This window comes from Mobula hypostoma, chromosome 15 (genome assembly GCF_963921235.1).
Source record: "Mobula hypostoma chromosome 15, sMobHyp1.1, whole genome shotgun sequence".
NCBI lineage: Eukaryota > Metazoa > Chordata > Chondrichthyes > Myliobatiformes > Myliobatidae > Mobula > Mobula hypostoma.
This window is the reverse complement of record NC_086111.1, coordinates 6650614-7494589: the sequence shown is the minus strand read 5'-3', so window position 1 is coordinate 7494589 and position 843976 is coordinate 6650614. Positions and strand designations below refer to the sequence as shown.

General features: G+C 42.7%; 2 protein-coding genes across 10 annotated transcripts; both read right to left on the bottom strand.

Annotated features, from left to right (window-relative positions):
• Positions 1–51030: 51030 nt before the first annotated feature.
• On the bottom strand, positions 51031–636972 carry LOC134356672 (copine-9-like). 8 transcript variants are annotated; one of them, XM_063067690.1, is made up of 20 exons: positions 636896–636972; positions 560970–561010; positions 536031–536077; positions 400309–400412; positions 390749–390788; positions 347505–347581; positions 195445–195508; positions 184195–184298; positions 177554–177658; positions 176597–176638; positions 162879–162954; positions 125888–125941; positions 121961–122022; positions 121801–121847; positions 121122–121303; positions 104626–104753; positions 96138–96240; positions 88055–88112; positions 65115–65188; positions 51031–62021 (listed from the first exon to the last, which is right to left on the bottom strand). In XM_063067690.1, exons 1-20 carry the CDS (start codon positions 636970–636972, stop codon positions 61830–61832), a joined length of 1677 nt encoding a protein of 558 aa, XP_062923760.1. In that variant the 3' UTR covers positions 51031–61829. The 8 variants fall into 8 exon arrangements, with proteins under 8 accessions (XP_062923760.1, XP_062923755.1, XP_062923756.1 ...); XM_063067685.1 differs by lacking the exons at positions 390749–390788; positions 400309–400412; positions 536031–536077; positions 560970–561010; positions 636896–636972 and adding an exon at positions 353043–353295; XM_063067686.1 differs by lacking the exons at positions 390749–390788; positions 400309–400412; positions 536031–536077; positions 560970–561010; positions 636896–636972 and adding an exon at positions 353108–353139.
• Positions 636973–694485: 57513 nt separating this feature from the next.
• mtmr14 (myotubularin related protein 14) lies at positions 694486–809520 on the bottom strand. 2 transcript variants are annotated; one of them, XM_063067681.1, is made up of 19 exons: positions 809110–809520; positions 801518–801666; positions 772735–772843; positions 760181–760256; positions 755925–755982; positions 753200–753322; positions 746201–746274; positions 745395–745465; positions 739081–739155; positions 736301–736367; positions 736014–736099; positions 731750–731826; positions 727697–727733; positions 725677–725747; positions 721804–721859; positions 719545–719680; positions 706599–706775; positions 704280–704432; positions 694486–699150 (listed from the first exon to the last, which is right to left on the bottom strand). In XM_063067681.1, exons 1-19 carry the CDS (start codon positions 809221–809223, stop codon positions 698973–698975), a joined length of 1887 nt encoding a protein of 628 aa, XP_062923751.1. In that variant the 5' UTR covers positions 809224–809520; the 3' UTR covers positions 694486–698972. The 2 variants fall into 2 exon arrangements, with proteins under 2 accessions (XP_062923751.1, XP_062923752.1); XM_063067682.1 differs by lacking the exon at positions 704280–704432.
• Between the last annotated feature and the right edge of the window lie 34456 nt (positions 809521–843976).

The following is an 843976-nucleotide window of genomic DNA, read 5'->3' as shown; positions in this document are numbered from 1 at the left end:
AGGGGTAGAGGGAGGGGATGGTGTATAATGGACAGGGATAGAGGGAGGGGATGGTGTAAAATGGACAGGGATAGAGGGAGGGGATGGTGTAAAATGGACAAGGAGATGGAGGGAGGGGATGGTGTAAAATGGACAGGGACAGAGGGAGGTGATAGTGTAAAATGGACAAGGAGATGGAGGGAGGGGATGGTGTAAAATGGACAGGGATAGAGGGAGGGGATGGTGTAAAATGGACAGGGATAGAGGGAGGGGATGGTGTAAAATGGACAATAAGATAGAGGGAGGGGATGGTGTAAAATGGACAGGGACAGAGGGAGGGGATGGTGTAAAATGGACAAGGAGATGGAGGGAGAGGATGGTGTAAAATGGATAGGGATAGAGGGAGGGGATGGTATAAATTGGACAAGGAGATAGAGGGAGGGGATGGTGTAAAATGGACAAGGAGATGGAGGGAGGGGATGGTGTAAAATGGACAGGGATAGAGGGAGGGAATGGTGTAAAATGGACAGGGATGGGGGATGGTGTAAAATGTACAGGGATAGAGGGAGGGAATGGTGTAAAATGGACAGGAATAGAGGGAGGGGATGGTGTAAAATGGACAAGGAGATGGAGGGAGGGGATGGTGTAAAATGGACAGGGATAGAGGGAGGGAATGGTGTAAAATGGACAGGGATGGGGGATGGTGTAAAATGGACAGGGATAGAGGGAGGGGATGGTGTAAAATGGACAGGGATAGAGGGCGGGGATGGTGGATGGTGTAAAATGGACAGGGATGTGGTATGGTGTAAAATGGACAGGGATAGAGGGAGGGGATGGTATAAAATGGACAAGGAGATAGAGGGAGGGGATGGTGTAAAATGGACAGGGACAGAGGGAGGGGATAGTGTAAAATGGACAAGGAGATAGAGCGAGGGGATGGTGTAAAATGGACAGGGACAGAGGGAGGGGATAGTGTAAAATGGACAAGGAGATGGAAGGAGGGGATGGTGTAAAATGGACAGGGATAGAGGGAGGGGATGGTATAAAATGGACAGGGATAGAGGGAGGGATGGTGTAAAATCGACAAGGAGATGGAGGGAGGGGATGGTGTAAAATGGACAGGGACAGAGGGAGGGGATAGTGTAAAATGGACAAGGAGATAGAGGGAGGGGATGGTGTAAAATCGACAGGGACAGAGGGAGGGGATAGTGTAAAATGGACAAGGAGATGGAGGGAGGGGATGGTGTAAAATGGACAGGGATAGAGAGAGGGGATGGTGTAAAATGGACAGGGATAGAGGGAGGGGATGGTGTAAAGGACAAGGAGATAGAGGGAGGGGATGGTGTAAAATGGACAAGGAGATGGAGGGAGGGGATGGTGTAAAATGGACAGGGATGGGGGATGGTGTAAAATGGACAGGGATAGAGGGAGGGAATGGTGTAAAATGGACAGGGATGGGGGATGGTGTAAAATGGACAGGGATAGAGGGAGGGGATGGTGTAAAATGGACAGGGATGGAGGGAGGGGATGGTGTAAAATGGACAGGGGGTGTAAAATAGACAGGGGTAGAGGGAGGGGATGGTGTAAAAGGGACAGGGATAGAGGGAGGGGATGGTGTAAAATGGACAGGGATAGAGGGAGGGGATGGTGTAAAATGGACAGGGATAGAGGGAGGGAATGATGTAAAATGGACAGGGCTAGAGGGAGGAGATAGTGTATAATGGACAGGGATAGAGGGAGGGGCTGGTGTAAAATCGACAAGGAGATGGAGGGAGGGGATGGTGTAAAATGGACAGGGATAGAGGGCGGGGATGGTGGATGGTGTAAAATGGACAGGGATGTGGTATGGTGTAAAATGGACAGGGATAGAGGGAGGGGATGGTATAAAATGGACAAGGAGATAGAGGGAGGGGATGGTGTAAAATGGACAGGGACAGAGGGAGGGGATAGTGTAAAATGGACAAGGAGATAGAGCGAGGGGATGGTGTAAAATGGACAGGGATAGAGGGAGGGGATGGTGTAAAATGGACAAGGAGATGGAGGGAGGGGATGGTGTAAAAAATGGACAGGGATAGAGGGAGGGGATGGTGTAAAATGGACAAGGAGATGGAGGGGGGATGGTGTAAAATGGACAGGAATAGAGGGAGGGGATGGTGTAAAATGGACAGGGACAGAGGGAGGGGATAGTGTAAAATGGACAAGGAGATGGAGGGAGGGGATGGTGTAAAATGGACAGGGATAGAGGGAGGGGATGGTGTAAAATGGACAGGGATAGAGGGAGGGGATGGTGTAAAATGGACAAGGAGATAGAGGGAGGGGATGGTGTAAAATGGACAGGGACAGAGGGAGAGGATAGTGTAAAATGGACAAGGAGATAGAGGGAGGGGATGGTGTAAAATGGACAGGGACAGAGGGAGGGGATAGTGTAAAATGGACAAGGAGATGGAGGGAGGGGATGGTGTAAAATGGACAGGGATAGAGGGAGGGGATGGTGTAAAATGGACAAGGAGATAGAGGGAGGGGATGGTGTAAAATGGACAAGGAGATGGAGGGAGGGGATGGTGTAAAATGGACAAGGAGATGGAGGGAGGGGATGGTGTAAAATGGACAGGGATGGGGGATGGTGTAAAATGGACAGGGATAGAGGGAGGGAATGGTGTAAAATGGACAGGGATAGAGGGAGGGGATGGTGTAAAATGGACAGGGATAGAGGGAGGGGATGGTGTAAAATGGACAGGGATAGAGGGAGAGGATGGTGTAAAATGGACAGGGGGTGTAAAATAGACAGGGGTAGAGGGAGGGGATGGTGTAAAATGGACAGGGATAGAGGGAGGGGATGGTGTAAAATGGACAGGGATAGAGGGAGGGGATGGTGTAAAATGGACAGGGATAGAGGGAGGGGATGGTGTAAAATGGACAGGGATAGAGGGAGGGGATGGTGTAAAATGGACAGGGATAGAGGGAGGGGATGGTGTAAAATGGACAAGGAGATGGAGGGAGGGGATGGTGTAAAATGGACAGGGATAGAGGGCGGGGATGGTGTAAAATGGACAGGGATAGAGGGAGGGGATGGTGTAAAATGGACAGGGATAGAGGGAGGGGATGGTGTAAAATGGACAAGGAGATGGAGGGAGGGGATGGTGTAAAATGGACAGGGACAGAGGGAGGGGATAGTGTAAAATGGACAAGGAGATAGAGCGAGGGGATGGTGTAAAATGGACAGGGACAGAGGGAGGGGATAGTGTAAAATGGACAAGGAGATGGAAGGAGGGGATGGTGTAAAATGGACAGGGATAGAGGGAGGGGATGGTATAAAATGGACAGGAGATAGAGGGAGGGGATGGTGTAAAATGGACAAGGAGATGGAGGGAGGGGATGGTGTAAAATGGACAGGGACAGAGGGAGGGGATAGTGTAAAATGGACAAGGAGATAGAGGGAGGGGATGGTGTAAAATGGACAGGGACAGAGGGAGGGGATGGTGTAAAATGGACAAGGAGATGGAGGGAGGGGATGGTGTAAAATGGACAGGGATAGAGGGAGGGGATGGTGTAAAATGGACAGGGATAGGGGGAGGGGATGGTGTATAATGGACAAGGAGATGGAGGAAGGGGATGGTGTAAAATGGACAGGGATAGAGGGAGGGGATGGTGTAAAATGGACAGGGATAGAGGGAGGGGATGGTGTAAAATGGACAAGGAGATAGAGGGAGGGGATGGTGTAAAATGGACAGGGATAGAGGGAGGGGATGGTGTAAAATGGACAGGGATAGAGGGAGGGGATGGTGTAAAATGGACAAGGAGATAGAGGGAGGGGATGGTGTAAAATGGACAGGGATAGAGGGAGGGGATGGTGTAAAATGGACAGGGATAGAGGGAGGGGATGGTGTAAAATGGACAGGGATAGAGGGAGGGGATGGTGTAAAATGGACAGGGAGAGGGAGGGGATGGTGTAAAATGGACAGGGATAGAGGGAGGGGATGGTGTAAAATGGACAGGGATGAGGGAGGGGATGGTGTAAAATGGACAGGAGATGAGGAGGGGATGGTGTAAAATGGACAGGGATAGAGGGAGGGGATGGTGTAAAATGGACAGGGATAGAGGGAGGGAGGTGTAAAATGGACAAGGAGATAGAGGGAGGGGATGGTGTAAAATGGACAGGGACAGAGGGAGAGGATAGTGTAAAATGGACAAGGAGATAGAGGGAGGGGATGGTGTAAAATGGACAGGGACAGAGGGAGAGGATAGTGTAAAATGGACAAGGAGATAGAGGGAGGGGATGGTGTAAAATGGACAGGGATAGAGGGAGGGGATGGTGTCAAATGGACAGGGATAGAGGGAGGGGATGGTGTAAAATGGACAGGGATAGAGGGAGGGGATGGTGTAAAATGGACAGGGATAGAGGGAGGGGATGGTGTAAAATGGACAAGGAGATGGAGGGAGGGGATGGTGTAAAATGGACAGGGATAGAGGGAGGGGATGGTGTAAAATGGACAAGGAGATAGAGGGAGGGGATGGTGTAAAATGGACAGGGATAGAGGGAGGGGATGGTGTAAAATGGACAAGGAGATAGAGGGAGGGGATGGTGTAAAATGGACAGGGATAGAGGGAGGGGATGGTGTAAAATGGACAGGGATAGAGGGAGGGGATGGTGTAAAATGGACAAGGAGATGGAGGGAGGGGATGGTGTAAAATGGACAGGGATAGAGGGAGGGGATGGTGTAAAATGGACAGGGATGAGGGATGGTGTAAAATGGACAGGGATAGAGGGAGGGGATGGTGTAAAATGGACAGGGATAGAGGGAGGGGATGGTGTAAAATGGACAGGGATGGGGGGAGGGGATGGTGTATAATGGACAGGGATAGAGGGAGGGGATGGTGTAAAATGGACAGGGATAGAGGGAGGGGATGGTGTAAAATGGACAGGGATAGAGGGAGGGGATGGTGTAAAATGGACAGGGATAGAGGGAGGGGATGGTGTAAAATGGACAGGGATATAGAGGGAGGGGATGGTGTAAAATGGACAGGGATAGAGGGAGGGGATGGTGTAAAATGGACAAGGAGATGGAGGGAGGGGATGGTGTAAAATGGACAGGGATAGAGGGAGGGGATGGTGTAAAATGGACAAGGAGATAGAGGGAGGGGATGGTGTAAAATGGACAAGGAGATGGAGGGAGGGGATGGTGTAAAATGGACTGGGATAGGGGGAGGGAATGGTGTAAAATGGACAGGGATGGGGGATGGTGTAAAATGGACAGGGATAGAGGGAGGGAATGGTGTAAAATGGACAGGGATGGGGGATGGCGTAAAATGGACAGGGGGTGTAAAATAGACAGGGGTAGAGGGAGGGGATGGTGTAAAATGGACAGGGATAGAGGGAGGGGATGGTGTAAAATGGACAAGGAGATGGAGGGAGGGGATGGTGTAAAATGGACAGGGATAGAGGGAGGGGATGGTGTAAAATGGACAGGGATAGAGGGAGGGGATGGTGTAAAATGGACAAGGAGATGGAGGGAGGGGATGGTGTAAAATGGACAGGGATAGAGGGAGGGGATGGTGTAAATTGGACAAGGAGATAGAGGGAGGGGATGGTGTAAAATGGACAAGGAGATGGAGGGAGGGGATGGTGTAAAATGGACAGGGATAGAGGGAGGGGATGGTGTAAAATGGACAAGGGATAGAGGGAGGGGATGGTGTAAAATGGACAAGGAGATGGAGGGGGGATGGTGTAAAATGGACAGGGATAGAGGGAGGGGATGGTGTAAAATGGACAAGGAGATAGAGGGAGGGGATGGTGTAAAATGGACAGGGATAGAGGGAGGGGTGGTGTAAAATGGACAGGGATAGATGGAGGGAATGATGTAAAATGGACAGGGCTAGAGGGAGGAGATAGTGTAAAATGGACAGGGATAGATGGAGGGAATGATGTAAAATGGTCAGGGCTAGAGGGAGGAGATAGTGCATAATGGACAGGGATAGAGGGAGGGGATGGTGTAAAATGGACAGGGATAGAGGGAGGGGATGGTGTAAAATGGACAAGGAGATGGAGGGAGGGGATGGTGTAAAATGGACAGGGATAGAGGGAGGGGATGGTGTAAAATGGACAGGGATAGAGGGAGGGGTGGTGTAAAATGGACAGAGATAGAGGGAGGGGTGGTGTAAAATGGACAGGGATAGAGGGAGGGGATGGTGTAAAATGGACAGGGATAGAGGGAGGTGTGGTGTAAAATGGACAAGGAGATGGAGGGAGGGGATGGTGTAAAATGGACAGGGATAGAGGGAGGGGATGGTGTAAAATGGACAGGGATAGAGGGAGGGGTGGTGTAAAATGGACAGGGATAGAGTGAGGGAGTGGTGTAAAATGGACAAAGATGGAGGAAAGGGATGGGGTAAAATGGACAGAGACGTAGGGAGCAGATGATGTAAAGTAGGCAGAGACAGAGGAAGGAAATGGTGAAAAATGGCCGGTGATGAAAATAGGTTGAGAGATGCAGGGAGGGGATGGTGCAAAATGGACATGGAGATGGAGGGAGGGGATGGTGCAAAATGGACATGGAGATGGAACGAGGGGATCTTACAAAATGGACATGGAAACACAGAAACGTAAAACCTACAGCACAATACAGGCCCTTCGGCCCACAATGCTGTGCCGAACATGTACTTACTTAGAAATTACATAAGATTACCCACAGCCCTTCATTTTTCTAAGCTCCATGTACCGATCCAGGAGTCTCTAAAAAGATCTTATTGTATCCGCCTCCACCACCATTGCCAGCAGCCCATTCCACGCACTCACCACCCTCTGCGTAAAAAACTTACATCTCCTCTGAACCTGCTTCTAAGCACCTTAAAACTGTGCCCCCTCGTGCTAGCCATTTCAGCCCTGGGAAAAAGCCTCTGGCTATCCACACGATCAATCCCTCTCATCATCTTATACACCTCTATCAGGTCACCTCTCATCCTCTGTCGCTCCAAGAGAAAAGGCCTAGTTCACTCAACCTACTCTCATAAGGCATGCTCCCAAATCCAGGCAACCTCCTTGTAAATCCCTTCTCTATCCTTTCTATAGTTTCCACATCCTTCATATAGTGAGGTGACAAGAACTGAGCGGAGTACTCCAAGTGGCATCTGACCAGGGTCCTATATAGCTGTAACATTACCTCTCGGCTCTTAAACTCAATCCCACGGTTGATGAAGGCCAATGCACCGTATGCCTTCTTAACCACACAGTCAGCCTGCACAGCAGCTTTGTGTGTCCTATGGACTTGGACCCTAAGATCCCTCTGATCGTCCACACTGTCAAGAGTCTTACCAATAATACTATAATCTGCCGTCATATTTGACCTACCAAAATGAACCACCTCACACTTATCTGTAAAAGTTGTTGGTGAACGCAGCAGGCCAGGCAGCATCTCTAGGAAGTGGTACAGTCGACGTTTCGGGCCGAGACCCTTCATCAGGACTAACTGAAAGAAGAGCTAGTAAGAGATATGAAAGTGGGAGGGGGAAGGGGAGATCCGAAATGATAGAAGACAGGAGGGGGAGGGATGGAGCCAAGAGCTGGACAGTTGATTGGCAAAAGGGATATGAGAGGATCATGGGACAGAAGGCCCAGGGAGAAAGAAAAGGGGGAGGGGGGAAAAAAACAGAGGATGGGCGGGGGGTGTAGTGAGGGGGACAGAGGGAGAAAAAGGAGAGAGATAAAAAGGATGTGTGTAGAAAAATAAATAACGGATGGGGTACGAGGGGGAGGTGGGGCATTAGTGGAAGTTTGAATAGTCAATGTTCATGCCATCAGGTTGGAGGCTACCCAGACGGAATATAAGGTTCTCAAACTTCCACTAGCATGAACACCGACTTCTCAAAATTCCGCTAATGCCTCACCTCCCCCTCAAAGGGTCTCGGCCCGAAACGTCGACTGTACCTCTTCCTAGAGATGCTGCCTGGTCTGTTGCGTTCACCAGCAACGTTTATGTGTGTTGCTTGAAATTCCAGCATCTGCAGATTTCCTCGTGTTCACACTTATCTGGGTTGAACACCATCTGCCACTTCTCAGTCCAGTTTTGCAACCTACTGATATCCCGCTGTAATCTCTGATAGCCCTCCACACTATCCACAACACCCTTAACCTTTGTGTCATCAGTGAATTTACCCACCCATTCCTCCACTTCCTGATCCAAGTCATTTATAAAAATCACGAAGCGAAGGGGTCCCAGAACAGATCCCTCAGGCACACCACTGGTCACAAACTCCATGCAGAATATGATCCGTCTACAACCACTCTTTGCCTTCTGTGAGCAAGTCAATTCTGGATCCACAAAGCAAGGTCCCCTTAGATCCCATGCCTCCTTACTTTTTCAATAACCCTTGCATGGGGTACCTTATCGAATGCCATATACACTACATCTACTGCTCTACCTGCATCAATGTGTTTAGTCACATCTTCATAAAAGCCATGCTCACTATTCCTAATCATATTATGCCTCTCCAAATCTTCATAAATCCTGCCTCTCAGGATCTTTTTCATCCACTTACCAACCAGTGAAGTAAGACTCACTTGTCTATAATTTTCTGGGCCATCTCCACTCTCTTTCTTGAATAAGGGAACAACATTTGCAACCCTCCAAACCTCTGGAACCTCTCCTGTCTCCATTGATCATGCAAAGTTCATCATCAGAGGCTCAGCAATTTCTTCTCTCGCCTCCCACGGTATATATCGTCCAGTCCCGGATACTTATCCAACTTGATGGTTTCCAAAAGCTCTAGCACATCCTCTTTTTTAATGTCTATATGCTCAAGCTTTTCAGTCTGCTGCAAATCATCCCTACAATCGCCAAGATCCTTTTCCATAGTGAATACTGAAGCAAAGTATTCATTAAGTACATGAGCTGTCTCCTCTGGTTCCACACACACTTTTCCACTGTCATATTTGATTGGTCCTATTCTCTCACATCTTACCCTCTTGCTCTTCACATACTTGTAGAATGCCTTGGGGTTTTCCTTAATCCTGTCCGCCAAGGCCTTCTCATGGCTCCTTCTGACTCTCCTAATTTCATGCTTAAGCTCCTTCCGTAAGCTTTTCTTTTCTTCTTTACTAGATTTACAACAGCCTTTGTACACCATGGTTCCTGTACCCTACCATCCGTTCCTTGTCTCATTAGAACATAGCTACGCAGAACTCCACGCAAATATCCCCTGAACATTTGCCACATTTCTGCCGTACACTTCCCTAAGGACATCTGTTCCCAATTTATGCTTCCAAGTTCCTGTCCGAGAGCTTCATATTTCCCCTTATTCCAATTAAATGCTTTCCTAACTTGCCCGTTCCTATCCCTCTCCAATGCTATGGTAAAGGAGATAGAATTGTGATCACTATCTCCAAAATGCTCTTCCACTGAGAGACCTGAGACCTGCCCAGGTTCATTTCCCAATACCAGATCAAGTACAGTCTCTCCTCTTGTAGGCTTATCAACATATTGTGTCAGGAAATCTTCCTGAACACACCTAACAAACTCCACCCCATCTAAACCCCTCACTCTAGGGAGATGTCAATCAATATTTGGGAAATTAAAATCTCCCACCACGACAACCCTGTTATTATTACATCTTTCCAGAATCTGTCTCCCTAACTGCTCCTCAATGCCCCTGTTACTATTGGGTGGTCTATAAAAAACACCCAGTACAGTTATTGACCCTTTCCTGTTTCTAACTTCCACCCATAGAGACTCCGTGGACAACCCCTCCATGACGTCCACCTTTTCTGCAGCCATGACACTATCTCTGATCAACAGTGCCACACCCCCACTTCTTTTGCCTCCCTCCCTGTCCTTTCTGAAACATCTATAGCCTGGGACTCTGAGTCACCATTCCTGCCCCTGAACCATCCAAGTCTCTGTAATGGCCACAACATCATAGCTCCAAGAACTGATCCACGCTCTAAGCTCATCTGCTTTATTCATGATGCATCTTGCATTAAAAGACACATCTCAAACCATCTGTCTGACCGCATCCTTTCTCCATCACCTGCCTATCCTCCTTCTCACACTGTCTGCAAGCTTTCTCTATCTGAGCCAACAGTCCCTTCATCCACCTCTTCGGTTCGGTTCCCACCCCCTACCAATTCTAGTTTAAACTCTCCCTCAATACCCTTAGCAAACCTCCCTGCCAGAATATTGGTCCCCCTCGGATTCAAGTGCAACGTGTCCTTTTTGTCCAGGTCACACCTGCCCCAAGAGAGGTCCCAATGATCCAGAAATCTGAATCCCTGCCCCCTGCTCCAATCCCTCAACCACACATTTATCCTCCACCTTACTCTATTCCTGCACTCACTGTTACTGTACAGACAGTAATCCTGAGATTACTACCTTTGAGGTCCTGCTTCTTAACTTCCTTCCTAACTCCCTGTAGTCTGTTTTCAGGACCTCTTCCCTTTCCCTACCTATGTTATTGATACCAATATTTACCATGACTCTGGCTGTTCACCTTCCCACTTCAGGATATCATGGATGCAATCAGAAACATCCCGGACCCTGGCACCTGGGAGGCAAACTACCATCCGTGTTTCTTTCCTGCGTCCACAGAATCGCCTGTCTGACCCCCTAACTATAGAGTCCCCTATTACTGCTGCCTTCTTCCTTTCCCTACCCTTCTGAGCCAAAGGGTCAGACCCTGTGCCAGAGGCGCGGCCACTGTTGCTTCCCCCGGGTAGGCTGTCCCCCACAACAGTACTACTTATTGTTAAGGAGTATCTGCCTCCTGCCCTTCCCTCTCCTGACTGCTACCCACTTATCTGTCTCCCGAGGCCTCGGTGTGACTACTTGCCTATAGCTCTTCTCTATCATCTAGCTGCAGCTCCAGTTCCCTAACCCAGTCCCTAAAGAGCTGCAGCTCGACACACCTGGCGCAGATCTAGTACAAAACACCAGCCTCACAGACATACTTCCTGTTTCTATTCTTCACAAATAACCTACCTGGCCTTGACCCGTTATCACCAAAGCCCCGTTGAACCATAGACCTCCTACACTATCTCCCTCTACTTTGTCGCCCACTCCCTCCATGGAGATGGAGGGAGGGGATAATGTAAATTGGATGTACCTGTGGAGGTATGGAGATTGTGTAAATGGACAGAGACGCAGGGAGAATATAGTGTATAATGGGTGGGGATGGTGTAAAATGGACAGAAATGGAGGGAGGGGTTCGTGTAAAATGCACATAGAGATGGAGGGAGGAAATGGTGTACAATGGACGTAGAGATGGAGGGACAGGATGGTGTAAAATGAACATGGAGAGGGAGGAGTGGATGTAGAGGTGGAAGAAGGTGTGGTGTAGAATGGACAGAGACAGAGGGAGAGATTGTTGTAAAACGGACATAGAGATGGAGAAAGGAGACGGTGTAAAATGTGTGTGGAGATGGAAGGAGCTGATGTTGCAAAATGGACATGGAGACAAAGGGAGGTGATGCTGTAAAATGAACATAGTGGTGGAGGGAGGAGGATAATGTAAAATGGACGGAGAGATGGAGGGAGAGGATGGTGTAAAATGAGAGGGGATGCTGTAAAAGAGTTGTAGAGATGGAGGGAGGGGCTGGTATAAAATAGATGCAGCTTATGGAGGGAGGGGAAGGTGTAAAATTGGCATGGAGATCGAGGGAGGGGATGGTTTAAAATGGACAGAGATGGAGGAAAGGGATGGTGCTAAATGGACAGAGATGGAGGGAGATGCTGTAAAATGGACATAGATGGAGGAATGGATAGTATAAAATGGGCAGAGACGGAGGGAGGAGGTAGAGTAAAATGGGCGGGCACAGTGTAAAATGGATGGAGAGTTGCAGGAAGGGCATGGTGTAAGATGAATGTAGAGATGGAGGAGGGAATGGTGTAAAATGGGACGCAGAGGAGGGGTTGGAGTAAAATAGACTTGGAGATAGAAGAAGGGGACGATGCAAACTAGACATGGCATTGGTGGGAGGGAATGTTGTAAAATGAACATAGAGTTGGAGGGAGGGGGATGGTATAAAATGGACAAGAAGATGGAGGGGCGGGATGGCGTAAAATGAACACAGAGATGGAGGAGGGGATTGTGTAAAATAGACGTGGAGATGGAGGAGGGGATGGTGCAAACTGGACATGGCATTGGTGGAAGGGAATATTGTAAAATGAACCTGGTCAGGTGTCAGGTCTCTCAGTGGGTGAGCATTTTGGAGATAGTGATCATAATTCTATCTCCTTTACAATAGAATTGGACAGAGATAGGAACCGACAAGTTAGAAAAGCACTTAATTGGAGAAAGAATTATGAGGCTATCAGGCAGGAACTTGGAAGCTTAAATTGGAAACAGATGTTCTCAGGGAAAGGTACGGAAGAAATGTGGCAAATATTCAGGGGATATTTGTGTGGAGTTCCGCATAGGTACATTCCAATGAGATAGGGAAGTTATGGTAGGGTACAGGAACCGTGGTGTACAAAGGCTGTAGTAAACCTAGTCAAAAAGAAAAGAAAAGCTTACCAATGGTTCAGAGCTAGGTAATGTTAGAGATCTAGAAGATTATAAGGCTAACAGGAAGGAGTTTAAGAAGGAAGTTAGGAGAGCAAGAAGGGGCCATGAGAAGGCCTTGGCAGGCAGGATTAAGGAAAACCCAAAGGCATTCCTACAAGTATGTGAAGAGCAAGAGGATAAGACGTGAACAAATAAGACCTATCAAGTGTGACAGTGGGAAAGTGTGTATGGAACCGGAGGAATTAGCAGAAGTACTTAATGAATATTTTACTTCAGAATTCACTATGGAAAAGGATCTTGGTGATTGTAGTGATGACTTGCAGTAGACTGAACAGCTTGAGCATGTAGATATTAAGAAAGATGTGCTGGAGCTTTTGGAAAGCATCAAGTTGGATAGGTCACCAGGACGGATGAGATGTACCCCAGGCTACTGTGGGAGGCAAGGGAGGAGATCGCTGAGCCTCTGTCAATAGCCCAGGAAATTATGGAACAGTGAGTCTTACCTCAGTGGTTGGTAAGCTGATGGAGAAGATCCTGAAAGGCAGGATTTATGAACATTTGGAGAGGTATAATATGATTAGGAATAGTCAGCACGGCTTTATCAAGGGCAGGTCGTGCCTTACGAGCCTGATTGAATTTTTTGAGGATGTGACTAAACACGTTGATGAAGGGAGAGCAGTAGATGTACTGTATATGGATTTCAGCAAGATATTTGATAAGGTACCCCATGCAAGGCTTATTGAGAAAGTAAGGAGGCATGGGATCCAAGGGGACATTGCTTTGTGGATCCAGAACTGGTTTGCCCACAGAAGGCAAAGAGTGGTTATGGACAGGTCATATTCTGTTCTGGGACCCTTACTCTTCGTGATTTTTTATAAATGACCTGGATGAGGAAGTGGAGGGATGGGTTAGTAAGTTTGCTGATGACACAAAGGTTGGACGTGGCAGATGGAGTTCAACCTAGATAAGTGTGAAGTGGTTCATTTTGGTAGGTCAAATATGATGGCAGAATATAGTATTAATGGTAAGATTCTTGGCAGTGTGGAGGATCAGAGGAATCTTGGGGTCCAAGTCTACAGGATGCTCAAAGCAGCTGCGTAGGTTGACTCTGTGGTTGGGAGGGTGTACGGTGTATTGGCCTTCATCAATCGTGGAATTCAATTTAGGAGCCAAGAGGTAATGTTGCAGCTATATAGGACCATGGTCAGACCCCACTTGGAGTCCTGTGCTCAGTTCTGGTTGCCTCACTACAGGAAGGATGTAGAAAGGGTGCAGAGGAGATTTACAAAGATGTTGCCTGAATTGGGGAGCATGCCTTATGAGAATAGGTTGAGTGAACTCGGTCTTTTCTCCTTGGAGCGACGGAGGATGAGGTGACCTGATAGAGGTGTATAAGATGATGAGAGGCATTGATCGTGTGGATAGTCAGAGGCTTTTTCCCAGGGCTGAAATGGCTGCCACAAGAGGGCACAGGTTTAAGGTGCTTGGGAATAGGTACAGAGGAAATGTCAGGGGTAAGTTGTGTTTTTTTTAAACGCCGAGATAGGTGAGTACATGGAATGGGCTGCCAGTAACGGTGGCGGAGGCAGATATGATAGGGTATTTAAACAGACTTTTGGATAGGTACATGGAGATTAGAAAAATAGAGGGTTATGGGTAACCCTAGTAATTTCTAAGGTAGGGCCATGTTCGGCACAACTTTGTGGGCTGAAGGGCCTGTATTGAGCTGTAGGTTTTCTATGTTTCTAAAATGGATGTACAGATGGAGGGAGGGGATAGTGTAAAATGGACATCGAGGAGGGGATGGTGTAAAATGGACGTAGAGATGGAGGGAGGGGATGGTGTAAAATGAACATAAAGATGGAGGGAGGGGATGGTGGCCTGCTGCGTTCACCAGCAACTTTTATGTGTGTTGCTTGAATGTCCAGCATCTGCAGAATTCCTGTTGTTTGCGTATAGATGGCGGGAAGGGATAGTGTGAAATGGACGTAGAGATGGCAGGAGGGGATGGTGTAAAATGGACATCCGAGGAGGGGATGGTGTAAACTTGACGAGGAGATGGAAGGAGGGCAATTTGCAAAATGAACATAGAGGGAGGGTATGGTGTACAATAGATGTACAGATGGAGGGACGGGATGGTGTAAAATGAACGCAAAGATGGAGGGAAGGGATGGTGTAAAATGGGCATGGAGATCAAGAGAAGGGATGATTTAAAATGGACTGAGATGGAGGAAAGGGATGGGGCTGAATGGACAGAGATGGTGTAAAATCTCTTCCATCGAGGGACATAGAGGGAGGGGATGTTGTAAAATTGGACAAAGATTAAGCGAGAGGATGGTGTAAAATGGACAGAGGAGGAGGAGGGGATGTTGCAAAATGGATGTGGAGACAGAAGAGGGGGTGGTCCAACATGGATATGGAGATGGAGGGATCAGATAGTGAAAAATGGACAGAGATGATGGGAGGGGATGGTTTAAAACAAACGTGGAGATGGTGGGAGGGGATGGTGTAAAATAAACATGGAGATGGAGGAGGGGAAGGTGTAAAGTGGACGTAGAGATGAAGCAGGGTACGGTATAAAGTGGACGTGGAGACGGAGGTCGGGATGGTGTAAAATGGACAAGAAGGAGGAGGTGATAATGTAAAATGGACTTGGAGAAGGAAGGAGGGATGGTGGAAAATGGACATGGAGGGAGGGGATGGCTTAAAATGGACAGATGGAGGAAGGGATGTTGTAAAATGGATGTGGAGATGTAAGAGGGGATGTTGCAAAATGGACAAGGAGATGGAGGGAAGGGATGGTGTAAAATGGACATGGAGAAGCAGGAGGGATGATGTAAAATGGACAGCGATGGAGGGGATGGTGTACAACCGATGGATTCAGGTGTGTCTATTTTAATGCAAGGAGTATTAGGAACAAAGCAGATGAGCTTAGATCGTGGATCAATACTTGGAGCTATGATGTTGGGGAAATTTTAATTTCCCAAATATCCATTGGCATCTCCCTAGAACGAAGGGTTTAGATGGGGTGGAGTTTGTTAGGTGTGTTCAGGAAGGTTTCCTGACACAATATGTAGATAAGCCTACAAGAGAAGAGTCTGTACTTGATCTGGTATTGGGAAATTAACCTGGTCAGGTGTCAGATTTCTCAGTGGGAGAGCTTTTTGGAGATAGTGTTCATAATTCTATCTCCTTTACCGTAGCATTGGAGAGGGATAGGAACAGAGAAGTTAGGAGAGTGTTTAATTGGAGTATGGGGAAATATGAGGCTATCAGGCAGGAACTTGGAAGCATAAATTGGGAATAGATGTTCTCAGGGAAATGTACGGAAGAAATGTGACAAAACAAATGTTCAGGAGATATTTGTGTGTAAGTTATGCATAGGTACATTCCAATGAAACAGGGTAAGGATGGTAGGGTCCAGGAACCGTGGTGTACAAAGGCTGTTGTAGATCTCGTCAAGAAGAAAAGAAAAGCTTACGAAAGGTTCAAAAAAAACTAGGTAATGATAGAGATCTAGAAGATTATAAGGCTAGCAGGAAGGAGTTTAGGAATGAAATTAGGAAAGCCAGAAGGGGAGAAGGCCTTAGTGAGTAGGATTCATGAAAACCCCAAAACATTCTACAAGTATGTGAAGAGTAGGAAGATAGGACATGAGAGGATAGGACCAATCAAGTGTGACAGTGGAAAAGAGTTATGGAACCAGAGGAGACAGCGCATGTACTGAATGAATACTTCAGAAGTGGCAGATGGTGCCCAACCCAGATAAGTGTGAGGTGGTTCATTTTGGTAGGTCAAATATGATAGCAATTATAGTATTGATGGTAAGACTCTTGACAGTGTGGAGGATCAGAGGGATCTTGGGATCCAAGTCCATAGGGCACACGAAGCTGCTGCACAGGTTGACTCTGTGGTTAAGCAGGCATACGGTGTATTGGTCTTCATCAACCATGGGATAGAGTTATAAGAGCTGAGAGGTAATGTTACAGCTATATAGGACCCTGGTCAGACCCAGGGAGTTCTGGAGTCTGTGGAGTTCTGCACTCAGTTCTTATCGCCTCATGACATGAAGGATGTAGAAACTATAGTAAGGGTGCAGAGGAGATTTACAAGGATATTGCCTGGATTGGGGAGCATGCCTTATGAGAGTATGTTGAGTGAAGTTGGCCTTTTCTCCTTGGAGCGGCGGAGGATGAGAAATGACCTGATAGAGGTGCATAAGATGATGAGAGGTGTTAATCATGTGGATAGTCAGAGGCTTTGTTCACAGGGCTGAAATGGCTAACACAAGAGGGCACAGTTTTAAGGTGCTTGGAAGTAGGTACAGAGGAGATATCAGGAGTAAGTGTTTTTTTTTCACACAAAGAGTGGTGAGTGCGTGGAATGGGATGCCGGCAATGGTGGCAGAGGCGAATACAATAGGGACTCCTGGATAGGTACATGGAACTTAGAAAAATAGAGAGCTAAGGGTAACGCTAGGTAATTTCTAAGGTAAGGACATGTTTGGCACAGCTTTGTGGGCTGAAGGGCCTGTATGGTGCTGTAGGCTTTCTATGTTTCTCAAATGGATAGAGATGGAGGGAGTAGATGTTGTAGAATGGGCGGGGATGGTGTAAAATGGATGTAGAGATAAGTTGGAATAGTGTAAAATGGATGTAGAGATGGAGGAGGGGATGGTGCGTAATGGACAGAGATGGAGGAGGGGATGGTTTATAATGGACAGAGATGGTGTATAATGGAGAGATGGAGGAGGGGATGGTGTATAATGGAGAGACGGAGGAGGGGATGGTGTGTAATGGAGAGACAGATGAAGGGATGGTGTGTAATGGAGAGATGGAGGAGGGGATGGTGTGTAATGGAGAGATGGAGGAGGGGATGGTGTGTAATGGAGAGAGATGGAGGAGGGGATGGGGTATAATGGAGAGACGGAGGAGGGGATGGTTGATAATGGACAGAGACGGAGGAGGGGATGGTGTGTAATGGAGAGATGGAGGAGGGGATGGTGTATAATGGAGAGATGGAGGAGGGGATGGTGTATAATGGAGAGATGGAGGAGGGGATGGTGTATAATGGAGAGATGGAGGAGGTGATGGTGTATAATGGAGAGACGGAGGAGGGGATGGTGTATAATGGACAGAGATGGAGGAGGGGATGGTGTATAACGGAGAGATGGAGGAGGGGATGGTGTGTAATGGACAGAAACGGAGGAGGGGATGGTGTGTAATGGAGAGATGGAGGAGGGGATGGTTTATAATGGAGAGATGGAGGAGGGGATGGTGTATAATGGAGAGATGGAGGAGGGGATGGTGTATAATGGAGAGATGGAGGAGGTGATGGTGTATAATGGAGAGACGGAGGAGGGGATGGTGTATAATGGACAGAGATGGAGGAGGGGATGGTGTATAACGGAGAGATGGAGGAGGGGATGGTGTGTAATGGACAGAAACGGAGGAGGGGATGGTGTGTAATGGAGAGATGGAGGAGGGGATGGTTTATAATGGACAGAGATGGAGGAGGGGATGGTGTATAATGGAGAGATGGAGGAGGGGATGGTTTATAATGGAGAGATGTAGGAGGGGATGGTGTATAATGGAGAGATGGAGGAGAGGATGGTTTATAATGGAGAGATGGAGGAGGGGATGGTGTATAATGGACAGAGATGGAGGAGGGGATGGTGTATAATGGAGAGATGGAGGAGGGGATGGTGTATAATGGAGAGATGGAGGAGGGGATGGTGTATAATGGAGAGATGGAGGAGGGGATGGTGTATAATGGACAGAGATGGAGGAGGGGATGGTGTATAATGGAGAGATGGAGGAGGGGATGGTGTATAATGGAGAGACGGAGGAGGGGATGGTGTATAATGGAGAGACGGAGGAGGGGATGGTGTATAATGGAGAGACGGAGGAGGAGATGGTGTATAATGGACAGAGACGGAGGAGGGGATGGTGTATAATGGAGAGACGGAGGAGGGGATGGTGTATAATGGAGAGATGGAGGAGGGGATGGTGTATAATGGAGAGATGGAGGAGGGGATGGTGTATAATGGACAGAGACGGAGGAGGGGATGGTGTATAATGGAGAGATGGAGGAGGGGATGGTGTATAATGGAGAGATGGAGGAGGGGATGGTTTATAATGGACAGAGATGGAGGAGGGGATGGTGTATAATGGAGAGATGGAGGAGGGGATGGTGTATAATGGACAGAGATGGAGGAGGGGATGGTGTATAATTGAGAGATGGAGGAGGGGATGGTGTATAATGGAGGGACGGAGGAGGGGATGGTGTATAATGGAGAGACGGAGGAGGGGATGGTGTATAATGGAGAGACGGAGGAGGAGATGGTGTATAATGGAGAGACGGAGGAGAGGATGGTGTATAATGGAGAGATAGAGGAGGGGATGGTTTATAATGGACAGAGATGGAGGAGGGGATGGTTTATAATGGACAGAGATGGAGGAGGGGATGGTTTATAATGGACAGAGATGGAGGAGGGGATGTTGTATAATGGAGAGATGGAGGAGGGGATGGTGTATAATGGAGAGATGGAGGAGGGGATGGTGTATAATGGAGAGACGGAGGAGGGGATGGTGTATAATGGAGAGATAGAGGAGGGGATGGTGTATAATAGAAACATAGAAACATAGAAAATAGGTGCAGGAGTAGGCCATTCGGCCCTTCGAGCCTGCACCGCCATTTATTATGATCATGGCTGATCATCCAACTCAGAACCCAGCCTTCCCTCCATACCCCCTGACCCCTGTAGCCACAAGGGCCATATCTAACTTCCTTTTAAACATAGCTAATGAACTGGCCTCAACAGTTTGCTGTGGCAGAGAATTCCACAGATTCACCACTCTCTGTGTGAAGAAGTTTTTCCTAATCTCGGTCCTAAAAGGCTTCCCCTCTATCCTCAAACTGTGACCCCTCGTTCTGGACCTCCCCAACATCGGGAACAATCTTCCCGCATCTAGCCTGTCCAATCCCTTTAGGATCTTATACGTTTCAATCAGATCCCCCCTCAATCTTCTAAATTCCAACGAGTACAAGCCCAGTTCATCCAGTCTTTCTTCATATGAAAGACCTGCCATCCCAGGAATCAATCTGGTGAACCTTCTTTGTACTCCCTCTATGGCAAAGATGTCTTTCCTCAGATTAGGGGACCAAAACTGCACACAATACTCCAGGTGTGGTCTCACCAAGGCCTTGTACAACTGCAGTAGTACCTCCCTGCTCCTGTACTCGAATCCTCTCGCTATAAATGCCAGCATACCATTCGCCTTTTTCACCGCCTGCTGTACCTGCATGCCCACTTTCAATGACTGGTGTATAATGACACCCAGGTCTCGTTGCACCTCCCCTTTTCCTAATCGGCCACCATTCAGATAATAATCTGTTTTTCTATTTTTGCCACCAAAGTGGATAACTTCACATTTATCCACATTAAATTGCATCTGCCATGAGTTTGCCCACTCACCCAACCTATCCAAGTCACCCTGCATCCTCTTAGCATACTCCTCACTGCTAACACTGCCACCCAGCTTCGTGTCATCCGCAAACTTGGAGATGCTGCATTTAATTCCCTCATCCAAGTCATTAATATATATTGTAAACAACTGGGGTCCCAGCACTGAGCCTTGCGGTACCCCACTAGTCACCGCCTGCCATTCTGAAAAGGTCCCGTTTATTCCCACTCTTTGCTTCCTGTCTGCTAACCAATTCTCCACCCACACCAATACCTTACCCCCAATACCGTGTGCTTTAAGTTTGCACACTAATCTCCTGTGTGGGACCTTGTCAAAATCCTTTTGAAAATCCAAATATACCACATCCACTGGTTCTCCCCTATCCACTCTACTAGTTACATCCTTGAGGAGGGGATGGTTTATAATGGACAGAGACGGAGGAGGGGATGGTTTATAATGGACAGAGACAGAGGAGGGGATGGTGTATAATGGAGAGACGGAGGAGGGGATGGTTTATAATGGACAGAGATGGAGGAGGGGATGGTGTATAATGGAGAGATGGAGGAGGGGATGGTGTATAATGGAGAGATGGAGGAGGGGATGGTGTATAATGGAGAGATGGAGGAGGGGATGGTTTATAATGGACAGAGATGGAGGAGGGGATGGTGTATAATGGACAGAGATGGAGCGTGGGGATGGTGTATAATGGAGAGATGGAGGAGGGGATGGTGTATAATGGAGAGACGGAGGAGGGGATGGTTTATAATGGACAGAGACGGAGGAGGGGATGGTGTATAATGGAGAGATGGAGGAGGGGATGGTGTATAATGGAGAGATGGAGGAGGGGATGGTTTATAATGGACAGAGATGGAGGAGGGGATGGTGTATAATGGACAGAGATGGAGCGTGGGGATGGTGTATAATGGAGAGATGGAGGAGGGGATGGTGTATAATGGAGAGATGGAGGAGGGGATGGTGTATAATGGAGAGATGGAGGAGGGGATGGTGTATAATGGACAGAGATGGAGGAGGGGATGGTGTATAATGGAGAGATGGAGGAGGGGATGGTGTATAATGGAGAGATGGAGGAGGGGATGGTTTATAATGGAGAGATGGAGGAGGGGATGGTGTATAATGGAGAGATGGAGGAGGGGATGGTGTATAATGGAGAGATGGAGGAGGGGATGGTGTATAATGGAGAGATGGAGGAGGGGATGGTTTATAATGGAGAGATGGAGGAGGGGATGGTGTATAATGGAGAGATGGAGGAGGGGATGGTGTATAATGGAGAGATGGAGGAGGGGATGGTGTATAATGGAGAGATGGAGGAGGGGATGGGGTATAATGGAGAGATGGAGGAGGGGATGGTGTATAATGGACAGAGATGGAGGAGGGGATGGTGTATAATGGAGAGATGGAGGAGGGGATGGTTTATAATGGAGAGATGGAGGAGGGGATGGTTTATAATGGAGAGATGGAGGAGGGGATGGTTTATAATGGAGAGATGGAGGAGGGGATGGTTTATAATGGAGAGATGGAGGAGGGGATGGTGTATAATGGAGAGATGGAGGAGGGGATGGTGTATAATGGAGAGATGGAGGAGGGGATGGTGTATAATGGAGAGATGGAGGAGGGGATGGTGTATAATGGACAGAGATGGAGGAGGGGATGGTGTATAATGGAGAGATGGAGGAGGGGATGGTGTATAATGGAGGGACGGAGGAGGGGATGGTGTATAATGGAGGGACGGAGGAGGGGATGGTGTATAATGGAGGGACGGAGGAGGGGATGGTGTATAATGGAGAGATGGAGGAGGGGATGGTGTATAATGGAGAGACGGAGGAGGGGATGGTTTATAATGGAGAGATGGAGGAGGGGATGGTGTATAATGGAGAGATGGAGGAGGGGATGGTTTATAATGGAGAGATGGAGGAGGGGATGGTGTATAATGGAGAGATGGAGGAGGGGATGGTGTATAATGGAGAGACGGAGGAGGGGATGGTGTATAATGGACAGAGATGGAGGAGGGGATGGTTTATAATGGAGAGATGGAGGAGGGGATGGTGTATAATGGAGAGATGGAGGAGGGGATGGTGTATAATGGAGAGATGGAGGAGGGGATGGTGTATAATGGAGAGATGGAGGAGGGGATGGTGTATAATGGAGAGATGGAGGAGGGGATGGTTTATAATGGACAGAGATGGAGGAGGGGATGGTGTATAATGGACAGAGATGGAGCGTGGGGATGGTGTATAATGGAGAGATGGAGGGGATGGTGTATAATGGAGAGACGGAGGAGGGGATGGTTTATAATGGACAGAGATGGAGGAGGGGATGGTGTATAATGGAGAGATGGAGGAGGGGATGGTGTATAATGGAGAGATGGAGGAGGGGATGGTGTATAATGGAGAGATGGAGGAGGGGATGGTGTATAATGGAGAGATGGAGGAGGGGATGGTTTATAATGGACAGAGATGGAGGAGGGGATGGTGTATAATGGACAGAGATGGAGCGTGGGGTTGGTGTATAATGGAGAGATGGAGGAGGGGATGGTGTATAATGGAGAGATGGAGGAGGGGATGGTGTATAATGGAGAGATGGAGGAGGGGATGGTGTATAATGGACAGAGATGGAGGAGGGGATGGTGTATAATGGAGAGATGGAGGAGGGGAGATGGTGTTATAATGGAGAGATGGAGGAGGGGATGGTTTATAATGGAGAGATGGAGGAGGGGATGGTGTATAATGGAGAGATGGAGGAGGGGATGGTTTATAATGGAGAGATGGAGGAGGGGATGGTGTATAATGGAGAGATGGAGGAGGGGATGGTGTATAATGGAGAGATGGAGGAGGGGATGGTGTATAATGGAGAGATGGAGGAGGGGATGGTGTATAATGGAGAGACGGAGGAGGGGATGGTGTATAATGGACAGAGATGGAGAAGGGGATGGTGTATAATGGAGAGACGGAGGAGGGGATGGTTTATAATGGACAGAGATGGAGGAGGGGATGGTGTATAATGGAGAGATGGAGGAGGGGATGGTTTATAATGGACAGAGATGGAGGAGGGGATGGTTTATAATGGAGAGATGGAGGAGGGGATGGTGTATAATGGAGAGATGGAGGAGGGGATGGTGTATAATGGAGAGATGGAGGAGGGGATGGTGTATAATGGAGAGATGGAGGAGGGGATGGTGTATAATGGACAGAAATGGAGAGATGGAGCGTGGGGGATGAGGGGGAAGATATAGTTGGAGGAGGAATGGTATAGAATGGAAATAGAACCATATGGACGGAATGGTGTGAAGTGGAGAGAGGGATGAAGAGGGATGGTGGAGACCGAGGGGAGAATGGTGGGAGGAAGGAAAGGGGGAATTTAATCTGAGCCCATTTCTCACCTTCTCGGCCCGACATCTCTCACGCAGCCGCGCGCCGTTCACTCAGGACCCCGGAAGTAGAAGCCCGGCTCGCGCCTATGCTCGGTCACGTGATCGGGCAGCGTCACCTGGCGTCGGGGTGCGGTACTGCAGCCGGCCTGCGCTGCGCCTGCCCTGTGCAGTGAGCGCGGATCCTGCGGCACTCTGCGTGCACTGTTCACTTTGCACCGTGCCGGGACGCGCTGCGGGCGTTCACCGCTTCACTTTCCCTGCCTGCACCCCTCTGTCGGCTGTTGACATTCACTGCTGCACTTTCCAATGTTTCGTAACTGCCTTACATTTCAGGATCAACATAATGTTTTTAAAATTAACCTCGACTACTTTGAATCTCCTTGAACGTCAATGAAATGCAAATAACTCTTCAAGCCTGCTGCCGCATTCAATCAAACTTTCTGCGGGAGAGAATTTCAAAGGGCCATGGCTAAGTAAGATGTACAGTAGTTCGTTTTCAACTCTAAAGTGGGTCACAACTTGTTCTCAAAGTTTTGCACCGACTTGCAAATTAAATTTTCTTTCACTACCTGTTCTGTAAATGCCCCCTTAGACCATTATGTTTCAGTGATAGCACCCCGCCCCCCCATTCATTGAAGAACAAACTGCAGGAGGAAGCTAGCATTTCCAGGTAGTATCGGTGGATGGAAATCGACAGTTGCTCTATAGATTCTGCTTGATTTTCTGAGTTTCCCCAGTGGATTTTTTGCCCTCTTAAGTTCCATCATCTGCAGTCCCGTGTGTGACTTCATCCATCTAAACTCCACTAAGTCTCAGTTCAAACTGCTCATTTGTTCCTTGTCAGAGAACTCCTTTATCTCTGAATAAATTTGCAGTCATTCCATTTTGGGACTTGGGCTATTTTTTTCTTTGTGACTGTTTTTCTGAAATCGTAACCGTATGTGCTATTTGTGCTTTGTACTGTGTTTTGCACCTTGGCCCCAGGGGAACGCTGTTTTGTTTGACTATTCTCATGTATTGAAAGAAAATAAGCTTGAACTTAAAGAGCATTGCTTTGAAAGGAGTTTTAAGAAGGTGCACTAAGTTCATTCAGAGATAAAGGAGTTCTATGACAAGGAAGAGATGAGGTCGTGAGGTGACCAGTTCTGTGGTTGGAGCCTGACTATGTGTGAGTGTTAGGGAGGAAAGGGGCTTGTTTTGTTGCTGGTGTGTCATTGCGGTTGCGTGTAGCGGCACTTGCACCCAGCACACTCCCGCCTGTGTTGGTTGTTAACGCAGATGATGCGTTTCATTGTTTAAATGTACATGTGATAGATGCAGCAAACTAATCTGAATCTGAAGGCACAGTATAGAGCAGTAAGGGGAAGGGGAGAGAGAGGTAGGTGATAGATAGAGCCAGGTGAGGTGTGCCAATTGTTTCAAATGTTTTTATTGTGAAGCAACATCAGCTTAACCACAACCGACAATGTCCTAAAGTACAATGCTTTTTTCTTTTTTTATTATTATAACAACATAATGAAAGTCAAATGAATGTATGTATACTGTAGTAAACAAGCATAAAACAAAGGAAACCCTAACTTCCTGTCTCCATTCCCCTTCCCAGCCCTACCCTCCCCTCACCCCTCCCGTATGCGCTGTTTAGGTCCTACTGCCCCCCACACTTAGTTCAGCTGCCGGTCTCTTCTAAATACAACAGTAATGGTTGCCAGGTTTTTTTAATTCCTTTGAGTCTATCCATGATAACGGATCTTACCCTCTCTAGGTGCAGAGTATCCATTAATGCAGCCAGTCATTGTCTGAGAGATGGAGTTTCCTCCTTTTTCCAGAACATCAGTGTGAGCTTCTTTCCATTAAGTATGCCATAGGTCAGGAGTTGTTGCTGGGTAGCCAGGAATTTATTTGACCTCACAGAAGTTCCAAAAATATTAAAATGGGGTCTGGTATTATCTGAACCTTTAGTGCCTTCGATAGGACCTCGAATATTTGCTTCCAATACTCTTGTATCCTGGGACATAAAGCGTAACTATGTAACAAATTTGCCTCCGAGGACTTGCATTTCTGACACATTGGGGACACCTCTGGGAATATTTTATGAATCTTTAGTTTTGAGTAATGTCATCTATGTAGGATTTTAAATTGTATTAAACAATGCCTGGCATTGCTGGAACAGGAGTTAACATACTCCAAAGCCTCATTCCATATAATCCCCACTATCTCTGTACCCAACTCCTTTCTAATATTAGCCATTGTTGTATGACACTTGTTTTGTATGGCATCATACAGATAGGCGATGATGTGTTCTGTTCCTAAACATGGATCTCAAATAATTATCTATTTATCAGGTTCTGCCGTCTCAAAACCAGAGAGATGTGATCTTATATAGTGTCTTAACTGGAGATACCTGACAAAATGGCTCTTTTGCAATCTGGATTTATCCTGGAGCTGCTGAAATGACGCAAAAATCCCTTGTATGTATAAGTTTCCAACTTATGTAAGTATTTATCCCTAATTCTCACCATGCATCAAAGGCCCCATCTATACATGAGGGGACAGAAGAGGGGTTGGCTGATATAGGTACAAGAAAAGATAATGTTCTGAGTTTCGAGTGCTTCCCCATTTGTCTCCACATCTGTATGGTGCTATGGATAATGGGATTGCCTCTATAACAGGCTTTATTTAACTGAATAGGGGACATAATGATTGCCTCTATGGAATATGGTAGGCAATCCTCACGTTCCATCTCCAACCATCCGGGAAGTACAACTGTATCATCTATCCAGTATGCTATATGGCTAACGTTAGCAGCCCAGTGATAAAAAATAAAGTTGGGTAGTGCCAGCCCCCACTAGTCTTATTCTCGCAGAGATGTTCTTTCCTAATTCGATGGGCTTTATAATTCCATATAAAAGGTAGAATTATTGAAACTAATTCTTTAAAAAAGGTTTTAGTAAGATAGAGGGGCAGGTTCTGAAATAGATAGAGCAGTTGGGGAAGAAAGATCATCTTGACTGCATTTACTCTACCCACTAAAGAAACTGGGAGTGTCTTCCAAAATTCTATTTTCTTTTTAATCTTTTCAATTAGAGGGATAAAATTTGCTTCAAATAGAGAACTATACTTTTTGGTTATTACAATTCCAAGGTAAATAAACTTCTCAAGGGTTATTTTGAATGGAAATTGTTTAAGCCCCTCCTGTTCTTCTACTTGGGCGGGAATAATTCACTTTTCCCCCAATTAATCTTATACCCCGTGTGATGAAAGTACACATAGACTAAGATGTTAACTGTCCTGTGCTGGCACCAGTGGGATCAGCAGTTGATCTGCCACCTGTCTTCAGGAGAAAGAGAGATAAGGAAAACAACAGAGCAGCATTTGGAGATGGTAATGAAGGGACGGGAGAGTTTAACAGAAGGAGACATGGTCTGAGAGCTGTCAAGATCGGCTCCTCTTTGAACCCTGAATTGTTTGAAGTGATGGACAGGCGATACCCCAGCAGGGGGATAAAAAGGGACAGGTTCGCTAAGGCAAGACACACGACACAACGAGGTAACAAGACTCTGGAAGCGGTGCGTCTCCCACAAGTCGGTGGGAGTTTTGGAGGGCTGATCGCGGGACCAAGTCATAGACGCACAGGATGGAAAGGTACGATCTGTGGGAACCTGGTGTGTGTCTGCCCTTGCCTGGGTGCCAGGTTCACTGCAGAGGAGCGATCGTATCTGAAAACGGAGGGGCCACAGTCGGTGACCTCAGAAGACATTACAAAGGACTCGCCCGAAAGCTGACTGAAAAGAATATCTAAGGTCTGTGTGGAAGCCGTTTGAATATTCATTTGCTTTTGCTCTCTCTCTCCTTCCCCCCGCTGTCCGCAGCCACGGCAGTGATTACTGTGAACTGAACTGAACTCAATTGAACTGAACTTTGCGTCACTTTGAAACTGGTCATTTACCCCTAGACGACGGTAGAGCTTGATTGATCCTGTTATCCTAATTCTGTGTACATGTGTGTTTATCATTGCTGAACTGTTGCATTTATTATCCTTTTGATTAGAGTACTGTGTTGCTTATTTCTTTAATAAAACTTTCTTAGTTCCAGTAATCCAGACTCCAACTGAGTGATCCATTTCTGCTGGTTTGGCAACCCAGTTACGGGGTACGTAACATAAGTGGGGTTCTCATCCACGATTTTGAACGCTAAATTTGGGACGGAGTAAATTGATTGGGTTAAAATTCCTGAAAGAAAGAAAAGGCAAACAGCAGAAATGGCAATTGAGGAATTTCTAAAGGCACTGACCTTGGAGGCATTAGAGGATGCCAGGAAAGCGGAATTGACAGCTGTGGCCAAACGGTTGAATCTTGTTAAGGGGAAGTCGACAATGAGGAGAGAGGAGATGCACGGAGCTATCGTAGAGCACTATGTATCTAAAGGTGTGTTTCCCCAAGGGGAGCTGGAGGTGGTGTCTATTGAAAAACCTGCTGGAGACACGGTACAGGTGCAGCTTGAAAAACTGAGACTCGAGCATGAGTTCCGGGTACCGCAGTTAGAACACGAAGAGAAACAGTTAGAAAGGCAGGAGAGAGAGAGACAGTTGGAGCGAGAAGAAAGGCAGTTGGAGCGAGAGGAGAAACAGAGGGAAAGGGAATTTGAGCTGGAGAAGTTAAAGATGATGGCAGAGCAGGGGCCCATGCCGAACCAAGGTGGAGGGTTCAGGGCGACCCAGGAGGTTAGGCTGGTTCCCCCATTTGACGATACCGATGTGGATCGGTACTTTCTCCATTTCGAAAAAGTTGCTACAGGTCAGGACTGGCCGAGGGATAAGTGGGCTGTTTTGCTTCAGAGTATACTAAAAGGGAAAGCCCAACAAGCTTACTCAGCTTTGTCCGCAGAAGATGCCCAGACGTATGAGGTGGTGAAAGAGGCCATCCTCAGGATTTACGAGTTGGTCCCGGAGGCAGACATATTGTGAGCATTGGTGCGCCTCGAAGCGGGTAGATGTGGATTATGACAGATTGTTGCAGCTGATCCTGATTGAGCAGTTTAAAGGTTGTGTCCCTGACGGTATGAGACCCTACCTAGATGAGAAAGAGGCAGCCACGTTAGCCGCAACTGCTAAGTTAGCGGATGAGTACGCGTTGATGCATAAAATGAAGTTTGCTCCGAGTAAAGGCTACCAGAAGGGTAGACAGGACGGCGGGGAGAGTCCGCCAGAAAAGTCAGAAAGTAAGCCGGGGACTAGTGAGAAGGATAAGCTAGACCGGGAGCAGTCTGGTAGGAAGTCTCCTGGGGTCGTCTGTTATAATTGTGGGAAAGTCGGACACTTTGCGTCCAGGTGCTTTGCCCCAAAGAAGGAGACGGGAAAAGGAAAAACGGCGATTTTGACTAGCTGTATCGAGCTGGCAAACGAACCGCTAGGAGAGGACAGGTCTGCCAAAGTTCAGGAAGGGCGTGAGAGGTTTATCTCGGCCGGATTGGTGTCGGTGAAGGAGGGGTTAAACCCAGTTCCAGTGCGGATCTGGAGAGACACGGGAGCGTGTCAGTCATTGATATTGAAGAGTGTATTAGAGTTTAGTTCAGAGACCCAGACTGGGGAGGTCAAGGTCAAAGGTATTGGGGAAGGGACAGAGGCAGTCCCTTTGCACCAGATACACCTACAAAGCAACTTGGTCTCTGGACTGGCACGATCGGGGTGAGGTCCGAATTACCGATGAAAGGCGTGGAAGTCTTGCTTGGTAATGACCTCGCCGGGGGAATTGTGTTCTCGACTGAGACTGACAGGTCAGCCTGCCAGCACTGAGGCCCCACCCATGGGCTCACAGGTTCATCCCGGACTGCCGAAGTAAATTTAGCTGAGACGTTTCTGCCAGCCTTGTACCTGGGGAGGTAGGAAGTGAAAAGAAGGAGTGTAGTGAAACAAGAGGTTGTGAGGGAGCTGAGACAGACTTAGCATTGGAAAAGAAGAACTTTATACAGGTACAGGAGCGAGACGAGGAAACAGCTCTCTCTGAAGCAGGATTAAAAAGAGAGCCAGTTGGCTGTTGTGTGGAGGAGGGTGTGCCAAGAAAGGAAGGGAGACCAAGTACCGCAGATGAGGAATGGGGGGTGGTGCAAAAGAGTTATGGGGATGAGATTTTTAACCTGGCCCACAAGGTACCCCTCGGTGGACATTTTGCGGTACTGGAGGAAACAGCTGGTGGAATCATGAAAGAGGTTTACCGGCTGCACAGGAGGAAGGATGTTATTGATTATGGCAGACGCGAACTGAGACGGTCACAGGCTTTTGATATGCTAACAAACCTAGTCGGTGTTAGTGCGGAAATCAGTGAAGCTAAGGTCCCCCTGATAAGAGAAAAAAACCATTTTGAAAAGATGGGTATGGTATCGACCAGAAGGGAGAAGGCTATTGTTTTGGCCAGCTCTGCTGATAAGGTCTCTCCCTTAATCCCCGAACAAAGCGACTCTTTAGGAGAAGTAATTAAACAGCTCGCACACGTGTGTTTGATTGTCCCGAGGCGATGCAAAGAACTGGGACGTTGGGTGGTGTCTGTCACGCTAGGTCAGCCTAGTGAGCAACAGCCCTATAGAACGAGTAATTCAGTGATGAAAGGGCTGACGAACACAGAGGTGTATCTTGGCGACTTAATACGGCTGTCTGAAGCCAGCTTGATAGTGAACCTTGAAAAAAATGAGTTCGGCCACACGAAGGTCACTTACCTGGGAATTGTGGTGACACAGGGACAGCTGGCAGCGATGCAAGCTAGGGTGCGGGCTATCTCTGACATCCCAACCCCGACAGACAAGAGGGCCCTCAGAGGGCTCTTGGAGAAGGTGGGGTACTGGAGGAAGTTTTGCAATAACTCTGCGGTTACTACTCCTCCCCCTCCTACTAAGCCCTTGCGAGAGAAAACTAAGTCGGAATGGGACGACCCTTGTTATTGTGGTCCGGGACGAAACCCAATGAGAGGTTACATTGATCGCAATTCATCAGTGTTTTTGGCCGCTATGAAGTTTGCTAAGTTGGAGCCTGGTCTAAGGGATTATTAATAACACATATAAAAGGAACAGAAAATGTGATTGCTGACTGTCTGTCAGGTGTTGACAACTTCAAACTCGCTGTAGTAGCCAAATAGCTGATGAAGATGTATATTTGTGTGTATCAAATAATGTATTCATGTTTGTAATTTTTACCCTGGTAAAAATCCTTAAAGGTGAGGGGTGAGACGAAAGTACACATAGACTAAGATGTTAACTGTCCTGTGCTGGCACCAGTGGGATCAGCAGTTGGTCTGCCACCTGTATTCAGGAGAAAGAGAGATAAGGAAAACAATGGAGCAGCATTTGGAGATGTTAATGAAGGGATGGGAGAGTTTAATGGAAGGAGACACGGTCTGAGAGCTGTCAAGATCGGCTCCTCTTTGAACCCTGAACTGTTTGAAGTGATGGACAGGCGATACCCCAGCAGGGGGATAAAAAGGGATAGGTTCGCTAAGGCAAGACACACGACACCATGAGGTAACGAGACCCTGGAAGCGGTGCGCCTCCCACAAGTCGGTGGGAGTTTTGGAGGGCTGGTCGCGGGACCAAGCCATAGACGCACAGGGTGGAAAGGTACGATCGGCGGGAACCTGCTGTGTGTTCGCCCTTGCCTGGGTGCCAGGTTCACTGCAGAGGAGCGATCGTATCTGAAAACGAAGGGGTCACAGTCGGTGACCTCAGAAGACATTACAAAAGGCTCGCCGGAAAGCTGACTGAAAAGAATATCGAAGGTCTGTGTGGAAGCTGTTTGAATATTCATTCTCTTTTGCTCTCTCTCTCCTTCCCCCCGCTGTCCACAGCCACGGCAGGGATTACTGTGAACTGAACTGAACTCAATTGAACTGAACTTTGCGTCACTTTGAAACTGGTCATTTACCCCTAGACGATGGTAGAGCTTGATTGATCCTGTTATCCTAATTCTGTGTACATGTGTGTTTATCATTGCTGAACTGTTGCATTTATTATCCATTTGATTAGAGTACTGTGTTGCTTATTTCTTTAATAAAACTTTCTTAGTTCCAGTAATCCAGACTCCAACTGAGTGATCCATTTCTGCTGGTTTGGCAACCCAGTTACGGGGTACGTAACACCCGAGAAAGTGCCAAATAAATTGACTGTTTCTAGCAAAACTGGAATAGTAATATATGGTTTTGTTACAAACAACAAAACATCGTCCACATAAAGGGAAATTTTGTTGATCGTATATTCTGTATTGTACCCATAAATTTCGGGGTGAGAACGTATAGTCTCTGCCAGTGGTTCCAGGGTCAATGCAAACAATAAGGGACTTCATGCACAGCGCTGTCTTGTGCCCCTGTGCAAACTGAGTGATTCCGAGAGGGTCTGATTAGTTAGTATTTTAGCACTAGGGTTACTGTACAGTAGCTTAATCCAAGTTATAAATTTGTCTCCCATTCCAAATTTTTTCAAAACCTCAGTAGAGGTATTGCCATTCCACTCGGTCGAATGTTTTCTCAGCATCTAAACTTAATATTATAAGGTCTTCCTTAGGATGTCTTAGGGAATGCATTATATTAAGAAGGCGCCTGATGTTATGGAAAGAATTCCTCTTGGGGATAAGAAACACACATAAAAGTTGCTGGTGAATGCAGCAGGCCAGGCAGCATCTCTAGGAAGAAGTACAGTCGACGTCAGGGTCTCGGCCCGAAACATCGACTGTTCCTCCTCCTAGAGATGCTGCCTGGCCTGCTGCGTTCACCAGCAACTTTTATGTGTGTTGCTCGAAATTCCAGCATCTGCAGATTTCCTCGTGTTTGCCTCTTGGGGATAAACCCTGTTTGATCTGAGTGTACCAATTTATTTATCTGCTGACTGAGTCTCCTTGTCAGTGTTTTAACCAAAATTTTCTGATCCGAATTTAGCAGTAAAATCGGCCTATAACATCCTACATCCTCTGGGTCTTTGTCCTTCTTCGGAATAGGCGTGATGATGGCCTCGTTCAGGGTTTGGGGTAACCTGCCAGTTTCAAACGACTTTCTATACATCCTTACCATAGAAGGTGCTAATAAGTTACCAAACTTCTTATAAAACTCATTACCCATTCCAGCCGAACCCGGACTCTTGCCATTTTTCAGGGATCTTATTGTTCTTACTATTTCGTCATTTGTAATCTCTGCTTCCAATGGTGTGCCGATTGTAAACCAATATATATGGGAGAACTGGATTATTTATTATCTAAGAATCAGACTGAGCTAATCTGGTAACTATTTGAAGAGCTGTTAATTAAAGATTAATTACTAAATATCTAAATGAAAAGAAAAGAGAAGCACTGATAAAATAAAACAGGAGAAGGGGCAAAGGAGGGTTACTGGCACCTTAAAACCAGTCGCTTAGGGTAATGGGGCTCATCACTCATTGTTGGCAGTTCATCGAGGAGAAGGAAAACTCTTGATTTCAAACCCCTGCTGCTTTGTGGCTATGCCCACTCATGGGGAAGGCTTCAGGATAAACCCTGAGGAAATATCCGGGACTGGACTTCCTAAATTGAGTTTATTTATTGAATGCAAGTATAGGTGGGATCCGCACGGACAACAGTAAGTTCCGTTTGCCTTGTAGTGATGTCACTGAGTTAAGATGATTTGATTTTGTAAACATGTTAGATGGTCACATATGATATGAAATAATCCCTAATATCTCCAACAAATAAAGTCTGGAGAAACATCCTTGCTAAAACGTGTTAAGTGTGTGAAACCTGCCACTGTAGGAGTAGAAGTCAAATTGCTGGAGGAGCCCAGCTGGTGGAACAGAATTTGCAGAGGGAGTAGGATTGTCATCCTCTCAGGAGAAAAAACTCTGCATTCGTCCTGCAGCTGGTCTCAACCTTAAGACAGCAATTCATTTCCTTCCTCAGTTGCTGCTTGACCTGTTGAATTTCTCCAAGAATCTGTCTGCACTTGTGTCACATGGTGAATTATAAAATTTACCTTAATAGAAGCATAGAAAACCTACAGCACAATACAGGCCCTTTGGCCCATAATGCTGTGCCGAACATGTATTTACTTTAGAAATTACCTAGGGTTACCCATAGCCCTCTATTTTCCTAAGTTCCATGTACCTATCCAGTGTTTCTAAAAGACCCTATCATATCCACCTCCACCACCGTCGCTGGCAACCCATTCCACGCACTCACCACTTTCTGCGTAAAAAAAAAACTTACCCCCGAAATCCTCTCTGTACCTACCTCCAAGCACCTTAAAACTGTGCCCTCTCATGCTAGCCATTTCAGTCCTGGGAAAAAGCCTCTGACTATCCACACAATCAATGCCTCTCATCATCTTATACACCTCTATCAGGTCACCTCTCATCCTCTGTCCCTCCAAGGAGAAAAGGCTGAGTTCACTCAACCTGTTTTCATAAGGCATGCTCCCCAATCCAGGCAACATCCTTGTAAATCTCCTCTGCACACTTTCTATAGCTTCCATATCCTTCCCGTAGTGAGGTGACCAGAACCGACCACAGTACTCCAAGTGTTAATGTTCATTGCGCTCCTTAATGTTAGACCCTAAGACCATAAGACATTGGAGCAGAATTGGGCCACTTGCCCATCGAGGCTGCTTTGCTATTCAATCATGGCTGATTTATTATCCCTCTCAAACTCATTCTCTGCCTTCCCTCTGTAAATTTTGACACCCTGACAATTCAAGAAACTGTTATGTTTTGTAACTCCAGAAACTAATCCAAATTCAAGGCCTCTTCGTCAATCTACACATATCATTTTCTCTGCAGTGGTAAGGGAAATTTATGCAAAGGCTATGGGTCGTTCATTTCTGTCACTCATAATATAAGATATGATTGCATCTATACCATAAGATGAGGCATCACAGGCAAGTTTCACTGATTATATGGATCATAATGTGTGAGTACAATGTCTGACATCAGCATTTCCTTTGCCTTTTGGAAAGCCACCTCACACTGCTTTGTCTATTGCCATTTCTTTCCAATCTGTAGGAATAAGTTCAAGGGGTGGAGCACAGCCGCCCTATTGGCTGGAACCTGTTTATAGTAATTGACAAATCCTAAAAAGGACCACAACTGTAACATGTCTCTTGGTATTAGGACATCCACCACTGCTTGAAATTTCTCAGTACACTTGGGCAATCCTTGTGCGTCAGTGTTGTGACAACAGTGAGTGATGTTTGGTTTAAAGAATTCACACTTGATGTATTGTGCTTTGAATCTATAATCTTCTAATCTTTTTAGCATTGTTTTGAGATTTTGGAGATGTTCCTCATCATCCTTATGGTTAACAATGATGTTTTCCAGTTAACACTGAGTGCCCAGGGAGCCTTGCAGCACCTGGACAATAGCTGGTGCAGGGGCCATTGCTACTCCAGAAGTAAGCCTATTATAGCAGTAAGTCCCTTTGTGAGTGCTTATGGTGAGAAACACTTAGGGCTGTTCTTCCACCCCCTTCTGTAGCTAGGCTTCGGCTAAATCCGCTGTGCTGGAGTATTCCCTTCCAGAAAGGTTTGCAAAGATATCATCTATTCTGGCAGAAGATATAGATCTACTCTCAGTACTGGGTTGATGGTGATCTTAAAATCACCACAGATCCTCACAGACCCACTAATCTTGGCTACTGGGAGCAAAGCCATTGCCCATAGGCTCCACCTAACTTTGCAAAGAATTCCTTCAGCCTCCCATGTGATCTAGCTCACTAGTTACTTTATCATGGATGGCACAAGGAACCGGACGGACTTTATAAAACTTAGTGTGGCATTTTCATTTAACACTATTTTACCCTTGATATGTTTGAGTTTTCCAATGACATCCTTGAACAAATGCTGTGGCATGATCCAATACCTTTCTTAATTTGCTTTCGGTTGAGTCTATTGCAGGGGAGGTATCTTGTGAATGGTGGCTGGATATCCATGTAAGTTCTAGTTGTGTCGGCCAATGGTGTCCCAACAATACCTGCTTTCCTATTTTTACCACATACCAGCCAATGTGGCATGTTGGTTGTTGTATTTCATTGTTACAAATATCATTCCCATAGGAGTTATCTTTTCTCCACAGTAAGTTCTTAGTTGGATATCTACAGTCTTCAGTTCAGTATCTTTGCAATGCTGTTCAAACCATTTTGCAGAATGACCGCAACAGCTGAGCCAGTGCCCAATTCCATTTTCAATAATTTGCCATTCACCTCTAGCGAAAGCTATATTATTTACACTTACTTTCATTCCTGACTGTGATTCAATTTCATCTGTGACCGCTGTTTCTATTGATACAGCGATTTCAGCTGCTCTTTTAAATGTGAGTTGTGTTCAGTTGGGAGCCATTTTTTAGTGGTTTCCTGTAGGATTCTACAAAAGTAAATGATCTCTCAGTGCATCATTAAGCCCATCACTGTACTGACAATGTTTGGGCCATTCCTTCAATTTAGATTATGAGAACATTCAGACTTCGTTTAGCTACATAAGCTGAAATGGACTGCCCTCCCTCTTGATGCTGCTTACGAAACCTGAAATGTTCTGCAATCAATCATGATTTTGGTTTTAAGTATTCCTGCATTACGTTCATGATATCAATAAAGCTCATTTCAGCTGGTTTGGTTGGAGCAGTTAAACATGTAAGCAAAATATATGCTCTTCCACAAATTGTACTCAGCAAAACTGGCACTCATTTTTCATCAGCTGTTCCATTTACTTTAATGTACTGCTCAGTTCATTCAGTATACATGATCCAGTTACCTGCTGGGCAATTGAATGCTTCTATTGTCTGATGTAGCCGGCCATTAATGCTTTTTTTAATGAACCTGTGAATTTTGTCTGTTTTCTGCCTTTTTTTTTAACTTGACCATCTCCCTCCCCTTGTGAAAAAAGCACACGCTTTGCTATTTTCTAACTAGAACATCTCTCCCCTTGCGAAGAAAAAAGGTGCTGAACTTCACATTTTTTCTTCGCAAGGAGGGAGATGTTCAAGTTCAAAAAGTAGGTAGTCGTCTCAGGTTCATTTTCAAATTTACTCATTGCCACTGTTGTGTTTTGGTAACTCCAGAAACTAATCAAAAGGTAAACAAGGGGCCGGGGACACTCGTGTACTTAGTTTCTTTTTTTTAGTGAAGTGCTCAAATATGATGTGGTGGCATAATGGCGTATGCCATTGCTGTACTTTTACATATAACTCATAATTAATTATGTAAACCACAAGGAATACTTAATCAAATTCTGTAATATATTTACAATATTACCCAAATATTATTGAAATATTAAATACACTACTGAACCAATCAACCTCCACTTTAAATATATCCAATAAATTGACCTCCATATCTGTCTGTGGCAATGTTTTGTACGGATTCACCACCTCCTGGCCAAAGAAATCCCTCCTCAACTCTGTTCTAAAGGGATGTCCTCCTATTCTGAGACTGTGCACTCTGGTCCTAGACTTCCCCACTACAGAAAACATCTTCTCCACATCCACTCACTCTAGATCTTTCAATATTCGATAGGTTTCAGTGAGATCCACTCTCATTCTTCTAAACTCCAGGACTTCAGGCCCAGAACCATCAAACACTCCTTATACATTAACCCTTTCATTTTCAGGATCATTCTCGTGAACCTTTTCTGGACCTGCTCCAATGCCAGCACATCCTTTCTTAGATAAGGGGCCCAAAATTGCTCACAATACTCATCTGGGCTGACCAATGCCTTATAAAGCTTCAGCATTTCATGCTTGTTTAAGGGAGTGTGGCGGAATTAAGAAATCTTACATCTATGGGGAAGGAACTGGTTAATGGGAATGAATGGATTGTTGTTGCAGAGAGCTGCACTGGCTTCCTCCCAGTGATCTGATGATTCTGTAAAAGTTATCTTGACAGGGTAACTTGAAGAGAGGAACACAAGCAGACGGACCTAATGGCCTGTAACTTTCTTTTGCTAATACAGTGCAGGAACCGAAAAAAATTGTCTTTGCTTAAGAAGCAGTAGAGAGGAAACACTGAAAAAGACAGAGAGGATTGAATTCATTCTGCCTTGGGTCCAAAAAGGGTTCATTCTCTAACTACATAATTTACACAAACAAAATGTTGGAGGAACTCAGCAGCTCAGGCAGTATCAGGACAGGAAAAGAGGGGGCTGAAGCCACCCACCTCCCCCTCACCTGGTCTCACCTATCACATCTCAGCTTGTACTCCTTCCCCTCTCCCCACTTTTTAAAAAAATTCTGGCTTTGGCTCCTTTCCTTTCCAGTTCTGAAGTTCCCTGTCCTGAAATGTCGAATGCATGTTTCCCTCCATAGATGCTTGAGTTTCTCCAGCATTTTGTGTATGTTGAATGAAATACAGCTTCACTTTATTTTAAATTTGACATCTTGCTGACACAGGCTTGATGCAAGCTTTTACTGTTTTTGAGAAATATGGCCCATGAGCTGTGAGTCAAAGGGTAAAGAGATGTGGCCTCTGAGCTCTTGTGAAAACCGTGTCAGCAGTGATGATGGCTTTATTCAGATGGAACTGGAGATGGTGCTGTAGTCACGGTAACAACATCCTCTTCTGTTTGTTTAGCTGTCCTGAAACAAATTCTAATGTGACTGGGCGCCCTCTTGTGGATAGGCATGAAATATGCAGTCATCTGACAAAGAACTCCGGCTATACAGTACTTCCTTTCATTCCATCAAACTGTCCCCAAAAGGCCCAATTGTATCTCCTAATCTTTCAAAGATGATGGCATATGTCAGAGAGGAAGATGCTATATATGCAAGCCCTTTGGTTCAACATTGTTCATCAATTAGAATGGATGCCAAGAACAATTACCAGGATGTGGCCTGGATTAGAGAGCATGTCTAATGAGGAACGGTTGTGCAAGCTAAGGGTTTTCTCAGTGGAGCGAAGGAGGATGAGAAGTGACTTGATAGAGATGTGTATGATAAGAGACTCAGATAGAGTGGGGACCCAGAGCCTTTTTCCCCGGGGAGGAAATGGCTTGTATGAGAAGATATAATTTTAAGGTGATTGGAGGAAAGAATAGAGCAACACACACAAAATGCTGGAGGAACTCAGCAGGCCAGGCAGCATCTATCAATCTGCATCTGCAGATTTTCTTTTGTTTGGGGGATGTCAGAGGTGGATTTTTACACAGAGAGTGGTAAGGGTGGGGAAGCAGCTCGTTTTTCTGTAGCTGTTTGTTGTTATTTTTGCTCTTATCACTTGATTTGTTGTGTTGAACATGATGGGCTTGTTATGTTGGCAAATGACACATTTCACTGTATGTTTTGATGTCCATGTGATGAATAAATCTGAATATGAATCTTTATTAGTTCTCCTAGTTCTCGAGTTCAGATCCATGGGCAATGACTGCTATCTACTTGTCCGCTCTGCTCGGATCGTTGAATAGTACAGTATATAGGCTATCTTTTGTATTTATATCTACTGTGTTTTTAATCTTATTGTGCTTTCTTTTGGTGCTGCATCGGATACGGAGTAACAATTTTTTTCATTCTCCTTTATGCTTGTGCATTGGAAATGACATTAAACAATCTTAAATCTTCCTTCAGTGGGGAAGCAGATAATTAAGACAAACTAGTGGAGCATGGCTAATATCATAGACAAACCCAAATCATTCTTCTTTACGAGCAACAATTGCTGTCATCATCCCATTCAACTATATATATGTAACTTAGATGAATTTCTTCAGAAAAAATGTGCATTGTAGCTAATGTATTTGGCAATTATGTAAACTTAAGTCTTTTTTTTGTTTACATGGCAGTTAAGTACATTAATTCCAAAGATAAAATAAGACGGGGAAAAGGCCCAAATTGTTTAAATGCTTTAATGCCTAGATAACAATACGAAGAGTTACTATTAGCTGCTGCTTCAGCGATAGACGTCCTAAGTTAATTGCCCCTATTTAGACCATAAGACCATAAGACATAGGAGAGAATCAGGCCATTCAGTCCATCGAGTCTAATTTGATCATGTCTAATTTATTTTCCTTCTCAATCCCATTCTTCTGCTCCCTATAACCTTTGATACCTCTACTAATTAAGTACAGGTCGACCTTCACTAATTCAACTACCTGTAATCCGGTTCCTTCGATAATCCGGCACTGATTATGCTTAATGTGATCCTTCTGTAATTCAGCATTTTCGCTAATCTGGCACTCCTCAGGTCCCAATGGTGCCGGATTAGTGAAGGTCAACCTGTACCTACAAACTCTGCTTTAAGTGAACCCAATGATTTGGCCTCCACGGCCATCTGTGGCAATTAGTTTCACAGATTCACCACCTTCTGGCTAAAGAAACTATTTCTCATCTCTGTTCTAAAGGGACACCCTATTATTCTGAGGCTCTGGCCTCTGGTCCTAAACTCTGCCATTGTTGGAAACATCCTTTGCACGTCCACTCTCTCCAGGCCTTTCAATATTCAGCAGGATTCAATAACAACCCCCACCGCCATTCTTCTAAACCCTGAAGAGTACAGGCTCAAAGCCAACAAATGCTCCTCGTATGATAATTCTGACATTTAATGGTGCATTCGATTGCAGTGGATTGAATGGGGCCAGCCAAAGGTGGTGTTGTCCTTTTTAAACAGATATTTTAATGATCACTAGACCCTGCTGGGACATTGGGAACTTAAAGTACTGTAGGTCTATCCATCAGCGAGTTGTTCATTGGTGGAGAAACTGAAGAAGCTGGACTTGGTACTGCTGTGCTGCATCAGAGGGGTTGGTGTGCGAAGGCTGAGTGTAGTTTAATAGCGAGTGATCGTCTTAGTTGCTTTTCTCGTGAGCACAAGACCCTGTTGGACATTGTTGATGTGGAATGCCGCAAGTCCGATTCACTGGTTTATTGGTGAACGGCGGGGAATCTGTGTACTTCAGTTGTAGGGAGGACTATGTCTCAAGTCTGTTTACAGCCACACAGTAGAGAGGTGTCAGAGTCGGTACACTCCCCTGGAGGCGGCGTAGTGCGATGTCCAAGTTCCAGTTGGTGCTGCTCTCTAGTGTTTGCTCAGCAGAAGTCAAGCTGCATTGTGTTTGACTGAAGACTGCAGCAGCATTCATGAGACTTAGGGTCTTGGGCGATCTTTCTTGCGTGACTGTATTTTGTTGATACCTTATATGTCCTTCTATTCTGTAATTCTGTTGGTAATGTGTTTTGCACCTTGCCGCTTTGGAGTAACATTGTCTCATTTGGCTATATTCATGGATATTCGTGTATGGTTGAATGACAATCTTGAACTTGAACTTGTTAACTCTTTCATTCTAAGATAATTCCTGTAAACTTTTTTGGATCCTATTCAATTGCACCACATACTTCTTAGATATGGGGCAAAACGGCTCACAATTGATTCATTTATTTATTTATTAACATACAGGCCGGAGTTGGCCCTTCCGGCCCTTGCCACTTCATATGTGAAGTGGCTTTCTGGAGGTTATACCTGGACTTCTTGTATCTTGCTTGGTCGCCAGACCTGAATGCTACTGACCTGACCCTCAGCAGATTCCAGATCTCATGGTTTATCCAGGGCTTCTGGCTGGGGGAAGATTCTGAATGATTTTGTGTCTGTTTATAATGTCCATGACAGTCATGCTGTCAATCAGAACCTGTGATTCTAATGAGATGATGCTGAACATCAGGAACATAGTTACAGTAATTCTACCCTCATATTATTTTATACTCTCCACATTCCCATCATAGTAGTGTGATCACTCGAGTTGAGTATGATGTTGTCCTAAACAGTTGTCTACTAGTGTGTCCTTAAGTGACTGTAGAGGAGAATCTGGGATCCGCATGCGCTGGTGCAGAGTGGGCAGGAGTAGATGGAGGGGGTGATTAGTGACTGGGTCCTTTGGTTGTTCAGACTCTCCTTTTGCAGCTGCTGCTTCTTCGCTGTGGCACAGCAGAGGTCACTTTCATGTATCGCAGCTCCCTCTTGAGCAGACTTCCTCCAGCTGTATCTACTGAGTGCAATGTCTTCCCAGTTTTTAGATGTAATGTTGAATTTCTTCAGGCTGATTTTGATGTTATCTTTTGTTGTGTATGTGGCCTGGTTACACAACAATGTTATAAATAAAAACGCTGGAGATGGGAGCTAAGGTTTGTGGTTCTTTACTGACAGAAACCGAACTCGGCACACACGTACAGATCAATACTCGCCTAATAGTGCATTCAACGATGTGTTACTAAAACATAAAGTAGTCCCTTATTATACTGTAGGCTATACGGTACACTCCTCCCCTTTTATTTTATCTGAGATCCGCATGCGCTGGTGCAGAGTGGGCAAGAGTAGATGGAGGCTCCCCTTTTATTTTAGTGTATCAACCTTTCTTTAACTGGGGTACTATGCTACACAAATATGTTTACCCTTAACATACAAACGCCTACCATCTGTTTACTTAGTAACTTAATAATATCAAATTATAATGAAGTAACATAATAATATCAAATTATAACAAGCCTTTTTTTAAACTTTTGGTCTAAGATCCATGTATAACTCAAATCTCTGGGGGGGGGGCGGGGGCGGTCTTCCCTAGATTGTCCGGCACTGAAGCAAATAGGTCTTCACTCTATTGTCTGGAATAAATTAAACAATCCACAAATTGACAGGCTCTAGCCATAAAGACTTGTCACCTCCATCTTGCAAAGATGCCGAAAGCAAAGTGAAATCCGTGAAAAGGTGAATGTTATTCTTAAAAATATGTACGATCATCCAAACTGAGATGGCATTGGAAAGTGTCTTGAAATAGTGTGTTCTTCAGTCTGAATATAAACTTGTTTGTTTTAATACCAATTTCCATATCAAAGTCATGAGAAGTTGACCTCTGAGCATAGGGAGTTAAAAAGATGTGCGCCTCCAACTTGGTAAGAGTTCTAGGCAGCAGATCGCCTCCGTATAATGAAGACTCCTCAGTGCAGCTGTCCTAGGTATATATGCATCCTTGTGCTATCGCTTGTCTTCCTTACCCATATCTCATTTGTTCCAACTGAGCTAATGACACAGCCAATCTTCGTATTCTCCTTAGATTCCAAATAAATAGCCTGACCTTTATGATACCATCTCTTGTCGTAATATAACTTTCCATCTTCTATTCGTGCTTCATATCTTTGTGCTGGTGATTTAGCAGGAGTGCTGGGAAGATGCTCAGGAGAAGACAGAGATGCTGGTCTTTTTGGAGATTTAAGCTTATTGAGAGTTCGCAGATTTTCATTATCTGTTCATCTGTTAATAAGTAATTTAACTGTGCAGGTACAGGTTTTCGTTTTTTGTCTGTAATTGGAACAGGGTCATTAGGTCTCCTCCTTAGTTTCCTAGTCATTATTGGCTTTACCTCCATAGAATCTCCTGTGATTACTTGGTAACTTAATAATATCAAATTATAACAAAGTAACATAATATCAAATTATAACAAGCCTTTTTTTTTACTTTTGACCTCTCGTTCTCAATCATCTTTTTCTTTTCTTCTAACTCAATCTTTTTATCTTCAAATTCTTTCACTACTGCTTTCTTCTCTTTAATATAATTCCTTTCCACTTGTTCTGTCTCCAGTTGCAGAAAAATCTCTGCATTTTGTATTCTTTCCTTGTATTGTTGGCCCAGTTTCTTCATCGTTTTCTGATACTCCTACAAAGTGCCTTCCTGTAACTGCTGTAGCTGTCTTTTGAGAGATGTCAATTTCTCCTGGTACATCTGTTCTTTTACTTCCAGGTAGTCTTCATCATCCTGCTTATTGGCAATATCTGTCTCCCTTGCATCCTCTGTATCTTCATCCGAGTCACGGCCACAGATACTGCGTTCGTCCTCATCATTGACTCTGTCTAGCTCCTCCTTGTCATTGTAGTAGTTGACAATGGGTGAGAGGAGAGCTGTAGACATCTTCCCCACCGAGCTGCCCTCCTTTGTTGACGCATCTAGTGCCGTGATGGTGTGCCAATCCAACTGGATTTTCCTGAGCCATTCCCGTCCCAGCAATGGTGGTCCTCCATTTTTCAGTGCATAGAGGTTCAGCTGCTGTGATTTGTCTCCGTAGGTCACTGTCACTTTCGTTTTACCTTTGGGATGCACTTTCAGTCCTGTGTAAGTCTTTAGCAGTAGTTTAGTTCGTTTCAGAGGTATGTGAGAAAACAGTCGTTTGTAGTCGTGTACAGAGATCACTGTTAAAGCTGAGCCTGTATCTAACTCCATTTTCAGTCTCACGCCTGCCACTTGTGGAGTGATCCTTATTACTCTTCGATCATCTGTCTCCTTCACGCTGTGAAGTGGCAGACAAGACAAATCACTTTCGTCTGAGTCGTTTTCATCAGAACTGCTTTCTTTCATTTTGTGCACATTGTTGTGTTTTCCTTTCTGGGGTTTCTTGTTTCTCTGTATTTTGTCCTTTTTCTGCTGTTTACTAGCTTTGCATACTCTGCCAATGTGGCCCTGTTTGCCACAGTTTCTGCATTCTTTATCTTTAAATCAACAGTCATCAGGGTCATGTGATCTGTTCCCACAACGGTAACATTTCTTTCCTTCATTTCTGTTCAGTGACAATTTATTCGTAGCATATTCCAGAGATTTTTGTTGTATCTCTGAAGCATCCCGTGCCGCTGTTTCCAATGATATTGCAACGTTCAGCACCTTCTCTAATGTAAGGTCTTTTTCACCCAGGAGCTTCTTCTGTGTGGTTTCACAGTGCATGCCACACACTAATCTGTCCCTCAATGCGTCCGATAGACTAGCTCCAAATTGACAATGATCTGATAATTTGCTCAATTCAGCACAATATTCAGAAATGCTTTCATTTTCGCTCCGATTCTGTTTGTGAAATTTAAATCTTTCAGCAATGACCAGTGATTTGGGATTTAAATGCTGTTGGAGAGTGTCTACTATTTGCTTGAATGTTTTGTCAGCTGGCTTTTCAGGGGTTAACAAGCTCTGTAGCGGGCCGTATGTTTTTGCTCCCATTAACACTGAGTAATACGCTGGCTTTCTTTTCATCGTAAACACCGTTAGCCTTACAATATAACTCCACTCTCTCCATGTAAGTTGCCCAGTCTTCAATGCCACTATCAAATGCTGTAATGGTTCCAATCATCGCCATCTTTGTTATGTTAATTTAGCCCCATTTTCCCTTTTTTTGACTCACGTGTCCTTTTTGCTAGTGTCACGAGCGCACTCAGTCTAGATGTGTGTGTCGCTCCTTTTTTCATCTCCCTTCTGGGGCAGGCAGACCCTCAGCCCCTGGGGTCAGCGCAGGCTGTGGTCTCGGCTGGACGTGCTGTGGCTCCGACTGCGTCTCTTGGTCTCCCGACGTTCCCGACCCCGGCTGTGCTCCTGCTTCCTTTGGGACTCGCGGCCTCGCTCTGCCTCCTTCTCCCACTCCTTGGCTCATTCCTTGCGCTCTTCTTCCGAGTGTCATTATCAATTAAAACACAGCGTTCTGTTACGATGTAGGTTCATTAACCTCGTCGACAATTTGTTGTGTATGTGGCCTGGTTACACAACGATGCTATTAATAAAAACGCTGGAGACGGGAGCTAAGGTTCATGGTTCTTTACTGGTGGAAACCAAACTTGGCACACAAGTACAGATAGTGCATGCTCAATATGCGTCTAATAGCGCATTCAATGACGTGTTACTAAAACATAAAGTAGTCTCTTATTATACTGTAGACTATACGGTACATCTTTGAAGCATTTCCATTGCCCACCGGGGACTCACTGGCCTTCCTTCAACAAGTGAAGGATCTGTTTGGCAAGATATGATTTAGGCATCCTGATGACATGATCTATCCTTTGGAGGTGGTATTGCCTTAACATGGTGGAGATGCTGATCATGTTGGCCTCCTCCAGTACACTAATGTTAGTACGTCTGCCCATCCACCTGGTACTCAAAATTTCTTGTAAGAGTATTCCCATCACATCCTCCAGATTCTACCACTCTCCTACATACTAGGTACAATTTACAAAGGCAAATTAAGGTTTATGAGGCACGATCTGCCTCTCACAAAGCCATGCTGCCTATAGCTAATCAGACAATATTTCTACAAATGTTCATAAAGCCTATCTGTTAGAATACCCTCCAATAATTTCACACACAACATGCTGGAGGAACTCAGCAGGCCAGGCAGCATCGATGGAAAAAAGTACAGCTGACGTTTCGGGCCGAAACCCTTCAGCAGGACATATAAGTTTGGCCACCATTGATGTAAGACTCACTGGTCTATATTTCTCATGATTATCTCTATTTTCTTTCCTGAATAAAGGAATAATATTTGCCATCTCCAGTCTTCTGGTAATACTTCTGTGGCCCTTGATGATGATCTTTACATCCTCCTTTACAATGGATGTAAAGATTATTGTCAAAAGTGAAGCAATCTTTCCCCTTGCATCCCATAGAAATGTGGGGTGTGTCCTGTCCATTATTGTCTATCCTAATGTTTTTCAAAAGTCCCAGCAAATCCTTTTTCTTAACGTCATGACATGATAAAACATATTAGTCTGTTACACTGTCCTCACATTTGTCAAGGTCTCCCTTACTGTTAAATACTGAAGCAAAATATTTATTAAGGACTCTCCCCCAACCTCCTCTGACTTCAGGCACATTTCCTCTTTATCCCTGATCCACCCTACCCTGATTTTAATCATCCTCATTTTCTTTATATATGTGAGAACGCTTTCGGGTTTTCCCTAACCTTAATCATCAAGGCCTTTCCTTGTCTCCTTCTAGCTTTCCTAAGACCCTCCTTAAGCTCCTTCCTGAACAGCAGGAAACTCTCAAGATCCCCATCTGATCCTTGCTTACTTTAGGAATGTCAGACAAATCTTCTGTAAAGCCTGGGCTTGGGTATGCTTCTGCACACATGATTAGAAGGATTGGTCTATAACTTTTACAAATAACTACTTCAAAGTTCTGAAACCTGTCAATGGAAATGTGGCATCTGACTGATTGATACATGGCTCTGGTGCTTGCTGAAATTTCTGAGCCCTCCCTTGTGCAAAATTTAAAAGTTCAGAGTAGATTTATTATCAAAGTACATATATAGTATTGTCACCAGATGCAACCCTGAGATTCGTGTTCTTGTGGGCATACACAGTAAATTCAAGAAACACAATAGAATCAATGAATGACGGCACCCGACAGAACGGGCAAACAATCAATGTGCAAAAGGCAACACACTGTGCAAATACGGAATAAAAACAGATAATAATAATAACGCATAAGAAAGCAAGAAATATTGGAACTCTATGAAAATGAGTCCATAGGCACACAAGGAACACTTCAGTAATGGGGCAAGTGGAGTGACGTGATCCTCTGGTTCAAGAGCCTAATGATTGAGGGATAATAACTGGTCCTGAAAATGGTGGTGTGGGTCCCAAGGCTCCTGTGTCTTCTTGCTGATGGCTGCAGCGTGAAGAGAGCATGGTGGGTGTCTCTGATGATGGATGCTGTTTTCCTGTGACAGTGTTCCAGGTAGATGTGCTTAGTGGTGGAGAGGGCTTTACTTGTGAAGGACTGGGCTGTATCCATTACTTTTTGTATACTCTTTCATTCAAGCATTAGTGTTTCCATGCCAGGCCATGATGTAACCATTTAATATACTCTCCACCACACACCTATAGAAGTTTGTCAAAGTTTTAGGTGGCATGCTGAATCTTCACAAACTTCTAAGGAAGTAGAGGCACTGCCGTGCTTTCTTTGTAATTGCACTTATGTGCTGGTCCCAGGACAGGTCCTCTGAAATATTAACACAGAGAAATTTAAAATTGCTTCTCCTCTCCACCTCTGATCCCCTGGTGAGGACTGGGTCATGGCATTCTGGTTTCCTCCTCCTGAATCCAATAATCAGCCCTTTGGTCTTGTTGACGTTGAGTAACGTGAAGATGTCTGATGAAGAGATTGGCTAGGGTGAAGCATCTGTACTTAATGGCGATACACCAAATATGAAGAAGGAAAGGTGAGACAGAGGTTACAAAAAACCTAATCTTTATAGAGAGAGAATTTCAACACGAAATATTTAAGATTGGTCAGGGGAGGAATTATAGGTGTACATGCCAAAAGCCCAGATGATTTGTCATCAAGAATCACCTGAATAGAAGTGATATAGTCAGTGAATGGTAACGTATTAGTTAGGGGGCCTCCATTTTTCCAAGGAAAGAATAAGCTTAACGATCTCAACAAGTTGCGATAAGTTGATATTAGAGCTGCAAGCTTCCAATAATATACATTTCAATAGGCAGAGCAAGATATAAACCCAAGTGTCCGGTTATAGAACATAGAATAGTACAGCACAGCACAGGCCCTTCGGCCCACAATGTTGTGCTGACCCTCAAACCCTGCCTCCCATATAACCCCCCACCTTAAATTCCTCCATATACCTGTCTAGTAGTCTCTTAAACTTCACTAGTGTATCTGCCTCCACCACTGACTCAGGCAGTGCATTCCACGCACCAACCACTCTCTGAGTAAAAAACCTTCCTCTAATATCCCCCTTGAACTTCCCACCCCTTACCTTAAAGCCATGTCCTCTTGTATTGAGCAGTGGTGCCCTGGCGAAGAGGCGCTGGCTATCCACTCTATCTATTCCTCTTATTATCTTGTATACCTCTATCATGTCTCCTCTCATCCTCCTTCTCTCCAAAGAGTAAAGCCCTAACTCCCTTAATCTCTGATCATAATGCATACTTTCTAAACCAGGCAGCATCCTGGTAAATCTCCTCTGTACCGTTTCCAATGCTTCCACATGCTTCCTATAGTGAGGTGACCAGAACTGGACACAGTACTCCAAGTGTGGCCTAACCAGAGTTTTATAGAGCTGCATCATTACATCGCGACTCTTAAACTCTATCCCTCGACTTATAAAAGCTAACACCCCATAAGCTTTCTTAACTACCCTATCCATTTGTGAGGCAACTTTCAGGGATCTGTGGACATGTACCCCGAGATCCCTCTGCTCCTCCACACTACCAAGTATCCTGCCATTCATAGGAATGAGGTTACCAATCCACGCAGCAAATGTATTGTAGTTTTACTTGTATGACACAGGGAACACAACCAAATGACTGCTGTATCTTGTAGTACAGGCAAGTCCAATCAAACTTGCTACCACAATTTTTCTCCAGCTCTTTACCTTTCCCACCCACCTGGCTTCACCTATCATCTTTTAGCTTGTCCTCCTTCACCTTTTTATTCTGACATCTTTCCCCTTCCTTTCCTGGCCTGAAGTTGACAGTTTTTTTTTCATTTCCATAGATGCTACCTGACCTGCTGAGTTCCTCCAGCATTTAGTGTGGGTTGCTCTGGATTTCCAGTATCTGCAGAATTCCATTCTTCTTTGGGTAATGTCTTCTGAGCAAAGCCCGGGAAGAGAGAACAGAACTTCCATTTTCTTCTTCTTAAGTCCATCACCCCTACTGGGACACAGGCCATCGACAGCAGCTCAGCAGTGTCCTCTGTCCTCAGCCAATCTTTCAGTCCTTCAAGGTGTCTCCCATCGAAGATCCTTCCTCTCCCAGGGATGAGGTCTTTGGAGCTTCTGTTGTCTTTCTGTTGTGCTGGATTTTTATGAGATTGGATTGCTAGCCTTTTGCAGCCAGGCCTGGGACCATCCATGGCAGAGTTAACAGAATTCCTTGCTCTTCATCAAATAATGTTATTGAGCCTGCCTGAAGAATCAGATGTTTAAAACCAAGTTTAAAACTTGTGCAAAGCTTCATGAATGTGATGTGTGCTTAGGACTAGATCATGTGCTCCAGTTTGAGAATGATATCAACTGATTTTTCTGGTCACCTACCAGGAAAGATATCAATGAGTTTGAAAGAGTACAGAGAAAATGTATAAGTATGTTGCCAGGACTTCAGGACTTGAGTTATAGAGAAAGATAGAATAGGTTAGGACCTTTTTCTCCCCTGGAGCATAGGGGAATGAGAGAGATTTAATAGAGGTATAAAAAATTATGCAGTGTATAGATAGGTAAATGCCGGTGGGCTTTCGCCACTGAGGTTGAGTGAGACTAGAATAAGAGGTGATAGGTTAAGGGTAAAAGGTGAAATTTTTACTCAGAGACTAATGTGAGTGTGGAACAAATTGCCAGCACGAGCTGTGGATGCGGGTTTGTCTGCAGTATTTGTATAAGTACAGTTCATGGATGGAGGGCTATGGTGCGGGTGCAGGTTGTTGGGACAAGGCAGAATAATAGTTCAACACAGATTAGATGAGCCAAAGGGTTTATTTCTATGCTGTAGCACTCTATGACTGTGTGACATTCAGAGAGCAATGCAGGTTAATCCACTGGCTGGTTTAGTGTAACAATGGCTTTAGACTCTGCCTAATAGTACTTTCTGTTGATTGTGATGCAGAATGAAAGTGGCTCTGACTAAAGTCAATGCTAAGAATGAACCAATACCATTTCCAATGGCTGGTTAAGCAAAAATACTCCCATTGGTTATATGTTTCTGCAAACATGAAATTTCCACATTTTGTGAAAATGTGGCTTTTAATTACCCTCTTATACAAGACTGTAGTACTAAATTTGATATCTGAGATCTGAGTAGATGGAATGTACTGTTTGCCACACACAGGAAATCCATGACGCATCAGAGGGTTTGTTATCTTTGAGTAGTACTATGGGAAACTGTTGAAACTTATTTCAAACAATACTTTGTGGTGGCATGAGAGTTTAGTGGTTAGCATAACGTTATTGCAGCGAAAGGGACCTACATTCAATTCCTGCTGCTGTCCATATGGAGAGTGTGTGTTCTGGATGCGACAGTCCGGGTTTCCTCAAGGTGCTCCAGTTCACTCCCATATTCCACAGACCTACGAGCTGGTGTGTTCAATGGTGACCAAGATGTCACTGGGTGGTGTTGGCTCGTTGGTCCGGAAGGGCACGCTACCGTGCTGTATCTCCAAAAAATAATTACTTTTGGATAGGGAGAGATGTGTAAATAAAGTAGCATTTTAATGCAAATTATCTAGCTAACATTTTTACAGCAGGCCTTACTGAAGAGTGATGACTTGAAGAAAAATAAAGGTTTCTGCTCTCTAAGAACGTTCACTTGGTTTCTCATGTTGCTGAACTGATAGACGTTCCGTGATTTAACACAGAATGAAATGAATAATTGTTGATGAATACTTAAAAGGGGATGGCCAAATCAGGTCTTTATACTTAAAGCGTTGCTGTCATATTTATATTTGCAACCTGGAACACATTCCAAGCAGTTAATAACCAATCAGTGAATATCTTGCAAGGAAACACACTCAATGACTACTTTATGAATTACTTCATGTACCTAATAAAGTGGCCACTGAGTGCATTTTTGCAGTCTTCAATTGCTGTGGCCCATCCAGTTCAAGGTTCAACATGTTGTGCTTTCAGAGATGCTCTTCCAATTATTTAAGTTACTGTCACCTTCCTGTCAACTTGAACCAATCTGGCCATTCTCCTCTGACCTCTCTCATTAATGAAGCGTTTTTGCCCATAGATCTGCAATTCACTGGATGATTTTTGTTTTTCTACAGTATTCTCTGTAAACTCTGGTTGTGGGTGAAAATACCAGGAGATCAGCAGTTTCTGAGATACTCAAACCACCTTGTCTGACACCAACAATCACTCCACAGTCAATATTACTGAGATCACATTTCTTCCTAATTCTGATGTTGGGTCTGAACGACAACTGAACCTCTTGACCGTGTCTGCATGCTTCTATGCACTGAGATGCTGCCACATGATTAGATATATGCATTAACGAGAGGGTGTACAGGTGTACCTAATGCAACTCTCACTTTGGCTAGCGGCTTAATATAGGGGGGGTGATAGCCCCCGGCCCAGCCAAACTTAAGAAATCTCATTTGGGTGGATGCTGCGCGGTGTTCCCTGTTACAAATCAGTACCCTGAAATAATAAACAGTACACAATATGCGATTAAATGATTAAGTTTTATAATTCTTACTTTGACTATATGGTTAGTAAAGAAAATGAAGTAAAGAGAAAAAGGGCCCAATCTTATGAAACAGTCTATTGTGCAATGTTGGAGCTCTCTGATAAGCCGATCGTCCACCATCGACCTCCTCCGATCGTTGCTGCCCTTCGGACCCTCGTTCCAAGTCCACCCCGTCCGGCGGTCTACCAACTCTCTCCATTAGCGTCTTCTCTCCTCATCTCTTCCCTTCCCGGCAAAAGACCGCGAAATTCTCCCTTGCAAACTCACAAGAAAGAACAACAGCATTCCAAACCCCGTTATCTCTAGACATAACCCATTACATTATCAGTGAAACCTTACAGCATGTTACACAGCAGTGAAACCCTACAGCATGTTACACTCTCTCCCCCACCAAGTTTAGTCACGTCCTCATGACATTGAGATAATTCGCCAACCCTTCCTACAAAACAAAAAGCCCAATCTGGGTGTAAAAGGCAGTGACATACTGTAGCTCCCCAACACAGTAGGGGTCACACTCTGTTCCCCTGGTGCTACATAGGCCAACCTATCCGGTGGTCTCCTAATTCTCTGAGACCTCCGCACCCCATCATCTAACGCTTCAGGTTCTGACACTACTAGGGATATTTCCGGTCTACTTGGTGAGGCCTCCCCCGATCTATCACTCGTGCCTACCTGCAACTCGAAGCCCTCTGTTCCGTGATCAAACTCCACTTTCTCCCCTGCAGAGTCCCGCTGCAACCCAGGCTGCCCACAGATAGCCCCTCCCCCCACCACTTCACCTGACTCAGCAGGAGAAGGGCCGAGAGCCTCTTCCTCAATCAATGGGGAGTTAGCCAAAGGCAGCATATACCACATATCCAGGTCCTCATCCTCCGAATTAGTATCCCTCTCAGGGGTGGGGCCCAGCCTAACCTCGCCTGTTGGGGGCCCGGTAGTCACCCTGCACTTCCGAAGAGTCCTCTTACTAGGTGTAGGCTCCAGGTCAGGCTCTGGGTCAACCTGCACCTCTTGTCCCAGGGGCAGCAGGTGGTTCCGATGGAGAATCTTGACAGGCCCATTCCTATCCTCTGGTTTCACTCAGAAAACTGGTACATTTGGCATCTGACTCTCCACCACATAGGGCGTAGCCGCCCAGCGGTCTGCCAACTTATACTTTCCAGGTAGCTCCAAATTCCTTAGGAGGACTCGGTCTCCTGGCAGGAGTTGGGAGAACCTCACCTTTCGATCATACCTTCTCTTATTCTCTTGATTCTGCTTGGCAGCCACGACCCCAGCTATTTCATAAGCCCTTTTCAACTCTCTTCTCATGTCTGGCACATACTTCAGATAAGGTTTCGGTGGTAAGTCATCCTCGTCAGTCCCAAAACAAAGGTCAATGGGCAACCTTGCCTTGCGCTCAAACATCAGATAATATGACAAGTACCCAGTGGCTTCATTTCGTGTACAATTATAACTGTGAACCAGATGCCCAATATGTTGACTCCACCTGTTTTTCTTGCTGATCTCCAGGGTCCCGAGCATGTCTAGCAAGGTTCGATTAAATCTCTCTAGCTGGGGATCGCCCTGCGGCTAATAGGGCATGATCCTCGACTTCTTGACTCCAAGCATGCCCAGTAACTCATAGATGACTCAGCTGTCGAAGTCCCGTCCCTGGTCACTATGTATCCGCCTGGGAAGGCCATATTAAACAAAATACTTCTCCCATAACACTTTTGCCACCGTGGACGCCCTCTGGTCCTTCGTAGGAAAAGCCTGAGCATATCTGGTGTAGTGGTCTGTGATGACTAAGACATTCGCCGTGTTGCTGGCATTGGATTTTATTGTCAGGAAATCCATACACACCAGGTCCAGAGGCCCCGTACTCTGCCAGTGGGACAAGGGAGCTGCCCGCATAGGCAGTGTCTTCCGCCGTATGCATCGAATGTGTGACTTGCAGTATTCTTCGATCTCCGACTTCATTCAGGGCCAGTAAAACTGGTCTCTGAGCAATCCGTAGGTCTTTTCCACCCCCAAATGCCCAGAATCATCATGAAGTGATTTCAACGCCATCCTCCGATACTTCTCGGGCAGAACCAGCTGTCAACGCCGAGGTCGGGTTCTTCAACTCCAGCTGAGGCTATTCTTGTAGTAATGGAGGTACTGGCGCGTGTTTCATCCTCTCCGCCTGAGCCGCGTCTCCCTTTTCGACCACCGCCCAAATGGTACCAATGCCCGGATCATCTCGCTGAGCAGCTGCCCCTTCCCCAGAACTCAATTCCAGCAGCTGATTTGTCTTCAGAGCAGTCAGGTTACAAATTGGGGGATGGCATCATCAGAAGCCCCCAATTAATCCACCACTCGCTTCTGCCCCTTGTTTTCCTCTGCCTTCACGATGATGGCAAACTGACACAGGGCCTTCACCCCCAAGGCAGGAACGCTCTCCCACTCCTCGTTCCTGACCAATCCCTAATGCGCCTGTCGGGACAAAGCATCAGCATCAATGTTCCTGCTTCCCAGTCAGTAGTTCAGGCTGAAATCATAGGCGGACAACGCCGCCAACCACCGATAGCCTTTGGCATCCGGTCTCACCAAATCAGGATATAAGTTAGGGGGTTGTTGTCCGTCCTCACCTCAAACTTGGCCCTGTAGAGGTAGTCACTCAGTTTATCCACCACTGCCCATTTCAACTTGTGTGTGGGATAGTTTTTCTCGGAGGGCGACAGATCTGGCTGACAAACGCAATGGGCCTCAACCCAGAGCCTTGATCCTGATACAGGACCCTCTCGTCTGGCATCCATGTGCAGTACATACGGTAATTGGGGGTCCCCAAAAGCCAGCACCAGCACCTGGGTCAGCAGCTCCTTCAGCGACTGAAAGGCCTCCTCACATTTTGTATCCCACCTCAGTCCAAAGGATTCCAACGGGCTAAGATACTCTCCACCCGCCTGTCCTTTTCTCCCCCTCCCTTTCTTCCCCGAGGGAGGGTAACTGCACAGAAGCTGATTCAAAGGGTGACTCACTTTCGTGTAGCCTTTCACAAACCTCCGTTAGTAACCACAGAACCCAAGCAACGAGCGCAAAGTGCTCACAGTCTGGGGTCTTGGCCAAGTGGTAACCACCTCGATCTTAGCTGGGTCTGTAACTACCCCATTCCGTGAGACTATGTGCCCAACATAGCTAACAGATGTTTGGCAGAACTGGCACTTGTCCAGGGAAAGTTTTAACGCTTCAGCTTTCAAGCAGCCCAGCACCATCAGCAGCCTCGCTTCATGTTCCTCCAAGGTGGATCCAAAAACTTTGAGGTCATCCAGATTCACCAATATCTCAAGCATTTCCCCCACCGTCTTCTCCATGACCCGCTGGAAGGTTGCAAGAGCTCCCGAGATGCCCTGGGGCGTCCTTTTGAAATGGAAAAATCCCAGGGGACATATAAATGCCATTTTCTCTTTGCCAGCCTCACTCATGGGGATCTGGTAATATCCACTCCTCAAGTCCAGCACACTGAACCACTTCGCACCACTCAAGCAAGCCAGCGTGTTTTCAATCCTTGGGACCGTATGCTGGTCAGGGATGGTGTGCCTGTTCAGAGTCCTATAGCCCACACACATCCGTACCTTCCCATTCTTCTTTCGGGCCACTACTATTGGGGACGCATAGGGGCTTTGGGACTTGGTGATGATCCCAGCTTCCTTCAACTTATACAAATGCTGCCGAACATCCTCCACCTCTGCAGGGGCCAGTCGCCATGACCTTTCTCTGAATGGGGTATCCTCAGTCACCCAGATAGTGTGACGTGTGCTCTTGGAACAACCCACATCAAACTCTTCAGTGGAAAAGATACCTTCCAGCTTCAACATCTTCTCTATCAACCTTCTCTTCCAACCCGTAGGAACCGGGGAGTCCCGAAGCTGAGTGACCCAACTTTCCCCCTTTTTCCAATAGTTTCTCCCCGGCGTGTCTCACGGGAGCACTAGACATTACCGTCACTGAGAACAAATGTGCCAGGGGCATACCCATTTGAAGGTGACCTGCTCTTCGTAGTGTTCCTGACAATCACTGCCATCCTGCTTGCCTGTACAACTAAGGGCTTCTGTAATTCAGGCCTCACCAGTACCCCAGCAAGAAATCCCGCCCCCGGTGGTCTTCTGGAGCATCCATTAAGAGGGCTTCACCGTCAGGCACTCCGGGAAATTCGGGGGTCCCCATCACCCTCGCTACTTCCCCGAGCCGTACTACCATTGGCTTCGAGTGGGTGAACGACACAGTCGCTCGTTTAAATTTGGTATCCGGCCTGATGCAGCCACGCACTTCTTCAAAAGCAGCCTAAAACACTGGGTGCACGGACAATATTCCCAGAAAGCTCTTGCCATTCTTCTGCTTGCAGGTCTCCATGAGTCTCTTCACAAGAGGGGTGTTGGTCCCCACCAGAATTGAAACGCTGCCCTTCTCAACAGGGACCCGACAAACCAGTACCTCAGACACTCCCACATTGGCCTCCGAGAACTCCAACTTCACTGACAAATAACCGTCGTATGGATAATCACTAGCACTAAGCCCCAGATTGCCAGTGCACTAAATGGGGTCAGGGGTAAATGCTTCAGATACCTGTTGTAAAACGAATGGTACAACAACGTGACCCGTGACCCGGTGTCGAGTATGGCTTTAGCATAAATACCCTCTATCCGTAGTGACACACTGGAGCATGATCCCACTAAGCCTTCAGGAATTGGGTCTTTCGCTTTTGGGGGTTCCTTGGTACATTGCTGGGAACGTGTTCCCCCAGAGACACCAGGCTGTTCGCTCACTGGGTCTCCTCTAGGTTTTCCTGGGCCTCCCTGCTTAGGTACCCGGGGGCTCACTCTCCTTCTGGCGTGACACCTGCTGCCAGCAGCCCTCCACATTGTTTGTCCCCTTGGGGGATCTGACACCCCCCATCAGCTCCATCATATGGGGGGGGGAGGGTCACACCCGCTGATAACAGCCGACATATCTCCGTTCTCAACTCTGCCACAATCTCCTCTACCGCTCCCCAGGGTAGGCTACCTGTGGTCACTTCACTGTGGGGAATACTACTGAGGCTCTTCCCGTACTTCTCTGATCAGCTCGACAAAAGATGGAGGGGGGCATGTCTTACGAGACTGTCAGAGACCCCCAAGCAATCAGGTCATGGGACTGGGCGCCCCTGGCTATCTGGTCCATTCTTAACTGATCCACCTCAGCCGCCTGAATGACTCCTCTGTGCTGCAAGCAATTTAGCTGCCTCTCTAGCCAAAAAATAAAAGTAGAAAGCTTCTTCCCCTTCTCCTGACACATGTTCTGAAACCCCACCATGAGCTCCATTGGGCTTCCTGTCGGGCCAAAAGCATTGTCCAGTGCTTGCACGTAATTGACTGACAGATGTCACTACCGGATATTTCAACCTGACAGCTCTCAAAACATCAGCAGCCTGCCCATTCAAACTTCCAACCAATCTCTGTTGCTTTTCATCATCAGAGCACTGCCACTCATCTAACAACTGAGAGGTCTGCTCCCCCCAATCTCATACTCCTCCTTCTCTTTAGGAGTAGGCGTTATTCCAGAGAATAGGCGGAGCCTGCCATAGTTGGAACCTTCAATCTGATTTTTCCATTTATTCGCCAGAGAAATAAGGGTGGATACTAACTCAGAATTTTCACTCTTCACCGGGGAGCGAGGACTAATTAGACATTCCAAATGTGACCACTCTTTCCCCTCACTACTCAAAAATGAGAGAACCCTGTCCTTGAAATCTCTGTCCCCACCCCCCCAGCTACTGCTACCTCAGCGCTGGACTGCATTAAAACAAGAGCTGTGCCAGCCATTTTATCAAACCTCCACCCACAATCGCAACTTCAACAGTATTTAACAGGCGAATTAACAATTCACCCAGAATACAAATAACTGCCCCACTGGTTCATTGCTCAGGGTAATCACACAGCATCCAAAGGAATCAATCCCGGACAAGCTCCCACAATTGCAACTCTCGCTTCGGCTAGTGGCTTAATATAGGAGGTGATAGCCCCTAGCCTGGCCAAACTTAAGAAATCTTGTTTGGGTGGATGCTGCATGATGTGTCCCCTGTTACAAATTAGTACCCCAAAATAACAAACAGTACATAATATGTGATTAAATGATTAAGCTTTATAATTCTTACTGTGACTATATGGTTAGTAAACAAAAAAAATAAAAATGGCCCAATCTTATGAAACAGTCTGTTACGCAATGTTGGATCTTACTGATAAGCCGGTCTTCCACATTGACCTCCTCTGATTTTCGCTGCCCTTCGGACCCTCACTCTGAGTCCACCCCATCTGGTGGTCTACTAACTCTCTCTATTCGCATCTTCTCTCCCCATCTCTCCCTGGCAAAAGACTGCAAAAATCTCTCTTCCAGACTCACAAGAAAGAACAACAGCATTCTAATCCCTGTTATCTCTAGTCATAAGCCAAACATTGCTGCTACAGAGAAACCATTACATTATCAATGAAACCTTCCAGCATGTTACACAGCAGTGAAACCCTGCAGCATGTTACACTAATAAAGTGGCCACTGAGTGTAAAATGTAATCAGGCACCCTTTGCTGAAAAGTAAAGGGATGTGGATATTTAGCTGTATTGGGAAGCATAGCTTTTGGCCTTTCAGAAGTGTGGACCTGTGTTTTGATATTGGCAAACATTCCAAATGGAAGCTTTGCCCATACAGAAGCTGCGTAAGCACTGTTTTAAGGATGGCAGTCACCCACTGTGGTGGCTGGTCAAAGTCTCAAAGTTTACCAATGAGGAGTAGGTGCCACGGTAGCTGAGTGGGTAGTTTGATGCTAATACAGCTCATGGCGTCAGAGTTCAAAGTTCAATTCTGCCATCATCTGCAAGGAGTCTGTATGTCCTCCTTGTGGAATGGATGTTTTCTTTGGGTACTCAGGTTTCCTCCTATAATCCAAAGATTTACTGGTTTGTAGGTTAATTGGACATTGTAAATTGTCCCATGATTAGGCTAGGTTTATTCAGGAGTTTCTGAGCTGGCATGGCTTCAAGGACTGGAATGGCCTATACTGCACTGTATCTCAATAAATGATAAATAAATAACTATCAGTGGATTTGTAAACCAGCAAGAGAAAAAGACTTCAAGAAAGGAGACAAAGAAAAACATTTGTATAAAAGTTGCTCCTACCCTTATATTTTTTAATTGATGCATGATGCAAAACACAAATATTATTTGGCGTGGCCTCCAGTTGGCATTGTAATGATGTGTTGCATCATGGATTGGCAGGGTTTGGCGTCTCCTTCAATTTTTCTCCAGGTCAATCATCCTTTTCTCTATTTCAGCTTGAGAGATGACAAGTATGACCTTTATCAGTCAGACAAGATTGTAGCTTCCACAGAGCTCTGTAGCAGTGTTCTGTATGATGCACGTGTGGTGCCAATCCACAGGGGAACATTAACCATTGACAAAACAGTGTGGTCCTACAGTTGTGGTTATGAATTGGAAATGCACCCAAACAGCGGCATTCTTGGATAGCCAAAAAACACATTTCAGACAGGTTACCACAAAACACTTTGAATGCAGAAACAGAGGGATTAGGCAGCATCGACAGATAGCATAGTGGAGTTCCAACACATTCTATTGCAGTAGAATTGAAACTGCAAACTTCCCAAACTCCAAAAGGAGATTACTGTAAATACACCACAGATCAGGTTGTGGATCTAGATAGCCTCCAACCAGATGGCATGAACATAATTTTTCCTTCTGGTAATTATTTTTTCTTCCCCCCCCTTCCCTTTTCTTATATTCCCCATTCTGGCCTCTTACCACTTCTCACCTCCCTCTAGTGCCCTTCCTTCTTCCCTTTTACCTGTGGTCCACTCTCCACTCCTATCAGATTCCTTCTTCTCCAGCCCTTTACCTTTCCCACACATCTGGCTTCACCTATCACTTTCTAGCTTGTCCTCTTTCCCATCCCCCACCTTTTTATTCTGGCATCTTCCCACTTCCTTTCTAGTCGTGAAGAAAATTCTTATCCAAAAACATCGACTGTCTATTCAATTCCATAGATGTTGCTTGACCTGCTGAGTTCTTCCAGCATTTTTATGTGTAGATCAGGCTGCTTCCTGGTTTTCAGTCTGTGATATTTGTTTCCAATGCTGCCTGACCTTCTGCGTATTCTCTGATTCCATGTTATAGTTTAGGGCTTTGACTTTGCATTTCATAAAAACATAATGTGAAAGCCATCGGGCTGTGATGAAAGGAGGAAATTATTCCAGTAATGTTCTGTCTGCCCTCTTGGTTTGGTAAAGGATGAAATTTAAGATAACAGAAATGTGACAATAAGATTTATACAGAGCACTGGAGCATCGTAAGGCCATAAGGCAAATGAGAAGAATTCAGCCATTTGGCCCATTGAGTCTACTCCACCATTCAAATTTTACAACTCCTCCCTTGGAGGGTCAGACACCCTGAGCCAATAGGCTAGTCCTGGACTTATTTCCTGGCATAATTTACATTACTATTGAATTATTTATGGTTTTATTACTATTTAATTATTTATGGTACAACTGTAATGAAAACCAATTTCCCCCGGGATCCATAAAGTATGACTATGACTATGACTATAACTATTTATTTTCCCTCACAACTCTATTTTCCTGCTTGACTCCATTATCATTGATACCTTTACTAATCAAGAATCTACCAACTCCACTTTAAGTATACCCGATACTTGGCCTCTACAGCCATCTGTTGCAATGAATTTCACTACTCTCTGACTAAAGAAATACCTCCTCCCTTCCATTCTAAAGGATGTCTCTCTTTTCTGAAGCTGTGCCCTTTGGTCCTAGACTTGCCCATCCTCTCCACATACACTCTATCTAGTCCTTTCAATATTTGATAGGTTTCAATGAGATCTCCCCCACTCATTCTTCTATTATCAACATGGTGGCACTTCACATTCTCATCGTGGAGTGGGAAAGGCACACTGATGATTTCAGAAAGCCATGGGATGATGCTGAGTTCAAACCGGCACAACATTCCCGAGGATCACCCAGTGGCTGCTTACACAGTAATACTGGCAAACAGAACTAGATATGGGTTTTCTGCATTGGGGATGACAACGTGCACGGGCAATTAAAAATAACAAGGGATCTAAACAATATGAATGGCAACAATTCAGGCCTAATACACTGATGAAAACCCTGCTGTAGATGAACTTGAAGAAAGGTTAGGTACTCCCTAGTGACATATTTTCATGGATCGTCAGTGGTTGCATCACTAAACGGTATAGAGTGGCCATTGCACAGGGTCAGGAAAAAGCGAACTCCATCCTGGGCACTAGCCTCCCCAGCACCGAGTACTCTTTCAAAAAGTGATGAGTCAAAATGGTGGCATTCACCATTAAGGATGCCCATCACTGAGGGCATTCCCTCTTCTCATTACCAGCATCGAGGAGGAGGTACAGGAACCTGAAGAGCCACACTCATTGTCTTAGGTACAGATTCTTCCCCTCTGCCATCAGATTTCTGAGCGGACAATGAAACAACCCACTACGTCACTATGTTTGCTCTCTTTTTGCACGACTTATTTAATTTAATTTTATATATATTTATCATTGTAATTTATAATAATTTTAAGGTATTGCACTACACGGTCAGTGATATTAAACCTGACTCTGATTCTGTATTGTACAGAGTTTGTCAGTCTTTGTTGATGTATAGTTTTTCATAAATTCTATTGTATTTCTTATTTTCTTATAAGTGCCTGAAACAAAATGAATCTCCAGGTAGTATATGGTGAAATATTCATACTTTGATAATAAAATTAGTTTGACTTTGTGCTTGATATTTTTGTATCAATCTGTAGGTACTCAAGTTCCACTAGAACCATAAGGATAACTGTCTGGTGCTTGAAGACTAAGCTGGTGCTTTCAAAGTTTATCCCAAGGGGGATTTGGTCTGCAGTGTTTATAGTCAAGGCTGAAAGAACTTGGAAGCTTACTTTCCCACCCATTAGATTTCTCTGCTCTGCAGAAGACATTGATTGCAATGAAATACAAAATCAATACTAATTTATCAAGAAAAAGATATCGGTCCTCAACTGCCTCTGTCAAATACCGATTATAGAACCCAGCTTTACAATGTAGCAACGATGGAGGTTACCATCAACACCATTGTTTGAACAAATATGATAGTAACACTGAAAGCTCATTTACAGGCAACTGGAGGGCGAGAGTGTTATTATTTGTGGCAGCTCAAAGCAGGACAGATTAGCACAGAATGAAATTTTGTCTGAGTTAAGAGACCTGGAAGATGTAGCTGTAACCATGCCATAAACCTGAAGTGATTGATGGACCTCATCGAGCAAGTTTCCATAATTTCCATTCAGTCACGCATGAAGACAATGATGACATCAGCAGCTGGAATAAATATGGTCAATATTTCTAAATGGAACAGAGGCAAGTTCAATTCTTCATCTCTCTCTCTCTCTCTCACTCTCTCTCTCTCTCTCTCTCTCTCTCCCGCTTGCTCTCTTAAACTTGTATACTTAGAAGTTCCAATATTAAAAGCAGTCTATAAATACATTGATCAAAGAGAGAGTGCATTCGCTCAGATCCTTGTGCGAAATGATTGCTGTGAGGCAGGCGTGTAAGAGTGGGGGGCTGGCCGTGGCTTTATATCTCTTGTCTTCATGTAGGACAGCAGCTGATCTGGGATTTCTGCTAAAACATCCTTTGCGAGCCGGGCCATACTCAAAACCTGGTTTCCAGAGCGATCAACATAATCTCGGAATGGGACGAACTGAAAAAGAGGTCAGAGCAATGGAGATAAAACTGATGTGAGTAGCATGTCAAAAAGAGACTTTAGAGCACACTTGAACAGAGTGGTCATCAATATTTCATTTATTTCTTCTGCCTTGAATTAGAGTAATAGAGTCAAAGAGCATTGCAGGCAGGAACAAGCCCTTTGACCCATCTAGTCCATGCTGAGCTATTATTCTGCCTCATCCCATCGACCTATACCCAGAATTTAGCTCCCCATAACCCTCCCATCCATGTACTTATCTAAATATCTCTTAAATGTTGAAGTCAAACCCACATCCAACACTTCTGTTGACAGATCAGTTCACACTCTCACATCCTCTGAGTGAAGCTGTTCCCCTTAAAACATTTCACCTTTCACCCTTAACTTGTGATCTCTAGTTCTAATTGCACCGAATTTCAGTGGGAAAAGCCTGCTTGCATTTTCCCTATCTATATCCGTAAATTCTTTCAGCTCCTGTTGGTGCTACCACTGAAGCAGTACATCGAGCCCTTTAGCTCAGGCGTGTTCACTGGACTGCACAGCAGAGGTGAACCTTAGCATAACAGTTAAGTCTTCAGCTCCAAGTTTTTATGGGTAGACATGAGGCAAGTTGGAGCTGCCATTTTTCTCAGATACTTTCATGGAGATCTTATCATTTGACTCTCGCAGGATGATGAGAGGTGACGTGATAGAGGAATATAAGGTGATATGAGGCATAAATAGAGTGGACAGCTAGAGACTTTTTTCCCTGGGTGGCAATGGCTAATATGAGAGGATATAATTTTAGGGTGATTAAAGTTCAGTGGGGATGTCATAATGAAGTTTTTTTTACAGAGAAAGTGGTAAGTGCATGGAACGCACTGCCAGGACTGGTGGTAGAGTCAGATACATCAGGGACAATTAAGAAACTCTTAGATAGGCATGAGAGTGAAAGGTAAATGAAGGGCTTTGTGGGATGGAAGAGTTAATTTAGTCGGGGAGTAAGTTAAGATATGCGAGGGCTGAAGGGCATGTATTGTACTGTACTATTCTATGCTTTTTCCTTAAACTGTCCCTCCCTTGTACTCTCACTATAGGCCATACAGTGTCCTCGTTAACATTTCTACAGACTATTTTCTCTTTCTCCAATATAGCTGCTCCGAAGAAATGAATGTTAAAAACCCATTATTTTCATATGCCCCTATATATTTTTCTTTGGACATAGGTGGTAGTGCCAAGGAGCTTAAATCTTTATTACTGAAGACAAATTACAGATTTGTTCCTCTTCCTTTTCTTAAATGGGTGGAAGATTATGGCCATCACTTACACAATTTCTAGTTTTCCTTTGTTCTGTAGTCTCGTTCTCAGAGTAGGAACGTACCTGTTGGAGGACTGGCTGCCTTTAAACACAACCATCTTTATGTGATCCTATTCAGTAGTCTTACTGCTAACTCTTGGACCGTTATGTTGGCAGCATACTTTTCTCAGCTAAAGACAGATGTGGTGTTCATTTTGCACCTTGGCCATGGTCTTTGCCATGAGTCTATCTCCCTTTCACTGATAATTGAGTCAATCTTTCCTTTGACTGCACTAAATATCCATAATTTCTTTACTAAAGGCTTTCCTTTCATGTTAGCCACTCATCCGCTAAAGCCTTTCCTATTCTCTTTCTTGGACACCTCCAACCCCATTTTTGGCTCTGCATAGTATAGCATGCAGACTTTAGAAACCTCCTTTTCCTCTTTCATATAATCTCTTTGTCTTTAGTTATTCAAGGGCTTTCAACATTAGATGTCATTTCTTTCCCCTATGGAAATCCAATGAAGGTCTACCTGAACAATCTCTTCTTCAAAGGCTTCCTGTTGTTTAATCACTGTTTAGTTCTGCAGTTTGTTTCCAGTCTCTATGTGCTTGTTCCATTTAATATCCATCAATAGCTCAGACAGTTTTTACACTTTGTTATATTTGTCATTTTGCATAATAATTCTAAAGCTTAGATATAACTACTCTTGCTTGATGATAATTTGGCCAACGTTCTTCAATGCTCTCTCACTGAAATATGCTTTGCAGCTTCAACACCTGCAGACAAGTCTACCATTTCTTTGCTCCTGGCTATATCGAAGCACAGTGGTAGACCATATTTTCTCAATCAGTTTCCAGGTATGTCTCCCTGTTTTTGCTCAAAAGCCTTGGTCAAATTTTCAAATGCACTTTTGATGCCTTTACTAATGAAGAATCTATCAATTTTGGCTTTGAATATACCCAATGGCTTGGCCTACATTGCTGTCTGTGGCAATGAACTCCACAGGTCCACCACCTCTGGCTAAAGGAATTTCTGCTCCTCTCTTCTAAAGAAGGTAGCTCCTTACCTTGACAATTACATACACAACCATCAATGGCCCACATTTTCCTGAATGCAGGAATTAAATTGTTTGCACCAATAAAACAGTGAATCTGATTTTACAAATGAAAAGTTTTTCTTTCTCTGAGATGTGAGGCCAATTGAGAATGCTCAGTGAGGCAATAATGTGACAAGGGTCACAGACAACAAACACAAAGGCCAGTTACTACATCAAATCCATTGCAAGCCATCCATTATTTATCTATTTTATACAAGAGGGCTGATACTAGAAACATAGAAACTTACAGCACAATAAAGGCCCTTCGGCCCACAAAGTTGTGCCGATCATGTCCCTTCCTCAGAAATTACTAGGGTTACCCATAGCCCTCTATTTTTCTAAGCTCCATGTACCTATCCAGGAGTCTCTTAAAAGACCCTATTGTCTCTGCCTCCACCACTGTTGCCAGCAGCCCATTCCACGCACTCACCACTTGCTGTGTAAAAAAAAAACTTACCCCTGACATTTCCTCTGTACCTACTCCCAAGCACCTTAATCCTATGTCCTCTTGTGGCAGCCATTTCAGCCCTGGGAAAAAGCCTCTGACTATCCATAGGATCAATGCCTCTCTTTTAAAATTGGCTTACTTTTCATTGTGGACAATCTGGCATTTATACTTGGGGTTATTAATGGTGGTGTTGCTAGTTTGTGATATATTTCCATTGGTTATGTAGTGACATGAACATCACATCCTCAGAATAACACTTCTAACCTGGACAATATCACGTTCTGCATAACGGCCCCTGGAGGAGATTCGAATTTCATCCCCATCGAGCTCCTCCATTGCTGTAAAAGAGCAGATAAATGAGAGGATTTTATTTCCCTCCCTGACCACAGCTACCTCGTGAAAATGATATTTATTGTATTTTTTACCAGCAAAGTTCATCTCTCATATTTCTCTAATATTAACCGACCACCTTTCAGGATGGAATCACATAAACGTCACGGTGTAGATGATACCAAAGGAATTGCTGAATGTGATTAAAATTCATCCAACACAATACATATTATTTCACCAGTCTCCAATTAAGGGAATATCAGATTTCCATTTCAGTACAAGATCCATTCTCACAGCTGAAACATTGGCTAAAGCACTGGATGGAAACAGCTTTAAAATGTACCAACAACCATCAAGTATAATGTAACTACTTTTCTGGTCTCACTCCAAGTTCTGGATCTCATTTCAAAGGACAAAGGGAAGCTGTGGAATGTCACGAAAAGAAATGCTTTCAGTTTCCTCACTTGCTTGCATCCTTGGTGATGTGCCACCTACCACGGCCACAATTGTGATCCCAAAGACAGGAAAAGTTTAGAAGCATATGGATCAAATGCTGAGACTAGTTTAAATGAGCACCTTGGTCAGTAAGGACGAGTTGGGCTGAAAGGACCGTTTCGGGGCTGTATGATTCTGTCTTAGAATAAGCAGGAAGTCATCATTTCCAGGTGTAGTCAAGGTGACCATGACAATGACCTTATGTGTATCTGACATTTTCCAGATGGAGATGTTTGCAATGTCATGCAACTCTGTGCAACATAGTGTCAGGTCATGGAGGATCTCTTCTGAAAGACAGCTGACTGTTTCCCCTTATCACTAGAGTCAAGCAAAAGAGAACATGCAGCTTTGAGAGAGCTGCAGTCTTCCCCATGGGTCAGCAGTGGAAAGCTTCAAATTCAGGGTATCAAAATATTGGAAGATCTATCCTTGGCCCAACATATTGATGCAATTATGAAAAAGGCACAACAGTACTATATTTCATTAAGAGTTTGAGGAGATTTGGTATGTCACCAATAGCTCTACCAAAGTTTTCCAGATATACCAAGGGGAGCATTTTGACTGGTTGCATCACTGTCTGTTATTGAGATGCCAATGCACAAGATTGGAAAAAGTTGCTGAGGGTTATAAACACAGCAATCTCCATCGGGGCACTAGCCTCCCACCATCGAGGACTTTTTCAAAAGGTAATGCCTCAGGAAGGTGGCATCCATCATGAACCCTCACTATGCAGGACATGCCTTCTTCTTAATACTACCAAAATGGAGGAGGTGCAGGAGCATGAAGACAGACACTCAACATTTGAGGAATAGCTTCTTCCCCTCCAACACCAGATTTCTGAATGGATCATGAACCCATAAACCCTACCTCAGTATTTCACTATCTTTTGCATTATTTATCTATTTATTTATTTTTATTGTAACTTATAGTATTTTATATATATTGCACTGTACTGCTACCACAAAACAACAAATTTCATGACATGCATCAGTGATATTAAATCTGATTTCAATTCTGGCTCCACTGAATGCTTGTTGAGCACCTTAATAGGTGACATGTCAACATCATCCTATACTCCTTTATGCTGACACAACTGTATTTCTATGTTATATTGACTGTCCTGTTGTACATGCTATTTATTATAAATTACTATAAATTGCACATTGCACATTTAGACGAAGACGTAACATAAAGATTTATATTCTTTATGTATATGAAGGATGTGAGTAATAAAGTCAGTTCAATTCAATACTGCAACAGGTAGGGTTTCCAGTCCCTCCAGATGCATCATGAACAAAGGCAGTGACCTATACAGGATAATATAAATCTATGCAATTTCCTGCATAGTTCACTGCTCATGTTTTACATTGAAAAGTGCAAAAGCCACATCGCCTCCACTCTGCAACAGTCCACTGTTGCAGCTGCATTTGAGTTAAATCCAAGGGCAGATATTGGCCAAAACAGATTACCCATAGACAACACAGTATACAGACAACCAAAGTGGTAGATCAGCTCATTGGGATGCTGTAACATTGTCTTTTAGGCTTAGACCTCTCAGTAAGGGTTCTACGTTTGTCAGCAGGAAAGAGGGAGTGGTCTGTGCTGCTCTGCAATGCTGGCACAAGAAGCGTGGCGATAGTGGTGAGCTGACCCCAATACATCTCCGAATCTGTTGGTTGTTAACATAAGTGGCACATTTCACTGTACATTCAGTGGCCACTTTATTAGGTATCTCCTATACCTTATAAAGTGGCCACTGAATGTTTGTACCTGGTCTTCTGCTGCTGTACCCCACCTGTTTCAAGGTCTGACATTTTCGTGTATTCAGAGATGCTCTTCTGCACATCAGAGGTTACCTTTGTTACTGTTGCCTTCCTGTCAGCTTGAACCAGTCTAGCCATTCTCCTCTGACCTCTCTCATTAACAAGACATTTGTCACCCACAGAGCTGCCACTCACTGGATGGTTTTTGTTTTCCACATCATTCTCTGTAAACTCTAGGGAGTGTGTATGAAAGTCCAGGGAGATCAACAATTTGTGAGATGCTTAAGCCACATTATCTGGCACCAACAATCATTCTACGGTGAAAGTCATTTAGATCACATTCTAATGTTTGTCCTGAACAACAATTGAACCTCTTGACTATGTCTGCATGCTTTTATGCATTGAATTGCCTCCACATGATTGGCTGATTAGACATTTGCATTAACAAGCATGTGTACAGATGTACCTAATAAAGAGGCCACTGACAGTGTATGCTTTGATGTGCGTTTCATAAATAAATCAAAATCAAAACCTAGTCTAATCAAAGATTCATAGTGTTGCATGATCTCATCATCTGTAGTTCTTTCCACCAGATGCCCACTGCTTCTAGTTGAGGCAGAGGATGAAGAGAAAACATGATGAAAACCTGAATAAGCTCTTTTCTGACCAATAACTGCAACCCCCATAATTCATTTACCCTTCCTTTGAATCCCTTTGTCAGTGACTATGTTGCTATCACTTCAGTCCCAACACAAAAACAAGTCAGCACAAAATAAACATTAATAAACAGAACTGTGCTCTCTTCCACAAGGATAACCCCGTCAATCTCACACATTTTCTCACTGACGGAATTTCCTTGTGCAGTGCTGTTTTATTGTGGATGGAAGGAGGATGATAATTTTCAGTGATTCACACTCAGATAGCCTTAACCTTGAGCCACTCACTCTGAGTCTAAAACATCTTGGCATGTATTACTTCTTTCCAATATGAGCGGAGCGATTAAGACCGGCCAGCAGATAGCAAGGAGTAGGTGCAGATGTTGCCCAAGGAAGAACTAAGTCGGAAGCAAACTTACTGTGCTCCAGCAAAATCATTCACAACAAGGAAACTCTTGATTCAATTAGATTTTGCAAAAGCAGAGAAAATTCTGTCAGGGAATGTGGTGGAAGTTTGACCGTAAAGCAGAACAGCGGAGACAATTCAGCCATGATCAATAACATTAATGATGGACTGCAAAAATAACAAGGCACAAGGGGCCACAAAATAAGAGAGAACAGATACTAAACACAGGTAACTGAAAGGTCAAGAGCAAACGGCTGAGGCTGGCTGGTTTGGCGGTGAACAAGGACTGTAGATGAGAGCTGGGTTTAAATAGGCTGCAGTAAATAAGTTGGAAATGAGTGATAGGTGACTCCTGTGAGCTGAGAGGAGGCTAGGAGGTGCTCACCTGTTCAGGTCTGACAAAATCCAACAACATTTTAAACTCTTGAAACAGGTAACCTTGGGCTAATTTAACAGCTCAGAACCAAATCCATCGTACTAAAATTCTGGAAAGACTCAACTCACTTTTCTTCTTTTGCGTTATTTATTTACAATTGTAATGTTCCATAATTTGTTCTGCCTGCTCTGCACTGCTGCTACAAAACAACAATAAACCTGATTCTGGAGGCTCGTGCAGTGGAGGCTTTTAGATAGGAACAAGAACGTGTGGGGAATTCCGACTGAGATTGTTTCTTCGTGAATGAGTGGGATGGAGTGAATTGCTTCGATACAATGAATTAGCTCAGCTAAGTATTTAATTAGTTCCTCACTGGGGGCTGAAGAGCTCGATCCTGTGCTGTACTGTTCTATATTCTGACAGATCCAGGATTATGTCCCCGTTCCATCTTTTCTAGATAGGTTTTTAGAGTCTGGAATGGTAGATGGCAATATGCTCAGACACATCAGCCACTGCGTGTCCAATCAAAGGTGTACTGTATATTTTCATTTCGTACATCTTTTTTACAATTGCATGTCACAGCTGGATACTAGAAACATCAAGTTCTGCAGGACTATCCCATCAGTGAGTTGTTCAACAGCGATGGAGCTGGACTCATTGCGTGCCATTGTTGTGTGGCGCCTGGTCCTGTTGTGTACCGTTGGATAGTGCATGGTCCAAAAAAAGGTACAAGTCATCCTCTTGGATGTTTATATTGTGATCACAAGCCCGTTCGGACGTTGGTAATAGAGAATACAGCAAGTCCAGTTCACTGTTTCTGTGGAAAAACCAATGGCATTAAGATGGTTCTGGCGAGGACTAGGTCTAGGCCGCTGGGTCACCTGTTGTAGTCACCCGGGAGGAGGAGGCTCCAAGACAGTGTGGAAAAGACTTCTGTGGGCACAGGAAACCATTCTAGGTTGGGAGATGGACCCTCCAGTTTGTCTGTCCTCCAGTGTTTGCTCAGTGCTACCCTCTGCTGTTTGCTCAGTTTTGACCTCTGATGGTCACTTGGTGCTGCCTTCTAATGTTCAGTCAGAGAAGAACAAGCTGGACCAGCTGCTTCAGATGTTTTTCTGAGTTCATAATCATATGTGCTATTTGGGCTGTGTGGTGTGCTGTTGGTAATATGTTTAGCACATTGGCAGTGGATGAACACTATTTTGTTTGGCTATATTCATGTTCAGTACTGTGGCACATGTATCTAGACTTTCGTGCAGTATTGTATTGTTGAATGATAATAGAACTTGATCTTGAATTTAAGACAAAGGAAATGAATTAAGCCATTCAGCTATTGAATCTGCTCTGCCATTTGATCATGGCTGTTTTATTTTTCCTCTCAACCCTAATCTCCTGCCTTCTCCTTCTAACCTTTGACACCATTACTTACTAACCAAGAAACTATCACCTCCTCTTTAAATATGCCCAATGATTTGGTCTCCACAGCTGACTGTGGCAATAAATTCCACAGATTCACCATCCTCTGGATAAATAATTCACCATTCTTCCAGTCCTTTGAGTTCTGCTGCTAGCAATCCCTGACTTAACCCTAGACTAATCATAGGATAATTTACAATGACTAATTAATCTGCTAACTTGTACAACTTTGGACTGTGGTAAGAAACTGGAAGTCCCAGAAAAAACTCATGTCCATGGGGAGGACGTGCAAGCTCCTTACAGAGGATGCTGGGATTGAACACCAATGCCCTAAGCTGTAATGTCGTACTAACCACTACTCTACCGTGGCACCATTTATTCATTTTTAAAACATATGAATGTATTCTCTTCAGATTGCTCAGTCAAAATAAACAGAATATTTTCTCTCAAAATAAAGGATCAGTGTGTCTCAAAAAGGAGAATGGATTGAGTCTTTTCTAATTACCTCAGTCTGTGACCTATTGATTTCCAGAAGCCAGCACAAAACAGGTTTGATTCTTCCTTTGAGCAAAGGCAGCAGTAGGTATCAAATATAGCTAAATGCAGGATTAATTAGCCAAGAAATCAACTAACAATCAATTCACCAATTAGTAGGACCATGATATTTTTCTGGATATCGGAAATATGAAATGATGAATTTATTTGAATAAGCTTGGTTAAATCTTGCAAGCCACTATCAAGGTATGCAAAAGGGTAAAAATAACCATAAGTGAGCAAATGGAGGCAGGGAGGTCTGTGCAAACAATGGAGATTGATCTCATGGAACACAAGGTCTCTATATCCTGGTATACCTGTTAATAGAATTTCTCAGGTTACTAATTAAAATTCAGTACCATTCCCCTTTCCTGAAAACTGTTTTTCAAAATTTTTCTTCAAATACTTATTTTATTTCCAATCAGAAACTTTTAAGGTGTTTCGCTTTCACTAGAGTTCCCTGTGTTTGATATTAACTTGAAGGGCAGGGTGGAGGATTGACAAATGTTTTTCAGAATTTAGTGGCCTCCAGGGATTAGAGGAGGACGGAGAGTGAATGTAGGGTGCAGCTGGAGGCTTGGTGAGGACATGGAGTCTGCAGACAGAAGAAATGTAGGTGAACTCTGCAGATGGAGGGATGAGTATAGAAAAGGGTGGGCTGCCAAAGGTTCATCAAAAGGCTGGGAGGGGTATTGGTTCCAAGTTGTTGTTGATGTGATCAAAGCAATCTATTGGTAGGCAAATGAGATGGGAAGAGAGGGTAGGGGTAAGGGATTGGAAATCATTGGCAGATGGGGAAGCACTGGCTTCCTGGAACGAACAATTCCAGGATACTCTAGAGATCAAAAAGCAATATAATGCAGTCCCTTTGGTATATTTCCATAACTGAGGAATTTTCTGCAAATAATATTGATATCTGGTACTGTTCTAGCTTTTTTAAAACAAGAAAACACTCTAAATTTGTTGGGGTGGAATTAGGAGAGAGCAAGAAGCATGGGTGGTAAGAGGAAAAAATGTGTTCCTGGCTAAAAGAACTCCCTAGTCTTTTTCTTAGTGCTTGCAATAATGGTCAAACGTTATATTTTGTTTTACTTATAGACCACAATTTTGCTTTATTATTAAGCTGTTTCCTAATTGACTCCTCCAAATCAGAGGTGTGAAACATGATAAATTGAAGTGCGGCAATTCACAGACATCAAACCTCAGTTAAAAAAGGCAAATTCTAATAGTTAATGAATAAATTTCTCTACTTCTGTTAGATTTGTTAAATACTTTGGTAGATGAAGCAAAAAAGTTTCTGCATGTCTATTAAAAGACAATAGTCAGGGAGACGGAATTCCACACAGATGGCAAAGCAGATGTCATTTGGAGCTACTCAGGGACACCATGGAGACAACCTTCAGCTGAGGGCCTCCTGGGACAGTGCAAACACGTTCAGCTGGTGTCTGTGGAAACCACAAAAGAGGCTTGCTCTGGGCCTCTCCTGCCACATTATGGATTTCCTTAGGGCAACATATTCGGATGTTCGAAGTTAAGGACACACAACCCAACTTGCCAATTTACACAGCGACAGCAGGTACAACTAATTTAGACTTGATGGCATCTTCTTTCTTATCTTAACAGAACTCCAGTTCCTGACCAAGTGATAAGTGTATATAATAAATGACTGGTGTTAAATGATGCTGAGGGGAAATAATCAAGTCTCCTGAAAAATCGAACAGAAATCTATTTTTATTTAGAGAAATGATGCTGAACAGGCCCTTCTGGCCCAACTGTTCAAAGTTCAATTCCTGCACCCCAAACTGTAATAGTGCAGTTTTAACTGCCACACTACGGCGGTGTCCCAGAGAAAATGATCATCTTTCTCTTTCTTTTCAAATTCCTATTCAAGGAACATCATTATTATGATCACCACCCCCAGGTCAAGTTCTATATTCCATTCATCAGGGTTACTGTGACACCTACTCCGAATTATGCACAATTTAGATATTGAGTGCCAGTAACCAGAGATTTGAATCCCATCTGTATATCATATAACTTTCAACTACACAAACAAAAGCACAAAACACACGCACACACATTACACAAGCAGATTAAATGCTCACACATGCAAACACACACACACACACACACACACACACACACACACACATATACAGATGGACACACGCACTCATTACACGTTCACACACATACATACACATAGATGGACAGACAGACACAGTCATTACACACACACGTGTGCACACACACACACATATACACACACGTATGCACAGACACACACACACACTTGCGCACACACACACACTCGCGTGCACACACACACACACTCGCGCGCGCACACACACACACACACACACACACACACACACACACTCTCTCGCACACACACACACATATACACACACATATGCACAGGCAGACACACACACACTCGCACACATGCACAGACACAATTTTAGGGGAATCAGAGTATATGAAGACAATGCACCAAAGTTGAGTCAAGCTTTTGGACGGTAGAACAGGGGTGAGTGATGTGTCATCTACAGCCACATTAGTAGGTAATATTCTTCTGTTCACAGGCACACCAAGAACACAACATCTACTTCCCCTCATCAGCGCACAATATCCACAATCACACACATACACATGCATGCAAAAAACAAATTACTAAACACTCAGTGGAGGATATACACATACACAGATGCAGTACTTTAAGAAACATTCACCTCCTCCTTCCATGGACACTGTCCTCTCCCATTAGATTCCTTTTTCTTCAGCCCTTTACCTCTTCCACCCATCCCCTTCTTACTTTAAACCCCTCTCCCACCCACCCACCCACCCCTTTCCCCCTCACCTTTTACCTTGTACTCCTCTCCCTCCCCCACCTTCTTATTCTGGCTTCTGACCTGTTCCTGTCCAGTCCTGATGAAGGGCCTCAGCCTCAGATGCTGACTGTCTATTAGCCACCATACACTGGCTGAGTTCCTCCCACATTTGGTGTGTGTTGCTCAAGACTTCCAGCATCGACAGAGTCTTGTGTCCACAAACATGGACATAGACATGTTTTGGTTTCACTCCTTGGATCACAGTTGGCATGAGTTGCCCACATCATTGGTTCTATTATGGATTTATTGAGTATGCCCACAAGAAAATGGATCTCAGAGATCTATATGGTGACATATATGTACTTTGATTGTACATTTACTTTGAACGTTGATCTGGGAATCCAAGACTACAAAATCCAAATTTCAAAATTTTGTTATTATAGTATTACCTGAAGGTTTCACTAACCCACACGCCTTCTGAGAGTTGACTAAACACCAGTCTCTCATTTCATCTACCCTGCATGTGCCATATTAAAACCAAGACAGATTTAGATTTGGAATTTTCTAACATTTTAACTACCTGCTAAATGTAAGCATATTTGTGTGTAGGGGTTAAACTGATCTACATTTCTCTATCACTGCAAAATCTCACTGAGTCAATAGTGGGTTCTATTCATGAACATTAGCACAGGATTCAATACATTTGCGTTTGTATTGGTTATTCTTTGGCAAGGAGTGAATGCAGGCGTCAATCTCTCTCAGGAAGGTAACTATTTCCAAAGCTCTTTTGCCTGTGGGAGTTTGGATCAGGTTTTTCCCGCTGCTGCAGGGTTCAAGATCATTGATGGAGGAGCTGCCTGCTATGAACCAGGACTCATCACACTTCTGGGCTGCCCGTTGTGGCTGTCAAGGAAAGATGATGCAGGAGATGGCTGAGTGGCTCTGGATTCCACTGGAGAACAGCAACTCTCGTCGGTGCTGTTCTCCAGTGTTCGCTCGGTCGAAGACAAGCAGGATTGCCTTTGTCTGCTGCTGCACTATGCAATATCAGGAACTGCTATGGGCTGTTCTCATAGAAATATGGCTCTAGGATAACATCCATGCACCATCAACTTACAGGCCATGACACTCAGCTGCATTAGTATTACATTTTCATATTATTATCTTGAAATTGTATGCTTTGCTACTATCAAAATTACATTATATGTGCTATATGTGAAGACTTTTACAAGATGGCTTTCCTGGAGAACAACAGCCTTTAAGTGAAAACCCACTTCAGGTCAGTAAAGATCAAATGGAACCATTCTAGTTACCCAGGCCTCTGGGATCACTGTGCTAGAGAAAGCCAGCTAGTACAAGGGCAAGAGTCAAGTAACTATGGAAATTGAGAATAGTTTCGTTGAGTTGGCTTGATACATGATGTGGCTTAAAGAAAACCCAATTTGAATACTGCACATGGAGTTCCATAATGCAAGAACACACACTTTAGCCTGTAATGTCCATGCTGACCTATAATCATCCCACTTACACAGACCGAGCCTCTTCAATGGCTTGAAAATAGAAGTGCTTATCTGGATACATCTTAAATGTTGCAAGAAGATCCAGTCAAGCAGCGTGTTCCAGATTTAGACACCCTCTGGACGAAAACAACCTTTTTCAGACCCCCTTTAAATCTCTTCCGTCTGAATGTAACCTTATGACTTTTGTGAGGAAAAGCCTCAAACCATCTCCTGTCCATGCCCCATATACATTCAATAGACAAGTTATTAGGTACCTCCAGTACCTAACAAAGTGGCCATGTAGTGTATGTTTGTGGTCTTCTGCTGCTGTAGTCTATCCACTTCAAGTTTCAAAGTGTTATGCATTCAGAGATGCTTTTCTGCACACCACTGTTGTAATGCATTGCCATTTGAGTTACTGCTGACTTCTAGTCAGTTTGAAGTGGTCTCCTCTGAACTCTCTCATTAAAAGGGATTTTCACCCACATAACTGCTGCTCACTGGATGTTTTTTTTCTGTTTCTCACAGCATTCTCTGTAAATTCTAGAAACTGTTATGCATGAAAGTCTCAGATCAGCAGTTTCTGAGAAACTCAAACTACCCCATCTGGCACCTACAATTGCTCCACAGTCAAAGATTCTGATGTTTAATCTTAACAACAACTGGACCTCTTGACCATGTCTGCATGTTTTTATGGACTGAGTTGTTGCCACACGATTGGTTGATTAGATACTTGCAACAATGGGCAGGTGTACCTAATAAAGTGGCCAATGAAACGCTCCATCCCAGAAGACAATCTACTGAATCTCTGCTGGGTATCCTCCAGCGCAAACCTCCCCATTTACAATTAGTGAATGCAGAATAACAAATTTCTAACACCACATCCAACCAGGAGAATGTTATATTTCTAGAACTCTTGTATTTTACCTGCAGCTTGGCAACAATTACAAGTGCAAAACTCAAACAGCTTTTATCAGCAGAATTCCCTCCAGGATAGTCCCACCCAACTGTCCACCAAGAGGACATGGACAGCATATTGGATGGAGAGCCAAGACAGGTTATCCTTCATATGCTGTAGATTAAATCCTCGGGGGACCAATATCCTGGCAGGGAGATTAGCGGGGGCTACTGAGGTGACTTTAAACTAGAATGGTTGGGGGGTGGGAATCAAATTAAAGCGGCTAGGTGTGAGGAGGTTAGTTCACAACAGAGGGATGGGAACCAGTGCAGAGAGACAGAGGGGTGTAAAGTGAGCGTAGAAGCAAAAAGTACAAAGGGGAAAAGTAAAAGTGGCAGGCCGACAAATCCAGGGCAAGCATTAAAAAGGGCTAAGAGAGTTGTAAAAGAGTGCCTGAAGGCTTTATGTGTCAATGCAAGGAGCATTCGTAATAAGGTGGATGAATTGAAAGTGCAGATTGTTATTAATGATTATGATATAGTTGGGATCACAGAGACATGGCTCCAGGGTGACCAGGGATGGGAGCTCAACGTTCAGGGATATTCAATATTCAGGAGGGATAGACACGAAGGAAGGGGAGGTGGGGTGGCGTTGCTGGTTAAAAAAGAGATTAACGCAATAGAAAGGAAGGACATAAGCCGGGAAGATGTGGAATCGATATGGGTAGAGCTGCGTAACACTAAGGGGCAGAAGACGCTGGTGGGAGTTGTGTACAGGCCACCTAACAGTAGTAGTGAGGTCGGAGATGGTATTAAACAGGAAATTAGAAATGTGTGCAATAAAGGAACAGCAGTTATAATGGGTGACTTCAATCTACATGTAGACTGGGTGAACCAAATTGGTAAAGGTGCTGAGGAAGAGGATTTCTTGGAATGTATGCGGGATGGTTTTTTGAACCAACATGTCGAGGAACCGACTAGAGAGCAGGCTATTCTGGACTGGGTTTTGAGCAATGAGGAAGGGTTAATTAGCGATCTTGTCGTGAGAGGCCCCTTGGGTAAGAGTGACCATAATATGGTGGAATTCTTCATTAACATGGAGAGTGACGTAGTTAATTCAGAAACAAAGGTTCTGAACTTAAAGAGGGGTAACTTTGAAGGTATGAGACGTGAATTAGCTGAGATAGACTGGCAAATGACACTTCAAGGATTGACGGTGGATATGCAATGGCAGGCATTTAAAGGTTGCATGGATGAACTACAACAATTGTTCATCCCAGTTTGGCAAAAGAATAAATCAAGGAAGGTAGTGCACCCATGGCTGACAAGAGAAATTAGGGATAGTATCAATTCCAAAGAAGTAGCATACAAATTAGCCAGAGAAAGTGGCTCACCTGAGGACTGGGAGAAATTCAGAGTTCAGCAGAGGAGGACAAAGGGCTTAATTAGGAAGGGGAAAAAAGATTATGAGAGAAAACTGGCAGAGAACATAAAAACGGACTGTAAAAGCTTTTATAGATATGTAAAAAGGAAAAGACTGATAAAGACAAATGTAGGTCCCCTGCAAACAGAAACAGGTGAATTGATTATGGGGAGCAAGGACATGGCAGACCAATTGAATAATTACTTTGGTTCTGTCTTCACTAAGGAGGACATAAATAATCTTCCAGAAATAGTAAGGGACAGAGGGTCCAGTGAGATGGAGGAACTGAGCGAAATACATGTTAGTAGGGAAGTGGTGTTAGGTAAATTGAAGGGATTGAAGGCAGATAAATCCCCAGGGCCAGATGGTCTGCATCCCAGAGTGCTTAAGGAAGTGGCCCAAGAAATAGTGGATGCATTAGTGATAATTTTTCAAAACTCGTTAGATTCTGGACTAGTTCCTGAGGATTGGAGGGTGGCTAATGTAACCCCACTTTTTAAAAAAGGAGGGAGAGAGAAACCGGGGAATTATAGGCCGGTTAGCCTAACGTCGGTGGTGGGGAAACTGCTGGAGTCAGTTATCAAGGATGTGATAACAGCACATTTGGAAAGCGGTGAAATGATCGGACAAAGTCAGCATGGATTTGTGAAAGGAAAATCATGTCTGACGAATCTCATAGAATTTTTTGAGGATGTAACTAGTAGAGTGGATAGGGGAGAACCAGTGGATGTGGTATATTTGGATTTTCAAAAGGCTTTTGACAAGGTCCCACATAGGAGATTAGTGTGCAAACTTAAAGCACACGGTATTGGGGGTAAGGTATTGGTGTGGGTGGAGAATTGGTTAGCAGACAGGAAGCAAAGAGTGGGAATAAACGGGACCTTTTCAGAATGGCAGGCGGTGACTAGTGGGGTACCGCAAGGCTCAGTGCTGGGACCCCAGTTGTTTACAATATATATTAATGACTTGGATGAGGGAATTAAATGCAGCATCTCCAAGTTTGCGGATGACACGAAGCTGGGTGGCAGTGTTAGCAGTGAGGAGGATGCTAAGAGGATGCAGGGTGACTTGGATAGGTTGGGTGAGTGGGCAAACTCATGGCAGATGCAATTTAATGTGGATAAATGTGAAGTTATCCACTTTGGTGGCAAAAATAGGAAAACAGATTATTATCTGAATGGTGGCCGATTAGGAAAAGGGGAGGTGCAACGAGACCTGGGTGTCATTATACACCAGTCATTGAAAGTGGGCATGCAGGTACAGCAGGCGGTGAAAAAGGCGAACGGTATGCTGGCATTTATAGCGAGAGGATTCGAGTACAGGAGCAGGGAGGTACTACTGCAGTTGTACAAGGCCTTGGTGAGACCACACCTGGAGTATTGTGTGCAGTTTTGGTCCCCTAATCTGAGGAAAGACATCTTTGCCATAGAGGGAGTACAAAGAAGGTTCACCAGATTGATTCCTGGGATGGCAGGTCTTTCATATGAAGAAAGACTGGATGAACTGGGCTTGTACTCGTTGGAATTTAGAAGATTGAGGGGGGATCTGATTGAAACGTATAAGATCCTAAAGGGATTGGACAGGCTAGATGCGGGAAGATTGTTCCCGATGTTGGGGAGGTCTAGAACGAGGGGTCACAGTTTGAGGATAGAGGGGAAGCCTTTTAGGACCGAGGTTAGGAAAAACTTCTTCACACAGAGAGTGGTGAATCTGTGGAATTCTCTGCCACAGCAAACTGTTGAGGCCAGTTCATTAGCTATGTTTAAAAGGAAGTTAGATATGGCCCTTGTGGCTACAGGGGTCAGGGGGTATGGAGGGAAGGCTGGGTTCTGAGTTGGATGATCAGCCATGATCATAATAAATGGCGGTGCAGGCTCGAAGGGCCGAATGGCCTACTCCTGCACCTATTTTCTATGTTTCTATGTTTCTATTAATTGGAGTCTTGTACTGCTTGTCAATCGTACCTGTAAATGTAGAAGAGAGTCTGGCTGGAAGGCAGCCAAGCTGACTACTTTTTCATCAAAAGAGTTGCACTAAACTGACAAACAAAAAATAGCACCTCACCACTCTATTCTCAAGTGGAAGCTGCTGCTGGAACAGTACTCCAGCCTTAGGCTTGAAGCCAACCAATCTAATTAAAAAGTCTAAAAATCACTATACCTTGTGCACAGGCCACCAGCTGATTTTACCTACTGCTTTTGGGAGCAGAGGAAGACACCAAGCACTCCAGGCTATCAATGAACTTCAAAGACAGTCTGCATTTCCTTACTGATAGTCAACAAGGGCAAATTGCCTTTATTCATCCCCAGTTCCAAACTAAATGCAGGAAACACAGCGAGAAGTTATTGTGGCAATAATGCACAGGAAGTTGGAAAATCTGCACAGGAAGAAGACAAATTATTGGAGGAAAAGAAGATTAATTGGAGGAACAAAAGGACCTATTGTCACAACCCTTTTAATTGTTTCCGGTTTAAAATTATTTTGTGATGTTCTATTCTTATCGGTGGTAATCCTGCCTGTACATATTTATGATAATCAGTGAAGAAGTTAGCATCAACTCTACTCTTAAATCTTGGTCTGCTCCAGATTTACCTCTGGCTGTTTAGATTTTCGCCCTACTTGGAAGTGTCTCAAGGGTCAGTATTGCAATAGCCTGCAAGGAACTTCTGCCTCATTTTAGGACATAATGGGTTGTTATTGCCTGCAATGTTGAAAGAAAGTTTTGGATGTGTTTCCCTCCCACCATCAAAAGTACCTCCATGAGGCATTGCCTCAAGAAAGCAACGTCTGTCAGCAAGGATCCTCACCATCGCGGCCACGCCAACCTCTGTCAGCAAGGATTCTCACCATCGCGGCCACGCCAACCTCTGTCAGCAAGGATTCTCACCATCGCGGCCACGCCAACCTCTGTCAGCAAGGATCCTCACCACCGCGGCCACGCCAACCTCGGTCAACAAGGATTCTCACCACCGCGGCCACGTCAACCTCTGTCAGCAAGGATTCTCACCACCACGGCCACGCAAACATCTATGAGCAAGGATTCTCACCATCGCGGCCACGCCAACTTCTGTCAGTAAGGATTCTCACCATCGCGGCCACGCCAACCTCTGTCAGCAAGGATCCTCACCACCGCGGCCACACCAACCTCTGTCAGCAAGGATCCTCACCACCGCGGCCACGCCAACCTCTGTCAGCAAGGATCCTCACCATTGCGGCCACGCCAACCTCTGTCAGCAAGGATTCTCACCACCGTGGCCACGCCAACCTCTGTCAGCAAGGATTCTCACCACCGCGGCCACGCCAACCTCTGTCAGCAAGGATTCTCACCACCGCGGCCACGCCAACCTCTGTCAGCAAGGATTCTCACCACCGCGGCCACGCCAACCTCTGTCAGCAAGGATCCTCACCACCGTGGCCACGCCAACCTCTGTCAGCAAGGATTCTCACAACTGCGGCCACGCCAACCTCTGTCAGCAAGGATTCTCACCACCGCGGCCACGCCAACCTCTGTCAGCAAGGATTCTCACCACCGCGGCCACGCCAACCTCTGTCAGCAAGGATTCTCACCACCGCGGCCACGCCAACCTCTGTCAGCAAGGATCCTCACCACCGTGGCCACGCCAACCTCTGTCAGCAAGGATTCTCACAACTGCGGCCACGCCAACCTCTGTCAGCAAGGATTCTCACCACCGCGGCCACGCCAACCTCTGTCAGCAAGGATTCTCACAACTGCGGCGACGCCAACCTCTGTCAGCAAGGATTCTCACAACTGCGGCCACGCCAACCTCTGTCAGCAAGGATTCTCACAACTGCGGCCACGCCAACCTCTGTCAGCAAGGATTCTCACAACTGCGGCCACGCCAACCTCTGTCAGCAAGGATTCTCACCACCGCGGCCACACAAACATCTATCAGCAAGGATTCTCACCATCGCGGCCACGCCAACCTCTGTCAGCAAGGATTCTCTCCACTGCGGCCACGCCAACCTCTGTCAGCAAGGATTCTCACAACTGCGGCCACGCCAACCTCTGTCAGCAAGGATTCTCACCACCGCGGCCACACCAACCTCTGTCAGCAAGGATTCTCACCATTGTGGCCACGCCAACCTCTGTCAGCAAGGATCCTCACCACCGCGGCCACGCCAACCTCTGTCAGCAAGGATCCTCACCATTGCGACCACGCCAACCTCTGTCAGCAAGGATTCTCACCATCGCGGCCACACCAACCTCTGTCAGCAAGGATTCTCTCCACCACGGCGACGCCAACCTCTGTCAGCAAGGATCCTCACCACCGCAGCCACGCCAACCTCTGTCAGCAAGGATTCTCACAACTGCGGCGACGCCAACCTCTGTCAGCAAGGATTCTCTCCACTGCGGCCACGCCAACCTCTGTCAGCAAGGATTCTCACAACTGCGGCCACGCCAACCTCTGTCAGCAAGGATTCTCACCACCGCGGCCACACCAACCTCTGTCAGCAAGGATTCTCACCATTGTGGCCACGCCAACCTCTGTCAGCAAGGATCCTCACCACCGCGGCCACGCCAACCTCTGTCAGCAAGGATCCTCACCATTGCGACCACGCCAACCTCTGTCAGCAAGGATTCTCACCATCGCGGCCACACCAACCTCTGTCAGCAAGGATTCTCTCCACCACGGCGACGCCAACCTCTGTCAGCAAGGATCCTCACCACCGCAGCCACGCCAACCTCTGTCAGCAAGGATTCTCACAACTGCGGCGACGCCAACCTCTGTCAGCAAGGATTCTCACCACTGCGGCCACACCAACCTCTGTCAGCAAGGATTCTTACCATCGCGGCCACGCCAACCTCTGTCAGCAAGGATTCTCACCACTGCGGCCACACCAACCTCTGTCAGCAAGGATCCTCACCACCGCAGCCACGCCAACCTCTGTCAGCAAGGATTCTCACAACTGCGGCGACGCCAACCTCTGTCAGCAAGGATTCTCACCACTGCGGCCACACCAACCTCTGTCAGCAAGGATTCTCACCACTGCGGCCACACCAACCTCTGTCAGCAAGGATTCTCACCACTGCGGCCACACCAACCTCTGACAGCAAGGATCCTCACCATCGCGGCCATGCCAACCTCCCACAACTACTTTCAGGCAGGAAGTACAGATGCCTGGAGTTCTGCACCAGCAGGTGCAAGACCAGCTGCTTTCCTTCACTGCTCGATTCTTGAACTAACCCCCACAACCCAAATCACCAACTCAGTACAGCTGCACTATGACCATTCTGCCTTACAATGATCTTTGCTTTATTTTGGTTGTAATTGTATTCTTTGTTCAATATTCATGATTGTTTAATGTAATTTCCTGTACACAAGTGTAAGGAGAATGAAATAATTGTTACTTCAGATCCGATGCAGCACAAAAAAACCCACAAAAGATAAAGAACACAATAATAATAAAAAACATGCAATACTGTAAACATAAATACGTAAGATCGCCTAAATAATAAAGAAGTGTTGGAATTAGTGGGGGCAGGGGAGATATTGATCAGTCTTACTGCTTGGGGAAAGGAACTGTTTTTGAGCTTGGAGGTCCTGGCAGGGATTGCTCCTCGTAGCCTCTTCCCTGAAGGGGTGAGACAAGAGTCCATGAGCAGGGTATGTGTGATCCTTCATGATGTTACTGGCTCTTTTCTGGCACCTTTCTCTGTGCATATACGTTTTTGATGGCAGGTAGGCTGGTGCTAGTGACGCATCGGGCAGTTTTGACTACCCACGTAGAACTTTCCTGCCTGTCACAGAGCAGTTTCCAAAACAAGCAGTAATGCAGTTGGTAAGGCTGCTCCTCACTGCACATTTTGGTATAATTAATGCTCAGTTTATGATTTTCTTGTGAATGCTGTGTTTCTAATGCTATGTGTCTGTAATGCTGTGGTAAATAAGATTTTCACGGAATCTGCGCACGTACTTGGGCAGATGACAATAAAATTGACAAATGATCCTGCTTCACCTTGTGTTTTACAGTGCATGGAGGCCGTAATGGCTGGTCATCACTAAGTCTTCTTTCTTTCAGCAAGAACATTAAAAGTTTTCATTAGAAGACTTCGGGTGAGCCACACAACACTTCATTAGGGCATCTGCTATGGAGGCGCCAATGCAAGGGATTGGAAAAAGCTGCAGAAGGTTGTAAGCTCAGCCAGTTCCATCAGGGGCTCTAGCCTCCCCACCATCAAGGGCATCTTCTTCAAAACATCCTCAAGAAGGTGACATGCATCATTAAAGGACCCCCGCTATCCAGAACATGCCGTCTTCTCATTACTACCATCGAGAAGGAGGTACAGGAGCCTGAAGACACACACTCAGTGCTTTAGGAAGAGCTTGTTCCCCTCCACCATCAGATTTCTGAATGGTCTATGAATCCATGAACACTACCTTACCATTTTGCTTTCTTTTTTTTACTTTTCATGTATTACTGTAACATATAATTTTTTTTACATATTACACTGGACTGCTGCCACAAACCAACAAATTTCATGAAATATGGCAGTGATAATAAAGCTGAATCTGATTCTGTTTCCGAGAATATCAGCAACTTTTGGGCTTGACATCGCCGATATGTAGATAAGGTAGAACCATCATTATTATCAAATATCTGCAGAAGAGAGGTCTGGAAATATTATCTTGCAGATACATTTGAGATGAATATAGATGAGCTTTCACGCTACTTCACAGGTTCTTCCTTCCCAAATAATTCAGAGAGATAAAATTCCCGCTGCTCAATTCAAGTTTAATTATCGTTCAACCATACATTAGTACAGCCAAACAAAACAGTGCTCCCCTGAGGCCAAGCCACAGAACAATTAACAGCAGCACACAGTATAGTGCACATAGCAAACACCACAAACAGCACATATAGTTATTAATCAGAAAAACATAAAGAGAAAAAATATAGCTCAAGTCCCTGAGTTACACTGGTCCAGGTCATTCTTCCACCAAGAAGACCTACAGACCAATAATGGCATTAGGAGAACAAAATGAAAATTGGCACAATGATTAATGAAAAATTAAGTGCCAACATCAAGAAAAATAAAGATCATTTACTTCAGCAAGCAAATATATTTTCCAGTCTTGCAAATTATCTTGTGAGTATAATTATCATTTGGCATCCTGCATGTCAAAATGGAAATATCATGGAGGATGGAATGCCCCAAATTTACAGGAAGATCTCCTATGACCGAGGTAGTGGTTTCACTGACGCAGGTCTCATAGAAAAAATGGCTGACAACTGGAAGGTGGAATTTAATGCAGAGAAGTGTGGGGTACTGCATTTTATGAGGACAAACACAGTGAACGGTAGGGCACTGAAGAGTGCGGTAGAACAGAGAGTTCTGAGAATACAGATCCACAATTCCTGTCACAGGTAGGTAGTGTTGTAAAGAACACTGGTCATTGGAACATTGGTCTTAAAAATTCAGGGTATTAAGTACAGGAGCTAGGATGTTAAGTTAGAATTTGTGTACAGTTCTGGTCACCTACATACAGGAAAGATACCAATAAGATTTAAAGAATACGGAAAAAAATTGCAAGGATGTTGCCAGGACTTGAGGACCTGAATTATAAACAGAAGGATAGAACTTTTCTCCTGGAGCATAGGAGAGTGAGGGGAGATTTGATAGAGGTATACAAAATTATGAGGGGGTATAAATAGGATGCATACAAGCAGGCTTTTTCCAGTAAGGTTGGGTGAGACTAGAAATAGACGTCATGAGTTAAGGGTGAAAGGTAATATATTTAATTGAAACCTAAGGGGGAAGTTCTCACTGAGTGTGGAATGAACTGCCAGCAGAAGTGATGGATGCAGGTTTGACTGCAACGTTTAAGAGATGTTTGGTTAAGTACACGGATGGGAAGGATATAGAGGACTATGGCCGAGATGCGGGTTGGGTTGCATGGATTAGATCAATCAAAGGGCCTGTTTCTGTGTAGCACTCTTTGACTGTATGACATTTTGATTATTCCTTGAGCAGTTTTTGGAGTCGAAAGTGAAGAGACTTTATGTGTGTTTATTGGTATTTCTTTGCTGTAGTTGGCATTACAAAGGTATTAATGAGTCCTACAAAATGACACCTAATAAATGCAACATGAATATTCAGCAGCCAAGCATTAGCATATTACCTCAGCTGATGGCCCGCCTTCTGGTTGATTCAAGGTGGCATTCTGAAATTGCACCATACCCCATTTCCTGGTGTAGTCTGAAAACTGGAATTTGCTTAAAATATTTAGGATGTGGTTCAGTTTGGACTTTTACCCTAGAACTATTGGAGGGAATAGGAAAGACAGTGCATATCACCAGTGTTCATGATAATGTAGACTGCCTGAAGCACCTTCATACTGGATTACAGATGAATTTGAAGTCTACACTTAGAGATATTATGAATGCAACTCATTCCATGTAGGTAGCCTCAAACCTAATGACATGTAAGTCAATTTCTCTAACTTCCAGTCATTTCTCCCTGGTTTCCCTTCTCCCCCTTTCCACTCTCCATTCTGTTTCCCCTCTCACCCCTTCTCTTCTCCTCACCTGCCTATTCCCTCTCTCTGGTGTCCCTCCTCCTTGGTCTACTATCCTCTCCTATAGATTCCTTCTGCCTCAGCCTTTTACCTTTTCCATCTATCACCTCTCAGCATCTCACTTCATTCCCCCCCCTCTGTTCACCACCCACCATGTCCCCTCAACTTGTTTCACTTATCAGCTGCCAGCTTGTACGTGTTCCACTATCCCACCTTCCTAATTTAGCTTCTTCCCCCTTCCTTTCCAGACCTGATGGGCTAAAATATGAGCTGTTTAACTCTGCTCCATAAATACAGCCTGGCTTCTTGAGTGCCTCCAGCATATTATGTGTGTTCCTGTGGATTTCCAGCATCTGCAGAATCCTTTGTGCTTGTATGAATGCTACTGCTGACGATGACGGAGTAAACAACAGATTTGGGCCCTTTGCTGACGGCTAAGGAGGTCAGTGCCCAACCTGACATGATGGTGAGTCATTGATCACACTTCATTCGGAGAGTGTATGTGTTCTGTGGTGGTAGCTGATTTCAGAACAGCGGCCCACATGTTAAAGCTGGGGTGAGGATGGGAAATGTCTTTGCTAGCAATGCATATTGTAAGTTAATATAGCACTGAGTGTACTACGAAAATCAAGTATCTGGGAACAGTGACACTCATGGAGAAATCTAAGATGCAGAAAAGACAGCAGTGGGCTGCTGTTAACCTTGGATCCCACGGCCACATTACTGCCACCTTCACCACAGGGTGAAGAAAACTGGGAAAATAAATGCATGTATTAAAAACAAAAGTAGCTATAAATAACATAAATGATTCAGAATATTTTGTATCAGTTATAAGATTTTAATGGGAACATTAAACACAGAACATAGAACAGTACAGTACAGATACAGGCCATTCAGTCCACAATGTTGTGCTGAACCAACTAAAAACCCAATCAGAAACGGTCAAACACTAAACCCTGCTACCTACACAATATCCATACCCCTCCATCTTCATTACATCCATGTGCCAATCCAAGTAGCTCTTAAAAGCCTCCAGTGTATTTGTCTCTACCACCATACCAGGCATCCACCACTCTCTGAGTAAAAAACTTACCCCTCACATCCCCCTTTTAATCTACCCTCTCTCACCTTCAATGCATGCCCCCTGGTATTAGACATTTCAACCCTGGGAAACTGATACTCTCTGTCCACTCTATGTCTCTCATAATCTTGTAGCCATGTGTTAGATCTCCCTTCAGTCTCCAGTGCTCCAGAGGAAGCAGCCCAAGTTTGTCCACCCTGTCATGACAGCACATGGCCTCTAAACCAGGCAGCATCCTGGTAAACCTCTTCTGCACCTATTCCAAAGCCTCAACATCCTTCCAATAGAGGAGCGACCAGAACTGTATGCAATACTCCAGATCTGGCATAACCAGAGTTTTATAAAGTTGCGACGTTCTCTTGACTTTTGAACTCAAAGCCTTGACTAATAAAAACAAGGTTAATGATGGGATTCCCTGAAATAAAGAAGGAACTGTGATTAAGACTTTCTTTCCTAGCTTTCCTAGTGCTTAGAAATCCTCACTGAAATAGCTGACTTGTAGATGTCTATTGAAAAATGGGTGGAGTTGTCTCTTACATGCCATGTTCAAATTCCTGTCTGTTGCTGTATAGGGGAAAGCTAGGCAACAAATTTGCAAAAACTTGGTTACTTAATTTATAAAATTGAATTGGATTGCCACTGTCTGTCTGTGCAGAGGCAACCTGTACTGAATAGCAAATGGTGGGATATTATACAAATGTAAGACACCCTTATTAAAAGTAACTGTATCATTCACAGGGTTCCTGGTGATATATGACTTCCACCTTCTTAAGGCTAACTCTGAAAAGGTGGAAATATATTCCTCTAAATGTCATCAGCTCTATAAAAGTCTCTTGAAAGATCCATCAAAACATCATCTGGTTGAAGTGATCTCCTTCAAATGATTGGAACCTGCTCATAATAACAGGTGATTTCAGTACATTTTCTGCAGTGATGCCATATTTACAGAATACTCACCATCAAACTCTGCAGGTCCTACTCCAACGATGATTATTGACATCGGAAGGACTGAGGCCTGTTTAATTTAAAGATGAGGCAGTATAAGTAATCCAATATTCTATCGTTTTTTTCATAGCTAGGCATGAAAAATAATTGATGTTTTTAATAGGCTTCAACTATCACGTTCTAGCTATCCTTTCCCTCCCCCCAGTACCTTCCCTCTTCCTTCCCAGTGCTGAAGAACGGTCTCGGCCCAAAACGTCGACTGTTGTTCATTTCTATAGACGCTGCCTGACCTGCTGAGCTCCTCCAGCATTTTGTGTTTGTTGCTTTGGATTTCCAGCATCTGCAGAATTTCTTGTGTAATTGATGTTTTAAACTTGTTTATTCAATTTTTGTGCTAAAATATTAAACCATGAGTAGTGTAGCAATTGCATTATAGATCAGTAAATATGATTCTAAATGCGACAATGGCATTTTTAGAATTTAAAACAGCTCTTAAGAATTTGTAGATAAAATGGTAAGCACATAAATGTTACTACATAGCCATCAGTTTCAAATACAAATCCAATTGATTAATTCCTGTTCTTTATTGCAGAAATGCCGTATCCTTATTTAGGTTGGTCTTCACTCAGATCCAGATGCTATGATTACATCGAATCACTACTGTAGTTCATGAAGACAACTCCCTCTCTTAAGTGCCTGCACTTTAGACGCTATGAATTAAAGGAAGCTTCACTGCCCCCCCCCCCCCCCCGGGCTTCTTCTGAGGGTAAAGCTTCACCTCTCTGGTTTATTCTGAGGGTGAAATCTTCACCCTTTGGCTTAGTCTTAACCAAGTACCTACGTCTGGACTCTACCCTGGCTTATTCAGAACTACCTTACAGTTCACATGTGTATTTTGTCTGCAAGATGTAAGTTTTGACTTTATTATTTCCTGATTAACTAATGCGAATTTTCAGTTAGTGAATTTGCTGTGATTTCCTTATTCTCCAGGTGTACATTGCCTTACCCTGATGCTATGGATCGCAGGGACTACCTGTATCTACCATTACAGAAATGAAGTTTCAAAATTGGTTGGGGCAAGTTAAGCCTTTCCTTTTACATAATTCAATGAAATATCCATAATTTCAATACAAGAAAATTATTTCTTAACTATTGTTCATTATTCTGTATTTTAAAAATCTGATTCCACCTTACACACTTTTAAACTGATGCCAAATCTACATATAAGAAGACATTTTCACTTGTCATTAGGCCTCCAATTTATGAAATGTTTTATTTCAGTGGAAACAGATGCTGACTCAACTCATTGAACTCTGCCATCTATTTATGAGGGTTAAGTCAATGTGGAAATGATTAGTTGATCAGGGTCAATTGCCTAAAAATAAAACAAAATGTAGCTTTGAATCTAATTCGAATCTAATGTGCCCAGCTCAAGCAGGACTTGTTCAAGTCATAGGCCTGTTTCATATTTAGTCCAATTTTATTCAAATTGAGGTCAAAAGACATCTGACCTGACATTATCACTTTCCTATGTTAAGTTAAAATTAAACCTAAACTTCTTTCTGTTCCAAAGAATTTAAATATCCCAAATGTTGATATTTTAAGTCTCGTTAAGGTCTCTCAAAGTTGGGTTATAAAAGGACTGACCACCTTTAGTACGGAGAAGAATTACAAGGATATTGCCAGGACTTGAGGACCTGAGTTATAGGGAAAGACTGAACATGCTAGGACCTTGTTCCCTGGACCATAGAACACAGAGCGGAGATTTGATGGAGGTCTACAAAATTATTAAGGGTAAAGATAGGGTTAATGCAAGTAAGCTTTTTCCACTGAGGTTGGCTAAGACTTGAACTAGAGGTCATAGATTAAGGGGTGAAAGGTGAAATATTTAAGGGGAACCTCGTCACTCGGAGAGTGGTGATAGTTGCCACCGGAAGTGGAAGGTTTGATTTCAACATTTAAGAGAAATTTGGATACGGACATGGATGGGAGGGGTATTGAGAGCTAAAGGCTGAGTGCAATTCAAAGGGACTGGGATGAATTATATTTCAGCACAGACTAGATGGGCCAAAGGGCCTGTTTTGTGCTGCAGAGCTCTAGTACTCTATGACTTTAGTTACTCTACCGATTAGCAAACATCTCCTCCAAAGCGAAACTCTGGTGCAGTGGTGTTTCTCTGAGGTCATTAAATTACAATTTCAACTCAAGTTCTTGAACAAAGAGGAGAGAAACGTTGTGGAACCAGTTGCAATTTCAAAATTAAATTGAAGTTGCTCAGAGTTTTGCTTCACCATATGCCTTCCTGATCTTTTTCCTCCCATGTACTCCTTATACTGATAGCCACTTAGAACTAAGGCTAATGATTAAACGGAGCAGTAGTACAAATGAACAACAAGCTGTGGCTACAGTACCATGTCTAAAGCTAGATACTTAGCAGTGAATGGCTTTTGTTCTGCATCTCCAAGACCTGTCCACCATTTACAAAACACAAGCCAGGAATTGCGCAACCCATCTTTAGAAGTAAGTTCTTTGAACTAGCTTATGAATTGCTTCACGAGGTCCTCCTCTGATATGCAAGTTGGTATGCAAGCCAGAGCAGTACGATATGGAGAGCAAACTGTTGCCCATGCAGCAGGCTCCCCATCTCCACACAGCTGATGAATCCAGTGCAACAGCAGAGACCGATACAATTTGGCATCAACAGCGTCATCACGGGAGTTGCCAGTCAGTGTTGAACTCAATATTGGTCTGCCTTGGGGACTCCAGCTCAGGATTCTTACCTTGGAGTTTACTGCCTTCCCCATAAGTGGGTATAGCCACAAGACAGCAGAGGATTGAGATCCGAGTTTTCCTTCTGCCAGATGAGCTGGCAGTCATGGCTGACGAGCCTAACCTACCCAAAGTGACTGGTTTTAAGGTGCCAGTAACTCGTCTTTGTCCCTTCTCCTGTTCCCTCTTCCAGGCTTATAGTTAAGCCACATGCGAAGGCCAGGAGCTGGACTTGGTTGTCAGAGGCTATTTGAGACGCATGTTATTGGGAGCATTCAGTAGGTAGTGGGAGCTTATCCCCACCATTTCCCCTGCCCATGCCAATCTTAAGGAACCAATTACTTCAACATTCTAAAAACTCAAACAAATAATCAATCAACAATATATTACAATGATTTAAAAAAAATAGACACTGCAATCTATTTTCACAATTTTACCAGGTTAATCTCCACTACAATCCTTTCAATATACCCCTTCCTAAAAACTGTTGCCCAGCAGCATATATCTGACATATATCTGATCCTAGCTTATTATATGAAGAGCAAAATTTCCTCCACTTTATGTACTAGTTCTTTGATTCAAAGGCTAGCAAGCTATAAACCTTTCTGAATATACTTCTTACATCCTGCATCCTTCTTGCATTTCTATTGCTCATTGTGTCTTGAACTGGAGAATGGGTGGTGAACAGAGTATTCCAATTACAAACAGGAGAAAATCTGCAGATGCTGGAAATTCGAGCCACACACACACAAAATGCTGGAGGAACTCAGTAGGCCAGGCAGCATCTACGGAAAAGAGTACAGTTGATGTTTCAGGCCAAGACCCTTCACCAGGACTGGAGAATGAGGACAAGGAATCTGAGTTAGAAGGTGGGGAAGGGGAGAAAGAAACACAGAATGATAGGTGACCACCCCACCAGTCTCCAGGTCCACCACATAATTCTCTGTATCTTCTGCCATCTCCAGTGGGATCCCACCACTAAGCACATCTTTCCCAATCCCCCACTTTCTGATTTTTGCAGGGATCGATCCCTATGCGTTTCCCTTGTCCAGATGTCCCTCCCCACTGCTCTCCCCCCGGTCCTTGTTCTTGCAAGTGGAACCAGTGCTACACCTGCTCATACACCTCCTCCCTCACTATCATTCAGAGCTCAAACAGTCCTTCCAGGTGAGGCGACACTTCATTTGTGTGTCTGTTGGGTCATCTATTGTATCCGGTGCTCCCGGTGTGGCCTCCTGTTCACCGATGCGACCCAACGTAGATTGGGTGACTGCTTCGCCAAGCTCCTACACTCTATCTGCCAGAAAAAGCAGGATCTTCCAGTGCCCACTCAGTTTAATTCCACTTCGCATTTTCATTCCAATAAGTTCATCCATGGCCTCCTCCACTGTCGTAATGAGGCCTCACACAGGCTGGAGGAGCAATATTGTATATTCCGTCTGAGTAGCCTCCAAACTGATGGCATGAACATCGATTTCTTGAACTTATGCTAATGTCCCCCCCCACTTCTCTATTCCCTATCCCCTTTTCCCTCTCTCACCATATCTCCTTCCTGCCCATCGCCTCCCTCTGGTGCTCCTCCCCACGTCCCTTTCTCTTTCTTCCACAGTCTACTGTCTTCTACTATTGGATTCTCTCTTCTCCAGCCCTGTATCTCTTTCACCAATCAATTTCCCAGCTCGTTACTTCACCCCTCCCCCACCCAGTTTCATCTATCACCCTGTGTTTCTCCTTCCCCTCCCCGACCTTCTAACTCTGAATCCTCTTTTTTTTCTCCAGGCCTGCGGAAGGGTCTCGACCTGAAACGGCAACTGTACTCTCTTCCGTAGATGCTGCCTGGCCTGCTGAGTTCCTCCAACATTTTGCAGGTGTACAGATTATTGTGGTTTCTCTTCCTTGAGGCAAGGACTCCTTCACTGAAGCAGAAAGGATGGACCTAACTACAAAAGAAAGTAGTTCTACCACCCTGCTCCAAATGTACAGCACTACCTATCAAAAGAATGATGTGATGCTAGAAAATCTGGACCACTTTCCATACCTCAGGAGCCCCCTCTCAGCAAAGCCAGACTTTAGACGGTGAAATCTACCTATATCATCAGGGTGCCAACCTGGGTTTTGACAGATGAAAAGGGCATCTGAGGATGGAACTGTAAATGGGAGTAGTGAAGATGAGTGATGGTTAGCATGGACATGGGGGAATAGGGATAAAGGGACTGTTTCGGTGCTGTATGTCTTTGTGACTCTAAGATCAAAACTTCAAGCCTTTTGTAAAACACGTGGTTAACTGGGCCACATGGTCCCCATTAGTCAATAGGGAACCCATACAACTGGAGTGGAAGCAAGTCATCTCTGTTCTTCTGGGATGGCCCAAGGAGGGGCAGAAGAATAAAGGGCATTCTCAACTTTGGATACTTGTTTTTTTAATTATTCAGTTAGGCTCTCTCTGCATAGTTGCAGCAACCTAGATATGTTCTATAGATTCTTTTGCATTAATGACATCCTTCCCTTGGACAACATTGGTGTCGTGGAGAGGGGAGACTTGCAGCATGGGCAACTGCTGGTCTTCCATACAACCCTGCCCAGGCCTGCGCCCTGGAGAGTGAAGACTTTCCAGGCGCAGATCCATGGTCTTGCAAGAATAATGGACGCCTTTAGAATGACATCTCACTAATTTTGAATTCCTTTGATCAGAGGCGAAGCACTTCCATAACACCTGTCTTGTCTATTTGAGACATTATGCTGCTTAATTGGGGCAGTAGACTATTGTTGAACTGCTTCTAGCTCATGTCAAACACGTGCACTTGTGTGGCTGTTGAACACTACACCATGCTTATAGCCAATAATTTTTAAATAGCATCAGTTGCATGTCCTGACGAAGGGTCTCGGCCTGAAACGTCGACTGCACCTCTTCCTACAGATGCTGCTTGGCCTGCTGCGTTCACCAGCAACTTTGATGTGTGTCAGTTGCATGTGCTTGTTTTCAAAAAGCAGTGATTTTTGTCACTGATAGTTGATGAGAGATTAGCAGTAAGGCAATTCAGAACTGTTTTGCTCTCTGCAGTTTCAAGGTTTCAAGTTTGGAGATACCAGAATCAGCTGGGAGTGAAAATGAAACAATTTTGCTACCTCAGCAAGTCAGAAACTATGAAGAACTTGAAGGTATCGACAATCATCTTGAATGTTACAGTGAAAATGAAGATTTGGAGGATTTGCAATCATTGATAGCACTATATGAAGGCAGTCTATTATCTACACAGTGTCAGTGCTGATTTCGTTCACTTACAATCAAAAGAACATGTACACTGCATGAATTCCTTCTTCGATAACTATTAGGAACTAAAACACAGTTTTATAGTACTGTAGTAGTATTGATAATGTTCTAATTTGTTCTGTATTTCATTTAAACACATTATTTGTTACTCACTTAATAAGCCAAAATGTACTAGTCCCAATGTGTCCCAATTAACTGGAATCCACTGTTCTTTAGAACAGCACTCATTGTTATGTAGGCAGATTTAACAGACAAGATGTACAGAACTATAGCCTAGAGACAACAAAACTTGTGACTATACTATTTCAAGTAAGGCTAGTTGAGGGATGAGTGTTGATATGGTCACAAGAAGAACTTCATGCTTTCAATATTGCACATCTATCTACAGGCCTCTTTAATTAATTTCTCCTCAACTACACAAGTGCTGCCTTTCAGACAAGATAATAAAGGACAATTGTAAATTTCTGTGTCTCTTAAACAGGCCATAGTTTTTTGGAAGCAAGGTGACGCAGCAGGTAGTACAACTATCTTGTGGCTCCAATGACAATGGTTTGGCCCTGGCTTCCAGTACTGTCTGTGTGAAGTTTGCACATTCTCCCTGTAGGCAAATGACTCTCTTCTGATGCTTTCGTTTCCTTCCACATCCCAAAGAAGTGCTGGTTTGGTGGTAACTGTAAATTGCCTCTTGTCTGTGCAGCTGGTGGGAGGATCTGGGGAGTGTTGGTGACACTGTGTGAATGAACAGGTTACAGGCAGTAAAGTGGAGATCATGGGATTACTCTGGATGTTGCCATGGATGTCCAATCCCACAAGAAACTGCAGAGTTGTGGACCCAGCTCAGCACATCAAGGAAACGAGGCTCCCTCCATGAACGTGCCAATACTTCTCACTGCCTTTGGCAAGCAGGCAGAACAATTAAAAGCTCTTCCCCGTGATGATTTTATCTTCTTCCCATCTCCTATCAGGCAGAAGATACAAAAGCTTGATAACACTCACCACCAGGCTCAAAGACAGCTTCTATCCCAATGTTATAAGATTCTTGAATGGATCTCTTGTACTTTAAAGATGAACTTTTCATCTCCCAAACTATCACATTGAGGTGGAGGAGTGACGTCTTACGTTCTGTCTAGGCAGCCTCCAACCTGATGCCATGAGCATTGACTTCTCCTTCCGGTAATGTTTTTCTTTGTTTTTTCCTTTGTCCTTCCCCCTTCCTCCTTCTTCCATTCCCCACCCTGACCTTTTACTTCTTTTTCTCACCTGCCTATCACTGTCCCCTGGTGCCTCTCCTTCTTCCCTTTCTCCCACGATCCACTCTCCTCTCTATCAGATTCTTTCTTCTCCAGCTCTTTACCCTTCCCACCCATCTGGCTTCACCTATCACCTTCCGGCTTGTCCTCCTTCCCATCTCCTCACCTTTTTATTCTGCCATCTTCCCCCTTCCTTTTCAGTCCCGATAAAGAGTCTCAGCCTGAAACGTCAACTGTTCATTCACTTTCATCAATGCTGCCTGACCTACTGATTTCCTTCAGCATTTTGTGTGTGGTACACCTTAGTTTCTGACTATCCTGCACTTCCTCTGTAACTGAAACATTATATTCTGCATTCTCTTATTGCTTTTCTCCTGGTCCCACCTCAATGTACTTACGTTTTGAAATGATCTGTTTTGGTAGGTTGCAAAACAAAGTTTTTTACTGTATTTCTGTATGAAACAATATTAAACCAATTACAAGATAATCTTTCAGTGTTAGAAGAAAATGTAATAGAGTATTATGATTCCTTTCCTTTCCAATCCTGATGAAGGATCTTGGCCGAAAGGTTGACTGTTTATTAATTTCCCGACCTGTTCAGTTCCTTCAACATTTTGTGTGTTGGTCTGGATTTCAAACATCTGCAGAATCTTTTGTGTTTATAATACAATATACTAAGCTTGATGGACCAAATGACATATTCCTAACCCTAATTCATACATTCGATCTACCTCCATTTGTAAAGCCTACATAATCAGTTTGATCAAAGCATATTAAACAAAGTTTCCTAGTCTTTGCCACTCACGTTAACAATGGCTTCTTTAGTTTGTACCATGTCGGAGATCACGCCGTCGGTGATAATCAACAGCACAAAATACTGGGAGCCATCGGTCACTGGTGCTGCACACCTGCAACACAAACACATTTTCGTTAGAGCAATGCTCTATTATTTTATTTTATGTTTATTTAGAGTTGCAGTGTGGAATAGGCCCCTCCCACCTTTCGAGACATGCTGTCCGCATCCCACTGATTAAACCCTGGCCTAATCGAGGGACAATTTACGGTTAGTTATTAATCTACTAACCGGTACATCTTCTGATTGTGGGAGGAAACTGGAGCAGCCAGAAAAAACCCACGCGCTCCATGGGCTGTAGAAACTCCATACAGAGGACGCTGGGGTTGAACTCCAAACTCCGACGCCCTAAGCTGTGATAGTGTTGCTCACTGCTACGCTACCCTGGGGCCCAGTCCATGTTACTTCCTATCTCTTTGTCAAGAAGCATAAACTGAATATTCTCTTCTGTATGTGCTGGTTTTAGAAACTGACTGGACTGCCAGTCAGCGTGGCAATTTAGGGATTGCAGCAGTAATCTCTCAGACATATTTTTCGGGTTGTATCTCAAACAGCAGAAGGTAAGGGACTATCGTGGACCTCTGGGTAAGTAGGGATCACACATGGATTGTCAGCATGGAGAGCCCTGGAGATGATGCCAAATGTGGCATTGCTGGGGCTGGCTACACTGCTGAAATCTGAGTGATTAAAGGTTAGAAAGCAGAGAGGAGGAATCTGGTGAGTGTGTGAAACAAGATGGCCCTCCAAGCGAGCAGAGAATATTTGTGCACAATCCCAGTTGCTAACACAATTACAAGGAGGTGGAAATCCATCCTGTTAACTTCCTTAGAACACAATTCCAGTCAAGATGGCATCAAACTGTGGTCTCGGTCGAGCTAATGGCTCAGAATTTGACATTTGTGGCACAAATTAGTACAAAGGGATATCATTTAGTGGTCATTACAGAAACGTGGTTGCAGGATGGACAGGATAGGGGATTAAATACCCAAGGATATCAGGTAATATGGAAGGATATTAGGAAGGTCAGGGAGGTGGGGTAGAGCTCTGAATGAGGATGAGATTGGGGTGATAGTGAGCGACGATATAAGATCTAAGGAGCAGAATGTTGAATCCATCTGGGTAGAGAAGAGGAAGAGTAAAAGGGAAAAAAAAAATCACTTGTGGGAGTTGTCTAGAGGCCACTAAATAATAACATTTCAGTGGCACAGGTAATAAATGGAGAAATATCTGAGGCATCTAAGAAAGGAACAGCAGTTATTGTGGGGGACTTTGGTTTGCGGGTGTGAATTGGGATGATGTTTTTGCAGGGAAAAGTACTATGGACATGTGGTCGATGTTTAGAGATCTCTTGCGGGATGTAAGGGATAAATTTGTCCTGGTGAGGAAGATAAAGAATGGTAGGGTGAAGGAACCATGGGTGACAAGTGAGATGGAAAATCTAGTCAGGTGGAAGAAGGCAGCATACATGAGGTTTAGGAAGCAGGGATCAGATGGGTCTATTGAGGAATATAGGGAAGCAAGAAAGGAGCTTAAGAAGGGGCTGAGAAGAGCAAGAGGGGGGCATGAGAAGGCCTTGGTGAGTAGGGTAAAGGAAAACCCCAAGGCATTCTTCAATTATGTGAAGAAAGAAAGGATGACAGGAGTGAAGGTAGAACCGATTAGAGATAAAGGTGGGAAGATGTGCCTGGAGGCTGTGGAAGTGAGCGAGGTCCTCAATTAATACTTCTCTTCGGTATTCACCAATGAGAGGGAACTTGATGCAGGAAGATTGTTCCCGATGTTGGGGAAGTCCAGAACGAGGGGTCACAGTTTGAGGATAAAGGGGAAGCCTTTTAGGACCGAGATTAGGAAAAACTTCTTCACACAGAGAGTGGTGAATCTGTGGAATTCTCTGCCACAGGAAACAGTTGAGGCCAGTTCATTGGTTATATTTAAGAGGGAGTTAGATATGGCCCTTGTGGCTACGGGGATCAGGGGGTATGGAGGGAAGGCTGGGGCAGGGTTCTGAGTTGGATGATCAGCCATATCATAATAAATGGCGGTGCAGGCTCGAAGGGCCGAATGGCCTACTCCTGCACCTATTTTCTATGTTTCTATGTTTGACAATGGTGAGGACAATATGAGTGAGGTTGATGTTCTGGAGCATGTTGATATTAAGGGAGAGGAGGTTTTGGAGTTGTTAAAATACATTAGGATGGATAAGTCCCCGGGGCCTGACGGAATATTCCCCAGGCTGCTCCACGAGGCGAGGGAAGAGATTGCTGAGCCTCTGGCTAGGATCTTTATGTCCTCGTTGTCCATGGGAATGGTACCGGAGGATTGGAGGCAAATGTTGTCCCCTTGTTCAAAAAAGGTAGTAGGGATAGTCTGGGTAATTTTAGACCAGTGAGCCTTACGTCTGTGGTGGGAAAGCTGTTGGAGAAGATTCTTAGAGATAGGACCTATGGACATTTAGAGAATCATGGTCTGATCAAGGACAGTCAGCATGGCTTTGTGAAGGGCAGATCATGTCTAACAAGCCTGATAGAGTGCTTTGAGGAGGTGACCAGGCATATAGATGAGGGTAGTGCAGTGGATGTGATCTATATGGATTTTAGTAAGGTATTTGACAAGGTTCCACATGGTAGGCTTATTCAGAAAGTCAGAAGGCATGGGGTTCAGGGAAGTTTGGCCAGGTGGATTCAGAATTGGCTTGCCTGCAGAAGGCAGAGGGTCGTGGCGGAGGGAGTTCATTCAGATTGGAGGATTGTGACTAGAGGTGTCCCATAAGGATCTGTTCTGGGACCTCTACTTTTCGTGATTTTTATTAACGACCTGGATGTGGGGGTAGAAGGGTGTATTGGCAAGTTTGCAGATGACACAAAGGTTGGTGGTGTTGTAGATAGTGTAGAGGATTGTCAAAGATTGCAGAGAGACATTGATAGGATGCAGAAGTGGGCTGAGAAGTGGCAGATGGAGTTCAACCCGGAGAAGTGTGAAGTGGTACACTTTGGAAGGACAAACTCCAAGGCAGAGTACAAAGTAAATGGCAGGATACTTGGTAGTGTGGAGGAGCAGAGGGATCTCGGGGTACATGTCCACAGATCCCTGAAAGTTGCCTCACAGGTGGATAGGGAAGTTAAGAAAGCTTATGGGGTATTAGCTTTCATAAGTCGAGGGATAGATTTTAAGAGTCGCGATGTAATGATGCAGCTCTATAAAACTCTGGTTAGGCCACACTTGGAGTACTGTGTCCAGTTCTGGTCACCTCACGATAGGAAGGATGTAGAAGCATTGGAAAGGGTACAGAGGAGATTTACCAGGATGCTGCCTGGTTTAGAGAGTATGCATTATGATCAGAGATTAAGGGAGCTAGGGCTTTACTCTTTGGAGAGAAGGAGGATGAGAGGAGACATGATAGAGGTGTACAAGATAATAAGAGGAATAGATAGAGTGGATAGCCAACGCCTCTTCCCCAGGGCACCACTGCTCAGTACAAGAGGACATGGCTTTAAGGTAAGGGGTGGGAAGTTCAAGGGGGATATTAGAGGAAGGTTTTTTACTCAGAGAGTGGTTGGTGTGTGGAATGCACTGCCTGAGTCAGTGGTGGAGACAGATACACTCGTGAAGTTTAAGAGACTACTAGACAGGTATATGGAGGAATTTAAGGTGGGGGCTTATATGGGAGGCAGGGTTTGAGGGTTGGCATAACATTGTGGGCCGAAGGGCCTGTACTGTGCTGTGCTATTCTATGTTCTTTGTTCTATAGATTGGGTGATCAAGTTGGTTAAGGCAGCTTTGAGGTGGACTTCATAGAATGCATCCATAATGGCTTTCTTGAACACCATGTTACTGAACCTATAAGGGAATGTGTTGTCTTAGATCTGGTCCTGTGTAATGAATCAGGTAAAAGTAGTAATCTTACAGTTAGGGATCATCTTGGAAACAGTGTGCTTCTCTTGCAAATGGAGGGTGCAATAGTTTGATCAAAAGCCAGTGTATTGTGCCTAAACAATGGAGACTACAATGGGATGAAGGAGGATTTGGCTAGTGTAGACTGGGAACATAGGTCATATGATGAGATGGTTGAGGAACGGTGGAAGACTTTCAAATAAAATTTTCACGGTGCTCAATGTTAAAAGAAAGGACAGTACGCGTGGGGAGAGCCAGCTTTGGATAATTAAGGAAATAAAAGAAGGCATCAAATTAAAAGCTCATACATACGAAGTCACCAATAGTAGTGGGAAACTGGAAGATTGGGAAAACTTCAAAAAGCAACAAAGAACCATTAAGCAAGCAAAAAAGAAAGTGAAGCTAGATTATGAAAGTAAACTGGCACAAAATATAAAAATGGATAATAAATGTTTTTATAATTATATAAAGCAGAAAAACATGGCTAAAGTGAACATAGGTCCCTTGGAGGATGAGACGGTGGAATTGATATTAGGTAATGAGGAAATGGCAGAGGCTTTGAATGACTATTTTGTGTCAGTCTTCACAGTGCAGGACACATCTAACATGTCAAAGAGAGGTATTATGGATGCGATGGGAGGTGAGGACCTCAATACAATAACTATCACTAGCGTTAGTGCTGAGCAACCTTGTGGACCTGAAGACAGACAAGTCCCCTGGGTCCTGATTGAATACATCCCAGGATACTGAAAGAAATGGCAGAACTTATAGTAGAGGGTTTGATGATAATTTACCAAAATTCGTTGGATTCTGGGCAGGTCCCAGTGGATTGGAAGACAGCAAATGTCATGCAGAAAATTTAATGGAAATTTAAATTGAGTGGAAAAGCAAATTGTGCAGAAGATATGGAGAGTCTGCAGAGAGATATAGATAGGTTAAATGAGTGGGCTAGGGTCTGGCAGATGGAGTATGAAGTGGGTAAATGAGGGGTCATCCACTTTGGAAGGAAGAATGAAAGAACAGATTATTATTTAAATGGTAAAAGATTGCAGCACGCTGCTGTGCAGAGGGACTTGGGAGTGTTTGTGCATGAATCACAAAAGGTTGGTTTGCAGGTACAGCAGGTTATCAAGAAGGCCTTCATTGCTAGAGGGATTGAATTTAAAAGCAGGGAGGTTATGCTGCAACTGTACAGGGTACTGGTGAGGCTGCATCTGGAGTACTATGTCCAGTTCTAGTCTCCTTACTTGAGGAAGGATATACTGGCTTTGGAGGTGGTGCAGAGGAGGTTCACCAGATCTATTCCAGAGATGAGGGGATTAGACTGTGAGAAGAGATTGAGTCACCTGGGACTGTACTTGCTCGAATTCAGAAGAATGAGAGGAGATCTTATAGAAACATATAAAATTTTGAAAGGAATAGATAAGATAGATAGGATTGAGTATTGACAAAGAGTTCCAGCCCGAAACGTTGACTGATGATTTCCACGGATGCTGCCCGACCTGCTGAGTTCCTCCAGTGTGTTGTGAGTGTTGCATAGATAAGATAGAGGCAGGAAAGTTGTTTCCACTGGTAGGTGAGACTATAACTAGGGGACATAGCCTCAAGATTCAGGGGAGTAGATTTAGGATGGAGATGAGGAAGAACTGCTTTTCCCAGAGAGTGGTGAATCTGTGGAATTCTCTGCCCAATGAAGCAGTGGAGGCTACCTCAATAAATATATTCAAGACAAGGTTGGATAGATTTTTTCATAGTAGGGGAATTAAGGGTTATGGGGAACAGGCAGGTAGGTGGAGATGAATCCATGGCCAGATCAGCCATGATCTTATTGAATGGCAGAGCAGGCTCTATGGGACAACAAGGGGAGAGAGGGGAGAATTAGGGGTGTTTCAGGAACTGCTTCCTCCCCTCCGCCATTCAGTTCCTAAGTAGACATTGAACCCATGAACACAACCTCACTATTTTTAATATATATTATTTCTGTTTTTGCACTATTTCAAATCTATTTAATATACATGTATTGTATATACTTACTGCAATTGATTTATTTATTTTTCTTTCTATATTATGTATTGCATTGAACTGCTGCTGTTAAATTAACAAATTTCACGACACGTCGGTGATAATAAACCTGATTCTGATTCTGAATTAGGGGTCAGTTTAGGGTTTATGCACAGGGATGTGGGGGAGTTAGAGGTCTAATCCTCCGCTCCACGTTTGAAGGCCAGGACATCTGTGGTGGGATGTCAGGCTGGCAGACCAGTGAGGATGAGGGCTAGTGAAATCCATACCTTCCCTCCCCGTGACCCTCCCCCCCCCCCACCCACCAGGGTCAGTGAACTATCACTGGGTTCTGGGCAGAAGGCACAAGGGCCAGTGACCCGTTAGGTATGAGAATCAGTAAGACTGGAGTACGAGGTTCAGTGTTTGGGATTCACATCCAAGGTCCTCATTTGTCCCCTCTTGAGGGCTGCCCTTCCTCCATTACAGCATTAGGGTGTGTTGGTTGTTAACACAAAGGATGCACTTCACTGTAGGTTTAACCCTAAATCTGAATCTGAATCTGAGTAACTTTCAAACCATTTTGATGGCTACATCATTTGTTTCCTCCAAGAGGACCACAACCTCGTCATGTTTTGGAGGCTTGCATGCCTCAGCGATATGCTGTCTGGAGTCAGGGCTTTATGCTTTGGCTCTTGACAGGGTCATCCACGCCAAACAGGTCAAAGGGTGGAGCCCAGACTAAGAATGGTCCTCCAGTTCTTCAGGTTCGGGGGGTCCAACAACCCTGACTGATCACAGAAAACTGTTACCGAAACAGCAACGAAGAACCCTTCTACATCTGAGTGCGATGGTATTCCTGAGTCTCCACCCAGGACCTGCATGGCTGACAGTGGTGAAGAACGAGAGGAAGCCACTGGCTACTGAAAAAAGCCCTCAGCATTGCTAGAGACGGTGGCCCTTCATTGCTGTGCTAAATGTCAGTGGCATAATAGGCAGGGGAAAAAATTATTTCATTAGTTTGTACAATGAAGGGAATAGAGGGTAATAGAGGGCTACGATTTTATTCCTTGGAGTGCAAGAGTTTGAAGGGTGACTTATGAAAGCAAGAGGGGCACAGGGAGGGTGAATGCACAGACTTTTCCCCCAATGATAGGGAATCAAGCAGCAGGGGAAAATAGATTTGACGTGAGAGGAGATTTAATTGGGACCTGGATGGTAACTTCTTCATGTAGCAGATGGTGTATATGTGGACAAAGCTGCCAGGAGAGGTAGTTCAGGTTGGTACAATGACAACATTTAAAATATGTTTGTGCAGGTGTATGGATAAGAACTGTTTAGAAGCATATGTGTCAAATTGGCATCTTAATTGATGGACAAGCTGGAGGGCCTCTTTGTTTGCTCTGTTAGTCTGTAACTCTGTAAGAAATATATGGTCTGGACAAGCACTAGACTTTGTGGAAGACTAATCCTATTAAGTCTGGAAATCTGCTCATCTTTCATTGTGCATCAAGGTTGATTTTTCCTTCCAGAGGCACTCTCATGAAGTGGCCAGTGTGATCAACGTATCAGTGAAAGAAATATCTGTACTTTCTTCCAGGGACCATAATCAGATACCTAATGGCCCTCTGTTGGTTGTGGTCGACCACGGATATTGTGTTCTAGCTGTCAAAGTCAATACGCAAGCTGGTATATAAGGCAGGGCAGTACAATATGGAGACAAAGCTGTTGCCCATGCAACAGGCTCCCCTACTCCATATAGCTGTTATATCCAAAGGAACGGCAGAGACCGATACAATTTGACACCAGTGGCATTGCAGGAGTTGCCAGTTAGCATTGAACTTAATGTTGGATCACCTTAGGGACTTCAGCTCCAGATTATTTTCTCAGGGTTTACTCCTGAAGCCTTCCCCATGAGTAGGTGTAACCATGAGGCAGCGGAGATGAGAGATCCGAGTTTCCCTTCTTCTAGATGAGCTGTCAGCCACAGCTGACGAGCCTTATCTCAACAGGTTTTAAGGTGCCAATAACCCACCCTTGGCCCTCTTCCTATCAGAAGAAACAGTTCCATCGAGCTTTGTAGCTAAACCACACATGAAGGTCAGGAACTGGACTTGGTTGTCAAAGGCTATTTGAGACGCATACCAATGGGAGCATTTAATAGGTAGAGGGAGCTTATCCCCACCCTCCCAGTAGCTATGACAATCTTAAGGAACCTAGGATCCCTAAGCAAGTCATTTATAATGTACCCACATTGCAACATTCTGATGTTCTTATCTGAATCATTGTTGACCTTCCTTTTGCCTGTATAAATAAATTAAATTAAATCAGTAACGATTTTGGGAGTTTCAATTGGTGTTCTGTTCTTTTCTGCCAGAGAAGATAAAAGACATTGGTTTGAATGATTTACCCTTACTTGTCCTGTTGGGTGTGGCCTTTCTGTTGTGTTTTCAGTATCTACTGTGAATGCCCACAAGAAAATGAATCTCAGGGTTGTATATGGTGACATATATGTACTTTGATAATAAAATTACTTTGACGTACTGACCTGGCGACCTGATTAATGACTGGTGCGAAGTTGGTTGGTCCATACAGTTGCACTCTCCGCAAGCTCTGATAATATCCCTCCAGTACTCCATCAATCCCGTTGCAGTTTGGGTTGTCTGGATCTGCATTCTAAAGACGGCACATTGGAAGAGTAACCCAATCAAACAGCAGCTGTACCAAATCAAACTGAGATGGCCTGAACAGTGAATGCTGGTTTATCAGTACAGATGGCACTCACATTACAGTCATGGAAATTCATGCTCATATTTACAAATCATGACCTAAGCTCTTGTGATATGGAATAAAATTTGCTCATGGAATTTATGTGAGAAACTGTAAAAAAAAATAGCAGCTATATTTCGTTAGGAGTTTGTGGAGACTTGGAATGTCACCAAAAACACGAGCACATTTTTTGGAAAAGCTACAGAGGGTTACAAACTTAGCCAGCTCCATCATGGACTAACCTCCCCAGCACAGAGGATGCCTTCAAAAAAGCAGCATCCATCGATAAAGACCCCAATCTCCCTCTCTCTCACACACACACACACACACACACACACACACACAGTATATAATTTTTAAAATTGTAATTGATAGTTTTTTAATATATTGCACTATATCGCTGTGATGATTGTACGTTCTAGTATCAATTGTTTGGTGACAATAAAGTATAAGTATATTGCTGCCACAAAACAACAAACTTCACGTTATATGTAAACGATATTAAACCTGATTCTGATTCATGTTGCAGCCTATGAGATGCAATCTTCCACCCCTATAATACAGGGGACTTGCCTACACATTGGGTGCATTGATTAGAATAGATCTGACTTATGAAGATCTAAGCTTTACACAAATTCTCCCAGTCTCTGTTCTCAGGTATAAACATAGAATATAGAAATCTACAGCACACTACAGGCCCTTCAGCCCACAATGTTGTGCCGACCATGTAACTGCCTAGAATATCCCTACTGCATAGTCCTCTATTTTTCTAAGCTCCATGTACCTATCTAAGAGGGTCTTAAAAGACCCTATTGTATCCAATTCTACCACTATCACTGGCAGTGCACTCCATGCACCCACCACTCCAAGCACCTTAAAACTGTGTCCCCTCCTGTTAGCCATTTCAGCCCTGGGGAAAAGCCTCTGGCTACCTACATGTTCATTATCTTATACACCTCTATCAGGTCGCCACTCATCCTCCGTCACTCCAAGGAGAAAAGGCCAAGTTCACTCAACCTGTAAGGCACACTCTCCAATCCAGTCAACATCCTTGTAAATCTCCTCTGTAATCTCTCTATAGTTGTCGCCAGGTTCGGATATGGCCCAAGTGTGGAGTGAGAGACATTGAAGCAGGTCAATAGCTCACAGACTTTAATGCAAACAATGTTAAAGGAAAAAGAAAACAATAAACGCTAGGCCAAAAAAGGGCCATTGACTAAAACACTCAAATGGAAAATGAAGCCTACACTGCTGCTGAAAAGAACAACTAAGAATTAAACGCTAGTCTTCAGAGTCAGTTGACTCGACAGTCCCATTTCTCAGGCAAGGTGAGATGCAGCTAACGAAGCATAGCTATGTCCAGTCTCGACAAATACTACGATGGAACGAATGGAGTTAAATACTTTCACAATGAAGTAATAATTAGCTGACACGTGCATATTCATGAGTGCAATTGCCTATCTGCTGCGCTGCCGAATCTGTGGTTGTGACACCTCCAAGCAGAATACAAACCATCTACAACCACTTTTTGCCTTCTGTGTGCAAGCCAATTATGGATTGACAAAGCAAGGTACTATGTCTCCTTACTTTCTGAATGAGCCTTGCATGGGGAACTCATCAAGTGCCTTACTGAAATCCATATGCACTACATTTACTGCTCTACCTCCATCAAAGAGTTTTGTTATATCCTCAAAGAAATCAATCAGACTCGTAAGGCACGGCCTGCTCTTGACAAAGCCACACTGACAATCCCTAATCAGATTATTTATCTCCGAATGCTCATAAATCTTGCCTCTCAGGATCTTCTCCAACAACTTGCCCAGGTCAATAATTTTTTGGGTTATCTCTACTCCCTTTCTTGAACAAGGGAACAACATTGGCAAACCTCCAATCCTCTGGTACTTCTCTCATCCCTATTGATGATGCAAAGATCATCACCAGAGGCTCAGTAATCTTCTCCCTCGTTTCCCACAGTAGTCTGGGGTATATCTTGTCCGGACCCAGTGACTTATCCAACTTTATACTTTTCAAAGCTCTAGCACATCCTCTTTCTTAATGTCTATATCCTCAAGAATTTCAATCCACTGTAAGGGGATGGGAAATCGTGAAGGGGGGCGGTGAGGAGTGTGGTCTTATCCCAACGGTGGAGGAGGCCATGGATGGACATATCGGAATGGGAATGGGAAGTGGAATTAAAACAGCCACTTAGTTTGGAAGAATAACACCTTATATTCCGTTTGGCTAGTCTCCAACCTGATGGGATGAACATCGATTTCTCAAACTTCCACCCCACTCCTTCACCATTTTCCATCCCCTTGTCCTTCTCTCACGTTATCTCCTTGCCCACCCATCGCCTCCCTCTGGTGCTCCTCCCTCCCTTTCTTCTTTCTTCCATGGCCTTCTGTCTCTTTTACCAATCAACTTCCTCGCTCTTTGCTTCATTCCTCCCCCTCCAAGGTTCACCTATTGCCTGACGTTTCTCTCGCCCCTCCCCTCCCCTTTCAAATCTACTCATCAGCTTTTTTTCATCAGTCTACTTAAGGGGTAGTGGAGGTATAATTTGTCCATCTGTGCTGATCACCCCATCCTTGACCAAGCTGTTCCACCATTAACACGATCTGTTATGAGTCAACATGATGCTTTCAGATCAGGTCATGCATAGCAGTATTCAGGTGTGTTTCTGGGGTACAGGGGCTAGCGACCCTTTTGCCTGTTTTGTGTTCTATCGCTGAGCAGCAGTGAACCATCTGATTGGCCTATCGGAGTTCTCTTTGGGAACTAGTTGACTTGATCAACATTTACGATCTGGCTATTGCTCACGATTGCACTTAGTAAGAAAAGAAGCCCGGCTGAAGAGTTTTGACCCGAAACGTTGACTGCATTTTTTTCCATAGATGCTGCCTAATCTGCTCAATTCCTCCAGCGTTTTGTGTGTGTTATAAAGATAAAATCCAAATGTGCTCCAGAAAGTAAAGGTAGGAGAATTGTGTTGTTTACTTTGTAGGTAAGGATTCCAACCCATCTAACCTTCCAAGTTTTATTGCATACAGTTAAATTGATGCCCTTAAGAGAAACCCCGGAAAACTCTGTGAAACAAGATTTTTGGAATCTAGAACTCATAACCCCAAAATACTGAATGGATTCAATATCTAAGAAATTTATCAGCATTTGGTCCTGCTACAAATAGCAGCAGGTCAGAGAAACCAGAGAAACAACTGGCACAGAAATAAACCCTTTCAGAGCTCCTTGTCAAAACTGAATGACCATATGAATCCTATTTTCCTGTATTTGACCTGGATCCCTCTACCTCTTTTGAAGTACCCTTTTAAAACATCCTTCGTATCTCTTTCCACCAACTCCTTTGGAAGCTCAATCCAAATATTTACTACCCTCGGTATGGAAAAAACTATTCCTTCAGATCTTTAAATTTTTCCTTTTTCACTTTTAACTTTTGCCCTCTAGTCCTAGACTCCCCTACCCTGGGAAAAAGATTTAAGCTATCCATTCTATCTACGTCCATCATAATTTTTTAAACTTCTTTAAGGCAACGTCTCATCCTCTTATATTCAGTGAAAATAAGTTAGGACTAACCAACTTCTTATAACTACTGTCCTTCATTCTAGGCAACATATTTACAAACCTCTTCCACAATCTCTCTGTTGTTACTACAGCTTTCCTGTAGAATAGTGGCCAGAACAGTAAACAATACTGTAGGTATGACGCAACTATTGTTGTGTGCAACTTCTTCATGACATCCCAGCTCATACATTCAATGCCAATGAAGATAAGGGTGAGAACCATTGTTCTATATTTACCCAGAGTTATATTGTAATTCAGCATGGAAATAAGTTTTTCAGCCCTACTTATCCATGCTAACCAAGATCCAATGCCAACCACCTAAACTAGTCCAATTTGCCCACGGTTGGCGTATATCCCACTAAATATTTCCTATCCTATCCAAGTATCTTTTAAATTGTACTTATCACAATTACTTTCTCTGGCAGCTTGTTCCATATACCCACCATGTTCTGGTCACTTTTAAATCTTTCCCATCTCATCTTAAACTTCTGCCCTTTAGTTTTTGGTTCTCTTTCCCTGAGGAAATGACTGTGTGCATTTACCCTATTTATGTCTCTTATGATCATATATCTTTATAAGATCACCCTCGGTCTCCTAGCTCCAAGGAATAAAGTCCCTGCCCAACCTCTCGAGTGTTGGCAAAATTCTTGTAATTGCATATTCTCATTTACTATATTTTTCTCACTGCATCTGCATCTCAAAATTGCTTTTGTCCAATTGTTTTCCAGTGAATTTCAAAAGCCTCTGTAAGCCTTACAATTCCCCTTAAAATAGCCCCTCATTCCTTCCCCAAATAGTTCCACCTGTCACACTCCAAAATCTATCCTGCCTCCAAACCCCTTGTATAGATATACATAGAAGATGGCCAGTACAGCATTGTATGGGCTCTTTAGCCCACGATATTGTACTCATCTACTCCAAGATCAATTTAACCCTTCTGTCCTACACAGCACATATCCCCCCACCTTTGTTACATCCACTGTAAACTGGCAACCTTTCCTCTTCCCTCGCAGTCCCAATGTAGGGAGGATTTACACTTGTTGTCTCCACGGGTGCTACTTGACCCACTCAGGTCTTCCAGTGTTCTGTTTCTTGCTCCGGTTTGCAGTATCTGCACTTTTGTCTTCCCATCAAATCTGATGCTTCTCAGACCCTGCACCAAGTCATGCTTGGAATGGGATTTAAGTGCTGATCCCTAGTGCAATATTGGGGAATCCAGTGAGACTGAGCTCCACGAACGGGCTTGGCAAACAAAACAAACAGATTTGGCCTTCTGAACCTCCCCGCGTGACAGCAGATGGTTGTTCCAGGCTTTCTCCATTTACTTATTTATTTGTTGATTGATTGAGATCGCATGGAACAGGCCTCCCTGGCTCTTCAGGCTATGCCACCCAGCAAACTCTCGATTTAATCCTAGTATTTAGTTGTAGAATACACCTTCTGGTGCTACTTGGACACGTCTTCAGTGATGAACCCGGGGTCATAGGGTGTTTCGGGTCATTAATCATCAGACAATCTCGACCGGGCGACCCAGCCGGGGATGATCAGCCTCCGACTTGTGTCCAAGTGGCGCACTAATCCACGGATCTCCCCTCCGGATCCACAGCCACCATGAGGCCTTTTCAGCAGGCTCCGGAATGTTCTTGGTGGCTGTTCTGCACTGCAGTCCTTTAACTCCAAGGAGGTTTAGAGTCCGCTGTAACGAATGGCCAGTAAAGCCCTGGCACCCAACTTCGACTGGCTCACAGCGAGCTCTCCAGCCATTGCTCCAGCATTCTGCAACAAGATCTGTGTATTTAGTCCTCTCGCACTTGTTGGCCTCTTCAATCCGGTCTTCCCAGTGGATAGTAAGTTCCAGCAGGACTATTTGCTTTGTAGACTCCGATATTAACACCATGTCCGGGTGGAGGGAAGTGGCTGTGATGCTTTCTGGGAACTTAAGCTGCCTCCCTAGGTCGACTTGGAGCTGCCAGTCTCGTGCAGTGGCAAGAAGCCCTCCCGAGGAGCTAGGCCGAAGTTGAGCCTTCTCCCCCGCTCTTATAAAAGTGATGGACTGTTTGGGAACGTGCTGATTTTTGCTGTCTTGAATTGCTGTGCTGATTGTGTCTGCCATGGACCTTAGGACTTGGTCATGGCGCCAGCGGTATCGCCCTTCCCCCAACGCCTTCGGGCAGCAACTTCAGATATGCTCCAAGGTGCCCCTCTTCTGACACAGTTGGCATGCTGGAGTGTTTGCCATGCCCCACCTGTGCAGGTTGGCCGGGCTTGGGAGAACGTCATAGACCGATTGGATGAGAAACTTGATGCGCAATGGTTCGGCTCTCCAGAGATCTGTCCAGGTGAACTTGCGAGGTTCTGCATGCTCCCATCTAGTTCAGGAGCCTTGTCTGTGCATGCCAATCATCTCGCTGTATCGTTCTTCCCCTACTGCTGCTCGTATCTCGTTCTGAACCAGTTGACACTTCGCCTTTCCACGGGTTTTGTTGTAACATGGTTTGGGAAAACAGTCCATTCCTGCCCGCCCCACCGTCACAGTGCCCACCAAGATGTTGTGCCACAGCTGTATCTCCACTCTGTCAACAGCTTCCTGTGTCTGCCACTTCCTTCCGGTCTTTACGCGGATTCCTGCTGAAGTGACTTTAACATCAGCGGAGTCTCAGTACATCATAACCTCCCTGGCTGGAGTGACTTTGAATTCCTCTGATAGGCTACTGATGGGGAGCCACAGCTTGGTGGAATGCCCATACAGGGCAATGCTGCTTAAGGTCCAGGGAAGCCCCAACCACCTCCGGAGAGACTGACTGATAGTCTTCTACAGAGCCTCCGCTGTTGACATTGGCACCTCGTAGACTAGAAGGGGCCAGTGTAGCCTTGGCAGGACTCCGTGTTGGTACATCCAGGCTTTGAATTTTCCTGGAAGCCCCAATTTGTGGCTGTGTCCTTCAGGGAACTGTCAAAGATCTTGCCCAGGTTCTTGACTGGCTTTTCTGTCACCGTTGGAATCTGGATCCCTCCCAGGGTGAAGTGGAACTGATCAGCCACTCCTCCCTCCTTCAGGACCAGAGACCTGGACTTGGCTGGTTTAAAGCTCATCCTTGCTCATGGGATGAGCCGTTCCAGCCCTTGAAGGAGCCACCTGCACCCAGGGGCGGATGTTGCCATCATCGTCAGGTCATCCATGAATGCTCTCATGGGGGGCTGCCGAGTACCAGATCTAGGCATGGGGCCTCTACATTCCACCTCCACTGCTTTGACAATCATGTTTATGGCCAATGAGAAGAGTGACACCGAGATTGTGCAGCCAGTCATTATGCCCTTCTCCAGTCGATGCCAGGCGGATGTTAGAGACCCTGAGGAGACTCTCAACCTGAAGTTGCTGTAATAGTCCAGAATGAGGTTTCGGATTATCTCTGTCTTGTCAGTGCTGCTTCAGTGAGCTTGTGTGGGATGGATCCATAGGCGTTGGTTAGGTCTAGCCAGAGTGCTGCAAGGTCTCCTCTGTTCTCCCTTGCCTCCTGGATCAGCTGGGTCACCACTCCTGTGTGCTGCAGGCATCCAGGTACTCCTGGGACTCCCCCCTTCTGCACTGAGTTATCTGTGTGTCCATTCTTCAAGAGGAACTCAGTTAAACGTTGGGCCACAATCTTGAAGAAGATCTTCCCTTCAACGCTAAGCAGCGAGATAATATGAAACTGCTCGATGTTGCTTGAATCCTCTTCTTTTTGTATCCAGACACCCTCCGCGTGCTTCCAGCTCTTCTTTCCTCTCCGCCAGATCACCTTTACGATCTTCCAGAGTCGCACAAGGAGCCTTGGGCACTGCTTGTAGACTTTGTACGGCACTCCGCTGGGGCCGGGGTGGAACTTGCTCTTGCTGCTTTGACTGCTTCTTTGACATCCTTCGGGGAGGGGGCTTCAGAGATGTTGAATTGACTCACCGGTTCTGGAGGTGTCACCGGTGCCTCACACGGGCCGAGGTCCTGCTCTCTTGAGGTGTCACTGAAAATGAGACTGAGATGGTGGTTTATCTCCTCTACTGAACGAGTGAGGTGGCCACTTCGCTTCTGCCCTAGTATCCTAATAAACCTCACCTTCAACCTCATCATATTATATTGGATTCTCTATGTATCTGTAATGATATTGGTATTAGCTTATATTGTCACATGCACCGAGATGCAGTGAAAAGCTTGTCTTGCAACACTGTTCATACAGATCAGATCATTACATGGTGCATTGAGGTAGAACAAGGTAAACAACAATAATGCAGATTAAGGTGCAAACGTTACAGAGAAAGTGCAGTGCAGGTGAACAATATACTGAGTTCAAGATCATAATGAGGTAGATTGTGAGGCCAAGGGTCCATCTTATATAAAAGTCCATTTTAAAGTATCTAATAACAGTGGAATTGAAAGCTGTCCTTGAGTCTCGTCGTATGTGCTTTCAGGCTTTCGTAACTTTTGCCCAGTGGGAGAGGGGAGAAGGGAGAATGCCTGGGGTGATAGGGTCTTTGATTATGCTGGCTCATTTACTGAGGCAGTGAGAAGTATAGACAGAGTCCACAGTTTTGTAATGAACTATGTCCACAACTTTTTGCAGTGTTTCCAGTCACATGGAGAACTTTTGCCATTAAAGCTATCATGTATCCAGATAGTGTGTTTTCTTTGGATCATTGTTAAGAATTGGTAAGGGTTGACAGGGACATGCCTTCTGAGGAAGTAGGCGTGTTGGTGAGCTCCCTTGACTGTGCAGCAACATGGTTGGATTAGAGCAGGCTATTGGTGATGATCATTTCCAGGAACCAAAAGTGGTCAATCCTCTCAATTTATCCAAATCACTCTGGTGTCTCTCTAAATACTCCTCTCAGCTCTCACTGCTTCCTAGATTTGTGTCACCCACACATTTTTTACTATTACATTTAATTCTCTCTTACCTCTTCTCCTCATCTGCCTATCACCTCCCCCTGTGCCCCTCCTTCTTCTCTATCACCCATGGTCCAGTCTCCTCTCCTATCAGATTCCTTATATCCTCTAACCCTGTACCTTTCCCACCCACCTGGCTTCACCTATCACATTCTAGCTTGTCCTCTTCCCCCACCACCCACCCTTTTTTTACTCCAGTGTTTTCCCCTTTTTTTCCAGTTCAGAAGAAGGGTCTTGGCCTGAAACACCAACTGGTTATTCACTTCCATAGATGCTGACTGAGATGCTGAGTTCCTCCAGCTTTTTGTGTGTATTGCTTTGTTCCCTGTTTCTCTCTGTCAACATCACTGAAACAGATTATGCGGTCATTATCACTTGTGGGAGTTTATGCTACTGCATTTCCTAAATTACTGCACTTCAAACGTACTTCACTGAATGTAAAGCACTATGATACTGGCTGAAGGGGACATAAGAGGGGATTTATAAATGTAAGACTCTTCTATATTAACCAGTTGCAGCAATGATAATGGCATAGATACACTGAACATCTACAAACAATGGCAATTTATATTTTGTTCAGCCCTATTCTCAAATGCATCATTCAATGGAAAAAGATCAAGCAACACACATCAAAGTTGCTGGTGAACGCAGCAGGCCAGGCAGCATCTCTAGGAAGAGGTACAGTCGACGTTTCAGGCCAAGACCCTTCATCAGGACTAACTGAAGGAAGAGTGAGTAAGGGATTTGAAAGTTGGAGGGGGAGGGGGAAGATCCAAAATGATAGGAGAAGACAGGAGGGGGAGGGATGGAGTCAAGAGCTGGACAGGTGATTGGCAAAAGGGATACGAGAGGATCATGGGACAGGAGGCCCAGGGAGAAGGAAAAGGGAGAGGGGGGAAAACCCAAAGGATGGGCAAGAGGTATAGTGAGGGGGACAGAGGGAGAAAAAGGAGAGAGAGAAAAAGAATGTGTGCATATAAATAATTAACAGATGGGGTACGAGGGGGAGGTGGAGCATTAGCGGAAGTTTGAGGAGTCAATATTCATGCCATCAGGTTGGAGGCTACCCAGATGGAATATAAGGTGTTGTTCCTCCAACCTGAGTGTGACTTCATCTTTACAGTAGAGGAGGCTGTGGATAGACATGTCAGAATGGGAATAGGATGTGGAATTAAAATGTGTGGCCACTGGGAGATCCTGCTTTCTCTGGAGGACAGAGCGTAGGTGTTCATCAAAACGATCTCCCAGTCTGCGTCGGGTCTCGCCAACGTATAGAAGGCCACATCGGGAGCACCGGACGCAGTATATCACCCCAGCCGACTCACAGGTGAAGTGTCGCCTCACCTGGAAGGACTGTCTGGGCCCTGAATGGTGGTGAGGGAGGAAGTGTAAGGGCATGTGTAGCACTTGTTCTGCTTACAAGGATAGGTGCCAGGAGGGAGATGGGTGGGGAGGGATGGGGGGGACGAATGGACAAGGGAGTCGCATAGGGAGCGATCCCTGCGGAATGCAGAGAGAGGAGGGGAGGGAAAGATGTGCTTAGTGGTGGGATCCCTTTGGAGGTGGTGGAAGTTACGGAGAATTATATGTTGGACCCGTAGGCTGGTGGGGTGGTAGGTGAGGACCAGGGGAACCCTATTCCTAGTGGGGTGGCGGGAGGATGGAGTGAGAGCAGATGTCCGTGAAATGGGGGAGATGCGTTTGGGAGCAGAGTTGATGGTGAAGGAAGGGAAGCCCCTTTCTTTAAAAAAGGAGGACACCTCCCTCGTCCTGTAATGAAAAGCCTCATCCTGAGAGCAGATGCGGCGGAGACAGAGGAATTGCGAGAAGGGGATGGCATTTTAGCAAGAGACAGGGTGAGAAGAGGAATAGTCCAGATAGCTGTGAGCGTCAGTAGGCTTATAGTAGATATCAGTAAATAAGCTGTCTCCAGAGATAGAGACAGAAAGATCTAGAAAGGGGATGGAGGTGTCGGAAATGGACCGGATAAACTTGAGGGCAGGGTGAAAATTGGAGGCAAAGTTAATGAAATCAACGAGCTCAGCATGTGTGCAGGAAGCAGCGCCAATGCAGTCGTCGATGTAGCGAAGGAAAAGTGGGAGACAGATATCAGAATAGGTTTGGAACATGGATTGTTCCACAAAGCCAACAAGAAGGCAGGTATAACTAGGACCCATATGAATATGGTTATATCATCAGCACTCAGATGATGTAACCATATTCATCTCCCTTTTAGACAGAAACAGATACTCAGGCACACATTAATTGGCTTTGGATTACAAGACCAACATGCACATGGCTGAAACAACCATCAAGAGAGTAGTGTTGATTCTTTGCAGAAGGCATTTTATAAAAACAATTAGTCAACTGACACTGCATACAAGGTTTGGATAACTTCCATAGACCTGGCCCCATATCAGCACTGCAACTTCTAGGGGAATGTCCTGGAGACTGAATAAATTAATGGTCACTCTCCTGGTCATTGTGGCATAACTCAGGAAGGAAGTCGTGAAGGTGCTACAACAATTTCAAAGATCAATTTTATCTTTATTCAACATAAGTATTAGGAATTTAGTGTAGTGTATTGGTCAGCACGCAGCAGGCACCAACAAACAACAACATTCAACAATTATAAATAATAAGGAATGATATAAAATATAAAGCTAGAGGTTAAAGAACAGATATGGAATAAAATGAGCATAAATACATAAATACCAGCATGTGTTACAATGTAAACAGCATTATAAGAGGTAGTTTAAAGCTATTTGGGGGTAATAGTTAGGGGTGTTTGGAGGTGCTAACTAGAATGGTTGATCAATACAGCCTGGGGAAAGGAACTTTTAAGGCATGAAGTTTTTGTTTTAGTAGCACTATATCGCTTTTCTTTTGAATTCAATTGATTACCATTTTTCAAATGATTAGAGATGATTAATAACGGTTTGATTGATAGTTGAGAATCATACAGTCATGGGCAGATATTTGTAAATGGGAATAAGTGGATTCTCAATAAAGGGAACAAGGGAGAGCAGACTAACTCCAAGGAATCTCTTCAAGTAGTATTGGTAATCCAATAAGCAAATGCAATGACAGGCTATCACAAAGGGGTATGACGGATGTAGTCAATGCAGTCTTTTTCTCAGGGTTAGATATTCAAGAATGAAAAGGCACAAGTTTAAGGTGAGAGGAGAGAGATTTATATAGGAACCACAGGGGCAACTTTTTCACTCAGAGGGTGTTCTGTAATTTGAGTGAACTGCCAGAGGAATTGTTTGAGGTAGGTGCATCACAACATTTAAAAGACACTCAGGTAGGAAAGGTTTAGAGCAGGGGTTCCCAACCTTCTTCATGCCATGGACCAATACTATTAAGCAAGGGGTCCATGGCCCCCAGGTGGGGAACTCCTGGTTTAGAGGAATATGGGCCACACATGTGCAAATGGGACTAGCTGAGATAGGCTTCTTGGTTGCTGTTGGCTGTACAGCCTATTTCCGTGATATACATACGACTATATAACTTGAAGGATGTAGTTTCTGACTGCACTGTCGGTTTAGTTTATGGAAGCTGGGAAATAGCATTCTGTGAACACAGAGGGAAATATATGTGGGAATCCAGAAAGTAACTTCATCTTGGCTGCGGTGCTCTGTTCTGTCTGGTACAATTGCATTATTATTATTATTATTATTATGTTAAGCAAAGGCACCTAAATGTGAACCAGTTCAATTTGTGGAAAAGCAAATACCTTGGTGGGAGAGAAGAGAGTTACAAGATTGGTGAAGAAAGGAGAGACAGACAAAGTTCCACATCCACTCAGTCATAGGAGGTTTCAACTTAATTAGGTCTAGTTGTAGAGCTCCATTTCTCTTAGATCAGCAACCATTTGTGTTGCTGTACTAAGATAAGCAAACATGGTTGGCAGACTTCTGATCATTTTATTAATAATTCATGCATTCCAATTTTCTTTTCCCTGTGAGGAGCTAAAGCATAATCTTTTATTACAATTCTGCATGTTATGCTTTTGATGGGGGAAATATGATTAATTTAACAGATAACTAAACAAAATTAATTCTGTCTATGAATGCACTGGAAAAAATTAACTTAGCAGGAAAAGTTCACGATTTTTTAATCATCTTGATTCTAATGCATTGACAAAGCTATGTTATTGCTCATTCGGTCACGGGAAATATTAACAGCAATTATTTCAAATTATTTTATTTCAAAGATTGTTCAGTGACATTTATAAGATAAATCAACTGCAATGAAGATTTATGATGTAATTGTCTTCTGTCATTCTATCTGTTAGTGTATGATACACCAAAGAGGAATTAATCTAATTTTCATTTTAATTACAGTGTCACTTACACCAACTTACAACTTAAAAAATATATAGACACTCTTTGAAACAAGGCAGTTCTCAAAATCTCTCCTCTGGATGACATTTAATGTCTTACTCTTGCTTATTAATTCTAATCTACCTTGCACCAACTCACTTGCATCTAGCTAAATCTCAGCATCACTCCTACATTAGGTTAAGTTTCAGTTGTCTATATTTGGTTAGATCTAGTCCATCTTCTACTGCCCAGATGGTTAACTCTGCCTCATGCATCTGACCACCTCTCCACCTCACTGTGCCTGAAAACCTAGTTCACTTTCACTTAAGTATAAAAGGGTAATTCTCAGTTCCATGCTGCCACATGCAAATCATAGAAATTTGTAACATCCACACTTTCACATGCGGATTCTAGTGACAGAGAAATTAATGCTTTCATCTTGTTTTTTATCACTAAAATTTGGTTGATTGTTAAAGACTGATACTTAATTTCATGCCACGTGTGAGATTTGACTCTCTCCTATCAACAATGATGTAAATAGATTGAAATCAGCTTTATTTGTCACATATACATCAAAACATACAGTGAAATTTGTCATTTAGCGTCAATGACCAACACTGTCCAAGTATTGTGCTGGGCAGCCCACAAGAATTGCCAGGCTTCCGGCACCTATAGAGCATCATAGATAGGCAGTCCATGGCTATCCACTTGGTTTAAATTCATGCAGATCTGAACTGGTTGGTGCAACAATGATGAGGATTCCTTTCCTTAATGATATTCAACTTGACCGGATTTAATTGAAACTTGAACCTGAACTTCTTTATCAGCTATTTAATGTCATCACCCACATAAATGATGACCAACATTAAATTACACTCCCCCTGTGCCACAGACATTGGGCACAGATCTGTACTGACCATGCAATCACAGCCATTAATTCTGCCTTTATTGGTAATTTAGACACTCCCAACACCATCACTGCAAACTCAAGAGATACCCTGGCACTGACCTTTGCATGCCATTCAGTTTAATTAAAACTCTGTCCTACCTCCTCACAACCGTGGGGAAAAGAAATGGAAATGTGAACACAAAAACATGCAGTGTGGTTTGTTGGAGTGAGGTCTTGGACCTTATTTGCAATTCAATTTTGATGGGACAATGACAACAGCAATTGTCTACACCAATCAAGGTTCAGTAGAATTTCTGGGCTGTTGTCTGCATTTCATGAATGAATTTGGAGAAAGAGAAACCACAGTGGATCTGAGATCCCTTCAGTTCAAATCATCACCATCACTATCATCATTACTATGTGACATGGCTGATCATGGTCTCATGACTATGATTATTCCTGGCTAATTTCTCTACAGAAGTGGTCAGCCATTGCCTTCTTCTGGGCAGTGTCTTTACAAGACGGGTGACCCCAGCCATTATCAATGCTCTTCTGAGATTGTTTGCCTGATGTCAGTGGTTGTATAACCAGCTGCTCATATGACCATCCACCACCTCGACCCACAGCTTCACGTGTCCCTAATCTGGCCGGGGGGGGGGGGTGCTAAACAGGTACTACATTCTGCCCAAGGGTGACCTGCAGGCTAGTGGAGGGAATAAGTTATTACCTTTTGAGAGGAAGCATGTTTACAGGGAGGACACTTCTGCACTGGATGATTTAGATAACCATGGAGCTTTGAGGGTACTTTAGCCATGGTGATTTAAGGGCGGGTGGAAGGATAATCATGATTGCTTTTGTAAACGTATTGCATAGCAATAAATTTAAAAGGAACATTACCTCTAATTTAATCCACCAGCAGCTTGTAACATCAAGAAATCAGTTATTCATACACTCTGTGGCCACTTTATTAGGTACAGAAAGTGGCAACTGAGTGCATGTTTGTGGTCTTCTGCTGCTGTAGACAAACCACTTCAATGTTTGACATGTGCATTCAGAGATGCTTTTCTGCACACTACTGTTGTAACATTTGAGTTGCTGTCTTCTTCCTGTCAGCTTGAACCAGTCTGTTCATTCTCCTCCGACCGCTCTCACTAACAAGGTGTTCTTTACCCTCAGAACTGATGCTCACTGGATTTTTTTTTTGTTTTTTGCCTCATTCTCTGTAAACGCTAGAGACAGTTGTGTGCAGAAATCGTAGGACATCAGCAGTTTCTAACATGCTCAAACCATCTTGTCTGGGACCAATAACAAAGTCACTTAGATCACATTTCTTCCCCACTTTGATGATTAATCTGAACAACAACTAGACCTCTTAACCATCTCAGCATACACTTATGCCATGTGTTGCTGCCACATGATTGGCTGAGTAGATATTTTCATTAACAAGTAGGTGTATGTACAGGTGTATCTAATAAAGTGGCCACTGAGTGTACAGGAAGATATGATAGTATTATAGCTGTAACTTGGCAGAATAGATAGTGACCTGGTGAGGTGTCCTCTGAGCTACCTGAATCAACGGTGGTTCTGTTAAATTAGAGAAGAAATGAACCATGTTTCTATTTAACTGCTACAGGTAGAAACTAAAGGATTTTGCTGTTATGCCAGTGTGCAGCAGTTTTGACAACCACGAATGGAAGCTTCTGTAATATTTCTAGAAAGAAAAATCTGTGAAATATAGTCAATAATTTTGTTATACAGTGTATATAATTGCAAATTATCCCACACGGCTTTTGCCAAATGTCACCAGATATATTCTGAAAGCAGGTCCATAAATGTCAATGAATTAAGCCTCAAGTTCTATGTTAAGCCCAAGGTTATAATTGAAAAATATGTTTTTCTTTCAGCCAGAACACAATAATCTCCCAGCTCCTGCTGCTCTGCTTTCTGGGAATAATGGATTTGTAGCAGCTAAGCAACAGGATTAGTGGTGCAGATCATGTCTGCGTTTCAGTCATTGCATTCGAATGTGTTTTCTGCAGTCAAATAGCGGTAAACAAAAGGGGAACACAGGAGGAATTCCTTGAAGTAATGTGTGACCACAAGGTTCTGCAATATTTTCCTTCTGCAGGCCTGGTCTGGTTTTGGATGGGAAAATTAACAGGATAAATTTAGTCTGCCTCACAGGGGTTTGGGGCAGCTGGGTGCAGAATTGCCACGGCATCTGGAGATATCCGTGGGACTTACTTTCTACTTGCTTTGAGGAAAACACATCAGACAAGTTAAAGCCAGGAGTGCCACAACCTTGTCATCTTCCTGATGGACAGATTAACCTAAAGCTGCCCTGTTGTACTAAAACAAAATAAGCGTGTCTTCCACCAAAAGGGGCAGTAAAACACTGCATCTTTTTCACTTAGTGGTGAAAAGTAGCAACACTGAAGTTTTAAGAGACTGAAGATGCTGGAAAATGGAACAACAATCATCACTGAGGATTACTCAACATTCAGAGCACTTTTGTCAAAGCCTCTCTGGACTGCATGTAGTCCCATCCAATAGTCACCTACCAAAGGAAACTCATGGGAAACTTTCCCATCCGGTGGTAGTTTCGCTCCAAATCCTAATGCTGGAAAGAGTTTGTCACTGTCATAATCCTGAATGATTTCTCCAACTGCTTTCAAAGCCATGGCATATGCATTCATCTGATATGGGTTCATGTAATGGAGGGAGGTAGGCTGCGAAGGATTGCCTGCAGGAGGAAAGAAATATTTATCTAAAGGAACCAGGCAAAATAATCCAATCCTGACAAAGATACTTTGAAATAAACAACATAAGTACGCTCACAAAATGGTGCCAGACAGAGGTGACACTTTGCAGGCAGTAGGAAGTAGACACCTTTACATTCACTTTCTTACTTGTATTATTGTTCAATGTTTTGTTGGCTTAAATTTATCTTAAGAAAATTATCATATATGTATACAAGTATTCAGGAAATAATTAAGATTAGTAAACAGAAATAATTTACCTTCCCCTTTTCTTCCTAATCTCCAGATTGAGAATTCCCATTGGAATGAGTTAGAAATTATGATCCCATAGTATTTCTGGCTGGTTAGGGATAGTAGAAACAGATTACCCAGCCTTATGTCTTTGAAAGGTATCTCTTTGGAATATCAGTCTCAACCAGCACAATATGGCACAAGTATCACACCATTACACTTCAGGGATTGATTGCCTGAGGAAACTTACCATTAGATGCAGTGAAGTCTATTGCCACAGTGAAATTTAGCTGGGTTCTAGAAGAGAGCCAGTAACAAAAATGTTCAGTAGTTTTGGTGACTGTAGTAGTAAGCTACATTTAAACCACAGGCTTTAACAAACAAAATAGCAAAATATGCTTGATTCATACCCGCCTTTAATATAATCCACAAATGTGTAATCAGATTCCACTTTGAAGGACAGGAGGGTCACCTGGTGACAATAAAGAGAGTGAATCAGCATGAGCACCTTTGACTGTAATACAGGTGAGTATCAGATGTAGCTATGAAAATTTTAGCAAATTTTAATGGATTATTCATGAAATTGTGATGATTTTCACATCCTAGAAACACAAATAAGCAAGGTGGAAATTTCAGGAATTCTCATATACTCACTTAACAGCAAAACTCAATCTCCTAAAACTTATGTTTTGCACTAAGAGAAACATCATATGAGATACAACACACTGCAAAATTACTGAACTGAGCAAGGTTACAACTTGTTTAGAAAACGGGAAATCAGGTACTGTATTTGTCAATGTAGAGCTGACAGTGCGTTTGTAAATCTGGTGGAAGCAAAAGATGTTGGGAGTGGCAGGGCTGGAGTTGTGTGGGACGGCTGGCAGAGGAATGAAAGGGACGGAGTGGGGGTGGTGGCGTGCAGACACAACCGCCCCTGAAACACCTGGTCATTTGATTCCAAACAATTGATTTATTGATCATTACAGATTGTTCCTCTGGTGCTTCCCACTCCTTCCCCTCTCCCTCCTCCCTTTCTTCTCTCAATCCACAATAGGGACCCATTTCAGAATCAGGTTTATCATCACTCGCATATATTATGAAATTAGTTTTTTTTCCGCAGCAGTACAGTGCAATACATAAAATTACTACTGTACATGCTTGACACCACTTTGGATAATGATGTTTCCAGGTTTCTAAAACTTTTACTTATAAGCACTAACTATTTTGCTCAGTGCTTTCTGATGTGTTAAATCTATTATGTATCAAGCAATTTCTAGCTTTTACCACAAATGGCTTTTGCATCACTTGGGAAGTGATATGGAGTGGAAAGATGCAAAGTATGGATTCCCAAATATCCCAACTGCAGGAATCCTTTCAACATTTTTTTCTGCACTTTTTATGCCCAGACGCATTCTGATTTACATATTGATTGTCTGACTGGGGGTAAAGCCGACCATTTGAGAGAAATGTGGAACTGTGTGTAACAAGCCCTGGGCAACATTCTGACGGGCTGGGATGTGCCAGGTAATATCACCACCACCAACAAGACACAGACAGTTAACAACTCCCAAGCTAGTGGACACCACTCAGTTTGACCCGACCACACAGTATTTAGTTCTTAAACCTACATCTTTTTCAGGTAGTTTTCTTTTCCCCTCCCCTTTTCCTCTTTTGCTATTCCTCACACTGGCTTCGTAACTCTTCTTGTCACCTGCCTAACACCTCTCCTCGGCGCCCCGCTTTCTTACTTTTCTGCCATGGTCCATGTTCCTCTCCTATCGGATTCCTTCTTCTTCGGTCCTTTACCCCTCTAGTTTTATAAGCTAGAAGGTGATAGGTGAAGCTACATCAGGTGTCACCTATTATCCTCTAGCTTGTCCTCTTTCCGCTCCCCCCATCTTTTTATTCTGGCTTCTTCCCCCTTCCTTTCCTGTCCTGAAGAAGGGTCTTGGCCTGAGACCCTGACTATTCATTAATTTTCATAGATGCTGCTTGACCTGCTGAGTTCCTCCAGCATCTTGTGTGTGTTGTCCTCTAAAAAGGTTTCTGCAAATCCTATTTCCTTCTATTGCTTTCTCCAGCTGTCACCTTTGCTGAGGGTAATGATTTATGTGTACAGCAAAAGAATACAAAGCAGTTTGGAGAGAGTAACACAAGCTGAAAATTACTATTGATTATAAGAAGGTGCCTAGATGACTAATGGGTTTGTTTGGAAATTCCCTGTCAGTTGTTAATCTGCTCTTTTGAATTTCACTTTATAAAGCTCTGTTTTCATATTTTAAAGTTATTTTTGGGTAGAGAGGTAGAATTCAGCTTTTCATAAGTGTACATAATATAGGCAAAACGTTTTTGAGGCCTTGTGATTTACTGAGAAATGAAATCTTATTATCTCAGTTGTCCTTTCCCATTCATTAATTTCTGAATGTCCTATTCCTGCTAAAGTGGATTTGCCTGATCCGATCCTATGTAGATGTTGCAACATCTCTCCAGCATAAAACCTTAACATCAATTCATCAAATTGTGTTTGCATAGATTCATAAGATTCAAAGATATGGGCCACTGAACGAGCCTTTATACACCATATATGCCTCTGTCCTCCTTTCAAGTACTTCTGTTGGCTCTGCTCCTTACGTCCTTTCATTCTGGTGGCTCTGAGCCAAGATGAGCATACAACAACAGACAAATGTGAAACTATTCAAATACAATGAGCTCAATTTCAAATTTAAAGTGACTTGGAGAGATGATTTTTACAAATGTTAGGAGACTGAGCATTGGAATATCTGGAAGGCTGTGGCAGCTCAGCTTTTGAGTTCATTCAGAAGGCAGGTTGATAGACTTCTGGATATTAAGACGATATTAAATGACAATGGCACCAATGTGGAAAATAAATTCGTTTCTCATTGTCATATGTACCTAAGTACAGTGAAAAACCTGTCTTGCACACTGAGATCTATTCACTGCAATGGTGTACTGAGGTAGTGTGAGGTAACAGTAGGATGGAAGGTTACAATGAGATAGATTGTGAGGTCTAGAGTCAATTTTACCACAATTGGAAATGGTCTTACAACAGTGAGATAGAAGCCATCCCTAAGTCGGGTGGTAGGTGACTTCAGGCTTCCAATGGTAGTAGTGAGGGGGTTGTGTTGGGGAAAAAGAGAGAATGTCTAGGGTTGTTGGGATCTTTGATCATGCTTTATCAAGACAGCAAGAAGTGTAGACAGCAAAGATCTCAATGAATGACAGTGTAGGTCTGAAAATTTAATGAGCAACTCCTCTGTTGTGTTCTTGTGAAGTTGTATGGCAGGTGAGTGGGGTCGAACCTGACTGCTTCAGTTTTGCTGGTACCAGATGATCACTCAGGAATGAATTGCAGATGCCACATCTGTGGATAATGTTGCAAAATATACAAGAAAAGTTTACTAAAGACAGATCCTTGGGTCCCCAAAATGCACCAGTTGGGTAATGGAAGGAGAAGCATTTATGAAGATACTTTGGGTATGCACAGCTAGGCGAGGATGGAACAGTGGCTGTCTGAGCTAGAAAATAGGGGAGATGCAATTGAGTTTGATCTTGGCCATTCCAAACGTTACACTGAAGTCAAGCAAAGCATGGAGGATTACACTATTATAACATTTATTAGTGTCCCCTGATTGGCTAGTTTACACAATATCAACCCACAAGTGTTCATGTTTTAAGAAATATCAATATTGTGCTGTATCCTCTTCCAATCACTCTGTTCCAGCAGTCTAAGTATAGACCATAAGACCATTAGACATCGAAGCAGGTGGTATCACCACCTGATACATCTTCTCTTATAAGACCAAAAGCCACAGGAGCAGAATTAGGCCATTTGGTCCATCAAGTCCTTCTACTATTCAATAATGGCTGATTTATATTCCCTCTCAAGCCCATTCTCCTGTTTTCTCCCTGTAACTAATCAAGAACCTATCAACCTCCACTTTAAATATACCTAATGACTGGGCCTCCATAGTTGTCTGTGGCAATACGTTTCACAGGTTAACCACCCTCTGGCTAAAGAAATTACTCTTCACTCCTGTTCTAAATGGAGGTCCCTCTACAATAAAGCTGTGCTCTCTGACCCTAGACTCCCCCATTATGGGAAACATCCTCTCCACATCCACTCCATCTCGGCCTTTCAATATTCAATAGGTTTCAATGATTAGAGTGAGCTCATTCTTCTAAGCTCTAGTGAAACAGGCCCAAAGCCATCAAACACTTCTCAAACGTAAACCCTTTCATTCCTTTTGAGTCTCCTTCGAACCCTCTGCAATGCCAGCACGACCTTTCTTAGATATGGGGTCCAATGATGTACTCACCGTCCCAGAGTTGACATACTTCTTCTTTTTCCCTCTTTTCTTTGGATTTAAAACCTAAAGAAAACAATATAGTGCTATTTAGACTATGATGTTAGAAAGATGTGGGGTAGTGACACCAGATGTAATTATTATAAACATCTATAAATCAGAACAGCATAAGGTAAAAAAACAAAACAAAACAAGGAATGTAAATTTAAGCAACACACACACAAAATGGTGGAGGATCTCTGCAGGTCAGGCGGCATCTATGGAGTGAAATGACCAGCTGATGCTTTGAACAAAGACCCATCTTGTAAGTAAAATTGTAAGTGTTGGTTTACATGTAAATTTGAATTAAATGTAAATTTAAGCCATCTAAAAAGTACAGATTGGTGTCTTATCACTACCTCTGCAAGAAACGGTGCTTGTTTTAAATACTGTTCAGGAAACTTTAGTCTCCTGTATCTGATTTCCCCCTTGTTTTAGTGATTGTAACCCTATCTTTTTCTATCCAGTGACTTCTATCATAACTATTCCTCAAAGAATTTTGCCTTAATTAACAACAATTTCCTCCGTCACTCAGATTTTGATTCAGTCTGTCACAAAAAGAGAAAACCTTGAAGTTATGGGATCAACAAGACGTGAAATCTATGTTGGCAGTCTTGTTGCAGGGTTTCAACCCAAAACATCAACAATTCCTTCCACCCACAGATGCTGCTCAACCGCTGAGCTCTCCCACCAGATTGTTTGTTGCTTGAAATCAGTGTTAACTTTACAATTGAGTCAATAGGAGTGTCCTTTATTTCAAGTTGAAATGTAGTCAATAGGTAGGTAAGACAATTCTAATATTCTACTTCCATTCCTGTTCATGAACTTAGTAAGATCATTTTAAAGTATGCAGCACTGAAACTCATTAGCATTCAATCAGCTGTTCCTAAGAAGTCTGCCGTTAGTATTGACTCATGAGTATTCAATAATGTGAAAGTTTATGGCTGACTAATATAATATATTTCATCATACCCCTTCAGGGCCATGTTGTTACTAAGCTGTTGTAATTCGACTGAACTACCGGTGTTGCCCAAATAATTAATGGATTCTTCGGGACTGGTTGATCAAGGATCATCAGCATTTTTTCCAGAAATGTACCTCTTCCCACACCTCATGGCCTTGCAAAGATTTTGCACTTTTGTTTAGAAAATAATGTTAAAGTATACATAATTTGGGAATATGGGTTTCCATTCAGTAGGAACTATACTGAGATTTTCCAAACTCTTTCATTGCCATCTGAAAGTAAAGAGACAAGATGGCAAATGATTGTCTCAAACTCCTTTCTCACTACTCCCCCTTTCCCCTTTATACTATCCACCTCACCTCTCTACTCGCAGTCCTGAGGCTGGGATTTTACCTGAAACATCAACAGTTCCTTTCCTCCCACAGATTTTGCTTGAGCCACTGAGTTTTGTCCAGCAGGTTGTTTGTTGTTTCAGATTCCAACATCTGCAAACTCATTTGTCTCCTGAGAGAGGAAACTACATTCTTTTTAGTTTGGAGCAGTTTGAAGGCAGGGACAAACTCCTTTGCTAACTCCTTTGGAATACAATTATTTTTACACAATTTCTGCACTCTTTAATTTCCTGCGTCTCAGATCCAGTTCCTAGCAACTACAGTGCCTATGAAGAGTATTCACTCTGTTGGAAGTTTTTATGTTTTATTGTTTTACTACGTTGAATCACTGCAGATTTGATTTGGCTTTGTTGACACTGATCAACAGAAAAAGACTCTTTTGTGTCAAAGTGAAAACAAATTTATACAAAGCGATCTAAATTCATTACAAATATAAAACACAAAATATTTGATTGCATAAGTATTCCCCCACTTTAATATGACACACCAAAACATCACTGGTGCAGCCGATTGGTTTTAGAGGTTGCATAATTAGTTAAATGGAGATCTGTTTTTGGAGACCTGTGTGCAGTCAAGGTGTTTCAATTGCTTGTGGGAAAAATACACCTGTAGCTGGAAGGTTCAATTGCTGGTGAGTCAGTCTCCTGGCAAAAACTACACCATAACGACAAAAGAACACTCCAAGCAACTCCACAAAAAGATTATTGAAAAGCGCAAGTCAGGAAATGGATACAAGAACATTTTCAAATCACTGTATGTCCTTTGGGGAACAGTTCAAGTCGATAATCAAGAAATAGAAAGAACATGGGACAGCTGTAAACCTGCCTAGAGCAGGCTGTCCTCAAAAACTGAGTGACTGTACAAGAAGGGGACTAGTGAGGGAGGCCATCAAGAGACCTAGTCAACTCTGGAGGAGTTACAAGCTTCAGTGGCTGAGATGGGAGAGACTGTACATACAACTGTTGCCCGAGTGCTTCACCAGTCACAGCTTTATGGGATAGTGGCAAAGAAAAAGCCACTGTTGAAATAAACTCAGATGAAATCTCAGCTAGAGCTTTCGAAAAGGCATGTGGAAGACTCTGAAGTCAGCTGGAAGAAGGTTCTATGCTCTGATGACACCAAAATGGAGCTTTTTGGCCATCACACTAAATGCTGTGTTTGGCATAAATCAAACACCACACGTAATCAAAAACACACCATCCCTACCATGAAGCATAGTGGTAGCCACATCGTTCTTTGGAGATGCCTTACTGCAGCAGATCCTGGAAGGCTTGTGAAGGTAGAGGGTAAAATGAATGCAGCAATATTCAGAGAAATCTTAGAGGAAAACCTGTTGAAGTCTACAAGAGAACTGTGACTTGGGAGAAGATTTGTTTTCCAGCAAGACAATGACCCCAAGCATAAAGCCAAAGCTACACAGGAAAGGCTGAAAAACAACAAAATTAATGTCCTGGAGTCGCCAAATCAGAGTCCAGACCTCAATCCAATTGAGAATTTGTGGCTGGACTTGAAAAGGGCAGTTCAGTCACAATCCCCATGCAATCTGACAGAGCCTGAGCAGTTTAGTAAAGAAGATTGGGGAAAAATAACAGTGTCCAGATGTGCAAAACTGATAGAGACCTAGCCACACAGACTCAAGGCTGTAATTGCTGTCAAAAGTGCATCTACTACATATTGACTTGAAAGGGTTGAATACTTATCCAATCAATTATTTTATATTTGTAATTAATTTAGATCGTGTGGGCAATGGTTAAGGCATTGGACTAGTGATCTTAAGGTCGTGAGTTCGAGCCCCAGCCGAGGGAACATATTGTGTCCTTGAGCAAGGCACTTAATCACACATTGCTCTGCGAAGACACTGGTGCCAAGCTGTATGGGTCCTAATGCCCTTCCCTTGGTCAACATCCGTGTCATGGAGAAGGGAGACTTGCAGCATGGGCAACTGCTGGTCTTCCATACAATCTTGCCCAGGCCTGCACCCTGGAGAGTGAAGACGTTCCAGGCGCAGACCCATGGTCTCTAAAGACTAACGGATGCCTTTACTTTAATTTAGATCACTTTGTGGAGATCTGTTTTCACTTTAACATGAAAGAGTCTTTTTCTATTCATCAGTGTCAAAACAGTCAAATTAAATCCACAGTGATTCAAAGTTGTAAAACAATAAAACATGCAAACTTCCAAAGGGGGTGAATACTTTTTATAGGCACTGTGTAATAAATCTACTTACGCACATTTATAACTGAATGAGATTGTAGGTAAGTTGTCAACCTGTACCACATCACAGCCCAGACACTAATGCCCATCAAGGAGTTCATGCACTTGACTATCCACTCACATATGGTATGAGTCATGAATTCTAACGTTTGTATCCATTCTCAAAACAATTCTTGTTCAAATATCTCTCCTGTTGTTAATCACAGAGTCATGAGGAGCTGCATCATGGAAATCAGTTAAAGATGAGCTTTATTTGTCACACATACATCAAAGATAGAGCGAGATGTGTCATTTGTGTCAATTAAATCAGCGAGGATCCTGTTGGGCACTTCAAGTGTCGCAGTGCTTCCGGCACTATCAGCATGCCCACAATTTATTAACCCTAACTGTATGTCTTTGGAATCAACACGAACCACTATGACACCATTCTGCTCTGCACTTAACAGTATTAATCCTACACTAAACCCCATTTTCAAATTTTTCCCACATTCTCATCAACTCTTTCCAGATTCTGCCACTCACCCATACACTAGGGGGATTTACAGTGGCCAACTAACCCACCAACCTGCTCAATGGAAATGGCAGCACGCAGAGGAAACCCAGCGAGAGCATCCCATCTCCATCTACACTGACAGAAGAAGTCAGGACGGAGCCAGGGTCACAGGTGCTCTGGGACACCAATTCTGCTAGCTGTGCCACAGAATCCTGCTAGCCTCTGCACATACAGTTAAACAATGCTCTAAATTTTAAGTTCTCTTCCTCTTTTGAAATCTCTCCATAGAACGTCACATGAACAGACCTTTTTTCCACTATCCTCTGCCTTCTATAGGCAAGTCAATTCTGAAGCCAAGTGACCAAGTCACCATGGATCCCATGCACTATCATCTCCTGCATGAGCCCATCATAAGGGACCTTGAGATAGTGGCAAAGTTGACTGAAAAAGATAGGATAGTGGATGTTGTCTACATGGATTTTAGTAAAACATTTGACAAGGTCCCACATGGGAAACTGGTGCAGAAAATTAAATCATATGAGATCCAAGCTGAGTTAGTAAATTGGATCTGAAACTATTTAGCCAGAGTCGACAGTGGGCAATAGTATTCGAAGTTCAAGTTTACTGTCATCTAGCCACACATATATACAACAAAACGAAACAATGTTCCTTTGGATCACGGTGCACCCATACAATATATATTACAGACTGCACATGAACCAGAATATTTACTATAAATAAGTTAAAATATAATTCAAAATGCACGTAGTAAAGCACAGCACAGATAAACAGTAAACAGCTCACTGTCCTAGTGACGAGACCTCGGTGGTGATAGGTTATTCATTAGTCTCACAGCTCGAGGAAAGAAGCTATTACCCAGTCTGGCAGTCCAAGTCCTGATGCTTCTATACCTCCTTCCTGATGGTAGTGGGTCAAAGAGATTGTGGGATGGGTGGAAGGGATCCTTGACAATGCTTCCAGCCCTTTGTTGGCTTCCAACACTGTTGGTAAATGTCATAATGGGGGGGGGGGGAGGGAGACTCCAATGACCCTCTTGGTGGATTATACAATCCTTTATAGTGTCTTACGGCTTTCGTACCACACAAAGATAAGACCATAAGACCTAAGAGCAGAATAGGCCATCTAGCCCATCCAGTCTGCTCCTCCATTCAAGCAGGGCTGATCATTTTTTTTTCTCCCCCTCAAACCCAGTTCCCGGCCTTTTCCCCGTAACCTTTGATGTCATGTCCAATCAAGAACCTATCAATCTCTGCCTTAAATATACCCAACGACCTGACTTTCACAGCTGCATGTGGCAACAAATTCCACAAGTTCACCACCCTTTTGCTGAAGAAATTTCTCCACATCTCTGTTTTGAAAAGGCGCCCCTCTATCCTGAGGCTGTGCCCTCTTGTCCTAGACTCTCCCACCATGGGAAACATCCTTTCCATATCTACTCTGTCTAGGCCTTTCAACATTCAAAAGGTTTCAATGAGATTCCTCCTCAACCTTCTGAATTCCAGTGATTATGGACGCAGAGCCATCAAATATTCTTCGTATGGTAACCCTTTCATTCCTGGAATCATCCTTGTGAACCTCCTCTGGACCCTCTCCAAAGCCAGCACATCTTTTCTAATATGAATGGCCCAAAACTGTTCACAATATCCAAGGTGAGACCTCACCAGTGCCTTTTAAAGCCTCAACACCACATCCTTGCTCTTGTATTCTAGACCTCTTGAAATGAATGCATTTGCCTTCCTCACCTGCAAGTTAACCTTTAGGGTGTTCTGCACTAAGTCTCCCAAGTTACTCTGTATTTCAGATTCCTGGATTTCCTCCCCATTTAGAAAATTTGCACATTTATTTCTACTACTAAAGTGCATGACCATGCATTTTCCAACATTGTATTTCATTTGCCACTTTCTTGCCCATTCTCCTGATCTGTCTTTAAGTCCTCCTGCACCCTACCTGTTTCCTTAAAACTATCTACCCCTTAGCCAATCATTATATAATTTGCAAACTTGGCAACAGAGTAATCTATTCCATTCTCTAAAATCATTTATATACAGCATAAAAAGAAGTGGTCCCAACACTGACCCCTGTGGAACACCACTAGTCACTGGCATCCAACCAGAAAAGGATCCTTCTATTCCCACTCGCTGTCTCTTACCAATTAGCCAATGCTCTAACCATGTTAGTAACTTTCCTGTAATACCATGGGCTCTTAACTTGGTAAGCAGTCTCATGTGTGGCACCTTGTCAAAGGCCTTCTGAAAGTCCAAATATACAAAAACCACTGCATCCCCTTTATCGAAGAAGGAAGTCTGAGAGTCGGAGCGGGAGTGCGGAGAAAGACATTTTTGAAATTTTCGTTTTTTTTCTCCAACGGCGTTCAGAGAGGCGGGACTGCGCAGGCGTGTGACGTCGGGCAGTGCAGCGCGGCAGATTTAAAAGGAACAGAGCCTCATACAGCGGGCAGCGGAGGTTGCGGGCTGCGGAGTGAGGTGGGAGCAGAGTGAAGGCTTAAGGGCTTCGGCTCAACGGGCTTAGGCGGAAACGGGCGAGGCGAGGAAGGTTTGGTATTCATTTTCTGTTGTTATTTGAGGAGAGGGGCAGTATGAGTGTGAGGGCAGTTTGTTGTTCTTGGTGTCGGATGTGGGAGCCCCTGGAGTCTCTAAGCCTCCCGGACGTCTACATCTGCGCCAAGTGCATCGAGATGCAGCTCCTAAGGGACCGCGTTACGGAACTGGAGCTGCAGCTCGATGACCTTCGTCTGGTCAGGGAGAGTGAGGAGTTGATAGAGAGGAGTTATAGGCAGGTGGTCACACCAGGGCCACGGGAGGCAGACAAGTGGGTCACGGTTAGGAGGGGGAAGGGGAAGAGTCAGGTAATAGAGAGTACCCCGGTGGCTGTGCCCCTTAACAATAGGTACTCCTGTTTGAGTACTGTTGGGGGGGACAGCTTACCCGGGGGAAGCGACAGTGGCCGTGCCTCCGGCACAGAGTCTGGCCCTGTAGCTCAGAAGGGTAGGGAAAGGAAGAGGAGGGCAGTTGTGATAGGGGACTCGATAGTAAGAGGGTCAGATAGGCGATTCTGTGGACGCAGTCCAGAGACCCGGATGGTAGTTTGCCTCCCTGGTGCCAGGGTCCGGGATATTTCTGATCGTGTTCAAGATATCCTGAAGTGGGAGGGTGAGGAGCCAGAGGTCGTGGTACATATAGGTACCAATGACATAGGTAGGAAAAGGGAAGAGGTCCTGAAAGGAGAATATAGGGAGCTAGGAAGGGAGTTGAGAAAAAGGACTGCAAAGGTAGTAATCTCGGGATTACTGCCTGTGCCACGCGACAGTGAGAGTAGGAATGCGATGAGGTGGAGGATAAATGCGTGGCTGAGGGATTGGAGCAGGAGGCAGGGATTCAAGTTTTTGGATCATTGGGACCTCTTTTGGCGCAGGCGTGACCTATACAAAAAGGACGGGTTACACTTGAATCCTAGGGGGACCAATATCCTGGCAGGGAGATTAGCGAGGGCTACTGAGGTGACTTTAAACTAGAATGGTTGGGGGGTGGGAATCAAATTAAAGAGGCTAGGCGAGAGGAGGTTAGTTCACAACAGGGGGATGGGAACCAGTGCAGAGAGACAGAGGGGTGTAAAGTGAGGGTAGAAGCAAAAAGTACTAAGGAGAAAAGTAAAAGTGGCAGGCCGACAAATCCAGGGCAAGCATCAAAAAGGGCCACTTTTCAACATAATTGTATAAGGGCTAAGAGAGTTGTAAAAGAGCACCTGAAGGCTTTGTGTGTCCATGCAAGGAGCATTTGTAACAAGGTGGATGAATTGAAAGTGCAGATTGTTATTAATGATTATGATATAGTTGGGATCACAGAGCCATGGCTCCAGGGTGACCAAGGATGGGAGCTCAACGTTCAGGGATATTCAATATTCAGGAGGGATAGACATGAAAGAAAAGGAGGTGGGGTGGCGTTGCTGGTTAAAGATGAGATTAACACAATAGAAAGGAAGGACATAAGCCGGGAAGATGTGGAATCGCTATTGGTAGAGCTGCATAACACTAAGGGGCAGAAAATTATGGTGGGAGTTGTGTACAGGCCACCTAACAGTAGTAGTGAGGTCGGAGACGGTATTAAACAGGAAATTAGAAATGTGTGCAATAAAGGAACAGCAGTTATAATGGGTGACTTCAATCTACATGTAGATTGGGTGAACCAAATTGGTAAAGGTGCTGAGGAAGAGGATTTCTTGGAATGTATGAGGGATGGTTTTCTGAACCAACATGTCGAGGAACCAACTAGAGAGCAGGCTATTCTAGACTGGGTTTTGAGCAATGAGGAAGGGTTAATTAGCAATCTTGTCGTGAGAGGCCCTTTGGGTAAGAGTGACCATAATATGGTGGAATTCTTCATTAAGATGGAGAGTGACATAGTTAATTCAGAAACAAAGGTTCTGAACTTAAAGAGGGGTAACTTTGAAGGTATGAGACGTGAATTAGCTAAGATAGACTGGCAAAGGACACTTAAAGGATTGACGGTGGATATGCAATGGCAAGCATTTAAGGATTGCATGGATGAACTACAACAATTGTTCATCCCAGTTTGGCAAAAGAATAAATCAAGGAAGGTAGTGCACCCGTGGCTGACAAGAGAAATTAGGGATAGTATCAATTCCAAAGAAGAAGCATACAAATTAGCCAGAAAAAGTGGCTCACCTGAGGACTGGGAGAAATTCAGAGTTCAGCAGAGGAGGACAAAGGGCTTAACTAGGAAGGGGAAAAAAGATTATGAGAGAAAACTGGCAGGGAACATAAAAACTGACTGTAAAAGCTTTTATAGATATGTAAAAAGGAAAAGACTGGTAAAGACAAATGTAGGTCCCCTACAGACAGAAACAGGTGAATTGATTATGGGGAGCAAGGACATGGCAGACCAATTGAATAATTACTTTGGTTCTGTCTTCACTAAGGAGGACATAAATAATCTTCCAGAAATAGTAGGGGACAGAGGGTCCAGTGAGATGGAGGAACTGAGCAAAATACATGTTAGTAGGGAAGTGGTGTTGGGTAAATTGAAGGGATTAAAGGCAGATAAATCCCCAGGGCCAGATGGTCTGCATCCTAGAGTGCTTAAGGAAGTAGCCCAAGAAATAGTGGATGCATTAGTGATAATTTTTCAAAACTCGTTAGATTCTGGACTAGTTCCTGAAGATTGGAGGGTGGCTAATGTAACCCCACTTTTTAAAAAAGGAGGAAGAGAGAAACTGGGGAATTATAGACCGGTTAGCCTAACGTCAGTGGTGGGGAAACTGCTGGAGTCAGTTATCAAAGATGTGATAACAGCACATTTGGAAAGCGGTGAAATCATCGGACAAAGTCAGCATGGATTTGTGAAAGGAAAATCATGTCTGACGAATCTCATAGAATTTTTTGAGGATGTAACTAGTAGAGTGGATAGGGGAGAACCAGTGGATGTGGTATATTTGGATTTTCAAAAGGCTTTTGACAAGGTCCCACACAGGAGATTAGTGTGCAAACTTAAAGCACACAGTACTGGGGGTAAGGTATTGATGTGGGTGGAGAATTGGTTAGCAGACAGGAAGCAAAGAGTGGGAATAAACGGGACCTTTTCAGAATGGCAGGCGGTGACTAGTGGGGTACCGCAATGCTCAGTGCTGGCACCCCAGTTGTTTACAATATATATTAATGACTTGGATGAGGGAATTAAATGCAGCATCTCCAAGTTTGCGGATGACACAAAGCTGGGCGGCAGTGTTAGCTGTGAGGAGGATGCTAAGAGGATGCAGGGTGACTTGGATAGGTTGGGTGAGTGGGCAAATTCATGGCAGATGCAATTTAATGTGGATAAATGTGAAGTTATCCACTTTGGTGGCAAAAATAGGAAAACAGATTATTATCTGAATGGTGGCCGACTAGGAGAAGGGGAGGTGCAACGAGACCTGGGTGTCATTATACACCAGTCATTGAAAGTAGGCATGCAGGTATAGCAGGCGGTGAAAAAGGCGAATGGTATGCTGGCATTTATAGTGAGAGGATTCGAGTACAGGAGCAAGGAGGTACTACTGCAGTTGTACAAGGCCTTGGTGAGACCACACCTGGAGTATTGTGTGCAGTTTTGGTCCCCTAATCTGAGGAAAGACATCCTTGCCATAGAGGGAGTACAAAGAAGGTTCACCAGATTGATTCCTGGGATGGCAGGACTTTCATATGAAGAAAGACTGGATGAACTGGGCTTGTACTCGTTGGAATTTAGAAGATTGAGGGGGGATCTTATTGAAACATATAAAATCCTAAAGGGATTGGACAGGCTAGATGCAGGAAGATTGTTCCTGACGTTGGGGAAGTCCAGAACAAGGGGTCACAGTTTGAGGATAAAGGGGAAGCCTTTTAGGACCGAGATTAGGAAAAACTTCTTCACACAGAGAGTGGTGAATCTGTGGAATTCTCTGCCACAGGAAACAGTTGAGGCCAGTTCATTGGCTATATTTAAGAGGGAGTTAGATATGGCCCTTGTGGCTATGGGGATCAGGGGGTATGGAGGGAAGGCTGGTGCAGGGTTCTGAGTTGGATGATCAGCTATGATCATAATAAATGGCGGTGCAGGCTCAAAGGGCCGAATGGCCTACTCCTGCACCTATTTTCTATGTTTCTATATTTCTATCTATCCTACTTGTAATATCCTCGAAGAATTCCAACAGGTTCATCAGGCAGGATTTTCCCTGACAGAAACCATGCTGACTTTGTACAATCTTGTCCTGTGTCACCAAGTACTCCTTAACCTCAGCTTTAGCAATTGACTCTAACATCTTCCCAACCACTGAGGTCAGGCTAACTGGTCTATAATTTCTTTTTTGCCGCCTTCCACCTTTCTTAAAGAGTCGAGTGACATTTGCAATTTTCCAGTCCTCTGGCACCATGCCAGAGTCCAATGATCTTTGAAAGATCATTTCTCTTGCCTTCACAATCTCTAACACTACCTCTTTCAGAAGTCTAGGGCTGCTGGTGTCTTCCACAGTGAAGACTGATGCAAAATATTCGTTTAGTTCAACAACCATCTCCTAGTCCCCATTATTACTTCTCCTGCCTCACTTTCTAGTGGTCCTATGTCCACTCACATTTTTCTTTATTTTTAACATACTTGAGGAAACTTTTACTATCCACTGTGATATTATTTGCTAGTTTGCTTTCATATTTCATCTTTTCCCTTCTAATGATTTTTTTTTAGTTGCTCTCTGTAGGCTTTTAAAAACTTCCCAATCCTCTATCTTCCCACTAATTTTTGCTTTGTTGTATGTCCTTTCTCAATTTTTACAATAGCTTTGACTTCCCTCGTCAGCCATGGTTGTACTATTTTAACATTTAAGTATTTCTTCATTTTTGGAATACACATGTCCTGCACCTTCCTCATTTTTCCCAGAAACACATGCCATTGCTGCTCTGCTGAAATCCCTGCCAGCATTTCCTTCCAATTTACTTCATACCACTGTAATTTCCCTTACTCCACTGAAATACTGCTACATCGGATTTTACTTTCTCCCTATCAAATTTCATGTTGAACTCAATCATATTGTGATCACTGGTTCTTTTAACTTCAGCTCCCTAATCACTTCCGGTTCATTTCGTAACACCCAGTCCAGTATAGATGATCCCCTAGTAGGCCCAACAGCAAACTGCTCTAAAAAGCTATCTCTTAGGCATTCAACAAACTCACTCTCTTGAGATCCATTACCAACCTGATCTTCCCAATCAACCTGCATGTTAAAATCTCCCATGACTACCATAACATTGCCCTTTTGGCACATTTTTCTATTTCCTGTTGTAACCTGTGGTCCACCTCCTAGCCACTGTTGGGAGACCTGTATATAACGGCCATCAATGTCCTTTTACCCTTGCAGTTTCTTAACTCAAACCACAAGGACTCAACATCTTCTGATCCTACGTCACATCTTTCTACTGATTTGATGCCATTCTTTACCAGCAGAACCACACCATCCCCTCTGCCTATCTTCCTATCCCTCCGATATAATGTGTAACCTTGGACATTCAACCATCCTTCAGCACGATTCAGTGATGGCGACATCATACCTGGCAATCCGTAATAGTGCAACAAGATCATCCAGCTTCTTTCTTATACTCTGTGCATTTAGATACAACACATTGATACCGTATCTGCTATCCTTTCTGATTCTGCATCTCTAATGATTTGGTACTCAGCCTGTTGGCTGCAACTATATCCCATCACTGGCCTGCCCTCCTTGACAGTCTGACTGCATGCTATCTTTGCTTTTTACCATCCGTGCTATCCTAGTCCCTTCACTCCGGTTCCCACCCACCTGCCCAATTAGTTTAAACCATCTTCAACAGCTCTAACAAAGCTGCCCATAAGAATACTGCCGCCCCTCAGGTTCAGGTGTAACCGTCACTTTTGAACAGGTCATACCTCCCCCAGAAGAGATCCCAATTATCCATGAACCTGAAGCCCTGCCCCTTGCACCAGCTTCTCAGCCAAGCATTTATCTGCCAAATCATCCTGTTTCTACCCTCACTGATGCGTGGCACAGGTAGCAATCCAGAAGTTACTACCCAGGAGGTCCTGCTTCTTAGCTTTCTACCTAGCTCTCTAAATGCTCTTTTCAGGACCTCGTTGCCTTTCCTGGCTATGTCATCGGTACCAATATGTACCAAGACATCTGGCTGCTCCCCCTCCCTCTCCAAAACGTTGTGGACATGATCTGAGACATCCCTGACCCTGGCACCTGGGAGGCAACATACCATCTGCGTTTTCTGTTCACATCCACAGAATCTCCTGTCTGTTTCCCTCACTATCAAGTCCTCTATCACTACTACTCCCTTCTTCTCTCTCTTTCCCTTCTGCACCACAGACCCGTGCTCAGTACTTGTAACCCAGTCGCCATGACATTCTCCCTGGAGGTCATCCTCCACATAAGTATCCAAAGTGGTATACTTGTTTTTGAGGGGAATGGCCACAGGGTGCTCTGCTCTAACTGCCTGTTTCCATTTCTCCAGACAGTCACACAGCTACTCGCCTCCTGCAACTTCGGGATGACTACTTCCCTGTAGCTTTGATCAATTATCTCCTCACTGTCCTGTAGAAGCCGGAGGTCATCCAGTTGCTGCTCCAGGTGCCAAACACGGTCTTCAAGGAGTTTCAGCCAGATGCACCTCACGTAGATGTAGTTCCCCGGGAAACTCTGGGTCTCCCAGTTCTCCGATATCCGGCACGAGGAACACACCACAGCCATTTAAATGTTACAGTAAGAGAGGAATAAAAGATAAAAAGGAAAGCTTAACAGAGCTGCGCCTCTTCTAAGCCTCCTTTGAGCAAAGCCTGTCGCTTCTACTCTTATCACTGGCCTACTCCCAACAATGGCTGCTCTGCTTATCCGTTTCTGTACTTTTGTTTATTTCATACAGTTCTGTTAACGCTGCTGACAGACCCCATACAATAGACAAGTGTCCACGAAACTCTCTTTTTAAGTAGTCGCTGCCGACCTGCGAGGAACACCTCTTCTCCATGGAGCTCTGCTGACACCACTGATAGGTCTGCACAACGCAGCCAGGCAGGATACTCTCAATGGTGCTCCTGTAGGAGATTGTTAGAATGGAGCTGGGTAGCCTGGCACACCTCAGTCTCCTCAGAAAGTGTAGACACTGCTGTGTTGTCTTGTCTAGTGAGGAGGTGTTGTAGGTCCTGGTTAGATTGTCTGTTAGCTGCACACCAAGGAACTTTCTGCTCTTCACTACCTCCACAGCAGAGACATTGATGTGCAGTGGAAAATGGTCAACCTTCACTTTCCTGAAGTCCAGAATCTTCTCTTTTCTCTCATCCACATTGAGACTTAGGTTATAGTAGACTGTGACCAGTGGTGTTCTGCAAAATAAGTTCAGGGGCCATATATCAATGAGAGCCCCTTTGAGTTTCCAAGGCTTGCGGCCCTGGAGACGAGCCGATTTTATGCCGGTGCTGCCAACTGAAGCGTTGCAGGAGAAAACAGAATACCAGGAACAACGGATCAGCTGTTGGATCTCTGTACTCACCGCTTCTCTCTCTCTTTCTCTCATCGGTGGGGAGACTTTGCTGCTGATTCTCAAGTTGGAGAACTTGGTACAAAAAAGTGAAGTGGCAGACTTTAACATCGCAAATCAGTAAGTTGTTTTGTTTATGTCTCTCCTCTTGCTGAGTGATTCTTCTCTGTTCTTTATTAGGGAGAGAGAGCCTGTGGTATGTGGGTGGTTTTTGTTGGACTGCAGATCATGGTTTTTTGTGGGATTTGCTATTACTTGCTTGGTGGGTGAAGAGTGCTGATACTGTTTTGCTGAAAACATGGGGATGGGGAGGGTCATTGCCTGGCTGCGGATTGTGAGCAGGGGTAGTAGAGAAGCTTTAGGGTTCTAATATTTTTACTGTTTCTCAATCTTTGGGGCACTCTTCAGTTTTCATGGATGTTTGCAAAGGACAAGAATTTCAGGCTGTATGTTGTGTATATTCTCCAATTTTAAATGGAGCTTTTGAACTATTGAATTATATGAACATGTAGCTGGCATGATTAGTAAATCTGTAGATGACATGAAAATTGGTGGAGCTGTGGAGAACAAGGAAAGCAGAAAAAGGATACAACAGCATTTAGACCATTTAGAAATTTGGGCAGAAAAATGGCAGATAAATTTTAGTCCATAAAAGTGTGAGGTATTGCAGTTGGTGATCAAATGCGAGAGAGTAAATAGTAGGATCCTAAGGGACTTTGACGATCAAAGGGATCTTAGGATATAAGTGACAATTCCCTGAAAGTGACAGCACAAGTAGGTAGGATAGTAAAGAAGACATATGACATGCTTGTCTTTATTAGTTGATGCATTGAGTATTTGATTTGGGAATTTCCACACAGTAGGATAAAGCTTTGCTTAACCACACCTGGAATATTGTTTGTAGTTTTGGTTGCTGCACTCTACGAAGGACGTGGAGGCTTTGGAGAGGGTGTAGAAGAGGTAGTCCAGGACATAGCCTGGATGGCTATGTATCAGCTTTCAGAAGAGCTTGGACAAACTTGGCTTGTTTGTATTTATGGGCCGGAGACAAGTCAGGTGTTCCTCAGCTGGGGAGGACCTGTACCCCTGCTTAGCAAATGCATTTAGCTGTTTAAGAGCTAATACCTTCAATGGCCACTTTATTAGGTACACCAGGTCATTAATGCAAATATTTGATCAGCCAATCATGTAGCAGCAATACAATACATAAAAGCATACAGGCATTGTCAACTGGTTCAGTTGTTGTTCAGACCAAACATCAGAATGGGGAATAAATGTGATCTTAATGACTTTGATTGTGGAATGATTGTTGATGCCATTTGGAGTGGTTTGAGTACTGTTGAAGACACTGCTGATCTCCTGGGATTTTCATGCACAATCTCTAGATTTTACAGAGAATAATGTAAAAAACAGAAAATCATCCTGTGAGTGGCAGGTCTGTGGCAAAAATTACTTGTTAATGAGAGAGGTCAGAGGGGAATGGCCAGACTGGTTCAAATTGACAGAAAGGTGACAGTAACTCAAATACAACGGAAGTGTGCAGAAGAACATCTCTGAATGCACAACACATTGAACCTTGAAGTGGATAGGCTACAGCAGCAGAAGATCACAAATACACACTCAGTAGCCAACTATTAGGTGGAGGAGGTACCTAATAAAATGGTCACTGAGTGCACGTTAGTGTTGCTTTGCATGTGGATTTCATCAGTTTGCTCTACTACTGCACATCTACAGGAGCTGTCCACCATTACGTGGCAAGAATGAAGGTGATGCATACTGAAAACCTTGTGAGCTTTATGTAGACTGATAATGGAATTGTACAGATATCCCAAAGAATTCCTCCACTTTAAGTTAACATCTCTGCTAACACAACATACCCAGAGATGAATTTTGCAAACACACCATGTACAGGTGAACTGTGGAGTTTTACTCCATAATTGTTTTAGACTTTTTACAGCAAAGCTCACCTATCTTCATTTTGAGACAGAATGCTTACGGACAGTTTCTATTCCATTGCCATCAGGTTCCTGAGCAAACTTCTTGTACAGTAAGATGGTCTCTTTATCTCAACAACCTACCTCGTTATGATGTTGTACTTTATTGTTACATCTACTGCACTTTTTTTTGGTAGGTTTTACATTTTATTCTGGTTTGTTACTGTTCTACCTTATTCTAGTTCAATTCAGTGCATAATGATTTAATCTGCATAAAAGGTATGCAAGACATGTTTTTCACTGTGTCTGGGTACATGTGACAATAATAAACCAATACCCCATGTGGAAACCGACTATGAATCTGTTCGCAATCATTCAGTTGGGGAGTACCTATATTGTCCCTCTAAGCTGACATGTCAATCTCTTTTATTCCATTATCACTCATCTAAATCCTGGAAATCTCCATCTAATGGCAACATAGAAGTACCTTCATGAAAGGAGCTGAAGTATTTCATGGTGAAGCTTGCCATCATCTTCTCAAGAGTAATTAAGAACAGGCAATAATTGCATGTCAGTTCCCCATGCCACCAAACAGTATTCACCATCTTTTTAAGCATGTTTGGCTTTAATAAAAGCTTGTGATGTTTTGACACTGATGTGTGACAGTAATAATTCTACAATTCTATTAGCAACCAATCAAAGTTCATAAGCCTTGCTGCAGCTGAGCTGTAAATTTATATTTTGGTTTTACTGAAAGATTAAGCTATTTTGCACAAAAGTCATGGTTCATATTATTTTGCAAGGTTAAATAAATTAATGTAATCTAAACAGAATATAAAAGCACCTAGCAACACACATAAAAATTGCTGGTGAACGCAGCAGGCCAGGCAGCATCTATAGGAAGAGGTACAGTCGACATTTCGGGCTGAGACCCTTCGTCAGGACTTACTGAAGGAAGAGCTAGTAAGAGATTTGAAAGTGGAAGGGGGAGGGGGAGATCCAAAATTATAGGAGAAGACAGGAGGGGGAGGCATGAACATTGACATCTCTAACTTCTGTTAATGCCCCACCTCCCCTTCATACCCCATCCCTTATTTATTTATTTATTTGTTTGTTTGTTTGTTTGTTTTTCACCCTCTCACTATACTCCTTGCCCATCCTCTGGGCTTCCCCCCTCCCCCTTTCTTTCTTTCTCCCTAGGCCTCCCATTCCATGATCGTCTCCTCTCCCTTTTGCCAATCACCTGTCCAGCTCTTGGCTCCATCCCTCCCCCTCCTGTCTTCTCCTATCATTTCAGATCTCCCCCTCCCACTTTCAAATCTCTTACTAGCTCTTCTTTCATTAGTCCTGACAAAGGGTCTCAGCCTGAAACATCGACTGTACATCTTCCTAGAGATGCTGCCTGGCCTGCTGCATCCACCAGCAACTTTTTTTAAAAATTCCAGCATCTGCAGATATCCTCGTGATTGCCTTTATAAAAGCACCTAGATATATTTTCTTATTCAGCCATTGGCACATCCATCTTTCTTTGACTTCAGCCATTGGAGTGCTTTCCCCTTGATGTCCATTTAAATTTGCACATTGGTTGTTTGTCCATTCTGTTGGGGGTTGTCTTTCATTGATTATGTTGTGTTTTCTATATTTACTGTGAATGCCTGCATGAAAATGAATCTCAAGGTTGTATATGGTGGTATATAGATGGATTTTGATAATAAATTTACTTTGAACTTTGAATGTGCCTCATCAAGTGTTCCTTAGTCCTGGAAAACCCACACTGGGATCTGTGGGCTGGTTATTGGAGACCATCTGCTGCTTGTCAGCATTGCTGATGCTGCTTTTCATCTGTTTGCAAATGATTGAGTGGACTTAGAGCAGGGGTTCCCAACCCTTTTGATGCCATGGGCCCTTACCACTAACTGGTGGGTCCATTGACCCCAGGTTGGGAACTCCTGACTTAGAGGATAGTGAGCACCTGGATAAGCTGCCAGAGGAAGTAGCCAAGGCAGATACAATTTCAATACTTGAGGCATTTGGATAGTTACATGAAGGAGCAGGGCTTGGAGGGTAGTAGGCTTAATGGTGGCATTGTGACTACCAGCGAGGATGCTGTACTTGGCATGGATCAGTTGGCTGGAGAGCCTGCTTGCATGCAGTGTTGCTTTGTGACTGATTGCCTGCTGATTAACCATTTGGATTTGTCCAGCTTATTGGGAAGCAGAGGTTCTTGGACAAGCTTCCCCATTTGACAGTTTTGTAAACACAAGAGAATCTGCAGATGCAGGGAAATCTTGAGTAACACAGACAAAATGCTGCAGATACTCAGCAAGTCAGGCAGCATCAATGGAGGGGAATAAAGTTCTGTTATGAGAGGAGTAACAAATTAATCAGTGATCCAAGTACATACTCAGTACTGTACTTGAACAGTGTGGCTGGCGCTGAAGTGCAGCTCTTCAGCGCTACAGTTACCTGCTACCGCAACGACATCCGGTCCTCTTAGCCATTTCTTGACATCACATGGACTGAATTGAATTGTCAAAGGGTAACTTCCATGATGTTGTGACGATCAAAAGGATGTGAGATGGATCAGCACTTCTGGTTCAACATGTTTGGAAATACCCCAGCCTTGCCTTTAGCACTCACCATCACTGAGGACAGAGCTGTTAAAGTCTCTTCCTCCAGTTAGTTTTCCAATTGTTAACCACCATCCAAGACTAGATGTGATAGGACTGTAGGGCTTTGGTTGGAGATTGGAATGGCCACTGAGTTCTAAAGAAGAGGATTAGCTTCATAAACACAAGAGATTCTGTAGATGCTGGAAATCCAGACTAACACACAAAATGCTGAAAGAACTGTGCACATCAGGCAGCATCTATGGAGAGGAATAAACAGTCCATATTTCAGACTGAGACCCTTCATCAGGATATGATACAATTGCTTGCAGTCATCAGCAGTATAGTGGTCAGGTTGAATAATGAGAAGGTTTTGAAACCATCTAGACAATGATAATGAAAGCACTGAGAAGATGCCCAGCTGACGGATGAAGTCCATGGTGCCAACTACTGTAGACTGTGGAAAATGAGTCAGAAATCTATGTACTTATTCAGCAGAGTCAGAAGCTGTCACTCAAAAGAGGCTGGCCCTTAACTAGTTGAATCAAGATCGGGGCAACTTTCCTCTTCACATCGGAGTATTTTCTCACTATTTACAAAAAATTGCAGTCCTGATCGTAGTAAGTCCAAAGAACCAGGTTCAATAATGGACAGAATTATATAAAAATACAAGTATGGATGTAGAGCAAATGATTCCAAGGCAGCAGAAATGCCCAGTGTTGCACTGCAGCCACCATATGGACACCCTGGTCTCCCAAAGGCTTGTTCGTATGAATGGGCTGTAGATACATCAGGTGTTCCTCAGCCTACTTAGCAAGTGCTATTAGCTGTTTAAGAGAAGGGCAATATATTCAGCTTCGGAGCTGAATCTCATTAGACCTGCAGGTTTGCTCTGCTACCACACATTTACAGAGCTGCCCGCCATTACAAGAGAGGAATGACGGAGAGCTATTCGGAAAATGCAGCTGTGATCACAGTAAGTCCAAAGAGCCAGGATCAATAATACATATTCCCCTCCATTAAATTATAGTAGGGCTAAAAACAGGTGATTACAGTGAAATCTAGCTTTATGCACTTCACACTCCATGTCTAAGAAAACTGCACTGAGAAGTTAATAGAAGTGAACTGTGAGAATGACGGGCCTGTTGTATTTAAAACAGCACGCACAAAATGCTGGAGGAACTTGGCATCTATGGAAATGAATAAACAGTCAACATTTTAGGCCGAGACCCTTCTTCAGGACAGGAAAGGAAGGGGGAGACGACTGAATAAAAATGGTGACGATGCGGTAAGGAGGTTAAGCTAGATGGTGATAGGTGAAGCCAAGTGAGTGGACCACTGGAGAAAGGGAAGAAGGAGGGGAACCAGAGGCGGTGTTGGGCAAGTGAGAAGATGTAAAGGGAGAGAGTGGGGAATAGAAGAAGAGGGGAGAGGGGTGACATTTTTTTTTACCAACAGGAGAAATTGATATTCATGCCATTAGGCTGGAGGCTATTATATTTAAATGGGTGTTTGCTCCCTGAATTATTATAATATTATCAACTTTCATAAAATATTATTAAATGCTCAGTCACATTAGCTTTTTGAACTTTGTAGTGTTCTTAAAGAGCTGTCATGTTCCTTCTAAAGAAGAGAATTAGCTTCGTACATTGACTGCAGTCAACAGCAGGAAACAAAGCTAAGCTAAATTAGCAGTTAAAGAGAACCTTTAATGTACACAAATACCTCAAGAAATCTTACTGAGGCAAACAAAACCACCAAGACAATTAGTCATTTTGGGCCCAGTCCTGAAGAAGAGTCTCAGCCTGAAATGTCGACTGTTCTATTCACTTCCACAGATGCTGGCCGGCCTGCTGAGTTCTTCCGGCATTTTGGGTGTGTTGCCATCAGCATCAGGTTTATTATGTTGGACTGCTTTAAGGTGGAAAGGCCCCCGAGCCTGACTAAATGTATCCTGGACTTTAACTCTGTGACTCTACATGAACAGTTATTGCCCCTCAGCCATCAGGCTCTTGAACCAAAGGGGATGCTTTACTCAGCTTCACTCACTCCAACACTAAACTGTTCTCACAACCTATGGACTCACTTTCAAGCACTCTTCATCTCATGTTCCTGATATTTATTGTTTGTTTGCTTGCTTATTTATTTTTTTTATTAATATTATTTCTTTTCTTTCTCTTTCTTTTAGTGTTTGCACAATTTGTTATTTTTTGCTCATTGATGGTTTGTTCATCATTTTTGGGTGCAGTCATTCATTGATTCTATTGTTTTTCTTGTATTTACTATGATTGCCAGCAAGAAACTTAACCTCAGGTTTGTATATGGTGACATATACAATATGTATTTGATAATAAATTTGCTCTGACCGTGAAGTGCTTTGTCTTTCTGCTACTGCTTGCTCCACATTTTCCTTTTGTAACTTCATGCTGTACTTTAAATCCTCAGGGTTAAATTTCATATTTGACCTAATACAGTGGGCTCTGGAATAGAAGAAACATACAGCAAATGGGGCACTGAGGGGCGACTTGAGTGGCAGCAGAGCTCTCCATGGATACAATTAAATATTCTCCTTTCAGCCTGATACAGCTAAAAAGCACAACTGCTACCAAGGTCAGTACAGTCAACAAAGATGTCTTAATGCACTTAAATAAACTATCACTGCTTAAAACTGACAGAAACAATACTGATTGTGGACAGATGTGTCCTCGTAGGATTCCATGGAGGAAGCGTAGCTGCAGATCAGGGATACAAGTGTGTTTAAGGAAACGGGGTTTTAAACTCCCAATACCGACTATTTTGCTAGAAAATGTGCAGTCTCTGGTGAATAAAATAGATGGTCTCAGAGCTAGGGTGCTGAATCAGAGGGATAGATCTATAGGGTCTCTCAAAAGCAGAAGTGGTGGAGTATGACTCATGATCAATGCTTCTTGGTGCACAAGTATATTACTGCTGTTCCAATTCTGCTCACCAGACCTGGAATATCCAGCACTTAAGCGCCATCTTTTTTTAACCTACCATGGGAGTTCTCCGGGATCATTTTGGTAGCAGTATACATTCCACCTCAGGCCAGTGTCAATCAGGCTTTAGATAATCTGAGCAATGGGATCAACATGCATGAAACAGCACACCCTAACGCTGTCAACATCATTCTGGGAGATTTTAACCAGGCCAATCTGAAAAAAAAACTTGCAATACCAGAGGAAACAACACACTGGACCATTGTTACACCACCATCAAGAATGCCTACTGTGCTATTCCACACCCTCACTTCAGGAAGTCTGATCACCTGGTTGTACTTCTACTCCCTGAGTATAGGCAGAGACTGAAGACTGCAGCACCAGTAGCAAGGACCAAGAAGGTTTGGACAAGGGAAGCACAGGAGTGCTTACAGGACTGCTTTGAATCCTTGGACTGGACTGTATTCAGGAATTCATCTTCGAACCTGGATGAGTATGCTGCAGTTATTACGAACTTTGTTAAAAACTGTGTGGAGGATTGTGTGCCTACAAAGACTTACTGTACATTCCCAAACCAAAAGTCATGGATGAACCAGGAGGTACATCGTCTGCTGAAGGCTAGATCTGTGGCATTCGAGTCTGGCGACTCAGGCCTGTACCAGAAAACCAGGTATGATTTGCGGAGGGCTATGTCAAGGGCAAAGAGACAATTTCGAGTGAGGTTGGAGGCAACATCTAGCAGGGTTTACAAGACATTACTTCCTACAAAGCGGAACCCAATAGTATGAATGGCAGCTATGCTTCACTACCAGATGAAGTCAATGCCTTCTATGCCCGCTTTGAAAGGGAGAACACAACTACAGCTGTGAAGATCCCTGCTTCACCCAGTGACCCTGTGATCTCTGTCTCAGAGGCCGATGTTAGGTGTCTTTAAAGAGAGTGAACCCTCACAGGCAGAAAGTCTCGATGGAGTACCTGGTAAGGCTCTGAAAACCTGCGCCAACCAACTGGCAGGAGTTTTCAACCTCTCACTGCTAAGGGCAGAAGTTCCCACTTGCTTCAAAAAGGCAACAATTATACCAGTGCCTAACAGTATAGTGATGAAATGCTCTGAGAGGTTGGTCATGACTAGACTGAACTCCTGCCTCAGCAAGGACCTGCACCCATTGCAATTTGCCTATCACCACAATAGGTCAACGGCAGACGCAATCTCCATGGCTCTCCACATGTCTTTAGACCTCCTGGACGACACAAACACCTACGTCAGGATGCTGTTCATCGACTATAGCTCAGCATTTATCACCATCATTCCCACAACCCTGATTGAGAAGTTACAGAACCTGGACCTCTGCACCTCCCTCTGCAATTGCATCCCCAACTTCCTAACATGAAGACAACAATCTGTGTGGATTGGTGATAATATCTCCTCGCTGACGATCAACACTGGTGCACCTCAGGGGTGTGTGCTTAGTCCAACGCTCCACTCTCTCTATATACACATGACTGTGTGGCTAGGCATAGCTCAAATACCATCTATAAATTTGCTGATGATACAACCATTGTCGGTAGAATCTCAGGTGGTGACGAGACGGTGTACAGGAGAGAGATATGCCAGCCAGTGTGATGGTGTCGCAGCAACAACCTTGCACTCAATGTCAGTAAGACGAAAGAGCTGATTGTGGACTTCCAGAAGGGGAAGATGAAGGAACACATACAAACCCTCAGAGAGAGATATGAAGTGGAGAGAATGAGCAGATCCAAGTTCCTGGGTGTCAAGATCTCTGAGGATCTAACCTGGTCCCAACATATCGATGCAACTATGGCAAGACAGCAACCATGCTTCATTAGGAGCTTGAAAAGATTTGGTATGTCAACAAAAACACTCAAAAACATCTATAGATGTACTGTGGAGAGCATTCTGATGACTGCATCATTGTCTGGTATGGGTGGGCTACTGCACAGGACCAAAAGAAGCTGCAGAGGGTTGTAAATTTAGCCGTTTCCAACTTGGGTACTAGGCTACAAAGTACCCAGGACACCTTCAAGGACCGGTGTCTCAGAAAGGCAGTGTCCATTATTAAAGACCTCCAGCACCCAGGGCATGCCCTTTTCTCACTGTTACCATCAGGTAGGAGATACAGAAACCTGAAGGCACACACTCAGTGATTCAGGAACAGCTTCTTCCCCTCTGCCATCCAATTCCTAAATGGACATTGAACCCGTGAACACTACTCCACTTTTAAAATATATATTATTTCTATTTATGTACAATTTTTAATCTATTCAATATAGGTATATTGTGATTGATGGATTTATCCTTCTATACTGTGAATTGCATTGAACTGCAGCTGCTAAGTTAACAAACTTCACGACACATGCTGGTGATAATAAAACTGATTCTGATTCTGAAGACGTATAGATGGGCTATACCTGGACTTGAAAGACAGACCAGGGACAGCGAACTCTGGCAACTGCTGTCAGTGGCCTATGCCCTGGGATATCTCTGGGATGCCGCCTGTATTAGAGGCACATGCTGTGAGGAGAGGTTGGACAAACTAGGAACTGCAGAGGCAATGAGAGACCCAAGAGAAGTTTATAGAATTATTAGAAGTGCAGATAAGATAAGCAGCTGGCATCTTTTTCCAGGGGTCAATATATCCGATACTGGAACACATGCATTTAAGATGAGAGGAAGAAAGTTCAATGGAGATGAGATGGACAGGTTTTTTACACAGAGAGTCACAGGAACCTGGAATGCGCTGCTGGGGTGGCAAGACAGCAGCTACACTTCATTGGGAGTTTGATGAGATTTGGTATGTCAACAAATACATTCAAAAACTTCTATAGTTGGATGGTGGAGAGTATTTTGAAGGGCTGCATCACCGTCTGGTATTGAGGTGGGGGTGTAGGGATCTACTGCACAGGACTGAAAGATGCTGCAGAGGGTTGTAAATCTAGTCAGCTCCATCTTGGGTACTCAGAAACGCTGCGTCCATTATTAAGGACGTTCAGCACCCAGGGCACGCCCTTCTCTCACTGTTACCATCAGGTAGGAGGTATAGAGGCCTGAAGGCACACACTCAGCAATTCAGAAACAGCTTCTTCCCCTCTGCCATCTGATTCCTGAATGGATGTAGAATCCTTAGACACTACATCACTTTTTAAATATATATTATTTCTGTTTTTCCATGATTTTTAATCTATTCAATATACATATACTGTAATTAATTCTTATTTATTTATTATTATTATTTCATTTTGTTTTTTTCTTCTATATTATTTATTGCATTGAACTGCTGCTGCTAAGTTAACAAATTTCTGAACACATGCTGGTGGTAACGAATGGTGGTTGTGAATTATGTATATTTCTCCTAATTATGTTACCCTACGCAGGCTGCCACAGAATTCACTAAAACCCGCATTGTGAGCCTGTCTGGAGCTCAGGCAAGCCACCCGGCTTGGATCCTGTGTTCCATTGGTGCAGGAACTGAAGGTGCATTGATACTCTCATGATCACGTGTGATGGCAGGGGTGTGGTAGTGGAACACTCCAAATTTTGGTGGGTCAGCCTAAGTAGAGCTATTGAAATACATTCAGGTTACCCTTCTGATCTGTGATAAAAATCTTTTCTCCCTGTCCAAAATGTGAAACGGGCCATTGTAAGGGGGCCTAAGGGGATGTTGGTGTGTGTCATGGTAGAAAGAAATCACCTGGCACTCATAAAGGCCGACGTATACCATCTCAGCTGTGGACGACTACAGGTCCTCATTTGGAGCAATTCTGAGCCCTAACATGACCCATGGGAAACAACACTCATCAGTTAGGGGAGCCTTCAGAGCAGCCTTTCGGGAGCCGTGAAACTGCTCGCATAGGCCACTGTGATATGCCGTGGTGTGATGTAGCCAAATGCCGAGGTTCTGGGCCACTGCAGCCCAGAGATCTGAAATGAACTGAGGACCACGGTCAGAGGAAATTTCAGATGAAGACAAACTGAGTAATCCAGGTGCCAATGAAGGCACATCTGCAGCTGTCGTCAATGCTAGAGGGACGGCCTCTGGCCACCTGGTCATATGGTGCACCGTGGTCAGAAAGTGCATGAAACCACGGAAGCAGAGAAGAGGACCAAAAAAGTCCACATTGACATGGTCAAACCGTCACTCAGGGACCTCAAAAGGTGACAATAGTGCCTGAACCTGACAATTAATTCTTGTCCACTGGCACTCCGACACCAGCTGCAGTCTAATCATGTCCTTTTCGAAGCTGTCCCAAATAAATTTTAGTGTAACCAGTTTCTGTGAGATCTTCTGGTCCGGATAAGGGAAGCCATGTATAGGTCAAAAACAGCCCATTTCCAGTTTGCAGACACGATGGGGCGAGGGAGACTGGTTGAGACATTGCACAGGAGAGAAACTCCAGCTTCTCTGAACTTCATGTCAGCCAACTGCAGGCCCGTGACTGCTGTTCTGTAAGCCTGGACCTTTGGGTCAGTAACTTGGTCAGCTGCCATGCCAACATAATTAACCCCTACATGTACGGCTTTAGCTGCTGGCCATGAGATGCAATCAGCCATGGGATTATATTCCCTCTTGATATGTTATATATCCATTGTGAACTCTGATATGTAGGCCAGGTGGCATTGCTGCTATGCAGATCAGTGATATTTTGGCCATCATGTGCATGAGGGGTTTGTGGTCAACAAATCTTGTGAAATGGTGACCCTCTAGAAGAAAGCAAGAATGACAGACAGCTAGATAGAGACTGAGAAGCTCACATCAAACGTGCTGTACTTCCTTTCAGATGGGTAGTGCTGCTGACTGAAGAAGGGGAGTGGCTCGCAAAAGGTTGGCTTGCCGGTACAACAGGTTATTAAAAAGGCAAACGGAATGTTGGCCTTCATTGCTAGAGGGACTGAATTCAGGAGCAAGGAGGTCATGCTGCAGCTATACAGGTACTGGTGAGGCTGCACCTGGAGTACTGTGTGCAGTTCTGGTCTCCATACTTGAGGAAGAATATACTGGCTTTGGAGGCAGTGCGGAGGAGGTTCACCAGGTTGATTCCAGAGATGAAGGGGTTAACCTATGAGGAGAGATTGAATCACCTGGGACTATACTCTCTGGAATTCAGAAGAATGAGAGGGGATCTTATGGACACATACAAAATTTTGAAAGGGATAGATAAGATAGAAGTAGGAAAGTTGTTTCCATTGGTAGGTGAGGCTAGAACTAGGGGACATTGCCTCAAGATTCAGGGGAAAAGATTTAGGATGGAGATGAGGAGAAACTGTTTTTCCCAGAGAGTGGTGAATGTGTGGAATTCTCTGCCCAGGGAAGCAGTTGAGGCTTCTTCACTAAAAATATTTAAATAACTGTTAGGTGTTTACATAGTAAGGTTGTTAAGGGTTATGGGGAAAGGGCAGGAAGATGAAGCTGAGTTTATTGCCATGATCTTATTGAATGGCGGGGCAGGCTCGATGGGCCGGATGGCCTACTCCTGCTCCGATTTCTTTTGTTCTTATGTTCTGCATCACTCCTCCAATCAGTGGGTCAGTCACAGCACCCCCAGCATAATCTGAAGCATCAGTGGTGATGACAATGGGTGTGTTGGGGGGCTGGTCTGCCATTAGCGTCATGTTAGAAAGATCTCCTTTGATATCATCAAATGCCCTGGTCATGCCCTGACCAGTCAAGCATGTGATTAGGGGTATTGCCTTTAAGCGCACTACACAGGGGGGCCATAAGTTCAGCAGCTCACGGAATAAAGCAATGGTAGAAATTCACCATGTCTAAAAACTCCTGTAGTTTTTTAGTAGTTTGGAGCAGTGGGAGATCCATAATAGTGGCTACCTTTGATGGGAAAGGAATTGCACCTTCTACAAACATGCGTTGGCCAAGAAAGTCAATGGTCGACAACCCAAACTGACATTTAGCAGGTTAATAATCAACCCATGTTTGCTTAAGCACTCTAAAAGTGTGCTGAGATGAGATACATGATCAGATTTGGATGCACCTGCGAAAAGTATGTCATTGAGGTAAACAAAAAGAAAATCTAAATCTTTAATGCAGGGTCTATCAGCCATTGGAAAATCTGTGCTGCATTTTTCAGTCCAAGTGGCAAGTGCAGAAACTCAGAGGGCAAATGGGGTTCTAACAGCAGTTGTGGGAATGTCCTCAGTGCACACAGGCACCTGATGGTAGCTCCTGACTAAGTCCACTTCAGAACAAAATTATCATTCCAGCTAAACGCACTGAAAGGTCTTGAATATGTGGGACTGGGTATGGATTGGGGTGGTAGTCTTGATAAGGCAGTGGTAATCGCCACATGGACAGCAATCACCATCGGGCTTGGGGACCATGAGGAGGAGTAAAGACCTAGAGCTATTTGATCTACTTACCATGCCATATTTCTGTGTTAGCAAACTCAACTTTCACACTGGTCAGCTCTTCTGAGTCTAGTCTATGTGCATGAGCGTGGACCAGCGAGCCAGCTGTGGAAATGTGGTGCTCAAACCCATGCTTTGTAATTGCAATGGAAAATGTAGGCTTGGTGAGGTTTGTGAATCTGCCCAGCAGGTGACTGAATTGTCATGTGGTGGGGTTTGCACCAGAAAGAGTCATTATGAGGAACTTAGTGGGGGTACCAGCTAAGGACATAAAGTCCTTTGTGTCCACAAGCCAGCGGTTCTTAAGGTATGTTATGTAGGACTAGATGTTATTTGCACTCCTGAGACTCGCTGCCTGGACTCTGTGGGGTGGCCCAGTGAGTGGTGGCATCCTTTGGGTTATCAAGTGGGCGCCCTCTTTCCTCAGTGTTTCGCTGATAGGCCCACGACACCTCCGGAGGGTTCAGCAGTGAATCCCGGCATCCCGGGCTCACCCCCTAGATGCCTTTCACTCACTTGGGGGCCCAGATGGAATCCTTTCTCTTCATCCAGAGCCACTGACTACCCTTTTCAGCAGCTCTGGAGAGGTCTTTGACTGCTTGTTGGTGTGTCTTCCCTCGCACTCCCGATTCCCGGAGTAGCCCTGATGTTGATGCGGCTACAAATCCCCTGCAGCCTACTTCGACCGGTCAGACCCTTGCTTTCCAGCCACGTTGTTGCGCGTTGGCTACAAGCTCAGCATACTTCAGCTTTTTGCGCTCATAGGCCTCCTCCACTGCATCCTCCTACGGCACTGTAAGCTCGATGATGTGAACGAGATGGAGTGAGGCCGACCATAGCACAAGGTCGGTCTGAGGTTGATTTCTGCAATTTCAGTTGGGAAGCAGAGCCTCTGGCCCAAGTCTGCCACCATCTTCCAATCACGTGCCCCACCTTGCCGCCTGGTGTCTGGTCTTGATATATCGAGTCTGGCTTAACCCTCACCTTCCCGGATAAATGCCGTTAACAGCCAGCGGGATGAAGGGGGAGGGAGAGTGTTGACGCTCATCCGCCGACTTTCCAGCACTGCTGCAAGACATCGTAGCACCTGGTTGTGCTGCCAGGTGTATCGGCTTTGAGTAAGGCTGGTCTTGCAGCCCACCAGAATGTGGTTTAGTGTTGCTGAGGCTGGGCAGAGGGAGCACGTGGGGTCCTCTCCATACCACTGGCTGAGATTCATGGGAGATGGCAAGACGTCGTAGGCAGCCCTGATGGTGGAGCTCGCTCTGGATGTCCCCATCTCCCACAGCTCTTTCCAGGAGATCTACTGGAAAGTCCTTTGGAGCACAGGAAACTTCCACTGAGCAGAGGTCTAGCAACTTCAGCTGAGACAAATGTGTGGAGTCATACACTGAAGCCGAGTGTCACACATTGTGTCCAATAAGTCTGCATCCTGTTGCCATTGGCAGCCTCCAGTGAGGGTCCGTGGCTCTCTGCCTTATAATCGATGGGCAATGCTGGCAGCGTACTCATTTGAGCACCCGTGTCACACAGGAAATGTCGCCCTGAAAGGGTGTCAAAATGAACAATAGACAATCCTGGCAGCTGGAACCCACATTGTTCACAGACCTCCGATATTCTGATGTGCTGTGCACTGGCACTGTCAAAGTTGCATGGTTGGCATTTCTTGGCATTGGTGCCAAAGCGTGCATGGACATGGCATTGTCTGGTTTGGAGCTGCAAGCATGAGTCTCCTGGTGGCTCTGCTGACAGGGCTTATTGAGACAGGGAAAGGAGGAGAAATGATACAACTCTGCCTGGCCATTTTAGCAAGCGCCCTATAGTCCTTCATGGGTGAATTAGTGAGGGCTGTGTGAACTTGCTCAGACATTTGTTGCATAAAGAGTTCTTTAAAAGTAAAATAAGGATGATGATTGCCCAGGAGAGTAAGCATGTGATCCATTAGCTCTGAAAGCCTAGCATCACCCAGACCGGGCAAGGAAAGCAACTGTTTGCCGCACTCAGACTCAGGCAGTCCAAAAGCCTGTAGTAGGTGAGTTTTATGAGTGACATAATTATCATGTGCAGGCAGGGTCTCCTAGGACACTCATCACTCTGGCTGCAGTGGAAGTGGTAAACTTTGGTTTTGTCTGCCGTGATTTTTCACAGCAAGAACTACGCTTTTACCCACGTAAACCACGTGGTAGCATGCTGTTCCCAAAACTCTGGTAGCTTCAAAACAACTGTGTTCGTCAGCTTGTTGTTGAGTAACTCTGGAATTGTCCCCAGTGTAGGATTTTGTGAATAAAACATATGAAAGTCATTTTATGTACTTAACAAAAGCCACAGCCCTTTATTTCCATACAAATAAACCAAAAGCAGTTGTCTTAATTTGACATCATTATGTTCAGACATTATCTCAAACAAACACAACTCAACCATGGTGTTTGTGAATTATGTAAAAATGTTTTTATTATGAACAGTATGTGTCATCTGTCACCCATTACATTATCCTACAAGATTACACTGAAAATGTGCAAAGGAAATTCAACAAAAGGCCATTTTGATGAACAATGCTCCGTAACACCTTAGATCTGTCTGTCATAAGGATCGATACTACTTCCTTGCGAGCTAGAATGGCTCATAAAAAGGTTAAAATTACGCAAATTGACTGTCCGGCCTGAGGTACCTCACTACTGCCATTTTCTCTTCTTTGAATTCACCTGCCGTACTCACTGCCGAGACAGACCTTTGAAACACAAAATTGTGATGCAGGTTTGCCACTGAGTCCTTGCAGTCCAGTGAGGTGTAGAAGGGGTAGGGACATCCTGAGAGGAAACTGATAAGTCAATCCCGGTATGTGGCAGGATTGCAGAAAAATCCTTAGGGGATGTATTGGTATCAGTTTATTACTGCACACATCGACTCCAGCCTTCTGCTATTTGCCTACCACTGAAACAGATGCCATCTCCCTGGCCCTAAACTCGTCTGTGGAGCATATGGGCAGTAATGTTGTTAATGTTGTATATGGCAGACTGTTGTTTATTGACTACAGCTGCGCCTTTAACATGATAATTCTAAGCATACTCATCACCAAACTCCAGACCCTGGGAGTCAATGCCTCCCCCTGCAACAGGATCCATGACTTCCTGATCAATAGGCCACAATTAGTGAAGGTAAGCACCAACACCTCAGCCATGATTATTCTAAAAACTGGTGTTCCATCTTCAGCTCCCTACCCTACTCCCTGTGCACTTGTGACTGTGTGGCCTAATTATGCTTTAACTCCATCCACAGATTTGCTTATGGTACCACCATACTGGGCCCTATCTCAAGTAGCGATGAGTTGGAGTACAGGAAGGAGATAGGGAGATTAGTGACATGGTGTCATGACAGCAGAGTTCCCTCAATGTCAGCAAGGCAAAGGACTTGAGGAAGGGGGTTATGCACATACTCCATGTACATTTATGTACGTACTCCATGTACGTCAATGGGGTCACGTACATAATCCATGTACGTCAATGAGGTCATGTACATACTCCATGTACATTAATGGTGTTAAAGTTGAGAGGGTTTGAGAGCTTCAGTTTCCTGGGACTGAACATCAGCAACAACCTGTCCTGCCCCAACCAAGGTGAGATCATGGAAAAGAAAGTTACCAAGTGATAAGTCCGTGCTTCACTTAAAGTAAACTTGAAGTTAGATCTGCATTCTCGGACTCCCGTGTCTTCCTTTGAATCAGTTTATAGTTTTGAAGTAAGAAAACATAACATTGGCGACGAGGTATTTTTGAAAATGAACCTGAGGTGACTATCGACATGTTGAAGTGCAGCAAGATGTTCGAACAAAAAAAAAATGCAGCGAGGAAAGTAGAGTTAAAATAAAAAGCAGTGCAGCATGTGTTCTTCAGAAGGGAAGACATGATCTATTTTTAAAATCAGGCAGGAACAGGGAATTCACTGCTTCATAAAGAGTGAGTACCGGGTGATAATAGTCGTTAAAAAAAAAAGCAGAAATGGCTGGCTATGTCTGAAAAGCTGACACATTTGATTATACAGAGGATAACTGGAATATGTATACTGAGCTAATTCAACAATATTTTGAAGCAAATAAAATAGCCTATGATAAATGAGTACAAATTTTGCTGAGTTCTTTGGGTTTAAAGGTGTACAGTTTGCTTTGAAGTTCAACTGTTCCAACCAAGCCATAAGAAATGTGCTTTGCTTAAATACAACAACCACCAAGCCATGTTGAGCTTGTATGTGGTAAAAAAACAGGGGGACCAGCATTGTGCAGTCATGATTGAGACAACTGCAACCTGATTGGAGATCCATCCACCATTTGAATACCACATCTCCGCAATAAAGTCAACCTCTGTGCCTCTGGTTGGAAAGCATGTTGGACCAAGGAAGAACCATGCTGTTTAGAGGAATCCTGAAAGTGACAAAAACAGTGGTCTGACTACAACAGGTTTTGTAGGCAACATATCTGAAAAAGATTCTGATATGTCAATCAGCAGTTATTTGCAAAATGTGCATTGGTTTTAAGCTGAAAGAGAGTTCTAGGAGCTTCAGGACAGCTGCAAGCATTCAGCTTTTGTGGTTGTAAAGAATTAGAATCATGCATTAAAGTTATTGCATGAACTTTAAGTGGGAGACAAAACACTGCTTGTAAAAGTAGATGCAAAGAACAAACCCAGCTGAATGAATGGAAGGCCAGAAAGAAAGGAGTTATTGGTGTCACAAAAACCAAGGATTCATCAGATGATGTTGTGGATGAGGAAACCAAGAGGAGAGAGAAGATGGTTTAAAGGAACACTAGAAAGATTAATAAGAGAATACTCTAGCGAACTAAATGCACATTCCAAAGATCAAGATGCACAAACAGGAAGGGAAAAAAGGAAGAAGAAGAAAGGTGGCCATTTTCAGCAGTCTCAGAGTCAATTCCCACAACCACCACTGAGGACAGCACAGAAGCTGAGATTGTTTTCACAGCCACAAGTCTCACCTGCCAAGCAAAGTAGTCCTCCTTGTCAGGAAAGATGTTATCCCACAAGGGTAAGAAATCCTCCACAGTGATTAAATCTTTATGCCTAAATGGGACAACTTAAAATTTACTATATTGTGGATATCTGTATGTAGTAAAGGAAAGGTACGTCGCATCCAGAGTTCCTCCAGTTAGCAGACGATTTCCCTCCACGCCTCTCTGAACATGGGGAACCGCATACGAGACAAGTTACAGCAGTGGTTTGCCATTGCCTTCTGCCAGGTGAGTTTCCAAAGAGATCACCAGCACGGATGGAAAGCGTGCAGGGGAGCCGGCTGGATTCCAATTCAGGGCCTTTTGTCCCGAAGTCCAGCACTGATGCCACTACACTACCAGCCGGGGTCGGTCTGTATGTAGTAGTTGTGTTATATAGTATACTGCGTATATACTTGGGATGCATTCTCTATTGTGTTGGAGTTTATAACTAAGTAGGGAGGAGTGCTGTGTATTTAATATTTAAGTAATACTTGAGCATACATTGTTTGATTTAAGCAATCTTGTTCACTTCAATAATTAATTACAGGTTATATGTATAAATAAATGAATTGCCACATTATGACACTACCATATGATACGTGCATGCTTTGCTTAAAATAAACGCCAAGTTAGACCCACATTCCCGGACTCTTGAGTCTTCCTTTGAATTAGTTTAATATTTTGAAGTTATAAACATAACGTTTGACCCCCACCAATTTTTATTGATGAACCATATAAAGGATAAAACTGCGGTACAGCTACTGCTATGCATATAATCCCAAGAAGCTGCAGAGAACTGAGGACAGAGCTCAGCACATCATGAAAACTAGCCTCCCCTCTATGGACTCTAAAGTCTATGCTTCTCAATTCCTCAGTAAAGAACCCAAAATAATCAAAGACCCCAACCATCCTAGACATTCTCTCTCCTCCCCTTCTCTCGTCAAGCAGAAGATACAAATATTTGAAAGGATATATCACCAGGGTCTAGGACACCTTCTATCTCACTGTTATCAGACTCTTGATTGGACTTCTTGTATGGTAAAATGGACTCACAATCTGTCTCATTCTGATCTTGCACTTTCTTCTTACCGGGACTGCACTTTCTCAGTAGCTTTTTTATTCTGCTTTTTTATTGTTTTACCTTATTCTACCTCAATGCACTGTGTAATGATTGATCTGTATGAATAGTATGCACCGTACCTTGGTATATTTGACAATAATAAATTAATACCAGTACCAATAGTCATCTATACTGAGGTACAATGAAAAGCTTGTTTTGCAAACTGTTCATACAGATCAGTTCATTACAGGGTGCAGGGTGATATAGAGCCAGGTAAAACAATAGCAGATGTGGAATAAAGTGTCACAGCAAAAGAGGAAGTGCAGTGCAAGTAAAAATGCTGAAAAGCATCAAAAGAGAACAAGATTAAGAACTTGGATTTATGTATCAACTTTAACATGACAAAATATTTCAGGGCATTTACTTCCTGGGAACTTGATCTGACAAAAACTGGCACCAAGCCCACCAGGGAGGAGATAGGTAGCATCCACGCCAGGACCATTAGACTCAAAAACAGTTACTTTTGCCAAGCAGGAAGACTGATCAACACTTCCACCCCCTAACTCAACCACCACTTCTTATGTATAGACACCCTTCTGCCTAGTGTCACTTTATGGACATACACTTAATCTATGTATATAAGCTATCTTATTTATTTATATTTATTGTGTTTTATTATTATTATTGTGTTCTTAATCATATTGTTATTTTTGTGCTACGTTGGATCCAGAATGAAAATTATTTTGTTCTCCTTTACACTTGTGAACTGGAAATGACATTAAACAATCTTGAGCAACACACATAAAAATTGCTGGTGAATGCAGCAGGCCAGGCAGCATCTCTGGAAGAGGTACAGTCGACGTTTCAGGCCGAGATCCTTCGTCAGGACTAACAGGAAAAAGAGATAGTAAGAGATTTGAAAGTGGGAGGGGGAGGGGGAGATCCGAAATGATAGGAGAAGACAGGAGGGGGAGGGATAGAGCCAAGAGCTGGACAGGTGATTGGCAAAGGGGATATGAGAGGATCATGGGACAGGAGGCCTAGGGAGAAAGAAAGGGGGAGGGGGGAAGCCCAGAGGATGGGCAAGGAGTATAGTGAGAGAGACAGAGGGAGAAAAGGGGGAGAGAGAGAGAGAGAGAGAGAGAGAGAGAGAGAAATAATTATATAAATGAATGAATGAATAAATAAATAAGTAAATAACAGATGGGGTACAAAGGGGAGGTGGGGCATTAACGGAAGTTAGAGAAGTCAACGTTCATGCCATCATGTTGGAGGCTACCCCGATGGAATATAAGGTGTTGTTCTTCCAACCTGAGTGTGGCTTCATCTTGAGAGTAGAGGAGGCCATGGATAGACATATCAGAATGGGAATGGGATGTGGAATTAAAATGTGTGGCCACTGGGAGATCCTGCTTTCTCTGGCGGACAGAGCATAGGTGTTCAGCGAAACGGTCTCCCAGCCTGCGTCGGGTCTCACCAATATATGGAAGGCCGCATCGGGAGCACCGGACGCAGTATATCACCCCAGTCTACTCACAGGTGAAGTGTCGCCTCACCTGGAAGGACTGTCTGGGGCCCTGAATGGTGGTGAGGGAGGAAGTGTAAGGAGGGCATGTGTAGCACTTGTTCTGCTTTCAAGGATTAGTGCCAGGAGGGAGATCGGTGGGAACGAATGGGGGTGACGAATGGACAAGGAAGTCACATAGGGAGTGATTCCTGCGGAAAGCAGAGAGTGGGGGAGAGAAAGATGGGCTTAGTGGTGGGACCTTTTTATGTGTGTTGCTTGAAATTCCAGCATCTGCAGATTCACTACTGCAAAGCCTCTTGCAGTGATGCCTACACTGAAGAAGTTTAAATCTTCTCTTTGACAGGAGTTCAGTGAAACCATCTCTCACCGCTCCCCATCTTGTTCACCAGCAATTTTTGTGTGTGTTGCTTGAAGTTCCAGCATCTGCAGATTTCCTCGTGTTTACGTTTTTAAACAATTTTGAATCTTGAATCTTGAAGCCAGTTAATGGTTTTTACGTGAGGTCTCCAATAACAGATTCTATTGAGTATTTCAAAGGAGGAAAGATAGAAAAATGGGCAGGGAGGTTTATGAAGGCCCAGAGGAGGCTCAGGAATTAGGGCCCTGACAAATTAAGGGATGAGCAAGAGACTAGCACTCTGAGAAAAGAAGTTTGTTTGGCTGAAGATTGCTGATACAAGGAGGAGTAAGGCAACAGAGAGATTTTAAGACAAGAATTAAGACTGAGCAGAGTTGGGCTAGCTAGGAACCAATGTAGATGAACAGTAGAAGGAAAATAGATTAAGGACTTGTACAATTTAGCATGTGGCAGCCAATCCGTATAGAAGCCATCTGCTGGTCTTCAATAGGGTTGCCTAGATATTTCTGAAACATAAATTGCTAGCAAAAACTAAACCAACAAATGACGTTGGGGTTTCAGACAGAATATCTCCTAACGTGTTCATATGTCAATCTACTGCTTGTATTTTTACCATGTAGGTTAATATCTGCAATACTACAACAAACAATAGTATACATGGCAAATTTGTTCTTGCATAATATTGTACTTTCTCAGCTTTCTAGCATGTTTTGAAAGGAACAATGTTCCCCACTCTATATAATAATAATAATAATAATTGATTAAAATATATTCCATTTTATCAGTATTAAATAACAACAAAAAATGAAAACTAAAACCATGACTCCGAACTGTGCTTTCACATCATCTTACCATCTGCTTTTAGATTTGACAAGGAGGGATTCCAATGTAAGAACTCTTTTACATAAGGTCACTGGTTAGGTCAATAGATTAAAACTTATCAGGTTGAAACAGTGAACAGACTCTTTTCTAGACAGAATAGGTATTGGCCTGTACTCACCTCATAAACGTTGAACTGACTTTGGCCTCGGGACAACTCTCTGTAACTGGTAGTGAACTCACCAATGAAGTCATGACTTGTATTGAAGATGGGTAAGAAACAGAAGAAAGAGGAAAGAAAAGAAGGAAAACACATTAATTCTGTGAGTTTCATCTAGATTTTAGTCCACTAGTCATTTATGCTTCCTCCTCTCTGTGTGAAAGCAGCTATCAGGATATTAAAGGGAGAGAGACTCCCAGCTTTGCCATGGAGGTTTGAGAGTGTGAAACTCAGAAATCTGAATTCTGATTTGCTCTCCTTCATTTGCTGTCACAACTAATGCACAGGTAACATACACAAGATTGGAAGAAGTTCAAGTGAACCACTTCCCAGAAGTACTGTTTGTATCTCCATATAGTGAGAAGTGAACAGTTAAAAGGGGAGATGTTGCATCTCCTGCATGGGAAGATCCTACGAAAAGGGAAATGGTCAATGGCAGAAAAAGAGAGGACCACAAAGTAATCAAAGGTATGAGAAAAATGCAGCTGGTGGTGGAATCTCACTGAGTGTGGCAGAAGGTGTGAACCATGGTCCATTGAATGGAGAAACTGGTGGGCGGAAGGTGATGATGAGAAGATTTCAAACCTTATTGTGAACCAGGAGAAGGGGGCGAGAGAAGAGTTGTAGGAAATAGATGAGGCACATTAAAATGCTCTGCTAATTACTGTGGAGGGTAAGGATGCTTAATTGATTTTCAACAAACAACCTTCTAACTGAAGTAACTGATTATAATTCATATACAGGCCTTCCCTGTTTAAATAACAGCTTTCATTTTTTTATAGATGTTAATAAATTGATTTTGTACGTAAGTCAGAAAAAACCACAAAACACAGAGATCACTCAATATTTCAATATAGTTAGCATTATAAGAAGTAGCATCATAAACAAATAAAGTTGATAAGAAAGAACTATACTAAAAGTGGAAAAAGAGGAAGTTAGTTTTGCTGTTTGTTGGTAAGAAAGAATTATATTAAAAGTGGAAAAAGAGGAAGTTAGTTCTGCTGTTTGTTGGTATGTCAGACTTTTAATGTTAATATTATGGGAAATTGTTCATACATATGGACATCTATAGATTGGGCATTCAAAACCCAGACAGGTTAAAGAGACAGTCATTATCTGTTAGCAAACAGCTACAGTGACATTCCTTGCACTGAATAAATCTTTGGAAGTAGACAAAAAAATTGAGCATTAATGAGAGCCTGTCGATGGAGGCAGGATCAAGAAGCCTCAATAAAAAGACTAGAAAATGGAAACTCATAAGTAACCCTCCAAAATTTAACACATCTGCTTTTTTAGAAATGAACAGAACTATTTATTTTTCTTAATAAAGCTTTATTAACTTGATTTTAGTGATGTCTGTGTCAATACCTTTAAATCCTTTTACTCCTGAACTTGGTTCATATTCTCACCATCTAACGAACCTTGATTCTGCTATGTGGAGTTTATGCAATAACATACACACTCAGTAGCCACTTTATTAGGTCCTCCTGCACCTAATAAAGCAGTCACTTAGTGTATATTCATGGACTTCTGCAGCTGCAGCCATCCACATCAAGTTTCACCACGTTGTGCATTCAGAGATGTTCTTCTGCACACCACTGTTATAGTGTGTGGTTATTTAAGTTATTGTTGCTTTCCCGTCAATTTGAATCAGTCCAGTCATTCTCCTCAGATGTCTCATTAACAATGCTTTTTCTCCCACAGTACTACAGCTCAGTGGATGCTTTTGTTTTTTTCACCATTCTCTGTAAACTCTCGAGACTATTGTGCATGAAAATCCCAGGAGATCAGCAGTTTCTGAAATACTCAATCCAACCCGTCTGGCACCAGCAATCATTTCACAGTCAAAACCACTTAGATCACATTTCTTCCCCATTCTGATATTAGGTCTGAACAACAACTGAACCTCTTGACCATGTCTGTATGCTTTTATGCACTGAGTTGCTGTCACATGACTACCTGATTAGATATTTGCATCAACGAGCGGGTGTACAGCTATACTAAATAACGTGGCCACTGGCTGTACATATACATTTTCTTCTCTCATGGCAGTTAGGAAGTAGTGGCTAAGAAAACATTTAATCCCATCTGGTGAAGTTGTTGTTGTGTAAGGAACTCCAGATCTAGCTAAACTGAAGGAATTGTAATATATTTTCCCACAATATAGATTATGCATTAAATATACAATATGTTTTTGTCTTCATTCAGTAAGTAACTCAATGTATTAATTTACAGTGAGTCAATGACAATAAATATTTTATCCTGAAACATTACATCAGTAAAACTTTAGAGGGTTAAAAAAATAGATGTTTCCCCAGACATGTAATTTATTTATAAAGTTTTAGTAATACCATTGGGGCATATCATTTAATGAACTATGATACATTCTGAGTCAGTATGGTGTATGATGTGGTGTGGAGCTTCTGGGAGATGGCTACCCAATGCTCCTCTTACCTAAATTTTTCTAATTTTCTGCAGGTCATGGGTCTGCTGCAAATAACAATCAGGTTTCATATAAAGTTCCATTGTGTAGCAAATAAAACACCGAGGTGTTGCTGAACTTCTGGTCCGGTGTTCAGCAGTTGTTCTCCATGCGCATTCATCTTCTTTTCTAGGTGGTCTCTTGGGGTTGAGGGCGACTTGCTTTCACTCTTCTATCATGAGTTCTGAGGTGACAGGTGAGTCATTGTGGGATAGGTGGCAATACTGCAGATGAAGAAGGGGCCGAGTGATCAGATGTGTGGGTGGATAGTCGATGAAGTCATGCACTGGCTTCTGTCTGCTCCTAGCACATGGATTCGAGGTCCTGTGCATGTCCTGAAATCCTCTTAGCCTTCTGCTCTCTCCATGCATGTTAATCATCACCATAATCTCTCTGCTATAAGACTATTCAACTATAAGATAGTACTCTAGCACAAGAAGATAGACTCTTGACCTCACAATCAAACTCATTATGGCATAGAACATTTTTATTGCCTACCTAGAGTGCACCTGCTCTATAACTATAACACTTTATTCTATATTCTGTTATTGTTTTCCCTTGCAATGCAAAATAAAACTTTTCACTGTATCTTGACACATGGCAGTTATAGGGCAATTCACAATATACAGTTTACCAATTTACAAATTTACAATTTTAAGGATTAGTTTCCCCTCCCCAATGTAACTCCAGCTTTCAAAATAACAGGCAGCATGATGTTCCCTGGTTGATGGTAAGGGAAGAGGGTGCAGACCACAGAAATGGATGCTTTAAGTGGTTTTCTATACTTCAAGGAAGACAAACTCTACACTGTTCAACTGAAGCTCCTTATAAACACTGCAGGTGCCATTTGCTTAATAAGCTTGTGTCGTGCCGAAAGCCTCATGTGGGTTGCTTGGATCGATCAATTAGCACAAGAGTGCCATGCTGTGCTGACCTTCAATTCACTAAGAAAAGACGTGCTAGTTCCAGGAGGTGCTTGTTATCAGAGTAACTGTACAAGAGCCTCTCTTGTAGAGGGAGCTACCAATTGTCCAGCCCACATGAAGAGAATGAATAAGCACATGTTACAGTGACAGGTTCACATATAATTTCTTCGGTGTTGCAGAACCTTCATTCAGCAGCTGAGTTAACAAAGCTAACTAAAATTGGTACTGAGTGCCACAGGTAATACAGGTTGTTGAGGGACAGCAATGAAAGTCACACCAATGGAGTGACTACAAGCGTAACTAATGTTTGAGGTAAAATGCAGTACATTTGTCAGACAGCATGCAATCAAGGGATTTAGTTGTACAATTATCCAATGAAATGAATGCAGCACAATGCATAATAAAATTTGCAGAGGAAAAATTGGCCACACTACAATTCACAATCAGTCCCAATCTCCAAAGCCTGTTCACCATCTGAAAGGGTGTGACATGCCGATGAAATATCCACTCTATATTGTCAAAAGAATGTCAGATCGTTGTTCATTAGAGACAATTGCTTGGCTCTGCATCCCCTGTGATCTGTGAAATATTCATGATGACTTCTTTTCTAAATTTGGTTCGAATATAACTGTGTAACCATGAGCTGCCGTGCCATGCTGTGTGGGAAGAAGGGGATTTCTGCTCTCTGAGGAGGCTGCAATTCTCTTTGTAACATTTGCTGGCAGTGTCCAATACCGCAGGCACGATTTCACACAGGAATTTTAAAGGGACGCTGTGGGGTTGTCTGAAAGGAGATGAATACTGACAACAATGGCATATTATTGTGTTGTGTCTTACCAAAGTAAGCAGCCTGTAACTTTAAAATAAAGAGAAAGGAATCAATCTGGCATTGTCAGCGTTGTTAACCAGCAAGGTATCAGATCAGGCTTGAATGGGCTATGATGTTGCCATGGTAAATCACTCTGCAAGATATTGCCTTGCTCTAATATAGAGCAAACTGACACACAAACATATTTTAATCAGGAGCTCAAAACAAAATGTGAATGTAGTCTTGACAGTATTCTAACTGTGGTAGTATAGTTGCAGCCCATGTTAGCTTCACATGTTCTCGATATTTATTGTGTATTTATTTAATTATTATTTATTTTTTCTTTCTTTTTTTCTTTCCCTTTGTATTTGCACAGTTTGTTATCTTGTCTACATTAGCTGTTTGTCTGTTCTGTTGGGTACAGTCTTTCATTGATACTATTGTGTTTTTTGTAATTACTGTAAATTCCTGCAAGAAAATGAATCTGGGGTTGTACAGTACTGTGCAAAGGTCTGAGGCTCCCTAGCTACAGTAGTGCTGGAAAGTTCATGAATCCTGTAGAATTGTCACTACTTCTGCACAAATATGACCTAAAATGTGATCAGATCGTCATGTAACTCCTAAAATAAATGACACAAAAACATTATACTTGTTCATTTATGTATTGCGAAAAATGAACCAATATTACACATATTTGTTGGAAAAAGTATGTGAACCTTTGTTATCAGTAACTGGTGTGACCCCTTTGTTCAGCAATAACTTCAACCAAACGTTTCTGGTAACTGTTGATCAGTCCTGCATCTCGGCTTGGAGGAATTTAAGGCCATTCCTCCTTACAAAGTTGCTTCAACTCTGGGATGTTGGTGGGCTTCCCTGCGTGAACTGCTTGCTTCAGGTCCTTCCACAGCATTTCTATAGGATTAAAGCCAGAAATTGACTCGACCTCCTCCAGAAATCCCCAGCATTCCAGATGTCAGTAGGCAACCAATCCAATTCACTCCATGTGATATCAAGAAATGGTTGAAAGCATTGGATACTGCAAAGGCTATGGGCCCAGACAAAATCCTGGCAATAGTTCTGAAGACTTGTGCTCCAGAACTTGCTGCACCACTAGCCAAGCTGTTCCAGTACAGCTACAACACTGGCATCTACCTGGCAATGTGGAAAATTGCCCAGGTATGCTCCGTACACAAAAAACAGGACAAATCCATTTCAGCCAATTACCACCCTATCAGCCTACTCTCAATCATCAGAAAGGTAATGGAAGGGTCATCAACGTGTTATCATGCAGCACCTACTCGGCAATAACCTGCTTACGGATGCCCCTTTTGGGTTCTGTCAAGGCCTCTCAGCTCCTGACCTCATCACGTCCTTGGTCCAAACATGGACTGAAGAGCTAAATACCAGAGGTGACATGAGAGTGATAGCCCTTGACATCAAGGCAGCACTTGACCTATTATGACATCAAGGTGCTGTAGCTAAAATGGAGTCAATGGGAATTAGGGGATAATCCTCCACTGGTTGGAATCACACCTGACACAAAGAAAGGTGGTTGTGGTGGTTGGAGGTCAATCATCTCATCCTCAGAACATCACTGCATGAGTTCCTCAGGGAAGTGTTCTAGGACCAACCATCTTCAGCTGCCTCATCATTGACCTTTCTTCCGTCATAAGATCAGAAGTGAGGATGTTCGCAGGTGACTGCACAATGTTCTGCACCACTTGTGACTCCTCAGATAGTGAACCAGTTCATACTCAAGTACAGCAGGATGTGAACAATATCCAGGCTTGGGCTGACAAGTGGCAAGTAACATTCAAGCCATGCAAGTGTTAGGCAGTGACCATCTCCAACAACACTTGAAGCTTAACACCATCAAGTACAAGGTAGCCAACTTGATTGGTACCCCTTCCACAAACATCCAATTCCTCCATCATCGATGAACAGTTGCAGCAGTGTGTACTACCTACAAGATTAACTGCAACAACACAGCATAGTTCCTAAGGCAGTACCTTCCAGACCCACGACAACTACCCATCTAGAAGGACGAGAACAGAAGATACCTGGAAACACCACCACTTGGAAATCCCCCACCAAGTCACTCAACATTCTGACTTGGAAACATATCACCATTCTTTCATTGTCACTGGGTCAAAATCATGGAATTCCCTCCCTAACGGCACTGTGGGTGTACCCACACCTCAGGGACCGCAGCGGTTAAGAAGGCAGCTCATCACCATCTTCTCAAGGGCAACTAGGGAAGGGCAATAAATACTGGCTTAGTTGTGAAGCCAACATCCCATAAGCAAATAAATAAATAAATAACATTGTAGCGCGTAGGGCCCGTTTCTGTACTGTTCTACATTCTATGACATGTATCCAATTAGTTAAAAAAAGAGCAAGGATTTTTTCAAAACTCCCAGTAACTAAAGGACACTAAGTGGTGTGAAAGTAGAAAGAATGAATATATTATTGTGGGACCTAATTGTTGTATATGGTTATTTGTTTCAGTTTTCAATAGCTTTCAAAACACATCTCACTTCGATGAACACAATAGGGAGCTTGGGATACAGGAAACATTGAAATCTTTTGAATTTATATTACTGCTGTAGCACAGATCCTCCCCAAAGATTTACTGCAAAACACAACTTTAATGAAAAAAATATCAGCAACTAATTCTGCTGACAGTCAAACAAAATTCATTCTCCGGTGTCTGTTAATTCTATATTTCTTTCAGTTGTTGAGTAAAAGTGAAATTTACTTTCTTAAAGAGTTAGAAGATAAAAAAAAATCAGCCTTGCAAAACTGTCGCCATTTACCTTATTCAGAGATACAGCATGGAGTAGGCCATTTCCGCCCAATGAGCTGCACCACCCAGCAACCCAACGATCTAACCCCAGTCTATTCACAGGAAACTTTACAATGATCAGTCAGCCTACTAACCAGCACGTCTTTGGACTGTGGGAGAAAACCTGAGCACATGGAGAAAACTAACACGGTCACAGGAAGGAACGCACAAACTCCTTACAGAGGACGTTGGGATTGAACTACAAACTCTGACGCTCTGAGCTGTAATAGCATCGCACTGACCTGTATGCTACCGGGCTGCCCATTTATTGCTCTACTGACTGAGATGGCATCTTTCCTATAGATTTTACTAATAAGACTCTACAGGAGTTTTATCTAATGGGGTCAGGTTCTGCCTCAAGTTTTTAAATGCAAAAGCAAATGTTAGCAGCAAGTTAAACAGGAACATGGTTTCACAGAATAATATCACTCCGGTGCCTCTGGGAACCCCAGGAAGCTTTGGTTTGATATCCATTAGACTAAGTTCAGTCAGTGCGGTGATTTAAATATGGAATACACTGTTGCCCCCGGCAATGTTAGACAGCATGCTCCAAATAAACACCTTGGCAGATGTTGACCTTTTCATGACACCACTCTATTGCCTAGTAGAAGGAAATTCACACTTGAAAAAATGGGAATAGGTCCTTCTCTTATTTTATTTCATTTATACTTAGAGATACAAAATGGAATACATACTTCCAGACTTTTGAGCCGTGTTGCCCCAGAAACCTCCAATAATCCCAATTTAACCCTAAACTAATCATGGGACAATTCACAAAGACCAATTAACTTATCCCGTACATCTTGGGAGTGTGGGAGGAAACTGGAGGGAAAACCCATGCATTCCATGGGGGGACATACAGGGGCAGAGTGCTCCGGGACTGAACTCCAAACTCCAACGCTCTGAACTGTAATAGTGTTACACTAGCCACTACACTGTTGTATCTTGTGGGGTAGTAGATGGGGATCTCCATTCTTTCTTTCTATTCATCTATTGAAACCATATTGCAGAAGTGGAAAACTCTATTTTGAGTTCCTTGGGAATTTTCACCAGTATTTGGAAAATCGAACACTTATTTTTGTACAAAAGCCATGAATAAATGTTCTTATATAGCATTGTTCACAATCAACTAACACAACATCAACAGACAGCAACCAGTAAATAGTCTACTACATAATTAGTTCACTACAATCCTCAACTTCCAACTATATGTTTTGTTTAGCTTCTGGTCATAAACAGGAGTCAGTCTTCAGTTCTTAAAAAGTAAATATCACACAGTACTCAGTACGAAGTTAAAGCAAGTGCTGTCTAAGAGCAGCTTTGTAAACAAGCTCTGCATAGAGCAAGGTGCTCTATCTATAGAAAGCAACTGCACCTGCTTCGTTACTGCTTGAGCAATGAAGTATTTAATTAGTGTTGTTTCAAAACAGACAACGCTGACTAAGTTACTTAGTTCAAGGAAGCTTTCAGACAAGATGGATGATATCATTCAGCATATCGATAACTGGCATGTTTATAGTTGGGAGTTTTAAGTACTCAAAGAAGTTGCTTTACAGCATTGATGGCAGGTAGTTGAAAACTACTTCTCTGAGAAACTTTCAGATTGTTTGTGTAAAAAGGCTATCTGATAGATATCACATTCGTGTGACGTCACCCAACTGGTAGAGAAAGGGTATAAATGTAGAGAGCAGTTCAGGCTTATTATGAATGGGGTAAGGAACATCATGAAGCATGAGAAATACATGGGGTGAACTGGAATCCATTCCTCTGGTTTCAATTTCTGCAACAGACTCATTAATCTGCATCATTCTTATGTCTTTTTAGTTTATACTAATTGTACCTGTGCTTTGGAAATCATTTGTCCTGTGTGTTTTAGACATGCTTTGTAATTTGGACATGTTTAAGATAGAAATCCTCTATGAGTTTTAAGTGTGATTTATGAACGTTTGGATTTAAACATGTAACACTGAAAATAAATGAAACGTTTTAAATGACTTTGTTAGCTGGAAGTATCTTTTCCTTGGTAGAGAGAGGGGATCCACTGCTCAAACAGTAGGTACTTGCAGCTAAGCTCACTGTGGAGATAAAGCAGGGAAGCAACATAGCCTTTGAAGACTGAGGACTTACAGTATAATCTCCATTTAAACATATAACCATATAACAATTACAGCACGGAAACAGGCCATCTCGGCTCTTCTAGTCCATGCCGAACTCTTACTCACACCTAGTCCCACCAACCCACACTCAGCCCATAATCCTCCATTCCTTTCCTGTCCATATAGCTATCCAATTTAACTTTAAACGACAACATCGAACCTGCCTCAACCATGTCTGCTGGAAGCTCGTTCCACACAGCTACCACCCTCTGAATAAAGAAGTTCCCCCTCATGTTACCCCTAAACTTTTGCCCTTTAACTCTCAACTCATGTCCTCTTGTCTGAATCTCCCCCACTCTCAATGGAAAAAGCCTATCCACGTCAACTCTATCTATCCCCCTCATAATTTTAAATACCTCTATCAAGTCCTCCCTCAACCTTCTATGTTCCAAAGAATAAAAATCCAACTTGTTCACCTTTCTCTGTAACTTAGGTGATGAAACTCAGGTGACATTCTAGTAAATCTTCTCTGTACTCTCTCTATTTTGTTGACATCTTTCCTATAATTTGGTGACCAAAACTGTACACAATACTCCGAATTTGGCCTCATCAATGCCTTGTACAATTTCAACATTAAATCCCAACTCCAATACTCAATGCTCTGATTTATAAAGGCCCGCATACCAAAAGCTTTCTTCACCACCCTATCCTCATGAGATTCCACCTTCAGGGAACCATGCACCATTATTCCTAGATCCCTCTGTTCTACTGCATTCTTCAATGCCCTACCATGTATGTCCTATTTTGATTAGTCCTACCAAAATGTAGCACCTCGCATTTATCAGCATTAAACTCTATCTGCCATCTTTCAGCCCACTCTTCTAACTGGCCTAATTCTCTCTGCAAGTTTTGAAAACCTACTTCATTATCCACAACTCCACCTATCTTAGTATCATCTGCATACTTACTCATCGAATTTACCACCCTATCATCCAGATCATTAATGTATATGACAAACAACTTTGGACCCAATACAGATCCCTGAGGTACATCACTAGTCACCGGCCTCCAATCTGACAAACAGTTATCCCCCACTACTCTCTGGCGTCTTCCATCCAGCCACTGCTGAAGCCATTTTACTACTTCAATATTAATACCTAACAATTGAACCTTCCTAACTAACCTTCCATGTGGAACCTTGTCAAAGACCTTACTGAAGTCCATATAGACAACATCCACTGCTTTACCCTTGTCAACTTTCCTAGTAACCTCTTCAAAAAATTCAATAAGATTTGTCAAACATGACCTTCCACGCACAAATCCATGTTGACTGTTTCTAATCAGACCCTGTCTATCCAGATAATTATATATATCATCTCTAAGAATACTTTCCATCAATTTACCCACCACTGACATCAAACTCACAGGCCAATAATTGCTAGGTTTACTCATAGAACCCTTTTTAAACAATGGAACAACACGAACAATACGCCAATCCTCCGGCACCATCCCTGTTTCTAATGACATTTGAAATATTTCTGTCAGAGCCCCTGCTATTTCCACACTAACTTCCCTCAAAGTCCTCGGGAATATCTTGTCCAGACCTGGAAGACTTATCCACTTTTATATTCCTTAAAAGCACCAGTATTTCATCTTCATTAGTCTTCATAGTTTCTGTAACTTCCCTACCCGTTTCCCTTATCTTACACAATTCAATATCCTTCTCCTTCATGAATACTGAAGAAAAGAAATTATTCAGAATTTCCCCCATCTCTTTTGGTTCCACACATAGCCGTCCACTCTGATTCTCTAAGGGACCAATTTTATCCCTCACTATCCTTTTGCTATTAATATAACTGTAGAAACACTTTGGATTTATTTTCACCTTACTTGCCAAAGCAATCTCATATATCTTCTTTTAGCTTTTCTAATTTCTTTCTTAAGATTCTTTTTACATTCTTTATGTTCCTCGAGCACCTCATTTACTCCATGCTGCCTATATTTATTGTAGATATTTCTCTTTTTTTGAACCAAGTTTCCAATATCCCTTGAAAACCACGGCCCTCTCAAACTTCTAACCTTTCCTTTCAACCTAACAGGAGCATAAAGATTCTGTACCCTCAAAATTTCACCTTTAAATGACCTCGATTTCTCTATTACTTTCTTCCCATAAAACAAATTGTCCCAATCCACTCCTTCTAAACCTTTTCGCATCTCCTTAAAGTTAGCCTTTCTCCAATCAAAAATCTCAACCCTGGGTCCAGACCTATCCTTCTCCATAATTATATTAAAACTAATAGCATTGTGATCACTGGACCCGAAGTGCTCCCCAACACAAACCTCCGTCACCTGACCTATCTCATTCCCTAACAGGAGATCCAACACTGCCCCTTCTCTCATTGGTACCTCGATATATTGCTGCAAACAACTTTCCTGCACACATTTTACAAACTCCAAACCATCCAGCCCTTTTACAGTATGGGCTTCTCAGTCTATGTGTGGAAAATTAAAATCTCCCACAATCACAGCCTTACAACAAATATCTGCTATCTCCTTACAAATTTGCTCCTCCAATTCTCGCTCCCCATTTGGTGGTCTATAATACACCCCCATAAGTGTTACTACACCTTTCCCATTCCTCAATTCCACCCAAATGGCCTCCCTAGATGAGCCCTCTAATCTATCCTGCCAGAGCACCGCTGTAATATTTTCTCTGACAAGCAATGCAACACCTCCCCCTCTTGTCCCTCCAATTCTATCACACCTGAAGCTATTAAATCCAGGAATATTTAGTTGCCAATCACACCCCTCCTGTAACCATGTTTCACTAATAGCTACCACGTCATATTTCCAGATATCAATCCATGCTTTAAGCTCATCCATCTTTCTTATAATGCTCCCAGCATTAAAATAAATGCATTTAAGAAATTTTCCTCCTCTTACTCTCTGTTTATCACCAATGGTGCAAACAACTTTACTATTTTCTTTTTCTTCCTTCTCCCCTACATCTGTTCCTACACTCTGGTTCCCCTCCCGCCTTGTATCTAGTTTAAATCCACTGGAGCCTCTCTAGCAAACCTACCCGCAGGAATATTTGTCCCCCTCCAGTTCAGATATAAACAGTCCCACCGGAACCGAGTCCCACCTTCCCTGGAAAACTGCCCAATTATCTATAAATCTGAAGCCCTCCTTCCTGCACCATGTCTTCAGCCACATGTTGATCTGCGCTATCTTACTATTTCTAAACCCGCCTGCATGTGGCACTGGTAGCAATCCTGAAATCGCTATCCTGGAGGTTCTGTCCTTTAACTTGGCGCCTAACTCCCTAAACTCACCTTCCAGGACCTCCTCACTCTTCCTACCCACATCATTGGTGCCTACATGGACCACAACATCCGGCTGCTCACCCTCCCTCTTGAGAATACCGAGAACACGATCCCAGATATCGCGGACCTTGGCACCAGGGAGGCAACAGACCATCCGGGATTCTCGATCTCTTCCACAGAACCCCTTATCTATCCCCCTAACTATTGAATCCCCTATCACTACTGCTCTCCTCTTTTCCCTCCTTCCCTTCTGAGCTGAGGCTCCCGTCTCAGTGCCAGAGACGCGACCACTGCAACTTGTCCCTGGTAGGTTGTCTCCATCAACAATATCCAAAACGATGGACTTATTATTGGTGGGAATGGCCACAGGGGTGCTCTGCTCTTTAATGAGAATCCTCATGGCTATTTATATCGGATAAGGCTTATGGTCTTTATTTGAGATTAGATCTTCACAGTCAGCAAACCTAACACTATTACACAAGCATAAGTTAATATCTGATGCATTACTGCAATTCAGTGACTACTCCCTGCATGTTCCCAACCACCTGTAAGCGTCTTTAAGCATGAAAAAAGTTTAAAAGCGTAAATTGTAAGCGTAATTGTAATTGCATCATGGTCTAGTAAGGAAATACTAGAAAAGCCTACAGAAGGTAGTGGATATGGTCACTGGTATAGTTCTTTCCACCAATGAACACTTCTACACAGAGCGCTATAACAGGAACGCAGTATCCATCATCAGTGACTCCCACCAACAAGGTCATGCTCTCTTCTCGCTGCTGCCATCAGGAAGAAGGTGCAGGAGCCTCGGGATCCACACATTCAGATTCAATAACAATTACTACCCCTCAACCATCAGGCTCTTGAACCAGAGGGGATGTCTTCACTCAACTTCACTCACTGCATCACTAAATCATCCAGAACCTATGGACTCACTTCCAGGGATTCTTCATCTCATGTTCTTGATATTTATTGCTTATTTATTTATTGTTATTATTTTTTCTTTCATATTTGCACAATTTGTTGTCTTCTGCACATTGGTTGTTTGCCTGCCCTGTCGAGTGTGGTCTTTCATTGATTCTATTATGGTTCTTGGATTTACTGAGTATGCCCACAAGAAAATGAACCTCAGGGTTGTATGTGGTGACATATATGTACCTTAATAATAAATTTACTTTGAACTTTGAACTTATTCTTACCTGCCGTCACGATCCCAGTCATAGACATCCACCTTCACTGTTCTAAAGCAGAATGGCGAAAAGCAAGCACATGATATTAGTACAATTGCTGATATGGATCCAGTAGCCTTTCCTATTGGCTGTGTTTTACCATAAGAAGCATTTAATTTTCTTCTATTATTTTTAAAGATGGCATATTCCATAAATTAGAATCTAAGAGAGTTGGACCTTAAAGACAAACAATGAGGTTAAAGGAACTTGTTTACAAGATTATTGGAGAGTAATAAATATTCAACAGCTACAGGAAGGACTAAATATCAGCGGGCATTTTCTGAAAACTCAGAGATGACCAGGACAAGGGCAGAAAGAAGAAAGTATTAAGGTGGGGGAAGAGAAAGGTAATAAAAAGGTGTTTAAAGACAGGGCTTTGCAGGACAGAGGTTAGGAGTTCTGAGACACTGGTCAAATGGCCTAAACTGAGTTGGAAGTTTATTTATTTATTTAAAGATACAGTGGGAATAGGTCCTTCAGGCCCTTTGAGCTGCACCACCCAATGTCCCCAATTTAATCTAGGCTAATCACAGGACAATTTACGATGACCAATTAACCTACCTATTGATACATCTTTCAATTGAGAGAGGAAACCGGAACATCCGGAGGAAACCCATCTGCGCACAGGAGAACGTGCAAATTTGCCTACAGAGGACATCGGAATTGAATTCCGAATCCTATGTTCCAAGTTGTAATACTGTCGCTCTATGCTACGTGATGGTTTAGAAAAGTCAGTTGTCTGTGGGCAATTTGATGTATTTTAAGATAAAATTGTTCAGCAAAACATGGGCAAATTGAGCAAAGGTCCAGACACTGGAGTTCTGGATGTGATGTTAAAAGGTTGATAAGGGGACAGGGAGTGTAATGTTGAAGCTAGCTCAGTTTAAAAGACACAATATACCACAATGTGTGACTGCATACACCGACCTGTCGTAGTCCCCATTGCAAAGAGCTCGAACTGGGATGGTGAATGGCTGCCAGACTGGGTTCAATGTATTCTTCACCACTTCCGTTTTGTGGCAGATAGTAAACCTAAGAGATAGAAAGAGCAAGAAAAGATTTGTGCATTAGTGATAGTGGACCTGGAGAAAGACCGGACTTAGTACCTAAGCCACACGTGAAGGCCAGGAGCTGGATTTGGTTGTCAGATGCCATTTGAGATGCACAGCATTGGGAACATTTAATAAGTCATGGAAGCTTATCTCCACCACCTCCTCCAGCTACGATGACTTTAAGGAACTGAGGAACTTTATCAACACAATAATAATCAAAGCTAAGAAGTAAGAGCCAAATCCAATGTGACTTTATTTGTTAAAAAGAGGGAAAGAGAAATACAGTAGTTGTGAGCTTGATGGGAAGGGAGACATGGAAATAATGACAGTTAATCCGTATGCAGCGTACAAGCAGTTAACTTGAAGGAAAGAATGGGGAGAAAGAGACAAACACAGTGAACTGTAATTTCAGGTAAATTGCAGGTGTCTTGGATTGTATGAATATTTCATCAATGCTATGTTCTACAGACTTGGCAGATAGAATGAAGATGCAATTGCAGGTTCACTTGCATATAGTACTCTCAAGGTATAGTGAGAAGTCTGGTATATTTTATCATGCGAATCATTTGGTATAATTTTATAGCATTCACCCAATTAAGTTCTTTGATATTGACAGGAAATAAAAATCTAAAAAAAATAAGAAAAACTGTTTTATGGATCTGTGAGATTTGAGTGTTTTAAACCAAACATCAGATACTTCCTATTCACACATATTTTTGGTAATCATATTCTATATTTTAACATTTTTCACATTTTTGTTTAATTATCAGCAACAGGAAAGGGGGAAGGGAGAGAAAAATGGATTTTTACCCTCACTGCATGGGTGTAAATTTTATTTTTATAGAATTTAATTAATCAGCAAACCTTAACTTTCATTGAGAGCCCAAGTGAGATCTCTAATGAATGAATGAAATTTATTTCCGTCAGTACAAACATTAGAAAAAGCATCCTTTTCAACTATGATTTCATAGGACAAAATTACAACAACAAAAAAATAGATATTCTTTAAAACAGACCAAAAGGGTGTAGGCTGAATCTACAACTTATTATCATTTATTTACATTACTCCTATTCATTTTAAATCATATATTTTATATTTGTTCTTTAAATTATTTTAAAATAATTTTTAAGCTCGTTAAGTTAAGAAGTGAGCAAGTTGTTGCCTTTTGAAGGGGTGGTGTACGTAGAGTTAATGACAGGGAAAAGGAGAATTACAGGCTCTAGAGAAAGAAATTAGCTGCCTAGCATGGCAAAGGGATGAGACAAATGGCCGTCATTTGCGCTATATCAATTATAAGCGGTGATAAAGATTTATCCTGGAGCTTCAGTCCAACAGATATTTGAAAACAACACATAAAGTAGCTGGAGGAACTCAGTAGGTCAGGCAGCATCTATAGAGGGAGGTTAACAGTCGTCATTTTGTTTTGAGTCTAGAAAGAAAGAGGGGAGGTAGTCATGTAAAAAGCTGAGATGAAGGGGTGGAACAAGAACTGGAGAGTGATAGGTGGATGCAGGTGAATGGGTGGGGGCTAACATGATAGCCAGATGAAGGAAGGGGAGAGTAACAATGATGTAAGAAACTAGAAGGTGTTAGGCGGAAATAACAGAGCTGAAGAAGATGGATGGAATCTGTTAGGAGAGATCAGTGGGCCATGGAATAAAGGGAAGGAGGTGAGGAAGGGAACAGAGGGAAGAAAGAGTGAATGATGGGCAGATCAAGAAGGCAGGTGGAAGCAGGCAGGATGATGGGTTGGTGGGATAAGGAAAAAAATGGATAGAGGGGAGTGGTGATTGGAAGTAAGAGAAACTGATGTTTATTACATCAGGTTGGAGACCACCAAGGTGAGAGGTGAGGGAAATAAAAACTTGAATGATTCTTTTCAAAGGATTTCCAAAAATTTCTGTTTCTATTTTGGAAAATTCCTGCTTTGGCAGGGAATGAGTATGTAATAGCACTTTTACCTCTGAATCTTGCCTGTGCAAATTGAATTGGGGATGAGTAGAAGACAACCCCCCAGGGGTACTCTGTTTCAGCAGAAATTGCAGGCACGATGACATGAAACTGCCTACTCACATACAAGGGTTAGAGTGGAGTGTTAAAGTGTGCTTTCCTGAAATTAGAAATTACATCTATTACTGTTCAGCCAATGTAAAAAGCACTTTACTCTCTATTGAATGCAAACAACAAGCAAAAAGACTGGAGCTGTTGGAAACCTGGACAATGGTAGCATAGTGGTTGAACACTGCTTTACAGTAGCAGCAACACAGGTTCAATTTCCGCTGTTGTCTGTAAGGAGTGTGTACATTCTCCCCGCATCTGCATGGGTTTCCTCCCATAGTCCAAGGACGCTCCAATTGGTAGGTTAATCGCTCTTTATAAACTGTCTTGTGATTAGGCTAGGGTTACATCAGGGGTTGCTGGGCTGGTAGAACCTACTCCACAATGTATCTCAATCAATTAATCAATCAATGAATAAAAGCAGGGAATGCTAGAAACACACTATAGGCTGCCCTGGGAGTGTCTGATGAGGCAGTGAAGAAGGATATTCCACTGCTTCCATATACTTATATAGGTGAGTATATCTGAGGCTGATAACCCCAAGTCCCCAAAGACAATGGATTTGATATTGAGGAAAATTTATGAGTATTCTGCCCCCGACAAATTTTGGGCTTTGATTCTCCCTATTTTTTCCAGCATTCTTTTTTGTTGCTTTTCAGTTGTTGTTTGTGTTCAACAGAGAGTAAAGTGCCTTTTAGATTGGCTGACCAATAATAGATTTAATTTCTAATTTCGGGAAAGGACACTTGAATACTCCACTCTGACCTTGATATATATGTTTTTTTTCTCTCTCTACGGTACATTTGCATCTACTTTTAAAGTTTGAATACTAATACGAACCTGAACTAACCTTAGTAACACAGAAAAATTGCTGGAGAAACTCAGCAAGTCTGGCAACATCCATGGAAATGAATAAACAGTCAATGTTTCAGAACTATTCATCAGGACTGGAAAGGAAGGGAAAAAGCTTGACTATAAGTTGGTCGAAGGGGAAGGAAGACAAGCTGGCAGTGTCCATAGATACTGCTTGACTTGCTAAGTTCCTCTAGCATCCTGTGTGGGCTACTCTGGATCTCTTGTGTTTCTGAACTAACCTTAGCTGACTTGAACCATGGACACAACTAAATTATTTCATTCAGCACAATATTGTGGGTCAAAGGGCCTGTTTCTGTGGTGTACTTTTCTATGGTCTATTTTGATACCCAACCCAACCTAATGCATACATTGGATCTGTCTTGCTGATATTTTCTACAGTGATATTTCTGAGATTTCTTCATCTTTCCGAGATTTCTTCATCTTTCCACAAGCACTGCTCTCTTTTCACCATTTTGAACCAGGTTCTCAATGATGTTGATTCCATTTACTGCATTTCTCAGCCAGAGCTGGAATAGCTGTCCCCTTCTCTTAGGGTTCACTTTCCACCACAAGGGGTCATCCTCCATAATTCTGATCACCTTCAAGGTGACATCACCACCTGTGATCTCCTCTCCCCGTTCAGTGTCTCATCAGGATCATTCCATCTTCGAATCCCTGGTGCATCCTTCCATCTCCTCCACCACCCACTCTTCCTCCAACAGCACCTTCTCACACATCCACAGAACATATAGCACCTAGCACCTTACCTCATCCCTTTCCACCACCAAGTTTACCAAATAATCCTCTAAGGTGAAGCAGAGATTTCCATCTACATTCTGTGGTCATAATGTGGCCTTCTCCAAAATGCAGAAATCAAATGCAGATTGGGAGAACCCTTTGTAGATTATCTTTCCTTATAGCATATGCCCTCTAATCCAGCAGCAGCATCCTGACAAACCTCTTCTGCACCCTCCCCAAACACTCCACATCCTTCCTGTAATGGGTCAACAAAAGCTGAATATAATACTCTAGATATCCAGAGTTTTCAAGTAGCTCCTTTATTTCTCAAACGAGAAAATCTTCAGATGCTGGAAATCTAAGCAACACACACAGAAAAAGCTGGAGGAACTGAGCAGCCAGACAGCATCTATAGAAAAAAGTACAGTCAATGTTTTGAGCCAAAACCCTTCAGCAGGACTGGATAAAAAATGATGAGGAGTCCGAGTTAGAAGGTGGGGAGAGGGAAGGGAGAAACACAAAGTGAAAGGTGAAACTGAGAGGGGGAGGGCTGAAGTAAATTGCTGAGAAGTTTATTGGTGAAAAAGATACAGGGCTGGAGAAGGGGGAATCTAATAGGAGAGGACAGAAGCCCATGGAAGACAGAAAAAGGTGGAGGAGCACCAGAGGGAGGCGATGTGCAGGCAAGGAGATAAGGTGAGAGAGGGAAAAGGTAATGGGGAATAGAGAAGGGGAGGGGGCATGACTGGAAGTTCAATAAACTGATGTTCATACTATCAGGTTGGAGACTACCCAGACGGAATATAAGGTGTTGTTCCTCCAACCTGAGTATGGCCTCATCACGACAGCGGAGGAGGCCACGGATTGACATATGGGAACGGGAAAGGGAAATGGAATTAAGATGGGTTGACACTGGGAGATCCTGCTTTGTCTGGTGGATGGAGAGTAGGTGCTCAACAAAGCGGTCTCCCGACTACGTCAAGTCTCACCAATATATGGGAGGTCATACTGGGAGCACCAGACCCAGTGTATTACCCCAACAGATTCACAGGCAAAGTGTCGCCTCACCTAGAAGGACTGCTTAGGGTCCTGAATGGTAGTGAGGGAGGACATGTAGGAGCAGGTGTAGCACTTGTCCCACTTGCAAGGATAAGTGCAGGAGGGAGATCAGTGGGGAGGGATGAATGGACAAGGGAGTTGCATAGGAAGTGATCCTTGCGGAAAGCAGGAAGTGTGGGGGGAGGGAAAGATGTTCTTTGTGGCAGGATCCCGTTGGAGATAGTGGAAGTTCTGGAGAATTATGCACTGGATGCAGAGACTGATGGAGGGAGAGGAGAAGAGGAACCCTGTCCCTGGTAGGGTGGCGGAAGGATGGGGTAAGAGCAGATGTGCCTGAAATGGAAGACATGTAGTTGAGGGTGGTGTTGATGGTGGAGGAAGGGCAGCCCCTTTCACTAAAAAAGGAGGACATCTCCTTTGTTCAAGAATGAAAAGCCTCATCCTGAGAGCAGATGCGGTGGGGACAGTGGAATTAAGAGAAGGGAATGGCATTTTTACAAGTAACAGGCTGGGAAGAGGTATAGGCCAGGTAGCTGTGAGAATCCATGAGTTCATAATAAACATCAGTAGATAAACAGTCTCCAGAGAGAGACAGAGAAATCAAGAAAGGGGAGGGTGGTCTCAGAAATGAACCAGGTAAATCTGAGGACAGGGTGGAAGCTGGAGGTAAAATTGATGAAGATGATGAGCTCCACATGGGTGCAGAAAGCAGCTCCAGTGCAGTTGTTGATGTAGCGTAGGAAGAGTGGGGACTGGACACCAGTGTAAGCTTTTCTTTCTTCCACAGCGTTCTATCTTCTCCTATTAGATTCCCCCTTCTCCAGCCCTGTATCACTTTCACCAATCAACTTCCCAGCTCTTTACTTCACCCCTCTCCCTCCTGGTTTCACCTATCACTTCGTGTTTCTCTCTCCCCTCCTGCCACCTTTTAAATCAACTCTTCATCTTTTTCTTCTCCAGTCCTGCTGAAATGTCTTGGCCTGAAATATGGACTATACTTTTTCCCATAGATGCTGCCTAGGGTGCTCAGTTCCTCCAGTATTTTGTGTGTATTGCTTGATTTCTCAACTCGGTTTCTTGACTAATAGAGGCAACCTTCCATAAGACTTCCTTATCATCTTATCAACTTCTCCTTCCACTGTCTGGGAGCTATGGACTTGATCTCAATATTCCTCTGTTAATGGTGCTGCCATAGCAATATACTGTCCTTTACATTTGATCTCCCAAAATGTGACATCTATCCCCTGGCAAATTAACCTCCACCTGCCATTACTCCACCCATATCTATAACTGATCTTTATCCTGCTGCATCCATCGGCAGTCTTCAACATTATCAACAATACCACCAATCCCTGAATTTACTAACCCACACATCCACAGTTTCATTCAAGTCATTTATAGATATTGCAAACAGCAGAGATCCTTGTACACCACTAGTCACAGACCTTTGGTCAGAATAAGTCCCAAGGACAGTTGTCCTCTATTGTCTATGGCAGGCCAGTTCTGAATACAAACAGCCAAGTGACTGTGGATCACATGTATCTTAACTTGTCACTTGGACAAAGGAATGGATTGGTCAATCTAATGTGCGGTGAAAGGGCAGGATGAGTAACAGATTGATCTGAATGAATGCTAGGACAATCCTTGATTTTTAGCGAGAAGAGTACCATTCTGAGAATTTACTCAAATTTTTCACTCTGTGTTTGCTGGTTATTATCTTATTTCATTTCATTAGACTTGAAGAAAGTGGAGATTTAGTTTTAAACGTGCGGAAATAAAAATTAACATAATAAGCAAGGACTTACGTTCCATCTTCATTGCTTCGATAAAAGACCAAAAAAGGATCTGATTTCCCAAAGAAATCCTTTTTATCCAGCTTGTTTGCGCAGAGCTGCATGGTTGCAATGTCCTGTGGAACACACAGTTTTGCATAAATGTTATATCAAAAGACAGTTCCATAGTTATTGTTTGTACGATCCTTATATCTTACATTATCCTAACCTATCAACATAACCTTCAATTTCTTTCTCCCTCATATAATTATACAGTTTTCTTTAAATGATCCTTTACATTCCATGGTTCACTCTTCGTTTTTCAGAAACTGGGTTCAATTGCCGTGATATTGAGAAAACGGCCAGTTTACTGAAATGCCTAATTACATACTGTATTAGGAACTTGGAGAATATTCTGTTACACCTTGAAAACAGCACATCATCCTACAACTGGCGTAAGAAATGAATGTAAAGTGAAAACTTCCCCTTCAGTCATGAAAAAGTGCAGAGACTTTGGAGAAATTTCATAGAACATAGAACTGTACAGCATAGTACTGGCCCTTGTGTCCATCATATTAACGTTCAGACAACAAAGACAAGATTTCCTTTCATTTTAACAACTTTCCTCTCTCCGTTCACATTTAGTTCATGAGGCTGCCACTTCCCTACCCACCATCCTCCTCTCACCTTCGTGCACATGCCCATGACAGGGAAAGTGAACATTCCAACTAACGGCCTACATAGTTGAAATGAACAAAACTTAACAATCTCCCATCCTTTTCATGTACTGTACATTAAAAAAATGTCCATTGCTTTCGTTGTATACTTTTACCTCTAGTTGTTAGGCCAAATAAATTTCTTAAGATACCCTTTTGTCATGTTCCTCGCATCCAACTTTAGCTGAGGGATGACTGTTGTAGCAAAGTTTTGTGAGCCACCCCATATGAAATCATCTACATGATAGGTAAGTATTCCAATCACATGACATTCTCAATCTTGCCATTAAAAACAACTGGATCCACTTGTGACATCTTTCCATCTGTTTTCAACATTATTTCATTGATCTTTTTATACCAGTAGAGTGATGCATCTACTCGACCATACACACACTTTCTGAGTTTCCACAGACTTCTTTCACTTCTGTCTTCAGGCAGGGTTTGATTGTAAATGTTATGTGACAGCTCCATTCCCTGTAAGAATGCAGATTTTATGTCCATGCAATGGGGTTGCCAATGCTTTTGACATGTCACTGAGGCAAGTAGTCGGAGAGACTCTGATGCACACATATTGGCCAATCTTTCTGGAGTTCTTCTGTGTTCAGTTCCTCAAAACCTCTAGCCACTTCTGCTTTTGGTGTATTTCTTGTCAGAATTACTTTCAGGGTGCACACCCATCTTGTAGACACCATGTTTTGCCCAATGTCTCTGACTTCCTCAAACACTCTATTGTTTCTGCAACTTCTGATTTCATCCTGTTTTGAAGATTCAAGTAACACCTCCTTAGTTACTTGGACATCTTCCTCTTGACGTTTCTCAGATGTTCCAGCCTGATCTGTACTTGGTTCAGTATGAAGTCTGTCTACACATGACATGTCAACTGACCCTGCAGTGCCAGCAACCGTGGCCAGTTCCAGGTAATTCAGGTTGTACCAAGTTTTGTTTTGCCTGTATGTCCTAAGACTTCAGCTTTTTGTGAGATACCAGTGTTTTGGTCTGCAAACCTCACAGTTCGTCATGTTTTAAGACTGAAACTTCTATGTTGTCTTTGACCTTGTGATGATTTCTAATCAAGCAATTCTGTTGACTCCCCATTTGCACTCTCTTCAGCACTGTCTGTGACTCTGCCAAGCAACTCTGTTGGGTCCTCAGCTGCAATCTCTTCATCATTGTATCAGGTGCTTTTTACTTTTTCGTGTCGTCTCCATGGAGCTCTGATCTTCTTCAGTTTGTGCTTTAAGTAGTCTGGAATGATGCACTCTCACAGAGTAACCTCCATGTCTCATGAATACCACAACTCCATCCTGACCAATGACAACTTCAGGAACTTTGCTTTCTGTACAGTCTGCTCTTTGTCCCGAGTCTCATATTTGCCGTCTGTAGGACAGACCTGTACCCTCCGTGCTCTTCGAATTCTTTCTCAGCACTCTGCTTCAGTGAAAGTCTTCCTTGGAGCACGCAGTGTTGAAATATGTTTCCCAAACCACTCACGCTGTGTAGTGGCCTCTGGAGAACATGGCCTGTCAACCAGTACAGAGGAAAGGTTTGCATTCTGTCTGAACCCAAGTTGATACCAGCTATAGCCACGTACATTGTGCATGGTATTCTTCACCACAAGGGCCCTGTCCAGGGCCGTGTTCCAATCACAGACATTACTTTTCTTTACCTTCAGCATTATTTCAGTGTTTGATTGTGTCGCTCCAGAAGTCCATTACTCCAAGAACTGTATGCTGCTGTTGTCTTTGTTTCAGTGTTAAAGTTTTGATGTAACATTTTGTCTGCCCTATTTTTGCGGGACTTTCACTCTTTTGGTAGAATATACAACCTTTCCATCTCCAAGCTTGAGAGCTTTGTAACTGGACGTATCTGTGTTCACCGGTTTATGCACTTCTTTTCGGTTTAGTTCATTTACATTGCTTTCATGCCATTTGTCTCCACACACTGTGCACACACATGTTGTATCAATAACAGCAGATCCTAGAGATTCTATCATCAAAATCTCTGCATCAGATAGCTGTGCATTAGTAAGTGATTCCTTTACAAACAATGTGATATGGCACTCTTCTACATCATCAGGTTTGTTGTCTTCTTCAGTTAACTTGTTCAGTATTATGTGGACAGTGTTTTGCCCAGTGGTAAGTACTCTGACAAACAGCACAGTTCAGTCTCCTGCAGGACTTGTCTAGTGAATTTGTGCCAGGTTATAGTGCCTCATCTGGTCACTCTGGGAACTACACTTGCTACTCTCCTGTTTCTGCTCAGTGAAGTATGCTGTCTCCTGACTCAAATGAATTCTGACTGTAGTCTTGATGGCCTTTTCTCCAAAAACCCTCTTCAGTGCATATTTCATGATGCAAATGTAAGTTCTTTACATGCAGTTAACAGTAGCAGTCTGTCATTTATGCCTAGACACCCAGTATCCAACAACTTAAAAGCTAATGTAGCAACAGGAAGTTCCATTTTGTATTTGAGCATTTTGTTCAAAATCAATAATATAATTAGCCAAATTTGTAGAACTGCCTCTGGAAATTTTGTCTGTCTGAATATGCCTCATAAATCCACTGCCCTTATACCTACAGAAAAATGGAATCAAGAGCATTTATTAGCTTAGTCATTCTGTCATCTTTGTTTAAGACTTCCACTGAAATTCCCATTGCAGAATTTCTTGCTCTTCCTGAGGTAACAGTACAACTGCAAGGACCTGCTTCTTCTTCTCGAGCTCAGTAATGAGTCCATATTCCAGTTTCATTTTTCCAGCTTTCATAAGGCTTGCTCTTGTTGAATACTGGCGGTGTCCTATAGCTGGTAGCGGTCCTCTGCTACCAATGTTAACGTTCAAACAATAAAGACAAGATTTTCTTTTGTTTTAACTTTACTCTCTCAGTTCAAGTTCAGTACTCAAACCTGCCATTTTCTTATCCACCATCCTCCTCCCATCTTTGTGCATATGCCCATAACTGGGAAAGTAAACATCCCAGCTAAATGCCTACATAGCCCAAATGAACAGAACTCAACACATTATGTTGTGCTGACCTTCTTGCCTGCTCTGATGTCTTTGGTCTTATGATTTTGACTTTGGCCTTGTAGATAGCGAAAGGGTTTGGGATGTCAAGAGTTGGGTCACTTGTGTCAGAATACCTTGCTTCAGTCATGGTACAGTATTTGTATTTCTGCCAACTGAGTTTCGGGTTAATGGTGACGCCCTGAGTGTTAAAAGTCACAGTCAGGGCAATGGAGTGAAAGTCTGTTTGGCTAGCTGCTGCCTTAATTCTTTTGCTGATGATCTAAATGATGTTCTCCACAAAGTGGATGCTGCGTGCACCATCGGCAAAATGCATCGAATCAGAACCAGAATCTCATTCAGGTTTAGTATGATTGGCATATGACGTGATATTTGTTGTTATGCGGCAGCGCTACGTTGCAATACATAATAACAGAAAACTATAAATTATAATAAATATATATAAAAATTAAATTAAATGAGTAGCATAAAAAGAGAGGAGAGAAAAATAAAGCAGTAGTGATTATGGGTTCACTCTCCATTCAGAAATCTAACGGCGGAGGGGAAGATGCTATGCCTGAACTGTTGAGTGTGTCTTCAGGCTTCTGTACCTCCTCCTTGATGGTAGCAATGAGAAGAGGGGACGTCCTGGGTGATGGGAGTCCTTAATGATGGATGCCACATTTTTGAGGCATCACCTAAAGCATTACACTAACTGCTATGCTGATGCATCATTGATTGTTGGTCCAAAATTCTTAATTGCAAATCCTTTAATTTGTAATTCCAGGAGGAAACAAGAAAAGGCCAGATAAAGTTAAAGCTTACCATGGGAAGCCAAGAAAGATCTATAGGCTGTCAAGAGCTTTCTGGCTGGTTGAGACTTTTTGTCTTTGAGCCTGGTTGTTATAACTTTCATTGATGCTGGAGCCCACAGCATTGTAATAAACGCCCTTTCTCAGGATTTAATTATACTTTATACTTTATTGTCGCCAAACAATTGGTACTAGAATGTACAATCATCACAGCGATATTTGATTCTGCGCTTCCCACTCCCTGGATTACAAATATTAAATATTAAAAATAGTAAAATTAGTAAATATTAAAAATTTAAATTATAAATCATAAATAGAAAATAGAAAAATGGAAAGTAAGGTCGTGCAAAAAAACCGAGAGGCAGGTCTGGATATTTGGAGGGTACGGCCCAGATCCGGGTCAGGATCCGTTCTGCAGACTTATCACAGTTGGAAAGAAGCTGTTCCCAAATCTGGCCGTATGAGTCTTCAAGCTCCTGAGCCTTCTCCCAGCGGGAAAAAGGCCGAAAAGTGTGTTGGCTGGGTGGGTCGTGTCGTTGATTATCCTGGCAGCATTGCTCCAACAGCGTGCGGTGTAAAGTGAGTCCACGGACGGAAGATTGGTTTGTGTGATGTGCTGCGCTGTGTTCATGATTTTCTGCAGCTTCTTTCGGTCTTGGACAGGACAACTTCCATACCAGGTTGTGATGTACCCTAGAAGAATGCTTTCTATGGTGCATCTATAAAAATTAGTGAGGGTTTTAGGGGACAGGCCAAATTTCTTTAGTTTTCTCAGGAAGTAAAGGCGCTGGTGGGCCTTCTTGGCAGTGAACTCTGCTTGGTTGGACCAAGTCAGGTCATTTGTGATATTGACCCCGAGGAACTTGAAGCTTTTGACCTGTTCCACTTGCGCACCACCAATGTAAATTGGGTCGTGCGGTCTGCTACTCCTTCTGAAGTCAACAACCAATTCCCTCGTCTTGCTGACGTTGAGAGATAGGTTATTGTCTTCGCACCATGCCACCAGGTTCTTAATTTCCTCTCTGTACTCAAACTCATCATTACCCGAGATACGGCCTACATTCCAAATTACATTCCAAATCGGACAATTTTTATATTAAAAAATCCTCAAAATGTGAAATGCCATGGTTTGTAAAACCCTGTCAAAGGCTTTCTTCTGGTTTGAAATGTTAAATTGAAGGAAATCCTCCCAACAACCTGAGAGAGAAAAATTAATTTTCTTCAGGAGCTGGGCAAAAGACAGGACATCTGTGTGAAATAGATAAAGACAAGTGATAATTGGATTAAAATGCTGGACAAGAGTGTACCTAATGAACTGAAAAGGCTGAGTCTGGAACAAAATATTACATCACGTAAAATAGGTTGTCATACAAGCAATGGTACTTAAGTTGCTTAAATTCAAATTATGCATAATTGGATGTGATTTTCCTCAGTACATCAATCTAACATCACGTTAGTCAGTAGAATGTATATATTCTGTGTGTGTGATTATTCCAAGTTTGCAGTCAAAATGAAAGATATAAAATAGTTTTATATTCCTGAGTGGAACAAAAATTATTTAATTTGCCAAGGAGTTAAAATATTTTTCAAAAATCATTTTTTGAGATGTGAGTATTGCCTGACCCTTCTGCCTCTGCAGGGCAATGACCATTTGGCAGTGTTTGAGCTGCTGCCACTCTTCTGATGAAGGCTCCCCCTCAGTGCCAGTACACAGCAACTAACCTGGCTGGCACGTCTGTGGCAATTGGCACAGACTCAAGGGAAAAATGAAGGATAATACCAGAAGCACTTATTTCTTCCAACAAAAGATTATTAGGATAACTAACCTGATTATTTAGTTAAATACACGCTACCTGTCAGGAAAAGTTATAAAATCCAGCTGTGTCTGAATCATTTGGAGAGACATTGTGAGATACAGCACAGAAGCATACTACTGAGTCCACTCTGACGTTCAACCACCCACTAATACTACCCCTACATTAATCCTGGTTCCTTAGGGTCCTCATAACTGGGGGTGGTGGTGGGATTAAGCTCCCTCTACCTATTGCTCCCAGTGGTGTGTGTTTCAAATAGCCTTTGACAAACAAGTCCAGCTTCTGGCCTTCACATGTAGTTTAGCTACTAAGAACCATTTCTACTGAGAGGCAAAGAAGGAAAAGGTGGGTTATTGGTGCCTTAAAACCAGTCACTTTGGGCAGATGGGACTCATTTTCTGTGGTTAGCAGCATATCTAGGAGAAGGAAAACTGATTTCAAGCCCTCACTACCTTGCGGCTAGACCCACTCATGGGGAAGGCTTCAGGAGTAAACTCCAAGGAAATATTCATAGCTGGAATTCCAAAGGCAGTCCTACACTGAGTTCAGTGTTGACTGGCAACTCCTGCAATGCTATTAGTACTAAACTGTATCGGTCTCTGTGTTCCTTCGGGTTCATCAGTTGCATGGAGAGGGGGAGCTTGCTACATGGGCAACAGCTTACTCTCCATATTGTACTGCCCAGGCTTACGTATCTAGGCAGCTAGGTCACAACAACCATGGTCAAGTCCGACCAACGGAGGGCCTCACATTAATCCCCCTCTTCCTATATTCAGTCAATGCTCCCCAGAATCTACCATTAATCTGCAGACTAATGGAATTACCAGTGGCCAGTTAACCTAGCAATCCACATGTCCTTGGGATCTGGAGGGAAACTGGAGCACCTGGAGGAAACTCACCCCTAGACTGAGAGTGCATACAACAGAGACAACACCAGAAGTGAGGCTTGAACCCAGCTCTCCGGTGTTGTGATACATCTGCTTTACAACCCATGGTAGAGTCGCGGTTAGCACAACCCTGTTATAACTTCAGGTGTTGGAGTTCAGAGATCAGTTTTGGTGTCCTCCTAAGGAGTCTGTACATCCTCCCCGTGGAACGTGTGGGTTTCTCCGGGTGCACCAGTTACGTCCAACAGTACAAAGATGTACCAGTTAGTAGGTTAATTGGTTATTGTATTGTGATTAGGCTAGGATTAAACCTGGGGTTGCTGGCCTTTGCAGCTCAAAGGGCCAGAAGGGCCTATTCTGTGCTGCAGCTCAATCAATCAATCAATAAACTGCACCTCGCTGTTGTTCAAAGGAATCTTCCCTGCTGCTCAGCAGGTGGGGCCATTTGCATTTCAACTTTTATTGTTACATGCACGAGTGCAATGAGAAACTTATTTGTAGCAGCACCACAGATACACAGTATTTCCAGAATCTCCTGCAGATACTACTGGTGGTGTGAGGAATGTGCCAGTAATGGATTGGGCTGCATCTAATCTTCTTGGCAGTTTATTAAGTTCCTGCGATTTGAATTGTCAGAGTAGTCCAAGGTATGACCAGTCTGGATAGCCGTCAATAATTATTTGGCAGTAATCCTGATAGTGGAAGAATGACATGTAGTGTATGATTCTGAGTGCCTGTCAATATGGAGATGATTTTTTTTTTACATGGGATGACTGTTTTATTTGATACTGCAACAGATGCATTTAACATTCTTGAGCACAAATATTATGCACTAGTTTAAAGACAGCAGACATAAATAACTTTCTCCTGAAGTCCATTTGGCTTGTTCCTTCTGATCCAAGCAGCTGTCCCATACAGAACACAAGATCATCCATTAGTCCTCAATAGCCAGAGTCAACATGCAGTCTTAACTCCCATTTCACTCACCGCCTCCTCCTCTCATATTTATTTTGAATACTAATGCGAGTGCAGACACAAACAACTTTGTAACCTCTGGGAAATGCTTTGCCAATTTCTGAGCCCTTCATAAAAGAATGTTTGACGTCAGCCATAGTCTTTAAATATTGCACCATCACATCTCCTATCCTCAATCAACACCGAGTGCCCAGAGTGTCAGGCTAATGAAACCCAGACAGCCTGGGAAAAGGCATCTGTAAACAACTGTTGGTAGCAGAAGCTCATCTCATTAGCTGCTGAAGGGGAATTACATGTGTAATTGAAAGCAACATTACAGTCAAATCAGCATCAGTCAGGTGTTGCTCATCGCAGCCGATAGAATTTCCACAAGGGGGGAAAGAGCTCTTTGATTCTTGAAAGGTTTGCCAATTAAAGAGAGAATTGACAATATTGGCAAAAGAAATGCTTTCCTGTTGCAGTGAATGAAGGTCATACTGAATCTTTACATCCTCAACAGGGCAGAGCAGTTCACAGACTCATAACTGGCATCTATCACATGTCGCAATCCTTACTTACATTGAAATATTGCTCAGGTTAGGACCTCCGGCACTTTGAGCCACACCGCAAAACAATCACCAATTTAACCCTAGTCTAATCACAGGACAATTTACAATGACTAATTAACCTAGTAATCGATATGTCTTTGGACTGTGGGAGGAAACCAGAGCACCCAGTGAAAAACCATGCATTCCACAGGGAGGACGCCAGATTCCTTACAGAGGACGCCAGATTTGAAATCTGAACTCTGACGCCATGCGCTATAATAGCATCACGCTAACTACTATGCTATTTTGGCATCCAGGTGCTCCGTTTTCACTTCTTCTCCCGGGTTTCTTCACCTGTTTATGGTTTATGAAAAATTATTTCTGCACTTCTAAATTCCACTTTCACTGTAACATGTTAGTGTTAAATGACTTGTCTTCCTAATCCCTTTTCTCACCCCTAAAAGCATGTTGCTTTTACATATCGGCAGCACTGAAGATCCTGAACCAGAGGGAATAACTTTACTCAACTTCACTCACTCCATCACTGAACTGTTCCCACAACCTTTAGACTTACTTTCAAGGACTCTTCTTATGTTCTTGATATTTATTACTTATTTATCTATTATTATATTTTTATTTCTTTTATTCTTTCTTTCTGTATTTGCACAGTTTTGTTGTTTTTTGCAAGTTGTTTGTTTTCCATCCTACTGCGTACAGTCATTCATCGATTCTATAGTGTTTCATGCATTTACTGTGAATGCCCACAAGAAAAATGAATTTCAGGGTTGTAAATGGTGACATACATGTACATTGATAATGAATTTACTTTGAACTTTGAACCTATCACAGCTAATTCGACCCTTTTCAATCACGACCTTCAGTATTGTCTCTGTGACCCTGTGGGTTTCCTCTCATATCTCAACACTGTGCAGTCAGGTAGACCAAGTAGCCATTGTGATTCAACCCTGTCATGTAGCCGAGGAGTTGTATAATGTGTGTGTGTGTGTGTGTGTGTGTATGGCGGGGGGTGTCAAGAAATGTGTTGTTTTTATATATATAATGTGTGTGTGTGTGTGTGCGTGTGTGTAAGAAAAATATAAGTTAAATAAGCAGTGCAGAAAGAGAGGAAAGATAGTGAAGTAGTGATCATGGATTCACTGTCCTTTCAGAAATCTAATGGTGAAGCAGATGGAGCTGTTCCTAAAACATCAAGTGTGTGTCTTCAGGTTCCTGTACCTCCTCACTAATGGTAGCAATGACGTGAGGGCATGTCCTGGGTGATGGGAGTCCTTATTGATGGATGTCTCCGTTTTGAGGCATCACCTTTGGCAGGCGATCTCATTGCTGGGGAGCCTAGTGCCCATGATGAAGCCGGCTGAGTTTACAACCTTGTGCAGCCTCTTCCAGTCCTTTGCAGTGGCCCCTCCATACCAGACAGTGATGCAACCAGTTAGAATGGAACCAGAATGCAACCCGTTAGATATGAGAATAGCAAAGGAGAGACAGGAGGGAAGGGCATCAGAAATGGGCTGACATTTAGTGAAAGGAAGAGACAGAAAAGGGAAAGTCAGAAATTTATCTACACAAATTAGACTGAAAGGTTTTAAGGTCAGGTTGATTCTGGAGACTTGAGTTATGATTCTTACCTTTAAATAGTGTTCAGATTTACTCACAAGACTATTTCATGTTGCAGTAAGTCTAACCCTCTGGAATATAAAATGTTGATTTCGATGCTTGCTTTATATGTGTTTTCTATTTATTTTCAGTGTTTTGTAATTGGACACATATACCACAGCCGGCTATTATGGTCTCGAATTTAGGTTGCATTTATCCACTGATTTTCCTGTACTGTCCATATAGTGACTCTTCATTATTTTCCTCCAATTCTCCTTGCACCCAAGAACATGTTCCAGGGATCACAATGCACAGGCCTGTTGGAGTGAAGCTACGATGACTTGAAACTGAACAGAGAAGAAGGTTTTGGTTTCTGTTTTGTTACTGTGTTGGAGTAGAGAATTTTAGAATCAAGGCTCTCCCTTCTTCTCCAAGAAATGTTAGCCAATCACATTCAAATGGTTTTGCACCCTTTAGCCAATAGGAAAGACAGCCTTGGCTTGAAATGGGGAAATCCTTTAGGTTGGGAACAGAAACTGCAGGTGAGCTCCAGTCTTTAACGCCAGCCATAGGGATTCAGAACCCAGTGGTCAAGTGGGAGGAGTGAAGTGGATAATCACGCCTTTCTAAAATTCATTGTGAAAAATGCAAACATCTTCACAATAAATGTCTGAGAGAAGGATATTTCTGTCAGTTTGTTAAACTGCTGCACAGCAATTTTGTGACATTCAGGAGGAGTTCCATCACACATTGGTTTCAATTCATGGCATTTTACAGTTCTTGTTAGAGGTCACTTTTTATCAGACTACTTTACCAAACAGAAACAAGCAGGGAGCCAGACAGCAATGTAGTGTGATTTCCCCGACTAAGATGACAAAAGAAAACATGCTCTAACACCAACAGAGAACAATAACAAGGTAATACTGCCCACACTGACCCGACAGTTACTCAGCTCTTCAGCAGACAAGATCAGTGTTCCACATTTTTTCCCGGGAAGTCCCCTAGAGAGATGAGAAGAGAACAGACCATCATTCATTGGCTAAGGACAGGACAGTTTATTACAGAGACCCAGAAAGATGACAGATTGAGGCCCAGGCCATCCCACCACACACAATTAAAAGCAGACTTTTAGCCTCTGAGGCTTGCTGTGGCAGCTTTGCATCTTATTAAAATATGACAAGGTAAGACTGCTTTAGTTAATTAGAACCAAAACAGGAAGTGATTTATTCCCTTATTCAATAGCAAAATCTTTTTAAGAACCTTGCAAAATCATTACTATACAGACAGTAGCCACTTGGGCAGCTCAGTTGTACTGGCTCATTGTAGAGCAATCCAGTTAGTCCTCGTTTTTTCTGTGCTTTCCCCACAATCCTGAAAAAATTATCCACTTTTGCCAGTCCTATCTAGGGTTTCAGCCCGAAACATCCACTGTACGTTTTTCCACAGATGCTGCCTGGCCTGCTGAGTTCCTCCAGCATTTTGTGTGTGTTGCTCGGATTTCCAGCATCTGCATATTTTCTCTTGATTGTGGTTTAATATCACTGACATATGTTGTGAAATTTGTTGTTTTACAGCAGCAGTACATTGTAATACATAATAATAAAACTATAAATTACAGTAAATGTATATATTAAACAAAATTAAATGAAATAAGTAGTCCAAAGAGAGGAGAAAAAATAGTGAGGTAGGATTCATGGGTCCATTGTCCATTCAGAAATCTGATTGTGGAGAGGAAGAAACTGTTCCGAAAATATTGAGTGTGCGTCTTCAGTCTCCTGTACCTCCTCGCTGATGGGAGCAATGAAAAGAAGGCATGTCCTGGGTGATGGGGGTCCTTACTGATGGGTGCATCACCTTTTGAAGGTGTCCTCAATACTGGGGACGACAGTGCCCCTGATGGAGCTGGCTGAGTTTACAGTTTTCTCAAATCCTGTGTAGTGGCCCCTCCATACTAGATGGTGTAACATCCTCCTTAATATATCCACCTGAAAGTTGGCCATAATGATGCATGTTTTCACTCAGTCGGTGTTGAAAGAATAACTCACTCTTCTGCGGTAATAACTGGCTACTGCTTTATTCTGGGATCCTAGAGTACACATCGATCAAAAATATTTCAACCATAGCAAAATGAAGAGCATCTTCTATTGTTTGCTTCAGCTTAAGAAGATAGACTTCCATAAACACATCGGATTTGCAGATGCTAGAAATCTTGAGCAACTTACATAAGCCATCTAGGCCATGCTTTCTTCTCACTACTACCAATAATGCCCCAAAAGGACATTATTGGACCAAATTTTTTTAATAACCATTCAGCAGCTGGATGACATTTTATCTACATGTAAGTTGTTTGAATTAAAGTCACCAGATACTTTGATAGGATTCACGCTCTAGTGCTTGGGCAATTATTTAAAAAGAGAGCTTTGTGGGCATTTGTCTATTGTATGGGGCCTATCAAAGGCATCAACAGAGCTCTACAAAGGAGAGGTGTTTCTCGCAGGTAAGCGGCGATTATTTAAAAAGAGCTTTGCGGGCGTTTGCCCATTGTATGGGGCCTATCAGCGGTGTTAACAGAGCTCTGCAAACTAAATAAAAGTACAGAAGGGATAAGCGGAGCGGCCATTGTCGAGAGTAGGCCAGTGGTGAGAGTAGAAGTGACAGACTTTGGCTCAAAGGAGGCTTCGGCTTGGAAGAAGTGTCTGCTCTGTGTAAAGCATCTGTTAAGGTTACCTTTTTTGTTTTTTTCCCTCTCTCATTGTACCATTTAAATGGCTGTGGTGTACTCTTCTTGGAGAACTGGGAGACCCAGAGTCAACCAGGGAACTACATCTGCATGAAGTTCCAGCTGCAGCTTCTTAAAGACCATGTTAGGGATCTGGAGCAGCAACTGGATGACCTTCAGCTAGTATGGGAGACCAAGGAGATAATTGATCAAAGCTACAGGGAAGTAGTCACCCCGAAGTTGCAGGAGGCGAGTAGCTGGGTGACTGTCAGAAGAAATGGAAATAAACAATTAGAAGAGAGCACCACTGTAGCCATTCCCCTCAAAAACAAGTATATCGCTTTGGATACTTTTGTGGGGGATGACCCGGGAGAATGCCATGGTGACCAGGTTACAGGCACTGAGCATGGGTACATGATGTAGAAGGGAAAGAAGAGTGTGGTAGTGATAGGGGACTCGATAGTGAGGGGGACAGACTGGAGATTCTGTGGACATGAACAGGACACCTGGATGTTATGTTGCCTCCCAGGTGCCAGGGTTAGGGATGCCTCGGATTGCATCCACGACATTTTGGAGAGGGAGGGGGAGCAGCCAGATGTCTTGGTACATATTTGTACCAATGATATAGGAAGGAAAAGCGAAGAGGTTCTGAAAAGAGAATTTAGAGAGGTATGTAGAAACTCGAGAAGCAGGATCTCCCAGGTAGTAATTTCTGGATTGCTGCCTGTGCCACATACCAGTGAGCATAGAAGCAGGATTATTTGACAGATAAATGCATGACTGAGAAGCTGGTGCAGGGGCAGAGCTTCATGTTCTTGGATCATTGGGATCTCTCCTGGGGGAGGTATGACCTGTTCAAAAGTGACGGGTTGCACTTGAACCCAGAGGGGACCAATATACTTGTGGGCAGGTTTGTTAGAGCTGTTGGGGAGGGTTTAAACTAATTTGTCAGGGAACCAGAGTGAAGGGACTCAGGATAAAAAAGTAAAGATAGCGTGCAGTCAGATTGTCAGGAAGGGCAGGCAGTTGATGGGACTTAGTTGTACCTAAATGTGCGTAGTATAAGAAATAAGTTGGATGATCTTGTTGCAATATTACAGACTGCCAGGCATAATGTTGTGGCCATCACTGAATTGTGGCTGAAGGATGGTTGCAGTTGGGAGCTGAATGGTTACATGTTATATCAGAGGGACAGGAAGGTAGGCAGAGGGGGTGGTGTGGCTCTACTGGTAAAGAATGACATTAAATCAGTAGAAAGGTGTGACATTGGATCGGAAGATGTTGAATCCTTGTGGGTTAAGTTTAGAAACTGCAAGGGTAAAAGGCCATTGATGACAGTTATATATGGGCTCCCAACAATGGCTGGGAGGTGGACCACAGGTTACAACAGGAAATAGAAAAGGCGTGTCAAAAGGGCAATGTAATGGTAGTCATGGGAGATTTTAACATGCAGGTTGATCAGCCAATGCCCTAACTATGTTAGTAACCTCCTGTAATACCATGGGCTCTTAACTTGGTAAGCAGCCCCATGTGTGGCACCTTGTCAAAAGCCTTCTGAAAGTCCAAATATACAACATCCACTGCATCCCGTTTATCTATCCTACATGTAATCTCCTTAAAGAATTCCAACAGGTTCGTCAGACAGGGTTTTCCCTGAGGTAAGCCATACTGACTTTTGTACTACCTTGACCTGTATCACCAAGTACTCCTTAACTTCAGCTTTAGCAACTGACTCTAACATCTTCCCAACCACTGAGGTCAGGCTATCTGTTTTATAATTTCCTTTCTGTTGTCTTCCTCCTTTCTTAAAGAGTGAAGTAACATTTGCAATTTTCCAGTCCTCTGGCACCATGCCAGAGTCCCATGATTTTTGAAAGGTCATTTCTAATGCCACCACATTCTCTAACACTACCTCTTTCAGAACCCTAGGGTCTGGGTGACTTATGTACCTTTAGGTCTTTCAACTTCTTGAACACTTTGTAATAGTAACTGCACTCACTTCTCTTCCCTCGCACCGTTCAACATCTGGCATATTGCTAGAGTCTTCCACAGTAAAGACTAATGCAAAATACTCAATAAGTTTATCAGACACCTCTTTGTCCCTGTTATTATTTCTCCTCTCTCACTTTCTAGTGGTCCTATATCCACTCTCATTTCTCTTTATTTTTAACGTACTTGAAAAAACTTTTACTATACACTTTGATATTATTTGCTAGCTTGTTTTCATGAGTGGGTCTAGCCGCAAGGTAGTGAGGACCTGAAATCAGTTTTCCTTCTCCTAGATACACTGCTAACCACAGATAATGAGTCCTATCTGCCCAAAGTGACTGGTTTTAAGGCACCAATAACCCACCATTTCTTTCTTTGCCTGTCAGTAGAAACAATTCCCTCTCACTGCCTCCTACCAATCACCCAATGCTCATGTTAGTAAATAAATAGCATTTATTTCAAGAGGTCTAGAATACAAGAGCAAGGATGTGATGCTGAGGCTTTATAAGGCAGTAGTGAGGCCTCACCTTGAGTACTGTGAATAGTTTGGGGCCCCTCATCTTAGAAAAGATGTGCTGGCATTGGAGAGGGTCCAGAGGAGTTTCATAATAATGATTCCAGGAATGAAAGGGTTATCATACAAGGAATGTTTGATGGCTCTGGGTCTGTATTCACTGGAATTGAGAAGGATGAGAGGGGGTCTCGTTGAAACCTTTCAAATGTTGAAAGGCCTAGACAGAGTAGATGTGGTAAGGATGTTTCCCATGGTGGGAGAGTCTAGGTCAAGAGGACATAGCTTCAGGATAGAAGGGTGCCCTTTCAAAATAGAGATATGGAGAAACTTCTTTAGCCAGAGGGTGGAGAATTTGTGGAATTTGTTACACATGCAGTTGTGGAAGCCAGGTCATTTGGTATATTTAAGGCTGAGATCAATAGGTTCTTGTTTGGACATGGGGTCAAAGATAATGATGAGAAGACCGGGAACTGGGGTTGAGGAGGAGGGAAAAAAAAGATCAGCCATGATCGAATGGGCCAAATGGCCTAATTCTGTCCTATGTCTTATGGTCTTATAGTCTTATGAACAATTGGCTTGGCCTCTGGATATTACTGTTACTTGCCATGGTCATCCTGGTTTGAGGATCTACATAGATTGAATATCCCAGAATAAAGTATTGCCAATCATTCTACCTTCAAATATGTACAATCCTACAAAAAATAGTGGGTACAGCTCAGTTCATCATAGGAAAAGCCTCCCCATCTCTGAGCACATTACAAGGAGCATTGCCACAAAAAAACAGCATCCATCATCAGGGACCCCACCAGCCAGGCCATGATCTCTTCTTTCTACTGCAGTTGGGAAGGAGGTTCCACACCACCAGGTTCTGGAATATATCAAAATTGAAAGTTTAATGTACATTTGATACAACCTTGAGATTTTTCTTCTGACAGGCAGCCACAAAAGAAAGAAACCCAAATGAACCTATATAAAAAAGACCACCCAATGTGCGGTAAGGGAAAAACCATCATCATTCAAACAATAACTGCAAGCAAATAGTGTCCTAAACTGAAGTCTGCAAAGAGAGTCCCATAGTTTAGCGCACAGCAATCTGAATCAGCCTGTCCCTCGCCTCGAGCCCTGACACCCAAACCTTTTCAATCTGGCCCGGTGCCTAAATTGATGTCCAAACATCCGGTTCAGCCACCACAATACGCTCTAGGCCAGGACCTCACAACCTTGATTCAGCCTGAACTCATCATTTGCGATTCGGCCTGTGGTTAAGTCTCCATCCAAACATCGAGTTCAGTCGCCCCAATCTGCCCTGGGACCTGGAGTCACCGCCTAGATTCGGCTGGGTAACCAACCTTTCCGATTCGGCCCTGCACTTAAGTCTCCGTCCAAACATCGAAGTCAGTTGAATCAGCACTCTCTGGTGCCCAGACCTCGCTGCCTCGATTCGGCCAGTAACACAGCATTTACAACGATCGAGCTGCGGGTCTTGCTCACTCTCGGTGACGGGTCTGCCACCTCACCTTGTCTCGGTGCGGCAACATCAAATCGATTCCAAGTCCAAAGAGAAGTTACAGACCATAACTTACGACGATCATTTGCAGAAAAGCTGAGAGTAACGAAGTATATAGTTCTTTTTCTTGTTTCGTTAGCCATCAGTCAGAGGTCACTGAGGTTCACCACTGCCATGTATTACTCTACTATCATCAGTCTCCTGAGACAGCATGACTATTCCTCACCTCAATGCTGAGCTGACTCTACAACCTACAGACCCACTTTCAAAGACTCTACTACTCGTTCTCAGTATTAGTGATCTACTTTTTTGATTATTTGTGTGATTTTTCTTCTTTTGCACATTGTTTTCCTCATCCTTTGATATTTATAGTTTTTCATAAATTTTATATTTCTTCATTTTCCTGCAAATGCCTGCAAGAAAATGAATCTTAAGACCATAACAGCATAAGATATAGGAGCAGAATTAAGATATTCAGCCCATCAAGTCTGCTCTGCCATTCTGTTGTGGCTGACCTATTATCTCCTGCCTTTTCCTTGTAACATTTAAGCCCTGATTAATCAAGAACTTATTACCTCCATTTTAAATTTTTCCAATGACTTAGCCTCCACAGTACTTTGTGGCAATGAATTCTACAGATTCACCACCCCTGGCTGAAGATATTTTTCCTTATCTCTGATCTAAATGGACATCTCTCAATTCTGAGGCCATGCCCTCTGGTTCTAGACTCCCCCACTATAGGAAACATCTCTCTAATTCCTCTCTTTCAATATTCAATTGGATTCAAGGAGATACCCACTTATTATTCTAAGTGCCTCTGATCTGGTCCGACATTTACGTGCCGGGCAGCACCTAATCAATTAGCTTGTTTATTTCGGCTTTTTTCTTAAAGACGTGCTGGGTGCGTTCTGGCCACCGCTGTACCGCTGCATTCTTCGCGGATCGATATCGGTCGGCAGCCTGGAGGTTTGGGACCACTGTTATAATTGACTTATCACTATATTCATGCGAGGAAACTATACGCTGTGTGTTTAATGTTAAATTTGTTAGATAAACCCCTTTAGAAATGAAATTGAGTGTATCAGCCACTTCTAAAAGACTTATCACCTATATTCCGGTCCTGATTAACACCCACCCCCCCACCCGGTCAGCCGGTCCGCAAGAATATTGTCAATATTAAACCAGTCCATGGTGCAAAAAAGGTTGGGGACCCCTGTTCTAGTCCCTTCAAAATGAATGCTAACATCGTATTTGCTTTCCCTACCAGTGACTCAACTTGCACGTTAACCTTTAGCGAATCCTGCACAAGACTCAGAAGTCCCTTTGCATCTCTGATCTCTGAATTTTCTCCCCATTTAGAAAATAGTCTTTATTCCTTCTGACAAAGTGAATGACTATGCACTTCCCTACACTATATTCCACCTGCCACTTCTTTGCCCATTTGTCCAATCTGTCTAAGTCTTGCTGTAGACACACTACTTCCTCAACGTTACTTGTCCCTCCACCTATCTTTGTGTTGGCCACAAACTTGGCTACAAAACTATAAATTCCTTCATCCAAATCATTAAGACATAATGTGAAAAGAAGAGTCCCGAACACTGACCTCTGCTGCACACCACCAGTAACCGGCAGCCAACCAGAAATGGTCCCCTGTATTCCCATTCTTTGGCACTTGCCAGTCAGCCAGTCCTCTGTCTATCCTAGTATGCTTCCTGTAATACTATAGGCTATTACCTTGATAAGTAGCCTCATGTGTGGCACTTTGTCAAAGGCATTCTGAAAATCCAAATAAACAACATCCACTGATGCTCATTTGTCTGTCCTGACTGTTATTTCCTCAAAGAATTTCCAACATATTTGTTAAGCAAGATTTCTCCTCAAGTAAACAATGCTGACTTTGGCCTATTTTATCATGTGTCTCCAAGTACTCCTAAAACTCATCCTTAATAATGGACTCCAGCACCTTTCCAACCACTGAAGTCGGTCTAAGTAGACTATAATTTCGTTTCTTCTGCATCCCTCCCTTCTTAAAGAGTGGAAGGACATTTGAAATTTTTCAGTCCTCAAGAACCATGCCAGAATCTATCGATTCTCGAAAGATCATTAGTAATGTCTCCACAAACTCTTCAGCTACCTCTTTCAGAACCCTGGGATGTTGTCCATCTGGTCCAAGGTACTTACCTACCTTCAGATCTTTTAGCTTCCCAAGCACCTCCTCCTTAGTAATAGCAATGGCACTCACTTCAGCCCCCTGACACTCATATTCTGGCATTCTGCTAGCGAAGATTAATGCTAAATACTTATTTAGCGCATCCACCATTTCTTTCTCCCCATTACTACTTCTCCATTGTCATGTTACAGTTGTCCAAAATCCACTCTTGACTCCCTTTTACTCCTTATAGATCTGAAAAAAAACTTCTGGTATCCTCTTTGATATATTTGGTGAGCTTATCTTCAAATTTCAACTTTTCTCTCCTTATGGCCTTTTTACCTTTAGTTGCCTTCTGCTGGTTTTTAAAAGCTTTCCAATTGTCTACCTTCCCACTAATATTTGCTATGTTATATGAACTCTTTTTTGCTTTTATGCTGTGTTTGACTTCCCCCTTACAGCCACCGTTGCCTCATTATCCCTTTAGAATACTTCTTCATCTTTGGGTTGTATCTTTCCTACGCCTTCTGAATTGCTGCCAGAAACCCCAGCCATTGCTATTGTGCCATTATCTTTCCTGGTGTCCCCTTCCAATAAACTTTGACGAGCGTCTCTCTCATGCCCCTTATATTCCCTTTACTCCACTGTAATACTGATACATCTGATTTTAGCTTCTTTTTCTCAAACTGCAGGGTGAATTCTATGATATTATGATCACTGTCTTCTAAGAGTTCCTTTATCTTAAGCTCCCTAATCAAATCTGGGTCATTACATAACACCCAGTCCAGAACTGCCATTCCTTTATTGGGTTCAACCACAGGCTGCTCTAAAAATCTATCTCGTGGGCATTCTGCAAATTCCCTTTCTTGGGTTCCAGCACTAACCTTATTTTCCCAATCTAGCTGCATATTGAAACCCCTCATAATTATCACAACATTGCCCTTTTTACATGTCTCTACTATCTCCCATTGTAGCTTATAGACCACATCCTGGCTCCCATCAAGGTCCTTTTCATGCTTACATTTTCTTAACTCTGCTCACAAAGATTCTACATCTTCCAATCCTATGTCAGCTCTTTCTAAGGATTTGGTTCAATTTTTTACCAAAAGTGCCACCCCATCCTCTCTGTCTACCTGTCTGTCCTTTCAATAGAATGTGTATCCTTGGATGTTAAGTTCCTAACTATGATATTCTTTCAGCCGTCACTCAAAGATGCTCATAACATCATAACTGCCAGTCAATAACTGTGCTACAAAGATTCAAAGTACATTTATTATCAAAGTATGTATACAGTATACAACCCTGAAATTCATCTTTCTACAGCCACAAAACAAAGAAACACCGTTGAACCTGTTCAAAGAAAACTTCAAACACCCAATGCGCAAAAGAACAACTCACACAAACAGCAAAAACGAGTTCATCTACCTTATTATGTTTACTTCATGTACCAAAATATAATACTTTCATTTCTGTATTCATCATCCTTCTTAATTTTGCTCCCCATTACTATTTAACTCATCCCGCTTATTGCAATTTAGCCCTATCATCTATTTGTCCCTCTTCACAGTCTCACCCTCCACTGCATCTAGTTGCCCTGTCCTCAGGCCTATCACTCCAGTTCCCATCTCCCTGCCAACCTGTCCACAAAGATATTGGTCCCTCTTGGGTTCAGATGTAACCCGGCTTTGTGTTCAGGTCATACCTTCCCCAAAAGAGATCCCAATGATCCAGAAATCTGAAAACCTGTCACCTACAGCAATTCTTCAGTCATGCATTCATATGCCAAATCGTCCTATTCTTACCCTCGCTGGCATGTGGAACAGAGAGCAATCCGGATATTACTACTCTGGAAATCCTGCTTCTCAACTTTCTGTCTAACTTCCTATTTTCTCTTCAGGACTTCCGCCCTCTTCCAACCTTTCTCATTGATAGCAATATCTGTCACGGCTTCTGGCTGTTCACCCTCCCATTTTAGAATGTCGTGGACCCAATTCTAGGTATCCCTGACACTGGTGCCCGGGAGGCAACATACCACCCAAGTGTCTCTTTCACATCCACAGAACCTGCTTTCTAATGATGGACTCCCCGATCACCATGCACTCCTCTTCTCCCGCTCCTCTCCTGAGCCACAGAGGAGACTCAGTGCTCCTGAGACCCAGTTGCTGCTGCTTCCTTCTGGCGGGTTGTCCCCCTGAACAGTATCCAAAGCAGTATCCTTATTATCGAGGGGTATAGCCACAGGACTAATCAGCACTGGCTGCCTGTCCCCTTTCCCTCTCCTGACAGTCACCCAGCTGACTACTTCCCTGTAGCATCTATTTATCACCTCCTCATTTTCCCATATCATCAAGGTGCAGTTAGACGCACTTTGTGCAGATGTAGCTACCAGGGAGGCTGATGTCTCCCAGAGTTCCCACACCTCACACAAAATACATACCACTACCTCCAGTCCCATTCTCAGCATGCTAGATATGTACTAACAGAAAAGTAAACTTCGTAGAAACTTACTTAGAACTTCCACCAGTGCTTGCTGAAACCTATTCTCCCCCAAGCCCACTGAGCCAAAGTTGGACCACTTGAACACTGCCCCACTCACACAATGGTTGCTCCCATAGTGTCCATCCACTCTGCTTACACCTCCTTTCTTCTTATTGGCCCCATGTTGATTACAGCCTGCTGGGAAAGAGCCGAAAAGCACCCAAGCTCTTTTAAAGTCTACGCTGCATCACCTGAGAACGACTTCTCGTGCTGTCTGCAGGGTGCTGAAAAATCTCAAGGTAACATATACGTACAGTAGCAAACTGTGAGATATGCCAGAGTTTATTATCACAGCCTAATGATCCTAAGAGTGACCATGACATCCACAGGCAAACGGATAACTTTGCATCGCACCAAAACCTCAAATCTTAATCAAGGGAAAATGGAGCTTAAACACTGGGCGAAACAGGATTAAGGTAGGAGACAGGAGATTTAGAGGAGGGTTTGAGGAAGAACCTTTTCAAACAAGGGTTGCCAAACTGTGAAATACACTGGCTGAGATGTTAGCAGAGCTGTGTCCTCCCAGTCTTGAAACTCCCGGTTAAATACTTAGTGTTGGAAAATGGGATCAGGATAGATAATTGAAGGGACTTGCACTAGAGACTGACTCTCTCTCTCTCTTGCAGTACAATGCAAAACAAAAAAAATTACAAGTTAATATCATAAATAAATTAATAGTGCAGAAGAGAATAGCAAGATAATCTTTGTAGTGTCATGGGCCATTTAGAAATCTGATGTTGGAGGGGAAAAAGTTGTTCCTAAAATGTTGAGTGCGTGCCTTCAGGCTCCCTGTAAAACTCCGCTGGTGAATGAATGCCTAAATTCCCTTTCAGCTGCTATTAAGTCCAAGAATGAGTATTATTTAGTTCTAAAGCGATTCTTTGGTTCAAATCAGAAAATGCAGGAAATACTCAGTAGGTCAGACAACGTCGGTGGGAAGACTTAACGTTTCAGGCTGAAGTTGAAGACGGTTTTTCAGAACTGAGTCTTTGACCTGAAATATTAACTCTGTTTCTCTTTCCACGGATGTGGCCTGATCTGCTGAATATTTGTGGAATTTTCTAAATTTATTTTCAATTTGTAACATATGAGATAATTGTGATTTTCACTTTGTTTCCAAAGAAATTTTAGGAGCCAGCAAGCAATGTGCAAGTATCTAATACAGTGTATCCTTTCACCTGTTTTCACATTTCAGTAAACCAAACATCTGCAGATGCTGGAAGCCTGAAATTGGAAAAAAAAAAGTAGAAATGATAGAAATATTCATTTGATCTGGCAGCATCTATAGAGTCAACCTGAAACACTAACAGTGTTTCTCTTTCCACAGATGCTACTTGACTTGCTCAGTGTTTCGAACAGTCTCTGTTTTCACCTCAACTTTAAGGACCCTCTGTTAAATGCCCCCTCCCGCAATTAGTTTGTCCTTGTTCCAGTATTCATTATTATTAGGTTCTTCTTTTCTTGTAAAAATGTGATATTAAAATGACTTCCTAAGAGGTAGCATGGAATATGGGTGTACTTTTTGCAAATGCAGTGGATTTCACCCCCTTATCTTCACCATTCTCTCACCTTATCTGCTTGCCTGCCCATCACCTCCCTCTGGTGCTCCTCACCACTTTTCTTTCTTCCATGGCCTTCTGTCCTCTCCTTTCAGACTCCCCCTTCTCCAGTCCTGTATCTCTTTCACCAATCAACTTCCTAGTTCCTTACTTCATCCCTCCCACTCCTGGTTTCACCTATCACCTTGTATTTCTCTTTCCCCTCCCCTGATCTTTTAAATCTACTCCATATATATATTTTTTTCTCCGGTCCTGATGAAGAGTTTCGGCCCAAAACATCGGCTACACTTTTTTCCATTGACGTTGTCTAGCCTGCTGAGTTCCTCCAGCATTTTGTGTGTGTTGCTTGGAGTTCCAGCATCTGCAGATTTTCTCGTGTTTGTGAGTGGATTCCAGTTAATTCGGACACTTTGGGACTAGTACATTTTGGCCCAGTTAAGTGGCTGTCCCGATTTAGCTGAAGTTCACGAAAATAGTTAAAAAGGTATCTTAAAGATGGACTATTGTTTCATTAAGTAACAAATTAATGTATTTAAATGAAATACAGACAAATTAGAACACTAGTAAAGCTAATATAGTACTATAAAATTATTTTATTTCTCTATAGTTATCAATGGATGAAGTACGCTACTGCATTCTTCTGATTGACTATAAATGAACAAAATCACCAGTCACCTCATGTAGATCACAAACAAGAGAAATTCTCAGATGCTGGAAATCCAAAGCAACATACACAAAATGCTGGAGGAACTCAGAAGGTCAAGCAGCATCTATGGAAATGGATAAACAGATGATGTTTTGGGCCAAGACCCTCATCAGGACTGGAAAGGAGATGAAGTAGGTAATGTAAATAATGTGCTACCTTCATACAATTGTATCCTTCAATTTTCATTGTAACGTTCAAGATGATTGTCAATATCTTCAAGATTTTCATAATTTCAAACTTATTGAAGTAGTAAAATCATTTCATTTTCACTCCCAGCCATTTCTGGCATCTCCAAGCCTGAATGCTTGAAACAACAGTGAGCAAAACAGTTATGAATTGTCTTACTGTGTATTTCTCACCAGCTATCAGTGACAAAAAATACTGCTTTCTGAACACAAACTCACTCAACTGATGCTATTTAAAAACTATTTGCTCTAAGCATGGTGTAGTGTCCAACAGCCACACAAGTGTACATACATGGCACTACAGTATTTAGAAACAGCCTTCTGTCCCAATAAAGTGGCATAATGTCCCAAATAAATGAAAGGAATCCTGACTATTTTCTTGATTTATTTTTGCTCTTTAAGAGTGGTCCCAAATAAATGGCTGACCCTATTAACTGATGGCCCAATTAACTGGAATCCTCTGTATTAAAACACAGAACATAGAACATAAAACAGTACAGCACGGGAACAGGCCCTTCAGCCAAATAAATTAGTAATCAAATGGCCAACTAAACTAATTCCTTATGCCTACATAATGTCTGTATCCTTCCACTTTCCTCACGTTCATGTGCCTATCAAAACATCTCCTCAAAGTTCCTAATGTATCTGCCTCTACCACCATCATGGACAGCATGCTTCAAATCATTTCCATGTTCCTTTTGTAGTCACAAAAATATCCAATGGACGTGGCAATAGAAATATTTATGCAACACAATTAAGCGACAGCCTGCTTTCTACTAGAAGAATTCTACTTTTAGACATTTCTGAGAAGCAGGAGAAATAGCAGGTAGGGCACTTTAAATGCACGGTTTGGTAGCGAGCAACTTCAGTGCTGTCCACTTGGAGTAGGGTTACTGACCTTAACAGAATTTACCAGGTCATCAATAAAACAATCTTCAACTTATGTCAAGGGAATTAAAAAAATACTGTGGACCTCTGGAACTAGAGCAAATACTTGAGTTGTCAGAAAATGTCACGCCTTGCTAAAATAATGGTAAATTAATGTCCAAACCTTTGAATGTATGAACCACTTTGAGCTACTATGATTTTGTCTTAACTGATCTAAATGCAAATAGATCTATCAGAAAACTATATGTGATAGGCTTATGACTGACCTGAATATTAAGCAGTCTGCTTTTATTAGCAAGCTGTGGATGTCCAGTTTTGCATTGGATAAATAATGAAGTACTGAAGTACTACAGGGATAATTTTCTGATTTTGTGCTTTGAAGGTAAATTCTGCTCACTGAGACTTTAACGCCAGGTAGTGTAATGGTTAGCACTTGGCTTTACGGCATCAACAATCACTGACTGGGGTTCAATTCCCGCTGTTTCCTGCAAGGAGTTTGTACGTTCTCCCTGTGTCTGCATGGGTTTGCTCTGGGTGCTCCGGTTTCCTCCCATATTCCAAAAGATGTACGGAGTTGTGGACACACTAAATTGGCACCGGAAGCATTTTGACACTCACAGGCTGCCCAACATAATTCTTGTTGATTTGGTGTAATGCAAAACAGCACATTTCACTCTGTGTGACAAATAAAGCTCATCTCTAAACCTTTAAAAACAAGATCTCCACTGTATATGAATAAGTTTTACAAAGAAAGAACTTTCAAAATTCTTCTAGAATTCACTATTTTCTGGGTACCAGCAGATGGGAAAGTAGCAAATTCTGTTCCAAAGAGGAGAGATAGAAAATAGGGAAACAGAGAACCATTGGGCAGACGTCAGTTGCCATCAAATATTATAGATGTGAACTTGAGTCCTGAAGAAGGGTTTCAGCTTGAAACGTCGACTGTTTATTCATTTCCATGGATGCTGCCTGGCCTGCTGAGCTCCTCCAGCATTTTGTGTGTGTCGCTCTGGATGTCCAGCATCTGCAGAATCTTTTCTGTTTATGACATATGCTCTATGTCCTCTTCATTTCTCCACAATTTGAGTAACAGAATGCAGAAATCATGGTTCATTTAAATGAAGCTTTCCTGACACCACACTCAGAGTATTGTGCAGTTTTAGCCTCTATGACTAAGGAAGACTAGATCCTTGTCTTTGAGGTAGATTTTGGGGTACCAAAATAGTGTAGTAGTTAATAGGGGTGTATGGGGTGTCAGGGAGGGGTAGCACCTCTGGTGGGGGAACATGTCGCGTCCTTTTCAAGGTGGTTAGTCCACCTTTGGTCTCCACCTGGCACTCAGCTCTCACCTGTGGCTCCCCGTAGCTGTTTGCATGTGACAGTGGCCACACCCTGGGCAACGGCTTCGACAAGCTGGCTAAACCAGGTGAGAGTAGCCGACGGGTCTCAAACCCTCGGTGAGATAGGGAGTTGTCTTTCCCAGCATGTGAAGACAGACTCCGGCGGATTGAGCGGATGAGACCAATGGTAGGTCCAACGGTCAAGAAGGCGGTCTCTGCAAGCGTCGTGGAATGTGTAGAGCATGACTAGACACAGAAGACGTCCTGGTCATCCACTGCGCCTAGTCCCATCTCCAGCCCACTTGACTCTTGTCTTGCCACTGGATCCAGATGGGAATTGGGAAGAGAGAGTGAGGCTGACGCTGCGCAACTCTCCCTCACTTAAATCCAAGTCACGCGCTAGTCTTCATCGACAACGATGGACGAACATGAACAATATGAGTGGTTAATACAGTGATATTACAGCTCAGGGCATTGGAATTCAGAGTTCAATTCCAACAGCCTCTGTAAGGAGTTAGTATGTTCTCACTGTTACTGCCTGGGCTTCCTCTCGGGTGCTTGGGTGTCCTCCTAGGGTCTAAAACATACCGGTTAGTAGGTTAATTGGTCATTGTAAATTGTCCCATGATTAGGCTAGCATTAAATGGGTAGGTTGCCGGGTAGTGTGGCTTGTTGGGCCGCGCTATATCTCTAAATAAATAAATATATTTACTGAACGGAGTCCTGAGATAAGGAGATTGATCAATGAGGAAAACTCCTAAATCATATTTTTGTATGATTTCCATACCTTCTTATTTATAGGGAATGGCTACGACCAAGAGCTAAGATAAGAGGCTCTGAGTGTTCAGTGTGTTGGTGTGGGAGAGCGTTTTCCAGCATTAAAGGTTTACGAGTCCACCAAGCAAAGTTGAAATGCTATTCCATCCCAGTGGATGAAGATGAGATTTCTTCATCAAGCACAGATGATGTGGTCTTTTCAACCACCGATTCACAAGCCACAGCGATTCGCTCTGGAGAGCGTCATCATACTCCAGGTCAGACGAGAGATAACCCATGTCAGGTTTCAGATCACAGTACCCAGGTAGATCCTTCGCATGATGGCGGTGGCGAGGAGGTAGAGAAGAAGAGGAAGGTCAAGTGGCCAGCAATGGCAGATGAGAAGGTTTGGCGTGTATTTGATGAGGATATCAGTATGATGTTGCAGAACACGCTCAGGGGAACATCAAAGAGAAAGTTGGAAGTGATGGGCGATATGATTTACGATGTTGGAAAGTACAGGTTCGGTTTGGTTGAGTTGAAGAAAGCAAAGCCTACACAGCAACCAAGCAGGCGCCAGAAGGAGATTAATAGGTTGAGGAGAGAGATTAGATCGTTGAGACAGAGGTGGAAGGTAGCAAGTGAGGGTGACAAGCCAGGGCTTGCTGATCTCTGACAGCATTTTTGAATAAAGTTAGCATCACTCCATCGTGCAGAGTCACAATGTAAAAAGAGAAAGAAGAGAGAGAAGCCAAGAAAGTCGTTCTTTGAGAACCCTCACGAGTTCACAAAGAAACTGTTTGAACAAAGTAAGAGCGGGCAGCTTAACATCTCTCAACAAGAACTTGAGGATCACCTGGCAAGCACTTACTCTAACGAACGGCGGGAGGCCCCTTTGCTTGACATTTCAGGGCTTGTGAAGCCTACCAAGCCAGGAGTGAAGTTCGATCTGTCAGAACCCAAACTGGCAGAAGTTGAACGGTTCATCAGAAAGGCAAGGTCAGGCTCAGTGCCAGAACCTAATGGAGTGCCGTATAAGGTGTTCAAGAAGTGTGAACAGCTGAGGAAATACTTGTGGAGATTGTTAAAGGTGGTGTGGAGACAAGGTGTTGTTGCTTTGTCACGGAGTGAGGCTGAAGGAGTATACATCCCGAAGGAAGAGAATTCTACTACATTGAATCAGTTCCCACCAATTTCACTCCTGAATGTAGAGGGAAAGATTATGTTTGGCATTCTGGCAGAAAGAATATCTTAATTTGTGATTGAAAATGGATTAGTAAATACATGTGTGCAGAAAGCAGGAATACCAGGCTTCCCGGGATGCCTTGAACACTCTAGTGTGATATGGCATACCATCCAGGAGTCAAAAAGGTTGAGAAGAAATCTAGCTGTAGTTTGGCTTGATCTGGCAAATGCATATGGTTCTGTTCCCCATGTCCTGATTGAGTTTGCGATGGAACTCCTATGGATTCCTGCTAAGGTGAGGAACTTTGTTATGCAGTACTACAACGATTTCCAGATGAGGTTTTCCACTCAGCAGTTTACAACTAGGTGGCAGAGCTTGGATGTTGGAATCCCAGTGGGATGTGCGATTTCACCCATCCTTTTTGTGTTAGCCACGGGGGTTATTGTGAGGGCTGCAGAATCAGTGGGACCAGGTGTCGCACTTGATGGCGGAGAGGAGTTACCACCAATATGAGTGTTCATGGATGATCTTACCCTTTTGGGTCCCAGCATGGAGGCAGTGGAAAATGTACTATCTAAACTCGAGGAGCTAATGGATTGGGGAAGAATGAAGTTCAAGACCAAGAAGTCAAGGAGCCTTGTTCTTAGGAGAGGAAAGCTGGTTGACTTTCATTTCATCCTTTGTGGAGAGGAGATTCCATCCATTCAGGACCAACCAGTTAAGAGCCTCGGGAAATGGTACACAGCGGAGCTGAGAGACACCAGGAGGGTTCAAGAGACAGGAGAACAGATCAGCAGAGGTCTGACGTCTGTTGACGAGTGTGGCTTGCCAGGCAAATTGAAGTTGTGGTGCTTGCAGTACGGACTGATGCCACGGATAATGTGGCCATTAACTGTCCATGAAGTGGCGATGTCCCATGTTGAGGCGACGGAACGGAAGATCAACAAGTATGTGAAGAAGTGGCTTGGAGTACCGAGCAGCCTCACCAATGTTGCAATCCACAGTAGCCAGACAAAGCTTACCATCCCAGTGCAATCCCTTGTTGAGGAGGTCAAGGTAGCCAAGGTAAGATCATTCTTGATGCTTCGAGACTCAAAAGACCCTGTCATCAAGAACACCCAGCCAGATGTGAGATCAGGCAGGAAGTGGTCAGCTCGTGTAGCAGTTGATGAGGCAGAGTCCAGATTGAAACACAAGGAGACGGTTGGGGCTATCCAGCCAGGCCGCCAGGGACTTGGATGGACAACCCACAAGTGGTGGTCATCTTCTACAGGTAAGGAGTGCTGTGAGCTTGTGACAGAAGAAATATGAGAGGTAGAAGAGGAGAAGAGGTTAACTAAAACAGCTGGCCTGGCCAAACAAAGGGCTTGGACCCGGTGGGAAAGTGTTGAACAACGACACCTATCTTGGAATGTTCTGTGGCAGATGGAACCGCTCCGCATTTCTTTTCTATGCAGAGCAGCGTACGATCTGCTCCCAACACCTGCCAACCTCAGCACCTGGTATGAAGATAAGACAGACAGGTGTGCTGCTTGTGGCGAGAAGGGAACACTTCAACATATCTTCAGTGCATGCAGAGTCAATCTTTCCAGCGACATGTACACTTGGAGACATAACAACGTTCTCAAAGTTGTGACAGAAGCGGTTGAGCAGAGAGTACTGCAGCACAACTTATCTCATGCCCCATGCTGCACAGAACATCGCATATCATTTCTGAAAGAAGGCTCCAAGTCAAGGGTGTACAGCACAGGCTCACGATCAAGCATACTTTCTTCAGCCAATGATTGGTGTGTCAAGGCTGACTTGGACGGGAAAGGCAGTTTCCCGGAGCAAATAGCTTTTTCAACATTGCGTCCAGATGTAATCGTATGGTCTGACACCAGTAGAGAAGTGGTTATTGGTGAACTCACAGTTCCCTGGGAAGACAACATCGATGAAGCCCATGAATGCAAGTTAACCAAGTATGCAGAATTAAGATCAGAGTGCAGAGACAGAGGGTGGAAGGTCTCATGCTATCCATTTGAAGTAGGCTGCCGTGGGTTTATTGCGTTCACTCTCCAGAAGTGGCTGCATGACCTTGGCTTCACTAGAAGAGAGATCAAGTCAACCAGCAGGGCTGTAGCTGAGGCAGCAGAGAAAGGATCAGCATGGGTGTGGACCAGGTATGTCCAGAGGGGCAGATAGTCAGACAGTGTATACATATCTTGCAAACCCTTCAGTAGTTGCATAGACACCTGAAGAGCAGACTATCTGTTGGATGGAAGTGACCAACAACTCTGATAGAGGCAGATGCCAAGTTTTTAAGCTCACCAGTGGGAGGTGGTGCTTTAGCACTGCTGGCCCACCACCTCGAGGGAGTCTTGATCATATGCGGGCCGAAACTCCTGAAGACAGGTGGCAGATCAACTGATGATCCCACTGGTGATAGCACAGGACAGTTAACATCTTAGTCCATGTGTATTTTGTAACTCCTTTGTAACTCTGAGTGAACTCGGCCTTTTCTCCTTGGAGTGATAGAGGATGAGAGGTGTCCTGATAGAGCTGTACAAGATAATGAGAGGCATTGATCATGTGGATAGTCAGAGGCTTTTTCCCAGGGCTGAAGTGGCTAGCACAAGAGGGCATAGTTCTAAGGTGCTTGGAAGCAGGTGCAAAGGAGATGTCAGGGGTAAGATTTTTACTCAGAGAGTGGTGAGTGCGTGGAATGGGCTGCTGTCGGCAGTGGTGGAGGCAGAAACAATAGGGTCTTTTAAAAGACTCCTGGATGGCTACATGGAGCTTAGAAAAATAGAGGGCTATGGGTAAAGCCTAGGTAGTTCTAAGGTAGGTACATGTTCGGTACAGCTTTGTGGGCTGAAGGGCCTGTATTGTGCTGTAGGTTTTCTATGTTTCTTCAGGAAGGTATTCCTGCACACCTCAGCTTTAAATGACCATCCACTTATGTTGAAATAATATCCCCTCATTCAAGATTTTTCCATTAGCAAAATCCTCTACCCTATCATGCTCCTTAAAATCCTAAATGCTTCAGTAAGATTATCCCTCATTCTTTTAAATTTCTAAAACTATGGAACTAAGGAGACACAAGAGACTGCAGATGCTGAAATCTGGAGCAATGAACAATCAATGGGTCAAGCAAGGAAAGGAATTGTCAGTGGATCAGGTCAAAACCCTACATCACCATTCATTGCTGGTGATGCTTGACCTGCTGTGTAGGTTGTAATCAGGCAGACCATGCGGTCAGGAGTCTATGGTAAAGAGCTCTTTCAAAGAGTCTGTTAACAGTCTTAGATAACACTAAGGATAAAGGCTGTGCTTGAGTCCAGTAGTACAAGCTTTCAGGCTTTGATATCTTCTGTCTGCTGGAAGAGGAGAGAAGAGAAAATGTTGAGGGGGCCCTTGAAGTCAGAGAGCGATAAGGGCCTGACCCTGGCAAGTGGGATGAGTGTCAACAGGCGACATGGTCAGAATGGATGAGGTGAGCAGAAATGGACCATTTCTGTGCTCTGTAGTTCTATGATGTGACAAGGAAATTCAGAGTCAATATGAGCTTGAAAGAACAGGGTTCTCAATGATAACTCCCTTGCAGAAACTGCACAGAGTCACCATGGTAGTGAAATAGTTAGTGTGACACTAACACAGCTCAGAGCATCAAAGCTCAGAGTTCAATTCTGAAGTCCTGTGTAAGGAGTTTGTATGTCTTCCCCGTGGAATGTGTGGGTTCTCTCCAGGTGTTCTGGTTTCCTTCCACAGTCCAAAGACTTACCGGTGAGTAGGTTAAATGCTATTGTGCTGCCCTTCTCACTACAGTGCCTCTCTTGCTCATCTCTGATAATTACAACCTGCTTTGCATCGGTGCAACCTGCAGTCCTTTCTGAAGGTATCGATTCAGGTCCTCCAATATCAGAAAAGCATCACGTCAAAAAGCCAAGGAAAGTCAAATTGCTGGTGGTTATATTGAGGTTCTTCCATAATGGCCACAAGAGATTCTGCAGTTGCTGGAAATCCAGAGTAACACACACAAAATGATGGAGGAACATAGCAGAACATAACATGGAAAGGAGAAAATTATTGATGTTTTGGCCCAAGACCCTTTATCAGGACTGTAAGTCAGAATACGAAGATGAGGGAAGGAAAGAAGTACAGGCTAGAAGGTGATTGGTGACGCTACATAGGTCATAGGTTGCAACTTTCGGCTCCAGTTTTGCCAGTTATAACAGAAATGGGTGTTACAAAAACAATGATATTATGAAATGGATGCCTATTGTCAGGAAATATCTTATATGCTGATGCGAATAGCACACAGGACTGTCTGGCCCAGTTTTGCTTCTGCAACAATTTCAGTTGAAATTGTCTGCATCACGTTCTTCTGCAGAATAAGCCAAAATCAGAATGCCCACCAGAAAAGATATACTATTTAAAGTTCAAAGTAAAGTTATTATTGAAGTGCATTTATGTCACCATATACGGTGTTCTCCTGGGATTTATTTCCTTGCAGGCATTGAAAGGGAATCCATAGATTATGGAATCAGTTCAGTGTTGAGGTGAGTGAAGTTGTCCATGTAGGAGGCTGGTTGAAAGATACTAACGGTTCCTGAATCTGGTGGTGTGGACCTGAGGCTCTTGATAAGTGTTGGCAGCAGGGAGAAGAGAGCATGTTTTGTGTGGTGGGGATCCTTGATGATGGATGCCGCTTTCTTGTGGAGGTGCTATTTGTAGATGTACTCAATAGTGTAATTTCTTGGCTATTATGTTAATAGTTTTATTTTATTTTGGATGGACCTAACAGCTCTTAAAATAAAGGAGGGAAGAATGTAATACCACCTCCTAAAGGTCTGAGAATACTGTTGGGAGTAATGTTCAGTCTTTGGTCCTATCCACATAATTGCACTAAGCATCAGCTCATCCCACTGAGAATAGTGCAGAGAATATGAATAATACCTCTCTTAGTGCCAGGAGGATTGTGTGTTTTTTTATACGCTGAGGTGCCAGTTAAAATCGCCCCTGGTGATACACAGCGATATTAGAAAAAGGTTTCATGTAGGTTTTTATATTACATCATTCACTGGGGAGATAATTTCATCTAACCCTTGCAAAAAAGAACACAATATTAGGATACTCCTTACTTGCTTCTCTAGTTAATAGCAATAAGGTATTAAACAAAGCGCAGTATATTTTCACAGCAAACAGAAATAAAGTAAATTGAAACTCATTTTTCTTTATAAACGTGAAAAATTAGCTTGCAGGCAGCTTTACAGAGGTTTCAGAAGATTTCCAATTAAACTCAAAAAGTGCTTCAAAATATCCAAATCTTTAATGTATAGTATATCTTTTCTCAACCACATTTTGGCTATTTTATTTATCCCTTTAGCATGGAGCAGGATCTTCCGGCCCTTCGAGTTGTGCCGCCCACCAACCTACCGATTTAATTCTAGCTTGGTCATGCAACAATTTACACTGACCAGTTAACCTAGTAACCGGTCCATCTTTGGACTGTGGATGGAAAGCAGAGCACCCATCTACACAGGGGAAGGCACATGAAAACTGTTTACAAAGGACACCAAAATCCAACGCCCTGAGCTGTCATAGCATTGTACTACTGCTGTGCTACCATGGAACCCCAAAGAGCACTTTTAAGAATTGAATATCACTCTATAATAAGCTATGTAGGCTATGTGAACATGTAGGTTACTCCAAGTTTTAAAGTCCATATTGACAGTGCCCATGGATTCGGAACTAAACTACAGAACCAGTCGTATTACTTTACGTTCAGGCATACTGGAGTGATATTTTGAGTGAAATGGAAAAGATTCTGAAGATGGAGCTTGAACTGGACCCAGTGTCTTTTCTCTTAGGCTTACCCAGCAGTCGTATTATTAACGCACATCAGAAAAAACTTTTTAACATCCTGACTTTTTGTGCGAGGAAGAACGTTTTACTTTATTGGATATCCGATAAGGCCCCTGGACTTTTTGGTTGGCATAAATTAATCATGGAATACATTCCTTTGGACTTTTTGACATGTATGGTGCACTCAAAAACAAATAGTTTTCATAAAACATGGCAACCTTTTCTGCAGTATATATATGTAAACCTGTCTGCTACATTAATAAGGGCTTTTGTATAGGATGTTGTGGAGATGTCTATATTTTGATGGAAATGTTCTGATGCCTGATATCTGTGAGGGGAAGAAATGTAAATGTAAGTTTATTTGGAAATTGAAAGTTTTGTTATGCTGAGCAAAAAAAATTTTAAAATTATATATTAAAAAAAACATAACTGTTCTTTCCTTGTGAAGTTACAAAGCCCTGAGCTGACATATCAGGAATAATTTTATAAATGAACTTCCCTGGCTGGTGAAGCTGTGTGAAATTAGCAATCCCTCTGTTCAACATGAAATAAAAACCATGAATGTAATAGCCAAGAAATGATGTAGTAATATTTCTTTGGCGAACCTAATAAATGTTTAAATACAAGATTATTGTTGCCTTCATCCTACATTAACCTAATGTTTTTCTGTCAAAATACAGCGAATTTGAGTGCTGTTACTTTTATGTGCAACACACACACATGCTGGAGGAACTCAGCAGTTCAGGGGAATAAACCGTTAGTGTCTTGTTCCAAGAATTCCAGCATCTTCAGAATCTCTTGTGCTACTGTTATTAGCTATAAGTTGCATCAAGGGAGTGATACTGCATGTTTTCTGAAACACTGCAAGTTTCTGGACATGGCATGCTTCTCCACTGTCAGTCAAATTCAAAGAGCAGTTTGCTGAAAACCTCACCACCAGTTTGAAAAGGTTTCGGCAATTTTGGACTAATTGCTCAACAGAAAAACTCAAGGCTACTAATTAACAGCTTGATTACCCTTTTAATGATGAGATTTATCTTTCGAGAATGTCATTCAGCTTCCTTGGCCAGAAAGGAGATTTATTAAAACTGTACAAAATCATTCAGTCACTGTAAACTGGAGGTCATCCAGAATCCTGTGGGCCACATCCCAACTTGCAGTAAGCCTCTGTCATACATTACTCATGTCCCTGTTAACGTAGATTGGGTCATAAATAAAAATCATCCTGATTTTAAAATTCACCCCTTGCCTTTCCCAACATTGTTAAATGCCTCCAGCATTATAACCATTTGAGATATCCACTTCCCACAAATTCTGGCTTCTTGTTGTTTGATTCACTTTACTTAAGGGAATCTTTGAAACTGAACGTGACTTATTTTCTCTCCTTTTTTGGCGGGGCAGTGGTTGGGGGAGCAGTTACAGTAACCACAGACCTATCCAGAGGTAGAACAAGAAGTGGATGATTTGTAATAATAAATTAAATATTAAGGAAAAAGTGTTTGTAAGTGATATCCCAGAATGGGACAAGCTAGAGAAAGTGATCCATTGAACACATCATACTATTATTTATCATTAGTATGGAGTGTAAAACTTGTTGAAACAGGGAAATGCTGATATTTTGTTAATTATATTCTAGATGCTGCTGCTAAATTAGTGACGATAATATGTTTTGCATCACAACCTGGTACTCCAGCTGTAGTGCTGTCGACAAAAAAGCCTTGCAGAGGGTGGTTAGGGGAGCAGAGAAGGTTATTGGGGTCTCCCTACCTTCTGTCCAAGACCTCTCTCAGAGTCCATGCCTCCAGAAGACACGGTACATCATTAAAGACCCCTCACACCCTCTCCATGAACTGTATGTTCTTCTGCCATCAGGCAAACGTTACAGGAGCATCAAAACTAAAACCACAAGGCTACTAAACAGCTTCTTCCCACAGGCAGTCAGACTGCTAAATAGCTGCTCTACCTGACTCTGCTTTGGACACTTTTAACTTGCACTGGACACTTATAACTTGATTTTATCTGACATGTGGCTGTTGTGTTTTACTATTTATTGTTATGTTTATTATTTAGTGTTGCGTTTGTTATGTTATGATTGCAATGCTCCTGAGAAACGCTGTCTCATTCTGCCTTGCAGAGCTGATGTACGGTTAGAATGACAATAAAGTTTTTTGAATCTTTGAATCTTGAATCTTGAATGTTCACATGCCAACAGAGTTCACTGTGACAACCATGAGGCTGTGCTACAATGTATGCATACAGCAAGACATCTGAGACATTATAGATTAAAGACCTACCCTGAAGAAATAGAATTCCTCTTCTTCTGAAAGTCATCACTCCTCCTTGAAAGTCATCACTTTCAAGCCCAGGAGCAGATCTACACTTTTTATAGGAGATGATCCTTCCTCTCCCACGGATAACGCCTTTGGAACTTCTGCTGGCATATCTGCAGCCCTGGGTTTTTATGGAATAGGGTTGCTCGTCTCTTGCCCCAGCCCCCCTCCTTTTGCAGCCAGCTTGGGACCACCCATGGCAGAGGTGAAGGAACAGAATACTGACGGTTATTTATACAACTACTTTCAAATCATTCTCAAATACTTTTATAGATAATGAAATGCTATCTCTGTTTCAACATAGGATACCTGAGAATCAGTTTGCCTACAGGAGGTTCCCTAACAACAGCGTAGTCATTTTGTCAAACCTTGTGGCAGGACTAACCATCTGCTGCAATATGAATATTGGAGTATTCCCACACATGGATTCAGTGGGATCATGGAGATTTACAGCACCAAAGTGGTCCAACTGGTCAATGCCGACCAATCTTCCCATCTACGTTAGACCCATTCGCCTGCATTTGGCTCCTACACCTCCAAAACGTTTTGATCCATGTGACAGTAGTTCAAGCAGCCACCACCATCAAAGACTAGCTCATCAATGAATCTCAAGTCAAACAGAATCAATCAGCCTTGGAAATTCAAGCCTCCTTTTTGCATTAGATAAGGTCAACTGCCAGTGAGTGTGGTAGTGATGACCATCAGGGAACTCTTGATAAAGGTTGTTGGATTCTGATGTTTTAATCCAAGGTTCTTTCAGAAGTCAGGAAAGAGGCACTAAACTTGTTGTTTGATGACAAGTTTATTAAGCATTGATAGAACAAGGAGAAGTTGAAACAGACAGTGATAGAGGTCCACAAAGCGAAGGGAAGGCTAAGATTAAGACAAAGATGGTGCTGCCATGTAGCCAGCTATTTTTATACTACAGTTCTAAGAAAATACCATTCAAATTTGTAGATAGGAATCAACCAATGACAAAGCACTTATTCAAATAATGCTGAAAAAAGAAGCTTTCAGAACTTTCCAGAATTATGCCAGTATAGCTACCAGGCAGAGTTGAGTTTGATATATTTTGGGCTCACTGGCCCACTTGTGTGTGGATTGGTGATTCCAAAATCTGTAACTCATTGTGCCTCATGACTACTGCGTTCCCATGTTCAACACTAATTAAGTCCTTTTTATTGAGGACTTTTAATCCTGTAAATCCAAAACTTTCCATCATTATAGTTTATACTCAATGCACCTATTGTGTTTAAATTTCAAAGGTTTGGAACACCCCAAGAGAATGAATTTTACCTCCTCACTCATGATGCTTTTACTTCCTGTTGTATAGTCATCTGGCCTTTTTATTTCCTGGATTGCAATTTTTTTCGTAACTTTTCATATAGGGAAGTAACCTAGCCAGTGATTGTTATTAAGGGAAAATGAAGAAAACTGAACTCTGTTCTATATCAGTTGAAGTGACTAAATGTTAACAAAAAAATAATGGCATCAACTATTGCACTATTGTTAAATCTTGTTATCGTTCATGGACAGATTGTCTAACTGTAGGACCAATTATACAAAGATTAAAATGTACACTCAGTGGCCACTTTATTAGGTACCCCCATACCTTATGAAGTGGCCACTGAGTATGTATCTGTGGTCTTCTTCTGCTGTAGTCCATCCACTTCAAGGTTCAACATGTTGTGAATTTAGAGACACTCTTCTGCACACTACTGTTATAAATGTTGTACTGTCGCCTTCTACTCTGACCTGTCTTGTTAACAGTGTTTTCACCCACAGAATTGCCACTCACTGGATGTTTTATTGTTTATTTCACCATTCTCTCTGTAAGAAAATCCCAGGAGATCAGCAGTTTCTGATATATTCAAACCATCCCATCTGGCACCAACATTCATTCCACAAGCAAAGTCACTTAGATGACATTTCTTGACCATTCTAATATTTGGTCTGAACAACAATTAAACCTCTTGACCACATCTGCATGCTTTTACGCATTGAGTCACTGCCATGCATTTGGCTGATTAGATTTTGTATTAAAGAACAGGTGTACCTGATAAATTGGCCACTGGGTGTAATAGAGCAGCATATGATTCATTCAACCAGATTAACCCCTTATGAAGGAAAGGTGCTGATCTTCCACCTTAGTTAAGCAAGGGATTAGATCCCTTTACTCTGCCAGCAAGACTGCCTATTTTTCAATGTTACCAATATACAGATGCTGCAGGAAAGATCATTATGGAAATGCAGACTTGAGTATATATATGAAGGTCTGAGTAAAACAGATTGGGGAGACTACTAAGGGCTCAATGTAATCTTTTTAACCACCTTGTAAAAATGGGATTTCATGCACTTGCTGTTTAATGTGGAACAACACTAATAATTAACTTAATTGGTATTTTGGTAGACTGCTCTACTCACTGAAGGCTGTGTTTAATACTGCGTAGTCATTGTGGATTAGTGACTGATTGAGCTAAAATATAGCAATCCACAGTGAATGAGTGGTAAATATCTCTGCTTGCAGGCTAAATCAAACAAAAGACTTTATTTCCAGAAGGCAGAGAAGCTGTTACAAAAGCTATTTTTAGGACCCGATATTTCAACTTCTAGCCTTGGTTTTTGTTGAAAATCTAATCTCCACATTCAATCTTGGATGGTAGCCAAACAAATTCAGTCAAAGTCCTTATTAAGATGCAGAGTGCTTTAGTGAGTAGTTGTTAATGAAAATTTTCCCTTGAAAAGGGCAGTTGATTTAAATAAGAGCTGACATTTCACAGAGCCGAAGTTGAGAAGTGACTGTATAACTGTTATGATGCAGATTAATTGAAGTATTCAGTATTTTTTGATGGATAATAGAACTTTGGGTCAGAAATGCTGCCCTTTTTAGCCTGTTTGAGGGAAAATCTAAAGAACCCCCAATATGAGAATGCATTCATCCAAAGCAGGGAATCAGATGCATTTGTGCTTCTAAAAGTGGATGTTGCTTACTGAGTATCGATAAGTTTGAAAGGGTGCAGAGAAAATTTTGCAAGGCTGTTGCCAGGTCTTTACAATGTGAGTTATAAGGAAAGACTGAATAGGTTAGGACCTTATTCTCTAGACCTTAGGAGAACGAGGGTAGATTTGATAAGGCTATACTAAATTATGAGGGGTATAGATAGGGTAAATGCAAGCAGGCTTTTTCGACTGAGGTTGGGTGACACTAGAACTACAGGTCACAGGTTAAGGGTGAAAGGTGATATATGTAAGGGGAACACAGGGGGAAACTTCTTCACTCAGAGGATGGTGAGAGTGTGGAACGAGCTTCTGGCAGAAGTGGTGGATGTGGGTTTAATTTCAACACTTAAGAAATTTGGATAGGTGCATTGATGGGAGGGGTGTTGAGGGCTATGGTCCAGGTACAGGTCAATGAGACTAGGCAAGTTAATAGTTTAGCATGGACTAGACGAGCTGAAGGCCCCGTTTCTGTGCTGTAGTGCTCTTTGACTTTATGACTATATGAAAATTAAGTGCAAGAGGATTGCATTATTATTGCATCTATTTTTCACTGAGTGTCATGCGCTAGCACTATAGGACCATGTCAGACCTGGTGACAAAGTGTCTCGTACATGCTGCCACTTCACGTTGCTGCCAAAAGACTTTGTGGGACAGCATTGGTAAGACTCAAACCATGCAGGGTGCATCCCTGAGCAGTGGGCAGGACAACAGTTGTTGCATGGTCTGCGTTCTGCTGCAGCCACAAGGCTCAGGGAGTAGAGCAGGCCTTCTGTTACACCACGTCTGCACAGAAGTTGGCGTGGAGTTAGTGAGGGTATTGGGGTGCAAACATCACACAAAAGGGAAGAAGAAATATTTGAAAAGTGAGTCAGTCCTTCGTCATTGGCCATCAGGGTAGATCTGAAACTGTTACTGTGAGTGTTGCTTAGGATATTTCGAAGATGTGGAGAGCTTTGTTTTTCAATCCCATTCTGGTTCCCCTCTTACCCAACTACTTCTCACCTGCCCATCACCTTCGCCTGCTGCCCCACTTCCTTTCTTTTTTTCCCCATAGTCCTCTGACCCCTGCTATCAGAATCCTCTTTTATCTCTTCCACCTACCAACTGGCAGCTTCTCATTCATCCCTCCTCCCTCATCCACCCACCTTTCCCCTCACCTGCTTCCACCTATCACCTTTTTCCCCTCCTCAACCTTCCTATTCTGGCTTCTTCCCCCTTCCTTTCCAGTCCTGATGAAGGGTCTCATCCTGAAACATCAACTGTGTATTCCTCTCCATAGTTCCTGCAGCATTTTGCATGTACTGATTTTGATTTCCACATGTGGATGCCACAGTGGTGTAGCAGTTCGCACGACGCTACTTCAGCTGGGAGGATTCTGGAGTTTGGAGTTTAATTCCGGCATTGCTCTCTATATCTCCTCTCTGTGGAATGTGTGTTTTCCTCGAGTGCTCTGGTTTCCTCCCACAGTCTAAAGAGTAGAGTAATGGGTCATTGTAAATTGTCCCATGATTAGCTTATGGTTAACTGGGGTTGTGGGATTGCTGGGGAAGTGCAGTTCGATAGGCACCTACTCCCACTATATTGCTAAGTAAATAAATAAATCTGCAGAACTGGGAAGCAAAGGAAATAATTTTAAATTGCTTTTTCTGTTCCTAACTTTTACTTAACTGTGGTGTTGCAGAAAAGGTCAAAGTGGATTGAAGCCATGTTCAAATGAGTTCTTTGGACTTAACTCAGCAATGCAGCTAGGTGAGTGAGGCAGGGTTATAATTAAACAAATGTTGGGAAACGCCTTTGAAATTGGCAGAAGGAATGTAAAATAGCAGTTATAACCAATAAGTGAAATTTCTTATAATTGCTGGAAATATTCTGCAGGCCAGGTGGCATCTGCCGGAGAACACAAAGCTTATGTTTCAATTTGATGACTTTGTCTCAGTTCAGATAAAGGTCATTTGACTGATGTATTTGGCATTTTTCCCAAATGTAATAGAAACATAGAAACATAGAAAATAGGTGCAGGAGTAGGCCATTCGGCCCTTCGAGCCTGCACTGCCATTTATTATGATCATGGCTGATCATCCAACTCAGAACCCCGCCCCAGCCTTCCATCCATACCCCCTGACCCCCGTAGCCACAAGGGCCATATCTAACTCCCTCTTAAATATAGCCAATAAACTGGCCTCAACTGTTTCCTGTGGCAGAGAATTCCACAGATTCACCACTCCCTGTGTGAAGAAGTTTTTCCTAATCTCAGTCCTAAAAGGCTTCCCCTCTATCCTCAAACTGTGGCCCCTCGTTCTGGACTTCCCCAACATCGGGAACAATCTTCCTGCATCTAGCCTGTCCAATCCCTTTAGGATCTTATACGTTTCAATCAGATCCCCCCTCAATCTTCTAAATTCCAACGAGTACAAGCCCAGTTCATCCAGTCTTTCTTCATATGAAAGTCCTGCCATCCCAGGAATCAATCTGGTGAACCTTCTTTGTACTCCCTCTAAGGCAAGGATGTCTTTCCTCAGATTAGGGGACCAAAACTGCACACAATACTCCAGGTGTGGTCTCACCAAGGCCTTGTACAACTGCAGTAGTACCTCCCTGCTCCTGTACTCGAATCCTCTCGCTATAAATGCCAGCATACCATTCGCCTTTTTCACCGCCTGCTGTACCTGCATGCCCACTTTCAATGACTGGTGTATAATGACACCCAGGTCTCGTTGCACCTCCCCTTTTCCTAATCGGCCACCATTCAGATAATAAAGCAACATACATCAAAGTTGCTGGTGAACGCAGCAGGCCAAGCAGCATCTATAGGAAGAGGTGCAGTCGACGTTTCAGGCCGAGACGCTTCGTCAGGACTAACTGAAGGAAGAGTGAGTAAGGGATTTGAAAGTTGGAGGGGGAGGGGGAGATCCAAAATGATAGGAGAAGACGGGGGGGGGGGAGGGATAGAGCTGAGAGCTGGACAGGTGATAGGCAAAGGGGATACGAGAGGATCATGGGACAGGAGGTCCGGGAAGAAAGACAAGGGGTGGGGTGTGACCCAGAGGATGGGCAAGAGGTATATTCAGAGGGACAGAGGGAGAAAAAGGAGAGTGAGAGAAAGAATGTGTGCATAAAAATGAGTAACAGATGGGGTACGAGGGGGAGGTGGGGCCTTAGCGGAAGTTAGAGAAGTCGATGTTCATGCCATCAGGTTGGAGGCTACCCAGACGGAATATAAGGTGTTGTTCCTCCAACCTGAGTGTGGCTTCATCTTTACAGTAGAGGAGGCCGTGGATAGCCATGTCAGAATGGGAATGGGATGTGGAATTAAAATGTGTGGCCACTGGGAGATCCTGCTTTCTCTGGCGGACAGAGCGTAGATGTTCAGCAAAGCGGTCTCCCAGTCTGCGTCGGGTCTCACCAATATATAAAAGGCCACATCGGGAGCACCGGACGCAGTATATCACCCCAGTCGACTCACAGGTGAAGTGATGCCTCACCTGGAAGGACTGTTTGGGGCCCTGAATGGTGGTAAGGGAGGAAGTGTAAGGGCATGTGTAGCACTTGTTCCGCTTACACGGATAATTCAGATAATAATCTGTTTTCCTATTTTTGCCACCAAAGTGGATAACTTCACATTTATCCACATTAAATTGCAACTGCCATGAATTTGCCCACTCACCCAACCTATCCAAGTCACCCTGCATCCTCTTAGCATCCTCCTCACAGCTAACACTGCCACCCAGCTTCGTGTCATCCGCAAACTTGGAGATGCTGCATTTAATTCCCTCATCCAAGTCATTAATATATATTGTAAACAACTGGGGTCCCAGCACTGAGCCTTGCAGTACCCCACTAGTCACCGCCTGCCATTCTAAAAAGGTCCCGTTTATTCCCACTCTTTGCTTCCTGTCTGCTAACCAATTCTCCACCCACACCAATACCTTACCCCCAATACCGTGTGCTTTAAGTTTGCACATTAATCTCCTGTGTGGGACCTTGTCAAAAGCCTTTTGAAAATCCAAATATACCACATCCACTGGTTCTCCCCTATCCACTCTACTAGTTACATCCTCAAAAAATTCTATGAGATTCGTCAGACATGATTTTCCTTTCACAAATCCATGCTGACTTTGTCCGATCATTTCACTGCTTTCCAAATGTGCTGTTATCACATCCTTGATAACTGACTCCAGCAGTTTCCCCACCACCGACGTTAGGCTAACCCGTCTATAATTCCCCGGTTTCTCTCTCCCTCCTTTTTTAAAAAGTGGAGTTACATTAGCCACCCTCCAATCCTCAGGAACTAGTCCAGAATCTAACGAGTTTTGAAAAATTATCACTAATGCATCCACTATTTCTTGGGCTACTTCCTTAAGCACTCTAGGATGGAGACCATCTGGCCCTGGGGATCTATCTGCCTTCAATCCCTTCAATTTACCTAACACCACTTCCCTACTAACATGTATTTCGCTCAGTTCCTCCATCTCACTGGACCCTCTGTCCCTTACTATTTCTGGAAGATTATTTATGTCCTCCTTAGTGAAGACAGAACCAAAGTAATTATTCAATTGGTCTGCCATCTCCTTGCTCCCCGTAATCAATTCACCTGTTTCTGTCTGTAGGGGACCTACATTTGTCTTTACCAGTCTTTTCCTTTTTACATATCTATAAAAGCTTTTACAGTCCATTTTTATGTTCCCTGCCAGTTTTCTCTCATAATCTTTTTTCCCCTTCCTAATTAAGCCCTTTGTCCTCCTCTGCTGAACTCTGAATTTCTCCCAGTCCTCAGGTGAGCCATTTTCTCTGGCTAATTTGTATGCTTCTTCTTTGGAATTGATACTATCCCTAATTTCTCTTGTCAGCCACGGGTGCACTACCTTCCTTGACTTGTTCTTTTGCCAAACTGGGATGAACAATTGTTGTAGTTCATCCATGCAACCTTTAAATGCTTGCCATTGCATATCCACCGTCAATCCTTTAAGTGTCATTTGCCAATCTATCTTAGCTAATTCACGTCTCATACCTTCAAAGTTACCCCTCTTTAAGTTCAGAACCTTTGTTTCTGAATTAACTATGTCACTCTCCATCTTAATGAAGAATTCCGCCATATTATGGTCACTCTTACCCAAGGGGCCTCTCATGACAAGATCGCTAATTAACCCTTCCTCATTGCTCAAAACCCAGACCAGAATAGCCTGCTCTCTAGTTGGTTCCTCGACATGTTGGTTCAAAAAACCATCCCGCATACATTCCAAGAAATCCTCTTCCTCAGCACCTTTACCAATTTGGTTCACCCAATCCACATGTAGATTGAAGTTACCCATTATAACAAGCTGACTTCCAATCATTTCTTCAATCAGAAGCCCATTTGCAGACCTGGTTAGTACCCAGACCACCTCTGAGGAGATTTGGTGACCGAGGACCCATAAGGTGGCATTCTGAAGATGATCGGGATTGAGTCCAAGCTACTACTGTTCAGATAGGGGCTTTGGGGTCAGGGTTGTGGTTGTGACTGGGACATGCAATCAAAGCTCCAATACCCCTCAGACAGAATATGCTATGGGTGGTAAAGTTAGCTTTGGTGAGACTATGATGCAAAAAAGGGAAAATTCAAAAGCATTAATTCAAACTGCAGTTCTCTTACTGAAAAGACAGTGATTGAGAATGAACTGATAATGATAAAATTATAAATGGAAATAAGTTAAGGAAATCATTGACATAATAAGTAGTTAATTTTTGTCAGTATTCAAAGTGGAGAATACTGAAAGTGAAATTCTTGATAAGTTAAGGAAATTATTTTTGATACACAAGTGGAAAATGACCTACTATACTTAATGCAAAATAGTTACTAATATTGAAGAATATGAATACTTTAACTACTGAAGAACCACAGGACCATACAGTTTCAAGAATTAGTTCTTTAGATTTGCACACCATTATTTAAGAAAGATGTTAAGGAGAAACAAATGACTTTCAGAACTAATACCTGCTATTGGGAAAGGACTGGAGTCTTGACTGAACACCCTGAGATGTATACGACCATTAGACATAGGGGCAGAATTAGGCCATTTGGCCCATCAAGTTTGCTTCACCACTCAATCATGGCTGATATTTTTCCCCCTCCTTAAACCCATTCCCCAGCCTTCGCCCAGTAACCTTTGTTGCCGTGTCCAATCAAGAATCAAGGCCTTGAATATACCCAATGACCTGGCCTCCACAGCTGCACGTGGTAACAAATTCCACAAATTCACCATCCCCTGTCTCAAGAAATTTCTCTGCATCTCTGTTTTGAAAGGGCGGCCCTCTGTCCTGAGGCTGTTCCCTCTTGTCCTGGACTTCCCCCACCATGGGAAACATCCTTTCCACATATACTCTATCTAGACCTTTCAATATTCGAAAGGTTTCAATGAAACACCCCTGCATCCTTCTAAATTCCAGTGAGTACAGACCCAGAGCCATTAAACGTTCCTCGTATGATAACCCTTTCATTCCCGGAATCATCATTGTGAACCTACTCTGGGCCCTCTCCAATGCCAATACATCTTTTCTTAGATGAGGGGAACAAAACTGTCCACAATACTCAAGGTGAAACCTCACCAATGCCTTATAAAACATCACATCTCTGCTCTTGTATTCTAGACCTCTTGAAATGAATGCTAACATGATATTAGCCTTCTTCGTTAGATGTATTTAAGGCAGAGATTAATAGGTTCTTGATTGGACATGGCATCAAAGGTTACAGGGAGAAGGCCGGGAACTGGGGTTGAGGAACAGAACAAAAAAGGATCAGCCATGATTGAATGGCAGAGCAGACTCAATGGTCCAAATGTCCTAATTCTGCTCCTATGTCTTAATGGCTTATGGTCTACTCAGCACTTGTGAAGAGGAATACTGAGTTTACTAGCTCAGCTTAGATCTTCCCAGGGGCACCCCTTTAGAACAGAGTTGAGAAGAAAGTTCTTTAGCCAGAGGGTGGTGAATCTGTGGAAATCATTGCCACACATGGCCATGGAAGCCAAGTCATTGGGTGTATTTAAAGTGGAGGTTGAAAAGTTCTTGATTAATGAGGGTGCCAATGTTTATGAAGAGAAAGCTGGAGAATAGAATTGAGAAGGATAATAAATCAGCCATGAAGGAGTGCTGGAGCAAACTCGATGGGCTGAATGGCCTATTTCTACTCCTGTGTTTTATTGATGCTATCAGACCTGCTGAGAATTTACAAGATTTTTATGTTTTCATCTAATTTTTCAAGCATCTCTAGATCCTGCACTGGGACATTAGTGAATTATTTAGCTCAGCTTCAGATAGTTGCCAGGGAAAGATTGTGGTAGATGGCTTGGAAACTGAATTTGTGGCAGAAGCTAAAGACAATGGCTTGCAATTTCCAAAATTTAGCTGATAAAAATCTCATAATGTCAAATGCTCTCCAATCAGATAGGGTGGAGGGACTAGGGGAGGTGGAGTGAGAAAGAGTGCCGGGACTTCTGATTGGAGACCTCTGAATTCAGGGGCAGGGACCTCTGAATTCTGATGAATTCAGTGAGGGGCAGTGTATGGATGTCTGCGGCAACCAGAGGGAACATGATTTCTTTTCCTCAAAGGTCAGTAATTTCTTTCAAAAGAATTAAGCTGTAGAGTGGTAGATGCAGGTTTCATGGTAACATTTAAGAGATATTTGGATATGTATGTGGATGAGAGAGATTTGGAAGGCTATAGTCTGGATTGAGGTACAATATTGGACATATGTATAGCTAGGGTGCCCAAGACTTTTTCAAACAGCGTATTTGTCAATATGGAGGAGAAAACAGGTTTGTAAATCTGGTGGGAACAAAGGCTGTTGGGAATGGTGAGGGTGGAGCACCATGGAATGATTGTGGGACTAGTGGCAGAGAAGGAGTGCCTGGGGGTGGGAGGATGGTGTGGGTGCAGACACACCCAGCCCTGAAACATCAGGTGAGGTCATTTGATTCCAAACAATTGGTTTATTGATCAGTACAGAATGTCTCTCTGGTGCTTCCCTCTCCATTCCCCTTTTCCCAACCATAATTCCCCTCTCCCTGATCCCTTCTCACTCTTAGTCCACAACAGAGATCCGTATCAGAATCAGGTTTATCATCACTCACATGGGTGATGAAATTTGTTTTATGCTGTAGTGTTCTATGATTCTCAGTCTTGGTACTTATAACTGTGTTATTACGAATTATTTTATTCATTATTGAAATACAGGGTGGAATAGGCCCTTCCAGCCCTTTGAACCTTGCTGCCCAACAGCCCGCACTTTAACGCTAACCACAGGACAGTTTATAATGACCAATTAACCTAGCAGCTGGTAGGTTTTGCACTGTGTGAGGAAACTGGAGCACCCAAAGAAAACCCCCGTATTCTATGAGGAACTTTACCGACACCGAACTCCAATACACCGAGCTGTAATAGTGTCATGCTAGCTGCTCCGCTACTATGGCACCCTATCTGTCTGTCTCTGTCCCCCTCTCCCCCTCTCCCCCTCTCCCCCCTCTTCCCCCTCTCCTCCCTCCCCCTCCCCTCCCTCCTCCCTCTCTCCCCTCCCTCTCCCCCCTCTCCCCCTCCCTAAATGTTCTGCATATACCTGAGTGAAATACTGTTTATTTGCCCACACCCACACCTCCCACATGCTTGTAATGATTCTTCCCAGTTCCTAAGGAAACAACTTGGCACCTCAAGATGGTGATCAAACGCATACTGCCAATGTGCAAGGAAGAAGCAACCTCTGCCTGACAAACTGAAACCTACATCATCTCCAAGTTGATTGCCAGGTAGACCTTGTAACATAAAGAGCGAAAAGAAGCGGCCATGTGTTATTTTCATGGTCAGTGTCCCATTCCCGCACGCACTGCCATGATGATTAATTTTTGAGGAGGTGACCATGGGGTGACTCTTTCTCTTAGCAAGAGGGTGAGTGGCCAAGGAGCACAGATGTGAATTAACTACTGCAGGTACCAGAGAGAAGATATGGAAAATTGTTTGCTTTAACATTGCAGATTTTTATGGTTTACATAACACTGTCTGATGGTTGATGGAAGGAAATTTAACAGTCTTCTTCGAAAGGGATTTGTACTTGAAATCCAACAGTTTCCAAGGCAGTGGGAAAGAGCAAGGAGAGAGGCTGATTATGTAGCTCTCGTAGTCACAGCAGTGAAGAGAGAGAAAGACAGGAGCAGAGGGAAGTGATCCAATAACTGCAGGGATGATAGGAAGGGGGCTATGTTCATTGCTGTAGGAGGCTGAATAGTATCTATAATGCATTACAAGTCCTGTGCATGGACTCAGCCTTTTGCGTACATTAGACTCCTATCCTGTGTCATAATTTTTGACTGAAAATATACACTTAGTGGCCATTTTATTTAGTACCTCCTGTGTGTCCATGGTCTTCTGCTGCTGCAGCTCATCCACTTCAAGGTTTGACATGTTGTGCATTCAGAGATGTTCTTCTGCACACCACTTTGTAACACGTGGTTAGAATCACCTTCCTGTCAGCTTGAACCAGTCCGGCCATTCTCCTTCGACCTCTCTCACTAATTAGGTATTTTCATCCACACAACTGCTGCTTACTGGATTTTTTTTTTGTTTTTCGCACAATTCTCTTTATAATCTAGATACTGTTATGGATGAAAATTCCAGAGGATCAGCAGTTTCTGATATACTTAAACCAACAATCATTCCATGGTCAAGGTCACTTAGATCACATTTCTTCCCCATTCTGATGTTTAATCTGAATAACAACTGAACCTCTTGATCATGTCTGTGTGCTTTTATGCATTGAGTTGCTGCCATATGATGAGCTGATGAGATATTTGCATTAATGAGCAGGTGTACAAGTGTACCTAATAAAATGGCCACTGAATATATAATGCATAAAGAGTCCTGTGCATGGAGTCCACTTTTGGCATATATTAGCTTTCAAATTCTGTGTCAGAATTTTTGACTGACAGAATATGTGTTGACATTTAGGATGCTGAAGTTAGCATCTACAATTGACAGTCTTGCCTCTTTAGTAAGGGTTTAGATAGGTGTGTAGATAAAGCTTCTGGATCACGTTTGCTTTGCCTTCTCCTTTGCTGCCCATGTAAAGTAGAACCCTGGGGGACAACCAATCCTGGCGAAGATTTTGAACAGGCCGTCTCTGCTCACAAGGTCGAAGGCCTTCGTAAGGTCAATGAAAATGACCTTCTCAGCCTGAGACGCATCCTGGACATCACGTGAACTGACCGAGTCACCAACAATGAGGTCCTGGCCCGCACCCAGATACCCAGCCTCTTCACCCTGCTCCAACAACGCTGTCTCCGCTGGCTGGGCCACGTACACCGCATGTCAGATGGGAGGATCCCGAAAGACCTGCTATACGGGGAACTGGCCACCGGCAAGAGAACACAAAGGCAGCCCCATCTTCGTTTCAAAGACGTTTGCAAGAGAGACATGAAGTCACTGAAAATGGACGTCGGGAGGTGGGAGGACATCGCAAGCGATCGCTCTCACTGGAGGCTGGAACTACGCAGAGGTCTAAAAAGAGGAGAAGAGAAGCTGAGGCTTGCTGCTGAAGAAAAGCGCACTCGTCGGAAAAACAGCACCAAGACAACACTGGAGGACAGTGCCTTCAAGTGCAGTCGCTGCAGCCGAGACTGTCACTCCCGTGTGGGCCTCTACAGCCACAACAGATGCTGCTCTAACACAGACTGAAACAAGGCTTTCCAGGCACAGATCCATGGTCTCGCGAGACTAACGGATGCCACCAAAGCAGAACCATCATTATTGTAATAAATATTTTTAAAAGAGCTTCTCCAGCCACATTACTCCCATGTTTAACAACACTTGCATGATGAATTTTAAATTACCATCCTCTCTGCCCAGAAATCTAAAGCCTGCATACCGCTCCCTACTCTCTGCACCTGCAGGTAATTTTCCTTTTATCCTCTCCACCTAAGGTACTTCAGTTGTCTTCATTTTGTCACTTTTAGAACTGTAGCATTGCCTTGCTTCAGTGAATTGAAACTTTCTCATTCCCCCTTTGAGCCTCTGGCCTCTCGTCTTATTTTTAATGCCCTGTTATGTTTTTATTTTGTATTTCCATCAAGCCTTCCTTCATTTGTAACAGTACCATTTCCTTCCATTTCCTTCTGATTCTTACTTTTATAGTTTCATTTGTGCTACTTTTCCTGGATTCACTTTCATCCATTTTTAATGTTCCAGTACGCCTTTACCTTGTGGACTTGCTCTATTTTTAATATTCTGCCCATTTTTCCTCAGTTTCTCCTTTGTAATCCTGATTCTACTTAATAAATAAACCATGCATACACTTCTAATTATAAAAACACTTGTCTTCTAGATCTGTTCACTCACCAATTTTCTGACAGCAATGCTACCAGTTATTAGTAGGAAAAACTGCAGAAGTTTTGAAAGCATTATATACCAATAATGATGAAAAAAGTCAAATTACAAATTGTTTCATCTGATTGTCCTTCATCAGCAACTCTTAGTCAGTGATTGCAACAGTCTAACCATCTAATCATAGGGCTATATGTTCACACAGCTCAGAGAACACATCCTTCAACCTAACTTATTCATACTAACCAAGATGTCTGATTAAATTAGTCCCAATTACCTGCTTTTCTTCCATAGCTCTCTAAACTTTTCCTATCCATGTAACAGTTGAAATGCCTTTTAAAATGCTGTAATTGTATCTGACTTCACCATGTTCTTTGGCAGCTCATTCCACATGCCCACTAGCCTCTGTGTGAAAAGGTTATCTCTCAGGTCTCCCCTCTCACCTTAGCTGTGGCCTGCACCCATTGGCACTCGCCTCAGCGCTGAACCTGGCTCCATGGTTGGGGCCTGTAGCACAGGCCTCCTGGACCAGCTGCACCGCTGGTCTGGCTCCGTGACTGTGGACTCACATTCAGGGACTCTGCAGTTCATGTTTTGATGTTCTATGTGTTATTTGTTTTTTTATATTGTTTGCATGAATTGTTCTTCTTTCACACGTTGGATATTTGCCAATCTTTGTCATATAGGGTTTTTGTGGATTTTATTAAGTTTCTGTGTTTTGGGGCTGTCTGCAAGAAGATGAACATCAAAATCTATGCCCTGTATATTTTAGACTGTGATGTTGTGTATTTCTATGAAGTCACCCCTCAGCCTTCTAATCTTCAGGGTAAAAGTCCTAGCTAATGTAACTCCACTTTTTAAAAAAGGAGGAAGAGAGAAACCGGGGAATCATAGACCAGTTAGCCTAACGTCGGTGGTGGGGAAACTGCTGGAGTCAGTTATCAAGGATGTGATAACAGCACATTTGGAAAGCGGTGAAATGATCGGACAAAGTCAGCATGGATTTGTGAAAGGAAAATCACGTCTGACGAATCTCATAGAATTTTTTGAGGATGTAACTAGTAGAGTGGATAGGGGAGAACCAGTGGATGTGGTATATTTGGATTTTCAAAAGGCTTTTGACAAGGTCCCACACAGGAGATTAGTGTGCAAACTTAAAGCACACAGTATTGGGGGTAAGGTATTGGTGTGGGTGGAGGATTGGTTAGCAGACGGGAAGCAAAGAGTGGGAATAAACGGGACCTTTTCAGAATGGCAGGCGGTGACTAGTGGGGTACCGCAAGGCTCAGTGCTGGGACCCCAGTTGTTTACAATATATATTAATGACTTGGATGAGGGAATTAAATGCAGCATCTCCAAGTTTGCAGATGACACGAAGCTGGGTGGCAGTGTTAGCTGTGAGGAGGGTGCTAAGAGGATGCAGGGTGACTTGGATAGGTTGGGTAAGTGGGCAAATTCATGGCAGATGCAATTTAATGTGGATAAATGTGAAGTTATCCACTTTGGTGGCAAGAATAGGAAAACAGATTATTATCTGAATGGTGGCCGATTAGGAAAAGGGGAGGTGCAACGAGATCTGGGTGTCATTATACACCAGTCATTGAAAGTGGGCATGCAGGTACAGCAGGCGGTGAAAAAGGCGAATGGTATGCTGGCATTTATAGCGAGAGGATTCGAGTACAGGAGCAGGGAGGTAATACTGCAGTTGTACAAGGCCTTGGTGAGACCACACCTGGAGTATTGTGTGCAGTTTTGGTCCCCTAATCTGAGGAAAGACATCCTTGCCATAGAGGGAGTACAAAGAAAGTTCACCAGATTGATTCCTGGGATGGCAGGACTTTCATATGAAGAAAGACTGGATGAACTGGGCTTGTACTCGTTGGAATTTAGAAGATTGAGGGGGGATCTGATTGAAACGTATAAGATCCTAAAGGGATTGGACAGGCTAGATGCAGGAAGATTGTTCCCGATGTTGGGGAAGTCCAGAACGAGGGGCCACAGTTTGAGGATAGAGGGGAAGCCTTTTAGGACCGAGATTAGGAAAAACTTCTTCACACAGAGAGTGGTGAATCTGTGGAATTTTCTGCCACAGGAAACAGTTGAGGCCGGTTCATTGGCTATGTTTAAGAGGGAGTTAGATATGGCCCTTGTGGCTACGGGGGTCAGGGGGTATGGATGGAAGGCTGGGGCGGGGTTCTGAGTTGGATGATCAGCCATGATCATAATAAATGGTGGTGCAGGCTCGAAGGGCCGAATGGCCTACTCCTGCACCTATTTTCTATGTTTCTATGTTTCTTATGAAGCATCTCCTAATAATTTAATCCCTCCAGCCCTGCAGCCCTGGTATTACAGTTAGGAATTTTTGTACACCCTTTTCAACTGAATGACATCCTTCCTCTAGCCGGGCAACCAGAACTGCACCAATACACTAAGTGTGGTCTCACCAATGTCTTGTACTGCAATAACATGACATCCCAATCTTTTGATTATATGACATGGGTGGTGAGATAGTGCAGGGGTTAGTGGGATTGCTTTACAGTACCAGCACTCACTGATTGGGGTTCGAATCTTGCCACTGTCTGAAGGAGTTTGTAGATTCTCTCCATGACTGCATGGATTTCCTCCGGGTGCTCGAGTTTTCTCTCACATTCTAAAAAGATGTACAGTACTGTTGAAAGGTCTTGGGCACATAGCTATGGCTAAGGTACCTGAGACGTTTGCAATGTACTGCAGTAATCTTATGTATTGCACTGTACTGCTGCCTTAAAAAAAACAAATTCCATGACATATATGAATGATGATAAAGTTTATTCTGATATGGGTCCCTATTGTGGACTAAAAGTGAGGAGGGGGCAGGGAGAATGGAATTATGGCTAGGGAGAGGAGAGGGAGTGGGAAGCATCAAAGAGACTTTCTATAATGATCTATAAAACAATTTTGGAAACAAATGACCTTGCCTGGTGTCTCAGGGCTGGGTGTATCTGCACCTGCACCACCCCCTGCCCCGGGCATTCCTTCTCAGCCACCTGTCCCACACCCCTCCCGTGGTGCTGCACCCTCGCCATTCCCAACATCCTTTACTCCCGCCAAATTTACGACCTCACCCTGTGCTCCACATTGCCAAATACAGTGTGATGCAAAGCCTTAGGCACTCTCGTTATATATATATGAGCCTAAGACTCATTGGGGGTTGGGGGTAGTAAGTTGTGGGAATACTATGTTGGTGTCAGAAGCGTGGTGACACTTGTAGGCTGCCCTCAGCACAATCCCCACAGATTGCATTTGACAAACAATACATTTGACTCTATGTTTCAATGTGCATGTAACAAATAAAGCTAATGTTTAATATTTGTCTCCTTAACTCTTTATTTCCAGCAATTTGACACTGTACTTTTAAACTTCAAAGTCAATCTAAAATATATATCTGCACCATAACAGCAATGTGAATAGGTTAACACCTCTGTCATTATTTTGATGCAGTGTGTGTCCTCTGATCTGTTCTAAGCTATATTATGGCAGACCTAATAGTTTAATAAAATCTTCTTCAGATAATAGAGCTCAGAATTTATACTGGAGAATAAGATAATGGCAGAAAAATTCGAAACTACGTATTCTGTGTCAAAAAGACAAAAAAAATCTTTGGAGATTTTTGAAGAATAATTGTTTGAGAATGAATGAGAAGCTGACAGAAATTAGCATTAGTACAGAGATAATGTTGGAGAAATAATGAGACTAGAAGACAATGGATTCCCAGGACCTGATAACTTGCATCCCCAGACACTGGAGATAATATATGCATTGATAATCCTCTGAAATTCCATAGGTTTCAGAATAGAAAATAGCTAATGTAATCCCACTCTTTATAAAAGGAAAGAGAGAAAAATGGGACACACAGACCAATTAGTGTGACTTCAAAGGTAGTAGAATTGTCATTACTAAGAAAGTGGTAACTGGGAAAATGATAAGAAGACATGTGTTGGCTTTATGAAAAGAAAATCTTGTTGAAACCAACACACAAAATGCTGTCAGAGCACAGCAGGTCAGGCAGCATCTCTGGAGGGGTAAAAAACAGTCAACATTTCAGGCTGAAACCCTTCATCAAGACTGTAAAGGAAGACAGAAGAAGCCAGAATAAGAAGGTGGGGGAAGGAGATGGAGTACAAGCTGGCTTCATGTTGAGATCTGCAAAGGATTGTAACTTGTAGAAAAGTTAAAAGCAAACCAATGGAAAAGGTGTTTTTGGAATTTCAGAAAGCCTTCAAAATGTGCCATATAAGAAGTTCCTAAATAAGAGCACATGAGATTGAAGGAGGTTCACTGGCATGGACTGAGGATTGGTTAATTAACAGAAAATAGAGAAGCAATCAGATCATTTTTAGGGCACCACAGGGATTGATGAAATGTGCACACAAAGTTGGACTTACTTCTGAAATTCTACTGGGTCTTGACTGATTTACACCTGGAATACTTTGTACAGTATGGTCTCCCTGCTTGAGGAATGATATACCTGTGACAGACCAACTGCCATGACAATTCACCACATTAATTGCTAGAATGGAAAGACATATTCAGCAGACTGTTTCTATATGGAGTTTAGAAGAACGAGAGGTAATACTGAATATTTATGCCATTGACGGAGCAGGTGCGGGGATGAACTTACATTTAAGAACCAGGGATCAAAGTTTGAAAATAAAGGGCAAGCCACTCTGGACTAATTAAGATTTTTCTTTAGCCAGAGAATAAAGAGTCATCGGAATTCCCTAAACATCAGGGCTGTGGACACTCACTTGCTCAATATATTCAGGGCCGGAATAGTATAACTTACATTTTTCACCATAGTGTGATTATGATTCAATAGTTTCACTCCAATTTTTTATCCTCAGTCCTTTAGTTTACACCAATCACTCAAAGTCAGATTGAAGCCTCGGCTGTTCTTGACAGGATTTGTAGCATCCTCTATGGACTATCCAATAGAAATATAAGATATCAAACACAAGAGATACGACAGATGCTGGAAAACTAGAACAACAAACACACAAAATGTGAGAAGAACGCAGGAGGTCTGCTTCATCTATGGAAAGAAATAAACAGTCGACGTTTTGGGCTGAGACCCTTCATCAGGACTGGAAAGGAAGGGGGCAGATGCCAGAGTAAGAAGGTGGGGGGAGATGAAGGAGTAAAGGATGGCAAGTGACAGTGAAATCAGGAGAGGCGATAGGGAGGTAAGATGCTGCTCATGGCTTTGTAGTTAAGATAACACAAAAGTTGCAATCTTCTCAGTTAGTTAGCTGGAATTCTAGGTAATGATCTAGTAGTCTATCAAAGGCAATTCATAGCAAACAGAAATGTTTCCAATGAATTCCAGATGGAGGATGAATGAAGATCCTCAACAAGATCAATCAATTTATGCTGAAGATATACTAACTTATTTAGCCCTAGAAAAACATATCCACTGAAACCTAGTTAGAGGCCTGTTACATTTTAAAGTTGCTGTTCAACAGTTTACTCAAAATACAACCAAAGTCAGAATTCCAACAGGATATGCAAAGTTTAATGTAACTGATGTCGTTCAAGATAATAAAGGAATGTGCTCCAGGTTTGAACTTTTGACAACTTCTGAGTAATCATTAGTTGCCAGACTCTCCCAAATATTTATCAGAATCTCAATGACTTAAGCTTGAATCTTTTCTGAAGACCGTGCTGACAGATTGCCTGAAAGTTGCATTCATCAATGCGTGAGTCCCGATACAGGGGCTCAGCCTGAAATCCCGCTGTCTACTTCTCCCCATAGATACTGCCTGACCTGCTGAGCTTCTCCAGTGTGTTTTGTGTTTATTCGTTAGTGCCCTTCTTCTCTGTGCATGTTCTGCATAAAAGATGCTTTGTCTCATTTAGTTCACCCTGGTGATCATTTCTGGAGAAGTTGGCCCAGGCACTTCCATACATTATTTATTTATTTTGAGATACAGTGAGGGACAGGCTCTTCCCGCCCAGCAACCCACCTATTTAACTCTGGCATAATCACATGGCAATTTACAATGACAAATTGGTGCCAACCAACTGGCGGGAGTATTCAAGGACATTTTCAACCTCTCACTGCTATGGGCGGAAGTTCCCACTTGCTTCAAAAAGGCAACAATTACACCAGTGCTGAAGAAGAACCATATGAGCTGCCTTAATGACCATCGCCTGGTAGCATTTACAGCTACAGTGATGAAATGCTCTGAGAGGTTGGTCATGACTAGACTAAACTCCTTGCCTCAGTAAGGACTGGGACTCATTGCAATTTGCCTATCGCCGCAATCGGTCAATGGCAGATGCAATCTCAATGGCCCTTCACACGGGCTTAGATCACCTGGACAACACAAACATCTAAACCATGATGCTGTTCATCAACTATAGCTCAGCATTTAACACCATCAATCCCACAATCCTGATAGAGAAGTTACAGAACCTGGGCCTCTGTACCTCCCTCTGCAATTGGATCCTCGAGTTCATAACCTGAAGACAACAATCTGTGCAGACTGGTGATAACATCTCCTCCTCGCTGGCCATCAACACTGGTGCATCTCAGGGATGTGTGCTTAGCCCACTGCACTACTCTCTCTATACCCAAGACTGTATGGCTAGGCATAGCTCAAATATCATCTATAAATTTGATGATGATACAACCATTGTTGGTAGAATGTCAGGTGGTGATGAGAGGGTGTACAGGAGTGAGATATGCCAACTAGTGGAGTGGTGTCACAGCAACAACCTGGCACTCAGTGTCAGTAAGACAAAAGAGCTGATTGTGGACTTCCGGAAGGGTAAGACGAAGGAACACATACCAATGCTCATAAGGGATCAAAGTGGAGAGAGTGAGCAGTTTCAAATTCCTGGGTGTCAAGATCTCTGAGGATCTAACCTGGTTCAACATACAAAGGGTGGTGAATTTGTGGAATTTGTTGCCACATGCAGCTGTGGAGGCCAGGTCGTTGGGTGTACTTAAGGCAGAAATTGATAGGTTCTTAATTGGACATGGCATCAAAGGTTACGGGGAGAAGTCCAGGAACTGGGGTTGAGGAAGGATCAGCCATGATTGTTGAACGGCGGAGCAGACTCAATGGGCCAGATGGCCTCATTCTGCTCCTGTGTCTTATGGTCTTTTATTGATGCAGTCATAAAGAAGGCAAGACAACGACAATATTTCATTAGGAGTTTGAAGAGATTTGGTATGTCAACAAAGACATTCAAAAACTTCTATAGATGTACTGTGGAGAGCATCACTGTCTGGTATGGGAAGGCTACTGCACAGGACTGAAAGAAGCTGCAGAGGGTTGTAAATTTAGTTGGCTCCGTCTTGGGTACTAGTCTACAAAGTACCCAGGACATCTTCAAGGAGCGGTGTCTCAGAAAGGCAATGTCCATTATTAAGGACCTCCAGCAGCCAGGGCATGCCTTTTCCTCACTGTTACCATCAGGTAGGAGGTACAGAAGCCTGAAGGCACTCACTTAGCGATTCAGGAACAGCTTCTTCCCCTCTGCCATCCAATTCCTAAATGGAAATTGAACTTGTGAACACTACCTCACTTTTTAAATATACATTATTTCTGTTTTTTACACAATTTTTAATCTGTTCAATACACATACATATACTGTAATTTATTTATTTATTATTATTATTATTATTTTTCTTCTTCTGTATTATGTATTGCATTAAATTGCTGCAGCTAAGTTAACAAATTTCATGACACATCCCAGTTATAATAAACCTGACTCTGATTCTGATTCTGATTAACCTACTAACTAGTACGTCTTGGTATTCTGGGAGGAAACTGGAGCATCTGGAGAAAACCTACATGGTTTATTGGGAAAACATACAGACTCCTTACAGATGACATTGGAATTGACCTCCGAACTCTGACACCCCAAACTGTAATAGTGTCACACTAACCACTACGCTGCTGTAATGGCCTGTTCCCTCCCCCTGCAAAAGATAAAACACAAGAAATTAGACTGATTAGTCTATATTCAAGAGAGTTTAGAAGAAACCTACAAAGATGAGAACAGGGATTACTGTAGTTCGAAGTTCAAACTTCGAAGTGAATTGATTATCAAGTTATTGTTATCATATACTACCTTGAGATTCATTTTCTTTCAGGTATTTACATGAAAAAAGAAATACAATGGAATTTAACAAAAAATTATACATGAACAATGACTGACAAAAAAAACAATGTGCAAAAGAAGACAAACTGCACTACAAAGAACCTGATTTGTAAAGAATCCTTGAAAGTGGCTTATAAACACAAGAGATTCTACAGATGCTGGAATTCCAGAGTAACACACACAGACACACACACAAAATGCTGGAGGAACTCGATGTGACCTCCTCTATATTGGTGAGACCCAACGTAAGTTAGGGGACCACTTTGTCGAGCACTTTCATTCCATCTGCCAGAAGCGAAAGTTCCCGGTGGCCAACATTTTAATTCCTATCCCCGTTCCCATTCCAGCATGCCAGTCCATGGCCTCCTCTTTTGCCACTATGAGGCCTCTCTCAGAGCAGAGGAGCAACGACTTGTATTCTGCATAGATAGCATTCAACTTGATGACATGAATATCGATTTCTCCTTCTGGTAATTTTTTTAACCTCTTCTTCTATTCCCTGCTCTGGCCTCTTACCTCTTCTCCTCATCTGCTTATCACCTCGTCCTGGTGCTCCTCCTTACTCTCTTTCTGCATGGTCCACCCTCCTCTCCTAGCAGATTCCTTTTCTGCCAGCCCTTCATCTTTTCTACCCTCCTGGCTTCACCTTCAAGCTAGTCCTCCTTCCCCTCCTCCACCTTTTTACTCTGGTGTCCAATGCTGAAAACGGGGCTCAGGCTGAAACTTTGAACGTGGCTCTGTAGGTTGTAGAAACAGTTCAGTGTTCTGGTGAATGAAGTCATCCATGCCAATTCAGCAACCTGATTGTTGTAGGCTAATAATTGTTCTTTAACCTGGTGGTGTGGGACCTAAGGCTTCAGTACCTCCTGCCTGATGGGAGTGGTGAGAAGAGAGCATGGCCTGGATGGTGAGGGTGTTTGATGATGGATGCTTCATTCTTCATGTAAATGTACTCAGTGGGGGGGGGGTGTGCTTTGCCTGTGTTGCATTGGGCTGTATACATCACTTTTTGTCAGCTTTTCTGTTTCTGGGCATTAGTGTTTTCATACCAGGTCATGACGCAGCCAGTTAGGATACTCTCCACTGAACATCTATAGAAGTTTATCAAAGTTTTTGGTGGCATGGCAAATCTACGCAAACTTCTAAGAGAGTAGAAGCACTATTGTGTCTTATTTACATGCTGATCCCTGTACAGATCCTCTCCTACGTTAATGATAAGGAATTTAAAGCTGCTGACCCTCTTCACCTTCATTCCTCTAATGAGTCTGTAGTCAAAGCAGAACAAGGTGGTTGAATAGCAGTTCTTAACATGGTAGGGGTGGGTGTGTGTGTGTGTGTGTGTGTGTGTAGTGCAGAGCTCACCCTCACAAAGGTCATGAGGTCATGACCTTTCTTCTGGCACAGATCCAAGATGCCGAGATTCTCATCTCTGGCCAGTGCTATCCCAACAACCTCCTGCCAGGCTCTCTCCTTTCACTCTCTAGCTCATTTACAGGATGTGAGCTCTCTCCATCTTCCTTCGAACCCCTCTGTCCTCACTAACAGCCTTAATCTTGCATTTCTGGGATGTGCCTTTAACGGCTGTGACTCCACTGTGGTGATTGGTGGCAGCTGTGCTACTTTGGTTGAATTCCCTTTGGAAATGTACTCGTCCTGCTTAAGGTTGCTCTTCTGTACATAAATCATCCTAACATTCTTTCAAATGTCCTCTTGACCAATTTCACATGTTTTCCCAGGGAAATCAAATAATCATTATAACAGCATCAGCCTAATGCGGTAGGAAAGGGTGAAATTCAATTTCTAGATAAGCATGCCAGTTTTCTTTCCAGCAATACTCTTTCACCATTCAAGTCCATCCATGCAAGTGAGAATTGCAGTGTGCCAACACACCTTGGAAGCCTTTCCTTTCAGCCATAAAAATTCATATTGAAGCATGGCTCAGAAGACAAAATGCTTTATAACATTTCTGAGACTGAAGCAAATAAAAATGCTTGTGAAACTCTGAGTGAGGCAGCATCTGTACAGGAAAATTGACAGTTAATGTTTCAACTTCATCTGGAATGAAAACTCTGAGGGGAGAAAGCCAGTAAACTCTCAGTATATCAGAATGAATTGATCTATTTACCTTTCTGACCTTGGGTGTGAAATTGTCAGGTTTACAATGCAAGGCAAAAAGAGAAAGAACTAACTATCTAGTGAGACATTCGGCCCCTCAGTCTGTTGATTTCACACATTGTTGATGTATACCTAAATTCCATCCTCCCACTTTCAAATATTTGGCGTTTCCACCGGCTTTGTGCAAATGTTATTGCTGAGGATTCTAGTTCTAATTTTAAGAACAGACTCCCTGTCTTAGTGTTAACACAAAACTCAATTTCTGTCTCTAGTACAGCATTAGTTAATTATAAAAGTTAGACCATTGCTTAAGCTTCTATGCAAAAAAAATACTAAACTAGGCTAGTGAACCTTTATAATCATAATGGTGAGTTTATGCTACACATGCTGTAAGATCCCTAAATCCTCATGAGTTTTAGAGGCCAGAATTGAATGCAGAATTCCAGTTGGTATTGAACCTGTTCTCAGTACGGGTGTACTTACCATTTGTATTCATCTTTTTGGCTGCTTCAGATACATTTTGTATCTATTTAATAGTTTTAGCGATATCTGTTACTGGAATATCTCTGCCCAATCATACCCAGTTTCTTGTCCCTGGATCTTGGATCTGTCCTGTTTTGAATTAAAACAGATATCATCTCAGCTTCTGCAGATGCTGCTACGGTCCGAAATGATTCATTTCAGATGATTGTTGTTTGTTGAAGATTAAAAGCTGTTTTACTTTTCTTATGCTGTAGATGGATGCTTTTTAAGCATCAAGCAATCTGTGAGGCCTCCCTGCGACACTACCAGCCCAAATCTGGGAGCGGTATGGATGTGGATGGAGAATCCAGATGAAAAGTCTCAACACAAAACAACAGCATCCATTTAGTCATAGTCATAGTCATACTTTATTGATCCCGGGGGAAATTGGTTTTCGTTACAGTTGCACCATAAATAATAAATAGTAATAGAACCATAAATAGTTAAATAGTAATATGTAAATAATGCCAGTAAATTATGAAATAAGTCCAGGACCAGCCTATCGGCTCAGGGTGTCTGACCCTCCAAGGGAGGAGTTGTAAAGTTTGATGGCCACAGGCAGGAATGACTTCCTATGACGCTCTGTGCTGCATCTCGGAAGAATGAGTCTCTGGCTGAATGTACTCCTGTGCCCACCCAGTACATTATGTAGTGGATGGGAGACATTGACCAAGATGGCATGCAACTTGGACAGCATCCTCTTTTCAGACACTACTGTGAGAGAGTCCAGTTCCATCCCCACAACATCACTGGCCTTACGAATGAGTTTGTTGATTCTGTTGGTGTCTGCTACCCTCAGCCTGCTGCCCCAGCACACAACAGCAAACATGACATCGTCCGGCAGATGTTAAAGGATCTCAGTCTCCTCAGGAAATAGAGACGGCTCTGATCCTTCTTGTAGACAGCCTCAGTGTTCTTTGACCATTCCAGTTTATTGTCAATTTGTATCCCCAGGTATTTGTAATCCTCCACCATGTACACACTGACCCCCTGGATGGAAACAGGGGTCACCGGTACCCTGGCTCTCCTCAGGTCTACCACCAGCTCCCTAGTCTTTTTCACATTAAGCTGCAGATAATTCTGCTCACACCATGTGACAAAGTTTCCTACCATAGCCCTGAACTCAACCTCATCTCCCTTGCTGATGCATCCAACTATGGCAGAGTCATCTGAAAACTTCTGAAGATGACAAGACTCTGTGCAGTAGTTGAAGTCCGAGGTGTAAATGGTGAAGAGAAAGGGAGACAAGACAGTCCCCTGTGGAGCCCCAGTGCTGCTGATAACTCTGTCGGACACACAGTGTTGCAAGCACACGTACTGTGGCCTGCCGGTCATGTAATCAAGAATCCATGACACCAGGAAAGCATCCACCTGCATCGCTGTCAGCTTCTCCCCCAGCAGAGCAGGGCAGATGGTGTTGAACACACTGGAGAAGTCAAAAAACATGACCCTCACAGTGCTCGCTGGCTTGTCCAGGTGGGCGTAGACACGGTTCAGCAGGTAAACAATGGCATCCTCAACTCCTAGTCAGGGCTGGTAGGTGAACTGGAGGGGATCTAAGTGTGGCCTGACTAAAGGCCGGAGCAGCTCCAGAACAAGTTTCTCCAGGGTCTTCATGATGTGGGAGGTCAATGCCACCGGTCTATAGTCATTGAGGCCGCTGGGGCGCGGCATCTTCAGCACAGGGATGAGGCAGGGCGTCTTCCACAGTACAGGAATCCTCCGGAGCCTCAGGCTCATGTTGAGTATGTGGTGAAGTACTCCACATAGCTGAGGGGCACAGGCGTTGAGCACCCAGGTACAGACATCATCCGGTCCTGCACCCTTGCTTGGGTTGAGACGTTTCAGCTGTCTTCTCACCTGTTCAGCTGTGAAGCCCAACGTGGTGGTTTCATGTGGGGGAGGGGTATAGTCATGAGAGCAGGGTGGGGAACTGAGAAGAGGGGTAGGAGGGGAGAGTGGAATATGTGTTGGTTGGGGGCCGACAACAGATGACTCATGTGGGGGATGGGCAGTGGTCACAATGTCAAATCTGTTAAAGAACAGGTTAAGTTAATTGGCCCTGTCCACACTGCCTTCAGCTCCTCTGTTGCTAGTTTGCCGGAACCCAATGATGGTCCTTATCCCCCTCCAGACATCCCTCATGTTGTTCTGCTGGAGTTTCCACTCAAGCTTCCTCCTGTACCTGTCTTAAGCCTCCCTGATCCTGGCTTTCAGGTCCCTCTGTATTGCCCTCAGCTCCTCCCTATTTCCATCTCTAATCGCCCTCTTTTTAGCGTTCAGGATGTCCTTAATGTCCTTTGTCACCCATGGCTTGTTATTTGAATAACAAAGGACAGTTCTTGTCAGAACATTGCCGTCCACACAGAAGTTAATGTAATCAGTGATGCACTCTGTGTGCCCATCAATATCTTCTCCATGTGCCTCACAGAGTGCCTGCCAGTCTGTCACCTCAAAACAACCCTGGAGCGCCTCATAAGCCTCCTCCGACCATTTTCTCTCTGTCCTCGAGGTTGCAGGTTTACTCTTCACCAGAGGCGAAGAGTACCATTTCCTACCATAGATGCGGCTCAACCTGAATTTCTCCTGTAGCTTGTCTCTTGCAGCAGTTTGGAGACATCCGGTTAAGTGGTTGATTTGCAGGGCTCTATTTAAATATAACCTGGGTCCATAACAGGAACCAGCATAGTTAGACAACCTTTATCCTCTAATAAAGACTCAAGAAACTACAGATGCTGGAATCTGGAGCAACACACAAGAAAGCTGAAGGAACTCAGCAGATCAGGCAGCATCAACAGAGGGAAATGGGCAATCATTGCTTCAGTTGCCCAGTCTGAATGAATGGTCTCAACTCTAACTGTCAACTTCCCATTTCCCTCCACTGATTCTGCCTGAGCCACTGAGTTACTTGTGCTTTTTGTGTGCTGCTCCTTTCTCTGTTGGCCATCCATCTGAAAGATAGAATCTACTGTTTGTTTAATAATCCCATGTAATTTTGTTGCTGGAAAACTGAAAGTTAATTTATGCACCATGTCATCCTACCAGGTTTTATGGTTTCTCTGTCATCTCGATTCTTTCTTGGCTGGAGCTCATGTAGAATATGCAGAAGCCGCATGTGCTCATCTGTGAAATTCATTCTGTGGTCCAAATCGTGATATTACAAATGCAGGAGGGTAATTTTCTGTGATGCTTTGATAGGTAAACAGGTGGCATATGAAATTACAACAGCTATGTTTTAATCAGCAATGCAAAACCAGTGTCTACTGGGGATTCCTGACCATCACTAGTTCTGATTGATTGGCTAAGCTCATGACATCGCCATATTTAGTCATAGAGTGTGTTCAGAGACTTCTCACACTCTGCTGCCTCCTTACTCAACCTGCTCCAAATAATCTGTGCGTTATCTTCATCTGTGTAACAGTGGTTTGAATCTAAATAGAATCATAGAATACTACAGCACAAAACAGGTTCTTCAGTTCAGCTTGTCCAGATGGAACTGTTATTCTGCCTAATCCCATCAATCTTCACTTGGACCCGAGTAGCCCTATGTGCCCCGCCCATCCACATACTTATCCAAATTTCTCTTAAGTGTTGCAATCAAAACCGCATCCCGCACTTCCACAGGCAGCTTGTTCCACACTCACATCATCCTCTGAGTGAAGAAGTTCCCCCTCATGTTCCCCTTAAATATTCCACCTTTCACCTTTGAGAATGACCTTTCGTTCTAGTTTCATCCAACCTCAGTGGGAAAACCCTGCGTACATTAACCCTTATATCCTATACCCCTCATAATTTTGTATACTTTACCAAATCTCTCCTCATTCCCCTACACTCCAGGGAGTAAAATTCTAACCTATTCAACCTTTCAGTGTAATTCATGTCCTCAAATCAGAATCAGAATCAGGTTTATTATCACCAGCATGTGATGTGAAATCTGTTAACTTAGCAGCAGCAGTTCAATACAATACATAATATAGAAGAGAAAAAAATAATAAATAAAAAATATAATAAATAAATAAGTAAAACAATTACAGTATACATATATTGAATAGATTAAAAAATGAGCAAAAGCAGAAATACTGTATATTAAAAAAGTGAGGTAGTGTCCAAGGATTCAATGTCCATTTAGGAATCGGATGGCGGAGGGGAAGAAGCTGTTCCTGAATCACTGAGTGTGTGTCTTCAGGCTTCTGTATCTCCTACCTGATGGTAACAGTGAGAAAAGGGCATCTCCTGGGTACTTTGTAGGCTAGTACCCAAGATGGAGCTGACTAGATTTACAACCCTGTGCAGCTTCTTTCAGTCCTGTGCAGTAGCCCCCACTATCACGACGACATCCTTATAAATACAGTCTTCAACTCCGCCATGGACAGGTGCAGGCCCGGCTTTGTAAGAAGGAGGGCTTGGCGCGGGACTAGCAACCCCATACCATAAAAACTCAGCACTACAGAAACACCAACATAAGCTCCAAGACGTCATCCATGGGAGAGGAAGGATCTTCACGGAGAAGACTTACGAAGTTGAATGGTGAAAGCCAATAGTCCATGGAATCACAAGGTCAATCAATCTAACATCTAGGACTAGCGGCAGAGCTGCCTAAGACAGTGGACTTTTGGAAAAGCAAGCTGCTTTTGGAGGCCTAGGCCCCTGTAGGAGTGACTGGCTTCACTAACTAAATAACTTTCAACCTTCAATCACGTTGAAATGTAAAAAGCTGGGTTAAGCTAGTGGTGGGAGATTCTGTTTTGTAATTCCAGAAACGAATCAAAAGAAAATACAGGACCAGGGATACTTGCCTACTTAGTTTTTATTTGTTTTTTTTTAGGGGGGCACTCACATATGAAGCAATGGTGTAATAATGTGTGCCATTCTTACATATAACCAATAATGAATTATGTAAACAAACAAAGAATGCTTAAACAAACAACATATGTCCAATATTTCTCAAATAGTTCTGAAATATTGAATACACAACAGAGGGTTAGAGAGTTAGACTGCCCAATAATCAGTTCTACTTGATGGTCCCAGTGTGTGTGTGTGTTTGGGATGCGTGCATCAGAAGAGCTGCCTTCTCTGAGGCTGGTTGCTGAAGCATAGCCAACCATAAAGCTCCCTCATTTCTCTTCCAGTGAGTCCAGCTGGCTTGGGAGAGATTGATTTTTGAAATAGGTAAAGGTCCTTTCCCCTGTGCAGTACTTCTCACCTTGACAGACGTGGAAAATGCAAACTAGATTAATACAAGCATCAAAAATACTCCAAAGTCAATGCTACCTTCTTACATGCTACAAGATTCAAAAGTCTCGAGCAGCTGCATATCAATTTATTGATGACATGTCCTCATGGTCATTTCCACCAATACCAGCTGCCAAAGGAGGAGGGCTGAGCATGGAGTTTGCAACCTCATCCTGTAAAATTCCAGTGCTACAGAAACACCAACAGAAGTTCTACGGGAGAGAAGGAAGACCCCAACAGAGTACCTGGTAAGGCTCTAAAAACTTGTGCCAACCAACTGGCAGGAGTTTTCAACCTCTCACTGCTAAGGGCAGAAGTTCCCACTCGCTTCAAAAAGGCAACAGTTATACCAGTGCCTAAGAAGAATAATGTGATCTGCCTTAAGGACTATTACCCGGTAGCACTCACATCTACAGTGACGAAATGCTTTGAGAGGTTGGGCATGACTAGACTGAACTCCTGCCTCAGCAAGGTTTTGGACCCACTGCAATTTGTCAATCGTCACAACAGGTCAATGGCAAATGCAATCTCAGTGGCCCTTCACATGGGCTTAGATCACCTGGACAACACAAACATCTAAATCATGATGCTGTTCATCGACTATAGCTCAGTATTTAACACCATCATTCCCACAATCCTGATTGAGAAGTTACAGAACCTGGGCCTCTGTACCTCCTCTGCAATAGGATCCTTGACTTCCTAACCGGAAGACCACACTCTGTGTGGACTGGTGATACTGTCTCTTCCTTGCTGATGACCAACACTGGCGCACCTCAGGGGTGTGTGCTTAGCTCACTGCTCTACTCTTTCTATACCCATGACTGTGTGACTAGGCATAGCTCAAATACCATCCATAAATTTGCTGATGATACAACCATTGTTGGTAGAACCTCAGATGGAGATGAAAAGATGTACAGCAGCGAGATATCCTAACTAGTGGGTGGTGTTGCAGCAAAAACCTTGGACTCAATGTCAGTAAGACAAAAGAGCTGATTGTGGACTTCCAGAAGGGTAAGATGAAGGAACACATACCAATCCTCATAGAGGCATCAGAAGTGGAGAGAGTGAGCAGTTTAAAGTTCTGTGGATCTAACCTGGTCCCAACATATTGATGCAGCCATAAAGAAGGCAAGGCAGCAACCATACTTCATTAGCAGTTTCAAGAGATTTGGTATATCAACAAAAACACTCAGAAACTTCTATAGCTGTACTGTGGAGAGCATTCTGACAACTTCATCATTGTCTGGTATGGGTGGGCTACTGTACAGGACCAAAAGAAGCTGCAGAGAGTTGTCACTTTAGTACTAGCCTATAAAATACCCAGGATATCTTCAAGGAGCGGTGTCTCATAAAGGCAGCGTATATTATTAAGGACCCCCAGCAACCAGGGCATGCCCTTTGCTCAGTGTTACCATCAGGTAGGAAGCACAGAAGCCTGAAGGCACATATTCAGTGATTCAGGAACAGCTCCTTCCCCTCTGCTATCCGATTCCTAAATAGACATTGAACCCATGAACACTACCTCACTTTTTTAATATATTATTTTTATTTTTGCATGATTTTAATCTATTCAATATACGCATACTGTAATTGAGTGATTGATTGATTGATTTATCCTTCTATACTGTGTATTGCGCTGGCTGGTAGCACAGTGACATCAGCGCCGGACTCCGGGGCGAAGGTTCCCGAGTTCGAATCCGGTTTGGCCGCTCCCGAGCACGCTTTCCATCCGGGCCGGGTTGAGTGTCGAGCTCGCAACTCAGCCTCATAAAAAAAAAGACTGCGCTGTAAGAAGGACGTGGGGGACCACTCACAGAATCTTTCCTCCAAGACAACCACTTGAAAAAGTGGTTGCCGAGGCTCTGGCAGAGTATGGCACACAAAAAAAGAACTGTGTATTGCATTGAACTGCTGCTGCTAAGTTAACAAACTTCACGACACATGCTGGTGATAATAAACCTGATTCTGATTCTGAAGACGTACAGATGGGCTATACCTGGACTTGAAAGACAGGCCAGGGACAGCGGACTCTGGCAACTGCTGTCAGTGGCCAATGCCCCTGTAGGCATGATGGGCTTTAGAAGAAGGATTTCCTCATGGTCAGGAGGAAAACACTGTGACCTACTCAAACCTTTCCATTCTTAAGTTTGTTATAAATCTCTAGTGGGGTGATACAGAGGATATGGAGGGGTTCACTGGGATACTGCCTGGATTAGAGGCACGTGCTGTGAGGAAAGGTTGGACAAACTAGGAGCCGCAGAGGCAATGAGAAACCCAACAGAAGTTTATAGAATTGTGAGAAGCACAGATAGGATAAGCAGCTGGCATCTTTTTCCAAGGGTCAATCTATCTGATACTGGAACACATGCATTTAAGATGAGAGGAAGAAAGTTCAATGGAGATGAGTGGGACAGGTTTCTTACACAGAGAGTCACAGGAACCTGGAATGCGCTGCCAGGGTGGTGGTGAAGACAGATATGATAAAGACACTGATGAGGTGGAGAAATACACCTGAGTATGCAGAGAATGGAGGGATATGGATCATGTGTGGGCAGAAGTGATTTGGTGTCATTAGTTTAGTTTAGCACAACATTGTGACCAAAGAGCCTGTCCCTGCCCTGTCCTGTCCAATTCTACTGTGTGTTCTGTTCCTTCCTTCTATCAGGATGTCTAAGGGACATTCCTCTAGTAACTGTGAGAGTTTCTTCGTATGTGATATATAACACTTCTCGTCGGAGAGGAGGTACAGGAGCCTGTAGTTGCACATTCAGTGTTTTAGGAACAGCTCCTTCCCCTCTCACCATTATTGCGCCACTTATTTATGTTTATATATATTATTATGACTTACATGTATGGCACTGCACAGCTGCTGCTAACCAGAATAAATCATGGCATACATCAGGGAAAATAATTCTGATTTTGACCTGTTGTGAACCATAAGGATAGCTTCACTTCATTTTGACTCAAGCGCAATTTGGACCAAAGCAGCAATAAATAAATGCAAATAAGGATAGTTATCCTAATTAAAGAACAGTGTGTAAAAGTCCTGGGGGGAATCAATTAGGAAGAAAGACACCGCGATCATATTTTAACTGGAGTTAAATTTGAGTACTTGTGCTGTTAGCAGAAATTCCTCGATTCGAGCGGTCCACATCTCCCATGATCATCCTTTCACGTTCAGTGTCTCGTATTCCTTCCAGACTGCTGGTGGACTTTTATGAAGATTCCTTTAATGCTGGAAATAATACTTGGCAAGTTAAGGTTGAACAATGAGAGCAGCAGAGGGTTTACCAGGCTGGTTCTGGGGATCTTTGGGACTGTAGTAGGTGAAGAGATTGATTTGTTTAGACCTGTATTCACTAATTTTGAAACAGGTGGAGGCCAAGTCTTTGAGTATATTTAAAGCGGTGGTTAATAGTTTCTTGATTAGTAAGGATGTGTAGTGGGGAGAAGGCAAGAGAATGGGGTTGAGAAAGATAGTAAGTCAGCCATGATGGAAAGGCAGAGCAGACTCGGTGGGCTGAATGGCCACATTCTGCTCCTAACTCTCATGGTTGGCTACTCTTATGACATTTAAGAGGCCTTTAGACAGCCACTAAAAAGGCAAGGTACAGAAGGATATTGACCTGATGTGGGCTAATGTGTGGCTTCTTATTGTAACATAGTAATTTTTATCTATTGCACTGTTCTGCTGCTGCAAAGAAACACATTTCACCACGTATGTCAGTGATGATAAACATGATTCTGATTCTGATTCAAAAAGATGGGCATGGACATAGTTGATCCAAGACTCACTAACTATCAGTCATTATCTCCAGATACAGATTCAGATATTGAGGTGGAGAACAACTGTCTTCACTCGGAGAGAGGAGAGGTGAACCTAAAGAATTTGCTACCAGTGAGAGCTGTCAAGCCAAGTCAACAAGTAAATTAAAGAGGGGGAAAAGGCAGACTTCTAGATGCAAATGATGTGTCAGGGGTTATGGGCAGAGAGTGGAAGATGGTACTGAGTTGGAGGAGGGAGCTAGGATTGCATTGAAAAGGGATTAATGTCCTACACCTGCTATGATTTTCTTTTCTGTTTCGCCTCTGCAACAGCTGTTCCTCCAACTAGCAGACCCTGTTCTGAAACACCCAACACCAAAGCCACATGGAGAATTTTATCCAAGGGTATGCCTCAACCAAATGTCAACACCAAAAGAAGTTTGCATTTCATTTGTACTTATACGTTCACATTATGTGGAGGATTTATTGCCCATCCCTAATTCTTCCTGAACTGAAAACATGGCAATGAGTCATCGTTGGCTGTCAGGTCATACATGATCTAGATTGAACAGAAGTGGCAGATTTTCTTCCCCAAAGAGCATCCAGTAAACCAGGCAGGTTTCTAAAACAATTTACTTGTTTCATGATACCCATCACTGAGATAGTCATTTTTTAAAATTGTAGATTTATTTTACCATTTTACTTTAAAATCTCTCACCGATGTGGTGGTATTCGAACATATGATGCCTGTTCAAAACCTCAGCACTCTGAAGGCAAGTCCAGTAACTTAGCTATCATATCATCATGAAGATATCGATTCAAAATAGATTGTTTTCAACTTGGACACAGGGAAACTAGAAAGCAGAAGACTCCATTGTGTGAGCCTCAATTACTCATTTGTTTTCTTATGCCTAACCTGATGTCAGCAGTTACAATGGCAATATTGTGAAGGTTGAAACCCTATTGATTCCTCCATTTGGGTTCCTTCAGCAGCTCTAGTCTCATTTGGTACAAAGAAGTAGATGCAGTTTGGACTTCATTTCGTACTGTGCCATCCTGTGAGGAAGTCCTTCCATTCAAAACAGTACACCTTTCCTTTTTTATAAATACAAGAGGTTCTGCAGATGCTGAATACCTTGAATACACACACAAAGATTGGGAGGAACTGTGGAGGGGAATGAACAGTCAATATTTCAGGCTGAGACATTTCATCAGGACTGCAAAGGGTCTCAGCGGAAGTGTCAACTATTTATTCCACTCCATAGATTCTGCCTGACTTGCTGAGTATCTCCAGTATTTTGTGTGTCTTGCAAAACATTCCTTTTTTTTCCTCTCTTGCTACCTAAGGTTAGTAACTTCCACTATCTTCAAAGGGAATTTACCACTAAACATATCTTAAACCCCCTCCCTTCACTTTCCATGGGGATTGCTCCCTCTGCAGTTTCCTTGTCCATTCATCCCTTCCCACTAATCTCCTCCCTGGCACTAATCCCTGCAAACAGCCTAAATGCTGCACCTGTCCATACACCACCTCCCTCGCCTACATTCAGGGTCCCAAGCTGTTCTTCTAGGTGAAGCAACACTTCACCTGTGAATCTACTGGCATTGTCTATTGCGTCCGGTGCTCCCGATGCAGCCTCCTCTACATTGATAAGACCTGTTGTAAATGGGGGACCGCTTCATCAAGCACCTCCACTCCATCTGCCACAAGCGGGACCTCCCGGTGGACAACCATTTTAATTCCAGTTCCCAGTCCTGTTCCTACATGTTGATCCATGGCATTGTCTTGTGCCAAGATGAAGCCATCCTCAGGGTGGAGAAGCAACACTTTATATTCTGTCTGGGTAGCCTTCAACCTGATGGTATGAATATCAATTTCTCCTTATGTTGAACAAAATCCCCCCCTCCACCCCTTCTCTATTCCCCACTCTGACCTTTCACTTCTGCTCACCTGCCTATTACTTTCCCCTGGGTCCTCTCCTCCTTCCCTTTCTCCTATTACTCATTCTCCTCTCCTATCACATTCTTTCTTCTCCAGCCCTTGACCTTCCCCACCCAACTGGCTTCACATATCACCTTCCAGGTAGCCTCTTTCCCCTCCCCCCCACCACTTAATTCAGGCATCTCCCCACTTCCCTCTCAGTCTTACTGAAAAGTCTCAGCCCGAAACGTCAACCGTTTACTCTTTTCCATAGATGCTGCCTGACCTGCTGAGTTCCTCCAGCATTTTGTGTGTGTTGCTCATCCTTAGAAGCTATTTTGAAAAATGTTTTGGGCTACTAAGCTCCAGCTTTCTAATTTGGTTCTAGTTCACTGATTTTATTTTGGGTACAGCTTGTCAGTGTTTGGTTTCTTTTACTTGAAATGAAAGGTTTTAATGTTCTGCAAGAATTAGAACGCTGTGTAAATCCTGAAGAATGGCGAGTACAATCCCCATGGTTACTGATCCACTCAATAAGCTAGGATGTCGGACCAAAAGTGTAGCCTGATAGGAATCAAGTGTGTCAGCCAGTGAACCCCTGGGAACACTGACATTGGACAGAGATGGGCTGGTGTACATCAACCTTAAGATACAGAAGGATTTTTGTCTTCATAGTAGTTGAAGTATGTTTATGTCATCTTTTTAAAATTCTTAAAACTGCTCCAAATGATTGGATACAGCCTATCAGCCCTACACTTCTTTCTGTAGCATGATTATTAGGGCTGCTTTAACATGGTCTTTACTAGGAGCTTGAGGAGATTTGGTGCATAATTAAGGACTCCAGCAAATGTCTACACGTGTAGTGGAGAGCATTTTGGCTGGTTGCATCACCCCTGGTATAGAGGCTCCAATGCATAGGATTGAAGGAGACTGTACAGGGCTGCAGACCAAGCCAGTTCTATCATGGCCACAACCATCTCCACCATCAATCACATCTTCAAAAGGCAATGCCTCAAGCAGGTTGCATCTATCATTGAGGACCCTCACGATCCAGGACATGCCCTCTTCTCATTGCAAGGAAGTACAGGAGCCTGAAGACCCACACCCAATGTTTTAGAAACAGCCCCTTCCCTCCACCACCAGATTTCAGAATGGTGTATGAACATACGTCACTACTTCTCTTTTGTACTATTTATTTATTTTATTTTTTATTCTAACTGTAATAATTTTTATGCCTCACACAGTCACAAAATATCATGGTATTTGGTATATGAGACCGTAAAACATTCAGCCCATCGTGTCTGCCCTGCTGTTCCATGATGGCTGATCCTGGATCCCACTAAACCCCACATGCCCGACTTCTCGCCATGCCCTGACCGATCAGGAACTTACACCTTAAGTACATCCACGGACTCGGCCTCCACCGCCACCTGTGGGAGAGCATTCCAAAGATTCACTACTCTCAGGCTAAAAGACTTCCTTCTTACCTCTGTGCTAAAAGGTCACCTCTCAATTTTGAGGCTGCGCCCTCTTGTTCTGTGTTCGAGTGATTTTTGGGTTTAGGACATATACGCTTAGCAATTGACTGTGGCTACCAGTCTTCACATCTGAAAATGTATTGTTCATTTAATTTGGAGTGCAGCTATGAACAATGGGTTCCTAAAGGCAGTGAATCCCAGAGCAGACAATGCTGATTAAAATTCATTTTGATGTCTGTGGTGGGGAGGTGACTCAGGAGGTGTGAACGTTGTACGTAGTTTCAAGGAAAGCATTGTCCATACATTGTAAATATGGAGTTGTCCTTTGATGTTTGGCACATAAAATATTGAGTCACACGTTGGGCCAAGCAAACCTTTCAACTGAAAGCATCTCCGTATAATGCTTGCTGTACCTTGTTTTGTCAAATAAAGAAATTGTTTTATATCTGCCAGTGACTTTCTCTGGCGACTTCATTCACGCGACAACATTCTGTATACCTCCACCATAGGAAACATCCTCTCCACATTCAGCTTATCTAGTTTTTTCAACATTCGGTATGTTTCAACGTGATCCCTCCACACACTTCTAAGTTCCAGAGAGTGCAGGCCCTAAGCTGCCAAACACTCCTCAGATGCTAACCCCGTCATTCCCTGAATCATCCTCATGAACCTCCTCTAGACTCTCTCCGATAACAACACATCCTTTTAGAGATATGGAGCCCAAAACTGTTGACAGTACTCCAAGTGCAGCCTGACTAGTGTCCTATAAAGGCAAAGTATTATTTCCTTACTTTTATATTCTATTCCATTTGAAATAAATGCCAGCATTTCATTTGCCTTCTTTACCACAGACTCAACCTGTAAATTAACTTTCAGGGAGACTTGCATGAGGACTCCTAAGTCCCTCTACACCTCTGATACTTGAACCTTTTCCCCATATAGATCATAGTCCGCACTATTGTTGCTTTTATCAAACTGCATTATCGTACATTTCCCAACACTGTGTTCCATCTGCCACTTTTTTGCCCATTCTACCAACTTATCTAAGTGCTACTTAATCACATTGCTTCCTCAGCCCTACCTATGCCTCCACCTATCTTTGTATCATCCGCAAACTTTGCCACAAACCCATCAATTCCATTATCCAAATCACTGACAAACAATGTGAAATGTAGCAGTCCCAAAACTGATGCCTGAGAAACACTACTAGGCACAGGCAGCCAACCTTTTATTCCCACTCACTGCCTCCTGCCTGTCAGCCATTCCTCTATCCATGCCAGTATCTTTCCTGTAACACCATAGGATTTCATCTTGGTAAGCAGCCTCATGTGTGGTTCTTTATCAAACTCCTGAAAATCAAGTAAATGACATCCACAGCCTCTCCTTTGTCCACCCTGCATGTTACTTCCTCGAAGAACTCTCACGGATTTGTCAGGCAAGATTTCCCTTTACAGCAACCATGCTGACTTTGACTTATTTTATCATTAATCTCCAAGTAGCCCAAAACCTCATCCTTAATAATAGACTCTAACACTTTCCCAACCACTGAGGTTTGGCTAACTAGCTTATAATTTCCTCCCTTTTGCCTTCCTCCCTTCTGAAAGAGTGGAATGACATTTGCAATCTCCTAGTTCACCGAGACCATGCCAGAATCAAGTGATTCTTGAGATATCATGACCAATGCATCCATTATCTCCTCAGCAACTTCTCTCAGGACTCCTGGATGTAGTCCATCCATTCAGGTGACTTATCCACCTTGAGACCTTGAGTTTGGCTAGCACTTTTTCCTTTGTAATAGTAATAGCACTCCTTGACACTCATCCACAGTGAAGACAGATGCAGGTTACCCATTAAGTTCATCTGCCATTTCTTTGTCCCCAGTTACTACTTCACCAGGATCATTTTCCAGTGGTCTAATATCAACTCTCACCTCTATTTTACTCTTTATGTAACTGAAAAACTTACAGTATCCTGCCTTATGTTATTGGCTAGTTTGTCCTCATATTTCATCATTTCCCTTCTTACAGCTTTTTAGCTGCCTTTTGTTGGATTTTAAAAGCTTTCCAATCATCCAACTTCCCACTCACTTTTGCTGCCTTATATGCCCTTTCCTTGGCTTTTATGTAGTCCCTAACTTCCTTTGTCAACCACAGATGATGAGCCCTGCCATTTGAGGACTTCTTCTGTGGGACATATCTATCCTGTGCCTTGTGAACTATTCCCACAAACTTAAGCCCTCTCTGCTCTGCTGTCATCCCCACCAGTATCCCCCTCCAATTATCCTGACCAAGCTCCTCTCTCATGCCTCTTTAATTCCCTTTATTCCACTGTGATACTGATGCATGCGATTTACAAAATATCATGAGATAGTTTGTGGAGTGAGTTGGAGACAGTTCCTTGTGGGCTTTATGCATCAGTTTTAAAAAGAGAGTGGGGCCTATTGGATCATGTCTGCAGAGTGAGAGATTTCTTTGGTTAATAACAACGAGGGTTTTATTCTTGCTGTGGAGGGAGTGCAGCGTAGGTTCACTGGGTTAATTCCAGGGATGGAGGGAATGTCATATGTTGAAAGATTGGAGTGACTGGGCTTGTGCACACCGGAATTTAGAAGGATGAGAGGGGATCTGAATGAAACATATAAGATTATTAAGGGATTGGACATGCTAGAGGCAGGAAACATGTTCCAGATGTTGGGGGAGTCCAGAACCAGAGGCCACAGTTTAAGAATAAGGGGTAGACCATTTAGTACGGAGTTGAGGAAAAACTTTTTCACACAGAGGGTTGTGGACCTGTGGAATGATCTGCCTAAAAAGGTAGTGGAGACCAATTCTCTGGATTCTTTCAAGAAAGAGTTAGATAGAGCTATTAAAGATAGCGGAGTCAAGGGATATGAGGAGAAGGCGGGAAAGGGTACTGATTGTGGATGATCAGCCATGATCACAGTGAATGGTGGTGCTGGCTTGAAGGGCCAAATGGCCTACTCCTGCACCTATTGTCTATTGTCTATTAGCAAAGGCCAAAAAAATAAAGTGGGGCTTAAGCAGAGCTGCCATTCTATGAGTGGTCAGGCATTGGCTCAACAGCCATCAATGAGAACAAACACACACTAGAGTTTAAGAAGTTAGAGGCATAAAAAGTGCAGATAGGGTGGTAATTCAGGCAGTAGAATGATCTTCCAGTGAGATGTGTGAATTCAGAGTATATAATAGTCTCCTGATGACTACATCTGTGGGGAGTGTACACAACTTTAGCTCCTAACTGATAAGGTCAAGGAACAAGAGCTAGAACTCATGATCATCCAGGAGGCTGAAAACTTTATAGATGAGACATGTGCTGAGGTAGTCACGGCCAGAGTGGAGGCTTCAGATAGTAGATGGGTGACCACCAGGAAAAGTAAGGGAAGTAACCAATTAGTGCAGCATTCCCCTGTGGCCATTTCCCTCAGTGAACAGTATACCCCTTTGGATATTGCAGAGGGTACTTCCATTTAGAACAGAATTGAGAAGGAATTTCTTTAGCCAGAGTGTGGTGAATCTGTGGAATTCATTGACATGGATGGCTGTGGAGGCCGAGTCTGAGTATATTTAAAGCAGTGTTCGATACGTTCTTAGTTAGTCAGACCATAAAGGTTATGGGGAGAAAGCAGGAGAATCGGGTTGAAAGGGATAATAAATCAGACATGATGGAATGGCAGAGCAGTCGATGGGCCAAAACATTCTGCTGCAACGTTTCGTGGTCTTATGGTTTCAGGTAGTGATAATAACCCTTATTCTGATTCCGAGATTGTCATCTATTAATCCAACAACTCAAACCTATGAGAGGCTGGTGCTAGAGGCAATCAATATGAGGAAGTGCGGGAAAAGAAGTGCCGGGTAGGTTTCACGTCTCCCTGGTCCAACAGGGGCATATATTACCTTGCCATCAAAGATATATTCCAGAGGCGGTGCCTCAAGAAAGTGTAATCCCTCATTATCACCATCTGGGACGTACCCTCTTCTTGTTACTACCGTCATGTAAGGATTAGAGGACGCAAAGATCCACACTCAACAATTCAGGCACAGCTTCTTCCCCTTCCACCTTCAGATTACTAAACCATCTATGAACACTGGCTTTTTATTCCATTTCCTTATGCACAATTTATTTAATTTTGTAATGTATTTTGTAATGTAATTTATGTGTTCGCACTATATGCTGCTACAAGACAACAAAGTTCATATGTCAGTGATAATTGTATAATAATATGTTAGTGATTAGTTGCATTTGCTCTCTCAAATTCCCCATTATTGATCAGTTTGCCCAACTGGCAAATGTTAATTATTGAGTGGAGGAGAAGTACATGTAAAATTATTTAAACTGTTTAAGTGAAGACCTTCGATGCCTCTTTAGAACCATGGAGGGAAGATTTTAGTACCACTGCTTAATATGAGAGGGCATAATCTTGAGATGTTTAGAAGGAAGTATCGGAATATCAGAGGTAGATTTTTGATGTGGAGTGTGGTGAGTGCATGGAACATCCTGCCTGGGATGGAGGGAGAGGCAGATACATTGGGGATATTTAAGAAACTCTTAGATAGGCTCATGGATGATAGGGAAATGGATGGCTATGTAGAAGGGAAGGGTTAGAGTAGATTAAAAGGTCAGCACAACTTTGTGGGCTGAAGGGCCTGTACAGTGAAGTAGTGTTCTATGTTCAATGCATTGTATGCATTTACTTGTGAGAATAAATGGATGTATAAAACAAAAGAGATTCTGCAGATGCTGGAACTGGAAATCCAGAGTAACAAACACAAAATGCTGGAAGATCTCAGCAGGTCAGGCAGCATCTACGGAGAGGAACAAACAGTCTACATTGCGGGCCAAGAAGGGTCCTGATGAACGGTCTCAACCCAACACATTGACTGTTTGTTCCTCTCCAGCCCGATCTGCTGAGCTCCTCCAGCTGACTTTTTTCATTCCTGAGACAACTTTTTATATTGAAACATACATGGAAGATGGTACTGCCTGGATACTCAAAACTTTACTGCTGTGGAGATACTAACACAGATGCATTAGAACTTTCCCTCTTTCTTTCCATATTCCCACTTTTTTATTCCCTACTATGGCCTCTTACCACCTCTCCTCACCTGCCTGTCACCTCTGCTTGGTGCCCCGCCTTCTTCCCTTTCTCCCATGTTCTCTCTCCTCTCCTATCAGATTCCTTCTTCTCCAGCCCGTTACCTTTCCCACCCACCTGGCTTCACCTATCACCTTTTAGCTATCGTCCTTCCCTTCCCTCCACCTTTTCTTCAGGTGTCTTCCCCCTTCCTTTCCTGTCCTGATGAAGGGTCTCGGCCCAGAACATCGACTGCTTAATCAATTCCATAGTTGGTGCCTGTCCCACTGAGTTCCTCCAGCACTTTGTGTGTGTTGCCTTACATTTGAATGAGGTGCATTTGGAACTGGGCCTCCATCTTGTTGAGATTGTTGGCAAGAGTTTAGAGCTAGACTGCTTTAGAAAATCTGTCAGTAATGACTTTTTCATCACCACATTCTGGGCCACAGTTGGCATGAAATCTTGCCAAATTCTTGGTCTTAGCTTTCAATTGATTAAAACATAAAGTAAGATGAAGGTTTCCATCTTTTTCAGAAGGCCTTTGACGAGGTGCCACACATGAGGCTGCTTAGCAAGATAAGATCCCATGGAATTACTGGGGAGTTACTAGCATGGGTGGAGCATTGGCTGATCAGCAGAAAACAAAGAGTGAGAATAAAGGGATCCTATTCTGGCTGGCTGCCGGTTACCAGTGGAGTTCCACAGGGATCGGTGTTTTTTACAATGTATGGTAATGATTTGGACTATGGGATTAATGGATTTGTGGCTAAATTTGTCGATGATACAAAGATAGGTGGAGGAGTGGGTAGTGTTGGGGAAACAGCGAGCCTGCAGAGAGACTTAGATAGTTTAGGGGAATGGACAAAGAAGCGGCAAATGAAATACAATGTTGGAAAGTGCATAGTCATGCACTTTGGTGGAATAAATAAACGAGCAGACTACTATATAGATGGGGAGAGAATTCAAAATGCAGAGATGCTAAAGGGCTTGGGAGTCCTTGTGCAGGATACCCTAAAGGTTAACCTCCAGGCTGAGTCAGTGGTGAAGAAGGCAAATGCAATGTTGGCATTCATTTCTGGAGGTATAGAATATAAGAGCAGGGATGTAATGTTGATGTTCTATGAGGCACTTGTGAAACCACACTTGGAGTATTGCGTGCAGTTTTTGGCTCCTTATTTTAGAAAGGATACACTGACATTGTAGAGGATTCAGAGAGGATTCACGAGAATGATTCCAGGAATGAAAGGGTTACCGTATGAGGAACGTCTGGCAGCTCTTGGGCTGTATTCCCTGGAGATCAGGAGAATGAGGGGGGATCTCATAAAAACATTCTGAATGTTAAAATGCCTGAATAGATTAGCTATGGCAAAGTTATTTCCTGTGGTAAGGGAGTCCAGGACAAGAGGGCATGACTTCAGGTTTGAAGGACGTCCATTTGGAACAGAGATGCGGAGAAATTACTTTAGTCAGAGGGTGGTAAATCTGTGGAATTTGTTACCATGAGTATCTGTGGAGGCCAAGTCATTGGATTCCCTTAAGGCAGAGATAGATAGGTTCTTGATTAGCCAGGGCATCAAAGGTTATGGGGAGAAGGCAGGGGAGTGGGCATAACTGGAAGAATTGGATCAGCCCATGACTGAATGGTGGAACAGACTTGATGGGCTGAATGGCCTACTCTGCTCCTGTATCTTATGGTCTTATGATCTTATCAATTTGTACTAACATCTTATCGCTCTAGCCCTCAATGGTCATAATAAGAGTCCATTTTGTTAACTTCCAACAGGAATTGGGCTCTGTCAAGGACAAAAATCTTTAGTGTATTAAAATTTAAAGCTTAGAGTAGCTCTAGCCAATCAATTTTTTAAAAGCTGATTAAAATTTTAGTGGCAATTTAAAAATGAGACAGAAATTGATGTGAAGCCCAACATAGCACAGGAATACTGAGCCATTGAGTAAAGCTATTTTCAACGAGTAATCTTTATTTTAAGCCTGCACAAGGCAACAAGATGTTATAAGAAAGAGCAACCGTGGAAAATTTCTCTATGAATTTACAGGGTTATGTGTTAGGTGGAAGGGTAGATTTTCCAGAACCTTGATCAGGTTTTCCCAGCTGATAACAACTATGCTTTGAAATCACAGTTGAGTTGTTGCTATAGTGAAAGCATCAAAGTAGAATCTCAGTCCTTAAATTGACTCTGAGTTCACTGAAACCAGAATCTGGTAACCCTGATGAAACAGCTGTCAGATTTGACTTTAAAGAATGGATTTTTCCAATTTGATTTCAGAGAGCGTGAATATATAGCGAGCTTGTGCTTTTCTTTGGGATGAAGAAGAGTGAGAGGTAACTTGATAGCGGTAATAAGAAGCATTGATACAGTGGACAGACAATGCCCTTTTTCCAGGGCAGAAAACTCCTCCAATCATCTTAAAATTATGCCCTCTCATCTTTTCCAGCGCATTTTTCCCTGGTTGGTAATGGCTAGTACAAGAGGGCATACTTTTGAGGTAATTGGAGAAAAGTATAGAGGAGATGTCAAAGGTCGTTATTTTTTACACAAAGTGTGGTGGGTGCATGCCAGCTATGGTGGTAGAAATCTTAGATTGTTGAAAGAATGTTGGAGGGTTATGTGGGAGGAAGGGGTTTGATTAATCTCAGAGTAGGTTAAAAGGTTTGCACAGCATGCTGGGCTGACGAGCCTGTACAGTGCTGTACAGTTCTGTACTCTATTATATTTGCTGTATGTCACACTGTTTAGTTAAGGTGTACTCAGTGAAGCCTTAAGGTTGTCATAGCTGGGTGTGGGGGCGCTGGGTGTCTGTGAGGATAAGCTCCCTCTTCCTATTAAATGCTCCCAATGGCATGTGTCTCAAATAACCTCTGACAACCAAGTCCAGCTCCTGCCTTCATGTGTGGCTTTACTACTAAGCCCAGTGGAACCATTTCTAGTGACAGGAGAAGGGGCAAAGACTGGTTACTGGTGCCTTAAAACCAGTCACCCTGGGCAGGTGAGGTTCATCAGCTGTGATTGGTAACTCATCTGGAAGAAAGAAAACTCTGATCTCAAACCTTTGCTGCCTTGCAGCTTTACCCTTTTAGAGTGAAAGCATCGGGAGTAAACCCTGAGGAAAAATGCAGAGCTGGATTCGGTAAGGTAGTCCTACATTGAGTTCAATGTTGACTGATAACTCCTGCAGCGTAACAGGTGCCGGACTGTACCAGTCTCTGCCATTTGTTTGGATTCATCAGTTGTGGAGTGGGGAGCCTGCTGCATCTGTAACAGCTTTCTTCCATTTGAACTGCCCAGGCTTGTGTATCACAGAGTCAGCTAGGGCACAACATCCATGGTCGACCCAGACCAACAGAGGGCCTCAGACAAGCTTCGTAAATTGACTTCAAATTCCCTCTTGTGACAAAATTAGAATGAAGTTCAGTTTGTGATAATAATTCTTCTTTTTGTTAGCCTCATAGATGTCAGAGGCCTGGAGGCATGAGTTGAAACCTTTTCACAGCCGTTAAGGAACACACACAAAGTGCTGGAGGAACTCAGCAGGCCAGGCAGCATCTATGGAGAAGAGTGCAGTCGATGTTTCAGGCCAAGTCCCTTCATCAGCACTGGTGAAAAAAGGATGAGGACAACATAAGAAGGTAGGCTGAGGGGAGGAAGACACACAAGATGATTGGTGAAACTGGGAGGGGGGAGTGGTGAAGAAAAGAGCAGGGAAGTTGATTGGTGAAGGAGTACAGGGCTAGAGGGGAGGACTCTGATTGGAGAAGACAGAAGGCCATGGAAGAAAGAAAAGGGGCGGAGCACCAGAGGCAGCTGATGGGCAAGTAAGGAGATATGGTGAGAGGGGTAAATGGGAATGGAGAATGGGGAAGGAGAGGGGTTGTCATTACCGGAAGTTCAAGAAATCAATGTTTCGGGCCAAGGCCCTTCATTAGGACTCTTCGCAGCAGAGAATAAGGAGGGAGAGCAGTGAGAGAGCATTTCACTGAACTCCCTTTGAAGGGAAGATTTAAACTTCCTCAGGGTAGGCATCCTGGAAGAGACTTCACAGTGTAGCATTCCAATCACCAACAAGAGAAATTCTGCAGATGCTGGAAATCCAAACAACGCACACAAAATGCTGAAGGAAGTCAGCAGGTCAGGCAGCATAAATGGAAAAGAGTAAACAGTCGACATTTCGGGCTGAGACCCTTCATCAGCTACATCACGCAGAATCTTTTCTCAGAAATAACATGTTGCAAGTGTTCCAAAATCACATGGAAAATCTTTCACCAGTGCCTTCCTTCCTCTAATTTCTCCTCACGGAATTGACTCTTTAGATTCCTGGAGCCCCTCTGCTGGTCGTGGTTGTGACCCAGTTGTCTATGTTACCTTCAGTCAATACGCAAGCCAGAGCAACATGATCCAGAGAGCAAGCGGTTGCCCATGTAGCACGCCCCCCCTCTCCATGCAGCTGATGTGTCAATGGAACAGATACAGTTTGGCACCAATGCCGCAGGAGCTTCCATTCAGCGTTGAACTCAGTGTAAGACTGCCTTAGGGTCTCCCGTTCCAGATTTTTCCTCCGGGTTTAGCCCCGAAGCCTTCCCCATGAGCAGCTGTAGCCACAAGACAGTGGAGAGCTGAGATCAAAGTTTTCCTTCCCCTAGATGGAATCAAACCAATGATAGTGGAAAACTTCACAGGATTGATGTCTAGGGCGCACAGTAGAAGTTCAGGATTTTACTTTGGGACAATTGCATTTTTAGTATCTGTGAATTATGCATATTTGGAAACAAGTAAAGTTATTAGATTTGAGGACAGTCTCAGAAGGAATAGTAGACATGCAGAGAGCAGCATTACAAAATGAGTAAAACAACAAATGCTGAATAATAGAGAAATGATGGATGAAATTTATTGCAGCAGGGTCCACGATTAAACACATGAATAGTGTGAATAAAGCCAAGGTTAAAGTCCAGAAAAGATATTAACGTCAGTAGCTTCTATGTTCAATACAATGATCTGCAATGCCAACAAATGCTGGACTGCAGCACCAAAAGAAGAGAATACTAATCAGAGGAAGCTGTGATCAGACTGTTTAGTGACCTGGTCATACTGCACTATGTCCTTATTTATTCAGCTATCTATCTATCTATTTAGAGATACAGCATGACACAGGCCTTTCTGGCCCAGCAAGCCACACCACACAGCAACCCACTTATTTGATACTAGCCTAAATGAACTGACTAACCAGTATGTCTTTGGATTGTTGGAGAACCCGGAGGAAACCCATGTGTTTATGGGAAGATGCACAAACTTCCTATAGACGGTGCCAGAATCGTTCTCCAAGCTGTAATAGCATTAAGCTAACAACTTTTCTACAGTGGAACCCCTAAAGTACTCTACATAATTTATTTATTTTTTATTTTATTTACAGATACAGCACAGTGGCAGGCCATTTCATCCCAGTGAGCTCAGCCTGTCCACTGACTAATTAACCTAGTAACCTGTCTGTATGCCTTCGGAATGTAGGAGAAAGCCAGAGCCCAGAGGAAACCCACGCAGTTGGGAGGCGAATGTACAAACTCCTTACAGACAGCATTGGGAATTGAAATCAGGTCACGAGCACGGTAATAATATTGTGCTATCTACTACTCCACTGCGCTGCCCTCTGCAAAAAGAATTCACAAGTTTGTAATGGGTAGGACAAGTAGACATCATTTCAAGCCAGTAAAAGATGAGGCTTGGGTACTGTCAGGAAATTCTTCACACATTACATGGTAGAAAGAGACATGGAGGCAGGAACCCTGCACTCCTTAGGAAATTATTACAGATTAAACTCGCGATATCTTACTGGATGGAAGTACAAGTGTTGGGTTACAGTTTAGGACAGGAGTCTGCACCATCCTCACTCAGAAGATCTAATATGGCAACATGATACATGAGTGCACTGTATAAAGGAGAATCCAGGCCTTTGCTATGCACATTACTCAGTAGTTTATAGAATGGAGGAGAACAGATTGTTTCCTTAGTAAGATCTGGCAGTTCAATCAAGGATATTGATCTTTCAGGGAAGTAAAACCATCAATTTCAAGTACCTAAGGATTCAGAACTATTACGGTTATGACATTTGATGAGTAACTAGATTTCTGACTCTCCATACAGGAGCCCCTCAGGGCTGTGTACTAAGTCCCCTCCATTACTCACTGTATACCCATGACTGTGTAGCCGCCCATAGCTCTAATCGGCTAATTAAATTTGCTGATGATACTACATTGATTGGCCTAATCTCAAATGATAACAAGGTGGCCTTCAGGGAAGAAGTCATCTCTCCGATTCAGTGGTGTCAAGGAGACAACCTCTCCCTCAATGTCACAAAAACAAAGGAGCTGGTTGTGGACTAGAGAAGGAGTGGAGACAGGCTAACCCCTATTGATATCAATGGATCTGGGGTTGAGAGGGTAAACAGCTTTAAGTTCCTCGGCATCCACATCACCAAGGACCTCACATGGACTGTGATCTGGTGGCTTAGCTTCGCGAGCAAAGATTTAGGAAGGGAGCTGCCCACGTCTGCTGCAGGCTCGCTGGTGGCTGACAAGGCCAATACAGGACAGGCAGGCCTGGCCATAGTGACTGCAAGGGAAATTCTGTTCTGGGTTTGGTGCTGCTGTGTCATGGTTCTTCCTCCTTCTCCTTTTGTCCTCAATGCCAGCCCTGCGTGCATTCTCAAAGGAGGAGACAGACTGGTGAATGGTGTGTCGCCAGTCATCGCGATCGGAGGCTAGATTAGACCACTGGCGATGGTCAATGTGACAGGCACCAAGGGATTTCTTCAGAGAGTTCTTGTACCTCTTCTTCGGTGTCCCTCTGTCACGGTGGCCAGTGGAGAGTTTGCCGTACAGCACAATCTTGGGCAGGCGATGATCCTCCATCCTGAAGACGTGCCCTGCCCAGCGCAGCTGCGTCTTCAACAGCATGGCCTCGATGCTGGTGACCTCCGCCTGTTTGAGGACTTCGATGTTGGTGATGAAGCCACTCCAGTGGATGTTGAGGATGGTGGAAACGCTCAAGGAGTCGTAGGTGGTGATGGTCGGTGACCCACGACTCGGAGCCATACGGGAGGGTGGTCAGTACAATGGCTCTGTACACGCTAATCTTTGTGCCTTTCTTCAAATGCTTGTTGTTCCAGACTCTTTTATACAGCCTGCCGAATGCGCTGTTTGCCTTTGCCAGTCTGTTTTCAATCTCTTTGTCGATCTTGGCATCTGACGAGATGGTGCACCCCAGGTAGCTGAACTGGTGGACTGTCTTCAGCTCTACCACACTGATGGTGATGCGGGGAGGGTAGTAATCTTCCTGAGGTGCGGGCTGATGGAGAACTTCTGTCTTCTTCAAGCTGACTTCCAGTCCGAAGAGCTCGGCAGCCTCTGCGAAGCAGGATGTTGTACACTGCAGGGCTGTCTCTGTGTGGGCAACAAGGGCAGCATCGTCGGCGAAGAGTAGCTCTCAGATGAGTTGCTCCAATGTCTTGGTGTGGGACTGTTATCGCCTCAGGTTGAACAGGCTGTCATCGGTGCAGTTTTGGATGTAAACACCATTCTCATCATCAAGGTTTTCTGTGGCCTTTTTGAGCATCATGCTGAAGAAGATGGTGAAGAGAGTCGGCGTGAGTACACAGCCTTGCTTTACTCTGTTGCCTATTGGGAAGGGTTCTGAGAGGTCGTTGTTGTGTCTGACTTGGCCACGCTGATCTTCATGTAGCTGGATGACAATGCTGAGGAACTCTGGGGGGCATCCCAGTCATTCCATGAATTCCCACAGACCTTCCCTGCTCACATTGTCGAGTGCTTTGGTAAGGTCGACAAACATCATATACAATCCCTTGTTCTGTTCCCTACATTTCTCTTGGAGCTGCCTGAGAACAAATACCATGTCGGTCTGAAGCCACACTGGCTCTCTGGGAGGTGTTCTTCTGCAATGATGGGCACCAATCTGTTCAGGAGTACTCTTGCGAGGATTTTTCCTGTGATAGAGAGAAGAGTTGTCCCCCGGTAGTTGGAGCAGTCAGACCTTTCCCCCTTGTTCTCATACAGGGCGATGATGACTGCATCTCGGAGGTCCTGTGGTAGTTCACCTTGTTCCCAGCAGCAGACAAAGAACTAACTCATGGAGTTTGTATGTAACGCCGGGCCCCCATGCTTCCAAATCTCAGGTGAGATTCCATCAACTCCCACTGCCTTGCCACTCTTCAGCTGCTCTATGGCCTTGACTGTCTCTTCTAGGGTTGGAATCCTGTCCAGTTCTGTTTTCTCTGGCTGTTGTGGGATGCGATGAATTGCTGAGTCTTGGACCAGGCGGTTGATGCTGGAGAGAGTTTGGAAATGTTCCGACCACCGGTTCAGGATGGATGCCTTTTCTGTGAAGAGAGCCTGACCGTCTGCACTGTGCAAGGGACTCTGGACCTGGTGCGAAGGGCTGTACACCACTCTCAGGGCTTCATAAAACCCTCTGTAGTCACTGGAGTCTGCGCAAAGCTGAGCTCTCTTTGCGAGGTTGGTCCACCACACGTTCTGAATCTCTTGAAACTTGCGCTGGAGGTTGCTGCATATGAGGCGGAAGGCTGCTTTCTTATCGGGACATATATCGTGTACATAGAATGTAGAATAGTACAGCACAGGTACAGACCAATTAAATTGGTAATCAAATGTCCAACTAAACTAATCTCTTCTATCTGCACAATGTCCATACCCTTCCATTTCCCTCACATTAATGTGCCTATCGAAATGGCCCTTAAAAGTCTCTAATGTATCTGCCTTCACCACCATCCCAGTCATTGCATTCCAGGTCCTCACCACTTTTGGTGTAAAGCACCTGCCCCTCACATGTTATTTGAACTTGCTCTCTCTCACCTTAGGTGCATGCTCTCTGATATCAATATTTCAACCTGGGAAAAGGATACTGTCTGTCTACTCCATCTATGCCTCTCATAATCAAAGTTTGTCCAATGTCTCGTTATAGTTCTTGCTGTCTAATCCAGGCAGCAGCCTGGTAAACCTGTTCTATACCCTCTCCAAAATCTCCATATCCTTCCTATAATGGGGCAACCAGAACTGTATGCAGTACTCCAGACTATATATCATAATTTCAAAAGGGCTTATAATAAATTCAGTTCTAACTGGAGGTTATATCCAAACAGACTTACCAAATGTGATGATACAGATGGTGGAATAATCTGCCTTTGATCAGTGTAAATTGAACATGTGAAACTGGCAAATTTGGAGATTTTATAACAAAAAAAGATTCACGTGTTTCTGTCTGAGAGACTTCTGTGTTTCATTGCTGCTCCTAGCAAAAACTGACATATGTCTGAACAAAAATATAGGGTGCCAAGGTGGTGTAGTGGTTAGCATGATGCTATTACTGCTCAGGGCATCAGGGTTTGGAGTTCAATCCTGGTGTCCTCTGTAGGGAATCTCCATTTGTCCTCTGTAAGGAATTTCTGTTAATCCTCTGTAAGGAATCTGTGTTAATCCTCTGTAAAGAGTCTCTGTTAATCCTCTGTAAGGAATCTCTGTTAGTCCTCCTCATGGATTTTCCCCGGGTGCTCTGTTTTATTTCCCACAGTCCAAAGATCTACCAGGTATTAGTTGGTCACTGTAATTTGTCCTGTGATTGGGTTAGGGCTAAATCGAGGTTATCAGGCGTTGCTAGGCAGCATCGCTCAAAGGGCCTATTCCACACTGTATCTCAATAAAAATAAATAAAAGGATGTATGGGGTTTCTCTATTGTATTTTTTCATCTTAAAAGAATTCTACACCAGCTTCAATCAGTTTTTAAAGGAATTCACCAACTAATCATTTAAAGTTATGTGTAGAGATGTGTTAAAAAGGTTTGCAAATGACACAAAAACTGAACATGTGGTTGACAATGACAAAGGAAGGTAGAGATGGTAAATTAGATAGCAAAATAGTAAATCTCTGGATAGATCATAGTCTGGCGGGAGGAGGCGATAGCAGCGCGCCACGCGTGCGCAGCCCTCCGGTGGAAAATGATATTGTATCCGTTAATTAGGGGCCGTGGACAATTCTGATTTGATGGAGATGGACATGAAAGCACAGAGGAACATCTGGAAAAATTTCTGAAACGCTCGTTCGCTGCTGTCGTTACTGCGTGGTCAGGAATCTTTCAGAGGGAAGGCCTCAAAATCCCCAGCATTGCCTGCTGTTGGCGACCGAGAAGGAGGTCGAACTGTTCGGATAGAGATGGCGCTCAGAACTTGGTGTCGGAGAGCTGATCAGAGCTCGAAGTTTTCGGACGACTCAGAGTCGGACCATGGTCGGGTATGGCAGGGAGAGTTTTTCTTCCTTCTCCCGTCTGCATGAGATGTGGGACATTTGACAGACTTTGAACTTTTACTGTGCTCATGGACTTCTTCATCAAGTTATGGTATTGTTGCACTGTTGTAACTATATGTTATAATTATGTGGTTTTGTTAGTTTTTTTCAGTCTTGGTTTGTCCTGTGTTTTGTGATACCGCACCGGAGGAAATGTTGTATCATTTCTTAATGTATGCATTACTAAATGACAATAAAAGAGGACTGCGTGTCTTCATAATCTAATAATCTAATATTGCATTTGAAAAGGTGCAATAAAGCAGAACACTATGAGTTACAAAATACACGTGGACTAAGATGTTAACTGTCCTGTGCTATCACCAGTGGGATCATCAGTTGATCTGCCACCTGTCTTCAGGAGTTTCGGCCCGCTTATGATCAAGACTCCCTCGAGGTGGTGGGCCAGCAGTGCTAAAGCACCACCTCCCACTGGTGAGCTTAAAAACTTGGCATCTGCCTCTATCAGAGTTGTTGGTCACTTCCATCCAACAGATAGTCTGCTCTTCAGGTGTCTATGCAACTACTGAAGGGTTTGCAAGATATGTATACACTGTCTGACTATCTGCCCCTCTGGACATACCTGGTCCACACCCATGCTGATCCTTTCTCTGCTGCCTCAGCTACAGCCCTGCTGGTTGACTTGATCTCTCTTCTAGTGAAGCCAAGGTCATGCAGCCACTTCTGGAGAGTGAACGCAATAAACCCACGGCAGCCTACTTCAAATGGATAGCATGAGACCTTCCACCCTCTGTCTCTGCACTCTGATCTTAATTCTGCATACTTGGTTAACTTGCATTCATGGGCTTCATCGATGTTGTCTTCCCAGGGAACTGTGAGTTCACCAATAACCACTTCTCTACTGGTGTCAGACCATACGATTACATCTGGACGCAATGTTGAAAAAGCTATTTGCTCCGGGAAACTGCCTTTCCCGTCCAAGTCAGCCTTGACACACCAATCATTGGCTGAAGAAAGTATGCTTGATCGTGAGCCTGTGCTGTACACCCTTGACTTGGAGCCTTCTTTCAGAAATGATATGCGATGTTCTGTGCAGCATGGGGCATGAGATAAGTTGTGCTGCAGTACTCTCTGCTCAACCGCTTCTGTTACAACTTTGAGAACCTTGTTATGTCTCCACGTGTACATGTCGCTGGAAAGATTGACTCTGCATGCACTGAAGATATGTTGAAGTGTTCCCTTCTCGCCACAAGCAGCACACCTGTCTGTCTTATCTTCATACCAGGTGCTGAGGTTGGCAGGTGTTGGGAGCAGATCGTACGCTGCTCTGCATAGAAAAGAAATGCGGAGCGGTTCCATCTGCCACAGAACATTCCAAGATAGGTGTCGTTGTTCAACACTTTCCCACCGGGTCCAAGCCCTTTGTTTGGCCAGGCCAGCTGTTTTAGTTAACCTCTTCTCCTCTTCTACCTCTCATATTTCTTCTGTCACAAGCTCACAGCACTCCTTACCTGTAGAAGATGACCACCACTTGTGGGTTGTCCATCCAAGTCCCTGGCGGCCTGGCTGGATAGCCCCAACCGTCTCCTTGTGTTTCAATCTGGACTCTGCCTCATCAACTGCTACACGAGCTGACCACTTCCTGCCTGATCTCACATCCGGCTGGGTGTTCTTGATGACAGGGTCTTTTGAGTCTCGAAGCATCAAGAATGATCTTACCTTGGCTACCTTGACCTCCTCAACAAGGGATTGCACTGGGATGGTAAGCTTTGTCTGGCTACTGTGGATTGCAACATTGGTGAGGCTGTTCGGTACTCCAAGCCACTTCTTCACATACTTGTTGATCTTCCGTTCCGTCGCCTCAACATGGGACATCGCCACTTCATAGACAGTTAATGGCCACATTATCCGTGGCATCAGTCCGTACTGCAAGCACCACAACTTCAATTTGCCTGGCAAGCCACACTCGTCAACAGACGTCAGACCTCTGCTGATCTGTTCTCCTGTCTCTTGAACCCTCCTGGTGTCTCTCAGCTCCGCTGTGTACCATTTCCCGAGGCTCTTAACTGGTTGGTCCTGAATGGATGGAATCTCCTCTCCACAAAGGATGAAATGAAAGTCAACCAGCTTTCCTCTCCTAAGAACAAGGCTCCTTGACTTCTTGGTCTTGAACTTCATTCTTCCCCAATCCATTAGCTCCTCGAGTTTAGATAGTACATTTTCCACTGCCTCCATGCTGGGACCCAAAAGGGTAAGATCATCCATGAACACTCATATTGGTGGTAACTCCTCTCCGCCATCAAGTGCGACACCTGGTCCCACTGATTCTGCAGCCCTCACAATAACCCCCGTGGCTAACACAAAAAGGATGGGTGAAATCGCACATCCCACTGGGATTCCAACATCCAAGCTCTGCCACCTAGTTGTAAACTGCTGAGTGGAAAACCTCATCTGGAAATCGTTGTAGTACTGCATAACAAAGTTCCTCACCTTAGCAGGAATCCATAGGAGTTCCATCGCAAACTCAATCAGGACATGGGGAACAGAACCATATGCATTTGCCAGATCAAGCCAAACTACAGCTAGATTTCTTCTCAACCTTTTTGACTCCTGGATGGTATTCCATATCATAGTAGAATGTTCAAGGCATCCCGGGAAGCCTGGTATTCCTGCTTTCTGCACACATGTATTTACTAATCCATTTTCAATCACAAATTAAGATATTCTTTCTGCCAGAATGCCAAACATAATCTTTCCCTCTACATTCAGGAGTGAAATTGGTCAGAACTGATTCAATGGAGAAGAATTCTCTTCCTTCGGGATGTATACTCCTTCAGCCTCACTCCATGACAAAGGAACAACACCTTGTCTCCACACCACCTTTAACAATCTCCACAAGTATTTCCTCAGCTCTTCACACTTCTTGAACACCTTATACGGCACTCCATTAGGTCCTGGCACTGAGCCTGACCTTGTCTTTCTGATGAACCGTTCAACTTCTGCCAGTTTGGGTTCTGACAGATCGAACTTCACTCCTGGCTCGGTAGGATTCACAAGCCCTGAAATGTCAAGCAAAGGGGCCTCCCGCCGTTCGTTAGAGTAAGTGCTTGCCAGGTGATCCTCAAGTTCTTGTTGAGAGATGTTAAGCTGCCCGCTCTTACTTTGTTCAAACAGTTTCTTTGTGAACTCGTGAGGGTTCTCAAAGAACGACTTTCTTGGCTTCTCTCTCTTCTTTCTCTTTTTACATTGTGACTCTGCACGATGGAGTGATGCTAACTTTATTCAAAAATGCTGTCAGAGATCAGCAAGCCCTGGCTTGTCACCCTCACTTGCTACCTTCCACCTCTGTCTCAACGATCTAATCTCTCTCCTCAACCTATTAATCTCCTTCTGGCGCCTGCTTGGTTGCTGTGTAGGCTTTGCTTTCTTCAACTCAACCAAACCGAACCTGTACTTTCCAACATCGTAAATCATATCGCCCATCACTTCCAACTTTCTCTTTGATGTTCCCCTGAGCGTGTTCTGCAACATCATACTGATATCCTCATCAAATACACGCCAAACCTTCTCATCTGCCATTGCTGGCCACTTGACCTTCCTCTTCTTCTCTACCTCCTCGCCACCGCCATCATGCGAAGGATCTACCTGGGTACTGTGATCTGAAACCTGACATGGGTTATCTCTCGTCTGACCTGGAGTATGATGACGCTCTCCAGAGCGAATCGCTGTGGCTTGTGAATCGGTGGTTGAAAAGACCACATCATCTGTGCTTGATGAAGAAATCTCATCTTCATCCACTGGGATGGAATAGCATTTCAACTTTGCTTGGTGGACTCGTAAACCTTTAATGCTGGAAAACGCTCTCCCACACCAACACACTGAACACTCAGAGCCTCTTATCTTAGCTCTTGGTCGTAGCCATTCCCTATAAATAAGAAGGTATGGAAATCATACAAAAATATGATTTAGGAGTTTTCCTCATTGATCAATCTCCTTATCTCAGGACTCCGTTCAGTAAATATATTTATTTATTTAGAGATATAGCGCGGCCCAACAAGCCACACTACCCGGCAACCTACCCATTTAATGCTAGCCTAATCATGGGACAATTTACAATGACCATTAACCTACTAACCGGTATGTTTTAGACCCTAGGAGGACACCCAAGCACCCGAGAGGAAGCCCAGGCAGTAACAGTGAGAACATACTAACTCCTTACAGAGGCTGTTGGAATTGAACTCTGAATTCCAATGCCCTGAGCTGTAATATCACTGTATTAACCACTCATATTGTTCATGTTCGTCCATCGTTGTCGATGAAGACTAGCGCGTGACTTGGATTTAAGTGAGGGAGAGTTGCGCAGCGTCAGCCTCACTCTCTCTTCCCAATTCCCATCTGGATCCAGTGGCAAGACAAGAGTCAAGTGGGCTGGAGATGGGACTAGGCGCAGTGGATGACCAGGACGTCTTCTGTGTCTAGTCATGCTCTACACATTCCACGACGCTTGCAGAGACCGCCTTCTTGACCGTTGGACCTACCATTGGTCTCATCCGCTCAATCCGCCGGAGTCTGTCTTCACATGCTGGGATAGACAACTCCCTATCTCACCGAGGGTTTGAGACCCGTCGGCTACTCTCACCTGGTTTAGCCAGCTTGTCGAAGCCGTTGCCCAGGGTGTGGCCACTGTCACATGCAAACAGCTACGGGGAGCCACAGGTGAGAGCTGAGTGCCAGGTGGAGACCAAAGGTGGACTAACCGCCTTGAAAAGGATGCGACATGTTCCCCCACCAGAGGTGCTACCCCTCCCTGACACCCCATACACCCCTATTAACTACTACACTATTTTGGTACCCCAAAATCTACCTCAAAGACAAGGATCTAGTCTTCCTTAGTCATAGAGGCTAAAACTGCACAATACTCTGAGTGTGGTGTCAGGAAAGCTTCATTTAAATGAACCATGATTTCTGCATTCTGTTACTCAAATTGTGGAGAAATGAAGAGGACATAGAGCATATGTCATAAACAGAAAAGATTCTGCAGATGCTGGAAATCCAGAGCGACACACACAAAATGCTGGAGGAGCTCAGCAGGCCAGGCAGCATCCATGGAAATGAATAAACAGTCGACGTTTCAAGCTGAAACCCTTCTTCAGGACTCAAGTTCACATCTATAATATTTGATGGCAACTGACGTCTGCCCAATGGTTCTCTGTTTCCCTATTTTCTATCTCTCCTCTTTGGAACAGAATTTGCTACTTTCCCATCTGCTGGTACCCAGAAAATAGTGAATTCTGGAAGAATTTTGAAAGTTCTTTCTTTGTAAAACTTATTCATATACAGTGGAGATCTTGTTTTTAAAGGTTTAGAGATGAGCTCTTGGTCGTAGTCGTTCCCTGTAATTAACTGTATCCGTCCGATTGGGTCCATCATTCTCCCTCCCTCTCGTTGGACCCGGAGGGTATTCTCATAGGTAAGAAGGTGGTGAATGTCTGAAATTCTCTATCCAAAGTGTTCTGAAGGTTCGATCATTTGCTGTATTTAAAGAGGAAGGAGATAATAGTTTGAAAAACCGGGGAATGGAGAGTGATGGAGAAATGGCACAGAACTGTTGAAGCCTGAGGTACATCAGTCATGAAATACAGAATGTGGAAGAGGCCTGAAGGGCAGGGGGCTTATTTTTGCCTTCTTTTGTGTTCTGGCATTCACTTTGTATGAATCATTTTCTTCTGCTCTGACCTAAGGCTTAGTTTAGATAGTTAAACATTTTGACCATCAGTAAGATACAAAGTTTTATAAATAATTCTCCTCCCATGGGTTTGGAATATGCGGGGCCCGGTGCTAATTCCACAGTCAGAACACCTGTGAGAATTCTGAAACAGCATTGTCATTGCATAGACACTTTCAAAGGTAATTATAAAGTAGGCCTTGAGGGAACAGAGAAAATAATGGACCTCATGTGCAAAACCGGAAGAAAAGCAGCAGTTTCTAATAACTACAGCAGGAACAACAATAACCATCATTCCACTAAGTTAAACTTTGAGTCAAGCATGACATATAAAATATAAATCAGAATCTTACATTGCTTTAAAGGTCATTGGTGGTGAGGGCATTTTCCCTTAGAGTTAAAAAGTTTATCATCAGCCAAGTACACGTTCTACAGAACACCAGGAGTCTGAGAAAAAAACTAGACCCGATTCATCGGCTTCTAAAGATGCAAAGGCATATTATTGAAAAGCGATAGGAGGCAGATGCTGGGAAATCTGCCCAATATTTCTACCAATTCCTTTTTTGACGTTAGAGAATGATGTCCCTCCTCTCAGATTAAAAATAACTTGGTGGAATGGTGCAGATGCAAGGTAATTACATCGTAATCGTAATACATCCTACCAGTGGGAGATATATGGACCCTCTAATTGTTTCAGATGCTGTTCCATCCTCCTTTCCTCTATGGCTGCTAGTTCCATGTTTTTTATATTTTTTTCAAGAAGGAAGGTGCAAACATTTTTTTAAAATTTGCTGCTTACTGTTAGAACCCATGCTCTTTAGTTTAACACCATAATATCAGAATCAGACTTATTATCACTGGCATGTGTCATGAAATTTGTTAACTTGTCACCAGCAGTTCAATGCAATACATAATATAGAAGAAAATAAACAAATAAGTAAAAATAAGTAAATCAATTACATTGTATGTATATTGAATAGATTAAAATCATGCAAAGGCAGAAATATATATTAAAAAAGTGAGGTAGTGTTCATGGGATCTATGTCCATTTAGGAATCGGATGGCAGAGGGGAAGAAGCTGTTTCTGAATCGCTGAGTGTGTGCCTGCAGGCTCTGTACCTCCTACCTGATGGCAATATTATGGTAACTGCATATTTGTCAACAACGTTGTACACCTTTGTAAGATGATGTTGTTTCTCCTCGTTGTAAAAGACTGTGCTCTCTAATTCCCTCCTAACTCACCCATTTGAAAAGTAAAAATAAAATGCAAATGCTAGGAAACTGAAATTAAAGAAACAGGAAATGCTGAGAATATTCGGCAGGATAAGAAGCATCTGCAGAGAGAGAGAGAGAGAGAAGTTGTTGTGTTTCACTGTATGGCTGAAGGATAATTAAACTTGAATCAGTATCAGGTTTAATATCATTGAAATTTGTCCTGAAATTGCAGCAGCAGAACAATGCAATACATAATAATAGATAAAAATGTGAATTACAGTAAAAATATGTGTATTAAATAGTTAAATTAAGTAAGCAGTACAAAAATAAAAATAAAACAGAGTAGCGAGGTGTGTTTGTGGGTTCAATGTTCACTCAGCAATCTGATGGCAGAGGGGAAAAAGCTGTTCCTGACTATGTGCCATCAGGTTTCTGTACCTCCTTCCTGATGATAGCAATAAGAAGAGGGCATGCCCTTGGCAATGGGGTTCCTTAATGATGGATGGGCCGCCTTTTGGAGCTACAGCTCATTGAAGATGTCCTGGATGCTATGGAGGCACGATGAAGCTGACTAAGTTTACACCTCTTTACAGCTTCTTTTGATCCTGTGCAGTAGACCCCCCCCCCCATACTAGACAGTGATGCAGCCAGTTAGATACTCTCCACGAATTCCTGTAGGAATCTTGCAAGTGTCGTTCGTGACATACCAAATCTCAAATTCCTAATGAAATATAGCCACTGTCATGCCTTCTTTGTAACTACATCGATATGTTGGGCCCAGGATAGATCCTCAGAGATACAGACACCCAGGAACTTGAAATTGTTCACTCTCTCTACTTCTGATCCCTCTATGAGAACTGGTGTGCATTGCCTTGTCTTATCCTTTCTGAAGTCCACAATCAGTTCTTTGGTCTTAGTGCAAAATTGTTGCTGTGACAGCAATCATCCAGCTGATTTATCTCATTCCTGTATGCCCTCTTGTCATCATCTGAAATTGTGCCAACAGCAAATTTATAGATGGCATTTGAGCTATGCCTAGCCACATAGTCATGGATGTAGAGAGAGTAGAGCAGTGGGCTAAGCCCACATCCCTGAAGTGTGTCAGTGCTCTTATGGGCTAGTTTCACCTCGTGTGTTTGAATATTTCATATCTTGACTACCAAAACTGAATAGGATGGCCATGCATTCCACTTTGCTTCCAAAATTTTGATCCATTGGCATCACTAAAAGGAATTTCAAGTGCAGAGTACAACTTGTAGTTCACTATCTTCAGATGTATTTTTTTGGCTATTCAGTTGAAAATGCTGTTAACTCTGTTTGTCGTTACTCAACTGGAATCAGATTATACTACCTGATTTATTTGCCAGTTGTGATCCCAGATAATTCCTCAGTTATACTTTCATCAGAGTATTTGTGATCAGTAAATGAACCCCATCACAGTTACAAAGAAACGCAGTCAGACTAAAATGAGCTTAAGTAATAAATATTAACCCTGACTGACTTCAATGTTTTCCCCCCACTGGGGGCTTTCTAAGCTTTTAAAATTGCTGTTTCCACAATCGCAGGACATGTATTGCCAGTACTGACTTCAAGCTGAAATATTGATGTGAGTGAAGCTGCTGACAGGAGGTAATCTTCCAGTCATTTTATGGGTCACAGAGAAGCCATGGAATCCGGCTGTGTGACTGGCTTTGTTTAGTAGTGGACAATGTCAATTTTAATCGTAAGTGCAGTAAAGTGCCCCAAAACCACCAGTGTGCTTGTTGCATTTCTCGCAAAAACCATCCTTCTGGCCGCTTTATAGACAGATTCAAACTACAATCTGTTCTCAATGTCAACTGAGTTGACATTAAATCAGTCCTGATTTACTCAAGATCTTTAAAGCTCTTAGACGGAGGATGAGAGGTGACCTGATAGAGGTGTATAAGGTGATGAGAGGCATTGATCGTGTGGATAGTCAGAGGCTTTTTCCCAGGGCTGAAATGGCTGCCACAAGAGGGCACAGGTTTAAGGTGCTTGGGAGTAGGTACAGAGGGGATGTCGGGGGTAAGTTTTTTATGCAGAGAGTGGTGAGTGCATGGAGTGGGCTGCCGGCAACGGTGGTGGAGGCAGATACGATAGGGTCTTTTAAGAGACTTTTGGATAGGTACATGGAGCTTAGAAAAACTCAGGGTTATGGGTAACCCTATTAATTTCTAAGGCAGGGACATGTTCAGCACAGCTTTGTGGGCCGTAGGGCCTGTATTGTGCTGTAGGTTTTCTATGTTTCTATGTCTCTATAATATCTCTGTCTGTCCCATCAGTCTGAGCTGAAATCAATCTGAGCACTGGAAATGAAGAATCACTGTACATTCAACATAGAATGTTAAAAATCAAGTTAGAGATTGCCTAGGAAGAGCCTTGCTCCCGAAATAATGTCCAAAGGGTAGACATTCATCTATGGAAGCAGTTTCTAGACTCAGTGGACCGAGGAACATAGTCCCTTGGCTTTTTGCAAGACTTCTATTTAGTGTTTGTATTATCATTACCATTTTGTTCTCTTTCATTTTGTATTTGCAATTTGTTCTCTTTTGCACACTAGCTGTATGTCCATCCTGTCAGATGTTATTGATTCCATTGAGTGTCTTTATTTACTGTGAATGCCTGCAAGAAAACAAATCTCTGGGTTGTACATGGTGACATATATGTACTTTGAGAATAAATTTACTTTGAACTTTGTACATTGAACTTTTTAAGACAGAAGTTGCTAGTAACAATTTTGTCAACACTCCCCCTCAAAATCTGGAGAAATATGATTTTCCAATTCATCTGTGCCATACTCCTATTAATGCTGTCAAACATCTGACCGCAGACTAACTGCTCCACAGCTAATAATTTTTTCTTTCTCTCTTTCCAATCAGCTGAAGCCATTTCATAATCTATCAGATTCTGGGAGATCACCACCAGCAAGTGCCATGACAAAGAATGCACTTCAGTGCCTCCACTTTCTTAGAAGTTTCACACAGATTTGGTATGTCAGCTAAAACTTTGACAAACTTCTACAGGTGCACTGTGGGGAGTATACTGACTGGTTGTACATAGCCTGGTATGGAAACATCAGCGCTGAAGAAGAAAAAAGCCTGAAAAGCAGTGGATACTGCCCAGTCTAACACAGGAAAAGCCTTCCCCACCATTCAGCACGTCTGCTAGGAGCACGGCCACAAGGAAAGCAGCATCAATCATCAAGGACCCCAGCCATCCAGGCCATGCTCTCTTCTCTCTGCTGCCATCAGGAAGGAAGCACAGAAGTCTTAGATCCAAAAACACCAGCTTCAGTAACAGCTATCATCCTACAACCATGAGGCTCCTGAACCAGCGTGGATAGCTCCACTCACCTCAACACAGAACAAATTTCACAACCTCTGGACTCACATTCAAGGATTCCACGTCTCATGTTCTCAGTATTATGTATATGTACAGCACTGTGCAAAAATGTTAGGCACATATATATATATAGCTAGGTTGCTGAAGACTTTTACACATTACTGTATTTGTCAACGTGGAGCGGAGGACTAGATTGCAAATCGGGGAGGAGCAATGGATTTTGGGAATGATGAGGGTGGAGTGCTGTAGAAGGGGTATGGGACAGTTGGCAGAGAAGGAGTGCCGGTGGTAGGGGGTAGCACAGGTGTAAACACGCCAAGCCCTGAGACACCAGACAAGGTAATTTGATTCTAAGCAATTCATTTATTGATCATTACAGAATATCTCTGTGGTGCTTACCACTCCCTCCCCCCTCCCTTCCCCCTTTCCAAACCAAGATTCCCCTTTCCCTGCCCCCTTCTCACTCTCAGTCTAAATTAGAGACCCACATCACAATCAGGTTTATCATCACTCACATGTCATGAAATTTGTTTGTTTTTGTGGCAGCAGTACAGTGCAATACATAAAATTACTATATACTGTGAAGAAGTCTTAAGCACCCTAACTTATATACATGACACGAGACAACCGGGTGACCCATTGGGGCACCCTTTGAGAGAAGGGTAGTGCAGTCTGGTGTGACCAGAATGAACATTAAATTTTCCTGAATGCTACTGGTATCGTTTTGCTTTGAAAATTGAAGAAGAAAACCTAACAGTTTATTAAAGAAGAACGATGCGTAGCAAGGCAAATATAGCTCCTCCTCGTCTAACAACAGACACTTTTGATGGCATCATTTCTGGTTGATCTGCTACCCTTGTGCCTCTTGTTGTCATTCTGGAAACGTACAATTCTTTCATCTGCCATCTCTTCATTTCTTCTGCTGTTTATTCTTTGTCTCTGATCTTGGAGACGTGCATTTCTCTGCTCCTTTGTCTCTTCCTCTCTCCTCCTCCTGTGCCTGTTTTTGTCATTCTGGAGACATGCAGCCCTTTCATCCCCCATCTCTTCATCTCTTCTACTGTTTGTTGTTTGTCTCTGATCCTGGAGACGTGCATTTCTCAGCTCTTTTGTCTCTTCGTCTCTCCTCCTTCTATGCCAGTTGTTGTCATTTTGGAGACGTGCATGCCTCTCCTCCTCTGTCTCTTCTTCTCCCATCTTTTTTTGTCCTGACTCTTTGAACCTGGAGTCGTGCAGCCTTGGCCTCATCCGATTCTTGTTCTCTCCCTCTCCTTGCCATTTCCCAATGACGTTTGGCATCATCTCTTGACCATAATGTCCCCCTTCTCTTTCCATGCGGCATAATTAGGCTGACCATATTTTTCTTATCCTAATGCTGGATAGAAGATACGAAGCAGTAACACCAAAGCCTCCAGGTTGCTGATTTCTCTTGATAATGTGGTTGTCGCTCTCCTAAGTGGACATGATATAGTCACCGCTGTCCTTTGACTGCAGCAAAGGGTTTGATGGGTGTCTCGAAGTACGTCATTACAATAAGATTTAATTATCTCTTATTGATGGGTCGCAGTTTGATATGTCCCAATCCTGCACATGCTGATGGTGATTAGCAGAAAGTGACCACTCGAAATTGAGCTGCCCTGCCCTTTTGCTGCGGTTGGTGTCGCTGCTGTGAGCATCGTGGGGCGCTGCTGAGGCTGGCCGTGCACATGCATCGTGGTGTCGCGTCATGGTTTCCATCATGGCTGACATCGGCTCTCAGGTGAAAGCGGGGCTGTTGATTTTGGCAAGTGAGTAATTTTATACGAATATATAACACTGAACTTTGCCTGCATTCTGTAAGTTAGAGCATTTTAAGTTGATTTAGCCAAAAATAGTGCCGCTGTAATCCACCATTTGCGCTAATTGGAGGTCACAAACAGGCAAACAGAGAAACAGAACATGAGAGTTTTAGTAGAATATAGATATGTGCCTCAGACATTTGCACAATACATAGTAATGCATGTATGTATTTATTATTGTTTTTATTTGAACAGTTTGTTGTCTTTTGCACGTGGTTGTTTGTCCATCTTGTAACGTGGGATGTTTCATTAATTCTATTGCGTTTCTGTAATTACCGTGAATGTCGGCAAGAAAATGAATCTCAGGGTTGTATATGGTGATATACATGTACTTTGATAATAGATTTACTTTAAAATTTTAACTTTGAGTATCTCTGCAGCCACATCATTTATAGTTTTGTAGCAGAGGCTGTCTGACCTATCCATTCTGATGTAGAGTCTTTAGCGCAAAATATTAACTCTAGCTTAAACAGATGCTGCCTGAATTGATGAGTGTTTCCAACACTTCTAAGTTCATTTTAGATACAGCTTGGCATTTAGTTTTAAAATCTTCAGTACTTGTCTTTTTTTAATAATGGTGATAGATTTAAGGCTCTACCTCTGTTCCTCCCTTGTATTCTTTATGACTTCCACAATGGCAGATGGCAAATGGAACTTAATTTAGACGAGTGCAAGGTGATGCTCTTTGATACACAGTAAATGGCAGGACACTAAGGAGTGCAGTAGAACAAAGACATCTGAGAATACAAGACTTCACAAGTCAAAGTATTGAGTACAGGAGATGTGACGTACGCTTAAGGTGTATAACACATACGGAAGGCCTAATTTAGAGTATTGTGTGCAGTTTTGGTCATCTACCTATTGGAAAGATGTAAATAAGTTTGAAAGAGTACAGACAAAACTTACAAGGATATCGCTAGATCTGGAGGACCTGAGTTACATGGAACATTTTAATAGGTTAGGACTTTACTGCTTCAAACATAGAAGACTGAGAGGAGATTTTATAGAGGTACAGTATTCAAAATTATGAGGGGTATAGATAGGGTAAATGCAAGCAGGCTTTTTCCGCTGAGGTTGAGTGGGACCATAACCAGAGTTAAGGGTTAAGGGTGAAAGGTGAAAATTTTATGGGAAACATGAAGGGAAACTTCTTCACTCAGGGGGTTGTGAGAGTGTGCAGCAAGCTCCCAGCATGCAGGCTTGATTTCAACAGTTCAGATAAGTTTGGATACATATATAGATGGGAGGGTTATGGAGGGCTATGGTCCCAGTGCATGTCGATGGGAGTAGGCAATTTAAATGGTTATGGCATGGACTGGATGGGCCGAATAGCCTGTTTCTGTGCTGTATTTCCCTATGACTCTATGACACTTGTTAGCCTGATTCCAACAATCAGTGCTGGAATGCTGAAGAAAAATCCAAATTGGATCTCTTGCAGAAGGAACAGCTAGAAGAGTAAACACAGAGACAGATGGAAGGATAATTCCTTGGAGGAAAAAGCGAAAGATTTCCTCTTGAAGAAGCTTACCATCAACTCCTCAGAAACTCCCTTAGAGACCAATTCTAAGTAGCTTTCAATTATCTTTACCCTGGAAGTGAAGAGATGCAAGATCTCTAACCAAATATTAACATAACCATTTGAACTGCAAATAAATGCTGCTTAAATCCATTCACTGTAAATTGCAACATATTTTTTCAGGCTTTGTTTTTATACACATCTCTTATATACTTAATTCTCACATTGTCATATTTTTATGAAGGGCTTTCAGCCCATCGAATCAATTCTGCCTCTCAGAGCCATCTCATCAGTCCAGTTACTTAACTTATTCTCTCTGTAATCCACTCTTTCACATGTCAATTAACAAGCCCCAATTTTCCTGCTACCCAATTACACTCCTAATAAATTGGCCCCACTGAGTGTATGTTTGTGGTCTTCTGCTGCTGTAGCCCATCCACTTCAAGGGTTGACATGCTGTGTGTTCAGAGATGCTCTTCGGCACAACACCGTTGTAATGTGTGGTTATCTGAGTTACTGTCTCTTTCCTGCCAACTTGAACCTGTCTGGCTATTCTACTCTGACCTCTCTCATTAATGAGGCATTTTTGCCCATAAAACTGCCGGTCATTGGATGTTTTCTGTTTTTCACACCATTTTCGGTAGAGACTGTTGCATGTGAAAAGAGAACAGCAGTTTCTGAGATACCTGAATAACCCTTTCCGGCACTAACAATCATTCCACAGTCTAAATCACCGAGATCACATTCCTTCACTATTATGATATTTGGTCTGAACAACAACTAAATCTCTTTGCCATATCTATATGTTTTTATACATTGAGTTATTGCCACATGATTGGCTGATAAATATTTGCATTAATGAGCAGGTATACAGATGTATCTAATAAAGTGACTACTGAATGTATAACGGGGCAATTTTCGGTAGTTGAAACAGCTATCAAGAAATGCTCTGTTAGGATGTTTGAAAAAACGAACACCTGTGCAAGATCCAGGATGTCGTAGGGAGAAAGTGTAAACTTTACACTAACAACACCGGAGCTCAGGATCGAACCTGGGTTGGAGAAGCTATGAGGCAGCTGCATTATCTTCTGTACACTACACCACTCTGTTTATTTTTTAAATAGAGATGCAGTGCAGAATATATCCTTCTGGCCCTTTCAGTTGCACCACCTAGCAACCCCCGTCAACCACAAATTAATCCTTACAATTTACTGGACAATTTACAATGGCCAATTAACCTACTTAGCACTTGTTTGGACTGTGGGAGGAGAAAGGAGCACCAAGAGAAAACTCATGCATTCCACATACCGACTCCATTGACGATTGACCATTGACCATGTACTGGTAGACCTTCACTAATCCGACTGTAATCCGGTTCCTTTGATAATCCGGCACTGATTATGCTTAATGTGATCCTTCTGTAATTTGGCATTTTCACTAATCCGGCACTCCTCAGGTCCCAATGGTGCCGGATTAGTGAAGGTCGACCTGTACTTCTATTTGTGAACAACTAAACTTACTATATTTTTCTATTCTAAATATTTAGAACTGGAATAGAAATGCTTTTGTAGCCCAAAGAAACTATCTACCAAACTCAAGATTAAATGTTAATTAACTCATGGGGGCACCACCTCTGAATACAAGGGTGTCCCTTTAGAACAGAGATGAGGAAGAATTTCTTTAGCTAAACAATGGTGAATGTGAGGAATTCGTTGCCACACTCGGCTGTCGAGGCCAAGTCATTGGAGTTTAATATGTTCTTGATTAGTCAGGGCATCAAAGGTTATTGGGAGAAGGCAGGAAAATAAGGTTGAGAGGGACATGGATGAGCAGACTCGATGGGCCAAATGGCCTAATTTTGCTCCAATATCTTATGGTCTTGTGGTCACTGTTATTTTACAGAACAAATTGACATTTAGTGCAAAGAAACTGAATAAAGAAAATCATTTGGAAATCACATGTACTTCAGTACATGAGATAATAAGAAGCTAATCTACTATATGTTGGAATTGAGTACAAATTCTGTATGATTGTTTAGATTTTGCTATTAACAATGTATTTTTATCCCTGTGATGTGGCAGCCAGAGTGGTCTTGCTATTCCTAAACATGGATTTCAAAGCAGAGTAAGAAGAAGTTCTACCTATGACTTTTTTTTCCACATTGGCTCAAGATTTTATGAATCCTTAGAGAAGTACCTCAGGGATTTCAAGCCCCAATCCCAGTGGATTGTTCCCAGTCTGTACCCTTGGTATATCAGGAAGGAATCCAACTGGAGCCATTCCTTACAAAGAATGGGGCAATGATTGATTTGCCCATGGTGTTTCGAACAATCCCCCACAGTCAGCATGGACATTGAAGTGAAAAGATGAGCATTCGATGTTATTAGCTCTGTGGGAAAATCTCTATCCAAACCTCTGTGCTACAACAGTTGGTACTATTCACCAACAGCATCATGACTGAAAAAAAAAATACAGGAAAGCAAATTTGGAAATCCAGTCCCCAAAGTATTTATAAACAATCTACCGCCTCATCTGTCAGTTCAAAATTCAAAACTGTACCTGGATAGAATGGGGATGAATATTTATTTATTTGGCCAAAAGATATTTGAGGAAAAACACAGAGATGAGTCAAGCTTAGACTTTGCAACCGATGTGATTCAAGATTCAAGATTGTCTAATGTCATTTCCAGTAAACAAGTGTAAAGGAAAACAGAATAATTGTTACTCCTGATCTGATGCAGCACAAAAAATACAATAATTGCAAAACACAATAAATATGAATACATAAGATAGCTTATACACCTCGATTGATTATATGTACTAGGCACAGGAGACTGACAGGAAATGATAAAATAGTGATGCTGAGGGGTTTGGTAGGATGTGTTAGTGGATGGCGATGTTGGTCAGCCTTACTGATCAACCTTACTGGAGAAAGCAACTGTTTTTGAGTCTGGTGGTCCTGGCATAGATGCTACATAGTCTCCTCCCTGATGGTAGTGGGATGAACAGTCCATGAGCAGGGTGGGTAGGATCCTTTGTGATATTGCTGGTCTTTTTCCTGCATCCTTCTGTATATATGTCCTTAATGGCAGATACAGAAACAAACATTGCCTTCAAAAAAGAAATTGAGAAGGAATAATAGCTTGAGGAAAGAATATGAGAACAGAGCCAATGGGTTTGGTCTACCAGGAGATGAGAACGATTCACTGGATAAAATAGTTTCTTGTTGTAGCAATAGGCACTGTCAGAATGACTGAATAGACATTTATTTTTTCCCATCAGTATTTCAAAAAACATGTTGTCAATGGCAACAGGACATTTACCTGTCCCTGGCGGAGAACAATAAGTGGACATCTGAGATGCTGTCATGGGTCAGGAAATGCAGTGAAGCCTCTTAACCTTTATTTAAGTGTCTGATGATACAAGGCAACAGATGTAGCACCATCTGTCTGTTTCAATAGCTTCTTCAATAAAAAGCATCACACAGTTACCAACATTGCACATACACACGATTGCCAACTTGTTTCTTTGTAAATGTATATGAAAGCAACCACTTACATTTGTATAGCATCTTTAACACAGGAAAATATCCCAAGGCTTTTCACAAGATCATTTTTGGACAAAAACTGACACAAAATATATCAGCATATAATTGGGAAGGTGACCCAAAGCTTGTACAAAGGGAGAGGATTTCAGGAACAGCTTATTAAAATAAATGGGGGAGGCAACAATTAATTCTGGAAAACAAAAACTCGGGACAATCAGAAATTTCAGAATTTTGGACTACAGAGACTAAGATTAGGAATGTAGGGTTATAGTTTACATATTTCAACAGTTTTAGAAAAACTTACTCTCGCATCAATACCATAATTACGTTACTGTATGGCATGCCAATGTAATTGTATTTTCCCTTGTTACAACAGGAAGTAATAAACTATGCAGATTATGTCTGAAACATTAATTATATCTGGGTTTGGGCATTGGATAAACAAGAACAAATTACAGGGAGACACCAGTGACTGCAGGTGCTGGAACATGCAGCAAGGTAACTTCATGTGTGGAGATGAAATGATGGTTGACTTTCTGGGTCAAGATTCTGCATTAGGCCAGAACTAACTACATCCCTTGAAAATGAGGGAATGATGTTTCCTATTCCTCTTCCTGTTGAACTGTCTGTAGCTCATGACACCACTTTCCTTCATTTGCTATCTACTTTCTTCTAGCTTGGTTAAACACACTCTCCATCATTGGAGACAACAGTTAGTGCAAATCAGTAATAAGTTCTCTCCTCACTGATAATCAACGCAGGTCTTAGTCCCTGTCTGCTTAGTCCTTTGCACTACTCTCTCTACATTTATAATTCTGTAGTTAAAGACAGCTTAAATGCTATCAATAAATTTGCCAATTACACCACTGTTGTTGGCAGGATCTCAGATGGCAAACAAGTGGTGTGCCGGAGTGACACTGGATGGTTGAGTGGTGCTGCAAGAATAACCTTGCACTCAATTTCAGCAAGACCAACATATTGATTATGGGTTTCAGGATGGGGAGGGTGGGAGAACACACACTGATCCTCATTAAGGGGTCAGCAGTGGAAAGTTTGAACAGCTTCAAGTTCCTGGCTATCAACATCTCAGTGGATCTATCCTGGTCCAACAGGAAAAGGAGGAGGAAACGTCGACTCAGACCATGAGAGGCCTGCGTCGGGCATTTTCATGCCTTACAAGGCACAGATTGGAGGTCCGTGTGGGGCGCTTCTCCTCGCACAGACACTAGAGCAATATGTGGTTAAGTGTCAGGGACACAAACACAGCTGAGGCTCAAACCAGCGACCTTCAGATCACTAGACGAACGCCTTAACCACTTGGCCACGTGGGTCCAACGTACATATGAAACCATGAAGAAAACATACTAGCGGCTATACTTCATTAGGAGTTTGAGGAGATTTGGTATATCTCCCAAGACTTTAGCAAATCTCTACGGATGTATGGTGAAGTCTCTAGCAGATTTCTACAGATGTAAGGTGGAGAGCATTCTGACTGGTTGCATTATGACCTTGTATGAAGCTCCAATTTTCAAGATTGAAAGTGGCTGCTGTCGGCTGCATACTCAGCCAGCTTCATCACTCCTCAACATTGAGTACATCTTCAACAGGTGGTGCGTCAAGAAGGCAGCCTCTGGAACCATCTCACCATCTGGAACATGCCCTCTTCTCATTACTACTATTAGGGAGGGAGTACAGGAGTCTAAAGACCCACACTCAATATTTTAGTTAGAGCTTCTTGCCCTCCACAATCAGATTCCTGGTCTATAAGCATAACCTCCATTCCTCTTTCGTACTAATACTAATTTATTGTAACTTGTATTTGGGTGGCAGGATGGAGATAAGTCTCTACCAAAGGAGGTGTAAGGTGCTCCTTTCCCTCCACTAGCCTGCAGGTCACCCTTCGGCAAGGTGTAGCACCTGCTTAGCCCCCTGATCAGGGTCATGTGAAACCATGGGAGCACGTGTTGGATGGCCACATGAGCAGCTGGTAAATATCACAAGCCCTAGTTATGCGATCACTGACTACCTCTGAGAGTATTGATAATAACTGGTGTCTCCCATCTTGCAAGGGCACTGCCCAGAAGAAGGAAATGGCAAACCATTTCTGTAGAAAGATTTGCCAACTACAATTATGGTCGTAGACCGTGATTGCCTCCATCATAGGACATGGCATGTAACAAAAAAAATAGTCATTTTCATGTTTGTATTGCTGCCACAAATCAATAAATTTCATGATATATATCAGTGATAATAAATTTGATTCTGAACAAGATTGTTATTTATCTGAACATTCATGCAATATGATCTGCAATGGGTTTGTGCCTATGCTGTTGCCACCAGCATCGCTCAAGATCAACCCTTGGCTCCCTCCAAATAACACATTGCCCCACGGTGATACCTGCCCACAACTTACACATACGACCTACCCACAATTTCCACACACTTGCAGTAGAATCATGTAAATTGGGACAAATTGGGACTAGTACATTTTGGCCCAATTAACTAGCTGTCCCATTTAGCCGGTTTCATAAAATAGTTAAAAAGGTATAAAAAAGACAAACTACCACTTAACTGAGTAACAAGTTATGTACAGTATTAACACAGAACAAATTAGAACTCTACCAATACTTCTTCAGTACTACAAAACTGCGTATTACTTCCTGAAAGTTTTTGGTGGAGGAATTAATCCTGTGTACCCTGCCGTGTTCGTTTGACTGCAAATGAACAAAATCAGTGCAGGTAATGGATTTCCTTTGTTGCCTTCCTGCATGAAGTAGTGTAGTAACAATGATACTATTTTAAAACTGTTTGTTCTAAGCAAGTGGTAGTGTCTAATGACCGTCACTAGTTAGAAACTGGCAACAATGGCCTATCCCAATTAAGCAGCATGGCATCCCAACTAACTGAAGGGAATCTCAGCTATTTCTTTAAATTTTTTTGCTCTTTGAGAGTTGATCTAAATAAATCGCTGCCTCAATTAGCCAATGGCCCAATTAAGTGGAATCCACTGTATTCATGATATTCAAATCTGCATCATTACCACCTCTCTTGATCCCTCCTTGCTGCTAAATTGCCCAACTTCTATTTGTAGACAAGCAGAAATATTGTTCAGATATTGGAAAACCAAAATCATCAGTCACCAACACAATCTCTATGACCTGACTATTGATTCACTGTAACAGACTGAACAGAAACATGGTGTTGCACCTGAGGTCAAACTGATCTTTGCCTCAGAGGTCTGAGCTAAGAACTCCTATTTCCTTCTGTGTAAGCTTGCCCACCTTTGCTCCTGCCACAGCGCATGCACTGTTATAATGTACCTCGTGTTGTACTGAATTGAATTGACTTTATTTCTTATATCCTTCATGTACAGGAGGACTAAAATTCCTTATGCTACGTCTCCATCTAAATGTGCAATCATACTAATTTATAATAAATAGAACAGTCAATGTAATATAGAGTACACTCAAATCAGCATGAGTTCATCAGTCTGATGGCCTGGTGGAAGAAGCTGTCCCGGAGCCTGCTGGTCCTGGCTTTTATGCAGCGGTACCGTTTCCGGGATGGTAGCAGCTGGAATAGATTGTGGTTGGGATGACTTGGGTCCCCACTAATCCTTCGGGCCCTTTTTACACACCTGTCTCTGTAAATGTCCTGAATCATGGGAAGTTCACAACTACAGATGCACTGGGCTATCCACACCACTCTCTGCAGAGTCCTGTGATTAAGGGAAGTACAGTTCCCATCCCAGGCAGTGATGCAGCCAGTCAGGATGCTCTCAGTTGTGCCCCTGTAGAAAGTTATTAGGATTTGGGGGTCCATACCAAACTTCCTCAACTGTCTGAGGTAAAAGAGGCGCTATTGTGTCTTTTTCACCACACAGCCGGTGTGTACAGACCATGTGAGGTCCTCTGTGATGCTTATGCCAAGGTACTTGCTGTTGTATACCCTCTCAACCCCAGATCTATTGATGTCAATAGGGGTTAGCCCGTCTTCATTCCTCCTGTAATCCACAACCAGCTCCTTTGTTTTTGGGACATTGAGGGAGAGGTTGTTTTCTTGACACCACTGTGTCAGAGAGATGACTTCTTCCCTGTAGGCCACCTCATTATTGTTTGAGATTAGGCCAATCAATGTACTGTCATCAGCAAATTTAATTAGCAGATTGGAGCTGTGGGTGGCGATACAGTCATGGGTATGCAGGGAGTAAAGGAGGGGACTCAGTACACAGCCCTGAGGGGCTCCTGTGTTGAGAGTCAGAGGGTTGGAGTCGCTGTGCATAACTTTTGGTACTGTGTTTTGCACCTTTGCCTCACAGGAATGCTGGATTGTTTGGGTATTCATGTATAGTTGAATGACATTTAAACTTGAAATTGAACTTGAGGGCAGCTTCCACAACTCTCAAGAAGATTGATGCCATCCAGAATGATGATGCCCTGCATAACTGGGACACCACCCTTCACTGTAAATGATCATTTCCTCCACGATCACTGAGCAGTGGCTGCATTGAGTATCAATTTCCAAAATGCACTCTGGTTACTTCGGCAACACCTCCTGAGCACACATCCTCCATGGCCATGAACCACCATGTACGACAATGGTAGCTGGTTCCCCTTTGCCAGCATTGCTGGCTCTCTTTACAGTCACACACCGAATCTATATTGCTATAGATTCAAGATCAAGATTGTTTAATGCTTATTGTTTAATGCCATTTCCAGCACACAAGTGTAAAGGAGAATGAAATATTTGTTACTCCCTATTTGTTGCAGCACAAAAAAATACAGTAAGGTAAAGAACACAATAATAACATAAACACAATAAATATTGTAATTATGTAAATATAAATACACAAGATAGCTTGCATGCATAAATTGATTGTATGTCCATAAATGTTATTAGGCACAGGAGTGTTTGTATATAATGTGACTTTCAGGAAATAATGATATAGTGGTTTTGGGGGGTGTTGTGGGGTGGGTATGTGTGTAGAGGTGTTGATCAGCCTTACTGCTTGAGCAAAGTACCGGTTTCTGAGCATGGATGCTACATAGCCTCTTCCCAAATGGGAGTAGGACAAATAATCCATGAGCAGGGTATGTGGTCTCCTTCATGATGTTACTGGTCCTTTACCAGCACCTTTCTGTATACGTGTCCATGATGACAGGTAGGCTGGTGCCAATGATGTGTTGACTACCCACTGCACAGTGCAGTTTCTATACCATGCAGAGAGTAGCTTCAGTGTCCTGAAATCATGGAATCTCCATCCTGAACAGTGCTGTGAGGTACATCCACCAGAAATACTGCAGTAGTTCAAAAAGGCAGCTCAGCACCACCTTCTCCAGGGCAACAGGGGAAGAGCAGTAAATGATGCCATTACTAGCCATGCTCACCTCTTGAAAAATTATTAAATAAATTGAAAAAAGAAAGCTTAGCTCATAAACTGCCTCCAACTGATTTGTTAAAATTCTCATCCTTTTACCTCCTGGTTTTAATCAGTAATATGCCTCCAAGATGCTGGTGTGTTTCCGATAAGGATCCCTGGTTTTAATGGTTCTGCCACTGACAGCCATGACCTCTAACGTCAAGGCATTTACTTCTGTATTTCAATCTCTTCTCTTCTCTTCCCCTTCACTTTCTTCCCCTAAAGTGCTTCTTTCAGCTGCTCTAATATAACAACGTGGCAAGGAAATCAAGTTTTGCTTGATTGTGCTCTGTGAATAGTCTTGGAATGTTTTGCCATGAGGGTGCAGGTAGTGATCACTGTGGGGAAGGTCTGTGCTCCTGATTACTATTCCATGAGCACTGCTGGGAGTGCACGTGATGGACTTGAGTCTGGTGCCCTCCACAACTGGACTGTCAATACTCACGGTCACAGCTGACACAACAGTGATGATTACTTGAACAAGGTATCAGAGTATCATGCACTGACGTTTCCTGTCAGGCCATATGCCAGTGGAGAAGTTAATATTTTCAGGAGTAGAAAGAAACTGAAAGTTTCTCTCCTAAACTAACTCAATAAAGGAACATCTTGTTACTTCCATTGTTAGGGATAAACATGTCAGGTACCAACTACTTGCTGGCACTGTGCCTGCACAGGGAATGGACAATGCAGGGAAGGGATTATGTTTTAGAGTTATAGAACACCACAGCATAGAAACAGGCACATTGGCCCATCTAGTCTGTGCTGACCTTAGTCCCGTTAAGCTGCGTAGCCCTCCAAACTTATCGAAACATCTCTTAAATATTACAATTGAACCCTCATCTATTACGTCTGCTGATAGCTCATTCCACATTCACACCACCCTCTGAATGAAGAAATTCCCCTCAATATTTCCTTTAAATATTTCACCTTTCACCCTAAACCTATGATCTGGGCTCACCCAGCTCGAGGGAAACATGTTTTAATGGTATGTGCATTTTAAAAAAAGGGACTACGAGCGGTACCGATCTCAGTACTTCATGGGATCTTTCTCAAGAATCAGGCTTGGTTCATTTCATTTCCAGTACATAAGTATGAAGGAAAAAACTAAATAATGGTTACTCTGGATCTGATGCATCGCAAAAAAATCACAATAAATAATCATAAAAACACAATAAACACAAATATATAAGATAGCTTATACGCATAGATCATTTGGATGTCCATAAAGTGACACTAGGCACAGGAGTGTCTGTACATAAGGTGACTGACAGAAAGTGATAAAGTAGTGGTGTGGGGGAGGTGGTGGTGGAGGGATGACTCAGTGAGAGGAGATATTGATCAGCCTTACAGTGGTCCCCAACCACCGGGCCGTACAGCATGTGCTACCGGGCCACGAGGAAATGATATAAGTCAGCTGCACCTTTCCTCATTCCCTGTCACGCACTGTTGAACTTGAACATAGGGTTGCCAACTGTCCCCTATTTGCTGGGACATCCCGTATATTGGGCTAAATTAGTTTGTCCCATACGGGATTGCCCTTGTCCCGTATTTCCCCCGCTAAGGTAGAGCGTTCCTATGAAACCTTTCGTGCCGAAATGGTGTGAAGCGAAGAAGCAATTACCATTAATTTATATGGGAAAAATTTTTGAGCATTCCCAGACCCAAAAAATAACCTACCAAGTCATACCAAATAACACATAAAACCTAAAATAACACTAACATACAGTAAAAGCAGGAATGATATGATAAATACACAGCCTATATAAAGTAGAAATAATGTATGTACAGTATAGTCGGGAAAATTAAGCCAAACCCGATTTGTGGGGGGAGAAAGATCGGCACGTACGCACATGCACACATCACATATGCGTACGTCATTCACGCATGCGCACACAGGTGCCCGCGCAAGGCTCCATGGTCATGATAGTCTTACCTGGGGTAAATACAAGTGTCCCGGGATTTGACTGTTACTTTTGTCCATTATTTGGGAGTGAGAAAGTTGGCAACCCATATGTGAAAGACATGTTGAGGTGAGTTTAACCCTACTTGAACATCCCCCCCCCCATGGGGGTCGGCTGGTCCGCAAGAATATTGTCAATATTAAACTGGTCCGCGGTGCAAAAAAGGTTGGGGACCCCTGGTTTAAGGAAAGAAACAGTTTTTGTGACTAGTGATCCTGTGGATGCTACATAGCCTCCTCTCTGACGGGAGTGGGACAAACAGTCCATTAGCAGGGTAGGTTGGATCCTTCGTGATGTTACTGGCCCATTTCTGGCACCTTTCTGTATATATGTCCTTGATGGTAGGTAGGCTGGTGCCAGTGATGCATTGGGCAGTTTTGATGACCGATTGTAGAGTCTTTACTGTCTGTTGCAGTGCAGTTTCCACACCATGCAGTGATGCAGCTTGCTAGGGTGCTCTCTGTAGAAGGATGTGAGTAGAGATGTGCACAGTACAACTCCGTTCAGCCTCGTCATAAAATAGAGGCATTGGTGAGCCTCTACAAAGGTCTAAAGCTGAGCAGGACTCCACTGGAGAGTGGTAAAAACTTATCTGGTTCATTAATCTCTTTTAGAGAAGGAAACACTACTTTGAACAGCACCTCTCTACTTTTTCTCTCTTTTTACCCTAATACTTAATTTATCTATATTTCTTATTGTAATTTCTGGTTTATGTTATTATCTATTGCAATGTACTGTTGTGCAAATCAGCAACATTTCAGGACATATTCCAGTGATATTAAAGCTGATTCTGATTCTAATGGGTGGTAAATGCTCTATAAAATGGCTTCCAGACTCTCTCAGTTGTGCCAAACTATTATAACAAAACACAACAAGAATAATATTGAATAGATGGAATTGCACGGGCTGAGGGACTGGATTTCAACCAAAGCGCACTCTGTACAAGCACATCATATTCAGAAAATGATACCGTTCAATCAACATCCCAGCTTTTCCACCAGGATACTTAGTTTTAGCTTGCGCCTCAGGGGATAACGAAAGGTGATGAGTAATTCAGTAAGATTAGCTTTGTAAATGTTGAGATACAGGGCGGAACAGGCTTTTCTGGCCCAGAGAGCTGTAGCGATCAGCATCCCACCTATTTAACTCGAGCCTAATCACAAGACAATTTGCAATGACCAATTAACCTGCTAACCTGTACATCTTTAGACAGTGGGTGGTAACTGGAGCACCCAGACAAAACCCAAGTGGTCACAGAGAAACCCCAGTACAGACAGCATCGTAATTACCCTCAGCAGTAATAGCATCATATTAACCGTTATGTTTCCATGGCACCTGATTGTCCCTAACGTTGTCTTGTGGCAAAACAGTGGAGACATGAGCAAGAGGATTTTCTGCTGATTACCAACTACTCCCATGTTTAGTCAATAAATTAACTTTGAACACTTGAAAGAAGACCAGAGTGGCAAGTGTCTCAGAAGTAAACACAAGAGGTTCTGCAGATATTGAAAATTCAGAGTTCTGGAAGAACTCAGCAGACTAGGCAGTATCAATAGAAATGAATAAACTGTCGACATCTCTGCTCAATTCCCTTCATCAGGACTGGAAAAGAAGGGGGAAGAAGACCGAATAAGGAAGTTGGGGGAAGGGAAGGAGTACCAGCTGGCAGGTGATAGGCGAGGTTAGGTGAGGAGGAAGGTCAGTGAGTGGGCAAGGTAAAATATTGCTCGTGGGGTGGTAGGTAAGATATTAAATTACTGCTGCAACCTGATGATACGAAGAGGGGTTTGGATGAGTACATGGCTGGGAGGTATGGACCAAGTGCAGGACAATGGGAATAATCATTCAGCACAGACTAGATGGAGTGAAGGGCCTGGTTTTGTGCTGTTATGCACAACACTCTAAATCTGTCCTCAATTGATTGTATGGAATTCCTTTCAATCCTCACAAAGAGAGACTCATTATTTGTTTACAGACATCAACCAGCAATTTAGATGACTTCTACTACAAGATATAAAAGAGGTGTTTTAAATTACATTCACCAAACACCCATACTTTCAGCTCCATCTTCATCTTACAGTTGACACCAATTATTAATGTAGAGGGCTGGTAAATGTGATGGTTTATTAGATATTTCAAATTTACAATGCAGCATTATCACTCATCTTCTATGCAATTGCTGCAGGCCACAGCAGCTAGTCCAGGAGCCCGATGGCTGCAGGCCACAGCAGCCTATTCAGGAGCCCAGTGGCTGCAGGCCACAGCAGCTAGTCCAGGAGCCCAGTGGCTGCAGGCCACAGCAGCTAGTCCAGGAGCCCGATGGCTGCAGGCCACAGCAGCTAGTCCAGGAGCCCGATGGCTGCAGGCCACAGCAGCCTATTCAGGAGCCCAGTGGCTGCAGGCCACAGCAGCTAGTCCAGGAGCCCGATGGCTGCAGGCCACAGCAGCCTATTCAGGAGCCCAGTGGCTGCAGGCCACAGCAGCTAGTCCAGGAGCCCAGTGGCTGCAGGCCACAGCAGCTAGTCCAGGAGCCCGATGGCTGCAGGCCACAGCAGCCTATTCAGGAGCCCAGTGGCTGCAGGCCACAGCAGCTAGTCCAGGAGCCCGATGGCTGCAGGCCACAGCAGCTAGTCCAGGAGCCCGATGGCTGCAGGCCATGGCGGCCTATTCAGGAGCCCAGTGGCTGCAGGCCACAGCAGCAGGTCCAGGAGCCCGATGGCTGCAGGCCACAGCAGCTAGTCCAGGAGCCCGATGGCTGCAGGCCATGGCAGCCTATTCAGGAGCCCAGTGGCTGCAGGCCACAGCAGCAGGTCCAGGAGCCTGATGTCAGCTGGTCCAGGAGCCCAATGGCTGCAGGCCATGGCAGCTGGTCCAGGAGCCTGATGGCTACAGGCCACAGCAGCTGGTCCAGGAGTCCAGAGATTGCAGGCCACAGCAGTTGGTCCAGGAATCCAGTGGCTGCAGGCCATGGCAGCTGGTCCAGGAACCCAGTGGCTGCTGGCCACAAAACTGGTCCAGAGCCTGATGGCTGCAGGCCATGGTAGCTGGTCCAGGAGCCCAATGGCTGCAGGCCATGGCAGCTGGTCCAGGAACCTCATGGCAGCTGGTCCAGGAGCCCGATGGCTACAGGCCACAGCAGCTGGTCCAGGAGTCCAGAGATTGCAGGCCACAGCAGTTGGTCCAGGAATCCAGTGGCTGCAGGTCATGGCAGCTGGTCCAGGAGCCTAGTGATTGCAGGCCACAGCAATCAGCCTAGGCTTTGACGGCTGCAGGTCACAGTTAGGCTGGCTGGTGGCGGAATTGACATCAGCGCCAGACTCCAGAGCAAAGGTTCCCGAGTTCGAATCTAGTTGGGCCGCTCCTGGGTATGTTTTCCATCCGTACCAGTTTGAGTGTCGAGCTTGCAACTCGGCCTCGTAAAAAGAACTGTGAGAAGCTGTGAGAAGGACGTGGGGGACCACTCACAGAATCTTTCCTCCAAGACAACCACTTGAAAAAGTGGTCGCCGAGGCTCTGGCAGAGTCTGCAGAAAAAAAGGTCACAGTTGCCATTGGGCTCCCCGTCTAATCTACTGGAGTACCTTGAGGATGAAGCTAGTGCAGAAGATAATGTGGAAACCAAAAGTATTTTCTGAAGGTGTCTGATAACCTTTCACATGGTAGTTTGGTCAACAAGGTTAGAAGACAAGGAATTGGGGGTAATATACTAATTATTGATTGAGAACTGATTTTTAGATAGGGAGTAAAGAGTGGAAATACATGGATCCTTCTCAGGTGGGAGGCCATGAACAGCGATGTAGTGCAGTGATCAGCTCTTCATAATATATGTCGATGATCTAGCTGAGTACTACAACATTCAAAGATTATTCTTACTCTTCCTAAGCCCATCACTATCACTCCTACTGGGGCTTCAGCTGCCAACAACTGCTGGCCAGAGCCCTCTAACCTGGGCCAGTCTTTCAAGCCGCCCCCATCTCGATCTCTCCTCTCCCATGGATGAAGTCTTTGCAGCTTCTGTTGGTGTTTCTGTAGCTCTGGGTTTTTACAAGTTGGGGTTGCTAGCCCCATGCCCAACCCTCCTCCCTTCACAGCTGGTCTGGAGTTCAAACTTTACTAACGGTACAGAATTAGGTGAGACCTTGAAAATAGTGGTGGCTTCAGTGCGTAGTGACAAGCTGTGTGCATGGATAAGACTCTGGCATATAATGTGGAAAAACATGAGCGCTCCACTCTATGCATTAAATAGAAAATCAGGGTAGTTCTCAAATGGCAAGCGATTGGGTAGTGTTGGAGTTGAGAGGGACCTTGGTATACTTGTACACCAGTGTTTGAGAAACAATATGCAGCTATAACAGACAACTAGGAAGCTACTGGGAAGAGACTGAGTAAAGTGGAATTGTGTTTAAAGATAAAGATTTGCTTTATTTGTCACATGTACATTGAAACCTACAGTGAAATCAGTGTTGGCATCAATGGCCAACACAGCCCGAAGATGTGAGGGGGCAGCCTGCAGGTGTCGCCATGCTTCTGGCAATCACCTTGGCATGCCCACAACTTACTAGTTAGGGTCCCGAAGACTTTTGCACAGTACTGTAGTAATTTTATGTACTGCACTGTACTGCTCACACAAAAAAAATACAAATTTCATGAGATATGTGAGCGATGATAAACCTGATTCTGATATGGGTCTGTATTATGACTGAGAGTGGGAAGAGTGCAGGGAGAGAAATGGGGAAGGGAGAGGGGAGGGAGCAGGAAGCACCAGAGAGACATTCTGTAATGATCAATAAACCATCAGTAGGAATCAAATTTCTTTGCTTGTCTCAGGGCTGGGGTGTCTGTACATATGCTACCCCCCCCCCACCACCACCGCAGCCCTGGCACGCCTTCTCTGTCAACTAACAAACACCCCGTCCATGGCACTACACCCTTGCTATCCCTAATCCCTTGATTTACAAACTCACTCTCCACTCCATGTTGACAAACACAGTACTGTGCAAAAGTCTTAAGGCACCCGAGCTATACATATTGCACATCTCTGGAATGTGGGAGGAAACCCACATAGATACAGGGAGAAGGTACAAACTTCTTACAGACGATGGCAAGAATTGAATCCCGATCACTGGCTCTATAATACCATGCTGCATAAATGAAGATATCATTGAATCTTACGAAATTCTCACAAGTCTCAACAATCTGGACGCAGGGAGGATGTCTGCCTTGGGTGAACTCCCAAACGTCAGAGTCTCAGAATAAGCACCATGTTGTTTCAGACTAAGGTGAGAAATTTCTTCATTCAAACAAAGACTGACAAACAAACAATGCACAAACTAAATCAAATCATGCAAAGAATAAAAGAGTAAATAAATAATACTGCGTTGTAAAGTCCTTGAAAGTGAGTTCATAGGCTGTAGAGTTAGTTCAGTGTTGAGGTGAGGGAAATTATCCATACTGTTAAATTATTCCTTTGCTTAAAAAAATCCTCAATTCCGTGATTAAGTGATAGTAAATATGTTGTAGTTCTATCATTGTCAGTCCACTACCTCATTCCTATAAAATTTGCATGTACTTTATGGCACCCTCCCTCCCCCCCCCACCTCCACCCCCAGAAACAGATGTCAAGTGGGAGGCAGATGGTACAGATGGCATGGATACTTGTCACTCAAGCTGTTAACCAGTTCAATCCAAGCTCTTCACCAATTAGTTGCAAGTTTTTCCATCACCAGCTCAACCAGATCTCTTAAATTCCTGCTCTGTATGACACAAGGATAACTTGGTATATATTTGACAGGCAGATTTAAAAGCTATTCTATGTAAACTGCAGCAAAATTGTTCCCTTTCTGCTGCATAATGCAGTGACTATGACAATACCAGACAGATGCTATCATCCAGTCAGTCAACTGAAGGTAGCTTAAAATTATAGATGATAACATGTGTGGGATGTAAATCATGTTAACTTGCTCCATGAATGGAGTAATCTGAGGTATTTATGCTACACTGTAAATAACTCATTACAGTTGTTTGTGCTGGGTAATTGTAGCTTTTCGATTTTCTTTGAGACATCATGTAGCTCACACAGTAATCTCATAGTAACTATTTAAATGGCTTTTTAGTCTGTTTCCATGTCCTGCAGCAGAATCTACTTGTAATACTGTTGAAAACTAGGTTCCAGATGAGAAGGCTGCCATAGAATTGTTAAACAACTTAACTACTGGAAGAGTAAGGCTTATAGACTGCAAGACCAACTCTTCTCCCTAGCAGGGTCACTGTGTGAAGAACAAAGGACACAATGATAAACAAGTTTTTCAATCTCTTGTTCAAGAAGGCTGCTCCCGTTATGACATGGTCATTCCAGTATTGAAAACAATTTACATTGTTATTGGTATTATCACATAACTAACATCACCAATTCCATCTATTTCCATTGATTTACATCACCCGTTTTCTTCCTAGAAGGTGGACAGTACTAGCTTACTCTCACCTCTGAAAATTACTGCACCCAACAGAAATCGTAAATTATTGTGTCGGTAAAAGAATGATGACCTGATTTCAACCGTTGAATGGGTCAGAGTTTATGGTTCTCTCACTGAAAAGGCAGCACATGCAAAGGGTCTCAATGTCAGAATCAGAATCAGGCTTATTATCACCAGCACGTGACATGAAGTTTGTTAACTTAGCAGCAGCAGTTCAATGCAATATATAATATAGAAGAAAAACATAAAATAATGATAAATAAATAAGTAGATCAATTCCAGTATACATATATTGAATAGACTGAAAAACATGCAAAAACAGAAATACTGTGCATTAAAAAAGTAAGGTAGTGTTCAATGTCTATTTAGCAATCGGATGGCAGAGGGGAAGAAGCTGTTCCTGAATCGCTGAGTGTGTGCCTTCAGGCTTCTGTGCTGGAGGTCCTTAATAATGGACACTGCCTTTCTGAGACACTGTTCTTTAAAGATGTCCTGGGTACTTTGTAGGCTAGTACCCAAAATAGAACTGACTAGATTTACAACCCTCTGCAGCTTCTTTTGGTCCTGTGCAGTAGCCCCTCCATACCAGACAGTGATGCAGCCTGTCAGAATGCTCTCCACAGTACATCTATAGAAGTTTTTGAGTGCATTTGCTGACATGCCAAATCTCTTCAAACTCCTAATGAGTTTTGCCTTCCCTTTTTTTATAACTACATTGCTATGTTGGGACCAAGTTAGATCGTCAGAGATCTTGACACCCAGGAACTTGAAACTGCTCACTCTCTCCACTTCTGATCCCTCTATGAGGATTGGTATGTGTTCCTTCGTCTTACCCTTCCGGAAGTCCACAATCAGCTCTTTTGTCTTACTGACATTGAGTGCCAGGTTGTTGCTGTGGCACCATTCCACTAGTTGGCATATCTCACTCCTGTACACCCTCTCGTCACCATCTGAGATTCTACCAACAATGGTTGTTTCGTCAGCAAATTTATAGATGGTATTTGAGCTATGCCTAGCCACACAGTCATGTGTATACAGAGAGTAGAGCAGTGGGCTAAGCACACACCCCTGAGGTGCGCCAGTGTTGATCGTCAGCGAGGAGGATATGTTATCACCAATCCGCACAAATTGTGGTCTTCCGAATCGGAAGTTGAGGATCCAATTGCAGAGGAACGTACAGAGGCCCAGGTTCTGCAACTTCTCAATCAGGATTGTGGGAATGATGGTATTAAAATGCTGAGCTACAGTCAAACGAACAGCATCCTGACATAGGTGTTTGTATTGTCCTCTGTGATATGCCTAGAGGCTCTGAATTTGAAGTATTAAACTTGGGCTGTGTGTGGTCCACTCTATTTAACTATTTATGGTTCTATTACTATTTATTATTTACGGTGCAACTGTAACGAAAACCAATTTCCCCCGGGATCAATAAAGTATGACTATGATTATAGGTTTAAGCAAGTTCCTCATCATAAGCCATTTGTTGAATTTGTGGAAGACATCAATTGAGCAGTAGGTAATGAGGTACAAAATAATTGGTAGAGCAGAGAAGACTGGAGACAAAGGCATAACAGAATAATGGAGGGGAGGGTCTGGTATAATCTTCAGAAAAAAAGTAAAGATCTTAGCTGAGAAAATAAAAATGAAATATCTGCTTAGGTAGTAATCAGAAACAACCAGGGAAAGAAAGCGAAATAAAATTGGCTAAAAATTCCATAATGGTAGCTGTAGCATTTGCTACAGTGTAAATCAGGAAATATGAGCTCTAATGAAGGATCTTCTGTAATTAAAGAGGGATTTTAATTTTCATTTGACAGGAAAATCAAATTGGCAGAACAAAAGAGCTTGTGAAATGCAGTCAAATAGTTTTTGCAGATCTATGTATTGAGGAATTGATAAAAACACAAAACACTTGAGATAAAAAACTATGAAATGAAAGAAGGTCAATAATCTTACATAAGATTCTGAAGATAGTCTCTGTGGAAGATAATAACAAGAGGAATGGGTTATGTTTTCAGTTAGAGGATGATCTATTCAAGGCCTAGCGTAGACAACTTGTGTAGGTAAGAAGAAATTTGCCACTCTCAGGGTAGAGAAGCAATACCTCATTCCATCTAGGTAGTCTCCAGCCTGATGGCATGAATATCGGTTTTGCCTTTTGTTAATTTTTCCCCTCTCCCTTCCCTCAGCTTCCATTTCCCATTCAGGTCTCTTTCTCTTCACCTATCATCTCCAACTGGTGCCCCTCCTTCTTCCCTTTCTCCCATGGTTCACCTTCCTCTTCTCTCAGATTTTTTCTTTTCTAGCCTTTTACCTTTTCCCACGTATCTGGCTTCAACTATCACCTTCCAGCTATCCTCCTTCCCCCCTCCCCCAAAATTCTTATTCTGGCGTCCACCCCCTTCCTTTCCATTCCTGAAGAAGGATCTTGTCCCAAAATGTTGACTGTTTATTTATTTCCATAGATGCTGCCTGACCTGCTGCTGAGTTCCTCCAGCATTTTGTATGTGTTGCTCTGAATTTCCAGTATCTGGAGAATCTCTTGTATTTGTTGTAGTCATTGTGCAATAACCATATCAAATTTTTGGGATCCAGTGATATCTTTTTGAGGAGAAATCAAGCAGAGAAAGACCATATCATATTGCTGAATGAGGGGCAATCCTATTGAAGCAAATAAAATCCTCTTCACAGGATGGAACACACACACAAAAATGCTGGTGAACACAGCAGGCCAGGCAGCATCTATAGGAAGAGGTACAGTCGACGTTTCGGGCCGGGACCCTTCATCAAGAATAACTGAAAGAAGAGATAGTAAGAGATTTGAAAGTGGGAGGGGGAAGGGGAAATCCGAAATGATAGGAGAAGACAGGAGGGGAAGGGTGGATCTAAGAGCTGAAGAAGGGAGAGGATCATGGGACAGGATGCCTGAGGAGAAAGGGAAGAGGGGAGGGGAGCCTGGAGAGTGGTGAGCAGGCAAGGATTTAAAGTGAGAGGGACAGAGGGAGAAAAAAGAGAGAGAGAAAAAATAAAAGTGAGGATAAAATAATAAATATATCAAAATAAGGGATGGGGTGTGAAGGGGAGGAGGGGCAGTAATGGAAGTTAGAGAAGTCAATATTCATGCCATCAGGTTGGAGGCTACCCAGATGGAATATAAGGTGTTGTTCCTCCAACCTGAGTGCGGCTTCATCTTGACAGTAGAGGAGGCCGTGGATAGACATGTCAGAATGGGAATGGGATGTGGAGTTAAAATGTGTGACCACTGTGAGATCCTGCTTTCTCTGGTGGACAGAACGTATGTGTTCAGTGAAATGGTCTCCCAGCCTGCGTCGGGTCTCGCCAATCTATAGAAGGCTGCATCGGGAGCACCGGATGCAGTATATCACCCCAGCCGACTCACAGGTGAAGTGTCGCCTCACCTGGAAGGACTGTTTGGGGCCCTGAATGGTGGTGAGGGAGGAAGTGTAAGGGCATGTGTAGCACTTGTTCTGCTTACAAGGATAAGTGCCGAGAGGGAGATCGGTGGGAAGGGATGGGGGGGGACAAATGGACAAGAGAGTCGCGTAGGGAATGATCCCTGCAGAAAGCTGGGGGGGGGAGGAAGGGAAAGAGGTGCTTGGTGGTGGGATTCTATATATTAGCGAGACCCGACGCAGGCTGGGAGACCGTTTCACTGAACACCTATGCTCTGCCTGCCAGAGAAAGCAAGATCTCCCAGAGGCCACACATTTTAATTCCATATCCCATTCTGATATGTCTATCCATGGCCTCCTCTACTGTAAAGATGAAGCCACACTCAGGTTGGAGGAACAACACCTTACATTCCATCTGGGTAGGTTCCAACCAGAAGGCATGAATATTGACTTCTCTAACTTCCATTAATGCCCCTCCTCCCCTTCACTCCCTATCCTTTATTTATATATTTTTTATTTCCCCCTCCTTTTTTTTTCCTCTCTCTTTTTTCTCCCTCTGTCCCTCTCACTATACTCCTTGCCTGTTCTCCACCCTCTGGGCTCCCCTCCCCCCTTCTCTCTCTCCCCAGGCTTCCTGTCCCATGATCCTCTCTCTTCTCTAGCTCTTAGATCCACCCCTCCCCTCCTGTCTTCTCCTATCATTTTGGATCTCCCCTTCCCCCACCCACTTTCAAATCTCTTACTATCTCTTCTTTCAGTTAGTCCTGACGAAGTGTCCCAGCCCTAAATGTCGACTGTACCTCTTCCTATAGATGCTGCCTGGCCTGCTGCGTTCACCGGCATTTTTTATGCGTGTTGCTTGAATTTCCAGCGTCTGCAGATTTCCTCGTGTCTGTGTTAACAGGATAGATACCTTTTAGTTGAGGAATGTAGAAAGGACAGAAAATACTGGCCTTGACTTGAGAAGAAATGTCTTGACTCAAAGAAACTCAAATCTTTGGAATCCAATTGCTAATTCAGTTTTATATTCTCACGTTGTCAACAAGAAATTTCAGCACATCCGGTGTTTGATTTCCTCCAGCTACATAAGCACAACAGGTCAGAAAATTTCTTTCTTCAAGTTAGTGACTCCTGCTACCCAAAAGGGGAGCAGGGGTGTGATGGGCTTGAAAGAGTACAACTCCAACCATACTAAGAAAGGTCCTTAGCAGAGACCAGTGGATATTCAGTCATTGATCAAATTAAAGATCAATAGATCCATGGCTGCTAAGCTATGTGGAACAAGGGAATAGCATGAAATGAGGATGAAGATCAGCCATGATATCCTCTAATTGTAGAACCAGGTTCAAGGGAGAATGGCCTACTCCTGTTCTTTTGTTCCACGATGATTAGCAAAATACTTTTCAGCACCAGCACCCACATTCCATGTTGCCACGCTCCGTAAGGAGTTTGTGCATTCTCCTAATGACTATGTGGGTTTCTCCCGGGTGCTCTGGTTTCCTCCTACATTCCAAAGATGTATGAGTTCAGGTTAATAAGTTGTAGGCGTTCTATACTGGTGCTGGAAACTTTGCATTACTTGTGGGCTGCCCCCTAACACATCTGCAGACTCTGTCAGTCGTTGATGCATTACACTGTATGTTTCAATATTCTGATGCATATTTGGGGAAAAATCGCTAATCTTTATTGTTAACATTAATGTGAGCATGACTGCCTTATCTTGCATCATTACTCACTTCGCTCCATACTCAGTTGATGGTGTGGTGATTGAATGGAAAAGCAGCTTGGGAAACATAGTATTTTAATGTAATTGAGCAGAAGAAACTAGCTCAGATAGATGCTGCGAGAGGCAATTGAGGATCTTACTGGGTTAAAAACAAAAAGTAAGAGGTTTTGTGAAGTGTGGCTGGGTTGCTGAGCACATACCTGGAAGATAATAAACCAGCACTCAAACATAAAAAGAGAATAAAAGTTAATTGACAACTGCATTCCAAAGTCACTCACAAGGAAGAACATTAGGTTCTGAAAAAACTTCTCTGTGTTTTAAAGAGTTTTATTCAGTTACTAAGACCAAAAGACGTAGGGCAGATTTAGTCTACCCGGCCCATTGAATCTGTTCTGCCATTCAATCATGGCTGATTAATTATACCTCTCAACCCCAATCTCCTGCTTTTACCCATAACCTTTGATGCCCTGTCTAATCAAGCACCTATCAAGCTCCTCTTTAAAAATTTTGAATGATTTGTCCTCCACAACCATCTGTGGCAATGAATTCCAGATTCACCACAGCTCTGGCTAAAGAAATTCCTCCTTATCCCTATTCTATGTCCTTCTATTCAGAAGCTCTGCCTTCCGGTCCTAAACATCCCCCTCTACCGGAAAAACCCTCTCCACATCCACTCTATCTTGGTCTTTCAGTGCTTAATCGGCTTCAGTGAGATCCCCCCTCATTCTTGTAAACTCTAGTGAATGTCGGCCCAGAGCCATCAAACTCTCCTCATACAGCACTGTGCAAAAGTCTTAGGCACATAAATATAGCTAGGATGCCTAAGACTTTTGAACAAGACTGTATTTGTCAAAGTGGAGCGGAGAGGGAATTTGCAAATCTTGCAGGAGACAAAGGTGTTGGGTATGGTGGGGGTGAAGCTCTGTGGGAGGGATGTGGGACATGTTGCAGAGAAAGAGTGCCAGGAGCAGAAACAGGGTGTGGGGGGGGCGGGTGTGGTGCGGATGCAGACACACCCAGCCCTGGGAAACCGGGCGAGGTCAGTTGATTCCAAACAATTGGTTTATTGATCAATACAGAATGTCTCTCTGGTGCTTCCTGCTCCCTCCCCTCTCCCTTCTCCTTTTCCCAACCATGACTCCCCTCTTCCTGCCCCCTTCCCATTCTCAGTCCACAGTAGACATTCATATCAGATTCAGATTTATCATCACTCACATATCATAATTTTATTTTGCAGCAGCACTTTTATGCAATTCATAAAATTACTACAGTTAACCCTTTCATTCCCAGAATCATTCTCATAAACTTCCTCTGGACCCTCTCCAGTGCCAGTACATCTTTTCTTTCTTTTCTTAGATAAGGATTTCTGCCTACATTCCAAAGATGTATGGTTAGGATTAGTAAACTGAGGTCATGCTATGTAGGTGCTGGAAGCATGGTGATAGTTGTGGGCTGCCCCCAGGAAAATCCTCACTGGTTTGATTTGGAACACAGAACATGAAACATTCCAGCAATCAAACAGACCTCTTGCCCACAACGCTGTGCTGAACCAAATAAATTAGTAATCACATATCTAACTAAAGTAATCCCTTATGCCAACACAATGTCCCTATCCTTCCATTTCCTCATATTCATGTGTGTTATATATCTTAAAAGTCCCTATTGTATCTGCCACTGCCAGCATCCTAAGCAAGGCATTCCAGGCACCCACCACTCTCTATAAAACACCTTTCCCCTCGCATCTCCTTTGAAATTATCCCCTCTCACCTTAAATAAATGACCTTTGTTATTAGGTATTTCATCAAAGGGAAAAAGATACTGCTTGTCTGTCTATGCCTCTCATAATCTTAGAAATCTCTATCAGATCTCCCCTCAGCCTCCACCACCCCTGAGAAAATGTGGTTCAGCTTCTCGTTATAGCACTTGACTTCTAATCCAGGCAACATCCTGGTAAACCTCTTCTGCACCCTCTCCAAAGCCTGAGCATCCATCCTATAAACGGGACAACCCTGTAATGGATTGTTCAACACAAATGATGCTTTTCACTGTAAGTTCTGATATTTCACTGTATATGTGACAAATAAAGTTAATCTTTCTTTCTTCCTTTTGTTGGAATCTGGTGTTTTAATCCAAAGCTCTTTTAGAAGTCAGGAAAGAGGCTCAAAACTTGTTGCTACACGATTGTTTTAGTAAGTATTAATAGAACAGAAGAAAGCTGAGCAGACAGTGACAGGGAATGCTAAGATTAAAGATGCTGCTGTGTTGTGTTTAGCTATTTCATACCCAGTTAATGCAGAACAAAGAAACTTCCAGAGCTTATACTTTGTATAGCCACTAGAGGTATATTAAACTCACATAAAATAGAAGCAGATAATTAATTTTTAAACTGCAAAGAAAATAACAATTAAACAGTCTAATCTAAGAATTAAACAATCAGATCTACCAATCCCCCTCTTGGATTCTAAATCACACATTAGAATCATCACACCTGACAATTTAGAGGCAAGAAAACTTGTGGTATCTACATTACATGTACAAAAATCAAAAACTACTTAGGCTATGAACTATCAAAGGGTATATATTCTTAAAAGTACTCAGAAGACTAGGTCATGATTAGGCAGAGTAGTAGGCACACTTAAGCAAGTTTGAACTATTTAATTAATGATCATCATCAAAAAAGTAAAAAAGATGTAAATTATGATAAGGCATATCAGTGCGAATAACATGACTCATAATATTGAGTAACCCCAGCTTCCGAGACTTAAATGAATCCAATCAAAGAAATCCGATCCATCAGATTGATGAATTTTAGTTGCTTCTTTGGATATGATCAGCCAAATCAGTTATATCTTCAGACTCATCAGGTATGTAAGTACAACATTCCTTGCCTATAACTGCATGTGTTCTCTCTTACCTGTTAAGAGAAGATCTAAAGCCATACAATTTTGAAGAACCACCATAGAAGTGACCATTTCTATTGTTACTTTCGACAAGGTTTCAGCAGTGTCATTGTTTGCTCTTTCTAAGGCTGCAGCAATATTTTTAATCTTTCTTTCGCTCCTTGCAACACCATAAAATGCAAATAAAATTGATGCAAGACAATCTCCTTCTGAAATGTCTCATTTATTTCAAGACTCAGGAGGTAAAAGTGAAGTGTGCGTATGTCTCAATCTTTATCTGAAATCTAATTTATCTTTTACTTTTAAAATTGCAAGTTTTTTTACGCTTCCGAATAAATCATCATGTATAGCTTATTTAAGTTAAAGGTGGCCTTGTGTTATAAGATTATAAGACAATAAGATGTTGGTGCAAAATTAGGCCATTTATAAAACCATAAGGTATAGGAGCAGAAGTAGGCCATTCAGCCCATCATGGGCAGATCCAATTATTCCAGTCATCCTCACTCTCCTGCCTTCTCTCCATACCCTATGATCAAGAACCTAACTATCTCTACCTTAAATGCACCCAGTGACTCGGCCTCCACAGCAACTCCTGGCAACAAATTCCACAGATTTACCACACTCTGACTAAAGTAATTTCTCTGCATCTCTGTTCTAAATGGACGTCCTTCAATCCTGAAGTTGTGTCCCCTTGTCCTAGACTCCCCTAGCATGGGAAATAACTTTGCCATAACTAATCTGTTCAGGTCTTTTAACACTCTGAATGTTTCTAAGAGATTCTCCCCCACCAATTCTCCTGAACTCCAGGGAATACAGCCCAAGAGCCGCCAGACATTCCTCATATGGTAACCATTTCATTCCTGGAATCATTCTCGTGAATCTTCTCTGAACCCTCTCCAATGTCAGTATATCCTTTCTAAAATAAGGAGCCCAAAACTGCACGCAATACTCCAAGTGTGGTCTCACGGACGCCTTATAGAGCCTCAACATCACATCCCTGCTCTTACATTCTATATCTCTAGAAATGAATGTCAACATTGCATTCACTTTTTTCACCACCGACTCAATCTGGAGGTTAAACTTTAGGGTATCCTGCAAAAGGACTCCCAAGTTCCTTTGCACCTCTGCATTTTGAATTCTCTCCCCATCTAAATAATAGTCTGCCCATTTATTTCTTCCACCAAAGTGCATGACCATACACTTTCCAACATTGTATTTCATTTGCCACCTCTTTGCCCATTCCCCTAATCTGTCTAAGTCTCGATGCAGGCTTTCTGTTTCCTCAACAGTACCCACTTCTCCACCTATCTTTGTATCATCAGCAAATTTAGCCACAAATCCATTAATCCCAGAGTCCAAATCATTGACATACATCATAAAAAGCAGCAGTCCCAAAACTGACCCCGTGGAACTCCACTGGTAACCAGCAGCCAGTCAGAATAGGATCCCTTTATTCCCACTGTCTGTTTTCTGCCAATCAGCCAATGCTCCACCCATGCTAGTAACTCCTGTCCTGTGATTCCACGGACTCTTATCTTGCTCAGCAGCCCCATGTGTGGCACCTTGTCAAAGGCTTTCTGAAAGTCCAAGTTCACCACATCTACTGCATCTCCTTTGTCTATGCTGCTTGTAATTTCCTCAAACAATTGCAAAAGGTTAGTCAGGCAGGATTTTCCTTTCAAGGAAACCACACTGGCGTCGACCTATTTTGTCATGTGCCTCCAGGTATTCCATAATCTCATCCCTAACAATCGTTTCCAACAACTTCCCAACCACTGGTGTCAGGATAACAGGTCAATATTTTCCTTTCTGCTGCCTTCCACCCTTCTTAAATAGTAGAGTAACATTTGTAATTTTCCAGTCATCTGGTACTATGCCAGAATCTATTGATTCTTGAAAGATCATTGTTAATACCTCTGCAATCTCTCCAGCTGCTTCCTTCAGAACCCAAGGGTGCATTCCATCATGTCCAGAAGATTTATCCAACATCAGACCATTAAGCTTCCTGAGCACCTTCTCAGTTGTAATTTTCACTGCACAAACCTCACTTCCTTGACACTCTTGAATATCCGGTATACTGCAGATTTCTTCCACTGTGAAGACTGATGCAAATACACATTCAGTTCCTCTGCCATCTCTGCAACTCTCATTACAATATCCCCAGCATCATTTTCTATTAGTCCTCTATCTACCCTCAACTCTCTTTTATCTTTTATATACTTAAAAAAGCTTTCAGTAGCTTCTTTGATATTAATCGCCAGCTTCCTTCCAAATGACCTTCTTAGTTTCCCTCTGCAAGTTTTTAAAAGCTTTCTAATCCTCTGTCTTCCAACTAGCTTTGGCTTCCTTGTATGCCCTCTCTTTTGCTGTTACTTTGGCTTTGACTTCATTTCTCAGCCACGGTAGTGTCATTCTTCCATTCAAAAATCTCTTCTTATTTGGAATATATCTGTCTTGCACTTCCCTCATTTTTCGTGGAAACTCCAGCCATTTCTGCTCTGCTGTCCTACCTGCTAGTGTCCTTACTAGTCAACTTTGGCCATTTCCCCTCTCATGCCATTGTAATTCCCTTTATTCTACTGAAATACCGATACATTGGGATTTAGTTTCTCCTTTTCAAATTTCAAAGTGAACTCGATCATATTGTGATCACGGTTCCCTAAGGGTTTCTTAACCTTAAGCTCTCTTATCACCTCCAGATCATTGCACAACACCCAATCCAGCACAGCCGATCCCGAGTGGGCTCAACAACAAGCTGTTCTAAAAAGTCATCCCTTAGACATTCTACAAATTCTCTCTCTTGAGGTCCAGTCTGGCCTGTTTTCCCAATCCACTTTCATGTTAAAATCCCCAACAATTACCATGACATTGTCCTCTGACACGCCTTTTCTATCTCCTGCTGTAATTTGTAATCCACATCCCGGCTGCTGTTTGGAGGCCTGTATACAACTGCCATTAGGGTCCTTTTACCCTTGCCATTTCTTAACTCAACCCATAGACCCTATACCATCCAATCCTATGTCATCCCTTTCTAATGATTTAATATTATTTCTTATACACAGGGCCACACCACCCCCTCTGCCTACCAACCTACCTGTCCGATACATCATATATCCTTGAATATTCAACTCCCAATGGCAGCCATCCTTTAGCCAAGTTTCAGTGATGGTCACAACATCATAGTATTTGCCAATTTGTAGCTGAATTTCAAGATCATTCATTTTATTTCTTATGCTGCATGCATTCAAATATAACACTTCCAGTCCAGTATTTGGCCCATCAGATCTGCTCCACCATTTCATCATGGCTGACACATTTCCCTCCCAGCCCCAAACTCCTGCCTTATGCTTCAGTTACACAAGGAGGCAGGATCCAAACAAAATGAAGGCACTTGAGAAAAGATTCATGATGATAAGTGATGAGATGATGTTCCTCAACTACTTTGTGCTGGTGGATAAGTCATCAAGTAAAGCAAATTTTAATCAGTGGTGATCTTGATTCTCCAGTCACCCACTTACACATGGGACAACTTATTAGGCCCGCACCTCTTAGGATGCAAATGAACACCAAGGCACCTGGGCACATGGAGAACTTGCAAACTCCACACAGACAACAAAAAAAGCAGTTACATTGCTATGCCAACCTTCCGGTGAACAAAAAAACAAATTGGAATCAGAAGTCAGGAACAAGTTTCTAATATCTATACTACTCAAGAATCATGTGAAAAACTCTATATTACTTTCACAAACAGAGAAAATCTGCAGATGCTGAAATCCAAGCGATACACGTAAAACGTTAGAGGAACTCAGCAGACCAGGCAACACCTACGGAAAAGATTACAGTCGATGTTTCAGGCTGAGATTCTTCATCAGGACTGGAGAGAAAAAGGTGAGGAGTCAGAGTTAGAAGGTGTGGGAAGGGAGGAAGAAACACAAGGTGATTGGTGAAATCAGGGGGGGAGGGCTGAAGTATAGAGCTGGGAAGTTGATTGGTGAAAGAGATACAGGGCTGGTGGAATCTGATAGGAGAGGTAGTAAGGAAGGAAATGTAGGGGCAGGTGTAGCCTTGCAGGTGTAACAAGTGCTACCCCTGCCCCTACACTGCCTCCCTCACTACCATCCAGGGCCCCAGACAGTCCTTCCAGGTGAGGCGACACTTCACCTGTGAGTCTGTTGGGTCATCTACTGTATCCAGTGCTCCTGGTGTGGCCTTTTTTAAAATTCATTTATGGGATGTGGGCATCACTAGCTAAGACATCATTTATTTCCTAACCCTAGTATATCGGTGAGACCCGACATAGATTGGGAGACCGCTTCACCGAGCACCTACGCTCCAACTCCCCAGAAGAAGCGGAATCTCCCAGTGGTCACCCATTTTAATTCCACTTCTCATTCCCATTTCGACATGTCAGTCTGTGGTCTCCGCTTGTCCTGATGAGGCCACACTCAGGTTGGAAAAGCATCGCCTTATATTCTGTCTGGGTAGTCTCCACTCTGATGATATGAACACCAATTTCTCGAACTTCCGGTAATGCCCCCCCCCCCACTCACCATTCCCAATTTACATTTCCCTTTCTCACCTTATCTCCTTACCTGCCCATCACCTCCCTCCTCCCCTTTTTCTTTCTTTCATGGCCTTCTGTCCTTTCCTATCAGATTCCCCAGTCTCCAGCCCTGTACCTCTTTCTCCTATCAATTTCCCAGCTCTTTACTTCACCCCTCCCCCCCACCCCCCAGTTTCACCAATCACCTTGTGTTTCTTCCTCCCCTCCCTCACCTTCTAACTCTGACTCCTCATCTTTTTCTCTCCAGTCCTGATTGATGAAGGGTCTCAGCCCAAAACGTCAACTGTACTCTTTTCCATCGATGCTGCCTGGGCTGCTGAGTTCCTCCAGCATTTTGTGTGTGTTGCTTGTCTATATTACTTTGACTGACCTGACATGTTCCTCAGCTTGCATACAGATCAGATAGGAACACCATGGGGCTGCATTTCCTGCACTCCTTTGAGAATTGCACAATCCTTGGTGACTTTTTACAATGGCACTCCACACAGCAACATGAATTAGACTTCAAACTCCATTCAGCCTTGTTGGATAGTTGAAACAGGTTTCTATAGCAACACAGCTGCCAAAGCAGTTCTCACATTAAATGAGAAGGTAGAATAAACTCTATTTTAGAAAATTATTCTAGGGCTATGATCAAAATCATTCACAGATTACACGTACAAAAGACCAGATCAACAATTAATTACCTTGTCTGATTTTAATTTCGTGTGGCCATTGAGTTAAGTGGAAAACTGCTGACTGAAATTTTGCATTTATCGTTCTTAATTAAAAAGAAGTCAAATCCAAAAGGAAATAATTAGTTTTTCAGTCTGATATATATGTTCAACAGATACTGTCACAACCAGAATTTTTTCTTCTGTAACTATCTGTCTTTGATAGAGCCTTTAAACCTGCAAACTTTTCACTTTTGCATTCATATCCCTCTGCTCCTGACAGGCTTGGTGAACCAATTGGTCCCTGCCTGTCTATTATTCATACATTCACACATACCTCCACACAAACCTTAAAGCAGTCCAGCCTGTGTATTCTCCTGCAATGTCAAACCCCCTCAGGGAGAAGCAGGGGTGTTTCACCATGAGCCACAATTTTGAATAGAAGCATGGAATTGATAAAAAACCCAAGTGCTGCTCTAACCTAAAAATAAACAAGCTCTGAATTGCCTGTGAGCTAATGGTCTTTATCAGTGAAGTAAACAAAAGGATATGGTCTCCGGGTTTCTAATTTGAATTATTTTCTTGTCATAACAGTGAATTCAACAATTTCAAATATGATAATTTCCAGCATTTTTGTTTGTATCCTGGCTTGGCAGCATGTATGGTTACACATTCCAATGCTTATATGAGGACATAGCAGGTATCAAGCCATATTGACAATGGCTCATTGGTCTAGTGGTATGTTCTTGCTTTGGGTGTGAGAGGTCCCTGGTTCAAATCCTGGATGAGACCTCCTTTAAGTGGGTATTAACAGGAGGCATAACTTTAAGGTGATTGGAAGAAAGTATAGAGGTAAGTTATTTATTCAGAGCGTGATAAGTATGTGGTGTGCTGGGGTGGTGGGAAAAGGGGCATTTAAGAAACTCTTAGATTTGCACATGAATGATAGAAAAATGGGGGGTTATGTCACAGTGAAGTGTTAGATTGATTTTACAGTAGGTTAAAAGGTTGGCCATAACAATGTGGGCTAAAGGACCTATGCTAAGTACAGAGTGTTCTATGTACTTTTGTAATTTCTGTTATTTTGGCTTCTGGCATGAATGACTCTACTAACCTATTGTTTTGCTTCTCTATTTAACCCATTTCAGTTAACTCTCATGGTTTAGTTCTTGTATCAGTGATTAAAAACAAATTTGGATCTAGCATGTTGCCCCTTTAATGCCTTGTAATTTTCACAACATGTGCACAAGGAAAGCATGTACCACCAGGCTGAAGGACAATTTCTATCCTGCTGTTGTAAGAATAGTGAATAGTTCCCAGTTAAATAAGATGGACTCTTGATGTCACAATCTGCCTTGTTGTGATATTGCCCCTCACAGTCTACTCGCACTGCACATTCTCTGTTACGTGAAACTTTACTCTGTACTCCATTATTGTTTTGCCTTCTACTTATCTCAAAGCAGCACTGTAATGAATGATCCTTATGGGTCGTATGCAAGACATGTTTTTCAGTGTACCTTGGTATATATGACAATAATAAACAAATTTACCAATTTAACTATAACATTGATTCTAGTTGTGTCTTTACGGATGCAGACTGACCTGCTGAGTATTCAAAGCACCTTTTACTTTTATTTTGCATTTTTAAATAAGATTATCCACAGATCTACTCTGCTAAACAGATTGAATTCAAGTTTTCTTATATTAGCCACTGTTTTCAAAGTTGAAAGAAGAATATTAACAACAGTTCAACAAAGAATGTAAGGCTAAATTTACCTTAAATAAATCAAAATTTCTGCAATGCTGGAAATCTGAAAGAGAAACCAAAAATCCTGGAACTACTCAAGAGGTGAGGATTTTATTTTTTTTTATTTATTGAGATACAGTACAGAACAGGACCTGCCAGCTCTTCAAACCATGCCACCAGCAACCCCCAATTTAAATCTACTGGGACAATTTACAATGACCCACTAGCCAGTACGTCTTTGAACTGTGGGAGGAAACGGGAGCATATGGAGAACAAATAAACTCTGTACAGAGGATGGCGAGATTGAACTCCGAACTCTGAACTCTGACACCCTGAGCTGTAATAGCATCATGCTAACTGCTAAGTTACCATTGCGTCCAGAATATTTCTTTGTGGAAAAAGAATAAGAGTCAATGTTTTCAGGTTGGTCGCTGACCTTTCATCACAATTTTGCCATCTTCAAACTGAGCCCAGCATACCTATAGAGATCTGCAGATGCCACCAGATATAAAAAGAAGCACTTAAGTCAAACAGAAACAAAAATAAAATGCCGGTAGGCTTCAGCAGTGTAACTCTGGTCTCTCCTGTGTCCTTCCTTTGTACTTTCGCTGACATTATTTTGGTCCATTTCCCCTGTCATTCACACTCTTTTATCTCCTGTTGTTTAGCTGAATTATTTTGTTCGTTCGTGTTAACTTCTGATTCGACAATTTCTACTGATTTATAAACTGCAGCACTTCAGGAGATTGTTACTCATATTTAACCCTTGAAATTCAAGGAAATACCTCCTTACCTAATAAAGTGGTCTCTGAGTGTATGTTCATGGTCTTCTGCTGCCGCAGCCCATCCACTCCAAGGTTCAATGTGTTGTGCATTCAGAGATGCTCTTCTGCACCACTGTTGTAATGTGTGTTTTTTTTTGAGTTACTGTTGCCTTCCTGTCAGCTTGAACCAGTCTAGCAATTCTTCTCTAACCTCTCTCATTAGCAAGGGACTTTTTGCCCACAGAACTATCGCTCACTGGATGTTTCTTTTTGTGCTTTGCACCAATCTCACTGTTGTGTGTGAAAATCCCAGGAGATCAGCAGTTTCTGAGATACTCAAACCACCCTGCCTGGTATCAACAATCATTCCACAGTTAAAGATACTTAAATCACATTTTTTTCCCCATTCTGATGCTTGGTCTGAATAACAACTGTACTTCTTGACCATATCTGCATGCTTGTATGCTTTCAGTTGCTGCCAGATGAATGGCTGATTAGATTATTTGCATAATGCCTGGAAGCTTTGTTCATTCCCAGGCTATGAAAGAAGGGTGAGTACCTGGGATGAAGCACTCATTTGGTGCCATCTTTTGCTTCTCTATGGTCAAGTGGATTCTGTGTCTGCAATAAGTCTTCTCTAAAACACAAAGCCAATGTTGTTCATTGTGACCTTCCAACTAGTGTAGGGTGGAACACTAAGAGGAAGAATAAAAGACACTTGAACCTTGCAGCAAAGATCAAGGGGAATAGGACCAGCAAGTAGGTTTAAAATAAATATGTATAAATGTCTTTCCTAAGTTATAGAGAAGTGTACAAGTTGCAGCTGTGTAAGATTGTCTGTTTTTAAATGGAGACTGAATTGATCATTTTTCATTCCTCCATTCTTTCCATAAATGCATGACTGGAAGTCGAGGGAATTTGACCCACAGTTGTCCAGTCTTATCAACATGCCATTATTTTAGTTTATTGTTTTTATGCAATCATTGCAAAGGATTAACTGTATCTATTAATGCTAGAAACACTTCTATTTATTAAAGGACCACAAGTCTACAGGGCATAATTTCAAGGACTACATTTAATGTGCTCAGTAAAATATTAAGAATGTAGAGGATAGTGGGATAGAGGTACTCTACTGAGATGGGAAGTGGAGGCACATGAAATTCAACGTATTATATGTGAAGTTACGCTTTCTGAAATAAATGTAGGAGGAACATAATAGCCCAAATGTTGGATTTTAAAGGTGATGCAGAAAATGGGAATTCAAGTTTGGAAGCAAAAGCTGTTGGCAAGATGTTGCAAATTAATAAAATTATTAGAGATCCTTACTTTTAAAGAAGAGTAAAGCAATCTAATAAGTCTGAGTCTTTATAACTCACTGCTGGGTCTCAGCTAGAATAGTTTGTGCATAATTTCAAAATCTTGGACATGATGCCAATGTTGTTTACTCCATTTGGTGAAAGCTCTTTATTTCCCTACAACCAAAGTAGAATAAGCTGTTTACAGTGAATAACGAGAAAATAGTAGATAGTTCATCAGCAAGTGGAATACAGATTTGACAAATATTTATTTTCTTGACACAATATGACTTGGAATTCTCTGCCTGAAAGAATAGTAAGAGCAGTTCCCTAACAAGTTTCACATGGTAATATAAGAAAGAGAAGAAAATTACAGGGGTCAGGAAGCAGAAGGGAAGTGGAATAATTGGGATGATGGGACTAGTGCAGGCATGATGGAATGATTAATCTACAATCATGAATAACTGAACTTTTAAAATTCACACATGTTCCCAAATGTAGTATAGGTTTTCCTTAAATGCTAGAGTTATCAAAGGGAGTAGAAGTTGCTCTTTCTTGGCATTAAAACATCCTAATTGTTGTCTGTTTCAGTACAAACCTCTGTGCTAATATATTGCAATTTCTTGCTGTTTTCAACATATAGCACAGTAGAAGCAATCTTGAACTAAATCAGGACAACACAAACAATCTGCTTTAAGTTAGTTGTGAATGAATGGGTGCTGAAATGACGGTTGGGGATGGTGGGCGGGGGGAACGCCATTGGTAGAAGAGTGCACCGATTAGGTAATCTGAGGCACCTTAGGCTGTGAATAGTGCCAACTGGAGGCAGGTTCATGGTGCATGGCTCCATGCGCCAGAGACTCCAGGGCTCTAATGAAGTGCTCCCAGCAAAAAGTTTCCAGGGTGGTCTCTGTAAGGTTTTAATTGCTTATGTGCTGTTTGAGTTACCTGTCACTGCTGCAAAGTATTTTCACAGTAACAATGCTAGAATGTAGCTCCAAATTCAGATATTGAATAGCTTCTCCTTTGGCATTCTTACCATGTGTGCCAAACTATAAATTTGGTGTCTTATCAGTTAGGAAGGTTGGCATAGTGAAGGTCAGTGCAAATTTGGCAGTTTTAATAGCTTGGTGAGGTCACTTTTGCCTTCTGTCCTGCTCTAGTGTCCGTTAGTTTGCTTTGCACATTGGGTGTGCCATGGGGTGTTGTACAGGTGTAGTTTGCTACTTCAGAGCCTTGAGTTCACTCTCATGGAGAGAGAACTGGTTCTTTTCCAGAACGAGGGGTCACAGTTTGAGGATAGAGGGGAAGCCTTTTAGGACCGAGATTAGGAAAAACTTCTTCACACAGAGAGTGGTGAATCTGTGGAATTCTCTGCCACAGCAAACTGTTGAGGCCAGTTCATTGGCTATATTTAAGAGGGAGTTAGATATGGCCCTTGTGGCTACGGGGGTCAGGGGGTATGGAGGGAAGGCTGGGGCGGGGTTCTGAGTTGGATGATCAGCCATGATCATAATAAATGGTGGTGCAGGCTCGAAGGGCCGAATGGCCTACTCCTGCACCTATTTTCTATGTTTCTATGTTTTTCATTATTGCATAATATCTATTATAAACCAGTGACCCCAGCCCCACCAGTTTTTTCTTGTCATTCACTGTGGGATAAAGAATTTGATTAGTGGAATTCAAAATGAACATAGTGAGCTTGATTTTCAGGGTCCAGACAATCTCAGGAGGTTTGCTGTAAGAGAGACCACAGCCAGTGTTAAAGAGAGAGAGGAGATACTTTCTAATCTTGGGAGCTGAGTTAACAACAAAGGTAGGCAAATGCTGAACCATGTCTACTCCAGGATTAAGCAACCATGTTTTGTTGGAGAGACATTGTTGATCCCGAATTCATTCATGGGTCCGTCTGCCTAAGTAGACAACGGATGCGCCCGTTCCGGGACGCAGACCTGGGCGATGAATATGGAGACCCTGGGCTGCCCAGACATCAAGATCCCCCTCGGCCTCGCGGATGTGGTCCAAAGGAATGCCAAGCAGTACATTTGGCATCAGCTTGGCTGCAGGAGCTGCCAGGAGGTGACGTGATACGTCATCCAACCACCTTAGGGGCTCCACTCCGGATTTGTGTAGGGTTTACTCCTTGGTCTTCTCTTCTCCCGAAGATACCCAGAAGGCAGTGGGATCCGTAACCCTGGATTGGGGCCCATACCGGGTACTGTCAGCCGGAGCCAGCTGAGCCCGGGACTCGTGTAAGGCAGGGTCATCCCACCCTGTAGTGGTGACATATGGAGCCACTACCCACTACCCACGATCCTGAATTAGAAATGAACGTTTTGATGGGGATGGTAGGCCCTGAGCGGTATTTCCACACTTGGGTTGGTCCCAGCAATGTCCTACAACCACTGTGCCCCAGCACCTCAGTGTTGAGTGGCTGCAGCCTTCACAGGCAGCTGCTGCTTATAGAACCACAGGAGGAACACAGCTGGATTCGAGCCAGGCTGAGCACCGGCAGCACTGTCACTGATGTATTTTTCTGTGGAGTGCAACGATGATACCTTCTAGTTTGGATTCAATTTGTGCCCTTGTTCTCAGGAACACACCCTGTGCCCTTAGCGAGGTGCCAGTGTAAGCAGCACCAGTCAGAGCAACAGTTCAGACTGCACTGGAGGAAGAGGAGTGTATAGGGGGATGTTAAAGGCAAGTTCTTTACAAAGACAGTAATGGGTGCATGGCACGCCCTACCAGGGGTGGTGGTGGAGACATACACATTAGGGACATTTAAGAAACTCTTGGATAGGTACATGGATAATAAAAAAAATGGAGGGCCATGCAAGAAGAGAGGGCTAGGTTGAGCTCAGAGTAGGTTAAGAGATCAGCACAACACTGTGGACCAAAGGGCCTGCACTGTGGCATAAGTCCTATCTTCTATTAACAAGTAGGTGCACCATGGTTCCTCTGAGATAACCGTACTCTCCACTTCGCATCAGCAGCTCATTTGTGCTCTCCGTCCTTCTCCCTCTCCGTAACATTAAACAGTTATTTTCTCACTTCTCATGAAAGATGATTGTTTCTCTTTCCACAGAAGCTGCCGCATCTCCTGAGTATCCCAAGCACACTTTGTTTCCACTAATGTTGGAAGGAAGCTGGACAAGCAACAACTTGAATAGCAAACATTGCTTTGAACTGAAAACATCTGGGACTTTACAGGGAAGCAGGTTTGTGTCAATAAGCTCAAAAAAGATAAGATTCCAAGCAGCACAGCAGAAAATTCGCCCCATAACACAAGAGATCCTGCAGACGCTGGAGATCCAGAGCAACATACGCAACATGCTGGAGGAACTCAGCAGGTTAGGCAGCATCTACGGAAGGGTACAAGAAATCGACATTTCAGGCCGAAACCCTTCGTCAGGATTGGAACGGAAGGGGAAGATGCCAGAACAAGAAGAGCAAAGAGTACAAGCTTGTAGGTGATAAGTGAAGCCAGGAGAGGGGAAGGGTGGTGGGTAGGGGAGGGGGGAGAAAGTAAGAAGCTGGGAGGTGACTGATGGAGGAGTTAAAGGGCTGAAGATGAAGGAATCTGTTAGGAGGGGAGAACGAACCATAGGTGAAAGGGAAGGAGGAGGGGCACCAGAACTCAGAGTTCAATTCTGATGCCACCTGTACGGAGTTTGTACATCCTCCCCGTGAACAAGTGGCTTTCTTCAGGGTGCTCCTGTTTCCTTCCACATAACAAAGACATACTGCCATGAGCTGTGCGGGCTTCTGTGGCTTGCTGTACAGAGTTGTGCTTCTAGGTGTGGTTTTCCGTGAACAATTTTGTAAACAAACACATAAGCCTTGGCCCTATTTATGAGCCAATGCAGGCAAAGTTCCTGACAACAATGCACGAAGTTTGCCACACAGCTAATCAGTGACAAACTTTCCTCCCAAGATCACATTTGAGTTTATGAAATGATTGAAAAGTATATAAAGGCCAAGCATTTGGAGGACAAACCACTGATGATGAAACACTTGCAAGTAAATTGCCAAGATAAGAGAACAACTCAACCCTACCATCAACGACCTGAGCTCCACATCTTCTGAATTATTTCACAGGAGGCTGCTGCCAGACAAGTCTTGCTTGGGTAACTCCCTCCCACCATTGAGCACATCTACATGGAGTGCTGTCGCACGAAAGCACCATCCATCATCAAGGACCCCCACCATCCAGGCCATGCTCTCTTCTTGCTGCTGCCATCAAGAAGAAAGTACGAAGGCCTCAGGACCCACACCACCAGGTTCAGGAACACTTACTATGCTTCAGTCATAGGGATCTGGAACCAAAGGGGTTAACTTCACTCAACTTCACTCACCACAGCACTGAACTGTTTCTACAACCTATGGACTCACTTTCAAGGACTCTTCATCTCATGTTCTCAATACTTATTGCTTATTTATTAATTTTTTTTTGTATTTCCAATTTGTTTCTATTGCACGTTGATTATCCGTCCTGTTGGGCGTGGTCTTCCACTGATTCTATTCGGTTTCTTGTATTTACTGTGAATGCCTGCAAGAAAATGAATCTCAGGGTCGTATATAGTGACAAAAAAGTTCTTTGATAATAAATTTAGTTTGAACTTTGAACAGATTGCTGTAGAAGGATTAATCAAGTAAATCTCAAGTTGCTCAGTGCTTCTCCGAGTCTGAATTTTTTGTTAGCGAGCTTGGCTGAATCCTAAACAAAAGAACAGGGATAGTTATTGTGTCTCTGAGATACCCTCATTCATACCACCTTTTTCAATTGTCGGTAACTGTGAACAGACTCCCACTGTTACAGCTACAGGAAGGCAAGAAGGTCGCTGAAGCGTTTCAGCTTAAAGCTTGCACTCACCACCTGAATACCATAGGAAAAGCACAGGCAGATTTGAACAACGTCATAATCAAGGCTATTCACAGGCGTATAATTACAAGGACTGGCTCTGAAACAAGATCCAAGTATTTCTTTTCAAGAGAAGTCAATAAATGACATTTTGAAATTCAACATTTAAGTGGGCTATCATAAGCGTCCTCCTATAATCAAAGGGCAGCTGATTTTTAAAGAACAAATACAGTTTATAAGCAATGTATATTCCTTATAGGCAAAAATAAAAAAAAACCTCCATACACATTCCAGGAATTCATCCTCCACAGTACTATCTTCTTCTTCATGTGCCCTGCGCGTTATACACTTGGGCGATCATGGCTTTCCACATCGAATGATCCCACGCAGCGTCAATGATATCTTGCATACTTAGATCTGTTAGTTCTTTCACAGTGTCCATATATTTTCTTCTTTGCCTTCCTCTTCCGCGTTTCCCAGGCATACGGCCTTGTAATGTAAGGCATTCTATTTCTCCCTTTCTGATGACCTGGCCCAGGAATTTAAGTTTCCTCTCATTTAATGTTCTCATTAAAGATCTTTTTGTAGGGCATGTTGGAGTACTGTCTCATTGGTTACCCTATCTCTATATGATATTTTCAGCACTCTTCTAAGAAACCACATTTCTGTCGCTTCTAAGTTTCTTTGGAGTTCTGGTGTTATAGTCCATGTTTCGGAAGCATACAGCAAGATTGACCAGATGTAACATTTCAGTAGCCTAAGCCTTGTTGTCATAGAAATGTGTCTGTTGGTAAAAATGGGTTTCACTTTTTGGCAGTTGGTTTAGGCAATGGCAATTCTTCTTGTTATTTCTACTTCACTTCTAGCGGAGCTACCAAGGTAATTAAAGCTGGTCTTTTGTTCAATCTCTCGGTTACTGATGTACAATTGGCAGTTAGGAGTATCCTGCTGTTTTGATACTACCATACATTTGATTTTTTTTACAGTTGATGGTTAGACCAAAATCTGCACTTGTTTGTACTACTTTGTCTAGGAGGATTTGTAGGTCTTCTGCAGCACTTGCTATTAGGGTGGTATTGTCTGCATATCTTATATTGTTGATGTTAACACCTGCAATTTTTATCCCATCTAGGTCTTCTATTTCTGTGAGAGTCATTTCACTACAGATATTAGATAATTCGGGTGAGGCAACGCATCCCTGTCTAACTCCTCTTTGAATTTTAGTCCAACTGCTTATATTATCATCAATTTTTACTGCCGCTGTTTGGTTCCAATATAAATTTTGAAGCACTTGTTGGTCCCTTCCATCAATGTTTAGTTTATATACTTTATACTGTACTATAGCTAATTTAATTTGTCCATTATCGACTAAAGTCACCTATGATTATTATAGAACTCTTGTTAAAACATCCCTAATTTTTGGTTTTCCACCATTCCCTAGTAAGGAATATGTCCTTCAATGAAAAAGTTAAAAAAAATAATTAGTTAAAGTTAATCTGGATCTCTTACAGATTTGGGATAAGAGAGATTGCATCTGCCCCTGTACCTCCTCCCTCATCAGCATTCAGGGCCTCAAACAGTCCTGGAAGATGGGGTGACACTTCACCTGCAAATCTGTCAGGGTCATTTACTGAATCAACTGTATCAGGTGCTCCTGGTACGGCCGCCTCTACATCAGTGAGACCTGACATAGACGGGAGAGTATTTTGTTGAATACCTTCACTCCAGCCATCACAAAATGTGGAATTTCCAGTTCCTATTCCAACAGATTGGTCCCTGGCCTCCTCTACTGCTACAATGCAGCCACACTCAATTTGCAGGTGCAACATCTCATATTCTTTTGGAGTAGTGTTCAACCTGGTAGCATAAGCAATAATTTCTCTAACTTCTGGTAATTTCTCCACCTCTCACATCTCTCCTTTTCCATTCTCCATTCTTGTTCCCTTCTCACTCCTTCATCTTTTCCTCATTTGCCCATAAACCTCTTCTGGAGCTCCTCTGCCTTCCCTTTCTTTCTTGGTCCACTGGCATTCTTATATTCCTCCTTCAACTCTTTACCTCTTTCACCAATCATCCTTTGTCCTTTCTCCCTCACCTGTGGTCTCACCTATCACCTTCTAGCTTATACTCCTTCCCCTCCCCCACCTTCTTATTCTGGCTTCTGCCCCCTTCCTTTTCAGTCCCGATGAAGGGTCTCAGCCTGAAATGTTGACTGTTTATTCCCCTCCATGGATGCTCCTTGACTTGCTAAGTTCCTCCAGTATTTTGTGTGTGTTGCTCAAGAGAAATTATATTGGGGAATGAGGAAACAGCAGAGAAATTAGACCAATAATTTGTGCCTGCCTTCACAAAAGCAAAGAAAAAAAATGTCTTGAAAATAGTAGTGGATTACAGACCCAGACTAAAGGAGGAGCTCAAAGAGTTTACCATTAATTAGCAACTAGCAGTGGAAATGTTAAAATGTGATAAATTGTCAAGACTAAATCACTTTCATCTTCGAATTTTCAAACCGGTAGAGAGAGGGGTAGTGAATGTCCTGGTTACCATTGTTACAACCAAGACTCTGACGGGCTGTGGAATAGGACTGACAATCAAGCTCATGAGTACACAAGCTCCAGCCAATTAGCGTTTCATTGTGGTGGTATTCAACTCCCTTCCTCTCATTTCAGGCTTGTTTAGACTTAACCAAAACCACAGCAACGTCAATGCTCCCTGCTTACCATTGTCCTGATCTGGGAAAGACAACTACTGTTTAGATTGATGCTGTTAAAGAGCATTATTTTTTAGTATTCTGCTATACTGCAGAGCCACTGTATCAGCGTTAGCTTTAGTTTGAAAGTTGTAGTTAATGGCCTGCTGGCTAGTATTTATTCTTTTTCCTAGTAAAAGTCAGTGAACTGTTGACCCGCTTCAGTGTGTCTCTCTCTTGACACTTGGCCATAAATGCACACCTTGTCTCAACCATCTTCTAAAGGTTCAGTGATTCTTGAATGCCTTCCATAGATGGAAGATAGAAAATAGAACCAGATGATTAAAAAAAAGGAGTGAGAAACAGAGAACTACACAACAGATGGCTTGACATCGACAGTGTGGAATCCATTTTAGGCATATACTGGACATTTGGATACAGAACCACCTTTACAGAATTCACTATCCAGCTCATTGATCTGACCATGAGACATAGGAGCAGAATTAGGCCAATCAGCCCATCGAGAATGCTCCACTACAGATGATTTACTATCCCTCCCAACCTTATTCTCCTGCTTCTCTCCATAACCTTTGATGTCCTGACTAATTGAACACCTATCAACCTCGGTTTTAAATATATTTAATGACTTAGCCTTCACAGCCATCTGTGGCAATGAATTCCACAGATTCATCTTCTCTGGCTAAAGAAATTCTTCCTCATCTCTTTTCTAATGAATGTCCCTGTGCCCTCTGATCCTAATCTTACCCCACCATAGGAAACATCCTCTCCACATCCACTCATCTAGGTCTTTCAAAATTTGATACATTTTAATAAGATTCCCCTTCATTCTTTAGAACTCCAGTGAGTACAGGCCCAGAGCCATCAAACACACCTCATATGTTAACCCTTTTTTTCCAGGGATAATTTTTGTGAACCTCCTCTGGATCCTCTCCAATGTCAGCACACCCTTCCTTAGATAAGGGGCCCAAAACTGCTCACAATACTCATGTGCGGTCTGACCAGTCCCTTGTAAATCCTCAGCATCACATTGTTGCTCTTCTATTCTAGTCTTCTCAAAATGAATGCTAACATTGCATTTACCTTCATTGCCACCAATTCAACCTGCAAGTTAACTATTAAGGAATCCTGCGTGAGAACTTCCATCAAAGTTGCTGGTGAACGCAGCATGCCAGGCAGCATCTCTAGGAGGACCGCCCCTGTCAGCCAATGGAGTGGCAGTATTTTTCTGCTGCTCTTAGTTTTCTTTCTTTCCCCCTAGTTTAAGCTTTGAATTTAAAATTTTTACTTGTTGATTCTTGAAGGTGATCAATATGTCTATGTCTACAAGAAGTGGGAAGAATTTACCTGAACCTAGTGATAAAGGTAATGGGAAAAGAAAGGTGCAAAAGGAAAGATCTGATGAAATGCCATCGTGGGCTGAAGATATCGTTCGGACACTGAATTCAATTAAGGATCAGAATGGATCAATTAAAGACCAACTGGAAAAGAATAGTAATGAAATGAAGTCATTTCTGGGAAAACTTAAAGACCTGGAAACTCAAGTTATTTCACACGAAGAGGAATTGAAGATAACTAAGCAAAAGCTATCTGAAGCTACAACTCATTTGGAAAGATATCAAAATAAGATTATAGACCTGGAAACTAGGTCTCGACGAAGGAATATAAGAGTTGTTGGGCTGCAGGAAGGAGCTGAAGATGGAGATCTAACGGCTCACTTTGGTAAGCTTTTCCACACTTTATTTCCTACCATTCTATCAAAGCTGCCTGCTATAGAAAGGGCACACAGGGCGTTTATCTTGAAATCAAAGGACTCTGGTAAACCAAGATCTGTTCTGGTTTGCTTTCATCACTTTAAAATTAAAGATCAAATAATAGACAGGCAAGAAAACAGAGAGTTTTTAGATTTATGGAATCTGAGCTCCGCTTCTACGAAGATTATCCAAGAGAGATAATGGAACAAAGATCAAAATTTGCTCTGGTAATGAAACAAGCATATGATAAGAATCTTTTCCCATCTTTGAGGTATCCGACAAGAGTTAAAATTTTCCCTCCTAATTTTCCTCCTCGTACCTTTTTTGATCCAAAAGCTGCACTGGATTTTGTTCAGGCTTTACCTGCCACTGTCACTGACGCTGCTGTTGAATGATCCATCTGAAAGGCTGTTTGGCTATTTCTATATTATTTGCATTTTGGGAAGAATATTTATGAAGATCACTTGTATATTTCATCGACAGACTAATTAAAGAACATGGGGAGTTGTTCTTTATTGCATATTATTGGTTTTCCTTTGGAAAGATTTATGGTTTAAGTATCTCTGCTCAAATGATCTCAGGACATTTTATGACTGAGGGAAGAAGATAAGGCGATTTGTTCCTTTAATTTAATACTTCATAGCTAATTGGTAGTTTTCCCTACTAATAGGGCTTTTTATATATTTTTCTGTTTTATTATAACATTTTATAATTGAATTTAAAGCTTTTTACGGAATTAATATTAAACTTAAACATGGCGCTGGTTTTTCTCTCTAAGAGATAACATTATTTTGGTTCTTTCTTGTTTATCAGTCGTTGGAATGTAAATACTTTTTTTGCTGAGATTTTATTGTCTTTTTCACAAGGTCACTCTACTTTTTTACTAACTAGGGGGAGGGAAAGAAAACACAGACAGAGCAGTCAGCAGCTTTGAATTCTATCGTAGATTGCTTGCCTTTTTCGGGCTTCCGGGTGTGGGTGGGTGGGTTTAGAGTTAGTTTTTTCCCGTTGGATGTTTCCGGAGCATGCGTGTTTTCTATTTGGTTGTATTCTTCATCGCTGCCATCTTTGATCATCCTGCATTGGTATGTGCTTTGTGCACGTATAAAATAGAATGAAATTATAGTATGCTGTTCAAACGGATTAATATAATAAGTTGGAATGTACTTGGTTGGAATCATCCTATTAAACGAAAGAAGACTTTTAAAATTATTAACCGATTCCAACCTGATATAATTTTTGCTCAAGAGACACATATCAGGGCAGGAGATCAAAATAGATTTTTTAGATGGTGGAATGGTTTGCAATTCCACTCTACTTCTCAGAGTAAAACAAAAGGTGTGTCTATTTTCATTAAACCCAATATATTTATTCAAGAGGATATTGAATCAGATTCTAATGGTAGATTTTTAATTGTTAAAGGAACAATCTGTAACCGAAAAGTTGTTTTGGTTAATTTGTATGGTCCTAACGAAGATGATCCTTCTTTTTTTAAAAAGGTATTTGCTTTACTGCCTGACTTAAATGAATATATGCTCATAATGGGTGGGGATTTTAATTGTTGTTTAAATCCTATGATTGATAAGAGCTCAACCAACCAACTACTTCCAAATTGATCCGCGTCATTTATTAATTCCTTTTTGATTGATTTTGGGATGATTGATTTGTGGCGGTATCTTCATCCCGACAATAGAGAATATTCTTTCTTCTCACATGTTTATTAAAAAATTTGAGGATTGATTATATTATAATCGATCCCCGCTTCTTGTCTAGTGTTAAAACTTGTGAATATGACTCTATTGCTATATCTGATCATGTGTCTCCGAGTTTTTCTTTTGAATTTGATGATGTCACTCTTGTCCGCCCACCTTGGCGCATGTCTCAGACATTATTGCAAAACTCTGACTTTGTCACTTTCATTGAAACCCAGATAAAAGAATTTTTTCTTTTTAATGATATGGGGGTATGTCTAAATTAGTTATATGGGATACATTTAAAGCATTTTTACATGGTCAGATTATTTCTCATTCAGCTAAACTTAAAAAACAAACTAAAGCAGAATTAGGTAGAATTTCAAAACAAATTAAAGATTTAGATAATATTTATGCAATTTCCTCCAATACTGATTTATTTAAATAAAGGGTGGAACTTCAATCACAATATAACCTGTTATTTACTTAAGCTAAAGAGCCAATTTTACATGTCTGGAGATAAAAATAATAAACTGCTTGCATCTCAATTAAAAATGGCTGCAGCCAAAAGGCAAATCATGAAAATTCGTAGGAAAGATGGTACCTTAACTCAGGAATATGAGGAAGTTAATAAGATTTTTCAAGACTTTTATGCTGAGCTATATAAATACAATGTCCGTTAGATTCCTCTAAAATGAATGCTTTTTTACGAAAGATTGTTTTTCCTAAAATCTCGGCTGAGGATCAAAAGATTCTCGATGCTCAAGTTACTGAAGCCGAAATTCATAAAGCTATTTTTTCAATGTAGTCTGGTAAGTCCCCAGGACTTGATGGCTATCCGGTAGAATTTTATAAAAAAATTTGGAAAGTTGCTCTCTCCGTATATGTTGGAAATGTTTAAGGATTCTTTTGTGAAAGGTGACTTACCCTCTACTTTTTATGAGGCCTCTATTTCTTTAATTCTTAAAAAAGATAAAGATCTCACTGACTGTGCTTCATATGGACCTATTTCATTACTGAATGTTGACGCTAAGATTTTGTCAAAGATAATGGCCAATCGGTTGGAGAATATTTTGGGTAAAATTATTTGTAAAGATCAAACAGGCTTTATAAGGATCACTATTCCTTTTCAAGTGTTCGGAGACTACTTAACATTATATATTCATGCTCTTCTAAAATTCCACAATGTGTTGTATCTTTGGATGCTGAAAAAGCGTTCGACCGAGTCGAATGGAAATATTTATTCAATGTTTTAGAGAAATTTGGCTTTGCTGTTAATTTTAATAATTGGATTAAAATGGTATATAAAGCCCCTATTGCTACTGTTGTTACTAACAATTGTAGGTCTCCTTTTTTTTCAGCTTTCGCGGGGGACAAGGCAAGGCTGTCCATTAAGTCCTTTGTTGTTTAATTTAATATTAGAACCCCTTGCTATTGCTCTTCGTGAGGCTAAAAATATCCATGGGATTTTTGTGAATGAGACCATGCATAAGGTCTCTCTTTATGCTGATGATTTATTGGTTTATATATCTAACCCTGACGAATGCATTCCAGCCTTGCTAAAATTATTTAATGAATTTGGAGGTTTTTCAGGATATAAAATTAATTTTAGTAGAAGTGAATTGTTCCCTTTAAATGATTCTGTTTCTATATATGATAATACTCATATAGTATTCAGACATTTTTAGATATTTAGGTATTATAATTACTAAAACATATAAGGATCTTTATAAAGCTAATTTTGTTCCCTTAGTAGACTCTATGAAGTATTTATTTAGTAGATGGAGTCCACTTACATTTTCACTCGTTGGTCATATTCATATAGTTAAAATGATGATTCTACTGAAATTTTTATATTTATTTCAGAATATTCCTGTTTTTTTGACTAGGAAGTTTTTTGATCAGATTGATTCTATTATTTTATCTTTTATTTGAAATAATAAAAGATCAAGAATTAGTAAATATCATTTACAAAAATTGAAAAAGGATGGAGGTCTTGCTTTGCCTAATTTTAGAATGTATAATTGGGCTGTTAATCTGCGATATATGTCTTTTTGGTTGTACTGGGTTGATAAGAGTGATCGGCCAATTTGGGTAGACCTGGAACTAAAAGTTGTAAAACAGTTTTATTTAACCTCGTTATTGGGGGCTCCTTTACCTATGCAATTAGGTAAAGTTGTTAATTTAAACCTATATCCTGTGATTAAGTATTCTTTAGAAATTTGGCTCCAGTTCAGCAATTTTTTTAACCTTAAAAAATTTAAACTTTGTAGTTTAATTTACCAAAATTACTTTTTTAAGCCTTCTTTAAGTGATCCAATTTTTTTACTTCGGAAAAATAAAGGTATTAATTCAAATTTGGATTTATTTAAAGAAAATAGATTGATGTCCTTTGAACAATTAATTGATAAATATTCTCTTTCATACTCACACTTTCTGCAATACCTTCAAGTTAGATATTTTTTACAAAAATATTTAAGTAATTTCCCTTACATATTGGAGGCTGACCTGTTAGATACTATTATGAGTATGAATCCTTTGATTAAGGGTTCTATTGGAAGAGTTTATAATTTACTATTACAATGGGATAAGCGTCCTTTGTCTAAGATTAAACAGGATTGGGAAAAGGAACTTAATTTGACTTTTATGACGGAGGATTGGATGCGGATATTGAAGTTGGTTAACTCTTCTTCAACTTGTGCTAACCACTCATTGATTCAATTTAAAATTGTACATCATTATCATTTGACAAAGGAGAGACTTTCTAAAATCTTCCCCAATGTTGAAAGTCATTGTGATAGATGTAAAACTGAGATAGCTACACTGACACATATGTTTTGATCTTGTTCTATATTGGAACAGTTCTGGAAGTTGGTTTTCTCAACAATTTCTAAAGCACTTAAAATTAATTTACAACCTAATAAATTAACTGTGCTTTTTGGAATAGTTCCTCAAAATATTCATGGTATTTCTGTGTCTGACCAACATGTTATTGCATTTGTTACATTGATAGCTAGGAGGGCCATTTTGTTGAAGTGGAAGGATACATCAGCTCCCACTTTGTCACAATGGTTCTCTCAAGTGATGCTATGTCTTAGTTTGGAGAAAATTAGAAGTCGAACCTTTGAACCTTTATTTGATTTTGAGAAAAGATGGGGCTCATTTGCTCGTTATTATCATTTGAGTTAACTGATATAATTTTTCCACGATCTAATTGTAAATTTTTTTAGCATATTTTCTTTTCTTGCTGGCGGTTTGATGTTTATTTTTAGAAGCTTTTTGTATGACGCATGGCTCCGGGGTTGTACACCTAATGGGTTCTCTTTTTTTTTCTCACTTTCCTGCTCAGTAGGTTTGTTTTTTGTTATCACAAAATTCTGTTTTCAATCTTCAAGATGATGTTTTTTTTGAGGCATTGTAAGTGTTGTTACTTCGATGTACTCATGTTATTTTTCCTATATATACAATAAAAATATTTGAAAAGGAAGAAGAGGTACAGTTGACATTTCGGGCCGAGACCCTTCGTCAGGACTAACTGAAGGAAGAGCTAGTAAGAGATTTGAAAGTGGGAGGGGGAGGGAGAGATCCAAAGTGATAGGAGAAGACAGGAGGGGGAGGGATGGAGCCAAGAGCTGGACAGGTGTTTGGCAAAAGGGGATACAAGAGGATCATGGGACAGGAGGCCCAGGGAGAAAGAAAGTGGGGGGGACTCAGAGGATGGGCAAGAGGTATATTCAGAGGGACAGAGGGAGAAAAAGGAGAGTGAGAGAAAGAATGTGTGCATAAAAATGAGTAACAGATGGGGTACGAGGGGGAGGTGGGGCCTTAGCGGAAGTTAGAGAAGTCGATGTTCATGCCATCAGGTTGGAGGCTACCCAGACGGAATATAAGGTGTTGTTCCTCCAACCTGAGTGTGGCTTCATCTTTACGGTAGAGGAGGCCGTGGATAGACATATCAGAATGGGAATGGGATGTGGAATTAAAATGGCGGACAGAGCATAGGTGTTCAGCAAAACGATCTCCCAGTCTGCGTCGGGTCTTGCCAATATATAGAAGGCCACATCGGGAGCACCGGACGCAGTATATCACCCCAGCCGACTCACAGGTGAAGTGTCACCTCACCTGGAAGGACTGTCTGGGGCCCTGAATGGTGGTAAGGGAGGAAGTGTAAGGGCATGTGTAGCACTTGTTCCGCTTACAAGGATAAGTGCCAGGAGGGAGATCAATGGGGAGGAATGGGGGGGACGAATGGACAAGGGAGTCGCGTAGGGAGTGATCCCTGCGGAAAGCAGGGGCTGGGGGAAGGAAAGATGTGCTTAGTGGTGGGATCCCGCTGGAGGTGGCGGAAGATACGGAGAATAATATGTTGGACACAGAGGTTGGTGGGGTGGTAGGTGAGGACCAGGGGATCCCTATTCCTAGTGGGGTGACAGGAGGATGGAGTGAGAGCAGATGTGTGTGAAATGGGGGAGATGCGTTTGAGAGCAGAGTTGATAGTGGAGGAAGGGAAGCCCCTTTCTTTAAAAAAGGATCCTGTCCCATGATCCTCTCATATCCCTTTTGCCAATCACCTGTACAGCTCTTGGCTCCATCCCTCCCCCTCCTGTCTTCTCCTATCATTTTGGATCTCCCCCTCCCCCTCCAACTTTCAAATCTCTTACTAGCTCTTCCTTCAGTTAGTCCTGACGAAGGGTCTCGGCCTGAAACGTCGACTGTACCTCTTCCTAGAGATGCTGCCTGGCCTTCTGCGTTCACCAACAACTTTGATGTGGGTTGCTTGAATTTCCAGCATCTGCAGAATTCCTCATGAGAACTTCCAAGTCCCTTTGGATGAGAAATCATAGGTAATGCTCTCTCTCTCTTTCAGCTTGGTAATGATGCCAAGCTCAGTGGCACTGCCGCCTCTGGGGAGAATGCAGAGAAAGCTGAGGGATACAGATACATAATGTCAATGAAAAGGGACATTAAAGATGGAAGATAATGTGAACATATTGAGGTTACCTTTTCTTGGTGGCAAGTATTCTTCAAGTGGTGAGACACTGCAGGAGTTTGGGGTCAGGGGTTCAATACCAAAGATCAATCAGAAGGCCAAAGCCTGCAGACTGGAGGCCGAGATGCCAGTCCTGGAGCTGGATTTCTGTCTGTGTGTGTGGGTAGGTGGGGGGAGGAAAGGGTATTGTTTTGCTGCAAGAATGTGTGGCGACACTTGCGGCTGTTCTCTGTACATCCTTAGGTTGTGTTAATTGTCAAAGTAAATGACACATGTGAGTGTACTTTTCGATGTACATGTGATAAGTAAGTGAATCTGAATGCACCTATAACTGAAAAGCTGATGCTCAAAGGAGAGCAGGTGTCCTTCTACATAAAGCACAAAATTAAAATGCAGGTGCATCAAACAATTAGGAAGCCATAGAGAAGGTCGGCCTTTTTAGCCAGAGGATCAGAGTAACATGAGTACAGACATCTTGCTTTAATTACTTAGACCCCTGGCGAGAGTGCATCTGGAATTTTGTGCACAGGTCTGGTCTTGGCACCTTATAAGGATAAACTTGCTATAAGGGAATGTAGGCAATATTGGTTTCTGATGGCAGGTTTGTTATATAAGGAGACATTCTGCAGACTGGGCCTATACTCCCTAAAAATTTAGAAGAATCAAAAGTGATTCTTACGGGTTAGATGTGGAGACAATGTTTCCACTGGCTGGAGTGTCTAAAGCCAGGTGTCATGGTCTCAAAATAATTGAGACCCTGTGATAGTCGGGCTGATCAAGGATGTTGCATCCTACCCGTCATCGGTAAGTCCGTACGCAACCCAGGGCGGTACGATACGAAGAGCAAGCAGCAGGCCCCCCTCTCCACACGGCCGATGAATCCAAAGGAACGGCAGAGACTGATGCAGCTTGGCACCAGCTGCATCGCACGCTTCCTGTAAGGAGTTTGTACTTTCTCCTTGTGACCGCGTGAGTGCTCCGGTTTCCTCCTACATTCCAAAGACGTACCATTAGTAGACTAATTGTTCATTGTAAATGATCCCATAATTAGGCCAGGATTAAATTTGGGCATTGTTGGACGGTACGGTTCGAAGGGCTGGAAGGCCTACTCCGTGTTGTATGTCTATAAATAAAGGAGTTGCCAATCAGCGTTGAACTCAACACAGGACTGTCTTGAGGACACCAACTCTAGATTTTCCCTCAAGGTTTATTCCCAAAGTCTTCCATATGAGCGGGTGCAAGGCAGCAGAAGTTTCAGATCAGAGTTTTCCTTCTCCTACAACTAAACAACCTTAAGGAATCTCTAAAAATAAAGTGTTGGACATTCAAGACAGACTTGAGGAGAAATTTCAAAGATAGTAGTTAATCTTAGGAATTCTTTACCCAAGAACATCATGGAGGTTCAGTCACTCAGTATATTCAAGACACGGATTGACAGATCTTTAGTTAGGAGTATATTAGAGTGGGAAATCTGGGGAGTGAGGTGAAAGATCAGCCTTGATCTTATTAAGTAGCTGAGAAAGTACAAGGGGCCAAATGGCCCAATCCCAATTCCATTACTCATGTAGTGTATCATTGGAGACTCTTCAGCTGATCATGCACATACTAGCTCTTTAAAGAAAGCTATCAAGTAGCATCCACTTTCTTTTTCTTTCCTCATAGATCTAAAGTTTATTCTTTGTCAAGTTTGTGTCTAATTTACTTTTAAAAGTAAAAACTATTCCTTGTTTCAGCCAAGGCAAGCCAAACCATAACAATTCATTGCATAACACCCCTCTCCCCAATGGTTCTTTGGTTAATTATACAGAGGATTAGGTTGTAGGTTAATGTAGCATTAGTGTTATTGACCAAAACAGATAAAAGATCAAAATGTAAGAGCGTGGTTGCAATAAATCTGTCCCTTCATTTCATGGACCTCTTCAACCTGCTGGTCTCAAGACCGCTTTCCTCCTGATCCCAAGTGTCTGCTGATGCATATATCTCTTATTCTACTACGTTTTGTCTGCTGATTAGGTGATGCGTTTCCCCAAATGAGATAAAGTAAACACTGGAAACACTCAGCAAGTCGGGCAACATCTGTGGGAAGCAGAACGACAACTTACTGTATATTTCAGGTCACCTTGGAAAATTACATATATTTTTCTTTCTGCAGAAGCTGCCTGACCCATTGAGTATTTCCAGCATCTTCTGTGTTTTTTTTATTTCAAATTTTCAACATTTTCAGTTTTGTTTAATATGCATTGGCCCAGCTGCTGATCGACAGGAAACAAATATGGGCATATTCTGCTGCAGACACTCTCTGCATACCTGCGAGGGATTGAATACCAAGACCTTTTCAGCTTCAATTATAAACCTCACTGTCACAAATAAGCGCGTAGGCGGCTGGGGCAATCACTAACAAACACCTTTCCCAAGCACTGCAATGTAAACAGTATTCTCAGAAAATCATCCAGATTCAGAATTACCAGCAACTTCAATAGACTCAAAGCTCCCATCGGACACTACATGGCAAACAAACTCCCCAACAGACGGGGAGCTAATAATCCTATGAACAAAACACAAACTGTTGAAAGAATTCAGCAGGTCAGGCAGCATCTTTGGAGAGAAAGGGGCTGTTGACATTGATTGTGAGTGGCAACTATGCCAGTAGTTGACTGATTGCACGGTGAATTGTTTGCGCCTCCTATGCAATTTGGGTCCAGATGAAGGGTTTCAACCCAAAACATTTGCTGCCCATTTGCTACCATAGATGCTCTCTGACCTGCTGAGTTGCTCCAGCAGTTTGCTTTTTGGTTCCAGATTCCAGTTTCTGTAGTGTCTCATGTCTCCAATAATCCCACCAACTTCATTATAACCAGGATTCTCAGACACATGTTGTAAATGATATTAGCAGATGACGCATCACATCACAGCCCACTTTCCCAGGCACAGCAAGACAATTAATATTCAGGGACACCACATTGTCCATGTAGTCCCATAACAACATTTTAGCAAGTACTTAGAGGCTGTCTTATCACCACTATCAACAATACCATGGATTTTTAGACAACTTCAACAGAATTCCAAAGCAGAACATGAAATCCAGTGATCCTAATTAAAGGAACATGGCTAAAATTCTTTGGAACTGCGTAGTAATGGGATGTCCAAGAACTATGCATAGCCAATATCACCAGCTCTGCGTTACAGCCAACATCCATCAATACCGTATTCTAAGTTGTCCTCCCAACCAACAGAGTTTACCCCAGTTACTGCAATAATAACCATGTGAACACTCGTAGAACAATCTAGGGTGAACACTCGTAGAACAATCTAGCTCAGGAACAGGCCCTGCAGCCCACAAGGTTGTGCCAAATCAAATAAATTAATCAAGTGGCCAACTAAACTAATCCCTTATGTCCATATCATTCCATTTGCCTCACATTCATGTACCTATCTAAATGTCTCTTACAAGTCCTTCTTGAATCTGCCTTTCTCCGTGTGCACAGAGAATGCATCTTATCTAGCATTCCAGTACATAGAAACACAACAAGCACCCCAAACCCCTACAAATTACCAGTAACACAACATCAGCAGTACCTCCTTGAATCCATTATCACACAATATCCAAAATCCCATGTTATGGTAATCCAAGATGGACCGTTATGGCCAGTATTCTAAAACAAAGAATTGTACTCAGTATTCCCAATGCTGCAGTACCATCAGTATTCCCAGGTACTGAGTAACAATGATCCATTCCCACTTCTGATCCCAAAGCATTGCATCACAACAAATATTCAAAGCCTCCACCCACTAACTGCACCACTGGTTCATTACTTCCTGTCAGCCACCTTACGTACAGCCTAGCCTCACTTTATGGACATACAATCAACCTACTGTATGTATGGAATGTAACCTACCATAGTCATGGCCATAGTCATAGTCATAGTCATACTTTATTGATCCCAGGGGAAATTGGTTTTCCTTACAGTTGCACCATAAATAATAAATAGTAATAGAACCATAAATAGTTAAATAGTAATATGTAAGTTATGCCAGTAATTATGAAATAAGTCCAGGACCAGCCTATCGGCTCAGGGTGTCTGACCCTCCAAGGGAGGAGTTGTAAAGTTTGATGGCCACAGGCAGGAATGACTTCCTATGACGCTCTGTGCTGCATCTCGGAAGAATGAGTCTCTGGCTGAATGTACTCCTGTGCCCACCCAGTACATTATGTAGTGGATGGGAGACATTGACCATGATGGCATGCAACTTAGACAGCATCCTCTTTTCAGACAGAGGCTTTTGAAAGGAAGCTCTCCAAGTACGCAGGACTGGTCAGCAACTGTCAGCAGGCTGGATGGAGAGCGAGGTGTCTCCCAGCGGAGGTTGGTTGTAGGGGATTCGTAGCCCATTCTTCAGTTAGAGCCTTCAGCATTTTGGGCATCGAGGGAGCGAGGGAGAGAGGAAGAGGAGAGCCATCCACAGTACCACCGATGTGGCAGAGAGGGCCTCAAGATGGCTGTGGCTCAAAAGAGGGGAGCCATGGAGTCATAAGTAGCTAGCCATCTGGACACAAGCTGGGGTCTGATCAGCCCCAGCTGGGTCACCTGGAGGAGGTTGTATGATGTTGAAAGACCCGAAACACCCAATGATTCCAGGAACATCACTGAGGATGTGTCCAGAAGCATCGACAGATGTATAAGCAAATACCATGGATATTTATTTATTTACAGATGCAGCGTGCAATAGCTCCTTTCAGCCCTTCGAGCCGCACTGTCCCAGTAACCACCGATTTAATCCTAGCTAGTCATGGCACAATTTACAATGAGCAATTAACCAACTAACCGGTATGTCTTTGGACAGTGGGAGGAAACCAGAGCACCCGGAGGAAACCTACATGGTCATGGACAGAACATACAAATTCCTTACATTTTGTGATTTTTTTTGGGCTGCATCAGATCTGGAGTAACAATTATTTTGTTCTCCTTTACACTTGTATGCAGGAAATGATATTAAACCACATCACGATAGCATAACGGTTAGTGCAACACTATTACAGCTCAGCATGGCGGAGCTCAGAATTCAATCCTGGCATCCTCTGTAAATAGTCTCTGTATTTACATATTCTCCCCATGGAATGCCCAGCTTTCCCCGGATGCTCCAGGTTCCTCCCACAGACCAATTGGCAATTGCTCCGTGATTAGGTTGGGGTTAAATAGAGTGTTGTCAGGGGTTGCTAGGACAGCCTGCTTGAAGGGCTGGAAGGGCCAATTCCACGCTGTATTTCTAAATGAAATAAATAAATAAACAATTTTGAATCTTGAATCGTTAGATTTTGAAACCCAGATGCAGGTTGAGGTCACAATACCAGTAGTCCCCAACTCTTACTCACCGCAGCAGAACCAGTGTCCCTGCACATTCCTACAGAACCAATATCCCCAGACACTGCAGCATGACGAGTTTCTCAAGATATTGCAGTTTAACAAACCTCTCCATCGTCATGATCTCCACGAACAGGAAGGAGGTGCAGGAGCCTGAAGACAGACACTCAACATTTTAAGAACAGCTTCTTCCTCTCTGCCATCAGATTTCTGAAAGGTCCATGAATACTATTCCACTAATTTTCTCTCTTTTCATGCACTTTTTTATATATATTTCTTATTGCAACTTATAGTAATATTTGATGTACTGCTGCTGCAAAACAAAAAAATTTCACTACATATAAACCTGATTCCGATAGCTTATAACCAGAGGGAAACAGCAGGTTGCATCATAATTAGTGTACACAAATATTGCAACAAAGGTATTTTTCATGGGATATGCAGCATAAACGATATAGATGAATAATGTAACATGATCTGTATTAACAGGCCACACAATATAACCATACTCACACAGAGAGCAGCATGACTAAAAGATACTGTAACATAACCAGTACATTTGGGTACTGCAATCTAACTAGTGTTCACAGCATGATCAAGATTCACAGGGACAGTGTCATAACAGCATCCCAGACTCTCAGTTATAGCCAGCATCGCCATGTATTGCATCAGAAAGACTATTCATATTCACAGGCTCAACATTATAACCAGTGTAGATGGAATTGAATTGAGCTTGGTACTCCTCAGATACTCGTGTCTACCTGTGTTGCTGTTTTCAGGGAACAATAGACCTATACCCATGGAATCTCTGTTCACAATGCTCTGACAGGCCCTGTCATTCATTAGGCACATCCTCCTCTGGTTTAACTTACCAAAATGAATCACTTTATACTTGTTATTCCTTTGCTCACTTTCAATGTTGATCGAGATCCAACTACTATTCTTCACTATCTGCTATCTACCATCAGTTTTGGTGTCATCTGCAAACTTAGTAATCATGACACCTACATTAAAAGTTCAAAGTACATTTATTACCTAAGTACGTATCTATATACAAGCTTGAGATTGATCGTCTTGCAGGTAGACACAATAGAATCCACTAAAAACCCAATGTGCAAGCAAAAGAACAAATCGTGCAAATAATAAAACATAGTAAACAAATAACACACAGAACATGAATTGCAGAGTCCCAAACGCGAATCCTCAAACATGGAGCCAGTTCAGTTCTGCAGCCGGTCCAGGAGACCAGTGGCTACAGGTCACAGCTACGGAGCCAGTTCAGCACTGAGCTGAGCAAAACTTCTCAATGTAGCTGAACACAGGTTCGTCCTTCGCCTTCAGCCTCATCACCTTGATCATTTTCATCTGGCTCTGTGCTTAAATAGGCTAAACATTGCTTCATTTCCCACTCTTGGGCTTGGCCCCACCACTTTGATCCAGCCCGAATTTTCAATCATTAATGTGTTAGTGATCTGTATTCATTCTCATCCAGATCACTAACATATAACAAACTACAGGATCCAGCACTAATCCCTATGGAACATCACTAATCACAATCACCCCACCCCAACAACTCTCTTTCCACCAAAACAAATTTGTATCCAGTCAGATGGCTCACCCCTAACCCTACGTGTTCCAACCTACCATGTAGAGACTTGTCTAATACTTTTGCTGAAGTCCATGGAGACAACATCTACTATGCTGCCCTCATCAATCCTGTCTGCCACCTCTTCAAAAACTTCAGTCAAATTTGTGGGACATGATTTCCCATGCACAAAGCCATGGTGATGACCTTTAATCATTTTTTCTAAATGCAATTAATTCCTTTCTTTCTTTGTTTACTTAGCGTGACGCTGTTACAGCTCCGGCCATTGGAGTTCAGAGTTCATTTCCGGGATCCTCTGTAAGCAAGTTTTTATGTTCCTTTCTGTGTGCATTTGGGTTTCCTCCTGGCTCTCCATTTTCTTCCCACCACCCAAAGATGTACTGGTCAGTAGGTTAACTGGTTATTGTAAATAGTTGTGTGATTAGGCTAGGGTTAAATCCTTGGGTTGCCGGGCGATGCTGCTCGAAGGGTTTGTCCTGTGCTGTATCTCTCTAAATAAAAAGATAACTCCTTTCTCTCAAATCCTTCTAGTAGCTTTTCCACCACAGACGTATGGCTCACCAGCCTGTAGTTGCCTGACTTTCTTGCATAGATTTTCCAGTCTATTAATATTCCAAAGCAGGCGCTAAAACCAGTACCAGCAAGGTATACAGCACAATAAATATTACTCAGAGCTTTGTAACACATCCAGTATCCTCAGGCGGTACATCATAACCAGTATTTACTTAACAATCATTAATACCAATATCCCCAGGCATCGCATTATAACTAGTATTAAGAGGCATAATCAGTTTTAATAGGTAATGGGTTTTTTTCAGCGATATTCCCAAATATAGCATTCAACTGCATTGCCAGTACTCTCATTATATCTGGCATCCATAAGAAATTCATCATAAGCAGTATTTCTAGACATATCATTGTAAACAGTATTCCAGGAAATACTTTTTTCAGGGAATATGTAAAAAGATACTACAGACTCCACACTTACAGACTGCAATTGCATCCAACTCAAATAAAATTATACGCTAATACTGTGGATTCCAGTTAACTGGGCCATCAGTTAATCAGGGCAGCTGCTTATTTTGTACAAATCATGAAGAACAGAAAGTAATCATGAAAATAGCAGGGATTCCCTCCGTTTATGTGGGACACTATGCTGCTTAATTGGGGCAGGAGACTGTTGTCCAACAGTTTCTAACTAGCATTTGTCGTGTGTACCTGTGTAACCATTAGACACTACATTGTGCTAAGAGTAAACAGTTTTTAAATAACCTCGCCGCTAATCTCAGTCCCCGCACTTATTCCTGCAAATGGCCAAGGTGCTACATCTACCCATTCACCTCCTCCCTCACCTCCATTCAAGGTCCTAAACAGTCCTTCCAGGTGAGGCAACATTTCACCTGCAAATCTGCTGGGGCAGCCTATTTTATCCAGTGCATCCGATGTGGCTTCCTCTATGTTGGTGAGACCCACTGTAAATTGGGGGACCACTTTGTCGAGCACCTCTGCTCCAGTCGCCTAAAGTGCAACTTCCTGGTGGCCAAACATTATAATTCCAATTCCTGTTCTCATTCCGACATGTCAGTCCACGGCCTCCTCTTGTGCCACTCTCAGGATGGCGGTGCAACACCTTATAATTCCTCTGGGTAACCTCAAACTTGAAGGCATGAATATCGATTTCACCTTCTGGTAGTGTTTTCCCTTCCCCTCCCCTCTTTCTCTATTCCCCACACTGGCCTTTTACCCCTTCTCACCTGGCAATCAATTCCCCCTGGGTCTCCTCCTCCTTTCCTTTCTCCTACAATCGATTCTCCTCTCCTATCAGATTCCTTCATCTCCAACCCTTTACCTTTCCCTCCCACCTGGCTTCACCTATCACCTTCTAGTTGGCCATCTTCTCCCTCATTTTTATTCTGGAATCTGCTCCCTTCCTTTCCAGTCCTGAAGGATCTCAGCCCAAAATATTGATTTTTTATTCATTTACATAGATGCTCCCTGACCTACAATTTCCTTCAGCATTTTGTGTGTGTGCCTTGGATTTCCAGCATCGCAGACTTTTTCATGTTTGTAGTTTGTAAATAGTGTCAGATACATGTACTTATATTCAAAAAGCAGTGATTTTGTCACTAATTGTTGGTGAGAAATAAGCAGTAAGACAATTCAGAACTGTTCTGTTCACTGTGGTTTTAAGCATTCAGGCTTGGAGATGCCAGAAATGCCAGGAGTGAAAATGAAACTATTCCACTACTTCGACAATGTAGGAACTACGAAAAATCTGAAGGTACTGACAATCATCTTGAATGTTACAATCAAAATTAAGATTTGGAGGATGGAATAGTCCGTAGCCTTCTATGCAGGCAGTCCACCACCTACACGAGGTGTTTGCACTGATTTTTTTTTCATTTACAGTCAATCAAAAGAATGTAGCAGTGAACATTGAATTCCTTCAACAATAATGCCTAGGAACTATAGATAACCCCTACTTTTATAGTATGGTAATAGTGTTGACAGTGTTCCAATTTGTTCTGTATTTTATTTAAATACATAATTTGTTACCAGTTACATTAAATGGTAGATTATCTTTTTTGTACCTTTTTAACTATTTCCATAAAATTATGAAAAATTGAGGTGGTGGCTTAATTGGGCCAAATTGTGCTGGTCCCCATATGTCCCAATTAATTGGAATCTTCTGTATTTAAAATTTTTGATAAAATTCCACATATCATGGCATCACTCACGTTAATAATTTCTCTACACGACTGCCTGGAGATCCAATGATTTCTCCCAGAGTGACAAAAATCTGACCAAGGAAATCCTGAAAAAATAATTGTGGCATTAAGTATCAGGGTAAATGCAGTAAGTGGCATTTGCCATCACTTCAATGGTACACCTATTCTGAATTTAAACCATCACCATGACAAGTTATATCAAATATAATTTCAGATATAACCCTATAATCTTAGAAAACAGAAGATGTATTAGAATATCATCAGTCATAACGCTACATAATGATTATAGTGGCGAATGAACTGCAGGGGAGAAATTCAACACCATTCAACATATTACGTTGCAGCACTGCATTTCTCAGGTATATTATGTAAGATACTTTGGTATCAGTTTGACTCTCTGAACCAGAAAGCAAGTATATTTATGGTAATGTGATTCTTAAGGAAGAAAAGACAGTAATAAAGAGATTTATGAAATATTTCTAAAGTTGATTATAATTACAGTATCAGGGAAAGCTTTTCAGCAGCGCAGACAGGCAAAATTATCCCCACTGAACTGTCTGCACATGCAGACTCCTCCCAGTCTCCAACAGGTAACAGGAGTTACCTGCCACTCATTTCCAGCTTAACACCTGCAGCCTATTTAAACCCACCTCTCAGCCACAGACTTTGTTTACTCATACAAACCAGCCAGCCTCAACCAGTTGCTCCTAGCCTTCAGTTACCTTGTTGCCTTGACATGTTGAGTATCTGTTCTCTCTTGTTTAGTGGCCCCTTGTGGCTTGAAACTTTGCAGTTTATTAGGAAAGTATTGTTTACTGCTAAAATCATCTCCACTGCTCTGCAATTTGGTCAAGCATCATCTACATTTCCTGACATTATGCTTTTTAATGTACTTTAAACTTTAATTATTTATTTTTACATTATACATTAACATTATGTACTATAGACATCTATTAAGACAAGTTTGTACATTTAATGGAACGACCATGTAATGTTTTAAAATTTCATGATTCTGTGGTGAAAATGTTGCATCCAACCATGACAGTGGGAAAAGATGTGGTTGGTTGGGAGAAAGGTAGGGAATGCTGCAGAAAAAAATGCACAAAGCATTCAAAAAGTAGGTGAAGATCACAGAATATAGAGAGGGGGTGGTGGTGGTGTTTCTTGGGAGGGAGTAGGTTTATCGAAGAGCAGTAATGAAGGGAACCCATGTTTGGCAGAAGACTTACTATAGTGGACACCCAGTGAAATAGCCCTGATATCCCTATAAAATTATCATTGAAAACACCATTTCGCTACACAATCCAGCCACACTATGATTTCACTTTGCACTACAAAATACTTTTTTTTTGTTCCAATAGTGTTCTTTCTTGTATAATTTAGTGTAAATTATGCTTAATTTAAACTCAGTGACTACTTAATTAGTTACCTCCTGTACCTAATAAAGTGGTCTCTGAGTGTATGTTCATGGTCTTCTGTTGCTGTAGCCCATCCACTTCAAGGTTCAATGTGTTGTGCATTCAGAGATGCTCTCCTGCACACCACTGTTGTAACATATGGTATTTTGCATTAATGACATCTTCCTGTCAATTTGAACTAGTCCAGCCATTCTCCTCTGAACTCTTTCATTAACAAAGCAATTTTTCCCACAGAAATACCACCCACTGGATATTTTCTTTTGGGTTTTTTTTGCATCATTCTCTGTAAACACTAATATGTGAAAATCTCAGGCTATCAGCAGATTCTGAAGTACTCAAACCATCCCATCTGGCACCAACAAGTATTCAATGGTCAAGATCACATTTCTTCCCCATTCTGATGTTTTTTTTCTGAACAATTGAACCTTTTGATCATGTCTGCATGCTTTTATAGCATGCAGCTGCTGCCTTGAGTTGCTGCCATATGATTGGCTGATTACATATTTGCATTGATACCATGTAACTCCTATGATTTGCAAAGAGATGATTGGGGTCAGGTTTAGAATTACAAAATAGTTATAAGACCATAAGACATAAGCGCAGAATGAGGCCATCTGGCCCTTCGAGTCTGCTCCGCCATTCAATCATGGCTGATCCTTTTTTTTTCTCTCCTCCTCAACCCCAATTCCTGGCCTTCTCCCCGTAATGTTTGATGCCATGTCCAATCAAGAACGTATCGATCTCTACCTTAAATACACCCAACAACCTGACCTCCACAGCTGCATGTGGCAACAAATTCCACAAATCACCACCCTCTGGATAAAGAAATGTCTCTGCAACTCTGATTTGAAAGGGCGCCCCTCTATCCTGAGGCTGTGCCCTCTTGTCCTGGACTCTCCCACCATGAGAAACATTCTTTCCGCATCCACTCTGTCTAGGCCTTTCAACATTCGAAAGGTTTCAATCAGATCCCCCATCATCCTTCTGAATTCCAGTGAGTACAGACCCAGAGCCATCAAACATTCCTCATATGATATCGTTTCATTCCTGTAATCATCCTTGTGAACCTCCTCTGGGCCCTCTCCAATGCCAGTATATCTTTTCTAAGATGAAGGGCCCAAAATGTTCACAATACTCAAGGTGAGGCCTCACCAGTGCCTTCTAAAGTCTCAGCATCATATCCTTGCTCTTGTATTCTAGACCTCTTGAAATGAATGCTAACATGGCATTTGCCTTCCTCACCACTGACTCAACCTGCAAGTTAACCTTCAGACTGTTCTGCACAAGGACTCCCAGATGCCTCTGCATCTCAAATTTTTGGATTTTCTCCCCAGTTAGAAAATAATCCACCCATTTATTTCTACTCTCAAAGTGCATGACCATGCATTTTCCAACATTGCAATTCATGTGCCACTTTATTGTCCATTCTCCTAATCTGTATAAGTCCTTCTGCATCCTACCTGTTTCCTCAACACTACCTGCTGCTCCACCAATCTTTGTATCATCTGCAAATTTGGCAACAAAGCCATCTATTCCATTATCTAAATCATTTATATACAGCATAAAAAGAAATGATCCCAACACTGACCCCTGCGGAACACCACTAGTCACTGGCAGCCAACCAGGAAAGGATCATTTTATTCCCATTTGCTGCCTCCTACCAATCAGTCAATGCTCTAACCATTTTAGTAACTTTCCTGCAATACAGTGGGCTTTTAGCTTGATAAGCAGCCTCATGTGAGGCATCATGTCAAAGGCCTTCTGAAAGTCTAAATATACAACATCTCCTGCATCCCCTTTGTCTATCCTACATGTAAACTCCTCAAAGAATTCCAACAGGTTCGTCAGGCAGGATTTTCCCTGAAGGAAACCATGCTGACTTTGTACTATCTTGTCCTGTGTCACCAATTACTCCATCACCTTATCCTAACATCTTCCCAACCACTGAGGCCAGGCTAACTGGGCTATAATTTCCTTTCTGCTGCCTTCCTCCTTTCTTAAAGAGTGGAGTGACATTTGCAATTTTCCAGTCCTCTGGCACCATGCCAGAGTCCAATGATTTTTGAAACATGATTTCTAATATCACCACAATCTCTAACACTACCTCTTTCAGAACCCTTGGGTGTAGTTCCTCTAGTCCAGATGATTTACGTACCTTTAGGTCTTTCAACTTTTTGAGCACCTCCTCTCTTGTAATAGTAACTGTACCCACATCTCTTCAATCACACCCTACAACATCTGGTATACTGCTAGTGTCTTCCATAGTGAAAACTGATGCAAAATAACACGTTTAGTTCATCAGCCATCTCCTGCTGCGTTCACCAACAACTTTGATGTGTGTTGCTTGAATTTCCAGCAACTGCAGAATTCCTGTTGTTTGCGTTTTTAAATTCACTACTGCGAAGCTTCCGGTGATGCCTACACCGAAGAAGTTTAGATCCTCTCTTCGACGGTAGTTCAGTGAAACCATCTCTCACTGCTCCCCATCTGTAATTTCTTCGGTTCTTCAACTTTTCGACCACACTTTGACTCAGACTCGCTATCACAGCCATATATCCTTTCTTGGAACGTACCTCCGTCGCCAACTTACTCCAGTTGGCTTTAGGATTCGTTTCCAAGCCTCTCAATTTGGACCTTCTGAGGATTCCAGTTACTCACATTTTATTGACTCTGCCTCTCGTCGCTTCTCCCGTCAAGCTCTGAAGGCGACCCTCCCCGCCATGAGGAGGTACTTGGTGTCCCTATCCCAGACCCTTCCACACCATCGGGACACTTTCTTCGCCGTCTGTAATGGTCCTACCCGTTTATTTCATCCTCCGTCGGATCCACGCCTGCAATCGCCGTTTTTTTGACTTTGTCATGTTAGGCAAAGATCGCAAGATCCTACATCTGCGGACGCCACAGCCTGCTGGCCCTGAAACTAGCAGGCATGAACTTCAGGTTGCCTCTGCCATTGATCTCGCCGGCTCCAACACCTCAGGACATATTCAAAACCCGGACTCCAGCAACGACCATGGACACCTTCACAGCGATTGCGCAACCACCAACTGCGACTCCAGCCTTGAACTCCAGGCTGGGTCTTTATGTGCTGCTGTTGTGACTCCCGTCTCCCCTTCCCCCAACCAATACTCTGCAATCCCGTCTCCCTCAGATCCCACCGTCAGCTCCTGGGTACTCAGAGGCTCCATCTTCCTCTCACCCCAACCCTCCCCTCTCCATTGACACCCCCACCCTCCCCCCCCCCCCCTCTGATCCCAGCTCTCAAGATTCCAGCCTTGAACTCCAACCGGGTCTTTATGTGCTGCTGTTGTGACTCCCGTCTCCCCTTCACCCACCACCACTCCGCAGCCCCGTCTTCCTCAGATCCCACCGTCAGCTCTTGGGCCCTCAGAGGCTCCATCTTCCTCTCACCCCAATCCTCCCCTCTCCATTGACACCCCCAGCCTCCCCCCTCCCCCCTCTGATCCCAGCTCTCATCCGTGCCGGGTCTTTACCATCCCCTCCGACCTTCAACTGTCGGAGGCAGAACACTCTGTTCTCATTAAGGGCCTCACCTTTGTCCCCCTTCGCCCACACCTCAGCGAGTTCCGTGTTCGCCATGATGCGGAACTTTTCTTCCACCGTCTCCGTCTCCGAGCCTACTTCTTCGGCAAGGACTGTTCCACCCCCACCGATGACCCCTTCTCCCGTCTGCAACCCTCCTCTTCTTCATGGACACCCCGCTCTGGTCTTCTGCCTGCTCTGGATCTCCTTATTGCCAACTGCCGACGGGACATCAACCGTCTCGACTTCACCGCACCTTGTCCCCATTCCAACCTCACTCCTTCGGAACGCTCTGCTCTCCACTCCCTCCGCACTAATCCTAACCTTATTATTAAACCCGCCGATAAGGGGGGTGCTGTTGTAGTCTGGCGTACTGACCTCTACCTTGCCGAGGCACAGCGACAACTCGCGGATACCTCCTCTTATTTACCCCTCGATCGTGACCCCACTAAGGAGCACCAGGCCATTGTCTCCCACACCATCACCGACTTTATCCGCTCAGGGGATCTCCCATCCACTGCTACCAACCTTATAGTTCCCACACCCCGCACTTCCCGTTTCTACCTCCTACCCAAGATCCACAAACCTGCCTGTCCCGGCCGACCTATTGTCTCAGCTTGCTCCTGCCCCACCGAACTCGTTTCTGCATACCTCGACACTGTTTTATCACCCCTTGTTCAATCCCTTCCGACCTATGTTCGTGACACTTCCCACGCTCTTAAACTTTTCGCAGATTTTAAGTTCCCTGCCCCACCCCCCACCGCTTTATTTTCACCATTGATGTCCAGTCCCTATATACTTCCATCCCCCATCAGGAAGGTCTCAAAGCTCTCCGCTTCTTTTTGGATTTCAGACCTAATCAGTTCCCCTCTACCACCACTCTGCTCCGTCTAGCAGAATTAGTCCTTACTCTTAATAATTTCTCCTTTGGCTCCTCCCACTTCCTCCAAACTAAAGGTGTAGCAATGGGCACCCGTATGGGTCCTAGCTATGCCTGCGTTTTTGTTGGCTTTGTGGAACAATCTATGTTCCGTACCTATTTTGGTATCTGTCCCCCACTTTTCCTTCGCTACATCGATGACTGGATTGGCGCTGCTTCCTGCACGCATGCTGAGCTCGTTGACTTTATTAACTTTGCCTCCAACTTTCACCCTGCCCTCAAGTTTACCTGATCCATTTCCGACATCTCCCTCCCCTTTCTAGATCTTTCTGTCTCTATCTCTGGAGACAGCTTATCCACTGATGTCTACTATAAGCCTACTGACTCTCACAGCTATCTGAACTATTCCTCTTCTCACCCTGTCTCTTGCAAAAATGCCATACCCTTCTCGCAATTCCTCCATCTCCACCGCATCTCCTCTCAGGATGAGGCTTTTCATTCCAAGACGAGGGAGATGTCGTCCTTTTTTAAAGAAAGGGGCTTCCCTTCCTCCACCATCAACTCTGCTCTGAAACGCATCGCCCCCATTTCACACACATCTGCTCTCACTACATCCTCCCACCCCACCAGCCTCCGGGTCCAACATATTATTCTCCGTAACTTCCGCCACCTCCAACGGGATCCCACCACCAAGCACATCTTTCCCTCCCCCCCCCCCCGCTTTCCACAGGGATCGCTCCCTACATGACTCCCTTGTCCACTCATCCCCCCCCATCCCTCCCCACCGATCTCCCTCCTGGCACTTATCCGTGTAAGCGGAACAAGTGCTACACATGCCCTTACACTTCCTCCCTCACCACCATTCAGGGCCCCAGACAGTCCTTCCAGGTGAGGCAACACTTCACCTGTGAGTCGGCTGGGGTGATATACTGCGTCCGGTGCTCCCGATGTGGCCTTCTATATATTGGCAAGACCCGACACAGACTGGGAGACCGCTTTGCTGAACATCTACGCTCTGTCCGCCAGAGAAAGCAGGATCTCCCAGTGGCCACACATTTTAATTCCACGTTCCATTCCCATTCTGACATGTCTATCCACGGCCTCCTCCACTGTAAAGATGAAGCCACACTCAGGTTGGAGGAACAACACCTTATATTCTGTCTGGGTAGCCTCCAACCTGATGGCATGAACATTGACTTCTCTAACTTCCGCTAATGCCCCACCTCCCCCTCGTAGCCCATCTGTTATTTATTTTTATACACACATTCTTTCTCTCACTCTCCTTTTTCTCCCTCTGTCCCTCTGACTATCCCCCTTGCCCATCCTCTGGGTTCCACCCCACCTTGTCTTTCTCCCCGGACCTCCTGTCCCATGATCCTCTCATATCCCCTTTGCCAATCACCTGTCCAGCTCTTGACTCCATCCCTCCCCCTCCTGTCTTCTCCTATCATTTTGGATCTCCCCCTCCCCCTCCCACTTTCAAAACTCTTACTAACTCTTCCTTCAGTTAGTCCTGACGAAGGGTCTTGGCCTGAATTGTCGACTGTACCTCTTCCTAGAGATGCTGCCTGGCCTGCTGCATTCACCAGCAACTTTGATGTGTGTTGCTTGAATTTCCAGCATCTGCAGAATTCCTGTTGTTTTCCTTGTCCCCCATTATTATTTCTCCTGCCTCATTTTCTGGCAGTCGTATATCCACTCTCATTTCTCTTTTATTTTTAACATACTTGAAACAACTTTTCCTATCCAATTTGACATGATTTGTTAGCTTGCTTTCATATTTCGTCTTCTCCCTTCTAGATTTTTTTAGTTGCTCTCTGTAGGCTTTTAAAAACTTCCTAATCCTCTATCTTCCCACTAATCTTTGCTTTGTTGTATGCCCTCTCTTTTGCTCTTACAATAGCTTTGACTTCCCTTGTCGGTCATGGTTGTACTATTTTACCATTTGAGTATTTCTTCATTTTTGGAATACACATGTCCGGCACCTTCCTCATTTTTCCCAGGAACATACACCATTGCTGCTCTGCTGACATCCCTGCCAGCAACTCCCTCCAATTTACTTTGGCCAACTCCTCTCTCATACTACTGTATTCTCCCATACTCCACTGAAATACTGCTATATCAGACTTTGCTTTCTCCCTATCAACTTCTTCTTAAACAGTGCCTCAGGACTGAAGATGACTTGTTTCCATTTTGTTTTTGAGGTGACATATGAGACCAATTGGATACATTAGACGAGTGGGGAGGTGACTGATTGGGTGTGTGCTTTGGTACTTGGTGAAGTGATGCATTTCTTATGATGGGCTTGTAGTTGTTTTCATAGTGCCGATTTGAAAATCTCAATACCATTCCAAATACCTCATTCTCTTCATTGTGACATTATCAGCCTGAAATCCCAAGAAGTCAGTGGATTGATGCATTGTCTGAGGAAGTTTTGAGCACATCCTTGAACTCCATTTGCTAATTGTATCCCTTGATTGGTTTTAGACTAGATATCTGTTTTGAGCATATCGGGCGTGTAAAGGACACGCCCTATCGAAAGGACCCAACTAATTCTAATTAGACCATCAGCGTCGGTGATGCACTCCTAAGACAGGAAACCTACATTGACTTGCTTATCATTCCAGTAGATTTGCCACAGAGAGCTGGAGAGGCCAAATCACCAGGTATATTTGAAGCAGAACTTGACAGGTTTTTGATTAGTTAGGGTGTCAAAGATTATGTGGAGAAGGCTGAAGCATGGGGTTGAGAGGGATAATAAATCAGCCATGATAGAATGGGCCAAATGACTGAATTCTGCTCCTGAGTCTCACAATGTTATTCGGAGGAATTTGCAGAGATAGGGTTGGTGGTACCTTTCCTGTGATATGCATAATATAGTATGTTCAGGTCTCCAAAAAATATGAGAAAGCAGGGATAACTGCTAACTATAGACCATGAATTTGGTGCCAAGTTTGAAATCTTGCAATTCATATATCAAATGACCAAAGGCACTGTTAGATTGAAGGGTTAGTGATTGATCTTTACTGAGAGATGGCCCTGAAGCTACAACATTCATGATTTGATCATAACTTGTATGACTGAAAGGTGGTGATGTGCAGTGGTTGCCGGTTGGTAGAAGGAGCCAGCACACCACTTTCAGCTGGATTTTTTGAAAGCCAAACAGGTGACTTCTTTCTGCTGTTTCTGCTCCACATATTAAGCTTTAGGTTCCTTTAGAAAATTAGCACCAGGTCAGTTTCCCCCAACCTAATAGATATGCTACTCTATGCATGAGGATGGGGCATCATAAGGTTGTCATCAATTATGAACGGTATGCTTGCTGATGTCAGTTTCTCAAAAAATCATCTGGTGACTTCCATTTGTATGTCTATCATATGCATGGAGATTTGGGCTATTGCCTCACAGAGTTTGGCTTTATAACTCCTAGCATATATACACACTCAGCTATGCACTTGAAGTTCAGTGCATTCAGTCGTTAGGAGAGTCAATCTGTGTGAATTTGTATGAAGCCATGTATGTTACTGATGAAATGCTTGTTCATCTTTCATTGTAGTTCACCAGCTTTGTGACCAATTTTCTTTGAGGCTAATATTAAACCAGTTGCCTGTGGAGATCTATTATCTTAAATGCTGACATATAAAGCACAGTACAAATAATGTGTTTCACTGGCTACAGACGGGATGCAGATTGACAACGGCTCTTTGAAAGAACTTAGAAATTCTCAGTGTAGATAGAGGCTGATTAGTCACAAAAAGATCTGGTTCAGACAGTAAAGGGACTGCCTGTGGTGTTGTCTAATGTTTAATTATTTATTGTACATTTGTTACTTTTCTCCATGCAGACATTTTGCTGAATATAAATTAAGGATACTGAGCAGAAATATCAAGTCATTGGGGTTTATGATACATATATTCGGTCTCTATTTATATTTCATGTTCCCATCTCACTTTCTTCTTGTGTACCAAGTACCATTCCCTGGTTTTGCAGCCATTATTATGGACCTTAAGGATGTTGCCGGGTCTTGAGGATCTGGGTTATAGGGAAAGGTTAAAAATGTTTATTCCCTAGAGTGTCGGAGGATGAGGGGAGATTTGATAGAAATATACAAAATGAAGGGCATAGATTGGGTAAGTACAGTCAGACTTTTTCCACTGTTGGTTGAGTGAGACTGGAACTAGCAGTCATAGGTTAAGGATGAAAGCTGGAATATTTATTTATTTATTTGGCAATACAGCATGGAATAGGTGCTTCCGGTTCCGTGAACTGCGCCGCACCAGCAAACGTCACAACCCCGATTTAACCCTAACCTAACCAGGACAAAAGACAATCACCAATTAACCTACCAGTATGCCTTTTGACTGTGGGAAGAAACCAGAACGCCAATGAAAACCCACACTTTCCACGGGAGGATGTACAGAGCCTATTTATAGAGGATGCCGAAACTGAATCTGAACCCCAATGTAATAACATTATGCTTAGAGGTACACGACCATGGTGCCTTAAGGGGAATCTGAGGGGAACTTCTTCATACAAAGGGTGGTGCAAGTGTGGAACAAGCTGGCAGCGGAAATGGTGGATGTGAGGGTTGATTGCAAAGTTTAAGAGAAGTTTGGAACTTTTGGTCGAGACTGGTTTCATCAACAGGTCAGGGGTTTGGAAATAAAATGTTTAGGTTCCAGTATAATATTGAAGTACACTGGTTTGCTACTTACTCCATTAATGCATGGTAAATGTGTTGTGATTCATCAAAGGAGAACAGAGTTTATCTACTGACCTAGCCAGAGGTTCACAACTAACTGCACCAAAGACAGACTGCTAATTACCTTACCATGAACAACTTCTGCACATTTACTCAGTCAGTCCACATCAGGCCAATCTCTGCAGGGGAGGTAAGTTGAGGTTTGTTTATTGAGTGATTTACTGAGATGCAGCACGGAATAGGCCCTTCCGGCCCTTCGAGCTGTGCTGCCCAGGAACCCTCAATTTAACCCCAGCCTAATTACTAGACAATTTACAATAACCAATTAACCTACTAACCGTTATGTTTTTGGACCGTGAGGGGAAACAGGAGCACATGGAGAAACTGCATGTAATCTTTGGTAAGGATGTACAGACTCCTTACAGGTGGCATCAGAATTGAATGAACACCAATGCCCTGAACTGTAAAAATGTCATGCTAACTGCTACATTGCCACAGCGCCTCTGAAGAAGGTAATGAAACTTTAAATAAGCTCAGCTAAGCAAACACTAAAATCTGATGAAAATAAATGCATGTTTGGACTATTTCTCCTCCCTAGCCTAAATGCACATTTCACAGCTGTCAGGTTCTTGGGGCCACATCGGCCAGATTTGGACAGTGAAACTCGACAGGCTACTCAAGCATGTCATTTGGACGAATTCAGTCCTGCCTAGTAGTACTTTCCATTGCTGGTCAAAAGAGGCAGTGCCATAATGAATTGAAATTCCTGTAGCAATCTTTTATTCACAAACAGGGGCAATCATGAGAAAGACTGCAGTTAATACCACAGAGACTGGGCAATTGACACAGAGACCTTGCAGGCTGTGTAAACATCTTTCACCGACGCATTCCCAGCAGATTAATTTGTTTGTGAAAATCTTGGTGCTTCATCTGTCAGGGAGCAATCTGTGCACGATTCACATTACACCAGATGTTCATGCTCCAGTGCGATATCAATTTCAGATTGGAGGACGGTTCTACTCAAAGTTAAGTGCAATCATGCAGCATCATATTCACTTAAAAAAAATGACCTATTGGACAGGTCGTAAAGTAAATGATGCCCTTACAACAAGAACAAAACAAGAAATGGCTGAGGTGTAATAAGGCACTTGTCACAGCACATCTGGAGTTTTGTGAGTAGCCTAAAGAAGCTCCTCCTCATCTCTGTTCTAAAAGGATGCCCCTCTATTCTGAGGCTGTGTCCTCTGGTCTTAGACTCTCTCACCAAAGAAAACATCCTCTCCACATTGACTCTATCAAGGCCTTTCACCATGCGATAGATTTCAATGAGGTCACCACTAACTCTTCTGAATTCCAATGAAAACAGGCACAGAGCCATCAAACATTCTTCATATGACAACCTATTTAATCCTGGATCATTTTTGTGAAACTCCTTGGAATCCTCTCCAGATCCAGCACATCCTTTCTAAGATAAGGAGCCCAAACAGCTCAGACTACTCCAAGTGAGGCCTCACCAGTGCTTTATAAAGTCTCAACATTACCTCTTTGGTTCTTCCTCACAACTGACTCAACCTGCAAACTAACCTTTAGGGAATCCTGCACAAGGGCTCCCCAATGCTTCTGTTCCTCAGTTTTTTCGTATTTTTTCTCCATTTTGAAAGTAGTCAACCCTTTCAATTCTTCTACCAAAGTGCATGACTATATACTTCTCAACACTGTATTCCATCTGCCATTTCTTTACCAATTCTCCAATCTTTCTAAGTCCTTCTGTAGCCTCTCTGCTTCCTCAAAGCTACCTGCCCCGCCTCTCCTCTTCATATCGTCTGCAAACTTCCCAACAAAACCATCAATAATATCATCCACATTGACATATAACGTAAAAAGAATCAGTTTCAACACAGACCCTTGTGGAACACCACTAGTCATCAGCAGTCAACTAGAAAAGGCTCCTTTAATTCCTACTCTTCGCATCCTGCCAATCAGCCACAGCTTTATTCATGCTAGAATCTTTCCTATAATACCATGGGCTCATAGCTTGTTAAGCAGCCTCATGTGTGGCACTTTTTCAAATGCCTTTGAAAATCCAAGTCCAAAACATCAACCAATTCTCCTTTCTCTATCCTACTTGATATTTCTTGAAAGAATTCCAACAGGTTTGTCAGGCAAGATTTTCCCTTGAGGAAATCATGCTGTCTACAGCCTATTTTATCATGTGCCTCCAAGTACCCTGAGCCCTCATTCTTAATAATCAACTCCAACATCCTCCCAACCTCTGAGGTCAGACTTACTGGCCTGTAGTTTTCTTTCTTCTGCCTCTCTCCCACCTGGAAGAGTGGAGTGGCATTTGCAATTTTCCAGTCTTCCAGAACCGTTCCAGAATCTAGTGATTCTTGAAAGATCATTAATGCCTCCAAAATTGCTTCAGTCACCCCTGTCAGAACTCTGCTGTGTACACCATCTGGTCCAGGTGACTTGTCTACCTTCAGACCTTTAAGTTTCACACTTATGGTAACTTCACACACTTCATGCCCCCAACACCTGGTACTTCCACCATATTGCTAATATCTTGCACAGTGACGACTGATGCAAAATATTTATTCAGTTCATCCGCCATTTCCTTGTTCCCCATTACTGCCTCTCCAGCATTGTTATTCAGTGGTCCAATATCCACTCTTTGGTGTCCTCTTTAATATTATTGGCTCGCTTACTTTCGTATTTCATCTTTACCTTTTTAATGACATTTTTAGTTGCCTTCTGTTGGTTTTTAAAAACTTCCCAATCCTCTAACTTCCCATTCATTTTTGCCCTATTATTTGCCCTCTCTTTAGCTTTTATGTTGGCTCTGACTTCTCTTGATAGCCACGGTTGTGTCATTTTAACTTCAGAATACTTCTTCCTCTTTGGGATGTAGATACCCTGTGGCTTCTGAATTGCTTCCAGAAATTCCAGCCATTGCTGCTGTGCCATCATCCCTGCCAGTGTAATACTGATACATCTGATTTTAGTTTCTCCTTTACAAAATTTCAGGGTGAATTTGAACATTTGTCCCTCAGGGTTCTTTTACTTTAAGCTCTCTGTTTCATTCACAAAACCCAATCCAGAATAGCTGATCCCCCCCAGAGGGTTCAACCACGAGCTGGTCTAAAATGCCAACTCATAGGCACTCTAGAAAATCTCCCTCCTGGAATCCAGCACCAAATGATTTTCCCAATCTTCCTGCATGTTCAAATTTCCATAACAATGGTAACATTGCTCTTGTGGCATTCATTTTCTCTCCCATTGTACTTTATAGGCCACATCCTTACTACCGTATACAGCTCCTAACTGGCCTTTTTCCCCTTTCAGTTCCTTCACTCTTTCCACATTGATTGAACCCTTTCCAACCCCATGTCACCTGTAATGATTTGATTTCATTTTTACCAACAGAGCAATGCCTTCCTGCCTATTCTTTTGACACAATGTGTATTCTTGGACATTAAGCTCCCAGCCATTATCTTGATTTAGTGATTTCTACAACATCATACCTGCCAATCTGCAACTGTGCTGCAAGTTCATCTACCTTATTCTGAGTACTGCACGCATTCACATGCAACACCTTCAGTCCTGTATTCATCCCTTTCAACTTTGTCTGCTTTTTTCATTGCAATTCATCCTATTGGTTGTAATTTTGCCCTATCAATAGCCTCTCTTCAACACACATGGCTTCTGTTTGTAAACAAGAGAAAATCTGCAGAAGCTGGAAATTCAAGCAACACACACAAAATGATGGAGGAACTCAGCAGGCCAGGCAGCCTCTATGGAAAAGAGTACAGTTGACATTTTGAGCTGAGACCTTCAGCAGGAAGTCCAAACCTTCATGTTGAAAATAAGATGACAAAACTGAGCAAGATGGTGGGGAGGGCTGAAGAAAGGAGTGGTGGAGTGAGAGTGAGGATGGGTGCTCATTGGGCCCAGTAGGTTCTGAAATCCAGCTGGTAATCAGATAAACGGTTGGAGGATAGGTGGTGTGGACAGAGAAGAATGATATCTCCATTGGAGATCCCTAGTGATTGCTTGGGTTTGGAGGATTGGAGAATTAGATTGAGCATTGGGTGGAGTGATGAGGGAGGGATAGAAGCTGGGACTTCATGGGAATTAGAAAAGTTTATTTTCATTTATTTGTTTATTTAGAGATACAGCATGGAGTAGGATCTTCTGGCCCTTTGTTCTGCACTGCCCAGCATCTCCTGACAACCCATCAATTTAACCCTAACCTAATCATGGGACAATTTACAATGACCAATTAACCTACTCAGTATGTATTTGGACTGAGGAAGGAAACTAGGAGACCTGGAGAATACCCAAGCATTCCACAGGAGGACATACAGAGGACACCAGGACAGATGCCCCCGGTTGCAATAGTCTTACACTAACTGCTACGCTACTGTGGAGTCAGCTAATCACAGGATCTGAGGAAGTTGGACAATTCGCACCAGGGGTGCGTTAAAAGAGCTACTTTTTAACGGCAATCGAGATGTTGAAGGCAGAAATTCTGATTTGGGGAGTGACCAATCAGTGAGGAGTGATGACTCTGTTGGTAAAAAATGAAATACAAATCATTAGAAAGAGGTGACACAGGGTCGGAAAATAGTGAATCGTTGTGGATATAGGTAAGGAACTGCAGATGTGAGAAGACCCTGATGGGCGTTATGTACAGACCCCCAAACGGTACTAAGGACGTGGTCTACAAGTTAAAAAATGCAGGCCAAATGGGCAATGTTACAATATTATTGGGAAAATCAGGTTGGTGTGGGATTCCAATAGAGGAAATTTGTAGAATACCTACAAGATGGCTTTTTAGGGCAGCTTGTGGTTGAGGTCTCTAGGGGATCAGGTATTCTGAATTGGGTGTTATGCAATGAACCAGAATTCATTAGGGAGCTTAAGGGAAAAAAACCCCTCAGGGACAAATGATCATAATATGATCAAATTCAGCCTAGATTTGAGAAGGAGAAACTGAGATCAGATGTATCAGCATTACAGTGGAGGAAAGGGAATTACAGAGGCATGAGAAAGGAGCTGGCTAGAAATGATTGGAAAAGAACACTGGAAAAGATTGGAAAAGGATAACAGCAGTGCAGCAATAGCTGGAATTTCTGGAAACAATTTGGAAGGCACAGGATATATACATCTGAAAGTGGAAGAAGTATTCTAAAGGCAAGATGACACAACCATGGCTGATGAGGGTTAGGTGAAAGCCAACATAAAAGCTAAAAAGAGGGCATATAATAGAGCAAAAATTAATGGGAGCTTCGGGGAATGGGAAGCTTTTAAGTAACAACAGAAGGCAATTAAAAAGTTATTAAGAAGGTAAAGATGGAATACAGAAGTAAGCTAGTGAATAATTTTAAAAAGAACACCAAAAGTTTCTTCAGATACATAAAGTATAAAAGAGAGGTGGGAATGGATATCGGACTGCTGGAAAATTTTGCTGGAATGGTCGTAATAGGGCACAGGAAGTGGCAGATCAACTGAATAAATATTTTGCATCAGCCTTCACCGTAGAAGACAGTTGTGGTATGGTGGATGTTCCAGGTGTCAGGGGTCATAAAGTGTGTGAAGTTACCATAACTAGAGAGAAGATTTTTGTGAAACGGAAAGGTTTGAAGGTAGATTAGTTGCCTAGACCAGAAGGTGTACACCCCAAAGTTCTGTAAGTGGTGGGCAAAGAGGCAGTGGAGGCATTAGTAATGATCCTTCATGAATCACTAGATTCTGGAATGGTTCAAAAGACTGCAAATGTCACTCCACTCTTCAAGAAGGGAGAGAGGCAGAAGGAAGGAAACTATAGACCAGTAAGTCTGACCTCAGTAGATGGGAAGATGTTGTAGATGATTAATAAGGATGAGGTCTCAGAGTACTTGGAGGCACACAATAAAACAGTCAGCATGGTTTCTTTAAGGGAAAACCTTGCCTGACAAATCTGTTGGAATTCTTTGAAGAAATAACAAACAGGATAGACAAAGGAGAATCAGTTGATAATGTGTACTTGGATTTTCAAAAGGCCTTTGACAAGGTGCCACACATGAGGCTGCTTAATAAATTACAAGCTCAGGGTATTATGGGAAAGATACTAGCATGGAGAAAGAAGTAGCTGATTGGCAGGGGGCAAAGAGTGGGAATGAAAGGAGCCTTTTCTGATTGGCTGCCATTGACTAGTGGTGTTCCACAGGGGTCCACGTTGGGACTGATTCTTTTTATGTTGTATGTCTATGATTTGTATGATGGAATTGATGGCTTTGTTGTAATGTTTGCAGATAATACAAAGATAGATAGAGTGGCAGGTAGATTTGAAGAAATAGGGAGCTACGGATGGACTTATATGGATTAGGACAATGGGCAAACAAGTGGCAGATGGAATGCAATGTTGGGAGGTGCACGGTCATGCACTTTCATAGAAGAAATGAAAGGGTTGACTATTTTCTAAATGGAGAGAAAATATAAAACCTGATGCGCAAAAGGATTTGGGAGTCCTTATGCCGGATTCCCTAAAAGTTAATGTAACCCAGGTTAATTAAACCCAGAGTTGTAATGTTAGAAAGTTCTAACTGCGGGGGGTGGGGGGAGGGCGGGATGAAAACAAGGTTTATCGATTTTTAAGAAAGGAGAATTTGAAAAAAAACACTATGTGAGGGTGGGGCGGGCTGGACACAGGACGGACAAGGAGAGAAACACAGCAACAATTAGAAGCCGAAGGCATGAACTGTTAAGAGTGGAATTAGTAGTGGGCATCTTTACCCAACTAACCTGATACCCCTGGAGGAGAGCCAATAGCGATAAAAGATTTATTGAAGCAAAAGAGACAATATCGGCAGAGACCAGTTTCCAAAATCCCTACCATGTAGTCGGGAGTTAGTTCTGCAAAATTATACCAAGGGACTTGGTCAAGTTTTTGTATAAGTTTATGAACTGACTTTCCATAAATGATCAGCTATTTCATCCAATGAACCAAGAATGAACCAAGAAACAAGATGGCGAGCCACCCAAGATGCTGAACCAGTGTGGTAACGAAAACGCAGGGGATTTAATACGGTTGGATGTATAAGTTATTTTCATTTGAAGAATCTGAATATGATTTTCTGCAAGAACTGATTATTTTTGCAAAGACTTTGATAAGTTACTGAGTGAGATTTACTTTAAGAGATGTGATGTTGGAGAATTACTGTGAAAGGAGTTAAACTGTCTATATAATTTTTGAATTTGAATTTAAACTTGTAGATATACTGCCTGGAACTGAAACTGAAGTTAACTATAATACTTGAGAATAGGAATTATATTTGGTTTTCTAACTAACGACGGATAAGTAAAAAGGAAAGTTTAGTCTGTAAACTTTTAAATAGGGAATAACACTAGATCTAATTAGTTAGATTAGAGTAATAAAGGAAACTCACCGATTCTAATTAAAAAGGAATTTGTTGTGGTTTGATATCTAAGATTTGGAACCTAAAGAGAATGTTCAAATTTTGAATTGTTCTTGCTCATGTAAATATTTTGTACATATTGTTCGTTTCTTATAAACAAGACTTATCTCCAGAAGTGTGTGGTTTCTATTCACTGCTTCCTTCTGATGCCTGGATTCTTCCGATGGCCTACTAGCACCTAGTGTAATTTGATTTTCTCAAAGAGTGCGTTGACTGGTCACACATGATAAGGTCAGTGTAACACAGGTCTTACATAAAACTTGTCGAGCCAGCCAGGAGGCAGTGTATTAGATAACCAGCAGCATACTGATGTACAAAGCACTAAAAGAATCTTATTTTTCAAACTGACTTGTTCAATTAAGATCTACAGTGAAAGCAAATTGAAGTCATAGAGGAAAAGGGTGTTAACATCCCAAATGCTGTTTTAGTCAATGGCATAACAGGAACAGAACAAGATGAGGAAACATTGGACTTTCTAAAAGAATATGGTTCAGTTGCCAGAGTTATTTATCTAACTAACCCCAGTGCAGAATTTCCCAAGTTCCTCATAGTAGAGTACCATTTTGACTCTGCAGTGCAAACAGGGGTGTATCTACAGAAAATAGCACCTATGGCAAGCACTGAAATTGTGCCCCTGTCCAAACATCTGACACCCATCTTTTAGATAACTTTACCATAATGTCAGCTGAAAAACACAAGTCAAGCTCGTTATTCTTTTAACAAATTTTGGCACTACATGAAAATTATTACTGCACCTTCCTTGCTTTCACTGATGCAAATTGGTCTATGATGTGATCATTGTGATCAGTTTCTTCTCTTTCTACACTCAGCAGAGCAAGATCACAATGTCTACCTTGACCCATGGAGGCTCTCAAATACGAAAGTATTATTTTTAACTTGCTGAATGATCTCTCACAGCAGGCGATGGAAACTGCAATGGTTAGCATTATCTGAATAGCAATGCAAAGATTGGGGAAGATGCTCTCATCTCCATACTGAACAATAAATTCAAGAAGCTCTTCAGGTCTTGATATTTTCATGTTGACCCACCTTGATAGCAACATTCTGCAATCCAAAATTTCTTCACGTAGCTGCTGTCCATCAACATCAGAGCTGCACAATTCGCCCAAATTTTCGCACTTCTTCTTTAGGCAGCATGCTGTGTCCTTGAGCAAGGCACTGAACCACACATTGCTCTATGTCTGTGTGAGGAGTGGCGCGCCACACAGTCTTTCGTTCCCTGCTTTGTAAGGCATGAAAATGCCCGACGCTGGCCTCTGAGGCCTGAGTTGACAATCCCTCCCCCTCTTTAGGTCGTTACTGTCGGTACCGTAACACAGTCCCTCGACATCGAGAAGGAACCCAAACTTGGCGTCAGTGTCGTGCAAATGAGTGAAACTTTCATCCATTTCTCTCTGAAGATGATCGAGTGTTCCCTTCATGACTCTTTCCATTTCCTCCTTAGCTGTTAACTCAGCGTCTCTCAAGTTCTCATCAGCCATTCATTTCTTTCGTCTCTGACGACTTTCAACAATATTTCATTCTTGACAGAGACCGACTCCTTCTTCGAGTGACTCACTGACCAACACTTCTCTTTCATCATAAAAATGATCTCGGAGAGATTTCAAATCCAGGGCAGCATCATGGAAGCTCATGCTAGGATCCTGCAACCTCTTTTGAATACGGTCAATGCGAATGACTACTTTGTTCCAAAATTCTAGCAAAATCAGAAAATCGTAACTCAGCATGCAGTTGTACAGCTGCCTTGCGTCACTTCTTGTTTCACTAGTCTCGTTTTCATTGTCTATCGCAGCGGTCCCCAACCACCGGGCCGCAGAGCATGCGCTACCGGGCCGCAAGGAAACGATGTGATTTGGCGATATGAGTCAGCTGCACCTTTCCTCATTCCCTGTCATGCTCACTGTTGAACTTGAACGCACGCGAGGTCATTAGCCGCGCGTTATCCATGTCAGCGCGGGAAGGAGATCAACTCCTCGAGCTTGCAAATGACGGTGGGCTGAAAAGCATGTTTGACATAACATCTCTGCCGGCATTCCGGATCTCAAAGTCAAGGCTGAATATCCTGAGATAGCCACGAAAGCACTGAAAACGTTGCTTCCATTTCCAACATATCTCTGCAATGAACTTAACAAAAACTAAATTGCGGAATAGACTGGACATAAGGAACCCCCTTCGAGTATCGTTGTCTTCCATCACCCCTCGATGGGACCGTCTTATTGCAGGAAGACAAGCCCAGGGCTCCCACTAATTCAGCGATATTGATGTGTTGCAATGATTTTATATGTTCATACGGGGAAAATATGCACTGTGTGTTTAATATTCAAATGTTACTTAAAATGTTATGATGTTATTGACTTATATAACCATATAATAATTACAGCACGGAAACAGGCCATCTCCGCTCTTCCAGTCCGTGCTGAACGCTACTCTCACCTCGTCCCACCGACCTGCACTCAGTCCATAACCTTCCATTCCTTTCCTGTCCATATACTATCCAATTTAACATTAAATGATAATACCGAACCTGCTTCTGCCACTTCTACTGGAAGTTTGTTCAACACTTAGTTCAAGCTCCCCTGTCCTCCCCTGATAACTGACTTATCGTTATATTCATGCGCGGAAAATATGCGCTGTGTGTTTAATATTAAATTCGTTAGATTATCCCTTTTAGAAACGAAATTGAGTGTATTAGCCACTTATCACTGATATTCCGGTCGTGATTAACACCCACCCCCCCACAACGAACAGAATCACCAAAAACGATTCGTAGAAAAATAATCGGCAGGTGCACGCATGCGCAAGTCACACATGTGCACTGGTGCCTGTGCAAGGCTTCATGGTCATTGTAGTCTTTCTCTGGGTAAACACAACGTATTTGACTGCTACTCTTGTCCGTTGACAACCATCTCCCCCCCCCACCCCCCCGGTCGGCCAGTCCGCAAGAATATTGTCAATATGAAACCGGTCCGCAGTGCGAAAAAGTTTGGGGACCCCTGGTCTATCGTGTCCTGAAGAACTTGAAGTATTTCCTCAAGGTACTTGTTGACGCACGGGCTCACTGCTTCTGTCCTTGCACTCCACCTGGTTTCGGACTCTGACTTAACAACCACAGGCATGGCGTTTTTGAGGTTTTTTTTCCCAGTGCTGTGTTGAATGAGAGAAAAACACGTAGAGAGCTTTGATTGTTCCAAAAAATGTGACCATCATTGTATCCTGCTTGGCTGCATGTACACCCACCAAGTTGAGTGAGTGATTGTTGCAATTCACAAACAGAGCCAGGTTGTTTTTCTCACTTATTCTTTGATGAACACCACTTCTGTGTTCAGCCATCACAGCAGCGTTGTCACAACACTGTGACGGACAATCTTGTAGCTCCATTTCATCCTTCTTTGGCTGTTTCAAGATGTCTTCAACCAAGCTGTCAGCATCCTTCTGGCTTATCTAGATAAAACCAAGGAAGGACTCGCTAACACGAACTATTTCCCTCTCAAAATCAACTTCCACATACCCCACTACTTCTGACATCTGCTCATGGTGTGCCTGATCAGGAGTTGAGTCGAACATAAGACCATAGTACTTGGCTTTACGAATGCTTCTCAGTAAACTCTGGCGAACAGTGGATGCCATCATGTGGATGAATTCATTTTGGACACTTGGTGAAAGATAAGACATGGATCCAGGATGACTTTCCAAATGAGTTAGGTGTTCTTTTATGACAGGGTCAAAGATGGCCAGTAGTTTCAGTAAGCCAAGGAAATTTCCCACGTTGGAGTCATCATCTAGCTGAAGTGACTCCCTGCGTCCTCGCAAAGCCAGGTTCTGAGTCGCAAGGAATTTTATGCAGTGAAGGATTCTCGTCAAGATATCAGGGCACCTCTGCTTTTCCTTCTCAATCTGTGACTGAAATACCACGTCAATAACTCCTCTGTTTCCAGCTAAATTTCTTACCATTTCTTTCCACTGTGTGAAGCATTCCTGATGATTCTTGGCATTTTCATGAACACTAATCCTTTCGGGTGCTTTCCACTGGTTGAATCCACTTTCCTGCTCCAATGAGGATTGATGGTCTGACCAGGAATAGAGAAGACAACGGATACAAAATGCAGACTTTTTAGAAGGGGAATAGACCAGCCATGAGCGAGTCACTTCCTCACCACGACCATCTCCCAATTTCCTCTTGAACCAAGTTTTGTTCATTGAGCTGTTATTTATTGGTAGGAAAAGCTCTTCACTGTTCTGGAAATACTTCGAACCCAGCTTTATTATTTCTGTTCTCAACGTGTCAGGCAGAATTGCTTTTCCAGTATCCTTGTCGAACTTCAGAAGTCCAATATCATGCTGTTCAATCACTTCTGGTATGACAGTTCGAGGCTCTTTGACGCCATCCAGTTCACCAGGTTCAGTGTCGTCAGGTTCAATCTCGTCAGGTAAAATCTCATCAATAAACTCAACATCACCACCCCACCATCGTCTTCCCCTCCTGTCATATCCATGTTCTTTGTGGCAGCCTCACTCTTAATCTCGTCATACACGGATTTATCTGACTTGACTTCCTCCTCAGCTTGTGACGCATTTGGACTTGATCCACCTTTGGATTCTAACAAGCTTGTAGCAGGTGCAGGCGACTCCATGGAACGTGTCGAACTACTCGACTTCTTGGCTTCCTCCACCTCCAACTTTCGTCTCTTCCGTCCTTCAGCTCCACTTTCCTTCTTCTTCGTGAAGAAACGTTTCATAGTCTGCTTACACAATGCTCTGAAATAAGGCCATCCTAGTGTTTCTCACCCATGATAATCAAAGACAGATCACACATCTGAAAAAAATTCTTTTTTTACTATCCGACGATGGCTCGTCTGACTTTAATAGAAACTGCTCAGTGGCTCCCTCTTCAAGTGGCGTCCAGGACACGTGCCATACCTGCCACACCTTAGATAAACCACTGAATGCAAGATCTCCAGCCCTTGCTACCATACACTCAACAGGCAAGCGGTGACCAAAATGTTTCCTAACATGTGGTTACTTTAGCCGGTGGTTACACTCAGAAAGTTGGAAAAGACACCACTCAAGTTTACCTTGGTGAGTCACCTTAGAGAAGTGCAGAGGGAAAGATTATAATGAAATCTTGAGAGAGGTGTTAACCCAGATCAGTCAAACCCTTACTATTGTAGTAGGGAAACAGTTACTGTTGAAACTGCTGAAGATGTACATAATAAGACCAGAACTCTTCAATTCAGAGCAGACTCCACTGATACTAACCAGCCAGAAACAGCTCTAGCTGCTACTCAGAATAACTCAATCCCAGAAATACAAACTAATGGAGCTGCAGTGAAGTCACCCCTCTCTCCCAGCGATCTAAACCTTCCAGGTATTCGGAGTCATAGTCGAGCACATTGTGCGCAGTAATGACTTGATGACTCATGGCAATCCACCAGTCCGGCTCTGAACTTTTTCTGGTAGAACCTCTCATCCACCTAATGAGGCAAATTATGAGACTTGGCGTGCTAGTGTTGAACTGGTCTTGCAAGACCCAAGCGCATCTGATCTTCATAGAACAGGGAAAATATACAAAAGTATTCTTCCACCAGCTTCTGACATCATCAAGTCAATAAGCCCTGGAGCTTCACCGGTAATTACCTACAACTCCTAGATTCAGCTTTTGCCACCATGGAAGACAGTGATGAATTATTCGCCCAATTCATTAACACAGTACGGAACACAGGTGAAAAACCATCTGCCTACTTACAGCAACTACAGGTAGCATTGACACTGACTGTAAAGTTGTGGAGGTGCAGTAACTGAGACTAACAAGCATCTCTTAAAGGGGGAGGGAGGGATCGTCGACTCAGGCCTAAGAGGCCAGCGTCGGGCATTTTTCATGCCTTACAAGGCGCAGAATGAAAGACTGTGTGGCGTGCCACTCCTTACACAGACATAGAGCAATGTGCGGCTAAGTGCCTTGCTCAAGGACACAACATGCTGCCTCAGCTAAGGCTCAATCTGGCGACTTTCAGATCACTAAACAAATGCCTTAACCACTTGGCTACGTGCTTAAATCTCTTAAAGCAGTTTTGTAAGGAAGGTTGGGACCACTCCGCAATGTTAGAGCTGCAAATGGAACAGAAGAAACCAAACCCGCCATCGTTTATTGAACTACTGACATTTCTACACACCGAGGAAGACAAGCATGCTTTTCGAACCACACGCATGAAACAGCATTTAGGAACAGCCAAATCACGTGCAGTTATACAGTCTCAGACCACAGGTGCCTGTAAAGATGATGTTGTAGCACAGCTAATTTCAGTTACTTCTCAACTGACAAAACAAATCGCTGAGCTTCGAAGTCAACTAGCTGCTGTACAAGCTACAAAGCAGCAGAAGGGAAAAGCGAGCTTTAAGACAGCAAGTGAGATGCCACCGAAAAGAAAAGATAAACAGGAGTCCACAACTACTAACAAACAGCCAAGTGTAAAACCAAAGCCTTGGTACTGTTTTAAATGTGGCAAAGATGGGCACATAACCATCTCTTGCTGCTATGAACCCAATCCGGCATTAGTAGCAGAAAAGAGAAGACAGCTTGAAAAGAGATGAAGTGAATGGGAGTCACATCATGGTACCTCTAAGCCTCATTTTAAACTAGAAGCAGTTTCTGTTGCAGGACAGACAGGGACTGATGTTCGCAAAGCATGTCCCAAAAGTTTGAAGATCTTGCTTGATGAACTGAAATCTGGAGGACAGACTGTTAACCTGTCTAAGGGATTAGTCAGCACAATGTGTACTGCTCAAATAAGCCTAGCCGGTAGAAAATGCAATTGTTTATTCGATACAGGATCTCAGGTCACTACCGTCTCTAAATCTTTCTATGATCACAACTTGTCTGACCTCCCACTTCATTCTCTCACCAACTTCTTGGAAGTTAAGGGTGCAAATAGACAATCTATCCCATACCTGGGATATATACGTTAATGTTACATTCCCAAATGACTTTGTCAGAGTGGATGCGGAAGTGTCACCTTAGCATTGATTTTTCCAGATGTCTCTTTACATTCACTGCCTGTGGTGTTAGTTGGCATGAATACCGTTGATGAACTGTATAAATACTACTGCAAATTGCAAAGTAGCCAAAAATTCTCTCCTAAATTTGGCTACAAGCAAGTCCTGCGAGTTTTACAAATGCAATAAAGACTAACTACCAAGGGAAATGTTGGACTGGTGAGAGTACCTGGCAAGGACCCAAGACAAAAACCAGCTGGGCAGTCTCTAGTCTTGTGTGGATCAGTCACAGTCAGAACTCTGCATCCTGATATATCAGCTAGCATGGAACATCCTTCTTCTCCCATGTCTGGAGGACTTATAGTAAAAACTTGCCTCGTTACTTTGGAAATCAAGCAACGTTGTTGCTTACCTGTAGTGATCTCCAATATAACAGCACATGATGTTACAATTCCTCCCAGATGTGTTATAGCGGAACTAAATTTAGTACAAGTTATATTTCAGAAAGAACCGTCAGTTAAAACCTCCAATGAGTCAGAATTCCCTCAAGCATCAAGCTCAGGGTTTAACTTTTGTGATTCTCCTATACCCACTGAGTGGAAGACAAGACTTACCCTGAAATTACAAAGCATCCCTGATGTTTTCTCTCATCATCACTTAGATTTCGGGTGTACCAACAAAATGAAACATCGAATCAACCTTATTGATGAAACACTGTTCAAACATTGACCTCAACCTATACACCCGGAATTCAGAGAAGCTGTTCAGAAGCATCTCCAGGAATTACTAAACGCAGGAATGATCAGAGAGTCTGAATCTCCTTTTTCTTTTCCAATTTTTGTGGTGAGAAAAAAGAATGGGGATGTCCATTTGTGTATAGAAATTTCAGAAGTTAAATCAACAGACAATTAAAGATGCTTATTCACTCCCGAGGCTCAAAGACACTTTTATGGCTTTGACCAGTTCCAAATGTTTTTCAGTCCTTGACCTAAAATCTGGTTATTACCAGATAGAGGTTGAAGAAGCCCCGACAAGCTTAAAACCACCTTTGTGTGTCCTCTCGGGTTCTATGAATTCAATAGGATGCCACAGGGAATTACAAACATGCTGAGTACATTTCAGCAACTCATGGAGAAATGCAAAGCTGATATGAACCTGAAGGAAGTCCTTGTGTTCATTGATGACATCATTGTGTTCTCTAAAGACTTGGATGAGCACAAGGAAAGACTTATGAGAGTCCTGAACCAACTCAGAGAGTATGGACAAGCTAGCTTCAGAAAAGTGTGTTTTTGCACAGACCTCAGCCAAATATCTCAGACATACAGTGTCTCATCAAGGAGTTCAAACTGGCTCTGATAAGATTGGTGTGGTCAAAACCTGCCCAATTCCCAGAAATCTTAGGAATTGAAGTCGTTCCTTGGATTTATTGGATTTTACTGCTGCCTTATCGAGGACTTTTCTCAAAAAGTTAAGACGCTCAATGATTTGACTTCGGGATACCCACCTACCAGAAAGAACTCCAAGGTGAAGAAAGATATCCAGTTTCACCATCCAAAAGACCCATTTGGAGGCTGTTGTACTACCGCATGTCAAGAAGCATTCAACCTAATCATAAAGGAAGTTACATCTGCTCCAGTGTTGGTGCTTGCTAACCAACCTTCAGCTGCCTTCTACCAAGAACAAGAAGCATTCTACCTAATCATAAAGGAAGTTACATCTGCTCCAGTGTTGGTGCTTGCTAACCAGCCTTCAGCTGCCTTCTACCAAGAACAAGAAGCATTCAACCTAATCATAAAGGAAGTTACATCTGCTCCAGTGTTGGTGCTTGCTAACCAGCCTTCAGCTGCCTTCTACCAAGAACAAGAAGCATTCTACCTAATCATAAAGGAAGTTACATCTGCTCCAGTGTTGGTGCTTGCTAACCAACCTTCAGCTGCCTTCTACCAAGAACAAGAAGCATTCTACCTAATCATAAAGGAAGTTACATCTGCTCCAGTGTTGGTGCTTGCTAACCAACCTTCAGCTGCCTTCTACCAAGAACAAGAAGCATTCAACCTAATCATAAAGGAAGTTACATCTGCTCCAGTGTTGGTGCTTGCTAACCAACCTTCAGCTGCCTTCTACCAAGAACAAGAAGCATTCAACCTAATCATAAAGGAAGTTACATCTGCTCCAGTGTTGGTGCTTGCTAACCAACCTTCAGCTGCCTTCTACCAAGAACAAGAAGCATTCAACCTAATCATAAAGGAAGTTACATCTGCTCCAGTGTTGGTGCTTGCTAACCAACCTTCAGCTGCCTTCTACCAAGAACAAGAAGCATTCAACCTAATCATAAAGGAAGTTACATCTGCTCCAGTGTTGGTGCTTGCTAACCAGCCTTCAGCTGCCTTCTACCAAGAACAAGAAGCATTCAACCTAATCATAAAGGAAGTTACATCTGCTCCAGTGTTGGTGCTTGCTAACCAGCCTTCAGCTGTCTTCTACCAAGAACAAGAAGCATTCAACCTAATCATAAAGGAAGTTACATCTGCTCCAGTGTTGGTGCTTGCTAACCAGCCTTCAGCTGCCTTCTACCAAGAACAAGAAGCATTCAACCTAATCATAAAGGAAGTTACATCTGCTCCAGTGTTGGTGCTTGCTAACCAACCTTCAGCTGCCTTCTACCAAGAACAAGAAGCATTCTACCTAATCATAAAGGAAGTTACATCTGCTCCAGTGTTGGTGCTTGCTAACCAGCCTTCAGCTGCCTTCTACCAAGAACAAGAAGCATTCAACCTAATCATAAAGGAAGTTACATCTGCTCCAGTGTTGGTGCTTGCTAACCAACCTTCAGCTGCCTTCTACCAAGAACAAGAAGCATTCAACCTAATCATAAAGGAAGTTACATCTGCTCCAGTGTTGGTGCTTGCTAACCAACCTTCAGCTGCCTTCTACCAAGAACAAGAAGCATTCAACCTAATCATAAAGGAAGTTACATCTGCTCCAGTGTTGGTGCTTGCTAACCAGCCTTCAGCTGCCTTCTACCAAGAACAAGAAGCATTCAACCTAATCATAAAGGAAGTTACATCTGCTCCAGTGTTGGTGCTTGCTAACCAGCCTTCAGCTGTCTTCTACCAAGAACAAGAAGCATTCAACCTAATCATAAAGGAAGTTACATCTGCTCCAGTGTTGGTGCTTGCTAACCAGCCTTCAGCTGTCTTCTACCAAGAACAAGAAGCATTCAACCTAATCATAAAGGAAGTTACATCTGCTCCAGTGTTGGTGCTTGCTAACCAACCTTCAGCTGCCTTCTACCAAGAACCCAAGAAGCATTCAACCTAATCATAAAGGAAGTTACGTCTGCTCCAGTGTTGGTGCTTGCTAACCAACCTCCAGCTGCCTTCTACCAAGAACAAGCCGGGCACCTTAGGGCCATCACCTATGCCAGTGGGGGCTCTCCCATAGTGAATCAAGATATGCTGCTCATAAATTAGAGTTCCTAGCCTTAAAATGGGCAGTTAGTGAAAAATTTCATGATTTTCTTTATGGGAGTTCATGTACTGTAGTAACAGACAGTAACCCCATGACTTAAGCTTGAATTTCCAGCATCTACAGATTTCCTCATGTTTGCATTTTTAAACCCCCTGACTTATGCACTTTCCACTACTAAACTGGATGTAACTAGTTACAGATGGCTAGCTGCCCCGTCAACTGAGATTTTTAAGTTGTGATATAGATCCAAGAAACTGAACCAGGATACTGACAAGTTGTCCCGACGACCACATGGAAGACTATCAGATGATTTCACATCCCAGAAAGATTGGGAACGCATCATGAAGTTTACTGAAAGTCATCTGGTGAGCTCAGGTGATGCAGGTGAAGCTACCGTTGACATTGTGCAAGCTATATGTGAGAGTTGTCTTCAAACAGAAGCTGCCGCAAATGCTGCTGTTGCATATGCTCGATCCTTAATGATGCATTCAAGTGCTATTCCTGACAGTTATGCACAAGAAGATCAGCATGTGGGATTTCCAGTCATTTCTCATCTCTCTGATGCTGAGTTTGCAGACTCCCAGTTAGCAGGTCCTTGTATTAGGGAAGTCACCAAGCAGATGAAAACTGGAGAAGAACCATCCCCTTCAGTGAGAAACGCAATCCGCAGACTACCCTACCTTCTCAGAGAATGGGATCGTCTAGAGCTAAAAGACAGAATTCTCTACAGAAAAAGATTAACCGGAGATAAAACATACCAGCTTGTTCTTCCTGAAAAGTTTCAATCTGAGGTACTTAAGAGTCTTCACAATGACTTTGGTCACATGGGTATTGATTTAGTCAGAAGCCTGTTCTATTGGTTCAAGATGGCTGCTGATGCAGAACACAAGACTAAAACATGCAGTCGATGTGTAAAAAGAAAGACCTTGCCTGAGAAAGGTACTCCGTTAGTGAGTATTGTAATTACCCGACCTTACAGCTGGTCTGCATGGTCTTTCTTACATTAGAACTCGATCAAAGTAACACAAAAGATGTGTTAGTAGTAATTGATCATTTCACTAAATATGCTTTGGCTATTCCTACACCCAGCCAAAAAGACAAGACTGTTGCAAAGTGCCTGTGGGAGCATCTCATCTCGCATTACAGTTATCCCAAGTACCTACACAGCGATAAGAGGCCTGACTTCAAATCCCACTGGATTAAAGAATTGTGTGAGATAGCTGGAATTCAAAAAGTCGGAACTACACCATGTCATCCCAGAGGAAACTCTGTCAAGGGGTTTCGCAGGACCACCTTAAATATGTTGAGAACTCTGGAGAGGAAAGATAAAAGTCGCTGGCAAGAGTTTGTGAAACCTCTAGTCCATGCTTATAATTGTACTAGGAATGAGAAGACTGGCTTTAGTTCATATGAATTGATGTTCAGACAACAACCCAGACTTCCAGTTGACTTAGTTTTCAGACTACCCTTGAAAGACAAACATGGTAAATCACACTCTCAGTATGAACAACATTTGAAATCTCATCTTGAGGAAAGCTTCAAGATAGCTGCGGGGGAGCTCACAGAAAATAGCAGATTGAAACAAGACCAGATACGATAAACAGGTGACAGCTTCAGAGTTGAGAAAAGGAGACTGAGTGTTAGTAAGGAATGTGTGTCTATGAGGTAAAAAGAAACTTGCCGATAAATGGGAAGAAATGGTCTATGTAGCGGTCAACAAGCTGGCGATCTACCTGTTTACAAGATACGTCCTGAGAACCAGTCTGGGCCCATACAAACTTTATATAGGGATCTATTTCTCCCTTGTGGATTTCTTCCTTCTGAAGACAATGAACAACTTTCTCCTGTCTCTGTTCGTAAGTACACAACTTGCAGTACTAAGAATGAACAGTTGGTTGAAGAGGAAGAAAATCCAATTGACTCTGAAGAGGACGAGGATGAGGTTTATTACCTCAGACCAAGACTTGACATTGTAGGTGAACCTTCTAAGGGTCGAGAAACTTGTGAACAGTTACACAGAGGAATTGTGGGCTCCGGCCCAAGCCCAAACCAGCCATTAACAACCACTCCAGTGGCAGACTCAGTGCTGGAATCCCAAAGAAACGCAAGTTACTTACCTGATGTAGAGGAACCCACTGTAGAAAGTAACTTACCTATCAGTCCTGAAGAAAACCCTGTGGAAGACACAACAAATGAGGAAATGCATAATCAGTGTATCCTACCTGATAAGAGAAGTCTGGAAATTTCGTCAATCCCAAACGAGTTTGAGATTTGACAAGAAAAAGAGACACGTGATGAAGTGTTAAGAAGGGACACGACAAATGAAAATTCTCACAAAGAAGAGTCTGAACTCAGGAGGTCTTCTAAACACAGAGAAAAACTTAGAACTAGTACAGTGTGCAGTATGTTTTAACTTTGAATTGTTCCTGCTCATGTAAATATTCTGTATATATTGTTCTTTTCCTATAAACAAAACTTATCTCCAGAAGTGTATGGTTCCTATTCACTGCCTCCTTCTGATACCTGGATTTTTCTGATGGCCTACTAGCACCTGGTGTAATTTGATCTTCTCAAAGAGCGCAGCGACTAGTCACACGTGATAGGACCAGTGAAACACAGGCGTGTCATTAATTTTCAGGTTGAGTCTGTGGTGAGGAAGGCAAATATGATGTTAGCATTCATTTCAAGAGGACTGAATATAAGGGCAAAGATGTAATGTTGAGACTTTATGAAGCTTTGGTGAGGCCTCACTTGGACCATTGTGAGCACATTTGGGCCCCATCTTAGAAAGGATGTGCTGAAACTGGAGAGGGTTCAAAAAAGGTTCACAAAAATGATTCAAGGATTAAATGGCTTGTCATATGAAGGGCGTTTGATGGCTCTGGGCCTCTGTTACCTGGAATTTAGAAGAATAAGAGGTGACCTCATTGAAACTTATCAAATGGTGAAAGGCTTTGATAGAGTGGATTTAGAGAGGATGATTCCTATGGTGGAAGTGTCTGAGATCAGAGGACAGAGCATCAAAATAGAGATGTGCCCCTTTAGAATGGAAATGAGGAGGAATTTCTTGAGGCTGAGAATGGTGAATCTGTTGAATTTGTTGCCACCAATAGCTGTGGAGGCCAAGTCTTTATGTATATTTAAGGCAGAGGCTGATAGATTCTTGACTGGTCAGGGCATGAAGGGATAGAGAGAGAAGATAAGAGATTGAGGCTGAGAGGAAAAATGGATCAGACATCATGATCAAATAGCAGAGCAGATTCGATGGGCCAAATGGCCTAATTCTGCTCCTATATCTTACGGTCTTATTGATGAGTAGGTGAGGGTAGGATTTAGGCTAAAAAGTAAATAATAGGATCTCAGTGAGACTCTGCAATGCATAAGCTTAGTTGCCCTGTTCATAACAATGGTTGTTCATGGGACAATGCAGTCAAGTATTCTGGATGTTCTCCAATAATTTGGATTTGGTGAATATTATGCTTCACCACATTTTAAATCACACGATTTTAAAATAATAAGCATTACACAATCTATTGTGCATCCATTTCAAGATAGCACAAAAATCATATTTCAGAGCCAGCTGTAACCTGATTAGAATCAACCCTTATTAGAAAGCAACAAAGTCTTTTTTTTACTGAGCGCCTTACAATGGATCCCCAATTTACGCTCCTGTGTGCATCCTTGAGCAGTTGATGACATGTCTACCCAGATATTGCAATAGGCTGTGTAAGAATTACTCTACAACTTGGGGTTTGGAGAGTACTATGCATGGGGCTGATTTCACAGAATTCGTATCACAATGGGTAACAGGAATTTCATTGGGCTGGTTGAAGGCTCAATCTCTGTATGCCTGCATCTGAATCTGACTCTGAATTTGGGTCTGTGGAGGCTGGAGGCTGAAGAATACAGATGGTCTTGGGGTGAGAGGATTACATATGTGCATGCATGGGAGCGAGGAAACGGGGTTTATTTTGCTGCTATTCCTCTGTAGCTTGTTCTGTTTTGTTGTCTTGTATTGTTCTGCCAAACATTGCTGCCAGAATGTGTGGCAAAACCTGCAGGCTGCCCTCTGCACACCCTTAGGTTGTGATAGTTGTGCGATAACACAAATGACACTGATAAATAAATTTGAACATTGAATCCACAGTCAACAAGCCAGTGTGATTTGTACAGACCTCAGGATAAGATGGGAAGTTTCATCTCAAAGTGATAAATTTCTTAGTATTTTGGAACAATAGATCCTGTCCTCTTCACAGCAACCAGAGTTACATAGCCTGGGAGTGTTTCTGTATCTCTGCTGAGCATTGTGATTACATCTACCGTTCTCCAACGACGCTCTGCAGCTGGAGAACTCTCAAGCACAGATGTCAAAAAAACAAGCTATACCCGTAGTAAGTTAAAATCAGATCAAAGCTAAGCTCTAGGAGATTGCTATTCTATAATCACTGATTTCTGTGATACTATTTAAAGAATATGTTTACCTGCCCTCAAGCCCATGTTGAGCAAACAACTTAGAAAATGAGGAAAGTCAAGGATAAAACAACCCTAAACTCTGCTTTTTAGTGAAGCTTCTAGTGAGGTCAAATGAGATTTTACAAGATGAGTCTTGTATTTTTATTTTATTTTGTTACAACCTTGGCCATTTTAAATCCACTGTTTTATTTTATTTTTAAATGAAGTAACATTAGATTTGCAACAACTATTAGACATGACAAGGGTTGTACAAACGGCAAAAAAAATATATGACCATATAGTTCTTTTTTTGGTAGTGATGGTCAAGCTTCCACAACAGTAGGATGCCCTGTTATTCTTTTGGAAGCATTCCAAATGGCATTATGAGCATTTGAGAAGTTAAGTTGGGCCATATTTACAATCTCATCTATAAAATGCAGCTCTGAAATTTAAGCCCAGATAAGATGCCTGGAGTTAGGCTAGAACCTGTCAGCTTGTTTTAAAGGCAAGTATTAAACCAACTCATATTGGATGACATAATAAACAATTTATATAACCAACATACATATTTCATTTCTGTCTAATTTTTCATTATATATATTTCAGAAATGACTCTTATAAGGTTTTTCCAACACATCTTCAATTCCAGGTGCATAGTTTTGATATAATAGAGCAGAGTACTTGTACTTAGGTATTTGTGAATAATTTATATTTTTGTCCTCATCATAACAGAAATACAAGATGCTGTGTACATGAATGTTACAATATGATCTGAAGGTTACATTGTGTATAACTGTAGTGGTTCCATGGCTGACTGGGTTTTGAAGTCGGTGTTCTCTTAATATTCAGTACATGTTAACACACTTGCAGTCGCAGGATAGTATTTGGGATTGAGACACTCATTGACCTCATTGTACACTAAAGAATGGAGTTCCATAAATTGCCAAACTGATTGGTGCACATGGCTTTTTACGTGTGACAGTATTTTACTGATCTCTTATGTGTGCTTGTTGTCTTATATGTACCATGGTGTGTATGTGACTGTTGATACTGTGTTTTGTACCTTGTCCCCAGAGGACACTGTTTCATTTGGCTGTATTCATGTGTACTCATGTATGGTTGAGTGACAATTAAACTTCAACTTGAACTTGAAGGCAGGCTGTATTCTTCAATGGGGATTGGAGGCACCTTGCAAACTAAATTACATCACAGGTTGGAACATCTTGAAGCAGTGCTATCCAATTTCTATTTCTTTTATTTTTCAAAAGTAAAAATAGATTCTTACCTTCTGTTGTCCATTATAAGGTACGAAACAGCATTAAGAGAAGAAAGAAGATGTAAGTGATTTTATGTACATTGATAAAACTACAATATTTTAATGATGTCACAGTGATGAACTGTACAGCAAGGAAGGTTGGTATACTGAGAATCTATATAAATCAGCATAGCAACAACACATATAGCAAAAACTACGGTAAATTTTCCAAAAAGGAGCAGCATATTTTTTTTCAAAAATATAGTTATAAATAAGTAATGCATATAAAATTATAGAACAATGTGGTCTTTAGTATTGACATGTATATTACCCATCCAATTTTATACTGACTATAATTGTTAATTACTGTGTTATTTGAGATATAATGGAGTATGATGGAACCTTTCAGCCACAAGAACAGATTGGATAGGTTGGGTTTGTGTTCCTTGGAACAGAAACAGCTAAGCAGGCCACAATTGCTCCATATGGAAGTTATGAGAGATGTAGATCAGGAAAAAAGATTTCCAGGGGTCTTGAAAAATTTTTTACCCAGAGGATGGTTGAAATCTGGAACACACTGTCTGAGGCAGATTCTCATTTGAGAATTATTTTTATAAGCATTTAAAACACCATGGTATGCAAGACCATGGCTAGTTACTATAAATGGGTTTAAAAAAGATAGTTACTTGATGATTGGTATGGACATGGTGCGATGATGGACCTGTTTCTGTCTCATTAAGCTTTATGACTATAATAATTACATCTTTACCTAACAATAAGATGATTGTGAAATGACCAGCAGATGACTGAAAAATGAAATGGAAAAGAGGAACAAAACTAGGATAACACATTAACAGAACAGTGTCCAATGTGGGCCGAAGTATAATCTAGTCCTGATTTTTTTTATCTAATTTCACCATCAGGCCAGAATCTAATTTATGCTTTTTTTACACTGGGTACATTAGGTCAATATCATGGCTCTTATTTATAATATTTAAACAATCAATTGCAAAGAAGAGAAAATAATCTGTTTTTGGGGTGTTTAAACCCAAGGAGAGCAGAATAAATTGTCACAGATTTCACCAGTTTCCCCCTGCAACCTCAGATCAACTGGAGGCACTTCAGAAGAAGGTATAATCTAGGTTGGATTAAGAGTGAAACAGCCTCAGCTAGAATACTTGTGCATATTTACATTTAAAGTAGAGGTTAATAGGTTTTTGATCAGTCAGGGCATCAAAGTTATGGGGTGAAGACAGGAGAATGAGTTTGAAAGGGATAATAAATAAGACCACAAGATATAGGAGCAGAAGTAGCCCATTCGGCCCAGCGAGTCTGCTCCGCCATTCAATCATAGGCTGATCCAATTTTTCCAGAAAAATTCTGCCTTCTCTCCATACCCGTTGATGCCCTGGCTAACCAAGAACCTATCTATCTCTGCCTTAAATGTACCCAATGACTTGGCCTCCACAGCCGCTCGTGGCAACAAATACCACAGATTTACCACCTGCTGACTAAAGTAATTTCTCCGCATCTCTGTTCTAAATGGACGTCCTTCAATCCTGAAGTTGTGCCCTCTTGTCCCAGGCTCCCCTACCATGGGAAATAACTTTGCCATAACTAATCTGTTCAAGCCTTTAACATTTCGAATGTTTCTATAAGATCCCCCCTCATTCTCCTGAACTCCAGGGAATACAGCCCAAGAGCTGCCAGACGTTCCTCATACAGTAACCCTTTCATTCCTGGAATCATTCTTGTGAATCTTCTCTGAACCCTCCCCAATGTCAGTATATCTTTTCTAAAATAAGGAGCCCAAAACTGCACACAATACTCCAGGTGTGGTCTCACGAGTGCCTTATAAAGCCTCAACATCACATCCCTGCTCTTATATTCTATACTTCTAGAAATGAATGCCAACATTGCATTTGCCTTCTTCACCACCAACTCAACCTGAAGGATAACCTATAGGGTATCCTGCAAAAGGACTCCCAAGTCCCTTTGCATCTCTGCATTTTGAATTCTTTCCCCATCTAAATAATACTCTGCCCATTTATTTCTTCCACCAAAGTGCATGACCATACACTTTCCAACATTGTATTTTGTTTGCCACCTCTTTGCCCATTCTCCTAAACTATCTAAGTCTCTCTGCAGGCTCTCTGTTTCCTCAACACTACCTGCTCCTCCACCTATCTTTGTATCATCGGCAAATGTAGCCGCAAATCCATTAATCCAATAGTCCAAATCATTGGCATACATTGTAAAAAGCAGCTGTCCCAAAACCGACCCCTGTGGAACTCCACTGGTAACTGGCAGCCAGCCAGAATAGATCCCTCTATTCTCATTCTCTGTTTTCTGCCGATCAGCCAATACTTCACCCATGCTAGTAACTCCCCTGTAATTCCATGGGATCTTACCTTACTAAGCAACCTCATGTCAAAGGCCTTCTGAAAATCCAAGTACAGCATATCTACTGCATCTCCTTTGTCTACCCTGCTTGTAATTTCCTCAAAAAATTGCAGTAGGTTAGTCAAGCAGGATCTTTCTTTCATGCTGGCTTTGGTCTATCTTGTCATGTGCCTTCAGGTATTCCATAATCACATCCCTAACTATCGATTCTAACAACTTTCCAACCACTAATTTCAGGCTAACAGATCTATAGTTTCCTTTCTGCTGCCTCCCACCCCTCTTAAATAGCAGAGTAACATTTGCGTTTTTCCAATCATCTGGTACAATGCCAGAATCTATCGATTCTTTAAAGATTATTGTTAATGCCTCCGCAATCTCTCCAGCTACTTCCTTCAGAACTCGAGGGTGCATTCCATCAGGTCCAGGAGATTTATCCACCCTCAGACTATTAAGCTTCCTGAGCACCTTCTCAGTCATAATTTTCACTGCATATACGTCACTTCCCTGACACTCTTGAATGTCTGGTATGCTGCAGATGTCTTCCACTGTGAAGACCGATGCAAAATACGCATTCAGTTCCTCTGCCATCGCTGCATTTTTCATTACAATACCAGCATCATTTTCTATTGGTCCTATATCTACTGTCAATTCTCAATGATGCCAGCTTCCTTTCATAATTCATCTTTTCCTTCCTAATAAGCTTCGTAGTTTCCTTCTGCAAGTTTTTAAATTCTTCCCAATCCTCTATCTTCCCACTAGATTTGGCTTCCTTGTATGCCCTCTCTTTTACTTTTACTTTGGCTCTGACTTCACTAGTCAGCCATGATAGTATCCTTCTTCCATTCGAAAATTTCTTCTTATTTGGAATATATCTCTCTTGCCCTTCCCTCATTGTTCACAGAAACTCCAGCCATTGCAGCTCTGCTGTCCTTCCTGCTAGTGTCTCTTTCCAGTCAACCTCGGCCAGTATCCCTCTCATGCCATCGTAATTTCCTTTATTCCATTAAAATACCGACACATTGGAACATAGTTTCTCCTTCTCAAGTTTCAAAGTGAACTTGATCATAGTGTGATCACTTTTCCCGAAGGGTTCTTTAACCTTAAGCTCTCTTATCACCTCCGGATCATTGCACAACACCCAATCCAGCAAAGCTGATTCCATAGTGGGCTCAACAACAAGCTGTTCAGAATCAGAATCAGAATCAGGTTTATTATCACCAGCATGTGACATGAAATTTGTTAATTTAGCAGCAGCAGTTCAATGCAATACATAATCTAGCAGAGAGAAACAAATAAAAATAATAATAATAAATAAACAAGTAAATCAGTTATATATATTGAATAGGATTTTAAAATGTGCAAAAACAGAAATACTGTATATTTAAAAAAAGGTGAGGTAGTGTCCAAAGATTCAATGTCCATTTAGGAATCGGATGGCAGAGGGGAAGAAGCTGTTCCTGAATTGCTGAGTGTGTGCCTTCAGGCTTCTGTACCTCCTACCTGATGTAACAGTGAGAAAAGGGCATGCCCTGGGTGCTGGAGGTCCTTAATAATGGATACTGCCTTTCTGAGACACCGCTCCCTGAAGATGTCCTTGGTAATTTGTAGGCTAGTACTCAAGATGGAGCTGACTAGATTTACAACCTTCTGCAGCTTCTTTTGATCCTGTGTGGTAGCCCCTCCATACCAGACAGTGATGCAACCTGTCAGAATGCTCTCCATGGTACAACTATAGGAGTTTTTGAGTGTATTTGTTGACATGCTAAATCTCTTCAAACTCCTAATAAGCCGTTGTCTTGCCTTCTTTATAATTACATCGATATGTTGGGACCAGGTTAGATCCTCAGAGATCTTGACACCCAGGAACTTGAAGCTGCTCACTCTCTCCACTTCTGATCCCCCAATGAGGATTGGTACGTGTTCCTTCATCTTACCCTTTCTGAAATCCACAATCAGCTCTTTCGTCTACTGACGTTGAGTGCCAGGTTGTTGCTGTGGCACCATTCCACTAGTTGGCATATCTCACTCCTGTACGCTCTCTCGACACCACCTGAGATTCTACCAACAATGGTTGTATCATCAACAAATTTGTAAATGGTATTTGAGCTATGCCTAACCACACAGTCATGTGTATACAGAGAGTAGAGCAGTGGGCTAAGCACACACCCCTGAGGTGCGCCAGTGTTGGTCATCAGCGAGGATGCTAAAAAGCCATCCCTTAGACATTCTACAAATTCTGGCTATTGAGGTCCAGTACAGGCCTGGTTTTCCTAACGGTTACCATGACATTACCCTTCTGACAGGCCTTTTCTATTTCCTGCTGTTATTTGTAATCCACATCCCAGCTGCCGTTTGGAGGCCTGTATACAACTGCCATTAGAGCCCTTTTACCCTTGTCATTTCTTAACTGAACCCATAGAGACTCTACACCTTCCGATCCTATGTCATCATCATCATCAGGAGCCATGCCAATTTTGAGCTTTGACTGCCATGGCCCACACACTCCTGTTTCAGGTCAAGTGGATCAATTCATTGGTATTCATTTCCAGTTCTTGGCTGCTATCTCCCTCATCATTTGTCTTTGTCTTCCTCTTGCTTTCTTCCCTTCAATCTTTCCCATAATTACCGTGCATTCTAACTCCTCTTTCCTAATCACATGTCCAATGAAGTTATGTTGCCTTTTCATGATCTCGTACATTATTTCTCTTTTTGTGTTTGCTTTGTTCATGACATCCTCGTTAGATATTCATTTCGTCCATGATATTCTTTGCATCCTCCTGAAAAACCATATCTCTGCTGCTACAATCCGTTTCTTCATGTTACTAGATGTTGTCCAACATTCTAAGTCATATAACATAACCGAATGATCCTATGTCATCCCTTTCTAATCAGCCGTGATGGAATGGTGGAGCAGGCTTAATGGTCTAAATGGCCTATTTCTGCTCCTATGTATGACTTTTCTGACTTACACCGATCAGCTAGATTAATGGTACTGATCTTCTTTTGGTCTGAATGACTGAGTCATTGACTCATTTACACTTTGAACAATCAAGCAACTTCACTGAAAATGCAGGGCCTTCTACCTCAGCAGTCTGGCCTAGACTGAAAGCCAACTTCTGGCAGTTAAAGCACATTCATTGAAGCCAGTCAATCATCTAACTATGAGCAGAGAGGTCACTTCATAGCTTCATAGGCTCTAATGCATTAGTCTTGTTGTTAACACCTAAATATGCTGGCTTTCCTTATAGAGAGGATACCCGAGCTGAAATGATGACTGCAACGTTGAGCAGAATATACAAACCATGTTTGCCATCAGGTGTAAGGTGTATTTATTTTCCTTTCTAACTGGCCAAGCCATCTATCTAACAACCTCCTTGACCCCCTGTCATCGGCCAGGAGCTACCACAGCATTAGAATAAGAACCGTTAGGATGGGAAATAGCTTCTTCTCCCAGGCCACAAGACTACTGAACTCACTGCCACTATCCAGGTCTCATCGTGCATGAAATGTCAGTGTAGCATTATACTGATTTCACTTGTATCATATATGCATCTTATTATTTGTTAATTTATTTATGCTAATATTACTTTATGTGATATGTGTGTGTTAAATGTATTGTGTTGTGCACCTTGGCCCAGAGGAACATTGCTTTGTTTGGTGCTATACATGTGTACGGTTGAACTTGAACGTTGAAGAACTCTGTGCAAAGGTATTTGCAGGGACCAAAGTTTGGATAGCAGGATGCTGTGAGGCACGGTCCTTCTCCTTGTCCTACAAAGGTCGAAATGGTGGAGTTGAATGTTCTGACTCAGTTATGTCACACTGAGTGTCCATTTTACCTCATTGTTTCTAGGAGGACCCCATGCGCCCTCCTCGGAAAGTGCAAAATATAAACCCCTATGTGTGCTGGCGGGGGTTTCTATTGAAAACTAAATGGGCAAAATGCCACAGAGAATGAGTCCATGATTGTTAAAATGTTCTTCAAATTGTTACGTTTTAACATAAAATACAAAGGAACAGTGACATTTGGGATTCTAGTTGCAGAGGTAATTAAAACCGATGAACAAATACACAATAAAATCATAAACTCGTGAAACGCTGGTGTTTACCTCAAGGGAGCTGTTCAACCCAGGGATGAAACTGTTGTTTAAGTTACGGAAAGCTCTGATTAGATCCCATTTGGAGCAAGATATCATATTTGAATTTGAATTTGAATTGAATTGACTTTATTTCTTACATCCTTCACATACACGAGGAGTAAAAATTTTTACGTTACGTCTCCAACTAAATGTGAAATGAGCAATCATAGTAATTTATAAATATTTATAATAAATACAACAGTCAATGTAATATAGAGCACACTGAAATCAGCGTGAGTTCATCAGTCTGATGGCCTGGTGGAAGAATCTGTCCTGGACCCTGCTGGTCCTGGCTTTTATGCTGTGGTACCACTTTTATGCTGTGGATGGTAGCAGCTGGAATAGACTGTGGTTGGGATGACTTGGCTTGGGTCCCCAATGATTCTGTGGGCCGTTTTTACACACTCATCCTTGTAGATGTCCTGAATCATGGGAAGTTCACAACTACAGATGTGCCAGGCTGTCCGCACCACTCTCTGCAGAGTCCTGTGGTTAAGGAAGGTACAGTTCCCATACCAGGCAGTGACCTGGAGGGAGATGTATTCAACCTAGGGGGTATGTAACTCAGATTTCCCAAAATGGCCACCCAGGGTTTAAGTAATAAATTATGAAGAGAGGTTGTATGCACTGTAGATCATCTCTTGAGTTTAAAAGACAAGAGGTGATTTATCTAGAGTGCTCTAAAATGAACTCATAGGCAGATAGTGAGAAATTTCTTCTGGTGGGGCATCCAAATTAAGAGGGCTTGGCCTTCAACAGAACAAGCTCATTGATGAGTGACATCAGAAAATACTTCTTCATAATGTCAGGCCTGAAGATGCAGGCTCCTCCCAGTCTCCACCCAGCTAACAGAAGTCACTTGCCACTTGTTTCCAGCTCATCGCCTGCAGACTAGTTCAACCCAGCTCTCAATCACAATCCTCGTTCACTCATACAGACTGGCCAGCCTTCAGTTTCTTTGTTGCCTTGTCGTAGAAAGTATTTTTTTCTAGCTTGTTTTGCAGTTTATTATTAAGGTTATCGCTCTCTGCTTAATCATCTCTGCTGCTCTGCTTTTGGGCCAGGCCTCCTCTCTATCTCCTGCCCCATACAAAGGGTGATGTAAATCCATAGCTCTCTCCTCTTCAGTATTACAGTAATGAGAGGCTTAAATTGAGAATTTTGCTGGATAGGAATATTATGGATTATGGAAACCATTCCTTTGTTGGCCCCAGTAGTTGTTTATCTTCAGTACATTGACCCTTCTATATAAAACACTAAATAATACTGAAATAAAATCAGATAAGGAATTGACTGAACACTCCACCCGATAAACCACTCCCTTCACACCTCACCCACCACTGCTTTATCATTTCCTGTCAGTCACTTTATGTACAGACACTCCTGTGCCTAGCATCACCCTATGGACATAGAATCATTGTATATAAGCTAGGTTATGTATTTATAGTTATTGTGTTATTTTTACCATTGTTTTTTAAGTTATTGTGTATTTGTGCTGCATTAGATCTGGAGTAACAATTATTTTACTCTCCTTTACACTTGTGCACTAGAAATGATATTAAACAATCTTGAGTCTTGACTACGGATCAGAAACAGGTTTTTGGGCTTGTCTGGATCACAAGATCACAAGACAAAGGAGCAGAAGTAGGCCATTCGGCCCATCGAGTCTGCTCCGCAGCTCCCCCATGAGCTAAACTATTCACCCATCTAGTTCCAATTTCCGGCTTTTTCCCCATATCCCTTGATACCCTGACTAATTAGATACCTGTTAATCCCCTCCTTAAACACACTCAATGATCCGGCCTCCACAGCTGTATGTGGCAACGTGGCCACAAATCCACAACCCTCCGGCTAAAAAAATTTCTCCTCATCTCTTTTTTAACTGGGTACCCTCTAATTCTAAGACTACAGCTTCTTGTCCTGGACTCACCCACCAAGGGAAACAACCTTTCCACATCTACTCTGTCCAACCCTTTCAACATTTGAGTTCCTCTCAATCATCAAGCACCCATTTACCTAAATCGTACACTAATCCCATTTTTATTTCCCCCAATTCCCATCCCCTTTCCCTTGGATTTGCCTACCAATACACCAGGGGAAATTTACAGTGCCCAGTTACCAAACAACCCACATGCTTTGCCACTAGAGAACCCGGTGAAAATGAACACGGTCACAGATAGAACATGAAACTCCACACAGACAGTACTGAGGTTGGTCAAGATTGACTGAAGGTTGCTGAAACAATGATGCAGCAGCTCTGGTAGTTGTGCCACCCCAATCATACTGAGTGAAGAAGTACTGTGTAGTGATGTGACACAAGCTGAGCCTGTACCAACTCTATGACTGGTGTGTGAAGGTGTGGTGTAGATGATCATGCCAGCTGCACAACAGTAGTTGTTATGGCACTCTGCCTGGGTTTGGACTAAGCTGTGAATTCCACTCTAGGGTGCAGTGCATCTCCCATGGTGACTGAAACTATTTACAGCATAGTTATAAAGAAAGCCCACACAAATACTCACATGCTTTGAAATGTTCGTGCTCCTTGAGTCAACACTGTACCTGCAAATATAAGAAATCAACCACGTCTGATTAAAAGTGAAACATCCATAACCACAAGGATAACATTCAAAGCAAAGACAACTTGCCTTACCTTACTGTGTTCAGGCAATATATTTGTGGTCTCATTTATTTTTTTATGATGCCTGCATTCATTGCTGAGTCAAAATTCTGCTAACTAACTTATGACGTTTAAATGTGAAAAATGTATTTATAAGACTATGAGAGCAGAATTCAACTGTTTGGCCCATTGTCTGCCACAGAAGCCTGTGGAGGACAAGTCATTGAGTATATTTAAAGCAGGAGTTGATAGGTTTTTGACTAGTCAGGATGTCAAAGGTTATGGAGAATGGGATTGAGAGGGATAATAAATCAGTCATGATAGAATGGTGGAGCAGGTTCAGTGTGCTGAATGGTTTAATTCTGTTCCTATGTCTTATGGTTTTATGCTCTTTTGGTCTCCCTGCTAAGTGTCGTAAAGATTTCAACGTACTGATCCTGACACCAACCACCATTTTGTTCCATGACATGTAAATCTGGGATTACAGGCATGAATTGTGGATTCCCTTAATGTTGCTTGCAGTCTGCTTATCTGGAGGGTGGTTTTCAGGCCAGGATAGCGTTACCACCCTTTGATGTATTTGCACAACAAGATCTCTCCTAACACCATGTACCTCTACAGAGTCAGAAACTCCACTTCTTTCTCCCCTTTGTTAGATCAGACTGTTAATTCTTAGATTAGACTGTTTAATTGGTATTTTCTTTGCAGTTAAAAAATTAATTATTTGTTTGTATTTTAAGTAGTATAATATGCAAGTTTAATATGCCTCAAGTGACAATACAAAAGTTCAGAGTATATTATTATCGAAGTACGTATACTATATAGAACCTTAAGATTTGCCTCCTTACAGGCAGCCACAAAACAAAGAAACCCATTAGAACCCATTAAGAAAGAAGACTGTCAAACCCCCAATGTGCAGAAAAAAAAACAAATTTTGCAAACATTTAAAGAATTCACGAAAATCAGTCCGCAGCCACAAAGCTAGTCACTGCAGCTGATCCAGGAGCCTGTTAGTTGCAGGCCACAGCTTCAGTTCAGTGCAGAGATGAGTATAAATCTGGAATGCTCTGGAAGTTTCTTTGTTGTACATTTCTTGAATACATGCTTTCTCAGTGGTTAACTTAGTACTGCAGTATTCAAGTAATAGCTTTCTAATTGGGTTAATTGCTAGCTATAGACTTGAATAGAATTTTCTTATCTCTGTGGTATGAAACAAGCTGTTCACTGTTAGGTGGCATCTTTAATCTTAGTTTTCTCTTCACTAGTAGATCCCTATCACGATCTATTCAACTTTTCTCTGTTCACGAACTCTCAATTAAACAATTGTGAAGCAGCAAGTTTTGTGCCTCTTTCCTGATTTCTAAAGGAACCTTGGATTAAAAACACCAAAATCTAACAACCTCAACATTGAATCATAAAGTAACAAAGAAAATCATTCACCCCATCTTTTCTATGGTGACTCTTCGAAAGAACCACCGAGCAGTGTTTAATTGCTTTCTTCAAAGACATGAAAAACAACTCCTTTTCAAGAAGATAATTAATTCCTTCTGTGAACATAAACATGTATTGAAAGTCACTTCTGATTTTCCTTTCTCTCCTGTGTCAATACATTCCGGACCATAACAGTTCATTTCATGAAAGGAAATTCTGCTGTTCTCCCTCATGCCTTTTACCAATAACCTTAAACTTACTCTGCATTTCCATATCCTTTCAAATATGCTTAGCATATTGTTTTGTATTTAATCTCTCCTTAGCCTGCTGTGTTCTTATGAGAACAATGCCAAATTATCCTCCAAGATACCCATTGTCAGTGGTAAACAATTACCCATTCCAGTAGATCTCTAAGGCTAAAACATTCTATAGTCAAAGACTTGGCTTTATATTCTCTATCTGCCTTTATAGAAAGTCATTGGAACTTTCCTTTGAGCAGCTTTATGGAACTAACTGGTCATTAAAACATAGAACAGGACAGCACAGGAAAAGGCCCTTCAGCCCAGTACGCCTGAGCCAAAGAAGAACAGTACAACACGGTTCATGACAATGTTATACCGACCCTATCAACTAGTCCAAGATCTCACCCTTCCCTCTCTCACCCCATCCATTTTCCTTTCACCCATGTGCCTATCTAAGATTTTCTTAAATGTCCCTAATATTCATCCATCACTCATGTACCACCACTCGTGGAAGCCTGTTCCATGCACTTACTGCTCTCAATGTAAAAAAAAACTACCTCTGACACCCCCCTATATTTTCCTCCCAACATCTTAAAGTTATGCTCCACTGTATTAGCCATTTCCTCCCTGGGAAAAAGTCTGGCTGTCTATGCCTTTTATTATCTTGTACACCTCTAACAAATCACCTCTGATCCTCTTTCACTCCAAAAAGAAAAGCCCTTAATATACTTCAAAGATATATACTTCAAGGTCCATCTATTTGGCACACCTCAACATCTCTGCTGCCCTATTGTCCTTCCCTTCATCTATCATGATTTCTATCTTTCACTCTTCATTAGCACAGTCTGCTGCTTTCTTCAGCACTGTCAACAGAATAACTGTCATGGTCCGGTCCGTGAAGTCCTCATTCCAGTTCACGGTCCGGTCCGTGGATTCAGGACTCTGGGTCTTCCAGCTGTCCCTTGTTTGAGTTAATCATAGGCACCTGATTCCCATCTTTGGGCTTGCAATATAAGTAGCCTTGGGATTGAGTATAGATGGCTGGTTGGTCTTGTCAGTCCCTGTTGGAGCAACCTGCTGATGGAAGGCTAGTGAAACCATTTGTGATTTCTAGGCCTGGTTGGAGGACCACTGCTTCATGGAGCCTTGTTGCCACTTGTTGGAGTGGTCTTTGTGGTATGGATTTGGCTGTTATCTGGGCCAGCTGAGTGGCTGCCTGCTACTCTGAGCTAGGTAGAGATCTGGCTGTTTCTGTAGCCAGCTGAGGTTGCTGGCTGAACTGTGACTTGGAGCTTCCCTGGAGCAGAGATGGATCTGTCTGTTGTTCTTTTGTGTTGTCTCTTGTCCTTGCCTCTGTGGGGTAAGTCAGGCTGTTTTACTGTTTCCCTGTGGGGGAAGGGGGAACATGTCTTATCTTTGCCTCTGTTGGGTAAGTCTGGACATTCTGCTGTTACCTGATGGTTGGTCCTGTCCCACCTTGGTGTGGAGAAGTTGAGTCCTGGCTTGTCTAAGTATAAGTACTGGCTCTAAGTCTATGTACTGTCCTGTCTCATGTTGGTGTTGTGTTAATGATGAGTCTTGGCTTTTTGAAGGATAAGTCCTGGCTCTATGTTAATGTTCAGTTCTCAGTCGGTCTCTCTGCTCCAGCCTCCGAGTTATCAGCCTCCACATTTCAAGACTAGGATCCCGCAGCCAAGCTCCAAGGAACCCAAGCCTTGAGGATCCTGCAGCCAAGCTCCAAGGAACCCAAGCCAAGCCTCAAGACCCCAGCCTCAAGCCATGTCATGTCCTTGCCTGGTTCTGGGGTCCAAGCCCAAGGCAAGAGCCAGGTTCTGGGTCCTTGTCCAGGCTTGGGCTTGGAGTCCAAACCTTGTCTCCAAGCTCAGGTCTCTAGACCCCAGCCATGTCCTGAAATGAAGACATGTCATGTCCTTGCCTGGTTCTGGGGTCTGAGCCCAAGGCAAGACCCAGGTTCTGGGTCCTTGTCCAGGCTCGGAGTCGAAGCCTAGGCTCGGAGTCGAAGCCTTGCCTTGTAGTCCATGGTTCCTAGTCCTGGTCCTGCTTTCCCTAACCCAAGTCGGCGTTCTTGTCCCTGCTCCTGGTCTGAATCCTGTCACGTCCCTACTCTAGTCAAGTCCTGTTCCTTGTACTTCAGTGTCTGTGTCTGTGTCTTGCATTTGGGTCTGTTCCCAGCACCCCATTGTGACAATAACCAATTTCTGCATTGTCTACAAAATTTGTAATTATGGGACCTCCATTTAGACAGAGCAGGATGAATGGAGGAAAGGATATATTGATTCTGTGAGATGAAATAAAATTAGCTCATTAGAGTATATAATGAAGGACTGAGTGACTGAACGCTTCAAAAATTTTCAGCTAATTGAAAAGGGGCAGATTGATTGGAAGTTACCTGGCATTGAATTTTTTTGAAGAGTTTAGCTAACAGCAGGCAGGAGAATTTCCATTGTGGGTTATATGTGTAGTTTTGATACCTTTCATCAGAAAGCTGACTGCTGAAGCTCAAGGAAAATTATTGACCTGGTTGAGAATTAGACTGAGCAACGGGTAACAGTGGGTTGGGTTGATGGGCAGCCTTCCTTATTGGTAGGGTGATACTCGTAGCATCCTGTAGAGATTTGCAGTAGTACATCGACTATTCTCTATACTTGTATTCAAAAGAAATGTTGAGAATAAAAATCCAATATCCAAGTCTTCTGATCAGACAAAGATACTAGCATTATAAGCAATATCACAAAAAGGCATTAAAAATTAAGAAAATGGACTAAACTGGGTCAAGTATATTTCTACGGAGAAAAATACAGCATCCATTTTAGCTCTAAAATAGAACAATATTTTCTAAGTGTAAAGAAGCATAAATTAGTGGAGGTCCACAGTCTCATTGAAAGGTGGGATAGATTAATTGCTAAGCAGTATCTCTTTTGATGTTCCTAAGCACCATAGTGATGGGGTTATTTTGCAGGAAGACAGCATGGATAGAAAGGACAGAATGGCCTCCTATTAAGTAAGTTATAGAACCCAGATGCACAAGTAGAAAGAAAACAGAAGTGACTGCAGATGCTGGAATTTGGAACAAGAATGAAGCTGCTGGAGGAACACCTTGACCCAAAGGATCAGCTTTCCATTTCCCTCCACAGATGCTGCCTGGCCTGCTGGTTTCCTCCTTTGATTTGTTGAGTCAAATAAATATGTTGTTGCTCCATACAAAAGTTTAATCTGTCAATAATGTTAACTGTACAGAAACCATGAAATTTTGAAAATGCATATGATGTGAAAACGGAGATGCCTTTCTCCCTTATTAGGGAGAGAGAGCCTGTGGTATGTCAAACACCAGGTGAACAATGTAGTCTTTGGGGTAACTGCAAATCTGTGACTTTACTGTCGCTTGAGTGCTCAGTGGCGGGTACCAATGTTTTTTGCCGGTGGGAGGGGGATTATTGCTTGCTTCTGCTTACATGCAGGAGAGAAAGGGGAGCTGGGGAAGGACTTTGGGGTTCTAACATTTGACTGTCATTCATTCTTTGGGTCACTCCTCTGTCTTCATGGATGGTTACAAAGAAAAAGCATTCCAGGATGTATATTGTATACATTTCTCTGACATTAAATTGTATCTTTGAACCTACCTTTGATTGTTGAAGATGGATGAACATAAGTTAAAACACCTTTTAATTTTGATTTGTCTAGGTATTCTCTACCATAATCAGCTCAAAATCACAGGCTACCCTTATCTTTGCCAAAATGATATCATCTAATTTGCATTCTTTCAAAACATGCCACAAATGATGTGTCTTATCAGTCACAGCAGATACATTTCGGAAACATCAGGTTTGCTGACAAACATTTATTCTGAAACTTAAAACAGCATATGGAAGAATGCAGCTGGAAAACAAACCAATTGATTTTCTTTGCAAATCTTTCTAATAAGCAATGCACAAATGTTTTTCAGAAAAGGGATTAAAAGCTTTATCTAAACCTATTATAATCTTGCATTAAAATTCCTAGTGAAATTATAATTGGCTTGCCATTGTATCAGGTCAAAACTACAATTAACTGCTTCAGTCAAAGTGTCTGATTATTGTAGTCCCAAAACTATTTGCCAGTAAGAAGAAACTTCAGGATCGGGGGCTCACTTGAATAATTAATTAAAATGAAGGCAATGATTGAACTGAACTTGATTGATGACCCACATCCTTTATGTTGTGGGAGGTTTGAATGATTTTAGTTTACCATTGAGAAATGAATAAGAGATGAGCTAGATAAGTAACAGGAACTGCCAGATGAGTAAAGATTGGCTCTATTTGTCACATGTACATTGAAATGTACAATGAAGTTTTGTGTTACTGACCAACACTATCCAAAGATGTGCTGGAGTCGGCCCTCAAGTGTTGCCATGTTATACTTCCAGTGCCAACATAGCATGCCCACAACTAAACTAACCCTAACCCATGCGCTTTTGAGGAACCAAAGGACCCAGAGGAAACATGCATGGTCACGGGGAGAAAGTACAAACTCCTTACAGTGAGTATCACAAATTAAACCCAAATTGCTGCCACTGTAAAGTCTTACACTATTCATGACACTATTACTGAGTAATTTACAGTTCCAGTTTCCAAATCCACCCTTCACAAAAGGGAATTTACAAGGTCTAAATGCAGGACAGCTTCTCAGTGAAAAGCCATGAAACTCGGTGCCAAATATCAACACTGAGTACATTTCTAGGAGCTGCAGATAAATTCTTTCCAATAATTGTGGAATTTCAACCTTGAACAACTGAGAATTTCATATTGGCCTATTTGGGGCCAAATGTTCAACTGATCTATTCTGAGTCATACAACTAGAATTTTTTCTAAATTGGTTTTCTTTTTTCTGAAGATTTTTCATTGTATTTCTGTTCTGACAAAGGATAACTCATTAGCCATGGAGAATGTATATTTGGAGAATAACCTCTACAGATAGAAATCCACTATACCCTAATGGTGAATAATATCTAATTTATTCAACCATGTCCCAGTATCCTAGTTAGGCCCCATTGGTTCACATTCCACATAATTCCAATAACCATTAAGATAACATTTGTAAGGTTGATTTCAACTCATGACATTCAATGATAACTTATGCACAATGTTCTGGACAAATTATCTTTTTAGTTTGTTGTGGTAAACTGCTGCTGACTCACAGCTACAGAGATCCAGATTTGATCCCAACAATATGTGGGGTCTTTACATCTAAGAACTTGGGAGACATTGCGTTCAATAGAAACACCTGGAGGAAATATGTTCAAGGGGGAGCTGTGCTACATGAGGACAACCTCCACTGTGCCACAGAGAACAAGCAACAGCTGCAAAAGGGAAGACGGAACAACTAATAAACCCAACTAGTAATCACAGCCACCACTAAATACTGCTGACACTGCACCAGAATATGTGGATCCTGGAATGCCTCCACTTGAGATCCCACCAATAGACAACCCCTTAGGAGAACATCGTACTTGCCTCAAATGATTGCACTACAACTACATTCTTCCTGTGACCACAGGGATTTCTCCCAAGTGCCTTGGTTTCCTTCTACATTCCAATGACATGCTGGATGGTTACTTGTTTTTACACAATGTAAATTACCATTCATGTAGGGAAGTAGGAAAAGAATTAAAGTGGAATTAATGAACATGAAAGTGAGAAAAGACTGGTTGTCCTTGTATCCAACTCGATGAAAGTATGCATAGAAGTAGATAAATTATATATAGGCCTTCGTAAGGAGAGAATATGAGTTCAGGAACAGGGGTGTCTAACTGGAATTATTTAGGCCTTGATAAGTACAGTACATGGATCTTCTAATCCAAAGAAGAACATTCTTGAGCCGGAGGCAATGCAGTGAAGGTTGATCAGAGTGATTCAAGGGATGGCAGGAATGAAGTACAAGAAGAGATTGTGAAGATTAGACTAACGTATGCTGGAGTCTTGAAAATAAGAGTGGGTCTCAGTGAAATTTAGAAAATCCTCGTAAGGTTGATATACAAAAATTCAAGAAAGATGGTGGAGAAGTTTGGAGCAAGGAAGAGGGGGTCAAACAGTAGGGATACCAAGTAAGCCATTTAGGACAGAGCTTTTGGTAAATACCTTCACGCAATGAAAAATAAACATGTGCAATTCCCTCCCACAGAAAGCAGTTAAGGCCTTATCATTTAATATACTCTCAAGAAGGAGTGAGATTAAATTTTAAAAGTTGAAGATATCAAGCGATGGGAAGAAAGTAGAAACAGGGTACCAATGAGGATGATCAGCCATAATCACATTCAATAGTTGAATGGACTTGAAGGACCAAATGGTTACTCCTACTCCAATATTCTATATAAAATTGAAAGGCTACAGGAAAATATGGTTTTGGGGCATGAGACTAATGGGATTCAACTTCCAGGAACCAACATGAAACTTTCGGCCCAAATGGCATCCTACTTTGTCATAATAATTGAAGTTAATTCTGGCAGGTAGAAAGCTAAGAAGATTAAAGGAGAAAGATGTAGACATGCTTTTATTTCATCCCATCTTACTTTTCTGACTGGTTGCATCATCGCCTGGTACATCAATTCAAATGCTGGGAATACAAGAAGCTGCACAGTGTAGTGAACTCTGCCCAGTATATTGCAGATATATCTCTCCCCACCATCAATAGTATCTACAGAAGGTGCTGCCTCAAGGAAGGAACATTCATCATCAAAGATCCCCTCTATCTGAGCTATGCCATCTTCTCGAGTCACCATAGAGCAGAAGGTACAGAAGCCTGAAGTCCTCACACCACTAGGTTCAACAACAGCTGCTTCCCTTCTATCATTTAGTTCTTAAACCAATGATAAAGCCCTAATCATTACAGTTTAGCAAAACTCTGACCACAGTTGTACTAAAATTCTAGTTGTGTTCATCATGGAAAAATTGTGTTTGATTTAGGCTTAATTGTTTTTTTTTAATTTATATGATGCTATGTGCCTGTGATGCTACTGCAAGTAAGCTTTTCATTACATTGTGCATACGTACACTTGGGCATATGACAATAAACTCAGCTTGGAGTTTACCACCTTTTGGCAAAGAAGGAGGTTGAGACAAAGATTGATTTATTTTTTGTTAAAGCAACAGTGTGAGTTTGCTTTCGAATGAGGGCACCCAAGACCTACAGATAAATATTGCTAATATGACAGGAAGAGATTAAAACTCTTATGGTATGATCTGCACCAAGAAGAATTCACAAGGAGGCTGACATTTCCCTTCAAGGTAATATGAGATAGACACATGCCAACAGAACACATTTTATCAACACAAGGCTGAAATGAAAAGTAATTACTGGGGATTAAATGTAATTACTATTGTACTGAAACCCATTCCCTTTTTAATATTACCAGCAATATATTGACAACATTGCTTGACTTTAAAGATTCATTCATTTGATAGATTTAATAAAGGTCATAGCACTTGTTCATGACTATTGATTGACCTCTATAATTATAAAATTCGTCCTGCATTGCAAATCTTCCAGCAATTTTGTGAAGAAAATTTCTTTCTGGATATTAATTTTTAGAAGGCTCCATTTCAAAATACCATTTCAAATTTATAAGAATGGTGCATCACTTATTAAGGCAAAAACAAAGGTTGCATATGAGATTTTGTATTTAACGTGGTTTGGCTGCACTTATATTCCAGACTTCGTTAGCTTGTGTTATTTATCAGTGTATCAGTTTAGAAGAGGAGTGTAGCAACAGGCAGACAGAAAAGGCACTACTCACACATCAAAACGCAAATTCTGCTTCTCTTCAAAGAAATAATCCAGGACAAACTTGCGCACAAAATCTGGATTCAACGTGTTTTCAATCACTTCAGTTCTTCCATACTGGGAAAGGAAAAGGGGAAAAAGGTGGTAAGAAGTTGGAGGAGAGTGATTTACCTGCAGAACATTAAAAACAAAGCCTTCTTCATATAACAGATTTAGCTTCTTGCAAATGGCAGATAATCCACAGCTCACAGGCTGAGACCGACTTCAATAAATATGGAAACAATGTGCTGTAATAGCTTCTTGATCACCATTCTGTCTTGGACATTGGGTTTTCCAGTTAGCACATTTGCCAGACTTTTCATTAAAGTGTTATGTTCTCTTCTGCTGGAGGCAGAGGGCAAATGCTGGAACTTGGAGCAGCAAACAATCTACTGGGAAAATTCAGCTGGTCAGGCAGCAAACAGACATTCTACATTTTGAGTTGCGACCCTTTATTTGGGTTTGAGATGGACAGTTGACCTTTGGGATGAGATCCTTCATCTGGATCGAATTTAGATGAAGGGACTCAACATTCCATTTCCCTTCTCGGATGCTGCATGGCATGCTGAGCTCCTTCCACAGTCTAGCAACACACATCAAAGTTGCTGGTGAACGCAGCAGGCCAGGCAGCATCTCCAGGAAGAGGTGCAGTCGACATTTCAGGCCGAGACCCTTCGTCAGGACTAACTGAAGGAAGAGTGAGTCAGGGATTTGAAAGTTGGAGGGGGAGGGGGAGATGCAAAATGATAGGAGAAGACAGGAGGGGGAGGGATAGAGTCAAGAGCTGGACAGGTGATAGGCAAAAGGGGATACGAGAGGATCATTGGACAGGATGTCCGGGAAGAAAGACAAGGAGGTGGGGGAGGGACCCAGAGAATGGGCAAGGGGTATATTCAGAGGGACAGAGGGAGAAAAAGGAGAGTGAGAGAAAGAATGTGTGTATAAAAATAAGTAACAGATGGGGTACGAGGGGGAGGTGGGGCATTAGCGGAAGTTAGAGAAATCGATGTTCATGCCATCAGGTTGGAGGCTACCCAGACGGAATATAAGGTGTTGTTCCTCCAACCTGAGTGTGGCTTCATCTTTACAGTAGAGGAGGCCGTGGATAGACACGTCAGAATGGGAATGGGATGTGGAATTAAAATGTGTGGCCACTGGGAGATCCTGCTTTCTCTGGCAGACAGAGCGTAGATGTTCAGCAAAGCGGTCTCCCAGTCTGCGTCGGGTCCTTCCACTGTCTGTTTGTCCTCTTTTGATGTTCCTTTATTTTCTTTTTCTGGGTCTTGAGTCCATCTCATCCAAAGGCTTGGGCGCTCTGCCATTGTCTACATGCCAATCACAGCATTATCATTCCTTTCCATATTAGTTGATAGTGACAAAGCCTCTCTGCTCAGACACCCCCACCTTTCCATCTGTCTTCTCTCCATCTCCACATCTGCCGAAGGGAATGGTTACCACTGCCTCGTTCACACACAGCTCCAAGTTTCAATATTTCCATCACGTAGTATTTACTCTGAACTGGTTTCAAAATTAGTCAACACTTGCACTATAAACAAAATCGAGTTATTAAAGAGATCTGATAGCTGTCAGTTTTGATCTCTTCACCTACTAATTCCTATGTTCTCTTGCAACGTCAATGGAGACCATTCAGCCTATCAAATCTCTGCTGGTTTTCATCTACTCCAGCAAGCCCATTCGACAAGTTACCTCACTGTGATCTATTGCAATTAATACACTCATCAATTTCTCTCTGAAAATCCTGCCACCCATCTGCAGAAAAGGTAATCTGCTGTAGCCAACTAACCTCCAGTAAGCCTTTGAGATGTATGAAGAAACAGGTGCATTCACGGGGAGGATGTACAGACACCTTACATGTGATGCTGGAATTGAACTCTGAACTCCGAAGCCCTGAGCTGTAATGGCATCACACTAACCACTACACTACTGTGGTGACAAATGGAGAATCCCTTTCACACAATTTCTTGCCAATTATTGTAACAGATTTATACTTTAAAAGTGCATTTGGTTCGATAGACAAGTAAAATGGTGAGGCTGGGAGATCTCAAGCTCAGTATTGCCACAGGTGAGTATGTTCCTCTGAAGACCATCACATTGTCATTGTGGAGAGGTCTGTGAGCTCCTGAGATCCCGAGACTGATGCCATCTGAGCTTAGCTCCTGTTAGGGCCACCCATGGCGGTAAGATCAAGGGGTAGATTTCTGACCAACCGACACTGCTAAAGTGGAGCTGGCAGAAGATGATGACACATCACAATGGCAGTGAAGGAGGAGGAAGACTGCAGCAGTGAAGGGTCCCCAGGCGCCTTGCATTCCATGCCAGTGGATCCTGACCTGTCAAGGACCGTATGGTGACTGCCCATGTATCAGCCTTCCCACGTTAAAAAAAGCACACACAGGCATTCTCCACTAAAGGAATCCACATTCCCTTGAGATAACATTATACTCAACTTGAGTGAGCACATTACTACTACAACTATGCCAGCAATATAGAAATGCAATAGGAAGGTTGCATTAAAGTCTGGTATGGAACTACCAATGCCCAGGAACAGAAAAGTCCACAGAAAATGGTTGATGCAGCCCAGCTCAACCCTCTCCCCCAGTGAGCACATTTACATGGATCACTACCACAAGAAACCAGCATCCACAATTAAAGGACCACCACCATCCAGGTCGTGCACTCTTCACATTACTACCACCTGGCAGGAGACACGTAACCCTTAGGTCCCACACCACCAGGTCCAGAGATAGTTATTACCTTACAACCATCAGGCTCCTCAACTGACGTGGATAATTTCACTCACCTCAACTCCGAATTGATTCCACTATCGACAGACTCACTTTCAAGGACTCTACAATTCGTATTTACAGCATATTTTTTGGGTATAAATTGTCTTCGTTTACACATTGGTTGTTTGTTACTCTTTGCTTGGGTATAGTTTTTCTATTGTGTCTCTTTACTTTTACTACAAATACCTGCAGGAAAATGAATCTCATATACGTATGTTGACAAGAAATTTTATTTCACTTTGAATATAGGGCAAAGAGCCCATCAGAAGTTGCATAGAGAAGTGCTCTGGTAATTTTGGGAGAAAAAGTGGCAGGAGCGTACAGCAGATCCTACAAACAAAGGTAGGTGACAGAATGGCATATGGGATAGGGGAGGAAGTGTGTGAGCTAAAGGGAGCAAGTTATTAATTTTAGACAAACAACAATTTAGGGAGCATCAGCTTCTCTTCACTGTTATGTCCAATAAGGTAGAACAAGCACAGTAATCCAAACACTATTTTTGAAATTACTGAACATTAATGAGTGACATGAGTGGATTACACCACTTTGTCCTCTTCTTTCTTTCCCAAAAGTGCTCACTCATGCACTTAATGAAACCCAATTTGCTATTTTTCCAAACACTGCATTTTTGTAAGAGCATTTTCTGATCTTTAGAGATGACCTCTATCTATCTCTCCCCCTCCCATTTTGCTCTGTCATGCATCACCTTAGTTGTTTAATTTTGCGAGATTCTCAACAAGGTTGCTAAAAGCTCTCAGTACCAATTAAACAGATAGCAGTGGCTTCCAGTAAGAGGCAGGAGTGGCAGTGATTGGGGAAATTAGCTTCATATCTCAGCAATATAGTTACAGAGAGCTGCTGAGTGCTGGTGGTCTACCTGTATTCTGCTTCATGGTCACCACCAACATTCTGTGTGTGGGAGAGCACAAGTGACCTCAACAATGACTCATCAACTAGCTTGTGTATACACTCGGTAGCCACTTTATTAGGTAGAAGAGGTACTTAATAATGTGAGCACCAAGTATATTTCTGTGATGCTCATGGTCTTCAGCTGCTGTAGCCCATCTACTTCAAGGTTTGACATGTTGTGCATTAGGGATGCTCTGCACACCACCGGAGTAACTAACGCATGATTAGTTGAGTTACTTTCGCCCTCCTGTCAGCTTGAACCAGTCTGGACACTCTTCTCTGACCTCTTTCATTAACAAGGCATTATCACCCACACAACTGCCACCCACTGGATCTTTGTTGGCTTTTTACAATTCTAAACCCTAGAGCCATGGACTCCGAACATTAACTGAGGGATCGGTAGACCCCAGGATGGGAACCATTGCTCTAGAGACTGTCGTGTGTGAAAATCCCCGAAGAACAGCAGTTCCTGTGATACTCAAACCATTTTATTTGACACCAACAATCATTCCATGGTCAAAGTCACTTAGATCACGTTTCTTCCCCATTTTGATGTTTGGTATGAGCAAAAACTGAACTTCTTGACCATGTCTGCATGCTTTTATGCTTTGAGTTGCTGCCACATGATTGGCTGATTAGATCTTTTCATTAAAGAGCAGGAGTACAGGTATACTTAATAAAGTGACCACTGAATGTAAATGCTGGCTTTAGCAACAATAATATGTACATTTATGTATCACTTCACCATGGCTCAACTACGCATTACTACCCCACAGAATGCAGATCCACTCTTACCTGCCTTTTACTCTTTATCTGAAAAAACATTTTGATACTGTCTTTTATATATTAGCTGGCTTACCTTCATATTTCCTCTTTTCTCTCCTCATGGCATTTTTTTAGTTGCCTTCTGTTGGTTTTCAAAAGCTTTCCAATCCCCAAAGTTCTCACTAATTTTTGCCCTCTCTTTTGCTATTATGCTTCCCTTCACTTCCTTGTCAGCCACAGTTACTTCATCCTCATTTAGAATGTTTCTTCTTCTTTGGGATATATCTGTCCTGGACCTACTGAACTGCTTCCAAGATCTCTAGCCATTGCTGCTCTGCTGTCATCCCTGCTAGAGTCCACTTCCAAAGAACTTTGGCCAGCTCCTCACACATGCCTCTGTAATTCCCTTTACTCCACTGTAATACTGATATATCTGACTTTATCTTCTCCCTCTCAAACTGTAGGGTGAATTCCATTATATTATGATCACTGCCTCCTGAGGGTTCCTTTACCTCCTGCTCCCAAATTAAGTCCAGTTTATTACATAGCACACAGTTCAGAATTGGCTTTTCCCTAGTGGGCTCAAATTCAGGCTGCTATAAAAAGCAATCTTGTAGGCATTCTACAAATTCTCTCTCTTGGGATCCAGTATCAACCTGATTTTCCCAATGAACCTGCAAATTGAAATCTCCCATGACTATTGTAACATTGCCCTTTTTACATGCCTCTTCTATCTCCTTTTGTAATTTGTATCCCACTTCCTGGCTACTGTTCAGAGGCCTGTATGTAACTCACAGCAGGATCCAAAGGTTCAAAAAATGGTTCAAAGCTTCACTTATTATCAAAGTATACAACTTTGAAGTTCTTCTCCTCTGGGTAGCCATGAAATCAAGAAGGAAAAGAAAGCCAGCATGATCAGCAACCCCCAAATAACCCCTCCCCATGCAAAAAAAATGAACAAAAACAGAACAGGCATATCAACCCCCAAATCCACCATCCTCCCCCCGCACAAAATACGAACAAAAAAGATCAGGCAAAAAGCACAGAATATAAAAAACTATAAGACTGAGTAAAGTCTATAGTCCAAATTCATATTCTCCGCTCTCTGGTAGCAGAGTGATCTCCCGCAGTCAAAAGGCAGGCAGCTGATATTCACTCGATGTTTCAGTCTCCCTCACTGCTTTAATCAGTGCAGAACAGAAGCTTTAATCAGCAAAATGGAGTCGTGCATCATCCTGCAGCCTATTCGCCATGAGGTTCACACGTGCTGCCTCTCTTTTCACCTTTGCAGTTTCTTAACACTACCCACTTGAATCCTGCATCTTCTGATCCTATGTCACCTCTTTCTAAGGATCTGATTTCATTTTTTACTAACAGAGCCACCCCACTCCTCTGTGTACCTGCCTGTCCTTTTGATACAATGTGTCCACTTGCACATTAAGCTCCCAACTATGATCTTCTTTCAGCCACAACTCAGTTATGCCTACAATGTCATACTTGCCAATCTAACTGTGCTATAAGATCATCTACCTTATTCTGTATGCTGTGTGCATTCAAATATAACACCTTCAATCCTGTATTCATCACCCTTTTCAATTTTGCCCCCATCTTACACTTCAACTTACCCCATAGACTTCAAAATTGCTCCATCATCTGCCTATCTTTCCCTAGTTTCACTACACAGTGCATCTACTTGTATACCAAGTACCCCATCCTCAGCCCTATCACTCCATTTCCTATCCCACTGCCAAACTAGTTTAAACATTCCCTGACCAAGGGGAGTGCCTACAGGTACACGTGCTACCTGTGGATAATAGTTTTACAACAAATATGAAGGTTATGTAAAAATACTCTAAATATCTAGCTTACAGAAAAAGATGGCTGAATGAATGAATGTGATGCAAAAAAGGTACATCAAAGCATGTATGCATTCCTCCAATTTATGGCCAAAGCAGCAGCCATATTGATTCTATGATTGTAATCCAATAGGACATCGCCACCAACTGGCAAGCCTTGGATTTACATCACCATTTCCCACATAAAGTGAGACAGAGATACAAGCACTGTGGATACTGAAATCTGGAGCAAAAATACACTACTGGAAGAGTTCAGCAAGTCAAAGAGTGAAGGTTGGTTTGACTCAAAGCATTGGCCGTTCCTTTCATCCACAAGCGATGCTTTGACCCACTGAGCTTTTCCAAGTTTGTGTTTTGTTCCACATGAAATGGAAGGTTAGGGGTTGAGGGATGAGGTCCCAAGTTTCGCCTTCATGAATTCTGTCAGCTCTTCTTCAAGAGGAATGACATTTCAGGAAGGTTAAAGCCAACATTACAGCCATTTTTCATACAGGCATTCTCTGCAGGAGAGATCTGTAGTCATGGCACGGGAAGATGAATGTGAAAAATCTGGTTGGATGTTCAATATGCAAAGACATACACGCAGTGGCTATTCTATTAGTACACCTATACACCTGCTCATTAACACAAATATCTAATCAGCTAATCATGTGGCAGGAGCCCAATGCATAAAAGCATGCAGGCATGGTCAAGAGGTTCAGTTTTTGTTCATATCAAACATCAGAAAGGGGAAGAAATGTGATCTAAGTAACTTTGACTGTGGAATGATTGTTGATGCCAGATGGAGGGGAAGCTGCTGATCTCCTAGGATTTTCACACACAACAGTCTCTAGGGTTTACAAAGAATGGTGCAAAAAACCAATAAAACATGCAGTGAGTGGAGTTCTGTAGACAAAAATGCCTCATTAATGAGAGGAGTTGAAGGAAAATAGCCAGACCATTTCAAGCTGACAGGAATGCAACAGTACATCAAATGAACACACGTTAAAACACCAGTGTGCAGAAGAGCATCTCTGAATGCTAAACACATTGAACCTTGAAGTGGATGGGCTACAGCAGCAGAAGATCATGAACGTACTCTCTGTGGCCACTCTGTTAGGTACAGAGGGTACCTAATCAAGTGATGGCTGAATGTACAACTGGTAACAGCATTCTGTTCATATAGATCAAAGCATAACACAGAGCAGTACGATAAAACAAGGTAAAACAAAATAGCAATGCAGAATAAAACGTCACATCTACAGAGAAAGTGCAGTGCAGGTAAACAATAATGTGCAAGATCATAACAAGGTGGATTGTGAGGTCAAGAATCCGTCTAATCATGGTAGGGAACCATTTAATAGTCACGTACAGCAGAGTGAAAATAGACCTTGAGCCAGGTGATGTGTGTCTTCTGCCTGATGGAGGAGGGAGAAGAGAGGTATATCTGGGCCAGGTGGAGTCTTTAATTATGCTGCCTGCTTTAATGAGGCAGTGAATGGTATAGATGTACGATAGGGAGACGGTGAGTGGTATAGATGTGTGATAGGGAGATAGTGAGTGGTATAGACGTGCGATAGGGAGAGGGTGAGTGGTATGGACGTGCGATAGGGAGAGGGTGAGTGGTATAGACGTGCGATAGGGAGACAGTGAGTGGTATAGACTTGTGATAGGGAGACGGTGAGTGGTATAGACGTGTGATAGGGAGATAGTGAGTGGTATAGACGTGCGATAGGGAGAGGGTGAGTGGTATAGATGTGTGATAGGGAGACAGTGAGTGGTATAGATATACGATAGGGAGACGGTGAGTGGTATAGACGTGCGATAGGGAGACGGTGAGTGGTATAGACGTGTGATAGGGAGACAGTGAGTGGTATAGACGTGCGATAGGGAGACAAAAGAGATGCTGGAATCTGTAGGAACTCAGAGATCAGACAGCATCTATGGAGAGGTCTTGATCCAAAACACTGACTGTCCATTTCCTTCCATAGATGTTGCCTGACCCACTGAATTCTTCCAGCACTTTCTGTGTTGCTCTAGCATGTGATCAATTACTAAAACTGGTCTTCACACCCTGTTTTTACACCCATCTCTACACTCACTGGGAAGCAGCAATATTGTACTGAGTTTAGTCATTATGGTTGCAATGAGCAATCTCTAGATTGCTTCCTGTGCCTCTGGCCAGTGAGGGTCAGAAAAGAATGATTTGGCAGGTGAATGCATGGCTGGGAAACTGGTGCAGGGGGTATGGTTTCAGATTTCTGGATCATTGGGATCTCTTCTGGGGGAATGTATGGCCTGTACAAAAGGAATGAGTTATACCCGAACCCTAGGGGGACCAATAGTCTTGCAGGCAGGATTGCCAGAGTTGTTGGGGAGGGTTTGGCAGGAGGATAGAAAGCAGACTGATAGGGCTGAGGATATGGCTGTTGGTTTACAAGCAGATGCAGTGTGCAGTGAAATTGTCAGGAAGGACAGGCAGATGATAGGGCAGAATTGAAGTTAATGGATGAGTTCAGGTATAACAGGGCGAAAATAGAAAAGAGTGATAGATACAGGACTGAAGCTATTCTATTTGAATGCGCACAGTATATGGAGTAAGGTAGATGACCTTGCAGCACAGTTAGAGATTGGCAGGTATACCGCTGTGAGTCATGGCTGAAAGAAGATCATAGTTGGGAGCTTAACATCCAAGGATAGACAATGTCTTGAAAGGACAGGCAGGTATGCAGAGGGGTGGTGTGGCTCTGTTAGCAAAAAAGTGAAATCAAATCCTTAGAAAGAGGTGACATAGGATCAGAAGATGTAGAATTCTTGTGGGTAGACTTAAGAAGCTACAAGTGTAAAAAGACCCTGATGGGAATAATATAAATGGCCATTAAACATTAGCCAGGATATACAGTACAAATCACAACGGGAGATAGAAAAGGCAAGTCAAAAGGGTAATTTTACAATGGTCATAAGGAATTTCAATATGCAGATAGATTGGGAAAATTATGTTAGAGCTGGATCCCAGGAGAGACAATTTGTAGAATGCCGACAAGATTGCTTTTTAGAGCAGCTTGTGGTTGAGTCCATTAGGGGATCAGCTATTCTGTACTGTGTGTTGTGAAATTAACCAGATTTGATTACAGAGCTTAAGATAAAGGAACTCTTTGGAAATAGTGATTATAATATGATAGAATTCACCCAGCAATTTAAAAGGGAGAAGCTAATGACAGTTGTATTAGTATTACAGTTAAGGAAAATTACAGAGGCATGAGAGAGGAGCTGGCTAATGTTGATTGGAAGGGGACACTAGCAGAGATGATGGCAGCACAGCAAAGTGTCAAGATTCAGGTAGCAATCTGTAAAGTGCAGGATAGATACTTCCCAAGGAAGAAGTATCCTAAAGGGAGGATGAGGCCACTGCAGCTGACAAAGGAAGGCAAAGAAAACGTAAAGAATTAGAGCAAAAATTAGTGGGAAGTTAGAGGATTAGGAAATTTCTAAAAACCAAAAGAAGGCAACTAAAATAGCCACTAAGGGGGAAGAAGATAAATTATGAAGGTAAACTAGCCATTAATATCAAAGAGGGTAACAAAAGATTTTTTTTCAGGTATATAAAGAGTAAAAGAGGCAGGAATAGATATTACACTAGTGGGTAATGATACAAAGGTGGTAGTAATGGGGAAACAAGGAAAGAGTGGATGAATTGAATATGTATTTGCTTCAGTCTTCTCTGTGGAAGACACTAGCAGTATATTGGAATTTCAGGAGTGTCAAAGGCAGAAGTGAGTGCAATTGTTATTACTAGGGAGAAGGTGCTTGGGAAACCTGAAGGTCTGAAAGAAGGTAAGTCACCTGGACCAGATGCACTACATCCCAAGGTCCAGAACAGGTACTGAAGAGATTGTGGAGGGATCAATAATGATCTTTCAAAAATCACTAGATTATACCTTGGATCCAGAGGACTGGAAAATTGCAAATGTCACTCCACTCTTCAAGAAAGGAGGGAGGCAGAAGAGAGGAAATCATAGGCCAGTTAACCAGACCTCAGTGCTTGGAGTCAATTATTAAAGATGTGGTTTCAGGATGCTTGGTGGCACATGATAAAATAGGACAAGTCAGCATGGTTTCCTTAAGGCAGGAGTTCCCAACTTGGAATCCACAGACCCCTCAGGTAACAGTAGGGGTCCAGGGCATAAAAAGTCTTGGGAACCCCTCCCTTAAGCGAAAATCTTGCCTGACAAATCTATTTGAATTCTTTGAGGAAATAACAAGCAGGATAGATAAAGGAAAATCGGTGAATGTTGTGTACTTGGATTTTCAGAAGGCTTTTGACAAGGTACCACACATGAGGCAGATTAACAAGATAAGAGCCCATGGTATTACAGGCATGGATAAGAGCTGATTGGCAGGAGGTAAAGAGTAGGAATAAAGGGAGCCTTTTCTTATTGGCTGCTAGTACTGATGCATTGCGGGGTCAGTATTAGGACCTCTTCTTTTTAACATGTATGTCAATGATTTAGATAATGGAATAGATACTTTCTGGCCAAGTTTGCAGACAATACTAAGATGGATGGAGGAACAGGTAGTGTTGAAAAAGCATGAAGGCTAGGGAAGATCTTAGACAGATTAGGAGAATGGGCAAAGAAGTGGCAGATGGAATACAGTGTCAGGAAGTGTTTGGCTATGCCCTTTGGTAAAGGAATAAAAGCATAGAGTATATTCTAAACTTGGAGAAAATTTAAAAATCCAAGATGCAAATGAACCTGGGAGTCCTCGTACAGAAATTACTAAATTTTAATATGCAGGTTGATCGGTGCTGAGTAAGGGAAATGTAATGTTAGCATTCATTTTGAGAGGATTAGAATATAAGAGTAAGGATGTCATGCTGAGGCTCTATAAGGCATTGTCAGACCACACATATAATTCTGTTCTACATCTACGTCAACTATACAATGGAAGGCATCCTCTGCAGTTAGTGCACCAAGTAATAGAACATCCTCCTTTGCATAGCCTGTTTGCAGATTTACCGAATGAGGAGAGATTGAATAGACTGAGATGGTCTTCTTTGGAATTCCAAAGAATACAAGATCTCAGGACCCGAATCAGATTTATCATCATTGACATATGTTATCAAAATTGCTGTTTTGTGGCAATGGTACAGTGCAAGACATTAAAATTACTATAAGTAAAAAAAAAAGTTCAAAACATAGAAACGGAAAACCTACAGCACAATACAAGCCCTTCGGCCCACAATGTGGTGCCAAACACATACTTACTTTAGAAATTACCTAGGGTTACACATAGTCCTCTATTTTTCTAAGCAATACGTACCTATCCAAGAGTCTCTTAAAAGACTCAATTTTATCTGCCTCCACCACCATCACCAACTGCCCATTCCACACACTCACCACTCTCTGCACGAAAAACTTGCCCTCACATCTGCTCCAAAAGAGGTCTCAATGATCCAGAAATCTGAATCCCTGCCCCCTGCTCCAAAACCCTCTGTCATGAATTTATCCTCCACCTCATTCTATTCCTATACTCACTGTCAGCTCCTTAGGGACATGTTAGGGAATTGGAGACGCAGCTCGATGATCTTCATCTGGTCAGGGAGAGTGAAGAGGTGATAGATAGGAGCTATAGGCAGGTAGTCACACCGGGGCCTCAGGAGACAGGTAAATGGGTAGCAGTCAGGAGAGGGAAGGGCAAGAGTCAGATGGTAGAGAGTACCCCTGCGGCTGTCCCCTTTAACAATAAGTACTCCCGTTTGAGTACTGCTGGGGGGGGGGGGAACAACCTACCTGGGGGAAGCAACAGTGGCTGAGCCTCTGGCACAGAGTCTGGCCCTGTGGCTCAGAAGGGTAGGGAAAGGAAGAGGATGGCAGCAGTGATAGACGACTCTATAGTTAGGGGCTCAGACATGCAATTCTGTGGACGCAGGAAAGAAGCACGGATGGTAGTTTGCCTCCCGGGTGCCAGGGTGCAGGATGTTTCTGATCACGTCCATGATATCCTGAAGTAGGAAGGAGAACAGCTAGAGGTTGTGGTACATATTGGTACCAATGACATAGGTAGGAAAAGGGAGGAGGTCCTGAAGGCAGTCTACAGGGAGTTAGGAAGGAAGTTGAGAAACAGGACCTCAAAGGTAGTCATCTCGGGGTTACTGCCTATGCCACGTGACAGTGAGTCTAGGAATAGAGTGAGGTAGAGGATAAATGCGTGGCTGAGGGATTGGAGCAGAGGGCAGGGATTAAGATTTCTGGATCATTGGGACCTCTTTTGGACAGGTGTGACCTGCACAAAAAGGACGGGTTGCACTTGAATCCCAGGGAGACCAATATTTTGGCAGGGAGGTTTGCTAAGGCTATTGGGGAGAGTTTAAACTAGAATTTTTGGGGGGTGGGAACTGAACTGAAAAGACGGAGGAAGAGGCAGTTGGCTCACAAATAGAGAAAGCTTGGAGACAGTGAGAGAGGGAGGATAGGCAGGTGATAGAGAAAGGACACACTCAGACTGATATTTTGACATGTGTCTATTTTAATGCAAGGAGTATTATGAACAAAACAGATGAGCTTAGAGTGTGGATCAGTACTTGGATCTATGAGATTGTGACCATTACAGAGACTTGGATGGCTCAGGGGCAGGAATGGTTACTTCAAGTGCCAGGCTTTAGATGTTTCAGAAAGGACAGGGAGAGAGGCAAAAAAGGTGGGGGTGTGGCACTGTTGATCAGAGATAGTGTCACAACTGCAGAAAAGGAGGAAGTCATGGAGGGATTGTCTGAGGAGTCTCTGTGGGTGGAAGTTGGGAACAGGAAGGAATCAATAACTTTTCTGGGTGTTTTTATAGACCACTCAATAGTAACAGAGACACCGAGGAGCAGATAGGGAGACAGATTCTGGAAAGGAGTAATAATAACAGGGTTGTCATGGTGGGAGATTTTAATTTCGCAAATATCCATTGGCATCTCCCTAGAGCGAGGGATTTAGATGGGGTGGAGTTTGTTAGGTGTGTTCAGCAAGGTTTCTTGACACAATATATAGATAAGCCTACAAGAGGAGAGGCAGTACTTGATCTGGTATTGGGAAATAAACCTGAGTAGGTGTCGGATCTCTCAGTGGGACAGCATTTTGGAGATAGCGATCACAATTCGATCTCCTTTACCATAGCGTTGGAGAGGGATAGGAACAGACAAGTTAGGAAAGCATTTATTTGGAGTAAGCGGAAATATGAGGCTATCAGGCAGGAACTTGGAAGCATAAATTGGAAACAGATGTTCTCAGGGAAACGTACAGAAGAAATGTGGCAAATGTTCAGGAGGTATTTGCATGGAGTTCTGCATAGGTACGTTCCAATGAGGCAGGGAAAGAATGGTAGGGTACAGGAACTGTGGTGTAAAAAGGTTGTTGTAAATCTAGTCAAGAAGAAAAGAAAAGCTTACGAATGGTTTAAAAAAAAAACTAGGTAATGATAGAGATTTAGAAGATTATAAGGCTGGCAGGAAGGAACTTAAGAATGAAACTAGGAGAGCTAGAAGGTTTTGGTTGACACCTGTGCTGATGGAGTTTGTGAAGGAGATGTTGTTGCCATTCTGAATTGACTAGGTGAGGAAATCGAGGATTCAATTGCACTTGGAGGAACTGAGGCCAAGATCTTGAAGCTTATTGATAGGATGATGGTATTGAATGCTGAGCTATAGTTGATAAAGGTGCATGCATTTTGCTGTCTAGATGTCCCAGGGTCAGGTGAAGAGCCAATGAAATGGCATCTGTGGTAGGCAAATTGGAGTGGATCCATGTCACTTCTCAGGCAGGAGTTGATATATTTCACCACTAACCCCTCAAAGCACATCATCACAGAGAATAAAAGTGTTACTGGATAATAGCCATTAAGACAGGTTAGCACACTCTTCTTGGGCACCAGTATAATTGAAGCATGTTTGAAGCAGGTGGGTCCTCCGGATTCCTGAAACAAGAGGTTAAAGATCTTGGTGAATACTTCAGTCAGCTGATCAGCACAAGCCTTTAGTTCACCACCAGGTACTGGGCTGGATGCTTTCGGTGGGTTCACCACCTGAAGGATTCTCTCACGTCAGCCTCAGAGACTGATGTCACAGGATCACTGGGGGCTCATGATGCTTCCTCCAAGTTTTGATGGTCGGAGCATGGCATTGAGCTCATCAGGAAGTGAAGCCTTGACGCCACCTATGTTGCTTTGTTTCATTCTGTAATATGTACTAGCATTCAAACCCTTCACAGCTGTCGAGTATCATTCAGTGATTCAAGTTTAATCCGGAATTACCACTTCACCCGTGAGATGGCTTTCTGGAGATCATACCTGGATCTCTTGTAACTTGCTTGGTTGCCAGGCTTGATTATCTCTGATCTGGCTCTCAGCAGACTGCAGATCTCCTGGTCCATCCAGGGCTAGCAGCCAGGGAAGATTTTGAATGATTTTGAATGATTTTGTATTGAAACATCTACAGCTGTTTCAATAAGGTCCATGACAACCACTCATTCAGATCCACAGATCAGTCCTTGAACATGGCCCAGTCCACTGACTTGAAGCAATCCTATAGCCACTCCTCTGCCCCATGCAACCACCCCTTTATTGTCCTCGTCACTAGAGCCTTGCTCCTTAGCCTGTGTGTCCAGTGATCAGATTTCCCAAAATGCGGTCTGGGCATGGAATGGTAGGCACTCCTTATCACAATATAGCAATAGTCTAGTGTGCTGAGACCTCTGGAGCTACACGTTTAATTGCTGATGGTAAGAAGATGTTTCTAAAACACTGAGAGTGAGTCTTCAAGCTCTGGTACCTTCTCCTGATGGCAGTAATGCAAAAATGTCAGGTCCAGGTGGTGAGCTTCCTTTATGATGGAAGCAGCCTCCCTGAGGCACTGCATCTTGAAGATGACGTCAATGGTGGGGTGGGTTGTGCCCAGTAATGGAACTGGCTGAGCCTACAACCCTCAGCAGCGTCTTGCAACCCTATGCAAATTGAAACTTTCCAACATGCTTACTGGACTTGATGGGGTGGATGAGAGGAAGATATTTTTCACAGCCTATAAGTCTAGAACTTGGGGTTACCATCTCAAAGTAAGTGATAAGTCGTTTAGGATAGAGCTAAGGAGAAATTCTTCATTCAGAGGGTGATAAATCATTTGAATTCTCTACTCCAAAGAGCTGCAGAAACTGAGTCCATCAGGTTAATTAAAAACATAGATTTCTGGATATCAAGGGGCTCTGTGATGACTGCAAGAAGATGGCACCCATTGGAGATATTTATCGGGAGCACTGCATATGCAGGGCCCTTAGCATTGTCAATGACCCGTCGCCCATCCGTCTAACAATCTCTGTGAACCCCTACCATCAGGCAGAAGGTACCATAGCACGAGGTCAAGAACGGTCAGGATGGGGAACAGCTTCTTCCCCCAGGCTGTAAGTCTACTGAACTCCCTGCCACCACCCAGGTCTCATCGTGTATGAAGCACCGGAACTGTAGTGTTATACTGTTTACTTTTTAATTTGTATCATATATGCATTTGTTTGTGTGTGTGAGTTATATATTACTGAGTTGTGCATGTTGGTCCAAAGAAATGTCTCATATTCTGGTATACATGTGTACAGTTGAATGACAATTAACTGAACTTGAACTAACATCGACTAACAATCCTGATGAATGGCAATTCAGGCTTGAATCTTCGGGATGCCAGACTCTGGCTCTGAATTTTATTGCTCATCATTAGGCCTTTATTTAACTGTTCCTCACAATGGATGTGAATATGTTGTGGGTGCAGACTATGTAACCATTAGATAATGAGATAGTTGTCTGGATAGCTTGAATATCTATTAACTCGCTATGTGTTATTTTGTGATGGAAGAATATCACACATTAATAATCAGCAGGGGTATATATATATTCTGGCCAACATTTGTCCTTCATCAACACTGCTGCAATCAGATGGCACATTGCTTCATGCAAACTGGCTGTTATATTTGCCTCAGTCCAAACATTTGGGAAGATATTATTGGCACAGAAGTGCACTGAGGTGTTCAAATGACACAAATGGTGTGAGGTCAATTCAACAAAATCAAATGTTTAAAATTGCTGAAAGAGTGTAACTATTCTCCATATCTTGGATTTTTTTTAAAATCTGGCTGTTACAATCGTGCTTTAATCAGTTCTCTGTCGTGCCAATATCTTCATCTAGTACTTTCAAGAGGTTTTCATTAACATACATTAAACTATCAAGTGAATTTATAAACACAAGAGATTCAGCAGACGCTGGAAATCCAAGTAACGCACACAAAATGCTAGAGGAACTCAGCAGGTCAGGCAGCACCTATGGAAAAAGATAAAGAATCAATGTTTCAGGCTGAGACCCTTCATTAGGCCAGGCCTGAAACATGCACTCTTTATTCCTTTCCATAGATACTGCCTGATCGGCTGAGTTCCGCCAGCATTTTGTGTGTGTTAATGGATTTATAATTGGTTTTGAAAGCGTAACAAAACCATGATCTACCATAAGTTTCTTCCTTTTATTTAAAATATTTAAAAGATCTGCAAGGGAATTGCTCTGGCAATTAGCAACCAAGTAAACATGACCTCGATCCGAGAGCATTGTACAATACCAATGTAACTAAATTGTAATTATTTATTATATCTCCAATTGCCTTCACAACGCAAATCAAGCATAATGGTATGTCCTACGTGGCTTTTCAGATCACTGCCCTCACAGTAGCCACCTGAACATAAAGCCAGTTGTCACACTGTTCCATCTTAGTCACTGAATACTCCACCATATTCCATACTCCCCTGGGCACCATGGTAGCTTAGTAGTCAGCGCAATGCTAATAAAGCTCAGGGCATTGGAGTTCAGAGTTCATTCCTGATGAACTCTGCAAGGAGTCTCTGTACACCCTCCCCACGGAATGTGAATGTTTCCACCAGGTGCTCCAGTTTCCTTCCAGAGTCCAAAGACATACCAGTTAGGTTAATAGGACATTGTAAATTGTCCCATGATTAGACTAGGGTCAAACAGGTGGTTTGCTGGTCGATGCGACTCTGCTGCATCTTTAAATCAAATAAAGAAAGAAAAAAAACACAGCTGTACACTGCAATATTCAGGAGATTCAAGAGGTTGGTGATTGCCAATGGCTCAACAATATTCTTTTCTTGTTTCCTGTTTCCCGTAGTAACAGGGATGTACCTCATCCAGCCCTGCAGAACTATGAATATTTTCTATAGATTAGTGCAGGTTGATGGGACTCAGCAGAATTATAGTTCAGCAAGGGCTCTGGCCAAAGGGCCTGTTTCTGTGCTGTAGCATTCTATAACTCCATTTCTGGACCTGATTCCTAATGGGCACGGAACCAAGTCACCAAACAATCTAATGGCACCGTTTAATCATTAACAGAAGCTACAGGTATTGGAGGCCCTCTGTTGGTCTGGATCGTCCATGGATGTTGCATCATATGCGAGTCAGTACATAAGCTAGGGCAGTACAAATGGCAGAGACCGATACAGTTTGGCACCAGCAGTATACCAGAAGTTGCCAGTCAGCGTTGAACTCAATGTAGGACTCCCTTGGAGACTCCCAACAACAGAATTTTCCTAGGGATTTACTGCCAAAGCCTTCCACATGAGTGGGTATAGCTCATGGCAGCAGAGGGTTGAGATCAGAGTTTTCCTTCTCCTAGATGAGCTGCCAACCACGGCTGATGAGCCCCATCTGCACAAAGTGACTGGTTTTAAGGCAGCAGTAACCTGCCTTTGCCCCTTCTCCTGTCAGTAGAAATGATTCCACCGGGCAGAAGCGAAGCCACATGTGACGGCCGGGAGCTGGACTATCAGTGGTGTCAACAGCGCCCTACCAAGAGGCATTTCTCGCAGGTCAGCGGCGGTTATTTAAAAAGAGAGCTTCAAGGGTGTTTGTCCATTGTACATGGCCTATCAACGATGTCAATAGAGCTCTACGAACTAAATAAAAGTACAGAAGGGATAAGCGGAGGGGCGATTATCGGGTGTAGGCCAGTGGCGAGAGTAGAAGCGACAGGCTTTGGCTCAAAAGAGGCTTCAGCTCTGTGTAAAGCATCTGTTAATGTTTCCTTTTTCCCTCTCTTACTGTACTATTTAAATGGCTATGGTGTGTTCCTCGTGCCGGATATTAGAGAACTGGGAGACCCAGAGTTTCCCGGGGAATTACATCTACGTGAGGTGAATCTGGCTGAAACTCCTTGAAGACCGTGTTTGGCACCTGGAGCAGCAATTGGATGACCTTCGGCTTCTACAGGACAGTGAGGAGATAATTGATCAAAGCTACAGGGAAGTAGTCACCCCGAAGTTGCAAGAGGCAAGTAGCTGGGTGACTGTCTGGAGAAATGGAAACAGGCAGTTAGAGCAGAGCACCCAGTGGCCATTCCCCTCAAAAACAAGTATACGGCTTTGGGAGAATGCCACAGGGATTGGATAACAGGCACTGAGCCTGGGTCTGTGGTGCAGAAAGGAAAGAGAGAGAAGAGGGGAGTAGTAGTGATAGGGGACTCGATAGTGAGGGGAACAGAGGGAAGATTCTGTGGATGTGAACGGGACACCCGGATGGTATGTTGCCTCCCAGGTGCCAGGGTCAGCGAAAAGCGAAGAGGTCCTGAAAAGAGAATTTGGAGATCTAGGTAGAAAGCTGAGAAACAGGACCTCCCGGGTAGTATTTTCTGGATTGCTGCCTGTGTCACATGCCAGTGAGGGTAGAAACAAGATGATGTGGCAGTTTTATGTGTGGTTGTGAAGCTGGTGCAGGGAGCATGGTTTCAGGTTCTTGGTTAATTGGGATCTCTTCTGGAGGAGATGACCTGTTCAAAAGTGACAGGTTGCACCTGAACCCGAGGGGAACCAATATTCTTGCGGGCAGGTTTGTTAGAGCTGTTGGGGTGGAATTAAACTAACTTGGCAGGGGGATGGGAAACAGAGTGAAGGGACCCAGGATAGGATGGATGGTAAAAAAGTAAAGATAGCGTGCAGTCAGATTGTCAGGAAGGGCAGGCAGGTGATGGACTTAGTTGTACCTAAATGTGTGTAGTATAAGATATAAGTTGGATGATCTTGTTGCAATATAACAGATTGCCAGGTATGATGTTGTAGCCATCACTGAATCATGGCTGAAGGATGCTTGTATTTGGGAGCTGAATGTTCAAGGTTACACGTTATATCGGAGTGATAGGAAGGTAGGCAGAGGGGATGGTGTGGTTCTACTGGTAAATAATGGCATCAAATCAGTAGAAAGATGTGACATAGAATCGGAAGATGTTGAATCCTGTTGAGTTAAGAAATTGCAAGGGTGAAAAGACGTTGACGGCAGTTATATACAGGCCTCCCAACAATGGCTGAGAAGTGTTCTATTTACAACAGGAAATAGAAAAGGCGAGTCAAAAGGGCAATGTTATGGTCGTCATGGGAAATTTCAACCTGCAGGTTGATTGGGAAAATTAGGTTGGTAATGGATCTCAAGAGAGTAAGTTTGTTGAATGTCTAAGAGCTGGCTTTTAGAGAAGTTTGACTTTGAGCCTACTAGGGGATCAGCTATACGGGATTGGGTGTTATGTTATGAACAGGAGGCAATTAGAACCCTTAGGAACCAGTGATCACAATATGATTGAGTTCAACTTGAAATCTGATAGGGAGAAGTAAAGTCTGATGTAGCAGTATTTCAGCGGAGTAAGGAAAATTACAATGGTACGAGATAGGATTTGGCCAAAGTAAATTGGAAGGAGCTACAGGCAGGGATGTCAGCAGAGCAGCAATGGCGTGTGTTTCTGGGAAAAATGAGGAAGGTGCAGAACATGTGTATTCCAAAACTGAAGTAATACGTTAATAGTAAAATAGTACAACCGTGGCTGACAAGGGAAGTCAAAGCCATTGTAAAAGCAAAAGAAAGGGCATACAACAAAGCAAAAATTAGTGGGAAGATAGCGAATTGGGAAGTTTTTAAAAAGGGCAACTAAAAGAAAACATCAGAAGGGAAAAGATGAAATCTGAAAGCAAGCTAGAAAATAATATCAAAGTGGATAGTAAAAGTTTTTCAAGCTTGTTAAAAATAAAAGAGAAATGAGAGTGGATATAGGGCCGCTAGAAAATGAGGCAGGAGGAATAATAAGAGGGGACAAGGAGATGGCTGCTGAACTAAATGAGTATTTTGAGTCAGTCTTCACTGAGGAAGACACTAGCACTCTGCCAGATGTTATAGTGTGTGAAGGAAGTGAAGTGGGTGCAGTTACTGTTGCAAGAGAGTAGGTGCTCAAAAAGCTGAACAACCTAAAGGTGCATAAGTCACCCGGACCAGATGAACTGCACCCCGGGGTTCTGAAAGAGGATCAGGAACACTTCTCACACTCTTAAACTTTTTGATGATTTTAAGTTCCCTGGCCCCCACTGCTTTATTTTCACCATGGATGTCCAGTCCCTATATACTTCCATCCCCCATCAGGAAGGTCTCAAAGCTCTACGCTTCTTTTTGGATTCCAGACCTAATCAGTTGCCCTCTACCACCACTCTGCTCCGTCTAGCGGAATTAGTCCTTACTCTTAATAATTTCTCCTTTGGCTCCTCCCACTTCCTCCAAACTAAAGGTGTAGCTATGGGCACCCGTATGGGTCCTAGCTATGCCTGCCTTTTTGTTGGCTTTGTGGAACAATCTATGTTCCGTGCCTATTCTGGTATCTGTCCCCCACTTTTCCTTCGCTACATCGACGACTGCATTGGCGCTGCTTCCTGCACGCATGCAGAGCTCGTTGACTTTATTAACTTTGCCTCCAACTTTCACCCTGCCCTCAAGTTTACCTGGTCCATTTCCGACACCTCCCTCCCCTTTCTAGACCTTTCTGTCTCTGTCTCTGGAGACAGCTTATCCACTGATGTCCACTATAAGCCTACTGACTCTCACAGCTATCTGGACTATTCCTCTTCTCACCCTGTCTCTTGCAAAAACGCCATCCCCTTCTCGCAATTCCTCCGTCTCCGCCGCATCTGCTCTCAGGATGAGGCTTTTCATTCTAGGATGAGGGAGATGTCTTCCTTTTTTAAAGAAAGGGGCTTCCCTTCCTCCACTATCAACTCTGCTCTTAAACGCATCTCCCCCATTTCACGTACATCTGCTCTCACTCCATCTTCCCGCCACCCCACTAGGAATAGGGTTCCCCGGTCCTCAACTACCACCCCACCAGCCTCCGGGTCCAACATATTATTCTCCGTAACTTCCGCCACCTCCAACGGGATCCCACCACTAAGCACATCTTTCCCTCCCCCCCCCCACATTCCGCAGGGATTGCGCCCTACGCTACTCCCTTGTCCATTCGTCCCCCCTATCCCTCCCCACTGATCTCCCTCCTGGCACTTATCTGTGTAAGCGGAACAAGTGCTACACATGCCTTTACACTTCCTCCCTTACCACCATTCAGGGCCCCAAACAGTCCTTCCAGGTGAGGCAACACTTCACCTGTGAGTCGGCTGGGGTGATATACTGCGTCCGGTGCTCCCGATGTGGCCTTTTATATATTGGCGAGACCCGACACAGACTGGGAGACCGCTTTGCTGAACATCTACGCTCTGTCCGCCAGAGAAAGCAGGATCTCCCAGTGGCCACACATTTTAATTCCACATCCCATTCCCATTCTGACATGTCTATCCACGGCCTCCTCTACTGTAAAGATGAAGCCACACTCAGGTTGGAGGAACAACACCTTATATTCCGTCTGGGTAGCCTCCAACCTGATGGCATGAACATCGACTTCTCTAACTTGCGCTAATGCCCCACCTCCCCCTCGTACCCCATCTGTTACTTATTTTTATACACACATTCTTTCTCTCACTCTCCTTTTTCTCCCTCTGTCCCTCTGAATATACCCCTTGCCCATCTTCTGGGTCCCCCCCCACTTGTCTTTCTTCCCAGACCTCCTGTCCCATGATCCTCTCGCATCCCTTTTGCCTATCACCTGTCCAGCTCTTGGCTCCATCCCTCCCCGTCCTGTCTTCTCCTATCACTTTGGATCTCCCCCTCCCCCTCCAACTTTCAAATCCCTTACTCACTCTTCCTTCAGTTAGTCCTGACGAAGGGTCTCGGCCTGAAACGTCGACTGCACCTCTTCCTAGAGATGCTGCCTGGCCTGCTGCGTTCACCAGCAACTTTTATGTGTGTTGCTTGAATTTCCAGCATCTGCAGAATTCCTGTTGTTTGCGTTAGAGATTATGATGGCATTAGAAATGATCCTTTAGAAATTATTGGACTCCAACATCGTGCCAGAGGGCAGGAAAATTGCAAATGTCACTCCACTCTAAGAAAGGAGGAAGGCAGCAGAAAAGAAATTATAGAACAATTAGCCTGACCTCAGTGGGTGGGAAGATGTTAGAATCAATTGTTAAGGATGAGGTGATGGAGTACTTGGTGACACAGGACAAGATAGCACAAAGTCAGCATAGCTTCCTTCAGGGAAAATCCTGCATGACGAACCTATTGGAATTCCTTGAGGAGATTACAAGTGGATAGATAAAGGGGTGTAGTGGATGTTGCATATTTGGATTTTCACAAGGCCTTTGACAAGACACCACACATGAGGCTGCATATCAAGTTAAGAATCCATGGTATTACAGGAAAGTTACTAACATGGTTTGTGCATTGTCTGATTGGTAGGAGGCAGTGAGTGGAAATAAAAGGACCCTTTTCTGGTTGGCTGCCAGCGACTAGTGGTGTTCTGCAGGGGCTGGTGTTGGGACCAACTCTTTTTATGGTGTATATCAATGATTTAGATGATGGAATAAATAACTTTGTTGAAAGGTTTGCAGATGATATGAAGATTGGTGAAGGGGCAGGTAGTGTTGAGGAAACAGGTAGGATGCAGAAGGACATAGACAGATTAGGAGAATGGGCAAGAGAACATTCTGACAGGCTGCATCACTGTCTGATGTCGGGGGCGGGGGGGCTCTACTGCACAGGACCAAAAGAAGCTGCAAAGGGTTGTAAGTTTGGTCAGCTCCATCTTGGGTACTAGCCTACAAAGTACCCAGGACATCTTCAAGGAGCGGTGTCTCAGAAAGGCAGTGTCCATTACTAAGGACCTCCAGCACCCAGGGCATGCCCTTTTCTCACTGTTACCATCAGGTAGGAGGTACAGAAGCCTGAAGGCACACACTCAGCGATTTAGGAACAGCTTCTTCCCCTCTGCCATCTGATTCCTAAATGGACATTGAACCCTTGGATACTACCTCACTTTGTTAACATATAGTATTTCTGTTTTTGCACGATTTTTAATCTGTTCAATATACGTATACTGTAATTGATTTACTTACTTATTTATTGTTATTATTATTCTATTGTTTTTTTCCTTCCATATTATGTATTGCATTGAACTGCTGCTGTTAAGTTAACAAATTTCACGTCACATGCCGGTGATAATAAACCAGATTCTGAAAGTAGCAAATGAAATACAATGTTGGAAAATGCATGGCCATGCACTTTGGTATTAGAAATAAATGTGCGAACTATTTTCTAAACTGGGAGAAAATCCAGGAATCTGAGATGCAGAGGGACTTGGGAGTCCTTGTGCAGAACACCCTGAAGTTAACTTGTAGGATGAGTCGGTGGTGAGGAAGGAAAATGCCATGTTAGCATTCATTTCAATAGGTCTAGAATGCAAGAGTAAGGATGTGATGTTGAGGCTTTATAAGACACTGGTGAGGCCTCACCTTGAGTATTGTGAACAGTTTTGGGCCCCTCATCTTAGAAAAGATGTGCTGGCATTGGAGAGGGTCCAGAGGAGGTTCACAAGGATGATTCCAGGAATGAAAGGTTTATCATACAAGGAATGTTTGATGGCTCAGGGTCTGTATTCGCTGGAATTCAGACGGATGAGGGGGGATCTCATTGAAACCTTTTGAACGTTGAAAGGACTGGACAGAGTAGATATATAGAACATAGAATAGTACAGCACAGTACAGGCCCTTCGGCCCACAATGTTGCACCGACCCTCAAACCCTGCCTCCCATATAAGCCCCCACCTTAGAATCCTCCATATACCTGTCTAGTAGTCTCTTAAACTTCACTAGTGTATCTGCCTCCACCACTGACTCAGGCAGTGCATTCCACGCACCAACCACTCTCTGAGTAAAAAACTTTCCTCTAATATCCCCCTTGAACTTCCCACCCCTTACCTTAAAGCCATGTCCTCTTGTACTGAGCAGTGGTGCCCCGGGGAAGAGGCGCTGGCTATCCACTCTATCTATTCCTCTTATTATCTTGTACACCTCTATCATGTCTCCTCTCAACCTCCTTCTCTCCAAAGAGTAAAGCCCTAGCTCCCTTAATCTCTGATCATAATGCATACTTTCTAAACCAGGCAGCATCCTGGTAAATCTCCTCTGTACCCTTTCCAATGCTTCCACATCTTTCCTATAGTGAGGTGACCAGAACTGGACACAGTACTCCAAGTGTGGCCTAACCAGAGTTTTATAGAGCTGCATCATTACATCGTGACTCTTAAACTCTATCCCTCGACTTATGAAAGCTAACACCCCATAAGCTTTCTTAACTACCCTATCCACCTGTGAGGCAACTTTCAGGGATCTGTGGACATGTACCCCGAGATCCCTCTGCTCCTCCACACTACCAAGTATGCTGCTATTTACTTTGTACTCTGCCTTGGAGTTTGTAAGTGTGGAAAGGATGTTTCCAGTGGTGGAGAAATCTCAGACAAGAGGGCACAGCCTCAGGATAGACATAGACATAGACAAAGACATAGAAAATAGGTGCAGGAGTAGGCCATTCGGCCCTACGAGCCTGCACCGCCATTTATTATGATCATGACTGATCATCCAACTCAGAACCCTACACCAGCCTTCCCTCCATACCCTCTGATCCCCTTAGCCACAAGGGCCATATCTAACTCCCTCTAAAATATAGCCAATGAACTGGCCTCAACTGTTTCCTGTGGCAGAGAATTCCACAGATTCACCACTCTCTGTGTGAAGAAGTTTTTCCTAATCTCAGTCCTAAAAGGCTTCGCCTTTATCCTCAAACCATGACCCCTCGTTCTGGACTTCCCCAACATCGGGAACAATCTTCCTGCATCTAATCTAGCCTGTCCAATCCCTTTAGGATTTTATACGTTTCAATCAGATCCCCCCTCAATCTTCTAAATTCCAACGAGTACAAGCCTAGTTCATCCAGTCTTTCTTCATATGAAAGTCCTGCCATCCCAGGAATCAATCTGGTGAACCTTCTTTGTACTCCCTCTATGGCAAGGATGTCTTTCCTCAGATTAGGGGACCAAAACTGCACACAATACTCCAGGTGTGGTCTCACCAAGGCCTTGTACAACTGCAGTAGTACTTCCCTGCTCCTGTACTCAAATCCTCTCGCTATAAATGCCAGCATACCATTCGCCTTTTTCACCGCCTGCTGTACCTGCATGCCCACTTTCAATGACTGGTGTATAATGACACCCAGGTCTCATTGCACCTCCCCTTTTCCTAATCGGCCACCATTCAGATAATAATCTGTTTTCCTATTTTTGCCACCAAAGTGGATAACTTCACATTTATCCACATTAAATTGCATCTGCCATGAATTTGCCCACTCACCCAACCTATCCAAGTCACCCTGCATCCTCTTAGCATCCTCCTCACAGCTAACTCTGCCGTCCAGCTTCGTGTCATCCACAAACTTGGAGATGCTGCATTTAATTCCCTCATCCAAGTCATTAATATATATTGTAAACAACTGGGGTTCCAGCACTGAGCCTTGCGGTACCCCACTAGTCACTGCCTGCCGTTCTGAAAAGGTCCCGTTTATTCCCACTCTTTGTTTCCTGTCTGCTAACCAATTCTCTATCCACATCAATACCTTACCCCCAATACCGTGTGCTTTAAGTTTGCACACTAATCTCCTGTGTGGGACCTTGTCAAAAGCCTTTTAAAAATCCAAATATACCACATCCACTGGTTCTCCCCTATCCACTCTACTAGTTACATCCTCAAAAAATTCTATGAGATTCGTCAGACATGATTTTCCTTTCACAAATCCATGCTGACTTTGTCCGATGATTTCACCGCTTTCCAAATGTGCTGTTATCACATCTTTGATAACTGACTCCAGCAGTTTCCCCACCACCGACGTTAGGCTAACCGGTCTATAATTCTCTGGTTTCTCTCTCCCTCCTTTTTTAAAAAGTGGGGTGCCTTTTCAAAACAGACATGCAGAGACATTTCTTTAGCCAAAGGGTGCTGAATTTGGGAATTTGGTGCCACATGCAACTGTGGAGGCCAGGTGGCTGGGTATATTTAAGGCAGAGATTGATAGGTTCTTGATTGGACATGGCATCAAAGGTTACGGGGAGGCCGAAACTGGGGTTGAGGAGGAGATAAGAGAAAAGGATCAGCCACGATTGAATGGTGGAGTAGACTCGATGGGCTCGATGGCCTAAATCCTCTCCTAGGTCTTATGGTCTTGATTATCAGAGGCTATATGAGATGAACGCTGTTGGGAGCATATAATAGGTAGTGGGAGCTTATTTCCCTCTACACCCCTCCCCACCAATGACAACATTAAATAACCAAAAAACTGCAATAGGTAGAGGACTTCAAAAACAAATCTCCCTATTGTTGTTTATCTGAGGTTAGATTAAAGAGTGCTGCTGTGGAAGAAGGGAGGGAATTTTGTTTTACACACAATACAGACTGAGTGTTCAGTGTCCACTGATGTTTCACTGTTGAGCAAAGAAGTCATTTAAAATACATCAGTAAAATATATTTGTAATGCTTGAAACATTGTACCTTTGGACAATGTGCCAACCAACATCAGTGCCTCTCAAAAGCAATGTTTATAATTACATTACTGTCAATTTAACAATATCCATTAACAACCTTACTGTAAAAAATTATAATTTAAATTATATTAATATTGAATTGCCTCTTCTGATAGCAATTTCATGTTGTTAGATTTCCTTTAACATTTAACAATCCACTATACTAAGTCACAAAGTCTAACTTCCACCTAACTGCAATGTGCTGAATTAACAAAATCAAAAATTTGCACAGAACTTTTCTGTCTGACTCAATCTAATTAATAAACAATGAGCAGAAATGTCTATGAAAAAGCTTCCTCAGCATTAATTTATATTCCTCACATATGGGAGGAACATTCTGAGTGCATTCCACAGTCGCAATGTACTTAACACATCAGGAACATTTTACAGAGTTCCAGCTTTCCAGATGCTGCTGTAGGTGAAATCAGTTTATTGCCAACACAGCTTCCAATTTCTTGGGAGGGTCACACGAAGGGATTAAGGCATTGCGTTCAGTAAGTGCTTTAGTAATAGAGTGTTTCACAATTCTGCACCTGTGAGTATGCACGTTCAATGTACAAACAGAGTATTTTAAAGAGGAAGTGGGAGATACAGTACAAGTCGATGTTTTGTAACCTCTGAATAATTTAATAACTAAAACTGTACATCTCACCTTAGAACTTGTTCATTAATTCAAAGCCTCATCATTGTCACTTCCTCCCTGATCCTGTCTCAGCATCCCCCTCACTTCGACCCATATTTTAATACTGTGACGATACTAGATCTAATTCCATGGATCCAGTCAGCCAAAAGACCATAAGATATGTCCCCCGTCAGGTCTGCATCATGACTGATTTATGATCCCTCTCAGACCAATTCTCCTGCCATCACCCTGTAACCATTGACGTCCTAACTAATCAAGGACCTAGCAATCGCCGCTTTAAAGTACACCCAATGAGTACATCCTCCTCAAGGAATGTGTGGGTTTCCTATGGGTGTTCCTATTTCCTCCCAGAGTCCAAAAATGAACTGGTTGGAAGGTTAATTGGTCATTGTAAGTTGTCCTGTGATTAGGCTAGGGTTAAATTAGGAGTTGCAGGGCAGCGCAACTTGAAGGGCCAGAAGGGCCTCTTCAGCATTATATAAATAAATAAAGCTACTTGTCCATTTTGATCAGCTCTTCTTTAAATAGCTGATTTTTTAATATATATCAGCACCATTTTCCTGGACTAAGGACATTTCCCTTGTTTCTCCCAATCAATTGATTTCTGTATTGACTGAGCCTCAACTCTCTAGCACATCAGTAGCATAACACTATTACAGCAGCAGTGATCAGTGATATGGGTTCAATTCCTGCCACTGTCTATAAGGAGCTTGATGCTCTGGTTTCTACCCACATTCCAAAGATGGATAGTTTAGGGTTAGTAAGTTGTTATGTTGGCACTGGAAGTGTGGTGACTTTTGCAGGCTGCCCCCAACACACTCCTAGACTGTGTTTGCCATTGATGCAAATGATGTATTTCACTGTATGCGTCAATGTTTTGATGTGCATGTGAAAAATAAAGCTAATCTTTCTCTCTCTCTTTCAGGTAGAGAATTACAAAGGTATACTATTGCCCAGGTCCAGAGAGTTCAACTTCAAGTTTAACTGTCATTCAGCCATACACATGTATATAGTGAACTGAAACAGAGTTCCTCCAGAGTCAAAATGCAAAGTACAGTACAGCACACAGTCACATGACACGTGCATTTGTTTTAAATTTTATTTATGGATACAACACATTCCACGGAGAGGACATGCAGAGACACCTTACAAAACGGCACCAAAATTGAATTCTGCACTCAGGAATGCCCTGAACTGTAATAACATCACACTAACCACTATGCCACCATAGCACAGTAAAGTACAGTTACAATAGCACATAATATTAGCACAGCTCCCAGAGTGGCATGGCCTGAGGGATGATGATGTGTGGGATGTTGTCCTGGAGCCACATTTATGCAAGAACAAGTACACAGCAGTTCCTCATCTTGCTTTGGCTCAAGGCTGATCTGGGAGTGAACACTGGTAGGCTGACCCCTATTTTGAAAGAGTAAACAGCCTCTAGTTGGAGTGGTAGATTCCAGGGAGAGTTGATGGAAATGTCAGGAGAATAAAATGGGATCATTGTATATGGAACATTGATGGCCAGTGTGGACTCAATGGAATAAGTTGGCTTTCTTTTGTACTAGTTGATGATATGACTCTTTTACTCTTTGCTGAAGGCTGAAGGGAAGGGCTGTGCTGGTTGCTTGCAGGATTGGAGTTTCCCGCTGGCATGGTTCTGTTCGCATTGTGAAGGACAATAGAGGACTCTGTGAAGCGATGGTAGCATAGCGGTTATTGGGCTGCTATTACTGCTCACGCTATTGGAGCTCAGAGTTCCATTCTGACATCATCTGTAGGGAGTTTGTAGGTTGTGTGGCTTTTTTCAACTGTGACTGACAAACGAAGTTAAGGATGTTAAGGGAGAAGGTTCAAACATCAGGAGTGAAGGGGGACTTAGGAGTCCTCGTGCAAGAACGTTAATTTACAGGTTGAGTCTGTGCTAAAGAAGGCAAATGCAATGTTGGCATTTATTTCAAAGGGAATAGAATATGAAAGCAAAGGGGCAATGTTGAACCTTTATAAGACACTAGCCAAGCCAATGGTTTTGGGCCCCATATCTCAGAAAGGATAGAAACATAGAAACATAGAAAATAGGTGCAGGAGTAGGCCATTCGGCCCTTCGAGCCTGCACCGCCATTTATTATGATCATGGCTGATCATCCAACTCAGAACCCTGCACCAGCCTTCCCTCCATACACCCTGATCCCCGTAGCCACAAGGGCCATATCCAACTCCCTCTTAAATATAGCCAATGAACTGGCCTCAACTGTTTCCTGTGGCAGAGAATTCCACAGATTCACCACTCTCTGTGTGAAGAAGTTTTTCCTAATCTCAGTCCTAAAAGGCTTCGCTTTTATCCTCAAACTGTGACCCCTCATTCTGGACTTCCCCAACATCGGGAACAATCTTCCTGCATCTAGCCTGTCCAATCCCTTTAGGATTTTATACGTTTCAATCAGATCCCCCCTCAATCTTCTAAATTCCAACGAGTACAAGCCTAGTTCATCCAGTCTTTCTTCATATGAAAGTCCTGCCATCCCAGGAATCAATCTGGTGAACCTTCTTTGTACTCCTTCTATGGATGTGTTGTCATTGGAGAGAGTCCAGAGGTGGTTCATGAGATGATTCTGGGAATGAAGGGGTGAACATATGAGAAGCAATTGGCAGCTTTGGGCCTGAACACACTGGAATTGAGAAGAACGTGGGGGCATCTCATTGAAATCTTCCAAATGCTGAAAGGACTAGATAGGGTGGATATGGGGAGGATGTTTCCTATGGTAGGGATATCCAGAACTAGAGGATATAGCCTCAAAATTGAAGGACAGCCCTTTAGAACAGCGATAAGGAGGAATTTTTTTAGCCAGAGAGAGTGAATCTGTGGAATGCTCTGCCACAGGCTTCAGTGGAGGCCAAGTCCATGTGTATATTTAAGGTGAAAGTTGATTGTTTCCTGATCGGTCAGGATATCAAGGGATATGGTGAGAAGGCAGGTGTTTGGGGTTGAGTGGGATCTGCGATCAGCCATGATGGAATGGCAGAGCAGACTCAATGGACTGAATGGCATAATTCTACTCCTATGTCTTATGGTTTCCTGGTTTCCTCCCAGAAACTAGGCGCAGTAAATTGTCCTGTGATTAGGATAGGGTTAAATCAGGGGTTGCTGGGTGGTGGTGGAAGGGCTTTTTTGCGATGTATCTCTAAATAAAATAAATAAGCCTGTTGTGGCTCTTATTACAGCAAGATTCAGCTGGAGAGTGCACAAAAACCAGAAGCCAAGTAAAGAGAGGGGACAATTATCCTTCAGTACCCCTCCACTGGAGCAATGTGGCTTATGAAAGATATAGCTACCTCAGAGTAAACCATGGGGAAGTGTTATTACCCCCTTACATGCTTTGCATCAACTGGTGCACATGGTGTTAATAAGCAAAGGTTGATTTTGTCTTGAAGAAAGTGAAGACACAAAAAATGAGGGATAGAAAGGTAAGAATCATAAAGAGGAAGAATGACTACCAGAAACAATAAGAGTTAGCATTATTAAGGAAGACTTATTGGACAGGGGATATTTTCTTAGGAATAAAGGAAGCTGAAGACAGATTTAGCTGAGCTGCACAAGTTCTGAAGTGCTCTTCACAGGCCGAATAACAAGATCTTTTCCTTTGACAAAGAGTGTTTGATAACTGGGTAGTTTGTTTGGTAGAATGAATAGAAGGGAGTTGAATCAGAATCCGAATCACGTTTCATTTCACTGACGTATGTCATGAAACTTGTCTTGCCAGCAGCAGTGCATTGCAATACAGAAAATAGACTACAAATTACAGTAAAAATATGGTACTGTGCAAAAGTTTAAGGCACATATATATAGTGAGGATGCCTAAGACTTTTACACAGTACTGTAGTAACGTTATGAGTTGCACTGTACTGCTGCAACATAAAAAGCAAGTTTTCTGACATATATGAGTGATGATAAACCTGATTCTGATATTGCTCTCTATTGTGGACTGGGAGTGGGAAGGAGGGAGTCATAGCTGGGAAAGGCTAATGGAGAGGGAAGAGAGTGGGAAGCACCAGAGAGGACAGAATCAAATTGACTTACCTGGTATCTCAGGACTGGGTGTATCTGCACCTGCACCACCCCCCACCCCAACACTCCTTCTCTGCCATCTGTCCCATACCCCTTCCGCGGCAGTCCAACATCATGCCTAGCTCCCGCCAGAATTGTAAACTCATCCTCCGCTCCACATTTACAAATGCAGCACTGTGTAAAAGCCTAACTATAAATATAAGTATATATAAACAAGGAGAGCACAGTAAGGTAGTGTTCATCGGTTCTTTGTCCATTCAGAAATCTGATGGCGGAGGGGAAGAAGTTCCTGAAACATTGAGTGTGTGACTTCAGGCTTCTGTAGCTCCTCCTTGATGGTAGCAATCAGAAGATGGCATGCCCTGGATGATAGGGGTCCTTAATGATGGATACCGCCTTTTTGAGGCATCGCCTTTGGAAAGTGTCCTCAATGCTTGGAGGCTAGCTCCCATGATGGAGCTGGCTGAGTTTACAACTTTCTGCAGCTTTATCTGAACCTGTGCAGTGGCCCCTCCATCTCAGACTGTTTTGCATCCAGTCAGAACACTCTCCACAGCCCATCAGTAGAAATTTACCAGAGTCCTTGATGACATACCAAATCTCCTCAAACTCCCAATGAAATATAGCCACTGCCATACCTTCTTCTTCATAAATGCATCAGAATGCTGACCCCAGGATAAATCTTCCGAGATGTTGATACTCAGGACCTTGATACTGTTGACCCCTTAATAAAGACTTTCAGGTGTTCCCTCAGTTCCTTGGTCTTACTGATGTTGAGTTGAGCAGAATACCTTCCACCTAAGATAGTAGCTATGGTCTGTAAGTAACTGCATTGAGGCAAAAACCCCTCACATGAGTAAGTACCTGAAGAGCTGCAGTTCCCAAGGTGAGGGATCAAAAGCTGAGGAGTGGAGATAAGTCAATAGCATGAACAAAATGGAACAAAATATTTTCAACTGTGCCCTGACATCCTATGAGTTAATGAGAGGAAAGAGAAGGAAACTGAGACTAGAATTAGAAAGGAGAAAAGTGGTCTGCAAAGTGGTCAGGGCGAAACAGAAACCAGAGGGTTGGGGTGATCACATCAGCCTGACAAGTATGAAGTAAGACGAAAGAGCTGATTGTGGACTTCAGGAAGGGTAAGATGAAGGAACACATACCAATCCTCATAACAAAAACCAATTGTAACGAAAACCAATTTCCCCCGGGATTAATAAAGTACAACTATGACTATGACTAGAGGGATCAGAAGTAGGGAGAGTGAGCAGCGTCAAGATCTCTGAGGATCTAACCTGGTCCCAACATATCGATGTAGTTATAAAGAAGGCAAGACAGCGTCTATACTTCATTAGGAGTTTGGAGAGATTTGGCATGTCAACAAATACGCTCAAAAACTTCTATAGTTGTACCGTGGAGAGCATTCTGACAGTCTGCATCACTGTCTGGTACGGCGGGGGGCTACTGCACAGGACCGAAGGAAGCTGCAGAGAGTTGTAAATCTAGTCGGCTCCATCTTGGGTACTAGCCTACAAAGTACCAGGACATCTTCAAGGAACGGCGTCTCTGAAAGGCAGCTTCCATTATTAAGGACTCCCAGCACCCAGGGCATGCCCTTTTCTCATGATTACCATCAGGTAGGAGATACAGAAGCCTGAAGGCACACACTCAGCGATTCAGGAACAGCTTCTTCCTCTCTGCCATCCAATTCCTGAATGGACATTGAATCTTTGGACACTACCTAACTTTTTTTTAATATACAGTATTTCTGTTTTTGCATGTTTCTTAATCTATTCAATATGTGTATTGATTTACTTGTTTATTTATTATTATTATTTTTATTTTATTTATTATTATTATTTATCTTTTCTCTGCTAGATTATGTATTGCATTGAACTGCAGCTGCTAAGTTCACAAATTTCACGTTACATGCCGGTGATAATAAACCTGATTCTGATTCTGTTGAGTTCTGAGGGACAGCTTACTCAGTCCTTACGCAGAAGCCTCAACCTTCACTCCCTGAAGCTATTGTGGTTGTTGACCTTATCAGCGTTGGTCATCTTATCTGAGGCACACCAAGTACATGACACTGATGTTGAATTTGGCGCTGGGCAAGAATTAAGAGTGAGTTGAGGGAGAAGGGATTTTCCTGATGGAACCTGCTCTGGAGGCATGTCAGCCAGCCTAAGAACTTCAACCCATCTCAATGTCCCGAACTTTACCTGTAAACAATATTGTTGCAGTACAGAGCTCTGTTCCCTCTAGTAACTGAAATGCTCCCACGCATCTAGCATTTGTTGCTGTGCAGCTGGAATTTTCTTTTATATAATGTTTTATTAAGGTGTTGCACAGTTTTCAGATTGTGAAAGAATTTTCTGCTCAGAACAATTATTGGTCTGCGCGGATATAAAGAAAAATTAGAGGGACTGGTGATGCGGAGTCATGCAACCATGTGTGAAAAGATGATATCATTGCTGGTAAGTAAAGAGGGAGACATACAAAACGCTGTTCAGTCCAGCCAGAAACTACAGAAACTGTCTTCTACGCAGACATTGTGAAAGCTTCAAGAGACATTTTAATCCATTGTCTTCAGAGATTTTCAAGTGTGGCTCTTGCAACTAGGGTCAATAGGGAATGGTGGGGGGTGGGGGTGTGGGTGAGAATCTGACCAGGCTGAAGGAACTGACAAAAAGGTGTAGTTTTCATTGGATTAAGAGTTGAAAGATCTCTGGTAGGTGAATTCACATGAAGTTTCTCAATATGTGCCTGAAAGGGTGAAGGTTAAGGACAGCAGATCCAAGAAGATCTGAAAGTGCCAAGTAAATCAACAGTTGGATTAAAAAAGGAAAGCATACAGTAGACTTGTCACATTTATTGAGACAGAGCAGCACTGATCAAGTGGGTTTCTTCATCACGTATAGTATTCGCCTGCTTATTTTTTTAATTCCAGAGAGCTGAACATAAGACCTTTCAGGAAGTGTAGAAATGTAGTTGAAAACAAATTACGGTGGCGAAGGCAGTGTGAGTCACAGAATATCAAAAAGTGACAAGATTAAAGAAAATCCTAAAACCTTAATGGCTTTGGGATTTTCTCATTTTCTTGAGGGGAAAATAGGGCTCACAAGGGACCAAATATTTTTATTCAATATATTTCCATCATCATTGAACCATAAGTCAGGAGTGTGCTGGAATACCATCCATAGTCCATAATGACAAAAAATTAAGCATGTTGTGGATGGTGGTTCCCTGCATTTGACCCAGGTTTTACAAATCGTTGATTTGCTGGGTGGGAAGGCAGAGATGGGCTTCCAAAGAAGCCTGAATTAACATAGATAAGTGTGAGGTGGTTCATTTTGGTAGGTCAAATATGATGGCAGAATATAGCGTTAATGGTAAGACTCTTGGCAAAGTGGAGGATCAGAGGGATCTTGGGGTCCGAGTCCATAGGACACTCAAAGCTGCTGTGCAGGTTGACTCTGTGGTTAAGAAAGCATACGGTGCATTGGCCTTCATCAATCGTGGGATTGAGTTCAAGAGCCGAGAGGTAATGTTGCAGATATAGGACCCTGGTCAGACCCCACATGGAGAACTGTGCTCAATTCTGGTCGCCTCACTACAGGAAGGACGTGGAAATTATAGAAAGTGTGCAGAGGAGATTTACAAGAATGTTGCCTGGAATGGGGAGCATGCCTTATGAGAATAGGTTGAGTGAACTCGGCCTTTTCTCCTTGGAGCGACAGAGGATGAGAGGTGACCTGATAGAGGGGTACAAGATAATGAGAGGCATTGATCGTGTGGTCCAACTCCTGGCCTTCTTGTGTGGCTTAGCCTCTAAGCCCAGCGGAACTGTTTCTACTGGCAGGAGAAGGGGCGAAGGTGGGTCCTGGCGCCTTAAAACCAGTGCTTCGGGTAGATGGAACTCATCAGCCTGGGAAGGCAGTCAATCTAAGAGAGGGAAGACTCTGATTTCAAACCTCCGCTACCTTGCAGCCATACACACTCATGGGAAGGGCTTCGGGAGTAAACCCTGAGGACAAATCCAGAGCTGGAGTCCCTAAGGCAGTCCGATGTTGCCTTCAGCCTTGCTCTGGCAACTCCTGTAACGACACTGGTGCCAAGCTGTATCAGCCCTTGCCCTTCCCTTGGACAACATCAGTGATGTGGAGAGGGGTGACTTGCTGCATGGGGAACTGCCGGTCTTCGATACAACTTGGCCCAGGCCTGCGCCCTGGAGACCTTCCGGGCGCAGATCCATGGTCTCGCGAGACTAACGGATGCCACCATGATCGTGTGGATAATCAGGGACTTTTCCCCAGGGCTGAAATAGCTAGCACGAGAGGGCACAGTTTTAAAGTGCTTGGAAGGAGGTACAGAGGAGATGTCAGGGGTAAGTTTTTTACGCAGAGAGTGGTGAGTGCGTGGAATGGGCTGCCACTGGTGGCGATGGAGGCAGAAACAATAGGGTTTTTTAAGAGACTCCTGGATGCTTAGAAAAACAGAGGGCTATGGATAAAGCCTAGGTAATTCTAAGGTAGGGAGATGTTCGGCACAGCTTTGTGGGCTGAAGGGCCTGTATTGTGCTGTATGTTTTCTATGCTTCTAATTGCCGAAATTCCACAGCGTCATTGTGAGCGAGTACATGTTTACTTACTGCGACAGATCAGTACCAGCCAGGTGGATTACTTCATCCTGAATGGTGCTGGCTTGTTTGTTTTATTTTAATTCCACAGAAGCACCAAAGAAACTAAATACAGTATTACTTTGGAGAAATGCTGGAACGTGAAGGGTCTTCAATTTCCCTGTCACAAAGGCTAAAATTGCCCAGGACTGCATATTCACAGACTCACCAAGTCTGTTGTCTACTTTGTGAGTGAAGTTCACCCTATTTTCCATTCCTCCGTTTTACTCCCATTAAAACCAATCTGCTACAGTTCAATTAACATAAGAAAATGTTGCCATTAATTAAAAGCAAATTTAAACATACCCAAATTAGACCAGCTACCTGTAAAAAATGATTTAGAATATTAATGGATAAATTAGTAAATCTTGTCAGAATATCACTAAGGTTTAATTACAGGAGGACTTGGTAATGGTGCAGTAATGGAATATTTGAACTGTTTCCAATGTATACCTCCGATAAGGGGGAGGTAAAGATTTTCCCGGAGTGCTTATCTATCAGATCTGTGAAGCCAACTATTCTGAGACACCAAGACTGAGAAGTAATTTATTGCAATAGGAAAATTTCTATTGGCTTAGTGATATATGAGCAAAGGTTTGGGGAAAGGTTATTCAATCTATCTATTCCAGTCTGACATTTGTTTTCACAAGATAAGCTTGGCACTGAGGCTGTGTTCCTTCACTCACTTTTCAATCTCTGTATCTATTGTGAGTGCCTCAGTTTTTCTGCATTGCTGCTCAAGCTATTCGGCCCTTCAACTCTGTTCCGGATTTCATTCAGATAATGGCTCCTTTACTAGTTTGCTCACTTTTACCTTACCCTGTGCCACCTTTCAGAACAAACATTTATCCTTCTTAGTCTTGAAACGGTAATCAGCTGAGCACTTTTTAACACAAAACATAGAACAGCACATCACAGTACAGGCCCTACAGCCTATGATATTTTGCAACCTATTACCTACACTAAGATCAATCTTACCCTTCACTCCTACATAACCCCTCCGTTTGTCTTTCATCCACATGCCTATCTGAGAGTCTGTAATGTATCTACATTTATCTAATGTACGTGTCTCCTCCACCACTCCTGGCAAAATATCTACCACCCTCTGTGTAAAAAACTGAGCTATTTCTGCCCTTGCAGCACTGTTCCAAATGCCCAACATTCTTTGGATGCAATATTGCCGTCTGATTTCATTTCTCAATAACCTAACCATAATTATGCCCCAGGAGTTATTGATTCTTTGTATCAACCTAGTCAAATCCCTTTATTATTTTAAAGGGCATGTTTAGATAATTTACCAATCATCTAAACTTGAGGAGTAGCAACAAAATTTCTGTAACTTGTAAAATGCCTTCATTATCCTCCATATCATGATTTATCACAGAGTCATAGAGCACTAGGGCACAGAAATAGGCCTCGCTGGTCTTTGCTAAACCATTACTCTGCCTAGTTGCATTGGCCTGCACCCAGACTATAGTCCTACGTACCCCTCCCATCTGTGTTGTTATTACGAAAGCCAACTATTCTGAAACACTGAAACTGAGAAGTTATTCATCAGCAATACAAAAATTCTATTAAGTTTCTTCAATAGTCGGGCCATATTCACGACCCTTCAATCCACAAGAATGATTCCAGAATTTATAGAACCTTGGAAGATGATAACCAGAGCACCTACTATCTCTAAAGCCATGTCTTTCAAAACTCTGGGACTTAGACTATCACGTCTTCAAATTCATCAGCCTTCAATCTCTTCAACTACTTTTGATTCAAGATTTCATTCCCTCAGTTTCCTACACCCCTAGATCCTTGATCCTCTCCTAGATCCTTGATTCTCTAATATGGATGTATTTAAGGCAGAATGGGTTTAAGGGTTAAGGGGAAAGAGCAGGAAAATGGGGTTGAAAAAACTCAGCAATGATTGAATGGTGGAGCAGACTCAACAGGCTGAATGGCCTAATTCTGCTCCTATATCTCATAGTCTTACATCTAGCAGGTTTAGTGTGCTTTCTGCTTTGAAAACAGATGTAAAATAATCCATTAATTCCTCTGCCATTTCCCATTCCCCAATATAAATGATCAATTTTTGTCTGCTGATGATCCACATTTGACTTACTAGCTTTTTCCCTTTCGTGCATCTCTAAAGACCCATCTGCAGATCTTCCTGTGTTTATAATTTATCTGCATTATGGTTCGTACCGTTCTATTTACTTATTCTGTTTTGTTTTCTTAAACATTTTCTCAGCCCTTTGCTAAATTCTATAAGAATCTATAATAATCCCAATCCTCAGGCCTACTGTTATTTCTTGTAACTTTACAAACCTTCCAGATTCCATCAAGTTCTCTGGTAAGCCAAAAATGAATCACTTTCACATTTTCTGGTTGTTGTGCATCAACACTGTGATTTTTAAAACCTAAACAGTGACAGCCATCATCATACCTTTAATATATTCTTCCAAACAAATAAATCCGATTCACCCCTCATACCCTCATAGAAATAAAATTCAACTTTTTGTTGAACATTACATTCAAATCTAATCCTCTCACTCACCCAAAGATCCTTTGACAACAAGATTATCGATCAACCCTTCTCATTGCCCAAAAAGGACACATAAAATGGCTCTTCCCTAGTTTGCTATTCAACGTGTTTGTTGATCAAGAAGAAAGTGCCTGGAGTGCATTCCATGAATTTTTAGAAACATGGAAAACCTACAGCAAAATACAGACCCTTCGGCCCACAAAGCTGTGCCGAACATGTCCTTACCTTAGAAATTACCTAGGGCTACCTATAGCCCTCTATTTTTCTAAGCTCCATGTACTAGTTCAGGAGTTTCTTAAAAGACCCTATCATATCCTCCACCACCACCATCGCAGGCAGCCCATTCCACGCACTCACCACTCTCTGTGTAAAAAAACCTTACCCCTATCATCTCCTCTGTACTTACTTCCAAGCACCTTAAAACAGTGCCCTCTCTTGCTAGCCATTCCAGCCCTGGGAAAAAGCCTCTGACTATCCAAACGATTAATTCCTTGCATCATCTTATACACCTTTATCAAGTCACCTCTCATCCTCTGTCGTTCCAAGGAAAAAAGACCGAGTTCACTCAACCTATTCTCATAAGGCATGCTCCCCAATCCAGGCACATCCTTGTAAATCTCCTCTTCTCCCTTTCTATGGTTTCCACATCCTTCGATAGTGAGGTGACCAGAATTGAGCACGATACTCCTAGTGGGTTCTGACCAGGTTCCTATATAACTGCAACATTACTTCTTGGCTCTTAAACTCAATACCATGATTAATGAAGGCCAATGTACCATATGCTTTCTTAACCACAGAGACAACCTGCACAGCAGCTTTGAGCATCCTGTGGACTCGGACCCCAAGATCCTTCTGATCCTCCACACTGCCAAGAGTCTTACCATTAATACTATATTCTGCCATCATATTTGACCTACCAAAATGAACCACCTCACACTTATATGGGTTGAAATCCGTCTGCCACTTCTCAGCCCAGTTTTGCATCCCATCAATGTCCTGCTGTAACCTCTGACAGCCCTCCACACTATCCACAACACCTCCAACCTTTATGTCATCAGCAAATTTACTAACCCATCCCTCCACTTCTTCATGTAGGTCATTTATAAAAATCACGAAGAGTAGGGGTCCCAGAACAGATCCATGAGGAACACCACTGGTGACCAACCTCCATATAGAATATGAGCTGTCTACAACCACTTTTCGTCTTCCGTGGGCAAGCCAGTTCTGGATCCACAAAGCAAGGTCCCCTTGGATCCCATGTCTCCTTACTTTCTCAATAAGCCTTGCATGAAGTACCTTATCAAATGCCTTGCTGAAATCCATATACACTACATACACTGCTCTCCCTTCATCAATGTGTTTAGTCACATCCTTCAAAAATTCAGTCAGGCTTGTAAGGCACGACCTGCCTTTGACAAAGCCATGCTGACTATTCCTAATCATATTATGCCTCTCAGGATCTTCTCCATCAACTTACCAACCACTGAAGTAAGACTCACTGGTCTATAATTTCCTGGGCTATCTCTACTCCCTTTCTTGAATAATGGAACAACATCTGCAACCTTCCAATCCTCCAGAACCTCTCCCGTCCCCAACGATGCTGCAAAGGTCATCGCCAGAGGCTCAGCAATCTCCTCCCTCAGCTCCCACAGTAGCCTGGGGTACATCTCGTCCGATCCCAGTGACTTATCTGACTTGATGCTCTCTAAAATCTCCAGCACGTTCTCTTTTGTCATATCTACATGCTCAAGCTTTGTAGTCCGCTGTAAGTCACCTTCCATCTTATTATAACAAATGTGATTTGTCCACTCTGTATACAAATTTAAGGTTACTGTTACAGGTATTAATTTCCTGATCTATACCATGCCACATTACAACTCCTATAAATATCTCCTTCAGATACCAAATGCTTTTTGCTGTGTCTTATCCACATCATGATCTGTCGTGCCAAGTTCATCTCTCACCATTGCATTAATTGCCTCCATTATTAAGCAAGTGACAACACCCACTTTTCTTTCTTGCCTGTCCTTCCTAAATGTGAAAGAGCCTTGAATAATTGACTCCCACCGTTGGTCACCGGGTGACCATGTTTCCACAATCACAATGAGATCATACCTGCTTGAGCCACGGATTTATTTATCCTGTGAGCATTCAGATCAACTGCTTTTAATTTTGTCCCCTTAATATTTTTCTGTAACTTAACCCTTTCCTTTTTGCTTGATCTTACTTTTACATTCTACTTATTAATTTTTTAAATGTTATTTACTTTTATTTACAGAGCAGAACAGGCCCTTCCTGCCCAACGAGCCTCAGAGCAGAGCAACTCACCTATTTAACCTTAGTCTAATCACAATGACAAATTAGCCTACTAACCATTATATCTTTGGACTGTGGGAGGAAACCGGAGCACCCTGACAAAACCCCTGCAGTCATAGGGAGAACGTACACACTCCTTACAGATGGAGCCAGAATTTAACTTTCTAAGCTACGGAATGCCCCAAACTGTCATAGCTAACCGTTTTGCTGCCATGGTGGCCTTCCCGCTTTGTTCTCTCTTTTCTGAATTCGCTTTAAACTTCCCTGCTCACAAGCTAGGTGGAGATTTGAGCAAACTGAAGTTGCAGAGGGATTCAGGAAAATAAAATGGAAAAAAATGGGACGGGATTCAGTCACTGGGAGGTGGCATAGATGCAATGAGCCAAACCGTCTTGGTCTAGTTTGCAAAAGCAGTAACATATGTCATTCCCAGGTGATATAGGGCTGCCAGGAGATGATAACACATCACAAGGGCGGTGAAGGCAGGGGAAGGCTGCAGCTCCAAAGGGTCCCAGTCGTCTTCAACTCCATGCCACTGCACTCTGACCCCAATCGGTCATGGGCCGTGCAGTGGCTGCCCACGCATTAGCTTTCCCACGTTAAACACAGTTAAGCACAGGCGTTCTCCTTTAAGGGAAACCACCCTAATGTTCCAGATATGTGCATCTGGAACAGCCTCTGCAGCAACCTGAGCACCCACCAATAGACAACCCCTTTAGAGAACATCATACTCGACTCAAGTGATCACGCTACTATTGCACTTTATACTTAGCTTTCAATATACATTCTGTTGACATCACTGATTGCAGGTTTCATTCCCCATTCTAAGGTACCAGTTTCATAGAAAATTATTCCACCACCATTTGACCATTGATCAGGTGAACTGGTGACTTTGCTAACATATGCACAGCAATTTCAGTATGGGACATAATCCTGAAGAAAAAGATGCCTAATGTTTTTTTGGTGTGGTCAATGGGTGTGAATTGGAATCCAAGCCAATTGGAGAGAGAGAAACTTCCCCAAAACAGTCATGAAATGGAATTGGAATTGGTTTATAATTGCCACATGTACCAAGATACAATGAAAAGCATGCCTTGCATACTGTTCATACAGATCAAACCATTACACAGTGCATTGAGGTTGAGTAAGGTAAAACAATACCAATACAGAATGAAGTGTAAAAGCTACTGAGAAAGTACAGTAAAGGTGAGTGGTCATAATGAGGTAGATTGTGAAGTCAAGAGTCCATCTTATCATGTTAGAGAACCATCTAATACCAGTCCCTGAACATGATGATATGTGCCTTCAGGCTCTTCTAACTTCTGTCCAATTTAAGAAGGGAGAAGATAGGATGTCCATGGTTGGTGGGGGTCTTTGATTATGCTGGCTGCTTTACTAAAGCAGTGAGAATAATAGACAGAATACATGGAGAGGAGGCTGGTTTCCAAGAATTTGGGAAAATTCCATACAGAATACTGCTTGAAAGTGCGATCTGCATGGGAAAAAGAATCTAAGGGTTGTATGTGATAACATGTATGTACTCTGATAATGAATTTTACTTTCAACTTTAAAGATGAAGATGATCTTCTTCACCAGTAAGTGGTAAGTAGCTGGAATGCTCTGCATGACAGAGTGGTAGAAGCCGGGATGCAGAGAATGTTTAAGAAGTACCTGCATGAGTCCTTGAATCATGAGACAGAAGTCTATGAACCAACTGCTAGCTGATGGGGTTTATATGGGTTGGTGTACAATTCCATGATTCAGCTAGTGGAGTGGCTGCCAGTGGCCTGTGGAACATACACAGACCCCTGTACCATGCCTGCATTCCTTCAGGTGCTCTCATTCCTCCCACATTGCACAGGTGTCAGCTGTTGTGTCCTCATCACGAAGAATGAAGGGAAGCAAGTCTCAGCTTCATCCAACGACATGACAGCCAGACTACAGCAGCGGACCAGGTTGACCATGGATCTGAGAGAAAATGCAGCAGGAGTTCATGCAGACAATTGACATGAGAGAAAGTTTATTCAGGGCAGGGGAGAGAGAATAGAGAGAAGCAACCTTTAATGTGTGGTCATGTTTACTCTCACACACCCCCATATTCTACTGTGATTGTTGTTCAGGTATGGGATCATTATTCTTACATAGTGCAGAATATTGTGGTTCATTCTGGTCACCTCATATAGGAATGTTTTTATTTCCAGTTGCCTCATTATAGGAAGGGTGTGAAAGCTTTAGAGAGGGTGCAGAGCAGATTTACCAAGGTGCTACCTGGATCAGAGCGCGTGTCTTATGAGGACAGGTTGAGCAAGCGAGAGCTTTTCTCTTTGCAGCGAAGGAAGAAGAGAGGCAACTTGACAGAGATGTTCAAGGTGCTCAGAGGCATAGACCAAGTGGATGGCCAGAGACTTTTACCCAGTGTTGAAATGGCTAATACAAGAGAGCATAATTTTAAGGTGATTGGAGGGAAGTATAGAGGGGATGTCGGAGGTAGTTTCGTTTTTACTCAGAGTGTGGTGGTAGCAGCAGATACGTTATGGACATTTAAGAAACTCTTAGATAGGTACATTGATGTTAGAAAAATGGAGGGCTATGTAGGAGGGAAGGGTTAGATTGATCTTCGAGTAGGTTAAAAGGTTGGCATAACATCATGGCCTATACACGCTCCATTTTCTATTGGCATGCAGAAATGAGCAGAAAGCATGCTGATGATGTGATTATGTATTCAAATAAAGTCAGCATTAGAGTGACAGCCAACCTATGACCCTTCCAAGGGAGAACTATCAAGTACTAGAGGATATATATTTAAGGGGATGGGTGAAAGTTTAAAGGAAATGTGCAGGCAGTTTTTTGTTTGAACAGAGCGTGGTAAGTGCTTGAAACGTGCTGCAAGGGAGGTGGTGGAACTACAGTAGATACAATAAAGATGTTTAAAAGGCTTTTAGATAGACACATGAATGTGCAGAAAATAGAGGTATATGGATTATGTGGAAAGAGAAGAAATCTAGATTAATTTGGCATTGTGTTTGGCACAGGTATCTTGGGCTGAGGACCTTTCTCTGTGCTGTGCTCTTTTGTGTTCTGTGTAATTTCCCAATGGACACTGTCACTTTAAAATATAAGATCATAAGACAAGACAAAGGAGCAGAATTAGGCCATCCAGCCTATTGAGTCTGGTCCGCCATTCCGTCATGGCTGATTTATTAGCCCTCTCAACCTCATTCTCCTGCCTTCTCCCCGTAACCTTTGATGCCCCGCCTAATCAAGAAGCGATCAATCTCCGCTTTAAATATATTCAATGGCTTGGTCTCCACAACTGTCTGTGGCAATGAGTTCCACAGGTTCACTACCCTCTGGCGAAATAAGTTCCTCTTCATCTCTGTTCTAAAGGGACATCCTTCTATTCTGTAGCTGTACCCTTCGGTTCTAGACTTACCCACTATAGGAAACATTCTCTTCACATCCACTTTATTTAGGCCTTTCACTATTTGATAGGTTTCAATGAGGTCCCCCCTCGCGTTTCTAAATCCCATGCATGTTCCATATTTTAAAAATGCACGATGCGTGCGTGACTTGCACATGGAAACAGGCGCTACTTGTTACAATCTTCAGGATTGAAACTCAACAGCAATTATTTCCCATGACTAGAATTACTCTTAGCATTTAACAACTTTGCAGAATATTCTCTTTCCATTGGTATTGCAATAAGCCTCTATACCAGCTTACTTCAACGCAGAACAAGGTCTCCACTGAAACGGCAAAGTGAGAGGCATCACACAAAATACTCCTGTTCTGACGATGGTCATCTCTCACCATGGGTAATAGACTCATGAGCTACAACCCGTGACTGATTTCCTTCTGCACTGAATTCATCAAAATGGGCTCACATTAAAACACAAAAGAATACAGTTTATAAAACACATTTTAGTAACTCCTCTCTGCGCTGTTCTACTTTTCAATCACTGTGACTCACTGGCGCTGGGACAAAAATACATTTTTAAATTGGCAGCATAGAGAGGAGATGAGGCAGGGAGTCTCTGTTACCATTGCTTGGTATGTAGCCATATGCCAGCACCGATCATATGTATTTATATTCTTGTAATATTAAAACTGCCACAAGATCAGAAAGCTGGAAACTTAAACAAAAATTCCCAAGTATAAATTTGTCATGATTAGGTTTGCCAATTTTTCTTTAAACTTTGATTCCAGACTACAGGACTTGCAAGATGCCTAGTAGCATTGGGGAGTAACGGTACAACTAATGGAGCTGATGCCTTACAGCTCCTGTAACCTGGGTTCAATCCCGTGGAATGTGCACATATTCCTGTGACATGCAGGGCTTCCTCTAAGTGCTCTGGTTTCCTCTCACATCTCTAAGTCTTTGCTGATGGGTTATAAACAGAAGAGATTCTGCAGATGTTGGATATCCAGAGTAACACACACCAGCTGCTGGAGGAACTCAGCAGGTCAGGCATTATGGCCCAAGGCCCTTCACCAGGACTATTTTTTATATGGAGTTGTTGATGATGTGGGAGACAATTACCTGATGCTCCTGAGTCCTGAGTCCAGTCCTGATGAAGCATCTTGGCCCAAAACATCAACTGTTTGTTCATCTCCATAGATGCTGCCTGACCTGCTGAGTTTCTCTAGTATTATGTGTGTGTTATTTTGGTTGATTAATTAGTGCCAGGTGAGTGGTAGAATCTGGGAGATCGATTGGAATAAACTTTTGTGCTTGAGTAATGTACATGGGTGCTTATAGATTGAGATTGACTTGAACAACACAAGAAGTGTTTCCGTGGTGACAGACTCTATGACTTTATTTTTCCAATATAGACACACAGTTCTCATATGACGGTCTCCTACCTTTGATGACTTCCTGGTTTTAAGAGAAGATCCCTTAGCTCCTCATTAGAATATTAAAACTCCCACAACTCTGAATAACTCTTAGTTCTAGTTGCTACTGAAATTATGTCTCTTCTGAACTCCACGATCCCTCAATATTTACACACTAAATGTCGTCTGGAGGCAAAGCGGCGTAATGATGGAGCTAAGCGGCGACTCCTTTGCTTGCATCTTCGGAAACAGCTCTATTTCCATCTTTAGTGTCTTCATTTTTCCCTTTCTGGGTTCTTTTGAAGACCCTGACCTGGAGTTACACACTGACTTTGGTTCTTTGTGGGAATGGGACCCGTTCTCGGGGTTCCATAACTGGCCGTTGTTTGGCATGCCAAGGGCTCGGCCTGAGAGTCCTGCTCAGATTTGGAAGCCTAGGGTTTTAGGGCTCAGGAGACAGGCAATTTGAGGGTCAGTGTCACGGCAGGAGACCCGTGTGTCATCGGAGGAGTCGAAATATCTATGGCCGTGTGCCCAGAGACCAGAGATCTTTGAGATCTTTGGACACAGAGCTTAAAAATAGCAACGTAATGGACTTTTAACATCGTAAACCAGTGAGTTGTTTGTTATGTCTCCCCACTCACTGGGAATATGGAGACATCTCTTTCTCCCTTATTAGGGAGAGAGAGAGCCTGTGGTATGTCGAATACCAGGTGAAACGTGAAGTCTTTGGGGTAACTGCAAGTCTGTATCTTTGCTATTGCTTTGCTCACGCTTGAGTGCCTGGTGGCGGGTGCCAGTGCTTTTTTATGCCGGTGGGGGGAGGGGGGATTGTTGCTCGCTGCTGCTTATGCACAGGAGGGAGGGGAGCTGGGGGGGTGGCTTTGGGGTGCTAATATATAACTGTTGTTCATTCTTTGGGGCACTCCTCTGTTTTCATGGATGGTTGTGAAGAAAAAGCATTTCAGGATGTATATTGTATACATTTCTCTGACATTAAATGAACCTTTGAACCTTCTGCTTTACAGTATTGCCAAAAGGGTCAAATAATATTTGTGAAAAGGGAATAATGTTTGCTTTTTTTTAAAGAAATAATGCAAGTTGTGGATAAAGGAGGACTAGCAGATATACATAGATTTCTGGAAGGTATTTGATAGGGTATTTTCAAAAATAAAAGCGCATCGTACAGCAGGTTATAGATTGATATGGATATAAGATTGTCTGGCAAACAGGAGAAAGTGGAGGCAATAAATGGAAATGACAGGATATCATGAGTGCTGTGTCATAGGGGGAGGTGGAAGTGCCTCAGCTGTTTTATGTAATTTAAATAAATGACTTGGATGTTAGGATGGTTGTTAAACTTGCAGATGGCCCAAAGGTAGGAGATTTAAGTTGCAAAGAGAGCATAAGAAGGTCACAAAAGGATAAGTGTGTGGGAGTGATCTAGCAGCTGGAGTATAATATGAGAAAATGTGAATTTGTCCTTTTGTGACATATCTGCAAACTGGCATATCGACCAGTTCTCCTTTATCCACAACATGCATTATTTCTTAAACAAATGGTCAAACATTATTCCCTTCTCTCAAACCATGTTGACTTCACCCAATTGCTTTGAATCTTTCTAAGTGCCTACTATATCAAAACTCAGGATTGAAGATTAAGGATTGTTTAATGTCTCATTTCCAATTCACAAGTGCAAAGGAGAACAAAGTAATTGTTACTCCAGATCTGATGCAGCACAAAAAAACACAATAAGAGAAAGAACATAATAATAAAAAACACGATAAATATAAGACAGCTTATATACAGATTGATTGTGTGTCCATAAAGTGATGCTAGGCACAGGAATACAAAGGTTGATTCTAATTGGAAAGTTTTCCCCTACCCTGAGATATTGTCCCCTTTAGTTGTAGACAGCCACCAAACCCTGCTTCCCCTCCCCACTACCCGCAGAATAAACACCCCTTCAGCATCCATCCTGCCAAAAGACATTTCAATAAAGTGGTCCCTTTCTTCTAAATGTCTCCCTAATCTACTTAATGCTTCCTAAAACAACGGCTTCATCCCAAAAGCAACTAAGCAACACATTGTTCATGTAGAGACAGATGGAAGACTGAAAACAAAATGAGCCTGTGGAACAATGCTGACCAAACAGAAATACTGACAGTGCTAAAGACTGGCTCCGAGCTAGAAGAGAAAGCACATTAAAAGCAGCATTTCTGGGAATTAGACAGCAGCTTCTCGCTGGTGCCCCACCTTCTTCTCTTTCTCCCATGGTCCTCCCTGTTCTCCTAACAGATTCCTCCTTTTCCAGACCTTTGCCTTTCCCACCCACCTGCCATCACCTTTCACCTTCTAGTTATTCTCCTTCCCCTTCCCCCACCGTTATTATTCTAGTGTCTTCCTCCTCCCTTTCCAGTCCTGATGAAGGATCTCGGCCCAAAACATAGACTGTTTATTCATTTCCATAGATGTTGCTGGCCTGCTGAGTTCCTCCAGCACTTTGTGTGAGCAGCGTCTAAGCATTTTTAAGAGAAAAATTATCAAACTACTTGTCCTAGACTTATATTTGTTGATCATCTTTTAGTCATCTTTAGAGATCTCAGACCCCTTAAAGACCAAGTAACTAAGGTTACAAAGAATGCCCAATTGACATGAACACATTCTTAGTCACAGACTTCAGAAGATTTCACTTTAATGGAAGCTCCCAAGACTCATTCACCATCAGAGCAAATCCCACTGTGGATTTGAACCACAAGGCAAGGAACAAAAATAACTTTATTTTTAAAAACTCATTCCAGAATTGCAGAGAATAAAAATGGAGTAATATTTGACCATTGTTTGCGGAATTTGAGTGCTAGAATCATATAATTACAGTGGGTTCCAGTTAATTGGAACATTGGTTAGCCATTTATTTGGACAACTCTTAAAGAACAAAAACTGAATCAAGAAAATAGCTGGGATTCCCTTCATTTGTTTAAATGGTGCAGAAGACTATTGCCGAACAGTTTCTAACTAGCATTAGTTGTGTGCACTTGTGTGGCTATCAGACACCGTACAGTGCTTAGAGAAATCAGTTTTTAAATAGCATCAACTGCATGGGTTTGTGTTCCAAAAGCAGTGATTTTTGTCACTGATAGTTGGCAAGAAATAAGCAGTAAGACAATTCAGAACATTTTGCTCACCATGGTTTCAAACATTCAGATTTGGAGATGCCAGAAATGGCTGGGAGTGAAAATGACACAACTGCACAATTTCAACAAGTTAGGAATTAGGTATTTGTCTAAAGAATCATTTCTTATACCAACAACATATCATAAATATTGTATATTGAACCATTATAAAATGATTTCATATTAAGAATTCCATCTAATACATTCTTATAAGGACTATTAGGAAATGTGTATAATTGAGATCACAAAAAAATCTCTAATTTGTAAGTACTGAAAAAAATGGGTTTTTGGTAAACTATATTTAGTTGACAATTATTCGAACTAAGAAAGACTTCCTCCAACAAACAGATCTCGGAAACATGTAATGCCCAATCCTTCCCATTGTTTAAAAAAAAATCAAAAATCTTTGGGAACAAGATTTACAGACTTCAATTTCTGAAGAAACTTGGAATGAAATTTTTTAATTGGTTAATACTTCATCGTTATGTGCTTGTCATTCCCTCCTACAATTTAAAGTGGTTCATAGGGCTTATATGACCAAGAATAAGTTATCTCGTTTTTATAAGGATATATCCCCCTACTGTGATAGGTGTAACAATGGAGAAGCTTCATTTATTCATATATTTTGGACATGCCGAAGTCTTGGAAAATATCGGAAGGAAGTATTCCAAACTTTTTCTGTACTCTTTAAAGTAAATTTTAAGCCTAATCTTTTGACTGCCCTATTTGGTATTGTTGGAAGGAAAGATTTCATTTTGAAGACATCTGATTTTCACATTCTGGCTTTTACCTCTCTTATGGCTCGGAGAGCGCTTTTGTTTAAATGGAAGGATGCTGTTCTGCCTAACCATGCTCAGTGGTTACGGGATGTTACTGCATGCCTAAACTTAGAAAAGATTTGTTGTCCAATTTCTGAATCGAATCAAGATTTTCAAAATTTGTGGGGCCATTTTAAAATTATTTTCATAATCTTTGACTTCTCATTAAAGTACTGAAGTTGGTTAATAGCGCGTTTTATTATTTATTTTTTTTCTTTTTTTTCCCCAAACAGCTTCAACTTTGGTAGTGGGTGTAGATCTTTTTTATATATAAAATTGTTCATATTCTAATATACAAATTAATTTAAACTATATGAATATAGAGTAAGGAGTTCGTTAATGTGATTTAATATACTGTATCTGGTACTATTATATTTTTTCTTTTGTTTTATAATATGTATTCTCTTGGACTCTGCATTCTTCTATATAGAAATCAATAAAAATATTGAAAAAGAAGGAATTAGGAAGTTATCAACAATCAAATCACATCAAGTTTATTTATCATCCAAGCGTACATGGATACAGCCGAATGGAACAGCCAAACTCTGGGGCCAAGGTGCAACACATACATAGCACATATAAAATAGCAAGCAAAAAGACACTGTCAAGCAAAAACCAAAATCATTAGCTGACAATTCGCACAAATTGATGGTACAGTTTCTGACAAATCAGTCTGTTGTTCCACTAATTATTCACTGGAGGACACCACCAATGGGACTGGCCAGCCCCCCGACCGAGCATGACAACACATGACACTACCTCCAGTGTCTTCTCACCTGGACTGCAGTAGCAGGCAAGCCCGTGGTTAGAAGCCTTGTCCTCGACACAACTAAGCCTATGTCGCTCCCATATCGTCTGTCTTTCCACCAATCAAGGGAAACAGGCCTGTAGCACCTTACATCATCAATGCTCACCCGGGCCTTGCGATCACAAGAGAAATGCCCAAGACAATCATCCAGAGAAATGCCCAAAACAATCATCCATGGTTACACTGCATGCTGCCCATGCACCAACTCCGATGCCTTTGAATAGCAGGCAGCAACATGGTCTACACCCAGTCCAGCTCCTCTGACAGCTGGGCTGGCTCCTCCAACATCCCAGCCAGTTCCTCCAATACACAGCTGGCTCCTCCTCCAACCTGCCGGCCGGCTCCTCCTCCGACCCGCCGGCTGACTCCTCCTCCGACCCGCCGGCCGACTCCTCCTCCGACCCGCCGGCTGACTCCTCCTCCGACCCGCCGGCCGACTCCTCCTCCAACCCGCCGGCTGACTCCTCCTCCAACCCGCTGGCCGGCTCCTGCTCCAACCCGCCGGCTGACTCCTCCTCCAACCCACCAGCTGACTCCTCCTCCAACCTGCCGGCCGACTCCTCCTCCAACCCGCCGGCCGGCTCCTCCTCCAACCCGCAGGCCGACTCCTCCTCCGACCCGCCGGCCGGCTCCTCCTCCAACCCGCCGGCCGGCTCCTCCTCCAACCCGCCGGCCGGCTCCTCCTCCGACCCGCCGGCCGACTCCTCCTCCGACCCGCCGGCCGACTCCTCCTCCGACCCGCCGGCTGACTCCTCCTCCAACCCGCCGGCCGGCTCCTGCTCCAACCCGCCGGCTGACTCCTCCTCCAACCCACCGGCTGACTCCTCCTCCGACCTGCCAGCTGACTCCTCCTCCAACCCGCTGGCTGACTCCTCCTCCAACACACTGGCCGGCTCCTCCTCCAACACACTGGCCGGCTCCTCCTCCAACCCGCCGGCCGGCTCCTCCTCCAACCCGCCGGCTGACTCTTTCTCCAACACACCGGCCGACTCCTCCTCCAACCTGCTGGCCGACTCCTCCTCCAACCTGCTGGCCGACTCCTCCTCCAACCCGCCGGCCGACTCCTCCTCCGACCCGCCGGCTGACTCCTCCTCCAACCCGCTGGCCGGCTCCTCCTCCAACACACCGGCCGACTCCTCCTCCAACCCGCCGGCCGACTCCTCCTCCGACCCGCCGGCTGACTCCTCCTCCAACCCGCTGGCCGGCTCCTCCTCCAACACACCGGCCGACTCCTCCTCCAACCCGCCGGCCGGCTCCTCCTCCAACCCGCCGGCCGGCTCCTCCTCCAACCCGCCGGCTGACTCTTTCTCCAACACACCGGCCGACTCCTCCTCCAACCTGCTGGCCGACTCCTCCTCCAACCTGCTGGCCGACTCCTCCTCCAACCCGCCGGCCGACTCCTCCTCCGACCCGCCGGCTGACTCCTCCTCCAACCCGCTGGCCGGCTCCTCCTCCAACACACCGGCCGACTCCTCCTCCAACCCGCCGGCCGGCTCCTCCTCCAACACACCCGCTGACTCCTCCTCCAACACACTGGCCGGCTCCTCCTCCAACACACCGGCCGACTCCTCCTCCAACCCGCTGGCTGACTCCTCCTCCAACACACTGGCCGGCTCCTCCTCCAACCCGCCGGCTGACTCTTTCTCCAACACACCGGCCGACTCCTCCTCCAACACACCAGCTGGCTACTCTGATTAACAAGCAGCTCACTGATGCAGACATGCTGTACCCAAAGTTCTCGGAGTCCAGTATAGTCTTGTGATTAAAAAAGAAACTTAACAAAGAAAAAAACTACCTTTGGTTGGACCCCGAACATACATGCAGCTGAGAGTGCCACAATCTTACTGCAAGTACCAGTCATCTTGAATGCTACATTGAAATGAATATTTGGAGGATACAGTTGTCTAAAGCATTGTATGAAGGCAGTCCATTATCTGCACTAGGTGTTCATGCTGACTTTGTTCATTTACAGTCAGTCAAAAGAACACAGCAGATGAATTCTTCCATCAATAACTATTAAGAACTAATAAAAACATAGAACCATAGAAAACATACAACACAATACAGGCCCTTCGGCCCATAAAGCCATGCTGAACATGTCCCTACCTTAGGACTACCCAGGCTTTACCCATAGCCCTCTATTTTTCTGAGCTCCATGTAGCCATCCAGGAGTCTCTTAAAAGACCCTATCGATTCCACCTCCACCACCCTGCTGGCAGCCCATTCCACGCACTCACCACTCTGCATAAAAAACCTACCCGTGACATCTCCTCTGTACCTACTTCCAAGCACCTTAAAACCTCTCGTGTTAGCCATTTCAGCCCTGAGGAAAAGTCTCTGACTATCCACACGATCAATGCCTCTCATTATCTTGTACACCTCTATCAGGTCACCTCTCATCCTCCATCGCTCCAAGGAGAAAAGGTTGAATTCACTCAACCTATTCTCTCCAATCCAGGCAACATCCTTGTAAATCTCCTCTGTACCCTTTCAATGGTTTCCACTTCCTTCCTGCAGTGAGGTGACCAGAACTGAGCACAGTACTCCAAATGGGGTCTGACCAGGGTCCTATTTAGCTGCAATATTACCTCTCGGCTCTTAAACTCAATCCCACAACTGATGATGGCCAGAGTCAACCTGCATAGCAGCGTTGAGTGTCCTATGGATTCGGACCCCAAGATCCCTCTGATCCTCCACACTGACAAGAGTCACCATTAATGCTATATCCTGCCATCATGTTTGACCTACCAAAATGAAACACCTCACACTTATCTGGGTTGAACATCATCTGCCACTTCTCAGCCCAGTTTTGCATCCTATCAATGTTCCGTTGTAACCTCTGACAGCCCTCCACACTATCCACAACACCCTCAACCTTCAGAAGGAACACAACAGAAGGACCTAGGTGCACATTGTTGCTTGAAAGTGGAGTCAGAGGAAGACAGGTTGGAGAAGAAGACTTGTGGTACATTAGCCTTTATCAAACAGGTTACTGAGTATAAGAATTGGGATGCTATGTTGCAGTTGCACAAGATGTTGATAAGGCTGCATTTGGAATATTATGTTCAGTTTTGGTCACCCTGCTATAGGCAAGATACCTTGAGGGGTGGCACAGTGGAGATAAGTCTCTACCAAAGGAGGTGTAAGACACTCCTTCCCTCCATTAGCCTGCAGGTCACCCTTGGGCAAGGTATAGCACCTGCTTAGCCCCCGATCAGGGTCACGTGAAGCCCTGGAAGCAAGTGGTGGATGGTCGTATGAGCAGCTGGTGCATATCACAAGTCCTGGTTATGTGACCACTGACACCAGGCAGATAATCTCTGAATAGTATTGATAATAGATCAGATCACCCATTTTACAAAGACACTGCCTGAAAGAAGGCAATGGTAAGCTACTTCAGTAATAAATTTGCCAAGAACAATCATAGGTATGGAAAGACCATGATCGCCCATGTCATACAACATGGCACATAATGTACAGACCAGAGGCTAGATATCATTAAACTGAAGAAAGTGCAGAGGAGATTTACAAGAATGATGCAGGGACTTGAGGGTCTGAATATGGAGAGCGATTGAGCAGGTTGGGGTTTTATTTACTGGATTGTAGGAGAATGAGGGGTGGTCTTGCGGAGGTGTATAAAATCATTAGAAGCAGAAATAGGGTGAGTGTGTATGGATGTTTTCCCAAGAATGGAAATCAAGAACTGAAACTGATTTGGAGTGAGAGTGGAAAGCTTTAATAGGAACCAGAGGGGAAACTTTTTTACCCAGAGGTTGGTCATTGTGTGGAATGAGTTGCCAGCGAAGTAGTTGAGGCAAGTTGCTAACAACAGTTTAAAAGAACTTGGATAGATATTGGGACAGGAAAGATTAGAGGGCTATGGGTCAAACATGGGAAAATAGGATGAGCTTGGAAAGGAGTTTTAGTTGGAGTGGATCTGTTGGGCCAAAGGGCCAATTTCTGGGCTGTATCACTCTCTCTTGAGTAATTTAAATCCTTTTCTTATTCTTGGAAAGTTAAAGGACTGTGGGATATTTTTTATTAAACTCATTCATTTTGAAATTGTAACACATCTCAAAAGAAGCGAAAACTCCACAGTGTCAAGCCAATTTGGTTCAAGTATCTGTCCAGCAATATTGCATCAGATACAAGACTCAAAGCTACACAGTCATAAATACACATAAGCTTTATGGCCAGAGTTCCCAACCTCAGGTTCACCAAATCCCTCGGTTAAAGGTACAGGGTACATAGCAGAAAAGAGTTCGGGAATCCCTACTTTATGATAGGAACTCCGACCTCCCAATATTTAGAGCTCACAGAGGAAGCAACTTCCAGATAGAATTATAGTGGGTCATTGGCACTAAGCAAGGAAATGGGAAGCTGGAACCACCGTGATCTTAGTGAATGGAGGATCAGCTCCAAGCAACTGAATGGCTTACTCCTGTTCCTAGGAATGAATTTTTGAACAGTGTGGGTGGAAGGGGGAAAGGGAAAGAAGATCCCAGTGGAAGCGAGTGGACCCTGTGGCTGGAGATGGTGGGTAGATGCAACCCTGGCAGAGTAGGATGTATTTGTGCATGGGTCTTAGAGATGTTGGAGACAGTGATTGGCTATGAGTGTAATTAGTTGAAGATATGATCACAGCATAGGGAGCTCATTGCATTTGTCGTCAATGCACATATCCTGTAGCTCTCTGCATGTGCACCCTAATTTACCTATTGCGCATCTTTTTTTATAACGTTCATCTTGTTAATTACAAAAATACATTAGGGATTATTTATCCATTATCATAGTTTATAGTTCTTATTTCATGGACCATTAGTGCTTGGCATTTTAATTTTGAAGATGTACTTCCCATCAACAAACAGCACAACAAAGACATATCAGGATGTAGCTTATCTATCCCACCCCCCCCCATATTACAAACGTAAATCCATATTTCAATCAATCTCTGAAACTTTCCTCATTCACTAACTCTCAATGCACAAGCAAAGTGACTGTGAGATTCTCATCTTTACCTTGAAATCTTCATGGCCAGGTCCCAGTCTCCAGTTTTGCCCTACTCATCACAGGCAGGCTTTTATTCCTCACCTTCTGTTTCTCCTTCAAGACCATAAATGTCTGCACTTAAACATCTCCATTTGACACCATAAAACCAAAAGACATAGATGCAGAATTAGGCCATTTGGCCCATCAAGTCCGTCCGCCATTCCATGACCGATGAGTTACTATTCCTCTCACCCCCATCCTCCTGTCTTTGACACCCTTTCTACTCAAGAACCTATCAACCTTGGCTTTAAATATACCCAATGAACTGGCCTCCACAGCCATCTCTGCAAATGAGTCCCACAGATTCACAACCCCCTGGCTAAAGAAATTCCTCCTTATCACTGTTCTACAGGGATGTCCTTCTATTCAGAGGTTGTGCCCTCTGGTCCTAGACTTCCCCACTATAGGAAACATCTTCACGGTCACTCTATCGAAGACTTTTGGTTTTCAATACGTTTCAATGAGATCCCCTTCATTCTTCTCAACTCCAGTGAATACAGGCCTAGAGCCATTAAACACTCTTCATATGTTAACCTTTCATTCCCAGGAACATTCTCGTGCTCTCCTCTGGACCCTCTCCAACGCCAACACAACCTTCCTAAGGAGCCAAAAACTGCTCACAGTACTCCAAATGAGGTCTGACCAATGCTTTTTATATCCTAATCCTCTCGAAAAGCTGCCTTCTTACCATCTTACTCATTTGTGTCGAGGATCTCTCAAAAGCCTTTGACTGTCAATCTAATTGTTCCTACTTTCATACTCTGATATATTAACTGAATTCTTGCTCCAGTAATGAGTGCTGAACTCTCCTTCAGTTTGTGAGGAATGCTATTGTAATGCTAATCTAACTTTCACTGCAGACAAACTAGGCAACTAATTTGCCTCAAACAGAAAACCTAAAATATTCAGCAATGTAAGTCTTCACACTCTACCAGTATAAGGTTATAGCAAAGGAGATAAGTGAACACACATCTTCAGGGAACAAGCGATTTGGACATTTTCCAATTGGCCCTTAAACACTGATCTATTAGCAATTCTGTGGCAGATGGTCAGGGATGATTAATTATTGAAAGTTATGTGGGGAGCTGAGGTGTGTGAAAGAAGGATACAAAAGTGAAAAGAGCATACAGTGTATTTAATGCTCTGACTTCTATTTAAAATTTTAATATTTCTAGGATGCAACTATGCAGGCAAAACTGACATCTTACTTGCCTCTCTCCAGAGGACAAGAAAGAGCTATAGCCAGTATAACGGTCTCAGGCAATGCTGAAGCAATATTAAATGTGTCTTCCTGAACGGTTCTTGACTGAGTCTGCATTCTGAGGTCAATGGAGGTGGCTGGGATTGAAGAGGTCTGGTAGTCAGAAGCATAATCTGAACTGTTAATAGATCCATAGTTACTGTCCATTCAGAGTACCTAACAGGTTTGTTTATTTTCTCTCTGGAAGACTCAAATTTTGCCTCCAATATTGGTTTATTTGCAAAAGACACTGATACTGATTTGAAAAAAGCATGGTGGAGCAACACTGTAGTCAATATCAAAGGGCTGTGTTCAGTTCTGGTTGCCTCATTATAGGATGATATGGATGCTTCAGAGAAGATGCAGAGATTTACAGGGATGCTGTCTAGATTAGAGAACATGACTTATGGGGAAAGGTTGAGCGAGCTAAGGAGGATGAGAGGCAACTTGATGGAGATGTATAAGATAATGAGAGGGACAGATGGAGTGGACAGCCAACGCCTTTATCTCTGGGCGGCAAAAGCCAATGCCACAGGATATCAATTTAAGGTGAATGGAGGAAAGCTTAGGGGTGATGTCTAAGTAAAGTTTTGTTTCTTTACACTGGGAGCATTGGGTGCCTGGAATACACTGCTGGGGTGGTGGCAGAGGCTGATGTAACAGGGACATTTAAATGACTCTTAGATAGGCATATGGATGTAAAAAAAAAATGGAGGTTATGGGTTGTGTAGGAGGGGAGGGTTAGATTGGCTATGGAGTAGGTTTAGATAGGTTGGCATAACATTATGGACTGAAAGACCCATACTAGGCTGTACTGTTCAACTTTCTATGTTCCAACACAGATCTTCACTCAGAGGCTGGTAAAAGTGTAGAAAGAGCTGCCAGTGTATATGCTGGATGTGGGTTCAATCTCAACATTTTAGAGAATTTTGGATAGGCACATGGATAGGAGATGTATGGAAAACATGGTCCGGGTGCTGGTCGATGGGACTAGGCAGATTAATGATTCATCATGGACTAGAAAGGCCAAAGGGCCTGTTTCTGTGCTGTGCTGTTTTATGACTATGATAAATTTTGGCTTGGGTGCCTTCAATGTACTCAGCTCATCTTTGTAAGTCTTTTCATGTCTTTCTGTCATCTCCTGTAATGCTCTATCTAGACTCACTTTTTATCATATTTAAAATGATGAATACTCTTCCAACCCAAGGGAATTTCTTTCCCCCAGCCCCTTCCAAACAGGTTTGGTCCAGAGCCTCCAACTATGATGAATAGTAATGTTTTAACCTGTCTTTGGTGATTAGTTGTCACATCAGCAAATGCAACCATATTAATGGTTTCACTGCAGAGGGTTACAGATTTTTACAATGTGTCTTGTGCAATTCACATGTGGTGTTTCCTGACTAGCCAGCTGTACAGACAATTTGATTTAGCAATGAACCTAATGATAAGCTTAAATCTCACATCTTTGGCATTGAATTACATGACAACAATTAGTGGTTTTACTGTTGTTAACTGAGGAATTTAAGGAGTTTTTCTTTAAGGAATTTGTACGTTCTTCCTGTGACTGGGTGGGTTTCCTCTAAATGTCCTGGCTTTCTCCCACATTCCAAAGATGTACGGTTAGGGTTAGCCAGTTGTGGACATGCTACGTTGATGCGGAAGTAAGGCAATACTTGTGGGCTTCCCAGCAGAACCCTCACTGTATTGATTTGACGCAACGCATTTTACTGTATGTTTTGATGTATTAATGTACATGTGACAAATAAAGCTAATCTGAGAAGAGTGGATACTTTGGAAATCTTGACTGACTTCTTTTAATTTCTTATTCTTACACGCTGAACATTATCGTTATGCCTACAAACTCTGGCAATGTAGCCCTCTAAACCACATCCGCTACACCTTTCTTACCTGAACCAACATTCAGCTAGCATGCTTCTCTTCACAGTGGTAACAGTCACCGTTTACCTTTTAAAATATTCTATTTGCTTCAAAACTGTATGCTTTGCTGCATGTTTACCAAGCAGAAAAATACATTAAAACAACTGGTCTTATTTATACATCCTGCATGAGTTTACATACCAAATCGGCAGGTTTCAGTCTGCCCTCAACCACTGTTAACAACTACGTCTGAATCCAGTGATTGGTTATGACATACTAACCTGTTCTTTAGCAGCCGTTTCCATAATTAGTCTCCTGATAAATTCTTCAGTTCAGTTATTCAGCTAGATGGCCTTCATGAGTCAGGGATTGAGTTCGAGAGCTATAATGTAATGTTGCAGCTCTGTAAAAGCCTGGTTAGACCGCATTTGGAATATTGCATTCAGTTCTGCTCACTTCAATATAGGAATGATGTGAAAGCTTTAGAGAGGATGCAGAGGAGGAGATTTGTCAGGATGCTGCCCAGAAGAGAGGTTAAGCAAGCTAGCTAGGGCTTTTCCCTTGGGAGAAAAGGAGGCTGAGAGGTGATTTGATGGAGGTGTACAAGATAAGAAGAGGCATAAATCAAGTGGATAGCCAGAGACCTTTTCCCAGGGCGAACATGTCTAATGCAAGCAGGCAAAATTTTAAGTTGATTTGAGGGAAGTATAGGGAGAATGTCAGAGGGTAAGTTCTTTACACAGAGAGTGGTGAGTGTGTAGAACGCCCTGCCAGGAGTGGTGGTAGATGCAGGTACATTAGTGTCATTTAAGAAGCTCTTAGATAGGCACATAGATTGTAGAAAAGTGGAAGACTGTATAGGAGGGCGGGGTAGATTGATCTTAGAGTAGGTTAAAAGTTTGACACAACATTGTTGGCAGAAAGGCCCGTACAGTGATGTAATGTTCTATGTTTTATACTATGATATATAGTCGAGAAATTAAATTCTCTCAACTGCAAAACAAACATAAATCTTCGCACAATCTCACTCGAGAATATGCGCAGAAAATTCCGGAGGAACTCAGCAAGTCAGGCATAAAGTCAGGGCAGAACAAAAAGTTGACTCTTCATCGGCCCAAAACACTGATTGTTTATTCCCCTTCATAGATGCACCCTGACTTGCTGAGTCCCTCCAATAACTATATGCATTGTTCAATATTTCCAGCACTCACAGAATCTCTTGTGTTTACCATCTCATTTGGGTTTTGGATTCCAGTGACCCTTTAACAAATCCAGCAAATCCTACATTGATTTCCATTTCTAGCTTTTTCTTCAAAAAGTAAGTTTCATCATAAACTGTATGTAAGCATGGCCGCCACCAAATGGGGCAGCCCCCGATTGTCAGTCTTTGCAGCACAGAAGTTCACTAACCTTTCCATCATCGAGGACAGCTACAAATGGTGATGTCTCAGAAAGGCGGCATCCATCATTAAGGACCCCCACCACCCAGGACATGCCCTCGTCTCATTGATACTACCAGGCATGGGTGGGAATCAAATTGAAGAGACTAGGAGAGAGGAGGTTAGTTCACAAATAGAGAAAGCTAGTAGACAGTGTGTGAGGGAGGATAGGCAGGGGACAGAGATCAGGAGCACTCCAGACCAAAGATGTAGGGGACAAGGAAGAAAAAGATAACAAAGTTGTTTGCTCCATTAAGGATAAACAGAGAGTAAGAGGTGGAGAGTTTCTTAAAAGCATCTATTTTAAAGCTAGGAGCATTGTAAGAAAGGTGGATGAGCTTAGAGCATGGATTGATACCTGGAAATATGATGTTATAGCTATTAGTGAAACATGGTGGCAGGAGGGGTGTGATTGGCAACTAAATATTCCTGGATTTCATTGCTTCAGGTGTGATAGGATAGGAGGGACAAGAGGGGGAGGTGTTGCATTGCTTGTCAGAGAAAATATTACAGCAGTCCTCTGGCAGGATAGATTAGTGGACTCGTCTAGGGAGGCTATTTGGGTGCAATTGAGGAATGGGAAAGGTGTAGTGACGCTCATAGGGGTGTATTATAGACCACCTAATGGGGACCGAGAACTGGAGGAGCAAATTTGTAAGGAGACAGCAGATATTTGTAGAAAGCGCAAGGTTGTGATTGTGGGAGATTTTAATTTTCCACACATAGACTGGGAAGCCCATTCTGTAAAAGGGCAGGATGGTTTGGAGTTTGTAAAATGTGCACAAGATAGTTTTTTGCAGCAATACATAGAGGTACCAGCTAGAGAAGGGGCAGTGTTGGATCTCCTGTTAGGAAATGAGATAGGGCAGGTGACGGAGGTATGTGTTGGCCTAGAGTCAGCCACAGATCTTTTCCATCAAGTCAGAGCAGCCCTTCCTGAACAACATCAGTGACATTCAGCATGACACTCAGGGACTTGGGCTATATTCGATTTTTTTGTGTATGTCTATATGTTTAATAATATCTTATATATGCTATATGTGCCTTGTGCTGGGTATGGCTGTTGGTATTGTGTTTTCCACCTTTGCCCTGGAGAAATGCTATTTCATTTGGCTGTATTCATGTATATTGAATGATAATTAAACTTGAACTTGAACATGAACCTGTGAGGTTCTGACAATAATCTGGCAGATACATGCCCACCATTACCAATATTACTGCCATAAAATTCTTCCCTGGTTAGTATAGCTAGCAGAACCTGTCTCCAAATCTCCTCCCAATGGAGTTAACAGAAACTTCAAATCAACAGGATGGTTTTTATAGGCCGAGACCAATACACTAATGTGACTAATTAAGGTATATATTACTGCCAAATGGAAATTAATTTCTCAGCATAGCTTTTATTATTCCAGAATTACCCGATGTCAAATCCCCCAGCTGTTATGTTGAGATTTGAACACATGCCACTAAATTGTTAATCCAGCCCTCTGGATTGTAAAACCAGAACATAACCACGGATTTGGTAAAATGCACCTGAGCCAGAATGTATAACATCAAGATTTTACTCTATAGTGTCAATTTGTCTCTGCTCACTTTTACTTCTCAGATCAAGTTAGCCACTTTAGGCATCTAATTCAGTGAAGTACTGAAAAAGTGATGTGTTTATAAATCTTAATTGATTTATTTATTGAGACGCAGCATGGAATTGGTCCTTCCAGCACTGAGAACTGTGTGCCCAGCAATCCCTAATCAGCCTTAGCCTAACCAAGGGACAATTTACAATGATCAATTAACCTATTAACCAGTACGTCTTTGGACTGGGGGAGGAAACTGGAGCAAACCCACAAACTGGTGAAAACCCACACATTCCACAGGGAGGTTGTACGGACTCCTTACAGATGATGTCGGAATTGAACTGCAAACTCCAATGTTCCCAGCTATAATAGTGTTGCACTACCTACAACACTATTGTGGCACCCAAAATTAAATTAATTAAATCTCTCAGATTCAAATACATCCCATGACAGAAAAGGAAAAATGCACTAGGAACCTTCCTGGGATTTTGGATAACCTTCTTAAGACTTTATACTTCCCACCGTGTGGCTGTGTGCCCACATCTACATGGAGTGCTACTACAAGAAAGCAGCATCCATCATCAAGGACCCCCATCATCCAGGCCATACATTCTCCTCACTGCTGCAATCAGGGAGCAGGAACACAAGCCTTAAGTCCCACATCACCAGGTTCCAGAACAGTAATTACCCTGCAACCATCAGGCTCTTGAAGCAGCCTGGGTAACTTCACTCATCTCCACTTCAAATGGATTCCACAATCTATAGACTCTCTTTCAAGTTGTGTTCTCATTATTATTTATTTACTCATTATTTTTCATTGTATTGGCAAAGTTTGCCTCCTTTTGCACACTGTTTGTCAGTCTTTGTCTGTAGTGTTTCATTAATTCCATCGTATTTTTGTTCTACAGTGAATGCCCGCAAGAAAATAAATCTTAAGGTAATGAGTGTAGACATGTACTGTACTATTGATAGTAAATTCACTTTGAACTTTGCAGCAGCAGTCACTATGTAGACAAGCTCAAAGGTAGAAAGTAACAATGAGGAATTACTTGGAGAACATAACAAAGGAATAATAAATGACTCAGGGCACACTTAAGAGGGCTGGAGTACACAGTACGTTAGTTCACTTGGAACCCAAACTCAGGACTCAGTGAAGAACGCTAGTCATGACAAACTCGAATAGTGCATATCACACAGGAACCCTGTGTGTATCAAAATCAAAGCTCAACAAACTGAAAATAGGATGCACAAGGAACTTGCATTCAAACACAGCCAGTATGAAAAACATAAAGGGAAACTTGGCAACTAAACTAGTCACTTAACAAGTTCTAGTTGAAACAAAAAACTAATCAGTGATGTTCAGGTGTGCCGAGGCCTGACATTCTCCTGCACCTACACTGGTCCAAAGAGATCGTGACACTGATGAGTTGAACAAGCCTTTTCAAACCTCCAACTCAGGTACAAATTTCCTGCATTTTTACACAGCAACCTTTACAATTTCAGGAAGTCTACAAAGATATTGAAGCAGCCATGTTAGTTTTGAAGGGTGGAGGATGTAGCAGAAAGGTTACATACACAGCTAACTCCAACCAAAACATTCATCAACAATACAAGAGACAAGATATAAAAGAGACTCTGGATGCTGGTAATCTCGAGCATTGTACTCAAAATGCTGGAGGAACTCTACAAGTTAGGTAACATCTATGGAGGGGAATAAACAGTCGATGATTAGGGCCAAAATGTTGACTGTTTATTTCCCTCCATACATGCTGCCTGACATTTACCAGCATTCCTCCGTCATTTCGTGTGTGTTGGTAAGGACAGCAAAGTAGCACCTTCACTTTTCTTCTATAATTTTATCCTAGAGAGGCAAATTTTGTGGAACTTCTCATCTGACAGACAGTATCTCAAACAGTGCACTGCTCCCTCAAATGCCAGCCTGGATTTTTGTCACCCTGGTGGGTCTGGAACCCCAAAACTTCTCATTCAAGAGCTACAATTGCCAGAGAACAAGCCACACAGAAATAGGCCCTCAGCCCAACACTTCTTTGAAGTCTATTGTACAGTACATTTGTTCCAGCGAATAGGAAACTTAGATAATTAAAATTGTTTGCAATTCACAAATTTAACAATCAAAGTCATGGATTCAAACAGCATGGAAACAGGCCTTTCTGCCCTCTCCATTCCTGCCAGCCTATCTCTACCAGTCTCTGGAGCCTCAGGACCTACACCACAACGTTCAGGAAGAGTTATTACCCCCCAACCATCTTGAACCAGAAAGGACAACTTCATTCACCCCAACAATAAACTGCTCTCACAACCTATGGATTCACTATCAAGGACTCTACATCTCATGTTCTCAATATTTATTGCTTACTTATTATTATTTTTCTCTTTTTATTTTTGCACAGTTTGCACACTGGTTGTTTGTCCATTTTGTTATGTTCAGTCTTTCACTGATTCTGCTGTGTTCCTCTATATTTGCTGTGAACACCCACAAGAAATGTATTTCAGGGTTGCATGTGGTGACATATACCATATGTCCTTTGATAATAACTGAACTTTTACCAGCACTCACTTTGTAGCCTTCTGTACCATAACCTTTCAGGTGCTCATCTAAATATTTCTTAAATGTTATAAGAGTACCTGCCTGTCTCTATCATTTTCTCAGGGAGTGCATTCCAGATTTCAACCACTCTCTGAGTGGGAAAAAATATCATCTTCAGGTTCTCTCTAAATCCTCTACACCTTACCTTAAATCTATGTCCCTTGAAATATCGACATTTCTACCATGGAGAAATGTTTTGCACTATCTACCTAAGCCCTCCTCACAAATTTGTATAACTCAATCAGCTCCTCCTTCAGCAACTTTCTTCACTCAAAGGAAAACAAACTAAATTTGTCTAGTCTCTCGTTATAACAGAAATGTTCCATGTCTGGCAATATTCATGAATCTCTTCAGAAATTGCATCCTTCCTTTAGTACAAAGACCAGATCCCCAGCAGTGATTAATGAATCTTTTATATAGATGCACCTCCTCTCTCTTATATTTGATGTCACAGCTGATGGAGACTAACATCCTACACAAAATGTTGGAAGAACTCAGCAGGTTAAGCACTATCTATGGAGGGAAATGAATGATTGAGGGTTTGGACCAAATATCTTCATCAGGTGAAGGATCTTGGCCTGAAACACTGACTGATCATTTCCCTCCATTGATGCTGCCTGGCTTGCTGAGTTTTTCCTCACTTGTGTGTGCTGCACGGGAATTCCAGCAACTGCAGAATCATTGAATCAAGGCAACTATTCCACAATCTTTCTTAACATGGGACATAGAACACAGCCAGTATGTCACTGGAACAGGCCCTCAAGCTCACAATATCGGTGCCACCATAATCCCAATTTAAATATGTTTATTTAGCGCTACAGCACAGAATAGGGTCTTCCAGTCCATCAGACTGCACCGCCCAGTAACCCCCGACTTAACCCCAGCCTAATCACGGGACAATTTACAATGACCAATTAACCTACTAACCAGAATATCTTTGGACTGTAGGAGGAAACCAGAGTACGTGGAGAAACCCATACAGTTTACAGACTCCTTACAGAGACTGCCAAGCTTGATCTCTATACTCTGACGCCCCGCACTGTAATAGCATTGCACTAACTGCTACACTACCATGGTGTCCCAGTAATTAATCCCATCGGCATGCTCATTTCCCTATCCCTCCGTCCCCTGCCTGTTCATATGCCTCTTAATTGTTGCTATCACATCTGCTTCTACAACTTCCCTTTGCAGCGTATTCCAGGCATCTACCATTCTGCGTTAAAACAAAACTTCCAGACCTCATTTAAACTTCTCCCCTTCACCTCAAATCTATGCTGTCTAGTATTTGACCCTGGGAATTGGCTTTAACTATCTGCCCTATCTCTGCTATCATAATTTTATGTAGAACATTACAGCAGTATGGGCCTCTCAACCCATGGCATTGTATCAATCTATGGGTTAGGCAGGGGACCCCTACCCTTACCATTGGGATCCATGGACACCAGCTTGGAAACTCCTGGGGTTAGGCTATGTATAATGTGTGTAGATATATACTTCTATCAGGCTGTCCATCAACTCCTGATGCTTCCAGTTTGTCCAGCCTTTCCTTTATAGTTAACACTCTCCAATCCAGGCAGCGTACTATTGATCCCCTTTGGCATTCACATAGACCCTGTAATACAGTGACAGGAACTAGACCCAGAACTCCAAATGTGGCCTAACAAAGTTTTATACAGAGGCAATATGATTTCCCAATTTTTATACTCAATGCCCCAACTGAAGAAGGCAAGTTTGCCAAATGCCTTAGATACAAATATCTTTAAAATCGTATCTTCTTGTAAGGACTTGCACTCTAAGATCTCTCTGTATATCAATGTTTCTAAGGGTCCTGCCACTTACTGCATATTTTCTCCTTACATTTGACTGCACAAAGTGAGTATCTCATGCTAATTGCATTAACTCTCGGCCCAAATTTCCAGCTGGCCTATATCCTGCTGAATCCTTTAATAACCTCTCTCACTGTCTATAACTTCACCAATTTTCATGTCACTTGCAAACTTCCTCATCGGCCCATCTACAATCTGGTGTAAATCACCTAGGTGTAGATCACAAGATTTATGGTTCAATACTATTTAATCTCATTTCCAGTACATGAGTGTAAAGGACAACAAAATAATTGTTACCCTGGATCTGATGCAGCACGAGAAAACATAATAAGATGAAGAACACAATAATAAAAAAGCACAATAGATATAAATACATAAGAGAGCTTATATACATTGATTATATGTCCATAATGTGATGCTCAGCACAGAAGTACATAATGTGACTGACAGGAAATAATAAAGTAGTGGTGGTGTGGGGTGTGGATGGGTGAGTTAGTGGATAGAGGCGTTGATCAGCCTTACTGCTTGCAGAAAGTAGCTCACCTACCACCCTACCACGCTCCGGATCCAGCACATTATCCTCCGCAACTTCCGCTACCTTCAACAGGACCCCACCATGAAGCATATCTTTCCCTCTCTACCCCTCTCCACTTTTCACAGGGATCGTTCCCTCCGTGACTCCCTGGTCCACACATCCCTCCCCACGGATCTCCCACCCGGCACTTATCCCTGTAAGTACAAGTGCTACACCTGTCCCTACACCTCCTCTCTTGCCACCATTCAGGGCCCCAAACAGTCCTTCCAAGTGAGGCAACACTTCACTTGTGAGTCTGTTGGGGTCATCTATTGCATCCGGTGCTCCCAGTGCGGCCTCCTCTACATCAGTGAGACCCGATGCAGACTGGGGGACTACTTCGTTGAGAACCTCCGCTCTGTCCGCCACAACAGACAGGATCTCCCGGTTGCCACCCACTTCAACTCTGCTTCACATTCCCATTCAGATATGTCCATACATGGCCTCCTCTACTGCCATGATGAGGCTAAACTCAGGTTGGAGGAGCAACACCTCATATACCGTCTGGGTAGTCTCCAGTCCCTTGGCATGAACATTGAATTCTCCAACTTCTGGTAATTCCCTCCCCCTCCCTTCCCCCATCCCAGTTTCACTCTGCCCCCTCCTTCAGCTGCCTATCACCTCCCTCATGATTCCACCTCCTCCTATTGTGCTTTCCCCTATTCCTTCTTCACCTTTCCTGCCTAGCACCTCCCTGCTTCCCCTCCCCCACCCCTTTATCTTTCCCCTTACTGGTTTTTCACCTGGCACCTACCAGCCTTCTCCTTCCCACCCTCCCCCCACCTTCTTTATAGGGCCCCTGCCCCTTCCCTCTACAGTCCTGACGAAGGGTCTCGGCCCAAAATGTTGACTGTTCCTTTCCACAGATGCTGCCCGACCTGCTGAGTTCCTCCAGCATATTGTGCATGCAGCTGTTTTTGAGTCTGGTGGTCTTGGCGTGGATGCTACGTAGCCTACTCCATGATAGTAGTGGGTCACAAACAGTCCATGAACAGGGTGGGTGGGATCCTTCCTGATGTTACTAGCCCTTTTCTGGCACCTTTCTCTTTATATGTCTTTGATGGCAGGTAGGCTGGTGCCAGCAATGCATTGGGCAGTTTTGACTACATGTTGTAGAGCTTTCCTGTCTGCCAATAGTGCAGTACCCATGCCGTGCAGTAATGCATCATGTTAGGATGCTCTCTTCTGTGCATCTGTAAAAGTACGTGAGTACAGATATGCATAGTCCAGCTCTCTTCAGTGTCCTCAGAAAGTAAAGGTGTGGGTGAGCCTTCCTGATTGTGTTGTACGTGCTCTGTGACTTTGAGAGGTTGTACGAAGTGTGAACTCCCAGGAGTTTGAAACTGATCACGGGCTCCACTGCTCTGCCGCCTATGTGAAGTTAAACGTGAGTGGTGCAAGTTTTCAAGCTCCCAGCTTATTCACCTGTGCTGCTTCTTTCAGAAGTGCTTGCACCTGTGAAGCAAGGTTCCTCTGCACCTCAGCATTTCCGATGATCCCACAGTTTATTGTATATTCCCTAACTCTATCAAGTCCTTCAGCACACATTTTTCAGGATTAAATTCCATCTGCCATTACTCATTTTACCAACATATCAGCATTGTTCCACACCTGAAGGTTACCCTCCTCATTATCAGCAATGCCACCAGTTTTTGCTTTAATTGAGAATTTACTAATTATATCTCTCACATTCACATCTAGATTATTAGCATATATAGGAAACAACAAGGAACCCAGTCACGATTCCACTGGTCACGAGCTTCAATGGTTTAAAAAAAAACACATCATTCTTTAATCATGATGATAGAGTCACAGAGCACTACAGCACAGAAATTATATATCACGGCTCATCTAATCTGTGCTAGCCTGGTCTATGGCCTAGTCAGTGGCAGCACCAGAGATTTTTTCTTGCTGGTGCTATGGAGGGGCTGAATGATTCAGTGATGGTGCTGAGGGGTACACTGTATGGTAATATGTATTCGCAAGGCCAGACGCGTGGCGTTAAAAAGTCAGTTTCAAGCATTATGTGCCTACGATAAATGCCTCTGTTGATTCACAAGCAACAGCAATTGATAGATCTAATATAGAAGTGAACTGTTACAGTGTCAACAGCATCAGAGACAACCTGGGCTACACGGAGCATAAACAAAAAAAAAACAAACAGAGCATCCGAGCCACAGCGCACAACGTGAATCACGCACCAAACCCGCAATCAGCGTCAAGTGCATGCTTTTCAACTAAAAAACACAAAACGAACTCACTGCTATTTGCATTACATAGACAGCAATGCCAAAAGATACACCGTTATTAAAGTCAAATAAGGCAAACAACAGAAGCAAGGCTTTACCAGGAGTTGGACAAATCGTACTCTGACCATGCAATACCTCAATTAATTCGGCTATTGAATTTAAAACAAAAATGAGCAGAATCACCACTTGGAAGTCTAAGCAAAACCAGTAGGCTTAATAGCAGTAAATGTAATATTTTAGGATTTGCAGGAAACATAAGGACTATGGGGTATCCACCACAAAATAATAATAATAATCAGCATTAGTTTTGGCCCAAATTTTTAAAAAATCAACTGCACTCACTATTAATGTTTTTAGAGAAACACAATCCGTCTGTTGTTGTGATTGGTGGCGAAAGCATCAATGATTTTCTGGATGTCAAGTGCCTGGTCCTCCAGCTGTTTATGGCCAACAGGGCCAAGTTGCTGTTCCGAGCATCGCCGCTGCTATTTCTTAAGTAGGTTTTGACGCATCTGAGACAAGAGAAACTCCGTTTGCATGAGGCAGATGTAACAGGCAGAGTTAGTGATATGCAGATTAGCTTGTATAAATCTATAAATGCATCGCGGTAGGGTCTCATTAGAGCTAGAAATTCCATTGTGTCATTCAGTCAGTCCTTGCTTTTGTTTCCAGCAGACGCCGAACCTGATGTAGCTCTGCAGTCAAGTTCACTTCAGTCACTCCATAGTATTGGGCCATTGGCCAAAGACAACTCTTGTCTAGGAAGAGCTTGTGTTCGGGATTCAATGCTGAGACTCCAGTCAGAACACCCCCAGTCTCAACTGAGAACTGTCTTCTCATTTTAGTCAGAAGTCTGTCTATAACCGGATAGAAACAGTGCTTGCGAAGGTCATCAGAGGATGTGACAGGTGTGTGTTCAGTTTGGGCCTCAACAACAAAATCATGTAGGCGGCGGGGTGGCTGGGCCTGTCTCCTTTCATGTGGTCTGCTCTGTATACCGGCCTTGACGCACAGGTTCCTAGCTCTTGCCTGAATTTCACTCCATGATTCCTCTCCCCGTTTTGCTGAGAGTGCATCGATAATAGACTGAGCCAAGTCCACAGCGGATGAAAGCTCCAAACTGGGAGATTGTAGCTGGTCTGACATGAACTTGGTGACTCGGAATAAATCCTCAAACAGAGTGAGAAGTAAAGCAAACTGCTCGTCAATCAGTCCATTTACAGCACTGGCCTCCGTTTTCCTCCGTGCATTTGGTTGACCCATAATATCCTGCAGTGTAGCTAGAATGACAGGGAGTGATTTCCTTCTCGCCCACAAAGCTGTATACTGCCATGCCCAGTGTGTATCTGACCATTTCTTCAACTCTACGGGCTGTGCAGTTGATTCCAGTTCTCTGTTTCTTCATAAAAAGATCGTGGGCAACAGAGTTTGAAAAGAAGTTGTAAAGCAGCTGCACAGTTTAAAAAAAAATCACCCGCCTGCTTGTTGTACATTGCTCACAACATCCACTAAAACAAGGTTAAGTCTGTGAGCATGGCAGTGTATATATAATGCCTGCGGGACCTCTTTCCTGAACCTCTCTTGTACCCCGTTATTGCACCCAGACATCACTGCCGCCTTGTCATAACACTGACCTATACACGCGTTCTTATCAATAACACACTGGGCGAGTGTCTGTTCAATGCTTTTAAGAAGCGACTCTGCGTCCAACCCTTCTGCTGGAGTGAAGTGCAAGAATTCTTCAAGCACTGTTTTGTTATTCAAATACCGCACCACCACTGATATTTGCTTCTTTTTACTCAAGCCTTTGCTTTCATCCACCATGTTGGCAAAATGCCCAGCCTTCTTGATTTCTGCACTTATTTGACATCTGACTATAGCTGCCATAATACCCATAATTTCATTTTGGATATTGTGATGGGTGTTTTTTGCATTTCCAGGATTGTCCTCTATTTTTTTTAGCTACAGTCTTATCAAACTTCCCAATTACACTGAGCAACTCAACGAAGTTTCCCCTATTGCCAGATCCATCATCCTCCCGGTGTCCTCGCTGGGCAATGCCTTGGCATGCAGTATAGCGCAGAGACTCAACCACAGCTCTCATATACTCACGATTTTCTTGGACAACCTTTGCATGTCCTTTATCAAGCATATTTCCCAATCTTGAACCGTCTTGGTGTCTCAATCTGAATTCGGCCCATGCCTCCATAGCAAATTTATGAGCTACACTTACATGGTGGGTTTTGAAAGCTGTTGTAGCTTTCCGCCAGTTGCGGTAACCAGTGACAGTGAAGGTAGACTCAGAATGGAACCCATGTCCTCCACACTGGAAATGCCTGCATGCGAAACAGAATGTAGTATCTTTTGTGATTGAATATTTCAGCCAGGAGTACAGGTCAAACCAGCCATGAATACTCCTTTGCTGATTGCCAAAATGTTGCGAGCAGTGAAGGGTACTTTTTCAATGCTGGCTGACGAGGTCCTTCCTCAGGCTGCTGGCTAACATCGCTAACAGTATTCCCACTCGCACTTAGAGCAGCTTCATCCACGTTCTCTTCCGAATCCCACTCCATTTCTTGTTCCTCTACTTCGCCCTCACACTCCTTCGATGAACTGCTGTCGTCCTCATCCCCACTTATTTCTTTCTGCATGTCACTTTCAATTAAGACAGGCTCAGGCTGAGACACCATTGATTCCTCTGGATGAGGTCATTTTCTGACTAAAAATCGATCTGTTTTTCACGCCGGCCAAAATAATGCACGTGCCAGGCCCACGCTATCTTGTAAAAGCATAATGTGTGTGTGGCATCCGTTAGTTTCGCAAGACCATGGATCTGCGCCTGGATGTATACTATCAATCTCTCGCGTAAGTGAGAGTGAGAGACATCTCCACCTTAAGTGATCTTAGATAAGCTTAACTGATCTGAGGACAGCAACGGCGAGACACTGACAACGAATGAATAAGCAGAAGTGTAGAGTAGATCTGACAGAGTTTATAACTTTATTGCTGCGTGGGTGCTATGGTAATTGGGGGCGCTGTTTCACTAGATCAACTGGAGAAACAAGCTGTATTCAAAACTATACAGACAAAGCAAAGCAGTTGCAATTTGTATGTCAAATTTCAGTTGATTTCTTGGTGGTGCTACGCTGGTGCTACTGCAATTTCTGCTGGGGCTATAGCCCCAGCTAGCACCACCTTAGCGCCGCCTCTGCCTAGTCTCAACCAACTGCACCTGGACCTTTGTCCTCCATATCCTTCTCATTCATTTACCTGTGTAAACTTCTCTTAACGCTGGCAGCTCATTCCACATCCGCACCATCCACTGAGTGAAGTAGGTTCCACTCAGATAATCCTCAGATATGCCATCTTTCTCTAAACCTATGACCTCCAGTTCTACTCACACCCAACCTGAGGGGAAAAATCATGCATCTATTCACCCAATCTATACCCGTCATAATTTTGTATACCTGATTCAAATTTCCCCTCATTTTGCTTAACCTATCCAACCTTTCCCTGAAACTCAGATTCTCAAAACATAGGTACATCCATGTAAGATTTTTCAATATGAGAACATAAGAAATAGGAGCAGGAGTCGGCCATCTGGCTCGTCGAGCCTGCTCACCCTTCATTAACATCATAGCTGACGTGGCCAAGGAATCATCTCTACCTACCTGCCTTTTCCCCATAACCCTTAATCCCCCTACAATGCAAAAATTTATCCAACCTTGTCTTAAGTATATTTACTAGGGTAGCCTCGATTGCTACATTGGGAAGAGAATTCCACAGATTCACCACTCTCTGGGAAAAGCAGTTCCTCCTCACCTCCATCCAAAATCTATTCCCTTGAATATCGAAGCTATGTCCCCTAATTCCAGTCTCACCAATCAGTGGAAACAATTTCCCTGCCTCTATCTTATCTATACCTTTCATAATTTTATATGTTTCTATAAGATCTCCTCTCATTCTTCTGAATTCCAGCAACTACAGACCCAGGTGACTCAACATCACCTCATAGTTCAGCCCCCTCAGTTCTGGAATCAACCTGGTGAACCTCCTCTGCACCGCCTCCAAAGCCAGTATATCCTTCCTCAGGTATGGAGACCAGAACTGCATGCAGTTCTCCAGGCATGGCCTTACCAGTACCCTGTACAGTTGCAGCATAACCTCCCTGCTCTTATATTCAATTCCTCTGGCAATGAAGGCCAATATCCCATTTGCCTTCTTGATAGCCTGCTGCACCTGCAAACCAACCTTTTGTGATTCATCACAAACAAGAGAAAGTCTGCAAGTGCTAGAAGTCTGAGCAACACACACAAAATGCTGGAGGAACTCAGCAGGACAGGCAGCATCTATGGAAAAAAGCACAGTCGATGTTTCAGGCCGAAACCCTTCAGGAGGACTGGAGAAAAAAAAGGCTGAGGAGTAGATTTGAAAGGTGGGAGAAGGGGAGAGAGAAACACAAGGCGATTGGTGAAACTTGGAGGGGGAAGGATGAAGCAAAGAGCTGGGAAGTTGATTGTGAAAGAGACAGAAGGCGATGAAAGAAAGAAAAAGGTGGGGGGAGTACCAGGGGGAGGTGGTGAGTGGGCAAGGAAATAACATGAGAGAGGGAAAAGGGGATGGGAAATGATGAAGGCAGTGGGAGGTATTACTTGAGAAATCAATGTTCATGCCATCAGGTTGGAGGCTACCCAAACAGTGTTGTTCCTCCAACCTAAGTGTGGCTTTACCACGACAGTTGGGGAGGCCATGGATGGACATATTGGAATGGGAATGGAAAGTGGAATTAAAATAGGTGGCCACTGGGAAATCCCACTGTTCTGGTGGACAGAGTGTAGATGTTTAGCAAAGTGATCTCCCAATCTACGTTGGTTCTCACTGATATACAGGAAACCACAATGGGAGGACCAAACACAGTACATGACCCCACCAGACTCACAGGTGAAGTGTCGCCTCACCTGGAAGGCCTGTTTGGGGCCATGAATGGTAGTGCGGGAGGAGGTGCAGGGGCAGGTGTAGCTTGCATGCTTGCAATCCCTCCCCCTCCAAGTTTCACCTATCACCCCACCCTTCAGATCTACACCTAAGCTTTATTTCTCCAGTCCTGACGAAGGTTCTCAGCCCGAAACGTTGACTGCACTTTTTTCTACAGATGCTGTCTGGCCTGCTGAGTTCCTCCAGCATTTTTTGTGTGTTGCTTTTGTGATTCATGCACTCTTTTGTGATTTTTGCACTCTTTCAAGTTTATTGTTATCATCCTGTAGACAGGTGACCAGAACAGCACACAGTACCCCAAATGTGGCCTCACCAATGTCTGATACAACAAAATATCCCAACTTCTGTACCTAATGGCCTGACTTATGAAGGCCAATGGACAACAGCTCTCTTTATCACCCTATCTACCTGTGATGCCTCTTTCAAGGAATTATGGACTTTGATCTACTGCAGATCCCAGGTGTCCTTGATCTACTGTACATCACAGTACCCTACCATTCATTGTGTGAGTCTTACCCTGATGTGTCTTCCCAAAGTGCAACACCTCACACTTATCAGCATTAAATTCTATCTGCCGTTTTTCAACCCATTTTTCCAGATCTCACTACAAACTTTGATAGTCTTCCTCACTCTCCACTGCACTCCCAATCTTGGCATCATTGTCAAATTTGTGCATCCAGTTTATCACATTATTGTCTAAGTTATTAATACAGATGATAAACAATGGACCCAGCAATGTTCCCTGCAGTACACCACTAATCACAGGCCTCTGGTCAGAGAGGCAACCAATTACTACCACTCTCTGCTTCTCCCACTAAGCCAACATTCAATTAATTCACTACTTCATCCTGAATGCTAAGCAACTTAACCTTCTGGATTAGCGTCCCATGAGAAAATTGTCAAAGTTCTTGCTAATGTCCATTTAGGCATCGTACACCGACTTCCCTTCATCAATCATTTTGATACAAAAAAACAATTTCAGATGCACTTTGCAAAATTCCCTTAACTCCCACAAGTTCTTGCTATTTGGACCAACTTCACATCTGGGACCTTGTCAAAGTCTATGCATACTAGATCAATGGCACTGCTCCCATCAAACCACCCAGTCATCTTCTCATAGTACAGTACAGCATAGAAACAGGGCCTTTTGCCCATCATATTGTGTCAAACTAATTAAACTAGTTTAACACTAAACTAAAGTAATTCTTTCTGCCAACAAAATGTCCATATCTCTCCTTTCTTTGCCATTCATGTGAATTGGTAAATTTGTGAATTAATACATTGGTTTATTACTGTCACATGTAGCAAGGTACAGTGAAAAACTGTGTGCTGGTTATTGATGCAAACAACACATTTCACTGTATGTTTCGAAGTTTCAATGTACATGTGACAAATAAAGCTAATCTTTCATCTTTAACCTGGTTTTGCATGCCATCCATACAGATCATTTCATCGCAACAGCGCATTGAGGTAATACAAGGGAATACAAAAGCAGCACATAATGAAGTGTAGCAGAGAAAATGCAATGCAGACAGTCAATAAGATGCCAATTGAAGAGCCATTTAAATGCTTCCATCATACTTGCCTCCTCTTCCAACCCTGGCAGTGCATTCCAGGCACTCTACACCCTGTGTAAAAAAACTTTCGAGCACATGTCCTTTGAATCTACCCACTTCTCACCTTAAGTTCATGCCTTTATGTACTAGGTATTTTGACCATCAAAAAATTTTAACCAAATTAATAAGTACGAACCTTAACCAAGCCCATGTTGACTATACTTGATCACTTCCTTACTCTCCAACTGTGAACTAATTCAATCTCTCAGGATATTTTCCAAAAACTTCTCTCTTACTGATTTTAGACTCTTCTTCTTCTAAAGCCCATCACCTCTACTGAGGGATAGGCCACTGACAGCTGCTCACCAGAGTCCTCTTTCCTGGGCTGAAGTCTGATCTGCCCTGTGGCTTTGACTTTCACCATATATCTTCATATGTCCGCTAGGCAAATATCCTTCCTCTCCCAGGGATGAGGTCTCTGGAATTTCTGTTGGTGCTTCTGTTGCTCTGTGTTTTTATGGGATGGGGTCACTAGCTCTGTGCCCAATCCTCCTTTCACAGTCGGGCTTGGGATCCTCCATGGCAGAGTTGATGTTAAATGCACAGGTCTGTAATTATCTGGCTTATTTCTACTATCTTTCTTGAATAACAGCTGGTACATTTACTGTCCTCTCCTATAGACTCATGGAAGCTGAAAATTTCTGTCAGAGCCCCAACAATCTCCTCTTTTTTCTCTCTTGAAAGTCTAGAGTATATCACAGCATGCATTGGGGATTTATGTTTCTTTGCACCTGCCAGGACATCTAATACCTCCTCCTCTTTGATGATAAAGAGATCTACCAAAAGTCACTGCTGTCTGTAACATCTGGACATGGGTTCGTCAATCAGAGAAATTAATCTAGGAAGGTGGAAAATTTTCTTTTCAGTTACAGATTTCCATAACTTTCTACTGATCAGAAAGTTGAATGTTAATGGTAAAAGCAGGATGACCAGGACAGTAAGTCACCAGGTGTTGAGGATGCTGTGTGATAGAAATCTCCCAGTCGCACTGTGTAGGATCACCAGCTGTAAGCTGCTGTGTGCAAGTTTCCAGTGCCGAGAACCTTCCAAGTCCTTTATGACCTGCCAGCAAGCTGCCATAATGCCTAGGGGGCAGGAGCTTCTCATCTTTGAGTGGTTAACTGTTCAAACAGTGTCATACCACACAGGTGTTGTGAAATTTTTATGAGCTTTCACTTTAAGCTCAGTTCATTTTATAATGTGCTACTTATGCAACACTGAATGATTCTTCCCCATAGCACTGTCAGGGGCCTTGCTTACAACAGCAGCAATGTTTATTCAGAACATTTGCTTTTTATAAATTAAAAAATCCAAAGAGCATAGGTCATATCAATCAAGGCATCTTTCACGCCCAGCTTATGAGCACAGCATTGCTCTCCCATTTCATTTCCCCATTATAGTAGCAGGAGTGTGGGGGATGGACCCGACTGCAGAAGCTTAAGGAATTTAAATTAATTTTATTCAGTGAGCGATGCCTTGGACATTAGGAATTCAAATGATAAGATTAAACTTTAATCAAATAGAAAATGATTATACAACATGAAGGAACTGTTTTTGCACTTTCTGAAATATATTGCTAGAAGTAAGGAAGAAAAGAACAGGTTTCATGAGATGTACTCATCAAAATTGGAATAGACCAGCAGTGCAGTATCAAAGTGCAGCTTGAAACATGCATCACTGAAATTCCTATATTTCTATAAGACCATAAAAGATAGGAGCAGAATTAGACTTTTTGGTCCATCGAGTTTGCTTCATCATTTAATCATGGCTGATTTATTATCCTCTCAACCCTATTCTCCTGCCTTCTCCCCGTAACCTTTGATATCTTATTAAACAAGGGTCAGTCTCCCTCTGCTTTAAATATACCCAATGACTTGGCCCTCACAGTTGTCTGTGGTAATGAATTCCACAGCTTCACTACTCTCTGACTAAAGAAATCCTTCTCACCTCTGTTCTAAAGGGACATCCTTTTACTCTAAGGCTATGCCCTCTCGTCCTAGACTCCCTCAATATAGGAAACAATTTTTCCACGTCCACCCTATCTAGGCCTTTCAATATTCAAAAGGTGCTTTACTTGATGTTGTGCTGCTTAGATACAAACTGTTCAAGTCAATAAAATCAAAACCCATGTGGACAGAGTCGTACATCATCTAAGCTAGTCCTTTTTGCCTGTATTTAGCCTATATACCTTCTGAACCTTTCCTATCTACAGGATGTACATGTCCAAGTACGTTTTAAATGTTGTTAATATAGCTGTCTCAACTACTTCCTCTGGCAGCTCTTTTCATACACAGACTACGGGTGAAAAAGTTACCCCTTAGTTTCCTATTAAATATCTCCCCTCTTACCTTAAGCCCTTTGGTTCCCAGTTCCCCAGTACTGGGAAAAAGATTGCCAACATTGGTTCTATCGTTGCCCTCGTACTTCATATGCCTCTAAAAGATCACACCCCGTTCTCCTATGTGCCAATGAAAGAAGTCCCAAACTGCTGAAACTCTCCCCATAACTCAGATCCTCAAGTCAGAAAATGTGAAATAACATCAGGAAATCCTGGAAATGCTCAGCAGGTTACTCAGCATCTGTGGAGAGAGATCCAGTGAACCCATCAAATCACCACTTGAGACTGACAGGAAGCTGAACTTTTCCTAGCAAGAGTACCATTTGGACCTATTTGGGCCTTATGGACAGTGGAGAGTCATTAAGAATCAATTATAAAATATCCTGTCACTACTTTGCTCTTGTAACTATGATATTGATGTTGGTGAGGCTGATTCAGTTCAGCTTCTGATCAACAGTGAATCCCAATATCTCCCTTAGCCCTGTCAAAAAACACTGAAGGGTGAGGATTTTGTTATCCAATGCCACAGAAAGTATTTTCTTGTCTGAGGGTGTTAATAACCTGCTGATAAGCAAACCAAGCCTGAGCCAGCTGAGGTAATGGCTGTTTTATCATTAGAGAAATTGGAAATAGCGTTTAAAACTTTGGTATTGTCCTAGTTCTGATTTATAACAGCAATTAGTGATGATAAAGTTACTCAACGTAACTCAGTTGAGGCCATATCCCTCAGGAAGTTGAGGGATGAAGCCCATTGGCTATAATGACTGGCTTCAGCCAACCACAACCATTTCCTTCGGAGTGTTCAAGGCAGCACATGAGTCCATGTTTGTAACAGAGGCTGGGCCAAATCATAGGATTCAGCCGAACAGGTTTTGATAGCACTTTTTGCAAAGATGATGGAATATAAAATTAGTTAAGTCTTGCTACAACATTACAGGGAGATTTACATACAGATTTGATCTCCTTATTTAAAGAAAGCATTTACTTCCACTGCAGAAAACTCAGAGAAACTCATTAGGTTGCCTCCTACGATAAAGGAGTTAACTTATAAATTGGGCCTATATTCATTGGAGTCTAGGACAATGAAAGGTTACCTTACCTAAGCATATTTTGAGAAAGAATTGAGATACAGAGGATGTTTCACCTCATTGAAGAAGCTAGAACTAAGGGGCAGAGTTTGAAATTAGGGATCATTCATTTAAGGTAGAAATAAGAAGTAATTTCATGTAGTAAATCTTTGGAACTTTTACCTTAGACAGTTCTGGGGCTTGAATTATTGAATATATTCAAAAATGAGAGATAGACTTTTAGACGAGTCAAGGATTATAAGGAACAGATAGGAAAATGGAGCTGAGGCCAGTGAACTATGATACTGAAAGTATGACAGGCTGAGTGGGCCTCGTAGTGTGATGCCACTCCTATTTCTTACATTAATATGTTCTTATTAATGAATATAGGTCTATGGTTCAGTAAGATTCAACACGATTCAATACCACCAAAGATCCTTACGAAAGACTTTGAGGATCAGTTGGAATGACAGACACACTAACACCAGTGTACTGAGGAGGCCAACATGAACAACATCTCCACCACAACAAAGCAACACCAACTCTGATGGATAGGTCATGTCATTAGGATGTCTAACTTATGTCCCCCCAAGCAGATCCTTGACTCTCAGTTGAAGGAATGACAGCAAGGACAGCAAGCCCTGGTGGGAAAAGATAACATCAAAATCAGCCTGAAGAAATTCAACATGACTTTTAAAATCTGGGGAGACATTGCACTCAATAGATACACCTGGAGGAAATCTGTTTGAGTGGGAGCTGTGCTATACGAGAACAAACACTGTTTTCATGCCAGAGGACAAGCAGCAATTGTGAAAGGAGAGAATGAACAACCAAAAGATCCAACTTCTAACCTCGGCCTCCACCTACTCATGCCCACACTGCACCAGAATATGCGGATCCCAGATCAAGCTCTACAGACATCTGAGAATTCACCAGTAGACAACACCTTAGGAGAACATCAGGCTCGACTCGAGTGATCGCACCACTTGTGATTCCTTAATTCCTTCTTTTTCTTTACCAATAGTTGAAGGCAAACTGATAGTGATAACTAATTAGGTTGGACTTATGTTTTTTTTTGTCCATATGCATATTGGATAATTCTGTGCCAAACTGGGAAATGCTGTTCCCAAATGAAGCAAAGATACTGGAGATTATTATCTCTGACTGACGTGAGTTACAACTGGTTTGTTGGGTTCCATCGTGTTTAGTGACTCTCTCCCCGTCTGCTGATCTCAATTATGTATGGCTCTGTGCTATAAAAGGATGCTGATGATGGAATAAAGAATCAAAGAGATGTATGTTGGATAACTGCCCGGCCACTTTCGGTGATTTTGAAGGCACACAGCATGCAAGTATCTAGAGTAATACCAGCTTCATCTAATGCAATGAAGTGAAAGTAAGGAGTGCAGTGACACTCCACAATCACTTAATGCAGGTGTTATATTGTTTAGAAGGTAATTTCTAATCTGCAGTAAATAGCAAGGAATATGTTAAAAACAGTAATATATCAGGTGAATTCCAAATTAGGCTCAGTCCCCACAACAGATTAAATATCAATATTGACAGCACAATCAAATAAACAGATATAAAGAATGTAATTTATAAAAATGGCAATTGCACTTTTTGTTTTGATTTTCAGGAGCATAACCATTCTTCATCACTCCTACTGGGGACAGTAACCCACCAGAAATCCTTGTCCTGGATCAGTCTCCCAAGCCCTCCCTGGTGTAACCTATCTTTTCCTTCCTCTCCCGGGGATGAGGTGTTTGGTGCTTCTGTAGCACTGGGTTTTTATGGGATGTGGTTGCTAGCCCCCAGGTCAACCCTCCTCCCTTTGCAGCCAGCTTTGGGACTGTCCATGGTGAAGTTAAGATCATGACAATGTTTAGACAAAGTTATCCTAAAGGAATCTTGTTTCTGGTAAGGGATCTGTGAAACTTATTGCAAAAGGGAACAGGCAGAGTGGGTTAATTCATCCTGTGAAAATGTTTTTTTTTAGTTATCACATCATGATAATGATAAAAGCTGATGTAAGTATTGAAACAAAATGTCTATATCTTCTAAAACTGTCATTAGTTTGCCAGTGACATTCACCTGAAATAGGCTAAAGCTGTGCAAAAGATTACAGAGTCTTAAGCACAAATGTTCTTGGGTGTATATCAATTTTCAGCTGGTTTGAAATACATTAGTTTGAAAGTTCTCCCAATTAGTAAATACACCCACACTTCTAAGCTGAAATAACAAGTACAGTAAATTTCTAAAGTGTGTGGTTTGTGAGCACTCCAGGCAGCTCTTGAAATCTTAAACACAAGAGACTCTGCATGTGCTGGAAATCTTGAGCAACACACAAAATGCTAGAGGAACTTAGCACATCAGGCAGCATCTGTGAAGAGGAGTCAACAGTCAACACTATGGGCCAAGACCTTTCATCAGGATCAATGAAGGGACCTAATGAAGGGTCTCAGTTCAGAACATCGAATGTTTATTCTCCTCCATTGATGCTTTTCAAACCTTAAGCACAAAGGAGCAAATGAATGTACCAATGCTGAAACTCCCCAATGATATGCTCACAGCATCAGCTAAACTGGAATGAATCAATTTTAAAGTATACTGTGTATCAGAATAAGTTATGTTGGTAGGACAGTCAAATGATCCATTATCATTCATAAAGGAGCAGCCATCATCTGAGAACCCCACCATCCAGGCCATGCTCTCTTCTCACTGCTGCCATCGGGAAGGAGATACTGAAGCCTTAGTTCCCGCACCACCAGGTTCAGGGACAGTTACTACTCTTCAACCATCAGGCTCCTGAACTACTTTACCTCAACACTGAACTGATTCTACATCCTATGGACTTCTTTTCAAAGTCTCTACAACCCGTGTTCTCAGCATTATTCACTTATGTATTTATTTAATTATTTGTACTTGCATGGTTTGTCTCTTTTTGCCCATTGGTTGTTTGTCAGTCTTTGTCTGTAGCTTTTCATTCATTCTATTGCATTTCTCTCTGTTCTGCTGTGAATGCCTGCAATAATGGTTCACATTCTGATTCTGAAAATGATTCTCATGATGATATCTACCTATTTTGAAAATACATTTACTTTAAACTTTGAAGCGTAAGTCACTATGTGGACAAGATGAAACAGCAAAGCAATTTACCTTGAGAGCTTGGATACATACATGGAATTATGATGTAGTGGCCATTACAGAGACTTGGTTGGCACCAGGGCAGGAATGGATTCTCAATATTCCTGGATTTCAGTGCTTTAAGAGGGATAGAGAGGGCGGAAAAAGGGGAGGAGGGGTGGCATAACTGGTCAGGGATACTATTACAGCTACAGAAAGGGTGGGTAATGTAGCAGGAATCTCTTTTGCGTCAGTATGGGTGGAAGTCAGGAACAGGAAGGGAGCAGTTACTCTACTGGGGGTATTCTATAGGCCCCCTGGTAGCAGCAGATACAGAGGAGCAGATTGGGAGGCAGTTTTTGGAAAGGTGCAAAAATAACAGGGTTGTTATCATGGGTGACTTTAACTTCCCTAATATTGATTGGCACCTGATTAGTTCCAAGGGTTTAGATGGGGCAGAGTTTGTTAAGTGTGTCCAGGATGGATTCCTGTCACAGTATGTGGACAGGCCGACCAGAGGGAATGCCATACTAGATCTAGTACTAGGTAATGAACCGGGTCAGGTCACAGATCTCTTAGTGGGTGAGCATCTGGGGGACAGTGACCACCGCTCCCTGGCCTTTATAATTATCATGGAAAAGGATAGAATCAAAGAGGACAGGAAAATTTTTAATTGGGGAAAGGCAAATTATGAGGCTATAAGGCTAGAACATGCGGGTGTGAATTGGGATGATGTTTTTGCAAAGAAATGTACTATGGACGTGTGGTCGATGTTTAGAGATCTCTTGCGGGATGTAAGGGATAAATTTGTCCCGGTGAGGAAGATAAAGAATGGTAGGGTGAAGGAACCATGGGTGACAAGTGAGGTAGAAAATCTAGTCAGATGGAAGAAGGCAGCATACATGAGGTTTAGGAAGCAGGGATCAGATGGGTCTATTGAGGAATATAGGGAAGCAAAAAAGGAGCTTAAGAAGGGGCTGAGAAGAGCAAGAAGGGGGCATGAGAAGGCCTTGGCAAGTAGGGTAAAGGAAAACCCCAAGGCATTCTTCAATTATGTGAAGAAAAAAAGGATAACAGGAGTGAAGGTAGGACCGATTAGAGATAAAGGTGGGAAGATGTGCCTGGAGGCTGTGGAAGTGAGTGAGGTCCTCAATGAATACTTCTCTTCAGTATTCACCAATGAGAGGGAACTTGATGATGGTGAGGACAATATGAGTGAGGTTGATGTTCTGGAGCATGTTGATATTAAGGGAGAGGAGGTGTTGGAGTTGTTAAAATACATTAGGACAGATAAGTCCCCGGGGCCTGACGGAATATTCCCCAGGCTGCTCCACGAGGCGAGAGAAGAGATTGCTGAGCCTCTGGCTAATATCTTTATGTCCTCGTTGTCCACGGGAATGGCACCAGAAGATTGGAGGGAGGCGAATGTTGTTCCCTTGTTCAAAAAAGGTAATAGGGATAGTCTGGGTAACTATAGACCAGTGAGCCTTACATCTGTGGTGGGAAAGCTGTTGGAAAAGATTCTTAGAGATATGATCTATAGGCATTTAGAGAATCATGGTCTGATCAGGGACAGTCAGCATGGCTTTGTGAAGGGCAGGTCGTGTCTAACAAGCCTGATAGAGTTCTTTGAGGAGGTGACCAGGCATATAGATGAGGGTAGTGCAGTGGATGTGATCTATATGGATTTTAGTAAGGCATTTGACAAGGTTCCACATGGTAGGCTCATTCAGAAAGTTAGAAGGCATGGGTTCCAGGGAAGTTTGGCCAGGTGAATTCAGAATTGGCTTGCCTGCAGAAGGCAGAGGGTGGTGGTAGAGGATTGTGACTAGTGGTGTCCCACAAGGATCTGTTCTGGGACCTCTACTTTTCGTGATTTTTATTAACGACCTGGATGTGGGGGTAGAAGGGTGGGTTGGCAAGTTTGCAGACGACACAAAGGTTGGTGGTGTTGTAGATAGTGTAGAGGATTGTCAAAGCTTGCAGAGAGACATTGATAGGATGCAGAAGTGGGCTGAGAAGTGGCAGATGGAGTTCAACCCGGAGAAGTGTGAGGTGGTACATTTTGGAAGGACAAACTCCAAGGCAGAGTACAAAGTAAATGGCAGGACACTTGGCAGTGTGGAGGAGCAGAGGGATCTTGGGGTACATGTCCACAGATCCCTGAAAGTTGCCTCACAGGTGGATAGGGTAGTTAAGAAAGCTTATGGGGTGTTAGCTTTCATAAGTCGAGGGATAGAGTTTAAGAGTCGCAATGTAATGATGCAGCTCTATAAAACTCTGGTTAGCCCACACTTGGAGTACTGTGTCCAGTTCTGGTCACCTCACTATAGGAAGGATGTGGAAGCATTGGAAAGGGTACAGAGGAGAATTACCAGGATGCTGCCTGGTTTAGGAAGTATGCATTATGATCAGAGATTAAGGGAGCTAGGGCTTTACTCTTTGGAGAGAAGGAGGATGATATGAGACATGATAGAGGTGTACAAGATAATAAGAGGAATAGATAGAGTGGATAGCCAGTGCCTCTTCCCCAGGGCACCACTGCTCAATACAAGAGGACATGGCTTTAAGGTAAGGGGTGGGAAGTTCAAGGGGGATATTAGAGGAAAATTTTTTACTCAGAGAGTGGTTGGTGCGTGGAATGCACTGCCTGAGTCAGTGGTGGAGGCAGATACACTAGTGAAGTTTAATAGACTACTAGACAGGTATATGGAGGAATCTAAGGTGGGGGCTTATATGGGAGGCAGGGTTTGAGGGTTGGCACAACATTGTGGGCCGAAGGGCCTGTACTGTGCTGTACTATTCTATGTTCTATGTTCTATGTTTATTGTGTAAAAATAATTCCCATGATTATTTTTTTGGGATACAAAATTTATGTTCCAGAATTGGTACCTGCAACTGGGGTCTCCAAAGCTGATTATGTGCTGCAGTAAGTATCACGTATTGGAATGTAACAATAGATCAAATATAAAACTAGAAATTAGGAACAACATTTCTCATACAAATGATTGTAATAATTGTTTCAAATTACTCTCTGCAGAAGTTCCCACCAGGTGAACATCAGTGTGTGATGAAACCTTTGCTCTAGCGCCACAATGTGTGATAATGATCCCATTCACCTCCTCCCTCACCTCCCGTCAGGGCCCCAAACAATCCTTCAGGTTGAGGCAACACTTTACCTGTGAATCTGCTGGGGTCGACTATTGTGTCAAGTGCTCCCTATGCGGCCTCCTCTGCATTGTTGAGACCCATTGTAAATTGGGGGACTGCTTCCTCCAGCATCTCCGCTCCACCCAACAAAAGTGGAATTTACAAATAGCCAAACATTTTAATTTCCATTCCCATTCCAATATGTCAGTTCATGGAGTTCTCTTGTGCCAAGATGAGGCCACTCTCATGATGGAGAAGCAACACCTCATATTCCATCTGGGTAGCCTCCAACCTGGCATGAATATTGATCTCTCCTCCCGGTAAAAAAATTTCCCTCCCCCTCTCCTCTTCTTCTATTCGCCACTCTGGCCTCCTCTAACCTACCTATCACCCCGCACCCCCCCCCCACCGGTGCCCCTCCATCTTCCCTTTCCCTCCTTTCCCATCAGATTCCTACCTCTCTAGACCTTGACCTTTCCCGCCCACCTGGCTTCACCTGTCACCTTTGAGTTAACCTTCTCCCCCTCCCCCCACCTTTTCATTCTGGTGTCTCCCCTCTTCCTTTCCAGTCCTAAAGAAGGGTCTCAGCCCGAAATGTTGACTGTTTATTCAATTCCATAGGTGCTGCCTGACCTATTGAGTTCCTCCAGCATTTTATGTGTGTTGCTTTGGGTTTCCAGTACCTGCAGACTTTCTGGTGTTTATGATAAATGTGTAGCTCATTTGTCAGTTTTTCAAGTTTAATGAGACTGTCAGTGAAATTCGAACTGATTGCCACAATGTAGAGGAGTGATATTGCTGTCACTGGTCACCACTTAACATACTGCATATCCAGCTTATCAATCCAGCTATTTAACAACATTTGCCCAGCCTTGCCTACAAAGTAGCTCCATTGAGTGCCTCATCTATCATCCATTCATTCTCTCCCTCAACCTGTCCAGGGGAGTTGCAGTCAAACTTTTGCAGATTCCACCTACACTCTCTCTCTTGCAAATAGCATTAAGGGTGCCATCTGAATGCAAGTCATTGCAGCTGTACAGTTGGATTGTGGGCAGAATTTTGAATTCCCAACCTGGCTCAAAGGAGTGGACATTTTTTTTTTGTTAATCTTTTAAAATTTTTGTTTACTTAAAGATACAGCACGGTAACAGGTCCTTCTGGCCCAGTGAGCCTGCACTGCCCAGTTACATGCATGTGACCAATTAGCCCATATGATTTTGAAATCTAGGAAGAAACACATGCATTCATGGGGAGAATGTGTTAACTCCTTACAGATAGTGGTCGAATTGAATCTGGACTACCAACGCTGTAGCAGCGTTATGCTAACCACTACATTACTGCACAGTTGTGGGAGGCATATTATGCACTTTGGACTCACTCCAACCCAATCTTCTATGTGAGAGAGCTTGTGTCAAAACCCATGACTCAGTTTCATCTCCACCATTTAAAAGCCCTTATCAAGGATGAAATGTGATGGATTCTGGAGGCGGCTGCACGACGCACACAGATTCAGAAAATGGTATGTAAACCACTGTGTTGTCCATCGTGCTTGGTCAAGATACAGAAAGCTGCCTTTCGAGAATCCAGTTACCACCAATCAACGACAAGCTCAAATGGCTCTGGTCTCAAAAAAACAGAACTGAAAGTTTACTGAACAACTTCTCAGTGCTCCTTCTGAGACGAAAACCTTTCATTCAATGGAGCAACTGGGAGTCTGCAACATTGTTTTCACCAGTTACCTGTCAAACTCTACAGCTTCGCAAGCCACTACACCCCAGTCTTAGTTTCCCTAGCACATTGCTGTTGATGATGATATCGACTTAGCTTCCCTGGCACATTCCAGGAAGTATACTAAACCAATGATATGAGTTACACCCCAAATTTCTGTAAACATTGCTCGCAATGAGCAGCTTAGATTGAAGTGACATTCTAATTGGTTGCATCACCATCTGGTACAGACGCACTACAGCACAGATTCAGAAAAAGCTGCAGAAAGTTGTAAACTCAGCCAGTTCCACTATGGGCACTAGTCTCCCCAGCATTGAGGACACCTTCAAAAGGTGATGATTCGAAAAGGCAGCATCCCTTAATAAAGATCCCCAACACCCAGGACATGCCCTCTTCTCATTGCTACCATCAGGGAGGATGTACAGGAGCCGGAAAAAAATACTCACCATTTTAGGGACAGCTTATTCCCCTCTGTCACCTGGCGCACTGGAGTTAAATTCAAAAGCTGGCAGTGAGTTATTGTCATTTAAATCCACCTCCTTTTACAGGAATTAACCCCCCCCATTCCTAAAACAGCCAGAGTGCCCCCATAGCCATGCATGCACCTCCTTTCACAGGAATTAAAACTCACCCCCCCACCCCAGTCTCTAAGACAGCCAGAGCGCCCCTCCCCCGATACCCATGCATGCACATCCATTACTAATTCACACACATGAAGCTGTATCTCGATAATAAATCATCCAGTGGATAACTAACAAGAACATTACATGTTGTGTGAGTCATTTATCTTTCCTATGGACACAAAATGCAGGAGGAACTCAGTATGTCAGGCAGCATCTATAGAGGGGAATAAATGGTCAACATTTTGGGCCAAGACCTTTCATCAGGACCTCTGGAAGATGATAGGTGGAAGAGGGAAAGGGCTAAAGGAAAAGCTCCTACCTCCCCATTTTTCCCCTCACTTATCACCTGCCAACTTGTACTCCTTCCTTTCTGCCCACCTTATTTTTGCTGCTGTCCTTTCCCTATCCAATCCCGATGAAGGGTCTCGGCACGAAACATCAACTTTTTTTTTCATTTTCACAGATGCTGTCAAACTTGCTGAGCTCCTCCAGCATTTTATGTGTGCTGCTTTGCATTTCCAATATCTGTAGAATCTCTTGTGTTTATGTCATTCCCAAGGTACTCCTAACATCCAACAACTACACCTCCTGGTCTCTTTTACAAAACTTTAGCTTAAGTAGAAATGACATTTGAATCATGGAAGTATCTAGTAATCTTTATCCATGCAGACCTCTGCTGAGGTATGCTCCAAAGCCAAATACTTAATGCATGAACTCTCTGACACTATTGCAAACTGACCAGCTGTCCCAGTTAAATTGGAACAGCCCCATTTTTCATACTTATATCTCCAACTAGATGCTTTTAGGCTGCTTAATGTCCCAGTTTTGATTTTCTCACACCGCTGCACAACTAATGTTTTCACTCTGTCACCTCATTTCAGAGCCTTCAAGTAATGTATGAGTAGGTTGCAGCCATTTTCTGCTGTTCCCCTGTTGTAGGCTGTGCCTGTCCCTGCTCCATGTGTTCACTTGGTAAATGCTGCTACTGGTGCTAACTGTCAGAATGCAGCTCTCCAGGGATCCTCAAATACTACCTTTTGTATTTAGAGATACAGCCGGTAACAGGCCCTTCCAGCCCAACGAGCCCCTCATGCCCAATTACACCTATGTGACTAATTCACCTATTGGGCACAACACCAGGTTTGTAGGCTAATTGATCAATGTAAATTATCCCATGATTAGGCCCGTGTTAAATCGCGAGTTGCTGGGGAGTGTGGCTCAAAGGGACGGAAGGGCCCACTTTGTGCTGTATTGCTAAATAAATAAATAATCAATCAATAATAACCTACTGATCTGTTGATCTGTTCGTCTTCGGAATGTGGGAGGAAACCCAAGCAGTCACGGGCAGAATGTACAGATTCTTTACAGATAGCAACCGGCATTGAACCTGGGTCATTGGTGCTGCAATAGCGTTATGCTAACCACAGCACTACTGTACCACTCTTAATGCCTGTACAAATGCCCAAGTCTCATTTTCCAGAATTCCTAGCCTCATATGCAGAATATCTCCACTTCTCCAGTCAATACAGTGGATTCCGGTCAACTGGATCATCGGTTAATCAGGGCATCTGCTTATTTGAAGCAACTCTTAAACAGCAATAACTAATGAGGAAAAGAAATAGCTGGGATTCCCTTCATTTATTTGGGACATTTTGTTGCTTAATTGGGACATGAGACTTTGCTGAACAGTTTCTAACCAGCATCAGTTGTGTGCACTTGTGTGGTTGTTAGAGCAAGGTTTTAAATAGCATCAGTTGTGTGTGTTCGTGCTCAAAAAGTAGTGATTTTTCTCAATGATAGTTGTCAACAAATAAACAGTTAGACAATTCAGAACCGTTTTGTTCACTGTAGTTTCAGGTATTCAGACTTGGAGATGCCAGAAACGGCCAGGAGTGAAAATGAAACAATTTCACTATTTCAACAAGTTAGGCACTACGAAGAATTTAAAGGTATTAACAATCATCTTGAATGTTACAATGAAAATGAAGTTTTGGAGGAAGCAATCATCTAAGCATTGTATGAAGGCAGTCCACTATCTGCACTAGGAGTCTGTGCTCTTTTTGTTCATTTACAGTCAGAAGAACATGATGTGAATTAATTCTTCCATTGATGAATGTTAGGAACTAATACACAGATTTATAGTACTGTAGTAATATTTTCAGTGTTTTAATTTGTTCTGTATTTCATTTAAATAGATAATTTGTTCTTTTATACCCTTTTAACTACTTCCATGAAACTTTGGCTAATTAGGGCAGCCGCTTTATTGAGCTAAAGTGCATTGGTCCTGATGTGATCCAATTAACCAGAATCCACTTATTTACATTTTGAAGTTTGTATATATTTTTAAAGAGATCTCATTTATGTGGGTAAGGGAGAGGAGGTGTCATTGCTCCTACCATCTTAATCTGTGTTGGCAGAGTAGTGACAGGCCTCCTATTCATTCAACAGTCTGCATCTCGCCAATGACACAATCGGCAATATTTGACAACATGTCTAATCGGTATCATTAAAACAAACAACTCTGAAATCCTGTGTAAATACAAGACATACATAATACTTTAGGCCATTCAATCAAATAAAGGCAGAGATAACTAGATGCTTTCTGCAGTTAGCGACTACAATGATAAACTTGCAGTATACATTATCAGAGAATGTAGTAAAATTAATGAGGGTCTTCACCCCCAAGGAATTTTCCTTCAGCTCCTCCCACTTCCATCAAACTTGAGGGGTAGCCATAAGCATCTGTGTGGGCCACAGCTATGCTTGCTTTTTCGTTAGCTACGTAGAAGAGCCCATGCTCCAAGCCTTCCCTAGTAATGTTCCCCAACCCTTCATCCACTACATAAACAGCTGCATTGGTGCTGCTTCATGCTAAGCACAACAATTCCATCAACTTTGCCTCCACCTTCTACCCTGCCCTTAAATTCACTTGGTCCATTTCTGACACCTCCTTCCCCATTCTTGATCTTTTTGACATCTTTTATAAACCTACCAATTCCCATGGTTATCTTCACTATACCTCTTCCCACCTTAACTACTGTGCTATTCCTTTTTCTTAGTTCCTTTGCCTTTGCAGCATCTGTTCCTAGGATGAAAGTTCCCCTTCCAGGACATCAGAGATGCCTTCCTTCTTCGAAGAACGGGGTTTCCCTTCTGCCACCAGTGATGCTGCCCTCACCTGCATCTCTTCCATTTCTCGACCATCGTGCTTGTCCCATCTTCCTGCTGCCTTAACACTGATCGAGTTCCTTTTGTCCTTGCCTACTGCACCATAAGCCTCCATATCCACACATCATTTCCACAACATCCACCATTTCCAGAGCAATCCTACCACCAAACATAACTCTACTGCCTCCCCTCTCTCCAATTTCTGACGGGATCGCACCCTCCATGATTCCCTTGTTTATTTGTCCCTCCCCACTATTTTCCCTCGCGGCATTTATCCCTGCAAGCAGCCAAAAGGTACACCTGCCCATTCACCTCCTCCCTCACAATCCTTCCAGGTGAGACAACACTTTACCTGTGAATCTGCTGGGTCAACTATTGTGTCCGGTGCTCCCGATGCAGCCTCTCTACATTGGTGAGACCTGTCGTAAACTGGGGGACAGCCTCCTCAAGCACCTCTACTCCATCCAAGAAAAGTGGAATTTTCCAATGGCCAAACATTTTAATTCCCATTCCCATTCCTATATGTCAGTCCATGGAGCCCTCTTGTACCAAGATGAGGCCACTTTCAAGGTGGAGAAGCAAGACCTTATATTCCATCTGGGTAGCCTCCAACCTGATGGCATGAATATTGATTTCTCCTTCTGGTATAAAAATTCCCTCCCCCTCCCCTCTTCTTCTATTCCCCACTCTGGCCTGTTACTTCTCCTCACCTGCCTTTCACCACCCTGGATCCTCTCCTCCTATTGTATCAGATTCCTTCCTCTCCAGCCCTTTACCTTTCCACCCTCTTAGCTTCACCTATCACTTTCTAGCTATCATTCTTCCCCCCCCCACCTTTTTATTCTAGCATATTTCTCCTTCCTTTCCAGTCCCAAAGAATGCTCTTGAGCTGAAACATCGACTGTATATGCATTCCCATAGATGCTGACTGACTTGCTGAGTTCCTGCAACATTTTACATGTGTTGGTCTGGATTTCCAGCATCTGCAGAATTTCTCATATTTAAAATTAATATGATGACACCTTCTTTGTGAAAAAGAAAATCACACAATCGGAATTCGTACAATTCTTCAATAAGATTGCTAGACAAGGATATCAAAGGATTTGGATGCAAAGCAGATAGATTAACCTAGTTCTCACTCACTGAATGATGGAATGCTCAAGACACTCAGTGGCTTACTGTTGTTCCTAGTATCAATAACTTCCGGCAGACTTCAGTCATTATATTGGTCTTTGCAACTGTTATTTAATTTAGCAATATCTGTCTGTAATTAGAAGCTGGACAAGTGCATTGTAATCTGTGTTATCCAGCACTCCTGTTGGTGTTTCTTTCCAAAACAAAGTAGCTGCTATGTAACAGTCCACTTCAATAGTTCATTGCCCAGAAGTTCATCCTCAATTAACAGCCATAAACTAGTTCCAGCCTTGTCCTATCCTTCTGAAACTCCTTCTGACTCATTGTCCTATCCTTCTGAAACTCATTCCATCAATTTCAAAACTTCATGAAGTTCGGAGGCAGAGTACCACTCAGTGTCACGGCAACGTGAGTGGGTGGCCCAACACCGACAACACTGCTTCAATTCCTGTCCCAGTCTATAAGATGTTTGTGTGTTCTCCCCATGACCACACGGGCTTCCGACAACATTCCAAGACTTACAGGCTTTGACGTGCAGCCAATCCAGATATCAGAAGTTTTGAGAGGAAGAGACTTCAATCAGTTCTGCTGCTCGAGTACAAGGCACAGCAGTGGGTCGCTACAGTGATAAAGAGTCTTGACCAGTGACCAATGGGCGTTTCAGATTGATTACCAATAGTAAATTGAAGGAAGACAGGGACAAGTGCAGTGGCCATCGCTGGAGTGGACAGTCAAAGTGGTGACCTTGAGGCTTTAGATCTTTGAGGCTTCAGCCAAAGAGGGCAAAGAGAAGAAAAGTTCAAGGTTATTTCTCTTTCCCTCCCTTCTTCATAAAAGCTTATCTGGGGCAGAAGAGATGCTAAGCAGGATAAATGAATGCTCCTCTTGCAGGATGTGTGAAAGCAGGGAGACCTCCAGTGTCCCTGACGACTACACTTCTGAGAAGTGCATACAGCTGCAGTTTCTAACAATCTGCATTGAGGAGTTGGAGTTGAAACTGGATGAACTCAGTATAAACTGGGAGACTCAGGGGTAATAAATATAGAGAAGTACTTACACCCAAAGTGCAGGACACAGGGAGTCCTAGGTGACAGTCAGGAAGGGGAAAGGAGTTAAAGAGCCTCCTATGGCTATCGTCCTCAACAACAGGAATACAACTTTGAAAACTGTCAGAGGGGTAGACCAAACAGAGAAAAGTCACAGTAGTTGGATCTCTGGCACTGAGCCTGCCTCTTTGACTCAGAAGTGAAGGGGAAGGGGGAAAGAGGCATGCTGTCGTGATAGGGGATTCCTTAGTTAGGGGAATGGACAGTAGTATGGTATGTTGCCTCCTAGACGCCAAGGTCCAGGATATCGCAGATCGAATCTAGGGCATTTTTAAGAGGGAAGATGAACAGCCAGAAGTAGTGGTCCATGTACGTACCAATGACATGGGTAGAACGAGACACGAGGTTCTTCGTAAGGAGTTCAGGAAGTTAGGTGCTACATTAAAGGGTTGGACTTCCAGAGCTGTGATCTCAGCATTACTACCTGTGCCACATACTAGTGAGACCAGAACCAGGAAGATCATACTGTTTAAAATCTGGCTATGGAGTTGGTGCAGGGGGGAGGGCACAAGATTTTTGGATTATTAGGCTTTCTTCTAGGGAAGGTGGGACCTGTACAGAAGGGCCAATTTGTACCTGAACTGGAGGGGGACTAGTATCCTAGCAGGAATGGTTTGTTAATGCTGCATGGTGGGGTTTAAATTAGAGTTGCAGGGGGATGGGAATCAGAGTGCCAGAACAATTAGTGGAGGGGTTGTGGAGGCAGAAGTTGGTAAGACCTTAGACAATGTCAGGAATCAAAAGGTTGAGCATGGTGCAACTAGTTCTGAGCTGTGTATATTTCAAAGCAAGAAGTATTGGAGGAAAGGTGGTTAATAGTGCTGAAGATGAGGTAGATGGTTTACAAACAGAGGCAAAGCACACAAAATGCTGGAGGAACTCAGCAGGCCAGGCAGCTTCTGTAGAAAAGAGTACAGTCGATATTTCAGGCCGAGACCCTTCAGCAGGAAGTCCTGCTGAGCTAAGGAACTGCAAGGATCAAAAGGTACTGTTGGGAGTTGTATATAGATCCCCAAACAGTAGTTAGGATGTGATATACAAAGCACAACAGGAGATAGAAAATGCATGCCAAAATGGCAATGTTACCATAGTTATGGGGGATTTCAGTATGCAGGTAGATTGGGACAGTCAGGTTGGTGCTTGATTCCGGGGGACGGGGGGGGGGTCATTTCTAGAGTCCCTGTGAGATGGCATTTTAGAGCAGCTCATGGTTGAGCCCTGTAGGGGATCAGCTATTCTGGAGTGGGTGTTGTGAATGAACCAAAATAGATTAGAGAGTTTAAGGTTAAAAAAAAACACCCTTAGGGGAAAGTGACCATGATATGATTAAATTCATCCTAAAATTTGAGAAGGCGAAGCTGAAGTCAGATGTATGAGTATGACAGTGGAGTAAAGAGAGTTACAGAGGAATGAGGGAGGAGCTGGCCAGAATGGATTGGAAAAGAACACTGGCAGGGAAGACAGCAGAGCAACAATGACTGGAATTTCTGGAAGCAATTCAGAAGACACAGGATATAAAGAGAATGAAGTATCTTAAAGGAAAAATGACACAACTGTGGCTACGTGGCTATCAAGAGAAGTCAAAGCCAACATAAAAGCCAAAGAGAGGGTACATAATAGACCAAAACTTAGTGGGAAGTTAGAGGATTGGGAAGCTTTTAAATACCAACAGAAGGCAACTAAAAAGGTCATTAAGAAGGTAAAGATGAAATATGAAAGTAAGCTCACCAATAACATTAAAGAGGACAGCAAAAGATTCTTCAGATACATAAATGTGCAAGAGAAGTGAGAGTGGATATCGGACAGCTAGAAAAGGATGCTGGAGAGGTAGTAATGGGGGACAATGAAATGGTGGATGAATTGAATAAGTATTTTGCATCAATCTTCACTGTGGAAGGCACTAGCAGTATGGTGGAAGTTCCAGAAGTCAGTGGGAATGAAGTGTGTGAAGTTACTAGAACTAGAGAGAAGGTTCTTAGGAAACTGAAATGTCTGAAATTATATAAATCACCTGGACCAGATGTTGTACACATCAGGGTTATGAAATGTGTGGCTTGAGATCATGAAGGCATTAGTAATGATCTTTCAAGAACAAATAGATTCTGGATGGTTTCATAAGTCCAGAAAATTGCAGATTTAATTTCACTCTTCAAGCAGGAAGAGAAGCAGAAGAAAGGAAACTACAGGCCAGGTAGTCTGACCTCAATTGCTGGGGAGATGTTGGAATCGATTATCAAGGCTGAGATCTCAAGGTACTTGGAGGCACGTGATAAAATAGGCTGTCATCAGCATGGTTTCTGCAATGGAAAATCTTACCTGACAAATCTCTTGGAATTCTTTGAAGAAGTAACAAGCAGGATAGACAAAGGAGAATCAGCTGATGTTGTGAACTTGGATAAGAACATAAGAAATAGGAGCAGGAGTCAGCCATCTGGCCCGTCAAGCCTGCTCTGCCATTCAATAAGATCATGGCTGATCTGGCCATGGATTCATCTTCACCCACCTGCCTTTCCCCCATAACCTTTAATTCTCCTACTATCCAAAAATCTATCCAATCTGTCTTAAATATATTTACTGAGGTAGCCTCCAGTGCTTCATTGGGCAGAGGATTCCACAAATTCACCACTATCTGGAAAAAGCAGTTCTTCCTCATATCTTTCCTAAATCTACTCCCCCACATCAAGGATATGTCCCCCAGTTCTAATCTCTCCTACCAGCAGAAACAACTTTCCTGCCTCTATGTTATCGATCCCTTTCATAATTTTATATGTTTCTATAGGATCTCCTCTCAATTCTGAATTCCAGCAAGTACAGTCCCAGGTGACTCAATCCCTTCTCATAGTCTAACCTCCCCCCTCCCCAATCTCTGGAATCAACCTGGTGAACCTCCTCTGCATCGCCTCCAACGTCAGTATATCCTTCCTCAAGTGAGGAGACCAGAACTGCACACAGTACTCCAGGTGTGGCCTCACCAGTACCCTGTACAGTTGCAGCATAACCTCCCTGCTCTCAAATTCAAACCCTCTAGCAATGAAGGCCAACATCCCATTTGCCTTCTTGATAGCCTGCTGCACCTGCAAATCAGCTTTTTGTGATTCATGCACAAGCACTCCCAAGGCCCTCTGCACAGCAGCGTGCTGCAATCTTTTACCATTTAAGTAAAAATCTGTTCTTTCATTCTTCCTTCCAATGTGGATGACCACACATATACCAACCTCCGATTTTTAGAAGGCCTTTGACAAGCGGCCACACATGAGTCTGTTTTGAGCCCACGGTATTACAGGAAAGATTCTAACATGGCTAAAGCAGTGGCTGATTGGCAGAAGGCAAAGAGTGGGAATAAAGGGTGTCTTTTCTGGCTAACCGCCATGACTAGTGGTGTTCCACGGGGTTCAGGGTTGGGACCGATTCTTTTTACGTTATATGTCAATGATTTGGATGATGGCTTTGCTGCAAAGTGTGCAGAAGATATGAAGACAGGCAGTGGGCAGGTAGTTTTAAAGAAGTAGAGGTGCTACAGAAGGGCTTTGACACATTCAGAGAATGAGCAAAGAAATGGAAGATGGAGTACAGTGTTGCGAAATGAATGGGATGTTTATTTTCTAAATGGAGAGAAAATACAAAAAACTGAGACACAAAGGGACTTGGGAATCCTTGTGCAAAATTCCCTAAAGTTAATTTGCAGGTTGAGTCTGTGGTGAGGAAGACAAATGCAATGTTAGCATTCATTTCAAGAGGACTAGAATATAAAATCAAGGATGTAATGTTGAGACTTTATGAAGCACCAGTGAGTCCTCACGTGGAGTATTGTGAGAAGTTTTCGGCCCGTATCTTAGAAAGGATGTGCTGAAACTGGAGCGGGATCAAAGGAATTTCACAAAAATGGTCCAGGATTGACTGGTTTGTCATCTGAAGAGCATTTGATGGTTCTGGGCCTGTATTCAGTGAAATTCAGAAGAATGAAGGATAACCTAATTGAAACATCAAATGGTGTAAAGCCTAGATAGAGTGGATGTGGAAAGGATGTTTCCTATGGTGGGAGAGCCAGAGCACACAGCCTCAGAATGGTGGGGGGGTCCTTTTAGAATGGAGATCAGGAGGAATTTCTTTAGCCAGACAATGGTGAATCTGTGGAAATCTTTTCCACGGGCAGCTGTGGAGGCCAAGTCTTTATGTATATTTAAAGAAGAGGTTCACTTAATCTTGGTTGGTCAGGGTTTGAAGGAATACGGGGAGAAGGCGGGATATTGGGGCTGAGAGGAAAATTGGATCAGCCATGATGGATTGGTGGAGGATACTCGATTGCAGATTGCTGGGGAGGAGCAGCTCGAAGGGCCTGTTCCGGGCTGTATTGTAAATAAAATAAAAACAAAAATTAATCTGGTCTTATACATCAAAGTTGCTGGTGAACGCAGCAGGCCAAGCAGCATCTATAGGAAGAGGCGCAGTCGACGTTTCAGGCCGAGACCCTTCGTCAGGACTAACTGAAGGAAGAGTGAGTAAGGGATTTGAAAGCTGGAGGGGGAGGGGGAGATGCAAAATGATAAGAGAAGACAGGAGGGGGAGGGATAGAGCCGAGAGCTGGACAGGTGATAGGCAAAAGGGGATACGAGAGGATCATGGGACAGGAGGCCTAGGGAGAAAGACGGGGGGGGGTGACCCAGAGGATGGGCAAGAGGTATATTCAGAGGGACAGAGGGAGAAAAAAAGGAGAGTGAGAGAAAGAATGTGTGCATAAAAATGAGTATCAGATGGGGTACGAGGGGGAAGTGGGGCCTAGCGGAAGTTAGAGAAGTCAATGTTCATGCCATCAGGTTGGAGGCTACCCAGACGGAATATAAGGTGTTGTTCCTCCAACCTGAGTGTGGCTTCATCTTTACAGTAGAGGAGGCCATGGATAGACATGTCAGAATGGGAATGGGATGTGGAATTAAAATGTGTGGCCACTGGGAGATCCTGCTTTCTCTGGCGGACAGAGCGTAGATGTTCAGCAAAGCGGTCTCCCAGTCTGCTCTGTCCGCCAGAGAAAGCAGGATCTCCCAGTGGCCACACATTTTAATTCCACATCCCATTCCCATTCTGACATGTCTATCCATGGCCTCCTCTACTGTAAAGATGAAGCCACACTCAGGTTGGAGGAACAACACCTTATATTCCGTCTGGGTAGCCTCCAACCTGATGGCATGAACATTGACTTCTCTAACTTCCGCTAGGCCCCACCTCCCCCTCGTACCCCAGCTGTTACTCATTTTTATGCACACATTCTTTCTCTCACTCTCCTTTTTCTCCCCCTGTCCCTCTGAATATACCTCTTGCCCATCCTCTGGGTCACCCCCCCCCGTCTTTCTCCCTAGGCCTCCAGTCCCATGATCCTCTCGTATCCCCTTTTGCCTATCACCTGTCCAGCTCTCGGCTCTATCCCTCCCCCTCCTGTCTTCTCCTATCATTTTGCATCTCCCCCTCCCCCTCCAGCTTTCAAATCCCTTACTCACTCTTCCTTCAGTTAGTCCTGACGAAGGGTCTCGGCCTGAAACGTCGACTGCGCCTCTTCCTATAGATGCTGCTTGGCCTGCTGCGTTCACCAGCAACTTTGATGTATGTTGCTTGAATTTCCAGCATCTGCAGAATTCCTGTTGTTTGCGTTTAAATTAATCTGGTCTTGGAGTTATGACTGCTCCTTCAGTTCCCCTCATTACATTCTGTTTCATTGACTTCAATAATCCATTTTACACCCTCATCACTCTGTAAGTAATGATGGTGAAATGTTTAGGATTATCATTTTATATACAGTACGTAAAATCCTCAATTTTTTTCAATCTTTCTCTTCAATACTTCAGGAAATCCCTGTTACTCAACAGGGAAATTGGCACAAGTTAAGCCTGTTTTTTTGCATTGTTCCCCTGGTGAGAAAGCTTATTTGCAGGAACTCTGGGTCAGGTAGCTGAACGTATTGCATTCTTTCAGTTCCAGTACAAGCTCGCAAATGGCTGAAGCCTCTTCTCTAACAAGTTGAGTAATTCAAGATTGTTCGAGATTCAAGAATGTTTAATTTAATTTCCTGTACAAACCTGTAAGGAGAATGAAATACTTGTTACTTCAGAATTGATGCAGCACTGAAAAATCACAAAAGATGAAGAACACAGTAATAATACTAAAAAAGCACATAATAAATATAAATATATACGTAGATTGATTGTATGTCCATAAAGTGATGCAAGGCTGTACATAAGATGGCTGACAGGAAATTATAAAGTAGTGGTGGAGTTAGTGGGTGGAAGTGTTGTTCAGTCTTACTGCTTGGAGTCTGGTGGTCCTTATGTGAATGTTACATTGCCTCCTCCCTGATGGGACAGGGACAAACGTTACATGAGCAGAGTATGTGGAATCCTTATTGATGTTACTGCCCCTTTTCTAGCACTTTCCTCTCTATATATTGTTGCTGGCAGGTAGACTGGTGCCAGAGATGCATTGGGCAGTTTTCTCTACCCACTGTAGAACCTTCCTGTCTGCTGCAGTGCAGTTTCCAAATTTCCAAAGAATAACATCAGTACGGACGTGCAAATTGCAGCTCTCTTCGGCCTCCTCAAACAGCAGAGACGCATGGTACAGACAGTCTTTCATTTTAAGGGATTGTCGGTCGACACTGACAAAGCTGTTATTAGCAGGCTTCGTCACATAAGAATCAGAACAATGTATTACAATGTTTTCTTTATAGTCATACCACCTATAGATCTCATGAAGATGTATATTGATAACAGTGTTAGCATTCTATAATGATGTGCAAAGATCTTCCGCCCGATATCTTTAACCTCTCATTTCAGCAGTCTGAGGTATCCACTTGCTTCGAGTAGGCTTCAATTATATCGGTGCCCAAGAAGAATGTGGTAATCTACCTCAATGACTGTCGACCAGTTGCACTTACTGTATATCCGATGCGATGAAGTGCTTTGAGAGGTTGGTGATGAAACGTATCAACTCCTGCCTGAGGAGACACTTGGATCTGCTCCAATTTGTCTACTGTTACAACCAGTCAACAGCAGGTGCCATTTCACTGGCTCTTTACTCAACTCTGGAACATCTGGACAGTGAAGATGCATACAGCAGGATGCACTTCATCAACTACAGCTCTGCATTCAACATTATCATCCCCTCAAAACTAATTAACAAGCTCTAATAGTCATAGTCATAGTCATACTTTATTGATCCCGGGGGAAATAGGTTTTCGTTACAGTTGCACCAAAAAAAATAAATAGCAATAGAACCATAAATAGTTAAATAGTAATATGTAATTTATGCCAGTAAATTATGAAATAATCCCAGGACCAGCCTATTGGCTCAGGGTGTCTGACCCGCCAAGGGAGGAGTTGTAAAGTTTGATGGCCACAGGCAGGAATGACTTCCTATGACGCTCTGTGTTGCATCTCGGTGGAATGAGTCTCTGGCTGAATGTACTCCTGTGCCCACCCAGTACATTATGTAGTGGATGGGAGACATTGTCCAAGATGGCATGCAACTTAGACAGCATCCTCTTTTCAGACACCACCGTCAGAGAGTCCAGTTCCATCCCCACAACATCACTGGCCTTACGAATGAGTTTGTTGATTCTGTTGGTGTCTGCTACCCTCAGCCTGCTGCCCCAGCACACAACAGCAAACATGATAGCACTGGCCACCACAGACTCGTAGAACATCCTCAGCATCGTCCGGCAGATGTTAAAGGACCTCAGTCTCCTCAGGAAATAGAGACGGCTCTGACCCTTCTTGTAGACAGCCTCAGTGTTCTTTGACCAGTCCAGTTTATTGTCAATTTGTATCCCCAGGTATTTGTAATCCTCCACCATGTCCACACTGACCCCCTAGATAGAAGACCTAAGCCTCAATACACGTTTATGCAATTAGATCCACAATTTCCCAACCTGAAGACCCCAGTCAATTCTCACTGGCAACAAAATCTCCACCACAATCTCCAGCAGCACTGGTGCACCACAAGGTTGTGTGCTTAGCCCCATGCCTTACTCACTTTATACTAATGACTATGAAGCTAAGTACAACTTCAATGCCATATTTAAGTTTGTTGATGACACTACTGTCGTGGCCAAAATCTAAGATGGTGATGAATCAGCCTATCGCAGGAAGATAGAAAATCTGGCGGAATGGTGTCACAACCACGCCCTCTCACTCAATGTCAGCAAAATCAAAGAGCTGATCATTAACTTCCCAAGGAGGAACCCAGAGTCCCATCAGCCAGTCCTCATCAGGGGATCAGAGGTGGAGAGGATCAGCAACTTCAAAGTCCTTGGTGTCACAACTTCAGAGATCTGTCCTGGGTCCAGTGTGTAACTGTCATAACAAAGAAGACACAACAGTGCCTCTACTTTCCCAGGAGTTTGCACCGACTCAGCAAGTCACCGAAAACTGTAACAAATTTCGATGGATGCAAGCTGGAAAGTACACTGAGTGGTTGCATCAGGGCCTGGTATGGGAACACCAAAGTCCTTGAATGGAAAAAGCCTACCAAAAGTAGTGGGTACAGCACATTCCACCACAGGTAAAGCCCTCATTGAGCACATTTAGAAGGAAGGTTGTCACAAGCAGCCACCAGGAAGAAAGTGCAAGAGCCTCAGGACTCACACCAACAAGTTCTGGAAGAGTTACTACTCCTCAACCATCAGGCTCTTGAACCAGAGGGGATAACGTCACTCACCCCAACACTGAACTGAATCCACAACAAATGGACTTTACAACTCATTTTCTCAACATTTGTTGCTGATTTATTATTTTCTTTTTTTTTAATATTTGCACATTTGTTGTCTTTTGCACATTTGTCTGTCTCTGTCATGTGCAATTTTTCAGTAGTTCTATTGTGTTTCTTTATATTTATATGTTTCAGTATACAGTACTGAACTCCTCCATCCTGATCAAAAAGGCCACAGTGCCTTTATTTCCTGCGGAGCATGAAGAAAGCTCACCTCTGTCCCAGGATACTGACAGACTTTTACCGCTGTACCATTGAGAGCATACTCACCAACTGCATCTCAGTGTGGTTTAGCAATTGTCCCATATCGGACCGCAAAGCACTCCAGCGTGCGGTGAAAACTGCCCAGCAGATTATCGGCACCCAATTGCCCACCATTGAGAACATCTACCATAAACGCTGCCTGGGCAGGGTAAAAAGCATTATCAGAGATGCATCTCACTCTAACCATGGACTTTTTACTCTCCTCCCATCCGGTAGGCGCTACAGGAGCCTCCGCTCCCACACCAGCAGGCACAGGAAGAGCTTCTTCCCTGAGGCTGTGACCCCTGCTGAACCTCACATCACCAGCGCTGAGCAGTATTGCATCCGTATTGTACTGTCTCAGTACTTGTATATTTGCGTGCTGCAGCACTTTTTAAATTTGCAGTTATTTTGTAAATAACACTATTCTTTGCATTTCTGGTCAGATGCTAAATGCATTTCATTGGCTTTGTATCTGTACTCGGCACAATGACAATAAAGTTGCATCTCATCTAATCTAATCTAATCTGATTTACTGTGAATGCCCACAAGAAAATGAATCCCATGCTAATATACGGTGACATATATGTATTTCAATAATACATTTACTTTAAACTTTGATTATTTTAAGGAGCCCCTATAAAACTAAAATACTTTGCTTTAGTCTTTTCTCTATTATAGTCAGTGTGAAAGAAATAAGCCTAGCTACACAGTTAATCAAAATAACTGAATTTGTTGTAAATCATAACTGAATATCAATGCAAGAGTTTTCCTATTAGTGCTATTAATAATTGGATTTTTGCTTTATGCTTTATCTACTTTCAAGTGCCATCATGCTCTTAACTATGTACCATATAAGGCTGCAGTCCACACAGCCCACAGCCCACACACTGTTACAAAAACATTACCAACTTTTCAAAATCACCAAATTACCAAGGGACGTTTGCTAATGTTATTGGGAAGGGTTTGAACTAGATTTGCAGGGGCTGGAACTGAAGAGAAGAGACAGAGGATGAGGCTGTTGGCACACAAGTAGTGACAGCTTGTAGGGAGTTTATTAAGAAGGATAGATAGATGATAGAGCAAAGAAGCACTCAGCCAGATGGTTTGAGATGTGTTTATTTTAGTGCAAGGAGTATCATAAGCAAGGCGGATGAATTTACAGCGTGGATCAATACGTGGAGCTATAATGTTGTGGCCAATGCAGAGACTTGGATGACTCGGGGCAGGAATGGCTGCTGAGTGTGGCGGACTTTAGATGTTTCAAAAAGGACAGGAAGGGAGGTGAAAGAGGTGGGGGTGTGGTACTGCTAATCAGGGAGGAAGTCATGGAGGGATTGTCTACTGAGTCAGTGTGGGTGAAAGTCAGAAGGGGGCAATAACTCTACTGGGTGTTTTATTAAAGACTCCTCAATAGTAACAGAGACATTGAGGAGCAGATAGGGAGATGATGAGAGGCATTGATCATGTGGATATCCAGAGTCTTGATACCAGGGCTGAAATGGCTAACACGAGGGGTCATAGTTTAAAGGTGCTTGGAAGTAGATACAAGGGGGATGCCAGTTATTCATACAGAATGATGGGTGTGTGGAATGCACTGCGGGCAACAGTGGTGGAGGCACATACAATAGGGTCTTCTAGGAGACTCTTAAATAGGTACATGGAGCTTAGAAAAATAGAAGGCTATGCAGTAGGGAAATTCTATGTAGTTTCTAGAGTAGGTAACATGGTCGGCACAACATTGTGGGCTGAAGGTTCTGTAATGTATTGTAGATTTCTATGTAACTGCTATAAGAAGCATCATCATTATAATGCTTCTTTCAGGGTGGAAGCTAAATAATCCTTTCTGGATTCTGTTAACTCACACATTCCCTTGAAGAGCCCTACTACAGTTCTTGTCTATCCTGTACAATTGTAAAGATGACATGTTCTGCGTTTTCCTTGGGCCAGAAATTGCAAAAAATTAAAATTTCCGATAGGATTTAGTTTTCTTTTCTACCCCATACCATTCACAGTTTGCTTGTTTCATTTCAAAGAGAAAAGGTAAGAGGACAGCCTCCTCCCTGACTTCATAAATAAGCATATGGAAAGCCAACAACGTTGCTTTCTAATTACGAGTCTGAAATTGATGATTCTAGATCAAAGCCCGAAGGTGGAAGGTCACGGGTCTTAAAGTCAGAGGCCTGTTGTCTGTGAATTCATGTCAGGAACTGGTGGATACAGGCCCTGTGTCAGGGCCAAAGACTGGAGGTTGGAGAGATATGTGTGTCCGTGTGCCTGTGTCAGTGCACGCATGCGTGTGTATGTGTGGTATGTTTTGCTGTTGTTGTTGTGACTTGAGTTCTTCTGCTGAATATTGTGAACACAATAGATTGGTATCAGAATGTGTGATGAAACCTGTGGACTGTCCCCAGCACAGCCTTAGGTTCTGTTGGTTGTTAACGTGAACAACACATTTCACTTGATGTTTCAATGTGTGAGTGATAAATAAATGAATCAAAAGCTGAAATATTTTTAAGGCTGCTTCAGATGCCAATGGGAAGAGAAATATAACTATTGGCATTTATATTAATTCTCTAATAAACTGTTTTTTTGCATGTACAAATTATTTTCTTTTAGATTTTAATTCCAAGAAAAAATTTGAAAGGCTGATGCAGTCACAAGTGCAGTATGCCATCCAAGAGACTTAAAATAATGCCAGAGATGATATGATTAAACACTTTGAAGAATATAAGAAGTCAGGAGCAAGAGTAGGCTCCACGTGCCTCCCCCCACCCTCAAACTTAATCTGCCATTTACTACAATCACATGTGAGCTAAAAGACACAAGACACAAGACACAGGTGGAAAATTAGGCTATGCAGCCCATCAAGTTTTCTCTGCAGTTCAATCATGGCTGATTTATTAGCCCTCTAAACTCCATTCTTCTGCATTCTCCCCATAACCTTTGATGCCCTTACTAATGAAGATTCTATTATCGTCTACTTAAAATATTCCCAATGACTTGGCCTCCACAGCTGTCTGTAGCGATGAATTCAACAGATTCACCACCTTCTGGGTAAAGAAATTCTTCCTCATCTCTGTTCTTAGTGGTCATCCCTCTGCTTTGAGGTTCTGCCCTCTAGTCTAGAATAACTCAATGTTGGAGGCATCCTCTCCACGTCCACTCCAACTGGGCCATTTCAATATTTGATATCCCCTCCTCAATCTTCTAAACTCCAGTGAGTACAGGCTCAGAGCCATCAAATGCTACTCATACATTAACCCCATTAATTCCCGGAATCATTCTCATGAACCTCCTTTGGATCCTCTCCAATGCCAATACATCCACTCTTAGATAAGGGGCCCAAAATTGCTCACGATACGCTAAGTCCGGTTGGACTAATGCCCTACAAAGCCTGAGCTTATATCCTTACTTTTAAACACAGCAGAGTATTTTTTCTCAAGATGGCGTGAGCGACCAACATGATTAATGGCGACATCCTGCAAACAGTTCATGAAAATACTTCTTCTTCTCCTTCTTCTTTTAATTATACTTCTATGACAAATCTGTGTGCCATTAGAGCCTGTAATGTATATTCTGATAATGTGTCTTTGGGCTGATTGAGTGATTTGTTGCTTTTGCTGTCTTCGGTACGTTTGAGAGCGAGGTTGAGGACAGAGTATGAGGGCCTAATGGTGGAGCGTGAAACCATCATCAGCTCCATTACTCATCAATCCCGCCATTAAAGCATTGAGCAAGATTTAAATCAACGAGGATGAAAGCAGAAGGTGAGTGAGTGTTCAGTGCCGTCTGCCTGTGTTTGACCGGTCTCCTTCTTGCTCACTGCTGGAAGATGGAGCAGGAGTTTTGGGACTTGGGCAAGGTTTAATCAGTGTGGATTGTGGATTGGCTCTGTGTTCATGTTATATTTTTTTCAGGTTTCTGGTTTCTCCTTCTTCTACTGCTATTTTGCGCCATTTTAATCGTGTAATTCAATACAGACTGGCTCTACAGACTGTAATCAATGAATGACACAGCACTAACTTAACTAAACTTAACTTTCCGAGACTCTTTTAGGGACTCTGCTTTTGATGTTTAATATTTTGTTTTTTGCTTGTTTTTTTTGCTATTTGTGCAATTTGATCTTTTTTTCGTTCATTAGGTGTTTGATATTTTCTTTGGACAGTGTTTCTTCATTTCGTGGCAGTCTGTGAGGAAGATGAATCTCAGGGTTGTAAACTGCATACGTACTTCGATGATAAGTGTACTTTGGCTTTAAATCTTTGAATTCTTTGTCCATATTCTTGACAACCTTTCCAACAGGTTAATAAATTATACCATGACACAAATAGCCTTTCGTTTTAAGGGATCATCAGATGACATTGACAAATCTATTGCTACTAATCATTCACCAGCTTGGTTAAATGTGTATTTATCTACCTCTGCTCAGAAAATTGTACTTCCACAACCTTTGTGTAAAATAGCACGTTCTTCTTTCTCCCTGAAAATGATGAGTCTAAAATTTTACAATGACACAAGCCAATTGTTGACCATAGCATGTTTCTCTATTAACAATCTGACAGAAACATATGTCTGAACCCTTCAGTGTAGAGATGACATCTTATGAGGAACATGTTAGGAATGACAAAATGTCTTTAATATTTCTATATACGGTGGAGTCTGCATAATTGGACCACCAGTTAATTGGGGCAGCCACTTACCTGGGACAACTCTTAAAGAGCTAAAACTAATCAAGAAAATAGCCGGAAATCTCTTCATTTATTTGTGACACTTTGCCACTTGTTGGGACAGGAGACTTGCTGAACAGTTTCTAACTAAAGTCAGTCGCTACACTTGTGTGGCCACGCTCAGAGCAAACACTTTCTTCAATAGCTTCAGTTGCATGTGTTTGGATTCAAAAGCAAAGATTTTCATCACTGACAGTTGGCAAGAAATAAACAGTAAGACAATTCCGAACCGTTTTGCTCACTGTGGTTTCAAGCACTACAGCTTCAAGCTGCCAGAAATGGCCAAGAGTGAAAATGAAAAAAATTCACTTCTTCAAAAATTAGGAACGATGAAGAATTTGAATAATCATCTTAAATGTTACAATGAAAATGAAGGTTTGGAGGATGCAATTGTCAAAAGCATTGTATGAAGGCAGTACACTACCTGCACTGATTTTGTTCATTTAGAGTCAATCAAAAATAACGTACAGGGTATGCTGAATTCCTCCAGCGATAACTGTTAGGAACTAATACACGTTTTAATAGTACTATAGTAGTATTGTTAGTGTTCTAACCAAGAGCTCGTCAATTTCATCAACTTTACCTCTAACTTCCACCCAGCCCTCAAATTCACTTGGTCTATCTCGGATACTTCTCTCCGCTTTCTCGATCTCTCGGTCTCCATCTCTGGAGACAGACTGTCCACTGACAACTTATGCAAGCCCACTGACTCTCATAACTACCTCGACTATACCTCTTCCCACCCCGCCACATGCAAAAATGCCATTCCCTATTCCCAGTTCCTCCGTCTCTGCCGCATCTGCTCCCAGGATGAGGTTCTCCGTTCCAAGACATCTCAAATGTCCTCTTTCTTTAAGGATCGTGGTTTCCCTTCTGCTGTCATCAATGATGCCCTCACCCGCATCTCCTCCATTTCCCGCACTTCGGCTCTCACCCCATCCTCCCGCCACCACAACAGGGACAGAGTTCCCCTTGTCCTCACCTGCCACCCCACCAGCCTCCGGATCCAGCACATTATCCTCTGCAACTTCCGCCACCTTCAACAGGACCCCACCACTAAGCACATCTTTCCCTCTCCACCCCTCTCCGCCTTCCACAGGGATCGATCCCTCTGCGACTCCCTGGTCCACACGTCCCTCCCCACGGATCTCCCACCCGGCACTTATCCCTGTAAGCACAAGTGTTACACCTGTCCCTACACCTCCTCTCTTGCCACCATTCAGGCCCCCAAACAGTACTTCCAAGTGAGGCAACACTTCACTTCTGAGTCTGTTGGGGTCATCTATTGCATCCGGTGCTCCCGGTGCGGCCTCCTCTACGTTGGTGAGACCCGACGCAGATTGGGGGACCACTTCGTCGAGCACCTCTGCTCCATCCGCCAAAACAGACAGGATCTCCCAGTAGCCACCCACTTGCCACCCACTTCAACTCTGCTTCCCACTCCCATTCAGATATGTCCATACATGGCATCCTCTACTGCCACGATGAGGCTAAACTCAGGTTGGAGGAGCAACATCTCATATACCGTCTCGGTAGCCTCCAGCCCCTTGCTATGAACATAGAATTCTCCAACTTCTGGTAATTCCCTCCCCCTCCCTTCCCCTATCCCTATGTCACTCTGCCCCCTCCCCCAGCTGCCTATCACCTCCCTCATGGTTCCGCCTCCTTCTACTACCCATTGTGTTTTCCCCTATTCTTTCTTCACCTTTCCTGCTTATCACCTCCCTGCTTCCCTCCCCCACTCCTTTATCTTTCCCCTTACTGGTTTTTCACCTGGAACCTACCAGCCTTCTCCTTCCCACCCTCCCCCCACCTTCTTTATAGGGCCTCTGCCCCTTCCCTCCAAAGTCCTGATGAAGGGTTCCGGCCCGAAACGTCGACCGATCTTTTCCACAGATGCTGCCCAACCTGCTGAGTTCCTCCAGCATGTTGTGAGTAGTGTTCTAACTTGTTCTGTACTTTATTTAAATACATAATTTGTTACTCAGTTAAATGGTAGTTTGTCTTTTTTTTATAGCTTTTTGACTATTTCCAGGAAACCAGCTAATTGGAACAGCCGTTTAACTGGGACAAATTGTATTGGTCCAGATGTGACCCAATTAACTGGAATCCACTGTATTTTCAAGTATTAGACTAATAGTCTCAGATATGAATCATGAACATCTAGGTGATGTTAACACTTCAGTGGGAACTTGTTTCAGTGCTATCTTTTGGATATGTTATGCAAGACCCTATCTGTCTAATTGGGTAAAGTGTGAAAGATCCCACTGTACCATCAAGTAGAAAAGGAAGTTCTCCTCAGTATCTGATGAACAATTCTTTTATATCCATCACCATCAAAATAATTATTCAACTACTTACAGAATGTTATTGTGCATAAATTTAGCCATGTTTTGAGCTACATGTATGAGTAGTTCGTATTTGAACGTTGCCTGAGAAGAAATCATAAGGTGCCTACAACTAACACTGGCTCAGGTATCTCAAATGTATGGAGCAGGCATGAGCCATGAATCTACTACACTACTGTGCAAAAGTCTTAGGTACACACATTTGTTTTATATGCTTTCAGATGGTATGGCCTCCACAGAGCCCTGACCGCAATCAGCATCACCAAGGATATCTGAAATTACGTGGAGAGACAGAAGAAAGTGAGCCAGGCAGTCTGCAGATCTCTGGCAAGTTCCCCAAGATGCTTGGAACAACCTACCAACCAGTTTTCTTATAAAAGTGCTTATCAGTGTACCCAAGAGAATTGATGCAGTTTTAAGGGCAAATGGTGATCATACCAAATCTTGATTTGATTAAGTTTTTTTAGTGATACTGCTCTTTATAGTATGTTTTTATATTTATAAACTTTTCATGTGCCTAAGATTTTTGCACAGTACTGCACGTATTCTATATAATCTCAGCATTAGTTACATAACATAGAATATAAAACAGGATAACAGAGGTACAGCCCCTTTGGTATATGTCATTGTATGTTACAATTTACTTGTGGTTAATAAGTGAATCTAAATTAAATCTAATAACTGTGCAAACCATATTGCCAAATTAAACTGAACCTATTTGCTTACACACGATCTATATCTTTCCATTCAATGCATTTTATGTGCATATCTAAATGCTCCTTAAATATAATTAAGTTGTCAGTTCGAGTGTGAGACTGGAGCAAGATGCTCTTCTGCACACCACTGTTGTAACATGTTGTTACTGAGTTACTGTCATCTCCCTGTCCACTGGAACCGGTCTGGCCATTCTCCTCTGACCTCCCTCAGTAACATTTCCACCCACAGAACTACTGCTCACTGGATTTTTTTCCCCACACCACTATGTAAACTCTAGAGGATGTTGTGCATGAAAATCCAGGAGATTAGCAGTTTCTAATGTACTGGTATCAACAATCATTCCACAGTCAAAGTCACTTAATCATCCTCTTGACCATGTCTGTATGCTTTTATACATTGAGTCTTCTCTGTGAATTGTCACCTTGTCGTGGTGGAGAAGCTTGTGTGGTCCTGAGATCCCGAGAGCGATGCCGTCTGGAGCTATGCTCCTGGTAGGGTCACCCATGGCAGTAAGGTCGAGGGTGAGGTCCCTGACAAAGAACAATCCAACCAAGACCTCAACGGTGGAACAGGCGGATGAAGTTACTTCAAACTCAATGGCTGTGAAGGTGGATGAAGGCTGCAACAAATCCATCAGCTCCAATCATCGTGGTTTCTGTGCCATTGGAATCAGTTGGTTGATTTGTGAAGTATCGTGTGCTTCTTGGAGTGCAACATCAAGTACACGTTACACAAATACACGCACAGGTATCTTCGCTCTGTACGGAACGAAGACCATCATCCTCGACCTCGAGGAATAGCCATGACAACGATACATTGAGTTGCTGCCACATGATTGGCTGATTAGATATTTGCATCAACGTGCGGGTGTACAGGTATACCAAATAAAGTGGCCACTGAGTGAAAAATCTGGTAATAACAAACTGTGCGATGAAAAGGACTGCTACCTGAAGCTTACATCATAGGTTGCCAAACACTGCATTGTACCAATATGGAGTTCTCTTAATCTATTGATAGTAGGCCCTCTGTTGACCAGTGTTGACCATGGATGTTGTATCATACCTGTCATGGGCAAGCCAGGCAGTACGATATAAAGAGCAAACTATTGCCCATGCACCCTCCCCCCCTTCTCCAAAGAAACAGCAGAGACCAATACAGTTTGGCGCCAATGATGTCACTGAAGTCGGTAGTCAGTATTTAACCCAATGTAGGACTGCCTTAGGGACGATACATTTGGATTTTTTTCCCTCAGAGTTTCCTTCAAAGCCTTCCCCATGAGTGGGTATAGCTACAAAGCAGTGGGGTTTGAATTCAGACTCTTCCTTCTCCTAGATAAGCTGCCAACCACAGATGATGAGCCCCATCTGCCTGAAACAACTGGTTTTAAGGTGCCAGTAACCTGCCTTTGCCCCTTCTTATGACAGTAGAAATGGCTCCACCTGCCTTAGTAGCTAAAAGTCACAAATAAAGGACAAGAGCTGGACTTGGTTGTCAAAAGCTATTTGAGATACACACCAGCCATCATAAATATGTGTCATGTTGTATGACGGGGTGATCATGATATTTTGACCATGATTGTTCCTGGCAAACTTTTCTAAAGAAGTAGTTTGCCATTGCATTCTTCGGGGCAGTACTTTACAAGAAAGGTGACTCCAGCCATTATCAATACCCTTCATGGATTGTCTGCCTGGTGTCAGTGCTCACATAACCCAGGGCTTGTGATGTATACCAGGTGCTCATATGATCATCCACCACCTGCTCTCACGGCTTCACATGACCACAGTCAGGGGACTAAGCAGAAACTATACCTTTCCCAAGGGTGATCTGCAGGCTAGCAGAGGGAAGGAACGCATTACGGCTCCTTTGATAGAGATGTATCTTCACTCTGTCACCCAAGCATACCACTGGCAGCATTTAATAGGTAGTGGGAGTTTATCTCCACTACCTCCCCAAGGTATAACAAGCTGAAGGAACCATCTCTTTGATAAAGTTTTCCAACTTTTCCTGCTAATGCAGTCATGGCCTACAGTCATGGAACCTCTTTTTGTCAATGTATTTATCCAATGCACTCCAATGTTCTTTTGGTAGCTTGCCTGTAGTGAGCTGCTAAACTGGAGAAAAGGCCTTTGTTTTGTAAATTCAATCATGAATCCAGCCTGGGAGCAATAGAAGGAAGTGCAGCACATGTTGTTCCAATAGATTGAGCTTCAATGCAATGGATACTCCCTGCCAAAGTGCAGTGCCATGAACACCTGCGAAAATACCAGCCAACAACTGTCAACATGCGTGCACACATGCACAGAACTTCAGAGCTGGCTAAAAGAGGAATTCCTTCAGGTGAATAGGGAGCTACTAGTAAATTTTCTCATGAAGTCCAAACCAATAAATCTATTCCCATCTTAATTTCTGTCAGTTTGCCACAGACCATAACAACCAGCCAAGATAACATTCACCACCAGAGTATTTGTCACTTATTTTCTTTTTCCTTGAGATCCATGTATCTCATTGTAAGTAACTTCTTCTTAGTGCGATAACAAATGTTTCTCCTCTGTCTTTTATTTTAAATCCTTTTGGATATTCCCACTAAATCTGTACTATCCCCTTCTGCTTTAAAATGAGAACTCTACATTTGTGAACCAGATGGATTCCCACGGTCTGCAGCTGACCCAGTGCGAGAAGAGGAACTGCTGCATGCGAACTCTTGCAGAAAAGCCACTGCAGGACAACAATCCATGCACCATCAGGCTTCAGGCTGCTCAGAGACTTGAGGCTATATTATGTTGTGACTGCAAATGAAATTGTAACTCTACGTGCTGTGTGTGACTATATATACCGTGTTTTACAATGTGGCTCCAGAGGAACACCTATCCGTGTAAGCGGAACAAGTGCTACACATGCCCTTACACTTCCTCCCTTACCACCATTCAGGGCCCCAAACAGTCCTTCCAGGTGAGGTAACACTTCACCTGTGAGTCGACTGGGGTGATATACTGCATCCGGTGCTCCCGATGTGGCCTTTTATATATTGGCGAGACCCGACGCAGACTGGGAGACCGCTTTGCTGAACATCTACGCTCTGTCCGCCAGAGAAAGCAGGATCTCCCAGTGGCCACACATTTTAATTCCACATCCCATTCCCATTCTGACATGTCTATCCACGGCCTCCTCTACTGTAAAGATGAAGCCACACTCAGGTTGGAGGAACAACACCTTATATTCCGTCTGGGTAGCCTCCAACCTGATGGCATGAACATCGACTTCTCTAACTTCCGCTAAGGCCCCACCTCCCCCTCGTACCCCATCTGTTACTTATTTTTATGCACATATTCTTTCTCTCACTCTCTTTTTTCTCCCTCTGTCCCTCTGAATATACCCCTTGCCCATCCTCTGGGTCCCCCCCCCCACCTTGTCTTTCTTCCCGGACCTCCTGTCCCATGATCCTCTCGTATCCCCTTTTGCTTATCACCTGTCCAGCTCTTGGCTCTATCCCTCCCCCTCCTGTCTTCTCCTATCATTTTGGATCTCCCCCTCCCCCTCCAACTTTCAAATCCCTTATTCACTCTTCCTTCTGTTAGTCCTGACGAAGGGTCTTGGCCTGAAACGTCGACTGCACCTCTTCCTACAGATGCTGCCTGGCCTGCTGAGTTCACCAGCAACTTTGATGTGTGTTGCTTGAATTTCCAGCATCTGCAGAATTCCTGTTGTTTCCAGAGGAACACTGTTTTGTTTAGCAGTATACATACGGATGGTTGAACGACAATTAAACTTAAACTTGGACTTAGGTAAACACTAGAGATTCTGCAGATGTAAGAAATTCAGAGGAAGACATACAAAATGCTGGACCAACTCAGCAGGTCAGGGAGATGAACAGCTGACATTGCGGACTGAGACCACTCGTTAGTACCAGAAAGGAACAGGGAAGAAGCCAGAATTAGAGGTGGGGGTCGCTGGAGGTGGAGGGAAAGGAGGGTGGAGATTTTTTATATAACTCTTGCAGTTATATGGTCACCAATGCCAACAACAGCTTTTTAATTCAGGCTTACCTACTTGAATTTATATTTGCCAATTGCCCTGGCGAAGATGTAGGACAATCATTTGAATCAACAATTCTGAATTATTAGCCTTGACCTTCAGAACTCTAGTCTTGTAATTAATGTTTCCTAAACACTATGCTGCTGTTGCCCACTTTGCAAAAGTTAATCATAACTTCTTTGTTTTCTGTACTCTATTTATACTATGGAAGTGTTTTTGCAAACTACCTGTTTTCACCTTTAATGTCTAAAATCTCCCATCATATCTGAACAATTACTTCTTGGCTTGTAACCATGCAATGTAAAAATTAACCTGGGTATGCAAACACCTTTGCTCCCACCTCAACTTGTGTCTCCTATCATCAACATAAGATATTCAACAAATGTCAACAAATAAACAAATGTCTCCTATCATAAACACAAGATATTCTGCGAATGTATTTATTTTATTGATTTAGTGATACAGTGCAGAGCAGGCCTTTCAGACCCAGTGAGCCACATCATCCAGCAACCTACTTATTTAACACTAGCTAATCACAGGACAATTTACAATGACCAACAGTCTATCTTTGGACTGTGGGAGGGAACCAGAGCACCCAGAGGAAACACACACGGTCATGCAAACTCCTACTGACAGCACTGGAAATGAACTCTGAAACACCCCAAGCTGTAATAGTGTTGCACTAACCACTACACTACTGTGGTGCCAGATGCTGGAAATCCAGAGCAAAACACATAAAATATTCAAGAAACTTGGCAGGTCAGGTGGTATCTATGGAGAAGAATAAACAGTTGATCTTTTGGGCCAAGACCCTTCATCAGGACGAGAAAGGAACCGGGCAGAAGCTAGAATATGAAATTAGGGGGAGGGAAGGAGTACAAACTGGCAGGTAGTAGGCGAGAGCAGGTAGGTGCATGGTTAGGAGGGGGTATAAAGTAAGAAGCTGGGAGGTGATAGGTGAAAGAGGTAAAGGGCTGAAGAAGAAAGAATCTGATAGGAGAGGACAATGGACCATGGGAGAGAGGGAATGAGGAGGAACACCAGAGGCAAGTGAATAGAAAAGAAGGGGTGGGAGTGGAGCCAGAATGGGGAATGGAAAGAGAGAGAAGGGGGAAGAGGAGAGATTACTGGAAGTTAGAGAAGTCAATGTTCTAGCTCTCACAGTGAGGCTAGAGCAGACTTGTTGCTAGTCTGACAATATTAATCTGTTTATCTCGTCAGACACTCAATGGCCAAGATTTTTAAATTCAGCACTTTCAGAGAATTTCAAAATCCCAGCCCATGGTTACTTGATTCCTCACTGGAAAAAAAAGGCCAAGCAATCACATTAATTCAGCCAAAGTGCTTCATGACAAGAGTTCCAGCATGACTCACAATACAAATCTGCACAGGTTTGAACTCTAATTTACCAGCCTTTTTGATGAAGGCCACAAAAAATGGACCAAGGAAAGCTAATACAGTACAGAACCATGGTGGAGCAGGTAGTAACCTGAGGTTCATGTAAAATACTTTGTTACATTAAAGGGAAATATCTCGTTAAATTAACCGATAATGGGTTAAATGCCTATTTCTGTCTAGTATCACAGAATTATAGAGTGCAACATGTTATAATCTCATGCTGACGGCAGATTAAAAGTGTAACTTAAATGATTAAAACCACATTAAGATCATTGATAAGAAAGAACAGTTAAAGAAGGCAGTCAGCAGCGACATCAAAGAATAAAGTGGAAGAGACTTGTACACTTTCCTTCTGCTAGAAACAATTTAGTGAAAGAATACATTCAGTGACCACTTTATTAGGTACAGCTGTACACCTGTTCATTAATGCAAATATCTAATTACCTAATCATGCGGCAGCGACTCAATGCATAAAAGCACGCAGACATGGTAGAGGTTCAGTTGTTGTTCAAACCAAACATCAGAATGAGGAAGAAATGTTCTAAGTGACTTTGACCATGGAATGATCGTTGGTGCCAAATGGAGTGGTTTGAATATCTCAGAAACTGCTAATTTCCCGGGATTTTCACACACAACAATCCTTAGATTTTTCAGAGAATGGTGGGAGAAACAAAAAAATCTAGTGAGCAGCAGTTTTATGGGTGAAAACACCTTGTTAATGAGAGAGGTCAAAGGAGAATAGCCCGACTGGTTCAAGATGACAGGAAGGTGACAATAACTGAAATAACCACACAATAGAGCAGCCTGAGATTCATTCGACCAAATTAACCCCAATATCCCCTATGGAGGGAAGGTGGTGATCTCCCGCTCCAGTGAAGCAAAGGCTGAGATTCTTTTACTCAGCCAGCATCACTGCCTACTTTTCAGCCAATGCAATGTTGCCAACACAGAGATACTGCAGGAAAGGTCATGATGCAAATGCAGACTTTCCCCAGAGAAATAAAATACAGCTGTTTATTAAAGACTTAAATATTTAAACCTGTGTGCACCAGGCATTGAACTGGCTCCACAGCTGTGGATGCATTTTCAGGGACTCGGTAGTTCATGTTCTATGAGCTATTTGTTTACTCGTTTTACTATTTGTGCAATTTGTCCTCTATTGCACATTGGATGTGCAGCAATCTTTATTGTGTGTGATTTTTCATAAATTCTTTTGTGTTTCTTTGTTTTGTGGGTACCTGCAAGAAGATGAATCTCAAGGTTGTATACGATATAAATACTTCGATAATAAATTAGAACTTTGCCTTTGAACTCCATCAGGAAATAGCAGATTTGACGTGCGTAGAATGTATTTATTTCTCAGGATTGGTGGACCAGATCCCACGCCCTCTAAATCAACAGTACTGAAACAATTATTAGTCTTTGGGTCGTTGTCAACATCCACCTTCGGGAAGTTAATTTAGAACAAGTCACTCTCCAGAGTGACACTCACTGCAGATGTGATTTGCTACTTCCACATCTTACAGAAACAACCTATTACTATAAAACAAGGAATGAAGCACACAGGGGATTTTCCTGATTACTTAACCTTACCACTTAAGTACTGCTTACAGGCATAAAATTGCAGCCCAGCGTATCTTTAATATATTTTCCATAATGTCAAGCTGACATATCTTTTAACATCCATTCAGAGTCTCATGATGTCAGAAATTCCCTTTATTATTCTTAATTTCTTGAAAACACAAAAAGCACAAGTCATTAGATTAGATTAGATTCAACTTTATTGTCATTGTGCCGAGTACAGATACAAAGCCAATGAAATGCAGTTAGCATCTAACCAGAAATGCAAAGAGTAGTGTTATTTACAAAATAAATGTGAATAAAAAGTAAGTGCTACAGCACACAAATATAAAAGTACTGAGACAGTACAATATCGGTGCAATACTGCTTAGCGCTGTGATGTGAGGTTCAGCAGGGTCACAGCCTCAGGGAAGAAGCTCTTCCTGTGTCTGCTGGTGCGGGAGCGGAGGTTCCTGTAGCGCCTACCGGATGGGAGGAGAGTAAAAAGTCCATGGTTAGGGTGAGATGCATCCTTGATAATGCTTTTCGCCCTGCCCAGAGAGCATCTATGGTAGATGTTCTCAATGGTGGGCAATTGGGTGCCGATATTCTGCTGGACAGTTTTCACCACACGCTGGAGTGCTTTGCAGTTTGATACGGGACAATTGCCATACCACACTGAGTTGCAGTTGGTGAGTATGCTCTCAATGGTACAGCGGTAAAAGTCCGTCAGTATCCTGGGACAGAGGTGAGCTTTCTTCACGCTCCGCAGGAACTAAAGGCGCTGTTGTGTCTTTTCGATCAGGATGGAGGAGTTCAGGGACCAGGTGAGATCCTTGGAAATGTGGACACCAAGGAATTTGAAGCTTGATACACGCTCCACTGCAGTTCCGTTGATGTAGATGGGGATGTGAGTGCGACTCCTGGCATGCCTGAAGTCCACAATGATCTCCTTGGTCTTCTGGGTATTGAGAGCCAGGTTGTTGTCAGCACACTACACGGCCAGGTGCTGGACCTTGTCCCTATAAGCCGTCTCGTCATCCCCTCTGATCAGGCCAACCACCATGATGTCGTCTGCGAACATGATTATGGAGTTAGAACCATGTACAGGAACACAGTCATAGGTGAAAAGGGAGTACAGAAGAGGGCTCAGCACACAGCCTTGAGGCACGCTGGTGTTCAGGGTGAGAGTGGAGGAGGAGAGGTTGTCTAACGTAACTGATTGGGGTCTGTTAGTCAGAAAGTCCAAGGTCCAATTGCAGAGGGATGAGCTGATACCAAGCTGGCGAAGTTTGGTGATCAGCTTGGAGGGGATCACAGTATTGAATGCCGAACTAAAGCCAATGAACAGCATTCTGACACAAGAGTTGGGGCTGTCCTGGTGGGTCAGGGCAGAGTGAAGTGCCATGGAGAAGGCATCCTCTATTGACCTGTTGGTGTAATAGGCAAATTGATGGGAGTCCAGGGTAGTGGGCAGACAGGATTTCAGGTGTGATAGAACCAGTCTCTCAAAGCACTTTGCAATGATGGGGGTGAGTGCAACTGGACGGAAGTCATTCAGGCCCGTGGCAGTGGAATGCTTCGGCACTGGCATGATGGTGGCGATCTTGAAGCTCGTGGGGACAGCTGCCTGTGCCAGGGACAGATTTAAAAATGTATTTGAAGACCCCGGCCAACTGCCCTGCACAGACTCTGAGCGCACGGCCAGGTATTCCATCCAGACCAGCTGCCGTCCGTACATTCACCCTGCTCAGGATGGCACAAACATCGGAGGTGGAAAGTGAGAGAGACAGTTCACCAGGTGGGAGATCCGCTTTGAGGGTAACCTCCTTGTTCTCTCGGTCAAAGTGAGTGTAGAAGTAATTGAGCTCATCAGGGAGGGAAGCAGAGCTGGAAGGGGGCACAGTACTAGGTGGTTTGAAGTCTGTAATGACCTGTATGCCACGCCACATGCGCCGGGGGTCCGAGGAGTTGAAATGCTCCTCGATTCTCTGTTTGTATATGTGTTTAGCCTGAGAGATTCCCCTCCTCAGGTTGGCCCTGGCTGAGCTGTAAGCCTCCCAGTCTCCAGACCTGAAGGCTGAATCTCTGGCTTTGAGTAGGAGGTGAACTTCTCTGTTCATCCATGGTTTCTGATTGGGGAAAACTTTTGTTTGTTTTTGTGATGTCACTCTATCTACACACTTGTTGATGTGCTCAAGGACAGAGTTGGTATATAAATCAATGTTAATCTGAGAGTCTGTGGTGGCATGGGCAGCAAACGTGCTCCAGTCTGTGTGCTGGAATTGGTGCTGAAGAGCAGAGTCAGCACCCTCCAGCCAGATCTTAACAGTCTTCATTGTGGGTTTCACACGTTTAATGACGGGGCTATACTTGGGAAGCAGAAACAGTGAAAGATGGTCGGACTGACCCAGGTGGGGGAGGGTAGTGGCTTTGTAAGCGTCAGCCACATTTGTGTAGACATGATCTAAGGTTTTATTACCCCTTGTGGTGCATGATACATTTTGGTAACATCTTGGAAGCACGGTACGTAGGTTACAATGATTAAAGTCCCCGGCAACAATAAAGGCTCCGTCTGGATGCAATGTCTGCAGCTTGCTAATAGCAACACTCAGGTCTTTCATGGCTACTTTAGCATTAGCATCTGGTGGTACATAAACTGCAACAGCAATGATGCATGTAAACTCTCATGGTTGATTAAAAGGTCTGCACTTAATAATCAGGTATTCCAGATCAGCAGAGCAATAAGTGTCATTAATGGTAGAGTTAGTACACCAGGATAATAAATTCACGTAGATGCATAAACCACCTCCCCGACTTTTACCTGTCACTGTTGCAGCTCTGTCAGCCCTGAAGACCGTGCGCCCTTCCAGTTCCACCACCTTGTTTGGGACATCACTGTTTAGCCACGTCTCCGTAAAAAACATGACGTTGCAATCCATAAGCCTTCTTTGTGTGAGGGTGCAAGTCTTTAGTTTATCCAGCTTGTTCATCAGAGACCGAACATGCTAGGTAGCGCTGGCCGGTGTGGATTTAAGGCTGATTTATACTTGCACGTACGTGCTACGCCGTAGGCCTGATTTATACTTTTGCATGGCTCTATGCCATAGCGAACATATGTAGTTGTGTCTGCATCGCCCTGCAATTCACCGCCAAAATGCTAGTCGGCGCTGGGGTTTCTATGCCACTGTGTTGAGTTTCTTCATGAGAGACATGGACAAGGAAATGCATTTCAAATATTTTCGGATGTTGGCAGGTCGATTTGACGATTTGGTTCATCGTCTCCAACCACTTATTTCGCATCAGTGTACCGACATGGCGGAGAAAAGCAACCAGAAATGCGTAGGAGGAAATGCAATACTACCAAGCGGACCAATCACAGTTGTTGCGGTCTGCGTCGCCGCAACACGCAGGTTACACTTTTGGAGAGGTGCACATCACCCTACGGCCTAGGGTACACGGTACCTACGGCGTACGTTTGACACAGAAGTATAAATTGGGCTTTAGCCTTAGCCTAGCATGCAAACCTCCACGCTTTCCCTGTCTTTGATTACGGTCTCAACGCCGGCGCCGGACCCTTCCAGTCGGAGCAGGTTGAATGCAGGTCCGCGGTGACCTTACTAGCTCTGGAGGTAGTGGTCGAAATTGAATGGATAGTCCAAAACTGTGTTGGTGCATGTCCGCAAGTGACTGTTTGCTGTAGGTGTAGTTCGCGTAGCCGAATCGAGCGAACATGCAGGAAACAAGCAGATAAGTTAACACTATTTTTTGAAATCTGGTAAGACACTGAGCCTTGGTCAGTGTCTTACCCAATTTACCATAGTTTTATCTATAATTTTATAGAGATATTGAAGGCATTGTTAAAATACTGTCACAGCGATTTGTAGAACTGGTATTATTGTAGAGGTTACAAGTTCCATTACAATGCCCACACTTACAATGTGCCCTTGACACATCTGTCCATATTACTTTCATAGAGGGAAGTGTATTATTCTGTGAGGATTGTCACCTTGTCATGGTGGAGAGGCTTGCTAGTTCCTGGGATCCCGAGAGCAATACTGTCTGTAAGGTTCCAGACAAAGAGCGATCCAACCCCGACCTCAGTGGTGGATCTGGTGGAAAATGATGACACATCTCACTGGTAGCAAAGGTGGAGGAAGACTGCAGCAGTGAAGGATCTCCCGGTGTCTTGTATTCCATGCCACTAGACTCTGATTCCGATCTGTCAAGGACAGCGTGGTGACTGCCTGTGCATGGGCCTCCCCAGATTAAACAACGTCATGCAGAGGTGTTCTCCATTAAGGGAATGAACCCTTGGGAGAACATTGTACTGGACTTGAGCGATCTCACTACTACTACCACTACTACAGTGAAGGATGTACTGTCATAACTTATACCAAGAATACATCCTGATCACCATGTTAAACTGAAGCGTATACATTGCAATGAAGGGGTTACTCTAACCCATGTGACACTATGAGCAGACCATAGCAATCAGTATGTAACAGTGAAAGATGCCACGAACTGATGCCTTGAAGCATTGTGATATGGATGTGTTGTTCATTACTGTGTTAATGAAGGGCGTGCTGTGTTTTACAAACAGCGAATATTCACCAAGTTACTGTGATGGAGATGCTCGTGAACTATTTCACCTGAATTGAAATGTTTCTCTAAGCTGGCCAGATCTGCATCGTATCAATATTCTGAGTACGAAAACAGACCACAAATACATTACAAGACGTGCATAGCTTTGGAGACCCCGTATACTTACTACAAAGGGCAATATCCACAGTGACACTCACTGCAGCTACTAATTCCATGCTCTGCAAAGAAACATGCAACCTTCCAGTCAAGGTGGCGCCAAGCTGCAGTCTCGGCTGAGGTTCAGACGTGTTTATTTTAGGTTTGAAGGGATGGTCTTGGAGGGCAGCAAAGCAAGTTGGGTTAGGGTTTAGAGACAAGGATGAGGGGAGTTAGAGGTTAGGGACAGTAAATGAGGAATCAGGGGCCCGAGCCAGAGTCCAGGCTTGAATGCCACGCCGTAGAAGGCCAGCGATCCCTGTGGATGGAAGTCGGCTCGGCCTGCCTCGTAGATGAAAGCTAGTGATCCTCCTCCCAGGTCAGTGAATTCCCCCCAAGTCAATGAATCCCGTGATCAGAGGTCCATGGAACTGATGTCCGCAGGTCAAAGACCAAATTCGGCAGCCCAGACATCTTGGCCTGACTGGAAACACTTGACATCTGCGGGTCTGTAATTCTGGGCCAAGTCGGCAAGTCGTGGAGTTAAAAGCCCTTGCAAGTCCAGAGTTCAAAGTCCATTGATCTGCAAGTCCTGGGGTTGATGCAGAACACTGATGCCCAAAAATCAAAGACTGAAGTCAGCCCCAATGGTTGAGGCCACTGGGTCGGGGGGTGAGGGGAGGTGCGGTACTGGAAGTCGGACTCCAGATGTCACAAAATTGCAAGTCTGGGACAGGGACTAAAGAGTCCTAGTGGTGGCCTGCTCTGGGTTCAGAGACCTGTCTGTGTGTAAGTGGGTGCGTGGGAAGGAGAAAAAGGGTTTGTTTTACTTTTGTTATTTTGTTTTTGCTGTTGTTCTGTTGTTGCTGCTTGTGTTGCTCTGCTGAGTATTGTGGGCATGCTATGTTGGCAGCGGAATGTGTAGTTAGTTATTAGCACAAATGACACATTTCACAGCGCTTTGATGCACGTTTGATAAATAAATGAATCTGAATCTAACTAAACGTATAGGGAGATTTTCCTACTTGCTTAACCCCACACATTCTATGCAGCTTGCAGGTCCCAAGCCTTCTACTTACCTTCTTGAACTGGGCCCACATCAATTTTCTTCTTCATCTAACCAGCCTGGAGTCGAACCTCCTGGCATTCATTTTAAGAGGACCAGAATATAAAATCAAAGATGTAATGCTTAGGCTTTAGCATTGGTCAGACCACACTTGGAATATAGAGAAGTTTTGGCCCCTTATCTTAGAAAGGATGTGTTGGCATTGGAGAGGGTCCTGAGAAGGTTCATGAGAATGATCCTGGGAATGAACGGGTTAATGTATGAGGAGCATTTGATGGCTCGGGGCCTGTGCTCTTTGGTGTTTAGAAGGGTGAGGGGGATCTCAATCAAATAATGAAATGCCTCGATGGAGTGGACGTGGAGAGGTTTCCTATTGTGGGAGAGTTTAGGACCAAAGGGCACAGTTAACGTGGCAGCATGGAGCAATATTAGCCCACTTGACCTATCGAGTTCACTCTGCCATTCCATCATGGCTGATTTATTATCCCTCTCAATTTCATTTTTCTGTCCACTCCCCATAACCTTTGACATCCTGACTGATTAGGAACTGATCAACCTCTGTTTTTAGCAACACACATAAAAATGGCTGGTGAACGCAGCAGGCCAGGCAACATCTCTAGGAAGAGGTGCAGTCAACATTTCAGGCCGAGACCCTTCGTCAGGACTAACTGAAGGAAGAGTGAGTAAGGGATTTGAAAGCTGGAGGGGGAGGGGGAGATCCAAAATGATAGGAGAAGACAGGAGGGGGAGGGATGGAGCCAAGAGCTGGACAGGTGATTGGCAAAGGGATATGAGAGGATCATGGGACAGGAGGTCCGGAAAGAAAGACAAGTGGGGGGGGGGTCCCAGAAGATGGGCAAGGGGTATATTCAGAGGGACAGAGGGAGAAAAAGGAGAGTGAGAGAAAGAATGTGTGTATAAAAATAAGTAACAGATGGGGTACGAGGGGGAGGTGGGGCATTAGCGGAAGTTAGAGAAGTCGATGTTCATGCCATCAGGTTGGAGGCTACCCAGACAGAATATAAGGTGTTGTTCCTCCAACCTGAGTGTGGCTTCATCTTTACAGTAGAGGAGGCCGTGGATAGACATGTCAGAATGGGAATGGGATGTGGAATTAAAATGTGTGGCCACTGGGAGATCCTGCTTTCTCTGGCAGACAGAGCGTAGATGTTCAGCAAAGCGGTCTCCCAGTCTGCGTCGGGTCTCGCCAATATATAAAAGGCCACATCGGGAGCACCGGACGCAGTATATCACCCCAGCCGACTCACAGGTGAAGTGCTGCTTCACCTCGAAGGACTGTTTGGGGCCCTGAATGGTGGTAAGGGAGGAAGTGTGAGGGCATGTGTAGCACTTGTTCCGCTTACACAGATAAGTGCCAGGAGGGAGATCAGTGGGGAGGGATGGGGGGGACGAGTGGACAAGGGAGTTGCGTAGGGAGCGATCCCTGCGGAATGCAGAGAGATGGGGGGAGGGAAAGATGTGCTTCGTGGTGGGATCCCGTTGGAGGTGGCGGAAGTTACGGAGAATAATATGTTGGACCCGGAGGCTGGTGGGGTGGTAGGTGAGGACCAGGGGAACCCTATTCCTAGTGGGGTGGCGGGAGGATGGAGTGAGAGCAGATGTACGTGAAATGGGGGAGATGCGTTTAAGAGCAGAGTTGATAGTGGAAGAAGGGAAGCCCCTTTCTTTAAAAAAGGAAGACATCTCCCTCGTCCTAGAATGAAAAGCCTCATCCTGAGAGCAGATGTGGTGGAGACGGAGGAATTGCGAGAAGGGGATAGCGTTTTTGCAAGAGACAGGGTGAGAAGAGGAATAGTCCAGATAGCTGTGAGAGTCAGTAGGCTTATAGTAGACATCAGTGGATAAGCTGTCTCCAGAGACAGAGACAGAAAGATCTAGAAAGGGGAGAGAGATGTCGGCAATGGACCAGGTAAACTTGAGGGCAGGGTGAAAGTTGGAGGCAAAGTTAATAAAGTCAACGAGCTCTGCATGCATGCAGGAAGCAGCGCCAATGCAGTCGTCGATGTAGCGAAGGAAAAGTGGGGGACAGATACCAGAATAGGCACGGAACATAGATTGTTCCACAAAACCAACAAAAAGGCAGGCATAGCTAGGACCCATACGGGTGCCCATAGCTACACCCTTAGTTTGGAGGAAGTGGGAGGAGCCAAAGGAGAAATTACTAAGAGTAAGGGCTAATTCCGCTAGACGGAGCAGAGTGGTGGTAGAGGGGAACTGATTACGTCTGAAATCCAAAAAGAAGCGTAGAGCTTTGAGACCTTCCTGATGGGGGATGAAGTATATAGGGACTGGACATCCATGGTGAAAATAAAGCGGTGGGGGCCAGGGAACTTAAAATCATCGAAAAGTTTAAGAGCGTGAGAAGTGTCACGAACATAGGTAGGAAGGGATTGAACAAGGGGGGATAAAACCGTGTCGAGGTACGCAGAAACGAGTTCGGTGGGGCAGGAGCAAGCTGAGACAATAGGTCGGCCAGGATAGGCAGGTTTGTGGATCTTGGGTGGGAGGTAGAAACGGGAAGTGCGAGGTGTGGGAACTATAAGGTTGGTAGCAGTGGATGGGAGATCCCCTGAGCGGATAAAGTCAGTGATGGTGTGGGAGACAATGGCCTGGTGCTCCTTAGTGGGGTCACGATCGAGGGGTAAATAAGAGGAGGTATCCGCGAGTTGTCGCTGTGCCTTGGCAAGGTAGAGGTCAGTACGCCAGACTACAACAGCACCCCCCTTATCGGTGGGTTTAATAACAAGGTTAGGATTAGTGCGGAGTGTTTTTAATATACTCAATGACTTGGCCTCCATAGATGTCTGTGACAATGAATTCCAGTTTCACCTCCTTCTGGCTAAAGAAATTCCTCCTCATCTCTGTTCCAAATGTATGTCCCTCTATTCTGAGGATGTGCCCTCGAGTCCAAGACTCACCCACTATAGGAAATACACTTACCACTTACTCACACTACGTGTTAACCTTTAGAGAATCCTACACAAGAACTCCCAGGTCCCTTTGACCCTCAAACTTTTAATTTTCTCCCTGTTTATAAAATAGTCCATGCCTTTATTCCTTCTACCAAAGTACATGACCATACACTTCACTACATTATATTCCATCTGCCACTTCTTTGCCCGTTCAATCAATCTGTCTAAATCCTTCTGCAGACTCCCAGCACTACCTGTCCCTCCACCTATCTGAAAACTTGGCCACAGAACCATCAAATCCGTCATCCGAATCATTGACATAATGTGGAAAGAAGTGGTTCCAACACCAACAGCTGTGAAACACCACTAATCACTGGCAGCAAACCAGAAAAGAATCCTTTTATTTCCACTCTTTGCCTTCTGCCAGTCAGCCAATCTTTTAGCCATGCTAGTATCTTTCCTGTAATACCATGTACTCTTATCTTGTTAACCAGCCTTCTGAAAACCCAAGTAAAGAACATCCACTGACTCTCTTTTGCTTTTCCTGCCTGTCATTTCCGCAAAGAATTCCAACAGATTTATCAAACAAGATTTTCCCTCATGGAAACCATGCTGACTTTGGCCTATTTTATCAAGAGCCTCCAAGTACCCTGAAAACACACCCTTATCAATGGACTTCAATATCTTCCTAACCACTGAAATCAGGCTAACTGGCCTATAACCTCCTTTCTTCTGCCTCACTCCCTTCTTAAAGAGTGGAGTGACATTTGCAACTTTCTGGGTCTCCAGAATTATTCCAGAATATAGTGATTTTTGAAAGTTCATTACTAATGCCCCAACAGTCTCTTCAGCTACCTCTTTCAGAGCCCTAGGTTGTAGCCCATCTGGTCCAGATGACTTATCTACCTTCAGACCTTTCAGTTTCCCAAGCAACTTCTCAGTAATAGCAACATCACTCACCTTTTACCCCCTGACACTCTCGAATTTCTGGCAGTGAAGACTACAGGAAAATACTTAAGTTCATCCACTGTTTCTTTGTTCTCCATTACTACCTCTCCAGCATCATTTTCTAATGGTCTGATCACCACTCTTGCATCTCTTTTACTCTTTATATATTTGAAAAAAATTTCTGGTAATCTCTTTTACTTTACTGATTACTTCATATTTAATTTTTTCTCTCCATATGATCTCCTTGTGTTGGGCACGTGGCCAAGTGGTTAAGGCATTCGTCTAGTGATCTGAAGGTTGCTAGTTCGAACCTCAGCTGTGGCAACGTATTTGTGTCCTTGAGCAAGACACTTAACCACACATTGCTCTAGTGTCTTTATAAGGAGTGGCGCCCCACACAGACTTCCAATTTGAGCCTTGTGGGGCATGAAAGTGCCCAGCGCAGGCCTCTCGTGGTCTGAGTCGACGATGTTTCCCTCCCTCTCCTTATGATCTTTTTAGTTGCCTTCCATTGGTTTTAAAAAGCTTCCCAGTCCGCTAACTTCCCACTAATTTTTGTTATATTATATACCCTCTCCTTTGCTTTTGTGATATCTTTGGCTTCCCTTGTCAGCCACAGTTGTCTCATCCTCCTTTTAGAATATTTCTTCTTCTTTGGAATATAGAGTTTTTATCCTGTGCCTTCTGAATTGCTCCCAGATACTTCAACCATTGCTGCTTTGCCATCATTCCTGCTCATGTTCTCTTCCAATCAACTCACCAGTTCCTCTCTCATACCTCTATAATTCCCTTTACTCCACTGCAAAACTGATACATGTGACTTTATCTTCCCCCTCTCAAACTGCAGGATGAATTCTATCATATTATGATCACTGCCTTCTTTACCTTTCACTCCTTAATCAAATCTGATACGTTACCCAATAAACAATCCAGAATTGTCTTTCCCCGAGTGGACTCAACCACAAGTTGCTCTAGAAAGCTATGTCATTAGCACTCTACAAATTTCCTCTCTTGGGATCCAGCACCGACCTGATTTTCCCAATCTACCTGCATTTTGAAATCCCCCTTGGCTATCATAACATTATTCTTTTTACATGCCTTTTCATTGTAATTTGTATTGCATATCCTGGCTACTGTTCAGACGCCTGTGTATGATTCCCATAAGTGTATTTTTACCCTTGCAGTTTCTTAACTCTACAAGAATTCTACATCTTCCGATCGTATCTCTAACTGTGCTACAAGATCATCTACCTTATTCTCAGTCCTGCACTTATCACCTTTATCAATTTTGTCCACATGTTACACTTCAACTCACACCAATGACTGTAATTTTTCCCCATCATCTGCTGGTCCTTCCTCACGGTCTCACATTTACACACTGCATCTACTTATATACCAACTACCCCAATCTCTGCCCTTTCCTTCTTGTGCCAATTCTCCTGCCAAATTAGTTTAAACCCTCCTCAACAGGTCTAGCATACCTACCCGTAAGGATATTTGTCCCCCTTGGGTTCACGTGTAACGAGTCCTTTTTGTACAGGTCATACTTTCCCCAGAAGGGATCCCAAAGACTGAGAAATTTGAAAACCTGTGTTCTGCACCAATTCCTCAGCCATGCATTCATCTGCTAAACCATTTTATTCTTATCCTCACTGGGACGTGGCACAGGCAGCAATCTAGCAATTACTACCCTGGAGTACCTGCTTTTCGGCTTTCTACCTAACTCCCTATATTCTCACTTCAGGACCTCCTCATGTTTCTTACCTACAGTATGTCATTGATACCAATATGTACCAGGACTTCTGAATGCTCACCTTCTCTTTTTAAAATGCCGTGGATCAAGTCTGAGGTATCCCGTACCTTGGCAGCTGAAAGTCAAAATACCATCTGAGTGTATTTTTCATGTTCACAGAACCTCCCGTCTGTTCTCCAATCACCTATCACTACAGCACTCCTCTTCTCCCCACTTCCCTTGTGAGCCAGAAAGCCAGACTTAGTTCCAGACACCTGGTTGCTATGTAAGCAAACCACCCCCCAACAATACCAGAAGCACTATACTTATTACTGAGAGGCATAGCCACAGGAGTGCTCTGCATTGGGGGCCTATACCCTTTCCCTCTCCTGACGGTCACCCACGTACCTGCCTCCTGCAACTTACAGGCGATGACTTCTCTGTAGTTCCTAACCATCACATCCTCTTTCTCCAGTATGAGCCAAAGGTCATCGAGCTGCAGCTCCAGTTTCTTAACCTGGTCCCTAAGGTGCGGCAACTCGATGCACCTTGTGCAGGTGTAGCTGTCAGGGAGATGGGAAGGCTCCCAGAGTTCCCACATCTCTCACAAAGAACGTACCACTACATCTATACCCATTCTCAGTGCACTAACTATGTATTAACAGACAAAGAAAGAGAGAACACTTGCTAGAAACATACTTAGAACCTCTGCCTGTGCTTGTCCAAGCTTGTTGAGTGAAAGCCTCCCGTTCTAATATTGGCCTGCTCCAACAGTTTTTATTGGCTCATGCCTGACGAGATCTGTTCTTTTCAAATGGCTCCTGCCTCACAATGATATCTCCCTCACCCGCTACTTCAATTTACGACTCAGCCCCAACGAGACTTGTTCTTTTCAAATGGTTCACACCTTGCAATGATGGCAGGAGATTGCACACCTTCATTAGCCATGGATAGATACCAGAAATCTGGAAGATGGCAAAAGTTGTCTCCTTTTTAAAAGGGGTAGTAGAGATAAGCCTAGAAACAACAGGCCAATGAGACTTGTATCTGTAGGGTTCTCAGTAATATTAGATGGACTGTTAACTGTTAATTGCTTATTATAAAATGGCTTTTCTGAAGTGTTATAATAAAATGGCTTCTTGTACTGTTAACTGCTGAGTAAGGGGTTCTCTGTGGCAGCATGTTTGGATTATAGTTAGTGATAATGGAACTTGTATTCATTTGCTAGCCAATGGAAGTCATGTTATGCTATCTTGTACATGTGTGCTGAGCGGAGGATCGCGGGCTTTCTCGGGAGGCGTGTGGAGAGGACGTACATGTGGGAACAGACCGCGGTTCCAGGGCGGCAGATACCGGACCTCAGCGGTTCGGATGGTGGCCGAAGTCTCAGAAGGACATGGTGGATGGAATCAGAGGCGTGAGCTCCAATGTATTAAAATAATATGTGCACAACACTGATAAATTTACTTATTTAGCGCCTTTACTTTTAGTTGTTTCTACTAACCCATCATTACGGATTGCTATAAAGTATATTTCATTACCCGTACTTTGTCTATTGTTTGATATTGGTGTCGCGGCTGATATTTGGGGGTCTCACACTGTCCTGCACCAAGCGTTGACACTGTTTGGCAGGGGGTCGACGGCGATTCACCCTAGACAACGGGAGTCAGGTGGGGTTAAAGAGGTTACATATCAGTATAGGGAAGTTGTTGGAGAAGATTCCTGGGGGCCAAGGGATGGTTCAGAACTTATTCACTTGGAAAAATGAGGCACTGATTAGGGGGAATCAGCATGGTTTTGTGCAAGACTTACAAATCTGAGTTTTCCACTTCCTGGGGAGATTGAGGTGAGCCGGGCTCCACCCATCCCATTTTACAGCAGCACCATCGAGAATGTCCTGACCAGCTGTATCACCATCTAGGATGGGAATTGCAAGGCATCTGACCATTATGCTACAAAAGATTGCGAGGGCTGCTGAGGGGATCATCGAGCACTCTCTTCCACCCATTAGACATATTTATCAGAAGCATTGCATACGCAGCACCCTTGTCTTTGTTAGTGATCCTTCCCATCTGCCCAACCAACACTCTGACCCCTACCATCAGGTAGGATGGGAGACAGCTTCTTCCTCCAGGCCCTGAGATTACTGAAGTCCCTGCACCATGTATGAATCTCATCATATGCTCTCATCATGTATGCAGCCCCAGTAGCATTATACTTTTTACCTTTTAACTTGTATTGTATATGCACCTTATTATTTGGTAATTTATTCTTGGTAATAAGGCTTTATGTGTTATGTGTGTGTGTTATATGTACTGTGTTGTGCAGTTTACTCCAGAGGAAAGTTGTTTCACTTTGCGCTATACATGTGTACGGTTGAAAGACAACAAAATAACTTGAGCTCGCACTTAAGGAGGTAAATAACTAGAAAGGCAGAGTGACAGACACAGTTTATGTGGACTTTATTTGCGTTTTTGAGAAGGTCCTGCAAGGTAGGCTGCTTCAGAAAGTTAACGCACAATTTGTGTTGGCAAACTGAATCCAAAACTGGCTTGGTTAAAGGAGGCCAAAGTTAGTGTTGGAGGGGTGCTTTACAGACTGGAAACCAGTAACAAGTGGTGTACCGCAAGGATCATTTCTGGGAGCCATGTTGTTTGTTATACATGTATATGAATTAGATGAGAATGTAGATTGTCTGTTTAGCAAATTTGCAGAAGACAAGATATAGAAGTCATATATAGGAAAGACGGTTGTCTAAGGATGCAGCAGACATGAGGTCGGCTAGAAAGTTGGTGGAGTGGTGGCAGATGGAATTTAATCAAGGCAAGTGTGAGGTAGTACACATTAGGCATTCAAATTTGTGTAAAGACATATATAGTAAATGGCAGAGACTAAGAGACTATCTGTTGATATACAGAGAGACCTTGATGTAGAAGTCTATAGCTTGCTGAAAGTGCTGACACAGGTGTACAAGGTAGTAAAGAAGGCATTTGGTATCCTTGCCTTCACAGGCCAGGGTAATGCATCTCAGGGCTGGGACTTCACATTGTAGCAATACAAAACATTAATTAGACTTCACTTCGCAGATTGTGTACCGATCTGGCCACCACATTATGTGAGGGGTGCGGTAGAAAAAATATCGAAGAGATTCATCATCGTTCTGATGAAGGGTCTCATTTTCATAATATTGGTTGCTTATTCCTCTCTATAGGTGTTGCCTGACCTGCTGAGTTCCTCCAGCACTTTGTGTGTATTGTTCAATTTCCAGCATCTGCAGAACCTCTTGTGTTTAGGTATAAGTGAGTTTGATTAGGCTGGGTTTAATCTCATAGGTATTTCAGGGGTGACCTTATAGAGCTTTGTCAAACTGTGGGACACATAGATCAAATTTGTAGTCAGATATCTTTATTCGCAGGGTGGGGGATTGTAGAACTCGTGGGAACAGGTTTAAGGTAAGAGGAGAGGAACTTAAAGGAGATATGAGGGGCAAATTTCTGCCCCACACAGAGTGTGGTGATTATCTAAAATAAGGTGGTGGTAGAGATGGATACTAGTGCAGTATTTAAAAGGCATTTGGACTGGTAGTCAGATGGGAAAGGTACAGCAGGATACAGGTCTAAATACCGATGGGATTAGAGTAGATAAGCAGCATAATCAGCATGAATAGGTGGGTTGAAAGAACTAGTACTGTACTGTATGATTCTAGTAGGGCCAATGGGATTGCACTGCCAAGTAAGTAGCACGAGTTAAATAGGCCTTTCCTATTCTGTCACAGATTGTTGTGAGAGTACATGGTAAAACTGTGCTGGAGTCCAGATGGATTTGGAATTTGAAATAATATTGACAACAGCTTGCATTTACATGGCACAGTACAAGAGAATCCCAAAGAATTTCTGGGAGTTAACCAGTGTGGGAGATAGATGTAATGTTCCGGGAACAGAACTGGGGTCAGGCTTTTGTTTTGCCTAATGTTTTATTAGATGTTTCAAATACTTCAAAAGTACATTTAATGTCAGAGAAATGTATGCAATATACATCCTGAAATGCGTTTTCTTCGCAACCATCCACGAAAACAGAGGAGTGCCCCATGAATGACAGTTAAATGTTAGAACCCCAAAGCTCCCCCCCGCCACCGCACGTAAGCGGCAGTGAGCACAGTCCCCCCCTCCCCCCACCGGCAAAAAAAAAGCATTGGCACCCAGAACTGAGCACTCAAGCATGCAGCAAAAGTAACAGTAAGGACACAGTCTTGCAGTACATTGTTCACCCGGTATTCGACATACCACAGGCTCTCTCTCTCTCTCTCCCTAATACAGGAGAAAGCGATGTCTCCATTTCACCTGGTTCATCTGCTAATGGTAATTCTATGGACAGATAGCAGAGTGACAGTGGAGGGGTGGGTGAGGGATGGAGTTCTGGGAAAAATGCACAAGCTGGCGACATTAATATGACCTGATCTTCCTCCTGAGACAGATTTCCATTCTGCTATGACTTCCCGCATATTTATCTGTCTGCCAAAATCACTTAATCAGACTTTGCAGTCATTTCTTTTATCATTGCTTGTTGGAATTTGTAGCGCGTAAATTGGGAGCACCGTCTCCATATATTACAGCATTTGACAAGTGCTACATTGCCTGTGGGATGCAAACGTTTGTGACAGGTGTTATATAAACACCACTAACATGATAATACAGTCTCTCAAAAGCTTTGTATCAAGATGAAATCAGTAGCAAACCTGCAAATATGAAACCGCAGAAATCTGTTTTACATTCCTCAAAAAAGTGAAAATACTGTTACACAACGTATAGATTCACCACTGATCTACTGCTGCCAAAAATACTTTTATTTTTAAACTGACATACTCTCCTGAATTCTCCTAAACACTTAATTGGATTTTAGGTAATCACACAAACATGAAGAACCCACAGCCAGTTCAGCTAATTAGCTGTCAACCAATAAAACAGGTTTCATTTTCCAATACATTCTTTAATTATCTTGGGCATTTTCCATGCCTGCAGATGTGGATTAACTATAATTCATGGCAGTAATAATCCTTTCTAATAAATTTTTACCTGTCATAATAGGATAACCCCACTAAATCTTGACTGCCTTACAACTTATATACTTACTGCAGCCTCAGCAAGGCAGCCAGCATAATCAAAGTCCCTACCCACCCCATACACCCTCTCCCATTGGGCCAAAGATATAAAAGCCTGAAGGATCAAGGACAGGTTCTAACCCAATGTTTTAAGATTATTGAATGGTTCCCTAGAACGATAAGATGAAGTCTTGGCTTCTGCCTCATTCTGCTCTTTCACCTCACTGTTTAGCTGCACCGTACTTCCTCTGTAGCTGCTACACGTTACACTGTAAGGTTACCGTTTTACCTCTCCCAGCTCAACGCACTGTATAATGAATTGATCTGTATCAATAGTTTTCAAGACAAGCTTTTCACTTTATCTCAGTACATGTGACAATAAGAAACCAGTATCAATACCAAACTTCCTTTGTTCTTTTCTCCCCAGTGCTCTTGGGGTTAGACTTTTGACTTTCTTATTTTTCCCTTAACACCACAGCAGACGTAGGGAAACTGAAGACACAGAAAGGCTCTTTCTATCCAGCAAACAGGCTAAAAGGGTGCCAATGATAGGATAGTGGCTAGCGCAACGCTATTACAGCTTGGGGCATCGGAGCTTGGACTTCAATCCCAGTGACTTAGACCATAAGACCATAAGATATAGAAGCAGAAGTAGGCCATTCGGCCCATCAAGTCAGCTCTGCCATTCAATCATGGGCTGATCCACTTCATCTAGTCATCCCCACTACCCTGCTTTCACCCCCATACCCTTTGATGCCCTGGATAATCAAGAACCTATCTATCTCTGCCTTAAATACACCCAGTGACTTGGCCTCCGCAGCTGCTCATGGCAACAAATTCCACAGATTTACCACCCTCTGACTGAAGGAATCTCTGTAAGTCCTTCTCATAGAATGTGTGGATTTTCCCCGGGTGCTCCAGTTGTCTCCCACAGTCCCATGTACCAGGTATGTTAGTTGGCTACTGTAAATTGTCCCGTTAAATTGGAGTTGTTGGGAGTTGCTGGGGCAGCATGGATCAAAGGGCCAGAAGGGCCTATTCAGATTGTATCAATCAATAAACAAACAAACAAACTGTTCAGATTAATAGATCACAGCTCTGTGTTTCCTTTTCTGCTTCTTTTCAACACTAATTTCTTTTCCAAACCTATGTACTATAGAGTAATAGAAACTGAATCTTTTAACCTTCTGCACATTCACTCTTCAAATAATGACAAAGGGGTCCATTCAACCCATCAAATCTATAAAAGCTCACAAGGCAATCTAGACCCCCATATATTTCTCCTGTAATCTGCTACCACCATTCACTTAAACATGAGAGGTGATTTACCATCAGATGTTTTAGGGGTCTGGGAGAAAATCCACTGACAGAATGTATAAACTCCACACAGACAGCACCCAAAAGTCTAGATTGAACCTGGGTCACTGAAAGTGTGAGGGTGCAGGTGGACCTGCTGTACCACTATGTCGCCCCAGAGCCTGCTTAATCCTTCAGCACTGGCAATCACTGTAACAGTCATCACAAACAGACCACTGTAAGTAACTTGTCCAGTTGAATCTTCATCATATTCAGTCAGCAAGCATTCAAACTCGTTTTGCCAATACCTACTTCTGAATCAGAAACTAAAGCATTCTTTGATGAAAACAGAACCTTCCATTTCTGGCCATTAATTTCCTCACTCACTAATGAACGCTATGTTATTTGGGATTAGTACCATTTCATGCCAGCAACACAAGTTATTTTCTTTCTCTGGAATGGAAAGTTCTGAGATCCTGAAATACCAGCAGACATCCCAAAGATATGATGTATCTGTAAATTCTATATCATGCATTCCATAAATCCATTTATTTTATCTCATACATGAGATTATAAAATAATAGCTCACCTCTCGCCATTCTTTGCTGCCAATCCCTTGAATGTAAAGCACAACAACTGCAAGAGAGGAAGAAGAGTTCGAGATGAGTGTGCAGCGAATGACATAAAACTCAGCTGAAACTTTCCCAACTATAGATGGTAACAAGAAGAAAGGAACACATATTAGATACAGAGTCAATAAAGAGTCTTGGCTTATTCATAACAGAAACAATTTGATGCACTCAACCAAAATGAAACACCGCACCTTTCTCCACTTAATGGCTGTACAGACATCCAGGGATGTCGATCTTCCTGAGGAAGGTTTGCATTTTCTGTTTACTGAACTTAACGATTATGTCATTTCCCCTATACTTCTTCTCCAAGGATCGACACCTTGGGGTGGTAAAATGACTTGTGAATTCCTGAGATCCCAAAGAGATGCCATATGCAGCTGGGATCACCCATGGTGGTAAGATGGAGGAGGAGGCTTCAGACATAGAGCAATCCAACTAAGACCTCAGTGGTGGAGCAGGCAGGAGATGATGACACATCACAACGGCAGTGACGGAGAACGGGTGCAGCAGTGAAAGATCCCCAGACATCTTGCACTCTATGCCACTGGACTCTGACCCTGATTTGGCAAGTATCATGTGGTGGCTGTCCATGGTAAACAAAGTCATGCATCAGAATAACCTCCTAGGGGAACTTGAATGATTTGCACTACTACTGCTGAAAACCTTCCTCTGGATGGAGTGTAGGACGCTTATCTGATCTTGGTTGCTGTGAAACATATAATATCTTCCCCAAAAACTAGTCAAAAGGAAGAAAACACTGATGCAATTCATTTCCAACAGAGACGAGCCCACCAATCAGACTAGGAGATATCATTATAAGGAAGAATTTCTCACAAGTTCTTAACAACACCCCTGACCTCGTCAATTCTTCACAGCCTTAAGTCTCTACTTCTGCTTTGCAAAGCTCTGCATGTTCATCACCAGTGTTCTTGCCAAGTTCTATTATTTTATATTGCACATTAACTTCAAGGTCTTTATTACTGTTTATATAATTCTCCAGAACTCCCTTTTAGTTCTAATGGACTCTTTCAGCAGTACATACCAACAATTAATTTTATTCCATATTATCGCTTCCCCTTGACGTACTTTTCTCATAAATATTAATCTGTATGTAGATGCCTGCTGATAGCTCCTATCAGCTTGAACCAGTACCACCATCCTCCTCGAACCTCTCTCATTAACAACATGTTTCCAGCCACTCACTGGATCTTTATTTGTTTTTCACACTATTCTCTGTAAACTCTGGAGACAGCTGTGTGTGATAATCCCAGGAGATCAGCATTTTCTGAGATACTCAAAACACCCAATCTGGCACCAACTAACATTTCACAGTCAAAGTCACTTGGATCATATTTCTTCTCCATTCTGATGCTTGGTCTGAACAACAAATGAACCTCTTGACCATGTCTGCATGTTTTTCTGTATTAAGGTGCTGCCACATAATTGGCTAATTAGATATTTGCGTCAAGGTGTACTTGCTTAATAAAGTGGCCACTGAATGTATGTTGGTCTCAACTCCTCTTCTGTGCTGAATCTCAAGAGCCTTTTGAAAACTTAACTACCTCCTTGTTAAATACCATCTGGAATGGCGAATTCCGGGATTCGCCATGCTTTGTGTGAAGAAATTCCTACTCTGTTCATCTTAAAATGACCACCCTCTGTTCTTGAAGCTATACCTTCCAACATGACTGGACAAAAGATTTGTGTCCTCTTTTACCAGAGATTAAATAATTTAAAAAGCCTACGGAGTACGTCAAGGGAAAACCAAATGGTGAAACTTCATTCAAGAACCATATCCCTTAGAAGCTCCACACATCAAAGTTGCTGGTGAATGCAGCAGGCCAGGCAGCATCTCTAGGAAGAGGTACAGTCGACGTTTCAGGCCGAGACCCTTCGTCTGGACTAACTGAAGGAAGAGTTAGTAAGAGATTTGAAAGTGGGAGGGGGAGGGGAAGATCCAAAATGATAGGAGAAGACAGGAGGGGGAGGGATGGAGCCAAGAGCTGGACAGGTGATTGAAAACGGGGATATGAGAGGATCATGGGACAGGAGGCCCAGGGAGAAAGACAAGGTGGGGGGAAACCCAGAGATGGGTAAGGGGTATAGTCAGAGGGACAGAGGGAGAAAAAGGAGAGTGAGAGAAAGAATGTGTGTATAAAAATAAATAACGGATGGGGTACGAGGGGGAGGTGAGGCATTAGCGGAAATTAGAGAAGTCAATGTTCATGCCATCAGGTTGGAGGCTATCCAGACGGAATATAAAGTGTTATTCCTCCAACCTGAGTGTGGCTTCATCTTTACAGTAGAGGAGGCCGTGGATAGACATGTCAGAATGGGAATGGGATGTGGAATTAAAATGTGTGCCCACTGGGAGATCCTGCTTTCTCTGGCGGACAGAGCGGAGGTGTTCAGCAAAGCGGTCTCCCAGTCTGCGTCAGGTCTCACCATTATATAGAAGGCCACATCGGGAGCACCGGACGCAGTATATCACTCCAGCTGACTCACAGGTGAAGTGTCGCCTCACCTGGAAGGACTGTTTGGGGCCCTGAATGGTGGTAAGGGAGGAAGTTTAAGGGCATATGTAGCACTTGTTCTGCTTACAAGGATAAGTGCCAGGAGGGAGATCAGTGGGGAGGGATGGGGGGGACGAATAGACAAGGGAGTCACGTAGGGAGTGATCCCTGCGGAAAACCGGAGGGGGGGGGGAAGATGTGCTTAGTGGTGGGATCCCGTTGGAGGTGGCGGAAGTTACGGAGAATAATATGTTGGACCCGGAGGCTGGTGGGGTGGTAGGTGAGGACCTACCACCATTAGAAGCTCAAAGGCTTATTGTTATTACCAGTGGGGAGAAACTGCAGGTTTTGCTGAATAAAGGAGGGTATTCGTATGAGATAGTTTCCTAGTTCATCCAACCCCATGAATGGAGGTAAGTGCTGATGTAGAGACAGTAACCAAAGTTTATTCATAATAATTCCAACAGGACATCGGTGGCTTAGATGAGCGACACCATGAGACATAACATTCTCAAAACTAGGACCCCACGATTAGCGTGACTCAGGCATCCGTTAAGGTACTATGAGTAAGATGGCAAGACACACAAAATACTGCAGGAACTCAAGATCTATGGAACCGAATAAACTGTCAACGTTTTGGGCCAAGACCCTTCTTCAGGATTGGAAAGGAAGGGGAAGACACCAGAATAAAATGGTAGGGGAAAGGAAGGGGGCTAGCTAGAAGGTGACAGATGAAGCCAGGTGGGTAGAGAAAGTAAAGGGCTGGAGAATAAGGAATTGGATTGGAGAGGAGAGTGCACAATAGATGACAGGGAAGGAGGAGGGAACCCGGGTAAGGTGATAGGCAGATGAGGAAAGATAAGAGGATAGAGTGGAGAATGGAAGGGATGGGAAAGGAAGGGAAGATTTTTTATTACCAGAAGGCAATGTCAATGTTTATTCCATCCGGTCAGAGGCTATGCAGAAGGAATACAAAATGTTGTCCTCCACCCAGAGGGTGGCCTCATCTTGGCAAAAGAGGAGGCCATGGAATGACATGTCAGAATGGGAATAGAATCAGAATTCAAATGTTTGATCACCAGGAAGTTTCAATTTTGGCAGATGGAGTGGAGGTGTGTGACAAAGCCGTCCCCCAATTTACAATGGATCTCACCAGTGTAGAGGAAGCCAGATCGGGAGCACTGGGCTTAATAGACAGCCCCAGCAGATTCGCAGGTGGTGTGTTGCTTCAACTGCAAGGACTGTCTGGGGTCCTGAATAGAGAGGAGGGAGGAGGTTAATGGGCAGGTGTTGCACTTAGGCTATCTGCATGGAAATTGGAGAGAGGGTGGGAGGTAAAGACATGTTTGGTGGAAGTATCCCTTCATGGCAGGGGTTGCAGAGGATAATGTGTTGGATGGGGAGGCTCATGGGGTGGTAGGTAAGGACAAAAGGAACTCTATCACTGTTAAAGTAGCAGGAAGATGGGGTGAGCATGGGCATATTCAGAAAATGAAGGTGCTGGTGAGGGCAGCATCAATGTTGGAGGATGAGAATCCCTTTTCTTTGAAGGAGGAGGACACCTCTTTTGTTCTGGAAAGGAAAGCCTCATCCTGGGAACAGATGTGGCAAAGATGAAGGAACTGAGAAAACAGAATAGCATTTTTACAGGAGACAAGGTGGGCAAAGGTATAGTCATAGTAACCACAGGAATTCAAAGGTTTACAAAAGCTTACGGTTGACAGTTTGTCTCCAGAGAGGGAGATAGAGATATTGAGAAAGGGGAGAATGGTGTTAAAAATGGAACGAGTAACATGGAATCCTGAGCCTATCAAAATAAACTTAAACAGGTTTAAACAGAAAGCACCAGGAGAGCACATTACAAAGAACAAGTCAATGGAGAAAAAACACAAGGAAATCTAAACGATTATCAACTCTCTTTAAACAACATTTAACCAATTCAGCTGCCCTGAGAACCTCAAAGACCGATGGTTTCTGGTTCCCTGCACAAACTGGAAGAGCTCATTACAGGTCCCCTCTTTCTACTGTTCCCATCTATCCTCCTGACCTCCCTTCTTTGATTCCACGTATCACCTTACTTTCCTATCAGATTGCATCATTGACAGTCCTTTGGCACCTGCATCTGTCACCTCTAACCTCTATTGCTCCTCCTCCATCCGTTTAGCATCCCTCTCACCTGGATCCACCGATCACTTGCCAACTCTTATTTTGCTCCTTCCCCTCATCTCTATATACTGGCTATCTCCCCTCTATCTCCCCACCTTGATGAAGAGCATGGTCAAGAGCATCAAATAGCCATTTCCCTCCACAGATGCTGCTTGGTCCGCTAAGGCTCTCCACTTTACGGTGGTGTAGGAGACAACAGATGCTGGAATCCAACGCTTCTTGTTGGTGCTCCAGATTCCAGAATCTGCAGCCTCGTGAGTCTCCACCCCGTTCTCTCATCCTAAGCCATAACTATGGCTCTAGTATTGAATTGACTTCATTTCTTGCATACTTCACATACATGAGGAGTAAATATATTTACATTACATCTCTGTCTAAATGTGTAATGTGCAATCATAGTAATTTATAATAAATAAAACAGTCAATGTAACATAGAATACACTCAAATCAACGTGAGTTAATCAGTCAGATGGCCTGGTGGAAGAAGCTGTCCTGGAGCTTGTTGATCCTGATTTTTATGCTGCGGTACCGTTTCCCGGATGGTAGCAGCTGGAATAGATTCTGGTTGGGGTGACTCGGGTCCCCAATGATTCTTTGGGCCCTTTTTACACACCTGTCTTTGTAAATGTCCTGAAACAAGGGAAGTTGACAACTACAGATGCGCTGGGCTGTCCGCACCACTCTCTGCAGAGTCCTGCGATTAAGGGAGGTACAGTTCCCATACCAGGCAGTGATGCAGCCAGTCAGAATGCTCTCTATTGTGCCTCTGTAGAAAGTTCTTAGGATTTGGGGACCCATACCAAACTTCCTTAACTGTCTGAGGTGAAAGAGGCACTGGTGTGCCTTTTTCACCACACAGCTGGTGTGTACAGACCACGTGAGGTATTCAGTGACTTCATGTATTCAGACGAAACTGCCCCAGTTTGAAAGCAGAGAGCCACCTTGTCAGTTCTGTCTCTGAGAATACAGAATTATAATGTGGTTAAATCCCAATTAGTTCTCCATTTTGTAACATAGTTTGTGACTATTCTCCATTGCCTAACATGTCTACACATGCATGTATACTTCTGTGATGCTGCCTTTGCTCAGGCCACTTCCTAAAGAGTAAATGTGACCAGACTGGACTGAGTGAATTTCAGAGTGGTTGATTGGCTGGCAGATTGAACATAGAGCATTACAGCAATGTACAGGGCCTTTCCGGGAAGATGGCAAAATGCTCAGATGCAGCCACCTCTCTGCGTTCAAACAAAGGTATAATTATTCTTTCTTTACATCTTTTTCATGATCATAAGATGCTGCTGGATATTAAGAATATCAAGCACTATAGGTCTACCCTGCTGGTGTGTTGCTCGACAGCGATGGAGCTGGATCTCTTGTGCACCAAGTAGTAGCCTGCTTCAGCTACCTAGGGAAGAAGATGTCAGAGGCAGCACACAGAGTGTGGACCAGTGGACGCTGGTGATTGTCTTGGATGTTTTTGTTGTGATCACAAGACCCTGTTGGGCATTGGTAACATAGAATATGGCAAGTCCAGTTCACTGTCTCATTGGTGAGATCGACGGCTGGGGAGATGCGTTGCCTCGATTATTGCTCAGGTGAGACCTTTGTGCCTTAGGGTCACTAGGGAAGAAGATGCTGAAATTGGCTGTGTGCCGCTGGATTCCGTACTGTATTGTGTTTGGTGCTGCCCTCCAGTGTTCACTCAGTGAATGACAAAGAGGATTGTATTTGTCTGCATCTGCCCTTGTGTGAGATGAAAACTGCTGTGGGCTTGCTCTTGCAGAAACGTGGCTCCGGGACAACTTCCATGCACAATAAATCTACAGGTTATCACCCCTTGTAATAATGATCAGTTAGGCACAGAGAGAATCTGTATTTACCGACAAATACTTTTATTGTCTCCACAGAAGAGCATGTGAACTTACACAACCAATACTTGTGGGCACAACTAAGTTTTCCTGACTTTCCATGAACAGTCAAAGAAAAGAGAATGTAATACCAGTTGAAAAGGAGTTTCTACTGCTAGCCACGTGTTCCTCGTAAGTCCCTTTTCGAATCTCCATGTGTCCGTGGGACACCACACATCTGTGATAGTTGGTGTCCTACTGAGTTACCACCACCAGCACACTTGAAGAGTCTGTATTCCTTACCAATTCAAATATTGCATTCCAGTGTCATTGGCTGGAGACTGTGTGTCTGACCTTTAATACGTTCTAATTGGCTTTGCTCCAGGCCAGCATCCATTTATTGCCCACTGTTTATCCCACAACAATCCAACTTTATTCTCCCACTCAATAGGGGTAACTTGCAGCAGTAAAGTAACTTACTTATTTGGAGTTGGTAGCTCCTCTGCAGTTGTGTCAAGAAAAGGAGGAGTAATGACAATGAAAGTGTGGAGGAAAAGAGGGAACTTAAGGCCAAAGTCACTCAAAGTTACCATGCAAGTAGATCAGGTGGTTAAGAAGGTGTATGGTGTGCTGGTCAGGGATTGTGTTCAAAAGCTGCAGGACAATGTTATAGCTCTATAAAATCCCGGCTCGACCACACTAACAGTATTGTCTTCATTTACAGGCATCTCATTGTAGGAAGGATGTGGAAGCTTTAGAGAGGGGGCAGAGGAGATTTACCAGGATGCAGCCTGGATTAGAGAACATCTTATGAAGACAGGTTTAGCAGGCTAGGGCTCTTCTCTTTGGAGCAATGGAGAATGAGAGGCAACTTGTATAAGTTTAGGAGAGGCATAGATAAAGTGTACAGCAGCACCAATACCACAGGTTATCCTTTTACAGCGAATGGTGAAAAGTTTGCTGGAGATGTCAAAGACAATAATTGGTGCCTGGAATGCAATGCCAGGGATGATCATAGAGGCTGATATACTGTAATGAAAACACTTAAGGTATTTTTAGATAGGCAGGTGGATGTAAAAAAGGTATGGAGGGTTATAGACAGTATAGGAGAGAAGGATTAGATTGACTTTGGAGTAGGTTTATATAGGTTAGGACAACATTGTGGGCTGAAAGACCCGTACAGGCCTGTACTGTTCTATGTTTTATGAAATACCTTACATGTGAACTCACTTAGAAACTCCACCTTTTAGGTGGGAGCTTTCCCTGCTAGAAGCTGAAATATGTAGTATTCTGCAAGTGATTTTGAATATTAAATATGTTGATAAACAGTTGCAGCGTGTATTCAAATCTCCTGCATGTTTTTCCAACAGGGAAGGCTAAGAGCCAAGCACAAAAGTCAATAATTATTCCTGAACTGCAGGAGTGGAAATCTCTTCTTTATGATGATACTGAGATTTTGATATTGGATTTCACTCACTGCCTTTTGCATTTTGCAATGTGACCTGTCAGGGGGAACACCTAAAGACATGGCTAAACAATTGGGCAGTTTTAGTTTCTTCTTGACCTTTTCATAATGGGTGATTCCTGAAGACATTTTGTAACAAGCCAGTTTGTTTAGTACTTGCAACAATTGTGGAATTTCCATCATTATTTTCCAATTGACTTAGATCTCGATTGCAATCAAATTCTCAGAATCGGGCTTAATATCACTGGCATATGTCACAAAATTTGCTGTTTTGCAGCAGAAGTACATTGCCATACATAATAATAATTACAAATTACAATAAGAAGTCTATATGAGATAAAGTAAATAAGTAGTGCAAAGAGAGTGGGAAAAATGCTGAGATGGTGTTTATGGATTCATTGTCCATTCATAAGTGTGATGGCAGAGGAGAAGCAGCTTTTCCTGAAACGTTGACTGTATGTCCTGAGGCTCCTTCACCTCCTTCTTGATGGGAGCAATGAGAAGAGGACATGTCCTGGGGGATAGGGTCCATAATGATGGATGCTGCCTTTCTGAGTGTAGTGCGAGTGTGCGTGCGCGTGCTTAAGGATATGAGAAAAAAGTTTAGATCCTATCACATATTAAACCTTCTCCACTACTCAATAAGATCTTAGTTGACCTGACCTTTACTTTAATGTCACTTTCCTGATATTCCTCAAAATCCTTGATTGTAGACCAAAATTCTGTCTCCCTCAAACTTGAGTATCCTCAGAGACTCTCTTGGGCAGAGAATTCTGAAGATTCATGATGCTTTGAGAGAAAATGAAAATCTCCTAATCTTCATTTTAAATGGGATCACTAATTCTAAAAAAACAATGCACTCTGTTTCAAAATTACCCCGTAGAAAGGAAATATCGTCTCAGTATAAACATTCCCAAATCACTCAGAATCTCAATAGATTATTCGCCGTGGTGACCCCCATCACACCATACCAGTCATATTTCCTTTATCCTGTCCATTCTCCCTCACCTTCTCTATGATGTGCAGCTAACTTGCTCTTTTTGCTTTCCCAGTTCTGACAAAGGGACTTATAACTGAAAAGTTCTCTCTGTTTCTTTGTGGCCTGACCTGCTGAGTGTTTCGAGCATTTTCTAGTTTTATTGCAGATATATAACACCAGCAGTGATTTTTTATTTCCACTCAGATTATCATATGTTTCAATATTATTCTTCAAAACTCCAATGAGTATAGATCCAACCTGCTCAATTCTTCCTCATGAGAAAGCCCACTATTCCACATTATTAATGTAGTTATCAAGTGTATCCCTCCTTGAATAAGATTACCAAGCTGTACACAATACTCTCGCTATGGTTTCATTAGCACCCTGTACAACTGTAACAAGACATCGTGGCGACCCACTTTCTGGCACCCACGAACCGGCTCACAACAGCGCGCGCAGGCAGAGGGCCAGCCCCAAAAAGGGCGCCAGGCCATCTTCACCAGCAGGGGGAAAATCCTGTGCGCAGAAAGGGTCTGGGAATATGCATTTCCCACAGCAGTCCCGCCCCAGGGAGGGCGGGAACGGGAAGGCTTTAAAGCAGGCCGCGAAGTTTGAATAAATCTCTTTCATCGCAACTCTAACTCACCGACTCCATGTGGTTAGTCTAGCGCTGTGTGTAGCACACCGCTACAATTGGTGACCCTGACGGCCCAAACAATATTTGGACCAGAGATGACCGACGCTGCATCTGTGCACGCAGTTTCGTTAAAACTGCCAAGCTTCTGGACACTGCGACCCCAATTATGGTTCGAACAAGCAGAAGCACAATTCCACATTCGGCAGATAACCTCGGAGCCCACTCGCTACTACTACGTGCTGAGCTCCCTCAACCAGGAGACAGCTGCACAAGTTGAGGAGTTTATACAGTCGCCCCCGGAGGACGGCAAATACACAGCATTCAAAGCCCTGCTCATAAGGACTTTCGGACTCTCACGGCGCGAACGAGCACGCCGTTTAACGCACCTGGATGGTTTGGGAGACAGGCCGCCGTCAGCATTAATGAATGAGATGCTGGCCCTGGCTGAAGGACACAAACCCTGCCTCATGTTTGAGCAGGCGTTCCTAGAGCAACTGCCCGAGGACATATGCCTGCTGCTGTCCGACGCAGATTTCAGCAACCCCTGGGAGGTGGCGGCCCGGGCAGATGTGCTGTGGAATGCCAAGAAGGAGAGAGGGGCATCCGTCGCACAGATCACCAAGCCGCATGCCCAACGACAGACCAGACCAGGCCCGGCAGCAGAGCCTACAAAACCCGGCGACGGGAGTGAGGAGCCCAACGAACAATGGTGTTTCTACCAGCAGCGGTGGGGCACAGAGGCCCGCCGCTGTAGACCACCCTGCAAATTCCCGGGAAACGCCAGGGCCCAGCCGCCGCTGATGGCTACGGCGGCTGGCCATCAGGACAGCCTCCTGTACGTCTGGGACAAGCAGTCGGGACGCCGCTTTTTGGTCGACACCAGAGCGGAGATCAGCGTCTTACCTCCAACGAGTTACGATACCCACAACAGAGAACCGGGACCCACCCTGAGGGCCGCAAATGGCAACACAATACGAACCTACGGCACCCGCATGGTGCGGCTACAGTTCAGCTCCAGCCGGCTCACGTGGGACTTCACACTGACCACCGTGGCCCAACCACTCCTGGGGGCGGATTTTCTGCGAGCCCACAGCCTGCTGGTCGACCTGCAAGGGAAGCGATTAGTCCACGCCAAGACTTTTCAAACGTTCTCCCTGGGTGAAGCACAGTTGCCAGCCCCACACCTGGACTCCATCATGCTGTCCGACAACGAATTCACCAGGGTCCTGGCGGATTTCCCATCAGTACTGACACCGCAGTTCACGGCAGCCATGCCCAGACACGGAGTACAGCACCACATCCTGACCCAGGGACCACCCCTCCACGCCCGTGCTCGAAGGCTTCCCCCGGACAAGCTCCGACTGGCGAAGGAGGAGTTCAAGAAGATGGAGGAATTAGGGATCATACGACGGTCCAACAGCCCATGGGCCTCCCCCCTTCACATGGTGCCCAAGGCAACGGGGGGCTGGAGACCATATGGTGACTACCGCAGACTGAACGAGGCTACAACGCCAGACCGCTACCCTGTGCCGCACATTCAAGACTTCGCAGCAAACCTACACGGCGCAAGGATCTTTTCCAAGGTAGACCTCGTCCGGGGATACCATCAAATCCCTGTACATCCGGACGACATCCCCAAAACAGCACTTATCACCCCGTTCGGACTTTTCGAATTCCTCCGAATGCCGTTTGGTCTAAAGAATGCCGCACAGACTTTCCAGCAGCTAATGGACGTGGTGGGACGTGACCTGGACTTTGCATTCATCTATTTGGACGACATCCTCATAGCCAGCAGTAGTCGGCAGGAGCATCTGTCCCACCTCCACCAGCTCTACTCCCGCCTGAGCGAATTCGGCCTTACAATCAACCCAGCCAAATGCCAGTTCGGACTCGACACCATCGACTTCCTGGGCCACAGGATTACTAAAGACGGGGCAATGCCGCTGCCCGCCAAGGTAGACGCGGTCCGCAACTTCCCCCGACCCAACACAATCAAAGGCCTGCAGGAATTCGTGGGTATGCTGAATTTCTACCACCGTTTCCTCCCCTCAGCAGCCCGAACCATGCGACCCCTGTTCACTCTAATGTCGGGTAAGGGCAACGACATTACCTGGGACGAAGAGGCCACAGCCGCTTTCATTAAAACCAAAGAAGCCTTGGCAAACGCCGCGATGCTAGTGCACCCCAGAACGGACGTTCCTACTGCTATCACGGTGGACGCATCCAACACAGCAGTTGGTGGAGTGCTGGAGCAACTCATCGAGGGTCGCTGGCAACCCCTGGCATTCTTCAGCAAACACCTACGATCACCTGAACTCAAATACAGTGCTTTCGACCGGGAGCTATTGGCACTATACCTGGCAATCCGGCATTTCAGGTACTTCTTAGAAGGTAGGCCCTTCACCGCGTTCACCGACCACAAACCGCTTACCTTTGCGTTCATGAAGGTGTCCGACCCCTGGTCGTCCCACCAGCAGCGACATCTGTCCTACATCTCCGAGTACACGATGGAAATCCGGCATGTCTCGGGAAAGGACAACGTCGTGGCGGACGCACTTTCCAGACGACCATACAGGCCCTGTCCCAGGGGGTGGACTATGCAGCGCTGGCAGAGGCACAGCAGGCAGGCGCTGAGATCCCCAGTTACAGAACTGCGGTCCCCGGTTTGCAGCTCCAAGACCTCCCCGTAGGCCCAGGTGAGAGGACCCTACTATGTGACGTAGCTACCGGCCAACCCCGCCCCGTCGTCCCAGCAGCCTGGCGCCGGCGGGTTTTCAAGTCCATTCACAACTTAGCGCACCCCTCCATCAGGACAACCATCCGGCTGGTCTCCAACAGGTTTGTGTGGCATGGACTGCGTAAACAGGTCAGTGAATGGGCCAAAACGTGCATGCAGTGCCAAACGGCCAAGGTGCAGCGGCACACCAAGGCTCCGATGCAGCGGTTCGAACCCACCCGCCGGAGGTTCGACCACATCCATGTGGATATCGTGGGGCCCCTGCCAGTGTCACGAGGAGCGCGGTACCTCCTAACTATGATAGACCTGTTCACCAGATGGCCAGAGGTAGTCCCGCTCACCGACACCACCTCCGAATCCTGCGCCCGAGCACTGATCGCAACCTGGGTAGCCCGCTTCGGGGTACCGGCCCACATTACCTCTCCGACAGGGGAGCACAGTTCACCTCCAGCCTGTGGTCGGCTATGGCCAACCCTTTAGGACCTCAGCTACACCACACAACTGCCTACCACCCACAGTCGAACGGACTAGTGGAGCGCTTCCACCATCACCTGAAATCAGCTCTCATGGCCCGCCTGGAGGGGCCTAACTGGGTGGACGAACTTCCCTGGGTCCTGCTCGGAATCCGCACGGCCCCCAAAGAGGATCTGCATACCTCGTCGGCCAAGCTGGCGTACGGCGCACCCCTGATAGTCCCAGGAGAGTTCATACCAGCCCCAAGGGGGCAAGAGGAAGAACCCACAGCAGTCCTGGACAGACTACGGGAGAGGCTCGGTGACCTGACCCCCATACCCACTTCACAGCACGGACAGAGCCCGACCTGCGTACCCAAAGACCTGCAGAAATGTAAGTTTCTTTTTGTACGACGGGGCGGACACCGAGCACCGCTACAGCGGCCCTACGAGGGGCCGTTTAAGGTGATTAGGAACAATGGGTCCACATTCGTGCTGGACATTGGGGGGAGAGAGGAGGTTTTCACGGTGGACCAACTCAAAGCAGCCCATGTGGACTTGGCGCAACCGGTCCAGGCTCAGGCACCGCGGCGCAGGGGCAGACCTCCCAAACAGAGGCCGATCCAGACTGTGGACATTGGGGGAGGTATCGCCGGTTCTGGGGGGGGGGGGTTATGTGGCGACCCACTTTCTGGCGCCCATGAACCGGCTCACAACAGCGCGCGCAGGCAGAGGGCCGGCCCCATCTTCACCAGCAGGGGGAAAATCCCGCGCGCAGAAAGGGTCTGGGAATATGCATTCCCCACAGCAGTCCCGCCACAGGGAGGGCGGGAACGGGAAGGCTTTAAAGCAGGCCGCGAAGTTTGAATAAATCTCTTTCATCGCAACTCTAACTCACCGACTCCGTGTGGTTATTCTAGCGCTGTGTGTAGCACACCACTACAACATCATACTTTTGTACTCCTCTTCTCTTGCAATGATGGCCAAGATGTCATTTAGCTTTCTACCTATTTCCTGCATCTCTAGGCTAATGTTCTGTTAGCTAAGCTAATGCAACAAACGCAAGGAGAGAAGAAATTGATGGTAGATCATTCAGCCCCTCTTCCCTGCTGCATCATTCAATAAGACCATGATTGATCTTCTATCAGCACACCACTTTCCTGTGTTCATTCCATACCCAAACCTAACCCCCACAAATGTCTACAAAGAATTGTGAGGACTGCTGAGAAGATCATCGGGGTTTCTCTTCCACCCATTAGAGATATTTCTCAGAAGCGCTGTTAATGTAGGGCCCATAGGATTGTCAAAGATCCCTCCCATCCGTCCAACAGTCTCTTTGACTCCCTACCGTCAGGAAGTAAGTACCATAGCATTAGGACAAGAACTTTCAGGATGAGAAACAGCTTCTTGTCCCAGTCTGTAAGACTACTGAACTCAATGCCACCACCCAGTTCTCATCATGCATGAAGCGCCAGTAGCATTATACTGTTTACTTTTAAAGTTGCATCGTACTGTATATGCACCTTATTATTCATTAAGTTTTTATGGTAATATTACTTTATGTGTTATGTGTATGAGTTATATGCACTGTGTAAGTTACAGATACTGCACTTTGTTCCACAAGCACGTTGTTTGATTCAACAGTATAATGTACGTGTACAGTTGAATGATAATAAACGGAACTTGAACTTGAACCTGAACCTTCTTGGACAGCACTGGCTGTGCTCCTAAAGGGTAGAACAAACTAAATTTGAGGGTTATCACTGGAAGGGTAATCCTGAAATGGATAGTTCATTCAGATAAATTCTGGAACGGCAGAGTTGTCCAGTGAAGGGATAGAAGATGAGTAGGTTTATATTCCCTATTATTTATGAGAAAATATGGGAACATAAGAAATAGAAGCCAATTTAGAAGGATAATTTGAGTCCTTGTGGGTGCTTCACCATCTAATAATATCATGACTGATCTTTAATCTGAATGCCATTTCTTTCATTAATCCTTTACCTCTTTATTCTTCTGGTATCTAAAAACCTTTTAATCTCTTTTTTTTTGATTAAGTGACTGAGCCTCTATGGCATTCTTCAGTGGAAAAATCCAAAGCCTCATCACCTTCTTGCAGTTGATGTTTCTTCTCATCTCAGTCATAAGAAGCAAATCTCTTATTTGAGATCCTGGCTTTTAATCGTAGATTTCCCAGTCAAGGGAAGCACTGGTCTTGCATTGACCCTGTCCAGTTTCCTAATAATTTGATGTTTCAATAAGGTCACCTCTCATTCTATTAAACTTCGAAAAGTATAGTACCACATAGTTCTCATCTCCTCTCAGGACATTACACTCCATCTCAGAAATAAATCCACTGAACCTTTGCTGCATTCCCATGAACATCACCTCACCATATCTTTTTGCTCTTCTTGCATTGCTTAAAATTTTATGTATTTCTTACTATAATTTTATTGTATATTTTAAGTTTTGCACTCTGCTGCGGCTGAAGAACAACAAATTCCATGACAGCTGTCACTGATAACAAACCGATTCTGATTCTATCATAAGTCTAGGCTTTCTAAAGGTAGAAACCTGACCACTGACCTCCAGTGTTGTAGATGGGTTCTCAGTGGAGACCTGTACATTTTCAGAAAGATAACCAAATCCTTTGGCATATGACTATTCTGTGTACATTTTACATTCAAATAATATTTTAATTTTCTGTTCTTCCTACCAAAGTGGATAACCTCACATTTCTACCGATTATAATCCATCTTTTAAATTTTATTCATTCGCTTAGCCAATCCATATCCCTTAGCAGATACTTTATATTCCCCATACAACTTGCTTACACTTTGTATCATCAGTACATTTGGCTATAACACATTACAATCCTTTCATCCAAGCCAATAATATAAATTGTAGATGGTTGAGATCCCAATAATGATTCCTCTGCTTCTGTTCAAGATGCAACCTGACAACCAAAAATTGGCTCTTTTACTTTGACTATTTTCCATTAATTAGCTATTGATATTGGTTCATCATTGTCACAAATGCTGAGAAACAGGGAAAAGATTTTATTTTGCGTGCCATCGAGACAGATTATGCCATACACAATTACACCAAGATCCATTCATTCTAAGATACAAGTCTTAATGCTACGATTCCTCATCTAAAGCATTTTACATGCCACTGTAGCGGTGTGCTACACACAGCAGTAGAATAACGACACGTAGTCGGTGAGTTGGAGTTGAGATAAAAGAGATTTATTCAAACTTCGCAGACTCCTTTAAAGCCTTCCCGTTCCTGCCCTCCCTGGGCGGGACTGCTGTGGGGAATGCATAACCGCAGACCCTTTCCGCGTGCGGATTTTCCCCCGCTGGTGAAGATAGCCTGGAGTCCTTTTTGGGGCTGGCCTCTCTGCCGGCACACGCTGTTTTGTGAGCCGGTTCAAGTGTACTAGAAAGTGGGTCGCCACACCACCTTTTTACATGCCTTTTGGAAATCTAAATATGCTCTATCTATATTTCCCCTTCATCCAACATGTTAGTTACAGCAGTGGCCTCTCTGGCTCCAATCAACGGTGAAATTTCGTGTCCTGTTCATCTTTTCTGTGATCAAAGAACACTGTTGATCATACAGAACACTAAAATATGCAAGGCACCCTCGCAAGTGAGCAGGGTAATGAAGGTGCTGTGCTGTTATGGACTAACACGTGGAGTGGGCCCTTGCTCCCCACTGTGGCCTGCTACAGATGTCCTGGGAAGCAACCACCAGCAGCGGTGCGCGAGGATGCAGAAGTGTGCAAGTATTTGAGCGAGACTTAAAGTAGGTCCCTGCAGGTGCACATTCCCATCAATTCTACTCTCTAATATCTGATCACTAGGAAGTAAGTTGGATTACCTGCATCTGCGTCTGAACCAGTGGGAGATGAGGGACTGCTTTACACTCATCCTAACAGAAACATGGCTCCAGGACTCCACTCCTATTCTCCTTTTGGGCAGACAGAAATGCTGTGACCTCCAGCAAGACCCATAGAGGAAGTCAATGTGGCAACATCAATAAGAACTGGTGTCTGAACACATCAGTAGTAATGGCCCACTGTTCACCACAGATGGAGTTTTTAATGGTGAAGTGCAGGCTCTTCGACTTACCAAGGAAGTTCTCTGCCATTGTGATTATTTCTGTTTACATCCCCCCTGCGCTAATGGCGGGAGGTGCTGCAGGAGCTCTACGGCAGCATCTGCAACCGCGCAGCCATTCATCCCAATGGTGTCTTCATTATTGTTGATGACTTCAAAAATGCCAACTCAAAAACAGTCCTGCAAAAGTTCTGTCAGTATGTCAACATCACAGCCAGAGGAGAGAGTATATTCGACCTGGTCTATACTAATGTTTGTGGAGTCTACAGGACTGCCTCTGCTTTCACCTTGGATAGTCAGACCGCATATCTATTTATGCATCCCTGCATACAGGACACTAACTAAATGAGTCAAACCGGTTTACAGGGAGATCAGGACCTGGCCAGAAGGTGCTGCAGGACTGCTTTGGAAGCATGGGATAGGAGCATATTCAGGGAGGCGGCTGCCAATGATCATCACATCAACATTGATGAATGGGTGGTGGCTGGTTACATAGGAAAATGCATTGAGGATGATAGCATGGTTAAATAATATACTGCTAGAGCAAATCAGAAACCATGGCTGACTGCAGGGATTTGTCAACTGTTTAGGGATCAGGATGCTGCCTTCAGATGGGGAGACAGGACAAATCTAAGGTCAGCAAGAGCCATGCTCTCCCATGCCATCAGGAATACAAAGTGTAACCTCTCACAGAAAGTTCACAGACACCTTTGTGACACCAGAAACATGAGGTGCATGTGGCAGGGTGTACAAAGCACCCTGCACGTCAACGACAGTGACCACTCCCTTCCAGATATGCTGAATGCACAATGTGATGCATTGGATGATGTGACAATGAGGAAAGCCTCCTCTCTCCATGAGGAACAGGCACCTTGTCTAGCCTGATGTGAGGAGTCCCTAGCCAGGGTAAACACACACGAAGCAGAGGAGCCAGACAATGTACTGGTCAACTACTGAGGGACTGTACAACCCAGCTAATAGGTCCTAATGGACATCTTTAATACCTGTTTGAAACTGTCCACTGTCCCTGCAGGCTTCAGGGCAGCCACCATCATACCGGTGCCCAAGAGCATGATGGTAACTGGCAGAAATAATTATTGCCCAGTGGCACAATCGTGAAGTGCTTTGAGCAGCGGGTAATGGATCATGTAAAATCCCACCTTCCAGCGACATTAGATCCTTTCCAGTTTGCCTTCTGCTTAAACTACTCCACAAATGACGCCATACCCTCGGCTTTGCAGTCCGCCTGTCCCACGTGACTTACATGCCAGGATGTTGTTCCTTGGCTTCAGCTCACCATTAAATATGAACATCCCTCGGAGGCTGGTAGGTGAACTGTCCTCGTTGGCACTCAACAACACCTCTGAATTTTTTGATAGGAAGTCTTCAGTCTAAGTTAGTAGTAATGTCTGAAGCTCCATCACACTAAGCACTGATGCTCCCCAGGACCCATGAGCTCAGTCCACTGCTGTTTGTGCTACTGGCTGATGACTACACTGCTAGCTGACCACTCTCCATTGCACGTTAATGGCTCTGCCAAGCAGAGAGTGAAGAGCACAAAGTTCCTTCGTGTGCACATAACAGACAATCTAACCACAACATCTCCTCGCTAGTCAAGAAGACAGAGAAGTGTCTATACTTCCTGAGGAGACTGAGTTGTGCAAGGCTCCCTAACAACTTTCTACAGGGGCACCATCGAGTGTGTCTTGTCTGGCTGCATCATTGTGTGATATGGAAGCAGCACAGCATCAGACCACGAGACCCTACAGAGGATCACCAGAAGACCACCCTCCACAACCACCGCCCCCCCCCCCCACCATTTTTGACATTTACCAACAGCATGGTAAACAAAGGGCTGGAAGCATTTTTGAGGATCCCTACCACTGATCCTATACAATCACCATCCATACAGAACATGACCTTTTCCCATTACTACTAGCAGGGAGGAGGTATAGGAGCCTAAAGACACACACTCAACCATTTAGAAACTGCTTCTTCCCCTCCACCATCAGATTTCTGAATGTTATTTCTTTTTATGCATTATTTTGTCATTTACAGTAATTTTATGTCATTGCACTGTTCTGCTGCTACATTTCACGTCGTATAAGGCAATGATAATAAACCTGGCTCTACCTAATTTTATTGTAATATTTTACCTCTCTCACTACCATTTGCTTAATAACGACACAAGATCAGTTAACTGGCCAATAACTTTCATTTCCTCTTTCGCTTCTTTCTTAAGCAAACATACTATATTTGTGCATTTCCAATACAAAGGGACAATCAGATTGTAGGGAGCCTTGAATGATAACGACCAATACATTAATTATTTCTAATCACCTTTTAAAATGCAGACCATCAGGTCTAGGGGACTTGTGGCCTTTATACCATTAGTTGCCTTATCCTTTTTCTCTTGATATCTCACCATTTTAAGTTGCTTCCTCTCCCCATTATGCATCTGACAGATGATAAACTGTTTGCTCTAAATCACTCTCATTTCCTCATTAGTGTCTCAGTGTTATCTTTAATTAGAGCAACTATACTTTTTGCTACTTCCATTCTTTTCAAACAAATATAGAAACTCTTAACTAATGTAAGTTTTTTACTTACTGGTTTACTCTCATATTGGTTTCTAAAATTGGTTTCTAAAATTGTCATCATGCTGATCTTTACATCACAGTATGCCAGCTTTTATAAGAACTTCAACTTCTTCAGTTACCTGCCAATGGTTCTTTGGAAGAGTCTGTCAGTTGGACTCATTCCATCAGAACCCCAAAACTGGTGTGGAAGCAAATTATCCTTGATCTTTGAACATGTGAGGAATAGATCCTTCTCATATATTATGCATGTGTTTGCCAGCATTAATGAGGGATGCAAGAGTGAGTGGGAGAAAGGCTCTTCTTGATTCCACAGAAAAAGATCTGAAGGTGCTTTTACATTTATCTTATTTTATTTATTTAGAGATACACTGCGGAATAGACCCATCCAACAAATCAAGCCGTGACACTAAGTAACTCTTGATTTAACCCTAGCCTAAACACGGGTCAACTGGCAATGACCAGTTGGACTGTGGGAGGAAACTGGAGCACCTGGAGAAAACCTATGTATTCTATGGGGAGGACACACAAACTCCTTACAGAGGACACCAGGACTGAACTCAAACTCCAATGTCCTGAGCTGTAATAGTGTCGTGCTAGCCACATTTGAACTGCCACATTTCAGCTTGTTCTGATGAAGGGTGTTTGACCTTAAATGTTACCTCAGTGTCTCTTTTCACAAATCCCTGCTGTTTACCTCATTATAATTTTTTACTGTCATTACAAGAACTAGCACTTATGTTAAATGATAATCCAAATTTCTTTGCAGGAAAGCATCACAGATTCTAAATCTGACCACACTCGGCTAAATCTGACCTCGTATAGATGGATCTCTTTGGTCACTGCCATGCAGATGTGACAGGGCCTTCAAACGTGATTCCTAGTGTAATATATCACGCTCGTTTGGTTCTTGCTCATCCCAGCATACTTTGTCGCATGCAGTGTCACTGAAAGCATGCCCTACTGTGCTTGGGATGCTTCCAAGACCATCTAACAACTGATCTAGTCAAACATTCATGAATTTTCATGACATCAATAGATCTTCTGGCTAAGCTTTCCCCAAGAATTGAAACTTCTGCCAGCACTTATTTTCTGTCAAAGCCAGGTCGAGCCATTCATGTCTGCCAAAGCAAATGTGACACTTCCAGTGCAGGGTCAAAGAAGATCATTTGCAGATAGATCTTTGTGATATCTCTGCTTCAACTGGGACGTTCAAAGTCCAAAGACATACAGGTTAATTGGTCACTGTAAATTGTCCTATGATTAGGCTAGGGTTAAATTGGGGCTTGCTGGGTGGCATGGCTCTGAGGACCAGAAGGGTCTACTCTGCACTGTATCTCTAAATAAATAGGCAAACAGACAAACAAACAAACAAATAAAGCTCAATCTGGGCATCTTACTGGACAGGTACTAGTGCATAGTGAGGAGTGAAAAGGAAGGTGGTGAAGGAGCAATTGAAATTAAAAATAAATAAGATCAAAAAGCGAAATGAAAAAATGACAAATATTTTGTGAAATGACGGGAATCAGGTTTGTTATCACCAGCATGTGTCATGAAATTTGTTAAATTAGCAACAGCAGTTCAATGCAATACACAATATAGAAGAAAAACATAAAATAATAATAAGTAGATCAACTAAAGTATACACATACTGAATAGATTAAAAATCATGCAAAAACAGAAATAATATATACTAAAAAAGTGAAGTAGTGTCCAGGGGTTCAATGTCCACTTAAGAATTGGATGGCAGAGGGGAAGAAGCTGTTCCTGAATCACTGAGTGTGTGCCTCCAGGTAACAATGAGAGAAAGTCATGCCCTGGGTGCTGGATATCCTTAATAATGGACACTGCCTTTCTGAAACACTGCTCCTTGAAGATGTCCAGAGTACTTTGTAAGCTAGTACCCAAGATGGAGCCGACTAATTTACAACCCTCTGCAGTTTGTTTCAGTCCTGTACAGCAGCCCCTCCATACCAGACAGTGATGCAGCCCGTCAGAATGCTCTCCAGGGTACAACTATAGAATTCAAATTATGTTGCAAACTTGGCCCTCCCACTTTGTCCTTAATGCTGAAATATAAACAACACCTTTTCTGCAATGGTTCACCTGCTTAAATGCCAGGAAAAAATACGTCCTAATACCAATGTTTCACATACACATACCAATGTCCATGCCTGCCTCTGTTCAACCTTCTTGGAAGCATAAATAATGAGGATGAAAATGTATGAGAGAATAGAAAACATTCAAGAACTGGTTTACAAGCAACCACCATATGAATTTTAAGACTGTCGTCCATGCAGAATGAAACAATTCAAAGAAAAATTAAGGAAAAATACTAAAGGCGTGTCATTCTATGGCCTCCGCCACAGTTACAAAGAGGCCACACCCATGTTGGAAGTGCAACACCTCATATTCCGTCTTTGTAGTCTCCAACCTGACGGCACGAATGTTGATTTCTCTAACTTCCGGTAATTTGTCCGTCTCTCCCTACTCGCTTTTCATCTCCTTTCTAGCTCCCTGCTTATCCTTTCTCTTCTTCTCAACTGCCAAACACCTCCTGCTGGTGCCCCTGCTCCTTCTCTTTCTCCCATGCTTCACTGTTCTCTCCTATCAGGTTCCTTCTTCTTCAGACCTTTACATCTTCCACCTATCCCCTCCCAGCTTCTTGCTTCATTCCCTTTCCTCCACCTGGTTTAACCTGTCATCTACCAGCTGCTACTCCTTCCCCTCCTCCCACCTTCATATTTAGGTGTCTTCCCACTTCCTTTCCAGTCCTGATGAAGGGTCTCAGACCAAAATGCTGCCTGTTTATTCATCTTCATAGAAATTGCCTGACTTGCTGAGTTCCACCAGCATTTTCTGCATGTTGTTCTAGATTTCCAGCATCTACAGAATCTCTTGTGTTAAAGAAAAAAAATATTTTTAATTCCTTTCTTGCTCCTCCATCTGAATAAACTACTTATGAACAGGAATATTTTGAATTTAAATCATCATTATTTTATCCAAATATTTGGAGTTACAGGAAGTTACACATATCTAAAAAAGAGAAAGAATTCATGCAAAAAGAATATTTAACAGAGATTGACAGCTTGACCTTTAGAATCTGGCAAATTACTATTTGTTAGTACTTGGTATGGAAATCCTTGAGGACTCATTAAAAGCTCTCACTCCCAGTTTGAAAACTATAAGAAGAAATCTATGCACTTATTTTCTAATGAGACATTAAACCCTGGTGTCCAAAAATCAACCATTTCCTTCAAAACAAACAACCTCTTTAATTAATAGAGACAGCACCATTTCTGTGTCCTACACAAGAGCAAGTTTTCCTCTCATTAGCACAGTGGGAGCCACAGCTCTTCAAAGGACCAGATTTAGCCATGGACGTGTAGCTGGAAAGAATTATGACAATAGAAGCAATAGTTGATATTCATCTTGGGTACTAGCCACCCCAACATCAAGGACAAATTCAAAAGGCAGTGCCTCAAGAAGGCAGCATCTGTTATTTTGGACCCTCCCCACCCAGGATATACCTTCATTCATTACTACCATCAAGGAGGAAGTACAAGAGTCTGAAGACGAACACTCAGCGTTTAAGCAACACACATAAAAAATGCTGGTGAACGCAGCAGGCCAGGCAGCATCTATAGGAAGAGGTACACTCGACGTTTCGGGCTGAGACCCTTGTCAGGACTAACTGAGGGAAGAGCTAGTAAGAGATTTGAAAGTGGGAGGGGAGAGGGGGAGATCCGAAATGATAGGAGAAGACAGGAGGGGGAGGGATGGAGATAAGAGCTGGACAGTTGATTGGCAAAAGGGATATGAGAGGATCATGGGACAGGAGGCCCAGGGAGAAAGAAAGTGGGAGGGGAGCCCAGAGGATGGGCAAGGAGTTATAGTGAGAGGGACAGAGGGACAGAGGGAAAAAAAAGAGGAAAGAAATGGAGAAAAGAATAAAAAAGATAATAATAAATAAATAAGGGATGGGGTATGAAGGGGAGGTGGGGCATTAATGGAAGTTAGAGAAGTCAATGTTCATGCCATCAGGTTGGAGGCTACCCAGACGGAATATAAGGTGAACAGCTTCTCTCCCTATGCTATCAGTTTTCTGAACAGTCCATGAAAACTACCTCACTATTTTGCTATCTTTTTGTAATATTTTAGTTAAGTATTCATTTTGTAACACTTAGTTTATTTTGATACTTTACACTGTACTGCTGCCACAAAACAACAAAATTCACAAAGTATGTCGGTGATTAAAAAGCCTGATTCTGGTTCTGATTCAGTACTTTAAAGTCTATTTGCTGGTGTGTGTCCATTCCCTGTTAGCAGTAGGGATCACAAGGAAGAAAACAGTCTATACTAACCTCAGGAGTTGCAATAGTGGATCCTCTGTGCACTGCAAACTGCAGATAGAAATTGGCAATAAGATATTGAGTAAGATTACCTACAGGGTGCTTCCATCTCAGGTCAGTTACCAAGAAGCTCAGAAAGCCTATTTGTTATGCATTATTGTCTACAATTAATTATTTTGTTCTCCTTTACACTTATCTACTGGAAATGACATTAAACAATCTTGAATTGAATAGTCTTGAAACTCTCTGTTCAGTAGTGCACTACGTATAGTACGGCAGTGAATAGTATCACATCTAAAATCCAGCTTCAGTTAAGTCAAGAGAGCTGCTGATCGGAGTCACACTACAACATGTTGCCATTGTTAACTAGACTAGAAAGGACTATCAATGGGGATAAATTTCTAGTCTAGCTCTTGAATGCTGTATGTCCATGGTGGATTCCCAGTTATAGTTGTGTGCCACGGTAGCGTAGTGTTAGCACTTTCAATTACAGCTCCGGGTGTTGGAATTTGGAGTTCATTTCCCATGTCCCTTGAACGTTGTCCCATGGTTAGGCTGGGGTAAAGCAGCGTGGCTCGAAGGGCTGGAAGGGCCTACTCCACACCGTGTCTCAATAAAACAAAATGAATAAACTAAGTCAGGGTCCTGAAGAGATAGCACAGAAAATTAGGCTTTTTAGTTCACTGAACCTATGTTTACCATCAAGCACCCAGTTTTACATTAGTCCTACCTGAGCCTACTTTAGTTGCTTGTCCCTTTTTAACTGATTTCCAGCCAAGCTCTCCTTTACTCACAACACAAGCCAATATGTAAACTATTAATGGTTGACAGCTGAGAATCTGATCTGAACCATCTGCAGCTGGAGTGTGTTAAATAACCTAGACTAAGACGTAGGAGCAGAATTAAGCCATTCAACCCATCAATTCAGCCTCAAGATAATTTTGATTCGATCTTCCCATCACAAACGCAACCATCTTTGGGAGTTGCTGCATACTCTTTAGTACAACAACATAAATGTTTCACTCACCAGGATCTGATTTTGAGAACGTATCCACATCAAGAAGGTTCCTATTGAAAACAGAACAGAATAATTAATAAATAAGTACATTAACATTTCCATGGTTTTCAAAAGTCATTCAAATAGATTTCAGAATCAGTGCAAGAAATACAAGAAATCAGAGAGGAAGGATGTAATATTTCACCCATTAACACGGCTACTCCGTCTGTTCAATCCCCCAGAACAGATGGTCTTTAAAGGAAGCTCATGAACATTCCCCAGACTTTGAGTGTTTCTGAACTGATGATGCAACCTGGATGTGTTCAGCTCCTACCATCTCTCACCATGACTTTCTATATTGCTAACACCACAAGTAGGCTGCCTTCAGCCAATTCAACGGATTTCGTATAGACTCTTAATCATAGACAACTTGCAGTGATGCAAGGAGCACTGCTGTGTGACTGCCAGTCTACAGCAAGGGTTCCCAGCCTGGGTGATCTAGAGGAAATTTTCAGGCCTGATCAATGAGTCTGTAGGCCTTAACTCACCAGGTATGCATCCAAGTAGTGTCTAAATGTTGAGGGTCTCTACCTCCACCAGCAGGTTCCAAATCCCAATAATCCTAAACAGTCACAACACGCTTGAGGAACTCAGCAGGTCGGGCAGCATCCATGGAAAAGATCAGTCGACGTTTCGGGCCGGAACCCTTCGTCAGGACTGTAGAGGGAAGGGGCAGAGGCCCAATAAAGAAGGTGGGGGGAGGGTGGGAAGGAGAAGGCTGGTAGGTTCCATACATGGCCTCCTCTACTGCCATGATGAGGCTAAACTCAGGTTAGAGGAGCAAAACCTCATATATCGTCTAGGTAGTCTCCAGCCCCTTGGTATGAACATAGAATTCTCCAACTTCTGGTAATTCCCTCCCCCTCCCTTCCCCTATCCCTATGTCACTCCGCCCCCTCCCCCAGATGCCTATCACCTCCCTCATGGTTCTGCCTCCTTCTACTACCCATTGTGTTTTCCCCTACTCCTTCTTCACCTTTCCTGCCTATCACTTCCCTGCTTCCCCTCCCCCACCCCTTTATCTTTCCCCTTACTGGTTTTTCACCTGGAACCTACCAGCCTTCTCCTTCCCACCCTCCCCCCACCTTCTTTATAGGGCTCTGCCCCTTCCCTCTACAGTCCTGACAAAGAGTTCTGGCCCGAAACGTCGACCGATCTTTTCCATGGATGCTGCCTGACCTGCTGAGTTCCTCCAGCATGTTGTGAGTGTTGCTTTGACCCCAGCATCTGCAGATTATTTTATGTTCCCAATAATCTTTAAGATGTGAAAACTGTTTTCCTTAACTCCTTTCAAATCCTTTGAGCGAATGTTTTAAGTCTCTACCTTCTCTGATAAAGGAAAATGGATCCTAATCCTCTCATAATTATATACAGTGTCTTCCTCATTGCAAAAAGAAACAACCCCAGTTCACCCAATCTTTCCAGTTGGGACAAGGTATCTTCCTTCTATCACGTCTAAGTTGTGCCCTTCCTCTCATATAGCATCAACAGATTTGCCATTAGAAAACAAAGTTCAAAAAGTTTGAAGTAAATTTATTATCAAAGTACATATATGTCACCATATACAACCCTGAGATTTATTTTCTTGTAGGCATTCACGGAAAATGCAAAGAAACACAATAGAATCAATGAAAATCTGCGCACAAAAAAGAGATTGACAAACCAATGAGCACTAAACAACAAATGGTACAAATTTTAAAAAGCAACATAATAATAAGTGAATAATCATTGAGAACATGAATTGTAGAGCCCTTGAAAGTGAGTCCATAGGTTATGGAATTAACTTATTGTTGATGTGAGTGAAGTTATCCACATTGGTTCAGTCACCTGTTGGTGGAGGGGTACAACTGTTCCTGAACCTGGTGTTGTGAGACCTAAGACTCTTCTACCTCCTTCTTCTTTCAAGATCCCCAAAAGTACTTTATAATGAATGAAGTATGTTTGAAAGTGTAAACACATCTGTGTGTAGTTAATACAGAAACAACTTAGATATAGTAACCTCCTCAATCCAGTTAATTTGCTCCAGTGTTGTTTGTGGAAGGTTAATTTTTGTTTTTGATCATGGGAATAAATGTTCCACTTCATGACAGGCTTAAGAGAACAAACAAGGTTTCAGTTTTACATCACTCCAAGAATTCCAAGAATAAACACATCTCAGCAATGCAACATTTCCTGGAATCTGCACCGGAGAGTCAGCTAAGATTATCTCCTTAAATTCTTGGAGGAAGATCATTCAGTATCCTCTCTCAAATGACCCATATGTACACCCACGCATTCTTTGATATGTTTATATTGCAAGTTAAGGTTCAGCATGAAATAAATAGGACTCAGGTTATTAGTGTGAATGTTAATTCTGTATCTTTACTTTTCATTCTTTGATTCCTTAAGGTTGTTATAGCCGGGGGTGGTAATGGGGACAGGCTCCGACTACCTATTAAATGCTCCCAATGGTGTGCACCTCAAGTACCCTCTGACAACCAAGTCCATCACCTTGCTTTCACGCGTGGCTTAGCTACTGAGCCCAACAGAACCATTTCTACGGAGAGGAGAAGGGGCAAAGCCGGGTTTCTGGCGCATTAAAACTAGTCACTTAGGGCAGACAAGGTCCGTCAGCTGTGGTTGGCAGCTTATCTAGGAGAAGGAAAACTCTGAGCTCAAACCTCCACTACCTCGCGGCTATACCCACTCCTGGGGAAGGCTTCACGACTAAGCCCTGAGGAAATATCTGGAGCTGGAGACCTACACTGAGTTCAATGCTGACTGGCAACTCCTGCAACACTGCTGGTAGCAAATTGTATCAGTCTCTGCCGTTCCTTTGGGTTCATCAGTTGTGTGGAAAGGAGGAGCTTGCTACAGGGGCACCAGCTTGCTCTCCACATCGCACTGCCCAGGCTTGCGTATCTTGACAGCTAGGTCATAATATTCACGGTCAGCTCTGACCAATGGAGGCCTAAGCTCACTTTTCATTCTGGAGTGTCGGTCACCACCAGCCACAGATCAGTTTTGAGGTTTTCATCCTCTTACAGAAACTATTCAGCTTCTCAAGTTCCTCAACACTCATCATTTAAAATGCCAACTTGCTTCACCTTCCCCAGGTGGACTCTAATGATCTCCTGACGAGACATCCTGAAACAATTGCACTGATATTTTAAAAGGCATGAACTCTGCTCTCTCTCTAATAGCCACTGCAGATTTATTGTACTAATTTGAACTCAACAGCACTTTGAACATCTTGTACACTGGAGACATTAGCTTTCTGAATGACAAAAATGTAGCAACACGTACCAAACACATGGGAAGTGAGAATGATGAAAATTCTTTGGAAAGGCTGGAAGGATTATTACATTAAGGAAGTCTATAACCCAAAATAGCCAATCATTCATTATTTGTAAAGACAGAAAAAAAAATCTTCAATTCTGGAAAAGATAAGAAAAAGAATTTTCTTTCTTTTATGTGCGCACCTCCTCCATTCTGCTCCCTTGCAGCCGGGCTCAGTAAAACTGCGTATTCTCATATCAACAGCAGCCAGAGCCACACTTACTCTGCAGGTGTGACTAATGCTGCTTACTCTTGCACCTGTCTTAGACAACTTTTCCCAGACAGATTTCAAGCTCGCTAACCAAATGGCTGATCGATATTCCATAGAGAAGATTATTAAAAGTTGAGAGCTATCTTTGATTTCAATGCACCTGTGCAGTATCAGAAAAGGAAATTATACCATTTCAGGATCTATGGACAAGGTTCTTGAACGAAGGAATACATATGCACATGCCCCTCCTTCGTAACACAGGACAAACATGTGCAATTACATCTTTGACATCAACTTGTACCACATTTTTTGATGAATACTAGCCAGTCTATGCCCATTAGTTAAGACAATTGGAGATGACAGAAAACTGTTTTGTTAAGGTACCTAAAGAGATGAGAATTGCTAAAATGCCTATGAGGGAAATCCATTTACATTATATCAAGATAACCTACTACTGTATAGCCTTAAGGAAGAGAGGACTCACCATGGAATTGCAGGCCACAGAAAGTGGTCCTGTTGGCCCATTTTAACCATGCTGATTGAAACACAATTTGCCCTTTTTAGGCCTCTATCTCTCTATGTGTTTTAATGCCTTTTAAAGGTTGTGCTTGTACCTGCCTCTGCTGAGATCACCATCCTTTAATCTGAGCCCTCTAGTTCTTGACTCCCTGCCCTGGTGAGGCAATTCTGACCATCTAATCAAATTGTGACCATCATAAAGAACCCTTAGACTACATTCCAGTAAGAATAAACCTAGCCTATCAAATCTAGGGATAATTACAGCTTTTTTGTCCCCTCTTCCACAAACATAATGATTACTTCTCCTTACTTCCCTATACATGTGCCTAGCATGAGCTGGCCTCGCATTTCACAGCCTCAGAATGAGGTGGGCCATTTAGTCTCCAGATGAAGAGAAATCCCTTTACACAGAGCTCAGCGAATCTTTGAAACTATCTCCCCAGAAATATGTGGCAGTTCAGTCCATTAACTTGCTTAAAATAGAGCATGACAGAGTTCTGGATATTAAGGGAGTTGAGGGATAACACAGAAGAATAGCAAGGTAGAAGATACGCCTTGAGTAACACACAGAAAATGCAGGAAGACTCAGAAGGTCAGGCTACATCTATGCAAACAGTCGACGTTTTGGGTCAAAACCCTTCATCAGGCTATGATCTTGATGAATGCTGGAGCAGGCTTGAATCACCAACTGGGTCCTATTTTTTGTGTCAGCGTCTCTACAACTGCTCTGCCATCACCAATGAAACCTTCCCTTCCATCCAGGTCTGAACCCTTTGCCCTAATGAAGTGGAATATTGTAAGCAGATGTAGTAGCATAGCAGTTCGCATGATACCATTACAGTACCAGCAACATGGGTTCCAATTCAGTGCTGTCTGTGAAGAGTTTGTACCTTCTCCCCATGACTGTGTGGGTTTCCTCTGGCTTCTCTGGTTTCTGCCCATATTCCAAAGATATACGAGTTAGCAGGAAATTGGTCACATGGGTGTAATTGGGCAGTGTGGGCTCGTTAGCTGGAAGAGCCTGTTACTGTGCTGTATCTCTAAATAAATAACAACATCATCTTTTATATTTATTAAAATTTAGTTCAGTCATCAACCTTCAATCTGAACAACAGCATCTTTAATGTTGCAATTCTTAATACTGCAATAACCCGTTGAAATTATAAGACTCTCAAAAAATAGGAGACTGCTTTGCCATTCAACAAAATCATGACTGAACCTCTACTTTGCCGGCTTTCCCACATATGGTATCTCAACGTTATCTAAGCTTCCAACGTGCATGCAATTTTGGAGATGCTGAACAACAGATCATTCAATCCCACTGACTTTCAAAGGCTGGGAAATCTCTTGGTAAAAAGTAAGGTCCTCATCTCATTGACCCCACTGAAACCTCACCCCACATTCTGTCCAGCTATCTGGAGTGGAGTGTGTGTGCCAATACCCGTCTCGAGGACTGACATTACTACTCCACTAAGAATGATAAATTAAAATATAATACGTATATTTGTATGGGATCAGAAAGGCTCATTTACCCTATCTTTGCATTGGAATATGTATAAATTCCACAATCCCTAGTAGTAGATTTCTTGATAGAAGTAAATTATCCACTGGTAAAGTCTCTAAGCAAAGAAAACTAACTTAAATTTAATAGTTCAAGGAACAACAGGAATTTCACCTTTTATTAATACTTAATTCCCCAAATCACACATTTTTAGCCACAACCCCACTGAGACTTGAATCAGGCACTTCACCGAATTTCAGAGAAGAATTCAGAGGCAGTAATTAAATCTAACAGGAGTTTAATCCATTTCTGTATGGCACTGTGTGAGACTTCCCATGCATGTTGCTAGTTTGTGTTTATCCAATAATCAACCCAAATTGAATAACTTGCATCTATTTACTTCATTAAAATAAAAATAGAGTAGTTTAAAAGGTGGGCACAACATTGTGAGCCAAAGGGACTAAACTACCTGTAACAATCTATGTTCTATATCACACTGGATTTGAATGGTTTGATTTTATTTTTTTGCACCTGGTCTGCCACTCTTTATTAAACTTGTTTGGAGCTATAGGGTAACTCATGATCCTGGAAAATGGATTGAAAAGCGGTAGATGGAAGTTAATGCAGACAAGTGTGAGGAGATGCATTTTGGGAGGTCAAACCAGGCTAGGACACAAAGGAGTGCGGTAGAACGGAGAGATCTGGGAATGCAGATTCATAATTCCTTGAAAGTGGCGTCACAGGTAGATAGGGGCATAAAGAGAGTTCTGGGCACATTAGCCTTCATAAATCAGAGTACAGAGTATAGAAGTTGGGATATTATGCTGAGGCTGTACAAACATCAGTGAGGCCAAGTCTGGATTATTGTGTACCTGCCTACAGGAAAGGTATCAATAGGATTGAAGGAATACTGAAAGAAGGGAAAGGTTGAACTGGTTAGGACGTTATACCCTGGAGAGTAGGAGAATGAGGGGAGATTTAATAGAGGTATACACAATTAGGTTAAATGCAAACAGGCATTTTCCCGCTGTGGTTTGGTGAGACAAGAACTAGTAGTCATAAGTTAACTGTGAAAGGTGCAATAATTAAGGGGAAACTGAGAAGGAACATCTTCACTCCAAAGGCAGTGTGAGTGTGGAATGAGCTGCCAGCAGACAGCGGTCGATGCAGGTTGAAGAGAAATTTGGATAGGTACATGGATAGTAGAGTATAGATGGCTATGGTCCAGGTGTGGGTCATGGATTACATGTGCTGAAGGGCCTGTTATTGCCCCACAGTGCTCTATAACTCTCTGTACCTTATGGAGTTAAAAATCCTTCTGGCAAAGACTAACAGAACCTCCGCACAAAGTTTGATGATTATATTGAATTAAAACAACCTGTTTCAATTTAAAATCCTTGCAAGATGCATCTCAATATTTGACTAACTTTATTGGTTAAAGCCCAGAAAGAACGCCTACAAAGTCTTCTAACACAAACCAACAACATTACATAATCCAAAACACTTCAACATTTACCTCCTACTCCCTAAATTACAGCCTTATTGTAACATTCCTATAACTTACACTGAAATTAATGCTCACTCTGAAACATGAAGGGATCTTGTTCCATCACCAGTTGCTTACAGGGATTAGACCCTTCATTGGGTTCAGTCTTCTTTACACTGCCCGAGGATTACTAGTACAGTCCAGCTCTAAATACAGAAGGTAAAAATGAGATGCCTACATTACAACAAAATGCTGGAGGAACTCAGCAGCCTGGGCAGCACCAATAAAATGGAATAAACAGTTGATGTTTCAGACCGAGACCCCTCATCACAACTGGAACAGAAGAGCGAAGAAGCCAGAATTCTCTGCTTCCCCCTTCCTTTCATATAGTGAAGGGTCTTGGCCCGAAACATCAACTGTTTATTCCTCTCCATAGATGCTGCCTGAACTGCTGAGCTCCTCCAGCATTTTGTGTGTGTTATTCTGAATTTACAGCATCTGCAGAATCTCTTGTGTTTATGCCTCCACTATAGTTCATGGAGCCATAGCTGTCCAGGTAACAAAGCATTCCTACACAGTTTTCCCTTGCAGTGCTCTATGAGGTTGCAAGCTAGTCTACATCAGGAACAAGTAAGAAATCCCTGGAATAGAACTGTTTGCTCGTCACAAACGTCAGTGGTTGCTCAGTTTCTCTCTTGTGGCACTTAGTCTGCACCACTGCTGCCTGGAGTTACCAGTTACACTTCTGAAGAACCCCTTATTATTATCATTAGATCCCTGCTATCACTTTAATCACTGATGGATAGAACAGGTGCAGCTCTGAAACAAGTCAAGCGCCGTGCCCACTGCTTGGTTTCCTGGACTGATGCAAAGGTATTAGAGGGGTGCACATTATAAGTGGGTCAGGCCTGATGGTTCTGCTCCATTACCATGCAGTCTGAACTCCTCATACGGTGGTAGGTCCATTGTGAAAGGCATCTTTAATCCAAGTTTAAGTTTATTGTCATGGGCAAATATACCTGTGGTATAAATGCCATGAAAACTATTTCTTTGCAGTGGCAACACAATACATTACAAACATGACAAGCATGAATAAAATAATCTTAAACTAAGCACACATGACAAAATAAACCATAGAAGAAAATGACATTGAGGACAAAAGAGGGAAAAGTAGTCCAAGGTAGAATTAAGATTCTTCAGGTAGGTTCAAGAACCAGATGGAGTGGGGAGGAAGCTGCTGTTGGTCTTCAGGCTCCTGTGCCTCCTTCTGGATGGCAGCAATGAAAATAGGGTGGGGGCCATTAATGATGGATGTTTCATTCCTGAGATAGTACCCTAATACATGTCCCAAATGGTGTGAAGAGCTACGGTATATCAATGATGAAACAAGCTGTAGCCTCTTGCGTTCACATTCATTGGAGTTTCTATACCAGGCTGTCTGAAGACCCTTATTAAGATTTAAGAAACAGCTTCTTCTCCTCTGCCATTGGATTTCTGAATTGTCCATGAACCCGTGAACACGACTGCAGTATTCCAATTTGCACTATTTGTTTATTTCATTTCCTATTCTAACTTAACAGCAATTTTTTATCTCTTGCATTGTACTGCTGCCATAAAACAACAAATTTCACCAGGTATGTCAATGATAATAAACCAGATTCTGATGATGTGAATATAAACTGTTAGAATGCTCTGAAAAATCCTGGCCTAATGTACAGATGGTACAATTCCTTTACAATCAACCAGTCTGTGAAGGTGTCTAGAGATTTAAGGGAGAGAAGAGACTTGGAAAGAGAAACACTCTGCAAAAATGAAATGCAAATGTCACTGGTTCACATGATTAAAGTTGTGTTTTTTTTAAAGATTAGCTTTATTTGTTACATGTACATTGAAACATCAAAGCATACAGTAAGATGCATCGTTTTGTGTCAACAACCAGTGCAGTCCGAGGATTGTGCTGGGGAGCAATCTGCAAATATTGCCACACTTCCAGTGCCAACACAGTATGCCCACTGCTCAGTAACCCTAAACCGTATGTCTTTGGAATGAGGCCAACACCGGAGCACCCAGATCACAGGGAACACATATAAACTCGTTACAGACAGCAGCAGGAATTGAACCTCGATCGATGATTGCTATGGCTGCAAAGCACTATCATGAACAGCTACTCTACCACACCGCCGATAATGGAGCATCTAATGTCAAAACATGCAAGTACAAATTTTCTGAGTTCAAATAATAAGAATGGATTAAATATTGAAGCCAATAAGGAAATTCAGGACTTCCACTTTTAGCTAGTAAATTATATGACTGCAGTCAAACTAGAATTGCATTGAATTGAATTGACTTTATTTCTTACATCCTACACATACATGAGGAGTAAAAATCTCTACGTTACATCTCCATCTAAATATGCAATGTGCAATCATAGTAATTTTTAATAATTTATAATGAATAGAGCAGTCAATGTAATATAGTGTACACTCAAATCAGCATGAGTTAATCAGTCTGATGGCCTGGTGGAAGAAGCTGTCCCGGAGCCTGTTGGTCCTGGCTTTTATGCTGTGGTACCGCTTCCCGAACGGTAGCAGCTGGAACAGTTTGTGGTTGGGGTGACTTGGGTCTCCAATGATCCTACGGGCCCATTTTACACACCTGTCTTTGTAAATATCCTGAATCATGGGAAGTTCACAACTACAGATGCGCTAGGCTGTCCGCACCACTCTGTGCAGAGTCCTGCGATTAAGGGAGGTACAGTTTCCATATGCAGCTAGTCAGGATGCTCTCAATTGTGCCTCTGTAGAAAGTTCTTAGACTTGGGGGCCCAGACCAAACTTCCTCAACTGTCTGAGATGTAAGAGGCACTGTTGTGCCTTTTTCACCACACAGTTTGTGTGTACAGACCAGGTGAGGCTCTCAGTGATGTGGATGCCGAGGAACTTGAAACTATTTACCCTCCCAACCCCAGACCTATCGATGTCAATAGGGGTTAGCCCATCTCCATTCCTCCTGTAATCCACAACCAGCTCCTTTGTTTTTGCGACATGGAGGGAGAGGTTGTTTTCTTGACACCACTGTGTCAGAGAGATGACTTCTTCCCTGTAGGCCACCTCGTTATTGTTTGAGATTAGGCCAATCAATGTAGTGTCATCAGCAAATTTAATTAGTAGATTGGAGCTGTGGGTGGTGACACAGTCATGAGTATACAGGGATTAAAGGAGGGGACTCAGTATACAGCCCTGAGGGGCTCCTGTGTTGAAAGTCAGAGGGTTGGAGGTGAGGGAGCCCACTCTTACCATCTGAGAAATCCAATCCCATAATAATAATGTGTGACATTTAAAGTTCAAAGTAAATTTATTATCAAAGTACACAGGGTATATGTCACCATATACTACCCCGAGATTAATTTTCTTGTGGGCATTCACAGTTAGTACAAGAACACAATGGAATCAATGAAAGACCGCACCAAATAGGACAGGCAAAGAATCTAAGTGAAAGGTACAACAAACTACAAATACAAAAATAAAGTAAAACAAGAAATCATCATAATAATAAATAAATGCATAAACAAACAGGCAATAAATATCGAGAAACATGAGGTGAAGAGGTCTTGAAAGTGAGTCCATAGGTTGTGGGAACAATTCAGTGACGGGGCGAGTGAAATTCAGTAAAGTTATCTAAGAGCCTGATGGTTAAGGGTTAATAACTATCCCTGAACCTGGTGGTATGAATCCTGAGGCTCCTGTACCTCCTTCCTAATGGTAGAGAGAGAAGAGAGCATGGCAAAGCTGCTTGTGGGTAGTTTCAGATTACTGCAGATTTATTTCTTTAGTCTACCAGGGTGCTGAGGTCTCACAAAACCTGAGTACAAGTCAAACAGATCGTGACACTAATGATAAAAGCATTAAAGAGATCTCACAGCATGTGTCACTGTAGTGCTGAAATAGCAACCAACTGGAGGAGGGATACAAACTGGAGTGTTTCAAGAAGCAATCGTCCATTGCATATTCCAGAAGCATATTTAAAGCTGAAACATTTCATTGATATGACACACTGGCTTCATTTCAAGCAGCCATTTTCCACTCAATCCACCTAAAGTTATTACTAGCATTAGCAGATGGACGTTCAATACACTCCTCTGTCTCCAGTTTTGACAAAGGGGTGGGTATTTTCTTCATGACTCTAATATAACACTTGAACAAAATAATGTTAAACCACGACATAAAACTTCTTACAGAATGCTCCCACAGTACCAAGAGAATACACCATTTGTTAGGGCACAGTGGAACTACAGAAATAACTCTCAGCATCAGGTGATAGATATTGAGCAACTTTTCACTATGGAAAGGAGGACTTCCAGAGCTAATCATATGGTGTTTAAACCTGCTCATGCATAGAAAAGGATAATCTGAAATTTCTACAGCATACAATGGAGAATTGGACAATCTTCAAACTTGTGAACAGCTATTTTGGGATTGATACACCAAGCGTGGACATGTTGAATAAACTTTCAGATAAAACGGTGGAATACAGGATGCTAGCATCAGTAAATATACAGCTTGGAACTACCCTGAAGAGACCTTTAGATCTCTCCAGTAGGATCCAATCAGAGTGAAGTTAGGAGGTGTTTCAAACTTTCCTTCGAACCTTTCATGTTAACAGTTAAAGATGACTTTACACAGCCACACAGGCTTTCCTCTGGGTAATCATCTATGAATCAGTGTATCACACATTCAGTCACAATCTGACTCACCAATCCTTTTACTTGCATCCAACTACAAATTTGTTGCCAGAACCACAAAATTGCTGAAGGCAGCCTTTCAAAATAGGAACTCTTGTGTTAAAGCTCAAAGCACAATATTACAGTTTCTAAAATTAATGCAATGTTAGGAATAACAATGAATTATTTAGTAATGGTAAATAATAATTAGTTGGTAATAATTCCAGGCCAGTATTGCAAAGACTTAAGTCACAGCCTGGAAGGTGAACTATAAGGTGAGTGCAAACTTTCCCATTATCACATTTGTTGTCCTTTTCTTGTGATATTTTTCCTTTGTTCCACTTACCTGGTAACAATAGAAAATTAAGTTGCAAATATCTGTGTCCTTTGCATAATCAATGGTTAACTTTTCAAAATTTAATTCTGGGGTATGTGAACACTATTCACTTCAATTCAACTGAGGCTCCATCCCTCTTCATCCAGTGCAATGAAAACTGTATTGGTGGTGCTTTCTGCTCTCAAGTCAAAGTAAAATTTATTATCAAACTAAATACTGAATATGTTACAATGTATTATGTAGAGATGCATTTGCTAACAGACATTTATAGCTAGAAATATAGAAAACCTACAGCACAATACAGGCCCTTTGGCCCACAAAGCTGTGTTGAACATGTCCTTAGCTGAGAAATTACCTAGGATTACTCATAGCCCTCTATTTTTCCAAGCTCCATATACCTGTCCAGGAGTCTCTCAAAAGACCCTATCATATCCGTCTCCACCACCGTCACTGGCAGCCCATTCCATACATTCACCATTCTCTGCGTAAAAAGCTTACCCGATATCTCCTCTGTACCTACTTTCAAGCACCTTAAAACTGTACCCTTTCATGCTAGCCATTTCAACCCTGGGAAAAAGCCTCTGACTATCCACTTAATCAATGCCTCTTATACACCTCTATCAGGTCACCTCTCATCCTCTGTCGTTCCAAGGAAAAAAGACCGAGTTCACTCAACCTATTCTTAAAAGGCATGCTCCCCAATCCAGACAACATCCTTGTAAATCTCCTCTGCACCCTTTCTATGGTTTCCACATCCTTCCTGTAGTGAGGCCACCAGAACTGAGCACAGTACTCCAAGTGGGGTCTGACTAGGGTCCTATATAGCTGCAACATTACCTCTCTGTTCCTAAACTCAGTCCCACGATTGATGAAGGCCAATGCACCGTATGCTTTCTTAACCACAGAGTCAACCTGCGCAGCAGCTTTGAGTGTCCTATGGACTCAGACCCCAAGATCCTTCTGATCCTCCACACTGCCAAGAGTCTTACCATTAATACTACATTCTGTCATCATATTTGACCTACCAAAATGAACCACCTCACTCTTATCTGGGTTGAACTCCATCTGCCACTTCTCAGCCCATTTTTGCATCCTATCAATGTCCCGCTGTAACCTCTGACAGCCCTCTGCACTATCCACAACACCTTCAACCTTTGTCTCATCAGCAAATTTACTAACCCATCCCTCCACTTCTTCATCCAGGTCATTTATAAAACTCACGAACAGTAGGGGTCCCAGAACAGATTCCTGAGGCACACCACTGGTTACCAACCTCCACGCAGAATATAACCCGTCCACAACCACACCTTGCCTTCTGTGGGCAAGCCAATTCTGGATCTACAAAGCAATGTCCCCTTGGATAATATGCCTCATTACTTTCTCAATAAGCCTTGCATGGGGTACCTTGTCAAATGCCTTGCTGAAATCCATATACACTACATCTACTGCTCTGCTTTCATCAATGTGTTTAGTCACATCCTTAAAAAATTTAATCAGGCTCATAAGTCATGATCTGCCTTTCAAAAAGCCATGCTATTCCTAATCATATTATATGCCTCTCCAAATGTTCACAAAATCTGTCTCTCAGGATCTTCTCCATCAACTTACCAACCACTGAAGTAAGACTCACTGGTCTATAATTTCCTGGGCTTCTCTACTCCCTTTGTTGAATAAGGGAACAACATCTGCAACCCTCCAATCCTCCAGAACCTCTCCTGTCTTCATTGATGATGCAAAGATCATTGCCAGAGGCTCGGCAATCCCCTCCCTCGCCTCTCACAGTAGCCTGGGGTACATCTCATCCGGTCCCAGTGACTTATCCAACTTGATGCTTTCCAAAATTTCTTGCACATCCTCTTTCTTAATATCTGCATGCTCAAGCTTTTTAGTCCATTGTAAAGCATCCCATCAATCGCCAAGATCCTTTTTAATAGTGAATACTGAAGCAAAGTATTCATTATGTACCTCTGCTGTCTCCTCTGGTTCCTTACACACTTTTCCACTGTTGCACTTGATTGATCCTATTCTCTCACATCTTATCCTCTTGCTCTTAACATACTTGTAGAATGCCTTTGGGTTTTCCTTAATCCTGTCCACAAAGGCCTTCTCATGGCCCTTTCTGGCTTTCCTAATTTCTTTTTTGAGCTCCTTCCTGCTAGCCTTATCATCTTCTAACCATATAAGCATATAACAATTACAGCACGGAAACAGGCCATCTCGGCCCTTCTAGTCTGTGCCGAACTCTTACTCTCCCCTAGTCCCACCGACCTGCACTCAGTCCATAACCCTCCATTCCTTTCCTGTCCATATATTTATCCAATTTAACTTAAAATGACAACATAGAACCTGCCTCAACCACTTCTGCTGGAAGCTCATTCCACACAGCTACCACTCTCTGAGTAAAGAAGTTCCCCCTCATGTTACTCCTAAACTTTTGTCCTCTAATTCTCAACCCATGCCCTCTTGTTTGAATCTTCCCCACTCTCAATGGAAAAAGTCTAACCACGTCAACTCTATCAATCCCCCTCATAATTTTAAACACCTCTATCAAGTCTCTCCTCAACCTTCTATGCTCCAAAGAATAAAGACCTAACTTGTTCAACCTTTCTCTGTAACTTAGGAAATGAAACCCAGGCAACATTTTAGTAAACCTCCTCTGTACTCTCTCAATTTTATTGACATCCTTCCTCTAATTCGGTGACTAGAACTGTACACAATACTCCAGATTTGGCCTTACCAATGCCTTATACAAATTCAACACTACATCCCAACTCCTATACTCAATGCTCTGATTAATAAAGGCCAGCAAACCAAAAGCTTTCTTCAACACCCTATCCACATAAGATTCCATCTTCAGGGAACTATACACCATTATTCCTAGATCCCTCTGTTCTAAAGCATTCTTTAATGCCCTACCATTTACCATGTATGTCCTATATTGATTAGTTCTACCAAAATGTAGCACCTCACATTTTTCAGCATTAAACTCCATCTGCCATCTTTCAACCCACTCTTCTAACTGTCCTAAATCTCTCTGCAAGCTTTGAAAACCTACCTCAGCATCCACAACACCACCTATCTTAGTATCATCTTAGTATCATCATTCTAGATCTCTATCATTACCTAGCTTTCTGAACCTTTCGTAGGCACTCCTTTTCTTCTTGACTAGATTTACAACAGCCTTTGTACACCACAGTTCCTGTACCCTACCATCCTTTCCCTGTCTCACTGGAACGTACCTATACAGAACTCCACGCAAATATCCCCTGAACATTTGTCACATCTGTTCTGTACATTTCCCTGAGAACATCTGTTTCCAATTTATGCTTCCAAGCTCCTGCCTGATAGCCTCATATTTCCCCTTACTTCATATAAAGAAATATAGTAGAATTTGTGAAAAACTGTTCATAAGCATAGACTGACAAATAACCAATGTGCAAAAGAAAATGTGCAAAATAAATTTTAAAAAATACTGAAACACGAGTTGCAAAGATTTGTAAACACTTATGTCAAGATGTTGTTCATCATCTATAGCTCAGCATTTAATACCATCATTCCCACAATCCTGATTCAGAAGTTGCAGAACCTGGGCCTCTGTACCTCCCTCTGCAATTGGATCCTTGACTTCCTAACCGGAAGACCACAATCTGTGCGGATTAGTGACAACATATCCTCCTCGCTGACGATCAACACTGGCGCACCTCAGGGGTGTGTGCTCAGCCCACTGCTCTACTCTCTATATACACATGACTGTGTGGCTAGGCATAGCTCAAATACCATCTATAAATTTGCTGATGATACAACCATTGTTGGTAGAATCTCAGGTGGTGACGAGAGGGCATACAGGAATGAGATATACCAACTAGTAGAATGGTGCCGCAGCAATAAACTGGCACTCAACGTCAGTAAGACGAGAGAGCTGACTGTGGACTTCATGAAAGGTAAGACGTAGGAGCACACACCAATCCCCATAGAGGGATCGGAAGTGGACAGAGTGAGCAGCTTCAAGTTCCTCAGTGCCAAGATCTCTGAGCATCTAACCTGGTCCCAACATATTGATGTAGTCATAAAGAAGGCAAGACAGCAGCTATGCTTTATTAGGAGTTTGAAGAAATTTGGCATGTCAACAAATACAGTCAAAAACTTCTATAGTTGTACTGTGGAGAGCATTCAGACAGGCTGAATCACTGTCTGGTATGGGGGGGGGGTGGATGGCTACTGCACAGGACTGAAAGAAGCTGCAGAAGGTTGTAAATCTAGTCAGCTCCATCTTGGGTACCAGCCTACAAAGTACCCAGGACATCTTCAGGGAGCGGTGTCTCAGAAAGGCAGTATCCATTATTAAGGACCTCCAGCACCCAGGACATACCCTCCTCTCATTGTTACAATCAGGTAGGAGGTACAGAAGCCTGAAGGCACACACTCAGTGATTCAGGAACAGCTTCTTCCCCTCTGCAATCCGATTTCTAAATAGACATTGAAGTATAGACATTGAAATAGACACTGCCTCACATTTTTTAATATACAGCATTTCTGTTTTTGCACATTTTTAAAATCTATTCAACGTACGTAATTGATTTACTTCATTTACTATTGTTTTATTTTATTTATTATTATTTCTCTCTCTCTCTCTCTGATAGATTATGTATTGCAGTGAACTGCTGCTGATAAGTTAACAAATTTCACGTCACATGCCAGTGATAATAAACCCGATTCTGATTGAAAGTGAGCCTGTAGGTTTTAGAATCAGTTCAGAGTATTGGTGAAAAGTTATCCATCTCAGTTCAAGAGCCTAATGGTTGTAGGACAATTCTGAACTTGGTGGTGTAGGACCCAAAGCCCCGTGCCTCCTGCTTGATAGAAGTAGTGAGAAGACAGCTTGGCCTGGTTGGTGGAGGTCCTTGATGATGGATGCTGTTTTCTTGTGGCAGCTCTCCAGGTAAATCTACTGAGTGGTGGGGAGGGTTTTGTCTGTGATGGACTAGGCTGTATTCATCACATTTCCATTGCTGGGCATTGATATTTCCATACCGGGCCATGATACAACCCATCAGGAGTCCTCCCTCTGGCCTCTTTGCTTCACTTCTATTCATTGCAAACTGATACTGACAGTCATGCTACATTTTTCCAAATTTTTCCATTCTGCTTTCTCATTCATACTTACCCCACTGTGAGCACTCCACTCACTAGGCCAACATTAGCAACAGAACTCATGACAATGAAAGCGCTGTTATCATTTGACAAACTAACCTCAATCTCATATAGAATAAGTACAACAGACTCCATTAAAATGCTGTTATTTTGTCTGTTTGAAAGTGGCAATGCTACAGAAACCTCTATTTACTAATAATGAAATTACTTGCAAGAAATAAGGCCTTTGACAAGGTTCCACACGGAAGGTTGGTTAGGAAGGTTCAATCATTAGATATTAATATTGACGTTAAAAAATGGATTCAGCAGTGACTGGATGGGAGATGCCAGAGAGTGGTGGTGGATAACTGTTTGTCAGATCGGATGCCCATGACTAGTGGTGTGCCTCAGGGATTTGTACTAGGTCCAATGTTATTTGTCATATACATTAATGATCTGGATAATGGGGTGGTAAATTGGATGAGTAAGTATGCAGATGATACTAAGGTAGGTGGAGTTGTGGATAATGAAGTAGGTTTTCAAAGCTTGCAGAGAGATTTAGGCCAGTTAGAAGAGTGGGCTGAAAGATGGCAGATGCAGTTTAATGCTGATAAATGTGAGGTGCTACATTTTGGCAGGACTAATCAAAATAGGACATACATGGTAAATGGCAGGGCAGTGGTCCCCCACCACCAGGCCGCAAAGCATGTGCTACCGGGCCGCGAGGAAGTGATATGATTTGGCGATATGAGTCAGCTGCAACTTTCCTCATTCCCTGTCACGCCCACTGTTGAACTTGAACGCAAGCGAGGTCATTACCCATGTGTCATCCATGTCAGCGCGGGAAGAAGATCAACTCCTCGAGCTTGCAAATGACGGTAGGCTGAAAAGTATGTTTGACGTAACATCTCTGCCGGCATTCTGGATCAAAGTCAAGGCTAAATATCCTGAGATAGCCTCGCAAGCACAGAAAATGTTGCCTCCATTTCCAACATATCTCTGCAAAGCGGGGTTTTCTGCAATGAATGCAACGAAAACTAAATCGCGGAATAGACTCCCATCACCCCTCAATAGGACCGTCTTGTTGCAGGAAAACAAGCCCAGGCCTCCCACTGATTCAGCGATACTAGTGTGTGCAATGATTTTATATGTTCATACAATGAAAATATGCGCTGTGTTTAATATCCAAACATTACTTAAAATATTATGATGCTATTGAGTTATAAATGACTTATAATTGACTTATCACAATATTCATGCGAGGAAAATATGCGCTGTGTGTTTAATATTAAATTCATTAGATAAACCTTTTTAGAAATGAAATTGAGTGTATTAGCCACTTTTAAGTGACTTATACTTGACCTATCACCTATATTCCAGTCATGATTAACATCCCGCCCCCCCCCCACCCCCGGGTTGCCAAGTCCTGTATTAGCCAGGACATACCGTATATTGGGCTAAATTGGTTTGTCCCATACGGGACCGCCCTTGTCCCGTATTTCCCCCGCTAAGGGAGAGCGTTCCTATGAAACCTTTTGTGCCGAAATGACATAAAGCGAAGAAGTAATTACCATTAATTTATATGGGAAAAACTTTTGAGCGTTCCAAACCCAAAAAATAACCTACCAAATCATACCAAATAACACATAAAACCTAAAATAACACTAACATATAGTAAAAGCAGGAATGATATGATAAATACACAGCCTATATGAAGTAGAAATAATGCATGTACACTGTAGTTTCACTGGACGGAATCGACAAGACTGATTTGTAGAAAAAAATCGGCACGTACATGCATGCGCACATGCGCACACTGGTGCCCGCGCAAGGCTTCGTAGTCATGGTAGTCTATCTCGGAGTAAAGACAGTGAGAAACTTGGCAACCCTACCCCGCCCCCCGGTCGGCCGGTCCGCAGTGCAAAAAATGTTGGGGACCCGTGCATTAGGGCATTGAAGAATGCTGTAGAACAGAGGGATCTAGGAATAATGGTGCATAGTTCCCTGAAGGTGGAATCTCATGTGGATAGGGTGGTGAAGAAAGCTTTTGGTATGCTGGCCTTTATAAATCAGAGCATTGAATATAGGAGTTGGGATGTAATGTTGAAATTGTACAAGGCATTGGTGAGGCCAAATTTGGAGTATTGTGTACAGTTTTGGTCACCGAATTATAGGAAAGATGTCAATAAAATAGAGAGAGTACAGAGAAGATTTACTAGAATATTGCCTGGATTTCATCTCCTAAGTTACAGAGAAAGTTTGAACAAGTTGGGTCTTTATTCTTTGGAACGTAGAAGGTTGATGGGGGGACTTGATAGAGGTATTTAAAATTATGAGGGGGATAGATAGGGTTGACTTGGATAGGCTTTTTCCATTGCGAGTGGGGGAGATTCAGACAAGAGGACATGAGTTGAGAGTTAAAGGGCAAAAGTTTAGGGGTAACATGAGGGGGAACTTCTTTATTCAGAGAGTGGTAGCTGTGTGGAACGAGCTTCCAGCAGAAGTGGTTGAGGCAGGTTCGATGTTGTCGTTTAAAGTTAAATTGGACAGCTATATGGACAGGAAAGGAATGGAGGGTTATGGGCTGAGTGCAGGTCGGTGGGACTAGGTGAGAGTAAGAGTTCGGCACGGACTAGAAGGGCCGAGATGGCCTGTTTCTGTGCTGTAATTGTTATATGGTTATAAATTCAAAGAAATTGAATAGAATTCCTTTTCTATTTCTACTTGCTTGTTCATTGGATACCTGACACTTTCACCCATGCAGCGGCTGATATCATTGTTTAATGGTATTTCCAGTGGACAAATATAAGGGAGAACAAAATAATTGTTACTCCAGATCCGATTCAGCACAAAAACGTAATAAGTATAAATGCATAAAATAGTTTATAAACAGTGCACAGATTGATTGTATGTCCATAAAGTGATGCTAGCCACAGTAGAGTCTGTATATAAAGTGACTGACAGGAAATGATGGTGGGGGTCTGGAGGGTTGGGTCAGTGGGTGGAGGTGTTGATCAGCCTTACTGCTTGGGTCTTTCTTTGAATCTGGTGGTCTAGTGTGAATGCTATGTAGCCTCCTCCCTGATAGAAGTGGGTTAAACAGTCCATGAGCAGGGGGATGGCATCCTACGTGATGTTACTGGCCCTTTTCCAGCACCATTCTGTGTATATGTCCTTCATGGTGAGTAGGCATAATATCAATGCATAGAGTTATACAGCTGCCTTTTGGGCTCAATATGTCTCAGTCAACTGTTGTACCCATCTACTCTAATCCCACTTGTCTGCATTAGGTCAATAGCCTTTAATGCTTTGGCTCTTCTTGTACCTGTCTAGATACCTGTTAAATGCTGCAATTGTAGTTGCGTCCAACACCTCCCATGCCAGAATCTTTCAGACAACAGCCACTCTGAGTGAAAACCTGCCCTTTAAATCCTTTCTGAACCTATCGCTTCTCACCACAAATCTACACACTTTTGATTTGGACTCCCCCACCATGGGAAAAAGTTACTTGTGATCTGCCCTATTATTAAATCTGTGGTTTTAATAATTTTATACACCTTTATCTGGTTACCTCTTAGCTTCCTCAGTCACAACGTATCCAATGTCTCCTTATAACTAAAGCTCTCCAATCATGGTGGGTTTCCCTGCATCCTTAATTTCACATCAGCTATACTCAAGGTCAAAGTTGAAGGACTGCAACTCAGCCCTTTAAATTATTAATGCAGCAAATCAATTTTATTGAAGGTGTGGAAAATGGGTAATTTTAATGAAAACATACTGAAGTCCCTGGAGAAAATTCAGTGACTCTATTTTTGTGCACTTATTTGGATGCATTTCAGTTTTTACATGATACTTAAATATTATAATTCAATTAGCCAATCCAAAGAATAGAATTAGGTAATTAAGTGATCTTAGTTATTCTCTACAATGGATGAGAGCAAGAAGTGACCTAGCCCAATGAAATTTCATACATGGATCAGAGAGTTAGATTAATTATAATTAAAAATCTCCACCACTATTTTTAAAAAGAATCTCATTCATCTTCAATGACATTTTAAAAATCTTCCTCATTTGCCATATGTTTTAAATTATCTCTTTAATTTTACCTTGGTTGAAATGTGAAAATGATACTTAGCTGTCTACAGATAGGTACTCTTAACTTTGATGCAGAAGAGATTATCTTGTCACACCGATCCTACCGGTAGTGTCCTTTCTAAGGAAGTGAATATTTTAACTGCAACCCTCTGTTTAAAGAAAGTAGTCCTTCCAAAGAAACAATCATTTGAGATAACTGCCTTAACGTGTCATCCAAAATCATTAGAAGGAATGTAAACAAACAGTAGTGTTGTCAGGCCTGCACAGGCCGGCACCTCCCAGTCTCCACCCAGCCAACAGGAATCCCTGCCACTCATTTCCAATTCATCACCTGCAGCCTATTTAAACCCAATTGGCATCAACAGCCCTTGTTCACTCATACAAGTAAGCCAGCCAGCCTCAACCCGTCACTCTTAGCCTTCGGTTACCTTGTTACCCTGTCGTGTTAAATATCCATTCTCGCTTGTTATTTTGCAGTTTTTGATGAAAGTGATCACTCACTGGTAAATCATCTCCACTGCTCTGCATTTCAATCAATCCTCCTCTACATTTCCTGACAACCTTTGCACCCAAGGCTGACATCCAGAGTACACTCAGTTTATTTTGTTGGGTAGGCCAAGTGGCAGAATTGCTCTGCCACCACGTTCTCAAAGTACATCATTCTAAGCTCTATCAGGAGAGGTGATTACTGGACAAAGAAGAGGATTCAAGAATGTGCTCAAAGCCTCTGAAGAAATATGACATTCTCACTAACCATTGGGAGCCTTTGGTTAGAGAAAAAAACATTTAGTATGATATTGAGAATGTAATCCATGCATCAAGGGCACTGAAAACCTGAACAAGCAGTGTACTCTAACTCACAAACCATCCACCCACTCATTCCATCAGTCACCTCCACCATCTGTGAATAACTTAATAGCCTCATCAAGGTATCCAGAACCTACAAATGGGGATGAGGAGAGGAAAAAGAAAAGGAAGAGTCAGAGGAGGAGGAGGAGGAGGAGGAAGAGGAGGAAGAAATTATTCTAAACTAAAGTTTACAGTTATTGATGTTTACAGATCTGGTCACCGAATTATAGGAAAGATGTCAATAAAATTGAGAGAGTACAGAGGAGGTTTACTAAAATGTTGCCTGAGTTTCATCTCCTAAGTTACAGAGAAAGGTTGAACAAGTTAGGTCTTTATTCTTTGGAGTGTAGAAGGTTGAAGTGGGGGACTTGATAGAGGGGTTTAAAATTTTGAAGCGGATTGATAGAGTTGACGTGGATAGGCTTTTTCCATTGAGAGTGGGGGAGATTCAAACAAGAGGACATGGGTTGAGAGTTAAAGGACAGAAGTTTAGGGGTAACATAGAAACATAGAAACATAGAAAATAGGTGCAGGAGTAGGCCATTCGGCCCTTCGAGCCTGCACCGCCATTTATTATGATCATGGCTGATCATCCAACTCAGAACCCCGCCCCAGCCTTCCCTCCATACCCCCTGATCCCCCTAGCCACAAGGGCCATATCTAACTCCCTCTTAAATATAGTCAATGAACTGGCCTCAACTGTTTCCTGTGGCAGAGAATTCCACAGATTCACCACTCTCTGTGTGAAGAAGTTTTTCCTAATCTCGGTCCTAAAAGGCTTCCCCTTTATCCTCAAACTGTGGCCCCTTGTTCTGGACTTCCCCAACATCGGGAACAATATTCCTGCATCTAGCCTGTCCAATCCCTTTAGAATTTTATACGTTTCAATCAGATCCCCTCTCAATCTTCTAAATTCCAACGAGTACAAGCCCAGTTCATCCAGTCTTTCTTCATATGAAAGTCCTGCCATCCCAGGAATCAATCTGGTGAACCTTCTTTGTACTCCCTCTATGGCAAGGATGTCTTTCCTCAGATTAGGGGACCAAAACTGCACACAATACTCCAGGTGTGGTCTCACCAAGGCCTTGTACAACTGCAGTAGTACCTCCCTGCTCCTGTACTCGAATCCTCTCGCTATAAATGCCAGCATACCATTCGCCTTTTTCACCACCTGCATGCCCACTTTCAATGACTGGTGTATAATGACACCCAGGTCTCGTTGCACCTCCCCTTTTCCTAATCGGCCACCATTCAGGTAATAATCTGTTTTCCTATTTTTGCCACCAAAGTGGATAACTTCACATTTATCCACATTAAATTGCATCTGCCATGAATTTGCCCACTCACCCAACCTATCCAAGTCACCCTGCATCCTCTTAGCATCCTCCTCACTGCTAACACCGCCGCCCAGCTTCGTGTCATCCGCAAACTTGAGGGGGAACTTCTTTACTCAGCTGTGTGGATCGAGCTTCCAGCAGAAGTGGTTGAGGCAGGTTCGATGTTGTCGTTTAAAGTTAAATTGGATAGATATATTGACAGGAAAGGAATGGAGGGTTATGGGCTGTAATAAACAACAATAACTTTCACAGGCCGAGGTTTCACTGGGAGCAAGTGGTGCATGCTCTAGCACCAGCACACAAAGTACCTTCTATTAGCTTCAGATATTGTTACTAGTAGCATTGTACTATTAAAATTAAACCATTTAAAATGTAAAGGAATAGAATAGTCAATATGTGCACAGCAAGCTCCCAAAAATGAATAATGAGGAGAAAAGTACTGATATGACAAAGTTCGTTGAGAGATAAACATTGGCCAGGATTTTCCCTCGTTGGAACAGTGATACAATACTTCTAACATGAAGCTACCAAGGAAGACAAGATCTTGGTTTATCAACTGACTAAATTAAAAAATCTCTGGAAATACAATGCTGAAGCGTTAACCTGTGGACCATATGTCCAGTCTCTGGCATGGAGCCTGAACGAGTACTTCTGGCTCAAGGACATGTTATTTAGAGATACAACATGGCTCCAGGACCTGCTTCAGTCACCTCAGCATTCAGCTGCCTCGGTGGCTGTGGACTCATTTTCAGGGACTCTGCGGTTCATGCTCTATGTGTTATTTGTTCACGTTTTTTTTCATTGTTGGCACAGTTCGTTTTTTTTAACGCACATTGGATGTCTGTGGGTATTTTCGTGGTTTCTATGGTGTTTCTTTGTTTTGTGGCTGCCTGCAAGATGAATCTCAAGGTTGTAACTATATACATACTTTGATAATAAATTTATATTGAACTTCTAGCCAAGCAAACTCAATTATACCCATGAGGCTAATTAATCCACTAGCCCATGCGTCTTTGGGGTGTGGGAGGGAGCTGGAGCATCTGGATGAAACCCACACATTCACTGGGGGAACATACAAATTTCTTACAGTGACATAACTGAATCCAAGTCAATGGCGCTGAAACAGCTCTGCCTTTACCTGCTACTCTATTGTGCTGCTCCAAAACGAGGATTGGTCTGGGATTTGAACCAGGACCTCTCACACTCAAAGTGAGAATCATACCCCTAGATCATTGAGCCACAACAAGGGAAGTGGTTGGCAATGCACGACTGTACTTGACACTAATGTATGTGACGTTATTTGGACTTGCACGTGGATCTCCCAGTGGAAGCTTACAGGAGGAAGACAGTCCTTTGGTTGAGACAGGATGCCATGCAATTACCTCACTGGAGATAGGCAGATACAGGGAAGGAGAGTTCTGCCAATAAGAGCTGAAATAAACTTTAACAGTCAGCTAAGCTGCCCCTCATTTAGCCAGCAGTCAAAGCTGTAGAAACACTGACAGAATACTGCATCGTTTCATTGTTATGAAATTTGTTCATACCCATTAATGCTCGTTTGGAATATTACATGAAAAGTGTATCCCTTTGGGAAAGAGACTTCAGCAGATTATTTCTTTAAAAACTGCACAAATATGAGGTCACTCAGTGACACTGCTGTACAGTGGTTAAATTCATGCACAATTAACCCTGAGCCCAGGACTAACAATCCAGAGATAAGAGCTCAAATCTACCCATGGCAGTGTGGAATTTAAATTTAGTTAAAAATAACCTGGCATTTACAAAAGAAAAGTAGACTTAATAATGATGACCGCAGAATTACTAGATTGTCATGGAAACCTCTAAAGGAAAAGAAATGGCAGTCCTTAACAGCAGATGACACCCAGCCTTAACTATGTTGAGTTCAGACCCTAGCAATGAGGTTCAATTTTAACTGCTCTCAGAAATGGTTATTGGCCCATTTACAAATTCCTACACTATAAGCAAAAACAAGGGATAAAGCTAGAATGTATCAATCAGAATCATTCCAGGCAACATATTAGAACATAGAAATGTTCCTTCTAGCCTTATTGCTCCTCGTGATCATCTGGAACTAACGTTTATGCTGGTGAACTGTCCTAAAGACCAGTCACTATGACAACAACTTATGACATCTGCACCGGGAAGGTCAAGGCACTAAGCACATGTGCACACCACCACCTGCAGCCTTCCCTCCATATTGCCTTGGAAACAAAGAATTACAAGTTTCTTTAGATGCACAGAGGAGAACATTCTGTTTGAAAATCAGCCTAATATGGACGCTCCAAAGCACAGGATCACAAGAGGCTGTTCATGTGTACAATCCACGTCACCAGAGAACATCTTCAAGAGGACAGTACCTCAAGAAATCTCATCAATCACCAAGAAGCTTCACCATCAGGACATGCCCACACCTACCCCAGGAATTCCCTCTTCTTCCCACCCCGCCCCCCCACACCATGTACCACCAAATTCAAGGACAGCTTCTACCCTGCTGTTATCAGTGTCTTGAACTCACAAACTGCCTCATTACGATATTATTGTTTACCTGCTACTATTATTTTACTTATCGATGTAATTTATTGTTTATTTGCACTGCACTTTCTCTGTGGCTTTTTCAATTTATTGTTTTACCTTGTTCTGCCTCAATGCACTGTGTAACTATTTGATCTGTATGTACAGTATGCAAGACAAGCTTTTGACCATATCTCAGTACATGTGACAATAATAAACCAACATCAGTACCAAAGCTCTCTTCTCATTACTACCATAGGGGAAGAGATAAAGGAGCTTGGATCTCCACACTTAGTGATTTAGGAACAGCTTCTTCCCCTCCACCATCAGATTTTTGAACAGTCCATGAACCCTTCTTTGTTATTACTTTTTCTAGCATTATACTGTAATTTACAATAGTTATTAAAGCAACACATACAATAAGTCAGTGACAATAAATATGATTGAGTTCATCATCACTGGGCCTCCTTACCCAACAGAACAGTGGGAGCAATGGTTCAAGATGGTAGCTTACCATCATCTTCTCAAGGTATAGGATGACTTAGTCATTCAAAAAATAAAAGTAAATTACCATGTCAAAGCATTCCTTACATTAATTTCTTAACAAATTCTGCAGATGCTGGAGCCCAAAGGAGACACACTTAAAATGCTGGAGGAACTCAGCAGTCAGGCAACATCTATGGAAATGAATGAACAGTTGAAGTTTCAGGCCGAGACCCTTCACAGGACAGGAAAGAAAGGGGAAGATGCCAGAATAAAATGGGGGGGGGGAGGAGGAGGCAAACTAGAAGGTGATAGGTGAAGCCAGGTGGGTAGGAAAAATAAAGGGCTGGAGAGGAAGGAATTTGATAGAAGAAGACAGAGGACCATTGGAAAAAGGGTAAGAGGAGAGGACCCAGAGGGAGGTGAGAGGCAGGTGAGAAGAGGTAAGAGACCAGAGTAGGCAACAAAAGAAGAAGGGAGGAGAAGGGATTTTTTTTAATAAAAGGAGAAATCGATATTCATTCCATCAGGTTGGAAACTTCCTGGATAGAATATAAGGTGTTGCTCCTCCACCCTGAGAGTGGCCTCATCATGGCACAAGAGGCAGCCACGGACCAACACATCAGAATGGGAGTGGTTTAGACAATAGGACCATAAGATATAGGAGCAGAATTAGGCCATTCAGCCCATCGAGTCTGCTCTACCATTCCATCATGGCTCATTTATTATTCCTCTGAACTCCATTCTTCTGCCTTCTCCCCATACTTTTGGTGCCCTGGTAATAATGGGAATCAGAATTTGTATTTGTATTCATGTCCAAATTAACTTGGAGCCGAAACATTACACGTTCATGGACTTCAAGGCCTTTTAAGGTATAAGGGTCGTCTTGCTGAAAATGATGTTTTAACTAAAGAGTTAAATGTTTATGTTTTTAAATGCTGCATCACAGCCCTTCCCTGTTATAAGCACATGATATCTAACAATAGTAAATCCCTGTGGATTTACCACCACATAACCAAAAATAAGAATATTTTTTAAAAAGCCCTTAATCACTGTCAATGGTTCGCAGGGAACTCTGCACATACATATCTGTTCAATGACTCATTCCTCAGCGGCCAATTATACCTATACTCAGGCAGTATTGAGTGGAACCAAGGCTCTTTGTTGATAAACCCTTCCCCTAATGGAGCATTTCAAAAGTAGTTGGTCTTACGAACCAGCATCTCATCAAATGAACATGTACGATCTTTTAAGCATCTGGTTGCTGCTTTAGGAATGCAGCTTTAAATTGAATGAATTTTCATAATTTTAATTAAACCTGTGATTAGATACCAAGATTACACTGTTACACATTTTATCTCAGTATTCTTCCCCACTTTAAGAGACACTGCATTTGATAACTCAATGTTGTCCAAATGTTGAGAGTTAATGGCTGGTTTCATAATATCATTACATAAGGTAAGCAGTGCTGGGAGTAAACATATAAACCACGGTAGGCAGTTGTGTGCAGTTTTGGTCACCCTGTTGTAGAAAGCAAGTGAAGATTTTGAAAAGAAGTAGTTTACCACTGCTATCTGGATGAAAGGTTAGGAGATACGAGGAAAGGTTGGACAAACATGACTTTTCTTTCACTCGAGCATCACAGGCCGTGGAGAGACCCGATGGAAATTTATAAAATTACGAGAGATATAGATTGTGTTGACAGACACACAACCTTTTTCTACAATAGAAATGTTAGGTACCAGAACACATGAATTTAAGAGGGGAAAATTTTAAAGGAAATCTTTAGGACATTTATTTAAAACAGAAGTGGTGAGTTCCTAGAACTCGCTGCTCAGGGGAGTGTTGGAAGTGGATATGATTATGGCACTTAGGAGGCTGGTAGACTACAGATATACAGGTGAGGGAAGGATATAGATCATGTTCAGACAGAAGAGATTTAGTTTAATTTGGCATTGTGTTTGGCGCAGGTATTGTAGGCCGAACTCCTGTGCCTACGCAGTGCTGTGTTTTATAACCACTGAGGGTTTGTCTACTTTGTCTAGAGTTGATTACTCCCTTTTGCAGTAAGTTAATAATATTAAATCTGACCTTCTCACCCACAATAGTAAACCCATGGAGTGAGTCAGGCTGGTTAGGGCATATTTGGGAGGAAAATTAATAAACAAGTTTGGAGTTTCAAAATGAGATTGAGTGGCTGATGGGGATTACATGCAATCATCTAAAAATGGAGCAACTTTTAGGACAAATTAAACTTAAAATAAATTGAATTTTCACTTATTCTCAGACCAATTTCAAAATAATGATACTAGGCAGCCTTGCCCATAAAACTAATCACATGCCCAAATGATTTAAACACCATTCAAATGTGTTAATTGCTCCCATCACTAAATCTTCAAGGCCCTTGAAACTAAGCTTCATTTTAGGCACAAGAACACTAATTGACTCATTTTAACCACTTTTAAATATAACCTTTCCTAATTTACTAAGAATTTTCTTACTCCACAAAAATGAAAATAGTAAATGGTTCTGCAGGGTTATGCAAAATCACATCCAGTTATTTTAAAAATGGGTTACTCATAGCTGCCAGTTTGCTGGACACAAAATGAACTGTATTAATAAAATAGTAACAAAATTGCTACTGATAGGTGGACTGATGACTCACTGGTCCATTTATCAGTCCCCCACCACCATTTTATGGACATAAAATCAATATATTTAAGCTATGTATTTATTGCAGTTTTTAAAAATTATTATGTTCTTTATCTTTTGTGTTTTTTGAGGTGCATCAATCCAGAGTAACAATTATTTCATTCTTCTTTAAAGTTATGTACTGGAAATGGTATTAAACAATCTTGAATCTTCAATTGTCCATCGCTGACTTTTACCTATCGCCTCCTCCTACCCACATCTTTCATCTACTAGCTCTCCAGCACATTTCACTCAGCAGGTACTAGTGCTGGGAGGAAACTGGAGCACCTAGAGCATACAAATTCCTTCTAGATGACACTGGAATTGAATCCTGAACTTTGAATCACACTAACCGCTATGCCGCCATGGTGCTTTGTCCCATGTTAGTTGACAGTTCAGAGTAATCTTAATTCACAGACTTCAGGGCTCCAGCCTCTCCTGCTTTATCTGAAAGGTAATTTCTCATTGTACAAGAGAGAGATGCCACTCTCTCCCTCTGACCTCCCTGCCCCCCCCCCCACCCATCTCTCTCTTTCATCAGGAAAGAGTGCAGTTTAGATCATGAAGGACTCCTTAATCTGTGGAATTAATTAGCAATAAAACAAAGTTATATTTGCAGTCTCTGATAAACAGGTAGCTATTGCTTACATACAACAAGACCCTGTTAGTATTTAGGTTTGGATGGACATGTGCCAAGTTTCAGTCACCCTACACAATTCTCAGGCAATGATCATCCTTCCAAAGAAGGCTTCTTCACCTGACATTCAACTACAGTGCCATCATTAAATTTCCCCTCATCAACAGTGTGAAGTGTAACATAATCTAGAAATGAAGCAGATTGCATGTAAACATCACAGCTACAAAAGCTTGTTAGAAGCTTGCATACTGAAGCAAAGAACTCACCTCCAGATACTCTGAAGCATTTTTTACCATTTACTCAGCACAACAGGAGCATTATGGAAATACTCCACGTGCCTGGATGAGTGCAGATCCAGCACCATCCAGGACAAGGCAGTCTACATGATCAACACCACATCCATCGCCTAAAATATTCTCTCCTTCCACCACTAAAAAACTGTGGCTCCAATAGGTACGGTCTAAAAGATGCTTACAACAACTCACCAAGGTTCTTCACCAATGACTCTCAAATTCATGAGCTCAACCATCAGAAGGACAAGGCAGACATGTTCATGAGAACATCATCTACAACCAAGCGGCACTGTGGCATAATAGTTAGTGCAAAGCTTTACAGTACAGGCAACCTAGGTTTAATTTCCAGTGCTGCCTGTAAGGAGATTACATCTTCTCCCCATGACTTAGTGGGTTTCCTCCAGGTGTTCTGGTTCCCTCCCATAGTCCAAAGACGTACCGGTTAATAGGTCATTGTAAATTGTGCCATCACTCATTCATTACATGCTGTGTCTTATGATGTGGACAATCATGACCCTCCATCCGTCTTTAACCTGAGAAGTTCTAATATGCTTTTCAAAACTTTTGCCTGTCCGGCCCTTGATTTAACTGATGAATGTCATGTGCTGTTGACTGCGACTTTTTCTTCCATTAATTTTTCCTGTCGCTGCAAGATGATCCAGCTTTTCTGCCCTCAGTACATGCTCCAGAAATTCCAACTGCCATTTCTTGATTGATGATATCAGCTCTCTTCTTACTCTGGCTTTGTGAAACACTTCCTCATTTGTTACCCTGTCCTTCCAAAATATTTTCATTATTCTTCTCAAAAACCACATTTCTGCAGCTTCAAGTTTTCCCTCATTTTGCTTTGACATTGTCTAACATCCGCTTCCCCGCGTTAATGCGGATTGAACGTAGCACCACAACACTGAGCTTCATACCGACAGAAATTGTTATTCTTTAGTATCTTGCTTAAATGCTTGAACATGCATTTAGCAATCCCAATCCTTCTTCTAACTTCAACATCATATGTTATCGTGCTCCTTAATAATTGAAGTTTATGTTTGTTTAATTGTTTGGTTGCCACTTTCAGTTTGCATATCTGTATTTCTTTCTTACTTGTGACAACCATACATTCGGTCTTCTTGTGGTTGACGGTCACCTTGCACAGGAACATAGTGGGAGAAAAATCGTACATCATTACTCACTCTATCTCTCCTTCTCCCACCCAAAAGGCACCCTAGACTGAATACTTCCCACATGGAAAATTACACAATCTACATTTCATTTATGCTGTATGGCTAAGACCAAATCTAAAATGAATGTTCAGATTAATTTCGGTTGCTGGAATGGATTACCCCCTCATTGCTGATTAAGCACATCATGCCCCATAGACCATTCCTTTAAAGGGGGCTAGTAATGCCTAGTGTTTTGCTCTCACATCGTCTGATATAGCCCCACTGCTGAGTGTAAGGATTGACACATTGACACCTCAATCTCGAGTTTTAATTAAAGTCTGAAAAGAACAAAAAGAACGAGAAGGGAGAATCATTGGCCTGGAAATCCTATCACATGGGGCAACAAACAATACAACTTCTATTTAAAAAATGATTAAAAGGTGTTGCATGCATGGACTGTACATAGCCTAATACATGGACTAAGAAATCAGCAATATTCCTTCATACAATGCATACAATGGCTTCCAACACCTAGCTGATATGTCTCTGGAATTCACCTGTGTAAAGGCAGAACATAGTACAAAGGAAAGTCTTTTAATGCATTCACTGTTGAAGGCCTGATGTGGTCATACTGCTTTGTGCACTTGGTCCAATAAAACTGGAAAACCTCAGGTTCAATTTGCCTTTCTGACTGACAATTTTTTTTAAAGGACATTAAGTTAGTGTATTTTTCAGGAGGAAGAGCAATAAAAGAAGTTTCTGGTCTACAGACATATCACCTCTGTAAGGAAGAACACAGCAGGCCAAATGAGGACCATAAGACCATTAGACAAAGGAGCAGAGTTGGGCCATTCGGTTGGTCAAGTCTGCTCCGCTATTCCATCATAGCTGATTTATTATCCCTCTTAACCCCATTCTCCTGCTTCTCCATGAAATCTTTGATACCCTTATGAATGAAAAACATATCAGCCTTGGCTTTAAATATATCCAATGATTTGGCATCCAAAGCTATTTGTGGCAACGAATTCCACAGATTTAACACGCTCTGGCTGAAGAAATTTCTCCTCCTCTGTTCTAAAGGAAGGTAACTCCTTACCTTATATACACAACAATAAACAGCCCACATTTTCCTGAATGCAGGAATTAAACTCATCACACCGATAAAACAGTGAATCTGATTTTACAAATGAAAGGTTTTTCTTTCTCTGATATGTGGGGCTGATTGAGAATGCTCAGTGAGGCAATAATATGACAAGGGTCACAAACAACAAGTACAAAGGCCAGTTACTACATCAAATTCATTGAAAGCCATCCATAATTTATGTATTTTATACAAGAGGGCTGATACTCTTAAAATTGGCTTCCTTTTCATTGTGGACTATCTGGCTGTTTGCATGCTTGGCTTAGTGTTAGAAGCAGTGCTATTGTTAGCTTGTGATACATTTAAAAGATAAAAGTAATGCCAGGGTGACAAAGGATAAAAGGTGTGATTGAATTTGTGACAAATCACCTAAAGAAACATTGGATTTCCAGAGTCAGACCTGAAGATTTATGATGTTGGACTGAATGATATGCTAGACCACATGACAGGATCTACAAGGTGTTTCTCAAAGAGAGAAAATGCAATTTTTGTTGCAAACTTTGAAAACAATGTTGCCCATCCCTGACACTTTTCATTACATACATCAATTTCGTATTTCATTCTCTGGTGTAACTCTTTGCAGCTAACAGTCAATAAATGGCTTTCAATACATCAGACTCCTAAGAGCTTTCTGCATTGACTTTATTGTTCAAAACCTCTACTGCTGCTGGCAAAACTTATGGTGCACAATTTGTACTTAATAATCAGCACAGTATTATTAATACTTTAACGATTAAGGAACAGTTTCTTCCCCTGCCATCATGAAGTTTCTGAATAGTTCATGAACCCACAAACATCACCTCATTTTCCTATTTCTGCACTTTTTTTTGTATTTTCTAGATCTTTATGCATTTGCACAGTGCTACTGCTGGAAACCAACAAATTTCACATCATATCTTGGTGATAATAAATATGATTCAGATTCTGAGGTATTACTGCATGCTCCAAGGAAATTCTTCCCACAGAAAGAGTAGTCCTCTACCTAAAGGAACATGTCAAGCTACACCACTTCAAGACAAAAAATATATTTTCAATCATCATCTTCACATGTTTCAAGCCCTTCTATTTTAAAACTAAATTGCGTTTTAGATGATCTCCCACCAGTGTGTTGATGAGAAACTCAAGCCAAAACAAAAATAAAATGGCCTTGCTCATGATTCAATAACCAACAATTCATTATAGACAGACTTCCTCACAGATGGGATTTCTCATCCAGCTTTGGGAATCCTGGAAAGCAAAAGGTGGAGTTTCAAACTTGCATCAGTAGTGGGAAAAAGTGTTAAGTATTTCATGTCAAAGACCTTTCAATCAGAAACTAAACCATTCACTGTGTTTCTCTTCATAGATACAACCAGAACTGCTGAATATTTCCAGCAATTTTCTGCTCATATTTCAGAGTTCCAGCTTTTTGCCTGTTAAATAGCTCTTCAATGCGGGACTGCACCAATCTTTTTTCTCACCCCAGGAAACTATTTTTTTCACCACTTCTGAGCTTTCTATCCCAAACTTCATCCCTTCCAAAATTTTCTAACCTTGCTTAACCCTTCTGCCGACGAAATTGTGCATTCACTATGACTCAGTCCAGATGCTTGAACATTTTATATTTGCCTGCACAAAGCATTCGGATTGAGTCACTATGAGAAAACACCATGGCACTGCTGTTGCCCGGATCAGACAGGATCACTGGAGATGATGCCCATTTGCTTCTGGAGATTGAAAATAATTATGAGTAATGATAGCAGTGGCTGGGAATATCAACACAGAGCCAATTAACCTGCACTGCACTCACTGTACCTACACTCACCATTCCATTTTCCCTTTGTGACCTTGATGTACTTTTGTATTGGAATTGGTTTACTATTGTCACATGTACCACAATACAGTGGAAAGCTTGTCTTGCATACTGTTTATACAGATCAGGGTATTAAGTTAGAACAGGGTAAACCACTAGCAACCTAGATTAAAGTGTAAAAGCGACTGAAAAGGTGCAGTGCAAGTAAACGATAAAGTGCAAGAACATAACAAGGTAGATTGTGAGACCAAGAGTCCATGTTATCACACGAGGTCCATTCCAGAATCTGATAACATGGCTGCTCAGCATGATCTGACATGATGGCATTCAAATAAAAGGTGCCACGGTAGTGTAGCATTAGCGCAACGCTTTTAAAACTCAGGGTGTCGGAGATCAGGGTTCAGTTCCGGCATCGTCCGTAAGCAAGTTTATACATTCCTTCCCATGTGAGTGTGGGCTTCCTCTCACAGTCCAAAGACGCATTGGTTAGTAGGTTAATTAGTTATTATAAATTGTCCCATGATTAGTCTGGTGTTAAATCACTGAGTTGCCGGGTAGCGCGGCTTAAGGGGCTGTAGGGCCTGTTCTGCGCTGTATCGCTAAATAAATAGCTCGCCACTGTAAGTGACAGTCAAGAACCAATAAACAGAAGAGGGACACAAAGCTTTTCTGTAGATGCTGATAATCTTGAGCAACACAAACAAAATGCTGGAGGAACTCAGCAGGTCGAGCAGCATCTGCGGAGGAGAATGAACAATCGATACTTGGGGCTGAGATCCTTCACCAGGAATCTTGTGCTACTGAGTTCCTCCAAAATGTTGTGTGTGTTACCTTGTTTTACCAACAGAAGGCCTTCAACATTTATGGAGGTGATAACGTTACAAAAATAACACACAGATAACTGGAAGATTTCCAGCCAATCTCTGACCCAATAAACTCCTCTTGGAATCTGATCCATCATTCCCGATGGAGGCACTGTATTAGATCTTATGGCTATAAAATAACTACTACACTTGCTGTTCTTCAGGCAATATGAGAACTCTTACATTTCCCTGGGAATTCACTGATTTTGTCATCATGTCAAAACAGGAAATGACAAAGCCTCATTTGGACTTGTGCACCTTTCTAAACCAACCATGGATTGTGGATGCAAATTTCTACCAATGCAGGAAATATTAGCAACACACATTAAATACTGGAGGAACTTTGCAAGTCAGGAAGCAACTATTCAGGGGACTCTTGATAAAGGTTCTCAGTCTTAATCACAACCATTTATTCCACATCCCCTCCCCACCATAAATGTTGCTGTCTTGCTAAGTTCCTCCAGCAGTTTGTGTGTGCTAGAGATTGTGGACACTTTGTAAGCACCTACAATTACAAATCAAGGCCTTACACTCCCTGATGACAAACAAGGAATCCTTCATGTTAACACATGATTTTCCGGAAGTTTTCATGATCCCCTTGTACCTTTCCTGAATGGAATTCTTGGTGTTCATTGAGGAAACAAATCTCCAGTAGACAGCGCTTGACTTGGTATCCTACTATTCCCAGAGATAACAGTTTTAATTAATAGGGTGGCTGATACCTGCAACATGTAGTCAGCCAAGATGGTGGAATCAGATACCAGGGGCTAAATAGCCTATTCTTTTCTTCAACTTATTGTGTTCTAATATTAGACCATACTTAAAGGCATCCATTAGCCTTGTGAGACTGTGGATCTGTGCCTGGGAAGTCTTCACTCTCCAGGTCTCAGGCCTGGGCAAGGTTGTATGGAAGATCGGCAGTTGCCCATGCTGCAAGTCTCCCCTCTCCACAACACCGATGTTGTCCAAGGGAAGGTCAAAGGCCGAAACAGCTTGGCACCAGTGTTGTCGCAGAGTACTTTGTGATTAAGTGCCTTGCTCAAGGACACAACACGCTGCCTCGGCTGGGGCTTGAACTCACGACCTTCAGGTCACTAGTCAAATGCCTTAACCACTTGGCCACGTGCCCACACTATTAGACTATAAGACCAGAAGATATAGGAGCAGAATTAGGGCATTTGGCCCATTGAATCTGCTGACCATTTCATCATGATGGAATACAGGGAGAAGCCCTTTCCTGCCTTCTCCCTGTATCCCAACATGCCCCAACCAATCAAGAATCTATCAGCCTCTGCCTTAAATATACATTAATACTTAACCTCCACAGCTGCCTTTGGTAAAGTATTCCACAGATTCGTCACTCACTGGCTAAAGAAATTCCTCCTCATCTCCATTCTAAAAGGACAGCCCTCTATTCTGAGGCTTTGTCCACTGGTATTAGGTTCTCCCACTATAGAAAACATCCTCTCCACATCCACTCTATCAAGGCCTTTCACCATTCCATAGGCTTCAATGAGGTAACCCCGCATTCTCTGAATTCCAGTGAATGCAGGCCCAGGGTCATGAAATGTTCTTCATCTGACGAGCCATTCAATGACAGAATAATTTTCTTGAATCTCCTTTGAACCCTCTCCAATTTCAGCACATCCTTTCTAAGATAAGGAACTCAAAACTACTCACAGTACTCCAAGTGAGGCCTCACCAGTGCTTTATAAATTCTCAACATTACATCCTTGCTTTTATATTCTGGACCTCCTTGAAATGAATGCTAACATTGCATTTGCCTTCCTCACCACAGACTCAACCTGCAAATTAACCTTTAGGGAATTCTGCACGAGGACTCCCAAGTCCCCTTACACCACAGATTTTTGTTTCCATTTAGAAAATAGTCAACATTTTCATTTCTTCTACCAAAGAGCATGACCATACACTTCCCAACACTGTATTCCATCTGTCATCTCTTTGCCTATTCTCCTAATCTATCCAAATCTTCTGTAGCCTCTCTACTTCCTCAAAACTACCTGCTCCTCCCCCATCTTCATATTGTCTGCAAACTTGGAAGATTAGGAAGCTTTTAAAAAATTAATATATAGAGGGACCAGCTAGAGGGGCTGCAAACAACAGGAATTCTGCAGATGCTGGAAATTCAAGCAACACACATCAAAGTTGCTGGTGAACGCAGCAGGCCAAGCAGCATCTATAGGAAGAGGCGCAGTCGACGTTTCAGGCCGAGACCCTTCATCAGGACTAACTGAAGGAAGAGTGAGTAAGGGATTTGAAAGCTGGAGGGGGAGGGGGAGATGCAAAATGATAGGAGAAGACAGGAGGGGGAGGGATAGAGCCGAGAGCTGGACAGGTGATAGGCAAAAGGGGATACGAGAGGATCATGGGACAGGAGGTCCGGGAAGAAAGACCGGGGGGGGGGTGACCCAGAGGATGGGCAAGAGGTATATTCAGAGGGACAGAGGGAGAAAAAGGAGAGTGAGAGAAAGAATGTGTGCATAAAAATGAGTAACAGATGGGGTACGAGGGGGAGGTGGGGCCTTGCGGAAGTTAGAGAAGTCAATGTTCATGCCATCAGGTTGGAGGCTACCCAGACGGAATATAAGGTGTTGTTCCTCCAACTTGAGTGTGGCTTCATCTTTACAGTAGAGGAGGCCGTGGATAGACATGTCAGAATGGGAATGGGATGTGGAATTAAAATGTGTGGCCACTGGGAGATCCTGCTTTCTCTGGCGGACAGAGCGCAGATGTTCAGCAAAGCGGTCTCCCAGTCTGCGTCGGGTCTCACCAATATATAAAAGGCCACATCGGGAGCACCGGACGCAGTATATCACCCCAGTCGACTCACAGGTGAAGTGATGTTTCACCTGGAAGGACTGTTTGGGGCCCTGAATGGTGGTGAAGGAGGAAGTGTAAGGGCATGTGTAGCACTTGTTCCGCTTACATGGATAAGTGCCAGGAGGAAGATCAGTGGGGAGGGATGAGGGGGACGAATGGACAAGGGAGTTGTGTAGGGAGGGGCTGCAATATTGGATCTCCTGTTAGGAAACGAGTTAGGACAAGTGACGGAAGTCTGTGCAGAGGAGCACTTTGGTTCCAGTGATCATAACACCATTAGTTTCAACTTGATCATGGACAAGGATAGACCTGGTCCAAGGGTTGAGGTTCTGAACTGGAAGAAGGCCAAATTTGAAGAAATGAGAAAGGATCTAAAAAGCGTGGATTGGGGCAGGTTGTTCTCTGGCAAAGATGTGATCGGTAGGTGGGAAGCCTTCAAGGGAGAAATTTTGAGAGTGCAGAGTTTGTATGTTCCTGTCAGGATTAAAGGCAAAGTGAATAGGAATAAAGAACCTTGGTTCTCAAGGGATATTGCAACTCTGATAAAGAAGAAGAGGGAGTTGTATGACATGTATAGGAAACAGGAAGTAAATAAGGTGCTTGAGGAGTATAAGAAGTGCAAGAAAATACTTAAGAAAGAAATCAGGAGGGCTAAAAGAAGACATGAGGTTGCCTTGGCAGTCAAAGTGAAGGATAATCCAAAGAGCTTTTACAGGTATATTAAGAGCAAAAGGATTGTAAGGGATAAAATTGGTCCTCTTGAAGATCAGAGTGGTCGGCTATGTGCGGAACCAAAGGAAATGGGGGAGATCTTAAATAGGTTTTTTGCGTCTGTATTTACTAAGGAAACTGGCATGAAGTCTATGGAATTAAGGGAAACAAGTAGTGAGATCATGGAAACTGTACAGATTGAAAAGGAGGAGGTGCTTGCTGTCTTGAGGAAAATTAAAGTGGATAAATCCCCGGAACCTGACAGGGTGTTCCCTCGGACCTTGAAGGAGACTAGTGTTGAAATTGCAGGGGCCCTAGCAGAAATATTTAAAATGTCGCTGTCTACAGGTGAGGTGCCAGAGGTTTGGAGAGTGGCTCATGTTGTTCCGTTGTTTAAAAAAGGACAAAAGGTGATCCGGGAAATTATAGGCCGGTAAGTTTAACGTCAGTAGCAGGTAAGTTATTGGAGGGAGTACTAAGAGACAGAATCTACAAGCATTTGGATAGACAGGGTCTTATTAGGGAGAGTCAACATGGCTTTGTGCATGGTAGGTCATGTTTGACCAATCTATTGGAGTTTTTCGAGGAGGTTACCAGGGAAGTGGATGAAGGGAAGGCAGTGGATATTGTCTACATGGACTTCAGTAAGGCCTTTGACAAAGTCCCACATGGGAGGTTAGTTAAGAAAATTCAGTCGCTAGGTATACATGGAGAGGTGGTAAGTTGGATTAGACATTGGCTCAATGGAAGAAGCCAAAGAGTGGTAGTAGAGAATTGCTTCTCCGAGTGGAGGCCTGTGACTAGTTGTGTGCCACAGGGATCAGTGCTGGGTCCATTGTTATTTGTCATCTATATCAATGATCTGGATGATAATGTGGTAAATTGGATCAGCAAATTTGCTGATGATACAAAGATTGGAGATGTAATAGACAGTGAGGAAGGTTTTCAGAGCCTGCAGAGGGACTTGGACCAGCTGGAAAAATGGGCTGAAAAATGGCAGATGGAGTTTAATACAGACAAGTGTGAGGTATTGCACATTGGAAGGACAAACCAAGGTAGAACATACAGGGTTAATGGTAAGGCATCGAGGAGTGCAGTAGAACAGAGGGATCTGGGAATACAGATACAAAATTCCCTAAAAGTGGCATCACAGGTAGATAGGGTCGTAAAGAGAGCTTTTGGTCCATTGGCCATTATTAATCAAAGTATTGAGCATAAGAGCTGGAATGTTATGATGAGGTTGTATAAGGCATTGGTGAGGCCGAATCTGGAGTATTGTGTTCAGTTTTGGTCACCAAATTACAGGAAGGATATAAATAAGGTTGAAAGAGTGCAGAGAAGGTTTATGAGGATGTTGCTGGGACTTGAGAAACTCAGTTACAGAGAAAGGTTGAATAGGTTAGGACTTTATTCCCTGGAGCGTAGAAGAATGAGGGGAGATTTGATAGAGGTATATAAAATTATGATGGGTATAGATAGAGTGAATGCAAGCAGGCTTTTTCAACTGAGGCAAGGGGAGAAAAAAAACCAGAGGACATGGGTTAAGGGTGAGGGTGGAAAAGTTTAAAGGGAACATTGGGGGGGGGGGGGCTTCTTCACACACAGAGTGGTGGGAGTATGGAATGAGCTGCCAGACAGGGTGGTAAATGTGGGTTCTTTTTTAACATTTAAGAATAAATTAGACAGATACATGGATGGGAGGTGTATGGAGGGATATGGTCCGTGTGCAGGTCAGTGGGACTAGGCAGAAAATGGTTCGGCACAGCCAAGAAGGGCCAAAAGGCCTGTTTCTGTGCTGTAGTTTTTCTATGGTTTCTATGATCTTTTTACACTTGCAGTTCCTTAGCTGGATCCACAATGATTCAGCACCTTCCATCCCTATGTCACCTCTTTCTAATGATTTGATTTCATTTTTTACCAACAGAGCAAGCCTGCCCCCTCTCCTTTCGATACAATGTGTATCCTTAGACATTAAGCTCCCAGCTATAATCTTTCAGCCATGATTCAGTGATGCCTACAACATCATACCTGTCAATCTGCAACTGTGCTGCAAGTTTATGTACATTATTTTGTATTCTGCCCACACTGAAAAACAACGCCTTCAGTCCTATATTCTCCCTTTTTGATTTTGTCCACCTTTTACATTCCAACTCATCCTGTTGACTGAAATTCTGTCATATCAGCAGTCTCGCCTCTCTACACATTGCCTCTGTTCATAAACCATTTACCTTATCTTCAGCACTATTATCCGCCTTTCCTACAGTACATCTTGCATTGAAATATACACAGCTCAATACACTACTCGCACCAAGCTCAACCCTTTGATTCCTAACCTTATCTGAGGTCTTACCAACATGCATCTCCACAACCCCTCTACTAGCTGTTCTTCCATTCTGGTTCTCATCCCCCTGCAACTCTAATTTAAACCCCACCATGCAGCATTAACAAACCTTCCCACTAGGATATTAGTCCCCCTTTAGTTCAGGTGCAAATTAGCCCTCCTGTACTGGTTCCCAGCTTCCCTGGAAGAGAGCTTAATGATCCAAAAGTCTTATGGCCTCCCTCCTACACCAACTCCTTAGCCACATATTAAGCTGTATAATTTTCCTAGTTCTAGCCTCACTAGCACATGGCATGGACAGCAATCGTGAGATCACAACCCTGGAGGCTCTGCTCTGCTCTTTAACTAGGCATCTAACTCATGAACTCCCTGTGCAGAACCTCATCATTCATCCTCCCCATGTCATTGGAACCTGCATGGACTATGCCTTTTGGCTCTTCATCAGCCGCTGCCGATTCTCCGGTGATCTTTAAGTTCTTGAGGCTGTAGCGCTTTACATAGCTAGCCAGCCATCCCTTACTGTCCTTAAACCTCTTCCTCTCGCTCGCAACACAAGTAGCGAACGAATGAGACGCGGGGCGAACAATGCTCAAACAATATTTTTCGAATATTTTTGATCCGCGGTTGGTTGAATCCGCAGATGCGGAAGCTACGGATACGGAGGGCCGACTGTAGCACAAAATTTGTCAGAGTCATAGACAGCAGAAAGGATTATCTGAGGATACAGCAGACATAGATCAGTTGGAGAGTTGAGTAGAGTAGAGCAGTGGCAGATAAACTTTATTACGGCAAAGTGTGAGGTACTTCAGTCTAGTACATCAAATTCTGGCAGGGCATAGTGTGTAACTGGCAAGGACTGAGGAGTGTTACTTGTCCAGAGAGATCTTAAGGTGCAACATTTGCTCCAATATTTTTTACCGCTGCCCAGACCAACCATTGCACTGGGCAAGAAATTTTTACACGGCCTGATAACTGCATGGCACATTAATTTTTTTTGTAATATTCATACTATGAATATTTAGAATTAAAATTGAAATATCACATACTTTTGATTGTATTTAATTGAAGGGTATAATAAAATACAGTACAACAAAGAAAACATTTCACATTTCATAAATATTTTCTTGTGTTTTTTTCCAGCAGCTTAGCAACAAAGACTATGTGCATGGGAATACTTCGGTCACTGCACGGCTGCACACCTGCACAGCTTAGAGGAAACAGTGGTTCATAGGTCCTTGGAGGTGGTAGCACTAGTAGATTGGGTAGTGAAGAAGGAATTTGGTATATTTGCCTTCAGGGGCCAGGGCACTGCTGAGGATTTCACATTGCAGTTGCATAGAATATTGATTAGACCACATTTTGAGTATTGTGTACAGGGAACTACACACCAGTCAGTCTGACATTAGTAGTGGGAACTGGAGAGCATTCTGAGGGACAGGATCTCCCAGCATATGGATAAACGGGACCTGATCGGGAGGAATCAGTGTGGCTTTCTGCATAGGAAGTCATGCTTAACTGAACCTTTTGAGGAGGTAAACATAAGGGTAGATGAGTGGATGATGTCTACTTGGACATTGGCAAGTCCTTGGAAAAAAGCCTGTATGGTAACCTGTCTTGGAAGGTTAGGTCCCATAAAATCCAGGGACAGCTAGTGAGGTGGATTCAATATTGAGTCAAAAGTAGGAAGCAAAGAGTGGTAGTTGAAGTTTATTTCTTAGAATGGAGGCTAGTATGCTGCAGGAGTCAGTGCTACTTGTTACTGGCTGTTCATTAGTGTTTACCTCTGTTTTTTTTTCCTTCTGGCTGCCTCATTAAAGGAGGGATGTGGAAGCTTCAGAGAAAGTGCTGAGGAGATTTATCTCAATGTTGTCTGGATTAGAGAATATGTCTTATGAGGAAGGCTTGAAAGAGCTAGGGGTTTTCTCTTTGGAGTGAACGTGGATGAGAGAAGACTTAATAGAGGTGTATTAGATGATAAGAGACATAAATAGAGAGGATAACTAATGCCTTTTTTTCCCAGAATGGCAATGGCTAATACAAGAGGACATACTTACATACTTTTAAAGTGATTGGTGGAAAAATAGGGGAGATGTCAGAGACAGGTTATTGTTATTGTTGTGAGTGTGTGCTTTTTAAAACACACAGTGGTAAAGTATGGAATGTACTGCCAGGGACGGTGACAGAGGCAGATAGATTTAGGAGACTCCTAGATAGGCATGTGGATAAAAGAAATGGAGGGCTACATGGGAGGCAAGGGCTAGGCTGATCTTGGAGCAGGCTAAAAGGTTTGACACAACATCATGGACCAAAGGCCCTGCACTATGCAGTACTCTTCTATGTTCTATGTTAATTCTCAATGAGTTGGATGCAAAGGCACAAATCTTGATTAGTAAGTTTGATAGTGTTATTGTTAGCAAAGATTACGGTAGATTACAGGGAGATCTTGACCATTTAGGGAAATGTGTGAGATAATGCATTTTGGAAAGTCAAAATAGAATAGGGCATATACTATGAATGGCAGGTGACTGAAGGGTACAATGCAACATAGGTTCCAGGGGAAAAGTAAATGGTTTATTGAAAGTGACATGACAGGTAGACACTGTGGTGACAAAAGAATGTAGTATGCTGGCCTTCATCATTCAGGGCTTTGCATATAGGAGTTGGGACATTATGTTGCTGTTGTATAGGTCATTGGCAAGGATGCATTTTTTTTAAATTATGAGGACACGCAGTCCTATTTTATTATCATTTATTAATGCATGCATTAAGAAATGATACAATGTTCCTCCAGAATGATATCACAGAAACACAAGACAAATCAAGACTGAAAATCTGACAAAAATCACATAATTATAACATATAGTTACAACAGTGCAAAGCAATACCGTAATTTGATAAAGAACAGACCATGGGCACGGTTAAAAAAAGTCTCAAAGTCTCTCGAAAGTCCCATCATCTCATGCAGACGGTAGAGGGAAGAAAAAAAACTCTCCCTGCCATGAACCTCCAGCACCACAAACTTGCCAATGCAGCACCCGACTACAGCCAACTCTTGAGGCCGTCCAAAAACTTCGAGCCTCCGACCAGCCCTCCGACACCAAGCACCGAGCACCATCTCTGCCGAGTGCTTTGACCCCGGCCCCAGCAACAGGCAATAGGCAAAGCCGAGGATTTGGGGCCTTCCCCTCTGGAGATTCTCGATCGCACAGTAGCAGCGGCAGTGAAGCAGGCATTTCAGAAGTTTCTCCAGATGTTCCTCTGTGCTTCTCACGTCTGTCTCCATCAAATCAGGATTGTGCATGGCCCCTACTTACAAATACGATATTTCGGAGCGGCCGCGCACGCTACGTCGCGTCGCCATCTTCTCCTCCGCTCCCATTTGCAGTACTATGTACAGTTTTGATCACCCTGTTATAGAAAAGGTGTGGTTAAACTGTCAAAGAGTGCAGAAAAGAATTACAAAGGTGTTGTCATGTCTAGAGGGCCTGAGGTTGACCAGATTAGGTCCTTATTCCTTGAGATGTAGGAGAATGAGGGGTGATCTTATAGAAATTTATAAAATTACAAGGTGCATAGATAAGGTGGACGGCGGTCTTTTTTCCCAGGGTAGCAGAGCCAAAAACCAGGGCCATGGATTTAGTGTGAGAGGGGGAAAATTTAAGGGAGATTTGAGGGGCTGGTGACCACATGGAACAAGATGCCAGAAGAACTGGTTGAGAGAGGGACAATAGTATTGTTTAAGAAGCACTTGGATAAGTACATGCAGGGACAGGGCTAAAAGCAATCTTGGCCAAACACAGGAAATCGGAATAGACAGGTGGTCAGCATGGACTCATTACACCAAAGGGTCTATATCCAAGCTACAAGTGCTCTATGAATCTACGGCTCTAGTCACCACAGTATATGAACAAAGTGATTAAGAGAGTGCAGAAAACATTCATCAGGATGTTGACTGGAATGAAGTGTTCTACTTATTATATATTATAGGCATCCATTAGTCTCATGAGACCATGGATTTGCACCTAGGAAGGTTTCCAGGGCATAGGCCTGGGCAAGGTTGTATGGAAGACCAGCAGTTGCCCATGCTGCAAGTCTCGCCTCTCCACGCCACCGATGTTGTCCAAGGGAAGGGAATTAGGACCCATACTGCTTGGCATCGGTGTCGTCGCAGAGCAATGTGTGGTTAAGTGCCTTTCTCAAGGACACAACACGCTGCCTCAGCCAAAGATCGAACTAACAACCTTCAAATCACTAGACAAATGCCTTAACCACTTGGCCACGCGCCAACCCGCTCTACTTATAAGGAGATATTAATAGATTGGGTTTATTCTTATTAGAACACAGTAGGCTGAAGGATGATCTTATAGAGGTTTATAAAACGATGAGCGGGGTGGATAGGATAGTCACTATCTTCTTTTCCCAGGGCAGGGAAGTCTGGAACTAGAGGGAATCGATTTAAGATGAAGTTACTGGAGCAGATGATAGAGGCAGCTACAGCAACAACATTTAAAATAAGTTTGGACAGACACTCGGATTTAAAAAAAGGAAGGCATAGCAGGGTACAGGCCTAATGTGGACAAACAGGATTAATACAATGTTTGTCAAATGTTGCAAACTGAATAATCTGCAGCTCAGCATCACTAAGACAAAGGAGATGCTAATGGACTCTAGGAAGATGAAGCCTGCACCACTGCTGTTACTATTGATGGTGGGGACCTGGGGTGCACCTGGATGACAGACTTGAGTGGAGCACCAACACAGAGGCAGTGTACAAGAAGGGCCAGAGTCGCCTCTACTTTCTGAGGAGACTGACTTATTGTTCCTCCAGGAAACATCATTATGAGAGTGGTAGACTGCTACTGTGCTGGAAAGTCTGTGCGATGGGGATGGACATTTCTTCACAGCAGATTCCCCAGTGGGAACCTACATCCCCAGAGTCTGTGCCTGGGCAGCCAATGGTCTCCTCTGGTCCATCACTCCACATGAATGGTCATTGGCTTGAACCTTAGCTCACTCCATAAGCACTGACTGGCTGTTTGACAATTCTTGTCTTTCTCAGTTTCTGCTATTCTTGCTGACTGGCACGCTATAAAAAGAACTAATGAGTCCAGCAGTGAATACAGTCCAAGATATTGCAGAACAATGCCACTGATAAGAGCAATCAGTTTCTGCCAGAATCTTTCACATAGCAAGGGATGTCACAATGAAAAGAGCTCGGTAGACTTTAGGAGACTTCAGATTTACAACAGAAAACAGGTGCTATATTTCCAGCATTCTGCATCAATGCAAGTGGCCTTGAAGGAATATATTCAGACAGCACTTACCCAGCCCCTGGACACTATTCCTGGACTGTGCTGGTGCTCTGTTGTCCTTGAAATACAGATGTTTAAGAGAGAGATTTTCTATTGCTTACTGTCATGTGGGACAATCCTTTAATGCTTGTGAAATGTGGCTCTTTCCCATTGCTACTACACCACAGTTTCTTATAGCCTTATTTAGAGGCTGTTGCCAAACTGTATCCAGGGCTTGCCTTCCCCTGATAATCTGCCCAAACACTCTTCCTCAAAAAAATCTCATTCTCCACAAGAAAAGAATTAAGAATCAGGAAGTCAAGTTGTAGATACATAAACCTGCACCTGGAATATTGTGTGCAGTTTTGGAAGGATGTGGACGCTTTAGAAAGTGTACAGAACAGGTTTACCAGGATTAGAGGGTTTGAGCTACAAGGAGAGGTTGGACAAGCTTGGGGTTTTTTTTTCAGAGTGATAAAGGGGAGACTTGAGAAAAGCTGATAAAACTGTAAGATTTACTGTAAGGGTAGACAGAATTATTCTCCCCCACACCAGAAATGTTAAATACTGGAGGATATGCATTTAAGGTGTCAAAAATGGAATTTAAAGGATATGTGCCTGTGCAGGTAAGCTTTTTTTAAACAAAAAAAATGTGCTAGGTGCTATGGTAGTGTAGCGATTAGGGCACTATTATTACAACTCGGGATGTCAGAGTTTAGAGTTCAATCCCAGCATCCTCTATCAAGAGTCTGTATGTCTTCCCTGTGGAATACATGGGTGTCCTTCCAGTGCTCCAATTTCTTCCCACAGTCCAAAGATGGTTAGGTTATTTATGCATTGTAAATTGTCCTGTGATTAGGCTGGAGTTAAATCAGGGGTTGCTGGGCAGTGTGACTCAGAGGGCTAGAGGGGCCCATTCTGTGCTGTAACTCTAAATAATTTTTTAAAATGAGTTGCTAGAGGTAGTAGTGAAAGCAGAGACAATAGTGGTCTTTAAGAGGCTTTTCGATTGTCATGTGAATTGGCCGAGAATGGTTGAATATAGATCATCTGAAGGCAGAAGAGATATTGTTTAATTTGGCATCATGTTCAGTACAGACATTGTGGGCTAACAGCCCTGTTCCTATGCTGTACAGTTCTGTATTAGCAAAGGAGTAAAAGGTTGCTATGGGTAAACAGAAATATGGAGTTGAGATTTCATTCAGATCAGCCATAACCTTATCAAATGGCAGAGCAGATCTGGGAACCCAGTGGCCAAATCCAATCTTAATTTGGATTCACTCCTGTGCTGAACCCTTCCTGTATTTGTCCAAATGTGAAAAGATTTGGGACATGACTAGCAAGAGAAGGGTTCAGAATATTTCATTTGTTAACGCAGATCTCACTAAATACTCGCTCCTTTTTTTCCAAGTTCATTATTGGTAGAATTGTTTTGCATAGCTATTTCTGGACTTCAACTGACTTTACTAGCATCATGTTGCATTAGGTGGAACATGTAATAGATTGACTCGTTTACCTTGAGAGTGGTTAAAGTTACTCTGCAGTCCGAATGCTCACCGTCACCCAAGGTTAACAATAACAGACATCTCCATTGACTTTCAAAGCAGGACAGGCAGTGGGATAAGGCTTAATCATCAAGGTAACTTGAAGAATAGTATCCACATATCTTATGTATCGTTACCTGCCTCTTTGTCCTTCTAGAAAAGGGTCCTTTGCTATTCGAGATGTACATTAACAATTCACCCTTTAACATAGGAAACATGATATTGAAACTTGATGATCATACAGGTCGATGGAAAGGAAGGAATATTTCAGGCTGCTTTTGGATAGAACAGTGGCAAAGTGCATTGGTGAAGGGACAAGACAAGGTATCATAGAGTCACAGAATATTAGAAATATAGAAAACAGAAATTGGCCCTATCAACTCACATAACCCATGCTGATGTGAACCATTTCCAGGCTAATTAGCTTTGTCACTCTAAATGTTCTTAAATATTCCACTTGTTTCTTCCTCTATCACTCCCTCTGACAGCTTGTTGCAGAAAGCCATGGTATGAAAAATATCTACCCCTCAGACCTCCTTTAGATTTCTCCATTCTCACCTGAAATTCATATCTGCGGGTTCTAGACTCCCCTATCCAGGAAAAAAGAAACTCCATCTATCCTCTCTGTGTCGTTCATAATTTTACAAATCTCAAAAAGAACACCCCTCATCCTCCTATGTTCCAGTGATGATAAACCCAGTCTATTCAATCTCTCCAGCAAGCCACAACCCTCCACTCCAGGCAGCATCCTGGTGAATTTCTTTTGCACTCTCTCTATTGCTTCTACATCCTTCCTCCAGTGCAGTGATCAGTGTTATGTTTGGTAACTCCAAAACATAAAACCAATCCAAAGGAAAACATGGGAGCCAGGAGATAACTCATACACGTTTGATTTTACTTTTAAGCGTGTTGTGCAAGTATCACATGGTAGTGTCATGGTGTATGCAAATCACATAATGTATGCATAACCCATAATGAATCATTTAACAAACAAAAATGCTTAATCAAACAATATACTTACAATATTACCCAAATATTACTGAAATACTAAATACACAACACTCCTCCCTGTTCAGCTATAAACTTCATCTCACAGTACACAAAACATTCAATTGCTGGTAGAGGACTTCTTACTTTTCTGGGATAATGTCTTTCCTGACAAGGAGGGTGGGTGTCACTCTGCTTGGCATGGGAGACTGGTGGCTGAGAAACAATCCCAGGTTCTGGGGCATCCTCCATGGTGATTGTAGAAGTTGTCTGTGTGACTGCAGGAGGGGCTCTGACAACTCTGGACACCTTTCACCTGGACGTGCTGGCATCCCGAACAGTGCATAGCAAGCTTCATTGAATGATGTGGATCGTAATGTGTGAGTACAGTGTCTGACGTCGACATTTCCTTTACCTTTTTGAAAGCAAATTCACATTCCTTTGTCCATTGCCATTTCTTCCCAATCTATAGAAGTGAATTCAGTGGATGAGCACAGTAGCCAGGTCTTTTCTAAAAAGAACCACGATTGGCCTTGGCACACACACTGCTTGAATCTTCTCAACACACTTGTGTAATCCTTGTGCGTCAAATATGTGGCCACGTTAAGTGAGAATTGGTTTAAAGAATTCACATTTGTTATGTCATGCCCTGAGTCCATAATCTTCTAATCTTTATCAACTGTCCTGACATCTTGAAGATGTTCCTTGGCATCCTTAATGGTAACAATGATGTCATGCAGATAACACTGCGTGCTTGGGCAGCCTTGCAGCACCTGATCCATAGCTTTCTGCCAGAGTGCAGGTGCCAATGCTACTCTAGAAATAAGCCCATTATAGCAATAAATCCCTTTGTGAGTGTTTATGGTGAGAAACACTTTGGACTCTCCTTCCATTCCCATCTGTAGCTAGGCCTCAGCTAAGTCCACTTTGCTGAAATGTTTCCCTCCAGAAAGGTTTGCAAAGATATCCTCAATCCTGACGAAGGGTCTTGGCCCAAAATGTCATCTGTGTTTCGTCTTATGGTTGCTGTCTGGCCTACTGCGTTCCACCAGTACTTTGTGTGTGTTGCAGAGAGTATTGATGTACTTTCAATACAGGGTTGATGTTGACCTTAAATTCACCACATATGCCGACAGACCTGGTTATTTTGGCTACTGGAACCATTAGTGTTGCCCATGTGCTTCACTCAAGCTTGGAAAGAATTCCTTCACTCTCCATGGATCTTGCTCCCTGGCTACTTTATCATTGATGGTATAAGGAACCAGATGGGCTTTGCAAAACTTGGGTGTGGCATTTTCTTTTAATACCTTCTTACCCTTGATATCTTTGAGGTTTCCACATGCCATCCTTGAACATGCTGTGGCATCATCCAGTATTTTTCTTAAATCACTTTCAGTTAATTCTAATTCAGGGGATGTGGATGGATCTCCAATCAAGTTGCAGTTGTATCAGCCAATCACATCCCCACAATACTGGTCCTCCTGTTTGTTTTTTTAAACCACATACAAACCTAATGTGACTTATTTCACTGTTACAAATGTCATATCCACAGGTATGATCTTCTCCCTCATATAGGTTCTTAGTTGTATATCTACAGGCTTCAGCTTAGTATCTTTGAAATATCATTCAAACTCATTTTATGGAATGACTGAAACAGCCAAGCCAGTGTCCAATTCCATTTTAATTAACTTGCTGTTCACATCTGGTGTAAGCCATATTGCTTCTCTATTGTTAGTTTTCACATTGTAAATCCGAAGGCTATACAATCCTGTGTCACTCTCATCATTATCAGATTTTTAATCAACAGCATGCAGATTAGTGCTCTTTTTGCAGCTTGACTTTTTAATCTTTTTTCTCTTCCCTGTGTGATCCATTTATTTTTGTCTGCCTAACATGCTCTTTCTATGTGTCTACTTTGTTTCATTTTCTTTAAGTATTGTCTTTAAGCTTGCATTGGCCTGGTATATGAGAGAACCTGGCACAGTAATAACCCAATTTGTTCTGCTAGGGTAGTTTCTGTTTGGAGGTTGCAATTTTATTCACCCTCACTTTCATTCCTGACGGCAACTCAATTACATCTTTGACTGCTTTCCCATTGATACATCTATTTCAGCTGCTCTTTTAAACACACATTGTGCTTCAGTTAGGAACTGTTTTGAATGCTTTTTTGTATGATTCCACAAAGTAAACAACCTCACAGTGCTTTGTTAAGGCCATCATGGATCTGACAATGTTTAGATAACTTCCTCAATTCAGCCATGTACGCTAAAATGGAGTCCCCCTTCCTTTTGATTCCACTTATGAAACCTAAAGCATTTTGCAATCAACAATGGTTTTGGTTTTAAATGTTCTTGCATTACTGTCATAATATCAGCAATGCTCATTTCAGTAGGTTTGATTGTAGCAGTTAGAGTTCTAAGCAAACTGCATGTCTTTAAATCCAATGTATTCAGCAAAATTGACATTCATTTCTCATTGGCTATTTCATTTGCTTCAATATACCGCACAATTTGCTTGCTATACATGAGCAAGTTATCCATTGTGCAAATAAATGCTTCTATCTTTTCAATGTAGCCAGATATTTCTGCTCTTTTTTTTCTTTATTTATGATTATTATCATTCGGTACTCGTTGTTTATGAACCTGTGAATTCTTAAATTTTCTGCCTTTTTCTTAACTCAATCATCTCTCCTTTTGTGAAGAAAATGGGCTGCTCTGAAGAAATAAAAACATGCTGTTTTTTTTTTAAACTTGACCATTTCTCACTGTATTTCAACAGTTAGGTTGTCATCTCAGGTTCGTTCAAAACTTATTTGTCACCACTGTTACATTTTGTAACTCAAAAAACATAAAACTAATTCAAGGGAAAGCACAGGAGCCAGTAGATAACTCATGTACATTCACTTTTACTTTTATGAAAGACACGCACGTATCACGTGGTAGTATCATGACGCATGCAATTCACATTTTTTTTACACATAACCCTTAATGAATCATTTAACAAACAAGAATGTTTAATCAAACAATATATTTACTATATTACTCGTGTTACTGAAACATTAAATACACAATAATCAGAACTGTACAAATTACGCAAAGTGCAGTCTCACCAATGTTTTGTACATATGCAACATGACGTTTCAATCCTCATAACTGAATGTCAAGGCTATGAAGGCAAGCATACCAAATGCGTCCTTCACTACTCTGTCTACCTGTGTTGTCACTTTCACTGAGCTATGCTCAACGTTTAAAATAAATTTATTATCAAACAGTATATATAGAGGCATGCAAAAGTTTGGGCACCCCGGTCAAAATTTCCGCTACTGTGAATAGCTAAGCAAGTAAAAATGAACCAATTTTCAAAAGGCATAAAGTTAAAGATGACACATTTCTTTAATATTTTAAGCAAGAAAACTTTTCTTATTTCCGTCTTTTACAGTTTCAAAATAACAAAAAAGGAAAAGGGCCTGAAGCAAAAGTTTGGGCACCCTGCATGGCAGTACTTAGTAACACCCCCTTTGGCAAGTATCACAGCTTGTAAATGCTTTTTGTAGCCAGCTAAGGGTCTTTCAATTCTTGTTTGGGGGATTTTTCGCCCATTCTTCCTTGCAAAAGGCTTCTAGTTCTGTGAGATTCTTGGGCCGTCTTGCATGCACTGCTCTTCTGAGGTCTATCCACAGATTCTCGATGATGTTTAGGTCAGGGGACTGTGAGGGCCATGGCAAAACCTTCAGCTTGTGTCTCTTGAGGTAGTCCATTGTGGATTTTGAGGTGTGTTCAGGATCATTATCCTGTTGTAGCAGCCATCCTCTTTTCATCTTCGGCTTTTTTTACAGACAGTGTGATGTTTGCTTCCAGAATTTGCTGGTATTTAATTGAATTCATTCTTCCCTCTACCAGTAAATGTTCCCAGTGCCACTGGCTGCAACACAAGCCCAAAGCATGATCGATCCACCTCCGTGCTTAACAGTTGGAGAGGGGTTCTTTTCATGAAATTCTGCACCCTTCCTTCTCCAAACATACCTTTGCTCATGCGGCCAAAAAGTTCTATTCAAAAGGTTCAAAGGAACATCTAAACAAGCCTGATGCATTTTGGAAACAAGTCCTGTGGACTGATGAAGTTAAAATAAAACTTTTTGGCTGCAATGAGCAAAGGTATGTTGAGCTGAGGTGGATGTGGGTTTGATTTCAATATTTAACAGAAATTTGGATAAGTACATGGGTGGCAAGGATATAGAGGGCTATGGTCCAGGTGCGGGTCAATGGGTCTGGGTAGAATAACAGTTTGGCATGGAAGACGGGCTAAAAGTCTTGTTTCTATGTATAACACCTGGGAAAGTTTTCACTGCTAACATAATGGTCTTTCCATGTTTGGGTTATGGTTAGAGATATAATGGGTAATTTAGAATGTGAGCCATCCAATGAGGGGAGTGTATTTTTGTGTTGTATGCCCGACACCAGGGTGCATTGGGTCCTTTGATTGGCGAGAGACAAAGCGAGAAGACGTTGGAGAGAACCGGTCATAGGATTCGACCCAGTGGGGAACTGTGATTCAACGGAGCAAAGTGCTGCGGTCTACTGAGGATTGGTGAATATGTATGACCTTTGGAAGAGTTGAGCTCCAACTTGTGCACACTTGACTGTTTAATTATAATGGGCCCCTTTGTTTTATGTTCTTTTCTTTACTAACCTTTCAGTTAAGATTCATAAATCTAATTCCTTTAAAGGTATGTAGTGTGCTGTCTGTATTTTCTTGGCACTGAGTTGTAACAGGGCAGCAAATTACACAACATCACACGAGCCAGGGTTTGGGGTGGGAGAGCAGTCTCAATCTCACTGGTTTGCTGGGACCAGAGCATGTCTTCCCCAGACTTACGCAGCCAAGAGATCCATATGCTCACCAGCATTCAGCAAATGCAACCAGTATCTTGGTGGCTGAATTAAAATTGAGTCATGATATTGGAAAATTTATCCCCTGCACCAATTAGAGAGGAGGAAAATAAAAGCTAATTTCAATGTATTTGTAGTGTCCCGATTAAGATTTTTTTTTACTGCTCTGCTGTAGGTATTTCACTTTAGTAGTTCAGTAAGAGCAGTCTGTTCTGCTTTTAGCATGTGTGGGTTTCATCCAAAGATAAAGGGCTATGTTGGTCAACTTGGGAATGTTGCGTCAGCCAATCAGGATGGTGGAATTGGGAGAAGGTTGAGAAAACTGGGTGGAGAGGTTTCTGTGATGGGCACTGGTGTGGGTCGAGGTCTTTTTGGTGGGGGTTAGGAGGAGACAGGAGGGGAGATGGGTGAGGATGCCGTCCCTGTTGCACAAGGTGCTTTGTGAGATGAATGGCTCCAATACTCCTGTGGGATAGCCCATTTGTTCGAGATAGATTTCGAGTGACTTTCGGAAGGTGGCGTGTGCTTTCACACAGACCATGATCCAGTGTGTGAGTTAAAGACAACTTCAAGATGAGCTCCAACTTATGTGCACATTTGGACTGGCTTAACTGTAATGGGTCCTTCTTATTTTTTTTCCCTACCACTGTTCAATAAAACTGAAATTTGTAAATATACTTTCTTTATAATTGTACAAGCTGTTATTTCCTGCTGACAGCTAATTGCATGAGGGCAGTACTTACACAGTATTTGCACAGATTGGGATTCGGGTGGTCAAGACAACCCAACTTAACAGTTTTGCTGGGATTCAAGTCATACTGATCCTAGACACATGGAGTTTGAGAAAGGTGGTTTTCTTACTGCTGAGCCCCGTGGCTGTTAGTGAGGGGTTAACAAGGGTTTCAATAGGAATGCAAATGCAACTTATAATGAAGGAAGGAACACTGTTCAGTTCTGAAATGCTCAAAGAGAAACACTTATTAGAAAAACAGGACTTTTACCAGTATGTACAGATGTGACAGTATGTTAATAGGACAGTTAAAAATGTATCCAAGGCAAGTACATGTCTGATAGAGCTATTAAGAAAAGTATATCATTCAGACAAAGGTAATAGAATAATTTCAAGTGTTTATAAGGGTTTGTCAAATCTTAAAACACATTCGACTTCATACATTAAAACAAAATGGGAGAAGGAAGGAGGGATAATAATATCTGAGGAAGACTGGACAATAATATGGAGGTATCAATGGAAGTGTACCAGTTCACAGAAGTGGAGGGAATTCGGGTGGAAAAACTTGATAATATATTTTATTACACCCTCTCAGAAATCCAATTATAATAGCAACCCCCCTGCTTGCTGGAGAAATTGTGGAAATCAAAATGTTAACCATTATCATATTTTCTGGGAATGCCCCATTATCAAAGGCTATTTGAGTGGGATACATAATGCCCTACAAGACATCTTTAAATGCGAAATACCCTTAGAGAGTAAGACCATATATTTTGGGTATATACCTCAAGAATGGTTGAAAAGAGATAAATATTTAATGAATATACTGCTGGTGGCTGGTAAAAAGACCCTTACCGGGAAGTGGTTATCTCAGGAGAGCCAAACTTTAAATGTTTGGATGGAAATTACAATGGACATTTACAAAATGGAGAAGATAATAGCATCTGTTAATCATAAGTTGGAACAATTTTATTCATACTGGAAAAATGGTTTAACTACATAACACCTCATAGATTTTATTCTCAGAAGTCAATGAATATGTTGGAAAAAAGATCACTCCCCACTCTGTACGCAGTTTTCTTCTTTCGATTGTTCTTTCTTTCCTCTCCTTTCTATAAGTGTGTACCTCAGATAAATATTATTTGGAGATTTGTGACAAATATGATAATATATGATATATATATAGAGACTGTATCTGAAATACATCTTATGGAAATGTTTGTCTGATGATGAAATTCAATGAAAAATAAACTACAAAAAAAAAGAAAACCTATTTACCTCCTTAATCAGGAAACTGGAAAATGCTATGAATAGCAAGGTGCAGTTACATTTGCCTTCATCCAGTGAGGGCACCTTTTAGCTGCCTAAGACTTCAGAAGTCAAATGGTACAGATGCAGAGTGAAAAGAAAAAGATGCTGGGTGACTTGAACAAACACCTTTTTTCTTCACACAAGAGCATATATGATCTGGAATGCAAGTCTGAAAATATAGTGGAACAGATTTAGTTATGTTTCCTGGAGGGAACTAGAGAAGTATTTGTAAGTTAAAACCTTTCAGTATTATAAAGAAAGAATAAGGAAATGGGACTTCTTACTTCATCGCCCTCCCCCTCGCTCCCTTCATCTCTCTCACCTACCATCTGCCAGCTTGTACTCCCCCTCCTCCCACCTTATTCTGGCTTCTGCCCCCTTCCTTTCCAGTTCTGATGAAGGGTCTCAGCCTAAAATGTTAACTGTTTATTTCCCCCAATAGATGCTGTTTGACGTCCTGTATTCCTTCAGTGCTTGTATGTGTTGCCTGGATTTCCAGTATCTGTGGTATCTCTCATGCTTAAGGAAAGGGACTGAATAGATTGCTCCAAGAAAAGACCACCCAAACTCAGCTGAGTAGATGACTGTGGGTGGGAATACTTGTAATTTAGGATGGTTATTTCAAACCAGCAGAGATGGACTTAGCAGAGGGATGTCTTGATCCACAGGCACGGAACACCGAAACAACTGAAGACCAAGCTCTGGTGCAAATGTGCTTTCATATGGACACAGATAAACCTTGTCAACACCCTTGTCCGTCATTCTCTAACAGAACCACATAGTTATCTTCACTAGTTATATTCACTCTTTAACAGTTTATAAACAGTAAGATAGATAGATACTTTATTGGCTCCAAAGGAAATTACAGTGTCACAGCAGCATTACAAGTGCACAGATATATAAATATTAGAAGAGAAGTATGAAAGAATAAAAAGTAAGTTATCTCAAACAGTCAACGGGAGGGTTCATCACTTCCCCAGCTATAGGTTAACTCATTATCAAGCCTAATGGCTGAGGGTAAGATGACCTCATATAGTGCTTTTGGAGCAGCACAGTTGCCTTAGTCTATTACTAAAAGCGCTCCTCTTTTCAGCAGAGGGTGAGAAACATTGTCCAGAATTGCCAGGGTTTTCCATTGGGTATGATATTCTACCACAGCCCCCAGTGTGGCCAGTTTGACTCCTATAACAGAGCCAGCTTTTCTAATCAGTTTATTGAGCCTGTTAGCATCACCCGTGCTGATGTCATTGCCCCAGCACACTACCACATGGAAGATTGTACTGGTGACAACAGACTGGTAGAACATGTGAAGGAGAGGCCCGCACACTCCAAAGGACCTCAGTCTCCTCAGGAAGTAGAGGTGACTCTGGCCCTTCTTGCACACAGCCTCTGCTTTAGTGCTCCACTCAAGTCTGTCATCCACGTGCTTGTAGGTCTTCACCATCAATAGTATCAGGGAGTGGTGCAGGTTTAGTCTTCCTAAAGTCCGTCACCATCTCCTTTGTCTTACTGATGTTTAGCAGCAGAAGATTCAACTTGCACCATTTTACAAAGTCGTCCACCAGGGCCCAGTATTCATCCTCCTGTCCTCCCTTTATACACCCAACTATTGCTGAGTCATCAAAGAATTTCTGCAGATGACATGACTCAGTGTTGTATCTAATGTCTGAGTTATACAGGGTAAACAGGAAGGGAGCCAATACAGTCCCCTGTGGGGCCCCAGTGCTGTTTATAGCCATGTCCGACACACGATTCTGAAGCTGCACAAACTGTGGTCTGCCGGTCAGGTAGTCCATTATCCAGGATACAATGGAAGTGATAACCTGCACTGAACGGGGCTTCTCCCCAGCAATGAGGGCTGAAGGCACTTGAGAAATGAAAAAACATGATCCTCACAGTGCTGCCATACTTATCCAAAGGGGAGAAGGCTCTGTTCAGCAGATAGATGACAGCATCGTCGACTCCGCTGTTCTCCTGGTAGGCAAACTGCAGGCATTCAAAAGCTGATCTACCAGTGGTTGGAGGTGAGCCAGGACCAGCTCTCTATGGTCTTCATGATGTGTGAGGTCAGGGGCACTGGACAGTAGTCATTCAAGACTTTCAGTTGGCCCTTTTTATGTACTGGGATCACTTATGATGTCTTCCACACTGTCAGGACCCTTTCCAGGCTGAGCCTCAGATTGACAATGCTCTGGAGAACTCCACACAGCTGCTCAGCACGCTCCTTCAGGACCTTGGGGTTCACTCCATCCCGTCCCAATGCTTTGCCGTGTCTGAGCTACCCAGAGACCTTCTCACCCGCTCAGTGGTGAAGTTGAGGGCATGATGATTGGGGAGTTAGTGGAAGAATGGCACGGCAATGGTGGGTGACAAATGCAAGCACATTTCATGAGCTCATTGTTTTCAACATGCTGGTGACACAAGGTGAAGAGCATCTCCTTCCCCAGATATTTGGAAGCCTAACCTGCACCTGTGAGGAGCCTGCAATCTCGGAAATGAAAAGGATTTTCATCAAGTGGCCTCAGTGACTGTTCTCTGGCCTGCCTACTCACAGTCAGTCTGCAGTTCGAAGCTCCAGCCAGTCCTATCTCTGCCAATGCAACAGCTGCTCCCTCTCTATCTCAGTGATTTCTGCCATCCTTTCCTCCCAAGCTAATCTGTCTGCCTAGCAATAGTTTAACCCTGTGAAGTTCCAACCTTTGGGAATAATGCACTAAATCTTCTTGCATCATTTAATAACCTTCGGAGTCAATCGAATTTAATATCACCGGCATTTGTCGTGAAATTTGTTTTGTGACAGCAGTACATTAAAATATGTAAATAAACTATAAATTATAATATACATATACAGTATATATATAGATTAAATTAATTAAGTAGTGCAAAACTGAGGGAAAAAATTGTGAGGTTCTGTCCATGGGTTAATTGTCCATTCAGAAATCTGATGGTGGAGGGGAAGAAGCTGTTCCTGAAACATTGAGCTTGTGTCCAAATTTCATGGGAATCTCAGATTTTCCTCCTTGCATTCTAGTTTTAATGCTGAATATAGTTGAATATATTTTGGGAGGTTTTGCCTTGGTGTTAACAATGAATTATTCTATACTATTCTATTCTTTTCATAAACGCTTCATTGTGTAAATTTTAATCAGCAAGGTAGCAGGAGTACAACCTGACTGAGATTAACAATGTCACTCTCATTCCATCTCCGTCTCTCCAGCCTCATAAAACTCATCTTACATGTAAAGTCTTGTGTTGTGTAAATTGGATCACATCAATACTTACATTAAAGACATTTCAGACATTTGCCTTTAAATTGTTCAATGTGCTGAAGAACTGACATTAACATGCAGAAAGGAAATATTCACTTCTTTCTGATTTTCTTTTATTAAAAGATGACAATATAAATCATTCCCCTGCTTGTGGAACTCAAACTGCTCCAGAAGATCTACTGTAAAATCATCTCAGATAATAAACATTTTTGTTAAGGCGTGTTTAGTCACTATTTATAAACCAGGAAGGTTCATCGTTTGAGGACCTTGACTGCAAGGTTCTGCCAGTATTTGGCACATCACTCATTTTAATTGAAAGCAGACAGAAGAACACAGAATGTTGCAGGTTAGAGTTTGGAACGAGCACAGAGGAAAGACAAGGCTGTTCTGGCCCAATCAGCTTCCTGTGACACTATCAAGAGAGCATCGTTGCTATGCCAGTGTGAAGTTCTCCATTTACCGAACTAACCATCCTTGAGGAAAGATTTCCTCTGGGCTCTCTTTGCAATAAAATCATAGACTTTCTTTTTATTACAGAATTGACACTTTGCGAAGAGGGGAACCTTTCCCCCCTTCCACCATCACAGTGAGATTGTCAATTTAATCCCCTTTTACAATTTATTCAAATCACGGTTATTTAATGTTTGATGGCAAGCATTTAATCTTTTTGTGCACAATCCGATTGATAATTTAATGCTGTCAATTTGCCCCATTGGTAATTGGATTAAGAGCTTCTAAATTAGTCTTATTTATCACCTTTATACTGCCAGGGAATACTTCCCTTTCAGCAGTCTGGGCAGGATCTGAACCCTGATCTCAGAGACAATGAGTGGGGAATAGGGGGGTGACTTGACAATCCAGCAGCTATTGTAAGCAAATAGGTAGGAGGAAGGAGAGGACAAGTGACAAGGGAATGGAGAGGCTAAATGAACACAGCTATTTCTCCAAAGAAAGCATCACCATGCACCTCATCTCCAAACAGTAATGCCATCAGGCCTTGCTTCCTTAACAACTTTAACGCAAAGCTTCCCAAGCTGCTTCACCGGAGCACAACACTGAAAATCTCACATTCAGTCACAGTGGGGCAGATGTCTGAAGGTTAGTCCAGGTTTCAGGCTTTGAGAAATGTGAGAAGTAACTTGGTTAATAATACATACATTTTCCTCAATGAAAGCACGAAACAGGTTTAACCATCACAGCAAATCTGCAAAAGCAGTTTCCTCTCAGGCAATGATTCAAGTACCAGTACTCACTGGAGTTTAGAAGAATGACACCTGTTGAATACTGAAAGGCCTAGATAGCTGTGGAGAGGATGTTTCCTATAGTGGATTAGTCTAGGACCAGAGGGTCGAGAAAGAGTGGCCATAGAGAGGATGATTCCTATAGTGGACGAGTCTAGGACCAAAGGGCACAGCCTCAGAATGAGGGGACATCCATTAGAACAGAGGTGAGAAGGAATTTTCTTTAGCCAGTGGGTGGTGAATCTGTAGAATTCATTGCCTTGATTGGCTGTAAAGGTAAGTCATTGAGTTTGTTTAGAGCGAAGTTGATAGGTTCTTGGTTAGTCATGGCATTAAAGATTACAGGGAGAAGCAGAAGAATGAGTTTGAGAGAGATTTTAAAAATTCAGCCCCGATGGAATGGTTGAACAGATTCAATGGGCTGAGTGGCCTAATTCTGCTCATATATCTTATGGTCTTGGCTGGCAAAGTTTCCACACCCGTCCCAGCATCACCCTCCTTCACATTGTATAACTAGCCTTTTTCAAGTAATCTCTCTGACCCTCCACACCATTATACACAAGTTCTACTCTTCATTCCTTCCATTTTCTCTGTACCTTCAACCCATTATTTCCATTTCCCAATTCTTATGAAAGGTAATCAATCTGCAGTATTATTCCTCTTTCTGCAAAAGCACCTCATCTTCTGAGCATTCTCTGTTCCACATTTCTCGCCAAAATATTGGATAATTGCTATTCAAAGTAACAATAAGTACGATCTGTAAACAGCTGATAATCTCACATATGACATTTTCTTAGAGTGGCTTTTCCCATTGAGATAGATAGTCTAGAACAGTGTCTCCCAACTTGAGGAGTATGGACCACTTGCTTGAGGAGTATTGGTCCATGGCATAAAAAAGGCTGGGAACCCTGAGTCTAGAAAGACCCATATTAAGTAAAGTTGTAACAACACTAATTCAGCTGATCACATGATTTGGTTCTTAAAAGTAGTATCAACTAAACTAAACTAAATACTGTTTATTTATTTTCATAGATGATGCCTGACCTGTTGAGTTTGATGCTGTGGATGTTGCTCTAGGTTTACAGCATCTGCTAAATCTCTTGTATTTATATTAAACCTCTCCTGAAATGATGAGGGAAAAGGCATCCAAAATAACTGACCATTTCTTGTGCACATTGCTTTGGCAGATCTTGGTTTGATGGACAGATCTTCCAGGTCTGCAGCAACTGGTTGAGGTTCTCTAAGGGCCAAGTGCTGAACTGTAGGATTTTCATTCCGCAGTGTTAGTGGCACACCCTCTTGTATCTCCATATCACTAGTTAAGAGATGGTAACTTTTCTTTCAATATGCATCACCCTCCTCCATCATGCCTCACATGCCTTACGAGCCTGATTGAATTTTTTGAGGATGTGACTAAACACATTGATGAGGGTAGAGCAGTAGATGCAGTGTATATGGATTTCAGCAAGGCATTTGATAAGGTACCCCATGCAAGGCTTATTGAGAAAGTAAGGAGGCATGGGATCCAAGGGGATATTGCTTTGTGGATCCAGAACTGGCTTGCCCACAGAAGGCAAAGAGTGGTTGTAGACAGGTCATATTCTGCATGGAGGTCAATGACCAGTGGTGTGCCTCAGGGATCTGTTCTGGGACCCTTACTCTTCGTGATTTTTATAAATGACCTGGATGAGGAAGTGGAGGGATGGGTTAGTAAATTTGCTGATGACACAAAGGTTAGGAGTGTTGTGGATAGTGTGGAGGGTTGTTAGAGGTTATAGCGGACATTGATAGGATGCAAAACTGGGGCTGAGAAGTGGCAGATGGAGTTCAACCCAAAGTGTGAGGAAGTTCATTTTGGTAGGTCAAATATGATGGATGAATATAGTATTAATGATAAGACTCTTGGCAGTGTGGAGGATCAGAGGGATCTTGGGGTCCGAGTCCATATGACACTCAAAGCTGCTGTGCAGGTTGACTCTGTGGTTAAGAAGGCATACAGTGTATTGGCCTTCATCAATTGTGGGACTGAGTTTAGGAGCTGAGAGGTAATGTTGCAGCTATATAGGACTCTGGTCAGACCCCACTTGGAGTACTGTGCTCAGTTCTGGTCGCCTCACTACAGGAAAGATGTGGAAACCATAGAAAGGATGCAAAGGAGATTTACAAGGATGTTGCCTGGATTGGGGAGCATGCCTTATGCGAATAGGTTGAGTGAACTTGGTCTTTTCTCCTTGGAGTGACGTAGGATGAGAGGTGACCTGATAGAGGTGTATAAGATGATGAGAGGCATTGATCATGTGGATAGTCAGAGGCTTTTTCCCAGGGATGAAATGGCTAGCACGAGAGGGAACAGTTTTAAGGTGCTTGGAAGTAAGTACAGAGGAGGTCTCAGGGGTAAGTTTTTTACACAGAGAGTGGTGAGTGCGTGGAATGGGCTGGCGGAGGCGGTGGTGGAGGCAGAAACGATAGGGTCTTTTCAGAGTTTCCTGGATAGGTACATGGAGCTTAGAAAAATAGAGGGCTATGTGTAACCCTAGGTAATTTCTAAGGTAAGGACATATTCAGCACAGCTTTGTGGGACGAAGGGCCTGTATTGTGCTGTAGGTTTTCTAAGTTTCCATCTGTTGCATAACGTAGGCAGCATTATCTCCTTTGACATTCATCAGATATGATTTTCAACTTCACTCTGTCTCCCACTCTTACTAGTGTCAGTTCTTTGGTGCTCTGTTGTGAGATTGTGCCTATTTCCTATCGTATTCTACTCTTTTTTTTTCTCTGCTCTATCATCGAGCAGAGAATCCGCTGCTTACAGACACCCTTACTGTTACTTAGAACAAGTAAAATCCAATATCTTACAGAGAATTATACAACATAGAAATACTCTGAAGGTGAAGCACTTCAGTAAAAGGGAGAGTAGTGTTTCCGTGTGACCACCTTTCATCAGAAATGAGATACAGCGATAGATGGGTTTTGAGGTACTGAGAAAGTGGGATGGAAGGTAGATTAGAGATGGTGCCACTTCAACCGCAAGCTGTGAGCTGAAGTAGTTGTTTGAACCTTTATCAACCCCATTGATTGCACTGAACGACTTCCAAATATTGGTGATAACTTTCTGACAAACCAGATTCAGATTTATTATCACTGAGACAGGTCATGAAATTTGTTGTTTTGCAGCGGCTTTGCAGCTGGTTGCTGAATATGCAGGATAGGTGAGCAGCTACATAGCAAAATGTCTTGATGACAGCATGTGATTAAACACCTCAGTGCCAGGGCAAAGCAGAACCGTGGCCGACCGCAGAGGTTTGTGCGCTGCCTTCAGCTTGGGGGATAAGATGACACTAAGGTCAGCAAGAGCCGAGCTCCTCAGTGCCGTCAGAAAGGCAAGGCGAGGCTACTCACAGAAAATTCAGACACCTTTGTGACACCAGGGACACCTGGTGCATGTGACTCACTATACAAACCATAATCGTTTGCAAGTCCACCTTGTGCACTCGTGCATCAACAACAGCAACACCTCTATTCCTGATAGGTTGAATGACTGCGAGGCACGATTTGATGCAGTGAATGATGTGACCTCAAGGAAAGCCACCTTTCCCCCTGGGGAATAAGCACCCCGTCTAGCTGCAGCTGAGTTGAGGAGGATTCTAGCCAGGGTAAACCCATGCAAGGCTGTGGGGCCAGACAACATACATTACCTGGTCAGGTGCTAAGGGATGGTATAGTCTAGCTAACAAAGGTCTTAATGGACATCTTTAATATCACATAGAAACATAGAAAGCCTACAGCACAATACAGGCCCTTCAGCCCACAATGCTGTGCTGAAAAGTCCTTACTTTAGAAATTACCGAAGGTTACCCATAGCCCTCTATTTTTCTAAGCTCCATGTACCTTGCCAGCAGTCTCTTAAAAGACCTGATCTCTTTGAACAGTCTACAGTCCCTGCAGGCCTCAAGGCAGCCAGGCTGTTTACTGTATACCTGTGTTGTGCACAACATACATTTCAATTATATTTTATTAACATTTGTGGTAATATTTTTTCTTACGTGCTGTGTGTGTGATATATGTTGGATATCGTGTTGCATTGTTTGGCTGTACAGTCAGATGACAATAAACTTGAAAATGAGCTTACATTTAAAAAAACTATAAATTACTATAAGAAAGAGCAAAAAGTTAAATTAAATCAGTAGTTCGAGAGTAATATTCATGGGTAGGTTCATTGTCCGTTCAGAAAACTGATGGCAGAGGGGAAGAAGCTGTTGTGTGTGGGTCTTCAGGCTCTGGTACCTCCTCCTTATGAAGTCCTCATCATCTCTCTTAAATCTCTTTGGGTTCATAGCTTTCAAGGAGCATTCCCAAGCAGCCTCCCATTTCAGACTGTACATCAAGAGGACTTGGCCAGTTTTCATTGCAGAGTCTCAACTTGCTTCAGAAGGGTCTAACACAGTGTGCACAAGTCAGGTTAAAATAGCAGCACTAGCTGGTGCAACAGCACACGGATGCAGAGACACCCGATGAAATTTTGTCTACCAGGTTGCATTTAATAGGCACCAGCTACACTGTTTTCAGCTGTGACTCAAAACCTGTAATCTCTCTGTCCCAGCACAACTCATCTCAATTGTTCAATGGATGTGCCATCTCCATCTAACATTAAGCACTGTTAGTAGAACTAATTTTCCAATCCACTTCAAGTATGCTCGTTTCCCCAAACACAGAGCATTCATCTTGCCACCTACAACCTTTGCAACATCTAAGCCGTCATACAATACTTCACAACATATTTGTCAGCATATGCCAGTGATACTAAACTTGATTCCAATTCCAATTCTGTTTTCCCTATTCCGTCATTGCCTCATTCTTGCTTACCTTCTGATTTGTCTAGTTGGGCTTTAACTGACTGCAGCTTTTTTACATCCATATCCACTTTCCAAGAGTTACTTTCATCTCACAGAACACCAGGCCCATCACTGGACTGCGGATTTCACAGATAAGCAGTCAGCCAGCTGAGTATCAGAGGTTCCTTTACACTTCTGTTTGCATGTAAAGAAGTCAGCCATGTCCCTTCTAGGTTGATTGTAAGGTGATGTAACACATCTAATGTATTCACTAGGCTCTCATGTGAGGGATTATGTGGACAAAGCAATTATGTTGTATAATAATACTTTTCCTTCTGAACAATGAAATCAGAATAACACTTTTGCTGTCGTCTGCTATTCCTTCCCCTCCACCCACTCTCTCAGTCAGTCTTCCTTTGCAGTCCTGATGAAGGATTTTGACCTGAAGTGTCACATGCTTATTCGCATCCATTGCCGAGTTCTTGCAACATCTTGTGCATGGTGTTCAAGATTTCCAACTCCTGCAGTGTTTATTTCTGTACCTTTCTCAGCATTCTCGCTTCAAATGTTAAAACTACTGAAAATTAACCCAGAGAACTGGTTTCTTCATGCTTTTAGTCATGAAAAGGGGATATTAAGAAACCTTGTCTTCTCAGCTACAAGATTAATTTAGTTTGCTAACTCACTAAGGTTCAGTTATCGCATATAGCAAGACAGACTATAGTTCTGATGGAGTGGAACTAATTGGAAATGAAGTGTACTGTGTTGACAGATACCTCATGAACCAAGTGTCTACTCCTCTATCCTGCTGTCTTAAGACTATTGAGCAATCCTCTAATGCAAAATAGACTCATGACCTCATAAATTATCTTATTATGGCCTTGAACCTTATTGTCTGCCTGCACCGCACTTGCTCTGCAACTGCAACAAGCACAAAATGCTGGAGAAATTCAGCAAGTCAGGGGTGCCACAATAGTGTAGCGGTGAGTAAGACATTATTACAGCTCGGGGCATCGGAGTTCAATTCCGATGCCATCTGTAAGGAGTCTGTACGTCCTCCCCTTGGAATGTGTGGGTTCTAGTTCCTCCCACAATCCAAAGACCTACTGGTTGGTAGGTTAATAGGTCATTGTTAGTTGTCCCATGATTAGACTAGGGTTAAATTGGGGGTTACTGGGGAGCCACAGCTTGAAGGGTCGGATCTGCACTGTGCCTCTAAATAAATTTATGGAGGGGAGAAAACATGTGACATTTTATGCCAAGATCCTTCATCAGGACTTCTGGATATTCTGCGTCCTGTTACTGTTTTCCTTTGTACTACTTCAATGCATTGTTGTAAATGATGTGTATGGATGGCATGAGAAGCTAAGGTTTTCCACTGTACATGTGACAATTTACCAATTTCTATGTTATAACATTTCCAACTGAAACTCACATCACATTAAAATGTACTGCAGTCAGTTTGTTCCAAGGGACCTGACGGTGTCTTAGCCAGGGTGTTTCAGATACAGTTCTTTAGAACTGAAGGCTGAGAACATTCCAGAAGTGAGTTACACTGTTGTTGCAACCTCAACCTTACTTCAGCTGGGGTGTCTGATCCTACACATTTGCAACCTGAACAGTGACGGGTGCACAGTCTGTGAAATAGATTATGCAGCAAATCCTCTCGGGAAGTCTGTGCACCCACAAGAGGCATTCAAGCCACAGTGTTTGATTCTTTCAAGCACCGAGTTCTGGAGAACAGCCTGCCATACTTCCCTGTGAGCAGTAAGATGATACAATGGGCAGTGCTATTATCTCATAGCTCCAGAAACTCTGGTTCAGTTCTGACCTCGGGCCCTATGTACTCCAGGTGCAGTTTGCAAATTCACCCTGTAACTATGCCAGTTTCTCCCCAGGCGGCTCTGGTTTCTGCCAACATCGCCAAGATGTGCTGGTTGGTAAACTGGCCACTGTAAAGTGCCGCTAATGTGGTTGGGTCAGCAGGTTGTGGAGAGCTCCACCAAGGCTGACTGCCTGCCAATTTCCCAGGGCTGTGCCCGGATAACCATGGAGAAAAATCACACAGTATCCATGGGTACTTTGGATGTGTTCTAGGACTGTTGAGCACTGCAGGAAATAAACATCATTCCAGATCAGGATGGGAACATTTTAATTTGGTCTGTATCATCATTATTATTGTCACTGGTGATTTTATTGTAGTATGATAATAAAATCGCAATAATTATGAATTAAGAATTAATTAAGATTGTTTAATGTCATTTCCAGCACACAAGTGTAAAGGAAAACAAAATAATCATTACCGCAGATCTGATGCAGCACAAATAAAACACAATAAGATTTAAAAAACACGATAATATATATATATTATATGTCCATAAAGTGATGCTAGGAACAGGAGTGTCTGTACATAAGGTGCCTCTAACAGGAGATAATAAAGCAGTGGTGTGTAGGTGGGTGATGGGAGAATTGACACACGAGAGAGTACAGGTACAGGGAAATAAATGGGAATGGGATTGACGAGATTATTCTGAGAGCAATAGATGTGATAGGGTGAATAGCCTCCTCTACGTTATACACTCATGGCCACTTAATTAGGTACAACTGCTCATTATTGCAATTCCAACCAGCCAATCATATGGCAGCAACTCAATGCATTAAAGCATGCAGACATGGTCAAAAGGTTCAGTTCAAACCAAACATCAGAAATGTTACCCAAGTGACTTTGACAGTGGAATAACCATTGATGCCAGATGGAATAGTTTGCCTAACTTAAAAACTGCATATCTCCTGAGAATTCCATGTACAATAGTCTCAGAGTTTACAGTGAATGGTGCAAAGAACAAAAAAAAATCCAGCAGAGTGACAGTTCTAATGGGTGAAAATGCTTTGCTAATGAGGGAGGTCAGAGGAGAATAGCCAGACTGGATCAAGATTCAAGATTGTTTAATGGTATTTCCTGTGCACAAGTGTAAAGGTGAATGAAATAATTGTTACTCCAGATCTAATGTAGGACAAAAAGACACAAAAGATAAAAAACACAATAGCAATAATTAAAAAATACATAAATACATAAGATAGCCTATGTATGTAGACAGATTTTATGCCCATAAAGTGAAATTAGGCTGTATACAAGGTGACTGATAAAGTAGTGATGGAGTTGGTGGATGGGGGTGTTGATCAGTCTTGCTACTTGGAGTCTCGTAGTCCTGGCGTAGATGGCACCTGGCCTCCTCCCTGATGGGAGTGGGACAAACAGTCCACGAACAGGGTGACTGGGATTCTGTCGCAGGGTGATTCGGTGACAGAGAGGCAACAGTAACCCAAATAACCATGCATTACGACAGAGCATCTCTGAATGCAAACCTTGAAGTGGTGGGCTACAGCAGCAGAAGACCTCTCTGGTTCCACTCCTGTGCCTAATAAAGTGGCCATTAAGTGTACATTTAAAATACAAGTTCCCAACAATTTCTAATCGAACAGGCAACTACATCCTGCCCCAGTCTTGTGGAAATTGCACCACGTCAGAACCCAACTGTCCATGAACTCTCCACCTACAGTTCCATGGTGACAAGCAACAGTTCCAAGATAGGAACTGCAAAGTGCCTTTCTATCTCTCACATTAGACGTAAACAATCAAATGCTCCAGCAAAAATGACATTACAACCCACATCATTGATGCATTAGAATGTGGATGAGTTCCACCTACACTGTGAGAACACGAGGCAGCTGTGAAAGGAAATTCAGCAATACAATCCCCTCAGTATGACAGCTGACAAAGCCTAAGACAGACTGTCAGATAACCACTGGGTACTTCCATCAACCAGCACAAAGAAGTAATTCAGAAAATGCTGGAGGAGCTCAGCAGGTCAGTCAGCATCCATGGAAATGAACAAATAGTCAACCCTTCAGGAAGGGTCTCGGCCTGAAACATTGATTGTTTATTAATTTCCATAGATGTTGCCTGAGCTGCTAAGGTCCTCCAGCATTTTGTGTGTATTATTCTGGATTTCCCACATCTACAAAATCTCTTATGTTTATGGTTTACAGCACAACAAAGGTATGGTCAACCAATTCCCTCCGGTAAAAATCTTCATTTACCCAAATTCTGTGTTAGTCTCATCTGCTGTGATTCAGAAATACAGTCAACTCCACTGAACCCTAAAATAAAGTTTAATCATTTTATATTTTGTATTCATTTATCTAGTCCTGTATTTTTTTTTTAACTTAATTCAATGAGTATAGGGTTCTCAATCACACAATAGCAATTAACAGGCTACAAATGGATGATCAGAACCTTTACAGTGAAAGTATCTGCATTTATAAATTCCAGGAATGACAGAAATATTCAGGAGCTGTTGCTCTGTCCACAGCTGTCCCATGCCATTGAACAGAGAGCAGCTGATGACAGGTAATGCCCACTCCACCATTGAGCATATCTACACAGAGCATTGTCACAGGAAATCAGCATCCATCATCAAAGATGCCGGCCATCAAGGCCATGCTCACTTCTCACTGCTGTCATCAGGAAGGAGATACAAGAGCCTCAGGTCCCACTCGACTATGTTCTGGAACAGTTATTACTCTTCAGCCGTCAGGCTCCTGAGTCAGTGTGGATAACTTAACTCACACCAACACTGACATGATTCCACAACCCAGGGACTCACTTTCAAGGACTTTACAACTCATGTTCTCAATACTATTTAATATTTATTATGATTATTTTATTTTATTTTTGTATTTGCACAATTTGTCTGCTGCACATTTGTTTTATGTGCATCTTTTCATTGATTCTATTGTATTTCCTTATATTTACTGTGAATGCCTGCAAGAAAGTGTAAATGATGACATATATGTACTTTGATGACAAATTTACTTTGAACTTTGAGGTGCCACCTGGTCTGCTGAGCATTTCCAGTACTTTTTGTCTACTTGTTTCAAGTTTTTGACAGCTGCAGAATTGTTTAGTTTGTACAAGGATGCCCCCATGTGACCACAGACCCAGACAAGAAGACTCATCAATGGCTTTATTAGAAAATCAGGCAGGTACTGCCACTGTTTAATTACTGTTCACTTATTCATAGCGCATTGCAGTTTCTGACTTGCATTTGTGAAACCATAGCATTTATGGATGAGTCTCCTTTGCAGAGTGAATTTGGATACATTTTCTTTATGTACTGTACCTTCCTATTCGCTCTTAGAGTCAGAAAGGAGTCATGGTTGAATAGCATGGTCAGAATGGTTGACCATTCGCCCATCTCATCCAAGCTGGTCCGCTTTGCCTGCTTTGGGCCCATATTGATCTCAGTTCCTCCAATCCGAGTACCTGTCTTTAAAATGCTGGTGTTTTCTTGCCTTATCCTCTTTCTCTGGCAGCTCATTCCAAGGACGTGCCACCCTCTACATGAAGAAGTTGCCCATCAGGTCCCTTTAAATTCTTTCAGCTTTCACCTTAAACTTATGTCCTCTAGTTTCTAGTTCCCCTTCCTTAGGAAAAATATTATGTGCATTCACCCTACCTATACCACTAATGATTTGATAAGATCATCCCTCAATCTCCTATGTTCCAAGAAATAAAATTCTAGTCTCCCAATCCTTCCCTATAACTCTATCTGCAGCAGCTGGCATAGTTTAGTTGGGAGAGCATTGGACTTCAGATCCAAAGGTCCCCAGTTCAATCCTGGATTGCAGCATTAACCCTTATACACCTGGAATAATGTGTTCAGTTTTGGTCACCTCATCATCGGAAGCATGTGGCAGCTTTAGAAAGGAAGTACAGGACACTTGCAGAATGCCGCCTGGATTAGAGAGCATGTCTGATGAAGATAGGTTTAATTAGCTAGGGCTTGTTTTTCTGTTTGGAGTGAATGAGGTTGAGAGGTGACCCGATAGAGGTGTACAAAATGATAACAGGAATAGATAAAGTGGACAGCCAGAAACTTTTTCCCAGGCCAAAGATGGCTTAAGTAAGGAGGACATTATTTTCAGGTATTCAGAGGAAAATACAGTGGAGATGTCAGAGGTAGATATTTGTTTTAATCAACGCAGAGAGTAAAAGGTGTGTGAACATACTGTCAAAGGTGAGAGTAGTTGATGATAACTCAGTGACATTTAAGAGACACATAGATACATACATGCATGGTAGAAAAATAGTGAGCTATGTGGGAGGGAAGGGGTAAATTGATCTTAGAGTAGGTTAAAAGGTTGCCACAACATCATGGGCCTGTACTATGCTGTACCTTAAGTATGTTCTAACCCAAGCTTCTTATAAACAAAATAGATAGGAAGTTCATTGCTGGCCTCAGGTATAGTTTGTAGGTGTTGTGCTGCGTTCCTGCTTCAGATAGCTCATAATAGCTCCATGGCTGTGGACTTACTTTGGGACCTCTGTTGTTGCTGTTCATTCTGTGTATGGTTTGTTTGCATTTTGTTATTGTTTGCACAACTTGCTCTTACTTTTTTTACACATTGGATGTATGATTGTATTTGTGGTGTGGGTTTTTTTTCCAGGAATTCTATTGTGTTTCTTTGTTCTGTGGCTGGCTGCTAGGAAATAAATCTCAAGGTTGTACATGGTACTTTGAACTCCCTTTCTGCAACATACATGCAAAGGGTTCACACTGTACACTACTGTTCTGCGTTCTATCTTCATTCTAAGAGTGACCAAGCAAGCGTGTAGCAACAGATGCCAACATTTCTGTGTCCGTTAGTTGATCATCCCTTTGAGAATATTACCCTCAAAGACACAATGGACAAGATGCCAGAGTTCCACCAAGACTATGCCCACCAATATCTCCAGCACTTACTGGCTAAAGAATAAGAGCTCTCACAAATTAAATACCAGTGCTGGGTGTTTTCTCTACCACCCCAGTGGGCTTGGAGAGTCCAGCACCTGTTTCTGACCCCCAGGCACAAATTGCTGCAATCAAAATGTGGTCTCTTTACCAAAGCACACACAACAGAAAATTTGACGGGAAAACTGCTTAACCATTGTGCTGCTTAGAACAACTGCATTTCTTTCTCTGTGTACAATCCTGAGTCAGAATGTAGAAAAAATGGCATGATATTGGTCAATAGTAACAAATTTTAGCTTGAATTCTACTTGAATTTGTTAGAGGTAGTGAAAACTCCTGAATTCAAACAGTTTTAAGCAATTCATTTCACAAACACAAAAAGTGTTAGAACTGTTCAGTTATAAAAGTGCTAACTAAACAAACCCTTTCTTCAATTTATTACCTCTTGATCCTTGCTGTAAAACCCCACATTCTATAGGTACAGCGCAAGTCACACATTCAATACCACAAGTTAGGGAACTGCTTTAAAAGGATCTATAATTAAAATAATCTTCTGCTCTAACCTGTGTATTCATAAATTTGAACCCAGAAAGAAACCATATAAAGAATAGTTTACTATCAATTTAAAATAAACTGTGGGTTAAAACCCGGTATTCTTTTCTCGTTTGAGTTCTTTAGGTAAGCTGTTTCTATTAAAAGTAGACGTTTAACATGAAAAGTCTGGCTCTTTGATCCTTGGCAAATTGCATGCACTTCAAAACATTCCAACCTATTTAATCGCATAGCTACTAGCACCCCAGACTTGCAAAGTGTAGATGAAACTCACGTGTTCATTGGATGCTTGCTTTAGTATGAACCATTCCATCTGGAGGTGAAATGTGGTGAATTAGAGTGACTTTTTTTTTAAAAAAAGCACCTCTGCTCCATCCACAAAAAGTGGAATGTCTCAGGGGTCAGCCATTTTAATTCCTATCCCGACTTCTGTTCTGACACGCCGGTCTATGACTTCCTCTTCTTCCAGGGTGAGGCCACTCTCAGGGAAGAGGAACAACACCTCATATTCTGCAACACTCTCAACACACTGGAGGAACTCAGCAGGTTGGGCAGCATCAGTGGAAACGTTGACTGATCGTTTCCATGGATGCTGCCCGACCTTCTAAGTTCCTCCAGCATGTTGTGAGTGTTGCTTTGACCCCAGCATCTGCAGAGTATTTTGTGTTTACCTCATATTCTGTCTAGGTAGCCTCCAACCTGATAGCAAGAACATCAATTCTTCCAACTTCCAGTATTTTTCCCCTCCCCCTTCCCTCTTCTTCTATACCCCACTCTCGCCTCTTACCTCTTCTCCTCATTTGCCTATCACCTTCCCCTGGAGCCCATTTTCCTTCCTTTTCTCCCATGGTCCACTCTCCTCTCATACCAGATTCCTTCCCCAGCCCTTTGCCTTTTACACCTATCACTTCCTAGCTTCTCACTTCATTCTACCCCCCACCACCACCACCTATCTCAGCTATCACTTTCTAGATTGCCCTCCTTCCTCCCTCCCACCTTCTTATTCTGACCTTCCCCCTTCCTTCTCAGTCCTGAAGAAGGGTCTTGGACCAAAACATTGACTACTTATCCATTTCCATGGATGCTACCTAACCTGCTGAGTTCCTCCAACATTTTGTGTGTTGCTCTGAATTTCCAGCATCTGCAGAATATCTTATGTTTACAAGTTATTTTTATGATTGGATTTTGGCTGTTGGATGAAGCTAAATTGGCAAACAGTATCCCAGCTGGAAGTAATCAGGCCATCAACACAATGGCACCAACGACAGCAATTAGGGACTAATTGTCCTATTGACTGGCCTTGCGTACAGCAGTGTGACATGGCCATTCAAACCAGAATTTGAAGAGTAATAATCATATCTAACTGAGCCTCAAACTGCAACACCATACTAATGGTAACTTAGCCCACTGAATCTGTGCCAACTCTGTGGGCCAATCCTCAGTTCCAATCTCCTACTCTTTCTATACTGAACAGTGAGCCTCTTACCTTCCAATATTCATCCAATTTCGCCTTAAACATCATGCTAAATTCAAATCCACCACAATTTCCTGCATTGTGCTAAATCGTTTTCCTCATCACTCTTGTTACTATGTGCACTGAATCTTAGTCCTCCACTATTAAGAACAATGTCTCTTTATTTATCCTACCTAAACCTATCAGGATTATGTACCAAACCCCCTTCCAACCTTTGCTGCTCCAAGCAGAGTACCTTCTCTTCTCCTTACCTATCACATCCCTCTAATGCCCCTCCTTTTTCCCTTTCTCCCTTGGTTCACTCTTCGATCAGATTCCTTTTTCTTCTTTTACACCTATCACTTCCCAGTTTCTCACTTCATTCCCCCCCCCACCAACCTACCTTCCCCTTCTTCTGACTTTACCTGTCACCTTCCAGACTGAACTCCCTCCTCTCCTCCGCCTTCTTGTTCTAGATTTTTCTCTCTTCCTTTCCAGTCCTAATGAAGGATCATAGCACAAAATATCAACTCTTTACCCTCTCCATAGATGCTGCCTGACCTGCTGAGTTTCTCCAGCACTGTGTGTGTGTGTGTGTGTGTGTGTGTTGCTCTGGATTTCCAGCATTGGCAGAATCTCTTGTGTTTGGCTCCCATGGGAAAAGCTAGAAGAGGATGGAAAATGGAAGGGAAGAGAGTGTGAACCACCATGGAAAATAAACTCAATTCCTCGTCTGCAAAGTGCAAAACACCATCTTCCCCTTTAGTGGCATTTACCACCACCTAGGACATCAGCGTAATTTCATGATATTTGGAGCCCCCTCATGACTGCAGTAAACTGCATCACCTTTGGTGACATTATTACCAGCCTTGCTCTGATGACTACACCAGCTTCTGGTAGTGACAGATCACCAGCCCTTCCAGTTATTAGAGATACTCAATCCATGTGCAACGCTCTCTCACTTGCTTCTACTGATAAATGCCATTAATGGCAATCTCCCCTCAGATCTGATCACCCCTTGTGCTGGTTTGGTGCACCCAGCCTCCTGCTAATAATGATAGTCTATCAATGGTTACCACACTTTATTGGTAATTTAGGCACAATCATTGTGTTGATGTTAACCACCTCTGAATGGAGGTATAATGGAGAAATGTACCCAGCATTTACAATCAGTCCATGTGCCAGTACTTAGTGCCTTCTGATTACCCTCTCCTCGTCCCCCTCCCCATTTCTGTTTGCCGCCTCCTCGTGGCGAGGCCCGCCCGGTGCCGGTGCGCGGGATTGAGGTTTTCTGGTGGTGAGAAGTCGTGTACTGTACTGCCATCCACTGCCTCCTGCCGGTACCTCCCGCCCATTGCGTCTGCCGTTGCCTTTTTTTTGCTCCTTAAGTGCCAACGTTGGTTGGCCTTAAAACGTCGCCCACCAAATCTTTCGCTTGTTGCAATTTTAGAAAGAAACTTAAGTAGTAACTTGGGGCAAAGTGGGGACTGAAACGGATTTTATTGTAATGCAAAGACGCTGAACCCTACATTTGATTGCAGCTTCGGAAGGGGCAAGTGCTGAGAAGGTGATGGGGAGGGGGGATTGTTTGCAGTCCCGCCGACCAGCTACACTGTCAGCGACTACCCCTCACCGCAAAGAAACCGTCGCCCTTTCCCTTACAAAGAGTGCAATTTCCAAAGAAACGCATAATGACTCCAACACACAAGAGGATGTGGTAATATTTGCCCCCAACCGGTCCTAAACTTGCGTAAAACGACACTAAATTTAAAATGTTTATTCCGACCTTTTTTTTAAGTTAGTGCTCCTAATCTCGCTGTATTTGGCTGTTGTTATTAATACCGTTGCGACTGAGAAGAGCGGCTCGCTAACTTTAGTGCCCGCCGCGCCTGGTGAAGTAGCCGGAGCCGCGGTTCTCTCTCCCTGCTCTCCCACTGCCCGACAGCAGAGACCCCCGTCCTCTATCCGGTGTGCCCACACCCAGCCCAGCCCAGCGCAGCGCAGCCCCCTGCTCGCACCTGCAGGACACGGTGATCTCGATCTTGGTAGCAGGAACGGTCGCCTGAAGCGGATCGAAGTCCCCGATAGATGCCATCCTCCTGGTGCTTTCGCACTGACTACCTCGCCAACTCTCTCTCTCTCTCGCACACACACATCTGTGTGACATCACAAGACCACTCTGCTCTCTCCACCCTTCCCTCTTATTCATCATTATATTTCACATACTGCTTTGGCTATGTACAACGAACAGCAGAAAACAAGTTTATTTGCCGATCGGGAGGATTCCTTCACTGCAGGGTTTAAAACCCCAGGTGTTGATTAAAGAAATAAAACGCTTAGCAGGTCAGACCGTATCTGTGGAGTGTGAAACAGTAAAAGGTTCAGGTCCATGACTTCTTATCACAGGCATCTCTCTCCTCTGTGCTGAGGGCCTCTAATTCTTAAAGATGTTGGAGCATTCCCCCTTAATGACCTATTATTATTAATTTCCAACTTGGCTTCAGATTTAGGGTGAAAAGCGATTATTCAGTCCAGAGTCCATGACACTGTCAGACACCTCTTGCCACAACCGCCACGGAGTCCGGCAGCCGAAAGGAGAGGGCGTGAGAATGCACACATTCCGGCCAGTTGGGGTTTCTTTGTAGAGTAGTTGTATTGAACACCCTTCTGTTTCAGTCTTGACAAGTCTTGATGGAAGCACGGTGACAACAACACTCCCTGCTTACCTTCGTCCACCCACGTTCCCGGAAAGAAGATTACTTTTTATACTTTATACTAGTGATTAGTGATTTAGATAGACACTGTTAAAGGAGTGGTTTTAATTTAGTTCTCGTTACTGCAGTAAAGCATTAATTTTTAATTAGCAGCCCTGTTGGACTAGTGTTTATTTATCTCTGGAGTTCTTATCAAAACTCAGCGACTGTTCAGAGCATGTTTGATTCTCTCCCACTGCACTTGGACCTTCACAGAACTTGTGTTATTCCTCTTCACAAATCCCAAAGTAAACTTGCTTTCATTCTCCTCACATTCCCATTAACACCGCCCCGCCCCCCCCCACACACCAAAGCCTCCAGATCCTACCACTCACCTACACTCTAGGAGCAATTTACAATGGCTAAACCCTTTGGGATGTTGGGGGAAAACAGAGCCTTTGGCGAAAACCCATGTGGTCACAAGGAGGTCAGGCAAATTCCACACAGACAGCATCACCAATGAACCTGGGTCTCCAGATCAATAAGGCAGTAAATCAACCAACACAAGATGCTCTGCAGATTCTCGGAATTTCGAGGAGCACTCAGGTCGAGCAACATCTGTGGAGGGGAATAAGCAGTCAATGTTCTCAGGCTGGGATCCTCCATCAGGATTGGAAAACAAGAGGGGAAAAGCCGGAATGAGAAGGAAGGGGGTTGGGGAAGGAGCAAGAGCTAGCAGGTGATAGGTGAGGTCAGGTAAGGGGAGGAGGGTGGGTGGGTGAAGGAGGAGAGATGAAATAAGAAGTTGGGAGGAGATAGGTGGAAGAGGTAAAGGGTTGAGAAAAGAAGGAATTGGATATGAGAGGAGAACGGCAAATGGGAGAAAGGGAAGAAGGAGGGGCACGAGAGGGAGGTGATGGACAGAAAGGGTAACAGGGGAGGCAGAATGGGGAATGAATGTGCTGTTCTGCTGCCCCTACAGTATGGTTATAATTTTAGTTTTAGGGATCAGAAATTAATCAGGAATTACTTCTCTCTCCCTCATGGAATCCAAAAGTAAGCATTAGGAGTACTGTTTATCAGGCATTGTTGATGAAGATCTGATGAAAGGTCTTCATCATGAGATAGTAACTGTTTATCTTTCTGTCTATTTACTGAGATGCAGATCAGAATCTGTTTCTATGCTGCTTCACCCTAAATCTAAAGCCAGGTTGGAAATTAATAACAATGAGTCACTGAGGGGGATGCTCCAACATCTTTAACAATTAAAGGTAGTCAGCACAGAGGAGATGCTTGTGATTAAAATAAATCATGGACATGAACTGGTATGTCTTTGTGAGAGGAAATGGGGGTACCTAGTGGTCATGCATTGTAAGGGGAAGATGTACAGGCTTCTTACAGATAGAAACATAGAAAAACCCTTCAGGCCCTTCAACCCACAAAGATGTGCCAGACATGTCCCTCCATTAGAAATTACCTAGGGTTACCCTTAACACTCTATTTTTCTAAGCTCCATATACCTGTCCAGGAGTCTTTTAGAAGACCCTATCGTATCTGTCTCCACCAACGTCACCAGCATTTGCCGCATTTCTTCCGTACACTTCCCTGAGAACATCTGTTTCCGATTTATGCTTTCAAATTCCTGCCTGATAACCCATATTTCCCCTTACTCCAATTAAACGCTTTCCTAACTTGTCTGTTCCTATCCCTCTCCAATGGTATGGTAAAGGAGATAGTGTTGTGATCATTATCTCCAAAATGCTCTCCCACTGAGAGATCTGACACCTGACCAGGTTCATTTCCCAATACTAGATCAAGTACAGCCTCTCCTCTTGTAGGCTTATCTACATATTGTGTCAAGGAACCTTTTTGAACACACCTAACAATCTCCACCCAATCTAAACCCCTTGCCCTACGGGCATACCTATCAATATTTGGGAAATTAAAATCTCCCACAATGACAACCCTGTTATTATTACACCTTTCCAGAATCTGTCTCCCTATCTGCTCCTCAATGTCCCTGTTACTGTTGGGTTATTTATAAAAAACATGCAGTAGAGGTATTGACCCCTTCTTGTTCCTGACTTCCTCCCACAGAGACTCCGTAGACAGTCCCTCCATGTCTTCCTCCTTTTCTACGGACGTCACACTATCCCTGACCAACAGTGCCATGCTCCCACCTCTTTTGCCTTAACATCAGAATTGAGCTCCAAATCCCAGCACCTCAAGCTGTGATCGTGTTACGGTAACCACTACACTACAGTGGCACCCTAGTGATGCCTTAACATCAGAATTGAGCTCCAAATCCCAGCACCTCAAGCTGTGATCGTGTTACGGTAACCACTACACTACAGTGGCACCCTAGTGATGCTGGTCGATCTGCAGACTTACTCCAACATGTTTAGTTTTCATTGGACATGCCCTACACATTGTCTATGTACATCATGTTCTGGGCAGGAGAGGCTATAGTTCTGGTCACCTCATTATAGGAAGGATATGGAAGCTCTAGGGAGTTTCTTTTATATATTTAGAGATATTATAAAATTATCTCTCTAAATATATAAAATAGATGGAAGGAGTGGAAAGCCAGTGGCTTTATCCCAGGGCAGCAATGGCCAATGCTAGAGGACATCTGTTTAAGGTGAGTGGAAGAAAATTTAGGCAACATGACAGAGGTAGGTTGTTTTTTACACAGGGAGTGGTAAGCGCATGGAACATACTGCAGTTTGGTGGTAGAGGAAGATACATTGGAGACATTTAAATGACTCTTAAATAGGCAAAGATATTAAAGAAAATAAAGGATAATGAAAAGAGAAGAGTTAGATTGATCATGGATTATATAGGTGGCATAACATCGTAGCCTTGGCTATACTGTTCTCTGTTCTATAGCATCAGAGCATTGCCTCATTGGATTAGAGATGTCTCACAGGTGAGTCATATATTAAACTTAAAAACAATTTGCAAGATTAGTCTGTAACGATAGCTTCACAAATAATCTTGTCTAATGTGAGGAATGGAATCTTCACCCATTTCTTGATCATTTTGTTAAACAATAGGAGTCAGGTGATTTAGACTTTCAAAAGGCCTTTATAGAAATATGTAATTTGGTAAGAGATTGAAGTGGTTAGAAGGACCTGGATGCCTTTGTACACAAAGCAATACAGATAGAACAAACAATCAAGCGGAAAGAAAAGGTATTTCTTGCAAGAGGATTTCAGAAAAAATAGAGATATGTGGCTCTAATCCTCAGTTACGAGGCTGCATCTACAATATTGCATGGCAGTTTGGTCTGATAGAAGGATTATAGTGAACGTTCAGTAGGTTGATTCCAGCTAGATGTTAGAAACATAGAAACATAGAAAACCTACAGTGCAATACAGGCCCTTCGGCCCACAAAGCTGTGCCGAACATGTCCTTACCTTAGAAATTACCTAGGGTTACCCATAGCACTCTATTTTTCTGAGCTCCATGTACCTGTCAAGGAATCTCCTAAAAGACCCAATTGTATCTGCCTCCACCACCATTGCTGGCAGCCCATTCCCCACATTCACCACTCTCTGCATAAAAAAACTTACCCCTGACATTTCCTCTGTACCTACTTCCAAGCACCTTAAAACTGTGCCTTCTCGTGCTAGCCATTCCAGACCTGGGAAAAAACCTCTGACTATCCACACAATCAATGCCTCTCATCATCTTATACACCTCTGTCAGGTCACCTCTCATCCTCCGTCGCTCCAAGGACAAAAAGGTTGAGTTCATTAAACCTATTCTCATAAGGAATGCTCCTCATTCCAGGCAACATCCTTGTAAATACCCTCTGCACCCTTTCTATAGTTTCCATGTCCTTCCTATAGTGAGGAGACCAGAAATGAGCACGGTACTCCAAGTGGAGTCTGACCAGGGTCTTATAGAGCTGCACCATTACCTCTCAGCTCCTAAGCTCAATCCCATGATTGATGAAGGCCAATTTACCATATGCCTTCTTAACCACAGAGTCAACCTGCACAGCAGCTTTAAGCGTCCTGTGGACTCGGACCTCAAGATCCCGCTGATCCTCCACACTGCCAAGAGTCTTACCATTAATACTATATTCTGCCATCATATTTGATCAACCAGAATGGACCACCTCACATTTATCTGGGTTGAACTCCATCTGCCACTTCTCAGCCCAGTTTTGCATCCTATCAATGGCCCACTGTAACCTCCGACAACCCTCCACACTATCCACAACACCCCTAACCTGTGTGTCATCAGCAATTTAGTAACCCATCCCTCCATTTCTTCATCCAGGTCATTCATAAAAATCAAGGAGCGGCGGTCCCAGAACAGATCCCTGAGGCACACCACTGGTCACCGACCTCCATGCCAAATATGACCCATCTACAACCACTCTTTGCCTTCTGTGGGCAAGCCAGTTCTGGATCCACAAAGCAATGTTCCCTTGGATCCCATGCCTCCTTACTCTCTCAATAAGTCTTGCATGGGGTACCTTATCAAAAGCCTTGCTGAAATCCAAATACACCACATCTACTGCTCTACCTTCATCAATGCGATTAGTCACATCCTCAGAAAATTCAATCAGGTTCATAAGGCACGACTTGCCTTTGACAAAGCCATGCTGACTATTCCTAATCATATTATGCCTCTCCAAATGTTCATAAATCCTGCCTCTCAGGATCTTCTCCATCAACTTACCAACCACTGAAGTAAGACTCACTGGTCTATAATTTCTTGGGCTATCTCTACTCCCTTTCTTGAATAATGGAACAACATCCGCAAGCCCCCAGTCCTCTGGAACCTCTCCCATCCCCATTGATGATGCAAAGATCATCATCAGAGGCTCAGCAATCTCCTCCCTCGCCTCCCACAGTAGCCTGGGTACATCTCGTCTGGTCCCGGTGACATATCCAACTTGAGGTATCCATGTTGAGATGATGTTTCCCAGAGCTGGGGTGTCATGATCCACGTAGGGCAGCGAGGAAATGTAAATACCAGGAAACCTTTGGTATTCTCTTCCCAAGATGACTTTGGGGGATCAGCCGCTGAGTATAATACACTCAATGGCCACTTTATTAGGCACAACTGTACACCTGGTTTTTATTACAAATATCCCATCAGCTAATCATGAGGCAGCAACTCAATGCATAAAAGCATGCAGACATGGTCAAGCGTTTCACTAGAATGGGGAAGAAATGTGATCTAAGTGACTTGGACTGTGAAATAATTGTTGGTTTCAAACGGATGGTTTGAGTAACTCAGGACCTGCTGATCTCCTGGGATTTTCATACACAACAATCTCTAGAAATTACAGAGAATGGTATGAAAAACGAAAAACTGTGGAGTGCGTGGTAGTTCTGTGGGTGATAATGGCTTGTTAATGAGAGAGGCCAGAGGAGAATGGCCAGACTGGTTCAAGCTGATGGACAAGTGATCGTAACTCAAATATCCACGTTACAACAGTGGCATGCAGACGAGTGATCTCTGACCACACAACGTGTTCAGACTTGAAGCGGATGGCCTACAGCAGCAGAAGACCATGAACATGGGTGTATAAAGACAAAGATCAAATTGATTTTTGAATATTTAAGATATCAACAGACAGGGATTTAGTGCAGCAGTGCCAAAGTGAAAAAAATCACCTATAATTAAACATGTATTAGGGGTGAAATCCTTGCTTCTATTTCTTATGTTCTTTTGACTGGGATAGGAAGCAACAGTTATATTCAGCAGTTGGTTACTGTGTATACAAGCACTGTGGGTGTGTCTTCATGGGTTGACATTTTTTCTATGTAAAAGAAAATCAATAAAACTAAAAAGGCTGGCAGTCTAAACTAAAAAAAAAGTGTGACAGAGTCATAGAGAGATTCATCAGAAAGCAGACTGTTCGGCCGATCAGGTCTATGTCAGCCATCAAGCATAGGTCAGAGTGTGAGTGGGATGAAGAATTAAAGTGACAGGGAATGTTCAGACTGGACATTGGTCTCCACCAGCGTGTGCCTGGTGTAAAGGAGACCATATTGACTTCACCAGTTTCAAGGCACTAGACTGGTGGAAATGGAAGAGAATCTCTGTTTCACCTGGAAGGGCTCTTGAACCCCTAAATGGTGATTATCTATCCTATCCGATGATGGCTGAAATCTGTGCAAGAGAGTTTTTAAAGTGGAAAAGCCTGGGTAGTTCCACTCTCTCAACCTCAAAAGTCAGGGTCCATTGGTATGAATAGTCCTCACGACTGGGGCCTTTCTTGGCTGCAGAGGACAACTATGAGTTCTTCTGTGCCTTGTCATGCCCTTCGCTCTCTACAAAGCATTGTACAACCATTGGATTTCACTGTTGATCTTATCCGCTGAGTCTGCCAAAGCTGACTTCGCATGCTAGGACAGGCAAGTATCAGGCCTCATGGCTACCTTCATCTGGCTTAACCCACCTGCTGAAGCAGTGCACAGGGTGTGGCCTCTATTGCATGCAGACGGCTACTTGGAACCACAGATGAGGGGTGAGTGTCCGTTAGGGACCAATGATGAGTGAGCTGCCCCAGGATGGATACAGCAAGGACCCTTCACTTGAGGTACTACCCCTCCCTGGATATCCCATACACCACAGCTCCCTAAATAGTGGAAAGACAAGAGGGAAAAGGGTAGAAGTTACATCTTATGAGGTTGCAGACGGAAGTGTTGTGAGAAGGGGAGTGACTGGTACAGATGGAGGAGTGAGCCAGGTAGACAAGAAGGGAGTGATCCCTTTGGATTGCCAATAGGGCAGAGGAGGAGAAGATGTATCTGATGGTGAAGCCTTGTTGAAAATGATTAACTCAAAGGAGGAAGATATGGGCATGAGCAACAGCTAAGAAATAATTAGAGAGGCTCATGAATAAGCAGAGGATAAAGGGACATAGACCATGTGCAGCCAGAAAGGACTAGTTTAAGCTGGCATCATAGTCATCACAGACATCTGTGGAGGAAAGAGCTCATTCCTAGGCTGTACTGTTCTCTTCTATGTTCTATGAGGTTCTTCAGGAAGGGCTAAAGCACCATCACACATAAACCACACTTCCAGAAAGGCAGTAATACCAGTGCTGTCATGGATGGGTGCTCTGCAAGGAGATAAGGAGAGACAGCAGTAATTGATGTGTTGCCACTGTTCTGGGGCAAGCAGGCCAGCAAGATCTGTGAGAGCTGTGTGAAGTAATTAGGGCTTCCTCCACAAGGAAATTGTGACAAATGTCCCTGTAGCTTCTCCAAAGGACACAAATGCGAGGAGTGGAAGTTTGGCTGATGCTTCAGTGGATGGGTAACAGAGAATAGCTTTGGGGCTCTGTTCATCTGCTGCTGAGGGACATTAATGTATTAGTACAATGTTGGCCAAAATACAGCATTTCAGAGTCCACTTTCTCATTACTGTACTCTGATTTATCAGTAAGAATTATTATGCCAGGTAATATACTCTGACATTCAGTCAAGTTATTCAAAATACGGCTAACCTAGGAAACATTTCTTAATATGTTTTTTTAAATTTACTAATTTCAATTCATTCCTGCTTTACAGTAAATACAGTAAGTTCACAATGATGTTGCACTTTCGCTTTCAGGTCAATAAAGCTAAATAGTCTCTAATCTTTCTTCGATTTACTTTTGTTCTTGTCTCTGCTTTGTATCATCTTTGGATTAAGATAAATGACATTTACACTGGTGCTATAGTAGGTTATGTTTTGAGCATATAAAACATAATTCAGGGTACGACCTTCAATTCAGAGAGTATGACTTCAAATCTCGCTTTACCAGGGTGAGAATCTGAATACCATTTTATTTTAAATCTAGAAATAAAAAAGCCAGTATTGATAAAAAAAAAAGGGAGCACGAGGCAGTCAGATTTTTAATGAAGGGAACAACCCTATGGTTTTACTTACCTATGTCTCCCAATGCATTCCCACTAGGATGACTTTCATCGCTCTCTGGTGACCTTGTAAGTCACTTCAGAGAACAAATGAGAGTCAATCATGTGAGAATCGTATCACCACTTTCTCAGTCTTGTCAGTGACAGTCACATTTCAAGAAGAAAAGGAGTAGGAAGAAATTTGTGCAGAGTGCTTGGAACACAGTCTAAGTTACATAAGTAGGTCAGTTGATTCATTCTGTGCAGGCATTCCCCAATTATAGATCTTTAATTATACATTATCAGTACGAAGCCACTGACTGTTTGTTTGGGGTGTGTCTTCAATTTACCAAATGATATTTTGCAAAAATCAATAGTGAACCACTGTCCACCCACAGAAACACACTATACGAATATACCCATAGTCTTTGTCTAGCCTTTCTGATTCACAAAATGTCAATTACTGTAAGTGAAATGTTTTCTGAGAACATGTTCTTTATGTAAGTGGAAAAAAGATATAAATCTGTATGTTTGTCTGCATTGACACAAGCAAAAAAGCTGACAAAACATGTTGTTGAGTGGACCATCGCTGAAGGTGCATGGCATGGGTGGGCTGAGAGCTTACTTCAGTGTTTTACCTCTTTGTGACTCCACAGCTGCTTTACTGTCTTTCAAATTGCTTCTTATGTTCCTTTATGCAAAGTACATTCCTTTTACAGGAAGATGTGCACTTTATATTTTGTTTTAGATAGGAAAGCATTACTGATAATTGCCCATCCTTAATTGCCTTTGGCAGTCAATTTTTATAGAACTGTTGAGGACCTTTACTCCATTCACAACAAGCAAGATTTCTTGGTGACGAACCGTTTTAATTCCAATCCCTATTCCCATTGCGATATGTCTGACCATGGTCTTCTCTACCGCCACAATGAGGCCACTCTCAGGTTGGAAGAGCAACACCTCATATTCTGTTTGGGTAGCCTCTAAAATGACAGCATAAACATTGTTTACTCCAAGTTCTAGTAATTTTTCCCCCATCCCCTTCCATCCTCTTCCATTCTGGCTTCCCTCTTACCTCTTCTCCTCCTCACCTGCATATCACATCTCTTTGGTTCCCCTCCTCCTTCCCTTTCTCCCACAATCCGCCCTCCTCACCTATCAGATTCCTTCTTCGGCACTTTGCCTCCTCCACCTATCAGCTCCCAGATTCTCACTTCCTCCCCTTTGGCACCCTCCTACTTCCTCCCTACCTCCCTCCTCACCTGCCTTCACCTGTTACCTTCTAGCTTGTACACCTTCCCCTCCCCCCAACTTTTTATTCTGGCATCTTTCCCCTTCTTTCCAGTCCAGATGAAGTGTCCCAGCCCAAAACAATTATTTATTTATTACCATAGATGCTTCCTGACCTGCTTGTGTTCCTCCAGCATTTTGTGTATCTTCCTCTGAATTTTCAGCATCTGCAGAATCTTTTGTGATTATAGAACTGTTACAACTCTTCCTGTGAAGGTGTCCCCACTGCGCAGTTGCTGGCTTTGAAGTTAATTACAATGTAATGGTGGGGAGCTTGTAAGTGATGGAGGGTCTAAGATGGGGTCCATGAACTGCTTGCTTAATGGTACTGGTCCATGGCATAAACAAGTTTGGGAATCCCTGGAGAAGGGTGAAGGTTGGGGTGCCAATCAAGCTGCCTATGTTAGCTCTGGATGATTCCTAGCTTTTCAGGTGTTGTTGGACGTGTAATTTTCATGGCAAGTGTTCCGCCACAGCCTTTGTTGACAGAGCAAGTCCAACGGGCAATTCATAGATGGCATTGGCAACCTCTGACTGCTCTTCTAACCACGGAAATGATAGATTCAGAGTGGCGATTGGAAGCTTCAAAATATGTGATGAGCTCTGTATGCTGATGCTTAGCATGGTTCCTTAAGGTTCTCATAAGTGAGTGAGATGGTGGGGACAAGCTCCCACTACCTATTAAGTGTTCCCAAAGGTGGGCATCTCAAATAGCCTCTGACAACCAAGAGTCCAAGTGTTACATGGGCAACAGCTTGCTCTCCATGTCTTACTACCCTGTCTTGTGTATTAGCTTGCGTGTCACGTAGACAGCTAGGACACAACGTTCACTGTTGACCATGAACCAATGGAGGGCCTTCTAACAACTGCATCTAGGATGTTGATAACAGGGATGGATAGAGGTGTTCATAATCCTCAGCAGTGTAAATTTGCTTATAAAATATATTTTTGTGGAAACAGGAACTTTACAATGCCTTTAAAACTTGGTTAATTTATTGAAATCCTCTTTCAACCCCTTTCTCACTGGCACACACTGGATGGTCTCCTCTTAGAAAGGTGCAGGATACATCTGGAGCTATGAGATCTTACTTAGAGCCAGCTTTACATTAGAAAATACACTATATTTTTGGTATCAATTCATAGGCCTGGACTAAAATGCACAAAATTCTGGAGGAACTTGGGTTTTGGCCCAAAACATTGACTCTTTATTCCTTTCCATAGATGCTAGCTGAGCTGCTGAGTTACCCCAGCACTTCGTGTGTATTACTCAAGATTTCCATCATCTGCAGCATCTCTTATGTTCAGTATAGGCCTGGACTGATTGCTACAGCAAGGGTGGAGCTGAATCCATGAGGAAAAGGAAACAGGCGATGCTTGAACCAGTGGTCTATTAGATAGGCAAGGAAATGAAGCACATGGGAAACTGGTTGGGGAGAGATATATATAATAAGAGCAGAAAGTGGGGACTTAAGGTTGATGTATCAATAAAAAGTTCTAGCTCAGAACACCAACTATAATTGATGTGGCCAACAAGAAGAAATTCTTTGATTCAGTAGAAAGGAAGAGGGAGAGGCTAATTGCCCAATGGAAGTGGTTTGCACTTTTCTGAATTAACCAATGCTCCTTACCTTGACTGACTGCAGGCCAATGGCCAAAGCCTAGAGTCTAAGGGGAAAGAGGCCTCTTCCGGAGTGTTTCTGTGCCTGTGTGTGTGTGGGTGGGAAGGGGGGATGGGGGAAAGGAGATTGGGCTGTTATTATCCCTCAGCCATCAGTGAACCAAAAGGGATAACTTCATCAACTTCACTTGCCCCATCACTGAGTTGTTCCCACAACCTATGGACTCACTTTCAAGGACTCTTCGTCTAATGTTCTCAATACTTATTACTTATTTAGTTATTATCTATTTTCCCTTTTGTATTTGCACAGTCTGTTGTCTTTTGTGCATTGGTTTTGTCCACACTGTTAGGTGTGGTCTTTCAATTGATTCTATTATGGTTTATGGATTTACTGAGAATTCCCACAAGAAAATGAATCTTCTTATGTACTTTGATAATACATTTCCTTTGAACTTTGTTGTTGTTTGTTGTGTTCTTCATTGTTCTGCCGAGCATTCTGAGCATGTTATGTTGCCCCCAAAATGTGTGGCCACACTTGCAGACAACCTAACACATCCCTAGGTATTATGAAAGTCCACACTGGTAAGAGAATTATGTTCAGCTTCTAAATGGAACAGAGGAAAATCTAACTGTGATTCAGAACTGATGACTAACATTTCTGGGAAAAATTGCAAATCCTCATAGACATTTGTCTGGCACCTATCGTATGCTAGAGAGGTTGAATAAATGTTTTGAGCACGGCATGAACTGGCTTGGATGGAAGATACTGTCATTTTCAAAACAAAGATCTGCCAATAGCCTTAGGCTAAGATAAATAATCAATTCTTGATGAGAATATGGAATAAATCCATGTCCTTGCTTCGTTGATATGTTTAAACATGTGAAGCTGTGACATGAAGATTAATAGCCGTGTCTGTTTTATCTACATCGTAGTTGTGGTTTCAGATTGTGAGCAAGGTATTTGTGTCTTCACTGAAGTGAGGCTTGGACTATTGATCCAACAAAACAGCAGCATAGTAGTTAGCATGATGTTATTACAACTCAAGGTATCAGAGTTCAGAGTTCAATTCCGGTGTCCTCTGTAAACAAGGTTGTATGTTCCTTCCTCTGTGTGTGTGTGGCTTTCCTCTGGGTGCTCTGGTTTCCTCCCACAGACCAAAGATGTACTGGTCAGTGGGTTAATAGAGTATTGTAAATTGTCCCATGATGTAGGCTAGGGTTAAATCAGTGGGCTGCTGAGTGGTGCAGCTTGAAGGACCACTTCTAAATAAACAAAAGTTTCAATCCACCACATTAAAATTTACATTTACATTTAAATATTTAAATAAGTTTAGAGTTAAAAAGCTTTCCTAGTTAATGCTTAGACTGCAAAGTTGTTCAAAAACCCACCTGATTCACCAGTGTTGCCTAGGTAAGGAAATCACTCTTCCTTGCCCAGTCTGGCCCATGTGATTCTAACCCACCCATACTGGTTGCCACTTTATTAATTAGATACACTTGTTACACCTGCTCATTCATGCAACTATCTAATCAGCCAATCATGTGGCAGCAACTCAATGCATAAAAGCATGAAGACCTGGTCAGGAGGTTCAGATCAAACGTCGGAATGAGAAAGGAACGTGATCTAAGTCACTCTGAGAGTAGAATAATTGTCAGTTACAGACATGGTAGTTTGACTATCCTCTGAGATTTTCATGCATAACAGTTTACAGAGAATGATGCAAAAAAAAAACAAAATGAGAAAAGTGAGCAGCAGTTCCGTGGGTGAAAATGCCTTGTTAAAGAGAGAGGTCAGAAGAGAATGGCCAGACTGGATCGAGTTGGAAGACAGCAACTTTTACTCAAATAACCACACATTACAACAGTGATTCAAGATTATTTTACGTCATTTTCTGTGAGTGTAAAAGAGAATGAAATAACTGTTACTCTAGATCCAATGTAGCACAAAAAAACATACAAAAGATAAAGAACACAATAATAAAAAACAATAAATATAGATACTTATGGTAACTCATATACATTGATTGTATGTTCGTGAAGTGATGCTAAGCTCTATGTAAGGTAACTGACAGGAAATAATAAAGCAGTGGTGGATTTAGTGGGTGGAAGTGCTGATCAGCCTTACTGCTTGGGAAAAGTGACCGTTTTTGAGCCTGGTGGTTCTGCTGTGGGTGCTATGTAGCTTCCTCCCTGATGGAAGTGGGACAAGCAGTCCATGAGTAGGGCGGGTGGGATTCTTCATGATGTTACTGGCTCTTTTTCAGCAGCTTTCTGTATACACATCCTTGGTAGTGGGTAGGCTGGTGCTAGTGATGCACTGGATAGTTCTGACTACCGGTTGTAGAGCCTTCCGGTCTGTCGCAGAGCAGTTTCCATACCATGTAATGATGCAGCTTGTCAGGATGCTCCCCACTGTGCCTCTGTAAAATGAGGTGAATATACGTGTGCAAAGCCCAGCTCTCTTCAGCCTTCACATATAGTAGAGGCATTGGTGAGCTTTCTTGATTGTGTCGGATGCGTCATTGCGGGACCATGACAGGTTGTGTGTGATGTGCACTCCCAGCAGTACATAGAACATAGAAATCTACAGCACATTACAGGCCCTTCAGCCCACAATATTGTGCCGACCATGTAACCTACTCTAGAAACTGCCCAGAGTTACCCTACTGCATAGCCCTCTATTTTTCTAAGCTCCATGTACTCATCTGAGAGTCCCTTAAGACCCTTTTGTATCCACCTCCCACCACCATCACCAGTAGTGCATTCCACACACCCACCACTCTCTGTGTGAAAAACCTGCACCAAGCCCCCCCCCCCCCCGCCGACATCCCTCTTCTACCTACTCCCAATCACCTTAAAACTATGTCCTCTTGTGTTAGCCCTTGCAGCCCTGGGAAAAAGCCTCTGGCTATCCACATGATCAATGCCTCTCATCATCTTAAACACCTCTATCAGGTCACCTCTCATTCTCTGTTGCTCCCAGGGGGAAAAGGCCAAGTTCACTCAACCTATTCTCCTAAAGCACCCTCTCCAATCCAGGCAACATCCTCGTAAATCTCCTCTGCACTCTCTCTATAGTATTCACATCCATCTTGTAGTGAGGTGACCAGAACTGAACACAGTACTCCAAGCAACACACATCAAAGTTGCTGGTGAGCACAGCAGGTCAGGCAGTATCTCTAGGAAGAGGTACAGTCGACTTTTCAGGCCGAGACCCTTCATAAGAACTGAATGCAGTACTCCAAGTGGGGTCTGACCAAGATCTTATATTGCTGTAACATTTCCTAACAGTTCTTGAACTCAATCCCATGGTTGATGAATGCCAACACACCATACACCTTCTTAACAACACTGTCAACCTGTGCAGCAGCTTTGAGTGTCTTATAGACATGGACCCCAAGATCTCCCTGATCCTCCACACTGCAAAGAGTCTTACTATTAAAATTATATTTTGCCTTCAAATTTGATCTAGCAAAATGAAGCACCTCACATTTATCTGGGTTGAATTCTATCTGTTACCTCTCAACCCAGTTCTGCATCCTATCAATGTCCCATTGTAACCTCTGACAACCCTCCAGACTATCCACAATACCCCCAACTTCAGTGTCATCAGCAAACTTACTAACCCACCCTTCTACTTCCTCATCCAGGTCCTTTATAAAAATCACAATGAGGAGGGATCCCTGCGAAACACCACTGGTCACCAAACTCCATGCAGAATACGAACCATCTACAACCACTCTTTGCCTTCTGTATGCAAGCCAACTCTGAATCCACAAAACAAGATCTCCTTAGATCCCATGCCTCCTTACTTTCTGAATGAGCCTTGCACGGGGAACCTTATCAACTGCCTTAATGAAATCCATGTACACTACATCTACTGCTCTACCTTCATCAATGTGTTTTGTTACATCCTCATAGAATTCAATCAGGCTCGTAAGGCACAATCTGTCCTTGACAAAGCCATGCTGACTATCCCTAATCAGTTTATGTCTCTCCAAATGCTCATAAATTCTGCCTCTCAGGATCTTCTCTAACAAATTGCCCACCACTGAAGTAAGACTTATTGGTCTATAATTTCCTGGGTTATCTCTACTCCCTTTCTTGCACAAGGGAACAACACTTGCAACCCTCCAATCCTCCGGTACTTCTCCCGACCCTATTGATGATACAAAGTTCATCACCACAGGCTCAGCTATCTCCTCCCTCAGTTCCCACAGTAGCCTGGATTATACCTTGTCTGGTCCTGGTGGCTATCTAACTTAATACTTTTCAAAAGCTCCAGCACATCCTCTTTCTTAATGTCTATCTGCTCAAGAGTATGAAACACATCCCCCTGGTGCTCCTCCTTCTTTCCTTTCTCCCATGGTCCACTCTCCTCTCTTATCAGTTTCCTTCTTCTCCAACCCTTCACCTTTCCCACTTCCCTGGCTTCACCTATCACCTTTTAGCTAGTCCTCCCCCCCCCCCACTCAAATTTTTATTCTAGCGTCTTCCTCCTTCCTTTCTAGTCCTGAAGAAGAGCCTTGGCCCAAAACATCAACTGTTTACTTATTCCTGTAGATGCTGCCTGACCTGCTGAGTTCCTTCAGCATTTTGCATGTGTTGCTCTTCTTTCCTTATATATTATCATTATACGCTAAGATTATCATTTTGAACAATGTTTTTCATATAAATTCCAATCCTGCAAAACATCCCGTGGTCCCCATGCAGAAATTACTGCTTCACTTTTCCAATCAGTTTGTAATACCTTTATTAATCAATGCACATTGTGCAACTGTATATAGGTCTTATTAACACAGAAAGGTAAAGATCATTTACTTGGAAATTTAAATTCCATATTTATTCATCGGAGATTATCATCCTGTTTCTGTTTTGTGATTGGATTTTGTTTGTTCAGATGTGTAGGATTTGTGTAAATTGAATTTGTGCTTCTGCCCAGATGAGTATATAAATAATGGGAGGTTTATCCAATAGTGGAAGATTAACACAAAATAACTGTAGGTATTTCATTTTCTCAGCTGTGTTATGTATAATATGCTTCTTAGGTTATAACTGTAAATAATTTGTTCAGCAGGGCATGTTGCTGTATGATATAATTGCATAAAGTTCTTCCTTATGTAATAGCGTTATACCCTGTTAAGGCATTACATTATTCAGCAGGGGGAAGATTGACCTAATATTTCTAATCTCAGGGGGACTGCCGTATTAAATGGCAACTCCCTAGAACAGGATATAAATGAGTTGGTTAGGAACTAATACTCTGGAGAAAAGAAAGCATTACAGGAACAATTTACAAAAAAAAAGCTATTAGGTTCCTTATTTGTACTGATTAGCGCAATATAAGATGATTAGTTCTTTAGAATATGACAGTCCAATAAAGAAACCAGAATGCAACTTCAAAATGATCAGACACAACTTATTGGGTTGCTGTGAAGCCTGCAACACTTTACAATAATTTACCCCCTTCAAGAATAAAGCTGTAATCTATCCCAGTGAAAGCCCTTTCCTTGGATCCTGACAAACCTTGAGGAATACTGGCCGCAGCTACTTAACTGTGACCATGGCATTAATTGTCCATGATCTTTTTATACCTGACATCAGGCCTCAGTTCTGTGGGCATTCCTGCATCAAGCAGTCTAAGCAGCCAATCATATTGAAGAATTCTCAAAGACAATAAATCAGGAAACAGAAAGCAACAACAAGAAAAGAAAATGCAAGAAGTAATCATCAGGTTCTACAGAGATCATAAACAGAAGAGATTCTGCAGATGCTGGAAATTCAGGGCACACATACAAAATGCCAGAGGAACTCGGCAGGTCAGGCAACACCTATGAGCCAAGACCCTTCATCAGGACTCAAGATGAAGGGCTATGAGGACCTGAAATGATGACTCTTTATTCCTTTCCATAGATGCTGCCTGACTTGTTGAGATATCTGTGGAGATGGAGAGAGAGTTAACATGACCCTTTCATCTAAATTGCTTGAAAGCTTTTCAGTTTGCAGTTAATGTAATAAAGGTGAAATAAAGAGCAGACTAAACACATACCATAAAAGGCTTAAAATGATTAACATTTTCATGATATTTATCAGAACAAACTATTTTCTTTACAGCCAAAAGTAGGCTCTGGAGACAAGGAGTTCAAACTTTAAGTAAGTCTAAGGACACCGCTCAAGAAATCACACCTCAAGCAACAAACCAGAGTTGTTTGATTGTGGTTATATATTGAAAATACTTCATGAATAATTGCATTTTATCATTGAACTGATAATAGAAACTGCATTGAAGAAGGCTGGGAGAAGAACAGCGGAAAATTGACAGTAACGTCTGGAATTACATAGTTAATATGCACAGACTCTCTATATATAAATTTAGCCCTTAACTTGATTCCATTCAAAGAAAGGCTCTCAGGATCATAGGTGTAGATGTAGATGAAGCCACAGCTCGTGAGAAGCTAGCCATCAGTAGTTTACACCACAGACTACAGGTTGCTGTGGCTACTGTGCTATACAAAATGCACACTAGCCACAGCCCTGCAGACCTTCGTGCCATGCTGCCTTCATCTTCTGAGAGACGGCGCACCACACGATCAAGTTTATCTATGTCTGCTCATGCTGTTTCTATGCCTCTGATGCGAGAACCTACACACTGAATAGAAGCTTGCTTCACGGTGCTATCAGAATTTGGAACAGACTTCCAGATGCTGTGGTTGGAAAGATCTGCGACGATGGGGTCCAAGCCTTCAAGAGTCGAGTGCACAAACACCTATCATCTCCAGGAGGGAAATCACATGCTTCTTCATAAACTATCATGCAGGGGACCAGGATGGCAGTGCTTGGTTGTTGGTAGGTGGGGTTAATACCTGACTTTCAAGAGCACTTGTGAGTTATGTTCCGGCTGGACTTAATCCTTAAACTGCCGAAAAACAGTGCGGAAAGAACAGGTGCTGTTTTCTCCTGGTAGAGGTTAGTTTTTAGTTCCAAGTGCTCCTGCCACATTTTGTCCCCCTGCAACCTTGTCCTTCAATCTCTTTGAATTATGGAGGACAGCATGTGTATAAATGTCTCTCTCCAGCAGACTTCATCATGATCATCATGACTCCAGTATTTCTACTATTCTTTAACATTTCTTAATTGTACATATGATTTTTTTTGTGTTCTATCACTGAGCAGCCATGAACCACCTGACTGGCCTATCAGAGTTCTCTGTGAGAACTAGTTGACCTGATCAGCATTTCTGATCTGGCTATTGTTCACGATTGCACTTAATAAAAGAAACTCAGAATGGAGTCATCAGGACGCCGTCATGACAGCATTTTTTTTAGCAGGCTTTCTTATTTTTATGAGGCCGAGTTGCTAGCTTGACGCTCAACCCAGCACGGATGGAAAGCGTGCAAGGGAGCCGGCTGGATTCAAACTCCGGAGCCGTCGCTCCAAAGTCCGGCGCTGATGACGCTACGCCACCAGCCAGCCATGCACAGACTTTATTGCTCAGTAATTACAATTGTGAAAACTCATTCATAACTTTCAAATATCCTGTTGCCAAGATAAAACTGTTTACAGGTGGCAGCTCTGGAGCCCACCTACAGATGAGAGCATCGGGCAGAACCACTTACACATCAGAGCACTGTTGCATTTGTTACGAGAATACACATAAAATTAAGATGTTTGCTGGCCTGGGCTAGCATCAGTGGCATCAGCAGTTGGTCTGCCACCTGCCCTCAGGGGAAGGAGAGATAAGGAACAATGGAGCAGCGTCTGGAGATGTGTAATGAAGGGATGTGGGAGGAAGAGCTGTCTGGAGCGGCTCCCCCCTTTGAACCCTGAACTGTTTGAAGTGATGGACAGGCGATACCCCAGCAGGGGGATAAAAAGGGACAGGTTCGCTAAGACAGGACACACACGCCACCCGAGGTAACGAGACCCTGGAAGCGGTGCGCTTCTCACGAGTGGGTGAGAAGTACCGGACAACGACAAGGGTGGAAAGGTACGATCAGCGGGAACCCGGTGTGTGTCCGCCCTTGCCTGGGTGCCGGGTTCACTGCAGAGGATCGACCGCATCTGGAGGAGGGGTCACAGTCGGTGACCTCAGGTGACATCACCAAGGACCCGCCCAAAAAGCTGTTTGTGAGCCATCTCGCTGGTCTGTGAGCCATCCTGCTGGTCTGTGAGTGAAGCCGTTCTGAATGATGAGTTGTTCCTATTCTATCTCTCTCTTCCCCCACGTTGTCCACCGCCATGGCAACGATTACTGCGAACTGAACTACTAAACTGGACTGAACTTTGAGTCATTTTGAAATTGGTCATTTACCCCTAGACAACGATAGAGCTTGATTGATGCTGTTATCTTAATTCTGTGCACATGTGTGGTTATCATTGTTGAATTGTTGCATTTATTATCCTTTCGATTACTGTGTTGCTTGTTTCTTTAATAAAACTTTCTTAGTTCTAGTACTCCAGACTCCAACTGAGTGATCCATTTCTGCTGGTTTGGCAACCCAGTTACGGGGTACGTAACACATTAAATATTCATATGCCACAGCACTATTCCAGCACTTAGTAGCGAGGCTTTCATAAAATAGAAGTGGTTTCTCAGCTTGTTCTTATTCCACTTAAAGGTGTGTAGTTTGGGGTCAGATCTGGTGAGATACAAGGATGAAATTTATTTTTATTTATTTTACTTAGCGATACAGCATGGAACAGGTTCTTCCAGCTCAGCAAGCCACACCACCTACTTACTAATGTATATATCTAATCACCCAGTCATCTGGCAGCAATGCAATGCTTAAAAACATACAGACATGGTCAAGAAGTTCAGTTGTTTTTCAGACCAAGCTTCAGAATGGGAAAAATACGATATAAGTGACATTGACTGTGGAATGATTGTTGGTACGAGATGGGGTAATTTGGATTTCTCAGAAACTCTAACCTCTTGGGATTTTCACGCACAACAGTCTCTAGCATTTACAGAGAATACTGCAAAAAGCAAGCAAAACCCATTGAGTGGCAGTTCTGTGGGCAAAACCATCTTGTTAATGACAGAATTCAGAGGATAACGGCCAGACTGGTTCAAGCTGACAGGAAGGTGACAGTAACTCAAATAACCACACGTTACTACAGGAATGTGCAGAAGAGCATCTCTGAATACACAACAAATAACCGGGTCAGATCACAGATCTCTCAGTGGGTGAGCATCTGGGGGACAGTGACCACCGCTCCCTGGCCTTTAGCATTATCATGGAAAAGGATAGAATCAGAGTGGACAGGAAAATTTTTAATTGGGGAAGGGCAAATTATGAGGCTATAAGGCTAGAACTTGCAGGTGTAAATTGGGATGATGTTTTTGCAGGGAAATGTACTATGGACATGTGGTTGATGTTTAGGGATCTCTTGCAGGATGTTAAGGCTAAATTTGTCCCGGTGAGGAAGATAAAGAATGGTAGGGTGAAGGAACCATGGGTGACAAGTGAGGTGGAAAATCTAGTCAGGTGGAAGAAGGCAGCATACATGAGGTTTAAGAAACAAGGATCAGATGGGTCTATTAAGGAATATAGGGTAGCAAGAAAGGAGCTTAAGAAGGGGTTGAGAAGAGCAAGAAGGGGGCATGAGAAGGCCTTGGCGAGTAGAGTAAAGGAAAACCCCAAGACATGCTTCAATTATGTGAAGAACAAAAGGATGACAGGAGTGAAGGTAGGACCGATTAGAGATAAAGGTGGGAAGACGTGCCTTGAGGCTGTGGAAGTGAGCGAGGTCCTCAATGAATACTTCTCTTCAGTATTCACCAATGAGCAGGAACTTGACGGTGAGGACAATATGAGTGAGGTTGATGTTCTGGAGCATGTTGATAAGAAGGGAGAGGAGGTTTTGGAGTTGTTAAAATACATTAGGATGGATAAGTCCCCGGGGCCTGACGGAACATTCCCCAGGCTGCTCCACAAGGCAAGGGAAGAGATTGCTGAGCCTCTGGCTAGGATCTTTATGTCCTCATTGTCCACAGGAATGGTACTGGAGGATTGGAGGGAGGCAAATGTTATCCCCTTGTTCAAAAAAGGTAGTAGGGATAGTCCGGGTAATTATAGACCAGTGAGCCTTATGTCTATGGTGGGAAAGCTGTTGGAAAAGATCCTTAGAGATAGGATCTATGGGCATTTAGAGAATCATGGTCTGATCAGGGACAGTCAGCATGGCTTTGTGAAGGGCAGATCGTATCTAACAAGCCTGATAGAGTTCTTTGAGGAGGTGACCAGGCATATAAATGAGGGTAGTGCAGTGGATGTGATCTACATGGATTTTAGTCAGGCATTTGACAAGGTTCCACTTGGTAGGCTTATTCAGAAAGTCAGAAGGCATGGAATCCAGGGAAGTTTGGCCTGGTGGATTCAGAATTGGCTTGCCTGCAGAAGGCAGAGGGTTGTGGTGGAGGGAATACATTCGGATTGGAGGATTGTGACTAGTGGTGTCCCACAAGGATCTGTTCTGGGACCTCTACTTTACGTGATTTTTATTAACGACCTGGATGTGGGGGTAGAAGGGTGGGTTGGCAAGTTTGCAGATGGCACAAAGGTTGGTGGTGTTGTAGATAGCGTAGAGGATAGTCAAAGATTGCAGAGAGATATTGATAAGATGCAGAAGTGGGCTGAGAAGTGGCAGATGGAGTTCAACCCGGAGAAGTGTGAGATGGTACACTTTGGAAGGACAAACTCCAAGGCAGAGTACAACGTAAATGGCAGGATACTTGGTAGTGTGGAGGAGCAGAGGGATCTGGGGGGTACGTGTCCATAGATCCCTGAAAGTTGCCTCACAGGTAGATAGGGTAGTTAAGAAAGCTTATGGGGTGTTAGCTTTCACAAGTCGAGGGATAGAGTTTAAGAGTCACGAAGTAATGATGCAGCTCTATAAGACTCTAGTTAGGCCACACATGGAGTACTGTGTCCAGTTCTGGTCGCCTCACTATAGGAAGGATGTGGAAGCATTGGAAAGGGGACAGAGGAGATTTACCAGGATGCTGCCTGGTTTAGAGAGTATGGATTATGATCAGAAATTAAAGGAGCTAGGGCTTTACTCTTTGGAGAGAAGGAGGATGAGAGGAGACATGATAGGGGTATTCAAGATATTAAAAGGAATTGATAGAGTGGATAGCCAGCGCCTCTTCCCCAGGGCACCACTGCTCAGTACAAGAGGACATGGCTTTAAGGTAAGGGGTGGGAAGTTCAAGGGGGATATTAGAGGAAGGTTTTTTACTCAGAGAGTGGTTGGTGCGTGGAATGCACTGCCTGAGTCAGTGGTGGAGGCAGATACACTAGTGAAATTTAAGAGACTACTAGACAGGTATATGGAGGAGTTTAAGGTGGGGGGTTATATGGGAAGCAGGGTTTGAGGGTCGGCACAACAATGTTCACTGAAGGGCCTGTGCTGTGCTGTACTATTCTATGTCTATAACCACCCGTTACAACAGTGATGTGCAGAGCAGCATCTCTGAATACACAACACGTCAAACCTTGAAGTGGATGGGCTAGAGCAGTAAAATATCATACCAGGTCCCACTGCTGGTGTACAGAAGACCACTGTGTACCTAATAACAGTGGTCTCCAACCACCGGGCCACAAAGCGTGTGCTACCAGGCTGCAAGGAAACAATGTGAGTCAGCTGCAACTTTCCTCATTCCCTGTCACGCACTGTTGAACTTGAACATAGGGTTGCCAACTGTCCCGTATTTGCCGGGACATCCCATATATTGGGCTAAATTGGCTTGTCCCGTATTTCCCAATAAAGTATTCCTATGAAACCTTTCGTGCCGAAATGGCGTGAAGCAAAAAAGCATTTACTATTAATTCATATGGGAAAAATTTTTGCGCATTCCCAGACCCAAAAAATAACCTAACAAATCATACCAAATAACACATAAAACCGAAAATAAATAACACTAACATATAATAAAAGCAGGAATGATATGATAAATACACGGCCTATATAAAGTAGAAACAATGTATGTACAGTACAGTCAGGAAAATGAAGGCAAAACCGATTTGTGGGGAAAAAAATCAGCACGTACGCGCATGCACAGATCACATGCGCACATCACGCATGCGCACACAGGTGCCCGTGCAAGGCTTCATGGTCATGGTAGTCTTTCCTGGGGTAAAGTGTCCTGGGATTTGACTGCTACTTTTGTCCCTTATTTGGGAGTAAGAAAGTTGGCAACTCTAAATGTAAAAGACATGTTGAGGTGAGTTTAACCCTACCAACCACACCCCCCAACCCCCGGTCGGCCAGTCCGCAAGAATATTGTTAATATTAAACCGGTCTGCAGAGCAAAGAGGTTGGGGACCCCTTCCTAATAAAACAGCTACTAGATATAATATAGATTATGGGCAAAAGTTTCTGGTTTGATAAGATGATTTTCTATAAGGTTATAATTGTGCTATTTACATAAATGACATGCTTGGAACTTGAAGACATAACATTAAGGATATTGGTAGAGCTTTTATTCCTAACATCTGGGAGAATCAGAAAAGGAAGGTAGAATAGGAATATTGGTAGATTAATATTTATCGAGTGTATCAGATGGCTAGCAAGAGGTGAGTAAATGTAAACAACTTTAAAGTAATCTCAACAACTAAAAAGGATGCAAAAGACATAGGACTTGGCATGGGAGCACCAATACACAGGATGGGAAAAAGCCATAGAGGGTTGCAAACTCAGCCAGTGGGCACTAGCCTCCCCACCGTGGAGGACATCTTCAAAAGATAATAACACAAAAAGCTGGCATCCATCATTAAGGACTCCCATCACACAGGCCATGCCTTCTCCTCATTACTACCATCAAGGAGAAGGTACAGAAGCTTGAAGATTTTAGAAACGGTTTCCCCCCCCTACCATCAGATTCCTGAACGCCCATGAACCCATGAGTACTACCTCATTATTTTTGCTCTCTTTTAGAGGTTTTGCAGTACTTATTTATTTATTTGTATGTACGTATGAGTGTATATATACATACACACACATTGTATTTGTATGTGTGTGTGTGTGTGTGTCCACATATATATATATATATATATATCCACACACATGTATACATTGTTTCTAAGTGGTTGTCATATCTGGGGTGGTAGTGGAGATAAGCTCCCACTACCTATAAAGTGCTACACTGACAGGAGAAGGGGCGAAGGCAGGTCACTAGTGCCTTAAAACTAATTGGTTCAGGCAGGTTGGGCTCATTAGTCTTGGAATGCAGCACAACTAGGAGAAGGAAACTTCTGATTTAAAACCTCCACTGCCTTGCACTCATGGGAAAGGCTTTGAGAGAAAACCCTGCGGGAGAAATCTGGAGGTAGAGTCCCTAAGACAGTCTGATGTTGACTCAACATCAATCTGGTGGCTCCTGCAATTCAGCCATCATCAAAACATTATGCCTGGCATCCCTTTTGACATCAGCGCCTGGACCAAGATGAAGATCGTGAAGTTTGGGCAACTCATGGTCTTCATACACCTGCCCATGGTTTGGTGGTGCCAATCTCTACAACCAACTCAATACCTGGGATGATAGGCATGTGGTGTCAGAAGCAGGCATAAGATGGCGCTGGGAGCCACTAGCCACGGACCTGCGTTCAGGCGGCCAAGGTAGGGTGGTCGCTCTTTTCTCACAAGGCAAGGTTAGTGTTCGGCAGCCACCTTGGCAATGGAGTAGCCCTCTTAAGGGACCGCACTGCTCCCCCCTCACGGGTAAAGGCAACCTAAAGAAAGCTTGCCAGCACACCGCAGCTGATTGGACATTGATTTTGTGGTCGAACTATCTCAAAAACCACGGAAGAAAGAACAACCACCAGAGAGCTGAGCAAACTCTGTGTAGGAGCCTGGAACATCAGGACACTGGTGAACAACAAAGGCAGTAACAGACCAAGGGGGCAAACTACACTTGCAGGACACGTGCTTCGGAAGTGGGCCACTGTGAGACCGGTGGGTCACTGTGAGACCGGTGGGCTCCTGTGAGACTGGTGGGTCACTGTGAGACAGGTGGGTCCCTGTGAGACCGGTGGGTCACTGTGAGACCGGTGCCTTGCTGTGAGACCAGTGGGTCACTGTGAGACCGGTGGGTCACTGTGAGACCGGTGCCTTGCTGTGAGACCAGTGGGTCACTGTGAGACCGGTGGGTCACTGTGAGACCGGTGGGCCCCTGTGAGACCGGTGGGTTGCTGTGAGACCGGTGCCTTGCTGTGAGACCGGTGGGTCACTGTGAGACCGGTGCCTTGCTGTGAGACCGGTGGGTCACTGTGAGACCGGTGCCTTGCTGTGAGACCGGTGGGTCACTGTGAGACCGGTGGTGTTGTTGCTGCGCCCAGCCCCCCACCCCCCAGTCCGCTTCCTGGAGCTGACCTGCCAGAGCGCCATGGCTTCAGTGACAAGGTGGAGTGTTGGCCGGGCTGACCCACATGGACCCCAGCGGGACAGCAGGCCCAGGCCAATGATGCAGCACTCCTGGCCATTGGCTAGACACAACTCGTGCTCCACTGTGCTTTACCCCACTGCGATACACAGCCACCTCTTCCCTCTCATTGCTGCAATCACCAGTGACCGTGTCATCGTTGTCCACCCAAGTGGGAATGGCTGGTCCATTCTGGGGAGAAAACTCAGTCAGATTTTGATGATGGTTGACTCTGTGTCCACCAACGCACAGCACCTGATGTCCTCCACCACACAGTCCACATACAAGCCTTGCTCTTAGCCCAGCCGGGGAGGCAACAATGCAGGGATTCTGCTGCAAGTCTCTGGCGGTGCTGCCCACTGGGCCTTTCCCGATGTGTGCGCTGGGCTGTGGCCTGGTGCTTGCGAGTGTGGTCAACAGCTCCCTGCCAGTGTTGTCCTTGTTTAAAATGCAGTCGTGGAATTATGTTGAAATCTTCAAGTTCTTTTATGGTTACATTTTAGCTCGTGTCATACAGTTGTTCACTTGTGATCACCCTGACTGTAATCGGGGTGTAAAGACACTGACGTCAGAGTGCATTTGGCAGCACCTTCGACCGACATCACGATCATTGCTGGCCGAGGCGTTGGCAGAGGCAGAGAGGGCAGATGCAGTTTTAGCCCCCCAAGGCGTTCCAGCATCGTCTTGCACACCGCAAGCCCGGGCTTGTGTCACCGAGGCAGAGGAGGGTACTAACAAGAAAGTGCCGTTGAGACAGGTCTGACCAGTGCTGTGTTGGTCCCTTCACACGCCATGGAGCAATCTCTGCTACCGGTGTGGTGAGGCAGACCACGTAGCCCAGGACTGACCCTCCCTTCCCAGTGCCACGCCACAGCCCAGCACAGCCATCGGGGAACGGCAAGTTGGCAGCACTGCCTGAGACCTCCAACAGAATCCCTCCTTTGTGGGCTAAACAGCCCACAAGAAGAGCAAGGGTGAAGAGCAAGGCTTATACATGGACTGCGTGGTGAAGGGCGTGCCTTGGTGGACATGGGGTCAACCATCAGCATCGTCTGACCAGATGTCCTCCCCAACGTGGACCAGCCAGCGCTGCTCGGGTGGACAAGGATAGAGGCCCAGCTGGCTACGGACACCAGCGACTGTGCAGCGCTGGGAGGGATGAGGTGGCTGTGCGTCACAGTGGAGAAAACACAGATGAGCATGAGGTGTGGCTAGCCGACATCCTGGAGTCCTGCATCATTAGCCCAGACCTGCTGCCCCACTGGGGGGCTGTGTGGATGTGCCACAGGCAGCACGCTGCCTCAGTGCTGAAGCCGCGGCCCTCTGGTGGGGCAGCTCCAGAAAACAGACAACGGGGGCACAGCGCCAACCACCACTGGTTCTACGTCAGCCTGCTACAGTGCAACACGCCCCTCAATGGCTCAACGCAACACTACAGAACACAGTTGTAGTGGTGAACGGCGGTGGCAGCACCTCAGGCGGCAGGCGGCGGCAAGGTGGACCTCCCCAGCACGGCCCTGCAGAATCTGCACAGCAAGCAGGAGAGGGATTCAGTGCTGGCCTGGTTGAGTGCATGGCTGAGCGTGGGATGACAGCCAGGGTTGGGGGAGTCTTCTGCCCTGGATACTGAGACCAAAGCCCTATACTCTCAGAGGGGCACGCTGGAGGTGAGCAACAGCTTGCTGTTCCAGCTGTGGCTGTTTTCCAACTACAACAGACATCTGCAGCTGGTAGTCCCCCGTGGGCTCCATGCCATGGTGCTGAGGTCGGTGCACAGGCTGGTGGGGGCTGCCTATTGTGGATTTGCAAAGACGTTGGGGAAGCTGCGTGAAATCTTCTATTGGCGTGGATGCAGGCAGGACGTGGAGCTGTTTGTGTACTACTTGCATGTCTCAGAACGGGCTGGACTGCCATTCTGGGACACCAATGCAACAGTACTGGTAGGCGCCTCGTATGGATCTATTGCCCCATCCAGAAGAAGGGACTATCCCAAAAGTTTGGAAGCCACTGGAAGTACCGGGTGTGGATGCCAGTGGCAGTTTTGCACGATGGATGAGGATCTGCTTCTACTTCTCAGCGTTGAGGATTCCTTTCATTCTGACCAAACTGGCAACTCCATTTGCAGAAATGCAGCCCTAAACCTGCAAGGAACCTCCGCCGTTGGCTGCAGACACTCATTCATATAGCACTTTTCAGCTCTTCTCCAGACAAACTGCATCCTGTTGGAGCCAAAATTTTCAAATTTTGACTCGTCAGTTCAGAGCACTCGCTGCCATTGCTTGGCAGCCCCGTCCCTGTGTTCTTGTGCGCAGGTGAGTTTCCTGGCTTTGTTTCCTGTGTTCTTGTGCGCAGGTGAGTTTCCTGGCTTTGTTTCCTGTGTTCTTGTGCGCAGGTGAGTTTCCTGGCTTTGTTTCCTGTGTTCTTGTGCGCAGGTGAGTTTCCTGGCTTTGTTTCCAGTTTGGATGAATGGCTTGTTGGTACCAACCCTTCCATGAAGACCACTTCTGACAAGACTTCTCCGGACTGTAGAGGACTTGGGTTCCAATGGTTTCTGGGAGTTCAGGGTTGATGGCAGTGCTGGACTTCTTATGCTTCAGAAGGGACATCAGTTTGATAAGACTGTCAGACCATTAGATATAGGAGCAGAATTATGCAATTTGGCCCATCGAGTCTGCTCTGCCATTTCATCATAGCTAGTCCACTTTCCCTCTCCATCCCAGTCTCCTGCCTTCTCCCCGTATCCCTTCATGGCAGAGGTCAAGAATCTATCAACATCTGCCTTAAATATACCCAATGGCTTGGCTTCCACAGCCATCTGTGGCAATGAATTCCACAGCTTCACCACCCTCTGGCTGAAAGAAATTCCTCCTCATGTCTATTCTAAAAGGACACCCTCTATTCTGAGGCTATGTCCTCTGGACTTAGACTCCCCCACTAAAGTCATAGTCATAGACATACTTTATTGATCCCGGGGGAAATTGGTTTTCGTTACAGATGCACCATAAATAATAAATAGTAGTAAAACCATAAATAGTTAAATAGTAATATGTAAATTATGCCAGTAAATTACAAAATAAATCCAGGACCAGCCTATTGGCTCAGGGTGTCTGACCCTCCAAGGGAGGAGCTGTAAAGTTTGATGGCCACAGGCAGGAAAGACTTCCTATGACACTCTGTGTTGCATCTCGGTGGAATGAGTCTCTGGCTAAATGTACTCCTGTGCCCACCCAGTACATTATGTAGTGGATGGGAGACATTGTCCAAGATGGCATGCAACTTAGACAGCATCCTCTTTTCAGACACCACCGTCAGAGAGTCCAGTTCCATCCCCACAACATCACTGTCCTTACGAATGAGTTTGTTGATTCTGTTGGTGTCTGCTACCCTCAGCCTGCTGCCCCAGCATACAACAGCAAACATGATAGCACTGGCCACCACAGACTCGTAGAACATCCTCAGCATTGTCCGGCAGATGTTAAAGGACCTCAGTCTCCTCAGGAAATAGAGACGGCTCTGATCCTTCTTGTAGACAGCCTCAGTGTTCTTTGACCAGTCCAGTTTATTGTCAATTCATATCCCCAGGTATTTGTAATCCTCCACCATGTCCACACTGACCCCCTGGATGGAAACAGGGGTCATCGGTACCTTAGCTCTCCTCAGGTCTACCACCAGCTCCTTAGTCTTTTTCACATTAAGCTGCAGATAATTCTGCTCACACCATGTGACAAAGTTTCCTACCGTAGCCCTGTACTCAGCCTCATCTCCCTTGCTGATGCATCCAACTATGGCAGAGTCATCTGTAAACTTCTGAAGATGACAAGACTCTGTGCAGTAGTTGAAGTCCGAGGTGTAAATGGTGAAGAGAAAGGGAGATAAGACAGTCCCCTGTGGAGCCTCAGTGCTGCTGATCACTCTGTCGGACACACAGTGTTGCAAGCACACGTACTGTGGTCTGCCAGTCAGGTAATCAAGAATCCATGATACCAGGGAAGCATCCACCTGCATCGCTGTCAGTTTCTCCCCCAGCAGAGCAGGGCGGATGGTGTTGAACGCACTGGAGAAGTCAAAAAGCATGACCCTCACAGTGCTCGCTGGCTTGTCCAGGTGGGCGCAGACACGGTTCAGCAGGTAGACGATGGCATCCTCAATTCCTAGTCGGGACTGGTAGGCGAACTGGAGGGGATCTAAGTGTGGCCTGATCATAGCTCCAGAACAAGTCTCTCCAGGGTCTTCATGATGTGGGAGGTCAATGCCACTGGTCTGTAGTCATTGAGGCCGCTGGGGCGCGGCGTCTTCGGCACAGGGACGAGGCAGGACGTCTTCCACAGCACAGGAACCCTCCGGAGCCTGAGGCTCATGTTGAAGACATGGCGAAGTACTCCACATAGCTGAGGAACACAGGCTCTGAGCACCCTGGTACTGACACCATCCGGTCCTGCAACCTTGCTTGGGTTGAGATGTTTCAGCTGTCTTCTCACCTGTTCAGCTGTGAAGCCCACGGTGGTGGTTTCGTGTGGGGGAGAGGTATAGTCATGAGAGCAGGGTGGGGGACTGTGAGGAGGGTAGAAAACATCCTCTCCACATCCACTTTATCAAAGCCTTTCAGCATTCGATAGGATGTATCTCTCATCTAACTGCACTCAATTTCTGTGGCTGACTACAGTGTTTCTGATCCTCAACCTTACCCATTTCATTGTGCTTCTTCATAAGAACTTGGAAAGCACATCTTGAAACTCCTGTCTGCTGCAAAGTTTCTGCTTGGAAGAAACCTTGTTGACGCTGGATGGCCAGCTTGTGTCATGTTGCTACGCTCACTCTTGCCATGGTGTAAGAATCGATGATTTGAAGGTTAAATTGTCACATCTGCCACATTCTTACCTTTGAGTTTAGTTATCCTTCGCCCAGCTTGATTCATTCTACACTCATTTCTGTTTCAGTTCACCAGTTCAGTCCATTCAACACACTGATCTGTTTGTTGTCTTTGTTTAATCATGCACAATATCTAGTTGTTAAATCAAGTTTTTATTTGAAAAGTGCTCTATTGTTAATATGTTACTTTCTTTAACAGAATACAAAAAATTCTCTGTAACATTTAATTTTTGGAAAATGAATGCTTGGAAATCAAAAATTTGGTCTTTTCTACTGACACACTAAAGCAGGAGATGAAAAATAAGCACCTAAAAATCTAGGGTGCCTAAAAAAATTTTTACACAGCACTGTGTGTGTGTGTATATATATACGTGTGTATGTGTGTGTGTGTGTGTGTGTGTGTGTGTGTGTGTGTGTGTATACGTGTGTATGTGTGTGTGTGTGTGTGTGTGTGTGTATATATATACGTGTGTATGTGTGTGTGTGTGTATATACGTGTGTATGTGTGTGTATATATACGTGTGTATGTGTGTGTGTGTGTATACGTGTGTATGTGTGTGTGTGTGTGTGTATATATACGTGTGTATGTGTGTGTGTGTATACGTGTGTATGTGTGTGTGTATATATACGTGTGTATGTGTGTGTGTATGTGTGTGTATATATACGTGTGTATGTGTGTGTGTGTATATATATACGTGTGTATGTGTGTGTGTGTATATATATATAAGTGTGTATGTGTGTGTGTGTGTGTATATATATACGTGTGTGTGTGTGTGTGTGTATATACGTGTGTATGTGTGTGTGTGTGTGTGTGTGTGTATATATACATGTGTATGTGTGTGTGTGTGTATATATGTATATATATATGTATATGTACACATATTCTTTATTATAACATATAGAGTTTTATTAGTATTGCATTGTATTGCTGCCATAAGACAAATGGCATATATCAAGGATGTTAAGCCTAATTCTGCTTATGATTCATTATTATGTTCAGATATTTCTGAATATACTATTTAAATTCATTTCTTAAAAAGCAAAATATTTTAATGGTTTAATATATTCATCATAACAAATGAATCAACCCAAAGATCATTAGCAACACACTATTACCGCTTGGGGTGTTCTATTCTGGCAGTTTATGCGTTCTCCCTGTAGAATCTATGGGTTTTCTCCAGTTCTCTAATTTCTTCCCACAGTCCAAAGATGCACCAGTTAGTAAGTTAATTTTCCTGTGATTAGGCTAGGGTTAAATCAGGGGAAATTGGGTGGTGTATTTTGTTGGGCAGAAAGGCCCTGTACCACTGTATCTTCAAAATAACATTTTTAAAAATGATTTCAGGTATTTCTGAATATACTGCTTAAATTCATTTGTTAAAAAGCAAAATATTTTAGTGAGCTTCAATAAATTCATCATAATGTGTAAATCAACACAATGGTTATCAAAGACTTTTCCATTTCAGCTACACAGCAGCAACAATGAGCAACATCTGGAATATGAGCAATGTGCTTTCAGCTCATTTTCACTCAGAATGAATTTTACATTGAAGTGTTCCAGAGGAGAACTGCATCTTAGTAGTACAGGGTGAATTTATATCCAAGAGGAACAAGGCAAGCTCACAAAGCTTACCTTTTACATACAATGAATTCTGGTTAACTGGGCCAGTGTTAATCGGGGTAGCCGCTTACTTGGGAAAATGCTTAAAGTACAAAAACTAATTGAGAAAATAGCTGGGATTCTCTTCATTTATTTGGGACATTATGCCGCTTAATTGGGGCAGGAAACTGTTGCTGAACAGGTTCTAACTGCTATTAGTCACTTGTACATTATTCTGTGCTTAGAGTGAACAGTTTTTAAATAGTTGTGGGTGCTTGTGTTCAAAAATCAGTGATTTTTCTCACTGATAGTTGGCAAGAAATAAGCAGTAAGACCATTCAGAACTGCTTTGCTCACTGTGGTTCAGACTTGGAGATGTCAGAAATGGCCAGGAGTGAAAATGAAATGATCTCACGAATTCAACAAGTTAGGGACTATGACGAATTTGAAGGTATTGAGAATCGTCTTGAAATGTGGATGGTAGTTTGCCTCCCAGGTGCCAGGGTCCGGAATGTTTCTGATCGCATCCACAATATCTTGAAGTGGGACGGAGAACAGCCAGAGATCGTGGTACATATTGGTACCAATGACATCAGTAGGAAAAGGGAGGAGGTCCTAAAAGCAGACTACGGGGAGTTAGGAAGGAAGTTGAGAAGCAGGACAACAAAGGTAGTAATCTTGGGATTACTGCCTGTGCCACGTGACAGTGAGCATAGGAGTAGAGTGAGATGGAGGATAAATGTGTGGCTGAGGGACCGGAGCAAGGGGCAGGGATTCAGATTTCTGGATCACTGGGACCCCTTCTGGGGCAGGTGTGACCTGTACTAAAAGGACGGGTTGCACTTAAATCCGAGGGGGACCAATATCCTGGCAGGGAGGTTTGCTGAGGCTATTGGGGAGAGTTTAAACTCGAATTGCTGGGGGGTGGGAACTGAACTGAACTAACTTGAACTGAACTTTGCGTTACTTTGAAACTGGTCATTTACCCCTAGACAACGATAGAGCTTGATTAATCCTGTTATCTGAATTCTGTGTACATGTATGCTTATCATTGCTGAACTGTTGCATTCATTATCCTTTTGATGAGAATACTGTGTTGCTTGTTTCTTTAATAAAACTTCCTTAGTTCTAGTAATCCAGACTCCAACTGAGTGATCCATTTCTGCTGGTTTGGCAACCCAGTTACGGGGTACGTAACACTATTTTAATGCGAGGAGTATTATAAGTAAAGCGGATGACCTTAGAGCATGGATCAGCGCTTGGAGCTATGATATTGTGGCCAGTACAGAGACTTGGATGGCTCAGGGGCAGGAATGGCTACTTCAAGTGCCAGGCTTTAGATGTTTCAGAAAGGACAGGGAGGGAGGCAAAAGAGGTGGGATGTGGCACTGTTGATCAGAGATAAGGTCATGGCTGCAGAAAAGAAGGAGGAGTTGTCTACAGAGTCTCTGTGGGTGGAAGTTAGGAATAGGAAGGGGTCAATAACTCTACTGGGTGTTTTTTATAGACCACCCCAATAGTAACAAGGACATAGAGGATCAGGTAGGGAGACAGATTCTGGAAAAGAGTAATAATAACAGGGTTGTTGTGGTGGGAGATTTTAATTTCCCAAATATTGATTGGCATCTCCCTAGAGCGAGGGGTTTAGATGGGATGGAGTTTGTTAGGTGTGTTCAGGAAGATTCCTTGACACAATATGTAGACACGCCTACAAGAAGAGAGGCTGTACTTGATCTGGTACTAAGAAATGGACCTGGTCAAGTATCAAGTCTCTCAGTGGAAGAGTATTTTGGAGATAGTGATCACAATTCTATCTCCTTTACCATAGCATCGGAGAGGGATAGGAACAGACAAGTTAGGGAAACGTTTCATTGAAGTAAGGGGAAATATGATGCAGGTGGATGCTTCCCTGGTGTCATGGATTCTTGATTACCTGACTGGCAGACCACAGTACGTGTGCTTGCAACACTGTGTGTCCGACAGAGTGATCAGCAGCACTGGGGCTCCACAGGGGACTGTCTTGTCTCCCTTTCTCTTCACCATTTACACCTCGGACTTCAACTACTGCACGGAGTCTTGTCATCTTCAGAAGTTTTCAGATGACTCTGCCATAGTTGGATGCATCAGCAAGGGAGATGAGGTTGAGTACAGGGCTACGGTAGGAAACTTTGTCACATGGTGTGAGCAGAATTATCTGCAGCTTAATGTGAAAAAGACTAAGGAGCTGGTGGTAGACCTGAAGAGAGCTAAGGTATCGGTGACCCCTGTTTCCATCCAGGGAGTCAGTGTGGACATGGTGGAGGATTACAAATACCTGGGGATACAAATTGACAATGAACTGGACTGGTCAAAGAACACTGAGGCTGTCTACAAGAAGGGTCAGAGCCGTCTCTATTTCCTGAGGAGACTGAGGCCCTTTATCATCTGCCGGACGATGCTGAGGATGTTCTACGAGTCTGTGGTGGCCAGTGCTATCATGTTTGCTGTTGTGTGCTGGGGCAGCAGGCTGAGGGTAGCAGACACCAACAGAATCAACAAACTCATTCGTAAGGACAGTGATGTTGTGGGGATGGAACTGGACTCTCTGACGGTGGTGTCTGAAAAGAGGATGCTGTCTAAGTTGCATGCCATCTTGGACAATGTCTCCCATCCACTACATAATGTACTGGTTGGGCACAGGAGTACATTTAGCCAGAGACTCATTCCACCGAGATGTAACATTGAGCGTCATAGGAAGTCACTCCTGCCCGTGGCCATCAAACTTTACAACTCCTCCCTTGGAAGGTCAGACACCCTGAGCCAATAGGCTGGTCCTGGACTTATTTCCTGGCATAATTTACATATTACTATATAATTATGTATGGTTTTATTACTATTTAATTATTTATGATGCAACTGTAATGAAAACCAGTTTCCCTTGGGATCAATAAAGTATGACTATGACTATGAATATGACTATCAGGCAGGAACTTGTTCCAATGAGACAGGGAAAGGATGGTAGGGCACAGGAACTGTGGTGTACAAAAGCTGTTGTATATCTAGTCAAGAAGAAAAAAGGAGCTTACGAAAGGTTCAAAAAACTAGGTAATGATAAGATCTAGAAGATTATAAGGCTAGCAGGGAGGAGCTTAAGAATGAAATTAGGAGAGCCAGAAGGGGCCATGAGAAGATCTTGGCAGACAGGATTAGGGAAAACCCCAAGGCATTCTACAAGTATGTGAAGAGCAAGAGGATAAGATATGGGAGAATAGGACCAATCAAGTGTGACAGTGGAAAAATGTGTATGGAACCAGAAGAGATGGCAGAGGTACTTAATGAATACTTTGCTTCAGTATTCACTACAGAAAAGAATCTTGGTGATTGTGAGGATGACTTGCAGTGGACTGAAAAGCTTGAGCATGTAGATATTAAGAAAGAGGATGTGCTGGAGCTTTTGGAAAGTATCAAGTTGGATAAGTCACTGGGACTGGATGAGATGTACCCTAGGCTACTGTGGGAAGCGAGGGAGGAGATTGCTGAACCTCTGGTGAAGATCTTTGCATCATCAGTGGGGACAGGAGAGGTTCCAGAGGATTGGAGGGTTGCAGATGTTGTTCCCTTATTCAAGAAAGGGAGTAGAGATAGCCCAGGAAATTATAGACCAGCGAGTCTTACTTCAATGGTTGGTAAGTTGAGGGAGAAGATCCTGAGAGGCAGGATTTATGAACATTTGAAGAGGCATAATATGATTAGGAATAATCAGCATAGCTTTCTGAAAGACAGGTCATTCCTTATGGGCCTGATTGAATTTTTTAAGGATGTGACTAAACACATTGATGAAGGTCGAGCCGTAGATGTAGTATATACAGATTTTAGCAAGGCATTTGATAAGGTACCTCATACAGGGCTTATTGAGAAAGTAAGGAGGCACGGGATCCAAGGAGAAATTGCTTTGTGGATCCAGAACTGGCTTACCCACAGAAGGCAAGGAGTGGTTGTAGATGGGTCATATTCTGCATGGAGGCTGGTGACCAGTGGTGTGCCTCAGGGATCTGTTCTGGGACCCCTACTCTTTGTGATTTTTATAAATGACCTGGATGAGGAAGTGGAGGGATGGGTTAGTAACTTTGCTGATGACACAAAGGTTATGGGTGTTGTGGATAGTGTGGAGGGCTGTCAGAGGTTATAGCAGGACATTGATAGGATGCAAAATTGGGCTGAGAAGTGGCAGATGGAGTTCAACCCCGGTAAGCATGAGGTGGTTCATTCTGGTAGGTCAAATATGATGGCAGGATATAGCATTAATGGCAAGACTCTTGGCAGTGTAGAGGATCAGAGGAATATTGGGGTCCGAGTCCATAGGACACTCAAAGCTGCTACGCAGGTTGACTCTGTTGTTAAGAAGGCATACGGTGCATTGGCCTTCATCAATCATGGGATTGAGTTGCAGCTATATAGGACACTGGTCAGACCCCACTTGGAGTACTGTGCTCAGTTCTGGTCGCCTCACTACAGGAAAGACGTGGAAACCATTGAAAGGATGCAGAGGAGATTTACAAGGATGTTGCCTGGATTGGGGAGAATGCCTTATGATAATAGGTTGAGTGAACTCAGCCTTTTCTCCTCGGTGAGACGGAGGATGAGAGGTGACCTGATAGAGGTGTACAAGATAATGAGAGGCTTTGATCGTGTGGATAGTCAGAGGCTTTTTCCCAGGGCTGGAATGGTTAGCATGAGAGGGCATAGTTTTAGGGTGCTAGGAACAGAGGAGATGTCAGGGTTAAGTTTTTTACTCAGAGAGTGGTGAGTTTGTGGAATTGGCTGCCAGTGGTGGTGGTGGAGGCGGAAATGCTAGGGTCTTTTAAGAGACTCTTGGATGGATACAATGGAGCTTAGAAAAATAGAGGGCTATGGGTAACCGTACGTAGTTCTCAGGTAAGGACATGTTCAGCACAGCTTTGTGGGCCGAAGGGCCTGTATTGTGCTGTAGGTTTTCTATGTTTCTATAAATGTTACAATGAAAATGAGGATTTTTGAGGATGCATCCGTCAAAAGCATTGGCATAAGGGGAGTTCATTATCTATACTAGGTGTGTGCACAATTAATAACTAATACACAGTTTTATAGTACTGTAGTAGTATTGATAGTGTTCTAATTTGTTCTGTGTTTGATTTAAATACATAATTTGTTATTCAGTTAAACAATAGTTTGTCTTTTTTATACCTTTTTAACTATTGCCATAAAACTTTCGCTAATTTGGGACAGCCACTTCATTGGGCCAATTAACCAGAATCCACTTTACTTCACTTCTATGCAGTATCCATTCCTTAATGGGGAGATCTGACAGGTAACCTTCCAGTAAGTTTTTGCAAGCTTCACCCTTAAACAAACAGGCTAGCAAGTGAAATAATTATTGCAGGAGGTCTCAACTTCATTTAGTGGTAGGGGTCCATGGCTTAAAATGATTGGGAACCCCTGAATTAGAGCTAAACTACTAAAAAAATTGTTCTAATTCAAATGTAACATCTGTAATGTTGTAAAGTCTCTCTCAAATCTCAGCAACAGTATTTTCAGAAACTGTGGAGAGGACAAAGCCTGTTAAAAATGTTCTTCCACCCGCTTTCATCAGTAAATAATCCAATATTATGCACAGATGTAACAAAGAATTAAAATGATACAGCTGAAAATTGACACAGTCAGACTTGTTAGGCTGATTTCAAGTGAGTAACTTCATCCTTTACTAATTTTTCTGTTGGCATTATGCCATTATTTGTAGTCAGCCACCATCACAGTATTTTAATTTCAGGTTTAAGTTTAATTGTAATTCAGTAATACACATGTATACAGTATTCCTCTGGGTCAAGGTGCAAAACACAGTCATATACAGCTCCTATAGTTATGATAGCTACATAGTCACAAAATAATATTAGCACAAGTCCTTAAGTGGCGTGGCATGAAGATCGATGGTGTCCTGGAGCCGTGTTTCTGCAAGAACAAGCCGCAGCAGTTCCTCATCTCACATTGGATCAGCCTCATACAAAGGCAATCCAGCTTGTCTACCAAGGAGCAATCACTAGAGAGCAGTACCGAATGGAGGATTGGCCTGTAAGAGCCAACCCCCAGCTCAGCACGGATTCTCGCATGTCTGCCAGGCCTCTGTTGTCTTCCACATTGCCTCCGGCACCTTCTCCCTTGGATGACTGTAACAAACGATGCTATGCTTGGAGGTCTGGTCTGCACAAAAACTGAGGCCATGCAGCTCCCCTTGTCCTCAGTCTCACAGTGATCCAATGAACCAGGCTTGTGGTATTTTGTACTACTAATGTCCAACAGCATCTAATGATCACAAGGTTTAAGACAAACATTGTCACCATTTGTTAGACCCAGAAAGGACACTGCGGCCAAGCATACCATCATCTTAATGTAAATCCGTAAGACTATCAACCACAATGTGATGCTAAGCCCTAAAAGGACATCTTTGGCAACATTCTGCCTTGATTAAATGAAGAGAAAAGAATGGAGAGGTTTAAGGATGGAATTACAGAACTACAACATGACCAATGGATGAATCACCGTTAGAGGAACACATGGTATCCAGAACGAAATACAAAGGCAAATGCATCATCAATGACAAGTTGTAAAATTATTATTCAGTTGGAAAACTCATGTTTCATGTGTACTTGTGACATTTCACAGTGAATGGAACATTCATTTCAAAGATTACTATCACTGTAAATATTTTCTCCAGTAAAGAATATTAATTTTGTTATGTATTTGTAATACCAATCCCAAATTATTGAATAACCTTGTTTTATCCATTTCCCCTAACAATTGTTGTTGGTTTAGAAATTTAAAAGAACATACTAAAAAACCATTGAACTGATATATTGATTCATTGCTTGTCTGTACATCTAGTATGATTGTCCTTCAATAATCAAGCATAGTGCCAAACTACTGCCTTTTGCAACACACATCAAAGTTGCTGGTGAATGCAGCAGGCCAGGCAGCATCTCTAGGAAGAGGTACAGTCAACGTTTCGGGCCGAGACCCTTCATCAGGACTAACTGAAGGAAGAGTTAGTAAGAGATTTGAAAGTGGGAGGGGGAGGGGGAGATCCAAAATGATAGGAGAAGACAGGAGGGGGAGGGATGGAGCCAAGAGTTGGACAGGTGATTGGCAAAAGGGATATGAGAGGATCATGGGACAGGAGGCCCGGAGAGAAGGAAAGGGGGGGGGGAACCCAGAGGATGGGCAAGGGGTATAGTCAGAGGGACAGAGGGAGAAAAAGGAGAGTGAGAGAAAGAATGTGTGTATATAAATAATGGATGGGGTACGAGGGGGAGGTGAGGCATTAGCAGAAGTTAGAGAAGTCAATGTTCATGCCATCAGGTTGGAAGTTACCCAGACGGAATATAGCTGCCTTTCGCAAGTTATTTACTCTAAGCAGTGACTCTGACTTCACATACTATCATTAGCCTACCTATTTTCAAAATCTGACCTATACTAACCTCTATTCTGTCTGCTTCAACCAGCATATTTCACAGTTCAAAGTACACGTTTGTAAATTTATTATCAAATAAAAATACATCCCCATCTGCAACCCTGAGGTCTGTTTTCTTGCAAACACAATAGAGTCAATAGAATCAATGCAAGACCAGACCCAACAGGATGGACAAACAACCAATGTTGAAAGGACAACAAACTATTCAAACACAAGAAGAAGAAAAAGATCTAATAATAATAAGAAGAAGAACAACAAAAACTAATAAACAAACAATAAGTATTGAGAAGATCAGATGAAAGGTCCTTGAAAGTGAGTCCATATGGTGAGTGAAGTTATCCTGTCTGGTTCAAGAGCCTGATGGTTGAGGTTGATGGTTGAATCTGGTAGCATGGCTCCTGAGGCTCCTGTACCTCCTTCCTAATGTTAGCAGTGAGAAGAGAGCCTGGTCGGCATGGTGAGGGTCTTTGATGATGGATGGTGCTTTCCTGTGACAGCACTCTTTGCAGATGTGCTCTATGGTGGGGAGGGCTTTACCCACGATGGGCTGGGCTGTGTTCACTACTCTTTGTAGGCTTTCCTGTTCAAGGGCATTGGTGTTTCCATCCCAGGCCGTCAAAGGATATCTCAGACTTGACATCTGACTGGGATACATAGTCTAGAACTCAGAGGCCAATTTCAATGAATCAGCTTGGTTACCTATGGGGTGGCATGGTAGCACAGTGCTAAGCATAACGCTGGTACGGTGCCAGCAGTGAAGGTTCAATTCCCTCAGCTACCTACAAGGACAGTTTTCCACATGACCATGCAGGCTTTGTTCTGAGCACTCCAGATTCCTCTCACATTCTAAAGGTGTCCAGGTTAGGGTTAATAAGTTTTGGGTGTGCTATGTTAGTGCCGGAAGAACTGCAACATTGTGGGCTGCCCCAGTACATATGTACTTGGACTTTGTTGGTAGATGATGGAAATGATGCATTTCACTGGATGTTTCGGTATACATGTGACAAATAAAGCTGATCTGGCATTTATTGGCAAAAGCAACTCCAAAACACCACTCCTGATGCAATTGTGAGGTAAGATAAATAAAAAACAATCTAACTGAACTTACAAATGTATTTGTAGTTAGATGTGAGAGAGATTGAATTAAAGCAACAGCAAATTTAAGTGAGCAGCAACAGAATTAGAATGGAGGAAAAATGGATAACAATTGAGAAACATCACAAAAGAAAGAACTTAATTGGAAAAAAGCAGAGGGAGAAAGAGGAAAGCCCAGAAAGGCAGAATGACTTCAATCGTTTCTGTGATTCTGCAAGATTAACATCAAAATTAGCAAAATTGGTTTGTACTGATCTGAAAGACCTGTGTGCATGGGGAATTCAGTGATGCTGAAAGGAGATTGGTATTGGTTTATTATTGTCATATGTACTCAAGGTACAATGAAAAACAGATTTGCAAGCTATCCATACAATTTCAATACATAGGTACTGTAAAATAGTACAACAGTAAATCATTAATAGAATGCAGAATCTAGTGTTGTGGCTACAGTTACAGAGAGAAGTGCAGTGATGGTAGCTAATCAGGTGCAAGGAAGATGAGAGGTAGCTTGTTCACCTTTCATGCAGAACAAGTGAGCAAGAGTCTTACATCAACAAAGCCTGGTGGTACATATTTTCCAGCTTTATTCCTTCTGCCCAGTTTAAAGGGCAGGGGCAAAGAGAGAATGTCCATGGTGGGCAGAATCTTTAATTATGTTGGCTGCTTTTCTGAGACAGGGAGAAGTGTTGACTGAGTCCCTGGATGGGAGGCTGGTTTTCATGAGAGATGAGAGACTCAAATCTGGAGCAAAAAAGAACAGACTGCTGGGAGAACTCAGAGGATTGAGCAGCATTTGTGGATGCAAAGAAGTAATTGATAGTTCAGGTTTTCAGAAAGGATGCCTTTTCTTCCCAAGCAACACACATCTCTAGGAAGAGGTACAGTCGACGTTTCAGGCCGAGACCCTTCGTCAGGATGCCTTTTCTCCCCAATGACTCTGATGAAACACAAGCTTTCAAAAATACACAAGATAGCTTATAAACATAGATTGATTGTATAATTGCCCATAAAGTAATGGCGGTATGGAGTGTCTGTACATAAGGTAACTGACAGGAAATCATAAAGTAATGTTGGTGGGGTGGTTAGTGAGTGGAGGCCTTGATTAGCCTTGGTTCTTGGGGAAAGTAACTGAAGTAGTCATCATTGCAGCAGGACCACCAAAGGACCTTTATAACCAGGCTGTGGTTAGAGCAAAGCAGGATAGGAAGTCATATGTGGCATGAGTTATCTTATCCTGGGTCAAACAGTTACGAAACTTTGGATAGTATAAGCATCTAGCAGGAAGCACACATAATAAGAGATGCTGCATTTTTACTTAATAGAAAATTACGTTGCTGTCTTGAGCACCCATGGCCCAAGATGATCTGAGAAAACAAAACCTTCACTGATAGCCATTAACTTAGCGAGTTTTGGACACAGTGATGATGCGTAATATTTGATAGATGTTTAATCATTCAATAATAAATGAATTGTAAACTACATCATCATTTCCAGGTTAATGAACCTTATTATAAGATCATCCAACAATAAGAAATAAGTTTATAAATAACAATCAGCATTACTCCAATAGACTGGTCCTGGACTTATTTTCCATCTGGCATAGTTTGCATTTTGTTGTTTGATTGCTTGTGGTTTTTGTATTGCTATATTTACACTCTATTCTTGGTTGGTGCGGCTGTAATGAAACCACATTTCCCTCGGGATCAATAAAGTATATCTATCTATCTACTCAGATCTCTATCTATTGCCAAAAGACTCAGCTTAAAATATTTATCCATCCTTAATTCACTGATATAAATCCAGTTGTTTATCATTTTACTCCAGTTTATGTCAGTTACATAATTAAATATTATTGCATCCATATCAGTAAGTTAATGAAAAATAGCATTTTCCAATAAAAATCAATTAAGGATATTTCAGAGCTGCCTGAGCTTTAAATAAAAAAAACCACATATCATTTTATTAGCAGCAGCTGCATAAGGTAGTGTATACAAACCCGTTCAACCTCATAAACTGCTTCAAAGTTTAAATTGGCAATCAGAAAACAAGTTTTTTATGGCTCATCTCTTTTGAGTATAAACTGTGGGTTTTTTCCATTTATGTGTCAACTTTTAGTTTTCATCATTTGAGCATGGAATAAAATAGAGATTTGAAATCCTATCATTTAAATTAAAAACAAAATTATTGTTTGAGATGGAAGTGGGCAGGCTGTTCTATTGAAAAGAAAGAAAACTGCAGTTGCAGCTTTTCATTGCTATTCTTGACCTTATTACAGGTTTCTCGTTCCTGTAATTTTTTTTTCTTTTTCTGTTTAATATAAAGTTGAGCAGGATCTGAGTGAGTGGCAAATCCATCCTTAAATCAATTGAATTTCTCAGAAGTGCAATATGGGAAGCCTTTGACCTCATTATGTTCCAAATGAACCTTTGAAATAGCATTTTGCTAAGACTCACAATCTCAAGTACTCTTGCATTTAGTTAATTGAAATATTTCAGCTGAGCTATCAATTTTCTTCATGTATACCTCAAATCTTTTGCACTACTTATTTATTTTAAATATATACATATTATAATTTAGTGTGTTTAATCATTTTACTGTACTGTTGCCAAAAAACTACAAAATCTAATGACGTAGGTATATCAGTGATGTTAAACCTGATTTTGATATCTATAATCTTTCACTCCATCCTTTACATTGCGTGGCCAGCTACAATTCTACTCCAAATATCACCGCACAGTTCCTTTTCAGGGAAAAGGAGTAGAAAACTCATTGTTTTTGTATATCTTGTACAATTAATTTCAGAATTAATTTATCACTGTCAGCTCTCATGTACATAAGACAGACAGAAAAACTAGTCCAACCAGGCTCTCCCAGAGTAGTTATGTTGCAAATAAACATCATTGGAATCTTCCCCATTCACAAGAACCTCTGTAATCTCTTGATAAAAGAAAAAATGAACCATTGGGTCAATTCAGGGGAAAGAAAATCTGGGAAATTACTCTATCCCTGAAGATAACAGATATGAGCAATGTAGAAAAAAAAAGTACATCAAATAATCTTTTGTAATAGACTACTATCAATCTTCTTCAGCAATTTGTTCTACTTGAAACATTTGGAAATCCAGACTCAGCACAAGCCAGTAACAGCCTATGACACCCTTCAAAAATAAAACCTCTTGATAGCTAGCCTAGTTCTGTACTTGTGCAACTTGCAAATGTATCCTTATATCCAATTCAAATAAACTAGCTACATGCACAGAATGTGGTCCTCTCCGTATTTTAAGCACCTTAAAAGTCAGATCTCCCATGCTTTCTTCTTGCTGCTTGGAAAGGAGGTACGGCAGCCATGGGTTCCACATCTCATTTTCAGGAACAGTTATTACCCCTCAACCATCAGGCTCCTGAACCAGCGTCAATAACTTCACTCACCCCAACAATCAGCTGCTTCTACAACCTATGAACTCACCTTCAGGGACTCTACAGCTCATTTTCTCATTATTTGGGTTTCTTTGTGCTTGCAAGGTTTATCTTCTTTTTCACATTGGGTAGTGTATGATAACATATATATTTTGATTATAAATTTACTTTAAACAAAGTAAATACATCCAACTTTCTTCAACTTGTCATTTTAATGGAGATTCTAAAAAGGATCAGAGTCCAGTGATAATTTTCTTTTCAGGGCTTTTGCATCTCCTATAAATGTAAGGGCCAGAACTGAGGCTGCACTATTCAACTGGTAATCGATTTTTATTATTTTAATGAAAAAACAACTTCATTTTGCTGTTAAAGATTATAATCTTGCTGCAATAATAGCAGTTATCCTGTATAACCTTTTCTCTGTAAAAGCACTCAACTACATTCAACTCCACAATTATTAATTGGAGATACAAGAGACTGCAAAAGCTGGCATTAGATCCAACAATAAACCAAAAATCAGCAGATCAAAGATCAAAAGTTCAAAGTAAATTTATTATCAAAGTACATATATGTCACCATGTACAACCCTGAGATTCATTTTCTCGCAGGCATCCACAGTAAATACAAAGAAACAAAAATATAATAATAAGGACATAAGCAATAAATATTGAGAACATGAGATGAAGAGGCCTTGAAAATGAGTCCATGGGTTGTACGCACATTTCAGTGTTGGGTGGGTGAAGTTATCCCCTCCGACTCAAGGGCCTGATGGTTGAGGAGTAATAACTGTTCTTGAACCTGGTGATGTGGGTCCTGAGGCTTATGTAACTTCTTCCTGATGGCAGCAGCGTGAAGAGAGCATGGCCTTGAAGGTGGGGGTCCTTGCTGTTGGATGCTGCTTTCCTGCGACCGTAGTCCATGTAGATGTGCTTAGTGGTGGGGAGGGCTTTACAGTTGATGGACGAACTGTATCCTTTTATCGTTGATGGACGGGGCTGTATCCCTTTACCATTGATGGACGGGGCTGTATCCCTTACTTTTTGTAGGCTTTTCCGATCAGGAAGGTGCTGTGGAGAGAAAGGGACAATTGACGATTTTGGTCGAGACACTTCCGTCCAAAATTTCGACTTTCCATTTCTTTCCACAGTGGCTGTCTGACTCTCATTTCCTACGCCAACATATCATGTCCACAACTTACAAGCTTTCAGAATAGGAAAAAGCTTTTCAGCAAGTATTTGGCTAATTGAACAGGGTTACGTTGTTAAAACTTAGAATTATGCACATGTCTTAGGAAAACAACATTGCAAAATATAGGGACAGAATGTTATTTATGATCAGCTGTACTGGATCCATGCTGTACTAGAATTCCATACTAAATCTCACAGGTATATGAAATAGAATGAATTGCAATGCTTCATGTCAAGGAAAATAACAGTCATGGATACCCTAGTGTCGTAAGGTGTCTCTTTCAATATTTTTATTAGTTTCTGCATAGAAGAATATGAAGTGTACAAGAAAGTATATATAAAAGTCAAAAATACTGCCAATTACATTATATCTATTCATAATAACAATCTCATTATCCCGTATTCATGTAGGGCAGTCAAAGTTATATTGAAATAGTAATTTATTACAAAAAAAGAGTCTAACCCCTACCAAGACTGAAGCTGTTGATTAAGGAGAAAAAAAGGTAAAATACCTTCTCGTATAATAAAAATTAATAATAGCCAACATCTAAATTTAAACAACGAGTTGAGGGTTTTGAAAGTTTTGAAAATAATTCAGGAAGGGTCCCCACGATGTTTTAAAGTCTTGACAAGATTCAAAAATTGAACAACGAATCTTCTCTAAATCTAAGCATGACATAACGTTGCATAACCATTGAGCATGAGTAGGAGGAGAAACATCTTTCCATTTAAACAAAAGTGCCCTCCTAGCTGTAAGAGAACTAAAGACCAAAATATGTAAATCAGATGTCTTCAGCTTGATATCTTGTCCTGCAACAATACCGAATAGGGCCATCAGAGGATTAGGCTTAAAATTGACTTTGAAAAGCAAAGAATAAGTTTGAAAAACTTTCTTCCAATATTTTTCAAGACATGGACAAGTCCAAAACATATGAATTAATGAAGCTTCTCCATTATTACATCTGTTACAGTAGGGAGATATATCTGAATAAAAACGAGATAGCTTAACTTTAGTCATATGGATTCTATGTACCACCTTAAATTGTATGAGGGAATGGCGAGCACATAGAGATGAAGTATTAACCAGTTTAAAAATTTCATTCCAAGTTTCCTTAGATATTGACATCTGTAAATTTTGTTCCCAGAGATTCTTGATTTTGTCTAAAGGAACATTCCTCGTCTCCAGTAACATACCATAAATATTAGATATTGAACCATTATGAAAAGGTGTCAAATTAAAAATTAAGTCTAGTAAGTTCTTATCTGAGCTTATAGGAAATGTGCATAATTGAGATCTTAGAAAGTCTCTGATTTGTAGACATCTAAAAAAAAGTGAGTTTTAGGTAAGCTATATTTAGCTGACAGTCGCTCAAATGAAAAAAGATTTCCTCCAACAAACAGATCCCAAAAACATTTAATACCCAACCTGTCCCATTCTTTAAAAACTATATCAGTCATGGAGGGTTTAAAAATATTAGAATAAATGGGACTAAAAAGGGAAAATCTCAATAAACCAAAATGTTTTCTAAATTGTATCCAGGTCCTCAGAGTATATTTAACTATTAAATTATCAGTTAGTTTACTTACAAATAAAGGAAGTGAGGATCAAGAAGATATATAATAGAAAATTTATTAACAGAGTTAGCTTCTAAAGAAACCCATACCGGACAATCTATACAATTAATATAATATAGCCAAAATGTAAAATATCGTATATTAACTGCCCAGTAATAAATCTTAAAATTAGGTAAGGCTAAATCTCCAGACTCTTTAGGTTTTTGAAGATGAAATGTATTTAAATGAGGACGTTTATTTTTCCATATATAGGAGGACAAAATAGATTCAAGAGAGTCAAAAAAAGATTTAGGAAAAAAACAGGTAAAGCCTGAAAAAGATATATAAATTTAGGTAGAATATTCATTTTATTAGAATTAATTCATCCAATCAAAGATTTTGAAAGAGGTGACCAATTTAATAATATCTTTTTTACATGGTTCAATAAAGTAAGAAAGTTTTCTTTAAACAGTTGTTTGTAATTCTTAGTGACTATTACACCCAAATAAATAAATTGATTCCTTACAATTTAAAAGGGACATTAGTATTAATTGATACCAAATTATTTAAAGGAAATAATTCACTCTTATGTAGGTTCAATTTATATCCTGAAAACTGGCTAAAATGGGAGAGTAAAGAAAGTGTGCAAGGTAATGAGGTCTCAACATTAGAAATAAAAAGCAATATATCATCTGCGTAAAGTGAGATTTTGTGGGTGATACCTCTCCTTAAAATATCACAGATATCATTAGATTCTCAAAAAGCAATGGCAAGGGGTTCTAAAGCTAGATCAAAAAGCAAAGGACTCAACAGACAGCCTTGTCTAGTTCTGCAGAGAAGTTTAAATGGTTTGGAATTTTGAAAATTAGTAAGAACCTGAGCAGAATGAGATAAATAAAGTAATTTAATCCATTGAATAAAATCTGGTCCAAAATTAAATTTTTCTATGGTTTTAAATAAATAATTCCATTCAACCCGTTCGAAGGCCTTCTCAGCATCTAAAGATATCACACGTTCCGATATCTCCTGAGAAGGAGAGTAAATAACATTTAACACACAGCGTATATTAAAATGGAAATGTCGGTTTTTAATAAATCCGGTCTGATCATCAGAAATAATAGAAGGTAAAATATTTTCAATCCTACGAGCCAGAACTTTAGAAAGAATTTTAGTATCAACATTGAGTAATGAAATTGGCCTATATGAAGAGCATTCAGTTGGATGCTTGTTCTTTTTTTTTAGGAGAAGTGAAATAGAAGCTTCATAAAAAGATTGAGGCAAACTACCCAATTTAAAAGAATTCAAAAAGACTAAGTGTAACTACGGTATAATTAATGAAGAAAAAGCCTTATAAAATTCTCCAGAAAATCCATCTGGACCCGGATCCTCCCTCGAGTAGCCTTTAACGTATAGCTTTGGCAATTTCCTCTCAAGAAAAGGGTTGATCCATCTGTTTGCAATTATCTGCAGAAAATGCAGGGATATTTAATTGATCTAGAAAATTATTCATTACTGTACTACCTTTAGGGGAATCAGAACTATAAAGTTCAGAATAGAGTTCTCTAGAGGTATCATTTATTTCAGAGTAATCAGTTGTCCTATCACCATTAGTTTTGTAAATTTCTTTAATTTGTTATTTAACTACAGAAGTGTTTAATTGGTTGGCCAGTACTTTCCCTGATTTATCTCCGTGAATGTAAAGTTGAGTTTTATCTTTAAGAAGTTGAGTTTCAATTGGATTTGTTAGCAGAAGATCATATTTAGTTTTAACTTCAACACATCTTTTATATAAAACAGGATCTGGAGCTATAGCATATTTTTGATCTAATTGTTTCAATTGATTGGCTAATTCAATTCTTTATTAGCTTTATTCTTAACACCTACAGTATAAGAAATAATTTGTCCTCTAATATAGGCCTTGAAAGTATCCTATAAAATAAGATTAGGTCTCTCCTTTTTTATTCTCTTCTATAAACAAAATAATATGCTTCTCTAGAAATTTAAAAAATTCCTTATCAGATAGCAAAGTTGTATTAAAATGCCAAAATCTGTTGGTTTGAGGAAGACCAGGGAGTTTTAAAGATAAAAATACAGGAGCTTGATCTGAACAGCAATCTCTTTATATTCACAGGAATGAACTGATGAAATCATTTGACTGTTGATAAAAAAAATCAATCCTGCAATATGTATGATGAACATGGGAAAAAAAATGAATACTCCCTATCTAAAGGATGTAAAAAACACCAAAGTACAAGTATATCACAATTCAATAAAAAGGATTGAATAAACAAAGCTGATTTACTAAGAGATGCTGATTTGGAAGATGATCGGACTAAAATTCGGTCTAGCTAACAGTTAAAATCTCCTCCCATCACCAAAGAATAAAGATTCAGATCTGGTAAAAACAACAACAAAAAGAAGTTCAAAGAATTGTGGATCATCTATGTTTGGGGCATACACATTGGCAAATACTATTAATTTATTATGTAGTTTTCCTGAAACTATAACAAAATGTCCATTAGTATCAGACACTACTTTATGTTGGACAAAGGAAAGTGTATTATCTATAAGAATCAAAACTCCTCTAGATTTGGCCTGAAAAGAAGAGTGAAAACAAAGTCCATTCCAATGGCTAAAAAAAATGTAGATTATTACATTTGCGTATGTGAGTTTCTTGTAAAAAAAATAGGGACCTTAAATTTCTTAATATAAGCAAAAATCTTATTACGTTTAACAGGGTGATTTAACCCTTTCACATTAAAACTGAGTAAATTAATAGTTTGGTCTATTTTTAATATTATTTAAAGGAAGGGTTAAAATGTAAGCTAAAAACCAAGCCATAAACCTTGAGAAATGGTAACCAAGCAACAAGTTGGCTAAAAATTCGAAAACAGTTTCTGGGAATAAAAACCATACCCCCACCCACCTCTCAAAGAAAGAAAACCGACCAATAGAAAGTCGGTATCTACAAACTACCGTCAACCACCCCCCCAAAAAAAAAACCTGGTGATTGCTCCAATTAGTTTCAAGGTTATTTATATTCCAAACTAGACTAAGCAATACCCAAACAAGAGTTTCAATTCTCATATATCAAAAATACAGTATTAAAAACTACGAAAAGAAATTATTTACAAAGGTTTACCAAAAGCAAAAGATATAATTATTCATACAGATAGACATTAAACATTAATCTTATATCTTCATGGAAAAAGACTAAGCAGTTAGCCTTCAGATTTAACAAATCTTTGTGCTTCAGCATTCAAACAAAACCATTCGACGGATCCATCTTTAATGAGATTCTCAGTCAAACTGGGTAGCCAAGGGATGGGTTAAAACCCTTATTAAAAACATTCCAACAGAGCTTGTTTAAACTTAGCAAATTTCTGCATAACATCAAGCGAATAATCTTCGAGAATCTTAATATTCCCCCCAAAAACCAATCATGCCCCTTTGACGGGATTTGAGAAGTAAAAGTTTCTCATTTAATCTTGTGTCTTTATGTAAGGAGAAACTAAACAGCTAGCGTTTGGATTTTAAAAATTTTGTGCTTCAACAGTCGAGCAGAACCATTTGAAAGAACCATTTTTAAGTGTGATTCTGAGTCGGGCTGGGTAGTGAAGGGAAGGCTTAAAATCTTTATTAAAAAGCTCAGACATAACTTCTTCGAACTTAACACGTTCCTGCGTAACCTCAGGTGAATAATCTTCAACAATTCTAATCTTGTGACCATTATAGTCAATCATGCCTCTTCGACAAGATTCGCGAATACGAGTTCCTTTGATTTAAATTCCTGAAAACAGATTCTTACTGATCTTGGACTCTGACCGTTGGGAAGTCTAAACGCAGGAGATCTGTGAACTTGATCAATCATAGGCACAAATGTCAAAATCTCCAGAAATAATTCTTGCAAAAAGTTTGCAAAAAACTCCATAGGATGATTACCTTCAATTAATTCTTTGAGACCCAGAACCCGTAGGTTGTTCCTTCTACTTCTATTTTCTAGGTTGATAATCTTCTGTCTTAACTTTTCATTGGACTTCGATTGCTTTTCACAAAGCTTCTGCAATTCATCCACTTCTGTTTCCAGAGCCGAAAAATTTTCCTCATTATTTTTAAAATGTTTATCATGTTCATTAAGAGTTTGTTGAATAGAATCCAATTTACCGTCTATTTGTTTAAATTCAGAGCCGAGTTGTTGAAACTTCTCAGAGGCTTCTCGTGTATGACTTTGCAGCAATTCCATAATAGAATCCAAAGAGGCAGGAAAATCATCCTTTTGAGTTCCTCTGGCACCCCTTCCAGCCATAATGAAAGAATATCACACTTAAAAAAGAAGTTTCAAGACAGGTTGGAAATAGTAAGATAATTAAAGTTGGAGCAACTGCAGATTGCTGTTACTCCATCAGCCACCACCAAGAAATCTCAAGGTTTCTGATCCTCCTAGCTACCAATACATCATAATACATTGAAGTAACACACACAAAATGCTGGAGGAACTCAAGAGGCCAGACAACTATCAATGGAAACGAGTACAGTATATATGGGGCCGAGAGTCTTCATTAGCCTCCCTCTTTGCCACAAGGCTCAGTACAGAATGTTTCACAGAGATAGAATAGAAAACTTGAATTATAAATTTTCTGCACTGTAGAACTCTATGACGCTATACCAGGCTTTTCTAACCTTTTTTTTATTCCATGGACCCCAGGTTAGGAACCCTTGGCCATTCTAATATCCATCTTGCTCTACTGTAACAGAATAGGAAAGAATTGAGACATTCACCCCCAAACAATAAAAAACACATCATGGAGTTTAAGAGCAATGAAATGTGCAGAAACCCTAACCACATCAAAAGGCAATCAAGCCTCCTCTCCACTACAAAGACAGATGAAATGGTTTTCACAGAACAGTCCAATGATCTACTGCTTTATGCAATGGTTGTGAGAACTAGAGCAAAATACACTAGTCACCCTCCTATTCTGAAATATTCAAGTGTTCAACCAAAACAAGAAGATACATTTGAAAATGTTGGAGAACCAAATATCCTTCTGAATATTAGGATATTGCAGGACACATTGCCTGATGAAAAGTTTTGACAGAGAATTAACAATATTTTCATTTGTTGTTTCAGGTGTTTGTTCATTGTAGCTTTTGCATTTGTTTGAGATTGTCTGCTTTTAACAGGTAAAAAGTAAGGGCCTTCAGCTTTAACAATAATTATTGAGATGATGAACTGGAAGTTCACATAATGCTAGCTAAACCAAAACATTAAAATAGATCAAGTTGCAATGAAACTGGTTTAATTCAAATGGCCCCAAGTCATATATTTTGCTACAGGCACCTATCATTGAAGGGGGACGGGCCGCTTAACACTTTGAAAGTACTTAAACGTCCTATAAATTGCTGGTTTATGAACTGGTAAAACTGACTGTTCTTTATAATATCCAGCTTGCAATTCAGTCCTGAGCATTTGCAATTTTAGTCACAGCTGTGCCTTTAATGGGGATTCCCATCCTGGGTTCCACAGACCCCTTGCATAGTGGCATTGGTGCGTGGCATAAAGAAGGCCGGGAAGCCCTGCTTTAGAACAACCTCTCCCGCACTTCACTCCTACCCCTAGACCAGTTACATGCTCTTTAAATTCTCTCTGTCCAATGTTCTGGTAATCTACATTAATTAATCACGTATCAAATTTTGATCAAAAGCATTCCTGTGGGACTAAGAAAAATTTAACCAAGTTCAAGATCTTCAGAATTGAATTTAATGTCACTGGTATACGGTGTGAAATTTGTTGTTTTGTGGCAGCAGTACAGTGCAATAGATTATTAAACTATAAATTACAATAAGATACAGTACTGTATCTTAGGTACTTATATATAGCTAGGGTACTAAGACTTCTGCACAGTACTGTATTCGTCAACGTGGAGTGGGGAGTGAGTTTGTAAATCTGGCAGGAGCAGAGGGTGTTGGGAATGGTGAGGATGGGGTGCTGTGGGTAGGTGGCAGAGTAAGAGTGCCAGGGATGCGGGCTGATGTGGGTGCAGACACACTCAGCACGGAATCTTCAGACAAGGTCATTCAATTACAAATAAATGGTTTATTGATCATTACAGAATATCTCTCTGGTGCTTCCTGCTGCCTGTCCTCTTCCTTCCCTTTTTCCCCAACAGGATTCCACCCTCCCTGATCCCTTCCCACTCTCAGTCCACACTAGAGACCCAAATCAGAATCAGATTTATCATCACTCACATACAGTGCCTATAGAAAGTATTCACTACCCTTGGAAGTTTTCATGTTTTATTGTTTTACAACATTGAATCACAGTGATCTAATTTAGTTTTTTGATATTGATCAACAGAAAAACTCTTTCATGTCAAAGTGAAAACAGATCTCTACAAAGTGAACCAAAGTAATTACAAATATAAAACACAAAATAATTGATAGCATAATAGTTCACCACCTTCAAGTCAGTATTTAGTAGCTGCACCTTTGGTAGCAATTACAACCGCGAGTTTGTATGGATAGGTCTCTTTGCATATTTGGACACTGCAATCCTTCCCCATTCTTCTTTACAAAATTGCTCAGATTGTCAGATTGCATGGAAATCATAGTTAACAGCCCTTTTCAAGTCCAGCCACAAATTCTCAATTGGATTGAGGTCTGGACTCTGACTTGGCCACTCCAGGACACTACTTTTGTTGTTTTTAAGCCATTGCTGTGTTGCTTTGGCTTTGTGCTTGGGGTAATTGTCTTGCTGGAAAAGAAATTTTCTCCCAAGTCACAGTCCTCTTGCAGATTCCATCAGGTTTTCCTCCACGATTTCCCTGTATTTTGCTGCATTCATTTTACCCTCTACATTCACAAGCCTTCCAGGGCCTGCTGCAGTGAAGCATCCCCAGAGCATGATGCAGCCACCACCATGCTTCACAGTAGGGATGGTGTATTTTGACGATGTGCAATGTTTGGCTTACACCAAACAGCGTTTAGTCTGGTGGCCAAAAAACACAAATTTTCATTTCATCAGACCATAGAACCTTCTTCCAGCTGACACCAGAGTCTCCCTCACACCTTCCCACAAACTCTAGCTGAGATCTCATAAGTTTTTCCAACAGTGGCTTTCTCTTCGCACTCGCCCATAAAGCTACAACTGATGAAGCCCTGGGCAACAGTTGTTGTATGCACAGTCTCTTCCATCTCAGCCACTGAAGCTTGTAATTCCTCCAGAGTTGTCATAGGTCTCTTGGTGGCTTCCCTCACTAGCCCCTTCTTATACAGTGACTCAGTTTTTGAGGACAGCTTGCTCTAGGCAGATTTACAGCTGTCCCATATTCTTTCCATTTAACTGTACTGACTCACCAGCAGTAGCACCTTTCAGATACTGGTATATTTTTACTACAATCAATTGAAACGTCTTGACTGCACATAATGACGTCCATTTAACTAATTATGTGACTTCTAAAACTGGCTGCACCAGTGATTTGGCATGTCATAGTAAAGGGGGTGAATATTTATACAACCATTTTGTGTTTTATATTTGTAATTAATTAAAATCACTTTGTAGAGATATACTCAAACATACACACACACACACACACAACACACATCAAAGTTGCTGGTGAACGCAGCAGGCCAGGCAGCATCTGTAGGAAGAGGTGCAGTCGACGTTTCAGGCCGAGACCCTTCGTCAGGACTAACTGAAGGAAGAGTGAGTAAGGGACACACACACACACCTATGACTTGCACAAGGTACTAATAAATAAGTAAATAAATAAAATTAAGTAGTGCACAAAGAGAGGGGAAAATACTGAGGCAGTGTTCATGGGTTCATTGTCCTTTCAGAAACCTGATGTCAGTGGGGAAGCAGCTGTTAATTAAAATGTTCAGTGTGTCTTCCGACTCCTGTACCTGCTCCTAGATGGTAGTAGTGAGAATTGGGCATATTCTGGATGATGGGGGTCATTTGATGGTTGCACACTTTAGTTAAACTGCTCACTTTTAAGTGGAACGCCTGGGTGGATAAAAGGAACAGAAGAAATTTCAGATGGAGTTTGTGCAATGGCACAAGGTGACACTTTAGACAAGAATGAGGTCATAAATGACAAATATAACTCAGAATAGTTATGTTTTTGATAGTTGCTGATAAAAGATGTATATGAATTAAGGTGGGTCACTAAGGCCAATATTTATTGTGCAACCCTAATTGTCCTTAAGGCAGTTGTGAGGCAAGATTTACAACAACAATAAAAGGGACAGCAATATTTTCAAGTCAGATGGCATGCAGGCATTTTTAATGGGTCGCAGAAATCAACCTGGACTGGTTGCTATGCATTTTCTACTTAAATTATTAGCATCATACACAGCCCAATAAATGCTCATGACTTAGTCGTGAGACAAGTTGCATGGAGGACATTAATTTAGAATGGGGAGGGGCACAGGGAGACAGAAAAAAAGAGAAAATTTATTGTAGCCTGCCCACATCCAATATACATGGGTACACAAAGACTGCATAGCAGCCCCTGCAACTGATTAAGAAACTTTTAACAAATATTCCTTGCCTCCTGCAATGATAGAGACATAGAAAATAGGTGCAGGAGTAGGCCATTCGGCCCTTCGAGCCTGCACCGCCATTTATTATGATCATGGCTGATCATCCAACTGAGAACCCTACACCAGCCTTCCCTCCATCCCCTCTGATCCCCCTAGCCACAAGGGCCATATCTAACTCCCTCTTAAATATAGCCAATGAACTGGCCTCAACTGTTTCCTGTGGCAGAGGATTCCACAGATTCACCACTCTCTGTGTGAAGAAGTTTTTCCTAATCTCAGTCCTAAAAGGCTTCCCCTTTATCCTTAAACTGTGACCCCTCGTTCTGGACTTCCCCAACATCGGGAACAATCTTCCTGCATCTAGCCTGTCCAATCCCTTTAGGATTTTATACGTTTCAATCAGATCCCCCCTCAATCTTCTGAATTCCAACGAGTACAAGCCCAGTTCATCCAGTCTTTCTTCATATGAAAGTCCTGCCATCCCAGGAATCAATCTGGTGAACCTTCTTTGTACTCCCTCTATGGCAAGGATGTCTTTCCTCAGATTAGGGGACCAAAACTGCACACAATACTCCAGGTGTGGTCTCACCAAGGCCTTGTACAACTGCAGTAGTACCTCCCTGCTTCTGTACTCGAACCCTCTCGCTATAAATGCCAGCATACCATTCGCCTTTTTCACCGCCTGCTGTACCTGCATGCCCACTTTCAATGACTGGTGTATAATGACACCCAGGTCTCGTTGCACCTCCCCTTTTCCTAATTGGCCACCATTCAGATAATAATCTGTTTTCCTGTTTTTGCCACCAAAGTGGATAACTTCACATTTATCCACATTAAATTGCATCTGCCATGAATTTGCCCACTCACCCAACCTATCCAAGTCACTCTGCTTCCTCTTAGCATCCTCCTCACAGCTAACACTGCCATCCAGCTTCGTGTCATCCGCAGACTTGGAGATGCTGCATTTAATTCCCTCATCCAAGTCATTAATATATATTGTAAACAACTGGGGTCCCAGCACTGAGCCTTGTAGTACCCCACTAGTCACTGCCTGCCATTCTGAAAAGGTCCCGTTTATTCCCACTCTTTGCTTCCTGTCTGCGAACCAATTCTCTATCCACATCAATACCTTACCCCCAAGACCGTGTGCTTTAAGTTTGCACACTAATCTCCTGTGTGGGACCTTGTCAAAAGCCTTTTGAAAATCCAAATATACCACATCCACTAGTTCTCCCTTATCCACTCTACTAATTACATCCTCAAAAAATTCTATGAGATTCGTCAGACATGATTTTCCTTTCACAAATCCATGCTGACTTTGTCCGATGATTTCACCGCTTTCCAAATGTGCTGTTATCACATCTTTGATAACTGATTCCAGCAGTTTCCCCACCACCGACGTTAGGCTAACCGGTCTATAATTCCCCGGTTTCTCTCTCCCTCCTTTTTTAAAAAGTGGGGTTACATTAGCCACCCTCCAATCCTCAGAAACTAGTCCAGAATCTAACGAGTTTTGAAAAATTATCACTAATGCATCCACTATTTCTTGGGCTACTTCCTTAAGCACTCTGGGATGCAGACCATCTGGCCCTGGGGATTTATCTGCCTTTAATCCCTTCAATTTACCTAACACCACTTCCCTACTAACATGTATTTCGCTCAGTTCCTCCATCTCACTGGACCCTCTGTCCCCTACTATTTCTGGAAGATTATTATGTCCTCCTTAGTGAAGACAGAACCAAAGTAATTATTCAATTGGTCTGCCATGTCCTTGCTCCCCATAATCAATTCACTAATTGAACTAATTTTTAAAGCTTGGATGTAGCATTGGTCATTGCAATAAATAAAGGACATTATAAAGGGTGAATCACTGCTTATGTGAACTTGTGGGCAGCATTTACATGTCCCATGTAACCCTGTACTTTAATCCAGCCACCAACATCAAAATCACAAGATGTAAAGCCTTCTGAAGAATTCAAATTTATTCTTTTCAATTAAACTGAAATACTATATACACATGCAGAAAGCACTTCCTGAAAGAAGTCCTGAATCATTAGTTTACAATATTACAGGATTTTGCACTTCATGGAACAGTAAACTGTGAAAATTGAAATCCTATCTTTCTTCACTTTAATGGTACAAAGAACAGAATATTCCATTAATCATTCTTACAATACACACAGGACATTAACAACATATTTCTGCTAAAATTCCTCAGGATAGGTGGCTCAAATATGGAAACCCAAAGCCTTAGCTCAGCAATATATATTAACTAAATTAAGGTTGTCAAGCCATTATTTCTTATTGGAATCTGGCATTTTTACAAGGGATCAGAAAAAAGACTGAAGAAAATAAAATAGGAACTATATAATTGACTGAGATTAGAGGTTCAAACAAAAACTAGGTCTCCAGGCTTGTTTATCAAATAGGCTATGTTTTAAAGATGCTCCAATATACGAGTTTGCCTGGCTAACTGGCCATTGTGACACACATCATTATGGCCTTCCAGACTTGAAAAGGTTGAGTGTGCTGAGTGAGAGAAAAATATACGAAAAGGTAAATCAATAAACTGCAAATACTAGAAATCTGAAATAAAAAGAGAAAATGCCAGAACACTAAATGTCAGGAGGCATCTGTAAAGTGAGAAGCAGTTAATATTTCAGTTCAGGGACACTTCAGGGGCCCTCATCACAGAAATGAAACAGTGCCCTCGTCTCTTTCCTCAGATGGTGTCTGACCTACCAAGTTTTTCCCCAACATTTTCAGTTTTTATTTCAACTACACAAACATAATTTTGTTTTCTACAAAGAACTTCACATTCCCTTAGCATTGCATCAATAAAAAAATACACTAGGAACAGTATTACAGTTCTCAATATAAGAGAAACGGGGTTCTCTCCAGCAATCAGGCCACCATGTGTCCTACAAAACGTGATGATGGAATCAGAAGTAGTCTAAAAATGATTAGCAGTGTAAAAACTAGGAATTTCAATCCAGTGTTACAGAAGATTTTGTTTTATAAAATGTTTTTCTCTAAATAACTGTTGAATTCCTCTTTGCAGTATCATGCACTATTGGGGAAAATAAATACTTTTAAGGGTTAACTACAATCCTCTTGTTCAGGACAGATTTAAAAGAACACGAGGAACATCAAACATCTTCGTTGATAAATGGACTACCAGAAGCTTGAAACAATACTGCAACAAATGTTATATTATGTGGAAACTTGAACCATGTAACTTGTTACAAAGGATATAATTATTGGCAATGGACAAAATTGCTGACACATCATATGTCATCATTCCAGAATTACATGGAATAATGAGAAAAATCCAAATGCACATATTTGTGCAAGGTGACTTCATTATCAAATTTTTCAGGGATGCCTTTTGACTAATAGCAATTCTTTTTTAAGAGATTGGTTAAAAATGTTTGACCATAAGAGAAAACGGGAGGGGGGGGGTGAAGAGGTTGGAGGAGTAAATGGTTAGATATTTTGCGTATTAATGTAAAGCAACCTTATCTTGATAAAAGTATTATTCAAGGGATTACCCATGTTAACAAAAATGAAAATGCTTTCTATTTGCACTATCAGACCTCCAAATGGATAAAGGAGAGAGATAAATACTAATGTCTCAGCATATGCAAATAGTAGAAATTGAGTGGAAAGATTTTAATGAATAGCACTGATGCTTTAAAGCAGCTCTCAATGCTGGCACTGGTGGTGGTACTGCAAAGCTGGTCATCACAAATAGAGTTGTAAACCTGTGCTCTCTACAGTGATGTAGTCATCCAAAATAAAAGGCTTCAGGAAGTTTAAATTGCAAGTTGCCTTGAGAGAAAAATATTTTAATAAGCTAATATATTCCTCAAAAACACACTGATCAGGAGGTTACATATCATCTTTCTGGGTTTAATCTTAAGAGTACACCATAAGAAAGTAACCATAATAAGAAACAAGAAATTTGGCTCCATAACATTTGGATACATGGTTAATACAGAAGAGCAAAGTTCACAGTAAAAGTAATGAAGTGAACATTTTAGGGTGTTGGTAAATATGACGTTAGATTTTGCTGAAACACTAACCTGAAACAAATCTGAATAACCAAAAGTCAGAGGGTTACAATCCACATCCATCAAAACAAGTCCTTTAAAACAACATGTTATGTAAAAATCTGAGAGCTTTAAAGATCTTTAATTCATATATAACGAAAACATTTTGCTAGGCAATCACAGCCCACATATACACCAACATAATGCAACAGTTCAAATATACAAAGCACATGCTGAATTGCGGATTAATCCCAATACACATTATCTAAATTAATAACCAGATCAGTTTAATCTAATGTTCACTAACAATTTCTGTTCTATTACTTCCAATAAAAAAAAGCAATACCGTTTACAATACTGATTAAGGACCATTTTAAATTTATGCTCAGTAAGTGTGGGAAATATATAAATGAACTGTAGGTTCGAAAAAATGCAAATGCTGGAAGTCTGAAATAACTTAATAATCAAAGTGTACAACAGGTCTGTCAGCAGATTATGAATTTTAAAAGATTTAGATAAATTTGGGCCAGAATTGAAATATTTGTATTCAGAACAATAACCAACTTAATTCGTTACAAATATTAATGCATTTTGTACAACAAACGAACACTTACTACAGTTTTAAAAGCTACTCCAATCTAATGGTAAAGGGAGTTTGGGAGGGATAAAGACGGTCATGTTGTGTATTAAATGTCAGAGAAAGTAAATACGACTTATATTCACATGAACCCAGTCTGGTAGAACTGGAGGACATGGAGATATTGGAAAGAAAATTTAAAAGCATTATGTAACTAATTCAGAGAAACACAGATGAATGCTCAGGAGACCTGCACAACTAAAAGGTTGAATGCTGATTGTCCAGACAGATATGCTTAGCCTTGACATCCAAGGGCAAAAGGTGGAAGTGACAAGATCTAGATCCCTGTTGTGATATTTTAGAAAAACCCATGCAGTAGTGGTTGATCTTACAATACATATTTTAATACTAACATTTCTCTTTGAACAGCCTGGTGAGAAAAGACATACCTGGAATCAACAATTATGGGTTGATATGATGCGGTTAATATTGATTTTGTTTTCAATCTTGGAGTTGCATCAAGAGGAAAATGTTTTGCTGGAAATAACTATATAATAAGTTTACTTAAAATCAAATATTTTTAATCCTTTGTTATATTCAATTCCAAAACTGAAATTTTGGCTAAGTGAAATTGATTTTTTTTCAAATGAAGTATTTGTTTCACAGAACTTACATGCAAGAGTTCAGTGTCTATTTCACAGTCCAATATTTTGACTACAATACAGGGTCATTTTTGTGTTTTTTTTCTTAAAAAGACTTCTCCCAAGAGGAATTCTTGACACCAAAATTAAAAAGGCTCCTTTCACTTCTCCCCTCATTCAGTCCTTGGTGACAGATCCCTGTTTATTTTAAGGCAACACTAAAACGTCCTGTAAAGTCTAAACTATACAACAGAATCCATACATTACAAAAATAGTCAAGTTTTAAAACAGGTTAATATATCATATTAAAAATAGAAATAATCTCGAACAGTGCTGAATTAAATCTGCTAATGAAAATCTACTATTCTGCTACTGCATTCTTATGTTGACAAGTCATTTTCAAATCAATTGAGTCATTGGAAAGGCAAGGTGGACAAAATCTTTTCAAATCTGAGCGACACCACAGACAATTTCCCAAAATCACAGGAATCATTGTGGTGGCTGGACACAACAGAGAGCCTGTCTGCATTACTTTAGCCAAGGTGCTAATCAATCTAACCAAACAAGTCTTTTCGAGCAAGTCTTCCTGCAATTTCCATCTACCGGTTAGTATATTGTAGTCAAAAATGAGATCACCATAATGGCTTACTATAGTAAATTTATAAACCACTGGGAATAAGATTTTTCAGGTTAATAGGGTAATATAAGTAAAAAATTTACAAAACCATCATAATATTAACTCTAACCTTACCTGGCTAGCTTGAGAAGTAACTTTACAAGCTTCAAAGCTGCTTAAGAATATTATTGTCCAGATTCACTACTACCTCTGACATTGTGATTCAATGTAGGATGTTTCAGCTTGCAATAGCCATTCAAAGCCACCTATTTCTGAAGCTCTCAAATATAAATATAAAGAGAACAACACTACTTCAAGGATGAACAGCCCCATCTCAAGTCCTGAACTAGGGCTAGTTTGCTCACTTCAATACATAGATGCACAGGGGAGGAGAGAAGAGGGGAACTGCATGTCTTCAGCTTTTAGAAATATAGTTCAATAGAAGTACTTTTCTAAGTAGTAATCACAGTCTATGATCAAAAGAAGAAAATGTTTGAATAGCAAATTCACAAGTCCATCTTTGGCATTTCACAGTGATCCACAGATTTTAAAAAAAAGAGACAGATTGTGTCAGACAATGCTGTTTGTGCCTCTCAGTCCGACTCCACGGGCAAACTGTTCCAGAAGTCCACCAATGGCTGACGGGCTGGAAGATATGGATCTGAGGCCTACAGTTGCACTGTATGCGGACAAGAATATGGCTCTGACTTCCTCTAGCTTGGCCCTTCGTTCTGGGATGTGTGGATGTCTGCAAAGAGAGAAGTAGGTCAATTCTAGTGCTAATTTGAGATTCACCAAAATTGCTCTATTCTATACAGGTTATGAAAAACAATATGCTTGAAAAGTCCAGGGGTATTTTTTTACTTCAAAAGAAGAGTCCACTAATGGCGCAATATGCCAACAGTCATTGGGTCAAGTTCACAGTAAAACAAGTATTTTTGAACTTGGACATGCAAGTACTAAATGTTATTAGGCTTGCAAATGGTAGAACATACTAGATTGGTTCAAGAGCAAAAGTGGCAGTAAATGAAATGGTTCAAAGTTAAATAAAAAAATTAAAATTATAGTTTGACTTCAAATAAATATTAAAACAATGTCATTTGTCAATTTTTTCCCTTAAAAGGAACACTGCGGTGATTGGTTGCAAAACAAAATGTTGTCCCATAGAGGGAAAACAATAATTACCCTTTCTTTCTTTTTAAATCTTTTTATTGAGTAAGTATACAAAAAAGGTAAGCCATATAAACATTAATACAATGTTAAAGTATAATAAAATTCCAAAAGATAACAATACCAAAAAGAAAATACTACAAACAATGTAATTTAAGCATAAGAAACCAAGATAACATAATAGTATACTAGATTTTATATATATCAATGGAAAAAAAGAAAAAAAAAAAACCCCAAAAAAAAAACCCACCGTGCAACTAACTAAAAGCAAAGCAAAGCAATGGGCTAACTTGAAACCAAACAGAGTTAAACTTAAAATCACGTCCTCAATCCCGACCTCCATTAAAACAGTGAAGAGAAAACAAGAAGGGTAAATATTACATTAAATGAAAATATCGAATAAAAGGTCCCCAAATCTGTTCAAATTTAAATGAAGAATCATAAAGGTTACTTCTAATTTTCTCCAGATTCAAACATAAAATCGTCTGAGAAAACCAAAAAAAGGTAGTTGGAGCATTAAGCTCTTTCCAATGTTGTAAAATACATCTTTTCGCCATTAAAGTAAGAAATGCAATCATTCTACGGGCTGAAGGGGAAAGATTACTAGAAATTTTAGGTAGTCCAAAGATAGCAGTGATAGGGTGAGGAGAGATATCTATATTTAATACCTTAGAAATAATATTGAAAATATCTCTCCAAAAAGTTTCCAAAGTAGGGCAAGACCAAAACATATGAGTTAAAGAGGCTATCTGCCCCGAACATCTATCACAGAAAGGATTAATATGCGAGTAAAAACGCGCTAACTTATCTTTGGACATATGTGCTCTATGAACCACTTTAAATTGAATTAGGGAATGTTTAGCACAAATAGAGGAAGTATTAACTAATTGTAAAATCTGCCCCCAATCATCCACAGAAATGGTAAGCCCCAATTCCTGTTCCCAATCTACCCTAATCTTATCAAATGGAGCTTTCCTAAGTTTCATAATAATATTATAAATCATAGCCGATGCACCTTTCTGACATGGATTAAGGTTAATTATCGAATCTAAAATATATATAGGAGGAAGCATTGGAAAGGAAGTAAGTATAGTACTTAGGAAATTTCTAACTTGTAAATATCTAAAAAAATGTATTCTTGATAAGTTATATTTATTAGATAATTGTTCAAAAGACATAAGGGAACCATCTAAAAATAAATCCAAAAACCGTAAAATACCCTTAGTCTTCCAAGTTTGAAAAGCGCGATCCGTAAAAGAGGGAGGAAAAAATATGTTACCTAAAATAGGAATCGCTAACCCGAATTGATTAAGATCAAAAAATTTTCTGAATTGAAACCAAATGCGCAAAGCATATTTAACTATCGGGTTAGAGACCTGCTTAAGACGTTTCGAATCAAAAGGAAGAGAGGAACCTAAAATAGAACCAAGTGTATAACCCTGAACAGATTGTAATTCCAATGCTACCCATTTAGGAATAAATAGTATGTCCCGGTCAAGTAACCAAAATTTCATATGTCGAATATTAATAGCCCAATAATAAAATCTAAAGTTAGGTAATGCTAAACCTCCATCTCTCTTAGCTTTCTGTAAATGTATTTTACCCAGTCTCGGATTCTTGTTCTGCCAAATAAATGAAGAAATTTTAGAGTCAACTTTATCAAAAAAAGATTTAGGAACGAAAATTGGTAATGCCTGAAACACATATAAAAATTTTGGCAAAAAAAACATCTTAACTGCATTAATACGACCAATCAAAGTTAAATATAAGGGAAACCATTTAGATGAAAGTTGAGTAATATGGTCTATTAATGGTAAAAAGTTAGTCTTAAATAAATCTTTATGTTTACAAGTAATTTTAATCCCAAGATATGAAAAGTAATTATTAATCAATTTAAATGGAAATTTATAATATAAGGGAAGACCCTTAAATATAGTCATGTAGTTATAGATTCACTTGGATTGGATTAATTTTAGGAAATCCATGTGTGTTGACTTTAAACAAATTAAGAGATTTATATCAAATTACAGCAGGTTTGAAAATGTACCAAAATTTGGCAGTAGTAACAATTTTGTGGTAGACAAATTCCTATAAATGTTTAAAACGTCAACATTGAAATATCCTTATTTTGGGGAAGGAGCTCCAGAATTTAGACCTAGTGATAATAAAGGACCAGCAATATATTCCCAGACAGGAAGGTGTGCAATTTGGAAGGGAACCAGCAAATGTTAGTGTTGCCCTGTGCCTGGTGTCTTCCTCCTTCCTGGGGGCACAGGTCAAAGTTTGGAGGAGATGTTGGAGTAGCCCAAGCAAGTAACTTGTGTACTTTTTAAGATGGTACTCACTGCAACCACCAGCATGGGTGGTAGTGAATGGAAGGCCTATAAAATTGTTGGAGCTGCACACATCCGGTTAAGTCGAGAGTATTTCACTCCTGACTTGTGGGTGTGTCATTTGTGGGAACTGAAGGTTTAGGTGGACAAAAGGATGCGACTGTTGGTTTTGTCTTGGATAGTGTTGACTTTCTTGTGATTTTCTGTAGCTACATTATATATACACAAGTGAAGAATATTCTGAAACACACTTTGGCCTTAGAGATGGTGGAAAGGCTTTAGATCGCTAGGAGATGAGTCACCTGCCATAGGATATCCAGGCTTGTCACAGTAATTATATGGCTGGTTTGTTGAGGTCTTGTTCACTGTGACTGACGCGTAGGATATTGAGGGTGATGGCAATGCCTCTAAATCTCAGGGTAGGTATTAAAATTTTTGATGGAGATGATCATTGCATGGTTAATTGATCTTGCTGCATGTTTATTTGATGAGATGTAACTGGAATTGAACATTCCACTTCTGATTCACAATACAGGTAAGTGTTAAAACAAACCCATCTTTCTTCACGTGTCACAGCTTCCACATACAGGGCAGTTTCGTTTTTAAATTCAAACTTTCACAAGCGCTCCATCAGTTTTCCAAGATACTAGCATGATCTGTATCAAGTACAACTTAAAGTATTATAGTCCTGAGTGTGAATGCTAACTTAGTAGCCATTTCTGGAGCCTTGAAGCAAATAGAAAAATGAATCATCATTTTGCACAGAGCATTTATGACGTGTATAAGGAACAGAGCCTTTACCTTTTGAATATCAATATGACCTCATTAACCAGGAGAAATATTACAGCGATCCACAAAACTCCTACAAACTTCAGTGGAATGTGCAATTACACTAACCCACTGCATCACAGAGATGCCAATCTCAATTTTGAGTTTATGCATTTCATCTACGACAAGGAAATTGTTAAAGGAATGAATGACACATGAATACATCCAATGGAAGTCTCTATGGTGAAATCTTATTCCGTAAAGGATGGATTTTCTCAGATAGATGAAAATAAATTTATGTATTGTAAAATTCATATTCACTTAATGTAAATGATTCACAAGCAAAAATTCATTAGTGCCAAAGTAACATAGTGGTTAGCACAATGTTATTACAGCTTGGAATGTTCTGGAATTAGGAGTTCAATTCCAGCGCTGTTCTATAAGCTGTCTTTGTACATCCGTGTGGAATGAGTGGTTTTTTGCCCAGATGCTTTGGTTTTCTTCCACAGTCCAAAGACCTACTTGGGTAGGTTAATTGTCATTGTAAATTGTCTCGTGATTAGTTAGGGTTATTCGGGGTTATAGGGTTGCTAGGATGGCATGGCTCAAAGGGCTGGAAGGGCATATTCAACATCGTATTGCTAAAAAAATACTTGGATTGTAATCTTGTCTTGGATGTTTGATTGTACGCTTATTTAAAAACAATATAAAATACATTTTTAAAAAAGATAACAACTTTTCCCGACTGCCATCTAGGCCACAAATGGTTTAATGGCTATGTGGAAACCCATTTGCACAGGGTTAGTTGGAAATCTTATTTGGCAGGACATAAGGCATCACTGTTTAATCATTCTCCACAAAGGACCTTTTCTTTCATGAACAAGAACCTCAGAGGATTCATTGGCAGTATCAGCAAGGATCAGTTGGTTGAAAGCTGATGGATTTAGGAATTATTTCTATTCTTTCTGCAGCTTGTCTTTATTTTCACGTTTCAATTCTGTCAGCTACTTAAACGTAATTGATTTATTTTACTGACTGCAAGAGGACGCAATAATGAAAACTCCTCCTGGCAACCTGTGTACTTCCACCTTTATATTTTGTTTTTCTTCTCCTTTCTTTCTGCTATTCCCACAATTATGCCTATTGCACAGAGAAAGCCTCAAGCATTTGAAATCAATTACAAAGGCCCAAAATCCGAACGCACAGAGAGCCAGCCGAAAAGAAACATACATAAATAAATAAGTGAATATTTATTTCTCCAATTTCTTATTTGGTTAATGTTGCTTCTAGTTCCCTATAGATCAACAATTTATTCTCTCCTATTCTGGAGGACTCCCCAGTGTCAGTCTTCCAGATTCACATCAATGTTGCTGAATACCATGCTCCGTTGAAGAGTAAGTCAAGGTGATTACAAGTATTTCCTTCTTTTGAAGAGCCCTGTTTCTTCCAAGCTCTAGCTGACACTGGAAGCTCATGAATAAAGATTTTTTCAGACAGTGATAGAAATCGTTGGGAAGACATGAAGTCAGATGGCGTAGACAGACAGAGGACTATTATAGGATTAAATATTTTTGATGCAAAGTTGCATAATCTCAGCAGCACTCACAGTCTCCCATTGGCTCCATCATCTTGAACGCTGAAGGGGAGGGGTGAGTCATTGGTAACTATAGCCGGGTCATGAATACTGCCACAGCCAGACACGATCTGCCAGCTGCCATAATCCGTGGAAGAGGATGAAGAAAGGGAATACTCTGTGGAGCTGCACAGGAAGACAGTGAAATACAAAATAAGCAAAACTGGGCCCTTGGACAAAGCTAGTGTTTAATTAAAAAAAACTTTGAATGGTTATGCCAAAAACTTGATGAGTTTTTTCCCTTTTAGGAGGTCAGAATTTCCTCTGTGCAAAAGGCACGTTAAGTAAAGCAAAGTCTGCCTGGCCCTATAGACTAAAGGCTTGCAGAGGTCATTCTAAAATTATCTGTCAATGAACACAGAGGGTGCAGCTAGGGTATATGATGCATACTTAGTAAAAATGATTTCATATGTTACTTTGCGTCCAATTCTAGCGGACACTTGTTGTTAACATTTGCATCCTATGGCAGTGACTCTTCCCGGCTTTCTCATCTCAACTCTGCAAGAGTCAAAATCGTGAACACAAGAGATTCTGAAGAGACTGGAAACTTGAGCAGCACACACAAAATTCTGGAGGAACTCAGCAAGTCAGGCAACATCTATGGAGGGGAATAAACATTCGATGTTTCGGGCCAAAACCCTTTGTCAGGCCTCAAGAATTAAAATCAGATTTCTAGAAGTATTGAAGTTGTTTCCAAAAAAACTAGGGTTTAATGGGCAGAGACGGTCTCACATATTCCATTCTCTGCAAATCAAGGGTTTCCAACATGACCTCCACAGGCCCTTGTCTGGGTACTTTGTAGGCTAGTACCCAAGATGGAGCCAACTAAATTTACAACCCTCTCCGGCTTCTTTCAGTTAATGGTAAAGTTCCACAGCATAAAAATGGTTGGGAACATCTGCTGTAAATGAATGCTCTCTTTTTATTAAAAAAGAATTCTCTAAGTAGCAGATACTTATAGATTTTCTAGCTGTGCAAAGACTTGCATGTGCTGGATGCCAGATGGCTAGTGAAAACTTCCTGTTGAAACTTCAAACAGTGTACAGCACTAAGAACAATTACTGTAGACCTCAAACACGAATCTCTGTTGTTTCTTCTGATGTGGTTCATGAGTCCTGTAGTCAGGCACTTTCCTAGTAAGTCTGGAAATTAAAAAATTGGGGATAAAAGCAGAGCTAGGGATTTGTCATGTTAGCTCTTTGTCAGGGAATAGGATGGAGTGTTTTAATGAAAATATATCCTATAGCACATATAATTAGGCTTTAATTAAGATAGAATTTGCTTAATTGCATTTTAAAATAATGTTAAAGAACAAAAAAAATTAAAACAAACATTAGTAATGAGTTTACGTAGATATGGGGTTAGAATTGAACACAGCAGGGCACTAAAGAATAAGAGGAATTGAAGCCAAGAGAAGCAAAGGTGAACTATGTCAATGATATCTCAAGCCAAATTTTCATTTTTCCTTTTCAGGTTTTCAAAATAAGTCAGGAGCTCACGACTAATGAGGGCAATTCTTCAGCACCATTACAGTACAGATGTATGAGGGCCTCTGTACTGTAATGTTGACACGTTGTCCAGAAAGTAGGAACGTCAACTTTTAGCACAATGACCTTAAAGAATATTCACAATTCATTGATCAGCTCAACTAGAAGCACATTTTGTCAAAACTGGAATAATGTGCTATCACAGTTAAGCTGGCAGTAGAACTTGGGGGCAGATGCTAGACAAATACTGTACTTTTCCAAAATTATTTGCAATAACTAGTTATACGTCAGAAAGAAACCGATCCAAATAAGATTCTTGGTAGCATAAGAAGAACCTACTAAGGCACTGCATTAATGTAAATACTACCTGTATTTCGAGATCAATATCTGTCAACATTAAAAAGCACGAATTTCACTGTGAAATCATAGAGATGAGAACAGTAAAAATAATGATAAAGCCCAAGTACGAAACACCAAAACTCTGGATTAAGAATAGTTTACTTGCACGCTCATTCAAGTCCAAAGATGCTCAATTAGGTTTGAATAACACTGCTTAATGTTGTGAATAAACAGCATTAGAGTAATCATTTTGAGACAGTTGCTATTCTATACTAAATATTTGTAATAATTCTGCAGTTATTCACAAGATTATCTGAGCTCCTTTTCTATCAAGCTATAATCTAACAAGAGTCTAATAGCTAATGAAATATAAATTGGAACAGAATCTGCATAGTGAGGTACTCTTGAATAACTGACACTTTGTTTTCTTTTTCCCCCATCCTCGAAAGGAATGAAGCAGACCAACCTTCTTTCTGGAACAGCCAAGGGGCTACTACCAGTTCTCAGGAAGTTATTTTCCAGCTGGCAGAATGATGGCTTATGTTCGGATACACCAGGTTGCACGAACCGGTCTTCTGCCTGGTTAGGCAAGTGTGCTTGATTCCATGCAACAGTCTGTGGTGATGATGTCCTTCCTCTTCTCCTGGAATTCAACACAGATAAATAGGAATGAATTTTATTTAAATCCAGAGTTCCTGTTTCAATAATGAAGTAGTGACAGTACACTCTCTTCCACACGCATGAAACCATGTCTCATACAGTATGAGGGCTTTTTTCCATTTCAGAATGATATAGACCAATTAAAAATATATACAATAGACTCTTCTTGCTGCTACCATTGGGACAGCTGCCTTAGGTTCCTTATCACCAGGTTCAAGAGTAGTTATCATGCTTCAACCATCAGGCTCCTGAACCACAACTTCATTTACAACAGTGAACTGATCACTGAAGACAAGCTATGGATTCACTTTCAAGGACTCTACAACTCATGTTCTCAGTATTATTTATTATTTGTTTCTTTATTTGCAGTTTGTCCTCTTTTGCACATTGATTGCTTGTCAGTCTGTGTGTGTAGATTTTCATTAATTCTATTGTATTTCTACATTGCACTGTGAATGCCTCCAAGAAAATGAATCTCAAGGTAGTATATGGTGGCATACACATATTTTGATAATAAGTTTATTTTGAACTCTGAAATGCTTTCACATCCCAGAGGATGCACAGATCTAAGACCAAGAAAAGTTGTCTGTATTTTATTTTGTTCCAGCATCTGCAGATTTCCTCCTGTTTGTGCTTGTATTTTCATAACCAGCTTTGACAAAGCTACGAAGTTTATGTTGCTAATGAACAAGCTAATTAAGAACACTTAGTCCTTAACATTCAGAAGACCTATGATAACAGCAAAATTATTCAATTGCTGAGAATCCAAGAAAAGCCCAAAAATGCCAGAAATAGGACCATACCATAGAAGCAGAATGAGGTCATCTGGTCCATTGAGTTTGTTCCGCCATTCCACCATGGCTGATATGTTATCCCTCTCAATCTCATTCTCCCCATAAACTTTAAAACCCTTACCAATTACTAACAACAACCTCCACTTTAAATATACCCATTGGCTTGGCCGTCAGAGCTGCCTGTGACAATGAATACCACCCTCTAGCTAAAGAAATTTCTCTGCATCTCTCCTCTAAACAGACGTTCCTCTAATCAGAAGCTGTGCCCTCTGGTCCTAGACTCCTCCACTTTAGGAAACATCCTCTTCACATCCATTACAGTTTGAGGATAAAGGGGAAGCCTTTTAGGACCGAGATTAGGAAAAACTTCTTCACACAGAGAGTGGTGAATCTGTGGAATTCTCTGCCACAAGAAACAGTTGAGGCCAATTCATTGGCTATATTTAAGAGGGAGTTAGATATGGCCCTTGTGGCTAAAGGGATCAGGGGGTATGGAGGGAAGGCTGGTACAGGGTTCTGAGTTGGATGATCAGCTATGATCATACTGAATGGCAGTGCAGGCTCAAAGGGCCGAATGGCCTACTCCTGCACCTATTTTCTATGTTTTCTATTATCTAGGCCTTTTAATATTTGATAAGTTTCAATGAGCTCTCCCCTTATTCTTTTAAACTTCAGCAAGTACAGACACTCCTCATACATTAACCCTGTCATTCCTGGAATCAGCTTTAATGTCATCAGTATATGTCGTGAGATTTGTTGTCTTAGCAGCAGCAGTACCACGCAATACATAATTGATAAAAAACTGAACTACAGCAAGTATACTGCATATATTGTCTACTAAATTAATTAAAGTAGTGCATTATAGAAATAAAAAAGTACTGATGTAGTGTTCATAGGTTCAATGTCCATTCAGAAATCTGGTGGCAGAGGGGAAGAAACTGTTCTTGAATCACTGAGTCTGTGCCTTCAGGCTTCTGTACCTCCTTCCTGATGGTAGCAATGAACTTTAGCAAACCAGACATTATTTGGAGAGACTAAAACAGTTAGAAATATGTAAACATGTTTCAACATGCTGAGAAAGATTGGAAAAAGATCAATGTCTTCCCCACCATCCATAAAGGGTTGGATCTGACCTGTCCTTCTGGTGCAACCTCTAAGGTTCTGTGTAAAATTGGATTCCTCCAAAGCAGTGCATCACATCCAGAATAGTACATTCACTCCCTATGGAAAGGTATTTGACAATAGCAGTCTTTAGATAGGACACATTATAAACTTTCTGAATATGATTTTCAAGAAGCATATGCTTCATCTGTCTGAATACTGAAACAAATTTAGAAAGATTTTTAATCTATTCAATATACGTATACTGTAACTGATTTACTTATTTATTATTATTTTATTTATTTTTTCTTCTATATTATGTATTGCATTGAACTGCTGCTGCTAAGTTAACAAATTTCACGACACATGCTGGTGATAATAAACCTGATTCTGATTCTGAGAAGTGGGTTGGTGTAGCAGCAAAATATTGCTCTTTCATAGATATAGTTCAATCTTGCCCTAAGGTGTTGTTTGGGCAAACTTTACACATTCCTTTACTGACTCTCTGGACTTCCACATCCCAAAGACATGATAGCTGGTTAATTGACCACCGTAAATTAAATATTAGTTAATAGCAAAAATAATTAAAGGGTATTAACGAGTGTATTTGAGGGAGAAAAAAAATTGTTAGAGCGATAAGCAAGAGGAAGGAGGAAAACAGATCTCAGGCAGGGGTTCCCACCTTTTTTATTCCATGTACCCCTACCATTAACCAACGATCAGTGGACCTCAGGTTCGGAACCCCTGTACTAAAGTGATTGCTCCTCGTGGAGCTAGTAAGATTCCAATGCCTGAACGGAGATCTGTGTTGTGATAAAAATAAAGAACAACGGAGCAATAATGAAATAAACTAAAAATATCTGGAAGATAAATGTATACAGAAATGTTGAGAAACGTGCAAATTGAGGAACTATGGAGTAATATCAGTGACTATATTAAAATTATGCTCAATTAATCTCTATCAACATGAATGTCTAAAAAAAATGAATGATTTAATTACAGTACAGTGCCTTGTAAAAGTATTCAGCCCCCAACCTTTTGTTCACATAAATGAGTATTATAACCAGGAATTTTGATCAAATTGAGAACTTTATTTGTGAATTGCATGCTTTTTTTTTCATAGTAGAACCTAAAAACAGGGAAATTTGTAAAGCACGATACACTAAAAACTCAAAAACTCAAACGTCAGCTGTTCAAATGCATTCACACCTCCCCCTTTGTTCAGTACTTAGTTGAACCACCCGTCATAGCTAATAGAGCCAGTAGTCTTTTTGGATAAGTCTCTATTAGCTTTGACCAACGTGATGGAGCAAGACAATGTCCTTACTTCGTTCACCATGACTGAAATGCTTAATTATGTCTAGTTTTACGCTAAGTGTAACACCCTTACAAGCTCTTTTAGGCTTTTCGATATCTTAGAACTCATCTTGCTAATGGATGCACAAGATAAATCAAGATAAAGCATGAGTTTAAGCAATGCTGGCTAGAATGCAGTTCCGGGGGAAGAGCTTGGCTGTTCTGGCGCGCGCTGCCTTTTTTCGTAACATTGAAAGCACCTTCTGTTAGCGAAAACAGGCAACTAATGTAGGTCTTCGTAACAGCGAGGTGTCGTAAAGCGAATGTTCAGAAAACAGGGACCACCTGTACATCAAGTGGGGTCTGACCAGGGTCCTATATAGCTGCAACATTACCTCTAGGCTCCTAAATTCAATTCCACAATTGATGAAGGCCAACACACCATATGCCGCCTTAACCACAGAGTCAACCTGCGCAGCTGCTTTGAGTGTCCTATGGACTCAGACCCCAAGATCCCTCTGATCCTCCACACTGCCAAGAGTCTTACCATTAATACTATATTCAAATGTCTTGCTGAAATCCATATACACTACATCTACTGTTCTTCCTTCAACAATGTGTTTAGTCACATCCTCAAAAAATTCAATCAGGCTCGTAAGGCATGACCTGCCCTTGAGAAAGCCATGCTGACTGTTCCTAATCATTTTATACCTTTCCAAATGTTCATAAATCCTGCCTCTCAGGATCTTTTCCATCAACTTACCAACCACTGAAGTAAGACTCACTGGTCTATAATTTCTTCTTGAACAAAGGAGCAACATTCAGAACCCTCCAATCCTTCAGAATCTCTCCTATCCCCATTGATGATGCAAAGATCATCGCCAGAGGCTCAGTAATCTCCTCGCTTGCCTCCCACAGTAGCCTAGGGTACATCTTATCCGGTCCTGGCGACTTATCTAACTTGATGCTTTCCAAAAGCTCCAGCACATCCTCTTTCTTCTTATCTACATGCTCAGGCTTTTCAGTCCACTGTAAGTCATCACCAAGATCCTTTTTCATAGTGAATACTGAAGTAAAATATTCATTAAGTACCTGTGACAGTGGGAAAGTGTGTATGGAACCGGAGGAAGTAGCACAGATACTTAATGAATATTTTACTTCAGTATTCACTATGGAAAAGGATCTTGGTGTTGACTTACAGTGAACTGAAAAGCTTGATCAAGTAGATATGAAGAAAGAGGATGTACTTATCCTCTTGCCTTCACATACTTGTAGAATGCCTTGGGGTTTTCCTTAATCCTGCCCACCAAGGCCTTCTCATGACCCCTTCTGGCTCTCCTAATTTCCTTGTTAAGCTCCTTCCTGTTAGCCTTATAATCTTCTAGATCTCTAACATTACCTAGTTCTCTGAACCTTTTGTAAGTTTTTCTTTTCTTCTTGACTAGGTTTATTACAGCTTTTGTACACCACAGTTCCTGTACCCTACCATAACTTCCGTCTCATTAGAATGTACCTATGCAGAATTCCACACAAATATCCCGAACATTTGCCACATTTCTTCCGTACTTTTCCCTGAGAACATCTGTTCCCAATTTAAGCTTCCAATTTCCTGCCTGATAGCCTCATAATTCCCCTTACTCCAATTAAACATTTTTCTAACTTGTCTGTTCCTATCTCTCTCCAATGCTATTGTAAAGGAGATAGAATTATGATCACTATCTCCAAAATGCTCTCCCACTGAGAGACCTGACACATGACCAGGTTCATTTCCCAATACCAGATGAAGTACAGTCTCTGTTCCTGTAGGCTTATCTACATATTGTGTCAAGAAACCTTCCTGAACACACCCAACAAACTCCACCCCATCTAAACCCCTTGCTCTAGGGAGATGCCAATTGATACTTGGGAAATTAAAATTTCCCATCACGACAACTCTGTTATTATTACACCGTTCCAGGATCTGTTTCCCTATCTGCTCCTTGATGTCCCTCTTACTATTGGATGACCTATAAAAAAAAACACCCAGTAAAGTTATTGACCCCTTGCTGTTCCCAACCTCCACTCACAATCCCTCCATGACATCCACCTTTTCTGCAGCCATGACACTATCTCTGATCAACAGCGCCACACCCCCACCTCTTTTGCCTCCTTCCCTGTCCTTTCTGAAACATCTAAAACCCAGCACTTAAAGTAATCATTCCTGTCCCTGAGCCATCCAAGTCTCTGTAACGGCCACCACATCATAGCTCCAAGTACTGATCCATGCTCTAAGCTCATCCGCTTTGTTCACAATACTCCTTGCGTTAAAATAGACACATCTCAAACCGTCAGTCTGAGCACATCCCTTCTCTATCACCTGCCTATCCTCCCTCACACACTGTCTCCAAGCTTTCTCTATTTGTGAGCCAACTGCCTCTTCCCCAGTCTCTTCAGTTCGGTTCCCACCCCCCAGTAATTCTAGTTTAAATTCTCCCCAGTAGCCTCAGCAAACCTCCCTGCCAGGATATTGGTCCGCCTGGGATTCAAGTGCAACCCATCCTTTTTGTACAGGTCACACCTGTCCCAAAAGAGGTCCCAATGATCCAGAAATCTGAATTCCTGCCCCTTGCTCCAATCCCTCAGCCACGCATTTATCCTCCACCTCATTCTATTCCTATACTCACTGTCGCGTGGCACAGGCAGTAATCCCGAGATTATTACCTTTGCGGTCCTGCGTCCCAATTTTCTTCCTAACTCCCTGTAGTCTGTTTTCAGGACCTCTTCCCTTTTCCTACCTATGTCATTAGTACCAATATGTACCACGACCTCTGGCTGTTCTCCCTCCCACTGCAGGATATCTTGGACGCGATCTGAGACATCTTAGACCCTGGCACCTGGGAGGCAAACTACCATCCGAGTTTCTTTCCTGCGTCCACAGAATCACCTGTCTGACCCCCTAACTATAGAGTCCTCTATCACTACTGCCTTCCTTTTCTTTTCCCTCCCCTTCTGAGCCACAGGGCCGGACTCTGTGCCAGAGGCACCACCACTGTCGCTTCCCCCAGGCAGGTTGTTCCCCCCCCTCCCCCAACAGTACTCAAACAGGAGTACTTATTGTCAGGGGTAGAACCACAGGGGTACTCTCTTGTACCTGACTCTTCTCCTTCCCTCTCCTGACTGTGACCCACTTGTCTGTCTCCTGTGGCTCTGGTGTGACCACCTACCTATAACTCCTTTCTATCACCTCTTCACTCTCCCTGACCAGATAAAGGTCATCAAGCTGCATTTCCAGTTTCCTAACGCGGTCCCTTAGGAGCTGCAGCTCGACAAACCTGGTGCAGATATGGCTGTCCAGGAGGCTGGGAGACTCCAGGACCTCCCACATCTGACACCAAGCACAGAAAACCGGCCTCACACACATACTTCCTTTCCGCAATTAACACAGTCAAACCTACCTCACCTCGTTATCTCCTAAGCCTGTTGAGCGAAAGCCCTAACACTCTGCTACCTCTCACTCCGCTGCCCGCTGGATATGGTGGTCTTCTTTTTAAACTTTTCCTGCTGCACTGGCTGACGTTACGCGCCTGCGCAGTCTTGCCTCTCTGTACCCTGAGTAGTAAAATGCCTTCACTCCAAAAATCCTTAACCATTCCACTCGCAGCCTTCTTGCTCCGAATCTCATTTTTAGGCATCTCACGTAGCCTCAAGTTAAAATCCCATCAAATGTAAAAATTATTTGTTCCCTCCCTCCACATATTAACCAAGGCAGTGTTAGTTGCTTTCTTACCTAGCTTTTAATAAAGAGGAATCAAGCCATTCAGGTATATTCTGCCCATAAAGAGGCAAATAATTACCACCTGAATAATGTACTGTCAATCTACAAAGTGAAGGAATGTAAAATCTACAAGGCCATCAAGCAACACTGACCAGTAACCTGACTGATGCCCTGTTTGGGTTTCACCAAGAACTTCTACAACTCAATTTCAGAAGTGATTTGAAAGCATTTCCTCTTGACATTAAGGCAGTATCAGATTAAGGTACCGTCATCCATTGAGCACACCTATAAGGAGCACTGTCACAGGAAAGTAGCATCCATCATTAAGGACCACCACCATCCAAGACTAAGCTCTCTTCTTGCTACTGCCATCAGGAAAGAGGTACAGGAGCCTTAGGTTCCATAACACTAGGTTCAGGAACACTTGTTACTGCTCAACCATCAGGCTAGAGCCAAAGGGGATAACTCGCCCCAAAACTGAACACATTCCACAATCTAAGGCAAACATGAGGAAATCTGCAGATGCTGGAAATTCAAGCAACACACATAAAAAAAATGCTGGTGAATGCAGCAGGCCAGGCAGCATCTATAGGAGAAGGTACAGTTGAGGAAGGGGCTCAGCTCAAAACGTTGACTGTGCTTCTTCCTATAGATGCTACCTGGCCTGCTGCATTCACCAGCATTTTGTGTGTGTTGCCACAATCTAAGGACTCATTTTCAAGGAGTCTACAACTCAAGTTCTCAATATTTATTATTTATTTATTATATTTTTTTTATTCTCTTTTTCAACTTGCACAGTTTGATGTCTTTTGCACATTGATTGTTCAACTTTTCTGTGTGCAGTTTTTCATTGATTCCATTATGTTTTGTTGTGTTTACTGTGAATACCTGCAAAAAAAAAGTGAATCTCAGGATAGTAAAAAGACAGAGTTACGATGGCGCTAAATGGCAATTCCTTTACTTGCATCTTCGGAAACAGCTCTATTTCCATCTTTAGTATCTTCATTTTTCCCTTTCAGGGTTCTTTTGAAGACCCTGACCTGGAGTTACATGCAGACTTCGGTTCTTTGCAGGAATGAGACCCGTTCTTGGGGTTTCAGGACCGGCAGTGGTTCGGAACGCCAAGGGGCCAGCCTAGGACGCGGCCTAGTGTCTTGGGGCTCCGGAAACAGACAGATCGAGAGTTGGTGTCACGGCAGAAGACTTGTGTGTCATCGGGGAGGCCGGAAAATCTTTGACTGTAGGCCCGAAGACCTGAGATCTTTGCGATCTTTGGGCACAGAGCTCATAAAAAGCGACAAAACTGACTTTTTAACATCATGAACCAGCGGGTTGTTGTTATGCCTCCCACACACTGTGAAAATGGGGGACACCTCCCTCTTCCTTACTAGGGAGAGAGAGAGAGAACCTGTGGGTTGCTGAATGCTGGATGAAATGTGATAGTCTTTGGGGTAACTGCAAGGTCTGTGTCTTTGCTATCACTTAGCTCATGCTTGCGCTGGGTAGCAGGTGTGCTTTTTTTTTGGTCGGGGAAGGAGGTACAGTTGCCTTGCTGCCACTTACATGCCGGAGGGAGGAGGGATCTTTGGGGTTCTCACGTTTAACTGTCGTTCATTCTTTGGGGCACGTCTCTGTTTTCGTGGATGTTTTGTGAAGAAAAGGCATTTTAGGATGTATATTGTATACATTTCTCTGACATTAAATTGAACCTTTGAACTCTGAAGTGTTTCGGTGAAGCTGAGATCAAAAGTATCAAAGGAAATAATGGCAATGTTGAAATTGTGATATTTGGAGCTTAAACATCCCACCTCCAGTATATCATTATACAAGTTCCCAGTTCTAACCATTTTCAGTGACCTGCCTCACATCAAAACATCTGAAGTAGTGTGTTACTGATGATTACAGTGTTCAGTTCCATTGGTAACTCCTCAGCAAATGAAGCAGCTTATGCCTCCATACTGCAAGACCAAGACAACACTCAGACATGAGCTGATAACTGGCAAATAACATTTGCTCTGTAAAAATGCCATGTAATGACCATTTTCAACAAGTGTTTAACCACTTTCCCTTGACGTTCAATGGCATACCATTGCCTTGCCCTGTATCTTCAAGGGGCTACCTGTGAGACGAAATTTAATTGGACCAGATATATAGATACCATGACTAAAAGATCATGCTAGATGCTGAGTAACCTGTGGCAAGTGGCTCACATCCTGACAACACAAAGCCTTTCCACCATATACAAGGCAGAAAGTATGAAGGCACTATTCCCACTATTCAACATTTTCCAGGACAAAATGACCCATTTGATTGGCACCCACACAACTACTCAAAACACTTGTTGTCTTTGCCATCAGCAAATGGTGGATACATTGTATACCATCCAAAAATGCAGTGGAGTTACTTACCTGTACCACTTCAAAAGAGACACCCAAACACATGACCTCTGCCATCAAAAATGACAACAGCAGCACATGCATAGGAACACCACCACCTGCAGGTTCCTCACAGCATCATCAAGACTGAAACATATCCCTGGGCTCCCACTGTTACTAGCCATAAAGTTTGCAACTCCCTACCCAACTGCAATTGGGAGTAGATCTACTTGAAAGACTGCAGAGGTTTAAGGACGGACAATAATTTCTGAGTTGCTGCCTGTGCCATTTGCCAGTGAGGGTATGAATAGTAGGATCTGACAGGTGAATATGTGGCTGAGAAATTGGTACAGGGCACAGGATTTCAGATATTTGTAAAATTGGGATCTCTTCTGGGGAAGGTTTGACCAGTACAAAAAGTTTGGGTCATATCTGAGCTCGAGGTGAACTAATATCCTTGCAGTCGGGTATGGTAGAGCTGTTGGGGAAGGCTTAAAATAATTTGGCAGGGGGATGGGAACTGCAATGATAGGGTTGTGGATGGTGCAGTTGGTGCACAAGTAGGTGCAGTGTGTAGCAAGACAGTGAAGAAGAACAGGCAGATGATAAAGCAAAATTTCAGTCAGTGGGTTAAATTCAAGGGTAACGTGGGGGAAAATTGAAAAGGCAAATGAATACAGGACTGAAGGTGTTAAATTTGAATGCATGCAGTAAATGGACCAAGGTAGAGGATCTTGTAGTACAGTTAGATTGGCAGATATGATGTTTTGGGCATCAGTGAGTTGCAGCTGAAAGAAGATCATAATTAGGAGCTTAACATCCAAGGATTCACATTGTATCGAAAAGATTGGCCAGTAGGCAGACGGGGTGGGATAGTTCTGTTGGTAATAAATGAACTCAAATCCATAGTAAAAGATGATATAGGATATATCAGAAGATGCAGAATCCTTGTGGGTAGAGTTAGAAAATTGTAGATTTGAAAAAGACGCTGATGGGTGTTATATATAGTCCTCCAAACAGTAGCCAGGATGTGGGGAACAAATTACAATGGGAGATAGAAAAGTAATGTAAAAAGGGCGACGTTATGATAGTCTTGCATATAATATAGCAAAAATTAGTGGGGGATTAGAGGATTGGGAAGCTTTTGAAAACCAACATAAGGCACTAAGTAGCCATAAGGACAGCAAAGATGAAATATGAAGGTAAGCTAGCCAATAATATAGAGGAGGATAAAAGTTCTTTTTTCAGATATATAATGAGTAAAAGAGAAGCAAGAGCGAATTTCAGACCACTGGACAATGATGTTAGTGAGGAAGTAATGGGGGACAAACTTAAGTTCTTTTGCATCATTCTTCACTTGGAAAACACTAAAAATATGCCAGAAATGTGAGCGTCAGAGGGCAAAAGTGAGTGCAATTAACATTACCAAAGATAAGGCTCTAAGGAAGCTGACAGGTCTGAACCAGGTGTACTATGCCCTAGGGTTCTGAAAAAGATAGCTGAAGAGATTGTGGAGGCGTAAGTAATGATCTTTCAAGAATCACTAGATCATGGGTTCCCAGCCTGGGGTCCATGGACTCCTTGCTTAATTATAATGGTCCACAGCATAAAAAAAGGTTGGGAACCCCCGTACTAAATCCTGGAGGACTGGACAATTGCAAATGCCACTGCACTTTTAAAGGTAGGGAGGCAGAAGAAAGGAAGTTATAGGCCAGTTAGTCTGAATTCAGCGGTTCTGAAGATGTTGGAGTCCATTATTAAGGATGAAGTTCCAGGGTAATTGGAGGCACATGATAAAATAGGCCAAAGTCAGCATGGCTTCCTTAAGGAAAAATCTTGCCTGAAAGATCTGTTAGAATTCTTTGAGGAAATAACAGGCAGGATAGGCAAAGGAGGTCAGTGGATGTTGTTGACTTGGATTTTCTGAAGGCCTTTAATAAGGTGCTGCACATGAGGCTGTGAAAAGATTAGACCACATGGCATTACAGGAAAAATACTAGAATGGATAGAAGATTGGCTGACTAGTGGTGTTCTGCAGGGTCGGTGTAGGGACCATTTTTTTTTGACATTATCTGTTAACAATTTGGGATGACAGAATTAATAGCTCTGCGGTCAAGTCTGTGGATGATACAAAGATACGTGGAGAGCAGTTAGTGTTGATGAAGTAGGGAGTCTGCAGAAGGACTAAAGACAGATTATGAGAATGGGCAAATAGGTGGCAGATGGAACATAATGCAGTGAGGTGTAGTCATGCGCTTTGGTAGAAGGAATAAAAACATAGTCTATTTTCTAAATGGGGACAAAATTCAAAAATCTGAGCTGCAAAGGGACTTTGGAGTCCTTGTACAGGATTCCCTAAAGGTTGACATGCAGGTTGTTTCAGTCGTAAGGAAGTCAAATTCAGTGGTAGCATTCATTTTGAAAGGACTTAAATACAAGAGCAAGGATGTAATGCTGAGGCTTTACAAGGCATTGGTCAGATCACAGTTGGAGTATTGTGAGCAGTTTTGGGCCAATCATCTAAGAAAAGATGAGCTAGCATTGGACAGGGTCCAGAGCAGGTTCACAAGAATAATTCTGGGAATTGAAAGGGTTAACATGAGGAACATTTGATAGCTTTGGGCCTGTACTCACTGGAGTAGAGAATGATGTGGGGATCTCATTGAAACCTATCACATAGTGAAAGGCCCAGATAAGTGGATATGGAAAAGATGTTTCCTAAAATGGGGGCCTCTAGGACTAGAGGGTACAGCCTCAGAACATAAGGACATCCCTTCACCAGAGGTGAGGAGGAATTTCTTTAGCCAGAGCGTGGTAAACTGTTGAAATCATTTCTACAGATGGCTGTGGAGGCCAAGTTATTGGGTATACTTAAAGTAGAGGTCAACAGGTTCTTGATTAATCAGGGCATCATAGGTTACAGAGAAAGCAGAAATATGGAGGTGAGAGGAATAATAAATCAGTCATGAAATAATGGTGGAGTGAACTTGATGACCCAAATGGCCTAATCCTGCTCCTGTCTTATGATCTCATGGTCTTGCTCACCATAACCAAGGACAGTCAGGGATGGGCAGTAAATGCTGGCCTTGCCAGTAATGTTCAGGTCTTTAAAATGGAAAAGAAAATTCTTCACAGGAAAACTAAAATGGATTTTAAAAAAAAAGGAAAATAAAAATAAAATAAGCACTCCTTTATCAGTATGGTACTCCAGTAGATATCCAGTCATCAGGTGTATCTATATTAATGACTTTCCACATTAATCGCATATTCAAAGTCATGCATTAAAGCAAACCACAAGTGCAAGAAAATTTTGTACCTTTCCAGTCAGCTAAAATTATCCTGCTTACACCTTTTCTCAAAATGTTTCCAGGAAGAGACCAAACAGAAATAACGAAATACAATGTATGTCCAAACTGAATAAACACAACTTACCAAGCCACCTGTGTTGCTGGACCTGTTGTCAGTTCTACAGCCTCATAGTTGAAGCTTCCTGCAGTAGTGGGAGACTCCTCCATAATGACTGAGAAATCACTGCTCAGACTGGTGGTACTTCCTCGGTCTGTATGAGCTAACACAAGCACGTTATACATAGGACTTAGCAGAAAGCATTCATTGTAATTGCACAAGCTCAATGTCATATTAAAACAGAAGAAAAGGTAACAATCTTATTCTCTGAACCACAGAGCATTTTGTTTCGAAGACAGTGTTTGGTCACAGATACTTTACTTTCAGGATTATTCTTAAGTCAGTCCCAATACCATAAGCTGCATACTAAACAGAGCTCTCTTTGGGCTCAATTTTAGGATCTTGACTTAATAAAAATGTTGTAAGTTCAATTTAGAGACAACTGTTAGTGAAGATTGTTAGATACCATGACTATTTCCCCACATGTAAGAAACACTTTTTGATATAACTGCACTGTTAAGTAATACAATCATGAATACTGATGTGCTCTTGGGAGTTGAGAGCCACAGTGACAATGCGTCAAATACATGGCCAATTACTTATACAGCAATATATTAATAATGTAAATAAAAGCTCACTTTTCAATGATACAGCCTCCAATGAAAAACAACCTTTTTATCAGGTTTTTATTCAAAGCCAAGTTCTTGATGTAAAGGAAAAGCAATTGAACGTCAAGTCTTCCAGCAAAACAAATATTCTATTTGTCTTAATCATATCTGAACATAATTCCCATAGGAAGGGAAATAAAGAAATCACCAATGCCATTTGCTTTCAATGCAAATAGGAGTAAATTGCTGAAAGGAGACCTCAGAACTGTGGTTAAAGAGTCCCACATTTAAGTTAATTCTAATTGTCTTAATCACAAAGGTTGGTGACAAAGAGCTTTATTATTTATTGCAACACAAAACAGGGTGAATCACCAATGTGGATTCCTGCATTTACTACTTAAGACAGCATTTCTTCTATTTCAGCTTATGTTTATGCAGCATAACCCAATTTAAAAAAAATGTAATCAGGGTCAGAAAGCTTAGAGCAGAGTATTTTGTTGTTCCCTGCTTAAAGTGCCAAAGTTAATCTTTTTCATATGCCTCTTTATAACAGCAACGAATCACAAAGCCCTTTCATAGCAGCAAATGGATTATGAGAGTACAAAATGAGTTATGGATGACTCACTGCACTATTGAATAACTAAAGATTCAACATGTACAGTATGAAAGCTAATATATTTGTTAATAGCTATACAGGGTACTGAATAGTTTTTAAAAAAGTAAATGTAAGCCATGTGAAATTGGGTTACATAATGCATCACAAGGTATTGCCATTTTTCAGAGTCCAGTCACTACAGTGATAAAAAAATAACAGTTCCAAGTCAGCTTTATAGATGGTAATTATTTATCCTTAGAACTACACTATATTTATTTTCTTAAATTACTGCCTCACTGCTTTTTCAAGAAGTTTCTCTGCAGATTTCTGGAAGGCTACTATTTCATAAACCAGTGAAAAGGATTTACTGTGTGATGCCAACATTAAAATTTCTTTGAAGTATTTCATGCTTGTCAATGACTTTGATTATTCTTTTACGATTTAAGTTGTGGATTAACTCACCCCTCGCTGGTCTTATGTCAGAGCAAGCCTACAGGTAAAAACCTGAAGCAGTGATAACTTTTCAAGTTCAAGAAAGCTTCAGGATTAAGAACGTGCCAATATTCTGAAAAATGACCACGCAGTAACTGGGCACTGCTACATACTTCAGCCACTAAATCATGCCAGAGTGGTCTTCAAAAATATTTTGGCACTAAATACTAGAAAGCACAGGCACTACTATACTGTAGTTCAAAAAGAACAGATGAAAAATATTTCACATTCAAAATAAAGTCCATATCATAACATTTCAATTCTGCCAGCATATGCTCTTAATGGGTAGGCAAATATTTTGTAAACTTCCAGATGTATAAACTGGGAACTATAATCTACATTTTAGTATGCATTAGATGTTGGCTTTTTCTTTAAAAATCTGCTAATCTTTAAGTAATCTACTGCAGTTTGTAGTGTAGTAACATTCACAGCTGCATTATAATCATTCCATAGCTTGCAAGTATTTGTAATTATGCAGTTATCCAAAAATTGCTATCAATATCTAGAGACAAGATTGCATTAGTAACAAACTAAAAAAAAACGTATGCAGGGTGTGTCTCCTTGGAATAAATTGATTTGAAGTGTACTTACCCAATGTACACAGATCATCCACCAGAAACTCAGTTTCTTTTTGTGTGTTCTTCCTTCTGCAAAGGAAAAGGAATAGATGCAAGGCAAACTGGAGTTTTATTGAGGGGGCAAATTGCATGTGAAAGTGCAGGCAAAGATCTATTCAGCCTTTAATAAGATGTATCTACACAATTTTAGGAAAGGTTAGCAGATGAAAATTTGGAGGGGGGTAATAAGGCACAAAAGTAGTTGGGACAAATAAGACGGCAGATGGAAAACAACATGGAAATAAAATGAAATCACCTACTTGGTAACAAAACAGAAAGACAGTAAGTGAAAGGAAATTCCTCATATTTAGTCATAGGGTGCTACAGCACAGAAAGAGTTCCTTCAACACATCTAGTCCATGCCGAACTGTTATTCTGTCCAGTCCTATCTTCCCACATCTAGACCCGTAGTAGCCCTCCATACCTGTCCCATCCGAGCACTTACCCAAATTTGTCTTAAGTATTGAAAATGAACTCACATTCACCACTTCTGCTAGCAGCTCATTCCACACTCACACCACCTCTGAGTAAATCAGTTTCCTTCATGGTCCCCCTTAGAATTTTCACCTTTTACCTTTAACCCATGACCTTTAGTTCTAGCCTCACTACTTCAGTGAAAAGACTACTTGTATTCAATTCACCCTATTTATACCCCTCATAATTTTGTATACCTCCATCAAATCTCCCCTCATATCCTACACTCCAGAAAATAAAGGTGGGTGACCAGAACTATACATAATACTCCACATTAGGCCTCAACAACATATTATACAACTTCAAAATAACATCCTGACTCCTGTAATCAATACTTTAATTTATAAGGATCAATGTGCCAAATGCTCTCTTCATGACCCTATTTACCTGTGAGGGCACCTTAAAGGAATAATGGATCATTACTCCTAGATCCCTCCATTCTACTGCACTCCTCGGTGTCCCTACCATTCACTATGTACATCCTACCCTGGTTTGTCCTCCCAAAGTGCAACACCTCACACCTGTCTGCACTAAATTCCACCTCCCATTTTTCAGCACATTTTTCCAACTGGTTCACATCCTGCTGCAGGCCTCCCTCGCTGCCCACTAAGCCCCCAATCTTAATATATTCTGCAAATTTGCTGATCAGTTTTTATTTGGCCCACTCAAAGTCAATATGTAGGTATAGCAAGCAATTAAGACAAATGATGTATTGATCTTTACTGCAAGAGAGTTTGCATACAAGGGTAGAAACATCTTACTTCAGTTGTATAAAACCCTGGTAATATACAAGTGTGGTCTTTCTACCCAAGGAAGGATAAACTTACAAGAGAGGAAATGGAGCAAAGTACACTAGATTGATTCTTGAATTGCAGGTTTATTGTGTCTGGAGAAATCAAGTAAAGTGGCCTGTACTCTACTGAGTTTTGAAGAATGAGAGATGACCTCACTGAAATGTACACAAGCTTTAAGGTGCTTAATAGGATAGATATAATACTGATGCTTCTCCTGGCTAGAACATAATCACACCATAAATAGTCAGCAGTTCAGGACAGAAGAAATTTCTTTAATCAAAGGGTGATGAATCTTTGACATTTGCTACCCAAGTCAATAGTAGAGAATTATGTGTTGAGTATATTGCATAAAGACCATTTAATGTCTAGAGATTAAGGAAATAAAGGGATCATAGCCTAGTGCAGGAACACGCACACACACACAATTTTATTGAACGTCAGAGTGGACTAAAGTGAACAAATATCTTTCTCCCACTTTTATACTTTAAGAAAAAAATACATGTTGTCATCACTCTTGAATTCACTATTTACATGAACAATCTGGATGTAAGAATTGAGGTAACGATAACACTTGTTGACAATACTGTATTGGGTAATTTGGTGAAGTCTGAAAATGTTATTGAAAGCCAAACGTAAACCTACTGGATTGCTATAAAGATTGATCTGGTTCCTTCATGTTATTGACATTTGAGAAGTGAAAAAGTATGAACTCATTAAAGACAGCAATGCAATAGATGAAACTATAAAAATGTTAACCTCTAGGTTTATTACAAGGGACAGACTGAAAAGGCATGGGAATAATGTTGAATCTGTACATGATCCAACTGGATCTCTAAGCAGAGTTTTAGTCACTATTAAAGCACAAATGCAAAAAACAATGAACATGATCCTGAACATCACTCATTACAAATTTAACAACAGAAGAGGGATTAGTCATGAGAAAAAACCCGACACATTAGTAACAAAATATTTTAAAAGGTCTTTTGAATTTAAGTATAATGATAAACAAGTGGCAAAGTTACTGGGTGAACAACCAGAGTCCATTAATCTACCAATATGGATTCGGATGCTGACATGGCAGCTGGGAAAAGACCTGGAACTTAAAATGAAAAAGTAATCACCAAACATGAAGCTACTAGTATGTTATAAAGACTGATCCAGTTCCTTCATGATTTTCAGGGAAAGAAACCTATCTTTCTCCAGACAAATGTGACCTCAGGTGCATCAACTTCATTCATTTTTGACCAACTCCCTAGTTCAGGGACAAACATGGGATGGACAATAAATGCTGTGGTTGCCAGTGATTTCCACACATCTTAAAGTTTAAAAATATAATCTGACAAATATGTATTAAAAGATGCTTAGAATAGCAGATTCACTGGCATGGATCATTACTAAATACAAGTTTCTTTTGTAAAGAACAGAAGAAATGTTTAGAAAATACCGAAGGTTAGGATGAGTGAGCTTGGCTTGTGCAGAAATTGACTTCAAGCTTCAAACTGAGTTGGATATTTCTGTACATTAAGATTCCATAGACACCATTGCTCTGATGTCCACATTGAAAGACAGGAGGGCCATTGCATATGTAGGTTGCACAAGAAAGGACAAGGATATGAAAAGTGTCAGCATTCAGAAGGACTTATGTATATATCTCACTTCCAGACAGAAAACATGCACAAAGACCAATTAGGAAAGCAAATGGAATGTTGGTCTTGTGAAGTTTTAAGATCAAAGTGAGATGCATCTTACTACAAACATATGCTCCAGATGAGATGCCATCTGTAATATTGTGTCCAGTCCATACGGGAGTGGAGTAAATGTTCAGCAGATTGATTCTCGCAAAAACAGGTTTATTGTAGACCTGTATTGGCCTATATTGGAGTTTACAGGAATAGGAGGTGATTGCAATGAAATTGCAAATATTTTTACAGGCCAGATGTGGTGTTAATGACTCCTCTACTCAGCATAACCAGAAGCAAAAATCACATTATCAAAATAAAGATTTGGCCATTCATGACAGAGAATAAATTCAAATTCAATTAAGATGCAAAAAAATTCATGCAGAGTGTAGTTGTCCCTGAAATTCACTACCCAAGAGGATTGTAAAGGCTCAGTTACAGTCTGCATTCAAGTCAGATATCAATGGATTTCTAGATATTGAAGAATTGAGGAATATGCAGGAAAGTGGCATTGAGGAGTGCCAACTGAAGGGCAGAACAGGCATGATTAACACAAAGGCGTACTCCAGCTTCTGTCCCTGATGTTCTAAGAGTGTTCCCTTGGGCAATTACTTGTCCAGTTGCTGTAAACACTATGCACCTTCCTGGTTTTACTTGTTTCCTGGTATCATCACTGTGCACTTGAAATAGGTGGATTGACATCGTTCTATGTCCTTTTCTGAGTTTAAATATTTGCTCATTGATCCAGAATTTACACTGCAGAACAGTTCAAATGCTCTTTCTGAATCCTAACACTAATCATTTTGGAAACATTAAAGCTTTGAGCCGTGAGTAATTGTTTACATCACTTGGTGTCTAGACCAGTCCTCAAATGAAGACCCAGTAATACGAGATCCTTACCTCAGCTTTTTTGCTGCAGAGAACTCTTCTGAGGTGATGTGCTTCAAAAAATTGAAGCAAAAGAAAAAAATCTGAGACAAAATAGAATTTGGTTTTAGATTTCAGATTTCAAGTTTCGAAAGACTTTCTATGAAACACAGAACTAAAGTGGGCTGGCCGAAACAACTACAAACTGTATCAACTTTTACTTGAAACTTAAAGCTAAACAATATAGATGATAGAAACAAAGTACCACTAAAAACACACAGAAAGTGAAGTTTGATTTAATATTTCTAGAAAAGTAATCCTCACTGTTAGAAAGGTAGAGGGATATAGGTCAAATAGGACTAGCCCAGATTGACACCATGGATGTGAAGGGGTCACAGGGTCCATTTCCCTACTGGATGATGCTGTCTATTTTTCCAGCAGTTTGCTTTTTGGTATTTCTCTACATAATTTATTTTCAGCTTATTTTTGCACTCAATGTTTAACTGTGCAAACTGTGATCTCACAGAACAGTACAATAGCACCACCCCCTGGTTAAAACTACAGCTACAGAACAGAATTCTTAAAAAAGTAAAATCAATGCACCTTTCTTTCTTCCTTCCTACACAAAGATAAACTACGCAAATTAGAAAAGCCTATTTCTCCTGCTTCAGTAGGATTCTTTCCAGTATCAAATGCAGCAGACATAAGCTTGGTCATGCTTACTTTTAGCTAAGAGTTTGATAGGGAACTTAAGATTATCAACCTGTCTTCTGAAGATGGACAAACATCAAGTCCTACAGGATCTGAAAACCATATGCTATATCTGAATTCAACGACAGAGCATTAGTGAGCAGGACAGCTGCCTGGCAAAAGAACAACTTTTTTCGATTGGAAGGGTCACTGGTTCTATAGATGTGCAGTGGAGAGGATATTGACTGGTTGCATCACGGCCTGGTATGGAAACAAAAAATGCTTTGAACGAAAAAGCCTACAAACAAAAAAATTAGTGGATACAGCCTAGTCAATCACAGGTAAAGCCCTCCCCACCATTAAGCACATCTATATGGAGCTCTGTCACAGGAAAGGAGCATCCATCCTAAGGGACCCCACCATCCAGGCCGTTCTTTCTTCTTGCTGCTGCCATCAGGAAGGTAGTACAGGTGCTTCAGAACCCACATCACCAGGATCAGAAACAGTTATCACCCCTCAAACATCAGGCTCTTGAACCCAGAGGGGATAATTTCATCCGCCCCATCACTGAACTGTTCCCACAACCGATGAACACATTTTGTAGGACTCTATCTCGTGTTCTCGATATTTATTGCTTATTTATTTTTTTCTCTTTTTGTATCAGCATAGTTTGTTGTCTTTTGCACATTGGCATTTGTCCGTCTTTCATTAATTCTTTTGTGTTCCTTTGAACATCCGCAAGAAAATGACTCTCAGGATGACATGTAGGTACTTTGATAATAGGTTTACTTTCAAAAGGTAGGTAGTTGGTTCATGTAAGTGGCTAGCTTAATTTCCTTTATTTTCACGTTCTTAATTATTTGCTGGCATTTTACATTTAATGCTTGAATTTTTAATTTTTATTCTGCCCCAAATTTAATGCTATTTGAAAAATTTTCAAACATATGATTATCAGAAACATTTAAAAATTTTGAAAATCTTTTGCATCAACAGGCTGGCAGAAGTTTTCCTAGGGATGGGCCTTGAGATCCATACACGAGGTCTGCCCATTATACAGAGCATGCTCAGATAACATAGGACTGTAATGGGAAGCAAATTCAAACAGCAGGCCAGATACAGGATGATCCAAACCATTCAAAAACAAGTCATCAGTTTTCTAATTGACCTAAATTTCTACAAGGCCTGACACAGCACAATTCTTTCATAATATACATGGGATTATCAAACTGCCTTTTTTCCTTAATCATAACTGTCTTGCAATAAATAGAATAATAATTCAGGCTATCAGACTAATCTTATTATAATAAAATACAGCAGGCAATTTTAATAATCAGCAAAACACATTTATACAGCTTTAACTTACCTCCTCCCCTTTGCTAAGCCTGTCAGATAACATGTGTCTGCAAATACATATTAATAACAGAAATATGAAATATTGTCTTATTTGTATATTATTTATTATTATTTATATTATTTATTCAAATCTTATTCAATTAAGTGAATATTCCAGTTTTGCTTTCCAAAGATCAAAATCCTTCTCCTATCCCAACCAACTTCATCTCCCCAATTTACACTTCAGTTCCCAAACAAATAGGATCAACTGCTTGGAGTTATAAAGCTGCAATTCAATTGGTACACATTAACATTTTAGCACAACATTGTTTTGTTGTCATGCATCTTCTGTACCCATCTCAAGTGGAATACCTCCGCTTCCATCCTAGATATCACTGGAACTACCTGCAGTGTCACCATGGCACTAACATAATATATGCTGTGACTAAGCTTTCATAACTCTTTTTCCAAAGATTCTCTTTGCTCCGGATGAAGGATTTTTCTACTCATCATAGTTTAGTCTTTAATGTCCATTCCCTATGTTTTTGGGACTGTGACCCCAGGTTCCAGAGAAATAACGCCCATGTATTTATACTGTCAAGCACCATAGAAATGTTACACATTTCAATAAGATTACCTCTAAGTATCATTGACCAGGGAAAAGAAAGAATGATATGTGTACGGCAAATTATTTTGATCAATGTATTCTTAGCTCCAAAACCAAACGAAAAAAAAGAATTCATTACTGGATATAGTTCTGGGAAGGGGAGGGAAGGAGAGGAGGGTGGGGAATACATGTTTCAATGGAAGAATATTTGGGGAATAGTGATCATAATTACATCACACTTAGAATAGTTAAGGAAATAGGCAAAGAATAGAACGCAAAGTGTAAGAATAATTAAGGAAGGTTCAATTCAGCAAATTGCCATGGAAACCAAGTGAATGAGAGTCAAAATCTATGATAGTGGTCCCCAACCACCGGGCTGCGAGGAAACGATACGAGTCAACTGCACCTTTCCTCATTCCCTGTCACGCCCACTGTTGAACTTGAACGCACGTGAAGTCATCAGTCGGTCATTAACCTGCAACTAATGATGAGTAAAAAACAAACGTCACTTGAGAGTTTCTTTGGAAGAGGTGGTAGGGGACATAAGAGGCCAAACGATGATGATAACGCCGAGGCAGCTGAGGCCGAGACTGCAAAAAAAGAGCTTCCTTCAACAGAAAATACGATGAGTCATGCATAAAATATGGTTTTATTGCAACCGGTGACTCGCACGCTCCAAAGCCCCTGGTATGTGGGGACAAACTGTCCAATGAGGCAATGAAAACTGCTTCGGAACCTTGAGTCCAAGCACCCTGCACTTAAAGACAAACCCGTTGAGTTTTTTGAGCGGAAAAAATGTGAGCAAGTGGGACAGAAGCAAGTGCTAAGAACCACCACCTCCACAAATGCTGCTGCTCTGAGAGCATCGTACTTAATGGCTAGCCGTATTGCTAAGGCTAAGAAGCCTTTCACTGTTGGTGAAGAATTGATTCTGCCTGCTGCCAAGGACATGTGCCCTGAATTGTTGGAAGAAGATACAGCTAACAAGATGGCACAGGTTTCTCTTTCAGCTACCACAGTTTCAAGTAGAATCGATGACATAGTGGAGGACATTGAAGCATAGCTGTTGGAATGGCTTAGCGAGGCTGGTTTCACTACCCGAGTCAAAGAAGTTGCTCCTGAATGCCAGTCTGTGTCACACACAGGGAAATGCTAGCTAGCCGAAAAATGTCACCTGATCTTAACAGTGTATTGAGTGCGTTGTTGAAGTTATCAATCATATAGCAGAAGCCCTTAACTCACACGTCTGTTTGAGCAGCTTTGTGAGGAAATGGATGCAGAGCACAAACGCCTTCTCTTACACACTGAAGTCAGGTGGCTATCAAGGGGGAGAGCCCTGGCCAGGGTTTTTGAGATAAGAGAGCAACTACAGAGATTTGTTCAAGAAAAAAGTCAACATTGGCAGCACACTTCAGTGACGAGGAGTAGATAGTAAAAATCGCTTATCTGTGTGACATCTTCAAGCTGCTCAATGAACTCAATTTGTCACTTCAGGGGAGAATGACAACTGTCTTCAAGTTGGCAGATGAAGTGTTTGCTTTCACAGCCGAACTGGAACTGTGGGGATGGCGAGTGGACAGGGGGCATTAGCTGGGAATTTGGGAGAGATTAAGGTTGCACTGTTCTTCTCACAGCTGGTGCACGCATACCAATCTTCGCTGTCGACAGAATTTGAGCGTTATTTCCCAACCACAAGTGACCCAAGACGTGCAAAGGAATGGCTCTGTGACCCATTTGTGAATGTCCCCAGTGAATCATCCATGTCAGCGCAAGAAGATCATCAACTCCTCGAGCTTCCAAATGACGGTGGGCTGAAAAGTACGTTTGACATAACATCTCTGCCGGCATTCTGGATCAAAGTCAAGGCTGAATATCCTGAGACAGCCACGAAAGCACTGAAAACATTGCTTCCATTTTCAACATCATATCTCTGCGAAGCGGAGTTTTCTGCAATGAAAACTAAATTGCGGAATAGACTGGATATAAGGAACCCCCTTATGACTTATAATTGACTTATCATTAGATTCACGGAAGGAAAATACGCGCTGTGTGTTTAATATTAAATTTGTTAGATAAACCCTATTAGAATCAAAATTGAGTGTATTAGCCACTGATAAGTGACCTATAGTTGACTTATAACCTATATTCTGGTCGTGATTAACCCCCCCACCCCCCCCACCACCCCGGTCAGCCGGTCCACAAGAATACTGTCAATATTAAACCGGTCCGCAGTACAAAAAAGGTTGGGGACCCCTGATCTATGAGACAAGCTTTAGCCTTCAAGAGGCAGTAAATTCTCAAAAGTGGAATGAAGAATAACACAGAACAGAATGAAGTAAGACAAATGAATATTTCTAATCCATTATAGAACCCAGCTAATACAGGAACTCTACATGAAATCTAAAAAGAGAAAAAGGTAGCAAAAACCCAAAACCCAGGGATTGTGTATAAAATGAGTATGCCATACTGGCTTTCACTAAACACTGGAACACAATTATGAAGCACTAGATAAGTACACATACTTTCTTTCCATCTCTTCTCAAATTAGCTTCCTGAACAGAATAGAATACAACTTGAGTTCTTTGGCATGTGATGTTGGAAAATGTGACTCTACCTACAATGTTTCAAAGTTTCTTAAATATGGGACAAATGGTTAAAAACCGGCCAATTAAAAATGTTACAGCTCTGCTTAAGGAGGAGGGGTTACAAAAAATATCAGCAACAAAGATCAGATACAAAATTAAATGGTACATAGGGCATTATTTCATTGGTGGGTAGCACAAAACCTGGGAATGAGTTGACCAGTAAATAATGGTATTCAAAAAAACATACATTAAATAAACACTGGGTGAATTTATTGCAGAGATTTGTGGAAATTGCACACTTTAACAGGAAGCACAAGGACAAGCAATATAATCTAAATGAAAAAATGTTATAGTAGCACAGAGTCTTGGAGGTGTACATAAACCAAACTTTAAAGATGACAGGGCAAGTTGTGTGCCCCCCCCCGCACCCGCAAAAGAGGCAAATCGAATCCCAGTGTTCGTTGTTAGAGGTAATACAACACAAATAAGGAAAGTAATGCTAATTTAAGGAAATACGGATTAAGTCACCTTAATTGCAGTTTAATTCTTGATAATTATTTTAAAAAAGACAACGAAACCTTATAAATATGGAATGCAGTGTTTCAAGAATGATGTAATCAGACTAAATAGTTAAGATTAAAAAGAACTTTAGTTCTGTAAGAAGTGAAGGAGAGTGGAACTAAATAGAGCTCTTGAAAAGTGCCAACACAGATACAATACGGCAAATAACTTAATTTTGGGCCACTATTTCTGGTTCAATGAAGTACAAGTGTGGAAAATATGAGTAGCAAGTTAATATCACTGGGTTTCAGAAAAATCTTTTTTTTAAAAATCTGACATTACCATTGTGTTCTGTGGGATTCTGCTATTGATAAGTGCAAGACAAACTCACCCAAAAAGGAACCAATCGTAAGCAATGGTTAGATAAAGGATTTCCACAGGCTCTAGAGAAACGTGTACAAGTCCATCCTGTCAGGTAAAAAATGTGGCAAAGTTTTAACTACGAGCTGCCTCAAACTATAATATAACAAAACTTTTGAGCCCTTAATAAACAATATTCAACACAACCTTATTATGAATTCATACAATGCTTGAGGTCTCTATGTAGTCTATAATAGATAAACATACACTTGTTTAAAGCTGACTAAAATAAAAGCTGCAGCTACAAAAGCTATCTTAGCTTGTTGATAGCACTACTCCTACTCCCAAACTTAACATCACTGGTCATGGTAATAAGATATTATTAAATAGTTTGAGCTTATATCTTTGCTTTCCTTCTTGAAAATCTATCCCTTGTGTTGGTCTTTACTGATATGTGGTTCATTTCTTAAAGATTTATTCATGGAAAACTTGTGGCAGGAGGAAGACTAACATTAACTCCTACTCAGAATCAACTTCGAGTAGGGTTGTATGAACCAACTTCTTTAACATATGGATCCATCAGTTAAAAACCTTACCGTGGGGTAAATAAATAAATAGCTTTCTTGGATTCTCACTCATTGCCAGTGAAAGAGGGCAAGCTATTTTTTTTTTAAATTAGCTTGTGTCTAAGAAGGAAGAAAGTGAAAATGATAGTTATACAAGCAAATATCTGCAATAAGTTTGACTTTCTGTTATTTGAATCAATCTTAGAGTTTCTTTATTTAAATAAGCCTATGATATTTCTCAGTTATTTCTCTTCAGTTTCTGCATAACCTAGCCATTCAGCATCTGACTTCATATACGAAGCATCACAGTTCACTTAGTACGATTGAGAAGATTGGCAAATATCTTATTATTGTCTCTTAAGTTAGTACATTTTATAATTGTTTGTTAAATAGAACAAGTATTCAAGCTTAAGTTTACTGTCATTCAACCATACATATGTATACCATCAAACGAAACAAAGTTTTTCCAGACCAAATGCTCCACACAGTACATATAACTCACACATATGATACAAAGTAATATTACACTAGTAAATTTACAAATAATAACGTGCATTTGCAACACAAGTTTAAAAAGTAAAAAGTACAACACTAGAGGTGCTTCACACATGACAAGACCTGGGTGTTGGCAGGGACTTCAGTAGTCTTATGGACTGAGGAGAAAGCTGTTTCCCACCCTAACAGTTCTTGTCCTAATACTACAGTACCTCCTGCTTGATGGTTGGGGGTGGGGGGGGATGGTCAAAGAGTATGTTGAATAAATGGGATTCAAGTGATAGAAAGCTTAAACACACAGCCTTCGAAGGCAGTTTTTAAACATGAAATTGGTCATTGCAGTTTAGGCTCTTTCCAATCAATGTTGCTGAATATCAATTTCTTTTGAACACATTAAACCACAGCTCTGTGTTATCAACAATTTGGTGGGACTTCGCATATCAAATCATGGAAGCCATTTGGCACTTTATCCCTTATACGATACTATATTTGAGAATTCAGCTGCTTAGTTACAATTTTCAAACCAACAGTTAATGTATTAAGTTCTGAAGCAGCTGGATTTAGACTTGCAAGCAATGATCCCCCTGCTCCGAGTTGGAGAAAAATGAAGGGGAAAAGCAAAAAGAGGCAAAATATTAAAGATCCAAATGATAAACACTAAAGCAGCTTGCTGACTTTTTCATCCCATTTCCATCCTCTGTCACTCCCATCCTTAATTTCATTTTTACAGTAATGTTTCCCCTATAGTAATTCAGCAAATGTCTTACTATGAAAGTAAATGACAAAGATTCATACCCAAGGGTTGATGGGTTACTCATTTTCTAATGACAATTACTGATAGTCCTTCCAAATGAGCAAATAAGCAAAAATTATGATTCCATGTGTTGCAAACTTGAATTTTGGAAAACCAAAATTAAGTAAATTTACTTACTTCCTTCTGAAAAAGGACCTTGAGGAACTGACTGACATCTTGGCAAATGCACAATCAGATTTAATGAAACTGATCCAGGTAAAATCTTCCAAACTACACATTTAAAACTAGGAAACTTCAAGACAAAGGGGTAATTAAGCAAGATGTTTCTATTCAAGAGGGAAATATTAAGTAACTGAACTCAGCAGTGTATGCAAGTTTGACATAATTGGGTGCATTTTTAGAAAGGAGATTGACAGGTATAATTAGCTTAGAGAGAAGCAGGAGATGATTAGTTAAAAAAAAAAGAGAATAGTTTTGAAAAACATGATATTGCTTTTGTAAGAATTTATAGGGAAGAAGCAAATTCAAATGCAGAAGAAATGAAATATCCCTCAAAGAATAAATATTCTTGCCGTATAGCTGGAGAAAGTGAGTGCTCTTTATCTACATAGCAGCAGAATTTGAGTATTTCCAGCAAATTTTTGTCTTCATCTGATTTTCAGCATCCATAGTTTTTTGATCTTCAACTGAGCAAATGAGTTTCAATCAAGCCCATATCTTAGCAACATTCACACTTTCCACTGCAATGCTACTCATGACAAGATTCAGCAGCAGATTTGACAACCATTATTTTATCCTCTATTGCCTTTGAGGTTAGAGTTTAAGATTTGTATCGGTACTTTTATTCCTGCTGTGTTGAAGCTCATAACTTAAAAGTTTATAGAGATAAACCTTGTAGAATGGTTCATGGCCTCCTCTGTGGTCATGACGAGACCACTCTCAGGTTGGAGGAGCAACACCTCATATTCCATCTGGGTAGTGTATGAACAGCGATTTCTGTAACTTCTGGTAATTTCTCCTCCCTCCAGCTTCTCTTTTGCCCTTCCTCATTCCGACTCATGCACTGTGGTAAAAGGAATAACAGCATAGACTATTTTCCAAACGGGAAGAGAACTAAACAATCGGAGGTGCAAAGAGACTTGGAAGCCCTTGTGCAGGATTCCCTAAAGGTTAACATGTAGGTTGAGTCAGTGGTGAAGAAGGCAAATGCAATGTTAACTTACATTTCAAAAGGACTAGAATATAAAAGCAAAGATGTAATGTTGAGACTTTACAATGCACTGTTGAGGCCCTACTTGGAGTATTAAGAGCAGTTTTGGGCCCCTTATTGAAGAAAGGATGTGCTGACATTGGAGAGTTCAGAGGAAGTTCATCAGAATGATTCTGGGAATTAAAATGTTATCATACGTGGGGTGTTTGATGGCTCTGGGCCTGTACTTACTGGAATTTAGAAGTATGAGTGGGGGGAGGAGAATCTCAATGAAACTTATTGAATGTTGAAAGGCCTTATAGAGTGGATGTAGAAAGAATGCTTCCTATAGCGGGTGGGGGGTCAGTCTAGGACCAGAGAGCACAGCGTCAGAACAGACAGAGGTTCATTTAAAATGGAGATGAAGAGGAATTTTTTCAGCCAGAGGGTGGTGTATCTGTGGGATTTACTGCCTCAGATAGATGTGGAGGCCAAGTCATTGGGTGTATTTAAGATAGAAGTTGATAGGTTCTTGATTAGTCCCAGTGTGAAAGATTATAGGTAGAAGATGGGAAAATGGGGTGAACAAGGAAAATGGGTCAACCATGATGAAATGGCAGAGCAGACCTGATGAGCCAAATGGGATAGTACTGCTGCTATCTCTTACGACTCTCCTCTTACCCCTTCTCTTTTCCTACCCTGCCCATTCCTCCCTGTGGTTGCCCTCCTCCTCCCCTTTCTGCTATGATCCACTGTCCTCTCCAGTCAGATTCATTTTTCTTCAGCCCTTTATCTCTTCCACCCATCATCCCCCAGCTTCTCACCTCATCCCTCTTCCTCCACCCATCTTCCCCTTCATCAGGTTTCACCAGTCACATGCCAGCTTGTACACCTTCACCTCCCCCTACCTTCTTATTCTTGCTTCTATTCCAGGTCTGTTGAAGGGTTTCCACCTGAAACATCCAGTTTATTCCCTTCTGTAGATGCTGCCTTACCTGTGAGTTCCTGCAGAATTTGTACGTGCTGCAGAACAAATCAAGTTACAGCAAAGCACACAACTCTGTCAGCAAACATCACTTTCCACAAAAGCAGTATTAAATGAAAATCACAAATAAGTAAAAACATTTACTGAAACCTTCACAGACCTGGCAGATGGCTTTTATTGAATGAAAATCTTCTTGTAAATTGAAAAAAATCCAAAGTGAAAGTTGTCAGCAAAATACTGATTAGCAGTGTCCCCAAAAAATACAATATTTACAGCTGAAAACATATCAAAATTATTAATACTTACAGCCCACAGTGAGAGACGAAGAAGAGAGATAAAGAGTGGTGTTCGATCCCAACCAGAAATACAGTGCACTAACAAACCACTGTCTTCTGTCAGAAGAAAGTAAAAGGTTAGACAAGGACATCAGAGAGAAAACAGGCAAGAAATAGTCATAATTGGCACACCAAGTTAAATGTCCACATTGCAGTTCACTGTAAAGAGCTGACATTTAAATGCAATTGTTTTAAGCTACCAGAAAATTATTAAATTGGCGGAATGGTGGTAAAACAGGAATCAAAATCTAGACTTACCATCCCGGTTTATTATATGAATGAGTAGCTTCAGGTAATTCTGTGTCTGTTGAACAAGATCCCAAGACTATGGAGAGAAGATAACATAAAGGGTGTTAACCTCTCCTGATTGGAAAAGCACATGTAAAGGTCTAAGCTTTGAGGCATGGTCTTGGGAGAGACTTCGGTCTATTTAAAAATCATTCTATTGATAACAGGTTGCTTAAACGTAGACTTTAAACAATGAAATCACAAAACCTGCTGCCCGGTGATGTGACTAAAAAAAGTTGTAGTTGCTTTTTACTGCCACTGGAGGAAGCTTCAATCCAAATATTCTGCGTTTATAATCCACAGTACACTGCAAATATCACTGGACATTTTAACCAGTAAAATGTCCAGTGACAAAACTCACCCACTTACTGTACCATGCAAAAATCTTAGGCATGCACATGTAGCTAGGGTGTTCAAGACTTTTGCACAGTACTGTAGTAATTTATGTATTGCACTGTACTGCTGCCACAAAAAAAATGACAAATTTCATGACCTATGTGAATAATGATAAACCTGATTCTGATATGGGTTTCTATTGTGGACTGAGAGTTGGAAAGGGGCCAGGAGAGGGGAATCATGGTTGGGAAAAGGGGAAGGGAGAAGGTAGAGCTTGAAGTCCTTCACCACCAGGTTCAGAAATAGTTATTACCCAAAGACCATCAGGCTCCTGAACCAGTGAGGATGATTTCAATCATCAATACTCTACAACGTATAAACTCAATTTCAAGGTTACTCTACAATTAATGTTCTCAGTATTAGTTTGTTTTTTATTTGCACAGTTAGTCTTCTTTGGCACATTGGCTGTTTGTCAGTCCTTGTCTGTTTACTGTTTGTTGTAAATTCTATTGAATTTCCTTTTCCCCGTAATTGCCTGCAAGAAAATAATTCTCAATGTAGTATATGATAATATACGAATACTTTGATAATAAATTTACTTTGAACTTGGTTACTTGTTTTCTTTCCATAGATACTGCCTGACCTCAGCATTTTCAGAACTCCCTGCCTTAATTTTAGGTTTGCAATTTCCAGAATTATTTTGACTTCCATAACATCTGGAATTGGCAGATTATTGTTTTATGAAGAGGGGCTAAACTGTATATCAATAAAGTTTGAAAGAGTAGTGACTTGAAACACAAGGTCCTGCAAGATCTTGAGAACGTAGATGTGGAGACAATGTACACACTTGAGGCAGAATCTAAAATTGGGGGCTGATTTTTAAAATTTAGGATAACTTAATTTTATACATTGATGGGTGCCTTTTCTTCTTTCAAAATGGAAATAAAACTTTGGAACACTTTCTCAAAAGAGCAAGGTCTTTGAGCATCTTTAAGGCCTAAGTCAATCAATACTTAATAAGCAAGAGTGTGAAACAATACAGCAGGTAAACAGGAATACAAAATGAGATTAGAATCGGATTAACCACAATCTTATTAAATGTCACAGAAGGCACAAACTGCCAAGTGGGCCACTCCTGGTGATGGAGTGAAGGGATAGGTAAATAGGGGTATAGAGTAAGAACAATGATTAAATAATGATCAGTCACCTTGAGGGCACCTTAGCTTACTGCCTTGGACAGTCAGAAAGGAGCTTTACCCAGCAACCGGTGACGTACCAGTCATTGTTCTCTAACGATAGGCAAAGGCTCAAAATCAGGAACTATCTGATCTTGCAGAAGCATCTCAAGGTATAGCTAAATATGGGAAGTATAGTGTAAGGGCTAGAACGTTCTGGGGAAAAGGGGAAGTTGTCTGAATGAGGAACTGATGGGCTAGCTTTGGCTTAAGATAATTATAACTAACTAACCAATGATTATTTTACATCTAATTGTATCTTAGCATGTGATTGAAATGATTCTAATATTATTTAAGCTTGTAATCGTAAGATTTCCTGCTACCTGATCAATGTTATAAATTGTGGAGAATTGTGTAATTCGGGGGCAGTGTCTGGACTGGCTCTTTTGCGAGATCAGTCTGTAACTTCCCCCATAGCATGCTACGAGTAAAGAATAAAGGTTTGAAAAAGAATTACGTGTGTTAGTGCATTTGTGGTAGTTTTGTTGTTGCATCAGTTGGTCCAGTACTGGTTCCAATTCAAATGTCATAAATTATTCAATCTATCTATTGAAAACATGCATACACAAGAGAGGGTACTTAAATTTCATAAAGGATAACTTACTGATTGAAAAAAATCAAGATACTTTGATCTCTTTGCTACAAGAGAACTTTACTTCTATAGCTGTTAACAGTTTTTCTGATCTAAAATAAGTTATCAGGGCTAGTTTGATCTTTTAGAGCTTCTAATAACATGTAGTGCTGAAAGATGGTATGGAAAAGAGACAAATTAAGTTGCAGTAATTTTACAGCATCTATTCTTTACTCGCTTCATTAGAACATCACTTCTGACAGGATCCCCGGTCTGAAACATTGATTCTTCACACAGACCCTGCCTCATCTGCTCAATATTTCCAGCATTTTGCATTTTTCTGGTATCTACAGTGTTTTTCATTTTCAGTTACTGAGATCAATGATTTGTAGAATTCATCAGAATACCTTGAGGTAAGAAAAGCTGCAATTAAGAAAAGTTTAAGACATTTTCGACTGTACTAAATATCTCCTTTCTGTCTAAATGAACACAATTGGACCAAGTTACATGCCTGCTCAGCCTCAAGTTATTTTCCCATTATATTTTTTTTAAAGATAAAAAAAAGTTTCTCCTGAATACAGAATTCAGAGTTATTAAAGCAGTCTCACCTGATAATCCCGCCAATCAATATTCAGATTCTCAGTCAGGGAAGGAGGGATATTCAATGGTGCATCAACAAAATCCTAAAAGACATGAATAAAAATTGAGTTACTACACAGCATGTGACTATGGGGGGTGGGGGGGTGTGCAATAACATTGCCTTACCAACATGGCCATCCCTTGTTATTTCTAAGTTCCGCCACAAGGCTTCACTGGATGATTCCTCAACAATAACCTCTCTAAGAATCTATTTAATACTTAGAAATTGATTCAATTTCCATCAGAAATTGGCCCAGTTAGGCACTGGTAATGTGCAGGACAAATATGAACAAATTGGCAAGATGAATTTTGACTATACTATTTTTGCATCCCTTTGTCTCCTTTTTGTATTCCATTACAAATCTAAATTTTTAATCTTAACACAAATGTGTTAATTAAGACTGGAAGTGAATCCAGTAGCCTCAGAACAGTGCACAGAGAGGTATACCTTGTTCTCAGTTTGAACTCTAACATTTAATTTTGTATTATTAGCACTTTATTTCAAGCTGCTCAGCTTCTGGAGACAATTTTTCCTGTGTCATTATTTCCTTAATTAAATCTAACATACTACAGGTCGACCTTCTCTAATCCGACTACCTGTAATCCGGTTCCTTCGATAATCCGCACTGATTTCAAATTTTCCAGGCCACCATACCAATCTGCTTCACATTGTTTTGGTTGTGTTAGGTCTGTTCACGTGTTGGTGCGCTCCTGTAAGCAGAGACAGGCAATTCCTGCTTGTCTTCCTGCATTTACTAATATCATTTGCATGAGGCGCACCCGCCCGTCTCACCTGCCAGTGGCAAGGGAGCTGGTGCGTGCCGGGTCGGTCCGCATTCTTGCCCGCCTGCCGGCAGTCGCACACTGTCCTCCGGCGTCACCCGGCCGGCGCTCCGTTCTCTTCTGCCTATGACCTCAGATCAGACGTGGTCACCCACTGAATTTAAGCATATTACTAATCGGAGGAAAAGAAACTTAACGAGGATTCTCTCAGTAACTGTGAGTGAAGAGAGCCGGCGCCGAATCCCTGGGCAGGCGGGGTGGGGTGCGCGCCGTTAACTGCAAGTCTGTGTCTTTGCTATCGCTTAGCTCATGCTAGTAGAGGGTGTGCTCTATTTTTTGCCGGTTGGGAGGAGGGGATTGTTGCTCATTGCCGCTTTATGCGCAGGAGGGAGGGGAGCAGGTGGGGGAAACTTAGGGGTTCTAACATTTAACATTTTAAGATGAAATAAGATGGCGCCGGTAACTGGCGACTCTGCGTGTGCTCTCCCAAGCAAACTGCCCTTTACACAATCCTATACTCGAGAAACCCTTCTAAACCTTCAATCAGCTGCATCCAGCAAGATCAACAACACCCTGGCGAAGCTACTGACCCAGCTGGAGACCACCGCGCCAGAATTGTTTCTTAAACTCTGGACCGCACCTGGACCCGACCAGTGAGGCCTGGTCCAAGGCCCACCACGTTCCCAGAGACCCGCAGTCTACTACTTTGCCGGAGCATTTGAAGACACGGCCCATTCCGACCAGCACCTCTCCGGAGCAGACGACCACACAGAAGTGACGTCGGAGACCTCAAAGTGCCCCAGACGCTTCCCTGGAGCGACCACCGTAAAGCCCCATTGGTGGCCATCCACAGCTGCCAGAAGTGAGCCCGAGGCTCAGCTGGAACGGAGGCCTCCGCAACCGTGACTCAGTTTACGGACTTGTTTCAGCCAGGAGCCCGGACCTCCAGGATTAAGTGTTGACTTCTGGACCCGACCCAATCGACAGCCCAGGCTCCCGGCAGCTGGAAGTGGCAGCAGAGCCTCCCCGCTCACTCGGCCCGACCCGGAGCGTCCGACAACACGACCCGCCGATCAATACCTGCGGGACCCATCCACCAACCTCAAAGAGCTGACAACAACACACTGCATCAATGGAAACCTGGAAAGATGTACTATTTACCGAGGAAGCATGGGAAAAGAGCTGCGCTGCTGGTCAGATTGAAGCTGAGGGGCTTCAGGGTCCCTATGCCCACCATCCTACCAGCTAATGTGTAAGCCAAAGAGAACAAGGTGGATGATCTTAAAGTGAGACTCACTTATTACAGGGAGATGCAGAAATGCTGTGTATTCTGTTTCACTGAGACCTGGCTCTCCCCTGCCACCCCCAACTGTGTCATCTGACTGGAGGGATTTTCGATCCATCGGATGGACCACACGGCGTCTTCAGGCAAGACAAGGGGAGGTGGTGTCTGCCTACTGATCAACACTGCGTGGTGCTCGGACACAGTGGCGCTGACAAGCTCCTGCAGCCCGGACCTGGAACACCTGTCGGTGAAGTGTCATCCCTACTATCTGTCACGGGAACTCACCTTGGTCTACATTCCGCCCCCCAGGCGGACGTAGAGTGTGCTTTGAACATACTGTATGCCAACATCAGTGAACTTGAGACCAGGTATCTGGAGGCTTTGCTCATTACATCCGGGGACTTTAAACATGCTAACCTCAAAAAGGCGCTGCCAAAGTTATACCAACATGTCTCCTGCCCCACTAAAGGCCCAAATATACTTGACCACTGCTACACAGCAGTCAAGAATGCCTACCGTTCCGTCCCACGACCTCACTTCGGAAAATCGGACCATCAGGCCGTACTCCTCCTCTCGGCTTACAAACAGAAACTGAAGCGGGAGGTTACGGTGTCAAAAGTAGTGTCGCATTGGACGGAGGAAACGGATAAGGTCCTCCGTGACTGCTTTGAATCAGTGGACTAGTTAGTATTCAAGGACTCAGCAGCTAACCTCGATGAGTATGCCTCAGCTGTTACAGACTTTATTTGGAAAGGCACGGAGGACTGTGTGTCTCGCAAGATGATCCGGGTATTCCCTAACCGGAAACCTTGGATGAATTGTGAGGTCAAGTCCCTTTTGAAGGCTAGAGCTGCAGCGTTTAGGTCCAAGGATACCAGTCGCTACAGGGAATCCAGGTGTGAACTCCGGAAAGCCATTAAGGGTGCCTAGAGGCAATATCGAGCCAAGTTGGAAGCCCAGGCTAACCAGAGGGATGCCAATAGACTATGGCAGGGTCTAAATGAGATCACTGGGCGCAAAGAAAAGGTTGGGAATATCAATAACTGTGGCGCTTCTCTTCCTGACGAACTTAACGTATTCTACGCAAGATTTGAACAGAAGAGGAGCGTGCCGCTCCCTCCGGATGAACCGGACCTGATGGCATCGAGATTCATTGTCACCAAGGACGTTACAAGGGCCTTCCTGAAGATAAATCCAAGGAAGGCAACGGGCCCAGATCGCGTCCCAGGATGGGTTCTCTGGGCCTGTGCAAGCGAGCTAGCTGGAGTGTTTGCTGACATCTTCAACTGCTCCTTGCTTCAGTCTAAGATCTCCTCGTGTTTTAAGAAGGCAACGATAATCCCAGTGCCGAAGAAGAACAAGGTGGCATGCCTGAATGACTATCAACCGGTGGCTCTGACATCAATTGCTATGAAGTGCTTCAAGAGATTGGTTATGGCACACATCAACCACAACCTCGACGCTTTGCAACTCGCCTACCAGAGCAACAGGTCAACGGCAGATGCCATCTCTCTGGCCCTGTATTCCTCCTTAGAACACTTGGAGAATAAAGACGCATATGTAAGGCTCCTTTTCATTGACTACAGCTCTGCCTTTAATACCATCATTCCAAATAAACTGACTCCTAAGCTCCAGAACCTGGGCCTTAGCACTCAGATCTGCAGCTGGATCTTCAACTTCCTCATAGACAGGACCCAGGCTGTAAAAATAGGGGACAAGCTCTCCTCTACAATTACTCTGAGCACTGGTGCCCCACAAGGCTGTGTACTCAGCCCCCTGCTGTACTCACTGTACACCCATGATTGTGTAGCCAAGTTTCCATCAAACTCAATATATAAGTTTGCTGATGACACAACAATTGTAGGCCGTATCTTGGGTAATGATGAGTTTGAGTACAGAGAGGAAATTAAGAACCTGGTGGCATGGTGCAAAGACAATAACCTATCCCTCAACTTCAGCAAGACGAAGGAATTGGTTGTTGACTTCAGAAGGAGTAGCAGACCGCACGACCCAATTTACATCAGTGGTGCGCAAGTAGAAGAGGTCAAAAGTTTTAAGTTCCTTGGGGTCAATATCACAAATGACCTGACTTGGTCCAACCAAGCAAAGTCCACTGCCAAGAAGGCCCACCAGCGTTGTTACTTCCTGAGAAAACTAAAGAAATTTGGCCTGTCCCCTAAAACCCTCACTAATTTTTATAGATGCACCGTAGAAAGCATTCTTCTAGGGTGCATCACAACCTGGTATGGAAGTTGTACTGTCCAAGACCAGAAGAAACTGCAGAAGGTCGTGAACATGGCGCAGCACATCACACAAACCAATCTTTCGTCCTTGGACTCACTTTACACCGCACGCTGTCGGAGCAGGGCTGCCAGGATAATCAAGGACACGACCCACCCAGTCAACACACTTTTCGTCCCCTTCCTTCCGGGAGAAGGCTCAGGTGCTTGAAGACTCGTACAGCCAGATTTGCAAACAGCTTCTTTCCAACTGTGATAAGACTGCTGAATGGATCCTGACCCGGATCTGAGCCGTACCCTCCAAATATCCGGACCTGCCTCTCGGTTTTTTTGCATTACCTTACTTTCCCTTCTTCTATTTTCTATTTATGATTTATAATTTAAATTTTTAATATCTACTATCAATTTGTAATCCAGGTAGCAGGAAGCGTAGAATCAAATATCGCTGTGATGACTGTACGTTCTAGTATCAATTGTTTGGCGACAATAAAGTATAAAGTGTAAAAGTGTAACTGTCGTTCATTCTGTGGGGCACTCCTCTGTTTTCATGGACGGTTGTGAAGAAAAAGCATTTCAGGATGTATATTGTATACATTTCTCTGAAAGTAAATGAACCTTTGAATCCTTTGATATTTTAAAGGTATGATCAGGTGGTTAGCTATCGCTTAATGTGATCCTTCTGTAATTCGGCATTTTCACTAATCCGGCATTCCTCAAGTCCCAATGGTGCTGGATTATAGAAGCTCGACCCGTACCACAACTTGGCACTTATTCTGATATTTTACATCTTCACTTCTCTATTTGGCTGCACCCAGATGAACCTATGTTTTAGTATTCATTTAAGAGAAAAGGCATACTCTTGCACTAACCCAATTACAACTTCCTTATATTTGTCATGAAATCAGTTATTCAACTCCTGTATAGTTACTCTGATCATCTACTTAGTGAAATCCCTTTGTACCACTGCAATCCTTCCAGGTCGAAAAGAGGAAGGAACTTAAAAGCAAAATAACAAACTGCTAGAAAAACTCAGCAAGTCAGACAGCATCTGTGGAGGCAAAGAATTGGTTTTACTTTTTAGGTCGAGACTCTGAATCGGGAACTAATCGATGGTCTTGACTTGAAACTCTGATTGTTGCTTTACAACCACAGATACTGCTTGATCTGTTGAGATCATCCAGTAGTTTGTTTTTTTTTGTTCCAGATTCCAGCATCTGTAGTAACTTGCGTTTCTAGAAGGACAAAGTTGCTTGCTCTGTGTTGTCATTAACTGCAGCCTGGGAATTGAGTGAAAGCTCACATGGGGCTGAATGGGAGGGGGAAAACTTATTGTAGCATCTTCTAGGAATGCAACCTATTCACAAATTGAGGTACCCCTGTATGCAACTTGGGCAGTTACTTAACAACCGCAGAACTTCCCCATGAATAAGTAATCTATCTTCTTATGGTCTCTCAATTGCCAATAGGAGGTTAATAAATTTAAAAAAACACACACAAAATGCTGGAGGAACTCAGCAGGCCAGGCAGCATCTATGGAAGACAGTATAGTCAACGTTTCATGCCCAGACCCTTCATCAGAACTAACAAAAGGGAAAGTCTTGCACTCGTCCAGTTAGAACTTCCTCATACTTGTCATGAAATCAGTTGCTTATTCAACTACCGTACAGTTACTCTGATCATCTTGGTGAAATCTCTTTGTTCCTTTGCAATCCTTCCAGGTCCAACATAGGAAAACACTTAAAAAGCAAAATAACAAACTGCTAGAAGAACTCAGCAAGTCCTGATGAAGAGTCTCGGCCTGAAACATTTTCTTTTCCACAGATGCTGCCTCGCCTGCTGAATTCCTCCAGAATTTTGTGTGTGTGTTGCTTAGATTTCCAGCAGCTACAAATTTTCTCGTTTGTTAAAAGCAATGTAACAGGTTGCGAACAAAGCCCATGCCTGCTCACATGCTTCTTCTCCAGTGCAATCTCACCTGGTTCCAATTGAACACCAGCCCTTCAGCTGTGTAGTCACGATCCTTGTAATCCTTAAAAAATTCACAACCTGCAGACAATGCAAAGGAAATCTACAATTACAACAGGTGTTCATTGGTCCTGGCTATTATTGCATTAATGTTTCTGGGTGATAGCTGTGCAAAATTTGATTACTCTATTCTTCCGCATTATCACAATGACCATCCTTAAAGTACTATGTCGACTGTAAAGTGTTATGGCTATGGAATGTCCTGAATTTTTGAAAGATGCAGTACAAATACTAATTTTCCTTCCGCTATCACTACACCTGCTTGTAAATATATTTATCATTACAATTAAGCAAACAATAATCTGGAGATTTGTAGGTGAATTTTTTTTAAGTGAAAAACTGATTTAAAGTGAAAATTTAAGATGGTTTAAACTTACTAAGGACAGATTTTTAATACATGCAATGAATAGTTGAGGCAATCATTTTTAATCCAATACACACCACCTATCAAGCAGAAATCGACAATTGTGAGTAATTTTCCTAATATCTTGTCAAATTCAAATAAGAATCAAATAATTTTGCATATGAAGCATTTCAATATCACTGGTAGGTTCAGAAACCCAAAATAACCTATGGGCCACGGGGTATTAAACATTACCAGTGGCTGTCTTAGCTCACAAAAAGCAAGAGCAGGAACACAAGAGTGCCATTTTCTCCAACACATACAAGGCAAAGCAAGTATTAGTAAGGTTTTAAAACCATGAACAATGATTTCAAAAGGTTATTGATTCTACAAATAAAATGTGAAGTAGTTACCTGGATAAGGTATAGATAATAAGGTGAAATCTGCATATCGCTGTGCTTTGTCCACCTTCTCAGATGAGGTCACACTGAAGAAGAAGAGAAAGGATGAATATTTGTATTATACTGCTTTTAAATTCCAGACAGCTCCAATTTCCCCTCACTCCCCAGTTTTATATTTTTGGTGTATTTATTTGCTTAGCAAGTTGGATTCTATACATGAGAAATAGAAGATTACATTGCATTTGAAAGTGTCTGCCACATGTTTCCAGGTAAAGAAAGCTAGAATCAGAGTAGAACTCTACTTTGCCAGAGTACATTGAAGCCAGCCTGAAAATACATTTGTACATCTTGCTGAACATGTAACATTAGTACTTTGCACCAGACAGCCACTGCTGTCGATCAATCCTTTTGAGTTGTAATCAGCTATAATACTCATGACCATGCCCAAATATTATGAAAACCCCTGAATAATAAGCTGTGTTCTCTTGTTTGTTTCAGTTAAGAACTGTTTCTACTATTCTATAAGCGTTTGTCAAATACAGTATAGTTAATAGACATCACTGTAAGGAAAAGGACCTACAGTAAAAATTGGTTATGGTTAGTGAAAGCCATTAACAAGAGGCAGGTGACACATGCACAAGTGGAAACAAAAACGTAGGTGGAAACAGCACCATTAAATAAACACTTTACCAAAAAGTCCAATAGACATTACAAGTTAACATATGCAGGGCTTCAAAACATGATCAGAGTATAAATCAAATCACCTATGACACTTGTGTTCTCTTAATTTCCTTCAATTCTTAACCTCATCAATATGCATCAATATCACACACTGAAATTAACACACATATTGCACACTTTGTAAAGAAAACTTATTTTTTTCCTAGAGTGCTTCTGTCTTTTAAAACAATTATCGGATACTTTAATTTTTTTTCTCTGAATCTCCAATGCATCCTGTAGCATTGAGTCAAGGTGCAAGTATTGAAAATAGATAGATATAGAAATGTTAAGGAGAAGAAAAGGGAAAGTTAGTAGGTGAAGCCCTTCTAAATTAATTAGCTTGTCCATTCAAATCAATAACTGAATTATAATCTGAACCCACACTGAAGGATCTACCACTCCTGCATCAAAAAGGTTTTGTTCTGGATCTCATATAAGAGATCTACAAGTAAATGTTTTGTCAAGAATGGAGAAGGTTATTGTCATTGTAGATTACAAGGGGATCTTGATTGATAAGGGAATTGGGCTAAGGAGTGCCAAATGGATTTCAACAGATAAAGTGTGAGGTGATGCATTTTGGAAAGTCAGACCAGTGTAGGACTTATACTTTGAATGGTAAGATACTAGGGGGTGTAATGGAACTAAGAGTTTTAGGGGTACAAGAGCATAGTTGGTTGAAAGTGGTATCACAGGTACACAGGGTGACTGGCATTCATCAGTCGGGGCACTGGGTCTGGAGCTGGGACATTATGCTGCAGTGGTACAAGTGTTGGTGAGGCTGCACTTGGGAGTACTGTGCACAGCTTTGGTGATAGAAGAGAGTGCGGAAAGATATCGCAGAACTAGAGGGCTTGACTTACAGGGAGAGACTGGCTATGCTAGCCCTTTATTCCTTGAAATGCAGGAAAATGAGGAGCAACCTTATGGAAATGATTACAATTATAAGGAGAATGGCAAGTCTTTTCTCCCCCCAGTAGGGGAGCCCCAAATAAGGGTACAAATTTAGGGTAAGAGAAAATAAATTTAAAAGCACAATTATTTCCATACAAAACGTGGTGACTACACAGAACAAGCTGCCAGAGGAAGAGGTTGGGGCAGGTACAATAGTACGCAAGCAGCACTTGGATAGTTACATGGAGGGACAGAGCTTAGAGGAATATGGGCTAAACGCAGGAATTAGAGACGAGCTAGATGGGCACCATGGTTAGCATGGACTGGTTGGGCCAAAGGGCCTGTATCCATGTTGTATTGCTCTTTGATTCTACGAGAGAGCAGGTTCTTCAGAAATTTATATTCAAAACATCAAAGTATAAACCATTTTGAAATATAGTATGTACCAATGACTGAAAGAAGCTGTGTTCTTCAGGACAAATCCAGTCACGTCATTAGGAACGCGAGCTGATTCAGATCCATGTTACACCCTGTAAAGTATTTTTAAAAAAGGTCTTGTGATGCATACAAGATACACCATGTGCTTTATGAAATTTCTCCATAAGGCAGAAAATAACAATAAATACTAAATTTCAAAATTGTCAGTCATACTTTTTGATACAATGTCATTTTCTTAGTAGACAAGTGAAGCAAAAACTTCAGGGAAGTGTGAAATGTCAGAGCACCACAGTTGGTAAGTAACAATCTCTAATTTCACTATTAGGTGTGAACTGCACATGAAGACTGCAGAAATCACAGGCAAAGACAACTTATTTAGCCTCCATTTTTCCTCAGAGTTCTAGTCATTATATGGTATTTAATTATTTCAAAGAATTATTTTTTATTCTACATAATGCTCAATGCAATGGTAGATTCTTAGAAGAATTTCTTCATACCTATGCACATTCTCACAATCCAAATCAGTATTTACAGAGGAAGCTGATGGGAGTACTTGGAACAAACAAATGCGGCAAGAAAACAATGACAACAACAAATAAAAAAGTAACCAGCTTAGGTGCTCAACTTGTATGCAAAAGACAACAAATTGTGCAAATACAAAAAGAAAGAAATAATAATAATAAATAAGCAATACACACTGAGAACATGAGATGAAGGGTCCTTGAAAGTGAGTACATAGGTTGTGGGAACATTTCAATAATGGGGCAAGTGAAGTTGAGTGAAGCTATCCCCTCTGCTTCCAAGAGCTTGATGGTTGCAGGATAATAACTGTTGCTGAGAGCCCTGAGGTATCTGTACTTTCTTCCTGATAACAGCAGAGAAAAGAGAGCATGGCCCAGGTGGTGGGGGTCCCTAATAATGGATGCTGCTTTCCTGCAACAATGCTTCATGTAGATATGCTCAATGATGGGGAGGGCTTTACTGTGATGGACTGGGCCATATCCACTACTTTTTGTAGCATTTCCATTCAAGGGCATTGGTGTTTCCATACCAGGCTGTGATGCAGCCAGTCAATATACATCGATAGAAGTTTGTCAAAGTTTTAGATGTCATGCTGAATCTTCTCAAACTCCTAAGTAGAGGCACTGCTGTGCTTTCTTCGTAATTGCCCTTACTTACTGTGCGCAGGACAGGTCCTCCGAAATTATAACACTGAGGAATTTAAAGCTGCTGACCCTATCCATCTACGATCCTTCGATAAGGACTGGCTCATGGACCTCTGGTTTTCTCCTCCTGAAGTCAATAATCAGCTCCTTGGTCTTGTTGAAATTGACAGGCTAGTGTTGTAGTACCACTCAGCCAGATTTTCAACCGCCCTCCTATTTGCTGATTCATCACTACCTTTGATTTGACCTACGACAGTGGTGTTGGCAGCAATCTTGAATATAGTACTGGAGTTGTGCTTAGTCAAAGAGTTATAGGTGTAAACTGAGTAGAGCGGGCGGCTAAACACAGAGCTTTGTGGTGTACCTGTGCTGATGGAGATTGTAGAAGAGAGACAGACCCTATTTTGGTTATTGTTCCATTATGGACTCATTGAGTATGCCCAAAGGAAAATGAATCTTCAAGTTGTATATGGTGACATACAATACAGCTGGCTAAATTTCCTCAAGCTTACAGAAGTAAAATATCATATATATATATACATACATATATATATACATACATACATATATATATATATATATATACACACACACACACACAAATACATACACGCAAACACACATACATATACACACACACGCATAATATATATATACACATACATACACACTCACACACATATACATATATGCATCTCCTAAACTCCAGAAATTCGCTTGGTTCCAGCTGCATACACCAAACACATGCTCCTTCTATTTTTCTGGTCAGGGCTTCAATATCCCCAGTGATCCAGGGTTTCCTAGTCCTGTGGAGCATTTATTTGGATCTCGCTGCACGACCTGTCCTTCGTAAAAAAGTTCCTGTGGAAAAATACCTTTGATCACAAGTTCATTGAGCAGTCATCAAAGTGAATGTCCTGTACGCCCTGTGGGAAAAGGAGTTGGTGGATTCTTTGTGATGGTTCCTTAAGAAGACTGTTGTTCATCTGGCAGAACTCCTCATGGTAGAGCTCAATTTGCTGGTGGATAGAGGAGTTCTTCCTTTCAGATCCTTCATGCAGAGTCAGGGCCTCAGTCCCACCACATACAGCTTATGAGATAGTTACAGAATGGACATCCATCTCCTGGTGGACTATATTGGGGAAAAATATAATGATAGACTCCTGTTGAAGCTACTGAAGGATGATTCATGGAGTCATTAATTCATTAACCAGACTACCAAAAGTTTATTCCATTTCTCCTCTCCACCACTCCCTGCAACTTAAAACGAACTAGTTTTCTTTCTTTCGCAGTACTGATGTCTTTGACTTGAAACATGACCTCAAGGTTTTCTTTTCGTGGATACTGCCTGACCTGCTGGACTTTTCCAGCATTTTCTGTTTTATTTTGGAGTTCTAGTTTCTGTAACATTTTGATTTAAAGCTGTAAAGCATTCCCTCTACAGCAATACATCCTTTTCAAAGTATGTTTCCCAGAATTGATTGGAGAGCATGCCTTATGAGAATAGGTTGAGTGAACTTGGCCTTTTCTCCATGGAGCAATGGAAGATGAGAGGTGACCTTAGAGGTATATAAGATGATAAAAAGGCAGTGATCATGTGGATTGCCAGAGATTTTTTCCCAGGGTTGAAATGGCTAACACGAGGGGGCATATTTTTAAGATGCTTGGAAGTAGGTACAAGGGGGACGTTCGAAGCAAGTTTTTCCACACAGAAAGTGGTGGGTGCATGGAATGCACGGTGGTAGAGGTGGATACAATAGGGTCTTTTAACAGACTCTTAGATAGGTACATGGAGCTTAGAAAAATAAAGGGTTATGTGTTGGGGAAAGTCTAGGCAGTTTCTAGAGTAGGTTACATGATTGGCACAACACTGTGGGCCGAAGGGCCTGTAATGTGCTGTAGATTTCCATGTTCTATATACACACATATACTAAAAATAGTTTACTAGGATCTCCACACAACTAAATGCAGAATAGGAAAATTAACTCAGGATGACTCATTTGCAACTTCACTGCATTGAAGAGATCATAAATAATAAGTATGGAGGGAAGGGAAGATGCTGGCATCAAATTAAAACACGAATATGACCTGCTTGGGCTAAATGGCTAGTTTTGAGCAGTATACTGTACATAATACTCCACAAGCACCTGAACAACAGATGATCCTCCTCCACACTGATATATTAATCATCATGTGCCATGTCCTACAATGTGGGCAATCATGGTCCACGACCACAATTGTTCTGGTTTTTCCACTGCCTTCTTCAGGGTAGTGTCTTTACAAGACAGGTGACCCCAGCCATTATCAATGCTCTTCAGAGACTTTCTGCCCGGAGTGAGTGGTCGCATAACTAGGACCTATGATATGCACCAGCCGCTGATACGATCACCCACCACCTGCTCCCATGGCTTTAAGTGACCCTGATCAGAGTAGCTAAGCAGGTGCTACACCTTGCCCAAGGGTGACCCACAGGCTCCAGCGGTAATATTATCCAAGTTAAGGAGCTCTCTGACCCCTACATAACTAATACACACAATGACACACTCATTCACTCTTTTGCAGTGCAGTGTTGTAAAAATGCCTGGGATTGTATGCCAAGCAATGTAATGAGGATTTCAGCTGTAACATCCTTTCAAGTAATGTGCTCTAGCCGACTACCACCACCCTCAGTGAGTTTCCCCCCATCTTCCTTCTCATACCTCTTATCAATTACTTTAAATCTATGCCCAAGTTCTTAAATTGTCTGCCAATGGAAATGGATTGGATTCATATAGCACAGAAGCAAGTTGTTCAGCCCATCACACTGCTGTCAGCCAGTGGGCATCCATTCATACTAATCACATCTTCTAGTACTTCAAAGCAATTCAAGTGCTCACCTAAACACCCATATACTGTCAATGGTTCTGCTACCGCTCTCACCAGCAGTGCAATCCAGGTACTCAACATTTTTGAGGTGAAAATCCCTCAGATCCCTCCTAAATCCCTTGCCCCTTACCTTAAATCTATGTCCTCTAACTTTAATCATTTCATAAGGAAAAAGTTTCTTGCACTTCAGTCTATCTGCAGTCTTCAACTTTACATACCTCAATCATGTTATGTCCTCCACTTCAGCGAAAACAGGTCTGGCCTCTCCAGTCTTTCCTCATAATTAAAACACTACAACCCAGGAAATATCTTGGTGATTCTCCTCTGCATCCTCTCTAGTGGTGTATGTCCTGCCCTGCCCTAACTACTATCCAAAATGCAGAACTTCACACTTTACTGTAGTACTAAATTCCACCTGCCATTCCTCAGCCCACTTCACCAACACATCAATATCACTATATGGCTAAAACTACCTGCCACAATCAATAACTCCACCTTTCTTTTGTCATCTACAAATTTACTCATCATGCTTCCTACATCTACATTCAAATCATTCACATATACTACAAGCAGAAAGGGTCCCAGCACTGATCCCTGTGGAATATACTACTAATCATAGACACAACCTTCTTGTTATTACATTTTTCCTATAGTGTGGTCACCAGAACCTCATTCAGTAGCCAGCATAGGACCTTCCAAAGCTTTATAAGGTTGAAGCACAATTTCCTTGCTCTTCTATAAATTTAACCAACCATTGTACAAAACAGTATAATGTCACCTTAGAGAAATTATATATCATTCTGATCTATATTCAGGCTTCTTACTTGCCCCAAGGCTTCTCTGCAACGATCATCTGTAAACATTGCCTTAATATTATTGAGATTGGCGTTACATCAAGTTTTTAACTAAACACGATGTAGAATGTACTTACTTCAGCCCAAACTTCACTTTCTTCTTCTCCACCATCAAGTCACAAATGTAACGAACAGAAAGATAGCGCAGCAGCTTTATGTCATGACCTCGAACCTTATCGAATAACTGGGAATCACCATTTCTGGAATAATAAAATATAGACAATGAAAACAAGTTCAGAATAAAATTAAAACCTAGAGTCCAACATTGTTTTACAATGATAATGACTGCAAAAATAACCCATACTTTTCCAAGGAGTTAATTTCCAACAGAGTTACAATATTTCAGAATCTGCAGAATCTTCTTAGTACATCACTTCTTTAAACAATAGTATATGTTGATGACATACAATTAAATTGTAGCAATCTAGTTATTTATTTTACAAAGATAATAACCTTACATTTTCCCATTTTAAATTCATGCTGACAAATTCTGGTCTAATCAATCCATATCCCTTTGCAAGCTCCTTATTAACTTGCTAACCTACTCATCATTGTACCTCCATCATATATGGCTCTAGCGCACAATGTCCTTCTATCCAAGTCATTCATATAGTTGAAGACATAAAATTAAATCTTGCCCACTGGCTTTTGATTGTCAACAAACCGTCTGAAAATGACAAACTCATGATAACTATCTTCTGATATCCTAAGAGTGATAACCACTTTATAAGCCCATCTCCACCTACTCTCATCTTGTACAACAATCTTTTAAATAGATTTCTGAAAGCTTTTTAAAACACTAAATACATTACATCTATTTGTTTCCTCAAACCATTCTGCTTGCTAATCCTGAAACAACTATTAAATTTGGCAAACAATTTTCTATTGAAACCATTTTGACACTTGAATGTATGGTGGATTGCATCGTCTTCCTAATGACAGATTTTAGGCCAACTAATTTATTGTCTATTGCTTTATGTCACTCTCCTTTCTTGAATAGTGGCATCATGTTTACACTTTTTCCAATCTTCTGGGACCTTTAGAATTTAGGGAATTTTGGTAAATTACAATACATCTCTGCAGTTATTTCCTTTAAGAGCCAAGGATCACAAGCCGTTAGATAAATGATCCCATTATGTGCTTCTTAGTATATTTCCATTAATGACAAGATTTATTTTAAGTCTCTCCTTTTCTGTAGCTCACTGACTTTTAAGTGTTTATTTCCTATTATTAATTTCCCAATATATTCTTGACATTTATAAATGGAATACCATTTACCTTATAATTAAAAAGAAATTCTTATTGTCTGCTTTTATATTGTTTGCCAATTTATTTTCATACTCTTTCGTATCCTTTTCATATTTTAGTCATCCTTGATTTCAGATTATTTCCCATTATAGCAGACATCATAGTTGGGGCATACCAGGGAGCTCCTTGAACTGATATTAGAAAGCAGATATCCAACGCCAGACAGAGCAATAGACCTTTAAGATCACAGTGAGCTATACCACATTCACTGCTGGCCACAAAATCCACATCAAATTATTTGTTCCATATTAAATGCTTTGCTGATTCTCACTATCATGAACTTTAAAAGATACTGTCGCTATAAACCATAGTTATATGCACACAGAAACTTATCTGATATCTCTCATAAAAAGAGAGAATCTGCAGATGCTGGAAATCTAAGCAACACACACAGAAAAAGCTGGAGGAACTGAGCAGCCAGGCAGCATCAATAGAAAAAAGTACAGTCAACTTTTTGGACCGAGACCTTTCAGCAGGACTGGAGAAAAAAAAAGATGAGTAGAGTTAAAAAGTGGAGAAGAGGAGAGAGAAACCAGGGAGCTTTCTCCCCAGGAGGGGGAGGGATGAAGTAAATAGCTGGGAAATTGATTGGTGACAGAGTACAGGGCTGGAGAAGGAGAAGTCTGATAGGTAAAGATAGAAGGACACGGAGGAAAGAAAAGCAGGGAGGGCCACCAGAGGAGGGTGATGGGTGGGCAAGGAGATAAGGTGACAGGGCGGGGGGGGGGGAAGAGGACAGCTGGGGACCCATGTCAATCCATGGTCTCCTCTACTGTTGCGATGAGGCAACACTCAGGTAGGAGGAACAACACCTTGTATTCCATCTGGGTAGCCTCCAACCTGATGGCATGAACATCAATTTCTCAAACTTCTCGTAATGACCACCCCCACCCTCTCCTTCACCAGTCCCCATTCCCTTTTCCTTCTCTCACCTTATCCACTTGCCTGCCCACCACCTCCCTCTGGTGCTCGTCCTCACTTTTCTTTCTTCCATGGGCTTCTATCCCCACCTATCAGGCTCCCCGCTTCTCCAGCCCTTTGTCTCTTTTCACCAATCAACATCCCAGCTATTTAGTCCATCCCTCCCCCTCCTAGTTTCACCTATCACCCTTCTGTTTCTCTCTCCCCTTCCCCACTTTTTAACTCTACTCCTCATCTTTTTTTCTCCAGTCCTGCCAAATGGTCTCAGCCGGAAACGTTGACTATACTTTTTTTTCCCATAAATGCTGCCTGGCCTGCTGAGTTCTTTCAGCATTTTGAGTGATCTCTCTCCTCTATAGCTTTTCAATATTGTTGCCTTAGAGCAGCAAACACTTCCTGACTTCAAAATAATTCTATTAGAAGTTTGTTGCTGTAAAATCTTCAAAAGAAAAAGGAGAAAATACATGTTACACTCCAAGTTCACATGCTTTTCAACATGATCACTGCAATACTACTTAATACGCAAAGGCATGAACAAAATTTTACTTTCATTTGATGAAGAGTTTCACCCACCGTACAGCATAGTCATCAGGCACTTCATCAGATTCTGCCCCCGCATCATCAGATCCTCCTAAGCAAAGGAAAAAAAACACAAAAACATGTACAAATTGTTTATCGTTGTATGTATATTACAATAAATCAATTACTTTTCTTTCAGCAAATAGTTAAGGCAAGCTGCAACAGTAATCCACTTCTTTGATCTATACATGGAATACACAGTATTTAAAGAGGATAAACAAGCTTGCTTATAAAAATATTAGAGGGCATGTAAGTGTACATGATCCAGCACCTCATATATCCTTTGCCACTCAAAAAAACCAGTTAACATTCCTTATCTACAGATTTAATGTCCCTTGATTCTTTTAGCATCCAAAAATCTATCAATCTGTGTTTGATCTTATTGATTACACTTTGCTTTTTATGGCAACATTTATGCACCACCCCAATCTCTTTCTATCTTTCCTCAGTAACATTTATCAACCTAACACTGTTTATTTCTCCCTCATTTGTTTGTTCAGTCTCCTCTAAATCTCAACTGCATTATCTGCTTTAGTCTCACAATATTTTAGCTGATCATATTAAAAAGTAGAGCATTTGAATTTCAGAGTTACTATCAGACCTACATATGCTCTTTTCCACATGGAGGCATTCTCTGTTTATATTCCATCATTCTACTTATCTATCCCTCAGCCTTCAGTTCTCAAGAGTAAAAAAAATCATGTCAATTCATCCTGAACTGCTATACGTCCTTGCATTCCTAGTAATAATCCAGAAATCATTGGTGCCTTTATATCCAAGTTTACCTCTAATAGTTTACACACAGGAACAAAGTCTATCTAATAAGGGCTTGATTTGTTTTTAACATAGCTTCCCTACTTTTCAATTCTATCCCTTTGGAAGTTAACCCCACTGAAGATTTTTTTTTTAATGGATTTAGTAAAAAGCAAACAAATGATGCAACCTTTTGTCAGAAACAAGAGAAAATCTGCTGATGCTGAAAATCTGAGCAGCACACACAAAATGTTGGAGGAACTCACCTACCACCCAAGCAGCTTCCGCGCCAGGCACATAACTCCCCAAAACTTCCACCATCTCCTATGGGATCCCACCACCAAGCACATCTTTCTCTTCCCCCAATTTTTTACTTTCCACAGGGATCACTCCCTACGTGACTCCCTTGTCCATTCATCCATCCCCACTGACCTCCCTCCTGGCACTTGTCCTTGCAAGCGGAACAAGTGTTACACCTACCCATATATCTCCTACCTCACTACCATTCAGGGCCCTAAACAGTCCTTCCAGGTGAGGCAACACTTCACCTGTGAGTCTGTTGGGGTCATCTACCGTGTCCACTGCTCCCGATATGGCCTCCTGTATATCAATGAGAACCGACATAGATTGGAAGACCGCTTTGCCGAGCACCTACACTCTGTCTGCCAGAAAAAGTGGGATCTCCCAGTGGCCACCCATTTTAATTGCACTTTTAATATGTCCATTCATAGCCTCCTCCACCGTCGTGATGAGGCCACACTCAGGTTGGAGGAGCAACACCTTATATTCCGTTCGGGTAGCCTCAAGCCTGATGGCATGAACATTGATCTCTCAAACTTCTAGTAATGCCCCCACCTCCCTTTCCTTCACCATTTCCAATCCCCTTTTCCCTCTCTCACCTCATCATCTTGTTCCATTCCCCCCCCCAATCGCCTCCCTCTGGTGCCCCCCCTTTTCTTTCTTCTATGGTCTTCTGTCTCTTTCACCAATCAACTTCCCAGCTCTTTACTTCATCCACCCCCTTCAGGCTCACCTATCACCTTGTATTTCTCTCTCACTTCGATCAGATTAGATTAGATTCAACTTTATTGTCATTGTGCCGAGTACAGATACAAAGCCAATGAAACGCATTTAGCATCTGACCAGAAATGCAAAGGATAGTGTTATTACAAAATAACTGCGAATAAAAAAAGTGCTACAGCACACAAATATAGAAGTACTGAGACAGTACAATATGGGTGCAATACTGCTCAGCGCTGGTGATGTGAGGTTCAGCAGTGTCACAGCCTCAGGGAAGAAGCTCTTCCTGTGCCTGCGGGTGCGGGAGCGGAGGCTCCTGTAGCGCCTACCGGATGGGAGGAGAATAAAAAAGTCCATGGTTAGGGTGAGATGCATCCCTGATAATGCTTTTGGCCCTGCCCAGGCAGCGTTTATGGTAGATGTTCTCAATGGTGGGCAGTTGGGTAGGAAAAATAGAAATTTCTTTTGGAAAAGTGAGAAATTGAAAAAAAGTTGTCGGGGGTATTTGTGTGTCAACATACATAAATCACTGATTTAACAAGCAGGTATAACAGGTAATCTGATAAAAGATCATTTCTCTTATTTCAAGACAGTTTAGGCCAAGAGTACAGATTTCTTACTCCAATTAACATTGGGCCCCAGTGGGGTTGCATCTGGAATATTGTGTACACATATAGTCTTCCTACCTAGGAATACATTATTGCAAAGGAAGTACTGCAAAGATCAAACTAATTCATGGGACAGCAGATCTGTCAAACAAGGAAAGAACTTGGTTAGCTAGTTGTGCTGCTGCTTCACATCTCCAGTGACCTGGGTTCAATCCCAACACTCTACGCTGTCTGTGTGCAGTTTGTACATTCTTCCTGTAAACACGGGATGCTCTAGTTTGCTCCCTTAACTTAAATACGTGCAGACTAGTAGGCTAATTGGTTAATGTACATTGGGCTTAGTATATCAGTGAGTGATTCAATCTGGCAAAAGTTGATGGAATGTGAGGGAAATACATTTAATGCAAATAAGTGATGGAGAAATCACAAACATAGGCCCAGACACTTAAAAATTATGTGTGGAGAAACTTCTTCACTCAGATGGTCATTACTCTCTGGATAAATTGCCCAGCAGATGCTAGAGGCGGATCTTCAGCTACTTAAGATGGAGATAGATAAATATTTCAAATATTTAAGAATTGAGGGTTACAAGAAATTGGCAGAGAAGAAGAATTGAGGCCACCATAGATCAGCCATGATTACATTGAACAGCAGGGCAGGTTTAAGGGGCCCGGTGGTCTACTCCTGCATCCATTTTCTTGGCTTCTCGTGGATGTTTCCCTAACTAGACCCAGGGGTTAGAGTCTTAAAATAAAGGGTTGCTATTCAAGACAGAGATGGGGAAGAATTCTTTCACCTAGAACATAGAAACTCTTGGTACATAAGGTAGCTGCAGAGGGTGAATTGCTTAGTATATTCAACTTTAGATATTAAAAGCAGCAAGAGGCTACTGTAGGAATGTGGCACTGTACTAAAAGATCAGACACAATTTTAGGAAATGGCCAATCAAGTATGATGGCCTAACATTTCCACAACCAACTTCACAACAACACAAAATCAGATCAACTTGAGCTAGAACAGAACAGCAAAGTTAGAGACAGATCTTTCATTCTCTCATCAACTTTCTATCTTGGAAAAGACATTTTGTATACAAATGCACTAGATAATGCAATTGGCTTCATAATGCCAACACATGTTCTAAATGATCTCTTTCTGTACCATCCATTTAAACATCTACAACTGATTCATATAGACCATAAGGCATGGGAGCAAAATTAGGCCATTCAGCCTATTAAATCTGCTCCGCCATTCCATCAGGGTTGATTTACTATCCCTCCAAACCCCATTCACCTGCCTTCTCCCTGTAACCTTTGTTGCCCTTACTAATCAAGAACCTATCAAACTCCACTTAAAATATACCCAATGACTTGGCTTCCACAGCTGTCTGTGGCAATGAAATTGATAGATTTACCTCCCTCTGGCTAAAGAAATTCCTCATCTCCTCTAGGGATGTCCTTCTATTCTGAGACTGTGCTCTCTGGTTTTAGACTCCCCCACTATAGGGAGCATCATCTTCACATCCACTCTATCTAGGCCTGTCAATATTCAATAGGTTTCAATGAGATTCTCCCTCACTCTTCTAAACTCTAGCAAGTATAGGCCTAGAGCCATCAAACGCTCATATGTTAATCATGTCATTCCCAGAATCATTCTGATGAACCTCTTCTGGACCTTCTCCAATTCCAGCACACCTTTTCTACCATAAGGGGCCCAATATCTGCTCACAATTCTCCAAGTGCAATCTGAACAATGCCTTATACGTTCTCAGCATTACATCTTTCCTTTTATATTCCAGTTCTCTCAAAGTGAATGCTAACATTAATGTACATTTACATATATGTACAAATAATGAAATCAATCACTACCCACCTGAGAATAAGTAGTTATATCCACTGCGCCCGTATAGTTCTCCCCATCCTGCCAGTGTTGCTGACCGACAAATGTGCTAGAATAAAAAATTAAGGTGAATAATCCATGCACCAGTAGATTACAGCAATATAACAATAAATGAATCACTTTAGAGAATATAGATACCTTAACTTCTTTATTACACTATAGTTCTGCTAGTAAAGACTTTAGCTGAAAATACAATAAAAACAGTAACAGATCATGGCTTACACATACCCTCACCTAATGATTTACTATTTATTACTTCAAGCATCTTCTCTGAAACTCATTTAGCAGAGAACTTGACTGCTGAATCAATTCTGACAGAATACGGAGAGCTCAGAACATTAATAACTTGTTAGGCACTTTCAGCCAACTTCAATAAAATTACTTGCTGCCTAGAAAACACATTTAAAAAACAAAACTATTTTGCCAGACCTCTCTGCAGCCTCGGGATATCAATTTGCTGAACTGAAGTCTTTTCCCCCCCAAACAGAAACATTCAACTTACCTGTTCTAAAATTATTGATACCAAGAATCATTGTGTCTGGCTTATGTGCTTCTGCCTTATAGCATAGCATCCTTCCTTTGAATATGTGAACAAACTTGTACAAACTACTCCAGATTTATCATACTATATAGATTAAGCAACTGTCCCAAAATGTACAATCATTTTCTGATGTTTTTGGAACAGATTATAATGCCAGAAAAGGTTTCAGTTAATATAACCTCAGGTATTGGGGAAAAAATAATAGAATGTTATTATTTATTGCTTGGAGAACTCAATATAAAAATGGGATGTTAAATAACAAAGAGCTCTTCTGGAGTACTGATTATGGTATTTGCTTTCTTAAAGGATGTAAATGCATTGGAAACCATTCAGATACTGTACCATTTTCTTAATTAATAGCTGGAAAGGACAAGTTATCTTTTGAAGAAAGGTTGGGTGATCTAGGCTTGTAGCTGCTGGAGTTTAGAAGAACAGAAGGTAATTTGACTGAAACATGAGATCCTCAAGAATTTTGATAGGATGCAAGTGGAGATGTTGCCTGTATCACTAAGAGGGTCATCCATTCAGGACAAATAAAATGGAAATCTCTTTCTCAGACTGCCATGAGTTTTTGGATACCGCTACTCAAAGGGTCCTGATGCAACTTCATCTGAAATGCTAGCATGGAATTTTCACAGCTGCTGGCAGCATTATTCTGCTTTCCACAGGTTTGCTTTATTTTGCAAAAAAAATCTTTAGAAATCAATGAACTGAATAAATTTCAGGTATTTACGACCTGCCATGAGGTAATGCTGCATTGTCAGAGATGCCATCTTTTGATGAAGACATCCTCTCAAATAGAAGAGGCGGAGAGAGTTTGATTTTCATTTTTTTCCCTGTTATTTGAAGAGAGGGGGAAGTATGAGTGTGAGGGCAGCTTGTTGTTCTCAGTGTCGGATGTGGGAGGTCGTGGAGTCTCCCAGCCTCCTGGATATCCACATCTGCACCAGGTGCATCCAGATGCAGCTCCTAAGAGACCGTGTTAGGGAACCGGAGCTGCAGCTCGATGACCTTCGTCTTGTCAGGGAGAGTGAGGAGTTGATAGGAGTTACAGGCAGGTGGTCACACTAGGGCCACAGGAGGCAGACAAGTGGGTCAAGGTTAGGAGGGGGAATAGGAAGAATCAGGTAACAGAGAGTACCCCTGTGGTTGTGCCCCTTGACAATTAGTACTCCTGTTTGAGTACTGTTGTGGGGGACAGCTTACCTGGGGGAAGCAACACTGGCCGTGCCTCTGGCACAGAATCCGGCCCTGTAGCTAAGAAGGGTAGGGAATGGAAGAGCGGGGCAGTAGTAACAGGGGACTCAATAGTTAGGGGTCAGATAGATGATTCTGTGGACGCAGTCCGGAGAACCGGATGGTAGTTTGCCTCCCTGGTGCCAGGGACTGGGATGTTTCTGATCACGTCCAAGAGATCCTGAAGTGGGAGGGAGAGCAGCCAGAGGTCGTGGTACATATAGGTACCAATGACATAGGTTGGAAAAGGGGAGAGGGTCCTGAAAGAAGAATATAGGGAGTTAGGAAGGGAGTTGAGAAAAAGGACCACAAAGGTAGTAATCTCGGGATTACTTCCTGTGCTACATGACAGTGAGAGTAGGAATGCAATGAGATGTAGGATAAATGCGTGGCTGAGGGATTGGAGCAGGGGGCAGGGATTCGTGTTTTTGGATCATTGGGACCACTATTGGCGCAGTGGTGACCTGTACAAAGGGGACGGGTTGCACTTGAATCACAGGGGGACAAATATCCTGGCGGGGAGGTTTGCAAGGGCTACTGAGGTGACTTTAAACTGGAATGGTTGGGGGTGTGAATCAAATTAAGGAGACTAGGAGAGGGGTGGTTGATGTAGGGGAAAAGGAAGAAAAAGATAACAAAGTTTGCTCCATTAAGGATAAACAGAGAGTGGGAGGTGGAGAGTTTCTTAACTGCATCTATTTTAATGCTAGGAGCATTGTAAGAAAGGTGGATGAGCTTAGAGCATGGATTGATACCTGGAAATATGTTGTTGTAGCTATTAGTGAAACATGGTTACAGGAGGGGTGTGATTGGCAACTAAATATTCCAGGATTTCATTGCTTCAGGTGTGATAGAATAGGAGGGGCAAGAGGGGGAGGTGTTGCATTGCTTGTCAGAGAATATATAACAGCGGTGCTCTGGCAGGATAGATTAGTGGACTCGTCTAGGAAGGCTATTTGGATGGAATTGAGGAATAGAAAAGGTGTTGTGATGCTTATAGGGGTGTATTATAGACCACCTAATGGGGACCAAGAACTGGAGGAGCAAATTTGTAAGGAGATAGCAGATATTTGTAGTAAGCACAAGGTTGTGATTGTGGGAGATCTTAATTTTCCCCACATAGACTAGGAAGCCCATTCTATAAAAGAGCTGAATGGTTTGGAGTTTGTCAAATGTGCGCAGGATAGTTTTTTGGAGCAATACATAGAGATACCAACTAGAGAAGGGGCAGTGTTGGATCTCCTGTTAGGGAATGAGACAGGGCAGGTGACGTAGGTTTGTGTTGGGGAGCACTTCGGGTCAAGTAATCACAATACCATTAGTTTCAGTGTAATTATGGAGAAGGATAGGACTGGACCTAGGATTGAGATTTTTGATTGGAGAAAGGCTAACTTTGAGGAGATGCGAAAGGATTTAGAAGGAGTGGATTGGGACAGTTTGTTTTATGGGAAGGATGTAATAGAGAAATGGAGGTTATTTAAAGGTGAAATTTTGAAGGTTCAGAATCATTATGTTCCTGTTAGGTTGAAAGGAAAGGTTAAAAGTTTGAGAGAGCCATGGTTTTCAAAGGATATTGGAAACTTGGTTCAGAAAAAGAGAGGGATCTTCAATAAATATAGGCGGCTTGGAATTAATGAGGTACTCGAATATAAAGAATGTAAAAAGAATTTTAAGAAAGCAATTAGAAAAGCTAAAAGAAGATACAAGGCTGCTTTGGCAAGTAAGGTGAAAATAAATCCAAAGGGTTTCTACAGTTATGTTAGTGGCAAAAGCATAGTAAGGGATAAAATTGGTCCCTTGGAGAATCAGAGTGGACGGCTATGAGCGGAGCCAACAGAGATGGGGGAGATTTTAAACAATTTCTTTTTTTCGGTATTCACTAAGGAGAAGGATATTGAAATGGGTAAGGTAAAGGAAACAAGAAAGGTAGTTACGGAAAGTATGACAATTAAAGAAGAGGAAGTACTGGTGCTTTTAAGGAATATAAAAGTGGATAAGTCTCCGGGTCCGGACAAGATATTCCCTAGGACCTTGAGGGAAGTTACTGTGGAAATAGCAGGCGCTCTGACAGAGCTGCCGGAGGATTGGTGTATTGCTCATGTGGTTCCATTGTTTAAAAAGGGGTCTAAGAGTAAACCTGGCAATTATCGGCCTGCGAGTTTGACGTCAATGGTGGGTAATTTGATGGAAAGTATTCTTAGAGATGGTATACATAATTATATGGATAGACAGAGTCTGATTAGGAACAGTCAACATGGATTTGTGCGTGGAAGGTCATGTTTGACAAATCTTATTGAATTTTTTGATGAGGTTACTAAGGAAGTTGACGAAGGTAAAGCAGTGGATGTTGCCTACGTGGACTTCAGTAAGGCCTTTAACAAGGTTCCACATGGAAGGTTGGTTAGGAAGGTTCAATCGTTAGGCATTAATATGTAAGTCGTAAAATGGATTCAGCAGTGGCTGGATGGGAGACGCCAGAGAGTAGTGGTGAATAACTGTGTGTCAGATTGGAGGACGAGGTGTAGCGGTGTGCCTCAGGGATCTGTACTGGGTCCAATGTTGTCTGTCATATGTATTAATGATCTGGATGATGGGGTGGTAAATTGGATTAGTGAGTATGCAGATGATACTAAGATAGGTGGCGTTGTGGATGATGCAGTAGGTTTTCAAAGCTTGCAGACAGATTTAGGACAGTTAGAAGAGTGCGCTGAAAGATGGCAGATGGAGTTTAATGCTGAAATATTCACAGCATTAAATTCGGGGGGACTTGATAGAGGTGTTTTTAATTATGAAGGGGATTGATAGAGTTGACGTGGATAGGCTTTTTCCATTGTGAGTGGGGGAGATTCAAACAAGAGGACGTGAGTAGAGAGTTAAAGGACAAAAGTTTAGGGGTAACATGAGGGGGAACTTCTTTACTCAGAAAGTGGTAGCTGTGAGGAATGAGCTTCCAGCTAAGTTGTTGAGGCAGGTTCGATGTTGTCGTTTAAAGTTAAATTGGATAGATATATGGACAGGAAAGGAATGGAGGGTTATGGGCTGAGTGCAGGACAGTGGGACTAGGTGAGAGTAAGAGTTCAGCATGGACTAGAAGGGCCGAGATGGCCCGTTTCCGTGCTGTAATTGTTATATGGTTATATAGAAAATTATATAGAACATAACAGCACAGTACAGGCCCTTCAGCCCACAACGTGCCAACCTTTTAATCCACTAAAACCAATCTAACACTTCCTTCCTATATAGCCCTTCATTTTTCTATTATTCATGTGTATACTTAAGAGTTTCTGAAATATCCCCAAATGAATCTGCCTCTACCACCATCCCTGGTAGGACATTCCACACACCCACCACTCTGAAAGAAAAACCTACCTCTAAGATCCCCTGTATACTTTCTTCCAATCACCTTAACATTATGTTTCCTCATATTAGCCATTTCCACCCAGGGAAAAAGTCTCTAGCTATCCATCCACTTAATCCAGTGATTCCCAATGGGGGCAGTTATGTGGCTGAAAGGGATGTTAGAAGAGATAGAACTCTTTGGGGGCATTGAAGATTCTTTAGGGGGAGGAGCAACACCCTAACTTGAGGCACGAGAACACAAGAAGAACCATAACTCTGCAGAGGTGAGCACTCGTCACAATGCATCTGAAACTCAGCAATCTCATCTGACCTTACCAACCAAACCCACATTACTGGAGATACATAAATTAGCAAACCAGGGTGCCCAACAGTTCCCCCTGACTTGTGCCATAAAATGAGTTCATGCAATTTAATAGTTGGTAAGTGAAATACACCCTCTCAACTTTCTCTACAGATCTATGGAAAACAGGTAGCACAACCGATACAGTGCTGGCTGGAACCAAGTAGTGAAAGAGGCAATCAGTGAACCTGCCAAGGATTTCTCTTGAGGGGTTCAAAGTGACCTGGGCTTCAAATGTGCGGTCAAGAACCATCTTTGGGGATTATGAGACCTTGCAAACTGGAATGCTATAAAGGTAGTTTGCTGAACACTAGCTGTATCCCAACTAACATTCAGATTCCAGTCTGAATTCTTGTCAACGTAATTTTTGCTGTTGTAATCATCTTCATCTTGCCGTTCCTCTGCTACCATTGTTCTAGCTGTGTCAACTGGCTGCTGTCATCAACACCCGATACGTATTCCCAGCTTGTGTTTATTTTTTATTTTAATTTAGTCCTGTTAATGATGGATAAATACGAGCGACGCGGTCTCTCAGAGTCTGAAGGCGGTGAAGCTTTGAATTCTAATCCTGCTAAGAAACAGAAACCGTAGAACATGGTTTTATTCCAATCCCATCATCAGATCAGTGATGCCCCATGTATCTTATTTGTAATTCTGTACTGTTTAATGAAGCCATGAAACCACCAAGATTACAGGAACACTTCTGTAAATAAGACACCCTGCAAAGGCTATTTATGGCATTACTCAGTTCCAAAAGATGAAAGAAGCATTTGAAAAGCATTGCACACTCGGGTCTTTTGCCAAGAAAGCTAAAAATGACCTTGGAAGCGGTCTCATTGCTTTTTATAACATTTCCAAAACAATAGCAAAGTGTGGAAAATCTCACACAATTGGTGAAAGATTAATAATGCCTGCTTTATCAGAAGTGCTCACCACAGTTTTCAAAGTGGATGGTAGTATTTTAAAATCAATTCCTCTGAGTAATAACTCTATAGCTTGTCATACTGATGAAATGAATGAAGACACTGAGTATCAACTATGCATGAAGCTACAAAAAACAGACACTGGGAGACAACTAGATGAGTCAACTGTGCATACAATGAGCCATTGCTAATGGCATATGTACGGTCTATCAAAAATGGAAAAGTTTATGAGGAGATTCTCTTTTGTAAAAAGAGAAAAACAAACATCCAACAGGGAATCAGTGTATACTGAGGATACATTGAGGCTCGGATTATTGGAGACCCGAGTCAGCCCAACCACAAACTGTTCCAGCTGATACCATCCAGGAGAAGGCACCACAGCATAAAAACCAAGACCAACAGACTCCAGAACAGATTCTTCCACCAGGCCATCAGACTGCTTAATTCATACTGATGCAACTGTATTTCTTTTTATATTGACTATCCTGATGTACATAATATTATAAGTTACTATACTTGAATGGAGACGTAACGTAAAGATTTTTACTCCTCATGTATATGAAGGATGCAAGTAATAAAGTCAATCCAATTCAAGTATTCTGTTTAGGAACATGATTTATTGTGCACCAGATGGAGCACCATATATGACAGGTCGCCATGCTGATTTCGTGGCATTTTTGAAAAAAGAAATTCCAAGTCTGTTTGCAATCCATTGTGCAATTCATTGTCAACATCTTGCAACCAAAAATTTCAGTCACTGACTTTTTTCAAGCATGACTCTTGTATTATCTACCATCAACAAAACTAAAGCTCATCCATTAAATAGTAGGATATTTCACCAGTTATGCCAAAATAACAATGTAGAGTTTGAACACTTGCTTATTCACACTTAAGTGTGTTGGCTGTCAAAAGGCTGCTGATTAAAATGTTTCTTTGATCTATTTGACACCGTGTTTGAGTTTTTGCTCAAAGTGACAAGAGCTTGGAAAACAAGACTGAACTTCTGTGTGGAGATGTGCATACCAGCTAATCTGTATGACAAAATGAGCATTCTAAATATGAAACTGCAGGGTGAGAATTTCAATTTAATATAGGCAAAAAGTGCAGTGCCTACTTTTATTGAAAAATTGGAAATATATAAGCAAAACATTGGGAGACGAATGTTCTCACAGTTTCCCTGCATAGAAAGTATGGAACTCTCTTTCATAGGCAGTAAGAGTACTGCTTGCATCCACAGTCACTGAAGAAGGATTTTCAGAATTGATTCATGGATTTGAACGATCTGGAAATTCCAGTCTGGGTAATTAACCCATTTCCTTGCAAGGTGGAAGGACAGGCACAGAATTTGCAAGAAGAAATTATCAAAATTCAAAACGATGAAGAAGCAAAAATGCTTTTCAAGAATGTCGGCGTTTGCGATATGTGGCTACACTGTCGTATGAAGATTCCAGGCCTTTAGAGAAGAGCCAAACTGCTCTTCATTGCATTTTCATCCTCCTACCTTGTTGAAAGAGGCTTCAGTGCCATGAACCACATCCTCACAAACAAACAGAAACTGCGTGGACATTGTTACATGTGGGAACTTAAGGCTTTAGCTGTCACAACTTGAACCAGATATTTCAACTCTTGCTAAAAACCAACAAGCTCAGGGACCATATTGATATCGAAGCTGCTGTACAGCACACAAGTACTGTGTAAGCTAGGTTTAAAGCCAAATAAAAACTTAAAGCAGAATCATTTTTCTCATGTTAGCATATGGTAGACATGTTTTTACACTATGGGGGCACCAGAAAGTATATTATGCATAAGAGGGGCATTGGCAAGTATGGCTTTAAGGGGGTTTGGGGCTGAAAAAGGTTGGGAAACACTGACTTAACCTATGCCTCTTATCATTCTTACATAACATTCCTTCTCTTAAAAATAATGCTATCAGTTATTTGGATAATATTTGTCCCTTAATACAGCTAAAATAGGTTATATAGCTATTATCAGAGCTGTGCAACAATTAGCTCTCTTGAACCCTCATCAATATCATTATTTCACTGTGCATTTTAAAAATGCTACACTGAATGTTAAGCATTCCAAGATACCCTGAAAGGTGTTATGTATATACAGGCCTTTATTCCTATTTTATGTATATATTTTGTAAACAAAACTTCCACTTTGACAGTTTTTAAAATTTTGCCAAGCTATATGCTTACTGATATCCTTTCTGGCCTTTAAACATTTGTGTGGGCAGATTCGTTAACCTTCAGATATACACTTCAAAAATTTCCATGGGTTTTGAAATAATACAAATTACTGTTTTTGTTTTTCTGTTTCTACCACATGCATGCTCTAATTGGTATTTCATGTTTTGTCAAACGTTTAGTAATGTTGAAATTATGGTTTGCTCTTGAATTGGCCTTCTATGAGAATTATTTAATGTTACTGACCTTAGTATCACTGTTCTGGATGCCAGAAATGACAACAACCACCATTAACGAAGGTGAAACTCAAATCATGGGAATCACGAATGCACTTCAGAGTCAATATTCTCCACCCATCATTTGCTGTTGCTCCAAAATTTTGGTCGGTACCCCTTTGGTATCTCCAGTACATGAAAAAAAAACTGTTGACCTTTGAAATCAAGGACCCTTTATCAGAACTGGCAAAATGAGAAAACAAGTATGTTTTGCATTGCAGTTGGAGGAAGGGGGAGAGGGTGGTGAAAATGGTAGAGTATTGATAATAGGGTGGAGTATTGATAATAAAGTGGAGGCCAACTTTAAAGAAAGCAAGAAACTGGAAGGGCCCCAGATTGGACTAAGGATACTAGAGATATGTTCCACACTGGGATGCAATTGCCTGGCAAAAGAAATGGGCACAGAAGTAAAGGTGGAAGAAGTCCTCAACACTAAATCTGTTCATCACTAATTGTTGATTCAACATTACCTTTGTTTTCCAATGGCCTTACTCACTCTAACATAATCCCTTCTGAGCTTGCAACATTTGACAACTGATGACACAAAGGTTGGAGATGTGATGACACAAACGTTGGAGGTGTTGTGGATAGTGTGGAGGGCTGTGAGAGGTTACAGCGGGACACTGATAGGATGCAAAACTGAGCTGAGAAGTGGCAGATTGAGTTGAACATGGATAAATGTGAGGTGGTTCATTTTGGTAGGTCAAATATGATGGCAGAATATAGTATTAATGGTAAGACTCTTGGCAGTGTGGAGGATCAGAGGGATCTTGGGGTCCAAGTCCATAGGACGTTCAAAGCAGCTGGGCAGGTTGACTCTGTGTTTAAGAAGGCATACGGTGTATTGGCCTTCTTCAATTGTGGAATTGAATTTAGGAGCTGAGAGGTAATGTTGCAGCTATATAGGACCCTGGTCAGACCCCACTTGGAGTACTGTGCTCAGTCCTGGTTGCCTCACTACTGGAAGGATGTGGAAACCATAGAAAGGGTGCAGAGGAGATTTACAAGGATGTTGCCTGGATTGGGGAGCATGCCTCATGAAAACAAGTTCAGTGAACTCGGCCTTTTCTGGTTGGAGAGACGGAGGATGAGAGGTGACCTGATAAAGGGTATAAGATGATGAGAGGCACTGACTGTGTGGGTAGTCAGAGGCTTTTTCCCAGGGCTGATATGGTTGCCACAAGAGGACACAGATTTAAGGTGCTGGGAAGTAGGTACAGAGGAGATATCAGGGGTAACTTTCTTTACGCAGAGAGTGGTGAGTGCGTGGAATGGACTGCCGGCAACGGTGGTGGAGGCAGATACGATAGGGTCTTTTAAGAGACTTTTGGATAGGTACATGGAGCTTAGAAAAATAGAGGGCTATGGGTAAGCCTAGAAACTTCTAAGGTAGGGACATGTTTGGCACAACTTTGTAGGCTGAAGGGCCTGTATTGAGCTGTAGGTTTTCTATGTTTCTATTTCACTCATTTAGAACCAAACCCAACATCCTCACCCTGTTTGCTGACAAGGGGCACGCTGTTCTGGTTTGATAAACTGACCTCCACCTAAAAGAAACCAGATATCAGAGCTCAGACACCTCCCACTTAACCACAGTCCAACTACTGAACATCAGACCACTGAATACCTCTCATTTCAACATCATTGAGATCTCCTTCAATCAGCTCTTTTCCTGTTACTATGCTTCCTGCATCTCTACAGAGTTTGAAAATTTCATTAACTTTGTTGCCAATTTTCATCCAGCTTTCCCCTTCACATTATCTGACTCTTCCTTTTCTTGACGTCCCATCATAATCTCAAGGGGCAGGCTTAGAGACAATGACCTATTTTAAGCCCAGTCAGTTATCTCAGTTAACTTGCAAAGAACTCTCTTTGCTTCTGTTGCAAGAACTTTGTTCTATTTGCTCACCTTCTCTCCATCACATCTGTTCTGACAGTGAGACTTTCCACACCTGAGTCTAAAAGCTGCCTTAATACAGGGTTTCCAGTGACCACTGTTGACAGCACATCAAAAGTACCTCCTAAACTACTTACACTTCTGTTCCAGCCCTCTCTGCAGCCATCTAAAGCAAGGATGGGATTCTCTTTCACCTTCCTCATACAAACCTCCACATTCAATGGATTATTCTCCATAATATTCTTCATCATGAGGATTATACATTTATCTTCTGCTCCTTCCCCTTTCAGCATTCAGAATGGATCATTCCATCTATGATTCCTTAAGACTACTCTAAGAATATAAAACAGTACAGCACAGTACAGGCCTTTCCACCTAATGTTAAGCTGACCTATATAAAAAAGGATCTGGAGCTTTCCTGGCATATATGATGAAGACCCAGAGCCTCCAAAAGGAAATAAGACAATTTCAGGACTTAATACTCTTCCCCCCGCCCCCCATCATTCCTGCAGACATTCCAATTTGTTTAGCTTTCCTCTCTTCTGTCTCCATCTGTCAGATTTAAAATAATTCCTACCTTGATAAATTTGGTTTACATGCCACTCCAGATACTTCTTTCATACTCTCCACCCTTCTCCTTCACTGCAACTTAAAACGTGTTTGTTTTCTCACTTTTGCAGGCTCCTTGACCTGAAAAGTCAGCTCTGTTTCTGTTTCCACTGACGCTGAGTTCGTGCAGCATTTTCTGTATTTACTTTGGATTTCCAACTCCATAACTTTTTTAAAAAATAACATCCAACTCCTGGTATCTTTCCCGATCTGGATGGCTATAGAACTATTCCACTTAATAATATTAGTGCTCTACATTTAACATTTTATACAAAATTGCATTTGACCAACTAACCCAATTATCTCAAAGAACATTCACATCTTTCGCAATCCCAAGAGATTGTTCTCCTACAAATTGGAAGATGTCACCAAATTACAGAAAATTCCAAGATTCCTCCTTTGAATTAAAGTAGTGATTTATCAGAAATGAATGGTCCTAATTTTATTTTTATTTATATATATATATATATATATATATATATATATATATATATAAAAATAAAATATATATTTTTTTAATATATATTAAAAAAAATAATCGAGTTTAAATGAATATATATATAATTATAATTAAACTTAGTTTCACAGCCTGAAAGTCATTATCTGAATCTACAGTTTCCTGTCATTATATCACAACATTAATCACAATGCATGTGGGATTTCTGATGTACAGTGTTTCTCTTGTCACTGCGGTCATTAATAACTTTGAAAAGCAGACTAGGTGATGAAGAATTATTTCTTCCCACCACCAATCTGAATTTATTTTTAGATATCTGGGTTACTAAGTGGCAGTTTAGCAGATGCAGCTCAGCCTAAAATAATTACTGTGGAACCCACTAGAATCTGGCAATAAATCTGGGCACTAAAGGCAAGAGAAGGTTAGTAATCATAATGCAGCAGTTCGATCAGTGATCATATCAGCAGTAGGTGACAGTGAGCAAAAAAAATATAAATCTTAAAATCACATTGCATTTTGTTATCTTGGGAATTTATCCATTCAATGTTGTTGAACTTTGCAATTATTCATTTAATACACATCAGATTAGTTTGATGCCCATGTTACTGCTTTAATTACTTTTTAACTTAATAACACATACCTATATTCACACCATTTCATTTGTTTTAAATTAAAATATGAACAGGAAACTAGATTGTACCTTTCCTTGATACAAAATGACTGGGCACACAAAACGACTACGACATCGTGCCATCTTGCTACGGCTTACAAAGTCCTGCAATTTACTTGTTTGAACTGTGCTCTCAAATCTGTAAAACAAGAGTGCAATATTAGATCCTAACCAGTGAAATTAAAACAGATAGCAACATATATTGATTGTGTATCAATGTTGCCAGATAGAAGAGCTTTGTAGGCATACAGTAATGCCAGACCCTGGAGTTTGAAAAATCTGACAAGGCTGAGCTGCTGATGTAATCAACATTGGATGAAGTGGAATTTTGCAATGAACCAAAATCTAGTAATGGTACCCATTAACAGTAAGAACTGAAAGCAGCAACATTTTTCACCTCCTTATTAAAGCATTAAAAAAGATCAATTATTCTGATATTGAGCCACAAGCCAAGTAGTGTAAAAGCCAATGAGGCTAAAACAGAATACCAGCAATTTTTGCCACGCAAAAAAAAGGGGACTTGCATTTGCAGTAGGAAAGCTTTTAATACATCATGGAATACTTTCTAAGTATAACACAAATTGCACATTGTACAATTTCTACCTCAATAACTAAATGAATGGAAATTACATAAGTGTTCAACAATCTACGAATTCATTCTCCTATGTTATGTTGTCATTTGACACCGTAATTATCCGTGTGGAATGAAAACAGATCAATGGGACAAGCATCACTGGGAATCTGGCAATACGAACACGCTGTCAAAAGATAGTGTAATTGTACACAACAGAAATTCAAAGCTCACAGTTGTATAAATATTGGCCTGTAGCACCATACATAAATGAAGTAACTTTTGCTGTCAGTAGTAAAGTTACAGTACATATCATTGCTTATGTTGACAGCTAACCAGAGTTATTGAGGACTTACAAATTTAATATTACTAACATGTCATGAATTTTGTTGTTTAGCACCAGCAATATACTGCAATACATTAAAAAACTATAAACTACAATAATTATGCAATATGTTGAGGCGTTGCCTTTTGAAGATGTCTTTGACACTAGGGAAGCTAGTGCCCATGAAGGAGCTGGTAGTTTCCAACCCTCTACAAATTTTTCAGATCCTGTGCACTGGTCTCTCTATACCAGATAGTGATGCAACCAGTTAGAATGTTCTCCATGGTTCAGCTGCAAAAATGGTTACTTATCTACCAAGAACAGTGATGAGCATGAACCATGAAGGAACATCAAAGATCTTCACTGCTTCCAATTTAAAAATTTACAAGGTAGGCAAAGTCACAATTAAAACATTTGCAAACCCTTGAAAGACAAAATACTGGAAGGCAAAGGTGGGAAAATAGTGAGAGAGGAAAGTAACAAAAAAACCCACAAATCAGAAGGAATAATATGCTACAACTATAAAACTAAAACTGCAAAACCAAAGGTGGTGATGTTTGACTAATTTTAATTGACTGAACAGTTAAAAATTCACTAACACTTGAAATTACAATCCTTAAATACCTTAAATTACCCCAAATGCAGTAACTCCATCCCTACTTTATCTTTCCTGGCAGTCACCTTATATATAGCTGAGCATGACTTCACAAACATACAATCAATGTATATAAGCTTGCTCGAGGAATTCTACAGATGCTGAAAATTCAAGCAACACACATCAAAGTTGCTGGTGAACGCAGCAGGCAAGGCAGCATCTCTAGGAAGGGGTACAGTCGACGTTTCGGGCCGAGACCCTTCGTCAGGACTAACTGAAGGAAAAGCGAGTAAGAGATTTCAAAGTGGGAGGGGGAGGGGGAGATCTAAAATGCTAGGAAAAGACAGGAGAGGGAGGGATGGAGCCAAGAGCTGGACAGGTGATTGGCAAAGGGGATATGACAGGATCATGGGACAGGAGGTCCAGGGAGAAAGAAAGGGCGGGGAGGAACCCAGAGGATGGACAAGGGGTATAGTCAGAGGGACAGAGGGAGAAAAAGGAGAGAGAGAGAAAGAATGTGTGCATATAAATAAATAATGGATGGGGTACGAGGGGGAGGTGGGGCATCAGCAGAAGTTAGAGAAGTCAATGTTCATGCCATCAGGTTGGAGGCTACCCAGACAGAATATAAGGTGTTGTTCCTCCAACCTGAGTGTGGCTTCATCTTTACAGTAGAGGAGGCTGTGGACAGACATATCAGAATGGGAATGGGATGTGGAATTAAAATGTGTGGCCACTGGGAGATTCTGCTTTCTCTGGCGGACAGAGCGTAGGTGTTCAGCAAAACGATCTCCCAGATGCGTCAGGTCTCATCAATATATAGAAGGCCACATTGGGAGCACCGGACGCAGTATATCACCCCATCCGACTCACAGGTGAAGTGTCACCTCACCTGGAAGGACTGTCTGAGGCCCTGAATTGTGGTAAGGGAGGAAGTGTAAGGGTATGTGTAGCACTTGTTCCGCTTACAAGGATAAGTGCCAGGAGGGAGATCAGTGGGGAGGGATGGGGGGGGACGAATGGACAAGGGAGTTGCATAGGGAGCAATCCCTGCGGAAAGCAGAGTGGGGTGGGGGGAAGGGAAAGATGTGCTTAGTGGTGGGATCCCGTTGGAGGTGGCAGAAGTTACAGAGAATAATATATTGGACCCGGAGGCTGGTGGGGTGGTAGGTGAGGACCAGGGGAACCGTATTTCCAGTGAGGTGGCAGGAGGATGGTGAGAGCAGATGTGGTGAAATGGGGGAGATGCGTTTGTATTTATTTATATACACACATTCTTTCTCCCTCTCTCCTTTTTCTCCCTCTGTCCTTCTCAATATACCCCTGGCCCCATCCTCTGTTTTTCTCCCCCTCCCCCTTTTCTTTCTCCCTGGGCCTCCTGTCCCATGATCCTCTCATATCCTTTTTGCCAATCACCTGTCCAGCTCTTGGCTCCATCCCTCCCCCTCCTGTCTTCTCCTATCATTTTGGATCTCCCTCTCCCCCTCTCAAATCTCTTACCAGCTCTTCCTTCAGTTAGTCCTGATGAAGGGTCTCAGCCCAAAACGTCGACTTTACCTCGTCTTAGGGATGCTGCCTGGCCCGCTGCGTTCACCAGCAACTTTTATGTGTGTTTCTTATATAAGCTTGCTTATGTATTTATGTTTATCATGCATCTTCACTATTATTATTTTGTGTTCTTTATCTTCTATGTTTTTTGTGCTGCATTGGATCTGGAGTAACAGTTATTTTGTTCTCTTTATATTTGTGTATAGGAAATGACATTAAACAATCTTGAATCTTGAAACTGAGCAAGCACCATAACTTTATCCTATTTCTTTGCCAAGCTTCAATGAGGTATCATTACAGCACAAACTGTAGAGGACAGGGCAAATCACACTGCTTCTTTCTTGAAATTCTATGTTTATCTGGCCACATACGTGCACTGCTGAATTAGCTGTACAATTTACTCCATATTGTGTCAAAGCAAAAGGCAGACCTATGGAAAACTAAACCAAGGATTTCTTGTTTTTACATTAAAAAATTGCAGGTGTTAACAATGAATTGCTAACCAGAAAAAAAAACCTGCTATTCCTAAGAATCTGACACATTTGATTCTAATTTGCACTCCGTTGACATCACACAGGTTCAACTTGTGCTGCACATTCACAGCATGGCTTGGCACTCTTTCTATTCCTGCAGGCAATTAATGTTAATCTCCCTATGAAATGCAGTCCTTGCTCAGGACTCCAAGTGACCCAAAATTTTAGGCATACTTGGGACCTACTGTAATTATATAGGAAACATTAAAAGGCAAAATATTCTATCTTGAATTTATTTCCAATGCATTATTATTATTCGTTCTTAAACTTCATATGTTAAAGTCAAATCTGAATAAAACTCGTGAGACCAGTTTCTTACAGTTACAACAGTTTATTGCGTACCCTTCCTGCAGGAGTTTGAGACCCAGTTGTCAAAGGGAAGGCACGCAAGTACTGCCACCGTCCGACAAGTGGGCCCACTTAGTCAGGTTACAGCCATATATTTATACACCGTAAGCCCTATACATTACTGTTGCAAGATGTATTTGAACTGGTACGCCCACCAAGTCTGTTGGTGCAAAACTTAATTACTTACATAAGAGAGTCCGCTAAATCAAGTTTTAATTACAGATGAATGTACTGTCCAGTCCTTATCGGTGAGTCCTCCTCCCCCTACTCAAACGAGGGTACAATGTACAATGTTATCAAATCCTCAATGTCCCGCTGCAAACCAAGGGAGAACTAGTATAAGCCGGTTTTTAGTTAACTGCTGAAGACAGAGTTTACTTCAGTTCAAAAATTCCTATTCAGCCCCATTCATTCTTTTAGCCAGAGGTTACAGATATCCTCAATTCCTCATTCCCTCCTTTTTAACACTTCATGATCAATCTCAGGGCCCAAAGGTTACAATCGGATCCCACGGCTGAAACAGCTAGCCACCAGTGGCCACAAGCATCGCAATACAAGAATGACAGCAATTACAATAAGTACAATACTTCCATAATCCAATAGCATACCACTGATATTCCCGAAGAAGCTCCCAAACGACCACCATCCTGCTGCCAAACCCCTGCAATATCTGTCCTATGTTACGAATCTTTTGTATTTCCTGGGTTATATGCTCAGAAAGGGACAACATGTTACTAGATTCATCGGGTATGTAGGTACAGCATTCTCTCCCTATAATAGTGCATGTTCCTCCTTTTTCTGCCAGAACAAAATCAAGGACCATCTGGTTCTATAGGATTGTTTGCAGGATTGCAATCATTTCAGTGGATATTTCTGTTACTTGGGCCTGTGTTTCTGTCAAGGCCCCTGCAGTACGAGGGGTAATTGATAAGTTCATGGCCTAAGGTAGAAAGAGTCAATTTTAGAAAGCCTAGCAAATTTATTTTTTTGCTACACTTACACACTTAGTCCAGCGGTCATAGAGCATACAGATCCCTTCTTCATAGAAGTCAGTGTCTTGGACCTCTAGAAGTGGTCCACAGCACAGGTTATTGATAAGTTTGCGGCCTAAAGTAGAAGGAGATGAGTTTTTAACTTCAAACTTTCTGCATTTTCACTCAAAGAATTGAACTGCACGTGCATGTAATGAGAGCTATATAATTCATCTCCTTCTACCTTAGGCCACGAACTTATCAATCACCCCTGCTGTGGCCCACCTGGAGGTCCAAGACAGTCTCGTTACATGCACGTGCAGTTCAACTCTGAGTGATAATGCAGAAAGTTTGAAGTTAATAACTCATCTCCTTCTACCTTAGGCCACGAACTCATCAATCACCCCTGCTGTGGACCATTTCTATAAAGAAGGGATCCGTATGCTCAACGACCGCTGGACTAAGTGTGTACATGTAGAAGGGCACTATGTTGAAAAATAAATGTGTTTGGTTTTCTAAAATTGACTTCGTCTACCTTAGGCCACGAATTTATCAATCACGCCTCGTATTGTTGGCCAGCTCCTCAAGTGCTGTAGCCAAATTGATTATCTTTCATAAATTCCTGGCCACTCCATAGGAGGGAAACGCGATCATCAAAAATCTCAGTCTCAGTTATACCTCTCTGCCACCTGTTCCAATGGAGGTGACCTTGCAGCTGGGCCGTGACTCTCAGATGGGAAACTAAATATGCTCGGTAACAGCAGCCAGTTCACCCTTTGCTGGGACTTTGCAGGTCCCATCTGCTGACAGTTTCCCTTGGGAGTCATATATAGGCCCGATTTCCACACACCAAGTAGGTGCTAGTTACTGGTTGGGGAGGGTCTGCAGTGGTAAAGGTGGTACAGCTGCTATTTCCCAGAAAAAATGCATCTTCCCCCCCAGGGAAGTTACAGTAACAGGTGGCATTTACCGCTCCGCTGCTGGGCACCTGCAGGTATGGCCAGGATACATGTTTCCCAGTATATGAGGTTCTGTTTGATGGGGGCCTGAGATACCATCCCTCAAAACACTGACAGCCACAGTCACCTCTGACTGGACTACAATTCCGCACCTCACTTCCCCGGGTATTATTTGAGAAAGCCCAAACTGAGAGTTCCTCACTCTGGTTGAGCGGGATTACTGACATTGGAATCATAGTTTTACCATGCTGCGGAATTTCTGCGCAAACCCAGCAGGCCCCTAGTTCTTCTCACCCTGTCTCTTGCAAAAACGCCATCCCCTTCTCGCAATTCCTCCGTCTCCGCCACATCTGCTCTCAGGATGAGGCTTTTCATTCTAGGACGAGGGAGATGTCTTCCTTTTTTAAAGAAAGGGGCTTCCCTTCCTCCACTATCAACTCTGCTCTTAACCGCATCTCCCTCATTTCACGTACATCTGCTCTCACTCCATCCTCCCGCCACCCCACTAGGAATAGGGTTCCCCTGGTCCTCACCTCCCACCCCACCAGCCTCCGGGTCCAACATATTATTCTCCGTAACTTCCGCCACCTCCAACGGGATCCCACCACTAAGCACATCTTTCCCTCCCCCCGCTGTCTGCATTCCGCAGGGATCGCTCCCCACGCAACTCCCTTGTCCATTTGTCCTCCCCATCCCTCCCCACTGATCTCCCTCCTGGCACTTATCCGTGTAAGCGGAACAAGTGCTACACATGCCCTTACACTTCCTCCCTTACCACCATTCAGGGCCCCAAACAGTCCTTCCAGGTGAGGCAACACTTCACCTGTGAGTCGACTGGGGTGATATACTGCGTCCGATGCTCCCGATGTGGCCTTTTATATATTGGCGAGACCCGACGCAGACTGGGAGACCGCTTTGCTGAACATCTACGCTCTGTCCGCCAGAGAAAGCAGGATCTCCCAGTGGCCACACACTTCAATTCCACATCCCATTCCCATTCTGACATGTCTATCCACGGCCTCCTCTACTGTAAAGATGAAGCCACACTCAGGTTGGAGGAACAACACCTTATATTCCATCTGGGTAGCCTCCAACCTGATGGCATGAACATCGACTTCTCTAACTTCCGCTAAGGCCCCACCTCCCCCTCGTACCCCATCTGTTACTTATTTTTATGCACACATTCTTTCTCTCACTCTCCTTTTTCTCCCTCTGTCCCTCTGAATATACCTCTTGCCCATCCTCTGGGTCCCCCCCCCTGTCTTTCTTCCCGGACCTCCTGTCCCATGATCCTCTCGTATCCCCTTTTGCCTATCACCTGTCCAGCTCTTGGCTCTATCCCTCCCCCTCCTGTCTTCTCCTATCATTTTGGATCTTCCCCTCCCCCTCCAACTTTCAAATCCCTTACTCACTCTTCCTTCAGTTTGTCCTGACGAAGGGTCTCGGCCTGAAACGTCGACTGCACCTCTTCCTACAGATGCTGCGTTCATCAGCAACTTTGATGTGTGTTGCTTGAATTTCCAGCATCTGCAGAATTCCTGTTGTTAGGCCCCTAGTTCTACCTGTTTGGCATAGGTGTGACAGAGAGACAGAAAGGTGTTGACATGGGGCCCCCCAGATGCTGGGGTGAGCCCTCTCAAAGGTATAAGCACGGACACCACCATCAATCAATACATTTCCCTTTAGTCCAAGACAGTCCTGCTCAGTTCCTTCAGTAACACGTTTATAGTCTGTTCGATGTATCCATCGAGATCGCCCCTTCAGTTTCACAGCCGTGGGAGTGGTCAGTAACATCTGAGTTTCTCTCGATCCCAGTTCTTGATCAGGACAAAATCCCTAGGTTCTAGGATGGGATAGTCACTCCTCTCTGCAGGGTAGTTCTCTTCCTTGTAAGCCTGTCATACCTGTGAATGTAATGCTTGGAGAATTTTGGTTAATTGGCATATATATTTCCCCATCTCTTCCCCCAGGGTATGCATATCCAATTCTTGCTGGTAGACTTTCTGGGAGCAATGGTACACAAGATCTTGGTCCCCAGGATGTCCTCATGGGCCATCCATAAATGATTTCAGCAGGTGACAACCCTGTTTCCCCTGTGGGGTAATCCTCATGTGGAATAGGGCTAGCGGTAGGACCTTCAACTAAGTGAGTCCAGTCTCTGCCGTTAGTTTGACCAATTTACTCTTCAGAGTGCCATTGGCTCTCTCCACTATGCCAGCGGCCCGTGGGTGGTGTACACAGTAGAATTGTTCTTGATAGCTAGTTTGTTACATACCCCTTCATTTACTTTCGCCACGAAGTGTGGGCCATTGTCAGAGCTCAGCATCTCTGGCAGATTGTACTTGGGAATTATTTCCCGTAATAATACTTTCACAACAGTCATAGCAGTAATACTGGTCGTTGGAATTGCTTCAATCCATCTACTAAACACATCTATAATAACTAAGCAGTATCCATAGCAATGTACTCCAGGTAATTCAATAAAATCAACTTGTAGACACGAAAAAGGTCCACCTGGCAAGCGAGTCGTACCCGGTGTGCAGGGTACAGGTTACCAACCATTCCCTCCTTTCCCAAGTGTGTACAATTATGTATATAATCGACCAATATTGGTAAAAACTGTGTAGGAACACAAACCTGTCCTGCTGGGGTGATCCAAAAACCTAGCTGGGGGTCTTTCTGGCACCCCATCTGGGACCACAGTTTACGCTCCTCCTCAGAGGTGTCCCCCTGAAAGTACGTACCTCCCGCATGTCTGGCAAACCCGTTCTGCTTAAGTCACAGAGGGCTGCTTGACAGGAACCCGAAGGGACTACAACTACCGAGGATTGTGCCGCACCTTTCGCTGTCTTATCCGCTAAAGCACTGCCTTTAGTAACCCGGTCGGACATGCGGGTGTGGGCTGCAAATGTAATAATAGCCAAAGCTCAAGGTAGCTGTAGAGCGGTGAGTAAGTTGTTTACGAAAGTGGCATTACTAATGGGGTGGCCAGAGGAAGTCAGGAATCCCCGATGTCCCAGACAGCCCTGTAGTCATGTGCCACTCCAAATGCATAACGGGAGTCTGTGTACACATTTGCACTTTTGCCTGTTGCTAGGATACAGGCACGAGTCAGAGCAAACAGCTCAGCTTTCTGGGCTGAGACAGCTGCTTCAAAAGAGGCCTGCTCAATTACTTCACTGTCCGTCACTATCGCATAGCCAGAAAATCATTTTCCTGCTGGATCCACAAAAGAGCTTCCATCCTCATAAGACGTTGCCTCGGGCTTGAGGGGGTATTGCGGAATGGATGGGAGAGTCTGTCCTTCTTTCATGCTGATCCAGACAGAGGGGCAGTTGGTGCGGCCGATTTCATGGCCTGAAATTGCCCAGAGATGGGGTATAACGTCTTGGGTTCAGTCAATATTAAGAGTGCCTTACCAGATGTCCCATCTTCACCTCGGACTCCTTCCAGTATCAGACTTGGCCCACGGCCAAGTCTTGCCAGTCTGCCTTGGTGCTGGAGGCTTGTTTCGTCAGGGTGTAAGCAAGGAACCCTAGGCTCTTTGGCTTGAACCCAAGGCAAAGCCTAACGGTGGTATGGGGAACCACCAGTCCCGTCTGTCGCAAAAGGAAATCCAGAACTTCAGCCAGTAATGAACAGCCCTCTCTTCCTTTAACCTCTCCAATCACAGTGACTGGGAACTTCTGTCCCTCGAGGGGTGCATAATCTTGGCTTTCCTCAGTGGAGCACCCCATAGGGTCACAGCACAGGGTCACATGGGGATTGACTGCTGGCAGAGCGGGTTCAAACAAAATGGAGTCCAGATTAAGTGCCCACCACTGGGGGGGGGGGGTCGGAAACTGGGGAAGCTGTCCGTTGTTCACTAGTCCCAGGGTGACACCCTTGTCTGTGCACAGAATCTCGACTTCCAACAGACAAAGCAAGTCTCTCCCTGCTAGATTACACCTCAGACTGGTGGTGACTGTAAATGAAACCTCACACTGGTTCCCCTGGAATTCAACCTGCAGTGGCTGGGTACGCGAATACGTATGTTCCGTGCTTTCAAACCCATATAGTGTGATTGCAGCTTCCGATAGCTGCAATCCCTGTTCCGATACTATTTCCTGATCGAGAGTGGATGCGGTTGCCCCCGTATCAATCATAAACGTAATTGGAATTCCGGCAACTTGCAATATTACATTGGGCTCTTCCTGAGTGGTGGTATTCATGGTAGAGAGCATCCTGGCTTGTCAATTTCTAAATGGGTTGTGGGCAGAGAATGCAGTCGTTGTCCCCACCTGTCCCTTGGTAGGTTTTTGTTCCCATGGGCACCTCACCCTCCAGAGCCCAGGACGTCCACAACTGAAGCACACCCCACTTGGTCCGGGGTCAGCCCCCCACATACCCATTGCCTGCCTGTGATAACATTCGGTGGGGTGGACCAGGCCTACCATTCCTAGAATCCTGACGGTTGGATGGAAGCCGTTGGGCTAGCATTCTATTGGGTCCTGTCCAATAAGAGTCCGGGTTATCAGGGTTCCAGCCAATCAGGAAAATTATCCCAGTTCTGATCCCCAGATATAGCCCACTCGTGTCCTTCTCCCCGCTGAACCTTTAATATTAGTTCCCTTCGGGGTTGATCAAGATTCGAAAGCTGGGTGCCAATAATATGTCAAAGCTCGTTTCATTCGACTTCGGTCACTGTCAGGTCAATCCATATTATTTGTCTTTATCATGTTGGCTAACTTAGTTGGTAAGCATTGGAGCAGTAGGGTATTAAACTGGGGGACGGATTCCCATTATTAAAGGCTTGGTCTCCTGCGAAAGTCCCAGAGCAGAACACAAATCACTCCCAATAGTCTGGTCCCGATTCCCTAGGCTTAGGTTTGCATTCAAGTACTTTAGTGATGTTTACAGGTTGCTGGAGAGCCCTTTCCAAGGCTTGAATAACCTGGTCTGTCTGTTCCTTCTCATTAGGGCTTCCCGCCTGTAACTCCTGATAGGTTTGGTATCTTAATTCTGCCTTCCATTTCCGCCCCTCATCAACTGAGAGGATCATGCAGCAGAGACCAAATAAATCTTACGGGGTCACGTTATACATTTGTATAGTACTGAGCAAACTGTGCTGGTTTTTCTTTTCTATCTGGAGCCTGATTCATGATCATTATCATTTCTTGAGGTTTCCAGGGTGCATACACAGGAATTACTGAGGGCTGTCCCTCCTCCACTGCTCAATGACTGGGCAGCATTCAGGTAGGCAGTTGTCTTGGTGCAGCCGTTAACTCTGGGGTTGCATTGGATTCTCCCCCCCCCCCCCCGGTCTCGGAACAATCCTCGGTATTCCCTTTATGAATCTCAGGGTATAGGGACCTCCCCTTCCATGCTGCCGCTGTTTTACCCGAGTGGCCACCGTATCTGAATAGTGGGAGGATTGAGGTTCGGGACCACTGAGTGCACTTGGCCCCTGGTAAGGTGGAGGGGGTACGGTGGGTACCCACTCCTCGCAGTCACTACCCTCAAACAAAGTCGGTATGCCAGACATGGGCTCAGGATCCCTTGTTTCCCTGTTAGTTTGAACTTTAGACTGATGTTCCTGCCCTTCTCTCCTATCTAGGTCAGCCTTGGTTTGTTTACGTTGTTTCTTTTGCTCTCGTTTTCGGCGCCCATCCACCCATTCACGCTCTGCCTTTAGCATCTCCCGACCTTTTGGCGTTCCTTCTGCAATACATACCTCTATCCCTTTGTCACATGCCTTATTCCTCCAACTTGCCAATAACGTGCTGTTCCACTTTACATTTGCCTTTTCCTTCCATTCTCTTTTCAACAGTTTCCACTTCTTTCCACAGTTCTTTTTCCATATCAAATTTACTACTTGTTCTCATAGTCATAGTAGTAGTAGTCATAGTCATACTTTACTGATCCCAGGGGGAAACTGGTTTTCGTTACAGTTGCACCATAAATAATAAATAGTAATAGAACCATAAATAGTTAAATAGTAATATGCAAATTATGCCAGTAAATTATGAAATAAGTCCAGGACCAGCCTATCGGCTCAGGGTGTCTGACCCTCCAAGGGAGGAGTTGTAAAGTTTGATGGCCACAGACAGGAATGACTTCCTATGACGCTCTGTGCTGCATCTCGGAGGAATGAGTCTCTGGCTGAATGTACTCCTGTGCCCACCCAGTACATTATATAGTGGATGGGAGACATTGACCAAGATGTCATGCAACTTAGACAGCATCCTCTTTTCAGACACCACTGTGAGAGAGTCCAGTTCCATCCCCACAACATCACTGGCCTTACGAATGAGTTTGTTGATTCTGTTGGTGTCTGCTACCCTCAGCCTGCTGCCCCAGCACACAACAGCAAACATGATAGCACTGGTCACCACAGACTCGTAGAACATCCTCAGCATCGTCCAGCAGATGTTAAAGGACCTCAGTCTCCTCAGGAAATAGAGACGGCTCTGATCCTTCTTGTAGACAGCCTCAGTGTTCTTTGACCAGTCCAGTTTATTGTCAATTCGTATCCCCAGATATTTGTAATCCTCCACCATGTCCACACTGACCCCCTGGATGGAAACAGGGGTCACCGGTACCTTAGCTCTCCTCAGGTCTACCACTAGCTCCTTAGTCTTTTTCACATTAAGCTGCAGATAATTCTGCTCACACCATGTGACAAAGTTTCCCACCGTAGCCCTGTACTCAACCTCATCTCCCTTGCTGATGCATCCAACTATGGCAGAGTCATCTGAAAACTTCTGAAGATGACAAGACTCCGTGCAGTAGTTGAAGTCCGAGGAGTAAATGGTGAAGAGAAAGGGAGACAAGACAGTCCCCTGTAGAGTCCCAGTGCTGCTGATCACTCTGTCGGACACACAGTGTTGCAAGCACACGTACTGTGGTCTGCCAGTCAGGTAATCAAGAATCCATGACACCAGGAAAGCATCCACCTGCATCGCTGTCAACTTCTCCCCCAGCAGAGCAGGGCGGATGGTGTTGAACGCACTGGAGAAGTCAAAAAACATGACCCTCACAGTGCTCGCTGGCTTGTCCAGGTGGGCGTAGACACGGTTCAGCAGGTAGACGATGGCATCCTCCACTCCTAGTCGGGGCTGGTAGGCGAACTGGAGGGGATCTAAGTGTGGCCTGACCATAGGCCGGAGCAGCTCCAGAACAAGTCTCTCCAGGGTCTTCATGACGTGGGAGGTCAATGCCACTGGTCTATAGTCATTGAGGCCGCTGGGGCGCAATGTCTGAGGCAAGACGTCTTCCACAGTACAGGAACCCTCCGGAGCCTCAGACTCAGGTTGAATACATGGCGAAGTACTCCACATAGCTGAGGGGCACAGGTTTTGAGCACCCTGGTACTGACACCATCCGGTCCTGCAGCCTTGCTTGGGTTGAGACGTTTCAGCTGTCTTCTCACCTGTTCAGATGTGTAGCCCACCGTGGTGGGTTTTTTTGTGGGGGAGGGGTATAGTCATGAGAGCAGGGTGGAGGACTGTGAGGAGGGGTAGGAGGGGAGAGTGGAATATGTGTTGGTTGGGGGCCAACAACAGATGGCTCATGTGGGGGATGGGCAGGGGTCACAATGTCAAATCTGTTAACGAACAGGTTAAGTTCGTTGGCCCTGTCCACACTGCCCTCAGCTCCTCTGTTGCTAGTTTGCCGGAACACAGTGATGGTCCTCATCCCCCTCCAGACCTCTCTCATGTTGTTCTGCTGGAGTTTCCACTCAAGCTTCCTCCTGTACCTGCCTTTAGCCTCCCTGATCCTGGCTTTCAGGTCCCTCTGTATTGCCCTCAGCTCCTCCCTATTTCCATCTCTAAATGCCCTCTTTTTAGCGTTCAGGATGTCCTTAATGTCCTTTGTTACCCATGGCTTGTTATTTGAATAACAAAGGACAGTTCTTGTCGGAACATTGCAGTCCACACAGAAGTTGATGTAATCAGTGATGCATTCTGTGAGCCCATCAATATCCTCTCCATGTGGTTCACAGAGTGCCTGCCAGTCTGTCACCTCAAAACAACCCTGGAGGTAGTACCCCCAGGTTCCCCCCCCCCCAACCCAGTGGCCACATTTTGTTCTCCAATTTCTTATTCAGCGCTGCACTCAACATTCACAAATCCTTTTCCCTTGTCTGGAAAACCCTCACACATATTGTGTAGGGCTGCTCCTGGCCCACTCGTATCAATTGTGTAATTGACCCATGTTTTCTAAGTAATTAACCCAGCACAATGCCTCCTGCTCAATTAATAAATCAGATAAATTTACCCAGCTTGGCACCTCCCGCTCAATTGATAAAATTGACCCGGCACCTCTGCCTCCTGCCCAATTAGTAAAATTTGCCTACCTTATACGAGTCACCCAGCAGATTCTTTCCTAATCCTGTCAAGGTTATACAATCAGCCTTGGGCAAGGGACCATGCCTCCAAAGGAACTAACGGAGAGCGACAAAAGGTAAAATACCTATTGGGTGCCCAGTCAGTCTCCACAGTCCCCAGAGTGGTCCAGCGGCTTACTAAGCCCGTCTGCTTGGCACTCCCTGTATTGGGATCGTGTTCGTGGCACCAAATGTTAAAGTCGAATCTGAATAAAACTCGGGAGACCAGCTTCTTATAGTTATAACGGTTTATTGCGCACCCTCTTGTAGGAGTTTGAGACCCAGTTGTCGAAGGGAAGGCATGTAAGTACTGCCACCATCTGACAAGTGGGCCCACTTAGTCAGATTACAGCCATATATTTATACATCATAAGCCCCATACATTACTGTTGCAAGATGTTATTTGAACTGGTATGCCCACCAAGTGTGTTGGTGCAAAACTTAACTCCTTAGATAAGAGAGTCCACTAAATCAAGGTTTAATTACAGATAGATGTACTGTCCAGGCCATATCAGTTATTCCCTTTGCTAGGTCCTGACTTAATTTCAGATGTATGTTCATTCCTGTCCTTATCAGTGAGTCCTCCTCCCCCTACTCAAACAAGGGTACAATGTACAATGTTATCAAACCCTCAATGTCTCTCTGCAAACCAAAGGAGAACTAGTATAAGCCGGTTTTTTGCTAGCTGCTGAAGACAGAATTTACTTCAGTTCAAAAATTCCTATTCAGTCCCATTTATTCTTTTAGCCAGAGTTTACATAGGCTCAAAATGATTTTTTTATATCCTCAATTCCTCACATAGGATAACTGAATAAAAAAGGTGCTTCATAATTAAAAGTACGCTCCACTTGCAAAGTCCACTGTACTTTCAATATGCCTGGCTACTTGTTACAACGTTATTCAATATTCAATAGGGCACGTTAACGTTGTGTCCCTGAAAGGGAGCAAAGTGAATGTACTGACTCGCTCACACCAATTAAGCTCTAAACTAGAATTTTACTTATACACTTTAGTAGACATATTACGTTTGTATACAAACATTTATTTCTCTTTTTCAAAACTAATGACTTTCTATAAAAAGACATCTGATATACATCAGTTACTACCAGCTGGACTGTTTCATTTCTGCAAATGTTTTTAATACATTAAAAATCAGCCAAAGCTCTAGGTTTTGAATCCTTCTTGAATTGTTATTATGCGGCAAACAGCTGAGGAACCAGTGCAAATAATGATAAAGCCACCCAGACAGTCCCTTTATGCCCATATGATGAATTTATGCAAGTATGCTATCAGTGAACATAATCACAATTGTCCGTTCACCAACAGCTCCAGATTACTTTCCCTGTTACTGACCATTTCCACATAAACTTAGCCACAGTGCGAAAAAATTAAAGCCTCCACTAATAAAGATTTCAAACAAAATTAACAAAATAATTCCATGCAGCAGTCAAAACTAAATGAATAGTTCTTGCACATTTGTTTGGTGGTAATCTTCACTTTATTTAGAGATACAGAGCAGAACAGGGCCTTCTGTCCACCAAGCTGCGGCACCCAGCAACCCACTGATTTAAAACCCAGCCTACCATGTGATCTCCCTGTGCTCTAATGTCCATATACAATGTTTGCAACATGCCTGGCACAACACCACTGTCTTTCAGCAGAGGAACTTGTAGAGGGCCTCAGAAGAGAGAAAAAAAGGAAATATGTCAGAATGTCATTCAATCTTAGTCGGTAGGAAGTGGGTGCAAACAGTAGCATGTTAAGTACAAGTCCAGATTAATTGGGATTGTTCATAAATAAGCAAAGTGTCACTGGCGAATTGAGAGATTCAAAGATTGTGGCGTGGCTGCAGGAAGTGACCTTCACCACTCGTGCAAGGTCACAAATTAAAATAACTCTGAGTCTAAGTATTGACTTCCATCGCGAACCATTCCCACAACCTTCTGATGAAACATGGGGAGTACTCGGTCATCTCCTGTTGATGATACAGAATGTCTTTCTTAATTTCTACTTTCTCTGCTAAGACCTCTGAAGTAACACCCAAATATCTCTCTCCTTTGTAATGCAGGAGGAATCATTACTAGAATGAACAACAGCATCTCCTCTAACCTCAATGCACCTCTTATTAAATTATGTAAAAACTGGCATTAAGTACACTAGCTATGACTTTATTTGTCCCCAGCTAAACCAACTGCACAGTTACTTCCGGATAGGTACTGACAGATTCATAAAGAATGAACAGTACAAAACAGGCAATTCGCCTCCACTGTAATCAACAGTCAAGGGGGATCCATGTCTTTCTTTTCAGGGACCATTTATGTCAATTCTGTGGGTAATAGCCTTAAAATGTAGAAATAATCAAGGGTGCAATTTTCAGCTTCCTTTCACAATGAATTGAATGCTTTTCCCGTCGAAGACGATTAAATATTTTAAAAATGCTAAAAAAAAGTGAATGACATTTAAAACAGCTGTGAAAATAAAGTTTCAAGCAAACTACAAAATTAAATTAAAAGCTGTACTTTATTATTGATTTCTTTAACTGCTTCAGGAATATCCTGTTTTAATGCAATGTCCTGCAAGTCTGTAAAGCTACTGTACAAATGCCACATCAATACATCTGATGAAATGTTGAAAACATAGTAATTGCCTGGACAGTAACATAGCCGAGCAACATACATCAAAGTTGCCGGTGAACGCAGCAGACCAGGCAGCATCTATTGGAAGAGGTACAGTCGACATTTCGGGCCGAGACCCTTCGTCCAAGGGTCTTGGCCCGAAACATCAACTGTACCTCTTCCTAGAGATGCTGCCTGGTCTGCTGCGTTCACCAGCAACTTTGATGTGTGTTGCTTGAATTTCCAGTATCTGCAGATTTCCTCGTGTTTGAGTAACATAGCCAATGAGAGTGATCCACAGTATTGCCCTTTTGATTAGTCCACACTCTCTAATAACAAATCCAATTGCTAAGACTCAGTGAACTGCAACAGTCACTGTCAATGAGCTATTTTAACTTGGCTGTCCCAACCTGACAAAAAACATTTAAGATCAGAAGAAATAGTAGAAAAAGGACAGACATCTGGCCTGCAGATACTGCTCCAATATCTCTCAATTCTTCTTATATTCTGAAACCAAACGATTTGTGTTTTGCCATTTTTACATGTCCCTGATGATAGAAACATAGAAACATAGAAAATAGGTGCAGGAGTAGGCCATTCGGCCCTTCGAGCCTGCACCGCCATTTATTATGATCATGGCTGATCATCCAACTCAGAACCCAGCCTTCCCTCCATACCCCCTGACCCCTGTAGCCACAAGGGCCATATCTAACTTCCTTTTAAACATAGCTAATGAACTGGCCTCAACAGTTTGCTGTGGCAGAGAATTCCACAGATTCACCACTCTCTGTGTGAAGAAGTTTTTCCTAACCTCGGTCCTAAAAGGCTTCCCCTCTATCCTCAAACTGTGACCCCTCGTTCTAGACCTCCCCAACATCGGGAACAATCTTCCCGCATCTAGCCTGTCCAATCCCTTTAGGATCTTATACGTTTCAATCAGATCCCCCCTCAATCTTCTAAACATTAAAAAGATCCTCAACATTAAAAAGAAAATGATACATCACAACTTGGTATGGCAATTGTTTTGCCCGAGACCACAAGAAGTTGTGAACAGTCCAGTCATCACAAAAACCAATCTCCCCTCCATTGCTTTTGTCTAACTTCCCAATGCCTTGAGAAAGTAGCCAACATAATCAGACACCTCGTACCCTGGTCAGTCTCGCTTCCCTGTTTCATTGGGGGCCAGAAGATAAAAAGGCTTGAAAACATGTGCTGCCTGGTTCAACAACAGTTTCTATCCCATGTTATAAGAATCTTGAATGGACCTCTTGTACGATAAAGATGAACACTTGATCTCCCATCTACCTTGTCATGGCCTATGCCCCTTATTTGTCCAATTGCACTGCAGCTTCAGTAACTAATACTATATATAACAGTTATATGAAGAGTGATCACAGTATGATTATTAAACCAGTGTAATATGTCTAAACAATGGAGACTAAGTGGAGACAGAGTTAAGACAGGGCTAAACAGCAACTCCTTTGCTTGCATTTTTGGAATCAGCTCCATTTCTATCTTTAATATCTTTATTTTCCCTTTCAGGGATCTTTTGAAGATGCTGACCTGGAGTTACATGCAGACTTCGGTTCTTTGCGGGAATGGGACCCGTTCTCAGAGTTTCGGGACTGGCCGTTATCTGACATGCAAAGGGTTCGGCTTGAGAGTCTCACTTGTATTTGAAAGCCTAAAATGTCGGGTCTCTGAAGACGGGCAGATCGACAGGAGAGTCATGTGTCATCGGGGAGGCCGGAAAATCTATTGCTGTGGGCCTGAAGACCCGAGATCTTTGCGATCTTCAGGCACAGAGCTCGTAAAAAGCGCCGAAATGGACTTTTAACATCATAAACCAGCAGGCTGTTGTTCTGTCTCCTGCTCGCTGTGAAAATGGAGGACACCTCACTCTCCCTTATTATGGAATGCCGGATGAAATGTGAAGCCTTTGGGGTAACTGCAAATCTGTGTCTTTGCTACTGCCTAGCTCACGCTTGTACTCGGTGGTGGTGCTGATGCTTGCTTTTTTTTGCCGGTGGAGGGAGGGGTGATTGTTGCTCACTGCCACTTAGGCGTGGGAGGGGGGAGCTGGGGGGGTTACTTTGGGGTTCTCACGTTTAACTGGCATTCATTCTTTGGTGCACTTCTCTGTTGTTGTGGATGTTTGCAAAGAAAAAGCATTTCAGAATGTATATTGTATACATTTCTCTGACATTAAATTGGACCTTTGAACTACAATGGGATGAGTGAGGATTTGGCTAGTATAGATTGGGAACACAAGCCATATGATGGGACAGTTGAGGAACAGTGGAAGACTTTCAAAGAGATTTTTCACCGTGTTCAACAGAAGTATATTTTAATTAAAAGCAAGAACCGTAAGGGTGGGGACAGCCAGCATTGGATAACTAAGGAAATAAAAGAAGGGATCAAACTAAAAGCTCATATATACAGCAGTAGGAAACTGGAAGATTGGGAAAACTTTGAAAAGCAACTAAATACCACTAAGCGAGCAATAAAGAAAGGGAAGCTAGATTCTGAAAATAAATTAGCACAAAATATAAAAACAGATAGTAAAAGTTTTTATAATTATATAAAATGGAAAAGGGTGGCTAAAGTGACTGTAGGTTCCTTGGAGGACAAGGGGGAACTGATATTGGGTAATGAAGAAACATCAGAGGCTTTGGATGACTATTTTGTGTCAGTCTTCATGGTGGAGGACACATCTAACATGCCATAGAGAGATGTTATGTATGCAATGGGAGGTGAGGACCTCGATACAATAGCTATCACTAAAGAGGTAGTGCTGAGCAAACTTGTGGGCCTGAAGATAGACAACTCCCCTGGTCCTGATGGAATGCATCCCACGGTACTGAAAGAAGTGGAAGAAGTTATAGCAGAGGCTTTGGTGACGATTTACCAAAACTCCCTGGACTCTGGGCAAGTCCTGGCAGATTTAAAGACAACAAATGTCAAAAGAAGATGTAGGCAAAAGGCAGGTAACTATAGGCTAGGTTTAACATCTGTAGTTGGGAAAAAGCTTGAAACTATCATTAAGACATAGCAAGGCATCTGGAAAGAAATGGATCCATCAAGCAGACGCAGCATGGATTCAGCAAAGGCAGGTCCTGTTCAACAAATTTACTGGAGTTCTTTGAGAATGTAACAGGCACAGTGGATAGAGGGGAACAGATGGACGTTATTTACTTGGGCTTGCAGGAGGCATTTGATAAGGTCCCTTAAAAAGCCTTATCCATAAGATAAGGATAAAGTTGGGGGTGATATATTAGCATGGATAGAGGATTGGTTAACTAACAGAAAGGTGAGAGTTGGGATACATAGGTGTTACTCTGGTTGGCAATCAGTGATGCTGGGCCCACAACTGTTAACAATATACATTAATGATCTGGAAGAGGGGACTAAGTGTAGTGTATCTAAGTTTGCTGATGATACTAAATTGTCTGGAAAAGCAAATTGTGCAGAAGATACTGAGAGTCTGCAGAGAGATATAGATAGGTTAAGTGAGTGGGCAAGGATCTGGCAGATAGAGTACAATGTGGGTAAATGCAAGGTCATCCCCTTTGGAAGGAAAAATGGAAGATCAGATTATTATTTAAATGGTAAAAGATTGCAGCATGCTGCTGTGCAGAGAGACTTGGGAGTGCTTGTGCATGAATCACAAAAGGTTGGTTTGCAGGTGCAGCAGGTTACAAAGGAGGAAAATGGAACGCTGGCCTTCACTGCTAGAGGGATTGAATGTAAGAGCAGGAGGGTTATGCTGCAACTGTTGAAGCAACTGAAGTACTGCATACAGTTCTGGTCTCCTTACTTGAGGAAGCATATACTGTCTTTGCAGGCAGTGCAGAGGAGGTTCACAAAGTTGATTCCAGAGATGAGGGGGTTAGACGATGAGGAGAGATTCAGTTGCCTGGGACTGTACTCGCTGGAATTCAGAAGAATGAGAGGAGATCTTATAGGAGGAACTGCTTTTCTGAGAGACTGGTGAATCTGTGGAATTCTCTGCACAATGAAGCAGTGGAGGTGACCTCAGTAAATATATTTAAGACAAAGTTGGACAGATTTTTGCATAGTAGGGGTTATGGGGGAAAAGTCAGGTAGGTGGAGATGAGTCTGTGACCAGATCAGCCATGATCTTATTGAATGGCAGAGCAGGCTCAACGGGCCAGATGGCCGACTCCTGCTCCTATTTCTTATGATTTTCCTTTTGTTCTGCCTCCATGTACTAATTAATGGTTAGGAATATGCAAATCAAAGCTTTTCACTGAATTTCAGTACAAACAAAAATAATAACCAATTACTAATTAGAGAACCTTTGGAAAAGTTCACAGCATCAAGCAATTTCTAATTTCACTCCAAAACAGACTCCTCCACATTCTCAAGCTGTACTATCTGATTCTAAACAACTGATCTATAAAGCTCTTTAGTAATTTTGTACATTTCAAATGAGATCCCCTGACATACACTGCAGAGAATACAGTGCAATCCACTCAGCCTCTCCTTGTGCTGCAAGCCCACAACCCCCAGAACTTATCTGGTAAATTGTAGCTGCACTTCCCGTTTGGCACTTACATCATGTACAGCTTTTTTTAAAGAAAGGAGAACAAAACCATACAGACAATACTCTAGATGTGGTCTCACCCAAAACAAGATACAATTGCAATAACTTCCTTCCTTCTCCACAAGTCCTTTTGTAATAATGCCTAACATACCACTTGACCTCCTAATCACTCATTGTATTTGCATGTGAAAAGTCACCTCTGAAATTGTTCACTTTCTTGAATAAAACACTACTCTAACAGCTTTTAGTCCCCCATTCTGGCACAGACATGTTACCATCACCCTAAAAATAATCAATAGCATCTCATTTATTTGCTTATTTAGAGATACAGAACAGAATCGGTCTTTTCCTCCCTTTGAGCCACGCCACCCAGCAACCTCCAACAACCCCAATTTAACCCTAATCTCATTTTGGGACAATTTACAATGACCAATTAACCTACCCGGTGCATCTTTGGACTGTGGAAGGAAACTAGAAGACACGGAAAAAAAAACACCCACTCCTTGGAGAATACGACTGCTTACAGAGGATGCTGGGATTGAATCCTGAACTTCAATGCCTGGGTGTAACAGCATCGCATTAACCACTGTGATACTGTGGCACCAATCTTAGTAATGCAGTGACAGAAAACCCTGAGCATATCAACATGCTGAATTATTTGCTTGACATAAATTAAGTAAAACAGCACGCTAGTGAACTCCACTTGGTTATTGGGTGTTGGCATTGAGCAGTTTTGTGAAAATATTGAATTGAATTGACTTTATTACTTACAGCCTTCAAATACATGAAGAGTAAAAATCTTTACATTACATCTCCATTCAAATGTCCAATTATAGTAATTGATAATAAACATTATGTACAAAAGGATAGTCAATATAACGTGGAAATACAGCAGCATCAGCATGAATTAATCAGTCTATTGGCCTGGTGGAAGAAGCTGTCCCTGGAGCCTGTTGATCCTGGCTTTTATACTATCCCAGATAGTAGCAGCTGGAACAGTTTGTGGTTGGGGTGACTCAGTTCCCCAATGATTCTCTGAGCCCTTTTTAAACACCTGTCTTTGTAAATATCCTGAATAGTGGGAAGTTCAAATTAAAAAATGCACTCGGTTGCTCGCACCATTCTCTGCAGAGTCCTGCGATTGAGGGGGGTACAATTCCCATACCAGGCAGTAATGCAGCCAGTCAGGATGCTCTCAATCGTGCCTCGATAGAAAGTTCTTAGAATTTGAGGGACCATACCAAACTTCTTCAACTGTCTGAGGTGACAGAGGCGCTGTTGTACCTTTTTCACCACACAGCCGGTATGTATAGACCCATGAAATCCTCGGTGATGCTCATGCCGAGGAACTTAAAGCTGTTCACCCACTCAACCCCAGATCCATTGATGTCAATAGGGGTTAGCCTGTTTCCATTCTTCCTGTAGACCACAACCAGCTCCTTTGTTTTTGCGACGTTGAGGGAGAGGCTGTTTTCTTGACACCACTGTGTTAGGGTAATGACTTCCTCATTGTAGGCTGCCTCATTATCATACACAAAGTAAACAATGTTCTGATACAAATGTAAAGGCTCATTAAATTGACCCGGCTCTGCAGTTTATTAAGATAGTGGCTGACTTTTTTTGCTCAGCACAATATTCCACCACTACTCCCATATTCCTGATCCCTCCAATATCCAAAGATCTGCATTTAGAATGAGCACAATGACAGAGTCTTCACAGCCATCCAAGCTGGAGAATTGCAAAGCTTATCACTGAGTGAAGAATTTCTCCTCCTCTTAGTCTATTCTGAAATTGTGCCACATGGAACTAGATTCCACAGCCGGAGAAACAGCCCCCAGCATCTAGCAAATAAAGAAACAAAGCAAAAATAAACTGAGAATTTTTAGAACTGTTAGGTTGTAATTAATCAGACTTCTTAAGGATCAATGCTTGGTCAGTTATTTATAAATTACATTGATGACTTGGATGAAGGGTCCAATTGTAAAGTATCCCAGTTTGCTGACAATGCTAAATTAAAAAGTAAAGTAACATTAAGATGGAAAGAGATTGCCAAGTGTTACAGATAGATTACTGAGGCAACAAATTGGCAGGCTGAATAAAGTAAGTGTAAATATTTGATTCTTCACCCCTATAACAAGAAAATCTTCTCATAAGAAGAACTATAAAGGCATTTAGAGGTTATGCACCTTATTTCAAAGGATATATTTGGCTTAGAGGTAGCAGAATTAAACTTGATGACAAGCTTCCAAGGATAATGAAATAAGGAAAGATTTCACGAATAGGCCTTTAATTTCTGGAGTTATAAGAATAAAACTTAACCATACTCAAGAATATAAAGGGGATTGGAAAGTTCCAACAAAAAGGTCTTTGACTTGAAACAATAATTCTGCTTCTCGTTCCACAGGTGTTGCTGACCTGCCAAGTGTTTCCAGCATTTAGTATTATTTCATAATTGAGGGATCCACAGGTTTCCTCTCAATTTTAATATTATGTTTGTCAGGATGGACGCTGGCTGGCTCTTTTACTTTTCTTATGAGTTTAGAACCAGCAGCAAATAGAGGAGAAGGGACAAAGATTTAAGGTTGATGTCAAGAGAGATTTTTTCTTCATTGAGGTGTGTGAATCTTTGAAACACTTTTGAAATGCATCTCAGGATGAGAATATTCAAAGCTATGAGCAATATATTTTTGGAATTAAGGGATATAGAATATGGGCTGGAAAGTAGAATTGAGTCAAATCATCAGTAGTAAATTTATTGAATAGCCAACAGCTTCCAGGTTTCCTATAGTCAACTTCTACCCTTATTTCTTATCTTGTACATTATCCTAATTGTGTACTTATCATGCCAAACACCAAAACTCCATTGAACTAAGGGTTTTTAAGGGGTAGCAGAAATTTTAAAAGGACCAATATTAGATAGGTAAATGGTTACAACACTAAAGGAAAAAGGAGTCATTCCACTAATGCACACAAGTATTTAATATGAAACCTTGCACCTTAATTAGTAAAGACTTTGCAAATGACTCCAATGAGCTAAATTACCGAGAAAAATGGACTACATCAGCCTCTACATCCATCAGATAATCAAATATCAACAGAAGTATCAACCTGCCAGTGCAAGTGGTGGATGTGGTTGGATTTCAACTTTTAAGAGAAATTCCGATGGGTACACAGATGGAGAGGGTATGAAGGGCTATTGTCCAGGTGTAGATGGGATTAGGCAGATTAATGGTTCGGTATGGACTAGATGAACCAAAGCACCTGTTTCTGTGCTGTTGTGTTCTATAACTATAACGGCAGCATAGAAACTTATTGCACTAACTGATTTCCCATTCAGGTTCAGCGGTCAGCCAAAGAAACAGAAGTAAAACCAGGTGCAACAACAATTTAACAATTCTTTCAGTTAACCACCTCTTTTTAAACAGCCATTGTTAACTGCACTTCTCCCTAAATGTAAAATTCTGTCTTGTTCCAACTTGGACTGAAATATATTTCAATTTCATTTGTGATATCCCACCCAAATTTGATTAGTAAAATGACAGGAACTATTCTGACAGCTGCTTGATCATTCTCTATATAACTGCAGTTCTCAGCTTCACACTCCAACCATGACAACCATGGCTAAAGTACAAATTCTTCCAACTGTACAGCCTTAACAAGGAAAGATGGAAGGCTATTTTTTTATATAGGGAGAGAATAAACTTATCTTCACTTTGATATATCAGGCAGTGAAGCAGGCCATCACTTTGCCCCATGTATGATGGACGTATCTTTCTTAGATACTATAGAAAGCAGTGCACAAGAAATTATACTTCTGAAAATCAATTGGCACATAACAAGCAAAGAAAAAAAAGCCAAATGGGGGAAAACGCAAACACGAGGAATGGGGGAAAACTATGATTGACTGAGAAACACAAACATTGGTACAGGTCGACCTTCACTAATCCAGCACCATTGGGACCTGAGAAGTGTCGGATTATCAAAGGAACCAGATTACAGGTAGTTGGATTAGTGAAGGTCGACTGTATTAGTACAATATAGATGGCTGTAACACGTACAAATAAAAGCACATTTTTCTATTAAATTCTAAATTTTGTTCAATGTTAACAAATGAACGATGATAAAGCATGGGTATGTAGAAATGGTAGGAGAGCATGTTCCAGGAAATATATAACTGACTAAAAAATGTTTTGTGATATCCTGCTATGTGCTGGAGAATTGTGGCTTTAAAAAAAAAACCCCCCAGGATGACCCAAAAAATCCTGAGGGACAGGATAATTTCACTGTAGGTGTGATATGTTGCACTAAGTAGTCAACTACACCACCAAAAATGTTCTTTTTCCCCTCTATAATCAGTATCAGAATTTGGTTTATTATCAGTGACGGATGTTAGGAAATAACAATTGTTGGTTTGTGGCAGCAGTACAATCCAGCATATAAAAATTACAATAAAAATATTTTAAGTAACAAATAGTCCAAAAGTGAGCAAAATAGTGAGGTAGTGTTTGTGGGTTCATGAACCATTCAGAAATATGATGGAGGTGGGGAAGAAGCTGTTCCTGAAACACTGAGTATGTGTCTTCAGGCTCCTGTACCTCCCCACTGATGGTAGTAATAAGAAGAGAGCATGCCCTGGATTGCGAGGGTTCTCCTTGATGGATGTTGCGTTTTAAGACATCACCTTTCAACGATGTCCTCAGTGGTGTGGAGACAAATGCTCAAAATGGAGCTGGCTGATTTTACAACTCCATGCAGCCTTTTTCGTTACTGTGTATTGTGACCTCTGTACCAGACGGTGATACAACCAGTCAGAATATACTCTACGTATTGGGCAATAGTTAATGATGCAGCTCGCCCTGCTCTTCTTGGGCACCATCATGATTGATGCCCTTTTGAAGCAGCTGGGAACCTCTGAATACAGCAGTGAGAGATTGAAGATGTCCTTGAATATGGCAGATAATTGGTTGGCACAGGTTTTCAGTGTCCTACTGGGTACAGCATTGGGGATGATACCTTGTGAGGGATGCTAGTATTTCAGCCATCATTCATATTGCTGCCCAGGTTCTTGGAGAGTCAGTGAACTCCCCTGTGCTTAGTCATTAGTTAAGCCATTCTTCCTGCTGATTTTGTGTCCTGATATTTTATAAATATTCCTTATTTCAGGAGTATCAGTACCAGTCACTGATACTGGGTTTTGAAACAGTTAGAAGTTGAAATCATATAAAAGGAAATGAAAGTTCACCTAAGGCCAATGAAGAGCCAAAACAATTGAATAGTGCCTTTTATATACTCAGCCTTTAAATTGATTAAAAACCATTAGGATAGATTTTAAATAAATACACTGTTCTCCTGATTATTTTCTTTTAATTACCTTATTGAACAGAGAGAATAAGCAAACTTCAATTGAAAAAAGGAATTCAATGTTCAAGAAAGCAGCATTTCTTGTTCAATTTGATAATTATCACTCTCAAAATTGAAGCAGAAGTGCCCACTATGAATCTCCAATGACACAGCAGTCGTGAGGGGCGGGCAGGCAGGGGTTTGGAGAGGATGGGGGAGATCCACTCACCATTAAAAAAGAGAGAATGGGGTAAAAATAAGTTCTTACAAAATGAATATATGCTGTACTCAGTCTCTGTTGACCTGAATCCATTCACTATTTTGCACATTCCCAAAAAAGACAAAGATAAAATCAATTGGCAACACACACAAAATGCTGGAGGAACTCAGCAAGCCAGGTAGCATCCATGGAAAAGAGTAAACAGTCAAAGTTTCGGGCTGAGACTTTTCATCAGGATTGGGAAAAAAGATGAAAAGTTAGAGCAAAAGGGTGGGGGGAAGGGGGAAGAAATAGTACTTGGTGGTAGGTAGAGGGGGAGGGGTGAAGTAAAGAGCTAGGAAACTGATCGGTGAAACAGAAAAAGGGCTGGAAAAGGGGGAATCTGATAGGAGAGGGTAGAAGACCATGGAAATAAGGGAAGGGGGAGGAGCACTAGAGAGTGGCGATGGGCAGTTAAGGAGAGGTGAGAGAGGGAAAGGGAATGGTGAATGGGGAATGGGGAAGGAGGGGTGCAATTACCAGTAGTTTGAGAAATTGATGTTCATGCCGTCAGGTTGGAGTGTTATTCATCCAACCTGAGCATGGCTTCATCACGGCAGTAGAGGAGGCCTGGGACTGAACAAGCTTTCATTTTCCAGATCGGACAAATCTGTTGCCTTGATCAGCTACAAACATTTATTTTGGAGAGAGGCAATCAAAAACTGTTCTAATGGAGCTGATAAATGAATCACCAATCTTTAACCTGAAGAACCATGGAGATATAGAGGAAAATATAATGCAGACATTTCTCAATCTCAGTTCTTTCACTGTTCAGCTACAAATTCTAGTTCTAACTTATCATTTCTCTTCCCAAATGCCTTCAGTGCTTCCATTATTGCAAAGGCATATGGATCATCTGGGAATGTGGGCAGGGGAACTGAAATCAGTTAAACGCAAAGTGATGCATTTTGTGAAACCACAGCAGGATATACAGTGAATGGTAGTGCTCTGGGCTTGCAATTAAACAGTAAAGTACACACTGTAGTTCACTGAAAGTGGAAAAACAGGTAGACAAATGGATGAAGGTCGCATACAGCACACTGTCCTTTTAGGGCTATAGTACCCTACCGGAGTTTTATAAAATACTGGTTAGACCACACTTGAGCAATGACCTGATAAAATGAAGGGCATACAGTAGATAGATTGATAGTCAGTCTTTTCCCAGGGTAGGCAAGTCTAAAATTAAACAACTTTAAGGTGCAAGGGAAAAAGATTTAAAGGAAACTTGAGGGCAACATTTGCGCACAGAGGCTGATGGGTATATAGAACAAGCTGCCAGAGAAAATGACACTTAACAGTTACCTGTACCTGGAGTGGGTTAGGGGGATATGGGCCAAATGCAGGCAAAATGGGATTCAGATGGACATCTTGATCAACATGGATGAATTAGGCCAAAGAACATGTTTTCACATTGTATAACTTTATGACTCGAAAATACTGATAACTCGTCACATAACTACATCAGCTGAAATTCTGAATAAGACAGCCCATGTAAACACACAACTGGTGAAAGGGATACATCACACAAGGAATCAAAAGCAACCTGAATAATTGATTAGGTTACTTGCAACTGCAGAGTACGACATAGCAAGGAGACTCAGCAACATTCAAACTCATGACACGTCATTAGCAATTAAAATTCCAAAAACCATTGTCAATTCCTGCTCCCATATCTTGACTCTTCACCATCCTCACAATCAATACATTCCATAACGCAGCCTAGCTTATACTGTAACCTCTTTGGAAAAATACCAAGACCCGAACAATTACACAAAATTCACAAAACCTTTGATATGTTAATTCAATCCCATTACCTGTCTTTACCACCCTCTGTGCTTGCATACTCTTTGAAGATGATCTGGCGGGGGTAATGCCCACAAAGCTCTCCGTTTGGATTCTGAATCACACTGTACACATAGTCTTTCCTGAACAATTCCAGACAGCGATTTTCAATCTTCTCCACCTGTAATCAAAGAAACAAATCAGTGAAAAGGTGCAGTAACCAGACAGCCAAACAGGCGAAGCAAAGATTCAATTCTAATTCCTCCAACTTCGTCTATTGTATTTGATGCTTCCATAGCAGTCTTGTTTACATCGGGTCTCGCCAATATGCAGAGGATTTTTGCTCTGTTGACAAAGGCCATCCTGAACTGCCAGTTGAATGCCGTTGCAATTCCCTTGTGATTCTCACATGGACCTGTCCAGCCTCAGCCTTCTCCACTTTCCTGAGTGCTTCCCTACTCAAATTAGAGAAACAATACTTCTTATTTTGCCTGGGTGGTCCACAACACAACAATATGAAAATGGTATTTTCTTATTTCAGGTAACCTTTCCTTCCTGTTCTCTGCCCCACTCCCCAGCCTTCTCACTTCCGGATCCTCTGGTCTGCCTATTTTTATCCCTTTTTCCACAAACCCCTCCAGCATCTCCCGTCACCCATATCTGTCTCCTTCCCTCACCCAGTTCCATCTAGCTGCTGCCCATATGTTTCACACACTGGATCTTGACCCTCACTCATCTACTCCTTGTCTTCAATTCCTCTCATACTAATTCCTGTTATCACCTTCCAGTCCAAAACTAGTAGCATTTATGTTCCCACGCATCACCTGCCAGTAGCTGCCTCCATCTTAATCCTGCCCAATGCCCTTATTCCAACTTCCTTTTTTGTTTGTCTGCCCCCATCTATCATGTCTCCAAACTCCAACCAACTTAGATCTATCTGCTCTTCATACTTCAAAAACCCCGCCCCACTAGTCCACTTATCAGCTGTCTCAGCACTCCTCTCCTCTTTACTCTGGTCATCTGTCCTCAATCCTGTTGCTGGGTTTCCACCCCAAACAACAATTCCTCTCTTCCCAGCTCCCCCACAGATCTGCTTAACCTGTAGAGACCTTTTCTGTAGACTGATTGTTGCAACCAATAAATCAACTGTCTTAAACATAGTCAAAGGAAATAACCATACAAAATTTTAACCATCATTTTTACATCCTAAATAACTTCTATGCAGAAGTATTACTGTAGATGATAGTGTTTTAATAGTAAAAAAGTAGATGCTTCTATACAGATGAATCTACATTCTCATACCTCCTTTCACTCAAAGGAATATGATGAATGATTTACCTAATTTTATATGTTGAACTCATTTAGACAGGGACCACAGTCCAAAAGTCATTAAAAAAAAATCAGGGCGATAATAGCACTTCATTTGCATTTCACTTCTCATGACTTCCACAAACCCCAAACCATTTTACAGTTCAAGGTAGACTCAAAGTTTGCTGTCATTACATGTAGAAATAAAGCAGAGCAAGGTCCTGCAAACATCATGAGATAAACAATCCCATATACACTTTTAGTGATATTGGTTGATATAAAAACTGGTTAGTATGTGAGATTCCCTGTATTATTCTGTAAGTAGCATCATGGGATCTTTTATAACCAAAGGAAGCAGGAAGTTTGTTAAAGCCTGACAAAAGGTTCAACTCTTTTCAGCTAGTATTCAGTAATGTCATTTAGTGTACAACCCCTCTCAATTGGTAAGCCAGAATTAAATTTCAATACATGCTGCTGTAAATAGGCCAATATGTTTTGAGCAGGACTGAACAACGAGTGGATTTACAAATGGAAAGTAAAATTTGCATGGCTGATAGCAGTAAACCTTGTTGCCAAATGACAGAAACCTATAAAAGAGACAGATAAAATAAATTGATTCAAAATGCACAAATCAAAGTCTTCAGAAGAGACAATGTCCAATGAAAGGTGACTGCAGAAAGAAACATGCAAAACATCTGTAAAAATTACAAAAATTGACAAAACGACTGGTTTCTTTTCAGAAGTGAAACTGCGATCACCATCAAGTTTTACACAAGCCTTTCTACCACTGATCAAATTTGAAGTTACATTTATTAATTACAGGACAGCAAGAAGCAAGTGTGTCATGTGAGGCAAAACTTGAACCTATTACTGACAATCTATATCAGAGATGAGTGTTCTACATTCTAAGTGTAATTAAATATGTAAGCCTGTGACTGTGGACTATGACAATCAGTGTCCTACATGCTGCATAACACTGTTAAAATGTACCTCACACAAAAAATGATGGAGGAACTCAACAAGTCAGGTAGCATCTATGGAGGGAAATAAACAATTGACACTTCAGGCTGATACTCTTTATTAGGTCTGAGAAGCAAGAGGACAGAAGCCGGAATAAGATAATAAGGTTTGGTGGGGGGCGGGGGGAGGAATGATGACAAGCTGGCAGGAGAAAGGACAGACCAGCTGAGGAAGAAAGTGGGTGGGTTTGTTTGAGGGGGCATGAAGTAACAAACTGGGAGAGGATAGGAGGAAGAGGAAGGAACTTAATTAGAGAGGACAGTGAACTATGGAAAGAAGGGAAGGTGGAGGGGAATCAGAAGGAGGTGATAACCATGGGGAATGAAAGAGGTGTAAAATGGCAAAATGTAGCTCCTGGCTATTGTAGATCCCATGATGGTAAGAGGGCATTGGTCAATTATCAAGCCTTACTTCAGAATTAACTAATTGAATCATTAGATTACAAAATGCAGGCCAACATTAAAGGTTTTTTCTGCTTTGTGATATGCCCAAAATTGACAGAAATTAGTTCTTAGATGCAGTTTAAACATGCACCAAGCTAGTAGAATGAGCATTAATATCAAAGTTCAACTCAATGAACCCATGTACACTACCTCACCAATTCTTTAACATTTGTTTTGCTCTCTTTTTGCACTACTTGTTTACATACAAGAATATAACACAGTCGAGCAGAATTAAGCCATTTGGCCCATCAAGTCTGTTCTGCCACTCAATCATGGCTAACCCTTTCTTCCCCTCCTCAGCCCCACACCCGGTCTTCTCCCCGTAACCTTTAATACCGTGGCCAATCAAGAACCTAACAATCTCTGCCTTAAATACACCCAACGACCTGGCCTCCGTAGCTGCCTGTGGTAACAGATTCCACAAATTCACCACCCTCTGGCTAATGAAATTTCTCCGCATCTGTTTTAAATGGATGCCCCACTGTTGTAACGCTGTGCCTCTTGCTCTAGACTTCCCCAACATGGGAAGCATCCTTTCCACATCTACTGTCTGACATGCAACATTCAAAATGAGATTCCCCCCCTCACCCACCAATCCTTCTGAATTCCAGCAAGTACAGGCCCAGAGCCAAATGTTCCTCAGATGATTCCCAGAATTATCCTTGTCAAACTCCCCTGAATCTTCTCCAATGCCAACACATCTTTTCTTGGATGAAGAGCCCAAAACAGTTCACAATACTCAAGGTGAGGCCTCACCAGTGCCTTACAAAGCCTCAGCATCACATCCCTACTCTTACATTCTAAACCTCTTGAAATGAATGCTAACATTGCATTTGCCTTCCTAACCACTGACTCAACTTGCAAGATAACCTTTTGGGTGTTCTGCACAAGGATTCCCTAGTCCTTTTGCAAACACAAGGAAATCCGCAGATACTGGAGTTTCAAGCAACACACATAAAAATTGCTGGTGAACGCAGCAGGCCAGGCAGCATCTCTAGGAAGAGGTACAGTCGACGTTTCGAGCTGAGACCCTTTGTCAGGACTAACTGAAAAAAGAACTAGTAAGAGATTTGAAAGTGGGAGGGGGATGGGGAGATCCAAAATGATAGGAGAAGACAGGAGGGGGAGGGATGAAGCTAAGAGCTGGACAGTTGATTGGCAAAAGGGATATGAGAGAATCATGGGATGGGAGGCCCAGGGAGAAAGAAAAGGGGAGGGGGGAAGCCAAGAGGATGGGCAAGGAGTTATAGTGAGGGGGACAGTGTGTGTGTGTGTATGTATATTTTATATATATATATATATATATACACACACACACACGGAAGTTTGAGAAATCAATGTTCATGCCCATAGGTTGGAGGCTACCCAGACGGAATATAAGCTGTTGTTCCTCCAACCTGAGTGTGGCTTCATCTTGACAGTAGAGGAGGCCATGGATAGACATATCAGAATGGGAATGGGACATGGAATTAAAATGTGTGGCCACTGGGAGATCCTGCTTTCTCTGGCGTACAGAGCGAAACGGTCTCCCAGCCTGTGTCAGGTCTCATCAATATATAGAAGGCCGCATCGGGAGCACCGGACGCAGTATATCACACCTGCCGACTACAGGTGAAGTGTCGCCTCACCTGGAAGGACTGTCTGGGGCCCTGAATGGTGGTGAGGGAGGAAGTGTAAGGGCATGTGTAGCACTTGTTCCACTTACAAAGATAAGTGCCCTTTGCAAATCAGATTTTTTTGGATTTTCTCCCCATTTAGAAAGTAGTCTGCACATTTATTTCTCTACCAAAGTGCATGGCCATGCGTGTTCCAACACCATATTTCATTTGCCATTTTCTTGCCTATTCTCTTAATCTGTCCAAGTCCTTCCCGCTTCAACACTACCTGCCCCTCCACCAATCTTCACATCATCTGCAAACTTGGCAACAAAGCCACCTATTTTATTATCTAAATCACTGTTGTACACCATAAAAAGAAACAGTCACAACATCGACCCCTGTGGAACATCATTAGTCACTAGCAACCAACCGAAAAAGAATCCTTTTATTCCCACTCGCTGCCTCTCATCAATCAGCCAATGCTTTAACCTTGCTAGTTAACTTTCCTGTAACACCATGGGGTCTTAACTTGGTAAGCAGACTGATACGTGGCACCTTGTCAAAGGCCTTCTGAAAGTCCAAATATACAACATTCACTGTATCCCCTTTAACTATCCTATCTGTAAACTCCTCAAAGAATTCTAATAGGTTCGTAAAGAAAGGTTTTCCCTTCAGGAAACCATGCTGACTTTGTCCCATCTTGTCCTGTGTCACCAAGTACACCATCACCTCTTCCATAACAATTGAATCCAACATCTTCCTAACCACTGAGGTCAGGCTAACAGTCTATAATTTTCTCTCTGCTGCCTCCCTCCTTTCTTAAAGAGTGGAGTGACATTTGCAATTTTTCAGTGATCTGGTACCATACCAGAGTCCAATGATTCTTGAAAGATCATTACTAATGACTTTACAATCTCTACCACTACCCCTAAGGTGCAGTTCATCTTCGAAAAGTAGAGTGCCATCAGTAAACCTAGGTAATTTCTAAGTACATGTTCGGCATAGCATTGTGGGCCAAAGAGTCTGTATTGTGCTGCAGGTTTTCTATGTTTCTATGGTCTGGGTGACTTATGCACCTTTAGGTCTTCCAGCTTTTTGAGCACCATCTCCTTCGTAATGGTAACTGGACTCACTTCTCTTCCTTCACACCCTTCAGCACTTGGCATACTGCTAGTGTCTTCCACAGTGAGGACTGACACAAAATACCCATTTAGTTCATCTGCCATCTCCTTGTCCCCCATTATTATTTCTCCGGCCTCATTTTCTAGCAGCCCTATATCCACTCTCTTTTACTATCCACCTGATATTGTTTGTTAGCTTGCTTTCTTATTTCATCCTTTCCCTCCTAATGATTCATTAGTTGCTTTTTATATTTTTAAAAGCTTCCCAATCCTCCATCTTTCCTCTAATTATTTCTTTGTTGTACCTCTTTTGCTTTTACATTAGCTTTGACTTCCCTTGTCAGCCAATGTTGTACTATTTTGCCATTTAAGGATTTCGTTACATCGACCTATCTTTTTCACGGATGCTGCCCAGCCTGCTGAGGTCCTCCATCGTGTTGTGAGTGTTAACTCAAGCTATTGCTGCTCTGCTGGCATCACTGCCAATATCTCCTTTCAACTTACTTTGGCCAATTCCTCGATCGTAAAGTGTGTCACTGTTTGTTATTGTAACCTAGTTTCTGTTACGTATTGCAATGTGCTGCTGCCACAAAACAACATATTTTCCAACATATGCCAGCAATATTAAACCCGATTCTGATGCACTTTACTGAACTCTTGATGTAAATTGTGCAAAAGAGAGCTTAGAAACAAGAGGGCATTACCACACACTATTAATTATTATTATTAAATGCTGGACAATATCTAGTAACATGAGGGAACGAATTGAAGCAGCAGAGATGTGGTTTTTGAGGAGGATACAAAGAAAATCATGGACGAAACGAATATCTAACGAGGATGTTATGAACAGAGCAAATACAAAAAGAGAAATAATGTATGACATCATGAAAAGGCAACGTAACTTCATTGGACATGTGATTAGGAAAGAGGAGTTAGAATGCATGGTAATTATGGGAAGGATTGAAGGGAAGAAAGCAAGAGGAAGACAAAGACAAATGATGATGGAGACAACAGCCAGAGAACTGGAAATGAATACCAATGAATTGATCCACTTGACCCGAAACAGGAGAGTGTGGGCCATGGCAGTCAAAGCTCAAACTGGGTACGGCATCTGATGATGATGATGATTAATTGTTACTTAAAGAATAAAACAGATCGGCAAAAAAGTAATGCAAGTCCAAACGGAATTAAAGTAAAGTGAGCTTGAATTAATTTATCATTCATCTGGTAAATCTTAGGGAAATATACAAGATGATAAAAATGTCTTAACTCTGAAAATAAAATACATGTGGTTGAAAGAAAAACATGTATAGCCAAAGAATACAGATATCATGGTTGGATGTACATTTAATAAATAATATGTACATTCTGCAAATTTAAAGAAATGAAAGTCCTTTACAGGAAATGCTCTACATTCACCCAATGCTGAAGAACTAGTTTTATGCTACAGCTGTTATCCCCAGCTTGGATTATTGTTGAAACCAAGAATATGAGAAAATAACAGGACTAGATCATCTAGCCCATTATTCAATAGGGTCACCAGGCCAGTTGTCAACTCCTCTTCATTGGATCACCAGGGTCCTCCATCTCCTGATCTATCAAAAATTTATCTACCTCCACTTCAAATGCTTCTAATGAGCTAGCCTCCACAACTCTCTTTGCCACAGATTTCCAGAGATTTATCACTCTGCTTGAATGTTTTTAAGTGCATCAGTTTGTAATAATGGATCCTTTCCCTTGAAAATATCTCTATATTCAAGATTCGCCCACGAGGGAAAAAACATCTTAACATAAACTATGTCTCCCCCTCCCCTTAATATCTTATATGTTTTATTAAGATCACCCCTCACACCCCGCAAAGCCAACTCACTTTCCTCTCAAATGGAGAGTATTTCCACGTCTATCGCTTCAGCAGTTTTTTAATTTTAGATTTTCGTTGTAATATAGATTATTCTTGGATTGCATTACTTTTACTGACAGTGTTATCCCAGTTTCGGGGTTTTAAACGACTGACTGCTGGTCAGGGTTACTAGTCGACATAGTTACGCGATTTTGCATTGATCATATCTTATACGATACCCTTTTACTCTGTTTAATGCCTGAGATACACAGCAACCACTCTCTGTCTCGTTACCTTGGGGTTGGCCTCCTTGGCCCGGTACTGGTGTTTGGAGAAATGATCGATCAGCTCCCCGATCTCCTCATTCCTGTTGGCCATTCCAGGCCCAGTCAGGCCAGGCTCCCACATGTCGCAGCCCTTACTCCACGCCCCAATCCGCACAGCCTCCACCGGCTTCTCCCTGTAATGGACTGCTGGCGCTGCTGCCCATGGCCCAGCCGCTGCCACCAGACCTGCAGCTCGCACCGGCCAGCCAGCCAGCCACTTCCCGGGCCCCGCGGGCCGGACGCCCGGCCTCCGCCCGCGCTTCCCTCGACGTATACTGACAGGAAAGTGACGCGGATGCCCGCCGTTCCCTCGACCACGGCCACACTGCTCAAACCTGGCACCAACTGACAGGCATTGTCATGGGATGCCGCCTTGACCTTTGATCCCACCGACATTATCTAACCTTTCACCCCGTGGCGTCACAGAGCGCCACACCCACCCTTCTGGGAGCGGAGGATCGGACAATCTTCAATCACTCCACCTCCAATCGGATTTAAACTGCAACAGCCCGCAAATTTCTTTGCTATCATGATCATAACTGATTCCTTGCCTACTTGTACACCACATCCTGTATTATCGTACCGTCTTAAGTGTGAAGTAATACGAGAAAATCTGCAGATGCTGGAAATTCAAGCAACACTCACAAAGTTGCTGGTGAACGCAGCAGGCCAGGCAGCATCTCTAGGAAGAGGTACAGTCGACCTTTCAGGCCGAAACCCTTCGTCAGGACTAACTGAAGGAAGAGTTAGTAAGAGATTTGAAAGTGGGAGGGGGAGGAGGAGATCGAAAATGATAGGAGAAGACAGGAGGGGGAGGTCCATTCGTCCCCCCCCCCCATCCTTCCCACTGATCTCCCTCCCGGCACTTATCCGTGTAAGCGGAACAAGTGCTACACATGCCCTTACACTTCCTCCCTTACCACCATTCAGGGCCCCAGACAGTCCTTCCAGGTGAGGCGACACTTCACCTGTGAGTCGGCTGGGGTGATGTACTGCGTCCGGTGCTCCCGATGTGGCCTTCTATATATTGGTGAGACCCGACGCAGACCGGGAGATCGTTTCGCTGAACATCTACGCTCTGTCCGCCAGAGAAAGCAGGATCTCCCAGTGGCCACACATTTTAATTCCACATCCCATTCCCATTCTGACATGTCTATCCACGGCCTCCTCTACTGTAAAGATGAAGCCACACTCAGTTTGGAGGAACAACACCTTATATTCTGTCTGGGTAGCCTCCAACCTGATGGCATGAACATTGACTTCTCAAACTTCTGCTAACGCCCCTCCTCCCCTTCGTACCCCATCCCTTATTATTTATGTATTTAGATTTTTTTCTCTCTCTCCCTCTCACAATAACTCCATCTTCTTCTGGTGCTCCCCTCCCCCTTTCTTTCTTCCAAGACCTGCCGTCCCTTCTCCAGCCTTGTATCTCTTTTGCCAATCAACTTCCCAGCTCTTGGCTTCATCCCTCCCCCTCCTGTCTTCTCCTATCATTTGAGATCTCCCCCTCCCCCTCCCACTTTCAAATCTCTTAATATCTTTTTTTTTCCATTAGTCCTGACGAAGGGTCTCGACCCGAAACGCCAACTGTACTTCTTCCAATAGATGCTGCCTGGCCTGCTGCATTCACCAGCATTTTAGTGCTTATTTAGCACTACCATGGTATACATTGTCAGGATGCCAAGATGTAGCTGGAATCTTCAGAAAGGATCCAATCCCTGGCATGTTTTAGAACAGATCTATCAAGATCTAGTTCAAGTTCAGTTTATTACCATTCAACTGTACAATGCCAAATGAAACAATGTTCCTCCGGACAGAGGTTCGCAACTCAGTACATATAACAGACTCTGCAATGCTCCTGATAATTGATTTCAACAGATAATGATTGAAGTCTTGAAAATGGAAATCTTTGACAACCTTGGCCATGTTTAGTAGTGATCAGGCATAATCGAAGATGATCTGTACAAATCACGGGTACAATTCCATAGAGCATTTGGAGAAAATTGAAACTCCGGCTGTCTTCTCCTCCTTCTTCTTGTTTTACGGCAGTTGGCACCCAGCTTAATGGTGCATTACCACCATCTTCTGCTCCAGAGTGTGCAATAGACTTACATTCCAAATTCCTTCACCCAATCATACACACACACACATACCCTAACCTACATTTTATCCTCCCATCTTCGGCCATCCTAGCACCCTATTCCTGCTTATTTATCATATCCTATAAAAAATCCCTGTACCCCTTAAGAAAGCTAAAAATACCCTGACCTGTGCTCTCTCACCCATGCCCAGCATCCCTTTTAATGTGAATTCCTGCACTTCCAATTCCCTTAGTTTAATTCTCATCATCTCTCTCTGTATCCCATACTTCCTGCAACTCAGAACTACATGTTCTATTGACTCCTCTTACTGACATTCCTCACACAATCCTGTCTGGTGTTTCCCTATCATTTTCAATGTTTTGTTTAACATACAGTGCCCCAGCCTTATCCCAGTCCACACAGTCTCCTCTCTTCTGTATCCACTACCTACCCTAGTACCTGCAACACTTTTTTGAGTTAATATAAATGCCTCCCTTTCCCCTCCCTGTCCCATCTTTCTTGCCACATTTGGTTGATTTTTTTCCCAGATTACACACTTAACCTCTGCTTTACTGATACTAATGTGCATTTCCACATTTTCTTTCTTTAACGCCCTCTTTGCCAACACATCCACCCTCTCATTCCCCTTCACCCCTACATGTACTGGAACCCATAAAAATTTTACCTGACCTCCCTGGTTTGCAATTCTTGTGACTGACTGAAGGACTTCATAAAGTACATGTTGCCGTCTGTTTGAGTGAAAAGACCTTAAACTTGCTAGAACTGAGGATGAATCTGAGCATATCAACACTTTGACTTGTCTAGCTTTCTCCACCCATCGTAACACAACCAACACTGCCAGCATCTCCACTGTATACACCCCTAATTTATTAGATGTTCTTCTGCTGATTCCAATTTCTTTTGCCGGCATAGCCACTCCAAACCCTGTCACTCCTGTTTCAGGTTCCTTAGCACCATCCATATAAATCTGAGTATAATCACTATATTTTTCCATCACATGACAGTTAAATGCACCTACCAAATCAGTTCTATATTTTCCTTTCCTTTTTACCTCTAACAAATGCCAGTCTACGTCAGGCCATACAAGCTTCCATGGAACTACAATCGGATAGACTACTGAAGGACTTATCCTTAGATCAAACACTCCACATTCTTTAGCAATATCATTCCCTATCTGACTAAAGTTATCCCACTGAAACCTCCCATTTTCCTAGCACTCCTGCAACACTCCTTTTGCAGGGTGAGAATCATTGTGTCCTGCAAATTAGGCCAGTAGTTTGCCATCAATTGCATCCTTCTTAGTTCCAAAGGCATTACTCCCATTTCTACCTGTAGGGCTGATACTGGTGATGTTTTAAAAGCCCCACTGCACACTCTCAAGGCCTGAGCCTGAATCACGTCCAGTTTCCTTATATGAGACCTAGCTGCTGATCCATATGCTATATTTCCATAGTCCAACACAAATCTTACTAAAGCCACATACACTCTCTTCAACGCTGAACAACTTGCTCCCCATTCCCTACCAGTCAAACATCTCATCACATTTATTACCTTTTTACATTTCTCCTCAACTTTCCCGATATGGTCTGCCCATGTTAGTTGTGAATCAAATATAACTCCCTGAAATTTAAATGATCCAACCCTTTCTAATTCAATTCCATACATCCTTAACTTCTTCCCTACCTGGTGAAAAATACAGTTTGAGTTTTTTCTACTGAAAATCTACATCCCCAATCATAACCCCAATCCACCACTTCATTAATTGCTCCTTGTAGTTTCCTGATTATATGCCCCATGTTCCTGCCTCTTTTCCACAAGGCCCCATCATCTGCAAACAGTGACCTACCTATATACACTGGTACCTTTGTGAAGATATCATCAGACATCCCACCTCTCCCGGAAGTTCCAGGAGTCTCCCGCATATCGATAGCGGCTTCCTGACGCCCGGAATTTACATACAATATACCGGAAATCGATTTTTTTGAGAGGGAGAGGGAGCATCCTGATTGGTCTCTCTTTGTGCTAAGAGTGGTCCCCAAGATCAAGAGTGGTGCGAGGAAACAATATGATTTGGTGATATGAAACGATATGAGTCAGCTGCACCTTTCCTCATTCCCTGTCATGCACTGTTGAATTTTAACGCACACGAGGTCATCAGTGACCCAAGATGTGCAAAGGAATGGGTCCGTGACCCATTTTTGAATGTCCCCGGTGAATCATCTATGTCAGCGTGGGAAAAAGATCAACTCCTCGAGCTTGCAAATGACGGTGGGCTGAAAAGTATGTTTGACATAATGTCTCTGCCGGCATTCTGGATCAAAGTCAAGGCTGAATATCCTGAGATAGCCATGATAGCACTGAAAACGTTGCTTCCATTTCCAACATCATATCACTGCGAAGCGGAGTTTTCTGCAATGAATGCAACGAAAACTAAATTGCGGAATAGACTGGACATAAGGAACCCCCTTCGAGTATCACTGCCTCCCATCACCCCTCGATAGGACGGTGTTGTTGCAGGAAAACAAGCCCAGGGCTCCCACTGATTCAGCTATATTGGTGTGTTGCAATGATTTTATATGTTCATATGAGGAAGATATGCGCTGTATGTTTAATATCCAAATGTTACTTAAAATGTTATGATGCTATTGACTTATAAGTGACTTATAATTCAGTGGTCCCCAACCTCCGGGCCACGAAGAATACAGCAGTGGCCAGAACGCACCCAGCACATCTTTAAGAAAAAAACCAAAATAAACAAGCTAATTAATTAGGTGCCACCCGGCACGTAAATGTTGGCCCAGATCAGAGGCGATTGCCGATTGCGTCATCACTGATCTGGGCCGACATTTACGTGCCGGGCGGCACCTAATCAATTAGCTTGTTTATTATGGCTTTTCTCTTAAAGATGTGCTGGGTGCATTCTGGCTACCGCTGTACCGCTGCATTCTTCGCGGCCCGGAGGTTTGAGACCACTGTTATAATTGACTTATCACGACATTCATGCGAGTAAAATATGCGCTGTGTGTTTCATATTAAATTCGTTAGATGAACCCCTTTAGAAATGAAGTTGATTGTATTAGCCACTTACAAGTGACTTATACTTGACTTATCACCTATATTCCGGTCGCGTTTAACACCCACCACCCCCACCCCCACCCCCGGGTCGGCCTATCCTCAAGAATATTGTTAATATTAAACTGGTCCACGGTGCAAAAAATGTTGGGGACCCCTGATTTAAACTAGCTGGCTAGCTGCCAAGGAGCTACGCTATTGATATCCTACGTGATGAGGCCAAACTCCCTGTAGACTTGCTTAAAGTTGTAATAGAATAAATATACTAATATAATACACATATTTTAATGTCACATTTGCTGCATATACCCAACTTGGTTTACAGATTAGACAAAATCACTAAACAAGGTATTGCATACTGTACACCCTTGGAGGTCAGGGGAGGGTGATATGGGATTGCAGGGGGTGGGGGTGCTACCTCCCTGAAATGAGTTTTTGCAGGGTGGGATGTCTGTATCATTGATCATAATGATGAAAAGTAACGGGCTAATCACTCTACCTTGAGGTGTGCCATTTCCCACTATGTATTGTTTTGATAATTCTGATCCAATCCGAACTTGAAGTTTTCTACCAAACAAAAAGCCTTTAATCCAATTAAAAACTCTCCCACCAACCCCCATCGTGTGCAGTTTAATTAACAATCCCTCCTTCTACATCATATCATAGGCTTTTTCAATGTCAAAAAACACTGCAACCTCTGACTCTTTATTTGCCTGGGCGTTTCTTATTTCAGTCTCTAACCTTATCACTGAGTCCATGGAATTCCTTCCCTTCCTAAAACCACTCTGATAACTTGCCAGCATTCCCCTCTTCTCAAACTCATACGATAACCTTTCTGTTATCATCCTTTCCATTATCTTGCATATATTTGATGTTAATGCTATTGGTCTGTAGCTAGTGGGTTTTGACAGATCCTTTCCAGGTTTCCTTATTGGAATTACTACTGCTTCTTTCCATGCACTTGGTAATCTTCCCTCCTCCCACACTCTGTTATGCAGCAACTTCAAGAGCACTCCTTCTCCTAGATTTTTTAGCATAACATAGCATATCAGATCTTTCCCTGGGGAGGTTGGTCTTGACCTCTTTATTGCTCTCACGATTTCTGCCAACGTAAACGGATCATCAATTATATCATCTGTTTCTTCCCTCCTGTTTAGCACACCTAGGCGTTGATTCATTGTTCTTTCCCTTCTCCTTCTTCAGACAAATTTTCTGAACTGTGTATCTGCACAAATGACTTGGCCATGATCTCAGCCTTATCCCTACTGGAGACTGCTGTTCCCTCCTCAGATATCATTACTGGATATTCCCATTCCCTTCTGTCTCCTCCCATCCTCTTGATCATTCCCTATACCTCTCCCACAGGTGTGGTTCTTCCTATTTTGTTGCAAAAACTCCTCCAACTTGCCCTTTTAGCTTGATGTATAGTTCTTTTCACCACTGCCTGTGCCTTCTTATATTGAATCAAATGCTGCATATTATGGGTTCCTTTAACTAGCCTGAATGCTCTATTTCTGTTTTTACAGCCTGACAACATTCCTCTGTCCACCATGGCACCAGTTTCCTATTCATCCTATTTTTACTCCTGGGTATAGATCCTTCTTCTGCCATAATAATTGCTGAAGTCACCTGACTGTTTAATTCATTTATATTTCCAGAGATGTCAATCTTTGTCAATGCTTCTTCACTCAACTTCTGGAACTTATCCCAATTTGCTTTTCCAAACACCCACTTTGGAATTTACCACCTCATCTTACTTCAATTATTTCACCCACTGAACATAAAACTGGGTAGTGATCACTGTCTACTGCTGAAGCAGTCCAAACTCCCCAGTTACTAACGCCAGCCAACGTATTAGACACTAACGTAATATCTAATACTGACTCAGTTCCTGTTGTTAAGTTTCTCCTTGTTCCTCTGCCATCATTCATACACAACAAATCCCTTTCTTCAATTACCTTTCCAATTGAATCTGTAATCGTATCCCCCCCATATTGTGCTATGAGCATTGAAATCTGCACACCACACTACTTTGTCTGTTTTGTCCTTGTATCCTTAATAGGCTGTCCAAATCCAACCTTTTACATGGATTGTAGTAGTTAATTATAACCACTCCCTCCCCTCTCTCCCACACTTCCACCACTATGTATTCCTGATCATCTCCTTTTTCCAATATCCTATATGGTATACCTTGTTTGATTAACATTGCACAACCCCCTCCTCTATTCTATAACATAGAATTGTTTATTTCGGCTTTTTTCTTAAAGATGCACTGGGTGCATCCTGGCTACTGCTGCACCCCTGCATGCTCCACGGCCCAGAGGTTGGGGACCACTGGTTTAGACAGTGGGCTGCAAGGCCTGCTTCTATACTGTATCTCTTTCAAATGAATCAGGAGGTTGCAGAGGGGCCAAGAGTGCAGGATATATATCACAGTGGTCCAGCTCAATATTTAATACTCAATCAACACAACAAGGATCAGAATCAAGGTTAGTTCCACTGGCAGATTTTATGAAATTTGTTGTTTTGCAACAGCACTACAGTGTAATGTAAATTACAATAAGGAGTATATATAAAAAAGAAAATTAAATTAAATAAGTAATTCAAAATGAGAGGGAAAAAGCTCTGAGGTAGTGTTCATGGGTACATTGTCCTTTCAGAAATCTGATGGTGGAGAGGAAGAAACTGTTCCAGCAATGCTGAGGGTGTGTCTTTGGGCTCCTGTACCTCTTCCTTGACTGTGGTAATGAGAGAGGAACATGTTCTGGGTGATGAGGGTCCTCAATGAAGGATGCCGCCTTTTTGAGCCAACACCTTTGAAGGTGTTCTCAATGCTTTGAAGGATAGTACCGATGATGGAGCTGGCTAAATTTACAACTTTCTGCAGTTTTTTCAGATCCTGTGCTGTTGCCCCTCCACACCAGTCAGTGATGTAAACAGTTAGACGGCTCCCCACAGTATATCTGTAGAAATTTTCAGTGTCTTTGTTGGCAAACCAATACTCATCAAACTTCCAATGAGATGTAGCCACTGTTGTGCCTTCTTTGTAATTGCATCAATATATTGGGCCTGGCATAGATCCACAGAGTTGTTGACACCAGGAACTTGAAATTCTCATCCTTTCCACTTCTGATCTCTCGATGATGACTGTTGAATTTTCCTTGACTTCCCCTTCCTGAAGTCAACAATCGTTTCCTTGGTCTTACTGACATTGAGAGCAAGATTGCTGCTGAGTTTCCACACAACCACAGCTCAAACATCATCAAAATACAAGAATGGACAGTGACTTTTGTGCTACTTGTGAACATTTTTGTGCAAAAGCCTGCCGGCATCTTGCTCACAGTAACAATATATCGAAAGAACATCACTGGTGTCAAGTAATGTTATGTCATGAAATCACAAGTGGTTCATTAAAATGGTAAGCTTGTTGAACTGCTGATCACACTAGCTGATATCTGCAGTCAGATTTATGTATAATTCCAGATGGCCTGAATACCTAGCATCCTTAGTTCATAAACTATAGCATCTATAACCTTTTCACATCGTGTCCATACTTGAAACGATCAGATGCAGCGGATCTTTGGAAAAGCCTTACTTACGTAATAGCAGAAGCTAGCAGCTGCTTGACAAATACCTTTCGCAAGGTGCAGCTCTTGAACATAAAAGCACAGTCATGTCATTCTGTTGAACTGGCCACTCCTACATCTCCATGATGCCATGAAAATCAATACACGACAGACTCAAAGACTGTTCAGAGACTTTTAACTGTTCTTTGCGCAAGTGCCTGAACAAGAGGAAAAGATTAAACTGCCACGAAAGAGGGAAATGTTGTGATATTTGCTTTGAGATAATTTGCTCTGAATTTTACTTCTTTTCCCAGGATTATTTGTATTAATTACAGTGGATTGCTTCAAATAAAAAGGTCAGAGGCAACCTTTAGGGAATACTGCACTAAAGCTACCAAGTCCCTTTGCACCTTCAGTTTCTAAACTCTCTCCACATTTAGAAGCTAGTCTATGCCTTTATTCCTTCTGCCAAAGTGCAGGATCAAACACTTCCCCATGCCTTATTCCATCTGCCACTTCTTTGCCCATTCTCCCAACCTGTCCAAGTCTTCCTGCTTCCTGCTTCCTCAACACTATCGCACGCCCCCCCCCCCCCACCCACCCCTCCAACATCTACCTTTGGTCGTAAAATCATCAATTCCATCATCCAGATTACTAACATTTTGGCCACACATTTCAACGATTATTTTACTGGACAAACAATCATTACACAACCCACTATGACATGAATTGTGTTTACAAAAGCTAGTTCATTGGCGAGACCGACGGTGGGAAAGTTGCGCTGCCTGGGTTGTAGTGCAGCCACTCAGGGGAGGAGACGCCTGGCAGTGTAGGAGAGAGCAGAGGCCTCTGTGGTCACACCAAGATCCATGCTGGTTTGGAAGGCCCCTCCCTTCGGCGCTACTCTTCAGTGTTCACTTGGTGCTGCTCTCCAGTGTACGCTCAGTGGAAGAACAAGTGGGTTTTGGGCAAAATCCCATGCACACTATACCACTTAGGGTACTGGGCTATATTTATTTTGCGTCAGTATGCTTTTATGCTATCATTACCATTTCTACTACATGTGCTATTTGCTGTGGTGCTGTTGGTAATGTGTTTTGCATCTTGGACCTGGAGGAACACTATTTCATATGGTTATATTCTTGGATGGTTGAAGGATAATTAAACTTGAATTTGAACTAATATTAGTAGCAGTAAATAGAAGCAACTGGAGTGCTATAAGTGTTTTATTTAGAGGTGGAGCAATTTGGGCATATGTGATTCCAATGCAATGTCAATGTTCTTGACTTAACTTCCTCAAAAGTGAACTGTTATTTTTATCAAACCAGTTCAAGCAGTTTACCCAAAAAAGGTATGCACTCAAACATGCCAGCCTTGTCAGTTATATTTACACCAATTTAAAAAAAACAGAGAAATTCTTGAAGTCTTCCTTCATTTACTTGTTGATAAAGCTGTAATTTTGGAAACTGTTTGACACCATGCACAGATCCAAATCAATAATACGTACAAGAATGGTTCCTACTTTGTCTGCCAATGTTTGCAATGTGGAAAATTATCACCGAGCAGGATATAAAACCATTAACTTTTTGTTGTTGCTTTTGATTTCCAGATCAATTAAAATTAGTTCTAAAAATAAAATTCACATCTTGTTCATTTGGAAGGAGGATATTTCCATTAGACTGAAAGAAACATGTCACCCTCTCCCCTCTCACCACACAAACAAGCACACATGCACAATAAATGAAAAAACTGTCTTACAAAATGTCTGGATTCACAGTATGTTAGAGAGGGCCAAGGTTTTAGCTATTTTTTAGTACTATTAAAATGTTGGCTGAAGAAGAATTTTCCTAATGGGGAGTTTAAATCTTTTATCATAATCTTTCAATATTCATGCAATGCTTTTTTGATGGAATATTGGTAATTTTGTTGAAATATGACAGGTGAGCATCATTTACGTCAATTAGTATGGAGCTGCAGGACAATTAGAATCCATTGGGATCATGCTGCATCAATGTAGTGCACTCCACATTATAACATCAGCACTTATATTGTAAATGCACTAGGCACTTTAGGGGAACATTGCCAAGCAAAAGTTATGCCATGGCATATAATTGAGATATTGTGGCAGATGACCAAAAATCTGATCAAGAAAACAGAGCTACTTGAAGTTTTGTAATGAGAACAAAGAATTAGAGAGGTGGAAATACGGTCATACCTATAGGAAGAAAATGGCTAAATCTACCTACATTGTCTGTGAACCATATGCTTAGACATTACAGCGCCACCAACCCAGCTTTAGTTCTGCTGTTGTTTTGCAGGGTGTTTGTACGTTCTCCTTGTGAGGGCATAGGTTTCCTCCAGGTGCTCTGGTTTCCTTCCACATTCTGGAGGTACAGGTGGGTAGGTTAATTGATCATATGGGTATAACTGGGCTCACTGAGGGCTGTTGGCAAAGCTGTATCTCTAAATAACAAAATAATAAACAAATGCAGAAGCTGTAAAAAGAAACAAAGGGAGAGGGGGACATATATTCGCTAAGATTAATTATCTCTGAACCACTGTATTTTTTTTACTTCGTTCACCCCTACAAAATTCACAAGGCTGTAAGAAATTGAGCACCAGAAGTCTCTTGGAAATGATAATTGATCAAAGACCAATTATTTGAAAACTGTAAAAGCAGCACTTCATCAAACCAAACAAATAGCACAACAGAGGATTTTGGCAAGGTGCTGTTGGCGACCTGTGCCCTAGAAGGGGTGTTGGGCAAAGAAGAAAGAATACCTCCTTCCTGATGGTAGTGATGGGAACAGGCATGTCCTGAATAGAGAATACAGAGCTGCAAAGGGATATGACTTCAGAACAATTTGTAATCAATGAGGAGAATGTTAAAATTTCTTGTCATTTTAAAAATTCTTAATTAAAATCTTTTGATTTTTCTGGTTATTGTCAGGTAATACAATCAGTTTTGGACTAGGTTATTTTAACTCATGCTTTTAAGTCATAAGTTTGTGGGGTCATATAAAACTTAAAAACTTGAAATGCTATATTAATACACTATAGAGAAAGTGCTGTAGAGAGAAAATGCTGTGTTTTGAACGAGAGAGTAGGTTAAGATGACAATTTATTGAAGTTCGAGTTCAAAGCTATTTTATTGTCAAAGTACGTGTATGTCACCAAATAGTATTTTCGGATCCATTTTCTTGCAGGAATTTACAGGAACTATGAAAAAATGTGCTATAAAAAGTTCTAAGGCACTATGCTCAGGGCACTGTGGTAGAATAGTGATTAGCATGTTGCTATTACAGCTCGGGACATCAGAGTTCAATTCCAATATTACCCATAAGGCATTTGTATGTTCCTCCCTGTGAGCATGTGTGTTTTCCCTGGGTGTTTAGTTTCCACCCACAGTCCAAAGATGTGCTGGTTAGTAGGTTAATTGATCATTGTAAATTGTCCTGTGATTAGGATAGGCTTAAATGGGTGGATTGCTGGGTGGTGCAGCTCGTTGGACCAGAAGTGCCTGTTCCACCTGTATCTCTAAAGAAAGAAAGAACCTGAGGAACTTTTCAGGTGTTCTGATCAATATTTTTTCCTCAATCTATTTCCCTTTGATTTCAAATCCTTCAATAATCTCGTCCACTCGTAATCCTGCATTCTCTTATATACGCCCCCTTGAGAAATCCATGGTCATCAATTCTGGACCGTTGATCATCTTAATGTATTATCCTATGTTATAAAAGTATTTAAGGTGGTTGCTAAGGCACCTGGGTGTGTCACAAGGTGTTGTTGATACCTTAACTGAACGACATTTCTTAATGGAGAAAATTGTGCCTGTAATTTACATAATACAGTGCTAACCTACCTTATGGTCATTTGTTGGAACAAACTTTAAAGTGAGCATGCTACCAACAGAGTAATATATTTAAAGAAGAGCATAATTGGCAATTCAAAACATTCATCGCAAATGACTATCAAAGCACAGTGCAAAACACTATTCTTTATACCATTTCAAAACCATAATTCTATGCAATGTAAAATTATTAATTTTTTATGTAATTTGGTTAAATAACTCAATAAACTGTAATTAAAGATTATATTAATGAAAATACAAATTGCACCATGCATGATATACTTTGAATATTTATTAGTGAACACCTTTATTGCCACACTTATTGAAATCACTTTTCTTAGAAGATGGAATATTTATGTTTTTCTCATCTGGGCTGAATTAGATATTGAGTACTAAATAGTAGATCTGACTGTAATATGTACATGCACTCTGTTCTATCATTCATTAGTGCTCTCTACGGTATTAGTATTGACAACCTGAAGTCAAGAAAATTCAGATGACACAGATGGTGTCTTTGCCATCTGCGAGAGCCTGATGAAGGTTTGATAATCACATCTTAGTTGTCTGGAGGAGGTGTGAGTAAAAGGTGATGAATGAGGGCAAAAGACAGTGTGAAAAAATAGCTTGAGTTGCAGACAACAGCAGCTGCTGAAAATCTGAAAAAGATATTGCTGGAAATACTCAACAGGTCAAGCAGAATCGTAATACAGAAAGAGAAAAAAAAAGTCACTGTTAGACGTTAATTACCTAAATCAGAAAAAGAGTCTGTTTGACTCAAAATGGGAAGGCTGATTGTTGAATTTGGTGAGTCTTGGGGACCACGGTGTGCTAGAAGATCAGTCTTACATTAGGATTCACGTGTAAGAGCCAAAACTGAGCCACTTAGTGTAGCAGTTAGCGCTACAACAGCTCAGTGCTTTCCAGAGTATGGAGTTCAATCCTGGTGCCACTTGGTAGGGCATTTGTACATCCACCCGTAGATTTCCTCTGGGTGCCCCGGTTTCCTCCCACAGTCTAAAGAGGTACGAGGTGGGTTATACGGCTATTGTAAGTTGTCCCATGATTGGGTTAGGGTCAATTGGATCTGCTGGGAGTTGCTGGGGTGGCGTGTCCCGAAGGGCCAGAAGGGCCTACTCTGTGCTGTATCACTAAATAAAAAGTAGGAATGGGATAGAGAATAAATGTACCAGGCAGCTGTTGTCTAAATTGAGGTGCTCATCAAACTGGTCACCAAATCTACATTAGGTTCCACCAATGTAGTAGAGGCCATTCTGTGAGTATGCTAAAATGCAGGAGTATTTCTACCTCATCCGGAAGGACAATTTAAGTATCTGGATGGTGGGAATGGAAGAGATAAGAAGAGAGTTGATCATATGAGAAGCTACCATGACAAAGAGAATGCTTGTTGGTAGCGATGGAAAAGTGAATCATACTGTCACCAGAAGCAGCAGTTCCTTCAGAGTGCTGCAAGGGGAGTGGAAAGGTAGATGGGTCTGAAGGAGACAGTGAATATTACAGAGGACTACCCTATGCATGTGGATGCTGGTGGGGTGTACGATGAGTACAAAGGAAATCCTATCCTTGCTGTGATTGAAGGAGATGTGGTAAGCGCAGAAATCTGGGAAATGGAGCAGACACACTTGAGAGCCTTGTTATCTACAGTAGAGGGGAAATCAAAATTAGTTGAAAAGGAAGTCATCCCAGAAGGACTGATGTGCAAAATGTTAACATCAACAGGAGGATTGGAATGCTGACTATCGCATGGGAATCGCTCTGCTGCCGGAGAGGGGAGACGGCATTTTAATTGCTGGGGGATCGCTCTGCTGCCGGAGAGGGGAGACTGCATTTTAATTGCTGGGGGATCGCTCTGCTGCCGGAGAGGGGAGACGGCATTTTAATTGCTGGGGGATCGCTCTGCTGCCGGAGAGGGGAGACTGCATTTTAATTGCTGGGGGATCGCTCTGCTGCTGGAGAGGGGAGACTGCATTTTAATTGCTGGGGGATCGCTCTGCTGCCGGAGAGGGGAGACTGCATTTTAATTGCTGGGGGATCGCTCTGCTGCCGGAGAGGGGAGACTGCATTTTTTATCACTGGTGAGATCATTCTGCTACAGAGAGGAAGAATATTGCCCAGGTTCTCTGTGTTTTGGGTGTTGGCTTGTACTATTGCCTCTTTTTTCAGTCTTATAGTTTTCTCGTATTCTGTGTTTTTCACCGGATCTTCCTCGGTTTTTGTCAGTGAGGGAGGGGGATTTGGGGGTCAATGTGCCTGTTCCATTTTTGCTCATTATTTTGTGTGGGGAGGTGAGATTTGAGGATTGATGATTGTGCTTCCTTTCTTTTCTTTCCTAGTTTAATGGTTATCTGGCAAAGGAGATTTCAGATTTCAGAGTTGTATACTTTGATAATAAATGAACCTTTGAACCTTTAATGCCACATTGCTGGAGAAACTGAAAGAACAGAATAGGATCGCTACAGGACGCTATGTTGCAAGGTATAGCTGATAAGGAGGACAGTCTGTGAGCTTGTGACTAATATTGGTCACTAACATATCCCTGAAATAGAGATGGAAAGATCACGGGGGAAGGAGATTCGGAGATCATCCACGAGAAAGTTGGGGCAGGATGAGAACAGCTATCTATTTTCAGGAAAAAGAGCTGGGGGAGCCAGAATAGGTCTGAACCAGGGCAATATCAGGCAACTCAAAGCGAGTCCGATATACCTTAGAATCATGCATGTTTCCATAGCAACATCTTTGATTTGGAGAAGTTAGTGAAATTAAAGGAGAAATTGTTCAACGTGAAACTAAGTTCAGGCATGCAAAGGAGGGTAGTCTAGGTTTTATTTGGGCTTTTATCCCACGCTGACCAACAACCACTTCCCTTCTTATGGCACTCCCCATCCAACCACAGGAGATGCAGCAACTGTTCTTCTTTTATATTTTCCATTCCTACCATCCAGGAATCTGACATTCCCTCTGGAAGAGCAGTGATTACACTTTTTTCCATTGAAGAAACCAAATACAAATTGGGTGTCTGCTTTGCAGACATCCACAGGATGACCCTAAGCTTGCAGGTGGCTTGGCACTGTAGCTCTCCATCTCACTTCTACTCTGATCTCTATTTTTGCCCATCTGAGAGTTGTAGCAAAATCCAGCATTAACTTGAGGAAAAGAATCTCACCTTCTGTCCAGGTATTTCCAGACTTTGGAACTCAACACCATGCTCAAGAAAAGTATTTCTCTGTTCATGTCAGAACTGATGTAGGTTCATTGACTCAGTTTTTCTCACATGTTGCTAGATCTACTGAATATATACAGCATCCTGATTATTTCACATTTGCAGGTCATCGATACAGTTGTGTAAAGATTATGTCAGGCTGGGGATGAGCTATAAGCAATCTGACAGGGGACACAGAGAAATAGATTGAATAGCCACAGTCGGGAGCAGTTATTACCCTTCAACCGACAGGCTCCTGAACCATAAAACCATATGATATAGGAGCAGAAGTAGACTATTCGGCCCATCGAGCCTGCTCCACCATTCAATCATGGGCTGATCCACTTCTTCCAATCATCCGCACTCCCCTGCCTTCACCCCAGACTCTTTGCTGCCCTGGCTAATCAAGAACCTATCTATCTTTGTCTTAAATGTACCCAGTGACTTGGCCTCCACAGCTGCTCATGGCAACAAATTCCACAGATTTACCACCATCTGACTAAAGTAATTTCTCCATGTCTCTGTTCTAAATGGATGTCCTTCAATTCTGAAGTCGTGCCCTCTTGTTCTAGACTCCCCTACCATGGGAAATAACTTTGTCATATTTAATTTGTTCAGGCCTTTTAACATTCAGAATGTTTCTATCAGATCCCCCCTCATTCTCCTGAACACCAGGGTATACAGCCCAAGAGCTGCCAGACATCCCTCATACAGTAACCCTTTCATTCCTGGAATCATTCTCATGAATTTTCTCTGAACCTTCTCCAATGTCAGTATATCCTTTCTAAAATAAGGAGCACAAAACTGCACACAATACTCCAGGTGTGGTCTCACAAGTGCCTTATAGAGCCTCAACATCACATCCCTGCTCTTATATTCTATACCTCTAGAAATGAAGGCCAATATTGCATTTGCCTTCGTCACTACCGACTCAACCTGGAGATTAACCTTTAGGGTATCTTGAATTCTCTCCCCATCTAAATAATAGTCTGCCATTTATTTCTTCCACCAAAATGCATGACCATACACATTCCAACATTGTATTTCATTTGCCACTTCTTTGCCCATTCCCCTAAACTATCTAAGTCTCTCTGCAGGCTCTCTGTTTCCTCAACACTACCCACTCCTCCACCTATCTTTGTATCATCGGCAAATGTAGCCGCAAATCCATTAATCCCATAGTCCAAATCATTGACATACATTATAAAAAGCAATGGTCCCAACACCGACCCCCGTGGAACTCCACCGGTAACCGGCAGTCAGCCAGAATAGATCCCTTTATTTCCACCCTCTGTTTTCTGCCGATCAGCCAATGCTCCACCCATGCTAGCAACTCCCCTGTAATTCCATGGGCTCTTATCTTGCTAAACAGCCTCATGTGTGGCACCTTGTCAAAAGCCTTCTGAAAATCCAAGTACGCCTCCTTTGTCTACTCTGCTTGTAACTTCCTCAAAAAATTGCAGTAGGTTAGTCAGCCAGGATTTTCCTTTCAGGAAACCATGCTGGCTTTGGCCTATCTTGTCATCTGCCTCCAGGTATTCCATAATCTCATCCCTAACAATCGATTCCAACAATTTCCCAACCACTAATGTCAGGCTAACTGGTCTATAGTTTTCTTTCTGCTGCCTCCCAGCCTTCTTAAATAGCAGAATAACCAGTGTGGATAACTTCACTCAATTCAAAACTGAGCTGACTTCACAATCTAAGTATACAGTTTCTAGGATTCTACAACTCATGCTCTCGGTATTATTTATTTATTTGGACTTTGGTTGTTTGTGTACAGTTTTTCATTGATTCTACTGTATTTCTTTGTGCTACTTTGAATGCCCGCATGAAAGTGAATCTCAGGGCTGTATATGATGACATATATGTACTTGGACAATAAATTTACTTTAAACTTCGACCATCTAAATGCATGCTCAAGTCCCATGATGGTAGCCGAGGAGCCTTAATTCAGTTAATTAAAATGTATTTAGAGCTAATTTTACAGAAAATCCTGTCAGTAATTATGATTGGGCAACTATCAGATTTATGTAAAAATTGATCCAGTTCTTTATTGTCCCCTAATGAAAGAAATCAGCCTTCCTTGCCCACTGTGGCATCTTTACTTTACTTTATTGTCGCCAAACAATTGATACTAGACCGTACAATCATCACAGCGATATTTGATTCTGCGCTTCGTGCTCCCTGGATTACAAATTGATAGTAAATATTAAAAATTTAAATTATAAATCATAAACAAAAAATAGAAAAGGGAAAGTAAGGTAGTGCAAAAAAAACCGAGAGGCAGGTCCAGATATTTGGAGGGTACGGCCCAGATCCAGGTCAGGATCTGTTCAGCAGCCTTATCACAGTTGGAAAGAAGCTGTTCCCAAATCTGGCCGTACAAGTCTTCAAGCTCCCGAGCCTTCTCCCCAAGGGAAGAGGGACGAAAAGTGTGTTGTCTGGGTGGGTCGTGTCCTTGATTATCCTGGCAGCACTGCTCCGACAGCGTGTGGTGTAAAGTGAGTCCAAGGACGGAAGATTGGTTTGTGTGATGTGCTGCGCCGTGTTCACGATCTTCTGCAGCTTCTTTCGGTCTTGTACAGGACAACTTCCATACCAGGTTGTGATGCACCCTGGAAGAATGCTTTGTACGGTGCATCTATAAAAATTAGTGAGGGTTTTAGGGGACAGGCCAAATTTCTTTAGCTTTCTCAGGACATAAAGGCGCTGGTGGGCCTTCTTGGCAGTGAACTCTGCTTGGTTGGATCAAGTCAGGTCTTTTGTGATATTGACCCCAAGGAACTTAAAGCTTTTGACCTGTTCCACTTGCGCACCACTGATGTAAATTGGGTCGTGTGGTCCGCTACTCCTTCTGAAGTCAACAACCAATTCCTTCATCTTGCTGACGTTGAGGGATAGGTTATTGTCTTTGCACCATGCCACCAGGTTCTTAATTTCCTCTCTGTACTCAAACTCATCATTTCCTGAGATACGACCTACAATCGTTTTGTCATCAGCAAACTTATATATTGAGTTTGATGGAAACTTGGCTACACAAACATGGGTGTACAGTGAGTACAGCAGGGGGCTGAGTACACAGCCTTGTGGGGCACCGGTGCTCAGAGTGATTGTAGAGGAGAACTTGTCCCTTATTTTTACAGCCTGGGTCCTGTCTGTGAGGAAGCTGAAGATCCAGCTGCAGATCTGAGTGCTAAGGCCCAGGTTCCGGAGCTTAGGAATCAGTTTATTTGGAATGATGGTATTAAAGGCAGAGCTGTAGTCAATGAAAAGGAGCCTTACGTATGCATCTTTATTCTCCAGGTGTTCTAAGGAGGAATGTAGGGCCAGAGGGATGGCATCTGCCGTTGACCTGTTGCTCCGGTAGGCGAATTACAAAGCGTCGAGGTTGACCGGTAGGCTGTGGTTGATGTGTGCCAGAACCAATCTCTCGAAGCACTTCATAGCAATTGATGTCAGAGCCACAGGTCGATAGTCATTCAGGCATGCCACCTTGCTCTTCTTCAGCACTGGGATTATCGTTGCCTTCTTAAAACACGAGGGGATCTTAGACTGAAGCAAGGAGCAGCTGAGTATGTCAGCAAACACTCCAGCCAGCTCGCTTGCACAGGCCCGGAGAACCCGTCCTGAGACACCATCTGGGCCCATCACCTTCCTTGGATTTATCTTCAGGAAGATCCTTCTAACGTCCTCCTCGGAGATGATGAATCTCGATGCCACCAGGTCCGGTTCATCCGGAGGGAGCGGGACGCTCCTCTTCTGTTCGAATCTTGCGTAGAATACGTTAAGTTCGTCAGGAAGAGAAACGTCACAGTTATTGATATTCCCAGCCTTTTCTTTGCACCCAGTGATCTCATTTAGAGCCTGCCATAGTCTACTGGCATCCCTGTGGTTAGCCTGGGCTTCCAACTTGGCTCGATATTGCCTCTCCGGAGTTCACGCCTGGATTCCGTGTAGCGACTGGCATACCCGGACCTAAAAGCCGCAGCTCTAGCCTTCAAACGGGACTTGACCTCATAATTCATCCAAGGTTTCTGGTTAGAGAATACCCGGATCATCTTGCAAGACACACAGTCCTCCATGCATTTCCAAATAAAGTCCGTGACAGCTGAGGCATACTCATCGAGGTTAGCTGCCAAGTCTTTGAATACTAACCAGTCCACCGATTCAAAGCAGTCATGGAGGACCTCATCCGTTTCCTCTGTCCAACGCGACACCACTTTTGACACCGTGACCTCCCGCTTCAGTTTCTGTTTGTACGCTGGGAGGAGGAGTACGGCCTGATGGTCCGATTTTCCGAAGTGAGGTTGTGGGACGGAACGGTAGGCATCCTTGACTGCTGTGTAGCAGTGGTCAAGTATATTCGGGCCTCTAGTGGGGCAGGAGACATGTTGGTATAACTTTGGCAGCACCTTTCTGAGGTTGGCCTGCTTAAAGTCCTCGGCTGTAACGAGCAAAGCCTCCGGATACCTGGTCTTAAGTTCACTGATATTGGGATACAGTATGTTCAGAGCACACTCCACGTCCGCCTGGGGGGGAATGCAGACCGCTGTCAGTATGATTGAGGTGAATTCCCGTGGCAGATAGTAGAGACGACACTTCACCGACAGGTGTTCCAGGTCCGGGCTGCAGGAGCCTGTCAGTGCCACTGTGTCCGAGCACCACGCAGTGTTGATCAGTAGGCAGACAACACCTCCCCTCATCTTGCCCAAAGACACCATGCGGTCCATCCAATGGATTGAAAATCCCTCCGGTTGGATGTCACAGTCGGGGGTGGCAGGGGAGAGCCAGGTCTCGGTGAAACAGAAGATACAGCAGTTCTGCATCTCCCTGCAGTAGGTGAGTCTCCCTTTAAGATCATCCACCTTGTTCTCTATGGCTTGCACATTAGCTAGTGGGATGGTGTGCATAGAGACCCTGAAGCCCCTCAGCTTCATTCTGACCAGCAGCCCAGCTCTTTTCCCACGCTTCCTCAGTAAATAGTGCATCTTTCCAGGTTTCCATTGATGCAGTGTGTTGTTGTCAGCTCTTTGAGGTTGGTGAACGCGTCCCGCGGGGATCGATCGACGGGTTGCATCGTTGGGCCGAGTGACAGGGGAGGCTCCGCTGCCACTTCCAGCTGCCGGGGGCCCAGGCTGTCGATTGGGTCGGGCCCCAAAGCCCACACTTAATCCCGGGGGGCCGGGCTCCTGGCTGAAATAAGTCCTTAAGCCGAGTCACGGTTGCGGAGGCCTCCGCTCCAGCTGAGCCTTGAGCTCGATTTCCGAGGTCGGCGGCGGAGGCCTCACTTCTGGCAGCTGTGGATGGCCACCAATGGGGCTTTACGGTGGTCACTCCAGGGAAGCGTCTGGGGCACCTCGAGGTCTCTGCCGTCACTTCTGTGTGGTCGTCTGCTCCGGAGAGGTGCTGGTCGGAATGGGCTGTGTCTCCAAGCACTCTGGCACAGTAGCAGGCCGTGGGTCTCCGGGAACGTGGTGGGCCTTGGACCAGGCCTCTCTGGTCGGGTCCAGGTGCGGTCCAGAGTTGAAGAAGTAATTCTGGCACGGTGGTCTCCAGCTGGGTCAGTAGCTTCGCCAGGGTGTTGTTGATCTTGCTAGATGTAGCAGATTGAAGGTTTAGAAGGGTTTCTCGGGTATAGGATGGTGTAGAGGGCAGTTTGCTTGGGAGAGCACACGCAGAGTCGCCAGTTACCAGCGCCATCTTGATCAATACCATCTTATCAATCTAGTGTGGTTAACTTTTAATTGCCATGTTTTATGCAGTTAGGCAATGAAGTTGGCATTGCAGAGACAACAGCAAGTTAATTTAGATTTTAGAATTGAAGGGTACCATGGTAGTGTGGTGGTTAGCACAGAGCTATTACAGCTCAGGCCGATGGAGTCCAGGCATTGAAATGCATGGTTTATCTCTGGGTCTCAAGATTCCTCCCACAGTCCAAAGATGTACCAGTTAGTAGGTTAATTGGTCATTGTAAATTGTCCTGCGACTAAGCTAGGGTTAAATCGGTGGGTTGCCGGCTGCGTGACACGAAGGGATGTAAGGGCCTATTCCATGCTGTATCACTAAATGAATAATTAAATAAGTTATCATTCAATGCAGAATTTGCCTCCTCTACATTAGCGCACCACCTCTCAAGACACAACAATCTTGATGAGGACAAGGATGATATTGAAGAAGTTGACAGGTTGTTACACGAGCAGGATATGACTTTATCAGTGTGGATGTCCTATTAATGACCATGAATGAGTATCTGTACTTACTTCACTTTGCATCCATCCCCTTAAACAGAGTGCACAGAGTGGGGCCAAGCATACTGTACCCCCCCCATAATCATGTATAGTAAGGCTGTAGATGCATTATTCCAACAGATGTCTGCTTAACATGTTCCCTCCTGCACCACCACCACCATAAAATTAGTTCACGTCAACTCTAGAATCAGAGTCAGAGTCAGAATCAGGATTAACACTGCTGGCGTATGTCATGAAGTGTGTTGTTTAACGTCAGCAGTGCAGTGCAATACATAAAAAACCTATCAATTACAAAACAAATATATATAAATTAAATTAAATTGTTGATGCAAATAGAGAGCTAAAATAGATAGGTAGCATGTACATGGGATGCTACCATCAAAGAGGAGGTACAGGAGTTTCTTCACCCAAAGTTTCAGGAAGAGCTTCTTCCCCTCTGCCATCAGATGTCTGAATGGACAAAGAATCCCCCCTTTTTGCATGACTTATTTAATTTGTTTTTCTTTTTTACTTAAACTTCTTATGGTAATTTATAGTTATTATGGATTGCAATGTAGCACTGCCACAGAGGAACAAATTTCACAACGTATGTCAATGATTTTAAACCTGATTCTGATTCTAAGTGTGGGTTCATTGTCCATTCAGACAACTGATCGTGGAGGAGAAGAAGCAGCTCCTGAATCATCGAGGCCTGTGTCTTTAGGCTCCTGTACCTCCTCTCCAATGGTAGCAATAAGAAGAGGGCCTTAATGGTGGCTGCTGTGTTTTAGAGGCATCACCTTTACGTTCAGGGTCCACAAAGAGAATATGTGTTCTGCCATTCGGTGAAGGAGAATCCCCACCCTGTCGGTCAGTGCAGGGGAATCCCCACCCTGTTGGTCAGTGCAGGATATAACCCACCCTGTCGGTCAGTGAAGGATATTCCCCACCCTGTCGATAGTGAAGGGGAATCATTACCACGTCGGTCAGTGAAGGATATTCCCCACCCTGTCAGTCACTGCAGGATATTCCCCACACTGTCGGTCAGTGAAGGGGAATTCACAGAAAACAAACAGTATCAGTGTCGTCTGCCTGTGTTTGACTGGCCTCCCCCGCAGCTGTCAGTTGGCAGAAGGTGCAGGAGCTGTGGGTCCCATGCCACTGGCTTGGAGAACAACTGCCTCCTGCAGCCTTCATGTTTGTGAACAGTCTTGCCTTACGCTGCTTGTTGTGGACTTGCTTTGCGGACTCTGCAGTTCATGTTCCTTGTGATTTTTGTTTATTGCTTGGTTAGCATTTGTACCATTTGACTGGGGTGCTTCAATGCTGAACTATCCCTGCAGATGTGGCTTTTGACCATCAGCACAGCGCTGAGAGCCCCATTGACACAATACTGAGGACCCCCATTTACACAGTACTGCGGGCCACCATTGCACAGTACTGAGGGCCCCATCAACACGGTATTAAGGGCCCCACCGACACAGTACTGAGGGCCCCATCAACACGGTATTGAGGGCCCCACCGACACAGTACTGACGGCCCCACCGACACAGTACTGAGGGCCTCATCGACACAGTGCTGAGAGCCTCATCGATACAGTACTGAGGGCCCCATCGACATGGTATTGAGGGCCCCACCGACACAGTACTGAGGGCCCCATTGACACACTACTGAGGACTCCATCGACACAGTGCTGAGGGCCAAAATCGACACAGTACTGAGGGCCCCATCAAAACGGTATTGAGGGCCCCACCGACACAGTACTGAGGGCCCCATCGACACAGTATTGAGGGCCCCATCGACACGGTATTGAGGGCCTCATCGACACAGTAGTGAGGGCCCCATTGATACAGTACTCAGGGCCATCATCGACTCATTACTGAGGGCCACCATCGACACAGTACTGAGGGCCCCATCGACACAGTGCTGAGAGCCCCATCGACACGGTACTGAGGGCCCCATCGACACGGTACTGAGGGCCCCATCAACACAGTACTGAGAGCCCCATCGATACAGTACTGAGGGCCCCATTGACACAGTACTGAGGGCCCCATCAATACAGTACTGAGGGCCTCATCAATACAGCACTGAGGGCCCCATCGATACAGTACTAAGGGACCCATCGACACAGTACTGAGGGCCCCATCGACACAGTGCTGAGACCCTCATCGACACAGTGCTGAGGGCCTCATCGACATAGTGCTGAGAGCCCCATCGACACGGTACTGAGGGCCCCATCGACACAGTACTGAGGGCCCCATCGACACAGTACTGAGGGCCCCATCGACTCATACTGAGGGCCCCATCGACACAGTACTGAGGGCCCCATAGACACAGTACTGAGGGCCAACATCGACACAGTACTGAGAGCCCCATCGACAGAGTACTGAGAGCCGCCATCGACACAGTACTGATGGCACCATCGACACAGTGCTGAGGGCCCCATCAACAAAGTACTGAGGGCCCCATCGACACAGTGCTGAGGAACCATCGACAAAGTACTGAGGGCGCCATTGACACAGTACTGAGGGCCCCATCGACACAGTGCTGAGGGCCACCATCGACACAGTGCTGAGGAACCATCGACACAGTACTGAGGGCCCCATCAACACAGTAATGAGGACCCCATCGACACAGTACTGAGGGCCCCATCGACACAGTACTGAGAGCCCCATAGACACAGTACTGAGGGCCCCATCGACACAGTACTGAGGGCCCCATCGACACAGTACTGAGGGCCCCATTGACATAGTACTGAGGACCCCATCGATACAGTACTGAGGGCCCCATCGACACAGTACTGAGGGCCCCATCGACACAGTACTGAGGGCCACCATCGACACAGTACTGGGGGCCCCATCGACACAGTACTGAGAGCCCCATCGACACAGTACTGAGGACCCCATCGATACAGTTCAGAGGGCCCGATCGACACAGTGCTGAGGGCCCCATCGACAGAATACTGAGGGCCCCATCGACACAGTACCGAGGACCTCATCGATACAGTACTGAGGGCCACCATCGACACAGTACTGAGGACCTCATCGATACAGTACTGAGGGCCACCATCGACACAGTACTGAGGACCCCATCGATACAGTACTGAGAGCGCCATCGACACAGTACTGTGGGCCCCATCGACACAGTGCTGAGACCCTCATCGACACAGTGCTGAGGGCCTCATCGACATAGTGCTGAGAGCCCCATCGACACGGTACTGAGGGCCCCATCGACACAGTACTGAGGGCCCCATCGACACAGTACTGAGGGCCCCATCGATACAGTACTGAGGGCCACCATCGACACAGTACTGAGGGCCCCATCGACACAGTACTGAGGGCCACCATCGACACAGTACTGAGAGCCCCATCGACAGAGTACTGAGAGCCGCCATCGACACAGTACTGATGGCACCATCGACACAGTGCTGAGGGCCCCATCAACAAAGTACTGAGGGCCCCATCGACACAGTGCTGAGGAACCATCGACAAAGTACTGAGGGCCCCCATCGACGCATTACTGTGGGCCCCATCGACACAGTACTGAGGGCCACCATCGACACAGTGCTGAGGAACCATCGACACAGTACTGAGGGCCCCATCGACACAGTACTGAGGACCCCATCGACACAGTACTGAGGGCCACCATCGACACAGTACTGAGGGCCCCATCGACACAGTACTGAGGGCCCCATCGACACAGTACTGAGGGCCCCATCGACACAGTACTGACGGCCCCATCGACACAGTACTGAGAGCCCCATCGACACAGTACTGAGGGCCCCATCGACACAGTACTGAGGGCCCCATCGACACAGTACTGAGGGCCACCATCGACACAGTACTGAGGGCCCCATCGACACAGTACTGAGGACTCCATCGACACAGTACTGAGGGCCCCATCGACACAGTACTGAGGGCCCCATCGACACAGTGCTGAGGGCCCCATCGACACAGTACTGAGGGCCCCATCGACACAGTACCGAGGACCTCATCGATACAGTACTGAGGGCCACCATCGACACAGTACTGAGGACCCCATCGATACAGTACTGAGGGCCACCATCGACACAGTACTGAGGACCCCATCGACACAGTACTGAGAGCCCCATCGACACAGTACTGAGGGCCCCATCGACACAGTACTGAGGGCCCCATCGACACAGTACTGAGGGCCCCATCGATACAGTACTGAGGGCCACCATTGACACAGTACTGAGGGCCCCATCGACACAGTACTGAGGGCCCCATCGACACAGTACTGAGGACCTCATCGATACAGTACTGAGGGCCACCATCGACACAGTACTGAGGACCCCATCGATACAGTACTGAGGGCCACCATCGACACAGTACTGAGGGCCCCATCGACACAGTACTGAGGGCCCCATCGACACAGTACTGAGGGCCCCATCGACACAGTACTGAGGAACCCCATCGACACAGTACTGAGGGCCCCATCGACACAGTACTGAGGGCCCCATCGACACAGTACTGAGGGCCCCATCGACACAGTACTGAGGGCCCCATCGACACAGTACTGAGAGCCCCATCGACACAGTACTGAGAGCCCCATCGACACAGTACTGAGGGCCCCATCGACACAGTACTGAGGGCCCCATCGACACAGTACTGAGGGCCACCATCGACACAGTACTGAGGGCCCCATCGACACAGTACTGAGGAACCATCGACACAGTACTGAGGGCCCCATCGACACAGTACTGAGGGCCCCATCGACACAGTACTGAGGGCCCCATCGACACAGTACTGAGAGCCCCATCGACACAGTACTGAGGGCCCCATCGACACAGTACTGAGAGCCCCATCGACACAGTACTGTGGGCCCCATCGACACAGTACTGAGGACCCCATCGACACAGTACTGAGGGCCACCATCGACACAGTACTGAGGACCCCATTGACACAGTACTGAGGGCCCCATCGACACAGTATTGAGGAGCCATCGACACAGTACTGAGAGCCACCATTGACACAGTACTGAGAGCCCAATCGACAGAGTACTGAGGGCCCCATCGACACAGTACTGAGGAGCCCATCGACACAGTACTGAGGGCCCCATCGACTCATTATTGAGGAACCATCGACACAGTACTCAGGGCCCCATCGATACAGTACTGAGGGCCCCATCAAAACAGTGCTGAGGGTCCCATTGACACAGTACTGAGGGCCCCATCGATACAGTACTGAGGGCCAACATTGACACAGTACTGAGGGCCCCATCGACATAGTACTGAGGACCCCATCGCTACAGTACTGAGGGCCCCATCGACACAGTACTGAGGGCCCCATCGACACAGTACTGAGGGCCACCATCGACACAGTACTGAGGGCCCCATCGACACAGTACTGAGGGCCCCATCGACACAGTACTGAGGGCCCCATCGACACAGTACTGAGGGCCCCATCGACACAGTACTGAGGGCCCCATCGACACAGTACTGAGGGCCCCATCGACACAGTACTGTGGGCCCCATCGACACAGTACTGAGGGCCCCATCGACACAGTACTGAGGGCCCCATCGACACAGTACTGAGGGCCACCATCGACACAGTACTGAGGGCCCCATCGACACAGTACTGAGGGCCCCATCGACACAGTACTGAGGGCCCCATCGACACAGTACTGAGGGCCCCATCGACACAGTACTGAGGGCCACCATCGACACAGTACTGAGGGCCCCATCGACACAGTACTGAGGAACCATCGACACAGTACTGAGGGCCCCATCGACACAGTACTGAGGGCCCCATCGACACAGTACTGAGGGCCCCATCGACACAGTACTGAGGGCCCCATCGACACAGTACTGAGGGCCCCATCGACACAGTACTGAGAGCCCCATCGACACAGTACTGAGGGCCACCATCGACACAGTACTGAGGGCCCCATCGACACAGTACTGAGGGCCACCATCGACACAGTACTGAGGACCCCATCGACACAGTACTGAGGGCCCCATCGACACAGTACTGAGGGCCCCATCGACACAGTACTGAGAGCCACCATTGACACAGTACTGAGAGCCCAATCGACAGAGTACTGAGGGCCCCATCGACACAGTACTGAGGAGCCATCGACACAGTACTGAGGGCCACCATTGACACAGTACTGAGGAACCATCGACACAGTACTGAGGGCCCCATCGACCAGTACTGAGGCCCCACAGTACTGAGGGCCACCATCGGAGGCCCCATCATACTGAGGGCCCCATTGACAGTACTGAGGAGACCCCATCGAACAGTACTGAGGGCCCCATCGACACAGTACTGAGGGCCATCGACACAGTACTGAGGGCCCCATCGACACAGTACTGAGGAACCATCGACACAGTACTGAGGGCCCCATCGACACAGTACTGAGGGCCCCATCGACACAGTACTGAGAGCTACCATCGACACAGTACTGAGGGCCCCATCGACACAGTACTGAGGGCCACCATCGACACAGTACTGTGGGCCCCATCGACACAGTACTGAGGGCCCCATCGACACAGTACTGAGGGCCCCATCGACACAGTACTGAGGGCCCCATCGACACAGTACTGAGGGCCACCATCGACACAGTGCTGAGGGCCCCATCGACACAATACTGAGGGCCCCATCGACACAGTACTGAGGAACCATCGACACAGTACTGAGGGCCCCATCGACACAGTACTGTGGACCCCATCGACACAGTACTGAGGGCCCCATCGACACAGTACTGAGGGCCCCATCGACACAGTACTGAGGGCCCCATCGACACAGTACTGAGGGCCCCATCGACACAGTACTGAGGACCCCATCGACACAGTACTGAGGGCCACCATCGACACAGTACTGAGGACCCCATCGATACAGTACTGAGGGCCACCATTGACACAGAACTGAGGGCCCCATCGACACAGTACTGAGGGCCCCATCGACACAGTACTGAGGAACCATCGACACAGTACTGAGGGCCCCATCGACACAGTACTGAGGGCCCCATCGACACAGTACTGAGGGCCCCATCGACACAGTACTGAGGGCCCCATCGACACAGTACTGAGGGCCCCATCGACACAGTACTGAGATCCCAATCGACAGAGTACTGAGGGCCCCATCGACACAGTACTGAGGAGCCATCGACACAGTACTGAGGGCCCCATCGACACAGTACTGAGGGCCCCATCGACACAGTACTGAGGGCCACCATCGACACAGTACTGAGGGCCCCATCGACACAGTACTGAGGGCCCCATCGACACAGTACTGAGGAACCATCGACACAGTACTGAGGGCCCCATCGACACAGTACTGAGGGCCCCATCGACACAGTACTGAGGGCCACCATCGACACAGTACTGAGGACCCCATCGACACAGTACTGAGGGCCCCATCGACACAGTACTGAGGGCCCCATCGACACAGTACTGAGGGCCCCATCGACACAGTACTGAGGGCCCCATCGACACAGTACTGAGGGCCCCATCGACACAGTACTGAGGGCCCCATCGACACAGTACTGAGGACCCCATCGACACAGTACTGAGGGCCCCATCGACACAGTACTGAGGGCCACCATCGACACAGTACTGAGGGCCACCATCGACACAGTACTGAGGGCCCCATCGACACAGTACTGAGGGCCCCATCGACACAGTACTGAGGGCCACCATCGACACAGTACTGAGGGCCCCATCGACACAGTACTGAGGGCCCCATCGACACAGTACTGAGGGCCCCATCGACACAGTACTGAGGGCCCCATCGACACAGTACTGAGGGCCACCATCGACACAGTACTGAGGGCCCCATCGACACAGTACTGAGGGCCCCATCGACACAGTACTGAGGGCCCCATCGACACAGTACTGAGGACCCCATCGATACAGTACTGAGGGCCCCATCGACACAGTACTGAGGGCCCCATCGACACAGTACTGAGGGCCCCATCGACACAGTACTGAGGGCCCCATCGACACAGTACTGAGGAACCATCGACACAGTACTGAGGGCCCCATCGACACAGTACTGAGGGCCCCATCGACACAGTACTGAGGGCCCCATCGACACAGTACTGAGGGCCCCATCGACACAGTACTGAGGAACCATCGACACAGTACTGAGGGCCCCATCGACACAGTACTGAGAGCCCCATCGACACAGTACTGAGGGCCCCATCGACACAGTACTGAGGACCCCATCGACACAGTACTGAGGGCCCCATCGACACAGTACTGAGGGCCACCGTTGACACAGTGCTGAGGAACCATCGACACAGTACTGAGGGCCCCACCGACACAGTACTGAGGGCCCCATCGACACAGTACTGAGGGCCCCATCGACACAGTACTGAGGGCCCCATCGACACAGTACTGAGGGCCCCATCGACACAGTACTGAGGGCCCCATCGACACAGTACTGAGGGCCCCATCGACACAGTACTGAGGGCCCCATCGATACAGTACTGAGGGCCACCATCGACACAGTACTGAGGACCCCATCGATACAGTACTGAGGGCCACCATTGACACAGTACTGAGGGCCCCATCGACACAGTGCTGAGGAACCATCGACACAGTACTGAGGGCCCCATCGACACAGTACTGAGGGCCCCATCGACACAGTACTGAGGGCCCCATCGACACAGTACTGAGGGCCCCATCGACACAGTACTGAGGGCCCCATCGACACAGTACTGAGGGCCACCATCGACACAGTACTGAGGGCCCCATCGACACAGTACTGAGGGCCCCATCGACACAGTACTGAGGGCCCCATCGACACAGTACTGAGGGCCCCATCGACACAGTACTGAGGGCCCCCATCGACACAGTACTGAGGGCCACCATCGACACAGTACTGAGGGCCCCATCGACACAGTACTGAGGGCCCCATCGACACAGTACTGAGGAACCATCGACACAGTACTGAGGGCCCCATCGACACAGTACTGAGGGCCACCATCGACACAGTACTGAGGGCCCCATCGACACAGTACTGAGGACCCCATCGATACAGTACTGAGGGCCCCATCGACACAGTACTGTATGCTATGGAGGCTAGTGTCCATAATGGTGCTGACAGAGTTCTCAATAAAGTCTCGGAGCTTTTTTCAATCCTGTTCAGTAACCCACCATACCAGATGGTGATGCAGCCATTTAGAATGTGTTCCTTGGTATATTCGTAGATACGTGTAGTGTGTTTAGCGACATACCAATATTTTGGGCCCAGGATAGATCCTCAGAGATTTTAACACCCAGAAACTTGAAATTGCTCTAGTCTTTCTCCTCTGATCCCTCTAGATGACTGGTGTCTGCTTCCGCATCTTATGCTTTCTGAAGTTCACAATCAATTGAGTGCAAGATTATTGTGGCAACACCATTCAACCAGCTGATCTAACTCACTCCTGTACAGCTCCTCATCACCATCTGAAACTCTGCCAACAATAGTTTTGTCATCAGCAAATTTATAGATAGCATTTGAACAGTGCCTAGCCTCATGCTCATGGGTGTGGAGAAAGTAGAGCAGTGGGATAGAGCATGTATCCTTAATATGTGCCAGTGTTGATTGTGCTACATACCCTGTAACTGGGTTGCCAAACTAGCAGAAATGGACCACTCAGCTGGAGTCTGGATTACTGGAACTAAGAAAGTTTTATTAAAGAAATAAGCAACACAGTACTCTAATAGTAAGGGTATAAATGCAACAGGTTAGCAATGAATAAACACACATGTACACAGAACTAGGATAATAGGGTCAATCAGCTCTATTGCAGTCCAGGGGTAAAATGTTCAATCACAAGTGACAGAGTTCAGTTTAGTTCAGTTCGCAGTAATATTTGCCATTTTCGTGCCATTGGAGAGAGAAAGAGAATGAATGAATATGCAAATCAGATTCCAAACAGACCTTCGATATTCCTCACAGTTAGCTTTCGGGCGAGCCCTTTGTAATGTCTTCTGAGGTCACCGACTGTGACCCCTCCATTTCAGATACGATCGTTCCTCTGCAGTGAACCCGGCACCCAGGCAAGGGTGGACACACACCAGGTTCCCGCCAACTGTATCTTTCCACCCTGTGCGTCTATGGCTGGTCCCACGAACAATACTCCAAAAACTCCCACCGACTTGTGGGGGCACACCGCTTCCAGGGTCTCATTACCTTGTGGTGTCGTGTGTGGTGTCTTAGCGAACCTGCCCTTTTTTTATCCCCCTGCTGGGGTATCGCCTGCCCATCATACTTCAAAAGGAGCCGGTCTTGACGATACTCAGACCGGTGTCTCCTTCCGTTAAACTCTCTCGTCTCTTCATTAACATTTCCAAATGCTGCTCCATTGTCTTACTTATCTCTCTATCTCCTGAAGACAGGTGGCAGATCAACTGTTGGGATCTGTTGCAGATCCCACTGGTGCTAGCACAGGACAGTTAACATCTTAGTCTATGTGTACTTTTGTAACCATCTTTTGTCACAATTGTTAGTGGGGTAGCAATATTATTTCCAATCCTCACAGTCACCGGTCTTCTGGTGAGGAAGTCGAGGATCCAGTTGCAGAGGGAGGTACAGAGGCTTAGGTTTTGGAACTTTTTGATCAGAACTGTAGGAATGATTGTGTTAAATGCTGAGCTGTAGTCAATAAACAGCATCCTGACACAAATATTAGTATTGTTCAGGTGATCCAAGGCCGTGTGAAGAGCCAGTGAGGCTGCATGCACTGTAGACCTGTTGTAGTGATAGGCAGTTTATAGTGGGTCCAGTTTCTTGCTGAGGCAGGTAGTGAATTCTTAAACTATAAGCAACCTCTCAAAGCATTCATCACCGTAGATGTGGGTGCTACTGGATGAGAGTCGGTGAAGGGAGCTTACTCTGCTCTTCTTGGTGTGATCGTTGGCCTTTTGAAGCAGGTAGGAACTTCCGACAACAGCAATGAAAGATTGAAAAAGGTCTTTGAACACACCCAACAGTTGTTTGGCACAGGTTCTCAGAGCCCTACCAGGTACTCCGTCAGGAGATGAGATGTGACATGTTTGAGATACCTAAAGTTACAAGAGGCATAGAAAGCGTAGATAGCCATGTTTCAGGGGTCTATGGCTACAGGGGTAGGTTTAAACTGAGAGGGATGAGGTTTAAAGGAGATCTAAGGATAATTTTTTTGCAGAGTTGCTGATATCTAGATTAAGCTGCAAGGGGAGGTAGTGGAGGCAGAACCATCAACAATACTTAAGAGGTGATTGGGCTGCAACTGAACAAGGCATAAAGGGACATGGAATTAATGCAGGCAAGTATGTTTAGTATAGATAGACATGATGATCAGCATAGACATGGTGAGCCAAAAAGCCTGTTTCTTTGTTGTAAAACTCTAATCCTGAAATTCCACCATAACAAATAACTGGAATTCTGTGGATGACCAAGAAAGGTCACAGCATTCTTCTACAAATAAATTAACTGGGAAGGAATCATTGCTTCACCATTATGATGTTATTATAAATTACTTCAGTTTTCAGACCAGGATGTTGCTTTGGCTGATGTGAGTGTCTAGGAGGGACCATGATAAAACCCATTAAAAGATGAATCACCATCAGCTGCAAATGCAGATAGTTGTTTGGTGATGGGAAGAAGGCCTATTGATGCTCAATACAACTTTCAGTCTCGAGTGAAAATAGTTGGAGTTAATTGAGTTTCTGATTTAACCAGGTGGCAAATGCATAATCAATCTGGCAATTCCTCCCCTTCAGTCTGTCACCAACATGGTAAAAAACAAGTTTACATTTTTGTTTCCATAAGTGAAGAGTGGTAACAAGACATGAAGTACTATAATTGTCTGGAACGGAGCAGATTACAAATGGGCCTGACTGCAAAACTCACACTCAGTCCAAGTCATTGAGTATACTTAAAGCAGAGGTTGATAGGTTCTTGATTAGTCAGGGCATCAAAGGTTATGGGGAGAAGAGCAGCAGAATAGGGTTGAGAGGGATAATATATCAGCCATGATCGAATAGCAGAGCAGATCAGATAAACCGAATGGCTTATTTCTGTTCTTATGTCTTATGGTCTTAATATCATGCTTACTTTAAGTGGCTACAATTCCTGAGATTGTGACAGAATATTTGACCATGCTCATCATATTTAAACAGGTCTGTGATACATCTGGTGAGAGAATGAGGAATGCAGAGTGAGAAACCTATGGGGTCACACTTGGTTTAATCATACTTTTGCCTGCAGAGTGTAAAATACTTTCTAAATATGTAGGTAAATTACACAACAATGGATTTAGTTTGTAAATTGGATGATATCCTAAGCAGCTATCTTCTGTTTAGATTCATGTTGTGTGGCTGTGGATTGCAGAATATGTGATTTTATTGTTTAACTGAAATATCATTGATGTAAAATAGTGATACTTGTAGCAGCCCAGACTTTCTTAAAGCGTACAGTATTTATTTAGCCAGAGGTTGTGGATCTGTGGAATTCATTGCCACAGGCAGCTGTTGAGGCAAAACCATTGAGTATATTTAAAGTGGATATTCATAGGTTCTTGAATAGTAAGGTTGTCAAAGGTTAGGAGAGAAGACTGGAAAATGGGGTTGAGAGGGATAGTAAGTCAGCCATGATGGAATGGCTGAGCAGACTCAATGGGCCTATGTCTTACGGCCTAATGGTATTGGTACTGCGTTAGATCTCAAATGATAAATTCAATGACTTTATGACACAAGTAAGAATACTGTTGCTACAAAGTTTTCCGTACATCCAAAACAGAAAAATTATCGTTAATTGACTTTAAAGAAATCAGGCAACCCAATAAATATATCAATATCAT

Bases quoted from the DNA above. Each gene is read 5' to 3' on its own strand.
- LOC134356672 (XM_063067690.1), bottom strand. From the start codon at position 636,972: ATGGCATCTATCGGGGACTTCGATCCGCTTCAGGCGACCGTTCCTGCT. The intron at 122,023-125,887 runs GTGAGTACATCA...TATTGTCACCAG, and splicing joins AGTATGTCAACTCTGGGACG to GTGACCCTCCTGTCCTTCAA. The intron at 96,241-104,625 runs GTCAGTACGTCA...TTTGTGTTGCAG, and splicing joins GTCATTAATCAGGTCGCCAG to GTGTGCAGCACCAGTGACCG.
- mtmr14 (XM_063067681.1), bottom strand. From the start codon at position 809,223: ATGTGGGAGCCTGGCCTGACTGGGCCTGGAATGGCCAACAGGAATGAG. The intron at 725,748-727,696 runs GTAAGTTAAAGC...ATTTTGTCTCAG, and splicing joins GGCTTAGCAAAGGGGAGGAG to ATTTTTTTCTTTTGCTTCAA. The intron at 706,776-719,544 runs GTAAGTTGTGTT...GTTGAATTCCAG, and splicing joins CCAGCAACACAGGTGGCTTG to GAGAAGAGGAAGGACATCAT.